The following is a 1,153,433-nucleotide window of genomic DNA, read 5'->3' as shown; positions in this document are numbered from 1 at the left end:
ATAGTTTGCCCTGAATGAAAGGTAGCCCGTCCTGGAGTGTAATGTCCCATTCAGTGAGTGTATGAGGATGTTGAGAAACCCATTGTCTGATGGCAGTGAGCATGGGTGGCGAGGGCGTACACATGCAAACAACATGGCTTTTCCCTAATAGTGTGTCTGGAAATGAAACCAAGGATTCACCACCAGGAGATCGGGGCAAAGCGTCAGCCTTGCCATGGATGAGGCCTGGTCTGTGTTTTACAACAAAATCGAAGGCAGCAAAAAACAAGTGCCAGCGTACCTGCCGGCTGTTTACACACTTCAGGGAGGCTAGGTCTTGCAGGTTTTTGTGGTCTGTATAAACCACCGTTTGGTGCTTTGCCCCCATGAGATGATGTCGCCATGTCTGGAGGGCGTCCTTGATGGCCAGCAGCTCTTTCTCGGTTACAGTGTAGTGAGTTTCGGCTGACGAGAACTTCCGAGAATGATAAGCCACCGGATGTAACCGACCCGTGGCTGGACAAGGCTGGGACAACACCGCACCTAGTGCAAACGAAGAGGCGTCTGCTTCCAGGACGTAGGGGAGGTCGGGATCGGGGTGTTGTAGGACCGGGGCAGAAGTAAACCTGGACTTGAGTGCCTCGAATGCTCTTTGCTGCGTAGGGGTCCAAGAGTACGGGACAAGAGGACTGGTCAAAGCGGTCAGGGGAGAAACGATGGAAGAGAAGCCGGCGATGAACCGTCGGTAGAAATTAGCGAAGCCAAGAAAGGACTGAAGTTGTTTAATGTTAGTCGGAGTCGGCCATTCCATGACAGCGCAAATCTTGGACTGGTTCATGGACAAGCCTCCGGGGGAGATGTGGAAACCTAGGAACTCCACTTCCTTTGAATGGAAAGTACATTTCTCCGGCTTGGCGAACAAGGCGTTCGCCTTAAGGCGAGAGAGGACCTCTCTGACATGACAAATGTGTTCCTCTAACGAGGATGAGAAAACCAATATATCGTCCAGGTATACCACCACGAACGTATCCAAGATGTCAGAGAATACGTCATTGATAAACCGCTGGAAAGTTGTGGGAGCGTTACAAAGCCCAAAGGGCATTACGGTGTACTCAAATAGCCCCTGCCGGGAGCAGAAGGCCGTCTTCCACTCATCCCCAAGTCGCATACGGATCAGGTTGTATGCCCCTCTTAGGTCCAACTTGGTGAAAACGGTAGCCCTTGTTAATCTGTCCAGCAGTGTGGAGATGAGTGGTAGAGGGTACCTGTTTTTTACGGTAACGGCATTCAACCTCCTGTAGTCCACACACGGACGCAAATCGCCTTCCTTTTTTGGCACGAAAAATATCGGGCTGGCAGCAGGGGAACACGATGGACGGATGTGACCCAATTGCAACGCCTGATGGATGTATTCTTTGAGGGACCGCTCCTCTGATTGGGACAATGAGTAGATCCTCCCCCTGGGTATAGGTGCATCCGGAACTAGATCAATCGGACAGTCGTATGGTCTATGTGGGGGTAGACCCTCCGCCGTGGCTTTATCAAACACCATGTGGAATTCATGATACTCGATGGGGATATTAGCCAGGATGGCCCCCACTTTATGCGAAGGCCCTGTCTCTGACGTTACGTCATTAATGCGAGTAGAGGCCATGGCGCCCAGGATCGTGGCAGGAGAGGAGAGCGATTCGCCATCCACAAGACAAAACTGCTGACACACCTCTGACTCGAATGTGACTTGTCCTGTCCCCCAATTAATCAACGGGTTGTGTTGTCGTAACCAGGGTATTCCCATTATAACACCGAATTGTGGTGTAGTGATAAGGTCGAATGACATGATTTCCCTGTGGGTGCTCTGAATCAATACTTCCAAGGGTGCAGTCTGGAACTGAATGGGGCCGGAAGACAAGGACTTGCCGTCAACAGCATGTACGGGTTCCGGGTGCTCTTTTCGGACCAGGGGTAGGTTGAGACGATGGGCCAAGGCTATATCGATAAAACAACCTGTGGCCCCAGAGTCAATTACAATATGAACCACATGTGCGACCTCCCTAGTGGGTTTCATAAGGGCCTGGACTACCACTGGTCTGACAGGGCCGAAGGCGGGTTCAGAGGGGTTTGAAGACAGGCTCGCCGGTGCCCCCTGTATCATGGGCGAGCCCTCTGAAAACCCGGGGTTTTGTTCTTAGGGCGTCGGGGGCATTCCCTTACATAGTGCCCGTTTAACCCGCAATAAAAGCAGGCGTTATCCGCCCTCCGGCGTTCACGCTCGGACGGTGTTATCGGGCTTCGGATACCACCTATTTGCATGGGTTCGGAAGGTGTGGTAGAAGAGGCCTGGCCGGACTGGCTAGTGAACATTGTTTCTGTCCTTCTCTCGGATCTCCTTGCATCTATCTGTAAAGCGAGATCCACCAGATCCGAAAACACCGAGGGAAGGGCAGGAACCACTGAAAGCGCATCCTTCATGGTGTTACATAAGCCACGGTAGAACACAATCGCCTTTTTCTCCTCCGGCCAGGAAGTCTCGGCGGTGAGTTGGTTATACCGAGCGATGTATTCTATCAACGATAGTTTACCCTGTGTTAGGTCCAGGAGTTCCAGATCCCTTGATTGAGCCTTATGGCGTGTATCAAAGACTTTGGCCATTTCCGTTATGAGAAGGTCAAAATCATACAAAGCGGGATGATCGTTTTCCAACATTGGATTTGCCCAGGTGGCCGCCACCCCAGATAAATGTGACAGAAGAAATGCGGCCTTTGTGACTGAATCGGGGAAAGCCAAGGGTCTGCACAAGAAGTGGAGTTTACATTGATTAATGAAGGTACGGTATTTCCGAGGGTCCCCCTGGTAGCGTTCTGGGGCAGCAAGAGGAACGGATGTCGGAAGCAACATAGGAGTGGGTGCAGAGGCCGGAACAGGTGCTGGCTGATCCGGGGGGCCGGAGTCCCCGAATTCGGTGTCTGGGGTAACGTGTGCTCTGTAAGGCGTCAAGACGGTCATGTATGGCGGTTGTGGCGGCGGCCATGTCGGTCCTGAGGGCCGCTACTGCTTGCATCAAAGCAGTCACTGGGTCCCGTGTGGAGGGATTCATACTCCGGATGACCAAAAGGCTTCACAGTCTGTTACGCAGTTGTTGGTCGTGCAGAGTATGGGCTATCCCTCTGTTCCCAAGTATCAGACTGACAATCACGGTAATACCGCCAGAGTGATGGTTAGGGCCAAAGGTGGTAGTCCGTAGAGCCAGGACTCGGGAACAACCGGAAAAACCCCTGGAGTGCTGCAAAGGAAGGTATAAGGTTATGTAATAGTACAGAGTGTAGTAATCTTAGTGAAAACATCCAAGGCACTAAATACCTGTGAGTACTGGAGCGTTGTCCCAGGGAGTCGGACGTAGGCGTTAGCCAGTGGTTAGAAAGTGGCAGCGGGTCCGGGCAGATGTGGCAGCAGGTCCGGGCAGGTGACCACCTAAGACAGGACCGGAGTCCCGATGTAACACATGATCCGTAGAGTGTACCAGAGCAGTCCGAGGGGCTAAACACAAGGCAGTCCGTAGGGCAGAGCGTAGGTCGGCACCAGTGGATCCAAATTCCAAGGCAAGTAAAGGGCCAAGACACAAGCAATCCATTGGGCAAAGTAGTTCGTCAACAAATAATCCAAGATTCCAAAGCAGACAAGGGTTAGGTACTGAGCGGTCCGTTGAACAAAAGCCGTGGTCAGATGAAGTAAGGAGTCCTGAAACGAAGCGCAAGCGACACGTGATCCAGAGAGAACAGCTGTGAAGCAACGCTTTCCGTAACCAGACTCCTTTTATCCATGGAAAGGAAACACGTGACCACTGTCACGTGACACATGTACCCAAGCGTTGCAGTATTGCTAGGCAACGAGTCTCGTGCTCCGAGCCGCGCTGGGTCACGCAGTCCTCTGTGCGTTTCTGTGATGAAGAAGCCTCCAGTTCGCTTGCCACAAACATGAAGGACGATAAACTCCAGCCCTGCCGAGCATGCCACGCCGTGCCCTATAGCGTGACACCTGATAAGGCAATAAGGTACTCCTGTCGGGACGTGTGTGTTTGGGTGCTGGTTGGGAAGAGGCTGTGGACGTGGAGGGGCGTGTCTTCGTAGGAAGAGTAGTAGCTTGTGCGGGGAGCGGTGTGACACCCGGGCAGCCAGGTCCTCACTCAAGTCCTTTATAGTATTATGCTGTGTGTTCTCCATTATTGAAATCTTTTCGAGAACAAGAGGGACCCTGGCATCAATGCTTGTAAGTCTTTCGATGTACTCATCTGATATAACCCCAGCAAGCCTTGTTTGGACTGTTGTTGGAGCCAATCCCATAACAAATCCCTCCAGGAATGTCATTTGTGTCATCAGTTTTTAAATGCTGTTTGTTGCCCTGTTAAAATCCTTCCACCCCCAAATTGTCCTGGGTATCAGCCAGAGTCTTTAAGGCTAGGTTGAGGCTAATATGCAAGTTAGTGAACAGTGGTGTCTCTAAATCTTGGGCCACTACGGAGCAGTTGTATAAAGTATGATTTGTAGGAGTGTGCAAATTGATGCCCACCGTAGGTGTAGTTGTCAAGAGTTTAAGAGATAAACTTGGAGCTCTCAGTTCAGTGATAGAATTAAACCTGGCACGAGACATATTTAGACAGCTCCTCCTCTCCTCAGGAGTACTCAATACATCATTAGTGGATACTGGAATTGGGAAAACTTATTGTACCTTGGTGCCATAATCAACCTGATCCTTGCCTATGGGTGTTGTCTTTGGTCTTTAGACTCTCGTCCTCGAGACAGTTTTCTTGAGCACAGTCATGCAAGTCAGCCAAAACTTGCACTAGGGGACTCTTCTTGTTATGGCCATATCTGACCTCCACAGGAAAGCCTTGCATGGACAGAATCCAGGAAGTAATTCTGCGATTACTCACGGTCCCTGTTTGGATTCGGTTCCTTCAGAGATATTGCAAGGGATGGTGAAGAGTCTCGACAATGATGCGCTCCCCCTGGATGAATGGGCGGTAATTCTTCAATGCCCATACTGTTGCCAGGAGTACCTTTTCTTAATCGTTGATTTTTTCTAACACAGAGGACACAGTCTTGCTCGCAACTAGATTACTTTGTTGACCTTGTTGTGCTTTTGGTATAATGCTGCCGTTAAGCAAGTGTCTGAGAACACCGTCTCCAAGAAGAATTCCTTGTTCTTTATGGGGTAAGCCAAAGAAGGCGCTTGAGAAAGGATTCTCTTTAGTTGTTTTACTGACTCAGATTGTTCTGGACCCCACTCCCACTTGACCCCGGCCTTTAATAAATGGACCAAGGGTTGTGTGATCTCTGCCTAGTCTTCAATGAACGTTCTACTATAATTAGTGAGTCCAAGAAGGCTTCTTACTTCTTGCAGAGTAGTAGGATCTGTTAATTTCAATAATACTTCCACCTTTTTTCGCCTGGGGACTGAGACCCTCAGGGGTGATTTCATGCCCTAAGAAGTTTACACAGGTTTTACACCACTGTACCTTCGGAAAGGACAGTTGTGCTCTGGCTTTCTGCAACTGGGTCAGAACACCGCGTATTTAAGCTATGTGTTCCTCCACAGTTGAGCTGTTGATTAAGACATTGGGCCTCATTACGAGAATCGCGGTAATGGAAAAACGATGCCGGTAAGGGAATACTGGCACCGCTTACCGCTCCGGCCTATTATGAGTAGACATCCCGATATCAGCGCCACCGCTGAGCCGTACCAGCATGTGCGCGGGCACGTGCCCCTTCGGTCTGGCAATATTGGGATGCCGCTAACAGGAGGACATCATAAGTCACGCGGACATGCACCTACCGGCATCTCGAAGGCAGTAATAGGTTGACCATCTTTGGTGATCTTGGTCCAAACAGCCCCGCAAAGAAGCTGGAGTATTCCGGGGAGAATGTCAATTTGGCGAACTCCATGGAATTGTTATCATTCTTGATACCAAATGAAGTCATCATTTGGTCATAAAGTTCCAGATGCTCCCATAATGAGTATTTGGCATTCTTATAGTAGGGAGTCATAAAACTCTTTATGACCTTTATCTGCCGAATTGGGTCTTTCACAAGACCTCCCTTCTGTTTGCCAGACTTTCTTTTCTGCTGCACCTGAGTCCACTCGCCCTTTGACTCAGAGCTCCTACTATTGGTGGTCCACTCCCTGTCCTCTAGGCGCTCCCTAGCTCTATGAGACTGGGAATCCTTCCCAGAATGACGGGGTATGGTCTCTTCTCCCCTATTGTGCTGTGGGCTCTCAGGGTCACTCTCCTTGTACTCCCCTTTTCGCACATGGGTGTACTCATCTTCCTCATCCCTTCTTCTGGATATGGTGGAGAATTCCCCCCACCTCCCTGAATGTATGAAGGTTTTTAAAAAACTTGTTTGAGGCATGAACTCTGGTTCTTTTCTGTCTGCCAAGCAGACCAGGTGGTCTGTTTGTAACTTTAGCTTCTGCCAGTCTAACCCTCTGATCTTTTCATCATAGGAGACCTCCTGGTCAGAACTACATACTAGGGTATTTTTTAATATGGGTAGAGATGAATACCTGTACATATCTGATAAGGACCGGTCTTCCATCTCAGTTGGACTAGGCCTGGTTGAGTCCAGCTTCCTCATGTTTCCCTCTTCTTGAAAACTAGCAGGCATGAAGTTAGCAGCACCCTGTGCATATAAGGTGGTGAGTTGGCTTGAGGTCCCTGTTAAAGAGGTCATTACTCTGTGATCGGACGGTGCCTTTCCATACTGTAACTGGTCGGGGTGTCTCAAAGCCTGGTTGTATTTGGTTATTTCCTTTTCCTTTTCTCAGCCCCTATCTCTTGGTGATATATAGAGGCATGAGTTTTCAACTCTGATAACAGTGCTTGAGTAGCTTCTAGCACTTTATTTTGTGCCAATACTCGGTCACGGAGTCACTTGTGCTCCTCACAAATTGACTCATTTTCCTTCTGTGAGGCTTGTATTGTCTGGGCATATTCCGACCTCTTCGTTTGTAGTAGACTAATATCCTCCCTTTGTGCACTTTTGGTCTGTGTTGCCTGCTCTGTTTCAAGCTCTGCTTGCCGCACATGTTCCATTGTTTTTTCATTTTCTATCCTCATGTCAGTCAGATCCTGAGAACATAACTCACTTTTCTCCATGTCCGTCCTTAACTGACTCACTTCCTGAAACGGGGCACTTTTTTCCTGACACAGTTTGCTATTCTCTTTCCTGAGCTGCTCTCTCTGTTGTTTCAGAGTGTTCTAATCTTGGTACATCTGATCGAATTCACCCTGAGAATTGACATCTCTAATGACTAGCTGGCTATTTTCAGTTTTCAGTAATTTAATCTGAGTTTGAAATGCGAAAATGTCCCCTAAACAGGCTCTATTGTGCACAACTTGCTCACTTAATGTTTTCAACACCTTCTTGATTCTCCCCTTTCAGCTTAGAAAACTGAGCCTCTCACTCTAAATGTGCTTGCTGTTGTGTCACCAGCTCCTCTTTTAGCTGCTGAAAAATGTTTTCTAATTTTAACTCTGAATGTTAGCTCTGTTGTAATTATTTCAACTCTCTCTGTGCTTGATCCAAAAACTCAGACTGGTTTTGCACAGAGGATACACTATCCTGGTATCTTTCTTTATGATCATCATATGGAAGTACATACATGCTGTGTAATGCAATTTATTTTTCTATTAACTAACTCCAGCATCACATGCCTCTCTCTCACTCTGGCACCCACCTTTCTTCTCTTAAGTCACGTTTCTCCTTAAGCATGTGACCAGACAGATGCGGGTTCATGTTTATCTTAGCCTCTTCCTTCCTGTCCTTGTAATGGCCCTTGCTGCCACTTCAATGCACAATTTATGGAAGTTGTGACCTCAAGTTCACTTCTGCTGAAAAGACAGACTATCTATTTCTACCGTGGTTTTCATCAATAGAAGTGTATTTCTTTATATTTTTAAGCAATGGACCTGATTGATTGTTGACAACCAGATCTCCCTCTCCGGTACCAGCAGAGGAAAGGTCTTTGAGGTTAAAGTTTTATTTCAGAAGAACTGACGGCTGCATGTAGAATTCTGCAAGAAATGGCTTTTAACCCACACATAATGCATTTTACATGACATTTTATAAGGCACCTTGGACTTATATCCATGTGTAATGTACTTCTTTAATCTCATAGTTGCAAAAGACATGAGTATCCCTTCTGGAATGTCCATATGTATAGGGTAGTTATATGACAAAACCATGCTCACCTTAAACCCAAGTAGGCACTTCTCACTACGTACTGTCATTTAGGATTAGGAAAAACAGAGTTCTTTTATTTCTTATAAATGCAAGAAGCTTGGTTTCACTGGGAATTTCGGGATCACAATCTGGTATTACATTGAGGATAATGTAAACACTGCTATCTGTCTCTTTAAGTAAAAAGTGTAGCTTTCCATGGATTTAGTAAAACAGCATTGTCAGCAACATGTCTTTCTTTTCCTTGCTGAAATGTATTGCGCATATCTTTGCACTTTTGAGAGTTAAGCACACTTTCTTTCCTTTGATATGTAGGCCTGTTTTTGGTTCAATAGGCCTCATGTCTGACATTGCCATTTCTGTGCAGGCTTTATACTTCAATGGGCCTTCACAAATCACTCTGTGCTCTTTATTTCTGGCATTCAGAGGCTATAGTTTACCCGACAGTAGCTTGGTCACACAATGACATAGGTTTGTTTAAATGGAGGAGCATGCACAGGGCAGGTGGGATCTACAGAACAGGATTAAGCAAATGTGATGCAAGTCAGTTGTGTAGATAAGGCAAGTATAGCCTCAGTGTTTGTTTGTATGCAACCTGGTACTAAGCATAGCTCAACATATAGAGAGCCACTGGGAGGCAACATCAAATCAACTGACAGTGTGAATAGGCAATGTTTACATTCCTTTATTCAGTAACAAACTGCAATGATTTTCGGCAACAGTATCAAGTGATTAGCATGAGAGAGTGCTAGATGACAGTACACAATGAGGCAAGGGAACAATGTGATAATCAAATCCAAGTGGCATGTGTTGAAGGCACAACCAAGATTGGCATGTGTACCTAGTGAGGAGGTCTAAACTAAAGGAAGCCACTTAGGTTAATCTAATGATTAAACACAAGGCAAGCAAGCTAAGAGTCTTAAGTGCAAGCTAAATGGCATAAGTGCCACAGGAAAGTTGACAACTGAAATGAGGTGTTGATCAGAGCTGCAAGAGTGCTACACAGGTTGTCAGAGGATCAGTAGGTGTTTCAGCACTACAATTATAATGTTATTGACAGGTGAATTAAGGCTACGAAGCGGCCACGTGTGAGACATAATATGAAGTAGGTGCGCTGTGTCAACACAGGGGAGAGAGGAACACCAGACAAGTGAGGTGAGGGTAGTAAAGGTTGAGTGATGAGGAAAGCAAGACAAGCTACAGAGGCTCAGTTGGAGAAGCAGGGGCTAGCAAGGATAGATGAGTATAAGTAAGTGCAGGTCAGTGGGCAAACGTGATAAAAGAGGGCAGGCCGACAGGGTGCTGAGGCTGATATGGTGATGAAAGTCATTAAGCAGCCAGAAGATATAAGGCTGAAAAGTGCTCAACAGTGCAAGGTGCAGGTGTTACCATTAAGCCAGTGTGAATACACTCGGTCGATGCCCAAATCACCTGAATTATCACTGTTTTTGGGTGATTGGGGGTCAGCAAACCTTTTAGGAAATTGGGTGACATATTTGGAATAAGCTCATGGTAATTTCATGCTGATGAAATGTTGTAAACATTGGAATGGAGATGGCAGGCCTTTTCCTGCTAGCACACGCTCAAAGCAAAAAAAAAAGAATTAAGTTGATGGAATAGGTCAGACCCTTTCCAGACAGAGATGCTCTAAGAAAGCAAAGGGTCTAAATGACTATTGACTTGCACCTGGCTATTTTATTTGTATATATAGAAGCCACAATTAACTCTTTCTGAGAAATGAATCGTAATTTTGTTGCCCAATTCACAAAAAACAATGCATAGAAAAAATGTGAAAATGATGTATTGTTTATTTGCAATACTTTGAGAAATGTGCACATCTAGTTCCTCATAAAAGTGACAGCCTGCACACTTCCAGGGGGCTGATCCAAAAACGAATGATGCACTGACCAGTCCCTTTGCATACATTAGTAGCTGGAGTATGTGGGTGCTTGAAGTGCATTTAATAATGACAGGACCTTAAATAGCCGTAATTGGAAAATGTGTAAAAAATAAAAGAGAACAATGATATCCCTGTTTTAAAAATAGTAATGTGAGTGGGCCAGCAGGAGTATTTGCTGCTGTTCCACACTACAAAAATGCAGGACCAGAGTAATAAATAACACTGTCATGCACTGCACATACTCTGTGCCTTTTCTACACATTTTAATTTGCTTTGTATTTACGAATTCTCTGGACATTAAAATGTGCAGGAACACCCCCTTTATGAGGAAATGTGCAAAGGTGGTGTAAAGGTCAATCTGAATGCACCCATTCAAGGGAACTTTGCTACTAGGGCACACCTTTTTTTGGGCACAAGTGATGAGATGGACTAGCACATCTCATCACTCGCGCCAACAAAGATTTTGAGAACAGGCCTTTTACTGTAGGTGTACATTCTATGCCCGGTTCATGGAATGGGGTGCAGAAATGGTGCAACGTCCACACGTATTGATGGATTTAAAGACGCATTACTAGCCATTGCACCAGTAAAAACAAGCTGCGTGAGGAAGCCCACAATACACCCCAAAGCACACCAGAAAGCAAGCAAAAGGACAAACACTGTGCAAGCCTCCACGCCACCCCTGGACCACCATCCATAACCCCTGTGAGAAGGCATGCTTCACCTTGCAAGCCCAGACTGCACCGCAGCGAAAACGCGGCTCCTCCATTGCAAAGCCAGACTGCGCCCAAGCAAAATCATGCACCTCACCTTGCAAGCCCAGACTGCACACCAGCGGAAATGCGGGTCCTCCTTTGCAAGCCCAAGCAGCACCTCAACGAAAATCCGGGTCCTCCCTTGCAAGCCCAGACTGCACTCCAGCAAAAAAACACAGGTCATCCCTCGCAAGCACAGACTGCACCCTCCAACCACCCTCACCTGTGACACCCCCCCGGCAGCCCCTACCAGACTGGACCCCCCTACAGGCAGCCCCCTCCAGACTGGGAACCACCCCAGCCTTTCTCACCTGTGAAACCCCCACAGGCAGCCCACTCCAGACTGGACACCCCTCACAGGCAGCCCTGCCAGACAGGCAGCCCTGCCAGACTGGCACCCCCACAGTCAGCCCCTCCAGACTGGGCACCACCCCCACATCCCCCTCACCTGTGACACCCCCCCAGGCAGCCTACTCCAGACTGCACATGCCCCCCAGGCAGCCTCCTGCAGACTGGGCACCACTCCACAGCCGACCTCACCTGTGACACCCCCCCGCCCCCAGGAAGCACACTCCAGATTGGACATCCCCCACAGGCAGCCCCCTCCAGACAAGGCACCACCCCCTAAGCCCCCTCACCTGTGACCCCCCTGGCAGCCCCCTCCAGACTGGACACCACGCCCCAGGCAGCCTCCTGTTAGTCTCCCACAATACCACTAGAATGCATATCTGCAGCTTACCTGAACCTTCGTGGTCTGCCAGCTCCATTAAGTGGAGCACCAATATGTCCACCGCACACATGTTCAACAGGAAGCACCGGAGATCCATCCAGGACTGGAGCATCTGCTGACACACCCCTCAAGACTACAAACAGCCCACCCCATACACATGTGAGAAGTGAATGCAATGGCAAGTGGCATGTGCATGTTGGACTGCATGTGTGCTCATGACAGAAGAAAACCAAACCTACTAATAAATATGAAATATACACAAACAACGGCCAGGCACGCCACTGACCTGGCTGGAATGGGTGTCACATTACCCGACTGGGAATAATAACATGACAGGGCCATACATGGGTGATGGGAGGGTAGTCAGAGAGTGCATGAGTCACAGAGACTGGAGAATTGTGCTGCCACTCAGAAAGTGCAAACATGGCTCACTAATGCATTCCAGTGTCTGAGGTGCAGCAACACATGAGAGAAGGCAAGTTGTGACTGCACATGCTGGTGGGTGTGTATCCATGACATGGGTTTAACACAGCAATGACAAACAAAAGTGCCATAAACAGGACCATGGAACACCTCCACAGTGAGCCCACCTACCTCCACCCCAACCACACTGATGGCAAACACACAGCGATGCTGCACAGCTAAAAGCAAATGAAAACATACAGTGCAGACCCAGCTGTCTGATGGACCCATCCCCACATGTCAGGCACATGTGCATCCTTCCAGCCGCAACCATCATAGCAACAACACACATGCATGCATGCCACACGACACATGACTTCCACTTCACTGGCTGAAAAGTGAACTATCAAAGTTGCCGGCACACAAATGAACTGCATGAAGCATAGAATGTAACAAAATCAAATATGTATTGTATATAAATATTTACAATAATGAAGGTGAAAGCAGTCCAGGGGAAAATAAGAAAAGAAACAAAAACCCTACGCCTAATGAACTATATACAAGAAAAACTGGGAAGAAAAGTCTGCCAATAATAATAAATAAAAAAGGAAAGCTATATCTAAATATCTATTTATAAAGGCAGTGGGCTAGTCCTCCTCACAGATCTCAATCAGCCTTTCTCTGAGGGCTGGGTCCGATGCCACAGCTCCCCCACTTAGGCAGGCCTCCGTTGTTGCCTGGAGGGCTCACAAGTCGGCCAGCATCTGTATTTATATCACTTGCACCTCCCTGCTTCTACCTCTCTGCCATGATCTGCCGTCCATAATGCTGGAACACGGAAAACAATCTCTGCCTCGTGCGTGCCCCCTGCCTCACTCTTGCCACCTGCCTCCTTTGGGTGGTCTGCCCTGCAATAAATTGCCTCCTCCTCATTGCCACCTGCTGGGCCAGTGCCCGCTGCCTGCTACATTGGTACACCCTCCTAGCTGATGATGATCCCCTGGGGCGTACACAACATGCACTGCTCAAATGTGCTTGCTGTCCCTCCATTGACTGTGCCCCTGTCAATGCCTGGGTAGGCTCAGTGGTCACCTCAGCTGCTGTGCCTTGGACTCCCAACATGGGCAGGGATGTGATCTCCTCCAAACAGGGCATTGTGGGTGGGACTGGTGGACAGGGGGCCCTGCTGGTATCTGGGCTGGAAGGAACCCTGGAGGATGACTGGCACACAGAGGTGGAAGACGAAGAGGTGGTTGTAGCAATATTCCATGGAGAACAACATGGAACATGCATGTTGCAAACCAGGACATGAGGGGGTATGATGTGCATGCAAATTACGAGTAGCCTGCATATCATCATGAATTACACCTGTCCGCCTCGTCAACCCGGCCAGCAGGGGCAGCACATAATCCCGGATGTACACATTACAAAGTAATGGGGTGTCGGTCTGGGTAGACACATCAGCCAAGAAGGGGGGATGGGTCTGGGCAGAGGCATCCTGGAAGGTGCACACTGCATCATTCAATGGCCGAGGGACAGGATTTTGCACTGGCACCTCCACCGTGGTCTGCAGAGCATCATGCCCCTGGGACAGGACTGCAGTATGCACGACCACCACAACACCCCCACCCAACCCCATGGGCTGGGCTTCAATGGCCACGCCCTCCACCTCCCCCTCAGTCAACCTGGATGACTCTGGGGCATCGTCCACCATGAGGGCCCCTGTGTGGTATCACCTGGCCCCACCGCTGCTGAGGAGTACACTCCCACGTTCACCTTCTTGGACTTACCCCCAGCAGCCATGTCCGATGTCACCGATACTGCTCCAGCCACATCGCTCCCTGAAGATGAGCTGTTACGGGGGCATGGCTGTAGCCTACGCCTATGCCTGGTGGAGGCATCCCAGCATCCCTGCTCCACAGCGCTGCTTCCGCCATCTTCATCAGAAGCAACTGTGGAAAAGGAGACACAGAACAGCAACATCAGCGTACTGAACCAATGCCAGTGTGGCATCAGCAACATTCAGAGAAACATGACTTGTCAAGGGAACAATCATAAACCTCCACACACATGGACATGCAATCCACATCTATGCAGCCACCTGCCTGGCCATGACTTCACACGATCACATCAAACTACGTGCCAGTGTCACAACCAATCTATTGTGGATGCCATACACACATGCATCAATTGCACATGCACATGTGAGCATGCCATAGCAACAAGCACATACACATGTCATGCACACACATCAACTCAGAGGGCTCAAGCAGTGCCAGGACCAATCACATCTGAGTCATGTGAACTGCAATGCTTCAATGTGACTAAGACAAACATCCAAATGCACGTGTTACATCCAGGCGTGAGTGATGCACAGTCGTACATTTCCATTTCGGGCACATACACATGACCATCATGCATACACATGATGTGGGCAACACTACCTCAACTGGAACACTTGCCATCCCAGAACGTTGCAGACACAAGTAACATTGCATGGGCACGGTCTGCAAGACAGCACTACAACACACAATGCAAGTAAGAGCACATTTGAAATCAAAAGATGTCTGAAAGCACACATGGAGAGCAATGTCTGGGGCATGCATGCAGACATCTGTTTCAGAAGCATACTTGCTGCAAGCCTAAAGGGGTCATTACCAACATGCTGGCACATGCACAACAAACATATACCGCACAGCAGTGCACCACATGGCTACTCACCAGTCGATTCCAGACGTTGCCATAATTCACAGACGTAGGTGTGCAGCGCTGAGTAAAACCTCTCCAGGACCCACTTGTTGTTCCCTGACAACCGGCACTGGCACGCACAGTGCCCTCCTGTGGTAGCACCAGCATGGATGAATTGCATTGCCTTGCCGTGGGTCCTGGATTTTTCATCCTTCCAGTGCTTGGGCATGGTCTTGAAGGAGCAGACTGCCACCCCCTCTGCATTGATGGCATCCGTGATCCTGTCCCAGATCTGCTGATGTCCTTCCTTGCTGTGTTGCAAAACAGGGTTGACGAGGGCATCATAATGCTCCAGGACCTTCACTAGCACTGAAGTTGACAGCCATCTGCCTCGCTGCCAAGGGGTTGCCGCTCTGGTCTGATGGTGATGGTACAGACATGGCAACCCCCGAGGCAGGTGTGGGTGGGAAAGGCGGTCCTGGAGCTGGGCTGTGGAGAGGTGGTGGAATGGCATGGTGGGAGTCCAACGAAGCAGGTGAGGTGGTCACAGGGCCAGAGACAGGAGCATAGGCAATGGCTGGACAGCAGGCACTCCAAACGCAGTGCAGGTGGGCAGCAGACACCCACATGGTACAGGCAGCAGCAGATGGCAAAGTTGGGGGCAGCACAGGGCAGATGTAGGCAGGTAAAATGGCACGGAAGCAGAAGCGTGGGTTTTCCGTGTCTCGCAATGATGGCTGCCATGAACATAATGAAGAGACTTTGTGTGTAAAAAAGTGAGAAAAGCGTGGACACGTGAAATTCGAAGAAAGGCCTGCAGTGCGTAACTTATATGACACACGCTGCATGCAGGCATTCAGCACGCCATATTTGGGGATACATTAGTACAACTCCAGATGTGCGTACAAAGTGGAGGGGATGGATGAGTGGAGTACTGCATATTTTGGGGTGTCACGCAATCCGTTCACTGCTCACATCTACTTTTGATTTTTGCAAGACTAACAGTGAGTCGCATATGCATTTTTTTCAACTCTGGGTGCCTCTGTGTATCGCGTACCACTATTCTTACCTATATGGTAGCTTTCCGGGTTTCGCGCATGCATTTTTATGTTGCTGGGTGCCACTGCATATCACGTACCGCTTTTTTCTTTTTTTTGGAAGCTATCCTGGTATCGCACACGCATCTATTTATTTTTTGGGGTGCCTGTGCATTACACATACCATATTTTTTACACCTCGGGTACATTTGAGCCTTGCTGGACCACAGAACTACATCTTCCATCACATAGACTGCCCCCTCACTCAAATTGCCTAGGACAATTACTTTCTGTGCCTTCCACCTGGAACATGAGTGGAAAAGCCCCAAGATGGAAAGGGGGCAGATGTGGCCATGGTCAGGGACGTGCTGTGGAACCAGCTGTCCCAGCGCTAAGGGTTCTGGGATGTGCTGCAGAACCAGCTGTCTCAGCCGCAAGGGTTCTGGGACGTTCTGCAGTAGCAGATGTCCCAGCCCCAAGAGTTTAGGATGTGCTGCAGACGCAGCTGCCCCAGCCTGAAAGGGTAAAGAACGTGCTGTGAAGGTAGCTGCCCCAGCCCCAGGGGGTAATGCCATGCCCCAGGCCACTTGTGATCCGGCGTCTGGAGCCCAGAGTAGTCCCAGCCACACAGGGGCAGCACCAACACCGTGTGGCAAGAAGGAAAAGCCTGCATAGCAGGAACAGGCTCAACCCCATGACATGGCACAGGACACTGGCACATTGAGGAAGAAGAACTTCCATGATGAAGAACTAAAGATCCAAATGGACTATCTAACCAGTCATCACCGTGACATGTGCCAGCAACCGGGGAGCAGACATACACCTGCTCAGCGTATGGTGCATTGGCAGCATGTCACAGATGAGATCAATGCCTTAGGGTTTGAGAGGCGCACTGCTGCACAGGTAGTGAAGCACTGGAATGATCTCACCCGTCGCACCAAGTCCGAACCGGTTGCCAACCTGGCCTCTGCTATGGCAACTGGAGGGGTGTCACCAGAGGAGGACGAGCTGACTGAGCATGAAGAGGCTATAAACCAATTCATTCTACTGGAGCAGGTGCACGGTGTGGGAGGCCAGGAGAATTACAAGGACACGTCCATGAGTGCCCAACATTGTGCATCCTGAGTACGTGTAGTAAAGCATCACCAAGCTGTTTAATTGTGGTGCACATCTGGCTGCATTGGAATGACTGCCCCGGGTGAACTATGTCATGTGGTGTACTGACTCCTGTCCAGTGTACACAAGAGTGGATACAAACCATATGGTGTACAGCAGCTGAACATGTCCGTGTGACAGTACTCATCCCCCACTAGCACCCTCCACAACATCTGCAACATGATACTTCAATGTGCAGTTGTTTGCTGCATCCTTGATGTCAGTACCTCTGCTCTGCAAGACATGTGCAGGGGTCCAAAATAGGAGTTACACTTCATGCCCTGCAGGGTATAGAATCTCTTTTCACACATGTACATAGGTGCTTCCATGCTATATAGAACATCCAAGATGACAATCAACATGCCTTCTGGCGTGCCCTGAGTAAGTGTGCATATGTCTGGACTGTGCACATCCGTGCTGCCCCAATGGAAATGACTCCTGAGGCAAATCGTTGTGAGGTCCTCTCCCTGTTACCCTAACACACTCAGCCCCCGCTCCATGGGTCCATGCCCCTCTCCCTCTTGGGGATCACTGTACCTTTCTCCTATCTACAACTCCATTGACTTACTCTCTCCACTTCACTGGCCTTGCTTAGGTGGTACTCTTACAGCCATACATCAATTGGGACAGTTTCCTTTTTCCCAGACTTGCGGCATGTTCCCATTGTGTACAGTTCCTGTACCCAGACAACACTGTTGTGGCATGTGATGGATGCAGACTTGGATGTGGATATTTGTGTCTGCCTGTTGCAATGTGATGTAATTGCACATCACAGAGACACATGTCCATGCCCATTTCACTGGTATTAGTAAACAGTTTGTGGTGCCATGGGCCATAATGTGCTTCTTAACGACCCTGTTGGTTGGGAATGTGTCCACTGGCAGCATGGCTCTGAGCAGGGAATCTTGTTGCCAGTCTGCATATGCCATGCTCAGATAGCTTGTTGTCCATAGTGTGTGGATGCTGTATTTCTTATGGTGACATGCCCTGCATTTTGTTGCATGACAGCAATGTGATACACATGTTTTCTGGAGACACGTTGCCCATGACTCCACATGTCTTTTTCTGTCCATGTGCATGTGAGGAGGCACCAGATGCAGAGGATGGGGATGAAGAAGAGTCTGTGGTGCTTCAGACCACCAGTGGAGGACATGGGGTGGCAACGCGTGAGAACCCACTGGTGCTACAGACCATCCTGAGCCTTGCTGCAGACACTTCTGACTCTTTGGACTCAAGTAGCTATGATGCTGAACCGGATGTATAGTCCTCAATGCTGGCAGAGTTGAGTGCACCAATGGGTGGAGCAGTTGGGGCCCGGGAGTCTGCAGGGTGTCAGGTGCCTTCACAAGGACAGTCAGTGGTGGCACACCCGTCTGTGGTGGTTACAGCTGCAAGGCCACACTCCCATGTTTTGCTTTCTTGTCCTGAGACAGATGTCAAAGAGAGCGTTGCAGTCCTGGAGCCAGGGACAGGGGCATCACAGCAAGGGCCATGCTCCCTTGGATCAGGAAGGCGTAGGCCCCACACACTTGGGGGACGTGTGCCGACTGGGCAAAGTGGGAGCAGCAGATGTGTTCTGCACACCCACAGCGTGCTGCCTATGAGAGTTTGGCTGAGGGCATGGATAGGGTGGCCAGTTCCATGATCCCCCCCAGCTACAAGGGTGGAGCAACAGCTGCAGATCATGCGGTACACATGTCGCTCCCACAGGCTGTGCATGGAGGCCAACATCAGGGGCCGGTGGGCAGATCTGCAGTGTCTGCAGGCATCCCTGCTTGAAGAGGGTCAGGCACACAGCGATGCCCTGAGGCATGAGTTGTTGGCCCATAGAGCTGCAATTCATGAGGAAGAGGTAGCCAGCAGAAGACTGTTATGCCAGGAGATATTAGCATTGTGTCAGGCAATCTCGGAGGAACTCCATGCAACCTGTGAGGTTGTTCATAGTGACCTCCAAACCCTCAGTCTGCTGTCACACATGGTGGCTGCCACTGAGGACCAGGCCAGGGCACTGCGTGGTGAGCCTCCAGCATCACTTTCACCTTCAGATTCAATGCAGGATGGGGGTGCCAGCACAGACATGCCTCCCGGTCCACTGTAGCCATGTGGTCTGTGAGACCAAGGTTTTTAAAAAAAAATATATATATTTTTTTTACATGCTCCCTGCCTCTCTCCCCTCCTGAGTTGACCCCCCAGTCCATGATGGACATTTTTGATTTGATTTTTGATGCCAGGAGATATTAGCATTGAGGCAGGCAATATCGGAGGAACTCCATGCAACCTGTGAGGTTGTTCATAGTGACCTCCAAACCCTCGTCAGTGTCACACATGGTGGCTGCCACTGAGGACCAGGCCAGGGCACTGCGTGGTGAGCCTCCAGCATCACTTTCACCTTCAGATTCAATGCAGGATGGGGGTGCCAGCACCGACATGCCTCCCGGTCCACTGTAGTATATATATATTTTTTTTACATGTTCCCTGCCTTTCTCCCCTCCTGAGTTGACCCCCCAGTCCATGATGGACATTTTTGATTTTTTTTGTTACTCTTTTTATACTTTTGTTGACCCCAGCCCCGGATGTTGGCATGTTATTTTTGAGTTGCCCTTTCCAGGTTTTATTTTTTTTTAAATGTTTTATTATTTACCTTGAGTTCGGCAGTTGACCTCTCAAGGCCATGACGTTTGCAGTGGTGGACATGCAGGCATGCATAGTGAGGTCAACTTGCATGTTTGCATGGTGGTGCCAAGATGGCATGTGCAGGTAACTATGGGTTCAGTGTATCCTCGCATATGTGTGCTGTGTGAATGCTACTTCACTATGCCTGTTGTAATGTCTTCTCCCATGTTGTTTCAGTAACCCATGATGTGGCGGTGACTGCTGTCCCGGGGGAGACACCTTGCACCCTTTGACGTCCATGCTCCCCATGCCCTCCCCAAGGCACTGGCCCTCCTGTCACTAATTTGGAGACATAGTTCCTGGTTAAGGTGATGCAGGGTTCACACCATGCCAGAGCAGTCAGGGGGTAATCATGATCACTGTCTTGCATGTTGAACATGTGTCATTGGACCCCATGTTTTCTGCATGTGTAATTTTACTTATATGTGCTTTGCATGCTACCATGCCAGGGTGGTTATTTAAGTCTTACTCATGTCACTGTGTTACCTCCCTCGTTCAACTCATCTATGCCTGCACCTTCTGTGGTGTAGTGCATGTCATTGGCCATTTCCAATACAGGCAGTGTACTCCATCATGTGTGTTTAACTTGGCCTTCCCTCTCACTGTCACTCCCTCTCTCTGTTGTGGTATGTTGAACTCAGGGACAGATCACAATATATGTCCTGTCACCCTCCTGCACCCTGTGGTGTCTCTGCAGTGGGTGCTCTCTGCGTGTTTTCAGGATCCATTAATGTGTTGTCATGGATGTGCATGTTCTTTCTGTTGTTACTGTGCATGTCATTGCATTTATGGGATGCGTCTCCTGATGGGTTGCATTGTATGCAAGGCAGGTGGGTACCCTGTGCATTTAAGTGAAGGGAATTTGCAGATGCTTGTGTTGTGTTTGGCTGGGAGTCTTGCACTGTGTGTGATCACTTTGGATTGACTAGTCTTGTGGGGTACCAGTACTACTTCATGGGTGCATGTTTCACAGTGCATGGTCTGGTGATGGGTCTGGGCATGGTGTTGTTTCTATGGATTGGTGGGGCCACTGGTTTCATATTCAAAATGGTGGGAGTTCCAACTGTGTGGGCCTTTCTTGGGTGGTTAGGAGTGGGTGGCAGGTACGGCTATTTGTGGCCTGTGACAGGTGTTGATGGTTGTGCTGGTCTCATTGCACGTTGACCATGTGTACTGAGTGACACTTCGCATCCCTTGCAAAGGTTGTGGGGTATTGGTTCAAGGCACATTTGCCTTCTCTTGCTTAAGGTTCCCCAATTATGGTGTGCAGCCCCAGTTACAAGCCACAACCATGGAACCATTGATGCACATTTGTGGGATGCTATGTTGTGTACCAGCACATTACATTTTGCAGTGTTGGTGTTTTCACATGCATGTTCCATGCATGCTGCAACATGGTGTTTGCAGCTTCTAGTTGACCGCAGCTGGGTGCATGGTACTGTTGCATTCAATTAATTGTACAATTGGACCAATTGTATGCTGTCCCAATGATGTCTGCATTGACCTTGCACTTTTACTTTGCATCCTACATTAATCATGCATTTATCCTTGCTTGCAGTATCACATTGCTTTGTCTTGCCTGCTTATGTCTTCCATGGCAGTTACCTCGGTGGCTAGCCTTCCAGTCTGACATCGGCCTCTGTGAAATGCTGCATCAAGCATGATCCTGCCTGGAGTGCAAGAGGTGAGTATTTGTGGACTTGCATTCTTGTGCTCTGCATCATGGGCTCCCATGACTGTGTTCAGTGCACTGTCCCAATACTCCGCAGGTGATGGCATGCCTTTTTATGTCATTGGTAGTCTTCCAAGGGTGTCTCTTCTTTTTTGGGGCCTCAATTATCTGCATAAGTGATGTCTTGTAATTTTCATGCAGGGTTGTATACGAATTGTTCGTATTACAACGGTTCGAATGACAATTGACCTTTTCATAATTGACCGAATTGTGAAGGTCAATTTTAACATATATGCGGGGGGAAACCCCCCGCAACCCCCCACCCTACCCAAACCCACCCAAAACCCCATATATATATATATATATATATATATATATATATATATATATATATATATATATATATATATATGGGGGTATATATACATATATATACACACACACACACACACATATATATATATATATTACCGAAGCGATATATATATATATATATATATATATATATATATAGATATATATATATATATATATATATATATATATATATGTGCGGTCAATTGTGAAAAGGTCAATTGTGACCCTTTAAATTCGGTCAATTGTTCATTCGAACAATTGTAAACGAACAATTTGGGTAATACCTTCATGCAGCATGTTGACTGATGCGTGTCTTGTGTATGTGTCATCATCTTGTGAACGGGGATATGTGACATGCACATTTGCTGCATGTCATTCAGGGTGACAGGTAGTGTGGGGGTTGCTGTTGTTTGTCAGTGTGTGTGTTTTGTGTGGTTGATTTGCATGTGTGGGCAAGTGTTGCTGCATGTGTGCTGGGACACATGTTGAAAGTTGTCTTGTGAGCTTTTGTTTGCATGTGTTTGTAGAGGAGGGGCCAAGTGCCTCTACTGAAAGTCCTGCCCCTATTCTGCCTATATGCTGGGAACCAGAAATTGTGAGCAGAGCAATACAAGTAATGATGCCCATAACAAGAAAATCCTTTGAGAAGAGGTATACATTGATAAAACTGTTTGTTATGTGTCCACGAAGAGCTGACCGCCTCTTAGGATAAATCCTGGAAAAAGTATGAAGCAATGAAGGCAAGAGCCTGGTGAATTCACATGAAGTAGAAATGACGCACCAACCAGAGATGCTGAAGAAGCAAGTATATAGACCCTATAGATTCTGATGATGAAGAAAAGAATTGAGTGACAGTTGAAGTGCAGAATGAAAATTGCACGGAAGAAGAACACTGAAGAAAATGAAAAGTCACTTTATAACTGTACAGATGCTGAAACGTATGCTGAAACATAAGTAGTCTAAGAAATCATGAAGCTGGCCAAACGTTGTGAATAGGCTGCAGGTGGTGCCGCTTATATATATAAGTGTATATAGAATATGGATATTCAACGTCATGTTTTATCAAACTAGGACCCCATGAACAGAAGGGCGGCAAGTGTGGTGCAGTATGAGAAAACAGCTGATGCCGAACGAAGATTCGAGAAGGCTTGTATGGCCCGGTGTCAAGAGTTAGGGCCACCAAAAACCTGGTTATCTATTCGAGAAGATACAATGAACGTGAGAATCAAGACAGGCTCCTGTTGAGGTGTAATGGAAAAACACTAGAAGTGCCAGGTTTTATTCATTTAATGGTAGAAGGAGCACAAAACACGGTCTCCTGTCACATGGTCAAAATGAGAATAGACTTTGAAGGAGCTCAAAACACGGTCTCCTGTCACATGGTCAAGATGAAAATAGACTTTGGGGCGAACTGCACCGAGACCAGAAGATAAGGCCATGCTCACACTCCATTCTATTCTCAGGAGTAGTGATACTTGCAAGGCCAAGTTCAAAAGACTAATTGAATGGCAGACAGTAGGAGTGATGATGGATGATGGGCTAATTAGGTGGGGAGGCATGATCAGGCCAGGAGTGGAATATTCCAGAAGGGTACAAGCGTGCCAACCAATTGTAGAGGGCCACGTAGCAAGAAGCCCTATAGTTTGAAAGCCAATGAAACATTCTGCATTCTATGACAACGAAGATGACTTGCACTAGGGGAGGGCATAATTGTCCACCTGATGTTAGAGACCCAATCACCATCCAATCCCCCATAGAAAGTATATTTAGATGTTCTCCTTGAGTCAATCCCGACCTGTACTTTGCCACGTAGTATGACGTCACTTATGACAGGTTTTCAGTATAAGGTTTGTGTTTTTTATAATATGCGGAGAGAATGCTTGTGCGCCATCCGTTGATGCCTGTTGTACTCCCTGTTTTAGACAATTGATATTAAAACAGCTAAGTTTTGCCAACTTCCTGAGTCGGTCTTGTTTTAGGGTCAGAGTAAAATCTGTACCCCCATCCATCCCACAGATCGCAACCTCGTCTTAAAGGGCCTACGGGTTCATGTTGTATGTCACTGAGGGGGGCCCGTGGGTGTTGAGTTTTTGGGTGCATGGATGTGTTAGCTGCACTCTGTTTCATTTTGTTCATTGTCTGCAGATCCTTCCATCAGGGAATGATGGCTTTTTCATGGGATGAAATTTGACTGTCGACTGCTTGCCAAGGGGACAGGTAATATATGCATTTATCTTGATCGTTATGGAATGGCTACTTTAGTCACTGCATGTCTGGATGTGGCAATTCTGGTGTTTCACCCTCTTTGTCACAATTGTAAATGAGCTCTTGTTAATTTTTTTTGGGGATGGGGTTTATTGTGGTCATGTTGCCAGATTGAGTAACATGTGGGTCGATACTGCACTGCTTTTCTACACCCCACAACAGGGACATGTTTGTGTGCATCATGCACATTCTAGGACATGTGTGCAGCTATATGCCATTGTGCTTGTTGTATTTTGTGTTCATGTTATTTTTTCAATATCTGTCTAACAACTTCCACACATCCGTCCACCTTCAAACACGCAATTATCATTCCTACTCTGAAGAAACCCACTGCAAACCTTCTTCTTGTGTCAAACTTTTGCCCTATGTCTCCCCTACCCTTTCTATCTAAACTCCTTGAGCGTCTTGTTTACTCTCAAATCTCAACATTCGTCTCTGATCTATCCCTTCTTCCTCCCACTCAATCAGGTTTTCGACCCTGTAACTCTACTGAAACAGCTCTAACCTTGTAGTTAATTCTCTTCTCGCTGCTCGCTACTCAAAACACTCCTCTGTCCTTATTCTTCTAGACTTATGGGCTGCCTACGACACGGTGGATCACTCCTTGCTTCTTGACCCTCTCTCTTCCTTTGTTTTCCGTGGTTCTGTCCTAGCCTGGTTGTCATCTTACCTATGTAATCATACCTTTGCCATTTCTTGAGGCGGCAACACCTCTGCTTTCTTTCCTCTTGCCCATGGTGTTCCCCAAATTCTCTGTCCTTGGTCCTTTTCTATTTTCTTTGTGCACCTCTATTCTCGCTCCTATTATCTCATTTTTTGGAGTATCACATCACTTCTATGCTGACGAGACTCATCTTTTTCTTTCTTTCTTGTCTTCCACCCCTGACATTCACCACACTCTCTCATCTTGCCTTGCTGCCATTAAATCCTGAATGGCCTCTCACTTTCTTACCCTCAACGCTGGTAAAACAGAAGTTCTGTTCTTTCCTGCTAATGTTTTCCCACCCCCGGCTTCACCTCCTCCCATTTTCTTTCCTCCCTCCTATCTCCCTATCTCCCCCACTGCTCGCAACCTTGGTCTCTATTTTGAAAACAATCTTTCCTTCACTCACCACATGTCTCTTATTTCTCGCGCCTGTTGATTTTATCTTTACAACTTACGCAAAATTCACCCTTTTCTTACTTTTCATGCCACAAAGCTCTTAGTATCTTTCTTAGTCTTTTCTCAACTTTTTTTACTGCTCTGTCCTCTTATTTAGTCTCCCTTCTTCTCGTCTTTCTCCTCTTAAATCAATCTATCACTCTTCCATACGTCCCTTTGTCTTCTTTCTCATTGGGACTCAATTTCCTCTTCCCTCGCCTCACTTGGATGGCTCTCTTTTCAGTCTCAACTCAAGTACAACTTCCTCTGTCTTGTCTTCAAATCCCTCTACGGTCTCGCCCCTAACTATCTTGCATCTCTCCTCTCATTCTACTCCCCTTCTCATACTCTCCGCTCTGCTGCTCAATTCCGACTTACTATCCCTCGTGCCCCCTGTGCACCATCCCGTTTTGGATCTTTACAGCTTCTTGCACCTCTTACTGGAATCTTCTACCCCTTTCTCTCCATTTCATTACCTCCTATTCCCAGTTCCTCTCTTCCTTAAAAATGCACTTACTCCAGTCGTCTGTTTGACTTATTACTGGCTGACTCTGAACATCAATCTGCATTGCCTATTTTAATGTGCTGCTAATTGTCTCTCTGTAAAGCACTTTGGCGAAAGGTGCTATATAAAACATAATAAATACAAATGTACATTTTTGAGGCCATGTATGGCTTGCAGCTCAGATATGATGTTTCAGGATTTATCGCTTCTTACACATTTGACAGGTATGTTACTTAGTCAAATGGGATTTTTATTGGTACCAAAGGGGTGATTTCATTAAATGGTTGGCATTGTCGTAGTAGTGTCCTCCCTCTTCAATGTGTTTCTTTTGGAAACACAAAAAGAAATGTCTTTTTACTTCTACGGGATGCACACAAATTTGCACCTCCAACGGCACTTTTTCAGGGTGGTTTTGTGGACACAGTGGATTGGCCCATTGTCATCATTGAATGGCACCTGGGATTTGGCGGGATTGTGTGCACTCCACAGGGGAAGGATTTTAGGTGTAAATAAATTGCACACGCTGGGTACGTGCAGCCTCTCCACGTGCCCTATGCCCAGCTATAGGCAAGCGGTGTGCCTGTGGGTGTGGATGGAGTGCCACCATGTCCACCGGGCCGCCATGCCGTGTTGCAACATTGTTCAAGATACATACTGCCACAATGATCCTGCAGACTACTTGTGGTGCATATAGCAAGACACCACCAGGGTGGTCAAGGGGGCGGAGACGTGACTTGAGCACTCCAAATGTACGCTCCACTATACCCCGAGTTGCAGTATGGGCAGTGTTGTACCTTACCTCGGCAGGTGTGTTGGGGTTGCGTATGGGCATCATCATGTATGTGCTCAGAGGGTATGCACTGTTCCATGTAGAGGTGAGAATGGTTGTCATTTTCATTTGTTGACAGTGTCTATTGGTCTGTGAGCAACATGCATGCATGTGCATGGCCATTCATACTCACCAATAAGCCATGTGTTGCCATGCTTCCCAGCTTCCAGGGCCTGGTGTAGTAGGGAAATCCTGAAGATGTAGCTATCATGTGTGCTACCAGGATACTTGGCATACACTTCAGTAATGATGCCCTTGGCATCACACACAACCTGAACATTGATGGAGTGCCAATATTTCTGGTTGCGGTAGATGTGCTCTGTTGTTCGAGGTGGACGTAGAGCAACATCAATGGCACCTAGCACTTTTGGGAAGTGCACCACCCATAAACATCCTGGACCACTGCTTGCCTTTCTGCCAGTGTTCTGGGCATATAGATATGCTGGCAGACAGAAGGATGTGCAGTTATGATTGCCAACACCTGGTGTAAGCAGCGAGACTGCGTGGCCTGGGAGATGCCACCTACTATGACGGGGTGGTGGTCCGCTGGAATGAGCCAGTGGTCACAAAATGCAGAGCAGTGAGCACCTTTTTCAAGGGACTCAGTGCTTGGGAGCACATGGTGGGTGATGTGAGGTCATCTTCCCACTCCGTGACCAGGTTGAGGATGATATGGGGGGGAAACCTATGCCTTCTATAGACCTTGTCATCAGGCATCCCCAAAAAAGGTTGTCTTTCGGTGGAAGATCCGGCCCCTGGCCATCCTCCTCCTCTTGCGGTGTCCCTGGATGATTTCTGCAACAAATTGTGCATTCATCATGGCTGTATCCATGCGTTTGTTGATCGCGCATGCTTTTTATGCATTTGTTAGTATACGTGTTAACGTTTATGCTTGCTATCACGTGGCGTAAGTGTTTCTGGATTTGTGCGTGCTTTTTCTTGACCCGGCGTTCCCTGTTCAATTCTATGAATATGTTTGTTTTGCACGCGTCTGGGCGGTGCGATTGTTTGATGGTGGAACGTCCCTCATAACGCCAACATTTTCGCATATTCTTCCTCATTCCACATGTTCCGCCTCATTTTAAGGTGGCTGCGCAGGCCCGGCCAGCCCTTCTCTAATAGTCTTGCGCAAGGTGTTCATTGGGTTGCAGTGACGTGGTGGACCAGCGCAGATTCCTCGCAAGTTCTGGGTAAGCCCTGCGCATTGTGTTCCATGAATCGAAGTCCCATTTTTTCCACTGAGATTATTCCAGGAATCAGGCCCTATGTGTTTTCCCCAGGTACAGAGATCATACCATCGCAATCCTACCTAAGCAAATGGCATTCCTTTTATGAACATTTGAATGTACATCATAGATGCTTGACATGTATGTGATTCTGCCTCAGCCCTACTGGCCTTTCTGAGGTCACTGATCTGCAGCCATGGACTGGAAGCAAACTCAGCTGGATGAAACCTCATGCATCCTTAATACATGGCTGAGCCTTTCCCAGCCCTTTAGGCTTTCCAGAGGTCCATGTTTTTTAGGAATTCCATATATTGCAATATTATACACTGCACAAATACTCACTGAAAAGCAGACCCAGGCATTCCTGACACGTGACTGGTCCTGCAGGTATGACAAGCAATCTTACAATTGCCTACAACAACGTTACTAATTTGATCAATGTTAAAAGGATTTAAGGCTGAGTTGTTCTTACCCAGATTCAAACCTGCCACCTGCATGTTACACATAGATCTCTGCAGTAGATGCATTAATTTACTGAGCAATCTTACTGCAGAGTATAATATGCTCTCATACTTGGATAACATTAACAGATGCACAGAACTCCGGAAGCATTTTAAGATATTGTGTGCATGTTTAAAGCAGCCCAAACCTGGCAAAAATTCGTCCAAACTTCCCTGAAAATATATGGCTCTTAGATTCGGACAGATTCAGGCAGTAAGAAAAATCTGCAAGAACCAGTGAACCTAGCAGAACCTCACCAGGAGATTTGCAGAAGCTCACTAGGAGGTTTGCAGAACCTCACTAGAACATTTGCAGAACCTCACCCGGGGATTTGCAGAACCTCACTAGGTGATTTGCAGAACCTCACCAGGTGATTTGCAGAACCTCACTAGGAGATTTGCAGAACCTCACTAGGAGATTTGCAGAAGCTCACTGGGAGGTTTGCAGAACCTCACAAGGAGATTTGCAGAACCTCACTCGGGGATTTGCAGAACCTCACTAGAGGATTTGTAGAAGCTCAGTATGAGGTTTGCAGAACCTCACTAGGAGATTTGCAGAACCTCACTAGGGGATTTGCAGAACCTCACTAGGTGATTTGCAGAACCTCATCAGGTGATTTGCAGAACCTCACTAGGAGATTTGCAACCTCGCTGAGGGATTTGCAGAACCTCACTGAGAGATTTACAGAAACTCACTGGGAGATTTGCATAACCTCATTAGAAGATTTGCAGAACCTCACTAGGAGATTTGCAGAACCTCATTAGGGGATTAGCAGAACCTCACTAGGAGATTTGTAGAACCTCATTAGGGGATTGGCAGAACCTCACTGGGGATTTACAGAACCTCACTAGGGGATTTGTAGAACCTCACTAGGATGTTTGCAGAACCTTCCTGGGGGATTTGCAGAACCTCACTAGGAGATTTGCAGAACCTCACCAGGTGATTTGCAGTACCTCACGAGGAGATTTGCAGAACCTCACTAGGAGATTTGCAGAAGCTCACTGGGAGGTTTGCAGAACCTCACAAGGAGATTTGCAGAACCTCACTAGGGGATTTGCAGAACCTCACTAGAGGATTTGTAGAAGCTCAGTATGAGGTTTGCAGAACCTCACTAGGAGATTTGCAGAACCTCACTAGGTGATTTGCAGAACCTCACAAGGAGATTTGCAACCTTGCTGAGGGATTTGCAGAACCTCACTAGGAGATTTGCAGAACCCCACAAGGAGATTTGCAGAACCTCACTAGGAGATTTGCAGAACCTCAATGGGGGATTTTCAGAACCTCACTGCGAGATTTACAGAACCTCACTGAGAGATTTGGAGAACCTCATTAGGAGATTTGCAGAACCTCACTAGGAAATTTGCAGAACCTCATTAGGGGATTAGCAGAACCTCACAAGGAGATTTGTAGAACCTCACGAGGGGATTGGCAGAACCTCACTGGGCATTTACAGAACCTCACTAGGGGATTTGTAGAACCTCACTAGGATGTTTGCAGAACCTCACCAGGTGATTTGCAGAACCTCACTAGGAGATTTGCAGAAGCTCACTAGGGGATTTACAGAACCTCACTAGGGGATTTGCAGAACCTCACCAGGTGATTTGCAGAACCTCACCAGGTGATTTGCAGAACCTCACGAGGAGATTTGCAGAACCTCACTGGGAGGTTTGCAGAACCTCACAAGGAGATTTGCAGAACCTCACTAGGCGATTTGCAGAACCTCACTAGAGGATTTGTAGAAGCTCAGTATGAGGTTTGCAGAACCTCACTAGGAGATTTGCAGAACCTCACTAGGGGATTTGCAGAACCTCACTAGGTGATTTTCAGAACCTCACCAGGTGATTTGCAGAACCTCACTAGGAGATTTGCAACCTCGCTGAGGGATTTGCAGAACCTCACAAGGAGATTTGCAGAACCTCACTAGGAGATTTGCAGAACCTCACTGGGGGATGTGCAGAACCTCACTGCGAGATTTACAGAACCTCACTGGGAGATTTGCAGAACCTCATTAGGAGATTTGCAGAACCTCACTAGGAGATTTGCAGAACCTCATTAGGGGATTAGCAGAACCTCACTAGGAGATTTGTAGAACCTCATTAGGGGATTGGCAGAACCTCGCTGGGGATTTACAGAACCTCACTAGGGGATTTGTAGAACCTCACTAGGATGTTTGCAGAACCTTACTGGGGGATTTGCAGAACCTCATTAGGAGATTTGCAGAACCTCACCAGGTGATTTGCAGAACCTCACGAGGAGATTTGCAGAACCTCACTAGGAGATTTGCCGAAGCTCACTGGGAGGTTTGCAGAACCTCACAAGGAGATTTGCAGAACCTCATTAGGGGATTAGCAGAACCTCACTAGGTGATTTGCAGAACCTCGCCAGGTGATTTGCAGAACCTCACTAGGAGATTTGCAGAACCTCACTGGGGGATTTTCAGAACCTCACTGCGAGATTTACAGAACCTCACTGAGAGATTTGCAGAACCTCATTAGGAGATTTGCAGAACCTCACTAGGAAATTTGCAGAACCTCATTAGCGGATTAGCAGAACCTCACAAGGAGATTTGTAGAACCTCACTAGGGGATTGGCAGAACCTCACTGGGGATTTACAGAACCTCACTAGGGGATTTGTAGAACCTCACTAAGATGTTTGCAGAACCTTACTGGGGGATTTGCAGAACCTCACTAGGAGATTTGCAGGAGTTCACACACTATTTCTGAGAAAGTTTGCCCAGGCTTAGTCATGACCTTGAAGTAGCTCAGCTCAAAGTGTAAGGGGGCGTAGGAGATTAGTTGGGGTGCGGGGTGGAGTCATGATGCTGGGATGAGTTGCTGGGTGAGATCAACAGAGGACTATGGGAGCGAGGAAGCGAGAAAAGGAAGAAGGAAGAGGAATCAGGAGGGGGGAGGAGCCATACGATGAAATGGCAAAGAGGTACAGCAAGGGAGGAGGGTGAAGAGCAAAGAGAAGGATGGGGGACACAGAAGATGAGGGTGTAAACTTGGGACTCTAACCTGAGGCATGCTACCAGCAGGACGGCCTGTGCCTAGTGGCAAGTGGGTGAGCCTGGTGAAACCTGTAACCCGATGCCTTCTTTGCCATCCATCCCTTCGTAGATCCACTCGAATATGTGTCACCCTGGGCCTCAGAAATATGAAGTTGCAAAGGTTGATCACGTGGTCCCAAGCTGGCCAATGGGGCAGCTATGAGCCAGGTGCGGTGGGTCCTCATTACGAGTGCCATTTTTGAGGCCAACAATAGAGTTGAGACCCCTGCATCTTCTGAGGGTCGCCGGTGGTGTGCCAGCTCCCGGGTGCAAAAGGCAGCCGGAGGTGCTGGAGGTGGTCCGAGACAGGGGCTGGGGGTGGGGGGGGGCAGGTCTGGACACTTTCCTTACTGCTGGACTGCACAAGGGGCGGGCAGATCAATTGCCAATGCACAGCTAAAAGAGCGACAAAATATTATGCAGCAACAATGAACACTTGTGTGCCAGTAAAATCTGGGACAGCGCACTTTAGACAATGAACACATACATGCGACAATGACAGTGAATCCTTGTTGCCAATATTGGGGGTCATTTTCAGGTGTGGACTGTGAACCAAAAGAGGCCCCGGAAAGAATGTCCAAAGTGGCCCCAAATTACACATTTTCAGCAAGCCCAACACTCTTCCTATGAGAACATTTGGAAATAAAACACAAAAGAGGCCCAGGGTGCAGAGGCCTACCGGGAAATCTCCACAGTTCCCTATGGGCCAGTCCACCCCTGGGCCCAGTTCCCTATGGGCCAGTCCACCCCTGGGCCCAGGGTGCAGAGGCCCACTGGGACATCCCCACGGTTCCCTATGGGCCAGTCCACCCCTGGGCCCAGGGTGCAGAGGCCCACTGGGACATCTCCACAGTTCCCTATGGGCCAGTCCACCCCTGGGCCCAGGGTGCAGAGGCCCACCGGGACATCTCCAGAGTTCCCTATAGTCCAGTCCACCCCTGGGCCCAGGGTGCAGAGGCCTACCGGAACATCTCCAGAGTTCCCTATAGACCAGTCCACCCCTGGGCCCAGGGTGCAGAGGCCCACTGGGACATCTCCACAGTTCCCTATGGGCCAGTCCACCCCTGGGCCCAGGGTGCAGAGGCCTACCAGGACATCTCCAGAGTTCCCTATAGGCCAGTCCACCCCTCGGCCCAGGGTACAGAGGCCTACCAGGACATCTCCAGAGTTCCCTATAGTCCAGTCCACCCCTGGGCCCAGGGTGCAGAGGCCTACCAGGACATCTCCAGAGTTCCCTATGGGCCAGTCCTGGGCCCAGGGTGCAGAGGCCCACTGGGACATCTCCACAGTTCCCTATGGGCCAGTCCACCCTATGTCATTTTATAAAACAACTGGATTGCATGCAGGATACCCCCGAGGTTAGCATTTACATTCTGTTCCGTCCCCTGCATCCAAGTTTGAACATTTAGAAAATGGAGTTTAAAAGAGGCGAGTAAAAGCAGGCGAAATCCCCTCTGCTCTGCACTGTCACTCTTAGTTTTATTAACAATACTAAACTTCAGGATGGAGGAGGAAAGCATGGCGAAGATGCAGGGGTGTTGCTGGGTCTGGAAAAGATCCGGGCTACGCTAATGTCAGGACTGTCAGGATGCGGGGCTAGCTAGCCTTTTGGCTGTAGCCCCTGAGCTTCTATCCGGGGTTACAACCAAAAGACTCGGGGCTATAGCCCCCTCAGCCCCACCCACCCCACAGCAATGCCACTGCGGAGATTTTAACTCCACTTTTGCCCCTCCTCCTGAAAGCAATTGCAATGGACTAGAGTGGTGAACCAAGCCATGACTCCCGGGGTCTTCTCTGCTGTGCCTACATATTAGTTGACGTTCTTTAATCACAAGTTAATACAATGTGCTTTTGTTTGCATTGCAACTAGTTCATAGTGTTGTGGCCAGGTTGCGGTGTGGGGCTTGCTGCATGGGTGGGCGTTATAGTGTTTGCCCCTTGCTGCTGTATTGTCTGGAGACTGCCCTGTTCAGAGTAGGGCAGCTGGGCTCTTTATGAGGCAGTAACGCTATGTTTGTTCAGCAGATCTGCTCAACAAGAGGGCTAAGCCGACCGGTCCATTATTATGTACAGTGCCCCCTCAACAAACCCGCAGACCTTCCCAACGACCAGATTAAATGGCTTCTCCAGTTAGTTTCATTCTAACTGAACCGAAAGGCTTCCAGGATTTCGACTGCTTTTTTGCACACACAGTAGTAGTGGTCCCCAGAACACGGAATACAGTGGTTTAATACACCCCTGCCAAAACAAACCACATTCCATAGAAGACCCCTCTAACAGTCCTTTAGTGCCCACCACACCAATAACACATATATTCAATACTGTTAAAAAAAATGCTGTGCCACAGCAGTCACATGCCAGGTGTGTGTAGCCGTGCCCAGTTCGGGCTAGTCTGGAGCAGCTTGGCTGCATCTCAAACAAGCATGGCAGAAATACGGGGTGGCATAGCATCGCGGGCGCCCTGTACCATGGCAGCACGGATGGCAGCCCGGATGGCAACTGGACTAACAGAAGTCATCTGATGCTTGTTAGTCTTGGGAAGATAGCTCAGGGGCAACGCGCTTGTCTTCGAAGCAAGACGACGTGCAACAACACAGGTTCGAACCCCTGGTCCGTGCTTAGAAATTGGTTATTATAAATAATAAATAACCAGTTACAATTATGCGGCCTCTACAGGGTATTGCATCAGGAAATGTAAAATATTGCGGCATAAATGTACATTTTGTGGCACAACATTGTATTTATCGCAGCATTTTTTGCAACACATTTTTTGACTGAAGGTTGTGAGAATGACACATTGCAAGAAAGAGGCAGTGGTCATGCAACATTATACATTTCCTGCCCCAATATCCTTGAGGGTCTGATTTATGTCTTTGTATCCTGCTGGGTGCTACAAAGAGCCACTGCAGGGCAAAACGAACACAACATTGTTTTTTGCTGAGACTTTGGTCAATTTGACTGTTTTGGCTGTTGTCCTGTTGCAATACATAACAAAAGCCAAAACAGTCAACTTGACCAAAGTCTCAGCAAAAAACAATTTTGTTTAGCGTGGCCCTTTCAAAGCCTCATTTTCAGTTTGGCGGTTATTCGTCTGGAATTACCACCAAACTCGTTTACCATTACCACCACTCACTCCCGCAGATTTACCATGGGATTGCGAGTGGCGGTAAAGAGGTGTTAGTCCACATTTTTGGGAGTCAATACGACTCCCTGGGGATTTGGGATTTTGTCAGAATTGTGCCTAGTGGTTATTCTGCACGAGTAAATACAAACATTTTTGGGAGTGCAGTGGAGGAATTACCGCTGGAGGTAAACACGTCATTTCATCTGCAAAATTGGGATTTCAGCGGTATAGAGAAATTGGCGCTAATTTCATTACCGTCCAAAACAGTGGTGGTAACAGAATTAACAGCGGTAATCTACTGCACTGGCAAACTTTTAATGAGGTTGCCAGTACAGTCCAAGGCTGAGGGCTAGCCGTAAGGTGCATGCATGCAGTGTACCTCTACTGTGAGCCTTGGATTGCCTGGGCAGAGAAACAGGCCATAAGCATCAGAAGCCGTCGCCTGTGTGCACGCGCCACAGATTAGAGCCACTGCAGGCTCATACCACGCCCATGCACGGCGTGCACGCACCGCGCAGGCGCAAGGCAGCACAATGACCACGCCTTCATAGATACAGAAACCAAATGCCAATTATAACTGGATAAAGGAGAATATCCTCATCCCTAAGCAGTCTGGGTAATTGTGATACTTCCGCTCATTGCACACAGGGCTAGTACATATGACACCAGAAGGTCGATGAAAGCGTTGGTGCTTTTTGTGCCCCTCTGTGTGCCTGCATAGGTGGGGTCCAGGTGACACCATCACCCCTCTATTAGAGACAGAAGACCACCTCAGGCACAACACAAGCCACGCAGAGGCTCTTTATTCACAGGCATCTGAGCCCTTAATGGGCAATATAGGAAGAGCAAAGGCGGCAACGTGCTCGCCTTGGAAGCAAGACGACACGGAGCACCACAGGTTCGATAAACCTCTGGGCATTAAGCGCGTTATAAATAACCAATCATATCTCTATCATATGCCCTTTAAATGAGGATGAAAATGCACAACGATGGACAAGGCTCCAGTACTAGAGGAACCAGGAGAAGGAGTAACAATGAGTCCCAGAACTCTGCTGGCACAGTGGCCATGAGGTCCACTGCACTTTGAGGATCAAGGTGAGCGTATGAGGCACCGGAGGGTCTGACAGCTCCACTGGATTTAAAGACACTTTAAAATAATAACTAAATTTAAAAAAAAGCAATTTCAAAGATTGTGCAGCAGTAGAACGGCTTCTACCGACTTTGTGACGCCGCAGGCGCTGCTTGAAAGACTTTCCCCACCAGAGAGTACATTTTGAAAGACCCAGATTCAAAGTTTCAATACACAGGGGGGGGGGCGCCCGTGTGAGTTCACTGTGCTGCACACTGTCCCGTAACTGCACCCCCGTGATACCTTCACACTCCAGCCAGTGCTTGTGTCTGGGGGGGGTAACAGTGTGCATCAGTTCACTTAGTAGATGGCCACTCTGCCAGTGGCCACAGCAACACACTGGCATTTTCCCCAGAGCCAGCCGATGCAAATCACCTCAGCCTGGCCCCCTGGCATATGCCCTCTAGAGAAAGCCCTCGTCAGAGGGTAAACGTGACTACAACTACTGCACAACCTGACTTGCGCGCAGGAGTGGGCATGGGGCAACATACATACATTTAGGCTCCTGGGGAGCTGGTAAGAAAGCTAAGCTCTGGGCCTTGCTGTCTGCCAGGGAACATGACATGTGCGCTTTACAACCTGCACTTGTGTCTGCTTTTAAAAACGTGTTGTCCCTGGCATTAAAGAACACGCCCTGTTTGCTTGTTGTCATTCTCCTTATCACAGTCTAAAAGCACAAGTGTGCGCAGTCTAAAAGCACAAGTGTGTGCAGTCTAAAAGCACAAGTGTGCGCAGTCTAAAAGCACAAGTGCGTGCACATGAACAGATCACGCAACCATATACAATTGGGACTATTTCCAGAGCCCTCTCCTCCTGTGTTGCTGTTGCAGAAAGTAATATTGCATTTTGTGCACGCTCTTAAACACATTGTCCCTCTCCACAGCAAGGGTGCTCCCGCGCTTGAGGTAGCAATGTAGTCCTCATTCAATGTGTGTGCTGGCCACGTTTTAAGGTGTGGCTCACCAAAATGGGGTGGGGCTATTGTAAGAATGTGTCTCCCTCACTGTGTGCTTAGGAGTGTATGGTGTGATTTGCTCAGGCACTTTGCGTGCTTTTTCACACCCTTCATGGAACTGGGGTGGCAAAACTGCAGGCTAAGTTTAAGTCGGATGCGCCTCGCCGCTCTCTGCGGAGGCACTCCTGGTCGCGCTCCCCGGGTGGGTGGTCGGTCCTTTTTGGTTGTACCTTCCATATTACGAACGCTCTTCCTCTTGCCCTTCGGAGGATGGATGGCTTTATGTCGTTCCAGATACTGCCACAAGATATTATGCAGCACAAGCAAGTCAGGGACCTATTTCCCCTACAATGAAGGTGTCGCACAATAAAACACTTTTTATTATTCCACAGAGTTCTTTTGAAGAGGCCCCCACCCCGTCTTACACCCAACCTCCACCAGCACCCCTTTCCCAATAGACCAGGGACCAGGCCGATGTGTTGTAAATTAATAATGTGTTAATTTATTATTTTTATATTCAATCAGAACCAAAATATGACCGCAAGCACTGATGTTGTGGCAACACAATGCACAGGCTTCTAGAACATAACCAGGTTACAGGAGACGTCAATTCCACACCAATTTTGTGTTGTTAAAAGCAATGCTAAGTCATTTCCCTCAACTGGTTGCAGGAAGGTTGAGTGCTCCCCCCGTGACAATGGAAAACTGAGTTTTCAATGATTCAATACTACTATCATGGGACAGCACACGAGGATACTTTGGGCTGCTTACACTAGAGAACAAATAGGGCTTCAAAACAGACTAGCTAGCACACATAGGAAATCCAATTTTAACACAGGCAGCACGTGAGAAAGAAAAATAAAATAAAGTAGAGGGAATATAATTTGAATCCGTGATCAGGGTATGATAGTGAAAGAAAGATAGACTAGGGAAAACGATTTTTCAAAGGTCAAAAGAAAGCTTTAGAAACACAAAATTGCACATCTCACTAAGTTTAGCTGGAGCTGGAAATGCCAGGCAAGCTCAAAACCATGAAAAATAAAGGAATGGCAATACCAAATCCGAGCTCAGAACATGACATGATAGAGGAAGGGGCATATTCTAGAAAAATCACTATTTAAAGGAGGAAAAACAATATTTGGAAAAACGAAATTGGGAATCCCACCAAATTTGGCTGTAGCTGGAAATGACACACACACTTTCAACAATGAGCAAGGCACATAGGACCCACGGTTTTCAGTGAAAAGGACAGGGGCAACTCACAGGTATGTTTTGGGCAAAGAGATTCTCACAGAGGGAACAACAGTTTGGGTTTAATATGACAGATGAAAAGGGGATGTGTTTTTAAACACACAATTTAACACATGGACACATTTGGTTTTAGCTCATAATGGGAATAATTCTTTTGGGGCAACACTTTAATGCCTATAACAATTAAAAAACAACACTAGGCACAAGATTGTTGATTTCGAATTGCAACAACCTTGCTCCATAAATTTCAATGGGAGAATTAATTGATTTACCAAGCAAAATACTGGGGAAATAGCTCACTTAACTATGCAAACAAACAAAGGTCTTTTCAGGGGAAAGAACTATGATCAACAGATACACATGGGATGATTTTGTTCCATAGGAAAAATGACTTAAATGCACAGAGGAACGCAGTATTTGTCAAGGGGAGAGTTACCAAATTGCACAGACAAAGAAAATATTTTTCCATAGAAAAATGAATACATTTCCCAAACAGATAGCGTACAGGATTTTTCCTGATGGAGACACTCAAGGGTAGTGCTTAAAAAGATAGGATTTGTTTAATCTATGGCTGGGGATCTATACTTACAGAAGAAAAGGATTCTATAGTCATCAATGGCGCCAGGGCTCCACTGCCAGGATCATCAAAGGGGTCAATCAAGGCCTCACTCTGTCCTCCCAACCAGTTACTCCAGGTCCCTGCTTCACTCCAGGACTAAGCCCAATTTCTGCAAGTATAGATTCAAGTTTCCAGTCAGCTGCTCACCTCAAATTTTGTAGAGAGGATCCTCAGTTGAGGAGGAGTAACCTATTTATAAGCCAAATGACATCACTGCTGTGTCATCCTTTTCGCACAACTGATTGAGCAGTGGTTAAGGGTTCCCTCCCGCTCTGTCATCCAAAAAGTTCAGAGAAAGTAGACGTGATTTGAGCAGTCAGGGGAGGATACCCCATCAATCCTATGACACAGGCAGGAGGTTGGATCTGGCTTTTGTACCTGGAAAGCTCACATTTTAATAAATACCTTTTTTCATCATGTTATGTCACCTATGGCAGCATTTCTAGATAATATATTTTTTCAGGCACTCGCCTAAACTTTGTTTGATGACCATGGTGCGAAGCTACGGTTTTCCCTTGTTTCTGCCCAAACTATATTACTGAAAAATCGGGCATTTGATGGGCAGAATGCCTATCATCTGTTACACATTTTCTCAAATGTTTATGATGTCATATTTACACAGAGATCACAATCCATTTTTTCCTTATAACTTTTGTTAAGTTGGGGTCACCAAAATAATTTTCAGTTGATCAGATGCTGCTTTCAGACAGCTTTCCAGAAATGCGCACATGAATATTCTGAGATAAATATTGCGGATATTACACAAAAGAAAATCATATCTCCCCATTGTGTGCCATGGGACACCAACCCCCTCCATAAATCTGCCTCCACCATCTGCATTTTGGGCTGTGATATCACAAGGGTTGTTGTTCCTGCTTCAAAGGGCTAATCAAGCTACGGCAGATTTTCTGATGGGCTTAAGTGCTTTTGGTCGTAAAACTGGGAAAGCAGAGAATTCCTCAAGCCATCCCCTTGGCAACGGGGTTTGGACACAGCCGGGATCACACCTCAGGAACCCACAGCAGAAATGAAAGTGAAACTTCTGCATTTCCCTCAATGCAAGCATTTTCTTAAATAAACTATTATAATGGCACAATTACAATGTGTAAAAACCTCCACACAGTAGTTGCCTGCAATCCATGATTCTAGAAAGGCAACATAATGTATTTTACATGACTCTGACTGAACATGTGGACACTTCAAGTGTTGGTGTTTAAAAACACAATTACAACTTTGCTGCAGAAAGTGTCAGCTGTGGCCCTTCATTCTGTTGCAATTTCACATTACTCCACATGGATTTTGCGAATTATATATTTTCATGATGGGCTCATGATGCACAAATGCAAAGTTTCTTGATTATACTTTTGCCCCCATTTTCAGGAGCATATCTTTAACTGAACAGCAAAAACGGCTTTGGTCAAAGTACAAACTCCATTGTGCATTGCAAGTTTGCACACAAATGTACATGCTGGACGCTGTGTTTTTTTCCAAGATGGTCCCTGACTTTCTGGATCTTTCTCAAAAGTCTCATGAGGTCTTCCCCTCATGTGTGGCAGGGATCATTTTCAGGCCTCACTAGGCTTGGATGCCTAAATCAGCTTTTTCGTGTTTGGGCATGGGCCGCATTTTGCACGTGCTCATGCGCAGGATTTTTGCTAAGGGGAATATCTCCCCCTCTGACTCCGGCCATTAGTTATGGCATTTTAGGGCTATTTTACCCCACAATATCTCGGAAGACTTGCCTTTTTAGCTTCCCTTCTTCTACCTGCGTAGGATAGCGCCAGAAAGCCTTTCAGAGTACACTGAGCTTTACAAGTTTAATTAAAATAAGATAAGATGTTGCTTTTTAACTAGGCATTTGCTTCTGGGTTAGTGGTTTGGGGGGGGCAGGAGCATTTGTGTTTGGGGTCTTGTTTTTTCTAGGTGTTGCATCCACGTGATAGGGATCTATTTTCCAGGAGCATGCCATATGTCCGCAGATTATACTTATGAGGAATTGCCATTTACTGATCTTTCAGACATAGGATGATAGCTCAGGGGCAGCACGCTTGAGTTGGAAGCAAGATGAGCAACACTGGTTCGATTCCCGGTCCGCGCTTAGAAACCTCTGGATATTAGACGCCTTATAAATACCAAATTACAAATAGGAGCAAAGAACACGGATGTTGATTTTACAGCCCCTTAGTGTGGGACTTCAAAATAGTCTCACACACTAGAGTGTAGGCTCCCGAAGGCATAACACAGGTAATGGTGGATGTGTCCGCTGTATAGTTTGGAGTCTGTTGCCAATGTTTCTCTAGCAGTATGTTTCAGCTCAGCTTTTCAGACTTAGGGCCCGATCCATAGAAAAAGGGCATAGACCCTGCAAAGTACTCTGAACGTAACACCACTTTTCACGTACCTGTACGCAAAAACATGTAATGCGCGTTCTGTGTATTCAAGGAATTCCAACTGCAAAATAACCCTAGGCACAAGTAACGGCCGGAATGCCCACAACACGCCCCCACGCAAAGCAGATCCAGCCACATATAGCAACCATAGCGGAATACACATCCCTGCCATCATGCACCCTGCCAAAACTGTGGGGCATCCCCCTGCAATCAAGGCAGAACCCTGGTGGCACTGCGTATGGTCCCCTGTAATACAGAACTGCAGCCTGAAAAAATGATTTACACATCACATAACTCAAGTCGGCCTGTATTGAATTGCGTGCGAATCCCTGTAAAGGACGGATGCACCCCGCTAATCTGCATATGTGCACCACTAACTAAACACCTCAACTATGTGCTGTCACCCCTAAATTGCTACGTGAACCCTACATCTGTACGTTGGATCCTATGCGCATAGTGCTCTGTGCCTCCTATCATGTGGCAGTGAGTCCACAAGGTTTGTGTTGAACTTTTCCCAATGTGGGGTTGCTCGTTGGGTTCCATGAATTCGGTTTTGGATTGACTGGTCGTGCGATTGCACTGTGTGGCCCGTACCTCAACACGCCCACATTCTTCCTCGTTTTGCCTCGAAAATGGTGAATACGCATGTCCCGCCCCCTATCTATTTCGCTGCGTAGGCCTGTTCCACACCCACACTTTGCGTGGAGTCTCATACTGGGGCGCCTGACTGGGCACAAAAGAGGGGACAGACCTGCGCAGAGTCCCCGCAAAGTCCCAAAAATGCACGCAAAGTCCATTCCATGAATCGATGGAAGGAGTTCCACATTAACATGATTAGTGCGCAAAGTCACTTTTCAGCGTGCAGAAAATTCTGTAAATCAGAGCCTAAATTTGCCTTTGCTTTTTATATTGGGGTAGAATGGGTAGCAGTTGGGCTGGTGTTTGTAGTTGGGAGTGTCATGTTAATGTGGAAAGTGTGAGTCAGTCACTGTGAGTCATTTATGTGGGTGCGTGAAGAGTGTGTTGTTGAGGTTTCCCCTCGCAAGTTTTCAGATGTAACTGTAAAATTCAAACCAGTAACATATTGTTAAATGTTATGTTATGTCAATCTGCCTTTTTACTGCGCCTTTACAAACATCCAATAAATAAATAAATAAATCACCACCGTAGTGGCCTCAGAATGCCTTCATGTTTCATTTTGCCTAATGCTGTTAGCCTTACTGACCCGAATCACAGTGTGATTGTGTTGACGACTCCAGTGCAGTTTGCGGGCTTTCAGCAACATCTGACCAGTGTGCTTATCTGTGTTGTTAGCACTCTGAGGAACACACGAAGGTGGCTGTGGAAGGACATGCATGTATGTTGTAAGTTTTAAAGTCTGAGTTTTGATGTATGTAATGTTGCTTTAATTGTTCTGGCTTTAGATTTTAGACTAATCCCATTGTACATATATTTATTTATTTATTTACTTATTTATTTATTTATGCATTTATAACACACAAAACCCAGAGGCATCTCGGTGCGGTTACATGGTATCAGTTACATTTGGCCCTTAGGCTTAGGGGGGCATACAAATCATACAAAGGTACATTGGGCATTGAACACAATAAATCACATCAGTTTCAGTGCGTTTTGAGCTTTGAACATGGACGGTAAAATCGCATCAATTAGGTTGGCTGTAAGCAATGGATGGGTAGGGAAGGGGCAGGCATGAGGGGGTCGGAGGGAGTACGGGTCAGGGACCGTAGGCAGGGGTTGGGTGGTAGTAGAGCGCATTTGTGCAGGTGAGGGGGGAGGAGGGAGGGTGGAGGAGGTGTGTTAGCCAAGTTTTGAGCACTTTACGGAATGTCCAATACGTTTCGTCCGCTCTGAGTGCGTGTTGCAGGCTGTTCCACTGTTTGGCTTCAATGGATGGTAAGCCGGAGCCGCCCGCTTTAGACCGTTTTGCTCTCGGTTGGACTAGACGGTGGGAGTATGCCACTCTGGTGGGTCTGGAGGACGAGGCCTTGCTGAATATCACTAACAATCTTGTTATACTGAAAATGCGCTGTGCTTTGCTAACTAACCCAAGTTTTCCATTAGGAAACTAAAAATTAAGCAGGGAGTGTTTTGTAGCTTGTAATGCCATCTTACCAGCTTCAGCTCTTCCAAAACTGGTGGCCTTTTGAGGTGCAGCGTGAAGGCTTTCATCTTTTCTGGTGATGGTGTGGCACATGTCAAGCTAGTTTTGTAAATAGATGTACATATGTTATTCATTTTAGTGTTTTCAAAGTAAGCAGTGCGCATTTAAAAAGTCACATACTTTAACTAACATAACTTGCATTTGTTTTGTTTGCTTATATATTACAATACGAGTTGGGTAGAGCACTAGCATGTCCAGATCACCGTGCTGATCATTGTAATAAGTTAGCAGATCCTGCTGCCAGTGAGGGGTTCTTAAAAGACGGTGCTCTTGTGTCTTGGTGATGTTTAGAGTGGGTTTGGGTAAGAACTGAGTCACCCGGCTGCTGGCTCAAAGATCTTGTTGTTGACTGTGTAATTTAGATTGGACTCTTAAGGATAAATGAGAAATCTCGTCACTTCATGTTTAGGGTGTAGATGGGGGTCCAAATATGACCCTCATGACCCCCCACATGACTCTCAACACGAAGGCAGAGAAATGACAGATGTCCCTGACTCTTAAGCACATCACTGCCTTCCTCAATGTATCGCAGGTGTGAGAGATGATACTCTCACAGACAGCCATTCAGACCATACCCACTCAATGATTCAGACGACATGGAAATTACATCGATCGAGCAAGTCAACTGACTTTAAAACCAGAAATCAATGACATCATCACTGACATCACAACGTAGCCGCACTTATACATGACGTACTTAAGCATCCATTCATGAAGTTACACGAACATGCACTGGTTTATGGCATTTAGGCATGAAGCACATGCTTATGGCCCACGGAGGTAGAGGACGGACACACATTCATGTTTCGATATATTCATATATATCGCCAAAGCTGAAACGGAAAGATGCCAAGTATTCATATATTTAGCTTGCACATGTTTGACTGTCACTAACATGGAGAAACCATAAGGAACAGTAGGGAAGCTATAGGTCTCTGAAATGAATGACAAAGAAGAAACAGGCTTTGGGTACATGCAAAGGCTGACATGATCACTGGAGCCAGAGGCGTGCCAAAACGATGCACCCAGCCAAGAAAATGTGGAGACGGGAAAGTTCCAGTTACCAAGACAACGAGCCACCTGCAGAAAATCAAATAAGAATCCTCACAATTACAAGCAGGACAGCTTCATTTCGTGGTCTCAACACACGTGGTCCAGCCGGACCAGACAATACCCATTCAGCCAAGGTAGACAGAGAAGGATGTTCCCATCGAACAGAGGGGAAAGCTTACAAGTGTTACCTGCAAACTGCCAACTGAATGCACTCTCCCATGCTTAGGTGATCAGAGATGGCAACATTAGAGAACACATCGCACTTCCATGCTCATTCCCATTGCCTTGATATGGTACACGCATTCTGTTAACTCTCCGGGGTCCCAGGTATAGTGGGGGCACATTCTACCCAATCCAGTGTCACCTTTCACCTGGGGATATAATTTGTTGCAAGGGTCCGTGGACTCTCTGCGACCCTGCAACATTGTAGATTGATTTGAGTACAGGTGGTCCCAGTGGGCGCCACCAGAAATGGATATCCAATTATAGAACTAACCCTTATAGCTCTTATATGTAGCTCCCCCGAACTGACCAATGTGAATGTCTGATAGGTTTCTGGGATGGAACCTGGATTTGTGACATCACACCGGGATAAAACCGGTGACACAGGCTTAGAAGCTGAGAGCTCCGGAGCATGTTTCTTTTCTTGGTGTTAACGCTGTCATTTTTTGTCTGCTAATAAAAGACAGTAACTTTGCCCCGTGGATGAGTCTTCTGTTCTTGTGGCGGGGAGTCTTTAATGGGCCCAAGTGTTTTATGCTGATAATTGGGGCGGCTGCTAGAGAGCCCCGGCCACATCTATACAAGGTGGTAGCAGAGGACGGTTTCTAGGATCTTTTGTCAAGGAACACCTCCCCCCGCCACATATCATAGGGGCTGTGTGGCGACACCTGGAAATCGATGCCTAAAGCCACGCATGCAGAAAAATAGACATCGATAGGAGTCGCCTTTGGAGGGAATTCCTGCCCGCTTCCCGTGGGACACCTATCAGACCGGATGGCAGAGTTGCAGGTTGTGGAAGAGCTGGTGTCCGAGAGACCTCAGCCGATCACAGAGTGTAAGTATAGACTCAGCTACATGGAAAATGTGGGGACGGGATGTCCGCTTGGTATTTTTTGTTGACATTTTTGATTGATGTAAGGATATCTGTTCATTAGGTGGTACATATGGGCGGTCATCTTAGATGGTCATCTTAGATTGTGGATGAAAAAAGAGGGAACACATTTGAAGGAAAAATAAACTTGAAAAGAAAAAAAGAAAGAACACAAATATCATGGTGCCCCAGTGAGTTAGGCAATTTATCTTGGTTCATGGATGATTATTTAATGTGTTCCCTGTGAGTTACACAATTTAGCTTGCTTCATGGAGGAGTATATAAAGGTTTACCTGGGTATATTGGTTAGCAGAAGAAGCTACCTTATATTGCAGAAGGTGGTTTCCTGATTTATCTCTCTCAGATGCATTACTATAAGGCGACGCTATAGAAGCGAGACCACGAGATGTATTGGTTTATCCTGTTAGGATACAGGAAGACAGACGTGTATATGTTACATTGTGTTTGTTGTTGTGTTTAGGCAGTTCATAAGCGGACATATCTATTGAAAGATTGAGTATCAATAGTTCTTCCTCTACAGTATTAGTGATGTCACCTGTGAGGTTGTTCAATAGGACTTGAAGTGTACAGAATGCGGTGGAACTTGGTGAGTAGTTTGCCGATTGTGGTGAACGTCAGTGTTGTGCCATTGAGAGGAATTGTGATTTCAGCCTTGGGGCGGAGAGCCGCAGAAGGGGCCGTGCACAGAGCACACCTGTGTTTATGGTGGTGAGCTGGGGAGGCTAAGGAAATGATTTGTTATATTATATTGATTAAAAAAGGATGTGTCAAAATTCCAATTTGAGGTAAAGTAAGTATTGAAAAAGTGTTATGTAAGGTAACGAAATGAGGCATACACCTCTTCAACACTTATGCAAGTCCCTCTAGTGGATTCAAGACAAAATACGCAAGTATAGTGCGAAATGGACTCGCGACACAGAGGGAAAGTTGGCAAAGCCATGGTCCAAAGACAGAAGTTTTTCCAAATGTGTGCAGCAACAAGTGACCACTTATCTACAAGCAGCTTACAAGGGAGTAAACTAAGGAATCGATTGGCCATATTAGGCCATGTTACTATGGGAAATGTTTCTCGATGAGGAAGGGGACTTGACTCGGTGGCATCGGATGCTGAGCCAACGGGATGTGGAAAGTGAACAGCCCCCGGTTCCACCTCCTTCTCCTCAAACAGCGGACGTAGATACAGTGACAGAAAGTAAGGGATTTTACCCCCTCATAAAGGACTTAAAAGCAGCATCGGGATACACCAATCACACATTCGCACCCCAGCGTATAGTGATGAAGATGCATTTTATGGCGCAAGGCAAGCGAGTAAAGCAACATGAGACATTAGCAGCAAATGAAGGGAGCGCAGCGAGAGGCAACCAAAACTACAGGAGAATGACATGGGGATGACAGGACTTGGGGAAGGCCAGGAATTGATAGTACCGAATGAATGGATAGGCAGACAGTTATTGCTCAGACTGGATGGAAAAACAGCCAGTGAGACAGGGCATGTGGGGAAGGAATTATCGAGTAGTAAAAACGTGGAGGAGGAAGCTAAAGAATGGGCTGAGATAATGGAGGAAGTGCATAGAAGGGAAAGGGAAGAAAGGGAGGAAAGTGAAAGATTACAAAAGAAAGGGAGCGAGAGGAAGCACGAAAAGAAGAAATGGAGAGAAGAAACCAAAGGGAGATAAAAGACATAGCAAGTGGAAAAGCAGAAGAAGAGAAGGAAAACCAATTGCCGATAAGGATAGAGAAATGGAAGTCAGCAGTTGAGCGGCTCTTTAAAGAACGCTGATGCAGGGAAGAAGAGGAACGCAGAAGCGAGCAACAAAGAAACAAAAGCAGAGAAAAACACTCTTTGAAAGTGGTAGAGATTAAGATAGATGCGCCACGTTTGGATGATGAGGATGGAGACGGTATATGAAGAAGGATAGTGGAACTCTATAAGAGGAGGAGAAGCAGAACGGCTGCCCCTCAGGTGGACAGGAGTGCTGAAACCTCAGTGAGGGGAGAATGTAAAGATATAGACTGAACAAGAGGAAAGCGGTGGGAAGACACAACTTGTAGGAGACTTGGCTTTGAGGATGACAGAGAAGGGGACAGTGACAGTAGTATTGGGACCACAGGGGCAGACGGGCATTCACAGGAGAGCGAGGGCGATGAGGTGGAAAGACACTCTTGCCACTCCAGGGAAGCAAGGCCTGATAGAAACACAGTATGGGGAGGCGGGGAAGGTACAGGCAGAGAAAACAAGGACATCAAAGGGTGACTTCCGCATCCCAAGGGGAGTCATGGAGCACGGACAATATCACTCTGTATACGCGGAGGATCAGGGCACTGCCAGGATGGTAAAGGACAAAGATCGCAAGGGTGTTCAACGCCACTAAAGACATGGGGAAAGAGGACAGAGGGATGACACTGACACAGTTACCATTATTGGAAAAGGGTGGTGGGCGACCTCAGTAAATCCCCTAGCAGCAAATGGACAAGGGCAATTTAAGATGCAAGCTGCCTTTGTTGACTGTTGGGGCTGGCAAGTGGATTTATGAGATCGAAAGACTGACAGCAGGGACATTGTTAGCGGTAGGGGCATGAAAAGGTTAGCCATTCTTGGCGGGGTAGCTGACAATGGGCCTCATTACACGGTAGGCGGTAACCATGGTGCTAATAGCGCCATGGTTGCCGCCGGTATTTTACCGTGTCTGCCTTGGTGGATGGCAGAATTACCGCCCTACTCCAAGGTGAGCGGGGGTGGTAATTCCCCATTCACCAAGGCTCTTCCCCATTCCCATTTTTGCCCCCATAGGGCATAATGGGAATGGGGAAGGAGCTAATTACGGTACCGCAAATTGCGGTACCGTAATTAGCTCCGAGGTCCCTTTGCGGCACCCTCCTTTAACGGCTGGTAAAACCAGCTGTTAAAGTCGGGTCCCGCAAAGGGAACTCGTAGTAAGGCGGTAGGGGTTTACCGATACCGGTGCCCTTACCGGTACAGGTAAACCCCTACCACCTACCGTTTAATGAGGCCCAATATATGGAAGAGAGCAGGATATCCTGGAGTGACTGGACAAAACACAGCACACAATGGCACACCGTTCAATAAATGCTGAGTGGCCATATGGAAAGCTCTAAGGGTGCAATACCCAGACACTTCAGACATAAGCGCGATCAAGGCACTCAAAATGCGGGAGGATGAAGACCCACTTCAATATATTAAAACAAATTCAAGAGAAATGGCGCCTTGAGATGAGAGAACTGTGGGACAAAACTAGGGGTTATTTTACCATATATTATGACAGGGGTTACCCGATCAAGTGCAAAAGCAGCTTAAGGAGCTCGTGGGGATGGAGGCTAAGCAGTGGTCAGAAATTCAGCTAAAAATAGTGCACTATTGCAGGCTAGTGCATGAAAACGCAAGAAAGAAGCATGAGGAAAGGAAACAAGAAGAAGCAAAGTTAGTGCAGAAGAAATTATCTAAGTGCTGTGAGAAACCAGAAGGTGTCTCACCCGCTAGTGTCTGGGGATTTGTCATCCAGGTGACCAGGAGATGGCCATCGCTTTTGGATCCAGTTCCTGGGGGTGGACCAGTCCAGGTGGATCACCTGTGTGAGACAGTGGCGTAACACAAAATGTGGGGGCCCCCGTGTGAGCCATGCTGAGGGTGCCCCCCCCAACTCGGCAACAAATCACGGGTCGCGCCACACTCTGGGTAAGCCTTGATTGTCACGCTTGCGCAATATACACAAACGTGCTGCTGAAGGGGTATGTTGCACACTGCACTAGGAGAAAGATATAAATATGTATATTAATGCAATATACAGCACACTTTCTGAGAAACATTGGCTATAAAGCCACAGTGTTTGCAATTGTTTTGTAGGGTAACACCAATCCAATACATGTAAGTCACCAACAGTGCACAGGAACATTAATGCTTTGCTATTAAAAATGCAATGCCACAATGAAAACATGTCCAACTGGCTGCACAATGTAGACCAGTGTAGACACGTAATAATATTACAGTAAAGCATGCCAGGCCACATTTAGACATACCTAGACTGGTTGCACCAAAATGCCAGTCAAAGCAATAACACTCATCAAGCAGAGAGCACATATTTAAGCCTGCATCTCCGTGGCCTCTACCAACACGGCCAAACTCTTTAAAATCTGCAAGGAACTGATCAATTCCTGTTGCGATCTTTATCTCGCCTGTTCCCTCCAATGCCCTCTGTACGGCTCTGGCCTCTCACTTCTCCTCTAAATCTCAGGACATCCTGTCCTCTATCTCCTCTTCCTCCTCTTCCTCTCCCTCTTCCTCGCTCGGCCCCCTTTGGCCATCTCTACCTCTCCCCCTCCTTTTTCCCCTTCTCTCTGACAATACCTGACGAGGTTTCCAGACAAGTCTGATCTATGAAAGCGTATTCCAAAGAGGTGCTCCCCTGATCCCCCAGAACCATCAAGGACCATAATGACACCCTGGCTCCAGCCTTGGCCGATTTTTGTAATCACTCTTTAGCCACTGAAACATTCCCCTTTCCCCTTAAGCACTCCCTTGTGCACCCACCCCTCTAGAAGCCGTCTGCTGATCCTACCTGCTTGGCAAACTATTGCCCAATTTCTATCACGCCCTTCCTGGGCAAACTCCTGGAAAAGCTGGCCATCTCCCAGCTAATAATCCATACGGATTCTGTTGGCTTCCTCCATTACCATCTGTCTGGCTTCAGAGCTGCCAGAGGCATGGAAACTGCTCTCCTGAACACCCATGAAGATCTGCTCTCTAATTTTCATTCCAGCATTCCTTCTGGCCTCAGCCTCCTTCTTTCCTCTGCTTTTGACACAGTCAACAACGCCATCCTGATCAATCGACTCTGAGAGAACCTGGGCATCACGGATCAAGTCCTGGATTGACTGACCTCCTTCCTCTTGGACCGCCCCCTCCCACTACCAGATCCAACCTGGTCCCAATCTCTCTGCCACCTCTCTCTACCTGTGGCATTCTCCAGGGCTCTATACTCTCACCCTGGTTTTTCAACCTCTACTTGGCCCCTTTGGCCAACCTGATCTCTACCTTCTCCTCTGACTTTCAGTGTTACGCGGATGACTCAGCTTTCCTTCAGGCTCCCCTCAGCCTCCTCTCCTCTCGTGCTCATTCCTGACTGTCTATCGGTGATTCAGGATTGGTGCGCCTCCAACGATCTCTGTCGTAATGCCAGTAAGACGGAGAACCTTCTCATTGGGACTCTGGCACCAGCTTTCCCTCTCTCACTCTGGCCGTCCGCCTTGGGCCCTCTTCCTTCACCTTCCTGCGAGGCAAAAAACATTGGCGTCATCTTCTATGCCACTCTCTCTTTCTCTCCTCACATCTCGGATGTCACCAGGAAGTTCCATTACCAGCTGCTCCTCCTCAAAGGGACTCTTCCCTTTCTCACTTTCCACCAGAAGGTCACTGTCTCTAGAGCCCCGGATCTCTCTAGGCTGGACTGCTGCAACAGCCACTTTCTCAATCTGCCTTCCTCTAGTCTCCATCATCTGCAACTAACCCAGAACTGGAATGCAAGACATATCCTTGCCCTGAAGCCCAGGGATCATATCTCTCCAGCCCTGAAATCTCTCCACTGGCTCCCGGTGGCTGCAATGATCAAGTTCAAGACCCTCTGCATTGTCCACAAGGCTTTCTGGGGCCAGGGCCCACACTGCATCCAACGCTCTCTTCCAAAATACCTTCCTTCTCGAGCCCTTCGCTTAGCTACCTCCAACTCTCTAAAGGTTAGACGCTTCTCCAGGCAGAGAGTGGGGGGGTAGATCTCTCTCCTCTGCTAGTGCCTCCCTCTGGAATGGCCTCCCTGCCCCTTCAAACTTGAGCCGCACCATCTGAAGTTTCGGAAGCAGCTCAAAATGTTCCTTTTCTCCTCTGCCTTCTCTCTCTCCCTCCCCTGCTGAACTACCTGTCTGCTGTACCGACCGGTTGCTTGGATACCCTCAGAGTGTCTCTGAGTCCAGGCTCTTTCTTGATCGGTCACCCTTGCACTTTCTCCGTAACTGTAACCCTGCAGCCCCTTATTCTCCTTGAACAACCCATATCCGGCTGCCCTGGCTGCACTTACTCAGAGCATTGCAGCCTTGTTCTACCCTCCACTCTCCCTTGCACTTCCCCCCTCCCTTTCCTCTTGCATCTCTCATTCTCACAATGAGACAAGGCCTAGTGAGATTGTTTGTCTTGCCCTCCCTCTATCTTTCCTCCCTTGTCTTGTCGCGCATAGAAACACTTGTGTACAGGCGTGTTATAAATGACTTTTATCATATCAATTTATGACAGATGCCCAGAAAAATATACAATGCCGCAGTAAGAAATGGCTAGAATGGCAGCACCCAAATGCCAATCTAGCCAGGTAATTACACTTAGCAGGGCTGCCTTATCAGAAATTCCCAGTTAAAAGAAAGTCATACCAAACTGAGGTACTGGACTAGACTGGCTGCACCAAAATGCCTCTATAGCCACTAATACCACATATCATGCCTGCTTAGCGTGGACATGGACAACCATTATGATTCATCGCACAATCCCTCCCCCCCACACATACCCTCTCCCTAAAAACCCCCGAACCCAACCTCCAAAATCAGCTCCTTGGCCAGGAATTACCTCCACGTCCCTCTTCCTTGTCCCAGAGCTTATGTATGAGGCTCCTTGCCTCATAGGTAAGTACTGGGATGAGGAAGAGTGGGACCAGGAGTATTGAAGATTACAGGTAGCTAAGTCAGGTATTACCTCCATGTACCTCTACCTCATCCCAGTACTTGTGTATGAGGCAGAGTACACAAGTATTGCCTCATACATAAGTACTGGGACGAGGAAGAATAGGACTAGGAGTAATCAAGGCATCAAACACAAGTAGTGGCGCAACACCATTATGTTGAATGAGCTTCAGCACTCCCCCCCCACCCTGACATTTTGGACGATGTTGACTCGACCTGGCTGACTGTTAAAGCGGTTGCCGGACAGAACAGGACACAGATGTTATACAGAACCAGGGTTTTGTTGTTAATAAGGGCCCAGCAATAACCAACGTAAAGCATTTCACTGCTAGTACCTGCATTCAAATGCCACATTTTTTAGGCAATTGAAATTGCGATGTGGGTCTAGTACTTGCATGCCAGGGGAGTGATTGGAAGGGTAGAGAGGGAATAGGAGACTTAAAGGAGAGAGTTAACTGCTTGTAACATTGAAGCTGCACTACAATAGTCTCATTAAAATGCGTAAAGACGTTAGATGCCCCCATACAAATAAGTTTACCCCTCCCCACCACCCGTGAAGTTAGCGCCTCTCCCAACATTTGAAGGGCTAGCCCCCCGATATGTAGGTTTTGGTGTGCCCCTGAACACAAGCACACACACCATTCACCATATACACACCCAGCCATCCATACATTTAAGTGTGTACCCTTTCACCATACAGGCACACCCAGGCAGCCATCCATACATTTAAGTGTGCACCCTTTCACGGTACACGCATAAACGCACACCCAGCGACCCATACATTTATGTGCACCCTTTCACCATACACTCACACATGCACACGTCATGGGGTTGAGGGGAGCCCTATTACTTTAAAAAAAAATTGGGGCTCATTATGGGTCCGGTGGTAGCCGTGCCGGTGCTACCGACGGGTTGCCGCCAGACCCGTAAAATATTACTGGCGCCTGACTTCCCGGTGCCACCAGGCTCTTTCAAGGCCGGTGGCCGGGAAGTCAGGCGCCGGTAATTTCGGTAATCCCCATTCCCGTGGAGTCCCGTAGGACTCCATGGGATTGGGGACACGGAAGCACCGGCACTGTTGTTAATGGTGCCGGTGCTTCCGTGACGGGTCTGCTGACCGTGGCCACTGTGCCTGGCAGGGTTGGACCTGGGCACAGCGGCCCCAGCATGTAGACCTGTAATATGCCGGTCTGGAAACAACAGTGCTGATAAAGTTACCTGCACCGTTGTTTCGGAGCCGGCATGGTCAGACTGAGCCCCATGTTTCTTTTTGAAGTCACTCTAACTTCATTAAGAAATTATTCAGTTAAGGACCAAACCATAACGGAAATCATTTCTTTATGAAGGCAGAGTGACTTCAAAAATAAACTGTTTATTTTTGAAATCATAGGGCTCCCCTCCACCCCATGACATGGAGCCCTCCAACCTAGGGCCTTCCATGTCATGGGTTGAGGGAGCCCTCATCCTTCAAAAAGAGTTTCTTTCGGTAGTCACTCTGCCTTCATAAAGAAATTATTTCTGTTACAGAAATTATTTCTTTATTAATGCAGAGTGAATTCAAAACGAAACTTTTTTTTTTGTTGAGAAAAAAATATATATATTTTTTCAAGTGGGGCCCCCTCCCAGGACATATGTTGGCGGGACCCCTGCACTGTGGGGGCTGCGGGGACCCCTGTTACACCAGTGGTGTGAGGAGTCTTAGGGGAGTGGGAGTGGGGCACCAGATGGTGAGATGCAGTATCCTCTTCCTTATAACACCTTTACCCCATCCTACCAAGTAGGATATGTAGGAACTCCAACCCCCCCACCCTTTACAACACAAACACTTACTCACGGACAGCCCGCTATGAGAGAAAACGCACTAACACCCAAGCCATACACCTAACGTGTCCCAATACAATGGTCAGGCAAGGTCAGGCAATTACTGACCAATACACACACCTGACTTCCATTAAGCTTCCACACATGGATAAAAGGCAGAGCATGAGAGCACACTCTGAGCGAGGCAAAGCACACGAAGAAACAGCAGTTCCAAGATGGCAGTTTAACAAGAGGAGAAAGACAGCGAAACAGAAGGGGATTGCAAGGGAAGTTCCCTTGACCTTTTTCGGCAAGGAACCATTGCTTTCATGACCCCTCGAGATTGGAAAGTGTAGGACCAGGAAAACAGGCTGAAGAATCCTGCATTGTGTGTCGGAGATACCCGGGGCCCTCCCACATCAAGGATGAAGGTGGGGAGAATTCTTAGCTACCGTGGTACTATCCTTGGCTCAAAGAACAAAGCAGTGTGAGTGAAATCAACACGGCCAGTGAGTTGGGGAGACCGATATAAGACTGGTCTGTGTTGAAGCCAAGTTTGCAAGTGGCACACTGTATGGGAGCACTGGAACGAACATTGTTTGAAATACGTGTGATAAAAGACGCAAGTAAAGTTGAACTGCTGATGGGTAATTGAACTTTGAAACGAGAATACAATACCTTTGATAGAGTGGTCCGGCAACACGTGGGTGCCCAATCGAAGGTCTCTGTAAGGTATCCAGCTGAAAAGTGAAAGAGTTGTAGAGAATTGTGAATCGAAGTGGTCCTGTGGTGGGTCAGCGGAGGAAGATCAGTTGAAAGCTTTGTGTTAAAGTGGGTCTGAGCCCAATGGAGGGGGATCCGGGGTGAAGCGAAAATCCCCCAAGAACGTTCTGTGTTGAAGTGGGTCTGAGCCCGGCGCAGGGGAACTCGGGGTGAACAGAAAATCACCCGATAATGTTTACATGTGAAACCCTAAGGAGAAAGGAACTTTAGGAACTTTGTTGTTTGTCGTATTACATCAGGCCCTCTGAAAAAGAAAATATGAATGAAAAAGAGACTGAGGCACAGAAGGCCATAATGTTTACATTTTGAACTGCATTCTCGTGCTAGAGAAGCCAGAGACTGTGCTAAACTCTAGTGTGCTGCCTTGTGCTGTGCAGAAAACATGGGGAACGGTAGCCAAAGGCTTGAATATCCTGACATATAATTTCTTGAACACTTTTCTTTTGCCTAACATTGTTTCCAACACTATTTGTATTTAGAAGTAAGGATTGGCAATAGGTTTATTAGTATACGCCATTTTATTTTGACAGACACCACTATGACTGCGTTATTATTATTTGATGGTTGTAACTTGATCCCATCTTTAGATTTTGGTTTAGACAAGCGTTTTTCAAGAAAATTTGAAGTCCAATAAACACCCTTGAACTGTGATCACTTGTGTCTTTCTTACTGTTGATACCATGCCTTCCTTACACTGCAGAATGGAACGGTCGATGCTAACCAGCGGAGAAGGAATAGTTGCTCTGGATGCGCAGAACAGACTACCGATGGCAGGGGGAGGTTTTTTCGGATGAGCGGTTATGAATCAGTGGCCGAGGGGATGAGGAGGGAGTCCTCAGGGAAGAATGTTTGGAAACCCAATGCAGCAGAATGCAGGAGGGTTTCATGAGGACAGCAAAGACCGATGGGAGGTCCCATACACTGTTGGATGTGTGGGCAAACCGGTACCATATATTTAGTGTGTAGAAACAGGGGTGGGATGCATCAAAATGGGAGAATGCAGTAACAGCCCACATACTGGACAGAAATGGCTGACTATTATTCTCAAGATCACATGCAAGCACAAATGTACGCGCCGCAACAGACTCACACCCAAGACATGCAAATGCAACAATATCAGTCCATGACACATGCATTACAGATGCAGGGATGCATGCATCCATCACAACCAGCATATCAGGCACCTATCCAACAGAACATCATAACCACGACACTGGCAGACCCTACAATGCCGAATCTCATGCAAAGACTAGGGGTGTGACTGGTGTAGGGAGCTATCCATTTATAGGGGCAGGAACGCCATTATACACATAATAGGACAACCCACAGACAGAACAGATGTGTTCAATCCTATCTGTTACACCTAATCCATCTGAGGAACCACATATAGGGGTGACTATAGGTGACAAGACTTTTTCCTTTGTTGTGGATACAGGGACGACTAGGTCCTGTATCAAGGGGGGAAGATATCCAATGTCAGGCGTTGCCATGAAAGCGCAGGGATTCTATGGGGCCACAGATTCGGCTCCTTTTATCGTTGAATTACCACATTAAGTAGGAGAACTTGACTTGACCATGCCACTGTTATATTCCTGACAGACACCAGTGAATATAATGTGTAGAGACATGATGAGCCGACTTAAAATGACCATTTCATTCACAGACAAAGGAAAAGTGTACTCAATGCCAGGGATTCATTACATGAATGTGACGGAACTTATCCAAGTTTATTATGGCCAGACGCTATAGAGGGGGTGTCAGTAAACATTTAGCTATTTTCATATGGGGTGGACGTATTGATAGCATGGTTCCAGGGATACAGGGTAGGCTGTTATGCATACGAAAATGAATTTATATTTAAACCACAGATTCCCTCAGATGTGAAAAAAGGAAAGGTGATGCCAATAGAACTTGATGCAGTTATAGTGAGAGACGAGAGGATAGTATTGCATGGGACTAACGACACAGGACGATCATGGAGGATTGTAATTGCAGTAGGGGAAGGATACAGGTTGACTGATGTGACACATGAGGAGTTATTCCAATACAATCAATCAGATAGTGAGGTGGTGTTCGACATAAGCATTACACACTGGGTGGAAATACATCATAGGGAAGTGCTACAGAGAATGGCTGTGTTGCGAAAACCTCCACCACCATTTTTTTTTAATATATTTAAATTTGTATTAAATTTCAACCATAACAATTAATAAGAACAAACATCAACAAGGTTATTTAACAAATAAGAACCAACAATACATCGTAGAATTAATCACATTGTGATACACTTCATGGAGAAATACATAGGTCTGATGAGATAATTTAGAGTCACATTTCTAGAAATCTTCCCCAAATCTGTTCAAATATGTTCATTTTCTTTTCTCTAAAAAGTATAATTCTCTCCATCTGGCCACGTGTCTTAGTTCGGAAATCCATTCTGCAAACATGGGTCTCTCCACATCTTTCCACCTCCTTAGAATAACTTTTTTTGCAGAATTAGATGCCTTGAAGAACCAGCATCGTTGAGGGTATGTGAGATCAACCACTAAGTCATCCTCACCCAGAATCACACTTGCATAGTCATAATCCACATCAAGTATGAGAACTTCATTTATTTTCAGCAAAACCTTGCTCCAAAATCATCTTAGTTCATAACACTCCCAGATCATATGCTCAAATGTCTCTCTGGCATGTCTGCATCTCCAACACGCCTCTGAGTCACTAACGCCCCTAGCATGAAGCCTTTCAGGTGTCCAAAAAAAACCATTTAAAATCTTAGTCTGGCGACTTCTCTCACCCAGATTTAAGGATGTTAGAGCCACATCCTTGCAAATGTTTGACCACCTATTCTCGCACACCTCCGTGCCTAGTGTTTCTGACCATCTGTCCAATAACTCTGAATTTGGCTCCTTATATTGACTCAGCTTCTTGTAAACTCTAGAGGCCATATGGCCTTCAGATTTATATTCTTTCAACCAGATATGCCACCATTTGCCTGCATCTGGAATTTTGTTCATCGACGACTTCTTAAGCTTTCTATATTCCCCCAGAGTACAATCTAGGAGACTTATACTTGTAAACAGTTGTTTAAAATTGAGTCATTTTTGCCCATCCACTAGATCACCAAGACATTGGATGCCTCCTAGTAGCCAGTTGGGCCAGAGAAGGGATTTGCTTTATGTCAGGATTCAGCCAGATTGAAGTGATGGAATTACCTACTATATCCTGTTTGCTTTTCTTCAGAACAGCTGTCCAACATGCTCTGATAAAAGTTGTTGGGGGAAAGGATTTGCAGCCAGCCCCATCTACAGAAGTAAGAATGGCCCTAGGGGAGAGAGGGGAAGATCTACTAGTCTCTGCCTGCGTCCGAACATCATTTGAGTTTTCAATGAATCGAACTAGGTGTCTTGCACCAAACGCTGGTTGATAATTGTCAAAGTCCGGGGCCCCCAGACCACCACTCCCCTGATACAATTGCAGCTTCCACATTTTCAAATGAGGCTGCTTACCTTCCCATAGAAATGCTTGAATCAAGCTCTCAATTTTCTTAACGAAACCCTTCTTGATCTGTAGAGGAATCATGCTCAGCACATAATTGATTCTAGGAGTCAACGTCATTTTGATAGCATGCACCCTGCCCCAAAGACTCAATTTCAGTTAATTCCACCTTTTCAGGTCTGATTCTAAATTTTGGGTAACATGCAAGATTGAAGGCCATCATTTTCGACACGTCTTTTGTCAACCAAATCCTTAAATAACACATCTTTTCAGGATACCAATTAAATCCGTACATACTCATACTTAAGATTGAACATGAGGTTGACGCTGGCATTCTTTCTGACTCTATCCAATTGATCTTATATCCTGAGACTCTATGCAATGCCTCAATTGGATCCATCAACACTGGATAAAACCAGATGGCACAGGCTTAGAAGACGAGAGCTCCGGAGGATACTTGTTTCTTGGTGTGATCCCTGCTATTTTTGTCTGCTAATAAACTACAGTAACTTTGGCCCACGGCTGAGTCTTCCGTTCTTGTGGCGGGGAGTCTTTGGTGGTCCCAAGTGTTCTCTGCTGATAATTGGGGTGACTGCTAGAGGACCACGGCCCTATCTAGGCAAGGCTGATTTATTAACACACTTTAAACCGACACGTCTTTTGAGGCGTGTGTGGTGAGCACATAGGTATAAGGTGGTGGTGAGCTCAGCGTGGGACTTAACCAACCAGAGTGTTATAATAAATCACCCTAAACATGAAGTGACGAGATTTCTAAGGTATTCTTAAGAGTCCAATCTAAATTATAGAGTTAACAACAATATCTCTGAGTCAGCACCCGGGTGGCTCAGTTCTTACCCAAACCCACTATATAATAATATAATTAGAAGATTTAGCATTTCATTGTTATTTAAACTATCAACAGTTTGTTGTGCTGGTTGCAGGAGGCAGGAGTTTGGTGCCTGGCGAGCCTTTTCACATGATGGCTTCTCTGTGTTTTCTATGTGGGTGCGGTATGCCGAGGTCCTCTAACACCTTTAGAAATGTGATATTAGTTCAGCATATATTTATGGTGCCTTATAAAATAAAAAACATCTAAACAATGGTAATTTGTGAGGCTGCAGTCATGTCCATCATAGCATCGGGGCCTTTTCCAGTAGGTCTTACTTGCATGGATCGGTACAGATTTATGGGGACTTGAACCTGCAAACATATGTATTGGAATTCTAGGGTTGGCATACTGTTGCTGTTACTGTTACTGTTTGTTGCTGCATGCACTAATCCCACTCGCTGTTTGGTTTAATATAATGCACAGTTATTGCATCACTAACTCTTGATTAGTTTTAGCTTTCATTTCTGTTGATATTGCTCAAAATGTGTACTAGTTTTTTGAAAAATGGATAGCAGAGGATTTGGTTAGAAGAATTTGCGGGAGTCTAGTTGTTAGTCCTAATAAAGTGTTCCTTTTTCACATGTACTCACTGATGTAACATTGATGATTTTCTTGTGGCTTTTTAAAAAACATGTCATGGTGTCCCTTGGTGCTTTCTTCTTCTGCTATCACTGTAAATAAGAACAAAATGTATCTTTTTACAATTTTATGTGTTATTGCGGTAATGCTATTTGCATTAATGCGCGCCTCACAAGAAGCAGTTGAATCAATGCATGTGTTTCTTTAAGGAAAAAGAGGATGAGGCATGCACTCTGGTTCCCAGGCATGTTTACCTGCAACTCAGTTTGTCTTCTCCTCCAAACGTTCTCTTGTCTCAAACAATCATCGGGGAGGCTGTTTTCCTTTTCAGGTGTTGCTTGTTAGTTTCCATTAAAGTCTCAAAGGATTCTGGTAGCTTTAGTAGCACAATTTTTTCACTTCAGGTGACCAGGAACCAACTCCCCTCCAAAGCACAAATCTTACCCTTTTCTAAGATCTGTGCTGTGGAGGGAGTGGTTTCCAGTCACCTGCAAGAGAAATTAAGTGCGAAAAATACAAGTACCAGAATCCTTAGAGACACTATAGTCAATTAACCTGCTACACCTGAAACGGAAATGAAGACACGCCTGAAAAGGTAAAGAAACACAGCCTCCCTGCAGATTGATGGAGTCATGAAAACGTGCGTTTGGAGGAGAAGTCAATGCAGGAAAACTTGACTGGCAACCGAGTGCGCGCCTTGTCACTAATTCTTAAAGAGTACTTTAAGGCGCATGCTTTCAAATAACCTGTATTATTGACAGATGAGTCTTTATAATGTAACTAAGGGTGATATTTCTTTGTTTTGGATGCATGCAGGTGTATGTAGACACACTTTGTAAGTTTTACACTAAAATTAAGTTATTTTTTTTGTGGCATGAATTCTGTTTCAGGTATGTTTGTCATTGTCAATGTTGCAATTGTTTGCATATAGGTGGGTTGAGAGCCCTATTTGGGGTAGAGGGCTATGCTGGGGCGTGTGTATGCTTGTGCGCAGCATGTGTATGGATGACAGCTAGGCGTGTGTTGTTTTGTCATGACGTATTGTGGATCATGATGTGTTTGTGTTGTTTTAGATTGTCTGCAGTGGCTTTTCTTCCACTCACTATCTTCCCGTGAATGTGCCTATGTGTAACAAGGGGAGGTGTTGCATATGTGTGTGCAGTATTCACTTCTATTCTTTCTAGCTTGCACCTGTGACTCTTGGCTGCACTGGCACCAGTGCTGTGACTTGAAGAGCTACTCAGAGAGGTCGAATGACATGGCATGGACACCACTTTGGCCTTACATGGGGCACTAAGATCCACAGCGGGAAGGAGTGCCAGATCTGCCAGTGTCCATGTTGGTACCAACCATTTGTCTCGGGGGGATAGCGCAGGGGTAACGTGCTCGCTTTAGAAGTAAGACGACATGGCACAACACAGGTTCGATCCCCGTGTCCGCACTTAGAAACCTCCAGGTATTAAGCGTGTTATAAATAACCTATCATATCATTTGGGGTATAGCAAAATCACTGACCTCATGCGTGATGCAAGGCCATCTTAGCTCACCGTTTGCTTTTCTGCCATGGCACGCCAGTCCTGCCTGAGAGACATACATGTTTCACATGTTTGCCACTAACGTCCATAGCAATAATCTGAGTGTTTGCTGTGACCTTGTCCAGGCTCGCAAACTTTTGCTAATTTCTGTGTTGCTTTTCAGTCATTTCATCATGTCCCTTTTGTGTGCCCATATATATATATATATATATATATATATATATTTTTTTTTTTTTTACTATAGTTAAGTTGAGTATCGAGTACAATAGGAAGCCTGAAAGATGAATTGCTAATAACTTTGACTCCGACTGATTCGGCTGAAATTTTGAAGACAAAATTGTACCAACAGCCCAACCGGACATGACATTTTGGGAAAGATCGATTAAAAAATAAAAAATAAAATAAAAAGATTATTTAGAAAACAATCAAATGCTGTTTCAGGACAGTCGCCATTAATTTTTCCATAGAGGAAAATGGAAAATGTTTGCTTGAGGACACAGACCATACCACTGGACGGAATTGGAGCAGATACGAAACAACTTGGGCAAGAGGCATTGACTTGATTTCCATAGAAGGTCTGGTGTTATTGTGTCCAGTAGGTTTTTAAATATTTGACAAAGAAGCGGGTACCCCTTTTTCCCAAAATGACATTGATATCTCCAATGGTGCTTTGCAGCAGAGCGGCTTTTCAGAAACGAAAAAGCAGCCATTTTTTTTTGTTCACTTCAAGAGTTTACTGATATTATACCCATGGCTACCTGAAAACGAAAAGGCAAAAAAATACCATTTAAAGGAGGAAAATCGATACAATGGCATTAGGTTAGAGGTGGGGGAGAAGGGTACGTACAAGAGGACACCATGTGAAAGTGGGGAGTTGGAGGAGCGCTGGAGAGCAAGTTAAGAGTATGAACGTTTTCTCGTGGCTGCGGTTATTCGACAGAATAACCGTAGCTATAAAAGAAAACGAGATTGGGAATGAAAGTGCGTCACACGGAACAATGAGCCCTGTGCCTATGCCACATCTTGAAGGCATGGACTGGTGCCATTCCATAGCGACGGCGATTGTACCTGTATAGCAACCATTTTTTTGGTAAAAGTTAATATCCCGCTTTTGGCTCATCCAATTTTAGAAATGTTTTCCATATGCGCCAGTGCAAGGAAATGGCTGGGACTGTACAGAAAATCTCGAAAATGGAAGCAGACAATAGCAAGATAGGCTTTCAAAAAGCGTTCTTTTTTTTCTGTGGGGCTATGAAAAACTCTATGCAAAAAAAAAGTCTATTATTTTCTGCATGGAACCGTTAATGAAACTTCACCAGATTGGTTATGGATTTCATGTCTTGCAGGGACATTTCATTAACATGGTAAAACATCAGCGAGAATGCTATTTGGTTTTGGCTTCTTGGTGGATGTTTAGCGCCACCATTGTGTTGTTAGTTATGGCTACTGAGTGGCACTGTAGCACCCCCTACAAGCTGAAACTATTGCATTAGAGTAGAGGTAGACGGAGGTGGGAATTGGAGTGGACACACAGCCTGTGGGCATTATGTTTGTGCCCAGCCATTGACCAATCATGGCCATGCTAATCCCTATTGCCATCGTCATCAATTACTTGCCTCACACCACCCAAAACGTACCCTCTTGGAATCTCTTTGAGCTAGCTCTATCACGCAGTGACATCAAACTAGAGCTCTGAAATGCCAAAAGACAGTGTTACTTATAATCAGTCTTCTGAGGGTTAATGGCTTAAGTATTGCTGTACATGAGCTCCTGGAATAAACAAACGTCTTAGCCAAGTTTGTCTTCAGCCACGTGGTAAGCAATATGTGGTTCTGTGCATGATCTATTCCTTGTACTGAAGTCTTGTTCAAAACAGTCAATTCAAAGTCACCCGTTTTTTGTTTTTTTAAATATACGTGCAAGATGGGGTGGTGCAGGCTCCACAGTCCTAGGTCCAGGCAAAAACATAGTTTCACAGCTGTTTCCGTCTTACGACCAGGGAGCACAATCATGGCAGTACCTGGCAAATACTTGTTTCGGTTTTACTGTAGGAAGGGGTGCGCTTTCCGGATATGATGCCATTTTGTCTTGGCACTTCCTCCTCTCCTCGTTCACAATAAGAATATTGGTTAACTGGTATCATTGGCACCCATGCAAGCATTCCCAACATCAGATATGCATGGCATTGAACACGCCCCTTTAAAATGTGACCCACTCCCAATGTTTCAAACTTGACACGCCCCGTGTTCTCTTTCTCGTACACACACACGCGCGCGTCAGCGGGCACGCACACACACGCGCGCGCACTGTAACCATAGCTAATGTTAACTAAAGCGTCACAGTGGCTGTTTTTAATGTAGGTTTTCATCCATGAAAAGATCACTTCTGCACGGTACCGGGAACATCCCAAATGCTACTGCAGCTTGTGCAGGGGACCCCGAGGCACCGAGGACAGGCCCGGAGTAACCCCACTCCAGCAGGAAACATACCAGGAAAGGGGGCGTGGGGGATAGTACTGAGGCGTGTGCAGGGGCCCCCGAGGCACCGAGGACAGGCCCGGAGTAACCCCAATCCAGCAGGAAACATACCAGCCAGCAAAGGGGGGGGTGGGGGATGCTACTGAGGCGTGTGCAGGGGCCCCCGAGGCACCGAGGACAGGCACGGCGTAACCCCACTCCAGCAGGAAACATACCAGGAAAGGGGGCGTGGGGGATGCTACTGAGGCGTGTGCAGGGGCCCCGAGGCACTGAGGACAGGCCCGGAGTAACCCCACTCCAGCAGGAAACATACCAGCAAAGGGGGGGGGGGGGTGCTACTACATCGTGTGCAGGGGCCCCCGAGGCACCGAGGACAGGCACGGCGTAACCCCACTCCAGCAGGAAACATACCAGCAAAGGGGTCGTGGGGGATGCTACTGAGGCGTGTGCGGGGCCCCCAAGCACCGAGGACAGGCACGGCGTAACCCCACTCCAGCAGGAAACATACCAGCAAAAGGGGGGGGTCCTACTGAGGCGTGTGCAGGGGCCCCGAGGCACCGAGGACAGGCACGGAGTAACCCCACTCCAGCAGGAAACTTACCAGCAAAGGGGGGGGTGCTACTGAGGCGTGTGCAGGGGCCCCCGAGGCACCGAGGACAGGCCCGGAGTAACCCCACTCCAGCAGGAAACATACCAGGAAAGGGGGCGTGGGGGATGCTACTGAGGCGTGTGCAGGGGCCCCCGAGGCCCCGAGGACAAGCACGGCGTAACCCCACTCCAGCAGCAAACATACCAGCAAAAGGGGGGGTCCTACTGAGGCGTGTGCAGGGGCCCCCGAGGCACCGAGGACAGGCCCGGAGTAACCCCACTCCAGCAGGACACTTACCGGCAAGGGGGGTGATGCTACTGAGGCGTGTGCAGGGGCCCCCGAGGCACCGAGGACAGGCCCGGAGTAACCCCACTCCAGCAGGACACTTACCGGCAAGGGGCGGTGATGCTACTGAGGCGTGTGCAGGGGCCCCCGAGGCACCGAGGACAGCCCCGGAGTAACCCCACTCCAGCAGGACACTTACCGGCAAGGGGCGGTGATGCTACTGCGGCGTGTGCAGGGGCTCCCGAGGGCACTATGTGTGAATGCATGCGTTCGGGCACAATATCGCCACACGAGTACACGTCTACACCATATAAGCATATGATATACCTATGCGCACACACGAAGCTACCCATCCCCAATAGCATGTACACGCATATACAGACGTTGAACCAGCTACAGTCCATAACATTAACAGCAGCGGGTACAGCATTGCACGCCTTTTATTTGAAGCACAAGTGTCAGTTTGGTACATGGCGCTGGCTACGCGCATGTGAGCTAGTCCATATAACAATCATTATTATTGTAAATACACATCCTCTGATCCAAGTGTGCATCTATAAGAAAGAAAGAAAGAAAGAAAGAAAGAAAGAAGCAATGAAAGAAAGAAAGAAAGAAAGGAAGAAAGAGAAAGAAGGAAGGAAGGGAGGGAGGGAGGGAGGGAGGAAGGGAGGAATGGAATGCGGCGCGCACCCGAGTTGTGGGTCCGAGGACTGCGGGCTCGGGAGGTGCAGCGCCTGACCGCAAGCGGTCCCTGTATTTATAGCGCCCAGCGGCGCTGCGCGGCTGGACCCGACGTCAGGCCCCGGCACCCGATCCGAGCTGCCCCTGAAACCGAGCCCTGAAACGGGAGAAGCGGCGGTACACAATTCCCAGGGCCTCGACATAAGGTAGAGCGATAAATGTACACCGCTAATGAGCAATTACTATATAATCACCTCCCAATTAGCTGCTATAATGATGAATGAAACATTCGAGCGCCTGGATTAGGTTCCCCACTCTGTGTATTATTTACGAGCGCCCTGCTTCCACGCGGCGCCGAAATATCGGGTGAGATGGGGACTGTTCAGCCGGCCTAATTATAAATGCAATGCGCGCTCCATTGTGTGTGTCACTTGGCTAATGAAACGTGTCAGGGGTGGGGGGCACAGCCCCCCTTACTGCACATTCTGCATTTCATCCTGACCCGAGGTGTCTTCATACTCAAGTACATGCCTTTTCAGTTGACCTTTGCAGGACACCCCCAGATCCTCTGCTTAGGGTGCAGAGCAAACAATGCAAAGGGTACATGATACGAACGCATAACGGGAAGGTTCGGTCCAGACCGCCTGTAAAAGTCCCGGACATCCAATCAGGCTCGAGCACGGCAAGAGCCAGTGATCTGGGTCCGGTCGGGGCCTTTAACAGCCATTATGGCCTTTAGGACGGCGGGGAGTGCCCAGATGCCAGGGAACATGGATGTGCGCAGCGCAAAGTTTCCCAGCTGCAAAGTAAATGCCACAACCCAGCGGAATAAAGGTGGTCGTGCAGAGTAAGGGACGTTGATACTGGACCCGGTGGGAGCGCTTAGGTCGGCGGTGAGTGCCCAGGTGCCAGGGGATACGCGCGTGCCCCGATCCGTGTTTCCCAGACGGGGCATGCATGGCACGGCCCTATGATTTAAAAAACAAAATCACACGCACGCACCCCCACCATCCCTTCAGAACCCAGGGCGGCATAGGCACTGTGGGTGGGGAAGTGACTGAGAGCAGCCAGGTTGGGAGGGCAGGGTCTGACAGACAGCCACCATGCGAGGTGAGAGGTGGGGAGCACTCTGGCAAAAATGCAACTCACCCCGCTTGCTGGCCCTAGAGATGCTCGGGGCTGAGGCGCTGTGCCTGATCTCAAATAATGTGCACGTTATAGCCTGCGTTATGGAAAAGCCAGGTGGAAACTCTACTTAAAGAATAGGTTGCGCAATAAAACGATTCATTCAGGGGAGGAATTGGGCCGGAACGAGACGGAGCGCTGCTCTTGTAAAAGCCCTGTTCTGTGGAGTCCCCGAGCCACCCATGTTGTGGATGCTGTTGCATACCTTCTTTACTTAATTATCAATAACATGTCTCCACTAAATGATGACAGGAGATGGTCTTCATGTCTCAATTCCTTTTATTCCATTTTCTAACTGCCTGTCCATCAATCCTTTCCCTGGCATACCCATTCTAGTTCTATTCTCTCTTCACTCCACATTCTACAAGCCACAACATCCCCCCCTTGCTTATCATATAGGTTCATTCCCCATCTGTCCAGCAAGATCACCTCTACATCTGCTCGATCAGACGTGCAGGCTTACCAGCATTTCTTTGGGGCCGAATATTGACTGTCCCCTGACTTCCCTCACCAGCTACACATGGTGGAGAATGTCCACAGTCTTTAAGTGACATGACATCAAGAGGTTCTTCATTTCCCCGTTCCTCATGCACCTCTTCATTTCTTCTCTCCTCATATGCTTCTTCCCACCTGAATCATCTTGAAACAAGGCATGAAAGAACGGATCCCCGGACACTTCATCTCTCCTTGCAGTTATCACAGGCCCTTTACACTCGGACACAAGGAGAGGCTCTGACTCATCATTAAGGTCTATCTTCTTGACCATCGTCCTTCGCTGCCTTTGACCCCATGGCGTGTTCTCATCCCCATCCATCAAGTGTTCCTCATGTTCCTCAACTTTCCTCTTACCAGTTGTCCAAACTCTGTCCCACTTTACTACGTCCCTTTCAATGTCACCATCCTCCTCTCCATTTACACAATTATAATTTTCACACCCTGGGAAGCAGTCTTTTCCTTGCCAGCTGACCATTCTTTCACTGAGTGCACATCCTGTCGCTTTATGGGAACTCCTTCGGTGACTTCTTAGGGTCTCTTCCTGAGATAGACACTTTCTTCCAACCATTAGTCCTCGATCTGCGGTGGCCACATCATTCTCGGAATGCTCCATCATTAGGCATTGTTTCCCATTCAATATTGGTTGGGCATCAGTTCCACAGATCGACAATAGAGATGTTCTCTCTTTACACACGACCAAAAAATAATTTCTCTGACCACATCCCAGACATCTTCGACCAATGGCTGGGCATCGACCTTTGTGTGGAAACCCAAATCCACATCTAGAACACAGCTTTCCTTGACTACTTCCATTGATACCATTCCATGTGCCTTGAGATAATATCCTGCTCGAGTATCGGGACTGTTTTTGCACATTGCATCAGAAGCCAGCCAGTGTCTCCAACTTCCCATCGCTTTCCATATCTGCTTCTTGTTTCTCAAGTCTTTCATACATTCTCGCCAATTCCAGAATATCTTTCAATGGGAAGGGCACTCTCAGAAGATGTCTCTGCAACTCTGACGATGTGCAGCTTTCAATTATTCTTAACCTGATAGCTTCTTCATCATCAAACTTTGCAAACTCACAATAGGTTGCTTTCTCTTGCAATCGTAATACAAACTGTGCAATTGTCTCCTGGGGTCTCTGTTTGCATTGGTTAAACAAATATCTCTTATAATCTTTGTTAGGAGCAATTGTCAAGCGTTCCTCTAGAGCAGCAAGAAGAAGCTGATACAATGTTCTCTCCTCAGTTGTTGTCAATGTTCTTATGATACTCCTCATTTCTCCTCCCACCAAATTCATGAATCTGTCCAATTTATTTGGAACATTCTCATTTCCTAGTGCTCTCATGAAGCCCTCAAATTCAATCACCCACTCTTGCCACCGCCGCCCTTGATCATCATATGGCTCAGGATTGAATGATTCTGGACTGTGTAGGTACTGAATTAAACTCGAGGATATGGGGGTTTCACTTATGTCCTGAGCTAGATTTAAATCCCTCCTCATACCCTCAGATGACATTTTGAGCTGGTAGTTTTACATAAGATATGTATATTTATATTTCTGTAGACTGCTGTGATAACAATACCGTATCTGCGCTGAAATAGGAGAAGACTATCACTTATCATTGCTTGAAATAATTGAATCCTTGGACGCTGACCCCTTGCTGATTCATCTGTGGTACGAAAATGTTCAGGGTACTGCAGCAACTAAATTGCAGCTAGATGCAAGGAAATCACTATGTTCCCTGTTATGGCAAGATTGTCTGTATGGCCACTTTAAATATTTATTTATTATGTAGTCGTGATAGTTCTGCTGAAGTTATCTTGTAGTAATTTCCTGTGCCCAATAGTTCATAAGTGCAGTACTTATTCTGATATATTTCCCTCTCTTACATGCTGACGGAAATCCTCGAGGCTCCTCTCTGCTTCTGACTGAGCATGTGGCAATTCGAATAAAGTTTAGGTCATAACGGAAGGCTTCCTGACTTTTACAACATTTGGTTACCTTTTATTTGTATCTGTGTGTCTTTGTGCACTTCTATTCACATTTTTTGCTTTTACTGCAAGTTCACACCATAAACTCGTATTTACGGTTTCTTCAATCCTATTACAGCAACGGCAAAATTAGTACAATGGGGCATTACTTGCACTGTGTTCTCATGGCAATACTGCTTTTGTTAATACTTGAATCAAAAATAATCATTCCGACACGTGTTTTCACGTTTACGAAACACTGTGCTAAGAAAGTGCTGATATACTGCTGAGCTTTTTGTTGATCATGAGTGTTGTACAGCATTTCGTTGTTGACACTTTTTACATTAAATGTTTATATGCACACTAATTTTCAAGTTCCGTTTTGTGTTTTGTTTTTTTGACTACTTCGTAACGTTTGCAACGCAGCCTTAGAAACCGTCTTCATTTACATTTGTCGCGTTGTCATGGTATCTTTCCTTATTTCCCTCAGCCGAAACAAATATGGGCGCACGTTTTTCTACGTGATCAGGTCCTTTCTTTTAACCTCGAGGTTACATCATGACTCTGGCACCTCCCGCAGTTCTGGGCCTCGCGCACTAGTGAGTATCTCAGCTTTAGATATTTTCAAAAAATGCTTTTTCTACACAGGAGCCCGTTTGCAATCTTCATCTTCGTGTAAATGCAATTTTTAAATGTTTGTAATAAAGTTGTAGATGAGGCGTATATGTTTCACAAGAACAATGTTCCAGCTATGCTCGCTGATCAAATGCCTGCCTGCAGCAATACCATATTCATTTATGCCGTGGCGCTGCACATTTTTCCTATTCTCAAATGTATCCACTGCAGATTGTTGCCTGCTTTCTAACACTTTAAATATTTACATGTGACATCTGTGCTGCGCATCTTACCATCTTTATTATTCCTGTTTTCCTTTATCAGCAGTCTTTACGTGTTGATCTCAACTTCTTGTTTCCCGGCCTTCTTTTATTTTTACTTCTCTTTTTATTTGCCTTAATTACGACCTCTTCCTTCGGTCGCTTGTTTGTCCTTAGTCTTTTTTCTTCCTTGTGCTTCTGTTTTCTCTATTCGCATTGGCCACCTCCACAGGCCATGCTTTCCCAGCCTCCTCCTCAGGCCGTCAATATTTCTGTACTTCTTCAGCTAAACTTGGGTTGGTTTTCTCTTTGGGTTGTTTTGTTTTTCACCATTCGTCTTCCTCACCTCCAGTATTTTTAATCCGTTTCACAGGCCCCTCTGTTCCTTGTGGGCTGCTTTCTTTTGGCCACCTCCATAGGTCAGCAGTGTGGGTCGGTCGCTACCTCGTCGCCAAATTGTTGCATACCTTCTTTACTTAATTATCAATAACATGTCTCCACTAAATGATGACAGGAGATGGTCTTCATGTCTCAATTCCTTTTATTCCATTTTCTAACTGCCTGCCCTTCAATCCTTTCCCTGGCATACCCATTCTAGTTCTATTCTCTCTTCACTCCACATTCTACAAGCCACAACATCCGCTCTCTGCCCCCGACTGCATGGAAACACATATTCTGATTCTTCCCAGACTTGCTTCTCTGTTGAGTGCTTTATTTTAGGAAGTTTGTACAGTGTGGATTGTGTTGAATATAAACTGTTGAGGAGCTCTCTATTGAATCTGTTGCCTGCGTCAGTGGCCATTGCTGTCTGGAGTTGTATTAGAAATCTAAACATGTATACATTTTAATTGACGTATTAGATCAAATTAATATCAATGGACTTGTGTATAGTGCTGTTTACTTACAATGATGCAATGTTACTCTTATGGGTATTATTTAGTTTTTTCCTTTCGGTCCTATTAATTGAGAATTTGTATAACTAACTAATCTAATGTTCTTGTTCTTGTCCTTATGTGTGATAATAACTATTCGTAAAGGTTAAAGTGTTTAGCAGACACCAGTCCTCTCTCGCACTTGTCACAGGGCCCTGCACTCGCCCCACCCTCCCTGCACTTGAGAAATGACCCAAGAGAGTGGCTCTCTCTGCACTTACCCCAGTCTCCACCGACTGGGTGCACCTGGACCTCATCCTCCCTATATACATCTGTGCACTTGCACGATATGAATGCACCTTGCCCAAAGATCGTCTGTCTGTCCTCCACTGTCTCCACCCCCTAATTGCACTTGGTAAACTGCAGAATCGTCGTCAGGCTTTTTTGCTGTGTCTCACTGTTAATTTGTATTATATGCACTTATTCTGCCTGTGCAGACCATTATTGTCTCAGAATTTCAAGGGCTCTAAATGTCTGTTGTTTTTTCTCCATGTTCCCACCCTCCTTGAGCGCTTTGAAACACTCGTCTTGTGTATAGGCGCTTTATAAATACACATTACCATTACCACAATACAAAATAAAATAAAAAATCACCCTCTGCATTATTTGAATGTGCTTGGTGGGGCTCACGGGAGGTGGCGATAGGCACTTGCTTTACGCGCTGCATTTAAAAGCCACCCTTGATCACCAGAAGAGCCCAAACTCGGAAGGTGAAATGGTCCAAAGGAGTATGCATGGCTCCTGATTGGCAAACATTTTACTGTCAGGGTGAGTATTCTGACATGAAATGTTCGGTCGCCCGCACCAGATACCTGTGTGCAGCCTGCTGTGGCACGTTTGAATCCTGGCAGGGTCAACTCAGCCTTTCATCATTCTGAGGTCGATAAAATGAGTACCACTCTGTGGGATAAAAAAATCGTCTTCTGTTATTTGAGCGCTCTGAGACCTATGGGTGTGTAGTGCTATATAAGAAATACATTATTGTAAGGCGCAGAAAGGAGTTTGCATAATATGATGATACAGCAATCACAATTATAGATGACGATCCCTGAGGAAGAGTATTACGCGAAACACGTTGGTTAAAGCAAAATTATTCGGCTTCATCATTCAGTACAAGATGATTTCCTGGTTGTTTTGAAAAAGAAAAGGGAGAAAGAACAAAAAGGAACAAGAATAAAGATGGTAATTAATGTTCTGGCCCGTGTATAAATGGTGGCAATGGATGGTAACAGTATACAAGAGAAACCTGTTAGTACAAGGCAATATGATTAGTTATAGGAACACTTGTACGCAGGTGCGTTATAAATGACTTATCATATCATATCAATTCATTTACTCCAATGGAGAAATATGGGTCTGGCCCTCCAAGGGCCCCCAAAGGATGTCTGAGTGGGAGGGGGTCAGGCTCTATAAAATATAAACATATATTTGATTGCTCATATTTTCTATGAAAAGCAGTCACCTTAAACCTGTTTCATAGTCCAGGCAGCGTAATCCCTTTTTGAAGAGTCTTGGGCCCACACTGGACGTCCCCCAGGGCCCCTAGGGGGGCCAGCCCCCCAGTTTGAAGACCACTGGGATGGTGAAATGAGCACCACACCCAGTGTGCTTGACATGAAAAGGATTGCATGGTAGAGTTACTATCACCAACATATTTACTAAATCGGTGGTCGCTCTTCGGTTCTAAAAATGTCGTAGGACCAACAAGATTCGACCAAACCATGGTGAGCGTCAGCGTGGTCGCAGTAGCCCCATAATGCAGAGTGTGGGATGGTAACAGGTTCACTATAAGATCGAGGTAAAAATAGATCCTTGCCAAAGAAATGCGCCACAAGATGAAGAAGGGTACATACTGTTTATTTTGAACAGAACATAGCTGCTCCCTTTGGAGGGGCCCTTTGTTGACACGTGTTTCGGCACTTAATGCCTTTTTCAAATCAAGGGCATTTGTTCCATGATGCTAATGAATCCGATGAATTCATATGAATTTTAAGTGCGTTTTTATGCATTTATATTTGTATTTTCGGAAATTTTGTTTTTCCTTTTCTTTTTTCTTGCTCTTAATGTGTAGTTTATACTTGTAATTTACTTTGTGAAAGGTTCCTACTGGCTTTGCCTGTGGGAATCAAAACACAATAAAAACGAATATCCAGCCAATCTGGTGGTGGTGTGGAGGCAGGCCTGGAGCATTCCAGGGGGCTGTTTGTCCTGGCTCATCAGTCCATGAACCCTGTAACCCATCCCACCCATCAGCCAAAGAGGCAGTTGTGAACCCCTACAACCCCCCGCCCCCACACCTTCCAGCTGCAACAGCTGAGTATGCACCACACTATCCTGTGCAGCAGACTTATGTGTGACCACATGTGGTGTTTGTATTACCTATATTTAGCTTGTACAATTCTGGCATTACAGCTGCACACAGCAAGAGCTTTGGCTGATGTGAAATCCCCTCTGGCTGCATTACTCCCTCTCGCCTTGGAAGGTGAGATGCTCCAGCAATGTGATGTTGCCATTCAAAATGGCGGCTTCTCTTTAGCCTCAGGAAGATGGTGCATGTGCTTTTCACTGAGATAAACCCACTGGATGTCGTCTTCCGCTGGATCCGAAGAATTCTATTACTTTTTCTTTGCCACATTTTGTCATGCCACAAAAAATGGCACTCTCAGTTTTAACTACTGAATGCCCTCTCCTGAGTTCAAAGTATTCTAGGAATTTAAATAAACAAACAACCACTAACTAGGTGTTAAGTCGGCCCATATAGATCTGTCACTCTTCGATTTGCCATTTGGCAATGCCACTGATCTGTTTGGTTAAGCAGCAGACCCCCAGTACAGCCAGTATATCTTTGTTTAGGGGGTATTGTCTCTGAATTATATGGAACTCAAATGTATTGAACACCGAAGTGAGTGCCTATAATCAGAGGTGTTGAATGCTGGAGAGAAGCACAGAAAAGTTAAATTCAGAGTTGCTTTCTGAAGCCGGCACAGAGTGGCACAGGAACCGGTGGAAAGATGTGGTAGGAGCTGCTTAATGACTTTCCCGCCTTTGTGGTCCGTTGGGGTGAATAAAATGGAATACAACTTGCTTTCTCTCTGCTCGCAGAAGGCGACAAGTGTGGCACTGCCCTGATTCAGAGTCAGGGACTCAACAAGGAAGTTAGAAGGGTCCAACCACGTGAACGCCACAGAAATCCAGATTCATCTGGGGCACAGCTGCGGATCCACCAACCAACGCATAAAGACAAGGTCTACCTGTCCCTTCCCAATCCTTATCTCCAGCCTGTAACTCTTCATATCACCTCTCCCTGGTCTTACAAGTCTACCATCACCGTTCTCTCCGCATGCGGTGTTCCCCAGGGTTATTTCCTCTCACCCTGGTTTTTCAACCTCTTCTTGGCCCCCTTTGGCCCAACTGATCTCTACCATCTACTCTAACTTTCAGTGTTATGCGGATGACACTCAGCTCTCTTTCAGTCTCCCCTCAGCCTCCTCTCCTCTCTCGCTCATTCCTGACTGTCTATCTGCGATTCAGGATTGGTGCACCTACAACGATCTCTGACTTATTGGCGGTAAGACTGAGATCCTTCTCATTGGGATGCCTGCTCCCGCTGTCCCCCTCTCACACTGGCTGCCCTCTTTGGGCCCTCTTTCTTCGCCCTCTTGTGAGGCAAAAATCCTTGGTGTCATCTTCGACTCCACTCTCTCCTCCCATCACGGACCTTGCCAAGAAGGCCAATACTAGCTGCACCTCCTCAGAGCTATTCTTCCTTCTCACATTCTGCCAGAAGCTCACTGTCTTCAGAGCTCTGGTTCTCTGTAGGCTGGACTATTGCAACAGCCTCTCTCTCAATCTGCCTTCCTCTACTCTCCGCCCTCTACAACTAATCTAGAACAGGACTGCAAGACTTGTCCTTGGCCTCAAGCCCAGCGAATAGATCATTCCAACCTATAAATCCCTCCACTGGCTCCTGGTGGCTGCAAGGATCAAGTTCAAGAGCCTCTGCATCGTCCACATGGCTTTCTGGGGCCTGGGGGCCCTCACTACACCCAACTCTTTCTTCCAAAATACCCTGTTTCTCAAGCCCTTTGCTCAACTACCTCTAACTCTTTGAGGGCCAGACGCTTCTCCATGCAGAGAGTGGGGAGTAGATTTATCTTCTCTGCAGGTGCCTCCCTCTGAAATGACCTTCCTACCCCTCTCAAACTTGAGCTGGACCACCTGAAATTCGGAAGCAGCTGAAGACATTCATGTTCTCCTCTGCTTTCTCTCTCTCTCCTGCTGACCTACCTGTCTGCTGAGCCGACTGGTTGCTTGGCGACCCCCAGAATCTCACTGGGTACCAGGCTCCTCCACAATCAGTGTCCCCCGCATTGCCCCCGGGCCTACCATGCACTTAGAGGCTTTAACTGTAACTCTACAGCCCCTGCCTCCTTGCACTAACCCAGATCCGCGCTGCCCTGGCTGCACTTACTCAGAGAAATGCTGCCCTGATTGCATTTCCCTTTTCCCTCTCCCTGGCACTTCCCTATTCCCTTGCCCCTGCATTTTGCATTGTCGGACTTGCACGATCTGAATGACACAAGGCCTACTAAAATTGTTTGTCTCGTCCTCCCTCTGTCTTCCCTCACTGGTCTTGTCGCGCCTAGAAACACTTGTGTACAGGAGCGTTATAAATGACTTATATCATATCACACCCTCAAAAGTCGATCCTTCTCATTGCATCCGTGTAATTGTACTGTTAATGCATTCCCTTTGTGTTCACTGTTGCGTCGATGCTAAATCTCTGGTATATAAAACCCAACCCACACACATGCGCAAGCCCGCGCATGCGCGTTTACAAAATGTAATAATTCTTCATGTTGAAGTAAACATACTTCACAAAAGAGCATACATCATTCAAATAAAATACAAGGATACAAGAGAATCATTTACAATACAAATTGGTTTCTTCTTTAAATGAATTTCATTAAATGTATAAAATGACCTTGTAGTTCTCTTATTGCGCAACATTAAAATGTATAATAGAGCCACACTCGCATTCCATATTCCCCAATCCTTAAAAATGGACTTTAGGCATGTCTTCATAAGACTCCTGTAATGAGGGCAGAATACTAAAAAAGAGTGCAGGAAATCCTCCGGCAACATTGCATCGCATGTACAATTCACCATCCTTATATCGCTCTTGAGTACATACCAAGGGAAGAGAATTTGTGCTAATCTGTATTAGCAACAGGGCTCACATTGAGGGAACACGCGGGTAGACTGCGTCCGCCCACTTTTATCAAAGGATGGGAGCAGTCCTCCCTGTGTGTTGTCAATTAAAAAAAAAAATAATAATTTAAGTGCTCTTTTTTTAAAAAAAACAATAGAGTTTGCTATATACATAGATGCTGACAATCACACATGCATGCATAGATAAATACAATAATATGATGGTTTGCGATCTGCTAATAAACCTTGCCCAAATCAATATTTGCATTTGAACAGCGGAGGCTTGATTTGTGTTATGCTTCACTCTGATCAAGGCGATAGTGTGGTAGTAATTTAGAGCCTAATTCAAGTGACTTTGCAGACCCAACAAACACCCTGATTCACAGAGCGGTGCAAAGTGTATTTTTGCAGTGCAAAATCACTTTGCACTGCAAAAGTACTCTTTACACCGAGCTAAATGGGGCTATTTAACGGTGCAAAGAGTACTTTTGCAGTGTAAAGTGACTATGCACTGCAGTAATACACTTTGCACCGCTCTGTGAAACAGGGTGTTTGCTGGTAGTCCAAAGTCACTTTGTACCGTGCAAAAGAATCCATGAATCAGGTCCTTAGTCTTCTCCAACACTTTGTGATAGGGAACGTAAAGTGTAGCAGTCAAGTAACCACCATACATTTCAGAGGCGAGAAAACAGAGAATTCGATTTTTTCATTTACGGAACCAAGGGGGAGACAATGGTCCGGCATAAAAAATGTAACGATGCAGGGGGAACTGGAAAATATTTTCATGAAGTGAGTGCAGAAATGTAGAGCAGGAGATAAACGTGTGAGCATTGCCGGGGAGAAGTAGCTGGACAGACCAAAAGACTATAACATAGAGCTCTTGGAAATGGCACAGATGATGTGAAGTGCAAGCACTGGATCGTGGCCAGCACCAAGTAAAAGCTGAAGGGCTTAGTGTAGCTTTGTCTGGCCCAAACCCCTGACTCAGTCCAGTTAGAAAAATGAGACTAAACCAGGACAGAGCTGCAGCAGGAACATCCATAGGAGACGGGATGTTTGGAAAGACTGGGCCTCATTACAAGTCTGGCGGTAACCCTGCCTGTGCATCTGGCGGGTTGCTGCCAGGCTCACAACATTTAATGGCGCCTGACTTCCCGGTGCTACCGGGACATTACAAGTTCCGGCAGCCAGACGGCTCTACTACTCTTTCTGGACTTGTCGGCAGCGTTCGATTTAGTCGACCACAGCATCTTAACTAACCATCTCACCACAGCCGCTTCCTTCTCCAGCAAAGCGGCAGCTGGGGTCAATTCCGTCCTGCAGACAGATCCATGAGGGTTTTCTCCCCCACCGCTGCAGCTGCTCCCTCCCCTTTCACATGAGGAGTCCCACAAGGCTCTTGGGTCTCCCCTACCCTCGACAATATATTCACTAAGCTTTTGTCTGACCAGCTAAATAATCTAGGCATATCAAACACAAACTATGCTGATTATATGCCAATACTCATCACTTTATTAGGTGACTTCAAATCAGACTCTATACTCCCGAACGAAATCTACAGTAAAATCCAGGCTTGGAGTGCCAAATATGGGCTTTCTCTTAATGACGACAAAACAGAGCTCTTACTAATCGGATCCAAGCTAAGACTTAACAAGCTATGTCCCAAATATTCCTCCTTCAATATCGATGGTAACCTCATCAAAGTCGACATGGAAGCAAAAACCGTAGGCTTCTACCTAGAATCCGCCTTAACTCTTCAAAGACAAATCAACGCCACCTCATCCTCAGCAGCCTACACCTCAAAATTGATTAATTCCTGAAGACCATTCCTGTCCACTAATAGCTGTATCACTCTTGCAAGAGCCCTTATTCTGTCCAAACTGGACTATTGTAATACTATCTACCTGGGTACCAGCCAGATGAACCTTCATAAGCTACAAATATTGCAAAACAATGCTCTTAGAATGGCCCTAAATATTCCTCGTGCCACCCACATTTCACAAATCCGATGTAACACCAACTGGCTCGCAATCCAAGACAGGATCACCTTTAGAACGCTCATGATTACTTATAAGTGCCTAAACAATTCAGCCCCTAAGTATTTTATGGACACATTTTCTAGAAAAGAGTCATCTAGACCTGCTAGAGCTAACTATGCCCACTGTCTTAACAATCCAAAATTCAAACTCAACAAAGCGGGAGGTTCTAGCTTTCCGGTGCTCGCTGCCAAGTCTTGGAACAAGCTACCACTTGCACTAAGGACTGACTCCTTGTTCATCTCATTCCGGAACAAAGTAAAAACCTGGCTGTTCTCGCATTCAAACTAAAGGATCATCTTTTACTATCGTGATTCAAGACCCAGCTACCCTCTTGACTATACCCATAGCTTAGGCATGACACGCCCTCCGGCCGCTTAAGCCCACTGCAATCCTGCCTCAAGCTATGTTATGACCCTGTACATTTTGTATATCTCCCTACCTGCACATGCTATATATTATTGTATCTATTACTGTATATATTACTGTACCTTTTACTGTATCTTGCATAATTATTGTAACCATGTACCCTAAGAAAAGCGCCCAGGTACCCTTGGGTTCGTTCCGCTATATAAGCAAATAAAACAAACAATAAAAACAAAACAAATATCAGGTGCCAGAAAATGTTGAGCCCCATTCCTGTGCAGTCCGATAGGACTTCACAGGAATGTGCGTACGGTAGGGCCGGCATCGTCGTCAGTGGTGCCAATGCTTCCATGGCAACCCTGCCTACCGGGGCCAATGCACTCGGCAGGTCTGACCTGCCGGGTGCATCAGCCCGTGCAGGATCAGTTGTATACTGCCGGTCCGGAAAGGGTGCTGGTACGTTGCTACCGACACCCTTCTTTCCAGACCGGCAGACTTGTAATGAGGCCCAGAGTGAGTGGCAGTGTAGAATGCTGCCATCAGAGCTAACAGAATAGAGGGTTGAGTGTGACAATGTGGGAAATTTTCTGCTCAAGACCAAAGGAGATGCATTGGCTACGTTGGGCCTAAACAGTGCAGTGCACTGACAACACATTCAGATGACTGCCAAACTTGAAAGAAAAGACCATATTTCATTTGCACCTGCCACATAACAGAATACTGTTTTCAAATAAAGATACATTCACTTCCCGATTGGGCTCTGCATGCCATTGTCAGAACTCGTAATTGCCTACTTTTGAATATAAAGGACTGATGTCTAAAAGTGCAGTATTTACTAACAATGAAACTGCTATCATGAAAAGGTGCATTTTGCAGCTGAAATAATAAACATGTTGGCCTTGATCCATGGAATTATTTGCGTGTAAAACAGGTATTTGAATGCCATTCTGCCCGCAAATCCCTGTTTTAAACATAAATAATTCCATGAATCGGGCCCATACAGTCAACCTTTCCCTTGCCAAAACAAAGTGAACATATTGTGATGGAAACATTAACCTGGATGACAAGACACAATTACATTAACAATATTCAAAGGCCTCATGTGTAAAAGGTATTGAAACAGTCATCCACATCAGTTCTGTTTCAGGAGAAATGAAACCAAAGGTGAAGTTTTCAGAGAAATAACTGCAGTTTCGATTCAGAACACTGAGGCAGTGACCAAGAAGGAATTCTATTGGGGCCTGTTCTCTGAGAAAAGCAACAAGATGGCCATTAGCCCTGAGAGAAGAAAGACTGATAGGTGAATTGCAGGCCCAAGTCAACAACGGAGCAGCGGAGACTGGGGCAAATGTTCTGAGGAAAAATTATACTTAACTGTGAAATGAAACCCAGGATCTGCATATATGTTTGAAGATTCCCATTAGTTTAAATGGACGATCATAGTTTATTCATTTTCTCAAGATTACGTCGCACCATAATGGTTCACGTATCACTAAAAAGTTGCTAAACTGGCCTATTCACTGAAGTAACCATTTTCAAATTTCGACCTTGGGGACAAGAGTTACAACCTAAAATGTGTTTTTAACTCCATAGAAAATGTCAGAAAGCAAATATTTGTGATAACTTAATAAATTAGTCAAATGTCACATTCATGAGTATACTCCTTTTTGGATAAATCCCAGAACCCCGGCCCCTTCAAACCCACAACATCGTGCAGAGACAGGACACATCTCAAAAGGACCGACAGGATGAGTAGAATTCGAACATATATATGTATATATATATATATTGTTAGGGTTATTTGTTAGATACAAACATTTGCCAAGCAATTACTTTTTAGGTGAAACATTTTAAAGTGTAAAATGAAAACTCCACTGGGTAGATTCATTCCTCCCATCATTTCAACTACTTAACTCCAGGAGCCTATCCACAGAGAGGGGCTGGGCCCTCGGGGTGGAGAGCTCGTCGGGGTCCAATTAAAATTCAGGGCTATTAAGCTAGGACCTTCTAATTTACATTTTCCAGAGATGTGGTAGGGAGGTTCAGGATGAGTAAATATCAACAGTAAGAAAGTGCAAGGCGGGTAAATAGCCACAGCAAGAAAGTGCAAGGTGGGTAACTATCTACGGCAAGAAAGTGCAGGGGTAAAAATCACTGACAGGGAGCCAAGAAATGCATGGTAGTTAATTTTCCATGTTAGCGAGGTTCAGGCTGAGTAAATATCCACAGTAGGAAAGTGCAAGGTGTGTACCTATCTACAGCAGGGAAGTGCAGGGGTATACATCTCTGGCAGGGAGCCACAAAATGCATGGTGGTTAATTATCCATGGTAGAGAGGTTCAGGCTGAGTAAATATTCACTGTAGGAAAGAGCAAGGTTGGGAACTATCTACGGCAGGGAAGTGCAGGCAGTGCTATCCATGGCAGAGCCACAGCAAGAAAGTGCAAGGTGGGTAACTATCTACAGCAGGGAATTACAGGGGTGAATATCTGTGGCAGGGAAGTGCAGGCTGTGCTATCCACGGCAAAGAAATACAGGGTGGATTATTATCCATATTTGAGAGGTGCGGGCTGAGTAAATAGCCACAGCAAGAAAGTGCAAAGTGTGTAACTATCTATGGCAGGGGAGTGCAGGGGTAAATATCTCTGCACCGAGCAGAGAAATGCATGGTGTAATGGTTTTTTAACACGGCACACTCCATCCAGGGGCTCCTTCCCCTGACAATGAATTTGGAGCATAATAAAAATGCTTTCTATCTTTAATCAACCACAGGCTCCTTTATTTGAATAGGCCCCAAACCCATCTCGCACCCACCATCACTAACACCCTGTGTCACAATGGACTAGGAACCAGGCCGGTGTGTATCAATATGATATTTATTAGTTTTATGGTTTAATGAAAATAAAAGCAAAATCAAATGATTGGGCAACAGCCACCAATGTTGTGGCAATACAAATACAAAGATTCCTAAAACACAGTTAGTTCAAAATCCCCACAATTCACATGGATCTTTAATGGCACAACAGGAAAAATGATTTTGAAGCATATTTTCGTATAAACAGTTATTAACCTGATTGCAGCAGCAGCACATATAGTGCCAGAGGGCAAATGCCTGCCCAAGACAGATCAATAAACCCCCTACGATGCAGCCACAGTAGCCTTACCTAATTATCATATTAGATTTCTTTTAGGTAACGTATGGAACCTAACCGAAATTGTATTTAGCCAATTGCATATAATAATACAGATTCTGAATTGTAAATAGTAAAAATGAGGTCATTCAAATTGAAAGTGATTATATTCATTGCAATTTATTGTAATGGAATGTTTAATGAATGTGATTTTGTGTATGACATTATGTGTAAGGTTTGAATAAAGCAGCACAATAATAAAAAAAATTAAAAAATGTACCCAATGGCTTACTCCATCAAATAGCCTCTGATTTGAGGCAAAGGGAAAGCCCATGGTGCAGCCCCTCAGGGGCTTAGAGCGCCGTGGCATAACAGGGCGGAGGTGGCGAGCACACCCTGCCCCACCTGCCGCCACAAAAGCAAGGCGCAGGTAGGAAGTGGGGCCATAAAGCATGGACCCTATAATTAGAGCCCGTGCATGAGGAGCAGCCTATTTACCCACCTGCTCCCCCTGCGTTGTGGGGCTGATCAGATTTTTCAATGCAAAATCTGCCTGGTGTAACTAACCAGCCGATCGGTGATCTGCAAGGAAGACCCTCACGGCAGGGACCAACTCTGCCTCTGGCTGGTCAGGAGTCCCGCTGTGGGCAGTGAAATTGCAGGCAAGTGGGAGCCAGGGCAGTGGCACTGGCACAGCACCTCAGCATGCACCAGAGTGGAAGGCAAGCAGCTTGGGTCCCCCACGGCGTGCATGAGCAGGGAGACGCATTGGCAGATGAAGCAGGAGGTCAGGCGAGGCATGGGTAGGTCTGCATCCAACCTCACACGCAGCGCTGAACATCCTGCAAAGACCAGGGAAGCTGAAGCCAGAAGATAAGACATTGACACAGTGAGTAGCCACAATGAGACAGACACATGGGGGAAATTATAGCAAAGGACATAAAAGGTGGGGCTGCCATCTTGGGATTGGTTGATGAGCTAGCCCAAGATAAAGAAGATTGGAAAGCATAGAAGGACAATAAAGCGGGGCGGCCATCTTGGAAGGAGCTTGAGAGCTGGCCCAGCATAGAGGGGAAACTGTAACAAAGGACACACACTGCCGCAGGGGGTTTGAGCGCCGGTCATTTAAAAAAAAAATAATAAATAAAGAAATCCTTTTGCAAGCGGGGAATAGAAACAACTTCAGGGGTTTTTGGAAGCGCAAGGGTCTCTTGCCAGTGGTGCGGCAACCACCAGCAGTAAGGCACAGTGGCAATCAGCAATAACCCCAAGACTAGAGTGGCTCTGTAATAAATCACTCATCTTCCTCATCACAGTACTGAACTGGAGACTCCCAGCCCTTTAAGATGAGTAGCAATACCCTTGAGATGGATGGGGATGCAGATTGTAATCAAACATCAATAATTCAGATGACACAAATAGCTTGGCAAAAAGTTCATCGGTTTTAATGTAAGTAAGTAAAACAGGGAGTACAACGAACATCAGCAATCGCTCGATACACAACTCTCAACTTGTTTAAGAAATAAACATATTTTTATAGACCAAATGTGTCACAACTGACGTGTAGACCTGCATCATTACCAACGTCATCCTACGTGGCAAACTTCTAAAACTTATCGGGAAGCGGGATTGGCTCTAAGTGAACTACTAAGTATAAGTGTAATATCTGTATAGAGTAACAGAGTAACAGAGAGAAATAATTGGATAGTCAACAACAGGCGGGACAACTATGCCCTCCTTTACAATGGCCGCTATGAATGTCACTAAATATACAACGTCCCATTGGCCACACAACTATAGGACCTTCAACTACGTAGCCCTCTACAATTGGTTGGCTATTAACCCCTGTCAGTAACTTTTCCACCTACGTGAGCAGCATGCAGACTGAACAACCAGGTGCAAGTGAGCTTGTCTCGATACCAGCTTCCCACTAATTAAACGGACACTCCATCATCACCTCAATAGTTCAGTGTCAATCAGTGTCTGAAGCTGACCTTGAGTTTATACTATTCTCTGGGATGTTTTAAGGAGTATGGGTACTGTCTGGCTTCTGTGCATAGGTGTGATCTCCTCATGAGTCCAGCTTTCTTCCATCACGTGACTGGACATCATGAATTGAGCCTTTTTCGTGTATTTAACTGTATTTTCCAATAGTCCTGTGACGTCTTTGTTTATATTTGACCTTCTTTAACAGGAGCTTCTGTTCTTTCCCGTTAATTGTATCTAATGTTAACCAATTCTAGTTCTGATAAGACCATGGCTCTTTGGCTCATCTACCACCTTAGCTGAAATATAGTCTGTTTAATTCACTTACTTTTGTAACTGCGACACTGAATTTGAGGCCTTCCTCATTTGTTCAGACTGCTATATACGTAGTGGAAACTTCATTCTTTATTCAATTCGGATGTATGTATGACGTATATATGTATATTTTGGAGCTTGCCGTGATCTATTTACTATAAGCATTTTGCTAGCTTTATGATTGCGTTGCTGCTTGTGTTTCATTGCGTTTGTACACATTTAAACTAACTAAATATCTTCATTACATTTGTGGCAGAAGTTTCTTCATCTTGAACCCAAAATGTCACTTATCCTTAGTACTACTTCATTCTTCATAAATCGTCTGCCTCTCGGGTCTGATTATCTTCTATCTATGGAATTGATTCAGTTTCGTATGATGTCACCATTCATCCTGGTCATTCAGTTTCTTTGTTTCATCAGGAATCGTATTCAAATGACCATCATAATGTCTTGGATGTAGGTATGGTTTCCTTGATGGGTACTTTACTTCCCATATTCTCTTAGGAATAGGCATTCTTATGGGTACTGCACAGAGGAGTTGCTCTTCTTCTTGCCTTCTGGGTGGTGTAGTATACATCACATACTTTGGTTCATACTTCTTAGGTAATGTAGGCGGGGTAGGTGGAGTAGGGGTACTTGGCTCCTCCTCTACAGTACTAAAAAAACCTTTGTAAGTAATAAAGAACAGAAAAAAGTACGAAGAATGGAAAGTCCAGAAGAGATGGCGGACCTAGTGAGAAGAATCCGAGCTGCCACAAAGGACAGAGGTATGGACTGGCTCATAGCACAGGCGACAGCGAAGGATGAGAAGGAGCAAGAGACCTTTGTGGTGCTGGAAGATGCCGAGGGTGAGGACTAAGGGCCAGACACACCCCCGGAGAGCGGGTGAGCAGAGCCCAAGGAGAAGGAAAGCGAGACACTGGAGGGATACCCCAAAGCACCAGAGGGAATGGACGCAGCTCTAAAAAGGAAAAGCGTGGAAGAGGAGAACGACCCACCAGTAGCCAAGATACCACAAAGAGCCAGGAAGGCATTGTTGAAGATGACAGAAGCTAATGGGGAGACAGACTTGCAAAGGCAGCAGGCGGAGGCCAGGGCTAAGAAGCCGACAGGGGCATTAGCAGTGGTGGCAGACGAGGGCGAATTGGTGACAGAGAGTCAGGCAGCTCGCACCAGGCGCAGAAGTGGAGATGTCAGTGGCACCGGGGTGGCTCTGGGGGATAGCAAGGAGGTTCTAAGGACACTTGTGGACAATTCGGTGACCCCAGGTATATTGCAACGGTACAAGAAGCATTGGAGGAGGTTTATGGAGATAGCAGAGCCCATGGGGTCAACTGGGGAGCAGGATTTGCTGACATTCGTAACTGGGCCCACATGGCCAGCAAAAGCAGGGCATGGGCAGCAACCACCCTAGCAGCAGTGGCTTTCTTCACCAGGGCCAGAGGGGAGGCCAACCCCACTATGAGTGAGGTCATAAAGGCAGCCATGAAGGGCTGGGTGTGGATGGAAGGAAGGGAGCCGGTCCACAGGCGGCCCATCACCTTCCTTGATTTGGCAGGCATTATGAGCGAGGCCACGGTCATATGCTTAGGAGCTTATGAGAACAGCCTCTACAGAGCGGCTTTCAGCTTGGCTTTCTTTGGGACTCTTAGGGTTAGCCAGCTGGCGGTGGCAAACAAAGCAGAGGATGGCTATGGCGGCCTCCGGGAGGCTGATGTGGTGCTGCAAGAGATAGAAGTGGCCATGTTGCTGAGATGGTCAAGGACAGACAGGCTGGAAAGGGCAATGTGTCTGGCTGCGCTGCATAAGAGAGGACAGATGCTGCTCGGTATGTCGGCTGCAAACTTTCCTGGAGGCAAGGCTCTGGGGCAAAACAAATCTGTTTTTACACACAGACGGTCTGCCGCTGACAGTTTTTCAGTTCAGGGCAGCGTTGGGCATGGTATTAAAGAGAGTGGACAGGGACCCGTAGCAGTACAGCACCCACTCTTTCAGAATAGGAGCAGCCTCTACGGCAGCGGGGGCAAGAGCCAGTGTTCAGTGGATTAAAGAGATTGGTTGTTGTAAATCAGGGGCTTACAAAAGGTACATCAGAACCGACAGAATGTAGAGCTAGTCACTGATGGTCTGTATATATTTCTCTTACCCCATGCTAGGTGTCGCCACGCAAGATGGAAAAGTAGTATGGGTGATTGGGCACTCGTTCATAACGAGAGCTGCGGAGTGGTAGAACACCAGCAGGCATGGAGAGACAGAGCCTTGAGCAATACAGACATTCAATGGTTTGGTAAGAAAGGAATGAAATGGGAGGAGCTGGAGGAAACAGTGGTGGCATTACTGGAGGAGAGAGACCCTTCCAACATATTGATTTTCCGCCCAGGAGGGAATGACCTGGTCCAATTGGGGAGAAGGGTTGTGTGCGCGAAATGTGCCGCACCATGTGGTCATTGTGTAGGACCTTGGGGGCTTGCGAACTGATGTGGTCTGAAATGATTCCTAGGTTTATATGGAGGGAGGACAAGTCAATCACAGCGATTGAAAAGTCCAGAAGAAAGCTGAACGTGGCGATGTCATTGTTCTGCAAAGGGGTGGGCATCTTAACAATCAGACACAGGCTCATAAATCTAGGAGTGCCTGCTTATTAACAAGAGGCTGATATGGGCTGGTATCTTCCTTTGCTGAGCTTGGTGGATGCCCTGAGAGGGCGAGGGTTTGAATAGGAGGCCGATTTCGGCAGGGGCATAAACCCCTTTCATGCTGTGGCAGCAAGTCAGGCGATCAAGCAGTGCCTAAACTAACCTCCTACCCGATAGCCTAACACAGCCGGGGGCCTGTTCGGAATAAAGAGGACGGGCACCACTTGTGGTCGTCAGCTTCCAGCTTGGGCTGGTGGAAAAAGGAAAAGCATAACGGCACTCACTGCAGCCCATCAGCGGCTGGTGCCAATGTGTTTCGCCCAGACCGAGAGGCTTTGGGAGGCCCGGGGAGTGGTGGCCTAGGTATGCTGGAAGGAATGGACCAGTAAAAGAGAGCTGGCTGGAAATAAACAAAGGAGAAAGGTGTAACGGGGGTTGCAAAGGAATGCGTAAAACAAAAAGGCGCTGCCGATCGTCTGGGATTGTAATAATGTATTGAATATGTTATTGTTTGGTTTGCAGTGACAGTGTGACATGTGACATAATAAAACTGTGGTCTTATTATGTCACACATGGACAGGTTGGTCTGGCCTCAGTTACTTAGACAAGGTGGGCAACAATGGGATGGTAGGTAGCCTACCGGCTGGGGCGGGGGGGCTAACGGTACCCAACTGCCCATATCAAGGGAGAAGGCGACAGCGCAACGAGCTTATTGTTACCACTCACTACCAGCTTTCAAAACTGCCATCCAGCCCCACACTCCCCAACCCCTCCCCCAAAATGCTGAGGCTGGCTCGACCCCTGGTGATACCTGACGCAAAGCCTATGTGTCATCGTATCGATGCGTGTGTACGCATCATGCGTCTACGCCTACACAGGTGTGCATTTATTTACCAACTAGTGTCAGGCTATAACCTAGTAGTGAGGGGGAGGGGAGAGCGCTCTAGGGCCTGATTCATATTTTATGCGGGGTGTTTCAATATTCTTAACAATGTGTCTGATGGGATATTAAACTGAATATTTTAATTGTGGGATGTGAGAAGTTAAGAAATCGATTTTAATTGATTTTGTATTAAAAAATATCTGTGATGACAGTATGTTGTACTATTTATAATTTGGAATATGTCTTTGTACTCAAATATATGTAAAGTCTTTGTTGACTATATGCATCTTAATAAATCAAATCAAACAGAGCTCGGGTGTGATTAGGGGTGTTTGCTGGGAGTCAAGGGGGGGGGGGGGTGCAGCGGAAAATGCAGCCCTTACCAGAAGAATCACCCATTAAGGGTTTGTAAATACCAGCTGTGCCCTCATGCACGCGCCATGTCCCAGAGATGAGACAGGTCCATCAATGTCCTTGAGTAGAAGCCCTGACGAGGAGGGCCCACGTGCTGGTGGAGAGGGGGTGGCGGAGGGGGGGTGACCCGCGGGGACGGGTGCAAATATATATGTACTTTGAAGCTCCACTCCACCGTCATCTTTGGCCGCCTCTGACCACGCCCCGCCCGCATGCAGAAGTGTCCCTATCGCAGAGTTAACACATAGCTCGTCCTCTGTATCTAACTGCGGGCGGGTATGACATCCACCGAGGCCGTCCCGTCCACCGGCGACATACACCGACCCCACACCGGCAGAACACGCGTCCTGTGGGGCTGGTTCCTCTTGCAGGAGTGGGGCTGCAGCGTGGCCCGCCGCACAGCCACGTTTCCGGGCGATGGGTTAGATGCCCAGTCCCGCGTGAAGAGGACGGAGGTTTCCTGCTTCCTGGCCCCACGGTGTCTGTAGCTGTGATGGGTGGGTGAGCGGGCAGGGCACGGTAGACTTAACGGGGCAGGGGGCATGGGGAATGTGTCCCACGCCACATGCCCACACCTTGTCAATTATTAGCTCACTCTCAGCTGCTCAGAGTACGATGCCTTTTGTGAAGGGCAATCACTCTGGCCAGGTACTGGGGTGCTCTGTGAGGGATGTGCGTGCGCGCGTGTGTTATTTCGCGCGTTTCATTATGTGTGCCCGTCACTCTTTTCTTTTAGGTCACCCACGTCGCAGCCCACTCTTGCCGTTGTTACTGTCGCCAGTCAGAGCTGTCATTCTGTCTGTTTTCTCTTTGTGTGACGTTCACTCTGCCTGTGTATTGCTCTCTGTGTCTGTCTCCCGGTGGCTCCATCGCACTTTCCGCTCTTCGTGTTTAAACGGGTCTCTGTTGCTGCCACTCTGGTTGTCTGTCACCGTGTGCCTGTCGCTCTGAGGGCCGGTCCGTCTCTGCCCCCTCCACTCTCTGTCACACTGGTGACGCTGTGCCTGTGTGTTTGTCACTCGCCGCGGTGTCTCTTTCTCATTTGGTGTTTCTTTCTGTGTGCGTGAGCTTGTCAGACTCTGCACGGCTCTGCGTGTCTGTCACTCTGAGCCACGTTGCTCTGTGTCCCGGAGATCTGTTTGTCCTTTTCGTGTTATCCGCTGTGTTTGTCCCTCGGTGCACTTTAAGCCTTGCGCTATGCGCGGGGTTCTAAAACCTTCGGTAATAAGGTGTAAGTTATGTTAAAGTTAAAATGCAAAACCCCACAAACAATAGACTAGCCTAGGTTTTGAAATCTACTACCAGTAAACGAGGCAGCACTTAGAAGCTGAAGGCGACCGGGATAACGCGCTATATAAGAACACATAAACCAAGCCAGACAATGCAGCTGTTATTGTCCAGTGGCTTCCAGCAGGTCACTGCTCATGGCACTAAAGAGCACATGACCTATGGAGTACAGTCACATCCAGCACGTACATACATGCCAATATGTCTTATGCCATCCGCGCTGAGACATATATGCCAACACGCCTCAGGGCATGTGTGCTCCAACATACATGCAATATCCACGCTCGTTCGTAGGTGTCAACTTGCTGCGTGGCAGTCAAGCTCGGACATACATGCTAATATGCCCAATGCCATCCGCACTCACACAAACATGCCAGTGTGCCAGATGCAATACATACAAGTACATACATGCTAGCATGCCCCATTCCATTGCCCTCGCACATTCATGCCAATGTGTTCCATGAAATCCATACACGTACATACATGCGAGCATGTCCCATGCCATCTGCAAAGTACATACATGCTTGCATGCCCCATGCCAGCCGCGCTGGCACATACATGCCTATATGTTCCATGCCATTGGGGAGATGCTCACTTACTCCTGTTTTTGCCTTGCATTCTGGAACTTGTATTTCTGTTTTTTATAACTTTACAATTAAAACTACAGGTCTGTATGATGGTCTCACTGTGAAGCAATGTTACACGTGACCTGCAACATGGAAAAACTTTTTAGATAATTTTTGATGACAGCATATCATAATATAACATCACTAGGTAGCTTTTCATGGCAGCGCCCTACTGAAAAGCTGCCATAATGTAAGTGTAATGGATTATTGAGAGACCACCCTCAACACAGGGATTTCATTCTCTCCCCACTCAGATTCAGCCCTACTTCAGACACATATCATGCCCCTTACATCCCTCCCCCATAGCTACCAATGAGCCAAACACCAGCCCGCTGTACAGGAAATATATTTGTATTTATTTAAAGTAAAAGAAATCACACTGAACTTACTACACACACCACCTTTGTGGCTCACCATTAACGTCTTGTTACTCAAATCAATTACACAAATTAGTTAAAACAAAACACAAATCACAATTCTTTACTTTCTACAAATTTCACTTCAAGGAACAATGAAAGTGATCAATAACTAAAACAATTATGAATGTAGTGTTGTCAAATTTTAATTTTCTTGCAGGCTTAAATGGCTAGCAGTAGGGTTTCAAGCTTGGAACCAATACATATGATGATTATATCACCCATACCTTTGGTTTAAAATAAACACAGCGTGAGTTAGCGGTTTGTTTTTCAACCCCCCACCCCTTCTTTGGCCTGTGTTGTGGAAGTCGGACAGAAACATTTCAATGATTTGAGGTTTTACGATTTTAGACCCCCTCCAATTAAATGCATTGTTGGGAAAGCTGCATACAAAGATTGGACTGATTTTCATACAAAGACACCACTCTTCTTTAAGGAAGTCAGGGTCAATGGGACAAAAAGGATTACCCAATTAAATTATAGGCTATAGTTTTCAGTGCACACTGGGAAGTGAGCTTTGCTAATTTCGAATTTTAACAGAAATCACCCGTAGTGTTCCGCCCAATGGGGAATTAATTAAATGAATCTGTTTAGTTGAGTGGGCTAAGGACCAACACTGTTTTGCCCCCCAGCCCCCGAATACTATGAACGGAAAAGGATGTAAGGCAAGCAGACTCCCACCTTTTGGTTTCCCAGCACTCAGTTCTACTTACATAGAAAGCTTCTGTTTAAAGTTCAGGACAACCAGCTGCATGTCAGGACCCTCTGGAAAGATATGGCAGGAATCTGTCACTCTCCTCTCAAGGATGGCCTCCCACTTTCCACCAAAGGACCCAGTCAGTTTTGAGGCCTTCCTAGAAATAAACAGATCCACCTAGATGAACTCTCAGCAATCTCCTCTGGTGTTCCCTTGCAACTGTCAGATGGTAAATTGCAGCAGCACTCTTTTGATGCTGAATTTCAGAAGCTCTGTCCCTTCCTCCTAGTGCAGTCCCCCTTATATAGCAGCAATGACACCACCATTATTGCAATCTTGAGGGAGTACACTGCAATAGGTCACACAAAAAAACTGGACTGTTACCCTTCTCTCTCCTCCCCACTCCAGCCCCTCTATAGGGATTCGTTTAAGAGTCTGGAGCAGGCATTGTAATTTACAAGCCCCATTTGCTCTCATGTCAACTTTTTGCAAAACACTAGTCATGTGGCAAAACTTCATAATTATACCAATAACTGCCATTATATACATATTTTCTGATTCAACTAATCATAAGGGATTTAATAAGACAACAGCCAGGTCTGCAAAATGTTGCACGGCCATGTGGCCATTTTCAACTGTTTCCATGAAAAGCATAAACATTATGAATATGTAACTTGCTACACATATTCCTAATTTTATTCTCAACCCATTTGCCAACTCTCACATTTTGAACATTTTCAGATCAGCCAGAAACATATCTTAGATGACCAATATAGTTCCCTAACTCGTAGGTGCGTGAATTTTATATTTCCAATATCGCCTGGAAACAACCTAAAATGGTACATATGGTTGCTGGGAAAAAGGCTCAAATGATATTCACACTTTAAAATTAAAGGTACATTTTCATGCGGGACAAATGGCAATTCTCCTGCCTTCAGGCCATATGGTCTCACTGGGTCAGCTTGTAACGAGAGTGTTCATTATTCTCTTTGTGCTTGCAGCTTGCTCTTTGAAGTTGGTTGCCAGTTTGAAGTTGTAGCCCCCAGTCTTCACACCTTTCAGTCATGCTCCTGCCAAGGGCAACTTGTCCTGCAGTAACTGCCTTCAGAGCCAGCAATTCTGGGGAACACTGGGTTTTCCACACGTTTAGCAGGACACTTAATTGCACTTTGTAATTAGCTGGGGGGATGTAAAATCTAGACTGGTGTTTGGGGATTTCTTTGTTAAGTGTTCCACAGCCAGCAAAAGGGTTTGCCTCTGACTTAGAGACACTTTTATTTGAAAACAAAGTGGCCTTTCCTGCAAATACCTGCTGGTATTTTGCATGTGAAACATGATATACATTACTTTTTGCCAACACGCACCATGTCTTTTCTCTGACAATTTTCTGTTAGCAGTGGTACATTTCCACATTTAAACTGCAAAGCCATTTTTTGTGAGTGTTTAAAAAACCTGTTTTTCATGTGAAAGGGACCTTTGATTTTCCTTCTTGCTTTGTGAATTAAAATGCTGCTCTTCCTTGGGTAATGACAGGTATGCCTTTTTCATAGGGCCCTTCTGTTTTCATTCACAATCACACATGCAGAGCTGTTGTTTGTGTCAGTATTGAAAAATCCTGCTTTTCATGTGAGAGGGACTTCAGTTTGGGGCCTTTGAATACACCCACATACGCCTGTCAGCTACGTCAATGGTGCAGAATGTATTCATCTCATATAGATGAAAGGCTGAGTCACCCTGCTAGGATATTATCTTGTAACTGCAAGTCTCACACAGATCCCTGCAGTGAGAGCTCAACTCTCTGAGATATCTCTCCCACCACATCATAACAGGGAGAAGACTGGTGCACTCACTCATCTTGTCAAAAATGGCATAAGGAAACACATGGGTTTCATGTTATTGTATAAATGTAACATATTAACCTACTGTTATACAACAAACATCATTATCTTATCCCATAACGTTTCAGGTTATGCGTGATGAATTTAATACAACTTGCTACTTTTAACACATTTATTTTTCTGTTTAGACGTATATGCATGGCTCGGTTCTCTCGCAGTCACCCCTCTTATAAGCAGATAACACCTGGGCCCATCAAAGACTCCTCGCCACAAGAATGGAAGATTCAGCCATGGGGCAAAGTTACTATCTTTTATTACCAAACAAAATGACAGGGATCACACCAGAAAACAAGCATGCTCCGGAGCTCTCAGCTTCTAAGCATGTGTCACCCGGATTTATGCATATTCAGTTTCCATCCCAGAAACCTATCAGACATTCAGATTGGTTAGTTTGGGTGGGCTACATATAGGAGCTAGAAGGGTTAGCTCTACTTTTGGATAGCCGTATCTGGTGGCTCTCCCCTGTACCACCTCTACTAGTACCAATCTACAATGTTGTAGGGTCGCAGCGATACCATTAGCCCTTGCAACAAATTATATCCCCACCTGAAAGGTGACTCTGGACTGGGTAGAATGTGTCCCTCATCGGACCCGGGACAATTACCAGACTGCGTCTACCATGTCAAGGCAATGGGAATGAGCATGGAGGAGCGATGCATTCTCTAATGTTGCTATCTCTGATCACATAAGCCTGGGAGAGTGCATTCAGTTGTCAGTTCACAGGCAACACTTGTAACCTTTCTCCTCTGATTTCCTGGGAACAGTCCTCTCTGTCTACCTTGGTTGAATAGGCATTGCCCCGTTCGCCTAGGTGGGTCACAGCATTTGCTTTGTGCCTATATGCATTTCATTTGTGCATGTTTGTGTAACTCCATGAATGATGCATATGTACTTCATGTATGAATGCGGCTATGTCGTGATGTCAGTGATGTCATTGATTTCTGGTTTTGCAGTCAGTCGACTTGCTCAATCGATGTCATTTCCATTTTGTCCAGATTATCGTTTGGGTATGGTCTGAATGGCTGTCGGAGAGAGTAACGTTTCTCAAACCTTCGATTCATCGAGGATTGCAGTGATGGGCCTAAGATTGAGGCACATCTGTTGTTTCTATGCCTTCGTGTTGAGAGTCATGTGGGAGCATGAGTGTCATATTCGGCCCCCATATACATTTTTGTAAGAATGTAGAATACCTTTTCTTCGAGTGTTCTTGTTTGTTTTGTGTAACTTTGATACTTTATTAGTTACACAATTTCGTGTTTCGTTGTTTCTTATGCACTTTGTGTCAGTGTTTTTGAGTCTGCGTCAGACTGTGTTTCAGTATCAATGATTGTGTGTCTCCGTTTTTGGCAGTGCTGTCAGTATGTTTGAGTCTGCCAGTCTGCCTTTCAGTGTCTATGGTAGTATGCGTAGTATGCGTGTCCAAGTCTGGGGCAGTTTTTGACAATATGTGTGAGTTTTTTGGAGTCGGAACAAGGCTGATATGCATATGGTGTTTCTCTTTGTGTAATGGTGTGGCAATCTGAAGAACGATGGTCTGGAGGGTAACCCATAGCAATTGCCATAGGTTAAGATTGTTTCTAAACTTTCCAGCGATCACCTCTTTTACCAAAATCATCCTGAGTGGGGCAGGTATGCCCAGAAATAGATTCTTTATCTGCTGGTCCCACAGAATCTAGCTAGACATCACTGATGATGCTCAATAAGACTGAAACATGTCTGGGGTTGTCTCAGAAGCGGGAGGCAGCCATCTTCCCCACTGGGAATCATGTAAGTGTGCCCTGTGCGCCCTATCCTCTCTTCCTCCCCAATGGCCCAAACTCAAATTCTACATCTTCCTCCCACCTCCACCCCACGGCACTTACCTTGCGGTTCTTTGTCACTCACTAGTGCCGGGAACACTCAGTGTTCCCAGCGCATTTCCATCTCAACAATGGCCGCCATGGAAAGGAAAAAGTGGCACCGTGTAGTCCCCTTCTCCCTAATCCATGGAGGCCATCTTAGTTTGTAGTTTTGTTAATGTTGAGAAACAGCAAATATGCCATTTCTCAACTTGAAAAAAAAATATTTGCATACTGGGTTAACATGCCTGGGTGCTAATACCAATAAGCCCCTCTAGCTGGGTGCTTTACAAGGGCACTTAATGCCATGGCTAACATTAAAGCCTCTCTTTGCTCGGGCTTCAAACCGGTCCGGGCATTACCTGGCCCGGGAAAGTCCCTGCCCGCTGGGGTTTATTGCTTAATTATAAACATTCCAACCATCATCTCTTTTGGTTTGAGTCTATGTGAGCATGTCCGTCTGCCTTTGAGTGTCAATGATTGTCTGTCTCAGTTCATGTCAGTGTTTGTCAGGATGTGTCAGTCTGACCATCTGCCTTTGAGTATCAATGATTGTCTGTGTGTCTCAGTTTGTGTTTGTGTTTGCCGGTAGGTGCGAGTCTGTCAGTCTGCTTTTGAGTGTCAATGATTGTCTGTGTTTCTCAGTTGGTCAGTGAGTGTTTGCCATTGTATGTGAGTCCGTCAGACTCCAATTGAGTGTCAATGATTGTCTCTGTGTCTCAGTTTGTGTCAGTATGTGTGAATCTGTCAGTCTGTTTTTGAGTGTCAATGCTTGTTTGTGTTTCTTAGTTGGTCATTGTTAGTATGTGTGAGTCTGTCAGTTTGTTTTTTGAGTGTCAATGCTTGTTTGTGTTTCTTAGTTGGTCATTGTCAGTATGTGTGAGTCTGCCAGTCTGCCTTTGAATGCACATGAAGTGAAATGAATGTCTGAGTATCTTAGTGGGTCCGTTTTTTGTCAGTTTGTTTCCATCCGGTTCGAATTGTCGTCGAGTGTCTATGATTGTGTATCTTGGATTCTGCCAGTGTTTGTCATTAAGTGTGTGTCTGCCTTAGTCTGTCTTTGTGTCAGAATGTTTGAGCAAGTGTGATTACACCTCAATGTGTCTTTAAATGTCACGTGGTTGCCTGAGTGGCGAGGCGTCTGTAGGTGTTTGCCAGTAAGTCTGCCTGTGTGACAGTTTACCTATTTGTTTAAATATGTGAGTATTTGTTATTAGTACCAAGCGAGGGACAATCAGATTGTTACATGGAATCTGATTGGCCCTCGCAGGAATATACCTGACGCAGAATCCCTCGAATCTTCAACTTCCATCATACCCCCGGCTGGGGCGGGGGTGTGGCAGCATCTCAGCCAATGAGGAGGCTCGGAACAAGGTAATCCCCACTCCGAGGTACCACATGGCTGGAGGCTGCTATCCTCCTCTGCCGTGGATTCAGGCAAGTGTTTTCTCCCTCCAAACAATCCCCTCCACACCCTCCCAACCCTACTTACCTCTTTGTAGTCCTTTTGCGGGAGCGAACACGCTGGGAACAGTTCTGTCCCCAGCGCGTCCGCTCCTGATGGCCACCATGGAAAGGGAAAATGGACTGTTTTCCCTTCCCCGGCAGCCATTTTTTTTAACATTTATTTTTTTGTTCCAAAACGCGCCAGCAATAAGCCCTTCGGCGCAGGGGCATTACTGAGTCACGTAATTCCCCGGGGCCTTCGTTAAGGCCCTTGCTTCGCTCAGGGCTGTAACTATGGGCCCTGGGCCATTACCTGTCTCTGTAATGCCCCCGTAGTGAGGGGCTTATTGCTTGAGTATAGATGACTCTGAGCCTGATTTCCAAAGCGTTTTTCAATGGGTGTGAACTACTGTAAAACGCTTTTGGATATGCGGCCCTCTGTGTGTCAACTGTCTAGAAATATCTTTGCACGTCTGTGTTTAGGTTTCCGTCTTGACGTGTCTATGATGAGCCGTGTGTCTAGACTTGTGACAGTGTTTGCCAATCAGTGTGAGGCTGTGCGAGTCAGTGTCAGTTTTTGACTGTCCATGTTTGTCTGACACTGGTGACGCGTGATACGGCAGGCCCCCAGGGGAGTGTCTGCGCGCCTCCAATCATTGGAATTCTGTCTCCGGTAGAGGGCAATTTCCTGGATCTCAGACTGTGTGAGCAGATACCTGTGTGCGTCCACCTGTTTTGCTCGTGGGCTTATTTGGAAACACTGAGCTATGCAAGCGCCCTGGATTGCTTGAGTTTGGAGGCATACAGCGCGTGGCGTGCTACTGTGAATTTAACTCCTTCGGTTGCTGGCTTGCCAACAAGCTGGTTTCAGATTTAAATCGTGTTTATGAGTAGTGACCATTCCGTTTGTGTACATTCAAGCTACTTGTGAGTGCTTACAGACCTTAGCTTCTGTTCATATGCCTTTGTCGCACAGGACTAGATAAGGTCTTGCGCCCTCAGGAGTGGAACTCAGTTCAACGGGTGCTACAGGTAACAGGGTTGGTGAAACGCCCCGTGTCCCAGATATGGAGACACCATAAGCCACTGGCGGCTCTGCAAAATGTGGAAAGGTGCACCACCAAGGGGGCGGGGTCATGAAATTGTAGGCATGGCCGGTGTTAAAGACATTGATGTTAACCAATTACATATTATAACATCCCAAAACAAATTTAGTCAAGCATGAATTCATCTTTTTATTACACGCTAAATATCAGAGACCAGTTTCTAAGTTGCGGAACCGGGATTCTGCGTTGTCTTGCTTCCAAGACATAGGCGTTGCCCCTGAGCTATCCTCCCAATAATGTATGAGAATGGACACACTAGCAGTTTCTACATCTCTGTACTTGCAGTGTGTTTACATCTGCTTGTCAGAACAACCTGTATCCTTTAGTATTATCAATGCTTTAGAAAGCTGTCAAGTGTGGACGTTTCCTTAGCAATATACGCTAGCACAGCCCCCTTTTAGTTAAGCGTACCCAAAGAAAACTCGAAGTCCTATCCAAATTAGACATGCAGGATTTGCCCTTTTAAAGCATTTTTATGTTGCCTGCAAAGTTAGGTGTGCTCAAAGAAAATTCAGAGGCTTGTCCAAATAATATATGCCCGCACCACCACTGTAAAACATTTTCATCCATCTTGTGCACAAAACCATTATGGGTTTTGCCTCAACAATATATGCCATTGTAAAACGTTGCCATGCTAGATGTACCCAAAGACTGTCACGTGTCTTGCCCGAACAGGACATGCCTTTGTAAATCATCTTCATCATGCTTGGCTAAGCACACCATGCCACTATCACACATGTTCACATTGCAGCGTGTTAGTCACAGAGAAGGAAGAGTGATGAAGAGATGGATAGTGAGTGGGTGGCGAAGTGATTGCGCATGCTACATTTGCTACAGCTTGAGAACTACCAATGTTTTGCTAACATGGATATGTTCTTGATATTTGTAAAGTCCAATCCCTTACCCGTATGCCTGCATTCCTTTACACACTCTTTACATATTTTTGAGGATCCTTATGATGATATGTATACATTAAAAGAGACGCATAGCTGTTAAGGGGCCCCATACCCAGCCTTTCACTTTCAAACAGACATAGCTTTACACATTGCATGCTGGGACTTGTATTATTAAATGATGTTTACTTAAACACAAGAGACACTGGGAGATTTCTCAGTTTTAGAATTGTTAACATGTCATGCTTATCAGTGATTCCTCTCCGGTTAGCCATGTATGGCCAGAGCTTGCCTGTGATATGTATCATCCTTTTGTGGAAGCATCATAATGAAAAAGAAAACACACAGGGCCTCATTACGACTTGTGCGGAATGGGTTTAACGGCGCCGGTAATGGTGCCGGCGCCGTTAAACCCAGTCCGCACTATTACAAGGTCTTCTCGCGGGACCCGCTCTGGACGTCTGGTTTTTCCAGACGTCCATAGCGGGTCCCGCGAGGGGACCAGGGAGCTAACAACGGGCCCGTTCGTAATGGGCCCGTTGTTAGCTCCCTCCCCATTCCCATTGAGCCCTATGAGGGCTCGAATGGGAATGGGGAAGGAACGGGCCCTGGTTCCCTGAAGGAGGAAACACGGGCCCTCCATACTCAGAATGGCCCGGTATTTCCCCATTCAGGGAACCCGGACCCGATTTTGGAGGCAGCCATGCCCTTATTAAGGGCATGGCTGCCTCCAAAGTCGTAATGAGGCCCATAGAGCCTTATTACAACATAGGCGCTCCCGTAATGAAGGGTGCCGGTACGGGACCGCCACCCTTCATTACGGGATGCCCTATTACGAGGTCCCCTTGCGGGACCCGGTAAGGACGCCTGGTCAGAACAGACGTCCTTTGCGGGTCCCGCGAGGAGACCAGGGAGCTAATAACGGGCCCGTTATTAACGGGCCCGTTATTAGCTCCCTCCCCATTCCCATTGAGCCCTATGGGGGCTCAAATGGGAATTGGGATGGGTTCCTTCAATGATGAATTACCGGGTCCTCCAAAGTTGGAATGGCCCGGTAATTAGTCATTGACGGAACCCGGTACTGGGACCCGGTATGGAGGCAGCCATGCCCTTGTTAAGGGCATGGCTGCCTCCATGCTCGTAATGAGGCCCATAGATTGGTAACTTCAGTATTAGGGTTGTAGTTGAAAAAATTGACACTCTTTTTACTCACCAAATAATTGGTTGCACTAAATTGTAGTGGATAAACAACAGAAGGGAGAGTGAAAGAAAATTAAAGAGGAAACAGAGAAAGTATGCCTTGCAAGGGTATAATACTACTCTTCATTGTAATCCAGGGGAAGGTTTTTCAGGGGTTGAGCACATTTTCTTTTGCATAGTGAGTGATCGTCTAGTACTGCCCATGTTAAGTTTCACAAAACCAGCCTAGACACTCCCCCCTCTAAGCTCCTTCATCCTTCTCCCAGTCGTTACCTGATGAAAGGTGCTGCTATTCTGCAGTGGTGGAGGTGGTTGAGGCAACGTTTGGTGCCAGGAGGAACAAGGTTAATAAGAGGGTACTTCTATAATGCATGGTACCCGGTCAGTGGCAGCTGTAGATTCTTTCATCGGTGGTACACTTAAGTATCTTTAGAATTCGCATAAGCGAACAAGTGTAGGGAGGGAGCCTGAACCAGTGTCGGAGGGTTCGAGGTGGGCTTCTCCCCCTGAGGAATTTGTTTAAATAATTAGTGAAAATGGTGCACTTTACAATGCAATGTGTGCCAGAAAACATTGCACAAACCCATATGATTTACAATTAGGTCTGTGAAAAAATACTATTAATGGATGTTAGGTTGCAAAATGTACACACAGCATTGTGCAGTTTTGGAAGCATTGCCATTCTAAAGCAACTGTTCTTGGGGACTACATCTATGGTTTATGCTAACATTGCCCTATGAAACACTTTTCCATACTGATGTATGTCAGGATTGCCACTCTGAGACACTCCCATGATGGTACCTGACATCTAATCAAGCACTGCCCCTGTGAAACACATGTTCATGGTACCAAAGTCTATGAACTATGCCAGCATTGCCTTTAAAACATGTTTACATGTTGCCTGTGATGAAACACATTCCAGTATCACCACTGTAAAATACTTGCATGATATAATAGTTGCTAGCACTGCACATGTAAAGCAGATGTTCATGTCAACTGTGACCAGTAAAACGCTCTACCGTACCTGTGGCCAAACATATGTCAATATTGCCACTATAAAACACTTTCGTGATGATGTCCAGAATAAGTGTCAGATGTCCATAAATCCCATCCAAGGACCAGGCTCTCACAGTGAATGGTGCTGGTGCCGCACACCCTAACATTCAGTCACACGCACCCTTGCAAGTTCTTCCATACACGCACGCACGCACGCACACACCCACACACACACACACACACACACACTTAAAATAAAAGCGTACCTCTTCAATGCAGTGTTTTGCCGGACTCCTCATGCCCTCCGGTCTAAGGCTCCAGTCAGGCCACACCAGTAAGGCAGGTGGTGGAGGGTACAACGTGCAACCACAGGAGGGGTGGTACAATTAAAGGCACCCACTAGACATGTCCTGACCAATTGGGTGGGTGGTCAGGGCAGGAATGCTAGTGGGCATTTATAAACAAGTGACTGGATAAAGACAAGGGCAGCACTTCAGAGCCGACATGCCCCAGCCAGTCACTGCTCTCCTCCTAGCTCTAGCCCGAATTAAAGCACAGGGCCTGGGGATTGAGAAAGACTTCACTGACCTCGTTGCCGTGCTTGGGTCGCATGCATTGCATTTGCAAAACATGTGGGACCTTCCCGATCGTAACTGCAAACTGCAATGCTAATGAGGGGCTAAGCAAGACGTGAGGGGGCATACTGTGACGCATGGAGGGGACTTTAGGGGGCAACTGTTGCACGTTTTGAATCACTTTTTCTTAAAAGTAGGCACACATTTGTCAAGTCTGCAGCCTTTTAGATGGAAATGCCCCCATTACTGTTTCACTCAGCTGTTATCTAGGCAATTGCGAAGCCCTCCTTCAATGCTGCAGCCAGTGTCCCGGGCATTGTAAATCTGTGGCCTGTCCATAAGAAAGCTCTGACGGCGTAGAGGTCAATGGTCCAAGATGAGAGGGGCTGGGGGAGGACTCTAAAACACAATGCTGTTGCTGGACAAACACAAAGGGTGTTGAAATAAAAGGTGAAACAGGTTGCAGGTGTTGCACCTGGAGAGCCGCAAGCGCCATAAACAGTCTATGGGGGTCATTAGGAGTTGCCGGTATTCTGGTGGTAAATCTGCTGGAATACCACCAAACGTTATTATTGTCCCTCCGCCTGATATCCCAGAATTATCGGGATGTTACAGTTGGCGGGAAGGGTGGTGACTCCCCATGGGGTCCCATAGGACTTCATGCAAGGGGATTGACTGTGTTACCGGCACTTGTAATACCAATGGCTGTAATACCAGCTGTTTCCTGCTGGTGGGGGCTTGATTTACCTCCAGCTCTTGGCTAGAGGTAAATCAGGAAACCCCAACTGGCGAACCTGTAGTTTGGCAGGGAGGGAAAGGTGGCGGTAACAGAACTACCAGCAATTTTACCAGCACTTTTCCTGCACCGCCAAACCTGTAATGAGTGCCTCTGACCTCTCATAACTGTTCCTCCTTGTATTTCTCGCTGGTCCTTTCTAATATCAAGTTTTGGTGGCCTTGTCAAGTTATGGGCGATCACTGACGCCAAAGTCATGTATGAGCAAGAACGGCAAAGAAGAGAGCACATAGATGGGGACGAAGGACAGCAGGATCCCCACATCACCAGTAGCGTATGCCGTGGGCTGCTACACCAGCAAACATCAGTTCTGGAAAACTCTGTAACTGCAACAGGAGCCCGTTGCCAGGGGGCCGGAAAACCTCGCAAGTTTGGCGGCAGCCTGCCGGTTTTACCAGCAAGTCTACTGCCAAACTTGTAATGAGCCCCTCTGTCTTTTTTTTTTAGTAAAATACACTCATTTCTTGTTTGAAGTTGTTGTGCTAGCTTGTCCTGTTTGTTTAATTTCTTTATTGTTTTATGCATTTGGGCTAAGATTGAATGCCACAGTGGGCGCTGGATTAGAGGTGCGCGGTTCCATGCCAGTCCGGGCATCTTGATTCATACTCTGGCGGTACGCTCTCTTGGCACTGCCGTTTCAGCGCAGGCCGGTTCGGCACGGCTACTTTGCTGCAGCAGCCATTTTGGTGCACCCATTTCGGTGCCGAAGCCTCTCTGGCGCTGTCAATTTGGCTCTAGGGACGTGGCTGACATTGCAGCCACGTCTAAATGCCCTCATGCCAAATTCAAAAGCATACTTGTCCCGGGAGGAAAGCTCAGCGGAAGCGTGCGCGTCTTGGAAGCAAGACGACAGGAAGCAACAACAGGTTCGATCCCCGGGTCTGCGCTTAGAAACCTCTGGGTGTTTAAGCGCGTTATAAATACGTAACTAAGACAAAAAAAAAAACACAATTACGCAACTAAGAAAAACAAACAATTCCTGTAACAGCGCCTCGATGCCTGCGGGCTGTGTGAGCGCTTTAAAAATGTTAAATAAAATAATTCTTTGCAAATGCCACAAGTTGACAGGTACTGTGCCTGTTAACGTGTTGCATATGCAAGGAATGGTCTTATAAGTACATGTAATGGGCATGAAGAAGGAGTTATCATGTAACATGTAATGGACCGTCTACAAATATTGTATTTGCAAACACTGTACCATGCCATGCACATTTGGGCTACACAGAGAAACGTCGGCTTCGTACGAGGATGCACCTCGAAAGAAAGGCGTTTGTGGGCCTTCGCCGTAAGAGGTAAAAAGCAGGTATGTAAAAACAGTCAGGATCGCAAGTTTTCGAGCAGGCAGTGACTAACAAACATACATGGGGTGCAGCTTTGAAACCTCGTGCACGCTGGAAACCAAAGCACCAAATAACCTTCGCCATCAGAACAGTTACATGTGTAAGCACCCCATTCCAAAGCAGCATTAATTGTTTTTATTTAGTTATTTATTTATTTGTCCTTTTATAATGCGCCGGAGCCCTCAGGCCCCAGGGCGCAAATTAGCACGCATTAATCTCAGTTTAAGAAAAGAAAGTGAAGCCAAAGTCTAGGAAATATATTCCCGTAATACACGACATATCTACAGTACATCGAACCATATATTTAGCAAAAAAAAGTAGCGCCTTGATTAAACTGCAAGGACAGGCTAAAAATAGATGCAGTTCATGGCCAGTGCGCAATAGAAACCAGAACGGGCCATTTTCTGACAATACAAGCGAAAAGCATAGGTTGCCAGGACCATTCAAGCTGAAATAACACACCGGACCTAATGAAAGCAACAGCACGACCAACATCATTTTATACGTCACCTTTCTCGAGTGACTCTCGAATAGCTAAAATAGTGCACAAAAGACATTTTGCGGGGATTACAACATAAACGGATTAAACTGGTCAGATATGGCCTGGCAAAAGAAAAACTTTGTAGACTATGCAAACAAGAAGATGAATCGACTCGACACCTAATCATGTGTTGCCCTGAACTTAGAACCAAAAGGGGATGCATATTACAACCAATATTGTCTCTAGCATGTGATCTAGATTCCGATTTATGGTGGTCAGCCTTATATGACAATCCAAAAAGGAAAATTACCAAAGCTTTAGGAATCTTCCTTTAATCGATGTTAAAGAGACTTGAAATGATCTAAAAACACAATGGACAACATTTGTTTCTTAACATATAGCCAAACATGGATCCACTCTGATTCAGAACTAAGAAAGAAGGAAAATAATGGGTTTGGCTTGTGTATGTGGATGAGGGAAAAATTTGTATATAAGCAAAAGTTTGTATTTTTTTACGCTAAACAATTTAAATAAAAAAATAAAGAAATAAAAAAATAACACATATACGACATGTGTCCCATCCTTGTAAATAGTGCAATTCTCTCCTCTTTCCATGTCTGTCGCACCAAAAAGCGGCTGCGGTGAACAGGGCATGCCAAAACGGGTCCTGTGGCCAAACGTCCGCGCCAAAATGATGTGTGCCGAACTGGCCACGCCGAAATATCCTGCTCCGTAATGTGGTGTTAGACAGAGAATGCACTATGACAAATATCTCAGCTTCAACCACAATGAACCGGGCATCCTGGGAAAAGGACTTTCAACATTGAGTCCACACTGTTTACAGGCCTACATCTAGCGCTGAAAGAAAGATCTAGTTACAACGGCAAGACCTAGGATTTGAGGGGTGCCAGGTACTTAAGAGAGAGGAGGGACAAGGCATAAAAGGAGAAAAGAATATAGCCTCTAAGACTACAAAAAGGTAGCAGGTGCCCCTCTCTAGAAAGAACATGCAATGATAACCTGTTCTGTGGTTTTTCCCACTTTGAGAGCCTGCAGCCATCGCTTTTTGCTCACTGTACTTTTCACAAAGGAGGAATTACTATTTTCATATCAGTCTCTGTCCCTCCCACATGGGCCACATCCAGCACCGAAATGCCAGGCAAACCTCCTTTGAACAAGAGTACCAACAGCAACCCCAGACACGTGTTTCAGCCTTGTTGGGCCTCATCAGTGAGGTGAAGCTGAGCCTATTAGAAGGTCATACATAAACTCAATATTAACTAGGAAACTAAGTCGATCATTAAATTAGAGCTGCATTACTTTGGAACAAGGGCAGAGAGCCAGGATGAGACTATCGATGATTTTGTGGTAGATCATGTTTAAGGCAAATGACCACTAAATTAGGAAGTCGATATGTAGTCATAATGACCCCTCCCCTAAAACCAGGTGGTTAATGAAGCACACAATGCAGTGGGTCTAAGTTTTAAATACATGAAAGTTGTGACAAGTAACAAAGGAAGTGTTTGTTGTATGAAAGGACATACAAAAAGAAAAAACAATCTTGTGAGGGGAAGGAATGAGCCATCAGTCCATACTGGGTCTAAGTACTGTGAGCTGACCTGTGCATGGAGACTGCATGGGGCACTGGACAGAGCGTGCAGACCATAATGCAATAAGTTGATGCTCAAGATGTGGACCTGACTTTCACCTGCTGAAGGCCCGGAAGTGCATGCGCTGTAACTCACTGTTAGTACAGGCAAGACAACAATACGAGCTCTATCCAGACATAGGACCGCATCGGCGAGGAGTTAGAATAGTTGTGAGTGCAGGTGGTGCTCATTAGACTCTCATTGAAACAGGGTGTGCACTGAGGCATTCAGAGCCATTTTAAATCAGTGTAGATATTAATGTAGAGGTGCCCACAGACATTAGGCCTCATTACACGGGAGGCAGTAAGGGATTACCGGCACCGGTGCCAGTAATCCCTTACCGCCCTACTACGAGGTCCCTTAGCGGGTCCCTCCCCTAATGCCTGGTTTTACCAGGTGTTATAGAAGGGACCCGCTAAGGGACTTCAGAGCTAATAACGGTACCGCAAATTGCGGTATCGTTATTAGCTCCTTCCCCATTCCCATTGAGCCCTATTGGGGCTCAATGGGAATGGGGAATGGTTCCCGAAAAAGGGACTTACTGGGTCCTCCATGGTTGGAATGACCCGGTTAGTCCCTATTCCAGGAACACGGACCCGGAATGCGGTAAGGGCGTAGCCATGGCACCAATAGCGCCATGTCTACCGCCTACCGTGTAATGAGGTCCATTGTATAGGTATTGACCCACCTGTGTGGAGTTCAGGGGCACACCGACAGAAGTAAGGGATATGTATCCCACAAAGGGTTAAGCCCATTTAAATTAGCAAAGGGACCTGGTCATCATTCTTCATCCCAACATGTACTGCTAGTGGAGCCCAGAGTGGACTCAAAGAGATGTTTTTCCTGAACTAATTACAGAAATTGTGGGTTGTCTTAAAGGCTTCCAGCATAAGGCCAGTCTTAGGGAAAGGGCTAGGTCTGTGATGGCAAGAGTACATAACGTGCATTAGGAGCTGTCAGACAAACAGGTGAACGATAGGATCAAGAATGTATCAAGTCACTCAAAATATCCAAGTTGATCTCCCCCATTGTAGTGGTCAAGAAACTAGCAGGACAGATCTGACTGTGCATAGAGCTGTCAGTTGTCAGTAGATTTGTGGTGGTGGACAGGTTTCCCTTCCCCAATATCAGGGAAACGGTGGGTTTAGTGGAGAAGGCATAGCATTTTAGTATGCGGGACTTGGCCACCATGTATGAACAGGACACATGGTTATACAAATGGATCCTCCCCAGTATTTTGGTGGGGGAGGAGGAGTTGGTGTTACAGAAGCAGAGAGAGTGTATCCGACAGGCACAAAAAGGCGACAATCAACTAATCCTCACAGCACCACATCATGTACAACATGGAAACCAGATGCAGAAGTCAATTATTAAAGCATCAGTTTAAGCCTTAGACAAAAGATACCATGTTTATTCAAGACACTACCATAAAAAAGTTTGTAGCAAAATACATTATTGCAACCATGTGCAAATCAACACATAGGCCCTCATTACGAGTTTGGAGGCAGCCATGGAGCTTTTAGCTCCATGGCTGCCTCCAAACCGGGCTCCATTACCGGGTTCCTGCAATGGGGACCTATCGGGTCATTCCGACATAGGAGGACCCGGTAAGTCCTCCTTGCAGGAACCATTCCCCATTCCCATTTGAGCCCCCATAGGGCTCAGTGGGAATGAGGAGAGAGGAAACAACGGGCACATTACAATCTCAATCAGGTATTTAAAGTTATCGTCGTGCTGATCTATAGTTAATACACAATTCTCTAACATGGAACTGCTTTTTCTATTGCCTCACTGATTCTACACTGTAACATAAAGGATAGTGACCCTAAAGTTTAAGGCCAAGCAAAATATAGTTGACATGTTGTGTTTCGGCCCTTTGCGTGAAGATAAGGGCCACTAACGCTGTTCCTCATGAGAATGACTTGCCCTTCATCAGGACATGAGGAAGTTCATATATAGATTCAATCCACAAACCCCTTGCGAGTGCACAAATTCCTGTGTATATAAAACAAAAAAATGAGGTGTAAATACGGCCTAGAACACAGACCAGTATCTCTAGTAACCTATTGACATTTCCATGTTGAAATGAACCTTTAATTGCTGATATAAGGTGCAAGGGCTGGTCCCTCGAGGTACTTAAAAGTTACTTCGATCTTGTGCTACTGCTGATGTGTCTAGTTTATTTTGGTAGATCACGCATCTGTAAAGTGTACAGGTACACACTTAGTATTTGCACGCTATGGGTTTAATAACATAGCATCGGTATAGCAAACCTACATTGATATAGTTTACTGACCTCTGCTGCAGATGCAGTTAGTGCTTCAGTATTAATTTGATAAGAGAGCTGGAAGTCATTCCGCGGCTCATATCTATGGGAACACAGTATATAGCTGATATAGTTGATAAGCTTCCAATCAATGTGCACATCTCTACATCTCTATTTCTAGTATTTGAATGCCCTAGGCTCCATCTCAGTGAGTACCGCCCACATCATGGGGAAGGGCTGATGTCGGGTGGCTCACACTGAGAGGCCATGGTTGTGGAACACCGGTACATTCAGCACTTACCAGCTAGCGAAGCATCCTCACACACAGAAAGCCTGAGTTTGCATGGAATTCGGTGCTGATGGCGTCCACCCCGTCAGTGCAACCCCAGGGTTTTAAACATACGTTGTCTGTGTCCTTTCATGACGCGATATTGAAGGGCTCTGAGGCCATGGAGAAATCTGTGACCATGCTGTAAGGGACATAATTATCTAGATTGTATGATATATTTGTGGATACCCTAAGCGCTGTGCTGAGTGAAGGCCCAGGGGTGTATCTTATCTTGGGTACAATAGTTTCTGCTGGACACATCCTAGGCGTAATAATGGTTAATTTGTTCATTTTTGAAATATAAAGGAGCAGACTGTGGCTGTCAGAGCAGTGTGACTAAATCATCTAGTATGGGCTAACTGCCCTGTCATATTACTGGAGGCCTCTGCTCTGGCTGGGGAGAGCAATGTAGCCCAGTCCTGGACTAGGCAGGAAATCTGGCCTGGAGTTCTCGCTTAATTGCACCCTTAATAACATTACCTCAGGCCCTTCAGTTTGGGAGAGTGTGTTAGATCCTCTAATGTGGGGGACCTAAACCCAGTGTGCAATGATCTCCCCGGAGTAGGCACCCAGCACTGTTAATTTCTAATTGTGTGCATTTATAGAAACAATGCCCACTCGATACTCGTATTTAATCCATGACAGAAAAAATCTAATCTCTGAATCCATTTTTGCTCCATTTGTCTCAAATGTTTGTCTCTGTCCCCTCCTCTTAGGTGGGATTTGATAGTTTGTATCATAAGCCAGACAACATCAGTATGTTTGTGCTTTTTCCGTATGAAGTGGTCAACCAAAGGCTTGTCGTGCACTTTATTTTATCAGAAATCAGCAATGTTTGCAAATTCTTCGTCTGATCTCTCTCTTTGTTTTGACTATGTAAATGAGATCACATGAACACTTAATGCCATAAACAGGCAACGTTGTTTTGCAAGTTGTAAATTTGTTGAGTTCCCAAAGAATGTGGTACAGTTCAATACTCGCCATGTTTCTGGTCACGGAACATATTGAGCAGTTACCGCATCGGCGGTGTCCTGTTACTGGGGCATGCCCTACACAGATGTAATTGAAAGGAACATTTCCAGGGTATGTTCGTAAGTATGTATGAGTGATTATTTGATGTTTTTGGATTTCTTAAACGCAAACCTGGGTTTGCTAGGATGAAAATCTTTTGTGGCGAGAATGTGTCCATTTTTGAGGATAACTCTCCTCAACCCATTGCTAATGGGACTATAGGTGGTGGCGCATGTCATCTCTTCCTCTTGCACCATTCCGTTTGGCTTAGTAAGGCACGTCTCTCTGTTCTGGTGTTTCGCTCTCTTTTTGGCGGCTTTTATTATTGTTTTGGGATGCCCTCACGAGCTCATCTAACTCATAGATCTGTGCATACAACAGTTTCTTTCGATGCGTGAAAATTGCCAGTATGGCAAGTTGTCTTTGAGGGCCAACTTGTGGAAACATCTGTACTGAAGAAGCATATTCTTATCTGTGGGTTTACGGTATAGATTAGTGTAGATTGTTCCAAGGTTATTTTTTAAGAGCATTAGATCGAGGAATGGTATGGCATCCTGGTCAGAACTCATGGTGAACTTCAGGTACCGATTAAGAGAGTTCGGCAAATCTTTGAGGCCCCACTAACAGAACCCCCATACAGTCCTTCTTCCATTGCAAATCCGTCAGAGCACCAAGAGACCACGAAAGGGGCAACAGTGTACGGTGCAAGACCCCATAACATTCAACTACAAATATAGAAAGGAAAGACAATCCTCAATTTTAAGTGTTGAGAGAGTCAACAAGCCATCTCACCTGTAAACAGGGCTTTTGTGGGCATCGGGCCCCCTAATGGATTAAAGGCCCTGTAGTGCGCCAATCCTTGCTCTCTCTCCCTACTGCAGCTGAAACTTGCATTTATCAACACCATTGCTGCATGGTTGCAAAGTGCCTGGAAATAGCTGAACAGCAAGATGTTAGCGCTACAAAAACATGAAAAAAAGAAACAACAAATACAAATGCAATATTATTATTATTATAATTATCAGGGTGTTTATAGAAGACAGACTTAGGTTTCAGAAGTGAGAGCGCTTTACAAGTCAGGGGGAAGTACACAGCGAGGGAAGAAGAACACAAGGAATCAATTCAAGGAATTGTGGCGCCAACTACAGGGGAGGCAGAAGTCAGACAACTGAAATCAAGAGATCTACAAGCAACCGCAGGAGGAAACAGAGGGCAGGAGATTGCTCAGTCACAGGTTAGGTGGGGCGTTGTGGTGCTGTCGACCTAGGTGTGAAGGCTGATCCATTCCTTTAAGAGGAGGGTCTTAAGATCCTTCCTGAATGTAGGAGACAGTAGAACACACAAGATCAAAATTAGAGGAGGATGGGATCAACAATGAAATAGAAGAAGACAGTATAAGATTAAAAAAAAACAAAGGAAGACCCTAGAAAACAAGATGGTTGAAGAAGTAAGAACACATTAAAGATAGTAAAGATAAAAGGAGAATGTTTAGGGAAAAGGAGACATTAAAAAGCAGTGGAGATTAGCGAGGTTAAGAAGACACAAGAAGAAAGCAAAATGCACAATCCAAAAGTAGAAGTGATAGAAGGACAGCAGAAAGCACAATAAAACATTGAATAGTATGCAGATTATGCTGTGTCAGGAGGACAGCAGAAGGCACAATAAAACATTGCATAGTATGCAGATTATGCAGTGTCAGGAGGACAGCAGAAGGCACAATAAAACATTGCATAGTATGCAGATTATGCAGTGTCAGGGGGACAGCAGAAGGCACAATAATACATTGCACAGTCTGCAGATTATGCTGTGTTAAGAGGACAACAGAAGGCACAATAAAACATTGCATAGTATGCAGATTATGCTGTGTCAGGAGGACAGCAGAAGGCACAATAAAACATTGCATAGTATGCAGATTATGCAGTGTCAGGGGGACAGCAGAAGGCACAATAATACATTGCACAGTATGCAGATTATGCTGTGTCAAGAGGACAGCAGAAGGAACAATAAAACATTGCATAGTATGCAGATTATGCTGTGTTGTGTGATTTATCACCTGTAGGTATTCAAATTCAAGATTAGAGACTGCATGGCCTACCACCACGCACAATACTAACTGGATCACCACAACCTCCTAGGCGCCAGACAATCAGGCTTCAGTCCCAAACATAGCACCACATCGGCCCTACTTGACCTAAAAAAATCAATTAGACACCATTCAAGACTCAGACAATGTGGCTATCCTCCTGCTGCTAGACCTCTCTGCAGAGTTCAACCTGGTGGGCCATGATCTACTCCACAACCACTGTGGCACAAACTTCAATTTCTCAATTTCAGCTACAGCCTGGGTCAAATCGTTCCTCAGTGAACGTACCTCTAGGGTCTCGATTGGAGATGCTGCTACCAACCCCATTGCTGTCCCCAGAGGAGTCCCCCAAGGCTCCTGTCTCTCTCCCCTCCTCTACAATACCTACACTAAACCTTTATTCGACCTGCTTCACCCTCATGGCATTAGTTACACCAGCTTTGTGGGTGATACACAAATTCTTATCCCCATTTCAGGAAACCACCCTGACAACACAGTCACAATACAGGGTTTACAGAATTATTCAATACTGAATGGCCACTCATAACCTATGCCTCAATGATGACAAAACAGAGTTGTTAATTGTTGTCTCCACATTTTGCCTCAAAGGTCTAGACCCCACTATTCCTTCTTTCCTAGTTGATGGCACCCCTACACCGGTCTCTAAACACATCAAAACACCAGGTGATCACCTTGATGCAAAATTCTCTATGAGCAATAACATGAATGCCCTCACCTCTTCCACAGCCTGCACTGCCAAGCTCCTTTCCCTGATCAGAAAATTCCTCTCTACAGAAAAATGCCTGAGCAATCGTCATCAGCAAACTGAATTTCTACAACGCCCTCTGCATGGCCACATCTTCAAGAAAAATTGACAAACTACAGCTGCTACAAAATAAAGCCTTTCCACACAGCTCTGGCTCTACGGCGATCAGATCACATCTCAGCCTCCAGACACAAGCCCATTGGATTCCCCTCAATGCCTGCATTGAATTTAAGATTCTGACCCTCGCACATAGATGCATCTACAGTAAGGCCCCTCTCTACCTCAACAACTGTATTGTCCCGAAACTCCATGTGCGTTCTCTACGATCCTCCACCAGCCTCTTTCTTTCCACTCCCAGATTCAACAGCAAAAGAGCCGGAGGCGCACATTTCCTGGTCTCTCTCCCTCAATCTAGGACTCACTTCCTGCCAACATCAGAAACAAATGTGCCCACCTAACTTTAAGAAAAGGTGTCAAAACCTGGCTGGTCAACAAATATGACTAACTGGTCCTAACTCTGTTTTCATTGTTTGCTGAATTCCTGCCCTCTTCACCTAAATGTTTACCTGTGCAAACGCTGTGATACCTTGGGGTTTGAGCATTACACAAATGGAGTAAATAAATAAATGTTAACACATAGGTTCAGTCTATAGGCACCAGCCAACAACAATAAAGAAAATACGCAAGTTGAAAAAATGACAGCACATTGTGTCAGGGTTGATTGACAAAGTGCAAAAAGATTTGTGCACACTGTTTTGCACTCTCACAAAATCTGTGGGTTGTGGGGCATGATGCGGTCGCCTGAATGGCACGTCATCAAAAAGAGTGCAAAGGGAATGTGCTCTTGGTGCATCGTCCTCTACGTCTCTTTGAGTGACATCTGGTCTATGCTTTCGCCAGCAAGGAGCAGGGGTATCCACAGTGCAGGCAGTGCTCTTGTGCTACCCCTGCATTCACTGCAGTGGTCAGGCAGAAGGCAATCCTGCAGAGATTGAGCAATACAACTATTCCTTTACACTTCCAAAACCCAAGTTAGGAGTGAACATGTAAAACAAGCAGTGCAGATGGCGGTCCCTTTAGGGTCTTTCACCTGCAGTGCGCATCTTGCACCCGCGCATTGGTGACCAATGCATAAGCAACACATGGGCTGCTGACAATTAGCTATGCAATTGGGTGTGGGGGACTAGGAGCAATTTGCACTAAACGCCCTGCCCTTTTTCTGGTACTCTCTGTGAATCAGGGGACCTGTGTGCAGGCTGCACTAGTCACAGGTTGTGACACACACTTTGCTTATCACCTCCCACTTCTCATAGGAAGCGTGAATGAGTCCCTACAGCATGCCTGCGACCGGGAACAGATTTGAGAACAAACGCAGTGGCGTGTCCACGGAGTGGCCTGGGGTGGCACATGCTACCCTGGAAACTGATTGGCCATCCCAGGGGCCACCCCATTATCCTAAACTATGATCATTATGTGTGTGTCCGCTCGTACTTCATGCCACCCCTGCATAAGTCAGTGCTCCATTTGGGCCAGCCCAGTCAAAGGATTCTGGACATGCCACTGACAATGTCCTTACGGCAAATATTATGTAGGTAAGACCATAAGAAAAATAAAGGAAAGGCTCACAGAACATAAATCGAATATAAGAACAAGCAATCAGAAGTCACCAGTGTTTAGGCACTTTAAGGAGAACCGATACAACATCTCACAGATCCGATGGGTGGTTTTAGAAATCATGAAAAACTTACCAAGAGGAGGAGATAATGCAAAGAGACTTGCACAAAGAGAACTATTCTGGATCCACAGACTTGACGCCCTAGCTCCCTTAGGTTTAAACGAAGACTTTTACATGGGTCCTTTTCTATAAATCTCACTAAAGACATGATCGACCTCCTAAAATGTCACTTGCAAACCATACTCTGACTCTCAGGTCCAAGACTTTTGACTCCGGTTCTTTAGAATCTCCTGATATAATACTTACACTCTCGGGTCCAGGAATTTTGTCCTGTGACATTTAGAGTCTCCAAGTACAAATTTATTGACATAATATGTTTTAAAGATTGTGAGCTTTGGTAAAAGACAGTCCCACTGTTACTAATGGCCTTTTTCCACTACTATGTCAGTATACATTTTCCAAAACCTTATAAAATCGAATAGTTCGGACTATGTTGTGACTTCGACATCAAAGTCTATCCATGGCATTTGAGATATGAATATTTAGACTAGGACATTGACTGACATACCGCAGACTACATTACTTTGTTTACTTCTTTTTCCATCTCTCACCACTTTAAATGCTTTTTTGCATTTTTTTAATTGACCCTCTTTTTATATGCATTTACTCATCACACATCATTCAGATGTTTTCTATTAGTTAAGTCTTCTGTTAGTTTCCTCTCTACATGCATCAGGTTGTATGTACTTTGAATCCTTTTTTTGTCCTTATCTGTTTTAATATTTTTCATCATTTTAGATCGTGTTTACCTTAAACGCACACACGCGTGATGACTTCACTGGTCTTCCTTCACTTAAGATCGTATTAACCTTTACCACGCATGCGCGTGATGACGTCACAGTGTTTACACCGTGACGTCACATGCTCTTACGACGTGGTACGTCGATTTGTGCCGAGTATTTAAGGACCGCTGCAAATCCCTTTCTTTGCAGCGGATCCTACAAGGAGACAGCACCTGCCTGAAGACCGTGTTCTTCTGTTCTTCTCTTCTTGATATTAGCATTTCGCACAACGTGAGTATGCTTTTTGACCCTTAATGGTCATTAGTTTTTTTTCCCCTACACAGGTTATTGAATCTCCATCTACTTCTTCTGACTTTTTCTCTAGATTAGGGGCTCCAGGGAACATTTAAAATCCAGTCTAACCTTACTTAACAAAATGGCGGATCATCCGATCAGATTGGATCCGTATTCAGCATCTACTCGCCAGCCATGTTGATATCATTACTGGTAAGACATAGCCAAAGCTTCTTCTTTTCAATTTCATTTCTATGTTCTTTACATACAAGGTCGCATCACTCATTGATGCGAATAGATAGATGATCGACTTCTCTATTTTTCGCTCTGACGATTGAAACATCTTAAACCACAGGCAAAGACTCTTGACAGTAATCACTTCATGGTACCTTTTTTATATGATTGGACATTGCTGTGCAGATATGACATAGTGTGTTTGGACTACTGGTATGGAATTAAGGAATGAGCACATATTGTTTTCATGATTATTGAATGAACACAAAATATGGATTTCTCTTTTCTTTGGTAAAAATGAAAATTAAATACAAATAACTTGATTACCGTTTGGAAAATGAATCCCTTTCTTTTCGCTGGATATTGATCCAAAAATAATTAGGTGTTCTGATTTGACTAGAATTGACTAGATCTGTAAATTGTATATAAGATCCTTTTGAAATAACTTGTTCTAATGTGGATTTATTTGAATGTTATGTTTTTCAGAGATTGTTTGAAAAGTTTGAAAATTTGTGAAAAATATGAAAATTGCCCCTGAATAAGTGAACAAATTCATGAAACGCGTTGGGCTTCCAAATAAACTATTGGATTTGCACTAAATGTACTTTTGTCTCTGTGCATATTTGCATATATATAATTGAACAAATATTGTTGATTACTTTACTGTTAAAATTGAATGAATATACTACCTCAAATTTCTATTGAATAGAATAGATCAATAATAGGACTCATTGATGAGCCACTTACAGAGTGCGGAGGACGTGAGTTCCCAGTTTTGGGAACTTGATATTTGTTTTATGTCTTTGCAACCCATATGCCAGGGCTGTCCTCTTTCTCCTCCGCACCTTAAATTCTATTATTCTCTTATGTAAAAATCCATTTACTATACATATAAAAATCAGGTGTGTCGATTGATCTACTCATATTGTTCATGCCACTGACAAACACAGCTCTTAATGAAACCAAGGCTAAATGAGACTCCATTTAATGATTCAATAGGTAGATGGTCAGGCAGATGTGCTAGCAAATTAGATTGCCTCTGTGATATATGCAAAAATGTGTGAGCCAATCAACTAAGAACAAACAGAGTCACATCTCCTGTTCTATGGGTCGGTTTCCGGTCTGAAGTGACGATAACCACACTGCAGCTCACTGTACCCCTCCCAGGACGAGAACTATTAATTTGCATATCAGTCTGGCCCCGCCCACAAGGACAGTCGAGGTCGGCAATTCCCTGAAGTCCAAGGGCTCACATATGTGTGCATGCCACTGCTGTATAACAGTTGTTCACTCTCTGGGTCATGTGATGTGGGATCACATGGCATATGACCTGAGTGGTTCTCAGATCATAAAATAAGTTCCTGTTACAGTGGTACGCCCCGAACATGGTTTAAAGTAAGACTTGGGCGCTGGTTCACAGAGTGTTTTCCAATGGGGTTTTGCCACTATAAAATGGTGCCACAACGTCCTTTCATCGCCAGGCATTTCTACGCCTGCATTTTAAACGTGTATAAAATAACGAAAACCTTCATCAAATTCTTTTGGGGGGGTGGGAAAGGGCAGATAAGGGGTTGGGGGCATCAGGTATAGTTAAAGATAGGTGGCGGAGAGGGGTTTCGGGGGGGGGACCCCACATCAACAAAAACAAATGTGATTAACTTTTTTGTTCTTTTATACACGTTTAAAATGCAGGCGTAAAAATGCCTGGCGATGAAAGAACACAGAACCAAAATGCTTCCATGAAGTAGGCCCTTTGTGTTGTGAGACATAATACTTAGCCCAGTTGCGAGCACAGATATTTATCTGAAATGAACAAGCACAACATGTGTGGAATAAATATGTGTCCCCATGGCGTCATTTTCAAATGTGTGTATATTCATTGATTTTTCTTCTTGCCTTTTACTTTGGGCTATTAGATGGTGCTGTTAACTCAGATTACAAGCCAAACTATTGGCACGGGAAACTAATATAGGAGAGATATTGGACGTGAGGAGGGACACATGGCTTCGGGGTGTTTGACTTTCTACCCACCCACTAATAGTCTCTGGCCATGCCAGTCCTACGGCCATTCCCCCCGACTACCTATCCACCACACCAAGAAGACTCCTCCTGGGATCTTTGGGAGCTAGTTATGTGCTGTAAAGGGGATGCCAATGTTATTTCTTAGATGTCGTCTGGAAGGTAATGTGCTGGGTTAATTGCAGCAGAAAAGAAGCACCTGGTGTTATTAAACATACCCTAACCAAGAGTGACTTGAAATATGTTTCTCCTCGCAACTGTACCTTGCACTGAATTTGTGTTCAAACAAGCATTGACACAGTTTTGGCTTTTGTGGCGGCATTAGATAGGAAGTTGCCAGCCACTGTCATAATATGCATAGGTCCTAGACCATTTGCCACCTGTTGCCATTTTATGGCTACATGGTACCTTTATGTCAGCGCTTGAAAAATGCCTAACGTGGGCAGACAAAAAAATCAAAACTGTTAGGGTTTCCAATGCATGTTAGGTTGTATACGGGTACCTTTTGTGTAGAGGCAGAACGCAAGTAAAACTGGTTTGGCTTGTTATTAGAAGACATGGACAACAGGGGAAGACTCAAAACAGCAAACACAATGGGTAGACATGAGGAGAATGGAAAAAGCACACAAAGACATACAAGAAGCCAAAAGGAACAGGGGGATAGAGTAGAAAACACAAAAGAAACCAATATAAACAAAGGGGGACAAAAAGAAAGCACACAAGAATACAATAGATGCCTGGGGGGAAATAATACACTCAAGAAGCAATAAAACCACATGGAAACAAAAGAAAACAACACATGTGAGAAGCTAATATGAACAGAGGGATAAAGGAATACACAAAAGATATATACACAGGGAGACAGTAGAATACACACACGAAGCAACAGACACCGAGCAGGGGGAGAAAAATACACACAAGAAGCAGACGAAACACAGGAACATAAAGGAGTGCACACTTGAAGATATTGGAACACCAGGATACTTGGTTATATCCAAGAAGCCAATAGAAGCACTGGAAGACAGTAGAATACACACGAGAAACACAGAGATACAGTAATGTTGAGGCAAATGAATGTGCCATTCATAGAGTTGGCCCCTCCACCACCTAAAATGGATTCATGAGCTACAAAGGATGACATCAGGAATGATGTTAGCAGTGGGGGACATAAAAAGCTTGTTCGCTGCCATTATTGGAGAGAGAGCTGACGACATTTGGAAATGAGCAGGATACCCTGGGGTGACTGCGTAGAACACAGCTCATGATGGAGCACCATTCAATAACTGCAGGGGAGATGAATGGAGAGCACTCAGAGTGCAACATCCTGTTACATCAGACATGAGTGCGATTATGACGTGCAAGATGCGTGATGACGAAGACCCTGTTCCTTATATTCAAAAGATTCAAGCGCAATGGCACCTTGAGACTCGAGAACCGTGGGACAAAACTAGAGCTTTGTTTTTATCACATAGTGTGTCTGGGGTTACCCAAGCCAGTGCAGAGGCAATTGAACAAATTATTAGGAATCGAAGAGAAGCTATGGCCAGAGATTCAGTATCACCATTGTCGATTATTGCAAGAGAAAGCTAGAAAGAAACTTGAGGAAAGAAGGCTAGAAGAAGCAATGTTGGTTCAGAAAAAGCTGTGGAGGTTTTTGGTGTAAGGGGATGTGTTGACAAGTGGAGAGGGAGTGGTTACATTAGACACACATCAGGTACAGCCAATGGCTGGATGGAACTTTGCAGGAAGGGGAGAATATCATTATTGGCCATAAGGAAGAGGGGTTGTACCAAGAGGGAGAGGGGTGGATTTCAAGCTCTGCAAGGAGGAGGGTTTAATGGGGGACAGCCCATATTTGAAGGACCACCTCAGCAATTTTGGACAAATGGTAAAATGGGACACATCACTCGAGTATGCAGATGCAGGAGAGGAATGCAACAGAATTGGCAGGATCCAAGAGGGGGGATGGTGTTCCGTCACCATGCAGTGCAGAGCAACCTGAATATTATGCCAAAGATCGCACACAGTAGCAAACATAGACGCCGCAAATACAACCAGCACAACAGACGCCAATGCAAGCACAACTGCCACCATTGCAAACACAGCAAGTACCCATGAAAACACAGCAAGCACAGATGCAACCCAAAGCACCAGTACAACAGAATACCATGGCCACTTGGAACGCAGGTGCAAATTCGCCGAGACCCAGAATAGGGAGTGTGACAGTAGTGGGAGGGAATACTTTCACTGGGACAGGAATTTTAGAATTATAATTATAATAATTGGTTATTTATAACGTGCTTAATACCCAGAGATTTCTTAGCGGGGAACCAGGGATTGAACCTGTGTTGCTCCCAATCATCTTGCTTCCAAGGCGAGCGTGTTGCCCCTGAGCTATCCTCCCGAGACAAAGGACCTACACTGACAATAGGACAGCCCACAGAACTACTTGATGTGTTCAATCCTATCTTTTACACCAGACCCACAAGAGAAACCACAGGTTGGAGTAACCATAGGTGAAAAAACATTTTTCTTCCTTGTAGATACGGGGCAACCAGGTCCTGTATTACGGAGGGGAGTTACCCAGTGTCAGGCATTGCCATGAATGCACAAGGATTCTCTGGGGCTACACATTTGGATCCATTTACTGATGATTTGCTTATTACTATAGGAGAACACAACCTTTCCATGCCACTATTATATTCCTGATAGACACCAGTCAACATAATGGGGCGGGATATAATATATAAGCTTAACATGACCATCTCATTTACTGACCAGGGGATAGTGTGCTCCACTGCAGGGATTAATTAAATGAACGTACACAAATTTAAATCAGCATTCTCAGGACAGAAAGCACAGTGAGGAGTGTCCATGGATCCCAAAGTATTTCAGTTTAGAGTGAACCTTTTACTAGCCGGGCTTCCTTGGATGAGCAGAAAAATATTGTGGCTACCCGCATTCATTTTATTCAAGCCAGAAGCTCCCATGGATGAGGAGGAAGGACATGTGTTCCCACTAGAGTTAAAAGCAGTCATAATGTGCCGAGAGAGGGTGATCATTCACAGGACTGATGATGAAGGAAAGGCTTGGTGAGCGATAAAAACACTTGATGAAGGACACAGACTGACTGACTTGACAGATGAGGAACTATTCAGAGACGAGAATTCAGATGATGAGGTAGTATTCTTCATAAGCATCATGTATTGGGAGAAGATTGAGAACAGGGAAGTGCCCCAGAGGATTACATTGATAAAAAAGACACTGGGCCTCATTACAAGGTTGCCAGTCCGATAAAATTGATGCCAGTATGACCGTACCGGCATCGTTCACCGGACCGGAGTATTATGAGCAGAGATGCCGGTGTCACAGGCATCTGACCGGCCGCTTCCTTGCCAGTATGAGCGTCGACATGCAGCAGCAATGCCAGTGACACCGGAATGCCGCAGTTGAGTGCACATTAAGAGGTGCACGGACATGCTAATACTGGCATGGACGTGCCAGTAACAACGGATACAATGATGCCATTAACACTGGCATCGTGGCCCAGCCGTTAATATGATCCTGGTGTGTAGGAACCTACCACAGGTGCACACAATCAGCACAGGTGGAGGCAATGGAGTCTGGCACAGCACAAAATGAGCACTCCCACACACCACACCCCTCCCAAATCCACAATGCTACAATTAGCACTTGCAGTACTGGAGCTATAGGACATGCCTGCACTGCTACTCTTTGAGGAGGCAGTGAGCCAGAGAATGCAGTGGAGGCGCAGGAGGAGAAGGAGGGTGGGACTGGGGCAGCACATACCAATTGTGCAGGCAGTCGTACCGCGCACGCAGCCACTGATCCCTCGCCTAAGGGACAGCCCATTCAACCTAACCCCTGCACAGATCCACACCCTGTACCGGCTAGACAGGGACACCATCACCACAATAGTGGACCTCATCAATGATGACCTGGAGAGCCTGATCAATATCCGGACAGCCGCCCCCCCCCTGCTGAAGGTAGTGTCTGTGCTACACTTCTTTGCCACAGGCACTTATCAGAACACAGTGGGGCAGCTGCATGGAATCTCACAACCCTGTTTCTCCCGTGTGCTCAACCAGGTGCTAGTTGCACTCCTGAAACACACCAGCAACCACATAAAGTTACCACGGACTGTGGAGGATGTGAATGCAACCAAAATAGCATTCTATGCACTGGCAGGCATACAAAATGTAATTGGTGCCCTCAACTGTACCGATGTGGAGCTGGTTGTCCTGCATGCTGTGGAGGTAGTGTACTGCAACAGGAAGCTGTACCATTCCCTAAATGTCCAGATGGTATGCGATGCACGCAAAATCATCGCACATTGTTGTGCAAGATTCCCTGGCTCCACACATGGCGCCATGGTGCTTTGCAACTCCACGCTTCCCCGCTACATGGCACAACACGCTGCACAACATACCTGGCTGCTGGGTGAGTCTAACCACAGGGCCATGAGGGGTGTTGATTGGGGGGGAATCACAAGCATAGGCAACGTGTTTGCTGGCTGGGCCATGAGGGGTGTTGATTGGGGGGATATCAAAAGCATAGGCAACGTGTTTGCTGGCTGGGCCATGAGGGATGTTGAGTGGGGGGGGCAATCACAAGCATAGGCCACGTGTCTGCTGGCTGGGCCATGAAGGGTGATGATTGGGGGGGAAATCACAAGCATGGGCAATGTGTCTGCTGGCTGGGCCATGAGCGGGGTTGGAACATAGCACAGGATTGCATGCATGAGGAGCACAAGTGCACACCACAGTCATGAATCCATCATCACTCCTTCAAATAGCTGTAACCATCACCAGACATGCAATGAAGTGCAGATAAACTGGTTTGGGCAATAGAAGGCAAAGTCGGCTGAGGAATCAGACCTAGCAACCTCTACATCCCCAACCAGCACACAATGAAATCAGACACATAGAACGGAACAAGACTACACACAGCTTCCTGGGTGGCTAAAACTGTGGCCTTAGTAAATTAAATAGAATGTGCAACACAGGCAATGCTTGCAGATGTGCTAGGCCTACACAGCTGTGCCTACATGCAATCAACAGACACAGTGCGACACACCAGCACATGTAACCACAGGTACCACAATGCACCAGCCTGCACTGCATGAAATACATGATCTCAGCAAAAGAAATCACGAGTCATGCTGCCCTGCCTGTGCTAAATCCATCTGCCACACAGAAAAATCTAATTCACTTCACGCTGTCCACAGGTACACCGCAGATCAGTATGCCTGTCATGTCACCTTAAGGGACACCTCCAAGTACAATGGGTCAACTATGGAAACAAATAAAATCATTAGTCATGTACGACCACCAAGATATTATTGAAAGGAGCAGGACTCATCCAAAGTACCTTAGTTCCACCGTGCCAGCCTCCACCCAGCCATATCACAGAAATATAACCCTTGACCCGTGGGCGACACCACCAATGTGAATCTGACCTAGTCATATAGGGGAAGGTGTCGATGGACATGTACATGGTGACATGAATAAGTAGAATGCATACTGTGGATACCGCTGTGTTATACGAAGCACATTAGCAGAGGTGTGATTATGCACTGCACATGCACAGGCCATTTCCATCGGTAACACATCAATGAAATCTGAGGACATCATGGACGTTTGGGCTTGATTTGTGAGAGTGCAGGTACACATTGAATGGTCCTTGAGACATCCACAGCACCCATCCCCCCCGCCTCCAACCATGGATCATCCCTAAGTACACTTACCTGGGTCTTTGAAAATGGAACATGTCATGTGCAGTTATGGATTCTTAGTTTCATGTTATCGTGAACACTGTACAGGCAGTGCTAACATGGAATTCACAAATTAATCACAAGTACCCTTTCTATTGCTCCCATGCAGGTGATGCCAGGTATCTCCTGAAGCTGTGGCTCCTGACCCCAACCAGGCAACCAGTCAACAGGCACGAAGAGGACTACAGCCGTGCACATGCACACACTCGTGTCACCATTGAACAGACATTTGGGCTGTTCAAGGTCCTGTTTCACTGCCTCAGCAGGTTGGGGGGTGCACCCAGAGAAGGTGGGAAAAATTGTGTTAGTATGTGTCATGCTACACAACATGTGCATCCAGCGCAACGTACCCCTGCCCCCTGACATGGACTTGATGCCACCTTAGGATGAGGATGATGATCGAGAAGATGATGGAATTCCTCAGCGCCACAATGTGAATGAAGGATGTGCAATAAGGCAAGATTCAATTCCACACTACTTCTGATGGACTGGAGAAGACAGGGCACTGGGGAGGAGTCACACTGGGCACTGGGCACTATACATAATTAAATTGACACACACTCAAGAAGCAATGTTCAGTCATGTGTTTTTTCTGTCTCACACGAGCTGTATTGATCAATGAATAACTTTGTACATTTTCCTTTCCTGAACTACCACTACTATCCCCTTCAATTGACCCCATCCCCCCACTACTCCCACACCCAATACCCCAACACCTCCTCCCACACTACCCCACACCCAATACCCCAACACCCCCTCCCCCACTACCCTCACACCCAATACCTGAACACCCACTCACCGAATACCCCCACACCCAATACCCCAACACCCCCTCCCCCACTGCCCCCACACCCAATACCCCAACATCCACTCCCCCACTACCCCCACAACAACTTCGCAACTACTCCAACCCAAAATGCACTTGTGAATTCTCCTATTCATGCCCCCTTTTTGGAGGTGGGTGAGCCTCTGTGTAGTGGATAAGTCGGTGTGAGCGATGCACAGGGCTCGTTTGAGTCAAACTGGCTGGTGATCTGCTCGATGATGGTCCAGGTTGCGGGGTTGTTGTGACATTACGTTGCTCCACTATAGCAGTTGCCAACTGTGCGATGGACTGGGCCATGGCAGCCATGACTGCATTCCTGTCATGTACGTGCCTGGCCACGTGGTACACAACCCCGCTGACCATCCTTGCAGTGTCTTGCAAGGCATCCTGCATGGCCTGCCATGTTTACTCGGCGTCTGCCACGTACTGTGTCAACAGGGCCTGCATTGCTTGCTGCCGCCCTTCCATGCATGCCAGTCACCCCCTCGATGTCCCTGAGGTGCTGTTGACCAGGTACTGGCAGGGGAGGTGGGCTCTCAGGGCTTTCGGGGCGGGACACAGCTTTGTCGCTGTAGGTGTCAGGGTCACTGGCCTCCACTGCGCAATGCACACGTGAGCCATGTACAGGTGCACCATGTGTGCTTGCCTGCCTGGGTGCCATTGATTCGTCCTCCTAATACTGGCTGTGGCCTGGGGAGTATGCCTCCTCCTCCTCATGTGCAGTGCAGATTGAGCCGCCTCAGCCTGTTCACTCAGCACCGCAGATCGTGCCTGCTCCTGCTCGCTGACCACAGGGGATTCTGGGTCTTCCACTTGAAAAAGCTCCTGTGACACAGATGTAGGTGTCGGCTGGGTCGCCTTGCTGGCAGGAGTAGATGTGGGCCAGGGGCCTCGCTGACAGGTGTAGATGTCGGCCGGGGGGCCTCGCTGGCAGGAGTAGATGTGTGCCGGGGGGCCTCGATGGCAGGAGTAGATGTCAGCCGGGGGGCTTTGCTGCCAGGTGTAGATGTCTGCCGGGGGCTTTGTCGGCAGTAGAAGTTTGCTGGTGGGGCTTGCTGGAGGTTGATGGTAGCTGCTCAGGCTGGTGGCCAGCCTGTGTTTCTTCTTGGTGGGGGAGGGGGTGGCACGCTTATGTCTTGCTGTGGAGGTAGACGGCTCCTGGCTGGACGCAGTGTCCTTGCTGCAGCACCGACGTGCAGTGGCTCTCTGGGGTGTTGTGGCAAGTTCGCCTTTGCTGTCTGTTCCTGTGCCTGTGGGGGACAGTGAGGAAGGGAATTAGTTATGAGTGTGCATACATCCAACATATTTCGATGCTAGTACATTCTGAGTCATGCACACTCTCATGGACATGTTGGAGGGCCTGGCATGGTGCACACAATAATGGGGAGATGCAGTGTTGGAGAATCCTTCTGGTGAGGCCATGTTGTGCATGGTGTCTGTTGGGAGGGCTACAGGAGTCTAGTGGTTTGCGTGTTGTTGCCATGCCACAGGGGCTGTGTGCCATGTGGTTTCTCATTGTGGAACTGATGTTCTCCCATTCTGTACATTGATGCATTGATGTTTACTCTGCGTGCATAGATATGGTGGGTGTGACAGGTGTGCAATTGGTGGTGGTGATGTGAGCATCTTTCCATGAGGTGACACAGTGGTGAGGGCTGCATTTGTACAGTGATATGTATGTGTGTGTGCACATGCAGATGGTGCTTCTGTTGGCTAGTAAGGAGTCATGTGGGGTTTATCAGTGGGTTTTGTTGGATGTGTTTGTGGCAGTACATTGTAGTTGTGTGGAGGTGGCTTTAGGTGGGTGCAATTGCAGCAGGAATTTGGTGCCACATACTTGGCATTCGGACTTCACCATTGGCGTTAGGGATGAAGGTGTGTGCTGTGACTTTGGGATTACGGTAAGGGACACTCACCGTCATCATCCGATGATGCAACTCCTATCTCCGCATTTCCAACACCTTCAATGCCCTCCATGTGTATGACAGTGCTGCAGGTCTCCTCCCAGGGGGAAAGTATGAGGAGGGATGGCGGTCCGCCTCCTGTGGCCAGCCCCTGGCTGCGCTCTGCCGCAAGAAGGTTGCGGACCTGCAGATGAAGATCATCCCAGTGCTTGCGGTTATCGCAGACAGTCTGGGATGTTGTCCCCACTGCTGATACCGCGCGGGCCACCTCCTCCCATACAGCTTTTTTCCATAGTTGGCCTGGCCGCCGCAGGACATCACAGAAGACGACGTCGGCATGTTCGACGAGTGTGTCCGCCAACATGTTTAGCTCAATTTCGCTACTCTTAGTTTCCGACGATGCCTTGCCGAGTTGACATGTGGCTCTGGTTTCTTCCTGCCTACTCAGTTATCCTGTTGGACTGCTGTAGACTAAGGATTGCAATGGATTGCGTTTTTAACGATGGCCGTTGGTGCATTTCCCATTCTGACGCGATGATGTTGTTTCTGGTAACGGTATTACCAGCCTCGGGGTGCCAGTAATTACGGCATCATCGATGCCGGTGCCAGCAGCATTGAAGATGGCAGTATTGGGAGATGCCAGTGCTACTGTTTCTGGCATGCCGGAATGCGCATTCACGCTGACTCGGAATCTTTCGTAGATTCCAGCAGCAGTGCTGCACGGACACTGTAGCACCGGCATGCCGGTATTTTACTTTTTGACCAGCCAACTTGGAATGAGGTCCGCTGTCTTTTTTTTCAAGAAGATTGGCACAGCAGTCCTTTTGATGTTGGTTTGCTGAAAGGAGTGGATGCAGTTAAGATTAAATAAAAACTTGAGAGCTACAATATCCCATGTCAAAAGAAGCAGACAAGGGCATTTATGAGACAATGGGCCCCATTCCGAGTTTGGAGGTAAGTAACATCCCTTACCGGCATGGCGCAAACAGCGTGTCCGTGCTGGTACCAGTCCACTAATAGAGGACTATTATGACTTTGCGGGCACAAGCTTTGCGCCATGCTAGTAAGGTATCTAGCGCAATGCCGCAAAAGGCTCCCAAAAAACCCTTACTGGCATCAAGCGTGGCGCAGATAACACTACTGGCATAGTCCAATGCGTCATTAGCGGTGATCGTAAATAGCAGTGACCGTAATTAGCGGACACCACTATTTACAGTCACTGCTAATTAGTGGAACCGGAAGTAGCGTCACCGCACAGGAAAGGGAAGGAGCACGGCGGCCATCTTTAAAAACACAATCCATTGTCATCCTCAGCACACAGGACCCCTGGGACACTGCTGAATGTCAGAACATTTCCTCCTACAAGACAAGAATGCCGAAGGCCCTTAAGAAGGGAGCTGCCAACTGAGAATGGAACAATTTAATCAGGACGAGCTCCAGATGCTTGTGGACACATTGCACGAGCATGCAGGCAGAGGGCCTCATTATAACCCAGGCGGGACGGGGTTAACGGCGCCGGTAAAAGTGCCGGCGCCGTCAACCCCGTCCCACCTGATTACGAGGTCCCCTTGCGGGACCCGCTCTGCACTTCTGGTTTCACCAGACGTGCAGAGCCGGTCCCGCGAGGGAAGGAGGGAGCAAACAACGGGCCACTCGTAATCGGCCCATTGTTTGCTCCCTTGCCCATTCCCATTCAGCCCTATGTGGGCTGAAATGGGAATGGGGAAGGTCCGGGCCCAGGTTCCTAGAAGGAGGAATTACCGGGCCCTCCGAACTCGGAATGGCCCGGTAATTCCTCATTCTGGGAACCTGGACCCGGATGCGATTTTGGTAGCAGCCATGCCGCCAATACGGCATGGCTACCACAGAGGTCGTAATGAGGCCCACAGTCTTCTCCAGCAACATGAGGAGAGAGGCAGTGCTACATAAAAAAGAGATCTGGGCACTTGTTGCCCAGAAATTTAGTGCAGTGGGCAACACACCACGCACAGTGAAAGACTGCCGTAAGAGATGGAACGACCTGCGCCAAAAGGTGCGCAACATATTATCCGTCAATCGCAGCCAGGCCATGGAAACTGGAGGAGGTCCTAGTTCCCCTATAAAGCTCACCCCGTGGGAGGACCTATGCGCAAGCATGAGTGGGACGGAATCCATCGAAGGTGTAGGTGAGATGGAGTGTGGTGCCACAACATCTGGCGATGGAGGTGAGTGTCCAAAGTAAACACTGCTATGCCAAATCTGATGAAAGTCAACCACAATGTCAGCCCAAAGAGTCATGCCATGGTCACCCACACACACACACACTCCCTGTAAAGTAGGCCGAAGCATCAGAGACACATGCTGATGCCTGGTGCAAGGCAATATCGTACATGACACATACCACACAAAGTAGGAAATTCCACGAGGCACACAGCGTGCATGACCAACATAGTATGCGTGTCAGACAGCACTGTTCCTGGCCAATATGAGCGACGCCGACATATGCCTGCATTTACCACCTATGTATGAAATGACGTGCCCTTCCAAACACAAATGCCTATTACCCCCAATTGTGTGGATGAGCAATTGTCCCAATGTATGTATGATGCCTATCAAAACATCACTCATGCCGTCCCTCTCTTCCACCCCCACAGGCAGTGACCATGACAGCGATGGGCAGGACGCTACCCCTGCACAGGCCACACCCAGGAAGAGGTCCCAGGAGGACAGCAACCCGCCATCAACTTCCAGGGGACAAGCCAGGGGGTGCCGTGTCCCAGCAACCAAGCCACCACAGGTACACATTGCACCTGTACCACCAAGGCCCGTGGAGTGCACCGCAACACCACCACCTCCACCCACTGGTCAGCCTGAAGACACATGTGAGACTCCACATTCGGAGGAGTCGAGTTTGGCGGGGGAGGTGGCAGCCACAGCACCCCTGACTGTGGATGACACCCAGGAGGACATCTGGGGCACCATGGAGGACGATCTGATGGATGTGGTCCATACCCCATCCCAACTTGCATCACCCCAAGTATCATTGTTCGATACCGGGAACGGCAACACCCAGAGCAGTCCGCCCATGACCACACAGAGGGACATCTCAGTCCAGTCTTCAGTGTTGGAGAGGCTGAGCAGGCTGGGCATGACAGCCAGGTGCCCAACACATCCACAGGTGCACTCGCAGGGCCGCAGCGGGCTGACCTGCTCACTGCACTTGTTCGTGAGTTTGTACAGGACAACCGTCAGGCCAGAGAGGAGTGGCGTACAGAGTTAGCTGCACTAGGCCGGTCCATTTCAGAAAACACAGCCTCCATGGTGAGATCCTTCTCGGACAACACCAGCCACCTCTGCGAGGAGGTCTCGGCCCTCCGGCAGGTGCTAGGGCGCATCGCCGATGCCATGGAGATAGGGCATCCCGCCACACAACCTCAGCAGGCGGCCACACCATCGTCCTGCAGTTCCTCACAAACGAGCCCGCTCTACAGGCCGGCCCGTACACAGCGTCGACAGGACATGCTGCCCCCGGGGTCAGGGAGTGCCGAGTAATTGTTATGGCAGCCTCATGTATGGTTCGGGGGCCCAATGGGACTTGTGTGAGAGAGTTGTGGGGGGTGTTTGAGGGGGGTGAGGGTGTGTGGGGGAATTGTGGGGGGAGGGGGAGCGGTGTAAGGTCAGTTGAGGGTTTTGTCACTTAAGTTTACTTTCTTACATTTAATACGGCGGTTGTTTAAAAAAAAATACCTAAGTGGACATTCATCAATGCGCATGTTTCAATTATTCAGTTACAGTGCATGGTCTAGATGTACCCCCACACCCAGTGCCCTCTGTCTAACCATCATGTCACCCTCTGCTGCCATGTGTGTCACAAATATTGTCCAATCCCGGACTTGCACACAGTACGGGCCTCCTGTGCATTGCCATCGCGATGATGTCCAGCCACGTCTTCTTCCTCCCACTCATCATCACCAGGTGGTAGCAGTTCAATGTCAGGGGGCATGGGCATGTTCTGGCGGATGCACATATCGTGCAGCTCGACACATGCCATGTTAATCTTGGCCACCTTCTCATGCCTGTAGCGGAGTGCCCCACCCGACCAGCTGAGGCAGTGTAATCGTGCCTTCAACAGGCCAAAGGTATTCTCGATGTCCACACGGGTACGGGAATGGGAACAATTGTAGTCCTCGTCGTGCCTGTTCTGTGGGTTACGGACAGGGGTGAGGAGCCACGGCTTCAAGGGATAGCCACTATCACCTGCTAGCTAGGCAATTATAGGTAATTGTAATGTGAATAATGATGGACAGCTGTACTAGTCACATTTGCCGGCAGAATATCGTTGGTCACATGCACATGTCTCTGGTTGTATGCAAGCAAATCTATGGCCCTCAATGTGTCCTGTGCCATGGAATATTTGGTGTGGATAGCTTCTTCAAGATGATACACAGTGTGCTCTGCCGTATTGTAGCTCATGCATTGTGTACGCATATTACTGTGTTTGTGTGACTTTGCTGATTTGTTGTGTTGTGTATGATTTTCAGATGGTGAGCTTTGGCAGTAGCCTCTGCAATTTTTGGCATTCTGCGCTGCTTTTTCACATGATGACATGCAGCATTCCTGTGGTTGATGCGGGATGATGTGCACCACAATGTGTGATGATCTTGCTTGAGTCACCTTCCATATCCACCTGTTTGTGTTGGTATAGTTTGTGATTGCGTTAAACCACCACCTTGGCATGGAAGCCACATTTTGTTTCTAGTATCTCTTGGGAGACTGTGGTAGAGATATGTGTTCCGTTGTGTGCTTGAGGTGGAGCACCGACAGTACCTTCGGTTGAGGGGGGTGGCGGTGCATATTTCAATGAGACTGACAGTCGTATATCATGTCCACAATGGTGTTAATGGTGTCACGGTCCAGACGGTACGGGGAGTGGCTGTGCTGCGGGGTTGGGTTGGAGGGACTGCCTATGATGTTTGGGATTGGGGGCTGCATGCGTGCTTAAGTTGGCTGCACTGGTGGGGCATGCAGGGCCTGTCTCACCCTCCTTCTCCTGCTGCGTCTCCTCTGTGGTGCCTGCTGTTGTCGCTGGTGTTGTTGCTGGTGTTGGAATGCATGCATGTCCTCCAGCGAAGTGTTGATGATGCTGTTGTATTGATCTTGGTGTGATAAGGGGTGTGTGTGTGGGTGTGCTCATTTTGTAGTGGGACAATCTCCATTGCCTCCACCTGTGCTGATTGTGTGCACCTGTGGCATTTTGGATCAATGCACATGGCATTTTACGGTAAGTCTGCAATGCCGGTATTTACGGCATACCGGTAGGCACTTTTGATGCCTTCATCAAGCCGTAATTTGCATGTCCGCTTACCTTGTATTCTACTCCAATTTACGTCATGCTGCTATTGCCGGCATGGTGGGGCGCGGGCACGCGCCCAGACCGCTATTTACGGCATCGTACTTTACGATGCCGCTTATAGCGGTCGGGCTGGTCAGAATAGCCCGTAGCAGTAATGGATGCCGGTATTCCTTTACCGGCATCGTTCTTCCCTTAGCACCAACCTTGGAATGACTCCCCATGTCTTTCTTAGTGAAAAGGGAATACTAGTGCCATCCGAGTTCCCATGTAATGCAGGAGTGTACCCAGTGAAAAAATTGACAGGAGGGGTCATGGAGATTTATTCAGGATTTAAGCCCCCTAAACAATATTGTCAAAGCAGAGTTTTCATTAGTTCTGAACCCAGCTACAATATTGGGCAATATCCCATCCAAAGCCAAATACTTCACAGTGATCGATTTAAAGAATGCATTCTTTTCAATCCCCCTTCATGAAGAGTCACAAGACCTAACCTAATTTTTGTAAAGAAATAAAAAGTGGAAACACACTTGTTTGCGGTAGGGGTACTGTGAGTCCCCTTCAATATTCAACAGGGTTCTCCAGATGGATTTAGGAAACATACACCTTGATAGCACAGTCATTCAGTATGTAGATAACATTCTGGTGTGCAGCGACACAGAAGAACAGTGCAGAAAAGATTCAATAGAGTTGATGACAGTTTTGGCAGACAAGGAATACAAGGTAGACAAGGAGAAATTACAATATTGCCCGGAGGTGGTCTAGTACATTGGACAGTTGATATCCCTAGAGTGCAGAGAAGGTACTCCAGAAAGAGCAGAAGCAATCATGAAAGCACCTCAGCCAAAGACAGTGAAGGAAATGCAACATTTTCTGGGCCTCTGCAACTACTACATGGCATGCGTCTTTGACTACAATGTATACATCAGAAACCTGTTAAAAAGACTCAAAAAGCTCAGAGAAATGACAGTAGCATAGCCTGGACAGGAACAATGACAGAAGCATTCACTGATTTAAAAGAAGTAATATACCCAGCACCTGTTCTAGGAATCCCAGATCACAGTGCAGAATTCTTTCTATTCTAACATTCAAATGGGGTGGTAATAACAGCAGTGCTCACACCAAAAACTACCATGGAACATAAATCATTAGCATACTACAGTGGGATCCTAGATCCAGTGATGAGAAGCCATTATCCCTGTGAACAATTGTTGGCTGTTGCAATTGAGAAATTGGGCAGTATCACAATGGGCTGTGAAGTAACTTTATTTGTGGAGCCTGCCCTCTACACCATTCATGAAAAACCCAAAAGCACATTAACCACACAGAGAGCATCTAGGTACGAAGTGATCATCTACAATCCAGCATTCAAGATAGTAAGATGTGGAGTAGTGTACCCAACAATGTTCATAGCAGAACCAGTGGAAGAGGGAGATCATATGCATAATTGCACCAAGTACACTGAATATTACGATGATGTACCCCATGTCAGAAAAAATGCCCTGGGAGGGGGGAGTAGTATTCATTGATTGTTAATTGTCAATTTACCAGAACTCAGGAGAAAGGCACACTGGGACTGCAGTAGTCAAATTAAAACTGAATGGCAACTTTGAGGTAGTGATGTGTGCAAGATTGCCTTTGCATTTTTGAGCACATGCAGCAGAATTAGTAGTGCTTATTGTAGCTCTTGAGAAGCATAAAGATAAAGAAATGTCAGTGTATTCCAACTTTACCTACGTGACGTTGACAGTACACACAGGACGGTCATGTTGGAAAAGGCGGGGCTTCCTATGCACAGACAGCATGCCAGTGCAGCATGTCCCATTATTGGACAGGCTCATAGAGGCACTATAACTCCCATCAGCCATTGCCATGGTGAAGTGCTTAGCCCATACTACAGTAGGAGATTTAATTTCCCGCTGCAATGAAGCCACTGACACAGAGGCAAACAAGCAGTGTATTTTTCTGAAATATCTGAATTTGACACACCACCTAATTAGCACATGCAAGAGTACAGCATTGTAATGAAAGAAAGCTTTAGTTCCTTGCATATAACACAAATAATCAAATTGCAGGAACGTGTGCCACCTTAAGAGCAGGAACTGTGGCAAAGAGGGAGTGTTCACTATGCCCCAGTACTGCAATGTGCCGACAGGACAGCAATGGAAAACCAGTAATGCCCCTCATATTACTTAAAGTAGTGTTAGACCAGCTTAACTATCCTGCACACACAACACAAAAGAGACTTGCAGCTCTAATTTTGGAAGACCGGTTCACACCCAACCTCCCTGAACATGTTGCTGCATTTATTGTGGATTGTGTGGTCTGCCAGATGTTTACATCAGGACGCATGCTTGCTGCATGTAGGTAGAGGAGCAATACCCCATCCTAAGAGACATTTCCAGCATTTGCTTATTGATTGCATGGATATGCTCAAAGGTGTAACAGCTACAGATACATGTTAGTAATAGTATGCCCATTTCCAGCATTTGAATATTGATTACATGGATATGCTCAAAGGTGTAACGGCTACAGATACATGTTAGTAATAGTATACCCCTTCTCCAGACAGATAGATCTGTGCACACATCCTGATGCCATATGTGCTGTAGAATTTCTCGTTCAAGAGGTTTTCCTGAGATGGGGAGTGTGCAAAGTCCTCCGGTCTGACAATGAACCACATTTTGTAAATTAATTATTTGAGCAGATCACAATCCTCCTGGGTATTAAGCATACATTTTCCTCTGCTTATCACCTGCAGGCAAATGGGTATTGTGAGTGTCTCAATGGTCTTTTCAAAGAGAGAATAGCCACATGATAAATGACCCTGAAAAAAAGGATGGCTCCATTACCTACCTTTAGCCCTACTTACATTTTGCAACCAGCCCAGCTCAGACCATCACCTGACTCTTCATGAGCTGGACACATATACCTCTTGATCCTCCCACTAGAGTGCAAACTGAAATGCATGACTATCTGGCTGCTGTGATGGTAAGTGTTGCTTTTATTTCCAAACAGCTTAGAGACCAGTAGGAGGGGTCAAAGAAGAATGATGAAGATGACCAACAGATTGTTTTAAACACTTTGCTCAAGCCCCCTGCCCTAAATCCTGGTAATTGCATTTATATAAGAAACATTACAAGGAATTAGCATTGACCCAGGTTCGTGGGCCCTTTCGTGGTGGAGGAAGTCACTTCCACTGTGGTCAACGTCCAAGGCAGACGTGCATGGCTCCAACATGGCAACATCAAACCCTGCATAGGCAAGACCTCTGTTCCACCAGTTCCAGGCACTAAAGCTGAAGAAAAGGTGATGAGAGTCCAGACACAATCAGTCAAAAGAAGCTGACAACAACCCACAGATGAAAAGAAATAACACACTGGGCCTCATTATGAGTATGCCGGTCTGGTAACAATGGTGCCGGTAAGCTACCAGCACCGTTGTTACCGGACCAGCACACTGCGAGTTCTGCGTCTGGGTGCCTATGGGACTCAAATGGGAATGAGGAGTAATTTTTCCCAGCGCCTGGCTGTGGGGAATTACCGGGACCGCCGGGGCTGTAATGCCCCGGTAATTCCCCATAGCCAGGCGCCAGAAATAAAATGACTCTGCGGCAGCCATGACATTTTTTAACGGCACAGCTACCACCAAGGTCGTAATGAGGCCCACTATCTAACTTACACAAAAATATAACAAGCTTCAGTGACCTTTCTACCCCAAGAATGTTTTACCTGCATAATAAAAACATGACGAAGACTTTTGAAAAAATAAATCATACTCAATGTTGCCTTTTAGAGTTCTACTGTATGCAATTCTCTCATTTATAGTAAACAGCTACCGTGCCTTCAAGATAAGTAAAGTACTGCTTATTGCTCTATTAGTAGATTGTAAAACAAGATTCATCTTTGAAAGACTTCTTCAAGCTATAATGGTGCAGCTGCTCTTGTAAATATCAATAACTTGAAATTAATGTGAAAGTATCTAGTGAAAAATAAGAACATTAAAAAAAAAACTTTGTTAGGTACAAGCTTTTGGCATGTAGACCGCATAATGAACATGCCCCCTTACAGCATGTGGACACACTAGCAGTAATGATTGTAGCTGCCGTTTTCACCTTATGCTGCCTCTATTTCTTTATTCTTCTGGCATTATGAGAATTGGTTCTGTATATTGTACCCAAACCAGTGTATACTAATATGACCCTCATTTCCATGTTGGTTGAAGAAATTACCCAATCTTTCTCTATTGCTACTAAACAGATGACAAGAACTAAATGAAATGCTAATACTAATTTACAACACATAAATGCCCTCATGGCTGACTATGCCCAAATTACTAAAAATATGTGGTATCAGCACATGACCCAGGTATGGCGAGGGACATCCGATGAGAGCTGCTATGTGTGTTCTCTCATTCCCTACTCTGTGAGCACTTCCAGGACATTTTTAGCCACAGAGGTACCTGCACTTGATGACCATTGACTAACTCGTTAGCACTCTGTACGACTAGGGTACAGTTTGAAGGAAACTGGGCTAATCTATGATGGATGTGAAAGGACACATTTCCTTATGAAAATAGTTACATAAAAACAAAAGCCATGATAGATGACCCAATAATGAAAAACAATATAATACAATATGTTTTAGATGGCACAAATAAAGGAGACTCAGCAACAGCAGATCAAACATTGTTACAATGCCCAAATAATGTAAGAAAGGAGATAGGAACACTGCCAGGATGCTGGGAGGGACATTTATACACTTCAGCGGGATGGGTTGAGGGTATGATGGGTGTAAAGCACAAGCACTATTGTCAGTAGCAGAAGAAGTAATGCAGTATGCAAATGAAAAATACCTCAACAAATGGCCCAAATATTCCAATTTTCTCACATGGGTGGAGGAGGAATTAGGCCCCCACCCATAATTCCTGTGAAAAATGCAACATTGTGCTTCAGGAATACCTGCCTTGTGAAAATAGGAGAAAACAAGGGTGCAAATGCATTTTTATGTGCCTGGCATGACAATAGGCACCGCTGTATTGATGGACCACTATTGGGCTTGAGGAGTCAGAGCTTATATGAAGCTACCCCGAAATGGGGAGGGTAGTGCTCCATAGTGCTGATAAGCATACTCATGTTGGTAGTGCTTGAAAGTGATATGCACATTGCAGAGTTCTCTAAAATGGATACGCAAAAGAAAAAGAGAAGATCCCTGAATCTTGTATGAGCAAAAAGAAGTAGTAACTATATCAACAATAAAATGGAAGAGGCACTTGATGAAATACCATATGAGCATAGGTTGTTCAGCAGGACAGAAATATTCTGTGCCTCTATTTTTCCCAGTGTGCAAGCACATACAAATGCCGAGTGGTTGCAGATGACCCCCTGGGAGATGCTGCAAAACATTAACAGAACAATGAAGGGCTTTAATGACATAAAGGAAGGGCTGAGAGCAATAAGGCTCATGACTCTTCAAAACAGATATGACCTTGACTTGATTACAGCCATTGCGGGTGGCATACGTGCAAACATTGGCCCGACCTGCTGTACCCACCCATCTGCTCACCATGAGGAAAATGGGACCATTACAAAGGCTATAACGACGTTAACGGAGTTCCACCACAAAATGGTAGAGGAGGTGGACGAAGTAGAGCATGATGACGACTGGCTCTCTTATCTATTCCCCTGGATCTCCTTGTGGCTGGCTAATGCGATATTATAGCAATATTAGTGCTAGTACAGTTCGGATTTTACTTTCTGAGAATAGCTATTAACCAATACAAGAAGACAGCTAAAAAGGCAGTAGGGATTCAAATAGTGGTAAACATGGTCTCGCTAGCTCAGGGGCAATGCATTCACCTTGGAAGCAAGTCTGCGCAGAGCAACACAGGTTCGATCCCTCGGTCCGCGCTTAGACAAATCTTGGTATTAAGCACATAATAAATAACCAATTACATTACATTACATGGACACCAGGATGCACGAGTGCACACAAACTGATGATCTACCTCACTTAGACTCAAGACAAAATCCTATCATCCCTATAGGCTTAAAATATGGTTATCCCCAAGGACCTCATAATGAGGTGGGATGCTGAGTATTCTGCAAACAAGATGGGGAGTGCTGCTATATGACCTTGAGTTTGGGCAAGCACATTAAATATTCAGGTTACCTGAGAGGGGTGACAAAGATGCAGACCCTCAAGGTTCCTCACTGGGGGGAGAGACCTCCAAGAGATGTGGTTGAGTACTCAACCAGAGGGGGGAATGTCGAGAAGCAAATGAATGTGTCATTCATAGCGTCAGCCCCTCCCCTACCTCTATACTATATGAATGAAAGGAGTGCATCAGTTATGGCACCTGTCCCCTCTCTGCCACCATACCACAGGTACAAGAGATGCTACTCACTAAGACAATCGAAGAAGAGATGAATATGTAGGCTCTAGCAGACCTGGACATGCTGTAACCAAAGATGATGGAAGCAAGTGACGTCACTATCGAAACTGACACACACAGAAGCATTAGACACAAAATAGATACACACTCTCCATGAAGTTACACAAGACACTATGTCAAACTGCATTTGGACATGAATAATGTCACCTGCATTGAATGGAAACTAGAACACATATACGCAATATACATGCTGAAACGCAATATGGATAGGAATATATATATAATGCTTGCTCAACGCAGAAGTTCAATGATAATGATTGGCCATTTTGGATAAAATGGATGGTGCAGTCACATTCAAGTGAATGGGAAACATTGAAGAAGCATAGAAGCTGCAGGAAAAGTAGATTAGCTGAATTAGCTCAAAGCATAGATCCAAGCAGACTAGATGATAGATGAAAAACTCCTGTCAAGGTTAACGTAGAAAAGGGAGGTTTGGACTAGGACTGAGAAGAACAGACGATAATAATTCCAAAGCAAAAGACACATTTCTCTCAGATTAAATAAAGAAACAAACATCCCTTGAAGACCAGGTGCTCATTAATTAAGGCTTAATATTGAGAGAAAAGTAGCTCGAACAAGTCTCCAATGGACAGGAACGGTAAAGACACCTGCATCAAAATAGGCTAAAATCCTAGTAAACATCAAGCAGAATCATTCAAAACGTGGTCTCCTCACCGGTGTCTTACAGTTGGAGAACATGGGGTATTCATTAACTCCAGACTTCACTCCCTTCAAATTCCAGAACAAAGATACAAGACAAAGCTAAGTTCAAAGCTCAAAGACTTGGCACAAAGCCTAGGAAATCAGAGATGGTGTGTTATAACTAGGAAAAGCAGCACCTTGATGTCGCTCCCCCTACCAGTATTGTTGCCAAGTGTTGATGAACTGCCAAATAGTCAAGATTGGCAAAGCCAATGCCAACCAATGCTTCCGCTCCAATAATGTTGTTTTGCAACTGTTGCACTGGCCAATGAAGTAGTGTCGAGATGACATGCATTCACTGCTATCAATTTAGAAGTGGTCTCAGGAGGAGCCATCAGATAGAGCATGACCAATGAAAACCCTAACCATTATGGATTGTATACACAGATGATTCCCCTAACCAATGCCACCTTCATATAGGTTTTTGTAAGGAGGTGTGTAATGTGACCTCAGTTACGATGTGTTTTGTGCTTTTAGCCTATTGTCAAGCTCAAGAATGACAAGAGCGTAGAAATGATTAGTGTTGGCTGATGTCCCTGTTTTATCTGTATTGTTAATAAAACAGGCCTTTGTCATTTACCTTGACTATTTGATTTGGGCGGTTGAATTACTGACCTATCTGGTCTGCTCAGGGCTGGGACTTCCCATCCCACCATTATATATGGTAGCAGAGGATGGTTAACCAGAGACCTTGGAATAGGACTGCGGAGTAACCCGTACAGACCGGAAAATCACACATGAACAAAGACGGACTATAGGAGCCCCTTTGTAGAAAACCCTGCCCGATCATTGAGGGGTGCCCCGTGGGGTGACAGCAGAGAGATTATGGGGGGATCAATACCAAAGGCCTGGGCTGATGAACTGTAACGCTCACCTCGTATCCACAGGGACGCCACCCGACTTGGCTGGATCGCTTCTTCCAGAGTTGGATTCATCTCCCCCCGGGACTCGCTCTGCCGTGGATATTGTATTTCAATAAGGTGCGCCCTCCGTCCTGCTGTTCAGTGCAGGGGCGCATCGTGGCTGGGCGCCATACAGCCAAGTTACTTCACTGGCCTGGGTCCGGGAGTCCAGTACTGCTGCGTCTCCACTCTCTGAGGTAAGTCTTTAGTTCTTAAAGAGTGTGTGTTCATAATAGTAGTTGCCCTGTTAATCCTCTCCTTCTCTCGTAGGTGCAGAAGGGATGATGAAGACGTCGAGCTGATGGAGAGGGCGATGCTCGAGAAGGTAAGTGAATGCGCAGAGCGCGGCGCTATGATCGTCTTTTGAATCGGGCTAACCTATGCTATTCTTCCCTTGCAGGTCGCTGTGAAGTTCCTGGAAGAAGTGTGGCCAGATGGAAGTGGAACGTAGAGTGGAAGGTGTCCGGACAATTGTCGAATTCCAAGAGAGCTTCGGTAGGTAAGCGTGAGTCAGAAAGGTGTTGGCATCGGAAGACGAACGCTTACTGAATTGTCCTCTTCTTTTTTCTTCTCCCTAGGATGTTGCTTGCTGGTGAGGATGGGCTCCGGGGAAGACTCTGGAGTGATTGAGGAGCTGGATTGCTGAACAGTTAAGGAGGAATAATGGTGTTCTCCTTCTTCTCCCCTTATAGATGTAGGCCTGGAATGCTGCGAGCAGGTCTCGGTGAACGTCACGCTGAGAGTGCAGAACAACGCAAAGCGCGTGCTTCAGCTCGGGTGTGACTTAAATCGCCTGCAGGTATCCCAGGTGCTTCCAGGGCAGACCACGCCCTAGATGCTAGACTGCATGGTTCAGTTCCGAACTGAACCTTGTGGGGGCAGCCATGTTGATCCATTCCCCAATGGGAACTCCATCTGCCATATAAGCTTGCTGTCAAAGGCACCAGGACTGGCTCCAGGACAGCCGAGGGGGGCATGATTGGGCCCTTGGGGCCTTGCAGGAATACTGATGTGAGGGCCAGAGACCCCGAGTCCCAGGGCCAGGAACTATGGTCATGACAGCACTCTCCCCTAGGGCCCCTCTCCAGGTGGTTCTTCTGTCCGGTCCCGGCTTGGTGGGGTACTCCTCATGGAAGTGTCGTATCAGGCGTGGTGCATGAATGTAATCACTGGGCTCCCATGTTCTGTCCTGTGGGCCATATCCTTTCCAGTCTACTAGATAGTAAAGTTTTGTTCTAACGTGCTTTGAATCTAGAATGTCCTTTACTTCGAATTCTGGCTCTCCAGGGATCATCACAGGTCCTTGTGGGGTAGTTACTCGAGTCCCAGGCTGAACTGTTTTCAAAAGGGATACATGAAACACTGGATGTATCTGCATGTTGGCTGGCAACGTTAGTTTTACTGCTGCTGGGTTTGTAATGGACTCGATGGGAAACGGCCCTGAGAACCATGGGCGGAATGTCCGGGTTCCCTTTAGAGGCACATGATTAGATGCTAGCCACACCCTGCCCCCTATTTGGTAGTCGGGGGCACTTCGCGATGCAGGTCCGCGTATTTCTTCTGGCGAACCTTGGCTTGGCGCAAATGTTCAATGGCTCTTGTGAAAGCCTGCAAAATGGTCACGTGTAGGTTCTTGATGGCTGGCATTTCCAGAGTCGTAGGAGGGTCCAGTTCTGATGTGCGTGGGTGTCGGCAGTACACAGTAAAAAATGGAGTCTGCCCGGTACTGCTGTGCAGTGAATTGTTATAGGCATACTCAGCGATCCACAATAAGTCTTTCCAATCCCCTTCCACTTGGTGAAGCATGCAGCGTAAGTATTGTTCGAGCGTCTGGTTTGTCCTCTCAGTTTGACCATCCGTTTAGGGGTGATGACTAGTGGATAGTCGAATGTCTATTTGGGCCATCGAGCAACATTTCCTCCAGAAGTTGGACACAAATTGGGTACCCCGATCCGAGATCAAGACTGATGGGAACCCATGTAAACGTACCACATGTTCAAGGAAGGTTTTAGCCAGACTGGATGCGTTTGGTAGTCCCTTAAACGGAAATAAATGAGCCATCTTGGAGAGCAGGTCTACGATCACTAGGATGGTGTTATAACCTTGACAAGAGGGTAGGTCGATGATGAAGTCAAGAGACAACGTGTGCCACGGAGCCGGCGGGATGTCCAGTGGTTGCAGGATCCCAGCTGGTCTTTGTTTTGATGATTTATTTTGAGCACAGATACCACAGGAGGTGATGAATTGAATCACGTCTCTGTGCCACGTTGGCCACCAGTAACGTCGTTTCACCTTGGCCAGGGTTTTTGCAATTCCCGGGTGGCCTTCCAGGAGGGAGTCATAATACTCCGAGATAACCTGTTCTTGAAGCTCTTTTACAGGCATGAATATCCGATCCCTGTAGTAAAGTAATTGGTCCTTAACCCTATATTGTTCTTTTCTCGAATTCCATTCATGCAGTTGTTCCTTAGTCAATACTTGTCAGATTTATTGCAGCAGCTCGTCTTGAGTCATGGTGGTTGTAATGCCTAAGAGCCTGTCACCCGGGATGATGGCCACAGGAGCAGGAGGTATATACACCAGCTCGTCGGTGCCCATGCGTGAAAGGGCATCAGCTTTGCCATTTCTGACTCCAGGCCGGAACGTGATCACATAGTCATACTCTGCGAAGAAAAGGGCCCAGCGTAGTTGTCGAGAGGATTGAGCCTTTGCACTCTTCAGGTATTGTAGATTTTGGTGGTCAGTTATCACAGTGATAGTGTGTCTGGCTCCCAACAGATAATGTTGCCAGGCCTTGAAGGCCGCTTTTATGGCCAGAAGCTCTTTATCAGTGATAGCATAATTGAGCTCAGGGGTCAGAAGGCCACAGGATGGAGTTGGCCGGTGTGTGGGTCCCTTTGCGATAATACTGCACCAATAGCCATGCTGGAAGCATCTGTATCCACCACATAGGGAAGGTCTGGGCGTGGATGTCATAAGATTGGAGCAGTGGTGAATTTTGTCTTGAGTTCTTGAAAGGCTTTTTCAGCCTCTTCTGTCCATTAGAATGTCTTGTTGCACTTCCTTAACAGCGAAGTGATCGGGTGTACTATTTGCGAGAATCCTCGGATAAATCAGCAGTAAAAGTTTGCAAAACCTAGCATGCTCTGGACTCCCTTGAATGAACTTGGGGCTGGCCAATTGAGGACGGCATCGACCTTGTGCATATCCATTCGTATTCCTTTTGGAGTGAGGATAAAATGCAGGAACTCTACTTCTGTAACATGGAATGAGCATTTCTCAAGTTTGGCGTAGAGATGATATTGACTGAGCATGGTAAGGACAGATTGTACATGCTTCATATGATCTTGCTCTGAGGTCGAATACACCGGGATGTCGTCTATGTAGACTAAGGCACAGACGTCAATCAGCTCTCTCAGAACATTGTTCAGGAAATATTGGAATGCGGCTGGGGCATTGCATAGGCCGAACGGCATTACTTGATATTCATATAAGCCATACTTGGTACAGAACGCCGTTTTCCAGTCGTCCCCTTCTTTAATGCGCACAATATGGTAGGCCCCTCTAAGTTCCAGTTTTGTGTAGGTTTGGGCCTCTTTGACTTGGTCTAGTAATTCCGGGATCAGGGGTAGGGGGTAGCGATTCTTGACGGTGACTTGTTTCAATGTGCAGTAGTCGATGCAAGTCCTCAATTCTCCATCCTTCTTCGGCACGAAGAATAAGGGAGACGCTGCTGATGACTTTGAGGGGCGGATGAAACCATTGGCCAGATTTTGTTTCAGATATGACTTCAAATGTTGGTTCTTGGGTTCAGTGAGTGCGTAGATACGGCCACAAGGAATTCGGGCACCGGGTATCAGATCGATCTGGCAATCATAGGGTCTGTGGGGCGGCAAATTATTTGCTTGTTCTTTATGGAACACGTCTTGAAAGTCCTGGTATTGAGTTGGTAAGGTAGCAACCACTCCTAAAACAGTTATCACCCCTTCCTGAATGAATGAGCCAGCATGCTTACTCTTCCTTCCTTTGGGATAGCAGGTATGTGTGCAGTCATGGGAGAAGACCAACTCTCGGGCACACCAGTTGATCTGTGGATTATGCGTGACCAGCCATGCAATCCCTAGGATTAATCGGAACTGCGGTGCTTTGATGAGGTCAAAAGTGATTGATTTTCGATGACCATCCTGACATAAGAGGGTGAGTTCAGTGGTACATTCGGACACGGGACTGGAGGTGATTTCGGTGCCATCTACAGTGGTTACAGTCTCTGTGGTAGGCTTAGAGCAGAGTGGGAGCCCCATCTTCGCTGCAAGATCCTGGTCCATGTAATTCCCCACAGCTCCTCTATCAATATAAGCTTCTAACAAATGCATCTTTGATGGGTGTTGATGGGCGATTAGGATCACAGGTAAAGCAAAATGGGAGGTCTGTAATTGGATTTCTTCGCTCGACAATTGGACCCCTACAACTGCTGGGCTTGGTAGTTTTCTGACTCTTCCCCTGGTTTCTCCTTGTCTGTGGCTCCTACGGTTCTTGTTGGTGGTTTTACCGGACACTCCTTGAGGAAATGGCCTGTCTTTCCACAGTACATGCAAATCTGCTGTTCCCTCCTCTTGTCCCGTTCTGCCTTAATTAGACGGGGCTTAACTCCTCCTAGTTGCATTGGTTCCACAGACCTTTCTGTTCCCCGCTGAGCATGTTCTTTGGGGCGCACGAACATGGGGCGCGCGTCCGGTTTACTTCGATCTGTTCTCCGATCTTGCAACCGGTGGTCTAGTTGGACTACCAGATTAATGAACTTAGCACAGTCTTTGGGTGGATCCACTACTTGGGCCAGTACGTCCTTTAACTCCCCTTGCAAGCCCCAGTGGAACAAGCTGGTCCTTTTGTCCTCTGGCCATTCTGCTTCGACCACAAGCCTATTAAAGGTGGCTATGTATGTCAACAGATCTTGGTTTCCTTGACAGAGGGACAAGAGTTTTTTGTCCAAGGCCTGTCCATGAGAACGACGGGCGAAGAGTTTTTCCAGCTCCTGTTGAAAGCCTCCAAAATCATGTAACAGCGGATCATCCCAGCTAATGAACGGTACCGACCAGTCTGCTGCACTGCCACTCAAGTAGGACAACACAAAGGCCACTCGCGACTGGTCATTGGGAAAGGCCCCAGGTCTGCACAAAAAGTGGAGGTGACACTGATTCATAAAGGTCGCGTATCTTCGGGGATCCCCCGAGAACCGCTCTGGTGGAGCTAGGGGAACTGCCCCAGGAAGGGTTATCTACACTGGATTGCTCGTAGGGGTTGGCACTGATGGGCTAATTCCACAACTAGTTCTCTCCAAAAGGCATTGGTTTCTTGTCGGGCTGAATGTGCCTCCGCCCGTAACTGTCTGAACAACTGAGCCAACTGGTTGGTTTCCGAGGTTTCCATACTGGGCGCCCGGTTGGATTATAATGTTTGGGCTTTGCATTCTGTAACGCTCACCTTGTATCCACAGGGACGCCACCCGACTTGGCTGGATTGCTTCTTCCTGAGTTGGATTCACCTACCCCGGGGACTCGCTCTGCAATGGATCTTGTATTTTGATAAGGTGCCCTCTCCGTCCTGCTGTTCTGTGAAGGGGCGCGTCGTGGCTGGGAGCCTTACAGCCAAGTTACTTCTCTGGCGTGGGCCCGGGAGTCCAGTCCTGCTGTGACTCCGCTCTCTGAGGTAAGTCTTTAGTTCTTAAAGAGTGTGTGTTCGTAATAGTAGTTGCCCTGTTAATCCTCTCCTTCTCTCGTAGGTGCAGAAGGGATGATGAAGATGTCGAGCTGACGGAAAGGGTGATGCTCGAGAAGGTAAGTCAGTGCGCAGAGTGCAGCGCTATGAGCATCTTTTGAATCGGGCTAACCTGTGATTTTCAGGTCGCCGTGAAGTTCCTGGAAGAAGTGCGGCCAGATGCAAGTGGAACGTAGAGTGGAAGGTGTCCGGACCGTTGTCGAATTCCAAGAGAGCTTCGGTAGGTAAGAGTCAGAAAGGCATTGGCATTGGAAGACGAACGCTTACTGAATTGTCCTCTTCTTTTTTCTTCTCCCTAGGATGTTGCTTGCTGGTGAGGACGGGCTCCAGGGAAGACTCCGGAGCGATCAAGGAGCTGGATTGGTGAACAGGTAAGGAGGAATAATGGTGTTCTTCTTCTTCTCCCGTTATAGATGAAGACCTGGAATGCTGCGAGCAGGTCTCGGTGAACGTCACGCATCGAGTACAGAACAACGCGAACCGCGTGCTTCAGCTCGGGCGTGGCTTAAATAGCCTGCAGGTAACCCAGGTGCCCCCAGGGCGGACCACGCCCTAGATGCTAGACTGCATGGTTCAGTTCCGAACTGAACCTTGTGGGGGCAGCCATGTTGATCCATTCCCCAATGGGAACTCCATCTGCCATATGAGCCTGGTGCCAAAGGCGCCAGGACTGTCTCCAGGACAGCCGAGAGGGGCATCATTGGGCCCTTGGGGCCTTGCAGGAACACTGTGGCGAGGGCCAGAGACCCTGAGTCCCAGGGCCAGGGGCTATGGTCGTGACATGAACAGATGGAAGTATAAGAGCATCAAATTGACAGATAAACGTGAGAGGGATTTGTTTGTATAATATTGAGGAAGATTGATAAAGAGTTTTATTTATGAGAGGAAACCTATAGTCGGGGTTATAGAAGGTGGCGCTCTAAACCCCCAGGATGGGGTATTACGTTTTTAAGATGTAAGAGAGATAGCCTGCAACAAGGTCGAAGAAGAGGGCACCACGCCCCTTTGGGCCAGTTTTAAGATATAAGAGGATACCTTGTCAGAGTAAGGCAAGACAACGGTCGCAGGTTTTTTTTTTATGTGTTGTGTCATAGTTAGGGTGCACCCCACCATTAAAGTAGAATATAAACAAGAAACCAATAGGAGGGGAAAAGGAAAACAAACTAGAAAGAAATTAAACACAGAAACACACAAGAGTACACACAAGAAGCAATTGAAATGCAGGGATAGAGGGATACAGCAAAGACACCGAGAGAAACACAAGGAGACAGAAAAATGCGCACGGGAAATCAATAGAAACACAGGGAAGCAGGAATAAATACAAGTAGCCAATAGAAAAACAGGGAGTGGGTAGAAAACACCCAAGAAGTGGATAGAAAGAAAGCGAGTTAGTGGAATATGCACAGGAAGCCAAATGAATCGCAGGGAGACCACTGAATACATACCCATACAAAGGCAACAGAAACACAGTAGGGGAACATCAATACATACAAGAAGAAACAGAAACACAGGAAGGCAAAACAGTACAAGCGAGAAGCAGTAGAATCACAAGGATACAGGGATATAGCAAAGAAGCCACTAGAAACACAGAGAGACAGTACAATGCACACAAGAAGCCAATAGAAACACAGGGAGCAGTAGACTACACCTGAGAAGCCAATAGAAACACAGGGATGCAGTGATAAAGACAATGGACGCTCCAAGAGAACAAATAAGTCAACCTAAGGCCATTACAAGACTTGAGAAAACAGTAATGAAGGGATAGGAAGACAATATAAGGCAGAGTAAACCAAGGGAAAACAGAAAAAAGCACAATACGATAGTGGAATACACAGGATGGCAACCGACAACATGATATGACAGTGCAAGATAGACCACAGTAGACAGTAATTGGCATGTACAGAGAGTAGAAGAAGCCGTGGAGAGCAGAAGGCAGGTACAGAGAGTAGAAGAAACAGTGGACAGTAGAAGGCAGGCACATAGATTATAATAAGTAGTGGACAGTAGAAGACGGGCACAAGCAATGGACAGTAGAAAGCAAGTACGGAGAGTTAAAGAAACACTAGCTAGTAGAAGGCAGGCACAGACAGTAGAAGCAGTGGACAGTAGAAGGCAGGAACAGAGAGAAGAAACAGTGGACAGTAGAAGGCAGGTACAGAGAGTAGAAGAAGCAGTGAACAGCAAATGACAGGAACAGAGAGAAGAAACAGTGGACAGTACAAGGTAGGTAAAGCGAGTAGAAGAAGCAGTGGTCAGTAGAAGACATGTACAGAGAGTAGAAGAATCAGTGGAGAGTAGAAGGCAGGTGTGAGAGAAGGAAATGTAGCCAATAGAGGGCAGGCACAGACAGTAGAAGAAGTAGTGGACAGTACAAGGAAGGTACATAGAGTTTAAGATGCAGTGGACAGCAGAAGGCAGGTACAGAGAGGAGAAGAAACAGTAGCAAATAGAGGGCAGGTACAGAGAGTAGAAGAAACAGTGGACATAAGAAGACAGGTACAGAGAGTAGAAGAAGCTGTGGACAGTAAAATAGAGGTACAGAGAGTAGAAGAAACATCGGAAAGTCAGGGGCATGTACAGAGAGAAGAAGAAGCACTGGACAGCATAAGGAAGGTGCAAAAAGTAAATGATGCAGTGGACAGTAGAAGGCAGGTACAGAGAGGTGAAGAGGCAGTGGACAGTAAGGGGCAGGAACAGAGAGTAGAAGAACTAGTGGGGAGAAGAAGGCAGGTACAGAGAGTAGAGGAAGCAGTGGACAGAAGGGGACAGGTACAGTAGTAGGGTACAGATAGTAGAAGAATCAGTGGACAGTAAAAGGAATGTAAAGAGAGTAGAAGAAGCAGTGGATGGCATGAGCAAGGTACTGAGAGTAGAAGAAACAGTGGACAGTAGGAGGCAGGTAAAGAGAGTAGAAGCATCAGTGGGCAGTCAAAGGCAGGTTGCGAGAGTGGAAGAAGCAGTCAGCAGTAGGAGGCAGGTCCAGAGATTAGAAAAAGCAGTGGGCAGTAGAAGGCAGGTGCAGATAGTAGAAGAGGCAATGGACCATAGGAGGTAGGTACAGAGGGTAGAAGAAGCAGTGTGCATAAGAGGGCAGGTGCAGAGAGTAGTAGAAGCAGTGGACAGTAGGAGGTAGGTAGATAGAGTAGAAGAAGCAGTGGACAGAAGGAAGGTACAGCGAGTAGAAGAAGCATTGGACAGTAGATGGATGGTAAAGAGGGTAGAAGAAACAGTGGACTATATAAGAAAAAAGCAGAAATTAGAAGAAGCAGTGAGAAGTATAAGGAAGGTACAGAGAGTAGAAGAAGCAGTGGACAGAAGGAAGGTACAGAGAGTAGAAGAAGCATTGGACAGTAGATGGATGGTAAAGAGGGTAGAAGAAACAGTGGACTATATAAGAAAAAAGCAGAAACTAGAAGAAGCTGTGAGAAGTATAAGGAAGGTACAGAGAGTAGAAGAATCAGTGGGCTGTATAAGGAGGGTACAGCGAGTAGACGTAGCAGTGGACAGTAGAAGGAAGGTAAAGAGAGTACAAGAAGCAGTGGAGAGTATAAGGAAGGTGCATAGTGTAAGAAGCAGTGGACAGTAGAGGCAGGTAAAGAAAGTAGAAGCTGCAGTGGGCAGGAGGAAGCAGGTACAGAGATTAGGAGAAGCAGTGGGCAGTAGAAGGCAGGTGGCGATAGTAGAAGAAGCAGTGGGCAGTAGAGGGCAGGTGCAGAGAGAAGAAGCAGCAGTGGGCGGTAGGAGGTAGGTAGATAGAGTAGAAGAAGCAATGGACAGAAGGAAGGTACAGAGAGTAGAAGAAACATTGGACAGTAGATGTAAGGTAAAGAGGGTAGAAGGAACAGTGGACTGTACATGAGAAAAGCAGATACTAGAAGAAGCAGTGAGAAGTATAAGGAAGGTGCAGAGAGTAGAAGAAGCAGTGAACTGTATAAGGAGGGTACAGAGAGTAAAAATAGCAGTGGATCATAGCAGGCAGGTACACAGAGTTTAAGAAGCAGTGGACAGTAGAAGGAAGGTAAAGAGAGTACAAGAAGCAGTGGACAGTATAAGGAAGGTGCACATAGTGTAAGAAGCAGTAGACAGTAGGAAGCAGGTACAGAGACTAGAAGAACCACTGGACAGTACAAGGCAGGTACACAGAGTAGGAGAAGCAGTGGACAGTAGAAGGCAGGTACAGAGAGTTGAAGAAGCAGTGGACTGTAGAAGGCAGATACATATAGTATGAGAAGCAGTGTAGAGTATAAAGCAAGTAGCCAGTAGAGGGCAGGTACATGGAGTAGAAGAAACAGTGGGCAGTAGAAGGCTGATACAGATAGCAGAAGAAGCCGTGGACATTAGCAAGCAAGTGCAGAGAGTAGAAGAAGCAATGGACAGCAGTAGGCAGGTACAAAGAGTAGAGCAAGCAGTGAACAGTAGAAGGCTTTAGATATTCTCTTTGTATGGCAGACACGAAGTAATCACTTTGATGAATTCTGATAAGCAGAAGAGAAGAGGTCTGGAAGATTACTGGTTGAGTTTGAGCCGGAATAGCCAAACTAGCCCCGAATGGCTTTCACGATTTGTTTGAATTGTTAAAGGAAGATGAGAAAATGATGGGTGCAGAGTGAGACCTGAATGTGCTCGAGGTGCGCTAAATAGGGGGTACAAGACATTTCAGATCACCCACCATTCTGCCACTCCGTGTACACCCTATGATGAGATGTGCATGTCAGCAGTGAAGTCGGAGAAATGTGATATTATTATTTGTTTTCTTGACTGGAACTGTTGCAGATTGTGCATGAAAGGGAACCAAGTGGTAGTGAATGCAGGACACTCCAGATCCCAGGGGAAGCTATTCAAAATAGACTATTTCTTGTAAATGATGATCCAGGAGTTATGCGATGAGATACAGCAGTTGCAAAAGGAGCTGGACACTCTGATGCTCCTTAGGTTTAGACTGAATTCTAAAGGCTGCGCTGCACCGGCCCCATTCTCATGACACATTAGTTGCTCATGTAACAGGGCTAGGGACTAGAATGCATGTGAAGAATACAATCTAGTAGGTGTACATTGCACAAGACTACACAAGATGGGATTGTGGGAGCCGATTGTTTTAATAAAGTAAATACATTAATTAATTAATTGATTAATTAATTAATTTGTTTGTACCAAGGATGAGGGGCGGGAAAAATTACTTTTGAAGAAAGACTTTCCCAGTAACGGATATGACAACTCTGACTCCACCTGTGCACTAATGACACTGTTTTATGACATAATTTCATTATTGTGAGGAATATTGGTAGATCATCCTCAGGAAACTATGTGGGGCTAATCCACACACATTTTTCTATGTTCACTGCACAACAAACGCATAGATCTCTATGTACTCTGGGTTGACACAGCCTACAGACACCGTCCGCCTTGTCATATTTAGTTGCAAGGTGACAGCCAGGAGTACACTATGCCATCTCCAGGTAGGGGGCAGACCAACCTCCCCCTATCATGGCCAGCCCGCTCAACTAACAAAGGTTCCATAGACCGTCTCTGCTCTTTTGTTAGGACGTGCAGCTATTGGGAGCGATTAACATACCAATAGAGGGTACTTCAAACAGGCACAAATGGGGCCTGGGTGCAGAGGTTAACAAAGGAGACAGGAAGACCATAAACATTTTGTATGTAACTGTGTCAACCTGAAGCCAGCTCCCACCCTCAGTATCAATGACAGTGAGCTGTCATGTCTGGGCCTGCTGTTTACAGTAAGCCACCCCGCTAAGGGGGCTCCCTTCATAAAGTTACAAGAATGTGGTTTGTAGGATGCAGAGAGTTGGGTCTTGCTGCAGCTTCAACAGAGACTTGCTGCTTTAACAGGGACCAGATAAAGAGGACCATTAACCAGAGAGACTCTTTGATCAACAACAGAAAGGAAGATTGGTGGGACTTAGTATCACAAGGGAGTGTGGCCAGAGATCTTTCTGCTGAGAGAAGTTTTCTGCCATTTTAGTCCTAGGGCACACCTTGTTCCGGTTTTCAGCCCTACCTTTCCTGTTGCAAAGCACTCTGGTTATTACCTCACGCATACAGGTGATTGTTGGTAGGGACCCAAGGATTGGTTCATTAAGGTAGGCTTACCCTACACCAATCACTGTGGCCCACTTAGCTTTGAAAGAGGGCTGTGACCCTCTTTTGGCAGATTATCTGAAGACTTTGCAAGAAGCAGCTAGAAGAACTCGTCCTTGGACTCCGGCTGTAGGTACAGTTTGCTTTACATCTACCGCCAGTGAAGGAAGGCCTGGAACTCCAAAGAGGGAAGCAAGATTCCCCCCCTAAACATCTCCCAGGGAACAGAGGGAGATAAAGAACTGAGAGGACCCTCCAGTCACACCATAACCCGTACCCAGCCAGCACATGCATGCCTTGCTAGGCTCTATAGCAGTCTTTCTGGTTAGGAAGTGCCAGAAGGTTTCTGAATCTACAACCAGGGACAAAGCAGATGCCTGCAACACACTCCACAACAGCTGTGGGCTTGTCGCCTTAAAGGACGACACAAGCCCATTGAAGAAGTTGGGAGAAGTGCTCCAACCAGAATCTAGAAATGCCCATCTTAAAGGACTTTTCTGAGCCCGTCGAGTTCCTCGATCCTCAGTCAATGGCAACGCTGACTCTTGTCATGCCGCCGTTGCTTAAAGACACTTGAGACGTCTCAAACAGTGCTTCAGAACCACCTATCAGCACTTGATACCCGCAGCTGACTCCCATCTCAAACTCTGCCACAGAAGTCTGCAAAGTGCCCTGAAGCTGACTCGACCCTGTCGAGCATCAAGAACACCTACAGCACAAGGTATATTGCGGTTCTGTGCCCGGGTCCTTCCCAGAAATCCCTTAGAGACACAGTAAGACACATTGCACCCTTAGTGCTGAAGCCAAGAAACCTTAAACTGTTGTGGTTATTAGCCATACCAACTACCCTCCTGTCAGTATCGAGAGTGCATCCATTTTCCTTCTTTGACGCTGTCCGTCCTCTGCATTCCTGCACAGGGTGGGTTGTATTTTCTAGAGTTGCTAGAGCTGTTTTGTGAGATAAATAAAGTAGATCTTTTTGATACAACCTTGAGTGGACAGTAACTTTTATCATTGGGTAATAATTGTATTTTCGTGTGTTGCAACTAACTAATGATCCACGACCTTTCGGAGATAAATCTGCCGTTCCGCCCATGTTACCAAAATTGGAGAAGGAGGTTTACAATTTATTTGTTATTCCAATCTGTTCGGATTGCTTGCTGTGTATTAGAGGTGTGGGACTGATTGATGCTTTAGAAACCGATATTCACCACTGGAACACTGGTACCCGGAATTTGATTCATCACAATTATATTCCTTAGATTTGCATTCCTGTAGTGGACTTTTGGTATCCCGTTGTTTTGCTGACAGTCAGTCCTTCGAAGCAATTTATTTCAAAGGAATTGTGCTGAAAAAACACATCAAATTATAAAGAAGCTCGGGGTAACGGTTTAAAAAGGGAGGAGGGACTTAGGGTAGGGGACTAGTATAAGGAAAGGGGCGCACCAAGAAGTGCCCAGAAGTGCCTGTTAGCCTGGGGAGACTGCTTTCAGAGAGGACGAGTTGCAGAGGAGAAAGAACATGAGGAATCTTTTGTGTAAAGGATAAGCCCCGCCCACCTGCCCCAGAATCCTTTAAGAAGACACGGGCGCTGGCACCTGCGCGCGCGCACCAAGAAGTGCCCAGAAGTGCCTGTTAGCCTGGGGAGACTGCTTTCAGAGAGGACGAGTTGCAGAGGAGAAAGAACATGAGGAATCTTTTGTGTAAAGGATAAGCCCCGCCCACCTGCCCCAGAATCCTTTAAGAAGACACGGGCGCTGGCACCTGCGCGCGCGCACCAAGAAGTGCCCAGAAGTGCCTGTTAGCCTGGGGAGACTGCTTTCAGAGAGGACGAGTTGCAGAGGAGAAAGAACATGAGGAATCTTTTGTGTAAAGGATAAGCCCCGCCCACCTGCCCCAGAATCCTTTAAGAAGACACGGGCGCTGGCACCTGCGCGCGCGCACCAAGAAGTGCCCAGAAGTGCCTGTTAGCCTGGGGAGACTGCTTTCAGAGAGGACGAGTTGCAGAGGAGAAGGAACATGAGGAAGCTTTTGTGTAAAGGGTGAGCGACTCCGTAGCATTCAGAGACATTGAGGTGACAATAAGTATTCAGAGGACTTGAAATCATATGAATATTGAACTTTACGCCTTTTATTTTGTATTTTTAGATAAGCCCCACCCACCTGCCCCAGAATCCTTTGAGAAGGCACGCGCGCGTGCACCCAGGAGTGCCCAGAAGTGCCTGTTTGCCTGGGTAGATGTGGCGGGACGGGCAGGCCTATTAAGATATAAGTGCGCATTGTATACACGTTGTTCTTACTTGCGGCAAGTTATAAGGACAACACGGATAGAAGTCTGCAGTAAGGATAAGGATACGGTAAGGTTTGGAGGAGGGTGAACTGAGAATACGCAGAAGGGGAGGGGTAACTGTCCCGTTAAATAAGCCTTCCTGGTGCAGAAGAACCGGGGGGGGGGGGCTGATTGTAGCATGGGGACGTTACCTTCTGAGAGAGCGGAATGCTGATGTTAACACACACGCGATAGCTCCGTCTCATGGAGAATGTAGGATCTTTGATGGATCAAACAAAAAAGTGATTACACGAGGTATGCACACTGAAAGCTTCATATGCGTTTTATAAAAACTGAAAATATTTCAATTATAATACGGAGGGAATGGTTACTCTAAGTGTGTTACGGAATGCAATGCTGGATCATTAATAGAAGGTATCAAAGTGGGTAAACAAGGAAAAACAAATGGTAGCATCTTCTACATACTAGCCCTAAAACATGTACCCACATAGAGTCTAAACACACATTAATGCCTTAACTGTGATAAATGGTGACCTAAATAACTGATGATAAGGGATTGATTATGTGTGTAGGCGTGGCTCTAATGAGCAGAAGGAGGGAGGTTGTGGGGTGAATAAAAAAAGGGTACGCTTATTGAGGAGCACTCATTACAAAGGAGCGAAAAAGTTACCGGAAGTAACCATAGAATTAAGGTATGAGGAAAACGATCATTTGTTCTAGGAAGGATGCAGTGTTAGGCCCTATTGTTTTTACTACTAGAAGAAGCACAATAGCAAGGGCACTAGCGATGCCTCTCCCGCAATCACCGAGGCAAAAGACATTCAATCATGACAGCGAAGTGGAAGACAGTGAAAGTCTGCAGGGGACAGATGTGGAAATGGTTAAATTGATTGAAGAAATAGAGGGTGGGAAAGGGGTGTGTGCAGAAACGGACCCTGGTCAGTCACAATTGGTGTATGAAGAAGACGGGGTAGGAGGGGATTTGCCAGTTAGTAGTCCGGAACAAGGGGGGGTGGGGTACGAGGAAGAACAGGGAAGTCCAATGCCTGATACCCCTCTGATTTTCTCTAAGGGCATTATTACACAAATGGCAAGGATGTTCAAACCAATAGATTATGGAGAAGGAGAGGTGGCAGATAAAGGGGTTGAAGAAGAAGAGGATGAAAGTAGTGGGGAATCAGATAGAAAACGTATCCTACTCACATTACTTGAAACAAGAGCTTGGGTAAAAAATGAACTGACAGAACAATGAGCTCGCTTGAGAAGTATCCTAGAAAGGATAACAAAGCTAGAAACGATCAGAAAAAATGGGGAAAAAGATGCTCTAGTAGAGGAAGGTGGAAAGTTGAAGGGAGGGAAACAAGCAGAGATACAACAGGAAGAGCGATCTGGAGGGGAAAACATGGGGAGAGGAGAAGAAAATCAAAAGGATGGCGAAGGGCAGATAGACGAAGGAGAGAATGGTAAAGGGGAGGTGATAGTGATCCCAGAAGATCTACTAGAAGAAAAAGACAAAAAGCACTTTGAGGAGGAAGAGTTACGAGTTATAATCTCATGAAATGCAAGAAAAAGGGAAACAAAGAAACAGAGAGTTTTAAAAGCAGCAGAACTGAAAATGAGCAAGGCATCATCATTAAAATTCCTGCAGAATGTGGGAAGGGGGTTAACTGCAGAACAAGCAATACGGGAAAAGGAGGGAGAAGAGGAGATGAGTGAGACTAATGAGAAGGGGATCCTGCGTATGAAAGAGAAGCTTCCAAACACAAGAGTGAAGGATGTACTGAAGCAGAAATAACCAGAAAAATTGGTAGAAAATAAGAGAGAAGGGCAACAGCTGTTTGAAATATTTAAACACCCAGCACACATACTTGTAAAACAGCCAAGGGCACAGCCTATCTCGCAGAAATTAAGCGGGGAGAGTGTTTGGGAGATAGAAGAGGAGGGAGATAAAGTGGAGGAAGTTCTGTGGCACAAGAGGAGGGATGTTAAAACGAGCGAAGAGAGGGAAAATCAAGGAACGATTAAGGTTGTCAGTGTGTATGAAGGTAATAATGGAGTAAATATGCTATCAGAAGAAAACGTAAGGGACATAGTAAGGGAAATTCTTAGGGAAAAGAAGTGGGGGGAGCCTCAAGAGTGGAAAGGAATGGTTGGAATTGAGCACAGGGGAATTGTGGGCAGGAAGAGAGATCTAGTGACTACAGAAAGGGAGGATAGGAGGGGGAAAGGAAATATGGAAATATGTAAAAGATCATAGGGGAGAACAATTCTGGAGAGGGAGAGGGGAGGGAAGCGGCAAATGTCTGGGCATTTAGAACACCTAAGCAGCAGGATGCACCAGGTTTGATTCTGCAGTACTTGTTTGATGAAGGGGGCCCTAACTCATTGAATAGGAGGAAAATAATGGAGTTGTTTGAACTCATCCCAGAATTAAGGTTAATCTCCTCTGCAGATATTCAATTGGTAGATTTGATCCACTCGTGGAGGTATGATTATGTACGATTGGTAATATATTTGCCTTTGGTGAGAAACATTATAATGAAGGAAGCGGATAGTCTCCATAAATATGGTTATGATGTCTCAATCTGGGAGAATATAAGTGGTGAGAGAGAAGGAAAGGAAAAAGAAGAAAGAAGGTAAAATGAGAAAGAGACAGTAAATCAGGAAGAAAGTCAAGAAAAACTAAATGTAAGGGAAGACTTAAAGTTAAGACGTTTGGCTGAAGTATTGGAAGAATCTATTGTGCAATTAAGAGATTTGAGTCAACCTCTTTAGATCAACTGGGGTATTGAATCTACTCAGCTGGAATTCAATGGGGCATAAACATTTACTAGAAAATAGTAACATTTGTGCAGAATTAAAAAGAAATTATGTATTGTTCATACAATAAACATGGTCCACAGACAAACTTACATGGGATGGATATGATTTGGCCAGTTTATGCGCAATCCAGGAAAAACTGCGGAGACCCAAGGGAGGGTTAACTACTTTGGTAAAGATGGCAAAGGGTTTAGAGAAATGTGAGGAATGGACAATAAATGGTAATATACTTGGTACAGGGTGGAAAGTGAAAGGGGGGGCTGAAAGGGGTGCTCTCCTGGTGATTAATGTGTATAGGTCTATAGAAGTGAACCTGGATAAAGTCTTAGAAAATCTAAATCGGAAATTAGAGGAGTGGTTCACTCGAAATGAGGCGGCTGGAGTAATCTTGGCCGGGGATCTAAATGCAAGCTGTAATCTAGATAAACTGGATAGAAGGGATTGCTTTACGTCTGATTATAATCATGTTGCTAAGGGGAAGAGAAAGAAAGTGGAGCGGGATGTGGTTGAATTGGGCCTCAAGTTGGGGCTTCAGGTGGTTAGAAAATGACAACCCAACGTGGGCAGCAAGAGGCTCCTACTCAGAAATTGATTTCATATTCACGACCACTAAAGTTTTTCAAAGCATAAGGATATTCAAGTTAAAGAATCATTTAAGTGACCACGCAATGTTATTACTGGAATTAGAATGGTTTTGTGACTTAGTGAATATGGACAAGGATGTTATAAAGGTCGACATGAACTTGAAAAACCTAAGTATTAATACTAAAGGCCACCCAGTTAGGTGCACAAATAAAAAAGTGAGTAATTTTAATACGATCATGCTAAGTGAATTTGAAGCATGTATGTTAGAAGACAAATTAGAGCGATACTCAGTCAAGGGATTCCCTGAATATCTTGAATCAAGGGTAGAGAGTTCAGTAGAGAGCGTGAATAATAAGTTGAAGCCGTATAAGAAGAATAAACATGTATTCAGTGCAGAAATACGAGAAAACAAAATGCCCTGCGTAGGGAGAGAAGGAAAATCTCTAGGTCTAAAGATACAAGTACGGATAAGGGGGAAGCTATTAGGTTACAGAAGCAAAAGTACACAAATTGGTTAAAGTATGAACATTGGAGAATGCTTCAGGTAGATGGTGAAAAAATGTTAGAGAGCATTCAAGGCAACATTTCAAGGGCTTTCGGGAATCTAATAAACAAAAATGAAGAAAATAATTTGACATGTATGAGTAAGTCGATATCTGAGGATACTTGGTTGCAATATATTAAAGGAAACTTCACTACTAAGGAAAAGAGAACACATTTCTACGAAGTAGTGGAATGGGAATTGGAAGTATCGGTGGAACAAATTGAGGCAAAAATTAAGAAGGCTAATCCATCAAGGGCAGCGGGCCCTAATAAATTAACGAATGAAGTATTAAAACACTCACCATTATTATGGGCTAAGATATTATGTATTGAATTTAAAGATATAATTGAGACACATACCATTCCAGAGACATGGAAAAGATCATATATGGTACCTATTTTTAAGAGGGGATCACAATTCCTACCATCAAATTATAGAACTAATCAGTATAATGGATGCTGACTCAAAAATGTTTGGCTCTTTGGTACTCAATAGAATAAATGAATGGAGTGAAAAAAAGGACATCCTTGATTTTTGACAAATAGGATTCCGAAAATGTATAGGGATGGATTGTGGGGTCTATTGTTGAATTGCCTTCAGAAGAAGGCGTGGGCATTGAGTAACTCTCCAATTTATGTGGCATCAATGGACCTTAGTAAAGCGTTTGATTCTGTAAATAGGAACATACTTTGGCAGAAATTGGACAGTTCTGGAATCCCGAATCCTCTTACATAATAATTCTAAAATTCAAATTACACTGAACTCAGATGGTCTTTTGTGAAAAGAGTGTTTAACTGACAAGGGAATTCGACAAGGGTGTATACTCGGACCAATGCTCTACAATTTGTATGTGTCTGGTGTAGGTAGGGTGTTCGATGTAAATACCCTTGTGTCACCTAAAGTTGGGAAACTCAAAGCAAATTGGGCAGGATATACTGATGATTTTCTTCTCATAGATGCCACACAGGCAGGACTCCATAGACTAATAAAAGCCTTTGGTAACTAAATGGCAGGGATGGAATTAAAAATCAATCCATCCAAAACACTCATTATCAAAATAACTAAAGGAGGACAAGAGAAAAAAATGCGTACATTTGTATGGAATTGGGAAAATAATGAATTGGCAGTGAAAGTGAATTTCCGATTTTTGGGTTATCCTATAGTGGCAAAGTATAAGAAAACCTTTTTTGTAAACTACCTGCAATCGAGAGTAAACGGAATGTTAAATCAGATGAAGCGGGTGGATTGTGAATACGGAAGATTCTCGTTAGAACCATATAGAGAATTCTATAGAAGTAAATTAATCCCGACCATATTGTATGGGCTTGAATTCTGGCCGAAAATTCTGGAGTCGGACTATAGATCTGTTTAAAGTAAGATATGGAGAGCCATATTGTACTTCTTACCTAAATGCATACCGTTTAAGGCAATTAGGTATGAGATTGGCCTGCAATCTATTTTAAACTTAATACAGCGGAAGAAATTATGTCTCCTGTGCAAGTGTGACTACTCAAGAGAGGGATCACTTTATCAACAACTGGGAACAAATGATACGGTGGGGTATATCAAGAATTTAAGGGCAGATTGTGAAATAATTTTGGAAGAAACAGGGGTGTCAGTGGAAATGATGAAAACTAACCCGAATAAGGTGAAGAAAATACTGAAGGGAATGGATTGGGAAAAAAAATGAATTGTAATTTCTATATCAAGAATGTATGCACATATATTTTCACCAGAAAACCCCCCAGGAGAAATAGAATCATATCTAAAGAAATTTCTGGGTAAGAAGATGAAAATAGGTTTCATGAGATTCAGAATGAATGTTCTCTACTCAAATGAATTAAAATGTTTATGGTATCAAAACGACATTGAAAAGGGAATATGCAGATTCTGTAAAGATCCTGGTAAGATCGAATCTTTAGTCCATTTAATGATAGAATGTCCAGAACTTGTATTAGCCAGAATAGGGTACTTTGGAGAATTTGTAAATAAGGATGGTGTATTGAGAGCTCTTCTGTGGCTAAAGATGCTACATGGTGAATCAATGTCTCTCAGGCTAATCGAGTTTTAGCATTTACAAAAAATTAAAGTTAATGATTTGGTGTGAATAAAGTTTACGACATAGTCTGTGAAGAAATGTAAATGTCATAGATATGGTATTAAGAAAAACCAATGGATATTGTGTAATGGTAATGTAATGTTATGTGTTGATTTTATCAACAATTTCTTTTTGTAAAAGTTTTTATAAACTGTAAACAGGTAAAAAGGAAAAGAAAAGTATAAGGAAAGGGGGGTTGGAGGCAATCCTCCCAAATAAAAATACAAATCGATTTGTTTTTTCACCATAATTCCTAGTAAATCACTTCGAAGGAATTCATGTTGTTAAAACGACATAGAGCCAGACTTTTATTAGGCCACTGCGATCCTATATTGACTTTGGCAATGCATGGTAAACCTATTGACTCATTCAAAAATGTGCAGTGAATAAATGAGTACAAGTCCTTGGCTGGCCAAGGTAATTGGGCCAAGGACGGCGACATGTGTGCTTCAGACGGATCCAGTTTGGACTATTAAGAACTACGATGGGCCCATAAGCGACTGGAAGTCATCCTCCGGATGGAGGTTCAATGCTCCCCAACTGGGGTCAAAAGACTGGAAGTCATCATGGGGGTGAAGATTCATAGCTCATTGGTTGGGATCAATTAACTGGAAAGTATCACATTGCAACATGACCGGAAATGAACACTGAGAACTGACTATCCATTCATGAGCAGGTTATTGTTTTGGCAGGAGGTGGGATAAATGTGGGGGAACGCCTAGAAGTGACATTCTGGAATGACCTTTCTCCAGTGGCCATTTAGTCATCCATTAAAGTGAGGGGTCTGGAGGGCGGAGCATGTCAGTTAGGTGGGGTCGCTTTAGATGCACTGTGCTGCTTTACCTTCACTTGTAAGCCATCCATATACCAACTATGCCATTATCCAAAATTGATGTGAGCCAGGTTTATCCTACAGAGGAAACAGTGGCATTCAGGGTCAATGCAGGAGTTTTTTCTCCATATGGGGAATAGTGGCAGTGTTTCCTAGCACAAGAGATTTGTTTTTAGGTGAATGGTGGCTGTGAGGTCCTGTGCAGGAAGTTTCTGTGAGGAAGGTGGCACTGGGCCCCACTGCAGGATTTCTATGTGGCACGCTCACAGTGGGTCCAAGTATAGAATGTATTCTATGGGCAACGTTGGCATTGGGCTCCAGTTAAAGATTTATTTCTATGAGGATTTATAGGGAAACGTTCAGTTATTTCCATCAGGAATGGTGTCAATGCTTTCCAGTGCAGGAGGTTTTCTAAATGGAATGCTGGAAGTATGCCCCAGTCCAAGAGGTTTTCTGTAGTAAATGGTGGCAGTATGCCTCAGTCCAGGAGGTTTTATAAAGGGAATGGTGGAAGTATGCCCCAGTCCAGGAGGCTTTCTGTGGTAAATGGTGGCAGTATGCCCCAGTCCAGGAGTTTTCCTAAAGGGAATGGTGGAAGTATGCTCCAGTCCAGGAGGTTTTCTGTGGTAAATGGTGGCAGTATGCCCCAGTCAAGGAGGTTTTCTAAAGGGAATGGTGGAAGTATGCCCCAGTCCAGGAGGTTTTCTGTGGTAAATGGTGGCAGTATGCCCCAGTCCAGGAGTTTTTCTAAAGGGAATGGTGGAAGTATGCCCCAGGCCAGGAGGTTTTCTGTGGTAAATGGTGGAAGTATGCCCCAGTCCAGGAGGTTTTCTAAAGGGAATGGTGGAAGTATGCCCCAGTCCAGGAGGTTTTCTGTGGTAAATGGTGGCAGTGTGCCCCAGTCCAGGAGGTTTTCTAAAGGGAATGGTGGAAGTATGCCCCAGTCCAGGAGGCTTTCTGTGGTAAATGGTGGCAGTATGCCCCAGTCCAGGAGTTTTTCTAAAGGGAATAGTGGAAGTATGCTCCAGTCCAGGAGGTTTTCTGTGGTAAATGGTGGCAGTATGCCCCAGTCAAGGAGGTTTTCTAAAGGGAATGGTGGAAGTATGCCCCAGTCCAGGAGGTTTTCTGTGGTAAATGGTGGCAGTATGCCCCAGTCCAGGAGGTTTTCTAAAGGGAATGGTGGAAGTATGCCCCAGTCCAGGAGGTTTTCTGTGGTAAATGGTGGAAGTATGCCCCAGTCCAGGAGGTTTTCTAAAGCGAATGGTGTAAGTATGCCCCAGTCCAGGAGGTTTTCTGTGGTAAATGGTGGCAGTATGCCCCAGTCCAGGAGGTTTTCTAAAGGGAATGGTGGAAGTATGCCCCAGTCCAGGAGGCTTTCTGTGGTAAATGGTGGCAGTATGCCCAGTCCAGGAGGTTTTCTAAAGGGAATGGTGGAAATATACCCCAGTCCAAGAGGTTTTCTGTGGTAAATGGTGGCAGTATGCCCCAGTGCAGGAGGTTTTCTAAAGGGAATGGTGGCCGTATGCCTCTGTCCAGGAGATTTTCTATGGTAAGTGGGGGCAGTGTGCCCCAATGCAGGAGGGTTCTTTGGGAAATTGTGCCAGTGTGACCCAGTGCAGGATGTTTCTTTGGGAAATGGTGTCAGTGTTCCCCAGTGCAGGAGGTTTCTATGGGAAATGGTGGTAGTGCGCCTCAATGCAGGATGTTTCCTTGGGAAATAGTGGCAGTGTACACCAGTGCAGGATTTTTCTTTGGGAAATGGTGGCAGTGTGACCCAGTACAGGATGTTTCTTTGGGAAATGGTGGCAGTGTGCCCCAGTGCAGGAGGTTTCTATGGAAGATGGTGCCAGTGAGCCCCTATGCAGGATGTATCAAATATTGGCAGTGTGCCTCAGTGCAGGAAGTTTCTTTGGGAAATGGTGGCAGTGTGCCCCAGTGCAGGGTGTGTCTTTGGCAAATGGTGGCAGTGTGCCTCAATGCAGGATGTACCTTTTGGAAATGGTGGCAGTGTGACCCAGTACAGTATGTTTCTTTGGGAAATGGTGGCAGTGTGCCCCAGTGCAGGAGGTTTCTATGGGACATTGTGGCAGTGTGCCTCAGTGCAGGATGTTTCGTTGGGAAATGGTGGCAGTGTGCCCCAGTGCAGGAGGTTTCTATGGGGCATGATGGCAGTGTGCCCCAATGCAGGATGTTTCATAGGGAAATGGTGGGAGTGTGCCCCAGTGCAGGATGTTTCTTTGGGAAATGGTGGCAATGTGCACCAATGCAAGGGATTTTTTTTATGGGGAATGGTAGCAGTGTGCCTCAATGCAGGATGTTTCTTTGGGGCGTGATGGCAGTGTGCCCCAATGCAGGATGTTTCATAGTGAAATTGTGGCAGTGTGCCCCAGTGCAGGAGGTTTCTATGGGATATGGTGGCAGTGTGCCCCAATGCAGGATGTTTCATTGGGAAATGGTGACAGTGTGCCCCAGTGTAGGATGTTTCTTTGGGAAATGGTGGCAGTGTGCCCCTGGTCGCAGTGTGCCCCAGCGCAGGAAGTTTCTTTGGGAAATTGTGGCAGTGTGCCCCAGTGCAGTAGATTTCTATGGGGAATGGTGGCAGTGTGCCTCAATGCAGGATGTTTCTTTGGGAAATGGTGGCTGTGTGCCTATGTGCATTTGTATTTCTATATGAAATTGTGTACTTAGTCTCTAGTGGATGAGGGTAAAGTTATGTTGTAAAAATAACTGGAAATTGAAGAATTCCGGAAATAAATATGTAGAAACAACTTTTATTGACAATAAGGAAAAAATGAAGAAATTAGGAAACTTTAATATTAAAATAAATGTTAAACAAATACAAAAAAAGCAGAGTAGACTGCTCGCTTTAATCATTATGGTTCAGAGCAGGTGAGAAGAGTAGAGGAGCAGTAACTTGGTGCTTGGATATTTGGGGGGTTTCCCCCTTTTACAAAGTACGCCTTCAGAGCTGGAAACGTTTAAACTCTAATCAGGGGTTAATGAAATTATTTGCGGTGATTTGGGGAAATCAAAATCACATTTCTAAAACTAGTACATCTATCTGCACAGAATTTGTTTTAAAGCAAGAAATATGAAATCAGATGTGTACTTTCTTCATTTAAAATGCCTTTACTTTGACCGTTTGATTTGCTTCCCATGTACAATTCACCATTTTGACGCCTTCTTCGTTATCACTGCATTTTCAGTGCGGGTATAATTCCCAAACCTGGATTGAGGGTAGTCACAGTGGGCCCTAGTGCAGGAGGTTTTTTATTTGGGGAAAGGTGGCAGCTGCTGCAAGCTGGACCTAGTGCAGGAGCTTTACTCTGTGCGATGGTGGCACTAGGCCACGGTGCACAATATTTTCTATAGAGGATGGTGGCGGTGTGGCCCAGTCCACGTGGCTGCATGGGTTCACTGGGTTCAACTGCAAGAGGTTTACTCTGGGGAAAGGTGCCAGTGTGCATCATTGCAGGAGACCTTCTCTGGAGACATTTGGGACCCAATGCAGGAGGTTTCAATAGGTAAAGTTGTTTGATTGGTAGAATGGTGGAAATGTGCCCCAGTGCAGGAGGTTTTCTATGGTGCTTGGTGCCATGCAGCACAAACGCATTCATTTTTCTCTACGGGGAATGGTGGTAAAATGTATCAAGGAGGAGGACATTTTGGGGATGGATCCTGCACGAATACTCGCACATACCAACCAATATGCTGACTCTCTCCTTTGCACCAATAAACAATAGAATGCAGCTATCGCCAATGATTGATTTTGGCCTATACATCACAATGTAACCCCACGAAAAAATCGGCAAGGCTGCAGACATCTCATATACAATCACCACCTCCGCTAGAATGCAGCTACCCAAGACAATTCTGCCTAGCTGCACGCATACTACTGGTTTCCCACACCCTCCACAGTACTCGTAGCATTAGAATGCAGCTACCCACCATACATCGGCCTAGCTGCACACATACTAAGTCTACACATGCACTACTTCCCATCCTACTTTCTTCACTGACCTGGACTACGGAACCGAAGGCATTCAACCCAGAGTACGTTGAGATCATACCAATGGTGAAAGGCGCTATATAAATGCCCAATAACATAACATAACATAACATGGTAGCAGTGTGCCCCAGTTCAGAAGGTTTTCTGTGAAGAATGGTGGTAGTGGGTCCCAGTGTAGAAGTATTTTTCTAAGATGAATGCTGGCAGTGTCTCCAAGAGCATGAGTTTCCTTAGGTGATTGGTGGCAGTGTGTTCCCCCGTGGAGATGGTTTATATGAGGATTAGTAGCAGTGTGCTGCAGTGCAGGAAGGTTTCTATGGGGAATGGTGGCAGTGGGTGCCAGCGAAGATGTTTAATTCTAAGAGGAATGGTGGCCATGTGTCCTCTTATCAAAGCTAGAGCCCTTATCAAAATTAGACTATTGTAATTCCCTTTACATAGGGGCAACTAAACAAACCATCAACAGAATACAAGTGCTCCAAAATAATGCACTTAGAGCGGCCCTAGGTATTCCCAGAAGAGTACATATTTCGGAAATAAGACGGAAACACAAATGGCTCCCTACCCAGGAAAAAATCAACATCAAAGTTGCCTCCCTCATCCACAAATGCTTAAATAACAAAGCCCCTTGTTACCTAACAGAACATTTTACTAGAAAAATCTCCACTAGACCATCAAGAACAGCCAGTCCCAATTGCCTGCTAGTGCCCAGATTTAAACTGACCACTATTGGAGGGTCCAGCTTCCCAGTCAGGGCAGCTCAACTTTGGAACTCCCTACTTCATGCTCTTAGATCCGACCAAACGTTCAACAAATTCAGAAAGAACACAATAAAATGGCTCACCGAGAATGCTATGTAACCCGCATTCGCCCCACGTATCCTCTGCATGTACTGTACTTATATAGATTTGCTATCATGTAAAACATCAGCTATATGATGACCTGCTTTCTGCACACCGTATTGTACATGCACTTTACTGCCTTAACTTCACCCTGTGGAGCCAAGAAAACTGTTTTTACCATGCTCTGTATATCTGTAACTTCTGTAACCAAGCTGTAAGTCCTCTTGTCTTATGCGCCCTGCTACCTCAGGGTCAGGTGCACACAATAAATAAACAAACAAACAAACAAACAAACAGTGCTGGAGGCATCTTTGAGGAATGCTGGCAGTGTGCCCCAGTAGATGATGTTTCTTTGGAAAAATGGTGGGAGTGGGCCCCAGTGCAGGAGTAATTACTATGGGAAATTGTGTCAGTGTGTCCCAGTGTGTGAGGTTTTTCTAGAGAATGGTGCCAGTCATCTGCAGAGCAGGAGGTTTCATATGGGCAATGGTGGAATTGCATCCCAGTGCAGGAGGTTTCTCTAGAGAATGGTAGCAGTCATCTGCAGAGAAGGTGGTTTCATAGGGGCAATGGCGGCATTGTGTCCCAGTGCAGGAGGTTTGTCTAGAGAATGTTGGCAGTCATCTGCAGAGCAAGAGGTTTCATATGGGCAATGGCGGCATTGTGCCCTAGTGCAGGAGGTTTCCCTAGAGAATGGTAGCAGTCATCTGCAGAGCAGGCGGTTTCATATGTGCAACGGCGGCATTGTGTCCCAGTGCAGGAGGTTTCTCTAGAGAATGGTAGAAGTCATCTGCAGAGCAGGCGGTTTCATGTGGGCAATGGTGGAATTGCATCCCAGTGCAGGCGGTTTCTCTAGAAAATGGTAGCAGTCATCTGCAGAGCAGGCGGTTTCATATGGGCAACAGCAGCATTGTGTCCCAGTGCAGGAGGTTTCTCTACAGAATGGTGGCAGTCATATGCAGAGCAGGAGGTTTTGTATGGACAATGTTAATGTTATGTTATGTTTGTTATGTTATGTTATGTTATGTTAATAGCTTTTATAAAGTGCATCCTTCACCAATTAAGGCATCATGGCGCTGTAAAGGACTGAGAAAGGCAACAGCTGAAATATAAACTAAAAAAGGAGAGTTTTGCAATGGTGACGGAACAAAAGGCGACTTTTTGTCAAGCGTATGGGGCATGGTAGTTTATTGCAGATAACTTCTGTAGCCCCTGAGAAGGCTCTGGGAGCGTTTTAAACCTAGGCACCTAAATCAAAAGTGCATGCTAAGATCTTAAACCTCGAGCGGGGATATATTGGCGAAACGTTTCCTTGAGATAGTCTTCGCAAGTACCATAAAAGGCACAATGAACAATGCAGAGTGCTATATACTCAATATGGCGGGCAATTGGTAATCAATGAAGGGAGAGAAGAACTGGTGAGATTCAGGTGCGCAGGGGAGTATTGTCGGCTCAAACTGCAGAGTTCTATGTGACCTGCAGATGGTGCAACAGATAAAGGGGCTGAGGTAAGTAAAGAGAATTGCAATAGTTCATAATCCCCAAGAACAATGATGCAACCACCGTGGCGCGCAAGCAAACCGGAAGGAATGGGAGGACCGTGCAAAGAATTTTCAATCTGAAATATCCACTTTAACTAACCATGCTGACCTGGGCTTCTGCGAGAGACATGCTGAGATTTTACAACCCAGGTCTTTAACCACAGTCACTGGAAGGACCAAGGGAAGTCTACCAAATGTCTGGAGTCTAGAAAGAAATAGCAGAAGAAGAACTAATTAACAGAAATTAACAGAAGTCAGTTTTGATTCATCCAGTTACCCACAGATTCCAGGCAGCATCACAGAGAAATTGCTGCGTCAGCTGCTGCCAGATCGAGACGTATGACAATTTGAGTATCGTTGGCGTAAGAATAGCAGCTAAACCCGTGGGACTGGATGAGCTTGGCCAAAGGCTGAATTTAGATTTAAACGGAATAGGAGACAGAGCAGAACTTTGGGGAACCTCACAAGTGACGGAAACAGGATCAGATTGAAAAGAGTGAAGAGAAAGTGATTTTCGAGCGATCAGATAGGAAAGAACCAAACCAAGCAAGGACTGAGCCAAGACACCTGCATTAGATAGTAGGAAGAGCAAGGTGGAGTGGTCAACGGTGTCAAAGGCGGCTGAAAGATCTAATAAGATCAGCGCACCCACCCCACCTTGGTCAGAGAGCCATGTAAGATCAACTACGAATGAAATAAGAACTTGCCCCGACCAGGACGAAAACCCAACTGGAAGGGAAAAAAGAAAGAGGTGTCTTCCAGAAATTAACAAAGTAGTAGAAGAGCCACAGATTCCAAGAGCTTTATCAAGAAGGGTTCTAAAGAAATAGGATGGTAGTTTGCAGGTATAGCAGGATCTAAAGTGGTTTTTTTTCGAGAGGTATCACTGGGGGTGTTTCAAAATTGAGGGCATGAAAGTGGAAGAAAAGGACGGGTTAACAGCATCAGCAACAACAGGGGCAATGGCAGCCATAATGGATTTCATCGTAGAAAGAGGAACAGAATCTAGCTGAGAGGCTGATCTCATCTTCTGAGTGGCAATAACAATATCAGCCGCGAGAAAATGTGGAAAGAGCAACCAAGAGGATCCCTCACTTCTCACTAGTGGGACGGGATCCTCTCTGGGGGTTGGAATATTAGTGGATGCAATTTCCAGGCGAATGGCTAAAATCTTATCTACAAAGTAGGCGGAGAGCGAGTCGCTTAGCTACTGGAAATGAACTACTGAATTGTCATTTGTGGGGGTGAAAATATTGATTTAACTAACTGGAATAGCTCTTTAGGCTGATTCAAGGTAGCTTCCACACGGTTAGTGAAATAGAGGTGTCTTGCTTAAAAAATAGCTATATGATATTTGGAAAGGGGTTCTTGAAACAGTCATCATATTTGGATAGTACACCTGCTGCCATTTCCATTCTGGCTGCCTACAAAGGAGCTGCAATTTGGCTAACTGAGGAGCAAACCAGGGCTCGGCAGGACAGGAGCGCAGACGAGAGAGTTTCAGAGGAGCTAATCTGTCGGCCATAGAAGTAAACATCTTTGATGAGGTTTCCAGATCAGTAATATAAACTGATGCATAGGCATCAAAGATCTGACCAGAGATGTCAGCGGGACAAACTGGGTGTAATTTACAGCAAGGTAGACATTGCGCACAGCCGGCAGCATGAGGTACAGAAAAAACAATGGTGAATGGCACTATATGTCCAGAGAAATGGCAAGACAGGAAACAGTGTCACTAAAGATGCAGTTGAGAATATATGGTCCAAAGTACTGGCAAGATTGGGAGTTGGCTGATGAACCTGTGCACTTACACCTGGAGCCTATCTTATGCGCAGGATGGAGTTACCAAGATAAATGAATTCAAACCCAAATAACTGGACTGGCTCAAAGAATATGGCAAAGTAATAGTTTATTGTAAGCTCAGATAAAGTAGGGAAATCTGGTGATCATACAAAAAGCAGCTCACTCACCCGAGTCTAATTTTCAATTACACACAAAAACGTTATACTCCAATGTATATACGTGATTTTAATTATGTATCTATTTACTTGCATTTTTAAAGTGCTCACAAAGCATTGAGGCGCTGTTACAGGAATATGTCTTAGTTGCGTATTTATAATGCGCTTAATACCCAGAGGGTTCTAAGCACGGACCCAGGGATTGAACCTGTGTTGCTTCGTGTTGTCTAGTTTCCAAGGCGAGCACGTTGCCACTGAGCTATACTCCCGGGACATTTGATGCCAACCTACGTGGCAAACAACAAAACCTATCGAGGGGAATGATTGGTTAGGGGAACATATATACTTATAGTATGTGTAAGTGTTAACAACATCATTTGCTGCCCCTTATCTAGTGGGCACACCTCAAACTACCCCTTAAAATATATATAATACTGATTATAGCAAAATACTAACAACGGATTGGCTTTTGCAACACTGTATAGCATGTTGTTACATAACCACCCATGATTAGTTGGCATAGTCTCCCAACCTTGGACATTCAGCTCGCTATAAGCACGTGAATAAAACAAAACCCAGGTGCAGACAACAACGTCAGTCCACTTGCCACTTTGGTCAATTAGCCTACCATTCTTCACCATTTAGGCCACAGGCCAAAGCTTCTTCTTTATAGATGACCTTGCTGACAGTTTGTCTGAAGTCTAATGAATAGACCTTGTCTTCTGTTCTTGCACCATGTGTTAGTAGACCACGCATTTCTCCATTTCATCCTTTTATTTACTGCTATTTGATTTAATTGTGCTGGGTGCTATTACAGATCTTGGTCTCTGGAGACCTGGTTATTCCACCTTACATATGCTTTTCACATCTTTAATTGTCCACTACTTGACACTTTCAGATGTTTTTGCTTCTGCTTAATCTAAGCAAAATCTGTCCTTTGTTCTTAGGTTGTCCTGGCTAACTCCCTTTGTACTTTCCAATTATGTCCTGCTGCTTCATCCTTAGTCTTAGTAAAAACAGATATTCTTTGCACAAAGCTTTTTATGCAGCATTTCCCAGTCCTGCAGCCGCGGTTCATCTCTGAGGTAGCTTCAACACGATCCGACGTCCATCTTTCCATCATGGCCGCTCTATTTACAATATAGTTTCTATTTCAGCATGCTTCTATATGTCTTATCTACCTTGCGGTTCTGCATATGTACATTTGTTGAACTTCATCTCACTCATCTTTTCAACATGGATGATTTCTTAATCTCTGTAAACTCAATAACTTTGTTACTTCAATCACACCTTCATTCTTTAAGTATCTACATATTGTTTCCATAAATCTTTGTGTCTTCACTTTATGACATCACTTTACTCGTGTCGGTTTGCACTTACAGCTCTTCTATGTCCAATGGTGTATGCCGACATCCTTCCACCACTTCAGTACAGGGGTACATTGGATACTCATATCTTTGGTGCTGTATTGAAATGATACCTGGCATAACACACAGTGCTCTCTTGCTAGTCTTCCAATATGTCAAAGGTGGGGGGGGTGAGCACTAGAGAAAATATCACCTGCTCCTCTACATTCCCCCCTCTGGTCGAGTCCTTGACCATCTCCTCAATATTCTTCACCTTTTCTTCTCACTGCGGTTTCTTTGGAAACCCCCCTCAGGTGACCTGCATTCTTTAAATGCTCATCCACACTCCAAGTCATGTGGCAACACTCCCAGATTGTTGACAGAATACCCAACATCCTACATACTTCTTATGATCCTCAGGGTGGTAGAACTTTCATTCCCGGGGGTGCCAGTGGACTTCTTTTTATGTGTTTATGGGCAGTGCCCTCATTTTGCATTTGTTCACCCGTGGCAGCATTTATGTCAATCATTATCTTCACCCCAAGAGCTTTCCTTGCTGTCTTTTGACATTTTCCAATGATGATTCTCACAACACAGAATCCCAACATTACCAATACTAGTATTGCTCCTAATAACTTGAAGACATTTGTCATCCAGGTCGGAATCCATGAAAACAGGAACGAGAACCAATCATCTCCTTCAGTCTCGTCTACTTCTTCTACCATCTTCTTGTGCAGGATTGACAACATCGTTATTGCCTCTGTCAGGGTTCCATTTTCCCCATCATGGGCAGGTGTGTGCATACAGCAAGACGGCCCACTCTTGGCACAAAGACCGTCTTCCATTGCTGTAATCAAGTCCAAGAAACACCTGTGTATAGGCACGTTATGAATGCCATATCATGTCATATCATAAGTCATACCTGTTCTGGAGAGTCATCAATCGAATGTTCTTCTCGAACTGCATTGAATACCTTGATTGTCATATTGATTGTTTACAGCAGTTCCCATGTGGTGATCTGAAACCACTTGGTATGCACTGCAGGCTGGAGTCCTGGCATAAATTTGGATGTAAGTATCATTACAGTTTAGCCAAATAGTTTATGCTCATCTGCAAAATTGGCATGAGCGTTTATCAATTTTGCTGAGAAAGAGTTCTCCCTCTTCAGCCGGAGGAGGTTAAGGGATCTCTTCTTTATTTGGCGTACATCCATTTTTGGATATTCTTCAATATGGAGATCACTCTGAGAAATCACTTACAAAGGAACATATATGACCACTAAAGAATATATTCCTCCCCAATTTTTAGGCAGCTTCATGTAACCCCTGAATCCACAGCCCAATAACTGTCCATTAACACAGGAGTTCCTCCATTCATTCCTGGTACTTTGACCATCTGCTTCCATCCTTTATTTTCTCCAACTAAAACCAGGCCTTTGTTCCTGAAGCATGTTGTTGCATTCTTTATGATTTTATGGACACCGGTCCTGCTTCATCTTCAACCTATGTTAGTAACTTGGCATACCTGGCCCTTGACTATTTGCACTATGCTTACTGATTCCTTCTTCAATAAGTGTGCGGTGCAAGTTTACCTTCCTTCTTCCCATTCTGTACTGGTGGCAACTCGTCCATAAACCAATAGCTGAGGTCCCTCCCAGCATCCTGGTGCTCCTGCTTTTCCTGTATGTCTGAACATCCCAGCCTCTTCATTTCAATAAAATGTACTTGTTCTCCAGCCAGGGATGAATATATAAGTATTTGGATAGTGCATCTCTTTTCCCATATTTTGTGTTTTCTCATAAGCATCTTCATATGGAAAATTATCACCTTGATCGCCATCGTAGGGTCGCCCATTTACCTTCGAATTGTCCTCTTGTTGTACATGCTGGTAGATGGCTGAGACACTTTGTATCGTGTGCAGATATTTCTCTTGCAATCAATGTTCTGGCTGCATTCATGGCATAAGGGATGAGAGAACACATGTAACAGCATTCCTCTGATGTTCTCTTTCCCACCTCTCTAATGTGCTGACACCATATATTATACTTTAAATGAGCAGAATTATCAAGAAATTAGTCTATATCCTCATTATCTTCTTCAACATCTCTTTTTTGCTTGAACAATTTGTTCAAAAGTATTAAGGAAAACATTGTTCATACCTTTGCTAGGATTAATCATGGTATTGTCAATAACGAACATTTCATCAGCATTATTAAAGATTATCTGTCTAAATACCAAAATAATAAGAAAGAAGAGACAAATCATGGTTCAGAATGATAATAAAATAATCAGTCTAAATGAAGTTATTGATCTTTGTCTCACAGCAATAACACATCTTGTACTCTAAAATATTCCCATTCTCTTCCTTTATTTCAACATGTGCTTACATCAGCTGTTTCCTCCTTTCACAACAATTATTGCAGAATTATTGCAATGGCAATTCTGAGAATGATGGGACGATTTTTAGGATCCCCAAAAATGTGACAGCATCCCTGTTTTATCTTACTAAAGCTGGGTAAAACTGAAGAATATAGGTAAACAAAACAGTCAAAAATGTACACACCATTATAGTTATGGGTTCCATGAAGTGATATTTGTATACATCTTATTTGTTAAGTTTCTGGCACATTCTTCTAAAATTGCTATAATCATTTAAGCAACATACAACACTCTTTGTCTCTCTTTGTTGATGTATAGTCTGTTTTTAGTTCAGCTGAAAGAGTTTGTGGAACAGCAGCACGTCCATTCACTTTCTATCAAGCTTTAGGAATTGTCATTTAGTTCCAGAATATTTTTAATTCATCATTTCTTTGTCCTTGCCCGTGGTAACCGATCTGGTCTGCATGTGCGGAACATATTCACTTGCTTCTCTGTGATCGGCTGCTGGAGGGAAATGGGTTTCTTTTTTGTAGAGCTTCACGTCATTGATGTGCAGCCAGGCTCTTCTACCTTTTAATGTAACAGCTGTAGTGAAAACTCCTCTACTAGGTATGGTCTTTCAAAACGAGGCTTATTACAAGTGCACACAAAACTTTGTGCTAACACCTGGTTCCCTGAGTACAAACTAGTCTCCTTTAACAGTTTACTAGGATCATTGGATTGGCTGTCTTCTTCAATCTTCTTCGACCCTTCCCTCTGATGTTTAATCTGTTACAAAATAAAAGAAACACTAACGGTCATATTTGTCAAATAATCATGCATCTCATCAGCAAAAGCCTTTGCTACACTATGGGCATCTGTTTCTGTTCGAGTGGGAGGAGCAAGAGCTATTCTCATCTGACGACGAGTCAGCAACTCATGAGGAGTCAGGTGGTGAGCTGAATCAGGCTGGTTTCTCAGTGCAAACAAAGCAAGGAGCAGACAATGTAGCCACCGCTTTTTAAAAGTAATTTTTATTTTAGCTATTTTTTCTTTGAGGAGTCTGTTTAATCTTTCACAGATACCATTGCCCTGTAGATGATAAGCAGATGAAAGGTTTTGTTTTTTACCTAATAAAAGAGTGACCTGCTCAAATAGTTAATTTACAAAGTGTGGTCCATTGTCAGACCGCAGGACTTTGCACACACCCCATCTTGGAAACACCTTGCTCATGAGAAACCTGGCAGTGCATGTGGCATTGGGGTGCATACATGGACCTGACTCAATCCATCTGGAAAAGGAACAAACTACCACTAACATGTACCTATGTCAATTGCATACTTGCAACATATTTACATAATCTATGGGGGTCATTACGTGTTTGGAGGTAGCCATTGTGCTATTAGCGCCATGGCTGCCTCCAAACCCGGGTCTGGGTCTGGTCTCACTGAATGGGGACTTACCGGGACATTCCTACCTATGCAGACCCAGTAAATCCCCATTCAGTAAACCATTCCCCATTCCCATTTGAGCCCTATTAGCACCTTCCACCTTCCCCATTAGCACCTTCCCCATTCCCATTTGAGCCCTATAGGGCACTATAGGGCTCAAATGGGAATGGGGAAGGTGCTAATAACGGACCCGCAAATAGAATGGCTGCCAACCGGCCCTTTATGTCACCCACTGCAGGGCTTTGTTTTCTAGGGGGAATAGTGGCAGTGAGACCAGTGCAGGCAGTGAGACCAGTGCATGGAGTATTCTATATATAATGGTTGCTTTGTACTCCAGTGCAGGTATTTGTTTTCTTAGGGGAATGGTGGCAGTAAGTCCAGTGCAGGGGTTTCTATCTGGACTGGTCGCTTGAACTTCAGTGCACGGATTTGTTTTGAAATGGGAATGGTGGCAGTGAGCACAGTGCAGGTGGGATTTTATCTGGAATGGTTTCTTTAGACTCCTGTGCAATGTTTTTCTTCTAAAGGGAATGGTGACAGTGTGTCCAGTCCAGGGGGGCTTCTATCTGGAATGTTGCTTTGGGCTCCTGGGCAGGAAATTGGTTTCTAGGGGGAATGGTGGCAGTGAGCTCAGTGCAGGGTTTCTATCTGGAACAGTTGCTTGGGGCTCCAGTGCAGGGCTTTTTTTCTAAGGGGAATGGTGGCAGTGAGCCCAGTGCAGCGGGATTCTATCTGGAATGATTGCTTTGTACTCCAGTGCAGGCAGTGAGCCCAGTGCGCAGAGTATTCTATCTGTAACGGTTGCTTTGTACTTCATGTACTCCAGTGCAGGCATTTGTTTTCTCAAGGGAATGGTGACAGTGAGCTCAGTGCAGGTGGGTTTCTATTTGGAATGGTTGCTTTCGACTCCGGTGCAATGTTTTTTTTCTAAGGGGAATGATGGCAGTAATTCCAGTAGAAGGGTTTCTATCTGGACTGTTTCCTTTGGACTCCAGTGCAGGGATTTGATTTCTAAGGGGAATGGCGGCAGCGAGCCCAGGGCAGGAGGAATACGATCTGTGATGATTGCTTTGGACTCCAGTGCAGGATTTGATTTCTAATGGTGATTGTAGAGGTGAGCCCAGTGTGGGTGGGTTTCTATATATAATGGTTGATCTGGGCCTTAAGGGGGCTGGTGGCAGTGAGCCAAGTACAAGGGGGTTTCTATATGTAATGGTTACTTTGGACTCCAGTGCAGGGATTTGTTTTCTAAGGGGAATGGCGGCAGCGAGCCCAGTGCCAGTGTTTCTATCTGGAATAGTTGCTTTGGGCTCCTGGGCAGGGAATTGATTTCTAGGGGGAATGGTGGCAGTGAGCTCAGTGCAGGGTTTCTATCTGGAACAGTTGCTTAGGGCTCCAGTGCAGGGCTTTGTTTCTAAGGGGAATGATGGCAGTGAGCCTGGTGCAGGGGGATTCTATCTGGAATGATTGCTTTGTACTCCAGTGCAGGCAGTGAGCCCAGTGCACAGAGTATTCTATCTGTAACGGTTGCTTTGTACTCCAGTGCAGGCATTTGTTTTCTTAGGGGAATGGTGACAGTGAGCCCAGTGCAGGTGGGCTTCTATTTGGAATGGTTGCTTTCGACTCTGGTACAATTTATTTTTTTCTAAGGGGAATGGTGGCAGTAATTCCAGTGTGGGTGGGTTTATATCTATAATGGTTGCTCTGGGGCCTTAAGGGGGCTGGTGGCAGTGAGCCCAGTACAAGGGGGTTTCTATATGGAATGGTTACTTTGGTCCCCAGTGCAGGGATTTGTTGTCTAATGGGAATGGTACAGTGATTCAAGTGCAGGGGTTTCTATATGTACTGTTTGCTTTGGGCGCCAGTGCAGGGATTTGATTTCTAAGGGGAATGGTGGCGGTGAGACCAGAGCTAGTTCTATATGGAATGGTTGCTTTGGGTTCCATTGCAGGGATTTGATTTCTAAGGGGAATGGTGGCGGTGAAACCAGAGCTAGTTCTATATGGAATGGTTGCTTTGGGTTCCAGTGCAGGGATTTGATTTCTAAGGGGAATGGTGGCAGTGAGACCAGAGCTAGTTCTATATGGAATGGGTGCTTTGGGTTCCAGTGCAGGGATTTGATTTCTAAGGGGAATGGTGGCAGTGAGACCAGAGCTAGTTCTATATGGAATGGTTGCTTTGGGCTCCAGTGTAGGGATTTGATTTCTAAGGGGAATGGTGGCAGTGAGACCAGAGCTAGATCTATATGGAATGGTGCTTTGGGCTCCAGTGCAGGGATTTGTTTTCTGTTTTCTGGTGATATTTATCTCAGTGCAGGGGGCTCCCTCTGGAATGATTGCTTTGGAATCCAGTGCAGGAATATGTTTTCTAAGGGGAATGCTGGCAGTGCGCCCAGTGTCGGGGGGTTTCTGTCTGGAATGGTTGCTTTGGTCTCCAGTGCAGCGATTCGTTTTCTAAGGGGAATGGTGGCAGTGAATACAGTGCAGGGGGCCTTTGATCTGGAATGGTTGCTTTGTACTCCAGAGCAGACAGTGAGCCCAGTGCAGGGGTTTCCTATCTGGAATGGTTGTGTTGTACTCCAGAGCAGGCAGTGAGCCCAGTGCAGGGCGGCTTTGATCTAGAATGGTTGCTTTGTACTCCAGAGCAGGCAGTGGGCCCAGTGCAGGGGGGATTCTATCTGCAATGGTTGCTTTCTACTGCAGGGCATGCAGTGGGCCCTGTGCAGGGGGGATTCTATCTGGAAAGGTTGCTTTGTACTCCAGGGCAGGCAGTGGGCCCAGTGCAGGGGGGATTCTATCTTGAATGGTTGCTTTGTACTCCGGAGCAGGCAGTGGGCCAGTGCAGGGGGAATTCTATCTGGAATGGTTGCTTTGTACTCCGGAGCAGGCAGTGGGCTCAGTGGAAGGGGGATTCTATCTGGAATGGTTGCTTTGTACTCCGGAGCAGGCAGTGGGCTCAGTGGAAGGGGGATTCTATCTGGAATGGTTGCTTTGTACTCCAGAGCAGGCAGTGGGTTCAGTGTAGGGGGGATTCTATCTGGAATGGTTGCTTTGTACTCCAGAGCAGGCAGTGGCCCCAGTGCAGGAGTATTCTGTCTGGAATGGTTGCTTTGTACTCTAGAGCAGGCCGTGAGCCCAGTGCAGGGGTATTCTATCTGGAATGGTTGCTTTGTACTCCAGAGCAGGCATTGTGCCCAGTGAAGGGGGGCTTTGATCTGGAATGGTTACTTTGTACTCGAGAGCATGCAGTGAGCCCAGTGCAGGGGGGATTCTATCTGGAATGGTTGCTTTGTACTCCAAAGCAGGCAGTGAGACCAGTGCAGGGCGGCTTTGATCTGGACTGGTTGCTTTGTACTCCAGAGCATACAGTGAACCCAGTGCACACCATTTCCTGTAACCAAGATACTCTGTGCGTTTCGTCCTGAGGCAAAAGGCACCTGTTACAACAGCAGGGGTTGGACCCTTACAGCAGGATTGCTTTGAACCATTCCAATATAACCTTCCACCTTTGAAAGTAGAGGGGAACCCCCTCTCTCCACGAATAATATTGTGACTCTTCCAAGGACAGGAAGGATTCACTGGACCTCTTTTGGTAGAACAACCTGCCCCAACATGCTCTGAGAAGAAGAAGCATTCACTTTTGGACCTCTGTAGGGAGTGCGATGCTTCCAATGTCATCTGCCGTAGAGGTGAAGACAGAAGGCATCAAAGGCAGAGGAGAAGCTCTGCCCCCTATCCAATCCCAGTTACCTCTGACTACTGCTGGAGCAGGGCCACTCTACTGGCTGCACGGGAACCAGGCTCCTGTTCAATGGATCCCCTGTAGGTTCCAGACAACTCCCTGCAGCAGGAGTGCTGAATGGATAGGCTCAATTCTCCTGGAAACCCTGGGGTGGGCCTACCATCAACCCAGAAATCAAAAAACAGTCCTGTGGCATGATTCATGCTTTGAACCACCTGTGAGCTGCACTGACCTGGACATCGTCTGCCTATCCCAAGCTTCTTCGTGCCACATGCCAATGCTGCTTGGATCACAAAACTTGTTGAACCCAGCCGCCCAACCCACCAACCCGATACTGCATCGTCTCTTCGGGAAACACCTAGAAGCCTAGCTCTATGATATAAAGTCCCCAATGACAGCATTAAAGTACTCTAAAAAGAGGCCCTGTCCCCCAGGTCCACCTTTGAGCCAAACTAACTTTTAAAACCCCTTTTCTACCTTTTTATCTCCTAAGACAAACAATGACATGCTGCCAGTTAAGTGCCTGAAGGCCCCTTATCATCTCGTTTTCTTCACAGAGGTGGCTTTTTGCCAGTGTTTTTAGTTATTTGATTGCATTGTTTTGTCCGAGTCAAAGTCTATCTTTTCATAGAACCTTGGTTGGACATTCTTTTATTTTTGAACCACTGCAATTAAGTTGTTTGGGTTGTTACTGTTCTAAGGGCACTCCCCTCCAGAGACTATACCTTACCTGTGGCCTGCACTACCACTCAAGGCGTAGAGGGTGTACCTTTTGGGATGTGCCTGTTTCACCTTTATCTTTGGGATCACTGCTGCTTTAGGAGTAGCGTGGGGCTAAGTAGGCTTTTTAGCCACTAGTTATCCATGTTTTTTCCTGTAGTGCAGCAACAGTTTTGTCACTCTGGGGTAGGCGGGGGTAGTGGTTGAATTTGATACAGACTGCACCAAATTAAAAGGCTTTGCGTTAGTAATACTGCAAGCCACACTGCTGAATTTGCACAATGGGGCTAGACAGGAGATCAGTGAGGAGCCAGAAATCCAGTTTCCTCCATGAGCTATGCCAAGCTTGGTGACCCCTCATTTCAGTAATGCTAGTAATCATGAAATATGAAAGAGCTTTCAATCTTTTGAGGATTCTAGTGTGGTAGTAGTAGTAGTGATCCTGAACCCCAAACCCGGGTGCCAATTCCACTGGGGGTGTAGTTACGGATGGGGACAGTTGTTCCTACCATCCTTGTCAGACAGCAGCTAGTGCAGTGCCTCAAAGGTCTGGATTTTCAGTGCAATCCCGAGCAGCTCCAGTTAGGTGTCAAGCCTCAGTCAGTTCCCCGGATATTATCTCTGGTGAAGAGTTGACTTCTAGAAAGCTCTTCGTAGCTCAGAGGAACCACACACTCTTCTAGCAGAGCAGAGGAGGGGAGTGTTTCCATTGGAAACACCCAAGGAAAGCCTAGACCCCAAAACCAAAAGGAAGTAGTGCAATTGTATGAGATGTGGAAGGACACCAGCAACTGTTTTGAAGCACTGGAACTAGCGTTCCAGCTCCAGGTGTAAGAAGAGGAATTGTGGGATGTAGCCTTTATGAGTCACCTACCGGCAGCTGGGACTGATGTAATCATTCAGTTGGCTCCTTAAGAAAGGTCCATTATGACACTAATGAAGGCTGCCATCCTCAAGACTTTCTGGAAAACCTGATAATAATACTGCAGGGGATTTCTAGCACTCACAAAAGGCAGGAATCAAACTTTCGAGGCGTTAACATATTTGCAGCTGAGGTAACTGAATGGGTGGGTAACTGGTATCAAAGTTACGACATTTGAAGGATTGTATAATTTAGTTTCACATGAGCATGTCCTTAAAAAATATGAGACCGAGTTACACCAGCATCTAGTGGACAAGATTATCACAGACCCTACAGAGCTTGGAAGAGATGATGATGGTATGTGAGAACTCTCATCCAGAAGACGGCTGAAGAGAATGCACGCAAAGCAGAATCAGAGCCATCCAATGAGAGAAAGCATACAAAGAGTAAGGACAAAGGTTCTAATCATTCATCCAAGGAAGTCCCCCAAAAACATGAAGGAGAGTCAGGCTGGAAGCAAAAAGTCAAACGGGCCATCATGCAGGGGTGTTGCTAGGACTGGAAAAGATCTGGGGCTATGCTACTGTCAGGACTGTCGGGACTCGGAGATAACTAGCATTTTTGTTGTAGCCCCTGAGCTTCTATCTGGGGCTACAACTAAAAGACCTGGAGCTATAACCCCCTTAGCTCCCCCCAGCAACGCCTCTGCCATCATGGCTGCTGTTCTCCTGGAAGAGGCCATGATCAGTGTCGGCACCTTAACAGATGAAGTCCCACCAGGCTTGGGCGTGGCCAACGTCCCCTAGCTGTCATGCATGGGAATGGTACCGGGCCACTAGAGGGGGCCGCAATCCCCATCAATACTCAGATATTTATGGAGTATGGCTTCAGAAATGGGGAAGCATCTCTTGTCTTGTGTTACATGATTGCCAGTGTCACATCTGTAAGTTGCCAATAGGTGAAGCAAGGGCAGTATATCGCAGGCGCAACCCAATCAATATGGGGGGTTTGATGGTCGGTTGGCATTAGTAGTAAGTAGTTACTGGGTCAAACCTTCATGCACTGTATCGCAGTCAAGGACAACATTCCAGTAGGGTATCTATGTGGTAATGACCTCCCTGATCCAAACATAGTTGCTGCAGTCACTAGAGAAGCAAGAGAGGGGGCTCTTGGGGGCCCATACAGCTTTTTCTGCTGGACAATGGGAGAGACTGATATTACTAGTAGCTCTCATTCCAGACTTGAACCCCCCCCCCCCCCCCCCCCTAGGTGTCTGCTCCTGTCGGAGAGGGCCCAGTGGTCACTGACTGGTCTACAGATGTAGTATAGGATTCTGAAATCTCATTGTTACCTACTGGTGTAGAAAAGGAGCTCGGGATGGTGGGCAGGGTAGATTCAGACCTGAATGGCCTGCCAGAACTGAGCAAGTTGGCCTCATCTGGAAGCCCAGGTCAAGTTGACTTTTGCCAGTAACAGAGGGTCTGTCCTACTCTGGCGGGTCTTTGGAAGCAAACAGGTGGGCAGGTGCAGGGGGCAAGAGCCCTGGTCTACTCCAAAAAAGGCGACGGTGCAGGGTATGAGGCCTGGTCTATTTCAAAACAGTGAGCAGGTGCAAGGTGAAATTCCTGGGCTGGCCAAAGACAGCGAGTCCAACAATTCTGAGGTAAGGTGCAGCCAGGAGTTGGTTGTTATCCCAGAGCTCAGGAGTTTTCTACTGGGTTTGGCTCCTGAATACCTGGCTGGTCACCTAGAGGGAGATGGGGGACATCTAACAGCTTGTCAGATCGTTTTTTTTACAGGCCTCTGGCAAATGTGGAAATAGGTCATAACAGTGCACTCCTTCCAGTCTTGCCATGGTACCGGTAATACAGGCAAGGCAGGTACTGGTAAGACAGGCAAGGCAAGTACTGGTAAAACAGGCAAGGCAACACAGACTCCCTAAAATCTACAACCCGTAGTTGGTGGTCTTGTGACAGGAATGGGAACTTCTCTCAGATGGGAGCACCCAGGCAGCCGTATCTAACTGAGGACCCTATTTCGTGTCTGTGGCTTTGCAGATAACACAAAAAGGTCAGCAGACTTCTGCCTGCCAAATGGCTTTTCAATGCTAGAAAGATGCTTTGTGGAACCAGTTCTAGAATTCCCAGACTCTGGGCAGGGAATCCTGGGCCAGACAAACACCCGTAAGTCTGGAATAGGAGCAGACTCAGCCCAGCTGAGCTCAGTGACATTGCTCAGCCCATGGATTACCTTAACATGTAGCTGATGGGGAGACTGGGAAACCAGGCAACAGGTGAGAAGAATCCAGAGCGTTGGCATTGGGCCCTCGTATGTATAGTTTCTTGACTTGGGGATGAACCAGACCCTTGAATGGGTGAGGCCTGACCGTTTTGTCTGGGGTGCATGTGACAGATTGCGATCTGCAAGCCCAGAATAGCCAAAGGTTTTTTTGATTTTTATTAAATTAACTAATTTGGGTAATTCTGTTACGGAAAGAGTGGTCTGCTAACTAGCCCCCCGACCCCTTTCAAAAATCAGCATTCTGAAATGATAGTGCACACATGTGCCTTGAGGTAGCCAGTCTACTGACATGTATACATCGCCTGTCCTGCAGTGGCACAGAGCAGATTCAAGCGGTATCTGTGCACTCAGGATAGCTGCTGGGTGGGCCGCACAGCGCCTGCATGCAGAGGTGTGATTTCTGCTGTCTGAACCTCGGATCTAAATTCAAATGATTGTAGAATCTAAACAGTCTGGGACACGTACATTTGTAAATCTAAGCCATGCCTAATTTGGAATGGTGACTGCTAGGATCACACAATTATAAAGCCACAACGGTTTGACGTCACACCAGTGTCAGCTCTGTGAGCAGGGCCTAATTGTGACAGATCTGACGGAAATTGGCATCTGGGTCGACTGTCTCAACAGCTGGCATGTGGAACAACACACATTTTGCTCATTTGATTCTCCAGCAGGACTATCAACTTAAGACACGAGCATAGAAACTTCCCCCAGGAGGTATCCAAGGAATTATGAAATTACATTGTCATGATTTGTGCATCAACTTGTGCCTGTTCCGGACAGGCGCAGGGAAATGGGACTAATTTATGTGCAATTAAAAAAACGCATCCCATTCATTAATTTGGATGCCCTTTTAAATGCACAGAACAACCCCTTTATCTGCGCAAATAAGATGCACTTATTCAAGTGCCGTTTGTGGATTGGACTGCGCTAGCGCATCTCCTTTCTTGCACCCAAACAAGTGTTGAGAATCTGCTTCTTAGACTTTTTATTTATAACTTCTCAAACAACAAGTAGTTGGTCTGGTCACTAAAAGATGCCACACTAAGCTTCAGAAACTGACTATAATCTCCTGCTTCAAAAACATTCTATGACTTTTCATAGCAAGCAACAGGCATTTGAACTGGCCACAAAAAGATGCCACACTCAGTTATAGCCACTGGCTGCACTCTCGTGCCCAATATGATGTGTAAGACTTGAGAAAAGAATAATACGGCTTTTCTACTCAATCCTCAAACATTATGTCTGCCAGCAAAAATGATGGCACCTGAGTTACAGCCACTAAAAATAATCTCCTGCCTGCTGCTGCCACCAGACAATGACGTGATAACCTACCCTTCAATCTGTCAAGCGTGTTATGAAGCTTAAGTAGTAACACAAAATGACCTTTCCACCTCTCTCGCGGCTGAATCCTATTTTCATTTTCTCCCGCCCCTGTGGCTAAATTATATTATTTTTCTACCTATCCCTCAATTAAAGCCTATTCCCTCAACTGCTGCTCAAACTGCTGTCTTTGTCTACACAAGTCTGGTTGCAAAATCGCACCACACATGCCCCACCTGTACTATTCAGCCCAACCACCTGGATCAAGCAGCTCAGACCAACCACACAGTTTGGGAAAGTCTATTTCTCAGGAAACACTGAAGTTGGAGGGTTTGGTTTATAGCTGAAAATGTTCACCCAGGCATATTCATAAGTGTACGGAGTGCTTGTGTACGCGAGTGTGTGTTCTGCGTGCGGTGTATATGAAAGATGGGTTGAGTGTGGTGCATGGGGGAATTTGGGAGCTTTCCTCTATTAAGAAATAATATGCTTAATAACATATATATATATATACATATATATATATATATATATGTATATATATATATATTGATATATTACACAGCCTGCGGTAGCGGCCGTGTAGTTATGGTTAAGTTGCTGAACTCATAGGAAGAGAACTTTTTGGGGCGGCTTATAACTTCGCTCCCCCTGGACGAATCCTCACCAAACTTTGCAAAAAAGGTATACTGCCTGCTCCTAATTATTTTGGCAAGTTTGGTGAGGTTTCGTCAAGGGGGGGCAAAGTTATAGGGGGGGGTCCAACATTTTTTTTTTCATAGACATAATGGAAGGAAATTTTGCTCACGCCTACATCCCAAACCACTGGGTGGATTTTAACTAAATTTGCGCCAGGAGCGGCGACTTCGTCCCATATGCCTGCTTTTGTAAATCCGTCCAGTAGTTTTTTTTAAACGACCAAAAAGTAGGTAAAATAAAATTAGTGATATGTGACTCTGCTTCATGGATCCATTTCCCTATTCAGTCCGAGGCTTCCGATTGGCCTAGAGGGTGCTGTGATGTTTGCGAACATCGGACGCACCCACTGATTGGATGGTGAAAAGCGTGAAGTGTCAGATTTTTGGAAACACCCGCCACGTTGGATTCGTGGACATTCCGGTGATGTCTGTGGAGGACACCGCAGTAGAAACATATAAAAAAACACAACATTGCACTTGTGAAACTTATCAAACAATCTCTGGGTAGGTGAGGGGTGATGGGGATGGGACATGGCCGTTAGAAGCCAAAAAACAGAAGTTTTTTTACCCTGAAGTCTGCGAACAGTCTGGATGTTCGGGGAGTGTCCTGTGATGTTTGCAAACACTTCAGATGTTTGGGGGCATCTATGCTTATTTGCGCATTACAGGGTTGGTGAAAAGCAGTTCTTGGATGGCTTATAACTTTGGCGCTACTCAATGAAACTGCATGAAATGTTGGAATTTTATTCTTGGCCTGATTCTGAATGATTCTGGAAAGTGGAGCTGTTTTGTCAAGAGCGAACAAATTTAGGGGGTGTCCCAAATTATTGTAAAGGCTTATAAATGTGGTGCCATTTGACGAATCTGAACAAAAGTTTGCAAAACAATTTTAAATCTTGATATAAATGTTTATGTTACGTTTGGTGGGATTTTCTCAAGAGGGGGCTAATTTAGAGGGGGTCTCATCATTTTAGATGGCTTATAACTTTGTTGCCGTTTGACGAATGTGGACAAATGTTTTCAGAAAGATTATAGACCCAACCTTTAATGTTTGTGTAAAGACTGAAGGAATTTTGTAAAGTGTGGGCTTAGTTATATGACTATTGTATGTACATACATGTTGACACTTTAGAAAAAATAAAACATGGGCAGACTTCAATTAAACTCGTGCAAGGAGTATTGGCAAGGACCTTAAAGCATGGTTTTGCAAATGTGCCACTGTTTTGTTTTTTGACAAGTGTCATAATGTAGGTACAACAAATAGTAATATACCTTTGGTGACTGAGGTATAGCCTGTGGCCATGGGCAGTGGCCAGATTGTCCGGGTCATGGTATAAGGTCATTACCCGGACGATCTGGCTAATGGCCATGACTGCAAAGGATGAAAAATGGTGTTAAAGTGGCCATCTCCACCTGGGACCGGCTATGTGGTAAAATTATTTGAAAGTAGGATAGGTTTCAAAGGGGAAAAAAATGTGCTTGTGGTAATATGGTCTTAGCCTTCTTCAGGCTGCCATGGAAAGGGAAGAGGGGCTCTATACGGAGTCCCGCCTTCTCTTTCTATGGTGGCCATCTTGGAAAAGGATTTCCTTTGTACAGCTGGACGCTGGAGACGTCCCACTGTAGGAAGAAAAATCTATTCTTTAGCACCCCGGGTCCCGCTTTGGGAACCAGGAGTGCTATTGGCCTTTATGCCCCATTGCAGGGGTTGCAAAGGAGGATAATGGTCCAGAGCCCTCGTTATTTATTTATTTATTTATTTATTTATAACGCCAAAGCCCGCAGGCATCAGGGCACACACAGACACACTTCGCTTGGGCCGATAACTTGGGCAGCCAGGCCGTTATCCCCCGTTCCAGTCTCTGGAACGGTGGATGAACGTCACATTATTCCCATTAGCATAACACAAAATGCTAATGGAAATGTTGGAAAAATGTATTGAGTCTATGTACTTTACTGAGAAATGTAAGTAAGTGGAGTCTATAAGATTTTTTTTGTTCTATTTTTTAACTGTGAAAGGTGGTTCCTAAAGGAACCTTTCTTTTGTTGTTTTTTGATCTATTCTTTTAGAACGTAAGTTGAGGAGGGAGATGAGGGAAGAGGCACCAAGCACTAATATGGAGGGGCAGGTGGACAGGAGAAGATGTTGCGCGTGTGTTACTTCTAAGGTAGGGGGCAGTGTTTCTCATGCTCCTTCATTACAGCTTCAAACGCACCTCGAAATTGCTTCCCCCTGCAGAGTGGTGTGTTGCAGTATATACAGAGGACTGTTGTCTTCCAAAGATATGGATCAACAACCTCATTTATTGCATGCAAGGTAGCTGGTGAAATTGTGTGTCCCACAGAAGTAGGCTTTGTGGTTACAGTATTGGTTGAGGAAGATGATGTGGACAAAGACAGCCTAGTACTTGCTAACAAAGGAACAGTCTTTCTGAGAGCATTGCAGTGGTTGGATTTGGTGTGGCGGTGCATGGAAGCGGTCCCGCGGGGGTAATGTCCAGGTAGTCCGTGACCCAGTGCATTTCACTTTTGTAGCTTTAGCCTTTGGTACATTCCCAACAGTGGTAAAGAACTGCCACACCCCTGATTCTCTCTGGGTGCTAGAGGTAGGCACTTCCTCTCCCTCATGATGCCATTTTTAAGATAAATAGCAGTTTTGCTAATATTCTTCCAAGTATGTGCTCTGTGCTAGATTGATAATGTATAATGAGTAAGAATAGGTCTAGGAGCTGTGCAAGGGTACATTTTGAGCTTGAAAGTTCCTAGATCAGTAGGAAATGCAGTTCTGAACTGTCCTCGAAGCAGGGACCCGATCGCAAAGTGCAAATGCATTCATGGACATGTCATCATGCTGCACGCAAGCGCATGGTCACGTGGCACTGTCCGAAAGGTCCACAATGACGTCTGACTTTCATGGGCATCGACGGAAGCAAAAACAGTGGAAAAAGTATAGACGTGTTCAAAATCATGATAGAAGGTGGGAAATGGCGGAGTTTTAAGGTGAAATGTTGTAAATTGCACAAAAACATTGCTATAAGTATGTAAGTAATAAGTATGATATTAGTAAGTCGTAGGAAAATAGCATGCACTTGTAAAGACCCCTGGAATTCTCTGAAAAAAACTTGGTTAAAGAGATGTTGTGGTTAAGTTGCACCAATAAAAAGCTATACAACGCCAAGATAACTCCGGTTGACCGTGCGCTCTAGAAGTTGCTTTAACATAACATAACACAACATACAATTCCCTGAAAAAACTTTGTTAATGGGACTTTATGGTTAAGTTGCACTAATAAAAACCCATGAAAGTCAATGAAAAAACTTTGTTAAAGAGACGTTATGGTTAAGTTGGACTAATAAAAACCTATGAAATTCAATGAAAAAACATTGTTAAAGGGACATTATGGTTACAAGTAAAACTGAAAAACCTCAGACATTCACCAACTATGGTAAGCTATGCAACCATAATTTGCGCCACCACCGTGCACTGCTAAGATTAACACTCAGCATATCAAAGATGACATCTCATATCTGGCCCACTTGTTTTTGTTCACTGAAATATCTAGGCCTGGTGGTTTTGTTCACATTTTGTTCAAAATTCAAAAGGTGCTGCGTATCTAGACGTTAACCTTGTCTTATGTTCTTAAAGTACTTTCCTTAGGGTTTGGTCTCAACTCATGGTGCACATACATGGAGAAATGAGCAGGCATCAAACACACAATTAATTTGTATACATGAAGATAATCATTAATGCTATTAACATTTTCTGATGATGCTGCTTCTTTCTTCCTTACTTTAGTTTTCCTGTATGTGCCTCTGATTTCTATGCATTGTGGGTCTTCATATGTATTGTTTGTACTAGCACAATTGCTTAGTAAGTCTTGAATTGTTAGCTAGTTATTACATGTTTAACATTACACAATCACCACTGACATCATGTAACCAACATTATAACCACAGCCCCTTGTAGGGACCTCTCATCAAAATGTATTTCATATGTGATGGCATCAGTGATGTCATCAATTACATTTGTGATGTTATTTTTGATGTTCTGAGTGTTAGTCTTAGCAATGTGCGGTGGTGGCGTGAGTTATGGTTGCTTAGCTTACCATAACTGGGGAATTTCTGAGGTTTTTCGGTTTTACTTGCAACCATAACGTGCCTTTAACAATGTTTTTTCATTGAATTTCATAGTTTTCTATTAGTGCAACTTAACCATAATGTCCCTTTAACAAAGTTTTTTCAATGAATATTGATATATGTAGTTGCTGGAAAAAGGATAGGGGCGTTTTGTGTGTTAGAGAGTTTCTATATATTTACTTTGCAACTATGTAATTTGTGTGTTTGTGTATGTGTCACAATGTGTGTGTCTCTGGAGGCACAGGTTGCATTAATGGCAGAGGAGCATGTGGTGGCATGAATGTGAGCAGGGACAGCTGGCTAAGGCTGTATTATAGTATGTTATGTTAAGAACATTATGACTTGGGGAACTTTTTTACAGTCACTCTTAGACCTCTGCGACTTGATACAACATGATAGTATTACAGTGTCGCACTGATGCGTGCAGAGAACAAAGACACAGAGTTCCCCTACTCCGTTTGTACTAAGTGAAAAAGGTGGTTTCTGCACTCATCTATTACTGCGCCACAGGGAGTTCGGTATCAACCAACACCAATTTCTCTTAGTTCATCATATATTTATTTATTTGATCGCCCATAAGGATGACACGTGTTTCGGCACCCTACATGTGCCTTTTTCAAATCTGGGCATTGATTGTTTAATAAACTGTGTACAAGATAGCAAAAAGTAATAAATAAACAGATATGCCAATAGAACAGATTCAGTATTCATATCAATCATATTATCAAGCATATGACCCAAATGAATTAGCAATTTTTACAGAAAAACGAAAAAAATCACAAATTAGTTTCCACACAATCACAATTAAAACAAATCGAGTGTAAATAGAATCACAAGTTTATATCCACATAATAACAATTAAAACAAATCAAGTGTAAATCCATTATTAAATAAATTAAACATACCATCATGGCGCCCAGTCGGGGTGGTCGGACATACGAGAAAATCGTGGAAGGAGGAGGAAGGGAAGGGAAACATCGTGATAAATAAGGGGGCGGGGGAAAGATATAATAGACATAAGCTCAAGTTAAGTTAATTTTTAGTTTGCTAGTTTGACTTAATTTCGTTTTTAGATAGGGCTTACCTATAGTCTGAGTACAAATAGCTCACTGATGTCGTGTTGTCAGAAAGAGTCCCATCAGACTCACAAGCGCTGCACGCACTTAATCCATATAAAAGAAAACAATGGAAAAATATATTATTTTCCTGCGTAATGCAGAATATCAGTCATAAGTCTACCATGTCGGGGTTCGGGTTTCCACTATTTCTACGTTCATTGTGGAATTTATGATATACAGATAATCGTTATTGAAAAGCGATTGGCAATAACTGTCAAAAAAGTATTTCTTATTACATGCATATCTCGTATTGCACATGTATTTGTGTGTGCATTCGTAAAATGATTGTCGTCACAAAACATAGCGGCAACTGGAATCCTGCCTGTTTTCTGCGGACCTTCTTTCAATTGGGAGGCTAACAGGGTGGGCTTGCGCCGGCCCTCAGGGTTCACCTCAACATTCTGGTTTATGCTTCAAGCGTCGGGTTCTACTGTGAGCCCTCTCGGGCAGCCATGAAGTGTTTATATAATGTTGTCTAGGTGACTGGAATGTCCTTCTTCTATTTCCGTCATGATACGGCTGTTGACCATACTTTGGGAATGATGACTCTTCAAGAGTCTATACTACGTTAAGTCACAGGCTATCCTTTCCAGTCTAAGCATGTTAGTTAACCAAAAAGTATTCCTTGTCATTTTGAATTCAAAAAGAGAAAAACAACCTACGGGCGCAAGGGTGAAAAGTTCTTTTTCGAAATTACAAATATTGTCCCACTGGCAATGTTACGTATAATCGGGGAGCCGTATTCCCAGAGCTACATGGGAAATGTAGTTTTTCCCATGGGGGAGTCCAATGTATCCCATTACCATTCACATAATGAGCTTGAAATAGGTTCTCTAAAAACACTAGGCGTTTCATAAGCTATGTAATTTCTCATCGCAAACGATTGTACATGTTTCCATGTTTGTTTGAATCAGTTTTCGCATGCTAGTGAGTTCGTCATTCCTAAAACCGCTGCTCACGGCTTCATGGGAGATGTATTTCCATGTATATTAATGGAAAATATACCACATACAATAAATTAGTCATTCCCTAGTGTTACTCGTTATCATTATAGTAATGTCATGTCTTGCATATATAAATTTGTGCAGTTGGAGACCTTTGGGGCACTCATGAATACAACTATACATTGCAGTAGGTACAAATCAGTCTAGACATTTCGTTTTCTACAGCTTTGCTTCTTCCTGTCGTAATCGCAGCTCTTGATTTCCACCTCTGCGTCCAAGTTTCACTTTTTTGAGTCCAATGAATTTAATATTTTGTTTGTGTTCCATCTGGTGATGCCTCTGCCAATGTTCAGCTAATGGCAGATTCCTGTTTTGGCTTCCAATAGCTGTTAAGTGCTCACGAATCCTGGTACGAAGCTCTCGGATCGTACTTCCAATGTACATTTTCCCACAAGTACATAGGATAGCATATATCACGTACTTAGTACGACAATTAATCTGGTTTCTTATTTGCATCTGAATTCCATCCTTATTTTTGAAAAAGTCTGTCATAGTAACCGCATGTTTACACATGGAGCACATTCCACATTTCCTGAAACCTGGTCGACATTCTTGAAGCCAGGTGCCTGCTGTATCTTTGGTGTCGTCGGGTAATAATCAAGGACTAAGGCTCCTTTTTAAGGTTCTAGCCCGTCTGTAAACTACAGATGGATAGTTCTGGATGAATGGTCCTATGTAAGGATCTAGTTTGAGCAATTCCCAATGTCTTTTGAGGGTTTTCTTGATCACATGGTTGTTAGTGCAGTAGGTTGTAATGAAATGCACCTTATCATCTTGGATTGGTATGTCTCGCTGGCTAAGTGTTTGTAACCTTGGTGTCTGCTGCGCTTTCTTGTAAGCGGTTTGAATGCTAGCTCTGGAGTAACCTCTTGCTTCAAATCTTGTGGACAAAGTTAAGAACCTGTTATTCTGCACCTGTCTCTGCCACAGTAGTCTACCAGCCCCAGGGCTCGTCTGAGGAGTCTCATCTCGTGCCCAATCAGGGGCTTTCTAGACCGTGGCCTGAAAGGAAAGGGCGGCAGACTACGGAAAGGGGGAGAAAAGTAAAACTCATGAGAAAGAACTGTGCAGGCTGCAAAGGAAAAGTGTGATAGTTTGCGTGCCTGCGCAGTCAGTTCACAATGATTGAAACGTAGCGTGATCTGGGGGGCAAATTATCAAAGATTTTCACTTGTGCTAAAAAGTGAGCAAATGCTTTGATAATTAAAAATGGAGCAAACCGATTTTGCCAAAATCCACATTATCTTAAAACGTTTGCACAAGGGCAAATATTATTCAGGCAGTTTTTGTGCACTATATTTGCTGCATAGCAAACACCAAAAGGTGTCTACCACATTTCTCTTCATGTTACGCAGCAAACATATCAAATAAAACAGCCTGCTCTGGTTTCCCCAGGTGAAAACAATTATAGATAATATCAATCGGGGCTAACCCTATTTGCTCCATTCTCTATTATCAAAGCAGCAAAACCGGTGCTAAATTCGTTTCCACTACTTCTATGCACCAGTGCAAATCTTTGATCATCTGGCCCATAAAAGGGGACATGAATTCTTATGTGAACTAGCATACCCCTGTCTGAGCAGTGAGTAGTACTTACCTGGAAGTACTGAAATGATTGAGCGGTTGTGTGATGGGGTTGAGACGTGCTCCAGCGTACTCTTCAAGCATGCAGGCTTATTTGTCCATTAGGTGTTGCCGTAACCCGACAAACCCCAGACAGGTACATCTGAAATTGCCTAGCCGCCTCCAGGAGTGAACCCAGAGTGGACTGTGTGCAAGGCGAAGGAGGTGGACACACAGGGGGAGATGAATCAGGTGTGTGGTGTGACGGGTAGAGGTGCCTTACTGTGCCTAGTGCGATTCTATAATTATCATTAGTGGCTGCCCGCATGGGGTGTACAAGTGTGCTATGTGCTTGGAATGTGAGTGTGCTATGTTGTATGAGCGCTGTGTACGTTTTTGTAAAGTGATTGTATGAGGAGTGATTTCCGTTGTCGTTTGGCATGTAAAAATTAGTATTTTACAGATATTTTAGGTACATTTTAGGTATATTGTAAAATTGTCACGATATGGACATTGGTTAATATTAATATGTATTAAATGTTTTATATGTGTACAGTTTGTAAATAACTAAACTTATTGTGGTGGTCCACCTCCGGTCACCGGGGCGGGCCACAAATCGTGTCGGAGCCACCCAACAAGGCACACAGAGGCTGCGCCCGCCGCAGTTGCTTGCTGGCAGGGTTCACCCTGCAACGCCTGGCTCACCAGAGTGTTCGTCATCAGGCTGGGGATCACCCCAGCAATGACAGCCTAGGCCCTGGGGACACCCAGGCAACGCCACCAACCAGGACGCACCCACACAGAAAGAGGACCCCCAAAAGAACACACAGACATGAGTTGCCGCTTCCTGGGGCTCTGCTGCACTGTCTTGGGCGTGCCAGCAGAGCCCCTTTTATTAAAGAAGTGTCATGACGATGTCATGACACTCTCTCGTGTCAACCACTAGACCCCCACACATAACATCCCTCCTTTATTACACCAACAAAAATCACGCCCCGAATACAAAAGCACGGCCCAACACTGGGTCTGATTTGGTGCATTCTAGTTGCTGCACCCATTCTGATCCTACATCATCACTGCAAAAACAAGGTGCATTCCAGTCCAAGCACCACCTACTAACTAATCAAAACCTTGAACTTTCAACACTGCAAACAAACAGGTGTGTTCCAGTCCGCACACCATGGGGGCCTGACAGCGGGCTAGTCAAACTCAGAAAATTCCGGGATCGAACTGACCAGTGGCGCTGCTGCAGGACAAGAAGAATACATTTTCTTCATCTTCCTCCTCTCCCACATCATACTGCGTTCTCCTTAGGTCCTCCGCCACTTGACCGCAGCCACTCTAGAGGTCTTTCTCCCCTTCGACTCACTCCCCCCAATGTCCCCGCCATGCTGGCTGGTGTCGGGGCGAGGCACACCTGTGCAAAGTGATCAACCTTCCCGCACCTTCCACAGATGTGTCCTTTCGCTGGGCAGTCCTGCGGGTGTGGAAGATCCCACCCACACTGATGGCATATTGTGGCATTGGGGTCTCTCCTTGGCCAGTCTCCCCCCCTCATCGGTTTTCCTCCTTGCCATTTACCGATCGCTGACACCTCCTCCAGCTTCACCCGCTGCATGGGGGCCTCCAGCTTGAGGTGATGTCTGGATGAGTCCATGACTGAGGCCTGCACCTCTGCCAGTTCCTGGGCACTGCCAAGGTCTAGTATTCGGTCGAAGGTCAGTGCTGGGTCCCTCAGGACTTGCCTGCGTAGCTTCGAAGAGCTGCAGCCGTATATGATCTGCACTCTGATCTCGTCCTCTTCGAAGTTTCCCAGGTCACAGGACAGTGCAATGCCGCACAGCTTCCCATGGAATGCATCAAGGCTCTCCCCTTCCTCCTGCCTCGCACACCTCATCCTGAACCGTTCATAGTCCCTTTTGACCATGGGTCGGAAGTATTTGTTCAGGCTTGCGATGGCTGCAGCATATGACTGATTTGCTGGCCTTAATGTCTTGAACAGCCTCTGAACGGCCAGTCCGGAGGAGTACAGGAGGGTTGGGCGTTTGGCCTTGTCCTTCATTTCCACCGCCTCAAAGTATAGTTCCAGGTTCTCCACCCAGGCCGTCCACCGGAGTCCCAGGCTGGCAGGCGCACCCATCACGTCGAAGTGAGGTAGTGGTGCGAGCTGTCCTCGACATGCCCCCTCGTCGTCCGACATGATGGACCCTGAGCTGGCACACAATGTGACTACAGCTGGTGGGTCTTATGGTGCCTGCCCCATTGTGGACGTCTATGAGGGCGCACAAGCATTCCTTGGGGGGCCGCTACCGCGTGGGAAGGCTGGGGCGAGAATGGGCAGACCTGGAAGGGTTATTGACAGCCTGTTCCCTCCCAGAACACTGGGCACTCAGGCCCTGTAGCACTGTCCAGGCGAGGACCTTCCACCTCCTTATAGCCACGCCATTGCAGAATCTGGACCAAAAAGGAAGAAGAGGACAAACTCTTCCTTCCTTTTCCTGATAGCACGTTGTTCTTGGGCTTCTTGAGCCTCACACTGCCAGAGCCAGCTGCCTCGTATGAGCACCACCGCGGCCCGGTTCTGTGGGCCACGCCCCTCCTCTCTGTCGATGAGCTTCCAGTATAGAGACCACGCCCCTCTGCGAGCCACTCTATGGGTGAACTGCTACTTCCATTAAGTTGCCCAGCTGCTTTTGAATTTTCACCCTGTTGCGGGCCCGGGTATCAGCAAGACTGTCTGCCCCTTCCAGGGATGATCTCTGTTGTCCCCCTCACTCGGGAACCCTGTGGAGGGTTGGCCCCGCCCCTTTACTTTGTCTACAGGGCCAGCAGTGATGAGGCCACGCCCCCTTTTCCCAGGCCGTGCTATAGGCGAGAGGGGATGTCCATGAGCGTTATCTTTCAATTGTTTTTTTTTTCACACGCCCAAAATAAAACACAATTTTCACCCTTGTGCGGCCCGGGGCTAGATAGGGTTGTGCTAACCTCCCCACTCTGGGCGGGATGCCACAGCTGCTCACTGCCGCGAGCCCAGTCGATTAGGCCCCGCCTCTTTTCTTTGTCAGGCCCGCGGCTCTCACTCCCCATGTGGCTCCTGCCACGCTGACGTCGCCATTGCAGAGCTAGGCCGCCCTGGGAGACTGGCAGCTCCCGGCCACACAGCCGCACCAGCAGGCACCGGGTGACCTGTGCCCAGTCAGCACTGCACAGTCCCTGGACCACCTGCAGCGCAGCACACCACCTCCTCCTCACACCGCGGCCCACATCACAGGGTAGCACACGCAATGGGCATGCAGCAGCCCACGCATGCACCGGTGCGCAGGACCCGACCGCCCTCGTCGCCAATGTGGTGGCCCGCCTACGGTCACTGGGGCGGCCCACAGATGGTGTTGGGGCCAAACGACAAGGCACACAGACGCTGCGCCCCCGCAGCTGCTTGCTGGCAGGTTCACCCTGCAACGGCCGGATCACCGTAGCGTTCGTCACCAGGCTAGGGATCACCCCAGCAACGGCAGCCTAGGCACTGGGGACACCCAGGCAACGCCGCCAACCAGGCCGCAACCACGTGGCAAGAGGACCCCCAAAAGAACACACAGACACGAGTTACCGCTTCCTGGGGCTCGGCTGTACTGCCTTGGGCATGCCAGCAGAGCCGCTTTTATTAGAGAGGCGTCATGAGGATGTCAAGACGCTCTCTCGTGTCTACCACTAGATCCCCACACATAACACACATTATTAATAAATAAATAATTAAATACATGCATCTGCTGTTATTTCGACGGCGTTAGTGTGCATTTGCGCAGTGTTGGCCCACCCTCTGTCCCTGCAGGTGTGTTATGAGAACGGCGTTGGTGTGCATTTGTGCAGTGTTGGGTCACCTTCTGTGCCTACAGGTGTTTTGTGGGAACGGCGTTAGTGTGCATTTGTGCAGTGTTGGCTCACACACTGTGCCTGCAGGTGTTTTGTGGGAACGGCGTTAGTGTGCATTTGTGCAGTGTTGGCTCACACTCTGTGCCTGCAGGTGTGTTATAGGAACGGCGTTAATGTGCATGTGTGCAGTGTTGGCCCACCTTCTGTGCCTGCAGGTGTGTTATGGGAAGGGCGTTAATGTGCATTTGTGCAGTGTTGGCTCACACTCTGTGCCTGCAGGTGTGTTATGAGAACGGCGTTGGTGTGCATTTGGGCAGTGTTGGCCCACCTTCTGTGCCTACAGGTGTGTTATAGGAACTGCGTTAATGTGCATTTGTGCAGTGTTGGGCCACCTTCTGAGCCTGCAGGTGTGTTATGGGAAGGGCGTTAGTGTGCATTTGTGCAGTGTTGGCTCACCTTGGGAACTGTAATGTGCATGTGTGCAGTGTTGGCGCACCTTCTGTGCCTGTAGGTGTTTTGTGGGAACGGCGTTAGTGTGCATTTGTGCAGTGTTGGCCCACCCTCTGTCCCTGCAGGTGTGTTATGGGAACGGCGTTGGTGTGCATTTGCGCAGTGTTGGCCCACCTTCTGTGCCTGCAGGTGTTTTGTGGGAACGGCGTTGGTGTGCATTTGCGCAGTGTTGGCCCACCTTCTGTGCCTGCAGGTGTTTTGTGGGAACGGCGTTAATGTGCATGTGTGCGGTGTTGACTCACCTTGGGAACTGTAATGTGCATGTGTGCAGTGTTGGCGCACCTTCTGTCCCTGCAGGTGTGTTATGAGAACGGCGTTGGTGTGCATGTGTGCAGTGTTGGCCCACCTTCTGTGCCTGCAGGTGTGTTATGAGAACGGCGTTGGTGTGCATTTGTGCAGTGTTGGCTCACACTCTGTGCCTGCAGGTGTGTTATAGGAACAGCGTTAATGTGCATTTGTGCAGTGTTGGCCCACCTTCTGTGCCTGCAGGTGTGTTATGGGAAGGGCGTTAATGTGCATGTGTGCAGTGTTGGCTCACCTTGGGAACTGTAATGTGCATGTGTGCAGTGTTGGCGCACCTTGGGAACTGTAATGTGCATGTGTGCAGTGTTGGCTCACCTTGGGAACTGTAATGTGCATGTGTGCAGTGTTGGCGCACCTTCTGTGCCTGCAGGTGAGTTATGGGAACTGTGTGCGTGTGTTCAGTCTGTGTGCATGCTGGTGTGGGTTGTGTGCATGGGAGACCCCGCAATAAGGAGTGTGAACGTGGGAACTAGCCTGGCTGTATGTGTATGGTATGCAGACCGCTTGAATGCGCATGGCTGTGGGTGGCGGCGGACATGTGTTGGAGTGCGCTTGTTAAAGCTCACGTGAAAAGCTCTCTCTTGTAAAGTGACATCTGATCTGGGTCCATATGTGTAGACTGGCAGGCGTTCGCGGCTGCCCCCGCCACCCTGTACCGCACCCCCAGCCATTTTTGCATTCAGCCTGCCAAATTACTGTAATTATGTATTTCTATGAAAAAACAAAAGTGGCGTCGAGTAATTGACAACAGCTCAAGTAGAAGGTCTGTCAATTCGCTCGGAAAAGGCACCCCTGTTTGTTCAGATGTGTCTTTCCATAATTGTTGTCTGGGCAGGGGTGGGCCCGGGGCCCCAGGGGTGAGGGGGCAACGGAGAATTGGGTAAATTATTCATACAGCAAGCAGAGGCCCCGGCGGGCTCCCACCGATCTCGTCTTCTCTGAACACAAAGCGCCTTTGGCAAACCCAAAGGCCTCGCTCCGGCCCTCTCCGCTGCACTGGGCGACATGTCACGCCAAAGCCAACACTCTCGGCTGTTTGAAAAGACTCCGCGCCATTGATTGGCTGTGTAAACACGGTGCGAGCCTGATAATGAGCTTTTGGAAATCTTTAGGTAAACATCTCTTCTGGAAAGCTGATTAGAGCGCTCTCTGGGAGCGGGCACCGGCCGATTGCGTGCTGCTGGCCCTGCGATGCGCCGCGCAGTGGAGGGGAATCACAAATCGCGCATTTATTGGGCGTCTGTCCCTTGTGCGAGAACGTCGCCAGTCAAATGGTCGCCTTTCAACGCAATAGCGCAAACTTTGTCCCACAGGCTGACAGCGCTGTGCAGAGGGTACCAGGTGCCACATTATGGAACCAGTGCAAAAAAGTGTGAACATGCTTTGATAATGCACAATGGAGCAAACCAGTCGTGTCACCACGGTCCAAATGCATGAGTGCAGAAATGATTCAGCCTGCTCTTTTGTAGAAGGTGTGTTGCATAACAGAAAACAAAAAATGAGTTATGCACTTCTCGTGGTATGCAGCAAACAGAGTTAATAAAACAACCTGTTTCAATTTTGCCCTGTTGACATTTTTTTTGATAATATTATTTGGAGCTAAACCCATTTGCTCCTTTCTGTATTATCTAAACAGCAACATTGGTGCTAAATACGTTTGCTCCACTTTTTTGAACCAGTGCAAAACTTTGATAATCAGGGGCCAGAACAGAAACTTTGCACTGGTGCAAGTGCAAAGTTTGCACAGTATTATCACTAGGGCAACGTTGGCGCTACTTGTAGAAACAGACACATTTAAAAACCATTGCACCTCGACAAGTGCAGTTTGGCATATTAAAAGCACTGGGCTAAAATTGCCCTAGTGCCAAAAAGATACCTTTTTGCTTCATTTTTACATCAGGGCAAAGTTCGCCCCAGTGCTAATACCATTCCGTATTCGCACTAGGGCAAACTTTGCCCTGGTGCAAAAATGTAGTGAAAATGCATCTTTTCTGCACTAGGGCAATTTTTGCTGTGACGCTTTTAATATGCCAAACTGCACTTGTCATGGTGCAATGTTTTTAATGTGTCCCAGTGTTTTTAAAAATAGGGCAAACTTTGCCCTAGTGCTAATCCTGTGCAAATATTGCACTTGCACAGGTGAAACATTTCTGTAATCTGGCCCCAGGCCCCTGGGCCCAGATTATCAAATATTTGCACCAGTGATAAACATTGAGCCAATGCTTAGATAATATGAAATGGAGCAAACAGGTTTTGCCGCAAACCGTATCATGTAAAGACTTTGGCCCGATTCATGGAATTTTTTGCACAGTTCAAAGTGACTTTGCACTGCTGAAACGTGTCTTTGCACTGCAGACACAAACCCTGTTTCATGGAACTGTGTAAAGTATTTTTTTGTAGTGCAAAGTCAAGTCAATTTGCACTGCAAACACAACTATGCACTGACTTTGCAAAACAAAATACACTTTGCATAGTTCCATGAATCAGGGCTTGTGTTGACAGTGCAAAGTCACTTTTCAGCAGTGCAAAGTCACTTTGAACCATGCAAAAAATTCCATGAATCGTGCCCTTTGGCATTAAAACAAAAATGTTTCAGAATATTGTTTGTACTATCTTTTCTACATACTGCAAAATGTGTTCACTGCATTTCTTTCCATGTTACACAGCAAACATAGTAAATAAAACAAGTTGCTTCAAGTTTGCCCTAGTAAAAATATGTTTTGATAATATTGGTTGTAACAACAAACAGGGTTACGTTGTTGTAGAAAGAACAAAGGAGGGCACGGACAAGCCGTTGGTTTCCTTTAAACCGTTAAAGGGGTCAGACGTGATAGCACAAAAACAACGGTTTTGTAGGAAAATATGTTTAAATACTCAAGAGTATCTGAAGCAAAAAACTGGAAGTTCATATCCTCGAACTCAAGTGCAAGGGGTGACAAAGGGGTGGCAAATCCAATGGGGTTGGTACATCGCTGTCCAGAACTGAAGATTAGATTCTGTAGCTGTGTGATGGTAATCTGACCTGGAGAAGGTCAACTGTTCATATTCTGTTTTCCTGTGTTGTTATTTTAATGATTCCCGTAGGTCACAGGGAATTAGGAATACTTGAGGTTCAACAATTGGAAATGCACAAATAAAAATAGCCAAAGGGCCAAAATGGTGAGGGAAGGCTCTTATAAAAATTGCACACTCTTTCCATCTGGGTGTGCGTAGGAACAGTTGTTCTCTTGCAATATCTTATTCCTTTCCGTGAAGATATTTGGTGTAGGTCATGAGAGCCCTCATGACCTGTGGGGTCGACCGGTTTCAATGGCACTCATAATTGGGGCCATCTTCGTCAGGACCGTGATTCCAAAAGAAGGGGGATCAATCCGAAAAGTTTCAGAATTGTCTGAAACGGGGACAGGTTCCTCCTCTAATCACAAACTGTGTGCTGGAGAGGGTCTGTCACAGGCTGGCTGGTAACTCTGTTCTGCGTCTTCAGGGGAGGCGTCTGCTCGGAATGAGCGGCTCCACCGAACGAAGCAGACGCCTCCCCTGAAGACGCAGAACAGAGTTACCAGCCAGCCTGTGACAGACCCCCTCCAGCACACAGTTTGTGATTAGAGGAGGAACCTGTCCCCGTTTCAGACAATTCTGAAACTTTTCGGATTGATCCCCCTTCTTTTGGAATCACGGTCCTGACGAAGATGGCCCCAATTATGAGTGCATTGAAACCGGTCGACCCCACAGGTCATGAGGGCTCTCATGACCTACACCAAATATCTTCACGGAAAGGAATAAGATATTGCAAGAGAACAACTGTTCCTACGCACACCCAGATGGAAAGAGTGTGCAATTTTTATAAGAGCCTTCCCTCACCATTTTGGCCCTTTGGCTATTTTTATTTGTGCATTTCCAATTGTTGAACCTCAAGTATTCCTAATTCCCTGTGACCTACGGGAATCATTAAAATAACAACACAGGAAAACAGAATATGAACAGTTGACCTTCTCCAGGTCAGATTACCATCACACAGCTACAGAATCTAATCTTCAGTTCTGGACAGCGATGTACCAACCCCATTGGATTTGCCACCCCTTTGTCACCCCTTGCACTTGAGTTCGAGGATATGAACTTCCAGTTTTTTGCTTCAGATACTTTGATAATATAGGTGCCATATTAAAGAAACGTTGCACTGGTGCAAGTGCAAAGTTCCACAGTATTAGCACTATTGCAAAGTCTGCCTATTTCTAAAAACACGTGAAATATTAGAAATCTATTGCACCATGACAAGTACAGTTTGGCATGATATTAGCACCAGGGCATAAATTGTGTGAGTGTAAAAAAGATACATTTTCAATGAAGTTTTGCACCAGGGCAAAGTTTGCCCTAGTGCTATCGCACAAAGGCACATTTTGCACTAATGCAAAAATGCAGTCAAAATGTATCTTTTTTGCACTCAAACAATGTTTGCCATAATGCTTATAACATGCCAAATGCACTTGTCATGGTGCAATGGTTTTCTAATATTTCCAAGTATTTTTAGAAATAGGGCAGATTTGCCCAAGTTCTATTATTGTGCAAACTTTGCACTTGTGTAAAGCTTCTGTGATCTGGCCCCAGATTGGTGCTAAACCTGTTTGCTCCATGCCATGCCATCTAAAACTGCTGCTAACTCACCTTGCTCCATTATTTAGCACAATGGCAAAGTTTGAAAATCTGTCCCCTGGACACAAAAGGGCACTTTACATTGCAATTGCAAAACCGCAGTAACAAAACAAAAGGATTGGGAAAGTGTACACAATAATAATTAACATCTCATAGTGAGGTTAAGAAAATCAGTTCTGAATATCAGATGAAGAATAACAAGCACTGGCAGACTGGCTCCAAAAATAAAACGTTTGGCCAATAGGGAGGGGTGTAATAACAACAATCTGTTATTTCTATAATGCTGCACATGGAACAATTACGCACAATTATTATCAAGCAGCCGAGATTGGCACGCATGCTTTGACCTCGAAAGAATGAAAGGATGAGTTTGCCTTGCTGGGATTGGAGCCTGTGACCTGCAGTTCACACAAACATTTCAGCAGTGAGTGCCGAACCTGCTGAGCTACCTGAAGGACTCGTATCATGTGTATTTTTAAAAAGTAGCATAAAACATGTCCTTACACAGATGAGCCAACCCATAGAGTAATCTTTAAAACATCTCTTAATTTAAAAGGAAAGATATTTTAGATTGAAAATTGACATTTTTAAAGTGATTTACATTTGTACCTGTCTTGGATTGAATATTGACATCGAATTTCGGAAATGTATTCTTTGGAATCAAGGGCCCGATTCATGGAACTTTTAGCTTAGTGCAAAGTGACTTTGTACTGCCAACTCACACCCTGATTCACAGAGCGGTGCAAAATGTATATTTGCAGTGCAAAGTTACTTTGCACCACTTTTGCACCAGTGCAAAGTGACTTTACTCCGTGATAAAAGTTCCATGAATCGGAGACTGAGGGAGAAAATCCTGTGAAATGGTACAGTAGTTTTCCATTTCTGAAACCAATCTGTGGACATCTGCTGTGTGTCATAGTTTGCACCACCCAGTGTCAGGTTTGGTTTTTCTCCCATGACACCCCCCGACCCACCAAAAAAACAAAAAGCTAACTTAAACATAATTAGTAGCCGGCGAGAGACAATCGGAATGCAAGAGGCATTCTGATTGGCTCTCGCCGGGTCATTACCCAGACGAGAATCCTTCGATTCTCGGCTGGGATTCCAGCAGCCTTGTCCTCGGCGGGGGCGTGGCAGCCCCTCAGCCAATGAGGAGGCTCGAAGCGGGGCCATCCCTGCTCCGAGCCTCCCCACGACTGAGAAGCTGCCTTCGCCCCCCACCGGGGACTCGGGTAAGCTTTTTCCCCACTTACCTTTTTGCTCCTGCGTCCCCGCTGGTCAACAATAGCAGGGTCCAGCTGTGTGGAGACTCAGAGCGGGCCATCCCCGCTCCGCGCCTCCACACGGCTGGAGGCTTCCATCGTCCCCCAGCGGTGACGCAGGTACGTTTTTTTTCTTCCCCTCCCTCCCTTGCACCCTCCCAACCCCACTTACCTTCTGCTTCTTTTTTTTTTTTTTTTTTTTCCGGGAGCGGACGCGCTGGGAACGCTTGTGTTCCGAGCGTGTCCGCTCCCGATGGCCACCATGGAAAGGGAAAACGGACTCGTTTTCCCTTTCCCGGCGGCCACCATTTTTTTTTTTGTTTCGAAACGCGCCAAAACAGAAAAAGAAAATGCCATTAGCACCCCGATCCAACGGGCCGGGGTGCTAATGTCAATAAGACCCTCGGCGGAGGGCCTATAGCAAAGCAGGTATGCTCGGGCCTATAACTACGGCCCCGGGCATTACCTGGGGCGGTATTGGCCCGCCGCCCCAGGTTTTATTGCCACAGGAGTGCTCCTAGACTCTTGAGAAATAGGTTGCCTGCAGGCGGGTTTGTGTATTGTGTCATTGTTTCTGTGTTATCGGCTATATACATCGAATGGCCAGGTACTCACATCACATGTCATTTACTGCCTTCAAACGCCAAGTACTCATCACGCTGGGTGTTCCCTCTACCAGATGTTGCTATCCGACTCCAGGTATTCACATCACTCTGGGTGTTCCCTCTACCAGATGTTGCTATCCGACTCCAGGTATTCACATCACGTGCTGGGTGTTCCCTCTACCAGATGTTGCTATCCGACTCCAGGTATTCACATCACGTGCTGGGTGTTCCCTCTACCAGATGTTGCTATCCTACTCCAGGTATTCACATCAGGCTGGGTGTTTCCTCTACCAGATGTTGCTATCCGACTCCAGGTATTCACATCACGTGCTGGGTGTTCCCTCTACCAGATGTTGCTATCCGACTCCAGGTATTCACATCACGTGCTAGGTGTTCCCTCTACCAGATGTTGCTATCCGACTCCGGGTATTCACATCACGTGCTGGGTGTTCCCTCTACCAGATGTTGCTATCCTACTCCAGGTATTCACATCACGCTGGGTGTTTCCTCTACCAGATGTTGCTATCCGACTCCAGGTATTCACATCACGTGCTGGGTGTTCCCTCTACCAGATGTTGCTATCCGACTCCAGGTATTCACATCACGTGCTGGGTGTTCCCTCTACCAGATGTTGGTATCCGACTCCAGGTATTCACATCACGTGCTGGGTGTTGCCATCAAAAGTACAGGTCATTGCATCTAGCACCATCACCTGCCATGTACTCTGGCTATATGCCAGGTATTTCTATCAAAAGCCATCATATTTACACACCATTAGACACACAATCCAGTCATAGGCTCAGCTGTTCCATTCAATCACCAGGGATCACCAGGAAGTACCAGGTGTTCATATCACACTCCTGGCATCCCTACCGAATGCCCTGCCACTCCTGCAATGCCAGGCACATCATATGGCAGGTGTTTCCACAAATTGCCCTAAACATTTTAGAATCTCAGAGTATATCAGTATACAACATGTATCAGCTATCCTCCTCACATGGCACGTGTTTCACATCATTTGACAGAAGCTGGTTGATTATGGCATCAATCAAACGGCCAGATACTTGCCTCATATGCAGGTACTGCAGGTAATACTGGTGACTTGGTTTGTTTGCCAAATGTGGCCATCAAAGGCTAGGTTCTTACATCATTTCTTCGCGTCCCAAAAGGACATGCTACGCCAACCAACTTCGCATCCCTCGCATCAAAAGGGCTAAAGCAGGGGGGGGGGGAGTCGGCTTCCCACATTTAGCACCCAAACTTTGGAACGCCTTACCCAGCGCACTCAGACCTGAAACCTCCTTCGCGGCATTCCACTAGGGCTAAAAACCACTCTCTTCAACGGACTCAGTCATTTCCCACATTCCTCCCCTCCCCTCTCCATCTGCACGCTTCTTGCAACCTTGTATGTGTTTTACACTGTCATGTAACAAGTATGTTTTATCCAACCAACCAAAATTCTCTGTACTGTTATGTAACTAAGTATGTCTTTTGCTACCAATAACGACTGTCTGTAACAGCGCCACGATGCCTACGGGCTGCTGCGCGCTTTCTAAATGTTAATAAATAAACAACAAATAAATAAGCTAGATATTGCAAGAAAGGCCTGGCATTGTCACTGAATGCCAGGTACTCACATTACATGTTGGGTACTATGGTGCCCATATTCTTCACAGCTTCATTCACTTTAAACACAATCTAAAGTAGGGTACCCATGAGTGGCCACTATCATTCTTATTTATAGAGCAACTCCTTCTCTGAGGATTTTTTAAATAGAGCACGTGGTAATCTAAATCACTTCTAGTGACTAACTGTTTTGCACAAAGTCTGATTAAAGTATTTGCCCAGGATCACATGCTTTGGCTAACTTTAGATATGCAGACGGATATGGATAACGCATGCGCAAAACAAAGCAACATGCCACCAACAACTGGATTTGATCAGACATGCACCGGGAAATTAGCTACACCTGTGCAACGCACATCAAACAACATCTGTTCGGTCCTGCACCCATAAATGGAGAAAGCGTTTGCAAAACGTAGAAAAGATCGATACATAGAGAACTATGTTATGTTATTCAATATTTATACTACACAAATCACCACCGAGTTGGTCGTACGGCACCTAGCCTGGTCCGAGAAGCAGCGTATTGTGACCCCGCCAGGGTATCGCCAGACCTTGGTCTGTGGATATAACAGATGGGTTGGGGGCTAAAGGAAGTGTATTGAGAGAGGGATATTTGAGTGGATTAACAATTTAATAAGGGAAACACACATATGGTTATGAGGAGGGATCATGGTTGTGTAAGCTGGGATGCTTGTTTTTTAACTGTGATTAGTTATTGGTAGGTATGAGAGAAAACTTAAGGGATATGCAACCCTTCTTTCAAGCAAGACTTGCTAATTGTGATGGCAGCATCCAGACCGTACGTGGTGCTAAATAAGGGCTATGTGTGGTTGCGTGATGGACTTCAGAGGTGCTGAAGCGGTCCCTGGTGATGGTGAAGCATTCACCAGTTTAGTTTGTAAGAAACCCTCCCTGTAACAATACAGCGCCCAGATACCTTTGGGTTTGGCGTTATACAAGCAAATAAATTAACTAAACTAAACTAAACAAGGGAGAGGACTGGGCTTGCCAAGCCAGCTGACAGAAGTCTCAGATCTTGGATGTGTATTGATGAATTCCTGGGAAAAACAAGAGGGATGCTACCGAGAGGAGAGGAAGGATAGATGCTGATCTTGAGTCCAATACGGACACATGCTGAACATTCGTCCAAAAATGATAATTTCTTAAACTGAGAGCTAGGTATAGTCCACCTTAACTTTAAGGTGACTGATCTCTCCAGAAAAGGTCTGTATTGACTGGAAATACAGGAATGTTTAAAGTCTCAGGGCCCGATTCATGGAATATTGAGCAGAGATTCGGCAAATCCTGTGCACCGAGAATTACTCTGTGCACTCTGCGTATTCATGCAATTGTTTGCGCAAAGTAACCGTATACGTAAGTCGCGTCTGGAATGCCCCCAAAATGCTCCCACGCGAACTAAAAACAGCTAGAAACTGCTACCTTTGCATGCTCCCTGGGCGTAAATACATGCACCCTGAAAACACTGCGTTGGATCCGCCGCAAGCAGAACCACATCTCAGCGACCCTGCATGGGGTACCACCGTAACTGTTAAAAGCACCCCGACAACATGTGTATGATTTATCGTAACTTGAGTAAAACGTGTAATATCTGTGTGCGAACCTCCGTAAACCGTTCCTGCACCACTCTGCACTGCGTATGTGCACCCCTAAGTTAGATCAGAACCCCGGCTGCATGCACGCACTCCTAAATCCGGCACCCGATCTTACCTCTGCGCAGTGAATCCTCTGCGCAAGTGTCTGTACACCTGACTTTGGGTGGCTGATAGTATGAGGGCTTTGCATGGCCATTTACCTCCCAGGAAGTTTTGCGGTCAGATCCCTGAATACATATAGTTCAGCGCAATAGTGGACGTGCAATGGACTGCCTGTGGGCCGTTCCCTCGTATCCCCAACATTTTCCAATGTTCTTCCTCATTTTCCGAGTGATGCCCCCGTCCCTGCCCTCTGCGCAAGCCACACCCAAGCTCTGCGTAGTGTATCGCTCAAGGCACTCGGACACTCTCAGAGACGTGCTGAGCCTGCGCGAAGTCCCTGCAGGTTACGAAAAAGTGCTGCACAGTCTCTTCCATGAATTGAAGAACCGGGGTTTGCCCGCAGAAGGGCACGCAAATCCCTGATTTTCCACGCAAATAATTCCATGAATCGGGCCCTCAGAGTTTAACGCAACCTATGGGTCATTGGAGGGATACGGAGAGCGATGAGCTGCAACGTATCTTGAAGATCGATAAGATGAGCTACTCACTCAACCAGTTGAATTGTGGCTCAGGATATGGGCTAATGATCGAGTCACTTTAACTCAGTTCCATGTCATTCCATCAACAGTAATTACTTCATGGTAATTTACTAGGAAGTAATTACTTCAAACCTTTTCCTCATATTTTTGGGGGTACCCCCATACCCTTTCCCCTTCCTTACTACCCCAACTCAAAATCCCCTGACCCCCTTTTTGCCCCTTAACCCTTAATTACTCTTATTTCTCTATGACATTTCGAAGTAATTACTTCGTAGTGAAGTACCACAAAGTAATTACTGTCGATAAAGAAAGGAGATACCCTTTGACTCTCTTATTCTAACGTACGAAGCTAGCAACTTATTAAGTCCTTCGCTGAAGCATCTGAAGTCCTATTTGGTTAAAATTAATGCAGCAAATTATTTTTTCAAAACAATTACTATAACTAGTACTATCTAAAATGTGCCAAAGATAAACCTCTAGAATTTTGATAATTGGAAGAAGAGAAGAGAGAGCTCTTAAAAACAGGTAATATATGTAGCCCATGGAATATTGACATCCAACAAAGGATCTCAGTATTTGCTGTGGTCTAAGTACAGTCATCAGAGAGTGCTTGCTACCAGAGCTAGGTTTGATTGGATCCCACTTGCTGCTGTTACAGGTATCTGGTCTGGCCGGGCATTGCCAGAAGTTAACTGTTTGCCTTGAAAGCTCCTTAAGAGGACTTCATGCATTTGCTTGGCATGCTTGATTCTTCTAGTCATAACACAAAATGATATTTATTCTCCATAATTTGATTTTCTCACACAGTGGGCCCATCTTTTTTTGTACAGTATATGTTCAAACACTTCCAAGTTGCCCATCATACATGTTGGTTTCTCATCTCTTAAATCAAACATACAGTGTCATTATACAGTTGTATCTTCTTCCTCAACCAGACTGTCGGCCAAATATTGTTTATATCTATCCCAAATGTTTCTGGGCCGCATTGCGGGGTGCATTAGTTCAATGTACGCTTCCTCGTTGTCATTCGCCCAAAGCATAGCCTTATCCCAGTCACTTCTGGGGGGCGGGTTCTTGCTTTTCCATTTCAGAAGAATGGCCCTTTTTGCCAATAATAAGCCAAAGTTTACTAACTTCCGCCACGTAGGGTTCATCTTCTCTGTGGCTCCCAGTAGGCAACATTTTGTGGACCATTCAATAGGCTGATCCGCTATTACATCCATCACACTACTTATAACTGCCCAGTATTTAATTAAGTGCGGTCACGACCAAAACATATCAAGGGTGTCAGCTTCCTTGGACCCGCCTCTGGGACATGAGCTGTCTTTTTTGATCTTCTGAAGTTTGATTCACGTTGGGTGGCACTGAAATTAGGAAGCACTTTGATGAATTTAACTCAACTGAAATGGATTGATCTTTGTTAACTGACATTTTATTAGGTTATTTTCATCTAGCTTAGATCTCTGTATTTTACTTTCAATTAACATATTTGTTTATATTTGGTAGCATTACCATTAATTAATGTGATGTATAGTTGTGTGTATATTTTTTTTTCTTTTTTTTTTATCAGAATACAGTTTTTGACTGACTCACTGACAAATAATTGTACCACTAAAAGCAGATGTGTTTAAACACAACACCTGCATATTGTATGCACAATACACCCATACAACGGACAATCACATGCGGGAGTCTATGCACATATAAAGTCTTTGCCAACCGCATAAACAGAATTTGAACAACTAGATTAGTGCGTATATTCACCTGCATACAGATAATGCGTGTGCAACACTCAAATACCACGAGCAACCAGATCAGTGTGTGTAACACTCAAATACCACAAGCAACCAGATTAGTGCACATATGCACCTGCATACAGATAATGCGTGTGTAACACTCAAATACCACAAACAGCCAGATTAGTGCACATATTCACCTACATACAGATAATGCGTGTGTAACACTCAAATACTACAAACAGCCAGATTAGTGCACAAATGCACCTGCATACAGATAATGCGTGTGTAACACTCAAATACCACAAACAGCCAGATTAGTGCACATATTCACCTACATACAGATAATGCGTGTGTAACACTCAAATACTACAAACAGCCAGATTAGTGCACAAATGCACCTGCATACAGATAATGCATGTGTAATACTCAAATACCACAAACAGCCAGATTAGTGCACATATTCAATTTAACTACATACAGATAATGCGTATGTAACACTCAAATACCACAAACAGCCAGATTAGTGCACATATTCACCTACATACAGATAATGCGTGTGTAACACTCAAATACTACGAACAACCAGATTAGCGTGTTTAACACTCAAATACCACGAACAGCCAGATTAGTGCACATATTCACCTGCATACAGATAATGCGTGTGTAACACTCAAATACCGTGAATAACTAGATTTGTTTTAAATTACTCCTGGGCACAGATAATGCATGTACAATGTAGACACACTCTTACCAACAACAAGCAGAATTGTTCATACATGTATATATCTCTCTCCCTGCTCTCTCTCCCTCTCTTCGTCTCGGTCTCTCCCTTTCTCTCTCTCTCGCTTTCTCTTTCTTTCTACCCCTCTCTGACTCCCTCTCTCTCTGTCTTTTCGTCTTTCTCCTCTCTCTATTCTCCTTCTCTATTTAGGAATATTGTTGAGAACTGCATGTCAACCTTCAGTCATTTCAGAGCATCCTGTGGCATAGTAGATATGGGTTATGCACTTTTTGCATTATGCCGAAATGACTACTGCTCTGCAGGAGTACCGGGATGAGTAGTGACTAAAGCACCTACTCTGCCCCACCCTACTACTCAACCAGGGGCCAGATTATCAAAGATTTGCACTGGTGCAAAAAAGTGGAGAAAATTAATTTAGCACCAGTTTTGCTGCACTGATAATAGAGAATGGCGCACATAGCGTTAGCCCCAATTGGTATTATCTATAATTGTTTTCACCTGGGGAAACAGGATCACGCTGTTTTATTTGCCATGTTTGCTACCTAACATGAAAGGAAATGTGGAAGACACCTCTTGGTGCATGCTATGCAGTAAATATCGTGCAAAGAACAACCTGATAGATTTTTGCCCTAGAGCAAAAGTTTTCATAGAATATGGATTTTAACAAAATCGATTTGCTCTATTTTCAATTATAAAAGCATTTGCTCACTTTTTAGCACAAGTGCAAATCTTTGATAATTTGGCCCCAGTAGTGTTCCAAACCGTAAAAGCGAACCAGGCATAACCTGCATGGCATACCTCCTTCTCCTCTTCAGGTAGTGCAGGTCGAGAACAAGATGTGAGCTGTACCAAAGCAATTCAAGCAACAACAGTAACAGGTTCTAAAATAAAGAAATGCCCAATCAAGGTCCTATAAAAATACTACAATGTGATCAAACTACTAAGAACACCACTAGACCCCCTGCAAGAGAGAACCCAGAGACTGCAGCAATGAAAAGGGGCACTCTGAGTCTTGAAGACAGAGGATACCAAGCGTGCATGTCAGTAGCAATGTCAAATGCAGAAGAAGATGTCTTTAAAAGGTAGCGAGTGGGGTCTTAAATGTCACTTGGGCCCCTTAGGGAAGGTCAGGTAGATAGAACCACTTCAAATTCCTTCAATTCTTGTTCTTAGCAGCTTGTGCTTGTTGAACCAGGCTTCATGGTGCTTTTCCAAATTCAAGACTGTGTTGAGGCCTGGTGACGCAGGCTTTCCAAGGAGTCAAGTCAGCGGTCGAGACAGGTCGTAAGGATGAGTTCCAAAGGGTCGAGCTGGCATTTGAAGGTGAGTCGAGATGATGGTTTCCAGTGGTTCGAGTCGGAGTGCGGGATGATAATGTACACTGAGACGAGTCAGCGTTCGAGACTGATTGAGTCAGTTGTTCCCCTGCATAGAGTCGGCATTGAAACAGGTTGAGATGACCAGCTTAAATGGGTTTCTGTTGTATTGCTTATAGTGCAAACCTAGCTTGAGAGCAGCAGAATAATTTACAACAGAAAGGTGCCCGCATTGGGCTTGGCATCTTATGCAACAGCACAGTACTGTTGAAGGAGGGAGAGAGGGTTTTTTATGTGTCTGGCAGGTATTTTTGAAAGAGACATGTTGTAAGGGTTTTTCTGGAACTGGAAGATGGTGGGGGCATTTGAAGCTTCTGTCAGGATTGATTTTCAGATGATTGAGGCATGGCAAGAGAAAAACTGCTTGCAAGACTTCTCTGTACAAGCTTGCTTAGTTGGAAATGGGGCGAATTGGTGTTATGATAGCTCAACGCAGAAAAAAGCAGATCAAAGCATTTAGAGTGCCAAAAACAGCATTGCAGTTACTGTGGCAACTTGAAGTGAGTGGAGCATAGTTGAGTCAGCCTGAAAAGCTTCTCGAGGCAGGAAACAGAGCTTCGGGCTCTTCCGTGGGTTCTAAGTTGCAGGAGACCCATTCCAGTGTCTCCAGGGGCAAGGCGTGTCCTTAATTCTTAACCTCTATGTCAGGATGTTTTGCCAGAGAGCGCCTGCCGCGGTCCTTCCCTTTCAGTGAACGGGGTCCTGGTTCCAGTGCTCTGTCAGCAGATAGGCCTTGGACCACGGTAGTCACCCCAAATGGTTCCCTGGATGGTTGGGAGGAGGAGCATGCCTCTTTTCTGGAACACCTGGGTCTTCACCTCTATGACACAGGTCTTTGGAGCAGCCTGTACTCCCAAAAGGTTCCAGGGGAATCCTCCTCTTCAGTAGTTGAATGATGAATCAAACCAGGGCGGGCCCGTACCCCCTTTATAGTCAAAATTCCTCAGCCGATTGGACCATTCCAATCATTCTGTAAAGGGCCAATCCATGCTGGCTGCTATAACAAGTCCCTTGCGTTAAGATGTAATTCCCAGTGTGCACAGCGGGGTGGTGCCCTAGAAAGTCCTGTCCTGGGCTATTCTAATTCTGCACCTTCCTCTATCTGCCTGCAGGAAAGCCTTTTCCCTAATCAGCTCCATGATGGAAAATTGTCCATTGTAATGCCATGGCTGCCTGTGAAGCAGTGGCTCCCAGCGAACTCTCTGGGGAGATTTCCTGCTCACTAGAGGAGGTGACAAGCCTCCTCAAAAGGGATCACAATCGGGGTTTCCTTTGCTGAAACCACACTGTTGCTTTGTGTGAAACTCAGCTCAGACAACTGAATACACATAAGGACCTGACAGGAATGAGTCACTGGGCCTCATTACGAGTCCAGCGGTAACCAAGGCAGTAAAACCACCTGGTTACTGCCCGACTCGTATTACCATTACCGGGGCATTACAACCCTGGTAACCCGGGAATTCCGGAGGCAGAATTCGGTAAACCCCCATTCCCATTTAGTGCCATAGGACTCAATGGGAACGGGGATCATGGAAACACTGGCACCATCTCATGATGGTGCCAGTGTTTCCTCGTCCGCCTGCAGGAGGGCGGTGTTAAACCCGCCAGGTCAGACCTGGCGGGTTTGACGCCTCCACCTGCAGGAGCTGTGATCACCCGGCATGCAAACAACGGTGGCGGCGGGTTTACCGCCACAGTTGTTTCCATAACGGGTCGGTTGTAATGAGGCCCACTGTCTACCAAGCTGACAATACAACAACACCAAATCGATTTGGCCTTTATAATTGTATTGGCCCAGAAGTCACCATGTCAAATCAGACACAGATAGCATTTAGATATTAATCTGCCACCAGGCCACGGGACCACACAATTATATATAATTTAGGTCAGAGGTTACCATGGGTAATGGCAGACCCCTGTCTGTTGGAATGTGGGTCACAGCAGGCTATATCCTGCAATGCACATGTTATCTATGACTTTCATGTTGCCAAACTACAGGGCAGATGTGGAGTTGGTCAATGGCCAGTTCCAGCAGAGATACGAATAATGTTATCTTATATCATGTTGTATTTATTCAGCACTTCCTTCCACGTGTTATGGCGCGGAAGTGCCGGAGTTAGAACGGCCCGTCAGCAGAACGCAGTCTGGGGAGATGGGGAAAGAAGCATAGAGTATGCAGCAGAAGTTATAAAGAGCTGTACAGAAAAGTTAGGTGTGAACAGCTGAAGAATGGATCGAGAACAGGGTGTATTGAATAGGTAGTGACTATGTGACATCTTAGCCTCATTTCACATAGGACTCTGCTACATGCACAGGGAGTATGTGTGCAACTATCAATTGTTGACATTATATTTTAACACAGAGCAATGCCTGGAATAGAGACTGTTCAGCAGATCTGACTTTCATTGCAGAATTAATTATAAGAGCTCCTAAAACTTTGAAAAATCTGGCAGATCCCCCTAACAGATGAAATCTGTCACAGCAGTAAGCTAGAGGGATGACACTCTACATGTGCTCTTAGCTTTGCTGTGTCTATGCACACTGAATCTTGCATATGCGCGACTCATGCACAATCCCACACTGCAGAATCCTGCATATCTTGGGGACAGAAATGACAGAAATAGACCACAAAGGGTTGTGTAGCATGGTTGTGAATTGGGTGGACAATGTTTAACTCACCTGGAAAGTGACACAAAGATGACCACCTACTAGGAACTCTCCTCCAGTTCCCTGCCGTGCAACTCAACACTCCTGCTGAAACTGATGTATTCTCTATTTGACCCACACAAAATGGCACTGACTACTTACCTTCTGAATTACATCACTGGCAAATGACCAGGGTTTTGCTATGAGAAATGGTACGGCCAGCAACCGTTAAAAATGAAATCCACAATTGTGAGAACAAAAATACCTTCATTTTTTACGGCAACCTGAGTTGTACCGTGGGCACATTTTTGGAAATGTTTTTGGAAAAAAGAGTATTTTAATGCACAGAGATGAACTTTGGTTGGTCAGCAACATTGGTCAAAACTACCTTCTGCACAGTGCACTAATTCAAACTGTCAGGGTTTGGCCTACATAAGTGGCCCCCATTATCCTGTTAGAACAGCCCCTTGGCACTGCGTTATTTCCCTGTAGGCCAGTCCAAGCCTGCAGATGCTCTCTACAGCCACCCGTAAGATGTGAATGGGCCATCAACCGTGGAAGGAAGGGGCTGCAAAATGACAATAGCGTTCCAGAAATAAATCCCAACTAAATAGCCACTGCACCATAGAGCTGGTGCTGTACATGTGTGCAGTGCTGTGCAGTCCAAAGGTAGCAGTGGCTTAACACACGTGGGGAGCCCCTGCAAGCCATGCTGAGGGCCCCCTAATCTTCTCAACAAAGTTTGGGACCTACAGCACTCCATGCCGGCCTGGACCCCATGCATGTGCAATGCGCTTGAAGATCGTGCTGCTGCAGGGAAAGGCATGCACTGCACGAGGCGAAAGACGGACGTGTGCTTTTTAATCCAATCTTAAATCTTCCACCTAGCGTAGAAACAAGAGGGCGGTGCCTACCCCTGGCATGAAATGACCCAGCCATCACTGTGCACTGCAAGTAATAGCGCACTAATGATGCCACAAGAAAACATTTTGGCGGATGTTTTAATTGGTCAACATCTAATTCATGCGAGCTTTGCACCCACCCCAAGCCAGGCATGCACCATTTTCCTTTATTTAATCAAGTTATTTTTTTGAATCTGGGAGTCCCAATTTAATAATATTGATTCCTTAAAGCTTCCCTCCCCTTTCGGGACCAGAAAGACTCAGGGTTGCACAAAGGGGTTATTTATTAACAAAATTCAAATAATCGAATCAATTCAAAGATAATTAAGTTATACACCCATGACTGCTTATAATCACACACTAGTCACCTTAGTTTTCACTGCTACAGTTATAGAAATAGAGACTTTCGTAACACACACTTCACCGTAGGTAGCTATGCATTCATTCACCCTGAGCATGCAGGAACCATGGATTCAGTGCACGAGAGTCTGGGAGGAATCCTTCATTTGCAAAAAACAACAAATTAGTTTAAAATATCCCTGCATATCCAATTCTGGCTACTTCCCCTTTTTCAAAATACCACTAATTAATCAATAGAGATGTCAGAATTCCAACAGCATTTTAAACTCAATTGCAACTAACTACTGGACCTTCAGGAATTTTAATGGCTTGTAAAAAAGTGTATGTTTAACCTGTATGGAGGCTAGATCTCTTCAGTGTTGTTCTTATTTAATTATCCTGTAAAAGTATACTTTTCTCACTTTCAATGGGAAACATTAAACAGCAAGAGAATGGGTCGCAAATAATCACCCTCTCTCTTTTGTCTGTAACACTTAGCTTTAACAACAGTACTCTGCTGGATGGCATATCCAGGTGTAGAGGACGTCCCAGACATGGTCTGCACCCCTGCCCCCCATTTCGAGGTACCAGGAATGTACTCGCCAAGGTACGTGACGTATGAGGAGCAGATGAACCAACAGAGAGCTGCACGTGGACTCTGCCCAGTGTACATCAGAAGAGCCATACCTGTTGAAGCGCCCATAACGAGAAAACCCTGGGCTGCATGGTACCCTCTTAGACAACCGTACCAGCAGCTGACACGAAATGAAGAGTACCTACAGACGGTCCATGAAGAGACCCAAAGAGCACTAATGGATGGCAAGTGGTAATGACACGAGGACCCAGGCAGACTCACAGATGAACGAAAACGGCAATCAAAGATAACACAACAGTGCAAGCAGCTATGAAAATAGATGTAATGAACGCGGTAGAGGAGACGATGTTGAAACGTAAGGAAACATTGCTGTACAACAAGATGGAAGTATCCAACCAGCTAACACGTGTAAATAGGCTTGGAACGCAAGAAGCTGAGAAAACGATACTGCTTGCAAAGCTTAGTAGAAGAATAGAGCGGCAAGCGCCACCTATATATATACCTCAATAAAGCACACTATACAAGTGCAACTCCATTTTGTAAACCGGGCCAGGTTTCATATTCCAGCTAAAGCCAGAAGGAAGAGCGTAATCGATACTCAGCAAAGAAGCAGCTCACGCCTGGGAATTCGAGGTCAACCTAAGGAAGGGAGGAGAGCTGCAACTCTGAAGAATCGAAACTTCAGAGCATACCAGCCTGCCCCGTGAAGGTCAAGATAAGGGGGGCCCAGGCAGGTCGCGAGGCCGAAGGAGAATCAAATACTCAAAAAGAAGGGAATTGAAGCAGATTCACGGTGAACAGACATGTGACTAGCGAAGCGCGAAGAGTTACCAGCTTCTGATGTCACCCAGAACCAAGGATGCCATAACTTCTCCAGATAAGAGGCTACAGTTTTGAGGCCATACCCAGCCAACTAATTGACACATAGCCCTAAAACACTGATTGATGGAAAGGAGGCAGGGTGAATCTTGGGGCACTAGGGACCTGGGTGTCCATTCTGCATGCTGCTAATTAAAGTGCAAATTTATGTCTAGGGGTGTAACCTACCCAATCACAATGGACCAAGTAATCTAGGGTCCTATAGATAGTAGAACCAATAGGACGTTGTACTTGTAGTGACGTCTATCACGTGTTATGTAGAGGGATGGGCGTAGACGCCCACCCGATAAGAGTTATCCAATCCGCATGCTCTGTTACCATATACAGATATAGTACTTATACTTAAGTCACCTTTTCCAACCAATGGTATTGCATGACGAACATGTAGAGTTAGAGGTCAATGATGACGTCAATGATGACGAGTTTTGAGTATAAATGTTACTGTTTGTATGAAGTTCGGGGAAGTTGAAGAGAGACAGCAGATCGCATCACAGCTGATTCCCCTGTGTTTCTCTGTTTTTTGTACTTGCCATTAAACAGACTTCCCTTTGCCAAACTATTGAGTTGTCCTTATTGAATTGTGTTGGATTAAGTGAATCCTGCACCCCAACCTCCTCTTGTCTGACAGGTACTAGAGGGTGAGCTCTGACCTATGGGCCTGTCAGAGGAAGCCCCGCCCTCCTGTACACTTGGTAGCGAGAGTATGGTTCCGACCATCAACTATTGATTAATTAATACTAAGACACCCATAGACTGCCGGCACGAAGTAACCCTAGGCCTTTAGCAATATCACGAGTCCTTTCGCCATTCGGCTGAGTAGACTGAGAAGCTTCCCCTGGACAATGATAGAATAACTCAAAAAATCTGCAGTGGGTCTGAAGAAACCTGCCTTTCTAAGCATAACCCTTCTCATTCCCATGGGCAGCGGATCGGATGAAAAGACCGCAAGAGGCTGGAAAGGAGGGGCGGTGATCCCGAAGTTCCAAAGAGGAAAAGATGCGAGCGGTGAGTGAAACAATAAACTCATTACTCAAGTGCCTTGTAAGCATTAGAACAAGTAAGGGAAAGGTAACCGAGGGTGGCGGAGAAAAAGATAATAGTCAGAAGTAGAGAAGACTTTATATATATATAAGGGGTTAATGACTCGAGTATAATAGAGAAAAGTGGTTACCGGGAGGACACCCGAGAGAAAAAGTAGGTTACCGGGAGGACACCTCGAGAGGAAAAGTGGGTTACCGGAAGGGCATCCGAGAGAAAAAGTAAGAGGATTCGCCTTGTCCTGCCCTTTAATACAGCGGTCAGAAGAAACGTGAACTCAGAGCCGACATAATGGGGGATGATTAGACTACAGTGACGATTAAAGACGGCACTAATGGGGTTCGTTTAAACAAAGTTTGGGCTTTACGCGATTCTGTAACTAAGAGGGAATCGCCAATGGATTGATGTTCTTGAGTAAATTGATGATTTAGAATTTTAACGGTAAAGATTGGATTGGAGCTTGCATATTTCGTGCTCGCTCATACTGTTGTACGCGTGAAAAGTGCATAAAATATTGTTGGTAACGAAATTCAAGTATGGAAGAGATAACCCCACTTGCCCATTTGTGCAAGCAACTGCCTAAACACGCACCCAAGCTTAAGAAGTATAGTACGGAATGGGTTAAGGGTAGCGCCCACAAAATGTTTATGCCGTGGCAACAGAATGGGTCTTTTTCTAAAGCCGTTTTACAGCATATGACGATTTATCTGCATGCCACATATACAGGCAAGAAATTAGAGAAACGTCTTGCTGTTCTAGAACTTTGGAAGATGTTTGAACAGCCAACGGAGGAAGAGCCTCCTACAGACTGGATATTAAACGTATGCACGGAGGGGGGTGAGACGCTTACCGCGCCACCAGCCCCACCTGAGGCAGAGATTGAGGGGAGTAAGTCAGAGGGACTCTACCCGTTGAGGGAGCTTAAGGCAGCCACCGGGTATAGCAACCCCGCGTATGAGTCACCTACGTACAGTAGTAATTAAATCAAGAAGAAGGAGCAGGAAATCAATTTTACCTCTGCAGTCCCGAGGGATAAGGAGAGACGCGATGATGAAAGGAAGGACGAGGCACAGAGTTGTACACCTCTCCTTAAGGAGAGAGAGGGAAAGAAATGGAAAAGAAGCGAAGGCAGAACAGATGAGATAGCATTCACAAAAGACGAATGGATGGGAGGGCAGATATTGTTGAAACTTTATGGAAAAGGAAGTGATGATGTGAGACCGAGATAGAAGTCAGATGAGACACAAAGAAAGGAAAAAGAGAAGAATAAGGAAATAAGGGACGAGAGAACGAAAAGAAAGGATAGGCTGAGGAGAGAGCAACTTCATCGCGAAGAGCAAGGAATACCACTCAGTCGCACACAATACGCAGCCTATGAAAAGTACAGGCAGAACATGCTAAGGTAGGAAGAAGAGCAAAGAGTACATGAAAAGAGAGTAAAGAGATGGGAAGATGAGGAAGTGAGAAGGGTAAAGGAACGTAGAAATGAAAGAAGAAGGGAAGAAGATAAGACTAGAGAAGAAGCGAGGAAGCGCAAGGAAGTCGATGATGATATAGAACGCAAACGTAGACAGAGGACACGGGATCTTGAATATTTGGAGCAGGAAGTTAAAAAACCCAAGGAGGCCACCAGGGGGTGCAGGCGTGATGGCTGCCTGATCGTTCGGCTCCCCTGAAGCCCTGAGAGATTTGTGGAGTAAACTGCGATAAAAGGAACGTTATCCTCCTACAAAGGCTGAATCCAGGTGGGGGAACTCCTGGGGACTCCAGCGATACCTTCCCGAGCTCTGGGGGTGCCCGGGTCCCCGAGATATTTGACTTGGAGCTTCCGTGCTCCCCCTCCGCCCTTCAGGCCCGTGCTGCACACGAGGTGAAGCTCCGTGGCCGGGCCCCTCCTCTCCGCGGATGGGCGCTGCGCCGGGATCAATCTGAGGAATCGACACCCTGCGCCTCTGCCGGCATCACTGAAAGCTCGTGGGAGCCCCTCAGAGACCGAGGCCCTCGTCCGACGAGCCCACCTTCAGCTCCCACTGCGGCAGTCTTGGACGACAGTACGCCTCGGGCCTCCGCGGCCGGACACCGGCCTGCCGCACACACGTCTGTGTATCTCTCCTCGCCCCCTCGGTGGTGGGGAACATCTTTGCAACAACTACCATAAGGACTCCACCCGGCTGCTGCTGCTGCGACACAACCCTCAGAGGCCTACACCTAATAGCCCCGGGCCGACGCGGGAGCGCGCCTGGGCCCCTCTGTGGAGTGCCGGGCCCATCGTGGGGTTCACCACCCTATTAGGGGCCTACTACTTGCCATCCACAGTGACTACCACCCCGGCGACCTTTGAACGCACCCACCGGCCCCACGTCGGAGTAACCGTGAGTACTGGCTGTCGGGGGGGTTGGGGCCCGACCCGCCCGTCCTAACCACCACATCTCATCGGAGTTGGTACGGAACCGGGGGGAGACCTCGAGGAACACTGGGAAACCAAGAAGATCTAGAAGTGGAGACACCCCCATGACTTGGAAAGAAACCCTGGCAGGATACCAATTCACTCCCTGAAAACAAGAGATGGAGATCAACTCCCCACCTACGCAAACCCCCGACATGAACACCATGCAGAACAATATCCAGACAATCCTAGACGAAATCAGGGGGATGAGAACGGACATGGGAGCCAAGTTGGCTGACCTCACCGCCAAGGTCTCCACGTTGGAGGACAGAATGGAGGGGGTAGAGAATAACCAGGCGTCCACCGTCTTCTTGGAGGCTCAGATGGAGGGAAGGTTTAAAGAGATGCAGCGGCGCGAGGGGGAACTCTGCCTCAAAGTGGATGACATGGAAAATTGGAAAATCGTGAACGGAGATGTAACCTGCGCTTCTTCGGCCTGACAGAGGTGGAGGGGGAGACCCAGACCGGCCTGGAGGGCAAAGTGCAGGAGATCATTAGGATTGTCTTGGGAATTGACTCCGGGGAAACCATCCTGATTGATAGGGTTCATCGAGCTGGCGGAGGTGGTAGGGGCCCGCGCTCCATGCTTGCGAAGTTCCACTATTACAGAGACAAAGCAAAAATACTTGAACGAGCTAGAACTCTAAGAGAGATACAATACGACAACTCCAGGGTGGCAATCTACCAGGACCTATCCGCCCTCATGCTACAAATGAGGAAAAAATGCAGTCCGATCACTAGGTGGCTGCAGGAGAAGTGGGTCCGGTACCGCTGGGGACACCCATTCTACCTATCCTTTGAATGGCAAGGGGAAAACTTTCAGCTCGTTACAGAAGAGGACATCCAGAGAGGCATCGACGAACTGATCGGGGTCCCCCCCCGGGCCCTCGGGGGAAAACAGCGGATCCGACAGAGGCCTGAGCCGTGCCCCACAAAGCCCTGACCTCGGCCAGGGAAAACACAAAGTGAAGGGCACCCGGAAATTCAGAAAAACCAGGCTCCCCTCGGAGGGACGTGGAGGACCCGCATGATTATCGGACAGAAGAGAAGTTAAAAGGAATGCAGTGCCGATCTGTTCTGGTTCATTCGCTCACTCGCCCTCCGTGGCCATTGGCGAATTGAGGAGAAACATTTGTTCCACTTTTGTTGATGCCACTGATCTGAATGATTAAGAGGGAAGGGGAGAAAGTTAAGAAATGTGCTGTTATTGCATTGTATTGCATTTGCCCGCAGGGCCCTTATGGGCCCCTCCATTTTTGGGGGCGTGTTATGTTGTATTGTGATGTTGCCACGGTTGGTGAGGCTTATGCCGAAATTGATAGTTGAAGGTTTCGGGTCCCACCTGTCTGAAACACGGAGTGGTGGTGTTCTTGGTTGTCAGAAGGTGGCCAGGTGCCTCCCCCGAGACCTTCGAAACCCCCCCGATTCACGCTGGAAGCTAGTCCACAGTTGGACCCAGCCCCTATGAGATACAGGACACGCAGCGGGAGTAGAGGGGATCGGGGCGGGGGAGGTCTTGTAGAAGGAGTGGACTCCGACTAAACCTGTAAAATGTTCCTATAGGTATAACCTGGAGGGTATGATCCATATTATTTCTCTCTCGGGGCCCGGGCAGCGGCCCTGGTGGTTCGTTGACTAAACCCGATGTATGTCGGGCGATGGAGACGGACGCCTACCAAAATGGGTAAGGGAAATGGTGAACCAGAGAGAGGGAAGGGTAGGGGAGGGGGGAGGGGAAAGAAATAGGGAATGCCATGCCATGGTTCTGGGGTTTGAATCTACGGATGATAACGGGGGTACTCATTGAGGCTTCAATTCGCAAAACAAGCGGTCTCTCACAAGTAACTTATTCCGCAAACAGAAATTACTGGCCTTCTTCCTACAAGAAACCCACTATAGAAGGGGGGCCGAGTCAACGATCAAAGGAAAGGAGATAGGTAGAAACTTCTGGGCCTCGTACAAATCCTCAAAGAAGGAGGGAGTGGGTATCCTCTTGGGTAAATCGCTACATCTCACCGATGTTGAGACGAAAAGGGGCTTTGGAGGTAGATTTCTTGCGATCAAGGGGTCAGCCCAGGGCACACGAGTCACACTAGCCACCCTGTACGCGCCCAACGCCTGCCAAGTCAAGTTTATCCACAAGGTTCTTGGGGTCATGGATGGGTGGGCCGAGGGAGCCACAATACTGGGCGGAGACTTCAACCTCATTACAGACCCCCATCTTGACTGGTGGTCGGCCAAAGGGATGGGGCCAAAAGCCCCCACAAAAGATAATCTCGCCCTGAGGGACCTCCTACAAGAGTACTACTGGGTTGACGTGTGGCGCAAATGCTGGCAAACCCCTGGGGGTTACACGTTCTTCTCCCCTCCCCACCAAACATATACCAGAATTGACTTGCTGCTGGTGTCGGAGGAGGGAGGAGGAGAGGTTGGAAACTCCACGGTTGAATCTGTGACCTGGTCGGACCATGAACTCCTCGTTATGTAATGGCGGCTGCAAGCCACCGTGAAATCACATAGGTGGTGCTGTAAAAACACCATCATGAGGGACCACGTTTTTAGGGAATTCCTTAAGAACGAAATAGAAGCCTTCTTCTTATCAAACGACACAGGGGAAGTCCCAATGTTTACAGTTTGGGAGACAGCGAAGGCCACCTTCAGGGGTCTCCTCATCGCTGAGGGTTCGAACAAGAAGCGAGAGAGGGCCCTGATAGAATCCAGAATCCGGGAAGACCTGCGGGCCATGAGGGCACAGCTCACCAAGGGAAACATAGACCGCGATAACCTCCTGAGTGAAATGAGAGAGAAGAGACAAGCTCTGCATACAATCCTGATTGGAGAGGTAGTTAAAAAAATGAGATACACGAAGCAGAGATACTATGAGAGGGGTGACAGGGTTGGAACTCTTCTGGCACATAGGCTGAGGGGAAACAGGGCGGGCAGACACATAGAAAAGGTCAAGGACGGGGCGGGTAAGGCCCAGATAAAAACTGAACACATAGCCGAATCATTCGCGGCCTTCTACAAGGCCCTCTACACTAAACAAGAGGGTGAATCACTGGATGAAATTCGAAAATATCTTGAAGACCACCCCCTACCCAAGCTCACAGACCTAGAGAGGGAGACACTAGACAAGGAGATAACAGAGGAGGAGGTGGAAGAGGCCATCAAAAAGCTTAAAATAGGCAAGACCCCGGGGGAAGATGGGTACACAGCCTAATTCTATAAACAATTCCAGCCCGAACTAACCCAACCACTTACCAAATTATTTAACCAAATCAAAACCTTAGAAACCATTCCACCGACCTTCCTGCAGGACATAATCACAGTTATCCCTAAGCCGGGCAGAGACCCAGCGGAGTGTGGCTCATACAGGCCCATCTCGCTTCTAAACACAGATGCCAAGATCTTCACCAGGATCCTGGCGACACGTCTAGAAAGGTGTCTCCCCCGACTGATCCATCCCGATCAGGTAGGCTTTGTAGTAAATAGACAAGGGGCAGACAGCATGCGTAAAACCCTGCACATACTGAGCTCAAATGGAGTGAAATCTGACGGTGCCCTTCTCCTGTCTCTAGACGCGGAGAAGGCGTTTGACAGGGTGAGCTGGGCCTTCATGGAGGGGGTTCTGTCATCCTTGGGGATGGGACCCAGGTGGCGGGGATGGATGACGGCCCTTTACTCCCGCCCTTCCGCTAAAGTGGTGGTCAATGAAGGAGAGTCGGAGTCCTTTCCTTTAGAGAGAGGCACAAGACAGGGATGCCCACTGTCTCCCCTCATATACGCCCTGGTGATGGAACCCTGGGCTATAGCAATCAGGACTAACGATCAGATCCAGGGAGTTAAAATAGGGGGAACTGACTACAAAATAACCCTGTTTGCCAACAATGTCCTCCTGTACCTCTCTAAACCATCCCAATCAGTCCCAGAGGTGTTGAATAGTCTAGAGCGATATGGTTCCCTGGCAGGCTATAAGGTCAACGCAGATAAATCAGTGGCTTTCCCGGCAGGCCAGCTCAACGAGACCGAGAGACAATACATCGATAACCTTCCGTTTTGTAAACAAACAGAGGGACTCTCTCACCTGGGGATCCAAATTCTATCACACCTAGAAGATCTTTTTAAGGTAAACTACCCGCCCCTATGGAGGTCGATCAAACACGACCTGGGACGCTGGTCAAAATCCGGCCTCTCATGGATGGCTCGCCTCAACTCCATCAAAATGGTAATCCTCCCCAAATTATTATATCTGTTTCAAATGCTGCCAACCCAGGTACCGAACTCATTTCGCCTAGAGATCAAGCGGGCCCTTCTCCGCTACCTATGGGCCAGCAAATCCCACAGGATTGCTTATGACACTCTCACAAGACCCAAGGATGAGGGTGGAGTTAATTTCCCAGATCTAAACACTTATTATAAGGCGTCACAATTGCGCGTCCTTGTTGACCATTTGACGACTGGCCCAAAGAAACAATGGGTAACACTAGATAACACGCTCTTCTCGCCGGTCACATTAGACGAATGGCTATGGGTCCCCAAGACATCTATTCCGAGAAGGGTTTTAAAACATCCAGTGTTGGGAGTGCTGTGGTCTATTTGGAAGGAAGGGGGTTACCTAAGATGGCTCACAACGTGGCCCTCACCTTTGAGCTGCATCTGGGCTCTGCCACTTTGGGAAGGGATCAACGAACCACTAGCCTTCCAGCAATGGTACGAGGTGGGTCTTTGTAGGGCCGGACAGCTTTGGGTGGATGAGGTGTTTATATCCCTAGGTGACCTGAAGGATGCCCTGGGCTTCCCTAACCTCTCCCCCTTTCGATACCTACAGTTTAAGGGTGCCCTTACCGAGAGCAGATGGGGTGACACACTTAGGCGGGACCTAACCGATTTTGAGAAATTCCTCATAACACACAAAGGTACCAAGGGGGTGATATCGCGGCTTTATAGCTTTTTGTTGTTCTCTACCACACGGGACTACCCCATCTTCCCAAGTACAATGGGGGAAGGACTTAGGCACCCCCAGAACGGAAAAAAGATGGACCAAGATTTGTAGGCAGGCACACCGTTACACAACTGCACCCCAATCCCGCCACCAGGCCCTGAAGTTGATACACAGATGGCACTACCCCCCACAGAGGATAGCTAAAATGAGAAAAGGTTACGACCCCCACTACTGTAAATGCGGCATTGAAAAGGGGGATTATGTCCATATGTGGTGGAAGTGCCAGGTGGCACAGACCTACTGGAGTGAGGTGCTGTCATGGATAAGAGGAGTAGACGGAAGAGTGAGAACTCTGTCCCCCTGGCTGGTGTTGTTCGGCATTGAGTATGAAGGGGGCCCCAAGGTGAAACACGACCACATGCTGCAGGTCATGCTAGTAGCGTCTAGATGCTGCTGGGCCCAAAAATGGAAATCACCCCAACCTCCTGGGGAGGGTGAGTGGGTAGCGAAAACACGGGCATTCTATGATATGGAGCATCTAACCCACCTGATCGATGAATCTAAATTTAACATTGAGGCCCTATGGTTGCCATTTTTGATAAATATGGGAAAATAGCCTGAGGCATAACCAATCAGCTCAGATGGTCCTCTTGATGGGAACAATACTATCGGGGCAAACCCCTTGGAGTGGGAAGAGATCGATTGTTACAGGAAATGTGACTTTTATATGTTGGACCTTGTTTTTTGAGCCCATCTTTCTTTCGGAAGCAACCCTATGCTCGCATTGCATCTTCAGATGATGTGCTGGACCCTGTTATTGTTATCTACCATTAAACCATGGCATGGGATACGGGGGGGCGGGTATGGGAGGTGGGGTGGGGGGGACAAGTTGTGACCTCACTTTGATATATACCAATGTTTGCATTATTTTTCAAATTATATCATAATTGTAAAACTCCAATAAAACCAAATTTGGGAAGACATCGGAGAATTTTTTCCTGCGTACGATTCAGTACCAGGCACGAGTGGGGCAAATATTGAAGATGACTTCGACACCAGAAGCATCGGGGAAACAATCGATGAAATATACGATGAAATGGGGCTGGAACAAATTTCCCAAGGGGGAAGGGAAGATGAGCGCTTGGAAAGCACTCAACTGTATGACACTGAGGATGCCACCCGAAGTAGTGGGAGCAGTGGACTGTCCCTGAACAGGCTAGAAATTAGTAAGAATGAAGATGATGCAAGGAGTTGCATGAACTGGGAACAATCAGCGTCCGACTCCGGTGTGGAGACGGAGGACGAGACACACGAAGAAGGGAGCCGGCATGAGAAGCGGCTCCCAAGGGACCAAGGGGTACGATGGTCAGACGCTAGCGAATCCGCACCTAGGGCATCAGAGTCCGATGTGCAGCCTGGCCGACAGGAGGGTATACCCCGTGGTCAGAGGGGGGTGCCAGCACCTGCCTATGTGGACAGATTAAGGACATTGCCAGGTAGACGGCGATGCGGGAATGCTACCCCAGCGATAGACAGGAGAGCTATGGGGAAGGAGAAGGAAGACTGCGCATTTCAATTCCCGCTGCTAGAAAAGGGGGGGCACAAGACCACAATATATTCCATGACAACACATGGATCGAGAAACCCTGAAAAACAAGCTTCCAATGCTGACATCGGGAGCTGGGAAATGGATACACGAGTTAGAAAAAATGACAGGCATGTCACGTTAGCTATAGGGGACATTAAAGGTCTCCTGATCGCCATAATTGGTGAGAGAGCAGATGATGTGTGGAAGCGGGCTGGGTACCTTGGGGTAACCATAATTAACTCCACCCATGATGGAGCACCATTCAATAATTGTAGAGCAGCAGTATGGAAAGTGCTGCGAGTGCTGTACCCAGACACTTCTGATATGGGAGCTATAATGACTCGAAAAATGAAAGAGTCAGAGGATCCATTGATTTATATCCAGAATTTTCAGGACACGTGGGTGCTCGAAACGCATGAATCTTGGACAAAATATATCCCTGTATTCTACCATATATTGTGCCAAGGGTTGCTTGAACCGGTGCAAAAACAGCTCAAGAAATTGGTAGGTGTAGAAGCTAAACCATGGCCCGAAATACAGTTGACAATTGCACACTACTGTAGATTGTTGCAAGAAAAGAACCGAAAAAAGGAGCTAACTCGTAAGGGTGAGGAAGCGAAGCTTGTGCAAAAGAAACTCTCAAAGTATGCTCTTGAAGTAGCCATGTTGACAAGCCCAGCTGAACCAAGCGCACAACAAGCGACTAACCCATGGCAGAATAACCTGGGTAACGTGGGATTTTACCTGAGGGGAAGGGGATTTAGAGGAAGAGGATGGCAGAGCAATCATGGAGGGTTTCAAAGTAATCTGGGAGGTGACGCGCCATGAAGAAGCCAAGGCATGTGCCGAAATAGCCAAGGAATGGGAACAGGCATGGTGAATCAGCCTGCCGTCCCACAACAAGGCGGTGCACAGAATCACATAGTGCAGCAGCAAGCACCAGGCTTGCAGCAAGGTATGCCACAAGGGGTCCAACCCCCGAACCTGCGGAACACGCCACAAGGGCATACCCAACGGGCACCTCCGCAAATACCTCAAGGAACTAACTCCGGAGGGGGAGTCAACCCTGGAAATGGAGGAAATCCACAAGTGTACAGTGGACCAAACTTATATATAAAATAGGATAGCTCATGGGAACCCTGATGTGTTCTGTCCTATCAGTGACACCAGACCCTAACAGGGAACCTAGGGTAAATGTCGTCATAGGGAGGAAAGAATATTCCTTCTTAGTTGACATGGGCCTAACATGCTCGTGCATACGAGAAGGCAAGTTTTCCTTGTCTGGCCAGGCCATAGATACTCAGAGTTTCACAGGAGCTCACAGTAGAGTTCCATTTATGGACAATCTCCCAGTCTCTGTAGGGGATTGTGAGATGAACGTACCCTTATTATATTCACGCCAGACCCCAGTAAACATTTTGGGTCGGGACATAATGACAAAGTTGAATATGACAATTTCGTTTATGGAGGATTGCATAGTATGCTCCACTCCAGGAATGCATTATTCAAACGTGTGCGAAGTAATCAGAGCGTACTGCGGACGCATAGCCATGAGAGCTATTCCATTAGAGCCAGAAGTCTTCGCGTATGGTGTGCGTGTAGTTATGGCGGGATTGCCAGGCCTCGCAGATAGAACTATGAGAACCCCTGACGAGTTCTTATTCAGACCAAGAATACCCAAGCACGAAGAAAAGGGAAAAGTATTTCACGTAATGATACATACTGCCGCAGTGCGAGGGAAAGTAGCGCTAGTCGAAGGGTATAATGATGAAGGCAGACAATGGTGCGCGATTATCACCATTGAAGAAGGGTTTCGAGTGACTGATGTCACTGACGATGATCTATTCGAAGAACACCCTGACCTAGAAGAAACTAGTGTGGAAGTGAGTCTCATATTTTGGGTCAAAATGATTAAACGCGGGTTACCACAGAGAATGATGTTGGCACTGGTGCGTCCAGAATACTTTGATGATGACATGGCCCAAGTGCCTGTCTCAGTATGGACTACAGGACCCTATGACGTAGGCCTCCTGCAGGGGGCAGGAGAAGTGAAAATTAAGCTGAAGCCACGAGCAATTTTACCAAGAGCGCGACAATATCCCATGTCCAGAGAAGCGGATGAAGGGATAGCAAAGACAATCTCCGCTATGATGGAGCAGGGCATCTTAGTGACGTCAGAATCACCCTGTAACACAGTGATTTACCCCGTAAAGAAATCAAAGGGAGGGTCTTGGCATTTAACCCAAGATTTAAGAGCATTAAACGACATAGTCGAAGCCGCGTTCCCTCTAGTCCCTAATCCATCTACAATCCTATGCAACATACCTACTGAGGCAAAATATTTCACAGTGATTGACTTGAAAAATGCTTTTTTCTCAATCCCGTTGCACCGTGACTCGCAAGATCTGATGTCGTTCACTTTCAGACAAATGCGTCTGAAGAGCACAAGATTGCCACAGGGATATTGTGAGTCTCCGTCCATTTTCAATAGAGTCCTGCAAATGGACCTAAGCAATATTGTGGTAGACAGTGTTTTTTTGCAGTATGTAGATGACATTCAGATCTGCAGCACCACTGAAGAGCAATGCAGGCGCGACTCTATCCAGCTACTGACTATACTGGCTGAGGAAGGATATAAGGTTGACCAGGAAAAGTTACAATACTGTCAGCAAGAGGTGCTGTACATAGGCAAGCTAATCTCACACGAGGGGAAAAAGGTAACCCCAGAAAGGGCTGAAGCTATCATGAACACGGCTAAGCCGCTCACGATAAAACAAATGCAGAGCTTCCTAGGCCTGTACAATTATGTCAGAGCATGGGTCTTCGATTACAGCTCTTATACCAAGCCCTTGCTTCAGGCCCTAAAGAAGGCTCAGGTGACAAAGTTAAAGATTGAATGTACTGAGGCAATGGAGGAGGGGTTTGCAGAACTCAAGGGGGCGATTTGTAAGGCCCCAGTTCTCAGGATTCCTAACTATGCAGAGGAATTCTACCTGTTTTCACATACAGATGGCAATGTTATGACAGCAGTACTCACTCAGCGAACCTCGCTGGGCTATAAGCCCTTAGCGTATTGGAGTGGGAGCATTCCCATGCGAGCAAAATTTAGCTGCTGCTGTGTTCGCCATAGAGAAGGCGTCATCCATTGTAATGGGATGCTCTATGACATTATACTTTGAGCACTCATAAACCGAAAGGTACACTGACATCTCAAAGGGCCTCTGCCTATGAGGTGATTATATCAAATCCATCAATCAAAATAGTTCGATGTAAAACAGTGAACCCAGCCACGTTCATAGCAGAGCCAGTCACTGAAGGAGAGCCGATACATGACTGCACAAATTATGAGGAATTCTATGATGAAATCCCCAGGGTGATAGAAAATGCCCTGGCAGGTGGTGAAATCGTTTTCATTGATGGTTCTTCAAGAATCGACCAGGAAGACGGACAAAGAAATACAGGCGTTGCCGTAATAAAACACATAGCAAATGGAGAATTTCAAGTACTCGTCAGTGCACAAATACCATCTCACTATTCAGCACAAGCTGCAGCACTACTAGCGTTGATACTCACCATTGAGAATCACGCAGACCAGGAAGTAATGCTGTACAGTGACTCTGCCTATGTGACGTCAACCGTGCATGCAGGCATAGCACACTGGAAAAGGAGGGTCTACCTCCGAGCGGACGGCACGCCAGTACAACATGCATCCTTATTGGACAGGCTGATAAAGGCACTACAGCTCCCAGTGGGCATAACGGTCGTGAAATGCGCTGCCCACACCAAAGGGACAGATTTCGTGTCACGTGGAAACCATGAAGCAGACACAGAAGCCAAGCGTATGGCATCCAAGAGTGAAACGATCATGGAGGTGGAGGTGGCGCGCACCCATGAGCGTATGATGGTAGCACGAGCCACACCAGAGGCCTTTAGCAATATGGGGCACACACAACTAATGGAGCTCCAAGGGGAGGCACCTCAGGAAGAGAAGAATCTCTGGAAGCGTCGAGGGTGTTCTTTAAATGCCTCTGATGGTTTGTGGCAGCAAGACAGCACTGGTAAAGCAGTAATGCCTGTCACCCTACTAAAGACAGCACTGGAGCAATTACATTACGCTTTGCACATGTCAAAAGAAAACCTTGCTGCAACGCTCGCAGAAGACTGGTTTACACCTAATTTAGCAGAGCTTGTTGCATTCTTTATGGTGAACTGCATAATCTGGCAGCAATTCACTGCTGGGCACACATTAAAAGTAGTGAGAGGAGTCATCCCCCGGCCAAATGGACCTTTTCAGCACTTACATATCGACAATGTCGACATGATTCAAGTGTGCAACTGGTACAGGTACTTAATTGTGGTGGTGTGTCCATTCTCTAGATGGATAAAAGCAGGACCCTGTACACACCCCAACTCAACCTGTGCTGCTAAATTCCTGGTAAGGGAAGTGTTCCCTAGATGGGGGTGTGCGAGGTAATGAGGTCAGATAACAGGGCTCACTTTGTCAATGCAATATTTGAGCAGATCAGCTTGTTGCTTGGTATAAAGCACAAGTTCTCATCGGCGTATCATCCTGAATGTAATAACATATGTGAGCGGCTCAACGGCTTGTTAAAGAAGAGGATAGCCAAGTTGAAACTCACTCTAAAAAAGGGATGGCTGCACTGTCTATCACTGGCATTGTATGCACATCGGTACCAGCCAGGCTCTGACCATCATCTTATGCCGCATGAGATAGTCACAGGCAGGAGAATGAGGACCCCCGTACCCTTGAGATAGAGCTAGATCGGATGCCCAGCCAACTAGAGAGGTCTTGGGGACCGAAATGCAGGAGTATTTGAACTGCATGACATCGAGCCTCTCTGTCATTTCAGGCCAACTGCAGCAACGGCGAAAAGGGTGCAGCACAGCACAAAACACAACAGGAGGTGCTGAAACAGACACAGTTCAAGGTCTATGTGCACCCCTCATCTTCCCTGGCGATGCAGTACTGATAAAGAACCATACGAGGAAAAGGTGGGACGAGCCTAGATTCAATGTCCTTTCATCGTAGAGGACTGCACTCCATCTGCCGTCAAGTTGCAGGGCAGGTGGGCTTGGATATTCCTAAATGATATCAAACCCTACATCGGAGAGATCCCTCAAGCTGCACTTCACCGCGAAGAACCCGCAGACAACGGGGAAGAACCTCAGCACGTGCAGCCGAGATCCATGACGAGGAAGAAGGACGCATGAGCAGCAAGGCCAAGACAAAAGAACTCTGGTTTTGAAAGATTGTGGCTTTTAACTAGACATTCCCTCTAAGCATAAAAAGGTGATAAAAGATAATAATATGGACACTCTGTGCATCACAGTTGCAGGGTGAAGAAGATAAAAACGCATCTAATCCACAACGAACTTTTGAATCAAGTCACTGAAGCATTATGAAAAACCAAGACTCTGATAGACTACAGACAAGACTTTTTCTCTGAAAGCTTAACACAGTATCCTGAAGCAGCCCACACCAAGACTTTGGTTTTCAGAACTTATGATATCCCCCAGCAGAAATATCACAAGGGATGTGCTGTCCTGCTTTCGATTACTATTAGAGACATATCCGTCACTTGTAGGGAGAGACACCAGTATCCCAGACTTCATTCAAGATCCTGCGAACAGGAAGGTAATACGGAAACTACTGACTGTCCTCGCGGAGGCCTTCGCCGAGTTGCCTGAGTACGGCGAATAAGGACACAAACACTTCCACCACAGGCAACTATTGATGAACTCACTTTTACGCTCTTCTTTCGCATAATCGAGAAATGCCCAGCACTTGTCGGAAGAACCACAGACACACACACATTTGTCAGAGATCCAAGAAACATTGAACAATTGAACCAGTTGTGGGCTAAGCTAAATTATCTAGTGGTAATCCACACAGCAGGAAAGTGCAGAGACTGTTCATGTCAACAAAAAGGCCTGTGATCCAGAGCCCAGCAAAAGAAGGACAATGTCCCTGTTACCCGAGGACAGCCGGTTGGCTCATAATGTGCTATTTCGTTTAGTCACTGACTTTCCAGAAATGGTGGGGAGACCTGCCGATGTTGACGTCATCACCTTCATCAGAGATCCAGCCAATGTCGCACATATGGGCACACTCCTCCACGGAATCATGCTCCAGGTGGAGCTATCTAACTTTCAGCGAGAATACCTGAGGAGATTCCAGTGAAACTTTCCTCCGAGGGTCAGATAGAGGAGACAGAGACACAGTACTTTATCTTTCCGCCGTGGGACAGATCGAGAAGAGCAGAAACGAGAACTTCACCATCTTGTGTTTTTAATTTTTTCATTTTTATTGTTCACGTTATTTTTATTTTTTCCTTATTTCTGCCTTTGATTTTTGGGTTTGATTTCCGATTGGTACCAAGTGTTACTTTTCACATTTAACAGGTACCAGCATATCATCAGGACCGAAGCAGGTTCGCGAGGTGAACTGGGAACTTACCTATTTTAGATATGCATAATGAGTGTGACTTACCAAAGATGTTAGCCTAACCTTTTTTCAAAGTCTAGCAAGGGAACTGTATCCTATAACCAGAGACTAGCAAGAGGGGGGACACTTACGAAGCACAAGACACTTTACGTCCAAACCTCCTGAAGGACAATAATGGAGTAAATGAAAAGAAGAGAACTTTATAGAACTTTAACTATTGATATGATTGAAATGGGGGCCCAGAACAGTAACCTAATCCTCCCACAGGTGGAGGGGTGCCCCCACTTCCCTGGAAGAAAATGCTGCAAATTGTCCTATCGAACGATAATGTGCATATGTATAGTGATTATGATTGTTTTTCTGTCATTGACTGTCAGAACTGCATTCTTCATTGGTGCATGAAGCGTCCCAATTTCAGTACACCCACCAGATAACGTACGCATAGGTCCCACGAAAGCACCCAGACACTATATAGTTATTCCAGTTCCAAGACAAGCTGATGGTAAAGCAAACAGGCTAAAATTAAATGTAATTAGCAGTGATACATACACACTTGAGGTAACGAATGAAGAGAAAAGCTGGAGACAGGGTCAGCACGGAATGAATGAAAATGTAGCACTGACCACTGCACGCACCCACACACAGAATGCACACAAACCAGGGCAAGTGTCAATGGCTACAGAACCTCGAACAAAGGCAACAGAGGGTGCAAGACTGCCTACCGAACAACCAGTCCCAGAAAATAGTGGAAGTGATCAAGAGGAAGCAAGCAAAAGACCAACTAAAGAAGATATAACAAAGGCACTCAAAAGGACTGAAGCAGCCACAAGAGAATTCACAGGAAAAACACAAATGCTGATAGATCATTTATTCCTGTTTATAGTTAAAGCAAAGAAACTGCACGATGAGCTGGAAAATAAAGCCACAGAGACTGCAATAACAAGCACACCAGTTCCAACGCGAGGAACAAGCACCATGCCCACAACGCAGCCACGCATTGGGCAGATGGTAAACCAATGGTGGTTAAAGGAGATCTACGAAGGAATACAAAAGGAGAGGAAAAGAAACGCAAGACCTTCTCCTACCACAGCAATACAGATAATGAAACCTGCTCCACCGAAAAGCATGCCAGAGAAACCCCCATAGTGGAAAAGCAGCACGGATGCATTTAAAGATATAGTTATAACAAACTACAGAAGGACACCGCGAATCAAGAGAAGCCCACATGAAGACGACAATGAACTGAAAAATTACCTGGACAGCACAGCACATCTAGGAAACAACATTTGGTACCAGCACATGACGGAAGTGGGAAGAAGAGAATCAGGAGAATGCTTCGTATGCGCACTTCAACGGTACAGCATGGGAAAATCCAAGATCTTTGTGGCTGTAGAAATTGATGTCCCTACAGCACACTGTATGTCACACGTAGCAATGTGTAACACCAGAGGGCAATTTATGGGGAGAGACGCCTCATTGATATGGGCCACTGAAAAGGATTACCCAGATGAAGATGGCTACTTTCAGGACACTAAAACAAGAAACAGAGCACATACCAGGAATCACGTGATCAGATATGAGAACCCTGAAGTTAAAGGATTGGGAACGAGATGGGAAATAAACCCGAGACTGAACATCCAAGGAAAAACTGCAGAAGAGGCTCAAATTTGGAAGAACAGAGGCCAAATGCAGATTTGGGGAACAGTGGTTTCCCCAAATAGATGGGAAGAAGGAGTAGTAATCTGCTGAGCTTGGATGGTCCCTGGAGCCTGCTAAGAAGCAATAGAGAACTCACAGAGGTTATGCAAACCTCTATGGCCAAAATTGGTAAAGCTACTGACATGGGTCGAAGACAGAGGAGGACCCTTGCAAATAGTGCCACTGGAAAGCCCAAAACTATGCTTCAGAAACAATGGCACAAGGAAGATGGGAGAGAATCAAAACTGCAGACGAATCTTTGAAGTCCCAGGAATGACGCAAGGGACCGCAGTCATAATGGACCATTACTGGGTGTATGGATCCAAGGCATATATAATACTACCAAAAAACTGGGGAGTCAAATGCACACTAGTGAACGTCCACGTTCCCGCACTAGTGATCCCAAAAAGTGACCTTAGTATTGACAGTTTCCCGAAAGCAGATGCTCATCTAAGGAAGAGGAGATCTGTGGAACTGGTATCCCGGATGAAGAGAGAGAATTACTTTTCTGCCAAATCAGAAGAAGCATTCCATGCAATCCCATACGAACACAGGCTGTTTAGCCTCACCTCAACAGTATTCACAACACTACTCCTGCCACACATCCAAATTGGAGTGAATTCTAAATGGTTGCAGGTAACCAGATGGTAGTTATTGCAGACCATCAACACCACCATAAAAGTATTTCACACAATCAAAGAAGAACTGAGAGCAATCCGATTGATGACCCTCCAGAACAGATATGTACTTGACATGATCACAGCAATGGATGGAGGTGTTTGCGCAAAAATCAGAGAATCATGTTGCACATTTATACCTTTGCATGACGAAGAAAATGGAACATTAACAGAAGCCATAGGTATGCTGAGAAACTTAAAAAACCAGATGATTGACGTAACAGACGAAGTGGATGATGACATCTGGTTTGGAGCACTATTCTCATGGGTCCCACAATGGATGGCAGACATATTCAAGTTTCTGGGAGCCCTGCTACTGATGATACTACTAAGATTTTGTGTCATCAAGATCATCATCACACAGTGCCAGAAAACTGCAAAGAAAGCCATTGGGATGAAAAGCATGGTCGATGTCGAACCAGGATGGAAGCCCAGAGACCTGACTGATGAAGAAATAAGAGACTTTGTGAAGGCCAGCGAATTTGCGCCAGAAGGAACAAAGTTCACATACCCCAGAAAACAAAGAAAGTATGAAGGGAAATGGATCTATTGCAGCCCAAATGGACAATGCCAGCTAATGACCTGGAACAAAGACGAACGTGTAAAAACAGCAGGAAGTTTGAAAGGTGTGATAAAAATATGGACTCCAAAGATACACACATTCACACCATCTTGTACAAACCCTGAAGACGACGAACAAGACACAGAAGAGCCAAAAAAGATGAATCCAAAGGAGGAAGCAGAAGTGGTTGATTAACCGACCAGAGGGGGGAGTGTAGAGGAGGTCCCGACATGGCCTGCACCCCTGCCCCCCATTTCGAGGTACCAGGAACCAGGTACCAGGTACCAGGTACCAGGTACCAGGAGCAGATGAACCAACAGAGAGTTACACGTGGACTCTGCCCAGTGTACATCAGAAGAGCCATACCTGTTGAAGCGCCCATAACCAGACAACCCTGGGCTACACGGTACCCTCTTAGACAACCATACCAGTAGCTGACACGAAATGAAGAGTACCTACAGACGGTCCACGAAGAGACCCAAAGAGCCCTAATGGATGGCAAGTGGTAATGACACGAGGGCCCGGGCAGACACACGGATGAAGGAAAACAACAATCAAAGATAACACACCAGTGCGAGAAGCTATGAAAATAGATGCAATGAACGCGGAAGAGGAGATGATGTTGAAACGTAAGGAAACAGTGCTGTAAAACAAGATGGAAGTATCCAACCAGCTAACACGTGTAAATAGGCATGGAACGCAAGAAGCTGAGAAAACAATACTGCTTGCAAAACTTAGTAGAAGAATAGAGCGGCAAGCGCCAACCATATATCTTCCTCAATAAAGCACACTATTCAAGTGCAACTCCATTTTGTAAACAGAAGTATGCCCAGGCAGCCAAAGGCCTACCGGCCAGGTTTCATATTCCAGCTAAAGCCAGAAGGAAGAGCGGAATCGAAACTCAGCAAAGAAGCATCTCACGCCTGGGAATTCGAGGTCAACCTAAGGAAGGGAGGAGAGCGGCAACTCTGAAGAATCAAAACTTCAGAGCATACCAGCCTGCCCCGTGAAGGTCAAGATAAGGGGGTCCCAGGCAGGTGGCGAGGCCGATGGAGAATCAAATACTCGAAAAGAAGGGAATTGAAGCAGATTCACGGTGAACAGACACGTGACTAACCAAGCGTGAAGAGTTACCAGCGTCTGATGTAACCCAGAACCAAGGATGCAATAACTTCTCCAGATAAGAGGCTACAGTTTCGAGGCAATGCCCAGCCAACTAATTGACACATAGCCCTAAAACACTGATTGATGGAAAGGAGGCAGGGTGATCTTGGGGCACTAGGCACCTGGGTGTCCATTCTGCATGCTGCTAATTAAAGTGGAGATTTATGTCTAGGGGTGTAACATACCCAATCACAATGGACCAAGTAATCTAGGGTCCTATAGATAGTAGAACCAATAGGACATCGTACTTGTAGTGACGTCTATCACGTGTGATGTAGAGCGATGGACGTAGACACCCACCTGATAAGAGTTATCCAATCCGCATGCTCTGTTACCATATACAGATATAGTACCTATACTTAAGTTACCTTTTCCAACCAGTGATATTGCATGACAAACGTTTAGAGTTAGACGTCAATGATGACGAGTTTTGAGTAAAAATGTTACAGTTTGTATGAAGTTCAGGGAAGTTGAAGCGAGACAGGAGATCGCATCACCGCTGATTCTCATGTGTTTCCCCCTTTTTTGTACTTGTCATTAAACGGACTTCCCTTTGCCAAACTATTGAGTTGTCCTTATTGAATTGTGTTGGAGTAAGTGAATCCAGCACCCCAACCTCCTCTTGGTGCAGCTATCTTGTCTTACAGGTACTGGAGGGTGAGCTCTGACCTATGGGCCCGTCAGAGGAAGCTCCGCCCTCCCGTATACAGGAAGTCACTTTTTAATTCTATATATGCACAGTTTGATGTCCTTTCCTCTTCAGTGCTTGCGCAATGCACAGAGAAGGAGTCAGGGGATCTCATTATATAAAGACCATAGGTACTATCTCATTGATTTATAATTCCAGAAACACATTTGATTATGAAATATTCACTTGTTTCCCGGATGTACAGTCAGTTTCTAAACCCCAGCCCTCAGTACTAACACATAACAGCACCAGGATTTACTCTAATTCCCTTTATAGTATCCCTCCTCTCAGGATTTCTTCCCCTTTAGATCATACTCACATATGAATTTATTTTGGTTGGATCACAGACTTATGAGCACCCTCTTAAGGACTGGTTCAATTCTCCCCCTCTAGGAACTGGTGTGCATCAGTCAGCACAATGGGATCAGCTTTCCTCCACAGCCTGGCTGCTATCTCTTCCACTGAAGAAATCCTGGGTATTTTGCTCCTCGTAGACCACACTTTTGGGGTTCTGGTAATAATCCAAAATTGGTCAAAAGGAAAGCAATCTATTCCCTTTCCTTCCTGTTGCTATCAATTCTTCTTTCTCTCCATTAGTCAGTAAATGAGTGAGAGAGTGAGTCTGTCAGTGAGTGTGTGTTGAATCTTATACAGAAAAGTAACCCCAGGTGTATTTTAGTTTGAAAAAATGTTTCTATGTGAACATTCATCTATCAAATGACCTAATTGAGAACCAGCAAATGAAACATTGCTTTAGGCTCTTGTATGCTATAAAAAATGAAATAAAAAATGCTGTAAAAATAATGTAAACTTATCATCTGTATTTTCTTTGAAAACATTTTGTTATATGAACATTCACCTACCACACGGTGCAACTGTATGGCCGCTATGCTGCAGTTACCTTTTTACGTATTTATATACTTATCACATGCCACAGCCCGGAGGCATCAGGGCGCACATCAAAAGACCAACAACAATGAGACAAACAGTTCAGCTTGTGTTACATCACAGTAATTAGTTGAATAAAAGTGTTTTAAGTCGCTTGTGAAAAGTAAGGAGACATTTCTCTTTGCACAAATCACGTGGTAATCCATTCCAGGCATATGTAGCCCAGACGGGGAAGGAACGTCCTTTCTCTCTTGTGCTATTCACCTTTGGGCATATTAGCCAGAAGGTGTCGCTGGATCTGGTTGTCCTTCCTTGATGTTGCAGGTTGAGACTTCCCTTGAGGTATATGAGGGCCGAACCATGCAACCATGTATGTGTTAGAGTAGTAATCTTGAAGAGTATCCATGACGCAACTGGCAGCCAGTGAAGTTCCCTCCCGGCAAGACTGACATGCTCCCTTTTAGGGATATTCTTAATAATACGCACCACGTCATTTTGAAGAACTTGCAATTTCTTGATAATATTCTTATTGGCTCCACTCAGGAGCACATTGCAGTAGTTTAGATTAAGCATTATGATGGCCTGCACTAACGTTTCACAATATTCGCTTGTGAGGTACAGTTTCACAAGCCTCAACAGTTTAAGGTTATACTGAGATTTTTCACTACACTGTCTAGCTGGGCATCCGTACCAAGCGAGATGTCCAGTACCACACATAAGGTTTAAACTTTATCTTGTATATTGATACGATGACCATCAATTAGAAAATTGGCAAAACATGGGTCCAATTTCATTTTAGTTTCAGTGGATCCAAATAGCATCTCAGTTTTTGTGATGTTAAGACAAAGGCAATTAGCCATTATCCAGTCTTTAACCAATTTATAGGTGTCTTGGATTTTCCTGGAGTCCTTAACATAATCGCCACTTAACTCAAACAACAGCTGCGTGTTGTCAACATAATTTGTGAATCTTACCCCATCTTGTCCAGGATGTTACATAAAGGGTGTACATAAATGTTAAAGAGCATTGGAGACAGGCAGTCACCCTGGGGGACTCCACAAGTAGATGTCTCATAGGTGAAGGAGGCCTGTCCCAGCAAACTCTGGACATTTTGTTGGAGATAAAGGCCTCAATCCATTCAATGGCCGCAGTTGAACATTGTCCCACAGAAGAGAGTGTAATCAGGATATTTTTGTGGTAAAAAAGATCAAAAGCTGCCGCAAGATCCAGCAGCATCAAGAGCCATGTTTTACTCTCATATACAATATCCAACATCTGTGTCTGGAGGTTGTAGGGAAGGCATGGTATCAAACAGTAAGACTGACACATTTGATCACAGTTCAAGGGTGTTTATTGAACCTCAATTGGGTTTGAACAACTACCTAATCCTAAGCCTATAGATGGGGGCAAGCTATGACCATCAAATAATAATAACTCAGTCCTAGTAGAGTCTTGTCAAAATAAAAGGGCCTGTACTAATAAACATATTGCCAATCCTTACTTCTAAATAAAAGTAGTGTGGGAAACAATGTTATGCAAAAGAAAAGTGTTCAAGAAATGATATGTCAGGATATTCAAGCCGGTGGCTTCCCTTCACCACGTTTTCAGCATGGGACAACACGGAACACTCTAGCTTAGCACACACTCTGGCTTCTCTAGCACGAGGATGGAGTTCAAAACCTCAGCATCAGGGCCTTCTGTGCCAAAGTCTCTTTGCCATTCAAAGTCTCTTATGTTAGAGAGCCTGATGCGACACAACAAACATTATAGTTTCTTTCTTCTCAGGATTTCACAAGTACAACTTCTCTGGTGATTCACTGTTCACCCCGGGTCCCCCTCTGCCGGGCTCAGACCCACTTTAATACAAAAACCTTCAATTGGCCTCCCTGCGCCCGGCTAGGTCCAAATTGATCTCAATTTCCAAACTTTCTTGACTATGCCAAAATCAAAGACTTTCGACTGCTCAAGATTTTGCTCCACCCATCGAAGGACCACTTTGATTCACAAATCTTTGTTCTCTTCTTAAGAGAACCCTTTTAACTTTCACTTCTGCCACTTCTCAGCTGGGTACCTTACAGATACCTTCAAATGAGCACCCCTGCATTGCCAGACCAGTCTGTCAAAAGTATTGTATCTTGCATTTAAAGTTCAATCACTCATCAGCAGCTCAACTTTACTTGCGTCTTTTATCACACATGTTTTAACAATGTTCGTTCCAGCCATACAACCTTGCTGCTTGCAACCTTGGCTTCAACACAGACCGGTCTTGTATCCGTCTCTCCAACTCACCACCTGTGTTTATTTCATTGATGCTGCTTTGTTCTTGGTGCTAAGGACGGTACCATGGCATCTACTGCTTTTCCCCGCCTTGATTTGCTGTCTTTCTTCTCTCATTCTGCTGCCGTCTCGAACCTGCTGTTTCCTCGTGTGCTGTTCCTCACTCAAAGTGTGCTTTTGTGGTCCGCCTTTTACCTCTGTGGGGAAAATTAATGGAAGTCACGTGTGAGGGATGGTAAATAATTGCCTGACCTCGCCTGACCATTGCATTGGGACACTTCAGGTATACTGCTCGGGTGTTAGTCTGTTTTCTCCCATAGCAGGCTGTCCGGGTGAAAGTGTGTGTGTTGTAAAAGGGGTCTGGGGAGTAGAGTTCCTAAGTAACCTACCTGGTAGGATGGGGTACAGGTGTTACAGGGAAGGGGATACTGCCTCTCACCATCCAGTGGCTCACTCCCACTCCCCAAAGACCCCTCACCCAGGTGATCCTCCCGCACTGGTCCACCCCCAAGAACTGGATCCAAAGGCGATGGCCATGTCCTGGCCACCTGGATGACAGATCCCTGGGGATTAGTGGGTGAGACAGATCTGCGTGATCGGACCGCGGCTGCTTTTACAGCGACGGAAATGTTTGCATTAGAAATGCACAAACACAAAATGTTCATACATTTCCCATGCAAACACCTAAACACATACCACTAAAAGCTCAACCATTTGGTAGTTAGAACTTTTCCTGGTGTGTGTTTTAGGTCTTTTGGTGGGGATGGTAATATTTTTTCTGACATTTCGTCCTATTTCGGCAAGACCCTTTCATTTCCAGATCTGAACCCAGACCGTCTGGGGTGCAATATATCCGCCTGATTCAGGTAGTATTGTAGCTGTAAGGTTGCTATTTATCTACACATTTAAAAAGAAACAGAACCTTAGTGATCGGTCTAAAGTTGTTGGCATCTTTAGGGTCTTGTCCTGCTTTATTTTAAAGGAAAGTAGCATTAGTAAAATGTGTTAAAACAGAGCAAAAAGGCAAACATTGTTTAAAACCATTTTTTTATGTAATAATGACACCCGGGCATGATGTAGGATGCATTTTCTTTAAGGTTTTCCCCATGTCTGAAATCTGAATAGACGAGAAACAAAGTGAATTGCTATCCATTATAGTTTTTACGTCTTACTCAGGTAACACATCTGATGCAAATTGCTAGGTAATCTTGGGATGTGCCTTGGTAATTCTATCAGCAAAGGCTTATTGTATTTTTATACAGTCCTCTTTTGTTGGGGAAAACATTTTTGATTTTAAATGTGATTTTTGCAGACTTCTCAGAGGAGTTCTTTGGTGTTTTTGACAGAATTTTCAATTTCACCATTGAAGTAATCTTTCTTTGCTTCATCATATATTTCTTTTTCAATATTGTTTCTCAATAATTGTCAAATGTTTTTATTAACTTCAGTTTTGTTTCTGCTCCAGCAATGTTCTGCCTTCCTCTTCCCCTGCTTCAGCTTAGTTAGTTCTGAGTAGAACCAGTTATGATGGTTTAACTGATCCCTGACTATCTTCGTCCTCTTCAGCGCTATGCTATTAAGAATGCCCTCGAAATCATGAACGTACCTTGCTGCCAGGATATATGGGGAATCAAGGTCTGAGGTTTTTGCCATGACATCTTGTAGACATTTATCAAGATCTTCTGGACTTACCTTATTTACATTTCTACTAGTGATACTTTTAAGCGGTTTACATTGCAAGGCCTGTTTCCCTGGCAACGCAATCTGGAAGACAACAGAAGAATGTTCAGAGCAGATGCAGGGCTCAGTGATAATGGGACCGATGTGCAACTTCTAGAGGCAACCCAATCCAAGACGTTGCCTTTAATATGTGTCCGAGCACTGTTGTGGACAACAATCACGTTGTTTTTTTTATGTTTGTTCAAGCAAAAGAGCTTTTATGTGAGCCTCATTCCCTGTCCATCTATTAATGTCCCCCATCAAGAGAGTGGAGAATTAGGTTTGTTTAGTCCTACTGGAATGCCCATAAATTCTTTGTTGAAATTAGACATCTCATTGGGTGGTCGGTATCCCAACATAATGTTAGTACAGTGCACAGGGGCGGAAGTGATTTATAAGTGTAATATCCTGCAGTCCTCGCAAGTTGCAGGGGATCTGAAGAGACATGAGTTCTCCCTAGCTATAAATGCGACTCTCCCACCACTCCATGAGTGTCTATTCTGTCCAAAGAATGTAAAGCCTTTCAGGGTGGCTATATTAATAACTGGTCTAATTGAGTCTTTAAGCCACGTCTCCATAATGGTCATTATATCAACCTCTGTGTCCAGTATGTCATGGAAATTAATAGCATATTTCCCCAAAGAATTCCGATTAAGTTGTGACATTTTCAGTGCGAGTCTTTTCAGAGGGGTGGGCTCTACAGGCATACTGCCTGAATCTTCTATGTGTATATTTTTAATGGAATTACTATCAGGTTCTCTGGGGGTCTTAAAGATGGAGGCAGACCCATGCAGAATTGCTTCATTCTCCGGCAGATGATTTTTAGGTGAAAAATGTGTCTCGGTAGATATTGCGTTTCTCATTATAAGAGGAGCACTCCATTGTGTATTGGTTTACCTTCTCGGGACCACAGCAAGGGCTTTCCCTCCTTGTGGCTGTGCAAGGTGCACTTTTCATGGTGGTTTCAGACAAGTTGCCTGCATACATATGTACATATTTGTTGATGGTCGATTGTCTGGCTGTACTCCAAGCTGTAGATATTGGTGCCATTCCCTGAGGTATCGCCATGTTATATGAGAAAAAAAGTGATAGGAAAAGCAGCGTACCCGACCTGATGTAATTATGTTGCAACAGCCACAAATCCAATAAGCAAATAGACAAGCTCAGAAGCGTGGACTTGTGCAGACTTGTTTTTTTTTTTTTTTTTTTATTGTATATGGTTTACAAAAAACCTTTACAAATAGAACAAACTTTATAATTAAAAACAAAATAGTAAAAAAAAAGATAAACATTCATTGCTTTGCATTTGCATTTGAAAAAAGAAGAAAAAGAAAATGCCCGCTAAACAAATACGAAATTACAGATTTACATAAGTTGCAAAAGTTTGCAAATTTTACAGAAAAGGGACAGACAATAGATAATCAACCGGTTTCAGATTTGAAATTTGATTGTCTAAGATTAGTCAAGTCAATATAAAGTACTAGTTACAGAGAATAACAGATAGAATAAATGCAAGGTATAAAATATGAAATACATTGCTCATATTAAAAACACTGTGCTCATATAGTAAAAAATTCATAGTTCCAAGAATAGGAGCAGAAATCAGACCAAAGGGGCATATAGGTCAAGGGCTCTGATAAAGCCCGCCACAGCCAGACCAACCTTGATGTTCGAGATTGAGAGACATTGTGACCAAATCCAATTGTCTACCCCCAGTCGCCCCATAACATTAAAAATGCCTAGATATTTGTCCCTTAAAGAGGTCAAAGCCTTGCAGTCAAGAATGAGATGCCGAGAAGTTTCAGTGACCCCCAAAAGTTTGCAGAAACGACAGGTGGGATCCAAATCAGAAAACTTCTTCCTTTTGCGTAGGACTTCCCGAGTGGGAAGAAGGTTCCATCTGAGTTTTATAAGAAGAGAGCGGTAGTGTCTATTAGGAAATTGGATCAAAATAAAGGACATCACACCTCTCTTCTTATGATCAAATTGAAGATCACTCAGTGAGGAATAACCATGAAGTTTTTCAATAGTGTTGCTCCAATCATGGCTGAACAGAGACTCCTTTACCTTGTTAGGGTTTGTAAGTAATGTATCCCTGTCGGAGGATATGTCCATCAGGGTCTTATCGCAGAGAGTGGAGAAAAGATGGAGATATATGTTGTGGCCCGAGTGTGTCTGGGAAAAAATCATGTGGCCCACATCAACATATAAAGTATCAGGTCTAGGGGAAAGCAAGGCTGAGAACAATGAGAGAACCCTCCAAAGAATCCTAGCTCGTAGAGAAACCAGACCCAACTCATATCTAATGGCAACAGTAGGAATTGAATTGGGCAGTTTTAAAACTTTCCTCCAGTAAATACCTTCAAGAGAGTCCCAGAAGGGCAAAAGTGTAAAGTAATGGAGTTCCATACCATACAATAACTTTGGAGTCACCTTACCCTTGAAAAAGTCTACCACGGGTTTGAGGGAAAACATACAATATTTATTCTCCAAAGTACGTGATTGGGAGATGAGAGGGAGCAGTTTCTGTCTAAGAAATCGTCTCAGTTCTATCACCGATGGTTGGGCCAAGATCAAAAAGCCCAAATAGACGATTTTGTTAACTCGAGAAATGTTTGCTCCCCCCATTTTCCATACTTTGTTGTTTCGGGTTCTCCCCTTTGAGAATTCCATGATACGTGTTTTACCAGGATTGATCTTCAGCCCATTTAGCAGTGCGTACTGTTCAAATTTACACAGGAGCCTCTGCAGGCCCACTTTGGTCTGGTCGAACAAGAGAAAGTCATCGGCATATGCCAACCATGAGAATCTCAGGTCCCCAAGTTTAGCACTCACCATGCCTGCATTTTTCAGGAAGTTATCCACATCAGCCAAATAGAGGATAAATAGACAGGGAGCTAACGAGCAACCCTGTCTCACCCCGATACGCGTCCTAATCCTCCTAGAGAGAGTACCAGCCAAATCGAGCCTGATGTGTACCCCCGAGTTTTCATAGAGGGCCATAATGAGAGAAAGGAGGCCCGCCGGGATGCCCCATTTAGTTAATTTTTCCCATAATCTGGATCTAATGACCAGATCAAATGCATTGGATAAATCAATAGAGGCGACATACAAAGGACCATCAGATTTTCCCCAAGAAGAGGTCTGAAGGGCAGTTATAATAAGACCATTGAGATTGGTAGAGTGGCCGGCCCTGAAGCCAGTTTGGTATTTGGGGAGAATATGATTGTCCCTAATCCATATGTTAAGATGGGAGAGGAGCAGAGAAGCAAAAAGCTTACAGTCCGCGTCTATAAGAGAGATCGGTCTATAATTCTTTACCTCAGAGCGTAAGCCTCTCTTAAAGATTGGGACAATATGGGCCGTATGCCAACTCATAGGGACCTTCCCGGAATTTACTACGTCCTGAAAAAGCAGGAAGAGTAGATTGGCCCAAATCTCGGGCTCGGCTTTGAATGTATTGTTCGTAAGGCCATTTGGGCCTGGCGCCCTAGATTTCTTAGCCTTAGAAATAAGACAGAACACTGTCTCCAGATCAAAAACTGGTTTCCATGCGTCTTTCGATGGGTAAATCATCAATGCATCCGAAGCCAAGTCTTCCTCCCCAATATCAAAAAGTTTAGAGTAATAGTCGAACCATTTGGCCTCTGGGATTGCATTAAGCTGATCAGCCATCAATGTGTTATCTAGGCTGGAAACCGAAGCCCAGAAAGCCCTCACATCTCGTTTTATTAGTACTGCAAGCATATACTGTGCGTCATTTTGAATCATAGTAATTTTTCTATGCTTACAGTAGTTTTTGTATTTTTGACGAATGGTTTTAATTTTTGTTGTTTTGTCTGCCCAATCCATATCTAGGGCTTGAACATCCCTAATAAGTTTCTTAGTAAGGGCCTTAACATTGGCCAATTGTTGGTCGAAACTATGGTTGTGAAATTTTTTGAAGACTCCTTTCCTTAGCTGGCCATAAATACTACTCTGTAAGACATTGAGAAAACTATCAAAAGAAGAGGTGTTAAAGACTGCTATTTTCCAGCAGAGCGAGGTGTGGTTAAGGGAAGAGATCAGTTTGTTATTAAGAACACTGATGTTAAAAGGAGACCACCTTATCCCTGTCCCTTGACTAACAGTATAAAGCTGAGTGGGTCCACCCTCCGGCAGAAGCTTGGTGAAAAAGGGGCATAGAAATTGAACCCGGAGAATACCATGGTCGCTCCATGAGTTGAAGGACACCTCGACATTAGAAGAAAATGGAATCAGGGAATGGTCGACAAAGACGTAGTCTAAGGTGGAAGATGAGGACGAACTACGCCAAGTTGGGCAGGAAGGATTAGTAGCATCATAATGGCTGTTAAGACAAGTTAGGCCAATTGAATCCAAAGCCAGATTCCAAGATCGGCCCCATGTAAGTTTTAGTCCTGTACGTGGATCGTCTTCCATAACCAAGCCCAGGTCATCATAATTGGATTCCAGACAGAGAGTACAGTCTGAATTTAGATCGCCCGCCAGAATGAGTTTGCCCATGGGGTGCAGATATCTCCAGGCAAGGATTGTATCAGTTAACTTCTCCAGAAACAATTCGAGAGGAGAGATTCCCATGTGCCAGTAAACATTGACCAAGAGAAAGTAACAATTAGAATCCGGAAAAAGCACCTCTAAGGCCATAAAGCCAAAAGGTGTATCCGAAAGCTCCTTAGCAACAGAGCCGAAGGAGGTTCTTACCCCTATAATGAGTCCCCCCGATGCGCGGCCTCCCAGGCTAGGTTTGGCACATTGAGAGAAAATATCGAATCCATCAAGAACTGGAGTTGAAAGTAGCCAAGTTTCTTGGAGAAAAAAACAATGCGAAGCCTTAATCACGGCAACCGTTTCTAGGTTCGTGAACAAATGGGAATTACCTCTAGAGTTCCAAGAAAAGAAACTGAAGCTATTTAGAGGGCGGGCCTTCGAAGAGGATTCTGATTTAGCGGGAATTAAATCATTTCCATAAGCCTGCGGTGACATGTGCCCAGCTCGCGAAGTCTCCATTAGATTTGGGCAAAAAATGCCTCCGTTGGGGTGGGGGAGTTCTTTCTGGATGGTAGACCATTGTAAGATTACCTCTATATTCAGCCCCCTCTCCTTTATTTTTGGCAAATTGAGAAGAGTCCACTATTTTTGCTTCAAATCCTAGTTGCTTCAACCCTTCCATATGCCCCATGATCAAGTTTAAAACTACCTTCGATCTAAGAATAATATTACTAACATCTACCCGATCATGGAAAGGGAATAAAATGCAATCTATGTCATAGCTAGAGATAAGCGAAAGCGAAGGAAGTTGGTGAAAGATTTTAAGTATGTTACCACGATTTAAACAGATTGGCATATCTTCGCCCCAAAGACTGGAAAGCTGTATAACATCACCAGAAACTTTTGTTGTTGCAGAGACAGGTAAGGACTCAGTAATTTTTTTGGTAAAGTGACCAAGGGGGTCAGCCGCCAGATCACAACCCCTCGCCCCTCTTAGTATAGTCCTATTATGGTTGACATTTGGCCCCAGTGGAAATCTTTCCCAAGATTTGGAAACGTTCTTATTATGGGCAAAGTCAAACCCAGAGGGGACCGCTTCTCGAGCCGCAGACATGCGCATATTTGAGATGCTAAGAGAAGCATGGTTAAAAGGGGGGAGAGTCGATAAGACATTGTCTGATCGATCTGTCATATCTCCATCCCTCTTAATGCAGTCCATATTAACAGGGGGCTCCTCAGGAGCAGACAAGAATGCCGGGTCAGAAGGAGAGAGCCGAGTAGTAGGAACCTCGTCCTGTGGCAAGCTTACGTTGGAATTAGACACTGTCACCTTGCTGATCTTGGGAACAAGTAGTGACTGAAATAAATGTTTAACCATATCAATGTTAACCATATTAACAGTCGGCGTAGTTAGAGAAGTGTCCGGATGATTCAGGCTTTTTCCAGAAATAGACTCCAGAGAAGTAGAAGGGAGAATTGCTTCTGGGGCAGAGTCCATAGCCTCCGCTGCAACAATATCAGTTGGCAGTGCTACAGGGTTGGTACTAGTGGATGCTGGTACGGTAAGAGGTGTTATCCGAATGCTAGAAACTGCAATTTCACCAGTACCAACAGTCCTTGGCCCCGCATCTATAGAAGCAGAGGTGTTAATCAGCATACCCACCGCATCCGTTAAAACAGATGCAGGTGGTAAAATAGGTGGAGCATTGGTGGTATCTGGAGTGGTCACATGGATGGGAGAGGGGATTGGTTCAACAGAGTTATCAGTCCCCTGTGGAACTGCAACAGTGGTTGAAGGGACTAAAGAGTTTGCCATAAAGAGGTTTTTGAAAAATTGATTAGTATACGAAGTAATCTTTTTGACATTCTTCTGATTTTTTGTTTTCTTCATTTGTTGGCTCATTTTCCTTTTCTTTCCTAGACAGGGGAGGACTTTTGGACAGGAATTTTCCTCTGGGGGCTCAGAGGAAATTGCTGCGATCTCTGGAGTTAGGATAGTCATGTTTTCTCCTAAGGATGCGATATGGTCACCTTTAGAACGGACAGCCGACTCTGCAGTCCCACCTGCACATGAACGATCTTGTATAGAGGGTTTGAGGGATACCCTTGGCAGATCCTCCTGTACTTTGTCCTCTCCTCTTTCCATAGAGAATACAGTCGGGACACTGGGAAGTATATCTGTAGGGTCGTCAGCCTCTCGCAAACCATCAAAGGCAGCTCGGGGAGTCATAGAGGAAGAGCCCCGGGAATCAAGATCTAGTGGTTGGAGAACCAGAAGACCCGGGGCCGCATTGGGGACCACCCCTAAAGTAGTTGCCGTGGTCCCCGTAGGCCCCTGATGAAAATCGTGTATAGGGGCCAAAGGTGGATTGAAAGAGGTAGGGTCAAGGCCTTGAGTGTTCAAAAATTGATTTTCTTCTTTTATAATTTTTACTAAATCTTCAAATCTATCTAGGCCCTCCAGCCTAGAATATATTTCAGAAAGTATACGTGAATGGGATGTAACCTCTGACCAGATGTTATCATAGAGACTCACAAAGGAACTCAGAACCATATTCAACGCAGAGATAGTTGGGTGGGAGAGTTTAATTCTATCATCAACATCTTTAAGGGTATGATGTAGAATAGACTCACTGGGCGGATCAGTTTTGAAGTCCGGAAGAAGACCTCTTTCTTTTAACCAGTTTTGTTTTTCAGTATACTCGTCAATAAAGTTAGTGAGATCTGAAGGGGAACCTGCCCATGATTCATCACAAATTTGTTGTGTTACATTATTTGTTTTGTTAAAATGGGAGTCCAAGTGGCTATCAGCAATTGCCTTATCTGCACATTCTATGATACTGATATCGTCAATATCCTGGACTGAGAGATCTTCAATATCCAGTTTCTTAGCTACGTTAATTAAGTTAGTGTGGGCCGGGGTATGTACTGGAGGAAGAGGGTGAGGAGATTTAGCCAGAGTGCTAGAAACAGATTTCTTACCAAAAAAATGTGAGATGTTTTTCCCCTGGATTGGATTACCCTGGGTACCTAGATTAATTTTTATTTTTGATATTGAGTTACGGGGCTTGTTGAGAGGGGTTTTGAACGGCAAAGAGATCCCATTAGGGGAGAAGGGAGTTCCCACCACACTAGTAGAAAGGTTAACGTGAGAAGAAGATGTGTGCTTAATATCACTGAGTAATGCTTTGGATCCTAAAGAGGGTTGAGTGTGAGAGATAACAACGCTCCCACTGTCCTTCTTCTCTAATAGTTGTGATACAGTAACTTCTGATTCACCCACCATGACTGGGGGTATGGGCATACTAGGATTCAGTGAGGCAATCATTGGAAGAGGGATATTAGGCAAAGGGTTGTTGTCATATGCCATGTTACTTTTTGTCTTTGAGAAACTGACCCCGACCAAAAGATTGGAGGCAAGAGTAGCAGCTAGACGTTCTTCCTGAGTATCTATAGAAATGTCATGTATTCCATTGAAAATACAGTTATTGTGAGCTGTATTACGTAAAGTGATACCCATAGCATTGCAAACCTCAGACCTCTCTCTCAAATGAATTTGGGCCTGGGCTATGTCCCTTAAAAGGAGAGGGTTATAATGGGCCTGAAGTGGAGCATCATCAGAACTCCCCATAGCAATAGAAATGGGGGTTTCTGGCACAATAACTGTAGATGGCATGGAGGGCATACTGACAATGGGCGAAGGGGACAAAGGAGGTGAGACCTCCATAGCAGTCTGACTTCTAAGTCCCTTACGTGTCATTCAGATAAAACCTCAGCCTGACAGTAGGCAGAATGAGAAAGAAAATAAGAGTTATGCCAGAGAAGGTACCCAGAAATACACTGGAAATAAGCCTAGATGTCAGGGGAAGTTAGACATAGAGACACACAGCAAAAAATACTAGGCAATTTTTAAATTTTAAAAATGCAAGTGTTAGAGTATGGCACAAATAGCGAAAATCAAACTCTGAAAAACCAGTACATTGTCTAAAAACCCTATGAAGTATATATGTAACCTAGCATTAAGAGCGAATTAAAATAAAAAGCAATGTTACACACTCAATTAAATAAAAGTTTTAGTAAATGAGTTGTGTCAGCGTAATAGTCATTTTCTGGGAAGGGAACGCCCGACGGCTTGTGGAGCTGCCAGAGTCCGACTCTCCACCCCAAACCCTCGTAGTAAGAATACAACTTCAATTGGGTTGGCTTGGGAAGGCCCAGAACAGTGTACTCACAGATCACAGCCAAACAGCAAAACAGTATCTCCAGCCCTTACAGTCTCCAGGGCTTAACGCCGCAAGGGCGGCTGTGCCGGCAACTTGTGCAGGCTGGCAGTCACGTGCTGTGTCACGTGTTCAGGAAGGGGTCCGCCCCCTCCAGGAAGCAGAATGGGCTGCAAGAGCTCTGCTCGCAGTGCAGCTGTGAGGGATGGACCTTGCAAGCACGAGCGTTCGTAGGAGAAATGAAACGCTCCTTCCAATCAGCAGAAAATACGCCGCAAGGGCGGCTGTGCCGGCAACTTGTGCAGGCTGGCAGTCACGTGCTGTGTCACGTGTTCAGGAAGGGGTCCGCCCCCTCCAGGAAGCAGAATGGGCTGCAAGAGCTCTGCTCGCAGTGCAGCTGTGAGGGATGGACCTTGCAAGCACGAGCGTTCGTAGGAGAAATGAAACGCTCCTTCCAATCAGCAGAAAATACGCCGCAAGGGCGGCTGTGCCGGCAACTTGTGCAGGCTGGCAGTCACGTGCTGTGTCACGTGTTCAGGAAGGGGTCCGCCCCCTCCAGGAAGCAGAATGGGCTGCAAGAGCTCTGCTCGCAGTGCAGCTGTGAGAGATGGACCTTGCAAGCACGAGCGTTCGTAGGAGAAATGAAACGCTCCTTCCAATCTGCAGAAAATACGCCGCAAGGGCGGCTGTGCCGGCAACTTGTGCAGGCTGGCAGTCACGTGCTGTGTCACGTGTTCAGGAAGGGGTCCGCCCCCTCCAGGAAGCAGAATGGGCTGCAAGAGCTCTGCTCGCAGTGCAGCTGTGAGGGATGGACCTTGCAAGCACGAGCGTTCGTAGGAGAAATGAAACGCTCCTTCCAATCAGCAGAAAATACGCCGCAAGGGCGGCTGTGCCGGCAACTTGTGCAGGCTGGCAGTCACGTGCTGTGTCACGTGTTCAGGAAGGGGTCCGCCCCCTCCAGGAAGCAGAATGGGCTGCAAGAGCTCTGCTCGCAGTGCAGCTGTGAGGGATGGACCTTGCAAGCACGAGCGTTCGTAGGAGAAATGAAACGCTCCTTCCAATCAGCAGAAAATACAGACATGTGCAGACTTGTTTGGCCGAGGCACGCCGGCGCTGACGCACCTGACTGAGGGCTAAATATGCACATGGACTACAATCACGAAGGGAAATGTAGTTAAGGAGTACCCACAAGCAGCAACAGTCAGCCTGTAAAAGCAGGTCCGATAGCACAGCGAGTAGAGCGCTCGCTTTGACATCTGTGCCAAGCCTCCTGATGCAGGTTTGAATCCCGGCAGGGCCAAACTCAGCCTTTCATCCTTCCAAGGTCAATAAATGAGCACCACACACCATGGGTAATAATAAGCAGCGCTCAGATACCTGAGGGTTCGTAGTGTTATGTAAATGCTCAATTATTATTATTGTTATTAGAATATGATGTGCAAGCAATTTAAGACACACACACAATAATCAGTTGGGAGAATTTCAAATCTAGGTGATTTTTAAAAATATATTCATAAGATATCTAAACAATTCTAAAATTGACCCCAATCACTGTGAAATACAAATAAAATGTAAAAAGACCAAATACAAGAGATGTATACAATAGTACTGAGCGTGAGGCAGGCAAGCCTTTTATACCTAGCAGACTTGCTTGGCCCAGACATGCTCGGCCCAGATGCGCCGGCACTGACGCGCCTGACCGAGGACTAAATATGCACATGGACCACAATCCCGTAATTGGTAATTCTGGAGAGCTGACGAGCAGCAACAGCCATATAAGGCATTAGTTTGCATTATCATCTTCTTAATAATTGCTAATATCTGGGAACTAGGAGGTCCTGCAATGTTTAACTTTTACTGTATTTTGATTAGGGAAGTTTAGAGTCCTTCCTCTTTTTCCACAACACACGATGAATAGGGAAGTTGAGAGTCCATTCTCTATTTCCATAACATGCAGTAATAGGTCCCACCGCGTGACATGATGTGGTGGAGAACCTTATTATGTCATCCCATTTTTCCAACATGATTGCTGGGTAAGGAAGCAATTTTTCTTTCTTGAATGTGTACCTTATCTTCTCTGTCATTATTGGAGTGTAATGCCTGCAGATAACACACCATTAGGAGTGTTTGATCATAGGGACCCTCTAAACAAGAAAGAAATAGAACACCATAACTTTGGCTATTTCCCAGACTGCCAACAAAAAAGAAAGTATTGCAAAAAATGCGACCTACGCATTCACTAAAAAGGAAGATTGAATTTGGCCATCATTAAAAAATGATCCCCAAGGAATGTAAAGCTTTTTTTCTTCTTCTTGTTTTAGATTTTGTCTTAACAATGTACCTGTTATATCCGCCCTACCTCCCGCATTCCTCCTGCATGGCGCACATGCTACAAGGCGCCCATCGGTCGGCGCACAAGTGCCAGTGGGCACATTCACCACGAAAGAACACTCCTCAATGCAATGTGCGGACGAACCCATGAGGCAGGACAACATCAGGCCAGCACGACAGCATAATCAACAAACCGAGGGTACGTGACACCATGGCGGCTGGGTCATCAACTCCTGGACCTTCCACGCCGTCCAGGATCGCGGCAAACCTGTCGATGGCGTCGCCACCTCGCATGCTGGGCAGTTCGTCGACGTTGGTTCAACCCTTTGACCCATTCACCGACCCATCGTCCAGTGGACCCAGATGGCAGTTATGGCTGCAAAAGTTCGAGATGGCCATGGAATGCAAGGACATCACGTCATCCAGAAAGATGAAAGCTCATCTGCTCCTCAGTGTGGGCGACGAGGTGCTATGCATCTTCAACTCCCATTATGTTGATGATGGCCAAGACGCGTACCTGAGTGCGAAGGACGCCTTAACGGCACATTTCCTCCCGCAACTAAATCCAGACTATGGGACTTTCATTTTTTGCACGACTATCCAGGCCACTGATGAGACTCTAGACGCCTACCACACGAGGCTGAGGAAACTGGCCATGTCGTGTGAGTTCAGGAACACTGAGAGGGAGATCAGAGGACAAATCATAAATGGCATACATTCGGAGAAGCTGAGGCGTCTCGTACTCAGTGAGAAAGGCATCCCTCTACAACGCATCCTGGAACTGGGTCGACAGAGGGAGCTTGCCCACTCCAGGGCCGCCAACATGGAAGCGACACTACAGAAACTGCAGCCGTCCCTCTCAACGGCGATGGTCGCCCAGATCTCCGACAGACCATTTACGAGAGGTGAAAGCGGCGGCAACCACACCCAGAACAGGTGGCAACCTCGAGTACCAGGACCCACGGAATGTGGGTGGTGTGGTGGTCAAAGACACGGAAGGCGAAACTGCCCGGCGCAAGGCACCACGTGCGGAGCGTGCGGCAGGAAGGATCACTACGCGAAAGTGTGCAGATCAGTGAACACGCCACTGAAGCCCCCACAAGGCACTCAGGAAATGGGGTCCCAGAAAAAAAAGAAGCAAGCCAGCGCAAGGAGGGTCGCAGTAGTCAACTCCACGACGGAAGAGGAAGGGGATGATCTCTCAGCCCTACGGCAAATGGCAGGCATGGAGAGCGAAGGAAAGTGCCGAAAGGTATACCTGGTATCCGCACTGAATCAGGGGCCAGTACCGCCGAAAAGAACCGCCAGGCGACGAAAATGCACGGTCTCCATCCAAGGCCAGTACGTACAGATGACCATTGATACGGGAGCCTCGGTAAACGTCATGCCAACCAGTGTCTTCCAAACTCTTACACCACCACCTGAGCTCAAATCTACAGACACTCGTCTATTTGCCTACGGCAGCCGGAGACCCCTGCCAGTCATCGGGAGGTTCCGCACCACTCTTGAACATGGCGAACAGAAGGTGTGGTCAAAGATATATGTCGTGAAGGCGGGGATCGAAGGCCTACTGAGCGGAGATGCGGCTGAAGACTTGGGCGTGGTCAAATTCATCTGCCACATTGACTACGCAGCCGAAGTCGAGAACTTTCTCAGGCAACACCCCAAGCTACAGAAGGGGATAGGCTGTCTCAAGGGAAAGACTATCAAACTACACATTGATCAATCAGTGCAACCACGTGCGGTGAGACACCGGAGGACACCGTTCCACATGAGGGAACAGGTAGAGAAAGAGTTAAAGTCACTGGAAGCTGCCGGAATCATTGAAGAAGTCACGGGACCAACGCCGTGGGTCTCCCCGATGGTGGTCACCAGGAAGCCCAAACAGCCCGGAAAAGTCCGGATCTGTATTGACATGCGCTTGCCCAATGCGGCCATAAAAAGGGAACGACACATAACACCAACAATCGATGAAATCATCACCGACCTCACTGGGTCATGTGTGTTCTCGAAGGTAGACTTAAAAGCGGGGTACCACCAACTTAAGCTCCACAGAGAGTCGCGCTACATTACCACTTTCTCAACCCACCTAGGTCTGAGGAGGTACAAGTGCCTGAGTTTCGGCATCTCCTCGGCCGCGGAAGTCTTTCAACAGACCATCCAGGAGGTCATCAGAGGCATACCAGGGGTATTGAACGTGAGCAATGATATCCTAATACATGCACCTGACACCAAGGAACATATCACGAGACTGAAGACACTCCTGGGCAGGTTGGAAGAAGCCGGACTCACAATCCATCGAGAGAAGTGCGAGTTCCTAAAATCGGAAATAACCTTCTTCGGGTACAAGTTTGACCGCACTGGCATCTCACCTGATCCCCAAAAAGTGGCGGACATCCAAGCTGCTAGTCCCCCAGCGACCCCCACCGAAGTACGCAGTTTTCTGGGAATGGCCACCTACTGTGGCAGATTCATTCAAAACCTAGCAACCCTATCTGAACCGCTACGGGAACTTACAAAGGTCAGCAACATGTGGGTCTGGGGGCAGGAATGCCAGGAAGCTTTCGAGAGCATTAAAGACTCCCTGTCGACTGATACCAAGATGGCCTACTACGACACAGACCTACAGACAGAACTATTTGTGGATGCCAGCCCAGTAGGACTTGGAGCAATCCTGATGCAAGTCACGAAAGAGCGCGAAAAAAGACCGATCACATATGTCTCCAGGGCACTCACAGCTACGGAACAAAGGTACTCCCACATAGAGAAGGAGGCCATTGCTGTACTTTGGGGGTGTCGACACTTCCACATGTACCTGTATGGGCGCAAGTTCACGGCAATCACTGACCACAAGCTCCTACTACCAATTTTCACCGGGTCATCGGCGCACCCACCAGCCAGAATCACCAAGTGGCTGCTACAGCTCCAGCAATATGATTTCGAACTCGTCTATCAGCCGGGCAGTGGCAACCCGGTGGACTTCCTTTCGAGACACCCACGTCCAGCCACTCAGCAGGAAGTTCTGATCGCCCGAGAAACGGAGGAACACATTTGTCAAGTGGTTCGCACCATGAGGCCCAAAGCGGTAAACATTGAGGACATTGCAACAGAAACCATAAATGACCCCTGTTGCGACCTGGTAAAAGATGCCATCATGTCAGGCAACTGGAAGGAATTCATGACGCACACCCGCAACAGAACCGAGGGGGCTAGGGAGTTCCTGGCCGGCATGTTCACGGTTCGACAAGACCTCTAAATCACCGAAGGAGGGCTCCTGCTGAGGGGAGATCGTATCATCACACACCCAAATTTGCAAGACAGGATAGTAGCCCTAGCTCATGAGGGACACCAGGGTCTCGCAAGAACAAAGGCCCGGGTCAGACACAGGGTCCCGCACATCGATGATCGGGTCGAAGGCTTAGTGAACACCTGTTTACCCTGCCAAATAACGGGTGGGCCCCCAGATCCAGAACCGATTCTGTCGGCCGAGCGCGGCCGGGCACGATGGGAAGCGATCAGTTTTGATTTTTGCAAAATCAGAGAGGGTCTACATCTACTGGTGGCAATCGACGATCACCCCCGCTATCCAGAGGTCGAGATACTGGAGTCCACCGCCGCGGAAGTGGTCATCCCGGCGATAGAAAAGATGTTTGCCACTCATGGTCTGCCCACAACCATTAAGAGTGACAATGGACCCCCGTTCATAGGGGAAGAGTTCACGCAATATTTACAGGAACTGGGCATCAAATACCACCACATCATGCCGAGGTGGCCACAAGCCAATGGGGACGTCGAGCGGTTTATGAGGACCATCAATAAGGTGCTCCGAGTGTCAAGGGCAAACGCCAGCCTGTGGAAGGTCGACCTATACCGCTTCCTGCGGAACTATCGGGTCACCCCACACAGCACCACGGGCATACCACCTGCTGACCTCATGTTTGGAACCATCATCAAATCGTCGATTCTCCATCACCCAAGGAGGACCCCCGATGACGTTGACAATGCCCGCATGGAGATGAGGAGAGCATGTGCCAATGCTCACATGAGTGCCAAACGAAGAGCAAGGCCGTCCGACCATCGGGTGGGTGACCAAGTCATCATGTTACGAAACCCCACGAAGTCCAAGCTAGACACCAGGTACGAGGAACTGCCATGGACTGTCAGCAACCGGCACGGGACCATGATAACAGTGACCCGGGGCGTCGGAAAGTGACAAGGAATGCCTCCTGGTTCAAGCCCGTGCCCTGCACTCTCTGGACGGACTGCGAGGGCCCTCAAGACAACGACAACTTACAACAAGATAGCGAAGAGCTGGCGCAAGACCCAGAGGAAGAAGCCGAATGGGACCACAGCTGGCAACCAGAGAGCCTGACCGGCAGTGGGGACGCCTGCAGTGAAGGTGAGCAGATTCACGAGCCGAGCGGGGACAGCCCCCAGGTGAAGCGGTATAGTCTGAGAGCCAACACGAGGCTGCGCGCGAGGCTGAATGACTATGTATGCTGACCAGACACCGTCACCAAGCATCCCACACAAGGGGGAGCTGGTACAGTGTGAAAAGAGAACTGTGTCAGGCGTTTGAAGTTGAGTATGTTGATTGTGTTAATGTTAAGTTTATGTGAAATAAAGGAGGAATGTTATATCTGCCCTACGTCCCGCAGCGCGGTGACGTAGGTCCGCTTAATAAAAGCCCCGCCCCCGACAGTGGGAGGCAGTTCCGGGCAAACCCAGCACAGCGTGTGGGTGTCTTTTGTCTGCGCTCCTGCTGATGCCGCGCCCCAGGCCGCGCGGCCTCCTGGACCGGTGCCAGCCCCACATGCGGGGCCTCCAGAGCACCAGTACATAACAGTACCCAATAATGTATTTTTTATTTATTTATTTTTACTTTGTATTGCAAAGTAAACCCTTGGGCACCAAGACGCATCTTAATAGTGAATAAAAGTAACAGACCTTTTGAGAGAAGTTACAAGACAGGGTTTCAGATCAAGCATAAGGTTATGATTGTTCAGCTCTCAGTGATGGGGTAGTGAGTTCCATAGTTTAGCTCCAATGACTGGGAAGCTCAATCCGCCCGCACTTGATAGTTTAATTTGGTCAGGATGACCCTGTTTGCATGGGCAGTCCTGGTTGGTCTTATGGACAGGGCTCTCGTGAATTTCTGAACGAGATAGTTAGGGGGGCCCTCTTGAAAAGGCACTTGTGGGTGATCAACAAGGTTTTGAAAATAATGATTTCTAGTATCGGGTCAATCCTCTCTTCTGGCAGTGGTGATATGATCCCGTTTAGGGATGTTTAGTGACAACCGCACAGTGTTATTTTGAATCACTTACAACGTGTGGATATTACTCTTGGTGGTTCCAGCAAATAATGTGTTGCAGTAGTCAAGTCTTGCACCTATGACGGCATGGGCAATGGTAAGGTGGCTATGGTTTTACAGGAATGGCCAGCAGGCATTCATGAGTTTGATAGTATAGGCTGCCGAGGAGGAGATAGCATTGACTTGGCGTGTGAGGGAGATGGAGGTGTCAAGGTAGATTCCCAAGGTTTTTACTGACTGGGAGACAGGGATGTTAATGCCGTCGATGGTAAAGGAGGAGTAGAGCTTTCTGAGGTTGTTGATCACTTTGGGCAGGCCACCAATGAGTAGCTCTATTTTGTCATCATTGAGACAGAGGAAGGTAGTGGCCATCCAAGTTTGAATGGTCTGATAGATAGACTTAAGCTTCTCCAAGTCTTGGTGATAGTTGCCTGGGAGGGGGAGTAGAATCTGGGTATCATCGGTGTAATTAGTGTAGGAGATGGCTATTGAGTCTAGGAGGTCGAACAGTGGTTTGGTGACAATGTTGTAAAGTGTGTGGGAGACACAAGAACCTTGCAGGATGCTCAAGGCGTCAGGTCTGGGGGAGTACTACCATTGTCAGCAAATACTCTTATTGTTCTGTCTTTCAGAAAGGAGGCAACCCAGCTGGATGCCTCTGGTGAAGATTTGGCCGCGGAGGTGAGGGGATGACAACGTATTTTGTTGTCCACTAGGTCAAACACTGTTGAGAGGTCCAGCAGTAACAGGAGGGTAGATTTCCCAGAGTCTTTGGTTTCATCTAGCTGTTTTTTAAGTCAAGTAGGGTAGATTCTCTCCCATGTACTGGGTGGAACCCTGATTGACAGATTCCTAGTATGCAATTAGACTCGAAGTAATGTTGAATTTGGATGTAGGCTGCTCTATCCAAGACCTTCAGAAGGAAGGGGACAATTGTTATAGGTCGGTAGTTTGTAGGGTTAGTGGGGTCCAGAGATGGTGTCTTTAGCAGAGGAAGTGCCCAGGCTTCCATCATGCTGGTGGGGGCTTGGCAGGATAGATATGTTGATAAAGGTGGTGATGAAGGGGATGAGGGCTTCTGCACAGTCCTTAATATTGGTAACAGGGCAGACATCACCTTTGCATCTAGAGGGCTTCAGGCCTTTAAGGGAGGTGACTTCATCCTCCGAGATAGCGTTAAAGCTGAAGGGAGGGCCATCACATGAGGCTGTTCAGATGAGGAACGGAGTGATGTGGCTTGCTTTCGTAAGATTATTCTGTGTAGCAGGGCGATTTTGTCCTGTAAGCCATTTTGGACCTTAGTACACCAGGTCTCATATTTGGAGAAGTCGAGTGTAGGGGCGGCTGGTGTTTCAAGTTCTTTGAGAATAGTGAAAATCTCTTTAGTTTTTGATTTCGCATTAGTGATTCTTGAGTTGTATTTAGACGATTTTGCTTGTGGGATGGCTGTTTTATAGGTTTTGGCTGCAGTGGTGAAAGTGGATTTGAGTAGTGTAGAGTGGGTATTTCTCCATTTAGCCTCAGCCTCATGTTTCCTCACATGAGTGCACTGAGGTCAGGCATGTACCAAGAATTGAGATGTGTGGTGGGTTTAGATTTAAGAGATGCGAGAGGTGCAATGGTGTCGACTGCTTACAGTAGCATGTTGGATTATAGGTTGGTGAGCATGTCCAAGTCAAGGTGGGTCAGGTGTGTCTGTTTCAGCTTGTCGAGCAGAGGCAGGATGCGGTCTTTGGTAAGTTTCTGTGAGCTACATATGATAGTGGAAGGCAGCGGCATAGTGCTACGGGCAGGTAGGCTATCAAGCACGATGGTGAAGGATATGATGTGGTGACCGGTCCATGGACAAGGAAAGTTAGACAGGATAGAGATTTGGCAATTTAGGGTGGTTAGCCAGTCTAGCGTGCAACCTTTTTGATTGGTAGGAGCTAAGATGCACTGACAATACTCACAATTTAATTGCACTGTTTTTTAAAACACTCTGGGTAGATTGTTTGTGAGAATTATATTTTATTTGTCACTTTCGTATGTGTCTCATCACACATGGGTGTTTGGTGTTTGGTTGTTATGAACTGTTATTTTTGACAACAATCATTAGTATGTGATTGTGTTTTTTACAATACAGATATGAATAAAAAACGACTGAATACGCATTTGAGTAAATCAAAACATTCAGGGGCTAATTCATAGAATTCAGCGCACAAGTGGCGCACGCGGCTGGCGCACAGTGTGCGCGTGCGAATCCCTGCGCCAGCCGCGTGCGCCAAAATACATTTCCGCACACAGCGTATTCATGGATTCCAGCCACCAAAACCAGCCGTGGCGCACAGTGGCGCAGCGACCCTGCAGCAGCGCCAGTTACGCCCCCAAGAACGCCCCTTGCGCAGGGAAAAGGCATCAAAATCCCCAATCCAGCGCAAAGGGCTGCGCTAACCCTGTACCAGCACGGCAAGCAGGGTGCGTGTATCACTGGGGTGCGCGGGAAGTACCTCACGTTATTTCAGCTGGGTACGTGTATTTCAGGGGTGCGCGGGAAGTTCCACACGCGATTCCATCAGGGTACGTGTACATCAGGGGTGCGCGGGAAGTTTCACAAGTGAATTCAGCAGGGTACGTGTATATCAGGGGTGCGCTGGAAGTTCCACACGCGAATGTCCTGGGTACGTGTATTTCGGGGTGCGCGGAAATTTACACACGTGAATTCAGCAGGGTACCTGTATTACTGGGGTGCGCGGGAAGTTTCACATGCGATTGGCCCTGTGCGAGCGTGGTACGTGTATTTCAGGGGTGCGCGGGAAGTTTCCCACGCGATTCCATCAGGGTACGTGTATATCAGGGGTGCGCTGGAAGTTCCACACGCAAAAATCCTGGGTACGTGTATCTTGGGGTGCGCTGGAAGTTTCACATGCGATATCAGCAGGGTACGTGTATTTCAGGGGTGCGCTGGAAGTTCCACACGCGAATGTCCTGGGTACGTGTATCTTGGGGTGCGCGGGAAGTTTCACACGCGAATATCCTGGGTACGTGTATCTTGGGGTGCGTGGGAAGTTTCACACGCGATATCAGCAGGGTACGTGTATTACTGGGGTGCGCTGGAAGTTCCACACGCAAATGTCCTGGGTACGTGTATCTTGGGGTGCGCGGGAAGTTTCACACGCGAATGTCCTGGGTACGTGTATCTTGGGGTGCGCGGGAAGTTTCACAAGCGATATCAGCAGGGTATGTGTATTTCAGGGTGAATTGGCCGTGTGGGTCCTCCCAGGTGTTCGCTCCACAACCTCCACGGCCCCTGCAGGCAGCCCACACCACTGGGGACTAGCCTGCACCCCCAATCATGTCCCCCAGCACCCCCACCCCCCAGCACTGTGGGGCACCCTCCACCAGGCCCCCAACTCATGTCCCCCTGCACCCCAAGCCCCAGCACTGTGGGGCACCCTCCACCAGGCCCCCAACTCATGTTCCCCTGCACCCCACCCCCGAGCACTGTGGGTCACCCTCCATCATGCCCCCACTCATGTCCAACTCATGTCCCCCTGCTCCCCCACCCCCCAGCACTGTGGGGCACCCTCCACCAGGCCCCCACTCATGTCCAACTCATGTCCCCCTGCACCCCCAGCCCCCAGCACTGTGGGGCACCCTCCACCAAGCACCCAACTCATGTTCCCCTGCACCCCCACCCCCCAGCACTGTGGGGCACCTGCCAGCAGGCCCCCACTCATGTCCAACTCATGTTCCCCTGCACCCCCACTACCCAGAACTGTGGGGCACCTGCCAGCAGGCCCCCAACTCATGTTCCCCTGCACCCCCACTCCCAGCACTGTGGGGCACCCTCCACCAGGCCCCCAACTCATGTTCCCCTGCACCCCCACCCCCCAGCACTGTGGGGCACCTGCCAGTAGGCCCCCACTCATGTCCAACTCAAGTTCCCCTGCACCCCCACCCCCCAGCACTGTGGGGCACCCTCCACCAGGCCCCAACTCATGTTCCCCTGCACCCCCACCCCCAGCACTGTGGGGCACCCTCCACCAGGCCCCCAACTCATGTTCCCCTGCACCCCCACCCCCCAGCACTGTGGGGCCCCCTCCACCAGGCCCCCAACTCATGTTCCCCTGCACCCCCACCCTCCAGCACTGTGGGGCACCCTCCACCAGGCCCCAACTCATGTTCCCCAGCCAACATGTCATCACAATCTAGATCCCTGGTCCCTATGGTCAGCCTCCAAATGCCAAACACCCACCCGAGTATTGCATCCACCCACTTAGAAATGGCAATAACATGATAGAACCCCAATTGCAAGTTTGGAAATTAACACATGTCCCTCACATACACCCAATGGGTGTCAGTGAATCTCAAAACCCATATCATGATATGCATGAAACCAGTGAGATGATACTACACATTGAAGTTTGAACAAAAAATATGTATTAAAGGAAACATAAATTGAATCAAAAATAAACAAACAGAAATGGGAATTAAAAAAAAATAAAAAGCAGCATGTCCGTGAAATAATGCAAAACCAAAAATCATAATCCAAAGGAATGGTGTCCAAAGTCACAGTCCACAAAAGAAAATCCAATGGAAAATTATAATTGAAAGCCATTGCTCCATGGGTAAATTGTAAACAAAAAAACAAAAATATCCAACAGTCAACTATATACAGATGAACAAGCCAGGGTCCATGATCCCAACAGAAGAAATGAAACCTATCTAATAACACTACCTAAAAAAAACAAACTATATACAAAAATGTGGCCCATTGTCCAAAAGGTCCAAAAAAAATGCTAAACCAAAGGAAACCTAACACTAACTACAGAACTATTTACAAGGGCAGCGGGCTAGTCTGACGGCTCACTTTTGGATGTCCCGGGCCAGGGCATCATCGAACTCCTGCTCAATGTCCCGGAGGCGGTCCTCCTCCATGGCCCCGAGGGTCCGCAGGGCCGTCGACGTGTCCACCTCCAACCTCCAACCCCCTGCGGATTGCCTCGAGGCACTCGACCCGCCTCAGGGCCCTCCGCATGGAGTTCTCCGCCCTGACCATCGTGACCCGCGCCTCTTCCGCCCGCTGCCGCTCCGCATCTATGGCGTGGCCCAACCGCTGCCACAAGGAAGACACTTTCTGTCCTGGGTCCTCCTGCCCTCCGGCCGATGCCTGCCCCTCCTCCGATGTCGAAGGCCCTGAGCCATCATGGCTTCCATCACGTTGCTGCTGCTGCTGTGCCTCTGCCCGTGTACTGCCTCCTGCTGCCTGCACATCCTCCGCTGGCTGGGGTGCAGTCATTGATGTGGCCACCCCTGCTGGACGTCTGACTCCCGACTGTGGCAGGGATGCCTCCTCCACCAGCCTGGCCGCACCATCAGAGGCAGCTCCACAGGGCACCCAGGTGACTGATGGGTGGGAAGATGGCACGGAGGACGACTGGCGCATAGGGGGTTCAGTTGAGGAGGGGGTTGCAGCAAGCCCCATCAAACGGAGGAATCCGGCCTGGGTGACCTGTCTCAGTAGGCCGACGCGGTCAACGAGCCATTCGAGATGACGTGCAGTCTCCTCATGAAAAGACTGCAGGTCACCTTGCATGACCCGGATAGCCACGTCCGCAGGCAGAGGAAGGCCAGTTGTCGTGAGCTCATCCCCTGCCTGAAAACGGGTCTGGACGTAGGCATCCCTGCTGGTGCAAGATGATGCAGGGACAGGATCAGGGACAGGATTGCTCACAGGCACCTCCTGTGCTGCCTCCTGTCCCTGGTCCTGCACTGCACCACTAGCACCAGTGGAATCCTCACCTCCAGACCCCCTCTCTGTTGCTTGCACGACCTCCTCCTCCGCCAAACCCCCCACCAACCTGGATGACTCCGTGCCATCTTCCCCTGTTGGGCCCTGTGGGGTCCCAACTGCCCCTTCTGCTGCCGAGGAGTCCAACTCTGCCTCTTGGACCTCCCCCCGGCAGCTGCGGCCTGGGACGCGGCACCGGACTCCTCACTCCCCGACGAGATCACAACCTGGGAGGGGAGCCCGGCCTTGTGTCTCCGGCTGGCGGTGGGATCCCCGCCGCTGTGCTCCACAGCACCTTCTCCGCCCTCTTCATCAGTTGACGCTGCAGACAGGGAGAAATAAAACACAGGCATCAGGGCACTGTACAATGGACACATGCACACATGACAGTTGTACATGAGTGGCATCGGCAAACCTCAGACATGCCATCACAATCCCCAACACACATGTCATTTCAACTTGCACACATGAGCCATACCACAGCCATACCGCAACTGCCAGCACCATCCATACACATACAACAGCATGAGCAGGCAATGGTGAGCCAGACATCACATGCAACACAGGGAGTGCACTACACATGTACACACACCACCACACTTGTATGCATGTGTACACCTCTGCCAACTGTCGCAGTGTTCAGATGGGCATCCATGTCACATCTGCCAATCAGGCTTCCACATCCCGCTGTCACATGCATCCATGTTGCATCACTGTTGCACCCTTGTCAAATACACACACATGCACATGTACACAGTGCTGATACATGCAGCTGAAAACAACATACATGCGTGACATCACGAACATGTCTACTTACATACACATTCATCCAAACATGTGTGCCCACACAACTGCATTTGGCATGCAAGCCTACACACACAAGCACCATCCATGTCTCAAACATTACAGCCCTCGCATGTGTTAGCCTCACGGCCCTGTACACCCCCACCCATACTCGACCCCATACAAACAGATGTGCAACCTGCACACTACTGAAACATCACCACACGCACAGCTCACAATCAGGATGCATGTACACTTACCGCTCGACTCCAGACGGGTCTGCCTCTCAAGGACCTGGACGTGGAGCGCTGGGGATATGCGTTCCAGGACCCTCATCTGATCTTCCGACAAGTGGCCCCGGCGCCCCTTAGCATCTGCTGCCTTCAAGAGGCGCCGGGCCTTGTTCAGGGTCCTGGACCTGAAGTCCTCCCAGCGCTTCTTGACATGTTGGAAGTCGCGGACTGCCACCCCCTCCGCGTTGATGGCAGTCACGATGTCCGTCTAGATCCGAGTCCATCCTTCCTTGTCGGCACGGGAACTTCCGAAGAGGGCATCATACTGCCCCAGTACTTGCTCCACCAGGACACCAACTTCCCTGGCACTGAAGCTGGTGCCCCTCTGCCTCTCTGGCCGGGGGTTGTCAGTGGTGCCAGATGTTGCAGTACCCGACATGACAACCCCAGAGGCAGGAGTGGGTGGGCAACTGGGTGCTGGGGCTGGGCTGTGGAGCGATGGAATCCCAGTCGGGAGTCTTCGGTTCCAGCAGGGGTGGTCACAGCAACAGCACCCCTGGCTGATGTGCAGGCAGCAAATGGCAGGGCACGTGGGCAGCAGGCAGTCAGGCAGCAGCAGATGGCAGGTGGGAGCGTGCTCAGGGCTCTGGGGGGCAGTAATTCGGCCTTCTGGGCAGGAGCGTGGTCTTCCGTGTGCTTACGCGTGGCCAGCTTGATACAGAGTGATTTGGCACGTGAAAATTCTGCACGTCAGCGTGTAATTCAAGGAAAGGCCCTTAGCGCGTAAGCGCGTCTGCACGCATACGCAATTTCATTGGACAGAAGGCCCCTCAAGCACAAGCGCCCCTGTGACGCGCGCAGGCGTGCATGGGCATTTCAGCGCGCGTGAAAAACTGCACGTCCGCGTGTAATCCGAGGAAAGGGCCCATGCGCGTAAGTGACGTGACACGCGCGGGCGTTTCCCTCAGCACGGGTTAAAGGTGAGCGGGCCCAGCAGTTCGCTGTACGTGCCTTTCGTGGAGACCGACGTGTGTTGCTGCTTCCTGTTGTTTCGCGCGCCATCACAACTTCATAGCTATCAAGGACATATCTCTTCTTTTGGCGGGGGTATTGGCTACGCGTGTTTTTCTGCATCGCGCTAGTCAGACGGTGAGTCGCACACGCTCTTTTTCCCACTGCAGGTGCCCCTGCGCACCCATTTTCGATGTCATAGTAGCCTGCGTGTCCCACGCGTACGGGTTATTCGTGTTACTGGGTGCCACCGTGTACTGCGGGAGGTTGAATCCACACACGTAGGCTGCAGGGTTGCGTGCACGGTTTTACTGCAGTTTTGGGGTGCCTGAGCGTTGCGTGACCCGTCACTACATCACCGGGGTCACATACAGCCTTGCAGGTGCAGGGTGGCTGTTAACATCTTGCTTCCCACCCCCTTCACCCCAATTGCCCAGGTCAATTGTGGTGTACACCTCCCATTAGCACCACTCCATCTGTGCCGGCACTACTACATCTGTGCCATGGTTGGGAGGCCACCAAAGGTGAGGGGCGCCTCAGCTGGGTGTACTCCTCGTGGCGGGCGTGGTCGGGGACGTGGCCGTGGTGACCAGGGAGTAGGGGGACTCCAGCGTGTCCAGGGCGGCCACAGAGGGGGAAGAGGCAGGGGTGCGCCACTTGAGCACAATGTTGTGCCATGTGTCGGTGCAGTCATGCCACCACCCCCTGTGGTTCCGGGGGATGCAGCTTCTGCATCTGGCACTGGCACCCGTGTGACCCGGCAGTCCGTTCCATCGACTGCAACGGGCCCAAGGGTATTGGTAGCTGCAGGTGCAGCTCTGGACACCGCCAGCCAGGCTCAGGGTCTGCCAGCGCAGGCTGCGTTGGCACTTGAGGAGCCCTTGGTAGATCTCCAACAGGCCAGGAGGGAAACCATAGGGGCAGGCCGGGCTGCTCAGACCAAGACACGTGTCCCTGGGGCAGTCATGTCATCTGCTGCCCCGAACAGCCGGGTGTTGGCAAGTGCAGGGGCAGATGCACCCAACAACACCCCGGTTGTGAGTCTGCCAACCAGGACCGTTGCGGTCAATGACCCTGTCACAGCTGATGTTGCTGCGCAGGGTCCATTAGAGGGCACCCAGCTGCCACTGACACAAGTCAGGCCTTTGGTCGTCCCTCCACCTGCCACTCCCTCGGCTCAATCCACCGAACCCACTGGCCATACTGGTCAGGGCGGCATTAGCCAGCCAGGGTCTGTGCCACAGTCCAAGAGGAGGAAGGTTGCACCTGCAGCACAGGCTGGGACCCCACACACAGCCACGACCTCCTGCACGTCGATGATGAAGCCTTTCTGCAAGCAGGAACTGGACTTCCTCATGGACTACGTGCTGGGCCACAGCCGTGACATGCTAGTGGGTGCCAATAGTCAGACTACGGCTGCCCACCGTGACACCCACGGGAAGCATGTTGCGGAACATGTCAGTTCATTCGGCCATGAGGTGCGCACGGCGCAAGAGTGCAAAAAGCGTTGGAATGACATCAAACGCAGCACTAAGGCTAAGCGTGCCTCTAATTACAACTTGACTCTGGTGACTGGCGGTGGGCCTGCACCAGAGGAGGAAGAACTCACTCCGCATGAGGCACTTGTTGCGGAGTTCATACCACCTGAATTGGTCGAAGGAGTGGGAGAGATGCTGGACTTTGATGCCCAGTCCAGTGAGTGTTGATGCGTGTTTGTTGAGGACGTGTGTGTTTCACTTGTGGGATGTGTTGTGCATGATTGCCACTACATGTGATGTGTACATGGTTCTGATGTGTAAGTAATGCAATGCTTCCGTGATGCATGTCTCCTCTGCCTGCATGCGGGGACTCCATGTAGGCATGCTCCCTTGCCCCTCCTCCGCCACTCTGCACCCCAGTTCCACCTTTGCACTGGTCTGCTTCAATCTTGCCAATGTGTACTTTCTTGTTCATGCGTCCTGTGTAGATGCTAACTTCCAGCGCAGAATCTGCCAGACATATGCCGTGTGGTACAGCCTTAGTACTTGATGCAGGGTATCTCACTTGTACTGTGCATAGGTCAGATGTCCCTCAGGGACATGAGTCCCCATTCATGCTCCATGTGCATTGCACGCATGCTCCTACGTGTCCTTGACTGGATGATCACTGTAATACAAGTCCTTGGTTACATACATTGCACGGCATCTCATCAGCCTTCCCATGTCAACTGTGGCTCAGTACTGCGTTGCACACATGTTTAGGGTCTGACAATCTGTGTGGTTCACAGGCCTCAGCCTGTTCAATGGCCAATGACTCTGTCCAACTGTTGTTGTGTCTTCTTTACACATGGGCGGCATCCAGAGTTTTCATCATGTGTCCTGCTTACTGTCCCATCATCATTTGCAGTGTTGTCACTTGAATCACATTAAGTTTTGATGCCAGTCAACACTGCCTGTCAATACACAGGTGTATGGTCGGCCTTTTGATACCATGCTAGGCATCCCTGCTTTGGTACTGGGGTGGAGGGGTGCTTGGCTTCTAGATATGGTACACATTGAATGCACAATGCACGTGATGCCTGAATTTCACATTGCACTGCCTTCACATTTCCTGGCACACACCATGGAGTCCTTGTACATGTAGGTAGTGAGTGATGTACACATTTTCTGCACTGCATAGTCCCACTTCCATGGAAACTGCCACCTTTCAACAGGTCTGATCACAGAAGCAATTCAAAGTTGACACAGCATGCATGCCAGGTTATATGTTGTGTGTCACATGTCTGCCTGATGCGTTTGCTGTCGGTGTGTGTGTGTGTGTTGTGTGCTTCTGACATGTGTAGTGACCTTTTTTCTCTATATTTTTCAGGTGATGACGCAATGGAGGCAGAGAATGGTGTTGTCATGCCAGACACAGGGTTGTTACCACTACATCAACCCGGCACTAGTGGGGGTCGTGGGGTGGTAGGCCACGAAAACCCCCAAGTGCTACAGTCCATCTTGTCTCTGGCTGCCTATGAGTCCAGCCTTGATGACGACTCTGACGTCCATGTTGAGTTGGATGAGCATCAAGTCCATGTGTCAGGGGTGAGTGATTCTGATGTGGACACTCCTCTGTCTGCGACACCTGCACTGAGGGATCAGACAGTCTTGGTTCCTCTGCCCATGGTGGATCGGGACGCAGGGTCACCCTCTACACCAGTCACTGATGTGCCTGGGACATCACGTCGACGGGGGCATGTAGTCGTGCAGCCGCGGGCGGTGCCAACACAGCGAGGACCCCCGGTCCTTGGGTCCCACATGGGTCAAGCCCGGCAACTCGGTCGCCGCGCGCAACTGCAGTATACTGAGTGGGAGCAAGACATGACTGCCAATTCAGAACGGCAGGGGGCAGCAATGGAGAACATCGCTGAGAGCATGGAGCGTGTGGCCCGATCTGTGCTCCCCCCTGCTAGGCAGGTGCTTCTCCAGCAGCAGGCGGCACGGTCCACGGCCCGCTCGCTCAGGCTGGGCATGGCGGCCTCAGACAGGGCACGCCAGGCTGAAATGTCGTCTCTGCGTCAAGCAATTGCTGCTCATGCAGAGGCGCACATGGATGCCCTGAGGAAGGAGTATGCTTCCCTCAAATCCACTCTGGGTGTCCTTATGATGTCCCAGAGGCAGCGGGCAGAGGAGAGGTTTGCACAGCTTGAGCGTACCATCTCGGCTGAGCTACAGGCTTGCCGGGAGGTGCAGCGGTTGTCCAGCCAGGCCTTGCAGGAGGAACTCCATGTTACACGTGCTACCTTGCAAGAGGAAGCACGTGTATCACGTGAGGTTCTGCATGCAGACCTACGTCACATCGCCACACAGAACCAGGCTCACCCGTCCGGCAGACTTGCTGCCGACGAGGAGCAAGCTGCGGCTAGGCATGGCCAGGCTACTGTGCCACGTCCTCCTTTCCAGGATGAGCCAGACTCGGACGACCATCTATCTCCCACATAGGTCGGGCTGTGCAGGCGTTGAGCCCATGGAGGTTTTTGTTTTGGCTCAGCATCATCGCATGTGGATGTTGAGCAGCACCCTGTACCTCCCCCCTCCTGGGTGCCTCCCCTCCCCCCGGGTCATATGTGGCCATTTTTGGATTTTTCTTTTAGTTTAGTTAGTTAAGTTTCTGTTTGATAGTTAGTTTAATTAGGTAATGTAGGTTTTCCATAGTTAGTGTAATTAGTTAATATAGTTTAAAATTGCTTGTCTATTGTGCTTTCATGTGACGGTGCGGTGCTTTGTGGCTTTTGAAGGCATCCACTGTCTGTTCCAGCTGGGCCCTTCAGGCTTGTCTTGTGTATGTGTTTGCTGCTTGGGGTCCTTGACTCACATATGCCACTCCTGCCTCCCTTATCCATGGGCTCGCAAGGATGGTTCAGTGTCACAACCTATTACACAAGGGCTTTGGACTGTCATATCTGTGGCATGTCTGGTGCTGTGTGATTTGTGTTTACACCCCTAGTGGGGATGATTTCGGTGTTATTGTCCACTGTTCAGCTTTTGCTAGATGGGGTGTTTCATGATTAATATGTACATTAATTGCTATGCATTGTGTAGTATGTTTCTTATCTTTACTGTACACGTGCTTGTTGCAATTCATGCCGTAGATAGTGTTCCACACTTTGGATGTGAAAGACGGACTGATGGTGTGATTTCTGATGTAACTCTCTGACATGGTCAAGTAATGAGATGCCTGAAGAGACACACACAGATGACTTTGAAGCATTAATCATGTGTTTCATGCCCTTTCTGCAGGGGGATGAGCCTCCAGAGCACCTTTGCCAGCAGACATGGCCCATTGGACGTCGGAATTCTGGACACGTTTGTTGGTGCCCACATGCACATGTGTGCACAAGCAGAGGCACAGGGATTGCAGACCTACATCCTAGAACTGCTGAGGTGTTCCAAGGAACTCCAGGCAAGGTGAGCAGCACAGGGGGGCCACAACACAGCAAAGCTTGCACCAGGCGAGTTGCACATGCAGGCTTAGTCACAGCACTGAGGGTGAGCTTGGATGAATATTGGTGTTGAAGCACACAATGCAGCTCAGATGTGTTGGTGGACTGATGGCTGTTGATTGTAAGGTTGTCTGGGACACCTGCAGGGGCAGTGGCACATACCCTCCGGTACACCAAGGTCCATTGAGGCACTTGTATCAACCATGTAGCCTTCCGAGACATGGAAAGGGGCAGCTCACAGGGACATACAGCAAGGGACATACTCGGGTGCAGTGCATTTCATTTCCATGTACATTTTGATAAATGCACTGCCAACTTTGTTTCGGTCATGGTGGTACACAACTTGTTCTGAAGTCATGCCTTGCTATATGGGTCTGTCTGCTTACCCAGGGAACATTGCATGTTGTGTGAATTGTGACACATTGGTGTTCCATTTGCCACGCACCCACCGGCGGCTGACTCACTGCATTGACTGTGTATGACCCATCACAGGGGTAATGTTATATATGGGTACGAAGCATCTACACCAGATTGTCTGTTTGCAGAGTAGTTTGTTGCTATGGGGCATGTTTGGTGGTGTGTTTTTGTGTAATGGGCACGTACAGGTTGTTGACTGTGGCTCTCTTTGCAGCATTGCAGTGCTCCTGTAACCGGACCTGAGAGTGCGCAGGCAGGAGGCCAGCACTCAAAATCAGAGCTAAGTGTCTTGTTGTTTTTCTTTCAATCTGCTCTGCATAGGCTTGCTGGGGGGTGCACTAATGCATGGAAGAATGTGTAATTCAATTTGGTATGTTTTTTTCCCCCTAATCACCCGGAATCCTATGCAATTTTGAACCCTGTACCCTCTACCCGGTGTTCCTGCTTCCCGTACCTATCCAAGCAACGTTCCCTAACCCTCTTTCCCCGCTGGGGTTGTGGATGCCTGTGTAAGCCCCAAACTTGCAGGCGCCAAAACCCTAGAGGGGGTGGTTGGTTTGTGCCACTCCTAAGCCTGGACTACAGAAGGCCATGACAATGATGTCCAAGTTTGTTTGGATTGTGTATGTGTTCATGCAGGTAGTACATTTTCGTGCATTCCCTACTTTCATGTGTCATTCCTCCTCCCCTCTCCTGCCACTCATTCCAGTTATCCAGTGTGCCAACACCTGTCCCGACTGCATATCCCTGACCCTCCTTCCCCGCCAGGGTCTCAGAGGCCTGTGTGAGTTTGACCTTGCAGGCACCCGGGACACGGTGGGGGTGGTTGTTTCGTGACACTCCCGCGCCTGTACACGGGACCTGTGACAGTACACATCCGTTCATGGTGCATCATTCTATGTTATGTACCACACATGGTTCACATCCTGTTGTGACATTGTTTTACTGTGCTACCTTGGTTGTTACATCATTGTGGTAGTACTTGGCCTTTGTGAGGTACTGCTACGTCAAGTCATCTACTGGAGGATGTTCTGGTTCGTTTTTCTGGCTTGGATTTTGTGATTTTGGAAATGAGTGTGGACTCTGAGGGTGCAGGCACCTTTTTACACACAAGGTGGGAGATGGTGACGAAGGGGAAAGGTGATCCCGTGGCCAGGTGGAATTGAGGGTTGAAGGCTCCACGACCCAGGTGCAGTTGTTCAGTGGGTCATGGTCATTTGTGAGGGAGGGGGGGTTGTTGTTGATAGTTGCCTTGCCCTGCAGTGTGATGGGAACCCTGACATTGTAATGGTGGTATCCTATGTACATGCTGTGTTCTGCTGATCAATGCCTGTTCATGTCTTGTGTTTACCTTTTAGGTGTGAGGGGATCATTGTGGTTTGACATGCTGGGGTGTACACATGGTGAATGTTCACATGTGATGTGTAGAGGACACTGATGGTCACTTGATTGCACATGCATATGTTGAGTGCATGTCCTTACTGACCCACACACTTGCACTCTGATGCACTACATGTACAACCACCCTTGCATATCCACGTGTACACTGTTTGCCTTCTGGTGCCCACTGTGTCCCTGCAGCACATGTTCTGTGACCAATTAAGGATTCTGTACATGCCTAATTTGCTTTTTGATGTGGTCTGTCGCTTAGATGTGATGCTCAGGGTGTGCATCACACACAATGGCTGTTCACTGTGCTGTGCGCTGAGCAGTGTGTTGCAGGAGTTGGACACAGCACACAGAAGCTGCAGTGTTGATTTTGCAATGCACAATGTGCATGTAGACAGGCATTCATTGTTATGTTACGTCTTTAACTCTTGTAATGCATTTGGAAATGACTTATTTTGGGTGGGAGGTTGTTGGTCAGTCATTTCATATGATTCCATGTCAGGCATCATTGTCTGATGCCACTGTACATTTTGGACATGGCAATGTGTACCTTATTGTTACTGTGTTGGTGTATGGGTATTGCTTGCCATGTCATGTTGTGGTTTGGGAGGGTTTGAGTGACATAACAGTGATGGCCATGGCCTGTTTTGCAGGTGTGTGTGATTCACACCTTGCATGTCAGGGTCATCCGCTTCGCAAAGCAACTAGCTGGGGGTAGATCTCTCTCCGCGGCAGGGCCCTCCCTCTGGAACAGCCTTCCTGCCTCACTGGAACTTGAGGAGAACCATCTCCGGTTCGGGAAGCACCTCAAGACCTTCCTTTTTGCTTCTGCTTTCTCTCTGCCTCTCCCTTGCAAAATGCTTCACGGAACTGCACTGGATCTGCAACTGGGCCACTCTCACCGACCTCGGTCCCCGGCCCAGCCACTCTCCACTTGCACTGCCTCCCTGGCAACCCCTGCACTGCGGGACTGTCTCTCTATCCCTACAGCCCCCCCTTCCCAGCACTTGTCTGCACTTACCTTTGCAGTTGCCACCAGCTGGCCTATGTATTTGTTTTTTAGTCTACTTACCCTGTACTGCACACCCCCCCTCCCCTTGCACGTTTCCCTTCCCCCTACCCCTGCACTTGCACAATCTAAATGACACGTGGCCTAGTAGTATCGTTGTCTGTCTTCCCTTGTTCCCCACTCCCTGCCTCATCGCACCTTGAAATACTTGTGTATAGGCCATATCATGTCATGTCATATGTGTGCCTTTTGGTCACACAGGATAGCTTGTGCTTAAGTAGCTAGGGATGCAGACAATGTGGCACTTCCATGGCAACTATCTCAGGGTGGTAGGGTTGTGACAGTTGACTGTCTCTTTGTCATCATCGATTGTCACCTGGTATGTGCCAGGCCTGTGTGCACTCCGCAGGGGTGGGAGTTTAGGTGAAAAATGTGGCCACAAGCTGGGTCCGGGCTTCCTCGCCACGTGCCCTGTCCCTTCCCATGGGCAGCGCCTGTGCCTGTGGTTGGGGATGTGGGGGCACCACCATGTCCACTGGTGCGCCCTGCCGTGTTGCAACATTGTGCAGGACACATGCTGCCACAATGATCCTGCACACTACTGGTGGTGCATAGAGTAGCTGCCCGCCAGAGCGGTCAAGGGAGCGGAAACGTGACTTGAGCACTCCGAATGTGCGCTCCACTATGGCCCTGGTTGCAATATGGACGGCGTTGTGTCTTACCTGGGGTGGTGTGGTGGGGTTCTGGATTGGCGTCATCATGTGGTTGCTCAGAGGGTAGGCACTGTCCCCTGGGGAGGTGTAAATGGTTGTGATTATTGGGGTTTGTGTATTTGTGTGTGTGTGTGTGACATGCATGCATGTGCAAGGGCATTTGTACTCACCTAGGAGCCAGGTGTCGCCATGCTGCCCAGCTTCCAGGGCCCGGCTCAGGGCGGACATCCTGTATATGAAACTGTCATGGGTGGAGCCAGGGTAGTTTGCATAGACAGAGGTGATGATTCCCTTTGCATCGCATACCACCTGTACATTGATGGAATGCCAGTGCTTGCGGTTTCGGTAGATGTGCTCAGTGGCCCTAGGTGGACATAGGGCCACATGGGTGCAATCTATGGCACCGAGCACTTTGGGGAAGTGTGCCACCCTGAAAAAATCCATGACAACGGCCTGCCTTTCTGCGGGTGTTCTGGGCATGTATATGTGCCTACGGACTGAGGGGCGCGCTGTCATGATTGCCAGTACCTGGTGTAGGCAGCGTGACTGCGTGGCCTGTGAGACCCCCCCCCCACTATGGCAGTAGCCCGCTGAAATGACCCAGTGGCCAAAAAATGCAGGACAATGAGCAACTTCTCCAAGAGGCTCAATGCTTGGGAGCACAGGATGGGGGATGTAAGGTCATCTTCCCACTCCCTGACCAGGTCTAGGATGATATGGGGTGGAAACCTATACCTGCCGTAGACCTGGTCGTCAGGCATCCCAAAAAGGCTTGTCCGTGGTGCGAAAATGCGTGCCCTGGCTATTCTCCTCCTCCTGCGGTGTCCCACGATCAGTGCTGCGACAAATGGGGCATTCATCGTAGCTGTATATACGTGTTTGTTGTTTGTGCGCACTTTTATACTGTGCGCGGGGACGCTTCCGCCTGCCTTCGTGTGGCGGACGCGTTGACGCCTGTGTGCGTCTTTTGCCGTGCGCGGGTTTCCCGTATTCGAATCCATGAATACGGGTTGTTGGCGTGCGTGTGGGCGTTCCGTGTAGTTCCCTGCAGTTCCCTGCAGTACTTCCCCAGTTACGCCTTCTTTTTCACACGTTATTCCCCATTCCGCGTGTTACGCCCACTGTTCCGCCCACTTTGGTTGTGTGCGCCTCACTATGTGCGCTTTTGCTGTGCGCGTAGCGCACGCCGTGTGTGCCTGCGTGCGCCATGGCAGGATTGGGCGCACGGACAGCGGGAAACACGCGCAGCGTCTTCCTTGCGTTTCTCACGCTTGCTCTACCTTGCGCCTGCTTGCGCTGGGATTTTCGGCGCACGTTTGCTCCATGAATCAACCCCTAAAAGTGTAGCTAAGTAATCTATGCTATTTCACTTCAGAAATAAGATTTGAGTTGTTAATTAAAACAGATCTATACTGACAATTTAAATAACGAAGGATGTGTTTTCTGGTCGGAACCACTTTTGTCTTTTTTCATTGAGGGCCCCACTTCCTACCACTGTAGGGGCTTTTTCGCTTTTGTTATATCGCAGTCGGGTCCAGTTGTTATCCTTATGGCCCTACCCTCCACTAGTTCATCTCCATGAGAAAGCAAGATATCCGTTTTCACATCTCATTTTGGGGGAGGTGGCATGGGCAGAACACAGATGTCAGAGTTCAGCTCCGGCTTCCTTTAATATGGCCCCATTACAGTTTCAGCATAAAATGTACATTTTCCTGTCCCCCTTGATTTGACATTTTCCCCAAAACCGCAGCAGCATAAAAAGCAACTTTGTTTTTCTTTCTTGAAACTGCTGTTCTCTTTCTCCTCGGGTTAAGCAGTTCCCCACTTTAAGAAAAGGTGTAAGTTGTTTTGCGGTACTTGAAATTTTCATCTCAGGCCTTATGAGTTATAGTTTTATGTGAGGGACAGCAACACATTGCACATTTTGTTTGCGCATGTGTTTCCCAACTGTTGTGTGCAGGTTGCAGCTTATGTTTTGTTTTTAAAATGACACCTTGCTCTGCATCTTTTATGAGTTAGACTTCCCTACAATAAGCATGCTTGCTCTGCCAATATATGCCAGTATTCCCATGTAAGAAATTACCCCTGTTAGATTTGCCCTTAATGACAGTAAAAATGTCATGCCACCCAAATAAAGAAAACATGGTATTGCTGCCGCACAAATGCTTCCCCCACCATTTAGGAACACTTTTATGTTAACTGTGACTGTACGCAAGTGATAAAAAAAAGCCATGCCTCAGTAAGAAAACATAATTTAATTCCTGGCTGCAGAAATATTCGCCCAAATCTCCCACCATTTAAGAACCATCATTATTTTGACCTTGCCATTAGCACAAGTAGAAAATGCAATGGTACAGTAAGAAAAAATGTCCTGGCTGGCTGCACAAATGAACCTCTGTCCTAATCTAAGAACACATATGATGTTAGTCAGGTCTTTCCCTCAATGCAATTAAAATGTTATACCATAGTAACAATGGAACGCGGTTGCCTGCTCCATTGGGGAAGGAAACCTCCCCATTTGTTACAATGGCATGGCATTTTAATTACGTTAAAAGAAAGCCCCAGCCCACCTCTATGCAATAAACTCCTCAAGTTGGATTTGCCTAAAAATGCCAATAAAACATGCCATGTCAAAATGAGGTCATTCACTGTTAGAACACGTTAGTGCTCCAATGCCCCTTGTACACCCGCCTGCAGACACACAATCCTACCCACCATTCACCCACCATGCACTCACTCATTCAGCTTCTCACTCAATCATTGACAGTCAAAGTCACCCAGAACATTCCCACTGAATTCACATTCACAGGACACATGCACTCACACCTCACTTATCATGCATTTATTTAATTAATTTGTATTTTCTTTTTAATGTAGAAAGTGATGGCTAAGGCCCCACATCAGCAAAATGATGAATAGTAGATCATGTAAGAGGATTCAATTCAACACTACAGCTAAGTCAATGCCTAGTCTGGGATACTGAATGTAAACCCTTATTGATATATCTTCATGTCCAGTTCATGTGTTCTGGATGACTACCCCTATATAACACCCCTCTCTTGGAATCCTCCTGACCCCACTGAGCCAAGGAGTAATTCTGTTTTGCAAGTTTAAAAGGTTCATTTGAGAATTTAAACAATATATATATATATCACACTTTATAATAAATTAATAATTGAATATCACACTTAATCTGATCAGTAATCAATAATGGATAGTCTGGCACTAGCACACTTCTTTATAATCAATGATGAGTGGTTAGAGGATGGATAAGATAGCAACAATACTTTTATGGTTTCAAATGGATGCAATGTGGAATGAAATGCAGTACAGAAAATAACTTGATAGGATTTCAGCAAAAGACAATGTAATCACTTCCTTGGACAATTCACCCCCCCCTTTTATGCAATGCAAGGAAATGGAAGGAAGGCACACAGTTCTCAGAAATGCAATCAAATGTAATTCAGTTCACCCCAGCAAGCTTAGATTACAGATCAGAGTTTTAAACACAGGCCCAAAATGCTTTTACATGTGCTGGCAATGAAGTAAAAAATATGCTAAAATGCTTTTAATTCCCCCTAGAGGTTCAGGGTGAGTGGTATCTAGTTAATATTAGTCCAGGCTCACTCTTGCAATGATTCAGGGATGATTAGCAGGTTAAACGAATTTCTGGCAAATGGAAGGCAAGCAGCAACAGATTTTTACACGTGAAGAAATTTGCAAATCGCGGTAAAATTCGCGGGTGCGCCGGGCGCGATTACAGAGGAACTACAAGGGCTTTCACTATCGTTTTGGGGTCCTAGGACAGCCTAGAATCTCAGCTTCCAGATGAAAGTTACTGCAAGTCTCTAGCACAAACGGTTACGGAGATATGAGCGATTAAATAAAGGTCGTTTTTCAGATTTTAAATTTTAAAGTTCAAAAAGACAAGTGACAGCTAGCAACTAGAAAATGACAGGTGACAGGAGGCAGTTCTACTTAGATTAAAATAGATTGAATTATATTATTTTAACTAAGAGATTGGTTCTGCACAGTCTTGCTAGGTACTCACACTATATTTTTTTAAAATATGCCTCGCCACGGATCTGGTCAGGTTTTGGACTGGACTCCGGTCTGGTCTGGGTCTCTTCACAGTGATCTGGGTCAGCTCTGCTCTGCTGGTCTGGGTTTCTGGTTCTGGATATTGATAGATTTGAAGTCTGGATCTTTCTGCACAGCTTTCTCTAGAGATTGATGGAGGTAAAGTATGGATTTTCCAGCAGAGCGTCCCGCAGCAAATGGATTTGAAGGTCCCTATCTGTCCTGTCTGTCTGCTTTTATGTGTTTTGAAAATGGGTGTGTGTGCAGCATCACTAGGCTCTACCCCTCTCCACTTATCATTGGCCAAGCTTTCATTTCTCCCCTGATTGGGGGAGCTAAATTGTGTCAGAGTGATGTCATTTTACAGCCTGCAGAAAGTCCACTCCTCCTGTCAACTTGCACACAAATCTAGATTTGAACCAAATACATATTCGCAGAGGTACATATTGTTTTAAAATCATATGCACCCATCATGCATTACAGGAGGTATACCCTGTCCAAATCTGCCCTTCCTGGGAGCTTGCATTCAGAAATGGCACATATTTCACTTTTTAACTGATTTTGCAATGTCGGACATTAACCCAAATTTACACACATGTGCGCAAGGAGTATGGACATTAATTGATGAAGTGTCAGATTGTTCACATGCACACATTTTGAGTAATATCCTCTTTTCCGCTAAACCCCCCCTGAACATACCACCGGTTCCTAACACGTCTTAAAATGTGGGCAGAAAAATCACAAGAATTATGGTATCATTTATAACATTTTCACATGTCTGCTCTATGAATGATCCATCTTTTTAGAGTTATGTTCTGGCCCCAAAGGGGTGTGGTTTCCCCCCCAGCACAAGGTTGAATTTCTGGTTTTTCCAGTTCTGCCAAGCCAGCTTGCTCTCACAGGCAGTGCCCCTCCCCTTTGCTTCAGGAGGAAGCTACTTTTACAGCCCCCGTAATAAAACCTTTGCCTGAGTCAGGACAGGGCTTTGTTCAGAGCTCCTGTATTCTGTGGGGCTCCCCTTAATTCAATTATCAGAGAGATGGCATATCCTTAGTGTGGCCAGCAAAAGGCAGATAGGCCTGGGAACACAGCTGTGACTCAAATTTCACTCCTGATGGGGGTAGATGTCAGGCAGAATTCAGTTTCTCAAGCCAGGTTTCAGATAGAAATGTCACTTTTTGTTCCCCAGTTTTCTGCATTCAAATAAAACTAAACATTTCTACATACACAGCTAGAATGCTGATTCTAAGTTTAAAACTATGACATTTAAACAATTGCAACCTATGTGACACTCAGAAATAGGTCACTCATTTCTTTAAAACATTTAGATTTTTAGTGTCTTTCAGTCCACATTTACTTAAACTGCTGAAATCCACAGCTCAGCCAGTCTTGTTATAAACATTGTTTTGGGCTCTTCATCTTCCCAGATTTAGTATGCACACATACTTCAGTCTGCCAGATGTCCGCTGGTGTTCAGTGAGATTTTTGGATGTGTTGCAATGTTTGAAAATAGGCATTTTGAGCTGGCATTCAGAGAAACAAAAGGTGATTTTTAAAGTGCTTTCTAGCGAACAGGCACTGCTGTTCTTCTCTTTGGCACCCCATTTCACTCATGGCTCTTCTGACCCAGCACACCCGCACCTGGGGTGGCAAGTCAGGCGACCATTTTGGTGTGCGCACAAGCTGCGCGGTTTTCGTGGATTCTGGCGCACATGTGGGCTTTTTCGGCCATCTTGGATTTCCTAAGCCCACATCACCAAATGTTGTAGCATGATAGCTCAAACGTGGGTCAGGACACCCAACACATCCCCCCATGTGACTGCCCTTTGAATTTGAGTCGATGGGGAGTCGGGTGCACAAGGGTTTTGACCCACGCACTGGTATGTCCACATAATCTTCTTCCAATTCTGCAAATGGCACAGTTCAGCATCTTTTCCTCCATCCGGTACTGATCGATCGGTTCTCCTCGCCGGTCCTGATGGGAATATTGGGCGGTACGCTGGGCCCCTTGCGTCTCTGCTCCCGGTCTCCGGATCGTCCTCCTTGGCCCGTCTCCAGGTTTTCTTTCTCCTAGGACGACAAAGGAAGAGCGGCAATACCTATTCATGGACATTTCTCCCCCACCATTGATATAGTGGGGCAGCATATGCATTTCATCATAACGAAACATTACATTCTTATTTTGAAAAAAAAACAGTATAACTAAGAGATTTTCATGCAAATCACAATATTTTAGAGACTAGATGTGGTATGTTTTATGGTTGGAACTGAATTAGTCTGAGACAGTACCCGCTAGGATTCCAGAGGATTCCTCCAGTTGTTGCAGAGTGTGCCTGGGATGGCAACATTTCAACTGGTTTATGTGGACCCACTTGTCTTCCCCCGCTGCCAAAGGACCTTTGGGGATGTGGATTTTGTAGGCCACAGGGGAGATCTTGTCGATGATCTCAAAGGGTCCCTTCCATGTAGGCAAACATTTTCGCTGTTTGGCCTGGTTCCTTTGGAAATTGTATAGATAGACCCGGTCCCCCACCTGATATTCCTTCCTGGAAGTCTTCAGGTCATAGTGGGTCTTCATGCTATCAGCTGATCTTCCTAGATTCCGCTGAGCATAAGCAAAAGCATGTTGAAGGTGTTTCCTTAAATTCTCCACATACTCATGAGTTGTGGAGGCATTTATCAGTGTCTGCTCTTGGGTCCTGTAGAGCAAATGCTGGGGAAGCACCATCTTGCGCCCAGTCATCAACTCAAATGGTGACATTTTGGTTGCAGATGAAGGGGTAGATCTGATGGCCATTAGGACCAGAGGTAATCGGATATCCCAACTTGGCCCAGAATCTGCCACAAACTTCTTTAATATGCTCACAATGGTGCGGTTATATCTCTCTACTGCCCCAGAAGAAGCTGGCCGGTAAGCAATATGCAACTTCCTTTTGTCCCCCAGTATCTCCCACATCTTTGTCATTACTTCACTGGTGAAGTGGCTACCTCTGTCTGACTCAATCCTTTGAGGTAGACCAAAATGGGAAAAGATGTGGTTAATCATCAAGGCAGCTGCAGTTTCTGCCTTGCAATTTGGGGCTGGGAGACATTCCACCCACTTGGTAAACAAGCATGTCACAGTCAACATGTACTTATTCCCCCTAGCAGAGCGAATCACGGGGCCTACAAAGTCGATTTGTAAATCTGACCATGGCAGTGTCATCCCCCTCTTTTGGAGAGGCGCACGGTGCGTGAGGGATGATGGCTGAAATTGTGCACACACAAGACACCCCTTCAAGTATTGGTCGAGGTCCTGCCCCATGTGTGGCCAGTATGCAACCTCTCTTAAGATTTCCAATGTTGTGTGAAACCCCCTATGACCGGCGGTGGCCGCATCATGGGCGTGACTTAACATCAGGCTTCGGAATGAGGTAGGAACCACCCACTGATCGTGGCCAGCTTTGGATTTCCTTACCAACAAACCGTCTTGGATCCGGAACATTTTTGGACATTTCATCAACACTCTTAGGTCCTCTTTCCCAGTGTAATCGGTATCCGTCAGGGGAAAGTTCTCAGGGTCCTCAAGGTGTTGGTAAAACTTACCAATAATTGGATCCCCCTTCTGAGCGGTAATCAAATCAGCATCAGGTGTCTCCTTACTCCATTGTACAGTTGGAAGATCATTGTGAGCATTTGTCTGGGACCTAGTGATAGCAGTGACCTGGATTTCCCCCAACAGGGACTCAATCTCAATTAGATCCCCTTGGATGGCCCCGGTTTTGGCCAGCTGATCAGCTAAGTCATTTCCAGTTTTGTCTGGTCCCTCTACTTTGGAATGACCCTTGATCTTTTTCCAATAGATGGTCATCTCATTCGAGGTGACCAGATCGTCAATGTTTTGGATCAACTTCCCATGTTTCAAGGGTTTGTTATTAACACATAACATGCCTCTGGTTTTCCAATTAACCAGGTGCTCCACGAACCCGTTCCGTACATAATCCGAATCTGTGATTATGACCAGTTCGTGGAGTTGATGCTGGACAGCAGTGAGGATGGCCTGATGAACAGCCATCAATTCTGCCACCTGACTACTTCGGGGACCAATTTTGTATCCAGCGGAGGGTTCTGGGAACTCCTTCACCCATGCATTCCCTACGCCAGCCACCAGTTCTTTCTCCCCGTTGTTGTCAACATGGTAAGAGCATCCATCCACATAGACAGTGGGCATTCCCTCACACTTGTCTTCTTCAAAGACTTTGTGTGGGGAATTAAGGTATGCCTCCGTGTTGTCCTTTATTTTTAGACTTTCGTCCTCGAGACAGTTTTCTCTGGCACAATCATGCAAGTCAGCCAGACCTTGCGCGAGGGGACTCTTCTTGTTTTGGCCATATCTGACCTCCACAGGAAAGCCTTGCATTGACAGAATCCAGGAAGTAATTCGGGAATTACTCACATTTCCGGCCCGTATTCTATCACTTTGGAGATATTGCAGAGGCTGGTGTGGAGTCTCCACTATGATGTGTTCCCCCTGGATAAACGGGCGGTAATTCTTCAATGCCCACACCGTGGCCAGGAGTGCCTTCTCACAATCGTTGAATTTTTCCTCCACAGAGGATAAAGTTTTGCTCGCAGAGGAGATTACTTTATTGACCTTGTCATGCTTTTGGTATAATACTGCAGTCAAGCACGTATTAGAGAACCCCGTCTCCAGGAAGAACTCCTTGTTTCTGACAGGGTAAGATAGGCAGGGTGCTTGTGAGAGGCTTCTTTTGAGTTGTCTTACTGCCTCGGCTTGTTCTGGACCCCATTCCCACTTGACCCCCCCCTTCAGGAGATGAATCAGGGGTCTGGTGATCTCTGCGTAGCCCTCAATGAACTTTCTGCTGTAATTAGTCAGTCCAAGGAGGCTCCTTAGTTCCCGCAGAGTTGTGGGGTCTTTCAGTTTTTGAAGTGCTTCCACTTTCTTTTCCTGGGGACAGAGACCCTGAGGAGTAATCTCATGCCCCAAGAAATTAACACGGGTTCTACACCACTGTGCTTTCTGAAAGGAAAGCTTTGCTCCGGCGGCCCTCAACTGGGTCAGAACATAACGGATCTCCGCTATGTGTTCCTCCACAGATGAACTTTTGATGAGGACATCATCTACATAAACCAGGTTACCCCTCGCACCCAGGTCGGGCATGGCCTTATGGAGGAAAATATTGAACTCATTACCGGAGTTAAGGTATCCGAAGGGAGTCCGGGTCCATGTGTACTACTGGCTCCCAAAGGTAAAAGCCAGTTTGTATTGGTCCTCCCAGCTGACAGGCACGGTCCAGTATCCATTGGTCAGGTCTATTGCAGTGAATACCTGTGACCCCTGAATCTGGGCCAGCCCTTGGTCAATGTAGGGAAGAGGCCATCGGGAAGTATGGACCCGTTTGTTGAGCTCCCTGAGGTCGGCGCAGAGTCTCCACTGGCCGTTTGGCTACAATATTCCCAGCACCGGATTATTGAAGGTGCTGTGGACTGGACGGATTATTCCCCGGGACTCAAGGTTCTTAATTATTTCAGTAAGGGACTCCATTGATGCGAGAGGCAAGCGATATTGCTTCACAAACACAGGAGTCATGCCAGGGTCCGTGGGGATTGTTGTTGTGTGGATGTCGGTGCGACCACAGTCATATGAGTCTACTGCAAATCCAAGAAAACTTGTTTCAACTTTTGCTTTTGTTCCAGAGTCACACAGGCATCAGCTAGGTTGACTCTCTCTTCCACCATCTGCCTGAAGCCTGGAAAGACTTCTGGTTTGGCTATTTCAGCGGCCTCCTCCAGCTGGGTGGAGAAGTCCCTGGTCAGAGTGCTGATTTGGACCGGAGGCTTCAGGTGGGAAAGGCAGCCCTCATGGACCTGGAAAATCACCTCATCCCTCCTGAAGTCACAAGTCACATCTTCCTTACCATAAGGGCAAGAAGTGTACACCAGGAAGTTCCCCCCATGCCGGGTAAAAATCCTGTCTGGTGTTGTATTGTCATCGCTGTCACTGTCAAAACAGTCCTTGGGGATTGGTCCTAACAGTTCATTTCCTAAATCTATGGAAAAATGTCGGTCATCAACCGCCATTCCAATAATGGTGCCTGCGGCTAGAGTAATACTCTTTAAGTCGCTGTTATCCAACTCTATTAGAATGGTGTCATGTTCTATGTTGACTAATGGTGTTGGGTTTACCCCCAACCCTTGCTGTTGGAGAGAAGCGTTTAGATGTATGTAAGCATCAGGGTTTTGCAAATATTGTCCTCTTTTAGCTTTCACTTCCAGGGAGAATTGTCGGGTCCTTTCTGGGATGGTGACTTCCTCTTTGATCTGAATTTCAACTGCTTAAGGTAGCAATTGAGCTGACCTAAATGCTTTTTCTGGATCATCAAAGCCCATGGGATTATCCGCTAATCGGGACCAAGCTTTGAAGTTTATTAGGTCCAAACTAATGGCAAAGCGATTGAGAATGTCACTGCCTAAGTAAATGGCGGCAGGGACGTCTCGCACGACCCAACAATTGTGGACTATGCTCTTGTTGCCAATAGAGATTTTGAGCATACACCTGCTTGGCAGGAGATGTTTGGAATTAGGCGCTTCCAGGTCCATTTCCCATTTGTCTATCAGTTTGAATGTGGGAATGGCTGGATCTTTTGGGAGTTGGCGGAACATGGCTTCGCTGATGAAGCTCTTACCGTTGTTCACACACACTCGAGCGAGAACAGAGTCCTTCCCATCATTTAATTGGACAGGGATGAACAACTGCTCTCCAATTTGCTGAATATCAGCCAGGCTCTGAGCTGATTTCACATCTTTCTGGACTATAGGAGTGGGAGTTTCTGATTGTGGATTAGTATAGAATCTCAGAGTGTTTCCTTCCAGCGTGGAGTACCACTTTAGACTTGAAGGAAGGTTGATTTTCAGAAATAGAGAGGACCCTCCATCACCAGTCTGTTGTCCTACTGCTATTACTGTCACGTCTGGAATTTGGCTATTCTGGAAGTGAAATTCTACTTGGTCAGATTTTTGTTCAACCATGTGGCAGGTGCCGTTTAAACTAACATGGTTGACACTCTGCTTTAATTTTATTGGTCGGCTAGTCTGGGTCCAGAGGACCTTGTTTACGCAATCTATTAAGGGGGACAACCTCCTCAGGAGGTCATTCCCCAGTAAACAAGGGGTGCCCTCTGGAGTCACTACTATGACCGGGTGTTTCACCTTGTGTCGCCCGATCTTAATGTCCAAATCTGCCGTCCCCTCGACGGGAATTTCCTTCCCGTCAAAGTTCTGGAGTTGTCCAGGAAGTGAGGTGAGAGGAAATTGGTAATTCCCTCCCCTTCCTGCATTCAGTTCATCAAAGGCCCTTCTGGACAGAAGGGTAGCTTGAGATCCAGTGTCCACCAGTGCCAAAATTGTACCCTGCCCCTGTACTTGTACCGGGGCATAGTATCTTCCCTCCTTCTCCTCAAGGGGGCACAGATAATGCACATTTTTGGACAACTGGTGGGCTAACTTTCTGGTTTTGGACATCGCTAGCGAAGAGATTTGGGCAGAATTCTGTGGAGAGCCTTGGGAATCTGAAAGAAAAAGTTGGCAACTGGAGATCAGAGCCATTGTGGGTTCCCCTGGTTCCGGTTCTGGGCCGCCCCCCCCTTTTTGGAGGCAGTCACCAGGATGGGTTTGAACCAGGGGACTTTCTTGCTGTTGGTTCTGGGATGAGATGGTGGGCGGCGGTAGCTCAGTCTCCACATCTCCCCAGTCTGGATTTGCATCCCTAGGGACCCATTTTTCTTTGGGAGGAGTTCCCCCCTCTCTGAAGGAGAAGATCCTTTTCCCAGGATCCTCTGAGGATCCCTCTCCCTCAAATTGGAAGATCTGTACCTCCTCCTCAAACTGAGTCTGTTTGGGTCTTTTGTTTCTCCTACCCCCCCTCTGCTCCTTAGGAGGCAGACTTTCAGGGGCAAGAGATTTTGTTTCCGGTTCCGGATTTTCCAGGGGCTGTTTACAAGTTGGGAAGGAAGCTTCCTCCAAGGCTTTACACCCCCCTTCCCCTTGTGCCTCCTCCCTGGGAACCGGTGAGTTATCGGGGTGCTGCCCCCGTCATTGTTCTGGAGCACCAGGTCCAGAGTTGGGTGTGTTCTGCGCCGGCACGCCCATCTGAGGGTTCTGCTGAGCCCTCAGTATGTGACCCAGATCCCGCGCCATGTTTTGAACCTGGCGCTCTAACTGGGAAACCCGCTCAGGCTGATACGGGGCCCTGTTTTCTCCCCTGGGCTGATCCCGGGAAGGGTAGCTGTCCCTCCTCTGGTAATACCCCGGGTTGGGAAGATTTGGGTACCCCTCCACCCTTGGCCTCCCCTCTCCTGGATTCAGTGGTCTGGGCTCAGGGAATTGGGGAAAGAAGGATGGATGGTTTTGGGGCTGAAAGTCGGGTGGATATCTGGAAAAAAAGTTCTGCCCCGGGTTTGGTAAATTTCTGCCCTCCTGTGGGAAGTTTGGAGGGAAGTTCCCTGGGTTCGGTGCTCGGTTGGATCCCCCCCCTTGGGCTGGGGGAGTCCACACATAACCCAGGATTGGACTGTTACCTTTGTAGCGAGGACTTACATAGTCAGGAGAGCGAGGGACCCCATTGGGGGGACTACCTCTTTCACTCCCTGCCTGTGACTGTCCCGAGGGATTTCTGGGTTTAGGATTATTAGGTGCTGGTAGGTTTTTAGGCCCCCCCATCTCCAAATCCAAAACGGGGGTGACCTTTACCTCTGCCACCTTGGCAGCAGCAGGGGTGCTGTTGGCTTTGGGGTTTTTCTGGGCATTACTTTTGCTATCTACCGGTTTCTGCACCTCATAGATCCGGGTAGCCTGTTCAATGACCCAGTCTAAAGATCTTTTCTCGTGAAAATGCCTCACGAGCTGGGTCTTTATGTATTTGGGCAAGGCATGAAAAAATGTATTAATGAATTCTCTACTGTCTGTGCGCACCCTTCTGGTGGTCTGCGCAAAAGCACGTTTCAGTTCTTGCACAAATTCTTGTGGGGCCTGATCCTCCCCACATTGCAAATTGTAGGCTGCCTTGCGAGCCTCTTGAGGATTTCTGTGAACAGAAAAATGTTTCAAGATGGCCGCCTTATAGGTGGACCATCTTAAATGTTTTTTGGGCCTCCAGCCCCGCAAAGAAACTGGAGTATTCCGGGGAGAAGGTCCACTTTACATATTGAATACAGCTTTGGCTGTCCTTCAAATGGAAAGTCTCCATCATTTGCTCAAACAACTCTAAGTGCTCCCAAACAGAATACTTAGCGTTCTTATGGTAAGGCGTGATGACGCTCCTGATCGCCTTAATCTGCTTTAAGGGGTCCTTAAGCAAGGCCCTTTTTGCCTTACTGGCCCTTTTGGTTCGGGTAACCCTGGTCCATTCATCTTCTGACTCAGAGGCACTGCTCCCAGAGGTTCCTGTCAGATCTTCCAGGTTTTCCCGGATTCTGCGAGCCTGGGAATGGCTGGCAGAATGTGGGGACCTAGTCTCCTGTTTCCTGTACCGCTCAGAGGAGTCTTCAGATCCCTCCTTGCTGCCAGGATTTGATGGGTACCCCCCCCACTGACCTAACTGGGCAGAGGTTTTCAGGATGCCCTTAATGGGCCTACTCTCCTTGGGTTCCCCACTAAATTGCACTGTGCTTGGGTGCCCATACCCGGATGCCCGCCCCTCCATACCTGGGTGGTACTGGCCTATGAGCCCCATACTTTTGTCTGGATAGTAGTCTGCCATCCCTGTGGCCCGGTGCTCATGTGCGCCAGGGAACATGGGGGTGGCAGAGTCCAGGGACTGAGAGGTATGAGGGCCTCCGGTACTAGGGCTCCTGAGGTTATGCTCCGGAGCTTCCCTTTCCCAGCGAACCTCATCTCTATCCGCCCCTGCTCCCTGTTGCAATGCAAGAGCCTGCATTTGTGCCTTCAGTTCCTCAGTTAAGGCCTTACTAGACTCTATCAGTCTCTCCTGCATCGCTACCTGTTGCTGGAGCCTATCATTGTGCTGGCAGAGGGCCTCATTCTCTCTCTGCGTTTCCTGATTGGTCCTGGAGCACTGGGCCAGTCTTTGCTGCAGGAGGGTTACCTCCTGAGTCCCATCCCTACTGGCCTGCTCCTGTCTTGCCAGAGTCTCCTCCACCCTCCTGGTGTGCTCTAGCAAGTCCTGGTGTTCTTTTTGGAGGTCACCTAGTCCCTGGTCGGCCAGGTGATTTTCTTCCATTTTTCTTCTTAAGTGGCAGACTTCCTGGCCTAAGGTGTCCCTTTCCTGACCAAGAGCTTGAATTTGTGACGGCAGGTCGTCCCTTTGCCTTTGGAAGGCACCAGCTTTCTGGTGCTCCTGATGAAACTCTGCCTGGGTATCCAGGTCTTTCAGGATCAGTTTATTGCTCTCCTCTTTCTCTCTGTCTAGTTGGATTTGCAGGGTGGCTACCTGCTCTGTGCATGCCCTGTTGAAATTGATCTGTTGCTCCAGCTTTTTCTGGTTCTGCAGTAAGGAGTCCAAACTGTCTTGGTGCTCCTTCTGCAGGGCCAGAAATCTGGTATCCTGGTCTGTCTTTTCCTGTTGTAGGATGCCCATATCCTCTTTTATTTTAAGGATATATTGCCTACTATCATTTTCTGACTCCTGGCTCCTCTGCAGCCTCTGCTCAGAAGAGGCCAGATCAGATCGGGCCTTCTCTAACGCCATCTGTCGCTTATTCGCCAGATCCTGGCTTTCAGTACATTTATCCTGCATGTCTCCCATATATAGGTACAGGTATGCCGCTATCCTAACCATCTTGTCTTGTTCATCCTTAGCTTTAGGAGCCATGTATAGTTCACTCAGGGCCACATGTAGGGGACCCTGATCTCCCCATATATCTGACCTTGTTTCAGTGACCTGTTGCGTGATGGCCTGCAACCAGACCATGCGGTCCTGGTGAGTCCACTCACCTCTCACAAATAACTTATGTAAGAAGTGCTCTCTGGCTATTTTCATGTCTACTAAGGTCGTCATTCTAGAGATTGGTCTCTGTCCTGACTTACAGAAGTTTATATTTTATTTTTGCAAAACAGACCTTTTCCTAAGAGCGTTCCTTTGAGGAGTGCTTTACAGCGTAACACAGTGTGGTGATCCGACCGGATATGTGTATCTGGTCAGCTGGCACACTGTATTAATCTGCACAAGTGATAGATCTAACCCAAACGTCCGGCACGAGCCCCCAATTTGTAAGAGGATTCAATTCAACACTACAGCTAAGTCAATGCCTAGTCTGGGATACTGAATGGAAACCCTTATTGATATATCTTCATGTCCAGTTCATGCGTTCTGGATGACTACCCCTATATAACACCCCTCTCTTGGAATCCTCCTGACCCCACTGAGCCAAGGAGTAATTCTGTTTTGCAAGTTTAAAATGTTTATTTGAGAATTTAAACAATATATATATATCGCACTTTATAATAAATTAATAATTGAAAATCACACTTAATCTGATCAGTAATCAATAATGGATAGTCTGGCACTAGCACACTTCTTTATAATCAATGATGAGTGGTTAGAGGATGGATAAGATAGCAACAATACTTTTATGGTTTCAAATGGATGCAATGTGGAATGAAATGCAGTACAGAAAATAACTTGATAGGATTTCAGCAAAAGACAATGTAATCACTTCCTTGGACAATTCACCCCCCCCCCCTTTTATGCAATGCAAGGAAATGGAAGGAAGGCACACAGTTCTCAGAAATGCAATCAAATGTAATTCAGTTCACCCCAGCAAGCTTAGATTACAGATCAGAGTTTTAAACACAGGCCCAAAATGCTTTTACATGTGCTGGCAATGAAGTGAAAAATATGCTAAAATGCTTTTAATTCCCCCTAGAGGTTCAGGGTGAGTGGTATCTAGTTAATATTAGTCCAGGCTCACTCTTGCAATGATTCAGGGATGATTAGCAGGTTAAACGAATTTCTGGCAAATGGAAGGCAAGCAGCAACAGATTTTTACACGTGAAGAAATTTGCAAATCGCGGTAAAATTCGCGGGTGCGCCTGGCGCGATTTCAGAGGAACTACAAGGGCTTTCACTATCATTTTGGGGTCCTGGGACAGCCTAGGATCTCAGCTTCCAGATGAAAGTTACTGCAAGTCTCTAGCACAAACGGTTACGGAGATATGAGCGATTAAAAAAAAGGTCGTTTTTCAGATTTGAAATTTTAAAGTTCAAAAAGACAAGTGACAGCTAGCAACTAGAAAATGACAGGTGACAGTTAGGAGGCAGTTCTACTTAGATTAAAATAGATTGAATTATATTATTTTAACTAAGAGATTGGTTCTGCACAGTCTTGCTAGGTACTCACACTATATTTTTTAAAATATGCCTCCCCACGGATCTGGTCAGGTTTTGGACTGGACTCCGGTCTGGTCTGGGTCTCTTCACAGTGATCTGGGTCAGCTCTGCTCTGCTGGTCTGGTCTGGGTTTCTGGTTCTGGATATTGATAGATTTGAAGTCTGGATCTTTCTGCACAGCTTTCTCTAGAGATTGATGGAGGTAAAGTATGGATTTTCCAGCAGAGCGTCCCGCAGCAAATGGATTTGAAGGTCCCTATCTGTCCTGTCTGTCTGCTTTTATGTGTTTTGAAAATGGGTGTGTGTGCAGCATCACTAGGCTCTACCCCTCTCCACTTATCATTGGCCAAGCTTTCATTTCTCCCCTGATTGGGGGAGCTAAATTGTGTCAGAGTGATGTCATTTTACAGCCTGCAGAAAGTCCACTCCTCCTGTCAACTTGCACACAAATCTAGATTTGAACCAAATACATATTCGCAGAGGTACATATTGTTTTAAAAGCATATGCACCCATCATGCATTACAGGAGGTATACCCTGTCCAAATCTGCCCTTCCTGGGAGCTTGCATTCAGAAATGGCACATATTTCACTTTTTAACTGATTTTTCAATGTCGGACATTAACCCAAATTTACACACATGTGCGCAAGGAGTATGGACATTAATTGATGAAGTGTCAGATTGTTCACATGCACACATTTTGAGTAATATCCTCTTTTCCGCTAAAACCCCCCTGAACATACCACCGGGTCCTAACACGTCTTAAAATGTGGGCAGAAAAATCACAAGAATTATGGTATCATTTTATAACATTTTCACATGTCCGCTCTATGAATGATCCATCTTTTTAGAGTTATGTTCTGGCCCCAAAGGGGTGTGGTTTCCCCCCAGCACAAGGTTGAATTTCTGGTTTTTCCAGTTCTGCCAAGCCAGCTTGCTCTCACAGGCAGTGCCCCTCCCCTTTGCTTCAGGAGGAAGCTACTTTTACAGCCCCCGTAATAAAACCTTTGCCTGAGTCAGGACAGGGCTTTGTTCAGAGCTCCTGTATTCTGTGGGGCTCCCCTTAATTCAATTATCAGAGAGATGGCATATCCTTAGTGTGGCCAGCAAAAGGCAGATAGGCCTGGGAACACAGCTGTGACTCAAATTTCACTCCTGATGGGGGTAGATGTCAGGCAGAATTCAGTTTCTCAAGCCAGGTTTCAGATAAAATGTCACTTTTTGTTCCCCAGTTTTCTGCATTCAAATAAAACTAAACATTTCTACATACGCAGCTAGAATGCTGATTCTAAGTTTAAAACTATGACATTTAAACAATTGCAACCTATGTGACACTCAGAAATAGGTCACTCATTTCTTTTAAACATTTAGATTTTTCGTGTCTTTCAGTCCACATTTACTTAAACTGCTGAAATCCACAGCTCAGCCAGTCTTGTTATAAACATTGTTTTGGGCTCTTAATCTTCCCAGATTTAGTATGCACACATACTTCATTCTGCCAGATGTCCGCTGGTGTTCAGTGAGATTTTAGGATGTGTTGCAATGTTTGAAAATAGGCATTTTGAGCTGGCATTCAGAGAAACAAAAGGTGATTTTTAAAGTGCTTTCTAGCGAACAGGCACTGCTGTTCTTCTCTTTGGCACCCCATTTCACTCATGGCTCTTCTGACCCAGCACACCCGCACCTGGGGTGGCAAGTCAGGCGACCATTTTGGTGTGCGCACAAGCTGCACGGTTTTCGTGGATTCTGGCGCACATGTGGGCTTTTTCGGCCATCTTGGATTTCCTAAGTCCACATCACCAAATGTTGTAGCATGATAGCTCAAACGTGGGTCAGGACACCAAACAATATGTATTGATACAATGACCCTGTTTATGAATGATAACAATGCAGATTGTATGTATGATGTTGTAAGTTATGTAAGAGCGTCTTTTAGAAGAAGTTCTAGAACCTTCTGAGGTTTTTATGTCTGATCTGTTTATCTGTGATGTGTACATTTTAGATGAGTTGTGTTGTGTATGAATTTGCAGATGGCTATTTTCTGAATAAGTATTACACTACTGCTATTACACATGCTTGCATGTACAAACACATGCATACATACACACATACACACATCCAACACCCTCACAGGTTCGCACAGTACAAAAATACAAATGTATGCCTCCATTTTTGTGCTGTCAGCCCACCCTGCTACAGCTCGGCCCCCTGAGCCCTGACTTTAGAAAGAAATAAGTTTGTCCTAAAGTAAGGATGAGGGGGACCCCCACTGAACATGGTGTGACGGGCCCTCCCGCCCTGCAGGGTATACTGGAACCCTGCTATGCCGGCGCAAGGCAGTGCGTGCTCTCACTGTATATGGTGTGCATGGGGTTATGAATAAATCTGCAAGCCCATTCTTTACACAACAGAATGCAAAGTAGGTATTGTAGCATTCTGTAACTTAACACGTTTGTAGTATCATGTTTTAATGAACTAATGCTTCATTTTCAACTATTGAACTTTTTTCCTGATTTTGCTTCTTGGTAATGTTAATGGTAATGCTTATTTGTAAAGCGCCTATACACAAAGCAAGTGTTTCAAAGCGCTCAAGGAGGGAGGGAACAAGGGGAAAAAAACAACAGTCGTTCAGAGCCCTTGAAATTCTGAGATGATACAAGTCTGCACAGGCAGAGTAAATGCGTAAAATACAATTAACAGTAATTGTAATTACAGTCAGTGCTTGCAAAATGGCACAGATATGAGCAACCTCTCCATGGGTGTGCCAAATAGTGCCATAGACATGGATGGTGTGCAGGAAATCCACTGTGGGTGTGTCCCTGCTCAATGCAGGAAACCGCCCCTTGTCTCCTCCCACTGAAACCGGCCGGTGTCTCCTCCCACTGAAAGCAGCCCCTGTCTCCTCCCACTGAAACCAGACCGTATCCCCTCCCACTGAAACCGGCCTGTGTCTCCTCCAACTGAAACCGGCCCGTGTATCCTTCACTGAGACCGGCCTGTGTCTCCTCCCACTGAAACTGACCTGTGTCTCCTCCCACATCATGGTTTTCATGCAGGTGGAGAGGCAGGGATTCCATTTCGATTTTGCCCACCCTTTATCATTGGTAACGCACACACAGACTCCATAGTCTTGGTAGGACAGCTCGGGAGCAACGTGCTTGCCTTGGAAGCACGGAGCAACACAGGTTCGGTCCCCGGTCCGCGCTTAGAAACCACTGGATATTAAGCGCAATATAAATAAACAATTACCATAGATCTCTGATATAAAGGCAACCATCATGTTTTTTTCATTGGCTACCATAACAACTGATGACCGCTGTGTACGCATGCGCTCATGGCATGTCAATTCTCTATATGACGCACTGATAGGCATGGAAACACGGGACATGCCCGATTTCCATGCCTAGGAATAGAAAATGCCATAAATGATTAAAATCCCATGGAACGAGCTCTGACCGGGGACACAGTGGTCGTCAGTATCCTACCTGCCGGCTGGACAAATGAGCATGTCAGTAGCGACGGTATTTGCCCCTTTTGGTGGCTCAGTTCACAGCCAATGTTTGCCCTCTCTCTGCTCCGCTCAGAGTATTTCTTTGTCATTTGCTCTTTCCATGTGATCATCGGCACTTTGAAACAGGGGCTCATCCTCTGACATGCTTCATAAATCTATCAATCACTAGTATCTTCTGACAGGGTGTATTCTGCTGAAACGATCCCTGGGAGTGCACATCAGATCACCCCATGCTGTTTTCAATCTACTATCCACATTGAGGGCAACACTCAAAGAGGTGGTTGTGGGGGTAGGGTTTGAAGAGCTTTGCCAAATCTTGAATGTGGACTGCGCGCGTACCCACCGGAGATCTGTAAATTGAAAAGACGCTCTGGCCGAGGCTTTATAAGGATACAGAATAGTCACATAAGCCGGCCTATCAAAACATGATAAATCGTGCTGCTTTTAACATTTGGTTTCAATTTAAAATTGGGATAAAGTGTGTTTCTTTGATGTCCGTAAGGCGTTCGCTCCGGCATCCGTAAAATGGCGGAGCGGTACGTTTGATTGCCTCCGAGGCAAATCCTGGCTCCTGCTGATATTCAAGTGACTTGACTTTTTCCCGACAGGCGGATGAAACACTCAGATGTTCCTTTCACCTTCATTTACACACATTGAAGGATAAAAACCGGAAACGGAACGCCAGGGCGTGAGATGTGCTCTCAAGAGGCCCCCTACTGAAGGTACTGCCGCGGATTCGGCCTCACAGAGAGTGGATTCTGGAAGGTTTCCCAAACTCGGATGGTCCCTTCCTCGCTAAGAATCCCATTGTGGCAGCAGCTTTGCTTCCTTCACCTTTGACCTATCGTCAATTTCAAAAGGGGAGGTTCATGAGCTTAATTTTGTGATAGCTCATTGCAACCTCGGTTTGGTTCATGGGCTAAGTTCACCAAAACGTTGGTCACCTAAATGGACGTCATTTAGGGGTGGCCAGAGGAAGCAGCTGCGACCCTTGGCTCTCTCTTTGCGGCCCCTGGTGAAGCCGTTGCGACCCCTGAACTCGTAGCAAGTCAGTGTTGAGAACAATATCAGTAAGTGTAGTCAAAAGTAAAAATTCGAGAGCGCCCTCGGGAGGTACAGCTGCATAGTGGCTGTGTCAGAGCCTCGATTCAACCCCAAACCCGTAGCTTCCCAGGCCATGCCTTGTTCTCTCCTTGCTCCACAGCCCATAGCTATGGCGACCTTGGTATGTCTTCACACGTCCTGATAAGATGATCTAGATAAGCGTGAATTGTTGTTTTAAGCCATTGTTGAAAGAATTGCACTTGCAGGCAGGTGGCTTGAGAGTCACGTGGTTGCTGTACTTTGTTGTGTATGTGCAGTGTCCTGCCAAGTTTTGTGAATTGCATTGTTGCTTTTTTGCAGGCCTTGCAGCACTTCGTGTTGCTGCTTTTCTGCACCTTCTTATTCAGTTTCTAAACCATGCAATGCAGGTACACCCCAGGCCATGGCATTTGTAATGTGCGTCCACCATTGTCCAGTTCGAATTTTCCACTGGACAGGACGGGTCGCTAACGGGTAATAGGTTTGGCTTGAAATGAAGATGAAAGGTTCAGGGCCATTTGTGCTCCAAACAGTTCGTGCTCTTGTGGTATTGTAGTTTTCATTTTTGAAAACCAGCTGCATATTCTCTGAACAACTCCTAGTGCATTTCATCGAAACTGTGTAATTTGTTTGGTGCTTTGCGTCATTGCGTCATGCACCACAACACGTTGGACTTTGTTTTAAATAAAAACAGAAGGTGACAGTTGATGGAGTTTCTTTTATATCCAAATGGGCACCCCTTGAGAGCTATGGGCTATGGCTTGTTCTACTGCCAGGTCTGCACGTGATATGACTTGATACGCTATCTATAAAGCGCTTAACGCACAGCGGATCGGGGGCTCGAACCTGTGATGCTTCATGTCTTTGTGCTTCCCACGTTGCCGCTGAGCTATCTTCCCGAGACGGATAAGTTGCTCATTTCTGCCTTTGTTTTTTTTTTTTTCGTTATATACCTGGTTGTTCACCATGCACAAAGGCGAGATTGCATTGTGTCACTTTGTTTCCGGCACTTTGTATTTTGCATGTTTAGAGAATATGACAACTGCACGCAAAATGGCATATAATATGCTTGGCATGTTGCACTCAGCATTTTGCTGAGGTATGAATTGCAACGAGCAAGCCCTGGTATTCACCTGCAGGCTCAATTCAAGCTTTACATTAAAAAGCATTGATCTGGTTGGGCTTGATTAAGTGTTGTGGCACAACGATGGGCATGTGTTACTTGGACTCAGTGTGAAATGATTGTTTTAAAAAGGGCCATTCGCCCTACTGTGGGGCTGTCCCTCCCATGCAGCAGAGCTGTGGTGACTCCACGCGGCGCATGCAGCCTTGTGGAGAGCTACAAGGTGGGCTTAAGGGGCACTGTGGGACATGTGCAATCTGGGCAGTGGGTCATATATGGAGCAATGTGCTTTGAAATGCACTTTTTTCAACTGCAGTTGGGAGAGTTCCTTGCCGGGGAGACCCACAACACCCGGAAGTGTTTACGACTTGGCAGATCAGTACTAACGGCAGGAAATCGCGGTGCTTTAAAATACTCCAACCCGTTCTGTTTTTCATAAGAGCTCCTGTCAGGATAACACCGAATATCCCATCAACTCCCCCTAAAAAGATATCTTTTGATCCAATCAAAGTGTACCCAATATCACTAGTCCGACTGCAAGGCTTTCAAGTTATTGGGCCTCATTACGACCCGGGCGGTAACCACCGGTAAACTACCGATTCCGGCATGGTGAATGGCGGAATTACCGCCACATTCCAAGGTTTGCCGGGGCGGTAATTCCCCATTCACCATGGCCCTTCCCCATTCCCATTTGAGCCCCCATAGGACTCAATGGGAATGGGGAAGGCGGTAATTACGGTACCGCAAACTGCGGTACCGTTATTATCTCCAAAGTCCCTTTGCGGGTCCTGTCCTTAACGGCTGGTAAAACCAGCCGTTAAGGGAGGACCCGCAAAGGGACCTCGGAAGAGGGCGGTAAGGGATTACCGGCACCAGTGCCCTTACCGGCACCGGTATTCCCTTACCGCCCGGGTCGTTGTTTGGAAAAGGTCTTTGGAGGAGACCTCCTAGTCCCTTCTGTGCATTTTCTTTTTGTATGCTGACATGTTTTGCCCGATGCAACCAAGTCAACGTAAGAGGGTCTTTTATTCGTATCAAGCTTTGACCCATGTTGATGGTCACATGTAGATTATAATGCAACCCTCATAGACTCTTCAGCTGCCACCCCGATACCTTTCTCGCGAGTCAAGGGCAGAGGAGCACTTATTGAGAGCTACTCTCCTTGTGCTGCCGTGTCCCACGTTCTCCTCCGCTGGGGGGGCAGCTGGGATACTGACACCCTCCAAGCAGGGGTGTTGCTAGGTCTAGAAAAAGATCTGGGGCTATGCTAGCGTCGGGGCTATTGGGGCTTGGGCCTAGCTACCCTTTTGATAGAAGCTCAGGGGCTACAAGCAAAAGACCCAGGGCTATAGCCCCCTCAGCAACCCCCATTTACAAAGTCTGTGCCAAATAGCCTCCTTCACCCGAGCAGGGACGCTGCATTACTCCCTGGTACTAAGGGGTGCTGCAGGTTGAGCTTGAACTGCACCTGAGCTTGGATTGGCCATCTGAGACTGCAATGGACATACAAGGCTTCATTAGGCACATCTGCTGGCCCCGGGCACATAAGGCTTTATTTAGATATAGGAAGCTGGCCTGAGTAGAATAGCTGGCATCAAGGCATAAGGCAGTTGTACTTGGGTTTATGACGCTGTGTCTGGGTACATGATGCTTGTTTCCGGCTTATAATTGCAGGTCTTGGCCAAACAGCGCTGTACGTAACATATTTTTACTTAAAGATTTGAGGGGATACCTATGCACTGCAGGCCATGTCTGGTCATTTTATGGCTGCTTGTACTAGGGGGACATATGAGATGCGCACTGGCGTGCCAGGACAAAATCATAATTCACATATGTTTAGTAATGCAACAGGTTTTAATGGTTTTCGTAACATTTGTTTCATGAATAACATGTGTCGATATTTTACTTCTCACTCCGCGACATGTGATGCCATTGAGGGCAAAGGTCATGTGTTGTCACTTCCTGTGATATCATCAGGATCACCTGTCATGTGATGTCACTTCCGGTCATGTGATCAGAGGTGTGATGTTACTTCTGCTACCTCTGGCATTTCTCTGGATTGACGCTGCTGGTCCCATCAGTTATCAGGTGAAAAGCCTGGCATTGCTATACCCATGACCAACACAGTATGTCAATCCACCACTGCGAGATACCATTCATCCAATCAGAAACAGGCATAATTCCTTCCCCCTTGATCTCCTGCTTCTATTTGGCCCTTGCTGTGGCCCTTGCTGTAGCGGTGCGCGGTTTAAGTCAACATAACATAAAATAACTATTCCTCTGCACGCTCCACATTTCCATTTTGAAACACGTGTGTATGATCGTGATATAAATAAAAAATATCATATGATTTTCACCCCCACAGGTCCAGGCCTTGGGGCTCAAGGCCTCGACACAATAGCTACTCTGGACAAGCCTTGGCACCTGAAGACCACTAGGATGGTAGCCATGTGAGCTTCGCAGCCATGAGAATATAAAACGGCATATGGAGCCTCTTACCCAGCGCAGTGGTGCTGATTAGCGAGAAGCAGGCACGGGAACCACTTCGGCATGGATGTACTGAGTTTTGGAAGGTATTGAACAGCTGTAAGGCTTCAATTTGGCTCTCACACGAAGCCCGCGCTCTGTGGCTCCAGACCATACCAACATGGCCGCTGCGAACAAGAACACAGAGTAGACTTCATTAACGCACTGAGCCCAAAGTGCGCCAACGTTGTATTGCAGCAGTTGCTGATTCCCTGCTTTGAGTGTTAAGTGGCCGCAAGTCTGTGGGAAGTGCCGGCAGACTTCTTTGAATCCTTGACCAGGCTCTATTAGATGCATTGCCACCCCCAGGCAAATCCTTCATGGCCCGCAGCTCTTCAGCTTCGCCCAACGTGTGGGGAAGCTCCCTGCAGTCGGCAGCAGTGACCGAGTGCTGGTGATACTGCGGCCCCGGGACGGAGCCCTTTTCCCTTATAAGTGGCCTTAGGTGAGGAGCAACTTTGCACGGGCTCCAGTGAGCCGCCTACAAGCAATACTATAGTGCTCCTGGCCTTGTTGGACGATAACCCCTCAGTCGGGCGCTTTTCACAGGTAATAGGGAGACTGATGCAGATCTCTTGGGGAGCCTGAAGGTCTGCTGCACTGACCTCGAACGGTGATCCCCGTCCTCCTGAGGGATGCATTATTTAACGGCAATGTTGGCAAACATGGGGGCACATCTCTCATAGCTGTCAGGGGCCACACCAAGCGCTACAGCAACCTGATTGCAGCCTGATCGAGGGACCCCCAGCAACACTGGCGACAATCCTTCGACACAACACAATATCAACGGAGTCTTCAATTGGAAATAAGACCTAATCCACAGGTAAGGCCGGTTGGGCTTGGGGTGCCTGCAATTTGTGGTGCGCTTGTGGCACTTTTCAACTTTAGACACATACAGTTTTGTAAAGTGCACTGTGGGCTCGGCGTGTATATTTGTGTCTTTCCATCCGTGGTGCAAGGGTGCATCTGTAAACTATTTGTGCTGATAGCCCATCAGGCTTTGTCCACGCTTCCAGGGGCTCCCTCTCCAATATGGCTGACATCATATGTCCTCCAGCAGTGCCTCTCCTGCAAGCCCCACAGTGGTTGTAATTGGTCAGCCCGTGGCCTCATATAGCTAATCAGGGTGCAGGCACAGACAGGGCCCAAACCAAGGCCCTGTCTGTGCCTGTCTGGGCTCTGCAGGCCCCCGTAACATACTACAGGCAAAATTTGCGCCATGATGCTGGTTACTTCATTCACAGGCTCTTGGACTATGGCATCCCCCCCCTTCTCCTATTATGTGAGTTCTGACTGTTTGCTCTGTTTGCCTGCCTCATCTCCTCTTAATTTGGCACTTCTCCCCTGCACTTCATGATCAAACATTCTTACATTGTTTTCCCTTCCTGAGCTCTCACTTCCACTGCTCACACTTCTGTAATGCTGCACTGCAATACCTGTATTTTAAATAACCAGATTCAGGTGGGCCCATTTCCTGCATTGTTTTGGTTCATCAGTCTGGATTCCGAGCAGCCAGAGGCATGGAAACTGCTCTAATGAACACCCGTGAAGAACTTCTTGCATCCCTTGATTCCAGCTACCCTGCTCTCCTCATCCTCCTTGATCTCTCTTCTACATTTGAAACAGTGAACCCCTCCATCCTCATAAAAAGACTCCATGCATGACACCCTTGGTATCTCAGAGTGGGCACTGGAGTACTTACCTCCTGCCTAACTGACTGCTCTTCCATAGTCATACTGGGAACCTTCTTGCTCCCTATTTCCTCCTCCACCTGTCATGTCCCCCAAAGCTCCATTATTTCGCCTTGGCTCTTTATCATCTACCTTACTCTGCTGGTATGCCTCAGTCCCTCCTTCTCCCCCAACTTCCAGGGCTATACTGATGACACACAACTCTTCAAACTTCCTACGGACACCCTTGCACCCTCTTTCATCCCTGACTACTTCTCAGCAATCCAGGCCTCATGTACCTCTATTGATCTTTGCCTCAATGGCAGCAACACAGAGATTGTCCCTATTGGGACTCCGGCACCCAACTTGTTTCTTTTCACTCTTGCCTTTCCGTGGGCTCTCCCCTTGCTCCCTCTTCGGAAGTCATTGTTGACTCCTCTCTCTCCTTCCTCCCTAGTACTCAGGACATTGCCAAGAGGTCCCACTTTCAGCTTTTCCTTTTGAAAGGGATTCTACCTTTCCTCACCTTCCCCCAGAGACTCAATGTTCCCCGGGCTCTGGTTCTCTCTAGGCTTGACTATTGCAATAGCCTCTTCCTTAATCTACCTTCATCCACTCTGCGACCCCTCCAGATAATCCAGAATAGGGCAGCAAGACTTATCCTTGGCCTCACGCCCAGGGACCGAATCTCTCCTGCCATACAAAGTCTTCACGATTTCAGCACAGATTAAATTCAAATCCCTCTGCATCATCCACAAGGCTGTCTGGGGCCAGGGACCACTCTATCTGCAACTCTTTCTGACCAAATGCTCCCCCTCTAGACACCTACTTTTCTCTGGCACTAACCTCTTGCGTGTGAAGCGGTTTTCTAAACAGAGAGCAGGTGGTTGATCGATTTCCTCAGCAAGCTCCCTTCTTTGGAACAGCCCCCCCGTCCCTCTTCGTCCTGAGCAGGACCTCCTTAAGTTCCAGAAAAGCCCCAAGACCTTCCTCTTTTCCTCTTCTTTCACTCCCTCTCTCCCCTGCTAATCACACAATAGTTTGACTGGTGTGCAGGGCCCTTATGCATCCTCAGGCCCTGACCCCCCACATCTTATCATCCCAGCAGCTGTCTATCCTCTGCACTTGCTTCGGCTCACCCTCCAACACTAGAGGATGTGTAGAGGAGGAGCCAAGTAACCCCACCTCATCCGTTCCGCCCCTATTCCCTGTATGTTGGAAGCCAGAGTATGTGACATACACAGAGCAGTTGAAACATCAAAGGCCGAAAGGAATCCTAGAGGCAAGATTCCCATTGAGGAAACCATATCTGCACACAAGGAGATATGATGGGTGTTTAAATGAGATTCCTGAAGAAGCAGAGCAAATGAATATTCAAGACGAATGGTGACATCACCAACCATCACTAAGTAGACGTCACACAGAGCTGAACTGACGTACCGAGAAGAGATGTAGAGCCCAGAGAATGCAGATATTCTATGAGGCATCAAGAAGTATCAAGGATAAGTGACATCTTGGGATCAGGTGAAGAAACTTATGCCACAGAAACAGATGAAGACATCAAGCTATGTTACACATGTAAAACGCCAAAGAAACACAAGCAGGCAAAGTATTCTTGAAAGCTAGCCTCAAGCTAAGTAGTGAATAGATTGCGGCAAGCACCAATATATATATATGTATGCGCATGGACAGGTAAAGGATGGATATTTCCAACTACACATTATAGCAGTGCTGGCCTTTAGCAAAAAGGCAGAGAAAGCCTCATTTCCAGGGTGTCATAGTTAAAAAGCAATTGAATTACAAAGTGAATCTCAGCAGACAAGGCTGGATGAGCCAAAGAAGCCAAGGTCTTATCAAACTGGAGTAAACTGACATTGGATACAAATCATGTGAAACAACAGAACTCCTATTCAGAAGACATGAACAAAACAAGGAAGAAGTCAGATGTCCATTAAAAAATAGTATTTAAAATGCACTAGAAGCTTGATTCCATGGTCTCCTGTCACATGGAAGGACGAATGAGATGGTCACACCTACGCACGAGGGCAGAGCGTGCTTTCACTCCCTGAATTTCTCAGAGTAAGAACACTCTCAAGGCTGAGCTTCAAAGCCTAATTGACAGTAGACCAATGAGGTGATGATGGATTGATATGCTAATTGGTGGAAAGCAATGGTTAAGGCAAGCTCACCAGCACCTGGATGGCCAGCCTGCATGCTGCTAGACGTAGATGGAAAAATACTGATGAAGATTAGAGTACCAACCAATAGTAGAGGACCGTGTAATTAAGGGTCCTATAGTTGTGTAAACCAACGGGACGTTGTATATTAAGTGACGTTCATAGTGGTCATTTTTAGGGAAGGGCTTAGTTGCCCCACCAGATGTTAAGTAAACAATCACATATTTGCACTTGTTTAGACTAGTCTGGATCATCTACTTTGATGTTCACTCAGAGCCAATCACCCATGCTCATAGGTTTTTGTAGTTTGCCACGGGGATGACATTAGTAAACACGTAGTTTAACGTCATTGATGATGAGTTTTGTGTATAAGATCTCAGTTTTTACTAGAATGCATGGAGTAAGAGGATTGAGCGAATTCATTGATGTTCGCGGTACTCCCTGTTTTAGATAATTGATATTAAAACAGTTTTCCTTTTTCCAACTACCTGAGCTGTTTCGATTATTGATGTGTGAATAAAATATGCATCCCCATCCATTTCCAGGGTAATTGCTACTCATCTTAAAGGGCTGGGTTATCCAGTTCACTTGCACTTACCGTTCTTTATAGCACTTTACCTTCTGCTCTCCATGAGCACCTCAGCACCTAGCTCATACCCTTCTCCACTCTGCACTTGCACGTTCTGAACACTCACAAGGCATGGTAGGTTTGTCTTCCCCTCCCCATTGTCTCTTCTTACTTTGTTGTATTTAATTAATTTACATTGTTTAATTACATTCTCTTTCACTCCCTGTCCCCTCCCTGTTGCCCTGTGGCCACATTGAAACACTATTTGCTTCCTGTATGAGCGGCTAACAAGTGAACAATAAACAATGACATTGCATTACATTAAACACCTACCAGGGCAGCCTGTGCTAAAAAGAATGAAACGTCTCCAGAGAACCTTGCCTGACACTAGCCTCATTCTTTTTTCATGGAGGAAAAGCCACATACATCAACATCTATGCCACTTTTTCAGCTGCTCAAAGTGTCTAACTCCTGCTACAAAATATGGCACACAGGATCAGGGAGATAAGAGTAGTCATGCTCACATACCCTCACAAATATACATGCTGGGACCATGAATATGAGAGCAGGCATGTCTACTTACCCTCACAAAGAGGGAGCCAGAGATCAGGAAGATGAGAGCAGACATGCTCACTTACCCTCACAGAGATAGAGCCCCAAATCAGGCAGAATATGTTAATTATGTGAGGATGCTCACTTATCCTCACATCATTAACACTGAGGAGCAGCAAGAGAATAGACTAGACATGCTCAACTACCCTCACAAAGATAGGGCCCTGGATCAGGCAAACAACGGCACCCATCAGTAGGCAGAGAAGAACAGACATCCTCACTTATCCTCACAAAGATAACACTTGCAACTGGGCAGAGCAGAACAGACATGCTCACTTACCTCCACAAAGATAGAGCCCCGGATCAGGTAGAAAAGAGCATACATCTCACTTTTCCTCCCAATGATGGCATCCAGTATTAGGCATAGAAGAGCAGACATGCTCACTTATCTTCACAGTGATAACACTCGGGATCAGGCAGAGAAAAGACATAACCACTTACCCTAAAATACTATGAGACTGGGACCAGGTAATGGTTAGCAGAAATGCCTTTACAAAGGTAGTGTCTGGGATAAAACAGAAAAGCAGACGTGTCAACCTACCCTCACAAATTTATAAATCAGGATCAGGGATAGAAGAGCAGACATACTCGCTTCTCCTCACAAAGAGAACACCTGTCATGTCAGGCAGAGAGGAGCAGACATGCTCACTTACCCTCACAAATTTAGAAATCAGGGATAGAAGAGCAGACATACTCGCTTCTCCTCACAAAGACGACACCTGTCATGTCAGGCAGAGAGGAGCAGACATGCTCACTTACCCTCACAAATTTAGAAATCAGGATCAGGGATAGAAGAGCAGAGCAAACATACTCGCTTCTGCTCACAAAGACGACACCTGTCATGTCAAGCAGAGAAGAGCAGACATGCTCACTTATCTTCACAGTGATAACACTCGGGATTAGGCAGAGAAAAGACATAACCACTTACCCTAAAATACTATGAGCCTGGGACCAGGTAATGGTTAGCAGAAATGCCTTTACAAAGGTAGTTTCTGGGATCAGACAGAAAAGCAGACATGTCAATTTACCCTCACAAATTTAGAAATCAAGATCAGGGATAGAAGAGCAGACATACTCGCTTTTCCTCACAAAGACGACACCTGTCATGTCAAGCAGAGAAGAGCAGACACGCTTACTTATCATCACAGCATTAACACTCATGATCAGGAAGAGAAAAGAGTAGACATGCTCACTAACCCTCACACAAAAAGAGCCTAGGATCAGGAAGAAGCGAGTAGACATCACTTACCCACACAAAAATAGAGCCTGGGATCAGGCAAATGAGCACAGACATGCTCACATACCCACACACAGATAGAGCACTCATCACTAGGCAGAGAAGAGCAGACATGTTCACTTACCCTCACAGGATTAACACTCATGATCAGGAAGAGAATACACTAGACATGCTTTGACCCGGCAGAGTAGTGCAGACATGCTCACATATCCTCAGAAGGTGAGAATTTGGGATATGGTAAAGGAGAGCAGCCTGCTCACTTACCCTTACAAAGACTGGGATCAGGAACAGGGAGAGATGAGCAGACATACTCACTTATCCTCACAAACATGACACTCAGCATCAACCAGAGAACAGGCATGTGCACTTAGGCTTTTTTGAGATGACACGCGCGATTAGGCGGAGAAGAACAGATATGCATAGTTATCCTAAGAAAGATTGCACCCAGGATAAGACATAGATTAGCAGGCATGCTTCTGTACCCTCACAAAGCTGGCACCCATGATCAAAAGAGAAGAACAGACATTGCTCATTTAGAACCATCACGCTTCCAAAGTGATAGATTGCAAAAAGCAAGCCCTTCTCATTGTTTGAGTCATGGCAGAAAATAATTATGTTGTAAAGTCCCACACAAAAGTATTATCCCTTAGATTTTTGTTCCTATAAAAAAATAAAACAATATATTTATATATATATATATATATATATATATATATATATATATATATATATATATATATATATATATATATATAAATGGATGACAATTTGAGCTTTGCAGCCATGCATGCATGCACATGACACACTGATTCTCTTCCTACTTGATGGAGACTTGGGCAAAACTGTCTATAAAGTTTAGAGCTCGCCTTTCGGAACCCTAGTTCTGGATGATAAAGAATACTCTACAACTCAACTCTTTTATAATGAAAATATGAGCCATAAACAACTCACGTGCCATCTGATCACTGGGTTTATGGTCACATACGATTGGTTGATGGCCAGCTGCTATCACACAGGTCCAATCCTGCGGCCATTATTGACAACTAGTGGAAAAGCCGGTGCACACGGGCAAATGTGCCTAAAGGACGACATTTTCAGAGTGTGCATTTATTATGTGGTGTATTTTAACGTAATTTATGTTAATAGAAACATTTGTAAAGGATCTTGCTCCTTTTACGTGGAGGATTAGTAACATCAAATAAAATCTCACAGAATCTGTTGAAAGTTCAACATAGCAAATAAAGCCAATTGTTGTATCTGCTCCTCATTGTCTTGGATTGCACTTAGGGTTTTGGACCCAAATGTATAATGCTGAGGGATGCCAGAGTAATACAATTCACCTGCAGCATGATTCGAAGTAGACATAAGATCAGAAAATAAAGTAAATTGAAGTCAAATAAAGTTTAAAACGTACATTGATGGTCTGTCTATTGTTAAATGTACGCCCATATGACCACGTCATGCAGGTCCTTTACTAACCTAATCATCTCCGAAACCTAATAACGCGAGGTTCCCAACATTTCTATTCTTAATACATTCACTGTGGACCTGATCACTTTCTACATCTTATCACTCAAAAGTATTACCAAACCCCCCATCATGTTGACTGGTAAAGGTGGCAGGGCTTCCTCTTAAATGGCCATGGAGTCTGGAATTCTCGCCCCACTGTATTAAGAACCCAAGTAGATCAAGTGTTAATTTGCTGTGAATATTTTTGTGAAAATAAAAAAATATAAAAAAATAAAATCCAATACAAAATAACTTGAAGCAAAGAAAATTAAAAGCTAATTCCATGCAGGGGACCAGCAAAGCTATGTATTACACACTGTTGTTCACCTGCATGCACATTTTTATCTTTTACTAAATGGATTGCTCAAGTAAAGAGTAAAAACAGGCAAAATCACCTTTAGACTTTGATTTTGCATTTGCTTTTGTAAAGGAAATGTAAATGCCACCTGCAAATTACACTTTGCATGTGATATGTAGGGGCTCATTTTACAACCAGTGTTACTCGCATGCAGGAGACAGACCGCCAACATTAGCACCTCTGTGCTCTTGGGCCCCCTAAATTCAAATTTCCACGTTTACAAAACAGTGATAAATGAAAGAGTAAAAACAGGTGAAAGTGCTGTTACTCTTTCATTCTCCTCTCCATTTTGTGGAAGATGTAAAAGAAGCCTGCAGATTGCACTTTGCAGATGGCATTTACAATGCGGGTCTGAAATGCAGACGGATACGATAAGAGTCTACACGCAGGATTAAAACAAGGTGCTTTTGCAGGCGGACGGATACGATAAGAGTCTACACGCAGGATTAAAACAAGGTGCTTTTGCAGGCGGAGTGGAAATGGGGAGGAGGAAACCTATGTCCCCTCAACATTTCCCTTTTTGGCTGAAAAAGGTTTTTACATACCCCAGAGTGATAAAACAAGAGTAAAGCCTGGCTTAATCCTTTTACGCCTTGTTTATACACTTATTTTACCACTGCGCATATTTCAAAATGCACCCCTCTCAGTGGATCCTTATGGAATAGGGCCAGAGTTAGCAGGTGTTAACTGCAGGCAGACCGCCTAGCAGTTGTCCTCGGGAGGATAGCTCAGGGGCAACGTGCTCGCCTTAGAAGCAAGACGACACAGAACAACACAGGTTCGATCCCCGGGTCCACGCTTAGAATTCTCTGGGTGTTAAGCGCAATACAAATAAACTATCATAGTTTATGTTGTTAATGTAAGCTTGACAATACATGTTGGCTCAAACCATGTGGAGACAGAGCAAGAATTCTTGGTGGAAACACTAGGGGGCTCATTTTAATTGAGGCGTATGTTAATTGAATGTGTAATAGTCCAGCATAAGACATTAACTCCTTCAACTAACGGTGTGTCTCATTTACAACCATTTTCATGGCAGAGACGTGAGGTGGATCGCATGTTCCGATTCCGCCGTGCCCTTCCGCTCCGCCTGGCAAACACTTCAGCACCTGTGCCAGAATGCACTTTCATGCTTTTGCAAATGCTGTGGATTCCTATGGGAGGGAGGATAGCTCAGGGGCAACGTGCTCGCCTTGGAAGCAAGACGACCCGGAGCAACACAGGATCAATCCCCGGTTCCGCGCTTAGAAACCTCTGGGTATTCAGCAAGTTATAAATTACATATATCACCTGCTCCTTACTCGAACAAAAAGCATGCAGATTCCAACTCTGCCTGCCATGTGTTCATGGCTGGTGACGTTTACTCATTTTGCACAGTGGAGAGCAAGCGGTTGACGTACAAATGAGTATGCCACATTTTTACAATGCACATTTGCACTGCACCGTGCAAAAGTTGAAAGTTACGAAGCTGGACCAGTGTACATCAGGCTGCAAATGTAACAGGTCCCCTCAGCATAATTTCCGGGGAACTCGAATATGTGCCGCTATTTCTGCCTCGTGCCTCTACCCTCAAATAGAATGAAAATCTCCTGGAGTGGTAAATCAAGGCGTAAGCTGCTGTCCTTCTTGGTTTTACGCCTTGAGTTACCGTTTCAGATCTTATCAAGTGACCCCCCCTGCAGTCCCCCAATACAGATATATCAGGGCCAGGAGACCTATGTGAGGTGAGAGATGTGCTTAGATATGTAAGGGGCCGATTCATGGATCTTTTAGCGCAGTGACTTTGCACTGGTGCTAAGTGACTTTGCACTGCCAACAAACACCCAGATTCAGAGAGTGTTGCGACGTTTATTTTTGCAGTGCAAAGGGACTTTGCGCCACTTTTGCAGCAGTGCAAAGTCACTTTGCACTGCAAACATACACTTTGCACTGCTCTGTGAATCAGGATGTTTGTTGGCAGTGCAAAGTCATTTAGCACCAGTGCAAAGCCACTTTACACTGCGCTAAAAGGTCCATGAATCAGGCCCAATGTGTGCACTTTACAGAAATGTAAAGTATGCACACATACCATAGCCAGACAAAAAGCAGTAGCAAAGCAAATGTTCACTTGGAATCTGGAATATAGAAGACATGTACTATGTAAATGATGTCATGTGCTATTGTGTGTAACATACTATGTCAGCTTCCTAATATGCTGAGTTATCTAACATGGTTTGTAAACATCCCAACATACTACACTACATAAGATGCAATGTAAACTGCTTGCATGCTATGTTATGCAACATGCTATGTAAACTTTCTCATATATAGTCCCTATATAATGATACAGAGCAGTGACTTACAGGTGGCTAAATATCTGTCTTTATATAATAGGTATAAATGATCCCGTGTCCGTGTCTTGCATGTAATACATTTTGCTAACATGTTATTTATGTATTACTCAATAAATGAATACATACATTGAACAAATGTGTCATGTGCTATGCTCTGTAACATATTATGTGCATTTCCTTACATGCTAAATTATGTAACATCCCAATGTACTATGCTACATATGTAAACCACTTGTGTGCTGTGTTTATGCAACTTGCTATGTAAACATGTTCATGTGCTTTGCTATGTAACATAGCAGGTACATTTCTGTACATGCTATATTTTATAGCAACATATCAAAATATACTGGGGGTCATTATGAGTTGGGCGGTAAGGGATTACCGGCACCGGTAAGGAGACCGGTGCCAGTAATCCCTTAGCGCCCAATTCTGAGGTCCCTTAGCGGGAACCGTAAGGAACGTGTGATCTGACCACATGTCCCTTACGGGTCCCGCTAAAGCACCAGGGCGCTAATAATGGGCTTGCTAGTCGCAAGCCCGTTATTAGCGCCCTCCCCATTTCCATTGAGCCCATTGACGGTTCAAATGGGAATGGGGAATGGTTTGTTCAATAGGGACTTACCGGTCCCTCCATGGTCGGACTGCACTGGTAAATCCCCATTGAACTAGACCGGTGCCGGACCCGGTATTGGAGGCAGCCATGGCGCAAATAGCGCCATGGCTACCTCCAATCTCGGAATGAGGCCCACTGACATGCTATGCTATGGATTGGGCTATGCATCATTCCTCGTGCTATGCTCTTAAAACTTGTTTTGTATTCTATGCAACATGCTGATGAACTAATAAAACTCCCTCTCATGCACTGCTTTGTAACTTGCTATATAAACATCTTCATGTGCTATTGTAGCGTTATATTGAGAGACCACGCTTAACCTGGGGAGTTCCTTTACCCCGCTGATCAAGGAGCCCTACAACACTTTGCATACATTTTATTTTTAGCGCTGGCCCTATTGAAGACTCATATAGAGCCACATAAACCCCTGCCCCTGTGCCGACTGTGGGCCAAGAACCAGGCCGGGGTATAGAAAGCATATATATTTATTTTAATTATAAACTCAATGAATAACAGGCTGATTATTAATCACACACACCACCTTCTTTCTGGCAGAAAACACAGCTTCAATTATCAAATAATCTTCTGTAGGATGTTACTTTTAAATGCACTTTTTTTGCATTTACTTTTCTCTCACAAACATGGAACACAGGCTAAATGTACTGGTCAAAACTCTTTTCCCATGAATTCCGTTGTTTTTGAATTCCAATAATAATAATATGGCACGATACTAGAACATAATCTTCAGCATTTCTGGGTGAGAGTTTTAGTGTTGAAACATAGGCACAATTTTTGTTTTATGAAACTAGTTCACTTCCAAGGCTTGCTATATGGAGTTCCCTGCGCTCTACAAAACGCTAGCAGGTCAAATTACAGATTTGGAAAAATGCCTGTGGCAAATATTACTTCACCAAAGGTTACCTTAGAAATAAACACAGGTTGGATTTTAAAACAAGACATACATCACACATTCAGTGTTGAGAACATGAGTTCTCACTTTTGCAAATGACATTCTCCCCCCATCCCCAAAACACAAGCATCAATGACGGGCAGCACCCTCTGTTCAAAGGCCAGGTATAGGGAGTGGGGGCATTTTAGAAGTTTCAGACCCCCACTCACTTAAAGGCTCATCTTGAGGAAGTTGGAAATTAAAATGGGGATGATTATGAGTTTTGTTTTTCAGACCTCCTTCACTTAAAGGCCTGTGTTGGGGAAGTTGGACAGTTGAGAATGTTTATTTGTGGGGCCAGTGGCACCCCTTTGTTGAATACAATGTTGCAAGAGTGGTGACAATAAGGAATTTCGTTTTAAGATATGAATATCTTTTATTTAAAAGCAAGTTTTTGGGACAAGTATCATTTGGGTTGAAAGGCAAGGTTTGGGGATGGTGACAATTAACAATTTAATTTTGGTTGCCAGTATATATTTTGTTTAAAACAAGTTTTGGTAAGTGGTATCAGTTGGACATTTTATTTTAGAAAAAAACACCCCTTTTCATGAGAGAAATCAGGGGTGAACCGGATTAATTTAAATTACCATCTTTTATCTTCCTGCTAGGACAGATGGTGAACATTTTGGATTCTTCCAAGCTACCCCGTGTGTCAATCTGTTTGGGAGTTAGTTAAATTAATATACAAACAAATATGCTAAGGGTCTAAACAAATCCCACCACCCACTAAAGGAAGGGGATGCACAAATGAATGGGAATGGGTTAATTAAATACATTCTCACGCTGAAATGTTGAAAAATCTACCTACTTTTGGAAATCGCTGGGCTTGGCACTCATGGAGACTGAGCAGGGCTTCGCTTGTAGGGATTCTGGGCAGAACTTCAGTCAATGGAATTCCACAGCAATTCTCCAACTATGGCTCCAGGTAAGTATTACAGCCTCTGTTTACTAGTCTCCCCAGCAACAGAATCTCCAGGCACCTTCCGATTGTAAGAGGATTCAATTCAACACTACAGCTAAGTCAATGCCTAGTCTGGGATACTGAATGGAAACCCTTATGAATATATCTTTATGTCCAGTTCATGCGTTCTGGATGAATACCCCTATATAACACCCCTCTCTTAGAATCCCCCTGACCCCACTGAGCCAAGAAGTAGTTCTGTTTTGCAAGTTTAAAGATTTATTTGATAATTTAAACAATAGATATATATATCACACCTTATAATAAATTAATAATTGAATATCACACCTAATCTGAGCAGTAATCAATAATGGATAGTCCGGCACTAGCACACTTGTGAATAGGAACATAAGAATAAGGTGGTAGAGAATGCTTTATAGGGTTCAAGGAAATGCAAGGTTGAATGAATGAAATGCAGTATAGAAATACACAATATGACTTCAACAAAACAATGTAATCACTTTTCTCTGGCAATCCCCTCCCCCCTTTATGCAATGCAAGGAAATGGAAGGAAAGCATACAGTTCTCAGAAATGCAATCAAATGTAATTCAGTTCACCCCAGCAAGCTTAGACCACAGAAGTTGGAAACACAGGCCCAAAATGCTTTTATATGTGCTGGCAATGAAGTGAAAAATATGCTAAAATGCTTTTAATTCCCTCTAGAGGTTCAGGGTGAGTGGTATCAAGGTAATATTAGTCCAGGCTCACTCTAGCAATGATTCAGGGATGTTTCTTAAGAGGCAAACAAATTTTTAGCAAGGAAAGCAAGGAAACTGTTGTTTTCACACGTGGAGAAATTTGCAAATTGCGGCAAATTCGCGAGTGCGTTTTTCGGGATTGCGGCAAATGTGTATGGAATGGGAATGCGGTTCTAGGTCCGTTGAAAAGCCAAGCTTCCCAGCTTTCAGAGGAAAGTTACTGCAAGTCTCTAAGACAAACGGTCACAGAGATATGAGCGATATGGTAAAGGTCGTTTTTCAGATTTGAAATTTTAAAGTTCAAAGTGACAAGTGACAGCTAGCAGCTAGAAAATGACATGTGACAGCTTTTAGGCAGTTCTACTTAGATTAAAATAGATTGAATTATATTATCTTAACTAAGAGATTGGTTCTGCACAGTTCTGCTAGGTACTCACAATATATTTTTGAATTAGAATGGGCCTCGCCACGGATCTGGTCAGGTTTTAGACTGGACTCTGGTCTGTTCTCGGCACTTCACAGTGATCTGGGTCAGCTCTCTGGTTCTGCTAACAGCGGTCTGGGTCAGCTCTGCTCTGCTGGTCTAGCCTCTCTGGATTCTGGAGATTGATGGATTTGAAGTCTGGATCTCTGGATGTTGTATGGTCCGGCAGCATGCTCCGCAGCAAATGGAATTGAATGTCCCTATCTGTCCTGACTGTCTGCTTTTATGTGTTTTAAAAATAGGTGGAGAGGCTAGCTTCCTAGGCCCTACCCCTCTCCACTTGTCATTGGCCACTTCCTCCTCTTCCCCTTGATTGGGGGAATGAAATGAAGTGTCATCATGATGAGTTCTGTTTATGGTACAGAGAACCCACCCCTGTCAAATTACACACAATCTATATTTTGACCCAAAGACATATTTGCACAGGTACACATTTGTTTAAAATTACATGCACCCATCACATATCACAGGAGGTATACGCTGTCCAAATCTGCTCTTCCTGGGAGCTTGCATTGAGAAATGGCAACATATTTCACTTTTTGCTCAGGTTACCAATATCAGATTCTTACTCAAATTTACCCAAATGTGTGCAAGGCATGCAGGCATTAATTGACGAAGTATCAGACTTTTCACATGCAGACATTTTAAGTAATACCCTCTTAACTGCTAGTTTGCCCCCAGATTATGCCACCGTTTCTAAAAACCTCTTAAAATGTGGGCAGAAAAATCACAAGAATTATGGTATCATTTAAATAATCATGACAAGTCCGTACTATGAGTTATTCATCTTTTTCTAAAACCATATTCTGGCTACAGGGGTGTGGTTTCCAGGTCACATGGTACAGAAACCAGTCTTTCCACTTTCTTCAAGCTCAGCCTCTGTCTCCAGTTTCTCCCCCTCCCAGTTTCTGCCAAGCCAACTTGCTCTCACATGCAGTGCTCCTCCCCTTTCCTTCCAGGAGGAAGCCACATTTACGACTCCCACCAATAAAACATTTGCCTGAGTCAGGACAGGGCTTTGTTCAATTTCCTGCAGAGCCCAGGTAATTCAATCAGAGAAGTGTCAGATCCCTTTTGGTGGGAACAGCAAAAGGCAGCTGGCCTGGGAACACAGCTTTAGTGCAAGTCTCATCTCCTGTCGGGGGTAGCTGGTGGGCAGAATTCAGTTCCTTAAGCCAGGCCCCAGCTAATGTCACTTTTAGTTACCCAGTTTTCTGCATTCAAATAAAAATAACCATTTTTACATATGCAGCTAGAATGCTGATTCTAAGTTTAAAACTATGACATTTAAACAATTGCAACCTATGTGACACTCAAAAGTAGGTCACTCATTTCTTTTAAACATTTAGATTTTTAGTGTCTTTCAGTCCAAATTTACTTAAACTGCTGAAATCCACAGCTCAGCCAGTCTTGTTATAAACCTTCAAGTCACTTCAGAATATAACTTTACATTGGATCCACCTCTCAGTAAGTCTTTCTTTTGCCTGCTTTGGGTTCATTTATTCAGCTTTACACAAAAAGAGAAAAAAGTCTGGTGTTGTTTTAAAACGCCGGCTTTCTGATAGTGGTGAGTACTGGTAATGCACCCATTTTTGGGATTTAAGAAAATTAATTCCCCACAATTCTAGGTTGCTTTTGGCAATCAGCATTGCCATTCCCAATGGTTTCAGGCTACTGTGTGGGTAGTCCAATGGTGGTTTTAGGCAGTGCCCTTCTGTGCCCATAACATCGGCAAAATGAGTGGCAGCCTATTCTTCATGCATTTCCCTGTGCATTTTCTCGGAATCTCTGGCCATCATGATGTTTTCCATGTCAGTACTGCACAGTTTTGAGGTAGGGCTTGGATGCGTGGATAAAAACATCCCACAAGCCCCCCTCTTGCGATGGCCATTCTGTTTCACTGATGGGACTCGCAAGACCTGGGACGTTTCCTCATCTTCTTCCAATAGATGGCACAGTTCAGCATCTTTTCCTCCATCCGGTCGGATCGATCGGTTCTCCTCGCCGGTCCTCATGGGAGTATTGGGCTCCTTGCGTCTCTGCTCCCGGTCTCCGGATCGTCCTCCTTGGCCCGTCTCCAGGTTTTCTTTCTCCTAGGACGACAAAGGAAGAGCGGCAATACCTATTCATGGACATTTTTTCCCCCACCATTGATATAGTGGGGTGGCATATAAATTTATAGTCAAAACATATGGACATGCACATTTCTTTTTGCATTCAACAACGAAAACACCCACATTGAGAAACTCAGAATTTGATAGGCGATATGTAGGATATTTTAAGTTAGAACTGAATTAATCTGAGACAGTACCCTCTAGGATTCCAGAGGATTCCTCCAGTTGTTTCAGAGTGTGCCTGGGATGGCAACACTTCAACCTGTTAATGTGGACCCACTTGTCTTCCTCCTCTGCCAAACCGCCTTTGGGGATGCGGATCTTGTAGGCCACAGGGGAGATTTTGTCTATAATCTCAAAGGGTCCCTTCCATGTAGGCAAAAAATTTTCGCTGTTTGGCCTGGTTCCTTTGGAAATTGTATAGATAGACCCGGTCCCCCACCCGATATTCCTTCCTGGAAGTCTTCAGGTCATAGTGGGTCTTCATGCTATCAGCTGATCTTTCTAGATTCCGCTGAGCATAAGCAAAAGCATGTTGAAGGTGTTTCCTTAAATTCTCCACATACTCATGAGTTGTGGAGGCATTTATCAGTGTCTGCTCTTGGGTCCTGTAGAGCAAATGCTGAGGAAGCACCATCTTGGGCCCAGTCATCAACTCGAATGGTGACATTTTGGTTGCAGATGAAGGGGTAGATCTGATGGCCATTAGGACCAGAGGTAATCGGATATCCCAACTTGGCCCAGAATCTGCCACAAACTTCTTTAATATGCTCACAATGGTTCGGTTATATCTCTCTACTGCCCCAGAAGAAGCTGGCCGGTAAGCAATATGCAACTTCCTTTTGACCCCCAGTATCTCCCACATCTTTGTCATTACTTCACTGGTGAAGTGTCTACCCCTGTCTGACTCAATCCTTTGAGGTAGACCGAAACGGGAAAAGATGTGGTTAATCATCAGGGCAGCTGCAGTTTCTGCCTTGCAATTTGGGGCTGGGAGACATTCCACCCACTTGGTAAACAAGCATGTCACAGTCAAAATGTACTTATTCCCTCTAGCAGAGCGAATCACGGGGCCTACAAAGTCGATTTGTAAATCTGACCATGGCAGTGTCATCCCCCTCTTTTGGAGAGGTGCACGGTGCGTGAGGGATGATGGCTGAAATTGTGCACACACAAGACACCCCTTCAAGTATTGGTCAAGGTCTTGCCCCATGTGTGGCCAGTATGCAACCTCTCTTAAGATTTCCAATGTTGTGTGAAACCCCCTATGACCGGCGGTGGCCGCATCAAGGGCGTGACTTAACATCAGGCTTCGGAATGAGGTAGGAACCACCCACTGATCGTGGCCAGCTTTGGTTTTCCTTACCAGCAAACCGTCTTGGATCCGGAACATTTTTGGACATTTCATCAACACTCTTAGGTCCTCCTTCCCAATGTAATCGGTATCCGTCAGGGGAAAGTTCTCAGGGTCCTCAAGGTGCTGGTAAACTTTACCAATTATTGGATCCCCCTTCTGAGCGGTAATCAAATCAGCATCAGGGGTCTCCTTACTCCATTGTGCAATTGAAAGGTCGTTGTGAGCATTTGTCTGGGACCTAGTGATAGCAGTGACCTGGATTTCCCCCAACAGGGACTCAATCTCAATTAGATCCCCTTGGATGGCCCCGATTTTGGCCAGCTGATCAGCTAAGTCATTTCCAGTTTTGTCTGGTCCCTCTACTTTGGAATGACCCTTGATCTTTTTCCAATAGATGGTCATCTCATTCGAGGTGACCAGATCATCAATGTTTTGGATCAACTTCCCATGTTTCAAGGGTTTGTTGTTAGCACATAACATGCCTCTGGCTTTCCAATTTACCAGGTGCTCCACGAACCCGTTCCGTACATAATCTGAATCTGTGATTATGACCAGTTCGCGGAGTTGATGCTGGACAGCAGTGAGGATGGCCTGATGCACAGCCATCAATTCTGCCACCTGACTACTTCGGGGACCAATTTTGTATCCAGCGGAGGGTTCTGGGGACTCATTCACCCATGCATTCCCTACGCCAGCCACCAGTTCTTTCTCCCCGTGGTTGTCAACATGGTACGAGCATCCATCCACATATACAGTGGGCATTCCCTCACACTTGTCTTCTTCAAAGACTTTGTGTGGGGAATTAAGGTATGCCTCCGTGTTGTCCTTGATTTTTAGACTTTCGTCCTCGAGACAGTTTTCTCTGGCACAATCATGCAAGTCAGCCAGACCTTGCGCGAGGGGACTCTTCTTGTTTTGGCCACATCTGACCTCCACAGGAAAGCCTTGCATTGACAGAATCCAGGAAGTAATTCGGGAATGACTCACATTTCCGGCCCGGATTTTGTCACTTTGGAGATATTGCAGAGGCTGGTGTGGAGTCTCCCCTATGATGTGTTCCCCCTGGATAAACGGGCGGTAATTCTTCAATGCCCACACCGTTGCCAGGAGTGCCTTCTCACAATCGTTGAATTTTTCCTCCACAGAGGATAAAGTTTTGCTCGCATAGGAGATTACTTTATTGACCTTGTCATGCTTTTGGTATAATACTGCCGTCAAGCACGTATTAGAGAACCCCGTCTCCAGGAAGAACTCCTTGTTTCTGACAGGGTAAGCTAGGCAAGGCGCTTGTGAGAGGCTTCTTTTGAGTTGTTTTACTGCCTCGGCTTGTTCTGGACCCCATTCCCACTTGACCCCCCCCTTCAGGAGATGAATCAGGGGTCTGGTGATCTCTGCGTAGCCCTCAATGAACTTTCTGCTGTAATTAGTCAGTCCAAGGAGGCTCCTTAGTTCCCGCAGAGTTGTGGGGTCTTTCAGTTTCTGAAGTGCTTCCACTTTCTTTTCCTGGGGACAGAGACCCTGAGGAGTAATCTCATGCCCCAAGAAATTAACACGGGTTCTACACCACTGTGCTTTCTGAAAGGAAAGTTTTGCTCCGGCGGCCCTCAACTGCGTCAGAACATAACGGATCTCCGCTATGTGTTCCTCCACAGATGAACTTTTGATGAGGACATCATCTACATAAGCCAGGTTACCCCTCGCACCCAGGTCGGGCATGGCCTTATGTAGGAAAATATTGAACTCATTACCGGAGTTAAGGTATCCGAAGGGAGTCCGGGTCCATGTATACTGCTGGCCCCCAAAGGTAAAAGCCAGCTTGTATTGGTCCTCCCTGCTGACAGGCATGGTCCAGTATCCATTGGTCAGGTCTATTGCAGTGAATACCTGTGACCCCTGGATCTGGGCCAGCCCTTGGTCAATGTAGGGCAGAGGCCATCGGGAAGTATGGACCCGTTTGTTGAGCTCCCTGAGGTCGGCACAGAGTCTCCACTGGCCGTTTGGCTTCAATATTCCCAGCACCGGATTATTGAAGGTGCTGTGGACTGGACGGATTATTCCCCGGGACTCAAGGTTCTTAATTATTTCAGTAAGGGACTCCATTGATGCGAGAGGCAAGCAATATTGCTTCACAAACACAGGAGTCATGCCAGGGTCCGTGGGGATTGTTGTTGTGTGGATGTCAGTGCGACCACAGTCATACGAGTCTACCGCAAAGAGATCTTGGAAATCCAAGAAAACTTGTTTCAACTTTTGCTTTTGTTCCAGAGTCACACAGGCATCAGCTAGGTTGACTCTCTCTTCCACCATCTGCCTGAAGCCTGGAAAGACTTCTGGTTTGGCTATTTCAGCGGCATCCTCCAGCTGGGTGGAGAAGTCCCTGGTCAGAGTGCTGATTTGGACTGGGGGCTTCAGGTGGGAAAGGCAGCCCTCATGGACTTGGAAAATCACCTCATCCCTCCTGAAGTCACAAGTCACATCTTCCTTACCATAGGGGCTAGAAGTGTACACCAGGAAGTTCCCCCCATGCCGGGTAAAAATCCTGTCTGGTGTTGTATTGTCATCACTGTCACTGTCAAAGCAGTCCTTGGGGATTGGCCCTAACAGTTCATTACCTAAATCTATGGAAAAATGTCGGTCATCAACCGCCATTCCAATAATGGTGCCTGCGGCTAGAGTAATACTCTTTAAGTCGCTGTTATCCACCTCTATTAGAATGGTGTCATGTTCTATGTTGACTAATGGAGTTGGGTTTACCCCAACCCTTGCTGTTGGAGAGAAGCGTTTAGATGTATGTAAGCATCAGGGTTTTTCAAATGTTGTCCTCTTTTATCTTTCACTTCCAGGGAGAATTGTCGGATCCTTTCTGGGATGGTGACTTCCTCGTTGATGTGAATTTCAACTGCATAAGGTAGCAATTGAGCTGACCTAAATGCTTTTTCTGGATCATCAAAGCCCATGGAATTATCCGCTAACCGGGACCAAGCTTTGAAGTTTATTAGGTCCAAACTAATGGCAAAGCGATTGAGAATGTCACTGCCTAAGTAAAAGGCGGCAGTAACGTCTCGCACGACCCAACAATTATGGACTATGCTCTTGTTGCCAATGGAGATTTTGAGCATACACCTGCTTGGCAGGAGATGTTTGGAATTAGGTGCTTCCAGGTCCATTTCCCATTTGTCTATCAGTTTGAATGTTGGAATGGCTGGATCTTTTGGGAGTTGGTGGAACATGGCTTCGCTGATGAAGCTCTTACCGTTGCTCACACACACTCGGGCGAGAACAGAGTCCTTCCCATCATTTAACTGGACAGGGATGAACAACTGCTCTCCAAGTTGCTGAATATCAGCCAGGCTCTGAGCTGATTTCACATCTTTCTGGACTATAGGAGTGGGAGTTTCTGATTGTGGATTGGTAAAGAATTTCAGGGTGTTTCCTTCCAGTGTGGAATACCACCTTAAACTGGAAGGAAGGTTGATTTTCAGAAATAGAGAGGACCCCCCATCACAAGTCTGTTGTCCTACTGCTATTACTGTCACGTCTGGAATTTGGCTATTCTGGAAGTGAAATTCTACTTGGTCAGATTTTTGTTCAACCATGTGACAGGTGCCGTTTAAACTAACATGGTTGACACTCTGTTTTAATTTTATTGGTCGGCTAGTCTGGGTCCAGAGGACCTTGTTTACACAGTCTATTAGAGGTGACAACCTTCTCAGGAGGTCATTCCCTAGGAAACAAGGGGTGCCCTCTGGAGTCACTACTATGACTGGGTGTTTCAACTTGTGTCGCCCAATTTTAATGTCCAAATCTACCGTCCCCTCGACGGGAATTTCCTTCCCGTCAAAGTTCTGGAGTTGTCCAGGAAGTGAGGTGAGAGGAATTTGGTAATTCCCTCCCCTTCCTGCATTCAGTTCATCAAAGGCCCTTCTGGACAGAAGGGTAGCTTGAGACCCAGTGTCCACCAGTGCCAAAATTGTACCCTGCCCCTGTACTTGTACCGGGGCATAGTATCTTCCCTCCTTCTCCTCAAGGGGGCACAGATAATGCACATTGTTGGACAACTGGTGGGCTAACTTTCTGGTTTTGGACATCGCTAGCGAAGAGATTTGGGCAGAATTCTGTGGAGAGCCTTGGGAATCTGAAAGAAAAAGTTGGCAACTGGAGATCAGAGCCATTGTGGGTTCCCCTGGCTCCGGTTCTGGGCCGCACCCCCTTTTTGGAGGCAGTCATCAGGATGGGTTTGAACCAGGGGATTTTGGTATTGTGGGTTCTGGGATGAGATGATGGGCGGCGGTAGCTCAGTCTCCATATCTCCCCAGTCTGGATTTGCATCCCTAGGGACCCATTTTTCTTTGGGAGGAGTTCCCCCCTCTCTGAAGGAGAAGATTCTTTTCCCAGGATCCTCTGAGGATTCCTCTCCCTCAAATTGGAAGATCTGTACCTCCTCCTCAAACTGAGTCTGTTTGGGTCTTTTGTTTCTCCTACCCCCCCTCTGCTCCTTAGGAGGCAGACTTTCAGGGGCAAGAGATTTTGTTTCCGATTCCTGGGTTTCCAGGGGCTGTTTACAAGTGAGGAAGGAAGCTTCCTCCAAGGCTTTACACCCCCCTTCCCTTTGTGCCTCCTCCCTGTGAACCGGTGAGTTATCGGGGTGCTGCCCCCGTCATTGTTCTGGGGCACCAGGTCCAGAGTTGGGTGCGTTCTGCGCTGCCTGCCGATCTGAGGGTTCTGCTGGGCCCTCAGTATGTGACCCAGATCCCGTGCCATATTTTGGACCTGGCGCTCTAACTGGGAAACCCGCTCAGGCTGATACGGGGCCCTGTTTTCTCCCCTGGGCTGATCCCGGGAAGGGTAGCTATCCCTTCTTTGGTAGTACCCCTGGTTGGGAAGATTTGGATACCCCTCCACCCTTGGCCTCCCCTCTCCCGGATTCAGTTGTCTGGGCTCAGGGAATTGGGGAAAGAAGGGTGGAGGGTTTTGGGGCTGGAAATTGGGTGGATACCTGGGGAAAAAGTTCTGCCCAGGATTTGGAGAATTTCTGCCCTCCTGTGGGAAGTTGGGAGGGAAGTTCCCTGGGTTAGGTGCTTGGCTGGACCCCCCCCTTGGGCTGGAGGAGTCCACACATAACCCAGGATGGGTCCACTTCCCTTGTAACGGGGACCTACATAGTCAGGAGAGCGAGGGACCCCATTTGTGGGACTACCTCCTTGGCTCCCTGTCTGTGACTGGCCCGAGGACCTTCTGGGCCTAGCATGATGAGGTGCAGGTAGGTTTTTAGGCCCCCCCATCTCCAACTCTAAAACGGGGGTGACCTTTACCTCTGCCACCTTGGCAGCAGCAGGGGTGTTGTTGGCTTTGGGGTTTTTGGGCGCATTATTTTTATTTTCTATTGGCTTCTGCACCTCATAGATCCAGGTCGCCTGTTCAATGACCCAGTCTAAAGATCTTTTCTCGTGAAAATCCCTCACAAGCTGGGTCATTATGTATTTGGGCAAGGCATGGAAAAACGTATTAATAAATTCTCTGCTATCCGTGCGCACCCTTCTTGTGGTCTGTGCAAAAGCACGCTTTAACTCCTGCACAAATTCTTGTGGGGCCTGATCCTCCCCACATTGTAAATTGTAGGCTGCCTTGCGAGCCTCTTGAGGATTTCTATGAGTAGAAAAATGTTTCAAGATGGCCGCCTTATAGGCGGACCATCTTAAATGATTTTGGTCCTCCAGCCCCGCAAAGAAACTGGAGTATTCCGGGGAGAAGGTCCACTTTACATATTGAATACAGCTTTGGCTGTCTTTCAAATGGAAAGTCTCCATCATTTGCTCAAACAACTCTAAGTGCTCCCAAACAGAATACTCGGCGTTCTTATGATAAGGCGTGATGACACTCCTGATTGCCTTAATCTGTTTCAATGGGTCCTTAAGCAAGGCCCTTTTTGCCTTATTGGCCTTTTTGGTTTGGGTAACCCTGGTCCATTCATCTTCTGATTCAGAGGCACTGCTCCCAGAGGTTCCCGTCTGTTCTTCCAGGTTTTCCCGGATTCTGCGAGCCTGGGAATGGCTGGCAGAATGTGGGGACCTGGTCTCCTGTGTCCGGTACCGCTCAGAGGAGTCTTCAGATCCCTCCTTGCTGCCAGGATTTGATGGGTACCCCCCCCACTGACCTAACTGGGCAGAGGATTTCAGGATGCCCTTAATGGGCCTACTCACCTGGGGTTCCCCATCAAATTGCACTGTGCTTGGGTGCCCATACCCGGATGCCCGCCCCTCCATTCCTGGGTGGTACTGGCCTATGAGCCCCATGCTTCTGGCTGGATAGTAATCTGCCATCCCTGTGGCCCTGTGCTCATGTGCGCCAGGGGACATGGGGGTGGCAGAGTCCAGGGACTGAGAGAAATAAAGGCCTCTGGTACTAGGGCTCCTGGGGTTATGCTCAGGAGTTTCTCTTTCCCAGCGAACCTCATCTCTACCCGCCCCTGCTCCCTGTTGCAATGCAAGAGCCTGCGCCTTCAGTTCCTCAGTTAAGGCCTTACTAGACTCTATCAGTCTCTCCTGCATCGCTACCTGTTGTTGGAGTCTATCATTGTGCTGGCAGAGAGCCTCATTCTCTCTCTGTGCCTCCTGATTGGTCCTGGAGCACTGGGCCAGTCTTTGCTGCAGGAGGGTTACCTCCTGAGCTGTGTCCCTATTGGCCTGCTCCTTTCTTGCCAGAGCATCCTCCACCCTCCTGGTGTGTTCTAACAAGTTCTGGCGTTCTTTTTGGAGGTCACCCAGCCCCTGGAGGGCCAAGTGATTTTCTTCTGTTTTTCTTTTTAAATGGCAGACTTCCTGGCCTAAGGCGTCTCTTTCCTGGCTAAGAGCCTGCATTTGTGCCGCCAGGTCGTCCCTCTGCCTTTGAAAGGCACCAGCTTTCTGGCGTTCTTCATCAAACTCTGCCTGGGTATCCAGGTCTTTCAAAATCAGCTTGTTGCTCTCTGCCTTCACTCTATCTAGATGACTTTGCAGGGTGGCTACCTGCTCCGTGCATGCCCTGTTTAAGTCTAATTGTTGCTCCAGCTTTTTCTGGCTCTGCAGTAAGGAGTCCAAACTGTCTTGGTGCTCCTTCTGCAGGGCCAGAAATCTAGTATCCTGGTCAGCCTTTTCCTGTTGCAGTATATCCATGTCCTCTTTTATTTTAATGATATACTGCCTACTATCATTTTCTGACTCCTGACTCCTCTGCAGCCTCTGCTCAGAAGAGTCCAGATCAGATTGGGCCTTCTGTAATGCCAGCAGTTGCCTACTCGCCAGATCTTGGCCTCCAGCACATTTGTCCTGCATGGCTCCCATATGTAAATATAAAAATGCCGCTACCCTGGCAATCTTGTTGTGCTCATCCTTGGCCTTAGAGGACATATATAGTTCACTCAGGGCCACATGTAAGGGACCCTGGTCTCTCCATGTATCTGACCCTGTTTCCGTGATCTGGGGTGTGATTGCTTGCAACCAGACCGTCTGGTCCTGATGGGTCCACTCACCTCTCACAAATAGCTTATGTAAGAAGTGCTCTCTGGCTATTTTCATATCTACCAAGGTCGTCATTCTGGAATTTGAGTTCCTTCCTGACTTACAGAAGTTTTTATTTTATTTTTGCAAAACAGACCTTTTCCTTAGAGCGTTCCTTTGAGGAGTGCTTTACAGCATAACACAGTGTGGTGATCCGACAGGATATGTGTATCTGGTCAGCTGGCACACTGTATTAATCTGCACAAGTGATAGATCTAACCCAAACGTCCCGCTCGAGCCCCCAATTTGTAAGAGGATTCAATTCAACACTACAGCTAAGTCAATGCCTAGTCTGGGATACTGAATGGAAACCCTTATGAATATATCTTTATGTCCAGTTCATGCGTTCTGGATGACTACCCCTATATAACACCGCTCTCTTGGAATCCCCCTGACACCACTGAGCCAAGAAGTAGTTCTGTTTTGCAAGTTTAAAGGTTTATTTGATAATTTAAACAATAGATATATATATCACACCTTATAATAAATTAATAATTGAATATCACACTTAATCTGAGCAGTAATCAATAATGGATAGTCCGGCACTAGCACACTTGTGAATAGGAACAGAAGAATAAGGTGGTAGAGAATGCTTTATAGGGTTCAAGGAAATGCAAGGTTGAATGAATGAAATGCAGTATAGAAATACTCAATATGACTTCAACAAAACAATGTAATCACTTTTCTCTGGCAATCCCCTCCCCCCCTTTATGCAATGCAAGGAAATGGAAGGGAAGCACACAGTTCTCAGAAATGCAATCAAATGTAATTCAGTTCACCCCAGCAAGCTTAGACCACAGAAGTTGGAAACACAGGCCCAAAATGCTTTTATATGTGCTGGCAATGAAGTGAAAAATATGCTAAAATGCTTTTAATTCCCTCTAGAGGTTCAGGGTGAGTGGTATCAAGTTAATATTAGTCCAGGCTCACTCTAGCAATGATTCAGGGATGGTTCTTAAGAGGCAAACGAATTTTTAGCAAGGAAAGCAAGGAAACTGTTGTTTTCACACGTGGAGAAATTTGCAAATCGTGGCAAATTCGCGAGTGCGTTTTTCGCGATTGCGGCAGAAGTGTATGGGATAGGAATGCGGTTCTAGGTTCGTTGAAAAGCCAAGCTTCCCAGCTGTCAGAGGAAAGTTACTGCAAGTCTCTAAGACAAACGGTCACAGAGATATGAGCGATATGGTAAAGGTCGTTTTTCAGATTTGAAATTTTAAAGTTCAAAGTGACAAGTGACAGCTAGCAGCTAGAAAATGACAGGTGACAGCTTTTAGGCAGTTCTACTTAGATTAAAATAGATTGAATTATATTATTTTAACTAAGAGATTGGTTCTGCACAGTTCTGCTAGGTACTCACAATATATTTTTGAATTAGAATGGGCCTCGCCACGGATCTGGTCAGGTTTTAGACTGGACTCTGGTCTGGTCTCGGCACTTCACAGTGATCTGGGTCAGCTCTCTGGTTCTGCTAACAGCGGTCTGGGTCAGCTCTGCTCTGCTGGTCTAGCCTCTCTGGATTCTGGAGATTGATGGATTTGAAGTCTGGATCTCTGGATGTTGTATGGTCCGGCAGCATGCTCCGCAGCAAATGGAATTGAATGTCCCTATCTGTCCTGACTGTCTGCTTTTATGTGTTTTGAAAATGGGTGGAGATGCTAGCTTCCTAGGCCCTACCCCTCTCCACTTGTCATTGGCTACTTCCTCCTCTTCCCCTTGATTGGGGGAATGAAATGAAGTGTCATCATGATGAGGTCTGTTTATGGTACAGAGAACCCACCCCTGTCAAATTACACACAATCTATATTTTGACCCAAAGACATATTTGCACAGGTACACATTTGTTTAAAATTACATGCACCCATCACATATCACAGGAGGTATATCCTGTCCAAATCTGCTCTTCCTGGGAGCTTGCATTGAGAAATGGCAACATATTTCACTTTTTGGTCAGGTTACCAATATCAGATTCTTACTCAAATTTACCCAAATGTGTGCAAGGCATGCAGGCATTAATTGACGAAGTATCAGACTTTTCACATGCAGACATTTTAAGTAATACCCTCTTAACTGCTAGTTTGCCCCCAGATAATGCACCGGTTCTAAAAACCTCTTCAAATGTGGGCAGAAAATATGTATAGCCACATACGACTCCCACCAATAAAACATTTGCCTGAGTCAGGACAGGGCTTTGGACAGGGCTTTGTTCAATTTCCTGCAGAGCCCAGGTAATTCAATCAGAGAAGTGTCAGGTCCCTTTTGGTGGGAACAGCAAAAGGCAGCTGGCCTGGGAACACAGCTTTAGTGCAAGTCTCATCTCCTGTCGGGGGTAGCTGGTGGGCAGAATTCAGTTCCTTAAGCCAGGCCCCAGCTAATGTCACTTTTAGTTACCCAGTTTTCTGCATTCAAATAAAAATAACCATTTTTACATATGCAGCTAGAATGCTGATTCTAAGTTTAAAACTATGACATTTAAACAATTGCAACCTATGTGACACTCAAAAGTAGGTCACTCATTTCTTTTAAACATTTAGATTTTTAGTGTCTTTCAGTCCAAATTTACTTAAACTGCTGAAATCCACAGCTCAGCCAGTCTTGTTATAAACCTTCAAGTCACTTCAGAATATAACTTTACATTGGATCCACCTCTCAGTAAGTCTTTCTTTGGCCTGCTTTGGGTTCATTTATTCAGTTTGACACAAAAAGAGAAAAAAGTCTGGTGTTGTTTTAAAACGCCGGCTTTCTGATAGTGGTGAGTACTGGTAATGCACCCATTTTTGGGATTTAAGAAAATGAATTCCCCACAATTCTAGGTTGCTTTTGGCAATCAGCATTGCCATTCCCAATGGTTTCAGGCTACTGTGTGGGTAGTCCAATGGTGGTTTTAGGCAGTGCCCTTCTGTGCCCATAACATCGGCAAAATGAGTGGCAGCCTATTCTTCATGCATTTCCCTGTGCATTTTCTGGGAATCTCTGGCCATCATGATGTTTTCAATGTCAGTACTGCACAGTTTTGAGGTAGGGCTTGGATGCGTGGATAAAAACATCCCACACGATATTCCCACCCAGATGCAATTTCAGCAGATCTCCTTTGGTGATATTTGGTAGCTGTCCCTTGGTACTTTTCAGCAGTTCTCCCTTCTTCCACAGTGCCACAGCGTTTTACTCTCTAAGCCCCTCCAAGGGAAAGTGAACATTAGGCGGTGCTAACCTATGATCCCACAGCCAGGTTTGGACATTTACATTTCTCCCCACCCTTAAGTCCAGCCCCTCTCTAAGGATTGGTTCAGAAGTCTAGAACAGAATTATTGCAACTCTCCTTTGAGATTCACCTGTTTTCCCATGTCCAATTTTAGCAAACCTTGGCAACATTTTGTAATTTACCAATAATTGCCATGATGTCAGTCCAGAAAAACCAAACACCCCTTGAGGGTCTGGAAATGAATGATAATTGGTTGGCCGAATACCAACCACCTCATTTACAGTGTTAAGAATATATATTCATTAGTTATTACGTAGCTATTAGTTCAACTAGAGTGAGGCCATTTTAAGATGACCCGAATCGCCATTTTGTTTTCTCTCTCTGCTCTCTCTAATGTTGCCACTTTGCCTCATGTAAAACTGCTTTGCTGTAGATATTATTTCGCTTCAATGGTCCAAGGCTAAGAAACATGTTGAAACATTACACTGGAGAGCCAGACAGAAATGCCTGATTCCCTCCCTCAAATATCCTTGAAGATAGGGAGCAAGGCATTTAATCAGGACACGAATGCCAGCGAGTCTTCTGAAAGAATAGCAATGTACGAAACTAGCATTTAAAGAGTTGAATTATGCTCTTCTTTACGGCCCCCCTTTCTGAGCCCAGTGAGGCCCCGGAGAGCGGGCTGACCTCTAAAGCGAGAATCGAAACTAAGAGATAGTGAGGTCTGGTATGTGCCAGTCTCCTACGCGCAGCTTGCCCATGAAAAACAGAAACGCTGTGTTCTCGCAAATAAAGAATGGTGTCTGTAAAATTGAAGATTACAAACCGTTACTAAATATGGTGGTCTAAGGTGTCATATTTGTCACACTGGTCAATCATCGCCTCTGATTCAAAGGGAAATGAATTGGGGGCGGCATCAAATGTGGCATACTTTGTCATTGCTGATTGTAAGGTGCTCGGTTTGTATATATGTAACTGATGTACGTTTCACTCTTCTCTTGCATCCCCCGAGGTCTGTTAGACACACGTCGCGGGGCGTGGGACCATTTGGCCAACTGGGACTTCTTTGTATTGCAATAAACCCTAGATTTTGGGAACGGAACCTTATGTCTGGCATATCTATTCGAGTGTGGCGACTGTGCCTTGTTCCCACATCCGAGGGTCCCCACTTGTTCCATCATGTACGTTGCAAAATAAGGAAGGCGGTAAGAACGGCGAGGATGGGAGCGATTGAGCTGGGATCAAGAGGTGTACGGGGCGCCCCTGCGAAAAGCGATGAGAGGCTCCTTTCCAGATCTGCACACTGCTGATCCCTGATCGACGTCCCTGGCCAGCGAACAAGGAGGCGAGGGTCCCGAAACGAGGCAGAGCCGAGATACGCAGACACAACGTCATTGGTTGCCTCAGTATATGGACGAATTGTCTCTTGAAGAGACAAATTGACTAATCAGGTGAGTCGTGCCCCGATTTGTAAGTGATCCTGATATTGGTTGAGAGTTGATTTTGCAAAATCAAACACCCAGAGTAAGTTTGAATAGCCAAGGAAAGGTTAAAACATGCCTGGTGTATTGTCCACCTTAGTGGGATTTTTCCGCTGCAGCGAACAATCTTTGGAAACTGGCCAGGATGCACCACCGGGAGGAACGCCGGCTTATGATATGTACATAAAGTATGGTATGGGAGCGATAATGTTTTGTGAAACTTGGCATAAGCAAACCAGAAAACAGGAAAATCTTCAGTGGCCGAGGGATGGGAGTTTTGAGATGGAACGTATAGATAACCTGGAAAAGGTGTTGATAAGTAAGAAAGCACGCCCTGGGGCACTTGATATCCCTAGGGACTGGAGGAGGGAAGCAATGCTCCGATTTAGAAGTAGAAAGAAACATGCGCGCAGGCATAAATCAAAGGCGAAGAAAGCTGAGGAGAAGGAGGAGTAGGAGTGGAGTAATAGCTTGAGAAAGACAAGACGGCGCGATGAATTAAACATAGAAAAAATATATCCACAAAGAGAGCTACACTCATCGGACGAATTAATAAACAAAATCTTAACTGAAACAAAACAGGGCCCGAGGAGTGAAACTAAAAAGACTACGTCAGTAGCTGCCGCTCAACCCCCTCCTGTTGCTCAACTCCTCCCAATCCCAGCACAGCCACAGGCTACATCAGTAACTGCACTGCCCACTAGCCAGCCAGCCCCGAGTGTTTCGCAATTACCACAGCCCTAGCAGATGTATCCCACTCTCACTGCCCCCTCCGCACCTCTCGATCAAGAGGGTGCCACTGTTCCGACCGCCCCTCCCTTGAGTGGAATTGAGCAGAATGAATGTAGGAGAGTAACTCACAGCGCGATCAGTAAGGAGAGAAAGCGTGAGCTGCAAGAACAGGCGGAAATGTATATAGACGATAATGATGGGGCATCCAAGCTAGCGTCCCTATATGACTTCAGAAGGAACAACGAAAGACAGGTATTGTTGGAATGCATGGGGGAATATTTGTCGGGACAATGGAAAAAGTTAATTGGGAAGTTACCACTGCAACGATTGTTGGATTTGAATGCATTAGCCCGTTGTAGAGGGAGGGATGAAGAAATAGAAGAGCATGTGAAGCGACTGTTTGAAATAAAGAATGAATTGGATGAAGAATATTCTGAAGTACTCGCCACACCGGGGAATAGGAGAAAGAATATTGAGAGGGGTAGACAGCAGCGATTTTCGTCACCAGCAGCGCAAATTAGTGCGGAGATAAAAGTATGTATGCAGGAGGCACAAAAATGGATTTCAGATCCCAGTATTCCCACAATGGAAATACATGGAATATTTGATGAATACACGTTAGCAATGAAAAGGAGGGTGTTACAAACAATGGTTGAATATTTGATAAACAAAGATATACGGATGAAAAGGTGAGCCCTCCTGAATTGTTGGCAGTATATAAGAGAGCGATGGAACGAGGAACAGGAGAGACAGCCTTATCCCTCGACTTGGGAATATTGTTGCATATGAGGGAGGGGGGATGAATAGTGAGTGTGGCTTTCCCCATGAGAGAAGTACCTCCTACTTTTGTACCAAAGGTAGAGACTCCTGCAATAGGCAGTGTGCCACCTGTGGTAATCCCAGCACATTATACAGCCCAATACGTGCACGTTCCCTTCTCTAGACAGGAAGTGAATAATATAAAATAGACAATCCCTGACATACAGAAAAATCCATCAGGTTTTTATAAAGAAGTAGAGTCTTTATTACAATCCTCAGTGTTCACTATGGGTGATATAGACTTAATCTTCCCCGTAATTTTGCCAGCGGATATATGGAAACGAATAAGAAAGGTAGATGATGAGACCGACTATGGTGCCACGTGGGCGAATTTAATACTGGAAGATAAGAATAAAGCAGTGGGTGCACAGCCAGGGGCGAATATGTTAGCATTACTGGCACGAATAGTACAGAAGTTAAAAGAATTGGTCCCAGAGAAAAGAATTGTGTGTTCAAGGTAAAGATGAGTTGTCCACAGATTATTTCAACAGATTCGAAGAAGTATTTACAGATTTCAGTGGACAGGATGAGAGTACGGAAGCAGGGAAAAGGTTATTTGTGGATAAATATGTGAGGGGATCAATACTTCCGATTCAAAAGTTGATAATGACTTCAGAAAGTGCATAGCAAGCAAAAACGCTAGGAGAAGTATTACATATGGCCCAATATTATGAGAACAGGGTAAATACCGAGAAGGAAAGAGAGTCAAAGGATAGAACAAACTTGAAAACACGAGTGTTACTCCAGCAGGTAGCAGGACACAACAGAGGAATGGGAAATGCACAGAGTAGGGGAAATTCGAATGTGCATGGAGGGCCTTTGGGATTAAACCAATGTGCATACTGCAGAGAGGAAGGACACTGACGGGCACAATGTCCGCATTTGCAAAATAGAGGCGGATATAGTCAGAGAAGGCCTCACAGAGGGCACATGGGAACAAATGGTCACAACAGAAATCATATGCAGCATCACCAAAATAATTATGGGAATGGTGCCCAGAATCAAGGCCAGGCTCCGAATCAAACTACTCAAAGTCAAAATCAGCAGGGTGTACAAACGGGAAGTAGAGGGAGAGGGGGTAACATTTTTGATAACCAGACAGGTGCATACTATAATAACAGTGGAGACTACACATCAGATGATGTGTTGTTACCCCAATAGGACAGCCTAGGACAGGGGTCGGAACCAGTATCAATTCCCGTGAATCTGAAAGGACCCTATGTAGAGATGAAAATCGGGAATGAAGAGCATAGATTCCTCGTAGACAAGGGGGCACAAAAGTGCTCGATAGATCATCACTTGGTTCCAGACATACCTCTGTCAGGGCGACAGAATATTTCAGTGGGGTTCGCAGGTACCCCAGTAATAAACCCTGAGTCCAAATCAGTGGCAGTGACAATAGGGCCTTTTACTGAACATTGTCCATTTCTTTTAACAGAGCATTGTGGGGAAAATCTTTTAGGATTGAATCTATTGAAAAAACTAAGCGCAGTTATTCATTGTACACCAGCTGGGGTATTTTTGACTATTTCTCCCCAGACTATGCCGACTTCTGAATTTGTGACAGAACCTTTATCAGGGGAATTGGCAATGATGTGAGATGCTTGAAAATAGAGCCAGTAAAAATTACATTAAAAGAAGGAATAACGCTACCACGTATTCCGCAGTATATTAATTCAGCAGAAGGAGAAAAAGGATTGAAAAGCATTGTTTCTGATTTGGTGAAATTGGGAGTGATTGAAGAGATTACAGGTAGTGTATGTAACAGTCCCATTCTTCCCGTGTACAAGAAAGGGGGTAATGAGGTACCGTGCCATTTCATAATTGATCTCCGTGCACTGAACAAAGTGCTAGACCCCCAATTCCTGTTAGTGCCAGATGTCACTACGATTTTGAAAATGATCCCTGCGTCAGCAGAATACTTTAGTGTTATTGATTTAAAAAACGCTTTCTTTAGCATTCCGGTACACAAAGAAAGCAGGTATTTATTTGCTTTCACTCTAGGAGGACAATCATTCACATTTACACGCATTCCACAAGGCTATACTGAAAGTTCTAGTATATACAGTAGAGCATTGAAAGAACAGCTAGACATGTTAGAATTACCAGCAGACTGTGTGTTGCTACAATACATTGACGATTTACTAATCGCTGCTGACACGGAGGAGATATGTAAAGAAGGTACTGTTCTATTGTTGACTCATCTAGCTACGCATGGCCATAAAGCGAGCTTAAACAAATTCCAGTACTGTCAGAAAGAAGTAGCTTATTTGGGTTACCTACTTTCAAAGGAAGGGAGAAGATTAACGCCAGAGAGGATAAAGAGTATTTCTGGTATGCCTAGTCCAACAACACAGAAAGGTGTGAAAGCGATAATAGGGATGGCTTCTTATTGCCGTCAATGGATTATAAACTTCGCTTTAATTGTAAAACCAATGGTGGAATTGACAAAAAAAGGATGGAGTGATTCCTTTGCAGTGGAATGAAGAATGTCAGAAAGCATTTGATTCGCTAAAAACCATTTTGAGTTCTGCTCCAGTTTTGGGCACACCGAATTATGAAAAGGTTTTTAGGCTATTTGTGCATGAGAACGAAGGATGCGCGTTGTCTGTCTTAACACAGGAACAAGGTGGAAGAAATAGGATGTGCAGCTATTTTTCTTCTGCGCTGGACCCTGTAGCGCACGCACTACCATGTTGTTTGCGAGCTGTTGCAGCGGCTGCTGCGTAGGTGAAACAAACAGAAGGGATGGTTTTGGTGCACACCTTAATTTTGATGGTGCCACATGCCATAGATGTTCTACTCAATAGAACGCAGATGCAACACCTCACCTCTGCTAGATTGACTAAATATGAAATTGTATTGTTCGCGCCCCACATCCAAATTATGAGGTGTAGCGCTTTGAATCCAGCAGAATTAATGCCAATGCCCGGGGAAAACAGTGGTGGGACTGAATTGCCTCCCCATGATTGCCTAATGGTTACTGAGGAAGAAACAAAAGGGAGAATTGATCTGAGTGACACACCACTAAAAGAACCAGAAGGGGAACTGTTTTGTGACGGCTCCTGTTTTAAACTACCTGACGGCACATCAACTGCCGCATACGCTGTTACGACATTAAAAGGTGTCGTGGAGAGTAAAAGAATTCCTTAAAACTCTGCCCAGGCAGCAGAGATAATTGCCTTAACAAGAGCTTGTGAAATTTCAGAGAACTTGAGCGTAAATATCTATACTGATAGCCAGTACGCTTTTGGCGTAGTCCATAACTTTGGCCGATTATGAGTTTCTTAACTTCCCATGGGGCTAGAATTCAACATGGCCCTCTGATTGTGTGATTACTGTCTGCACTTACGTGTCCAAAGCACCTGGCAATAGTGAAATGATAGGCGCATAAAAAGGTGACATGTAAAGTGGGAGAAGGAAACGAAATAGACTGCCACTGATTTGAATACAAAAATGTTGACAGTACAATCGGAGGAAGTGCTCTGCATGATTGAAAATGGAATTGTGACTGTTAAAGAAATACGAAATACAGGGATGGGCCAAGGGCTCTGGAGAATTGGATTTGAAGGGTTGTTGGGTGGACAAGAAAAGCAGGAATTGGATGCTGCCAAATGCTTATGTAAATGCAATGGTTACAATGGCTCACAGTGCCACACACATCTGTGCGAAGAAAATAGTCCAACATTTAGCCACAGTCTGGGAAAATCCACTCATAAAAAAGAATGCCGAAAGGCTGGTACAAAACTGCATTACATGCCTACAGCACAATGTGGGAAAGGGAACTGTGACTCCAACAGGAAGTTTTGGACCTCCCTCTATGCCATTCGAAGTGATTCACTTTGACTTCATAGAAATGGAGAGATGCCAAAATCTGAAGTATGTTTTGGTGATCATATGTACATTCAGCAAATGGGTGGAAGCATATCCATTGAAAGACTGCACATCCATGAACATGGCGAAAGTAATGCTAAAAGAGTATTTCTCTCGCTTTGGTCTGCCCCGTGTAATATGGTCGGAAAATGGTCCATACTTTGTAGGTGCAGTGATACTGCAGATTTGTGCAGGATTACAGATCGATAAAAGATTCCATTGTTCGAGACATCCGAGTTCGGCCGGTCTTATTGAACGGCATAACGGAATCTTGAAGTCCAAAATCAGTAAGATCTGTGCAGGCAGCAAACTAAGTTGGGTAGATGCATTGCCAATAGCGTTACTGTATATGCGAACGTCAGTGCAGGCCAGAACTGGGCTCTCCCCTTATGAAATCATAATGGGGAGATCGGCGAATGTGTGGTACGCACCCCAGCCTAGGAGAATGAGAGAGGTAGAATACCCTGTATTCAGCATTTATTGTAATCTGTTAGTAGTAAAAAAAACTGCGTTTGATTCATCAGCAGGTGCAGGAGGCATTACCGATGCGGTATACTGGTCCAGGACATGCATTGGAGCCAGGAAACTGGGTACTAGTTATAAACTACGAACGGAAAACATCACTGGCACCCAGGTGGCGTGGGCCGTATCAAATACTCCTGACCACGCAGACAGCGATATGCGTGGATGGACGCAAGGCGTGGATTTATGCCACGCACGCCAAGAAAGTCCCATCGCCATTCGACACGTCAACTGATCGGGACAAATACGAGAAGGAGACAGCAGCGGTTCCAGAAACGAAAAAGGTTGTTGCCAGTCCTTTGCCACAGACGTTGCCTGATCATGAAACAGAGCCTGATGAGATTGCTATAAAAACGGAAGAGCACAGAGTGCCTCAACGTTGTCCAGCAGATTCTGCATCTCTGCTGGCCGACATCAAGCGCATACCTCTGTGGCGCCCACCATCTTCTGTTGCGCCACATCCTGCATTGTCGCCTGGGCACCCATCATCATCTGCCATTGTGCCTCAGGCTGACTCCAAGCTTGAGACCGGAAGTGCACCTGCACTATTTGTTGATCACACGGTACCAGGAGCAAATCGGTACAACCTGCGGAGCAGAATGAAGGAGTGATCACATTTTCATCTCTTGGTGAATTTCTTGCCTCTGTTTCCTATTTTCGGATGAAGTGGGAACCCGGAGGCCTAGAGGAGGGTGGCGTAAGAGTTGTGCAAGTTAGACAGCTCACGAAACGCAACTCCTTGGTGCTAAATCCATGTGTCAGGAACCCGAGTGAACAAGCGGGGTGCACATGGTACAAAGGCAGCTGCTCTGAAACTATAGGGCAATGTGAAAATGCACGAAGGCCTTGCCAAATGAAAAAGCAATCCAGGCAGATAGCAAACTGGCATAAAAAGATTGTAGACATTGATTGAACTCTGTCAACATCCTGGGAACAAGAGATATTCACGACGAGCACAGCAGAAGAAGAAATGCCGGAACCAGCAAATGCCCCCTCCTGCACCAATGCTGATAGAGAATTAAACGTAGTATATAGAAAGGCGGAAAAAGGACATGGTAAAAGAATTGTATGCTGGGTCTAACCATAGTAATGTGCATAATGAGTATATTAGCCCCAATGTTGACCATATCAGTATTATGGTACCTAGAGGAAATGCACCCTTTTGAAGTACTCTTGCCCATTATGAACATTTCCACAACAGAAAGCCCAGTCCATGTGATTTCCTATACCTTGTCCCCAATGGAGGAAAGACATAGGGAAGGATATGGGAACAACACATTGCTATTAATAATGAATATGACACACTCAATCCTAAGAAAAAACAATTGCTGGGTTTGTGCCCATTTGCCTCAACATGGTGGCAAAGGAATAGGATGGTATTTTTATTTATTTATTTATTTATATTTATATAGCGCGCAAGAAGCCCAGGGGCATTGAGGTGCTGTTACTTGTAATAACTTAGTTACATGGTACAGGCATGAAAGCGATTGTTAACACATTATGAATACTACAAGATATCATACTGTTGTTACAGATATTGCATTGGGAAGTATATTACAACATATATGATAAGTATTCGTGCTGGTGTGTCGGGTCTTATGTGAAGAGGGTAGTTTTCAGAGTTTTGCGGGAGGTGATGAGGGAGGCCTCCCCTCGGATAGTGGGAGGTAGGGCATTCCAGTGAGTGGGCGCTAGATAGGGGAAGCTGGATCCGCCCGCTTTTACTCTTTTTACTAGTGGCACCGAGAGCATGTTGGTGTACAGTGATCTGGTTGGCCTGGTAGTGGAGACGGGGTGGATCCTTTAAGAGAGGTATGCTGGAGCAGTGAGGTGAATGCCCTTGTGGGTCAGTGTCAGGGCTTTGAATACGATCCTTTCCTTTATTGGGAGCCAGTGGGCTAGTTTTCTGGCTTCAGAGATGTGTTCTCTTTTAGCAATGCCTTGGGCTGCCCGGAGAGCATTGTTCTGTATTACTTGTAGTCTCTCTAAGTTTTTGTTGGAGGTTCCTAGAAAGAGTATGTTGCAGTAGTCTAGCCTAGAGCCGGTGATGGCTCTGGCTATGTTGGTGCAGTTCTCTTTGGAGAGAAAGGGTCTGACTGCGTTGATAAGTTTGGCATGATATGCAGCTGCTGAGGCTATTGCGCTGACTTGTCTATCCATGGATAGGCTGGAGTCCAGGTAGACTCCCAGAGTTTTGACAGAGTCAGAGACCGGAATTTTAATGGAGTCAATGGTGAAGTGGCTGAATTGGGCATCTAGATTTTTTAGTGTGTCGGGGGAACCTACCAGGAGGAGTTCTGTCTTGTCAGAGTTGAGGCATAGACCGTTGTCTGCCATCCAGGCTTGGATGGTGTTGTAGAGGTTGTTGAGGGTCAGGGAGTCAGTGTCATAGTTCCCTGTGAGAGTGAGGAGGATCTGCGTGTCGTCGGCGTAGTTGGTGTAGGATATGCCCATAGCGTCGAGGATGAGGAAGAGGGGTCGTGTGAAGATGTTGTATAGGGTGGGGGAGAGACAGGAGCCTTGGGGTACACCACAAAGTATAATGGTTGGTGATGCGGCGGCTAGGTCAGAGAATACTTGCATGGTTCTGTCTTGTAAGAAAGAGGTGATCCAGGCTGTGGCCTCTGGGGAGAATTTGGCAGTGGAGGAAAGGTGGTGGCATAAGACACTATGATCCACGAGGTCGAAGGCCGCGGATAGGTCTAGGAGTAGTGCTGGTTTACCCAAGTCTCTAGCATCGTCCATCTGGTTTTTCAGGTCAAGTAGGGCGGTTTCGGTCCCGTGTCTGGGGCGGAAGCCAGATTGGCGGAGTCCAAGGAGTTTGTTCTCTTCAATGAAGTGCTGGACCTGCAGGTAGGCTGCTTTGTCCAATATTTTGAGGAGGAATGGGACAGTGGTGATGGGTCTGTAGTTGTTGGGGGAGGTGGGATCGAGAGTTGGCTTTTTCAAAAGAGGGCGTACCCAAGCTTCCTTGAGGGAGGGAGGGACTTTCCCTGTGGTAAAGGAGGCATTCACAAAGGCTGTTAGGAAGGGAGCTAGCGCTTCCGTGCAGTCTTTGATAATGGAGGCTGGGCATGCATCACCTTTGCAGTTAGAGGGTTTGATGTTCCTCATTATGTTGATGATGTCTTTTTCCTGAATGGGTTTGAAGGAGAAGGGTAGGGGGGGATCCGGGGCAGGTGGTGGGATGGGGATATGCTTATTGGGTAAGGCTTGTTTAGTGGCTAGTATTTTGTTTTTGAGGAGGATTAATTTGGTTAGCATGGCCGTTTGTATTTCATCACACCAGTCTTTGTCTTTGATGAAATTCTGGGGGGCGGGAGTGGGTGTCTCGAGCTCCCTGAAAATGGCGAAGATTTCTTTTGTGCTAGATTGGGCTTCCGAGATTCTGTATTCAAAGGATTTGGCCTTTGCTTGGGTGATTGCCTTTTTGTATTTGGTGGATAGGGCTTTAAAGATCATCTTGTCTTTTTCAGAGTGGGACGTTTGCCACTGTGTGAGTGTGGCTTTTTTCTCATTTCGGAGTGTGAGGAGGTCAGGGGTGAACCAAGAGTTGGAGTGGGTAGTGGGTTTGGATTTGCGAGGTTTGAGAGTGGCAATGGAGTTGATCGCTGCTTTAATGGCAACATCATAGGTTGTTGCGAGTGTTTCTGGGTCTGATGAAAAAGGAGGTCTGAAGGCTGGGCCTTGGAGGAAGGGCAGTAGCCTTTCCTTCGTGAGCTGGCGGGAGCTTCTGGCGAGGCAGGGTGGGAGCGGTTGAGGTGAGGGGGCGGCAGGGGAGCTAGTGGTGAGGATGCTAAAGGTGATGATGTGGTGGTCAGACCATGGGGTGGGATTGTTTCCTGTGATGATGAGTGGGCAGTTGTGCTGTGCTATCCAGTCGAGTGTTCTGCCCTGGGTGTGAGTTGGGCTCAGGATGGTGTTCTTGTAGCCTAGAGCATTGAGGGCAGAGTCAAGGGATTTGGCTGCTACGTCCTTTCTATCCCGGAGCCCTAGGTTGACATCCCAAGGAGAATGGCTTTAGACTGTTTTTTGAGGTTGTCAGAGAGGAGGTGGATGAGAGAGGCTTGAAAGTCTCCTGTTCGGCCTGGAGGGCGGTAGACAGTGTGTACAGTAATAGTGCAGTGGGGAGAGAGGGTTTTTTTGACTTGGAGGTAGTCGCTGTTGTTGTTGGTCAGGGATTTTTCTACCTTTCTGATAGAGAGGCAGTCTTTGGCAATAATTGCTACACCTCCACCTTTGGAGAGGCGATCTTGTCTAGTAATGGAATAGCCAGGGGGTAGGGCGAGGGAGAGCGCGGGGCCGGAGGCCTCATGTAGCCATGTTTCTGAGATCATGAGTAGATCCAAGTCCTGGGAGGTTAGGAGGTCGTGGATGTCTAGAGCGTGGGCATTGATGGACCTAGCGTTAATCATGGCGCATTTCAGGTGGGGTTCAGTAGTGGCTGGGGGGGGTTCATGATGAAAGAGGGTGAGGTGGAGGGGGGGCTGCGCTCTGGGTTTTAGGGGAGATACACAACACAGATTTGACACTGGGGGGTTCATTTTCAAAGGTAGTGGATACATGTGGCATAGCATTTGGCACAATAGCATTCAAAATGGTGGTAGAAGAATTGCATACCGCAGGTTTTACACTGGGGGGCTCATTTTCAGAGGTAGTGGACACAAGTGACATAGCATTTGGCACAATAGCATTCAAAATGGTGGTAGAAGAATTGCATACCACAGATTTTACACTGGGGGCTCATTTTCAGAGGTAGTGGACACATGTGGCATAGCATTTGGCACAATAGCATTCAAAATGGTGGTAGAAGAATTGCATACCGCATGATTTTACACTGGGGGGCTCATTTTCAGAGGTAGTGGACACATGTGGCATAGCATTTGGCACAATAGCATTCAAAATGGTGGTAGAAGAATTGCATACCACAGATTTTACACTGGGGGGCTCATTTTCAGAGGTAGTGGACACAAGTGACATAGCATTTGGCACAATAGCATTCAAAATGGTGGTAGAAGAATTGCATACCACAGATTTTACCCTGGGGGGCTCATTTTCAGAGATGGTGGACACACTTGTAGTCACATTCGTTATGGGGGCAGTACAGTAATACGAAGAGTTAAGTACTTTGTTGGTCGCTGTGTTGGTAGTACATGTAGTGGATGCAGGCTTTGAGGTTTTGCGGGGGAGCCTGGCCTTATCAGCGAGTATAGAGGGTTGTACAGTGCGTGAGCATAGCCGTGTATTACGGGTGCTCGTGGGGATGGGCTGTGAGTTGATGTCGGTTTGCAATGTACATGCGCGCAACCTGATGCGCCTTGAGGTACAGCATTGGATAGGGAGAAGCTTGCAGGGGTGGTGCTTCTTACCTTCTAGGCACGGCATCGGAATTGGGCACATGGCAGACGAGCAGCGAAGAGCTGCAAAGAGCACAGGAGGCCTTTTCTCCTGGCCTTCTCTCGTCGGCTTCGCCTCTCGGCCCTCTCCCCCTCCATTTAAAGCAGGAGGGGAGGGGCGGGCGGGCCGACTTAGCAAATCAGGACCTTGGGCTGCGGCGGTGAACTTCGTGGCTCTAGCTGATCCTGTTGTTGTAGCTGGAGTCATGGAGATGCAGGCATCCATCTTAGATGGGACTGAGACGGCTGAACACGCGGCCGTGGGTGGGCTGGAGCAGCAGCCTGCTCCGAAAGAAAAGTAAACAGCTGATCTGGATTCCAGCTGGTGGGGGCGGAGAAGTGCTCGCAGCGGAGCTGCAAAGAGCACAGGAGGCCTTTTCTCCTGGCCTTCTCTCGTCGGATTCGCCTCTCGGCCCTCTCCCCCTCCATTTAAAGCAGGAGGGGAGGGGCGGGCGGGCCGACTTAGCAAATCAGGACCTTGGGCTGCGGCGGTGAACTTCGTGGCTCTAGCTGATCCTGTTGTTGTAGCTGGAGTCATGGAGATGCAGGCATCCATCTTAGATGGGACTGAGACGGCTGAACACGCGGCCGTGGGTGGGCTGGAGCAGCAGCCTGCTCCGAAAGAAAAGTAAACAGCTGATCTGGATTCCAGCTGGTGGGGGCGGAGAAGTGCTCGCAGCGGAGCTGCAAAGAGCACAGGAGGCCTTTTCTCCTGGCCTTCTCTCGTCGGATTCGCCTCTCGGCCCTCTCCCCCTCCATTTAAAGCAGGAGGGGAGGGGCGGGCGGGCTGACGTAGCAAATCAGGACCTTGGGCTGCGGCGGTGAACTTCGTGGCTCCAGCTGATCCTGATGTTGTAGCTGGAGTCATGGAGATGCAGGCATCCATCTTAGATGGGTATGTACAGCCCCTGCCATTGACTTCCGCATGTTATGCCTCTCTGAGTGGAAATGGAACAAAAGTGTCACTGGTCAACTAGATAAAACAAATATGAATGAATTCGAGGAAGTGATTATGAAACCGGTGTGTTGCGCCATATTCCATAAAAGACGATTAATTACACCAGCAATAATGCCACAGGATAGATTGTCTGTACCTTATAAAACGTCTGTGATCATGTTCCACATGAACCCACAGGGGAATAAGGATGCGGAACCCCCTTCATTTACAGTGAATTATAACCCTCATTCTGTCCCATTCTGTTTAAAGAAAAAGGGTTCTTTCCAGGTAGGAACATTTACCAGATGCAGCAACATAGCATTCCTTGATAAAGAAGTGGAACCAATATATGTGGGAGATCCTGTGTATTTAATATGTGGAGAAAAAAGCATATCCTTGGTTATCTACGAACTGGGGAGGCACGTGTTATTTAGGTTTCCTGTTTCCTGGGGTGTTCCTTTCAAAAACAGCGGATATAGCCAAGCTGACCAGGTCACAACCTCGCCGGAATAGTGGGGACGGGTTGATTGCAGAAGACATAGCGAAATCATTTGTACCATTCTGGGGCCAGACGATAAACTCTTATAACATAAGACGACTGTCTAGGATATTAGAAGAAACAGTAAATGGAACCACCGACATATTATATAATATGACTCTCGAGGAAAAAGGAATTAGATTAATGTCACTGCAAAATAGAATGGCCCTTGATATAATCTTAGTTGATCGCAGCGGTTTTTGCAAAATCGTGGGATCAGCGTGTTGCATATTTGTAAGTGACTCCTCCCCACGATTTTTGAGGTGATAAGAAAATTGCATGTGTTAAGCTCTGATCTCCACCCCCCTGAAGGTGGCTGGGAATTGAACATAAGCTCCTGGTTCTGGGAAGTGTTGCGGTCCTGGGGATGGAAGCTATTTGCAATCCTAGTAGCAATCCTAGGAATATTCGTGACATGTTGATTTTGCATACAATGTCTCCCCATAGTATGTACTGAAATTAGCGAAGAGTGTGTTCAAATGATGAAACGAAAAAAAATTACTAAATCAAGCACTCGCCATAGTAACAAATCTGAAACCATTAAAGAATTCATGGCAATTGATATTGATAATAATAACAGGGAGACAACAAGTGTACATGAGTCAAAATTTGAATCAGATTCCGAATCTAATCCAAATACTTGGTCGGAGGAGGATGCAATGTATGGATGAGACGTTTGGCATACGGCCAAGAGGAGGGTTTGTCAGCCCAGTAAAACCAAACACCCCTTGAGGGTCCGGAAATGAATGATAATTGGTTGGCCGAAGACCAACCGCCTCATTTACAGTGTTAAGAACATATATTCATTAGTTATTACGTAGCTATTAGTTCAACTAGAGTGAGGCCATTTTAACATGACCAGAATCACCATTTTGTTTTCTCTCTCTGCTCTCTCTAACGTTGCCACTTTGCCTCATGTAAAACTGCTTTGCTGTAGATATTATTTTGCTTCAATGGTCCAAGGCTAAGAAACATGTTGAAACATTACACTGGAGAGCCAGACAGAAATGCCGATTCCCTCCCTCACATATCCTTGAAGACAGGGAGCAAGGCATTTAATAAGTACACGAATGCCAGCGAGTCTCCTGAAAGAATAGCAATGTACGACACTAGCATTTAAAGAGTTGAATTATGCTCTTCTTTACTGCCCTCCTTTTTGAGCCCAGTGAGGCCCCGGAGAGCGGGCTGACCTCTAAAGGGAGAATCGAAACTAAGAGATAGTGAGGTCTGGTATGTGCCAGTCTCCTACGCGCAGCTTGCCCATGAAAAACAGAAACGCAGTGTTCTCGCAAATAAAGAATGGTGTCTGTAAAATTGAAGATTGCAAACCGTTACTAAATATGGTGGTCTAAGGTGTCATATTTGTCACACTGGTCAATCATCGCCTCTAATTCAAAGGGAAATGAATTGGGGGCGGCATCAAATGTGTCAAACTGTGTCATTGCTGATTGTAAGGTGCTCGGTTTGTATATATGTAACTGATGTACGTTTCACTCTTTTCTTGCATCCCCCAAGGTCTGTTAGACACACGTCGCGGGGCGTGGGACCATTTGGCCAACTGGGACTTCTTTGTATTGCAATAAACCCTAGATTTTGGGAACAGAACCTCGTGTCTGGCGTATGTATTCGAGTGTGGTGACTGTGCCTTGTTTCCACATCTGAGGGTCCCTCAGGGGCCCCTTCAATGAGATATATATATATATATCTTGATTCAGCTGTCATTTCCGCAGTTGGTGGAGGAGCACTCCTTGGTCCCAAGTGAATTCACAAAATCAGGAAATCAAAACGCAAATTTGTTCCACTTTATTTAGGTATCAAAAAATTCCCATAAAATCATTGCACATCCTCATGGCAAGAAAAGGTTTTCACAAGCCACTCACACTGAGGCCCTCCCAAGGTAGCTGGCGCATAGTAGATGGGGTCTACGCATTTCTCGGTCCACTGACCGCTTGTTCACAACATATATATATATTCACTAACAAAAAACGTTGTTAAAGGGATGTTATGGGTTATGGTTAAGTTGCACTAGTAAAAACCTATAAAATTCACTTACAAAAAACATTGTTAAAGGGACGATATGCTTCAGTTGCCCTAAGAAAAACCTATCAAATTCAGTGCAACAAGTACTTGCAAGGAACATTACACTTAATTTGCACTAATAACAACCTATCCATATTATGGTTACAAGTAAAACCAAAAAAGCCCAGATATTCACCAGTTAGGGTAACCTAAGCAACCATAACTCACACCACCACTGTGCACTGCTAAGACTAACACCCATGACATCAAACATGACATCATACATTTCATTGATGACATCACCGATGACATCACCTGCCTGGCTCCCTCTTTTATTCTTCACTGACATATGTAGGCCAGGTGGTTTTCTTGACAGTCAGGAGCTAAACAATCAAAAGGGACTATATTTGTAGACCTTAACCTTTCCATATGTTCTTACACTGCTTTCCTTAGGGTACAGTTACATCATACGATACATATACATAGGGGAAGAAGCAAGTCTAAAAGACAGTAATCATTTCTGTGCATGAAGAGAAGTAGTTAGGTTATTAACACTTGCTGGTAATACTGCAACTTTGATGCTTACTGCACTTTCTCTGTATATGATCATATTTGTACCTGTTGTGGTCTCTTTATTTTTGTGTGTAGTAGTACAATTATGTAGTAAGTGAGGCATTGGTAGATACTTATTACTTTTCACAGTACGCAAAACTGTGCAACAAAAGCATTCATCATTTTCCCATCCAACATGGCAAGATTTTGAATATTGCACGTCTCTGGTGCATGCAGCAGACAATGCCTACGTTTGCACATGAGTAGGTTCATGTACTGGAAAGAACTCTGTAATGCAATGGTGTTTACAGCAATGCATTACTTCATGAACTATGTATGTCATGATAGTTCTCCCAATGACCTCTGATGACCTCTGATAGTTTTCTGGCAACATTATAATGACAATCCCTTGTGGAGGCCTTTCATGAAAACTAAATGCACATCGATATTTTTTCATTATTTGCGTTTGAGTAAAAAGGTTATTCTCCATTTTCTATTCAGAAACATCACTGGGTACCAGCATTCTCTTACGGCCACCCACTGCTCCTGGTGCAGACATGGGGTTCCCAGCCTCTTGTGTCTGCAAACCCAGGCTAATAAGCAGGCCTCGCTATTGGGGCAACATATCGCTCCACCGGCAGTCCGCCGTCTACAGGGGTACTGGATGCCAGTTCTCACCTCCACCTTAGAAACCAACTTCTCAACAATGCCTGGGTGCCAAGGTCGAGTATGCTCGTCCTTGTTGCATAGACTTGCATAGTAGCCTGGCACTTAAGGGGTTAAAGGGAGAGTATGCCCTTGCATGCCACTACAACATACGTGGCATGTAGTGTTGAAGCAGACAACCACCACCTCGGCCTCTTCCAACCCACAAACATCCAGTGGCAAAAGAAAAGAAGAGAGTAGTCAATCGGATGCCAAAGTTACACATGTTGTCTGCATACATGGACTTCCGCTTTCCCCTGCAACATGTGCACTACGGCTGAATAAGTGCCCGCGAGTGTAGCTATCTGCCTTTTGTTTTCTGCTAAATGTACGTTTAGCCAGTAATAACATTAACACAGGCTTTAGTCGCGCTTTATACATTTTAAATAAATAAATAAATGTATGTTCATTATGTTCCTCTCAAAGTACTTGAGCAAATAATAATCTTTGCAAATGGGGTATTGCTTTTCATTTGTCAGCAGAGCTGCATTGTTGAGAACTATTATGTGTGTGAAACGAGTTTCAGCCACACACAGAGCTGGAGAGAAACTAAATCTGCTGGATGAACAGTGCGGGCAGAAAAAAACATTGCCACCGGTGTAGGCAGAAAGAACCCGTCAAGCTCTGCCACTACGTGTGGCGTTGAAGTGGAGAACTTCGCCCAATTATGCTTGGGAAAAATAACCAGCGCACAACCCTACACGAAAAAACCACTGGACAATACAGATTGAACAAAGAAATAAATAAACCAGCAGAGCAATCCTCCTTGGTTTACAGTCCATTATCTCAAAGTTCCTTTAATGAAGGGACATTTGCTGGTCAGTAGAGGCTTTCTCCGGTGTTAATATACACTGACGGGGGCATTATCGAGCAGAAAAGCATGACTCAGAGTTCATTAATGTCACCACAAACAGTAAACAAAATTAAAGAAACTTTACAAGCACACAACATCCTAATGGGTGTGACTCAGGTTAAGATGAAGAAAAGGCCGCACTGAGGTTGGCTGGGAGCCCAGACCTCACGGATCATTTACTTCCAGGAAAAGGTGGTTACCTGGGTAACCCAGTTAGGAGCTGTTGGGGAAAAAAACATTAAACTAATTAATGTCGTGTTTGTCGTTTATATTTGTTTTACTGTTTTTGCAGGTACAAAGCCCCCAGGGTGTAACCTTGTCCGTCTGTAAATGCCCTATTGCTTTCAAGGCCCAGGGGAAGGTTTAAGATGGGGCATTAACCAGCTAGAGATGCCTCATGCCATTGTTTTATTTGTGCTTGAATCGAATTATTTCTGCTGAGAAAGAAAGTGGCTCGCTCAAGATCACACAATCGGTTTAATTCATTTGGAGCACTGGCAAAATGCGATTGACACACTCTGCTACCTCTACAAAGTGCAACATGTGTTAGTTAACCTTTTAACTGCCATGGGTTTTCCCCCCTGTGCCAAGACCTTTTTTGGTGATTTCAGTATTTCACCATGCAAAGCCTTCTAACATTTTATCCTTCATTAACCCCTTAAGTGATATTAATATTAACCCCTTAAGTGATATTAAATGTGATTCATTAAAAACAATCAAAAATCAAATATTGCGCTCGACTTCATTAGTATTCATGCAAATTGCAAGTACATGTGAGATACCAGCAAATTGTCTGCAAACATTGCATGAAAGATCTGCAAAGTAAAGGAAAACATGACAATTACACGCTCGACTAATGCCTTAAGTCACAGGCTTCAAACTAGTATGCACTGCCACAACACGCTTGGATGCACAATCCATGACAATACTGACACGGCCACAGCCACATGTGGAGCATCACGCTGCAGCACAGCGACCATGCAAGAAGGCTCTGGCAAACTGCATAGGCCAAGCCGACCGCGTAGTATTGCATGCCACATCTGATTCACCAACACAGCAGTGGGCGTGTGCACCTGTGTAACGCACAGCACACGGCCCACATAGAAAAAGCACACGTGTGATAGTCAAATTTCCACTCTTGGAAAAAAGAATGAGAACACGGGCCACAAAGCACCACAAATCTACTGCCAGGCTTGCCTCCAAGAAATTGTGTGAGTACTTGTTTGCACAGACAACTGTGCAATAGTGTTCCTTGCACCTTTGCAACAAAAATAACAATCTCTTATTATCAGACTGCTTCTGGAGGGCTACCACAATAGTTCAAGAATGATGCAATCCTGTGGCATGTCACAAGACAACCTATTGTCAATGCATTGTGTAATGCAGGAAAACCATAGTTTGCACACATGACTGCGTGTGTGTCCATCTATGGGTCATGTGGAATACATGACAGTGCTGTGCACCAACACATAGTATTGACCGTCCATCACAATTCTCACAAAATATACTACATGATCACAGCACCTGATCATGGCAGCATGTGTACATGTGGCAATGCACTACAACTCACCCCTTGCGGTGTGCAGAACGGATGCACAGTCGTAGGACTTGTTCATCACTCACTTGATAGATGTGTCATATGGAAGTGAACCCCCTTTTCCCTTCCCCACTGATGGCTTGGTGCTCCACTGGTGAGACGCAGGATGACGGCTGCAGTATCCCACTCGTGGTATGCCCCCTGAGCTTTTGGAGACCTGATGAATGGAGTGGCAGAATGTGCCCCCCAACTAGACCTTTAAGATGGAGATTAGGAAAACCCCAAATCAATAAATATATGCATTGCAATTCCATGGAAAGGAAACTTGCAGCAGGCGTTAACAGCCACTAAGGGCCCAGTCAGTAAAGGCACAATCACATGTGGTGTTGCTTGTAAGCTATTCTATGTGGGTAGTCAAAGGCTGAATGAAAACAACCAAGTATGAAGCTATAGAACTGCACACATCACACATCTTTGCTGACTGCTGAATGCCTCTCCGACACCTCTTTTTCCCTCACTCCACAATGTCTCCATGTGGAGAGGAGAGGGTAGGCCTAACCGCAGGTAGGATGAAGAGTGAGTGGTGAGTGTAGCTTGGGGAATGAGGACCCAGGAAAGGCATCTGTGTCACCGCTCCATTCTATGGCACAGCAGGAAGGTAATAAACCAAGGAGCTGGATAATGCAATGAGAGTCAAAGCAGTAACAAGTGCATATGACACTAGTCTTTGCGGTCGAGTCTGTTGAAAAAATGGCTGCATCCAACTGGAATCCGGGGACGGTGCATGCGGCTGCATGGGGCATTCAGATAAAGCCTTTCTGCACTTTCCATCATTCCGCTCTGCCTCTCAATGACCACACCTCTTTGTGGACTCATCAATATTCTAGGCACCAGGAGAAAGTACACGTTGCCTGTGACTGCCTGCAATGTTCACTGAAGCCATGGACATCCTTTACGTTCGTTTAGGCTCTGCCTGGGGCGCCCACAGCCGTTTTGACCCTATAGCAAGGGGAACATTTGCCCTACTTCTGGAGCTCACTGCCTTCCACTTCAGCGTCACTTTCCAAAGAGTTCTAGGAGAGATATTGTGACTCTGAGATTGTTGTGATGTGGGATTGCCATAGCTTGATGTTAGAATGGACTTCTAAACTCTGGCCTGGTGGACAGATGTTTAGGAGGCCACAGTGAAACAGGGGACACTTTTGGGAAGATAGCCAGACCAATTCACGGTAGCTTGAAGAGCAGTCAAGGCTAAATCTCAAGAGGAGTGGGGGCAGAGAAGGGGTTTAGAGGTCTTCAAGGAGCTCAGATGGTGAAACACCAAGAATTACTGAAAGACAGAAGTATACGAAAAATACAGTATTTATTAGGCACAAGAACCAACGCAAATGAAGAGTGAAAAGCAATAGCAAAATACCACACAAGCAACACACTATGTAAAAAAATATGCAGTCATTGAAGTCAAATGCAATCAACTTAATATCTCTGCCAATACCTGCAAAGGAAAGGGTCAATACCTTTCAGAGCATAGACAAACTTCAGAGGTGAAAACCGTAACTTTATAAGACCAGCCCTGCGATGAATGGAGCCTTGTGCTCAATGTTCGATGCCCGACTTTAAAGTACACAGGCACTGCGGATGCATGTGCAGGTTCGATTTGCAACAGGAGCTGTAACTCTGGATTCGGGTGAAGAACAAAGGAAACACCAATGCAGCTGATCTCAGGGCACAAGAAGGAACGCGGGAAAACCGTCACTGTCACGCGGTGATGCAGGGGCACCAAACTCTTGCGATCTGACGCAGCCTTCTCTCCCGAGGATGGGATGATGAAATTTGGTGGAAGGGTGCTTTGCAGTGCAAGCTAGGATTCCCCAGAGTTCTGAGTCAAAACCCGACACACTGGTGCTCCTACACGGAGGCCAATTTTTGACATGGACAGTCCACTGCATGGTCCAGGCACACTTCCAAACAAGCTCTTTTGTAGGGCAAGCAGGAGGCGAAGAGAGTGATTATTTCCACCTCTCCAAAGTTTCAAAGCACCTTCGTAGGTGTTCTGAGATCGGGCACAAATCAGGCTCAACCAGGACAACAGCGAGCTGAGGGTGCCAACCTTCTTCAGCAGGTCTCAAGATAGTCCTTGGTTCTGATTCAGACCTGTTGCTGATCTGCTGGTCTGTAATCAGGATCCTTCCTCATATCTAAAAGTATGACAGGTGCTCGGTCCCAGTCAGCCAATGAGGAGAACTGCCACACTCCTGCAATTCAGCAGTGGTCCAATCAGGGAACACTGGGGTCTTCATGTCCTTGTATGCACCAGTAGTGTGGATTGGGACTAGACTGTCCCAGCCCACTTCCTGGGTACCCACACACATGACCTGCAGGAGCCAACAAAAGAAGTGGCTTTTGCGTGCAACTGCATGCCCAAATAAGGAAGTCCTGGGTCACAAAGACCAGGGGGCAGGCCAAAGAACAAAATGGCCAAAGGATCAGACAAAAGACCTTGTGGCACGGCCATGAGGGACACAAGCCACAGTCCTGACTCAAATGCGGGAAGCACAATATGGCTTGGTAAAAAGTTGTAAAAATACAAGATAAAGCTTCTGCTACCACCATTCTGTTACAAGGCACACTTTACGATTGCCACAAAGTTCTTAGTGGATGACTAGGGCCCGAAAACTAAAGGACCCCATTGTGCGGTACAATAATGATAAGATGTTACCAAAAGTGTTCACAAAGTCGAAAGACTTAGGGAAACAAAGTTTTGCAGTACCGACAGCCTGAAGGACTTGTCAGTTTCCCAGTAACAATGAGCAAAAGCCCAGTGGAGTGCAGCTCAGGGCTGTGCTCCACTAGAAAAAGTCAGGTCAGGATGCTGTAAAAAAAAGCAAAATGTTTGGGGGTCCACAAATATAGAGAGAAAGTTGCCTTTAGAGAAACTTTCCTTAACACTCACCCCTCCCAGACTAAGGCCAAGCAGAACAAATCCACCCCTGGATGAGTCTCCTGTTCAAGTCGGTTAAACATTCTGGATAACCCATCAGCATTGCTATGTTGGATACTTGGCCTGTGCTCAATAGTGAAGTCATAGTCTTGAAGGCTAATGGACCACCTGAGAAATTTAGGATCCTCACCCTTCATGTTCATCAGCCACTTTAAGGGCCTATGGTCAGTCTGCCCAGTGACGTGGGACCCATAGAGGTAGGGCATCAGCTTCCTAAGGGCACAGATGATGCAAAAACCTTTATTTTTCACTGTGGACCGCCTGAACTCTCTGTCGTTAATCTAGCGACTGATGAAACCAATAGGGTGTTCCCTGCGTTTCTAATCTAGCTGTGCTACAACTGCACCTATCCCATTTTCAGTCCAAGTGATCGTCTTGGGTTTCTTTGGAGTTGTGAGTGCAGTCATGGGGGCAGCTATGGTTCCATAGTCTACCATGAAGTTCCTGTAACACCCAGTGAGGCCCAGGAAAGCTCTCACTTGGGTGTGGGCTGTGTATGGTAGACCAGTCTTGTACTGCTTTTACCTTACTGAGGAAGAATCTGAAGTCTACCTCCACCAACCTTATGCCCAGGGTAGACAACTGAGCCCTGACCACTTTGACACTTGCTTGCCTTTATGGTAAGGTAGTTCTTCTGATGAGCCTGCAACACTATCTCTAGGTGTCTCACATGTTCTTCCCAAGTGGGGCTGAAGATTGCTATATCATCCAGATATGCAATACATAATTCATATAACCCATTTAGAACATGGTTGACTAGCCTTTGGAAAGTGGTAGGTGCATTATTTAATCCACATGGCATTACTCAGAACTGGCAAAGACCTTCTGGAGTTGAGCATGCAGTCTCCTCCTTGGCATCTTCTGCTAGAGATAATTGCCAATACTCTGCAGTAAGGTCAAAGGTGCTGAGATACTTGGAAGCACCCAGCTTGTCTACCAATGTGTCGGTTCCTGGTAGGGTGTAATCATTTGTCTCTGTGACTGCACTCTGAGCACTGTAATCCACACAGAACCTCAACTCCAAGGTACCCGTCTTTGGCACCAAAACCACAGGACTAGACCATGGACTACTGGAGGGTTCAATCACCCCTATGCACAACATCTTGGTGACCTCAGACTTGATGTGGAATCTTACATAATCTGGCATCCTATAGCTCCTATCTTTGGTAGGCACACTATATCCAGTGTTAATTTCATGTTTGCACCAAGGTGTCAAACCAGGAGTAAGTTCAAACAAGGGGGAGAATTGCCTTAGCAAAGTCCTCATCACACCTTGCTGCTGAGAAGAAAGTTGAGGAGCCAATTGGACACCCTCAATGGAGCCATCTGAAGGACTGCCTTGGAATAGGTTGGGGGGTCAGATTCCTCTTCCTCTCAGTTTGATGCCAAGAGCAGTGCAACCATTTCAACCATAGGGATGAATGCCTTAAGTCTATTCTCATAGAACACTTTAGGGGCTTGATCAGGCTTCCCAAGGTTCACTAAATAGTTCCCCTAACCTAGATGCTCCACAGCTTTGTAAGGGCCTCACCATTTATCATGCAGGGCCCTGTGCCTGATAGGATTCATGATTAAGACACAAGTGAAGCGTTCTGGTCCTAACAATTTTTGGCCAATTCCTGTCCAGCCTTCCATGTGTCACTGGTCTGGGCAATCAGTAAGGAGATCCTCTTTCTCAAACCCAGCACATAGTCCACCACATTTGCAGTAACAGGACGGGTGGGGAGATCCCATCCTTCCCTGCCTATAGCCAATGCTCCCCTGACAGGGTGATCAAAGAGAAGGTCAAACAAACTGTAACCAATCCCTTTTTGAGGGACCTCTCTGTAGGCAAAGAGTAAGCATGGTAAAAGAAGATCCCACTTTCTCCTCTAGGGGCTACCCAAGAGCTCCAATCATGCTTTTGAGAGTTCTGTTAAACCTCTCAACTAGGCCATTTGTCTGTGGATGGTAAGCTGAAGAAAACCTGTAGGAGACCCTACACTCCTTCAATATGGTTTGCATGTACTTAAACATAAGGTGGCTGCCTTTGTCAGAGACAACCTCTTTAGGGAAGCCAAACCTGGTGAAAATGTCAAGTAATGCATTAGTAACTGACCTGTCACTTATTGGCTTAAGTTGGATGGCTTCAGGATATCTGGTGGCATGGTCAACTAACACCAGAATAAACCTACTGCCAGAGGATATTGGAGAGTCAAGGGGACAAACAATGCCAATCCCTACCCTCTCAATTGTGACACCCACAACAGGGTGTGGTACCAATGGCACCTGAATTGTTGCACCACTTTTCCAGAGATCTGGCAGGTGGCACAACTCCTGCAGTGGCTTTCTATCTGGACCCCATCTTGGGCCAGTAGACATGCATGGCACACCTCTCCTTGGGTTTGTTGATGCCAAGATGACCTGCAAGGGGCACCTAATGCACCAACTGCAGAAGGAAGGGTCTCACTGAAAGGCGTAGCACCAACCTCCTATGATCTCCTCAGTGGACTCTGTGGGCTAACCATACAGGAACCCACCTTGCCAATAAATTCTATGTTTCCCAGCAGGTTCACCCTCAAGCTGGGAACATGCCTTTCTCCTGAGACCTTCCAAAGATGGCCACTCACATTGGCCCCTACTAAACACTGGCCCATCAGGACGGCATTCTGCAAGAAAACTGTGCAACTCAGGATGGTCAATAAGTTTTTTAAGTGTTACTAGTTAATTCAATAGGTTGGGGGAGAAGCAATAAATCAATCACCCCCCCAACAGAAAGGTTGCCACATCACAGCAGCCCCTCCACCGAATATCAACAGTACAGCCACAAACCAAGATCAAACAACGCAGCCCAGACCGCCACTTGTGCCAAAGACCTCCACCATTAGTGAGTTCATGTGATCACAAAGCCACAGCCAAAGTGCATACCTTAAGGATGTTGGATGAAAGATTTCGCCAGCCAATGGACTCAAGCAAAAGCAGTGATCAGCGCTGCAACATGAGCCCTGTTCAGAACCTGTTCATGGAAGAACAGGGTTTCACTCATACATCAGGGCAAGTTTCCATGCCTATATTTCAAATAAAGGCACATCTCATGATATACTCTCAGCTCCACCTGCCCATTAAATATTGGCGTTTGTACATTGTAATTGAAGCCTTCAAGATAATCCAGTAACTGCTTACCCCAGATCAGTGGATGGGCCCTCAAAGAAATTCAAAAGCGGTGGATCCAGGATGGCCGCCGGGGTGAGGAGTCGCAGCTAAACCGCGCTCCGCCCGGGCCGCCAAAAATAGCACGACCGAAGCCGTGACGGACCGTCTTCCGCCCCCCCGACCACAAAGCTGCCCCCCCCCATACATCCCCCCCCAGCGAAGAAGCAGGCGCTGCGGCAAAGCGAGCGCCGCCGTAAATCGAAAGAGCGAGGTTGACGGCCCCTCCCCCATCGGCGCCGGAGGAGACTCTCAGACGTCGTAGGGGCCCATCCAGCGCGGCATCGGGAGTCCGGGAAGCACCGGCTGCGAGAGAGCGAGATTGGGGACACAGCGGACCCGGAGGACAGAACCGCCCCCCACATCACCCCACACCGCCCCGAAGCGAGGGAGGAGCGGCGTGCAGCCGAGCCGCGGCGGCGCCGGGAGAAAACAGCGCGAGCAGGGCGGACCGCAGGAGAGGAGTAGCGGGGGCCGCCCTGCACAGAGCGCACAAGGAGAACGAAGCGCAAAAGGTGAGCCGGCCCGGGGGGGGTCCAGAAACAAGGCGCCCGCCCGCGCGTACACACCCCAGGGGGGACCCAAGACAACAAGAGGACAAAAGGAAAAAAAAAAAAAAAGACATACCTCTCTCTCCGGCACCAACTAGATCCCCCCGGAGACACAAGGAATCACAACACAAGTCCCCCCCACCCACGCAGGCAGGATTCAAGGCCCACAAGACAGGGGTGAGGAGAGGGGGGAAACCCAGGAAGGAGGAACACACTACTGCAGAACCCCCAACAGATAAGAACCTCTCGGAGGTCAAGCAAGCGAGGAGGCCCCACCGGAGGGATACAAGAGGGCGCAGGAACCCCATAGACTGTCCGCCGGAGCGCCCGACCATGTCTAGAGCAAAAGGAAAGGGGAACCCCATCCAGCAGATGCCCCAAACGGCGAAACAAGGGGCCGATATCCTACAAATGTGGTCAACAGAGGGGACACCACAACCGAGAGGGAGAAACCAGGGAGACTCCACGGGGGAGGCAGAACCACTATCCCAGCAACAGCAACCACTGACCAGGGAGGACATGCAAACGTGGTTCATGGACCTGCAGGAAAAATTCATGTCTACAGTTCAGGAACAATTTACATCCATGAAGAACGAAATGAAACAAGCGGTTCAAGACATGAGAACTGATATAAACAACCTAGAAGAAAGAACAGACATAATGGAAAAAATGGTGCAAAGCCTGGAAGAAGACACGAGACAAACAAGCGAAACGCAAGAACACCTGGTAACACTCACTCACAACTTGGAACTACAATGTGAGGATCTGGAGAACCGCTCTAGACGTTCCAATATCCGAATCAAGAACATGGCGGAATCAGTGCTAGACAAAGACCTGAAGAAAGCAGTGGGAGAAGTGTTCAGAGACATCCTGGGAACACAAGACATTGAAGATATAGGAATCGACAGAATCCATAGGGTGGGACCGAAAAGAGCGGGGGCCCCAGGGGAAAGACCTCGAGATGTCCTGGTGGCTCTATCTTCCTACCCGCAGAAAGAACAGATTCTTAGGAGAGCCAGGGAATTGGAGCATATAAAAATGAATGGGCAAGACATCCAATTGTATCAAGACTTGGCACTAATCACCCTCCAAAAGAGGAGAGCAATGGCCCCACTGGTGAAAGTGCTAATAGAAAAACAAATTCGCTACAAATGGACCTTCCCATTTGGGTTACTGTTTACATGGGAAGGAAAACAGAAAAGAGTGACCACACTGGAAGAAGGCCTCAGTACAATGGGACTACAAGATGAAGAGATGGAACAGGGGGAGGCCACAAACAAGAGAGAGCGAACGAGAAGACCTATGGGCTGGGAATACACCAAACAAAAGAAGGCAAACGCAGAGAGGGACACCCGGAGAAAGGTACCATGAAGAACACAAGAAAAACATATACTTGGGGAACAGATATGGAAACGCTGCTACTGAGACCCAGTCGGGGGGGAGCAAGGGAACGGAGCCGAACGGACAATTCAAGGACGGCGGTCTGGCCGAGACCCAACGATCTGGAACTCGCTAAAGACAAATGGTTCAATGGGGTTTAGGAATCCCCATAACATACCCCCCGAGGGTATGGAGGGCAGGGAGCGAAGGGCGCAACACCCTAGTGTCAATAGGAACCCTCGCCCTACTCGGGGGACAGTTTGGTTGTTTTAATGTTCAAAGTTGGGGGGGAAGGGAAGTTCAAGGGAAGGGAAGGGATCGGAAGAATCAAAGAGTTGAACCGAGAATAGAAGGGGACCGAATGCAACAACATACAGACAAAATAGAATGGGGATGATACGCTGTTTGACCTACAATATTAGGGGCATGAATCACCCAACAAAAAGAGCGAAACTGGAGAAACAGTTAAAAATGGGGAAGGCGGATATACTACTTCTTCAAGAAACCCATATCAAAACTAAGGATAAGCAAAAAATGCGGATAAAAGGATACAAAATATGGGCACAGGCAACGACAACGGAGAAAAAAGCAGGAGTCCTGATAGCGATAAAAGAAGGAAAACACATAAAACCACTAGACACTATAATAGATAAGGAAGGGAGATATGCCTTCGCCAACGTGGAAATCGAAGGATTTCGCATAACACTCGCCTCAATATATGCACCCAATCAGGGACAGGATGGCTTTCTCAGAGACGCATTATCGAAACTGGAAGACTGCGCTAGAGGAGAAGTGATATTGGGGGGGGATTTTAACTTGACGTGCAACCCACATCTAGATAGGAGCACAGGAAACATACATGGACTGGGGGCGCCATCAAAACGTCTAAAACAACAAATGGACCAAATGGCTCTGAATGATGCATGGAGGGAACTGAAGGGTGAACAGAGGGGATACACATATTTCTCACATGTTCACAATTCTATGTCCAGGATCGACTATCTCTGGGTGTCGGTGGGGTTAATGGGAAAGATGCAAGGGATAGATAAGGGTACAATAGCCCTCTCGGACCATGCCCCTCTATGGTTGGACGTGACTCTCCCAGGGAGGAAGAGCGGGCTATGGAGATGGAGGCTACCGCAGGAGCTGATCCAAGACCCAGTTACAGGGGAGGCCATAAGGGAAATGATAGAGGAATACTTCACACAAAATGATACAGGGGAGGTTGCAATGAGCGCAGTTTGGGATGCGTTCAAAGCAGTTTTGAGGGGAAAAATGATAGCGATGAAAATCACGAGAGATAAACAAAGACATATGTGGGAAAAAGACCTGGAAAAAACAATCGAGGAGATCCAAGAGAAATTGACGATAAAACCCACAAAGACATTAAAAAAATCATTAAAACATACACAAGGCCAACTAGAGATGTTACGCACGAAGGGCGCAGAAAGGAACCTACTCTATATGAAACAGAGATACTATATAAGAGCGAACAAAGCGGACAGACTCCTAGCACGACAATTAAGAGCGAAACAAAAAGAAACAACGATTAAGGCCATATGCGATGCGAAAGGGGTCATTCAAACTTCTACGCATGACATGGGGGAGACACTGAGGCAATATTATCAAACGCTCTACTCCACAGAACACCCCGATATAAACGCCCAAGCTTCATACTTAAAGGCCCTAAAGATCCCGAAAATCTCAGAAGAAGACAAACAGTCACTAGAGACCCCTATCAGTGAAGAGGAAGTCAATAAAGCCATAAAAGGACTCCCAAGGGACAAAGCTCCAGGCCCAGATGGGTTTACGGCCCCATTTTATAAAAAATATGCAAACATATTGACTCCGATCCTAACAAAACTCCTGAACTCATTCAAGGACACCGGTAACGTGACCCCCACAATGAATGAGGCGAAGGTGCTCGTGTTTCACAAACCAGGCAAGGATCCAATAAACCCCGCATCATACAGACCAATCTCCCTAATCAATCTAGATGCAAAAATATATACGAAAATCCTGGCAACTAGATTATCCCCGCTCCTCCCAAAACTGATAAGCGGGGATCAATCAGGCTTCATTCCCGGCAGGCAAACCCACGATAATACTAGGAGGCTAGCCCATCTGGTCGAAAAAATAGGGATATCCCACACCCCAGCGATACTACTGTCAGTAGACGCCGAGAAGGCTTTTGATAGAGTGGAGTGGTCAATACTGTTTAGGGTCCTGGAATCCATGGGGTTTGTGGAACAATTTATCGCGAGCATCAGAGCAAACTACAACTCCCCATCTAGCAGAATAGTCATTAATGACGAGCTTACTGGCAAGGTGACGATAACGAGAGGAACGAAACAGGGTTGCCCCCTATCACCATTATTATACGCTCTTTTCCTAGAACCCCTCCTAATTAAAATACGGGAGTCAACTCACATCAAAGGGATAGAAATGGCAGTTCAGCAACACAAAGTAATTGCGTATGCGGACGATATGCTAATAACCTTAGAGGACCCGGAATCCACATTATCAGCCACAGTTAGAGAATTAGAAAATTATGGGACCATCTCAGGGCTAAAAATAAATAGAAAGAAATCAGAGATCCTCATCCTGGCAGGGGATAGAACGAACATAGAAAGGGAAGCAAAAATACTGGACCTCAAGCTAGTACAGGATGATATAAAATACCTGGGAATAATTGTACCTCCAAAAATAGAACAATTCTATGGGGAAAACTACCCGTCGCTAATTACAAAAATCCGAAAGGAATTAAATAGATGGAATCCACTACAGATATCCTGGTGGGGCAGAATACAATCAGTCAAGATGACCATCCTCCCAAAGGTACTATATTATTTTCAGGCCCTCCCGGTGGGAGTCCCAGACACGTTCTTCAAAACCTTAACAAAATTGGTATTGTCCTTTATATGGAAATGAAAAACGCCGAGAATAGCAAGGTTGGTCCTCACGGCCCCAACCAGAGAAGGAGGAATGGCGCTCCCCCATTTTAGAAAATATTACCAGGCAGCACAGCTTAAAGTCCTGAGGGAGTGGGTGGGGGAGAATCCCCAACAGATATGGGTCAAACAAGACAGAGCAGTAGCCAGGACCCCACTGGTAGAACTCCTCTGGAAACAGAGGCAGCACAGGCACGAAAATTTAAGATTAAGCGAAATCATGAAAACCACGCTGGAAGCATGGGATAGCCAAACAAGAAAAGGCATAATGACCACGGCGATGGGACCATTTACACCCATCTGTAGAAATCCACTATTTCCACCGGGGATGGAGCAAGGGGCTTATGACAGTTGGGAGAAGGTGGGCATTACTAAAATAGGCGAGATGTTTGAGGACAAGGAAGTCATCTCCCTAGAGTCGTGCTTGGCAGGTAGGAGAATCCCTAAAAGCGATAGATATAGGTATGAGCAGCTAAAGCACTGGCTAAACTCTCCGATAATCACCGAGGCAGCAACCAGGGGCCTTACAGGGTTCGAAACATACATCACATCCAACACAGGGGAAAAAAAGTGGGTATCAACTCTATACAAATACATAAACTCACAAGGGGAAAGCATTAAATGGTCATACAGAACAAAATGGGGCAGAACATTGAGGGAGGAGCCAACGGATAAACAATGGGAAGACCTATGGAAGCAGATCCCCAGAATGACCCGATCGGCACAAACCAGAGAGATGTGGGTCAAAGTTATGACACAGTGGCACTACACTCCAGAGAGGCTCCATTCAATGTACCCAAACACACCCAATCACTGCTGGAGAGGATGTGACGAAGCGGGAACATGGAGACACATATGGTGGGACTGTAAAAACATTAGCCCCTTTTGGGAAGAAGTGAAAAATGAGATGGGCAAAATATTCCCGGATGTGGGGTTGATGGGGGATGAAGTGTGGCTCTGTGGAATTAGAGACGATACAGCGAGGCAATACAGCAAAACGCAATGGAAAACTTTCATGGGACTACTCATAGCAGCATGGACCACCATTGCACAGAACTGGAAAAACAAAAATACCCCACTGACCTACACCTGGCTTCAGAAAATATGGGCCCATATAACAATGGAAAAAATTACTCACAAACTTCAAGGAACAGGAGACCAATTTGTAAAAGAATGGGAAGGGACCCTGCAATACCTCCAGTCAGACTTTATGGAGCAATGGTGCCCCCATAACATAAAAATCTCAGACATATTCAACGCATAATCAGGAACCCGGGACAAAATGACTTCATCCGACCCGAGGGGGGAAGGGAAAGTTATAAGTTTCAATGTTATCTTCTTTATGTAATATTGATGTAAAACTAATAAATACAAGGTTTTAAAAAAAAAAGAAATTCAAAAGCGAGGGCCGCAGCACGAACAGTGCTTTTCCAGTTTGCCTGCAGCCAACTATATAAAAGATTGTTTGATGGATTAGAGATACCACATTCCAGACATTCACCAGCCCGAAGTGCGGGCCAACCCACATTGGGCTGTACAGTCCCCTCCAAGCACATACATGCACTGTCACCAAGTGCCAAACTGCATGCAGTGATTATCCCAGCTTGCTGTGGTAACGTGGCCCAACTTACCGATGTATCTACTGATGAGTGTACAAAGGTGCAGCAGCAAATGCCGAACACAAGGGGGGGGCGTAGTTCTCCCGGGTTATACGCCAGTATCTTTAATGAAGAAATCAAGTAATATGCATGCAGGGCTGGTATTACTTGTAGCATGTCATAGTACGCCCACTGTTGAGGCAGTGGCATCGGCCATGTTTGAAGGTCTGAGTTGGCATGAAATCAATGCAACTCAAAGGCTAAAATGAACAAATGACAACACTTGGTTATCAATACCGGCAAACAAGCTGACCCTGAGGTATGCCACTATCAATGTGAACTTCCCAATTCACAGCGAGATGCATGGGTACATACAATTAAATCAATCACGCCCATCCCATGAGAGTGCAGTGATTGTGGCCCTTCCCATCATGACCCACAATTGTGCCAGACAATGGAGTCACATGGAACATTGACTGATCGTTAACCTGACCAAAACCCATTGCACCGATGGTGAGAGGCATGGCCAGGTGGAGTTAATTGAGTAAATTTGCTTGTATAAGATAAAAGCACATTAGGAATGCCTTGTCTCAGGAATTGTATGTGAAAGAGGGCCATGAGTACAGAAAAATTGGAGGAACAATCCTGCCAACAATCCTGCCTTCAACTATCCCTCCGTAAATACCTCCCCTCTCGAGCCCTTCGCTCCGCTACCTCTAACTCCCCCAGGGTCAGTTGTTTTTCAAAGAAACGTGCTGGGGGTGGATCTCTGTCTTCGGCTGGGGCCTCCCTTTGGAACAGCCTCCCTGCCACCTTGAAACTTGAGGAGAACCACTTCCGGTTCCGGAAGCACCTCAAGACCTCCCTCTTCGCTTCTGCCTTTCGCACTCTTCTCCCCTGCTGCTCTGTTTCTCTCTCGGCACCGTTCACCTGGCCACCCTCTGTCCTTTGGACACAGGTAGCTGCTCACCCTGCCACCCTCCTGCACTGCCTCCTGGCCACCTCCTGCACTGGGGTCTGTATCTGTACCCATACAGTCCCCCACCCACTTCTCTTCTCTTATGCACTTATCACATACACCCTATCTGCTTAACCTAGCACTTGCCACTTGCTGGCTGCACCACCACCTTTAATTATATTTATTTATTTTTTCTGTTCCGCACTTTCCTCTTTTCCTTTCCATGTACTTTACCCCTTTTACACCCTCCATGCACTTGCGCGTTCTCACTGTCACTGGGCCCAGCAGGATCATTGTTTATGTTCTGCCTTGTTCCCCTCCCTTTGCCTGGTCTCGCTCTGAAACCCTTGTGTACGAGCGCAATATAAATAACAAGTCATTTCATATCATTTAATTTCAAGTAGAATAGATTGAATCAATGACAGATACGTGGTGAGGACTCAAGAGAATACCTTATCTCAACATTGAATGGCAGGGATGTCCATTCACCCAAGTGAATGGGAGGGACAGCATTGTCCAAGTCTAACCCATGCACCATTATCATTCTTCAAATACCTTGAGCCCATGTTCAATTGTTTTAAGGTTGAAGATCCACAATTGTTCTTTGTGTGTGAGTTGTCTTGCGGCCCTTTGGTATTTCTCCTGCTGATCTTATCAACACAGAACCATGTTATGTCATTCACAGAGTGCCGCTGCTCGATATAATGGAGTCCTCGTGGGGCATTTAGGGTTCTTGCCTTAATTTTTGAGTGATGCTCAATTATTCAAAGATGTACTTGACGACCTGTATTGTCAATATAGATCTTGCCACTCAGGCACACAATGGCATAGACCACATGTGCACTCCTACAGGTCATGAATGATCTAAGCTGCCCCATGGGGCGCGGTCCTGCCAGCATCACCTCCATCCTGAAAGTGGGAGGAGTCAATAGCAGCACTTAAGGCCTGTGGGCATTCTTGATCACCGCTGGCTGTTGGGCATGTCGGACTGGCTGCTGCGTGGCACCAGATGAGAAACCTGCAATGGAGGTAGAGTAAAGAATGAAGTAACATGTAAAACACTCACACCAACACGCAACTGCACATCACACCAGCCTGTTACAAAGATATGTGATAATGTGCAGCCTGCTAATGCCATGACACTGCCTATGTGATGCTCAATGGTTGACATTGACATGAGAATACAACGTGGATGGTTAAATGAATGAGACAAAGTGGTTTGCCGTCATGTTATGTCGAGTTCATAGCTGCATAACCACTGGAATTGGCCCAGAGACTCTGTTTTTTTTTGTCTTTCTCTAGGTTTTTAGGGGATAGTATCAGACTGCTAGGATCTCTGGTGTGGTGTGCACAAGAGAAGCCAGAACCGTCTCAAATATGATTGGCCAAAATGTAAAGGCTAGTGGCCCATCAGATATTGGTGTGGGTGGAGCTGTGACGTTGTTGCTGCATGAAAGAATGGTGTGCTATGAACGCCTGAACAAAAGAATCTTAGGGCGACTTCTAGACTCCTCTTCTCCACTGCTGATGGTTTGAGGCCTGCTGGACCTGGAGCCCTTAACTCGAGTGCCACTGCCTTGTAGCCCCTTCACCTGTTGTCGTGCCACCCACAGCCAAAGGCACATTCAGATCAGAAGCTCTAACTGAATGTATCTTTCATACGATGGCAATGACCAATGATAGCATGGCCCCGGCTGCCCAAAGTTCGAATGGACACGCGGCTGCAGCTCGCAGTGCTCTCATCATACAATTACACTGACTGCGATCAGTGTGTTGCCAATGTGAGTGCAATGGAGGCTTCATGTAGGTGTTAAGGTGGCCCAGAAGTCCCAGGTAAGCCCAGAGGAAACAGAATCAACCCAAACCACGTTCAACGACGAAGTAGACAAAATGCACAGCAATCCCCACTTTATTCCCATTGAAACAACGTTGTGATAGCATACAAGCATTCAAGTCTAGCTGCTCTCGACAGAAGTACTGCGCACTCGTCATCAATGACATTATAACATAATCTCAGTTCACACAACCTAAGGGGAACAGGGATAGGTTAGTGGGTTTGACAGCATATAGATTCTGAAAGGATGAAAGGATGCATGAAACCAGTAAGTACAGCAACAGGTTTATTTGCTTTCAAGTAGTAGAGCATAAGACCCTCTACACATCCACCAGCACTCAAGTAATCAACTGACACTCCACTGACCCATAACATTCCATTACTCTGGAAACCACCACACTCCATCCCTTGTTCCACATTCCACAGAAGCCTGCATCATAACACATCTCCCTCCTATGCACATTATGATGGCTTGAAGGAAATAGCCTTTGTTTCCACACTAACTAAGAATACATGGAACAGCACGCACAGATTTAATCTACCTACTGCAATGTGTGGATTTCATATTTTCTAACTCTATAACTATGTACACATAGAGCAAACAGTGAATGTACATACATATGGAATAGAACCTAATATCATCAACCTTGGAAGAACTTACAGCTGCTCCGAGCTCGGTTTCTACTCACGTTTGCTACCACATCATCGGCTTGTCATTGATTTGATCCTTGCTACCCTTGCCAGGGTCCACACCTGGCCTCTCTCCACCCTTACAGCACCTCTCAAAACACCCATAACCTAAACAGGGTTGGAGTACAGTGTATTCCCCTTCTTTCTCACAACACCTTTCTTGACACGCACCCAATTTCCCACCGCTATTTCCAAACCTTTCCTCCCCGACTTCTCATTAGTCTTCCTCACCCATTCACCTTTCCTTTTGTCCATCCTTTCCCTTCCTTCTTTCACCACATAATCAGATTCCCGTGCCCTACATAGCCAAGGAGGCAAAACTCTAGTACTGGGTTTCCTTCCCCTCATGTGTTCAATCAAACATACTCCCGTGGATGCATGTGGCGCCAGCCGCAATGCATATAGTCTATCACGCACAGCAACCTTCTTGTCCCTTCGGGATGCTCCAGCCATTCGAACAGCCTCCATTATAGATCAATTTACTCTTTCCAACATTTCATTTGTCTGCGGCTGAAATACCGAATCCTCTTGTGGTGTTTCACTCCACACCGCCTAATGTACTCCTGGAAACAACCCACAACAAACTGCCTACCATTTTCAGTCAAAATGGAATCAGGTAAACCTTATCTCTCGAAAACATCCTGCAGAAACATACCCATCCCTCGAGCTGACACATCTCGCACAACAATTTCACTCCACACACTCTCTGGAGCATCTACTTTCACAACTGGCTGCATTCACGCCACACATTTTTTTTCGGACACATTGCACTCTATACACCTCCCCACCATTCTCTCTACATCCCGATCAAACCTGGGCCACCAATACTCACTTCTCAAAATTGCCTTTGTTTTTGACACACCTATGTGCCCTTCATGAGCAATGTCAACCAGTCTCCTCCTCGAAAAAGGGGGCACAACTGCCCTGTCCGACCGGTACAAAATATCCCTCATCACACATAATTCCATCCTCACTTCCCATAAGCCCCTGTCCTCTGCTACACAGTAACCTCTTCTCCGGCCATCCAACCAGTACAAATCTCATAACTCTGACAAAAACCTCCTCCTCACTCAACACACTCAACCATTCCTCACTAGTAGTGACTCCATCGTGGGTAACAAACACAATATTGGTAATCACCTCCTCCCTGTGGAGATCATCGTTCTCTCCCTCACTCTCATTCTGTCTTGAAACATGGTCTGCTAAAACATTTTCTTTACCATGAATTATTTCCATGATAAATTTGTGTCCTTGCATCCTGGCCACCCAACATCCCACTCTCATTGACACCTTCTCTAGTCCCATCTTTTAAAAAATAACTTTCAACAGCGTATGGTCTGTCCTGATGACAAATTCAGCACCCCACAAAAAATTCCCACATTTTTCTACACTCCAGTAGCAAGCTAGGGACTTTTTTCCCAACACAGAGTAATTATTTTCCGTTCCCCTCAACATATTGAACAAATGTGCCACAATCACTTCTCGGCCAAACTGCCCCAATTCCTAAATCGCTGGCATCAACTGAAATAATACTTCTCCTCCTGGTATCAAACATGGCCGATGGACTCACCATGTCTATCTCTTTTTTATCCCCTGAAATTCCCTCTCACACTCTCCATCCCACACAAACTCAGCACCTTTCTTGATAAACTCCTCATCTTGACAATCTTATTCGAGAAATTGCATACATATTTTTGATAAAACTCGATCATTCCGAGAAAAGATCTCAATCCCCCTTTCCCTTTGGGATACTTTATCTTCTTGATCCCACTTACAAAGTCCCTTTTTGGCCTCAACCCCTCACTGGATATTTCATGACCCAGATATTCAACCACCGCCTTACCGAATACACACTTTTCTGCCTTCAAGGCAATGCCTCTCGTCTCCAGAATTGCTATTATCTTCCTTACATTCTCTTCATGCTTTCCAAACTCTCTCCACCTACCAGTAAATCATCTTGAAAGCAATGGACATCAGGTAGACCACTCAACAGTCTGCCCATAACTTTTTGAAACACTGATGAAGCTGAAACAAGACCAAAAGGCATTCTGCAGAATTGAAATATGCCCTCATGCATGGTGAAACATGTGAGTTTTTTTGATTGATCATCTAAATCTTTTGATATGAAGATGCCATGTCCAACTTCGAGGAAAACTTTGCTTTCCCTATCATTACCAGCATCTCTGTCATATTGGGGAGAGAGTGCCTCTCTACAATGACGTACTTATACAATTCCCTTAGATCCACACACAATCTTAACTCACTGCTGCTCTTCTTCACCCACCACACATGGGGAAACCCACTCAATGCTTCCCTCAGGTTCTATTATCCCAGTGTCCTTTAGCTTTCTCAACTTATCTTTCACACAGACCCTCAAAACCATTGGTACAGGGTACAATGTTGCAGCCACGTGGCTACTCCCCTCCTTGAGAACAATGTATGCACTATATCTTTGACACATCCAATGCCCTTTGAAAACACCTTGTGATACTTGTCGACCACACTAGCTGCCTCACCCACATGCAATACCTGCTCTGTCGTGTTGGGATCAAGTCTTATCCTCACACCCTACTGCTTTCTCCATCCCAACAATGTTTCACCACTTTTGGTAACATATACCTTTCCCTGAGTTTGCCTCCCTTTGAGTTGTAGACGGGCAATAAAACATCCTAGTACATCGATCCTTCTGAGATTGTACCCAACAGGTTTTTTATCTGATGGCAACAACTCGTTCAACCTTCCACCCACTGCGTTCTGGTACACTGCATGCAACATTACCAATAACGTTGCACCTGAATTACACATCATCCCATTCACACTAACTTCAGCGTATGGGCTATCGCACAGGTCATCCCCATTACACATCACCATATTCACCGTCACTACCTCAATTTGCTCATCCTCTTCACATGAGGGCTGATGTGTTTCTTCATTTACATACAATACCTTTCTCCCATCCCAAGTGAATAGTGTGTACAGCAAATGGATTGTGACCCCATCTCTTACATTTACTGCATGTTACTCTCCTACCCAGACATACTGGGGAACCTGCAAAATGGTTTGCACTAGCACATCAAAACACAGGTTTTAATCCGTCTTCCCTCCTCTTGTTCTATCACTTTTGGTGCCTGGCACCTCATGCGCGTTTTGAATGTTCCCTTTGTTCTTCTTTTTCTTCACTCTGCAAGTTTCACTTCCTGTGTCCCCTACCCTTAGAATTTCGGTAGTCATATTCTTACTTTCCTTCTTATTCAGTTTGGCAACACAAGCTATTGTGTGTTCGACTCACTTTACAATTGACACCACCTCCTCTAGGCTCGGTTGATCTTTTAGCCACAGTTCCTCTCTTATTTTGTTGTTGCAACAATGGATCATACATTGGTCCCTTATATGTTTATCTAACTTCTCACCAAACTTGGAACTAAGAGACAAATGCTGTAGTGCCGTTAAGTACTCCTCGCCCGATTCTCAGTCCTCTTGTTTCCTCACCCCAAAGTTATACTTATCGAGGATAGTACTTGTCTCAACATCAAAATGAAGATCCAATTTATGTAAAGCAGCACAAATTTGTTAGTGACACTCTCCTGGTCCAACTCGTATAGTTCCAGTAGCATTTCGTATATCCTTTGTCCCTCATAACCTAGGAAGTGCATAAGCAATGGGACCTTCCGTTCTGCAGATATTGTGTTGCCAAATGCAGCTCTTATGTAGTGCATGAGGCCTTTTCTCCATGGAGCCCATTTAATTTTGACTGGACCTGGATTTGCCACCTTACATTGCCATTGCCGGGTCTCAATGCAGAATTTCCTCAGAAAAGAAAGCCAGGATATATTTACTGATCCTGCTAAACAGTTATAGCCCCTCACTTTTTTTGTCAAGAAAAATGCAAACAACCTTTCTTTAAATGCATCAGCTATTCATTTGCCTGCTGTGATATTGTAATACTGGACTTCACTTTCCCACTGTGGAGTCACTGCCCTACTCTCGCTTCCATTGTGTAGACCGTTTTCCAGTCTTTTATTGCTCACGCTCATTTTCTGCTGTTCCCTGGCACTGTGCAGTATAACCTTATTTCTGGTGCCTGACCTGCTAGTTTTAGAGAGCATGGTGCCTGACTTTTGCTGTGAGACACCAATCGTACGTTTGTCACATTCACGGTTTGATCCTGATTCGTTTCTTTTACAGCTGATGCTGTTCAGCTTTCTTGCACAATGTTTGCAGGGGGGGCACCGCACGAGCTGGGCTGAACACTCCTTTGGGCCTGCTCCCCCCTGCTGTCCCGCTACTCTTGATGTGCAGCGCTCGCTGATATTGGCAGGATGTGGTGTGGGGCCCACTCACCAGACTCGCAGCGCTTCACCCCTCGGAGATGATAGCGGCATTGGTCGGGCACGGTTTGCCCAATCCTGCCCTCAGCTGCCAGCCTCTGTAGATGGTGGTCTGATTGCCTGGGCTCTCTCCCTCAGTTGTCGGTGGTTACTCTGCAGCAGGCAGTCCTGATCCTTGGCCTCTGTACCTCGATTAGCTTGCAGCTTCAAACAGTAAATGGGAGCACTGTCAGTGATAGTGGGGGTCTGCTGTGCCTTGTCACCAGTGAAAGGATGAAAGCACGCATGAAACCAGCAACAGGTTTATTTGCTTTCAAGTAGTACATAATAAGACCCCCAACACATCCACCTGCAATCAAGTAACCAACTGACACACAACTGACCCATAACATTCTATTACTCTGGAAACCAGCACACTCCATCCCCTGTTCCACATTCCACAGAAGACTTCATCATAACAGATTCCATACAGGTTAAACAGTTCATTGGGTTACAAATATCTGATAGCTCCACCTGGAACCACCCCTACATTGCTAAAGGTTAAAATACATCATCTTCACAGCAAGGGTTTGGTTGGCATACTACTTGATTGGCAGTATGTCTCCAAGGATTTTCATAGATTGACACATTGCTTACCAACCTTAGACACTTGGCAGGTCCTCGGAATATAAGCCAGGCATAGAGTAGGGGGAAAGAAGCCCTTGGAACATTCGTTCTTCAAATCAATGTTACCATCTCTCATTCTCAGGTCATGAGTCCGGGCAAACCCTTTGTACTTGGCCTTGTGTGGCATCTCATATCTATGTGCATTTTAGGGAGTACTGCAGGTGTCCTTTCTGTGTTTGCTTCTAATGAATGGCTAGTGTTCTCCAGTTATGGGTCATGTGCAATGAAACTGTGTATGGAATAAATGTACCTCCTATGTGTGGAATTTATTAGCTAATATTACTGTGTGTGTCACATTTCTGTTGCCACTGGGGACACTCTTGTGTTATTCTTCATGGAGTCTTTTGGCTTACTGTTGTACTGCACCTGACCATCAAAGGTTGTTTGTGCTCTTCTAAAACTGTAATTAATCTGGGAGTATACTGCTTGCATCTTGGGAATTGATATCTCGTGCCTTTTGTTATGCTGTTCCAATCCTCCCTTGTTTCACTCTAAACTTGGCACTAGTTGCCAGCTACTGTCTGAGCTCTACATGATATGTATTCATGTGGATTCAGCCTTTTGAGTTTTCCAGAGGCTCTGAGACCTGTGTTCATTCAGAGACATGCTGTGGCTTCCATTTTAAAGAAGGTGGCTGCTTTACTGCACTCTTGTTTCTATTTTAGCGAGCTATATTCGCTTATTGTTCATGTTGCATTCACCAAATACATTGGTCATGGTATTGTTCTTCATATCGTGGGTGCTATGTTAATTATCTACATGTCTAAATGCATATATTACCTATTGTACGTGTTCTTCATGTAGAAAGCATATTTCCTTCATGTCTAGTGCATGCTCTGTTACGTTTACAATGTTAACCTGAATGTTTTTGCCATCTTCAGCTCACATTGTCGCCAATCTTGATGCACCTGCGGGGATCAGGGCAGAACAGCTGTCTCAATGAATATCGACTCTCACCTTTGCGGTATTGGTGTAGGGGAGCGGCAGAAGCTATGAATGACATATTCATCTGCCTCCCAACACAGGTTATCGCGCCAGTGGTCTAGGTACTCACCGCTGGAAAAAGGAGCTATCCCTCAAATCCACCCCTTGCAATTATTCTCACATCATATCCCTCAAGGTGCTCTAGATAAAAATGTATTGAAAATTTCACAATTTCAAACTTCTTATTCTGGATATAGGGTGCACACATTTTGTGTGTAGATCAGCGCTTTGACTGGCAGCCAAGGCAGAGTCCCGGCCTTCTCCAAATCTTCCCTAAAGCCTGATCAACCTCAGTCCCCCGCGTGAAATTAACAGTAGGGACAGAGAAAGTGAAATGCTGTGAAATAAATATGTGCAGGCTCGCCATCTGCCTGCTAATGCAGGACAGGAAGTATCAGCGAGTATTAGATTCCCAGAGGGCACCTCTCTCCAGATGTGAATATATGACTGGTAGGTTGCTGTCACTTTACTGGTAGCGTGGTATCGTAAACGGAATTAGCTGGCCAGTGTGCAGTAGGTGCTCAGAAAGGTTGCAGACTGCAATCACTGTCACAGATATGTCATATATAAAAATGTATGTTTGTTCTTCTGTTCTCAAAATCCTCTTTGATTTTATGCAAAGCATTATGTAGTTCACATTGGTGCTATTTGTCCTCCTCCCCTTTCACACGGGTACTCTTCTGGGTGAACTCAAATCCAACTGAAGATACCAGGGATATGTTAACACCTTGCCACTCTATCTCTTCCCTGCCAAAACACGTTTAAAGTGACACACAGTTTAGTTTGTGAAGACTGCTGCCTCCTTAGGGAATTTGTACATATTAATAGCTACAGATTATCAAGGGACAGACAGGAGGGCAGCTGAAACCCCAAGTCACACTTAAAAAGTGATATTAAGTACAGTGGGCATGGGTAATTTATTTACAGAATAAAGGTGACTCACTGATTGAATTGCTTAAATCATGAGTAAGAAAGGGATTTATTTACAGGCAAGTTTATTTAGAAATTAAAAAAGGGAGTTTTAATCACAATATGCATACTGGATTGAAACAAAACAACCTGAGGTCATGCTAAGTGGCCACAGGTGTGCAGGGTCACATGCAGTATTTGGAGCAGGTAGCCCTTGCCTAAGTCACCTGTCGATTCTTGAGGCCACATGCAGCACAATCTGGCCATGCATCCTTTCCAGAACCTTCACGAAATCATGTAACCCACTTAAAGCACTGGTGTAGTGCTTGTAAATCCATATTCTTCAGGTCACATCTAATTGAGCCAATGTCTAAATCAGTCAGTGCCTACATCAAACTCATTGTAAAGTCTTCTTCATCACATGACACTACTATTCTGACAGGTGAAGCAGTGCAGTTCTCCCTCTCTGGACCACAGGCCTCCAACATAATCATCTTTGTAATTTCTCCCATTGGCATTTCTCCCAGCTGTTTCAGTAGTTGCTAGAAGTGTTAGCCAAGAATTTATTCTGGAAGGGCCTTCCCTGCACCATATGCAGGCGTTTGCCATAAACAACACAGACACTGGATGTTACCCTTCCGGACACAATAAACCCAGTGCACACAACAAAGTACAGCCAGAAAGCTTGCACGCACAGATGCCAGTTTCTCGTGGTTCTGCAAGCATTAACAGAAGAGCACAACTTCTATCCTATCCCTCTTCCCTCACTAACCAACCACACCCACTTTTCTTAGCGAGACACGTGAGCGCGTGGACACCATGCAATTGGCAGCAGTGCTCAGTATAAATCATCATAACATAACATGAACTAAGAGAAATATTTATTTAGTTGTAGTGGGTTTTATTTTTTAGTGCATTCCGTGAACAGGCCAAAGTTGAATCTTTTGTATATATACACACACAAATGTAGAGGTTTCCTCTGTTGCCACACAACAGTAATTGGCATGCACTGTATCTTCTATGTGCACACATTCTGAAACTGCTAACGCAGACACACCACTTCCCTCACCCAAATGCCTCATTCACACACTCTTGTTTCATAAACATAAACCGAAAGAAAAACTGTTGTCAATGCGTGTTATGCAATCTCTCTTTTTGCTAGAACACATCATTTAGCATTACTGTACATTTTATAGATAGAGGAATGCAAGTAGCATAATATGCTATGATTCACGATTACTTCGCACTTGCACGGGATAACTTACGATTCCAATGACCAATGAGTTGCTGTATTTTCAAAACTTAGGAACACTTCAGAATCTGTCTGATAGGGTCACCTGTCCGTACCCCTTTTTTGACACAGGCACACTGTGTATTTTTTCTTCCTAAGGCACAAAACATTTTCCGTTTAACATTTTTGTGTGCATAAAACAAGCACATATGTAACCCTCATCAGCTGTCTGGAAGTACTGTGAATACAGCTGAAAAGGGGCCTCGATGACGGTTCGACCTTGGGGCAATGAGGGGTTCTTCCTGCTTATGCAACACCCTGTCTACACCTCAGCCTACTACAGTGGGATAAAAAGGCATCCTCTGTTTGTCATTGAGATGTTCCTGCATCTGTTATTGTAAGATAATTCCATCAAGTTGGCATCTAGATTGCCATGAACCGTCATTTGGGGAATCAAGCAGCTTTTACCATCTTTCAAACATGGCCACCTCCTCCTCCTTCGAGCACTGGTGTGACCCAATGCAGGCCCTGCCACCACTGTAATTGGCCAAGCCTTGTACATCACGGCCAATCAAGGAGCCCACAGGCGAGAGTACCCCCCTGAAAAGGCCCACCACTAAGGCTCCTGTCTGAGCCTGTCTAGAGCTGTAGGCAGCACCTCTCCCTGCAGCTCTTCACCATCACTCTCACCTGCTCTCATACTGATTTGGAGATGTTGCTGTCCACAATCATAATTTAGATTTCAATTTCCCTGGTAAGCAATTCTTGGACCTCCCTGGTCCTCCCCCTTCATTGGACAATTTATCTGCTCTAATTTACTACCCGCTCCTTCTCCTACCTTCCCTTTTCTGTAACTCATCACTCTACACACCATCAGGAGCATGCATCTTGATGTGCATCATGATTCTGAATGCTACGGGTCCCTTAATGCCTTACTTCAATGAATGAACTAAAACTTGAATAACTTGTGACTTTTTACTCTTCTATCCTTTGGTGTGCCTCTAACTGTGCATCCTCCACTATGTTGTACTGCTTAAGTGCCTTTGGCTAAAATTGAAGTTAGGTGTGCTTCAAACTGTGCATCCACCACCTTTTTGTACTGCTTTCAGTGCTTTTGGCTAATATCGAATGCAGGTGTGCATCCAACTGTGAATCCACTACCAGATGTTAGGAGTGCATCTTAGTGTGGATCCACTACATGTTTGTACTGCTTTTAGTTCTTTGGGCTTATATCGAATTGAGGTGTGCATCTAACTGTGCATCCACAACCATTTTGTACTGCTTTAGTGCTTTTGACTTAATTCAAATGTAGGTGGACTACCAATTTGCTAACTTTTCCAAAAAGAATTGTTCTTTTATAACACGATACCAGAGAGTGGTGTCTAAGCGCAGGATCGGGGTTTGAACCTGTGTTGCGCTGCATTGTCTTGCTTCCAAGACAAATGCATTGTCCCTGTGCTATCCTTTCTCCCCAACTGATCTGTGTATCTGGGCATTTCCAACATGCTCAATGATCTCTGCCTGCTTGGTCGTCTGGTGGATTCTACTGTTGCATAGTGCTTGACCTTCTGCCCTGGAATCCCCTGGGTGCACCCTGCCCCTCTTCCGCTTCTCTCCCCCAATGTCTCTCTCTTTCTCCCCTATCTTTTCTAACTGCTTCTCCATCTCATATCCTCCCTCTTTCATTAAGCCTGGAAAGAAGAAACTAAAAAAGGCATTCCTCAGTTCAAACCTGGGTCTGCCCATCGCAGTCACCTACACCAATGTCTCCTCTAGACAGACTATTACAGATATTCTCTTTGCTGTTCCTTCTGTGCACTAGACCCCAACCAGCCAATAAAGCTGGGGGTTGCCCAATAGCACATTAAGATGAGGCAGCAGTACCCATAACATGATGGGGATGCAGATTAATACCCTAGCATCAAATCGCTAATGACAACTCAATGGTTTGGCAAGGGGAGTCCGTTTAATGACCAGTACAAAAAACGGGGAGTTCATGAACATCTTCCTTCTCACTGCAACAACTCCAACGAACTTCATAAAAAACACATAATTTATACTAAAAACTCATCATCACTGACGAGTAATGCTTGAAAAGTTGCATTCAATTCTATTGGTTATAGGAAGGTAACTTTAATATAGATACTTACAGGGTAATTCATAGAATCCAGCGCACAAGTAGCGCACGCGGCTGGCGCACAGCGTGCGCCTGCGATAGTCTGCGCCAGGCACGTGCGCTAAAACAGATTTCCGCGCACAGCGTATTCATGGATTTCAAGCTCCCAAAACAGCCGTGGCGCAGAGAATCGCAGCGAGCCTGCAGCAGCGCCAGTAACGCCCCCAAGAACGCCCTCGCGCACGGAAAAGCCATCAAAAGCGCTAAATCATCGCTAAGGGCTGCGCTAACCCCGGACCACTTCACAGGGCAGGCAAACAAGGAAAGCAAAGCGGGCAATCTCCAAATCAGGAGTACGCGGGAAGTACTACACGCGACTAGGCAGGGAACGTGAATCACAGGGGTACGCGGGAATCATCACACGCGAACAGCCAGGGTGCGTGTATTACAGGGGTAGCGGGAAGTTCAACACGCGATGGGCCAGGGAACGTGTATTACAGGGGTACGCGGGAATTATCACACGCGAACAGCCAGGGTGCGTGTATTACAGGGGTAGCGGGAAGTTCAACACGCGATGGGCCAGGGAACGTGTATTACAGGGGGACGCGTGAAGTAGAACACGCGATAGGCCAGGGAACGTGCATCACAGGGGTACGCGGGAATTATCACACGCGAACAGCCAGGGTGCGTGTATTACAGGGGTAGCGGGAAGTTCAACACGCGATGGGCCAGGGAACGTGTATTACAGGGGGACGCGTGAAGTAGAACACGCGAACAGCCAGGGTGCGTGTATTACAGGGGTAGCGGGAAGTTCAACACGCGATGGGCCAGGGAACGTGTATTACAGGGGTACGCGGGAATCATCACACGCGAACAGGCAGGGTGCGTGTATTACAGGGGTAGCGGGAAGTTCAACACGCGATTGGCCAGGGTACGTGTATCACAGGGGTGCGTGGGAATTATCACATGCGAATAGGCTGGGTGGGCCCCCACAGGTGTACCCTGTACACCCTCCCCGGCCCCTGCAGGCAGCCCACAAAACAGTGGACTACCCTGCACACCTGATCATGTCCCCCTGCACCCCCATCCACCAGGGGCACCCTCCACCAGGCCCCCACCCATGTCTCCCACCACCCCCACCCCCCAGCAGTGCAGGGGCACCTGCCATCAGGCCCCCATCCATGTCTCCCACCACCCCCAACCCCCATCCACCAGGGGCACCCTCCACCAGGCCCCCACCCATGTCTCCCACCACCCCCACCCACCAGCACTGTGGGGCACGTGGCCAGCAGGCAGTCAGGCAGCAGCCGATGGCAGGTGGGAGCGTGCTCAGGGTTCTTGGGGACTTAAATTTGGCCTCCTGGCCAGGAGCGTGGTCTTTCGTGTTAGAACGCGTGGACAGCCTGATAGGGAGTGATTTTGCACCTGAAAACCCCACACTCATCGCGCGAAAACCCGTCACCAGCATATGTGCGTCAATAGTTACCTGCACGTGCAGTGTCAAAGCGTGTGATTGGTGAAAAGTGAGCGACACGCAGGAGTGTCGAAGCGCGTGATTGGTGAAAAAGGATCCACATGCAGGAGTGACAAAGCGTGTGATTGGTGAAAAGTGAGCGACACGCAGGAGTGTCGAAGCGCGTGATTGGTGAAAAAGGATCCACATGCAGGAGTGACAAAGCGTGTGATTGGTGAAAAGTGAGCTACACGCAGGAGTGCCAAAGCGTGTGATTGGTGAAAATGGGCCAAGCACGTACACGCCGTAAGTGACGATGTACGTGTGGGCCTGTATAAAAGGTAGTGTTGAACACAATTTCCTTGTACGTGCTTTTCGTGGAGAGCGAGTGGGTGAATTCGGTACTTCTTGTCGTTTCACACGCGATTTACTTCACGGCGTTTCCAGTTCGTACTCCCTGTTACCTCTGACAGCTCTTTTCTCTTTTTCCTCTTGTACTGGTTTTCCTGGGCCTGTTCCCTCAAACAGTGTCCCCTTCTACAGTTGTCCTGTCTCCTCAGACAGCGTACACCTCTTCTTTTGGCGGGGGTGTTGCCAACCAAAAGTGCTATTTTTTCACGCTCTTTTACCTGGCAGACGGTGAGTCACGCACGTATCTAACATCTGTGCTTGCCCCGTGTGTAGCCTACCCCTTCAGAGGTCAATCTAGGCCGCGTGTGACACGCATACGTTCATTGTGTTACTGGATGCCACAGCGTAGTGCAGGGTTTTCCATCAGCACACGTGGTCTAGGAGGGGTATTGTGCACGTTCCTTAACTTTTTTGGGGTGCCTGTGCGTTGCGTGACCCGTCATCTTTCCCCAGGGGTGTCATATAGCCTTGCCACTGCACTAGGGTACGAATACCATCTGGTACCCAACCCCTTTGACACCCAATTGCCCAGGACAATTGTGCACACCCACTCCCATACGCACAATACCATCAGTGCCATGGTTGGGAGGCGTGCAAGCCGTAAGGGTGGCAAAGGTGGCCGAGCCACACGTGGTGGCCGTGGAGGATCCAACAGGGGACGTGGTTGTGACTTGCAGGGCGCCCCTGTTCCCCCCAGTCTGGAGGAACAGTCAGGGACACCCATGCCCCCCCCCCCCCAGTTGAGAGTCATGTGGCTGATACCAACCCTGATCAGCCCATGTCGGACCAGGCCATTGTGGCACCAGACCTGTCCGAGGGTGATTCCATCGCTGACATCCAGGTCAGCAGGTCCACTGCACGTGCACCGGTGCACATTGGTGTCATCAGGGCACGCGCATCTATGCCAGATAGGTCATCTGCTGGCCCCCGTAGCCAGGGTGTGGCTCAATCCACCCCACCTCTCATACACCCTGCCAAGACTGTGTCGGTCCTAGTTCATGCACCTCAGATCAGGCCTGACCCCATCCCACTACCCCCAATGCCTGCACCTACTCCCATGCTGAGTGGGCAATCACACACACCCAGTACAGAGTCCACCACGGCTCCTGCCCCTAGTGTCCACAGCGGCGTAGGACACTCTGGATCCCCACCCCCTTCCAAGCGCAAGAGGAAGAGTGCACGTCCGGCACAGGCTGATGCCCCAGACACGGCTGCACAGTCCGGCCCATCAAGGAAGCCAAGCTTCACAGACGCCGAACTTAATGCACTTGTTCAGTATGTGTCAGATCATGATAGGGAAATGGTCATCGTTGCAGGGTCCAAGACCACACATGCCAGACGCCAGGCACACTGGCAGACCATTGCTGACAGAATAAGTGCCCTTGGAGTAGTGAGGCGCACAGCTAGTGATTGCCAGAAGCGCTGGAATGACCTTAAGCGCAGGGCAAAGGATAAGCTGGCCTCAAGTCATGCCGCAACCTTGGTGACTGGAGGTGGGTCCCCAGCACAGGAAATAGAACTCACACCACACGAGTCCGTAGCTGGATCCTACGTCACCGAGGGACAACTCCAAGGTGTGGGAGACCTCCCTGATTACGAGGCATCATCCGGTGAGTGCACATGCATGTGTGTATTATCCATGTGCATGGTGTGTGTGTGAAGCATTCATGTTGGGTGCCTGTCAAGGGGGTGTGTGGCAGAGTTGATAGTGGCACCCATGTGCCTCATCCAGTATGTTCAGTGCAACACCATCTGGCCACAGCACTATCCCTACTGGCAACAGTGCACATATGGGCCAACACCATGGAAGTTGCCCTTGATTAGTAATTTTGTCACTACATTGTTGCTCATACTCCCCTGTCTATTCATCTGATGTCTTACATACCATTCCTCTCCTTTCCCCCAGCCATTCAAGTTTCATCTTCACATGCCTGACATGCAATGATACCACATGCTAATGCGTCCTCTGTATATAAATGCCTACCAACATGCAGTCATACTGTGGATGTAGCCTTGACATCCACCTCCTTCCTGGGTCCTTTGGTACCGTCTGGTTTCGAGCCCCATTCCCTCACACTCCATGCTGCTCTTCATGGTCTATCTTCCATGACTTCTACAGTTCAGACCATCGTGCCCTACGCACGACACCTGCTTGCCAAAAGTCAAATGAGGGCAGCCTGCCCTCCAATGCGACCCACCCTATTGCTGACCAGTGCATCTGAGCCTACTCTAAGCTAACTCTCACTGACATCTGCTCATACATGCCTTTGCCTGTCCCATAGACCCTTCACATGGTCCCTGTCCTCTCTCCTTGCTCCTCTTCCACCATCATAGGTGGGACCCGTTGGGGTGTACTCCTGGCCTCCTTCCAATCCTCAGATACCACTATTGATGTGCATGGTAATGGGAGCGTCTCAGTCCAAGGCCCTTAGGCCAACCTCAATCTCCTTGAGAAATGCTACCCACATCTCATCAACTTCCTTACCTCTCCTGCTGTCCCCCCTCCTCTCTCCTCATCAATCCTGCACTGCCTCCCTGCACCCTCCCATGAACCTTCTCCGCCTCCCACTCCAACTCCTACACATGCGGCACCTCTGATCTCTAGCACTCCCCGTAAGTCCTCCAAGGCTGTCAACCTCCTCCACAATTACACTCCTTTCACTGCGGCTGCATCAGGCATTCCTCCGATAACTGTCACTTACATGAGGTTATGCACCTTGACATCCTTGGTCTCATGGAAACATGTCTGACGGCCAGCTCTGTCTGCATCCTTGACCCTCTCCTTGGCCCGCCACTACTGTGCAGGGGGGGTGTGCCCTTGGCTTCCCTGAGGGTATTCCTGCCACTGTCACACCTACTTAGACCTACTCCACTCTGGAATGGCTTGTGTGAGGTTTCTGTCCACCACACCTTGACATTCTCAAACAGTGCGTACTGTGTCTGGGAAAACTGGTCAAATGTACTACTTCCTTTCTGAGTGTCCTCACCTCTCCTCCTCACTCATGTCCCCAGACACAGAATTCCTCATCCTTGGTGCGGTACGCATCCACCTGCATGCCTGTTGACGCCCCCACGTGACCTTTCTGTGACCTCAGCAACTCCCTCTCACCCTCTAGACTCCCGTCTGTCCCTACTCATTCTGCAGGGCACACTCTTGATGCTCTGATCTCATCTGACTTTCCCCTCTCTGTCCATCTCTGCACTCCTCTCTCCTGGAGTGATCACATTCTCCTCTCCTCCCAGCTCACCCTCAACACCCCACAGGCAAAGCCACCCTCACCACTGTCACACACCTTCTTGGTATTCCGACCCATGAAGTGTGTGTCAGTCGAGGCTCATGCTGCCAAAATGTCCCCCCCATCCAGCTCCCCCTTAGGCTCACTCCCATCCTGACAGGGCCCACTCCATGCTCCACTCCATGTCAGGTACACTGGATGTCTTAGCCACGGTCATGACCACCTGTCTGAAGCCCCATGCCAATGCAGAGTCCTGGCATGACTCGGATCTTGGGAACCCAAACCACAGGTGCCGGGTGGCAGAGAGGGAATGTCCTGCATCATGGCCATCCTCTGGCAAACTGGCCTGCCACATGCTCCAAAGGCAATAGCGCCTCACCCTTCTCACCAAGATGAGATCCCCAATCCAAGGGCACATATCTGCGGCATGTGACAACTCTGCAGGACACATAGAAATCTGAAAGGACCTTGCCGAGCCAGAAGCAGTGTGTACCTCCCCTGTCCCCTCCGAGCCCACAGCACAGCATGATTGTCTCTGTACCCCTATAGGCCACCCCCCCAGCACTTGTCTGCGCCTAACACCATCTGCCCTTGACGTCAAGTCCTACTTACCTTGTACAGCACTTCCAGCCGCCACTCCCCCTTGCACTTCATTGTGCCACCCACCCCTGCACTTGCGTGACATGAATGACACCAGCACCAGTAGTATTGTTGACTGGCATCCCCTTCTGCCCCACCACCCCTCAGTGCTCCGCTGCACCTACAAACATTACTTGACCGGTGCTTCACGAATGCAAAATTATTCCGTTACAGGTGTTGGGGAGGTGGAATCACAATGTTTACTGCATTATGTTGATGTAGACAAGGCACTGTGCATCGTTGCCAATTTGGACTAGCAGATCCATGTACAACATGTATACTAATTGATGTGACGATGCAATGTCAGGACCAGAGTGGTTGAAATCCAAAAAAGTAGCCCTCCTCTCCCTCTTCACTTGGTGGCTATGTCACATGCCATGTGTGTGATGGCATGTGCCTTTGACATGGCAATCACCGCCCAATGTGTGATGGCAGTGCTAGGCATCAAGGTGAGCAGGCGTTGCTCTCCAATCAGTACATAGTATGCCCTGAGCCTCCCCTACAGACCCAGTGATGGTGAATGCATAGGAGGACTCCCAGTCATGTAGGACATGTGTCGTAGGACTACTGCCTATGTTGTTCATCAGCCCTTGTTGCATGCCATGGTGCTAATGCCTGTTTCCATTTTTCTCTTTCATGTCTTTGCAGGGGACGAAGCACTTGTTGATGCTGGGGATGTGGTGGTGGCGCCGTCCCAGGAGGGCAACCCGGGCCGACCTACCACAAGTGAGGGACGTGGTGTGTTTGTGGGTGAAAACCCACAAGTGCTGCAGGCCGTGCTGTCGAGGGGTGTCTCTGGGGGTTCCTCCCCCGAGCAGTATTCAGGTGTAGACTCGGAGGATGACACCTATGTGCAGTCGCAGGTGAGTGTTCTTGGGAGAGAATCTCCTCTGTCCGACCCACCTGCAGCCAGGCCATTGGCCTCAATGGGGATGTCAGTGTCGGCAGATCAGCCTCCGGTGGTTACGGATGCAGGGCCACACCACCCAATCTCTGATCCTGTTCCTGGGGCTGCAGATCAGAGAGGGAATGCAGTCCTGCAGCCTGAGGCCTTGCCGGCACAGCAAGGCGCAGTCCGCCTTGCCCCAGGCAGGTGTGGTGCCCGTCAACGTGGTGGCCGTATGCCACCTGGCAATACCGTATGGGAGCAATCCATCTACGGTATGGCCACCCAACAGGCAGCATCATCCGAGATGATTGCACAGGCCATGGATAGGGTGGCCACTTCCATTGTCCCCCCAGAAAGGCTGATGGAGCGACTGGAGCAGGCTACAGAGTCCATCTGCCAGGCACACAGGGAGGATATGTTGGCGTCCAACATGGACAGGCGGGCGGCACTGGCGACTCTGCGGGAATCACTTTCCATGGAGTCCCAGCGCCACAGGGAAGCCCTGAGGGAAGAACTCCGTCACCTCAGGTCGACCCTGTTAGAGCTTGAGGCTTCATCCCATAGAAGGACAGAGGAGCAGCTGGAGCGTCTGACACGGACGCTCTCGGCCGAGATGCAGGCAACTCGTGCGGAGGTCAGGTCATCCCGGGAGTTACTGCATGGGGACCTCCGCATGATTATAACCCAGAACCAGAACTACCAGACCCGCCTGCTTGCAGCCATGGAGGAGCAAACTTGTGCTTTGCGTGGGCTGCCTCCCATTGTCACACCATCTTCTGAGGCAGCTCCCCCACCTCCAGAGTCAGCTGCAGGGTCTGGGCAGAGCCATAGCGACTCATCTCCCACAACAGAGTAGCCGTGTGGGCCACGAGCCTATGGGGTGTTTTCCTTTCCCATGATCCACACAGGTGGATTGTGGCGTGCATCCTGTCCTCGGACCTCATAGGTGCCCCCCCCCCCCCGCCGGCCCTTTCATGGCCATTTTTTCTCTTTTTCATTTTTATTTTGCAAGAGTGTTGCCTTGTGTGGGTACCTGGGCATACACTGTATTGTGGCTGGGCACATGCAGGCTTGTCCTGAGTTTGGTTTCGATGCTTGGGTAGCAGACATCCACACCCCTCCTGCTTCCGTTTCCATGGGCTTGCAAAGGGTGTGCCCAAGTGACAGCAAATTACACGGTGACATTGGACTCCCATGAGCTGTTGGCCAGTCCATAGTCAATACTGTGTAGACATTCATAGTGTTCATTGTTGTTGCACCTAACTATGCATGATGGTATGATATGTGCCTCTACTTACATATGTTGCTCATGTTTTGCAGGTATTTCACACAGATCTTCACAAGGGCATACTCTCTGGAGTCACACTACATGTCGGTAGATGTGCACTGACACTTTTGCATGGCGCCATCACTGTACATCTGGACGGTGAGGACATACCAGCTGAATCAGGTAATGAGACTACCATTGATTACATGCAATGTGTCTTGTTTGGGTGGGCTTCAGGGTGGGTTGGTGTGTAATTTGATAGAAATTACTCTTACACAGGTGTGTAGTAGTGGCTCCAGGGCGGTTAGCTGCTCAAGTGCGGCTATGTTCCATTTGGGGCACTGCTATTTGTGACACTGGTGTCATGTTGTGATGGCCAGTTTGTTTGCTGTCACATACCATGACATGGTGTCCTCAGTGGCGGGACTGTGAAGGGAGTGGGTGACATGGCAATGTTGTCATGTAGTGAATCACCTGTGGCAATGCATTTTAGATTGATGGAGTTGTGTCTTTGCGTTGTGATGCATAGCTGGTGTATGTGTAGCTAGGGGTGCACACATATTGACACTTCCATGTTAACAATCTCAGGCTGATGTGTATCTGACAGTTCATTGTCAAGTAATTTTCAGACATTGTCAGGTAGAGTCATCATTGATTGTCAGATGGTATGTGCCAGAGCAGTGTGCACTAGCCAGCACTGTGATTCCTAGGTGAAGAAGTTGGCCACCAGTTGCGTACGGGCTGCCTCCCCCCGTGCCCTTTCCCCTCCCATGCGCAGCGGGCGTGCATGTGGTTGTGGATGTGGGGGCACCACCATGTCCACGGGCAGGCCCCGGCGTGTTGCAACGTTGTGCAGGACACATGCTGCCACTATGATCCTGCACACTATTCGGGGAGCATATAACAGCTGCCCGCCAGAACGGTCAAGGGAGCAAAAGCGTGACTTGAGCACTCCGAATGTGCGCTCCACGATGCCCCGTGTAGCAATGTGGGCTGTGTTGTACCTTACCTGGGGTGGCGTGGTGGGGTTCCGGATTGGGGTCATCATGTGGGGGCTGATAGGGTAGGCACTGTCCCCTGCGGAGGTGGTGATGGGTATCATTAGTGGTGTTGTGTCATGACCCAGTATCTGACATGCATGCATGTGGAGTGGCATTCATGCTCACCAAGCAGCCATGTATCTCCATGCTGGCCAGCCTCTAGGTCCCGGCATAGGGTAGACATTCTGTAGATGAAGCTGTCGTGGGTGGACCCTGGATAGTTGGCATATACTGATGTGATGATTCCCTTGGCATTGCATACAACTTGGACGTTGATGGAATGCCAGTGCTTGCGGTTTCTATAGATGTGCTCTGTTGCCCTGGGTGGACGTAGAGCCACATGTGTGCAGTCAATTGCACCAAGCACTTTGGGGAATTGAGCCACACCATGGAATTCCTGGATGCACGTCCGCCTTTCTGCATGAGTCCTGGGGAGATATATGTGCCTGCGGACTGAAGGCCGTGCAGTGATGATGTTCAAGACCTGGTGTAGGCAGCGTGACTGCGTGGCCTGTGACACACCACCCACTATGGCACTTGTCCGCTGAAAGGATCCAGTGGCCAAGAAGTGCAGTACATTCAGGACCTTCTGCAGGGGGCTGAGTGCTTGGGAGCACAGGGTGGGTGATGTGAGGTCATCCTCCCACTCACTGACCAGGTCCAGTATGATGTGTGCTGGAAACCTGTACCTCCCATACACCTGGTCATCAGGCATCCCGAATAGGCTGGTTCTGGGTGTGAATATTCTGGCCCTGACTCTCCTCCTCATCCTCCTTTGGTAGCCCACTGCCACTGCTGCTAGGAACGGTATGTTCATCCTGGCATCTGGCTTGTTTATTGAAAAGTGCGCAAATTAATGCCTTGCGCGTGTAGTAGGCAGCGTGTGAGCCTCGCACCCCTGGAATCGGGTTCCCACTCCAATCGCGTGTGGAAATTCCCACGCTGCAGGCATACAGGTGCGCTGACGTACTTGCCTGTGTAAGTGGCCGCGCGCCCCTGAAATACACGTACATAGGCCAATGGCGTGTAAGCGCACTTTTGGCCAATTACACGCGATGAAATACACGTACATAGGCCAATGGCGTGTACGCGCACTTTTGGCCAATTACACGCGATGAAATACACGTACATAGGCCAATGGCGTGTAAGCGCACTTTTGGCCAATTACACGCGATGAAATACACGTACATAGGCCAATGGCGTGTACGCGCACTTTTGGCCAATTACACGCGATGAAATACACGTACATAGGCCAATGGCGTGTACGCGCACTTTTGGCCAATTACACGCGATGAAATACACGTACATAGGCCAATGGCGTGTACGCGCACTTTTGGCCAATTACACGCGATGACACTCTGACGTGCAGGATTTCCACGTGTGCTCGGTCTTCACGTGCTGAGTGGGGAACGCCCGTGCGGATCACGTCAGACGCGCTTACGCGATGAGGGACTCTGGTCCAATAGAATCGCGTATGCGTGCTGACGCACTTACGCGCTAAGGGCCTTTCCTCGGATTTCACGCTGACGTGCAGGAATTTCACGTGCCAAATCACTCCGTATCAAGCTGGCCACCCGAAAACACACGGAACACCACGCTCCTGCCCCGAAGGCCGAGTTACTGCCCCCCAAGTGCCCTGAGCAGCCTCCCACGTGCTATCTGCTGCTGCCTGCCTGCCTGCCTGCCTGCTGCCACCGTGCCCTGCCATTTGGTGCCTGCACATCAGCCATCTGCAGGGGTCCAGTTGCTGTGTCCACCCCTGCTGGAACTGAAGACTCCCAACTGGGATTACATCGCTCCACAGCCCAGCCCCAGGACCCAGTTGCCCACCCACACCTGCCTCTGGGGTTGCCATGTCGGGCACTTCTACATCTGGCACCAGTGGCAACCCCAGGCCAGAGGGGCAGAGGGGCACCAGCTTCACTGCCACCGAAGTTGGTGTCCTGGTGGAGCATGTCCTGGGGCAGTATGATGCCCTCTTTGGATCGTCCCGCGCCAGCAAGGAAGGACGGGAGAGGATCTGGGCCGACTGTGTGGTTGCCATCAACGCGGAGGGGGTGGCAACCCGCAACGTCTTGAAGATCAAGAAGCGCTGGGAGGACTTGAGGTCCAGGACCCTTGTGAAGGCCCGGCGCCTCGTGGAGGGGGGCCGGGGCCACATGAGTTCCATCCAGAAGAGGGTCCTGGAACGCGTACGCCCAGCGCTTCACGCCCAGATCCTTGAGAGGGAGACCCGTCTGGAGTTGAGCGGTAAGTGTCCAAGCATCACTGTGTGAGACAGGGCATGTTGCGGTGTGCTGGTTCTATGATACTTGCCTGTATGTGTGCCATGTGCCATGTATGCATGTATGTGTGCTGGGACATCATGGTAATGCATGTGCGACCAGTGATGTGTGACCCACATGGTTGTTGCATGTGTAGAAATGCGGCATGGGGAGCACTATGCAGATTTGGGACATGAGAGCATGCCAGTCTCTGTACCTGGACATGGATGGGGGTGAGGATGGGTGCTGATGCCAGGTACATATATGGTAGCCATGTCTGTGTGCCTGACCTGCATGTCTGTGACTTGTGCATGCCATGGATGCATGACTCATGTGTGTGACAATGCACAGATTCAGTGACGCACCCACCTTAACCTTGTTTTGCCTGTGTTTGGTGTGATTGTGGCCAGATGGATGTGACTGAGGTGTAGTGTGTGCATGTGATATGCATGAGCCATGATGCATGTGAGTTACATTTCATTGAATGTTTCAAGAGTCAATTGGACATGCATGGAAATGTGCATGGCATGCACCATGCCTGTTACTGTGTGTGTTTTGCCTGGACTGACCCATGTGTTGTGGAGGGACATGATGGAAGTGTACTTTGACAGGGGTGCTCATCTGCTATTGCTTCCTGTCTAGGGGACCATTGTACAGTAGCCTGATGCTTGTGTTCTTTGTCTCCCTCTACGCAGCGGCTAGTGAAGAAGAGGGCGGAGACGGCGCTGTGGAGCAAGGCGGCGGGGATGCCCCCACGGCTGCAGCGGAAGGGGTGGGTGAGCCCCCACAGGGGCCTGCTACGGCGGGAGACGGTGAGGAGCCATCCAGGTTGGTGGTTTGCACAGAGGAGGAGGAGGCCGACACTGGTGCACACATGGGCCCTGGTGGGAGCATCCCTGCTGGTGCAAGTGGTGCAGTCCAGGGCCAGGGGCAGGAGGCAGCACAGGTCACCGTGGAGGGGCCTGTGCATGTCGCTGTCCCTGACCCTGTGAGTGCACCACCATGCACCAGCAGGGATGCCCCGTCCCAGGCCCGTCCGCAGGTAGAGGGGATGTCCATGTCAACTGACTCCCCTCCACCTGCGGCCGTGGGAACCCCTGGCCGCGTGGAGCAGGTCCTGATTGGGGTCGCGATGCGCACGGCTGTGATTCGTGATGCCGTGCGTGCTTCCCGGGAGGAGCACGCACGTCATCACGAAGTGCACCGTGCCGACGTGGCCCAATTGGGATCGGCCATGTTCGGGGGGTTCCTGCATGTGTTGGCCAATCTGACGGCCCTCTCCTCCTCTGTGCAGGCTATCCACCAGTCGTTCTCCTTGCCGTCTTCCGGCCCAGATGCCACCATGGCCCCCTGTGGACCTGCCCCGACCAATGCAGCCAGCTCGGTGGGGATCCCATCCCTGCCGCAGTTGGGAGTCGGAGGTCCAGCAGGGGTGGACGACACAGCAAGTGGACCCCAGCAGATGGAAGATGTGCCGGCATCATCGGGCAGGGCACGTGCACGACGGCGTCGGTGGTTACCATCAGCCTGGATGCCGTCGTGCTGGCAGAGGCAGTGGCGTCGCAGGCAGCAGCGGGCTCGACGTGGGAGGCATCATGGCTCAGGGCCATCAAGATCGGAGGGGCAGGCATCGGCCGGAGGGCAGGGCAACCCTGGCATGGCGGTGTGTTCCGTGTGGGAGGAGTTTGGCCAGCGGATAGGTGCGGAGCGGCAGCGGGCGGAAGAGGAGCGGCTCGCCATGGCCAGGGCGGAGATCTCCATGCATCAGGCATTGAGGCGGGCAGAGTGCCTCGAGGAGGCTCGCAGGGAATTTGGAGAGCACATGGGGTTGTCCCTGCGAGACCTCGGGGCCAGGACTGAGTCCCGCCTCCAGGACATTGACATGGAGTTCGAGGATGCCCTGGCCAGCATCACCAAGTGAGCCGCAGGACTAGCCCGCTGCCTTTGTATATAGTTTTTTAGTTAGTTAGTGCTAGGTTTCCTTTATTTAATTTTTTTTTTTTGGACCGCTTGGACAATGGCCACTTCTTTGTACATATTTTTTTAAATAGTTAGTATTAGGTTTAATTTGTGGTGTTGGGCTCATGGACCCTTGAACAATCCTGTAAATATAGTTATTTTTTGTGAGAAAAATTTTTTAACTTTCATATTGGTCACACCATGTCGTAATGGTTTATCTTTCATTTCATTCTACATGTGTTTACTTTGGACAAAATCTATTCATTTTTCTATCCTTTGTTTTTTGGTTTCTCATTTTTGTTCCCGGACATGGACCTTTTATTTGCTTTACCAGATAGTTGTCAGAGTTTACTTTATTTTTATTTTTTAATACATTTTAATATTATCTTACACTTGTGTCATTTTTTCTTTGGTTTCTTACATGCCATGATATGGGTTTTGACATTGACTTGCACCCATTGTGTATGTGTGTGTGGCGGACATGTGTTCTTTTGCTTACTTGCCTTTGGGGTTGTGTCATGTGATTGCATTCACTATGTGGGTGCATGCAATCCTTGCCTGGGTGTTTGTGCTGGGTATGCTGGTCATTACTGCCATTATTGTGTATCGTCAGGACCAGGGGCCAGGGGGACATGGGTGGGGGCCTGGTGGAGGGTGCCCCAGGTGGATGGGGGGTTGGGGGTGGTGGGAGACATGGGTTGGCCATGGGTGGGGGCCTGCTGGCAGGTTGCCCACAGTGCTGGGGGTGGGGGTGGTGGGAGACATGGGTTGGCCATGGGTGGGGGCCTGCTGGCAGGTTCCCCACAGTGCTGGGGGTGGGGGTGGTGGGAGACATGGGTTGGCCATGGGTGGGGGCCTGCTGGCAGGTTCCCCACAGTGCTGGGGGTGGGGGTGGTGGGAGACATGGGTTGGCCATGGGTGGGGGCCTGCTGGCTGGTTGCCCACAGTGCTGGGGGTGGGGGTGGTGGGAGACATGGGTTGGCCATGGGTGGGGGCCTGCTGGCAGGTTCCCCACAGTGCTGGGGGTGGGGGTGGTGGGAGACATGGGTTGGCCATGGGTGGGGGCCTGCTGGCAGGTTCCCCACAGTGCTGGGGGTGGGGGTGGTGGGAGACATGGGTTGGCCATGGGTGGGGGCCTGCTGGCTGGTTGCCCACAGTGCTGGGGGTGGGGGTGGTGGGAGACATGAGCAGGTGTGCAGGGTAGTTCCCTGTGGTGTGTGCTGCCTGCAGGGGCCGTGGAGGGTGTACAGGTAATGCCTGGGAGCACACAGCCAAATCGCGTGTGCAACTTCCCGCGCGCCCCTGAAAACCACGTACCCGGCCATTTCGCGTGTGCAACTTCCCGCGCACCCCTCGAATCCACGTTCCCTGCCATATCGCGTGTGGGACTTCCCGCGCGCCCCAGAAATCCACGTACCCGGCCATATCGCGTGTGCAACTTCCCGCGCACTCCTGCAATCCACGTACCCGGCCATTTCGCGTGTGCAACTTCCCGCGCACCCCTCGAATCCACGTTCCCTGCCATATCGCGTGTGGGACTTCCCGCGCGCCCCAGAAATCCACGTACCCGGCCATATCGCGTGTGCAACTTCCCGCGCACCCCTCGAATCCACGTTCCCTGCCATATCGCGTGTGGGACTTCCCGCGCACCCCTCGAATCCACGTTCCCTGCCATATCGCGTGTGGGACTTCCCGCGCGCCCCTGAAATCCACGTACCCGGCCATTTCGCGTGTGCAACTTCCCGCGCACCCCTCGAATCCACGTTCCCTGCCATATCGCGTGTGGGACTTCCCGCGCGCCCCTGAAATCCACGTACCCGGCCATTTCGCGTGTGCAACTTCCCGCGCACCCCTCGAATCCACGTTCCCTGCCATATCGCGTGTGGGACTTCCCGCGCGCCCCTGAAATCCACGTACCCGGCCATTTCGCGTGTGCAACTTCCCGCGCACCCCTCGAATCCACGTTCCCTGCCATATCGCGTGTGGGACTTCCCGCGCGCCCCTGAAATCCACGTACCCGGCCATTTCGCGTGTGCAACTTCCCGCGCACCCCTCGAATCCACGTTCCCTGCCATATCGCGTGTGGGACTTCCCGCGCGCCCCTGAAATCCACGTACCCGGCCATTTCGCGTGTGCAACTTCCCGCGCACCCCTCGAATCCACGTTCCCTGCCATATCGCGTGTGGAACTTCCCGCGCACCCCTGCAATCCACGTACCCGCCCATATCGCGTGTGGAACTTACCGCGCACCCCGGTATGCACGCACACGTTTATTTTTTCTCTCTGCGCGTGTCTGTGTTTGTGGGTACCCCTTTGTACGTCATTTGTCCAGGAGGGCAACAGTATTGTACATTGGTCATGTCTGTATATAGGTGCTATTTGTTGGCGCGCCTTTTAGCGCACATTTCTTGCAGGCGCAGACACGCTACCGCCTGCTTTCTTGTGGCGGTCGTGTTTGTGCCTGTTTGTGCCTGTGCGCTGCTTTGAGCGTGCGCTTTTTTGCCCTATTCTATTCCATGAATACGTGTTGTATGCGAGCGTGTGGGCGTTCCGCGCACTTGCCTCCTGAACTTTCCCCGTGCCGCCCACATTCTTCCCCATTCCGAGTGTTGTGCCCCATTTTATTCCCCATTCCGAGTGTCCCGCCCTGTGTTCCGCCTACTTTAGAGCTGTGCGCTGCGCTCGGAGTGATGGCGCAGTGGCCGTGGCGCACGACGTTGGTTGACCTGTGCGCCGGCCTGCGCCGCGCGTTTTTTCCGCGCACGTCCTCTGCTTTTCTTGCGCAGGGACTTCCATGAATCGACGTGCGCTGGTTTCCCTGCGCTTTGCGCTGATTTTCGGCGCAGCGCACGCATTGGCCCCTCTGCGCCGGGATTTTCGGCGCACATTTATTCCATGAATCGGCTTGTATATCTGTATATGGTAAAGGAGTGAGGGAATTGGATAAACAGTGACAGGTGGGGCATCTAAGCCCATCCTTCAAAACGGCTACTGTGGACTTCACTAAAAGTACAATGTCTCATTGGTTCTACTAACTATAGGAGCCTAGATTACTTGGTCCACTATGATTGGGTTGGCACCAACCCCACTCATACTTTTCCACTAGCTTAGCAGCGTGCAGAATAGCCGGCCAGGTGCAGGGTGCTCGTCTGCTCCCACATCCTTCCTCCAATTATTGCTACAATCAATCATCACGTCAGTGTTCATGTGTCAATTATTTCTTTGTGGTTGGCCTCAAGACTGCATCTCTGTCTGGAAAAGTTCAGATATCTGTGCATGACACAAGGCCACGCATAGGTGTGAAAGTTTCATTTCTTCTCGTTTGGCTGGTCACGTGATTCAGACACTGTGAAATCGTCTCATTCTAAATGCAATTAGTGTATTTGATTTTGTTTTGCTCACCACCTGCCTTCTGCAGCTTATCTTGACCTCTCTGAACAGGATATTCTGTTCTTTGCTTCATTAATTGTATCTACTGTTGGTCTATTTCAGGCGATATGACCTTGGCTTCTTGGCACGATTTGCATGCGTCCGAGTTTCTCTCTATCTTTAGTTTTTGATTTTCGTGCTGAGGATCTCCTCTCCTGAGACCTTTAGTAACATTTGGTTGATTCTGCTCTTGTGCATAGTGGAAGTATGCTTATGTAAAATGCTCCTTTTTGAGCTAGATATGTATAGGTGGTGCTTGCCGCAACCTATTTTACTACTAAGCATAAGCAAGCCGCACGATTTTCTTAGCTTTCTTGTGGTTCCAAGCATATGTACACTTGTAAAAAGGCTGCATATCTTCATCATGCTCGTGGCATAAGCTTCTTACATTTGACATCACTCATTTCACCTTAAACTCAGGATGGCACTTATCCATGGTGTTTCATTTCTTTTTGTCAGTCGCAGGTCGTCATATCTTCTGTATGTGAGTCCGTCCGGGTTCTTGTGACGTCACCATTCGTCTTACTTCAGGATCTTTTTAGGTTCTTCAGTGACTGTGCTCTGATATTCTTCATTTTGTTTTATTTGTTGATATGGCTTTGTCAATGGATACCTTACTATCCAGGTCGGTACTTCAACAGGTGCTGTTCTTTTGATAGGTACTGGTACGAACACCACTGCGGTGCTCTGCTGGTTTAATTGCTCATCGTACGTCACATATTTCGTCGTGAAAGTTCCAGGTACTTCAAAATGAACAATTTGAGTGTGGGTCATGCTTGGGACCCCCTCTACACTTCTACTAACCTATGGACCTTTCATATGGTCTCTGCCCTCTCCCCTTTCTCCTCCTCTCTCATTACTCGCGGCACCAGATGGGAAGTGCTCTTAGGGCACTTTGCATCTTCCAAATGCACCATACATGTCTATCATAATGGCACTATCATGGCCCAGGGCTCTCAGCCCAATCGCTGTCTTCTTGACAGGCATTGTCCTTTCTCTTCAACTTTCATCCCTAGTCTTCCCTCATCCTCCCTGCCCTCTTGCCCCCAGTGATGGCCCCTCACACATGTGCCCCCCTCACAACTCTTAAAGGGGGCAATCAGCTTCACTTATCCACCCTCAATTCTCGCTTTGCTATCAAACTTGCCTCTGACATCTGTCACCTCTTTGAAGACCTTGAACTTGTCGTCCTTTCTCTCACTGAGATGTGGTTCAAGGCCAGCTCAGTCAATGCTTTTGACACTCTTCTCCCTGTAGGCTACAAGATCCTGTCCAATCCCAGGCCCTTATGGGCTGGTGGTGGAGTGGCTCTGATCCTCCCCGAGTGGGTTCCTGCCTCCATAATCCACACTCAAACCTACTCATCCTTTGAAAGCCTAGTCTGCAGGCTGTCTCACCTACTTTCTCTCTTACTCTCTCTACCATCTAAAGACCCCCCGGACCGTCCTCCCTCTTCCTCTCAAAATGGGCCGATCTGTCCCCCTCTCTCCTTGCCTCTTCCCCCAAACTTATCTTCTTTGGGGACGTCAACATCCATCTTGACTCTCTTGATTGGGCCACTGCCCTCTTCTTGCAACCTCTGCGACACTCTTTCCCTCTCTGTCCTTTCTTCTGGCCCAACCCACTCAGCCGGACATACCCTTGATATTCTTATCTCAACAGACATCCCTCTCTCTAACTGTTTCATTATCCCTCTCTCCTGGTCTGACCACTCTCTCCTCTCTTCTCACCTTGACCTTCCCTGTCCCTTGATGCATCTACCTGCAATGCCAGTCTCCTTTTCTGCCATTTGACCAATGAAGCAAGTGCCAGTTGCTGCATTTGTCTCTTACCTCATCCCTCCTCTGCCCCCCTCATTAGACTCTCCCTCCTACTTTGTTCTTGCTAACCTCCACCTCTGTATCTCCAAATCTCTGGATATCCTTACCCCTGGCATGAGGATCTGCATGAAGCCGGCTTCCAAATGCAACTCTTGGTATGACTCTGACTTGGCCATTTTGAAATGCAAGTGCAAAGCTGCAGACTGGAAGTGGCTGGCATCTAACTCATCCTCTGACAAACTGGCCTGCCGCCTACCCCAAAGGCAATATGATCTCTCCATTTTCTCCAAGAAGAGGCCTCATGTCCAAGACCGTATCTCTGGAGCCACCAACAACGTAGCTGAACTGTTTTTAAAATCTGCAAGGAACCTGCCAATCCTACCGCAGTCTCCTCTTCCCCTCCCCCTCCCCCTCCCAGGCACTCTGCTCTGCACTGGCAGCCCACTTCTCCTCCAGAACTTTGTATATCCTGTCCTCTCTGCATCTGCTCCCCCCCTCCACCTCCTCACTCCCTCTCTATACTCCCTTGGCCCCCCTTCCCCCATACTCTCCGCTTTCCCTCCCATTGAGCAAGATGAGATCTCTAGAGTCATCCACTCTACAAAAGTGTCCTCTAAACAGGTTCTCCCCTGCCCCTCCAGAACCATCAAGGACAACATCATCTCTCTTGCTCCAGCATTGACTGGCCTCTGTAACCACTCACTTGCAACTGGCTCCTTCTCTCAACCCCCCAAGTAATCTCTTGCGCACAGTCTCCTAAAAAAGTTGTCTACTGACCGTTCCTGCCCGGCTAACTATCACCCTATCTCTATCACCCTATTCTTGGGCAAAATCATGGAGAAGCTGGTCATTCCCCAACTGAACCTCCACACCAAACTCCACTATCACCAGTCCGGTTGTAGGGTGTGTTGCTGCCAGACTTGTAACACTTTTCCGGAAACTGATATCCAGGTGCCACCGGGATGTTACAAGTCCCGGCGGATCGGGCAGTCAGGCACCACAAAATGTTTTTCCCCATTCCCGTGGAGTCCCGTAGGGCTCCGTGGGAGTGGGGAGACAGGAGCACTTCACCGTTGCTAATGCTGCAGGTGCTTCCGTGACAAGTCTGTCTACCGGGATTGTTGCGCCCACAGGTCAGACCTGCCAGGCGCAACGGCCCCTGCAGGTAGACGTTTGGTGTGGTGGTCAGGACAGGGTGCCGGTATATTGCTACCGGCAGCCTTATTTCCAGACCGCAAGACTTGTAACGAGGCCCCTACTCTCCTGCCTGGATTCCAACTCTCCCTCTGTTCGGATCCTTCTCGATCTTTCATCTGCCTTTGACACAGTTAACCAATCATCCTCATGATACCCCGGGCATCACAGAGAGGGAACTGGCTTGACTTATCTCCATTTCAAATAAGTGCAAATGAGTCCTTGGCCCTCATTACGACCCTTGCGGAAGGGGATTTACGCCGGCATAAAGCATGGCGTACCTTTCCGCCTGACTACGAGTTTCCGTAGCGCCATGGTGATATTTTACGCCTGCTTTTTGCAGGCGGAAAAATCCATGGCGCTACGGGACTTGTTGTTAATTACGCCACCGTAATTTACGGTGGCGTAATTAACGCCTTCCCCACTCCCATTATGCCCTATGGGGCAAGAATGGGAATGGGGAAGGGCAAAATGGGGATTGGGGATTTACCGCCCTGCCAAGGTCGGGATGGGGCGGTAAGTCCGCCAACCACCATGGCGGAATTGGCAGCTTAGCGCCATGGACCATGGTGCAAATTGCACCATGGTTCTCCGCCAGGGTCGTAATGAGGGCCCTTGTATCTTCTCCATCATACTCTCTACCGATGGTGACCCTCAGGGCTCCATTCTATCACCTTGCTCTTCAACATCTACCTAGCCTCTTTGGCCTACCTGATCTCCGTGTTCTCACCTCTTTTCCAGTGTTATGCAGGTGACACACAGCTCTCCCTTCAGCTGCCATCCTTTACCTCCTCCTCTTCCTCCTCCCTCACACCTGACAGCCTGATTGCTATTCAGGCATGGTGCTCTGCCAATGATCTCTGTCTTAATGCCAGTAAGAAAGAGATCCTACTCATTGGGATGCCTGCTCCTTGCTTCCCAACCACCCTCTGGCTAGACTCCTTAGGTCCCATCCCCTCAGCCACCGGTGAGGCAAAAAACCTAGGGATCATCTTTGACTCATCTCTCTCTTTCTCTTCACACATCACAAACCATGCAAGAAGTGCAACTTTCACTCCACCTTCTCAGGGTCATTCTACCTTTTCCCACCTTCCCCCAGAAGCTCGATGTCTCCAGAGCCATGGTTCTCTCTAGGCTAGACTACTGCAACAGCCTCTTACTCAATCAGCCTAATTCCTCACTTTCGTCCCCTCCAGCGAATCCAGAATAGGTCTGCAAGACTTATCCTTACCCTCAAGCCCAGCGACCGCATCTCTCCAGCCCTAAAATCTCTCCACTGGCTCCCGATTACTGCAAAGATCAAATTCAAGACCCTCTGCAACATCCAAAAGGCAGTCTGGGGCCTGGGACCTCTTTACATCCGGCTTTCCCTCCCTAAATACCTCCCAGCCAGAATCCTTTGGTCCTCTGGCTCTAACTCTCTGCAGGTCAAGCAGAGAGTGGAAGGTAGATCCCTTTCCTCGGCTGGCTCCTCCATCTGGAACAGTCTCCCTTCCTCCATCAGACTTGCGCCGGATCTTCAAAAGTTCTGGAAACCTCATAAGACCTTCCTTTTCTCCTGTTCCTTCCCTCTCAATCTCTTGTGCTAACTCTCCATCTGCCGCTACATCTGGGCACTGGGGACTGGTCCCTTCTGAGTCATACGGGGGCCAGACCAACCCCCTCAGTTCCCCCCTGCATCCTTTGCCAGCACTTGCCTTGGGCCTCATTTCCCTGACTAGCCCAACTTGGTCTACACGGCCCACCGCACTCCCTTCCCCCCTTCCCCTGGCACTTGCCACCTTGGCCTGCCTAGCACTTCTCCACCCACCTTCCCTGGGGGCACTCCACTGCTGCACTTCTCCCTCTACCTCCTCACCCCCTGCATTTACCACCTTCTCAAGAACTTGCATTGTAGGATTGTCACAAGGCCAATATAACCGTGTGTGTTTCATGATTCCCTTGTCCCCTCCGCCCCCATTGTTTCCTGTGGCGCCTGGAAAAACGTGTGTATGGACGCCATACAAATGTCCAATAAAATAAAATGAATATATATAAATAAAATTGCATTTTCACAGGAAGGAGTTCAGAAATACATTTTAAGCTGGGGGCTTGGCAGGTGGGTGAGACTTTGAACACTAAGGGGTATAGTTTTGACAGTTGTGGGTGTGAACAACATCACACAGTTTTTGATTTTCCAAATGTAGGCAGGTATGGTATGGTCTGTACCCCAAGCCCTCCATGCAGGGTGTACATCCCTGTGTAACAAGCCTCAGGGGCAGAATACGCTTTAGAAGCTGATGGCAGACAGCTTTGAAAGTGAAAGATGCCGAGTACTGTAGTAATGCAGAGACAAATTGCACCAGTGAACAAGTGATGTTATATTACGTTATTTGATATTTGTATAGTGCCTGCTGCCATTGTTATGAATTCAAGGCAGTGTAAGTGGGCAAGAAGCACATCTAATTTACTAGAATAACGCCTCATGATGCCGCAGTTGTGGGCACAGCCTCACACCCACACCTGAATAGATGGTGCTACGAAGTGCACTGAACAGTCATCAAGGCCACCTGTGGTGCATTTGAGACAAAGTCACCAAGAGCCACCAAAAGCATAGGCACATACTGCAGATCACCTTGACGACAAAACAGAAAGGTGTCTGGTTCTTTCCCCCACCCACATATCACAGAAGTGGTGTATGCCTAGTTACGGGGTGACCAGAGGTTCAGGTTTTGCCGGGGCTGTCCCAGAACTGGGCCCTCTGTTTCCCCGCTGTGAGAGGTTTTTAAAAAAAAATTAGAAACAACATCTCGCTTTTGGGGACCAGGGGGGGTAACCTGTTGTCCAACTCCAGGCCCCGAGGGCCGGAAACCTGACGAGTTTTCAATATATCCCTCATTCATACTCATGAGGAAAAATGTGCATACATTTAAAATTATTGTATGCAAATTTATCTCATGAATATTAATGAGAGGTATCATAAAAATCTGACATGGATCCGGCCCTTGAGGCCTGGAGTTGGACAACGCTCTATATCTTTACATCCCAAGGAATAATGCTGGTTTAAGCAACTTATTTATATGAAAGCTATAAACCTCATGAAGATGAGAATAGTTTGTTAACTATGCATTATCTCTTTAGCTGAGTTTCTGTTATCCCAGGGTGGGCTCAAACCCCCAACTTTTAAATTATCGGTCACATAGGGATTGTGCCATAGATACTGCTTGGAAAATGGTTTCATTGCAAGGCAACCTATCCGAGCCCTGTCTCCTTTTCATTTAACAAGCTGAGAGTCACAGCCAAATCTGCACAGTTTGTGTCCAGCTGAATGGCTGGAATCCCACCAACCCCTCTTGGCCAGATAGACCTTGTTCCAGATGCTGTTCTCCATTTTGGGTGAATGTTCACTCTCTCTGACATGGACACATTGGTTCTAAGTAAACGGGCCTCATTATGAGTTAGCCGGTCTGGATTTAACAGTGCCGGTAAAACTGCACCGGCACCCGCCAGGTCTGACCTGGCGGGTGTAATGCCACCGGTCGCACATGGACGTGGAAACACCGGCACCAATACCGCATGGTGCTGGTTTTTCCACTGCCCCCATTCCCGTGCAGTCCTATGGGATGGGGAGTAACAGAATTCCGGGTCCGGAATTACCAGACCACCGGGGCTGTAATCCCCCGGTGATTCCGGCAAGTCACGAGCCGATAAATCCCCACGAGTCCGGCGGCAGCCTGCTGGTTTTACTGGCACGGCTACCGCTGGACTGGTAATGAGGCCCAATATCTAGAGCTAGGGTTCAGTAGACACAAGTCACCGGCGAAATCTGGCCCTCCAAGTCACAGGAGCTTTAGAATGAAGTGATGACCTCTTCTAATGTTTACTCTCTAAACTTTACCAAGTGGTCAAAGCAAAAGGAAACAAAAAAGAATTATACATTGAAGAGAAGAAAACAAAATCCCCAATTGACACATTTTATTTTTATTTGTATTGATTATAGCGCAAACCTAACTCAAGAGCAGAGGAGCGCTTCACAACAGCATTGTGCCAGAGTTGGGCGTAGTATTTTATAGAGTAACGCAATACTGTTGGTGGCGGGAGAGAGGTATTTTTATTCCTCCGGCAGGTATTGTTGAAAGAGACTCGTTTTTAGTATTTTGCAGAACTGGAGGACGGTCGGGGCATTTTGAGCCTCTGCTGGGATTGAGTTCCAGAGGGTCTGGCCGTGGAAGGAGACGGCCTGTTAGCGATTCTTCCCTTTGCCGTCTAGCGAGTGTTATGGTCTTTATGCTCTGGGGAAGGTTGCATTCACCACTTCGGACAGGGTTACTCAGACCTCGATTTTGGGCCAAAAAACAAATGGCAAGCGCCTGCCAACTTGACCTTATCTAAAAGGCATTTCCTGAAGTTACAGTGGCAACTTTTTTTAAAATCTCCTTAAACATACACTACTTACATATATCCGTAGACGGATATCTGCTCAAACTCCACACAGATAATAGACCCACAGAAAGTGTATATTTTTAAGATGATTATATTTCAGTTTTGATGATGTACTTGTGATACCCCTTGTCACACAGTTGACTTTTGAACATGGTATTGTTTAAGTCAAACTGCAATGTAAACACATCTCCATAACAAAACATCCATCCCATATTAAAAACAATCAATCACAGTTACACAGGAGAACAGTACTCATTAGGCCTCAACAAAAAGAACAAAAGGTGAAGTTTGATATTAAATGTAAAGCACAGCACGACAGATATTAAAATTAGACAGCGTCATCAGAGGGGGTGGGTTGTTCTTGAGTACAGCAAGCAGCACCTTATGAATTGGGGCAAAGTCTAGATTCAAAGCTATTCTATTTATGGGGCGTAAAGGAAAGCAATCAGCACGTGGAAAGGGAGGAATTCAGTGCAGCGCTGCCTTGTGATCCTTGGCAACTGAGCTCTTGTGGTTCATGAGGAGAAAGGGAAAACAGTAAGCACATTAAAAGGGAGAGACATCTTTCAGCCAAGGGAGATACATTAATTCGTTATGGTGTGTGTTGTGTGGTGTGATCTTGGATAAGTGTATTGTGGGCTCGCAAGAAAGAAGGCAGTCAGCGTTGGGTGAGGGAGGGATTCATTGCAGCGTGGCCTTGTGATCGTAGTCAAACATACTCCGAGATCTTGATTGAAATAGAAAGGCATTGAAAAAGAGGGACTGGACAACACTCTAAGCTTTAAGGAAAGGTGTTTCCTTTTTGCAACTTTTCCCATTGACTTCAATGGGACCCCCATTATTTCGGCTCTGATTTGGACTTTGACTGGTTTTTGGCTTGAGTGAGGTATTTTTAGGCTCACTTGCCTGCTCCACTCATATTCTTTACAGTGCAGTGGGTAGCCACATTGGTCACTAGCATAGAAAGAAGTCCCGCCTTTGGTTCTTCACCTTGACTTTTAAATGGCAGCACAAGCCACTTTAAGTGTGCCCCATTTTCTTTTCTCTGAATAGACTTTGTGTTACTTTTTAACTGTGTCCAAAACAGGGAACAGGGAACTGATTTCTGTGCTCTTTTTCCAGGTGCAATGCCGTGCACCTTAGTTTTCACCTTAATAATGCCTTTTTGACTACCATATACTCAAAAAGGCTCAACCCATGGTATAAGCAGTGTTCTTGGATCCATCATTTAGGTTGGCTTCCGCTCTGCCCGCGCGGCTCAGAGATTGCATTAACAGGGTGTGCATCTTCATGGAATTCTTGCAAGAAGATGGTGATGTCAGAGCTGGTTGGAAAGGGGTTGGGGCTGTGGTTCCCGCTCTACATTCCAGCCAAGTTGATGGCTTGTTAGGGGCAGCGGTGAGGTAAATGGCTGACGGTCCTTTCTATTGGAGGGCTGAAGGTACGCTCAGATCTAGGATAAGTGGCGATGACCTGGTGCCATTTTGCAGAGTCAAACATGGTATCCAAGTATGCAAAGCTGAAGGAAGACTAGAGAAACCCTAGAGGACCGTTGCATCATCCAGCATTGGCAAAGCCAGTCACCTCTCATGAAGTCTTGCGTTCTTATTGAATTGGGAGACCGGAACCAAATGCCTTCCTTTTTGGACCAGTGGGACCAACCATTCTGAAGTCCTGCTTGCAGCCCTCACACTCTCAGGGTTCAGAAGAGCGGCAGTGTTGCATTTCACCTGCATCCTCCTGGAGCTGGACTGCCTTGTTGCATGGACGCCTTCTAGTCTTGGGAGTGGAGACCTTGTGGGCATCTTCCCTGCACTGTAAAGACCTCTTCACCCTGCTGATGTCATTCTTCATCGTGCTGAAGGACCTGCCTGGGACCAAAGTCTGACCGCTGTTCTGCTGGACAAGCATGTGAATGGCATCTCACACCAAACGCCTGGTTTCCTAATGCTGAGCCTGACCGCTCAGCATCGTTACCAAGAAAGATATCGGGGTGACCATGAGTTTGAAAAGCCTTTGCAGGTTCACTGGATTGGCTTCCATGAACCCCACACTAGTGCTGGTTTTGAAAATACTCCCACTGGTAGGGATTGAAATCAGTGCAGTCTTCTGATTTTGGGCAATCAGTGTATTCTAAGATTGTGTGCTCTAAAATTAAACATGACACAACACCGTGCAGGATATTATGTTGCTGAGTGGGATTACTCCTCACAATTCCCCACTATTCCCAAGCATACTCTAATTAGGCACAAGGTTTCCTACTTTCCACCGTACCCGTAGAGCTATTGCCTGGAGTCAGGCTCAGGTCTCAGGTACTTGCATTTTGGGTGGAAGAAGGTTGTCACTTAATCTGAACCCACTCCACAGTCTGTGCTACAGAACCGCTGCCCTTGGCTGTACCTGCAACCTTTCTGCTTTCAGAAAGCTGGGAAAAGCAGATATTGAAGTTGCAGATACTTACTTGTCAGTGCTAAATTCAAAGCTTGGGGTCATGTTCTCTGCATATTTGTTTGTTAACAGGCCTCAGGTACTCTTCTCTAACCTATATTGGGTAATGTTTTCATTACGGTTTTCTGAAATATTGCATGTGTGTCTCAGAAAGTTTAGAAATAGAACAGAATGGGCCCTTTTTCCTTGATTCATTTCCACATTTGTCTCGCACGAAAAGTCCTTACAACCTTCATGGACAGCCTGTTACACCATAGAAAGCTCTCACGGTACATTTGGTCCTCCAGCAAAGCCAGGTGTGGATCACTCATCCAAATGAAAATCTTGTAAATTGTCCAATGTGTCCTTCTTGATCTCCAGATGGAGCCTATGTGGTCATCGAGCTGAAGAAGTCGGGGGACTTAAGACCCTGCCTCAAGTGTACTGTGCGAGATGGTTGCCCATTACCACTGATCTGTGACAGCCTAAAATCAGTCTGCCATGCCACCTTGTTCACAAAGCTGGATTTGCACGGGGGTTGTCACCTGTGCGGGATCCGCTGCGGGCACGGGAGAAAAATAGCATTCCTTACCCCTTTTGGTCATTTTGAGTACCGAGAAACACTTGTGTACAGGTGCGTAATAAATGACTTATCATATCATATCATACCTAGTAGAGCCATTTGGTCTTTGTAATGCCCTGGCTATAATTCAGGCATTTATGGATTCCATCTCCTCTGATCTGCTTAATGGGCCTCATTACGAATCAGGCGTTAAGGGGTTAGTGGCGCCGTAAATGGCGCCAACCCTTAACGCCTGATTACAAGGTCCGTTAGCGCCATGGTGATATTAACGCCTGCTTTTTGCAGGCGTTAAAATCCATGGCGCTAAGGGACCATGGTGCTAATTACACCACCATAATTTACGGTGGCATAATTAGTGCCTTCCCCACTCCCATTATGCCCTATGGGGCAAAAATGGGAATGGGGAAGGGAAAATGGGAAATGGGGATTTACCGCCCCACTCACCTTGGAATGGGGCGGTAAATCCGCCATCCACCATGGTGTAAACGTAGTTTACCACGTAGTTTACACCATGGTGGTAAGGGTATGACCCAGGCGGTAATTTACCGCCTGGGTCATAATGAGGCCCATGTCTCATTGGTGGTATCTTCACAACTTTCTGGTATTCTCCTCATCAGAGACATTTGCGTACAACCTTTCACAGAACGAGAGCGAATAACCGTCATATTGACAAACCTTCAGTACAATACCTATTGTGTGTCTTATCTCCCGGTGACTTACGCGTGAGCCCCAAGAACGTATCACCTGTGTTAGATTGGCCTTCACCTACAGTTGTTAAACAAACAAAGTGCGTCTTTGGTTTTGTGAATTTGTATCGCAAATGTATAAAGAACGTCCCTATGCATACTGTAGAGAAAAGCCTTCTTAAAACAAGAGCTGTGTTCCCTTTCCAATTAACAAGACATAAAAACAAGACTACACACAGGCTTGCATTTTGTGTCTAAACTCATCAGATCATATCTAGAACATATGCCTCTGATAGGGTTATTTGAGATGGGTTACTTCAGTTACAAGAAGTTGGTCTTAAACGTCCTATTTTCTATATTACTTGGCAATAAATCCCTTATAAGAAACATTATTCAGGGTTGGAAAGAGAGCTCTTGGATATGAAAGAGGCCTTTGAACAGTGGTGACCCTTGTTGACTTGTTGTTGGGTTCAGGTTTTGATTCTGGGTTTCACACCAACCATAGGAATACAGGCTCTTCAGGCCACTGAATGATGTTACATCTAACAGGCCCACTGGGCGTATGTGTTTGCCCAGTATGCATTCAAGATCACTTACAAAGCAGATTCTAAAACCACCTTAGCTGATGCACTTTACACCGCTGTCTTGAAGTCTTGGGTTCCCATGCGCCATGCTCCCAACCAATGTTTACCTCAGAACAGTTTAGCATGCTATCCTGTTTCCTGAACGACATTAAGGGAGAGCCCCAAGATTCTAATCGTCTTCCGTCCGTGACCCCATCCGATAAAGAGAATTTAAACAAAGTCCAGAGGACTTATTTCTATGAATCCAAGAGCCTTCCAATGTTCCACGGCTCTTTGTTGGCAGGTCATATAGGAGAGATCATGACCCAGAAGTTTCTTTCTTGACAGTATTGGCGGCTCCTCTTAAATCAAGGTGCTAAGAAGATTGTCTGCTTGCCATGTCCGCTCAAGAGAGGTTACCATGTCAAGGCTCTTTTGGTCTGGTGCAACCACTAGAAATACCCACTAAACTTTGGGAGATACTATCCACTGACTTTTATTAGTAATATACCTATTTTTTAATGGGATACTTTTATTAGGATAGATAGGGACTCATTTTCTAAAATGGCACATTTTCTAGAATTTTCTGTGACAGCTTCTGCTCCAACTATGTCTAAAGTGTCTCTCACGTGTAGTTGGGCTCAACGGCCTGGATGATAAAATCATCTCTGAATGGCGCTCTGAATATATTCAAAATGTTGGTGTGCTCTGTGTAGAATGTTAGGTATTGAGTGGGCCTTGTCATCTGTCTTTCATCTTGAAACGAACAGCCAAACCGAGAGGTTCAATCAGACCCTTGCTCAGTATTAAAGATGCTTTGCTAATGTTACACAGTCCAATTGGAAAGCCCTACTTTCCACTGCAAAGTTAACTTGCAAAAGCGCATTCCCGTCTTCCATTCACTGTTCCCCTTTTTTCTGTATGTATGGATTGGACCCTTAATCCTTACCCCCTTTGTCTGTTCATGCCATTATTTTTGCCACTCTTTGTGTACAATCTTTGTGCATATGTAAGCATTTCCAGGTGAGTTTGCACATGGTTAAATGTTGTAGACCTATTTTTTGTTATTTTATTTTTTTATTTGTATTTAATCGAAAGAATATGTTTACAAAATAATACATTCGTTTCGTTTCCTGTTCTTTGAAGTACAACGAGTAAACAAGTTTTCTTTCTCAACAAAGTTAAAGTTTGAGAAAGCAAAATGTCAGCTTTTAGCGACGAGTCAATTTAATTCAAAAGTTCACCCTGGACAGTGTCTCTGATCTCTTTGTAGGTCAACGGAGGACCGGATTGACTTGTAGGGAATTTAACGTACTGGAGGATAAGTCGCAAGTAACCTCTGCGTTTTGTCTCCACTAAATCTGGCCCAACATGTAGGTTAATTCATCAGCGTGAAGTTCGAGAAGATGTGGTTCGGGTATCGTGCTCTTATCTGCTGGTTGCCCGGGCGCTGGAGAAGCAGATGTCGAATGGTTTATATTTCAGTAGTTGTTTTACAAAAGCGGGCAAAGATTGGTTGATGAAAGGCCTCTGATAGCCAGCATTTCATTAGTTGGGAGCAAGTTAAGCCGGACTTGCAAAAGGAAGTCACGTCCCTGTCTACTTGGAAATTTCTTAATGTAGCTCTGGAGCTCATTAAGTTTTCTTGTGTTGCTTAGGAGATGAGTCATCAATTTGTTACTGGTCGCTGCTTCCAGCATACATATCCAATCTAGCTCCTTAAGTTTTTTTGGGATTCTACCAGGGTTGCGAAACAACTCCTCTTCATCGCACTCGATTGACTGGAGCACTGCGACATTTGACCTTCTCCAGGATGTAAGCTTTTTACAGCTAGATGCCTCTATTTCCTGGTTTATCAAGTTTTAAATTGAAGGAGTGGCTGCCATCCGGCAGTTTCTGAAAAGCACCAATATGGTATATGTGACCATTCCATGCAGAGAGAGTAAGATTAGTTCCCTGCGAATTGAGGCCACCGGGGTAGAGTTTGTCAAGCCAAGAACTTTTCTCCAGAATAGAGCTTCAAGTTTCGGCCAGATTTCTATAGGTATGTTCAGCATCGCATCGGCCCCACATGTCAATGAGGGGACCACCTTCATTTTTATAAAAGTCCAACACTGGTACCATGGAGAAACAGTCACATGTTTTATCTATGGCTTTTTCTTGTGCCACCAGTTTATTTGTTTTGTCTCTGAAGGTGCTTTGCATTGCTGTTTCATGCTTCGTGCTATCAAGCGTGACCCCAGGTATTTAAAGTCCCGTACCTTTTCAATGGGATTACCATCCAGGCAAAGGCACATTTTCTCTTGTTTTCTGTTTATTGTTTCCAGCGTCGTGAACTTGGTCTTTTTCTCATTTATTTCTAGGTTGTTTATCCGAGTGTATTGCTGTAAATTGTTGAGTTGACGTTGTAGGCCAATTGAGGTGTGGTCAAGTAAGATGAGATTATCTGGGTACAGTAGGCGGGTCATAGGTGTTTTGCTCAATTTAGGTGGGAATTCTCAAATTGCAGCGTCTGAGTCTTTAAGAACCCCTAAGTATGCCAGGAAGAGTGCCGGTGCAAGCAGACACCCTTGCTTCACGCCCCTTGACGTTGGAATAACAGATGATAAAACCATGTGATGGTCTAGGCGCACTCGCATATTGCTGTCAGTGTAGAGAGCTTTAATGTGCTCTTTCAGTCCCAAGGCGAGAGTTTTGTCCACAGATGAGATCGGTCCACTCTGTCAAATGCCTGAGTTAGGTCTATAAAGGCAATGAATACGGGTGGACCTCCTTCTAGGATCTTGTTCTTTAAAACATTTAACAAGAGAATATTAGCTGCTGTTGCCAAGTTCTTCTTGAAGCCTGTTTGGAGGTAGTCATCACATGGTGCGTGTTTGGCCCATTCTTTGAATTTTACCAACAGCAGGGCGCTGAAGACTTTCCCTATTGAGTCTAACAGCGCAATTGGGCGGTAATTCGCCCGGGTCGCACTTGTTGCCTTTCTTAAATATCGGGACCACTGTTGCTGATTTCCATGAAGGCGGAATGGTTTTAAATCCACACATCTCCGGAAGATTTTACTGAGGAGCTTTGACCATTCGTTTGGACAGGTTTTTAAGTCCACGTATGTAACTCCATCCAGCCCTTGGGCTCTAGAGTTGTTTAGAGTTGTGATCCGCTCGGCTAACTCGTCTTGGTCATCTAACACTTGGACTTGGACTAAGACTATTGGCCAGGCATTGAAACAGATTCTTGAAGTACAAGGTCCAAGTTTGGCCGCCAATACAATTTAGCATTGTGTTTTCTAAGGCTGGAGATGTGGTTTTCAGCAGAGTCCAAAATGTTCTTACCTTATGACCACTAATTGCCTTTAGGATGTTTTCGGCGTCTTGCTTCAGGTGATGACCTCTAAGCCATATTTTATATTTTTTCGTTGCTATGGTCGCCTCGATGGATGCAGCCAGTGTATTCGATGTTCTTACTTTCCGTTTGATTTTCGTCAATTCTCGTCTTTTGTCCACTAGGATTTTATCAGAGGCGTGCCTTGTATGTACACCTGAGCGATGTTTTCTGGTGGGCGCTTTCTTGTACACCGTGAGTAGAGGAAGATAGTCCATTTGTTTTAGACAATCTGTATGGGTCATGGCATTGTATCTCGACTCCAAATCTTGTATTGAGTTTGACAACAGTTTTAACTTGGTCACTTGTGAGTTGGCTTCCAACTGGATTTGCGTCTGTGCGATAGGTGGAGAGGTCGGAGATCATGTCATTGACAGCGGGTTGTGGTCACTAGCATTGGCTCTTGTGACCTCAAAGGATGTTGTAACTTGTAATAAAGGTAATAAGGATCTTGTAGACCTTTTCCACAGTGTCGGGTGGCAATAGGATGTGGCTCTCCTTGCATGTTTTACCTACAAGATCACTTCCCAGAAAACTTGAGCTGAAATATTTAGGTCCCTTTGCTGTAGAACGTATTGTCAAGCCTCAGGCTGTTCATTTCAGATGTCCCCCTACTTGGTGGGTACATCCTGTTGTACATGTCTCAATCTTATAGCCAGTGGTTCCTGACCTATTTTTGTCTTGTAGGCTTAATCCTCATCCTCCTGTTGATGCAAAAGGTGTCCCAGAATGTGAAGTCAAGGCCATTCCTGATATCCACCTTTTTTGTGGCCCTTTTCCGTGTGCCCTGGAAAGCTTATCCTGTTTCAGGTAATTCCTGAGAACCTGTTTCTTTAGGTTACACCCTTTGCCTCATGCAAGCCTTTTGCACAGATGTCCTTGGTTGCCCAGGCCTCAAGGCAGAGCACGCTGCCAGACCTCACAGATGGAACCATGCTACCTGGTCTCTATATGCTTTTTGGAGATGTAGGTCTGCATCCCTTTCATGACCCGTCTGCTGATCCCTACGTGCCCGCACCTATGGCCCTGTGTCTGTGTGGTTTTACCAAGATGGTGACTGCACCTGCAGCTGCAACCGTGGACCGTAAAATCTCCTTTTCCAAGGAGAACCAACATATGTTCTGTGTCCACTTCTTCAGCTACTCCGCTGGTCTCATTATACAGGGGACCTGTTTTTGGAAGGATTCTAGACCTCTCAAAGATGAGAGGTGGACCGTCTGTTCATTCCATTCCAAGTTGGTAGGATCTGATTTCCATCGCTGCCAGCTCCAAATCCAATATTTTGTGTTTCTGAAATTCCTGTCCTTCCTTTCATTTCCAGGTCACTAATCACTGTATAAGGAGCCCCGAGTAACACTTCAGTGCATCTCAAAGTGCTGTATCTTGCTTACATCTCTTGCAGTGCCCATTGCATTTTTGTTTCTTATTTCTTTTACCTTTTTGGGTTAGAATCACATCAGTTTCAGGGTTTCATTTTTTTGGAGTTTTTTTCTCTTTATTTTTCCCAGGAATGTTTTCTTGGGAGAAAGTTATTTTCCTCTCTGTGATCTTTCTCAAATTACCAGTGATCCAGCCTGATGGATAGGCTGCATTTAGGTAATGGAAAGAAAGAGTTAAATCAGTGCTGTGTCCTGCTATTGACACTGCTGTGCTCCCAGTGAAAGAGCTCCTCCACCTGTGACTCCGGCTGGCTGATATCCACAACCAAGTCCGTACGTTGTCCGGCAAGCTTTGCCGGCTCATCACCAAGGTTACTCTGCCAGTGTTAGCCACCTGCTGAACTATACACCTTGGTGAGACTGGAGGTCTGTGGGAGAGCTTGGATGTCTGGGTAGTAGGGAGATCTCAGGGCAAGTCTGGGTACTAATTACTCTTCACCTCTCCTCTGGCACCACTGACATGCCAATACACAGCTATCTGTCCCAACCCATCCTGCCTGTAGATCACACAATTGATGGGGTGCCTACTCTTACCTTGCCCTTGATCGCTGCATGAGCCAGTCCGGCCTTGGCCAAGCATAGCAAGTCCGGAAGGATCAATGGGGCTGTGAACCCACATGGCCCCACAGGGGTAATCGTTCAGTGACTGGCACCATGCAGCGAAACGCTTCGACTTGTGACCGTAGCACTTCAAGGTCGACAACACCCTGGCCCTGGTGAGGATTTCACTGCAGTCCGCTGGTAACTCATACCCTCCAAACTCTAGGGCTGCAGGAGCCGAGCCCTCAGGTTCAGCGATCCTGGGCCGTGATGAAGGCCGCAGATCTTGATAGGCCGGTCATGATGCAGTACATCAGTATGGGCAGTCACACAGAGGCAGTACCCTGAGGGCCCCAGACCTTGACAGGACGGTCATGCTGCAGTGTATCAGTATAGACAGTCACACAGAGGCAGTGCCCTGAGGGCCCCAGACCTTGTTAGGCCGGTCACGCTGCAGTGCATCAGTATGGGCAGTCACACAGAGGCAGTGCCCTGAGGGCCCCAGACCTTGTTAGGCCGGTCACTCTGCAGTGCATCAATATGGGCAGTCACACAGAGGCAGTGCCCTGAGGGCCCCAGACCTTGATAGGCCGGTCACGCTGCATTGTATCAGTATAGACAGTCACACAGAGGCAGTGCCCTGAGGGCCCCAGACCTTGACAGGACGGTCATGCTAAGTGTATCAGTATAGACAGTCACACAGAGGCAGTGCCCTGATGGCCCCAGACCTTGACAGGACGGTCATGCTGCAGTGTATCAGTATAGACAGTCACACAGAGGCAGTGCCCTGCGGCCCCAGACCTTGATAGGCCGGTCATGCTGCAGTGCATCAGTATAGACAGTCACACAGAGGCAGTGCCCTGCAGGCCACAGGCCTTGATAGGCCGGTCATGCTGCAGTGTAGCAGTATAGACAGTCACACAGAGGCAGTGCCCTGCGGCCCCAGACCTTGATAGGCCGGTCAAGCTGCAGTGCATCAGTATAGACAGTCACACAGAGGCAGTGCCCTGCAGGCCACAGGCCTTGATAGGCCGGTCATGCTGCAGTGTAGCAGTATAGACAGTCACACAGAGGCAGTGCCCTGCAGGCCACAGGCCTTGATAGGCCGGTCATGCTGCAGTGTAGCAGTATAGACAGTCACACAGAGGCAGTGCCCTGCGGCCCCGAACGTGTTAGGCCAGCCATGCTGCAGGCCGGTCATGCTGCAGTGCATCAGTATGGGCAGTCACACAGAGGCAGTGCCCTGCGGCCCCAGACCTTGATAGGCCGGTCATGCTGCAGTGCATCAGTATGGTCAGTCACACAGAGGCAGTGCCCTGCAGGCCACAGGCCTTGATAGGCCGGTCATGCTGCAGTGTAGCAGTATGGGCAGTCAAACAGAGGCAGTGCCCTGCGGCCCCGAACGTGTTAGGCCAGCCATGCTGCAGGCCGGTCATGCTGCAGTGCATCAGTATGGGCAGTCTAAAACTACATTCAGAGAATACCTGTCCTAACAGCAGGTGACAAAGGATCCATTTATGTGGGCAGCAATAGCTGTGTTGTCACTTTGTGGAATGATGAGAACTAGTGTGCTTTAAATGTAGACTGAACTATATGGACAGCAATGTCTTTGAATGGACAGAAATGTGTTTCAATGGACAAAGACTCATCACAGCTGGAACTGTCAACAAACCAGAACCGATACCTTAGAGCCACCTAGTCTCCTCGGCCCCCACCCGTGCCCTGTGTTTGCTTATGTTTCCGCTCAAATGGAACTCTCATGTTGCAACCCAATCTTCCTACTACCTATTGTAAACCTATACTTTACATCGAGTTGTTTTTCAGACTTCCTGGCACCTCCAAGAGGCGGAGAATGCCCCCTCCCATGATTTGATACTGTCCCGGAGGTGTGCCTGGCATGTATAATTGTTTTACTTAATTATTTCACTTTATTTTATTATTAGACATTGTGCAACTCATGTACAGCTTTTGATTATTTTAATCCAGACTCACTGTTTTTAACAAGCTTTCCAGTCATATACTTAAGTTGACAACATATAGTTATTGCACCCTCCCCATAGGTTTGGTATTTAGTACATCCTTCTTGCAGCCTCCTGTACTTCCCCTTGGTATATTCCCAAAGCCCCCCTGGTTTGGCATGCCTTTCACGCCCCTTCCACAGAAGCCTGCGACTGTGTCACGCTGTGATTTTCAGACCCTCATTGAAGGAGCCTGCTCCTGCATCCAGTTGCCCTGACGGCATGTTGTGTCCCATCCTATCCTGCAGGCAGACTGGACTGCTGTCGCGAGGACCCCGCGGAGGCCACTGTGTTCCCTGCTAAGCTGCAGACCACCTTGGACTACGAGGCAGCTGCTTCAGAGGCAAAGCGGAGGAAGCAGGGAGGACTGAGGAAGAAGATATGCCACACTGCCACACTGCCGCAGTTGCTGCATGTCCTGTGAACCGGAGCCCTCCACACCTGGCAACAGGGGCGCCGAGTACGGGGGGCTGCGGGGCCCGCACCCCCCCCTGCAGAATGAAGTCGGTGCTGAGAGACGGAGTACGGAAGGCCCTTTGTTCCATCCACACTGTGTCTCTCTCTGGCGGCCCGGGTAAAAGCCGCGGAAAAACGATGTTTAGAAATTGTGGGACAGATGCAAAGCGAGAGGCTCTTGCTTTGCATCTGTCCCTCAATTTCTAAAAATCGTTTTGGGTTGGGTATACTTCTACATGCACAGATGTAGAGGTACACCCAACCCAAAACGATTTTTATAAATGGAGGCACATATGCAAAACAAGTCTGTCCCTCAATTTCTAAAAATCGTTTTGGGTTTGGTGTATTTGTATATCTGTGCACCCCTGTTGGCAAGAGGGGTGCACAGATGTAGAGGTACACCCAAACCAAAACGATTTTTAGAAATGGTGGCACAGATGCAAAACAAGTCTGTCCCTCAATTTCTAAACATCGTTTTGGGTTTGGTGTATTTGTACATCTGTGCACCCCTCTTGGCAAGAGGGGTGAACAGATGTAGAGGTACACCCAACCCAGAAGGATTTTTAGAAATGGAGGTACAGATGCAAAGCGAGGGAGGGGGCAGGGGCAGTGAAAGGGCAAATGAGACTGTTTGCATGTCTCTGAGTGTGCACGTGGTGAGGGTGAATGCTATGGGTGGGGAGCGGAGGTGTATGAGCCAGCACCTTCTAGTAGAGCTGCCATATTTGAAATGGGGCAATGCTGGTACGCCTCAGTTAGCTCGCTATAGTCTTGATGGGATAGTACTGCTGTAACGGGGCTTCTATAATTGTTGAATCTTCTCAGCGATAATAATATGCTTTTGTTGAGGCAATGCTAGTTCATCTTAGTGGGGCTGCTATACTTTTGATCAGACAACATCAGCACTTCTCAGTTGAGCTGATACACTCTTATTGACAAGGCCCCAGCACTTCTCAACAGATGTATTTCTTTTTATTTTAATTGGTTATTTATAATGCATGTACTACCCAAAGTTCTTAAGCATAGTTAATGTGAAAATACTACAATTCTCACCGTTGGGACAGTACTGCCACTTGGGACAGAGGCTTCTACACCTTTTATGGGGCAGCACTGATCCAGCCTACTGCTCTCATGCTCAGAATTGTCATCTCTCAGCAGGACTGCAACACTATACCATTGTGTTCTGTATGTTGAGTGCTTCTTCACCACCAATGTGGATTCCTGGCTCTCTCCCAGTGTCTAACTAGTAGATCTGTCTACATTCAAACGGCAACAGGCATGTCCGGAGCTGCCTGCTGTCCATAAGCTGCCGCTCAGGATGTTGGTAGCCGTGATGGGGCAAGGGATAGAAGGCTTGAGCCTGTCGGATAGCAGAAGCAGCATGGTCTTAAAACCTGCTCACTCCTTCTGGAGGGGCCATGGGGCAAAATGAACCTGATCCCACATACAGGGGGTTGTTACCCCTGTATTTCTCCTGAATGAAAGAATGAGCTCTCTCAGGCACAAATTATCACCCCTGCACACACATTGAATGGATATGGTATGGATCTATAGATTGAGAAAACTGGAGTGACAATTCAGAGTGTTTTAACAGAAATATAATTGTCTTCCCAGATGGGAGACTGACTTCATTAATATACATGGGGTCACTGAGATGACCAAGAGTGAAACTGTACATTCAGTTGTGAGATTACCAGCAACGGTTGATACTATGCTCCAAGGAGTGAGGTGCCCACTCAATATATCACACTGTTTATAGGTGTGAGACCCATCCTGAATGCTTGCCCAAAGAGCCTTGGCCAGAGTTTCACACTGAAGAAGTGAGCATTTGATCCGGGTGCTGCAGCCCACACACACACAGGGGATTCCCATGCACCCACTTGCGAGATTTTCACCAAATTAGTGAGATTGTGCTCCAAGGTAGGAGGCACACGCACAGTCTTTGCTCTGATGTTTGACACACTCACAGGATGGGACGGCATTTCGTTCTCCCATCCTAGTTGTGTTGCTCTGCCTTTTGAGGGCTACTACAACCTGGATGATTATAGAGGGGTGGAGTAGGGGCAGTGATGGCCTACTGGAATGCAACTTGAAGGCTTAAATCTCCTTCTTATTTTAGTATATGCAGTACATGCTAGCCAATGTTTCCACTGTTCTGCGCTGCGCACGGCTCCACCCCCCCACGCGCCGTTGCCCCAAGTTGGCGACTACATGTACATTTGCGGTCCTATAACTGCCAGTGATGTCACTTCCTGTATTTGCCCCCCCCCCGGGAAATTCATAAGTCGGCTCCCCTGCCTGGTAACTATAAGGAAAGGGAAGGTTGCCACTGCTGCCCTTAATAATTTAATAATAATAATAATAATAATAATAATTCACTTCACCTTGTCCTGCAGTGTTTAAAGTTTTGAAACAAAATGCTGGCGTCCCGCCACATATATTTACTTCAATTTGCATTTTAATTTTCTGCAAAGATTATCTCAATCGACATGCTGAATATCAAAAACATTGTATACTCATGATTAGCCGAGGTATAAATACAAAAAGAAGAATCTCAAGGTTGACTTTTAGCTTATTTATTTGACTAAGGTCAAAGCACAAGAGGAAATAGGGGTTCAGTTGTTTCCCTTAGTATTTAGTAATTTTTATGAGTTTTTATGAACAACACTTGCCTTCAAGTTGGCAAACATATTGAAAATCGAACAAAACAAAAAGCAAATTTCAGACACACTTTTCAAGTTATTTGTACATGGTCCTAGAATTGCTAGTGCATGAACATAAGAGCAGGGCAATTGTTACAGCAATTATGATCACATAGGTCATGCAACGGTGAATAGTAAACCAGAATTAGGTTTTTACAAAGAGCATCCTGGTAGTTGTTTCCAAGGTGTGTTACGTTCTTGAGGGAGGTAACCAAGTCTTTGGCCTACGTCTAGATATTGATCAGATGGTGTGTGGGGACAGGCATATCTGAGCCAGATGGTGTGTGGTCCCGTGACGTTTCGGCGAAAAACGCCTTCTTCAAGGGTGAAAACCCAGTCTCCCTACAAGGAGGAATCAAGTGAGGATGGTTTTAGTGTAATAAAGACAAGATAGTGTTGTTACAAAAAGCACAACGGGATATTTGCATGTCATAAAAACAAAGGACAGTTTAATTAAAATTGAAACGCCCCCCGGCTGTTGGAGAGAGTTAAAAAGAATACTCAAACTTGTGGCTTGTGCTAGCCAGAGACTGACCTGAATGGATTAAGGTTGAAGGTGAGGTTCAACTTCCACTGTTGCTGAACAGTGAAAAAATGGCCTTGGTGTAGGGTCTGGGGAGCAAACGCTGGTATGTTCCTAAGAGAGAGATAGGAACATGTAAATGGTTTTATCCAGTATGCAGCCTGGATGAGTACCAAATATGAATACAAGTATAAAAATATTTTCTGGTTCAGAGTGTGCAGATTCACCACCAAAATGATCCAGTCCCCAGATGTTAAGCTACAAATTACCTGTTCTTCTAGGTCGGTTAATTATGGAGGTGTCCTGGAAGCGTGTAAGAACGCTGTGGGCCAGTGCTGAGATGCTGGCAGTGAGGGGTAGCTACGTGCTGTCAACTACAGATTGCAGACAGATGAAGCGGCTGCATACACCTCGATAGTGGATGCGAAGTAACCCACTAAACAAAGAAGGAAAGAAGAAAACAGAAGAAGAAACGAGAATCAGCAGGCGGGCCGGTCGAAAGTGGCGTGTTGTGGGCCCTGTGCAATTTGGGCCACTGTATGGAGGTGGCAAAGGTCCTATGTAGAAGAGGCATCATTGTTACCTGAATTAGACGCGGTCCCGCTGATGGAGCATCTGCAGTTCGCTGTGGCAGCCATGAATGCTGCACTCGAACTGATATTGACAGAAGGAGCTGTGTACCAGAGGGCAATGCGCATGTGCAGAAGCGTAGTCACTCGCATCTGCGCATGTGCAGCTGTAATGTGTACCTCGTTACGCACATGCTCAGAAGTGTCGACATTGTGGTTGACATGGAGGCTATGGAGGACACTTATGTTGTTCGTGGAGTCTAATCTGAAGGGGTACAGACAGCGGCCTATTGCAAATAGCGAGCGCATATTGTGGGCCATCTTAATGTGTGGCTGTAGATCAGGGAGGACGATGTAAAAATAGAAAATTAAATTAAATGTCGGGCGGCCAACTCTTCGGTTCGGCCGGAGTGTTGTGCCGTAAGTGTATGGGTAAAATCAGAAGACACTGATGTATGAAATCGGTGTGCACTGTGTTCTACAAAACAGTGGTTGAATATTGTAGAAGACTCAAACAGTTATGCAACATGCATCTTGCATGTACATAAGGTTGTATCAAAGCGTATATGGGTCACAGAAGGATGTACAAAAAAAATGTACACAAATGTACAGGCGGCAAAAGGACATCAGGGGTTACAAAGACAGATGCCTAGAGTCTAAATCCTCATATATTGTTGTCATTTTGTCATTAAATGCATTTAATACACTGAGTGCAAAAAATGAGAGCCGAGGAATGGACTAGCGTAAGGCAAGTAATAAAGTAGCACATTAAGCAAAGTAGGTGTATTCTGTAAAGCTACATTGACCCTTTAGGTGTATACTTTAATTGTAGCGGTGGTCTGGGGGAAGGTAAGCTTTAGCTATAGTTCATCGGCACCGCCTCATTGAGGCCTCTAGTGGTTGCTTTTAGTTTAAAAATCCACCATGCTTCTTTGTGGTTAAGTGCATTGGTGGTGTTGGTATTATTGAGAATGGTATTGACAACCCACCACTTCATGTCATCTACTCCATGTTGATGTTCAATGTAGTGTGAAACTAGGGGTGCTGTGTGTACCCTGCACCGGATACGTGACCTGTGTTCCCCTATCCGTTTGTTAACTTGTCGTTTGGTCTGGCCAACATATCTCATTCCGCATGGACATTCAATGACATAAATGACGTTGGGAGTTTTGCAATTCGAGAAGTGTTTTATCTGCAATCTTGTTCCCCAATCTTGAAGGATGTAGTTCTTTTAGTTAGTTTGCACATATTGCAGGCTCCGCATGGATGGTGTTCCATGATCTCACGCATACTCCAAATTTCTGATCTTTGTGATTTTTTATTGAGTCTGGAATGGGTGAGTATATCTTTTAAATTTTTTCCCTGTTTCAGTGCCATCCGTGGTAATGGTTCATCAGGTAGACTGATTTGTATAAGGGGCCAGAATTTCTTAATAATGGCCTTTACATGAGTGGTGTCAGGGCCAAAGGTGGTCATACATGTCATCTGTTGTCCCGTGTCCGGATTCTGTGTTCTTGGTGAGAGGAGGGTTTCTCGTGGTATATACTGGACTCTTTTCCTTGTGTTATTGACCAGTTTTTTGGGGTATCCTCTATTTCGCAGTTTTGTCTGTAGTACAGATGCATTCGCCTTATATTGTTCCAACTCTGTGCAGTAACGTCTTAACCTTAAGAATTGTCCGAATGGTAGGTTGTTTCTAAGGTTATTGGGGTGAAAACTCCTATAATGAAGGCGAGTATTGCGGTCAGTTTCCTTTCTAAACAGGGAGCAGATTCATTTGTTCTCCTTGACCGAAATGGTTAAATCCAAAAAGTTAATACTTTGGTTGATTTTCTCCCAAGTAAACTGAATTTCACTGGTTTGATCATTCGCCCATTTCAAAAAGTTATCCAAAGAGGTTCCATTCTCCTGCCAAATGAAGATGATATCGTCAATATAGCGGAACCACCGTGAGATTTTGTCACGGAAAGGATTGTTGGTGTGAAGAATGAACTGTTGTTCATATTCTGACATGAAAATTACTGCCAGGCTGGGTGCGAATGCGGCACCCATAGCGGTACCGCTCACTTGAAGGTAAAAGGTCTCATCAAATGTGAAAAAGTTGTTACGGAGGGCCAGTTCAAGTAGTTCTACTATAAAGTTAGTAGGTACTCGAGTCTGTTTCATGTTGTGTGTAAGGTGCTGTCTAATGCATTCAATGGCAGAATCTTGTGGGATGCTAGTATATAAGCCAGTGATGTCCATTGTTACTAGTGATTCTTCTGTGGGAACAAAGGGCTGATTTTCAAAGATGGAGATAGTAGCCATCGTGTCCCGTAGGTGTCTCCTGACTCAGGGGTTTCAAAAAATAATCCACAAACTTGCAGATTGGTTCGAGAATAGAGCCAGTGTCTAAAGAGCAGAGGAGAAAGAAAGGCTCTCCTGATCGCTGGGGACCCAGTAAGTTCCTTCCCTCCGGGAAGGACCTGTAGTAGCGCTTTGCTGTCACTTGACCTATACCTTCTAGGTTACGCCCTGGCCGGACTTGCCCCGAGTACATTAGCCCTTGACCCATCCAGCATCCCCTCTTTCCATATGTCTCTAAAGTGAAGTTATTGCAAATACTCCCCAAGTGCTGAGCATCAATATTCAGGATGTAGGTGAATAATAAGAGGTTAATTGGTGTTGTTTCACTTGGTTCCTGCTCATTCTAGAATTGTGGGGAATGAATCAAAACTCCAGCATTGCTACTCGTAGGAGCATATATTCTGAAGCAGTGTTTTCCTTATGTGAAATATAAAAAGCAGGTTTTACTAGTGACACCTAGTGACCAGTTTGAAAAGATATAGTGAGCTGTTCGAAGAGTGACCTTGGGTCTGAAGTCTTACCTCATCATGTGTGGCTTTACCAAAGAAAAGTGATCCAGTGTCCCTGTGGAACTTAAGGGGTAATTCATAGAATTTCGCGCACAAGTGGCGCACGCGGCTGGCGCACAGTGTGCGCGTGCGAATGTCTGCGCCAGCCGCGTGCGCTAAAATCGATTTCTGCGCACAGCGTATTCATGGATTTTAGCCTCCAAAACCAGCCGTGGCACAGAGTGGCGCAGCGACCCTGCGGCAGCGCCAGTTACGCCCCCAAGAACGCCCTTGCGCAAGGAAAAGCCATCAAAATCTCCAATTCAGCGCAAAGGGCTTCGCTAACCCTGGACCAGTTTACAGGGCTGCCAAACAGCAAACGGCAAGCAGGGAACGTGTACTACTGGGGTTCGCGTGAAGTTTCACAGGCGATAGGCCGTGTGCGAGCGGGGTACGTGTATAATTGGGGTTCGCGTGAAGTCTCACACACGATTGGATTCGGGTACGTGTATTTCGGGGGTGCGCGGGAAGTTTCACACGCGAAAGGGCCTGTGCGAGTGGGGTTCGTATATAACTGGGTTTCGCGGGAAGTTTCACACGGGATTGGAGCAGGGTACGTGTATTACAGGGGTTCGCGGGAAGTTTCACACGCGATTGGAGCAGACTACATGTATTACTGGGGTTCGCGGGAAGTCTCACACGCGATTGGATCTGGGTACGTGTATTTCAGGGGTACACAGGAAGTTTCACACGCGAAAGGGCCTGTGCGAGTCGGGTACATGTATAACTGGGGTTCGCGGGAAGTTTCACACATGATTGGAGCAGGGTACGCGTATTACAGGGGTTCACGAGAAGTTTCACACACGAAAGGGCCTGTGCGAGAGGGGTACGTGTATAACTGGGGTTCGTGGGACGTTTCACACGCGATTGGCCCTGTGTGAGTGGGGTACGTGTATAACTGAGGTTCGCGGGAAGTTTCACACACGAAAGGGCCTGTGCGAGTGGGGTACGTGTATTACTGGGGTTCGCGTGAAGTTTCACACATGAAAGGGCCTGTGTGAGTGGGGTATGAGTATTACTGGGATTTGCGTGAAGTTTCACACGCGAAAGGGCCTGTGCGAGTGGGGTACGTGTATTACTGGGGTTCGTGGGAACTTTCACACGCGAAAGGGCCTGTGCGAGTGGGGTACGTGTATTACTGGTGTTCGCGGGAAGTTTCACACGCGATTGGCCCTGTGCAAGCAGGGTATGTGTATAACTGGGGTGCGCGGGAAGTTTCACATGTGATTTTGCTGTCAGAGTGGTGTACTGAATTTCGGGGGTGCGCGGGGAGTCCTACACATGAATTGGCAGTGTGGGTCCTCCCAGGTGTTCCCTCTACACCCTCCACGGCCCCTGCAGGCAGCCCATACCACAGGGGACTACCCTGCACCCCTGGTCATGTCCCACAGGCAGCCCATCTACCATGGGCCTGCCCCCCAGCCAAGCCACATGTCAGCTTGCACTACTGATCACCCACTCATGTCCCTTTGCACCCCCACCCCCCAGCAGTCAGGGGCACCTGCCAGCAGTTCCCCACTCATGTCCCTTTGCACCCCCACCCCCCAGCAGTCAGGGGCACCTGCCAGCAGGCCCCCACTCATGTCCATTTGCACCCCCAACCCCCAGCAGTCAGGGGCACCTGCCAGCAGGCCCCCAATCATGTCCCCCTGCACCCCCACCCCCCAGCAGTGCAGGGCACCTGCCAGCAGGCCCCCACTCATGTCCCACTCATGTCCCCCTGCACCCCCACCCCCCAGCAGTGCAGGGCACCTGCCAGCAGGCCCCCACTCATGTCCCACTCATGTCCCCCTGCACCCCCACCCCACAGCAGTGCAGGGCACCTGCCAGCAGGCCCCCACGCATGTCCCACTCATGTCCCCCTGCACCCCCACCCCCCAGCAGTGCAAGGCACCTGCCAGCAGGCCCCCACTCATGTCCCCCTGCACCCCCACCCCCCAGCAGTGCAGGGCACCTGCTAGCAGGCCCCCACACATGTCCCCCTGCACCCCCACCCCCCAGCAGTGCAGGGCATCTGCCAGTAGGCCCCCACTCATGTCCCACTCATGTCCCCCTGCACCCCCAGCAGTGCAGGGCACCTGCCAGCATGCCCCCACTCATGTCCCCCTGCACCCCCACCCCCAGCAGTGCAGGGCACATGCCAGCATGCCCCCACTCATGTCCCCCTGCACCCCTACCCCCCAGCAGTGCAGGGCACCTGCCAGCAGGCCTCCACTCATGTCCCCCTGCACCCCCAAACCCCAGCAGTGCAGGGCACCTGCCAGCAGGCCCCGACTCATGTCCCACTCATGTCCCCCTGCACCCCCACCCCCCAGCAGTGCAGGGCACCTGCCAGCAGGCTCCCACTCATGTCCCACTCATGTCCCCCTGCACCCCCACCCCCCAGCAGTGCAGGGCACCTGCCAGCAGGCCCCCACTCATGTCCCACTCATGTCCCCCTGCACCCCCACCCCCCAGCAGTGCAAGGCACCTGCCAGCAGGCCCCCACTCATGTCCCCCTGCACCCCCAACCCCCAGCAGTGCAGGGCACCTGCTAGCAGGCCCCCACACATGTCACCCTGCACCCCCACCCCCCAGCAGGGCAGGGCACCTGCCACTAGGCCCCCACTCATGTCCCACTCATGTCCCCCTGCACCCCCACCCTCCAGCAGTGCAGGGCATCTGCCAGCAGGCCCCCACTCATGTCCCACTCATGTCCCCCTGCACCCCCAGCAGTGCAGGGCACCTGCCAGCATGCCCCCATTCATGTCCCACTCATGTCCCCCTGCACCCCCACCCCCAGCAGTGGAGGGCACATGCCAGCATGCCCCCACTCATGTCCCCCTGCACCCCCACCCCCCAGCAGTGCAGGGCACCTGCCAGCAGGCCCCCACTCATGTCCCCCTGCACCCCCAAACCCCAGCAGTCAGGGGCACCTGCCAGCAGGCCCCCACTCATGTCCCACTCATGTCCCCCCCTACACGAAATAAAGATGCACAGTCATGGCCCACTTCTACACCAAAAAATACCACATCACGCCACCCCATTCTTGAGACGCAATGATTTCCCAATCCACCCCACACTGACATGCCTATCTCAAGACACAAACCAAAACTCAACTATGTACATCAACAGATGTCCATCACACACATACACTGGTTGGCATTGCTTGTGTGAACCCACAATTTCACATGCATCAACCCAATGAGCAAATCCCACACATGGAACTAAAATATGAAAATGTATTATGTACATAAATAAATAAATGAAATGAAAGCATACCAAAATATCAAACATGAAATGAAAAGCATGTGAAAAAGATGAGTGAATGAAAATGATAAGCAATGCAAAATAATTTGAAAGAAAAACAGTCCAAACTCTCCCTCCACCAACGCAAACCCAAAAAAAGGTCAAAAAAAGATATCCATTGTTTCATGTTCATAATGATAAATAAAAATGCGAAATCAATCCATAGTCCAACTATTTAGAATACATTGTCCTGAAAAAAAATAACCATTACTCCATGTCGGTTGCCAGACATTTGGTCGAAAAAAATTGGTCGACCAGACAAATGGTCGAACCAATTTGATCGAAAACCAAATGGTCAAATTTTTTTATTTTTTTATTTTAACCCTTTTTTTTATTTTTTTGGGGGCCCCCCTCCCAACCCCCCTTTTTTCTCTAAAAACCCCTTTTTTTACTAAACGAAAACCCGAAAAATAAATATATAAATAAAAAAAAAATTCGACCATTTGGTTTTCGACCAAATTGCGTCGACCAAATTGCAGTCGACCAGTTTTTTTTCGACCAATTGACTGGACACCCTCCATGTCCATAATGAAAAAAAAAATCCAAATGAATCCATGATGTAACTATATAAAATCCATCGTCCAAAATAAAAATCCATTAATCCATGTGCAAAAATCCCAAAAATAAATCAATCCATTGTCCAACGATGTAAAGGGTCCATGAGCCCAACTAAACAAATGAAACCTACCTAAGAAACTACCTAATAATATAACTATATACAAATGTGTGTGGCATTGTCCATTGACCATAAATAAAAGGAAAACAAAAAGGAAACCTAACTCTAAAAACTAATTACAATGGCAGCGGGCTAGTCCGACGGCTCACTTTTGGATGTCCCGGGCCAGGGCATCATCGAACTCCTGCGCAATGTCCTGGAGGCGGTCCTCTTCCATGGCCCCCAGGGTTCGCAGGGACGATGACATGTTCTCCTCCAACTCCCTGCGAATTGCCTCGAGGCACTCGGCCCGCTTCAGGGCCCTCCGCATGGAGTTCTCCGCCCTGACCATCGTGAGCCGTGCCTCTTCTGCCCGCTGCCGCTCCGCATCTATAGCATGGCCTAACCGCTGCCACACGGAAGACACTTCCAGTCCTGGGTCCTCCTGCCCTTTGGCCAATGCCTGCCCCTCTGATGACGAAGGCCTAGAGCCATCATGGCTCCCACCTTGTTGCTGCTGCTGCTGTGCCTCTGCCTGTGCACTGGCTCTTGCTGCCTGCACATCCTCCTCCGGCTGGGGTGCAGTTGTTGATGTGGCCACCCCTGCTGAACGTCCGACTCCCGACTGTGGCAGGGATGTGTCCTCCACCAGCCTGGCCGCAGGGTCAGAGGCAGCTCCACAGGGTACCCAGGTTATACAAGGGTGGGAAGATGGCATGGAGTAATACTGGCGCATAGGGGGTTCAGTTGAGGAGGGGGTCGGAACAAGGTCCAGCAAACGGAGGAATCCAGCCCTGGTGAGCTGTCCCAGTAGGTCAACGCGGTCAACGAGCCATTCGAGATGATGTGCAGTCTCCTCATGAAAAGACTGCAGGTCACCTCGCATGGCCCGTTGACGCAACGCCACCCCACCCAGGACAGACTCAACCCAGTCCCGGATAGCCACATCCGCAGGGAGAGGAAGGCCAGTTGTTGTAAGCTCCCTGAAAACCCCTCCCTGAAAACGGGTCTGGACGTAGGCATCTGTTACACCATCCACTGGTCACCTTACCCTTGCAGCCACTAAGCCCTCCATCTCAGGTCTTGATCTGCCTTCACCTTCTAACCTCATGTCCTCACTCCCTCAAGCAGCATGGCAGCGGCTCTACAACAAGAACACATGAGGGCATCCAACGCGCTATGGTCATACTCACCCATTGCAACGTTGGCAGCTGCCCTGGCATCTTGGAGACAGTCGAAGGAGACATTGGCCCTTTTCTTTGCTTCATCACGCCCCCCAGGAAGACCCGGCAGCGTTTTTGAAAACTTGGGTCATGTGACAAGGAAACGTGCTACATCATCAGTCACGTGATGGGGTCATGTGACACTCCTAGGCCCCTTCAAAACCGGAGAGGGAACGCTCATTCAGTGCTTCACAGCTGACCCAATCAGGCACTGTTCAGCGTCTTCCTGTCTCCACATCTTGATTCTGGACTACGGACTGTTCTTCTTGGATTCCTCTGTCAAGCCCTTGGATACTTTTTTGCTCTGCTGTTTCACAACCTTTGAACTGTGTTTTTGGATTCCTTTGGATTACCCCTGGTTTCGACGAACTTGGCTGTCTTTTGACCTTGGGACTCTTAACGGACTGTTTTCGGATTTCCTCTTCTGTTACCTTTTGGAGTACCCTTTCCATACAGGTCTTGCAGTGCCTATTTCTACAACAATCTACACCTACCCGCTGCCGCTTGCTACACTCTGCAGCCACACGGAACACCTCCATTCTCATCTGTGCTCTTCCCGTCCCCAGACCCTTGGTAAGCCCCTTGATATTTGTTACCTCGCTATTCAGTGTTTTGTTTGCCAGTGTACTGACCCATTGCTTGCTTTACAGCGGTCGAGGGGTCACCGGTGTTGCTGGTTCCTGGCGTTCTTCGGCACTCAAAAAACTTGTGGCCACAAGGATCGCTCAGGAAGTTATTTGTATCTTTCTGAGTGGAACTTGTGGACAGATGCCCCATAATCTTCACAACCATCAAGTCATAACAGACTGTGAAGCCGACAGGTCGTTCAGATTATGGAGGCATCGGCTGGGAACCCGGTGGCTGCTCTACTGCAAGCAGTTACTACCTTGAGGGCCGATATGGCTGCAGCCACCACGGCGTTACACCACCGCCTTGACTCCCTTCAGAGTACTCGCCATCCCCTACCTCCTGATTACGAATTTGGGGACCACACACCTCCAACCCCTGGTCCTTCTGCCACCCCTTCCATCATCACACCAGTAATTGCTCCCACTCCTTTTCCTTTAGCACACCCTGAGAGATTCCAGGGAGACCCCAGGAAATTCCGTACATTTCTGAATCAATGTAAATTACATTTCCTTTGTAGACCTTCAGCGTTCCCTGATGCACCTGCCAAGGCTGCGTTTTTGCTTTCCTATTTGTCTGGCGTCGCCGCCAGATGGGCCAACCCATTACTTGAAAACGATCATCCAGCCCTTTCTGACTTTGACCTGCTAGTGACTGAAATGTCTAAAGTTTGTGACACCAGACACAAAGCTCAATCCAGAGATTTGGAATTACTAGATCTCTCTCAGGCAAAAAGCACCCTTATAGAATACATAACACGATTCAACCAGTTAGCGGCAAAAACATCCTGGCCCGAAAACAAGAAGGCTGTAGTGTTTTACAGAGGTCTAAGTGGCTCCAATAAGGAAGCTTTGGCAGTGGTGCCGACTCAGTACTCTGATCTGGTTGACCTAACACTCCAGTTAGACGCTCGACGCACCGAGCGCAAGGCAGAAGTCAGATTCTCAGGTACACAGTTGTCGGTTCCTCCTGATGTAGCCAGCGAACCCATGCAAGTGGGTGGAATACATATCCCTATAACTATGACGGAACGAGAAAGGCGGAGAACCGACAATGCTTGCTTTTATTGTGGACTTAATGGACATTACGTCAAGACTTGTCCACGCCGCCCAAAGCAAAAGAATCTGGGTTTTCCAACTGCTAGTCCCTGAATATGGGGGCCAGGACGAGTTCTCCACAGTCCCCCTCTTTTTCTCCTCCGGCATTTGGGCCTATTAGACCAGTCACAGTCCACGCCTTATTAAAGCCTACTCCTGACACAATGCACCCCGTTCAGATTATCATTGATTCCGGGGCCACTGGCTGCTTTATCGACATACAAATGGCTTATGCCTTGAACCTTCCACTAGTTACCAAGGAGTTTCCAGAGCCTGTACAGTCTGTGGATGGGACTTCCCTTGCTTCTGGACCTATTCGACAACAGACTGCTCCCATGGAAGTAGTCATCCAGGAAACACATAGGGAAACACTTGCCTTTGACCTCATAACCACCCCTCAGTTTGGTACCATTCTCGACATCCCTTGGTTAAAGAAACATAACCTGCTAATCAATTGGGGTACTGGCCAGGTCTGTTTTGAATCCGAAGTTTGTCAACATTTTGTATTATCGAGGGAGAGGAGGTAATCGATACACCTGCTGCAGCGTTGGGTGCAGTAGCACATCTGACCCTATCCGAGACTGATGAACACCACTCTTCCACTTCGCACATTGTTGGTGCTGTCTTTTCCAACATACCTCCAGTTTATCACAAGTTTTTGTCAGTCTTCGACAAGGGCACCGCAGAGAGTTTACCTCCACACAGACCCTACGATTGCCCCATAGATCTGGTCCTTGACGCTCAGATCCCCAAGGGCCGAATCTATTCTTTATCACCAGTAGGGGATAAAGCCTTGAAAGAATACTTGCAGGAGGCATTACGTTTGGGCCACATGCGGCCCTCCTCCTCGCCTGCTGCATGCCCTATCTTCTTCGTTCCAAAGAAAGAGGGGGATCTTCGCCCGTGTGTAGACTACAGACGTTTGAACGCCATCACTATCAAAGATAGATACCCCATAACTCTCATCTCTCCACTCTTGGATAGATTAACATACGCCTCCATCTACACCAAATTAGATCTCTGGGGAGCATATAACTTGATATGTGTCCGCAAAGGGGATGAGTGGAAGACGGCGTTTTGCACCCGACAGGGTTTATTTGAATACCTGGTGATGCCCTTTGGTTTGTGCAACGCCCCTGCCACCTTCCAGCGGTTTATGAATTAGGTTTTTGGGGACATTCTGGACAATTATGTGGTGGTCTATTTGGACGACATTCTGATCTTTTCCTCCTCTTTAGACAAACACATCCTTCACGTCCAAGAAGTCCTATCGCGTTTGTGCAAGAATGCGCTATTTGACAAGCCTGAGGAGTGCCAGTTTCATACCAAAGAAGTAGAATTTCTGGGTTTCCACATTTCACCGGGTGGATTGACTATGAATCAGTCTAAAGAACGAGCCGTTTTGGAATGGCCAGTCCCGGTAAACTTGAAGTCTTTACAGTCTTTCCTGGGCTTTGCCAATTTTTTGTCGGTGATTTATCCCTGGTTTTTCTACTAAAGTGGCACCATTAACTAAATTGACCAGTCCACATGCCCCATTTATCTGGACTCCCGAACATCAGGCCGCTTTTGAGTCCTTGAAATCTGCGTTTACCTCAGCTCCGGTCCTACAACACCCGGATCCGGAGTTGCCATTCGTTGTCGAGGCAGACGCATCATCCTTTGCTTTTTGAGCGGTATTGTCACAACCCTGCACAACCTCTGGACATTTACACCCTGTAGCATACCATTCACACAAGTTTACATCTACTGAGTCCCATTATACAGTTACCAAAAAAAGGAACTCCTGGCGATTAAAGACGCATTTCAGGTATGGAGGCACCATTTGATGGGGGCCAAACACCAAGTCACGGTTTTCACTGATCATAGGAATTTGCAAGATCTTGCATCCCTCAAATGCGTCAACAGTCATCAGGTGCACTGGCACTTATTGTTCGCAGCCTATGACTTTGTTGTGAAACACCGCCCTGGTCTGTCTCATGGTAAAGCAGACACTCTATCCCGCTCTCCTGGAGGGGTGTCGCTTCTGGTCTTCCCAGAAACGGTGTTTGACCACCGGCATGTAGTATGCTAATGCACTCCTTCACCTCCTCTGTTGTCAGCCATACGCACATGGGTTTCCCAACATCCACAACAGTTAGCAGAATGGGATCCCGTTTATCACGATGGTCTACCTTTTGTTCACAACAGGTTGTTCCTACCCTCTAGTGACACTCAAAATCTAGCTATGGAATCGTCTCATGATGCTGCCATCCATGGCCACCCAGGACAACAGCGTACTCTGGATCTACTTAAACGCTGGTGCTGGTGGCCTTCGATGTGGCGTGACGTTGAGAATTATGTCAACACATGCTCAGTGTGTGCCCAGTGTAAGCCCCGTAGGGGTCGCCCCTTGGGTCTTTTACAGCCCTTGCCGATTCCCCCGAGACCCTGGCATACCCTTAGAATGGATTTTGTGACTGATCTCCCTCGTTCACAGGGTTATGATACAGTGTGGGTTGTAGTAGACACCTACACAAAGATGGCTCGCTTTATTCCTTGTTCTGGTATACCCTCTGCACCTACATTGGCAAACCTGTTTTTCAAGTCCATTTTCTGTTTGTTTGGGCTCCCTACAGTCTTGGTTTCTGACAGAGGTTCACAATTCACGTCCCGTTTCTGGCATGCGCTCACTAAATTATTGGGTATTGATGTACGATTTTCCTCTGCTTGCCATCCGGAAACCGACACCAAACAGAAAGAGTAAATCAGGCCATGGAACAATAGTTACGCTGTCTTTCACTACAAAATCAGAAATGGGTACACCTGCTACATCTCGCTGAATTCGCCCATAACAATTCCTTGCACTCCTCTACCGGCTTTTCCCCGTTCTACTCCCTTTATGGCCAACACCCCCGTACATTGCCCATTCCCGATTATGCATCCTCTTGTGCTCCTGCTGCCTCATCTTGTGTTCGCGACTTGGCCGTGGTTCATGCCCAGACTTCTGCCCATCTGCAGGAAGCTCACTTGGCCATGAAAGCTTCAGCTGATAAAAAACGGGTTGCTGCTCCTGTTTACCGTGTGGGGGACCGAGTTTGGCTCTCGTCCCACTATCTAAACTTGCCTGGCTGTCGCAAATTGCTTCCCAAGTTTGTTCATCCTTTTCAGGTGTCTGGTGTCCTGAGTCCTGTGGCTTATCGCCTATCCCTTCCTTTTACCTGGAAGGTCCATCCAGTGTTTCATACTTCCCTCCTGAAACCATGCCCTGGTCCTACGCGCCTGGTCTCTCACCCTGCCCCTGTGTCACTGGATGACCCTGATGTTTATGAGGTTGGGGGTATTCTGGGCTCTCGTCTCTTCAGGGGGCAGCTCCATTACCTCGTGGATTGGTTGGGTTACGGTCCTGAGGAGCGCTCTTGGGTTCCTGCCCGGGATGTGCATGCCCCTCGTTTGGTGGCCCAGTTTCATCGAGATTTTCCTGCTTGCCCACGGGGTCGTGGGCCTTTGGGGGGGGCTCTGTTACACCATCCACTGGTCACCTTACCCGTACAGCCACTAAGCCCTCCATCTCAGGTCTTCATCTGCCTTCACCTTCTAACCTCATGTCCTCACTCCCTCAAGCAGCACGGTAGCGGCTCTACAACAAGAACACACGAGGGCATCCAACACGCTATGGTCATACTCAACCATTGCAACGTTGGCAGCTGCCCTGGCGTCTTGGAGACAGTCGACGGAGACGTCGGCCCTTTTCTTTGCTTCATCACGCCCCCAGGAAGACCCGGCAGCGTCTTTGAAAACTTGGGTCATGTGACAAGGAAACGTGCTACATCATCAGTCATGTGATGGGGTCATGTGACACTCCTAGGCCCCTTCAAAACCGGAGAGGGAACGCTCATTGAGTGCTTCACAGCTGACCCAATTAGGCACTGTTCGGTGTCTTCCTGTCTCCACATCTTGATTCTGGACTACGGACTGTTCTTCTTGGATTCCTCTGTCAAGCCCTTGGATACTGTTTTGCTCTGCTGTTTCAGGACCTTTGAACTGTGTTTTTGGATTCCTTTGGATTACACCTGGTTTTGACGAACTTGGCTGGCTTTTGACCTTGGAACTCTTAACGGACTGTTTTCGGATTTCCTTTTCTGTTATCTTTTGGAGTACCCTTTCAATACTGGTCTTGCAGTGCCTATTTCTACAACAATCTATGCCTACCCGCTGCCGCTTGCTACACTCTGCAGCCACACGGAACACCTCCATTCTCATCTGTGCTCTTCCCGTCCCCAGACCCTTGGTAAGCCCCTTGATATTTGTTACCTCGCTATTCAGTGTATTGTTTGCCATTGTACTGACCCATTGCTTGCTTTACAGCGGTCGAGGGGTCACTGGTGTTCCTGGTTCCTGGCGTTCTTCTGCACTCAAAAAACCTGTGGCCTCAAAGATCGCTCAGGAAGTTATTTGTATCTTTCTGAGTGGAACTTGTGGACAGATGCCCCATAATCTTCACGACCATCAAGTCATAACAGCATCCCTGCTGGTGCGGGATGATGCAGTCAAAGGATCAGGGACAGGATTACACACAGACACCTCCGCGGTGGCCTGTGCTGCCTCCTGTCCCTGCACTGCACCACTAGCACCAGTGGAATCCCCACCTCCAGACCCCGTGTCTGTCCCTTGCACGGCCTCCTCCTCCACCAAACCCCCCACCAACCTGGATGACTCAGTGCCATCTTCCTCCGTCGGACCCTGTGGGGTCTCAGCTGCCCCTTCTGCTGCCGAGGAGTCCAACTCTGACCTCCACCTCTTGGACCTTCCCTCGGCAGCTGCGGCATGGGATGCGGCATCGGACTCCTCACTACACCCGACAAGATGACAACCTGGGAGGGGAGCCGGGCCTTGCGTCTCCGGCTGGCGGGATGATCCCTGCCGCTGTGCTGCACAGCACCCTCTCTGCCCTCTTCTTCAGTTGACGCTGCAGACAGGGAGAGATAAAACACAGGCATCAGGGCACTGTACAATGGACTGATACACACATGATAGTTGCACATGAGTGGCATTGTTTAACTACAGACACGGCATCACACTCCACGACACACATGTCATTTTAACTCACACACATGAACATTTCAACAGCAATATTGCACCAGGCAGCACCATCCATACACATACAACTGCATGAACAGCCAAAGGTGAGCCTGACATCACATGAAACACAAGGAGTGCACGAGACATGCACACACGCCACCACACTTACATGCATGTCTACATCTCCTCCAACTGTTGCAGTGATGAGATCGCCATACATGTCACATCTGCCATTCATCCTTCTACATATCAGTGTCACATGCATCCATGTTGCATCACAGTTGCACACTTGTCAGATACACATACATGCGCATGTACACAGTGCAGATACATGCATTATGAACCACCATCCATGCCACAACCATGCCAATGTACATACACAGAAATTCAAATATGTGTGCTCCCACACCTGCATTTGCCCAGCATGCTTACCAACACATACACCATCAATGTGTCTCACAACTGAGAGGACTCACATGTGGCAGCCTCACGCCCATGTTCATACACATCCCTACATGGCCCTACATAAACACATGTGCAACCTGCACACTACTGGCACACCACGACACGCACAGCGTACTATCAACATGCATGTACACTTACCGCTCGACTCCAGACGGTTCTGCCTCTCAAGGATCTGGACATAGAGCGCTGGGTATATGCGTTCCAGGACCCTCATTTGATGGTTCGACAGCTGGCCCCAGCGACCCTTGGCATCCGATGCCTTAGCGAGGCGCCGGCCTTGTTGAGGGTCCTGGACCTGAAGTCCTCCCAGCGCTTCTTGATATGATGTTAGTCGCTGGACTGCCACCCCCTCCGCGTTGATGGCAGTCACGATGTCCATCCAGATCCTGGTCCGTCCTTCATTGTCGGCGCGCAAACTTCCAAAGAAGGCATCATAGTGCCCCAGGAATTGCTCCACCAGGACTCCAACTTCGGTGGCAGTGAAGCTGGTGGCCCTCTGCCTCTCTGGCTTGGGGTTGCCAGTGCTGCCAGATGGTGTTCTGCTGGACATGGCAACCCCAGAGGCAGGAGTGGGTGGGCAACTGGGTCCTGGGGAAGGGCCGTGGAGCGATGGAATCCCGGTCGGGAGTCTTCGGTTCCAACAGGGGTGGTCACAGCAACTACACCCCTGGCTGACGTGCAGGCAGCAAATGGAAGGGCACGTGGGCAGCAGGCAGTCAGGCAGCAGCAGATGGCAGGTGGGAGCGTGCTCGGGGCTCTGGGGGGCAGTAATCCGGCCTTCTGGGCAAAAGCATGGTCTTCCGTGTGTTTTTGCGTGGCCAGCTTGATACAGAGTGATTTGGCACGAACACGCACACGATTTCATTGGACCAAAGGCCCTTAGCGCGTAAGTTACATTACGCGCATGGCTGTTTCCCTCATAGCACGTGATGACAGAGCACACGTGCAAAAACTGCACGTCCGAGTGTCATCGTGTGTAATTGGAGGAAAGGGCCCGCGTACACGCGTATCTGACGTGTACGTGTGGGCCGGTTTAAAACCTACGTGTAGGACGCCATTTCCTTGTACGTGCTTTTCGTGGAGAGCGAGTGGGTGAAATCTGTACTTCTTGTCGGTTCACACACGATTACTTCACAGCGTTTGTAGTTGGTACTAGCTGTTACCTCTGACAGCTCTTTTCTGATTTTTTGTTGGGCCTGTTTCCTCAAATAGAGTTCACTTCTCCTTTTGTCCTGTCTCTTCAGACAGCGTACAATTCTTCTTTTGGCGGGGGTGTTGCCAACACGCACACTTGTGTATTTTTCATGTTCTTTTTCCAGGCAGACGGTGAGTTCCGCACATACTTAGCAACTGTGCTTGCCCCGTGTGTCGCGTACCCCATCAGAGGTCATTGTAGGCTGCGTGTATTACGCGTACGCTTATTTTTGTGTTTCGGGTGCCACAGCGTAGTGCGGGTTAATTTTTTCATGCACGTGGTCTACGAGGGGTTGCGTGCACGTTAATTTTTGATTTGGGGCTGCCTGTGCGTTGCGTGACCCGTCATCTTCCCCCAGGGGTAACAGACAGCCTTGTTAGAGCACTAGGGTACGAATTCCATCTAGTATCCTACCCCTTTGACCCCCAATTGTCCAGGACAATAGTTTACTGCAACTCCCATACGCACAACAACATCAGTGCCATGGTTCGGAGGCGACCAAGCAGTAAGGGAGGCAAAGGTGGCCGACCTTCAAAAGGTGGGCGTGGTGGGCGCGGTAGGGGACGTGGCCGGGATTTCCCCTATACCCCCATGTGTGGAGGAACAATCAGGGACACCCATGCCACCCCCCATGGTTGAGGGAAACGTGGCTGACACCATCCCAGCTCAGCCCCTGTTGGACCAGCCCATTGTGGCACCTGACCTGGCACAGGATGACTCCCAGGCTGACTTTCAGGTCAGCAAGTCTAGGCCACGTGTGGCGGTGCAAGTTGTTGTCACCAAGCCACATGGATATGCGGCAGCTATGTCATCTGCTGCCCCAAGTATGCAGGGTGGGGAGGCTGCAGGGGCAGCTGCAGCTCCGTCTGCCCCAGCTCTGACTCTCCCAGCCAGGACAGTGTCAGTCCAGGTCCATCAAACTGACATTCCCCCTGCCAACATTACCCTGCAACCAATGCATGCATCAAGACCTATGGTCATTGTGCATTCCCACACTCCTACTACCCAGTCCACCGGTGATTCTGTCCCTACTGACCAGAGCGGTGTAAGATACTCTGGCTCCGCTCAACCTTTAAAGAAGAGGAAGAAGGGTGCTCTGGCACGACAGGCTGAGACCCCAAATATGGCTACACACTCCGGCACGTCAAGGAAGCCTTGCTTTAATGACGCGGAACTTGATGCACTTGTGTCCTATGTGTCGGCACATAGTCGCGAAATGTTGGTGACTGCAGGTTGCAGGACCACACCTGGTCAACGTAGGGCACACTGGCAGACCATCACCGACCGCATAAGTGCCCTTGGATTTGTGAGTCGCACAGCTGATGATTGCTACAAGCGGTGGAATGACCTGAAACGCAGAGCAAAGAACAAGCTGGCCTCAAATCATGCCGCTACTCTGGTGACTGGCGGTGGGTCTCCACAAGAGGACAACAAACTCACTGAACATGAGTCTGTTGCTGGGGCCTTCGTCACAGAGGAACAGATCCAAGGTGTGGGAGAACTACCTGATTATGATGCATTGTCCGGTGAGTTCCCATGCATGTGTGTGTAATGCATGTGTATGTTGTTTGGGTGACGGGTTCTGATTGAGTGCCAGGTGAGGGTGTGTGTGCCTGAGTGGTATGGGTCACCAATGTGCTTCATCCAAAACATTCAGCGGCCTTGGATTTGGGTGTGACAGTATCCCTTCTGCCCACAGTAGTAATTTAGCGCAACATTACGGCAGTTGCCCTTGAAGTGGCATCTTGCAACATTGTTTGTATGTTTCAGTGTTCGTTCAGGCTGATTGTTTCAATTCTCCCACTTTTGCTACACATTCCTCAGCCCTATTGTCACATTTGTGACATGATTCTGTCATTGATGAACCCCACATTGGCCCACATGTCTTACCTTGTTAGGTGAATGATTTGACCATTCAGGCTGATTAAGTATTGGCCTGATCACATGAATTTCTGGGGCCTGTTTGAATGTGGAACATGATAGTTGTTTCCTGTCATGTTGAAGTGCACAACCATTGATGTGTACATCGGCCTGCAATCACTGTATTTTTGTACACTGGATGTGTTGCAGTGTGTGGCACATGCGTATTTTGTCACACTATGTACAATTTTTCATCTCATCATGTCCATCTCACATGGATGGCTGACAGTACTCATTCACTGGCATATGGATGTACTTGTGGAATGAACCATGGCTATGGTACATGCCATCTGTGTGATGGCATGTGTCATGTATGTGTATTGGACATGCCACTCACAGGCCAATGTGTGATGGCAGTTCTACCCAGCAAACAGCAAATGTGTTGCTCTTCCATCTTGGTGTCATCAGTGTCTGCCTTTTGCCTCCCTTTCCAACTCAGTGACAGTGCATGCATGGGAGGGTTATAGTCATGTGGGACATGTGTATATCATGTACTAGTTATGTAGCTTGTCAGGCCTATTTGTGTGCTATGGTGCTAATGCCTGTTTCCATTTTTTGTCTTTCATGTTTTTGCAGGGGATGACACACTTGATGCTGTTGAGGTTGAGGAGATGGTGCAGACCCAGGGGGAATCTCAGGCACGACCAGGCACCAGTGGGGGACGTGGTGTGTTGGTGGTTGAGAACCCAACCTTGCTGCAGACCATTCTGTCCAGGGGTGTCTCTGGGTGCACCTCCCCAGACCTCTATTCAGGTGCTGATTCGGATGATGAGACCTATGTGCCGTCGCAGGTAAGTGTTTCTGGCAGGGATTCTGTTCTGTCCAACACACCTGCACCAGGGGTAGAACCCTCTATGGGGATGTCAGTGTTGGTAAGTCCGCCTTTGGCGGTTACGGATGCAGGGTCACTCTCCACAACATCTGATCCTGTTCCTGGGCCAGCAGATCAGAGGGGGAATGCAGTCCTGCAGCCTCAGGCAGTGCCAGCACAGCAAGGCGCAGATCGCCTTGCCCTAAACAGGTGTGGTGCCCGCCGACGCGGTGGCCATACGCCACCAGGCAATACCGTATGGGAACAATCCATGTACGGTATGGCAACCCAACAGGCAGCATCAGTTGAGATGATGGCTCAAGCAATGGAGAGGTGGCCACTTCCATTGTCCCCCCTGAAAGGCAGATGGAGCAACTACAGCAGGAAACAGACTCCATTTGCCAATCACACAGGGAAGACATGTTGGCGTCCAACAGGGACCGACGGGCGGCACTGGAGACTCTACGCCAATCGATATCAATAGAGTCCCAGGGCCACAGGGAAGCCCTGAGGGTAGAACTCCATCACCTCAGGGAGACTCTTGTTGACCTTGAGGCTTCCACTAACTTGAGTACAGAACAGCACTTGGAGCGGCTCACACGTTTGCTCTCAGCTGAGATGCAGGCAACTCGGGAGGAGATCCGGGCATCACGTCAGGTGCTGCATGTGGATCTCCGCACTATAATCCTCCAGAACGAGACCTTCCACACCCGCATGCTTGCTGCCATGGCGGACCATACCAGGGCTTTGCATGGGCTGCCTCCCATAGCACCACCACCTCCTGATGCAGCAGCAGAGGGCGATGAGAGCTACAGCAGCAGTTCCCCCACATTGGCATAGCCGTGCAGGCCATGAGCCAATGGAGGTGTTTTTTTTTCCCAACATCCACACAGGTGGCTGTTGGTGTGCACCCTGTCCTGGGACCTCCTGGGTGGCCTCTCCCCACCCCCGGCCCCCACATGGCCATTTTTGATTTTTGATTTTTGATTTTGTTTTTACAGTGTGTTGCCTTGTGTGGCTCCCGTGGGCATCCACTGTATTCCGGCTGGGCACATACAGGCTTGTCCTGAGTTTGGGTTAGATGCTTGGGTTCGTGAAAGACACACCCCTCCTGCTTCCCGTTTCCATGGGCTTGCAAAGGGTGTGCCCAAGTGACAGTGAATTACACAGTGACGTTGGACTCCCATGAGCTGTGTGGGCAGTCTTTAGTCAATACTGTGTATACATTCCTAGTGGATATTGTTGTTGTATTGTACACTGCATGGTGTATTGATATGTGCTTGTGCATCCATGTCTGCCTCCTAATTTGCAGGTTCATTCCCCATGTCTTCACAAGGCCGTCTACTTTGGAATAATAATAATAATAATAATTTGGCATTTATATAGCGCTACGAACCCTCAGGTATCTGAGCGCTGCTTATTATTACCCATGGTGTGTGGTGCTCATTTATCGACCTCGGAAGGATGAAAGGCTGAGTTTGGCCCCGCCGGGATTCGAACCTGCGTTAGCAGGCTCTGCACGAATGTCAAAGCGAGCGCTCTACTCGCTGTGTCACTTGACCGGCTACTTGACCGGCGTGCCACTTGACCGGCGTGGAGATGGAGTTCATGTTGTAAGCAGTGCACTTACACATTTGCGTGGCAGCAACACTGTACAGTTGGAAGGGGTCGATGTGCTGGCATAATCAGGTTGTAAGACTACCACTACTTTAACTTAGTACTGTCATGTTTTTGCTATGTTTAAGGTTGTGTAGCTGCATTGTATTGTTGGTAAGTATTTGGTCATGTGTGTTGTTAGTTCTACATTGCTAGGAGCATATTGTGTGTGGCCAGTTTCCATTAGGGACACTGTACTTTGTGACACTTGTGTCAGGTTTTGGGGATTGCTTTGTTTGCTCTCACATAGCATGACATGCCATGGTGTGTTGGGTGGCAGTGCTAGGGAGGGGTTGGGTGACATGGCACTGTTGTCATGTATTTTGCAAGGGGGTAATGAATTTAGCAGCATAGAAGTGTGTCTTTTGATGACACAGCATTGGTGGTGTTTGTGTAGGTAGGGATGCACACAATGTAACACTTCCAGGTGACCAATCACAGGCTGGTATGGTTGTGACAGTTGACTGTCCCTTATGTCATCAGCATTGATTGTCAGCTGGTATGTACCAGGGCTGTGTGCACTCCACAGGGGTGTGATTTTAGGTGAAGTAATTAGCCACCAGCTGCGTACGGGCTGCCTCACCCTGTGCCCTTTCCCCTCCAATGCGCAGCGGCCGTGCATGTGGTTGGGTATGTGGGGGCACCACCATGTCCACGGGCAGGCCCCGGCGTGTTGCAACATTGTGCAGGACACATGCTGCCACTATGATCCTGCCCACTACTGGGGGAGCGTATAACAGCTGCCCGCCAGAACGGTCAAGGGAGCGAAAGCCTGACTTGAGCACTCCGAATGTGCGCTCCACTATGCCCTGGGTTGCAATGTGGGCTGTGTTGTATCTTACCTCGGGTGGCGTGGTGGGGTTCCGAATTGGCGTCATCATGTGGGTGCTCAGAGGGTAGGCACTGTCCCCTGGGGAGGTGGTGATGGGTATCATTAGTGGGGTTGTGACATTACTCAGTATCTGACATGGATGCATGTGCTGTGGCATTTATACTCACCGAGCAGCCATGTATCGCCATGCCGCCCAGCTTCTAGGTCCCGGTATAGGGTTGACATTCTGTAAATAAAACTGTCGTGGGTGGACCCCTGATAGTTGGCATATACTGAGGTGATGATTCCCTTGGCATCACATACTACCCACACATTGATGGAATGCCAGTGCTTGCGGTTTCTATAGATGTGCTCTGATGCCCTGGGGGGATGTAGAGCCACATGGGTGCAATCAATGGCACCTAGGACTTTGGGGAATTGTGCCACCCCGTAGAAATCCCGGACGGCAGCCTGCTTTTCTGCAGGTGTTCTGGGCAGGTATATGTGCCTGCGGACTGATGGGCGTGCAGTCATGATGGCCAAGACCTGGTGTAGGCAGCGTGACTGCGTGGCCTGTGACACCCCCCCCCACTATGGCACTTGTCTGCTGAAATGATCCAGTGGCCAAGAAGTGCAGTACATTGAGGACCTTCTCCAGGGGGCTGAGTGCTTGGGAGCACAGGGTGGGTGATGTGAGGTCATCCTCCCACTCACTCACCAGGTCGAGTATTATGTGAGGTGGAAACCTGTACCTCCCATACACCTGGTCATCAGGCATCCCAAAAAGGCTGGTTCTGGGTGTGAAAATTCTGGGCCTGACTATCCTCCTCCTCCTCCTGCGGTATCCCATGACCACTGCTGCTAGGAAAGGTATATTCATCCTGGCGTCTGAGCTTGTTTGTTGTTTGCGCGCACTTTTATGCTGCGCGGGTCCACGTACGCCTGCTTCCTGCTGGCGTACGTGATTCTAGATTAGGCTTGCAAAGGTAGCGGGAGCCCCTCTCTCGATAGAACAAGGCTTGATAACCTGTTCAGTGGTTATTAACCACTTGAGAGTTCGCAGCCACTGCTTTTTCTCACTGTGCCTTTCACAGATGGGAAATATCCATTTGCATATCAGTCTTTGTCCTGCCCAGGGGCAGTCCAGCACTGAAATGCAATGGCAATTCCAACCTGAACGAGAGTACCACCAGCAACCCCATACACGTGTTTCACCCTTGTTGGGGATCATCAGTGAGGTGAAGCTGATGCCTCTCTAAGCACAGTGAGAGGGAGACCACGTCTGGTTGCCCCCCCAGGAGACCTAGGGTTACCAATCCCAGGTTCCTTGAAATTTGGTTTGCAAAGGTAGCGGGCCCCCCTCTCTCGATAGAACAAGGCTTGATAACCTGTTCAGTGGTTATTAACCACTTGAGAGTTCGCAGCCACTGCTTTTTCTCACTGTGCCTTTCACAGATGGGAAATATCCATTTGCATATCAGCCTTTGTCCTGCCCAGGGGCAGTCCAGCACCTAAATGCAATGGCAATTCCAACCTGAACGAGAGTACCACCAGCAACCCCATACACGTGTTTCACCCTTGTTGGGGATCATCAGTGAGGTGAAGCTGATGCCTCTCTAAACACAGTGAGTGTTTCCGGATTAGCGCGTCTTTTTTGGTGCACGCGTTAGCCCCGTTCGAATCCATAAATACGTGTTTTGAACATGCGTGTGGGCGTTCTACGCATTTGCCTCCTGTACTTCCCCCGTGGCGCCTACATGTCACGTGTTGTTCCCCATTCCGCGTGTCACACCCCCTGTTCCTCCTACTTTTGTTGTGTATGCCGCGCTATGTGAGATTTCGCTGTGCGCGTAGCGTACGCTGTTTGGAGAATTTTGGCACACATGCTGGGATTTACACGCGCACGGACTTCCATGAATCGCTGTGCGCGGGTTTCGCTATGATTTTCGCACTGGCACTGCGATTCGCATGCTTTCGCATGCTTTAGCACGCTTGCGCCGAAAATTTCAGCGCACATTAATTCCATGAATCGGCCTGTTAATGCACACAGTATTTCATTTGGATGGCTTCAATTGCCTTTGTATACAGAATATACCCTGCATAAGTTGAACAGTAAGCGTGTATTCCCCCTGTGTAACATCCAACCTGATTGAACGTTTTCTGAATTGAAATGTGTAAATGTAACTTTCATGTCATCTCCCCATGGCAGAGTAAGCTGCTATTATTCTGTGCATTTACATTGCATATTACTCTGCCAGGTTGTGTATCATTTACATTTACCTTGCATACTGTTCTGCCTTTCTATATACTATTTGCATTTACCTTGCATTGTATTCTGCCAATGTATTTTTACTAGACTAAGTTCTGACTGGCATCCCTAGTGTCAGTCGCCATTACCTTGAGTCTACAATCATTCTTGTGTGAGCACTAAGTCTCCTGCTACCTCCTTCATTGTGGATATGTCTCATGTGCTACAGTAATTTTGCATCGGTCTTTCATTTTTCATTGTATTACCAGTTGTGCACCGAGGCCAGCAGCCCCCAGTCCACTTCTTCCCCTCCTCCAAACACCCGCATTGGCGAGGTTAGCACAGGAGCTAACCTATCTGCATGGTTGATTCCAAATCTGGGACATTTAGCAAGTAACCCTATTTCATTCACTGCTACTTGTAAAGAGGCCTCACTTGTAAGAACCCTGGTTGGTCAAGGCTTTCACTCAGTGAGAGCCCTTTCAGTAATCTGCACCATCAACATAAACATCTGTTACATCTTCCTCGTCTACCTTTCCCCATTTTGTGTCTCTTTCTAAAGGTTTGATACACCTATTTGTTTCCATAAAAACACAAAAATGAAAAGCATATACATATACTTTCTCATTTGTGTGTTTTATTGTATTGCATTGCATTGTAATACAGTACTTATAGTTGTAATTCCACAGGGATTCCCAGGTCGTAGTGCTCTTCTCCAAGTTGTCACCTGTGGCGGGTCAGAAGAAGGACACAGACTAGGATCTTCAAATCCTATGGTATTCTTTATTAACATAAAGAGAAGAAAACTACTAACTTTCCCTGTCTCTGGAGAATAGCTCGGGGCAATGTGCTCGCCTTTGGAAGCAAGACAACACGGAGCAACACAGGTTCGATCCCAGGGTCCGCGCTTAGAAACCTCTGGGTATTAAGCGCATTATAAATAACCTATCATATCATATCATAATCTATGGGTTTTCCCTACCTTACCAAACTAACTAGGGTGCTTGTCAGTTTCCAGTGAGTCCAAAAGGAAGATCTGTCCACTGTTCAAAACTAATCTGACCCGATCATACCACTACAAAAAGTAACTAAGGCACAGGAGAAGGACTCCCTTCTCCTGTGGATTGATTCCTCGTCACCCTCATTTTAATATAACAATCATCGGTTCTTTTTAGGGACTACGTTTTTTAAGTCACATAGCTCCGAGATTGGGCTCTTCAAGTGTTCACTGGTGTCCTTTATACTCTTGTTCTCTCTATCCTTTTTATTCTTCACTCCTGTGATCTTGTTTGATTGTATTCCTCTTTTTCCTTGGGACAATTTCTCTTTTGCCTTATTACCCAGATGTGTGATTTCCTCCTTATTTAATGTCCAGTCTTCTTCTTGAATAAGATTAATGACACTGTTCAAATACCAACTTTCCTTCGTTCTATTAGAATCTGTCCTTCAGTCTTGTCTGTGACAAGTAGGAATGTTCCAGTTATGACTCTGTCTTTTCTGAAACACTTTACCCACTTTCTAGGACTAATAGGAGGTCTCACTTTCGTAGGTTTGTCCACCTCACCAAATCCTTGAGAACCTCGATCAGTGTATTTCTGGATCCCGTGATGCGTCACACACCCCGTGACACTTGTCCACTCACCTTAACAGACAGACATTGACGCTGTGTCGCCTGCCCCGCTGAATCTCTGCTGCTCCTTCCCAGCAAAATCAGGTGAGTGTGGCTATTCCACAAGCTGCCCTCATGAGTTGCTAATTCCTCCTGCCTCTCTTCCCAGATGTCACCCGATGTCACATGTCTTGTCCACTCACTTCAAGAGATGAGCACCGACCGATGTGTCACACACTGCAGCCCGGAATCTCTGCTGGTCCCTTATAGCAAAATTAGGTGAGCATAACTCTCCCACAAGCTGCTGTCGGGGATTCCTATCCCCTTAAAATACCTCCTCTCAAGTGCCCCCCATCAACTCCTCATCAGATATCCGTAAAGGGCTCATGACCGCCTTCTCCCCCTGTGCCTGGGCAGCACGGGCCAAAGCCGCTTCAAATAGAGAAAGCATTTTCAAAAAGTGACCATGAAGGAACTTCTTTTCCACTTTACCCGCCTTGGATCGGTATAGCTCTAGACAGGCACATCTCCCAAAAATGGGCAGCAAAGTTTACTTTGTGCATCAGCTCTGGGATTTGCTCCTTTGTAAGATGCCCTTTAATTCTATTGCCATTTGATGGCTACACCCTGTGTATCACATTGTACACCGCTGTTGCATTTTCAGCTAAGTCCTTTTACATCTTCCATCCATGGTTGCACCCACTTTTGCACACTGCAGTAGCATTTTGTGTATGTGCAATTTTCGTCTGTGCAAATTACGGACACAAGATGCAATGGCCCTCATTACAACACCGGCGGTAACCAATGGCGCTATTAGCACCATGGTTGCTGCCGGTATTGTAACGAGTCCGCCATGGTGCAATGGGGAATTACCACCCCAGTCCAAGGTTGGCAGAGCAGTAATTCCCCATGCACCATTGGCCCTTCCCCATTCCCATTTTTGCCCCATAGGGCTCAATGGGAATGGGGAAGGTGGTAATGACGGTACGGCAAATCGCGGTACCGTAATTACCTTCAAGGTCCCTTTGCGGGTCCCTACTTTAACGGCTGGTCCAGACCAGCCGTTAAGGTTGGGAGCCGCAAAGGGACCTCGTAATTAGGCGCTAAGGGGTTAACGGTGCCGGCACCTTTTACGGCGACGTTCACTCCGTACCGCCAGGGTCGTAATGAGGCCCAATGTGTATGCATTCCGATCCTTTTTGCCAAGTCCCAATCTGCTAATTGTTCTCCATTTGAGGTGCCGCAATGTGTGCTTTTTGACCAGCCCAAGTGGATTAGTGTGCCCCTGCCAAAAGGCTTTGTGAATTTGGCCATGCACATCAGTGGCGGGTTTGCGTCTTCAGCTCATTGTTTTTAATTCGCTTCATGCTTCATGAGCGCCTTGAGGCCCGTGGGTGAATGGAGCTATATAAGAATATAATAGATAGATATATAGATGCTCCAGATATTAACCAATAGGCACAAAAACACACAATTGGGTGCCTAAAGTTATGAGGGTTTCGTCCATGTGACGAGATTATAACACAAAAGTTTGGAACACTACCCCAAAATGAATGAAGATTAGCATCATAAGTCACGTAGGTCCGTGGGGGCCTTATGAACGGAGGGTCATCACAGACAGGGGTTGGGAGAAATCCTAATGTACAGAGTGCATACAACGGGGACAGAAGGATAGCAGTGGAATCTAGCTACCGCTGCCTGTGTACCCTCTAATGCTAGAAAGCGCTGGTGTGCCGCTTATCTAAAAGTGATAGAAAACGGAACGGAATATCTACCAATTTCTAGTATGCACCTGTCAAAAGATGTGATTAGGGAATTAGAATGATCTCCCAACTAAAGTCAGGCGCACTGCATGGACCATGCAATGTGTGGAGTGATTTAGCAGTAAAAATCAGCAAAATGGCTCAAGCTCACGCCAAATCAGGACCTACATGACTTCTGTTGCGCAAGTTAACGAATAGGCTACAAGTCCTAGGAAATACTTGCGCTTTCCTCACCTCTCTGTCTCCCTACGTTGCGCATTGTTACGATTATGGCGGTGTGGGAATAAAAACACAGGAACCGAATTGCTGCCACTTTCACTGCGCCACCAAATTCGGACTCTATTGGTAAAGTAGAAGAATTGCCTTCACTTTACCACCAAAAGATGGTTGAAATAAAATTAACAGAATTATCGCTGGTGGTAATTCCACCAAACACAAACGGAGTAAAGGGGAATAACATTATTCTGGTAGATTGGTGCCACAACGAGTGTGTTCACATGGAATTAAAAAAGTGGGGGCAGCAGAATTGTTGCCATTTTTAACGTCCCACCAAATTCTGCAGGTAACGTGGAAGAATTTCATCCACTTTACCTCCAAAAAATGGAGGAATTAGCGCCCGCGTGTAGTGCCTTCCAACCTCAATGGAGGAGGAGTTCTGCCACTATCGCAGATTTGCCACCAATTCCAAGGTGGCAATGCGATGGTAACAGTGAAGGAGTTTGATAGATTGACCATTGATACATTTGCCCAATTCCTAATGAGGCCCTCTGTGTAGTCTGTTCCCATAGTTACCTGGGATTTATGCACTCCCCCCGCTTCTGAGTGGGCCTGCCAATCATTTTTAACATTTCACATTTTCCAGCCAATCTGTTTTTGTTCACAGAGAATAATCGTTTGTTTTCGTTCGAATTGATGTTTATCCAGTCTCATATTAAGAAGAAGCCCATTTTTGGGAGGACTAAAAATGGAGGCTGCATAAGTGCAGGTTGGTTGTGATTGATGCGCTGCGTCCCGGGCCCGCAAGAAAGGGCGCCCACATGGCTGAACCCCGGGGAAAGATCTCATTTTCCTGACTGTGGTCAGGGGATTTCAGAGTCCGGCCAATAGGAGAACGCGGCGCTGGCGCCTCTGCAGGAAAAGGGGGCACCACACCCAAAAACCTCTGGGGGCTGACAGCAAGTATGGGCAGTAGGAAACTTCTCTTTAAAAGAGTCTTTATGAAAACTGCTCAAAATGGTTCCCGCTTAACCAAAGTGAAACATTATTATTATTAGTAATTATTAAGGTATTTATTGAGAGCAGACCCACCGGTGTGCGTTACCAACACGGGGGGGGGGACAAGGTTAGGGAAGTGGAGAAAGAAGGGAGTGGGGGTCTAACAGGGGAGGGAGGGCAATTGTCAGCAATTGATGTGCAAGTAAGCAGGGGAGGAAACATTGGGGATCATATCACCCAGTCTCATGTAGGGTGGGGAGTGGGCGCTGTACGGAAAAAAATAGACACAGAGGGCCTCATCACGAGTTTGGCGGTAACCCTTAAATGTGTCGGTAACTCTATTACCGCCGCATTTAAGGGCCTGCCAAATCACGGGTTTGACAGGATTTACCGCCAGCTTTCAGCTGGGGGTAAACCCGCTGGGATTTTGCTGATTTTCACCACTATTACTGCACGGTAATACTGCTGGCGGTAGTAGCGCCGAAAATTTCCCGTAGGGCCCAATGGGGAATTCCCGAATGGGCCCAGTGGGGAATGGGAAACCAGTGATCCGGCGCTAAGAGCACCAGAGGGGTTGGCGGTAACAGTAATAGCCCCAGTGGTAATACCACCGGGGATTTCACCCAACTCTTGATGAGGCCCAGAGAACGGCTGCCCAGGTGCTGAGTGAGGTGTTGAAGGAGGCGAGTAGGGATCAGCGATTACCCGGTAGAAATTATTGATTGTAACCCAGTCATGAAAGGCAAGTTCACAAACACACTAGGGCGCAGAATGCATAATCTGTTTTAAAAATAATGCTAAACTCAGGGGGAGGTGGCATGAGTGAGAAGGGGCAGATAAGCCTTTGCAATGCGGTTAATTCTAAGGCAAAGCAATTCAGTTTGATGTATTACTAACTATGAATTACTATGTTTTATGAAATGTTCGATCATTCATTCATCAAGCACACAATAGACCTTCATATAAGGTGCTTGCACAAGATCACAAGACTCCGATGCAATGTGATCCTTCAAGCAGAAAGTGATGACTGCTCCCCCTTGTTTCACTCTGTGTAAGGCAGCTTCAGAGATGGTGTGTGCCGGGCAGTAGCAAACAAGATAGTGGTAAGCGCTGCAGCAAACAGCATACTCCCTGCCCTCCAGCAAGCCCTCATATCTGAAAATATTGCTAGGGCTCCACCTCATGGACCTTCCAGCAGTGGCACCAGTGAACACCACAAAAGGTCAGAGCGCTTGTGAAAACACATGGCTTATTGTGAGTTTGGTGGTATTGGTGCTACTAATACAGCAAATGCAATTACTGCTAAAAACCAGTGGTGACAGTGTTGTCTGCGCCTAATTATGAGAGGACTGTAATTCCTCATTCCAGGGTCCCATTGGATGTCATTGGAGAATAGAGATATTGATTTTATTTTTATTTTATTGTGCATTTGTGAGGCGCTTTAACAGGGGGAATAATAACAGTGGCAGAAATAAAAGCAACAGTGATGTATATACAGTCGTGGTCCTACTAGGCCTTGTGGCATTCGTCCGTGTAAGTACAAGTGCAATGAAGAGAAGTGCGGGAAAAGGGGATAGAAGGGGGATAGAAGGGTGATAGAAAGGGGATAGAAGGGGGATAGAAGGGGGATAGAAGGGGGAGAGGAGGAGTGGATAAGTGCTGGAGGAGGCCCAGGGAAGGGCTAAGTGGGAGATATGTATTACCACCAATGGTAAACGCACTGGCACAATTGCCACCTTCTTTTGGAGGTAATACCACCAGGCACATGAAGGCGTTTTCCCCTCCTTATGGGTTTGGAAACCTGTAAAAGGTGGGCAGCTTTAGATCCACCGTTCAAGCACTGATCCTATTCCACCTGGACGGGGGCAATGCACTCCTCGAAGGCCTCCCGTCGTCCATCCTTGTGCCCCTGAGAAGTGTCCTATACATGGCCGCACGCCTCATCCTCATCAAGGGTCTACGCAGGTACGACCAGAGGCTAGGCGGGGAAGGAACAACCCAAACAAAAACGGGGGACACCAGGTTTTGGTACACAACGATCACACCTGGTTAGTTAATCACACAAAAAGAATAAAGACCGGGTGTAAAGTGCATCAATATAGGGAACCAAAGAAGGCAGAACTAGCCTCCAAAACACAACTACTCGGATGAGAAAAAATTCTATTGTAATCCGTACGGTGGTATTATTCAATCTCACAATTTTATTAATATAACATCTCAATATGTAGAAAATGTAATAGTATGATAAAACAAACTATTTAAGCAATATGCCCCGAGTGGCAGGGGCATTATCGACTCAGGTAATGCCCCGGGGCCCATAGTCATAGGCCCCAGAGTCAGTAATGCCCCTGCCACGAGGGGCATATAGCTATCAGTACCCCGGCCCGCAAAAACTGCGTGACCGGTGCACTAAAAGCTTTATTTTTTTCCCGAAACGCTGCAGCATTTCGGGAAAAAAAAAAGACGTCAAAGAAAATGGCCGTCATGGAAAGGGAAAACGGAGTCTGTTTCCCTTTCCATGGTGGCCATCGGGAGTGGACGCGCTGGAAACAGCAGCGTTTCCAGCGTGTCCGCTCCCGAAAAAAAAGAAAGTAAGTGGGGTTGGTGGGAGGACGGAAGGGAGGGGAAAGGAAAAAAAGAAGAAAAAAAAACCTACCTGAGGCCCCGGCAGGGGACGATGGAAGTCTCCAGCCGTGTGGAGGCTCGTAGCAGGCATGGCCCCCAAGGCATAGAAGGTAAGTGGGGTGGGGAGAGCAGGGAGGTGGGAGGAGGGAGGGAAAGAAATAAAAAGCCTTACCTCTGTCCCCGGCGGGGGGCGAAGGTAGCCTCTCAGCCTTGGGGAGGCTGGGAGCGGGGATGGCCCTGCTTCGAGCCTCCTCATTGACTGAGGGGTTGCCACGCCCCCCGCTGGGGACAATGGCTGTGGAATCCTGACAGAGGGATTCCCGGCAGGGTAATGCCCCGGCAAGGGCCAATCAGAATGGTTCTTCCATTCTGATTCTCCCTAGATGGGTACTAATCCTCAATACGACAGTTAAAACTCATTTGAAAAAGATGTAAAAAAGGATCTGCACCTATTCAATGAGTAGTGGACAGGCCAGCCAGACTACCCTAAACAAAACATTCAAACACTAAAAAGATCATCAGCCCTCTGTATTGCATATTCAGTACAGCAACAAAGGAAATTACCACAAGAAAGTCTGAAAACAATCAATAAATGAAAGACTTAATACAAATAATCAAATATTACAAAAACAACGTAAAAGAACAAAATGTAATTACATCGAAAGCCTTTTCTTAATTGTTACGGCTCAAACATTCCCAACATGTTTCTTTCCACTGGACAGATTTGATTTAATTCATTGGAAATTCTTCAGGGGGTTTCATATGTTGGCAATCTTGTTGGTGTTGCTTTATTAAAAAACAACTTGGAAGTTGGTTCCTACTTCTTATCTTCACCTGATTGATATATTAGTAATCAATCAAGAGTATAGCAGGAATATCAGTTTCCTCACTTAGCTGGAGCTGTAAAATAAACTTCAGAACTTGGTATCAGTCCAAGGAATCGGTGGTCACAAGATCCAGGAAAGTTAGACATTACACTTGTCCATGTAGGCAGCCAATTAACACTGTATAATGAATATTATCCAGGCTTCCAAAGTAGCCTTGTGGTTTAATTCCAAAGTTCAAGCATTCCTGTCGTCAAGTATATTTGAGACACATGTGTTCACACTGATCATTAAACAGCGAGCCGACCGGTTGCTCAAAATCACTGTGCTGTCGAGTAGGAAAGCTGCCAACACCTCCGTACCAGGTGTGGAATGAGGCTGTAGTCTGGGGTCTTTTGGTTATAGTCCCAGATAGAAGCTCAGAAGCTACAACCAAAGGGGCCCTCATATGTGCATCACCTCATGTTTTCTGTAAAGCGCTCTGCAGCTTCTTAGCACTACGACTTTGCTGCACCAAATGACGCTGCCTCATATTTTTCCCTAAAGATGTGCTTATTGTTTTCGTGACTACATCTTTTTTACCACACTTAAGCGATATATGGCACAGGAGGGGCTGTCTGCTCTCTGTGCCTTCTGGGCAAATCTAACTTTCGGGTCTTGGATTTAAAACTAACATAATTTTTGGACTTAAAAAGTTCCATCTTCCACCTCTTGTGTCACCAGATACGCGCAGTGGCATACCTTCTACTGAAAGCATCATCATTGATGCTTCGTCAGTTTCTGTGATGCAGATCGAAAAGCAGGTGTGAGGTGGGATTGGATGCCTGCTTCTTGGGGATCGCAGGAGACAAGAGGATCGGCCCAATTTCCCCATTTCTAGACACCCTTCACCAGCTGATGAATGTATAGAGTGCTGCAGGGGTGTTGCTAGTTCTGAAAAAAATCTGGGGCTAGGCTAATGTCGGGACTGTCAGGACTTTTTGTTTATAACCCCTGAGCTTCTATCCGGGGCTACAACCAAAATACCCGGGGCTATAGCCCCATTAGCCCCGCCCTAGCAACGCCTCTGGAGTGCTGTCAATGGAAAAACAAGTGCAGCTACTCACCAATTGAGGTTATAGGTGGACCAAGGCTCAGCTCGCGAAGGGTCAAAAAATTGCTCTCGCGCTGGCGTACATTTTAATTAATCTTACACTGTGTCTCCTCCTATATGTGCACACTCCACTATCTGTCTCAATTCCTATGTGTGTCTTGCTCTTCATGCCCCTCACTCTATTTGTGTCACCTTCTATTTGTCTCTCTCTCCCCCTGCCCCTGCTCCAATCAGGTTTATGTTCGACCCTCTCTTTCAGTCTCTTTAGAAGACTCTGGGAGAATGGCACACTGAAAAATAAGTAATAGATTCCAACCAAAAGCCAAGTACAATGGTGTACTCTAAAGTCATTCACTTGAAATTTGAGTCTGTCAGCCTAATGCACCTATCTCTCAAAGATGTGCACCAATCACAGACTGATTTTGCCAGGTTTTGGAGCCATTATTGCGAGGTAGACAAGGAGGGTGAAAGACAACTAATACTTAACTAATAGCTATTTTCTACAGGCAAATGAGGGTGCACAAAGAGAAAAGCCACCCAGAAACTCTCACAATCTATCCCCTTCGAAACCGACCGAGGGTCACAGAGTAACTGCTGCAGTGAATCAATGAGCAGATCGGGGTTTAACTCGACTTCAAGCCTGATCATCTTGGGGTGCGCAGCCTATTTTACTGAGCCCAACATAACATGCCTAGGGTTTGCTGGGAAGGTGGCATTTTTCCCCCTCTGCAAATTCCATGGAGAGGACCACCCCCCCCCCACCTAACATTTTCGTGTTATCAGTCCTCTCTCTGCAATTTTGGTTGTTTGCATCACAAAGTGCAAACAATTCATGGAAATTTGGCAGCACCTGGGTTTCAGCGCATGGTTTACAATCCATAGTGCAAATGGCAACGTCTACTGCCATGTACGTGCAGGGTATGAGGCATTTCCATGGGTTCTTATGGAATCGGCCCTGCTTTTACCAGTTGCTAAAAGCTGGTGGATTCCATCCAGATCCAATGTATATCCACCGTCATAAAAATCAGATCGTGGAGGATATGCATTTGCTTTCGACAAGTCGAGTGGATGTTGGTGGTTGGAATGTACACTTTGTTGGGTGGACTCTGCTGAGCCCTCCAATTGTGAAAATCCCCTGGAGTGAGAAGGTGGGTACAGAAAAAAAAGCATAAGGCCTGGTTGACACACCTCATTTACCAGAGATTGAAAAATGGCCTTCTAAATCTGCTTCTTTGTTAGAGGGGCTTTTTTCTCAGGGTTGTCCAGAGCAATTCCACTGGTTAAGTATCTCTGAATTTAAATGTATTAACAACAATTGGCTAATCTATGTTGGAATTGGAAATGCATCTTTCATTTTTACTCCATCCTGTATTTCCACGAAATGCAACGCACACGGTAATAGAAATGTCATTGTTTAAAAAGCTATGTTGGAATTGGAAATACTTTTAATTTGTTCATTATGTTATGTTATATTGGGGGGGGTTCCATCTGTTTGCAGCGGGCCACAGGAGATCACCAAGAATTATGTGTACTTTTCTGGCTTTTGAAAATAAAATCTTGCTGAAATATGTGTGATTCTGACAGGGTGGTTTATGCACACCCCCCCCCCCGACCCCCATGCCCCCTGGTCAAGTTCAGGCTTGCTGCGATCGCTCGCTCCATTTAAAGAATAACATGTGGTATCAGCACATGAAGGAGGTGGGAAAGAGTCATCAGATGAGAGCTGCTACGTATGTTCTTTCATCCCCTATGCCATGAATGCAGCCAGAATATTGATTGCAAGAGAAATGCCTGCACATTATGTGAAGTGCCACAGCCATCTAGCAGAATGTACAACCAGAGGACAATTCAAAGGAAGATGGGCAACCCTACGATGGCGATCAAGGAGGACATTTCCATATTAAGATGCGTATGTGAACACGCAAAAGATGGAAAACAGGATAGGTTAGAGGAGCAAGATGCTTGTATACTCATCCTGGACTGGAGAAAAAGTCAAGGTTGTTGAAATGAAGAGGATGGAATGCTAAACACAGAGGAAAAAGGCTGGGAGAGAGCTCAGCTATACGTGTATGGACGAGTGTAATCCAACATAAAGAGATTTTAGGGGTCTCAACCACAAGCATCCCCTTAAACCAAAGGGATCAACCTTTAATACAATAAAACACAAGGCTTGTGGTCCAGAAATAGTTCTCCCTCTTCAGCCAACGGATGTTAAGTGACCTCTTCTTTCTCTGGTGTTCATTTATTTTTGGAAACTCATCAATATTAAGGTCACTTTGGGGAATCACTTGTGCAGGAACATGTATCATCACAGTAGAACATATTCCTCCTGAATTCTTGGCTGGCTGCATATTAGCCCTGGATCCACAAGCCCAATATCGATCCATCAGCATGCAAGTTCCCCAATTCATTCCTGGTACTCCAATTATCTACTTACATCCTTTATTTTCTCCAACCAAAACAAGCCCCTCTTCCTGAAGCATGTTCTCGCATTGTTGATTGGTATTAAGGATACTGGTCCTGCTTCATTGTCCACCCATGTTAGTAGCTTAGAATACTTGGCCCATGACTATAGGAATATGTTATTTACTATTTGCACTATCCTTACTGGTTCCTTCTTCAATAAGGGTGCGGTGAAAGATGACATTCCATCTCCCCATCCTTTAATGGTGGCCACTCGTCCATACAACAAAACACAAGGCTTGTGGTCCAGAATTGCAGCCTGATACCGGTGGATTCTCTTACTCAACCACTTTCATTTGTGGTACTCCAAACAACATTACATAACAACAATTATATGCAAAAATATATATTTTATTTAGCATTTACAAAAAATATTCTTCTAAAAAATCTCACAATACTGAAGTACCTGTACCTTCTCCTACTAGCAAAATGTAGAAGGCATCTGTCTAGTTCTGTCTGCATGCATTAGCACCCTTGAACGGGTAAGTATATTAGTATAGATACTTGTCCGTCAAAGTGTCTTGTGTTGTGCTGTTAATTGCACTGGGTCATACCTCACAGAAACACAACTCACTCAATCACATACCATTCATTCTGTCTTCATTCACTATCAGATTTCATTTCACAACCACAAACTGTGCCCGACATGTTTCTTTCCACATTTGGTGTCTCGTGTTAAATACTGGGAAATTCTTCAGGGGCTTGTGTGAAGGGTTAGTAAGACATGCAACATCTAGCACAATAGTTCTATATTAAAAACGAAATATGTTTGACAATCAAAAACATTTCCTTTGCAGGGTTCTCGTTGGAGTTGCAGTGAAGTTCTGTCTCCATGGGGTTTTAGTCCCCTTTATATCGAGTGACCCAGAAGAGAATCTTCACCTATCAGGAAGCAAATCAACATACAACAGGAATGTCAATAACCTGTTAACACTACTCCATTTACTGAAAGCTGTACATAAGTCACAGTGATCTTTGAATACCAAATCTCATCACACTAATTCTACAATGGGGCAAATCCCCTTGTCTACAGTGCATTAGCTATTCTTCATCGATCATAGATACCAGTCTTGATACTAGCTTAAAAATACTCTCTACCCCTGCATAAGTTTATGTTGTTATGTCCCATTGGTAAGGGCAAACCATTCACTGTAACTCACCATACGGAAGAAGGAAGCTTTGTTTAAGCAGAGGCTCTATGTCGAGTCTTTCGCGTCAAAGGATGGGGCCGAACGTTCTCATCGGGGAGGCAGTCGCTGATTGCTGCCAAAATTCAAGGGGGAAAGAAGTATACAAACACACAGGAAAACCCATGAGAACAGTTTTCGAGGGCTTTTATATCTTAAAATGTGCCACTACCATCTTAGCTGCTTACTTAGTCAAATGAGACTGTCTTTCCCCAGGTGGCTTTCTAAATGGCAACGTTTTCTTTTTTCTTGCTCATGCTCCTCCGACCTTGGGATGGCCCGTCAAGCACTACAGGGGCAAAAAAATGTAAATAAGTAAAAGGAACTCCACTGCCGGTAAACAACAATCTCACTGCTTAAAGCCACCTTCAAAGGTGGAGGAGTTCGTTAGCGTAGCATTCATTAGCGTAGCATTCATGTGGTGAATAACCTACGTTTTAGTTGCTGTTTTTCTTTCCTGTGCTCAAACGGCACACGGCTTTGTGGCATGTATCACCCCTGTTATGGGCGCTGGGATGGGTTCTCCCTGGTTGAGCTCGTTTTGCGAGAGAACGGATCTCTGTACAAAAGAGAGAGTAAAAAATAATACATCTCCTTAGATTCCACGTCCCCGCTGTACTGCAAACTAATCGGCACTGAGCATAACTGGGCGTGTAGTCCATTACGTGTCTGTTTACCTTTCCGACCGTGTGGGTTTCTATAGGGTGAGAAATCAGCCATTCCCTACCCCCGGGTTAGTCAGCCCATCCGTCGCTTATGCAAAAAAGCAGACTGGACTGTTGGGGCTGTGTCAACTCGTTAAATCGTGATGGTTCTCACCTTTTTCAATTGCGGTCTGGATTCCGTTTCTTTCCGTTCGATTCGTCGGCTGCCTTTCGCGGGCTGCTTCCGGAAACTTAGGTTTCATCTGCGCATGTGCTGTCTATTTGAACATAAGTGTTGCGCTCTTGCGCTTGCGCATTCTCAACGTGTTACGCTCATACGTCTACGTGTTCTCAGCCAATGGATCACCTGTTGGTCATAAGCAGTCCACATTCGGCCGGACACTTCCACGTCCGAGCCCGGCACGGCCCCACCTACAGATGCACAGTCGGGACATGACCCAAGGGTCATCCCTCTAAGGTAAAACTGTGCACACCGTGCCTTCACGCATCCAATACACGGGGAAGTTTTCAATGCAGCACAACAGTGATTATTCCAAAACATACAGATTTCCTGCCATCTGCTTATTGTTACACCCACCACTCGATTCTTTCATTGAGTCCTGTGGCTATGCTGTTGGTGAGAAAAATAAGTTGTTGTTCCTTAAGCAATAATCTCCTTTTGTCCTGATTGCTATCCACACCTGGTCATTGTTTGTATAGGATAGTCCAAGTTAAGTAATCCACAGAGTGTTGCAGTTTTATTTTGTTGAGCATGGCGGACTGAATGCTGGCACACTAGGCTTTGTCTTTAGTTATCTCGTCAGCGGTAGCCGGAGGAGTGACTAATTCATTAAAGATTGCAAATAGTTCTTTAGCTTGGGAGTTGGCCTTTGAGATCCTATCATTGAAGGAGTTAGATTTTGCAGCTAAAATGGCTTTTTTATATTGGAGGGCTATTTGTTTGAAGAGGCTCTTATTTAGATCACTCGGATCCGTTTGCCAGTTTTTAAGCAACTGACGCTTTTGAGCTCGGAGGGTTTGGAGTTCTTCCGAGAACCATGAGTTGCAGTGAAATTATTTTATTTCCCTCTTGCTTTCAAGTGGGGCTATAGAGTTTATGGCATTGGTGAGAGTATCATTGAAGATAGCTGATAGTATATTTGGATCCTGAGAGAAAGGTGGTGCTAGGGAGGGGCTTTTAAGGTGGGGACGCAAGTTGTCTGCATTGAGTTTTTTAGAACTTTTATTGTGGCAGGTGGTGCGTGGGTGAGACGCTTAGGTTTAGGGTTGGTGGGGATGAGGAATTTGATGCATGTGTCCGTCCATGGAAGGGCGGTGTTTGAGGTAATGTTGGATGCACGGTTGTGATCCATGACCCAGTCAAGGGTGCGGCTTTTGGAGTGAGTGGGGGTAAGGACTCCTTGGGAGAAACCTAAGTCTGTGAGTTCTTTAGCTAGGGTTGCAGCGGATTTATCCTTAGGATCAATGTATCCTAAATTTAAGTCTCCTAATAGAAGGATTTTGGAGGACTTTTTAATGTTGTTGCTGAGTCGGTGGGAGAGGTGCTCTTGGAAGTCAGCTGGGAGTCTGGGAGGTCTGTCTAGGATGTGGATGTTGATTAGATTATTGTGGGAGAGCGTAAGCTTGGCTGATAGGATATCAGCATTACCACCCCATGTACTATGGTCTGCTAATCTAATGGATAGTGAGTACTAGTGTTGGTACTGCTAGGATTCTGTTTTATAAGGATCATTATAGGACAATGCAAAAAGACAGCTAAAAAGGCTATTGGGATTAAGATAATGATCAATGTGACTGAGGCCCATACACCACAGAATGAAGACACCACCCGTTAAAACATAAAGAAGAGTTTGATGGCACACCCAGGGAGTATGTGTTATTATCCAAAGGATGATAAGAACTAGATTGGACGTTGGGTATTCTGTCAACCAACTGGAAAATGTTGCCATATGACCTGGAGTGTGGATGAGCATATACATAATGCAGGTGACCTGAGGGTGGTGACAAAAGTATGGATCCCAAAGAAACCAAGGTATGAAGAGAAGGTGAAGACAATTGAAGAGGACGAGGTGGTTGAGGTCTCAACTGCAGGGGGGAATGTAGAGGAGCATGTGGACACATCATCCCTAGCTCCCACCCCCTCACCTCCATCATGTTGGAATAACAGGAGGAGAGCCCTATGTGGGACACCAGGTATTGTCCCAATACTGCATTGAGTGAATGAGAGACAATATGCACTTAGACAACAGTATCGAAAGTGCCTTCGCACTGAAAGGGTGGAAGGATGTCTGCACACACCATTGAATATCGATGAGCAATAAGTGAAATCGGACAAGGGCAGAGTGACATCATGAAGGAAAGCGATGAAGACGCATTAAAATGATATGCAAGTACTTAAAAGATAAAGATGTAACTGAAAGTAACAAAAGAACCATATAATTGAACACAAAGAAATCATGTGCCCCAGAGAATTCATGAGTAGAGACAAAGTGAATGTACATACGCAGAACCACAAAGTAGCTGAGACATAACGTGGCTAGGGCAGCCATGATGGAAAAATGGACGTCGGATTCATGTTGAAACCAATCAAACGAGCTCAGAAACAGACCAAGGCTGCAGAGTCAGGAGACCCTGGAAAAACAGCTTCATGTGCGGAAGAAAGGGGAGTCTATTGGCCTGGGATCAAGGATGCCACATCAAGGGATAATTGCAAGGCTCGAAGGGAGTCAACAGGATAAGCCATGTACGTGAGATATATCTTTCTTAGATTAGGCAAAAAATAAAACCTCTGCAAGAGCCAAGTATTACACAATCAAGGATGAGTAATAACACCCAGCTTAATTGAATCAAATAGCAGTAAATAAGAGGTCAACATGGACAAATCTGAAGTCCAAAACAAGGGCTATTCATTATGTTTTAGATGAAGATAATGGTGTGCCTACACTCCCTTGCAAGTCCCAGTACATAGAACAGGCTGCAGGATCAACTATAAAGAGGAAGCCTTGGCTTGGGGCCTGACCGATGAGAGGTGATGGACTTACTGGGCAAGTGGCTAGTAGGCTGACGTTGCTCCCTGCACCCACGTTTCGATTTGCTTACACGCTGCTAACAAGCCGAAAGTCCAATGCCAGGGGAGAGAATGCCAACCAATCAGAGGGTCTATGTAGCAACATGCTATACAATGTTGCAAAGGCCAACCCGCTGCTGTTATTCTGCTATAATCTGTATTAGAGATGGTTTAATGCGTACCCACCAGATAAGGGGCATCCAGTAATATTACTAATACTTATATGATATATAGGAACACATGTTCCCTTAACCAATCCCTCCATTCAATAGGTTTTACAGTTTGCCACGTAGGATGATGTCATAGCTGACATACATTGGGGTATACTATCTTTGTATAATCAAAACCAAAGTGTGAGTGTGTGGACTACAGTTTGTTGTTCACCGGATTGCCCTACTATATTTTATACTGATAATAAAGTAGTACTTTGACATGTTCTTTGAGTTTGGCAGGTTATTTGGGTCTGAGATCATTATTGGTAATTCCATCAGCACATGAGATGCGTTAAGTTGATAGCGAACACCAGATCAAATTAGGGGTCGAGACCTGGCGGCTATGATTAGTTGGGTAGATTATCTAGAAAGGTACACGCTACAATTTTCCAGTACAATTGTGCAATGTTGTGAAGGTGTGCAGATCCTCCTCTGACAGTGGCAACGTGCCACCACCTTGCCACTGTGTGTGTGGACCTACCCTCAGTGTTACCATTCCCCTCAGAGACTAGGAGCCCTCCCCGGAAGCTACAAGCTGGCAAAGCCAGTGTGCGTGACTGGTGTGGCAGTTCTTACCTCACTACTTGATCCGGCAGACAGGTGGCTAGACGCTGGTACAGCAGGCAGCATGGAGTGCAATTTCACCTTTTATCTGTGACTTGTAGGCCTTGCTCCATAAATTGCTGGAAAAGGGGAAAGTTAGAATCCACGTGGCTAGAACAGGCAGGAAATTGACAAGGAGAGGAGTGCAGGCTGCAGAACAGGGATGAGTTTTGTCAGAGATGGTGCAGACGTTAAACTGCTCTTTGGGTGATTAGGGATCCAAACCCGGTTCTGGATCTGAGGCACCAGAAAACTGTGGAAGTGGGAGGCATGCCAAAATGGGAGAGGCCAAATGGGAAACCCCAGGCAGGGCCACAGTGCTGGACCAGGGGGTCAACAGACCTGGTGAGGGTGTGTTGTGTATGCAGATGGACTGGGTCCCCCTCTGGCAATCACAGGCAGGCTACACTGAACAGTGGGAACACAATGAAGGCACCATAATCTTTGTAGAAAGCAAGAACAGATCTATTACAGGAAGAGGAGTAAACTCATTGCTATCAGGATAAACTAGACACCTTGGCCTAGCACACTCACTGCCATGAAATTTGGGCCCTGTGGAGTACCCTTGGATGCAAGGGGGAAGTGACCCCAAGGGAGAAAGGGAAGGGTTGGAACAGGCATTGGAGAAGAGGCAAGAGAGAAAGAAAGGGAAAGAGAAAGAAAGGGAGATGGAGAAAGAGAGCAAAAGAAAGGGAGAGAGCAGAGAGGCAGAGAGAGACACACAGAGAGACTCACAGGAAGAGGGAGACAGGCACAGACACACAGGGAGAGGGAAACAGACACAGGGAGAGGGAGACAGGCAAATAGACACACACACAAACACGGGGAGAGAGCCACAAGCACACAGAGAGAGGGAGAGAGGCACAGAAACACAGGGAGAGGGACAGAGACACAGGGAGAGAGAGAGAGAGAGAGAGAGAGAGAGAAAGATAGACAGACACACAGACAGAGAGAGAGACACACACACAGACAGAGAGAGAGAGAGAGAGAGAGAGAGAGACAGAGAGAGAGAGAGAGAGAGACAGACAGACAGACAGAGAGAGAGAGAGAGAGACAGGGGGCACGGCAAACAGGCCAGGAGCCATACTGGTGGAAAAATAGAGCAGGTTTAGGAGAAAAGGAGAGGAAGTATGCAGAGGGAAGAGAAGGGTATCTGTGAAAGAGCTCTGCTGCCCCCACCATCACACCATTGCCAGCAACCAAAGGGAAGAGAGCAGTCCTCTCACCACAGCTTTATTTAAGACGGTCGCTCGCACCCACTCCAGGGCTAGCCCCCCACCCAGGAACACATGTTCAACTAGTTTGTTTGGCTATTGTCAGGGACACTTTTTTGTGGTTTCCAGGGGAGATGGGATGCAGGGCTGGGCACACATTTTCAGGTAATTACACGGTAAAGGACAAGTGTGCTTCTAGAGCCTGTCCCCCATCCATTCCCACAATAGGGGAAACTAGATTCTGTGTGATTCCCAGGTAAGGAGAGATTCACATTTCAGGGGCAGGTGGGCACTCATTCTCAGATAATTACACAGCGTAGCACAAGTGTCCTGCCAGAGCCCGCCCACCCCCATGTTGAACACAAGTGGAACTTGTTTTGCAGGGCTCAGAGAGGACACGACAAAGCTGGGATGGATATTGCAGGGTAGGAAAAGTGGGTAAAAAGGTCAAGCCAGATTGTTAGCTCTGGAATTCTGGTATCTGGGTGGGGAACAGGTTAAATGACAGGGGTAACTGGTATTTGGAGTCCTTTCCCAGGGCTGGAGATATTTCACAAATCCCATCCACCCCCCACATACCACAAGTGCAGGGGACACAGTGGACTAAACCCATTGGCAGAAACTCAGCACACGTCACATAGCAAGGCAGGGTCACACACACACATTAAAGACAAAATGTCAATGATGGGTGATATCCAGTGTGCCAAAATCAAAATACACACACCGGAGAACATGCAAGAACTTTAAAAAAACAGACAGTGAGCATAGACAGTGTAACGAACATACAGTCATGTGCAGTGCAAGGTGAAAAATTATTCGGGAAACATGAAAGTCTCTCAATACATTGGTAAAATGAAAGCCCACAGTAAACAACAAGTGACATATGGATACTGCATTGCCACACTAAGAGGACTGAAAAACGTCCCCCACCTAGAAACCTAGAAACCAGAAAACAAAGAAATGTTTTTTTCTTTTGCGCTAACTCCAAACTATACTAACATGGCTAGATTGGGGCCCACCTGGGAAAACAGAGCTGGCAGTGGGCCCAAAAGTCACTCAGAAAAAGGGTCCCAGGATATAACTATCGTAGACCCTCCTGTATCTGACCTAAACAGGCTACTCCCACAGCACTTCCCCCTCCGCTGAAGTAGTTTTGGAGGGCGAATGGTGTGTCAAGTACAGACCATGGGGTTGGCAAGCCAGTTATTGGGGATGGTCATGATAAATTCAATTCCCATTATCATGGTCCGACCAGATCTGCCTGACCACGTCTGTAGCTCGGGAAGAACAAGAAAGTCAGTAAGGTTGGTTGGGGCTTAATGGGGAGAGTGCTATTCTTGGATAAGGTTCCCACACTGTCCTGAAAGTACCATGAAACAAGGGGGGGCCCTTACTAACAAATGTATACATTGGCTCCAAACTGTGCGTGGCAGCATATCTGTACTCTGTGACGATATTTGAAGTTGCACTAGGTTCCATTATGAGGGAGAAAGTGATGTTGACTCAATACAAATCGAATTCAGGGAGTCGGGAATGGCATTCTGGGATGAGCATGATATCCAAGCTACCACAAACTAGCACGATAGAAATCAGAGCACATTTGCCACATAACGTTGGTAGCCCCTTGGAAGGTGGTCAGCTGTCCACGTCTCCAATGTTGTGGCCGGCTCGTGTGCACACGGGCCAGCCAGTCAGTTGCTGGGGGCCCTCTGCAGGTTCAGATGCTGCCACAGTCATGCGGCCTCACCAGATGTAGGGGCCACCCAGCTCCGACCCTCAGGTCAGAGATCACACGACGGGGGGGTCTATTGTGGGATCACCCAGACTACAGCCACTAGGTCTGTGAGCACACGGCCAGGAGTACAGACAGGCCATGATCACACGGCAGATACAAAACAAATGACATGGACACCAGCTGCCATGCAGGGAGTCCGCCACTGTACTGCCACACGTGCTGGCTGAGGCTCCTTTTATTGGGAAACACATCATGACATAGTTATGTCAAATATCCTTAAAGGAGACAACAACACAGGGAGGTTCTGGGATGGATCGGGGCCGTGTTTCTGCAGAACACTTTTCTGCATAACATCAACCAATGCACCCTGCTTTTACTCCACACATTCTCCCCTTATGGGTCCCCACCCTAGGGACGTCATTTGGGGGTCACCAGGGATTTTTCTATCACAGTTTTTATTTTTTACTTTTTCTTTTTTTAAATGTAAGCTCCTGTGCTGTGCCCAGTGTCATGTGTGTGATGCTGCAAATGCATCGGGGGGACAGGGCCTCCGTATCTTTGTCCTTTACTGCTTTTTATTGTGTGTGCTGTCATGTTTTCCGCGCAGGAGTTCATGTGGGACTCCTGGCGGTGCAGCTCTCTCTCCTTTGGTTTGGTGAACGGACCTGTGGGATACCCTTATGGCACCCATGGGTAGGGGTAGAACCCTGTGCCCCTAGCGTATGTTTTTGGCACCTGTGTGTGACCCTCAGAGCAGGGTACGGGCTGGTGGCAGCTCCGTGCTGAAATGACTGGTGCCCTGAGCGTCCTCCATTTTGGGATGCCCAGGCCCTGTCATTGGAATCGGTAGATTCCTGATGGAGACAAAATGACCCCCATGGCCTCTTGCCTTCAATCACCTGTTACCCTGATCTTCCAGAAGTCCCGGGAAGCCCTGCCTCTGTCCCTTCCCCATGACTGGCTGTTGGGTGGAAGTTCCGTATATGGTAGTGTGGGGAAGTGCCGACCAGACTGGCTGGAGCCTTCTTAACGACCGTATGTTGTGGGTACGCCTGTGGGTGGGACCTGGGTGAATGGAGTGTGTGACGAATATACATTCTATGTTGTGGCTGTCTAGTATCTGGTGGTTGACACAATGGTTGAGACAGCCCTGCCCGAAACCTGTATGAATGCAGCTTGGAGTGTTGAATGGCTCAGTACTTGTCCCAATACACATAACTTGTTGTGAGTGTCTGGAGAGGAGTGAATGGCCTGAATACCTTGTGTGCCTGATTGGCTGCCTGCCTGCATGAATGCCCGTACTCGTGATTGGATGCTTGAGTATGACCCAGCGGAATGAATGGGAGATCAACAGTATATCTGGGGACCTCTCACTGCTAGGAATCGTGTTCAGAAGCTGAAGTGCACTACGACGAGTAACTGGAATGAAACCTAACCTTGAGCCCTGCTGGACGAGAAGAATTGCTGTTGCTCTTCTTCGCAATCAGAAAGCTGCTGTGTTTCAAGAACTGACCCAGAGAGGACCTGGTAAGTCGCCCTCTTCCCAAGCTACGAGGGACCATCATGCACAGCTGCTCCTTGCCTCAGCTCCCAGATAGACAGACCTTCGACAGGCTGCTGACCCGATATGGGGACTGCTGAAGAATTCCAAGGAGAAGCGCCCTGACTGTTGTCCACCACTGTCGACGATTGCCGTTACCAACTGGAGCCTCTGTGCTCCCATTGCCTAAGAACTTCATTGATCCAAGGACTCTCGTCCGCATCGTCGCCGCTGTATCCTGCTAGAGAAGGCATGACTGTCGAAGCGCCGAGGAGCATCCACCGCTGGGTTTCCCGCCACCCAAAGACCACAGAGACGCCGATGACTCAACGCCCTTGCTGGGCCACAGTTCTTCAACTCTTTGCGGTCCAGAACTATCGACACTGAGGTGCCCCGCATGCCTCTTCCTTGCAGGACGTTTACGCTTCCCTGAAAACGAGCACCGCTAGGAACGACGCGGCCACTTTACCGTTGTAGCTCGACCTGCTCTCCGTCGGACGTTCGACGACCCGTGTCTCTTGCCTGAAAAGTCTAGTGGGAACAATATATGGACTGGGCTTGTATCTTTCTTCTACAGGTTGCCCAGGTGGGGGGATGTCCACACAGAGTTGTGTTTAACGGTAGTTACCAGAATTCTGCCTATTGCTCAACTATCTTGCTTTCCTTCCTCTCTCTACTGCTGGTTTCCTCTTTATTTTGATCTGTGTGTCATTCTGACCATATGCACTTGAATACGATCTAATAACGTTAGTGATACCACTTTAGAATTGTACATATTTACCATTGTTGATTTTCGGAGTATAAAGTCAGTTATCGTGATTGTGTATATGACCTTAAATATTAATTATATAAAGACTGTGTTTTAGCCGATATGGTGTGCGGACATTCCTTTTTGGGTGCTCGGGGACTACACTGTACTTAAGAACTAGCTTGCATCACCTCCTGAGAAGCTAGGCCTTGATTGCCTGACTACGTCTACCAATACTAGAGAATCTTGGCAGGGGTCTCTGTGCCTACCCTCTACCATATAGAGAGCGGAAGTGCAGGCACCCCCTCCGGTCTTTACAATGTGGCTCTTTATTTTTGGAGTGGCTGACTTTCTTGTTCAGGCCTCTTTAAAAAAAAGGGGGTTCCACAAGTGTATCACTTTGAGCAGTGACGCTCAGTAAGAAACAATAGGAATAACACATAATTTGTCTTTCTGGAATTCTATCCAATAATTGCTAGACTCAGGAAAGGTTTATTTCCAGGCACGCTTCAGGGGGTGAGTCAGTGATTTAGCCTGTTCTTAAACTCCTCATTTCAGCCTTTCACCCTTCTGAGGTCGATAAATGAGTACCAACCCAGGTTGGGTTATATTGTATGTATATTTGTTCTATATAAAGCGCTTAAGCATAAGTGCTATATAATAACATATCATTATCATTTGGCCTTGGACGTCTGCTTGTATTCACAGTAATTTGGTAATATTTGTATTTGTATTTGTATTTATTTGTTTATATAGCGCATTATACCAAAACGCTGCACAACTGAACAACCTGGTACATAAAACATAAAACAATATAACGATAGAAGCAAATTGCAGTTATGAATCAGTCAACAAAACAGTAAGAAGAGCACTTAAACTGAAGGGAATAGGGAGAGAAGTGCAGTTGGACTGTGAGGGAGAGGGATAGGTGGGGAGGAGAAGGAGGAGAGAAGGGGAAAGGGTTAGAGTGGGGTGGTCGGGGAGTGGAGGGAGGAATCAAGGGGAGAAAAAACAAAGGAGGGGGAGCAAGAAGGGGAAGGAGTTCCAAGGCGGGGGTGGAGAAGGAGAGATTTAAGGGAGGTGTGGAATGAGGGGAAGGTAGGAATAGAATGGTCCTATACACACTGATATTAACAATAAATATGGTGATCCATTCTTGTATGAAATATTTATAACATTATAGTGATATCGCAACCATATTTTTCGTAGTGTACATATGAATAATATTTGATGTCCCTTCCTGTTTTGTCAAGGGGTGAAAGGTTGTGTTCCATCGCTTTCCGTGATGTCATTTCGAGGTGGAGGGTAAAATTACATCACTTCCTGTGATGTCATCAGAGGTCAAACGTCATGTGATGTCACTTCCGCTACCCCTGGCATTTTGGTGAAATGGTGTCCCTGTCCCACCCACCTGTTTGTTTTGTCACTGGGACCCTCTCTCCCCCTCATCAATTACCAGCCCCTCCTTCCCCCTTTTTGATTTTTGATTCCATGCTCCCAAGCTTGCGGCATGCATTGGACACGTCCATTGTACGCCATGAGACAGGTGTGATGCCTGTGATTCCTGTCCACTCTTTTTCTATTTTTCTGCATGCAAAACTGGTCTGCGAAATTGCAGCTGCAAAATAATGACCTGCTCCCTATGGGATGTGAGGCACTGGCATAATGGGGGCCCCCGCAGATCCCACGATGCAGGGGGCCCCACTAGCACATTTCCTGGGAGGGGGCCCTACATGGAGAAAAAAATGGAGAAAAAAAATATTTTTTCACATTTTAAAAAAATATCTTTTTTTAGTTCACTCTGCATTGAAAGCAGAGTGACTACAAAAAGAAACTTCCTTTTTGAAGTCCGAGTGCTCTGCCCACTCACTGACATTGAAGACCCCAGGCTGTCGGCCTCCATGTCATGGGGTGGGGGAGTCCTATGACTTCAAAAAGAAATAGTTTATTTTTGAAGTCACTCTGCCTTCATGAAGAAATTATTTCCGTTATTGTCCGATCCTTGGTGGAAATAATTTCTTTATGAAGTCAGAGTGACTTCAAAAAGAAACAATTTATTTTTGAAGCAATAGGGCTCCGCTCAAACCCAGTGTGCATGTGAGTGTATTTTGAAAGGGTGTACACTTGAATGTGTAGGTGGCTGCTTGTGTGACTGTATGGTGAAAAGGTGCACACTTAAATGTATGGATAGCTCGGTGTGCGTGTGTGTATATGGTGAATGGTGTGTGTGCTTATGTTCAGGGGAGCAACAAAACCTACATTTTGATGGGGCTAATCCTTCAAGTTGGGAGAGGCGCTAACTTCATGGGCGGTGGGGGAGGGGCAAACTTATTTGTGTGGGGGCATCTAACTTCTTTATGCATTTTTATGAGATTATTCTAGTGCCGCTTAAATGTTACAAGCAGTTAACTCTCTCCTTTAAGTCTGAAAGCACCCAGTTATGGACTGCTGTGAGAATGAGCGTTCTTGTGTTCCCTCTTTACCCTTCCAATCACTCCCCTGGCTTGCAAGTACTAAACCCACATCACGATTTAAATTGCCTAAAAAAATTGGCGTTTGAATTCAGGTACTAAGAGTGAAATGCTTTACATTAGTAATTGCTGGGCCCTTGTTACCATCAAAACCCATGTGGCGTTTAACATCTGTGTCCTGTTCTGTCCGGCAACTGGTCTGAAGGTCAGCCAGGTTGAGTCAACATAGCCCAAGATTTCAGGCGAGGAGTGCTGAAGCCCAGTCAACTTAATGGTGCTACGCCACTACTTGTGTTTAATGCCTTGATTAGTCATTGGTAATCATTATTACTCCTAGCCCTATTCTTCCTCATCCCTGCACTTGTGTATGAGACAGTACTTGTGTATGAGCATCATACACAAGTACTGAGATGTGGTAGAGGTACAGAGAGATAATGCCTGACTTAGCTCCCTGTAATCTTCATTACTTCTAGTCCCAATCTTCCTCATCCCAGTACTTACCTTTGAGGCAAGGAGGAAGAGGTACGTGAAGGTTATTCTGGGCCAATGAGCTGATTTTGGAGGTTGGGGAAGGTAGTGGGATGGAGAGAGGATCTGTGGGGGTGGGATTGTGTGATAAATCATAATGGTTTTCCATGTCCAGGCTAAGCAGGCATGATATGTGGTATTATTGGCTATAGAGGCATTTTGGTGCAGCCAGTCTAGTCATTCCTCAGTTTGGTATGACTTTTTTTTTACTGCGCATTTCTGATAAGGCAGTCCTGCTAAGTGTAATTACCTGGCTAGACTGGCATTTGGCTGCCCTACATGGCTGCTGCCAGTCTAGCTGTTTCTTACTGCGGCATTGTATATTTTCTGGGCATCTGTGATAAAATGATATGATATGATAAGTCATTTATAACACGCCTGTAGACAAGTGTTTCTAGGCACGGGAAGACAAGTGAGGGAAGATAGGGGGAGGAATAGACAAACAATCTTACTAGATCTTGTGTCATTCAGATTGTGCAAGTGCGAGAACGATAATTGCAAGGGAAAAGGGAAGCGGGAAGTGCAAGGAAGAGGGAAGGGGAAAATAGGACACTAATGCACCAGAGTAAGTGCAGTCCGGGCAGCGCGGCTCTGGGTAGTGCAAGGAGACAAGGGACTGTAGGGTTGCAGTTACAGCCCCTAACTGCATGGTAGCCCAGAGGTAGTGCAAGGTTGACTGATCAAGAAAGATCCTGGACACAGTGAGACTCTGAGTGTAGCCAAGCAATCAGCCAATACAGCAGACAGGTAGGTCAGGTAGGTCAGGAGGGGAGGAAAAGAGAGACAGCAGAGGAGAAGATGAAAGTTTTGAGCTGCTTCCGGAACTTCAGGTGGTCCGCTCAAGTTTGAGAGGGGCAGGGAGGCCATCCCATGGGGAGGCACCTGCAGAGGAGAGAGATCTACCCCCCACTCTCTGCCTGGAGAAACGTCTAGCCCTTAGAGAGTTGGAGGTAGCTGGGGGAAGGGCTCGAGAAGGAAGGTATTTTGGAAGAGAGCATTGGATGCAGCATGGGCCCCGACCCAAGAAAGCCTTGTGGACAATACAAAGGGCCTCAAACTTGATCATTGCAGCTACTGGGAGCCAGTGGAGAGATTTCAGGGCTGGAGAGATATGATCCCAGGGCTTGAGGCCAAGGATAAGTGTTCTGTTCTGGATTAGTTGCAGAGGGCAGAGAGTAGAGGAAGGCAGATTGAGAAAGAGGTTGTTGCAGTAGTCGAGCTTAGAGAGAAATAGGGCTCTGGAGACAGTGAGCTTCTGGGTGAGAAATGGAAAAGTCCATTTGAGGAGGAGCAGCTGGTAGTGGGACTTCTTGGTGACATCCGAGATGTTAGGAGAGAAAGAAAGAGTGGAGTCGAAGATTTTTGCCTTGAAGGATGGCGGAGGAAGAGGGCCCAAGGTGGGCAGCCACAGTGAGAGAGGGAAAGCAGCGGCAGGGGTCCCAATCCGAATGATCTCCGTCTTACTGGCATTAAGGCAGAGATTGTTGGAGGAGGACCAATCCTGAATTGGGGATAGACAGTCAGGAATGAGCGACAGAGGAGAGGAGCATGAAAGAAAGCTGAGTGTCATCCGCATAAGACTGAAAGTTAGAGGAGAAGGTAGAGATCAGGTGGGCAAGTGGCCAAGTAGAGGTTGAAAAACCAGGGTGAGAGGATAGAGACCTGGGAACGCCACAGGTAGAGAGAGAGGTGGCAGAGAGAAAGGGGCAAAGTTGGACCTGGGAGGCGCAGTCTAAGAGGAAGGAGGTCAGCCACTCAAGGTGTTAAACGGTAATTATATAGTGTCTCCTTAATATTTATATTGGCCTAAGCCTAGTCGCGCTACATGGAAAACTGCATTGCAAAGTTCTGATTTTGGGTTACCTTCGCCGTCATTTTAAGATTCATCTAACATTTTGATTTCTGTTCATGTGTTCTCTGTTCTAAAATGGTGGACTATGTTTTCAACTTGCAACCAAGCCTCCCGAGCTTTGAGTTAATATTTAGGCTGTCCGAGAGCTGACTTTTTAGACTAGGCAATGGGAACTTGTGCTGCATATGAACTGTTGTTAAGTGTTGTCTGCGCTCTCAAGACTCATCCTTGTATACACATTGGGACAATGAAGAACAAACCTTGAGCGTATACATAGGCCCAATAGAATTGTAAAGAGACGTTCCACGAGGCTTACTGTGGGATCCGGGAACATACATCACCATTGTGCCTCCATGGAGATGCAAACCTGTGTAATCCTTTGCATAATATTGTATAATCTGTATGTGAACTAGGCATGAACTCTAGACCACAAATTATTAATGTGAAGAGAGGCTGGACAATATTATACGAAATTGTATAAAAGCACAAATGTTTAGACGTCCAACACTCTCTCACCTCTCTCTGTCGGGCTGATACACATTGTGAGGTGTTGGGAGCCAGATAGCTATCTGTGTTGCTTTGTAAACTGTACAGTAATAAATGATCTGTGAATCTTTTTAGCCCGTGATTGGTGTATTTCCTTTGTGGTACTCAGCCTCGATATTTCCTTTTTCTTTCAGATGGCGACCGAATAGGAACCCTCAAGATTGATGCCACCTCGTTAAAGAGTTGACGCGGCTATCGGACCGGGATCGCACGGTGAGAAAGGGGGCCCCTTCTTGGATGAGACGCGACATCTTAACAGTACTGGACGTTCCGATCCCTGGACGGTGAGCTCGCGGGCCGAGACGGCATCTTGACGAGGGTCCATATATCGAGGCAGGCAGTTTTGCCGAAATCACCAACCACGAGGGTCCTTTGTTGTCCTTTGTAATCCGATCGGACCTCCCTTAGTCCTTTGAATCTGGTGAGTCGTGCCCCGATTCCTAAGTATCCTGATATTTGGTTGTAGTATTGTACTCGCGAGCACAATCGGTGCCAGGTAACACCATTAATCTGATATGCCTGGGAAATTGTCCCGAACAGAGTATTTAGAATCCATATTGTTAAAGAAAAAAGCTAGACCTGCAGCATTTGATGTAATACAAAATTGGAAAAAGGAAGCTATGCAGCAACTTAAGAGTAAAGAGAAGTATGCACGTCGGCATATGTCAAACTCTGAAAAGGCATTATTGTATGACCAACAAAAACAGAGTCTGCTAGAAACATGGATAGAGCTTTCCAACTTGGCATACAGAAAATATATCCGTCTAAAGATTTTCATGCATAAAATGAACTAAATGATCAACTCTTAAATTAACGTAGGCCTGGTGCCACTGCACCACTTCCTTATGTACCTATTCCTGCTGTCATTTCTCCTCCCGTAGCTATTCCTGTTTTTCCTGTTGCTCCTCCGCCATCAGTTATTGCTCCACTTCCTGTTGTTGTTCCTCCGCCTGTACCTTCACCTTTACCGACTGTTACGGTTCCAATAGGTCCGTCTTTGGTGCCAGTGATAGCGTCTCCACTACCTGTCGTACAGGATTTGTCTAGTCTTTCTTCCCCAAGTGGTTCTGCTCAGCTTGTAGTTGATAAAGGAGCAAGTGTTGAATCAAAGGTTGTAACTCGAAATACAGTTTCCAAAAATGGGAAGAGAGACTTGAATGAATGGGCTAGACAATGTATAGAGAAGGGTGAACGATCTGCTATTTTAGCTACACTCTCTAATCTAGAAAGTATTCCCGATCAGAATGTCTTTATTGAAGGGATGGGGATACATTTGGCTGTAGAATAGACTGACGGACACAGATGTCCCACAAGGGTTGAGGGATTTGAATGTTTTAGCTTATTCAAGAGATACTGCGGAGAAAGTACATGAGCATGTCGAGAGGGTTTTTGAGTTTAGAAGGAAGTTAGAAAGGTTGGAGAATGATGAAATAGATGGTGATAGTTTGGATGCGTTTTACGTACAGAAACGGTTCCTTCCTCTTTGTATGTCGATGAGTGAAGAAGCACGAATTTGCACGAGAGATGCACTTAGATGGATTTCAGATATGTCGATATCTCCCGTAGAAGTATATGATACGTATAGTCAGTATACTCCAGAAATGCAGAGGAAAGTGATACAGGTGATGGTAGAATATCTGCAGGATGAATGCATAAAGAAAAAGATTTGTTGTCCCGCAGAATTATTGAATATTTATAAGAGAGCTTTTGCGTCTGACACTACTTCCACCACTTTAGAACGTTTGATTTGGCTCTGTTGCTTAGTAAGCGTTTGGAGTTGCCGACTTCTCAGTTGCCTATGAGAGAGGTTTCCCCAACATTTATTCCCAAAGTTGAGGTTCTGGCTAATGCTGTAACGGGTGCGGCAGCCTATTTTATTGAAGCTCACTACGTATCATAGTTTGTTCACGTCCCCTTCTCAAGACAGGAACTGAATACTATTAGACAGTCGATTCCAGACATTAGGAAAAATCCAACAGGGTTTTACAAAGTAATAGAATCTGTCTTGCATTCATCGGTTTTTACTCTGGGTGATATAGACTTGTTGTTCCCTGTGCTCCTACCTGCTGATTTATGCAAACAGATTAGGACTGAAGATGATGCAATGGGGTTAGATGACACATGAGTTAATTTGGTTAGGCTAGATGGAGAAAGGACAGATGGTGAAAGACCACCACAGGTGATACTGACTTTGCCAGGTAGAATAGTAGCAAAATTAAAAACTTTGATTCCCGAGAGAAAGATTGTTTGGGACAAACTCACTGCTTGTACCCAAGGAAAATCTGAAGGTGCTATCGAATTCTTTAATCGGTCCAAACAAGTATTCTTAGATTTTAGCGGACATGATTTAAGCACTGAGTCAGGAAAAAGATTATTTGTGGATAAATTTGTGCATGGATTGTTGCCTGATATCCAGTCACAAATTATGACTTCCGAGAGTGCTTGGCAAGCTAAATCACAGTCGCCCAGAATTATGAGAATAGAGTCAATAATGAGAAAGAAAGGATTGAAAAGAAAAAGGGAGATCTGAAAACGAAGGTATTTCTGCAACAGATATTTAGAGGGCCTAGAGGGGGTAGTACACAGTTTCGAGGTCAGTTCGTTCCACAAAGTAATGTGCCGTTGGGTCCTGTACACGCAAACCAATGTGCCTATTGCAGACAAGAGGGTCATTGGCGAGCACAATGCCCGATCATCCAGCAAAGGTTGAATAACACATATGGTGTCATGGGTAGATGATCCAGAGGCCGCCCTGGGGTAGGGGGTCCCGGAAGAAGCCAGTTTGCTAAAAATTCTCAGTCTTTTTCGCAAGATAATCAGCAACCTAGTGTAGATAGCAGAAATATCTTTGATAATCCTTCCACTGCCTACCTTTCTGAAGATTTTGTATTTGACGATATATTGTTTCGTTAGGACAGCCCGAAGAAGGGTCTGGAACCAACGCCTATTCCCATTAATCAGAAAGGTCCCTACGTTGAGATGATGGTGGGGAATAGGAAGCATCTATTTTTGATAGATACAGGAGCACAGAAGTGTTTCATTGATCATTCACAGGTTCCAGACATTCCACTGTCAAGGCAGAAAAATGTTTCTGTAGGGTTTTCTGGTACGCCAGTGGTTAGTTCGGTTTTTTTGCCGGTACCGATTTCACTGGGTCCATTTACTGATCACTGTCCATTTCTTTTTACAACGGACTGTGGAGAGAATTTGTTGGGGTTGAATCTGTTGAAGGAATTAATTATTCATTGTTCTTCGGATGGAGTGCGTTTGACGATTTCACCTCAACAATTTTCTGCCTCATAGTTTCTGACTTGACCTTTGCAGCCAGAATTTAGTGAAGTTCCGGCGTGTTTATGGGCGATTGATGACAATGATGTAGGTATTTTGCAAATTGAGCCTGTTAAAATCGTTTTGAAACCAGGAGTTAAGTTGCCACGAATTCCACAAAATAACATTTCAGTTGATGGTGAGCAAGCTTTGAAGTGTATAGTTTCTGATTTTGTACATCGTGGAGTGATTGAAGAAATTGCAGGAAGTTTGTGCAATAGCCCGATTTTACCAGTTTACAAGAAAGGTGATAATGCAATTCCTTTCCGTTTCATTATTGATTTGCACGCTATCAATAAGATTGTTGCTCCACAATTTCCAATTGTGCCTGATGTAACGATGATACTAACAATGATACCAGCTTCTGCTACTCATTTCAGTGTTGTGGATCTCAAGAATGCCTTTTTTAGCATTCCTATATACGTGGATAGTAGATATTTGTTCACGTTCACCGTAGGGGGATGCTCGTTTACATTCACCCGTGCGCCACAAGGGTACACGGAGAGTCTGACCATTTATAGCAGGGCTTTGAAAGAGCAACTCGATACACTTGAGCTGCCTTCTACTTGCACATTGCTGAAATATGTCGATGACCTTCTTTTAGCTGCAGACTCAGAAAGTGCTTGCAAGGAAGGCACGGTGTTATTGCTTATTCATCTAGCAAAGCATGGACATAAAGCTTCATTAAATAAAATTCAGTATTGTCGACAGGAGGTCGCCTATTTAGGCTATCTCCTGTCAAAGGAGGGAAGAAGATTGACACCTGAACGGATTAAGAGCATTTCTAGCATGTCTGTCCCAAATACACAGAAGGAAGTCAGAGCCTTGATAGTAATGGCTTCTTACTGTAGACAGTGGATCCCGAACTTTTCACTAGTGATCAAACCAATGTTGGCATTGACAAAGAAGGGCATTTCTTTGCCATTACCGTGGAACTTGGAACATCAGAAAGCTTTTGATCTGCTCAAGACTGCAGTATGTTCAGCACCAGTTTTGGGCACACCAAATTATGACCAGGCCTTTGAGTTGTTTGTGCATTAACGTGATGGATGTCCTTTGGCTGTGTTAATGCAGGAACATGGGGGGAAGAATAGACTGTGCATTTACTTTTCCACCACCCTTGATCCTGTTGCATGCTCTTTGCCGAGATGTTTGAGAGCTGTCACTGCTGCTGCTGCGTCTGTAAAGCAGAGCGAGGGTATGGTCCTAGGCCATACTTTAACCTTGTTGGTACAGCACTCTGTAGACGTTCTATTAAATAGAACGCAAACACAACACCTTACTTCCGCACGATTAACAAGGTATGAACTGATCTTGTTTGCACCGCATATTCAAATTAAAAGGTGTTGCGCATTGAATCCAGCTGAACTGTTAACTCTTCCGCAAGATATTGCTTGCAGTGACGAAATGTCACACGACTGCCTTTATACCACAGAACAAGAAACTAAAGGCAGAATTTATTTGAAAGATACACCTTTGAATGATCCACAGGGGAGCTATATTGCGATGGCTCTTGCTTCAAACTTCCGGATGGTACATCCACTGCTGCTTATGCCATCACTACATTAAGCACGATTGTGGAAACCAAGAGAATTTTGCATAACTATGCGTAGGCCGCAGAGATTATTGCACTGACTCGAGCTTGTGAACTTTCCGAAGGGCTTAGAGTGAATATATTTACTGACAGCCAATATGCCTTTGGGGTGGTTCACAACTTCGATAGACTATGGGCAGAACAAGGTTTCTTGACCTCACACGGAACAAAAATCCAACATGGCACCTTGATAATTCAGCTACTCTCAGTGCTTGCGCTTCCCACTCAACTAGCAATTATGAAGTGCGCGGCAATTAGAAAGTAGTAGATGATGTAGGAAAAGGGAACACTTTTGCTGACAGGATAGCTAAACAGACTGCTACTGATTTATATTTCAGATATGTATGCTACAAAGGAAGCCACAAACACTTGTATTATAGATGAAGGGATTGACTTGATAAAGAATATTCAAACAGATGCCACGCTAGAAGAATTTAAACAATGGGCTGAGGGTTTGGCAACGTTGGATGAAGAAGGGTGTTAGGTAGATAATTCGAAAAGAAAATGGATGTTACCAGATGCATATGTTACCGCCATGATCACAATGGCCCATGTTCCCACTCATATATGTGCTAGGAAAATCTGCAATTGTCCAGAATTGTATGGTTTGCCTACAGCGTAATGCAGGAAAGGGTACAAGGACACAGATGGGTAGTTTTGGTCCACTCGCTGTGCCTTTTGAAGTGATTCATTTCGACGTCATCGAGCTGGACCGCTGTAACAACTACAAGTATGTTCTGGTAGTCATTTGTGCCTTTAGCAAATGGGTTGAAGCCTTCCCTGTGAAAGATGCCACAGCAATGACAACGGCGAAAACCATGCTTAAGGAATATTTTCCTAGATTTGGTTTGCCATAGGTCATCTGGTCGGATAATGGTCCACATTTTATTGCTGCTGTTATTCTCCAAGTATGCGCGGGATTACAGATTGATAAACGGTTCCATTCGGCTAGACACGCTCAAAGTGCTGGACTCGTAGAACACCATAATGGTATTTTGAAGAATAAAATCGCTAAGGTCTGTGCCAGTAGTAATTTGAAATGGCAGGACCCTTTACCTAAAGCACTACTGTCCATGCAGACAACCCCACAGACTAGAATTGGGCTCTCCACATATGAAATTATCATGGGGAGGCCAGCTAACATTTGGAACCTGCCCAAGCCCAAACATTTAAAGGATGCAGAGCAGTTGCTTCTCTCTGAATACTGTGACCAGTTAACTCAAAACTTGTATTTGAATTATCAACAGGTGCGAGAAGCCCTCTGAGTTAAATACGATGGGCCAGGTCACAGAATTCGACCCGGCAACTGGGTGCTCACAAAGTCATTTGAGAGAGAATCCAGCCTCACACCACATTGGAGAGAGCCGTTTCAGGTCCTGTTGGCCACACAGACTGCTGTACGAGTAGCTGGGAAATGACACTGGATACACGCTATGCACGTCAAGAGGATACCTTTCCCTTTGCCACACGATGGAGAAGAAAAGAAGAAAACTACTTGCTCTGTTTCTGACGATCATTCGGTCTTGAAAAACATCAAGGGTATTTTGGAGACTCTTCCTGAGCCCGTGAGGCCTGGGGAGACTGCTGCTTTGTCTTTGAACTCTTCTTTGGATCTTTCTGCACCCTTGCACGATTCTGTCGCTATTTCACCACTTCCATTAGGAAGCAACGACACGCTGTTCACAGATCACGCAGTACCTGGAGTCTTGAGGTACGATCTGTGTCCACGGCGCTAGACTTACTGCACAGCACGGCTGTGCCCACAGGGAACGACTGTTGAGCTTGTCCTTTGCCACTTTTGTGCTGAAACATAAGTAAGTGCCTGGGGACGGGGAAAAAGCTATCTCCAATCAAGAATTACGTGACCAGGAGCTCACCAGCAAACAGACTACAGTGTTTTTCACAGGAACCTTTCGGGAAAGAGCTTTGTGGAACAATGCCTGTCGCTATCTCTACTTGTTCGGAGCAACCGATCGATTGCTAACAAAAACATTGGTCAGACGAATACATGGCACAGTAGCAATTGCTTTTGAATTTTGGTATATTGAAGGAGTGCGTCCACTTGAAACATTTTTGCCTACTGAGAGTGTTCTCATTATGTCTACACCTTTTGTGCACCTGCACACTCTATCTCCTAGGGACTCCCAACATAGACAGAGCTATCACAACAACACACTTCTGTTAATAATGAATGCAACTCATGCGATCTTGAATGGAACTAACTGCTGGATCTGTTTGCACTTGCCACAGCACGGGGAAAAAGGGTTGGGCTGGTATATTCATCCTTTGCCTCTAACTACTGCATGTTATGCCTCTCTAAGGGCACTATTCTTTGGTCGTTGGAATGATAGCATCTCAGGGAACTTTGATGGGACTAATTTAAATGAGTTTTAAAGGCGAGTCCTGACACCTCTGGGATGCTCCCTTTTCGCGAATAGGAGCAAACTTAACATTGCTTCTATTAGGCCTTCCGATAGACTATCTAGACCTTTTCAAGAGTGAGCTGGAGATGGCCGGCTTTTATAAGAGTTTGCCCAGGAAAGGGGTGATGGAGATTGGGCGATAGTTTGCCGGGCTGGTAGGATTAGCAGACGTCTTCTTGAGGAGTGGGTGCACAAGGGAGTGCTTAAGGGAAGAGGGGAACATAACAGTGGCGAAAGAGTGATTACAGAAATAGGCCAAGGCTGTAGTGAGGGTGTCAATATGTTCCTTGATGGTTCTGGAGGAGCAGGGAAGCACCTGTTTGGATGACACTTTCATAGATCAGACATGTCTAGAAACCTTGTGAGGTGTTGTTAGAGAGAAAGAGGAAACAGGAGGAGAGGTAGAGATGGCCAAAGGGGGGCCAACTGAGGAGGAGGGAGAGGAAGAGGAGATAGAGGACACGAGATCCTGCGTTTTAGCAAGAAGTGAGAGGCCAGGGCAATACAGAGGACCTGGGAGGGAACAGGAGAGGTAGAGACTGCAACAGGATTGACCAGTTCCTTGCAGATTTTAAAGAGTTTGGCCATGCTGTTAGATGCCGCAGAGACCCGGGTTTGAATGTGTGCTCTCTTCTTGATGAGTGTTATTGCTTCGACTGGCATTTTGGTGCAACGAGTCTAGGTACGTCTATATGTGGCCTGGCAAGCTTTACTGTAATGTTATTACGTGTCTACACTGGTCTACATTGTGCAGCCAGTGGGACATGTTTTCTATGTGTCATGGGATTTTTAATAGCAAGCAGAATGATATATTAGCGCACACCTAAGGATAGATACCAATTAAGAAAGAATCTCTCAAGAAATTTCAATCAAAGAACTTAGGGTGCAGGGGAGGAATACAGGCCCTGGCACGAAGCCTTAACAGCATACAAAAAAAGGTGTCTAAAGCTTAAGACACTCCCGTCCCCTGCACACCGATGATACTGAAAACACAGTTAAATATTCAAATTATTAATCAAGAATTTAATGTGACATCAAAGTAGACAGAACAAGTTAAAAACAAAAATTACAAAGTAAATGGTTTGCAGGCATATACTGTGCCTATACAATTACATACATTCATAAAATTGAAATACAATGGAAATATAATTCCTCCAGGTGGAATCCTTCAAGCTCAACGCATTTCAGGGTCCCAACTTCATTCTTCAGGAGCAAACTTCAGTAAGTACACAAAGAACAAACTCATTCAGTCCCAGTTTACATACAAATTCCAACGTATACATTTCATATATAGTAGAGCGCATATCATGCAATTTAGAAATACCTTCACCACAGATGTGCAATCCCCTCACAAAATGGCCACTGCATGGGTATTCAGAGTATATATTTCATTACAACCAACTCCAGTGAGTGCAATCATGTTTAAATGCGAGCGTGCTACCTCGAGATTGTCAATCCACACCCTCTTCATTCTGTGTCGGTCACCAGTCATAAAAGCCTGTGGTGCCAATCTATTCTCCACCATGGTACATGTGGTGAAGGAATTTTAACGGTTCCCAAAAAAACCATTAAGAGGAAGATTCCTACCTCATATGTTGTATCAAATTACACCAATGTCAGATATACCTATATGTGAAGATAAGTAGGTAAAACATTAGCTCCTACACAGTAATGCTAGTACCTCAAAAGTTCCCAAAAATAGTAAACAAATACCTGAAAATATAGGAAATGACTCAAACGCTGGAGTGACTCCTCCGTGTAACCAGGTCCCTCAAAGAAATGTTCAAGAGTCTAAATTCAGCCGTTAACACTCCTAAGACGTGCACGGAATTGACTCCCTTGCTGCTTCCACACAAACTGTGTATGGGAACCAGCATTAGTATTGCGCGTGTCTCTGGACGAAAACGCGCCTCTTTTCAATACCAGCAATCAAGGTATACATGGATACAATATTAACCTTCAAAGCAATGGATGTGGTGGGAAAGATTCTCACAGCAAGATATTCACTACAGTGTTTCCAGAAAATACACAGCCGCCCCACCATTTTTAATAGCAACGCATTAATGTTCCTGTTCACTGTGGTGAATTGCATGTATTGGATTGGTGTTATCCTGTAAAACATTTGCAAATACTCTAGCTTTTTAGCCAATTTTTCTCAGAAAAGGTGCTTCAAATTGCATTAAAACACATATATCTTTCTTCTAGTGCAGTGTGTGGCATAGCCCTTCAGCAGCACATTTGTGCGTATTGTGCAAGCGTGATAATCTAAGCTGGCCCAGAGTGTGGCGCGACCTGTGATTTGTTGCCGATTTAGCAGAGGGGGGGGCATCAGTATGGCTCGCACGGGGCCCCCACATTTTGTGTTACGCTACTGACGTGAGGCTATGACTTCATGACTTCCGGTGGGAATTGAGCCACTCCTCACCCTAGACACTCCCTTCCACCCGAGCCCCAGCCAGATCCAGGACTAAGCATTTGAATAATTCATGTTGAGAGTGAAGCACCAGTTTGCCCTCCCCTTTGCCTCCATTTCCAGCAGAAGGTGTCTGAGACTCTGAGGTAATCAACGCGCCCCTTGGCAAAATGGCGTCGGTATTTATAACAGGAAATCCCTCGGCAGAGCCGGAACTGCCCCTCTGCAGACAACCATAATGTCAAACGTCTGCCTGGGGCGCGATAATTTGTCTCATAAGTCCATCAGTAAATATCTGTGGCCTTGAAGCTGGGGCGAGGGGGGGGGGAGAAAGGAATGTGGAACTCTTAAAAAAGACAGGATAAAGACCTTGTAAACGCAGTGACGATGTTCTGCGTGACAGGGCAACAGACCTCGGGAACATTCCTCGTTTGCATTTTAGACTCTGCGTGAGATCTAGGACAGCAATTTGCGCGCCCATTCATGAAAGGAACTTTGATTCACGCGACACGCCTCCGTGTCTGTCTTCACCTTTCATGGCTCCTCATAACGCAGCGTCACCTGGGTAATTTATTGGCCTCCATCTGCCACTCCTCTTTTCCTGAGACACCTGTTTTTCTTGCAACACTGTGTATTAGGTGCTATGTTTTTTTTTCTCCAAGTTTAGCTGCAGCCTTTTTTTAGATGTATGTTTTTATTTCACGCCACCATCCCCTTGCTTATATGTGAGGGTTGGGTGTCTCTCTCCACACTCTTTCCTCTGCACCCTCCAAGTTGTCCCTGCCCTTCTTGTGTATTTTATGGCAATTTCGAAGTGGGATTTCAAAAAATGTTTCGAAAATAAGGGAGTTTTGCTCTTTTTCGTTGAACCCAATTCGAAAAACTAGCAAACGGATATATTTTCCATTCAACGTGACTCTTTTTCGGGCCATCTTGGGGTGTCATCTGATTATTCACAGCAGCATACCATCCTAAAATGTCTCGGAAAAAATGTGCTTATATCCTTGCTCTGTTCTTCCTTTTGGAGGTCTGGCGCAAAATCCGTTTTTCCTAAATTAAAGGCTAAATTCAATGCATCGTTTGATGGGGGCTGAAAGAGACTGGCAATTAAAAACGTGCACATTTTATTCTGAGTTGGGTAGAGCCAGATTAATGATAATATCACAGACCACTTGCAATTGTTTTCGGATGTAAATAGTTGTATCAGTTTATTTTGTTGGTTTTTTTGGCAAGCATTGTGTTTGCAATAGAAATTTGCTAACCATCAGAGCCACAGCATCTGTACATGCTTTGTGCTAGCTGTGGAGCACATGTTCAAGCACCAGAACCAGGGCCGGCCTTAAGGGCAGCAGCGCCCTGGCGAACTGGTGCGCCCCGTTCCCCCCGCGCACTCGTGGTTAACAGGGGGCGGGGCCAGGATTGGGTACTTTATTTTGTTAGCCTCCTCGCGTAATATGAATAGGGCGCGTCAGCACCCCATTGTCATGGAATGAGCCCGCTGCCGCAGGTGCATTCAATGACAATGAGGCGCCTGCCACGCCTTCTGCCACCACGCCAACTCGGGGGAGCCCTTGAAAGACTCCCCCGAGTTGGCGTAGTGGGGGGCTAATGGCGCCTTTTGTCATTAAAGGCGGCCGTGGTAGAGGGGCGCATTTAGACCCTGCCGCTGCGGGTGCATTTAACATCAAAAGCCCACATGCCGCGCCTTCTCCCGCTAAGCCAGCTCGGGGGAGCCCTTGAAAGACACCCCGAGCTGGTGTGGCAGGGGCTAACAGTGCCCTGGGGGACGTGGCACCCCAGGCGGTCGCCCGGCTGTCCCCCCCTAAGACTGGCTCTGACCAGAACAGAGACATTCAGCTTGCGACTCTACAGATATTTTGAACTGTGGTTCCCATGATACCTCACCAATGACTTTGCAGGCTAGAACTGATGGGATATGTGGTCCAACACATCTGGAGGGTCAAAGGATGCAGACCTCTGCCCCAGGAGAAATACATTAGGCAGATATGGATATGTGTATTCTTCTCCAAAGGCCACTGTGCAGAAGTTCAGAGCACTGCCACAATCGAAGGTCAAGCTACCTCCGCTGCAAATCTATCAGTCCAGAGAGACGTCACGTAAGAAGATCTTGGGTTAGAATGCATGGAGGGTGAAAGGGAAGAGGGTAACCACGGAAAAAGCAAAAATATTAAAAAAGACTTTCCAGACGGCCACACAAAATGGAGACCGAATGAGAGCTGTCCCTGGATGGCTACAGAAACATCTCAAATTAATGAAATAGACTGAGGAGGATTGCTCAGGGGCAACATGCTCGCCTTGGAAGCAAAACGACACGTAGCACCACAGGTTCGATCCCTGGGTCCGTGCTTAGAAACCTCTGGGTATTAAGCACATTATAAATAACCTATCATATCATCGTATCATATCAAGGCAATACGTGTCAGATGGTGTGGGAGTGGTCGGCCTGGGCAAAGATGTAGAACCATAGATGATGCTTGCATTTGATGCCCTGGTGGTCTTTGACTGCAACCACCTCAATGGATGTGCACTCGATTCTCTCTGGGATGCATGACTACTTGCAAACCATAACCCATGGGTAGCTAATTGGGACCGAGAAGACACGATCATGTCAGCATTCAGATGCCCTTGTGAGACCACTAACTCCCAAATGAGGTCTGTTTTTATGAATGTAAACAAATACCTTGCTTAAAAGGTGGTCGACCGGTTTCGATGATTGCTAGTTATCATCTTCTTCAGGACCGTGAAGCCGGGTTTCTGATATATGCGGCTGTGGCAATGCGTCTCTCAATTCCGTGTAGTTTGAGCGGCTTCTGCTTGCATCTAGCCGCTAGACGCCGGAGTTATTGCAACACAGAGCAACAACTCCGGCGTCTAATGGCCAGATTCAAGCAGAAGCCGCTCAAACTACACAGAAATGAGAGACGCATTGCCACAGCTTCCACATGCCAGAGCTGTTATAAGGTAGATAGATGAGGGCCTCCCTGACCCTCCCCAACCTTTGATCTCACTGAGACAAGCACACAAATCACGGTCCTGAAGAAGATGATAACTAGCAATCATCGAAACCGGTCGACCACGTTTTAACCAAGAAATCCCAGAAACCAACGAGGGATACCCCGTGAACTAGACCATACAACATTGTGCTGTGAAAGAAGTTCCTTGTTTTTAACTTTTTATAAAAAATACTTTGTTTGCCTCTTGAATAATCACCACGTGATGTATAACTCGGGGGCCACACACTTTCTATGAAGGTCAATAAAAGAAAAAACAGTTCCTCTCTGAAATGTGTCCCCAGGGTTTTCTGAAATACAAAACCACTATCCCCTAAATGGGCAGCAGATCCATACACCCCACGCCTAAGAACAGAAGCTCACATATATTATGAGGAGTTTTTTGTGAAAACTGTTTTTTGAGGTCACCCATTAAATGGTACCAGAAGAATAATCAGTCTCCATGCTGAAAAAGTGGACCCCAATAATTGTTTATGTGTGTTAAGAACTTTAGTGCACAGCCAGGGGAAATGGAGGTAACGATGCTGCTAGAAGGACCTACACTCAGAATCTCCAAACCTGAGTTTGTGAACATTGCAGGAATGATCTTAGCAAAAACAAGAGTGCACAATACACAATACAAATAATCACCCAAAGAACCACCCAAGAACATGATACTGGAAAGCAACTGTGCAACTAATCATCTAACTAATGCAAAGACCAGCGAGCTACACAAACGCCAACAAACTACAAATTCACTCAATTGGGACATCAGACAACACTCCAAACACAAAGGCTCTAATTCATGGAATATTTTGCGTGGAAAATATGGTTCTGAGTACAAATTCCATTTGGCTGTTCATGGAATCAGATGTGCAGTACTTTTCCTGGACTTGATTGGATTTTGCGTATGCTCGGCACATCTCCATACGTGAGACTCCATGCAGAGCATGGGTGTGGCTTGCGCAGAGGGCTGGGGAGGGAGCAGAATGCAAAAAAAGGGTGGGCAAGAACAGGCAGTCCCTCGCACGCCGACAATTGTGTGGCATGAAACGTATTTGTGGATTCGATTGCACAACCTCTCTCCGTGAAATGTCCACGCAAGTCCTTCATACTATCCGCCACCCAAAGGCCGGCGTAAGTACACTTGCGCATAGTATTTGCAGCACAGATGTGGGGTTGCATGTCAGATTTCGGGGTGCGTGTACTTTACAGGGGTTCCAATGTAACTTAGGGGTACGTGGATGCAGTTTAGCGGGGTGCAGGAACGGTTTACAGGGGTTTGCATGCAGTTTTCCAAAGTAAATACTGAGTTATGATTTTTCATACACATGTTGTTGGGTGCCAGATACAGTTACGTGGGACCCCGCGGAACGTTTTAAGAGTGTGTGTATTTGTGTCTGGAGGAGCGCAGAAAGGTAGCTGTTCTGGCTGTTTTTGCTTTGCGCCTGGGCGTGTCGGGGACGTTCTGGCCACGACTTGTGAATACAGTCACTTTGCACGAACAATTCCATGAATACAAGGGGCATACATTTTTTATCTTGCGCACAGGCTCAGGCAGTGTCCTTCTCGGACGCGCAGCGCTTGCAGGATTTCTGTGCACTTTTCCATGAATCCTACCCAAAGCCACCAAAGTGCTGGTGTAACACATATCACAGACAATGAACCAAACACCCAAGCATCCCCATGACCTTGACCAGTGCAACCAACCACCTTCTCACATTTCTGCATGTTTATATAGTCATAATAGCATGGCCATGCAAATAGCCAACCACCCAACAACACAAACAACTCTTCACTTTAACACTCATCAATATTTCAACCTTTTCAAACTGACCATCTACCCTTGCAATTTAAAACCACTAACTATTTCTATAAACCAGTTAACCAAGCATTTACCTATTCATAACTTCAACCAATCATACAAAGATGCATCCAACCATTCAACTACTCGACTACTAGAGCAAACTGCTACATACATGTCAGACACACTCCAATGTTACTTCTGGAACAGACCTGAAGAGGCTGAACAACCTTGTGACATTCTTCCTTACTTTCCTGTCTTGCACTTTGCCTTATTGGAAGGTTGGCCAGTAGACATGTCAGAAGTCTGAGCCTTAAAAGGATGTGTATTCCCCAGAAGCTGTCAAGGTTTACCAGGGCTGGGTTGGCGCCAAGAGGTTTCTTAGCAACCAATGTGTGATGGACTGCCCTATTCTACCCACTTTTAAAAGATGAAATATGCCACAGGCCAGTGCGGATGAACCCTTGTGCCATGCATTCTTACTTCCTTGCCTGGAAGGCATGACGCCAAGCGCATCCTGCAAGCTCAGTGTTCAGATGTGAGTCATGGGAAGAAGTACGGCAGGCAGCAGGATGAGTGGCAGACATTGGGCCTCATTCCGACTTGGGCGGTAAGGGTTAACGGTCACCGGTAATGATGCCGGTGCCAGAAAACCCTTACCGCCCGATTCCGAGGTCCCTTAGCGGGAACCGCAAAGGACGTGTGGTCTGACCACACGTTCTCTGCGGTTCCTGCTAAGGGACCTTGGAGCTAATAACGGTACCGCAATTTGCAGTACCGTTATTAGCGCCTTCCCCATTCCCATTAAGCCCTATGGGGGCTCGAATGGGAATGGGGAATGGTATTTGGCATGGGGACCTACCGTGTTCTCCAGGGTCGGAATGACCCAGTAAGTCCCCATTCTGCCAGACCGGACCCGAACCTGATTTGGGAGGCAGCCATGTTGCTAATAGCACCATGGCTACCGCCCAACTCGGAATGACCCCCTTTATCTAAGATGAAGACCTCAGCATCCTTTGCTTGCAGAACGTTGGCTCTGCAACCCGACTCTGACCTGGCTCAGGATTAGTGACCCACTGAGACCTTCCACCTGGGAGGGGGCAGGGTCTTTCTTTGCACAGAGTCTCTCCATCACAGGACACGGTAAGGTACCGGCACCGTTCATACCGGCCCGCCAGATTGTGAGTTTGCTCGCGGGTGGCAGTATGCACGTCTGGTCTATGGGGGCTCAAATGGGAATGGGGATGTACCGGGTCCCGAAAATGGGAATTACCGGGCCCGCAAAAGTCGGAATGACCCGGTAATTCCCTTTTTTCGGGACCGGACACAAATTTGTAGGTAGCCATGCCGGTAATGACGGCATGGCCACTTCCACACTCGTAATGAGGCCCATTGTGATAAACAGCGTGTACAGCAAAGGAAATGCGTGATGCCTCTGTACCGCGGACCTACTGGGGCTGATCCTTCATATCCACAAACCTATGAACCATAAGGCTGGTTCAGTGAGACAAAAAATCTTGCTACAGTACCGTTGATCATAATGGAGGGCTCAGTGTAACATCCACCCAGTCCAACATTTCCTTTTGTTGTGCAGAATTCATATATTGGCCTCCTCTCTGCGTATCACATTGGATGGAATTTCACCCGGTTTTACAGGTCGCCAATTCAGGATGTATGGATGGCTTTTTCTGCTATTCAGAGGGTCTAACTGGATGCCATCTGCAAGGGTGTGAAAGCCTTAGCTTTCTTATATCTTTAGGTCATAAAATGGCATCAAGCTTTTCTAATCATAAAGCTCCAGGGCAAAAGCATAGTGTATTGATGTGTCTTTGCTGTGCCAGTCTCCTGACATCTACAGCAACTATGTTGACACAGTTTTGGGCTTTTGGTGTGCCCTGTATTTGGCCCTGCACCCTACAAATATGGCGTATTGATTTCTCAGGTGTCGCAGGTGTGTGAGGAAAGGGAAAGAGGCACAAATCCCTACCTCGTGCTGAAATATAAAGAAAAGTAGTTTCCCTCACACAATAAAGGACTGCGCCACACAAGTATTGTGTTGTACAATTTTCAAATATTTAGTCATAGTGTGTCCACATTTCCATGGTATTATGAACAAAACGTTTTTGCCCTATTGGATAACACGTGTTTCGACACTACAGGTGTCTTTGTCAAATTAGGGCCAATTTTAACTTTAGAATCAAACAGTAAATCAAAACAAAGTATAACCCATGTTATATACATATTCCATTTGTCATTCATGGATCAATTGCAGAAACGCGCCTAGTGGCCTGACTTGATGATATCGAGCACCCATGACAAAGAGCCAAGGGTGATTTTAAATACACATTCTTGAACAGTGACATTGCTGCTAAAATCCATTTGTCTGAACCATGGGCGTACTTTTAGGGGGGGGCAGGGGTGTTTGTCCCCCCCAACTTTCATGGCACACCATTTTTTCCCCATTCATTTGGCTGGGCACCTTTTCTTCAGATGTCATGTCCCCCCCAACATTTTCAGCAAAGTTACTCCACTGGTCTGAACACCCCTGCTTATCAACCCAGAGTACCCTTCATATCAAAAGTCTCATTCTCAGCTTTTAATTAATTGCTTGCATTTATTGTTTTATTAGAGTCCCCTGCACACCTTTGGAACTGATACACAGTCAGTCAAATGTAGTTCGAATTTTTACTTCAAAAAGGTAAGTAAATATTTAGGCAAAACAAACGGGTTCACAATATGTTAACCAGAACACTTCTGGTTGGCATTAAAATGCATAAACATACAAATATTCAAATAAGGCCACCATAAAGGAGAATGATCTTGAAAACAACAGAAATCGAACATTTGTTATAAAGTTAAGCAAACAATAACCAAAAATGTTATTCTTGTGATGTTCTGAGGAGCTCCACGCGTTTCGGGGCACAACGCCTTCTTCAGGAGCAGAATAGTCTGTAATTATATACATTGAAGAAGCATCAGTGTCAATATCATATTTACAATGTACACAACATTAAATATTTACTTACCTTTTTGAAGTAAAAATTCGAACTACATTTGACTGACTGTGTATCAGTTCCAAAGGTGTGCAGGTGACGGGAGTGTCTTTAGGTTTTGACACTTTTTTCTGTTCCACTTAGAATGGGCCACCAGCCTCAGGGAGACCCGAGCCTCTGCCCTCATGTTGGCAGTTTTATGAAGAAAATGCTTCTTTAACTCAGTACATTTGCAACACGCACTTTACAGGCTGCCTTTGATGACACCATCAGGCCTTTCACGCCCTCCAATCTTCAGTTTCCAGCAACCCACAAGTAGACTACATTAGCACCTTACTGACAAAGCATTTCTTAGTGGTCATTGAGGGTACCATTGCCCACTTAGCTGCCTTTCTTTGTTCTGCCATACAGAGATCAACAAACCTGCCATGTTGATATGCACATATTCTCTAGGGAAGCATGAAGGCATCACTTTAAATGTGCACTTCCCGACCAAAGACAGACATCCTTAAATGGTGTCAACTTATCCCAGACATGTTGCGCCCTGATGTCAGCTCTTTGCTGCTGGGCAGTGAATATGCTTAGGGATTAATGAAGTTCCGGTGGGGCTAATGTTATGATAAAACCAGGGAGCTCACCCTTTGGAGTCTGCGTTAGGAAACATCTCCATTATAATCTATGCACCTCGCAGCTGCCTCTGATGGGGGATTCCAGCCGTAAGCAAGAGGGCCCCTAAACATCATTTTGAAACGGCCCCACACCCTCCACACATCATCCATTGACCCTGATCTTAAGGACATTATCACAATTCTATAGGTGCACCCTCACCGGGATTACACATATATAATGGGCAATGGTTACCATACATATCAGCTTGCTTTGGAAGTGGTAATTAATGGCTAAGCCCAATAATGCATTCATTGCTTTTGTAACTATATTATAACACATGGCAGCCAGCAATACCTGTATAAAACCCTATGAATAATGTTCTTATTACAGGTTAGCTGTGACATCACTAGTGACTTCTAATGGGAAAATGACGTAACTACCCCGCTGTAATTAGTTATTACAGTCGCGTAGTGGCGTCACAATACCTCCTGCTTCAGCCAGCACAGGGCAGAATTCCAGCTGTCAATGCAGCACTTAATCAAAGCGTTGACAAGTGTTCCAAATTCCTTTCTTGTAAAATAACTTTCTGCGGCACTTTCCAACCATTAACTGATAAGGAACTCTTCATGGCAGTTTATTGCATGTCTGGAGTTCAACACATTAAGAGCAAGAATCTGCATGTTATTACTTATTTGAAAGCACAAACAAAAACATGTTTTTCAATGCATTTTTATTGAAGTGCTTATACTATTTTTCTGCAGCACATTAGCTGCATATTATTATAATATTTTTTTAATCCCAATTCTACATTGCCTATTGGTATGCGCAGCTGGAAGACCTCTTACATTGAGCAAGAGGCCAGGTATTAAAAGGGATGACAGTGTGTGGCCATGTATTACAAGGGATCAAATATCCCCTACCGTATGTATAAAGATATTGCAAGTCACCTCTTAACTCCGTGACCCTATAGAGGAACTCAGCCTTTGGCTGTGTTCCTCTAGTCTGTTTGGTCTTTTATTTTATTTATGTTATTTTTAACATTTATAAAGCGCACAAAGCAGCCCTCGGGCACCATGGTGCTGTTACAAGCATGGCTTTCTTAGTTACAAGCAAATAACGGCCTGTCTGTCATGGAACTCCTCTGTGACTTGTAATATCCCTGTACTGTACTTGATCCCATATAGCCCATTGGCCTAAACTCTACCAATTAGAGTACTAACAATCATAACTTTTGCTGATTTCGCCACTGATTGTCCAAGTCCTGACTAGAAAGAGTGACATGCACAAGATAACACAGTTCGCCAATGTCTGCTGGATCTCGACTGAAAGAAGGAATACTTCCAAACAAAGCTTTCCTACTGGCCAGTCCTGGTTCTGGCCTGCACATCTGTTTCCGGTTTCACCATTCCCCTTGTCGCAACTTGCTTGCGGTGTATTTCCAAAGCAGCTAATCACGGCTAAGCTGCTCCTAATTGCCGAGCGATAACGCCGGTAAAGTATGGCAAGGCTGGGGGCTCATTAGGCAGTGCCAGGACGCAGTTTAGTAATCCATAAGGTGATACTTGCTAATGAAGCCGGCACATTATTCTGCTAACTGCCTAACCATTATTAATAGGAATCTTGTGCAGCAACAAACAACTCTCAAGCCCTGGGAGAGATTTGCTAGAAACCGCAGGATAATTGGGGGAAGGAGCAGCTGACGTGCCTGCTTCTGTAGCGGCACCGGTGCCTGTTGGCATCGCTTGCATGCTTGATGGAGGCTTGATTTAAGTTTTACTCCACGCCTTTTTTTTCCTGCTTTGCTTCTAAAGCCCTTCCTTCTTTCTCTTTTAAGGCGGCAGGGCAATTTTTGAGTACACTTGGGTGCATTTGACACTGTAGACCACGCCATCCTGCTCGATCGACTAGCCAGGGCGGCTCTCTCTGATCAGGTGTTATCTTCGTTTCATTTGTTTCGTACGGACCAAACTCAATCTCTTTCTCTTGCCACCTTTTGCTCTGAGCCGAAAGCACTGTCGTGTGGGGTCCCTCAGGGATCTGCTCTGTCCCCCATTCTATTTAATGTTTATACTCACCCACTCCCATGGCCTATGTTGCTACTCCTATGCTGATCTATCTCAGCCTGATTATGCACTTCAGTGGAGGAGTCGCTTGGAGGCGGTGGGTTGCTGGATGAGCAACAGCTGGCTTAAATTCAATGCGGACAAGACAAAGGTGTTGGTGATTGGGCGTCCCTCAGTTTCATCCCTCTGGACCCCTGCCTTTTGGCCATCTGCCCGTGGTTCTTTTCCCACTCAGGTTTCAGTGGTGAAAATCTTCGGTGTCAAGTGATCAGCTTCTCCATCAATGGAAGCCCAGGTTGCTTCCGTGTGTCAAGCAAGGCACTTTAAACTTAAAGTGCTGCTAAAAGCTCTGAATTTTTTACCATCTCAGTTACATTCACCTGCCGTAGCTTTATTAGTTTGAAGGTTGATTGATTATTGTAACTCCTTATGTTTAGCTCAGCCACTGTACTTGATAAATCAATTGCAAATTCTCCCGAATTCAGCGGCTTGAGCTGTAACTCGTGTCCTCTTTTCCACCCACATGACTCCTGTTCTCTGTCAACTTCACTGGCTCCTTGTATCCAAACAGATTCAATTTAAATCCCTGTGCATTGTGCATCAGCCTTTTTATGCTGAGGGAGCTCAGGGTCTGCAGGCTAAATACCCCTCCTACGTCCCTGGACGTTCACTTAATTTGCAGGAAGCCTTTCCGATTCAAGTGCCTTGTATTAAACGGTCCTGTGTTGGAGGCCGAGCTTTTTCAGTTGTAGCTGCTAAACTTTGGAACTCACTCCCCCTTTCACTCCATGCTACAGAGAACCATCTTTTGTTCCGATGCTCTATGAAAACCTTTTTTTATTAAAGAATTTAGATTTCAGCTACCTCTCCTTCTGTTGTTTTTCTTAGCACCAAGATGCCGTCGAGCAGATGCTGCGCTTCACAAATGGAAAATCAAATCAAATCTTATTAAATCATACACTGACCCTAAGGGATTGATTACGAATAAGTCAGAAATTGTAAAAACGGGTGGTTTTTCATGCAGGACTTGATTTTACTTCATGCCTCATTATGGTCGGGCCGTATTACCACTACGCCCAAGCACTTCAATCCCCCCCAATTGCACAAAGACATTGTTCAAAACCACCATCCACCCAAAGAACACCCCCATCCACCTCAGTATGCAACTCCCTCATGGACTACTTCAACACCAAGATATATATCATGAAATGGGTTCTCACATCCATAGGCCTCCCAAACCCCTCACTCCAAACCCCCAATACATTAGACACCTTCCACCCCATTGGCCACACTCACAGCCAAAACAAAACCAGCACACATCCTGAATGACACATGCCCAGGTCATAGGCTGCATCTAACAGCATCACCACCCTGGATCCACATGGGGTCAAAATGATCAAGTCCTGCCTCTCACACAGCACCATCCCCTTTGCACCCAAAACAGGTAATATCTCCACCCCTCCTCAAAAAGCAATCCCTCGACCCACACTCCCTGAACACCTCCACCCTATCACAATCTTGCCAGACCCCGCCAGAATCATGGAACGCTTTGTCACAAGCCATCTTCAACAGCGCATCACCACAAACAACCTCCCCAACCCCTTTCAATCAGGTTTCCACCCTGGCCACCAACGATTGACTGTGACCCCTCGCATCTTAGACAACCTCCAAAACATTACTAACAAGCAGACAGTGCTTCTAGTCGTTCTTGACCTCCCCCACCTCTAACACAACTGACCATACCATCCTACTAAACATCCCGTTCCACTGGATGAAACTCTCAAGATTCATTCTCAACTGGTTTACCACCTTCCTCATTATGACCACAGAAGTGAAGTAAAAATGATGGTGAAGGGGCAGTAATTCTGTTACTGCCACTTTACAGCCACATTACTTCCCCACCGTACTATGGGGTGCATGGTACAGTGGAGGATCTATTTCCAGCAGTTTGCTGCTAATAGATCCTCCACTTTACCCCCAAACTCAGTGTATTTACCACACATAATTACTGTTCACAGGGAATCCATTAAAGAGCCACATGCAGCACTATGGACTTCAAGAATGTGGATTTACATGGCCATACGAGCAATAGTAAGTGGCAGAAACGTACACAGGTTTGGCCGTAATTATGCAGATTTACTGCAGAATTACCACCATGCTCGTAATGAGGCCCTTTGTCTCAATGCATCCCTGTAGATCACTAAATCCTTGCCCAGCCAAGTACAGCATAACACAAGGATCGTCCCTATCTCCCCATCTGTTCAACTTATATGTTGAATACCTCAGACAAACTCTTCTCTGCCGCAACCTCCACTTTCAAAAATACGCAGATGCCAGACAAATATACTTCAAAAACTCCCTGCCTCTCTGAACTGCACACTCTCAGAAACCGGTTCTCCATCATGACCACCTGGATGGACCTGCTTATCCATCACCAACTACACAGCTGCCATCACCATGGCGTGCAACCTATAGCTAAAACCCCTACGCACAATACAACACATCCTCTCCATTCACACCTTTAGCACTGTGGTACAAGCACTCATCCTCTCCAATTAAGACTACAGGAATGCAATCCTCACTGGACTCCACAACAACACCCGTGACCTCTGAAAGCCATACAGAATGAAGCAGCAAGACTCGTTCTACACATACACAAACATTCACAAATCTTCCCAGGTCTATACCAGGTCAATTGTCTCCCCATACCCCAGAGAAATGAAAGGACTCTGTATCAAATACAGGGTCAACCACCTCAGAATCACATCCCACCTCAACAAACTGAGGCTCATCAACCACACAAACACCGGACACACCAAGTGAGAATTCCTACACATTCCACAATGCAGCTATTTCCAAACAGCTATACCAGCTGTAGCACACTGATCATGAGCTTTTGGTAGTTTTGAATTCTAACAACTCTCATCCCGTGATTTTCTATATGGGTATTAATTGATTTAGGGGGTAATTCATAGAAACTGTCCATTATCTAGTAAGCACGCCGAGCCGTTAACACCCTAAACCCAAAATCTGTGCCGACAAATCCATCATCATCTTCTCGTTAAAATGGTCAAAACCCACCTCTTCCCCCACCTAATCCATCCCAACACACTCCCTATCCTTTATCTTTCCTGATCCTCCTATTCTGTTCTGAAAAAACCTTTTCAATTCTTTTTCTCCTACTGTGATGAAATGAAATCTGTTCTGCAGGAGTGTACGGATGAGTAGTGCCTAAAGCACCATTTCTACAAGTCAACAGTGATCCCAATCACAAAGGTAAACAGTCACAGCCAAGAGATATAACTACTTCACCTTTTGTGGTAATGTGGGTCGAAGGGAAGGATATACTCTTAGAAGGGGTGGGAATGTAGGGCAGCAGCATGTCACGGTTTATTAGGCAGTCACACTCAACTCAGGAAGTTCCTTTCCCCAAACAAGGTGGTGAAAAATAAAGCACTGTTTATCAAGTTCACTTTGCTGAGGCCTCCAACCCATCTCACACCCAACCCCAACAAATTCCCTGTGTCACCAATGGAATAGGAACCAGGCCGGTGTGTAGTAAGAATATATATATTTATTATATTATTTAATATTTCACACAATGCTAACATCAGCCACCAATGCTGTGGCAACACCCAAGATCACAACAATAACTTTGCTTTATAAAACAACATTTCAATGTAACCAATAGAAGACGTTCCCAATACCATACAAAATCCACAGGAATGACTTAATTTGAAACAATACTTTTCTCCCAGCAACCCCCCATCCCCCTAGAGAGCTTAATTAAATATGCCCCCTTTGATTGAAAGGTAGGGTGTAAGGAGTGTGAGCACAATAGAAACATCGTTTTTGCTGCTGATTTAAAAAGGTGCTCTTTGGGAAAGGAATTAAATGGGAAACATCATTTTGGGCTTGCTATGTAAAAGGTAGGATTGGGAAAAAGGAACTCAAATGAAAATCGTTTTTCAACACACTTGAAAATAAAAGGCAAGACTTGATAATTTGGGGTCAGAAAAAAATGGAAAATAAAAGGAAAATTTCGTTTTTGTACACAAAGACAGATGAGATGCAATACTTTCTAATCCTGATTTTACATGAATGAAGAATTTTGTTTTTCAACACACATACAGATGAGAACAACTCTTTGTAATTCTGATTTAAAAGGAACAGGGAATTTCGCTTTTGCACCGACTGCATTGACTTGAAAGGTGGTGTTTAGTGGATTACTTCCTTTTGGAATTATGGACACCCCCCGACCTCTTTCTATGTGGAATTCAAGGGTTTCAGAAACAGTCAACCAAGTCTTTATGGGCTATACCAGCTGTAGCACACTGATCAGGAGCTTTTGTTAGTTTTGAATTCTAACAACTCTCATCCCGTGATTTTCTATATGGGAATTAATTGATTTAGGGGGTAATTCATGGAATTAAGTGCAGAAGTGGTGCACGCGGCTGGCGCGCAGAGTGCGCGTGCGGCAGCTTGCGCCAGCCGCATGCACCAAAAACCATTTTGCCGCACAGCGTATTCATGGATTTATACATCCATAACCAGCCATGGTGCACAGTGGCGCAGCGAGCCTGCAGCAGTGCCAGTTACGCCCCCATCCCTGCCCCGTGCGCCAAAAACATCGCTCAAATCCCCATGGCGCAAAGGCCAGGGGACCCGTATACAGCCCCCCAACCATGAAAACGCGCAAAAAATGCCACACAGCCCTCACGCCAGTGAAATCGTGTGTAAAAGTCCCCGCGAACCCCTCAGAATACACGTACCCCGCTCGCGCCAGCGAAATTGCGTGTAAAAGTCCCTGCGCAGCCCTCGGAATACGTGTACCCCACTCGTGCCAGTGAAATCACGTGTAAAAGTCCCCAAGCACCCCTCGGAATACGCGTACCTCACTCGCGCCAGCGTAATCGCGTGCTTAAAGTCCCTGCGCACCCCTCAGAATACACTCACCCTGCTTGTGCCAGTGAAATCGTGTGTAAAACTCCCCGCGCACCCCTCCAAATACGTGTACCCCGCTCGCGGCAGGTAAATTGCGTGGAAAAAGTCCCCTCTGTGGTGTGGGTTGCCTGTGGGGCATGGGCAGGGTGGATGGGCTGCCTGCAAAAAAAGCAGTCCACTGTACGTGTGGTTCATGGAGACCGACGCGTGTGTTTACTCTGCTGGAATCACACATGATTACTTCATAACGTTTGAAGTTCGTACCTCTTCTTTTGGCGGGGTGTTGCCTACGCGCACAAGCGCATGTGTTTTTGCTTTTTTTTTTCCACGCAAGACAGGCAGTGAGTCGCGCATGCTATTTTTCCCACTGTGGTTCCCCGTGTGCATTGCGAACCATTTTTGAGGTCATAGTAGCCCGCGTGTTCCACGCGTACGTGTTTTTTGTGCCCCTGGGTGCAGCACCATACTGCTGGAGGTTTAATCCATGCACGTGGGCTACAGGGGTCGCAAGCACATTTTTCTTTGTGAAATTACAATTTTTTGCTTTTATACTTTGTCAATTTTTGATTTTTGTTTTCTTTTTTTTGTGGGGTGTCTGAGCATTGCGTGACCTGTCATCTTTCCCCAGTGGTCACAGACAGCCTTGCAGGAGCACTGGGGTACCTATTCCATCCAGTACCCTGCCCCCTTCTAGCCAATTGCCCTGGACAATTGTTGAGTGCACCTCCCATCGGCTACTTTATATCTGTGCCATGGTTGGGAGGCCTCCATAGGCTAAGGGCGGCAAAGCTGGGCATCCTCCCAGGGCTAGGCGTGGTCAGGCACATGGGCGCGGAGACCAAGGAGGACAGGGAGTCCAGGGTGGCCAGGGTGGCTACAGAGGGGGAAGAGGTAGGGGGGCCCCACTGGGGCCGGATGCCAAGCCACGTGCTGGTGCAGACATGCCACCACCCCCTGTTGCTCCTGGTGATGCAGCTGTTGCATCATACCCTGGTGCCCATATGAACCAACAGCAATTTACATCTGCTGTCACGGGCCCACCGGTGGTGGTGGCTGCAGGTGCAGCTGTGGGCACCACCACGCGGGCTCAGGCTCATGTTGCGTTGCCTGACCAGGACTCCCTGGACGATTTCCATCTTGTCCGGAGGTGCGGGTCACGTGTGTCCAGTGTAGCTGTGACTGAGGCACACGTATCTGGGGCAGTTATGACATCTGCTGCCCCAAGCAGCCGGGTGATGGTAACTGCATGTGCAGATGCAGCCAACCCACCCGGCAGTGAGTCAGACCCAAGCCAGACCTTCTGTCCTCATACCAAAACCCACTGCCTTGGTCCAGTCCACCAGTGCCACTGCCCCCACTGATCAGGGCCACATTGGCCACTCCGGGGCAGTACCACCGGCCAAAAGGAGGAAGCGTGCTCCTGCGTAAGAGGCTGGGACCCCAGACACGGCTCCTGCCTCTGGCACGTCAAGGAAGAAGCCTTTCTGCAAGCAGGAACTGGACTTCCTTGTGGACTATGTGTCGGAACACCAGCGCAATATGCTTGTGGGCCCACAGTGCCATACAACGCATCACCAGCGTTGGGTCCACTGGCAGCATGTTGCAGATGGTATGACAGCCATGGGATTCCAGGTGCGCACAGCTCAGGACTGCTACCAGCGTTGGAATGACCTCTGACACAGTGCAAAACAAAATCGTGCCTCCAATTATTCCATGTCTCTGGTGACTGGTGGTGGGCCACCACCAGAGGAGGATGAACTCACTCAGCATGAGGAGATCGCTTCTGAGTTCATCCCAGAAGAACAAATCCGTGGAGTGGGAGAGAGGATGGATTATGATGCATCATCTGGTGAGTATTGATGCGTGTAACTCAATGACATGAGTGTTTGGCATGTGTGACCCGCCCAGCTACAAGTTGGCTCTTTCCTTTCTTCAATCTCCCTCTCTACCTGTGGTGTTCCCCAGGGGTTTGACCTCTTGGCCTCACTTTACAAACAGCACCTGGCAGCTCTTGCATACTGCATTTTCAGTTTCTTCTACGACTTCCAGTCCTATGCTGATGATAACCAATTAATTTCCAGGCTGCCCTTGGCCACCTCTTCTCCCTCCCTTATTTCTGATAGCCTCATTGCCATTTGCTATTGGTGTATTACCAACGATCTCTGTCTGAATGCCAGCAAGACTGACATCCTCCTCATCGGTACACCTTCGCCATCCTTTCCTCTCTCTCTCTCTGGCCAGCCCCACTTCCCCCTCCTCTTACCCTCACCTGCAAGGCCAACAACCTCAGGGCCATCTTTGACTCAACACATTCCTTTTACACACACATTTCTGACGTATCTTGAGCTAGATTAACTTCTTCACCTCCTCAGGGGTACTGTGCCTTTCCTATCGTTCATCTACATGATCACAGTCTCTCATGCTCTGTTGTACTTACGGTTGGAGTACTGTGACAGGCTCTTCCAATATTCGACCTGCCTCCACAATCCGCCCTCTACCACCAATCCAGTACAGGACTGCAAGACTTGTCCTTGGCCTCATGCCCTTGGCTGCTACCTTTCCAGATCTGTAATCCCTTCATTGGCTACCAGTGGATGGAAAGATGATACTTCAGACCCTCTGCAATGTGCGCAATGATTTTTTGGGACTGTGTCCAAACTACCTTCAACAATCCCTCTGCCAATTCCTCCACTCTTGAGTCCTTTGCTCCTCTACGTCACACTCCCTCCGGGTTAGTCGTTATTTGAATAGATAAACTGGGGGCAGATCGGTGTGTACGGCTGAGTACTCCCTTTGAAACAGCCAACTGGCCACGTTGAAACTTGAGGAGAAACATCTGTGCTTCTGGAAGCACCTAAAGACCTTCTTATTTGCTCCTGCATTAGCTCCTCTTCTCCCCAGCTGGACAGTTTCCTCTGCTGGCACTGTGCCCCTACACACACTCTGTCCTTCGGGCCCAGGTACCTGTTCACCCTGCCTCCCTGCTACACTGCCTCCAGGCCTCCCATTGCAATGGGTCCTGTGCATGTACCCATACAGTCCCCAACTCTTCTTCTGCACTCATCAGATTTGCCCTATCCAAATGATCTTGAATTTACCAATTGCTGGCTGCACTGCCACCTTTTGAATGCCTATTCTATCATTGTACTACATGTTCCTTCTTTGGTCTCCTCTGTTTGGCACATTCCCCTTCTCCCCCTTCTGGGGTCTTCAACCCATTATCCCTTCTCCATGCACTTGCATGTTCTCAATGTGACTGTGCCCAGTATGATAGTTGTTTTGAATTCCTTTTCTCCCTTGTTCACCTTCCTTAGCTTGTTTGCGCTCTGAGCCACTTGTGTACGAGTCCAATCTTGATGAGATGTCATATCATGTCATGTACATCCTTTGTCCTTGGTGCAGTGTGTCTCACTCTGACTGTGCTGATGGCAGTGGCTCCCCATGCACATGTGTGCACAATCATGTTCCATGTGCATTCCATGTATGCCCCTAGGTGTCCTTGACCACCAGATCATTGTAGTATGTGTCCAGGATGATCCACGTATCATCTAATTTGGACAGCCATGTCATGCTCACTGTAGGTCTGTGTGTCATCACGCATGTCTTCAGGCTGTCCACATCTGTATCATGCACATGGCTCCCCCTGTTACAGGCCCACTGCCTATTTTCAACTGGTGTTGTCTCCTACATGCATGGGTGTTCTATTGATGGTTCCTCATCTGTCCTCCATCATGTCCACTTCTCATCGGCTGTAGTGACATTTGAATGATGAAATGCAATAGATGCATGCCAAAACTGTCTGCCAATGCACAGTTCTGTAGGGGAATAATTAATTGCCATGCAGTGCCTCCCTGCTATTGCCCAGAGTGTGGGTGTTTAACGGAATCCATGCTACATGGGGCATGCCATTAGCACATGATGGCTGCAATTGCCCTTACCCTGCCATCATGGTTGTAGACGTACTTGTTGATGTTGGAATTTGAGGGGCTATACATGCACTGCACCGCACACACCCACTCCTGTGCCAAGTTCAGCCCTTCAACATGCAAACACAATGCTGCTGTGTGATGGTGACCTGACATGTATGTACCCATGTCCCTCCTTTCAATGTATGGAAAGGCACTAGCGTACGTGCCTCCTATGACACATGTACTCTGCATAGTTGATGGTAGTTAGTGCTGCACATGAACATGCATATTACATGTATCATGATGTGTTTGGTTTGATTTCTAGCTGTGGCTATTTGTGCGTTCCCACATGCTTATGCTAGGTACCATCTATTTGTTGCCATCTCTCATTTCTGCATTGGATATGTGCCTGCTAGAGGTTTTGTGTGATGCAGGTGATGTGCAACACATGTGTTGCCTTCATATTTTGCACACATCCTTTTCTGCTTTTGGGATACCCTTGCATTGCAATGCCACTGGATACATGTTGGGGTTTGAGTTGCCTGTGACATGGCTGTTTCATTATTTGGCTGTCAATGTTGTGAACTGTATGTGTGTGGTATATGCTACTGACATGCGTGTCCTTGTTTATTTTCTTCATGTTGCAGGTGATGACGCACTGGATGACGATGTCATCCCAGATGCGGTGGTCAGTTCACATGACCAACCAGTCACCAGTGGTGGTCGTGGGGTGGCAGCCCACGAGAACCCACAGGTGCTCCAGGCCATCGTGTCTAGAGCTGACTCTGAGTCAGGCTCTGATGTATCCTCTAACCACTATGTTCAGCTGGACTGGCATCATGACGCGTCGTCGCCGGGAAGTGATCCTGTGTTGGATGATCTTCTGTCCGTGACACCTGCAGTAGGGGGCCAGGCAGGGTTGGAATGTCTGCCTGTGGTGGTTACAGGTGCATGGTCACACTTAACACCAGTTGGCCATGTTCCTGGGGCATCAGGTCGACGGAGGGATGCAGTCCTGCAGCCGCGTGCGGCACCAACCCAGCAAGGACCACGACTCCTTAGGCCCAGCAGATGTGGTGTCCGGCAACACAGTGGCCATGTGCCACCGGGGTCAACTGAGTGGGAGCGTTCCATGATTGCCATAGCACAGCAACAGGGGGCAGCAGTTGAGATGATTGCTCAAGGTATGGAAAGTGTGGCCCATTCCATCCTCCCCTCTGTAAGGCAAACGGTGCTCCAGCAGCGGGCTACGCAGTCCACGTGCCACTCAGTCAGGCTGGGCATGGCGGCGTCTGACAGGGCTCACCAGGAGTCGCTCCATTTGTGATGTGAGGCCATGCAGGCAGAACTCTGTCTCACACGTCAGTCCTTGCAGGAGGAAGCACGTGTGACACGTGAGGTAATGCATGCTGACCTCAGTCTCATTGCCAGCCAGGACCTGGCTTACCAGACCTACATGCTTGCTGCCATTGAGGGGTAAGGCACGGCTAGGCGTGGTGAGTAAACTGAGCCACGTCCACCTTCTGATTCAGAGGGTGACAATGACAACCTATCGCTCACATAGGTTGGGCCTTGCAGGCGCTGAGCCCAGTGAGTTATTTTTTTTTTATCTCAACATCTACACATAATTGGCTATTTTTGATTTTAATTAATTTTTTTGCAATTCTTTTTTACAGCAGTTCTTTTTTTGTCCTGCACAAATATTTTTTTAATTACTTTATTTATTACTTTTATTTACAAGAAATTATACTTTTGTAATTTATTTTTTCATTCATTTTATTTTTTTTATTCAAATAATGATTTAATTTGATTTTTATTTTCTGCAGATTTTTTATTTATTTCATTTTCTTTTGTCTATTGTGCATACATGTGACACTGTGATGCTTTGTGGCATTGGAAGGCATCCACTGTGTGTTCCAGCTGGGCCCATTCAGGCTTGTCTTGTGTATGTGTTTTGCTTGGGGTCGTGACACAGATGCTACTCCTGCTTCCCCTTTCCATGGGCTCGCAAGGATGGCTCGGTGTAACAGCATCTCACACAGGGGCCAGCCTGCAGTCCTACTTGTATGTACACCCCTAGTGGGTATTCCAGATGGATTCTCCAATGCATGTCTGCCCTTCACTTTGGTGAGTATTCTGTTGACTGTATTTCATCACGTTGCTTATGATGTTTGTTGTGTATTGACTGTCTATGTTCATGCACTTCCTGCTGTAGGTGGTACCATGCACCCTTCGGCTGTGTAACACACCCTGATGGTGGGAGGGGTTTGTGTGCTGAAAATGTTGAATTGGGACACTTTCCCCACAGTGATTTGAATATGGCACATGAAGGTTGCATGCTGAGTTATCCATGTCACCACGCATTTCTACGACCACCCATTCCTTGCTTGCACCACTTTGGCCATCTTGCAGCCCTGGCCTGTGCTTTGATGTGCCTTTTGAAGTATGGCCGCATTGCTTTTGACTTGACTGTCATGTTTGTGTCCTGGACCTGCTCCCCCCTCTCATTGGTTGCACTTGGCCCTTGTGACAATCCAGCCAACCAGGAGGCTGGAGCCTGCCACCACTACATAAAGCCCATAATGGAGGCCTTGTCTAGCCCTGTCCACCAGCCTTCTGGGTCTCTTGATTGTCCCCCTGTCTACCCTGCCCCTGCCTGTCTCCCTCTGCCTCCTCCCTTCAACATCACATCCCCTCCCCTTCTGCACCGTCTTCTTTCCCTCTGTCCCATGTGTGTGCTTTCTTTCCCCATCTCCCCCTTCATGCATTTTGACCTTGGCCCCCTCCTCCCTTCTCTCCTCCCTCTCCTCTCCACCACCTTTTCCCCTCCTCCTTGTCCTCTGTCTGTCATTTTCAACCACTACCCCAATTGCCATCAGGCATGGTGATACGTAGCTGCTAGGTCTTTGCAGACATTTGCCGTTCTGCCTCTGTCCATCCACCCCCCACCTTCACCTTTTTTAGTATTGTTTTGGCACTTACTTTTGTCATTGGTACCTCCACCACTGATTACAGGTCATCTGTTACCCCATTCCCTTCTGTCTTTCTTCTCCTCCTCCCCAACAATATCTTGATCCTTGTCAACCTTCCACAGTTTGTCACTTGTGTTACTTTCCTCACCTTTTCTTGCCGTTCTGCCTCCTCTTCCCTCACTGCCCTCCTTATGTTACTCCTGCACTGCAACTATTGTCATCAGGCATAGCAATGTTGATGTTAGTTTTGTTTTCCAACATTCCCTCCCTAGACTCTCCCTTATTGTTCCAGGCACTAATAATATGTACTTTGATTTGATAGTTCATTTTCACATTGTGGACTGTTTGAAGGACTTGTAGGAATGTACTGTTCTTCACCCTTGTTCCCTCCCTCATTGATGCGCTTTGATGAACTTTGTGTGTAGGTCGTATTATGAATTTCGATGATTCAGTGATGGGTCACTGTCTGCCATTGTCTATGTGGGGTACTCTGTACATGATATGTTGTGCTGGTCAATGGCTGTTGCTATGTTGTGCTTTATTTTGAGGTGTCAGGGGATGGGTGTGGTTTGACACAAGGGGGCTCCTTGAGTGCAATGTTCACATGTGCTGTCTACAGGAAACTGAGGTTCAATTAATTTCACATGCATGTATTCAATGCATGTCCCTACTGACACAAACACTTAGGCAACGCCCCCCCCCACACCAACTACATTGACACCATGCACACACATGCACCCAGATTGCCTTATCAGGCATGCTGTGTCCCAACAATTCATGTTCACTTTCGAGACATTGATCGTGTACATGCATGACAGGGTACTATTTGGTTGAATGCCCTTTTTTCAAATGATGCTCAAGGGGTTTCCCCCAATCCAATGCACACTCACTGTGCTGTCCAGTGAGCGGTGTTTGAAATGCCAATTTTGGATTGTCCAATGTGCATGGCAACAGGTATTCTGACTTTTGTTGCTTGCACCACTGGTGGCATGCATTTGTGCCGCCATTTTCAGGGTGTGTGGTTTTGGTCAGTCCTTTCTTCAGATTCCATGTCAGGTGTAATTGTCTGGTGCCTATTTACATTTCTCACGTGGCACTTCATGACTATTGTGTCATGTGTTGTGCATATGGTTTGATGTTTTGCCGTTGCATACCATGGTATGGTGTGGCAGACGGGGTTCATGGGTGTTGGGAGGGTTTGGGTGGCATACCAGTACTTTCATGCCCTGTTTAGCAAGGGGGGGGGGAATATGCACCTTGCATGTGTTCCCTTTGGTCACATGGGATTGATTGTGTTTAATTAGCTGGGGATGCGCACAATGTGGCACTTCCGTGGACACATTGTCAGGGTGGTAAGGTTGTGATAGTTAACTGTCCCTTTCTCATCATCGATTGTGACCTCGTATGTGCCAGGCCTGTTTGCACTCTGCAAGGGTTGGAGTTTAGGTGAAAAATGTGGCCACAAGCTGGGTATGGGCTGCCTCGCCACATACCCTTTCCCCTCCCATGCGCAGCGGCTGTGCGTGTGGTTGGGGATGTGGGGCACCACCATGTCCACCGGTACACCATGCCGTGTTGCAATGTTGTCCAGGACACATGCTGCCACAATGATCCTGCACACTATTGGGGGTGCATATAGTAGCTGTCCGCCAGAGCGGTAAAGGGAGCGAAGCGTGACTTGAGTATTCCGAATGTGCGCTCCAATATGGCCCTGGTTGCAACATGGGCTGCGTTGTATCTTACCTGGGGTGGTGTGGTGGGGTTCCGTATTGGCGTCATAATGTAGGTGCTCAGAGGGTAGGCACTGTTCCCTGGTAAGGTGATAATGGTTGTCATTAGTTGGGCTTGTGTATTTGTCTGTGTGTGACATGCATGCATGTGCACAGGCATTTGTACTCACCTAGGAGCCATGTGTCGCCATGCTTCCCAGCTTCCAAGGCCCGGCTCAGGGTGGACCTTCTGAATATGAAACTATCATGGGTGGAGCCAGGGTAGTTTGCATAGACAGAGGTGATGATTCCCTTGGCATCGCATACCACCTGCATGATGATGGAATGCCAGTGCTTGCGGTTTCGATAGATGTTCTCAGTGGCCCTAGGTGGACGTAGGGCCAAATGGGTGCAATCTATGGCACCAAGCACTTTGGGGAAGTGTGCCACCCTGTAGAAGTCCAGGACCACGTCCTGCCTTTCTGCAGGTGTTCTGGGCATGTATATGTGCCTGCGGACTGAGGGGCACGCAGTGATGATTGCCAACACCTGGTGTAGGCAACATGACTGCGTGGGCTGTGAGACGCCCCCCACTATGGTAAGTTGTCCACTGAAATGACCCAGTGGCCATAAAATGCAGTACATTGAGCACCTTCTCCAAGGGGCTCAATGCTTGGGAGCACAGGGTGGGTGATGTGAGTTCATCCTCCCACTCCCTGACCAGCTCTAGGATGATATGAGGTGGAAACCTATACCTGCTGTAGACCTGGTCATCAGGCATCCCAAAAAGGCTGGTCCTGGGCAATAAAATGCGGGGCCTGGCTATTCTCCTCCTCCTGCGGTGTCCCACGATCACTGCTGCGAGGAACGGGACATTCATCGTATCTGTTTATGCTTGTTTGTTGTTTGCGTGCACTTTTATGCTGCGCGTGGGTGCTTCCGTCTGCTTTCGTGTGGCAGACGTAATTGTGCGTGTGCGTGTGTTTTGAGGTGCGCGGGTTTTCCCTATTTGATTCCATCAATATGTGTTGTTCACTAGCGTGTGGGCGTTGCTTGCGTTTCCCAGGTACTTCCCACGTTACTCCTACATTTTCACGCATTGTTCCCCATTCCCCGTGTTCCGCCCCCTTTTTAGCTGTGTGCGCGAGAAGTTGTGCACTTTCGCCATTCCTGTCGCGCACGCGCAGGGCCTTCCATGATTCGCACGCGTGCGCCGGCTTTTTCACGCTTGCGCCAGCTTGCGCCACAAATTACGGCGCACATTTATTCCATGAATTACCCCCAAAGTGTCATTGTATTTTGCTATGCAGTTCATTCCACTTTAAATGATACTCTATTTTTGAAAACTTGAAATGGAACATGCCTGAACAAGAAACTTGGTTCACCTCACTCCATCCCAACCATAAGGAATGCAGTCGTGAGACCCTGCTCACAAGCTATGACTCTGGTATTGTGTTCATGTAAGATTTCCCTGCTTGAATCCTGTTTTAATCAGTATGAAAGTTAATTAAAGTCATAAGACAAACCATCAGTATATTGCATTGAAAATCACAGGTTTTTCAGTTTCCTATGTCAGTAAAAATGGGAAATAGCCCATTTACCATGGATTGCCAGTGCCATCTAGTCGGAGATATGCATTTATTTGTATACTTGTCAAACTGAAGAAAACTTTTTTTGTGATTTTAAAATAAGAAAAGGAATCATTTGAAAACTCATATCTTTAGAAAGGAACGTCCTACAAACGTTAAACAAATTGCAGTTTGTCATTAACATTATTTCTTCCAATTTATTTAAAATGATCCTGGGGTGTAATGGAAAACAGTGGTGATAAATGGGAAAACTAATTATCCCTGGATATATTTAATGCACATTGCCATTCCATGTTTTCAATTTTGCATTCTGATCTATAGGGCAGAAGCCATTCCAGAGAGAGCTTATCAACCCATATTGGAGATGGATCTCTGACAGCCAGATGAACAGGGTCTTGCTGAAGTAGCAGCTCCGGGCCAAGGGTCTAAGCTGTGTCCCCAAAATGAGAAGTCACATTTGAAATGTTAGTAGAACCCTGAGATAAACCCAAAGTGCCCCTATACTATATGCATGCTAAAATCCAGAGACTAGGGGGCTGGGAATCAAGGGCAATGCCGATTTCACAATGGTACAGGTTTAGTGCAAATGATATGCTCTCGGTGTCCCATTTAAATTGAGCACCAAGTGAGACATGATTTCCTTAAAGCCCGATGCATTTTGTATTTAGATGCACAACTAGCAGTATGTTTTGCATTTGAATGAATATTGCTTTTGTAAAATTAAGCATCATTAAATACAATCCTTGGCTCATGCCAACATAGCACCACACAGGCATGGTGTAGTCATGACACAATAGCTTCTAATGTGATATCATGTGAATTTGCAGTCGTGTGAGTTTAGTCATAAATTATATGTTCAACCGAAACGAACAAAGAAAATTCATCCTAGTCACAGTAAATCATGCAAATGATTAAACACTTGAAGTCCCTTATCTTGAAATGTGCAGGCAAGCCTATGTGTAATGTGACAGGGAAAGATTGCTTTAACATGTCACCTTACTGGACAATATTACATTTCCAGCACAACCCTTTAGAACTAAAGACAAATTAATAGGAAATTAGTGGAAAGTATGCACACAATATAGATTGGTAACTACACACATCTACACAGTTAAATATGCACCCACATGTTCATTGAAAGCTGCACACACATGAAAGAATCCCCTGTACTTCATTTAATGTTGAAAAAGTATTTTGTTAGATAAATGGTGGGTGTCATTGGGGCAAATCAAGATTGTATTTTGATTTCTTGAAACAGAAATGCCATGCTACATGTTGGGGTGCTATAATTGAAGTAAACGGTGTTGCTTAGGTAGAAGCAATCATGGGCAGAGGGTATTTTGAATGCAGAGTATTTTAGAATATATATATATATATATATATATATATATATATATATATATATATATATATATTCAATGAAAACACTTTAGTTCAAGAATAGTTAAGCTGAGAAACTTAACGCAATACAATCCTTGAAATTCAGATGCAGCCTCCTTAACTTTGTGCCCTTTGTTGCAAAGCCTAGGACCACAATGATGGGATGACATCACTGATTACATCACTAATGACATCACTGGTGACATCACTAATGGCATCATCTATGACATAACTGATGGCATCCCTGATGACATCATTAATAACATCATATATGAGTCCTCTCCCTGCTTACATCAAACATAACATCATTTATGACTTACCTAATAAAAGCTATGATTAAAGAAGTAACAATTTCAAATTATACTGTTGATTGTTGTATAAAAATACACATATATAATACATGGAGTTAAAATGTATTTAGCTGAAAAGACACCATACAGTACATTAAGTGGCAATGTTTTAAAATATATTGTATTGTATATATTGTACACACAAAAGTCAATGTATGAATGAACAAACAAATAGGATACTATTTAAAGATGTGTTTTACTTTGTCCAGAATGTTTTATTTAAATGTTAACATGTTAATCACTATACAAAAGACAACGATTAAGAAATGTACATCTACGTACATGTTTTCGATCAAATGTTGAATTTTAAATGTTGAATTTTAAAACTTTGTTTCTTTTCTATGCATACATACATTTGAAGTAATAATCAAGTTTATTTCAATACACATGTATGGAAATCTTAAACTATTTGATAATACATATTTGTTCTTTCTTTTAATGCCCTTCTCATGTCAGTTAGAAAATGATGTGTGTACACATTTGTCTTACAATAAAACAATTTACTATTTACATATGTTAATTTTAAAATGTACTAAATAATTAAGGTTCAACATGTGTCTTCATTTATTACTACTCATCTTTTTTTGTACATGTATATATACATTATGATAGAGTGAACATGTCTTCCATATATTTGGCACAAACAGGAACATTTTAAGCAGTGTACTTTTTTTATACTATTGCTATTAAAAGAAAGTAAACATATTTGTAAAATATTATATACTTATAATTTAGATATCATGTTTTACCAGACTACTTCAAATAAAAGCTTCATAAGTAGTGATATGATGTATGTGTAGCTTTTTACTGTTTTACATGGTGTACTCATTGTTAGGAACTATTCTAAAATGCTAAAATCACATATGTAGAAACAGAACGGTGGTCCAAACACATGCACATAACTAGAGTGATCTTATGTCTGACACCATCAGTTAAATAGTAATTGTTGTCATATGATGTCATTAGAGATGTCATCAGTGATGGCATAGATTATGTCATTAGTGATGTCACCAGTGATGTCATCAGTGATGCCATCATTGTGGCCATAGGCTGCGCAACAGGGGGCACAGAGTTAAGGCGCCTTTAGCAGAATTTCAAGGGTTTGGTTGTGTTAAGTTTCTCATCTTAACTGTTCTTTAACCAAAGTTTATTAATTGAATTTCAAGGGTTTTGTTATTCCATAGATTTTTTCTGCGTCATTGTCTATGGCCTTCAGCTGTGCCCACAGTATATTTTAGAACAATGCCAGACCACTAGCCATGGCCTTTGGGCATGACCACAGTATTTTATAAAACACTAATAGGCCACAAGCCATGGACTTTGGCGTGTTCCAGTTGATCTCTCCCATAATGCCATATCGCCCATAATGCAATTTGTTATGACATTGTAAATTCCTTCTGTTATAATATATATGTGGTCTTGGGCTATGCAACGGGAACACGCTGAGTTAAGCTGGTCCTGAGTTTCTCAATGCGCTGAATTTCAAGGGTTTTGTTGCATTATGTTTACTCACCTTAAATGCACTTTAACTAAAGTTTTTTTCCTTCAATTTCAGAGGTTTTGTAGTCCATAGCTTTTTTCCACAACACTGGGCAAAGCCTCCAGCTGTTCCCACTGTATATTTGAAAAGACAAACCCACCGTGCCCAATGTAGATTTGAAAACGCAAATGGGCCGCTAGCCATGGCCTTCGACCATGGCCAGTGGGCATGGATGAACACAAACATGACACTGTATATTATAAAACACGTTTAGCCCACATGGGGACAGCCTTCGGCCGTGCCTGCTGCATATGTTAAAACATAAATGGGCCACTAGCCATGGCCTTTAGCCATGCCCACTCTATATTTAAAAAGTAAAACTGGCCACTAGCTATGGTCTTTGGCCGACCCTCACCAAGTGCCCCCCCCTCATGTGTGCCTGCTCCTCCCACTCCAATGATGGCGTCCTCATCTCCCCTGCCCTCTCCCATTCCCCCTAAAACACTTGTCATTTCGGTGATGCAGTTTCAGTTGAAATGTTGGGTAGCCGCGCTTATACCCCAGGTTATACCTGAGGTTATGTGAAAAATGTATGAGCCTTGTGTTGCAAAGTTGCTCCCTAGCCCCCCTCCAACTCCCAAATTTCACTTAGTGTCCTATTGCCCCCGCACCTCTAGCCTGATGGCATACAAAAGTGTCTGCAATATGTTTTGCCAATTCTGCTGCATGAGTCCAAAGTTATTAACAATATAATTGTTTGATTTCCTCTGTAATTGCAGCTCATCATAAATATGAGGATGTTACTGCCGCCCTATTTGTGAGCACTGAAAAACTGTACTAATAATATTAAATTAAAAAAAAAAAACAATTCTGGGCTCAGTGCAGTAGGACTGGTGTTCTTAAAAACCTTCCGCTAATAGCAATGTATTTTGTGTGAAAGAAAGGGACACCTCACCTTGTCTCGCTCACTCAAACAAAAAATCTATCTAAGATGACCACTAAGGATCTGGAGGGCGGGGAGCCCTCTTCCATTTCCATGGTGGCCAGCAGGGACACAAACCTCAGCAGCAGTGGCGGCGACGGAGGCGCCGTCGCACGAATCAGATAAGTGAGGCTGGGTGGTGGGAAGAAACCGGACACCTGAGGGCAAGGGAGGAGATGGTAGGGGGAGATGGCGTGGCAGGGGAAGCAGCCCTCTGGCTGCTCGGACCCGTGCTGAGATTGTGGGATTCAGCTCGTGATCTGAGTAACCTTGCTTCTCCCACCCTGGGTGCTAAAATAAAATAAAGCACATGCATATAGCCACAGTACACAAGCATCTTTGCGAGTACGAATAACCATGTCGGAGAGGAGATAACGTGAGGCCAAACACTTGTAGTCCATTTGTTGTGTTTCGTTTAAGAACATTCAATGCTTTGATGTCCCAAGTGGCATGGAACTTTCAAAAAGAAATTATTTTGAGAATAATTAATATGTTGTGGTGAGGGCCTCAGAAGTGCATTCTCCGAATTTCAAAGAGCTAGGTTTTTTCAGGATAGTCTGTTGTGTTGGTTTGCATAGATAGTAAGCTGCATCATGCTATTAGTGATGGCTTCAGACTATCCTGGATTTTCAGAACACAATACGTTGGATTCTGGGACTGCTAGTTTAGTTTCGAGTTTCCACTAAAAGTATGTCCTTTCAAGCTGCAGCAAGTTAAGTGCTGCTGGTCAGAAAGCCAGGGCCTCTGAGGAGTGTCACAAATGTTGTGTTCTGCAGTTTTCCACATTGTACTGTGAAAACACTGCTCCGCTCTTAACGCTAATATGAATGCACGCTCCCTTTCCATGCTAAATACATATTATCTGCCTTTTACATCTAAAAGGGAGTGCTCAGAGAATCGAAAACAGTGTCATGTTCTAATTTATAAAACACAATCTGTTATTTAAAAAGCAAAAAAATCATTTGGGCCTGACAGGTTTCAGTTGCATTGTGGTCTGCAACTGAAAACATTTGTTTAAAGAACATGTCCTTGGAAAAAGAACAAAACACGTCTGCAGTTGGCTGAAATTCTCATTATTAGAATACATGTCAAATGTAATTTGGCTCTTCTGCCATTTTCTGAATTAGCATTTGGACACTGCATAAGTAAGCTATTTTTTCCCTGTTATTTAGTTCACTTCTATTTTCAGAAAGACCATTTTATCGCACAGGAAAATAGCCTGCCTGGTGGCAATGGGAAATCAGCATAGGAGTCTTTATGTTAAACCTACTCAGGGCAGTTTGATGACTATGTTTTTCGCATAGCAGGCTGGCTAAGACTGTACTGTCGCAGGACACCTTTTGATTAGCCTCTAATTGACATGCGCAACAATCCAAAACGGACTCCCCGCCACTATTTATGCTTTCAAGGTGTGCTGGTCCAATTGTGGGAGGAAAGAAGATTACAGTTTTGGAGAGGAGATGCAGATTAAAGATATAATTTACCTCTGCACTGTTACTTCTTGAAATCAATGGCAATTCAATGGGAAATGTCTTGGCAGGGCATTTTCAAAGATGAAAACTAGTGATTGAAACACCCAGAAGTCAGGATTTGCTGGAAGGAACTTTCTCCTCCCCATTCTTGATACATTTGTCCCAAATGATTCTGCTTCTTTACTTCTCTCTGACAGTTTACTAAACACTCTCGATTTACTCCATCCTTCTTCTCCCTTTCGACTTATTCTCATAAACCATCCCAAACCTGGATGACTCCTTCCCTTCGTGCAGCTCCTCGAGTTCTTTGCCAAGGATGAACGATGTTGGCTCAAGTCCAGGGCTGCCACTGATCTTGACCTTGTGTTTTCTCTCCACTCAACTTACGATTCCCTACTACTCTCTACTAAATAACAATATTTTACCACTCTGTTTGACTCTCTCTCTCTTCTTTTTATTGATTACAATTATTTGTTTATAACGCGCTTAAGCACGAACCAAGATTCGAACCTGTGTTGCTCTGCACGGTCTTGTTGCCACTGAGCTATACTCCCTGTGCCTCCCTTTGGCTATTCTGTAACTTACGCCGCATTCTTCTTCCTTCCCCTCCAGATCCTGCCCCGCTCTCATCGCGTTCACCAACAGAATTTGCTAACTATTTATTTTGTAATGTCTCTCTTCTATGCTCTTCAATTCCACCACCTCCTCCATTTCTACCCCTACATCTCTTTCTGCACCTTCCCCTCCACATTCTGCTCTGATGATTTCCTTTCTTCTCCTTTCAAACTCTGACATTGCCGCTGCTCTTATTAAAACTCATCCCACCGCTGCCTTCTTAATTTATCCCATCCATTTATCTTACCTATCTTTCCTAATTTACTGCCCTCTTCAACTCGTTACTTTCCTCACTACTTTTCCCACCACCTTAAACACGCTTCAATTCTTCCCATCTCTCACTCGATGCCTCTTTCCCCTCTAATTTTCATCCCATCTCCCTCTTATCCGTTTTATCCAAACTATTGGAACGTGTTGTTGATACCCAAGTTTCTTCTTTTGTCAACCAGCACACTCCCTCCACCCCCTTCCAATTCCGGTTTTGTCCCAGTCACTCTGGTGGTCTCAGAGTCACTCCTATCCTTGAACTATTCTAAACTTTCTTCACTTCTTGTCTTCTAGATCTATTTGCTGCCTTTGACACTGTTGATCACACTTTTCTGCTTTCTACTCTCTCTCATCTCAGTTTACAGGGTCCTGTATTTAAATGGTTCCCTTTCCGACCTCACTTTCTCTGTCTTCTGGGGTGGCCAGATCCTCCCAGGCGCTCCTGCGTTGGAATGGGGTTCATCAGGGCTCTGTTCTTGGCCATCCCCTATCCTCACATTACACATCTCCTACTAGCTGTTTCGGTTCTTCCTTTGGTTTCTCCTTTTATCTATATGCTGATGAGTCACAGGTTTGTCCTTCTCAGACTCAATTCTCTCTTATCTCTTGGCCTGCTTTCTTTCCATCATTCTTGGATGTCTTATGTGCATCTAAACCCTTCAAAAACTGAAGTTTGTCTCTTCCCTGATTCTACTATTCCTCCCCGTCCTCCTCGCCTATCTGTTTCATTTCTACCCTCTTCACTCTGCATTTCTACCAAAGTTCGTAATTTAAGAGTTATGTTTGACCCCTCTCTCCCCTTTTCGCATTACACATCTCCTCCATCTCTCGTTCTTCACTGTTTCATCCATGTAACATCGGTAAAGCCCACCAATTTCTAGCTTTCATGCTTCTCAACTCCTCATCTCTTCATTAATCTTTTCTCGTCTATTCTATTTTTCGAGTCTACTGCTTGGCCTCCCAGCTAATCACCTTGCCCCTATTTGATCTATCTACCACTCCTCTATTTGCGTCATTTGCACCCTCGCTCCCTATGATTCTATCTGCTTGCCTTTGATCTCTCTTAGATGGTTGTTTTTTTTCGAAGCCCAACTCCCATTCTCCTTCCTATGCCTGGAATTCAAATGTCTCTGCGGTCTTGCAGCCCCTTATCTTTCCTCCTTGGTCTCGGCCTAGTCTCCAGCGTGCCCTTTGCCCTCTCCGTCTCTGTTTCTCCTAGATATCCTGCGTCCAACCTGTGCCTCTTCTTGTTTCCGCTCCTTCTCCCTTCTTGTCCCAAAGCACTGGAATGCCCTGCCCCTTTCTCTGAGGTTTCTTTCCCTATCTAGAGTATGTTTGAGGGAGCATCTGCTCCCTGATTGGTTTGTGTATTATTCATATCATTTGCTGGACCATTTTTACCTTGTGATGCCCTTGGGCGTCAAGCGCTATATAGATAAAATGTACAAGGGTGGTTTAGATGGACCTGTTGGATTGGCTTTTACAGTATATAGCTAGATGTACAGAAAGACACAGGCCACGTAAGAACACCAATGCAGCCACGGGGGACGTTCTCGAGGATCAGGAAGAGGCAGAGGCCTAGCTTAACCCCAAGGCTGGACTCATCTCATAAGCGGAAGTAAGCAGATAATTTAACACCTATGCCACCTCACCTTTGCCCTGGCCGCCCCATCCTGACATCACTACTGTGAGTATAATTTGAATTGTTTCTGTATACACAATTACAGATGATTGCACACTTTGCCAATTGATTGTATGTTGCTTTTACATTCTAGGAGGGAAAAGGAGAAGAGTAGGAGGCTAGGTCTATGTTCAATTACCTTTTTACTACTACTGAGCATGGCCTTCTGTTTCACTAGACTATTTGTGATGCTCATATATCATCTCTACTAAAGAATTAAAAGGCATACATGCTAAACAAAAATAGTAAGAGAATGCATAATGTGTTTCTATTCAGGAATATGAAAATACACTATATTGCAATTGTAAACACATGTTGGTTTAGTGATAAAACTGTGCAGGGAAGATATTGATAACATGCTATGTTTATCATACACACAAGGGTGATAAACATGTGTTCCTTGTTACTCAAGAGGTAGATCCAGGGCAATAGTACTGTCCAATGGTAGCCTGTCTATTTCTAAGGATAGTGGTTTCTCTTGCACTAAAAGCAGAGCCCCAACTAGCCCCAGAGCCTTGCAATGGTACAACACCAGAAGGACATTTAAATCACCTTTGGGGAGTAGGTTGGGCTCTGGCATGCAGATCATGATGAAGTTAAGCGAGGAGGCCAGTCTTATCTGCATTGATAACTTGGATGTGTCTCTTGCAGTTCTTTGTTTCTCTCTGGTGATGTTATACCTTGTACCGGCGTGCTGCCCTCTGGAGATGGAGGGTTTCTCGGGCAGACGGGTTGTGTTTTTGGTTGTGACTGCTTGGTAGGTAATGCAGTCTGATTAGACTACGGTTAGTGGGCATATCCTTGACGATGCGGGTGATGTGGCGGAAATGTTTTTGTTCTGAGAAGAGTCGGCTACAGCATGATGGGTGACTTTCAGAGATGCCACAGTAGTCTTTCAGTCACCTGCGCGCGAGGCCGTACCGCCGTCCAGGTAGGAGATGACCGAGGATTGGATGACCAAGTTCTGAAACTTGGGGGCAGGGAAGAAAGGCTTGACTTCGCAGAGAAGTAATGTTGCTACCACTTAGACAGCTAAAACAGCATCAGCGTGCAAATGGTCTGTGATGCTGACCTCATTTCCACCCATGTCTTTTCAGGCATATGTGAAGAACAAAGTTAACTGTTACCTGGCACTGGATGATTAGTGCATCTCCACTTGTGTTGGTGGATGAAAACCTAGAGGTGATGGGACACCACTTGCAAATAATGTCACTGAAGGGAATCAGAAACCATGCACTGACCAATCAAACAGGGACTGACATATTAATTGGCGAGCACATGTGAACTGGGTAGTCCAGACCCTTTGATGAGCAGCAATTACCCTCGAGATGGATGGGGATGCAAACCTTAGTCATACATTAAATAATAGAGCCGACTCAAGATGTTGACAAAAAGGAAGACTGTTTAAATATCAATTATCTAAAACAGGGAGCATAACGAACATCGACGCAATCGCTCGATCTTCAAACTCAAAACATTTGAGAAAAAACTGAATTTATATAAGCAATATTTGTCATCAATGATGTTAACCTACTTTTGTACTAACGTCATCCTACGTGGCAAACTACAAAAGCCTAAGAGTAACGGGAATAGGTTATTTGTGAACATCTAAGTATATGCTCCATACTAATCTAAAAAAGTGTGAATATGTGATTGGTTACTTAACATCAGGTGGGGCAACTAAGCCCTCCCCTTAAAATGACCACTATGAACATCACTAAATACACGACGTCCCATTGGTTCACACAACTATAGGACCCCTACATACGTAGGTCATCTACAATTGGTTGGCACTCTACCCTCTTCAGTGTTTTTCCATCTACGTTAGGAGCAAACAGACTGGCCACACAGGTGCTGATGAGGTCGTCGTAACTTCAGCTTCCCACCAATTAGCATATTCATCCATCATCACAGCAGTGGTCTGCTGTCAATAAGGCCTTTGTAATTCGTCCTTGAGAGTGTTCTTAGCTCTGAGAAAATTAGGGAGTGAGGAGCACAGTCTGCCTCCATGCGTAGGTGTGACCATTTCGTTCATCCAACTTTATGCTTCCATGTGACTAGAGACCATAAAATCTGGCTTTTTCGTGTATTTAAGATTATTTTCCAATAGACCTCTGACGCCTTACTTGTTGTGTTCATGCCTTCTGAACAGGAGGCTTGTTCTTTCACACGATTTTATATCCAAAGTCAGTTTGCTCCAGTTTTGATAAGACCTTGGCTTCTTGGCTCATTCAACCTCGCCTTTCACTGAAACTCACTTGTAATTCAATTTCTGCTTTTTAACTGCAGCCTTTTGCTACTGTCCAGCCTGTTATAACACGTTAATGGAAAACATCCATAGTTCATTCATTCATATGGTGCTTGCCGCAATCTATTTAACTATAAGCTTAGAGATAGCTTCACAATTACTTTGCTGCTTGCATTTCTTCTGCATCTGTACACATGTAAAACAACTTGATATCTTTATCTGTTCCATGTCCTAAGCTTCTTCACCTTGATCCCAAGATGTCACTTATCCTTGATACTTTCTTGATGCCTTATAGAATATGTGCATTCTCTGGTCACTGCATCTCTTTATGTACTTCATCTCAGCTTCATGTAACATTTACTAGCAATGGTAAATGACGTTACCATTCATCCTTGCCGCCTATCGGCTCGTCTTCTTCAGGGATTTAATTCAAACGACCATCATATTTTCTTGTATGTAGATATGGTTTTCTCAATGGGTACCTTGGCTCCCAGATTCTCTTAGGTACTGGACCTTTCACTGGTACTGGACTAAGTCCATACTCTGCTCTTTGTCGATTCAGCTGTTCTGTGCATGTCACATACTCAGGCTTCCAATCTATGATATGATATGATAAGGCATTTGTAACGCGCCTATACACAAGTGTTTCAAGGCGCGACGAGGTAGGGGGGGAACAAGGGGAGACAGACAACGATCTTACTAGGCCAGGTGTCATTCAGATCGCGCAGGTGCAAGGGTAGAGGGGAAGGGAAAAGTGCATGGGGGAAAGGGAGAGGGGAAAGTGCAGTACAGGGTTATTAGCATACAGCATACAGGATAAATAACAAGGGCCAGCTGGTGGCAAGTGCGAGGTAAGTGCAGACAAGTGCTGGGAAGGGGGGCTGTATGGATACAGACACAGTCCCGTAGTGCAGGGGTTGCCGTGGAGGCAGTGCAGGAGAGAGTGGCTGGGCCGAGAACGGTGAATGGCCCATTTGCAGATTCAGTGCAGTTTCAGTAATATTAGCAGGGGAGAGGGGGAGAGAAAGGGGAGGCAAAGAGGAAGGTTTTGAGGTGCTTCCGGAACCGGAGGTGGTTCTCCTCAAATATCAGGGAGGTAGGAAGGCTGTTCCAGAGGGAGGCCCCTGCAGTGGAAAGAGATCTGCCCCCAACTCGTTGTTTGGAGAAGCGGCTGACCCTGAGGGAGTTGGAGGCGGATGAGCGAAGAGCTCGAGAAGGAAGATATTTAGGAAGAGAGAGTTGAAGGTATTTTGGCCCAAGGCCCCAGACGGCGTTGTGGACAATGCAGAGGGTTTTGAACTTGATCCTCGCAGTCACTGAGAGCCAGTGTAGTGATTTCAGTCCTGGAGAGATACGGCCCCTGGGCTTGAGGCCAAGGACAAGTCTTGCAGTCCTGTTCTGGATGAGTTGCAAAGGGCGGAGAGTAGAGGCGGGCAGATTAAGATAGAGGCTGTTACAGTAGTCCAGCTTAGAGAGAACCAGGGCTCTAGAGACAGTGTGATTCTGGGGGAAGGAGAGGAAAGAAAGGATACCTCTGAGGAGGTGTAGCTGGTAGTGTGACTTCTTAGATACGTCGGATATGTGAGGAGAGAAGGAGAGTGTGGAGTCGAAGATGACCCCAAGGTTTTTTGCCTTGCATGTAGGAGCAGGAAGAGGACCCAGAGAGGCCGGCCAGAGAGCAGCAGGGAAGGAGGGAGTGGGAGTGCCGATGAGTAGAATCTCAGTCTTACTGGCATTAAGGCAGAGGTCGTTGGCGGCACACCATTCCTGGATAGCAGAAAGACAGTCAGAGATGAGGGAAGGAGAAGAAGAGGCCGAGGGTAGCCTGAAAATGAGTTGGGTATCATCCGCATAGCACTGAAAGTAGGGGCAGAGAGCGGCGATGTGGTGGGCAACGATGTGGTGGGCGAGAAGTGCCAGATACTGGTTGAACAGCCAGGGAGAGAGGTTAGATCCCTGGGGGACACCGCAGGTAGAGAAGAAGATGTCAGAGAGGAAAGACCCCAGTTGGACCTGGGAGGGTCGATTTGAGAGGAAAGAGGTAAAGGCCACGTCAGAGCCTGACCAGTGATACCGAGGTTATCACGGAGACGGTTGAGCAGGATGGTATGGTTGACAGTATCAAAGGCAGAAGAGAGATCAAGCAGAATGAGAACACATGGAATGTTAGAGTCAAGGTTCGAGAGCAGGTCCTCACGGATGTTCAGAGCAGTTTCCGTGCTTCTGGCAGCTCTGAAGCCAGACTGATGGTCATGAAGACTACCAGCACATTCAGCATGGAGATTAAGCTGGGAGATGGCCAGTTTCTCCAGGAGATTGCCCAGGAAGGGAGTGATAGAGATTGGGCGATAGTTAGCTGGGCAGGACGGGTCGGAGGAGGGTTTCTTAAGAAGGGGGTGCACAAGGGAGTGCTTGAGAGGGGATGGGAAGACTCCAGAGGCGAAGGAGTGATTGCAGAAGTCAGCAAGGGCAGGAGCCAAGGAGTCAATGTGGTCCTTGATAGTTTTGGAGGAACAGGGGTGGACCTGTTTTGACGAGACTTTCATAGATCGGACTTGTCTTGAAACCTCGTCAGCAGAAAAAAGGGGAAAGGAAGAGAAGGAGAGAGGAGTGGTGGCTGCAGAAGGGCCAGAGGAAGAGGCGGGAAGGGAGGGAGGTGATAGGAGGAGAGTGAGGACAGGATGTCCTGAGTTTTAGAGATGAAGTGAGAGGCCAGTGCAGTGCAGAGGGCCTGGGAGGGGACAGGAGAGGTAGAGACTGCAGCAGGGTTGGCAAGCTCCTTGCAGATTTTAAAGAGTTTGGCCGAATTGTTAGATGCCGCAGAGATGCGGGCTTGGATAAGGGCTCTCTTCTTGGTGAGAACGGAGAGCCGGTATTGCCTTTGGAGCAGGCGACAGGCCAGTTTGTCAGAGAATGAACATGAAGCACGCCATTTCCTCTCTGCCACCCTGCACTTGCGTTTAAGGGTGATGAGATCCGAGTCATACCAGGAGTTACATTTGGCTTTGGGCTTCAGGCGGATTCTCATGACAGGGGCAAGGATATCAAGAGTATCAGATATAGCAGTGTGGAGAGTGGAGAGGGCTGTGTCAGGGTGGGAGTCAGCCGAAGGGGGAGGAGGGGGCAAGAAGGTGGCAGCGAAAGCCTCAACTGACACGCGCTTCATGGGTCGGATGACCGAGAAGGAAGGTGGCAGTGATGGGGGTGGCTTTGCCTTTGGGGTAGGGAGGGTGAGGTGGGAGGAGAGGAGAAAGTGATCACTCCAGGAGAGAGGAGTGGAGAGAGGGACAGAGAGGGGAAGGTCAGAGGAGATCAGGGCATCAAGAGTGTGCCCTGCAGAATGAGTCGGCCCAGACGGGAGAATAGAGAGTGAGAGAGAGTTGCAGAGGTTGCGAAAGAGTCCAGAGGGGGGACAGGAGGCATCCAGGTGGATGTTGAAGTCTCCAAGAAAGAGGAGTTGAGTGGTTGAGGACAGGAGTGAGGAGGAGAGGTCTGCCCACTCGGAGAGGAAGGAGGAAATTTGACCAGGTGGCCGATAGACAGTAGCCACGGTAAGGGAATGGCTAGGAGAGAGAGAGTCGGCAGACAAGACATTCAAAAGAGGAGAGGTCTGCATGGGAGTAACAGTGGCAGGAATCCACTCAGGGAAGATAAGGGCCACACCTCCCGCCGCACGGTTGGGCCTGGGCACAGGGTGGATCTTGTAACCGTCAGGTAGGAGTGTGTCAAAGCTGGTGACAGAGCTGGCCGTGAACCATGTCTCAGTGAGACCGAGTACGTCAAGGTCAAGTTCCTCAAGAAGGCGGCAGGTATCAGAGGAATGTTTGAGGGCAGAGCGAGAGTTAAGAGTGGCAATGTGGAGAAGTTTGCCATCTTTGAAGGATTTCCGGGGAGGGCTACAGATCAGAGGTACGCCCTGCGGAGGTGAAGAAGGAGCACGAGAGGGGGTGGGGAGAGAGGGAAGAGGCAAGTTAGTCGAGGACAGAGGAGGGGGCACAGCAGGAGAGGAAAGGAAGTTGATGAGGCGTGGGAAGCGTCTATCGAAGAGGTGAAGGTTGGCCTGAGGGCCTTGGACCAAGACGGTCCCATTAGCATAGACATTAATGATGGCCTTAGAGGAGTGGAAGGAAGCCAAGAGGACATCCCAACGGGTTCCACCATTAATGGGAGAAGAGGAGAAAGGAGAGAGCACAGAGACCATATGAAGGGTCCATAGGTCAGGAGAAGGCACGAAAAAGAGGATGTCAGTGAGAGTTTCCTTGGAGGAGGCACTAGTGTAGGTGTCAGCGATAGGGAGGCCTGGGTTGGAGACCAGGATGTCCTTTTTAAACTTTTTCCTACCAGATTTAGTGAGGAGAGCAGGATAGTCAATGGAGAAGCAGTTAGAAAAGATTGGTGAGATAGAGAGCACCATAGAATAGGAGGGAGTGGGTGGGGGAAGACAGGACAAGCGCAAGCGGACAGGAAGAGAGCGGCAGGCGTTAGTTTACCACAAATTCAGAACATAGTAAGCGTATCAGGTACACAGTGGAGAGGCCACCTAAGTTTGAAAATCCTGCAGAGAGAGAAAAAACCCTAGTTTACCACAAATTCAGAACACAAAGAAGTGTAGCCGCACTGCGAGGAAGTGAACAGGTAGGGGTGGGGTGGGCCGAGGGAGCAGGTGGAGCTCACAAGATGAAGCGGTGGAATGGCCCTGGCCTGGACACCTGCAGACACACCGGGAGCCGCAAAGGAGGGAGCCGCCCTTTGCCTAAGGGGGCCCTTAGCCGCTGGGGCTGCTGGGCAGGGGCTGCCCTGGTAGCACCAATAAGAGGAGGAGGAGACACGGGCCAGCAGCCAATCAGGGGGGAGCTGGGAGGATTGGAGGCGGGAGGGAGGGAGGGGACCAAGGAGAACACGGAAGGGGAGAGAGGGGGCTGGTGAGAACACACGAGGGGAAAAAAAATGGCAGCAGCCCAAGAATGGGCAGAAAAACAACACACGGCCCACGGAGGGCTCAAATACCTTTGTCTGGGGGCCTGCAGTCACCGGCTCTGCCGATGGAAGTGGCGAGCGCGGTGGACTGCAGGCAGCCTAGCCTCGAGAACACACGGGCCGGCAGCCAATCAGGGGGGAGCTGCGAGGATTGGAGGCGGGGGGGGGGGGACCAAGGAGAACACGGAAGGGGAGAGAGGGGGGCTGGGGAGAACACACGAGGGGAAAAACAATGGCAACAACCCAAGAATGGGCAGAAAAACAACACACGGCCCACAGAGGGCTCAAATACCTTTGTCTGGGGGCCTGCAGTCACCGGCTCTGCCTGATGGAAGTGGCGAGCGCGGTGGACTGCAGGCAGCCTAGCCTCGAGAACACACGGGCCGGCAGCCAATCAGGGGGGAGCTGGGAGGATTGGAGGCAGGAGGGAGGGAGGGGACCAAGGAGAACACGGAAGGGGAGAGAAGGGGGCTGGGGAGAACACACAAGGGGAAAACAATGGCAGCAGCCCAAGAATGGGCAGAAAAACAACACACGGCCCACGGAGGGCTCAAATACCTTTGTCTGGGGGCCTGCAGTCACCGGCTCTGCCTGATGGAAGTGATAGGTAAAATGGGCGGGACGGTTGAGGTGGGGGTAATTGGCTCCTCCACTACACATGCATTGGGGCACCCCACTGGTGCATGATCAGAACAGCTATGCAAATAGACCTGTCTACACATAACCTTCATGACTCATGCCCAACACTTCTGTAAGCAAGAGCCTTGGCTGGTGACACAACCATGTTACCACACGACACCAAGGCAACAGCTTCACAGCTAAGCACATACCAGAGCAGGAACACCATTGAGCATGCTTTACGTCTGCTAAATACATTGTTTCTGACGACTACACAGGAATCCCAGGGGCACAGCAATGTAAACCTTACAATGTTTGGCATGTAACAACACTGCACTAGATGTTACATTGCAAGAAGGTGCATTAGGTGAAATGTGCCCAGGCCTGGCCAGGAGCATTAAGAAGAGGTCGATGCTGGTGAAGGGGCAGACGGACACACTCCACCTGGACAACATAGAAACAATGTTGTTGTGTTAACACAGATGCACTACACAGTAAATAACCTATTGCACAAAGGTCACTTTTTCACATTTTGCATATTTTCAGACACAATAAACAAGCCCCTCCCACTACCTTACCCTCCAAAAATACCCAGGAGCCAAAAGTCAGTGCAAACCCCACTTCCTATCCCACACAACAAAATATAGCTCTGGGGTTGTTGAGCTGAAAGACAACAGTGAATTTCTTGGGGAGTGAAGGGTCAGGAAATCAAAGTTTGGAATGGCGGAGGGGTGTGGAAGAACTACAAAGTTGTTTCTGTGTGTGGGGGGATTCAAAGTTCTCGGTGGGTAGGGAAAACATCTAAAATTACATGTAGGGTGGGTGGTAATACATCTGAAGCCCTCCACGAGTGGACAAACACAACGTTCTCCACTGGAGTGAGAGAAGTCACTATCTCAATTGAGGGAGCTGGGGTTTCACAGTGGTGGTAAATTGCACACTTGCACAGTGGATGCGTATCCTCTGGTGAGACTCTGATGACTGCTGTGCTTGTCGGGGGTTGAAGAGATAGTGAGAGCAAAGACGGGGTGCTGTTCAGGCTGCAATAGATCGCCATTGCAGAGAGGAGCTGCCCCATCTGCAGCGCCAGCCCAGTCAAGGTGGCACGCCACATGCTGGTGTCAGCCATCTTGTGACTGAAGGAGACCTTGGAGTGGGCAACACTGAGAAAGGGACTTGCATTGATACCTGAGGACCTCAGGAGGACAGAGTTGTTTTGGGAGGCTTTCATCGCTGTTGCTCGTCTTCCTCCCAGGACTCAAGGCACAGGGCCGCAGCATCGGCACTGGTGGAGGCCACCGCTGCAGGTAGCCACAGCAGCCGCAGCCTTCTGATGTGCTTCTGCGTCCTCTCATTTGGCCTCACCTGCCAACAAAGTGTTGGCAGCCGGTAGTGTCTGCTGCATCCACTTTAGCGTCTGGTGCAACTTGGCAATCACCTGCCCCAAAAAGTTGCCACCAGGCCCCTACCATCCTGCTACACTTCCTAAGAATGAAAACCTTACAATGCGGTTTTGGAGGGCAGGGGTAAAGGTGACATCCTACCATAGTGGGAGATGGCATCTGGACATGCTACGCAGGAGACTGGCATAGGTGGGCAAGGTGATAGATATGCTGTAGCCTACTTTTACACCTCTTGACAACACCCTTTCTCCACCTCTTACTCCGGCAGCCCACTCTTTGCATAGTCCCTGGACCAGCCCTGGGGTACACCACAATGAAAAGGAGGGTGGGAGCTGGTGGGCAGGGTAGTGGGAAGGCAGGGAGCGAAGGAAGGGTCTCAACCCTCTGAATAAAGCAAATACTACAGTAACACACTATAACAGGATGAGAAAAACCAGGAGCCACCACAATGATGCTCTGCCCGCTTTGTTCACTGGTGAACAGTCTCTTCAGAGCTTCTTGACTTCTGTTGCCCTAGATGTTAAGGGGCAAAGACTTATCCTGGACACCAGGGTTTTTGTTTGTTTTATTACAAAAAAGGCTACACCAATGCAAGTCATTAACACAATGAACACTAAAATATATCTTTCCCTTTCAAACTTCTATATCAGGTGCTGATAAAAAATATAAGTATAGTCTTAAAAACACATTAAGTGTTAAAAGTGTGCATTATTTAGAGAACAATGGTCTCTTTCGAGTAAAAGGTCCTTAGTTGGGCCATGTCTGCCTGATTGTTGTCCTTTGTTAAACGGCTGACTTTGGCGATAACAGGTCAGTGGAGCACAGGGGGCTGGCCTCTGCGTGCCTAAGGGGCGGGCCAAAGTATTCAGGAGGCCTGGGTCGCATTGGGAGGGAGGTACGGCAGGCGACGGTTCATTGCCCTGTTCGCCAGGTCCAGCCGAGGTGAAGGGGAGCTGCAGAGGCCCCCTGAAAGAGGTGTGACTCCGGGCTGCCTATGTCAGACGCATTCCAGGATCAAGATGGCGGCCGGGGGAGCTGGCGGGTGCAATACCCTGGACTACATTAGCTGTAGCAGCCTGACTGAAGTCTCAGGAGGAGGGTCGCCCCTGTGCAGGGAGTCCTGGGATGCTCCTACTGGACAGGGAGCACATGCAGGTCTGTAGGAGCCTGGACCTTTGGCGGTGTAAGCGGCACAGCACCCCCCCCCTCCACCCGGTTCATAGCGTGCTGCAGGAGAAACCCGAGTCCATGCCGGTGGCGGTGATGAAAGCGGCGCCCACAGGCTCACAGGGCTCCATACTGAGGAATCCATGGCAGGATCAACCATGTACATTATCAGATGAGACAGTCTGTCTGTGGAGCAGGGGTCCCACACTGAGTCTCTGCACCGAGGGTCGGGTGGCCACTGGTTGAATAACACCCCACTCAGGTGCCTTTGAAACATTGTTTGGTTTCCATTTGAAGGGTCCCTCATGGCTCATCCCTGTGGGGCCCTGGGCTTTACCACTGTTGTTTTTTTTTTATTATAACGAATGCTTTATTGAATATGAGTACCCAGCGAGGGACCATCGGATTGTATCAAACACTGTAATTGGTTTAGACCCCTCGCTTCGCTCAGGCGTATAACTCTGATCGGTAATTCCCCCCTCCTCGGGTTCAATTGCTTTATTAATACTTTCCTCTTAAGTGTGTTGAGTGTCAATCTAGGGAGTAATTTCTGCAGATGGTGGAGATGGTAGGCTGGCAGTGGATGATGGCACCTTATGGGTGAAAAGTGCACTGAAGCATGCCACAGCTGTGGAGATGATGGGCAGGCAGGGGCCAAAGGCAGCTCATGGGTGAAAGGTGCACTGACACATGGTACAGGTGGTGGAGATGGTAGGCAGGTGCCATCAGCCACCTCATGGGTGAAAGGTGCACTGATGCATGGCACAGGTGTTGGAGATGGTAGGCAGGCAGGGGCCAATGGTGCCTCATGTGTGAAAGGTGCTGTGATGCATGGCACAGGTGGCGGAGATGGTAGGCAGGCAGGGGCCGATGGCACTCATGGATAAAAGGTGCACTGATGCATGGCACAAGTGGTGGAGATGGTAGGCAGGGGCTGATAGCACCTCATGGGTGAAAGGTGCATGGAAGCATGGCACAGGTGGTGGAGATGGTAGGCAGGTAGGGGCCAAAGTCAGCTCATGGGTGAAAGGTGCACTGATTCATGGCACAGGTGGGGGAGATGGTAGGCAGGTGCCATCAGCCACCTCATGGGTGAAAGGTGCACTGATGCATGGCATAGGTGGTGTAGATGGTAGGCAGGTGCCATCAGCCATCTCATGGGTGAAAGGTGCACTGATGCATGGCATAGGTGGTGTAGATGGTAGGCAGGTGCCATCAGCCATCTCATGGGTGAAAGGTGCACTGATGCATGGCATAGGTGGTGTAGATGGTAGGCAGGTGCCATCAGCCATCTCATGGGTGAAAGAGGCACTGATGCATGGCACAGGTGGTGGAGATGATAGGCAGGTAGGGGCCAAAGTCAGCTCATGGGTGAAAGGTGCACTGATTCATGGCACAGGTGGTGGAAATGGTAGGCAGGTGCCATCAGCCACCTCATGGGTGAAAGGTGCACTGATGCATGGCATAGGTTGTGTAGATGGTAGGCAGGTGCCATCAGCCATCTCATGGGTGAAAGGTGCACTGACACATGACATGGCACAGGTGGTGGAGACGGTAGACAGACAGGCTCTGATGTCACTTCATGGGTAAAAGGTGCACTGCCACATGGCACAAATGGTGGAGACAGTAGACAGGGAGGGGCCAATGGCACCTCCGGGGTGAAAGGTGTACTGTAGCATGGCACACGTGGTGGAGATGGTAGGCAGGCAGTGGCTGACGGCACCTCATGGGTGAAAGGTGTACTGTAGCATGGCACAGGTGGTGGAGATGGTAGGCAGGCAGTTGCTAATGGCACCTTATGTGTGAAAGGTGCACTGGAGCATGGCACAGGTGGTGGAGATGGTAGGCAGGCAGTTGCTGATGGCACCTTATGTGTGAAAGGTGCACTGGAGCATGGCACAGGTGGTGGAGATGGTAGGCAGGCAGTTGCTGATGGCACCTTATGTGTGAAAGATGCACTGGAGCATGGCACAGGTGGTGGAGATGGTAGGCAGGCAGTGGCTGATGGCACCTTATGTGTGAAAGCTGAACTGGAGCATGGCACATGGCACACCTCTCCCTCTGGAAGAGGAGGTGACTCCTTCAGCGGTGGCACCTCCAGGTGAGCCTCAGCGCCCACCACCCGCAAACTATTCCCGTCCTCTGGAGGTGCAATGCAGGCATAGAACAGAGATATGTGGATTGCTACTGGTGCCATAGAGGGCGTATGAGGGCCCAGATGGGGTGTTAGGCACTGGTGAGTGGCTGATAAGACCTCAACCTAGAATAGACCTTCTCAGTTCTAGTCGGACCAGCACAGCTTGCCCCTGCGCGATATCATCTGTGTTTGCCCTTCTCTGTGGTGTCCTAAGTGTACCTGCAATGGGTAGTATGTCAGTACGAGTACTGCAATATACGTGGGCACAATGAATGGCTCCACAAAAATTAATGTTCTGGGAACTAAGCCCTCCATTTTTAAGGCTCTTCCTCGTGGAACTCTCCGAAAGTTCTTTTACCAAGAAACAGATTGGCTAAAGTTCAAATCACCAAAATCATTCCTGCTTCTCTGCACCAAGCATGATGACCCCAATGTCGGCACATACATGTTCATGCACTTTTTGCCTCAGGTGTTGTATGGCTATAAGTTGGTACTGACCGGCACCTCCTACCGCCATAATTCCAACTTCTTCTTGTCCAGCCCCATTGATGATCAACATGACCTTCTCCCATGGCTGCCTCTTTAGTTGATTCTAGCTCTTCTTGCAGATGGACGGTGTGGCCTTGTTGACTTCAGGCCCAAAGTGGCAGGCCTTCTCCTTCCCAATACCATACACCATGCCTCAGGGTTCGTTATCTGAGAAGTTGGCCTTCCTGCAGGACTGGAAAGGGAGTACCCTTGAGGGCTGCAACCTTCTCCGGGTGACACCCCCACGGACAGAGAAGTAAAGACGTCCGGGGAGGAGTCCGGCCAAAAGGCATGGGTGGGTCACAAGGCTCATTATGAGACTGCAAGGGAAAAAGAGGGAAATACAGTTAACAAGTAAAGCTTTATCTGGATTCCCGCCCCCGGTCCCCATCCCTACTCCTACCTTGGAAACTGAAACAGGTGAGCAGTGTACTTCCAGGGCTAAGATCAGTGGCTGGAGCGGGACAAGTCCCTAGACCAAGGAACCCACCTGATTAAAGTCGAGGGAACCAGACATGAGGATGGCAAAAGAAAGCTAAAAAAACAGAAAGAACTTGCAAGAACCTGACCGGATAGAAGGATGATGGAGAACTAAAGGAGCACAGAATCTAGATATAAAGACGAGAAGGCACCTGAAGAAACCATATGTTAGAAGGGGCAGAAAACATCAATCTTAAAGGCAATTCCACAGGGCGGTGAAGGCGGTTCAAGAACAAAGTTTCAGATCCAGGGCACAGGGATTCAGGGCACAGGAAGTCCATTCAAATGAGATCGAACAAAAAGTAGAAATCCAGTCAAACAGGAAGAAATACAAATAAAAAGTAATATCGAGTACCACGAGAGACAAAAAAGTCCAATAACAACAGCCGGACGGTCGGTATACAGGAAAAATCTGGTCCAAGGATTTAACGGTACTCACAGACGTGGAGACCAGTTTGAGGAGGGACGGTGTTTCAAAATGTGGACTCTATGCTTCCGAGTTGATATGGTGTTCTTGTTTGCTGGCCTCCTGATTGGCCAGGAACCTGCAGCGTGATGACATTGCTAGGGCGTGTGGTTCCTGCAGTGCCATAGGGCGTGCCGACGCCATGGCAACTGCCTCCGGCGAAGGACCAGGGAGCCAACGAGCTATGGCGGACCATGAATCGTGACAAGTGGAGTGGTGAAGGAGGGCTCTACTCGAGCACAGTGGGTGTCATTTGATATTGCAGTGGATACCCAATTGAGGCAGTGGGAGGTTTGTCACAGCAATCAGGGCACATCGTTTCGGGTGCACAGGAAGTGTAGGCCTTTCTAAACATGTCAAGGCTTCTTGGGAGGGCCCTAAGTGAGCCACACTGCAGCTAACAGTCGTTTTCAGAACTGTACATGGATGGATCCCTTGTTTTTTAATCGTCCCCGGCACGGATATGTCCTTGACATTTTTAGTACAATTCCTACACGGATTGGCCACAGATTCTTTTCGGCAGCGCTGCAGATTTTACTGAAGGGGAATCCGCAGCTTTGGCCTCTCTTCATGAAAAATAGGGCACGCGTGGAAGTACAACGAAACTGTACGGAAATAGTCAAAGCGGTAGCAGCCGGGCGATTTCCGGCATATTCCATGAGGCTCTAAAGAGTTAACAAAGACAATGGGCCTCATTACGCGTTTGGAGTTAGCCATGCTGTTTTTAGCGGCATGGCTACCCCCAAACTCAGGTCCGGGTCTGGGTCCCGCAAAATGGGAATTACTGGGCCATTCCGACCTTTGCGGGCCCAGTAATTCCCATTCGCGGGACCCGAACCCGGTACGACCCCATTCCCATTTGAGCCCCCAGAGGGCTCAATGGGAATGGGGAGGATGCTAACAACGGACCCGTTAATGACGGGTCCGTTGTTAGCATCGTGTTCTGCTAGCAGGTGTCTCTCTGCACGCCTGGTCTGGCCAGGCATACAGAGCGAGACCCGCTTCAGAACTCGTAATGTGGCGGCCCGGTATGAACGGTGCCGGTCCTTTACCGGCACTGTTCATACCGTGGCCACCACAGTCGTAATGAGGCTCAATGTTGTGACACATTCTAAACTCCTAAATAAATAAATAGATTGTGGGCTAAATCTGTGGACAAGAATTCTACAAATCAATGGAGCAAGTGAAGGCACCTGATATCCACTGTTTTCTTTGATCTCCTTAATATATGAGTGTCTGTTGTCTATTTATCCATCCATCCACATTGTCCTTTGAGAGCTTCTGCTAACCATCCAGAACACACAGGGAAGGCCAAACATGTTAATGCCGGAGTGAAGAACACTAGCCTCCCTTCCTCCAGTGTTGGTCCCATCTAGTGAAAGGATTCATACCAAATTATGGAAGTCATATTTGGAGGCAAGACCACCATAATAATATTGTCCAAGTTCAAAGGTTACAGTGGCTCTGTCGTGGGCCTCAAAAAGTCCAGGATTCCCCAGAGATTACCCTCATGTCACCTCTAATTACCCGCAAACACCTAGTGCTTTTTTATAGTATAACTTGTTCCATATCTCGTAAGGCGGCGACAGAATCTCAGACCCAGGCAACATTTCGACCTGTGAAGGCGAGACAAAGGAACGCAAAAATAATTGGCTGATATATTCGTAACCTGACCGTGTTAACGGTAACCTCCGGAGGGGAGAGCGCCTCGAAGGATTCATTAGACAAATATGTAGAAAGTGGATATTTGCAGCATGTTAGCTCCTAATTGGTTTGGCTACACACCGCTTAATTGGTGTCGACGAGCCCGCGGGGACTGGCAACCAGTTGGAGCCATGCCAGTGAGGATTGGGTCAGGCCGGGTCAGAGGCGTTGCTAAGAGTTGTATTGGGCACTGAGTAACTCTTAGGGGCCACACATGTAAGATTCGGATGACTCAGGACACTCGGTCACAGAGTTGCTGCATCTTTCCTAAGTTTGGTTAATGTAACATGACACACCGATTAGCAGTAATTAGCAGCGATTAGAGTAGACATTATGGGCACAACAACAGATGAGGAAAAAGGGACAGCGGACACAGTGGAAATCCTGTAGGCAGCCATAACCAACTTCAGGAGACCTATGGAAGCTATCTACTGCCAGGGAGTAGCTACTGGTTGAGGTAGCAAGCTTTCTAGCAATTGGCCATTTGATGTTGCAAGCCAGCTCCCGATAGGGCATTTGCGGTACCTAATTTGCTCTTGATTTGAAGATTATGGAAGCAAACTTTCAAGCAATTGGCCATTTAAATTTGCAAACCCTACACAGGTTGGCTGAAGTTGCAAGCTGAGCTAATGGTCTTGAAGACGTTCATGACAGTGTTCTGGAAAATAGACATTAAAAAGCTCTTTCAGTGCATAATTGACACACTCTTCACTTCCCAAAAGTCACCTTTGCCCTACAAAGGTCTCTGAATGCGTTTTTGAATTGTTATTCCTGACCTTCATCCTCCCAAAAAAAAGATAACAACAGTGTTATCCTTCACAGTGGTAGGAAGGAAGGAAGGAAGGTAGGAAGGAAGGAAGGAAGGGAGGAAGGGAGGGAGGGAGGGAGGAAGGAAGGAAGGAAGGAAGGAAGGAAGGAAGGAAGGAAGGAAGGAAGGAAGGAAGGAAGGAAGGAAGGAAGGAAGGAAGGAAGGAAGGAAGGAAGGAAGGAAGGAAGGAAGGAAGGAAGGAAGGAAGGAAGGAAGGAAGGAAGGAAGGAAGGAAGGAAGGAAGGAAGGAAGGAAGGAAGGAAGGAAGGAAGGAAGGAAGGAAGGAAGGAAGGAAGGAAGGAAGGAAGGAAGGATTTATGACAGAAATCTGAAAGTCTGAACTTTCAGTAAGGCATTGTGAAACTGTATGTGGAACGCTGGATGCTGGTTAAGTGAGTCTGAAAGCCAGGATCAAAATGAGCCATTAGTTATTGGTGTGCACTATTTGTTGGCTGAAACACTGTGTTCTGGGTGAGTGAGTCTTAAAGCACAGAGTGAAGGAACTCATAATTTATGATCAGAAACTCTTCATGCTGGGAAAGTTAGACACTGCTCATTAACTAAAACTCAGCATGCAGGGAAAGTGAGGCCTAAAGTCCTGAGGAATCTGAAAAAGTTATTCATTGCTTGAAATACTTCATACTGCGAAAGGGAATTTTGAAACACAGAACAATCTAAATGATCAATTTCCTGAAAATCTTTATGCGGGGATTAGGTGGGACGAGTCATGAAGCATAGAGTGCACTGATAATCCAATTCCTGAAACACTGTATTCTGGGAAAGTGTGTTTTAAAGACCAGAATGGGGTAAAGCATAGTTGATTGCCTGAAAGACTTTATGGGGGTAAGTATTAAAGTGAAATGAAGCATTATTATTTGCCTGAAACAATGCTTGCTGGGAAATTCCAATGCGAAATGGAGGGTTATGCATTGCATGACACGCTGCTTACCAGGAAAGTGAATCCTAAAGTCTGGAGCAACGTGTATTATTTGTAATTGCTCAAATCGCTTTATAGTGGGAGAAGTGAAGGTAAATGTTCTGAGTGGATAAGGAAACAGGTCTTTGACTGAAGCACTGCTTCCTGGGAAATGCAGTGTTAAACCCCAGAGGGATCTGAGAAATTATAGAGGACTTGAAACCCTAGGGAACTGAATCAGAAAACAGAGATTAACTTTAGAAACTTTTTAGCGTGTTAAATTCTGGTGGTTCTAGAGAACTGTGTCTGAAATCAGAGATAAATGAGAACGTTTGAAAGGTGAAATGACCGACTCTCAGCACCAGGATGAGCGCCAACAATGACACTCCAAGGAAACCTAAAAATAACGTTTCTGTTTAACACTGACCGTCGTATTCCGTCTTTCAGGATCGTTACATAATTTTGCAAGCATTGGCAAAGAAAACAGTTTTGACATTTGGATAGACATAGGCCACTCCTCAGGTCTCTGGCAGATGGACAATTGCAGCGGCCAACATGGGCAGAAAAGGTTGGATGCTTTGCCAAAGATTTCCATCATATAACCAGGAACCTGTCCCATGCCCATTACTTGCACCACTGCAGAGGGTTTAGACCAAAGCCACTGATTGCCATCAGATGCACAGGTGTGCCATCAGTTGTCATTAACATAAGTCCTCCCCTGTCCGGCCGTGGAGGGCGCCCTTGCCCGCTATCCCTTGTAATGCTATTGTCGTGCCTGGACTGGACATGTTATCATACCCCAACGCTCGTAGCAGTATCAAATACACTGGCGTACACCAAACACCTTTTTACAAGCCCTAGAACCACGGGATGATACGCTTCCGGACTGTGCATCTACGATAATGTTTTCTTTTTACTATGCCTGCTTGTACCCCCAGCACCATGAGGTGAGGCTTTACTGGACTGTGCATCTACCTGAATGTTCCTACTATGCCTGCTTGTACACCCGATGTAGCCCCCAGCACCATGAGGTGAGGCTTTACTGGACTGTGCAACTACCTGATTACGACTTAGTTTGCCTGTTTGTACACCTGATGTAGCCCCCACACCATGAGGTGAGGCTTTTCAGTTTCCGGTCAAAGTTTCGACTCAAAAGGGTCGAATGACAAAAGGGTCGAGTCAATTCGACCGAAAACAAAAAGATCAACATTTTTTTTAAAATGTATATTTTTTTCAGCTTTGGTATAGGGAAAAATGGTGTTTTGCATCAAAAACAGGGCACCCCCCCCCCACAAAAAAAAAATGATATTTTTTTTCGGTCGAATTGGCTCAACCCTTTTGTCATTCAACCATTTTGAGTTGAATCTTTGACCTATAACCAGGTTTTGCTGGACTGTGCATCTACCTGATTATGTCTTACTATGCCTGTTTCTACACCTGATGTAGCCCCCCACAACATGAGGTGAGGCTTTGCTGGACTGTGCATCTACCTGATTATGTCTTACTATGCCTGTTTCTACACCTGATTTAGCCCCCCACAACATGAGGTGAGGCTTTACTGGACTGTGTATCTACCTGATTGTGTCTTACTATGCCTGTGTGTACACCTGATGTAGCCCCCCACAACATGAGGTGAGGCTTTACTGGACTGTGTATCTACCTGATTGTGTCTTACTATGCCTGTGTGTACACCTGATGTTGCCCCCCGCAACAAGAGGTGAGGCTTTACTGGACTGTGCATCTGCCTGAATGTGTCTTACTATGCCTGTTTGTGCACTCAATGTAGCCCCACACCATGAGGTGAGGCTTTACTGGACTGTGCATCTACCTAAATGTTCTTACAATGCCTGTTTGTACACCCAATGTAGCCCCCTGTACCATGAGGTGAGGCTTTACTGGACTGTGTATCTACCTGATTATGTCTTACTTTGCCTGTTTTTACACCTGATGTAGCCCCCCACAACATGAGGTGAGGCTTTACTGGACTGTGTATCTACCTGATTGTGTCTTACTATGCCTGTGTGTACACCTGATGTAGCCCCCCACAACATGAGGTGAGGCTTTACTGGACTGTGTATCTACCTGATTGTGTCTTACTATGCCTGTGTGTACACCTGATGTTGCCCCCCGCAACAAGAGGTGAGGCTTTACTGGACTGTGTATCTACCTGATTGTGTCTTACTATGCCTGTGTGTACACCTGATGTTGCCCCCCGCAACAAGAGGTGAGGCTTTACTGGACTGTGCATCTGCCTGAATGTGTCTTACTATGCCTGTTTGTGCACTCAATGTAGCCGCACACCATGAGGTGAGGCTTTACTGGACTGTGCATCTACCTAAATGTTCTTACAATGCCTGTTTGTACACCAAATGTAGCCCCCTGTACCATGAGGTGAGGCTTTACTGGACTGTGTATCTACCTGATTATGTCTTACTTTGCCTGTTTTTACACCTGATGTAGCCCCCTGCAACATGAGGTGAGACTTTACTGGACTGTGCATCTACCTGAATGTTCCTACTATGCCTGTTTGTACACCCGATGTAGCCTCCCACACCATGAGGTGAGGCTTTACTGGACTGTGCATCTACCTGAATGTTCCTACTATGCCTGTTTGTACACCCAATGTAGCCCCCCACACCATGAGGTGAGGCTTTACTGGACTGTGCATCTACTTGAATGTTCTTACTATGCCTTTTTGTACACCCGATGTAGCTCCCCACATTCGATCTACCTCATGTTGTAACTTTTGCTTGAGCCCATACACTGTGGACTGGGTACTGCACTTGTCTGTAACTAGGGCCTAGATGCCCTAGTGCTTTGTGCACTGCTATAAATGTAAAATTAAATTAAATTAAAAATAAACTGCCCATACACCTGCCCTAATGCTGTAGTTTGCCAACAGCTGCATAGCAACTAGTCATATACCAAGAGTTACCATCAAATTCCTGGAAATCTGACACGCTGCCAAGTATTGCCATGAACTGGGTCTCGTGCCACTGTCCAGGATTGAAATCTCATGTCTAGACAAGTAGCATCCTTGACCACACCCACAAGGTTTTCAGACCCATGAGAGGAACAGAATGAACACCCTTATCCACATTCAATGACCTTAAGACCAACATGGAAGCCAACACTGCCCCAGCACTCCCACTCTTAGACTTCTCTGCAGCATTTGAGAAAGTGAACCACTCATCACTAATAAAAAGACTCCAAGAAGGCGGTCTAGTCAAGAACGTACTCCAAAGGATGACCCCACCCTTTATGGGAAAAAACAGAGCCAACTTGGGTACCCTTAAAGATCGACTTACACAATCTGTGGAGTACAGTAAGGATCCAGCTCATAATCGCAGCTCTTCACTGTGCACATGGCCCAACTCATTTGACTCATGAAACAACACCGCCTTGCCTGCTACAACTATGCAGACAACAAACACATTATCTTCAGACTCATGGCCAACATAGAAGTGAACGGTGACCTCACAAGACGCCTCACAAAAGTGAACTCCTGGATGTCGAGAAACAACCTGAAACTCAACCCATATTTTACCTTGCCAATGACACACCCCACACAACACTCCCATGGCCTCCTGAGATGGGCAGTTGCTGAAGACCTCCACAGTGGTCACGAGATTTGGGATTTGGATAGAAATCAGTTGGGATGGCCTATGATGGTACTGCTGGGTGTGACCCTGGCATGGCATGACTGCACCCATTACATATTGAGGCATAATGAGGCAGCACCATAATTTATATCTGACTGATAATTTAGATAGTGTTTTGATCCTTAGTACTTAACTTTAATTATTGATTAATTCTACCTTACAGTTGTATTTGTTTTTTACTTTTGTGATGTTCTCAGAGCCAAAGGCCATATGCTCATATGACATGACTTCCTGTAATGTCATTAGGGTCAAAGGTTTTGTGATGTCACTTCCTGTGATGCTGTTGTGTACTGCTAGCATTCACGTGACTTGACATCCCTGCTGGAGATGTGCAGATATTCTGAGGCTTTGCTTTCTTTGCTCCACTCTCCTTCCAGCCGCCATAGCATGAGAAGCAGGGAGACAGGCGGGCATGGACATGGAGAAAACACTGTGCAGACATAACAGCTGCTCAAAGTAAGCACCTGTCAACAGATATTAGAGGGTGTACATGGATACTGGTGGGGTTGCTGCACTATAGACAGGACTTTAAATCCTGTTTTATGCATTTTCATGCTCCTAGTGAAAATATAATTTTCTCGGCATTTCCCATGTAGTCTTATATTAGCCTACAAACTCACACCTAGATGCACTGGCCTGTACCCATGTATACAGATAGGCAAGCACACAGAACTACCAAAACAAAGGCAAGAGACACAAAGATTTAGATACAGATGCTCAAGCACTACATATGCAGACAGGCAGCACGAAATAGCACACACAAATTAGAGTAGACACAAAAATACACACAAAGATGATGAGACACATACACTGGCAGACCAGAAATTAGCCAACATCCGCTTACTGCGGAAAGGACCTTCCTCTCCTCTAAGTCTAAATAGTGTGAGAAACCTGAGGGTATTTTCCCGAGTAGACCTCGAGAATCCCTTATTCAGGTGGCCAAGCAACGGCTGGCACTCTAGATCCCAGCCCTGGGGGTGGACGCGCGAGGGAGGATCCGCTGGGTAGGGGAGCCCAGAGTTGTGCTTGGAGGAATACCCTAGGTGAGATGCAGTATTGTACCGGGGTAGAAGGAGAGGAGGACGATATACCTGAGGTCTTTGTAGGCTGTTATACATTTATCCCCTTTCCTCCCGTTGAATCTATCTTACCCAGATACAACAACCCCTCTGTATGCAACAAATCCCCTAGGATCCTGAACCCCATTGCACCCAGAAACTATCCCTCCCAGAATCCCTGTTATCCTGTTCCCTGCCCGAATACTCGCAATCGTTCTTCTCCACATCCCTCTGATTATTCTTACCGGAACCCTCAGTCGACTTTGACAAAACACTACCATTCCCACATTCTTCCCTGTTCAGTTCACAATGACAATCCCAATAATTTTCGCTTGCCTCACAAACCCTCTCAGTCTTACCCTTCTGAATCTAACAAAATGCCTAGTACAAGGACTATAATTCCATACCACACCTCAACCCCATCACCTGACGGCCCTTTCACTTCCCCACAGGGATAAAAGGTGGAGCACAAGAGCACAGGAAGAGCAAGGCAGACCGTACGACGAGACAGATAATCTAGCCCAGTAGTTTAATTGAAGGAGAAAGACGGTGAGAACCGAGAGGGTGTCAAGGAGAGAAGCAACCTTGCCCTTTCCACCCCACGTCCGCAAAGCCTTTGTAGAAGGAAACGTGAGACCATGAATAATGGCTCAAGTGTGTTGCAGCATATGTCAACGGTACACGGAGCAGGCCTGCGCTAATAAGAAGGACCAATGAATACTCCTGCTACCTTGGTACCATTCTTGACTCCAGATAAGAGGAAAGCCAATTAGTTCATCACAGCCGGTGAGGCGAGGGGAGAACCGATAAGAAACCAAAATGTGTTGAATGAAAATCGCAAAGTGGCACATTGAAGAAAGTTTATAGAACTGTAAAATTGTTAAAGGGGAAACCCAGCTGAAGAGGGCTTGGAGGAATACCCTAGGGTGAGACGAGGTATTGTACTGGGGTAGAAGGAGAGGAGGACGATATACCTGAGGCCTTTGTAGACTGTAATACATTTAAACACCTTCCTCCCAATAAATCTATGTTACCCAGATCCAACGACCCCTCTGTATATAACAAATCCCCTCGGATCCCAAATCCCATTGCACCCAGAAACTATCCCTCCCAGAATCCCTGTTATCCTGTTCCCTGCCCGAATACTTCCAATCGTTCTTATCCACGTCGTCCCCCTGACTTTGACCAAATACTACGATTCCCACAATCCCCTCTGTTCAGTTCACAATGACAATCCCGATCATTCTCATTTGCCTCACAATTCCTACCAGTCTTACCCTTCTGAATGCATGAAAACCGCTAGTACAAGGACTATAATTCCATGCCAAACCTCTTCCCCATCCTACCATGTGGATACTTGGAAACTCTATCTACCCCATTTTCCACTTTCTCCCATCACAACAGACAGACAATGGACTGACACTAAATCCGTTTACCTGACATTTCTCAACCCGAGGGGCAGGCAAAGTCAGGCAATCAACCAGAACCGCACACACCTGACAGCCCTTTCCCACAGGGATAAAAGGTGGAGCACAAGAGCACAGGCAGAGCACAGGCAGAGCAAGGCAGACCGCACGACGAGACAGCTATTCAATCCAGGCAGTTCAAGAGAAGGAGAAAGGCGGCAAGAAGCAAGAGGGTGACAAGGAGAGAAGTAACCTTGCCCTTTCCGTCCCAGGCTGACGAAGCCTTTGTAGAAGGAAACGTAAGACTGCGAGCAAAAGCTCAAGTGTGTTGCAGCAGATGTCAACGGTACACAGAGCAGGCCTACGCTGATAAGCAGAACCAAGGAATACTCCTGCTTCCATGGTACCTGCCTTGACTCCAGATACGAGCAAAGCCAAGCGGTTCATCAATGCCAGTGAGTCAAGGGGAGAACCGATAAGAAACAGAACTGTGTTGAATGAAAGTCACAAAGTGGCACATTGAAGAAAGTTCATACAACTGTAAAATTGTTAAAGGGGAAACCCAGCTGCAGAGGGATTCGGCACCACGTGGGTGCTCCCTCGAGAGACTCTGGTTCATCCCACATATGCTGAAACTACTGATACTAGAAGGCCATAGGAGAGCTGCCAAGAAGGGTCAAAATGGTCATACAGGGGTCTAGCAAAATCCTCTGCCCCGTCGAAAGTCTTTGGCCGACAAACCAGTGAAAGAAAAAGCAAGCAAAGGGGAGTAAATCACACTAAAGTGCAAGGTGGCAAGAGTGAACCAGAAGGAGGGATGCCGATAAAGAAGGGCAAATTCTAAAGCCCCAAGAAACAAATGTGAACTCCGCAGAGGGATGTCCATGGAGAACTGGTTAAAAAGACATTAAGATTGGTGAATGCTAGGAAAGTCATAGTGAACCCGTCAGAGGGAGGCTGAGATTCGAGAGGGGTCTGAGACTGGCAGAGGGAGAACCAGGGGTGAGAAGCCATCACCACAACTACATGTGAAAGCAAGCAAGAGGAACGTGTCTGAATACAAGCCAGAGTGGACACGACGGGTGGGAGGCCGATATTCAAGAGGGGTCTGAGCCCAGAAGAGGGGGACCCAAGGGCAGAGAATCATCACCCTAAAGTGGTAAGAAAAAGCCATAGTGACCCCGGTGGAGGGAGGCTGAGATGCAGAAGAGTCCTGCGCCCAGAAGAGCGGGACTCAAGGGCAAAGAACCCTCACCCTCAGTGCCATAAGAAAGGAACTTTTATTGTTTGATAACTGAACATATCAGGCCCTCGGAAACCAGAAAACTAAATACCGTAGGCCCTGATATTGCTAGATTACTTTTGTGGATCTGAGCCCGTCAGAGAGGAATCCAAGTGTGACAAGTATCACCCTAAGTACGACAAACTGTAATTTATTATTTTTTGTGAAAGCATCAGGTCTTCGAGGGAAAGAGACTTTTTGGCTTCAAAAGAGACGTAACCATCGAAAGAATCTGAGAGCCTAAAATTGAACTGACAGCTTGTGCTGTGAAAGCTCAAGCGTGTGCTGTGCTCAGAAGTGCCACCTTATCCCATGCACAAAACGTGGGGAAGGGAGACTCCTGGCTAACACATCCTGACATATTATTTGAGAAAAATTCTTTCTTTATTGTAAATCCTATCCCACACTCTTTCTATATTTATTCTAAGGACTGGCAATAGGTTTTTCTTAGTATAGGCCCTTTTATTTTGACCAGACGCCACAAGGACTGCCTTATTTTTTATTTGATGGTCGAAACTTGCTCCCATCCTTGATTTAGATTTAGATTAGGAGTTTTTCCAAACTGCATACTGTTTAAATAAAAACTCTTGAGTCATGATCACTTGTGTCTGTCTTTACTGTTGCCATCATGAGCACATTACAGTAGCTATGAATGGGTGAGGCAACACCTGCTTGGGTACAGGAGAGCCCTGTCGGGATCCGCTCACACCTTTGTTATATGCTAGTACCTGACAGACCCTCTCTACCCTTGGAAGAACAGCCCTAACACCTGGATGAAAACAGCGTGCCTGTTTTACCTCTGTTCCGTCATGTAGGTGTGGCGTGCAGCTTTCTAAGGAAATGTGCCAGAGACCTTTACCTAGCAAGGAGCATGAGAGACTGCAAATTAAAGATTGCAATGTTATTGGAAAGTCCATCAAATCGCCCACCCAAACCCCATTTCTCTGACAGCAGACTGCTCTCACCCACTCTGCAGCTGCTGTGTCCCCTTTTTGGCCTTGTTAGGACACTTCTGAGGAATCCACATGCACCTTCTCTATTGTCTTATCTTGTCTGCATCGTGAACAACCTCCTTCAGGGCAGCATCATCTCTCTGACACCCAAGTTCTAGTGCTCCCTCAAAACCTGGTGAGTTGTGGCCATTGGTGTCACGTCGGGTGGGAGTTCATTTTGGACTGTGTGAGAGGACTTTGAGGCTTTTGGGATACAGCAGGGTTTCTTTCAGGGAGACAGGAGTAGAGATGCAGGCTCATGCCCCGACCGCCTGATGAACCCTTGCCAAAACACCTTGCCCCCTGCCCCTGATAGTCAAACATCCCAGCAGGACACTGAGCACAGCCCCTGAACATGTTAGGTTGAAGTCTGAGGTGTGTCTCAGCCTGCAAACCTTCATACTAAGGAAGGTGAAATGGGTGACTGTGGTCCTCAATTTCAAGCAGCCCGTTTTCTGAAACAAATATTGTTGCCTTCCATAATCCTTAGCATGTAGCTTCCCAGTTCCCCCATTTGCCAACTCACAGATGCTTGCTTTGTTTTACATGGAAGAGAGAATCAGAGAGAGAGAGAGAGAAAGAGAGAGAGAGAGAGAGAGAGAGAGAGACAGAGAGACAGAGAGAGAGAGAGAGAGAGAGAGAGAGAGAGAGATTGACTGTGATCATTTGACCTAGTAAGAGGCCAGGGGTAGGAATGCAGGGTTGCATATTGTAAGTCTTACCACCTCCTCTCCTCCACTTATCATTCATAATCCCTCCTAGCACTATGCACTACACACAAACTCCCCACAGATGGCCCCCATAGGCCTAGCCATTATCACATCAACACTAAACGAACCACGACTAAGCTCTGCTCTTTCGCCCTATTGCACTCTCCCACTACAGCGGCTATCCAGACCCAGAGCACTGTAGTTCATCAGATCACAAGTTCTGCCCTATGGGTAACATACTCCCCGGTTTCTCCGCCAAACACCTCAAAAGCAGATTGGCCCTCAAGAACAGGGTGCTTCTGACCTACACCCATCAGTACTACAGGTTTCACATCTGCCTCTCCCACGGTCCCACTAACTCCCCTCTTCCTCTTACAGAGCCAAGCGCAGCAAAGCCCCAAATAATGGAGAAGGGCGCTTTGCAAGATCACGTACAGAAAAATATTACACAGATTACACAAAGAATAATGTAAAACCGTATTGAGAATGACGGAGAGGAAGGGGAGACTGGGTTAGAGGGACAGACACAAATAGGCATGCACAAAGACCATACAGACGAGCGCAAACATGCATATAGAACCACCAACATAGACTAACATCCACACTGCAGGCACGTGCCTTACCGACATGGACATAGGCACACAAAGCAAGAAATAAACATGCAAAACCGCATATTCAACACACAAACAAAACAAACTCAGGTATGCACGCAGAAAGTAACACAAAAGGGTGAGCACGCACACACAAACAGGAATAAAGACTGCCAATCAGATACACATAGATATCACACTTGCAGACCCAGACACAAGTACTAACACAACATACTCCCGATCCACACAGTACCAGAAAAGTCAGGGTGAAACTCTGCGACCCAGCAGCAATGCAGTGAGCGAGTGAGTGGGTGAACCTCTTGCTTTTTGAGATTGGACTGAGAGATTCGTCAAAAGAGTGTAAGGATTTACTAGGATGTGGACCACAGTACAGGATGAGTCAGTCTTCTGCCTCATCCTGTACTGCAAGCCATGTGTGTACCACCAGGAGCCCCTGGTCAGATGGCTGAAGTTCACAAGGCTGGCATTTGCCAATGTACGGAAGTGAACACAGCCCCGTTCCCAAAGCATTATTTATAACGCGATTAATACCCAGAGGTTTCTAAGTGCGGACCCGGGGATCGGACCTGTGTTGCTCTGTGTCGTCTTGCTTCCAATGCAAGCATGTTGCCCCTGATCTATCCTCCCGAGACTCTGCACTGGGTATACTGTCCATCACTCATGTCTTGTGAGCAAATAAGAGCAACCACTGTCACCATATTGAGTGAGGACTGAAACCCACCAGCGTAGTGACTGATGTGGCATCACACCAAGACAGAGTGGCCTAGGAAACGTACGGAGCTCTACCGAGCCCGCAGCACAGACCTTTGCGGTGAGCTGAAGGCAATACTTCCAGCTGCTGAAGGAATTCTTACTGAAGGGGGCTCTACGGATCTACGTGATTACATTGGATCTATTTTCCCGAATTCGGTTTAATCGAAGATTAATTTTCTTATCGAATAAGAGGTAAGTCAAAGCTAAGCAAGGGCTTGAAAGATCCTCCGCTAGTGAATTCAACTGCTATTTCTAATACTCAAATCTAAGCCTAGGGGAGCTTCCGCCCCACCAGACTTACAATTCTAACCAAATACCACCTTTCGGATGCAGTGGTCTTGTAAGTTCCCTCAAGACCCATTGCCACACGCACCCAGAATGCATCAGGTCTCAGTAAACTTACATCAAATTCCCCAAACTCTCTCATCCTTAGTCGCAACACAAGAGGACCTGTGCGATGCAGGCTCAGTTAAAACTGCCAACACCTTACATTGGCCAGACTTCAATGTTTTCCTATGTAGGTTACGATACAAATAAAATATCATATCATATCATATGTGTGGCCAGACTTCAATGTTTTCCTATGTAGGTTATTACTTCTGTGTACTCTCTAAGGACAGTGAAAATGTTGCATCTTCTGACTTCTACAACTTCTGAGGTTTTCTCCTATTTAGTCCTCGCTGGCAACACATATGATATGATATGATATTTTATTTGTATCGTGCTCATTCACAAGTGTTCAGAGCGCGACAACGATCTTACTAGGCCCAGTGACATTGAGAACGCACAAGTGCGTGGGAAAGGGAAAGGGGAAAAGTGCATGGAGGGGGGAGAGGGGAAAGTGCGGAGCAGAGAAGAACAGATAAATAATAATAAATACAAATAAATAGATAATGGAGGCAATAAACAGAGGTAGTGCAGCCAGCAAGTGGCAAGTGCTGTGTTTACGGCAGCAGAACTGGGTAAGTCTGATCAGTGCAGAAAAAAGAAGAAAATGGGGCGTGGGGGGACTGTATGGGTACAGATACAGACCTCAGTGCGAGGGGTGGCCAGGAGGCAGTGCAGGAGGGTAGCAGGGTGAGCAGGTACCTGGGCCCAACGGACAGAGGCTGGCCAGGTGCAAAGTGCCAAGAGAGAGCCGATCAGCAGGGGAGAGGGGGAGCGAAGGCGGAAGCAAAGAGGAAGGTTTTGAGGTGCTTCCGGAAGCAGAGATAGTTCTCCTCAAGTTTCAGAGTGGCAGGGAGGCTATTCCAGAGGGAGGCCCCAGCCGAGGACCGAGATCTACCCCCAGCTCGTTTCATTGAGAAACGACTGACCTGAGGGAGTTAGAGGTAGAGGAGTGAAGAGATCGAGAGGGGAGGTATTTGTGGAGGGATAGCTGAAGGTATTTTGGACCCAGGCCCCAGTAAGCCTTGTGGACAATGCAGAGGGTTTTGAATTTAATCCTTGCATCCACTGGGAGCCAGTGGAGAAATTTCAGAGATTTCACAAAACTTGTATGTCGTACAAAGTGGCCCCTAGGTTTTTCGCTACCTTACAACTCTCAAACATATAACAAGGCTTTATTCATGGAATTTTTTTGCATGGTGCAGAGTGACTTTTCACTGGTGCAAAGTGACGTTGCACGGCCAACAAGCACCCTAATTCATGATGAGCAGTGCAAAGTGTATTTTTGCAGTGCAAAATGACTTTGCACTGAGATAATACACTTTGTACTGCTCCATGAATCAGGGTGTTTCTTGGCAGCACAAAGTCACTTTGCACTCGTGAAAAGTCACTTTGTAGCATGCAATAAAATGCATGAATCAGGCCCAGAGTGTTTGCAAGGCCCCCAATTGTTTTCATGCAGTAAATTACTTTTTGGTAAATTTACTGAGTGGATATTACTTCGAAATATATGTATATTTGTGGTTTAAGGGATAAAAGGGGGAACCAAGGAGGTTAGGTTAGGGGTGGTAGTGAAGGGGGAAGAAGGGCTTGGGGGAGACCCCCTAATAAAAAGCAAATTGAAGGCCAAATTCGAAGTGATTTGGAAGAAGTAAATTACCATAAAGTATTTTATTTTCGTTGAAATTGCATGGAGCCGTTAGCGCACTCATTCACAACAGCTAATGTCATGTGATCTCCTGTCCCCAGGCAACTCTATGTATTCTCCTGCCTGGTGGTCACAGAAGCTCTCTCCTCCTTGGGCGTCTCAAACAGATGATAATCCCGTTGCATATTCACTTACAGGCACTGAGTATTTAATATCTCGCCTCCCACAGACGCCGGGGTTTTCAAATAAATGCTAGCTTGTTCATTTTCACTTTCGAACCCTCCCTCCACAAAGCACGATTTCCGTTTTGCATCCCTCCCTGCTCCAGCAACCTTCTGCCTCCGCCTGAAGGACTGATCACAAACACAGTATGGGCCTCATAAAACCAGCAGGGAGGGAACCAACCCACCCCGAACCTCGAAGGGAGGGAACCAACCCACCCGAACCTCGAAGAGAGTTTGGAAAGCGTCAGTCTGTCCGAATCGGTACAAATCTGCCAATTGACAGTTTATCCAGATAAGGCCACCCTGGCTTCCTAAACACACAGCAGTAAACTACTGTACCCGCCTTACAATCCCTAACTTTAAAACAACTTACTGAATGCACTCTTGCTATATGGTGGATCCTTTCCCTCCAAGGGCCTCCAGCGCCTGAACAGTTCCTCCAAAGCGCTGCAAAAGAGAGCTTGAAGTAGAAGGCATGTCGGTTTAAAGATGCCTGCTCCAAATGAAGCGGCCCAGCCAACAAGAATTAAAGGTAAACATCTTCACTTAAAGGGTACACACTCACATGGCCTACCACTACTGCACGCTTCCACTCCAACTTTCCCAATGGCACCCTATGCCAGGTTTGGCTTTCCGATGCTCACATGCACTGTTCACTCGGCGCCTCCGTCATGTGCTCAGATACACCCTTTGCAAGGTATGTTTTATTTTTTATTTATTTATTTTATTTGTCACTTGTATAGCGCCGCAAGCATCTGGGCGCTTTTCTTAAGAGAGCTGGTTACAGTGGTTGTTTGCAATGGTGATAAGCGTTGCCATCACATGTGTCACATTCCCTGGTGCGCTCTTTTTGCCCTCCCAGTCTCAGCTGCTCACACTTTGTTGAAGGCATTGCTGTCAGTTATTGCGTCAGTTTCCAGTTTTACAATAGAAGACGTGTGCCAGGGACTGGCATAATATTCCAAGAGAATAAAAACCTTGTGTCAGCTGTTGCCATCTTATGGGCAGGCATCATTATGGTAGTGCCCGGAAAATGTCCATCCCGGCCTACACAAAGCCCAAACTGATGGCTTTGTCGATGCTTGTATTTTTTCTTGCCGCTTTGAACAACTCCAATAAGTTGTTTTGGTAACACACAACATCACAACCAACCAATCGGCTTCAGAAGGCAACGTCCTGTGCACACCATTCAGAGCCCCACATCTTGCCGCCACAAAGTGAACCTTTTTACAGGGTCTAGCTTTACGCCATGTTTTTGCTATTTGTAAAAATGGTAAAAGGTGGAGACGGTCTAGAGAAAGCTCCCAGACTGGCTGCACCTGTGCTTCACGGAGCTTCATTCTGGATCTCACTGGAATGGACGCAGGTGATGGCGAGGTGAGGTGTGGCCTCGCACTGTAGTTATGTTACTCCAGTGGACCCCAGTGCGTGTGATAAGTATCTAGAGTAGGGCCTGACACCTTTAATGACACCTAACATTATGATGTGTAATGATTTTATTTATTCGTGATTGTATCTTTGTGTGCCTGTATGCTGCAGTAAACCTCGCCTTCCCAGCATGTAGCCCTGTGGCTGCCGACCAGCACCCCCCCCCCTCGCCGTACACCCACACACACACACTCTGCCTCAGTAAGAGTTTCTCCTCAGGCCTCCCCAGTGCTTAGCGCTAATGATCAATATTGCAGCTGCGTCCACAGGGGTCCCTCGACTCCCCCGAGACTCTTCCGTTTCTGACACACCCGATGGACCCAAGAAACAAACAAAGTTCAACATCATTACCAGCCCGAGACGTCTGCCTCCATCTTCGAGGGGTGGACATGGCTCAGAGTCAGACCTCAGACAGCACTGAAGGCGGTCCTTTCCTTTTTCCTTCCTTCCTCCCTCCCTCCCTCCCTCCCTCCCTCCCTCCCTCCCTCCCTCCCTCCCTTCCTTCCTTCCTTCCTTCCTTCCTTCCTTCCTTCCTTCCTTCCTTCCTTCCTTCCTTCCTTCCTTCCTTCCTTCCTCCCTTCCTCCCTTCTTCCCTCCCCTCCCTCACTTGCTCTTTATTTGCTTTGCCCCATCCTCTTCAGCAAATCAATTCAGCATTTATATTATTCCATTACTAGAATGATCCCTGTCGGAAACGGAAACCAAATCGCATATTTCAGACTCGAGAACGCCTTCGATAATATTTCTCGTGAGTCGCTCACCGAGTGACCTCTTCCCAGGCTGCAAGGCGGGAAAGAAAACACATCTTTTCCCACCTGGTCGTTTCATCGTCATTTCATGCATATTGTCTCCCTTTTCCTCGAGTGGGGGGGGGGGGGGGGGAAGCAATGATCGACGTCCCGCGGGCAAGCATTGACAAAGCCCCCGAGGCGTCTCCGCCCCCCCCCCGCTCCTCATAGGCAGGGCTTGGATTCGCTCGGATGTTTACTTTAGCAAGGTGTTGTGTGCTGCCATATTCTCACTCTCTGCAGCCGCAAAATTGAGGGAGTCCTTTTGTACAGTGCGCGCATTCATTATGTTGCTAATCTCGGAGTAGGCAGTATTAGGGGCCTACACTCTCAGCATCCTTCCTCGGGGATGGCCTTTGAGACCCGGAGGGTCCTGTCCAAGCACCCCCTTATGCTGGTCCAGGCAATGGACGTGCTGAGCAAACGTGCATTCGCTTGGCATATAATCGAAGTCTAACATGCATTGTTCTCTGTGTCTTGAAAAGTGGCGCAGTCCAGCAGCATGTGGTCCTTAGCGGGTTCTCCGGAACAGATCTGGTAAAAAGTAATTCTCAACTACACATAAGAGCATGTTTTAGACAATCAGAAAGAGTGGGAATCCTGGCTCATAGAAGAGTAGAAGCTTGCATCCTGTTACTCCTTTGTTCTTCTCGCGGCTCTTTAGCCAATCAGGAAGCTTGCAATCGAGGCCCTAACCGCCTGTAAAGGCTGCCTTCAAAACCTTCCCTGTATGGTGTGAACAAACGCACTGGTCCATGGAACCCGCAGAAGCGGAAATGGCCTAAAATTGCCGCCCTCACAATTGCAATGGCCGAAAAGCCAGACTTTTAATGTTTAAACATCCCCTTTGCACCACATATATATATGTGGAGGGGGGTGGGGGGTGGGGGGGGTGGCAATCCTTTATGCAGCATAAACATCAACCAACTGTCCGCTTGCACACTCTGCAGGTGAACGGTTTGCAGAGCCAGGGCAGGGAGCAGGTTAATAATCCAGCGATGAGGTCCCAGGTGCTGTGGCAACATGCCAAGACATGAGAAGAAATCATAGGGTCTGAGGTGGCCCCCTCGCCATACCATCAGACAAGTGGTAGAGCTTTACCAGTACGCACAATTACGCATCGGTGTTAGTGCTTCTGAGCGGGGCACCAAACCCTAAACCCTGTGCCCCAGTGGCCCATTCTAGTCATCACCCCTTTGGGTCGGGACAGAAAGCTGCTTAACCTAGCTTCAATGTTGGCAACAGATTTCGGACATTCCTGCCGCTGATGGGAAAAGACAATTACCACTCCCAAGTGTTCTATTGTGCTAAATCCGACCTCCGAGGCGCATGGGAGGTCAAGGCTTCATTCGCAGGCCCGCACGGGCCTCAGGCATACAGCACACGAATAAGAGACTGCGACTACTTCATTCAGTTACTTACGCCGGACTGACGTAGTACCGGGCAAACTTTATTCACCGCCCGCATCACGTGACTCGGGTGTCCCCTCGTCCACGTGACTGGGCCTGCTTGGCTACAGCACATTCCTCCCAAACTTAGAATGAAAAGCAACATAAATTTCTTGTAAAATAAAAGTCTCTTCCACTTCGCTCCTTCGACAGTGTATTCCTTGTAGTACATACCCGTGGAGACGGGAGGATGGTTTTGGCCTCTCTCTCAGCTGGTATTGCGGATGGGCCCTCTCTGGCTCTTCCACCGTGGGGGGCGGGGCTTGGAGCTGTCAAGTCCTGCTGTGGGCATGTTCATTCGTTATCGGGGGTGAAGAGTCTTCCCCTGTCTGCTCCGGTGCTTCACGCCCTTTGTTGAGGTCTCCCGTCAATTGGTCGGTGTTCGGGTTGTACCTTCCACATGTTTCTGGGACTCTTCGGAAATGAGACACGTTCCTTGTCACTACTTCGGTCCCCTGCGTGGCAGTTATCATGCTTTGGTTGGTGTCTTGGACCGTCCATGGGCGGGACTCGTGATTCAGCGTAATTTTCTTTTGGGGTGCCCTGTTCTTTACCAGTATAGTGTCCCCCGGTTGCAGCTTCCTGTGTCGAGTTTGACGCGCTTGGCTCTCCTGTTCATTCCTCCTGACTCATCTCTGTTCGATGAGGGGTATGTCAGGATCAGGGCTCACCCAGCTCGGGTACACTGGGAGCTCTGCTTGAATCGGCACTCCGAACTTGCGGGCCGCGGGGTTCACCCTCATTGACATGTGTGGGGTTTGACGATGGGCTCAAAAGAACCTGTACACTGCGGTCAGCCATGATTGGTTGTGTTCTTTTGCAATAGGTATGACTTTATTCAGGGACCCCATGAACCATTCTACATCGCCATTGGCCTGCAGCTAATATGAGTTGATCTTCCTGTGTTTGATGCTTAGTTTCTGGAGGAATTGTTTGAGGTCCTCACTGGTGAACGGTGGGCCATTGTCACTCTTCAGTTTGGAAATTCCATGCACTGCAAATATCTTTTCGAGCACAGTGATCACTGACTCAGCACTTGTGGATTTCACACATTCGACCTCTGAGTAGCGGCTAAATTCGTCAACCAGGACTAGGAGATACCCCTCTCCAGCAATGGTGCAAAAATCCATGCTTGCTGATTCCCACCTTGTGTGGCTCCATGGTGCACTGATGATTTGTTCGGGTGCTGTTAGCCTCCTCGATGATTGGCATGCCGCGCAGGATTCAATCAGCTCTATCACGCGTTGATGTATTTGCGGCATCCACATTCTGCAGTTTAGGTATGATTGTGTTTTGACTATGCCCTAATGGCCCCCATGTGCTAGGTACAGGGCCCCCTATGCCTGGCAGGATGATTCTGTGTATTTTAGCAGAACGTCGTCCCCAGATAGCGTGAGTTCATGGCAGATACCAAACAAAGCCTGTTGCTTTTCTTGGTCTGCGGGTGTGCTTTGCGCTATCGCTGTCAGGTAATTTTTCCAGTCTCCTGATTGGACTGCTTGGATAGTCCAGAGCATGCATGCATCTGTCCTCGTCTTGTCCGCTATCTCTTGCAGCGTGAGTGCTTGCAGCTGTGCGCATGCGACAACATGGCACACATGTTCTTCTGTTTCTGCTGCATGCTGTTCTTCAAGTTCTGTGGCGGGGCGCAGATGGCGGGAGAGATAGTCTGCTGGATTGTTGGCTCCTGACCTGTATTTCACGTCGATGTTAAATGGTTGTAGTTGCAGCATCCATTTCTCTAGCCTCGCTGGGGGATGAGGCGGAGACCCCTTGAAGATTGGGATCAATGGCTTATGATCTGTGAACACCTTGGCCGGTTGTCCCAATAGGTATACTCTAAAATGGTGACAGCCCCAGGGAATTGCCAGTGCCTCTTTTTCGATGTGCGCATAATTCTGTTCAGTCTTCATTAGCGCCCGGCTGGCGAATGCGATCGGGTTTATGCCCCTGTCTCTGTCCACTTGTGTGAGGACAGCCCCTAGCCCCACCGGGGTGGCGTCTACTAGGAGTTCAGTTTCTCGATCTATGTTGAAAGAAGACATTCTTTTGGTGCTGGACAATGAGTCCTTGATTTGTTGGAATGCCTGTTGATGTTGTGTTGACCATTCTCACTTTTTGTCTTTGTTTTTTAATTTTCTCAAAGACGCTGCAAGGGTAGCGAGGTCTGGTATGAATCTTGCACAGTATGTCGCCATACCCATAAAGCTTCTCACTTCCATTGCTGAAGTTGGGGCTTTTGTGTTTTTGATGTCACTCACTTTGGCCGGGCCGGGTGATATGCTGTCTGAGTTGCAAACATACCTGAAGAAGTTGAGCTCCTCTTTGTTAGACTTACATTTTTCTGCATTGAGAGTGAGCCCGTCATCTTCCAGTCTTTGTAGGACTGCTGCAAGTTGCTCATGGTGTTCGCTGGTGGTGGTGCCATAAACGAGTATGTCATCACTTATGTTGATGGTACCATCAAGTCCATGGAGGACTCTTCTGAACTCGTTCTGGGATGCTTCCGCTGCTGAAGATATGCCAAAATGTAATCTCTTATATCTGCGTAGGCCTAAGTGGGACAAGAATGTTGTTATGCATCTCGATTCTTTAGCAAGACACCGCTGGTGGTAACCAGACCTGAGGTCTAACTTGCTGAATATCCTGGCTTCTGTCAGGTCTACAATTAGTTTGTTGATGGTTGGCGTGACGTGGCATTCCCGTCCGATGGCTGCATTGGGTGATCTCATGTCTATGCATATCCTTACGGCATTGGGCTGCGTTGGTTTTTGTGCGACGACCAATAGTGAAACCGACGGGGTGGGCCCGGATGTCTTTTCGATTAACCCTGATTTTTCCAGCTTTTCTAGCCGTTTTTCAACTGCTTTTCAACGAATGCGCCAGTGTCATACAGCTCTTGGCTCGATCATTGGATCAATATGCAGCTTAATTATTCTGCTGCAGAGACATCTGATGCCTTGGAATACTCGATGGTGTTTATTGAGGAGCTTATCGATCTCTGTCGAATTGACGTTGAAAGCGAACTGTATTCGTTGTAGCTTCTCCGCTGTTCGGCAACTCAGTATAGTTTCTAGGCCAGCATCTATCACCAGGGTCGGATTGGCCCCTTGGTCTTTCGGCCCGTGGCTGGGCCAAAATCGTCCCTGGGGAGTGGGGGCCGGTTTCTGGCCATACCTGGGCCGGTTTAGAAAAAATAAATTGGAATTTATTCTTTTTTTCCATTTATTTTTTCAAAAAGCCTTATTAGGTCGATAAATGAGTACCAACACAGGTTGGGTGATATTGTATGCATATTGGTTCTATAAAAAAGAGCTTAAGCGTAAGTGCTATACAATAACATGTTATCATTTGGCCTTGGACGTCTGCTTGGATTCACAGTAATTTAGTGTACTTGAGAACAATGCTATTTGATGATATTTCCTGTTTTGTCAAGGGGTGAAAGGTCGTGTTTGATCGCTTCCTGGGATGTCACTTTTGGGTGGGGTCAAATGACATCACTTCTGGTGATTTCATCAGAGGTCAAGGGTCGTGAGGCGAGGCGTTGGCAACATTTTAAGGCATGGGGTGGCCCTTTTTTTTGGGTAATCGGGCCTATTTCTTGCCCCAGTCCGACCCTGTCTACCACGTATATTCTTGTTCAGTATGAGGTTCTGTCGTACGTAAGGTTTGATCGAAACGAGCGGTTGTCTGCTGCCACATGCAAATAGTTCGACTTGCCTGTCTTGAAGCGTCGGCTTCGGGTTAAATTTGCTATATTTGTGGGCAGGCATGACATTGACGGTTGCCCCCGTGTCAATGACCACCTTGATGGGGCTTCCATCCGACAGGATGGTGCAAGATGGTCGCTTGTTCTACTTTCTCTTCTTCCCATGCTTCGTTTCATGTGGCTTTATGGAAGCGATCATATGCACACAATGTACTTTCTTGCCTGATTTCTTTCGTTTTCTTTCCCCTGTCTGTATGGGGATGCACTTTCGTCGGATGACTCCTCGGTTCCACTGCTGCTGGGAGATCTCTGTGCGCTGTCGACTGACGTTGCTCTCCCTCTTCCTGTTGGTTGGCGAGATGATCCGTGTTGGTTGGAGTCCTCAGTGTTCTTGTTGGTTCACTTCTCTTGGGCCTGAGGGGTTTAGACACACAGCTGCAAAATGATTCAGATGTTTGTTTGCATTTTCGGCATGTTACGCCCCATGCCGGGCACTGCTCGCTTCAGTGCCACAGGCCGCCACACCATTTGTAGGCATTGTTTCTACCTTGTGGGCCTCCAGTTTTGGTGTAGTTGGGGCGTTTCTCCTCTTGTGGCCAGACGCTCTGTAGCCTCTTGATGGCGGCCACTTCTTCTCCCCTGTGGGTGTTATCTAGCGGTAAACGCTGTATTGCGGCTTCTATCACCGCTATTTGGTCATCCGTTTGTTCTCAGAGCCTTCCCATCTCTAGAATGCGAGCTAGTGGAACGTTTTTCTCCGATAGAATGACTCTTTGCAGTTTCTCAGATGACAGCCTGTTTATAATTTGTAGGCGGATTGCAAACTCCTTGTTAGGAAACTTACACCCTACGGCTAACTCTCTCAGTCTGGCGTGGAAATCATCCATTGTCTATTTTTCTCTTTGGTGGGCCATGCAGAAATTGAACCTTTCATAGTCCGGATTGAGATCTGGCTTGAATTTTCTGGTTAATGTACCCTTGGCAGTGTTGCAGTCGTCTGCCGCTCCGTTGTTAGGGAGCGTGTTGAATAGGCACAGAGCTGCGGCGCCAATATTCAGTAATAGTAGTGTGCGTTTTCTTTTCTCTTCGGTAACGTCCCTTGCCTGTGAATGCAGTTCAAATTGTTGTATCCAAATGCCCCACCAGAGCGCAGCACCTGTGGTGTAGGGGTCAAATGGCCCCATGAGCGTGGTCTGTGAGGCCTCCTGATTGTCAGGCCTGAACATGCTGCTCTTTCTGTCAGTAGCACTGCTCCCCGCCCTGAATGGATTAGCATTGGGGCTTGACATGTTTGGCACCTGGCCAGAGCCTGTAGTTGGCGTGTTGTGCGTGATTCCCGCTTTTAATTGCTTTCAGTGGCACGTGCATGCATGCGCTTACCCAGGGACCTTTCCTCGTTGTGGGGGCTTGACAAGAATCTCACTATACCCCGCAGCGGAGTGTAGGTTTGTGCTGCATTCCAGCTTTCAGAGTTGCCCAGTGATCAACCTGTGTGCCGAAACGTAACTTGGGTGGGCCAGGCTTGCTGTTGTGCTGCCGCATGAACTGATCAGTCGGCGGGCGATGGATTAGAACGTTGCGGTAGCTGAACTGCTTATCGGTGTGTTGGAGCGGTCGAGTGGATGTTCACGGTATTCGTTTGAGATGCAAAATTCTATCGCTTCTTGTTCGTTCCCTTGACCACGTGAGGAGTGCACGTGTAGAATGTAGCACTTTCCGCCACTGTGTTCGCATTCTCTCACACTACAATGCTTGCACACGTGGTTCAGGTTACCTCGTCGCCAGTGTTGTATTGTGCTAAATCCGACCTCCAATGCGCATGGGAGGTCAGGGCTTCATTCGCAGGCCCGCACGGGCCTCAGGCATACAGCACACGAATAGGAGACTGCAACTACTTCATTCAGTTACTTGCTCCGGACTGACGTAGTTCCGGGAAAACTGTATTCACCGCCCACATCACATGACTCGGGTGTGCCCTCGTCCATGTGACTGTGCATGCTTGGCTACACCACAGCAAGTTCTCGTGCTGACATTTTCTCTCTCGTAAAACAGTATCAGAATTGTACAGCAAGGTAATGGCCACGGTGGGGCGGGTACTATAGCAGTCAGTGGGATACTTCACCATGGTATTGCGAGCCATTGTTCAGACCCTTGATGACATGGCTGTCACAGCACACTGTGAGGACATGTGTTCCTCTTGAGCCAAATAGGGTCGCAGAGTAATTCAAAGGGACAGTAGGCACATGCAATTCAGCACCAGGTAATGCCCTGCATGCAAGGGAGTCAGGGCAGAAGCCCCAGGGGAGATTACACTTGGGAGAAGGTGGAGAAAACACAGTGGAATGTCAACCTTCTGCACCAGACAATGGCTCAAATGTGCTTGCAGTTTTCTGAAACAGCAAGACAAGAATGTCCCCGGCTTTGCGCGTGTCCTCCAGTTCCAGGGTCACATGATTTATCAGTATTGATGATCCTGTGAAAGAAATGATCAGCCTCTATTTCATGCAGGCGTATCATGCCCCACACGCACTGCACCAACTGCAGGGGTGCCACAAGTTGCCACTGCACAACCAGAAGACCCCAGAGTCCAGCCAGTGGAACTCCACTTTGCATATTTTTGACAGGCTACTCTGAACAACACAATGCCATTGCAGAATACTACAAATCTCACAGCAGTGATCTCCATGAGACATGCATAACACTTTCCCACTAGCAACAGCTATGCAATGTATGACCACCACTGCAGCCTCATGCAGTGTCCCAGTCAGGTAGCCTGAGTGAGGTCCGCCTCCAATGTACCCTGCTGCGCTGATCTCGCCTTACATGGCAAGGTGCTGTGTCTTGGCAGGTGATGCTGATGTGGGACAGCTGTTGGGTGACCTGCGTTCAAGCTTCCATAGTGAGTTATGGGTAATTGGATTTAAAGGTAACAATGCGTATCTGCTCCCTGCCTTTATGTACCCATGTTTCAAAGTAAAAATGGCTGTGTTTCCGCTGCACATGTCGGGGAAGGAATGAAAGTCTTTTCAAACACATTGTCAGGAATGGCACTCTGTCAAGAGTGGCACAGGGTACCCAGGTAGATTTTGGGTGGCTGTGCCGAAGTAAGGTAGCAGATAAGCACACACAGCAGGGAGTTAAACAAGAAAGAAGAGTAGGAAACTGTAGCTGTGAGCCAAAAGGGGCAAAAGATACAAAGGTACAAACAAACTGGATTCCCTCTTGGGGTGTATGCTGAAATGGGAAAGTGTGTTCCACGAACCTTAGGAAACTCCAGCCTTCTGCACAGATTGCTATAACAGAGGCCCACGCTGTATGCTCATGGCTGGGAACAACAGCAGTGGGTGTCTGTAACACTGAAAACGCGACAAGGGAAGGGGCAGAGGTTGCCTGCCGGAAACCAACAGGCAAGCTCTGTACAAAGGGATTACATAAGACACATGAGAAGACAAGAACAGATATATCCAGCGAAAAGGAAGTCAATGAGCAATCTAGCAGAAGGAAATGAAGGAAAGGCAGTTAGACTGAAGTAGATAACCTAAGGTGGAGTACAGAGGACTCAAGGAAGAGAACAAGGGAGCAGCAGTCAGGAAAACAGAAGGGCTGCAAAGTAGGAAGCAGGTCTGCAGTCAAGAGTGGGACTAGATGCAGGCAAACTGTAGTTGACTGCGGAGGACTGTAGTAGGCTGCAAGGCAGGGAGTCCAGAAGAACAGGACAGAGAGAGATTAGTAGGAGGCGACAGACAGAGAGCCCAAAAGAATAGGGCCGCGAGGTAGGGAGCCCAGAGGAGCAGGGCTGTAGGCAGCTAAGTGTAAAACAGGCTGTACTGCAGAGGAGTGTAGCAAGCCGCAAGGCAGGGAGTCCAGAGGACATGGGTGTAGGCAGCGGAGGGAGCAGGCTGCAAGGTAGGGAGCCCAGAGGACAAGGGCTTGGAGACAGCAGAGGGTTGCAGGCTGTAGGGCAGGGAGCCCAGAGGACAAGGACTGTAGGCAGCCGGAGTGAGGCAGGCTGCAGGGCAGGAAGCCCAGAGGACAAGGGCTTGGAGACAGCAGAGGGTTGCAGGCTGTAGGGCAGGGAGCCCAGAGGACAAGGACTGTAGGCAGCCGGAGTGAGGCAGGCTGTAGGCCAGGGAGCCCAGAGGACAAGGACTGTAGGCAGCCGAAGTGAGGCAGGCTGCAAGGCAAGGAGCCTAGAAGAGCAGGGCAGCAAGGAGTAAGCCCAGAGGAGCAGGGCCGCTGGCTGTAGAGGGCCGCAGAGGACTGTAGTAGGCTGCAAGGCAGGAAGCCCAGAGGACAAGGGCTGTAGGTAGAAGGCAGCAGAGCGTGATCGGCTGCAAGGCAGGGAGCCCGGAAAGGGCACTGGATCAAAACAGGATAATGCAGCAACAGGAACAGCATACAAAGTAGCGGGTCAAGGCAAACAGGAGCGGGGAGATCTCAAGATGCAAGACACTGTGCTCCTGCAGGCAGCTGCTTATATACAGCCCTGCCCTGTTCTGAGGCAGGCTAATTGACAGCACCTGGGGCAGCACACCTGATGACAATCTGCCTCCTCCCTCTCTGGTCCTGAGCAGGTGGAAGCAGCACTGGCCGCTAGGGCTTCTGGGGATTGTTATCCAAATAACGATGAATGAGAATAGCCAGGAATTGAGGACTGTAGCCAGGTGCATTATGGTAAATGTAGTTAATTGAATAAAATAAGAAAGAACCAAAGTTGAGCAAATGAAAATAAAAGACCAAGGCGTGAAAAGGAGTTCTTCAAGGAGTATTAGGAGGATAAATGAGTACCAAGTAGTCCATGATGGTTGCCGATGCGTGTGCCAGCGGCGTGGGCATGACAGTATGCCCCTCTCCATGCCCCTCTCCAGGCCCCCTGAAGACTAACCAACAAGAAGAGCACGTCCAAGGCCTGTCACACCGGGAGAGAGTCTTATACCGAAAAGGCACATCACAAAGCACCAAAAACTGTTTAATGCTGCAAGGTGAGAGTCTTGAAGGGAGGAGACATTACCAATGTTTCGAACCTTTGAGGTAAAATTCAGAAAAGACAACTTCTTAGGGACCCAAAATCCAACAGTGCGTTCATGAACTGAGGAACTGTGGAGATGTGCTGCAGGCTCCATGGCATATATTGCTTTGAAAGAAGTGGTCTTCCTTAGGACTGGCAATGGTACAGTGCTGAAAGGTGGAACCAGAGATTCAGCTGAATTGGTTGCTCTAGGACGGTCGTCCAAATTGTCAGAAGCAGCAATGGCAACATGAAGATTTGCGACAGAGACTTCAGGAGTAACAAAAGTTGCAGGAACACCATGAGTTGCAAGAAGATCAGGAATGGCAGTAGGAAGTTCAGATGCTGTAACAGCTGGAAGTATAGGTGTCACAGGAGCACCAGCCGACAGGGACGCAACTGAGACTGATGGCATCGTGACTGGTAGTTTAGGTGCTGCAGAGGCACCAACAGGATCTACCGGAGCTGTTGCCTTAATAGGAGAACTTTTAACTGGCTTTGCAACAGGTACTGTCCTTGCAGGCAGAGAGGAAGGGGGTGCTTCGACTGCAGTGGGAGTGATCTGAGATGAGGCATCAGTAGCAGATTCAGGAGTACTAGAAGGGGGAGCAGCAGAGATTGGGCTAGCATATCTTGTAACAAGTAGGATGGTGGATGTAGGACCAGGAAAGGGTAAGCCTTCCGAAGGCTGGCATGCAAAGTCTTGTGTGCCCAGGTTGATACATGGTTCTGGGGTATTGACAGTAGGCAAAGTTGGATTCCAGACAGGTACTGGGTATGTTTCGGGATCTGACTCATGGTCAGGAGTGCCAATGTTCATAGAAGCAGAGTACATCTCAGCTCTGGTCACTTCAGTAGAGGCTGTAAGTGGGAGTAAAGGACTGACATGAAGGGCAAGAATGGAACAATCCTTTGACTCAGCGGAATGTCCAGTCAGATGATTACACTTGATCTTTGGTGTAATGGCCGTGTGAGCGATCTGGCCCACTGGAGGAGTCCATTCTTCACTATCTGAACGACAGCCTGTGTTACTGTGGCTAGTAAGTGAATGAGCAGTGTCAAGCTTTAACTGGTATGTATATGCCAAGTTCAGGTCTTCCAACTGCTCTGTATAAGTCTGTATCCTCTTCTGTGTTACCAGTACAGGCCTTAATCTGTTAAACTCTAAAGACAGAATGTCGGGTGTTGGACATAGTGTCAGATGGTCTGGTAGATTGTGTCCCTTAGCTAGATTCTTATAATACAGATAGACAAATTCATCATAGAGGTCTTCGGTTTGTCTTTTAAGGCTTAAGAGTTGTTCTTGTAACAGGTATGTTCCATTAGCCTGTTCTACAGCTTCAGAATCTGGTGTAGCAGAAAATTCGGGTGTTGCAATAGGCAGACTGACCTTAGAGTTATCATGGTTAATAGTTACTGGGGAAGCATTAAGACAACCGAGGGTCAGTATTTGTCCTTTGTACCCAGGACCAGCTGCTCTAACTTCAGGATACTGAATGTCTTGTCCTATTAAATGAGTGGTATCGGTAGTCTGGGGAGGTTGTGTAGCTTGCCAAGCTGATCTTGAGGATGTCACTTTGGCAATAACGTACTCTGGTTGAGAGTTTGCCACAATGAGTGCAACATCTTTGGTTGAAGCAGTGTCAAAAGTAATGCCAGAAAGCGCATGAGTGTTATCCACTGGTTGGGCTAACAAAATCTGCAAGAATTTGTTATCTAGCTGTAGTTCTTCTACAGATAGAGACTGTGGATCATAGTTGCAAATGTCATTGTAGTTATACATAGAAGGGTCAGAGAGCCAGTGAGTGTAGTACTGTGCTTGTAAACCTTTGTTTACTATGGCGAGTCTGTCCTTTTAAACTAGGGTTTTTGTTTGCTGTCCTTGGGAAAACTTTAGATTTTTGTAGAGGTTTCTTGAACCGAAAAGAAGGCATCTTTGGTCTGTTTGTGCCTTTCCTGCCTATGGAACAAGAATCTTTTTGGTCTTGCATTCTGTCAGGAATGGTACTCTGTCAAGAGTGGCACAGGGTACCCAGGTAGATTTTGGGTGGCTGTGCCGAAGTAAGGTAGCAGATAAGCACACACAGCAGGGAGTTAAACAAGAAAGAAGAGCAGGAAACTGTAGCTGTGAGCCAAAAGGGGCAAAAGATACAAAGGTACAAACAAACTGGATTCCCTCTTGGGGTGTATGCTGAAATGGGAAAGAGTGTTCCACGAACCTTAGGAAACTCCAGCCTTCTGCACAGATTGCTATAACAGAGGCCCACGCTGTATGCTCATGGCTGGGAACAACAGCAGTGGGTGTCTGTAACACTGAAAACGCGACAAGGGAAGGGGCAGAGGTTGCCTGCCGGAAACCAACAGGCAAGCTCTGTACAAAGGGATTACATAAGACACATGAGAAGACAAGAACAGATATATCCAGCGAAAAGGAAGTCAATGAGCAATCTAGCAGAAGGAAATGAAGGAAAGCAGGGGTGGACTGGCCTATAGGGAACTCTGGAGATTTCCCGGTGGGCCTCTGCACCCTGGGCCTCTTTTGTGTGGTATTTCAAAATGTTCTCATAGGAAAAGCATTGGGCTTGCTGAAAATGTGTCATATGGGGCCACTTTGAACATAATTTCCAGGGCCTCTTTTGGTCCCCAGTAATTATTTCCAGGGCCTCTTTTGGTCCCCAGTAATTATTTCCAGGGCCTCTTTTAGTTCCCAGTCCACCCCTGAAGGAAAGGCAGTTAGACTGAAGTAGATAACCTAAGGTGGAGTACAGAGGACTCAAGGAAGAGAACAAGGGAGCAGCAGTCAGGAAAACAGAAGGGCTGCAAAGTAGGAAGCAGGTCTGCAGTCAAGAGTGGGACTAGGTGCTGGAAAACTGTAGTGGACTGCGGAGGACTGTAGTAGGCTGCAAGGCAGGGAGTCCAGAAGAACAGGACAGAGAGAGATTAGTAGGAGGCGACAGACAGAGAGCCCAAAAGAATAGGGCCGCGAGGTAGGGAGCCCAGAGGAGCAGGGCTGTAGGCAGCTAAGTGTAAAACAGGCTGTACTGCAGAGGAGTGTAGCAAGCCGCAAGGCAGGGAGTCCAGAGGACACGGGTGTAGGCAGCGGAGGGAGCAGGCTGTAAGGTAGGGAGCCCAGAGGACAAGGGCTTGGAGACAGCAGAGGGTTGCAGGCTGTAGGGCAGGGAGCCCAGAGGACAAGGACTGTAGGCAGCCGGAGTGAGGCAGGCTGCAGGGCAGGAAGCCCAGAGGACAAGGGCTTGGAGACAGCAGTGGGTTGCAGGCTGTAGGGCAGGGAGCCCAGAGGACAAGGACTGTAGGCAGCCGGAGTGAGGCAGGCTGTAGGGCAGGGAGCCCAGAGGACAAGGACTGTAGGCAGCCAGAGTGAGGCAGGCTGCAAGGCAAGGAGCCCAGAAGAGCAGGGCAGCAAGGAGTGAGCCCAGAGGAGCAGGGCCACTGGCTGTAGAGGGCTGCAGAGGACTGTAGTAGGCTGCAAGGCAGGAAGCCCAGAGGACAAGGGCTGTAGGTAGAAGGCAGCAGAGCGTGATCGGCTGCAAGGCAGGGAGCCCGGAAAGGGCACTGGATCAAAACAGGATAATGCAGCAACAGGAACAGCATACAAAGTAGCGGGTCAAGGCAAACAGGAGCGGGGAGATCTCAAGATGCAAGACACTGTGCTCCTGCAGGCAGCTGCTTATATACAGCCCTGCCCTGTTCTGAGGCAGGCTAATTGACAGCACCAGGGGCAGCACACCTGATGACAATCTGCCTCCCCCCTCTCTGGTCCTGAGCAGGTGGAAGCAGCACTGGCCGCTAGGGCTTCTGGGGATTGTGGTCCCAATAACGATGAATGAGAATAGCCAGGAATTGAGCCAGGTGCATTATGGTAAATGTAGTTAATTGAATAAAATAAGAAAGAACCAAAGTTGAGCAAATGGAAATAAAAGACCAAGGCGTGAAAAGGAGTTCTTCAAGGAGTATTAGGAGGATAAATGAGTACCAAGTAGTCCATGATGGTTGCCGATGCGTGTGCCAGCGGCGCAGGCATGACACACATTCTATGGTGGGGGAAGGAGCATTCACAGTCAACATTGCAAGGAGGAGAGATTGTGCAAATGCGCAAGGATGCTCGACTGCAGCACATGCAACATCAATTGGAAAAAGAATACGGGCAAAAGGAGGGACACCAACAAGCCAATATGTTGCCAACTACACCAGGAATGTCAAGTTCCCGCTTGACGGCATGAAGGGGAAGTACAGCACTGACACCAATTAAATGCTTTGTGAACAGTGCAGACTCAGCCTATGGGGAGGGAAATATGTGGGTCGCCATCCTCTGTGACCCAGGCACCTTGAATATAGAGGGACATTAACAGGAGGAGACAGTAGGTAATCAGCTGCGCAGTTTCTGGATGCCTATCTACTGGACACCCACCCATGGAGACGGATTACAACCTGGTACAGTATGGGTAAAGCAAGAGATCCGTGTAGGCAGCAGCACTGTGTGACTTGCTGTTGAATCACTATTCTGACCCCCCACCATGTTCAGTACAAGAACTATTTTAGTGCAGCCGAGGCTATTGCCTCTGACCGCAGGAGAAGGCTGGCAGTGCTGCATGTTGAACAATTGACATTTATGAAAAAACAACAGTCACTTGGAATTCTATGGAATGACAGCTCCTTAAGCAAGCAGCTGAGCGTGCTAAATGTAAAACCGTTTCTATCTGCATTAAGGAGCGAGAGTTGCAGTCGATTATATTAGATTTTATTAAGTGCAAAGATTTTACTATGAAAGAGGTTAAAACAAAGTCTTTACAGTGGGTTTAGGCTAACAATTATAATGATTTGGTCCAAAAACATGTAATGATTTAATATGTTAAACCTTTTTCAGAATATTGATCAGTTCAACCTTATGTCTGAAGATTTTATGATAGATATTTTTTCATATTTGTTGTGGTTCTGTTTTATTTTGCTGCCATCAAGAGAAATTATTGGAGGAAGATCAGGTATGGTACCAAAATCAGCAGTTTTTTTTTTTAACTATGCCACAATGTTAATTGCATTGCGATGTTAAACAATGTATGCAGAATGTCTGATTTCAAAAAGCTGTAGATTATCTAATTTTAAGCGATTTGTATATAATGAAAATATGTTACAGTTAATGTTGTTTTGGATTTGATTAGTGTTAGGCAAAACAATATCTTTCTTATTGACTCTTGGATTTTATGGTAATTATTTCATAGCCATTCTTAGTGCTACTGTGTCATAAAACACTGTTTATTATAATGGAATTTGATGTCTGAGCATTACTAATGCGATTTTCTATTTGATGTAATGTAAGGGTGCAGAAGTAAGACTCTGACCCAAACTGGTCATGCTGGTTGGCATAACCTTTTATTCAAGTGAGAAAATGAAACGAAAACCCTATCTTGCCCCAGCTCTAACAGAGGTTCCCTGCCTCTGCCAACATAAATACCTAATGTCCCAGTTAGAATGTCCAAAGGAAAAAGTCCAATGTCCAATGTCAGAATCCAAACTCTGTCCATCATACTCTAAGTTAAACTAAAATAAAAAAAAGGAGGTCTTTGTGGCCCTTACAGTTCTGGGTTTATCAGATCCTCTTGTGTTGAGGGAATGTCTCCCTTCCCCAGCCTTCCTCAGGCTTCTGGTATAGTTCATCAACTGCTTGGGGATGTCTTCCTTCCCCAGCCTCGTTCAGGCTTATAACACAGTTCAACAATTGGGGGAAAATGACTAAGTTCCAAATCGGCCCTTCTCAGGCTTCTTTTCAGTCTCTTAGGTCCCTAACCCTGGTTAGCAGACCTAGTTCTTCCTACCATACACTCTTATGAAGAAGAGAGTCTTGGATGCTCCTACAGGCTGTGGTGGGTGCCCGACCCTGGTTGGCAGTCCTGGTTTCCTCCTACCAGGCACTACGATGAAGAAGAACGGCTTGGATGCTCTCCCAAGCTGCGGTGGGTCCCTGACCCTGGTTGGCAGACATGGCTTCCTCCTTCCAGGCACTGTAATGAAAAAGAGTGGCTTGGATGCTCGTCCAAGCTGTGGTGGGCCCCTGACCCTGGTTGACAGACCTGGATTCCTCCTACCAGGCACTGAGATGAAGAAGGAGTTTGGATGCTTTGGATGCTTCTCCAAACCCTGATGGAGCCTTGACCATGCTTAGCAGACTTGGTTTCTTGCTTTATCAGGCCGCTTAGTTTCAAACATAGACTTGGTTTACTCTTCTGCCATGTTCTGTGTTCCTCTGTATTATTCTCACAGTTCTCTTTATAGTTTCTGAATCTCACATACAGACTTGGTTTGCTCCCCTGCGAAGTACTGTCTTCATATGTTTTTCTCTCACAGAGTTCTCTTCATGGTTTCTCTCTGTGACAGCCCTCGGTCACCTTCCCTCCAAGTACTGTCATGAAGAAGATTAGACCTTCTTGCTGCTTGATATATCCTTTTGTCGTAAGGGTCCCAGAGCCTATTCCCCTTATTACCGTATATTGGTAAAATCTTTCTTAGTATCGCATATTGGGTTACCTTATCTTCCCTGCTTTTCATCCCTTATGCTTCTTAGGGTTTCCTGCACCCTCCGCGGACCCCCAACCATAGGCTCAGCCATCCAAATACCTTTTGGGTCTTGGCTGCAGCCCTCTGGTCGGTCGCAGGCTTCCCTATCTCCTTTTTATCTTCACCTGTGCTCTGGGGCTCTTTTCTGCTGGCTGCAGTGGCTGTGTGGCTTTGGACCCTCTTTGTCGTCTCCCTTCTCTCCATACTTTGCATTCTGGCAGGGCTGTTCTGCCCACAGCCAGCCTCTCGGTTTTCACAGCGGGGTCGATGGAGTCTGCCCGTTTAGCGTCTCTGCACCTGGGTCTGCTCTTCCTGTCCCGGTCTATGTGCCTTGTCCCTCTCGCGGTTCCTCTCCGGAGCATCTGACGTTCGAGTAAGTCCGTTGTCAGTGTTTATGTCCGTTCCTATCAAGGTCAGCATTTGGAAGCTAGACCATTCAGGTAATTTCTCCCAAGGGATTGCTGCTGATCCATGACTCCTCCTCATCTCAGTCCTTTCTTGTGTTGGATCCTCATGGTAGTTACGCCTGTTCTTCCTCATCTCATGTTATGCTCACCTGGTATCCACAGGGACGCCACCCAGCCGGGTTACTCGCTGGTATGTTTCTCAGCTTTGCCCAGATGTGGTCTGTGGGGAAGGTTCTGCCTGAAAATGAAGTAGGACTGTGTTCAAGACTGACCGACCGGGGTAAGTCTCCTCCCTCCACCCCCGTATGATTTCAGCCCCTCTGGGCCCTCTCCTCACCTGGTGGTAGAATTAGGCATGCTCTCCATCTTGCCTTCTTTGCAGGGGCACGTTGTCTTTCATGGGCGTGTGCAGTCCAGTTACTTCACTGACGCCGGCCCGTTTGATATTGTTCAGGTAGGTCTTATTGCTGTTCTTTTGTTGCTATCCTGCATGCCTTTCTTTGTTTAGAATGTCTCTTTTTCCTCCCTTAGTGCGGCGAACTAGCTTGGTTGAGCCCCGCTGGTAAATGATGGCGCATTAAGAGTGCTATGATGCGGTAAGTAAGCGCTATGCGCAGCTCTGCAAAGTCTTGCCTTTGCTAACCTGTGTTTTCCTTCCTTGTAGGTCGCAGTGTTCTTCAGCGCGAGTAGAATGTCAGGAATGGTGCCAGCCATGAGGCGACCATCCAGGTAAGCCTTTTGAGCAGTTTGTAATTTACCAATGTCTCTACTGCTTTCCTTAATGTTGCCTCTGTCTTCCTCCTTCAGGTCGTACTGTCCGGGAGGCGTGCAGATTCGAGGAAGCTGTTCTCAGTAGCTGCGAGTGTTTAAAGATGAAGACTGCAGGTAAGATTCTGCTGCTAATGATGTTCCTTTTGTCTCCTTGCAGGATCTGCTTCTCCGAGGTTTGAGGGAATAGCTGGACACGGTGAGCATCACGCTGCAAGCTGCAAAGTAACGCGAAGAGTGTTGTCTTGCTCGGGTGTGGTTTAAATAGCCCCAACAAAATAGTCCAGGTAAAATAGTCCCTAGGCTACCACACCCAAAACACTAGACCGCATAGCTTGGTTCCTGGGAACCAAGCTATGTGGATGCCTCCATGTTGGCTGGCAACACAATAAGTAGTTCCCAAGCACATGTTTCTCATGGTGCATGAGCCTGGCGCCATAGGCGCCAGGAGTGGCCCCGAAAGGGGTTTGGAAAAGGATGCCTGGCTCTAGAGGCCCGAGTCCTGACTCCACCTGGCCAATGGGTTTGCCAGAGGGGGTTTTGGGCAAGGGTCGTGACATCTCAGTCCTCTCTACTCTCTGTATGTTACAGAAGAATTTGGGATAGGAGGACAGGGGTGGAGAGTGGGGGTCCACGAACGGTGTAGGGATTAGGTGAATACTGTGCTCTCCCCTAATAATCATCACTAGTCCCAGAGGCGGATTCCTCTCCCATGATATCCACCCGCTGAGTACCACCCCCAGGGCACTATCGGTTAGCGGTCTCACCTCCCTGGCCTCATGGGAAGGGGTTCGCCACAATGGACACAGTGTCGACATCCTGAGATGCGTCAGAGTAAATTATTTTTTATATATTGTGATGTATTTAAGAGTATATGGAAATATTGTGAAAGGTTAACTATTAAGAAATGCCAATAAAACATATATATATATATATATATATATATATACATCTACCCATAGCCAACACACCAGCCTAGTGATGACAATGATTGGTTGCTATTGTGACAAACTCCCCTATAGGTCAGTGTTAGAGGATGGTGGGTTCAGCAAAGTGGCCAGGTGCTGCCACACGCAACATGAGGCTGAGCCCGGAGTCAGCATGGGGAGGACCCCAGGGCTGACCCCACCATGCCATGAGCGGCAGGTATGGGCTCCCCACAGTGTAAACATAGCTACAGTGGCCCCTTGAAGGGAATCGAGGAGCAGCATTCTGCAGAGCATGTTTGCTTGGCCCCCCTCATATGAGCACTGAATCTACCTAAGGAAAGCAGGAGGTAGGCCAGAGTTTCCCAAAGTCAGTCAGCCAGTCCTTCTCCCAGTCCTTCTTCCAGAAGGATAAAGTCCAAGAGGAAGCTAGTAACTCCAATAGGGTGAATGTTTCTCCTGAACCTGCGGTCCAGCATACGCTGGAGACCCAGCCAGCCTCAGAACATGCCAACTACCAAATTCCCTATTTCTGGCCAGCATAAATACGCTCCCTTACCACAGGGAGAGGCTGGAAGGCAGGGTCAGGATTTTTCAGGCAGAAGGAGATCCACCCAGAGGAAGGGACAAGCCAATCCTAAGTCACACGCAAGGCCTCAACGCCATCCCCAGATGCGTAGCTCAGCAGTCAATTCCTCTCCCATCTACCAGACTAATTACACCAACAGCCGGCTGGAAGGAGGAGCCAAACCCTATAAAAACCCACTGACTTAGTCAGTAACAGGTGCATCCAATAGGAAGAGTGCATTCAGTGCTTGCTGGAGAGGGGATGAGAGAAAGCAGGAGAAGACGCTGAAGGAGCTGCATACCGGAGACTGGAACAGGGCCTCTGGAGTTTGGCAGAGCTGGAAACAGGAGGCTAGCGGAGAGACACAGACGCTGTGGGAAGGAGGAGACAGGAGGCTACAGGGATGACTCAGGAGGCTGGGTATTGATAGGCCATGAATATGGGGGATTAATAGACCCAGTGGGCTTTCAGGAGCAATAGGAAAAGGTCAAGCAGGTTGGGAGGAGATTGACCCACAGGACCAGGAAGAGCCTAGAGGAGTGGAGGGAAGAAGGTACCCAAAGGGGTAAAGGACATTACATCATCACTTGACAACAGCTGGACTGGGTGATTTGATGTATTGTAACTTCAGAACTGTCCTATGTATACTTATGCATATTTTAACCACGCTGATAGGGAAAAGCACACCCCCAATACACTGTATAGATTTGATCAACAACAGTGGACTGAGATATCCTGGTAACACTACTACTCCTATCTCATTAGATTATCATTATAGCCCAAGCTTAAACTCATTTGCCATATAAATTCAAAAAAGCGCCATGAGCAGGTCAATTGCAATTAACAGTAGTACTACAATGTCACCCCTTCTTTAGTAGATTATCAGTGAATTGGAAGCATAAACTAATCTGCCATATAATTATAAATGAGCATCATGTGTTTGTCTGTTACAATTAACTGTACAATTAAGGGTCCTCTTACCCTTTAACCCAGGGGGCACATGTTGCACGCGATCACGGCAAAGCTGTTTTATGTACAAACAGTAGACGGGAGTGACGTCACGCGTCCTGTACGCGTGACACCATTCCACATATTTAAATAAGTTACAAAATGGCAGCCGCGTTATCTGCTAATGGGCCACGTCGATCTTGGTACAATTAGACCCTAGCCAGGGTAGTTTTGAAATATTGCTCAGTGGACACTACTTGACTACTTGTGAGTCAACAGTATGCCAGGACTATTGGGGAATAATCTTCTCCTTTTATTCTTAGCACAAGTCACTTTAAATCTAATACATATCCTTATGACCTGTTTAGATACAGGAAGCATTATTGCTTCAACGTCCACCTGACATACAGGAGGAAACATTAATTAATGAATAGATGGTCAAGGGATGGTGAAGGGTGATATGGTCTAGAGAGGAGATAGTGGCTGCGGTTAAAATGGAACCTATAACATAAGGATAGATGGTCTGGCGTAGAGAGGGGCTAGTGGACATGGTTAAATGATACCCATGATATAATAACTGTTCTAAATAGGACAGTCGTATTCAGCAATTAATGGTATCGAGACAATTGTAAGATTTCTGATAGTTTCATCTAACTTTAGATTTTGGAAGCAGATGATTACATTAATTGCAGAATAGCAGGATAAGTGGTCATAATGTAAAGGCCAGTCAGTCTATCTCATCTATTGTCAACCTGACACTTGGTCACACCAGGTGGTTCACAGATCAGAATCACGTGTTGCCTTTTCTGTCACAGAGGACAGAGGAATTGATCGGGTTGACATGCCTGATAAGGAGAATGTGGATTTATTGAAATTCGAGGTGAGTCCTAGAAACTGACGAAGCCCAATAATTAAGGATAAACAGCACTAGGTCTAGGACTCTGACAGATAATATCTCACATATTAATGTTATCAATCAGGCACAGGCACACTATGGTGACTGGAACCTAGTGCATGCTACACTTGTTTGGTGGGGGATGCTCTTGCTTTATCACTCCTGGTTTATGGACGTCTGATGACCAGAATGTGTTATTCTTATATAAGTGGTGTTCTCGGGCGAAGAGAACCAATTGCCAATCATTGAAATTAGCTGGCAATTACTGTCATCTCAGTGTTTCCCCTGTTTTTGTCTCCTTTGTGTTTTTGTGGTCGTTTTATTACTTTAATGCTTAACCGCTCATGTCGCCCGTGATCAGTGTTAATTCATGTTCATGAAATGGAATGACATTTGGATTTGTGTGATTGAATAATGGTCAATGTGATGCTAACAGCAAGTGCCTTGGATAGGGGGTTAGTCTTGAGAAAGACCAAGGGATCGAAGCAGGTGTCGACTATTATCTTCAAAGGAATGGTTTCTAGGGCAACCTAGATCTGTAACATTTGTGAGCATTTCATGTAAAGGCACCCAACACATCTCGTATGCTATGGCAAGAGTTTGAATTGATTCAATATAGAAATAACAAATTCATGATATATAATTTATGGTCAAGCACATTCTATTTTGTTGACAGCTATTGTGGTACTGACATTTCTAAAGGGTTAAAGAAGAAGAGAGGGATAGTGGGGAACTGGAAAACCCAAAGTACTCTAAGGGAGGTGCCCAGAGGGTGAAGAAGGAGAGCGAGATAGCAGAGTTTTGGAAAACCTGAGTTGTTCTAAGAGAGGTGCACAAAAGAGTGAAGGAGGAGGGGTGGAGAATAAACAGCTGGTGAGATATGATATGATATGATATGGCATTTAAAATGCGCCTGTACACAAATGTTTCTAGGTGCAACAAGGAGGGGGAAACAAAGGGAGGACAAAACAACAATCTTACTAGGCCTTTTGTCATTCAGATCGCGCTAGTGTGGGGAAGAGGGAAGGGGAGATCGGCCTCGGTTGGAGGGGAAGCGGGAGGTGCAGGTAAATCAAATAAGTGCAGCCAGCAGGTGGCCCATAAGTGCAAAGGGAAGAGACTGCAGGGTTGCAGGAACAGACCCTTAAGTGCTGGGGGAGCCCGGAGGCAGTGCGAGGGAGACTGGACATGCAGGAGCCTGGGGCCGAGTTCAGAGGGTATCCAGGTGACCAGTGCGCGGAGCATTAAGGTGCATCATCAGGGGAGAGGAAGAGAAAAAGTGGCACCAAAAAGGAAGGTCTTGAGTTGCTTCTGGAACCAGAGGTGGTTCTGCTCAAGTTTGAGAGAGGCATGGAGACTGTTCAGGGGGGAGCCCCCTGCCGAGGAGAGAGAGCTGCCCCCAAAGGAGAGAGAAAATTGATGAGCTTTGGATAAGGAAAGAACAAGAGCTATATAAAAGTGTCGCAGAATGGGAAGAGCTACTGTTGAAAGAGGTAGAGGAGTGTAGAAAGCATAAGAAGATGAAACAGGAGGTGACACAAGTGAGGGGGAAACATGGGGTAACCTCAAGGATGCTGTAGGAATAAATGAAAAGGTGACGTGAAAGACCAGGAAGGGACTAGAGGAGGATGAAATAGAGAGAGATGTGGAGTGGAATGTGGTTGAGGAGAAGGTACTAGTCCCAAAAACCAAAAGGGGTATACGTAGAACTAAGCCATAATCCTGCATTCTGTGGGCTTCACTGGCCAGTAATGTCCTGGGGCCCAGGTTACAGGCCTGAGCGAAGTGGAGGCCCTAACACCAGGCCCCGGTAGGGTTACCGGTCCGGTGAAGCCTGCAGAATTTGGGTTTATTGCTATTAGCACTCCGAGGACAACCCTTGAGGTGCTAATAGCAAAAGAAAAAAAATACCTGGCCGTGCTGCTTTGTTCGCAGCAGTGGCAAGGGAGAGTCAGGGTTGCAATGGAAATGGAAGACAGGGCTCCACTTTGAGCCCCTCTTCCATCGCTTCAACAGGAAGCCGTTTGTCCTGGGCAGAGGAGCCCTTAAGTGGTAAGGAGATTCGGATGGGGAGATGGATTGGGGAAGTTGTGTGTGTGGAGGGGCTGGATTTGGAGGCAGGGAAGGAGGGAAAACAGCACGCCTGGTGTGGCGACCACTAGGGTAGCTCCGAAGCCAGGGTCTTGCATCGGTAGATTCAGCCCCGGTTTGGAGCAACCTGATTGACTGCTGCACCCACCAATGATGCTAATGACTGAAACCAAGTAAAAAGCTTTGTGGGAGTGATACCTGAGGTGAGACAGGGGGAAGTTGGGAACCTTGTGACAAGACTGTCACAGCGTTGGGGCAGCCTCCTGTCATCTTCTGTTTCCAAACCGTCTGTGAATGCCCGCCCCTAATGGCCTCATTGAAAGAACACACCCACAGGTAACAAACAGGACCTTAATAGTAAGGTCTTTAGGCTTTACAAGTTGTTGGGCCTCATTACGAGGTGGGAGGTAAGGGATTACCAGCACCGCTAAGGGGGTAAGGGCACTGGTGCCGGTAATCCCTTACCTCCCTACTACGAGTTCCCTTTGTGGGTCCTTCCTTAACGCCTGATTTTTGCAGGCATTAAGGACGGGACCCGCAAAGGGACTCTAGAGCTAATAACGGTACTGCAATTTGCAGTACCGTTATTAGCGCCTTCCCTATTCCCATTGAGCCCTATAGGGGCTCAAATGGGAATGGGAAATGGCCCGGGTGAATGGGGAATTACCGGTCCCTCCAAACTCAGAATGGACCGGTAATTGCTCCATTCACTAGGGCGGAGTCGGAAGGGTTTTGGAGGCAGCCATGGAGCTAATAGTTCCATGGCTACCTCCAACCTCGTAAGGAGGCCAATTGAGCGATTTCTCTGGAAGATATTCAGCCCAGGCTTTCCTGAGCACTGGCAGAATGCTTGTTTGGAACACTGCAATTCCCAGAGAGACACCTTCATTTGGTTGAATTTCCCCAGAGCAGTATCTCACTATAGAAAATAACCACCCTGCCAACTTTTAGATTACCTCAGACACAACTTGTTTATTTTGGCCTATCCTGTGCATATTTCCTAATAAAAGCCTTTGTTAACCGATTCCCTCGTCTGGCCTGCTTGTCAATCAATGCCTGCTATGTGACCCCAGGAACAGGTTCGACACTGAAATGTCAAGCCAAGTTGTTTCACGGTGCATGTGTCTGGGAAATAGATAGATGTAGTTGTGTCTGTGACTAAGCGACCCTTATCACTTGTTGTCTTACACATGCCACTGCATGGACTATAGTGCCAGTAATGTTCTAGAATCCTGGTCACACACTCGTCAAACGTGTTCATGCTCTCCTACAGGACACAGCCACCCACTAAGGTGTTTAGGGTCCCCCAAAGGAGGCAGCTACCTTCTAAGGTTATTGGGTTCTTTCACTGGGCATAATGACCCTTTTAGGTTCTTACGCTCACTTGCTAATGTTCTTAATTTTGTTCACAGGTGAGAGCCACCAATTAAGGTTTTCGAGCTCTTTACGAGGTCATAGCCAATTCTTATCATTCTCAGTATCTCCCAGAGGGCACAGCCACCCTAACTTTTCTCTGTTTTTTTCACAGTGCACAGAGACCCACTTATGTTTGCATGTTCTCCCACAGGCTGTAGCCACTCCTTAAGGTTCTCTCTTTTTACACAGGCGACAGACCCCAATAAGATTTCCTCCAAGATAAACTCATATGCTACCGACCCACCTTGGGACACCTAGTGGGCAGTGGAAAGAATCGTACAAAGCGACATCGAAGATAAACTCTGTCTGACTTTAAGGTATGCATAAACGCACAATGGGTCTCATTACAACTCAGGCGTTAATGGGTAACGCCGTCGTTAACCCTTAACGCCTGATTCCGATTTTAACGGCTGCTTTTAGCAGCCGTTAAAATCCATGGCGCTAAACCGCCTTGGTGCTAATTACGCCACCGTAATTTACGGTGGCGTAATTAGCGCCTTCCCCACTCCCATTATGCCCTATGGGCAAAAATGGAATGGGGAAGGGTAAAATGGGAAATGGGGATTTACCGCCCCACTCACCTTGGAATGGGGCGGTAAATCCGCCATCCACCATGGTGTAAACATAGTTTACACCATGGTGGTAAAGTTGGCGTACTTACCGCCTGGGTCGTAATGACCCCCAATGTCTGTAAACACATGCCGCAGGCACGGCTCTCCATGCATGAACATTAGAGTGCAGATACGGCCATGTCAAATTCCGTCTAGCTGCTCACATAAATTATTGAACTGAAACCCCTGACATGACTCAACACCTCTGCCACGACAAATTAGTTCTAGCTGGGCACACATCGAGTCTCCTGCACTAGCACTCTGTCTTGACCACCAGTACCCGACCTCTGGGGTTGCTTACTGGATCCTAGCCAGCCCTCTTACATCCTAACCCCGGCATAAAGCACACACGCATCCTAAAGTTTACCGCACCTGGGATCCGGTCCAAGAGGGCATTCACACCACAACGCGCATTGTGGCCATACAAATGGGAAAATGGCGCTATATAAATGATGACTACAATGTAATACAATACAAGATTCTATGGCTCTTTCGCACACTGTGGCCACCACTCAAGGTGCTCGGGCTCTTCCACCAGAAGCCGACACTCCCCAAGGTTCTCAGGTTCTCCCATCGTACACAGCATACCCGATAAAGTCACTTTCATAGCCATCACTAAATGTTACAGGCTATTTCACAGGGTGTAGCCCCACATTAACATTCTTCCTGCAGAGGGTTCCAGAAATCTATCCAGCTCTCCAACACCCCTCTTCCACTCACACACTTCTTACCCCCTTGCACATTGCCTTACGCGGGGGAGTGGGGGTTGAACTCAATATATCTCATCAGGTTTCCTGCCACCACTATGTGGTCCAGAACCCTACAGCTAACAGAATGGCCACACTAAAGGGGCATGTCCCTCCATGCTGCATGAGGTAGCCCAGGTGACCATGCATAATGATGTGTGCTGCTGGTGGCACACCACCCACAACAGCTTGCAAGGATGACACTGGCAAAAGATGCCTGACAAAGGCATAATTGTTAGCGCTGATGGCACGGATTGGTTGTCGTTTTGGCACAGCATGTCTGATGTCACAACTGTGCTACACCCCAGTCCTGGGACATGTGAGGACCTTCACCCCCATCACCAACAGAGTGATGATGGCGGCTGTATTGTCGCTTGCATCATCCGAGGGCACATGCACATGGTGCATGTGGTTCCTTATCCATGTCACCCCTAGGATCTGGCCCTCATTACTCCTTCCCTTCTGCACCCACTTGGCCCTCTTACCGCAGCCATACATTGTACAGAAGACGTCAGGCTGGTCTTCCCTCTAAGGTTCCTCCGGACACCTGACAGACACCTCCCCTCGTCTTTAGCAGCACACTTGACCTGGTGGAAAGAGACACTTCCTCCTCTGTGCCCCCACTCAGTAAGGACCCATACCAAAAGCCTCCTCCATGGTGCTTGTTGTGGCCTCACCCTTTTCTCACAAAAGGAACAATGATTCTGTAGGGTTCAACAACTGGCCCTCCCATGCCTATCTCTAGGCTTGTCACAGCTGGGGCCTCCTTGGAAGGCCCTATCTCCTCTGCCACTCCTGGGAACTCCCCAACTGCTTTTACCATACCATGGGTATTTCAGCACAGGCACTGGACTGGGCTCCTTCCTAACTGACAGTCCATCGCAGGTTATTCTGGGCACCTTCTTCTCGCCTACCCTCTTCTCCTCCTGGGGTGTCCCCCAGGGCTCCAACCTCTCCCCTGGCACTACAGCAATTACCTTGCTCTGTTGGCACACATCATCTCCTCCTTCTCCCCCAACTTCTAGTGCTACACAGATGACACTCAACACTTCTTCAAACTTCCCGCTGACCCTCTTGCGTCTTCCACCATCCCGGACTGCCTATCTGCTATCCAGTCCTGGTGCAACTCCAATTATCTCTGCCTGAATGCCAGCAAGAATGAGAACCTTCCCTTTGGGACCCCTGCTCTCTCTTTCTACCCCTCACTCTGGCCATCCTGTATGGGATCTTCTCCTTCATCCAAAGCCAAAAGCCTTGGAGTTATTTTCAACTCCTCTCTCTCCTTCCACCTTCACATCCATGATACTGTCGAGAAGTCCAACTTTCCACTCTTCCTTCTCAAAGGAATTCTCCCTTTTCTCACTTTTCCCCAGAAGCTCAATGTTACCAGAGCTCTGTTTATCTCTGGGCTTGAGTACTGCAACAGCCTACTCATGAATCTACCCTCTCTACGACCCCTCCAGCTAATCCAGAATAGGGCAACAAGATTTATCCTTGGCCTCAAGCCCAGGAACCACATCTCTCCTGCCCTAAAAACTCTTCACTGGCTCCCAGTTGCTGCACGGATTACATTTAAATCCCTCTGCATCATCCACAAGGCTGTCTGAGTGCCGGGGACCATGCTATCTGCAACTTACAATCACTAACTATTCTCCCTCTAGACCTCTTTGTTCGTCAGGCACCAACTGTCTATGTGTGAAGAGTTTAACTAAACAGAGGGCCGGAGGCCGATCTCTTGCCTCAGCAAGCTCTCTCTTGTGGAACAGCCTCCTTCCTCTTTGTCTTGAGCCAGACCTCCTCAAATTCCGGAAGCTCCTCAAGACTTTCCTTTTCACTTCTTCCTTCCCTTCTTCCCTCATCTGCTAACCTCACAGCTACTACGATTGGTAATCAGGGCCCTTATGTGTCCTCGGGGCCCTGGCCTTCCACACCCAATTGCCTCAGCTTCTGCCTACACACAGCACTTGGCACCAACTTTAGGACTGCACTTAGTGAACTTATTGCTGCTCCATGCAACCTAGCACTTACTATACACTTGGCACTTACTTTCTGATGCTCACCCACGAGGATGGACATTCCAGCACTTATCCTCCACTCCCTCCGTCCCTCTTCTCTCTCTGCACGTGCACGTTCTGAATACCCACAAGGCCTAGTAGGTTCATCTTTATCCTATATTATTTCTATCCCATGTTCCCTCCCTGTTTCCATGTGGGCGCTTTGAAACACAATTTACTTGTTGTGTTGTATAAGCGCCTTACGAATGCACAATAAATAAATAAATAAAATAACCTCCCCCACTGCTGCTGTGTGCTGCAATTCTCGATTCGGAGCACACACAGAGCATTATGTTCCCTCCCCCCTCCTTCTGCAGAGAGAAAGGCAGCACCTCTTCCGTCACCCTCCACCCTCTTTCCTTCCATCATAGCAGATGGTCCACCATGAGAACGGCCACAGATGGGAATGCCAAGAACCGTGTTTGTGTGCTCACAGCTTAAAATGAGAATCCAACAGAGTGACGTACTAGATGGAGAGCACAGCCAGCAAGGGAACAAGTAATCCTGCTCCTAAAAACTACAACTACAAGGGAACAAGTAATCCTGCTCCTAAAAACTACAACTACAAGGGAACAAGTAATCCTGCTCCTAAAAACCACAACTACAAGAGAACACATAATCCTGCTCCTAAAAACTACAACTACCAGGGAACAAGTAATCCTGCTCCTAAAAACTGCAACTACAAGGGAACAAGTAATCCTGCTCCTAAAAACCACAACTACAAGAGAACACGTAATCCTGCTCCTAAAAACTACAACTACAAGGGAACAAGTAATCCTGCTCCTAAAAACTACAACTACAAGGGAACAAGTAATCCTGCTCCTAAAAACTACAACTACAAGGGAACAAGTAATCCTGCTCCTAAAAACTACAACTACAAGGGAACAAGTAATCCTGCTCCTAAAAACCACAACTACAAGAGAACACATAATCCTGCTCCTAAAAACTACAACTACCAGGGAACAAGTAATCCTGCTCCTAAAAACTGCAACTACAAGGGAACAAGTAATCCTGCTCCTAAAAACCACAACTACAAGAGAACACGTAATCCTGCTCCTAAAAACTACAACTACAAGGGAACAAGTAATCCTGCTCCTAAAAACTACAACTACAAGGGAACAAGTAATCCTGCTCCTAAAAACTACAACTACAAGGGAACAAGTAATCCTGCTCCTAAAAACTACAACTACAAGGGAACACGTAATCCTACTCCTAAAAACTACAACTACAAGGGAACAAGTAATCCTGCTCCTAAAAACTACAACTACAAGGGAACAAGTAATCCTGCTCCTAAAAACTACAACTACAAGGGAACAAGTAATCCTGCTCCTAAAAACTACAACTACAAGGGAACACGTAATCCTACTCCTAAAAACTACAACTACAACTAAAACACAGGTCAATCCTAATACCATACTACTACTGCTGCAAGACTACACAAAAGAGAACACAGCAAACACAAAGAGGGTAACGGGTAAACATTTGTTTTTTTGTGTTGTTTTGGAGTGATCCAAACCGATATAGGACGATGATTCTGGGGGCTTTCTTGAAATTTTAAAAAGGTATCCAAAATATGAAAGGCGCGGGAGGCACAGATAAAGTTGTTTTTCTGTTTTTAATATGGGGAAACTAACACAAGACAAATCATGCACTGAGCAAACAGTAGGACAAAAGGGGATCTGGTATTTCATGATGGTTCTCGGACCAGAACCGACATGAGATACGAGAGGAAGAGAACAGATGAGGTAGACAGCTGAGAGAGAAGGAGTGATGAGCATCAGCTGGTGGGGCTATTTATATTGAGGACATCTTTAAACTAAATAAAATGTGCAGCAAACTTGAGTTACCGGGCATGCTCATCACTACAGCGAACAACAATATGGCTTCCAAAACAGGCTAAACAGAAAGACGCTAAACTAAGAAGCAGGAACAAAAAAGAAGCAACGTCCACAAACACCTCAAAACATCTGAAGATCTCCAAAATGCACCAAACACCCTTCAGGTGTGAGCATATCCTGGGATACGCCTTCCCTCACAGCCCAGCTAAACCCACAAAGGAAGAGGAAGTGAGCTGGGCCGTATACAGGGGACTAACGTCCTGTAGGAGAATCATTGGCTCTGATTGGCTGAACTCGGACAAACTAGAAAAATCACCCGAGAGGGCCCTGACTGGCTAGATTAACCTGGATCACAAATCATTACGCAAGACCTGGAAGTGCCAAAACACGCCCCGGTTCTAGCAGGAGGGACGAATCTTCACTAAAAGGTAGGTATGTCCACCATTATGTGTCCATTTTTGGGAAATGTGTCCAGGCCTTGTTACCAACAGTCACAAAATATCAAAGGGTTTGCATATATTAGCTGCAAATAATAACAAAGGATCACAGGGAATGCAGCGGGTAAGAGGGGTGGAGTAAAGGAGGGCAGAGGAAAGATTGGCAGTAAGCGTAGGAACGCACAAGAGCGACAAATTAACCTCAACATTGTACGTGCAATTTTATGACAGCAGTTTCTTTCAGAACAAAGAAAAAAGAATGTCTTTTTTATTGTAGGTTATAGTTAGAGATGCGTGGGCCCTCATTCCAAGTTGGCGGTCTGGAAACAAGGGTAACGCTAGCAACGTACCGGCAGCCTTTCCAGATCGCCATACTAATAGAATGCCGGTAGGGGCCACGGATCCCACAGCAGGCTTGACCTGCTGGGTTTTCAGGCCCCTATCGGCATTGTCTCTCACTGAAGCACCGGCACCGTTAGCAACGGTGCTGGTGCTTCGGTGACCCTGTTTCACTGAGACCCTGTGACCCTGTTTCCATGGAGTCCAATGGGACTCCATCGAAATGGGGATTAACCCTTACCACCAGGATATCAGGCGTAAGGGTGTTACGGGTTTGCCAGTAACTCGCTGCCTGCCATCTTGTTTTACCGGCAACCCCCTAATAAGCCCCATCATTTCCAATGTCATCTAAACTTCTATTTTAAATGTGCAGCTGCCCTGATGAATGTCTAAAATGATTGAAGACAGAAACATGTGAGGCAACTGGAAATGTTGCGATCTATGAAAATTAAGTTTACGGAGCAATGTTGAATTGTGAGAAGAGCTAATGAACACTAGGTTAATTGAATGAACAAAGAGCTGTTACTTAGGTCTGTAGGTCACGATTACTAGTAAGCATGAGTGGGCGAATTCAGATTTATAGGGAAATAGGGATGTTTGCAAGAATCATGAAGTCAAGAATATTTTGCATATAGCTAAAGCTCAATAATTGGATTATTTGTTTATGCTATCTTTTGGTAATAAAATAAAATAAAAATGATGTTTTAGAAATAAAATAACAAACTGTGTGTACAGTACCGGTAAACTCCAGTAGGGAACAGTACTATGAAATATAACCTCATAGTAGTGCCCTCTAAAACACTGATAAATCCCTGATGCTGTGACTTTCACGCCCATTGTTTGTTTTGCCACTGTGACTTCATGGAAACCCACATCTGTCTGAGGAGGCTGTTGTATTCTGCCTGCAGCCATGCACTGCACTGGTTCTAGAATATAGTGGGCCTCATCACGACTTTGGCGGTAACCCTTAAATCCGGCGGTAGCGCTATTACCGCCGGATTTAAGGGTCAGCCAAAGCAGGACTTCGGTGGATGAAATCCGCCGAAGATTCGCGCTATTACCGCCGGCGGGAAATCCGCCGGCGGTAAGAGCGCGAATTTTCCCCATTGAGCCCAATGGGGAATGGGGCATTCCCGAATGGGCTCAATGGGGAATGGGGACTCCCAAGTCCGCCAAAGTCGTGATCCCGCGCTATTAGCGCCGGGGAGTTCGGCGGTAGGGCTAATACCGCCCGCGCTAATAGCGTTACCGCTACCGCCCAAGTCGTGATGAGGCCCACTGTGTGTTTAGCAGCGGGAATTGTTTGGGGGTTTATCAGTTGGTTAGGGCAGGATATGAACCCATTTGTGCTCAGGAAATATCTTGCTTGGAGTTGAGGAAAACTGAATCATGTTTCCCAAATATGTCAACAAGGAAGGCACCAGCAATCAGTAAAAGGTCCCAATGTGTGTATACTAGGGGTGCTCTGGCATACAGGGAACTCTGCAGCTTTCTCAGTGGGCCTCTGCACCAGGGGACTGTTTGGTGTGGGGACCCGGGTTTCCGTTTCTCTTTCTCTGCCTCCCATGCACACTGCCCTCTTTCTTCCATCTCTCTGCCACATCACCTTCGAAACCTTCTCTCAAGCCCTAGTCCGAGGGCTTGGGCTTGCTCGCTCAGCGTAATATGGGCCTTTCCGGGGCCACTTTTAGTTTCCAGTCCACCCCTGGGTAATACCCAGGATGGTGACGCGTGTGCACCAGCTTACCCACATGACCCGAGTATTGGGAGGGCCTCAAGAAGACGATGCCACCTCCAGCGACCCATGGTACAGGACCACTGGCAAATTGATTTCCATCATGGCAGATTCAGGATCTCTGTGCGCAGTGATACGAACCGATTGAAGGCTGAAAAGGGCTCGCTTGTGCCTGTGGCCGTCACACCCACATCCTTCCTAGGTCACCCCACAGAGAAGATTGGCAGCTTTCAGTCCCTGGTGGAATAACAGGAGTGGACGGACCTGGTGAATGTCTGTGTTTCAGTGAAGGGACCCTGGGCTCAGCTGGAGCCATCAGGCAGGATTTCACATCACACTCTGGCCTGGCACTACTGAACAGGTGCCTCTGATTAGGGATTGCAATCACAACACCCAGCAGGTTAAAGAAGTAGCAGCAAAGGCTTTGACTGGACCTCTGATGCAACAGCAGATAGGGGACAGGCGAAGCAAGCTGCATACACTCTTCCAGCGGTTCCTAGGCGTCCTCACGGACACCATTGGTAGGCTAGTCGGATATTTACTCTGCATAGTTTTGAGGTTGACAGCTGTTGCTGTGAAGCACCAAGTGTGGAAAGTGCCTAGCCTAAGTGTGGAAAGTGCCTAAGTGTGGAAAGTGCCTGAGTGTGGAAAGTGCCTAGCCTAAGTGTGGAAAGTGCCTAAGTGTGGAAAGTGCCTAGCCTAAGTGTGGAAAGTGCCTAAGTGCGGAAAGTGCCCAGCCTAAGTGTGGAAAGTGCCTAAGTTTGGAAAGTGCTTAGCCTAAGTGTGGAAAGTGCCTAAGTGTGGAAAGTGCCTAAGTGTGGAAAGTGCCTAGCCTAAATGTGGAAAGTGCCTAGCCGAAGTGTGGAAAGTGCCTAAGTGTGGAAGAAGCGTGGAAAGTGCCTTTGTTTGCAAAGTGCCTTTTGCAAGACAAACTAGAGATGAGTACGGAAGGTGTCATACAGAGGGTAAAGGTCACAAACTTGTTAACACGACCTTACAGTTTTGGCATTTCATTTATTTATGTATTCATTTCATTTGTTGATAGCGCCCAAACACGGCGGTGTCACGGTGCTAGTTCATTACTAAAAAGAAGGTGATACAGTACAGTCATCGCGTGGTAGGTAGGGACAAGGTCTGGTACATTTTTGTTGAACGGTACACATTTCATTTTTTTTCTAAAGACAAGATTTTGGAAGGTGAACCGCAGCATAGTGCTAAGGTTGTCGAACAGTTCTTTGTTGCGGTGTCTTCCTTGCACTCGTTTTCTAAGGGGGCGGGCTTCTCAATCCTGAGGGTGGATATTTAATCATTATGTATTTATTTAATGTGATACAGTTTACGAATACATTTTATACATAATAAATCATATATATCACAATTAAACATTTAATACATTTCTATAAATGCTTAATAAAACAACCATAAAATAAAATACATCATAAAAACATAAATATACATTTCTTAAATCACTTAAAGGAATGGTTCGGTGAAATTTTTTTTATTGTCCCTACGGGTAGGCCATGTGTTTTTAAGCCTAAGCCGCACGATTTTAGAAACATTTCCTATGGACCTTACCCGAGTTTTCGTCCATTAAACGCATGCGAAAACAGGCACCAGGGCGCTGCCATTTTGTGATAATCCTATCACTTGCCCCATCGCCCTGGCTGACCTGCTTTTGCGGCACTAAATCATATCCCCCGCCCCTGAGCCTGACATTATCAAAACATTCATATTCCCCGCCTCTCTCCGTGACGTTACTGTGCTGCGTAGGCAAACGCACCCAGTCGTCTTCTACGCGACTTCACACAGAACCCGGAAACCAACACAGATCAACTCACAACACAGCGTGCCACAATTCGGAATATGAAACTGTGCTTTAAAATCAAACAGCAACACGGTACATTAAATGTTTATAGAATATTCAGCAATTGGCATATTAAATCGGAATGTGATTTTTTTTCTTTTCTCTCTATCCGCAAATGCTGTTCCGTTTTATCGTGTGTCACGCGCTGTTCCTTTATGGTACACAGGGTTTTGGTTTTCGTTAAAAGAAGCACTTTGGTCGCAGGGTGAACCGCAAGGCTGTTCCATCAACTAGGCACTAGACCAGCGTAAAGGTTGATATGTTGCTTCTAGCCGCTAGTACCGTGTAAGGGCATAAGGGCCTTTGGTGATCGTCCCATAAGATCGTCAAAGTGGTGCAGTTGTTTACGAGAAGCTGCAGCTGGCGGTTGAAAAAACCATCTGCCGGGGTCTGAAACTGGTGGCAGTAGCAGTAGGGTAGGATATACCTGTTTTGAAAACATAAAAATTATAAATAGTCTCGCCAGCCGATCTTTATTACCATTATTCATTTTATTTATTACGGCCGATAAGAAACTATTTGCTTGCAAGGATAGTGCAATGGAGAATGTTCGGCTCTAAAATCAATGCGAAAACTAACTAAATAAATCGAGGTTAACACACAATGAGAAACGACTGTTTGTCTACATGCGTGTGGAAATACCTTCTTTCCGGTATAATAGCGTCTAAAGAGTTACTTACATTATATTGGCAATTTCCATTGTGTCTCTGCGTAATGCAGTCCATAAATCCCACTGTGCTCGTGACAATGATTTTTCGTATACTGAACTAACATGAAACTTGGTCTAGTTTCCGAATTTTCTGCCTTATCGTCTCTTACGTTATTGCACCCCTCCTTCAAATGAAGTCCTTTCGGCATGGTCCCTGTCTCTCAAGGTCAAAAAACAGTAGAACCTTTTACCGCCAGTGCAAGTTGTGGGCCTCTTCAGGCCGCGAGCTGAAAATCAAAGCTGCTGACCTTCACTCGAAATGTGCATACATTCTTACTTTGCAACATCCCGTAGTAAAGCCATCTGTGAGAACTTGAATTTTCAAATCCATCTATGTACTGCGCCTCAATGTGCAAATGGGAACTGGCTTCTCTCCCATCTGCAACGGCTCGCTTGGCGCGTTCTAAGGCCCCCAATTTTGTCCTCGTTGTCCGCGTGCTTTGCAGCCCTAGAGAACCATAACTATGGGGATATTGACTTTTTGGGGGAAGGTCAGGGAAAGTATAAAGTACCCGAGGAGTTGAGTTGAAAGTGAGATTTATGTTTTGTTTGTTTTATTATTTGCAATACGCAAGCCTCCCCTCGGTTAACAGTGCGCAGCATTTACATGAGATTGCGAAACTTAGTTACGGCAACAAAAATATATACATACACATATTGACAAGGTCAGCGATATGAGGTGAATAGAGAGAGAAGTCAAAGATGACACCCAGGTTGTTCACCACCCAGGATGGTGAAGGTAGGGGTTAGGGTTTGCATACTTTGTATGTACACTGTACAATAACATTTTTTTACAAAAAGACAATCAGATTATAATGATTTAAACCGTGATTTGTACTTCTCAACGAGTTCTTCTTTGGGTAGATATGGCACAGTGGCAATTTTTGGTGGCAATGCATCAGTGCTTTGCACAGAAACGCTCAAAATTCCATATCTGTGCTTCTCGAGTACAGCAACAATAAGGTCTTTAACAAAGTCGAACTCCATTTCCTCATAGACTGGTTTGATCACCCATTGCTTACTTCTTTTTGCAAAGGCCGTAGTGTAGCGAAGCATCCCTACATTACCTGTAGTTCACGGCACACATTCTCGTTATGGGCCAAGACCGCAAGTAGAGTCCTATGTTTCATGCCCTGCATGCTGAAATGCAAGCGCTTTGGCCTGTACTTTAGGCACATATTGTGGAACACTTCCAAACCTCCTGTGTGACAGAATTCTGTCAGTCCCCTCAAATCTCTTGATAGAGTTTTATCGAAAACAATCTTCTCAATGGCTTTGTGTGTGGGTGAAGATGGAACCAACCACTTCTTCTTCCGTGCCTCCTCTGGGGACAAAGGGCCATGTTCACATTGGTGGAAATTTAGGTTTTCTGTCCAGCGGTGAACGTTGGTACAGTGGTGCACCAGTGACCGCCATTTTTCAAGTACGATTTCCACTGACCCTTCACAAGTTTTGGAGCTCCACCAAAGATGGTTGCTGATAGACTGGGAAAACACCAAGAAACACTTGCACACCAATTTTCAATCAGAATTCAATAAAGCATAGATAATATCCATTCTTAAAGTAAGTTAATGATATTTAAGGTGCAGGGGAGAGGGACTCAGCCTTGGTATCTAGGCCGGGATACAATAGAGAACAAGAAGAAATCTAAATTACGGAGAACTGCGTCCTCTGCACACTTTCAAAAGGGCCAATGGCCTGAAGGAGTTAGACGAAAAATAATGTTTTCATGAATTATTCAGCAATGCAATTTAATGTCTCTTTAAGATTCAGAGTTCCAATGTGTAAAGATTCATTAGAGAAAGATGGTCTTCTCTTATTTATTGATTTTTTCTAGTTGCCCAACGCGTTTCGAGATGACATTCTCTCTTCATCAGGGGCTTAGGTTTCAAAATCAAATGTCACAAGCATCTACAAAAAACATATATAGAAAATAATTCAGATGTAATGCTCTTTTTCAAAAAAATCATACCTTAATAGTTAAAGAGCTCATTTTGCCTCAAAAAAGCTTTACTTATCCAAGCAGAGCTTATTTTAAATAGTGTTTCTGTATTCAAACCAAGGATTAGTCTAAGATGGATAACATGTCCCTTGTGTCATTGGCGGTCTAGAAATACCTAGATCTCAATCATCTAGTACTCAAACATTCAAGAGACATACATTATTTGAAAAAATAAGAGTGTATAAACAAGGGCCCATCTTATGTTTAATTTGCAAAGAAAACAGGGTTAAGTTTCAGCTGAAATATCACACTTAAACCATGTAAATCGAAGGGCATTTAATAAAAAAGTACAAGGAGAGAGAGAGAGGAACTCACCCTTCTTCAAAGGTCTTGAAAGCGAAGCTTGGTGCGAGTGGAGACAACCAAGTCTCATGTAGTGAAAGCCAGTATCTGTCTCCTAATGGAGTATAAAGGGAGTGCGTAATGTCAAATAAAGGATAGAAAAGAGGAGTGTGCAAAGATTGATTAGTGAAGAATAAAGGGTAAATAACCATCCATAATACCTTATTTGTAGAGGGGTCTTTAGCAGAGAAGCAGTCAGGAAGCGCAGCTTTCCGACTGCCTCTGCTGTGGCTCTGTTTATATATGGTGAGTGGGTCCTATGACGTCACCCGCGCATGCGCGAGTGGCATCAGAGGTGATGACGTCACTCACGCATGCGCGAGCGGCGTCAGATGTGATGACATCACTCGCGCATGCGCGAGCGACGTCAGAATTGCTCATATGTTGTAAAAGACTTTGTAAGCAGATAGTAAGAGGAATCTAAACAATGTACGCACATGCGCAAGTGGCGTCAGAGTGAGTGACGCCACCCGCGCCTGCGCTGTCCATCTAGTAGGATTTGTAAAGTATGCGTGTGTGACGTCATCCGCGAATGTGGGTATTGATCTTAAAGTGGAGAAAAATGGTAAAAGGCATATGTAGATGCTATTACTAGTAAGGGCTGGATCGTAAGAGCTAGGAGTATATATAGATAAAAGTACATGGATAGTGGAGGGTGTAATACGTCCCGTGTGGGGAAGGTGGAAAGCCTGTATAGTCTGGTTATTCGAGGAAAAGAAAAAAGCTTTTAGGTCCATATTAAAATGTTAATGAAATGAAGTCACATAGAAGTAGAATTACATAAAAATGTTTTATATAAAAAACAGGGGGAAGAAGTCATTTTCCAATGTTGTCTAACCCCAAGGCACATGGGTGTACAATCTTATGTGGATCTCAATAGGCATTTAAAACATTTCAAAGTTTATTTGCTCTACTTGAAACATTTATATCATAATCACAAGCACATAGTGGTGAGATTCAAGGAAGCAAAAGGTTAACTTTATACATGTAATATGAATGTATGCCTACAAGAATGGACCTAAGTAGTATTCTTCATTTAGTCCTAGGGGAGTCATAGCATCAAGTTTATTGATCCAAAACAGTTCCCTTTGTGCCAACAATTTAGGTAAATTACCCCCTCTGCTGAATGGACGTATGACTTCCAGTTTTGCTAGTCTCATTTGGGAGACGTTATGTCTCATGTCTCGGAAATGTCGGAAGACAGGTGAACTTAAGTTTTTAGTCCTTATGCATGATTTATGTTCCGTCCACCTGTCTTTGGCCCTTCTGTTGGTTTTCCCAACATAGTTTTTTCCACAGGGACAGCGTATCGCATAAATGACATTCTTTGTGTCACATGTCGCAAAATTCTTTAGAAAAATCTTCTTGCCTGTTTGTGGGTGACATATGTGATCACCTTTAATCAGATTGTTACAGTGCTGGCAGTGTAGACAGGCAAAAGTGCCAACTTTTGGTTTGCTTAGCGTCCTCTGTGTTGTTGGTTTAACTCTTTCTGCTCGTATCAGTTGGTCTCTAAAGTTCCTTCCTCGTTTGTAGGCCATCATGGGTGGATCAGGGAATAGTTGTGACAGAGTTTCATCAGATTTGATTAGTTCCCAATTTGTATGAATGATTATTTTAACTTGAAAACTCTGGCTTGAGAATTTGAGCGTGTGTATTAGGTTTTTTTCTTCCTTCTTCTGTTTCCCTTGTAGGAGAGCATTTCTGTCATGAGTTTCAGTCCGTTCGATGGCTTTATTGATCGTATCTGAAGGGAATCCTCTGTCGAGGAATCTTCTTCTCATGGTGTTATATTCATCCTGTAATGTGTTGGTCTCTGATGTAATCCTTTTGACTCGCAGTAGCTGCCTGTAAGGTAAATTGTCTTTCAAGTGTTTCGGATGGTGACTCATGTGATGTAGGCAACTATTCACATCCGTTGGTTTTCGAAAAATCTTAGTTTTAATGTTTGTGCCTGTGTATTCCACTGTGACATCGAGGAAGTTGACTGCAGGTTTGCCAATTTCAATCGTAAACCCAATTCTTGGGTTACAGGTGTTCAAATAGTTCCAAAATTCAAGAAGCTCTGTTTCAGTGCCTTTCCAAATTCCAAATATATCATCGATATATCTTAACCAAATTTGTATTTTGTTTTTCCAATTGGGGTTGTCCAGTACATGTGTTTTCTCATAGTGGTACATAAAGATCTTAGCATAGGATGGGGCCACTGAAGACCCCATTGAGGTACCCGAGGTTTGAAGATATTATCGTCCATTATGCCTAAAGTAATTATTGTAAAGGATGATGTGAAGTAATTCTAAAGCGAAGACTTTGTGGATGTTGACTTCTCTGTGGGACAGCAAGAACCATTCCATAGCTTCAATGCCTTCTAAGTGTGGGATGGAAGTATATAGGCTATTGACATCCATTGTGAAGAGTAGTAGATTTTCTTCTGGTAACTGTAATGATTGTAGAATTCTCAAAAAGTGTGTGGTGTCCTTTAGGTATGTACTTATTGATTGTACAGGTGGTTGAAGAGCATTATCCAGGTAGATAGCAAGGGCACCATGGACACCACACTTTACGACAAGGGATGTTTGAAACTCCTAGAGGATGGCCGTACCTATAAACTACTTGACAATGACCCAGGATTAGGAACAATTGCCATCATCCAAACAACGGTGGATAAAGCTGAAACCATGAACTGGATCTCTGAGAAAATAGCAGACTACCTAATCCAGAAACACCCTGTTACTCCGTTTTTTTACGGACTCCCAAAAATACACAAGAATGCCAGTGATCCGCCATTCCGCCTAATAGTTGCAGGAACTGACAACATTTTCCAACCCCTGGCTATCTACCTGGACGCATAATGGACGCATGCGCGGGTGACGTCATAGGACCCACTCACCATATATAAACAGAGCCACAGCAGAGGCAGTCGGAAAGCTGCGCTTCCTGACTGCTTCTCTGCTACAGACCTCTGTACAAATAAGGTATTATGGATGGTTATTTACCCTTTATTCTTCACTTATCGATCTTTGCACACTCCTACTTTCTATCCTTTATTTGACATTACGCACTCCCTTTATACTCCATTAGGAGACAGATACTGGCTTTCACTACATGAGACTTGGTTGTCTCCACTCGCACCAAGCTTCCCTTTCAAGACCTTTGAAGAAGGGTGAGTTCCTCTCTCTCTCTCCTTGTACTTTTTTACTAAATGCCCTTCGATTCACATGGTTTAAGTGTGATATTTCAGCTGAAACTTAACCCTGTTTTCTTTGCAAATTAAACACAAGATGGGCCCTTGTTTATACACTCTTATTTTTTCAAATAATTTATCTCTCTTGAATGTTTGAGTACTAGATGATTGAGATCTAGGTATTTCTAGACCGCCAATGACACAAGGGACATGTTATCCATCTTAGACTAATCCTTGGTTTGAATACAGAAACACTGTTTAAAATAAGCTCTGCTTGGATAAGTAAAGCTTTTTTGAGGCAAAATGAGCTCTTTAACTATTGAGGTATGATTTCTTTGAAAAAGAGCATTACATCTGAATTATTTTCTATATATGTTTTTTGTAGATGCTTGTGACATTTGATTTTGAAACCTAAGCCCCTGATGAAGAGAGAATATAACGCGTTGGGCAACTAGAAAAAATCAATAAATAAGAGAAGACCATCTTTCTCTAAAGAAAACGACTCCTGGAATTTCTCCTTTGTTGAATCTTTACACATTGGAACTCTGAATCTTAAAGAGACATTAAATTGCATTGCTGAATAATTTATGAAAAAAATCTTTTTCGTCTAACTTCTTCAGGCCATTGGCCCCTTTGAAAGTGTGCAGGGGATGCAGTTCTCCATAATTTGGATTTCTTCTTGTTCTCTGCTGATAGACTGGGACCACTGTGAAATACTTTCCAAACCTTTTTTTTCCCTGCAGCCGAGATTTTCTTATTGATTGATTTAGCAAGATGCCATACATCAAATTGATGTTTAATATGTGGGAACTGCTCTCTCATTGTCTTGGCAATTGAAACATGTCTGTCCGTGGCTATGAGGTCGATGTGCATTCCCCTCGATTGTAGATATTCCACTGATTGAAATTCAAAACAATTGAAACTCAAGTCAATAGCAATGAGCCAAATGAACATAGCACTATTGGGTACTCTAATCGCAAATAGATAGAAATTTAAAAATGACCGAAATATGACTAGGATACCTGGCCTTACCTTGACCAACAAACAGTTGGATTCAGCAGGCCGAGCAGTATGTTACAGGAGAACAGGTAGATGGCCACAGGTAGCACACTGACGAGTTTGCTCGAAGCCGTCACAGATGGCACGACGACGAGCAGATTAGCATAGATCTCAGTGCTTCTCAGGTAGAATGTTCAGGAGTTGACTTGCAAAGCACAAAGATGTTCTCATGAGACATATCAAGTGGTTTGTAAAGTATTAGAAACAGGGGTGTGTTTGTGAATGAATGATGTGTGTATGTTGTGGTATTATGTGGTTTGCAGAGGGGGGGCGGCCAGCGTCAGGCTTGGCCTGACTGGAGACACAGGGTCTGAGGAGGCCATGTGAGCAATTGCCCCTGGGCGTGGGATACCTTTTGAAGTGTACATGGTGTTGGCACCTTGGCCGTTATCGCCCCTGATGGCACACCATGGCAGCGCTCATCCACGGGTGCGAAATGCCTTTGATAGGGGGGGATGGGCCGGTGGGCGTGCAGGCAAGTGTGTGGGAGCGAGGGGCCATCAGGCCCCTCTCATCCTTTACTTCTCAGTAGAAACTGGAGCAAGTGCCTCCAGAAGTGGGTTTGCCCCTTGCCCTTATGTGATGTTAACTTTGCTTGACATTCGTGTAGATGGGACCACTGAGCAGGACACGGGGCATCCATTTTTGTACCCCTTTCGACTCCATCTTGGTGACCAGGCCTCACTGCGATAGTACAGCGTGCAGAGCACATGGCCCCACCCTTGTTCCCACTCTGACTGGAAAACTGTATTTACAACAGCTAATAAAGGTAACACATCACTCTTCCTCTGAGATCACTGTCCTGCATGTGAACCAGCCTGAACTAAGCACATAGCTCGTTCATCTCCACAAACGTGTCCTTGCCCACGCACCCTCGCCAGTGGAAACTTACTGCCATTCTGACCCTGTGTCCCTGCAAGGTATTCTCTTCATGTGCCAGACCACTGACCACGCCATGATGCCCACCTAGCAGATTCCCAACTGACATTAGACCCCTAACACAGTATATCGTTGCCTATCAAAAACAAATGACACATACTGGAGATTCTTGTGAGCACAGACCCACACTTCAACCAGTGTATTATAGTGGTCAAGACCCTTAACCTAGGGCCTGTATAATCCAATGTTAATTGATAGTATAGATATATGTGTGACTTTTATAGAGACATAACCTACTGAAAGACTTTGAACAAGTGTTATTTAGTGCAGGCATCATTGAGAATATATTATGTTAGCTTAGATAGTGACCACCCCGCTTCACAGCGACCTGACCTTCACCCATTCGGAGCACAGATGTCTGACGTCCATCCTTGAATGGAGACACACTTCATTCATTTAAACAATCGAAACCGTTGTTGAAATATATGTGGTGTTTTATTTTGTATATTATTTTGATGGCACAAAAATACAAGACTTTACACCTTGTACAGGTCAGGTTGCACCACAGCGAAGGAAAATCCCCTGTACTGACCGCTGTCTCTCGGGAATGTTTCTCTTATGGCACGAACGGCACAGGCGGGTATTACTCTTCGAACGCGGTGTCCAAGCCTCCCGTGAAGCCACCATGTAAAGGAACGATAGGCCACCAGCCGGTACCACCTGTGAAAAAGAATGATACAAACTGTTTTTAAATTAACAAGATAAGTTTAATAAACGTTTGTTGACAATGACAATTCTTGTAACTAATGGCATTCTGCTTGGATAAATGCTATCTAGAGACTGCACACTATTGAACGACTTTCATGCATTAACATGATATGTATATGTAATTTTGGATATAGTAGAAGACCATGAAATAGGAGTGGCATGACAAACAGAGTATACGTCCTCGATTACGAGGACGAACAGTTGCGCGAAGTTCGTGCATAAGCACCATCATTATCCTCAACACCGACTGTGTGAGGCAGGCTGCCCTGAAGTCTGGCAGCTCGGTGATGCATTGCGGTCGTGGCTCGCCTTCCGAAATGTAGGCCACGCATCCCGAGTTTTCACAGCAGCAGCAGTTCTCGTCCTCGGTTGGCATTAGCTCGCACAATTGCATGTGCACCAGGTGGAAACACCGTCCATGCGACTAGGTCCAGTGTCTTCATCCGTTGATTCGTCCTGCCAACTGCCGTCCGATGCACCATTGTATTTGCATGTTTCCCTTTCCAGTACTTCATCCTCGGTATACTCGGGCTCGTACATGTAGGGCATTATTGTAGCCATTATGTGGTAAACAAACAAAAATAATTTATAACGGTGGTACTGGTATCTGTTCACACGGGCTACAAGCAACGAAGGTAGCTGACCAGAGCACAGAAACGAGTCACAGAATACTCAAAGTAACACAGAGAGAGGAATGGAATCGGAAATCTGTTGTGTGTTGTGAAACGGTCTGTTTATACTTATTGAGTAAAGAGGCTTCCTGCCGTTTCCATGGCGACACGTCATTAGCTCAAGCGCAGCGATTGTTGACAAGAGACGTGCTTTGGCGTTGTGAAACGGGCGGTACGCGTCTGCTGATGATAGGCTCAGGGGCGGGGGATATGATTTAGTATCGCAAAAGCAGGTCAGCCAGGGCGATGGTGCAAGTGATAGGATTATCACAAAATGGCAGCGCCCTGGTGCCTGTTTTCATGTGCGTTTAATGGCCGAAAACCCGGGTAAGGTCCATAGGAAATTTTTCTAAAATCGTGCGACTTAGGCTTAAAAACACATGGCCGACCCGTGGGGACAATAAAAAATTTTGACCGAACCCTTCCTTTCTAACACAACTTTTTAGCCACTGCAAGAGCAAATCACAATCATTCATTGGGTATAGCTCATCCCCTAATTGATCTTTCAGTCTAACCTCAAACAATCTTTAGTGGGGATCGAGACTGCTTCGCTTCCAAGCCCATAGTATCCAGAATTGAAATTTACTATGTTTATATGGCTATGTTCAGGAGGTTCTCTATCACCAGCCAGACATTATATATTGATAGAAGTCGATTAAGATGACTCGAGTTTATGCATTGAAGCCAGAATGTAGTCTCACTTATTGTTTCCAAACAGTGCACATATCTACCATAATGGGTTTAGTAGACCTTTGCCATCGAGGAGCATTCAGTCAACACATGTTTGGCAGACTCTGTTAGTTCAATGTTCTTGCATATTCGACAGTAGCAAGTGTCTTTCACTCCCGGCAACTGCCAAAACAGGAAGATGGTCAATTCTGGCTACTAATATGAATCTCCTGAATCTGGACGAGGGACACAGATTGAGATATTGCTGGGGAATCTTACAAGAGTCTGTTCTATATGAGATGAATTGGTATCTTTTACGGCTGCAGAGGAGGCCTTATTTTCCAATCAATCCCTCCTACATGTTTAGCCAATGATAGCTTCATGGAATTGGTGTTGCCTCCCCATCATGGGGCCCAGCAGATCTCTCTGTAGAAACTTTCCATACTCTGTTTGAGGCCAGAATTCATGGACTTTTTAGAAATTTCTTGACACAAGGAGGCCAAAAGCACATTTTCCAGAGCATTACACATTCTGAGGTACATTTCATCTCGTTTTTTAATACAATTGATTTTAATGATAATAGCCCTATTTCTAGTCTAATCATGGCCATAGGTATACAAGTAGGGAGGCCAAGAATCTTCTTCCAAAAATTGCCTTCCACTACTTTGAGCCAATCGATATAAGTGATTCAAGACCATAGTTTACCATCGGTAAGAGAACCTGAATGTATAATTGGCGGGCTCCCCAGATAGTGTAGCCACCATAATGGGGGATACTCAATCCTGAGGGTGGATATTAGCATAAAGGGGTTAGGGGCTGTTCTCTTAGGTACATGCAGCAAGCTATCACTTAAGAATACTGATACACAAAGGGAGGCCCTGGTGTGTGTCAGGGGCATCACTTCTAGCACAAAGATTCTGGTGTGACTACACCGGATCTGGAGACACTTCCTATGACTACACCGGATGTGGAGACGCTTCCTATGACTACACCAGATCTGGAGACGCTTCCTATGACTACACCAGACTTGGAGACGCTTCCTATGACTACACCGGATCTGGAGACACTTCCTATGACTACACCGGATGTGGAGACGCTTCCTATGACTACAAAGGATCTGGAGACGCTTCCTATGATTACACCGGATGTGGAGACACCTCCTATAACTACACCAGATCTGGAGACGCTTCCTATGACTATACCGGATCTGGAGACGCCTCCTATGACTACACCTTATGTGGAGACGCTTCCTATGACTGCACTGGATGTGGAGACGCTTCCTATGACTACACCAGATCTGGAGACGCTTCCTATGACTACGCCGGATCTGGAGACGCTTCCTATGACTACACCGGATGTGGAGACGCTTTCTATGACTACACCGGATCTGGAGACGCTTCCTATGACTACACCGGATGTGGAGAAGCTTCCTATGACTACACCGGATCTGGAGACGCTTCCTATGACTACACCGGATGTGGAGACGCTTCCTATGACTACACCGGATGTGGAGACGCTTCCTATGACTACACCGGATCTGGAGACGCTTCCTATGACTACACCGGATCTGGAGACGCTTCCTATGACTGCACCGGATCTGGAGACGCTTCCTATGACTACACCGGATGTGGAGACGCTTCCTATGACTACACCCGATGTGGAGACGCTTCCTATGACTACACCGGATGTGGAGACGCTTCCTATGACTACACCGGATGTGGAGACGCTTCCTATGACTACACCGGATGTGGAGACGCTTCCTATGACTACACCGGATGTGGAGACGCTTCCTATGACTACACCGGATCTGGAGATGCTTCCTATGACTACACCGGATCTGGAGACGCTTCCTATGACTACACCGGATCTGGAGACGCTTCCTATGACTACACCGGATGTGGAGACGCTTCCTATGACTACACCGGATGTGGAGACGCTTCCTATGACTACACCGGATCTGGAGATGCTTCGTATGACTACACCGGATCTGGAGACGCTTCGTATGACTACACCGGATCTGGAGACGCTTCCAATGTAGTGAAAACTACTGTGGTTTGTCTATCAATTAGTCATCACAGAAACATAAAGACAAATATGTTCGGATGTCTTGAGCATCCTTTCTGTATCGTCTTCTTTAGCGGCAGAGGAGAAGTGAGCGGTGCCAATGCATTTCGGAGATCCATTGTCCATCGTCAGGGCAAATCTGCCTTCTCTTGACATCTACAGCAGGTGCCCTCCTGTCAGCACCTGTCCAATGGGGGATGCGGTCCCACTTTATTAGTGAAACAAATCTGCCTCTTTCTTCCTCAAGAGATGGATGTTTCCTTCCACCTGCATAGGTCACTTGGGGGTACGACTTATAGTGCTTTCTGATGTAATCGTGCTTGTGACGTTACAACGGCCATCTGCTGTTTTGGAATGAAATCGAACATCTGGCGAGGTTCTGATATGATATGATATTTTATTTATATAGCATCCATACACAAGTGTTGTTTTTAAGGCAGTAATTATTGAGGGCACCATTTGTGCACCACACTAACTACAGGCCCCCCTCAGCAAGTACTCAATGCATATGGCTTGTAAAGGCAGGACCTCCCCCGAGATGGTCAGGCTCCCAGCCAGAATACATCCATGAAGTCTACCAATAAGTGAGTAACAATAAACATCTTTGATCTGTCAATATCGTCAAGATGCCCCTCTGGCGGTAAACTTGAGCTCTACAAGTGCACCTGTTATGTTATGTTAAGTGTTATATGTCAAAGCACTGAACACTGAAAGCTGCATCCAAAAAAGGCTGGTTTTACATTTGGAGTGGTCTTCAATGAGGAGGAAAGATCGATTTTGTGGGGTTTACCTCCTGAAACCACCCACTTCCCTGCTCTTTGTGCCTTCCTTCTTATGGGCCACTGAGGAAGCGTCTGTAGCCACTGCGTGCGCTTGTGTGCAGCGTTGAGTGGGACTCAGCCTCTGTGGTCTAAAGAACGCAGCAACGGTATGTGGTATTTTTTGCCTCCAATATGTGGATTACGAGCAAAAGCGTGCATACCATATGAAGTGGAGCTGAATGGCTGCAGGCTGAGAACGACCATTCGGTTCTTAGGGATGTGGTACACTTTGTCAAGTGGGGTGGCCTGCTTATAATATCTTAGAATATGAGCTGTTTCCTTTCCGCATGGTGGAACAGGAGCTTCTGGTAGAGAATGGTGCGCTGCACAGAGCTGACAGACTGCGCCACCTGCAGGATCAGGACCATGCTGCTGCAGGCAGAAAATCAGGGCACTTGGGCGACACAATCACCACATGAGTGATGCATAGGGAATATGAGTGGCCTCCATGAGATCTGGACACTGGAAGGTTTGTACATCAATCCCTCTCTGACTCTTGCAGACAAGATGTTCATGACTACATGTACCCAATAGAAACCTCCATTCAGGCACTGCACTCCTCCGTGTGATCCCCACTTTCAAATCGAACAGAATAGGAGGCTCCTCCTTCTCTGTCCAAGCCCCCACTATCTGGAATTCAACGCAGCTTAACACCCAATGCATCGAGGATAGCTTGGCCTTACAGAAGGCCCTCAAAACATGGCTATTCCTGCTAGAACCCTGACAAACCCTCTTGAGCCAGTCAGCCTCTTCAGATAGGCCAGAGCAGGCAAAGAACTTCTATGTGGCCACAGAACAATGGTAAGAATAATCTAACAATCTCCAGCAGAACGCAGGAGAGAGTCCATGCCACATCCACGAAACCAAAGAAGCCATTTGGAGCACACAGGCATGTATCACACTCCATGCTTAAGGAAGATAGCCGAAGGCCAGGCCACCCACCCGCACACATCTGCAATCATACACCACGCCCAAAGACGCATCGCACAACACCTCTGCCACTAGGATGCAGCTGGCCCCCCATGACAAAAATTCAGTCTAGCTGGACACACAATCAGTCTACTACTCTTGCATACTCACCTGCCTACCTTAAAGCACCCATCCACTTGCCAGCTCGGTATGAGGACCTGGCCACCCCTACCCAACTTCGCTTTGGCTAAAATGCACACACGCATTTTAAACTCCTCTGATGAATTGGCCCAAACCTTGGACTACGGTCCCCCGGGGGAGTTCACCTACAGTGCTTTGAAGCCATACCAATTGGACAAGGGTGATATATGAATGACAAATTATTATACTTACTTACTAGACAGGCCCATCTCAGCCCCGTTAATGGGAGAGAGGTCACCTGGTGCAAACCTGCCATTGAAATGGTAAGTCCTTACCCAAATTCTTCTGAGACAAGGGACATGAGAGATTTGTGGTTGTGCCCCCTTGATAATTTCTCTAAATGGCACGAAAGTATGTTATTTAGTCCTATTAACCCCGTCACTGAATTCCTCTTCTACCTTTTATGGGATTAGGGAGCCATAATTTCAACAAAGGTATCCAGTTCCCCTCGGAGAAGATGACAGCATTCCTCAGGGCCAGGGGTATTTCGCATCACACCACTGATCTCCAACAAGACCAGGGATACAGAATGGTGAAAAGTTTCATCCAAGTGCTTAGGTATAACACAGGCTCCACTTTACTGCAACAGGGCTGTCAAGGATGCCATTGAATGCATGCCGTTCACGTGCAGAGCCACGCCCCACTCCAGCACAGGCATCTCCCAATTGAAGCCATGGGGGGTATGTACGCTCCCCTGAGATGCAAGCAGTGGTGGTTTGTTAGCCAACGTAATTCAGCTATGAGGGCCCACTTGGATGTACAGGGTTACGTGTAACTGGTTGCACAGCAACCAAGAGTGCAAGGAGCTTGTCAATTACATACACCACGAAACAAGTACGCCCTAGTTTAGAGTAGGTGACAGGGTGAAAGTAAAGTTGCTTGGGCACGTTCTCAAAGTGGAGCATACATGCAGCTCAACCATTACGCAAGTGATCCGGAGGCAGGTCCAGGTGACCAGTGGTTCTGTTTGGAACATTGAAAGTTGTGCTCCTGTGCCACGGCTTGTGCAGGGAAGGAATCCAGAAGCCCCCAAGTGTCCCAACATTGCACACCACTTTTACTCTTACTCCAGCATAGCAGCTCATGCTGTCCATCCCCCAGCACATGAGCCTCTCATCAGTTTCATCAACCCACCAATAGTGGTACTACCGCGGACACTCTGAAGGATCAGGGACAGTGTATAGCGCTCCATGGTCCCTGTAAGATTCTGACTGTAGCCCACCTCCTTCTTTGCCTATGCAGGAGGTGTGATTTCGTCCATCACTGATAGGATCAAGGACAGTGCACAGCGCTCCATGATCCCTGTAAGATTTTGACTGTAGCCCACCTCCTTCTCTCCTTCTTTGCCTATGCAGGAGGTGTGATTTCGTCCATCACTGATAGGATCCAGGACAGTGTACAGCGCTCCATGGTCCCTGTAAGATTCTGACTGTAGCCCACCTCCTTCTCTCCTTCTTTGCCTATGCAGGAGGTGTGATTTCGTCCATCACTGATAGGATCAAGGACAGTGTACAGCGCTCCATGGTCTCTGTAAGATTCTTACTGTAGCCCACCTCCTTCTCTCTTTCTTTGCCTATGCAGGAGGTGTGATTTGGTCCATCACTGATAGGATCAAGGACAGTGTACAGCGCTCTATGATCCCTGTAAGATTCTGACTGTAGGCCACCTCCTTTTCTCCTTCTTTGCCTATGCAGGAGGTGTGATTTGGTCCATCACTGATAGGATCAAGGACAGTGTACAGCACTGCATGGTCCCTGTAAGATTCTGACTGTAGCCCACCTCCTTCTCTCCTTCTTTGCCTATGCAGGAGGTGTGATTTTGTCCATCACTGATAGGATCAAGGACAGTGTACAGCACTCCATGGTCCCTGTAAGATTCTGACTGTAGCCCACCTCCTTCTCTCCTTCTTTGCCTATGCAGGAGGTGTGATTTGGTCCATCACTGATCGGATCAAGGACAGTGCACAGCGCTCCATGATCCCTGTAAGATTCTGACTGTAGCCCACCTCCCTCTCTCCTTCTTTGCCTATGCAGGAGGTGTGATTTCGTCCATCACTGATAGGATCAAGGACAGTGTACAGCGCTCCATGGTCCCTGTAAGATTCTGACTGTAGCCCACCTCCTTTTCTCCTTCTTTGCCTATGCAGGAGGTGTGATTTGGTCCATCACTGATAGGATCAAGGACAGTGTACAGCGCTCCATGATCCCTGTAAGATTTTGACTGTAGCCCACCTCCTTCTCTCCTTCTTTGCCTATGCAGGAGGTGTGATTTCGTCCATCACTGATAGGATCCAGGACAGTGTACAGCGCTCCATGGTCCCTGTAAGATTCTGACTGTAGCCCACCTCCTTCTCTGCTTCTTTGTCTATGCAGGAGGTGTGATTTGGTCCATCACTGATATGATCAAGGACAGTGTACAGCGCTCCCTGGTCCCTGTAAGATTCTGACTGTAGCCCACCTCCTTCTCTCCTTCTTTGCTTATGGAAACGGTGTGACTTAGTCCATCACTGGTAGGATCAAGGGAAGTGTACAACGCTCCATTTTCCCTGAAGTTCTCAAATTTAGACTGGTTAAATTTTTTTGGCACCACATTCTTTTTACTCCTTTTTACCACCTAGAGGTAGATGTTAGGTGGGCTCAGGCACTGTAGAAAGTGAAGGGGATGGGATAGTGGCAAGGGAATGCAGCAGGTCTAAAACAATGCGGTAAAACAGGATTTGAGCAGTTGGTATTCTTTCAAAACAGATGGCTCACTCAGATCATCACAGGGTCAGCGGCTAACTGCATCTAGGCTCAAAAGACTGCAACATAGTGGGAGATCCCTCAGATCATCCCAGGGTCAGTGGCTAACTGCATCTAGGCTCACAAGACTGCAACGTAGTGGGAGATCCCTCAGATCATCACAGGGTCAGCGGCTAACTGCATCTAGACTCACAAGACTGCAACATAGTGGGAGATCCCTCAGATCATGACAGAGTCACAGGCTCTGCATCTAGGCTCACAAGACTGCAAAAGAGTGGGAGATCCCTCAGATCATCACGGGGTCACAGGCTCTGCATCTAGGCTCACAAGACTGCAACATAGTGGGAGATCCCTCAGATCATCACAGGGTCACAGGCTCTGCATCTAGGCCCACAAGACTGCAACATAATGGGATATCCATCAGATCATCACAGGGTCAGCGGCTAACTGAATCTAGGCTCACAAGTCTGCGAAATAGTGGGAGATCCCTCAGATCATCACAGGGTCACAGGCTCTGCATCTAGGCCCACAAGACTGCAACATAATGGGATATCCATCAGATCATCACGGGGTCAGCGGCTAACTGAATCTAGGCTCACAAGACTGCAACATAGTGGGAGATCCCTCAGATCATCACAGGGTCACAGGCTCTGCATCTAGGCTCAAAAGACTGCAACATAGTGGGAGATCCCTCAGATCATCGCAGGGTCACAGGCTAACTGCATCTAGGCTCACAAGACTGCAGCATGGCAGGATATCTAGATCATCACAGGGTCAGCAGCTAACTGCATCTAGGCCCACAAGACTGCAGCATAGTGGGAGATCCCTCAGATCATCACAGGGTCACAGTCTCTGCATCTAGGCCCACACTGGGAGATCCCTCAGATCATCACAGGGTCACAGGCTCTGCATTTAGGCTCACAAGACTTCAACATACTGGGAGATCCCTCAGATCATCACAGGGTCACAGGCTCTGCATCTAGGCCCACAGTGGGAGATCCCTCAGATCATCGCAGGGTCACAGGCTAACTGCATCTAGGCTCACAAGACTGCAGCATGGCAGGATATCTAGATCATCACAGGGTCAGCAGCTAACTGCATCTAGGCCCACAAGACTGCAGCATAGTGGGAGATCCCTCAGATCATCACAGGGTCACAGTCTCTGCATCTAGGCCCACACTGGGAGATCCCTCAGATCATCACAGGGTCACAGGCTCTGCATTTAGGCTCACAAGACTTCAACATACTGGGAGATCCCTCAGATCATCACAGGGTCACAGGCTCTGCATCTAGGCCCACAGTGGGAGATCCCTCAGATCATCGCAGGGTCACAGGCTAACTGCATCTAGGCTCACAAGACTGCAGCATGGCAGGATATCTAGATCATCACAGGGTCAGCAGCTAACTGCATCTAGGCCCACAAGACTGCAGCATAGTGGGAGATCCCTCAGATCATCACAGGGTCACAGTCTCTGCATCTAGGCCCACACTGGGAGATCCCTCAGATCATCACAGGGTCACAGGCTCTGCATTTAGGCTCACAAGACTTCAACATACTGGGAGATCCCTCAGATCATCACAGGGTCACAGGCTCTGCATCTAGGCCCACAGTGGGAGATCCCTCAGATCATCGCAGGGTCACAGGCTAACTGCATCTAGGCTCACAAGACTGCAGCATGGCAGGATATCTAGATCATCACAGGGTCAGCAGCTAACTGCATCTAGGCCCACAAGACTGCAGCATAGTGGGAGATCCCTCAGATCATCACAGGGTCACAGTCTCTGCATCTAGGCCCACACTGGGAGATCCCTCAGATCATCACAGGGTCACAGGCTCTGCATTTAGGCTCACAAGACTTCAACATACTGGGAGATCCCTCAGATCATCACAGGGTCACAGGCTCTGCATCTAGGCCCACAGTGGGAGATCCCTCAGATCATCACAGGGTCACAGGCTCTGCATCTAGGCCCACAGTGGGAGATCCCTCAGATCATCACAGGGTCACAGGCTCTGCATTTAGGCTCACAAGACTTCAACATACTGGGAGATCCCTCAGATCATCACAGGGTCACAGGCTCTGCATCTAGGCCCACAGTGGGAGATCCCTCAGATCATCACAGGGTCACAGGCTCTGCATCTAGGCCCACAGTGGGAGATCCCTCAGATCATCACAGGCTCTGCATTTAGGCTCACAAGACTTCAACATACTGGGAGATCCCTCAGATCATCACAGGGTCACAGGCTCTGCATCTAGGCCCACAGTGGGAGATCCCTCAGATCATCACAGGGTCACAGGCTCTGCATCTAGGCCCACAGTGGGAGATCCCTCAGATCATCACAGGGTCACAGGCTCTGCATCTAGGCCCACAGTGGGAGATCCCTCAGATCATCACAGGGTCACAGGCTCTGCATCTAGGCCCACAGTGGGAGATCCCTCAGATCATCACAGGGTCACAGGCTCTGCATTTAGGCTCACAAGACTTCAACATACTGGGAGATCCCTCAGATCATCACAGGGTCACAGGCTCTGCATCTAGGCCCACAGTGGGAGATCCCTCAGATCATCACAGGGTCACAGGCTCTGCATCTAGGCCCACAGTGGGAGATCCCTCAGATCATCACAGGGTCACAGGCTCTGCATCTAGGCTCACAAGACTTCAACATAGTGGAAGATCTATCTGAGAATTAAGTCTAATATTCTGGAACAACCCATCCACAGCGCTGAAAGCAGAATGTACCCTCAAGTGGTTCAAAAGGAATGTGAACATATTTAATCAGATATGTTTGCATACATTAATCAGATATCCTGATGTGGGCTTGGTGTAACCAGTTTGTTTTGCAGAACGTTTTTGTAATATTTTTGCAGGCCTTCATGCTTCACAGTTTCCTGTTCTCTTGATGGTTTTTTATTTCTTTTTCCTTCTTCTTCTCTCTCCTGTGTGTCTATTCTCATCATTCTCATTATTGCACCATCTTATTCATTTTGAAAAGCGCGTTGGTGTAAAGTTGCTGTAGAAGCATAAAAAAGCCACCCCCCGTCCTCCTGGACTCCTACACTTGACTCTACCGCATTTATATCTTATGACTAGCACTCGAACCTAAGAGCCGCATTGCGCCATTCCCTTATAACCTAAAGTTGCCCGATTTTGGCCATACAAAATGCTACCTGCTATCCTGTAAACACTCGAATTTCTGTAACCCATGGTGCCTTAGCAGACCCACATTAGCACCATTGGAGGGGGCGCTGGCCAATCAGGATGCTTGGTTTATTGTATGGTACAAGCCTGCATTCCAAGCAGCCTTTGTAACCAGCGTCCTATTCCCTTCCCCGCTCCCCCTACACCCTCACCTCTTAGCACCCGCGCAGGCGCTATGAGTGCCTCCTTTTCTTTGTTTTGCTGTGTGGTCCAACGCCACGCAATGCTATCGTCCCCACAGTCCATTTACAATGCTGATGACGTTAATAAAATGACACCATTAGCACCTGTGTTGTTAAATACACGGGTGCTAATGGCGATATTACCCTTGGTGGCGGCCAACCCTTTTGGTAATGGCACCGTCGCCCTTGCTAAGGGACCACCGCTTCTTTTTGGTTATTATTATTATTATTATTATTATTATTATTATTATTATTATTATAGTATTTATTGAGCGCAGACCTAGCTTCGGACAGCAGAGGTGTACAATATAGATACACAACAGAGCCCAATACTAAGGTATACAACAATACAGAGGTATGCAACAGTACAGATGCATAAGAGATTGCTTTACAGAGGTATGCAACAGTACAGATGCATAACGGATTGCTTTACAGAGGTATGCAACAGTACAGATTGCTTTACAGAGGTATGCAACAGTACAGATGCATAACGGATTGCTTTACAGAGGTATGCAACAGTACAGATGCATAACGGATTGCTTTACAGAGGTATGCAACAGTACAGATTTCTTTACAGAGGTATGCAACAGTACAGATGCATAAGGGATTGCTTTACAGAGGTATGCAACAGTACAGATGCATAACGGATTGCTTTACAGAGGTATGCAACAGTACAGATTGCTTTACAGAGGTATGCAACAGTACAGATGCATAACGGATTGCTTTACAGAGGTATGCAACAGTACAGATTGCTTTACAGAGGTATGCAACAGTACAGATGCATAACGGATTGCTTTACAGAGGTATGCAACAGTACAGATGCATAACGGATTGTTTTACAGAGGTATACAAAAGTACAGATGCATAACGGATTGGTTTACAGAGGTATGCAACAGTACAGATGCATAACGGATTGCTTTACAAAGGTATGCAACAGTACAGATACATAACGGATTGCTTTACAGAGGTATGCAACAGTACAGATGCATAACGTATGCAACAGTACAGATGCATAACAGAGTGCAATACAAAGGTATACAACAATACAGACGCATAATGGAGCACTTTACAGAGGTATGCAACAATACAGATGCATAATGGAGCACTTTACAGAGGTATGCAACAGTACAGATGTATAATGGAGCGCTTTATAAAGGGATTCAACAGTACAGATGCATAAGAGACCGCTTTTCAGAGGTAACAACAGAACAGATATAAAGCGCAGGGGTGGGATACAGAGGGGCCCAGAGGAGGGGTACATCTGTACCAGGTGGTGGGGAGGAGAGGGGCGCATAGCGTCTAGCGAGTGAGGTGGCGCAACGGCTATGTGATGGCCTAGCTGTTGAGGTGGAGAGCTTCGCTCGGACCCTTAACTTGGGTGGCGCCTCATTACCGACAGGGGTAATATTGCCTCATTGTGCAACCCATGTGCCAGCTCAGATCTGGGATACCGCCTGTAACTGAGCAGACTACTTGGGCATCTCATGCTCCATATTCATCATACATATGCGCATGCGTAATTGCTTCTTGGCACTACATATAACGGCGCATGATGGTGCAGAGTGTTTCCCATCTCTTCTGTCCAGCCTGGCAAACGGGCACAGCTTACACTGGGGCAATGCAGGGGCACCTGCGAGAGACTGCAGAAGCCAGAATCCGGTGGGCACAGAACACCAGATGAAGAAGTCTTTAGCGCATCTCGCGGATAAGCCTTGAAAGAGCGGTCCCTGATATGGGATCCGTTTCTCTGCGCACAGAGGTCGAGCCTTTGATAGTTTCCCGCCTCAGCGTCTTGTGTTGTGTCTCCTTGGGGTCCGGAACCTTGGCGGGAGGCCAGTGGCTCTTGGCTCCATCTGAGTGTCAGCAAAGGAGGAGCTGCAAGGAGGAGGCCTTCGCGTGTTGTGGCTTCCCTGTTACACTCTGAACTCCAAACACAGACACACACACACACACACACACACAGCTCTGCCAAGTGCGTCACTGATCACAGAAGGACACGCATCCCCCAGTGCGTCATGGACTAAGCCCCTCCCACTCGCGGCATCTGCATCTCTCATTGCTCTGAGGGCGGTCAGGGATGGGCAGTGCCCAAATCGCCGGTCAGGGATGGGCAGTGCCCAAATCGCCGGTCGGGGATGGGCAGTGCCCAAATCGCCTGCTGGGCCCCACCCTGCCACTAAAGTAAACCAGCAGTGGTCCCAGCCATACAGGTAAACAAGGCTCAACACAAGAGTACACCTCCTGCGCCTCCCTTGGTAACGTGGGCTGAAGGCAGGCAACATTAGCAACACAAAGGCATTAGGACAATTGATCCACAATAAACTAATGCCCGGTCAATATTTCGATAACAATAGCACCATTGCTTAAACTAAAAATACACACAACTAATAAAATACACTTGAAGAGGACAGAGAGAAGGCAGACTTTTGCAGTGGAAAGTCCTTCTGGGTCTTGAAGACAGGGGTGGGCGGGTAATCAGGTCAGCAGCAATGTCTGAATGAAGAATATGTCTGTGGGAAAACGGTAGAGAGTGGCTTTTATAATTCATTAGTGCCCTCAAAGGAGGGCCAGGGGGCACAGGTCCCATTGAAACTACCCTTTATACTTGTGGTAAATCCAGGCTTTGAGCCGTTTTCCGAGGCAGTGGTTTGGCGTTGGGTTTAATGTGCTCTGCGAGATCTGCTTTCATGACTGTTAGATGTTAGGCCAGTCCTTTCGTAAGGCCAGTCCATTCGTATCCTATGCACCTCAAAGAAACCAAAAGAGAGTGCAGAATCAGAAATGTACCAGGTAACAGGGTTGGTGAGATGGGTCGCTGGTTCCAACACACGCTGCGGTTCACAAACAGCAACGGTGCGCGGCACAAAGAAACTTGGGGAAGGCAGGCGATGTGCAGGCCGGTGCAGCTCACCAGTGGTTTGAAGTGGTAATCAGGGCCCAGAGCTGTCATTTGACTTATGCTGCTGTGGTATCCAGAGTCTCCAGGGGTATGGGTAGTGCTTCCAAGCCAGGAAGGCTACCAGAGACAGCACTTACAGGAACGGCTACCTCCAGTAAGCAGGGGCCTGGTTCCAGTGTTCTGGCAGCCGGTAAGGCCTTGGTCCACACAGCAGCTTCCCTCCAACAAAACCCCTGTGATGGGTATGCAAAAGATCTTGCCTCTTGCTTGGCAGCCTTTGATGTTCACCCCTTTGGCAGAGGACTTTGGAGCCACCTGCCCCCCTACCAGGCTCCAGGTGAATCCTTCTTCAGTAGTCCAAGGATGAATCCCACAGGGGAGCCCCCTCCCGTCCCCCGTTATTGTGGGAAAGCTACAGCAGCTGATTGATTCCACTCCCTCCTTCTGTACGGGCTCCAATCGGGGCTGCTGTGACAAATGCCCTTTGCCCTCTAATGCCATGATCAGAGAACTCCAGGATGAGAGAAGGGGGCAGGGATTTGAGAAGCTCCAGCAAGAAGCAAGATGGTGAAACCCCTCAGTGGATTGTACCTCTTTCGCAAGCTACCCTAACTCCACCCCTTTACTCTGTCTGTCTACTTGAAAAGAAATATTATAATAACTAGGTTTTATATGGCGCTACAAACCCACAGTTATCTAAGCGCTGCAATAACAGGTGTTATTACTATCCCACCGCGTAGTACTCAATTTATGGACCTCGGAAAGATCAAAGGCTCAGCTGGCCCTGCCGGGAAGCGCAGGCTACGCATGGATGTCAGAACGAGCACTCAGCTCGCTGTGCTATCTGAACGAAAAGAGATCCTCTAATCAGCACCCTGGCAAGGACTCCTTATTGTATCCTGGGAGGGATGTCTTTGAAAGCCTGCTCTAAACCTACCCCCTGGAGATTTCCTGTACTGGGGAGAATGTGACACCCATTTTCAGAAGTATCAAAGAGAAAGTTCCCTTGCCTTGCCTCTACCCAGGTAGTGCCTCTACCCATACAGAATGAATCTATACAACCCGGCCATTGAGGAGTCAACTGGGCATCAGGATGGCAATGATATGACATCATATAGCTTGTGGCTTTATAAGTGTGTAATCTTAAGCGCCACCATGCCGGGTCGGCCGGGGATTATGTTACGGTGCCACCAGGCCCTTAAAGCACATGATTATGACCGTAGGAAATGGGGGCCTTTGACTATGAATGCGATCATGCCACCTGCTTGAAACTTTTGGCTCCAAGTGGCTGCACTGAACCCGCTCTGTTGATATTGCAAAAAGGAGTTACAGATGCTGTCACGAGACTGGTCCAGCAAAGTGACATGGGTACACTATGCATTTAACGGCATAGAACACTAAGAGAGTGAGGTCTTACTAGAAGGCCTCCCCTTCAGAAACAGAGCTACCCACATCACTGTATGTAATAAAAACAAGCTCAGGCTATACCACCCTCACAGAGGACCCATTCTGTCACACAATTATGTATATAAACCCTAAAACAGCATGTTAGCCACCAGGCTGGCCACCACCATTGGCAACGCAGATTTACTCTCCGAGTTATGGGCTGGACGCAGACGCGGGCCTAAACTTTGGAGGAGGGCGTACAACAGATGCTATAATGCTATTAGAACACGTCAGCAATTGAGGACTGACGTTCTCACTAAAACAGGGGCAGACAGAGGGGCAGATTGCAATATTGGGATAAAAGGCTTGTACCACACATTGTAGTTTAGACACCAGTGGACTTTTGAAATGCTGCAAGCTGATTGGCTGGCAGCTGTTCAATAACAGACCTGGGGTATTGTAACGAGAGACTCAACTTTCTTTCACCCGTCACAAGTGAAAATGGAACGTAGTTGAGAACCAGACCTCGGGCACAGCCATCTCCCACTGTCACACCTCGGGAACAGGCATCTCCCACTGTCACACCTCGGGTACAGGCATCCCCCACTGTCGCACCTCGTGTACAGGCATCCCCCATTGTCACACCTCGGGTACAGACATCTCCCACTGTCGCACCTCGGGTACAGACATCCCCCACTGTCGTACCTAGGGTACAGGCATCTCCCACTGTCACACCTCGGGTACAGACATCTCCCACTGTCGCACCTCGGGTACAGACATCCCCCACTGTCGCACCTCGGGTACAGGCATCCCCCACTGTCACACCTCGGGTACAGACATCCCCCACTGTCACACCTCGGGTACAGACATCCCCCACTGTCACACCTCGGGTACAGGCATCTCCCACTTTCACACCTCGGGAACAGGCATCTCCCACTGTCGCACCTCGGGTACAGACATCCCCCACTGTCACACCTCGGGTACAGGCATCCCCCATTGTCGCACCTCGGGTACAGACATCCCCCACTGTCGCACCTCGGGTACAGGCATCTCCCACTGTCACACCTCGGGAACAGGCATCTCCCACTGTCACACCTCGGGTACAGACATCCCCCACTGTCACACCTCGGGTACAGACATCTCCCACTGTCACACCTCGGGTACAGACATCCCCCACTGTCACACCTCGGGTAAAGACATCCCCCACTGTCACACCTCGGGTACAGGCATCCCCCACTGTCACACCTCGGGTACAGACATCTCCCACTGTCGCACCTCGGGTACAGACATCCCCCACTGTCACACCTCGGGTACAGGCATCCCCCACTGTCACACCTCGGGTACAGACATCCCCCACTGTCACACCTCGGGTACAGACATCCCCCACTGTCACACCTCGGGTAAAGACATCCCCCACTGTCACATTTCGGGTACAGACATCTCCCTCTGTCACACCTCAGGTACAGACATCTCCCGCTATTACACCTCAGGTACAGACATCTTCCACTGTCACACCTCGGCTACAGACATCTCCCACTGTCACAAAGGCAGGTGGCTTTCCTTATAGATAGACTTGAGAAATAGCACAATTTATAGAGTGTGACACCCTCTTTCCAATGTACAAGCTCCCATGTGCCTATCAATTAAACTTATCGACTGCTTGCTTCACTACCATAAAACAGTCTTTAGGACGAGAAAATGACTACAGAATACTTAGTGATTCTAAACAGAAAGAAGAAGAGGGACGAAGATATATAAATGAAACTGATTTTGCATTTGAAATGTGGGATTGATATGTTTAATATCGGAAGGCAACATGTGGAGGCAAACCTTTCAATGAACATTGTCTGCCATAAACTGACCAACCGGCGGCAGACCCAGTGACATAGTGAATGTGGAGCATGTATGACCACAAACACACACACACACATACCTGCACACACAAACACACATTGTGTTGATTTATACCACGCACTGCTTCCACCCAAGGGCAGTCTACAGGCGCTCCACGTGCATATGTATGCACATACACGCATGTATGCACACATGTATTCTTCATAGTATATATACAGACTCATCGGCCAGGGAAATACCATCACAGGCCAAGTTCAGCCTCAACATCCCAAGTATTACCATGTTATGCCTGGTGAAGCATGATCAGCCAGGTGCAGTCCTCATACGTGTGTGTGTTACAGCCTCACATGTCCAGGGGCTGTCATCATATGGCAAGGATAGCTTTATTTTCCCATCCATAGCTGTGTGCCAAAGGGCTCTCGTGCCACATCAATAGTCACAGATTTAAGACAAAAAGTCCTGTAATCAAGATTGTGAAAAAGGCCCAGCGGTGGGGAGGTTTGAACCTGGGTAAGGTGCCAGGGAGTATTTTGAGGTCGTTTTATGTGTGGCAATGGTGTATTTTTGAGGTCCCGTTTCAGTTTTATTTTGTTTGTATAAGAGGCAATCAAAATGCATCATTTCTAGATGATTGATTATGACATAAAGTGATTTGCCGAAGATCACAACGTTTGGTGAAGTAACGAAGCCAGCATGGTATCCTGGTGGTCCTGCTTGCCTCGCGATAAGACAGAAGACCACTTGCCCTGCCATTCCATGTTTAGTTTCTTAGCAGTTTGCAATGATGCCTGGATTGTAATCTGTGAAGAGCAGAAACAGTGTTCTGCGTTTAACAAAGCTGATTTGTAAAGAGCATCAAACCATCTGCTGAATTCACCAGACAGCTTAAAAGAAATCCTCATAGTAGCATACATGTGTGTGATATGATATGATGGGTTATTTATAACGCGCTTAATACCCAGAGGTTTCTAAGCGCGGACCCGGGCATCGAACCTGTGTTGTTCTGTGTCGTCTTGCATCTAAGGCGAGCGCGTTGCCGCTGAGCTATCCTCCCAGGACTAGAGTGGGTAAACAAGCACGTCAGTGTTTCGAATTAAAATAGAAATGACCATGACAGCGTGTCTTGGCGCCTTCCATCGATGGCATCATTTCATCCTTTGGTAGTTGTCACTATCATCAACTTCTCTGTTTCTGTTTGGCGGACCACCATTTTATACAAAATACAGCCAATTAGGAAAACCCTCCCAGCTTTGCAGTGCTCCAGCAAACTGCTGCATCTGTTCAAAGCAGTCTCATGTCCAGGGGCCAGATTTCAGAAACATTGCACCGGTGCAAGTGCAAAGTTGCACAGTATTAGCAATAGGGCAAAGTTTGCCCAAGGGCAAATACAGAATGGTAATGCATCGAACATGTATCTATTTTGCACTAAATTATTTTTTGCCCTGGTGCTTAGACCATGCCAAACCCTTCAGAGATACGAGATTACAATCTAGACATAGTGCAGTCTATCCTGTATATACAAGGCTGTGTGTTCCTGCGGGACCATCCCAGCCGTTGCAAAGCCATGCAACGGTGTCAGGATTCATTGATCGCCGCACATCCCAGTATACGGAAGACTATGGATCTTTTGCGGCGATGGTGTTGGTGGCCTACAATAAAGAAGGATGTTGCTGATTACATTGCTGCTACATTGCTGCTGGTGCCATCTGCGCTCAGTGTAAAAGTATTCCTACTAAACCCGTTGGGTTGCTACAACCACTCCCGATTCCGGATCGTCCCTGGGCAATGATTTCCCTGGATTTTGTTGTCGAGCTGCCTCCTGAAAAAGGTTATGATACCATATGGGTAGTCATCGACTATCTCACTAAAATGGCTTTATTCGTTCATTGCCAGGGACTCCCTTCTGCCCCTGCTTTGGCAGAAATGTTTTTGAAGAACGTGTTTCGGTTCTTTGGACTACCTTCGGTTATCATTACTGACCATGGGTCTCCGTTTACATCTTACTTCTGGAGGGCTCTCTCTGCATCATTCGGCATAGATGAAAGATACTCGAGTGCTTATCACCCTCAAACGGATGGCCAAACCAGGCACTTGAATGCCACTCTAGAACAGTATCTAAGATGTCTTACGCTACAACATCAAGAAACATGGCTCTCTGTCTTGATCATGGCCAAATTTGCATACAACAACTCCCTTCACACGTCCATCCGCTCTTCTCCGTTCTTTGCCTTATATGGTCAGCATCCTCGTTCTCTGGGTTTGTCAGCTTCTATACAATCCAATAATCCAGCGGCCCGCTCATGTATCCTCCAGTTAGCGAAATACATAAAGATGCTAAACGTAAATTGATGGACGCACAAGAACGTACCAAGAAGTTGATGATGTTCACCGTTCTCCCGCACCAGTGTACTCGGCGGGGATGAGAGTGTGGTTGTTCACAAGGAATCTGCGCCTCCCTGGACAAAGGTCTCACTTGCCTCGCTATGTTGGACCACATGTGGTGAAAGACCTAATTAATCCTGTAGCAGTACATCTAGAACTCCCGGTACACTGGTAAGTGCACCCAGTTTTCCATGTGTCTCTCCTCAAACTCTTCCATCCTGCCACCAGGATTCAAACACGCCCCCCTCATGTTCTTATGCATGGTAATGAGGAGTGTGAAGTGCATAAAATATTGGACACTAAGGTCTCTAGAGGGGTCCGTTTGTACTACGTAGATTGGAAGGGATATGGACCAGAGGACAGGACTTGGGAACCCAGGACTAATGTTCATGCTCCTGGATTACTCACCAAATGCTGGTCCTCCAGGAGGGGGTGTCTTCCTTTGAGGGAGGAAACTGTCAGGATTCGAGGTGGGAGACGTTTGCTATCTCGAGCCAGAACGCTGACTAGGGCTAAATCCAACTCTCACAGTGGACATCACCAACGCAGAATGCTTATCTCCAACAAGAGACTGAGCATTCCGAAATCTCTGTTCCATGGTGTCTGGAAGCTACCATGGAAATGGTGGCGTCTTTTGTATCGGTGTAGAACGACTCTTCCGTGAGAGAGATGGAGAACATGATCATGTGACCTAGGGTTTATTAAGCCCCTCCTGCCGTGGCTCTCTGCTTCTGAATTTGTTTTCATTAAAGCCTTGTATTCTGCTTTTGTCTAGTCACGAACGTATTGCCTGCATTTACAACCCTGGCCTAGTCTTTTTCCTTGCCTGTTGTGACGATTCCGCTGACTCTGCTCTGATTACTGGACTTGCCTCTTGTTGTGATTTGGTCTTACGTTACCCGCTCAAAGCCCCGACTCGGACCCGTTACCTGGATTGCCTCTGCCTCTCATTTTCTTTCTTGATAGCCCACTACCTTTCGACTCGGATATTCACCTGGATTGCCTTTGTTGCTGGTTACCTTGCGCGTGCAAAACTTTGTATTTGTGTCGAACGGCTGTTGGAACCTTTCTGTCTCCGACGCCGCATTCCCTTCCTTTTCAGACGTCGCGTACGGACTTCAGTTCCTCCAACCCGCTGAACAATGTATCACCTCAGATCCTTTTCAAACGTTGAGTAAAGATCTCCAACTCCTATTATGCTCGGAATTCGGCACATTTCTCCACCTCGGACCAAAAAACCTTTTACAGGCACACAGACTAGAGACGTCCTGTGTGTGTCTGCCTTGTAGGCGTCCGCGTGCTGGCGGGTTAGGTTGTTTGTGAACATTAGGTGTCCTCGTGCTGTCGGATCAGGACTTGGGATATACTACACCTGCATTCAAGACTATTCATTTGGAACTCATAAGGACCCACTTCGCTAAGAACTGTTCTATTCATACTACTTTTCTTTTGTTTTGTTATTCTATAGTACTGATCAAAATGTGTGTTTTGCAGACTGTTATCTGATACCATTAATTACTGTGCCTCCTCGTACTCCAGTTACTCAGTAGTTCTCCTCTTGAATCTGCACAGGTCAGTTTTAGTTATTTGGACTTTATATTCTTATCAATCCATAGCAAGTTACTAAATTGTGCCTTGCCTTCCTTTTCAGCCATCGGTGTCTCGCTGGGTCTAATCTTTCAATTAATTGACACCTCTGCATGTTTAAATATTCATTCAGAGAGGTACATTGGTGGCAAGAATTCTTCTTCTGCACTGCGAGGACACTCACCCCTTCCTTGTTCTAGAGTTTGCGGCTACTTGTTACCCAGCTTGTGAGAGGCCTGATGGGGGGGCACTGGTCTTGGTCATGGGGGATACTTGACACCTGCCACACAAACTGCTCCCCTCTCTTCCACTACCCAGGACATGTGGGACACGCCTGCTACTTTGGCTGGAGACTGGGAAAGGTACCCCCAGTGCTAGCGCCGCCCACTCACTGTTCCCCAATTTCCCCAAGACAAGAAGACATGATCCAGAAGAGCCCTCCCCACGTCACTCATTTTATCAGGCCCAGAAGGATGAAATGCATTGCCCGCTCATCCAGGATACAAAGTAGTGACCGGCAGCTTATATCTAGACCTTATCTATGCTACAGTTTCATCTACTGCCGTTCAGGTGAAAACATATGGTTGGTAGACGAGAAATGTAATTCTGGAGGGGAGGGCCAAGTAAAATGAAATAGGGACCCTGGACTTTGAATGAATCATTGACACTATCAATGCTCAGGGCAGTCTTCTAGACCACCATTTATAGACCGCCTGCGCCATTATGGAAGAGGAGCACCAGCTACAGGGAAATGATTCTTGGGGCATTCCTTGGCCACAGCCCATCTGCACCAGAACACAAGACACCCCAGCTATGCTTAGATCTGTGGGTAGCCGTGTGGGCAGGACTGCTCCCAGTGTTGGCATAAAAACGACTCTTCACATGGCAGAATGCAAAGCTGTCCAGCGAAATGCCACTAGTTATGATTAAAGCAAAACTCTCCATTCACCCCTTTGTGCGGTCATTGTGCCTAAGAGGCAGAGCATATGCAGGGATGTGGGTAAATAGCCAATGGTAAATTTAAGGCAAAGGGCCCCGTGGGCAGAAATGAAAAAGGGCCTAAGGTCGGCAGGGCATGGAGACAGAGCCTAGAGTGGGCAGAGTTGAACAAGGATGAACTTTAGGGAAAAAAGCTTCATTTTTTTAAGTTGTGTTTTATTTTTTACAGCTTTCAGTGTTTAGGGGTCTGACTCTAGCTGGAGGCTCCTCCTCGCCAGGTTTTGCTGTCAATGGTGGTGCTATTGAATGATTAAGCCTGAAGCTAATGTTGGAAATTACAGGGTTCATGGCAATGGGCTGGGAAGGACATTACAGGAGGTGATGTCATAGGATAATCCCTACTGTATGCATATCCATTTTGTGCACGTCCCCAGGGTTCTTACCCCACACACTTGATATGTCATTGAACATCACAGACTTAAAGGCGCTCACCTTTTAATCTCAAAACATACCAGGAGTTACCTTTGTTGTGGGTGCCGTTTGTGGCAATTGAAAGACGCCTTAACTCCAACCCACCACCTGCATATCTCCTCCAGCTCCACAGGGCCCTGCTGCAGGGCAGTGAATGGGAATGAAGAGGGAATACGGACTGGATAGTGAGGGAGAAAACGAGCAGGTGACTTGAAGACTGATGGGACAGGAGAGTGGAGGAGGGCAGGCGCGTGAGAGATTGAGAGTGAGAGAAGGCAGGAGATGGGGTGATTGAAGGAAGCCAGGCAAGGGTAAAAGGTTGAATGGGTACAGAGAATGAACAAGGGCAGGAGAATGGGTCAATAGTTAATGAGGCAAAACAATGAGGGGAAATGCACGGAGGATGAAAGGGAGGAAAACAGAGCAGGGGGGACAGGAGTGTAAGGAGAATAGGGAAGAACAGAGGTCTAAAGAGTCAGGGAGAAATGCAGAGTGAGGGAGCATAGGAGAAAGGGAGAGAATGGAGGTGAGTGAGTGAGGAATGGGCAGTGGAGGGGCAGCAATGTAGGCAAATGGTGTGTGACGGGGGTACACGAAGAGAGGAGAAAATGGAGTGAAGGAAGGCAGGTGAGTATGCGAATATCCTCAAAATGAGAAAGAGAGCAGGATCTTAATAAAAAAAGAACCTTTGGCAGGAATGGAGAAAGAGAAAGGCAGGAGGATTAAGGCAATGAGGAAAGAACAGGAGACGACTGGAAACTGGACGCCGTAACATGGCGTAGCTCTGAGCGCATCTCACCCGGAAGGCCTGGTCATAGTTTACGCCCGCAGGACAGATCACAATGGAAGCACAGGTGCTCCACAGCCACCATAACCACCCCAGGCCGATCCAAAACACTGCGTCTCTAGGGTCTACTGGGTGTTCCGCCCAACGCCAGCCCTCCGGGTGCAACAGCCAGGGCCCATATCAGTAGGGAGGGAAATTACCCACATGTTGTGAGCCGAAGCCCACCCACACTACCTCCTCCAGCCAGTCCCAGGAGCTATTTATTACACGTGCACTCCTAAACTCAACTTTACTAGGCTAGGTCCACGAGGGGTGGGGTCTCGCTTCCTCTCATAAAACAAGGTGTCAGCTGGACGTTTCATCTCCTGATGAGAGATAAGCGCCGTGCCCCGGGGAAGGGGGGGGGGGTGGCAGCTCAGAGGCAAGCCCTCCCTGGTATCTGATGACTGAGGCAGGGATCAGGCCTATTCAGGGGAAGCAGCTGATAACCACAGTACTTCATGTCCTACTGATTATGCTGTGTTTGTTTGCACACAAGAAACACCGCCCGAGGCGAGGGATGACATGATGGGGCTTCAGAGGACAGGGACCTCGCGCTCCCAGCCTGACCCCGGAGCCCCTCACCACAGCAGGGCTTTAAGGGTCAAGTTATTACCGAACGACGGGCATCGGCGTGGGAGGGAAGGAAGGAAGGAAGGAAGGAAGGAGGGAGGGAGGGAGGGAGGGAGGGAGGGAGGGAGGACGGACGGGAGGGAGGGAGGGAGGGAGGGAGGAAGGGAGGGAAGGAAGGGAGGGAGGGAGGGAGGGAGGGAATAGCGTTGCAGTGTACAGCTAGAATGTGTTGCTCGACTGCTCTATTTGTAGTGGCCTCTGACACTCTTTAGAAAGGAAAAGCAGCGATTGTCTATCTTTAATGAGATATCAATGTTCTTTCAGTACCTCTGTGTGGGGCGGGGTGGGGGCAAGCCAGAAAATAAAACAGAATATGATTTCAAACCGTGTCCATCCCGGTCTTTAGTTACAGACTGATGGAATCTGGGTATACACATTCTTTTTTATTCCTCCTAGGAACGTATTGAAATTATCAGTTCAGGGTTGAAAGAAATGTAGACAGATTTAAATAAAACACATGTTTGAGGTTCATTTATAGGTCTGCTCAGCGAACTGGCCTCTCAGTATGTATTTGCCCAAAGTATAATAACTCATTTTATTACAATTCATCGTCTGTTTTAATAAGGACTGATTTATAGTGGCCATTAGCAATGATGTTAGATAGTGATTTCTGCAACTGATATGAAAAGGTCAGAGGCACTGTGCACCTGGCCATCCTCTGTCCTTCGTACCCAGGTACCTGCTCACCCTGCCACCCTCCTGTATTGCCTCCGGGCCACGCCTTGCACTGGGGCCTGTATCTGCACCCCCAAACCACTCCTCTCCTGCACTTGTCAGATACACCCTATCTAACTAACCTAGCACTTTGCCATTTACTAGCTGCACTATCACTATTTATCACCTTTATTTATTTATTTGTGTTACTTGTTATTTGTTTTGTTCTCTCCTATGCTCCGCACTTTCCAATTTCTCCCCCCTTCCATGCACTTCCCCCTTTTCCATTCCGCATGCACTTGCGCGTTCTCAATGTCACTGGGCCTAGTAAGATCGTTGTTTTTGTGTCTCCCCTGTTCCCCTCCCTTTGCTTGGTCGCACTCTGAAACACCTGTGTACGAGCGCGATATAAATAAAATATCTTATCATATCATGATAATGTTTTTTTTGTGTGTGTGTTACACAGGCCCAGCTGAAGATTTGTTGGCCCCCCTTCCTTAGAAAACAATAGTCTTAGGCACCCGTGATGTGCATGCCTTATAATGAAGACATAGAAATACAGCCAGGCGATAATAGCCTCTGATTAGCATGAGATTGGACATCCAGCAGGGAGCTGAAATACTAAACTAACACTGAAAAGCTATACATCTTTTTATGTCAGCAAGTGGCTGATGTGGAGGAACCCGTGTTAAAAGGCAACGAGGTGATAACCCTTCTGTATACCTCAAGGGAACTTGCATCCGGAAGAGCTCCAGCAAACTTCAAAGCGCACGTTTAAAGCCCCAGGATGAAATATACAAAGGACTATATTGACGCATTAGAAGACTGCTGACTGACAAAATGGGGGCAGTTTCTGGGGGCCCCCAGTGAGATCGAGGCCCATTTCAACTGAAAAGGTTGAAAGGCCCTGATGCCATCAGTGGTGTTTTACAGAACACAACATATTTCTGGTGGCCTGGCCTCTCACTTAGGGTATATATTGACTCAGCCACTGTGCAATTGTGAATTTGGAAATTATACTTTTTGAGCCGATCTGTCCAATCATGCCGAAAGGTCTTAAGATTTGACTCGCCCAAACCGTGGACGCGATCACTATTAGCTACAAGACTTCCTAGGCTCAGCAACCAGGCCTTTACTTAAGACCAACCTTGCCTTGACAATGACAGTTTTGTCGAACGACGTGTAGGCTGAAAGGCTGAACCTTTGATGCACACTGAATTAAAATTGCAGTTTTTTAGTACATCAAGATATTTGTGTTGATTTATATTGAATAAGATTTTGAGTCTACTTTCTTATCTTTACCAAGAGAATACTACTTTCTAGGCTAGCACAATTACCCAGAGCCACCCTTGTTTATTCTGAAATTTACAAAGGACTATATTGACGAGTTAGAAGACTGCTGACTGGCAAAATGGGGGCAGTTTCTGGGGACCCCAGTCAGCTCGAGGCCCATTTCAACTGAAAAATGTTGAAAGGCCCTGATGCCGTGTCAGTGGTGCTTGTCAGCTCTGAGTCAGGTATTTAATGGGTCTTGAAGAACAGGGAGTATACAATTTACTAAACTTGGATAAAGGGAGTGGGAGAGGGAATGTCCCCAGCAGGTTTCTCTTTAAGAGCAGAAGATGTCAGAGGTCGCTCTTAAGCCTGTATGCCCAATTCATGGGAAATGCTAACCATTCATTGCCCGTAATCTGATCTAATGGCTCGAGTGAAGCAATATCTCTTTACAAGCATTAATAGGAATTAAGTAGCGAGTATTGCATGTTACCGCAAACAACAAGACTTATAGCATCCAATCAAGGAGCTGGATCTTGCGGAAGACACAAATAAAATGCAGAGAGGAGCTAATGACCATTATGGAGCAGGGAGGGGTTTAAATGGGCCCCCAGAGTGTGCACTGGGTGAGTGTGCACCAACAAGATACATGAAATTGTGGGCAAATACCAGCAAACTATGTCCCGCATTCAAGGCGCCTAATTAAGGCGTGTCATGGGTTCTGTTCTAGGTGTAATAATTGCCATAGCTTAAGCAACACTTGAACCAAGCGCCTTTAATAAGGGCTAATTAGACCTGGATTCCTGCCATTAGCAGCCTGACTTAACATCTCGGGCGCAACAGGCTGTTCTGTGGCAAAAGCTGCTTCTTCTGGAACAATACAATACTTCCAAGATGGCCACCATGGAAATGGCAAATGGGGCTTGCCAGGTCCCTTTCGCATGGTCAGCCCCTGAGCAGTGACGGTGATGGGGAGCTGGGAGTGGATAAAGGCAGGCAAGTAGATGGTGTGGCCAGTGGCAGATAGGGAGCAAAGGAGGGCAAACGGGTGAGCAGCAACAGCTTGCTCGGAATGCAGGCCCTTAGCAGAGGATTCAGCCCACGCTCGGAGCAACCTGAGCGGCTCTCCACCACTCCGGCTGATAGTATTAGTTAAGGTGCATGCCAGTGGAGGCGTGCCAATGGTACAAGTGTGCCATTCTATTTCTCATCATCATGCTGTCCCTTTAAGCAAATTATTCTTGAGTGCAAAGTCGGTATAGTGCCATCATACAGCGAGAAGGCACCGAAAACGTATTCATCCAGTGAATGTGCCTTCTTTCACTTGACAGGTTTCTGCATGGACAGCCTGTCTAGACATGCACATACAAGCACCACATGTCACTTCCTTTCCAACCTTTCTTTTATATTCTCATTGGCCCTTTCAACATCATCTCATATCACACGCTGTCCCCTTTATCCCTCCCACAGCTAACCACAAGCGAGTGGAAATCCCATTTTCCATGTATAACTGCTTTTTCTTCATCTATGGGCGATGAAGTAATTTTCTTTAGGTATATTGAATGATGGTAAACAATCACAAGATGCTCTGCCCTCTGTCCAATATATTCTGTGTTTGTATTTTGTATTTGTGTTTTATATAGCACAAACCTGGCTTGAGAGCAATGGGGCACTGTACAATAGTTGAAGGAAAAGGAAGTCAGTTTGCAATGGGTTCCAAGCAGTGGTAGAACTGGGAACAGAGTGATCTCATTTGCTACTACGAATTGCCTGAAGAGAAGTATTTTCAGTTCTTTCCTGAACTGCAGGAGCATTGGAGCATTCCCGAGTTCCCCCTGTATTGTGTTCCTGTTTGCCGGGGCATAGCAGAAGAAGGACTGCATCCTGGACCTTTGCCTGCAGGCTAGATTATGTTCTTGCCTAGCAATGGTTTGGCTCCTAGCGGAGCATGCACAGACCAAGGTGCAAAGTCTGTCCACACGGTAGCAGGCTTTGGGGCAGGGTTTTCTTGTAGGTTTGCATAAATGACACATAAAGTATTTTTTCTCACTATGTTAGCGCGAGTGACGTTGTTTGAAAATATGCAGGATTAAATGTACAGATGCAATTATATCTGGAGTACACTACCTGATTCCTAGCCTCATCCAAAATGTAAAAATGCTAATGCAATCCTAAATGGAATATTGAGTCTAAGATTTAAGTTATGAATTGTGATTCGAATCTAAATGTCTGTTTGACGCCGAAGCCCAAACATGAAACTGAAATACAATCTTGCATGTGAGAATGTGGTGAAGACCTTAGTGTGAGATCACAAAATCCTGACAAAGTGTGATGTTCAGATCCAGTCCAAAGTTTGAGATTGTATTCCAGTCCTAAATTGGAAGATTGTGTAATAGTCTTAAATGTGGGATTGCAGTCTCGTCCGAAATCTAAGGTTGTTCTCTAGTCCTAGGTACATTTGAGATTTCAATCTGGTCCCAAATATAAAACTGTTCTCTAGTCCTATGTAACTGTGAGGATGGAATATAGTCCTAAATAGAAAACTTCTCTCTAGTACTATGGGAATCTGAGTTTGCAATCTATTCCTAAATCTAGGATTGTTCTCTAGTCCTATGCAAATCTAGGATTGCTATCTGGTCCTAATTCTAGTATAGTTCTCAAATCCTGTGTAAATCTAGGATTGCAATCTAGTACTAAATCTGGGATTGTTCTCTGGTCCTAGGTAAATCTAGGATTGCAATCTGGTCCCGAATCTAGAATTGATCTCGGGTCCTAGGTACATCTGAAGTTGCCACCTGGTTCCCTATCTAAAATTGTTCTCTAGTCCTACGTACAGTTAAAATTGCAAAATGGTCCTAAATCTAAGATTGGTCTGTATTCCTATGTAAATCTAAAGTTGCAATGTGGCTTTATATCTAAGATGTTTCTCGGTTTCAAGGTAAATCTGCATTTGCAATTTGGTTTTATATCTAAGATTGTTCTCTAGGCCTATGGAAATCAGAGATTGCAATCTGGTCCTAAATCTAAGATTGCTCTCCAGTCCTATGTAAATCTAAAGTTGCAATGTGGCTTTATATCTAATATTGTTCTCTGTTCTAGGTAAATCTGAGATTATCTGGTTCTATATCTAAAATAGTTCTCTAGTCCTACATACATCTAAGATTACAAAATGGTCCTAAATCTAAGATTCTTCTCTAGACCTATTTAAATCCAAAATTGCAATTTGGCTTTATATGTAAGATTGTTCTCTGGTCGTAGGTACATTTGAAGTTGCCATCTGGTTCTCTATCTAAGATAGTTCTTTGTACTAGGTAAATCTAATTTTGCAATCTGGTCCTACATCTAGAATTGTTCTCTGATCCTAGGTAAATCTGAGATTAACATTTTAGTAATAAATGTAAGTTTTTGCTTGAGTCCTACATAGATGTGATGTTTGATCTCTGTCTTAAATTCATGATTTCACACCAGTCTGAAATTTAAATTTGGAACCCAGTCTAAATGTAAGACAACAACCCTGTAAAAAGTGCAAAGATATTATCTCTTCGCAAGTGTTAGATTGTGGTTCCATCCTGAATATGACAATTGATCCAAATCAATTCTCAATGCTTGATTTTAGTTCAGTTGTGTGAAAGAAATTGCAGTGTAGATGTAAACGTGAAATTAATATGTATTCCTATTTGCAAAATTGGATTTAATTCATCAAAGAGATATTGCAGTGCTAACTTTAAGATTTCTGTTTAGTCTCCATTGAGATTTTGTAGTACACCCTTATTTAATTGTAATCACATTTAGGGGCATTTCTTCCTCATCCCAAAAACCCAAACTGAGAGTTTAATACCCACTAGACCGATGTTGCAGTACACTGCAGGGAGTTGAGTGCCAGAAGATTATTATGGTATTGTATTATCTCCTTGTATCATGTGTCTAATGGAGAGACTTGGATAGTCTGGACTTATCGTGGCTGAGACCGGGGCCTATGTAACAAAAAATAGGGGAGCCCCTGTGTGCAAGTGTGAGTGGGGGCAAAGTATGTAGAATTTACAAAAACCGACAAAGGGGTACTCACACTCGAGACAGTCCTAGATTCTGTCCGACATTCAAATTAAATCTCCATAGTAATTTAAAGGCTAGTGTTTGCGAGGCAAATCACTGGGGATACACCAAGGGAGCAGCCTGAGAAGTGCTAACCATAAATTTATTGTTGAAAGCATAGTTTTTTTGAGATTTTACACAATTTCTAAAACAAAAAATAAGTAGAATAGAGAAATTGAAAAAATAAAGAAAAACAGAACATTCATCACAAATATATCAAGTGCAAAAGAAGGGATAACATATTAATCACATCAAGATAAAACAATTATTACAGGCTACCCATAGTTCCTGCAACATAAGGCCTACCAGGGTGTATAAAAAATTACCCTGGTAGGTATGTAAAAAGAATATTATTTTAGCTGAGTTTGTATATTTAATCTGGGCCTACCCATGAGTAAATACATACATTGCTTCTTAGAAAAGATGAGAAGGGAAGGTCTGGGAAGTCTGCAGAGAAGAGGACTAATCTGCTAAATGGAGAACCAGTCACTGGACCCAAGGCCCTCCTTTCCAATGTAAAGGGGATTTCTGAACTGGCTAGACTTCTCTCTGTGGAGGGCCATCCCTGTCTGCACTGCACGCTGAGCAGAGAGCTATAGATAGATAGAGCGTGAGCGAGAGAAAGATATATATATATATAGAGAGAGAAAGAGAAAGAGAGAGAGTGAGAGAGAGAGAAAGAAAGCGCACTGCAATGGTACAGAATATAGAAAGTATCAGCCACCTAAGAGAAGACTAAGGATCCTGCCCTGTTTCAACTATCATCCAAGAAAGGAGAGATAACATTTCAGACCGAACCACCAACACTAGCCTCCTTCAACCATGACAGAATCAGAGGGTGCAGAGAGTGGTCCAACAATGTCTGTACCCTTTAAGTCAACCACAGCAGCCATTTTCACAGATTCTGTGCACTTTGCAGGGTGAAAACACACCCAACACTAACCCAGAAGATGGGTTTCTTCAATAAAAGTCTGAACCTGTGGCATCACTCTCCTTTCTAAAATGTTTTGCTGATGGGAAGGAAATTTTGGGGTGGGGTGAGTTACTATGGTCCAGGATCTGATTTATGTTTCTCAAGCCCAGATACTGCTTCTTATACTTCCATTTTGCTACGCATGGTTCCTCCTACATAGGGCCCCTGTGAGAATATCTAGGGATCCTGGATCCCAAGCATGGCTACTCCTTCTTATACTACCATTTTGCTGTGTGGGTTCCTGCTATGTAGGGGTCCTGTAAGAATATCTAGGGATCATGAATCTCAAGCATGGCTACTATTGCTTATACTTCCATTTTGCTACATAGGGTTCCTGTGAGAAACTCTACGGATCCTGGATCTCAAGCAATGGGTACTACTTCTTATACTTCCATTTTTCTGTGCACGATTCCTGCTACGTAGGATCCCTGTGAGAATATCTAGGGATCCTGATATTAAGCACGGGTACTACTTCTTATACTTCCATTTTGCTACACAGGGTTCCTGCTATGCAGGGTTCCTGTGAGGATATCTAGGGATCCTGGATCTCAAGCATAGGTACTACTTCTTATACTTCCATTTTGCTATGCAGGGTTCATGCTACGTAGGGTTCCTGTGAAAATATCTACAGATTCTGGATCTCAAGCAATGGGTACTACTTCTTATACTTCCATTGTGTTGTGTAGGGGTCCTGTGAGAATATCTAGGGATCCTGGATCTCAAGCACTGGTACTACTTCTTATACTTCCATTTTGCTGCATAGGGTTCCTGCTATATAGGGGTCCCCGTGAGAATATCTAAGGATCCTGGATCTCAAGCATGGGTACTGCTTCTTATACTTCCATTTTGCTGCGCACGGTTCCTGCTATGTAGGGTTCCTGTGAGAATATCTAGGGATCCTGGATCTCAAGCACGGGTACTATTTCTTATACTTCCATTTTGCTATGCAGGGTTCCTGCTACTTAGGGTTCCTGTGAGAATATCTAGGGATCCTGGATCTCAAGCACGGGTACTACTTCTTATACTTCCATTTTGCTATGCAGGGTTCCTGTGAGAATATCTAGGCATCCTGGATCTCAACACAGGTACTACTTCTTATACTTCCATTTTGCTATGCAGGGTTCCTGTGAGAATATCTAGGGATCCTGGATCTCAAGCACGGGTACTACTTCTTATACTTCCATTTTGCTACGCAGGGTTCCTGTGAGAACATCTAGGGATCCTGGATCTCCAGCACGGCTACTACTTCTTATACTTCCATTTTGCTACGCAGGGTTCCTGTGAGAATATCTAGGAGTCCTGGATCTCCAGTACGGCTACTACTTCTTATACTGCCATTTTGCTATGCAGGGCTCCTGTGATAATATCTAGGGATCCTGGATCTCCAGCACGGCTACTACTTCTTATACTTCCATTTTGCTATGCAGGGTTCCTGTGAGAATATCTAGGGATCCTGGGTCTCAAGCACGGCTACTAATTGTTATACTTCCATTTTGCTACACAGGGTTCCTGTGAGAATACCTAGGGATCCTTGATCTCCAGCACGACTACTACTTCTTATACTTCCATTTTGCTACGCAGGGTTCCTGTGAGAATATCTAGGAGTCCTGGATCTCCAGTACGGCTACTACTTCTTATACTTCCATTTTGCTACGCAGGGTTCCTGTGAGAATATCTAGGGATCCTGGATCTCAAGCACGGCTACTACTTCTTATACTTCCATTTTGCTATGCAGGGTTCCTGTGAGAATATCTAGGGATCCTGGATCTCAAGCACGGCTACTAATTGTTATACTTCCATTTTGCTACGCAGGGTTCCTGTGAGAATACCTAGGGATCCTTGATCTCCAGCACGACTACTACTTCTTATACTTCCATTTTGCTACGCAGGGTTCCTGTGAGAATATCTAGGAGTCCTGGATCTCCAGTACGGCTACTACTTCTTATACTGCCATTTTGCTACGCAGGGTTCCTGTGAGAATATCTAGGGATCCTGGATCTCCAGCACGGCTACTACTTCTTATACTTCCATTTTGCTACGCAGGGTTCCTGTGAGAATATCTAGGGATCCTGGATCTCAAGCACGGCTACTAATTGTTATACTTCCATTTTGCTACACAGGGTTCCTGTGAGAATACCTAGGGATCCTTGATCTCCAGCACGACTACTACTTCTTATACTTCCATTTTGCTATGCAGGGTTCCTGTGAGAATATCTAGGGATCCTGGATCTCCAGCACGGCTACTACTTCTTATACTTCCATTTTGCTATGCAGGGTTCCTGTGAGAATATCCGGCAGAGCAGAAGCCATGGGGACCTTCAGCAGATACTTAAGTACTTTATTTGGGGAACCCGCTGGATTGAAAGTTGAATCCATGGACTCAGTGTGTCCCGATCGAAAGGTTGTAGCTTCAAGAATAAAGTTCTTGTGCGTAGAGCTGATGCAGGAGGTTGGATACAAGTCTCTGAAATAAGTTTCTGCTTTTTGTGATCTTAAATGATAGACAGGCGTAATTCAGATACAAATGAAGCAATTTCATCACAGGGCACTAGGTTGTGATTGGTTCCACCACAATGTCTGGTGAAGAACAACATTGGTCAATTATTTTTCAGAAAAGTGTTACTGACTTCTTCTCAGCCAATCAGAATGTGCAGGAAATGAACAGAAAGCATGTCTCTGCCTTCAAAAAAAGCAATGTCATTTCCGAGCTGGATTTTTTTCAACATCACAATCCAACCTCACTTAAAACACAAAAGTGAAAGCGAGCAAGGACCATAGTTTTCTCTGTTTTAAAAAACAACAAAGTGTTCACCTTAACTTTGCACCTCATGCAAACTTACTGAAACTATTTCAGTTCAGCCAAATGAACAATTGCAGTGCTCACCTCCCAACTGAAAATAAACTACTTTTCATGTGTTTGTTTTGTGTGATTTACTCAATATTAAACGAACATGCTTTTTTTCGTCACAACTCCACAAATTTAATGTTACTACCATAGCTTTAAAAACCTCAGGGGGAGCCGTTATCGCTTGTGTTAATGACCCTTCACCAACCTATTGGCCAGGTCATTATCCTGGGATAATGACCTCTCCTTTGCTGTTTAAACTATATTAGTTTCCAGAACCAGTTTAGCAAAGGGTTAATTATTGCTGTTTTTATCAAGTGTGTGTAGTATCGCACGTGTTTAACTTTAGAGTCATATCTCAAAACGACCTCACTTAATGCCCTTTTCTTGTTTGGTGCTAAAATATCAAACCATTGCTCCTGTTCATTTATTTATTTAATTTTGCAGGCCACTGACAGCCCAAGGACATCGAGGCGCTGTTACATTCAGATGAATTAGCTTCATGGAGCTGTTTATGTATGTCATTGAATTGCGAGTGTTTTCAGACTGGTTTTTATCCCAAACATATACTATTTTGTATGGGAAGTGTGGTTGTTGTGTTGGTTTGCATTGACTTTAGCCAGGTGTGATATGGGTAGTGGGGCTGGCTCTTAGACTCTTGATAGAATGGGCAACCCCTGCGGAAATAGTACAGTGGGAGATGCTGGCAGAATGATAGAATGGGCAACCCCTGTGGGAATAGTACCATGGGAGATGCTGGCAGAATGATAGAATGGGCAACCCCTGCGGAAATAGTACCATGGGGGATACTGGCAGAATGATAGAATGGGCAACCCCTGCGGAAATAGTGCCATGGGAGATGCTGGCAAAATGATAGAATGGGCAACCCCTCGGGAACAGTACCATGGGAGATGCTGGCAGAATGATAGAATGGGCAACCCCTGCGGGAACAGTACCGTGGGGGATGCTGGCAGAATGATAGAATGGGCAACCCCTGCGGAAATAGTACCGTGGGAGATGCTGGCAGAATGATAGAATGGGCAACCCCTGTGGGAATAGTACCATGGGAGATGCTGGCAGAATGATAGAATGGGCAACCCCTGCGGAAATAGTACCATGGGGGATACTGGCAGAATGATAGAATGGGCAACCCCTGCGGAAATAGTGCCATGGGAGATGCTGGCAAAATGATAGAATGGGCAACCCCTCGGGAACAGTACCATGGGAGATGCTGGCAGAATGATAGAATGGGCAACCCCTGCGGGAACAGTACCATGGGGGATGCTGGCAAAATGATAGAATGGGCAACCCCTGGGGAAATAGTACCATGGGGGATGCTGGCAGAATGATAGAATGGGCAACCCCTGCGGAAATAGTACCATGGGGGATGCTGGCAGGATGATAGAATGGGCAACCCCTGCGGAAATAGTGCCATGGGAGATGCTGGCAGAATGATAGAATGGGCAACCCCTGCGGCAATAGTACCATGGGGAATGCTGGCATAATGATAGAATGGGCAACCCCTGCAGGAATAGTACCATGGGAGATGCTGGCAGACCGATGGAATGGGCAGCCCCTGCAGAAATAGTGCCATGGGAGATCCTGGCAGACCGATGGAATGGGCAACCCCTGCGGGAATAGTACCATGGGAGATGCTGGCATAATGATAGAATGGGCAACCCCTGCGGGAATAGTACGATGGGAGATGCTGGCAGAATGATAGAATGGGCAACCCCTGTGGGAATAGTACCATCGGAGATGCTGGCAGACCGATGGAATGGGCACCCCCTGCGGAAATAGTGCCATGGGAGATCCTGGCAGACCGATAGAATGGGCAACCCCTGTGGGAATAGTACGATTGGAGATGCTGGCAGAATGATAGAATGGGCAAGCCCTGCGGGAATAGTACCATGGGAGATGCTGTCAGGTTGATAGAATGGGCAACCCCTGCGGAAATAGTACCATGGGGGATGCTGGCAGAATGATAGAATGGGCAACCCCTGCGGAAATAGTGCCATGGGAGATCCTGGCAGACTGATGGAATGGGCAACCCCTGCGGGAATAGTACCATGGGAGATCCTGGCAGACTGATGGAATGGGCAACCCCTGCGGGAATAGTACCATGACCATGGGAGATGCTGGCAGACTGATAGAATGGGCAACCCCTGCGGGAATAGTACCATGGGAGATGCTGGCAGAATGATAGAATGGGCAACCCCTGCGGGAATAGTACGATGGGAGATGCTGGCAAAATGATAGAATGGGCAACCCCTCGGGAACAGTACCATGGGGGATGCTGGCATAATGATAGAATGAGCAACCCCTGCGGGAATGGTACCATGGGAGATGCTGCCAGAATGATAGAATGGGCAACCCCTGCGGGAATTAGTACCATGTGAGATGCTGGCAGATTGATAGAATGGGCAACCCCTGTGGGAATAGTACCATGGGAGATGCTGGCAGAATGATAGAATGGGCAACCCCTGCGGGAAGAGTACGATAGGAGATGCTGGCAGAATGATAGAATGGGCAACCCCTCGGGAACAGTACCATGGGAGATGCTGGCATAATGATAGAATGGGCAAGCCCCGCGGGAATGGTACCATGGGAGATGCTGGCAGAATGATAGCATGGGCATCCCCTGCGGGAATGGTACCATGGGAGATGCTGGCAGAATGATAGAATGGGCAACCCCTGCGGGAATAGTACCATGGGAGATGCTGGCAGAATGATAGAATGGGCAACCCCTGCGGGAATAGTATGATGGGAGATGCTGGCAGAATGATAGAATGGGCAACCCCTCTGGAACAGTATCATGGGAGATGCTGGCATAATGATAGGGAATGGTACCATGGGAGATGCTGGCAGAATGATAGAATGGGCAACCCCTGTGGGAATTAGTACCATGTGAGATGCTGGCAGATTGATAGAATGGGCAACCCCTGTGGGAATAGTACCATGGGAGATGCTGGCAGAATGATAGAATGGGCAACCCCTGCGGGAATAGTACGATGGGAGATGCTGGCAGAATGATAGAATGGGCAACCCCTGCGGGAATAGTACCATGGGAGATGCTGGCAGACTGATAGAATGGGCAACCCATGCGGGAATTAGTACCATGTGAGATGCTGGCAGATTGATAGAATGGGCAAACCCTTTGGGAATAGTACCATGGGAGATGCTGGCAGAATGATAGAATGGGCAACCCCTGCGGGAATAGTACGATGGGAGATGCTGGCAGAATGATAGAATGGGCAACCCCTCGGGAACAGTACCATGGGGGATGCTGGCATAATGATAGAATGGGCAACCCCTGCGGGAATGGTACCATGGGAGATGCTGGCAGAATGATAGAATGGGCAACCCCTCGGGAATGGTACCACGGGAGATGCTGGCAGAATGATAGAATGGGCAACCCCTCGGGAACAATGCCATGGGGGATGCTGGCATAATGATAGAATGGGCAACCCCTGCGGAAATAGTGCCATGGGAGATCCTGGCAGACTGATGGAATGGGCAACCCCTGCGGGAATAGAACCATGGGAGATGCTAGCAGGTTGATAGAATGGACAACCCCTGTGGGAATTAGTACCATGTGAGATGCTGGCAGATTGATAGAATGGGCAACCCCTGCGGGAATAGTACCATGGGAGATGCTAGCAGGTTGATAGAATGGGCAACCCCTGTGGGAATAGTACCATGACCATGGGAGATGCTGGCAGACTGATAGAATGGGCAACCCCTGCGGGAATAGTACCATGGGAGATGCTGGCAGAATGATAGAATGGGCAACCCCTGTGGGAATAGTACCATGGGAGATGCTGGCAGAATGATAGAATGGGCAACCCCTGCGGCAATAGTACCATGGGAGATGCTGGCAAAATGATAGAATGGGCAACCCTGCGGAAATAGTACCATGGGAGATGCTGGCAGAATGATAGAATGGGCAACCCCTGCGGGAATAGTACCATGGGAGATGCTGGCAGACTGATAGAATGGGCAACCCTGCAGAAATAGTACCATGGGAGATGCTGGCAGAATGATAGAATGGGCAACCCCTGCGGGAATAGTACCATGGGAGATGCTGGCAAAATGATAGAATGGGCAACCCCTGCGGAAATAGTACCATGGGGTATGCTGGCAGAATGACAGAATGGGCAACCCCTGCGGGAATAGTACCCTGGGAGATGCTGGCAGAATGATAGAATGGGCAACCCCTGCGGGAATATTACCATGGGAGATGCTGGCAGAATGATAGAATGGGCAACCCCTGTGGGAATAGTACCATGGGAGATGCTGGCAGAATGATTGAATGAGCAACCCCTGCGGGAATAGTACGATGGGAGATGCTGGCAGAATGATAGAATGGGCAACCCCTGCGGGAATAGTACCATGGGAGATGCTGGCAGAATGATAGAATGGGCAACCCCTGCGGGAATAGTACGATGGGAGATGCTGGCAGAATGATAGAATGGGCAACCCCTGCTGGAATAGTACCATCGGAGATGCTGGCAGACCGATAGAATGGGCACCCCCTGCGGAAATAGTGCCATGGGAGATCCTGGCAGACTGATGGAATGGGCAACCCCTGCGGGAATAGAACCATGGGAGATGCTAGAATGGTCAACCCCTGTGGGAATTAGTACCATGTGAGATCCTGGCAGACTGATGGAATGGGCAACCCCTGCGGGAATAGAACCATGGGAGATGCTAGCAGGTTGATAGAATGGACAACCCCTGTGGGAATTAGTACCATGTGAGATGCTGGCAGATTGATAGAATGGGCAACCCCTGCGGGAATAGTACCATGGGAGATGCTAGCAGGTTGATAGAATGGGCAACCCCTGTGGGAATAGTACCATGACCATGGGAGATGCTGGCAGACTGATAGAATGGGCAACCCCTGCGGGAATAGTACCATGGGAGATGCTGGCAGAATGATAGAATGGGCAACCCCTGTGGGAATAGTACCATGGGAGATGCTGGCAGAATGATAGAATGGGCAACCCCTGCGGCAATAGTACCATGGGAGATGCTGGCAAAATGATAGAATGGGCAACCCTGCGGAAATAGTACCATGGGAGATGCTGGCAGAATGATAGAATGGGCAACCCCTGCGGGAATAGTACCATGGGAGATGCTGGCAGACTGATAGAATGGGCAACCCTGCAGAAATAGTACCATGGGAGATGCTGGCAGAATGATAGAATGGGCAACCCCTGCGGGAATAGTACCATGGGAGATGCTGGCAAAATGATAGAATGGGCAACCCCTGCGGAAATAGTACCATGGGGTATGCTGGCAGAATGACAGAATGGGCAACCCCTGCGGGAATAGTACCCTGGGAGATGCTGGCAGAATGATAGAATGGGCAACCCCTGCGGGAATATTACCATGGGAGATGCTGGCAGAATGATAGAATGGGCAACCCCTGTGGGAATAGTACCATGGGAGATGCTGGCAGAATGATTGAATGAGCAACCCCTGCGGGAATAGTACGATGGGAGATGCTGGCAGAATGATAGAATGGGCAACCCCTGCGGGAATAGTACCATGGGAGATGCTGGCAGAATGATAGAATGGGCAACCCCTGCGGGAATAGTACGATGGGAGATGCTGGCAGAATGATAGAATGGGCAACCCCTGCTGGAATAGTACCATCGGAGATGCTGGCAGACCGATGGAATGGGCACCCCCTGCGGAAATAGTGCCATGGGAGATCCTGGCAGACTGATGGAATGGGCAACCCCTGCGGGAATAGAACCATGGGAGATGCTAGAATGGTCAACCCCTGTGGGAATTAGTACCATGTGAGATGCTGGCAGATTGATGGAATGGGCAACCCCTGCGGGAATAGTACCATGGGAGATGCTAGCAGGTTGATAGAATGGGCAACCCCTGTGGGAATAGTACCATGACCATGGGAGATGCTGGCAGACTGATAGAATGGGCAACCCTTGCGGGAATAGTACCATGGGAGATGCTGGCAGAATGATAGAATGGGCAACCCTTGCGGGAATAGTACCATGGGAGATGCTGGCAGAATGATAGAATGGGCAACCCCTGCGGCAATAGTACCATGGGAGATGCTGGCAAAATGATAGAATGGGCAAAACTGCGGAAATAGTACCATGGGAGATGCTGGCAGAATGATAGAATGGGCAACCCCTGCGGTAATAGTACCATGGGAGATGCTTGCAGACTGATAGAATGTGCAACCCTGCGGAAATAGTACCATGGGAGATGCTGACAGAATGATAGAATGGGCAACCCCTGCGGGAATAGTACCATGGGAGATGCTGGCAAAATGATAGAATGGGCAACCCCTGCGGAAATAGTACCATGGGGAATGCTGGCAGAATGACAGAATGGGCAACCCCTGCGGGAATAGTACCATGGGAGATGCTGGCAGAATGATAGAATGGGCAACCCCTGCGGGAATTTTACCATGGGAGATGCTGGCAGACTGATAGAATGGGCAACCCCTGCGGGAATAGTACCATGAGAATGCTGGCAGAATGACAGAACAGGCAACCCCTGTGGGAATAGTACCATGGGAGATGCTGGCAGTATGATAGAATGGGCAACCCCTGCGGGAATAGTACTATGGGACATGCTGGCAGACTGATAGAATGGGCAACCCCTGCGGAAATAGTACCATGTGGAATGCTGGCAGAATGACAGAATGGGCAACCCCTGCGGAAATAGTGCCATGGGAGCTCCTGGCAGACTGATGGAATGGGCAACCCCTGCGGGAATGGTACCATGGGAGATGCTGGCAGACTGATAGAATGGGCAACCCCTGCGGAAATAGTACCACGGGGGATGCTGGAAGAATGATAGAATGGGCAACCCCTGCGGAAATAGTACCATGGGAGATGCTGGCAGAATGATAGAATGGGCAACCCCTGCGGCAATAGTACCATGGGGAATGCTGGCAGAATGACAGAACAGGCAACCCCTGTGGGAATAGTACCATGGGAGATGCTGGCAGAATGATGGAATGGGCAACCCCTGCGAAAATAGTACCATGGGAGATGCTGGCAGAATGATAGAATGGGCAACCTCTGCAGAAATAGTACCATGGGAGATGCTGGCAGAATGATGGAATGGGCAACCCCTGCGGGAATAGTACCATGGGAGATGCTGGCAGACTGATAGAATGGGCAACCCCTGCGGCAATAGTACCATGGGGAATGCTGGCAGAATGACAGAATGGGCAACCCCTGCGGGAATAGTACCATGGGACATGCTGGCAGACTGATGGAATGGGCAACCCCTGCGGCAATAGTACCATGGGGAATGCTGGCAGAATGACAGAATGGGCAACCCCTGTGGGAATGGTACCATGGGGGATGCTGGCATAATGATAGAATGGACAACCCCTGCGTGAATAGTACCATGGGAGATGTTGGCAGACTGATGGAATGGGCAACCCCTGCGGCAATAGTACCATGGGGAATGCTGGCGGAATGACAGAATGGGCAACCCCTGCGGGAATAGTACCATGGGGGATGCTGGCATAATGATAGAATGGACAACCCCTGCGTGAATAGTACCATGGGAGATGTTGGCAGACTGATGGAATGGGCAACCCCTGCGGCAATAGTACCATGGGGAATGCTGGCGGAATGACAGAATGGGCAACCCCTGCGGGAATAGTACCATGGGAGATGCTGGCAGAATGATGGAATGGGCAACCCCTGCGGAAATAGTACCATGTGAGATGCTGGCAGAATGATAGAATGGGCAACCCCTGCGGAAATAGTACCATGGGAGATGCTGGCAGAATGATGGAATGAGAAACCCCTGCGGGAATAGTACCATGGGAGATGCTGGCAGACTGATAGAATGGGCAACCCCTGCGGCAATAGTACCATGGGGAATGCTGGCAGAATGACAGAATGGGCAACCCCTGCGGGAATAGTACCATGGGACATGCTGGCAGACTGATGGAATGGGCAACCCCTGCGGCAATAGTACCATGGGGAATGCTGGCAGAATGACAGAATGGGCAACCCCTGTGGGAATGGTACCATGGGGGATGCTGGCATAAAGATAGAATGGGCAAACCTTTTGGGAACAGTGCCATGGGGGATGCTGGCAGAATGATAGAATGGGCAGCCCCTGTGGGAACAGTACCATGGGAGAAGCTGGCAGAATGATAGAATGGGCAACCCCTGCGGGAATAGTACCATGGGAGATGCTGGCAGAATGATAGAATGGGCAACCCCTGCGGGAATAGTACCATGGGAGATGCTGGCAGAATGATAGAATGGGCAACCCCTGCTGGAATAGTACCATGGGAGATGCTGGCAGAATGATAGAATGGGCAACCCCTGCGGGAATAGTACCATGGGAGATGCTGGCAGAATGATAGAATGGGCAACCCCTGCGGGAATAGTACCATGGGAGATGCTGGCAGAATGATAGAATGGGCAACCCCTGCGGGAATAGTACCATGGGAGATGCTGGCAGAATGATAGAATGGGCAACCCCTGCGGCAATAGTACCATGGGGAATGCTGGCATAATGATAGAATGGGCAACCCATGCGGGAATAGTACCATGGGAGATGCTGGCAGACTGATAGAATGAGCAACCCCTGTGGGAATAGTACAATGGGAGATGCTGGCAGAATGATAGAATGGGCAACCCCTGGGCAAACAGTACATCACTGTTATCCTTCCCTTGAATTGAGTGGCTCAAGCTTGTTTAGAAAGTTTAGAAAGTCACGGGTGGTGCAAGTGGGGGCTGGTCTACCCAGATATTAGTGCTGCAAGGTTATGAGAGCGGGATGTTCGATAAGCGATGCCGCACACCCTTCAGATAATAGCTCACTGAATGCAGCAATCACACTTGGTGGGTGCTATAACAGTGCTAGATGATGTGTTTCAAAATGAAAGCTTTTACTTTGAACTCACATTCGTTTTTTTTTAATCACCTTGATGTTTTTCCTAATGATTTTATAATCATGCAGGGTAATGGAGACACCTCATTGTGAGGCCCTCTACTTAGAATGGCATTCTGAGGCCCTGTGTTAGGAATCTTCATGTGGCCATCAGTCACAGATGCCAAATTCACTTCCATTCCTGGAGGTGTGGTGCCCTCCCCTACAGAGAGCAAGTGCCAGGGCTACAAACTGCGGGGAAGCCCTGATGAAAGCACGGCGGGAGCTGCTGGACAAAGAGACTGATTGTCCGCAGCTCCCGCCATATATGGTTCCCCCGGGAACCCGAACGGAAGTCCGGCCCTGGGAGACACCTCTTCCATCTACACTGGGGAGGAAGAGTAGAGGCTGCCCCCCCACCCCTGGAAGGGGGTGGCCATGTAGGCTGTCCCTCTAGCGCCCCCTGCGGGTCCGGTCCGCCTCAGAGCGCAGGAGCCGGTGCCTCACTTCCTTCCTTTTGCCCCCAAACTTCCTGTGTCCAGGCCTCTGTGCCCTGGGTGCATTGTCACTATTGCCACAGTAGGCATACTCAGCTGCTTCTGCAACAAACAAACAAAACAGCATTGTTCGAATGTAGATTGAGATGTAGCGGGTGCAGTGTCCCAGAAAGTTCCAGAACAGAGTGAATGGTAAACAGGGCTCTTTTTTGAGAGCCATGCTGAGCCCCGCTTCTTCACTCGAGGTCAGCATCCTCCAATTTTAAGTACCTGTTTTTGTTTTGTCTTTTGGTCTGGTGTGATTCCAGACACCATTAGTAGCACGCTTGCTGACCATGGCTTGCTATTCCAGTGACTTTTGTGGACCTCGTTTGGTCTGTGGGGTAGCAGCCTCTGACGGTACCAGGCTCGAACTGGCCTATAGGGCAATAGGCCGATGGCCGAACCAAAAACACAAAATGATGGTGTCAGGCAGTTTTTTTAGTCAAAGGGGGCCACTTTTGTGGGCAATTTGGCCCAGTTTGATGAGTGAATTCACTATGCGGCTAGTTGTGTCGACCTGTGTTGTTGAATAAATATTTTTTAAAATGCACAAATTTCATTAAAAACCGTCCCCCTTGGTTACTATTCAAACAGTGTCATAAAAGGAACGAATTGTCATTTGCAACTGTGGGGCACTTTTTCATTGGTGCCGAAACCATTTTATGGCCCAGTCCGACCCTGGATGCTACCCTGGATCCCGAGGACAGCCCTTTGGAGATAGGGCGAGTAGTCGAGGGACACCCAATAATACGTTCCTTGTCATTTCAGCTTCCCCCACACCCTGCTTCCATGCCCATTACTTTCTCCCGTCCCCCAGCTTAAGCGGGGTGCTCCCATCCCAACTGCTTCAGACCCCGCTGATGGGGACTAAGAGGCAAAAGGGTTCCGCCACTGATCTCCCACTCCCACAAATTCCCAACAGCTTGTCAAGGGGGTGAAAGGGAACTAATTGCAAAAATGTGTCTGTTAAGGTTCATGGGCAGCAGAAATACACAAGTACAGCCCCGGCTTGGCTAAGTCCCGTATTCAGCAATAGGGATGCCAGCCACCCAATGCCACAATAAGGCAATCTTCCTAACTCCCGCGGAACTCTTATCTGAGGGGCTCAGACTAAGGGAGACACATGTGCCCAGGATAACACAGCTTCTCTGCTTGCTCACCTGCGGCTTCAGCTCCCAATTTCCAGACTCCAGTCCTACCGCCTCGACCACCGGTTATCAAATATGGCGTTGAAGGCATTCCGCGAGCACCCACAGGCCCAGCACAATGACATATTCTGCTATGTGCATTTCTATAGACCGATCGTTGCGGTTCATGATCCCTGTACAGCGCTTCGAAACCCCCCCCCCCCGTCTCACGCCCATATTTTGCCATATAGAGAAAGAAAATAAGAGTTTGGTGTTTTCATTCTGCCCTTGGCCAAGAAGCCTCAGTTCAAATGCACCAGTCAAAGTGGCGTGTCAGACTCCACCTTGCGTGTGGGCCTAAGGTGGGAGAGAGTTAATACAACAAGCCTTCACGTCCCATCAAGGCGTTCAGATAAATGGGGGCTTCTTTCTTCATTTTTTATCTATTTTTTTCGGGGCTGCTTTGGTTGTTATGGAGCAGCGGCTCCCAGCCCCTCCCGGGAACTTTTAGCACGGATGGAATTCAAAACACATCATTTATTCCGCCGAGGATCTTTCAAACAGAGCCCGGCCGCCTGAGGACTCCGCTGTCAATTTACCAGGCCGTAGACACTACTGGAAAGTCAAATTAATCGTGAAGCGCGGCGCGCCGCCCCGCGGGCACGCGCGCAGCGCGGCTTATGAAGTATTTTAGTATAATTATTAAGGAAATTGTTTGTACCTTCGAATGTCATCTTATTGGATTCGTACCCTCTGGATGAAATACATTTGAGGTGGATACGTGTGACCTCGGTGGCTCGCGATCCCACGAACCCCACTGCCTCTCGGAGAAGCAACGCTGATTTAAGAGCGCGCCCGCTGCCCTTATTCACTCCGCCCAATTCCCGGGTTTCGCCTGAAAATACCTGTACCCCTAAATTCCAAAGCTACCGGTATTTCCGGCCAAAACACGGTGCGGCTGCAGGTATTCACCCCTTGCAGACTCGATTGCATGTATCCTTACATGTATTATGCGACCCCCCATTGAAGGGGCAGCAACTCAGTGTTAGCACTACACGGCGTGGCTCATGTTTACTGTAGGGCCTGCATTACGAGAATGGTGGTGAGGTGAACATATGGTATATTAAATAGATCCATGACATCTCATTGCAAGTCAACTCACTCCATTCTCAACTCATTGCAGCCATGTCACAGCAAGCCAGCTCACCCCTATCCTTACCCATTGCAGCCATCTCACAGCAGCCTATCTCACCCTCTCCCAATTCATTGCAGCCATCCAATTGGAAGCCATCTCAACCCACTATCAACTAACTTTATCTGTCTCACAGCAAGACAACTCACTCCTCCCCTAGGGCATTGCAGCAATCTCAAAGCAGCCTATCACACCCTCTCCCAACGCATTGCAGCCATCTCACAGCAAGTCAACTCACTCCTATCCCAACGCATTCCAGCCATCTCACAGCTAGTCAACTCACTCCTATCCCAACTCATTGCAGCCATCTCATTGGAAGCCATCTCACCCCACTCTCAACTAACTTTACCTGTCTCACAGCAAGACAACTCACTCCTCCCCCAGGGCATTGCAGCCATCTCAAAGCAGCCTATCACACCCTCTCCCAACGTTTGCAGCCATCTCACAGCAAGTCAACTCACTCCTATCCCAACTCATTGCAGCCATCTCATTGGAAGCCATCTCACCCCACTCTCAACTAACTTTATCGGTCTAATTGCATGGCGACTCACTCCTAACACAGCGCATTGCAGCCGTCTCACTGCAAGCCAACTACAGCCTATCTCACCCTCTCCCAACTCATTGCAGCCATCTTACAGAATGCCAATTCACTCCCATCTCAACTCATTGCAGTCTCCTCAAAGCACGCAAACTCACCCCTATCCCTACCCATTGCAGCCATCTCACTGCAAGTCAACTCACTCCCAACGCATTGCAGCCATCTCACAGCAAGTCAACTCATTCCTATCCCAACTCATTGCAGCCATCTCATTGGAAGCCATCTCACCCCACTCTCAACTAACTTTATCTGTCTAATTGCATGGCCACTCACTCCTAACCCAGCGCATTGCAGCCGTCTCACTGCAAGCCAACTACAGCCTATCTCACCCTCTCCCAACTCATTGCAGCCATCTCATTGAAAGCCAACTCACTCCTATCCCACCGCATTGCAGCCGTCTCACTGCAGCCTATCTCACTCTCTCCCATCTCATTGCAGCCACCTCGCCCCACTCTCAACTAGCTTTATCTGTCTCATTTCAAGCCCACTAACCCAATTCCCAACGCACTGCAGCCATCTCACAGCAAGCCAACTCACCCCTCCCCCAGAGCATTGCAGCCGCATTGCAGCCACCTCAATGCAACCTATCACACCCTTTCCCACCTCATTGCAGCCATCTCACAGCAAGCCAACTCACCCTCTCCCACCTCATTGCAGCCCTCTCACAGCAAGGCAAGGCACCCCTATGCCTACCCATTGCAGCCATCTCACAACAGGCCAACTCATTCCTTTCCCAACTGATTTCAGCCATCTCATTGCAAGCCAACTCACTACTATCATGAATCAGTGTAGCCATCTCACAGCTAACCAGCTCCTCCCCATCCCATCTCATTGCAGTCTCCTCAGAGCAAGCTAGCCTACCTCTATCCCAACTCATAGCAGCCATCTCATTGCAAGCCAACTGATGCCTATCCCAACTCATTGCAGTCTCCTCTCAGCAAGCCAACTGACTCCTATCCCAACCCATTGCAGCCATCTCACAGCAAGCCAACTCTCCCCTCTCCCACCTCATTGCAGCCCTCTCACGGCAAGGCAAAGCACCCCCATCCCTACCCATTGCAGCCATCTCACAGTGAGCCAAATCACTCCTACCCCGGGGCATTGCAGCCATCTCACAGCAGGCCAACTCATCCCTACCCCAACTCATAGCAGCCATCTCATTGCAAGCCAACTGATGCCTATCCCAACTCATTGCAGTCTCCTCTCAGCAAGCCAACTGACTCCTATCCCAACTCATAGCAGCCATCTCATTGCAAGCCAAATGATGCCTATCCCAACTCATTGCAGTCTCCTCTCAGCAAGCCAACTGACTCCTATCCCAACTCATAGCAGCCATCTCATTGCAAGCCAACTGATGCCTATCCCAACTCATTGCAATCTCCTCTCAGCAAGCCAACTGACTCCTATCCTAATCGATTGCAGCCATCTCACAGCAAGCCAACTCACCCCTCTCCCACCTCATTGCAGCCCTCTCACAGCAAGGCAAAGCACCCCTCTCCCTACCCATTGCAGCCATCTCATAGTGAACCAACTCACTCCTACCCCGGGGCATTGCAGCCATCTCAAAGCAGGCCAACTCACCCCTACCCCAACTCATATCAGCCGTCTCATTGCAAGCCAACTCACTACTATCATGAATCATTTCAGCCATCTCACAGCTAACCAGCTCGTCCCCATCCCATCTCATTGCAGTCTCCTCAGAGCAAGCTAGCCTACCTCTATCCCAACTCATAGCAGCCATCTCATTGCAAGCCAACTGATGCTTGTCCCAACTCATTGCAGTCTCCTCTCAGCAAGCCAACTGACTCCTATCCCAACCCATTGCAGCCATCCCACAGAATGCCAACTCGCTCCTATCCCAACTCATTGCAGACATCTCACAGCAAGCCAACTCACTCCTATCCCAACTCATTGTAACCATCTCACAGAATGCCAACTCACTCCTATCCCAACTCATTGCAATCTCCTCACAGCAAGCCAACTGACTCTTATCCCAACCCATTGCAGCCATCTCACAGCAAGCCAACTCACTTCTCCCCCAGAGCATTGCAGCCACCTCACAGCAGCCTATCACACCCTTTCCCACCTCATTGCTGCCATCTCACAGCAAGCCAACTCACCCCTCTCCCACCTCATTGCAGCCCTATCACAGGAAGGCAAAGCACCCCTATCCCTACCCATTGCCGCCATCTCACAGAAGGCCAACTCATTCCTATCCCAACTCATTGCAGACATCTCACAGCAAGCCAACTCACTCTATCCCAACTCATGGTAGCCATCTCACAGAATGCCAACTCATTCATATCCCAACTCATTGCAATCTCCTCACAGCAAGCCAACTGACTCTTATCCCAACCCATTGCAGGCATCTCACAGCAAGCCAACTCACTCCTATCCAAACTTATTGAAGCCATCTCACAGAAATCCAACTCACACCTATCCCAACTCATTGCAGTCTCCTCACAGCAAGCCACTGACTCCTATCCCAACTCATTGCAGCCATCTCATATCAAGACAACTGACTCGTTTCCCAACTCATTTCAGCCATCTCATAGAATGCCAACTCACTCCTATCCCAACTAATTGCAGCCATCTCACAGCAAGCCAACTCATGTGTATCCAAATTCACTTCAGACATGTAATCGAAAGCCAACTCGCTCCTATCCAAACGCATTGCACCCATCTCACAGCAAGCCTGATCATTCCTATCCCAACTCATTATGGCCATCTCACTGCAAGCCAACTCACCCCAACACAGTGCAGCCATCTCAAAGCAGCCCACATGTAAGTGCAATTTCCCCTCCATATTATGGATCCCCCAAACTTTTTGCTTTTGTTTGACTGACCTAACCTTACTTTTTCCAGTGGAGCACAGCCTTCAGCTGTGCTACCCTGGTCTTTTGCTCACTTGTTATGGGGAAACTGACACGTCCTTCACACTTTCAGTACAGGTAATCCATGTTTCCCGTAGTCTTTGACTAGGTTGCCATTTCTTGGTAACTTTTTATCTGTGTGCCAAGTACCTTACAGTACCGCGCACAGCGGTATTTTTCATGTTGTTCCCCAAGACACCCTCTAAGGATTTTATGGTGATTATACAAGTGTGCCTAGGACGAACTGGTGGCAGCAATTTACTTTACTGGTATTTTCACTTCTTTTTATTAAACCATACCGCGTTTATCGTGTTTGGTCCCTGACGGTGGGCAGTGCCGAATATGGCCATGCCACAAAGTCTTTTGTTCTGTGCTTTGGCCTGATTGTCCGTAGCCTTCACCCAGTTCAAGCTGACCCAGGACTTCCTTATTTGGGCATGCAGTCTCCTGCGAAAACAACATCTTTCGTGGACTCCTGCATGTCACGTGTGCTAGTGCCCAGGAAGAGGGCTGGGACTGTCTGGTCCCAATCCACACTACTGGTGCCAGGATGTCTGGTGTGCCTGAATGACTGAGACCAGTGTGGGTCATGATAAGCACACGCTAGGTGTGCATGCAAGAGAGCAGATCTTCCATTAGCTATCCCAGATTTGAGCATGAAACGAATCTTGGATAAGAGAATGGGATCTGCATCCATTCCAGGCCGATCAACTAAAGTTCACTCCGAACTACGGAAGGAGCCAAGTGTATGTTGAAACACTCAAGCAGACCCGTGAAACCGCCAGAGACGCACTGGAAGTTTGGCACCCTGAGCCCGTTGCTGTCTCGTCAGACCCATGCTTTTGTAATCGATCTTAGAAGGCCTGCAAGGGTGCTTAGACCTTTTGTAGTAGTGGGAACAACTACTCTCAGGACCTTGTGATCACCCGCCAAAAGAGCTTCCTCTGAAGTGTTCCATGGTCGTCCAGTGAACTGACCAGCTCTACCTCGGGGTATCATATCTGAGCGCCGCCATTACGAGTTGACACTTGAGACTTGGGAAATTGTTAGCTGGTGGTCCTCGGCCCTCTTCCGCCCAATTCCGTAGTCCAAGCTCCTCTGCGTCACGAACAAAGAGAGTGTGCCATGCCACAAGCCTTTGTGATTCCTATGTCACTACGTTGTGGTGGTGGTCACTGTAGGTGCATTGCCTATCAGCCCTCCTGTGTCCTGAAGTCTGCTGCATTGGAATTGACTTCCTCTATTCTTTATAAGCTGAGAAAAGGCTACTGTCCTGTCATGGGCAATCCCCTCCCTATTCCGCAGCCGCTGAAAGCCAGATTGCTGAGAAACATCAGAGATCGAATCTACAAGAGACCGTGATTAAAGTGGCAAAGTTTAGTTCTGAGGGGCGGTGAGTACTTGATTCACTTACTGGTGGCCCCTGGCACAACTGATACATTTTTACACATGAGAATACCTTAAAAGTTCCTCACTGTGGTTAGGTTAGCCTGTGTTCCCTAGCTGTTCCTGAACATTGAATGTCACTTTGCCTGCAAGGGTAGACCCTCCTCGAATAGTGGAACTTTATTCTTCATAACCTCAAGCCCCTTCCTAAACTGCGAAAGCCCCCTGAAGAGGTACAGCTCTCGCTCTTGACCATGACTGCTCATTGTAAGCGCACTGCTGTATTTTTGAGCGCAAGGTTCCCCACTCCGTAGGTTTGGACTGCTTAAGTTAGGGTTTGGATTCTGAAGATCACCAAATGCAATAATTGTGTTAACCCCCCTTCTATTACAGGTTGTGGATGTGTTTCCCCCCATCTTGCATTAGGCTAAAAGTAACAAAGTGATACGCTTGTGTGGTAATTGTTGATTATTACTGTAGTTATTTGTGTTTGATTATAAGGCCTACAATATATGTATATGTATTTTTGATATACACCTGTCTAAGAGTAATCTGTGGCTCGTTACTTTGTGTGCTCTTTGTGGGCTTTCGATCACTCTCACCCCACCTGAGACTTAGTTTTGACTGCCGTCAAGCTACCTTGATTGGACTGGCTTGTCCATAAGTTTCCCCAATTCCACTAAATTAAGGTGGATTCCTAAACCTCTGCCTACCAGGTCAGAGTTTAGAAATCCATCTTAACACCACCTCACCCTCTCCCAACTTATTGTAGCCATCTCATTGCAAGATATATCACCCCACTCCAAAATCAGTTCATTCTTCTCATTGCAAGCCAAATTAGCCTGACACCAACTCATTGCAGCCATCTCACAGCAAGCCAGCTCACCCCTATCCCAACTCATTGCAGCCATTTCACAGCAAATCAGCTCACTCCTATCCCAACATATTGCAGCCATCTCACAACAAGCAAACTCACTAATATCACACCTCATTGCAGCTACCTCACAGCAACCCAACCCACTCCAACCCCAGCTCATTGCAGCCATCTCACAGCAAACCAACTCACTGCAATTCAATCTCATTGCAGCCATCTCAATACAAGCCAGATCACCCCATCCCAACTCATTGCAGCCATCTCACAGCAAATTAGCTCACTCCTATCCCAACTTATTGCACCCATCTCACAACAAGCCAACTCACTAATATCACACCTCATTGCAGCTACCTCACAGCAAGCCAACCAACTCCCACCCCAACTCATTGCAGCAAGTGCACAGCAACCCAACCCACTCCAAACCCAGCTCATTGCAGCCATCTCACAGCAAGCCAACTCACCACAATCCAATCTCATTGTAGCCATCTCAATACAAGCCAGATCACCCCATCCCAACTCATTGCAGCCATCTCACGGCAAATCAGCTCACTCATATCCCAACTTATTGCACCCATCTCACAACAAGCCAACTCACTAATATCACACCTCATTGCAGCTACCTCACAGCAAGCCAACCAAATCCCACCCCAGCTCATTGCAGCCATCTCACAGCAAGCCAACTCACCGTAATCCAATCTCATTGCACCCATCTCAATACAAGCCAGATCACCCCATTCCAACTCATTTAATTCATCTCACAGCAATCAAACCCACTCCTACCCCATCTCATTGTAGTAATCTCATTGCAAGCCAATACCCCTCACTCCCAACTCATTTCAGCCATCCCCTTGCAAGCTAACTCACCTCATTCCTAAGTCATTGCAGGCATCTCATAGCAAGCCAACTCACCACGCTCCTAAGTCTTTGCAGGCTTCTCACAGGAAGCCACCTCACCTCCATGTCATTGCAGTAATCTCATTGCAAGTCAACTCAACTCACTACCAAGTCATTGCATCCATCTCATTGCAAGCCACTTACCCCACTCCCAAATCATTGCAGCCATCTCGCAGCAAGCCAACTCACCTTGCTCCCAAGTCATTGCAATCATCTCATTGCAAGCCTAATCAAAAAATTCCAAGCTTATTGTATCCATCCATCACATTGCAAGCACACTCACCCCTATACCAAATCATTGCAGCCATTCCATTGCAAGCCAACACTCTCCCTCCAAACTCATTGCAACCATCTCAAAGCAGGCCAGCTCATCCCCCACTCCCAAATAATTGTAGGCATCACATTGCAAGCCAACTCAACCCACCCTCAAAATTTTGCACACATCTCATTGCAAGCCAGCTCACCCCTATACCAACTCGTTGTAGGCAACATTAAGCAATACAAGTCAACTTGCTCCCAACTCACTGCATCAACCAGATTGAATGCAAACTCACACCACCCTCAACTCATTTCAGGCATCTCACAACAAGCCAGTTTATAGATTTCTCAACTTATTGCAGTCATCTCATTGCAAGCCAACTCAGATCACTCCTAAGCCATTGCAAGCATCTCATAGCAAGGTCCCTCACCTCCTTAACAAGTCATTACATCCATCCCATTGCAAGCCAACTCAACACACTCCCAAGTCATTGTGGGCATCTCATTGCAAACCACTTATCCCACTCCCAAGTCATTGTAGCCATCTTGTTGCAAGCCAACTGACCCGATTCCAAGTCATTCCAACCATCTGATTGCAAGCAACTCATGCATCCCAATTTATTGCAGCCACCTCTGAGGGGCATTTAAAGGCTCTAAACAGAAATCCCTTTCTCCTGAAAAGCTGCATTTAAACATTGCCACCAAAAACAGCCATGCTTTGCTTTCCCTGTCACATGAGTAGCCAGCATTTGAACACTGCAACCCAGAAACGTCCCTGCTTTGCTTTTATTTCATCTGGATGACAAGAAGTTAAGCACTAAATCCAAAAACGGCCCTGCGTTGCTTTTATTTCACCTGAAAGACAAGAAGTTATGCTCCACATCCAAAAACAGCCTTGTTTTACTTTTAATTCAGACGAGGGGCAAGAATTTCAACACTCCAACTAGAAACGGATTTCTCTTTCCATTTCACTTGAACAGCAGCCCTTTAAACACTACAAATGAAAAACGGCTTGGCTTTTTCTTCTGTTCAGGTCAAATCAAAGAACCATGTGGAAGGGGGCCTACCCCTCATTGTCAATGGACCAACAGCAAATGCAAACTCACTCTAAAAGGAGAAATTAAAGAATCCTGTGACCTACAAGACAGAATTTCAAACATTAGACACAAAAACAGCTCACAAACATGTGAAAAAGAAAAATGACTTTAAAAAGCCACAGTGAAAAGATAGCACTGCTTCAGGGAAATGTGTTGTGGGGGGTTGACAAAAGCAATGCCCATTATGTTTCCACTGACAAGACTTCAAACACCTTTGAAGAGGCCCACAATACCAGAAAAACAGTTTGGGCTAAAGCAGGAAACTTCACAATTAAATGCCCCACTTCTCCCTGGAAGTCGCACCTACCAGTGAACCATTCTGCAGTAACATGTGATGTTACTGAGGGCGTCATAAGTCCCTGCTCTGCCAGACTTGAATGCAGGGGCTCAGGGAGTTCAAAGAAAGCAAAGCGTGATGAAGCATAACTAGGAAGGGTGAGCCCTTCCTCCACCCATTACAAAGAATGAACTGACAACTTCAAAGGGGGTCATAAAAATCTTTGTTCACCGGCTAATCCCGGGGAAGACAGTTGGCTGTGGGGGATGAAGTGCCCCTCCCACAGATGGGGAAAGATCCTCTCAATTGACATTAAAAGATTGATTTCATTTTAGGCATTTTTCACAGTAATTAGAATGAGACATAATTTTGTTTTATGCCATTTTTCCATGTAATTTCCAGGTATTTTTTGAGAGACTGAGTGCATTTTCCTAGGACTTTGGGGACTGAAATGGCCAGTTAGAACAGTTTTCTGGCTGATCTAAAAATGGGACAGATATGGCAGTTGGTGGAAGGATGGAGATGGACATTATGAACATGTTTTATTATTTGCAGAGTTATAGTTATCCATTTTATGGAAAGGACAAAAATTTGCCAAATGGCCATGCTACATCGTACAGATTTGGCAATCAACTTATCTAATTCCCCATGACCGGCGACAACTGCATGGCTACTAATAGGATGTACTAGTGAAGACTAGCTTTAGCTCATTGCTTACTTCACTCATTATTGTTATGAGATCATACAGTGGTTGCTCTATAAAAACATTTAAAGCATTTGAATGTGATGTGTATAGAGTTCAACCCCGGAAGCATTTACTGCTGAATAACTGTCTTGTATTAATGTATGTGCATTGGCATGTTAATGATCATTTATGAGTAGTTTGAACCCTTTTCTATGTATGTTTCTTTTGTTCTTTCTTGTTTTTCCAATATGTCTGCCAAATAACAGGCAGGTGTTGTTCAAAAAAGCTAAAAAATACTATGGGGAATCAAACCTGTACCCACTTGATTTTAACTAACTAAATAAGCTAAAATCACTGTATATGTGTTTTTTGCTCCCTTCTCCATTGAGTGAAAGTATACAGCTCTACTGATACTTGGCATGTCAAATGGTACAATCTTTGCAGTTAATGTGTATGTAGAGTAACACAAACTTTTGTGGTAGGACGCCATCCTTCTGTTCCAATAGTTCATAGATCTCAAGTCCTTCCACATTCCTTGAGCAGTCCCTTTTTGTTACCCAATTGCTCACATTTGCCAATCTGCCGAGGATCACAAGTCATCATAAAACACAAGTCAGCCAGAGCAACGTCATAGGTGACAATACGCATCATATTTCTCCATTTGTGCTCCGTGTCAGCACAGAATTTGCAGTAATCATGAACAGAAAAATAATTTTGCAGATCCAAGTCCTCTACCAGAGAATCATTATGCAGTACTCCGAAAACATGTTGCAGCACAGGGCCCGGCGTAGGTACGGCCACAAGACACGATGAAATCAAGTTTGCAGCATCATGAACATGGAAGACATGGAAGTTGCAGAAGAGGGCAAAACATTCCGCCCGTGACCACAATATTTTCTCAAAAAGCTGTGGTGCACTGCATTTGACTCGGCGTCAGGCAAAGTGGCAACATCAACGCATCTAGTCGTCATCCAGATCAGCGGATCCAGTTGCAGGATGGAAATATTCACCTATCTTTTTGCATGTACCGAGAACCTCCCGAATGGACTCCACACAAATCCACAAGCGAAAACATCACACACAGGATCTGGAAAATAAATATTACAGAGAAAACAAGATGTCAGTGAAGAACATCACTCACGTAAATAACATTTGTCAGTGGGATTGTGGCCCCATTTCCTCTTTCCTGGTTCCATTACTAGAACAACTTGATCCTCCCCAGCCGCAATTACATCTGCCGTAACTGGCAGGCCACTAGGTTTCTCAACCCAAACATTTGCTCCTGGAACCATTTTGTCTGATGAGCTAAAACCTTTGTCCCCACGTTTAGTTACCACAGTGGGTGGCTCTCCCTTTGTTTACCATAGACAATTACACGGGGACAACAATTAACTGTGCCACTGTATCACCTTCATGGATAGGTAGCATTTTCTCTCCACTTTTGATTAGGATCATTTTCATTTCTACTTGATATTTTGAATCAATAATCCCCCCAGAACCTGGATTCCTCTCAATGCTAACCGAGATCTAGGGACAATTAATCTTATATGTTCTGATGGAATTTGTACTTCTATTCCCGTGTCAATTACACTGATTCCTCTTGGTTCAAATCTAATCTCCTCCCTATCATTTAAAATCATTTAAATCCACCCCTGCAGACTCTGTTGTTGCTCGATAAGGAGCTAGAGCATGAGGTGACATTTCCCAGGACATCAATGTTTCAAATGCCCTGTTTGGTTTCATTTGCAAAGGTGGCATCAATGGAGTTTCACCATTTGCAATTGGTCTGTTATTAAACACGTGCACTGCATCCAGAATGCGCTCACGCCACTCTTTCAAATCACCATCACCAATCTTTTGCAACGGTTCTTTCAACAAACCATTCATTCTTTCAATCAATCCCGAAGCCTCGGGTTGATAAGGGATGTGTAAAATCCATTTGATGCCCTTCTCTTGATAATAGTACTGAATCAATTTTCCTTTGAAATGTGACCCATTGTCGCGTTGAATTTGTAAAGGTATTCCGTACTATACTGCCACTTGATCTAATGTTTATGTTTATGTTTATAAAATTTGTACTGTGCTTCAATGACCCGAGGGTTTACGAGCGCCAACAATAACAGACAGGAAAGAAAACAAATCTAACACCACTGAGACAGACTTTACAAACATAAGACCAGTTTCAGGCTTATCCAGAAAAACAGTTTAGTAAAAGATAAGTGTTTTCCACTAACTTTATTTCCCTAAAATCTGCCGGAAGGGCATTCCAAGCCTTTGGGGCCGCATTAGCAAAAGATCCCATGAGGAATTTGGTAGTTTTACAACGTGGGATCTTTAGTTGATTGGTGTTGTTAGAGCTTAAGTCTCTCACATTGTGTTTTGCAGCCACTCATTAAAATTGACATTTTTGTGTGATCAGGAGAAGCCTGAACTGAATTCTGACCCTCACTGCAAGCCAGTGCAAGTGTCGCCTAGCGTCCAAAACATTGTCTCTCCAATTTAGTCCAGTAACTACCATAACCACACTATTCTGTATCAACTGGAGGCGGTCGCAGTATGTTTGCAAGCTGCCAATAAGCAGCTTGCAGCAATAATCGAGTTTGAAACTGATAATTGCACGCACAATTGTCTCTGCATTCCCTGTGAAATCAGGGGTTCAAGTGACGCCAAGAGTTTAATATATAGGAGGAAGAAGAGACCAGCCCGCTAATCTGTGCCCTCATATTGAGGTTCTAGTCCAGGATTATGGCCAGAGTTTTAACTTTACTCTGTACCTCAATTTTGGAATCTGTGATGGAGAAGCTTTTGTAGAGTGGTCCTAGATTGTGGATTTTCTTCGATGAGCCAACCACCATAAGCTCTGTTTTCTCTTTGTTGAGAGCCAACCCATTTTGAATCATCCACACCTGGATGATATTGTAAACCATGTTAACTTTACGCTCATCCTCCTCATAAATTCCAGTGAGCGGGATGACACATTGCATATCATCTGCGTAATTAGAAAAATGATACCATAACTAGCCAGCATAAGCATATCAAAAAAGGAACCATGAACAAATTATACAGCGAAGGGGAAACACAAGCTCCTTGCATTACACGATATAGTAAAGTAAAAGGTTTCACCTCTGCATCTCCACTCACAACTCTGCATTGCCTGTTACATAGGAAAGAGTCTATCTATAGTGTTGCATCACAGACGAAATTGGCCATTTCCCTCAACCTGGTGGACAATAATGAATGATCCACCAGGTCAAAGGCAGCAGAGAGATCTAAAATCATGAGAATGCTTGTCCCTTGTCCATAGAATCCAGTAATTTGTCCTTCAAATCAAGAAGGGCAGTTTCCGTCCCATGATGACGTCTGAAGCCAGATTGCAGGTTGTTTAAAATATGATGTTGGTTGAGATATTCAGAAATTTGCTCATAGGCGACCCTATCTAGAATCTTTAACAAAAATGGGTTGTTCTTGATAGGTATATAGTTACTCGCTGTCATAGGCCATAGGCCAGGTTTCTTTATCAGAGGTAGAATCCATGCCTTTTTTAGAGTATCTGTTAGGCGATCCTCTGCACACCGATCCACTGCACACCAGAACACTGCTCACATTTCCCCAACACCTCCCTCTAGGGTTCGAGGCTCATGTGATTCAGTTTACCCAAAGGACCGAAAGCTCCGTACCAGGTACGATTTACGGGCTCGATTGCAGCCCTTCCTGCACTGGCAGTTGCCATGGAGAACATACAGCAGAAGGGGCGGCGTTAAACCTCCACGCCGATTGTTCACTTGCTCACGTGATCCAGAGTGGCGTTTCCCACGTGATCTTGGAGGACGTCACATGACCCCGAAACGCACTGTATATAAGGCTTGATGCACGGAACACTCATTGCTTCTCAGCTGTCTTCAGACCCTGTTTGGCGCTACGTTTTGGATAACACTACTGGTTTACCTTGATCTTGGAACTCTCTCTTGGACTCCTTCGGATTACCCTTTTGTACCTTTGCTTGGAACTGCTTACCTATTGCTGGATTTCTGACACGACCCTAACTTGTCTTCGGATCATCCCTTGGTACCTTGTTGAACTTCTACGCCATTTCCCTTTTGGGATTCAAGTCACGCCTTCAGTCCTACAGGTGGTTTATCCTGCACCCACGCTTGTCTGCGGTCCTCTTGTTCTAGGGACCGCCTCATCTGAGTCTCGAACCTCCCTCCTAGGTTTCCTGGGTTTTCCAAACACCGAATAGGTAAGACTATTCAGATCCTTTGGTTCTTGTGATATATTGTAATTGCCTGGTACTTAACCTCGTTCTTTTTGACAGCAGCATCGGTGTTCCAGAGGTTCCGTGGATCCGGGAAGTAACATCTCCCACCTGTGGCCCCAAAGGTCGCACAGCGGGTTTCTTTTAGTTCCCCTGTGCGTCACTTGAGGACGGAGGTTTCAACGGTCTACACGACACTCAAGTCAGAACAGACTGAGAAGCCGTATAGTGGTGTTAGACAATGCAGGGATCCACAGAAGAACCCATAGCTGCTCTAGTTCAGGAGATTACAGTATTAAGGGCAGATATGGCCGCCGCTAATACGGTGATTCACCAAAGGTTAGATTCCATAAAGAGTGTTCAGCATTCTCTTCCTGCAGACCCTGAATTCGGGGATGCTAGCACTTCAACCACACCTCCTCCGTTGGCAAGTACCCCAGCTCCAACTCCGGTGGTCCTCCCAACCCCTTCCCCTTTGGCCGCTCCTGAACATTATCAAGGTGACCCCAAGAACTTCAGGACCTTCATCAATCAGTGCAAGTTACATTTCTTGTGCAGACCTCTGGCCTTTCCTAATTCCACTGCTAAAGCCGCCTTTGCCCTTTCCCATCTGGCCGGGACAGCTGCCGCTTGGGCTAACCCTTTATTGGAGAACAATAGCCCGGTTCTCTATGATTTTGATTTGTTAGTTCTAGAGATGTCTCGAGTCTTCGATACCAGACACAAGGCACAGTCTAGGGATTTGGAGTTGTTAGAACTAACCCAGGGCAGAGGGACCTTGATAGATTACATCACCCGGTTCAACCAATTGGTCGCCGAGACATCATGGCCAGAAAGCAAGCGGGCGGTTATATTTTATAGGGGGTTGAATAACGCAATGAAAGATGCCTTAGCAGTGATTCCTTCTATGCCCACTCAGTATCAGGAACTAGTGGATCTTGCCCTGCAGGTAGATGCACGTCGATCAGAGCGCAGAGCTGAGTTGGGGGTTTATTCCCATCCTACAGTTGTTAGTACCCCTGCTTCTAGTACTGAAGAACCTATGCAAGTAGGAGGTTTACGTAGCCCTATCACGACATCTGAGAGAGAACGTAGGAGGATGGATAATGCAGGCTTCTATTGTGGCACCACGGGACATTATGTGAAGGAATGCCCTCGACGTCCCAAGAAGTCTCAGGTTTTTCGGACAGCTCGACCCTAGATCCGGAGACCAGGTCGAGTGTCCAGTCTTCATCTCCGGGTACCACACTTGCTTTTGCTCGTGTCCAGCCCATCTTTGTACAGGCCACTCTTTGTCCCTCTACGGGTATCTCTCATGCAGTCACGATCATCATTGACTCAGGTGCCACTGGGAACTACATAGACATTGCGTTAGCCCATTCTCTCAATCTACCTTTAGTGGTAAAAACCCGACCTGAACCTGTTCAGGCCGTAGATGGCACTGCACTAGTCTCTGGTCCCGTTAGACACCAAACTGCTCCTCTATTATTGACCATACAAGATATTCACACAGAGACGCTAAGTTTTGACTTGATCACCACAACTCAAATCGGTATCATATTAGGAATACCATGGTTACGTGAACACAATCCTCTGATTAATTGGCAATCAGGCACGGTGCTCTTCGAGTCTGATATTTGTCAGAACTATTGTCTCCCAACCCATCAAGCAACAGATACTCCTTCTCGGACCTTGGGAGCTCTAGCTCAACTCACGCTGAATGGTGACGGATCAGAGGTTGTGAATTCCCACACCGTTGGAGGGGTGGTTTCCGGGATTCCATCTGAGTATAAAGCATTCGAATCAGTTTTCGATCGCGGTTCTTCCGAGGTACTTCCTCCACACAGACCATATGACTGCCCGATTGAATGAATCCCGAATTCTACCATTCCTTCGGGCAGGATTTATTCTCTGTCCCCCTCGGAAGAACAAGCATTGAAACAGTATGTACAGAACGCCCTACGACTAGGACATATCCGCCCCTCTACTTCACCAGCTGCAAGTCCCATATTTTTTGTACCTAAGAAAGAGGGGGACTTACGTCCTTGTGTGGATTATCAGCATCTTAACGCTATCACGAAAAAGGATAGGTATCCAATTCCTTTGATCACACCTCTTCTGGACCACTTATCCCATGCCTCTGTTTTCACCAAGCTGGATCTTCGCGGCGCATACAACCTAGTGCGCGTTCGCGAAGGCGATGAGTCAAAAACTGCCTTTTGCACCCGTTACGGCTTGTACGAATACCTAGTCATGCCCTTCGGTCTATGCAACGCCCTGGCAACATTCCAGAGTTTTATGAATGACATATTCAGGGACATTCTGGACGTATACATGGTTGTTTATTTGGACGACATCTTGATCTTTTCACGGAATCTTGATGACCATGTAAAACATGTCCAGGAGGTCTTATCCCGTCTGAGGGAACATTCCCTATTTGCCAAACCCGAGAAATGTCAATTCCATAAAACGTCTGTTGAGATTCTGGGCTTCCACATTACCCCTGGGGCACTATCCATGAATGAATCCAAGGTTAAAGCAGTCCTAGATTGGCCAGTTCCTCAGACACTTAAGTCCTTGCAGGCCTTTTTGGGCTTCGCCAACTTTTATAGACGCTTTATTTCGTCCTTTTCCACGATTGTAGCCCCACTTACTGCCCTGACCAGCCCTCAGGTACCCTATCGGTGGAAGAAGGAACATCAAGAATCTTTTGAGGCTTTGAAAACCGCTTTCACCACCGCACCGGTGCTCCAGCACCCCAATCCCGATCTTCCATTCATAGTTGAGGCGGATGCCTCTTCCTTTGCCCTCGGTGCGGTGTTGTCTCAGACATGTCCTACAACAGGCAAGTTGCACCCGGTGGCATACCACTCCCTTAAGTTCCCCAATACTGAGACCCATTATACTGTAACAGAGAAGGAACTTCTGGCTGTCATGGACGCCTTTCGTGTCTGGCGCCATCATCTTCTGGGGGCTAAGCATCCAATCAGTGTATACTCAGATCATCGAAATCTACAGGATCTGGCCTCCTTGAAGTGCATCAATATCAGACAGGTCCGGTGGCATCTTTTCTTTTCCGCTTTTGATTTCCACATTACGCATCGTCCTGGAAACTCTCATGGAAAAGCGGACGCCTTGTCACGTTCTCCGGGTGGGGTCGAGCTGCCAACCTTGCCCGATACTGTTCTTGGTAAGAGTCATGTGATTTGTCTCTGCACTCCCTCTTGGTCATTGTTGGATTCTGTACGAGCCTGGACGAGCAATCATTCCGACCAACTGCGGGATTGGGATCCCGTTTATTGTGATGGTTTGCCTTTTGTGCATGAACGTCTGTTTCTTCCCACGCCTGACACTCGTAACCTGGCCCTTGAGTGGTCTCATGATGCTCCCTTTAATGCCCATCCCGGCCAAGAGCGCACTATGGATCTCCTAAAGTGCTGGTGCTGGTGGCCCTCTATGAAGCGCGATGTGGAATGCTATGTCAATTCATGCGCTGTTTGTGCTCAGGCCAAACATCGAAGAGGACGTCCAGTTGGGCTGCTGCTTCCGCTTCCGGTACCTCCAAGACCTTGGCATACACTGACAATGGATTTCGTGACCGATCTCCCCAAGGTACGAGGATTTGACACCATCTGGGTGGTGGTAGACACGTTCACAAAAATGGCTCTTTTTGTTCCTTGTAAGGGGATTCCTTCGGCCCCAGTCTTGGCGGACTTGTTTTTTGAGTATGTGTTCATGTTATTTGGGCTTCCTTCGGTCATTATTTCCGATCGTGGGTCACAGTTCACCTCTCGTTTTTGGAGATCATTGACTAAATTACTTGGCATCGATACCAGGTATTCTTCAGCCTATCACCCTGAGACTGATGGGCAGACTGAAAGGACGAATCAATCTATGGAGCAGTATCTTCGGTGTCTTATCTTGCAGCAACAGGCCTCCTGGTTGAGTGCTTTACGGCTTGCCGAGTTCGCATACAATAACGCGGCTCATTCTGCTACAGGTTTCTCTCCTTTTTACGCCCTCTATGGCCAACACCCCATGGTCTTGCCTGTCCCTGACGCCTCTGTCTCTTTGAATCCTGCAGCCACGGCTCGTTTTAGGGATCTGTCTGCTGTTCATGCTAGTACTTTGGTCCACCTTACTGAAGCAAAGGCTTCTATGAAAGCTCGTGTTGACGGTAAGCACCTGGCTGCTCCCCCCCCTTGTGGTGGGTTCTAGGGTGTGGTTGTCTTCCTGTCACCTTCGCCTGGTGGGTTGTCGGAAACTTCTGCCTCGTTTCGTTGGCCCGTATGTGATCTCTCAGGTTGTGAATCCAGTGGCTTTTCGTCTGGTTCTCCCGAGTTCTTGGCGTATCCATCCTGTTTTTCATGTCTCTCTCCTCAAGCCTTGTCCTGATTCTTCCCGCCTTCGGGCCCCTGCAGCCCTGGTGTCCCTGGCCTCCCCTGATGTTTTTGAAGTGTCGGCCATTTTGGGTTCCCGTTGGTTTAGGGGTAGGCTCCAGTATTTAGTGGATTGGAAGGGTTACGGACCGGAGGAGCGTTCTTGGGTTTCCGCTTTGGATCTTGATCCTCCTCTGTTGGTAGCCAGTTTCCATAAGGATCACCCGTCCTGCCCACGGGGTCGTGGGCCATTGGGGGGGGGGGCTATGTTAGGTGATCCTCTGCACACCGATCCACTGCACACCAGAACACTGCTCACATTTCCCCAACACCTCCCTCCAGGGTTCGAGGCTCATGTGATTCGGTTTACCCAAAGGACCGAAAGCTCCGTACCAGGTACGATTTACGGGCTCGATTGCAGCCCTTCCTGCACTGGCAGTTGCCATGGAGAACATACAGCAGAAGGGGCGGCGTTACACCTCCACGCCGATTGTTCACTTGCTCACGTGATCCAGAGTAGCGTTTCCCACGTGATCTTGGTGGACGTCACATGACCCCGAAACGCACTGTATATAAGGCTTGATGCACGGAACACTCATTGCTTCTCAGCTGTCTTCAGACCCTGTTTGGCGCTACGTTTTGGATAACACTACTGGTTTACCTTGATCTTGGAACTCTCTCTTGGACTCCTTCGGATTACCCTTTTGTACCTTTGCTTGGAACTGCTTACCTATTGCTGGATTTCTGACACGACCCTAACTTGTCTTCGGATCATCCCTTGGTACCTTGTTGAACTTCTACACCATTTCCCTTTTGGGATTCAAGTCACGCCTTCAGTCCTACAGGTGGTTTATCCTGCATCCACGCTTGTCTGCGGTCCTCTTGTTCTAGGGACCGCCTCATCTGAGTCTCGAACCTCCCTCCTAGGTTTCCTGGGTTTTCCAAACACCGAATAGGTAAGACTATTCAGATCCTTTGGTTCTTGTGATATATTGTAATTGCCTGGTACTTAACCTCGTTCTTTTTGACAGCAGCATCGGTGTTCCAGAGGTTCCGTGGATCCGGGAAGTAACATCTCCCACCTGTGGCCCCAAAGGTCGCACAGCGGGTTTCTTTTAGTTCCCCTCTGCGTCACTTGAGGACGGAGGTTTCAACGGTCTACACGACACTCAAGTCAGAACAGTATCCGGAACATATTTTCCAGCGAAAGAGGTGTTTACAAATTTACAAATGCCTGGTAAGAGTGGCATAGGGCAAGATTTGATTATCATAGAAGATCCAGTGTTTCTGCTGCATCTAGAGCTTTTGAGCTTAGTGATGACCTTCAGTAGACCTGGTTCTGAGATCGGGGAGAATCGAAACTTCAGTTGAGAGCCTGAACTGCACGGTATCTGCCTTGCAGGAGGGTCAGGTAACAGATTGCATGTGGCTTCCTGTTCCTCAATTCCTTGTTTCATTCTCAATAAAATCCCTACCATAGCATCCTGTATATTATTGCTCAAGGATTCATCTTTGCAAATAGATTCTTTCTCAGGCCCTTTAGGTATTTCTTGCTCTCTCAGGATCTTAAATAGTTCCTTACGCTCTGAGCAGGCATTAGAAATGCGTTCATTAAACATTTCCTTTTTAGCAGAGATCAAAGCAGTTTTATAATCCTTAGCTGCTGATCTATATCTGGTCAGAGTAAGAGTATCCTGTTTTTTTCTCCAGTCATAGAACAGTTTTGATTTAGCTGCTTTCAACTTATGGAGATCTGTGTTAAACCATGTATTACCTTTATGAGCATATTAAACACATTTATTCTGAAGGGGCACTGGAGTGTTCAGTGTCTCCTGAAGTGTACTAAGGATTTGGTTGGTCATATCTTGCAGTCAAATAACAATAATCACATGATATTTAATTACAACTCCCATATAATCATGAAACTGATATGGGACCAAAGAGAGGACTTTGCACACATAGGCCTGACCCCTTATATATTCAATTCATCTGAGGAGGCAACGACATTTGTAGAAACTCCCATGCCAAGTACAGAGCCAGTGCTTGGCCCTATCACGATCGGTTTGCCTTCACTCTTAAATGAGGACATGCTAAGACAATTTACGGCTTTCGCATCAGTGATCAAAGATCTTACCTGGCTTGGGCCATATATGAGCATGTCAATGGGTCAAAAAAGATGCCCCTAGAACTGTAGCGATGAGACCCTCGTGCTTATTTCTTGGAATGCATGTGGGTTGAGAAACCTTCAGCTGTGGTTTAAAGATTTAGTAAAACAGGAGAAACCTGCTGTTATATTACTACAGGAGACAATGCATATGTCACACTTTTATGTTGAAGGCTATCATTCTTATGTACAAGTTGCAAAAAGAGGTCTTATGGGGAGACCGTCAGGAGGTCTTGCCGTTTCAATTAATAATGCATATAATTGGCGGCGACTTCAATTCAACCTGCGATACCTCACCTGTTTGTAACGATAGCAACTGGGGTAATTATATGTCTGCCACCCACCTTAATGGGCGGAGATGGGTCAATTTATTTTGGAATGGGATGTTCAAATGATCTACCATGATGGTAAGAAGTATAATTATACTTGGGTTTGGGGAAACTATAGATCGCTTATAGATTATTTCTTTGTGTCCACACCTTTATATGTGTTAGCAGAGCCTGTTACCATAATTGATCCGGCATATGACGACCATATGATCATCAAATTGGCTCTTGAGTTACCTTGTATGCGATTCAAGAAGGAAATTGGTTTTACGCTTCTAGAAGTAGATCGACACAAACTCTCTCTGAGATGGAATCCCCAACCCTGTTGGCAGTTACTCGGACAAATCTTCTTAGATCCAGCCATTCAAATTAGTGAGTCTCGGGAGGGATGCCCAAGAGCAGAGTTGGATGAGGCGAATGGGAGACAAATTCAATATCATGTGAATAGTCTTGCCTGTGAAATAGAAAATAGTTCGCCTCCCATAAAGCATCAGCATCATTACAATGTTACACTTGATAAATTCAAAAAGGAAAAGAATAAACATACGAGACAGCTATATAGGCTAAATTACTCGCACACGGACCTTATGTAACAATTAAAAATTGTTCGACAAGCATATAAAAACAAAATTAAGAGTTTATAAAGCGAGTTACTAATCGCTGATAATCAATGAATGATTTATAATTTAATCAAACATGATAGCAGGCAGGTGTGGACAACATTGCGTACAATAAACAATGACCACTCCACTTACACTGAACCCTCGATTTCAGCTGAGGTATGGATATCTTACATCACTGAAAAATATCGAATACCCATCAGATTCTTACATACCAAATGGGTGAATACTCAAACATTGATATCTAGGGTCTTGCCTTGATCCTGTGGGCACATAGAATATGTGATTAATAGGATCAAGAGCTCCAAGGCTGCCGGTCCTGATGGGATTCCCCCTGTCTATTAAAGTCTGATGCTGTATTTTGGGCAAAGATTTTGAAAATTAAATTTGATCATATCTATCAATCAGGCTCAATTCCTCTAGCATGGTGCTCTACCAACATCATCCCAGTATATGATGTGATATGATATGATATGATTTGGATATACGAAGGCTTTAGCAAATGAGCCTGGTAACTTTAGACCAATCGCACTTATGGATGCCCCTGCAAAAATATTTTCCATACTGCTATTAGAGGAGTTAAAAAGTTATATTAGTCAAAATGACATTCTATTTCGTTACCAAGTTGGTTTCTGCAAGTCTATGGGTTGTCCCCTCAATGCAACTATAGTGGCGCATCTACAAGAGCAAAGAAAACATTCAAAAACAGGGCCTGTCGACAGGGCAACCCTTGATTTGACTGCAGCGTTTGACACAGTTAAAAGAGAACTATTATGAGAAAACATAATTAAACTTGGTTTCTTGATTCACCTGGTCACCATGATTGCTTTATTGCATACAAATACGAATTACAGGATCAGACTGAATAGAGAAGGGGTTCTCATGAATCCAATTACGACCCAAATCGGTGTTAAACAGGGCTGTAATTTGTCAGCGGTCCTTTTTAATCTATATATGTCGGATCTCGATGCAGCTTGGCACAACTCCCCCATGTACCCTGTTAAATTGGGCAAATTGATTTTGAATTGGATTGGATTTGCGGATGATCTGCTGTTTTTTCGAAAGGGCTCCATTCGGGCTCCAAAACAAACAGAATTTATTTGCATGTTTTGCCCGGAATCATAATCTGCAAGCCAATCCCACTAAAAGTCACATCATAATTTTCACAGATGGTAAACAGAGAACAGCGAGGTTTGTCTGGACCCTTGATGAAATTCCTATTGAGTATACTCCTACTGTACGTTATCTTGGTTATACGCTCACAGACAAGTATTCAGCAGAAATGTGGAAAGAGATGTTGAATAATAAAATCAAACCCCTTACCTCTCAAATGAAAAATATTCTGCAGAAGTTCTGTAAATTCACCCTGTTACCGCTCATTCAATTTTATCTACTAAAAGTAGAGCCCATTATTCTTCATGGTCTTGCCATCTGTCTAACTGAGATGGATTCCTTTCTTGATATATTACAAGGAAGAGTATGGAAAATTGTATTGGGTTTGGCGTCTTCAATACCAAACACACTTATATGTCACAAGCTTGTTCTCTTGCCTCTCTCCTCAAAATGGAATTGGTGTTTGTTGAACAACTGAGCCAAAATCGTAGAGCCACCCAGAAACTCAATGTGTGAAGAGCTTCACCTCATGGTCTTGGATGCAAAAGTACCATCTATTGTAAAGATCACGAAAAAAACAACAATATTATCTTAGAGGATAGCATGGCAACCACTGAAGATCTATGTGCTAGATTGCCTTGCTGCAAATGCAAATATCAAAGATACCAATGGTGTATGCTGATAGATAAAGTTTGCTGCTATAAATCTTTTCCTGAATATTGAAAATGTCTTAGGAAATGGGGTGAAAGACCAATTTATATAATGAAATTTCCCTGCCAGAAATTAAGAAAAATGTATATGCATTTTAAATGGAATCAATTATCCACTAATGAAAGAGTTCAATATTGGGACAACAAAACTGTGAATAATGAAATGGGGAAATGTTGTTTTTGGTATCAGAACACATGATACGGAAACATTGAAACATCTCGTCATGTATTGTGATCATTTTGAGGATATTAGGATAAGAATATTTGACACCTACCCCATTACTAAATTAGAGCCTTCTATGGAATCTACATGGAGTAGATGTATGTGGGGCAACAGCCAAATACTGGTTCTAAAACTTGTAATGATCTTGGGCAGCATTGAGGAGGAATTACTAGGAAAGATGGAGAGAAGGGTCCCAGTGTAAAATCAAGCAAATATCGAGGCTTGGTAACACCAAAAATTAGATCCGCCAGTCACAAAGTCAAAGATTTATTCTGTACAGATTCAAATATCAAAGCAGATAGCTATCTGGTTCACAGCACCTCGCAGTGTGCACCAGAAACATTGTGAGGGGAGTGAGTCCTGGTCATCACAAAACATGTAGTATTTATACACAGTCCTGGTCATAGCTCAGCCCATCTCCAAACTAATAGGTTACAAATTTGGGTTTGTGCCCAGTTCACATGGCAAATGCAACAATATTGTATTTACATACTTCAAGTGTTTTCCAGTCTTCAAAAAAATACAATGGTTACAACTTTGTTCTGTCTGGTCATGTTGGTTATCCAGTTTAGGCTGATCATAGTTTCAAGAAACAAATTCAATAGCTTATTGTTAAGGTACACAGTTCTAGTTTGTCTAACATTCAGTTCTCATGTTTGAATTTGGCTAAGGCTATTGATCCATAAAACACTTTAAATTGGAGTTCACTTTAGCTCCAAGGTTCCTTAAACATACTGACAAACGTTGTTGCCGTCAGCTGTGTGGATCTTTAGCTTTCTAAAGTAAATTCTATTTCCAGAAATGTACACAGGATTCCATCAAAAACATGCAGCATTAGTTTACATTCATTGTATCACACTGTTTGTGGGAGGATGAGTTTTGTAGACATAGATAACACTTTGAATGAGAGTTCGTTCTGACTACAAGGTCTTGTTTGCACAGGACAAATAGTCTGCTCTGCCAGCGCTAGTGTTGACATAGGCTCAAAGGTCGATTCTGCTCTAGCAGCTGAAAACATACTAATCATTTCTGAAGAGTGAGCAGAAGTTAAAACCAAGATGGAGGACTTTCTCCAAGATGGCGCTTGAAGTCAATTCTAATTCAGAACTTTGCAACACGGTTTTCCCCATGGAGCAACTAGGCGTAGGCCAATATAAATCAAAAGAAGGCATAATATGATTTCCGTTTAACAAACCCTCCTTTTGGCCTAAGCCAAGTGCTAAACTAAAAACTAGTCGCTGTACGAGTAACTCCACGTCTCAATGTCCATACATCCTGAATCACATTCATCAGATATATCAATTGCCATAAGATCTGCGGCAGAAATTTCCTTCATCACAAATTTGTTGGTCATTCTTTCCAGTGCGTGTACCTTTGGCCCTAAAGTTCCCAAAGTTTGTGCACAACATCCCCCTAACATTGAACATATGGCAGGAAGGCATTGTATACAGCAACAGTAAAACAACAGAATACCCAGAATTAGCAATAAGACTGAGAGAAACTTCCATCCCCAAGACCGTAAGAAGTCCCAGAACCAAGCACTAAAATCCCAATTTCTCTCGGGAACATGCACTTCTGAACTTAGGACATGCAGATTTTGTATTGCCTTAAAAATGGTTGTGGAGGAATTCGGTACGAAAAACGCAGCAAGCAGACCGCACTAATTTGCATACTCCACCACGCTCAGCCAAGATGATGTCTAATACCATCCGGTTTTGTAGCACCACTAATCTAATTGCCTTTTGCTCTAGAGTCATGTTATAGAGTATGTCCGTGGTCCGGTTGATGGTTTTCTCCAGTACTCTTGCTAGTCTCCTGATAACCTCAGAATTCATAATCTGCTCCCAAAAAGGTACAAAGGATTTCACTACATCGCCCAGAACTTGTGACAAAGTATCGCCATTCTCGTCCCGCCTAGGACGAGCCCTAGAGATTTTGGTGGTACTGGCTACATATAGCCCAGGTAGCAGAATTCCCAAATAACAAGTTCCCTGGCAATCCCTAGGTAGCCATGGATAAGCTTAATTACCGCAAACAAAGTAGACAGGTTCGCCTACATGCAAAGGTCTGTCCTCACTGGTCAAGTTTGCAACACTAGTGCAACCCTCGAAATCACCCATTGACTACCAGTCCTCTGTATGGAGAAAGAAACTGAGTTGGGGCTATGGTTAACAGTGTAAGAAGATGGCATGGCAATCCTATTGCCTATAGGAGCAATCTTAAAAGAAATCAAAGATTGAAAAGGTCGGGAAAATCTATCAGAAGGCCTAAAAGAAGCAACATTAAGCTTGCTCCTATTTGCGAAGAGTGAGCTTCCCAGAGGCGTTGGAACTCGCCTTTCAAACTCATTCAAATTCGTTCCATCAAAGTTCCCCGAGATGCTATCATTCCATCGGCCAAAGAATAGTGCCCTTAGAGAAGCATAACATGCAGTAGTTAAAGGCAAAGTGTGAATATACCAGGTCAACCCTTTTTTCCCATCTTGCGGTAAAGGGGAGCAGATCCAACAATTTGTCCTATTCAAAGTGGCATGAGTTGCGTTCATTATAAGCAGTAATGTATTGTTATGATAGCTCTGTCTATGTTGAGAGTCTCTAGAAGATAGAGTGTGCAGGTGCATGAAAGGTGTAGATACAGTAGGAACATTCTCAGTAGGCAAGAACTTTTCAAGCGGATGTACTTCTTCCATATACCAAAATCCTAAGGCAACTACTTTTGTGAAACCGGTTAACATGATTACAAGAAAATAATATGTTTTAAAAGACCATGGCCCTCATTACGACCCTGGCGGAAAGCAACTGACCTGACCGCCATAGCGTAAATAGCGTTTCCGCCATTGCACGACGGAGTAAAGTGCGGCTAATTCTGACCCATCGGACACGAGCACTACGCCTTGGCGGAAGTGCAAAGTCCGCGATGGCGGAAATGTCCCCAAAACGCTCCTCACCGCCGTCGTACGGCGACCTAGGTGCAATTCCGCCACCGATCATAGCGGTCACCGTAATGAGCGGCAATCGGAAAATACGGTGACCGTAAATATACGGAAACGAAAGCAAAAACATGGTCCCGGAACGGGAAACAGCACGCCGTACACCTATAAAATCTGAATTTCCACACAACCATTAAAAATACTACCCTGAGAGACATCCCAACCCGTCATCCACCCTAGTGAAACCAAAACAATGGGAAAAGTAGCGAAAAAAGCGTGCGACCGCAAGCGGCAGGTCCACTTCTCCCGTGAGGAACTCACGGTGCTCACAGAGACCCTCCAGGAGAATGCTGCCGTCGTCTTCTCGACGCAAATGACCAGGACGGCACTTGCGAACAAGAAGGCCATATGGGCCCTGGTGGCACAGCGGGTAAGTGCGGTGGGGACCGCACCCCGCAACCCACAGCAATGCAGAAAGCGATGGGACGACCTGCGGATACGCGTACGGAGCATACTATCCGCCAACCGTAACATTGCCACAGCTACCGGGGGAGGATCGGAATCACCCATCAAGTTGACCCCCTTGGAAGAAATCTGTGCCTCCACCATTGGAATGGAGACCATAGAGGGAGTCGGAGGGATGGAGAAAGGAGTGCAGACATCCAAAGAATCAGGTAGGTGTCCCAAATAAAACAATGTTAAAACCACAATGTCCAATCATGTGAAGTACCATGTGTCCACATAGTGCAACAGAAACACATGTCCAGGAGAACGTCCACTTACATTGGCCTGATGGCGCACATTAAAAGTCAAATTAAATAAATAAATAATTAAAATTCCTAAAAACACCCTCTACACGTGCAGCAGGCACCCCCTAACTGCAGGCTGCAATACAACTGCACCCTCAATCCACACAAAAATGAAACCACCTCCAAGGCCCTGACCCAAATCACCCTCAGGTACCACCCCAATGCATGTGATACATTGCCATTCCAATTTCCACAGACCCATAAATAACGCTCGCCCTCCTTTACTCCACCACAGGGTCCGATTCAAACGACGAGCTCCAGGACACCCCTACCAGCACACCTGCAAAGAGGGCCAAGACCAACGGCCAAAGACCCTCCACCTCAGCTGCACGGATCAAGACACGGCAGCAGCACAAATCAAGTGGCAGCACACAGGAGGGGACTTCAACAGGCACCCCAGCAGCCAGCATGGCCACAACAACACCACCACAGGCCCCCCCAATGGATGCCACAGAAGGCACTGCTTCTGGTGGCAGCAGCACCATAGGTGACACTGCATTAATGGCAGCATGCTCCGACACAGAAAACGGTGATGTCGATGTACGATCCATCCATGACCTGTCTCAATCCCCCTGTTTGTTTCATCCCGTACACCATGAGGATACCACGCAGGGGCACTCACAAGACGACGACTGGCCATCCCCCACAAGCCCTGTGTCAAGGCAACATGAGGTGATCAGCCCCTCTGTGACACCACCGCAAATGGCCATGGCCCAGCAGAGGCAACAGTCCCTCGACCAGGTGATCGTGCAACAGCAGCAACTGGCCACGCTCCTCAAGGACCATGCTGATGAATGTGGGGGTACCAAGGCAGCCATAGAAACATGTACAGAGACACTAAGGGCAGAAATGGAGAGAAGCACCGAGAGCCTGAGAGTACAAATGGAGAGAAGCACCGAGAGCCTGAGAGTACAAATGGAGAGAAGCACCGAGAGCCTGAGAGTACAAATGGAGAGAAGCACCGAGAGCCTGAGGGGGGAACTGCATGCGACGTCCAAAGACGTATGTGCTGAACTTGCCGCTGTGCGCCGTGTGCTCACTGAGCTCTCACAAACCCTTAGGGACATGCATGGACATGAGCAGGCAGAGACATCATCCATTGCAAGTTCCGTCCAGGGCAGCCCCCAACGTAGATCTGGGAGGAACCTGCGCTCCACAGGCAGGGGTGCCCCTGATACCCGGAGAGGGGGCTTGCAATAGCGTCTGCCCACTGACAATGAGCATCCTTGGACACTGGTGTTCGGGGGGGAGGTAGGAGGGTGGAGGGGGTGTGTTGGGCTTACTTGGGTGGTGGGTCGATGGGGTGTGTAACACAATTTCACATATGCTATAAACATTTCACAATCATCCAATGAGATGTGTGGACATTGATCTTTGTGTACGAGGCCATTATAGGCGTACAGTCCATATTGTGCATGTTCCAGACACACACAGTGCCACGAGTCCCGTGTCCATGTATCAGCCACCAGGCGTGAGTGCTAGAAGCATGAATCTATGATAATCTGACGAATTTCACGGCCCTCCTGTGCCTCGCGGACTCCTTGAGGTGCTGGCACATCCCCACCCACATCATGACCATATTCAGGTGCTTGCAGTTCTGCGTCAGGGGGCATGGGCACATTTCTACGTATGCACAAGTTGTGTAGCATGACACATGCCATGACCATCTTTGCAACCTTCTCATGGCGGTACAGGAGTGCCCCGCCAGACCTGCTGAGGCAGTGGAAACGACCCTTCAGTAGGCCGAATGCCTGTTCTATGACTACACGGGTACGTGAGTGGGCATGGTTGTAGTCCTCCTCATGCTGGTTCTGTGGGTTCCGGAGTGGTGTAAGGAGCTATCTCTTCAGTGGATACCCGGCATCACCTGTATGTGGACAATAAAGGATGTTTGAGGAATGACATTGCTACGTAAGCACCCCCCCCCTTCCTGCCAGGTCATTGCCGCATCACATACCCCACATTATCATGCATGAAATGAGACTCACCGAGTAGCCAGGATCTGTTCCCTGCATGTCGCTCCATGTAGCGTGGTATTGTAGAGTTCCGTAAGACCATGGAATCATGGGTTGATCCAGGAAATCGGGCACAACAATGTGTAATGATCCTGTTTGAGTCACACACCATTTGTACATTAAGAGAATGATATTGTTTTCGGTTGCGGTACTGGGCCTCCATGGCATGTGGGACAACCAATTCCACATGGGTGCAGTCGATGGCACCAATGCAACCCGGTATGCCGGCAAGTGCATGGAATCCCACTTTTGTGTTCGTAATTTCCTGCTCCGAGCGTGGTAGAGAGATGTAGTCGTCTGCGTGCTTCAGGAGGGCATCGAGCACTTGCAATAGTGTCCGTGACAACAGTGGCTGTGAAATGCCATGCAACTGTCCGACTGTATGCTGGTAGGTGCCTGTGGCCAGGAAGTGGAGTACAGACACCACCTTCAGTAGGGGTGGGATGGCGGTTGGGCTATCTATCATGCTGACAAGGTCAGCGTGTGTCATGTCCACAATGGCGGTTATGGTGTCCCGGTCCAAACGGTAGAGGGTGTGGATCTGCTCATCAGTGAGGTTGAACGGATGTGCTCGGAGGCGTGGGATTGCGGGCTGCCTGCGTGGTGGTAGTGGCTGTGCTGGTGGGCCTTGCTGGCCCTGCCTTGCCCTCCTCCTCCTCCTGCGTCTCCTCTGTGCGGCCGGTTGTTGTAGTAGTTGGTGTTCGTCTTCTTCTTGAAGTTGGAGTACTTGCAGTGCTATCAGGTCCCCCAGGGCCAACATCGCTAGTCCTGCCGGTAGCATTTTGGAGTGGGTGTGGTTGTGGGAGGGGGTTGGGTGTGCAATTTATGTGTTTTCAAGCTGTATAGCCTCCACCTGTGGTGATTCATTCCACCTGTGCAAGCTGCAATCCCCTTTGGGCGAGCACGTCCCGCACACAACGCTGCAATTCGACGCATGGCATCTTGCTATTACAATCATGTATTTAATCCCGATGGCAGTGAGATATTGCTTCATATGTTAATTCTGCTATGGTCCCATTGTTTCACATACTATCTTTGCAGTCGGGAACAAACTTGTGAAGGGTCAGTGGAATGTAGTACTCGATTAACGGTGGACCCTCATGCAGCACTGTACCGCGGTTCACCGACGGGCGGGGCGTCCCATTTGTGAGTGAAGCCAGTTGCCATTTTCACACACTGCCGCACTAAATGGATGGATTTGTGATTTCAAGCGGTCACAGATGCCTTTTCGACGTGATGTTGCAAATGAGGAATTCGAAGGACAGCGCTTTCGGTTTCCAGCTAGCGGCGAGGAGACGCCCACAGGTCTGACTGCAGATATAAAGTTCTATTGTTTAATGTCCTTGGGACAGGGGCCATGGTGAGAATGCAATGATTGATATGAATAGTATGGGATGCGCAATAGCGTAGTGGAGGATAAGGCAGGACGTTCCCAAATACATGTTACTTCACAACACTAGAATTCCGGCCTGGAGCACAGTGGATTTTGCAGACTGCATTAAGCACAGACTCAATGGAAATTTCAAATGTTATGTGAGTAAATAATCAGGCGTTTTTATACCGGGATGAGGGAATGATGTATGGATGCATGGACAGATGATTTAATAGAGAGTCTGCCATGTACATGGCTTTTTGGAATCTATCAACTTCCCCTGCGCTATGTGATGCAGGGCTGCCATAGTGGGACCATCGTCTATCCGCCCTTGTTGAACCCTCCCTGTCTCGACGTGCCTTCCAACACTTGTGTCTATGCACGTTACTAATCCCATCTAATGGATTCTGTTTTAACAGACGCATGCACACAAACACTCGTTTGTAATAGTGTTTTCACCTCGATTTATATAGTTATGATTCGCAAGTGATTTTTGGGTGCGAATAATCCTTTTGAGTGGGCTAGCATGCATATAGCTGTGGATTTAGTGTGATCTTTGAAGTGAGTAATTCAAATGGAGTTCAGATGCCCATACTATTCTTTTTCGTTTCATTTGGGTGACAGGTATCTCCTCCCCTTTTGCCGCTGCCATCTGTATGCCACTCCTGCTGATGGCTTTTACTCCCGACACCTGCTGCTTCGTGTTAATCAGTGGAGCACCATTACGATCTTATGGGACGATCGCCAATGGCCCACATGCCCTTACGCAGTACTAGTGGCTAGGAGCAACATTTTGACCTTTCAGCTGGACTAGTGCCTACCTAATGGGACGGCCCTGCGGTTCTAGGCGCTTCCATGTTGCCTTTTTGAACGTGAATGTAGCCCCTGTGTACCATGGAGGAACAGGGCGTCACACAAGAAGAAGCTGGTCATTTATTGCGGATGCAGCCCACAATTATGAGATATGATTTGGAGTTCATGACCTAATAGCTGTATGGCCCGGGTGATTTTGTTGTGCATTAAATTTTGATTATGATATTGACCGTGTAGCGTTATTCTTTGCAAGTGATGTAGCATATTCCTATTTGTGGAGCGATGTATTGTGAGGAGATCTGCTTTGGGTTCCGGCTTCTGAGTATAGTTGCGTGGTACTGTACTGGGCGCGTTTGCCTACGAAGGCCAGTAAGGTCAGGGATAGGGGCTGCAATTATGTCTGTTTTGATGATGTCATGCTCATGGGAGGGGGATTAGCTTTTGTGTAACAGATGCCGGTCAGCCAGGTGGATTGGTGGAATGATGTGATTATCAGAATATGGCTGGTCACAGGTGCCTGTGTTTGCGTGCGTTTCTTGGAGGGAGACTGAGGTCATGTCCATTGGAATAGCTTCTGTATTCATGCCATCTGTGCCCTGCTGCTCCCATTGGCCCCTCTTGAGATGTGCCTGGCTGCTCAGTCACTCTGCCAACTTGTGTGGTACATGCTTATGCTGATGGTTGGTTTGTTTACTGGCAGGAGTACAGGGCTGGTGCAGTCTCACTCAGGATACTGCTTTGTATGTTGCCTTACACTGGTGTCAAGCGATGGGGGGCCTGTTTTTGTTTGTCTCAGTTTTCAGTTCATGTGGCTGTACTTGAAGCTTCACATGCCTGTGCTGCATCAGTACGGCAATGGTGCCATGGCTAATATGGATGGCCACTCACAAGGCACTTGGAGCCCCTACATTAATTTGTTCGTTGGCATGCATGGGTGACTTGTACATTTCACTGGTTGCATTGTGTGACTTCATTGCACCTACGAGGAGTTGTGCAATGTGGCCAGGGCGTGGTGTACAGGCACTCAGTAGGGCCTTTTACGGTTGGTTTGCGATGCCGTACTTCTCACCATGGCGGAATGGTACTTTCCGCCATGCTTGATGGCGTTAGGTACATGTCCGCTAGGGTCAGAATTCCCGTACCGTTGCGCCATGGTGGTAATTACGGTTTCGCATGGCGCGCGTGCGCGTACTTGGTGCAGTTAGCGTTGGCGTTCACTACGGTGTCGCTAATGGCATCGTACTTTACGGTGACGGGTCATAATCGCACCGAGCGGTATTCGATGGCGGTATTGCATTTCCGCCATCGTTTTTCGATTTCCGCCAGGGTCGTAATGAGGGCCCATGTATTTGATTGTCCATTGTCATTGTTGGCCACACAGTCACTTGTTTGTTCCGTACGAGTAGGGCCGATAACAGGCATTGTTCCTTTGAAACAAAAACTCCATAGTCCGTTTGCTGGTGATCTCCTGATCACACGTTTTCTTAGTCTTTCCCCTATCCCCAGCCACCTATTTTCCTTCAGATGCAAATGATGGGGTGAAGGATAAGCCCTATATTTATTTTCCTGCAGGCACAGCCGAACCGTGCAGTAAGTCTAGCTCTGTGGATGCAGATTGTACCTTGTGACTCCTGGTACAGTGTGATCTGCGAACAGCATGTCAATGCTTCCTGATGGAAGTGATAAATTTGGAGCAGAACCAGACAAGGATGCAAAAGGATCTGCAGGAGAGTGTGGAGATGAAGCAGCTGTTTCCCCAGGCTCCGCGAGCTCAGGGAGTGTCTCCAAAGCACTCTCAGTACTGCTCAGAGCTGAATGATCATTGGGAGAAGAGCAAGTAAGTTTCTCCTTATCTTCTTCGTTGTGTGGCAAAGGGAAAGGTATCCTCTTGAAATGCGACTCATGTATCCAGTGTTTTCTCCCAGTTACTCATACCGCCATCTGTGTGGCCAGGAGAACCTGGTGGGGCCCTCAACACCTTGGTGCGAGACAGGATTCTCTCTCAAACGATTTAGTAAGCACCCAGTCGCCAGGTCGGATGCTGTGACCTGGCCCCTCCTATTTTGCTGGGAGGGCTTCTCGCACCTGTTGATGAATCAAATACAGATTTTTTTGTTAACCGCTCACAATACTCAGAAAGAAGAACATGCTCACAATCCCTCAATGCCCTGGGTTTCAGAAGATTCCAAATGTTAGCTGGCCTACCCATTACCACCTCATATGGGGAGAGCCCAGTCCTAGTATGTGGGGTGGTGCGCATCGAGAGTAACACAATCGGTAAGGCGTCCGGCCATTTCAAATTGGTGCTGGAACACGTCTTTTCGAACTTGTTCTTCAAGATTCCATTGTGTCTCTCTACCAATACAGCACTCTGAGCATGTCTGCCCGAATGGAACCGTTTATCGATCTGTAATCCCGTGCATATCTGTAGAATTACAGCAGCGATAAAATGTGGACCATTGTCCGACCAGATGACCCTTGGCAAACCAAACCTAGGAAAATATTCCTTAAGCATGGTTTTCGCCGTTGTCATTGATGTGGCATCTTTTACAGGAAAGGCTTCAACCCATTTACCAAAAGCGCAAATAACAACCAAGACATATTTCAAATTATTACAATGCTCCATTTCAATAAAGTCAAAGTGGATCACTTCGAAAGGGACAGAAGGTGGACCAAAACTACCCCTTAGTGTCGAAGTGCCCTTCCCTATATTGTGCTGTAGACAAACCATGCAACTCACTATGAGCCATTGAAACCATCATAGTAATGTACGCATCTGGCAGTCTCCATTTTCCCTCTAGGTTATCCACCCAACACCCATCATCATCCAACCTCGCCAAGCCCTCAGCCCATTGCTTAGTTTCTTCTAGAATGGCATTGGCTTGGATATTCTTTATAGACTCAATTCCTTCATCAATGGTACAGACATTTGTGGCTTCCCTTGTAGTGTACATATCTGAAGAAGGATCAGTAGCAGTCTGTTTGGCTATCTGGTCAGCGAAAGTGTTCCCTTTTCCTACATCATTTATGATTTTCTGGTGTGCCGTGCACTTCATAATTGCTAACTGAGTGGGAAGTGAAAACGCTGAGAGTAGCTGAACTATCAAGGTACCATATTGGATCTTTGTTCCATGTGAGGTCAAGAAATCTCGTTCTGCCAAAAGTCTACCGAAGTTGGGAACTACCCCAAAAGCATACTGACTATCAGTATATATGTTTACTCTAAGCCCTTTGGAAAGTTCACAAGCTCGAGTCAATGCAATAATCTCTACGGCCTGCGCAGAGTTATGCGAAATTGTTTTGGTCTCCACAATCGTGCTTAGTGTAGTGATGGCATAAGCAGCAGTGGATGTACCATCCGGAAGTTTGAAACAGGAGCCATCGCAAAACAGCTCCCCTTGTCGATCGTTCAAAGGAGTATCTTTCAAATCAATCCTTTAGTTTCTTGTTCTGTGGCATAAAGGCAGTCATGTGACATTTCGTCACTGCAAGCAGTATCTTGCGGGAAGGGCAATAATTCAGCTGGATTCAATACACAACACCTCTGAATTTTTATATGCGGTGCAAACAAGATCAATTCGTATCTCGTTAATCGTGCGGAGGTGAGATGTGTGTTTGCGTTCTATTTAATAGAACATCTACAGAGTGAGTACCAGCAAGGTAAAAGCTTGACCTAGCACCATACCCTCGCTCTGTTTTACAGACAAAGCAGCAGCAGCGACAGCTCTCAGACATCTCGGTAAAGCGCATGCTACAGGATCAAGGGTGGAAGAAAAGTAACTGCACAGCCTATTCTTCCCCCCATGTTCCTGCGTTAACATAGCCAAAACACATCCATCACGTTCATGCACATATAACTCGAAGGCCTTTTCATAATTTGGTGTGCCCAAAACTGGTGCTGAACACAGAGCAGTCTTGAGCAAATCAAAAGCTTTCTGGTGTTCCAAGTTCCACGGTAATGGCAAAGAAATGCCCTTCTTTGTCAATGCCAACATTGGTTTGATCACTAGTGAGAAATTCGGGATCCACTGTCTACAGTAAGAAGCCATTCCTATAAAGACTCTGACTTCCTTCTGTGTATTTGGGACAGACAGGCTAGAAATGATTTTAATCCGTTCAGTCATCAATCTTCTTCCCTCCTTTGACAGGAGATAGCCTAAATAGGCGACCTCCTGTCGACATTATTGAAACATTTTCAGTGAAGCTTTATGTCCATGCTTTGCTAGGTGAATAAGCAACAACACAGTGCTCTCCTTACAGGCACCTTCTGAATCTGCAGCTAAAAGAAGGTCGTGGACATACTGAAGCAATGTACAAGTAGCAGGCAACTCAAGTGTAGCAAGCTGCTCTTTCAAAGCCCTACTCTAAATGCTCAGACTTTCCGTGTACCCTTGTGGCGCATGGCTGAATGTAAATGAGCGTCCACCTAGGATGAACGTGAACAGGTATCTGCTATCCTTGTGTATAGGAATGCTTAAAAAGGCATTCTTAAGATCTACAACACTAACATGAGTAGCAGAAGCTGGAATCATTGTTAAAAGCGTTGTCACATCAGGCAAAATAGGAAATCGTGGAGCAACAATCTTGTTGATAGCGCGCAAATCGATAATAAAACGAAAAGGAATGGCATATCCCCTTTTTTGTACACTGGTAAAATTGGACTATTGCACAAACTTCCTGCAATTTCTTCAATTACCCCACGGTGTACAAAATCAGAAACTATACTCGTGAAAGCTTGCTCACCATCAACTGAAATCTTATACTGTGGAATACGTGGCAACTTTACTCCTAGTTTCAAAATGATTTTAACAGGCTCAATCTGTAAAACACCGACATCATTATCATCAATCGCCCATAAACACTCCGGAACGTCACTAAATTCCGGTAGCAATGGTCTAGTCAGAAACTGTGAGACAGAAAATTGCTGTGGTGAAATCGTCAAACGAACTCCATCCGAAGAACAATGAATCACCGCATTTAATTCCTTCAACAGATTCCACCCCAGCAAATTCTCACCACAGTTTGATGTCAAAAGAAACGGACAGTGATCCGTGAATGGACCCAGTGAAATCGGTACCGGCAGAGAAACCGGACTAACCACTGGCGTTCCAGAAAACCCTACAGAAACATTAGTTTGCCCTGACAGTGGAATGTCTGGAACCCGTGAATGGTCAATGGAACACTTCTGTGCTCCTGTATCTATCAAAAATAGGTGTTTCCTATTTCCCACTACCATTTCAACATAGGGACCTTTCTGATTAACGGGAATAGGCATCGGTTCCACACCCTGCTTACGGCAATCCTATCTAAACAATATATCATCAAAGGGAAGGTCTTCAGAGAGATATGGAGTAGAAGGATGATCAAAATGTTTCTATTATCCACACTCGGTGACTGATTGTCTTGCGAAAAAGACTGAGGATTCTGAGAAAACTATCTTCTACCAGGACCCTCTGCCCCAGGGCAGCCTCTGGATCGTCTACCCATGATACCATATGTGTTATTCGACCTCTGCTGGAGGATCGGGCATTGTGCTCACCAATGACCCTCTTGTCTGCAATAAGCACATTGTTTCGTGTGTACAGGACCCAACGGCACATTACCTTGTGGAACATACTGTCCCCTCAACTGTGTACTACCCCCTCTAGGACCTCTAACAATCTGTTGCAACAACACTTTAGTTTTCAAGTCTCCCTTTTTCTTTTCAATCCTTTCCTTCTCATTATTAACTCGGTTTTCATAATACTGAGCCACTCTCAGAAGTCATAATTTGTGACTGGATGTCAGGTAACAATCCACGCACAAATGTGTCCACAAATAATTGTTTTCCAGACTCTGTGCTTACATCTTGTCCACTAAAATCTGAAAATACTTGTTCAAACCGATTAAAGAATTCAGTAGCACCCTCAGATTTTCCTTGGACACAAGCAGTAAGTTTGTCCCAAACAATCCTTCTCTCAGGAATTAAAGGTTTCAGTTTTGTCACTATTCTATCAGGCAAAGTCAGTATTACCTGCGGTGGTCTCTCACCAGCTTTCCTTTCTCTATCTTGCCTCGCCAAATTATCCCATGTGTCCTCTAACCCTGCTACACCATCTATTGTCCTAATCTTTTCCCACCGATCGGCAGGTAGGAGCACAGGAAATAACAAATCTATGTCACTCAGAGTAACTGCTGACGACTGCAAGACAGATTCCATTTCTTTATAGAACCATGTTGGATTCTTTCTAATATCTTGGATAGATTGTCTGATGGTTTTCACTTCCTGTCTTGAGAACGGGACGTGAACAAACTGTGATACATAATGTGCATCAATGTCATAAGTGGCTACACCCGTTGCGGAGTTAGCCGGGACCTCAACTTTAGGGACAAATGTCGGAGGAACCTCTCTCATAGGCAACTGAGAAGTAGGCAACTCCAAACGCTTACTGAGCAACAGAGCTAAATCGAGCACTAAAGCAGCTGAAGGAGTGTCAGACAAAAAAGCTCTCTTTTAGATATTCAATAATTCTGTGGGACAACAAATCTTTCTTTTTATACATTCATCCTGTATGTATTCTACCATTACCTGTATCACTTTCCTCTGCATTTCTGGCGTATACTAACTATATGTGTCATATACTTATACGGGAGATATCAACATGTCTGAAATCCACCTAAGTGCATCTCTTGTGCAAATTCGGGTTTCTTCACTCATCGATTTACAAAGAGGAAGGAACCATTTCTGTATCATTCCGTAATCTTTCTAACTCCCTTCTATACTCAAAACCCTCTCGACGTGCTCATATACTTTCTCCGCAGTATCTCTTGAATATGCTAAAATATTCAGATCCCTCAACCCTTGTGGGAGATCTACATCATTCAGTCTGTTCCACATTACGGATAAATGAATTCCCAACCCTTCAATAAAGATATTTTTCTCAGGAAAACCTTCTAGATTAGTGAGTGTAGCAAAAACATAAGATTGCTCACCGTTCTCCATGCGCTGTCTAGCCCATGCATTCAGATCTCGCTTTCTTTCTTTAGACACTGTATTACGAGTTACAATTTTCGATTCCGCTCCCTTATCAACTACAAGCCGAAAAGAACCACTTAGAAGTGAAAGAGTAGACAAATCTTGTACACTAGGTAACGAAGGTGCTATCACTGGTGGAAAAGACAATCTGCCAAACCCATAGCAGCAGGCAAAGGGGGAGGTACAGGAGGAGGAGCAACAATAAGAGGAGGAGCAATAACTGTAGGAAGAGGAGCAATAGGAGGAACGATAGGAGGAGCAGGAATTGCTACCAGAGGAGGAACAACAGCAGGAAGAGGTAAAACAACAGGAATAGGTACATAAGGAGGTGGCGCAGTGGCACCAGGCCTCTGTTCATTTAAAAGCTTGTCAATTAATTCATCTGACGCATGGAAATCTTTAGATGGGTATATTTTCTGAATGCCAAGTTGGAAAGCCCTATCCATATTTCTAACTGACTCTGACTGTTTTTGTTGATCATACAATAACAATTTCTCAGCGTTCGACATATGTCGGCACGCATGTTTCTCTCTACTTTTAAGCTGCTGCATAGCTTCTTTTTTCCAATTTTGTAATACATCAAACGCTGCAGGTCTAGAATTTTTCTTTAACAATATAGATTCTAAATATTCTATGCTAGAAATCTCAAAGCTACCATTGATTGGTCACTGAAGTTCGGAAGCATGTCTAGTTTGTCTGTGCCAAATATCATTAAACACTATACTACCAATGCCATGCTTACAGGACATAGTACATGCCGGTGACCCCTCCTGTGGTGCCGGATGGCCAAATTCCAAAGATTGTCTGTCTCTGCGGAATAATGCCCTGAAACAGGCAGACAATTTCTCAGGCATATCAGATTACTGGTGTTACCTGGTCAATAATTGTACTCGCGAGGAGAATGCGCCAAATCAAATATCAGGATACTTAGGAATTGGGGCATGACTCATCTGATTCAAAGGACAAAGGGAGGTCCGATCGGATTACAAAGGATTGCTGTGACTGGCAATTCTGGCAAAAATACCTGCCTCGCTATGGGGACCTTCGTCAAGAGGCCATCTTGGACCGCAAGCTCACCGTCCAGGGATCGGGCTGTGCAGTACTTGTGAGGTGTCGTGTCTCATCTAAGAAGGGGCCCCCTTTTCTCACTGTCTGATCCCGGTCCGATAGCCGCATCAAACCTTCAATGAGATGGCATCAATCTTGAAGGTGCCTATTCGGGCACCATCTTGTAAAATCAAGCAAATATCGGGGCTTGGTACCACCAAAAATTAGATCCGCCAGTCACAAAGTCAAAGATTTATTCTGTACAGATTCAAATATCAAAGCAGATATCTATCTGGTTCACATCACCTTGCAGTGTGTGCCAGAAACACTGTGAGGGGAGTGAGTCCTGGTCATCACATGTGCAGTAATTATTCACAGTCCTGGTCATAGCTCAGCCCATCTCCAAACTAATAGGTTACAAATTTGGGTTTGTGCCCAGTTCACATGGCAAATACAATATTGTCTTTACATACTTCAAGTGTTTTCCAGTCTTCAAAATACAATGGTTACAACTTTATTCTGTTTGGTCATGTTGGTTATCCAGCTTAGGCTGATCCTAGTTTCAAGAAACACATTCAATAGCTTATTGTTAAGGTACACAGTTCTAGTTTGTCTAACATTCAGTTCTTATGTTTGAATATGGCTAAGGCTATTGATACAGAAAACACTTTAAATTGGAGTTCACTTTAGCTCCAAAGTTCCTTAAACATACTGACAAACTTGGTTGCCGTCAGCTGTGTGGATCTTTAGCTTTCTAAAGTAAATTCTATTTCCAGAAATGTACACAGGATTCGTTCAAAAACATGCAGCATTAGTTTACATTCATTGTATAACACTGTTTGTGGGAGAATGATTTTTGTAGACATAGATAACAGCTTGAATGAGAGTTCGTTCGAATACAAGGTCTTGTTTGTACAGGACAAATAGTCTGCTCTGCCAGCCTATTGTTGACATAGGCTCAAGGGTCAATTCTGCTCTAGCAGCTGAAAACATAGCTAATCATTACTGAAGACTGAGCAGAAGTTAAAATGAAGATGGAGGACTTTTTCCAAGATGGCTCTTGAAGTATATTCTAATTCAGAACTTTGCAACGTGGTTTTCCCCATGCAGCAACTAGGCTTAGGCCAATATAAATCAAAAGGAGGCATAATATGATTTCCGTTTAACACCACAACCACACTAAAACAAATATAGCAGTTCCATAGTAAACCCCTAAGGACCCATAACATATGAGTGTTTATTAATTGTCAACTTCAATTGTATTGATAAGATGAATTGCATTTTAGATGATGTATTGGATTTTATTTTTGTGATTAAATATTCATATGTTTTTATGGTGTTAAACTAAATTGAGTGTGTTTTTTTATTTGTCTACACCTGTGTATTGTTTTCAGCTACTGTACATACTGAAATGACGCAAATATGTATGGTGCTACCCACTGAAGCATTACTGAGTCCCAACTATGAACCACAAATAATTAATCTTAAATCCCGGCCCCTTGATAAAGTAGATAACCACTATATGAGTGGTAAGATACCTTAGTGGCTTTTCGCTATGTGGAAAAAAGTTGTAAAAAGATAGAGAAGACCTGTTGTTAGTTCGATTAAAATCCTTCCGGCATCAACTGTTTTATCTATCTTAACGTTTTATGGATTTTAATGTTTCTTATACCAATTGTTTATTCCTAATGTATTGATTTGTTATGTTTGTATGTAGTATTTGTAATTTATGTAAAAGACATTTTGTAAAGGTTTCTTGTAAACTGAACAAAAACATTTTTTTAAACAAAATATATCTTGCAGCTCAGCAGATAACATGATTTTCGCTACCACAGCCAGAAGCAGGGGCATTAGCAAGTCACAAGTGATTTCATTCCAATTTCTCACCATAATAGAGTCCCTACTTTTGCTCGGTTTCCTAAAAGTAGAAGGTTTGTAGATTTTAAAATGAATAAAAGAGTGATCTGATCACAGGCAAGGAAGAATATCCAAATCTATAACCTCAAACTCATGGGTGGCTACCCAATACAGGGTTTGCACCTTATCATGTGTGGGCTTTCTAACATGTTTCTGAAAGCCAAGGAGACCCAGAGCATCTTCCAAGGCACCTGCAGTATGATCCTCTTCAGAACCCAGCCAAAAGTTAAAATTGCCCATCAAGATAAATTTAGACTTGGGTTTGGGAATTGGGAGTAGGAGGTCGCTCAGCAAAGTCGGGATGTCCTTCCCAGCTCCTGGTGCTGTGTAGAGCACAAGTACATTCAAGGTAGTTTCTGCGTTAATCCCTATTTTAGCCAATAGTAGTTCTTTATCAGGAAGGTCTATGGTCTTTACCTCCCAGATATTGAGCTCAAGTTTAAAAATAAGTGCCACGCCACCTGCTCTGCCTTCTGCTCTATACCGACATAGGATTCCATAACCCTCAGGGATTGCCAGCCCCAGCAGTGGGCCTGCAGCACTATGTCCCCAAGTCTCTGTCAGTGCAGATTCATCAATGTCATTCTCCCCAATGTAAGTGGGCACTTCAGAGGCATGTTTGGTAAGAGACCTAGTGTTCAGCAGGAAACATTTTAATACTCTGCCCAATAGTCTTTCCATTGGAACAGTATCCTTCGCCTTAGTTCCAGGAAGATCGGGACCAATCAGGTGATCATCAGAGGGAGCCTCAGTATCAGAGAGACTTAAATCAGTAGAGCTATTGCTCTCTGCGTCTTTTTGTTCTAAACATGTGTGCGTGTCCCTCACACTCCCATCCATCTCAAACCCCCCCTGCCCCTTGTTCTGAGTGGCAAACAGGTGCGCATGAGCTGATGGTCCAATTTATGGACGAGATCTCCATACTACAATGTGTTACGGCAAGGCTCTCCTCACGCAGCTCTAACTCTTGTGGCGTTATTCTGCTGCATTGCTGATCCAACAGCAAAGTATTCTTACTGCGCACGGGATGGGAAATGTTAACATCGAGCTTCTACCTAGAAAGCTCAATGGCCCACAAAACCTCCTGAATTCCCATGATCACCTGAAAACCTAGAAACCTCAGAGACAAAAACAATAAGTAGCGATCAAGACTTACATCCCTCCACTGACCTTCCACTAACTGCCACAGACTGCTTGGGTTCTCGCACCAGTGCTTTCGCACCCGATTTGCATATTTGTATGGCGCGAGAACACCAAGCAGTCTGGGGTCTGTAGTCAGATGTAAATCAGCTGATGGAAATACACGTTCAGCAACAAAAGAGACGACTGTCGTGTAGCGTTTCCTTTCAGCTACCGCAGCATTTGAATGAGGCACCAATTACAATTAGCGGCAGAAAAGTTCAGAAAAAGCAATAAAATAGCAGTTTAAAATACACCAATAATCAGAGCTAAGTAAAAACTGAATCTAAAATCGTACTATTACTAAAATGGCAGTACTAAATCACATTAAAGCACCCAATTAAAACGTTTGAGCGGCAATCTGACAAGCACTGAACATAAATTAATGTAAAGTGATACAAAGAAATGCTACAAAGTAACCCGAGGTATAGGAAGCAGCTAACTTTATACAGACGACACAGACCGCTTGTGTTCTCACGCCGGCGCTCTTGCGCCTGATTTGCAAATTTGTATGGCGCGAGAACACCAAGCAGTCTGGGGGCTGTAGTTAGATGTAAATCAGCTGACAGAAAGACACATTCAGCAACAACATTAATAATGTAATGGTATTCAATTGCGTAGCTCTTTTGCATGCTAATACCATCAAGTATCCTGAATATGTGTCCACAATCGTACACGCATACTGACATCCTCTGCTGATTGGCAGCGGACCGATGTAATAGATATGCCAAATTTGTCCAGGTAATTTACCTCGTTTCAATGTGCCTTGAATCACATGTGGAATAGATCTCTGTTTCTGATGCTGGCACATTGGACATTGCAAAATCACAGTTTTCACTATTTCTATACGAATGCTAATTCCTCGATCTTAGGCCCACCTGATACTAGCCTTCTCTCCAAGATGCCCACATTTCTGATGTACCCAGTTAGCAATCCCATACAGATCATCTTCCCCAGACCTCATGTCTGTAGCTGAAATCTTGGCATGTTCATCTGCAAAAGAATTGAACCAACGTTCCAATGAATCTGTTGCACAATGTGCATCTACATGATACCCGATCACTGTACTATGCATCAACATTACAGCAATATCTTGCCACAGTTCTTTTCCCCATAATTCTTTTGAATACATCTTCCATCCATTCTTCTGTCATGTAGGCAGCCAAAAAGCTAGCCCATTTACTACAGCTCATGAGTCAGTATATACATAACAATGACCAGGTGCTTCTTGTTTCAATGCCTGATAAACTGCATACTGACTGCTCCTCCCTTTTCCCCGATGTCAATATTTTCTTTGTTTAGGGATTATACCACACTGCTTTCCAATGTTTCTCAGTCCCGACATATCTGGCTGAACCATCCGTGAACCAAGCTTGTTCAGTTTGTTCACTAGTTAAACCCCCATAAGGGACTCCCCATGTCACCAGAGACTCACAGATTGTGGCCCCGTCGGGTGGTTCCAAGTCAACCAGCAGAACGCCAGCCACTTGCTTGTTTAATTTTGCAACTCCACCCTTCCCTGTTTTGGCACAATCCTGAATGTACCATTTCCATTTAATGATGCTAGCCTCTTGAGCATGTCCTATTCAATGTGTTTTAGGAGAGCTGAGTACCCATTGCATGATGGGAATGACACACCGTCATTTGTTTTGTATCTACAAGAGCCCAATAGCATGCCAACAACTGCTTTTCAAAGGGAGTGTATCTGTCACCAGCTTCAGGTAGCTTACGACTCCAAATCCCCAAAGGAACCCGGTTCCGGTTCTGTTTTTGCCACAAACTCCAATTGGCATATTTATCATGAACAGACACACAATGGCCATAAATCAAGCACTTTTTTGAATCGTATCTTTCACTAGTTGCAATGCTTTCTCTTGCTCATCACCCCATTCAAAGTCAAATTTCTTTCGTGTCACTTTCGTGTCACTTTGTAAACAGGCAGTAGAATCTGCCTCAGATGTGGTACATGCTGTCTCCAAAATCCATACAACCCTATTAACTGTTGGGCTTGTTTCTTATTCACAGGTGTAGTGAACTCTAGAATCTTCTGTTTGGCCTGTCTGATAGCATCCACCACCTCATCCGTTAATTTACCTGTCATTCCCACCATCAAAGACATAATTCCATTCTTGTAGGCTGGTGGGGCGGTTTGAATTATTGTATTTCGTGCTGAGACAGACAATGACACCACTCCCGTATGTTCTGGATCATCAATATGGATAGCTTCTTTCATAGCACGTTCCCTAAGCATTTGGATTGCCTCTCGCAGTGTGTACCACCTCTTCTCCTCGCTAGGTCAATCCGATGTGATCGGATATTTACAATTACATCCTTGAGCAGCTAACTGTAACAAAGACACTTGTGATTCTCTCTCTTGACCATCCGGAGGCAGCCCTGCATGCAATACTACTTGAATATGGGTCTCCTGGGACAATGGGAGAATCTGTCGGATCTACAAGAAGGCTTGCCGCACCTCCATCAAATAACCTAACCATCCATGTCAACAGAGAACCACCAGCCCTCTGTTTCAATGTATTAATTATTTCCCCAACCTCTTGTTGAGAAAATCCTCCAACATTGTCAAATCCACTAGACCACCCCCAGGATTATTTGGATGTGGCCCAGCTCGTCTACGCGTAACTGGTTTAACAGTCACCTCTTTCCTGTCAGGCTCCGGTTTGCTTGGTGTCTCCCTTTCTGAACCACTCTCTGAACTAATACTGTCAAATACATCCCCGTCCCATTGGTCAGGATCCCAATGAACCCCTGCGGAGGCAATCACTGTTGCCACCTTACAGTTGTGTTCACTCTCCATCTTCTTTTTCGATATTTACATTGAACCATTCTTACACCAGTTCTTTCGGCCACTGCCTGATATTTGTCTGCCTTGTCATGATACAATTTCATCTGCAGTTGCTGCATTAACGCAATCTGTTTCTCAGCAGCTAGCATTTTTCCAACCTCAAGACATTTGCATGTAATTCTACATTCTGCTAATGCACTTTTCTGAATGCATGCAACAAAACCCAACCTCTTCTGCCCAAAGCTGAGCACTCCTTTCCCTTCTCTACGAGTACTTGTCTCATCTTGGCCGGACTCTCCTCTCTTATACTCGCATCCCAAGTCTCACTCAAACCTGCACCACATGCCCAGGTCTGTGCAAGTTTGTCATATGGGCTCTTTGTCCACACTGGAATCACCATTTCGGGGGGCAATCTCCGCCTGCGGAACTTCCTTTTTTCCTAAATAAGGAAATAATCGTTTCAATGAATGTTTCACGTCCTTATCAAAATACCTCAAACACAATTGCGCAATTCAAAAAAAACACAAAAACACAGGAAAATTGCCCTTCTGTGTCCAAACTTCAGATTCGTTTAGTATTTTGAACCAATTTCATCACAAATAACCTGCTCACAGTGCCACTATGTTTTGCTTTTCAGACGCATGTAAGAAACTTAGATTTGCTCACCCTATCACACGGACTAAAAGTTATTGGACACAGGAAGGCAATAATGCATACTCAGACCATTAGTTAGAAAATATTTGGCTCTTTAAATGCCCTTTATTCACAGTTCATAAACATACATAAAACTGTGGAATAAATGCAACTGGTTATGCATGGATACATGAACAAAGAATGGTATGATAGATATATATCACCGTTAGTGCAGTTGATAACTTCATCTCGGCTACAACAACACTACCCAGTCCCAAGGCACGTAGGCAGAGAGATCAGGCATCAACTCATGGGGACTGGAGAGGAGCGTCCTCCCTCTCAGCGAGAGTTCATCACCCAGGGTTACAATTCTCTGTCTCCTCTCGGGATACCTCTCTTCTTAAGGGGGACAAATCCCAGCCTGTTACGCCCACCTGCCTCCCACAGAGGCGTCGATCGGAACTGGACAGCTGCGGTCTCCACCAATGTGACGCGTAGGGCCGAGATGACGGATTGGACTGGCCCACCTAGCTTCATTTGCTTGGCCCATAGGAATATTCTTCTGCAAATGGAGAAATTGAATTAACCACCCGTGGAGTTGAGCGTAAATCCCCCCACCCCCACTGTTCTCCCCACAGATCACCTTTGATGTCCCCTCTTATAGTCTCACCTGATGGTTTGAAAAGATGAGCTCTACATTCTGCATTGAGCGCAGGGGCGCGTTGATAACCAGTTGCTTCACTGGCTCGAAGGAATTGGTGAGTTCCAGAACAATATTGACTCCGAGATTCCCGGCAAGACGCCGTAAGTATAACGTTCGTAAGAGTTCAAATGCCTGACTTTCACTCTTGTCCGATTTCTTGCAGGTTGCAGCTTGACCCTAATGAAGAGTTCCTCGTGGCAACCAGTAGTATTCTGGTAAGGATTTGTATTTTCCAACACAGTTCGATAAAATAATGTCAATATGTAACCTGTTGCTTTCTTCCTTATTCAGGCGCTGAGAGAAAGTATGAAGTCTCGGGGAATAATACCTCAGGCGGGAAAATCAGGTAAGTCTATTGTGGTGAGGAGGGTTTCCCTTGTTAGCCCCTTTGTTTCACCTTGCTGTCCTTTTGTTTCCCCTTAGGGGCTGGGGTTCGGCGAAGATGCAGTGGAAGCTGCGCCGACCCGTGAAGAGGAATAGTACCCCCGGTGGTAAAATCAGGTAAGTCTATGGGGGGTAACTAATATTCCTCTGTGTATTCCCTTGGCTCACATTGCTGTTCTTGTCTTCTCCTTAGGTGCAGGAGTGTGGCGGGAACATGCAGGAGGATGCGGTGGAACGTGAATATGCTGCGAATGCTGGTGAGCTCAGCACGGCGCTGCAGCATGCGAGGCGACGCGCATAAAATAACTTCTTTCTTCCAGCTCGAAGGCGCGATGGATCGGGAATTCAGGTAAGGATCAAAGGTATTGCTCTTGTTCTAATCTTTTCTCCTTCTTTCTCCCTTTTTCTAGGCGCTCCAAACTTGAGGCGGGCGTGGCAGAAGGCTGGATGCAGACTTGCAGGCACGGTGAGCGTTACGCTGCTGGATGCAGAATAACGCGAAGCGTGTGCTGCTCTTCGGGCGTGGTTTAAATAGCCTCCAAAGTAGTCCCAGGTAAGTATTCCTCCCCAGACCCGCCCGAGTAAAAAATAGTCCCTAAGTAAAGTAGTCCCTTCCAAGCCTCTTTTGGCTTGGAGCTCTTGCAGCATGGTCTGCATCAGGTACGTTTGCAGCATGGTCTGCATCAGGTAAGTTTTAATCTATGAGCCTGGTGCCTATGGCGCCAGGACTGACTCTCCATATGAGCCTGGTGACATAGGCGCCAGGGCTGGACCCAAATAGCCCCTAGCAGCGGTTGCTGGGCTTGCTTAGGATAACTTGATGCCTGCTTCCGGGGTTGCTGGACTTGGTCTGGGTCCCCGGGGGTAGGCATCATGACAGCACTCCACCCCAAGGCCCCTCCTAAAGTCGTTCTTCCCTGTGGTTTCGGTTTGTCTGGGAAATTTCCGTGGAATTTTTTCACCAATCGGGGTGCATGAACATGGTCACTAGGTTGCCATGACCTTTCCTGTGGTCCGTAACCTTTCCAGTCGATTAAATAAAAGAGTTTTAACTTTATCAGCTTGTTCTTAACTTCAAATTCGGTTCTCCGTCTACAAGGATAGGGTCTGGTGGCTTGGTTAGTCTTGTCTCTGGTTGCACTGGCTTCAAAAGTGACACATGAAAGACTGGATGAATTTGCATATTAGCAGGTAAGTCCAACTTGACAGCCACCAGGTTGATAATGGCCTTAATAGAGTAAGGTCCCAAATATCTGGGGTTAAAGGTCCGTGTTCCCTTTAGAGGTATATGTTTTGTGGCTAACCATACTTGGTCCCCTATCTGGTATTGTGGAGTATCACTACTATGCCGATCAGCATCTTTCTTGTATTTTTCTTTTGCCTGTTTTAAATGTGTAGTTGCTTCCTTAAAGGCTTGTGTAATCGTAGCGTGCAGATGGTCCACTGCGGGCATTTCCAAGTGTTGGGGTGAGTCAAGGTCTGAGGTTCGAGGATGGTGCCCATATAATGTATAAAAGGGGCTTTGTCCAGTTCCAGAGTGTACTGAATTATTGTATGCATATTCGGCGATCCAAAGAATGTCTTTCCAATTACTCTCAGTCTGATGTAACATACAACGCAGGTATTGTTTGAGAGTCTGGTTTGTCCTCTCCGTTTGACCATCGGTCTAGGGGTGGTGACTGGTCGATAACCTCACATCGATTTGCGCCAATTGACAGCATTTTTTCCAAAAATGCGAAATGAATTGACTGCCCCGGTCAGAGATAAATATGGATGGAAATCCGTGTATGCGAACAATGTTTTCGAGGAACTCCTTGGCCAGGATTGAAGCTGAAGGTAATCCGTTTAAAGGAATAAAGTGGGCCATCTTGGAAAAAAGATCCACAATAACTAGAATGGTGTTAAATCCATTGCATGGGGGTAGATCAGTAATAAAGTCTAACGATAAGGTGTGCCATGGTGTAGGCGGAATGTCTAAAGGTTGTAAGAGTCCAGCTGGTTTTTTCTTTTGACTTTTGTTTTGGGCGCAAATGCCACAAGACATCACAAATGATTTAATATCCTTTCGCCAGGTGGGCCACCAGAATTGTCTTTTAATTTTAGCTTCAGTTTTTGCAATACCTGGGTGCCCCTCCATTAGGGTATCATGATAACGAGAAATGACTAGCTCTTGTAGTTCCTTGTGTGGCAGAAATAGCCGCCCTCGGTAATAAGGCAGATCATTGGTGACAGAGTAGTCCGGGCCTTTTTTTACCCGGTCCTGCAGGGCTGTAGGATCAAAGAGTTGCTGGATCTTTACCTGAATGTCCTCTAATGTCTGTAGAGTAGTCATGCCAAGAATTCTTTGTTCGTAAATTATAGGTACTGGTTCTGGGTTCACTTCTGCCTCTCGCATCCCTATTCGGGATAAGGCGTCTGCTTTACCATTCTTACAACCTGGTCGATAGGTTATTACGAAATCGAACTCGGCAAAGAACAATGCCCATCAGAGTTGACGTGACGATTGGGCCTTGGCTGTCTTTAAATACTGTAAGTTCCGGTGATCGGTGATCACAGTAATGGTATGCCTGGCACCGAGAAGATAGTGCCGCCAAGCCTTGAAGGCGGATTTAATGGCTAATAACTCCTTGTCGGTATCCGCATAGTTTAACTCGGCTGCCAAGACCTTTCTGGACCAAAATCCTACTGTATGAAGCTGGCCAGTTTCAGGGTCCTTTTGAGACAGGACATCTCCCATGGCTAGACTGGATGCATCAGTTTCCACTATGTATGGAAGTTCAGGGTGCGGGTGCTTTAATACAGGTGCAGACGTGAATTTCGCTCTCAGCTCTTGGAAGGCATTTTCAGCTTTTTCAGTCCACATAAAGCGTTTATTTTTTTCCAAGATTGCTGTGATGGGATGTACAACATGTGAAAAATCCGGGATGAATCTGCGGTAGAAATTGCCAAAGCCGAGCATGCTTTGTACTCCTTTAACTGAACTTGGTGATGGCCACTTAAGGATTGCGTCCACCATTCGTGAGTCCATTCGGACTCCCTTTGGGGTCAGGATAAACCCAAGGAATTCAACCTCTGTGGCATGAAAAGCGCATTTTTCCAGTTTTGCATATAGTTTGTGCTGGCGCAATTTTTCAAGGACTGCTCGGACGTGCTTCACATGGTCAGATTCTGAAGAGGCGTATACTAGAATATCATCGATATATACGACAACACAAACGTCAATGAGTTCACGACGGACATTGTTCATGAAGTATTGGAAGGCTGCTGGTGCATTGCACAACCCGAAAGGCATCACCTGGTATTCAAATAACCCATACTTAGTGTGGAAAGCAGTCTTCCATTCGTCGCCTTCTTTTACACGTACCAGATGGTATGCCCCCCGGAGATCTAATTTAGTGTATATACAAGCGTCCTTCACTTGGTCTAGTGGTTCAGGGATCAGAGGCAATGGGTATCGGTTCTTAACAGTTATCTGGTTCAATGCGCGGTAGTCTATGCACGTTCTGAGGTCACCTTCCTTTTTGGGCACCAAGAACAAAGCTGAAGATGCAGGGGACTTGGATGGGCGAATAAAGCCATTGGCAAGGTACTGGTCTAAGTATTGTCGTAGGTGAAGGTTCTCAGGTTCCGTAAGGGCATAAATCCTGCTACAAGGGGGTTGTGCACCGGGTATGAGATTGATTTGACAATCGTACGATCTGTGAGGAGGTAAGGTGTTTGCCTGTTCTTTATGGAAGACATCCTGGAATTCTTGGTATTCTGGAGGTAGTTGCATGACTGCTGTGGTTACTGTGGCCAGGCCTGCGTTCTGACTTTTCTTTGGGAAACAGGTTTGTGCACAATCCGGGAAGGTTATTCTCTTCTCTCACCAATCAATACAAGGATTATGTGTTTCCAACCAAGTTATCCCCAGTATCATTTGGAACTGTGGCGCTTTGATTAGATCAAACAAAATAGTCTCTCGATGCCCATCCTGACCCAATAGTGTCATCTCTGCGGTGGAATGAGTTACAGGCCCAGAGGCAATTTCAGTTCCATCGACTGTGGTGATGACATCTAAGGTGGTTTTTCGGCAGAGAGGTAGATTCATCCAGGAAGCCAATTCATAGTCCACATAGTTTCCTATGGACCCGCTATCAATGTATGCCCTTACTGTGTGCATACGCGATGGCTGCCCTGGATCTACGAGGACCATTGGTATGATGAAATCTGAGGTCTGAGTATCCTTCTTCAAGCTCGGCAAGCGGACCTCTACTCTTGTCGGGCGTGGTCGTTTCCCGAGTCTGACTCCGTATGACTTTTATCAGCAGCTCCTACCACCTTCTTGGGTGGTTTTACAGGGCAATCCCGTAGAAAATGCCCAGAAGTTCCAAAATATAGACACAATTGCATTTGCCGTCTCCTTTCTCTTTCCTTCTGGGTTAAGGATCCTTTAACCCCTCCGATTTGCATGGGTTCTGAAGCATCTGCTCCTTTGGGGTTAGCGTGGGTTTTGACCAACACCCAATTCTCAAACTTGGCTCGATCAGCCTTTCTGTTCTGAAGTCTGTGATCTAACTGGACCACTAAGTCTATATATTCAGAGCAGTCTTGAGGTGGGTTCACGACTTGAGCCAAGACATCCTTGAGTTCTCCTCGAAGCCCTCGATGAAATAACGTGATTCGTTTTACCTCAGGCCATCCAGTTTCCGCTATCAACCTATTAAAGGTTGCGATGTAGGATAGAAGGTCCTTGTTACCCTGTCGTAGGGACAAAGTTTGTTATCCAGGGCCTGTCCTTGGGAGTGCCGGGCAAATAGTCTTTCCATGCTCGTTGAAAGCCCTGAAAATCCCGAAAAATTGGGTCATCCTGAGTAACTAGTGGAATTGACCAATCAGCTGCACTGCCGCTGAGATATGACAATACAAAGGCTACCTTGGCTTGATCGTTTGGGAAGGCTCCAGGTCTGCATAAAAAGTGCAAGCGGAATTGGTTCATAAACACCGCAAACCTTTTGGGATCTCCGGCAAAGCGTTCGGGTGGAGCTAATGGAATATTTTCTGGTAGGTTTATTTGCACAGGGTTACTCGATAACACAGGAGCTGGATTTCCCCGGAACCAGGTAGGGGCGCTTGTCCAGCCTGGCTTTGCAATAGTTGCCTAGCAAGGTCATCAGTTCGCTCCTTTGACAAAATCAGTTCTCTCCTAAGAGCATTGGTTTCTTGACGGGCGGAATGCACTTCAGCCCTCAGTTCCCCTAGTAATTGGGCCAATTGGTTAGTCTCTGAGGTATCCATAACGCCCGGGTGGGAATTTGTAGGTAGGCTTCGCATTCTGTTACGCTCACCTGGCTCCCACAGAGGTGTCGATTGGAACTGGACAGCTGCGGTCTCCACCAATGTGGCGCGTAGGGCCGAGATGACGGACTGGACTGGCCCACCTAGCTTCGTTTGCGTGGTCCGTCGGAATATTCTTCTGCAAATGGAGAAAGGGAATTAACCACCCGTGGAGTTGAGCGTAAATCCCCCCACTCCTGCTGTTCTCCCCACAGATCATCTTTGATGTCCCCTTTTATAGTCTCACCTGATGGTTTGAAAAGATGACCTCTCCATCCTGCATTGAGCGCAGGGGCGCGTTGATAACCAGTTGCTTCACTGGCTCGAAGGAATTGGTGAGTTCCAAAACAATATTGACTCCGAGATTCCCGGCAAGATGCCTTAAGTATAACGTTCGTAAGAGTTCAAATGCCTGACTTTCACTCTTGTCCGATTCCTTGCAGGTTGCAGCTTGACCCTAATGAAGAGTTCCTCGTGGCAACCGGTAGTATTCTGGTAAGGATTTGTATTTTCCAACACAGTTCGCTAAAATAATGTCAATATGTAACCTGTTGCCTGCTCCCTTATTCAGGTGCTGAGAGAAACCATGAAGTCTCGGGGAATAATACCTCCGGTGGTAAAATCAGGTAAGTCTATTGTGGTGAGGAGGGTTCCCCTTGTTAGTCCCTTTGTTTCACCTTGCTGTCCTTTTGTTTCCCCTTAGGGGCCGGGGTTCGGCGAAGATGCAGTGGAAGCTGCGCCGACCCGTGAAGAGGAATAGTACCCCCAGTGGTAAAATGAGGTAAGTCTATGGGGGGGTATGTTAGGGAGAATTCTCTCTTTAGGCTGAATTTCCTAACCTAGTGAGTCCCCCAGCAGCTTTTCTGGATTTATGGAGTTTGTCTTTTTCTCCTGCCAAGAGTGAGACTCTTTTTCTCCCACTCTTGGACATGATTTATGGTGTTCCTTTGAATGGTAATGTGTTTTATGGGCTATGGGGTCCTTTACTCCATAGGGTCTCATGTGTTTTTACTATGTGTGTTACACAGCACCCTCCGTGCAGTAACACAGGGGTGTCATAGTGACACCCCACCATAGACTCCATACCCTGGGACTGAATACTGTCTCCCAGGGCATGTAAAGTCACCATTGGCTTTACTAGTCCCAAATTATTAACAGAAACCAGTACAAACCATCATGTTGTGGACGTACTGGTCGGGCCAATTCGATTGCCCCGGGGTCTGTTAGTCGAGGGGGCACGTCTCCGTCCCCCCTAATCGAGTTTTGGCTGGTGGCAGTGGAAACTACTTGTTATATTCAACCGCAAATATTTTCCTATGGGATTTTCCCATTGTTCGAGGCTACCAACTTTAATTATTTAATTCTCATAGCCTCGAACATACCGCAGGTTTATTTAATTAATATTAATTCGCCGGTTGGTATTTTTTGCCAGGACTCGATTCTAAAATGGCGTTTGTGTTCTCTTCTGTGACTCCAACCCAAGTCGAGCCCTTTGTTCCACTTTTTGGCAGGCTTCTCCACAGAAGCCTCCAAAAGTGGTGCCACTCTGTCTGGGTACCACAGGGGGTGTGGGAGGGGGTTTAGGCACCCTGGACTGAGTTACCTTGGTAACTCAAGTCGCACTCTTGTGTGATTGGCCCAAGTGGTGAGCCGGCCGGCTCACCACTTAGCATGTTTGATTGACAGCTAGGCTGAGTGAATGGGGGAATGCTGCATAAAAGCAGGGCTTTGGGGACTGGAACTTCAGAAGTCGCCACAGGACCTGAGAATCCGACGAGGGAGAAGCTGAGCCGACCTACCACAACGACACCACCGGTGGAGTCCTGCGGAACCGACTCACCACTTCCCGACGACAGAGAAGATCTCCCGGCTGGAGAGGCTTCTTCCCCTGACTGGTGGGCACAACCAGTTTTACCTTCTTTCTTCACACCCCAGACCGGTTTGTGGTCAAACTGCCCGTGCCAAGCACCCCGGCGGCCGGATAGCCACTCACCACTGAACCGCGAATCAACGGACCGCTCCTTGTACCTGAGAAACTCCATGGCTGGTTTCTTCCCTGGCAGTGCAACGGACTCCTGTCTTCCTCCACGACGAGATCCTCTCTTCCCCCAGATGAAGCACCGACTTGCATCTGCTGCCAGGAACAACTGCCCCCGCTGAAGTGTTCTCACCACTTTAAGGTACCGTGTCCGCCAGTCCTCCCTTTCTAAAGATTGCTACAAGGTAATAATAACCCCTTAACCTTCTGGACTGGGCTGGCCGCCTTGACCCTCTAACTGGTCCCTTTCTTTGGTCCAACTCCTTTTTTGAACCATTACAAGACGTTTGTGCACTGCAACGGTGTGACCTTGGACACATTTCGTTTGATCCTCTTAAAGTGGATCCGGCCTATTGAACTCTAACTTCATGGTTTTACTTTGCCTTCCTCTTGTGTTATGTTCTTGTAAAAGCGTTTGGATCGGTTTCAATCTGTTCTCTGCTTTTCTCTCCCTTTTAAAAACAAATTATTAGAGTGCCATCTACGTTAAGCGCTCACCGCTGTCTGAAAATAAGTGGGGCTTTACTTAAGACTTGTCTAATATTGTTGTATGGGAGTATATATCTTTTAGTGACTGTGTTTTTGAATTTCTTACTATTAGTGCCTGTGTGTTTTTCTAGATGTGGTTTTAAATAAATAATGATCTCTCTTTTACACCAAGCCCTGGTCAGTGTTTACTTGTTCTATTGTGTTCTCTTGACCTATTGTGAATACTCTGTATACTGCCTAACTCTTCTTGAGGGAGGTCTGACTGCTCAGCCACAGCTTCCAAGTGCATCTGTGTGGTACAGACTGCTACCAAGTGGGTTTACTGCCAAACACCTGTAGTCTTAAATCTTTTGCAATGGTCCCAGAGGGAACTGCACAGGTTGCTGCCTAACAGGGTAACTAATATTCCTCTGTGTATTCCCTTGGCTCACCTTGCTGTTCTTGTCTTCTCCTTAGGTGCCGGAGTGCGGCGGGAACATGCAGGAGGATGCGGTGGAACGTGAAGATGCTGCGAAGGCCGGTAAGTTCAGCGTGGCGCTGCAGCATGCGAGGCGACGCGCATAAAATAACTTCTTTCTTCCAGCTCGAAGGCACGATGGATCGGGAATTCAGGTAAGGATCAAAGGTATTGCTCTTGTTCTAACCTTTTCTCCTTCTTTCTCCCTTTTTCTAGGCGCTCCAAACTCAAGGCGGGCGTGGCAGAAGGCTGGATGCAGACTTGCAGGCATGGTGAGCGTTACGCTGCTGGATGCAGAATAACGCAAAGCGTGTGCTGCTCTTCGGGCATGGTTTAAATAGCCTCCAAAGTAGTCCCAGGTAAGTATTTCACCCCAGCCCCGCCCGAGTAAAAAATAGTCCCTAAGTAAAGTAGTCCCTTCCAAGCCTCTTTTGGCTTTGAACTCTTGCAGCATGGTCTGCATCAGGTAAGTTTGCAGCATGGTCTGCATCAGGTAAGTTTTAATCTATGAGCCTGGTGCCTATGGCGCCAGGACTGACTCTCCATATGAGCCTGGCGCCATAGGCGCCAGGACTGGACACAAATAGCCCCTAGCAGGGGTTGTTGGGCTTGCTTAGGATAACTTGATGCCTGCTTCCGGGGTTGCTGGACTTGGTCTGGGTCCCGGGGGTAGGCATCATTACACAGCCCCTCATAAATTGCAGACTGCCCCCGGCCAAAGGACAGACAGCAAGAATGGGAGGCAAGAGCTGAAACATCCAGACAGTAGTGGAAAAATGCAGCTCGTCTCTTGCACGCTCGTTCCCAGCACCCTTTATCAATGAACCTGCAAATCTCTGACTCCCCTCTCGGCTCATACTTGAGTGAACAATGCAAAACTGTCCTCCATAATAAGCTCATCTGCTTGACACTAAAATATTACAACCATTGCAGAATGCATGTCTGCCTTCTAATTGAGCTCACAGAAATGTAGACTTTCATTGTGGTTTGGAAGTGAATGGGCAAAAAGGCTGCGCACTGGCACCATGTTTTAGCTTATTTTCGCACACGCAATACACCCTCTCACCACTGCTCTCTCTTGGAGTAACCACTTTCTTCTTTCCTCCGACATTTCTCTCTAAACCCCTCAGGTACAGCCGACCCCAGCTCTGCCATCTACATTCTCGGTCATCCAGCCCATGAAGCATGTGTCAGTGGATCCCTTTGCCTCTACTTTCTCTGCTCCTCCTACACCTTTGGCTGACGCACACTCTGACACAGCCCTCTCCAACCTTCATCTGTCTATCTCTAACACCATTGATGATGTCCTTGCCCCTGTCATGAGGATCCATTTGAAGCCCAAATCCAAGTGCAACTCTTAGTGTGATTCTGACCTGGCCACCCTTAAGCGCAAGTGTAGGGTGTCTGAGAGGAAGTGGAGGGTATCAAGCGCACCCTCTGACAAACTGGCCTGCCATCTGCACCAAAGGCATTACAGACTCTCTGTCCTCTCGAAGAAGACAACCTAAATCCAAGCCCGCATCTCAGCGGCCTCTAACAATGCAATTGAACTTTTTAAAATCTGCAAGGAGCTGGCCAATCCTTTTGCAGTCTCTACCTCTCCTGTTCCCGCCCAGGCCCTTTGCATGGCTCTGGATTCTCATTTCACATCCTGGCCATTCTCTCTACCTCCTCTTCTTCCCCCTCTAACACCCTTGGCCCCTCTTTGGCCATTTCTCCTATTCCTTTCTCTTCCTTTCCCCTGTTCATCCCTGACAAGGTTTCTAGACAAGTCCGATCTATGAAAGTCTCATCAAAGCAGATGCTCCCCTGCTCTTCCAGAACCATCAAGGACTACATTGACACCCTCCCTCCAGCCTTGGGCAGTTTCTACAATCACTCTTTTGTCACTGGAACCTTCCCTTCCCCCCCCTTAAGCACTCCCTTGTGCACCCCCTTCTTAAGACACTGTAGAGGAGGTCCCAAGCATGATTTGCACCCCTACCACTCATTTTGAAGTACCAGGAACGTTCACGCCGAAATATGTGACGTATGATGAGCAAATAAACCAGCATAGAGCCGCAGTGGGGCTCTGCCCAGTACCTATCAGACTGACAGCACCTATTGAAGTACCTGCACATAAGAAACCTTGGACAATAAGTTACCCATTGAGAAAACCATATCGACAAGTGAGACAGAATGACAATTGTCAAAACGCAATGCCTGAAGAAGCCAAGAAAATCCTAAAAGAAGACGAATGGTGATATCACAAGAACCCGGACTGACTCCCATATAGAAGATATGACGACCTATGAATAATGAAACGAGACGAAGCACCATGGATGAGTGACATCCTGAGTTTACAGCGAAATAACAATGTCGAATGTTAGAAGCTTATGCCATGTACACATGCATGGAACCACAAGAGGGCACATAAAATCACAAGGCTTTCTAAAGCTTAGTAGTAAAGTAGAGTGCAGCAAGCGCCACTTATATAAATGTCTACCTCAAAAGGAGCACTTTATACAATCTTTCTTCCACTATGCACAAGAGCAGAACTGACCAAAGGTTACTTAAGGTCTCACGAAGAGAGCTCTGCAACAGGAAAATCAAGAATTAAGGACAGAGAGAAACTCAGACGAAGGCAAGTCATGCCAAGAAGCCAAGGTCATACCAGCTGAAATAGCCCAACAGTGGATACAATTAATGAAGAGAAGAACAGAGTATCCTAGTCTGAAAGGTCAAGATCAGCCACAGGAGGCAGATGGCTGGCAAAATTAAAACAAATACACAAATTGCATGGAGAATAAGATGATTTCACGGTGTCGGTATCACATGACCGAGCAAGCAGAAGGGATGAAACTTTCACATCTATGCATGGAGTTGTGCCATGCCCAGACACCTTCACTTTTCCAGACCAAAAAGCAGTCTCTAGGCCAAAATACAAGGAAATAATTGACACATGACCATTGAAGTGATGAGTGATTGTTGCAATAATTGGAGGGAGACTGGGGAGCATATAAGCTCCCTGCACCTGACTGGCTAGTCTGCACGCTTTTAGGCTGGTGGAAAAGTATGAGTGGGGTTGATGCCAAGCCAATCATAGTGGACCAAGTAATCTAGGGTCCTATAGTTAGTAGAACAAATGAGACGTTGTACTTTAATGATGTCTACAGTAGCCATTTTGAAGGAAGGGCTTAGATGCCCCACCTGACACTGCTTATCCAATCCGCTCACTTTGCTACCATATACAGATATAGTACCTATATTAAAGTTACCTTCCTATAACCAATAGAATTGCATGCAATAGTTTAAGCGTTACACGTCAGTAATGATGAGTTTTTAGTATAAAAGATGTGTTTTTTATGAAGTTCGTTGGAGTTGTTGAAGCGAGAAGGAATATCGAGCAATTGCTGATGTTCATGAACTCCCCGGTTTTTGTACTTGTCATTAAACGGACTCCCCTTGCCAAACCATTGAGTTGTCATTATTGATCTGATGCTAGAGTATTAATCTGCATCCCCATCCATCTCAAGGGTGCTGCTACTCATTATAAAGTGCTATTGGGTAACCCCCAGCTTTATGGGCTGGTTGGGGTCCTAGTGCACAATGCCCTCTGCCGACTCTTCCTCTCCAGCAAACTATCGCCCAATCTCCATCACTCCTTTCCTGGGCAAACTCCTGGAAAGGTTGGCCATCTCCCAGCTTAATCTACATACTGAATCTGTTGGTGGTCTTCACGACCACCAGTCTGGCTTCAGAGCATCCAGAAGCACGGACACTGCTCTCCTAAACACCTGTGAAGACTTGCTCTCTAATCTTGACTCTAACCTTCCTTCTGTCCTCATTCTCCTACATATATCCTCTGCTTTTGATGCGGTCAACCACGCCATCCTGCTCAATTGCCACTTCTGCTCCTTCTCTCATACCAGACTGTCTGGCCGCAATTCAGGATGTGCCTCCAACGCTCTCTGCCTTAATGCCAGTAAGACTGAGATCCTCCTCATTGGGACACCTGCTCCCTCCTTTCCTCTCCCACTCTGGCCGTCCACCCTGGGTCCTCTACCTGCTCCCTCCTGTGAGGCTAAGAACCTTGAGGTCATCTTCGACTCCACCCTCTCCTTCTCTCCTCACATTTTTTACATCTCTAAGAAGTCACACTATCAGCTGCACCTCCTCAGAGGTATTCTTCCTTTTCTCACTTTCCCCCAGAAGCTCACTTTCTCCAGAGCCCAGGTCCTCTCTAGGCTGGACTACTGTAACAGCCTCTTTCTAAAGCTACCTACCTCTAATCTTCACCCTTTACAACTTATCCAGAACAGGACTACAAGACTTGTCCTTGGCCTCAAGCACAGGGACCATATCTCTCCAGATCTGAAATCTCTCCACTGGCTCCCTGTGGCTACAAGGATCAAGTTCAAGACCCTTTGCATCATCCACAAGGCTTTCTGGGGCCGGGAGCCTCACTACATCCAACTTTCTCTTCCTAAGCATCTTGCCTCTCAAGCCCTCCACTCATCCACCTCCGATTCTCTGAAGGACAGACGCTTCTCCAGGCAGAGGTTGGGAGTAGATCTCTTTCCTCGGCTGGGGCCTCCCTCTGGAACAGCCTCCCTGCCTCTCTCAAACTTGAGCAGGACCACCTCCGGTTCCAGAAGCAACTCAAGACCTTCTTTTCACTTCTGCTTTTTCTCTCCCTCTCTTTTGCTGATTCCCTGACTGTTCCACACACTGGTCACCTGGCCACCCACTGAACTTTGGGTCCAGGCTCCTGCCTGTCTATTTCCCCTTGAATTGCCTCCAGGCCTCCCTTCACTTACGGGCTTGTATCTGCAACCCTACATTACCCCGATTGTTTGCACTTATGAGCCACTTAGAGGCAGCACTTATGAGCTAAGTGCACTCCTCCACCCCAGCACTTCTCCCCTCCCTCCCTCTCTCCCTCCCTCCACACTTGCGTAATATGAATGACCCAAGGCCTAGTAAGATCGTTGTTTTGTCCTCCCTTTGTCCCTCTGTCCTCCCTTCCTTGTCTAGTTGTGACTAGAAACACTTGTGTACAGGAGGGTCGGACTGGGACAAGAAATAGGCCCGGTCACCCAACAAAAAGTGGCCCACCCCTCGCCTCAAAAAAGTGGCCCACCCCTTGCCTCACGACCCTTGACCTCTGATGACATCACCGGAAGTGATCTTATTTGAACCCCACCCCAAAGTGACATCCTGGGAAGCGATGAAACAGGACCTTTCACCCCTTGACAAAACAGGAAGCAGCATCAAATAGCATTGTTCCTAAGTACACTAAATTACTGTGCTCTTTTTTATAGAACAAATATGCATACAATATCACTCAACCTGTGTTGGTAGTAATTTATCGACCTAAGAAGGATAAAAGGATTTTTCGAAAAAAGAAAAAAAAATGGGAAAAAAAGATCTTTTTTTTCAAATTTCTTTTTTTCAAATCGGCCCAGGCATGGCCAGAAACCGACCCCCACTCCCCAAGGACAATTTCGGCCTGGCCACGGGCCGAAAGGCCGAAGGGCCAATCCAATCCTGGTGTACAGGCACGTTATATATGGCTTATATCAGATCAATATTTCAGACACAATTAAGATACCCCACATAGGGCAGGACTACAAAATTATGGGACAGTTTACATGTTCATCCAGCAATATTGTTTACTTGAGTATGTGCATGAAATGTCCCGGACGGGGCTACTATTTTGGGGAAACTAGTTAACCTCTACATAAACGCATGAACACCCATGGTCAAAGTGTGAAGCAATGTACTAACGAGAGTCCAGTGAGTGAGCATACCCTTGATGATCTCAAGATTGCTGTATTCCAGGGCATTTTCAGGACTGACAAAGCCAGAAAGACCTATGACTACAAATGCATGCACATTTTCAATACACAGCAGCGGGCTTGAGCAGGCATCACACTCTCAAGAGTCTGAATCCCAACTACTCTCACTCTTTCCACCCAAATACAGGAATCACAACATCCAGACCTTACACTTTGCATCATTTTTCCAAAGTCATTCACGGACATTCAACTGGCACTGCACCAGCCCCACCAACCTCTCTAAGGCAATAAATTGTTGTCAAACTACTTCCAACCCAGCCTCATCTGCCAAAAGCTTTCCAGAAACGTATCATGACCCATGTCCCTAGTCAAGCCCCAACCTTTGCTCTTGATTGGGATATAACAGAATCCCGATACAGTATTTGACACAAAGTTACCACACTGGACTCCACGGGTCACAGGCCTAACACATAGACTGACTGTATATCCCCTGTTTCAGACCTCTAGAGCCACAAGCCTGTTATGTTGATGATTGTGCAACCACTGATCTTGTAAAGGGACTGCACTGACATACCGAGCTTCAACTGGACTGCACATACAATGATTGACACCTAAACAACCCCTCCTGCCTTCCTGAGAGCACAATAACAGGGTGGGCTGTTTTGTAATTTCTCTTCCATGCTCTCCACTTTCACAGACCCTTGCCCTATTCAACACAGTGTTCATTTAGGCCCTGAAGATTGCAATGTGTGGGGGAGTTGAACATTCACGTACCTTTCTGTGCAAAACTACAAATCAGGTACAGACAGGCATAGATAACAGGGTATCTGCATGAGGGGCTGTGTAAGCTGTAATGCTGGGATGTTTTTCAAATGCTTCATTTCATCTCTGCCTGAGGAAGTGGACATGCCACGAAAGCTCACAAATATGCAAAATAAATGACTTTGTTAGCCTAATTAAGGCATCGACTTTTTCTCTTCTGGATCAACTTTCTATTCAACCCTAGGCTAACATGGTACAAGTGAACTGAGAAAGAGAGAGAGAGAGAGAGAGAGAGAGAAAGAGAGAGAGAGAGAGAAAGAGAGAGAGAGAGAGAGAGAGAGAGAGCATGTTGATCCAGAAGTAAACAACGAGTCAATACCTTAATTAGGCAAAAAAAGTCATTTATTTTGCATGTTTGTGAGCTTTCGTCCGAGGGGGCAAAGTTATAGGGAGGTCCCAAAATGTGTGGTTTTCCTCATAGACCCAATGGATAAAAAAAATGTGTTCACGCCTACAGCCCAAACCGCTGGTCCCGAAAGTGTGCTTTTGTGTAAATCCGTCCAGTCATTTTTTTTAAAACAGCCAAAAAGTAGGTAAAAAGAATTTGTGATATATGGGTCAGGTCCGTGACTCACTTCCAGATTCGGTCCGCGGACACCACTCTGGACTAATCAGGCCCCGGCGTGATATCGGCGGTCATCGGACACGCCCGCTTATTGGATTGTGAAAAACGTGAGCTGCTTCAGATATGTAGAAACGGTTGCCTTGTTGGATTCACGGACAGCCGTCGATGTCCGCAGACATCGCAGTAAAAACATATTGAAAAACACAACATTGCACTTGTCAAACTAATGAAACAATCTCTGGGGAGGTGAGGAGTGATGAGGATGGGACTTGATATGGCCATAAAAAAACAATAAAACGGGCGTTTTTTCATCTCCGAAGTCCGCGAACAGTCCCGATGTTCGGGGGAATCCATGCCTATTTCTGAATAGGCAAGGGTTGGTGAAAAGCCGTTTTTGGATGGCTTATAACTTTGGCGCCACTCAATGAAACTACATGAACATTTGCATTATCATTCTAGACCTAACCCTGAATGGTTCTGCAAAGTTTGGTGCTGTTCTACCAAGAGGGGGAAAAAGTAGAGGGGGCTGGTCCTAAAATATTTAAAAGGCTTATAAATGTGTTGCCATTTAATGAATATGCACAAATGTTTGCAAAACGATTTTAGACCCAGATTTGAATGGTTTTGCAAGGTTTGGTGGGATTTTGTCAGGAGGGGACAAAATTAGAGGGTGGGTTCTCAACATTATTAGATGGCTTATAACTGTGTTTCCGTTTTGACGAATGTGCACACATGTTTGCATAAAAATTATAGACTTAACCTTGAATGTATGTGCTAAGTCTAAATGGATTTATTCAAGTGGGAGCTGACAATTTTATATGAGTACATTTTGAAACTATTCAAAAAATAAAACATGGGGGGCGTAGCTTGGAGCGCCATCGATGTGGTCGCTCCCTTGAGGCTGCCCGTGGGATGTCCACCGCCGCCATCAAATTCAAGCGGTTCTGATCGAGCATCCGAGTCGCCAATGCCATCTACAGCGATCGGAACCGATGAGGCACAACCTGGCCCACGATGACCTCCGAACGCAGGAGCGTTCTCCTAGAACTTAGCGGCCGAACCTCCCCCCGTCACCACCCGAAGAAACCAAGATGGCGGCCGCGCCGGAACTCAGCAACATAATACGAACCTGATGGTGACGGGGTTCTGGGGCGCCGAAGAGGAGTAGCGGACGGACCCGCCAACACGGAACCAGCCGGATCATATCAGGGTTGCCCGGAGGACACGTGAGAGCTTCCTCGGGGGCGGCTGCGTGGAGCCTTCTCCTTCCTCGCTGCCTGACGGGGCCCGGGGCCAAGACCTCCCCCACTCTGAAGCTCGATTCCGGCCACAGAGGGATTATGGACCCCCCCCAACGATCGACATACGGTGAGGTCGGGGGGGAAAATAGGGAGGCCACGAGATAATCCCTGAGAGCTACCCAGAGAGGCCTCGACCTCGCGGGCCATACCGCAGCGACACACCCCCCTCCCTCCACGCACCAATGGCCCGCCCGGTCCCTCTGAGATCCTCCATGCACTAGTACTTCCTGGGGCGCCCCGGCCTACTCATCCAGCTAGCGACCTAGACTACTGCGAGATCACGGCTACTCCACCGGCTTCTCACTCGCACTCCTACGCTTGATCTCTCCTGGGCGGCTGGCGCCGAAAACACTCGACCTCCCACCCCTACAACGCATTAAACTCTGCGGACCTAGAGGGGGCTGAGTGCCGTCTCCCACAGCTTGGGTCCCACCGCAACTCTCCAGCCAAGTCCGCCAAACACGATCATCATGTCCAGGCAAACGAAGGTTAGCAAGGGCGCAGATATCTCCACCATGCTTACTGCATTAGATAAAAGCAAGAAGCAAGAGCCCCCCAAACTTACCCCACAGAAACAGCAGGAGGACGGGGGAGCCCTCGCTACCAAAGGGGACCTGAAAGCCTTCATGGCGGACATCAAGTCGGAGTTTCGCTCATGCCTCTCAGAACTCACCACCAAAATCGAACAGACAGACCAAAGGGTCACGGAGGTCGAACAGAGGCTCGGAGAAATCGAAGACCACTCTCAGGATCACACTACCACTATAGGGGAAATGCAAAGAGCCATTGACACCCTGCATCACAAATGCGAGATCCTGGAGTTTAAACATGAGGACCTTGAAAATAGGGCGCGCCGCAACAATCTTCGCATTCGGGGGGTCCCAACCTCCGTCCCCGACAACAAGCTAGCGGACTACATGGGACGCTTCATCGAGGCCCTCCTCCCGGACCTGGATAAATCTCAGCTCTTGCTAGACCGGACCCACAGACTCCGCCCGCAACGAGGGGCAGACTCGGACCCCCCCAGATGTCATTACTAGGGTCCACTTTTTTACAACCAAGGATGCGATTTCGGCGATTAGCCGCCAAGGGGAGGAAATTACTTTTCAGAGCACGCCACTTCAAATTTACCAGGACCTCTCACCACTCACCCTTCAGAAAAGAAGAGCGCTCCGACCCCTGGCATTGTTCCTCCAGGAGCAGCAAGTCCGCTATAGATGGCTGTTTCCAACGGCACTACAATTCACATATAAAGGCACCCTACGCCGGATCAGTCACTTGGAGGATGCGGAGAGAATCATGCATCCAATCTCGCCCCAGGAACTCTCTACACCAAACCCGGAAGGATCTGAGGACTCTGGGCCGCTTCCCTCCCCAAAACCTAAACGTTCGCCATGGTCATCAACCCAGCGGAGCAACAGAAAGAGATGAACAATGGCGCTCCCGCGCCCCCAGGTTCCAACAGCATCTTTCCCTGGTCTCTTCTGATCTGATCTAAACTCGGATCCGCCACATAACGCTTAGACTGATGTGCCTTGAAGGCAGAGACGGCGGACCATACCCACAGTTCATACCCACTCCAAGGATACTTGCCAACTTTCGTTCCTTGGAAACCCACAGTACTCGATACGCGATGGGACAATCGGCCCCGTTGGCCAAGGGTACGCCCGTACTTACAATGTCGGTCTACCCACCAGTTAAAGTTGCGGCCCCCCGTTGGGGTTCTGCGTTAAAACCTCAAGTGCAGGATTGTACCACAAGATCTCACGACAAACATGGCAGCTGAACCACCGACTCAAACCCCCCCCCCCCAACCCAAGAGACAGAGAATGGGACACCACTGGACCACCAGGCTCTGCGAATCATCTCCCTAAATGTTAATGGACTGAACTCCCCTAACAAACAAAAGGCAATTCTATTAAAGCTCCAGGACGAAGACGCAGCAATAGCTATGCTCCAAGAGACCCACTTGCTGCCGGCGGACGTGATCCGGCTTCGCTCTCGACTATTCCCGCTTCAATTTTTTGCCTCCGGCACAAGCAAAAAGGGAGGCACGGCGCTCCTCTTTAGGAAAGACTTGAACCCGCAAATCCTGGAAATGAAAATATGCCCGGAAGGCCGATACACAGCAGTCAAATGCCTCCTGTTGGGAGACCTATACACCCTCATCTCGGTGTATGCCCCTAACACTGGACAATCACACTTCTACGACTTCTTGGGCACGACTCTCGCTAGTTTTGTGGAGGGCCAAACAATTGTCGGAGGGGACTTCAATGGGGTTCCCGACCCAAATAAAGACTGGTCACACCCCCCGACTCCAAGCGATTTTGCCCAAGCACTTAGCTTCCTCCGGCTGCAGGTCTTTGGAGATAATAGACTCATGGCGGGTGTTTCACCCCGACGAAAGAGACTACTCCTTCTACTTGTTCGTACACCGCACCTTCTCAAGGATCGACCTGTTCCTGATCTCCCCGCACACCTTCCCCTCAGTCAAAGAGGTCTCCATCGGCTCGAGAGCCATGTCCGACCACGCTCCAGTGATCCTGGAACTCCGGGTTCAGGACCCCAACCTCAATAACCCACGTAAATGGTCCCTATACGATCCGATTCTCAATGACATGGCTACGAGAGACAAGATCGCGACGGGAATAAGAAACTTTTTTGACGAAAACCCAGCCTCGGACACTTCACTAGCGAATAATTGGGATGCCATGAAGGCAGTAATCAGGGGCTCCCTAATTGCTCAAGGAGTGGCCTACCATCGGAACAGACGCCAGACCCGGATAGCTCTAGAGGACGAGCTAAGAGAGGCTGAGGCAATCCACAAGGAAAAAGGCTGGTCCCCTAAAACGCAACGGATTATGCGAATAGCGAGGAAAAAGCTAGAAGCCCACTCCGCGGAACAAACCGCTCTACTGATGGCAAAAGCCAAACAATCATATTGCGCGAAGGGCAACAAGGCGAACAGGTTCCTGGTGGCCAAACTAGCCAAACGGAGACACGTCAACACAATCGCAGGTCTGCGTGATTCCAAGGGGGTCACACGGTACTCGGAGCCCGAAAAACGACAGCTCGCGACAGACTACCTGACCCAAATCATGAAGGCAACCCCCGGAACCTACCGCAACAGGTGGAATATCTGCAGAGGGCAGCGGTACCCCGTCTCGCCAATATAACGAGAGACGAATTGGAGGAGCCCATTACAGGGGAGGAGGTCGAGGAGGCCATTAAGTCGCTTAAAACATGAGCCCCAGGTCCAGACGGCTTTTCGACCAGGTTCTATAAACTATTCAGGCCACAACTGACCCCCCATCTGGTGACCCTGTTCAACTCCTTCAGAGAAACGGGATCAGTCACCCCATCGATGCAGGAATCAACCACCATCCTCCTGCCCAAACCAGGAAAGGACCCAAGCAGTGTAACCTCCTACAGACCGATTGCACTCTTAAACATCGATGCAAATATATACTCAAAAATTCTGGCAAACCGCCTGAGCCGCTTCCTCCCGAGGATCATCCACCCCGATCAAGCAGGCTTCATCCTTCACCGGTCAGCTGGTGACAACATACGGAGAACCCTGAACCTGGTGGACCTTGCCTCCCGGAACTCCCAAAAACGGGTTTTAGTGGCTCTGGACGCAGCCAAGGCATTTGATCGAGTAGATTGGTCCTTTATGAAACTCACCCTAGAGGCCTTCGGCTTCGGGTCAACTTTTCAGACGATGGTTCTAGCCAACTATAATAGCCCAAGTACGAGCCTAAGAATTAACGGACACAGCTCAGCTCCGATCCCCCTGTCATGCGGAACCCGGCAGGGCTGCCCGCTGTCGCCCTTACTCTTCGCACTCACCATGGAGCCTTTGGCCCAAAGGATTAGGGGAAACGACCAAATCAAAGGGCTGCAGAACGGCCCCATGCAACACAAAATCGCCCTATATGCGGACGATGTCCTACTCACGATCTCAGAAGCCCACTCATCATTGAAACAGGCGATACGAGAACTTACCACCTATGGTGAGGTCTCAGGCTTCACTATAAACTTCGACAAATCCTCGGCCTTGGGCATCGGCCTCACCCCAGCAGAACGAGAGCCATTGACTGCGATGTGCCCGATGACATGGGTGAAGATGGCCATCCCCTACCTGGGGGTCCACATCCCGGTTAACCCAAGAGACACATACAAAGCCAACTTCCCCCGGCTACTGAAAGAACTGGAAGGTGACTTGAAACAATGGGAGACCCAAGAGATCTCACTGCTGGGGCGCATCAGAGCATGTAAAATGAACCTACTTCCGAGATTCCTATACGCCTGCGCCTCCCTCCCAGTAGCGATTCCCACACCAACCCTCAGGGACATCCAAAGGAAAATGCTGAAATTCATCTGGAAAGGTAAGAGAGCGAGAATCCCTCTCAAAACGATGCTGGGGGGCTCCAAGCTAGGAGGTCTGGGGGTTCCGGACTTGCGGGCCTATAGTGTGGCAGCACAACTAGCACAGATTCAGGCATGGCAAACTATAACAAACCGCCCCAGATGGGTAGAGCTGGAACAATCACAAGTGCCCCTACCCTTGCAATTTCTGCCACACATCCCGCCCCCCCTTAGAACACAATGGGGAGACCTCCTTCTATCAACTAAACACACCCTTAGCTCCTGGGACTGGGCACTAAAGCAAAAGGGAGTGCCAAGTGGACTGAGCCCACGCTCCCCGGTCTTCCATAACCCATCCTTCTCACCCGGAGCGGACCCCTGCAATTTTCGGAACTGGATAAAGGGCAGGCTGGAGACCATAGACCAGCTATATATGGGAGGGACACCCCTCACTTTCGTCCAATGTAAGGAGAAGTTCCAACTCCACTTACATCCAGCTACGCCACTGGTGCTCACACCCCCAAACTCTGCAGGCAGCAACACGCCCACCCACCGCCCTGGAACTTACACTGGGGGACCTTCCGACCCGGGGCAGGGTATCCACCCTATATAGGTGCTTCTTAAGGGACTTTCTGTCCACAAAGACCCGCTGTATGGCCCAGTGGGAGGCGGACCTAGGTCATCCGGTGGAGGACGAAACCTGGGTGGACATATGGACCAGAACACACACCTCTTCCACCTGCATTACCAATAGGGAATGTGCGTACAAGGTGCTGCTGCGGTAGTATTACCCGCCCCTTCGACTTCACCACATGAACCCACAAGTGGATCATGCCTGCTGGAGAGAATGTGGCCACCCAGGCTCCTTCTTCCATATGTGGTGGGCTTGCCTGAAGATTTGACAGTTCTGGAGGACATGCCTGGAGACCATCACGCAAATCACGGGAACGGCGATTCCTCTGGAACCTGAACCAGTTTTGCGGGGGGCCCCGATCCCCGCGATCTACCCGCTCTCCGGGACCAGATCAAAACTATTGACACACTGCCTACTGGCGGGGAAAACGGTGTTGGCCAGGGCCTGGAAATCCCCAGAAGGCCCTCACATAGCCCAATAGTGGTCTAAACTCTGAGACATCCTGATTGCGGAGAAGGTGACGGCAGCACAGGCGAGAACGCTCCATCGCTTCCAGAATATTTGGGGCCCAGTGCTTGAATACGACCAGCGCTTCCCTGCCTGGACCTCTAAACCGATCAGGGCCCGATGGATCCTGAAACACCAAGAGAACCCTGAGGAAGACACATAGACGCTAAGGCGCGAACTGGGTAACCCAGGAGGAAAAATTCTGCCTCCAAACCTGAGGGGTGGAGAGGCCAGAGGGAGGTGGGAGGGAGGAAGCCTGGTGGGGGGAATGAGGACTGGGGATCAACAAGCCTGAAAATGCATTGCTTGTAATATGTTGTAATATGTGTATTTACCATCCTGCCTTGATTTAAAATAAACAAAGTTAAATAAAATAAAACATGGTCGGATTTGCAGCAAACTTGTGCCAGGAGCATTGGCAAGGACTTGAAAGCATGGCTTTGCAAATGTGTCTGTGCTTTATTTTTTGAAAAGTTTTATAATGTAGGTACACAAAATAGTGATATACCTTTGGTGACTGAGGTATAGCCTGTGGCCATGGGCAGGAGCCAGATTTTCTGAGTCATGGCCAAAAGCCACGACTCGGACAATCTGGCTAATGGCCATGACCACGCAATGGGGTTAAAGTGGGCATGGACAACAGGGACCAGCTCCGTGGTAACATTTTTCAAAATCGGGAGAGGTTTGAATGGAAAAGAAATTCTGCCCGCGGCTACAGCTTGAAGAGCTGGACAGGGTTGCATCAACAGATCGCTTTGACTACTGCTGCATACACTGCAAGCCCCAACGGGCTCCGAGACAATGCTAATTAGCAGATCATTATTGAGCACGCTGAACCAGGTGCCCACGAGGTCACCAGGCCACCCCTCCAAATCATTACCCACCCTTATTTCTGACCATAGCAGGACAAGATATTGGGATTGCATCTCGGACTCCTTTCCACAACCTCGCAGCAAGGACTGGCCCACAATCCACATGACTTGAGAAAGACTGTAGAGGGTCGAAGCACATGTCGTCTGACTTCTGACAATAAATATAGCACCAAAAATGGTTTTCAAGACTGATTTATTACAACAGTTACTTATTGAATAACCCAGTGCTCAGGTGAACAGGGCTAACTCTCCTATTCGAAACCTAACACTTTAAGAAGGAAGGGCACATTCACTATAGAACCCCATCACCAGCAGCAGGATAATTCGATTAAAGTACTAGATCAAGTGCAGTGATCTACCTATTCTACCGCCCTCCAATTACTTCATAATCGTGTAGTCTGATTTGATTATTGGGGCATGCGGCATGGCCAAAGCCCTAGGTTTGAATGGGAACAAATATTTTGCTTGAGGCTACAGATTGAAGTGCTGGACTGGATTACAACAATCCTGCACAAGGAGCATAAGCAAGGACCTGAAAGTATGCTTTTGCAAATCTGTCTTGCGTTTTATTTTTCCAAAATGTCGAAATGTAAGTACAAAAAATTGTGATTTAACTTTGATGCATGGACAGTGGGCCTTGCCCTCGGCAAGGACAAATGCCTACTCTGATTTACTTATTGGGGCATGCGGCATGGTCGAAGATCTAGGTTTAAATGGGGAAAAAAATTCTGTTAGCGGCTGCAGCCCGAAGTGCTGGACAGATTTGCAGCAAACTCATGCAAGGAGCATTGGCAAGGACCTGAAAGCATGGCTTTGCAAATGTGTCCGTGTTTTATGTTTTGAAAAGTGTTATAATGTAGGTACAAAAAATAGTAATATACCTTTGGTGACTGAGGTATATGGGCAGTCGCCAGATTGTCCGGGTCATCCCGCTACCCGGACAATCTGGCTACTGGCCATGACCACGAGGGACCGGTAATGGGGTTAAAGTGGGCATGGCCACCAGGGACCGGCTATGTGGTCAAGTTTTTTTAAATAGGGATAGGTTTGAAATTGTGCTTGTGGCTACAGCCTGAAGTGCTGGACAAGATTGCAGCAAACATTCACGAGGATCATAAGCAACGACCTCAAAGCGTGGTTTTGCAAATCTGTCCTGTGTTTTATTTTTCCTAGTGTCAAAATGTAAGTGTTAGGAAACATTTCTCTTTACTGCACCTTTCCTTCCATGTTAATGGATCCCCAAACGTTTTGCTTTTATTTTTGACCATAACCTGACTTTTTCTGGGCTTTTGTTCATGTGTTATGGGGAAACTGACACGTCCGTCAGACTGTCAGTACTGGGAAACTATGTTTGACTATGTTGCATTTCTTGGTAACTTTTTATCTATGTGCCAAGTACCTTACAGCACTGTGCATAGGGGTCCTTTTGTTTTGGTGATTGTACAAGTGTGCCTAGGACAAAATGGTGGCAACATAAGTATTTTTACTTATTTTTAATTAACCATATTGTGTTTACCATGTTTGGCTCAAGACTGTGGCCAGTGCTGAAAATGGCCATGCCACAAAGTCTTTTCTTCGGTCCTTTGGCCATTTTTTTCCTTAGCCATCCCCCAGGTAGAGCAGACCCAGGGTTTCCTTATTTGGGCATGCAGCCTCCAGCAAAAAAAAACGCAACATTTGTGGGCTCCTGCATGCCACATGTGCTAGTACCCAGGAAGAGGATTTCTGGTCCCAATCCACACTACTGGTGCCAGCATGCCTGGTATGCCTGAATGACTGGAAGCACCATGGGCTGTGATTGGCCCACACCTGGCGTGCATGCAGGAGAGCAGAACTTCCATTGAGTATCCCAGATTTGAGGCAAAACACATCTTGGATAGAAGAAGGGGCTCTGAATCTATTCCAGGTCGATCCACTGAAGTACTCTCCGAACTACAGAAGGAGCAGAGTATTCTGAAATGCTAAAGCAGACCTGTGGAACTGCCGGACACATGCTTGAAGGTTTGACACCCTGAGCCTGCTGTTGTCCGTCGGACCCCTGCTTTTGGTCCATTCAGCAAACTGACCAGCTTGAACCCAGGGTATCGCACAGAAGCACTACCAGCCTGAGGTGACAGTTGAGACTTGCGGAATGGCTAGCTTGTGGTACTGGGCTCTCTCCTGTCAAACTTCATAGTCCTAGCTCCCCTGGGTCTCGATTCAGGAGAGTGCTTCACATCGCGAGCATTTGCAGTCCCTGTGTCGCCCTGCTGTGGTGATGGTTGTTGTAGGAGCTGTTGGGGAGAACTACCAGGTATGCCAGAGGGATACTGGAAGTTCACGAAATTGGAGGGCCCAACACCCTCCCCCAGAATACACAGAGAACTCAGCCAACGGCAAGTTCAAACTGTGGTTTATTACAGCCAAAACCAACAGGGATTGATACAAGAACTCTGAATAAATTCCAGCATGTCACACAGTAAATGGGTGCAGGCCACTTTTGTCTAGGAAATACGTCACTACTCCGTCATTACTTGGGCCTTTCTCCAAAAACCTATTGCAGCCTGGGATTGGCTGTCAGGAGCATAATAACATATATGGATAAATATATATGTTAGTCTACTGGCCCTTGCATGTCAGGTGGCTGGCCTGTTCCATCCTCAATTCACTAACTATAACATTGTTGCAGTGTTGTGGACTTACCATTGGTTCTTGCCTGTTGCTACCCACCCATAAGGGTACTAACCTATGCTTGGCTGACGTCCCAGGCCTGGGACCCGAAACAGTTCTCAGCTCAGTGTGTGCCTTTTCAAGGCGATGAGAATGACTATGTGTCTATATTGTAACTTGTGTGCACCACCTTTGCCTTATGAGAATATTCTCCTGCTCAGCTCAACACTTGTTGCATACTTGTTGCAGTTCATGTCTGTATGCCTGGGATCGTCTCTCCTTTTTCACCACTGATCACTGTCCATTGTCTGCTTCAGCTATATCATGTGTTTAGAGACCACAAACTGGAGCCCTGCAGCTCCGAAATTATGAGGATTTATTCCCCTTTTCTTCAGCTGGTCCCTTTGTCATCTGGGGATTGGAATGTCTTCCGCATATCTTGACCTTGGCAGCAGGTCCTGTCCCACATGGCTGGCTCTGTGTGCAGCCTGAATCAGCTCAGCTCGTCTCCTGCTCATCAATTTGAGGCCTGCTGTAATTTTCCTGAACCTTACAATGGGGTTTCTACATTGTCCATGTTACACTACAGTCTCTATGAGTTAGCTATATGTGGGTTGATCAGGTTCCATATATACTCCTGTATGTCCATGTCACTACATTCTCCACATGTTAGTCAAACTTGGTTCCGTCAGGTCCTATAGATGCTCCTGCAGTTCAATAGAGTAATTTGCATTTATGCATCTGCAAGCTTAAAAGCAATGACAGTATGTATTTATATATATCTGTCCTCTAACTATAGAACGACACGCTCGTGTTCTTCATGTGTATGAGTATGTGTTTTTATCACAAAGTACGGATGGCACGCGTGCTTCATGTCTAACGCTGCTAAGTTGTGGTGTCTCTAACAACGTCAGCAACATGGCTTCTTAGTGCTTAGTCCAGGCTGTCCATTTAGGTGTCTCTAACCTTGACCTGCAGCTCATTCACACATGGATAGATTTGTACCATCCGTGTCCGTATGGCTGGCTGAGGGGGTACCTCTCAATGTATTTATCGATCACTGGTCCATTAGTCTGCCACCTGCTTGACGATATGGGGTCCTGTAAATTGTGGTGCATTCCAGTGCCGCACAAACTTCCTCAAAAGTACAATGTACCCTACGTTCAATTGGTTTTTAGTCATGTGGTTTTCTGTCACAGTTGTTCTCTTTGGCATCTTCTGGGCCTCCCTGGTATCATTGTATCTGGCGAGAGATAAAAGAGGCGCTATCAATCAAGGAAGTAATGTACTCACCACCTCATGGGGTGTCAAATGGTGGTCAGACCCAGGATTATTGCACAATGCAAACAAGGCCAGAGGCAAGCAGTGGAGCCAATTTTATTTTTCTTCATACTCTGCTGTTTTTAGCTATGGACTCCTTCAGGAGACCATTCAGGCATTCACACACTCTGTTTGCTTGTGGGTGGTACGCATAGGCAAACTTATTTTGAATGCCCAGCAGAGTGGTGATGTGCTGGAACAGTTCATTGGCGAAGTAGCCGCTCTAAGAGCATCAGCATGTAAACAGGGACCGGCCTCTATCCACCTGGAAAATGATCACACAACTACTATCATGTAGCAATACCATTGGCACTCTTGGATCATGTCAATGTAGTCAACATGTAAAGGCTGGAATAGACCTACTGGTCGAGGTATGGCTCCTCTCACAACTCTCAAGGTAGTCCCTGCTGTAAACTATTTGCATGTCAAGCAATTACTAACAAATTCAGCGACGTGTTCTGCCAAATTAGGGCAGAACCATGTTTCTCCAATGTGAGCAGCAATAACCTCTTTCCGCATGTGTGTTGGATAGTGCAATTGTGCCGGTGTATTGTTCAGTAATGCCAGTAGAATGACCATTTTCCCTGTGTTCTTTTGCCGCCATAGAGACATTGTGCATCCTCTTTTTATCCACAATTCCTTCTGTTCCCTGGAATTCAGCTCCCTGCAATTCCATAATCTGTGCTTCCAGCAGTATGTGGTACTCTTCTTTCAATACCATGTTCCTTGTGCATTCTCAAGCATGTGGAGCTCCCTCTGGCTCCCATAGCTCCCCAAAATATGCTGCTCACTTTGCCTCAAAGTCTGCTGCTTTGTTTCCTCTTGAGATGTCATCTTCCCCTTTATTGTGTGCTTGGCACTTCACTATTGCTATCCGTGCTGGATAAGTAATTACTTTGATCAATCTGCCCAATAGAAGTGCATGCTGTATTGGAGTCCCATCCGCCCTCCAGAATCCTATCCTGAGCCATTGTGACAGTCCTGAGTGTACTGTGGACATCACATAGGTGGTGTCAGAGTATACTGTCACATCCTTCTGTCTGCTATGTTGCAGGACTAGTATTAGGGCCAAATGTTCTGCTGCTTTTGCTGAGTAATGGGATGGTAATCGCACACTTGCCACTACCTTGCTTGTCCCATCTTCCTTCAGTCTTACTATTGCAGTTCCTGTATGCCTGACCCCATCTGCCTGGTCAATTGTTGAAGACCCGTCAATGTAGAGCATGTCTCCCTCCTCATGTGCATCCTCCTCTACCTTGCGAGTGTCACTGAACATCTCTGTTTGCTGTGCAGTCGAGTGCACAGTCTCCTATATGCAGGACGTCTGCTAGAAATATTGCTGGGTTGAGTCTGCACCTCACTATCTTCAATACTGCATTTGATAGTATCACCTCATACCCTGATGCTCTTTGTGTTGTCAGTGTGCTCTTTGGCTTCTGCAGTATCGCAAAGAGCGCATGCTCTACATAAAGAGTGGTTGTGCACCCCATGGTTATTGCTGCTGACTTATCCTCTGCAAATGCGGCAGCTGCCAAAGCTTGTTCGCACTGATGGTGTCCTCTCATTACTGGGTCAAGTTTCCCTTAGTAGGCTATTGGCTTGTGTCCCATACTTTTCTTTTGTGTCAGTACTGCCTTTATCACTACACCGTCAGTGTGTGAGAACAGGAAAGATTCCTTTTTGTAGTCTGGGATCCCTAGCACTGGTGCTGTGCATATTTCTTTTTTCAGCATGTCGAATGCCTCAGTCATTTCTGTGGTTGATTTTAGCGTTTTGTTCCATTTCTGCACCTCCTTCAGAGCGCCCAGTAGGGGCCTTATGTATGTGCTGTAGTCAAAAGAGCCATGCTCTGCAGTAGTTGCCTAACCCTTAGAACTGTTCCATTTCTCTCACTGCCATGGGCCTAGGTGTTTTGCATATTGTCTCTGCTCTCTCTGGGCTGATCTGTCGGTTATTCTGGGATATTTTCTGTCCAATTGATAGCGTCTCCTTCTGATATAATCAATTTGAAGCCTCATTAACTTCTGGTGGCGAGCTGGACTTCTTGCTCTAGATGTAACAATGTTGGTAGGCGTGTTGATATTGTGCTGCTATAGCAGTGACTAGTATTATTCAAACTGCTGAATATATCAAAATTGCAAAGTTAAAGAAGTAAGTTAGTCTATAATATCAATCGGCAAATTGAAGCCGATCCATCTAATTAACGAGGGTACCTACAACCAGAAAAACTATTTTCCTAAAATAGTCATGTTAGAAAAGAAGATTTCAAACTTTCCGAGCTTATTACATAATCTTTACTAAAAATAAGGATTCTGTGCTCATATTAACGTAAAAAGAAGCGTACATGTACGCATCATATTTCTAACAAATAGGAATGATGATGTATAATAAACATTATAGTAATAAGTCGGCACTATGTACCAAATCAAAGATGGCGACCGGGCCCGGCCGCACGTCAAACGCACATATGTGCGCCTGACGTTTCTATTTTTAAGTCGGCCATCTTTAAGTCGGTCGGAAAACACTACACAGCAACAGAATGCCGAAAGGACTGCCGTGTTTGCCAAAAGGCTCTGAAAATTATGACTGACAATATAAGGTGAGGCTGCACTCCTAAATGGGAGATCTAATAATACTATACATATTACGTATGTTTAGTTTTTGAAAAATGAGTACCAGTGGTTTCCTCCCTCTAATCACTACAATCACCCAAAATAAGACATTGAATACTTACGTTAACCATTACAAAATGAGTACCCATGGTTTTTTGCTTTCTAACTTTTGCAGAAACTGCAATGGGCATTGATTAACGAGATTAGTGACTAAATGATTTTGAAAAGGATCTGAATAAATATCAATCCAAGCATACCGTGATTACATCAAATCTTATACACGCACAATGTCAAAGTACTGAAACTTTTTGGTTGATGCCTGAAAATTTCAAAATACAGCAATACATATTGCATGAACCCACAGGTGAGAATTGCATAATTAATTTGAAACTTCCTAAGCTACTGACTAGCAATTAGACTTGAAAACTATCTTGCATGGTTATAGTAACGGCTCCTACAGAGATACAAGTTAAACTGTACACCTTTTCTGCCTCTTTTTCAAGAATCTTGTATGAAACAAGAACAAGATTATGATGTTATATAACAGTGCAGAATCATTTTATATTTATTTATATTCTAATTTTGGGAAATTATAAATTCATCTTTTGTGTTTTGACTGTCTAGGAGTATAAAGAACAGAAAAAAGCATCTGTGAACTTATACAAAAGAAACATTTTGTGATTTAACCCTCCTGAGGAACCAACAGTGATGGGGAAACACGTGTTGAGGGTAACATCTATCAAAACAAAATACATTACTTTCATCTATAGAAAAATTGGGTGAAAATCTTTCTTCTTAAATAATTGTGCATCTTGACTCTAGTGACTAACTTCTTTAACTTTGCCTCCTTCTGACAGTACTGTAACTTGGCCTTGTCAACCTTTTATCCCTTGTCAGCTAATACAGTCAGCATGTGTACTGAGTCCTGCCTACACTGATCTTAGGCCTCACTGCAAATCAGAATGTCATCTTCGTATTGCAAAACTGTGCTTTCCATCTGTATATTGCTCACATTCATCTGTATCACTCTGTTAAAGATAGATGGTGAATCGCATTACCCCTGAGGAAGTCTTGTGTATTTACAATTCTGGTTTCTATGCATAAAGCTGGTCAATTCTTGTGAGTCTGGGTGTAGTGGTACCAAGAAGAATGCATTCCTCAAGTCAAATACCGTGAAGCAGGCAGCTTCCTCCAGAATGCTGCACAAGATTGTCGCTGGGTTTGCAACTAAAGGATACTCTGCTTCTACAATGTGGTTGAGAAGCCTTAAATCCTGTATGAAACGCCATGACCCCCCTTTGCCTTCCTCACTGGGTACATTGCTGAACTGGATGGACCCCAGCCGGCCCATAATACTGGGGGTCTCCAAACAGCCCTTTAAGATTAGGAGCAGCACCCTCGAGATAGATGGGGATGCAGATGTGTGCTCTTGCACCAAATCAATAATGACAACTCAATAGTTTGGCAAAGGGAGTCCGTTAAATGACAAGTACAAAAAACGGAGAGTTCAATGAACATCAGCAACTGCTCGATCTTCCTTCTTACTTAAACTCCACTTAATTTCATATAAAACACAGTATTTATATCAAAAACTCGTCATCGCTAACGTGCAATCTTAAAAAAACCTAACATACAACGTGATTGGTCATAGGAAGGTAACTTTAACATAGGTACTATAACTGTATGTGGTCACAGGGAGAGGGGTTTGGATAAACAATGTCAGGTGGGGCAACTAAGCCCTTCCTTCAAAATGGCCACTATAAACATCACTAAAAGTACAACGTTTCAATGGTTCTACTAACTATAGGACCCTAGATTGCACGGTCCACTATGATTGGGTTGGCATCAACACCAGCCATACTTTTCCACTTGCACCTAGCAGCATGCAGAATAACCAGCCAGGTGCAGGGAGTTAGTCTGCACCCCAGCTTCCCTCCAATTATGTTACAATCATTCATCACCTCAGTGGTCATGTGTCAATTACTTCTTTGTAGTTAGGCCTCGAGTCTGCTCTTGGTCTGAGAAAATTAATGAGTATGGGCATGGCAGGGGTCCATGCGTAGGTGTGAAAGTCTCATCCCTTCTTGCCTGCCTTGTCACGTGATTCAGACACAGTGAAATTGGACTCTTCTTCATGCATTTTCGTGTATTTGATTTAATTCTACCAGCCTTCTACCATCTGTAACTTATCTTGACCTTTCTGAACAGGATACTCTGTTCTTTTTCTTTTTAATTGTATCCACTGTTGGCCTCTTCCAGCCCGATACGACTTGGCTTCTTGGCATGGTTGCCTTCAGCTGGGTTTCCCTCGATTTGTTTGCTGCAGCACTCTTCTCTTGAGACCTTTAGTAACCTTTGTTCAATTCTGCTCACGTGCATAGTGGATTTACACTCAACTATAAAGTGCTTTTGAGGTATATATACATGTATAGTCGGTGCTTGCCGCAATCTCTTTTACTACTAAGCATAAGCAAGCTTCACGATCTCTTTGCTTCTTGCGGTTTCTTGCATCTGTACACGTTTAAACTAACTTAATATCTTCATCATGCATATGGCATAGGTTTCTGCATCTTGACATCAATTTCTTCATTTTATGCTCACTGTGTCACTTATGCATGGTATCTCGTCTCTTTATCAGTATTCTCAGGTCATTATATCTTCTATATATGCGTCCTTCCGATTACTTATGACATCACCATTCGTCTCCTTTAATATCTTCTTGGCTTCTTTAGGTATTCCATTCTGACAAATGTCATTTTGTCTTTCCTGTAGATATGGCTTTCTCAATGGGTACCTTATTGTCCAGGTTTTCTTAGGTGTCGGGAATTCAATGGGTGCTGTTAGTTTAAGAGGCATGGGGCGGAGCACAGCTGTTGCTCTCTGCTGGTTTATCTGTTCATCATACGTCACATGTTTAGGTGTGAACGTACCTGGATCTTCAAAGGGTGTGGCTAAAGTACGGATGACACTTGGCACTTCTTCTTCACTCCCTCTCTGGGCGATTCATCGACCACTCTCTCTTCTTTCATTGCATTGACTTTTCTGCCATCCTCTGGATCTAGACATCTAGGTCTGCAGAAATGTTCCTTTGGGGTCAATATCTTAATGACTCCCTTCAAATATTCAGCTGTTTTCACGTGCTCATCTTTGTTCCATGTCATTAGTTCACATTCTCCCCTTGGATTGCAATAGATCAATTTTCCCACATATTTTCAATATTTCTTCAGATACCAAAACTTTGTTCCTTATGGTGCATAAATGCTGGCCTTCACAAAGTCTCTTATTTCTTCATCAGTCAGGTCTTTGGGTTTCCATCCTGACTCGACATCAATCATGATTTTCATCCCTATGGCCTTTTTTGCAGTTTTCTATCACTGAGAGATTATTAGCTTGATTATAAAGAATCCAAGCAATATCATCAGCAATAGGGCACCTAGGAACTTGAATGCGTCTGCCATCCATTGTGGAACCCATGAAAACAGCGATCCAAACCAACTGTAATCATCAACTTCGTCAACTTCATCAATCATCTCGTTCTGGAGTTTTGCCAGCATACCTATGGCTTCTGTTAAGGTTCCATTGTTGCCATCATGTGACGGTATAAATGTGCAACATGATTCTCCGATTTTTGCACCAACGCCTCCATCCATAGCTGTGATCATGTCTAGGACATATCTGTTCTGGAGTGTCACTAGTCGAATTGCTCTTAACTCTTCTTTGATTGTATTAAATCCCTTTATGGTTGTGTTGATGGTCTGCAGTAACTCCCATCTGGTTATCTGCAACCATTTAGTATTTGCTCCAATCTGAACTCTCGGCATCAGGATTGTTGTGAACACTGAAGAGGTTAAACTGAATAACCTATGTTCTTATGGAATTGCATCAAAGGCTTTTATCGACTTGGCAGAGAAGTAGTTTTCTCTCTTAATCCTGGTTATCAGTTCCACAGATCTCTTCTTCCTCAGGTAAGCATCTGCTTTCGGGAAACTGTCAATATTCAGATCACTTTTTGGAATCATCAGCGCTGGAACATGGACATTCACCAATGTACATACACCTCCCAAATTTTTTGGCAATCTGAGATATGCTTTGGATCCACATGCCCAGTAATGATCCGTGATCACTGCAGTACCATGTAACAACACTGGCACGTCAAAGACTCAACCACAATTCTGATTCTCTCCCATTTTCCTTGTGCCATTATTTGTGAAACAGAATTTTGGACTTCCCAATGGCACTATCTGTAAGGGTCCTCCTTTGTCCTTGACCCATGTCAATAGTTTAGCAAGCTTTGGCCACAATGGCTTGCATCCATTTTGCACTATGTCAAGGGTAGCCTGGTAACGCCCAATCACTACCCATGTTCTGCAGATTACTTCTCCTTTCCACCATCCTTCTGGTAAAATCACTGTTCCCCAGATTTGCATTTGTCCTCTGTTCTTCCATCTTCAAGCTTCTTCTGGAGTTTTTCCTTTGATGTTCAGCTATTTGTTTGTTTCTCTTCTGATCTCCGCTCCTTTAACTCCAGGCTTCTCGTATCGGATCACCGATACGAGAAGCCTGTTTTGCCACCGTTTTTTGTTTTGCCACCGTTTTTTCTCATCCTTATGTCTTGGACATAATCATCTTCATCTGGGTCAGTTTCTTCAGTTGCCCACTTAAGTGAAGCATCACTTCCCATGAACTGGCCTCTGGTCGTGCACATTGCTATATGTGACAGACAGTGTGCTGTCTGCACATCTATTTTAACAGCTATGAAGATCTTTGACTTTCCCATGCTGTACGGTAGGAGTGCACACACAAAGCACTCTTCTGCTGAAGTTCTTCTTGTGAAGTTCATCTTCCAACTTCCTTCATATGTTGGTACCATATGTTGTTTCCCAAATGTGCTGTGCTGTCCAGGTAATCGTTCAATTCGTTATTGTCTTCTTGTGTGCTTCTTCTAATTCGTAAGGTCTTCCTGTAGTTTGCTACAACCACATCCTTAAACACATCCGTATAGCTTCTTCTTGCTGGAAGATTCTCAGGTATCTCCATCAATGATCCAGGCATGTCTATAAGTTGGCTTATTTTTGTAGGAGTTTGCACAATTCGCTTCATCCTTTGAATAGACCAACCAGGCATGAAAATGTCTCTTATAATTTCTGCTTGTGTCTTCTCTCCAGGCACTGCCCTGGTCTCATGTCTCACAGGATCAGGTGTGCTTGCAGGTGTTGTCTCTGTTTGCTTATTCTCTAAAGCCTTTTGTCTCTTTAAAAGTTCAGCTTTCTGCATTTGTCTCTCAACTTCTCTTGGTGTGGAACTTCTCATCGTTGTTTTTCCAAGCTTCCCCCATTCTCTGGATTGTGATTCTGAACTTATTGACACTAGATCAGGTGTGTATGTACTCATTATTTGTGTATGTGTACCTTTCATCAACCCCTTCTCGGGTTTAATTAATTTGTTACCACAAGTTTCATGCGTGTGTCATTATTTATCACATCCATCTCAAGTTCAGTCACTCTATCATTCTTTCTAGGAACTGGAATCACTATGTAAGGTCTTGGTACCTTTGTAGGTTTCATGCATACATCATTAGGTGGGTGTACGGGAACCTGAACGCTTTGTGCACCAATGAAAAATGTAGTTCTAATCATCAATGACAGTATGATAATGAATACTATGCATGTGTAAATAATACATTTGTAGGTTAGTTTACAGCATTTATTCCTTGGCCAATACGGATGTCTCTCCTCAGTAGGGAGGACAACGTTACTGTTCTGGTTTCCCATTTCAATCATCTTCTCCTGTGATTCTGATGCTGACTAGAAAGTTCAACCTGCATTACGATACCATACAGGAGCATACTTAGATGTGTTAGATGTGTAGTGTTCCCTGGGTGGTCTGATGAACGTGAGGACGTCGACATTGACATGTCTCCCCACAAGTCTGGAAAGTCTTTAATCAAGCAAAAAAAAATATGATACTGGCTAGTCTGCTATTTTCTGATGACAGGGACATTTGTCTTGTCCTCGCTGTACTCAGGGAGCAAAAGAAACTGCCTGGAAATCACTGTGAGCAGTCTCTTTATTGTCTTTTCGTTTTCAGGATCTTGAAGAAACTCTTGTTACGCTCACCTGGTATCCACAGGGACGCCACCCAGCCGGGTTACTCGCTGGTATGCTTCTCAGCTTTGACCTGATGTGGTCTGCGGGGAAGGTTCTGCCTGAAAATACAGGAGGACTGTGATCAAGACTGACCGACTGTAGTAAGTATCCAAGTATCCTCCCTCCACCCCCGTATGATTTCAATCCCTCTGGCACCCTCTCCTCACCTTGTGGTAGAATAAGGCGTGCTCTCCGTCCTGCCTTCTTTGCAGGGGCGCGTTGTCTTTCATGGGTGAGTGCGGTCAGTTACTTCACTGACGCCGGCCCGTTTGATATTGTTCAGGTAGGTCTTATTGCTGTTCTTTAGTTTTGTTGCTATCCTGCATGTCTTTCTTTGTTTAAAATGTCTCTTTTTTCTCCCTTAGGTATGCGGAGCTTCAGCGCGGCGAACTGGCTTGTTTGAGCCCCGCTGGTAAATGATGGCGCATTAAGAGCGCTATGATGCGGTAAGTAAGCGCTATGCGCAGCGCTGCGCAGTCTTGCCTTTGCTAACCTGTGTTTTCCTTCCTTGTAGGTTGCAGTGTTCTTCAGCACGAGTGGAATGTCTGGAGTGGTGCCAGCCGAGAGGCAGCCAGGCAGGTAAGCCTTTTGAGCAGTTCGTAATTTGTAAATGTCTCTACTGCTTTCTTTAATGTTGACTCTATCTTCCTCTTTCAGGTCGTTCTGTCCAGGAGGCGTGCAGATTCGAGGAAGCTGTTCTCAGTAGCTGGGAGTGTTTAAAGATTAAGACTGCTGGTAAGATGCTGCTGCTAATGATGTTCCTTTTGTCTCCTTGCAGGTTCTGCTTCTCTGAGGTTCGAGGGGAATATCTGGACACGGTGAGTGTCACGTTGCAAGCTGCAAAGTAATGCAAAGCATGTTCTCTTGCTCGGTTGTGGTTTAAATAGCCCCAACAAAATAGTCCAGGTAAAGTAGTCCCTAGGCTACCATACCCAAAACACTAGACCGCATAGCTTATGCCTCCATGTTGGCTGACAATACAATAAAGTAGTGCCCAAGCACATTGTTTTTCATGGTGTATGACTGGCCCCATGAGGGCTTTTGAAGAGGATGCCAGACTCTAGAGACCCGAGTCCTGACTCCACCTGGCCAATGGGTTTGTCAGAGGGGGTTTTGGGCGAGGGTCGTGACAACTCTGTTATGTTCGTGAACCTTCCCACCAATGACAGGTATGACCTCAAAACTAGCTCAAAATATCTCAGAATGTCCTTGGTCACCATTGCGTGACACCATAAGTAAGACCAAACAGGGATTCTGTGTCGAAAGAATCAGGATACTGTATTCTCTTCCAATTGATGTATCCTCGATCAAAATTTGGCATCTCTTTTCTTATCAAGGCTTCAGTGTGCCTCAGTCCAAAGTTCAAAGTCACCAAGCTACTTTGTGGCTTATACGCGCAATTCTTCTTCTTCACCCTGCAACTAGGATGCACAGAGTGTCCATGTTTTTATGTCCTTTTTCCCTTATTTTGCTAAAAGGAAGTGTCCAAAACTAAGCCACAACTTGCACAAAATGTTCTTTGTCTCTGCTTTGCTGGTCATGCGTCCTTCTTCCTCGTCATGGAGCTCGTCTTTACGTGCTGTGGTTCTTCCCCAGTTGTCTGTGGTCTCTACACATTGGGGTGCAGGCAGAGGGTCTTCTCGTATGTATCGCTTGATGTCACCCAGAAAGATCCAAGCTCTTCTTTCCTGTAGCTTCACTGTAGAGGATGTGACGTCCTCCACTCTAAAGGGCCGTTGAATCTTGGCTCATCCCACTATTTTCTCGTGTGATTTCTCACCAGGACCATGTCCCCAGGGAATATTGGAGTAACATGTAATTCTGGAATTTGGTCTGTTGCAGCATATTCTACTGTGTTCTGTACTGCCCTACACCCTTCTTGTCGTCGCTGCAGCTGTCCTGAACATACAGTAAGACAAGATGTCATGCAATGCAAGTAATTTTGCATATCCCATCCTAACACTTTTCCTGTTGGCTGAGCATCACATCTAGCTCTATTTTGAGGTGTTAATGGCATGTGCACCCTCCTGCACGTCACGATTTAGTGCGGCGTGAGATGATGATCAGAACCAGGCTGGTTTCTGAGTACATACAGTGCCAGTGGAAGGCAGTGCAGCCATCCCTTTTTCAGAGTAAGCTTCAACGTGGCTATCCTTTCCTTTAACAAGCCATTGAGCTTCTCACATATGCGATTCCTTTGAGGATGATACGCCAAAGAAAACTTGTGCTTTATAACAAGCAACAAGCTAATCTGTTCAAATAGTGCATTAACAAACAGAGGTCCATTGTCTGACCTCATGACTTCACATACTCCCCATTTGGGAAACACCTACCTCACCAGGAATTTGGCCACACAGGTAGAATCTGGTTGTGTACATGGACCTGCTTCTATCCATCTAGAGAATGGACACACCACACCACAACAGTTAGATACCTGTACCCGTTACATACTTGAATCATATTGACATAATCGATATGCAAGTGCTGAAAACGCCCATTAGGCCTTGTGATAATTCCTCTAATCACACGTAGTATATGCCCAGCCGTGAACTGCTGACAGATCATACAGTTTACCATAGAAAATGCAACGTGTTCTGCCAAGTTCGGTATGAACCAGTCTTCAGCAATGGTTGCTAGATTCTCCTTTGTCAAGTGCGCTGGATAGTGTGACTGTTCCAGTGCTATTTTCAATAAGGCTATAGGTATCCCCGGTTTACCAGTGCTGTCTTGTCACCAAAAGCTCTCGGAGGGGTTTAAAGAACACCCTTGTTGCTTCCATAGGTTCTTCTCTTCCTCTGGTGCTTCTCCTTGGAGCTCCATTAACTGAGTTTTTTAAATAAAACTTCATGCAACAATCATTCTCTCATGCACATCAGTTATTTCCACATTCATTACTGTTTCATCTTTGGCCGCCGGTTACCAGTCATTTGGTCGAAAACCAAAGGATCGAATGCCATTTGATCGACAGTCAAATGGTTGGAAAAAATGGTCGATTTTCTTTTTTTTTTATGGGGGGGTTTCCCCCCAACCCCCTGTTTTCTTTATTAAAAATATTTTTTAACCAACCAAAACTAAAAAAATATATATATATAAATAAATAAAAATGTCGACCTTTTTTTTCGACCATTTGACTGTCGATCAAATGGTCATTCGATCTTTTATTTTCGACCATTTGACTGGACAACTTGGCCACCACATGCTTGGCTCCAGTGTCTACTGCTTGATTTCCCTTTCGTGTGGGCAGCGCATTTCATGACCGCTATGCCCACTGGGAGTTGTAGTGCCTTAATGAGCCTGTCCAATAATGCTGCGTGCTGCACTGTCCTGCCATCCGCTCGGAGGTTGCCCCTCCTTTCCAGCACGCTAGGCCTGCATGTTACTTCCTGGTCACGTTACTTCCTGGTCTGCGTGATTCTCGATAGCGAGTATCAACGCCAATAATTCAGCAGCTTGTGCTGAATAATGTGAGGGTAATCGTGCACTAATAAGTACTCAAAACTCCCCATTTTCCGTGTGCCTTACCACAGCGGTGCCTGTATATCTCTGTCCATCATTTTGATCGATCCTCGAAGAACCATAAATGAAGACGATTTCTCCTTCTGCCAATGCATTTTCTTTTACTCTGGGAGTCTCATCATAAAATTCTTCATAGTTTGCACAATCATGTATTGGTTCTGCTTCAGTGACTGGCTCTGCTATAAACATAGCTGGGTTCACTATTTTGCATCAAATTATTTTAATCGTTTGATTTGATATGACCACTTCATAAGCAGAAGCTCTCTGAGATGTCAATGTGCCTTTCGGTTTCTCTAAAATGGCAAATAATGCGTGTTCGACGAATAATGTCATAGAGCATCACGTCATCATGGTTGTAGCCTTTTCTACAGTGAAAGCTGCGGCAGCTAAACTTTGTTCTCACGGGAAGTGACCCCTCATCACTGGGTCTAGATTCCCGCTCTTGTACCCCAATGTGGTTCTCTGTGTGAGTACTGCTTTCATAACACTGCCATTCCTGTGTGAAAACAGGTAGAATTCCTCTACATAATTGGGAATTCCTAAAACTGGTGCCGTGCAAAGGGCCCTTTTTAGTTTGATAAATCCTTCTTCCACAGTGTCAGTCCATTCCATTTTTTCTTTTGTCCCCTGTGCCTTCTTTAGGGCTTGTAACAAGGGCTTGGTATAAGAGCTGTAGTCAAAGACCTATGCCCTGACATAATTGCATAATCTTAGAAAACTCTGCATCTGTTTTATCATGTGTGGCTTGGCTGTATTCAATATGGCTTCAGCCCTTTCAGGGGTAATCCTTTTCCCCTCATGTGATATCAGTTGGCCTATGTACAGCACTTCTCATTGACAATATTGTAACTTCTCTTTGTCAACTTTATATCCTTTCTCAGCCAATACACTCAATAGCTGAACAGAATCGTGTCTGCACGTTTCTTCTGTTGTGCTGCGAATTAAGATATTGCCTACATATTGCAAGACAACACTCTCCAATGCAATATTGCTTAAGTCCATTTGCAGGACTCTGTTGAAAATTGAAGGAGACTCACAGTACCCTTGAGGTAATCTTGTGCTTTTCAGACGCATTTGTCTGAACGTGAATTACGTCAAATCTTGTGAGTCTTTGTGCAATGGGATTGAGATTGTGGACGGGTTAGGGAGTAGAGGGAACTCGGCCTCTACAATATCATTTATTGGCCTTAAATCCTGGATTAAACGTCAAGACCCTCCCTTTGATTTTTTGATAGGGTACACTGCGGTATTGCATGACGACTCTGACATCACTAAGATGCCCTGCTCCATCATAGTAGAAATTGTCTCAAAACATCCCTTCATCGGCTTCCCTAGAAATGGGATATTGTCATGCTTTTGGTAGAATTGCTCCTGGTTTCAATTTATTCCTTAATTCTCATGCTCCTTTTAACAAGCCTACATCATAGGGGCCTCTGGTCCATACTGAGACAGGCACCTGGAACATGTCGTCATCAAAATATTCAGGACATTTTTGTGCCAGCATCATTTTATGGGGCACCTCTCTTGTGATCATTCTCACCCAGAAAACAAGATTTACCTCAACTCTTGTTTCATCTACACTGTCATGATGCCTACTCCCGGGAAGCCAGTTCAGGCCCAGCGTCCCCGAAAGCAGACATCATGTCCCCAGGGAGGGACCCAGCAACCCCTTATAGGGGCTCTTTGGACATTGTCCTGGCGCCTTTGGCGCCAGGCTCATAGAAGGCATCAGTCCTGGCACCATAGGCGCCAGGCTCATTATGGGAGTGCTTGGATGGACTTACCTGATGCAGACCATGCTGTCGGATCCAGACCTCCTTGAGGTCTGAAAGGGACTATTTTACCTATGGGACTATTTTACCACTCGGGCGTGGCTGAGGAAGAATACTTACCTGGAACTACTTTGGGGGCTATTTAAACCATGCCCAGACATCAGCTCACGCTTCGCGTTGTTCTGCATCTAGCAGCTGGACGCTCACCGTGTCTGCTCCTGCATCCTGGCTCCAGCCACGCCCACCTGCAACCTGGAACACCTGAAAAGGAAGGAAAGGAGAGAAAGATGAATAATTGAACTTTACCTACCTCCATCCGGAGTCCGGAACCATCACTCCGACGATCCTCAGAAAAAGACATTATTTTTAGAAGCGCATCGCATCGCTCGCTGCAGCGCCGCGTTCCACTCACCTTCACAAGGCGCCCTCGGGCTCTTCAGCGACCATTGGCACCATCCGCCGCCTTTCAGCGCCTAAGGAGAAAAAGAGACAAAACAAAGGTGAGCGAAGGAACAGATTGAGGAAGGCCTGATTCTTCCACCTTAAGACTTACCTGATTATTGTTGGGACAATCTTTCCTCACCTCGGGTCGGCGCTGCTTCTTTGGCACTTCCGTACCCTGGCCCCGGTTACCAGACATTTGGTCGAAAAAAATTGGTCGACCAGACAAATGGTCGCACCAATTTGGTTGAAAACCAAATGCTCAAATTTTTTTTTTATTTTTTATTTTCACCCTTTTTTTGGGGGGGGGGGTCGGGAGGGGTCCCCCCCAACCCCCTTTTTTTTTAAAAAAACCCTTTTTTTTAAAAACAAAAACCCGAAAAATAAATATATAATTAAAAAAAAAAAATTGACCATTTGGTTTTCGACGAAATTGCCTCGACCAAATGTCTTTCGACCAGTTTTCGGTCGACCAAATGTCTGGACACCCCCGGCCCCTAAGGGGAAAAAGACACACGCATTAGTGGTTAAAAGCAAGATCACTAAGGGAACCATCCATCAAAAAGACTCACCAGAGTTTACCTTCAGAGAATCCATTCCTCTACGTGGATTCTTCATCCTGCATCTGAAATAGAGAAAAGGACAACGGACAATTAAGGCTTGAACTTTTGCAACTGAATACTTACGGCCTCATATCGGAAAAGTCAAGCGGAGTTGAATACTCACCAAACCCGAGATCCAGTGAAGTAATTGGAAATCAACGCGCCCCTGCATCGGAAGCAGGATGGAGAGCTCGTCCTTTCAGACTCTAAGGTGAGACTCTACGGGGAATCGCGGAGGGGGTTCGAGGAGTGTGAGAGGGGGAAGGGGGGGAATCCGACACATTATCCAGCAGACAGTTAATCCCCTTTTCCATCTACAGAAGGATTCTTCTACGGGCCAGACAGGCGAGGTTTGGGGGTCCGGTCCAGTCCGTCTTCCGAGTCCTGCGCATCACCTTAGAAGAGGTCATAGCAGTCCAGAACAGGTCGGCGCCTCCGTGGAAATCAGGTGAGCGTTACATACACCTGTTTGTTCGTCAAACAGATCGTCATCAGTGACGTCAGTCAATCTGTACCCTTCCTCAATGGCGATTACTGTACACCATTGTCTGCCTTCACCATCACAACCATCAACCAAAGCCATTTTTCGTCGCACTATAGCTGTGTGTATTTCCAAGGGAAACGCTTGTCCCTTTTCCTCATGCATAGGTATTCTTGGCCTAAACAAAAGCTCATCTGGGGTTCTCATGGTTTTGCCTACAAGGACTGGTAGCCCTGCCATTAGTATGCATATTCCATGTGCGAATATTTCTGGTTCCAATGGAACAGCTCTCATAGCTGATTGTCCTGCGTATGCTCTAATCATTTTGCATACGTTCAAGTAATGCATTCCTGGAGTCGAACATACTATGCCCTTCTCCATGAATGAGATTGTCATGTTTAACTTTGTCATTAGGTCTTGTTCCAATAGCAGAGGCACATTCATGTCACATTCTCCTATAGAGACTGGAAGTTGGTTTGTAAAAGGAATACGACTGGTTGCTCCTGTGAAGCCCTGAGTATTTATAGCATCGCCGGACAAGGAAAACTTGCCTTCACGTATACACGAACGTGTTGCACCCGTGTCAACTAAGAAGGAATATTCTTTATCCCTTATAACGACATCTACCCTTGGATCCTCGTGAGGGTCTGCTATCACTGATAGGATAGAACACATCATATTTCCCAGTGAGCTTCTCCTAATCCATATATCACTTTGTCCCATGCTGCATGAATGGACTTCCTCCATCACCAGTGTTGGCTCTTATTCCAGAGTTCAATGCTTGTCCTGCACTTGTTGTCTGTGACAGTTGCATTGGCGACTGTTGAGACTGTCCTTGTGGAAAATGGATCAAGTTCTGAGGTTGCAAGCTTTGCTGTGCTCCTGGCGCTTGCTGTTGCACCGTGTGATTTTGTGCAACTCCATTTCCACCCTGCTGTAAAAACACAGGTCGATTCACTGTTCCAATTCTAGTTCCTTGATTGTTTTACAGCATGCCTTGACTTCTGCATGTGCGTGCTAGATGCCATGTCATCTCACATGTCCAACATATGGGCGGTGGTCTGATCATTTGCCCATTTGACACATCCTGATTGTCATTTTGCATGTTTTGAAAAACTCCCTGATTACCTTGGAAACCTCCCTGATTACTCTGCCATCTTATTCCTCGAACGCTTCTCCCTCTGAGGTAAAACCCATTACTGCCCTGATTGACCAGTTGTATGTTCGATCCGTCTGTACTAGTCATCTCTGGCTCCTTCAATGGCATAATTTGACAATTTTTTCTGCACTAATTTTGCCTCTTCAGCTTTTCGTGCAGCCTCTTTTTTGCGATTCTTTTATTGCTGCAATAGTGAGCTACGGTCAACTGTATTTCAGACCACGGTTTGGCCTCATCCCTAACATTTTCTTGAGCAGCATCCCGAACCTAAAGTGAAATAAGTGATGTCAAATGTTAGAAACTTATGCCATGAGCATGATAAGGATATTCAACCAGTTTACATGTGTACATATGCACAGTAATTGAAAGAAGCTAAGAAAATCGTGAGGCTTGCTTAAGCTTAATAGTAAGATAGAGTGCGGCAAGCGCAACCCATACATATATACCTCAGAAGGAGCACTTTATACGAGTATACTTCCACTATGCACAAGAGCAGAATCAACCAAAGGTTATTAAAGGTCTCAAGAGGAGAGCCTTGCAGCAAACAAATCTAGAATGAAAGACGGAGAAAAACTCAGACGAAGACAAGTCATGCCAAGAAGCCACGGTCATATCGGCTGAAATAGACCCACAGTATATACAATTAATGAAGAGAAAAACAGAGTATCCTATTATGAAAGGTCAGGATAAGCCACAGATGGCAGACGACTGGCAGAATTAAATCAAATACACAAATTGCATGAAGAATAAGACGATTTCACGGTGTCGAAATCACGTGACCGAGCAAGCAGCGGGGATGAAACTTTCACACCTATGCATGGACTTGTTCCTTGTCCAGACGCCTTAACTTTTCCAGACCAAGAAGCAGTTTCAAGGCCAAAATACAAAGAAATAATTGACACATGACCACTGAAGTGATTATTGATGGTTGCAATAATTGGAGGGAGGCTGGGGGTGTAGACGAACTCCCTGCACGTGGCCGGCTATTCTGCACACTGCTAAGCTAGTGGAAAGTATGAGTGGGGTTGATGCCAACCCAATCATAGTGAACCAAGTAATCTAGGGTCCTATAGTTAACAGAACCAATGAGACGTTGTACTTTTAGTGACATCTACAGTAGCCATTTTGAAGGAAGGGCTTAGACACCTCACCTGACACTGTTTATCCAATCCCCTCACTTCATTACCATATACAGATATAGAACCTATATTAAAGTTACCTTCCTAGGACCAATCAAGTTGCATGCTACGTTTTGCGATATTACACGTCAGTGATGATGAGTTTATGGTATAAATGATGTGTTTTTATTAAATTAAGTAGAGATGAAGCGAGAAGGAAGATCGAGCGACTGCTGATATTCATAACTCCCCGTTTTTTGTACTTGTCATTAAACGGACTCCCTTTGCCAAACTATCGAGTTGTCATTATTGATTTCATGCAAAAGTATTAATCTGCATCCCCATCCATCTCAAGCTTGCTGCTACTCATCCTAAAATGCTTTTGAGGCACCCTCAGCTCTATGGGCCGGCTGGGGACCTAATGCACACTGCCTTGTTACGTGATTGAGACACCGTGAAATTGGCCTCTTCTTCATGGATTTTAGTGTATTTGATTTAATTCTGCCAGCCTTCTACCACTTGTGGCTTATCTTGACCTTTCTGAACAAGATGCTCTGTTCTTTTTCTCTTTAATTGTATTCACTGTTGGCCTCTTCAAACCCGATACAACCTTGGCTTCTTGGCATGGTTGCCTTCAGCTGAGTTTCTCTCTGTCTTAATTCTCAATTTGTTTGCTGCAGCACTCTTCTCTTGAGACCTTTAGTAACCTTTGTTCAATTCTGCTCATGTGCGTAGTGGATTTACACTCATATATATATACACACATATATATATATATTCAGTGAAAAAAACTTTGTTAAAGGGACGTTATGGTTAAGTTGCGCTACTAAAAACCTATGAAATTCAGTGAAAAAACTTTGTTAAAGGGACGTTATGGTTCCAAGTAAAACCGAAAAACCCTTGAAATTCGCCAGTTATGGTAAGCTAAGCAACCATAACTCGCGCCACCACCGTGCACTGCTAAGACTAACACCCAGGACATCAAAGATGACATCACAAATGTCATTGATGACATCACTGATGACATCACATGTGTATGTACTTCTCATGAAATATGTGTAGAAGGGATTCTTATTATGTTGCGAAAAAAGTGTCAAGAATCATTGCAAGAAATATACCCTAATAAGTGCATTGAACGATGCATTGATATAAATAGCATCCTATTATGGGGTTCTATCTAGTATGCTAAGCTACTCATACAGAAACATAACATTGTGTGCAGCGTACAAGATGAAGGTATGATATTCGTAATGTTAATATGTTGAATAATGAAATGATAATTGTTTTCTTAATAGATTTTTGTGTACTGTGAAATATGTAATAAGTAGCTAATAAAACCCATGTATTACATAATTGCATTACTATAGACAAAACACAAAGACACAAGAACACATACCAATATGGGTATATACAGGGAAAGTGAAGTTAGCAAAAAAGCACAAGTAGTAGCAGAAACAATTCATAACTTAACTGATTAGTTTCATGCAAATAAATGATTGCTCTGTTTCAAAGCTGCTATTTACCCTATGTATATGTATCACTTGATGTGATTGGACCCTAAGGAAAGTAGTGTGAGTACAATGTATACAAATATGACCATATACAGGGAAAGTACAGCCATAAAAAAAAACAGAACTATCAGAAAGTGCTCATAAGTCTAGTGATTATCTTTATGCACAAAAAGGGTTGCTGTCTTTCAAGCGTGTGTTTTTGTTACTGAAGAAAACCATGTGGCCTAGATATGTCAGCAAAAGAAAAAATAGTGAGCCAGACATGTGATGTCATCAGTGATGTCATCAATGACATTTGTGATGTCATCTTTGATGTCCTGGGTGTTAGTCTTAGCAGTGCACGGTGGTGGCGCGAGTTATGGTTGCTTAGCTTACCATAACTGGCGAATTTCAAGGGTTTTTCGGTTTTACTTGGAACCATAACGTCCCTTTAACAAAGTTTTTTCACTGAATTTCATAGGTTTTTAGTAGCGCAACCTAACCATAACGTTCCTTTAACAACGTTTTTTTCACTGAATTTCATAGGTTTTTAGTAGCGCAACTTAACCATAACGTCCCTTTAACAAAGTTTTTTCACTGAATTTCATAGTTTTTTCGTAGCACAACTTAACAATAATGACTTTGACTTTATATACATGTCATATGGAACTGACTAGATCTCTTCTTATGAACTTGATGTCCGCGAACTTATTTAATGTTCGCGGACATGTTCGGAGAATAGTACTACTACCTAAAAACTGTGGGGGGGGGTGGGGTATGTTTGATTGTTATATCATAATATAGGAACATTTAACAAATTCAAAAAGCAGCACACAAACACATTATATATAGTAATACATAAGAAATGTAACCCATATATGTAACATACTAACCATTCATTTAAATACAATATGTTCTGAAATGGAATATACCACAAGAAGATAAATTGGCTTCCAACATAATTACCTCACAAACACATAGTAAATACACAATACTAATGCTTTTACGTTACAATGCAGATGGTACCAAAAACAACTGCAAGCTGACTGGATTCACACATAGTCAAATATCACTTGGTAAGAAAACCTTCACAACAATAGGTATAATCTACCACGCAGGAGCCACAACAAATTCAGGGCACTACACGGCATATATAAAAAAGAAATGTGGATGGTTTGAATGTAATGATAGTACCATTACTCTAAAGCAGAGATTACCAGCAAATCTTACAAACGCTTATTTGATGTTCTTAAAACCAAAATTTGATAAATAAACTGTATTTAAACCTCTAAGTAAATTTGTGTTAAACAAATATAAACTGTTAGAATACTCCAAAAGCTATCTAACTGCTCAAAGATTCTACAACTAATCAGATAAATGAATACCACTAAATTAGACCAAAAAATACACAGTTAGAATACGCCAATTGGTATCTAACCGTCCCAAAATTATAAATTTGTGTTAAAATAATAGAAACTGTTAGAATACTCCAAAAGCTATCTAACAGCTCAAAGATTCTACAACAACTAATCAGATAAATGAATACCACTAAATTAGGCCACAAAATACACAGTTAGAATACGCCAATTGGTATCTAACTGGCCCAAAATGTAACAATACCCAAATTGATAAATCAAAACCACTAAAATATATTTAAAAATAGACAGTTAGAATACACCAATTGGTATCTAACTGCTCCAAAATTTTATAACATCAAAACAAATGAAGAATCTGTTACTGCTCCAAAAAAAATACAACAAAGCAAAGTATAAAGCATTAGCCAGAAACAACAAGTGAACACTGAAAATAAACAAACAAATAAACTGTAGCATAACAGAAAAAGGGTTTTTTTTTAATCCAACATGGATTTTTTTTTCTCCCACAGACCCAATGATTTTAGCAACAAATACAGAAACTGAGCAAATTGCACAGTACTCTGATTTGTACTCTACTAAATATGAGGGTCGAAATAAAATAAAAGTATATTGCTTATACAATGTAATAAGTCATTACAAAATACTAATACTAACATGCTATTTTCTTTTATCACAGAAATGAAGAAGAAAAACATGGACTCCCATTACTAGACCAAACAGTAAGTATACAATAATAAGGACAACCATAGCAGCATATCACATCCATAGTATCTAATACCTTTGTTCCTTATACATTTGTTTTTCACCCAAAGTTATAAGCAAATATGAATGTGATATGCTGCGGTGGTTGTTGCCAGGGCATAGAGTCTTGGGTGCATGGTCAAATGGCCAAATGGCCATGCACCCAAGACTCTATGCCCTGGCAACAACCACCGCAGCATATCACATCCATAGAGTCAAACATTTCAACTATGATCTATGGGAAACTTTTAATGTCCGCGAACAATGTGAGTGTTCTTAGAACACTTTGAACTTGCCAGCGAACAATACGGACACCGTTTTCAGGACAGCCCCTACGAACATTTCAGAACAACGTGATAGTTCTTAGAACACTTTCAACTTAACAACGAATAATACGGACAGCGTTCTAAGGGCACCCCCTATGAACATTCCAGGACACCGGGAGTGTTCTCAAAAACGTCTTCAGAACACCCCCATCTTGTTTACTTGCGAACATTTCAGGACACCGCAAGTGTTCTTAGGACACATTCAACTTGACAGAGAGCAATACGGACAGCGTCCTCAGGACACCCCCTACGTACATTCCAGGACACCGGGAGTGTTATCAAAAACGTCTTCAGAACACCTCCATCTTGTTTATTTGCGAACATTTCAGGACAACACAAGTGTTCTTAGGACACATTCAACTTGACAGAGAACAATACGGACAGCGTCCTCAGGACACCCCCTACGAACACTCCCCGGACACCGCGAGTGTTCTTAGAAGCGTCTTCAGAACACCCCCATTTTGTTTATTTGCGAACATTTCAGGACACCACGGGTGTTCTTAGAACACATTCAACTTGACAGAGAACAATACGGACATCGTCCTCAGGACACCCCCTACGAACATTCCAGGACACCGGGAGTGTTCTTAGAGGCGTCTTCAGAACACCACCATCTTGTTTATTTGCGAACATTTCAGGACACTGCGAGTGTTCTTAGGACGCATTCAACTTGACAGAGAATAATAAGGACAGCGTCCTCAGGACACCCCCTACGAACACTCCCCGGACACTGCGATTGTTCTGAGAAGCGTCTTCAGAAAACCCCCATTTTGTTTATTTGCGAACATTTCAGGCCACCGCGAGTGTTCTTAGGACACATTCAACTTGACAGAGACCAATACGGACAGCGTCCTCAGGACACCCCCTACGAACCGCGAGTGTTCTTAGAAGCGTCTTCAGAACACCCCCATTTTGTTTATTTGCAAACATTTCAGGACACCGCGAGTGTTCAACTTGACAGAGAACAATACGGACAGCGTCCTCAGGACACCCCCTACGAACACTCCCCGGACACCGCGAGTGTTCTTAGAAGCGTCTTCCGAACACCCCCATTTTGTTTATTTGCGAACATTTCAGGACACCGCGGGTGTTCTTAGAACACATTCAACTTGACAGAAAATAATACGGACAGCGTCCTCAGGACACCCCCTACAAACATTTCAGGACACCAGGAGTGTTCTCAAAAACGTCTTCAGAACACCCCCATTGTGTTTATTTGCGAACATTTCAGGACACCGCGGGTGTTGTTAGAACACATTCAACTTGACAGAGAGCAATACGGACAGCGTCCTCAGGACACCCCCTACGAACACTCCCCGGACACCGCAAGTGTTCTTAGAACAGTTTCACTTTGCTTGCGAACAAAACGGGCACATATTGAGTCCTTAGAACACCCCCTAGTGAGTTTATTTAGAACATTTCAGAACACCCGTGATGTCCGCAAACAAATCGAACACAAAAAGAACGTCTAACACATAAAAAACACAACTTTCATCCTATCTCATACACTCCCACCCTCCCCAAACACTCCTAGACACCAACACACTCTACAAAATACACATTTTGAACAAAGTTTTACCGCGCTGTCCGCGGACGTCTGCGAATACAAGATGGCGGGCACTACCGAAAAATCTGACGCGCTTCACGCTCCACGCCGTCCAATCAGCGAACACGTTGCATGTCTGCGAACATCACGCAAGACGATTGGCCAATCAGGACCCTCTCCGCAGAGCGAACAGGGAAGTGTGTCCGCGAACCGAACACAGATATCACTAATTTTTTTTTACCTACTTTTTGGTCATTTTAAAAAAAACTACTGGACGGATTTTCACCAAATTTGCAAAAGCACGCTTTCGGGACCAAGCCGCTGCTCCTGGTCCAAATTTGGTGGAAATCCGTCCAGCGATTTGGGCTGTAGGCGCGAGCAAAATTTTTTTCCCATTCAGTCTATGGAGAGTGAGTATAATGTATACAAATATGAGCATATAGAGGGAAGGTAGAGTAATAAAAATAAACTATGAGAAAGTGCTGATAACCATAATGATTATCTTCATGCACAGAAAGGATTGCTCTCTTTCAAGCCTGTGTCTTCCGCTATATATATGTTTCATATGATGTGACTTGACCCTAAGTCTACAAATATAGTACCTTTTCAATTTTTACTTCCTGACTGTTACTGAAGAAAACTATGTGGCTTCGATATGTCAGTAAAGGATAAAAAGGGAGAGCCAGCCATGTGATGTCATCAGTGATGTCATCAATGACATTTGTGATGTCATCTTTGATGTCCTGGGTGTTAGTGTTAGCAGTGCACGGTGGCGCGAGTTATGGTTGCTTATGTTACCATAACTGCCGAATTTCAGGGGTTTTTCGGTTTTACTTTGAGCCCTAACGTCCCTTTAACAAAGTTTTTTCACTGAATTTCATAGGTTTTTAGTAGCGCAACTTAACCATAACGTCCCTTTAACAAAGTTTTTTTTACTGAATTTCATAGGTTTTTAGTAGCGCAACTTAACCATAACGTCCCTTTAACAAAGTTTTTTAACTGAATTTCAAAGGTTTTTAGTAGCACAACTTAACCATAATATCCCTGACTTCATATACATGTAACATAGAACATACTAACCCCCTCGTAGTGATTTTCATGTCCGCGGACTACCGCCATGTCCACGGACACATCGAAAATCTGAGCGTGGTGAATGTAAATTTAAATAGTGTGCCTCATTTCCCCTTTGAAGTTGGCTCTGAAAAGAGCCGTTTTTTTTTTTTTTTACAGATGCTTGACAGACACCTGTTATTTTGTATTTTTTTTCTTGTTTTTTTTTCTTACTTTACTCCTAAAATCTTCACATAACCTTCTCCAAAGCAACCCTTACATTCCAAAATAGAAAGGCATTTCCCGTAAAAGATAAAGAAATGCCATCTTCTTTAAAATTAACAGCATCACTGGCATCAATATTCTCATTGTTACAGAAGAACATACCAGCTCTAAGCATGAAGGCACACATGCCTCGGTTGATGACACACCTAGCAATATTTTGCTGAGGACAAAAAACTGAACTATTGTCCCATATTGCCCTAGGTAGTAATCCAGAAAAAAATACTTTCGCATTTGGAAGGATCTTCATTACGGCTTGAACCAAGCGTTCCAAATCAGCCAACAAAGTAGGGGCACTGACGTTGCCCAAATGGAAAGCACCACAGTGCAAAACTACCACATGCGGACTGTTCATCATGGCCATATCCTCACAAACTTGTACAATTCCCTGTACATTGCAATCAGGCACAGTGCTCCACACCACCTCCACTCCTTTCACATCAAAGTTCTTTGCAACATGCCTGCATTCAGCGTACTGCTGTAAACCATGCACAAACATATCTCCGAGCACCAACACCCTGATTTTCTCCACTTCTGCCATCTTCACCACACACAGTCTCTTTCAACACAAATCCACAACCTCGACATCTGATTGGCTGATCCGTACAGTCTTCTTTCCATGTTGGATTTCCTGGAAAAACCCGGATGTAGCACGCCCTGTCCACGAACAGCCGCGGTGTCCGCGGACGGCGTCCACATTACTCTCTGTGCCATTCCCTCATTGCATACAGCTAAGCAATCACACAATACGAATAACGCCCTCAGAACACCCCCATTTTGTGAATTTTCGAACATTTCAGGACAATTATTTCATTATTCAACATATTAACATTACAAATATTATACTTTCATCTTGTACTCTGCACACAATGGTATGTTTCTCCATTAGTAGCTCATTATACTAGATAGAATCCCATAATACAATGCTATTTATATCAATGCATCGTTCAAAGCACTAATAACGGTATGATATTTATTGCAATATCCTTGACACTTTTTTCGCAACATTATAATAAAAATCCCTAGTACACAAATTCCATGAAAAGTACATACACATGTGATGTCATCAGTGATTTCATCAGTGACATTTGTGATGTCATCTTTGATGTCCTGGGTGTTAGTCTTAGCAGTGCACGGTGGTGCCGCGAGTTATTTTTCATAGCTTACCATAACTTGCGATTTTCAGGGGTCTTTCGGCTGTACTTAGACCCATAACGTCCTTTAAACAAACTTTTTTTAATATCACGCAAACAATATACAAACATGGAATGCAAAAACCAACTTATACAGATGGCTTTACACAGAATGTTGCAAAGTAAGAATTTATGCTCGTTCACAGTGAAGGTCAGCTGCTTCCATTTTTTTCTCGGGCCCCGGAGAGGCTCACGAAGCGGACTATAAGGTTGTATTGTGTTTTGACCTTGACAGACAGAGATTGTGATGAAAGACTTCTCTTTAAGGAGTGTTGCTAAAACGTAAGAGAAGATAAAGATGACATTTCTGAAACGGAACCACTTTTATATATTATATCACTATGCGAAAGATCGTTGGCACACGCGGAGTCGTATTTTGGGACTGCACCACTCGTAGACAATGGAAATTGCAATTGTACTGTAAGTAACCCTTTAGATTATTTTATACCAAATATAATTACAATAGCGTAGCATTAAAGGCCGCTCAAGTTGAACTTGTTCGTTGAAAGTGGCATAATGTTTTCTACCGCGCACTATCACCGCCGAATTGATCCCCTGTTGTTTAGAGGGCTCTGAAAAAGGCAGATGACACAGGGTGGGTTAATAGAAATAATTTAACCGGTCTATAGGCGGTCAAGCGCTCTACTCGCTGTGCCACTTCACTGTAGCCTGTCAAGTGGCACAGCGAGTACAGCGCTCGCTTTGACATCTGTGCACAGCTTGCTAACGCAAGTTTGAATCCCGGCAAGGCCAAACTCAGCCTTTCATCATTCCATGGTCGATAAATGAGCACCACACACTGTGGTTAATAATAAGCACCGCTTAGATACCTCACGGTTCTTAGCGCTATATGAATGGGAAAATATTATTATTTTATTATTAACATACTCTGTTGCACTATCTTCGATAGCAAATAGTTTCACGCCCTAATAAATAAAATTATGATTTTTAATGAAGATCGGCTGGTGAGACTAATTTATGTTTTTTAAAACAGGTATGTGGCCCCATTTTGCCTATGTCACGATTTACAGACTCCAGCGGATGGGGTCTTCAACTGCCAGGTGCAGGTCCAAATATGCAACTTCATGACCCTCACCATTTTATGGGACAATCGCCAAGGACCAATATGCCCTTACGCAGTACTAGCGGCTACAAACAACATACCAACCAATAGGGTGGTCTAATGGCTCGTTGTTGGAGCAACCTTTCGATTATCAGAGCGAACATTTACTGCTTTTATCATAAACCAACAGCCTATCTACCGCAAAGGAACAACGCATGGCTCCAAATAAACTTTTGCTGATTGACAGCAGAGACAATAGCAAATCGCTGAATATTCACTAAACATTTCATGTGAAATAAATGTACTTTACCAAATGTACAATCCTGCTGTTTACTTTTAAACCACAGTTTCATATTCCGAATTGTGGCGCACTGAGTTGTAAGCTGATCTAACACCCTCTGTACCGCAAAGGAACATCGCGTGCCTCAACATGAACTTTTGCGGATCGACAACAAAGACAAATGCAAATTGCTGAATATTCTCTAAACATTTGATGTCAAATAAATGTACTTTACAACATTTACAATCTTGCTGTTTGCTTTTAAATCACTGTGTCATATTCCGAATTGTGGCACGCTGTGTTGTGACATAATATTTGTTGTCTTCCGGGTTCTGTGTAAAGTCACTTAGGACAGCAGAGAACTGGGCGTGTTTGATTACGCAGCCTGTAACGTCACGGAGAGAGGCGGGGAATATGAATGCTTTGATAATATCAGGCTTAGGGGCGGGAGATATGATTTAGTGTCGCAAAAGCAAGTCAGCCAGGTCAATAGCGCCAGTCATAGGATTATCACATAATGTCGGCGCACACCAGCCGGATTTATCGTTTCTTTAGTGGACAAAAAGTCGGTTGACGCCCCTAGGAAATTGTACTATTAGCGGACAAAAGGAGTGGTCTTAAAACACTTTCGCCCTGACAACGAACAATACAAACAACGTTCTCAGAACACCCCCATTTTATGTAATTGCAACCATTTCGGGACACTGCGAGTGTTCTTAGAACACATTCAACTAGACAGATTACAATACGGACAGCGTCCTGAGGACACCCCCAGTTTGTGTATTTACGAACAATTAAGTACACCGCGAGTGTTCATAGCTCATTTTTACCTTCCTTGTGAACAAAAATGACACATACTCCGTCCTCTAAACACCCCACCATTTAGTTTATTTACAAAATGTCAGAACAGCCGTGTTCTCCGCGGACAAATCGAACGCAAAAAAAACGTCTAGCACATAAAAAAACAAAACATTGAACCTATCTCATACTCTCCCACCCTCCCCAAACACTCTTAAACACCAACACACGGCACTAAATACAAGTTTTTTATCCACGTTTCACTGCGCTGTACGCGGTCGACTGCGAATACAAGATGGCGGGCGCCACAGAAAATCTGACGCGCTCCACGCCCCTCGCTGTCCAATCAGCGAACACGTCGCATGTCCGCAGACATGACGCAAGGCCATTGGCCAATCGGGGTGCTGTCCGCGGAGCGAACAGGGAAGTCCGTCTGCGAAGCGAACACAGATATCACTAATTTTTTTGCCTTACATTTTGGTCATTTTTTTAAAAACTACTGGACAGATATACACCAAATTTGCAAAAGCACGCTTTTGGGATCAGGCCGCCGCTCCTTCCGCAAATTTGGTGTAAATCCGTCCAGCGGTTAGGGCTGTAGCCGTGCGCAAAGTTTTTTCCCATTCAGTCTATGGGAAAAAAAAAAGTTTTGGGACCCCCCTATAACTTTTCCCCCCCCTGGACGAATCCTCACCAAACTTTGCAAAAAAATTCAGAGTGACCCAAATACTTTTTTTGCAAAGTTTGGTGAGGATCCGTCCAGGGAGAGCGAAGTTATAAGCCACCCAAAAAGTGCTCTTCCTATGGAAACAGCAACTTAACCATAACTCCATAACTACATGGCCACTACCGTGGCCATGTAATACACACATATATATATATATATATATATATATATATATATATATATATATATATATATATATATATATATATATACATATATGTATAGTTGGCGCTTGTCGTAATCTCTTCTACTAATAAGCATAAGCAAGCTTCACAATCTCTTTGCTTCTTTGCTTCTTGCAGTTTCTTGCATCTGTGCACGTTTAAACTAACTTAATATCTTCATCGTGCATATGGCATAGGTTTCTGCATCTTGACATCAAATTCTTCATCTTATGCTTGCGTTGTCACTTATCCATGGTATCTCAACTCTTTGTCAGTATTCCCAGGTCATTATATCTTCTATATGTGCGTCCGTCCGATTTCTTATGAAGTCACGTCTTCCTTTAATATCTTTTTGGCTTCTTCGGGTCGATATCATTTTGTCTTGGCTGTAGATATGGCTTTTTCAATGGGTACCTTACTGTCCAGGTTTTCTTAGGTGTCGGTACTTAAATAGGTGCTGTTATTCTAATAGGCACTGGGCAGAGCCCAGCTGTGGCTCTCTGCTGGTTTATCTGTTCATCATACGCCACATATTTAGGTGTGAAAGTACCTGGCACTTCAAAGGGGGTGGCTGGGGTGCGATGACACTTGGCACTTCCTCTTCACTGCAGTGTTGGATGGGGACTCTGATGGTAAAAGAATGTCTCTCTCTATCAGTGCTGTGATTGTCTCATAAATTCCCTCCTCTGCCTCCTTAGTTAGGGGGTACTGTTTCACTCTTGGTAAAATTGTTCCTTCTTTCAGCTTTATCTTCACTCCCCCTGTGCTCTTTTTGTGTCCCACATCATAGGGATTTGTTGTCTATAGGGTGCTGGGTATCTTGGCCAGGTCCTCCTCACAGAATAGGGGTGGCACGTCTAGCGCTATTGCCATCCTCTGTGGTACTTCCCTGTAGTGTATCCTTAACCAGTAAGTCACACTCATCTCACACACCATCTCTATTTCTAATCTCTTTTCCCGTAATATCTCTTCATCTGTCACTGTGGTCAACCTGCACCCTTCTGCCACTGCGAACACTGTGCTCCATGCCCGTCCTGTGTCATCCATCCCATGTACCGCTATACAATCCCCTCTCGCAACCACTGCCTCTGTTTCTATTGGCACTATTGTTTGCTCCTCCTCAAGTGTTAGCTCAGGCCTGAATACGTTCTCGTTTGAAACCCGCCACACCTTCCCTACAATTCTTGGAAGCCATGCAATAGCAATGTCAGTCCCATACTGGAACATTTCTGCATCCACTGGCACCCCCCCCCCCTCTGTACTTTGTGTTCACAATAGGCCTGAACAATGTTTTACATTGAGCATGTGTGTTCCTGGTGTGGAGAACACTATCCACTTTTCTGTTAATGAAATGGTCATTTTTAATCTGCTCATAATGTCTCGTCCCAGTATGGTTACAGGTGTCTGCCGGGATTAAAGTAAAGGCAGTGATAGATTGTGATCCCCTATTGAAAGTGAAATGTTTTCTGTGAAAGGAACCACTTCCCGAGCCACTGAGAATCCTTGAGTGTTCATGGCATTGCCTAATAACTTAAATGCTCCTTCCCTAATGCAGGACCTAGTCACCCCTGTGTCACGAGAAAGGAAAACCTATCGCTACCCCTATGTGAGGCTCCTCCGGGGATGAGACACATCAAGTTCATTGTGGGTTGTCCTTTTGGGGGTATAAGGACATCCCATTCCTGGTAAAGGGGTTGTTCCCCACCATGGTAACTCCTCCCAGTTGTCTAACGGGAACCATTGCCATGTAGTCCATGTGTGCTGCTGCATCACTGTTCTGTATCTGTGCTAATTGCTGTGTGTTCCCTCGAACCTCTGATGCTTGCAAATATTGTGGCACTGGTGCTTGCATCTGTGGTACCTGCATTTGTGTTGGTGGTGCTTGTGCTTGTGTTTGTGGCATGTTTTGGTGTGTGTTCTGTATCTGCCCTTGCTGTTGTTGATTGTGTGTGTAGTAATCGTCCTGGTCCCCTTGATACGGCTGCTGGCCCTGTGCCCCCCAATTCTGCTGCATCCTCCTGCTACTACACACTCTTGAAATGGGTCCTAATTGCCCACATGTCCAACACTTTGGTGGCTCCCTCCCTTTCCCATGGAACCCCCCCCACCCCCTGAGAAATCCTGTGGGCCTTGCTGCAACTGCTGCCCATATCCCCGAAACCCTCCTGGAAAGCCCCCTTGGTTATAGTACATCTGTGGTTCGAACCCACCCCCTCTCCATTGCCCCCCTCTTCCTCAAAACCCTTGTGGTGTGTTCCCCCACCCCATGAAACCTCCCCATGTGGGCAGTGGGAGCTGATGTGGTTGTTGCTGCTACTGCTGCTCTCCCTTTGGAATGGGGCTACTCAGTACTGCCCCTTCCAGTGCGTACTTCGATAGTTTTTTCTGCACTAGTTTTGCTTCATCTATCTTCCTGTCCGCCTTTTTGTTAATCTTCTCCTGCCATAGCATACAATAGTGAACTATCGTGAGTTGTATTTCTGGCCATCCACTTGTTTCATTTCCTACCAACTCCCTTAGATTTTTCTGGACAGGCTCTGGCAGCCCCTGCACTAGTATGAGATAGAATATTGCTACTGTTTTGTCCCACGGTTCTCGTGTTTCAAGGCACCAAATCTCAAATATACTGTAAGGGGTCTTCATCTTCCCTCATTTTCCGGGACATAATTGCCCTTATGTCCGAGGTGTCTGGGTATTGTGTCCTTAATTCTTGCCATACGGCAGCTCTGCAGTTTGTGTGCCGTGTTCTGTGTTGTCACCGCAGGGAACCCCACCCTTTTTCATACGTCAGTAGCATCTCTCAGGATCGACCACTAGTAGTCCTTTTACGTCTCCCACCACTAGCCTGTTTCCCGCTGTCATCCTTTCCATCTCATAAATCCATTCCCCAGACCCTGCACTTAATGAGGGTAGTCTACATGTCACGTTCTCCTTGTCAGCGTGTTTCTATGTTATATACTGAGGTTGTACACCTCTCTCTCCAGTAAGAGCATTTGTAAGGGCATGTGTGTGAATCCCTCCTCCCCATGCATGCCTCTAGTCAGTCTGACCTGCCTGTCCCCTCTCTCACTCTCAATGCCTGCACATACATCTATTGGTTCTAATATGGGTACCCTGCTACTGTCTTCTTATCTCTTTGTTAGCCTTCCCCTAGAGCAAGTCATGGCTATTTCCCCCTTCCTTCATCCTGGGAGGTTGCTAAACCCATCCAGGTATGTAGTGATGTCATGTAGGGTGTGTTCATCGTTCGCCAACCGTGCCTGCTCATTTGAGCTGCCCCCTCCTTCTCCTTCTGTATGCATCCTAAATTCCCATGACACCCGCTTGTCTGTCCCCGTTTCTGGGATCGATACCGCTCCCCCCTCTCATCCCCACTGTTCCTGTCGAACCTATGTTACTGCAGAATTCTTGTGCAAAACTCAGCCTCCTATATGTCAAGCCTGTATTAGGTTTCATGCTGAGATCAAGACTCTCAAGTTATATCTACTTCTTCCCCCCAGACCCATAGTCCTGCTCCGTCTCCTTGTGCTGGGCTCCTGCCTCATGAGCTTGTGCTATGTGGTTCTATTTGTCTGTCCTCTTCAAGTCTGTTGTTTCTCCTGCCCATTGTCCCCTGTGTCTTTACCGCCCTTATTGCTCGCTTGTCCTCCCTTGATGCTAGTTCCCTTGCCATTCTATCCAACTGCAACTTCCTCTGTTCCCCCTCAACCAAATTGCATTTTTCCCCCTCAGCTACTTCCCTTTGCCTTTCGATCTCTTCCACTTCCCTTGTCCTTCTGTCCCGCTGCTCCCATTCTGCTCTTTTCCTCTCCTTAAGATTGCTCTCGATCCTCTCCTCCCTTTTCCTTTCCATGTACTCCTTCTCCTCCTCCTTCCTTCGTTCCCTATCCTCCCTTTCCAACTTCTCTTCTCTCCTCCTTTCCCTGTGCTCTTGTTCTAATTTCTCCTCCCATTCCTTCTCCCTCCTGTCTGCCTCATCCATTATCTCATCCCAGTCTGATGCCCACTGCTCTCCTTCAAACCTTCTATTGCCTTAGTCGCCCCTTCTGCCTCCCCATCTGTTTTCCCTTCCAGCTTCAGGAGTATCTGCCCTCCTACCCACTTGTTTGTGGCTATGCTCCAAGACCCTCCTTTGTGCCCTTCTGTGCCTTGCTGCATGTCTCTCTTTCAATAGCTGGCTGCCCTGCGCCTTTCGGCCCCTCCTCGTTCGTATATGGTGGTGGCTTGTATGTTGGATTTAAATACCCCTCTGCTGCTCTTAAGTTCTGTGTTTGGTACATCTCTTGCTCATCGTCTGTGTCATCGGATACTACACTTGGAGGGACATGGGGAGGAGCAGAGAGATAAGCCCATGGCTCCTTCACCTCTTATTGGCTCAGCATCCACTGACTGACCCATGGCCAGACGAGTCATAAGAAGAGGCAGAAGGAAAGAGAATAACCCCCCCTACTCTACCTACAACATCTGTAGAGGTAATTGGTAGAGTCCCTATTCCAGGTTTGGAAAAAAGACTCCCAGAAAATCGTGGATCCTATAGGGCTCCTGGCCTACTTAGCATGCTGGTAGAGGAGACCCCTGGGTGAGAGATTAGTATTGGCCAACATGGAAGGACACCATCTTAACTAGGCCTCTGGAGAAAGGCTTGCTTCCAGTGGGATAGAATATACGGGGGAGGTGTGCAGTCCTGGGCCTGTGAATCTCCTCAGAAAATGTATTTTTGGCCTTTTCTTCATGCACAAAAAAATTATGTTTTTAAAGGTTAGAATTTCTTCACACATGACGTCTTTTTTTAATATATCGCATCAGCCATCAATGTTCATCCTTAAATTATACTTTCGATGAAACTGGCACAGGCACTGGAGTTTCACTGGTGAACAGTTCCTTTCAATTCCAGCTGCAGAATGTGTGTATTCCTATTTTTCCATGTGCAGCTTTCTTTTTGCGAAACGTGCCTTTCATGTTTTCATGATGTAGTGAAAGGCATGCCTCTGATTTGAGTTCTTTGTCATTCACACACATGCCACTTAATGTTAGTCTTCCTGTTTCTGACACGCTGTTGGTGTACTTGGCAGTGGGGGAATTTCCATGCTAGACTTTTGGACTGCCAGTCCAGCATGCTTTCAAATGACAGGAAAGGATTTCTGCATTTTTAGGACAGACAAGTCCAGGGGAAGTCATTTGTGTCTTGGGGCTCAAACAACCCCACATTATAGACATTGTTGTTTTATTCTGAAGGTCTGAGCTATCATCTTCGGGGTTTAAGTGCTGAGTTATTGTTTGTAACTGACGTGATGAGCGACCGCTCAGGTTCTGGAGTTCTCATTATGCTGGTAAGACATCGGCGCGAATTAAACATTGGCTGTGTGTCCTACAGTCACTGGCAAGAACCCTGGCAGAGTCATCTCAACCTTCATCCTTCAGTGGTCGGAACATTGAGTGCCTTGAAACTGTGTAATAATTACACCTGTCACTGTAGCTCGTAGAAGTTGGATATTAGTGGCATGAAGCACTATACACAATCGTGCCATTATTATTATTGTGGTTTGATGTGCAGAGTTATACTCATTTGGGTTGAAAAGTGGGGATTTTTTTAATCAAATGTAAAGTCCTTAGTTGTCATTATCGGGGGCTGACACACTAAGTTATCATTGTTTGGCTCTAAAGTGCCGACATGTTCTTCTTCGGGTCTGAAGTGCCTAAATGTCCACAAGTCGCTGCTTGAATTTCAAGTGCTGGGTGGTTGGTTTTCAGCTTTGAAGTGCTGGAATGTACTTCTTTGGGCCCTAAGTGCTGAGTTGCTGTGTTCTGAATGTGATTGGTCATTGCTTCTGTGTGAAGTGCTAAGCAATGGCAGTGCTGCTCTAAAGTGCCGAGGTGTCAATCTCTCAGGCTGTACTTAATGCATAGGTGCTGGTTGAAGCCTTTGATTATTCTGACTTTCACTCTCGTGGAGGTTGTGGACCAGGAACCTGGGTCCTGACTGCGGTGCACATCTGAAGTGAGATGTGGCCCACGTGTGATCTCCTGCCAGAAGCACGGTCGGCCTAGATAGCTTCCAGACGTGTCTGCTCTCCTTTCCCTGAGCTTCCTTCCCCTCTCTTTGCACATATTATGATGTTAAGAGCTCAGTGCCTTTTCCCTCCCCAGGGGTGAATGGTTTTGGCTGTGTGCACAGTCATCTTAAAAGTCATATTTCAAAAATGTACTTTACATCCCAAATGCAGGCATTACACGGGAAAGCACTACAGTCAAAGAATTATTGAAAGCTTGACAGCTGATCGTAAAAGTCCAGGGATTCTGTAGCTATGAATCAAAAGCTGTTGCTTTCCAAAAACATAAATATGTTTGAACTGAAATAAAACTTGTGTAAAATGACGTCTTGGCTTGTGTCTTCAAGCTGTACGTTGACGGTAGCAGAGGAGCGCCGCCGCACCTATGCAACCTTCGCGTGTGCGCCTTACCTTCATGCTGAGAGCGGGAACCCCCCTGTGTCAGCTAGTGTTTCTGTCCCCGCCACATCTGTAATGTAATGCAACTGGGTCTTGCACAGCACAACCTTTGGCACTTTGCTGGCTTCTCTGCGCTAGATCACGTAGGGGTTGGCATGGAAAGAGATGGAAAAGGTAAGATGTAAATGCTGTGTGGTTGCTACGTGCTGATCTGAAGAACCGGTTCTCTGTGGGCTAGTAGGCTTCTAGGAGATGTGGGTTAGGGTAAATTCTAGGAAAGTTGGGTTAGGTTCGATTCTGAGAGAGTTGGGTTAGGGTAGATTCTAGGAGAGTTGAGTTACGATAGATTCTAGAAGGAATGGGTTAGGGTAGATTCTAGGAGAGTTTAGTTAGGATAGATTCTAGAAGGAGTGGGTTAGGGTAGATTCTAGGAGAGTTGAGTTAGGATAGATTCTAGAAGGAGTGGGTTAGGGTAGATTCTAGGAGAGTTTAGTTAGGATAGATTCTGAGAGAGTTGGGTTAGGGTAGATTCTAGGAGAGTTGGGTTAGGGTAGATTCTAGAAGGAGTGGGTTAGGGTAGATTCTAGGAGAGTTGAGTTAGGATAGATTCTGAGAGAGTTGGGTTAGGGTAGATTCTAGGAGAGTTGGGTTAGGGTAGATTCTAGGAGAGTTTAGTTAGGATAGATTCTGAGAGAGTTGGGTTAGGGTAGATTCTAGGAGAGTTGAGTTAGGATAGATTCTAGAAGGAGTGGGTTAGGGTAGATTCTAGGAGAGTTTAGTTAGGATAGATTCTGAGAGAGTTGGGTTAGGGTAGATTCTAGGAGAGTTGGGTTAGGGTAGATTCTAGGTGAGTTTAGTTAGGATAGATTCTGAGAGAGTTGGGTTAGGGCAGATTCTAGGAGAGTTGGGTTAGGGTAGATTCCAGGAGAGTTTAGTTAGGATAGATTCTGAGAGAGTTGGGTTAGGGTAGATTCTAGGAGAGTTTAGTTAGGATAGATTCTAGAAGGAGTGGGTTAGGGTAGATTCTAGGAGAGTTGAGTTAGGATAGATTCTAGAAGGAGTGGGCTAGGGTAGTTTCTAGGAGAGTTGGGTTAGGATAGATTCTGAGAGAGTTGGGTTAGGGTAGATTCTAGGAGAGTTGGGTTAGGGTAGATTCTGGGAGAGTTTAGTTAGGATAGATTCTGAGAGAGATGGGTTAGGGTAGATTCTAGGAGAGTTGAGTTAGGATAGATTCTAGAAGGAGTGGGTTGGGTAGATTCTAGGAGAGTTGAGTTAGGATAGATTCTAGAAGGAGTGGGCTAGGGTAGATTCTAGGAGAGTTGAGTTAGGATAGATTCTAGAAGGAGTGGGTTAGGGTAGATTCTAGGAGAGTTGAGTTAGGATAGATTCTAGAAGGAGTGGGTTAGGGTAGATTCTAGGAGAGTTTAGTTAGGATAGATTCTGAGAGAGTTGGGTTAGGGTAGATTCTAGGAGAGTTGGGTTAGGGTAGATTCTAGAAGGAGTGGGTTAGGGTAGATTCTAGGAGAGTTGAGTTAGGATAGATTCTAGAAGGAATGGGTTTGGGTAGATTCTAGGAGAGTTGAGTTAGGATAGATTCTGAGAGAGTTGGGTTAGGGTAGATTCTAGGAGAGTTGGGTTAGGGTAGATTCTAGGAGAGTTTAGTTAGGATAGATTCTGAGAGAGTTGGGTTAGGGTAGATTCTAGGAGAGTTGAGTTAGGATAGATTCTAGAAGGAGTGGGTTAGGGTAGATTCTAGGAGAGTTTAGTTAGGATAGATTCCAGAAGGAGTGGGTTAGGGTAGATTCTAGGAGAGTTGAGTTAGGATAGATTCTAGAAGGAGTGGGTTAGGGTAGATTCTAGGAGAGTTTAGTTAGGATAGATTCTGAGAGAGTTGGGTTAGGGTAGATTCTAGGAGAGTTGGGTTAGGGTAGATTCTAGAAGGAGTGGGTTAGGGTAGATTCTAGGAGAGTTGAGTTAGGATAGATTCTAGAAGGAATGGGTTTGGGTAGATTCTAGGAGAGTTGAGTTAGGATAGATTCTGAGAGAGTTGGGTTAGGGTAGATTCTAGGAGAGTTGGGTTAGGGTAGCTTCTAGGAGAGTTTAGTTAGGATAGATTCTGAGAGAGTTGGGTTAGGGTAGATTCTAGGAGAGTTGAGTTAGGATAGATTCTAGAAGGAGTGGGTTAGGGTAGATTCTAGGAGAGTTTAGTTAGGATAGATTCTGAGAGAGTTGGGTTAGGGCAGATTCTAGGAGAGTTGGGTTAGGGTAGATTCTAGGAGAGTTTAGTTAGGATAGATTCTGAGAGAGTTGGGTTAGGGTAGATTCTAGGAGAGTTTAGTTAGGATAGATTCTAGAAGGAGTGGGTTAGGGTAGATTCTAGGAGAGTTGAGTTAGGATAGATTCTAGAAGGAGTTGGCTAGGGTAGTTTCTAAGAGAGTTGGGTTAGGATAGATTCTGAGAGAGTTGGGTTAGGGTAGATTCTAGGAGAGTTGGGTTAGGGTAGATTCTAGGAGAGTTTAGTTAGGATAGATTCTGAGAGAGTTGGGTTAGGTAGATTCTAGGAGAGTTGAGTTAGGATAGATTCTAGAAGGAGTGGGTTGGGTAGATTCTAGGAGAGTTGAGTTAGGATAGATTCTAGAAGGAGTGGGTTACGGTAGATTCTAGGAGAGTTGAGTTAGGATAGATTCTAGAAGGAGTGGGTTAGGGTAGATTCTAGGAGAGTTGAGTTAGGATAGATTCTAGAAGGAGTGGGTTAGGGTAGATTCTACGAGAGTTTAGTTAGGATAGATTCTGAGAGAGTTGGGTTAGGGTAGATTCTAGGAGAGTTGGGTTAGGGTAGATTCTAGAAGGAGTGGGTTAGGGTAGATTCTAGGAGAGTTGAGTTAGGATAGATTCTATAAGGAATGGGTTTGGGTAGATTCTAGGAGAGTTGAGTTAGGATAGATTCTGAGAGAGTTGGGTTAGGGTAGATTCTAGGAGAGTTGGGTTAGGGTAGATTCTAGGAGAGTTTAGTTAGGATAGATTCTGAGAGAGTTGGGTTAGGGTAGATTCTTGGAGAGTTGAGTTAGGATAGATTCTAGAAGGAGTGGGTTAGGGTAGATTCTAGGAGAGTTTAGTTAGGATAGATTCTGAGAGATGGGTTAGGGTAGATTCTAGGAGAGTTGGGTTAGGGTAGATTCTAGAAGGAGTGGGTTAGGGTAGATTCTAGGAGAGTTGAGTTAGGATAGATTCTAGAAGGAGTGGGTTAGGGTAGATTCTAGGAGAGTTGGGTTAGGGTAGATTCTAGGAGAGTTTAGTTAGGATAGATTCTGAGAGAGTTGGGTTAGGGTAGATTCTAGGAGAGTTTAGTTAGGATAGATTCTAGAAGGAGTGGGTTAGGGTAGATTCTAGGAGAGTTGAGTTAGGATAGATTCTAGAAGGAGTGGGCTAGGGTAGTTTCTAGGAGAGTTGGGTTAGGATAGATTCTGAGAGAGTTGGGTTAGGGTAGATTCTAGGAGAGTTGGGTTAGGGTAGATTCTGGGAGAGTTTAGTTAGGATAGATTCTGAGAGAGATGGGTTAGGGTAGATTCTAGGAGAGTTGAGTTAGGATAGATTCTAGAAGGAGTGGGTTGGGTAGATTCTAGGAGAGTTGAGTTAGGATAGATTCTAGAAGGAGTGGGTTAGGGTAGATTCTAGGAGAGTTGAGTTAGGATAGATTCTAGAAGGAGTGGGTTAGGGTAGATTCTAGGAGAGTTGAGTTAGGATAGATTCTAGAAGGAGTGGGTTAGGGTAGATTCTAGGAGAGTTTAGTTAGGATAGATTCTGAGAGAGTTGGGTTAGGGTAGATTCTAGGAGAGTTGGGTTAGGGTAGATTCTAGAAGGAGTGGGTTAGGGTAGATTCTAGGAGAGTTGAGTTAGGATAGATTCTAGAAGGAATGGGTTTTGGTAGATTCTAGGAGAGTTGAGTTAGGATAGATTCTGAGAGAGTTGGGTTAGGGTAGATTCTAGGAGAGTTGGGTTAGGGTAGATTCTAGGAGAGTTTAGTTAGGATAGATTCTGAGAGAGTTGGGTTAGGGTAGATTCTAGGAGAGTTGAGTTAGGATAGATTCTAGAAGGAGTGGGTTAGGGTAGATTCTAGGAGAGTTTAGTTAGGATAGATTCTAGAAGGAGTGGGTTAGGGTAGATTCTAGGAGAGTTGAGTTAGGATAGATTCTAGAAGGAGTGGGTTAGGGTAGATTCTAGGAGAGTTTAGTTAGGATAGATTCTGAGAGAGTTGGGTTAGGGTAGATTCTAGGAGAGTTGGGTTAGGGTAGATTCTAGAAGGAGTGGGTTAGGGTAGATTCTAGGAGAGTTGAGTTAGGATAGATTCTAGAAGGAATGGGTTTGGGTAGATTCTAGGAGAGTTGAGTTAGGATAGATTCTGAGAGAGTTGGGTTAGGGTAGATTCTAGGAGAGTTGGGTTAGGGTAGCTTCTAGGAGAGTTTAGTTAGGATAGATTCTGAGAGAGTTGGGTTAGGGTAGATTCTAGGAGAGTTGAGTTAGGATAGATTCTAGAAGGAGTGGGCTGGGTAGATTCTAGGAGAGTTTAGTTAGGATAGATTCTGAGAGAGTTGGGTTAGGGTAGATTCTAGGAGAGTTGGGTTAGGGTAGATTCTAGGAGAGGTTAGTTAGGTTAGGGCAGATTCTAGGAGAGTTGGGTTAGGGTAGATTCTAGGAGAGTTTAGTTAGGATAGATTCTGAGAGAGTTGGGTTAGGGTAGATTCTAGGAGAGTTTAGTTAGGATAGATTCTAGAAGGAGTGGGTTAGGGTAGATTCTAGGAGAGTTGAGTTAGGATAGATTCTAGAAGGAGTTGGCTAGGGTAGTTTCTAGGAGAGTTGGGTTAGGATAGATTCTGAGAGAGTTGGGTTAGGGTAGATTCTAGGAGAGTTGGGTTAGGGTAGATTCTAGGAGAGTTTAGTTAGGATAGATTCTGAGAGAGTTGGATTAGGGTAGATTCTAGGAGAGTTGAGTTAGGATAGATTCTAGAAGGAGTGGGTTGGGTAGATTCTAGGAGAGTTGAGTTAGGATAGATTCTAGAAGGAGTGGGTTACGGTAGATTCTAGGAGAGTTGAGTTAGGATAGATTCTAGAAGGAGTGGGTTAGGGTAGATTCTAGGAGAGTTGAGTTAGGATAGATTCTAGAAGGAGTGGGTTAGGGTAGATTCTACGAGAGTTTAGTTAGGATAGATTCTGAGAGAGTTGAGTTAGGGTAGATTCTAGGAGAGTTGGGTTAGGGTAGATTCTAGAAGGAGTGGGTTAGGGTAGATTCTAGGAGAGTTGAGTTAGGATAGATTCTATAAGGAATGGGTTGGGTAGATTCTAGGAGAGTTGAGTTAGGATAGATTCTGAGAGAGTTGGGTTAGGGTAGATTCTAGGAGAGTTGGGTTAGGGTAGATTCTAGGAGTGTTTAGTTAGGATAGATTCTGAGAGAGTTGGGTGAGGGTAGATTCTAGGAGAGTTGAGTTAGGATAGATTCTAGAAGGAGTGGGTTAGGGTAGATTCTAGGAGAGTTTAGTTAGGATAGATTCTGAGAGAGTTGGGTTAGGGTAGATTCTAGAAGAGTTGGGTTAGGGTAGATTCTAGGAGAGTTTAGTTAGGATAGATTCTGAGAGAGTTGGGTTAGGGTAGATTCTAGGAGAGTTGGGTTAGGGTAGATTCTAGGAGAGTTTAGTTAGGATAGATTCTGAGAGAGTTGGGTTAGGGTAGATTCTAGGAGAGTTTAGTTAGGATAGATTCTAGAAGGAGTGGGTTAGGGTAGATTCTAGGAGAGTTGAGTTAGGATAGATTCTAGAAGGAGTGGGCTAGGGTAGATTCTAGGAGAGTTGGGTTAGGATAGATTCTGAGAGAGTTGGGTTAGGGTAGATTCTATGAGAGTTGGGTTAGGGTAGATTCTAAGAGAGTTTAGTTAGGATAGATTCTGAGAGAGTTGGGTTAGGGTAGATTCTAGGAGAGTTGAGTTAGGATAGATTCTGAGAGAGTTGGGTTAGGGTACATTCTAGGAGAGTTTAGTTAGGATAGATTCTGAGAGAGTTGGGTTAGGGTACATTCTAGGAGAGTTTAGTTAGGATAGATTCTGAGAGAGTTGGGTTAGGGTAGATTCTAGGAGAGTTGAGTTAGGATAGATTCTAGAAGGAGTGGGTTACGGTACATTCTGGGAGAAATGGGTTGTGATACATTCTAGAAGTCATTTGTTAGGGTAGATTCTAGAAGAGTTGGGTTGGGGTAGAGTCTAGAAGAGTTGGGTTGGGATTAATTCTAGGAGAGGAATGATTGGTTAGGATACATTCTAGGGGAGTAGGCTTGGGGTACAGTCTAGCAGAGTTGGTTTAGATTTGATTATGAGAGAGTCGGGTTAGGATAGATTCTAGAAGAGTTGGGTTGGGATAGATTCTAGGAGAAGTGGGTTAGGGTAGATTCTAGGAGAAATGGGTTGGGATACATTCTAGAAGTCATTGGTTAGGGTAGATTGTGGGAGAGTTGGGTTGGGGTACAGTCTAGGAGAGTTGGGTTGGGATCAATTCTAGGAGTGATTGGTTAGGATAGATTCTAGGGGAGATGGGTTGGGGTAGCGTCTAGAAGAGTTGGGATAGGTTCTATTATGAGAGAGTTGTGTTAGGGTAGGTCCTAGGAGAATTGGGTAAGGATAGATTCTAGGAGAAGTGGGTTAGGGTAGATTCAAGGCGAAATGGGTTGGTATCAAATCTAGGAGTGATTGGTTAGGGTAGACTCTAGGAGAGTTGGGTTGGAGTAGAGTCTAGGAGAGTTGGGTTGGGACCAATTCTAGGAGTGATTGGTTAAAATAGATTCTAGGGGAGTTGGGTTGGGGTAGAGTCTAGGAGAAGTGGGTGAGGGTAGATTCTAGGAGAAATGGGTTTGGATCAATTCCAGCAGTGATTGGTTAGGGTAGACTCTAGGAGAGTTGGGTTGGAGTAGAGTCTAGGAGAGTTGGGTTTGGTTTGATTATGAGAGTTGGGTTAGGGTAGATTCTAGGAGAGTTGGGTTAGGATAGATTCTAGGAGAAGTGGTTTAGGGTAGAGTCTAGGATAAATGGGTTGGTATCAAGTCTAAGAGTGATTGGTTAGGGTAGATTCTAGGAGAGTTGGGTTAGGATAGATTCTGAGAGAGTTGGGTTAGGGTAGATTCTAGGAGAGTTTAGTTAGGATAGATTCTGAGAGAGTTGGGTTAGGGTAGATTCTAGGAGAGTTTAGTTAGGATAGATTCTGAGAGAGTTGGGTTAGGGTAGATTCTAGGAGAGTTTAGTTAGGATAGATTCTGAGAGAGTTGGGTTAGGGTAGATTCTAGGAGAGTTTAGTTAGGATAGATTCTGAGAGAGTTGGGTTAGGGTAGATTCTAGGAGAGTTGAGTTAGGATAGATTCTAGAAGGAATGGGTTTGGGTAGATTCTAGGAGAGTTGAGTTAGGATAGATTCTGAGAGAGTTGGGTTAGGGTAGATTCTAGGAGAGTTGGGTTAGGGTAGATTCTAGGAGAGTTTAGTTAGGATAGATTCTGAGAGAGTTGGGTTAGGGTAGATTCTAGGAGAGTTGAGTTAGGATAGATTCTAGAAGGAGTGGGTTAGGGTAGATTCTAGGAGAGTTTAGTTGGGATAGATTCTGAGAGAGTTGGGTTAGGGTAGATTCTAGGAGAGTTTAGTTAGGATAGATTCTGAGAGAGTTGGGTTAGGGTAGATTCTAGGAGAGTTTAGTTAGGATAGATTCTGAGAGAGTTGGGTTAGGGTAGATTCTAGGAGAGTTGAGTTAGGATAGATTCTAGAAGGAGTGGGTTACAGTACATTCTGGGAGAAATGGGTTGGGATACATTCTAGAAGTCATTTGTTAGGGTAGATTCTAGGAGAGTTGGGTTGGGGTAGAGTCTAGAAGAGTTGGGCTGGGATTAATTCTAGGAGAGGAATGATTGGTTAGGATACATTCTAGGGGAGTAGGCTTGGGGTACAGTCTAGCAGAGTTGGGTTAGATTTGATTATGAGAGAGTCGGGTTAGGATAGATTCTAGAAGAGTTGGGTTGGGATACATTCTAGGAGAAGTGGGTTAGGGTAGATTCTAGGAGAAATGGGTTGGGATACATTCTAGAAGTCATTGGTTAGGGTAGATTCTGGGAGAGTTGGGTTGGGGTACAGTCTAGGAGAGTTGGGTTGGGATCAATTCTAGGAGTGATTGGTTAGGATAGATTCTAGGGGAGATGGGTTGGGGTAGCGTCTAGAAGAGTTGGGATAGGTTCTATTATGAGAGAGTTGTGTTAGGGTAGGTCCTAGGAGAATTGGGTAAGGATAGATTCCAGGAGAAGTGGGTTAGGGTAGATTCAAGGAGAAATGGGTTGGTATCAATTCCAGGAGTGATTGGTTAGGGTAGACTCTAGGAGAGTTGGGTTGGAGTAGAGTCTAGGAGAGTTGGGTTGGGATCAATTCTAGGTGTGATTGGTTAAAATAGATTCTAGGGGAGTTGGGTTGGGGTAGAGTCTAGGAGAAGTGGGTGAGGGTAGATTCTAGGAGAAATGGGTTTGGATCAATTCCAGCAGTGATTGGTTAGGGTAGACTGTAGGAGACTTGGGTTGGAGTAGTGTCTAGGAGAGTTGGGTTAGGTTTGATTATGAGAGTTGGGTTAGGGTAGATTCTAGGAGAGTTGGGTTAGGATAGATTCTAGGAGAAGTGGTTTAGGGTAGAGTCTACGATAAATGGGTTGGTATCAAGTCTACGAGTGATTGGTTAGGGTAGATTCTAGGAGAGTTGGGTTAGGATAGATTCTAGGAGAAGTGGGTTAGGGTAGAGTCTAGGATAAATGGGTTGGTATCAAGTCTAAGAGTGATTGGTTAGGGTACATTCTAGGAGAGTTGGATTGGGGTAGAGTCCATGAGAGTTTACCACATCCCTTGCCATCATATCTTTAGTTGTACGTCATCATACTAAGATTTCTGCATTGTTTTCTATCTTGAGTTGAACCCGTTATTTGGCTTAATAAAGTGGGTTTGTAAAGCACCTACCTGCATTCTAAATCAACCTGAAAATGCAAAATAAATCTCTTTCAAACAGTGTTAGGTAAAACAAGTGCGATTTATTCTCTTGTTTTCTGTACAGCGCTTTCCAACACACTGTTTTCATTTGGGCACTGTAATTAAAAGATGTTAATGCTATCTTAACAATGTCACTCAATTTCTGGACATTGTATGGATGGAAAGCGGAGTTGATTCTGCAGGGATTCAGACGTGGAACAGGCTGCAGAATGAATACACCTTCACACAGAAAGCACTTAACTCGCTGAGCTATCCCCCATCACTTCCAACATACGGCATTCAACAGGGTAACTCTCCCTTGCATACAGACACACACACACACAAACACACACTGAAATTATACAGCAATAATCCTTCTGAAGATGCCATGGCAAGTGTTACTGTGGAAAATGTTTAGTTTCCTTATGCCAAGGGATAACGCGCACAATCCTGCAGGATCTAGCGGTTCCCACCGAACAAGAAGTTGGGGTTTTAAAAAGGGGAATGGGACTGCTCACACTGACACTCTCAAATACAGTTATTTATTTATTTATTTCAGGCCAATACTGCTTTTTCACGGTTTGTGGCTCCCCTTATGGCATCTATCTGCGAAGGTGAGTACCCCAGAGGTTGCAAGGGCAGTGGCAGGGATACAAAGGGCATTGCCAGGGGTAGCGGGTACTACCCTAGCTACCTCAAAATGACATCCATGGAAAACAATGATACCCGCTCCTGCTGAGACTGCTCTCAGTCTAGTGCTTCTGTGCAAGCAGCTCATTCTAAGCACCGTGCGCTTGTCCATGGTACCCCAAATCTCTGCTCTGCCAAAATGTTAACACGGGTGCTGGATGCCATGATCAGAGCAGCAGACCAGCTGACCATGAGACCAGCTTCCCCGCAGGCCCATTGCTCTGCGTGCCATGACGGCTGCATTATTTGCCATTGCTGGATTCCCCAATGTGGTGGGTGCCATTCACTCCACACCCATGTCCATCATACCAACTATGGAGGGGGGAAGCAGGTTTTCCCGTAAAGACGAGCATCCAATTTCAAAATGGTCTGAGATACACTTCGCCATGTCTGTGCACGATACTCAGGGTCAACTCATGACTCACCGATCGTGCGGAACAGCTGCCTGACCTGATCATGGCTACTTGTTAAGTGTGAAACAAATTACACCAATGCATGTAACCAGAAGTAAGCTACATTCATAATTATACACAGCGGATTTTTGGTTACACAAATAAAAAAACAATAAAACACAACAAAACTAATTTGTATAGTTTTAGTGATAACTGAATAGCACAGCTAAGCCCCCTAGGTTTGCTGCAGCACTAACTGGTAGGGAACTGTTGCATTATTTCCCAGGCCCCCTCACAGTCTCCTGATAATGGGGTGGGCATGTGGATACTTTGTATCACTCCTTTCTTGGGAGCACTGCAAAGATATTGGGCAGCTGTTTTGTGACAAGACTTCATTGGGGACAGCAGCGAGAAGCAAACCGGTGTGAAATGGACCAGAGCCCCGGAAATTAACAATGTGTAAAACAATTGAGTTCACCGAAGATCCCCTGAGAATGCCATTTCTGTACATTGTTGTGAAATTAGGAAGTGAAACTGGGTGAAAAGGTGATCAGTAGCTGTGCAGCGTTATTATATGTAATAGTCATTAGGCCTCATTCCGAGTTTGGAGGCAGCCATGGTGCTATTAGCACACAAACCCATGTGTGTGGGGTTTCCTGTTGGGCACTCCGTGGATCGCCGTGTGAGTGATGGATGTGGAGGAAGGACGGGGAGTAGATAATGGGGTGCTTTCCACCAGTCTGGAATAAATCTGGATTGGAGAAAGGAAAAGATCTGTTCCTGGCAATCCCGCAGCCCAGGCAAGCTGGCATTGGCGTGGACATGCCCGATGCTGGATGTAAACATCTGGCACCTGAGAGGCTGGATCTGGCGCTGGCAGTGCAGCAGGAAGCAGCCACAAGAGCAGAGTTACTTTGGGAAGCTTGATTGACGGCTCCTTCTGCCTCCGCCAGGCATCCAGGTGGTAGACCTGGGCATCGGATCATGCTCTGGAGGGAGCATCAGTTGACCTGGCGGCAGCGGGCTCCATAGTTGCCTCTGCAGTTTTCCTGCTGGCCTCACAAGCCTTGATCAACATAGTCTCCTTCAGAGTGATCCGATGGTCGACATTTCTTGCTGCACCAGTGACTAGTGCATCATGACCAGGTCCTCCAACATGAAGGTGTATATTGTCACCAGTTCCATCCCATTCTAAAGCACTACTTGCTGCTGGCCTGTCTGCATACCTAACACCCTTGCCAGGAGGAGTTGCACGATGGGGAAAATGGTGGCAACCGGGGGAGCAGGTTCTACATGTGAGGTGGTAGGGCATGGGGCTGGTGGAACACCATGGGAGACAGATGGCTGGGATGGCACTGAAGGGGACTCAGGGGTGGCATTGAATCATCATGCTGTGAAATCACCACCCAGAAGAATGCCACCAATCAGACGTGGTTGGAACGGGTTTGCACAGTGCAGCTGGTAGGTAGATGGAGTGTTGCCACTGGCACCAGGGGGTCCCAGAGCACTAGGGTTGGGTGGTAGTTGTAGGTTGAGATATGATGATAGCTTAAGTACCTTTCAACTTGTGGGCGGCCTTGCCAGGATAGCTTGCCTGGGTGAGATGTCATCATCTGTTGACTTCTCTGAGGCCTCCTACGAGGCACAAGTGACAGTATGGCACGTGGGCATGGAAGTGTACGCATAACACGCCATTCCCTTCCACTGTCGAGGCTCATCCCTGTGGAACTGCCTCTCATTAGCCCTGCACATGGATTGGCTGGATGATGATTACTGCAAGCATTCCTGTTCCAATGCGCCTACGATGAAGAGAATGAGTATCTCTGACTCTGGGATACTCCCAGATCCCCACTCCCTCAAGGCAACTGAGTATTTTACTGTTCATCCGACTTCCCATTTACAGTCCACCAGGGGTTACTCATTAAGTGGCACTCAAGATGCTGTGGACTTCAGCTCCCATGAACCCTACCCAGCTTCATCAGTGGGGAAGGATCATTGCAGTTGTAGTCCAAAACATGCCATATAGTTACTGTGGTCAAAGTCTTGGGCAATCCCCGTGAAAGAGCCCAACCCTGTTACACGCCCACGCAGTCGTGCCTTTTCATGGGAACCACATGGCAGACGCGGATCACCAAGTCACCACAGAAGGCCTGGACACCCTGGAATGCCTGGGTGCGTTGATGGAGTGCACCGCATGGACATGAACACAGTGGACATGTATAGTGGCTGCCACCATGAGATATATGGTGCCCATTGGAGCACCATTGATTTCAAATGACTATGCCTCATTACACGGTAGGCGGTAAGGGTTTACCGGTACCGGTATTTTGCCAGTACCGGTAAACCCTTACCGCCTTACTACGAGGTCCCTTTGCGGTTTGGGGAATTTAACGCCTGCTTTTTGCAGGCGTTAAAAACCAACCCGCAAAGGGACCAGGGAGCTAATTACGGTACCGCAATTTGCAGTACCGTAATTAGCGCCTTCCCAATTCCCATAGAGCCCTATGGGGCAAAAATGGGAATGGGGAAGGGCAATGGGGAAAGGGGAATTACCGCCCCACCAACCTTGGAATAGGGCGGTAATTCCCCTTTCCACCAAGGCGGTGCCGCCATTTTACCGGCATGGACCAAGGTGCTAATAGCACCTTGGTCCACCGCCATCCGTGTAATGAGGCCCTTTTTGCCTGTTGCTTCCAAGCACAGGAACAGACATCACAGTCTGCAGGCATCAAGGCAGCCAACGCGGATCGCAGCACTGATCACAGTCAACCATTTGAATGTCATGCTGCACCTTCCATTTACAGATAACCCATACATTGACGACTACAGGAAGGCCCATTATCTGGGTGTATTGGTTAGTACTGATAGTCTACTTATCTCTCTGCACACCACCAACTCCTGCGGTGCCCTCTGTAGAGTGTCACAGGAACAGGGAGTTGTAGGACACATGACAGTGCAGGACACACGTGTAGGAGGACTGCAGTAGGGCCAAGCATAGCACATTTTCAGAGCGTGGTTTTAGGCCAGGAGCGGAGGGTGTGTGAAGGGTAGCGTAACAGCACAGAGTAGTCTTTTGGATGCTCCCGGTGAGCAGATCTTCCCAGAGTCTGTTTTTATGTGTATTTGTAGAGCGCACTGTAGCCCACAGGCATAGAGGTGCTATGTTTGCCACCATTTGCAGGGCTGGGCATGTTCCCCTGCTTTGTAACAGTCTTGCAATGAAAGTGTGTGGATTGCCTGCATATCTTCCACGCAATGATACACTCTCTGCACATGACATTTCCGCATCTTTCAGCAGTCCACATGTACAGTCTAAGTTGCCCAGAAACAATGCCAGAATTTCCCGCAAACATCCCAAGTGCCGGATTTTGTAGCGACTGGGCTTACTTTCAGCCTCAGTACGAGTTTGGAGGTATCTCTGCGGTAATAGCACCAAACGGTATTACTGTTACCACCTTAGGTCCGGCGTTAATACCGCCAATTTGGCCATTTTTGCACTGCAAGGCAGAGGAATTACCTCTACCGCTCTGCTGGGTGTGTTTCCTCTGCCTTGCCTCCAAACCTGCACTTCGGCGGTGTGTTACTACAGCGTTAATGCAGTGGTAGTATTAGCACCGTTTTCACCACACCACCGAACTCCTAATGAGGCCCATTAACTTCTTCTCCTGCACTCATGAGAATGAAGCTGTTTTAGGATAGCTACAAGTTAAGCTCAAAATCATCCACGTTTGGCAACCGACTGACTTGTTTTCATTTGTTCACCCCCCTGCCCAGAAATGTAAACCCGCTCCCCTGCCGCCTCCACCTCCAAATGGTGTGTGTTTCTCTCCTCTCCTCGTGCTCTTTTTTTTCACCCTCTGCTTCAAATTGTTTCCTAAAAAACGCCCCCCCCTCGCGGGATGGCTTCGCGGGCCGCTGTAGAACAGAGAAAGGGTTTTTTGGGAGTTACAGGAAATTAAAAAATTCCTGCAATACCAGCCCACTACTCAAAGTCAGCCTGCGGTATCCCAGAATCCCCTCTGCTCTGAAGTCGTGCCAGCGCCGCGTGCGCGCCGCCGTCGCGGGCCTGATAATGGCTCCTATCGCCGTCGATTAAAGCCACATTGGCTTCTGTGTTTGGTGGGTTTGGAAACTCATTACCAGACTCTTCTGCCGCCCGCCAATGGTCTGCGGCCTGGCAGCGCTGCGCCCGGAGAGGAGGGGACGGGTTTCAAGGCGCAGCAGGCCGCAATGACGGTGCGCGCCCCGCGCAAGGGGGGGCCTCGGCTCAGGAGGAAGCCGTGGGACAGGGGTGGGTCCTCGGCAGAAGGTTTTCGACTTGCACGCGTCTATGTTTCATTTTAATCTGCCCTGTGCGGTCTCGGAGTCATCCGTCATGTGTCTGGCACTGCGCCTTCCTAGGAGAGCAGATTGCTTCTAATACTAATACCATTAACCGCTCATAACGCGCACACTACAAAATGGACGGCCTCTTGACACATGACGTAAGTCACTTCCGGAGGCTGGAAGGGTGAGTCGGCTCTGCTGAGATGAATCACGTGACCTGCGCACGTGATACAACAATGCCTTCTGTGGGCGCCCAAGCTGCTGGTCTATCCTAACAGCTTTCCCTATGTGATATGAAACAGATCACACACAGTATCAGCCTGATATGATATGATGAGTCATTTATAAGGGCCTGTAGTGTACACACGTGTTTCTAGGAGCGACAAGACAAGGGAGTAGAGACAGAGAAGAGACAAGGAAAACACCTTACTAGGCCTTGTGTCATTCAGAGCCTGGTGCCAGGCCCTGAGTCTGTGGTCATCTGTTTGAAATGTCAGCACAGTACCCTACCTGCTCTTGCCCACTTTGGCCAAGGTACAAGGATAATTATGTTTTCTAATGATACTGGCCCTTGGACATGTCACCGTATATCAATTGACATGGGAATGCAGTAATGTTTGTGCTCATTTCTATTCTGCTTTTCTTTTGCTGCATTCGGCGAACTTCTTCCAGACTTCTGTAGGGCCTTGAGGTTCGTCAGCCCTATTCCCCAATTGGTGAATCGTAATCTAATGCCTACACACGGTAACCGGTAGAGCACCCGACACTTTCCTAGGAGTTCAATACGCTTCAGCCATAAACCTGTATAAAGTAATTTAAAAAAGCGCAGCTAAAAATAAATTGCATACACGTGTTTTTGCCTGAAGGTGTTGGTGTGAGTCATTGTGTGGGTGTCGCTGAACATATAATGTTTGTGTGTGTGTGTGGTTGTTGGTGTGTCTGTATTGAAAAGTATGTCTGTACTAGCATATATGTTACAGATAGTGTATCTGTGAAGGTATGACTTAGTTTGTAAGACAACTATTTACAATTTTTAGGGCGATTGTCCAACTCTCTGTGTTGGATGTGTGGGGCTGCTGTGAGTGTATGAACATGATCAGTGCCTCCCGTTGTGTTTTAGGATAAGAGAGTTTATATGTCTCTGATATGATATGATATCCTCACTGATATCCTCACCGGCTCCCCACTGCCACCTCTTCTTCTCTCATCCCGGATTGTCTCCCTGCATTCCAAGAGTGGTGCGCCGCCAATGATCTCTGCCTGAATACCAGCAAGACGGACATCCTCCACATTGGCACACCATCACCCTTCTTTCCACTCACCCTCTGGGTGGCCTCCCTTGGCCCTCCCCCTGTTTCGACCTGCGTGGCTAAAAACCTCATGGTTATCTTCGACTCCACACTCTCTTTCTCTCCTCACATCTCCGACATCTCTAAGAAGTCAAACTACCAACTGCACCTGCTCAGGGGTATTCTCCCTCTCCTCCTCCCAGAAGCTCACTGTCTCTAGAGCCCTGGTTCTCTCTAGGCTTGACTATTGTAATAGCCTCTTTTTAAATCTACCTGCCTCTACTCTCCGCCCTCTGCAACTCATCCAGAACAGGACTGCAACACTTGTCCTTGGCCTCAAGCCCAGGGATCGTAGCTCTCCATCACTGAAATCTCTCCATTGGCTCCCAGTGGCTGCAAGGATGAAATTCAAGACCTTTGGATTGTCCACAAGGCCTTCTGGGGCCTGGGACCAAAAAATCTCCAGCTTTCTCTTCTGAAGTGTCTTCCATCTTGAGCCCTTTGCTCCTCCACCTCCAACTCCCTGAGGGTCAGGCGTTTTTCCAAGAAATGAGCTGGAGGCAGATCTCTTTCTTCTGTGGGTGCCTCCCTCGGAAAGAGCCCCCCTGCCCTTCTGAAACTTTAGCAAAACCATCTCCAGTTCTGGAAGCAGTTCAAGACTTTCCTCTTTGCTTCTTCCTTCTCTCTTCCTATTCCCTGCTGGTCGCCTGTCTGTCACTGCACTGGTTACCTGGCTACCCTCTTAACCATGGGCCCAGGTCCTTGCCCTCCTTGCTGCACACCTGCACTGCCTCCTGGCAACCCTGCACTTGGGGCTATATCTATAACCCTACTGTCCCCCTACCTGCACTATCTATCACCTATCGTTCTGCAATTAACCTTGCACTGACACATGTTGGCCGCACTTCTCCGATGCTATGATCCTATGTCCTGCACTTCTCCTCCTCCCATTCCCTCTTTACTTTTCCCCCTTCCTCTCCCATGCACTTGCACAATCTCAATGTCACAGGGCCTAGTAAGATGGTTGTCTTGTCTCCCCCTGTCCCCCCGCCTGGTCACGCTTTGAAACACTTGTGTATGGGCGCGCTATAAATAAACGATCACATCATATGTCTCTGTTAGGCTATGTGTTAAAGAGTAGTCAACATAAACATGTATGTGTTTAGGTCTCTGTCTCAGTGAGTGTACAACTGACTGTTTTTACAAGAGACTACAATGTTGAGGCTGTGCCTTCGGCGTAATTATGTGTGCGTGTGCCTCCACGAGTGCATGAGTGTGTCTATATAAGTGTGCCTGTATGCGAGAAGAGAGAGGAGCTGTGTATTCCTGAGTATCTGTGCTTCTCGATCAGCGAATGTAGTGTGTTGGAATGAGTGCATCTCTGTAAGTGAGTAAATTAATTAAAATGTAGAACCCTAGAATCCACCTTCACGTCTGTATCTACTGCATCTGCAACAGAAATAACAGATGCTCCTCACACTGCACCTACATTGCTTGAATGCACAGCTGGGCCTCCTACAGTATCTAGGGAGCTTCCGCTCCGCATTAAGATGGCCGCCGCACCCCCCACCACAGCCACTGCTCCGTGCAGCGCTCCAGCACTGCCTGTGACCGCCTCCTACACAGCAGCCTGCTCGGATTACCTCAAAGTTGCTTTTTACCTGCCTCTGATATCTGCCGGCAGGTGAAGATGGGCCGGACCCAAGGCCCGCACATAAGACTAACAAAGAAGCCAGTCTTGGCCCGAACGAGCCAAGCAAAGCACCATCTGCCTTCCTCCACTGCTCTGATCCCCTCCTCAAGCTCAGCTCCCAGACACAAGGTAAGTGTTTGCAAGACAGAGTGTCCACGAGTCTGCATCTCGTGTTCCGCCTCGGCTGTGACACCAACATCCCAATACCCCCACCCACTTCCTGCACCCCCTCTAACCTCATACCATTCGATTCAAGAGCCAGGCACCCCCACTGCGATCACATACATTCTACAGTCACATACCCACTGCCCCCTCTGCCAACCATGCCCCCCTTCCACTACTTCGGTCTCATCTCCTCCCCAACCCACCCAGCCAGCCATGACCTCATCTTCCAACACCTATCATCCTAATTGTGCACAACTCAAAAAAGGATACCCTTTTGCCCATACTACGCCTTCAGACCCAAACACACGCTCACATACCAGACTTCACCGCCTCCACCAGCTCTCTGCTCGCACCACACCCCCACACCCTCCATCCTCCACCTACCCACCACCTACAGCCATCCGCAATAGACATCCCTGGGAATGCACCACAGAACTTTGTCACCCTTCTCTACCCATCATCGTCTCGCCTACTCCTCCACCACCCACTACATCCCCTCTCCCACATTCTCCCAACAAGACCCCCACCCACACGCCTAACCTCCAATGTGCCCTGGTCAATACACATCCATCATCATCCACGCACCAGGCATCCTTGACCTCATCTCCACGAATGACCTCGACATCCTAGCCATCAGTGAAACCTGGCTCCATGCTGCCGTGTGCCCTGCCCTCTCCATTGCCATACCTCCAAACTATGCCATTCTCAAAAATGACAGACCCACTCATGAAGGTGCCGGGGTTGCTGTCATCTACAAAGACTCCCTACCCATCCACAGCCTACCCACTCTCCATCTACCTAATTGCAAAACACTCTCACTCAAACTGACACACCTACTTCTACCATGGCTACACACATAATTTACCGACCACCTGATCCTACCACATCCGTCGAGGATGACCTCTCTCAACTACTCATCACCAACCTTAAACCCAACTCTGAAACTATTGCTTTGGGTGACTCCAACCTTGGCTACAATGACCCACTCGGTAAGGACGCTGCATCTCTCGCCAGTTCAACTTCCACCCTAGGCTACTCCCAACAACTTCTCCTCCCTACACATTCTCTCGGGCGTACCCTCAATTGGCTACTCGACAACAACTGTAACACTATGGTCCTCTTCAACACCTCCTGCTCCTGGTCAAAAGCCACATCATCACATTCACCATGCCGCACTCCCACAAACACACTAACAACACACTGCTGCCTTCCATTATTTCACGCTTCACCCACAACCTAACCAGTGACGGCATGCGGACACCTCTTGTCTCCCAGCCCCCCGCCCCAGCCACAACCACCAATATTGATCTCCTAGTCAGCCAGTACAACACCACACTCCTCTCTGCCATCAACACCCTCGCCCCACTCAAATAACGCAAATCTGAACGCGACAAGTGTACCAACCCGTAGTTCACTCCCAACCTACATGCTATGCGCACCCAGAAGCATGCCGTTGATGCTGAATGGCGCAAACACCTGTCAGTAGCGAACAAATCCTGATTCACACAATTTTCCAGAGAGTTCAAAAAGTCTATCCAAACAACAACCGCATTGCACCCTCTGGCTCCAACTCTCACAAACTCTTTGCCATTTTACGTGAATTTGAATCACCTGTAACACCCGTCTCCACAATGGATAAGAACAACATCTGGTGTAGTGACGTACAAGATGCATTTCTAGGCATAACATCCTTCCTTCAATAGAAAAGTCAGTGTAAACTGCCCACCATGAGGGCCAAACCTTCCCCTCTGACATCACCCACCCCGACCCAACATACCACCCCATTCGAATTACACACCATAACAGAAGCTGATGTTGACCTCATCTTAAAAGGCCTCAAACCCTCCCAATGCAAAGGTGAGGTCTGCCCCGCACCCATGGTCAAAGAATGCACGGATGTCCTTCTACCTCACATCACTGCTATCATCAATGCCTCCTTCACCTCCTGTACCATACCCACATCACTCAAAGAATCCTGGATTTTACTATTTCTCAAGAAACCCTCATTTGACCCAGCCACTCCCACCCAGTACCACCCTATCACCACTGTCCAACTCCCGCCTATATCCAAATTCAGCAACACCTCGAACTTAACCACCTCCTCAGCCCTCGTTAAACCTGCTTTTGCCACAGGCAGAGAATGGAATCATCCCTCCTTGACCTCAAGAATCAACTTGACAACCCCCGAGACTCTGTTAATCCCGCCTTCCTCATGCTCCGTGAACTATATGCTGCCTTCAATCTTGTGGATCATCACACTCTCTGCCACCACCATGCAACCTTTGCCTTCTTCTCCACTGCTGCCACCAAGTTGATCGCCTCCTTCCTTGCCAACCGTACATCCAGAGTCATCTCTGGCAACTTCACTGCACCCCCCACCGCAACGTCCTGTGGTGTATGCCAAGGATCCTTTATCTCACCTACCCTCTACAATGTTTACACCAAACCACTCTTTGACCATTCCGACGCACTCAGCATCACGTACACTAACTAGGCTGATTACACTCAGATCATTATCCCACTTAACTGTAACCACCAACTGGACTTGCTGAAAGTTAACTCTATCTACAAAATCGTCCATATCTGGATGGCCACCCATCGCCTGTGCCTTAATGACAACAAGCCAGAGATCCTTCTTGTAGGCAACCCATCCGGCCTTCCCAAACTCAACTCATCCTACCAATCTTTCATCATTGAGGCAACACCATCCAAGTATCTTCCACGGTCAAACCTTAGGCTTCCATGTAGATGCGACTCTGAACATGTCGCAGCATGTCAACTCCTTCATTTCCTCTGCCGCCTATGCCACAAAACGTATCAACACCAGCAGGCCCTACCTCTTCACTGATAACTGTCTCAGTATTGCATGTGCCATCATTTTATCAAAGTTGGACTACTGCAATGCGTAATTTTGTGGCACCACTGAGAAGGACCTAATTAAGAAGCAAATAATCCAGAACTATGCCGTTCGCGCTGCCCTTGGTCTCAGCAAACACAACCACATCTCAGATGCGAGGAAAGAAGCTCATTGGCTCCCCATCAGAGAAAGAGTCAATTTAAAAATTCTAACTATCACAAACACCTGCCTTTCTAACCCTGCACCAAGCTACATGTCAAAGCTGGAGGTTCCAGCTTCTCCGTCACTGCGGCCACACTGCGGAACTCGCTTACCCCAGCTCTCCATGCAGAACCCCCTTACTGAAAACAAATAATGACCTTCCACTTCTAATAATTCGAAACATTGAACCCGCACCTGTATTTGATTGTAAAAAATCTTTACAAATACCTGTAACCAGCATGTTGACGTCTAAGGGCTCAGTGTGCTTCTACAAATGAAAAATAAAATAAAATAAACCTATGTGCTTATCTGTGTACATGTCGCTGAGTATGTCCACAGTATGCCCACATGTTAGAGGGGTTGTGACCATTTGTATGCGTTTGTGAGCTTATGAGTGTGTGTCAGTCTGTGTGTGGTTGTACAGATGTATATGTCTAGATGCACACGAGTGGTTTTGCATCCGGACGGGTGTGTGTGTGCCTAGGTGCTTATGTTGTTTGAGCAAGTGATACAGTCCTGTGCCAGTGGTTCTGTGAAAAGGTTTACCCATATATTTTGCTAGCTGGGTGCACATGCATGTGTGATTGTGTGTATGCAGGTCTGACAGAGCAAAGTGGCATGTTGTTAATGACATGTGTTTGTAACATTTGTGAAAATGTACCCCCAGCCATATGCTAAAAGGCTATAAGAGAAGATGTGTGGCCAAATAGAGTCACATGGCTGAAGGCCAAGTGTCATGGTAAGGTCACAGAACTCTGTGGCGACTTGCAATATCCTTTTTACGCATTGTTAAGCCTTCATCAGACTTGGCCACACTGTCACAATGTTTCATAGTTGGTCTCATCCATACTCTGGTGCAAGAGATCTTCCTTCCACATGTTGAAACTTATAACCAATGTCACTTTTTTAAAAACACAAATATGCAGTTGGTCATTGTTATGATGTAAGTGTAAGTTAAAACAAGTTCATAAAAATGTATTACCAGATCCTAGTTAAACATTGAGCTGCACTATGAGCTCATTAAGTTCTAAGAATGTTATTCTAAGAATGTGGATAAGAGACAGTAGAGACTTCAGGGAGAGAGCCATGTTGGCACTCGGCTCTCATAGGCCGCTGTCGCTGTAATGAAATAAATGACAGTTTCTTCATCACTGCTGCCTGGAGCCCTTATTTCCTCATTGGCGACGAGGATGACTCTCAGCATTGTCTCCCTACTCCTTTGAAGTCTCGTCATAGCGCGGCCTGCATTATCCACACTCCCGTGCAACAGCGGACTCTGCAGGAAGGTCAGGAGGAGCGGAACAACAGGTCAGCAGGCGCGTCCCCTGGGGGGTAATCTTGCCTTCCCAATTACTGTATTGACTCTGTCTCAAAGCAACAGTGTTTACTTTCAAGGATCCCTAGCATTGACATTATTGTTGCTGAGCAACCTGCCCATGCAGTTCTGGCAAGTTTCAGGAGCCAGCCATTATGACATGTATCCATTCTGTGGATGAGCAGCCATCACGTTCCAATTCAGACTGATGTAAGGAGGATTGTGACATCATACACAAGGGATTGTACTCATACAAGACTGATCCCTTTGTCTGCATAGCACAGCACTGTCACTGCTCAGTCTGTGCATCCACTGGGCATACTTGAACTGATGCAGAGTATATTGGTTGCATCCAGCAAGCCCACTCTTTACCACCTTTTTACCGCTTAAGACATGGCAGCTTTAATACCTCCGCCAATGTCATTTTTGAATGAACCTGGACGCCCCCAAGTTAGGTGGGACAGGTGGAAAGACATGTTTGAAAACTACCTGGTGGCAATGGGAGGAGAGAGATTCAGCTCAACTCGCAAAAAGGCATTATTACTTCACAATCTTGGTGTGGAAGGCCGTGCAGTGTTTGATGGGTTAGGCAGTGCACAAGCTGGTGAAGCGGAGGACACAGATTAATATGCCCTTGCGATTAAACAACTCAAGGATCATTTTGAGCCTAAGAAAAATGTTACATTCGAGAGGCACAAGTTCTTTCAGCGTACGCAGGAGTCCTCAGAATCCGTAGAATCGTACATAGCCTAATTAAGAACATTAAGCCACTCCTGTGAATTCGAACATCTATCTGACTTGTTAATTAGAGATCAGTTAGTGAGGTGCACAAATAATATTAGGATACAGGAGAAATTGTTGGCAAAAGACATGAAGTTGGATGAAGCAGTGGACCTAGCCAGAAGCATAGAACAAACCTCACAATATGTCAAAGAACTAAAGTCTGACAAACAGAGTACCCAAGCTGTGTGCGCAGTTGATCACAGGAAGAGACTCAATGTCAATACAAGCAGGAAAGGAACATGGGGTGCGAAGTGTACCAGATGTTGCAGTGTCAAGCATGGTCCGAATTACCCTTCGTGCCCAGCAAGGAATGCTGAATGTTTCAAGTGTAAGACAAGAGGACATTTCGCTAATGTATGCAAGAGGTCATCAATAAATCTCTTAGAAACCAGAGACAACCAAGAAGAAGGTGCTCACTCAGCTTACAACATACAGGAGGTGTACTCCTCGCAAGACAACCCCAGACATGTCTTCGAGATTTCGACCATTGGAGGAGGAGACAGCAAAGGTCCAACAGATGTTTTTGTAATTGATGGTCAAGAAATACTCATGAAAGTTGACACATGTTCCCCATGGACCATCATTTCTAAAGAGACATTTAAAGATGTTCTAAAAAAAGATGAATCAATGCTGGATCCACCAAGAATTTGGCCCTGCGGCTATGCGGAATCCCCTATTGAGATGCTGGGACAGTTTACTGCAAGTGTGCAATACAGAGGTGGAGAATGCATAGTTGACATTTTGGTTGCAAGAAAGGGAGCCTCCCTTTTAGGTTGGGAGGAACAAAGGAAGTTGAGAGTCAGGGTGCAAGCTAGCGCCACTGAGCCTGTCACCATTGCCGAGATTGATGATATGTGGTCAAGAGAGTTCCCAGAGGTCTTCACCGAAGGTCTGGGCAGACTCAAGAACTTCGAACATCATATTAGACTAAAGAAAGAATCTCAGCCTATTGTTCATAAAGTGAGACATGTGCCGTTAAACATGAGAGCGCAACTACGCAGTGAACTCAATAACTTAGTAGATAAGGGTGTCATTGAACCTGTTGAGGCCACAGAGTGGTTGTCCCCCATTGTTTTAGTGTCCAAAAATAATGGTAAATTAAGAGTGTGTGTAGATTTGCGCAGTCTTAATCACAATATTCTGGTGGAGAGACATCCCCTACCCAACATTTCCGAGACACTCTCCACTCTTGGCGAACCCAAATTGTTCTCTGTCATTGATCTCTCTGCTGCCTATCACCAAGTTCCCCTTTCCCGAGAATCGCAACATCTCACTGCCTTTATCACACCTGAAGGCACTTATAAATACAATCGCATTCCATTTGGGTTGGCCTCGGCCGCATCTGTGTTCCAAAAGGTGATGGAGGAAGTGTTAAAAGGGTTGGAAAATGTTAAGGTGTTTCAAGATGACATTCTGATTTTTGCAAGTAATGAGCATGAGTATGACAGAGTATTTAGGGCAGTACTATGCAGACTGAAAGAGGCTGGGTTAACGGTCCAAAGAAGCAAATGTAAAATAAGTGTTAAGGAAGTGGAGTATCTGGGACACAAAGTTTTGAAAGAAGGTATTTCTCCCAAAAAGTCACTCATAGAAAGCATTAGTAATACTCCTCAGCCCCAAGACAAGGACCAACTACGTTCTTTCATGGGACTAGCGGAATATTACCATAAATTTGTGAATGGCTTTGCATCCATCTCATCTCCATTGAGGGAGTTACTAAAAAAGAATGTGAAGTACACATGGTCCAAAGAGTGTCAGGAAGCATTCTTGCAAATCAAAGATTGTATAGTCAAGGCCCCATCCTTAAGTGGATTCATGTTTGGCAGGAAAACGTTGCTTTCAGTTGATGCTAGTACCCTTGGCTTAGGAACAGTTTCGACTCAGTTTGACTCAGGTAAAACTGAATACACACTTGCATTTGCATCCAGGCCACTTAGAGAAGCAGAAAAAAAATACTCGGTCATTGAAAGAGAGGCACTAGCAGTATTTTGGGCAGTCATGCACTTCAAGTTCTTTATATGGGGGTCGACCTTTTATTGTCAGATCAGATCACAAGCCTTTGGTTCAATTGATGAATGGTTCTGAGTGGGCCAAAGGGTCTCCAAGAGTTTCGAGGTGGATGGTAGAACTCTTGGGTTATAATTTCAAGGTGTGTTACATTCCCGGGAGGGAGAATGTGGTACCAGATTGTTTATCCAGATTACCGGTGTGTGATGGTGAATTGGAGGGAGCACCTGAATTTCAAGATGTGAGCATTGCAGAAATTGAGCATGATGCCCTTGATAAAGAGATGTGGATAAGAGCTGGTGAGGAGGATTTAATATTGAATCAAGTTATGATTTGGACCAGAGAAGGATGGCCTCACAAGAATATTGTGGGAAAAGAGTTTGACAGATATTTTGGTGTGAAGGACGAGTTAAGTATGTCTGAGGACGGATGTAAACTTAGAAAAGGAAATAGGATAATACCCCCAAGTGGAGTCAGATCTCATTTAGTGAATATAGCACATCAAGGTCACCTGGGCATGGGAGGAACAAAGAGATATTTGCGGCAATATTTCTGGTGGCCCGGGATTGACAGCGATGCAGGGAAGTGTGTTAGGGGTTGTAGAGAGTGTGGTAAGAGTGACAAGACCAAGATGGTTAGAGAAGTACCAATAAATCCTGTCAAAGTACCGAGTGAACCATGGCAAAAAGTTGCAGTTGATTTGATGGGACCATTACAAAACCTTGGCAATGGGTATAAATACATTGTTGTGTTAGTAGACTACCATTCCAAATGGATTGAATGGAAGGCTTTGCGTGAGGCAACCACTGCAGAGCAGGGCTGGACTGGGAACCAAAAGTGGCCCTGGAAAATGTTGTCCAAGCGGCCCCATATTTCGCCGAAGGAGCGAGAGCCCAGGGAGTGGGTCCAACTCTTCTAAGAGGTGATTGGGCGTTTCGCACAAGGAAATGCTAAATACAATAAGTCAAAATGAGTGCATTTAAAGCACAGGTTTTAAACATATAGGAGCTCACTGTTTGGCATTTGGCAGCAAGGACCCTTTGCATGTAGACATAAACGAGGGTGGCTCCCAGACACTACTGTGAAAGTGTAATCCAAGAGCAATTTAAACCACAGCGTCATACCTCTCGCCAAACAAACACGAGAGGTCACACTCACTTAGAAAATGAACTATCCTTTAGAAAATACATATAAAAAGGATGGTTCACCAGGTGCTCTGGGATTGCTTGGAAGCCCAGGCACACAGAGTGGATATGCATGCTACCCTCAAACACGCATAGCATGCCCTGGTTTTACATTAAAGGCACCACTTAGCATAGCAATCCGCCGTAATCCATGTAATATGACGGACCATAACGCAGCTGCTGAATATAACAGGGCACAATGAGGACAGAGCAGTCCATCATCACATGCTTAACAGAACATATGAGGCATAACATAACATAGAAGCTTAGGACTACATGATATAGTCTAGAAATGGAAACACACCACAAACGGTAACCAAGTTAACACAGTAGCATAGCAAAATGAGCATAACATAGCTTGACCAACTTGTTTCGAAAATTACCCAAACCGTGCAAGCTGACAGCAGCACTTCTCCAGTCAGTTGCTGACATACATGGATAACGTCCTGTGGTGCATCACACATTACAAACATCTTGATCACCCACTCCCGACTTCCACCTTCCCATGACACCCCACAGTTGGAATGGACTCATAACAGCTTTGGACTATTGCTCCACCTGTAAATAACATGTCATCCATTAGCTGCCAACAGAGCAATCACATTCTTGCTGGTTTAGCCGAGCCCCTGACCATCCCAGCGCATAGCGCCCTGGGAGATATCCAGCACGCATGTCCCTTTGCTACAGCACTTCTTGTTGAGTCCCATTGGATATTTTTGGGGGGTGTTCTCCTGTTTAGAGGGGAAGTGCAGGGCTGGCGGAGCACAGTGAGAAAAAGGAGACTAATGGAGACCCGCACCACGTCCACAAAAGTGGCCTTTCTTGTGTAAAATGGCCAACGACTTTCAGGGCCACAAATAACATGGCAAACAAATGGAAAACAACATGATATATATATATATATATATATATATATATATATATATATATATATATATGAATCACGAAAAATACAGTCTACACCGCAGAATACAATTCTGTAATATCTATAGGGGAGAAAAGAGTGTACTATCCCCAAGCCAGGAATTCCGGGATACAGAAAGTATTTTTATGTCTCTATGCCCACACACAAACACCCCTAAATGTGCACCCGCAGTCATGCTGCTCGGCTCTCCTGGGAGCCACTTCCATTGGACCTGAACCACACAAGTCAACTATCTCCACATTTCGGACATGTCAGGCTGAAACCAGCATGCATTGCAATGTGTGTTTCCAGGGTGCCTAAAAGCACTTAGCAGTCCGTTGTTGCTGTCCAAAGCCACAGAAGAAATGTCTCAGCTGAAGACACCTTACTTATGCAACATGTGGGGGAAAGCAATCCACTATGAAAGGTGGAAGGGTGGCGTAGGTTCTTCTGTTTATCTGAAGACAAAACAATCTACTTAATACACACATGCATATTTTGTAATACCACAAACTCCATTTTCCTATATTAAAACATGACTACATCATTGGAAACAATTGTCTGTCCAGCCCTTTGTGAGAATCGCCAGTATTTTGAAATGGGCTGTTTGTCCCGAGGAACGGTAATCATTTTGAGAAGCAGGCGCTCAGGCCTGCGCTGGCCCTGACCCTTACCAGATAAAGGATGTGCACTGGCTGCAGAAGGTGGGCTGCTTGAAGAAGCGCACAGTGAACTTGCGGCTCTTCACCTTGTGCACCAGCTTCTGCCTCAAGGCATACTTCCGGCAGAAGAGTGGCTTCACAAACACCATCTCAGTGTCAGAGCCTGTACACACCTGTGCCATCTTGCTGACAAGAACTCGGACGGAGAGGAAGCTGGGTAGCACCAGGAGAGGGTGAAGAGCAAGGAGAGAAGCGAGCGAACAGCAGAGGGAGAGAAGCCACAAGGCGGGATGCAGAAGGAGTAGGAATTCAAGCCCGGTGCTTTTTACCAAGAGAAGCAAGTCTTCAGTGTCTGGGGCGGGGCCAATAGGCAAACAACCTCCAAAATAAGCGGGAGCGAGAGGGATGAGAGTCACTCAGAGTCCCCTGAGAGCAAGGCAGCCTCTCAGGGGACTCTCTGAAAACTGCGCCTCGCAGCCCTCGCCACCTCTAGCTCTCACTCTAGTGTGTGAGCCGTTTCGGTTCCCTTCCACGGTGCCAGGCCCTCATGCACAGGTGCAGCATTGCCCAGCCCTATAGGACATCCTCAAAAATGATAGTGTCCTAAAAAGTACAAGCATTTATGAATGAGGAGAACAGGTGTGGAAATGTAAGTCGAGAGAAGGAGGAGGAAGAAAGAGTAGGGGATAACAAGTGAGGAAGAAGGTGAGGAGCAAGAAGGATGACTAGTGGAAATGAGGATATACTCAAATCATTGCTGTACACAGCTTGTACTTGCAATGATTTACATCCACTCTCTTCTTCCCACTAACTGGCATTCCTAAAAGCAAAGTATGGCAACCATAGTAAATGGGGAGCAAGACCAAAAGACTCAAAGCAGCTGCTATCCAAAAAACCTGCTGTGATGGAGTCATGTTATGTAGCACCAATGGCTGGATGATGAGCAGATAGGAGCAGTGAAAAATGTACAAGTAGAGAAACAAAGAATTAAAAGATACATCGCCCGAGAGGTAGCTTGAGTGAGAATTAGCAGGGAATGGGAAGGAAGGTACATAGATCAGACAATGGTTTTGTAGACTGAATGGGTAGGTAGGCAAGTGCGGGTTGTATGCCCCTTCCTGTAGCATCTCCACTTTCATGCCAATAATTCTGCTTTAGTAGTTGGACCCAAAAAAACAAAAAAAAGACACTTTATATTCAGGATATAATTAATCAATATTTACCCCAAAATAGAGTGAGTGTACCTGTTTGAGAGGATAGCCCAGTGGTCGAAATAAGCGGCAACAGTCGGGACTGGCGTTTCACTACTTTCATATTTTACTGTTAACAGCTCCACTACTTTTCGCAATCATTTTCACCATTCCGGAACTGTTCTTTGTGAAGTTAAAGCACACTTCTCCACTTTACCACCTCTCAAAGAAACCTGGTTAAACTCCAGATTGCCCAGAACAATGCCCTAAAGGCCGCAACAGGCACTTCACGCAGGGAACACATCTCACTGGTTAGAAGACAGGCACACTGGCTACCTATCAATGAAAGGGTGGTCTTCAAAACACTTGCCTTAACACATAAATGTCTTCACGGACTCGCACCCCTGTATCTCGAACAAAGGATCTCCAAACAAACAGCGACCAGACCCTCCAGGGCTGCCTATGCCAACCGCATCCAGATTCCTCACACGCGTAGAGTGCGTGCTGGGGGCTCGAGCTTCCCAACAATGGCAGCCTCTCTCTGGAACAACCTCCCTAACGAGATCAGATCAATCGAATCCCATGCTGCCTTCCGTAAGGCCTTAAAAACTAGGCTCTTTGTCTAGAGGTCCTACCCATGTACGATTCCTGGCATATGCTCCCTCACTGAATGTGTCACACCTCACAATGTAGAATACTCTTTCTCTGACTGTGTCACACCTTACAATGTATAATACTGTTTCTCTGTAACTGTACCTATCAAAGCAAACGTTATATACTTCTTCTTGGGCCGCTTATTGTAACCCTCAAGCAAGCCTTCTTAAGTATCCTTGATAGCGCCTCTATGCCCGTGGGCTGCAGTGCGCTCTACAAATACAAAATAAATAAATAATATCAGTCACAACTAAACTGAAATTCGTTTCAACTCAGTTGGCTGTTAACCAGCATGGCTGCAACCCTTGAAAAATGTGGTGCACGTTGCTCCCTTCCTGCCTACTTTGTCCCCCGCCGGGGTCACAGTTCCACTACTTTCTGGGTACACTTCTATAACTGAGACAGCCGCAGTCTTCCATACCATGTCCTGAAAACATTCTACAAAACAGTCAAATGTTCCACTTTTAAGAGTACGTTTGAAAGCTGGCCATTTCTTGCAGCACGTCTCTGATAAAAGGGAATGCAGTTCAGGTAACAGCTGCAAGGGAGGGACGTCTAATGTGGGGAGAAAGTATACACACGTTATTTCTAACTGTTTCAAGATGATCGGAAGGCTGTGAAAATAATGAGCGGGTTATGGGAAGCGATGGGACGGGCTAGAAGGGAGAAACATAAACTGGGCAGAGCAGGGCATAGGAGGTGTATAGGAGGGTGTGCGCAAATAAATGGAACATGTTGTTATCATTATTTTTGTTATCTCACATTTTGGGTTGCACTTCATGGCACACTCCTGCTTTTAAATGCTATGAATAATGATATTGCAATATGTTTCCTGGTACGCATTTTATCGACATTTGACATATGATATGGGAGAATGTACCGGCCCTGAGGAGATGTGAGCATAAATCATGCAGACACGACTCAAATGTCCGAGGCAAGCTCAGAACATGCTTAGCCATTTCACAAATACATATACACACAGCTACGTCATATTGTTCCAAGTGTGCCAGCATCATACTAATTCATCATTACTGCAGCAAAACAGGAAACGTTCCAACATCCTCTACGAAAAAAGTTTCCATTTTTGAAATTGCCCCTCAAATGGTTGTAATAAGCCCCAAAAACACAGAAAAATGGAACACAAATAATGCACATCTACTTGAAATGAAAAGAAAATGACACATACGATAGGCAAGTCTCGCCCATCTGCTCAAAAATCCGTGGGAATCGGGAACAGAGCCTAAAAGACAGTAGTAAACACATCACTTCGTAACAGACTCATCGCTAATAGGGAGCTCAAGGTTTCTCCCCGCTTTAAGAAATGCGCAGGCAGTGCCAGCTTCAGCGTGCCGTGAGTGGTGGCAGCCGGCAGGCAGCCACTTCATGTAAACCACTCAGGCGGATTGACGCGATGCACTAGCCTTCTGCTACAAAGCGGCCCTAAACCCAGAGGCCTGCCGGGGGATGTCCCGGTGTCCCGGTGGCCCAGTCCAGCCCTGCTGCAGAGATGGTGTTATTCTTCGAGGAAGTGTTTTACAGGGAGGGTTTCCCGACAGAATTAATAACTGATAACGGAGTACAATTCTGTTTTGAAAGGATGTTAACTTCCTTGAAGAAATTTTGCATCAAACACACTAGAACTGCTTTATATCATCCAAGGGCCAACGGCCTCGTTGAGAGAGCCAATAGGTTCATAAAGGGTGGTTTGCAATTGGCCATGGCTTCTAATCTAAGATGGTATGGTGTAGTAAGAGAAATGATATGGAACTACTGTACTACACCACACTCAGTTACAAATGTATCTCCGTTCATGTCATTGAAAGGGAGACAACCTGGAACAAAACTATGTCCAGGGTGGATGGACTTAGCCAAAAGTTCCAACATTGATCGCGAGAGAATTATGACTCTCATCAAAGAAGCACAGGATGTGTACAAAGAAAGATTTGATGAGGACAAGAGTGTCAAAAGTAATACCTGGAAAGTGGGAGATTGTATTCTCATAAAGAACCCTAGATTCACTCCCAAATGTGTAGAAAGCAAATACATTGGTCCCAAGAAAATATCTGCGGTAAGAAACAATGTAGTAATTGTAGAAGGGGGGGAGTGTTGGTCAATGTCCAGAATTGTGAAATGTCCAGAATGCATGAAGGATAATGCACATGATAAACATGACAATGGTGAACATGACAATGGTGAACATGACAATGGTGAGCATGACAATGGTGAATTTGCTAATAACAGTATCAGAGACTCTAGTGTCATAGATAAGTGCTCCAAGGATGACAACAATTCAAGGTCTGCAGCAGAGACACATTCAAATAGAGTCAAGAACAAACCCGGCTGGTTTAAGGATTATTATGTGGAGTAAACAGCTGTATGCACATAAGGGATGAGATGTGTTATGATGTAAGTGTAAGTTAAAACAAGTTCATAAAAATGTATTACCAGATCCTAGTTAAACATTGAGCTGCACTATGAGCTCATTAAGTTCTAAGAATGTTATTCTAAGAATGTGGATGGGAGACTGAAGTAGACCGGAACGGGAAATTATATATATATTGGTAGGAGACGTTTATGTAACGTAAATATATTTATTGTGTTTACATTTAATAACATAAGCAAGTTACATGTAAGAAAGGAGGAGGGAAGCTGCTAACAGTAAAGGGAGCTGGGCAGTTGTCCTTTGACTGCAGCTCTCTCTTCTAGAACTCTAACCACACCTGGATTCCAAGCATTGTGATTCTACATACTATAATGTAGTCAGGCATGTCCCACTGAGATCAGGCAGCTCCAACTATGAGGTTGTAGTACTACACATCTCCTTCCCTTTCTATTGTTCACAAACTATGTACAGAAACTGACAAACAATTGTTCTAGCTGGTTCATGTAAATTCCACATAGTCTTCCATCCTTTTCGGCAAACGATAAGCTCTGCCAGATCTGGACATGCCTCCATCATATCTGGAGGTAGTTGGCAAAGAAAATTGAGATTGTTCAGATTTGTCATCACATTTCTTCTTAACAACACTATAACAATCACTCTTCACCCTACCGTTCATATTTTTAGAAATTCTAACATTTCTGTCCATCCTATGCCCTACATTTCTCTTTTCTTTCTCATTACGAACCTTACTTTCACACATCCAAATTCTTTCTACATTCCATATTCTTTTATCCTCTGTTCTGACAGCATGACGAAAAGCCTCTATAACCTTAATGGGTTTGGACCATTTGCATGGTCCACTTCTTAGAGCAGGAGGAAGTAAAACCTTGACAAATTTACCAATAGCTGTGGACATATCATATTTGTTGCTACGTACCTTCTTATCATAATTTATCTTGTTTCTCTTTTGCATTTCCCTAATTTTTTTTTTGCATTTACTAGATTCTTCTCTATTTCCTTACTTTCTTTGATAAGCCAAATGGGAGCCAATTTTGTGTTTGCCTTCCTTCCCCTACTATGCTCAAAGGGAGAAATACCTGTACTGGTATGTGGGGTAAAACGATGTGCAATTACTTTCTCCCTGACAGCATTTTCCCAGTCCATCCCATTGGCCCAAGCCATCCTGATGGTTTCTTTCAATATTTTATTAAAACGCTCCACTAATCCATTGGTTTGAGGATGGTAAATGGAGCTGGTCTTATGCTCAATGGCAAATTTTTTACAGAAGTCTGCCACTTCTTTAGACTTAAATTGGGTACCGTTGTCAGAAAGAATACTTCCTGGATACCCTTCCCTCTCACAAATATTTGATAAAAATTCAACTACAGTTTTGCCCGTGACACTGGAAGTAATTAAAACCTCTACCCACCTGGTGAGGAGGTCTATGACTACCAAACAATACTTTTGTACACCTTTACAACATATGGGACCTAAAACATCCATACTTATATCCCTCCAAGCACTATTAGGAATGTCGGTAATAACCATTGGTTGCCTAGAACCCACACACTTTTTTTCATCATCACAACAAAGGATACATTCCCTAATATATCGCTCGATCTGCAAGTCGCAGCCAGGCCACCAATAGTCATTCCTAATTCTTTGCTTGGTCTTTACTACTCCTTGATGACCTTCATGTCCTAGTTCTATAATCTTTGAACGAAGCTCCATCGGAGGAATGACTTTATCTCCTCTCATCATAAAATCCCCTTGTACATAAAGTTCATCTGCAACAGGCCAAAAAGCACTTAAGTTGGCTTCTTCAAATTTAGATTTCTTCATACACTCATGACTTTGAATCAATTCTTTTAATTTCTTGATGTCATGATCATTTGATTCAGCATGATCCCAATCATCCTTTGATATGGAAGAAGTTTCCACACAGAAGACCACTTCCATGTCTTCATCTTCCTCGACCACCTCGGAAATGTTAGTTAAGCGAGATAAGCAATCAGCAGACACATTCTTTATTCCTGGAACATATGTCACAGTGTATTTGAACTCTTGCATCATCATGACCCATCTTCTCATCCTGTTGGAAACTTTATTAAGACCCTTTGACATGAACACTTGAGTTAAGGGCTTATGATCAGTTCGAAACTCAACTTGGTTTCCCCATATAAAGCTCCTAAATTTATCAGCTGCCCACTTGATGGCTAACGCTTCCTTCTCTATAGTGGCATATGAAATCTCTGCTCCCTTGAGTAATCTCGATGCAAAAGCAATTATAGCTTCGTGCCCATCCTTCTCCTGGGACAACACAGCCCCCAGGCCCACATTGCTGGCATCCGTAGTGATGATAATCTTGTCACTGGTACTAAAATTCTTTAATGCAGGAGCAGAATTTATCGCATTCTTTATACACTTGAATTCATCTTCACATTCCTCATTCCACTCAAACACTTTCTTCTTAAGTGCCTCTCGTAATGGAACAGTATGGATGGCAAAATCCTTGACAAATTTAGAATAGTACTCAGCCATACCAATAAATGTACGAATCTCATCCTTGTTACTTGGGCTTGGCATTTCCACGATGGTGTTGACTAATTGTGGTTTCGGAAAAATTCCTTCTGCTGTAATTTTATGTCCCAAATATTCAATTTCTGTGCAATTTATCTTGCATTTGTCCTTGCTCAAAGTCATGCCTGCATCGCATAATTTTTTACATACATGTAATAGTCTCTCATCATGCAGTTCTTGAGTGATAGCATGAATCAATATATCGTCTTGAAAGCAAATGACACCTTTGGTATCTTTGAACATCCCATGCATAACTTTCTGGAACACTGATGCCGCCGATACTAATCCAAACGGCATTCTTTTAAATTGATATAAACCATCAGGAGTTATGAACGCAGTCAATTTCCTTGAACTTGTGTGAAGTTTGATTTGATGGTAAGCAGATGATAAGTCAAGAGTTGAAAATATTTTAGAAGGTCCAATGGTAGACACAATTTCTTGTATATTTGGTAACGGATGCCGATCAGGTATGACACATTTGTTCAACTCACGTAGGTCAACGCAAATTCTAAGTTTTCCAGATTTTTTTCTTATCACAACAAGTGGTGAAACCCATTCACTGGCATCAATACTTTCTATGATTCCATCTTCTTCCATTTTCCTTATCTCCTTACTGACTTCCTCTCGTACAGCTAACGGAATGCTTCTCAATCTTTGAGCTATAGGTTTTTGGTCTGGTTTGAGTAATATCTGATGAGTATAACCTTGCAGACATCCAATTTTATCTCGAAAAACTTTTAGTAAACCAGCTTTACCTATAACATTGCTACCATTAATCGATTCAGAATTGCTACCACTTATAGACAACACTGATTCCGAGTTGGTGGAATCGACTTTCACTCGTAATTTACTTTGGTGAGTCCAACTGAGTAGAGCAGTTTTCCCTTCACCAGTGATGTATATCTTGCCTTTGGCAACTCTGTTCTTAAATTTCAACTTTCCCCAATGCCAACCAATGACATTGATCTTCACACCTCCATATGCTCTTGGATTGATATCAGTCTCATGTAAAAACTCATGTTTAGTCTTGTTCCAAAGTCGTCTTGGCAGAAGCGTATATTTTGCACCAGTATCAACCATCATACATACTTCATTTCCGTCAATAGACACCATGGCCCTTGGACTTTCCAACACTTCTTCATCGTCATCATCATCAGTTATGGTGCATACACAATCCTCTTGAATTTCTTTATCACTGCGATCACTGTCAGAATTGTCTCCTATCCAGTTCATAGCATTGTCACGTGATCTGCAACATTTAGAGAAGTGACCCTTCCCTTTGCACTTGCTACAAATGATCTTTAGTGCTGGACAATCCGGGTCATCAGCCCAATGATTCACATTTCCGCATCTATAACACCTTCCTTGGCGTTTACTTCCCACTTTCCTTGATTGATTCTCTGAAATGTTTTTTCTGGAACCCTCGTATGATGACCCTTTTTGACTATATTTGCTTGACCTTTTGTCCGTTTTCGACAAATTGTATTGTTTTGTGACAGATCTCCTTTTAATAATATCATTGTTGATCATGGAAATTGACTCCTCTTCAGGTGCATCATGTGTTTTACTACTGGTGCTTCCTATTTTTACTTGTTTCAACTTGTTCTCTAATTCCTTAACACACTCTTCAGTGTGTTCTACTTCTTTTGCCACACGGAGAACAACGTCAAAGGAAGGATCACTTTCTGACCACAGTCTTTCCCTCACTTTACTACTGCGACACTCTAACATAAATTGGTCTCTGAGTCTCTCATCTAGTTGCTCATTGAAATTGCATGACTTTGCTAATTTCCTCAATGCAGTGACAAACTTTTCCACACTTTCTCCCTCCTCCTGTGTGCGTTTGCCGAACTTGTAACGTTCTAAAATTATGCTCACCTTCTTTTCAAAATGTTTGTCAATTTTTTTTACAGCTCGTTGGTATTCATTTAGATCCACACTCTCCTCTTCTGGTAATTCTGGAAGTGTTTCATATTTTTCTTGCCCAACTGGACCTAAACAGTGCAAGAGTAATGACTTCCTCTTTTCTGCGCTACAATTGGGACCACAAATCACACCTGCATAATGTTCAAAGGATTTTATCCACCTCTTCCAAGGCAAGGCAGGTTCATCAGTGCTGGGCATAAAGAAAGCAGGCGGAGGCACACTGCTAAATGCCATGTCAACTTGATTTGGTGAGAACCACAAGTATGTGTATGATTCTGTCAGGAACCACAAAGTGCAAACTGTGCCAGTTCAAATTCTGCAAAAAAACACAGTATGTGGGGCAGTGATGTCCAGGAACCGTGTTGTGATCAGGTATTATATACTACCTGCCATTGTGCATGTATTTATTTTTTTTTTGCTTGAGTAACTGTGTTCAACCGCCTCTTGTCAGTAGAGAAATGGATCCTCAATATCATTTACAAGGTTGACATTCACTTGTGTGATACTCAAAATAAACGATTCCTTAAACTTGTGATGTAAACCCCAGCAGGTAATATGCTTCTACTGATGACGTGGGTACCTTAATTGCTTCCAATGCACCGATTTGCATTGGAGAAATAGAACAAAAGTAAACAGCGTACTGTCCCTTTAATGATTCCTTCCTTCTTCGGCGCATTCAACGCATGCGCGAACTTGGATGAGCAGTGTCCACGGAGAAAACCGAAGGAAGGGCTGAAACAGCACGGCAACGTATATCGCGGCCCAGCAGATCGATCGAGTGCCTCATAAAAGAAAAGCCGTCGCAGCTTGGTAATGTGCAGCGCAGCCCAGCAAGAAATCGGGTTCCTTATATATTTAAATGAAGCGATTGGGACGTAGCGCCAGGACGATGCGTTGGGGCGAAATGCCGATCGTTACCTTCAGGATCTGGAAGACGGAGCTGCTGCTACACCCGGGCATGAGCGGAGCAGCTCCGTAAACATGGATGAAGTACCAATCCCATCCTCGTCGCCAATGAAGTAGACCGGAACGGGAAATTATATATATATTGGTAGGAGACGTTTATGTAACGTAAATATATTTATTGTGTTTACATTTAATAACATAAGCAAGTTACATGTAAGAAAGGAGGAGGGAAGCTGCTAACAGTAAAGGGAGCTGGGCAGTTGTCCTTTGACTGCAGCTCTCTCTTCTAGAACTCTAACCACACCTGGATTCCAAGCATTGTGATTCTACATACTATAATGTAGTCAGGCATGTCCCACTGAGATCAGGCAGCTCCAACTATGAGGTTGTAGTACTACAGAGACAGTAGAGACTGCAGGGAGAGAGCCATGTTGGCACTCGGCTCTCATAGGCCGCTGTCGCTGTAATTAAATAAATTACTGTTTCTTCATCACTGCTGCCTGGAGCCCTTATTTCCTCAGTCATGTGTTGAAAATAAGCAGTTTAATAGCATTTAATATCTTTTTTGTGCTTTAAAGTATGTGATGACGTGCAGATTGATTGTCACTTTCATATGCTGAACTCCAGCAGTGAACACAATAACAATCCCACCATAAACAGTTCCTTATCAATTACTGGCTGTAAAGTGTTACAGAAATCTGTTTTAGAAGAAAGGACCCTGGAGAGTTAGCAATAATCAAGTGCTCCAGTGGTGGGAGGAATACTGTTCTGCTCTGGCTTAAGCAGCAGGTATTGTGATGTCACAATCAAACTTTACATTTTTTTTACATTTGCATGGTAATGTCATTTCTTTTCTCCAGATGAGTAGTGATGCTACAACCAGACTGTAATAAGGTAATTATGTTATACAGCTATTGCGGGCTGCATTGTCTTAAATATTAATGATAATAATAAATCGCATTTACAAAGCACACACTGCCATATTTGTGCCATTTCATAACTGTACACATGTGTTGTTGTGTGCATACGTCTTTCCATTATCACTGCCACTTCGGTGACTGTCCGGCCCCCATCAAATGTTATTTGGCTGCCTGTGATTTTTAAATATGCTTTACATTAAATTGGAAACTGCTCGTGACTCTGTGTAACCTGTTTACAGCAGAAAAAGCAAAGCCGGGGATGCACATGAGATCACGTTTTCCATTGTAAGAGGTAAGTTACACCCACAGTTACAAAGCAATAATGCACAAGTGTTTTAAAAGGTGACTCGATGTTTGCTAATGATTTGCAGTAATTCATTTGCAGGAAATAAACTAGGCAATACCCACATTTCACAACGTGAGATGAGCGTAGCCCCTGTTTCCCGGCCCTACTATGTGCAAGAGTGCACACTCCCCCTACCCGGAACAGGGACCGTTCACATGGATTCCACCCACCAGCTCGCTGGGTGGGGAGGGGCACTGCACCTGGTAAAATTAAATCGCTGTTAACAGGAGATGTGCCAGACCCTGAGTTCTTTGATCATGAAGGGACACAGACACCAGAGTGAATATTATAGGGATCCCAACGGGCACCCCTTTTTATTTAATAACAACACTTCACCTGTGTATTCTCTTTCTTTCCCTAGGGTTTCCCTGCCGTGAGCTCCAACTATAAGGGGACCTGTCACGTCATGTCACCCTTCTGTGGAGGGGCCACAGGGAAACCTTAGGGTGAGCCTGACGCAGCAGACCCCTTGCCTAACTCAGGTACCACCCACGGTATACACGCATTTCACCGCAGTATTTTTCATCGCGTGTTTTTTCATCGCCGTTTTTATTTCGAAAAAAATCTCATCGTTTTTTTTTTTGGCGGGGGTTAAACAATTAAATATATGGTTGTGGGTGTAAGGGAATAAAAAAAAGGGGGGCTTGGGAAGGTGACCCCCCCCAAAAAAAAACCAAAAAAAAAACGATGAGTTTTTCGGAAAGAAAACGGCGATGAAAAAACCAGCGATGAAAAATACCGCAGTGAAATAACGTAGAACCCCACCCACATGGAGTGTGAGGCCAGAGGATGGCCTCTGTGGGTGGTCCCATCCTGTTAGGCAGCCTCATCTAGGGTTTCCTTTGGACCCGGTCGTGTGCACTGTACCAAGTCAGGGTCCCAATCTTCCAGCGGAGGAACAGGTAAGGGTTCCTCTACCACGTCCAGCGTAGTAGTGACAATTGGAACAGGGTCTGGATTGGACTCTGATAGAACACTCTCAGGATGGGGTTCAGGTTCCCTAGAAGTGTGATCAAGCTTTATGGATGTAGGGACCCACACTAGTGTCTGCTTTAACGATTGGGCTGGGTAGATGCCAAACTGATCAGCCTTGGCGCCAGTGTCTTCACTGGCTTCTGGCTGGCCTTCTGATGGTCCCACGGTCTCAGTAGCTTGCAAAGCTTCCAGGGATTGAGCCTTCAAACGATTTTCTTCAGCTTTCAGCGCAGAGTTGCTGCTGTATTGTTAACGGCCCCTCGGCCGGTTCTTCTTCTGTCACCTCCAGTGCCAGCTCAACCTCATCCCCGACTAGGAACAGGTGGTTCCAGCACAAAGTCTTGATGTTCCTTGACTGTCCCTCCTCTCGCAGTCGGTAGACAATGAGCTCTCCTAGCTGATGCTCTATGATGAAAGGCTGGGAGTCCCACTTGTCTCTTAGCTTGTTGAGTCCTCTCTCCAGTCTGTGGATCAGCACACGATCGCCAGGTTGAAGTGTGTGAAAACTGACCTTGGTGCCGTAGCAATGTTTGTTCCTTTCCGCTTTCTTCTGCGTGGCAGCCTGGGTGAGCTCATGTGATTGCGCCAGTTGACATTTTAGCTGTTTTACATAGATGGCGTAGTTCTCACTTCCTGTTCCATCTGCAGACACTCTAAAGCACAGGTCTACTGGCAGCCGGGCGTCCCTTCCAAACATCAACAAATATGGTGTAAACCCAGTGGCATCATTCTTCGTACCGTTGTAAGCATGGGTCAGGGTGTCCACATGCTGACTCCATCTATTTTTCTTTTCTGGCCTCAGTGTTTCCAGCATTCCCCAGAGGGTTTGATTAAACCTCTCCACATGGGCATCCCCCATGTGGGAGATATGGAGTTGTGCAGGTCTTGTTAGTGCCAACCAGCTCCAGCATCTGCTTGATGAGCATCGATTAAAAATCCGGTCCCTGGTTTGAATAAATCCTGGCCGGCGAGCCGTAGTGCACAAAGTAGTTTTCCCACAACACGTGGGCAATGGTGGTGGCATGCTGATCTTTGGTTGGAAATGCCTGCGTGTACCCAGTGAAGTAGTCTTGTCGTGACCAGGCTGTTCAGTACACCTCAACCTGTCCATCGCCACCTCAAAGAAGTCAATGAAGGCGAGATTCATGGCCCCGGAACTTTGCAGGTGATGAGGATAGGCTGCAGGACGAGCTGCGATCTTCCTGGTGACACACCTGGTGCAGGGCTCGCAAAAATACTCGACATCAGCCACTAGTCTGGGCCTGAAAAACCTTGAGTGGACCAACTCGAAGAGTCTGTGTCTGCCAAGATGTCCTTGCTGGTCACGGAGTGCATACAGTACAGCTGGGCAAAATCCCTGTGGCAACACCAGACGATGTACAAGCCTGTCTCCAACTTTTCTTTCCTTGTACAGGATTCCACCCTTCTGCACAAGGTTCGTCCACTCCTTCAGCATTTCAGCTTGCTCAAGGTCATGAGAGAAGTCTGTGGGCATAGCACAGTGTCGGGAGTATAGCTCAGTGGCAACGCGCTCGCCTTGTAAGCAGGACGACACAGAACAACACAAGTTTGATCCCTGGGTTCTCACTTAGAAACTTCTGGGTATTAAGCGCATTATAAATTACCCTACATATCATATCACATTCGCTCCTGTGGTCTTCGCTTTTAGGAACGGAGCAATGACGGGATCCACTAGCTATGACATACAGATCTCATCTCGGATCAGACACGGTAGCTCAGTTACTCCCAAACTGGTAATGTTACAGTAGACGGCAGGTACTGCCTTAGCTGAGGATCCCAGCAATCCACAATCCTTGCTCTGTCTGGCTCTTGCTGACTTGCAGCCTGGCAAAATAATTCTGACACCTGCCGAACACAACTCCTTTCACGAGGTGGATCCAGCTGAGCATGAGACCTCTGAGAGAGGGCATCGGCATCAATGTTAGTGAACCAAGGTCGAACCTCAAGGTACTGTTATGCTCACCTGGTCTCTGCGGAGGCGTTGGGACATGATTGCAGCCCTCCCTGAACTTGAATCACCCCTTCAGGCCTCTCCCTCAGTAGAAAAGTTGTGAGCGGTGGTACATGGTGATACTGCTCCTGCGTGGAGATAAGAGCGTGCAAGTGCGCCAAACTGTGATTGTTGTACCTCTCAAACCCTTCACCCTGAAGTACGGGTTCTGTGAGCATACGCCGGCCCATAAAGTTCACTTGTGAATTATGGAAGATAAGCTCTCCGTCCTGCTACTTTTGGCAGCGGCGTGTCGAATGGGATCTAGTTCCTTCACTGATCCCTGTTAAGGATTAGTCCAGTCCAGCTGCGACTATGCTTCTCATTATGATTGGTAAGTCTTTCTTGAGCTCTTGTGATGCTGTTCGTTCTGTTTAATGCCTTTATATGTTGCTCCTATTTATGCCTGCAATAATGTCTCTCTTCTGTTTTCTTCCCTTAGATAGAAATGCGGCCTCATTGCAGCTATGAGACGCAAGACGCGGCCGGATGGAAGATGGATGCTACTGCAACGTTCGACAGCAGGTAAGTGATTGTTTAAGGAAAGCGCGAAGTATGGCGAAGCGCAACCTTGAACTGACTGTTTTTTTCAATGTCTAACCTTGTCTTCTGTTTTTCCTTGTAGGCTCTGCTGTCAACGATGGAGCATGTCGTGCTGCGGTGCCAAGATGAAGATATCGGCGTTCCGGAAAGTGTAAAGATGAATACTTGGTTTTCCGAAGAGATGTATAGATGGGAACAGCTTCCCCCAGTTGGTAAGTATGCTGGCAGGATGCAGGATGTCCAGGAAGCAGGATCTTCAAAGGTAAGTCTGACCTCAGGTGACGATGAGTGTTACGCTGCTTGCAAGTGCATAATAACGCAAATCGTCTGTCTTGAGGATCGGGGAAGCTTATATAGCAGAGATTGTGGGCATGCTCATTAGGGCCGGTTTACCAGCCACACCCTGCCACTCCTAGAGAGTGAGCACGAGTGAAGGCAATCCATTAGCAGCCACACCTAAGAATACACTTGGGGCTGCTTAATGGATGGAATGTTCAAGTTTAATGCATCCTGCTTAATGGATGGAATGTTCAAGGTTAATGCATCTGAAGTGCTGTGTCCACAATAAAAGCTTTTTGGTGTTAAATGGATGTTCTTATTTACTTTTGTTCATGAGTCTGGTGCCAAAGGCGCCAGGACAGTGTCCACCCAGGTCTCCTGTGCATGCAACCCCTGCATGCCTGTGCCCCTGACTTCATGACCATGACAGGTACTGTGAAGGGGTGACTGACTGACTGCAGCAGTCAGCCCATTGTGACATAGTTGTTTTATGTTGTAAATACGTTTTGAGTCAATGTACATATGTATGTGTAGTTATTTGTATAGATTCAATAATTAAATGTTAAGTAGGTTAAACATTAAGTTTGAGGAAGTTGAAGCATCTGTGTGCTAGATGGAATTACCAATAAAATATCCCAGACCAAAATACCAGAAAGATCCAAAGGAGATGGTAAAATACTGCTTTAATCTTAAAGAAGTAAAGCAGGGCGAATAAACACTCATCAAGTCGATTCATGCAAGATCAGACTATCTTTTTGACTATACTCAGTTTATATAATACTAGATGCGTCATCTATGACGCCATCCTACGTGACTAATTGGAAAAACCTATTGAGAGGTGGGATTGGATTAGGGGATCATGTCTACCTATAGAAAATGCGCATGTTAGTCCCTCATTGGTGGTCTCTTGTCGACACACCCTGCGCTACTTCTACACATGTGGTTTAAAGCATTCGTCATAGCAGAGAATGTGGCAGTGGAATAATACTTTGCAACATTGTATGTAAAGGTGCATGGCAGGCTATTCTGATGGTTGGCAACCCAAATCCAACCTTGGACATTCGGCTTGCTAGCAGCACACACACAGAAATGGAACCTAGGTGGTTGGAGATACATCAGCCTACCCCTTGTTTCCCAATTAGTCTACTCTCTCTCATCGGTAGCCCTCAGGCCAGTGTCTTCTGTTTGAAGACTGACCTTGCCAGTCTGCACTGTCTCAGGACATTCAAGGGAGTGTAGGTACACCATTATCTTAGTTTCATACTTAATGAATAGCCCTTGTTTGCAAGCTCTTCATCACATGTTACAAGACCATAAAATTGTCCATATCAACGGTGCATTAAAAACCATTTGATTCAATTATGCTGGGTGTAGTTGCTCCTGTTGGCCTTTAGAGACTTGCTCACACTATCCCTTATTAACTTCATGCCCTTTTAATTGTCCAATATTTGGCATCACTAAATGTTCTTGTTCTTCCTAATCTTTGGGAAATATGTCTTCACACACGGTCTGCTCCTTAGACTCCATTTGTGCTTTTCCTTCAATTCACGAAATAGCATCATTGGTTCAAAGCCAATGCACTTCTTTTTTTGCAAGGAAAAACAGCTTCTTCATCGTCTTTTCACTTCAGAATCCTGGGTCAATATTTTGAGGTAGCTGGATTGATTGACATGAACCGTCATCCATCTTGTTCTAATGATCATCCTAAACGTTGAATATATACCTTTTTATAAGCAAGCTTCTATGTATTCTTTCTACCTTGCGTTTCAGCGTATTTAAGCAATATGACCCAAGCAGCGGGGGCCTTACGGACTCAGGTAATGCCCCGGAGCCCATAGATATGGGCCAGAGCGAAGCACTAAAAGCAATTTTTTTCTGGCCCTGAAATGTTTTGGGACAGAAAAAAACAAAAAAAACAAACACCAAGAAAATAGCCACCTGGAAATGGAAAACGGAGTCCGTTTTCCCTTTCCATGGCAGCCATCGGGATCAGACACGCTGGAAACAGAAGTGTTCCCAGCGGGTCCACTCCCGAAAAAAAGGAGAAGAAGGTAAGTGGGATTGGAAGGGAGGAAAGGAGGGAGGGAGGCAACAAAAAAAACGTACCTGCGTCCCCGGCGGGGGATGATGGAAGCCTCCAGCCGTGTGGAGGCACGGAGCGGGGATGGCCCCGGTCCGAGCCCCCATACGGCTGGAGGCTGCCCTCACCCACACCGGGAACAAAGGATGCAGAAGGTAAGTAGGGTGGGGAGGGCATGGAGGAGGGAGGAAAGGGAAAAAGAAAAGCCTTACCTGAGTCTCTCAGCCTTGGGGAGGCTCGGAGCGGGGATGGCCCCACTTCGAGCCTCCTCATTGGCTGAGGGGCTGCCACGCCCCCCTCCGGGTACAATGGCCATGGAGTCCCGGCCGGGTAATGCCTCAGCGAGGGCCAATCAAAATGGTTGTTTCATTCTGATTGCGCCCTCGCTGGGTACTAATTACAGTTATTGACCAGTAAGTTACTTCATTCTTCTTTGTTTTCATACGTACTGCATCATGAAGTACATGTTTCTCTTAGTGTTTCAGTTACATCGTCATTCTTAAGTATTTTCATATCGTTTCAGCATAGGTTCATATATGTTCTTTAGGACATTCTTTTGCTGTCATTAGACTTTGTTTAACGTACATCCATGTCGCACACCATTTTATTCATGGCTGCATTCGGCAACTCTGCAATGGACATCCTTCTTGGCAGCCTTTTTCCATTGTTTCAACGTGATGGTGCGTTCTGAACGGTTGTCTAAGTGCATATCGTCTTTCATCTACTCAGCGAGGTATAGGAATATTGCAGGAGTTATACGCAGGTTCCCAATTGTGGCTCTTCATCTGTCATTCGAATAGGACGGGGGTAAGGACACAGTGACTACGGAGAATGCAGGCACCTGCACCTCTACACCATCCTCTTGCCTCACACTCCATGTGGGTGATACTTGAGTTAGGTATGGGGTCTGTTGCGTCAGGCAATCCCTAAGGTTCCCTACGACCCCTCCACAGAAGGGTGATATGACGTGAGAGGTCCCCATATAGTTCAAGCTCACGCCAGGGGATCCCTAGGGAAAGAAAGAGAATACACAGTAGACGTGTTGTTATTAAACAAAGAGGGGTCCCCTGTGGGATCCCGATAAAATCCACTTTGGGGTCCTTGTTCCTTAGTGATCTAAGAACTCAAGGTGTGGCCCATCTCCTGTTCTCAACACATTTCTTTAGCAGGTGCAGCACCCCTTCCTACCTAGCGGGCTGGGGATAGGGGAGGTGGTTTTCCATGGGAGCTGTCCCTGACCTCAGCCAGGATTGGATGCTCTCTTGTCGGCGTTAGGGCCAGGGCGACACTAGGCTTTGGAAAATCAAACAACATAACATTTTCCTCTAACACAATTTACAGCTCACTTAGAAATCCATATGTATGGATGAACGCCCCACTAGACTTCATCCTAAGCTGCTACCCTGCTTGGCAAGTTGTATAATCGTTGAACAATGCAATCCCAATGTATGTTCCCCTATCGACCCTATTACTTCGACCATACGAAAGGTTGAAAACCACACATTGGGGACCACCTCCATGCACTGTTCCCCATTTCTCGCAAAAAGTGGAAAAGTGGAGTGGAAAACAGAAGTAGCCTTTACTCATCACTTTTCCAGGACGGTGGTGGAAAACTGGAAAGTCCTTCCTCAATTCACAATTGGGGGAGGCATTTAAAATGTATTCCTTTGGAATCCACCTGCTTTTGCCACTTTTACCGCCTAATTGTTACCTATTTGCGGGAATCGGCACATTAGCCCCAGCATCAATCACTGTAAAACTGATTAAATACCCACAGAATTGCTTTCTTCATCTTTCGTTAAACCCCAGCATTAGCTCCGACAGTCGAAACCTCTTGCGACTTCTTCTGCGAGGGACTCCAGTAGCATATCCATCCTGTCCCCTTCTACAAAGCTGGCATTTCTGTGGAGTTGCAGCTGTTGGTCTAATTTTCGATGGAACGGGGCACCATCTTCTGCGCAGCCCCACCCCCATAATCTGACTGCCCTTGCGTAATAAGACCAGCATGTCTACTCTCCAGCTTCCTAATCCTATCTAATACCGGCTCCTAATTCACAGACTGGCCATTCTCATCCGGGTAACATAAAATGTAATGGTTCATTGCAGATTAAGCTGTGGGGTGCCTTAATCTGCAATGAACCATTACCCGAATGAGAATGGCCAGTCAGTGACTTAAGACCTAGTTCAGGAAGCGACAGAGCGCTTTACAATCATAGAACACAGTGAGAGAAGCAGAGATACAAGGTAGTGTGGAGCAACCAGGGGAGGAACCCGTGGGGAGCAGATCGCCCAGTGTCAGGTAGGGTGGGGAGTGCAGGGTGTGTGACCCGAGGTGTTAGGGAAGAGCCATTCCTTGAAGAGGAGGGACTTGAGCTCCTTCCAAATAGGCATTTTTTTTAAATGTGGCGGAAGGAAGAAGTGTGAGTCATAGGGTCCATTCACAACAGCTCCCTACAAGCAAAATAAGACTTAGGTTTTTGATCTGTGTGACTGCGTAAAGTTCTATTCTTATGGATGTTAGCTTAAAAGAAAAATTAAAGTGCTGCAACTAAATAGTAGTTTGGGCAGGCCAAAGAGCTCCATCTCCTAGTTTCTCCAATACAACTGGGCCAACCTTATTAATGGAATATATGGGCACAAGAGTAGATGCAACACACAATGCTGTAATGCACCAGAGAAACAAATGTCAATTTTTCAATATGAATATCAGAACTGCATAATACGAATGGGAGGAACATCTTTCTTGATGGCTAAAATAAATGGGGGGCATACCGCAAGTTAGGGGAAATTTGCCCCAAATTGTATCACCCAGGCAATGACATTGCGCCTCATTAAGGGTCCGGTGGTAACCGTGCCGGTGCTACCAGCAGGTTGCCGCCGGACCCGTAATGATTCATCGACACCTGACTTCCCGCTAACACTGGGAGATTACAACCCGGGCGGTCGGAGAAGTCAGGCTCCGGGAAATTGTAAGTCCCCATTCCCATAGAGTCCCATTGTTTAGGTGGCGGCTTGCCTACGGTGGCCGCTGTGCCCGGCAGGGTCAGACCTGTCGGGCTCATCGTCTCCGGCAGGCAAACCTGTAGTGTGCAGGTCCGGAAACAATGGTGCCTGTAAGCTTAGCGGCACCAGTGTTTCTGGACCGGCACACTTATAATGAGGCGCATCGTATTCCTACGCCGAGACCTATAGTAGGCGATGCACCTTGTGTTATGTCGAGGAACACCAGAGGGTTACATTTCTACTATGTCAGCTCCAAGCTAGAATAGAGTACAACATGAGCGTTTCAAAAAATAAATGCCATATTGCCTGAATTCATCTTTTGGGGGACACACAGCTCTGCACTACCTCTGCCGGGCGTTAAGAACATACAACTCTGGCTCAGGCACCCACCCAATTTAAAAGGTGTGGATGATTAGGCAAACCTGAAAAACCTAAGAATTCAGGTGAGTTGAGGTTCTAGTGACCTCAATCTGATCCTCCCAATATCACTGTTCAGGCAAAGAAAGCTCTCTTTCATCCACAGAAAGTTGTTGTCTGGACAGTCATTGACGTTAGTCTGGATTTCCTGTTTGTTTTCCAAATGTAAGCACATTTAGGTACCATAAACTTACATTTCTAAGGTTCCACAATGTTGTACCAACACCTAAACTAACAGGTGCATGAAGATGATGAACAGGAATAGAGAGGGGGCAGTCTTCTGTCGGAATCCAGATTGCTCTGCTCGGGGATGACTGCAGGTCTCCAATGCACTCTTTCTGGATGTTGTCTTAAGTGAAGGAATAGACCCAGTCCAGAATATGCCTGAACATTGTTGCCAATGAATTCAGTTTTTTTGTAGAATACTGTGGTCCTCTGTGTCATAAGTGGCAGAGAAGTGGAGGATGATCAAGGCAGCCTTGATGACCATCAATCGGATCTTCTCTCTGGTTGCCCATTTTATGAACCTCTGCCTGAAACCCAAGTGTTGGGCATCAAGGACTGAGTTCTGTTCCATTAGTTCTTGATGTTGCCTACTGACAGTATTTTCAGTTATATTAAAGGCTGGTGGTCAGGCTACAGTTGCCCTGCCTGGCACTCAGAGTTATTTTCTGAAGGTGTGTTGTGAGGGCCGGTTTCAGAGGGGTCAGATCCAATCCCGTTTAGAGCCAGGCTTTGATGATAGTTGTGATGCCACTTGTGAGAATTGGGAAGGCTAGTTTCCAGCAGGCAGTTTGGCATATTCCAGCTGGTAGGTTTAATACCGTAGAATTTAGGACAAGCCTAATTACTTCCTTGAGCTCCAAGAGTTTGCATAAAATTACAGAAGATTGTTGGGGCAGATGAAGTAAAGGCGGAAGGCGATGGTTTGGAAATGTGTGAGATTGGCTTAGAACCTCTAGCTTACAGTAGATGGCCTTTGCAATGGAGTGATGTTCTACTGGAGGAGGGTTTGCAGACTTTTAGTTTGGAGAGCTAGTGCAAAATAGTGACAATATCCTACACACGTTTAGGCGCTTCATTGATGTGCTTCAGGTGGTGCAACTTTTCCGATCTCCTTACAACTTTGTGGTAGCCCCTTTGGAATTTTGTAGATGATCTTCTCAGTGTCAATTTGGGATTCATTCCACATGTGTTTCAGATTATATTGTATTACCGTGGCAAACGCTTCTGAGTGTGGCCTAAGTTGTCTTCCTTTGGTATGGGTATTGTTTCAGTCCTGTTTTAAGGTTACGTTTGACTGCTGTCATTTATGATGCCATTTTGATCACATTGTTGATTCTTGCTTTTCTCCTGGGCGCATGGGAGTTAAAGCTGTCTTCACACCCCACCTCCACCGAATTTCATGGGGTTTGTTGTGAAGAATCGTATTATCTAACCTCCATTTTCTTTTGCTGATTTTTAAGGGTTTTGTTATGCTATATCTTCTCCAGGACCTACTAGCCGTGACTTTCAGCTGAGGCCGAAGGCCACTCTGCAACAGTTACAGCAAAAGACAGTTGCCTGTTTCCCTCTTACTAGTGAAGAACCAAATATCCCTGGCCATGGCTTTCAACTGAGGCCACTATCCATGTTGCGACAATTGGGATAAAAAAACTGTGACCGTTGCCACAGCCTAAGTCTTTGTCCCATATACCCTTCAGTAGCAAGCAACCAGATCCCACCGTCCAAATGCCATGGAGGAAAGACATGGCCAGTGGCCACGCACTGTCCATGTTGCAACAATTAGGCTAAAAGCAAATAGGCCACTGTCTCTGGCCTTCGCTTATGGCCATTGGCCCATGGCCACATCCTTCAGCCATGGCCACTGTCCACGTTGCAACAATTAGGACTGTGGCCAACAGGGCATTCTCTTCCACCATGGCCACTGACCATTGCCCACCCCCCTGACCCTTTATACCCGTTCTTTCATTTTTGTGGTAGCCTCCCCTGAACATTTCCTATAGAAATGTAGCCACAATCACCACTGCACCGCCTCGTTTTGCCGCAGTAATTGTTCTCGTTGTAATGCAGCGTTTGCCTACCATCCAATTGGAAAATGTTTGAAAATTAAAGCTTTCCACATCCCCACTGCTACTTTTCATGTGCACTCATCCTCTGTTTTGAGTCCCCTCATTACTCACCCCTGTACTGTGTATATCCTACTTGATCCTCTCCTCCTATCCAATTTCCTCCACCATTTCCTATGATGCAATGTTGTTAGCACCCACATCTTTCCATGTATCCTTGGGATTCCCGCAGTAAGAAGAAAACTATGTGACTGAAAATGGGCTCTGAAGCTCTCCTCAAAGTAGCCACCTAAAAATCTGTCCCCATCCCCATCTCGACCCTAATATGGAACAACCCCTTTTCCTCAACCAAACATCATTTTTAGCCCTTTTTTATGCCTTCCCCTAGGATTACCACAGGAATCGCTTGCATCAAGGAAATACATATGGCAGATTTCATTTCTGAAAAGCTTCAGTGCTGTTAATACACTGGTATGTAGCAAGGTGGCTGCTTCTGGTGCACAATATTACATTGTAGGGGCTGTTACTGTAAGTGTTGCTGGTGACTAAGGAACAGCCTGGGGCTTATTCGAAATGGAAATAAGCAGGATGTGTACAAGTTTACATGTATTTACTACAAATGGTTTGGAATTGATTTTATGTATGTGTATATCAGAATAAATTAAAATGAAAACATATGCAATGTAAATTAGTGATATACATAACCAATTTACCAGGAAGAAAAGGGGAAATAAACAGAAAGGTACATTTCCTTTACCATCAGAATGCCACTTTATGGAATGAAGTTGTATTTTCAAGGAGTCTTTGTAAAACAACAGTTTGCAGCACTATGAAGATGAAACAAAAGTATAGGTAGGGCCCTAAAAGTGATTGATAAAGTACGAGCCCAGCTGGAAACCAAATGATTACAGTAAAAAGAGGATTTAGCTACGAAAACTGCCTTTTTATAGTTTATTACGGCATCTTTGGCTGCTATTTTACTTACAGGGTCTCCAATGCTTCCTCCACTCTTTTCTTTTAGTTTATAAACGTTTTGTAGATCCTTAAGATCAGGCTTAAACCAGATGTTATTTTTCTTTAGTTGTTTACATTTTACTGGGAAATGTGGTTACACATGTCCTCCAATCTATTAAAACCATTTACAAAAGCCTCCCGGGCCAGTGGACCATCAGGTTCCAGAATAAGGGGTAGGGAGATCTTCTCCCCTGCGATGAGGTCCAACCCTCTATTAGGCCAGAAGGAAAACCCAGTTGCAGGTTATCTTTTCGTTTCATGGTATTAGGTATGTCCATTAAGTAGAGCCTTACAAAATGATCTGACCATGAGACAGAGATAGTTTTGAGCACCGTAAACCCATATTCTTTGGCTGCCAAAATATTAAGACAAAGCCCCTTTTTATGAGAGGGGGAGTGGGCAGAGGTGTTAGAATATGGCTTGTTAGAATTTTTATTAATATATTTGCTGGGATATTATCTGTAGATTCTAGCCAAATATTAAAATCCCTTGTAATCAGCAATGAAGAATATTTTAATGCTTTAGTTGAGAGTAAGTCATTTAATGGATCTAAACAACGATAGTATAGCATAATTTTAAAAGATAAGTTTGGTGATAACGTGATATTGGCTAATCCAATCTGGGATGTTGTTAGGATATTAGTGTATCATACAAGCAAGTAAGCAAACATGCTGTCACTGTCATGGTGGTGTTAGGATATCAGTGTATCATACAAGCAAGTAAGCAAACATGCTGTCACTGTCATGGTTAGCATGCGCTTGGAATGTGGATCTCGACCCCGGGGGTTCGAGGTTCCAGGAGGAGAGTGAGTTGAGAGAGAGACGGTGGACGGTGGTTGAAACCCTCCCGGGGGTCGTTGACCTTATTACTAAAAAGAAGTAATAAATAACTTTACTCTGCAATCCTGTGTACTGGAGTACTTTGGGACATAACAACTGGCGACGAGGATGGGATTTTCAAAGACGACCCCCGGCACAGTATCAAGCTACAACTTTATAGCCACGATTCAGGAAAGGAAGGAAGCTATGATACATTAACCAGGACTACTATAAAAAGAAAGGAATCAACTTGACGCAGACATCGACGACACTTCAATCAAGCACACTAAGTGACATTGTGCAAAGAAGTTTACTTTCAAATATCTGCAGGCGCGCCCCAACGCCATTCCGGAATACGCACTGATAGCGTTCGGAATACAATTTCAAGGACGCAACTATTATTTGAGAAAAGGACCCTACGGCGTAACGGACGCCACAACCGACGTCCTCACGCAACAAGAGAAACACGGAGGCGGGCCAGTGATCGCAAACGTAATACGGAAACAGATTAATCTAAAAGCAACTCACCGACCCGGCGAGAAGGAAGCAGTGTATTATACCGCAGGACACTGAATGAGAACGTGACCCAACACCAGATCCACAGCGCTACGCTGCACAAATTGCGGGTGAGTCATATTTCACAAGGCTTCACACGGTTGAAGTGGGAAATTTGAAAAACAGTTCTTCAGCATAGCTTTCACAACGCAGATATTTAAATGGTTGTAATGAGGGAAATATTAAACCGTACCACAGCATAACATATATAAGTCCTGGTATTAGATTACAATGGCAAATGTTCCGGCCCCAGTATTTTTCTTGCCTTCACCTGGAGAACCCAGAGTACGATGGTCAGATTGGAAGGAAGGTTTTCATAAATACGCGTTAGCAGTATTTGGCCCTAATTATTCAAATGAAAGGAAAGAAGCCTTATTGTTTCATTGTTTAGGAACAGCAGGCCAGGAAGTGCTAAGGAAATTACCAGAGCCTACAGATGCACCAGACACAGGTCCATATGAGAAGGCACTAACCAAGTTGGACAAACATTACAAAATAGAGGAGAACATTATTTTAGAGAGATACAAATTTGCCACCAGAGAACAAAAGAACGGAGAGAACATAGAAGACTTTATCACAGCATTGAGGGGCTTAGCAGTGAAGTGTAGATTTACTCACTGTCAAGACGAACACATACGGGATCAATTAATGATCAAATGCAACAATGACAATATTAGGAAAGAGCTTTGGAAGGAGAAGGATCCTACATTAGATAGAGCAATAGAGATCGCAAAGATGGTGGAACACACTGATAAATGCATAAAGCTACTACAAGCAGACAATCAGATGAACACAGATAAATCCAAGCTGGAAGAAACAGAGGGCACAGTTCAGAAAGTATCAAAAGTTAAGGCGAGGATGGGCTCAAGTTTTTCAAAAAGACAGATACAGTATGAGAAAAAAGGCGAGGAGCGACAGGAGAGTAGACTTCCAGCGGGGAAAAGTTGGAATCGCCAAGTGTGGGTCAAAGACAATAAGAATTTCTCACGTGAGACTAATTTTTCCCGATTTCCAAAAGAAGCAGTGACAAATAGAGATGTTTCATCAAGAAGGTGTTTCCGGTGTGGGAGTTTCTCACATGTAGCATCGGACAAGGAATGTTTTGCAACACACGTCATATGCAATAATTGTGGTATACGTGGACACATAGCTAGATGTTGTAGAAATGTTAATTCCAATTCAGGTCAAGTTTTTGATGTCAATGTAAATAATGCGGAGGATGAGTATGTTGAGAATGGCAGAGAGGTAGTTTTCATGGTGAATGCCATTGATGGGCAAGTGAAGAAGAAAAAGCCATACGCCATGGTTTTGGTTAATGGGATACAAATATTGATGCTTATGGATAGTGGGGCGGACTACACACTAATAGGAGTACGGGTATGGAAGGAGAGATTTAAGTGCTGTACATTGAGAGAAAACAAAATTAAGGTGAATGCATATGGTGACAAACCCATAGAAATAATAGGATACTTTGAGGCCAAATTGCAGTTTAAAGATAGAGAAGCCACCACGAATATTTATGTTGCCAACAAAGGAGGAGAGTTATTATCGTGGAGTGACCAAGCTGAACTAAAAATCAGACTTGAAGCAAGTCATCCGGAACAAGTCTTAACAGTAAACAGTGAGAGTGTGAGTGAGAAAGGAAACAAACTTGGATGTATGAAGGGATTTGTTCACAAAATAAGATTAAAAAAAGGGGCAGTTCCCAAGATTGCGAAATTACGCACCATTCCCCTGGCACTTAAGGAGGGTGTAGAAAGTGAGTTAAAAAGAATGGAAGATGAAGGGGTCATTGAAAGAATTGAATCTTCAGAATGGGTGAGCCCCATAGTAGTAGTTCGGAAAGCCTCTGGGTCTTTGAGAATATGCATTGACTTAAGACATCTTAACAGTATGGTAGTAGCAGATAGATTCCCACTACCCAGGATAGATGATCTACTGGTTGGTGTTTCCGGATCTAAAGTATTTTCAATTTTGGATCTCAAATCAGCTTACCACCAAATTGAGTTGCATCCAGATTCCAGAGATCTAACCGCATTTATTACCCCCAACGGTTTATTTAGGTGTGTACGAATGCCGTTTGGTTTGGTGTCGGCGGCGAGTGTATTTCAGAGTATTATGTACAAGTTACTAGGTGGAGAGAAAGGAGTAATGTACTACCAAGATGATGTTCTAGTTTGTGGCAGAGATGAGGAGGAACATGACAGGCGGTTAAAGAGGGTGCTAAACATATTAGGAGAAGCCGGTTTAACGATAGCGTCAGAAAAATGTACATTCAAAGCAAGTAAAGTGGTTTATTTAGGCCACGAAATCACTGCTGAGGGAGTCAAACCTAAAGAGGAGGCTATCGAAGCTATAAGGAAAATGGAAGAGCCCAAATCCAAAGCAGAAGTGTTATCATTCTTAGGGTTAGTTGAATTCTATGGCAAATTCATCAAGAATCTGTCAGACATGTCAAGATACATGAGGAAGCTCACGCGCAAAGGTGTGACATTTAAATGGAGTGAAGAGTGTAAGTGTGAATTTGAAAGGATAAAAAAGGCCATGGTTGAAGCTCCCATTCTAAAGACATTTGAAGAAGGGAAGCCCACACTACTTTTTGTAGATGCCAGTGACTATGGCATAGGTGCAGTGCTTATGCAAGAAGATTCAGAGGGGCTGCATACCATAGCGTTTGCTTCAAGATCACTTAAAGATCCTGAAGTCAGATATTCAGTGGTGGAGAAAGAAGCTCTCGCTTGTATTTGGGGTGTTGAGAAATTCAAAAGGTTTTTGTGGGGAAGGAAATTTGAGATTTGTACTGATCACAAACCGTTAGTTGGCATTTTTACTAAGGGTGGACTGGAAGGTGTATCAAGACGCATAATGAAGTGGGTAACAGCTCTTCAAGGTTTGCAATTCACAGTGATTCACATTAGAGGTGAAGTTAATGTCGTAGCAGATGCCTTGTCAAGATCTGTTCATAGAGAAGGTCACATCAGGGTAGAGCAAACAAATCAAGAAGAAACATGTGAAATTTTTCAGGTGCATGAGTCTTTAAAGGAAGATGAGTGGGTTAAAGCGTGTAGTGAAGATTCAAAATATCAGAAAGTATTAGCATTAGTAAGAGAGAATGGAGTGATGAACTACAGAGGTGATATGGGTGGATTTGCCAGAGTTAAAGAAGATCTATGGATCAATGATAAGTATCTATATAGAGGGCATCAGATGATAGTTCCTCAGGGTATGAGGAGACAAGTAATTGAGATAGCTCATGAAGGACATTTAGGTATAGCCAGGACCAAAGGCATAATAAGAGCTGAGTTCTGGTGGCCTGGAATTGACAAAGAGATTGAAGAGCAAGTCAGGGATTGCACAGAATGTCTGGAGGGAAACAAAGGCTTGAGAATACAAAAAACTCCCATGGTCATTAGGGAAACACCGAGGGTACCATGGGATGAGATTGCAATAGATTTATTAGGACCATTTAATATAGGAGGGACTCGTGACAGTTACTTGTTGGTGGTCATAGATTTATTGTCCAAATGGCCAGAGATTTGTTTACTTAAAGATATATCTAGCAGCAGTATTTCCAAATTTCTAGAACAATTATTTTGGAGGGAAGGTTTTCCCAGGAAATGTTTATCGGATAACGGGTCTCAATTGACATCCAAGGAGTTCAAAGATTTTCTAGATAAGAATGGTATTGAACAGGTAAACACGTCTCTCTATCATCCCCAAAGTAATGGATGTGTTGAACGCTTCAACAGGACGTTGATGGAAGCTATAAGAATTGCAGTAGCAACTGGTGGGGATTGGTTCAGAACTGCAATGGAAAGGACATTTCAGTACAGAATTACGCCTCATAGTGTTACAGGATTGACACCATTTGAGATGTTGAGAGGTAGGAAACCCAATTCTCATTTATGTCCCGGATGGATGGGAAAATCTAGGATGGTTGATGTGGATGTGGGAAGAGTGAGGAGTAGAATGTTTGAGGCAGGAGTTAAATCCAAGGTAAGGTATGATCTAAAAAACTGTTGCAAAGAATTTAAGATTCATGAAGGTGATTGGATAAAAATTAAGCTACCGACTAAGGTACGCAAAGGGGCATCGTTGTATTCTGAGCCCAAACAAGTGGTAAAAGATTTAGGTTCATCAGTATTAGTCAGAGGTGGAGGTATTTGGAACAAGGAGAGAGTAGCAATTATCAAATGTTCCAGAGGAAGAGAATGATGGAAAAAATAAGGTTCTGTCATTCGCCCCACCATTGACATACAAGTTCAATTTCACTATTGGAAGTTAACTTATTTTAGATTCTTCACATCTGTACATCAATATTCAAATTTAGTTATGTTCTATGTTCTAAGATTTTATCACAATCTAATCAATAACATCTGTTAGTCATCATAAGAATATTTATGGTTTTCAAAAATGTCAGAAAGGAAGGAGGTGTTAGGATATTAGTGTATCATACAAGCAAGTAAGCAAACATGCTGTCACTGTCATGGTGGTGTTAGGATATCAGTGTATCATACAAGCAAGTAAGCAAACATGCTGTCACTGTCATGGTTAGCATGCGCTTGGAATGTGGATCTCGACCCCGGGGGTTCGAGGTTCCAGGAGGAGAGTGAGTTGAGAGAGAGACGGTGGACGGTGGTTGAAACCCTCCCGGGGGTCGTTGACCTTATTACTAAAAAGAAGTAATAAATAACTTTACTCTGCAATCCTGTGTACTGGAGTACTTTGGGACATAACAACTGTCTTATCCCGGGTTAGTTGCTCTAGATTTATCGCAGTCCAAGAGGATGTGTTAAACACCTAGGTGCCAAACTGTATAGTGGGAACCATATAAGTGAGACAAGTGTCCAGAAACCCTGGGCTAATGTTGGGGATTGTTCTTGTCCGGAAGTGAGAAAGGGTTTGGTTGGCCCAGTGGAAACCAATGGTAAGTTAGTTTTAGGTGGGCATTTAGGAATATCCAATCTCCAAGGAGCAGGGATTGGCCAAAACTAATCAATGATGTCATTAAAAGACATGTTGAATCTTATTCACCGTCATGGCAGGCTGATCGCTGTGTACCTCGTTTGCACTCCGATTCTGAGATCTTTGCCCCAAACGAGCACATTGCCTGTTCTTGGGGCACAAGGATGGATAGTCTCTCACTTCTTTGAGTATTGGGGTGAAGAGGTCTATTCACCATTTTGTAGTTATGCATAACATCCTGAGGCTGCCACAAGGAGGTTTTGAAGATCGGGTGTGTATATCTAATCAAGTTATTCATTGGCTCCGCCACAAGAAATGATGCCGGCCCTTGATTAGGGATGACAATGTCCATTGCAGACGCCAGAACACCCATGGGGGACTTGATGATTTTATCCAAGTCTATCTTAGGGATGTGTGGTTGGACCAGGACTTACTAACTATTGGGGTTACAAGGTATCCCCCTCAGGGATAAAAAATTGCATTAAGCCCCAGCGTTCCCTTATCAAAGGGAAATGCTAATTGTACAAAACGTGGGGCAAATACGGCTACATATTTGGATGCAGATCATCATCCCCAGGTTCAAGCTCCTTTAAGTGCCCGGGCAATCGAAGGAACCCACAAGGAGTCTGCAAATTAAGAAGGATTCGATTGACTACCACCAAGCCATGAGAGGTTAGATCTTACTCCTGAGCCCAGGTATAGGGTCTTATCTTGGAATATAGCTCGGGTGAAGAGATACCTGGCCGATAGCGAGTGGCAACAGTTCCTGGAGGGGTTTAATGCCACCTGCCTTCAGGAAACATGGGCCATGAAGATTTGAAAATTCAGGGATACTTACCATTCAACATTAAGGCTCAAAAGAAGGCAAGCGGGAGCCTCCGGAGGTCTTCTGGGGGTGGGTTGAGCCTATTCTCAATTGAGAGATTGAGAATTATGATACAGGCTGTGTGCACTTGCAACAGCTGGTAATCAAAATTCTGGCATGCAAGCCTTGGCTTCTTTCTAATTTATATAATCGGCTGGATCAAAGAAGTATTTCAAGGACTATTTTAACTCTTCTGGAACATGTTGCAATTTGAGAAAATACAAAAGGTGGAACCTTTGGGCTTATTGTATTGGGAGAATTCAGCCTACAGTTGGAACCAATAAGAGAACACAAAGGAATATGGGAAGATGAGGAAGAGGCATGGGAAATAGGAGCGCTTGATGCCCCACCTCTAAAAAGAATTCAAGGTAGTGCCCTTAACACTATTCAAACTCTCAACAATTTGGGGTTGCGGCCGTGCAACGGCCAGTTTGTATCAGATGAACCAGCAATGGATACATACAATGGCCTAAATGATAGGACTAGAATTGATTTTATATTTATCCTAGTTTGCGATTGGTGCCAGATTAGGGATTTCCAGGTAATGAACAGGCAAGAAAGCCATCACTAGCCAATCACCATGTCCCTGGGGGATGCTAATCCTTTTGCACATCCAGGCCAAGCTTCTTGATCGCCCTAATGGTGACGAGTCGTGAACTTTGAGCTACTAGATGGGGAAAGCGTTTACAGATCACATGATCCCTGGTGTATACGAAGCAATATTGGAACAGTTGGTTGGCATATGTTCTAAGGTTTGCCTGGACCAGCAGGTCATTTCTAAATATGAAAACATATTGACCATAATCCTACGTTTTGTCACTACTGATAAATCAGAAATTTAAAAAATGTGGAAAGAAACAAGAGGTTTGGTATGACAGTGAATGTAGAGAGGCCAAACAGGCTTTAGTCCAGTATTTTAACTCTCACTCCACAACTGATAGGCAGCATTTGTAATTTTTGAGAGCAGCCTATAGGTGTTTAACGAGAACAAAGAAGAAAGACTTCCTGTCCAAAAAGTGGTAGGCCCAGCTAGGGACGGCCCGAATGGAATATCCTCAGGGATTTTGGAGTCTCATTTCCGATAGGACGTTAGAAGGAGATACCTCATTCCAGGCCTATATTCCCCCAACTATTTGTAGGGAGCATTTCTCATCCTTGTAAAAAAGATTTTGTGGGTCTGTCCGATTCTGATGAACAAACCTTATATAGGATTTTTGAAGGGTCAAGTGGTGCTGAGGTGACATGTTTACAGTTTACCTAGAAGGATGTGGAGGATGTGCTGAAGTCCCAAACAATGCGGAAAGCGGTTGCCCCGACTCATCTGTTCAGGGAGGAGCCCACTAGAAGGGTACTGATCCTAACAAAGGTTTTTAATAACATCCTTATGTTGAGGAAGGTACCAGACTCATGGAGGATGGCCGAGATCATCCCAAATTACAAAAATAGAGGTTGGGAGTGTCCCCTGAACTATCGTCAGACCTCACCTCTAGACATCACAGGGAAGATGTTTGTGAAGGTCCTCTTAAAAAGAACTACAGGAATGGGTAGATATGAACCCTGCTTAGCCACCCACAAGCAGGCTTTAGGTCTGGCCTGAGTGCCATGGATCAGGGGTTTCAGCTCCAACTGATTGTCCAGAAGCACATTCTAATGTCTAGAACAAAATTATATGCAGTGTTCGTCAATATAAGAACAGTGTTTGACAGGGTCCTGAGGAAGTCACTTTGGGACACACTTGTGGCTAAGAATATCCCAGAAAGGCTGCTAACGCCAATCCGTTTGCTATATTCTGGCAACTCGGCAACAGTGCAATGGAGTCTAGCTGGGGATACAACCCTTCCTTACTCTGTGGATAGACGTGTTCACCAGGGGTGCCCTCGAGTCCCCATTCTACTCTCTATTTATATTAACACCATTATAGCTGAGCTGTGCAGCAATCATTTTTATTTTCTGTGGCTGGGGAAGGACAAGTTCCCAACATGGTTTTTCATGGACGACATTGTTCTTCTGTCTACTGCTCCATCCTGTTTTAAATTATATTTGTTATACTTCCAAAAGAAATGTGTCAATTTGGGCCTTGAATTGAACATCGGAAAGACAAAGGCCATGATTTTGTCCCCTAACGATTCATCAAGCAAATCGTTGTCCATTGAAGTGAGAGGAGTAAAGAGCAGGTGCCCTGGTATGACTGCCTTGGTATTCGCTTTGCTTCCCACAGTGGGTGGGCTCTACAGGTAGACAAGGTTACCGGGGGCCTGGGTGAACATTTTGGATCCCTGAAAAGTATTTCTTCACCCATGGTGGTGGAGCAGTTCACCCAGTCCTTGAAGCTTACAAGGCGTAAGCAAAGTCTGCTGCCTTATATGGCACAGACATTTGGGGACTGACTAGGAGTAAGATTGCAAATACTATTGAAAACACATTTTTTAAAATGATTTTGCTACTCTCCCAAGGCGACCCGACTGTGCTTGTCGATATGAAATGCTTTCTTTGTCCATTAGACGAGGAGTCTGCCATGAGACCTGTCCTCTACTGGTTCAGAATATGGGGGTACCCTGCATTAGGTACTTTTCGGGAAGCTCTCATCCAGGTAATGAATATAAAAGGTGAGCGGACAGTTGCGTGGTTCGCCCATGTTAAGAAATATTTTTATTTGTAACGGTTTGATAGATCTAATGATAAAATATCTGAAACCGCTGCTTCTACTTCACGACGTTCACACTTTGAAAGAGGCCAACCAATTTGTTAAGAATTCTCTTGATTTGGTAGTAGTCCTTTTGTGGCTAAGTACACACATCAGGTTTGGTTGATAAAACCTCTTGGTATCATTTTAGACTTGATTGTGTCACATGGATTTCAATCACCTTCTTTTCTTCCTACCAAATTAAGTTGTAACCCAATAATGTTTTGTTCATAGCATGGTAAGCACCTCAGGATTTTAATGCTTTTTAATTATATGTAGTAATAATGTGATTGTTATGGATACAAGGATAACAATGATTTTTAACTTTTGTATTGTATATTGGATCAATGGGTTCATGCATTTTATGTATTTTATTATGTTTTAGGAAACTTTTCCTGATTAAAGGATTATTATCATCATCAATAAAAGTGATTCCACCTCCTTTTTAGTCGGGACAATTTATCATCTTGATCAAATCATGGGGTACTAGAGAATGGGACCGGGATCAAATCAGTGACCATTCTACACCTGAAATATGCAGTTTTAGGATTTGGATGTAAGTAGATTCTCACTCTTTGGAGAAAATGTGTGTACATCTCAAACTGTACCACAAATATGTGTAATAGCACAATTTCCTTGCCGCATACGTGCAGGCTTATTTAAAAGTGTGAAAAAATATCTCTTACAATTCCTCCAGAATAGGATGAAATATTGAGGTGATATTCCCAAATAAAAGGAAATCTCCTTCACAAACATTTGTGGTGCATTTGAGACTGTGGATACTCATCTTTCCATCAGTCCAAAAGGGTCCACATCATTGTATATATTTGGAAGATAAGAAGTGAAAATAAAGAAGATTAATCATCAGTACAAACACAAGAAGAACTACACCCCTGATGAATGTCCTACATTTGTCTCTGTGCTTGGACAGAAACTTGTGCAAGTTGGGTTTCAGAGAATTGCAACAATCTTTTGAAATACGAAAAATAATTCTGTTGTGAAGAATCACACAAAGTTCTGGTATAGATAGCTGAAAAGTCAACCCACATTTCTGTATTGCCTAGTGTTCTGTTGTTGATATGTTTTATGCGGTTTTTATCTAGTTTTATGTAATGTGATCATTTTATGAATGCTAAACTTTTCTACATGTTTAAAATAATTGTAATTTTTATGTATGAAAATTGGATGTTAGACACATCATGTTTTGGGTGTCATTTTACCCTTTGGTTTAGACAATCTTTAGTACACCTTCTTTTTGTAGAAAATATATGTACTAGAGAATGGAACATTGATAGTGAGCTTTCAGAAAACCAAGCTTCATTGATAAATAAAAAGTCAAGTTCTTGGCAAGCAATCAGGTCATTTAAATGCCATGCTTTGGAGACTGCTGATCTGGCGTTAATCAACACCATATGAACAAATAAAAAGTTAATGCCTTACACACGGTTTCCACTTCCTCAGGAAAATTAGGGTTTTCCTCATACCATTTACCCAGATTTTATTCGGTGCTGGAAAAACTTCATGTTCTCTTTCTCTATAGTTATTAAATGTCATGGTTCTTGGACTCTTTGAAGTCCCCTGGTCCTCTGCCAGGCATATATTCTCACAATCTTGGTGGGCCTCGTTTCATTCGGGTTTATTTGGTTCCCGCAATACTGCTGGCTCTCCCAGCCTTGAATGTTTCTCTTTGGTCTATTGTTTCTCAGGACTCCCCAAAGTCTTCTTCCTTTCTATGAGCCTTGTTGCAATCTGGTTTACAAAGGGTGTTTGCTCACTTAGGTTTATGAAGGTACTGTAATGTTGCTGACTTCCCCAGCCTTGACAGTCTCCTAGTTTCTCGGGGCTATGCGATGCCCGATTGCCCTTTGTTAGGCTTGTTTTCTCTCTGCTCGGGTTTTTCCGGTTCCAGCCACCTCATTGGCTTCCCCAGCCTTGATGATCAAACTTCATACCTCTTAATTGCATTCTCTCCTGTGCAGTGTTTGCTTCCCTGGGGTTGCTTGTCTCAGCGGCAAATCACTTCTCATGCAGAGCTGGGCATCTGGGCTCCCTACGGCAGTCTGATCTTGGTATCGGATCCCAGTCCCCAGGTCCACCACAGCTTCTTTGCAACAAATTGAGACAGTTGCTCTCCATCTCTTTCCCGACCTTGGCTCCCGGTCGGTCACAACGCCAGTATTCCCTCATCTGGCTAGCGATTTGCTCGTTCTCCATGCCCCCGCTAGCACTGCGGTCTCGGGTGGCTCTGCCCCTGCATTACATCGTCTTGTTAGAGGCTTGCATCCGAGTAGGAGTCACTCTCCTCCCTCTTTTTGAGTTTCTCCCTAACTCAAAGTTCCTTGTGCTTTTATATAAGTCATCACAAAGAAAAAAGGTGTATCCTTCTTCTTCATCTGTGGAGTTGAAGCGAGATCCAGCATTTTCTGTAGCCAAAGAGATAGGAGAAATGTCACTGTTTGGGGGTTTCAAAACAAAAGTAACACTAAGTCTTTCCAGTTCCCATATAGGCAGATAACATAAATTGGATTGGGAGTTCCTTATCAGAATGTGAGCGCTTGTCCCTGAGAGGAGAGTCACTCCCAGTGAGGGCTACCTACCCAGACCCCTATGGAGAGTTTTGCTTAGCAAGCTCACCTCCCAAGCCTCAAAGGGGGTGGCTGCCCTCTGGGGAGAAGGGACGAATTGTCTAGATTTGCCACAGTCAGCAGAGGGTTTCTTCAAAAGGGGTACAGCAGTTTCAGATTTGAAGGAGGCAGGGAAGAATCCAGCAGGGAGAGAATGGTTAAAGAGTTCAGACAGATAAGGGCATGTGATTGAGACTAAGTCTTTGACCATTTGGGAGCAAAAGGGTTGATGTAGCACAAGATGGGTTGGTGCTGCAAAGGGTGGTTATCAATACAATAAGAGAGATAGGGATTAATACAATAAGAGAGATAGGGGAGAAGTAGTCGAGAGTAGAAGAGGTAGGGGAGAGACAGTGGACAGGAGGGTTGGGGAGCAAGAGGGAGGATGGCAGTGAGAGTGTCACAAATGTTGACAATTTATAGAAAAGTTAGTGAGCAAACCCATTAGCAGAAAGAGAGGAGGTGATGGATATTTGCTTGGGATGTGTGGCCAAGAAATGGAGGGTGGTTACACATTTTTGAGGATGATTGCGATGGGGGAGATTAGGTATGCAAAGTAGGAGGTTTTGGCAGGGTCCAGGGCAGAGCTAGGGCAGCAAGGGAATCTTTGTAAGCTAGGAATAGGGTAGGTGTCTGTATTCTAGTTCAGACGGTGTGAATTTATTTTAGAGGTGACCAAATGCTGAGCACGGGTACTTGACAGTGTGAATGGGCAAGCAGGTTAGTGTTGGTCAAATGGAATCATAGGTGTATAGTGAAAGCCAGAGAAACTACAGTCAATGAAAGAGGCATGAAGATGGGGAAGAGACAGAAGAGAGATCTTCACATCATCAAGGTAAGGGACAAGAGAGTCCTGCTTGAATTTCCTCTAAGCAGTTGCGGCTGGTGAATTTTTAATTGGTGGGCGTGAATGTTTTGCACAAATATGCTGGGCGCAACTGAATGTAGAGAGGGAGTAAAAACTGAAAATAGAGAGCTCAGGAGGGTTCTCCCCAAGGAAATGTTTACAATTGGTTAAAATGTAAAATTTTTCTGCAGACTTTCTATGAAATATTGGGTCAAAACCCATAAATGGGTTTGCAGGATAACTTGTGAAAAGAAATAGATGCAAGTCACCGACAATGCACAGGAGTATTTTCCAATGCTATTTTTATGACTGTGCCCATGCATGTCCATGATGGCTGCACCAATATATGCCAATAGGCATATACAAGAAAATACTTATGTTTCCTTTGCACATAATGCCAATAATGACACCATTCGAACATATATGCATGTAGGCTCTGCCACTATATGCCAGTCTCCTCATGTAAGAACATTGGCTCTGCCTGTAAAAATGCCATCTCACATTAATAAAGTACATCCAGACTGGTTGCCACTCTAGCCACATAGTAACACTTGCTTTCCACTTGATGCCCAGAATTTTTTTTATTACAAAACCAGCCCAGACATATTTTCTTACTATGGTATTAGCCATAGTAAGTAAATATGTTCAGACTGCCTTCACAAATGCAGGCCCGTACAACTGGCCACATAAGAACACTTATGATGACGGCTTTACCCTTGATGCCCAGTAAAACAATTCATCCATACTGGCTGCAAATACGCAAGCCAGTCTAGCCATGTAATATCATGTTTTCTTTGCCCTTGATGCCCAGTAAAAAATGCCTTTCCAAAGCCAGTCTAGACATATGTTCTAACTTACTATGAACATAGTATATATGAACAGACATCCAAACGGGCTGCACAGTGCACCAGCGCACTCATGTAAAGACCCCCCTCCTCCCACATCAGAGCAGTCATGTTGTTTGGCTCATTATTCCAGTATTATTCATTTTACTGCAATAATGAGCAAATACACTGAGATGTTTTCTTTGTCTATTATTCCAGTAAAATTGAACAAAGACAACATGTTTTCCCATTATTCCACGAATATCAATATTACTACAACAATTTACAAAGACACTGGCCCTCATTACGGGTCAGGTGGTAACCGTGCTGTTAAAACCGGCAGGTAGCCACCAAACATGTAAACAGTTACCGGGGCCTGACTTGCCGGTAAGGTTCCATGTGTTAATATCCCCACAAAAATATTGCCATAAAAAATATCGCCATATTTTTGCGTGATATTAAGGCATGGAACCTGCGGGGGACGCCCCTGCAAGCCCTGCATTATTTTTAAATGATCAGGAGACACCCCCGCAACCCCTCCCAAAAACCCAAAAAATTATCCCCACCAAAAATATCGCCAATGGCCATTCCAGACGACCATATATACGGCAATATTTTTGGTGGGGATAATATGTAGGGATACCGCTGATAACACTGGGGTATTACAACCCCGGCGGCTGGTAACTCAGGCACCGGTAACATGTTGTTCCCCATTCCCATTTGAGTCCCATGGGGAACACAGAGGCACCAGCACCAATAATAACGGTTCCAGTGTTTCCATAAATGTCTGTGGGCGGGTGCCGGTCTGCCCGGCTAGTCAGACCTGCCGGGCGGGAGGGCTCCTGCCCACCAGACTTGTTCTTTGCCTGTCCGGAAACAATAGTGTCAGTAAGCTTACTGGCACCATTGTTTCTGGAACAGCAAAGTTGTAATGAGGGCCACTGCCATGTTGTCTTCGCCCATTATTCCAGTAGTAATGTTAATGTTACTGAATTAATGGGCAAAGACAATGTGAGTGCTCTATAATGCCCGCCTCAACCCCTGAAGAGTGAAAACAATCTGTTCACACATCAGTCATCATCACACACAACCCTCCAACCCACTCATACCTAAACACACATACCGACACAATATTCTCAGCAAGCATCTGGTAATGAATTTACAGCTCGTTTGGGGTTCTTTTGGAGGGGATTTACCAGTGTTTTAATATGATTTTCAGTGCGTTTTTTGTGCTGGATTGGCTGTAGAAGGCACTGCCTTTGTGGTGTTGTCCTTCGTTTGTTTTTGTCCTTTTTTCCCCCTCTCCACCCATCATCATAGCAATTGGCTAAGGCAGTCATGTAAACCTTTCTTCTGTTTTCAGAGTATTTTGTTACTGGTTTGTCCTGCCTTCTCAGAGTAATCCTTAGCCACTCTGTTAAGCAAACGCCAGATTAGGAGTTTACAGCCTATCTGGGGTTCTTTTGGAGGGTATTTATCTCTGTTTAAGTGTGATTTCCAATCCATTTTCTGTACTAGATTGTCTATGAAAGGCACTGTGTTTGTGGTGTAGTCCTTTGTTTGTTTTCTGTCCTTTTCCCCCTCTCCTCCCATCTTCATAGCAGTTAGCCGAGGCAGTCATGTGTGCCCGTCCTCTGTTTTTGGAGTCTTGTGTTGTTGGTTTTCCCTGCCTTCTGTTAGTTATCCTTAGCCATCCTGTACAGCAAGCCCCTGGTAGAGAGTTTACAGCCTGTTTGGGTTCATTTGGTGGAGTTTTATCTGGGTTTTAGTGTGATTTCCGATCTGTTTTTTGTGCTGGATTGCTCATAGAAGGCACTGCCTTTATGGCACAGTCCTTTGTTTTTCTCTGTCCCTTTTCCCCCTCTCCTCGCATCTAGGCAGTCATGCGTACCTGTCCTCTGTTTTTGGAGTCTTCTGTTAATGGTTTGTCCTGCCTTCTGTTAGTGTTCCTTAGCCATCCTGTACAGCAATCACCTAGTAAGAAGTTTGAAGCCTTTTTGGGGTACTTTTGGAGGAGTTTTACCTGTGTTTTAGTGTGATTTCCAATCTTCTTTTGTGTTGGATTGTTGTAGAAGGCACTGCCTTTGTGGTGTAGGCCTTTGGTTCTGTCCTTTTTTCCCCCAGCTCCTCTCATCTTCATAGCAATTGGCTGAGGCAGACATGTGTGCCTTTCTTCTGTTTTTGAAGTCTTTTGTTATTGGTTTTCCCTGCCTTCTTTTCATAATCCTTAGCCATCCTTTGCAGCAAGCACCTAGTAAGGAGTTTACTGCTTGTTTGGGGTTCTTTTGGAGGGGTTTTACCTGTGTTTTAGCGTGAATTCCTATTTGTTTTTTGTGGGCTGGATTGCTTGTAGAAAGGACTGCCTTTGTGGTGTAGTCCTTTGTTTCTTTCCTTTTTTCCATCTCCTCCCATCTTCATAGCAATTGGCTGAGGCTCCCTCTGCCTCCTCCAACCTCCATTTCTGTTCCGCCTACCATCTCCCAGACCCACTCCTCCCCTGATAGCGCCATCCACCTCCAGGAAGTACTGTTAGAACTGAGCCCTTGGGCAACCTTACCCGGGCAGATAGCAAAGGGCCAGAGGCAAAGGGCTGCTCACCCCTGGACAGCTCCCATCCTCTGTTTGTCCATGAGACACCCTACAGCTGCACCCAGGTAAGGTTGTACAGGTAGGGAATACAGCCATTACTGTGCTCTGATAAAACTCTACCACTCCTACATTATTTCCACCTACTGTTAACAACATGTTGTCCTGCACTGTGCTCTTGGATTTGCCTATGTATTGCACATAGATGAATTGTGATGGTTAGCCTAGGTATTACATTTAGAAGAAATGCAAACGTTAACCTAGGTATTACATTTAGAAGCAATGTGAAGGTTAGCCAATGTATTCCATTTAGAAGAAATGTAAAGGTTAGCCTCTGTATTGCATTATTAATTGTGAAGATTAGCCTAGGTTTTACATTTAGAAGAAATGTTAAGGATAGCCGTTGTGTTACACACAATAGATTTCGGAGGATAGCACATACACTGCACTTAGATGAAAATATGAAGACAGCCAATGTGTTTCACTTAGAGGTTATTGAGATAGCCTGTGTGTTGCACCTAGAAGCATGGTGAAGACGAGCCCATGCGTCACACACAATAGATTTATGAGGATAGCATATACACTGCACTTAGATGAAATATGTTGACAACCAATGTACTACACTCAGAGGATTTTTTGAGGGTAGCCAATGTGTAGCACCTAGAAGAGCTGTGTAATTATCCTATCTATTGCACTTTAAAGAACTTGCAAGGATAGCCAAGGTATTGCAATTAGAACTGTGAAGATTAGCCAGTGTATTGTACTTGGAAGAATCATGACAGTTAGCCTAGGTATAACAACTCGAAATATTGTAAAGGTAACCAGGGTATCTCACTTTAGAAACATAGCCAGTGTACTAACAACCCCAGCTCTCGCTCCTGCTCCTCTCCCATTTACCTCCCAAGTACCACACATGCCATACAAGCCAGCCAAATTACACACAAAAAAACGCAAAAAACACACATCCAATATAACAAACATTTGCAAACAAACAATCCCTGACACTGGGCCTCACCCCTCTACATAAAACAAGCCAGTGCACACTATCAAAACTCATCTAGAAAACTGACTCGCACAGGACTCCAGTGCCTCCTGGTCCCTCAAGCATCAACAGAAGATCAGAACCTCTATCCTATTATTCTACCCTCACTAACCGGCCCGCCCTCTTTCTTACTGAGCCATGTGAGCGCCTGGAGACTATTCTGCCAATGGTAATGGTGCAGGGTATAAAACAACTTAACATAACATAACACACGCTCACACATAAATCTATTCACACATCATTACAAAACTTACACACACAAATTCTCTAACACGCTGTTGCCTCTTTCTCTCTCTCACACACGCACAGAAAGAAATTCAATATTTCACATACCTCTTGGCAGCAGCAGTGAAATCTTCACCACAGGAACCGGCTCAGCAAGAGGCCTTCATCCCTTCTTCTTCTGGCTCTTTTTTATGCCAGGGCCTGAGTCAGCACATTGGCCCTACCCCCGGCATGAGGCAGACATGGAGAGGGATGGGTGAAGAGGCATGTGTTTGTTGTAGGGGCTAGATTTTCAGTGCCCATTGTGACAAATCAACTTCTGGGGCACCAGTGGTCCAGGGATGAATAGCGGTTTCTAAACCATCAATCAACCCCACAACTCTAGTACTCCAGAAGGAATCCGAACAGATTGGAAACGCAAGCAAATTATAAACCTCATTGTCCAATTTTGGTACCGTGGATGGAAAGGCAGGCTTATCTCCGAAATGTCATTCATTGTTGGTTAGTTGCAACACAGCGAAATTACAATTATTACCCATTGATAAAAGAGACTGTCCAGACAAGGTTGTATACAAATATGTACTTTATTATTATCACAACATACAGTTCTAGCAACACTACAAATTACAACTCACCCTGTAAAGGAATGCAGAGGACGGACAGGTTCAAAGAAGGAAAAGGGATGCACTCTGGATACTGACAGGAGGGGTGATGGTATGGTAAATATTCACAACAGTTCAAGGATACTTGGCTTCAGCACAAAGGGATCAATGGGTCTTAAAATGTCTCTAGGGGCCCTAGGAGAAAGGCGGGAAGAACCAAAATGTACCTTGTGCTGTAGGTGTTCTTGGTGCTCGACAGGGTCAAGTCGGTTGCAGAGTGCTTTGCAGCTTCTGTGACAGAGTTCAAGATGGGAGACAGTTGCTGGTATCAGGTGGAAAACAGTTTGGCGAGCAAAGCTGGTAATATGGCTGAAAGGCTGGCCTACATGGTGGCTCGGGATTAGGAAGTCTCAGTGCTGGTCGGCGGTTCTGATGCACTGGTCGAGGTGCCTCGGAAGTCTTTAAGGGACGGCAGCATAACAACTATGAGCATTACAGTCAGTTGCAGCTTGAGGAACTCGAATGTCTCAGAAATGTCCATTAAGGTGGACATCAGTAGATGCTCATTGAGGCATTTCTCCTTGCTTCTTCAATGGGCTTGTGTTGTCCTTTAAGGTGGATGGCCCAAAGCTGACGAGTGTGTTGCAGGCAGCTGCCTTGTCCTTGGTTTTGGGTTCAGGGACCTTCTGGCACTTCCCAACTAGGAAGCTTGCTGCAGAGCCTAGCAGGGTACGCTGTGTGCTGGCTGGGTACCGGTTCGGGAGCAGCTGGAGGGTCCTCTGGATTCAGTATCCCCCTTTGTTCGCTGGGAGATGTTATGGGGAGGGATCTTGCTTCCCGCTTTGGTGGTCCTGGCCTTCCTTCACTGGTGGAAGATATAAGGCAGACTGTACCTTCCGCCATGGTCCAATGATGAGTTCTTCTAGCTGCTTCTGGTGAAGCCTTCAGATGATTTGCAAAAAGAGGGGCTCTGCCCTCTTTTAAAGCCATTGGACCACAGTGATTGGTGTAGGCCAAGCCTACCATAATGAATCAATCTTAGGGTCCCTATCAACAATCTCTAGTATGCATGAGGTCATAACCAGAGTGCTTTGCAACAGGAAAGGTAAAGAAATTAAAACATGTTATAGTAAGTCCCACCCATGTTCCAGTCTGTTGTGAATCAAAGAGTCTCTCTGGTTTATAGATCTCTCTGTGGTTCCAGATTAAAGCAGCAGGTCTCCCTTGAAGCTGTGTTGAAACCAGACTCTCTGGCTCCTGCAAACCACATCTCGTACCTTATGAATGGGGTCCCCCTGTGGTGTGACCTATTGTAAACACACAGTCCCAGACATGACAGCTCACTGTCAATTGATACTAAGCGCGGGAGCTGGCTTCAGGTTGACACAGTTGCATATGAAAGGTTGCTGGGGTTTCTGGTCTGCTGAGTTAACCTTTGCAGCCATGCCCCATGCGGGCCTGTTTGAAGTGAACTCTATTAGTATGTTAATTCACTGCCACCAGCTGCAGGGCCCAACAAAGAAGCAGGGTGGATCCATGGAGCCTTTGTTAGTTAATCAGGCTGGCCATGGCAGGGGGAAGATTTGGTCCCACCTTCTAGAGGTGCAGCATGTACCCAATACTGTCATATTCCAACTAAATATGACAGGGGTACTGTGTATGTAGGCTGTGTCCACCCAAAGTACACAGGTCTATGCATATGTCATGCTATGAGCATAGGAAAATGCGTGTGGATTATCCCCTCACATTTTTCTGGGGTTGGTCTACCATCATTCTATTTAATTAAAAAATTCAAACAAAGCCCAGGCGATGTACATCCACCGTGCATATGGTCAACTTCTTCATACCCATTTGGGAAAATAAATGCTTTAATGTAAGGTGACATTGCCCTAATGTCTTTCATGTGGCTGAACATGGGACCCTGCAGGGAGCTCCTGCCTTGGCCCATACACAACCCTGTGACAGACCATAGGAAGGAGGAATAATACCAGTATTTGAATTCTTTTTTTCTTTTTAGGTTACATTTATGGAATGTGACCCAATAAAAAGCGTGGGCAGCACCCTTGTTCCCCTATGGGCGGTCTGCCACTGCACCTTATTCAGTGAAGAGGGGAGATGAGGAGGGACCAAGATTTATTAAAGTGAACAATGGATTGATCAGAGGGTGAGGGGCCAATGGAGAAGCCGGAGGAGGAGAGTGAAGAGAGAAAGACAAGGTCAAGTGAGCTCCCACCAGAGGGGGTGGGCTGGTCATGGAGGGAGTAGAGGGAATGGTCAGAAAGAAGGAAGTTAAGTTCAAGGAAGGGAACTACAGAAGGCTTGGGAAGGTTAAAGTCCACCAACATGATTGTTACGCTCACCTGGTATACACGGGGGTGCCACACGATACTTGATGGAGGTCTAAGCGCTATTCCGGACCCCTCTCTGCTTGGTTATGTGCCAGATGTTGGGTAGCACCTATATCAGGAGAATGGAGGGTTAAGATACTGGTTCTGTGATGGGTGGACTCCCACCTCCCTCTGGTCCAAATCCCCTCCCTTGGGGTTATTGCTCACCTTAGGTTTTTGTGCATTGAACTCTCCGTCCTGCGTCTCTGTGCAGGGGCGCGTGGTTGGTGCGGGCGTTCCGTGGACCTAGTTGCTCCACTGGTCCGTGTGCCCTTATGTCGGGTCCAGACAGGCTGTGACTCCGACTCTGCTTGCTGTATTCCAGGTGAGTTATAATGTCTTTTCCGTCTTTATTCTGTCTCTTTTTTTCCCTCTGTTTTCTCTGTCTTCCCGGTGTATTGCTCCACTATGCTGTTCCCTAACAATGTCTCATTTTATTTTCACAGGGATGGTTGCGATCTCGGAGTTGCCGCGCCGATGGCGAAGACCACAGTGAGTTATTGATGCGCCGAGTGCTGCGCTGTTTATTGGTGTTAAATGTTAACCCGTGTTCTCTCTGTACAGGTTGCAGTGATGTTCTGTAGTGATGAGCGATCAAAGCGCTGCTTGCCCGGGTAAGTGCTTTGTTAATACTGACCTTGTTCCTTCTCCCTTGCAAGTTGCAGTGAAACCCAGAGATGGGGCGAGGCAAGAGAAGCGCAGGGTGCTGCCAGGACTCGCTGCTTGCCCAGGTGAGAATTGTTATTAATGCTGTCCTTGTTTCTTTACCTTTGCAGGTTGCGGCGAACTCCAGAGATGGGCAAGGTAAGTGAAGTGCAGGATGGATTCAAGACCGGTTACTTCACAGGAAAGTGTTCTTGCTCGCTAATGCTGTTCTTGTTCTTCCAGGTTGTTGATGGAATCTGGATCTAGGGCTTCAAGATCGGGCCGCCGGAGAAACAGATGAGCAGGAGCTGGACATGGTGAGCGTTACGTTGCAGGAGTGCAGAATAACGCGAAGCGTGTTCTGCTGTTTGGGTGTGGTTTAAATAGCCCAGGTAAAGTAGTTCCAGGCCAAGTAGTTCCAGGCCCAGCCACACAAAAAACTAGGCCGCATGGCTTGGTTCTAAAGAACTAAGCTGTGTAATAGGCCTCCATGCTGGATTAAGGTACAAAACTGGTATTGCTTTATTCCTGATAATGAGCCTGGCGCCAAAGGCACCAGGACTGACACTGTGAAAAGAGAAAAATAATATGAGGCCGGGAAACCCAAAGGAAACACACCAAACACTGGTTACAAAGGAACATACAAAGTACTTTATTTTAAGGTCAAGCAATGACAAAGTCAATGACAGGTCAGATAGCTATCGGCCCTCAGTACAACACAACGAACTTCAGCGGGGTTCGATGTATTCAGTGAGAGACTGTACATTGGGACATTCAGGCTTTTATACATTTCTCCAGCCTGTTGTCCAACCCCTTTGCGGGTTAACCATTCCATGAATGTATTACTGGTCTAGGGTCTCTGCCAGGTCAATCTTCTAATACATACATCAGTATGCGCATAGATCAGTTCTGTTGATACAGGTAATCCATTTACATGCAGGTCAACAGAAGGACAAGGTCTCGGTTCACGACCCTAACAAGTGGCTTGCAGGCAAGTTATACATTAGCTGTACAGAGGTCATGTCGACCAGGTTCTGTTCGGAATGGCATCGTCCACCATTTTGATGTACAGGGTGACTTTTACACAACAAGAGAACCTAAAATGGCGGTTTGATTCAAGATGGCGGCTAACATCAATTTCTAAGGTCAAGACCTTGCCGTAGAGAGTTATTCGCGTACAGTTTTATGTGACTTGGCGTAGGCCAATATACATACAATTGTTTACAATAGGAGGCATAATTTAATATCCAGTTTGACAAACCCTCCTTTTGGCCTATGCCAAGTGCTAAGACTACTTCTGATTTCCTTGCAAGTAACACCATACGTCATCGTCCATACACCCTGAATCGCCGTCAGAGATATCTATGGCCATCAGGTCATTCACTAAGATCTCTTTTAACACATACTCCTTGGAAGTTTTATCCGGGGCATATACTTTGTGTCCTATCGTACCTATCGCCTGAGCACAACATCCCCCTAGCATCGAACATATACTAGGCAGACATTGGATACAACAACAAAGGAATAGCAGAACTCCCAAAATGATCAACAAAACCGAAAGTACCTTACAACCCCAAGATCGCAAGACATCCCAAAACCAAGCACTAAGATTCCATTCCCCTTGGGAACATGCACTTCTGAACTAAGGACGTGCAGATTCTGAATTGCTTTGAAAATGGTTGGGGAGGAGTCTGGTACAAAAACACAGCAAGCGGACCCCACTAATTTACATACTCCACCACGTTCAGCCAGAATGACATGTAATGCCATCCGGTTCTGGAGTGCTACTAATCTTATCGCTTTCTGCTCTAATGTCATGTTATAGAGTATATCTGTGGTCCGGTTGATGGTTCTCTCCAGTACTTTCGCTAGTCTCCTGATGTTTTCGGAATTTGCTATCTGCCCCCAAAATGGCACAACTGATTTCGCTATATCTCCCATCACTTGTGCAGGGGTATCACCATTCTCGTCCCGCCGTGGACGAGCCTTTGAAACTTCCAAAGTGCTTGCTATGAATACCTCAGGTAACAGGATCCCTAAATAACATGTTCCCTGCCAATCCCTGGGCAACCATGGAAATGCTACATTACCACAAACGAAATAGACAGGTTCGCCCACATACAAAGGTCTGTTTTCCCCAGTCAAATTTGCAACGTTGGCACAGCCTTTAAAATCTCCCATTGACCGGGTACCATTTCTCTGTATGCAGAAAGAAACTGAATCGGGGCTATGGTTAACAGAGTAAGAAGGAGGCACGGCATCCTTATTGCCTATCGGAGCCATTTTAAAGGAAACTAAAGATTGAAAAGGACGGGATAGTCTATCAGAAGGCCTAATTGAAGCAACGTTGAGTTTGCTCCTATTTGCGAAAAGCGAGCATCCCAGGGGAGTCAGAACACGTTTCTCAAAATCATTCAAATTAGTTCCATCAAAGTTCCCCGAGATGCTATCATTCCATCAGCCAAAGAACAGTGCTCTAAGAGAGGCATAACAAGCAGTCGTCAAAGGTAAGGGATGAATATACCAACCTAGCCCCTTATCCCCATGTTGCGGTAAATGTGAACAGACCCAACAATTGGTTTTGTTAAAAATGGCATGTGTCGAATTCATAATCAGCATCATAGTATTATTGTGATACTTCTGTCTATGTTGAGAGTCCCTAGGTGACAGAGTATGCACATGTACAAAAGGAGTAAAAACAGTAGGTACAATTTCAGTTGGCAAAAGAGGCTCTAGAGGATAAATCTCCTCGACGTACCAGAATCCTAAAGCAGTTACTATAAAACCCCCAATTATTATCATCAAAACACAGCAATACGTTTTCGGGGCACAGGCACATTGTTCATTGTCCAAGTTGGTCACCCCCTTATTTACAAGTCCAATACGGGCAGTAGCTGTGGCAGGCATCGTAGTCTTCGGATGGAAACCCCAATGTTCGTTGCTGGCGACCCCCTCGGTCACGCGACTTCTTAGTCCTTCCCCAACCCTAGCCGACAGAGCCCTATTTCTCAAAATTTTGGCAAAAGCAAGCCCTTGCTGATCCTTTCCTTCTTTTGAATGCACAGTCGAACCGTGCTGTAGGTCTATTTTCTCCGCCAAAGATTATATCTGGTGGTTCCCGGTCCTGTTTGATCTGGAAATAAGGTAACGTCACTCCCCAAGGGAAGCAACGTATCAGAGGCAACGGAAGTTGCAGAATTCGAAGCAATGGTTTCCGGAAATGACTTTTCCAAAGAGTGTGGAGACAAAATGGACGGTTCGCCAAACCCCACGGGCCCAGACAGATTCTCCGACTCACTCACAGTGCTATTTGCTGCTTCGGGATCATCGATTGCAGCGTTAGCGAGGGGTTCTGTTTCTTCTGTAACGTGCGGCTTCGGGTGAGGAAGTTTCTTGACATGCGTCACATGTGTCCAGTTCTTCTTTCCAGCCACCCGCACTGCCGTTTGGGTGACCAACAAGACCTGGAATGGTCCCCGCCAGCGAGGCGCGAGGCAAGAAGACCGCTCGTATGCTCTCACCAGGACCCAGCTTCCAGGCCGGATGTTGTGTCCTGGGCCCTCATAACGTACAGGTAAAGCTGATCATAACTGATGATAAATGAAATACAGATTTTTAGTCAACTGGTTACAGTAGTCTGAAAGCAATACATTCTCAACATTTCTCAGTGTTTTAGGTTTCGGAAGACCCCAAATATTGGCAGCCCTCCCCATCACCACCTCAAATGGAGAGAGCCCAGTTTTAGTTTGAGGGGTAGTGCGCATGGCTAATAACACGATCGGTAAGGCGTCCGGCCATTTTAGTTTGGTACCGGCACATGTCTTAGCGAGTTTGTTCTTTAGGATACCGTTATGTTTCTCTACCAACCCGGCACTTTGAGGATGTCTAGCCGAATGAAATCGCTTATCAATATGTAGTGCCGTACATATCTGTAAAATTATAGCAGCAACAAAATGTGGACCATTGTCCGACCAGATGACTCTTGGCAACCCAAAACGCGGGAAGTACTCCTTTATCATAATTTTCGCGGTGGTCATGGCTGTAGCATCTTTGACAGGGAAAGCCTAAACCCATTTACTGAAGGCACAAATGACCACAAGGACCTATTTTAAACTATTGCACCGCTCCATCTCAATAAAATCAAAATGAATCACTTCAAACGGGATAGAAGGAGGCCCAAAGCTACCCCTTGGAGTTACCGTCCCCTTCCCCACATTGTGCTGTAGGCAAATCATGCAATTTTGGACATAATGCTGAGCAATTTTCGAAATCTTATCATTTACCCAGACTTTCTCTAACATTTTTGTAATCTGTTGAGCACACACATGTGTGGGACCGTGTGCCATAGTAACCATCATGACTATGTAGGCATTAGGAAGTAACCATTTCCCTTCAACTGTGTCCACCCAACACCCGTCATCATCTAATTTCCCAAGCCTTCAGCCCATTTCTTAGATTCTTCCATTATGGCATCAGCTTGGATATCCCGCACAGACCCAATATCCTCGTCCATTACATAGACATTCCTAGTTTCTCTTAGAGCATATATTTCTGTGCGAAGATCTGTGGCAGTTTGTCTGGCTATCTGATCAGCGAAAGCATTCCCTTTTCCTACATTGTCTGTGATCTTGCGATGCGCTGCGCATTTCATGATCGCTAACTGACAAGGGAGCGCGAGCGCCGAGAGCAATTGTACTATCAGGGGGCCATGCTCAATCTTGGTCCCATGTGAAGTTAGAAACCCTCTTTCTGACCAAAGTCTCCCAAAGTTGTGAGCCACCCCAAAAGCATACTGACTGCCATTATATATATTCACTGTTAGCCCTTCGGAAAGCTCACAAGCTCGGGTTAATGCTATAATCTCTGCGGCCTACGCAGAGTTATGTGTAATTCGCTTGGTCTCTACAAACGTGCTCAATGTAGTGACTGCATAAGCAGCTGTGGGTGTACCATCCAGAAGTTTGAAACAGAAGCCATCACAAAATAGCTCCCCTTGCGCATTATCCAAAGGAGTGTCCTTAAGATCAATTCTGCCCTTCGTTTCTTGTTCAGTAGCATACAGGCAGTCATGTGACTCATCATCACCGCAAACAGTATTTTGCGAGAAAGGTAGGAGTTCAGCCGGATTAAGAACACCTCCTAATTTGTATGTGGGGAGCAAACAAAATGAATTCATATCTCGTCAATCGTGAGGAAGTGAGGTGTTGCGTTTGGGTTTTGTTCAATAGAACATCTACAGAGTGAGGCACCATCAGGGTTCAATCATGGCCTAGGACCATTCCCTCACTCTGTTTTGCAGACGCGGCAGCAGCAGCGACAGCTCACAAACATCTTGGCAAAGCGCATGCGACAGGATCAAGGGCAGAAGAGTAGTAACCGCATGGCCTATTCTTCCCTCCATGTTCCTGCATTAATACAGCCAAAGCACATCCATCACATTCATGCACATACAACACAAAGGCCTTGTTGTAATTTGGTGTACCCAAAACCGGTGCAGAGCATAATGCATTCTTGAGAAGCTCAAATGATTGTTGTTGTTCCGATTTCCATGGCAATGGCGAAGAAATGCCCTTCTTTGTCAAAGCCAACATCGGTTTTATCACTAGTGAAAAGTTTGGGATCCATAACCTACAGTAAGAAGCCATACCTATTAAGGCTCTGACTTCCTTCTGTGTATTTGGGACAGACATGCCAGAAATGTGTTTTATTCTTTCAGGTGTCAATCTTCTTCCCTCCTTTGACAGGAGGTATCCTAAATAGGCGACCTCCTGGCAACAATGTTGAAACTTTGTAAGAAAAGCTGTGTGACCATGCTTAGCTAGATGGATGAGCAGCAATACAGTGCCCTCTTTACAAGATCTCTCAGAATCTGCTGCTAAAAGCAAGTCGTCAACGTACTGAAGCAGTGTACAAGTAGGGGGTAATTCAAGAGTATCAAGCTGTTCTTTCAAGGCCCTACTGTAAATGCTAGGACTCTCGATGTAACCTTGAGGTGCACGAGTAAATGTGAACGAGCATTCCCCTAAGGTGAACGCGAACAAATATCTACTGTCCTTGTGTATAGGAATACTGAAGAAACCATTCTTCAGGTCCACAACACTAAAGTAAGTAGCCATAGCTGGAATCATAGTTAATATCGTCGTCACATCAGGCACAATTGGAAATTGTGGAGAGACAACTCTATTAATGGCACGCAAATCAATTATAAAATGAAACGGAATAGCATTATCGCCTTTTTTGTACACGGGTAGGATCGGACTATTGCACAAACTTCCTGTAATCTCCTCAATCACCCCACGATGCACAAAATTGGAAACAATGCTCTTCAAAGCTCGCTCACCTTCAACAGAGATCTTATACTGCGGAATACGTGGCAGCTTAATACCATGTTTCAAGACTATTCTAACAGGCTCAATCTGTAGAACACCGACATCATTGTCGTCAGCCACCCACAAACACTCCGGGACATTACTGAATTCTGGTGGCAAAGGTCTAGTCAAAAATTGTGAAACAGAAAACTGCTGTGGTGAAATCGTCAAACGCACTCCATCAGATGATCAATGCATTACCGCATTTAATTCCTTCAACAGATTCAACCCCAACAAATTCTCTCCACAATTCGAAGTCAAAAGAAATGGACAATGGCCCGTAAAGGGACCCAAAGAAATAGGTACCGGCGAAGAAACCGGACAAATGACTGGTGTGCCAGAAAACCCTACGGAGACATTGGTTTGCCCTGACAGTGGAATGTTTGGAACCCGAGAATGATCAATGGAGTACTTCTGTGCTCCAGTGTCTATCAAGAACTGATGTTTCCTATTTCCCACTACCATTTCAACGTAGGGACCTTTCTGACTAACGGGAATAGGTGTAGGTTCCAAACCCTGTTTCGGGCAATCCTAACGAAACAGAATATCATCAGAAGGAAGCTCCTCAGAGAGGTAAGCAGAAGAAGGGTGATCGAATATGTTTCTAGTATCCACACTCGAAGTCTGATTGTCCTGTGAAAAAGGTTGCTGAGGATCCTGCGAAAAACTGACCTCTACCAGGGCCCCCCACCCTGGAGCGACCTCTGGGTCGTCTACCCATACTCCCAAATGTGTTATTCGACCTCTGTCGAAGGACGGGGCATTGTGCACGCCAATGACCCTCCTGGTGACAATAGGCACACTGGTTAATGATCACAGGACCCAAGGGCACATTCCCTTGTGGAACATACTGACCTCTAATCTGCGAACTACCCCCTCTGGGGCCTCTAAAAATTTGTTCTAACAATACTTTAGTCTTTAAGTCTCCTTTTCTCTTTTCTACTCTATCTTTTTCGTTATTGACACGGTTCTCGTAGTATTGAGCCATGTGCAGTACTTCTGATTGGGATTTCGCATGCCAAGAGCTCTCGGAAGACATAATCTGTGACTGGATGTCAGGCAGCAATCCACGCACAAATTTGTCCACAAATAACCTTTTCGCAGATTCTGTGCCTAAATCCTGTCCACTGAAGTCTGAGAATACTTGTACGAACCGATAAAAGAACTCGGTGGCACCCTCAGATTTTCCTTGGACACAGGCCGTAAGCTTGTCCCAAATAATTCTTTTTTTGGGAATTATAGTTTTTAATTTCGCAATGATTCTGTCAGGCAAAGTGAGTATCACCTGAGGCGGTCTCTCACCAGCTGGCCTTTCCCCGTCAAACCTAGTTATATTAGCCCACGTATCTCCCAACCCAGGTGCATCATCTATTGTTCTAACCTGCTTCCACAAATCTATGGGCAGGAGTACAGGGAATAACAAGTCAATATCGCCTAGGGTGAACACTGAGGACTGCAAGACGGACTCTATCTCTTTATAGAATCCTGTCGGATTTTTCCTAATGTCGGGAATAGATTGCGTAATAGTGTTTACTTCCTGTCGTGAAAACGGGACGTGAACAAACTGTGCTACATAATGTGCAGGAATGTCCACAGCAGCTATACATGCTGCAGCATTAGCGGCAATCTCAACTTTTGGGACAAATGTCGGAGGTGCCTCTCATAGGCAACTGAGTTATAGGCAACTCCGAACGCTTACTAAGCAACAGAGCTAAGTCGAGCGCTAAAGCAGTCGAAGAAGTGTCAAGTGAAAAAGCTCTCTTATAAATACCCAGTAAATCTGTGGGACAACTAACCTTCTTCCTCACACATTCACCCTGCAGGTACTCTACCATTACCTGAATCACCTTCCTCCGCATTTCTAGCGTATATTGACTATATGTGCCATATACCTCAACCGGAGTTATCGATAAATCCGAAATCCATCTAATCGCATCTCTTGTACAAATTTGTGCTTCCTCAGATGCCCATTTACGACACGGAAGAAATTGTTTCTGTACATACATATTCTCCTCTTCGTCATCCTCATTCCGTAACTTCTCCAAATCTCTCCTATACTCAAACAACCTCACGACATGCTCATGTACTTTCTCCACAGTATCTCTTGATAGTGCTAAAGTATTCAGATCCCTCAGCTCTTGTGGGAGATCCACATTATTTAATTTACCCCACATTACGCATAAATGAATCCCTAAACCTTCAATAAAAACATTTTTCCGGGAAAATTATCCATATTAGACAGTGTGGCAAAAACATTAGCTCAATCATCTCTCTCCATACAATGCTTAGCCCATGCAAACAAATCCCGCTTTTTATCTGTACGGACAGTATTACGAGTAACAACCTTCGACCCCGCACCCCGATCAACTATAGTCGGTACAGAACCACTCGGGAGTGGAGGTGCAGGCAGATTCAATGGAGGTGTTATTACTGGTGCAATGGGAAGAGGTAGTAGAGCAGGCGGAGGAACAAGAGCCGGAATAATAGGAGCAACAGGTTGAGCAGGGAGAGCAGGAATAACAGCAGGAAGAGGCAAAGCAACAGGAAGAGGATCATACGGAGGTGGTGCAGAGGCACCAGGCCTTTGCTCATTTAACAATTTGTCAAGAAACTCGTCAGAAACATGAAGGTCTTTAGAAGGATAGATTTTCTGAATATCGAGTGAGAAAGCCCTATCCATATTCTTAACTGACTCAGATTGTTTGTCCTGATCATATAACAACGCCTTTTCAGCATTCGTTTTATGACGGCGCGCATGTTTTTCCCTACTCTTAAGCTGCTGCAACGCTTCTTTTTTCCAATTCTGTAGAACATCAAATGCTGTGGGTCTGCCCTTTTTCTTTAATAAGACTGACTCTAAGTATTCAATACGAGGGATCTCAAAACTACCATTGATTGACCACTGAAGTTCGGAGGCATGTCTGGTTTGTCTGTGCTAAATATCATTAAATACTACACTTCCAATGCCATGTTTACAATACATAGTAAATGCCGGCGACCCCTCCTGTGGTGCCGGGCGGCTAAATTCCAAAGATTGTCGATCGCTGCAGAATAATGCCCTAAAGCAGCTAGACAATTTCCCAGGCATTTCTCAAAAACTTGGTGTTACCTGGTCAATAATTGTGTCTGCAGATACAATGCGCCAAATTCAAATTGTCAGGCTTAAATTAAGAGTCGGGTCACGACTCACCTGACCAAACCTAAGGAGGACCGTACGGTTTATCAAAGAACTTACCTAACGAACTTGTGTTTGGTGATTTCGGCAAATCTGCCCGCCTCAAAGGTGGACCCTCGTCAAGATGCCGTCTCAGACCGCACGGCTATTGTCCAAGGATCGGATCGTGCAGCGCTGTAGAGGTATTGCGTCTCGTTCAGTCGGGCCCGTAGTATCACACCGTCCGATCCCAGCCCGATAGCATGCGTCAACCTTCAATGGTCCGGCATCAATCTTGAGGGTCCCTATTCAGGCGCCAACTGTGAAAAGAGAAAAATAATATGAGGCCGGGAAACCCAAAGGAAACACAGCAAACACTGGTTACAAAGGAACATACAAAGTACTTTATTTTAAGGTCAAGCAATGACAAAGTCAATGACAGGTCAGATAGCTATCGGCCCTCAGTATAACATAACGAACTTCAACGGGGTTCGATGTATTCAGTGAGAGACTGTACATTAGGACATTTAGGCTTTTATACATTTCTCCAGCCTGTTGTCCAACCCCTTCGCGGGCTAACCATTCTATGAATGTATTACTGGTCTAGGGTCTCTGCCAGGTCAATCTTCTAATACATACATCAGTATGCGCATAGATCATTTACGTTGATACAGGTAATCCATTTACATGCAAGTCAACAGAAGGACAAGGTCTCGGTTCACGACCCTAACAAGTGGCTTGCAGGCAAGTTATACATTAGCTGTACGGAGGTCATGTTGACCAGGTTCTGTTCGGAATGGCATCATCCACCATTTTGATGTACAGGGTGACTTTTACACAACAAGAGAACCTAAAATGGTGGTTTGATTCAAGATGGCGGCTTACATCAATTTCTAAGGTCAAGACCTTGCCGTAGAGAGTTATTCGCGTACAGTTTTATGCGACTTGGCGTAGGCCAATATACATACAATCGTTTACAATAGGAGGCATAATTTAATATACAGTTTGACAACTGCATGTATGTTTCTGATGGAGTTTTAAGGCCCTTTGGGCCAGTGTGAAGGGCTTTAGCCCCACTGCTGCCAGGGGGTTGTTATACCTGAGGGGGTCAGGGGCATGGATCGTGACAATGACAAGGGACTGTCAGTAGGAAGTGATTCAAGGAGAAGGGTCAGATCAAGGACAAAGGAGTTGAAAGGACCAGGGGTTTGATAGAGAACGAGAATAGAGAGAGGGGTGAGTGGGAGGAGTTGAATAGTGCGATATTCTCAAGAGGAAGAGTTGATAACAGACGGGGGTAGGAGGGAGTGTTGAGGCTTTGTTGATAAGGAACCCCACACTGCTAACCTTCCCAAAAGGTCAGGGAGAATGGGAGAAGGTAGCAGAGTCAGTGTGGATAGGTGCTAGCATAGCAGAATCATAAGATGTGATGTGAGTTTCTTTGATATCAAGAAGTGAGAGTTATGATGACTTAAAGTGGTCAGTACAGAGGGATTGTGCATTTCAGAGGCCAAGGGGCATATTAATAGGAGGTGGGGGAGATGAGCAGACGTTGTGCAGTAAGCAGAAAGGAAAGATGAGGTTCTGGGAGCAGGTGAGCTTCTTAGTTGAGGGATGCAGGTTCAGGGAAGAAAGGGGATCATGGAGAGGCCAAGGAGTGAACCAAGTGGAGACTGAAGGCTATGAGAGAAGGGAAAAAGAAGAGTGAGAAAAGGAGGAATGGAGCAAAGTCAAGATGCATGATAAATAGTAGAAGAAACAGGCAAGTGAAGACAATGGAGAGTAGGTGCAGCCTAAGAGAGAAAATGTAGGTGGGTGAGCAAACTAGGAAATGGTGTGTGGTTGGCTGAGAAGAAGCATGTGTAAATGCTGAGTTGGGCTAGAATGGGGCTATAGGTTAGCAAAAGACAGTTAATAGGCCCAAAACAGCAATGTACCTTGGTCCGGTGAGGTAACAGAAGCACGGTGGTGAATGGATAGTCAATGGGTGGTAGGATCCCTATGCATGGAAGCAATGGAAGGAGAGGTCAGGTAAAGGGTGACGGTGAGCTCTGCAAAGTCCTGGCTTCAGCAGGACTTCTGGCCCTATGCCCTCTCTGGCCCCAAGAAGGAGCTGCCCTTTGCTGTGTTTGTGTTTTTGGCCCTTGACTGCAGATGCCCGGGCTGGATGCTTAGGGGAGACTGAAAAAGGAAGACAGTTTGTCACATGTCCCTCTGGGAGCCAATCACAGTGCTCAAGATGGCTTCCAAACCTGCAGGCTGGGTCCTGGGAGTTGTAGGACCAGGGAGCTTTGTTTTACAGGAGGGACCCTCAGATGGTGCACAGGGTTCTCTGGCAAAGCAGGATGTAGGCAAGAAAAATAAAGTTCTTGTGGATATGAAGGCAAATTATTTAGACAATTTTAGGTGCATGTGTGTTTTTTGCTGTAACTCGAGTACAAACCAATGTAATCAGTTCTTCACTTTCTCATTGGTGCACAATGCAAAGGAAGGTCACCTTTCTGATCAAATCAGTGCAAGACACAAGTATTAAAAATGTAGAGGTTGCATACACATAAACAGTGATTAATGCTCCAAAGTTGGTTTTGTGGGACTCATTTCAGTAGTCGATGGGTATGGAATAGGTACCTTTTGTAACCTCATAGGTCTTGCGATTACAAACCCCACATTCTGCAAAAGGTTAGTATCTGTTAGGGGTAGAAAGGAAATGAAGAAAGATGGAATCAGTACGTACCAATCATTCTGGTTTCGTTGCAATGTGTCATAGATCGAACCTGCGTATCATAGGCTAATCTGGCACCCAATCTGCTTTGCAGTTTTATGTTAGTTACATTTTACAATGGGTGGATGTAAAATGCAGTTTTTCTATAAACAGGAAAGTACTTAATTACCATGCACTATATTGGGTTCATTTGTTACCTGCATAGGTCCGCTTGTGATGTGCACATTTTGGCAATATATTTTATTTTTCTAAATAAAATAACCAGTATTTTCCTCAAACTAATCAACAAATTTACCTATCCCCTTACTATTTATAAGTTCTGGAAGTGTAGTTATTAAAAAAGGTTTGGTGTGTATTCAGCTTTCTATGAACTTTTTTCCTGTGGGGGATGTGTAATTACTTTTCACAGCATCACGGCTCGCTATCTCTGTTTCCCTTCCTTCCTCCTCCCTCCCACCCACCTCCTATCCCTTCCCGACTCCTGATTGGGTGTGCTCGCTGATAGCCTGTGTAGTGTTGTGGGGTAGCCTGCCGATGCCTGGATCGGCTATTGCCACAAGGATTGGGCTTGTGTGGGCGTTTCCATCCTCCATACGCTCCCGCCCACACTTTTTCAACTTTTTGCCTGTGGGAGACTTGTAATCAGAGGAGTAGACAGGGTAGGGCCTCAGCGGGCAAGGCCCATCCAAAATCTGTAAATGCCCACTGTGCAGTGCTGTGTGGGTATTTAAATATATTAATGCCACTGCGGTGGGCTCAACTACATTAGCTTCAGGCCCCACTTGTTAGACAATTGTGGCTACTCCTCTGCTTGTGATAACTTTTTTGCTGCATCGCGGCTCGCTCTCTCTGTTTCTCTTCCTGCCTCCTCCATCCCACCTGCCTCGTATCCCTACCCGACCGCTGATTGGGTGTGCTGCCCTGATAGTTTGTGTAGTGTTGTGGGGTGACCTGCCGATGCTCGGATCACTCATTGCCACGAGGATTAGGCATGGGTGAGTGTTTCCATCCTCCATCTGCTCCTACCTGCACTTTTTCAACTTTTATCCTGTTGGGGACTTGCTATTACTTTTTGCCGCATTGCGGCGCACTCTCTCTGTTTCCCTTCCTGCCTCCTCCCTCCCATATGCCTCCTATCCCACCCCGACCCCTGATTGGATATACTGCCCCACTTTTGTGAGTGCTGCTGGGCAGCCTCACTACAAGTTGCAGGCCCCTGCGGCTAAGGGCCCAGAGGTAAAGGGAAGCTCCCTCACTTGCAGCTCCAGAGGGTTTTAACCAGTGTTAGTCCAGTGAGCATGTAGCACAGCCGTCAACCAGCAGTAGCTGACAAGGTAAGAAAGGTGCAGACAAGGGGAACAGCAATTAATGGTCCCTATTTAACTGTCCCGCCTCTCTTATTACTTCCATTATCGAATTCTTCAGTCTGGTACACTTGGCTGTTTTATGTTACCCATATCTGGTATTGGAGAACTATAATAAGGAGCCTGTGGGCTCCTCCCACCTTTTTCTATAAAAGTCGAATCTGTGTGCTCTTGCATTTGCTGCTGTGTTTTAAAATTAGGCTTTTTCCCTCTTTTCTAGGAAAATCGAATCTGTGTGTTCTTGCATTGCTGCTTTGTTTTCAAATAAATTGACTTTCTCCCTCTTCCCTCTATCTAGTGTCTTCCCCCTGTCATGGCAACTCACTTCTTGGTGACGTGCCTGGGATAGTTGATGTTACCCAGGCCTTCTCCCTCCATTGAAACTTATCTCTAGTGTGTCATTGCTGTGGTTGTAGTTAGTATAGTGCTCTGCAGTTCCTGCCTCACTCCCTCCACCCTTCCTCCTCTTCTATCTCTCCCCCATCAGTTCTCTCTATCTCCCCTATGTTCTCTAATTGCTATTCTATCACCTATCCTATCCCACTGACGAAGTCTGGAAGGAAAAAGTTCAAGAAGGATCTGCTGGTCTCCAAGCCAGGCCTATCCATCGCTGACACCTTTGTCAATGCTTCTTCCAGACAGACTCTCACTGACATCCTCTTTGTCGTTCCTTCACCTGACCTATGGATTCCCCTTATGGTCTCTGATCTCCCCTTTCTCTTCCTCTACCATTAATGGTGGCATCTCTGGGAGGAACTCATGGCATCCTTCCTGTCCTCTAGGGTCATCATTAATATCTACCTCAATGACACTGTCATGGTCCAGGGCTCTCAGCCCACCTCCTCCTTCTTGATAGGTGTCTTCCGTCTCTCATCAACTTCCTGTCTCTCCTCCTTTTGCCAAAGCAATGGCCCCTCTGTCACCTCTGATGGGTGTACCATACTCCTGTACTCCTCCTCGGAAAAACCTTCAAAAGTGGCAACTCTTGCTCTGCCATCAAACACTCGGACATCTGACAACTCCTTGAAGACCTCGACCTAGACGTTCTTGCTCTCACTGAGACGTGGTTCAACCAGCTATGTCACAGGGTTTGACACTCTCCTCCCTGAGGGCTACAAGATCCTCTCTAAACCCAGGTCTAACCAGTCCAGGGGCAGAGTTGCTCTGATTTTCCCTAAGTGGGTCCTGCTACTATTATAGCCACTCAGGCCTACTGCTCTTTCGAAATGCCTGGTCTGCAGGCTTGGTGTCTCTCCTGTCCTCTTTCTGACTCTGGCCACCATCTACATGCCCTCTCGCCCGGTCTCCCACTTCCTCTTAGAATGGGCTGGCCTTGCCTCTTCTTTCCTTGCCTCCTCCTCATCTAAGCTTCTCCTCCTCAGAGACTTCAATATCCACCTCGACTCCCCTGATCTGGCCTCTGGGCTCTTCCAGAACCTCTGTGACTCACTTTCCCTCTCCATTCTTCCCTGCGGTCCGACGCACTCAGCCGGATACACCTTGGATGTTCTCATCTCTTCAGACATCCCCATCTCCAACCTTCACATTAGTCCTCTCTCCTGGACTGACCATTCTCTCCTTTCCTCTCACTTGGACCACATGGGTGCCCCGGCTAACCCCTCACCCGCATCACCAGCCTCCGTCTCTGTCATTCGACCTATGAAGTGAGTGTCAGTTGCCGATTTTGGCACCTCCTTCACTTCCCCTTTTGTTCCTGCTACTAACTCTCACTCTGACAAACCCTTACTAACCTGCAACTCTCCATATCCAACCCTCCGGACATCCTTGACCCTGTCAGGAGGATCCGCATGAAACCTGCCTCCAAGTGCATTTCCTGGTATGACTCCGACCTGGCCATTCTGAATCGCAAGTGCAGAGTGGCTGAGCGGAAGTGGCTGGCCTCCTGCACACCCTCTGACAAACTGGCTTGCCGCCTGCTTCAAAGACGATACAGACTCTCCCTCTGCTAGAAGAAGAGGGCCTAAATCCAAGCGTGCATCTCTGCGGCCACTAACAACATGGCTGAACTATTCAAATTCTGCAAGGAACTCGCCAACCCTACTGCAGTCTCCACTTCTCCTCTATCTTCCCTGGCACTATGCACTTCTCTGTCCTCTCACTTCATTTTTAAAACTCAGGACATCTTGTCCTGACTCTCCTCTACTCCTCAACCGTCTCCCTCACCCACTCTCAGGCCTCTCTTGGCCCCCTCCTTCCACCTCCTACTCTTCTCTTTTTCTCCCCATAACACCTGATGAGGTTTCTAGACAAGTCTGCTCTATGAAGGTCTCATCAAAAGAGGTGCTCCCCTGCTCCTCCAGAATTATCAAGGACATCATTGTCTTCCTAGATCCAGCCTTCGCTGATTTCTGTAATCAATACTTTGCCACTGGATACTTCCCCTCACTCCGCAAGCACCCCCTTGTGCAACCTCTCCTCAAAAAGCTTTCTGCTAACCCTTCCTGTCGGGCAAACTAACACCCTATCTCCATTGCCCCCTTACTGGGCAAACCCTTGGAGAAGCTGGCCATCTCCCAGCTTATCCACCACACTGAATCTGTTGGTGATCTCCATGACCACCAGTCTGGCTTCAGAGCTGCCAGAGGTATGGAAACTGCTCTCCTGAACACCCCGTGAAAACCTGCTCTCTAATCTCTATTCCAGCTCTCCTTCCGTTCTCAACCTTCTTGACCTTTCTTCTGCCTTTGATATGGTCAATCATGCCATCCTGATAACTCAACTCTCTGATACCCTTAGCATCACGGGCCTGGCTCTGGACTGGTTGACCTCCTTCCTCTCGGACCAATCGACCCAGGTTGAACTGGGCCTATTTCTCTATACCATCTCACTCTCCACCTGCAGAGTCTCTCAGTGGTCTATCTTCTGACCTTGGCTGTTCAACATCTACCTGGCACCTCTTGCCCACTTGATCTCCACCTTCTCTCCTAATTTCCAGTGTTATGCTGATGACACGCAGCTCTCCTTCAAGCTCCCCTCCTCTGCCTCCTCCTCTTCCTCTCTCATTCCTAACTGCCTGTCTGTTCTTCAGGCATGGCACTCTGCTAATGATCTCTGTCTTAATGCCAGTAAGAAAGCAATACTTCTCATTGGGACCCCTGCTCCCTCTTTGCCTCCCACACTCTGGCCACCCTCCATGGGCCACCTCCCTTCCCCCTCCTGTGAGTCAAACAACCTTTTTTTTTTATTACATTTATTTTTATTTTAAAACCAAACAAAACATACACAATGCCAATGTAAACATCTACAAAACAACACAGTTCACAATATAATTCCCCAACTACCCCCCCCCCCTCAAACCAGAGCCGGCTTGCTCGTTTCCTTAGTAGGAGCATTATCAGGTAGTGCAGTGTTTGTGCGCTCATCTCCTGAGTCTTCAGATTCACTGTTGCCAAGGTAAGGGCCTGCCATAGAGGCCACCATTTGTCGCCAGGCCAGCAAGGGCCCCACTTCCTGCTCACCACCCCTAGTGACTGCTTCAAACCACGCTACGGATTCTGCTTCCGCCCATCTCAGGAGGTCCGCCCACCATAACTCCACCCTGGGTCTGTGAGCCGCCTTCCAGCCCATGGCGATCCTGCGCTTAGCCAGGACATAAGCTAAGTCCTTCATCTTACTTATATGCTTTAGGTCCCGGGGCCTGGGGAAAATCCCAAGCATGCATGCCCAAGCCGATCCCATGTCCAACTCCACTCCCCCTCCAGCCAATTTCGTTTTTCACCTCATCCCAGAATCTGTGCACCTCCGGACAAGCCGAAAACATATGCAGCAGCCCCGCTTCCACTTCCCCACATCTAGGGCATGTCTGAGTAACCGAGCCTCCAAACATTGCTATCTTCCGGGGAGTCAGATAAGCCCTATGCGTGACATACAGTTGGAGCTATTGGAGTCTCGCGTTCCGGGACACCTTTTTGTGGTACCTCTGGGCTCTCTCCCATTGCTTATCTGTCAGGGGTCCACCCACCTCCTCCTCCCAATCGTATCTTAATTGGAGTAACTCCTTCCCAGCACTCACACTCAGGAGCTCGTATATCCTCGATATTTCGTGCCCGCCCTCCGAAACATCGTACGTAGTTTCCAGGGAAACATCAGGGACCTCAGCTAGCACCGTCTCGGGCCATCTCTCTCTAACCAATTTCACAAGCCTGGCATGGGTTATATATTAGCCTCTGTGCACCCCTGTCTCATCTTGCAACCGCTGAAAGTCCAATGCCTCCTCCTCCTGCCATATGTCTCCGAGGGTAGCTAGGCCCACCGGTTCTGAGTATCTGCGGACCGACTCAAATAATTGAGAATCGCTCCCGCACAGCGCCGCCAGTGGGGCCTGATGGGAGAACGGTTCCGGATCACCCATCATTCTCCATGTTCTGCGCCAGACCTCCCAGCCCAGCCAGAGTAGCCGCCCCCTGCCCGCCAGTCTATCCTTTCGCAGCCACACCACCTCCCCCAAAAATTATGGGGCTGGGTCCATCCGCAGAAGCCTGGCTTCCGCCGAGTCTTCAACTGACAGCCACCTGGCCACATACAGTAGTTGACCCGCCTGATAATAGAGCTCAAAGTTTGGCAGGCTTATGCCCCCTTGTCACACGAGTTCTGGAGTTTCCACAGTGCCACCCTGTTTCTGGAGTTGCCCCACACGAAACCTCTGCACACACTATGGAGTCTCGCAAAGAGGCTCCTGGGAATCAGAAACGGGACATTCAGGAAAAAATGCAAGAGTCTAGGCAGGACCACCATTTTGAGCAAGGCCGCCCTCCCCATCATAGTCAGGGGTAGTCTAGACCAAAACACCATGCTGTTCTTGACCCCCTCTATGGCTTTCTCTGTGTTATGTTTATGCTCCACCTCTATCTTGTGATAGATGTTCACACCCAAATACCTGAACGTCTCTACTCGCCACAGTATTGACAAGATGGGCAGTCTCTGCAGCGGGACATTCCTGTACCTTCCCAGGGGAAACAGACTAGACTTTCCAGGATTTACAGATATGCCCGAGAGGGTGGAGTAACGGTCCATCACCTCCAGCACATACTGCAAGTTCTCCTCCGGGTAACGTAGATAGAGGAGCATGTCATCTGCATACAGTGACACCAGGTGTCTCCCACTCGCCGTGCAAATGCCCACCTCTCCATATTGCTGCCGCAGGCATATTGCCAATGTTTCCAGTGCAAGTATGTATAGCATGGGTGGCCAAGGGCATCCCGGCCTGGTCCCCCTACTGAGTTGCCAGATATCTGAGACTACGGATCCTGTTTTGACCCTCGCCATTGGGGTGCTATACAACAACTGGACCCACCTGATGTAGCCAGGTCCCATACCATATCCTCTCAGGGTCGCTTTCAGCCAGGGCCACCGTACCGAATCAAAAGCCTTGACCGCATCCAGCGACACGACGGCCAGCTCACCCGTGTTCCCCTCCGTTTGGTCAATAATGTGGTGTAGCCTCCTATGGTTATCCGTGATATTCCTACCTGGGACATAGCCCGTCTGGTCTGGATGTATCAGTTTGCTGATCACATTCTTGAGCCTATTCGCCAGCACTGCCGTAAGTATCTTGCTGTCCTGATTGAGCATTGACAAAGGTCTGTAGGACCCACACTCTACGGCTGGCTTGCCTGGTTTCAGGAGTGGGATGATGACAGCCTCGCGAAGGGACAACGGGAGTTCCCCCGTCTCGTAAGCCTCGTTAAACATGGCAAGCAGTGGCTGGAGCAGCTCCTGCTTGTATGCCTTATAGAACTCGCTGGGCAGCCCATCCGACCCGGGCGCCTTACACGTGGGCAGGTTCTGAATCACCACCTCCAGCTCTTCCGAGGTGACCGGGGCGTCTAGCTCCGCACGTTCTAGGTCATTCAGGGTGGGTAGTTCTATATCCTCTAATGTGTCCAGTATGTCTTGAGACACATCCTCCCCTGTGTCCTCATACAAATGTCTATAATACTTGAGGAACTCCCCGTTCACCCCCTCCTGGGTATTGCACATGCGACCTCCCTCACCCTTAATCTCACTGATCACTACGCGGGGGGTCTCGCTCTTATACAGCCAGGCCAGCACTCTGCCTGGTTTATCCCCCTCTGCGTGCAACCTCGCCGTGTATTTCTTATAGTTTAGTCTACAAAGTCTATCCCAGCGTGCACCACAGGTTAACTGCAGGTCCTTAATCCTTGCCCTGTTATCACGAATGGTGTCCTCCTGCACCATCAGGCTTTCTAGCTCCCTTTCCGTCTCCTGCAGCTCCCTTTCAATACCCCCCTGGAGCCCCTTAGACTTGGAAATGGCTACACCCCGCACCACCACCTTAAACGCCTCCCATAACGTTCCCACAGAGCGTACACTTCCCGTGTTTATTTCGAAGTATTCTTCGATAGCATCTCTCAAGTCCTCTCGGAACCCCTCATCCTGCAGTGCCTCTGTCCTGAGTCTCCATGTTGGGATTCGTGGTCTGGGGGGCTGGTGCAGCCACTCCACCACCAGGGGCGAGTGGTCAGATAATACTCGGGCCCTATATTCCGCTCCCACTATTTCCGTCGCTATCTCAGCCGCCACGAACACATAATCCAACCTGGTGTGCAGGTCCTGTGGCGCCGCATAGTGCGAATACTGCCTATCCGTAGGATGCAGCCTTCTCCACGCGTCCATCAGGTCCAGGTCTCCCAATGTACCCAGCGCTTTAGCCGCCGGCGCCATTTTCCCGGTCTTGTCTACTGACCTGTCCAGTTCAGGATTCAGGGTACAATTAAAGTCCCCTCCCCATACCACTGTACCACCATCCAGGGGGCCAAGTTTGCCGTAAAGGGACCTAAAATAGGCCGCAGTATCGTGGTTGGGGTGTACAGATTAACAATGTGCACTTCCCTGTTCTCCAGGAGCCCCGTCACGACCACCATTCTGCCATCTGGATCTATCGTCGTGCCAAGCACCTGAAACGGCACATGCGGTGCCACCCAGGTGATAACCCCTCTAGCATACGCTGAGTATGTGGCTCCCACCACACTCCCCCTCCATTTTCGCCTGACCACCTCTAACCTCTCCTTGGTGAGATGGGTCTCCTGCAACAGAGCTACGTCTACGCGCATCCTCTTTAGGTACAGCATCACTTTGTTATGTTTCAGGTAACTATTTAGGCCCTGCACATTCCAGGTCACCATCCGGAGATTACCCGATGCCATCTACTTGTTCTGTTCTCGACCCACCGCACCCTTCAATGCTCCCCTTGATGATTTGTTTCCGGACTCTCCCCCTTCCCCTTATCAACAATTCTCCCCTTCCCACTACCCCAACTAGACACCACAGCACACAACCTCCCCCCTCCCGCAACCCTACCCTACCCCAACAAATGCCCAGCTCCATCCTGGATCTCAGGCCCACCCGCGTCTGGTCCTGTCTCGAGTGCTAGGACCCCGCGGGGCGTCACCGATCTAACAGTGACCTAACTATATATACGACTATTGGGGTCAAGAGGTGCCTCTCGGAAGCTCCCCATCATCTATTTTAAGAGAAGTGCGCTCAGCGGATCCAGCCAGCCGGCGCCACAATTCACTCCCCACAAGCATATTGCATGACTATATTCAAGTCCCAATGTCTCAGCTATGTCACTCTGGGTGCCACAGCAGCATGCTACTTATCTTCCGCAGCCTCCTTCTGGGCATCCGATTCCTGGGGCCGGCCCTGCATGTCCAGCCAGTCCATCGCTTCGGCTGCTGTCTCGAAGAAAAGGGATCTGTTCCTGTAAAACACCTTCAGCTTGGATGGATAAAGCAACATGTAGCGGTGGCCTGCTTCCCTTAGCCTTCTTTTCACCGATCCAAAGTTCATTCTGCTATGCTGTACGAGCAGCGTGTAGTCCGGATACGCTGTGATCTTTGTGGGCCCCCTCTCGATCATTCCTCCCTTGCGGAAAAATTCAAGGATCTTCTCCCGATCCCTATAATTCAAAATGTTTGCGATCATCGGCCGCGGGGGTCCTCCGGGGGCCGGTCTCCTTGTCAGGGCCCTGTGCGCACGCTCCAACGCGAACCCCTGGGACAGCGCTCCACCAGTTATCTCCTGTAACAACAAAGACTCCACGTATTCTGTGGGGTTTGGCCCCTCCATCCCTTCGGGTAGGCCCACTATGCGGATGTTGTTGCGCCTGGCGCGCCCTTCAGCCTGCTCAGCCCTGTCCTCCAGATTGCCTACCCGTTGCACGAGGGCATGGAGCTCCTTAGCATGCGCAGCACATGCCTCCGTGGTCGGGGCCATCTCCTTCTCCAATGCCCGTGTGCGCTCCGCAATCGTCCGCACATCCTGTCGCAGAAGGTTCACCTCCTCCTGGACCGCTCCGATCTTGAGGTCCAGGCCCTCCTGCAGCTCCTTCATTCGCAGGCCCAGCTTTGTTTCCCAGGCCACTTTTAAGTCGGCGATCGCCGCCAGCACCTCCTGGATCGTGCCCGGTGTGTCTGCCGCTACCGCAGGGGTCTCCTTACTTTTGCCCCCCTCCGCGCCCGGGGGCGATTTAGTATAGGCCTCCATCGTAGGTTGTTTGTTCCTGGGCCTAACAATCTTGGAGGACATTGTGCGTTAGTGTCGTGGCAGAAGCCAGCTGTGTGACCCCACCCACAGCCGTCCGCGTATCGTTCAGCCGCTGTTTGCTGGACTATTGCATAGTTTTGCCTATTGTTACTCTTCTCCGCCAGGCATGGGTCGCGTACCTTTCAAAGAGTCAATGATCCCGCACTCTTGTGTCTCCGGGCTCCCCGTATTCATTCAGTGTGTCATGGGCATTGTCCACACTTGCTCTTCCACTTCCCCTCCCCAGTATCCCGCAGTTAGCGAGGCCAGCTAACTCACGATGTGGCCCAGGATAATGTGTTCTCAGTCCCAGTGCAAAGGGGGCCACTCCGTTCACCAGCCCGGGGCCAACAACAGCCACAAATCAATTCCTCCTTTCCTGAGATCGCTTCCTCGTTTTATTGTACTATTAGCTGTTTCCTTTTTCCTCCTCCCCCACATTTCTGCATTTATTATGAGGGGGGGGCCGCAGGGTTAGGCCCTCCTCAACCCCCAGTACCGTGTGGAGGCTATCAGGCAATACAGGCTCGTTATTGGGTTCATTGTTCAGGAATCAGCCCTCTCCACTGCGCTGGCCGCCTCCTCCCTCCCAGGCGGCCCAGCTGGCGGTGTTGTAGTTCCTATGTGGCTGCGGTCTGAGCCGCCATTTGTCCCCCTCCACAAGGATACTGTGTGTCCGCTCGCTATTCGATACATGAGCGGAGCGCTCGTCTGTGTTCCCACCGGTGCAAAGTATGCCCCAGCCGTGCGCCGCAACACTATGTCAGCATCCTCCAGCTGTCGGCTCGTTCCTAGCGGGTCCCGTTAGGCTCCCACCTTGGGCGCTCGCTTCGTTTGGGCTCTTCCGCCTGCAAGTTCGACTCGCGGCCCCGGGCTGTCTTCCTTCGTCCACCGCTCCGCAGCCCATCCACTGCTGCCCAGCATTGCCCAGGGCAGGATGTAGAAGTGGGGTCACAGTCCCACCAGACCCTTTTGTTCGTCGCCGCCGCGGGGCCCCTATGCTATTCCTTTGTTCTGCCCGCCATCTTGTATCCGTTCCGCATCAGGGCTCTCAATCTTCAGAGGGCTGCAACTTTGTTTCTGGACTTCCGTTGCGCTTCAAGAGTTCGGCGAGTGTGCTCGCAATATTCATAGTCCGGTGCACGTAATATGAGCGCTGACAGGTTTCCGCGCACGCACTTATTCACAGGATCATCGACGGATCGAGGGAGCCTCTCCGGAGTGCTTCCCCTTACATGGCCGTCCTAGCCACGCCCCAGGCAAACAACCTTGGTGTCATCTTCGACTCCTCTCTCCTTCTCTCCTCACATCACGGACCTTGCCAAGAAGGCCCACTTTCAGCTGCACCTCATCAGAGGCGTTCTTCCTTTCCTCACCTTACCCCAGAAACTCAATATCTGCAGAGCTCTGGTCCTCTCCAGGCTGGACTACAGCAACAGCCTCTTCCTCAATCTTCCTTTATTCTCCCTTCGCCCCCTTCTACTAATCCAGAATAGGACTGCAAGACCTATCCTTGGCCTCAACCACGGGGACTGCATTACCTCAGCTCTAAAATCTCTCCACTGGCTCCTGGTTGCTGCAAGGATCAAGTTCAAGACCCTATGCATCATCCACAAGGTTTTGTGGGGCTTTACACCCCACTACATCCTACTCTCTGTCCCTAAATACCTCCCTCCTAGATCCCTTTGGTCGTCTAGCTCTAACTCTCTGCATATCAGATGCTTTTCCAAGCAGAGAGTGGGGGGTAGATGTCTCTCCTCTGCAAGAGCCTCCCGCTGGAATGGACTCCCTGCCCCTCTCAGACTTGAGCCGGATCTCCTTAAGTTCTGAAAGCTTCTTAAGACCTTCCTTTTCTCTTCTTCCTTCCCTCTCCCCTGCTAATGTCCCTGTCTGCTTCTTGGCTGCCTGCCTGGTTCCTTCAGAGTTCCCCTGAGCACCAGGCCCACTCCATTCCAATCTACCCCTGCACTTGGTCTCCCCGCCGCCCCTCCTCTCAACCCGCTCTTGCTCTTCTGGGCCCCACCTCTGCACTTGCCTAGCTGGGTCGGCACCCTTGCAGCCCTTTCAGCCCTTAACTTGCACTTGCTCGCACTTGCTTGTGGAACTTCCTTCCCCTGAACTCTCTGCTTTCCCCCAACTCTGTCCACCTGGCCTGCGCTGGCACTTGTTTTTTTCACTGGCCCTTCCGCCCTGACCGGCACTCCTCCCCACCTCTCCCCTGCACTTCTCTTATTGCACTTGAACGTTCCGAATATCACAAGGGCTACTAGGATTGTTTGTTTTTGTCCTCCTGTTCCCACTCCCTCTATCTTGTTGTGCCTTGAAACACATTGTGTATAGGCGCATTATAAATACCCAAAAGATACCCAATACCCAATAAATAAAAGTCAATTGCTACGGTATTTCTTGGACTAGTAGACATATTTTGGGAACCTCTTGAAAGAGGAAAGGAGACAGTCATTTTCTTTGACCTTACCTACGTCATTTAATCATCCTTTGCTTACCGTGGGTCTGCAACCTTCTTCTCTCAAGATGTTTTAGACTGCAAATCCCATCAGCCCCATCCAGCATAGTCAATGGTGAGGAATCATGGAGGCCTGCATCAAATGAAATCCTTCCATGATGAGTGCTGGCACCGCTAGGGTCTGCTGGCAGCTACTGCAACCTACACACAGCTGGCTGCCTCATCTGGCACAGGTGCCTCAGGCTAGTGAGCGCACATAGCAAATTACCAACTCATTGAATGCCGCGCTGGTGTTTACTATTACAACATTGTTAGGAAACAATCCCTAGTTCTGCTGGCAAACACGTGACCTCCAGAAGCAGGCACTCCGGGTGGAAGCTGCTCCCAGAAAAGAGGTGCGGTTCCTCTGTCTTCAAGCGCCTCACGCTTCCAGGAAGACAGTGAGTCTACAGGAAGAAGGCAGCTAGGGGCTGAGTCGCAAAAGGAAGGCATATGCAGCAAGTTTCACTAGGGGTAATGCAACCCCGCATTTAAGAATACATTGTGAGTGGCCAATGAATTAAAAAAGAGCCATGTGTCAAATGTGTGGAAAATACATCTGGGAGGAAAAATATATATATATTTATTCCCAGAGAAGGTGCAATCATGACTAGGGCTGGTGGGTGAAATTAACTCTGGCAAAACGAAATTGTCGAAATTCACCCCCAATTCCGTTTCACTGGTGGGGCGTTTGTTTTATGTGCTTCCACATTTTATTAAACTCGTCCCATTTTCCTAAACCCATTTTTCCTTCATTTGTTTCCCCAACATTTCACTTTTTGTTCCTTAAAAAGGAAATTTCATGGGGAAAAAACAAAATTTCATGACATTTTGTGAACAAATGAAATTTCATGTGGGAAAAGTTTGAAGCGTCCAATTTCGCTCCACGGCCGAAATTGGGAAAGTGGGTGAATTTACACGGTTTACGCCCATTTATTTTTCGAGTTTAAAGATTTTATTGAATAAAATTAGGAATACAAGGTAGCAAATAGATATAATATATGTCAAAAATAACATTGACTATAAAACCAGTTAAGCATAATGTAGTGAAGATTAATACAAAGTAAGCCAAGTATCCTTATATCGTATAGTATTAACTGTGCTAGAGATTTTTGAGTATTAGGGGAACACACACTAACAAATAAACAAGAAAAAACAAAACACCAACTGGACATAACACTCACAAGAGGAGGGAGAAGGGAGGGGGTCAAAGGGAGTGGTACAAATAAATCATGCATTCTTACAGGTTAATGATACACATGTTACTAAAGCAAATTTACACAGATAAAAAGTCATTAAACAATTGCCATTTCAACTGGAACTTAATTTGTAAATCAGGGGTAGAAGCATTAATCCTTCCAATCTGTGAATATTACATATAGAATTCCACCAAAATGTACAATGAATTTTGCTTAGGTTTTTCCAATTAGTCGTGATATTTTGGATTGCCACTATTAAGCATAAGTCGAACAGATATCTAGCATACTTGTTGACGGAGTTGTTATTTAGCATGGAACTACCCAAGATAGGGAGATCAAATCAGAAGTCCATAGTAAGATTAAAAATGCATGTAATGGTCTTCCATGCTGATTTCCAGAATGACTTAACATATTGGCAGTTTATAAACATATGTTCATAAGAACCTTGAGCTTTTAAACAGCTCCAACAATTATCATTAGGTTATAAACCACATTTGAAAAGGGATACAGGGGTGATAAAGGCTCTATGATGAAAAAAGAATAAGGTTTGATAAGACTTACAGAGGTGGTTATTTTAGAAATACACTGCCATTGGGGGGGTCCAGAAAAACTGATGATCCAACAGTACGCAATCTCTTCTTCAGTCATTGTGAAGACATTGAATCCTTGGAGTAGGTGAAGAATTTAATAAGATATTATAGTAGATAGAGGCTTTTGTAGTTGGGTTGAGTATGAGAAGCAGTCTTAACGCATCAGGATCATTAGAAATATACATCAGTGTTTCTAAAGGTTCTACTATAGCAGCAATAATTACCAGAAATTGTATCAGGGAAGAATGAGGCATTTGAAATTTGACAATAAAATCATCAAATGTAATGGGAACACCACACTTAAACACCTGGTTACAGAATCTGATGCCCTTGGAGAGCCATGGCTTCCAGAAAATGGATTTACCTTTGATTTTAATCAAGGGCTTATGCCAAATGAAGGGGGATATAAGTGAGGATTGCTTAGTTATGAATGGGAACATAAACATCTTAAGGGAGAGGATAGATTGGCAAAGACAGGAATATTTAGTGCATTTATGGTTCCCTTTCATTAGGTAGAGGTCTGCTGGGGACATTGGGGAAGCCATAGCGCTCTCCAGGCGCACCCAGTTAGGCACCTGAAATGATATGTCCTGAGCAAACCACCATTGTGTTTGCTTAACAGTAAAGGCTAGATGATATTTTTTTAATTCGGGAAAACCAACCCCTCCTTGAGATCTGGATTCTTTAAGCTTACTCAGCGAGATTCTATGTTTCTTTTTCCCACATAAGAATTTTGTGAGACATGAATCTATAGATGGGAAGAAGGAGGGAGAAAGAGGAAAAGACAGCATATAGAGGAGATAAAGTATTATGGGGGAGATCATCATCTTAATCGATTCCAATCTACCCCATCAGGAGAGATATAGCTGGGATCAGGAGTATGCAGTAATAAAATCGTTGCAAAAATGCTGTGGTTTGACCTGGTAAAGGTTTACACCATTATACCATTTAAGGGGAGCGGGGGTTTCAGGGGTGTCCCTCACATCCTTTACATGGATGGCGGCGGCAAAAGCGCAGCCTTTTTGCCGCAATTTTGTGTAAACTGCCATTTTTGCTGCAATTTTAGCACATGGAACCAGACCAGGAAGATACTAATTCTTTGCCTCTAGCTACTATGCTATCTGAGTTGTGTTTATGAATACTATTGACGGAAGCAGAAATGTGGATACCTAAATATTTGAATGCTAAGGGCCACCATTTCATACCTAGAGTGTTAGTGTGAGACGAGGCGCAATGTATATTGACTGGAAGAATCTCAGGTTTGTCATTATTAAGTTTGTATCCTGATGCATCAGAGAATATTGCTATGATAGTAAGAAAATGTTGGGCGCTAAACTGAGGGTTTTTTAAGAATATAAGTACATCATCGGCATAGGCAGCTGTTTTAATATTTAAATTATGAAATGAAATTCCCGAAAAGAGGTCATTTTGTCTAATGGCTTCAAGAAAGGGTTCTAACGCTAAAATAAAGAGAATAGGGGATAGTGAGCAGCCCTGGTGTGTTCCTCTAGACAAGGGAAAGAATGAGGATAATTGTCCATTTACATAGATTGCAGTTTTAGTATTGGAGTATAAGACCTTAATCATGGATAGAAAAGGGGGGGCCAAAGCCATGCCACTTCAGCGCTTGGAACATAAAGTCCCATTCGACTCTGTTGAAAGCTTTTTCAGCGTCAAGGGCTATCACATTTGTTTAGAATATCTATGATGTCCAAAAAAGTCTAATATGGGATGATGACACTCTGCCTTTTAAATAACCTACTTGATCTTGCTTAAGAAGATTAGGTAGGAAAGTGCATACATTTTACAGTCAGTATTAATAAGGGAAATTGAGCAGTTGATTTTGGGGAGTTTGGGCTCTTTATCAGGTTTAGGGAATACTATGAGCATAGCTTCAGCAAAAGAGCCGTGGGCCATGTTATTTGAAATAAAGTGAGAAAAAAGTTAGCTAATATTAGGGAATAAAATATTTGAAAAATGGGCAAAGAAATCAATAGGGAAGCCATCTGGTTGAGGGGCTTTCATTTATTAAGGTTTTTAATAGCTAAATGTTTTACACGGGCAGTAATTGGAGCATTAAGTGAAGAGAGATCAATTTGAGGATAGGGGTCGCGAGGTGTGTTATATAGAAAATCATTAATAGCAGGATTATTGGGAGGGGCTTCAGAAATGTATAATGTGGAGTAAAATTCCTTAAAGACATGCACAAAATCTTTATCAGACATTTTTCTGTTCCCCAAATTATCTTTAATAACAACAATTTTGGACTTTTCCTTCTTAAGTTTGATATGAAGCCAAGATTTTACTGTTTTTTTTTGGAAAATTTGTATATTTTGGCTTTATATTTTAATAAATTGGAGCAAGAGTATTGTGTGACAAGTTTATTATATTGAAATCTTAATTTCAAAATGTCCCTAAGGACTGCAGAGGAATTAGTGCAGGCAAATTGAACTTCTAAGGGTTTAAGCCGTCCAAGAATGGATTCAGATTCAGCTTTAAGATTTAGTTTCTTATTCACTACATAGGATAATCCCAAATATTGGGGATGGAAGTGTCCTGATCTTTATTTTCAAGGAAATAGTTATTGTGCCCTTCTGTGATAAAATGTGTAAAAGATGCATCATTTAATACACTAGTTTTGAATCTCCATCTGCAAGAGTGATGAGAGGTTATTGGAGTAGCAATTTTAATGTGCACCAGAGCATGATCCGATATTGTGATGGATTCTATCTGGGCATCAAGTAGAAGACTAACCATAGAGTTAGGGATAAAGATATAATCAATCCGGTGGGCAGTCATAATTTCGAAAAAAAAATGTCGACAGACAAAAATGTCGACAAAAAAATGTCGAAAAAAAAATGTCGACTTTAGTTTTTTTTAATTATATATTTATTTTAGGGGTTCGGGAGTTAAAAAAAGGGAAAAATTAAAAAAAAAAAATTAAAAAGGGGGTTGGAGGGGAACCCCCCCATTTCGAAAAAAAATGCATTGATAAAAAAAGTCGACATTTTTTTTTCGACATTTTTTTTTCGAAATTTTGACTTTCGACATTTTTGTTGTCGAAATTATCACTACGAACCAATCAATCCATAGAAAGAGTTATCGGGTGTAGAATAAAAGGTACATTCCGAGTCAGTGGGATGTAGGATACGCCAAGCCTCACTAAGACCTGTTTCAAATATAAAGTTAGTAAATTGTGAATGGGTTGTAGTGTTAGTATACCGCACATCGGATTATCTGTCCATAAATGGTCTATCACTTGATTGCAATCACCACATACAATAAAATTGAGGGTGTTGCTGAGAACTATATGATTTCTGAGTTGTTTCCAAAAGGAGGGCGCTACAGAGGTAGGTCCATAAACATTAAGAATTGTATATGTTACGGAATCCACTAATATATTAAGAATAACCCATCTTCCCAACTGGTCAGATTCCGTCGATATAACTTTACATTTGAGTGTTTTATTAATGAGTTTGATTACCCCATTCCTTTTCCCAATGGCTCCGTTCGCGAAGACGTGGCCTACCCACTGTTGCTTGAGTTTTGCTGCTTCGTCGACTGAAAGATGTGATTCTTGTATACATGCTATAGAGGGCTTAAGTCTGTTGAGATGTGAAAGTACTTTTTTTCTCTTAATGGGATTATGTAAGCCTTTAACATTCCAGGATACAATATTGAGAGGCATCATTTACAAGAAAGGCTACATATGTACACAAATAAGCCGTAGTTTGCATAAAACAGTAACTTTCAAGCATAAAACTCTGTTAGCATGTAAAGATAAGCTAGTATCCAACAGAATAAGGGATAACATGGAAGGAGAGAGACACAAGGAAGGGAGTAACACAAACAAACAAGACATGAAAATTGGTAAAAAAATTGTTGTGTACAAAAATGATCAAAAGAACGGTGGCTAACAGCCACCAGCCACACCTATCCATGTCCAAAAATGAAGAACTGGGGGAAGGAGAGCCGAAAAAGAAAAAGGACGGCCCATCATTCTCTGCTCCGATGAGGCAAGTTACATTTTAAAATGAAGAAATGCACATCTTTGTAGAGTTCATTCGTGCAATGGGGTTAGAAGTATCCATATCAGTCCTTTTGTGGGATTGGAAATAGTGTCTTAGATCTGTTGTGTTTTGAAATGTTGAGGTATGCCCATTTAAAGTAACTTTTAGGATATCAGGGTGGATGATGCCATAGCTGGCATTTAATTGCCTTAAAGCAGGTCGGAAGGTTAGAAGATCGCTTCTTCTTGCAGCCGTTATCTTGGAAACATATTGAGTGATAAAAACGTTATTACCTTCCCATGTTAGCTATTTAAGTTGTTTAACTTTCTGCATTATGAGGGTAATGTGTGTGAAGTCAAGAAGGGGTAAAATCAGAGTTCTGGAAGGACTGCGAGAATTGGAGGCTGAGTTACTGGGGCCAATTCGATGCGCTTTCTGGATGTTGAGTTGCACAGAGGGTGGTAGGTTAAGAATGTGAGGAAGAAATATGTATAAAAAGGCAATAGGATCATCTTTTTTAATTCCTTCCGGAAGGCCAATAATGCGCAAGTTGTTTCTTCTGTTTCTATTTTCAAGGTTTTCAGTTTGTTGCTGTAGGGAGGCAACCTGCGCTTCTAAGTTAGTGACTTTATTAGAAACGTCTTCTGCATTGCTAACTCGCTTTTCAACTTCATTCATGCAAGGTTCAAAAACCGGCCATTTATTATCAAGAAGTTGCATCTTAGCATTTGTGTCCTCCGTGAAGGGCTTTAAAGCCCTAATTTCTGCTAAAATGGTCTGCATGCCTGGGTCTGTTATATCTTCTTTGGGTGTCGGAGATTCAGTTTTCTGTCTCTTTAGGATAGTGGGATATGACACACAAGCATTTTTGGTTTGTCCTTTTTTAGTAGCCATATTGTATACATATGGGGGTGTAAGGATAAAATAGTTCAACACAATCAGATTTCTCCTTTACGCTGTCACGAATCACTTATCTTCTCCCCTCTCCACCTCAAAGTTATTAGATGAAGAGTGTAGTATTCAGAATATCATGAAATAGTAGTGATAGATTACCCCCACAGCTTAGAGTACTATCATTAATGCTTGAATTGTTGCAAGGAGGAGCGAACACAGTATGAGGCAAAATGCAATGACAAAATTATGAGTTTAAATTATATGATGCTGCTCATATAATCCTGTAGACGCAGAAAGAATCATCCATGAAAGGTGTTTGTGACAGACCTTGCTTCAAAAATGTCGTATTTTATAAGAGGCACTTTATCCAAGTATGTTTTCAAACTGAAATGAAAATAAGCCAGGAAACAGTCTAAATTGCTTGACAAATATTCAAATATGCCCCAAAAATAGTTCATATGTTTGAACTGGGTTAAAAATATTAATAGCACAATTTGTTTTATTCCTTTTCTCCCTCTTTTTGTGAAGTAAACTTAAATATTGTTTACTTCGTCCATATATATATATATATGCTTAGTAATAGTATTCAGGCAAGAAGTGTAAGAATAATGCAGCAGGAGAAATAAAAAAACCTTTATTTAGAGAGAAACCTGCTCCCCCGATGCATAGCGTGTTGCCCGCATTATCGCCGCCGAAGAGTTGACAGGAGACGTCGGCTTGAAGATCACGGGATGCTGCGGCTTTAGGCCCGGCCCTCCGCGCGTTCCACAACACGACGTGAGGAGGGCGCAATCTTCACCCAAGCGCTTGGAATTGGGGATGCTCACCATGAACGGAACGGGGTACCAGGAATACAAAATGAAGGTGCGTTAGGTTAATATATTTATCTCGCAATACTCATCGGAGCGGAGTGCTGCTTTTAGGCGCCCGCTCTCATCGGCGCTAAGCCACGTCCCCTTTCGCCCATTTTTCACCGAGCGAATTTCGGCCATTTCGTCCACCCCTGTGGTTTAAGAAAAAACGGTGTCTCGTATGTAATGTTATGGTTTAACATTCTATTATTGCTTCAAACATGTGTAGCATTACTCTTATCCTTGCACACTTATTGCACCAGTTCCCATTAAACCATTGCAGCGTGATTTCATTCACTGGTGCCCACGGTACACCCGCGAGCTATTTGAAGGGTGGGTGCTGTGACATTTCCCTGGCAGACCCCTTGGTAAAGCCCTGCCAGTAAGTCGCGTGCGAGCATTGCAGGCCAGCGCGTGGCCATAGTGCGCGCAGGCTTTTACTCTTCTCATGTGAAATCCTGAATGTGTCACTCGTTTACAATGTCATCCTCTTTCAGTCGCTCTGCTGACTGCACGTGCACAGAGAAATCTGCAGACCATGTCAATCCCCTGTTCAAATGCCCACGCGCTTAGTCTTCCGGGGGACGGGGAGGAGGTAGGGGGCGCATATGCTGTTCTGCAAACCTCGGAAAGCAGAACACACACACACACGGGACACTGCATAGAGATCGCCTGCGGAATCGTGATGTATGTACAGAGCCAAGAATGCACGTGTATTGCTGGTGATTGTGATGTGAGGAGGTGCGGACGTGGCAGGAGCTGGATCCAAACGGGCTCGAGTGGGTTCACGTGGTTTTCCTTCTCATTGCATGCATAGCGGGGAGAATGCTGGGATTACCTGGTTGCATATCGTGATCCTCAGGAAGGAGGACTCCATTTAGATTCAGACTATTTGCACACAAAATCAGTGCAATGATTAACACTGTGCATGTGGTGATCTATAGAAAGGCACCATTTGGGAACCAGATCCGCTGTGTGCATATCGTGATCCTCAGGAAGTTGACAGTTTCTACCCAGATTCAGACTCTTTGCGCCCGCATTCAGTGCAAGGATGGACAGTGTGCATGTGGTGATCCTTAGGAAGGCACCCATATTTGCTTAGTGCGTATCCTGATCCTCTGAAATGTGACTGTTTTGACCCTGATTTGCACAAGCAGCATAATGTTGCAAAAAGAATGTGCAAACGTGAAAAGTTGGTATTCGAGCTTCAGATCAGTGTTCTGGGGCACCTCTTAAAGACACCACCCAGGAAATCGTGCCTAAATGACAAGAGAAGAAAGGAAACAGCCCAGAAGAGGGAAGTCACGGACAACCGCTGGGGTTGCGGGGGGACAGGTAAGCATGTGGAGAGAAGAGGCGCTAGGATCGGTGGTTAGTGGCTGTATTTTCTTTGGGTGGGGCGGGTGGGTAGTGGGGAGGTGAAGTATGGGGAGGAATAGGAGAGGGGTACAGGGTTTGTTTCATGTGTGGCGGGTTGGGAGTTTAGACAGGTAGGTGGGTCGGGGGGAATGTGGACAGGGAGAGCATACAAAGTGGGTTTCTGGGGTATGGTCAGAAAATCCTGGCCTTTTGAGGCTGCTCCCGCGCAGCCAAAACAGTGCAGTAAATAGTGACAGTGAACAATCTTTAAATAATCATAACGACTGGCGATTGCAATGGGCAACATGCAACTTCATAACTTTTCAGCTTCTTGTGCCATTATGAAAGGGGAACAACCATTTGCAACTCATGGTGGGACCCACCTGCACTTTCACCGTTTTTGTTTGAAGTCCCATCTCAGGTAACAAATGCATTGGCCCCACTCATGACCTGTGTCAATTTAGGGAAACCTAAATAAGTACATGTGATTAAATGAACAGGGCTCTGAGATTCCACCCACAGCTAAGAATGTGTTGGCGAAAAGCATAGAGTAAATTTGGGGGCAGCAAAGCGGGCAGCCAGACAGCATTCACGTTCTTCAGCGATAAGAAGCTGCGCTTATGGGGTCCGGAGTTTTCACTGTCTCTTGAAAATATTGTTGGGGGCTGGGCCATCACAAGGGTTTATGCTAAGTGTCCTTTTGACGCCTCCATCCTAACAATGAGACCATAGGTTGACGTTATCTCGACCGCAACGGCACCCCTTTTTAGTCCCTGCTGCTAGTGATGCCATGGGGAGCTCCTTGTACTTTCCTCAATGTAGCAACAGTCAAGGTGGGTTTCATCCACACTAGTAGGTAACCTAAGGAAATACCCTTATATATCCTAATTGCCATAGGAAATCATTGAATGTGCAGCAGTGAAAGAGTTCATTAAGCATTTGCACCCGAGGCAGAGGGTCCAGACAATCAGGTTGCTCGGATCGCGGGCTGACTCCCACGATCCAAGCCTGTGTTCCGAGCAACCAGGAGACTGCTCTCCCGCCCCACCAATTCCCCCCTCCCTCCCCTCTAATCTCCGGTCCCTTCCCTTCCCACCCCCGTATCCCACATATCTAATACCTTCGGCGGTGGCGTCCTCGCACCCACCACCATGCTCCGGGACCCCATCGTCCATCATGGAAATGGAAGAGGGGCTTTGCATGGAGCCTTGCCTTCCAGCTCCATGGCCGCCATCTTTGGTAAGTATTTTGTTTGAAGGAGATGACGCCACAAGCATGTCCCTTTCATTCAAACAAAATTACATTGTTGTCAGCACCCCAGGTTTTTGGATTGAAAACTCAGAGTGCTAATAGCAATACACCTCAATCTGTTGGTAGCGGAACGTAATGGCCCAGGGCCCAAGTTATAGGCCCGAGCTCAGCCGTCCGGGTCAACGCCAGCCACCAAGGAAATGGAAGAGGAGCTCCAAATAGGGCCCCACCGTCCATCTCTATAGCATCCATCTTTGCTAAGTATCTTGTTTGCAGACGCAGCAAGAGTGTCCAGTTCATTCAAACAAAATTATATTGCTGTCAGCATCCCAGGTTTGTGGATTGAAAATCCAGGGTTCTAGTACTAATAAAACCCAGTAAGGGGGCCAGATTGAGTGGTAGAAGTGCCGGGCCCATTGTTAAGGCACTCGCCCTATAACTTGGACCCCAGACAGGTCGGATCAGGTTTTGTATTGAGGACCAAGGAACATTACAACATGGCCCAAGGAGGAGGACATTATTGATATTGAACATTTCACTTAATGAGGGCACAATATTTTGTTTAAAACTAGGAGGGACATAGAAGGATCATTTGAATGTGACTAGAAAGGACATATACTAGCCATTAGCAATTGGGGCGGGTGCAGCAGCCAGTCAGCTTGCTCAGATCATGGCCTGAATCTCACAAACCAAGCCCACATTCTGAGAAAGATGAAGGCTGCTTGCATCCTGCCTACTATCTTCCCCCACCTCCCCTTCCCACTGTGGACCAGCCCCACCTCCCCAACAACTCCCTCTCCTCCCTCCCTCCCACTTACCTGTTCCTCACTGCAGCGGGATCCACCGCTGAGCGGCTCCTCCATCTTGGGATGTCATGGAAATCAAAGAGGGGCTCACATTTCCATGGTGGCCATCTTGGGTTAGTATTTGATTGAATGAGCCAGTCTCATGTTCGCCATCATAAATACATTGCTGCTAGAACCCCGGGAGGTTAACCTGGGATGTGAATAGCAATATTAGCCAGATCCCCGGTCTGTACCGGGCGGTAACGTCCCAAGGACCCTCGTTAAATTATTTTTATTAACTTGGACCCGGGCCATTACCACCCTGTACATCCTGGGGACCCGCTTGTTATTGCTTAATCATCTACAATGTACCTTGTTTGCAAATGACCGGACAACATTACAATTTTGTGCGTGGAATTATATAACATATAACCCAACCCGTAACAGTGCCTGAATGCTTATAAAACGTGTTAAGTGTACAGTCAATGAAGGTTTCTTGATTCTAAACCGGAAGGGGAAAGCAGTGTGATTACTGATTATAGAACCTGGTATTGAGTACTCGAATAAGATCAAGTAATTAGGAATTACATCACATGTATGAACAAGGACGAACCTTCCAGTGTACCGTACGACTCCCATGATCTCTTGCCATTGACCATGCTGGCTAAGGCTCATGGGAGATGTAGTCCAAGACATCGGGGGAGCCAAAGGTTGCAGACCCTTGTTCTTGATACAGAAGGAGAGCGGACACCAAATCATTATCTGATAAAGGAATGGGGCATGAAGAAGTTGATAACAGAGCAAGGAAAGAACGGAAAAGACAATAAGGTCGAAAGTTGTTGATATGAAACGGGGGTCCTGTCTCTGAAAGACACACTGGGCCAGTCAGAGACCATTGGGTGTAGTCCTCCCTCTGACAGGCATTCAGCAGAGAATGGGAGAGGGAGGGTGCTTGCGGTTGACTGCAGTCACTGAGCAGGCACCAGAGTTCTAGATTACTTTAAGGTGCTCCAGCAAAAAGTCAATAAGTCTGAGAGAGAGGGCGTTTCCACAGTGCAGCCTAGAGGATGCAAGTTCTAGGCCAGCAACATCTGATACAACAGGGGAGAGAAGAACTAGAAGAGGCTTCTGGAATCCCCCCTGCAAAAAACCATAACACAGGCACTCGTAGCCACCTCCATCTGTGGCCCTGAAAGAATTGAGAGTTGAAACCAAGACCAAGCATTCTGACAGGTGAAACTGGGGCTCGACCGGACCCAAGTGGGGGGAGGATTTCCAGTTTTCTGCTCTGCTGCCCTCCAGCACAATTTCGGTTTTACACTTTCTTGGTATTAGCCAATGGCAGGCCTTCTACTCACCAATGTCAACCACCCTCTTTAGCAACGCAATGCATGGTGCTACCAAAACCCAGCTCCAACGTGCCCAGGCTAGGCATGCAAACCAAAGAGGTGAATGTGCCACGCCGAGAGGCGAAGATGTTTAAAAGAGGATGGTGACATTGCCGAACCCTGTGGGACCCCACATTAAACAAGAAGGTGAGAACATATGGTCCTAATGTGAGATGTTACAAACCTTACTTCAGCCACATCAATGAGGCATTGCTGCTTGTGGGTGGGCCTTGAACCTATTGCATCAAAGATATACAGTCCATATCACAAAGAAATCAAAGCCCAGCCCATCAGTTTTTTCTACGACCGAGAGTCTAAGGGCCGAATTCACAGAAGCGTTTTATAATGGCACAATCCCATAGAAAAAAACACTTTGTGAATCAGGCCCCGACTTAATAATCTGTGTCCGCACTACTCTGAAGATCATTCAAACATGGTTATTAAAAATCTAAATCCCAAACTGGGGTCCGCGGTAAAGCTTGGAAACATAAATTGTGTTACATTATCCCAGAGTCTGGGCTACTTACACTCCCGTGAACTTCCACGCCAGCACACTGCTAGAGAGGCCAGCCAAAACAAGTGAGTTCACTTAAACAGAATAGGTTTAGTTACAGTGGAGATCTGGCATCGAGGTCGAATCCAGGAGTAGACTGGCTCTAGGATAATCAAGGCAGGCGCCAGCTGGACCATCGAGGTTGGACTACCCAGGGGTCGGAGTGGCTGAGGTCCTTGGGTACAGGATGAGGTTAAAAATGCTTCTGATTCTCATTGCTATCGGATGGAGGTTTCTCTTCGGCTGGCCACATCATAAATGTTGTCGGATGGGCAGTCACCTGGCATCGCTATTAATTTGGATATATCAAGAGCTGCAGTAGAATGCGCTAGAGACGCGGATGGGATCTCAGTGACCATGAGAAGAACCCCCATTCTGTAGTAAGGGGTGGGGTCAAAATGATGCCCCCCTCCTATCGGTGTGACACCATCTTCCACTTGCAGGGGAAATCTGGCAGCACCCTGGTGGAAGCGGTTAGAATCTTGCTGCCCCTTCAGGAGCTATTTGCACCCCTGGCATCAAAAGCTTCCTCTGCCATTGGCTGTACCAGGAGATGTTCTGTAACCCCCTTTTCTCAGGTTGGGAGTGGGACCCTGTGTGGCACTATATTGTATGTTAACCGGAGGGGAGTTGCCACATCCATGATGTGTTCACCACCCAAGTCTTTGGAAGGCGGCCCTGGAATGCTCTGCTTCCACCCGCCTTCATTAAAGGGCAAAGCTGGGGAAAAAAGACTTTGAAGAGATGTGCCCAGAAAAAGTAATACAATTCAGTGTTCATATCCAAACAATAATTGAACTGCAACAAACACCACAAGACCGAACGATTCGATATTATTACAGTTTTTATGTAACTTCTCAGAGCACCTTGAATAAATGGAGAACATATACAACCGGCTCTGAACACAGATTCTGACCACACCCACCCTCCGGCTCTCTCATTGTCGGAATGCAATTCATAGTTCATGCATTGAACTACAACTCCCAGAAGCCCCTGAGCTCATATTTCAAAGGAAGAAGAAGTTATGGTGGCTAATCTTGAACAGTGATTGAAAGGTCAATGTTCCAGTGCGCAAAAGTGGGAAATGGAAAACAGCTATACTGTCACGATATGAACAGAAAAAACGTAATGATTTCTATATTCTTCAGAACTGCATTTCCTTGAGGGCACAAAACCAAGGAGTCATACCAAGGAGTCATACCAAGGAGTCATACCAAGGAGTCACACCAAGGAGTCACACCAAGGAGTCGTAGCATCTCCTCAGGGGAGACTGCAGTGGCATTTGGAAGCAGGCTCTGGCTTTAGGCAGCCAGACTGCACAAGAGTCCACAGGCAGGGCGATAGACAGTGGAACCCCTCAGCAGTACAACCCTCAGGAGCGGGACATGGTTTACCAGAGAAGCCTGCGCTCCTTTCCAATGGTGTCAGATTAAAGTCCAAAATGAATCAGTTACAATCCAATTAGGAGCAGACCGGACAGACAGGGCAGCGCCTCCTTTCATAAACTAGATATGGGGGAGCCTGAGAATTCATGACTAGAGCCGAGCCAGAAGCGAGCTAGCCATTTGGCCAAGCATGCGCCGAGTCAGCAAAAGACCTGCCTCTCAACCTCCCACAACACAAGACTCATACTTGACATACCGCCTTCCCACTCCCACAAGTGCCATACATGTGTTTGCTAAGGCGGTTCCAAAAGTCCCAAACAGACCCAGAGGAATTGGAGTCAGTCCAAACCAGCATCAATGACGTAGTATTTATAGTGCGCCTATATACAAAGTGCCAGGCTAAATACAGCTTTAATATCATCCAAATAAATCCGGGACAGCATACAAGCATTCAAACCTTGTGACTCTCGACTTTCTATTACAAAACGATTGCTTAAGTACTACAAATACATCATCAATGACGTCATAACATAATCTCGGTTTACAAAACCTATGGAAATTGGGTATAGGTAATTGTAATTGGTTATTTATAACGCGCTTAATACCCAGAGGTTTCTAAGTACGGACCCGGGGATCAAACCTGTGGTGCCCTGCGTTGTCTTGCTTAAAAGGCAAGCATGTTGCCTCTGAGCTATCCTCCCAGACCAAGGGAGGATAGCTTAGTGGGTTTGGCTCCATATAGATTATATAGGGGTTAAACATTTCATTGGCTTACACATATCTAATGGGACCACATCCAAATTGATAAAGGTAAAAATGCATCATCTCTATGACAAGTGGTTGGTTGGCATACTGCCTAATGAGTGGCATGACACTATGGGTTTTGATAGGTTGGCTCCTTGCTAACCAACTTTGATCATTAAGAAATGAGCCAGACGGAGGCTAGGGGAGAGAGGCCCATGGACTGTTCTTTGTTTAATTAACAAAGTTCCCATCCCTCATTCTCAGGCCATGAGACTGGGCAATCCCTTTGTACTTGGCCTTGTGTGGCACCTGGCGTCTATGTATGCGTCTATGGAGTACTGTAAGCGTCCTATTTGCTGGCTTCTAATGAACAGTCAGTGTTCTCCAATTATGGATCATGTGCTCAGAGACTGAGTATGAAATGGAATTACCTCCCATTTATTGGGATTTTAGGGAATATTAACGTGTGTGGTGTGCTTTCTGTTGCCACCAGGGACACTCTTGAGTTATTTTTCATGAAGTCTTTTCGCTTGCCGTTTTACTGCACCTGGCTAACAAAGACTGGTTGTGCTTTTATAAAAACTTAATTAATCTGGGAGCACACTGGTTGCGTCTTGGGAACTCTATTCTTGTGCCTTCGTCCATCATTCCCATCCTCCTTTATTTCACTCTAACCTTAGCACTAACTGTCAGCTACCGTCTGAGCTCTGCAGGAATCTGTATTTCATTGGATTCACAGTTCTGTCGAAGTCTTGAGGTCTGTGATTATTTAAAGACATGCTGCGGCTTCCATTTTTAAGAAGATGGTGGCCCAATTACTCTCTTGTTTCTATGTTAGTGAGCTATATTCACATGCCGTTTATGTTGCATTCACCTTATACATTGGTTATGGTAGTATTCTTCATGTATAAATGCACATATTACATATTGCAACTGTTCTTCATGTGGAGTGCATCTTTGCTTCATGTCCTGCACAAGTGTTATCACTGTTATGACACTAATTTAAATGCTTTTCATTTAATTTCTGCTTTATTTCGCAAAAATAAATGATCATAAAAGCCAACATGCGCAAAAAGCAATAAAACCAGAGCAATAAATCCCCAAAACCCAGACACCATAACAGTTAACATTGATGCAATAGAATGCATATCCGCGACTCAATTAACAAACAATTATTCTTGACCAGCAAAAGTTGCATAAAAGTGATCACGTACATCAAGTGAATGGCTCTTTCGATTCGTTCATATATCATTTAGGGTTTTCCATTCCTTTAAAGGAACCCCACATTCATTCAAACATTGCTGGATGTATCGGGGCATAGGGCCCATTTACACAGGCATAGACAATAATTGTAATTGTAATTAAGTTGCGAGGTTAGTCAGTTTCATCCTCCTGAACAGGCCCTTAGAAAATAATCACCATGTAGTGAACGTGGCACGAGGATCCTTAGCTGCCAGGCGAAGGTTAGTCGCCTGATCAACTGCTGATACCTGCTTCTGGAAAAAAAGGAGCTTAAACAATCTTTTCCTAAGATCCTCAAACATAGGACAAAGAAACAAAAAATTTGCTATATTTTCCCTAGCAAGGGGGCAGAATGGACAATAGGGACTAACATTTTGATTCCACCACTGCCAGGGGTAGTATGCCAAGATGCAGCTTAAGGTAAAAGAATGCATTGCTTTAGGGTACATACAGTCTAGGTACTCTTCATAGCCCTGATCCTGCTTTAGGGCTGCCCAACAGGTGCTAAAGAGAGAGGAAAGGCCCAGGCTCCTGACTATTTCTACTGTTCTTTGTGACCTGAGGGCAGAATGTACCATTGCCTTTGACTTAGCATTTATGGATTCAGGGTAGGCCCAGAAATGCGTCAAATTCAAGACCAGAAATTCCCTCTTTAAATGCCCTAGTCATGGGAGGGCTGAACGCCCTCCTGAAACATTGCATCCTTTAGAGTCCCCCCTTCGATATCTTTATGTTACTTTACTTTACTTTATTTATATAGCGCACAATGAACCCATAGACATGATGGCACGTAACATAACAAACAATAATACAAACCACAAGTGACATAAAACATAAAGCATGATAAAAATACAACCTACAAACCAATAAAGACCCTCTACAAAAACAGGAGGCAAGCCCAAGGAATATCCATAAAAACAAGAGAGAAACTAGCATATGGCTTGATGGTGGAATATTGCAAAGCACTTAAAGAAGTAAAGTACAGTTAGTGTCCCCTCTTGGGAAGTAGTTGCACAGGCTAAGATAGCGGGGGAGTGAGCTAAACCCACACCCTACAATGACACAGTCTCTGTTCGGCATAGAACACCAGTCGCACAAATCGATGCGACAAATGACCTTTAGATCTGACAATCTTACAGCGCCTGGTCCTGTGCGTTGGCGCAGCCATGCTAGAACTTTGTTTCTTAAGGTATCTCTTGACTCTTTTGCAGTGATTTTTGGAATGTTGGCAATAACAAAATTGCGATGGTCCATGATAAACGCATGGGTGCTGGGGTCCTTGATACAAGGCATTTGCATTTATTTGATCGCACATTCCTCTTGACAGCTTGCTTAGACGCAGGTTTGTTTTCATGGACTAGTGAATCACAGTTTTTATCTTGGATGTGATCCGGTGTTGGTATTACCGTGGAATTATCTTCGCATCTGACAACAGTTTCACTATTCCACAACGTGAGCCAGTATAGGAGTGGTTTTGCCCTGCACACTAGTTCGATAAATCCAGCTCAAGAAGGATTTGGAAAGTAGGGGCACTAGACGGGAGGCCCAAAACATTTTTCAGAAAGCCATTTTCGATAACAACCAAGTGTGCAACATTGCACCACTCCCAAAGTTCGGCACCATAAGCAGCAGCTTGCCTAGCCTTGGCCATATAGCCCTCCAAAGCCACACGCACAGCTCCTCCCCTGTGCGTCTTTGCAAACTTGTCTATTGAGCCGCTGTACCTAGAGAGGGTCAGCACTGCCTTTTTGGTTTGTTCACCCCAGATACAATGTTCTTACACTCTAATGCCAAAGTAGACATACGTCTTAACTTGCTCGATTTTAAATGCTTTTGCCTTCTTTAGTTCATATTGTCTTTATGTCCTTCTGTTGCTGTACCTGCCTGGTATAAGGTTGCAATGGGTTGTCTCAGTGAGTAACGTCTCTCGCCTTTACAGTATTAGTGTGGGGAAAGAGCAAAAGATCTGGAGGGTGTCCCAGACCAATGCCAGTGGTTAAGATGAATTCTAAGCCATCAAGCTATTACCTCTTTTGTTTTGCTGTAGTCACCTTGCGTGGAATGTGTATGCTCAGACGTGGGCCCCGTGCTTGCTTGGCCTAGAGACCCTAGCTACTTCTCACTGATGGGGCCCAACAAGGCCGGAACATGTCCGGGGATGCTAGTGGTCTCGTGCAGAAGGGATGTGACCGAGCAGCTTGGGCTGGAATCCCCTTTTGGAGTGGGACCATGCCTGATTTGCATATGGTCTTTGCCCTTTTGTAATAGCTTGACACGTGAAGAATGATGGTCTCCAGGGTTGCCCAGAGCAAGGCCAAAGGTTAAGATTAATTCTAACCCTTACAGTCATTAATTCTTTTGTTTTGCTTGCTGTGGGGGAGGGGCAAAAGCTATGGATGAGGTATTCATCTGCCTCCTAAAATTCCCACCTCTGGTTGAGTCCTTGATCACACTTATTGTTCTGCTGTCTCCCAGAAAGGGCTATTTGGGTACCCATTTTTTACTCAACCCCCTCAAGCTACCTTCAAGTCTCACATGTTAATCTGGACTCCAGGTCATGTAGCAGCACTCCACATTGGAATCACAATACACCACATGCTCTGTGAAATTGTGAGGGTCCTGAGGATGTATACATTTTAACCCAGGAAGTTTGGCAGGTCTCTCCATTGTTTGGGTACAGGGGAAGTCATCTGTTTTTATCCAAGTTTATCACTATTTTCATTCCCACTGCCTTTTTGGCAGTCTTTTGGAATGGCTTATTCCTATTCTTAAGACACAGAAAGCCAGTAGTACTAGTACCCATATGGCCAGTAGTATTTTGAATGCATTAGCCAGCCGGGTCGGTATCCATGAGAAGAGGTAGTTGAACCGGTCACCATCCGCAATGTCTTCCACTTCTTCCACTATTGTTGTGTGAGTGCTATTGCCTCTGTGAGGGTCCTATTTTTCTAATTGTCGGCGGGTCTGTGTATGCATCAAGAAGGCCCAATATTTGTGCACACGTCCCCCTCCATGGCCGTTATCAGATTGAGCACATGCTGTTTTGGAGAGTCATTTCTGTTCTACTGAACAAAGTATGCACATCTGGTATGTCATCATATGTTTGCTGAGTTATAATTATCCCGTTTCATGTGTTTAAGGGATAGGGACCTCTTATTTATTAGGTGTGTGCTCATTCAGGGATAATCACCAATCTGCACTTCACTCTGGGGCACTACTAAGGCCGGTACACTTATTACCACCAGCGAGCACAGGCCTTCCCAATTTGGGGGAAGCTGAATGTAGGCCTTTGAACCACAAGCCCAATTGTGGTGTGTTATCACTGCTGTGCCTACTTTCATGCCTGGTACATCAGAAATGCACCCACACACTGTATTTCTTCTCTTAAAAGCGATAAGTGTTTGCACGAAAAAAACGTCAGTTAAGGGTGCAAGAAAAATTGTTTTCTACAATGATGTATGCTTTCAGTTTCAAACAATATAACTGTTGGCCTAGTGTTCCAGGGTCCTAGAAAAGAAAGTTTTCAAGAGAAATGAAAGGACCAGAAAAAACAAAAGTGCACAATCGTCTTTTGGCGATATTAGATGAGAAATGTTCCCCTGCTGGAAATTTAGTTTTGTGCCTCTTATTCTTGCTGTTGCTGCTGCTGCTGATTGGCTCTGGCCATTGTTCATGTCTGGGGTCACCAAACGTCGTCTTCACCTTCGGGTTCAGTATTTGCAGACAGGGGGTCTCACCACGATATAGTTTGATGTGACTGAGATTAATCTATGCTCTCCTGCCTTCAACCTTGACTACCAAAGGGATGACAGCTTTCAAAATGTAAGGTCCCTGAAAACAGGGATTGCGCCACTTCCGGGTGAAGTTACGGCACAGCACTTTGTCCCCGGTATATAATACAAGACATTTAAACAAATTGTCTGGGTCAGTTTGCTCATGTGGTGCATCTGTGTTTTTTAACCCCCCTGCTGTGTCTGCACCTGTCAAGACATACATTTAAGAGATCCCATTATAGCTGTCAAATAATCATGCATTTCTGTGCCTAACACAACAGTAGCATTCTCAGCGTCCATGTGAGCCCATGTGGGGAGGGCAATGGGCATTTGCATTCTGTGTCCCATCACCAGCTCATGTGGAGTCAGGTGATTTTCAGAACCTGGCTGATTGCGTAAGGCAAATAATGCCAAAGGAAGGTAATGTAGTCAACTATTTTTCAGAATGTCTTTTAGTTTGGCAATTTGTTCTTTAAAGAGGCTGTTTAGGCGGTCACAATGGCTGTTTGCTTGTGGATGATAGGACGATGAGAATGTGTGCTTTATCCCCAAGAGGATAATGATGTGCTCAAATATTTCATTTACAAAGTGTGGTCCATTGTCAGACCATAGCACATTGCACTCTCCCCACCTTAGACATATCTCATGTATGAGGATATTCACAGAGGATGTTACATCTGGATGTGTGCAAGGACCAGCTTCGATCCAGCAGGAAAAGGGACATACAACTACTATCAAGTACTTGTAGCTTTTAAAATTTGGAGCATATCTACATAGTTGATATGCAAATGCTGAAATGGTCCAGTAGGACAGGGCATTACTCCTCTCACAGATGTCAAAGTGTGGCCAGCAGTAAACATCTGGCATAGACAATTAATTACAAAATGTGCAATGTGCTCATTTAAGTTAGGCATGAACCACTCTTCTTTAATGAGAACTGCAAGACATTCTCTTGATTTTTGTGCTGGGTAGTGCAGCTGTTGTAGTGCTACTGTAAGCAGCCCTAGAGGCACAATAGGCTTTCCAGTGCTGTCCTACTGCCACATTGCATTTGTGGGGGTCAATGAGGACCCCTTATTTTTCCATAGCTCCTGCTCTTCTGGCTGTACCCTTTCCTGCAACACAATAATTTGCACTATGGGTAGTGTATTAAAGCCTTCTTACATTACCATGTTCTGTGTATATATATATATTTGTTTAGAGGAGTTGCAATTCTCAATACTTCTGGGAAATGTGCTTCCCTTTTGCTTCTAAATCAGCAGCCTTGTTGCCGCGGGATATCATGTCTGTACCTCTGGCGTGCACTGCACACTTCACTACGGCGATAGCTGATGGAAGTTCAAGTGCGTCTATAAGCCTTTCTAGTAATGGCACATGCTGTACTAGTGTGCTGTCTGTGTGCATGAAGCCCTCCTTTTCCAATGGGACAGTCATATGTGTACAGTTAACGTCATTTAGGTGAAATCAGAAATAGACCATTACCGCCTCATCTTCATTTGCTTCAAGAACCAAAATCAACGCTACCAACTCTGCTGCTTGTGCCGAAAATTGCCCTGGCAATCTCATGCTTGTCACTGTCTCAAAGCTGTCATTCTCTCCTGCCTTTACCACTGTTGTTCCACTGTGCCTCTCCCTGTGCTCTGATCGATTGTCAATGACCCATCAACAAAGAGTGGTATCCCCCAACCTAGGACATTTTCTTCACATGGGGCACTTTGTCATATTATCCAGTGTATGTAGTACAATCATGCACATAATCTCTCTCCTTCACAGTTTCTTCTATGAATCGGGCTAGCATAACTATTGGACAACTAACAGTTTTTATCGATGGATTCAATAGTGCACCTCATAAGCTGAGGCTTTCTGGGTAGTCAGTGTACTGTTGGGCTTTTCAAGGATGTTGAACACGGAATCTTCAACGTATAATGAAACTGAACAGCCCATGGATATGCTGGCTGATTTCTTGATTGTAAAAGCTGCTCCAGCCAATGCTTGATCACATGGGTAAGGGCCTCTCATTACTGGATCAAAGATCCCACTGTAAAATGCTAATGTTTGTATCCCATGGAAGTTTTCTATGGAAGGAAAACCGTTATCCCTATTCCGTTTGTATGGGAAAACAAAAAATAAGTCTTCATTAAAATCAAGAATCCCTAACATTGGAGTGGTGCTAATTTGCTATCTTCAACTCAACAAAGGCAACTATAATCTCGCCTGTCCGGGCTATGTTACTGTTATCCTTCTGTGCTTCTTTCAGTCCCTTTAAAAGTGTACTGACATATGTTCTGTAATCAAAGACCTTTGCCCTACAACAATTGCAAAGGCCTAGAAATTGCTGTAATTCTTTCACTCTCTCTGGTACATGTGTTTTCCCAATTGCCTCTGCTCTTTCAGGTGTTGCTTTCCTCCCTTTTTTAAAAAATTAGCTGGCCTGTCTATAGGGCCTTAGCTTGGCAATATTGTGGTTTTTCTTTGTCCACTTTGTACCCTTTTTCTTCCATCAGTTTCACTGAGTCACTCCTGTATTCTTCCTCTGTGGTGGTGCAAACTAATATGTCATCTACATATCGGATGATCGCACTGTCAAGCTGTACATTTCCTATGTCCATATGTAACACCCTGTTCGAGACCAAGTGTAACTTCCAGTAAGCCTGGGGTAAACGGCAGTGTTGCAATCAGAGTCTGTGATAGGTGAACACAGTCAAAAATCGAGAACCCTGATGTAATGGAATTGAAAAGAAAGCATTCTTTAAATTAATCACTGTAAAATGTTTAGCTTTAGACAGGATGTTACATAATATCCTGGCTGGATTTAGCACTAATGGAAATTCTGACTCAACATTGTTATTCAGGGGCGTAAATGCTGTACAAATCTACATGACGCCCGTGTCACCTTTTTGATTGGATTCTGACGGCACTAATATCCCCTGTCGCACTAACAAGGAAATGGTTTCATAGATACCCTCATCAGCTTTGTTTGATATGGGCTACTGTTTTACTCGTGGCAAGATAGCCCCTTTTTCAGATCAACTTTGACTGCTCCTACTGCCTTTAATAGACTAACGTCATATGGACTGTTGTTCCACAGTGAGTTTCCTAAGTGTGCCAAATCTTCTTGCAGAAATGACAATGCTTTCCTCGCTAACAACATTCTCTGGGCTATCTCCCTGTCCTCAGTACATAAGTGTTATGTGAGATCGATGCTAAACATCAATTTGTCATCTGAGTCCTCATCTGCAAACAATTCTTCATCTGTCACATCTGTCAGTCTATGTGCCGAGTCAAGCTCTATTACTGTGCACCAATTAACCCCTTCATCATCTATTCCATGCAAAATTACTCTGCCCTCTCTTAATATTGCTGATTCTAGCTCAGTTGTTATTATCTGCCCTTCTGCCACGTTTGTGGGCAATTTAGGCGAAACAAATGTTCTGCAGGTAACCTCAATAATTTGTCCTGTACTTTTGGATGCAATACTGGCAATATGTGTACTCCATAAAGGAATACCTCTGGGTTTAGTGGCACCTCTCTTTGCACTTTCTGATCATAGAATGCTTTTATGAATGTTTGTGCATTCACATATTGGATCCCTGGGGTAGAACATATTATCCCCTTGTCAGCAAATGATATTGTCATGTTTAGTTTGCTCATCAAGCCTCTCCTCAATATGGTAACTGGAGTCTTGCGGGAATATAACAACAACATAGCCAAGTTGTGTTCTCATATGGTTATAGGTAAATTGTCTGTAAAAGGAACCGTTGTCATCATCCCAGAAACTCCTTGGGCGTCCGTGGAAATACCTGACATTGGGATTTTTCCTTCTGTAACACAGGATCGAGTAGCTCCAGTATCCACTAAAAAGGAAAATGTTTTGCCATCTATGCTCAACCCAAGCTTTTGTTCCTCTTGTGAGTCTAAGGTAACTGATAGAATGGAACACATCATGTCTTTCTGTGGGCTGTCTTATTATGGATGCATATTCAGTCCGTACCAGTGAAAGGATTCCCTCCCACTTCTGTCACAACTCCTATTCTAGGTGTGGGTACCTGCAGCAATATGTCTGGGTGCCATGGTGTCACTGCATTGTGTTGTGCATTATGTTGTGTTGGTGCCTGTGTCTGCATCACTGCTGCTGTGTCTGAGGCTGTGCCTCCTGTTGCATCTGCTATATTTGTGGTGCTAGTGTCTGATACTGTGTGTGATCTTGGGCGTAGCATTCAGATGGTTCTGCACTCTATGGTATGGGGTATGCTGGCCCGCCTCTTGTGTCTGTTAGTTGCCAATTCTGTTGCATTTCTGCCCTACTTCTGGATACCGATGAAATGTGCTCCATTTTCCGACATGTCCAATACTGTTGAGGCGGTCCTCTGAATCATGGTTGCCCTCCATTAAACCCTCTGCCTCTGAGTGCAAACCATCTCTCTCAGGGATAATAATTGTACTCTCTCTCCTCTTCTGCAAAATGTCCGCTCATTCCTGGCTGCACCTGTTTGTGCTCTCTGTGCATGATTTCTCTCTTCCCTACTTGTCAACACTGCTCCTGCCACTGACAAGTTTGACAGTGTTTTCTGTACTTACTTTGCTTCCTCAATATTTCAGTCTTCAACTTTGTTTCTGTCCTTTTCTTGTTTTTGTCGACAATGGTGAACAATAGTCAATTGCATTTCTGGCCATGGTTTTGCTTCCATTCCCACAATTTTTCTCAGCTTTGTGCTTACTCAGGAAGTCCCTGACAAAAAATGTGATATAAAATAGTTATATTTTGGTCCCACATTTCCCGAGTTTCTAGTCTCCATGTCTCTTGAATGTCCTGGATATATTCAGTCGGGCCTTCGTCTGCTCTCTTTTTACGGGTCATAATTGCGCTCATATTTGACATGTCTAGTTACTGTACCCTAAGTGCTCTCCATACGTCAGCTTGACAATTATTAAAAGGTGCCCGCCATGTTTGGTATCCTGTGCAATCACCCGAGGATACCCTGCTTGTCTCCAAATGTCATCTGATTGCTCTCCGAATACAGCAACAGACGTTTGATGACGCCCACTGCTAATGTCATCCCAGCCGTCATTCTTTCCAACTCATAAATCCACTTGCCACTTGACGTGAGTGATGGTAACTTGCAAACTAAATTATTTGTATCTGTTTGTGGCCATGGGATATATTGTGGCATTCCTCCCCCTTTCTCTAATAAGGGGAATTGTGTTAGCCTGCCACAAAGTCCCAACACAGCTGCACCCTTTGTCTTTGTCACCACGTCTGACATGCTAATTCCCTTCAATCTGGGTAGATTTCCCAATCTATTCACATATGGTATCCTCCCTTCTAAATTGATCAAGCGTACCTTCCGGCATCTTGTATATTCAGCAGGTTCTGACCTCATTGCTGGTTCCTCTATTCCTGCCCACGCTACCTCTCTCACTGTCTGTGTACATGTGATTGGGGCTTGTGCTGCCTCCTCCTCGCTCTCTCCATCCTCTTCATTTTCAAACATTGTATCTTTGCTATCTGTGTCCTCTCTATTCTCAAAATAAAATCTCCACAGGCGACGTCTCATATAGGTCCCACTCATCACCTCTTCCAATATATTCCTTTCTTCTCCTAGCAGTGACGTTCCCCTAGTTTTACTTTATATAGGTATTATTATTATTATTATTATTATTATTATTATTATTATTATTATTATTATTATTATTATTATTATCTCTCCTACTCCTATACAGGTTACCAATATGCCTTTGTATAGTTCCTTCTCCTTTTCTATCTGGAAGTGTATGCCCCATAATAATGTCATCAACTTCCTTTCAGGACCTCTCCCTACTTCTTTTCGCATTTCACTATCTCTCCCTCTCTTCTTCCTTTTTTCTTTCTTTTCCTTTCTTCTTCTAGTCTACTCGCCCTGTCTCTTCCTGCCTCTCATTTATTTCCCTTTCTCCCTCTCATTTTATTTCCCTCTCTCTTTCGTCTTCATTCTCTTTTCACTCTGTCTCTCTTCCTTTCTTTGCTCTCTTTCTCTCTCCTCCTCCATTCTTTTTGTTCTTCTTTCTCCTGTCTTTCTCTAACTTCCTTTTCCTTCTCTGTAGAATCATGGATGCCCTTTCCATCCAGTTTGAGCATTATTTGCCATCCTATCCGTTAATTTGGTACAATTGCTGTCTCACCTCTGTCATGTTGACTCTCTCTCGTCTTGAACATCTTCCTTGGCATCCGTTGACCTTGCTTGCAAGTCACGGCACTCATCATATTCTACGTGTGCAGACATTGGTCATTGTTTGCTTATTTTCTCTCCACATATAGTGTCTTCACTACTCTATGCAGGTGGCGCATATGTGGGATTAGTATACTCTGTCGCTTCCTTCAATTCCCGTAATGTGTATATTGCCTGTGCAGTCGGAGACAGATCACTGCTCTGGGGAGGAGGAAGAGGTGGAGGATGAGGAGGAACTGTGGTTGTCATACACCTGTTGTCATGCTAGTTAAGCATCCATTCTTTCATATCTGGCTCCACCCTATCCTCCCTGAACATTTTCCATAGTTCCAATATAACTAACCTATTCCGTAGCTGTTTTCCCTTATATGCAGCATATAAATAGGTGCACATGATAGGATATGATATGGCATTTATAAAGTGTCTATACACAAGTGTTTCAGTACTATTTTTGAATGAGTGCCTTCTTGTGGCCAGGGCATAAACATCTTGTCAGCTGTATCTGTAACCCATTCCTTATGGTATTTGACTCTTTTGTCCTTATAACGGGGCAATGACTTACACAAGTGAATGACTGGAGTGTCCTCCATGATAATAGTTCACAACACAACTTACCAATGATCACCAAACTCTGATTCAATTCTTACCTCCTTTCCACACCCCTGCCCATAAATCTTCCCCACAAATTAATACCCATGCATCTCTCTCTGCGACCACTCAATATATCCGTCACCATAAACGTCACTTATGTTTAGTAGCCCCACCTCGCTGCTCCCCTCAATCCTTCTGAGCTGCACCAAAAAATGCCACTTGCACTCCAAGAAACCCCACCTCGCTGCTCCCACACCAGACCATGCATCTTGGACCACACCGCCACTTTAAGTCCTCTGCAGATACACAAAAACACTTTTAACAGACCTAGGTTACCTTACAACACAAGGTTGGTGCCAGCAATTACTAAACATATAAAATACAATACAGCTGTCATCTCACTCTCTGTGAGGTATGGGTCTCTTTTATTATTGCCCTATAATGATGCTTACCACATTATCTTTCCCAATCCTTTTTGGAAGCTATCACGTACTCAATTTCTTTATTTCCTCATAAACCCACAATATACAAAAAACCCTCTCCCCAGTTTTGCTGTGCCTCTGTCATACTTACATCGACAGATCTTGTTGAAGGTCTTTGGTGTAGAGTGTCCCCTATCAATCTGCTGTCCTCCACGCTCTATAAGGCAAACTGCGAGACCGGACCTGACTTTTCTCCAGAGGGGTCTCCTGTTGACCCTTCTCTGTTACATGTGATCACGCTCTCCACAGGTCACCTCTGCAGTCCTCCGTTACACGGCATGGAGCTCTCAACAATCCAACAACATTTAGCCGACCGTCCTGTGCAACCATATGTTATGGTGGTCCCAAATGTCCCAAACAGATCCAGAGAAATTTGGAGTCAGTCCAAACCAGACTCAATAACGGAGTAGACAAAATCCAAGGCAAAATCCACCTTTATTATCATTCAAATAAAGCCCGGGACGGCATACAAGAATTCAAATTTTGTGACTCTTGACTTTCTATTACAAAACAATTGCTTAAGTACTTCAAATATGTTATCAATGAAGTCATAACATAATCTCGGTTTACGAAACCTACGGGGATCGGGGACAGGTTAGTGGGTTTGGCCACATATAGATTATATAGGGGTTAAACATTTCATTGGGTTATATATATCTGAGGGCTCCACCTGGGACCACCCCCTAAATTAATGAAGGTAAAAATACATCATCTCTACGAAAAGTGGTTGGTTGTGTTAAGGATTTCAATCAGGCGACACACACCTTAGTCTGAGCCCAGTATGCAGCGTGCAATTGACTGCTTATGTGTGATAGATTAGATTCTAAATTGAGATGATACACCACTCATACCACGCCCCCTTTTCAAATACCCTGGGTCACAATGGACCAGGAACCGGGCTGGTTGGTAAAGGTAATATTTTTTTATTTATTTAAAATTCAAATCTAATCATACAATTTTTAATACTGGGCAGCAATCACCAATGGGGTGATAAGAACATATGGATGTAAGCAATGCACGTACATTAACATTCTATTGACCCCACTACAAAACACGAGGGAATAAGAGACTTTTTTGATTTTAGGTAAGATAGCACTTGAGTTAGAATTTCCCCCTGTAATGTTCCCACAACCCACAAATAATCAATTTTAAGGGGATGAACAGAATCAGCTGTTAATCCGGAATGAGAGACAAGAAACAGAATTTAAATCCAACCTTCCCTCCCCAAACAAGAGAGAAAAACAGATTTCAAACACTGGCAATGCTAAACTGACACTCGGAAATGGGATGAATAAATGAATGAATGGGTATAACTCTTGAAACAAAAACAATTCTTTACTGGAGCAACACTGGAAAGATACTAGCAATCACAAGCAATGGATTGAGCAAAAGCATACAATTCGAAATTCAATTGAAGATTGAGGACAGTTTATAATCAAAATGACACGTTGTAAAATTAACACACTTTTGCAAATCCCGCCTGAATATACCAAAACGGTTTTTAAGAATAATGGGTGTACTTTTGTGTTGGGGTGTAGCTATGGATCCTAGGTACAATATGAAATTGAAATTAGGTCTCTAGCTGTTAAATTGAATGAGTTATGCAAGATCTAGTGAGTTGCGTTTTTGAGAAAATTAAGGTGGGAAAAAGGCAAAGAAATCAGTTTTGACAAGGAACAGTTTTACTCTACACTAGGACATTCAGGCTAGGATACCAGAATGAGACACATTAAGCTTCGGGGTTGATTTGCTGAATCAACCCTAGCACCCCTGCGCCCACCCTGGTGGACCCAGTTCGATCACCCAAGGGAGGACTAAGTGCTTAGGATTTCACAAGACAAAATTATTAAAGAAGTTGGCACTAGCACAAGGATTTAAAGGCAGGGCTTCAAGAATGATTTTTGACAATATTACAATTATCAGGATAAGTATATGATGACTTAGAGATTGGAACTAAGGACAAGGCAAGGCAAGGTATACTATGATTTTCTATGGTTCCTATTGATACTCAGAGTCCAGTTTTAGTTTGGATTTTGGACAGTCAGCGCTCTGGATCACCACACGGATCTGGTCTAACACAGGACAGCCAGACAAAATCAGCAGGACAGGGTCAGCTGGGCAAGGACTGGATACCAAAGGATAGTTCTTCTGGACTGGCAATTCTGGTTACTGGATAAGATAGGGCATCAGGATAGCAGGATAGCAGCAGCATGCAGTGAGTGGAAAGCCAGGTTAAATCAGGATGCTTCCCAAAACACCACAGCGATTCCCTTGGTTATGGGGATTATTTTGGAATTGAGGCCTACCTGAAGCAGGATCAGCAATTGCTTGGCCTTGTGGTTGGGGTCTGGAGTTTCGATGGATGTTTGCAAGATGAAGACTGGAACAGACAGGAACAGAATGCCGGCGTAGGAAATCAGGAATCAGTGTGTCCCTGTGTGTTGTCAGGGGCTCTTATTTATAATGCCAGGTGACATCATCACAGTATATGACAGGGGAAGGCTTTACTACACACGCCCCTAACAATAGGATTGGGCAAGGGAAGTAATCTCTGCCTTGCTCTCTGCTGGTTGGAATTTTAAGCGAATGATGTCAGGTTTACGAGGTGAGGTTTACAATGTTCAGAAACTCCCACATTTACTTTACTGAAAATCTGATTTTGCCAAAACCATACAGTTATACACTTGCAATCTCTTGGCAAATTATACCCACAGTGTACATATGATGTGCAGCACAGATTAGTCCAAACCTCCAGTCTGTGCCACCTTGTTTCACCGTTCTGACACATTTTGGTAATTTTACACCTTAAGGATATGACCTAAAATTCCACAATTTTATACACAAATGCAAATTGTCCCCATGGATGTATGTACAAAATCTTATATTTGCCACATTAATACTTTCCTTGGAATTGATCATATTTTGTAAATACTGTTCCCCTTGCGGCAATGGGTTCTACCAAGTTTTAAAAGATGGCCCACAGAATTAGATTAAAAACCTCACATTTTTAAATTTCTGATAATTCTTGCTCCAGAAATAAGAGTCTTTTTAAATTTCTTTGCAACATAGTCTCTGGCACCAAAAGGCAGTCCCTTTGTTACTTGATCCTGTTTTTTTTTCCTTCCTTCAACTCAACTGCAAGCAGATGTCAATTCCTTCCAGGCAAGGGGGTTTCCAGTCTCAATTGAAGGTGTTATTGCCCTTTCACACTTGACAGGTGAGTGTCCCAGGACTGCTATTGGACCAGCCTGGAGCACAGCCGAACGTCTGATTAGCATGTGAACTCTCATTGTCCTAACCCGTTCAAAGTTTTTCAAGCTGGCACTTCGCACCCACGTGTCCTGGATTTATGGTGTATCTCCCTTCCTAGGAGGAGTTTCATAGCTGGCAACTGGAATAACAGGTTTTTCTGAGAGCTTGCAACTCCAGCCTATGTGTTTTAAACTGTTTAATTTCTTACTTTGGGTCTTGAATTAAACCAACCTATAACAGATGATATCCTATATGTGTATTGTCACCACTAACATAACTGCTTTACATTGCTGAGTAAGCAGGCTTTCATTAACAATTGAGTTTTAAACAGGTCATTTTTTTGGCTTCAGTCAGCACAGCCCATTTTTCCACATGTGTCAAAAACTGCTATCATTTCTTTCTTTAATGTGGTTGCAGTTCCTCAGATTGCCACTGTTTTGGCAGCTGTAGTTATTTTCCTTGCAGCAGGACTCTTATCTAAAATATAGATACATTTCTCCATGACCTGGCTCAGAGAGTAAAAAGTCTCTTTGAACTGCAGTGCCTGGATACATTTTGTAAAGAAATAAATGCGTGTTTCCTGTGCGAGTGAAAAATGAAGTTGCTTTTGATTTCTCTGAGAGTTGGTTTAACTGGGCCTTTTTACTCACAGTGGTTTCAGAATGACAGATGAAATTGGTATCAAAGCAGCATTTTGAATGGGTAAAATGGTTTCATTTTGAAGGGGATTTTGGCTTTTGCAGCAATGGCAGGCTTTCCTTTTCACTTGATTCCATATATGTTTCAGAACACACTGGCATATTTTTCAGTGTGTCCCCTTGTTCCAGTTTGCCCGAAGTGTGTGAGGAAAGATGGTGCAGCCGTTTTTCTGTTGTTGGTGCCAAAAGCAGTTTTGAGTTCCTGGAGCACACAGGAGCCAGCGCAGCCAAATTACTGTTTCTTGCGCAAAGCATCTCAGTGATGTGGAGCAATGCATTGAGTGGGTCAATATATCCCACAGTTAGCATAATATTTGCTGGGCAGCATGACAAAATGTGTTTTGATAGGTTGGCTCCTTGCTAACCAACTTGAACACCTGACAGGTTGTCAAGATATGACCCAGATGGATAGTAGGAGGAGAGAGGCCCATGAACTGTTCTTTGTTTAATTAAAGAAGATACCATCCCTCATTCTCAGGCCATGAGTCTAGGCAATCCCTTTGTACTTGGTCTTGTGTGGCACCTCGTGTATATGTGTGTATTTAGTGAGTACTGCAGGTGTCGTATAACGACATTAACGTGTGTGTCGTGTTTTCTTTTGCCACCAGGGACATTCTTAAGTTAAACTTTATGAGGTCTTCTGACTTGTGGTTTTACTGGACCTAACTAACAAAGACTGGTTGTGTTTTTATAAAACTTTAATTAATCTGGGAGCAAACAGCTTGTGTTTTGGGAATTGCTATCTCGTGCCTTTGTCCGTCGTTCCTATTGTCCCTTATTTCACTTTAACCCTGCCGCTAACTGTCAGCTACCATATGAGGTCTGCACAGATCTGTATTTCTGTAGATTCATCTTTTTTTAAGTTCTCTCAAAGTCTTGAGGCCTGTGCTTATTCAAAGACATGCTGCGGCTTCCATTTTTAAGAAGATGGCGGCCCAATTACTCTCTTGTTTCTATGTTAGTGAGCTAAATTAGCGTGCTGTTTATGTTGCATTCAACTTATACATTGGTTATGTTAGTATTCTTCAGGTCTTGTGAATGGTATGTTAATATTTTTCCTGTATAAATGCATATATTACCTATTGTACGTGTTCTTCTCGTGGAGTGCATATTTGATTCATGTCTAATCCATGTGATAGTTCTGATACAACTCTAGTGTAAATGCTTTTGCATCTTTAGTTCATATTTTCTCTACGTCCTCCCGTAGCTGCCTTGGATAAGGGCGGTACAGTTCTCTCTCTGAGTAAGGTCTCTCACCTTTGCGGTATTGGTGTGGGGGAGGCGGAAGGGCAGAAGCTACAGATGACATATTCATTTTCATCCAGCATGTTCCTGCCTCCACTACAAAAGATTCATACCTGGTACGCTAATATTGGGAGGTGCAGCACAGTTAGATAACATTATTTGCCCAGCAGCACACACTTTAATAAAGAGGTGAACCAGGATTTGAACCCAGTCTGCACTCTGGAAACTTGATGACATAGCTTCACAGTCCCAGTTGGTGCGACTTTGAGGTTATGTTTGGTTTAAAAGCGCTACAATGGTACTGTTTTATAGCGATGACTATTACAATTGATACATTGCATTCTAAAAGAACCTGACAAACATAGAAAGCGGTATAGACCTATCTTAAGCAAAAAGAGTATCATTGTAGCTTTATTTTCCCCATATTGATGGACAAAATATAAATACTGTAATGCAAAGTAATGTGAGACCAAAATGTAGAGGAGCAGGTAGGCACTATCCTGCCAGTCCCCGCCCACTCGCCACCGTCATATTGGAACAGTCGGAGAAGATCTATAGATGGGACCCCCTGTATCTTTCCTATATCGCATCGAGTGTATGAAAGGCGTTATGCACTCAGACAGCCATTCAGAATGCACTCTTGCACTGAAAGTGTGGAGAATGTTGCATGGAAGGAGGTCGTCTGCCAGGGTGTCAGAATGCATCGATGGAAATCGTGGACAGATGTTAAATGAAATCTGTCAAGGACAAAGTGATGGCATAAAGAAGATATATGAACTTATGTTGAAACGATACGAAAATACTAAGTAATGAAGTAATTGAAGTACTAAGAGTAACAGGAACATCATGGATTTAAAAAGAAATGAAGTTACTTATTGGCCAATAATTGTAAATACGCAGTAACGCAAGGTAGAAAGACAACGCATAGAAGCTTGCTATGAAGGAACATATAACATGGCAAGGTCAGACATTTTAGGGAAATGGATAACAGTTCACTTTCAACGTAACCAAGCTACCTCAGAAACAAACCGAAGCTGCAAGAATCAGAAGGCATAAGCAGACCCAACATTGAGTCAAGACTGGCCCAGAGCGATGATTCTATTTTTAAAGGATAACTACAGAGCGGAAAGGGAGTCCATGGATAAGCTTTGAATGAGAGACATTCTTCTCAGATGAAGGAAGACGAAAACATCTGTGAGCCAAACTGCTGGTCAATTAAAATTGTATAAAGTTCATATGAGATAGAGGGAGCAAGTCTCTAGAGACCAAGAGGAGCAACAGCACCTTGCATAATGAAATCAAATAGCAGTAAACGGAAGGCTAAAATGGACCGATTTGTGGTTCACTCACAGGTGACCCAGAAGTCGAAAACAAAGACTATTCATTAGAGCTTTATGGTAAGATAGTGGGGTGCTCACACTCCCTTCAGTGTTCCAGAACAGTGAGCAGCAACAGGGTCCACTACAAACAAAGACTTTCGCTGATGGCCTACTGATGACAGATGATAATGTAATTGGGAAAATGGGGAGTAGTCTGATGTTTCGCTTCACGTACGTGCTGCTAAGTAACTGTAAGTCCAAGGTTTGGATAGTATGCCAACCAACCAGTGGGTTTGAGGGACAGCCTAACATACAACATTGTAAGAGTCAATCCCCTGATGTTGTGTCCATCATAAGCAGTACTGTATACATTTAAAGGTTCTTGATGTACCCTGCAAATAAGGGGTAGCCAATGAAGCACTAATACTTATTTATTTTATAAGTAGATGTGTTCCCTTAACCAATTCCTCCCTTCAATAGGTTTTGTATTTTGCCATGTAGAATGACATCATAGATGACACATATTGGGGTATAAGACCTCCATGTAATCAAACTTGGTTTTGGGTGTGCAAGCATCAGTCCGATATCTGCCAGATGACTGTGCTTTATTAAACTGATAATAAAGTAGTACTGTGCTATATTCTTTGGTTCTGTCTGGTTATTTGGTCTAAGATCTATTATTGTAATTCCAACTAGCACAAAAGACGCTTCAAGGTGCAAGAGCACAAAAGCATGCACCTTAAAGGCACAACACAAATGATACTGTGTGACGCAGACACCTGCTAGTGGTCAGTTTAACATAGACATACTCCTTGTCATTATATACAGAGCAAATACAATTGAAGTCGTCACAATCAAAATACAACCATTGTTTCAATTCTTGGGATCTGTGAAAGAGGACGCAAATCGAAAAGACGAAAAACTGCTTAAAACATATCTGCATGGCACAGTTTGCCTTGAACGAATGCCCACATTGTGTATTGGAGAATCAAATCCATAAGTTCTGATCGCTAATGCATTAACACATATTGCACTTGCTGGAGACAAGAAAGTTGCACGTGGAAATGCTCTCCCTGCACTAAAGAAGCTGTTAAGTTTTCCAAGGCCCTATTGACTTTTAAGTGCTGGGGGAGGTTTGGAGAAATCAGATAAACTGTTTATTACAGGCATCTCTGATCACTGCTGTTTTGGGCAAAGGAAGGCTGCACCATTTGGGTGATTGTAAAGCAGGATCCTGGATGGTAAGCAGGTATGGCCTTCACCCATATCATCAGAGCCTAGCCGCACAGTGCACAGATGCCCAGTAAAGAGATGTCAGAAGGCTTACCACAGAGGAGTGGACAGGGGACGGGTGACAGTGCTCTCCTTCCCAAAGAGAACATTGCGAGGGCAGTAGATCTTACATTGCGGCAAGCAGGGTATTCCATCTTAATCTGCTTGGCTTTCTTGTGATGTTTATTTTCCCTACCTATTCTTATGTTATGTTATTTGCATTTGTAGCGCTCACATCCACTTAAGAGCTTCTTGGGGCTAGGAATACAACACATACCTGCTAGAAGACAACACCCTGATGTCTAAAATAAAAGGGTTTTGAGTGGGCGCCTAAACTCATAATGATTCTCAGTAACCCTGAAAGAAAGTGGCATGGCATTCCACAATTTGACAGCTATGATAGAAAAAGCCCGCCCTCCGGTCCTAGATAACCAGAATCAAAGAACAGAAATCAAACAGGCATCCAGGGAGCATATAGAACACCCAGGGATCTAAGGGACAAACAAATCCCACACAAACTCAGTACCATGGCCATAAAATGCTCGATGAACTATGCACACAGACTTGTATTCAACCCTTTTCGCATTGGTAAGCCAGTGCAGGGAGCGGAGCACCAGGGAGATATGAGCACCAGAAGGAGTGCCAGTAGCAACCCAAGCTGCCAGATTTTGGAGAAGCTGCAACGGGCAAATGAGATAGAGAGGTTTAGCAAATAAAAGTGAATTACAATAGTCAATGCGACTTAAAATAAGAGCGGCAACGACCACGGCACAAAGATGTGACGGATGAAAGGGTAACACTCTGCGGAGAAGCTTCAGCGTGAGGCCCAAATCTTTAACAACCATCGCCGGTGTAGGAAAGGGACCCAAAACAGATGGCCAAAAAGAAGGAGTCCACCAAGAGACAGCAGAGGGAAGACCCACAGAACGTCTGCCTTGTCTCCGTTCAGCTTAAGCCAGTCGCTGCTCATCCAACAGCACACAGCTGCCACTGTAATTGACAGCTAAGCAAGTGCCCCTGAAGCTGCACTCACTGCACTGCAGGAGTGCTCGCTGCCATGCTTTGAATGCTTCTATGTGAAAAAGTCCCCAGGAAAATGCAGGCATGTGAAATTGCAGCAAGCAAAAAGGTCATTTTAACAAATGTTGTCATTCAGTGCAATCAATGCAAAGTGTGAAAATGTTGCCTGTAAGGTCGCCAAAAAGGCTATTTTTAAATACACCAAAGTACAAGGCTGTAACTGTAATAATGCCCCCAAACCTTTAATGAAGCCTCCACAATCACCCTACCTGTGTTCCAAAACCTTCCCCTAACTCTTAACTATTACCCTGAACCCTTTAAGAACACTAAACCTTCAGCGGGTTAAAGCATTTAATGTGCATGTTACTCAGTACAAAATCTATGGAAAATGAACAGTGAACCGAACTCCAACCCCATCACCAGCTCAACACAAATGACAAAGCCCGTGCCCTAATCCTAACCCTTGCCCTAATCCTAACCTTAGCCTTACCCTAACTGCAACTCCAACACCTAATGCTTACTTTGCACTAACCCCTGTCCTATGCCAACATCACCGGCCCTCCCCAACATCCCTATTCCTTTTAACACTTCCCCAAACCATGACTCCATTAGCCCTAGCCTTAACCTTAACCCCTACCCTAACACTTACCTTACCTCTTAAACTACCCTAATGAGTAACCAGACCCCAACATCACCAGCCCTGCAGCAACCACCCTGACCCCAACTCTTATCCCAATTCTAACCAAAATCTTTACTCTAACCCTAACCCCAACCAGGCAATCGCAAGCCTACACAACCCTCCTTAACCCTAACAGTTACCATTGCAGCACTACATTTTTGGCTACTTTTCAGCTGCATTTGTTTAACACTTTTTGCTTGGCAACTTTTTACCTGTTGGGGTATTTTCACCACAACGTTTTTTCTGACTATCTTTTTGCTGGCAACATTTTCACTGGATACCCTTTGCTTGTTCCCTCGCCACTGTTTCTTGGAGCTTGCCGAAGAGCACAGGGAGCTTTCTGCATATCCCTAGCTGCGTGCTGCAGAATTCAAGGAGCTTGCTGCAGAATCTTGGTGGGTGTGTGTTGCCACTGAACCATAGCATCTTGGTACATATACCAAGAAGCTTTCTGCGAAATCTCGGGACTTCTTTACAGAATGCAAGAAGCGTGATTCAGAGTACAAAAAGTTTGTTGCAGCATCTGTGGAGTTTGAGGTGTGTTCAAAGACGCTTGCTAGAAACACACTGAGGAGAATCCTCTAAACTCAGAGAAGGTGGCTTTAGAATCCAGGGAGCTTACTGCAGAACCCAAGGAGCTCACCACTGAATATAAGGAGCTTGATTTAGAATCCAAATATATTACCCAGAATCCAAGGAGCTTGCTGCTATTCACAGTGAGCTTACCCCTCAAACAAACTGTTCCCTAAGGATCTAAGAACCTCGCTGCAATGTCAAAGGAGCTTGATGTTGAATGCAAGCAGCTTGCCAAATAATTTGCTGCAGTGTCCATAGGTTTTGCTGCAGAATACAAAGTGCTTGCTGCAAAGTCCAAGGAGCTTGTGGGGAACGCAATAATGTTGCTGCAGACTTCAAGGAGCGTGTTGAGGAATCCTGAAAGTGAGGGGTTGCTGTACAATCCAAGGAGCGTGCGAGGAACTCAATGTTGCTACAGACTTAAAGGATCTCGTTGAGTAATCCTGAAAGTGAGGGGTTGCTGCACAATCCAAGGAGTGTGTGAGGAACTCAATGTTGCTGCAGAAGTCAAGGAGCTTGTTGAGGAATCCTGAAAGTGAGGGGTTGCTGCACAATCCAAAGAGCGTGTGAGGAACTCAATGTTGCCGCAGACTTCAATGAGCTTGTTGAGGAGTCCTGAAAGTGAGGGGTTGCTGCACAATCCAAAGAGCGTGTGAGGAACTCAATGTTGCTGCAGACTTCAATGAGCTTGTTGAGGAGTCCTGAAAGTGAAGGGTTGCTGCACAATCCAACTAACGTGTGCGGAACTCAATGTTGCTGCAGACTTCTCGGATCTCGTTGAGGAATCCTGAAAGTGAGGGGTTGCTCCACCATCAAAGGACTTTGTTGTAAGGTCTAAGGAGTGTGCTGCTTCATTCCTCACTGGATCTCACAAAGTTGTGATCCAGTCTGATCATTCAACGATCCATTTTATGGAAGCGGGCAAATGGGTGCAAGGATCAACATGTATGCCCCAGAAGCATCCCTTCATGTCCACCAGATACGCCAAAGGGGGCCAACTTGCAAACAATCACATTTTTCCTGTAAATTGCTACACGTATAAGTTAGACGTGCAGTCATAGCCAGCACTCTATATAATTAAATTCTCAAGAAAACGAGGTGTAACTTAAAACGATCGGAACATCTGTGCAAGTTGCATCCATTTCGCACAAAAAGCTCCCCAAAAATGGGTCTCTGAGATGGAGTAACGTACTCATGTCAGATCGGAAGTAAGTAGAATTGACACACAAAAAATGTACAGACATGTTATTTTTCACTATAAAATATGTTCCACAAAATACACAGTGGTCGAAGTGAGCGGGAACGGTCGGGAGCAGTGTTCCGCTACTTTTATTTTTTACTGTTAACAGCTCCACTACTTCAATCACTGACCATACATATTCATACTGCACAAGTCCACACTTACAGCCACCTCCTTTCACTATCACGCCCCACTTGGAACTGGAACTTTCTGGGGTAACTTGTATTCACACGTTTCGTTCACATTTTTTCACGTTTGTGTTAATGCACGTTAACTTTGGAGAAAACCAATAGCTATGTAAACGAATTGTTTTGTAAACGGCTCATATGTCTTTTTGTGACGTCAGAGCACATTAAACGTGAACGAGTTAGTTACTCTTTCAAGGCAGAGGTTAAACTTACTCCTGGAAACAGAAACTTGCTGAAGCCGCTGCCAAGAGTTGAACATGGGAACTTCTTCACGCATGGCCCCATGCTAAGGAACACGCTCCCTAAATAACTCAGTAATGTTGAAAAACACCGACTGCTTCATACACCTGTCCAGTGTAACGTTGTCGCTTGCTTCCTCTAGGATAACATGTTGTAGTGGGCAGGGCAACACAACATCAAATTGCATCACTGCAGGGTCCTGAGCTAAACGCTGCCCTGCCCAACACACTACAAAGACAACACGTAACATCATTCACAGCTGCACGTGCGGCTGTGTGGTGTCTGCCACCACGTTGGGGCCCAACGATCTCTTGCAGCAGTAATCTATCCACCTGCACAGACACAGGCCATTACTTTGGTGTAAGTCTCCTCCTGTTTGCTTGTGCAATCGTTTGTGTGACGAAGTCACATGAGTGCGACGGCGGTGTTCGTTGTCGCGCGCATGCGCACTGCAAAGTGGGCGTATCCCGAGCTCGACAGAGCGGTGCCGGGTATTCCTTTAAGGTACGAGAAGCCAGAGCATCATAGTTTGCAGACACCTCAGGTGATAATGATAATGATGTGTTATTCATATAGCGCCTTAATCCAAAGCGCTTTACAGAGTACATATTTACATACAATATCACCCAACCGAAATTGGTACTCATTTATCTCGGAAGGACGAAAGGCCGAGTTGGCCTTGCCAGGATTCGAACCTGCGACCTGCAGATCACACCCAGATCGCAGCAGAGGTTGAGCTGGACCTCACGCAAAGCGCCCCAGTAGCTACTACTGGGGCGGTCGGTGGGTGGGTCTTCTTATTGGGAGCCTAGTGCATGTATGTGGCCATAGTTACCCTTTGCATGGATCTGTGCGATTTAAAACTGACCACAGGAGAACCAGGGTTACTTGACAGCCTTAACCCCTTAACTGCTGGGCTATTATGCACGTCTATGCAAATAGGGCCTCAGCACCTTTGAGGGCCTTCACATTCCACCATTCTGGAGCACTCAATTTGACTCTTAAAGCACTAGAGCAGTGATCCCCAACGTGTAGCTCGGGAGCAACATGTTGCTCGCGGCACCGTAAATTGTTGCTCGCCAGTTGTTTTGGGCCATGGTGTCTAGGCCTAGAAGGAGGTGCTGAATGGATGAGGCCTCAGTAGCATTAGAGCCAGGACAGAGTCCTGGACTGGTCTGTGCAAGAATGTTGGCCAATGAGCCTGCTGTGGTTCCAATTGGCTTATTTTTGTAGATGGAACATTTGAGTTTGTTGCCACCATGCAAATTATTTTTCAGTAAATGTCCTTACTTATTAAAGCAGTGTCGTTGTTAAAACCCTGTCATCTTCAAATTCTTTGCCCAGCTGATGTATTAATGAGCCAAATAATTGAACCTTGTTTGTGTCCTGGAGGAAATGGTCCTATTCTATTCCTTTGTATAGATGGCAGGAGCATAATGGACAAATACCTGGCACACATACCCAACTTTCCTTTATTCATAATTTGCATGTTCTGCTTTTTGTACAAGTCACGTTTGTGTTTGATGCCAACATTGTCATTGTTTGATACTCTCTCAATCTGGCACTTGGAGAATGGGCCGATAAGACAAATGCATGACACATTTTTCATTATTAATTTGCCCTATGTTCAATTCCAATTAAGTTACTGTTAATACGTTTAAATTAACAAGCCAATGGGCCTCATTACGACCCTTCCGGTCCGGAAATAACAGTAGCAGTAAAAACGCCACCGTTCTTTCCGGACCGGCTGATTCAGAGTCCTGCAGGCGGGAGGTGTCACTCCCTCCAGGTCTGAATGCCACCCGCCTGCAGGGGCAAATGGAAACACCGGCTCAGTCAGAGACGGAACCAGTGTTTCCATTGTTCCCATCCCCATAGGAATGGGGACTTGCAGAATTCCGCCTCCGGAATTCCCGGGTCATCGGGGTCGTAATGCCCCAGTGATTCCAGGAATCACGGAGGCGGAATGGTAATACGGGTCCGGTGGTAGCCTGCTGGTTTTTCCAGCACGGTTACCGCGGGACTCGTAATGAGGCCAATGAATCCAAATGCCCAGCTAACACCAACACACCCCTCTATAAAGTGGTCGTCAAATGCGCAATGTTTTTACCAATGTTTGCCACTATGTTTTGTGTAAAATCCCTTTGGTGCAGAGATGAGAGGTTCCAAATCCTTTAGAAAAGTATCGTTTTTATTCGTAACCTCTTTTTCACCAAAGTAATAGGCCCCAGGGTCTTTAGAATGCACAATTTGGCATTACATGAAAAAAAGGATTCTTGGGATGTAAAGCCTACATGTAAGACCAGTATTACTCAATATTTATTTAATTTGATTTCTTCATTAAGTTAGCAACATTTAGACACATGTATCGTATTTCATAAAATTCCTATCGAACAATCCCAAAATAAAAAAGTAGTTTTAACAAATTCAAAGATGCTATATATAAACACTGGATCAACGACAAATGAATATAAAATGAACCTCCCATTTTGCAGGCACACTGTGTTTCCTCCTGCACTCCTACATTTATTGAGGGATGGGTACATTTAAAGGTACCAATAGCATCAGCTTCCTGCATTCTGGGGATCTTATTTCACACATTTCTTCTTGCCGTCCTCTATGTGTATGTAAGTCTACATATAAGCTAAAGAAGGCAGCTTATGCATATTTTGGACATCTGCCTCTCTCCCCAACGGACAAACTCTTGCTTTAAGAAATACTTTGCGTCGACCTAATGTGCCAAATGTAGTTATATCCCACTCCCCCTATCTAAATGGACAGTGCCTTAAAACCCCCGTCCATCCCCAAGCACCACAAGTGTTTTTCTTTTTTTTTTTTTAAACCAGAGGAGGCCTCAATGATTTGCTTTTAATAAATAAGTAAAAAATCTTAACTGGCCCGACACCTTTAAACTAACACCTCAAATTCAGCTCATAAGGTGCTACAAGGTGTACCTTGAGGCCGAACTGGTAATGGCACAGGAATTAATTTTGCAACTCCTCCTGGACATTACAGTTTGAACCACCCCAGATGTTCCTGCCATAAATTATCAGGAGCAGACCTGTGCCTTATATACCCTCAGGCACTTGTCCAATCTGAATGCCCCAAGCTTGAAATAACAATGTAAATAGCCCTTTGATCCTTAATGATGCCCTTTTAGCTGTCTCCTTAGAATGGACCCAAACTGCGCTCTCTGAGAAGAGTAGGCTCAAATAAAAATGAGAGTACCTCTTCATCTCTACATTCATTTAAACACCAGCTACAAGGCTTCACCCTTTTCCAGAACACCATCATCTTTGTTTTTATGATATTTAATTTCAAACTATAGTTAGCAAAATAGTCATTTGTGTATAGCAGGCCCTGTTGGAGACCTGCCATCTTCAAGTCCAAAATAGCAGTGTCATCAGCATAAAGAAGCATGCTATAAAATGTCCCCTTCAGAGAGGGTGGATTAACTTTCCTAAGAGAAGTACTATAGTCAAAGTCTTAAAGGAATAAATAGGGCCCAACTGACATCCCTGCTTCACCTTTACTGGTGGGGAAAAACAATGTATAATTGCCCTATCTTGTGTATTGGACCGACACATAGATGTCTGCGTATCACATTTGGATAAGATTTAATAAACCATTAAGGACCCCAATACAATTTAAATGATGCCACAATATGATTCCATCAATTAAATGAAATGCTTTCTCCAAATCTGAAAAAGGGCACAAATAATCTTCCCCCCTTAACCTTACCATATTTCTCTTTGCTCAGAGTGAAGCAGTGGTCCACACACGTAAGCCCTCCCCTGAAACTCATCTGGGAGGGCTTCAAGATATTGTTACTTTGAGCCCACATCTACAGTCTGAGCGACAAACATTTGGAGAATATCTTACTGGCAATTTTTAGACTGTAACCATGGGGGGCTGTTGATGTCCTTCAAAAAAGCTTCCATTATTTCTCAATGCATTCTTTTTTGTGTTTCTTTTGAAACTATTAATCTGACCAGCTTTGGGCACCACTCATTAACTCATGTATCATTTTTCTTTTCGAGATTCTACATTCTGCATCGAACCATGGGGCATTCCTTTATAACCTGGACCTCCTGAACTGGGAGACGCTGTTTGCCAATATTTCAGTCCCGGATAGTTTTAACCAAAGACTCAAACAAACCAACACTTCTGTATGTGCCTCTGATCTGTTTAACAGTTTTGAGAGAATATCTTAATTTCTTGTGAATTAGTCATTCTTTCCAATGCTTCCTTGTTGAGCGTAGGCATCGCTAACCAGCCACTCTGGCTGTTGGACATCATCTTTGTGGTGCCTACACCCCTGACCATTGGAAAACTAACTCAAGAGGATAGTAATCACTCTGTTCAATCAGAAATGCAAATGTTCAGAACATTCCTGAAGAAAAAACAGTCCATAATACAGCAATCAATGACTGAGGAACAGTAACACTGGTCTTGTATTCTTAGGAATGCACCATTTACCACTAAAGGTTCCAGAAAATCCCTGGCAGAATCTCAAAGTACACCTGAAAATCAGTGATTCATTTGTGGCCAATTTTACTGTCCAAACATTTGCACTAAATTTCTTGGAAATATTTTGCTCAAGAACCCGAAGCCCTGTCAATGTTTATTTAGTCAGACTATATTCTTGAACAACTTGACTGGTCGCAACTCAATTTCCTCAACATTTCCTATAAACAACCACTTGATGTCAAAATAAGTGAAAGGCATTGTAAATGTATTTTTGCGAAAATTGCACATGCTCTAGATAACTTGTACTGCAAATTAAAATGTTTTATTAGCAGCCTTTAGTTTATTAAATTTGTAATTCGTGTTGCAGTCATTTATCCGCCAACTCTGCACCGATATGTTCTGTCGAAAAATTGATGTTGCTCACGATTTAATTTGATATGCACATTTTGCTCATTGCGCACAAAAGGTTGGGGACTCCTGCACTAGAGTGATGGGCGTTCAATGGAGGTCGGTGTGTTCCACATGTGATGCAGCACGGTGGTGGCTGTCATCTGATATGATAGGTTATTTATAACGCGCGTGATACTTGGAGGATTCTAAGCGCGGGCCCGGGGACCGAACCTGTGTTGCTCTGTGTTGCCTTGGTTCCAAGGCGAGTGCATTGCCCCTGAGCTATCCTCCCGAGACGGAAGGCCTGTGGGTCCAGACTTCTCCAGCATGGCTGCCAGTGGAATTCCGAATGCTTGCGGCTGCCTTCTGGTAAGTGGGGCTACCTTCCTGCGTGCCAGGAAGGTCTGCGGACAGTCTGTGTGGCTAGCTGGGCACATTTCATCGGCATGCACGTGCCTTATTTTGCTTGTGCCTCGAAGATCTCCTACCTGTTGGCCTCTCGTTTAGGGCTGTCCAGATAACTACGGGTGGCAAATGTGTGGGTAATCCAGGTCCAGCGGCTGCACAGTGCACACACTGCCCAGTGGCATCAGATGACTGGATTACCAGCCAGCCACTCCAACCCTCGTTTCCTCACTGCCCTCCAAAGATGCGCTGATGGCAGTCGCCTGGACGCAGTGCGACTACCGATGCCTTAACTCTGGCATAGTGCCAGCCAGGGGAGTTCTGATGGTAGTGTTTCCCCCTCAGTCGGTGCACACTCAAAGGTTCATGATGAGGTGCCCAGTATGCCCCCCGGCTACCCGATTATCCACTCGTCATTCCCCCCAGCACCCCCCCCCCCGCATCAGAATCTGCCTCTGCTACTGGCATGAGGTGGGCCCAGGGTGGCACTGTAATGACTGCAGTGTCTCCAAGGCATTGCAAGTACTTCATAGGGGCAGGAGTGAGGAAAATGTTGGCACTACACTCTGGACGGACACTCGTTGTGTTGCCCGGTGGGGCAAAGTGTTCCTCATTGGGGAACTTTATGAGCAGCTGGGAGAGGGTGCACCTCTGGATCTCAAAGGATCCAGAGGGGGAGGACAGCAGCCCCACCCCATCCATTAACTCTACAAAGTGATCATGCATTGAGCTTCAGATCCCAGAACATGAGAAGTCTCCTACAGGTGCAGCTATCCCGGGGCCCTGGGGGTGGGGGGGTGATAGCATAAACCCTCTCGGGAAGCAGCGGTTATAATGAAGCTGGCCCCCCCAGCGCCCCATTCGGTGGAAGTCGAGCTCAAATGTGGGAGTGCCTTTGCTGGCCAAGCTGAGCGCTTTGCGGCCCGCCCTCCATGCGTCATTCCCGGCCCTGGCCATCCGGGCGCCGGCTGCCGCTGCCACGCCAGTGCCACTCCAATGCCACCTGGAGACGTGGGTATCGAATGATCCGGCCTGCCTCCGCCTGGGAAATGAAAAGGGCCGCCTTCTTCAGATCAGCCACACTTTGGCAATGAAGCAGAAAATGAGATGTGATGGCGGGGCGCAGAGGGGCTCAGGGGGAATTACGGGGTCTTTACGGCCCTGTCAGAACTTCAATGGCTGCACGGGGGCGTCGGTTTAACCTGGATCTAGGCTGGTAACTTCCCCGAAAAGTAATCTGTTGCTTTTTGCGAGCACAATGGCGAGCATTTCTGCGCAGGGAAGTGCCAGCTCACTCCTGCCAATTACCCTCCCTCCGCCCCTTGCACGCCCTCCGCACTTGACGAGGACTCAGGTGCCCGCTGTGGCCTTTGTGCCCAAAGCGGGTGCAGTGGAAGGCGAGATCGCAAACACCTGCAAAGCTCATTAAGCTACGTCATGCCTCACTCCCTGGGACCTTCCTGGTGTGCCCAGTCCCCCCTCCCCGCCATCAGCATCTGTAGCCTTGATGCTCTGCCAGGGCACGGGATTTATTTATTTATTTATGTATGTATGTGTTAATTTATGTAGCGCACATCACCCTGAGGTATCTGGGCGCATATCTGGGTTCATGTGACTTTTCCACACGTGTGTGGGGGTCACCATTGCCCCTTTTTGCACCACTTTGCTTGTGGGGGCCATAGACAGCTGCCTTATTGTAGCCCCGGGTGTGCCTTGACGCAGCAGACGTCCAGGGCCCCAGGTTTTAGTTCAACCCCATCAAGGATAGTAAAGCTCTCCCTTTTCTTACCTTTAAGTGACTTTTGATCTCGTCACTTATTTGTTCCCTCCTGTTCTGTTGCTCAACGTTGCTCTTTTGTCTTTCTGGTTCGCGTTTGGCTTCTTTAACGTCAATTCTTAGCAGGGGGTAACAGTTTCCCAGTACTAGCAGCTAAGCTTTGGAACTCCAGGCCCCCAGTCCGAAGAGCAGTACCGCCCTTTTGGACTTTCAGAAACAACGTGAAACCTTGGCTTTTTGCACTTGGGCGGTAATGTGGCCCTTTTCTTTTGAATTGTACGTGCCCTTTCATGATATGCTCAGTTAGGAATGTCTCCATGGTACACTCATGTATTCTATTATAATGTCTGTCACTTCTGTACCTGCTCTGTAATCTCTTAAGGAATGTGCCCAGCACTTTGGGTTAGGTGCGCTCTACAAACGAACAAATAAATAAATAAACACATGCTTCTATTCGTCTTTTTTTTTGTGTGCGCCTGGATGCCCCAGGGGCCGGTGATCGATACAAATGTCAAATAAATAAATAAAATGGTACAAATGTCAAATAAATAAATAAAATGGTCTCCTCGCGATACTATGTCTCTGTCGCTGTCCTCTCTAGGATGTTTATGCACTCGCACCTGTTTATCTTTCTTCACTCATTTCCTTGTGTGTTCCTTCTCGGTTTTACGTTCTCGGAGTCGATTTCTGTTATCTGCTGCTCACCCCCTTGCGCTCCATCCCGCTTTCGTTCTTGCTCTCTGCTTGCTCCTATTCGCTGGAATACTCGCTGCGCGCCTCTTCGCTCCATTACTTCCAACTTTCTTTGTTCTTCTCTTAAGAATTATCTTCTTCAATTTTAATGGAAACTGTGTACATTTTGTGTAGCCTGTGATTTTAAATTCTATTGGACTGTCAGTGTGTTCTGTTCAGCGCTTTGACATAAAGCGCTGTATAAACTAAAAATAAAAACGTACAAGGGTGCAAGAGTCTCTAATTGTACCACGTGAGTCTTTTCCCAAGCTACATACATGCAACTCAACTAATTCCATTTGGGATATAATAGTCCAGGCCTGGTTTTAACTTTGCATTTAAGGGTTCTGTGTGTTTTTACCATTCAATTTCCATCCATTACAGTATTTTTCTACTGCCAATTTATTACTGACCTGCTGCACCCATTAGCTCCTCCCAATTTCGACACCACCCACCCCACCCCCTCTCCATACCATATTATCTCACCCAAACACCTACTGCAGGAAAAAAAACATTCAGCAGAACGAATGGGTATGCATTCAGAGACCTGTAGTCCCGGATTTCCCTATTATAAACCCAGGACTCCAAGTCCCAGAATGCAAAGTCAATAACAAGACTAGACTACTATATCTTGAATGGAAGGACACATGTTGGCATATAAACATCAATGGCCAAAACAATTCATTTGTAATAATAATAAAAAAAAAAATTAAAACCTTTACGCATATCCTGAGCTGCTACAAGGTTTAGTGCTTAATGGCGTACCAACAGGTTGAAATTCTGTTAAGGCTTGAACACAAGTGTCCATGCATGACAAAATGCCCCATTCCATTTCTGAGATTTGAGTCTAGCCCTGGTTTTAAATTTTAATCTGGGACGTCTAGTCCTGGGTTTGTGCTGGGGAAATCCAGAACTACAAGTGCCAGAATGCAAAGTTAAAACCAGAACTGGACTAATACCGCCCAAATGGAATGCAGCATGCTGGCACCTATGCTTGTATCTTTCCGGAGTTAATAACTGTATTGAGTTGGTTTATATTAACTTCTATTGGATCTGTGAAGTAACTATTTATTTCAAGAGCATTATGAAAAAGGCCATTATCAGGTGTGGATTAATGTTCATGAGATAAACTTGCATACAACGATTCTAAATCTATGCACATTTTTTCCCATGATTATTAATGAGGTATGTCCTGAAAACCTGTCAGGATTCCGGCCATTGAGGCCTGGAGTTGGACAACCCATAGCACCTTTTTCCCATTGGTGTGGCCTCAAAACGCTATAGGAGAACGCCCTCGGGGGACCGAAGTCCAAGGTATGGCAAATTAGTCAGAGGAGTTTAGAATGCGTGTGGGTAATGACACAGCTGCCTCTAAAACCACAGCATAGGATCTAGCAACTGGCTTACATTTCCCAAATACGACCAAGAGTCATACACTAATTCAAGAGAAAAAAAAAGGAAAAAAGGGAACAAAATAAATATGACCTGTAAGGCGCAATTAGATTTGCACTGCATAGTTGCCAATATGGTCCATTCAAGTCTGTAGGTGCTTCTCCAGTCCATTTTTGTATTTCTCTTTTGAATTCTGAGACTTGTATTTCTGCTTTTCCTATAATAAAACTCAGACTACAAGTCCCAAAATGCAAGGAAAAAACAGGACTGGGTAAGCACCTACAGATTGGAATGCATCATGTCATCAAACACTCTACATGGAATAATATGAATCCCACATGTATCTCCTCTCATGTGGGGGAATCTTAAACAATAGTGCCACTTTTGATTTTCAGTAAGAATGGAGGCCACGCTGCTAGGCGGTGACGCCCATCCCGGGTCTACTGCCCGACACAAGCTGGATGCTTACTCTCGTGATATCAGGGGTTGGGCAGAGCGGCAGAAACTCAGTGGTAACGCTACTGCCGCCGCGTTACTGCTCCACCCAATCCTGAGTTTGGATGGAAAGTAGCAGATTTACCTCCAGCTCTGGAGGTAAAACTGCCACTTTCTGTCCATTTGCATCTCTATTACCGCCGACGATAATAGCACTGTTACTTCCGCATAGATATAAATAACCAAATATATCATAGAGCTATGGGCTCTTCAAAAAATGGGGAGTAACAGCCTTACCATTACTTGGGATCTGGCGCTAATTGCGTTGGGCCAAGTAGCGGTAATGCCAACGGAATTATGGTCGGGATACTGCCAAGGTCGTGATGAGGCCCATAGTGTCTTACAGCAACACATGTATAATACCTACAGTTTTTGTCATCACCACAGTTGCTTTATTTATTTGGTTCCATGTCATTTCATCGCCTGCCTGTTCATCCCCAGGCTTTTTAACGTGCACATTCCATCAAATGTGCTCGTTTTCTTTTTTTTTTTGGGTGGGTACCTCCCAAAACCCCCTCCCACACTTATTTTCTGCTAATGCCCACCTGCCCATACCCTTATCTGCCCTTTCCCACCCCCCTAAAAAAACTCGATGAGCACATTTCGATGGAATGTGCACGTTAAAAAGCCTGGGGATGATCAGGCAGGCGATGAAAGGACGTCATACGGTTGTATCACCCCTCCTCAATCAGCTGTGAAAGTAATGCCATTTGTCACCGCTGTGCAAAGCATGATGGGAATATCCAGGATTACGTTCGGCACTGGAAATGTGTAACCTGCATTGGTCCTAGGCCCCAGGAAGCACTGCGTGTCCACTTGCTTTGAGCTTGATATATGTTCTGTAGGGGTGTGCCTGAAAATGTAAGTGTTTGCAAATGTCTCTTGCTAGATTGGGGGACAGACCCTGCAATTGAAGTCCCGGTTGCCTCTAACCACTAAAAAGCTGGAAGGGGAGGCCACTGTGCTGGCCACGCCGTGAGTAGTAAAACCTAGGTGGATTACCACAATGAATATGCACGAGACAAGTTAACAGTCAATGAAGTCCAGGGAAGGGTATTTGCATGTTTGTTGGAAAAATTATAATTCTGAAAACCGGACTGTTTTCCTATCATAGTGTCAACAAGGTCAGGCTGAAAAAAATATGTTCTTGAGATCTAACAAACAGTACATTTAGGGCCTGATTCATTGAAAAGTGTGCATAATACCTGCAATTGGCACGCGCCCAGAACGACACTGTGCGACGTGCAGGATGAAAAATGCGTGCCCCGCGTATCCATGGAATTAGCTGCTCAAATAACTGTATGTGCAAGTCACGGCCGGAACGCCCCCTACATGCCCCCACACAAAGCTCAAACAGCCAGTAACAGCTACATTTGCCTGCTCCCCAGATGCGCATACATTCAACCTGTAAACAGTGAGTGGGGTCCCCCGCAACCAGGTCTGAACCTCGGGGGCCCTGCACAGGGTCTTCCGCAACTGTCACCACCAGCCCGCAACATGGTTAAGGTTTATCGTAACTCGGTTATCACTCGGAAAAATCTGCATGCAAACCCCTGTAAACCATTCCTGCACTGCACTACAAGGCGTACATGCACCCTTATCTACGATCGGGGCCCCGTCTGCATGCACGCACCCCTAAATCTGACATGCAAACTCACCTCCAAAGTTGCAGATCCTCTGCATAATTCCATACGGCTGCTTCCAGGTGGTGGAGATTTCGAGGCCACTGTGTGAGAATTTTGCAGGTGAAAGGTTGCGCGATCTCATCCATGAATATGATATGATAGATTATTTATGACGCGCTTAATAGATTGAGGTTTCTAAGCGTGGAGACAGGGATCGAACCGGTGGTTCTTTGTGTCGTCTTGCTTCCAAGGCGAGCACATTGCCTCTGAGCTATCCTCCCCTGAATATGCTTTTTCGTGCACCTTTGTGGGCATGCTATGTACTGCCTGCTGTCCGTCCCTCGTAACGCACATTTCTGGTTGTTCTTCCCCATTTTGCGTGTTCCACCCCCTATTCCGGCCCCTACACAGGCCACACCCACCCCGTGTGTGGAGTCTTGTGCAAGACACTCTGCCCCTCACAGAGCCGTGCTGAGCCTGAGCGTACTCCACGCAAGTCCCAAAAATGTCCTGAGCAGTCGGTTCCATGAATCGACAAGCAGTGTTTCACACGCAGTTCGACATGCAAGTTCGTAATTTTACGTGCAAATAATTCCATGAATTGATGGCGTTAAGGCGAGTGTATTTGAAACCGATTCTAAGGATTGTTGGGATTTGCACCTCAAACGCTGCTATGACATTTTTAACACAATATTTGCTTCCTCATGTGGTACTTGCAACTGCTCAATGCAGGCATAGGGTGTGATGGTGTCCAGTTAAAGGGTCGAAAGCAAAAGGGTCAAATGCAAAAGGGTCGAGTGCATTCGACCGAAAACCAAAGGATCGAAATTTTTTCAAAATATATATCTTTTTTTTTGCTCTAGTAAAGCTTTAAAAGGGTTTTTTACCCCAAAAACAGAGGTTTGGGGGGGAAAATGTGATCCTTTTTTTCAGTCGAATTGACTCAACCCTTTTGTCATTCGACCCTTTTTTTTTCGATCCTATGACCTATAACTGGGCGTGAGTGCTAAGAAAGGAGTTCTTGAAGTTTACTGATTTGGCTCTTGGAGTTTCATTTTTCAAGGCTGCGAGTTTAGCTCTCCTTGTTTTTTAAAATGTGCCATCTCTGTGTGATGTTTTCACCTTTTTTTTTCATTCTCGTTTTTTATCAGTCGTCTTCTTTGTATCACATGTTTTATCTGAATTTTGCGCTTTGTTCAAACTTAATGCTTTATACCGAATATAAGTATTTTGACTGACTGAAATTCGATTGGCTGATCATGTTACTATTTCACTTTAAACAAATAATTGAACAGTTGAACAACAAATATGAGTTCCAAAAAAGATAATCGGCACCCTCCAGGCACCCATGATCTCCACTGTGACACTACGCCGTGGGCCAGCTGCCCCCCTGTGACTCCTAGCCCACATCAGCAGTATGCCCGCATCAGCCCTCTGAGCACCCTTTAGTCTCCTGTGTCGCCATCAGTCACCATGCCCTCATCAACTCTCTGAGCACCCTTTAGTCTCCTGTGTTGCCGTCAGTCGCCATGCCCTCATCAGCCCTGTGAGCACCCTTTAGTCTCCTGTGTCGCCGTCAGTCACCATGCCCGCATCAGCCCTCTGAGCACCCTTTAGTCTCCTGTGTCGCCATCAGTCACCATGCCCTCATCAACCCTCTGAGCACCCTTTAGTCTCCTGTGTCGCCATCAGTCACCATGCCCGCATCAACCCTCTGAGCACCCTTTAGTCTTCTGTGTCGCCATCAGTCACCAGGCCCTCATAAGCCCTCTGAGCACCCTTTAGTCTCATGTGTCGCCGTCATTCACCATGCCCTCATCAGCCCTGTGAGCACCCTTTAGTCTCCTGTGTCGCCGTCAGTCACCATGCCCTCATCAGCCCTCTGAGCACCCTTTAGTCTCCTGTGTCGCCATCAGTCACCATGCCCTCATCAACCCTCTGAGCACCCTTTAGTCTCCTGTGTCGCCGTCAGTCACCATGCCCTCATCAACCCTCTGAGCACCCTTTAGTCTCCTGTGTCGCCGTCAGCGCCATGTCCTCATCAGCCCTCTGAGCACCCTTTAGTCTCCTGTGTCGCCATCAGTCACTATGCCCTCATCAACCCTCTGAGCACCCTTTAGTCTCCTGTGTCGCCATCAGTCACCATGCCCTCATCAACCCTCTGAGCACCCTTTAGTCTCCTGTATCGCCATCAGTCACCATGCCCTCATCAACCCTCTGAGCACCCTTTAGTCTCCTGTGTCGCCATCAGTCAACATGCCCTCATCAACCCTCTGAGCACCCTTTAGTCTCCTTTGTCGCCATCAGCAACCATGCCCTCATCAGCCCTCTGAGCACCCTTTAGTCTCCTGTGTCGCCATCAGTCACCATGCCCTCATCAGCCCTCTGAGCACCCTTTAGTCTTCCTTGTCACCATCCGCCACCATGCCCTCACCAGCCCTCTGAGAACCCTTTACTCTTCTGTGTCGCAATCACCTACCATGCCCTCCTCAGCCCTCTGTGCACCCTTTAGTCTTCTGTGTCACCATCATGCCCTCACCAGCCCTCTGAGTACCCTTTAGTCTTCTTTGTCACCATCAGCCACCATGCCCTCACCAGCCATCTGAGAACCCTTTAGTATTCTGTGTCGCAATCACCTACCATGTCCTCCTCAGCCCTCTGCGTGTACCTTTAGTCTTCCGTGTTACCATCAGCCACCATGCCCTAATCAGCCCTCTGTGCACCCTTTAGTCTCCTGTGTCGCCATCGCCTACCATGCGCTCCTCAGCCCTCTGGCCACCCTTTAGTCTTCGGTGTTGCCATCAGCCACCATGCCCTCATCAACCCTCTGAGCACCCTTTAGTCTCCTGTGTTGCCGTCAGTCGCCATGCCCTCATCAGCCCTGTGAGCACCCTTTAGTCTCCTGTGTCGCCGTCAGTCACCATGCCCGCATCAGCCCTCTGAGCACCCTTTAGTCTCCTGTGTCGCCATCAGTCACCATGCCCGCATCAACCCTCTGAGCACCCTTTAGTCTCCTGTGTCGCCATCAGTCACCATGCCCTCATCAACCCTCTGAGCACCCTTTAGTCTCCTGTGTCGCCATCAGTCACCATGCCCGCATCAACCCTTTGAGCACCCTTTAGTCTTCTGTGTCGCCATCAGTCACCATGCCCTCATCAGCCCTCTGAGCACCCTTTAGTCTCCTGTGTCGCCGTCATTCACCATGCCCTCATCAGCCCTGTGAGCACCCTTTAGTCTCCTGTGTCGCCGTCAGTCACCATGCCCTCATCAGCCCTCTGAGCACCCTTTAGTCTCCTGTGTCGCCATCAGTCACCATGCCCTCATCAACCCTCTGAGCACCCTTTAGTCTCCTGTGTCGCCATCAGCAACCATGCCCTCATCAGCCCTCTGAGCACCCTTTAGTCTCCTGTGTCGCCATCAGTCACCATGTCCTCATCAGCCCTCTGAGCACCCTTTAGTCTTCCTTGTCACCATCCGCCACCATGCCCTCACCAGCCCTCTGAGAACCCTTTACTCTTCTGTGTCGCAATCACCTACCATGCCCTCCTCAGCCCTCTGTGCACCCTTTAGTCTTCTGTGTCACCATCATGCCCTCATCAACCCTCTGAGCACCCTTTAGTCTCCTGTGTCGCCATCAGTCACCATGCCCGCATCAACCCTCTGAGCACCCTTTAGTCTTCTGTGTCGCCATCAGTCACCATGCCCTCATCAGCCCTCTGAGCACCCTTTAGTCTCCTGTGTCGCCGTCATTCACCATGCCCTCATCAGCACTGTGAGCACCCTTTAGTCTCCTGTGTCGCCGTCAGTCACCATGCCCTCATCAGCCCTCTGAGCAACCTTTAGTCTCCTGTGTCGCCATCAGTCACCATGCCCTCATCAACCCTCTGAGCACCCTTTAGTCTCCTGTGTCGCCATCAGCAACCATGCCCTCATCAGCCCTCTGAGCACCCTTTAGTCTCCTGTGTCGCCATCAGTCACCATGCCCTCATCAGCCCTCTGAGCACCCTTTAGTCTTCCTTGTCACCATCCGCCACCATGCCCTCACCAGCCCTCTGAGAACCCTTTACTCTTCTGTGTCGCAATCACCTACCATGCCCTCCTCAGCCCTCTGTGCACCCTTTAGTCTTCTGTGTCACCATCATGTCCTCACCAGCCCTCTGAGTACCCTTTAGTCTTCTTTGTCATCATCAGCCACCATGCCCTCACCAGCCATCTGAGAACCCTTTAGTATTCTGTGTCGCAATCACCTACGATGTTCTCCTCAGCCCTCTGTGTGTACCTTTGATCTTCCTTGTTACCATCAGCCACCATGCCCTAATCAGCCCTCTGTGCACCCTTCAGTCTCCTGTGTCGCCATCGTCTACCATGCGCTCCTCAGCCCTCTGGCCACCCTTTAGTCTTCGGTGTTGCCATCAGCCACCATACCTTCCTCAGCCCTCTGAGCACCCTTTAGTCTTCTGTGTCGCCAAGAGCCACCATGCCCTCCTCAGCCCTCTGAACACCCTTTAATCTTCTCTGTCGCCATGAGTCATCATACTCTCCTCAGCCCTCTGAACACCCTTTAATCTTCTCTGTTGCCATGAGTCATCATACCCTCCTCAGCCCTCTGAGCACCCTTTAATCTTCTCTGTTGCCATGAGTCATCATACCCTCCTCAGCCTTCTGAGCACCCTTTAGTCTTCTGTGTCGCCATCATCCACCATACCCTCATCAGCCCTCTGTGCTGGTATCTGGGCATGTATTGGTGGCTCCATCAGTCCTTCCAGCCCGCATTGGAACGCTCTGTGCCCCATCTGCACTCCATGCCCATCAGTTCTGCCTGCCACCATCTGCCCACAATACATCCATCAACATGCCCCCTTCATTACTGTGTGCAGGGCTGGCCCTAGGATTTCCAGGGCCCTGGGGGGCAAAAGATGTGTGGAGCCCCTTTATTTGCATCGCAGAAAATGATGTCACTAAAACAGTAATTAATATCTGCAGGGATAAAATAAAGTGACGTTCAATATTTGAATTTTAAATGGTAATATTATGGTTGTAACAATATCAGGAGTGAGGCTTATTTTGGAGAAGCCGACCGAGTGAACTGAATCATTTTAGAGATGGGTACCTCAAAAGAAAGTTCCGGGACGAGGAAGAGCAGGACAAAGAGTAATGAAGATCACCAGTAAGTAATCCAAGCATACTTAATGTGACTGCACGTTCCAAGGATTGGCCGTGGGCCAGACAGAGCAAAGTGCCTTTGCTGCAGCACAGTGCAATCGTAGCAAAGCCTATTTACAGGAACGGTACTAAGGCAGTCAGAGTAAGCAGTTCCCCAGGACTTCAAAAGTGATCAATAGGGCTCAAGTCCAGAAAAAAAGTGTGGGGGATCATTAACAAATGCACAGGGACTAAATGTATCCTAAAGTGAAATACGCAAAGTTAATTCAACTGGCCTTTCCTAATAGAAGAAAATTAAAAATAGAAATGAGCATTGTCTTTCACAAAATGAATACATCAATACCCGGAAAAAAAAACAGCTAAGGAGATTTTCCTAGAACATTTCTCCAAAGTATAAAAGGTGTGCACCCTTTTAACCCACACATCTATATTAAAACATTCTAGGTAATGCAAAATACCAATGCAAGACGTGGGCTTTGAAAAAACTTCGATGTGGTTTTGTGGGTTAGTGAGTTCAAATCCTGGTGGAAGAAAACTTGAGCAAACAAGGAGATCTGCACTGTGAAAAAAAGTGGGCGGACGCTGTCAATCCACATGTAATCTCAACAGCAGAGGGCCAGGTAGAACATCTTCAGTCCGGCAACTACTCTTCCTACATCCATTGACCTGGTAAAACATCACAGCACATTTTTCCTCTGATCCTTTCCCCTCCTCACCACAACGTTTGGCTTTCAACAATACTGTTTTATAGATCTGACTTGAAAAGTACACACATCATAATTAAAGCACCCCATCCATATAGGAATCCTTATAGAAATATGTTAAACAAAAAGAGTACAAAACATCTTGAAGTATACAAATGCCAGAATTCAATTACAAAAAATTATTTCAAGACTTAATAATAAGAAAAGATAATGTGAACTGGCAACCTTGTGTATCACTTGACAAAGGCATGCTTTGTACGATGCTAGTGAAATGTGATGTGACACCCCGCCCCCAAAAGTAATCTATTTAACACACCAAATGCAGACATATGAATACTATTGAATACAATTATATTTTGTCAACATATTTTAATTGACTTCAAAGAAGAGAGATTTGGCGGCAACTCGTTTTTCTGTAGATGCTTTCAGAATAAAATGCCCCTTTTTAACCCCTTGTCCAAAACAAAGGTTTTTAATTGGACCATTACTTTAAATAATGAGCGTGATAAGCCCTCACTGTGAGGCCACACAGGTGTTATGAGCTGCTGGGGAGGTGGGCGGGAGGCATTTGTCTCTCGAAGTGCGTCACAGGGGGTTGGGAGCGGCCTTGCTAAAACAGGCAGAACGATAAGCCCTGTGGCTGTAAGCAGCACTACCCTTGTTACTACTTGTTAGCTGCGGGGCCCTCAAGAGCCCAGGGTTACGACGGCACAGACTGCCCATGCCTCATACCGGCTCTGACTTTCTGCCCTATCTCCCACCTTACAGCCTTCCTGCACAAGGTGCAAGACATGGTGCACTCCTACTGTCTTCCTCTGATGCAGATCAAAATACTGCCCCACCCAGGACCGATGGGAATGCTGCCCAACCAGTTTTGGAATTGAGTCAGGGACTTCTATACCTGAAGGACTCATCACCCGCCACTAGCTCCTGCACCCCTTCATCAGACATGTCCATGCCCATTTCATTCATAGAGCATATACTGTCGACTAACTTGCTCCTTGAGGCTAGCTTTTTGAGGAGGGTCTTATGGGTGTGGTGTGTTTTGCTACTCAGCATTAGCCACCACCAGAGTGGTATCAGAGCACCTATGCTTGTCCAAAAAGTGGCACATTGTGCCCACTCCGGGGGTTCTTTAGACCGTAGTCTGCGAGGAAAAAGAAAACAGGAAGTAGTGGAGGAGGAGGAGGACATGAAAGAGTAGCAGGGACAGGCATGATCTAGTGGGTAAAATCGAAACTGAAACTGCTTGTGAAAGTTTGGGTAGTTTGGGTACATGATACCTGATCAAGCCTGGAACGTAAAAGAAAGTTAAGACAAGTTTTAAGAGGTTTCTAGAAGAGGGAGAATTCACTTGAGGAGAGGTTTACTCTAGAAGGATCTATGCGATGACTACGACTGCCAGAATTCCGATGGCCGAAAATGCCGACTTTTCTTCATACCCCCTTTACACCACATACATATATGGGGGGCTAACCCTCGCAGCACCCCCATACTACTATTATATCCCATACCCCCAGATAAGGAGGAGGGGTCGGAAAACAAAGGTCGGAATTTCAGGAGTTGGAATTCTGAGGGTGACATATTGCTGCATTTCCCTGTAGAATACTACACATTCTAATGTATAACTGAGCGATGGATTCAAGTTGTGCTGAAACACGGGTGGGATGCTGCAGTTTACTGTTTTACTATGCAATATCGCGATATTCTATGCACGTCACCACCATAGTGGCCTTGTCTGTGTAGAGGGGAATTGTGACTATGGCCTGGGTGGCAGACAGACTGTGTGTGATCTGTGGTGTGAATAGGAAAGGGGGCAAGGAGAGCAGGAAAAGGTAAGAGTTAGAAAGGTGAATGAGGTAAAAACGTACAGTCTTCACATGTAGGGAAATGAAACCGTGAGGGAGTTTTGACCAGAAGAAAATGTAATCAAGGGAAGAGACCGCGAGCAGAGATTTTCTGAAGGTAATCACTAGTCAGGAAGTGCTATTGCGTTACATCCGGTTGCAGTTGCATGATGGCCTTCAGATGTGCTCAGGAGCAGATTTGGGCAAAATCGTTAGTTTCCGCTCCGCCAGCCGCAAAAACGAAATCTGTACGTTTTCGATCCGCCGCGCCTTGCTCCGCCGTTCTGCCGCCCCCGCGGATTCTCCTGAAATTTCCACACCATCTGCTGTGCCGCAAAATGCAAAATGATTCCTTTTGTACGCCCGCTTCCATAACCAACCCACACAAAGCCTGTAGTGACTCAGACAAGGCAACAAGGGAAATGTGCAACCTCTCAGGCCACCAGAGCTGCCCAAGATGCCTGGGACATTTATGGCTCTTGACATTTTGGGACCTATTGCGGGGGAGGGAGGTAGAAGGAGGTACGTGATAGTCTTGATGGATTTGTACTCCAAATGGGAGGCCGTGGCCGTGGAAGTGGAGGCGGATTCCAAAGCTGTGATTTCTGGATAGGATATTTCAGGGCAAAGACTATTCACTGACGATGATGAACTCGACTCAACTCGAAGAAGATGAAATATGTAACACACCATAAAACAGCGCTGTATCACCCAGAGACCAATGGCGCTGTGGAACGTTTCCACCATGCCTTTATGCAGGGAATGATAATGACCATGAAGGTGTACCCCATGGCTTGGTAGAGCGCGCTTTGTGGAATTGTATGAGCGGAGATTACGGGAAGTGTTAGAAAGTAAGATATCGGATATGAAAGGGAAGTTTGACAGCCTTACCAGTGTGAGAGTAACCCGGGTCTCCGAAGGAGATGAAGTGCGTATTAGAAAGCCAGGCATGATGGCCAAGGGAGAGAGTAGGTTTATAGATCCACCGACAGTGAAACAGGTCTTGGGGGATGCTGCGGTTTTGGAGAATCCGAGAGTATGAAACAAGGGATGGATTGCTACTAAGGGAGAGAGGGGGTCTGACTACTGTTTGCTCTTACGTTGTTGGAGGAGGGGAGGTGTGTTGTGTGTTTACTCTTAACTATATTTCTTTACTTTTAAGTATGGTTTAGCTCGTGTAAGGAAGAGTTACTTGTGTGTGAGACCCCTGTATATCGGTGAGGCCATGATTCCACTCCGTTTTGGTGGCTGTTGATATGTGAAAGGAACAGTTGGAGAATGGATACCACCAGGAGAGGATGTTCCCAGAGGAGGCCTCGTAATGATGGACCTATGCATATTCTGAAAATGAAAGTAATTGTGCTTAACGTTTACCTGCGTTGTCTGCTTCATCAAATTCAAAGTCACCTTCCACCCTATCGACACAGACAACCTCATCACGCTTAATGCCGCAACAAAACCTGCACACCGCCTGGATAATACATGCCCACCTCAAGCCACATCCAATTGCATCCCCACCCTCGTTCCCAACTGGCACAATATTGTCATCTTCTGTCTCTCACATGGCACTACCGCCACTGGTCTCAAAACTGGATAAATCTTGCGCCTCCTTCTAAAACAGTTCCTTGACCCCATCCTCCTGAAAAGGTACCACCCCATCACTTTCCTACCATACCTCACCAGAATCATGGAATGCTTCGTCACTACCAAACTGCAACAATACATCACCACAAGCAATCTACTCAACTCCTTCCAATTTGGCTTTCGACCTGGACACAGCACTGAAACCACTATACTTCACATCCTTGATGACCTCCACAATGTCATTGACAAAGGACACACAGCAATACACATATACCTCACCCTCTCTGCAACCTTTTACCCCATTGACCTTACCGTTCTAGTCAACATCCTATCCCACAGGATTGTAATGGGGCACCAAAAGACTGTAGTGCAAGCGGGTCAGACAGGCCGGGAAATCCTATGCCCAATGACAGGAATAGTCAATGTAAATGGCGAAGTCTGCCTTATTAACAATGTAGAGAAAGCAGGGCAAGCAATACGCACACAAGGCTCAAAAGCTCTCTGTCTTATCAATACAGCACATCCGGTATTAACCGAAAAACACGTCACAATTGATAGCAAAAACCTACGGGTTCAGGGAGGTGGTTTGGGGAATTGTATGCATATATAAAGTATAGGGGTTAGTCTTTTCATTGGGTATAGTTATCTGATGGCCCCACATTGACCATCCCTAAATTGATAAAGGTAAAAAAGACATCTTAGCAACAGGTAATTGGCTAATGCCACCGTCACAGGGCAGCTTCATATTGAGAGTTGTGATTGGTTAACATTGGTCTTACCAGCCTTAGAAACGTGTCAGGTCATCAACGCATGAGCAAAGAATCGTGGTAGGGGGAGCAACATAAAGGACCTGCTTCTTCCAATTAAATAAGAAACCATCCCTTATTTCCTAGGGCACAAGCCAGGACATCTAGCTTTGAACTTCGCCTTGTCCAGCACCTCTTGTTCTGGGAATCTGTGGGGAGTCAAGCAAGTGCCTGTCTGTGTCTGGAGTTAATGAATAGACACTGTCTTCCAATTATAGGTCATGTTTGAGGAGACCACGTTTTGACTTATGTTGCCCTGCTAGCACTGTGATTTTAACTTCTATTAGTATGGGTGCTGTTACCCTCCCTGGCCACTGGAGACTTGATCAATCCATTCTTCGTATAGTATTAAGCTTCTAATTAATAGGCACCAGTCATTCAAAGGCTGTTTGTTCTCTATTTAATTTAGGAGAAATATGTCTTGCTCATGGGAATTATTATCTTCTGTTCTGTTCGGAGCCATACAGACCTCCTTTTTTCCAGAGTAGCCCTGGAAGGGGGCCGCACAGCCACTGTCTTGCCTGTACATATCTGTATTTCAGCTAATTCAGCAAGTCGAATCTCCCTACAGTTTTGAAGCTTCACATTCACTCTAATGCAGCTCCACCGTCCATTTTATTCAAGATGGCCACTCGTTACAGTTACATTTCTATGTTTAGCAAGATATATGTGTACATCGTTTTCACTTGCGTTTCAGCGTATACATTGACTGTGTTATATTCTTCATGTCTATATTGTGCAGTTAATATTCTTAATGTCTAAATGCACGTTTGACCTAATGTTCTTGTTTCTTCATGGTGAGTGCATATCTGCTTCATGTCTGTTGTACTCGCGTGTAGCAGGTTGGCAGTGAGGTCTCTTGCTCTCGTCATCTTCTGTTACAGCATGTTCAATTCTTCTTGAGTTTGCTGGTTTCCTATTCTATTGTTCCAGGATAAGGTCGGTATGGTTGTCTTAGTGCATAACATTTCTCATACTTGCGGTAAAGAGGCAGGGCAGACCCCATGAATGATGCATTCCTCTCACTTTTACGGTACAGAAGTGGGGCAGGGGCTGACAACATGAATGACGTATTGATCTGCCTCTCAACAAGATTTAACTCTCAGGCACCGTACTCAAATGTTTCACCTCCTTCCTTACTGACAGGACACACTTTGTCTCCATGCCCCTCTTCAATCTGACCCCACCCAGGTCAAGTATGGGTTCCGCCAAGACTCCTCTCTGGCTGCACTACTCTTCAACTTATTTGTAGAATTCTTTGGACAGACCCTTGGCAAACACAATGTCCTTTTTCACCAATGTGCAAACTACACACAAATATACTTCAAAATGTCATCCTCTTCACAACTCCACACCTTCAAAACGTGTCTCTCCACCATCTCCAATTGGATGACCACCCACTTCCTCAAGCTAGACACTTCCAAACTGAATACCCCCTTATCTGACCCTCCAGACACAAACCCAAACTCATCCCCTGGTTCTTTAAACCCACCACGGACAACCCCCAAATATCCCTCTGCGCACGTCTCAAATCCCTTGGCTTCACTATCAACCCTCATCTTTCTTTCACACACCACATAGCTGCTGTTACGAAAATATGCAATCTATAAATATACCTCCTAGTTAAAATAAGACACCCCACCCGATGACTTTCACACCACAATCCACGGACTGGTTCTGTCCAAGTTGGTCTACAGCAATGTTCTTCTTTACTTTACTTTAAATTTGCAGTGCGCAATCGATGGACCCAAAGGCTTAAGGGCGCATAACAGGACAAACAAACAGACAATCGGCACATGTGCTTCCAGGGAAACAAACCAAACGGGAGAGAAGAGAACGCGGCTGTAGTACACGCTAGGCAAACAGGAATGTTTTCAGTTTCTTTTTGAACACCTCTGTAGATTCAATGCCTCTGAGCTCCAGTGGTTCCATGCTCTTGGAGCAATAGCATAGAAAGCTCCATTAAAGCCGTTGTTGGTCCTACACTTTAGGATCATCAGATGATCCTGGTGGCTAGACCTTAATGTTCTCCCATATGTTTTGCTGGAAAGCAGAGCTTGGAGATAGCCGGGCATCTTCCCCTGTCTACAGTTCTGCGTGATGACCAAAAGACGAAAACAAATCCTCAACTCGATCAGGAGCCCGGTGAAGAGCCCTTCAAACGGACGAAAACATGGTCTCTCCAAGAGAGGCCCATTACTGCCCTCACAAGACCATTTTGAGAGACTTGCAGCCTTTTGCAGATAGATTTATTAATGCCCACTAACAGGCTGGAGCAGTACCCTATCGGTGCTCCCACAATTGCTCTAGCAAGAGTCTCCACATTGGCTTGGGAGATAAGTGGTCTAAGGTGGACAAGTCGTTTAAAGCACAAGAAGATACCATACCTCCTACGTGAGGCTCCATGGTGAGATGTTGGTCAATAATGACCTCTAGCATTTTAACTTTCTTTAAAGTGGTAATTCTGACACCTCCAATATAGAAGCTGTCATATGTAGAACCATGCTTCTGAATCATGTGGGGGAGAACCAACCACCAGCAGCTCTGTTAATTCTTTATTCAAGGCAAGTTTATAGAGTATCATCCAGGACTCAATCAATCCATATATTTTATTAATAAGGGCTTCATCCCGAGCATGATCACCTTCTCACTGGTCTCCCCAACAGCACACGTCTTCCCTGCAAGCCATACAAAACGCAGCAGCCAGACTTCTCCTCCACCTATGCAATCATTCACACATCATCCAGACTCTCGCCGTGCTCCACTGGCTTCCTGTAGCCCAGAGAATTGCCTTCAAAGGACTCTACCTTGTTTTCAAAGTCGCCCACCACAAAACCCCATCTTACCTTCATGACAAACTCAAACCCATCACGCACACAAAAACCAGAAAAACAAACCACCATCTCCTACACATCCCACTCTGCAAACACACATGGAGACACAAGAAAGCATTTGCACATTGGGTGAGCACCAAGGGCATGAAACGCCCCACATCTTCACATCTGCACTGCACCCTCCATAAGCACTTTCAGAAAGAGCCTCAAAACACACCTGATTCCCCATTCCTGATCACACCCGTCCATCTATCAGGTACCACTTGTCTATCTTAATCTTTCCATCCTAGTCTGTAAACATGTTCTTACTTCTGTTTCACCTCACACCTTTTTAACCTTTGAACCTTGTAAGATGCTCCAAGACCCTCTGGGCGTGATATGATATGATGTGACATTTATAACGCGCCTTTACACAAGTGTTTCTAGGTAGGATCACTACTGTGATGCACAAAAATTCAAATGAAATAAAATAAAAATGAATAATGTTAATATTACTGTTTGTAGCACAATACACACCATAAATTGATTAATTCTAGATTAGTCTATTGTAATAGTCTCCTAGCTGGCACTACAGCCTCCAACATTCAATCACTACAAGTGGCTCAGAATAATGCTGTACGCAATATTTTCAACCAATCTCGTCGTACACACATCTCCACATTTAGGAAGAAACTTCACTGTCTTCCGGTCAAACATCGTATATCACACAAGGTGCTGACTACGACCCACAAATGCCTTAGTCTCAGCAGTCCGACATACTTGTCAGCCCGCATTAATACCAAGCCTAATGAGAGAAATCTTCGCTCATCCACTGCAGTCGTCCTCAAACACCCCAAATTTAGGACAGCCAAATTTAGAGGCACCACTCTCGATGCTCAGGGCCCCCTTCTTTGGAATGCACTACCAGCCCGGATACGGCAGATCCAGAGCTATACTGGATTCAAACGCGCCATAAAAACTCACTTTTTCAACCTGGAATAACTCATTGACTATGCCCTCCTCTTCTGCCTTATGTGCCTGTTTGTCCTTGTCTTTGTGTGCGCCCTGAGGCCCACGGGCATGTTAGCACGTTACAAAAATTAAAATAAATAAATAAAATACTGGTGTATTTGCTTGTACAAGACACGTCCTTCATTTCATTGGCATCGCCACAACTAGACATGTGCCTGGGATCAAAAACCCATGTATGAAAGGTGCGATGATATGAATATTCATTATAAGGAAAAAAGTATCCCCAGCTTTGTGTAAAAATTATATTGAAAATAATGTCTGAGTTCTGTGACCTTACAAATGCACTCAGTGGTGGACCAACACCTCTGTATGGCCACTTCCTCTGCGACTTGAAACAGTCAAATTAAGCTCACTTGAGGGTACTTTATCAGTATATATAACCATTTAACAAAGACACACACTGAGCAATCATTTGCGTTTGAAACAGATGTGCGTGACTTTCACAGCTAGGATGGTACCTGTTTTAGAAAACTGGTTGGAGGAATGATTACAAGGCAAACTGCAAAATAAATGAAAACATTGATGGACGTTTCTGTACAAAGCCGAAGGTGTTTAGGACAATGTTTAAGAAGCCAAATGGTGACTAGCGTCATAGTCACATACTTGCTAACATTATCAATTCCATTGGGTAGACACTCGCCTAATTCTGGTTTAACTTGTGCATTCTGGGATTTGCAGTCCTGTGTTTATAATGGGGAAATTCAGGCCTTGAAGTCGCAGGATGCAAAGTTAAATCCAGGAATGGACTAGTGGCTCACAAATGGAATGGATAATGTTTGCATGTGTGCGGCCATCCACTCCTATTTATCCAACAGCACCCTACATGCTAGGTCTTATGAAAAAGTGAAACTACAAGTCCCAGCATTCAAAGTGCAGCTGGCTATAAAGCCAGGGCTGGAGAAAAAGGTGACATTGAGGAGTCAAGGCCAGTTGGAATCTGTTGTGCTCAGTGGTGGATAGGAAGATCAAAGCAAACCGCATGTTCACATTTGGCCAACATTTAGTAATTACGCTTTTCAAATAAGAATAGGCGGGTACATCCAATGGAAAGGCCTAGAGAAAAATAGGAATCTTCCCGGGCCTCCGTGGGCACGCCTGAGCTGGAAGGAGGCGGATGGCACGGAGGCTTTGTCTGGCAGGCCTGGCACGGCGCGCGAAAGCTCTTCGCGAGTCCATAATTGGCAGCTCAGAAGGTCCTCAGAGCCTTATAAATACTAATGAGCGACATATTGAGAGAGATGTACCGACAAAAGCCTCCCCGCCGGCTGCCATGCAAAGCAGGCCCACCCGAGTCCCCACAGACCCGGGTCCCTTTGATATGAGACAGGCGTCCTCGGCCTCCCTTAATGCGGCCATTAGTATTCCGGGCAGATAATTGCAAAATAACGGGGACAAGTGTCTGGATCGCCGGCTCTCAGACCCAATATTGATTTGTTTAATGGTGTCAGGAAGTCAAAATTCACAAATCTCCAGCCGATTGTTTATGAGGCAGTTAGCCGCGGATTGGGCGCCCCTGGTTAATTAATAACTCATTACCGAAATTTGATGATATGCCTGGACGGTTTAAGTGGGCTTTGAGTCAGGCGCTGCACATGGCGGCAGGCATCGCTTCAGACCTGCGGGAGGCAGGCGGCAAAGCTCGCCTTCTGTTCTCTTGGCCTCTGTTTTCTGGTAGCATCTCGCGGGCCCGGTTATTGGGTGTCAGGCCTGGTGGAGTCATATTGTTCAAGCGTAAAGATAGGTTTGTTAGAAAAATGCATACCTCCCAGCTCACACCCCTTTGGCGGTTGTCACCCGCCATGGAGTCAGTTTACTCACCCACCAAACCTCTTACCTGTCCATACGCTTCAATGGGTAAACACCCACCAAGCCTCTAATCTGTCCATAGGCTTCAACAAGCACTCAGCCACCAAGCCTCTTCCTGACCATAGGCTTAAATGGCCCCTCACCCACCAAGTCTATTACCTGTCCATAGACTTCAATGGGTACATACCCACCACGTTTCTTGTCTGCCCATAAGCTTCAACGGGCACTCACCCACCAAGCCTCTTACCTGTCCATAGGCTTCAATGGGCACCAACCAAGCCTCTTACCTGTCCATATGCTTCAATGGGTACACACCCACCAAGCCTCTTACCTGTCCATAGGCTTGAACAAGCACTCAGCCACCAAGCTTCTTACCTGTCCATAGGCTTCAATGGGCACCAACCAAGCCTCTTACCTGTCCATACGCTTCAATGGGTACACCCCCACCAAGTTTCTTTTCTGTCCATAGGCTTCAACAGGCACTCGCCCAACAAGCCTCTTACCTGACTGTAGGCTTCAATGGTCCCTCGCCCACCAACCCTCTGATCTGTCCATTGGGTTCAATGGGCACACACAACACACCTGTTACCCGTACCAAGGCTTCAATGGGCACTGACCCACCAAGCCTCTCTTGTCCCGGCTCTTGCTGACTTCTGTAACCACTGGCTCTTTCCCCTCTGTCCCTCAAGCACTCCTTTCTGCACCCTCTCTTAAAAAAGCCATCCACTGACCCCTCCTATCACCCTTTTTCTACTACCCCCTTCTTGGGTAAACTCTTGGAAAGCTGTCCTCCCCCAACTGACCCTCCACACTGATCTTTTTGGCTGCCTTCATGACCATCAACCTGAATTCGAGGCATCCAGAGGCACGGAAGCTGCTCTCCTGAACACCCGTGAAACCATGCTCGCAAATCTCGACTCCAACTCTCCTGCTGTTCTCATTCTCCTCCATCTCTCCTCTGCCTTAGACACAATCAACCACTCCATCCTCATTGAACAACTCTGTGATGCCCTAGGCATTACTGACCGGGCACTGGATTGGCTGACCTATTTTCTCACTGCCCCTCCTAGTTGCAATTGGGCCCTTTCTCCACCACCACCTCACTCTCTACCTGTGATGTCCCCCAGGGCTCTATCCTCTCGGCATGGCTCTGCAATATCTATTTTGCCCCCTTGCCCACCTGATTTCCTCCTTCTCTCCTCATTTCCAGTGTTATGCCGATGACACACAGCTTTCCTTCAAACTTCCCTATTCGACCTCTTCTTCCTCCTCTCTGACCCCTGACTGTCTGTCTGCCATTCAGGCACGGTGTGCAGCAAATGATCTCTGTTGCAATACAAGTAAGACGGAGATCCTTCTGATTGGGAGGCCTACACCCTCTTTTTCTCCTACCCTCTGGCCACCCTCTTTGGGTCCTCTTCGCCCACCATGCCGTGAGGCCAAAATCCTTGGGGTCATCTACGACTCTGCTCTATCCTTCACCTCTCACATCATGGATCTTACCAAGAAGTCCCACTTCCAGCTCCACCTCTCAGGGACATTATCCCTTTTCCCACCTTCCCCCAGAAGCTCAATGTCTCAACAGCTCTGGTCCTCTCCAGGCTGGACTATTGCAACAGTCACGTTCTCAATCGCCCTCTTTCCTCCCTACGCCCCCTCCACCTAATCCAGAATAGTACAAAAAAGAAGGTGGGTGAGGCGCGCACTCCCGGTCCTGGTCAATTAAACCTGTTGCAAAAAATAGGTAGCTGGGTCACATCCCAAAATGGACAAATATTCACAGGGTAATCCCTTCTGCTGAAAATCAGGTACTCAGTATTAACAGGGTTAGATCCCTTGCTGCAAATCAGGTAGTCAGTATTAACAGGGTTAGATCCCTTGCTGCAAATCAGGTAGTCAGTATTAACAGGGTTAGATCCCTCAGCTGCAGTTCTGTGGTCTGTGGTTGTTCTCCTCCTAGCGCTTTCTTATCTCAAATAATCATCAGGGAGGCTGTTAAGCAGGTGTGTCTAATTAGACTCAAAGGATTCTGGTAGCTGTAGTGAAAAAAGTTTTTTTCTGTTCAGGTTGCCAGCAACCGACACCCCTCCAAAGCACAAGTCCTTCCCAAATTTGGGGGAGGGGAGAGAACCATCTTTATGATTCTCCAAAGTGGGGCACAGTCACCCCGTGGCGCTGCCTCTGGAGCCCGGGACTCCCATAGCATTCAGTACAAAAAAGAAGGTGGGTGAGGTGCGCACTCCCGGTCCTGGTCAATTAAACCTGTTGCAAAAAATAGGTAGCTGGGTCACATCCCAAAATGGACAAATATTCACAGGGTTAGATCCCTTCTGCTGAAAATCAGGTACTCAGTATTAACAGGGTTAGATCCCTTGCTGCAAATCAGGTAGTCAGTATTAACAGGGTTAGATCCCTTGCTGCAAATCAGGTAGTCAGTATTAACAGGGTTAGATCCCTCAGCTGCAGTTCTGTGGTCTGTGGTTGTTCTCCTCCTAGCGCTTTCTTATCTCAAATAATCATCAGGGAGGCTGTTAAGCAGGTGTGTCTAATTAGACTCAAAGGATTCTGGTAGCTGTAGTGAAAAAAGTTTTTTTCTGTTCAGGTTGCCAGAACAACTACAGACCACAGAATTGCAGCTGAGGGATCTAACCCTGTTATTACTGACTACCTGATTTGCAGCAAGGGATCTAACCCTGTTAATACTGACTATCTGATTTGCAGCAAGGGATCTAACCCTGTTAATACTGAGTACCTGATTTTCAGCAGAAGGGATCTAACCCTGTGAATATTTGTCCATTTTGGGATGTGACCCAGCTACCTATTTTTTGCAACAGGTTTAAATGACCAGGACCGGGAGTGCGCGCCTCACCCACCTTCTTTTTTGTACTGAATGCTATGGGAGTCCCGGGCTCCAGAGGCAGCGCCACGGGGTGACTGTGCCCCACTTTGGAGAATCATAAAGATGGTTCTCTCCCCTCCCCCAAATTTGGGAAGGACTTGTGCTTTGGAGGGGTGTCGTTTGCTGGCAACCTGAACAGAAAAAAACTTTTTTCACTACAGCTACCAGAATCCTTTGAGTCTAATTAGACACACCTGCTTAACAGCCTCCCTGATGATTATTTGAGATAAGAAAGCGCTAGGAGGAGAACAACTACAGACCACAGAACTGCAGCTGAGGGATCTAACCCTGTTATTACTGACTACCTGATTTGCAGCAAGGGATCTAACCCTGTTAATACTGACTATCTGATTTGCAGCAAGGGATCTAACCCTGTTAATACTGAGTACCTGATTTTCAGCAGAAGGGATCTAACCCTGTGAATATTTGTCCATTTTGGGATGTGACCCAGCTACCTATTTTTTGCAACAGGTTTAAATGACCAGGACCGGGAGTGCGCGCCTCACCCACCTTCTTTTTTGTACTGAATGCTATGGGAGTCCCGGGCTCCAGAGGCAGCGCCACGGGGTGACTGTGCCCCACTTTGGAGAATCATAAAGATGGTTCTCTCCCCTCCCCCAAATTTGGGAAGGACTTGTGCTTTGGAGGGGTGTCGGTTGCTGGCAACCTGAACAGAAAAAAACTTTTTTCACTACAGCTACCAGAATCCTTTGAGTCTAATTAGACACACCTGCTTAACAGCCTCCCTGATGATTATTTGAGATAAGAAAGCGCTAGGAGGAGAGCAACTACAGACCACAGAACTGCAGCTGAGGGATCTAACCCTGTTATTACTGACTACCTGATTTGCAGCAAGGGATCTAACCCTGTTAATACTGACTATCTGATTTGCAGCAAGGGATCTAACCCTATTAATACTGAGTACCTGATTTTCAGCAGAAGGGATCTAACCCTGTGAATATTTGTCCATTTTGGGATGTGACCCAGCTACCTATTTTTTGCAACAGGTTTAAATGACCAGGACCGGGAGTGCGCGCCTCACCCACCTTCTTTTTTGTACCTAATCCAGAATAGGGCTGTAAGACTTATCCTTGGCCTCAAGCCCAGGGACCGTATCTCTCCAGCCCTAACATCACTCCACTGGCTCCTGGTGACTGCAAGGATCAAATTCAAGACCTTCTGCATCATCCACAAGGCCTTCCCTAGTGGGAATGGGAGTGGGACACCGACGGGTGGGACGCGGTATCCCCCTTCTTTCAACACCTTTTCCCCATCCTACCACGTAAGATATTCCAAAATACTGTCCCCCCCCCTTTCCGGACACGAACACTTTCGCAACAACACAAAAGACAACAGACTAAAACCAGAGCCATTTACCTGACATGTTCCAATACAAGAGTCAGGCAAAGTCAGACAATTGACCAGAATCACACACACCTGATAGCCTTTTCCCTTTCCCACAGGAATAAAAGGTGAAGCATGAGAGCACAGGACAAGCAAGGCAGACCGCGCGGCATGAGAGCTAACTCAGCACAGCAGTTCAAGAGGAGGCGAAAGATGGTGAATACAGAGAGGGTGACAAGGAAAGAAGTGACCTTGCACTTTGTGGTCTAGACCAGTGAAACCTTCGCAGACGGAAACAGAAGACTGCAGACAAAGGCCAGTGTGTGTTGCAGCAGATGTCAATGGTACACACGACCCTCCTCTGCTGATTACCAAGCTGGGGAGAGGCGCTTGCCTTGGTGGTACCAACCTTGACTCCAAAGAGGAGGAAAGCCAAGTGGTTCATCACAGCCGGTGAGTCGAGGGGCGAGTCGATAAGAAACCGTAACTGTGTTGAACAAAAAGTAGCAAACAGCTAATTTGAACATGGAAAGATATAAACAATTGATGAAAGTGGGGGAAAACCTCAGCAACAGAGGCGTCCGGCACCACGTGGGTGCTCACGAAGGAAACTATGGGCGATTACCCAACAATAGAGAATACCGTAACCAGAGAATAGAGGTCAAAGTGGTCTTACAGGGGTCTTGTAAAATCCTCTGTTCTGTTGAAACTCTTTGACGACAGAGGATTGTAAAAGCTAAGGGAAATGAATCCCGCATGGGGAAATCAGTATATGAACAGTGTGTTTCATAAAAGTTGGCAAGAGTGAACTCGGCGGAGGGATGCTAACGAGAAGGGGTGTAGTCTGAAGTCCCATAGTGAACTGCTTCGTAAAGGTTAGGAAGAGTGAACCAGGCGGAGGGATGCAAAAAAAAGGGGCGAAGTCCAAAGTCCCAAAGTACAGTGAACTGCTTGTAGAAGTTGGTGAAAGTGAACCCGGCAGAGGGAAGCCGACAACCAGAATAGTGGGTTGATCGAAGTGAACCCAACCAAGGGGTATCCACAGTGAACTGTCTGTAAAACTTGGCAAGAGTGAACCCGGAAGAGGGAATCCGACAATCAGGGATGAAGCCCGAAGAACTGTTTAAAAAGACATAAAGACTTGTGAAAGTAAGAAGTATTGGAAGACTTTGGGAAGTGAATTGTCCCCCTTGTCAAAAGGGTCCAAGCCTGGTCGAGGGAGATCCAGAGGTGAAAAGTCCTCAGCCAAAGTCCATTTGGAAAGGAACTTTTTGTTTCTTAGTTTATTGTTGAATACATCAGGCCCTTGAAGGCAAGAGACTTTTTTTTTTTATTGAAAAGAGACTCAACCATCGAAGAACATGATAGCTGGAACTGAACTGTCAGCTCGTGCTGAGAAGGCTCAGGAGTGTGTTGTGCTCCAAGGTCCCACCTTGTCACGCGCTCATCACATCCTGAATTTTTATTTGAAACACTTCTTTCTTTATTGAAACCCTATCCCACACTCTTTCTATAATTAGTGGTAAGGAATTGGCAATATTTTTTACTTCAGTATAGGCCCTTTTATTTTGACACAACGCCACAAGGACTGCCTTATTTTTCATTTGATGGTCGAAGCTTGCTCCCATCTTATATTTAGGTTTAGCTTAGGCATTTTTCCACCCTGCATTTACAGTTTAATAAACACCCTTGAACTGTGATCATTTGTGTCTGTCTTTACTGTTGCCACCATGAGTTCCTTACACTATGTGCCCACTATTGGTGATTTTTCCACCTCCTCTTCTGAAAAGAGATGCATTTACAGAATGAGGGTGGTTTACTCTCTGAATGGCTTCTATAATGAGTGAGGGAGTGATTTATTTACAGACAGCAGATTATTTACAAGATGAGCCAGAGGGAGAGTTAATACAAATATGCATACTGGCTATAAACAAGACCACTTGAGACCACACTGAGTGACCCCAAATACATGTCTGCAGGGTCTCAGAATGTATTGTTTGGGGCAGGTGGTCCTTGCCTCAGCCACCTGACCCCCTCATTTGGTCATGCCCAGCACTCTTGAAGCCCGACCCATCACTTAGGCCACTTGTTGCAGCGCCCATCATTTTCTCGCTTAAAGAACTGGAAGCAAGCGATGTAGGACTGTCAAAATCTGCAATCTTCCAAACTGGTGTAAAGCAGATCTGGGACAGTGCAAATCTACAGGAACAGATCACACTTTGCTAATTTAATCTCCGGAAAGTGTTTCACTTTATCAACTGCTTGACATGGATAGAGGTCATTTTTCATCAGTACATAATTCTGTCACTTCTGATTGGGCAAGCACTCTTCCTGCTCACTGGGTCCCCCCCAAATCCCCTCTCTCTATTGAAGCTCACTCCCTTTGCTTTCACGCTGACATGGGAACACCACGGCCCAGGTTAGTGGCAATGACTGGAAGGACTCTGAAGACATTCACCAAATCAGTGTCAACTACAGAAGCTCCAAGACCTGGAGTGGCAAGGATGAGAGAACAGAAGTGGATTGTCCCTAACTGGCGAGGGAGCAGAGAACTAGGGACTAGAGAACAAAAGGGATAGTTTAAGGCACGCGTAGCCCACTGTAGGGAACGCGGTAGAGATGAAGGGAAAGAAGAAAGTGACAGTTGAGACAACATGCTCCCTTCCCTTCCATTCCCAAGATGCTAGTCCACTCCTTGTTTTTACTTTGCATTCTAGGCCTGGATTTCCCCATTATATTGCAAGTCAAACAGTTTGGGCTTTTGTGTGGGCATGGGCAAGGCACTTGCCAGGCACTTCTGTAGCGGTATTAACTGGCCACTGATGGTAGAGGGTGAAAAATGGTGCGAGTACCTTGGCATCTGATAGCAGTGCCTGACAAATTCCTAATACCTATGCACAAGCCAAAACTGTTGGCCTTGCCAGTGCTTGTTTTTAACAGGACTTAAGTGAAGGACACGCAGACTGCTTATAGAGTGGCTGAAGACAGATCTGGTTAAGGCATTTCTATTACACCAGTAGCGCCTATACAGCTCCGATTAAGTCATTCATTCTCAGAAGACTGTCTTGAAAAGACACTGGTAGGCACCTTCAGTGCAACGTTTGATGGTAAGACTTGTTTAAAGCAAGCACAAAGATATCCCAGGAGGATTTGTTTGGGCGGGAAGGAACGGGCACTGGATGGGAATGGCCATAGGGATTAGAATGGCCAAGGGCAGTCAATGGGCAGACAAATAAATAAACAACACCTACAAGCTTTGCATCCCTCCTCATAGTCCATGTTTCCCCATCTCTATTCTAATGCAATAGTTTGGGATTATAGGTGATGCTAAAGAGCCACCTAATAGCCCAAATCGAAAAACTGGACTAGACTAACATTAACCCAACAGAATGCAGCATCGGTGACGGGCAGTGGCTTCACAAAGATTTGTACTGGAGAAAATCAGAAGATGTCGGGGCATCTCTGAGATGACTCGTACAAATGGGCTTCACAAAGAATTGCCCAAAAACATCTCAAAGATGCTCCAGGCACCTCCAGATTTGCTCAAGCCTCCGACTTTGAGGATCAGGTGAGACTTTGCAGGTGCGCACATAAGGTACTCATGGGCATCTCTGGATTTGCTCAAGATTCTGACTTTGAGGATCAGGCAGGACTTAGCAGGTGCGCACATGAGGTACTCATGGGCATCTCTCGATTTGCTCAAGCTTCTGACTTTGAGGATCAGGCAAGAATTATCAGGTGCGCACATGAGGTACTCATGGGCATCTCTCGATTTGCTCAAGCTTCTGACTTTGAGGATCAGGCAAGAATTATCAGGTGCGCACATGGGGTACTCATGGCATCTCAGGATTTGCTCAAGCTTCGGACTTTGAGGATCAGGAAAGACTTAGGTGCACACATGAGGTACTCATGGCATCTCTGGATTTGCTCAAGCTTCTGACTTTGAGAATCTGGCGGGACTTAGCAGGTGCACACATGAGGTACTCATGGGCATCTCTCGATTTGCTCAAGCTTCTGACTTTGAGGATCAGGCAAGAATTATCAGGTGCGCACATGAGGTACTCATGGGCATCTCTCGATTTGCTCAAACTTCTGACTTTGAGGATCAGGCAAGAATTATCAGGTGCGCACATGAGGTACTCATGGGCATCTCTCGATTTGCTCAAGCTTCTGACTTTGAGGATCAGGCAAGAATTATCAGGTGCGCACATGGGGTACTCATGGCATCTCTGGATTTGCTCAAGCTTCGGACTTTGAGGATCAGGAAAGACTTAGGTGCACACATGAGGTACTCATGGCATCTCAGGATTTGCTCAAGCTTCGGACTTTGAGGATCAGGAAAGACTTAGGTGCACACATGAGGTACTCATGGCATCTCTGGATTGCTCCAGTGCACATCTTTGTGAACCAGACCTAGGGTACCTTTATGGCAATAGTTATCCCCCTTCCCTATGAGTGGGTCTCTGGGACGCTCCTGCAATGGATGACCAGGAGAAAATGAGAATTGCAAGAATCCTAAAGTAGGGGCGCACAGCGACATCCCGATAACTCTTCCTTTCAGACAAATTCTAACTTTATGATGTTGAAGGTGGGTGCGGGGGTGGGGCTTGACGAAAGGATGAGTTCATCTTTAATGAAATAAAAATATCTGGATGTTGTAGTGTATTCCCTCACATACTCAATAACTGCACACCAGACAGGCACACACGTCTTATCTCTTTATTATTCCCCTCTCACTAACTTCCCCTGCCCTTGTCCCTTCCCCTTCAAATACAAAAAGTCTCAACAATGCCTAACCGAATGGGCACCAGTATACATCGATAGGTTTATCAACTAATGCTGAACGTCACCAGTGGTTGTTATTCAGTGCATCGTCTGTGTGCACTAACGTGAAATATGTTAACACTTGAAACACTTGTGCATAGGCGCGTTACGAATGCCATATCATATCATATCGTATCATGTGTCTCACCAGTTACACTCCCTAATTTGTGCATTGAAATGTGTCTATTCTCAAAACCAACCACTAGCGACCAGTGACCAACTAACTGTTCCGAGTGTGAAGGAGAAAGTGTTGTGTTGCTGCCCATGCTGCACCTGTTCTGAGTGTGCGAGGGAAGCTTGCGCTGCTGCTGTCTGTGCTCCAACTGCTCTACCCATTGCCTGTGACAGAAGAGCACGAAACGGCTCCCCGGAACATGGCTTTGTTTGTGGCAAGATTGCACGTCTGCTGTCAGTTACGTAGCTGTCATCTGAGGTGAGTGACCCGGTGTATGGCATCTGTGGTGAGGGAAACGTGCACTGTTGCTCTTTCACTGTTTATGCCATCTGTGGTGAGGGAAGATTGCACTGATGCTCTCTTTCACTGTTTATGCCATATGTGTGTAAGAGAATCTTGCACTAATGTGCTTGTTCACTGTTTATGCCATATGTGTGTAAGAGAAGTTTGCACTGATGTTCCCTTTCACTGTTTGTCATTTGTGTAAGAGAAACTTGCACTGATGCTCTATTTTACTGTTTACGCCATGTGTGTAATAGAATTTTGCAATGATGCTCTCTTTCACTGTTTATGCCATGTAAGAGAAGCTTGCACTGATGCTCACTTTTACTGTTTATGCCATGTGTGTGTAAGAGAAGCTTGCGCTGATGCTCTCTTTCACTGTTTATGCCATATGTCTGTAATAGAAGCTTTCACTGATGCTCTCTTTCACTTTTTATGCCATATGTATGTAGTAGAAGCTCGCACTGATGCTCTCTTTTACTGTTTATGCCATATGCATGTAAGCAAAGTTCGCACTGATGCTCTCTTTCACTGTTTATGCCATGTGAGTAAGAGAAGCTCGCACTGATGCTCACTTTTACTGTTTATGCCATGTGTGTGTAAGAGAAGCTTGCGCTGATGCTCTCTTTCACTGTTTATGCCATATGTCTGTAATAGAAGCTTGCACTGATGCTCTCTTTCACTGTTTATGCCATATGCGTGTAAGCAAAGTTCGCACTGATGCTCTCTTTCACTGTTTATGCCATGTGAGTAAGAGAAGCTTGCACTGATGCTCACGTTTACTGTTTATGCCATGTGTGTGTAAGAGAAGCTTGCGCTGATGCTCGCTTTCACTGTTTATGCCATATGCGTGTAAGCAAAGTTCGCACTGATGCTCTCTTTTACTGTCTATGTAATCTGTGTGTTGCGTCTTGACTCTAGGTCTGTAAGAAGGAGGGATCGAGTGGTGTTAGTGGGAGGGAGGGCGGGGGGGGGGTGATAAAACAGAGGTGTTATTGCATGCAGATCGGAAGAGCCAGTCCTCTGTATGCCAGTAAGGTTCAAGGTGAGTTGGGCTGGCTCATGCTGAGTGCATCCTGCACAGTTGCTTATAGCCAATGTTGTGTGATGGACTGTCCTGTGGTAGGTTGGTTGCCATATTGTTCGGTGTGCCAATGTTGTGTGTGTTTCTGATGGCCAGCCTGTGCAGTGTAATGTGAAAAGATGCAGGATGAGTGCTCCGGTATTTGGGAGGTTGGTTAACGGAACCCCTGACCTTGGCTACTTTCTCAATTGTTTCTGATTTGAAGAAGCAGCACCAAAGCATCTTCTCTTGCTTATTTTGTGATGGGGGCTAATCTTTTCTTTTGGATTGTGAACGAACGGCAGGCTGGTTCACAGTGGCAATACTGGCATACAACCTATTCACGGAGAGTCAGGGTTGGAAAATGTTATGCTGGGCCCATGGTGATTTCTAGTGACAGCGGTTCAGCTTGTATTGACTTGTGCGTGTGCACGATCTGTAAAATAAACAGGACCTCGCGTGAAGTGTCAGCATTGGCTTGGTAAAGTGCCATGTTTTCTAGGAGTATCCAGAGGTTCAAGTGGTTCTTCGGGTGTGTGAAATTGACTGAGCCTGGTGATGCAGAGGTCAGTGGCCATAGCTGCAAAGGAGGGCTCTCCCTGGTGTTCAATGTGGCACCAAGAAACAGTCACAAACGCTGCCTCACTGGACCATAGCATCATGTTTAAGATGGACAGGAAGAACCTTCCCAAGGATACGCCAGAGCTCCTGCGGTGAATGGTCTGGTGGATAATGCGAAGGGTTTTAAATTGGATCTAGAATGTGCCTGGAAGCCATTAAAGTGGCAGGTGTGCTGGGGTGACATGCACCCATCTTTTCGGTCTCAGTAGGAGTCTCGCTCTTGTGTTTTGTGCTCTGTGGACAGTGCAGAAGGTATTCCGCGAGGCTTATGCAGGGGCTGTTGGCATAGATCAATCTTGAAAGTACATTTGTGATGCCTGCAGGGGCTCTCTGTTGCTCTACATATGTCATGATTCATTCAGCCAATCAGAGGGGGTGGTGGGTGACCAGTGCTTTGCCTTGTGATGGCAAGGTACTGGGGTTGCCCATTGCAATCCAGAGGTTTTCTTGCTGGCCTGAAGTCAGCACCCCATCCCTTCCAGCCAAGAGATTGTTATGAGAGGGGCTGTCCTAGCTGGGCAGAGCATGATAAATGCTGTGTGTGTGTTAAGCTTTAATTTGTAATATTTGTTGGTCTTTAAAGTGACTAAAAGTGACTAGTATACAGGTCCGTGTACACGGGCCAAAGTGCAGCTTTTCATTGACAGGGTAGGATCACTCTAGATCAGTGATGGGCAACCTTTTTGGCGTGGTGTGTCAAAAATCGGCAAAAAATCGAGCATAACTCGCGTGGTGTGTCACTTCGACAAAAAAACATAATTTTGTGCAATTTATAGTTTAAACTACAAAAATGTATAATTGCAATATATAATTGTATTTAATAAACCAAAAACTAATTATTTAACATACCTGCTTAGTGACTTCTTTGTTCATCAGTCGATTTCGTATGTTGCCCTTGATATTATTGAACTTGTTTGGGGTGCCGTGAACCAGGGCTGTGGAGTCGGCTGCTTCCAGCTCCACGTCCTCATCAACATGCCGCTCCAGCCCGCCCCTGCTATGAATATTCCTAGTGACGTGAGGGCGAAGATTATGAATATTCAGCCCTGCCGTGAACTGAGATAAGTGAGGGGGAGGGCGAATTCTTTAACTAACCTGCCTATTAGTGACTTTTTTGTTGCTGAATTTCATTGGCTAAATCTTCAATTGAAGGTTGGTATTTTGTACACTTCAGGCCCAAGCAAGCGCTACTAACCTCATCTGTCAATCTGTTTCTTTTGTTGGTTTTGATATTATTTAATGCTGAGAATAAGGTCTCACAAACGTATGTAGAAGGAAAAATTGTGAGTAAAGCTGTTGCTATATTTGTCAGGGTGCTAAAAGTGTCTGGTAGTCTGTTCCAGGCACTCCAAATTTCCTGTTCGTAGTGGCACTCATCTTTATTCTCCAAGCGGCCTCTTTCCAGATTCTCAAGCTTTGACCTCAAGTCGACAAACACCTGAGCCCAGATGCTGTCTTGAAATTCTGCAAGCTGCATCTCCAAATCATCTATTTGCATCCATTGGAAACCATTTAATTCCAAACTATTGTAGACTACTACATCAGGATACTTAATTATTTTCATGGTCTGTTCTAGGCTTCTAAATTGACTAAATCTATCAGTAAACTGGTCAAGTAACGAGTCTAAAACATGCTGGTACTTGCTGCACTGGCCTTCTCAAAATGCTTTTGTACTCGAGGAAAATACTTATACGTTTTAGTTTCTACATCTCGCTTGAAAAGTTTTACTTTACTTTCAAAAGCTTTTATGTATCCAAACATAACATCAATACTTTTGCCAAAACCTTGTAACTTTAAGTTCAGTTCATTAACATGAACAGAGAGATCTGTAAAAAACATCAGGGTGTTGACCCACTTATCATCATTGGGCTGAGGAAAGTTTCTCAGATCCTTCTCTTCAAGAAATACCTTAATTTCTTCAAAGCACTCCACAAAGCGCTCAAGAACCTTGCCTCGGCTCAGCCATCTTACATTATTGTACATCAGCAGTCCACTGTAGGTGGAATCAACCTCCTGTAAAAGTGCTGAAAATTCTCGCTTGTGAAGGGGGCGAGCAGCTATTAAATTAACTATTTTTGTAACAACTGACATTTAAGTCATTTAAGTCAGTGAATCCTGCCTTGGCACATAAAGCCTCCTGATGGATAATACAATGAAAAGGCACAATCGGATGTCCAATAGCTTCTGTAAACAATTTCACAAATCCAACTTTTTTCCCCACCATGTTTGGGGCACCATCTGTCGTCACTGACACAACTTTAGATATATCAATGCTTACGTCGCAGAATGTTTGCATAACAACCTTACATATTTCGCTTCCTGATGTACTTGTTGGCACTGATACTAACTTTATCAATTCTTCTCTCATTGTGTGACCATCAGAATATCAACCAATAATGGCCAACTGAGCATGCGATGTGACATCAGTAGTTTCATCAAGAGAGATGGAAAAATATTTACAATTCCTTATGTCTCTCTTTAATTGATGTTGTACGTTTGTGTTCAGTCTCATTATTCGGTCTTTTATGATATTTCTACTGAGTGGTAACTCAGATATTCTCTTAATAATTGCATCTTTATTCTGCATATCGTGAAATAGAACTGGCGCACATCTTAGGAGAGTTTCTTTAATAAATTCTCTCTCATTAAGCGCTTTTGCATGCTGAGCTATGGAGTGAGCAATGCTCAAACTTGCAGAGTTTAAATTTGTAGAGCCTTTTATAAATTTAAGGATGGAGTTAGATTGGCTCTTATAAAGGTGTAGCTTCCTGGAAATGTATTCCCTCCTTTCATCCTCACTTTTTTCCAAGAGCTGGGAATGATTAGTTTCAAAATGTCTATTTATGTTCCACGTTCTGCTTACTACGTTTCAGTACATAGAACGCAAAATGATCTGCCATTTTTTTCTATAATGCCATACATCTCGCTCCATGTCTCTTGAAAGGGTCGGCCACTGCTACTACCACTCCCTTTACTTAACCTTTGTTTTTTATTTTTTGGGTGCTCTATCAGTGGGCCAGTGACAGCAGATAGAATTATAGATAGCTTGTTAGGCTAGTTAACCCCTAATTGGCTAACACAACCTCCCCCTCACGTATCTCAGTTATTGTGGGCAATTACAAGTCCATGGCACCCCAATAGTTGCTGCTAATGGCGCTCACAGTTCCCCCCGGCACTCCGCTGTTCCCTGCTGTGGTGCGGTCGTAACCGGAAGTCCCAGGAGTAGACTCTCTGTGCCGGAGTTCAGGCCTACAGACAAAAGGGGTTGAAACTTTTATTAATACATGACTACAACTCCCAGCATGCCTGTATACAGCCTACGGCTCTGCAGCTACGCCAAATCTAAAACTCCCAGCATGTTATGGTTAGTATAGGTTATGGTGCAACATGGTTGGAGTTGTAGTTTTGGCTCAGCTGCACTGCTGCAGAGCCAAAACTACAATGCCCAGCATGATCTTATACAGCCTATGGCTCTGCAGCAGTTCAGCTGAGCCAAAACTACAACGCCCAGCATGCCCTGATAGGTTTGGGGTCTGCAGCAGACCCCAAACCTAAGTAGCATTATTGCTAATAATGATAATCTTTCCCCACTTTCCTTCCCCTGCTTACTGTGAAGGTCAGTCTGGCAGCGACTGCATTGCGGCCTGACTGGAGAGAGGCGCGCACTGTTCCCACGCTCCTCTCCTGCGGGTCCTCCCTAACGTCCTCGCCGTGCTGGAGAGAGGCGCGCACTGTTCCCGCGCTCCTCTCCTGCGGGTCCTCCCTAACGTCCTCGCCGTGCTGGAGAGAGGCGCGCACTGTTCCCGCGCTCCTCTCCTGCGGGTCCTCCCTAACATCCTCGCCGTGCTGGAGAGAGGCGCGCACTGTTCCCGCGCTCCTCTCCTGCGGGTCCTCCCTAACGTCCTCGCCGTGCTGGAGAGAGGCGCGCACTGTTCCCGCGCTCCTCTCCTGCGGGTCCTCCCTAACGTCCTCGCCGTGCTGATGACGTGTGTGCGCCAGCCCCTGCGCTCAGAAAGGGGCTGTGCTTCACTGTCAGGCGGCGGCGATACAGTAAGTGAGTGTGGGTGGGGGAGATCACACGTCCCGCCCCCCCGTTCCTCCAGCACAGATTCTTTCATCCTCGGCGGCCGTGCAGGAGCCGAGGATGAATCGCATGAAATCCTGCGCATGTCACCCCAAATGGCTACGCGTGTCAGCACTGACACGCGTGTCATAGGTTCGCCATCACTGCTCTAGATCCTAAGACCACAGCGCCCTCTAGCGGTGACAACAGGAGAAGCTATACGAATTGGCATTGTCTCTATGTATCCTAAGGCAACAGCTTCCTCTAGTGGTGACAAAAGGCGAAGCTACTGCATCGGACAAACATACAGGGGCAAACATACATGTGGCCTTTTATCATATTATTAAATATGATTTTGGTTATATTCAGTTGGCAATTTCTTTAGTCCAGGTTCAGTGTGTAAACGCTTGGTTGCTGGGACTGATAAGTGTTGAGAATTCCTATTTTATGAATTGGTGAAAGATAATGGCTAAAGGGCAGAGAAGCAGGCCTGGAACTTATCCTCCTCTGCTGCTCATTACCCAAAAGGACAGGGAAACAGCCCTGCTTGGAAGGTCTGCGACGCCCTCAGAAGGGAAATATTATACATCGGATGGGAGATATCTCTTGTTGAAGAGTGATGGGGGATTTCATTGAATACCCAGTTCAGGTAAATTTGTGTGCATTTCAATATGATGTTGGATACCCCGATGCAGACTCTTTTTCTGCCTGTTTTATGAAGCAGAGAATGCTCTGCTTTTTCAAACCACTGCTTTGAGAGGTGATTGTGACCTTCACTCGTCCGTCATTGTTGCATCCATTGGCTGGAGTGTAAGTTAAGGTTTTATATGCCTTATAAAACTACCCAAGGGATGTTAATGAGAGAAAATGCCTCCAAGCCAAGCTCAAGTAGCAACAAATAACTGCCCCTCAGGATTCCATGGGAGAGTTCATTTAAACAGGAGTCATTTGATGGTTTTATGCAACTATGTGATTCTTATGAAGCATTTTAAGGCAAGGAATCTTTCAATGACTCTGACCTTATGGTAAATAATTATGCAGAAGGATGATTAACATTTCTTTATCTTGCTTAATTGATAGCACCTTAAAAGAAAACTGGACTACTCTCAAAGTTTATGATGAATTGAGTTATCAACTGGCACCTTTTACAACTTTCATATCTTGTAGGTAAGAAATGGTGGGTTGAAGAATATTGTTTCAAATTTTGTAAAATCAGGTCTCCTGTTAAGTTGTTGCTTAACCAAAAACAGTGCATCCTTTTGTACATGTGTTTGGTATTAGGGTACAGGGGGGACCAGGTCTGCAATGGACGGTAGCCTGTTCTTGTGCTGCAGAGGTATCTGCTTCTTGTTCACATGATTGTATGTTGGAGTCATTTTGTAAATGAGGTAGGTGTGTGCATGAAGCAGTGCATGGTGTGAGTGTGTCGGAGAGATATTATGATAGGTTTTCTTTACTAACACTCACGCAATCCTGTGTCTGGAAGGCTTGCATCACTGGCATAGCTGGGGTCCCCACATCTGTCACAGCGAGGGGGCCCAAACCCAGAGGGCTTCTCAAGAGGACGACCATATTGAGCGCTGTCTCCCACTAATAGAATGATGGCCATCCTTGCCGCCTCCTAGTGCTTCTTGACCTCTCCACAGTATTTGGCACAGTAGTCCAACCGACACTCACCGACAATCTACATCACCGCATGGGGATCAGTGTGATCGTTCTTAGCTGTTTCAAGTTCTACCTTGCTAATCACCAACAGTTCGTACAAATGAATCCCTCCAGATCGACAACTCTACCAATCACCTGTGGAACTCTGCAAGGATCCATCCTGTCCCCTGTGAGCTTCAATCTTTACATGGAACCGCTCGGAACCCTCCTCGCTCCACACAGCATCTATATCCACCAGCATGAAGATGACCGGCAGATGTACCTAAAAATCCTAGGGGCAGTGCCAACAGTGCGGGTGAGCGTTTGCTACTAAAAACTTGTAGAAGCATATTTAGTTACCTAGTGAAGTGTGGTGGCCCATTTGCACCGTTATTAGCCGTGTGTGTGTGTGCCTCTCTCATGGCAAGGGATAAGGCAGGGGGGTCAGGAAACTCCAGTGGCCCGCTAAAATAGTGGAAACTAGGTGGGGGGACATTGAATAACTAACATTGAATAACTAATATACGGTGCACTGTCAGATTAGACTCATAGCCCACTCCCTGTTGGCTCACTGTTGCAATTCGGCAAACAATATGTTAAGTCTTGTGAATGTATGATCTACTGAGTGGAAAAATCTTGATGCTGCAATTAAGCAAACCAAACTATATCTCTTCTGATGCAGATATTTTGACCACAGTAAATGTGACCCTTCCGCAGATTTTCGTGTGCGGGGGGGAGTGACGAAGGAGATTAAGCAGAGCCTGTATGGGTTTCCCCTTACTCTAAGCTCATAGAAAAGAAGAGAAAACCAAACAAAATGATCACATCGTTTTTCTTTACTAAAGAGTGCTTGAAAGTGGGTGAAAAAAGGTCCTCAGTCATTCCACAGATTGGGATCTTGTCTTTGCCCCAATCTACTCAGACGCCTTATTGGGGGAAATACAGAGGTCTGAGGAGGACTGGGTAACATCATGTACTATGGATGATTTGGCTCAGTTGGGTGCGGTGGATAGACCCCCGGATTGCATGTCCAAATCTGATTCTGACTTTGACTCTTCCTTCTTTGGTTCCTGTCCACCACCGGACCAATACAGACGACCTTCCTTGGCACCTTTGGGCACTAGCTCTTGTTGGAAAAGTCCTTCGGAGGAGACTTGAATTGAAATTAACCAGGTGCTTTGCATTCTGATTTCTCTCTATAAAGGACTTAAAACAGAAGTAAAAGCAAATGTAGTTGTTCTAGAATCACCACTATTTAAATTTGATATTAAGTTGCATGCAGCTGCAAAGGGTTTTAAATTCCAACATGAACTACACAAGTCGGCGGGGGATCCCAAACCTAAAGCTGAAGACACTAACAGTGGGCCAGCACCGGTTAAGGTCTCTAGGCCACTTTTTGACAGTGACTAATCCATTAGGAATGTGACAGCAAATTATGTCTCTTCACCTTCGGTGGGAAGCTCTGAGCAACCTTAAGTTGATGTTCCAAAGGGTGCTTTGGCTTTAGAGAATGACGTTGCAGTGATTTCTGTCCTCCTTTACTACTATTGACATTGAATCGGAAATGCAGAATCCAGGTGTTGTTGACCGACAGACCACCCTACCCACTATTGTGACCTCTGTGGCCAGTGGAAAACAAGAGACTAAGAATGCCAGCAAGTTAGGAAGCCAAATAATTGTTGTGCTTCCATGGGGAATAGTAATTCCTCTAGACAATTCATTCACAATTTTCTTAATCTGCCAACTGTGAAGGCCATACTCTGGAAATCGGCCCCGAACGTTGCCCAAGAGTCTAAGCCTAAGGGTGCATCTGTTATTTTAAACTCAGATCACAATGGGCAATGTAATCTGGATTTGGTGATCAAGCGTGGATTGGCAAAATCCTGCTCTGTATTGAGTTGTTAAATGATTGATGGTGCCTTACCTCAGGGCTATGCTGATAGTATACAAGGGAGTAAAACAATGAGATAATGATCCGATGGCTACAAGCTCAGTGTGGTCTCCCTCCATGCTTGGTGGGCTGGGGGTTCCTGTATTTCCCAACACAGTGAGGTTGGGGGCCACAGGTGAGCTAGTTGGGCAAAGGGATGGTGGTTTTCCGAAGTCGGTCACCCGTAAGCTTAAGTGTGTCCGGACTCGGGAAACAGCTGTCTCAGAGGGAAAGCTCGACAACTCCTGGAAGGGGGAGGGTCGCAAAGACTCATTGAATTGGGGAAACTATGAGCGGTTGCCTGTGGGACCGGCTGTAGTGTCAGGAATAGGGGTGCAGGCAGCACAGTCTGCCGGTAATATGAACTTAAATAATAGGGGAGTGGCTGTATGCGTAACGATGAGGATTGCTCATTTGCTATCTTATTTGAAAGCCTTCTCTTTGAAAATAGATCTGCCGTACTGAGGCTTACTGCCATTCTTGATCTCCTCTCGGTGATATCCAGTCTTCTCAGAATTTTGACTGGTGATCTGCAGAGGGTTGACTTCATTGACTGCCATAGGACTGGCCGTTCGATTTGATCTCTTGGCTCTAGACTTGTATGTGAGCTGATTATGAGGGAGAGGGAGAGTATTAGAGTTTTCGGCTTTGATATCTCTCACAATCAGCAAGAGCAGGCTAAGGGGGTGAAAGGTCATGACAGAGATAATGCTATGAGGCGCAGAATTCAATTTTTGAAGCAGAAAATTCAGGCATCCGAGGACACTAATAACTGGTCTTGGCTGCTGAAGGCGATGCAGCAAAAAGGATTAATTACAAGGATGGATGACTCTTTAAATTAACACCTTAGTCTGCTCTCATGTAATACGAGGGGGCACTCACATTTATTCTCCAACCCTGACTTAGGTCATACATTTCAATCATCTCTCATTATAGCACTACAAGAAACTTGGTTGACCAACTCCCCAGCATTAGATGGCTTCAATCATTCCTGTCAACCCGCCAGGCGGGGAGTACTTTGTCACCCCTCTGGTGGTCTTCTAACGTGTGTCAAGTCTTCCAGTGCTATTTCGGTTATAGAGTCATTTGACATGTGTTTCGGAATGTTGCCAATGCAATGCAAGGCCGGAGATCCCGGCCAACGAACGCTCTGGAACCTTTGTTTTGAATGTATATTGGCACGAAGGGGTAGTGAACTTAGATGATACATTAGATCCTTTATTACAGTTTGTGCTCAAGTGGCAATATACATTTCCAGTTGGTCATATATTGCTAATGGGTGACTTAAACTCTGATTATATTTACCCTTGGTGTTGGTAACAGGTTGATAAGAGGGGAGAGTGGAATACGATGGTTGTCCTGTTTGAGCAGTCTTGGTTTGTTTCTCCCGAACGACTGCTTTTGTACCCAAGGAACTGTACCTCCTACATGGTCAAATGGTTTTATACATTGCACACTGGACTATGTTTTGTAGATGGTTGGATGGCAGCAAAATGTTCTAAATGTGATGTTTTCGCTAACGCCCATAGTGATCGTGCCATGTTTGTTTGTTACTTTATTTATAATGAACGCCAAACCCTGAGGTGTCTGGGCGCATTACAGGTTACATAGGTTAAGTACAGGTTACATAGGTTAAGTACAGGTTACATAGGTTAAGTGCAGGTAAGTGATGAGCAAACATTCAGGATGTATACAGGATCATTACAAATAGACAAGAATATGCATGTGCATAATTACAAGCAGAAATATATAAAGGTTTCAGGAAGAGTTTAGACATCCCGAGACAAGAGCCAGGATTTGGTATTCTTCCTGAAGCTAAAGTATGAAGGATCTGCTCTTAGATTAGTAGGAAGTGAGTTCCATAATTTAGCAGCCATCACTGGAAAGCTATTTCCTCCATCTTTCTGCAAATTATATCTGTGTATATTTAGGCAGTGTAGGGGTAAAGTTCTCAGAGGACGTTCTGAGGTTTTTCTGGTAAATTTATCAATTAGATATTTGGATGCCGAGTTGGCTAGACTTTTATGCGTGAGAGTAAGGAATGTGAAATTAATTCTGTCTTTGACTGCAAGCCAGTTAGTGCTGCGTCTGACATCTGAGATGTGCTGCATTCTAGGAATACTCAATACTGTTCTTAGCGCATTATTCTGATGGGTCTGAAGTTTGGATAAGCTGTGGGTGCTGAAGCCTAAGAAAAGGGTGTTACAATAATCTAGTTTTGATAAGATTAGGGCTCTGGCTAGTGTGTTGCAACTGTCTGCAGACAGGAAAGGCTTGCAGCATTGATAGAGGTCGTCGTTCAGATTAACCTGTGTGAAGGGGAACAACCCATTCGGGGACCTACCAATTTGTCGGTTAATTGTGCAGACAATAGGATAGTTTGGAATGTGGGTGCAGCCTTTAGAGTCAATAATCAACTTACCAGTCTTTTGAGATGGACTGCAGAAGACTGGAATGTTTATATATTTGCTGCAAATATGTTTAGCAATTTTGTTAGATTACTGCTGGAGAACAGTAGAGTCTGTCTTAAGAATAGAAAAGAAGGAAAAGCAGTGCGACCGCTACATATCTATAATGCAGAACTGGTAAATAGAAAAAAAGATATGTGGTACAAAACGAGATCGCTACACAGATGTGTGAACACTCCTCCATCTGAATCTCAGGTACTGATTAAAAAACTACACCAAGCATATAAGAACTGGCTGATCCAAACACGCACCAGGAGGATACGGGTGGATGTGGAGATTATGCTCCAAGTTCTAAAGAATAAGCCTTTTTAGGAATTTTGGAGATTAATTAACGAGGTAATCCAGCCACATGCACAAATAAATGCTGTATCGCAATCCGCCCTGGTATCTCACTTCAGTTGCATATTTGCCAATCAGTCGGTCGTGAATTGGGACCTCTTTCCATCTTGAATAATAACTGTGAATTGTACCTGGAGGATTTTGGGGAGGAGAGAGTTCAGGAGGTCCTAGTTAAAATGACTTCTTTGCATGGACCAGGCCCGAATGGCCTTTCTAATTTTCTATTTATGACCAATCAGCCTATTTGGGCAAATGATTTGTCAATTCTGTTCAAGAATATCATGGTTAAAAGGTTATTTCCTGCCGTGTGGTCCACAGGTTATGTAGTCCCCATATACAAAAGAGGAAAAAGATCTAGTCCCTTGAACTATGGGTCCCATCGCGATTCTGGATGCGGACAGCAATGTGTTTGCTTCCATATTGCTGTCACATCTAGAGTCATGGGTGGCCGATATTGGGACACTGGTGAAGTGCCAAATAGGGTTCAGGCAAAACATGGGAACATCGTTGAATGGTTTGACAGTGAACGGTTTACAGCATCTAACTTGGGGAGGGAAATACGACTCTCTATATGTCACCTCTCTTGACCTTACTGCTGCATTTGACGCAGTGGATCGCTTCCATCTCTGGTTTAAACTACACTCATGGGGTATCCTATCAGGCTTATTAAAATTAATTATGGGCCTTTATTCCAACATTAATATGCAAGGTTGCCTGAACCATTCGGGAGGCCTTTCCCGGACTAATCAATTGCACATGGGGTCAGAGAAGATGTGCCTTGGCTCCTGGCCTGTTCAACTTATATTTGGCAGACATCAATGACTATTTAAACCCTGTTGCTTTTATTTCCCCGAAACTCCATAAATTGAGATCAAGTTGGTTGGCCTATGCTGAGTATTATTTATTATTCGATTACACTCCACTTGTTCTCCAACGTGTAAATAATGCGCTTGTGAGAAACGTTGAGATTCATGAATTTAAGATCAACCCCAATAAAACGAAAGTGATAAAATTGACCAAATCGAGGAATTAAAACAATTGACCAAATCGAGAAATTAAAGAAAACGTTGCTGTATGATCAGGGATTTGCTGATCACAAATGTGAATTTGTTGACTTATCATGGGTTTCTGGCAAATTCTAAGCCTTGTTTGTTAAGTTTGTGTTTGTGGTTTAAAGAGCGTGCCCATCGTCTGGCTACCCTACTGGCCAAAGTAGACTTGAAATATGGTAAATTTTCTCTGAAGCCTATGACCCAATACTACGAAGGGAACATTTTACCCAAACTGCTCTATGGTATAGAGACTTACCCTCTGCGTATGTTGAATTATTTACCCTCTATCAAGACAATGATGTGGAAAGGAATCTTAAGACTACAGAGGTGCCTTACGGTGATGCCATTAGGTACAAACTAGGAATTGTCTCATTAAGAGCAAGGGCACAATGGAAATTCTTAGCATTGTTATGTAAGTTTTTCTGTCCATATGCAGACTGGAACTGTTCCTTACTGGAACAATGCTGCGTTTGGATTAAAGCTATATTAGATTTGTGTACTGATATTCTTGACACTATCAATAGTTCTATTGATGAATTACTGTGTAATCCAGTAAAAGTTAAATTAACTCTTTTTCAACATGACTGGATAAAAACACTTGAATCAATGCACTCATATCCTTTGTTAGTTCATTTACAGGGTGATCATAAAAACCTTCGAGTATTTATCCCGATAAAGTGACTAGGACTATCCTTCTTTGTTTACGTTGAAACTTTATTCTTACTAAGCAGGTAGTGGTAAAATGCTGTATGCTTCCATTAGACCAGGCCTCCTGCTGTTTTTGTAATTTGTCAGGATTTTATGAGACTTCAAAACATTGGTTTATCAAATGCACTGCTTTAGTAGGGATGCAAACCCGATTGAGAAATATTTACGTTTAACTGCAATGATAGAGGACAAGCAATTTTGGTTTCTCTGTTTATTGGGGCGAAATACCTCCATTGTAAAGTATAACTGGTTGTATAAAATCCTTGAAAGTGAATTTACAGTATTAATGATCACGGAGGAGGTACAGGAATTAATATGTACTCCGCTTGTTAAATCCTGCTATCAATTTATGCATTTTAGATATATTTTTAATAGTTTGATGAATGAGAGTAATACAGGTTTTTCTAGTTAATCATGTTTTAGGATAGTTAGTTTACTCTGTTTTGAATTGTATTTTATTTAGTGAAACTGAAGATTTTACTTTTCTCTTTCTTTCTTTCTTTCTCTCTCATCCTTTTTTTTCCTTTTATGCTAGTGAATTGTAGGCTATTTTAAGATGTTTTAATGAAGACTTTTTTCTATCTGGATTTTATCTGAACTCATGACATGTATGCTAGTTGTATGTATTTGAATGAATTGGTTATATGGTTTGCATTATATTAATGGATAAATGTATTTTCAACCAAACAATAAAAAATGAAACAAATTATGGCTGGCCTCTTGGGCTAAGAATGGCAATCTCCCATGTAAGTAGATACATCCCAAAGCTATCCATTATTTGGGGGGAAACTATCTGCCTTATTCCTTTGCATTAAATTGTGGGTGGGGTGGCAAAACTTTACACACCCTTAGCCATTTGATTAAAATGAATTCAATGAATTCCCATATAGAAAAGATCACACAATGATTGCTGTTAAAATTTGAAATTAACATATCCCATTCCCAGAGCGTTATAGTTATTCTAGCCAATAAAATAATTGAGTGACCCTATTTTCCTGTAACCCCTGACTTCCTTACAGAAGGGGGGTGTCCCTGGTTCCAAAACATAAATCCCAAAAACCCTGCCTTTCATTTGAATGTATTGTGTTCACAATCAAATGTTCCCATTCATTCCAAAACAAGAATCCCAAAACCCTGCCTTTCGATTGAACGTGTTCTGTTCCAAACACATTTTTCCATAGATTTCATTTCTAAAACCCTGCCTTACAAATTGAAAATTCAAACAAAATGCCCAATATACTCCCACTCCCCAAACCTTGCCTTTAAACCAAGGGGTGTCACAGATAACTGATGCCGGGGGTGGGGGCAAGGGGTGTGCTGGGAGAAAAGAGCATGTTAATAAATGAAGTAATGATATTGTGTTTTTAAAGTTTCCTATGTGTTAATGAGCAGAGTATGTGTGATCTAATTTAAAATTCAACATGTGTTTTGTTGTTACAATTGAAAGTCTATTAACCCCTTAAGTGCCAGGCTATAATGCATGTCTATTTTTTTGTATTTGTATTATTTATTCATTTCTATTGCGCCATAGCACGCAGGCATCAGGGGCACTTGGCACTTAAGGGGTTAAGAAATACAGGTCAGTCTATTTACGTAAGAAAATTGTTCAAGTGCTGTGATTATTGTGGTGTGCCATGGAGGTGGTGGCTTGTGGTATTGTGGTGTAGCTATTATTAATTGTGTCACTTAAATAAATATTTATTTATATTAACCGGCCTGGTTCCTGGCTTATTGGTGGCACCGGGTGTAGAAGCTGAGTGGTATTAGGCAGGTTGGAAACGTGACCAAGTCTGAATCTGTTAAGCGTTTTACTGTGCAACACCTTGATTGGTGAGGGAAGGAACTCCCTGAGTCGAGAGTGGCCGCTTAATAAATAGTTACACAGAAGTAAGGACATGTGCAGAAGTGAAATTCCACCGGTGCAAGATGGAAAGAACCAGAAGACAGGCCTGCTCTGTCTATGCCCCAAGACTCTGGAACATCCTCCCTGTCAACGTCAGACTCGCGCCATCGCTTCTACAGCTCAGAAAAGTGCTCAAGACATTCCTCTTCAAGGAATGGCTCCTTCCTAACACCTAAGTCGACACACCCTCCACTCCCCACCCTACCTGAGACTCAATGATCTGCTCCTCACTGTTTCCTCCACTAGTTGCTTGTAGGTCCCTTACTACCAATTGCCCGCCCTCCCCTGTTAGCTCCCACTCCCTTTTTGTCTCCTTTCCTTACTGTGTTCTTTGTGCATCATCATCCAAAGTGGTGTATTGGGAAAACTGGAATAGAATATGACGGCTTCATGAAAGTGATTAACAGTGGCCACATTGGCGTAAATTGTGGATACAGCTTCATGAAAGTGATTAACAGTGGCCACATTGGCGTATATTGTGGATGCAGCTTCATGAAAGTGATTTAGAGTTACCGTACTGGCACTGATTGTGTTCATAGCTTAATGAAAGTGATTAATAGTGGCCATACTGGCATGCATTTTGGCTACAAACTCAAAGTGATTTACCTGGGAATGCAGACATATATTATGGCCGTGTTTTCATGAAATGATTTACCATGGCAATTTTGGAAAAAAATGTTGGACCTTCAGTGGCCATGCTGGCATTGATGGTGACTGCAGCTTCATGAAAGTGTGCTGAAGTGACCATATCGAAATAGATTGTGGTCACATCTACAAAGGTGATTTAGAGTGATCGTACTGGCATAGATTTTGTCTGCAGTTTCATAAAAGTAAGTTGCAATGACCATGCTAGCCTAGGCCACAGCTTCATGAAAGTAATTTACAGTTACCATACTGGCATAGACTGTGGCCACAGCTTCATGAAAGTGACTTAGAATAACAGTGCTGCCATATGCTGTGGCCAAAAGCATCATACAAATGTTATCAAATAGTCCTGTGTACTACTGAGGGCATAGAAAAACAAAGAGGGGATGAAGGTTTAGAATGAATCTTAAACTTATGGAAATTACTCTGAGCAACTCTCCAGACCATCGTTCTTCGCCTGCCAAGCCATTGCAAAAAGGGAAAGACCAAATGCAAATCGGGCTTTGTCCCACCCCCAAAGAAGCAGTCAAGCCCAAACGTCTAAGTCTTATCCCTTCTGCATGAGACAACAAACATCCCTAAACATGTTTCGGCCTCATGTCAGGGTTTTAAAGGGATTAATTTTAAACCTTCCAGCAATCACCTCTTTATTGTACTACTGGTGGGCATGGCATGGACTGGATTTTTCATCTGTTACTCTAGAGATCCAATTGCAAAGTGCAGGGTTTTTTACTTTGTTTTTTTCCCCAGAATTGTGCTGTAAAATACACAATTTCAAAACAATATATAAAAAGAATTCTCAGAGGGAGAACCCCCACCCACATTCCCCACTGAATTGCTTTTGGCATGCTTGCTATGTCTGGTCACGTATTGTAATTCATGGGAGATGTTAATGTCCCACCAATGGAATATTCACCTGCCGCCATTTCCCTGGAATAATTTACAATGCCAGTGCCCCCTCAGGTGCCAGTCCCCGGGATCAAAGTTACTTCGCCATTCGCATGTGCAAAGTAATGTTACTGGCCACGCATAGTTGCTGTTGAAACATTTGGGCACGCAGGGTCGGGCACCACACCCTTGTTTCTATGCTAGGCGAACGATGTGATGTTTGGATAAAAACATACATCTTTCACCTAGTGTGGTGCGTGGTCCACCCCTGTGGCAGCATGATCGTCATGGGCATTGAGCATGCCTGAGGGCCCAGGCGCTTCTTTGGGGAGTTGGGGGGGGAGGAGCCCCCCCCCTTGTTTGCCACTGAAAGCGGGAGAATGTAATTTAACATTTCAGTGCATTGGGGTGAGAATTAAAAAAAACATATGTTAATAGAAAATCGTGGCACGCCTGGGGGGGTTGGGGGGCTTGGGGTTTGTGTGTGTGTGTGTACACACATACATGCCAACATGACCCATTCCACTCTGTAGGTGCCTTTCCAGTCCTGTTTTTTTCTTTGCATTCTGTGACTTGTAGTCCCACTTTTCCCTACAAGTCTACAAGTCCCAGAATGCAAAGAAAAAACTAGGACTGGATAAGCACCTACAGATTGGAAGGGGTCATGTTGGCAACTACCTGTAACTAACACTCTACTATGCCCGCCTCATTTCAACACCTTTCGCCAGCGTTAAAATATTCCACGGAAACGTGTCCAGAACATGAAACGGAGCGACAACAGCTAACTATTCATCTATAATTACCATATTTAATCATTTCAAACAACACGCCTCTGAGCCCCCTCCCTCTGGCGATGTGGTTTCTCCCAGGCGCGCGCCTGATTTCTGAGAATGTTCTGTGGATTTTTCAAGACATAAAACAAAAAAGATTCCGCGCGAGAACCTTTATAGATGTCTATTCCCCTCCTAATTTATTGCGCCTGATTAGGCAGCTGGTACGGGGAGGTAGGTAGCTGCTGTTTGTAGTTAAGTCGCTGCCTCCCCAACTCCTGGCGGAAAATGCTCTTCAAAGCGGCCCCGGGTCAGCGACTCGCGCACAAAGGCAAGATTGATGCGCCTTCTCCCACTCTCTGTTCCCAAACCCCGAAACAGACACGTTCTGCTAAATTAGTTTGTCTCTGTTATTAATGGAGGGACTTATTAAACTCCCATAAACACGAGGAGGTACCCCCACCCCCAGCACACACCCTGCACTGCATTGAAAAGAGATGTTTGAAGGCGGAAATAAAGTCAACACAAGGGCACACAGGTCTAAACTATAACTGTTTGTGCGTGTGTTTGAGAGAGTGTGGTGTGAGCGTACACCTATAAATCCGTGGCAAAACATGTCTTTAAAAAAGGGGGGAGGGCACAAAGATTGAGAATCTCAACATTTCCAACTCATTCCCACTAAACAATCTTGCAAATGCAAAGCCCATCACACTACAACCTGAACATGTATTCTCGCCACCCCGCTGCTTTACAAGACTTGCATTAAAGCATACAAATGAATTAACTAATATGTTAAAGTGTCCACATAGCTGCCACGTTTCCCAGTTCCATGGGTGACACCCCAAGCCAGATCTGGTTGTTCACATAGCAAGCTGGGACTTGTAGATTTGCGTTTCCACATTGTAAGAATGGGCCTACACGTCCCATCATGCATTGGAAAAAAACCGCGACAGGCTTGAGGTGTTATGCATGGAACTGGGGAATGTGCAGCTATGGAGTGAGTGCTATGTATATGTAATGTGTGTGCACCATAATGCCCGGAATTACAGTGTATTTTTGGGGTTTTACTAGTGGAGTGTGTTGCATGTCACCCCTCCTGGGAGCATGGTATCTCCCAGGATTTGTGCTGGGGTCACATGGTATTGACCATGTGAACCACCTAATAAATGGGCCGAGCCGCTTCCGGCTCGTCAGTCTAACAAAGAGCTGTTTCCGGCGTGTTTATTGGGAGCACCCTGCTGAAGGCCTATGGGATGGGCCCTGCACTTGGACGGTGCCCCTGCTGGGCAACATCGTCCCACCACTCTTGGGTTGCAGTGTGAACACTGCTATGGTCGCAGCCCCGGCCTGGGTGCCCCCAGAGGCGAGGCTGCTGTAGGCTGAGTGTCCCCCAGCCACGAGGTCCCGCTCCAGCGGTCCGGAGCCTGCAGGATGCCTCCTGGTGCGGGTCTGCTGCGTGAGCGCAGCACCGATGGTTTATGTCGAGCGACCGTGTATCCATGTATTCGCATATTTTGTGATATTCATATACATTTTGCCATGCTTGCGTGCATTACCAACGTGCATGTGTGTGCATCACATGCTCTCTCCCCATATGCACATTATGTATATAACGAGCCTGTGGATTGATGTGTAATCAGTGTCTATTATAATTATAATTGTTCTTTTATCACACGCTTAATACCGGAGACCAGTTTCTAAGCGCGAGACCAGGATTTGAACTTGTGTTGTTATGCGTTGTCTTGCTTCCAAGAAAAATGCGCTGACGGCAGCAACGCATATGTTTGTATACATAGTCAGAGGGATACTTGTATCGGGGTGTGTACGTTTGAAAGCTCTGTGTGTCTGAGGGGGTTAGTAGTCCCTGTGTAGAGGCTTCGCGTGTGTTTGTGTTGTAGGCCTGCATGAACTTTCCCACAGCAAACTGGAATCATCTGAGTTTAGGGTGATTCTTCAAAAGGGAATGTCAGACAAACTTTGTCCGGAATTCATCCACAAGGTTTATTTATTTATTTGTTTATATAGCGCCAGCAGCTCGCAAGCATTAGGGCTCTCAAAGGGGTTTTAAGGTTTAAAGGGGGACATGTGGTTGCAGCTCCGAATGAAATTCGGGCAGCTTTAGAGAGACAGCAGCCAGGTCTTTGCTGGAGGCAGGCGAAGACGATTTAGGAAAGACTTCATACATTGGAGTTCATTTAGAGTAGTCATAGCAAGCAGGGCAGGGGGAGGATTTAGGAAAGACTTCATACATTGTTCACTTAGAGTAGGCATAGCAAGGAGGGCAGGGAGAGGATTTAGGAAAGACTTCATACATTGGAGTTCATTTAGAGTAGTCATAGCAAGCAGGGCAGGGAAAGGATTTAGGAAAGACTTCATACATTGGAATTCATTTAGAGTAGTTCTAGCAAGCAGAGCAGGGGGAGGATTTAGGAAAGACGTCATACATTGGAGTTCATTTAGAGTAGTTCTAGCAAGCAGGAAAGGGGAAGATTTAGGAAAGACTTCATACATTGGAGTTCATTTAGAGTAGTCGTAGCGGGCAGGGAGAGGATTTAGGAAAGACTTCATACATTGGAGTTCACTTAGAGTAGTTCTAGCAAGCAGGGCAGGGAGAGGATTTAGGAAAGATTTCACACATTGGAGTTCACTTAGAGCAGTACTAGCAAGCAGGGCAGGGAGAGGATTTAGGAAAGACTTCACACATTGGAGTTCATTTAGAGTAGTCGTAGCAAGCAGGGCAGGGGGAGGATTTAGGAAAGACTTCATACATTGGAGTTCACGTAGAGTAGTTCTAACAAGCAGGGCAGGGTGAGGATTTAGGAAAGACTTCATACATTGGTGTTCACGTAGAGTAGTTCTAACAAGCAGGGCAGGGGGAGGATTTAGGAAAGACTTCATACATTGATGTTCACTTAGAGTAGTCATAGAGGTTCACTTAGAGTAGTCGTAGCAGGCAGGGCAGGGAGAGGAAGTGAGCTACTGGGAAGCAGTAAGAGAGTGAGATTCAGGGTTGGTTTTGCATACGCAGTATTCTGTGATTTGCAGTGTGTGAACCACTGAAGTGCCTTCACCAAAGATTTGGGGAGGTGGGTGACACATGTGCCAGTTTCCATTTCTTGAAGCAAGTGGATGAGACAAGCGCTATCGGATGGTACCTGGGAGGAGGAGTTGTAGGTGCCAGGAAACTGTGGGCAGCTTCTGGGAGATATTTAGTACAAGGGGGTAGTCCTGACCTCATACATTTAAACTACAGTAGTTTGCTGTAGTGAAAAATCCAAACAATACAGGACATATATGTTTACAAAACTCACCAAGCTGGTGATCAGGTTAATTGTTGATTGTTTATTCTTTCTTTGTGCAATTATTTCAGCCATCAATATTGAATTATCTATGCTGAAATATGTGACCTAAGTAAATAAAGGTCTCAACAACTGTTTTTTTCAGTTTTTCCAGGATTTGGATTTGTACTTTCCTCCTATGATGCATACTTATGAAGATGGATTAAACATAATATGGAGATGTGTTAGAATTTTTCACTACAGCAAACTACTGTAGTTTAAATGTATGAGGTCAGGACTACCCCCCCTGTACTAAATATCATTCCAGCCTTTACGTCCTGCCGGACCACAGGCTATCCCTAAGGTTACAAAAGCTAACACAGGCAAAAAAATAACTTTGAGAGAATATGCAACATGCGATACTAAAAATGTGGTGTATGCAATTCGCTGCCCCTGTGGCAAGTATTATGTGGGGAAAACAAATCGGAAAGTGAAAGAAAGGTGGACAGAACACAAGTCCAACATAAGAACTAAGAATGTAAAGTCACCGGTCTACATATCGAGACCAAAAACATAATATTTCACAAATGAGAATGGTGGTCTTGGAAGTAGTTCATCCATTACCAAGAGGAGGTGACCTTCAAAAACTCTTAGCGCAAAGAGAACTTTATTGGAATCAAAAGGTAGATGCAATGCACCCTTTGGGGCTAAATGAGGAGTATTATTTAGGTCCATACTTGTGAACATGTGGACATGTCTGCAAACATAGCCATGGTATCTCTTTCTTTATGACCACCCTTGGTTTGAATCTGTCTTTTAGAGATCACCTAAAGTAGAGTTTTTTTACATATCAGAGTTATGTCTGGAACTATATCTCATTGTCACTTAACAGGATTAAGATCCTATGTAAAATTCTTTGTTAAAAGATTCAGAGGGAATACATAAGAGACTATTCGAGTTTATGATTTAACAATAAGATTGTACACCCATCAATGGGTTATATCAAACTGTATTCAAAGCCTAAGTTGTAATGTTTATGCGATTGTTTTTGGAAAAGGAGCTTCTTTTGTATTTAAGACAAACATTTTAATGTCTCCACCTCCTTTTTCCAACTATTTTAGCTTATCTAATTTCTTTTATCTTCCCTTTTCGACTAAGGTATAGCACGATTAGGTCTGATACATACTACTTTACCATTACCGTTACCACAAGTTTAAATGGTTAACATTACCATGTTACTTTAATACCGGGTCAGACCTCTTGTACAGATACTAATTTCTAATTCAAGTTGGATTCACTATGTTCTTTTCTTCCCAGCATTTAGACACATCACACACTTAGGTAAACAAAGAAAATGACGGCAGTGTTACATCATCACGCCATACAGATACGAATTTCTTTCTTTAGTTGGATTCACTATGTTCTTCCTTTCTCAGCATTTAGACATACCGCACATGTAAACAAAGAAAATGGCCGTGGTGTGACGTCATCGCGCGCATGCACGGGTGACGTCACCCGCGACCGTCATCAGATTCAGTAAACCAATCAGTAAACATGCCCGCAGTGTGACGTCATCACGCGCATGCGCGGGTGACGTCACCCGCGACTATAAATACTCCATCCGCTTCCATTTTCATTTTGGAAGCGGATGGAGAGTCTCCAGTGACCATCACTATCGGAAGCCTGCTTTTTCATCTTCTTTTACTTGTAAGTACGCCACCCTGTCACTACATTGAGCCTCACAGCCAATGTTCACTCAATTTCACAATATATCCTCTCCTTTTCACTTTATATAACAGAATAGGACATCCTATCCACACAGAAGCCTTAGATGACTGCCTGTGGAGTCCTACATTACTTGCATAAGTAAGTTCTACCTTCTTATTAGTACCTCTTGCACTAGTCATCACTAGTAAGGTCCTTTTTTTTTTATCATAGAAGCTATCAATTCCTTAAGCAAGTGTGTTACAGCATGAGCTCTAAGCCAAAATCAATTATTTTTTAACCACAATTGTAACAAAGCCATTTCCCTGATTAAGATGGGTTTGTCTGTTATCTTAATAGGCTCCTAGCATTAGCAAATCTCATTACTTTAATGGTTTTTTTAGAGCAATGTAACTGGAATAGATTTCAATGAATGAATCAATGATGTATACAGTAACATTTATATGTGCCTCTAACTGATTAATGAAGTATCTTGTTGTTGTTCTAAATGTACATATGAACATTAATATGAATATTAGATTATTAATTTATTTTTTCTCCAGAGTTTAAACTTAATGTAAAGAACACATTGCCCCTGATGAAGAGTGAAAATTGACACTCGAAAAGCGTTGGGCCAGATTATAAATATTTTTTTGAATGTCTTTTGTTAAAAATCTGAATAAATTACTGTTTTTCTGATAAACAGATGACATTATCAAGTATTAATTGGGAGATTCCAGAACACTTTTGCAGTCATAGCAAAGCAAAGAAAATTACTGAAATTGTAAAACAATTCTTGTGAAAAGCAATTAGGTTACCAATAGTACCCTATAAAATTCGTATAGGCTACGGCTTTTGTTGATAGTGTGCAGGGGACGCGGGTTTCCTTAATCTGGAAACCATTGTTCCATGCATCTTCCCCAGCCAAGATACCAAGGCTGAGCATCTCTCCCCATGCACCTCAAACAGCACTATTTTGAACTAATCCCTTAGAGCAGGGGTGCACAACTGATTTTGACAGAGGGCCGAAAGTACCTTACATGAGGGCTATAGTGGGCCGAAAAGTAAATGTGGGCGGGGCGGTAGGCGGGGCGTGGCAGGAGGCTTTTTAAACCCCCAAGTTGTACTAAACACATGGAAAAAGAATATTTTTGAGGGGTAACGATTTTAATTTGCATTTCAAACTTACATTTTGTACTACACATTTTCCATTGCAATCATTTATTTCGATTTAGTTATTGTATATCGTCTGTTTAATTAACTTATATATATTTTATTGACCCTTGATTGGACATTGTTATTTTGGACTGCTATAGTTTGCTGTTTGGGTTACCCAGGAGGAGTATGGCCTTCGTTGAGTCAGGTTTCCTCAAAAAAGCAAAGGATGTACATCTCCTAACTGTGCCTGTTTTAGCTTTATTATTGAGTTCACTCTTGGAGTGCAACACTATGCCCCATGGCTCCCATCCCCAACCAAACACTATGCCCCATGGCCCCCTCACCCCCAACCAAACACTATGCCCCATGGGCCCCTCACCCCCAACCAAACACTATGCCCCATGGCCCCCCTCACCCCCAAACACTATGCCCCATGGCTCCAACCCCAAACAAACACTATGCCCCATGGCCCCCTCACCCCCAACCAAACACTATGCCCCACACTCTCAAACATGCACCCATACAGACCCGAACCCTCACCCCCCCCAACTCAGCACACACAAACATGCACCCATACAGACCCGAACCCCCCAACTCAGCACACACACAAACATGCACCCATACAGACCCGAACCCCCCAACTCAGCACACACACAAACATGCACCCATACAGACCCGAACCCCCCACCAAGTCAGCACACACAAACATGCACCCATACAGACCCGAACCCCCACAACTCAGCACACACACAAACATGCACCCATACAGACCCGAACCCCCACCCCCCCAAATCAGCACACACAAACATGCACCCATACAGACCCGAACCCCCACCCCCAACTCAGCACACACACAAACATGCAACCATACAGACCCGAACTCCCCCACCCCCCAACTCCAAACCCCCACCCCAACACAGCACACACACACACACTCAAGCATGCACCCATACAGACCCGAACCCCCCACCCCCCAACTCAGCACACACAAACATGCACCCATACAGACCCGAACCCCCCACCCTCCCAAATCAGCACACAAAAAACATTCAAATCAAAACATTCATACTCATCCGACACCCCCCCCACACCCCCGCATCTCAACATACATTCAAACACAAACATTCATACAAACCCCCCCCCCCCCCCGCAACATACACACACAAACATAAAGCAAAACAAACCCGACACACAAACACATACACTGCAGCACTTACCGGAGACGTGCTGGAAGGCAGGCAGGTAAACTGGAAGTCGCTGGAATCGCACTACGGCTGGCATGGTCCAAGGCTGAAATGCCTTCCGGCATCAAGCCTTATGGACCACGCCAGCCGTAGTGCTGGCCCTCCATTGGTGCAGCACACACGCATTACGTGGCTCGTAGGAGCGACGTGATGCGTGTGTGTGCTGAGCCAATGAGGGCCAGTGTTTTCACCGGCCCGGAAGTCCCTCCATTAGGAAAGTCTTTGTGCCTCGCGGGCCGGTCAAAAGGGCATGGCGGGCCGCATGTTGTGCACCCATGCCTTAGAGCCATTCTTTTACTTATAAAGAAAACATATATGAAGACTGGGTGTGCATGTTGATTATCACTCTTTCTCTTAGCTTTTGGGAGAGTGTCACTCGCCTAGATCTGCTTGGAGGGCGCAACAGAGATTCAGGGAGGTGGATGACACACATTTGGAACAATATGCACCAAAATGAGCAAGAGGCCGGGGGCCATGCGCTGCTCATGGTCTTTTCCTTTCACTCCTACAGCAGCACTTGCATTGTGCATTGGGGAGGTCAGAAATGCACAGGTTTATTTAAAGGTATCATCCAGCTCATGTTCTATCCACCCCCCCTCCCCTCCCTCACAAGTAACTGGCCTAAATGTGCCCGGTGAAGGAAATGCGCTGGTATTTCTTCATGATAACAAACATACATGGGACCAACAGAGGAGATTGCACTCTGTTATGCTCACTATCTTATGGGCAGATGAGGGAGCTGTGCAAATCTTATCAACTGAAGATCAGGAGAAAAACAGGAGGAGGAATTGAACATCAGGAGGGATTGAAAATTCAGGACCTCTTTCACTGGGTCAGACTATAAAGATCACAAGATGCAGGACGATCTAGATTCTGCTCTGTCCAAGTTCAGACACAAGCAAGCACTGGTATTGCACAGCAGTGGGACTGAGGGGGAAGAGGAGAAGTATTCATGAACTCTCATCCCCGGCTGCATACTCCAGACACAAGCAAGCACTGCTATTGCACAGCAGCGGGACTGAGGGGGAAGAGGAGAAGTATTCATGAACTCTCATCCCCGGCTGCATACTCCAGACACAAGCAAGCACTGCTATTGCACAGCAGCGGGACTGAGGGGGAAGAGGAGAAGTATTCATGAACTCTTATCCCCGGCTGCATACTCCAGACACAAGCAAGCACTGCTATTGCACAGCAGCGGGACTGAGGGGGAAGAGGAGAAGTATTCATGAACTCTCATCCCCAGCTGCATACTCCAGACACAAGCAAGCACTGCTATTGCACAGCAGCGGGACTGAGGGAGAAGAGAAGTATTCATGAACTCTCATCCCCAGCTGCATACAGTCTCGTAAATCCAGACACAAGCAAGCATTGTTATTGCACAGCAGCGGGACTGAGGGGGATGAAAAGTATTTGTGAACTCTCATCCCCAGCTGCATACTCCAGACACAAGAAATCACTGCTATTGCACAGCAGCGGGACTGAGGGGGGAGAGGAGAAGTATTCATCAACTCACATCCCCAGCTACATACAGTCTCATAAATCCAGACACAAGCAAGCATTACTATTGCACAGCAGCGGGACTGTGGGGGAAGAGAAGTATTTGTGCACTCTTATCCCCAGCTGCATACTCCAGACACAAGCAAGCACTGCTATTGCACAGCAGCGGAACTGAGGGGGGAGAGGAGAATGACACGGCAGCGGCTGACGTAGTCATGAACCCTCATCCCCAGCTGCATACAGTCTCGTTTTATTAACAGCCCTCCTATCAGAGGGCCCATCACATAATGGCATGGCATCCAGAACAACACCAGAACAGCCATCCTCAGTACCATCATGCCCTCCTGCACGTGCTTTCCCCCCACTGCCACAGCAGGAGCAGGAAGCGGCTCCTCCACCACCAACGTTTCCATCTGCTCTGCCACCTCCCCCTCTGGTTGGTCTATAAACTGCTTCATCTCCTCTGCAGCCTGGTCCCCGCCCCCCTCCGTGACTCCTCCTTGATGGGCCCCCATCTCATCATCAGCAGCCCCCTTGCACTGCTGGGTGGAGATCACTTCTCTCCTATGGTCCCACCCAGATATGAACCAACCCCCTACCGGGTGCTTGCTGCGATCACCCCTCCCCATTCATGTAGAACATACCTTCCCACTCCTCCAACCACTCTGTGTGGGTGCCCACATTGTCCCTCCTGCCACTTTGGGGTGTCCACGTGAGGCACTGCTCCCCCTAGCTCTGTACTATTTGTCACCAACGGGGGGTCCTCCAATGGACGCTCCTGCCTTCTCTCCCACTACCCGGGCCACGATCAATGCCTCAGCCTCCCCCATAGACTCGGAAGATTGAAATGCTCGGTAGCTTTGGCCCACGTGCAGGCGGCCAAAAAGAACATCAAGTTTCCCACTCCTCATCCCTCATGGCCAATCCTCCTCCTCTGAGTAGACATGCAGCTCCTCCACCACCACCACCCCTCCCAGCCTTCTTCTCCTTGGCCCTCATTACGACCCTGGCGGAAATCGAAAAACGATGGCGGAAATGCAATACCGCCATCGAATAGCGCTCGGTGCGATTATGACCCGTCACCGTAAAGTACGATGCCATTAGCGACACCGCAGTGAACGCCAACGCTAACTGCACCAAGTACGCGCACGCGCGCCATGCGAAACCGTAATTACCACCATGGCGCAACGGTACGCGAATTCTGACCCTAGCGGACATGTACCTAATGCCATCAAGCATGGCGGAAAGTACCATTCCGCCATGGTGAGAAGTACGGCATCGCGAACCAACCGTAAAAGGCCCTACTGAGTGCCTGTACACCACTCCCTGGCCACATTGCACAACTCCTCGTAGGTTGAATGAAGTCACACAATGCAACCAGTGAAATGTACAAGTCACCCATGCATGCCAACGAACAAATGAATGTAGGGGCTCCAAGTGCCTTGTGAGTGGCCATCCATATTTGCCATGGCACCATTGCCGTACTGATGCAGCACAGGCATGTGAAGGTTCAAGTACAGCAACATGACCTGAAAACTGAGACAAACAAAAACAGGCCCCCCATCGCTTGACACCAGTGTAAGGCAACATTCAAAGCAGTATCCTGAGTGAGACTGCACCAGCCCTGTACTCCTGCCAGTAAACAAACCAACCATCAGCATAAGCATGTACCACACAAGTTGGCAGAGTGACTGAGCAGCCAGGCACATCTCAAGAGGGGCCAATGGGAGCTGCATGGCACAGATGGCACGAATACAGAAGCTATTCCAATGGACATGACCTCAGTCTTCCTCCAAGAAACGCACGCAAACACAGGCACCTGTGACCAGCCATATTCTGATAATCACATCATTCCACCAATCCACCTGGCTGACCGGCATCTGTTACACAAAAGCTAATCCCCCGCCCATGAGCATGACATCATTAAAACAGTCATAATGGTAGCCCCTATCCCTGACCACACTGGGCTTCGTAGGCAAACGCGGCCAGTACAGTACCACGCAACTATACTCAGAAGCCGGAACCCAAAGCAGATCTTCTCACAATACATCGCTCCACAAATAGGAATATGCTACATTACTTGCAAAGAATAACGCTACACGGTCAATATCATAATCAAAATTTAATGCACAACAAAATCACCAGGCCCATACAGCTATTAGGTCAGGAACTCCAAAATATATTTCATTATTGTGGGCTGCATCCGCAATAAATGACCAGCTTCTTCTTGTGTGACGCCCTATTCCTTCATGGTACACAGGGGCTACATTCACGTTCAAAAAGCCAACATGGAAGCGCCTAGAACCGCAGGGCCGTCCCATTAGGTAGGCACTAGTCCAGCTGAAAGGTCGATATGTTGCTCCTAGCCACTAGTACTGCGTAAGGGCATGTGGGCCATTGGCGATCATCCCATAAGATCGTAATGGTGCTCCACTGATTAACACGAAGCAGCAGGTGTCGGGAGTAAAAGCCATCTGCAGGAGTGGCATACAGATGGCAGCGGCAAAAGGGGAGGAGTACCTGTCACCCAAATGAAATGAAAAAGAATAGTATGGGCATCAGAACTTCATTTGAATTACTCACTTCAATGATCACACTAAATCTACAGCCATAGGCATGCTCAGGCAGGATTATTCCCACCCAAAAATCACTTGCGAATCATAACCATATAAATCGAGGTGAAAACACTATTACAAACGAGTGTTTGTGTGCATGCGTCTGTTAAAACAGAATCCATTAGATGGGATTAGTAACGTGCATAGACACAAGTGTTTGAAGGCGCGTCGAGACAGGGAGGGTTCAACAAGGGCAGATAGACGATGGTCCCACTATGGCAGCCCTGCATCACATAGCGCAGGGGAAGTGGATAGATACCAAAAAGCCATGTGCATGGCAAACTCTCTATTAAATCATCTGTCCATGCATCCATACATCATTCCCTCATCCCTGTATGAAAACGCCTGATTATTTACTCACATAACATGTGAAATTTCCATTGAGTCTGTGCGTAATGCAGTCTGCAAAATCCTCTGTGCTCCAGCCCGGAATCCTAGTGCTGTGAAGTAACATGTATTTGGGAACGTCCTGCCTTATCGTCCACTACGCTATTGCGCATCCCATACTATTCATATCAATCATTGCATTCTCGCCATGGCCCCTGTCCCAAGGACATTAAACAATAGAACCTTATATCTGCAGTCAGACCTGTGGGCGTCTCCTCTCCGCTAGCTGGAAACAGAAAGCGCTGTCCTTCGAATTCCTCATTTGCAACATCACGTCGAAAAGGCATCTGTGACCGCTTGAAATCACAAATCCATCCATGTAGTGCGGCAGTGTGTGAAAATGGCAACTGGCTTCACTCACACATGGGACGCCCCGCCCGTCGGTGAACCGCGGTACAGTGCTGCATGAGGGTCTACCGTCAATCGAGTACTACATTCCACTGACCCTTCACAAGTTTGTTCGCGACTGCAAAGATAGTATGTGAAACAATGGGACCATAGCAGAATGAACATATGAACCAATATCTCACTGCCATCGGGATGAAATACATGATTGTAATAGCAAGATGCCATGCGTCGAATTGCAGCGTTGTGTGCGGGACGTGCTCGCCCAAAGGGGATTGCAGCTTGCACAGGTGGAATGAATCACCACAGGTGGAGGCTATACAGCTTGAAAACACATAAATTGCACACCCAAACCCCTCCCACAACCACACCCACTCCAAAATGCTACCGGCAGGACTAGCGATGTTGGCCCTGGGGGACCTGATAGCACTGCAAGTACTCCAACTTCAAGAAGAAGACAAACACCAACTACTACAACAACCGGCCGCACAGAGGAGACGCAGGAGGAGGAGGAGGGCAAGGCAGGGCCAGCAAGGCCCACCAGCACAGCCACTACCACCACGCAGGCAGCCCGCAATCCCACGCCTCCGAGCACTTCCGTTCAACCTCACTGATGAGCAGATCCACACCCTCTACCGTTTGGACCGGGACACCATAACCGCCATTGTGGACATGACACACGCTGACCTTGTCAGCATGATAGATAGCCCAACCGCCATCCCACCCCTACTGAAGGTGGTGTCTGTACTCCACTTCCTGGCCACAGGCACCTACCAGCACACAGTCGGACAGTTGCATGGCATTTCACAGTCACTGTTGTCACGGACACTATTGCAAGTGCTCGATGCCCTCCTGAAGCATGCAGACGACTACATCTCTCTACCACGCCCGGAGCAGGAAATTACGGACACAAAAGTGGGATTCCATGCACTTGGCGGCATACCGGGTTGCATTGGTGCCATCGACTGCACCCATGTGGAATTGGTTGTCCCACATGCCATGGAGGCCCAGTACCGCAACCGAAAACAATATCATTCTCTTAATGTACAAATGGTGTGTGACTCCAACAGGATCATTACACATTGTTGTGCCCGATTTCCTGGATCAACCCATGATTCTATGGTCTTGCGGAACTCTACAATACCACGCTACATGGAGCGACACGCAGGGAACAGATCCTGGCTACTCGGTGAGTCTCATTTCATGCATGATAATGTGGGGTATGTGATGCGGCAATGACCTGGCAGGAAGGGGGGGGAGGGGGTGCGTACGTAGCAATGTCATTCCACAAACATCCTTTATTGTCCACATACAGGTGATGCCGGGTATCCACTGAAGAGATGGCTCCTTACACCACTCCGGAACCCACAGAACCAGCATGAGGAGGACTACAACCATGCTCACTCACGTACCCGTGTAGTCATAGAACAGGCATTCGGCCTACTGAAGGGTCGTTTCCGCTGCCTCAGCAGGTCTGGCGGGGCACTCCTGTACCGCCATGAGAAGGTTGCAAAGATGGTCATGGCATGTGTCATGCTACACAACATGTGCGTACGTAGAAATGTGCCCATGCCCCCTGACGCAGAACTGCAAGCACCTGAATATGGTCATGATGAGGGTGGGGATGTGGCAGCACCTCAAGGAGTCCGCGAGGCACAGGAGGGCCATGAAATTTGTCAGATCATCATAGATTCATGCTTCTAGCACTCACGCCTGGTGGCTGATACATGGACACGGGACTTGTGGCAGTGTGTGTGTCTGGAACATGCACAATATGGACTGTACGCCTATAATGGCCTCGTACACAAAGATCAATGTCCACACATCTCATTGGATGATTGTGAAATGTTTATAGCATATGTGAAATTATGTTACACACCCCATCGACCCGCAACCCAAGTAAGCCCAACACACCCCCTCCACCCTCCTACCTCCCCCCCGAACACCAGTGTCCAAAGATGCTCATTGTCAGTGGGCAGACGCTATTGCAAGCCCCCTCTCCGGGTATCAGGGGCACCCCTGCCTGTGGAGCGCATGTTCCTCCCAGATCTACGTTGGGGGCTGCCCTGGACGGAACTTGCAACGGATGATGTCTCTGCCTGCTCACGTCCATGCATGTCCCTAAGGGTTTGTGAGAGCTCAGTGAGCACACGGCGCACAGCGGCAAGTTCAGCACATACGTCTTTGGACGTCGCATGCAGTTCCCCCCTCAGGCTCTCAGTGCTTCTCTCCATTTGTACTCTCAGGCTCTCGGTGCTTCTCTCCATTTGTGCCCTTAGTGTCTCAGTACATGTTTCTATGGCTGCCTTAGTACCCCCACATTCATCAGCATGGTCCTTGAGGAGCGTGGCCAGTTGCTGCTGTTGCATGATCACCTGGTCGAGGGACTGTTGCCTCTGCTGGGCCATGGCCATGGCCATTTGCGGTGGTGTCACAGAGGGGGTGATCAACTCATGTTGCCTTGACACAGGGCTTGTGGGGGATGGCCAGTCATCGTCTTGTGGGTGCCCCTGCGTGGTATCCTCATGGTGTACGGGATGAAACAAACAGGGGGATTGAGACAGGTCATGGATGGATCCTACATCGAGATCACCGTTTTCTGTGTCGGAGCATGCTGCCATTAATGCAGTGTCACCTATGGTGCTGCTGCCACCAGAAGCAGTGCCTTCTGTGGCATCCATTGGGGGGGCCTGTGGTGGTGCTGTTGTGGGCATGCTGGCTGCTGGGGTGCCTGTTGAAGTCCCCTCCTGTGTGCTGCCACTTGATTTGTGCTGCTGCCGTGTCTTGATCCGTGCAGCTGAGGTGGAGGGTCTTCGGCCGTTGGTCTTGGCCCTCTTTGCAGGTGTGCTGGTAGGGGTGTCCTGGAGCTCGTCGTTTGATTCGGACCCTGTGGTGGAGTAAAGTAGGGCGAGCCTTATTAATGGGTCTGTGGAAATTGGAATGGCAATGTATCACATGCATTGGGGTGGTACCTGAGGGTGATGTGGGTCAGGGCCTTTGAGGTGGTTACATTTTTGTGTGGATTGAGGATGCAGTTGTTTTGCAGCCTGCAGTTAGGGGGTGCCTGCTGCACGTGTAGAGGGTGTTTTTAGGAATTTTAATTATTTATTTATTTTGACTTTTAATGTGCGCTATCAGGCCAATGTATGTGGACGTTCTCCTGGACATGTGTTTCTGTTGCACTATGTGGACACATGGTACTTCACATGATTGGACATTGTGGATTTAGCATTGTTTTATTTGGGACACCTACCTGATTCTTCGGATGTCTGCACTCCTTTCTCCATCCCTCCGACTCCCTCTATGGTCTCCATTCCAATGGTGGAGGCACAGATTTCTTCCCAGGGGGTCAACTTGATGGGTGATTCCGATCCTCCCCCGGTAGCTGTGGCAATGTTACGGTTGGCCGATAGTATGCTCCGTACGCGTATCCGCAAGTCGTCCCATCGCTTTCTGCATTGCTGTGGGTTGCGGGGTGCGGTCCCCACCGCACTTACCCGCTGTGCCACCAGGGCCCATATGGCCTTCTTGTTCGCAAGTGCCGTCCTGGTCATTTGCGTCGAGAAGACGACGGCAGCATTCTCCTGGAGGGTCTCTGTGAGCACCGTGAGTTCCTCACGGGAGAAGTGGACCTGCTGCTTGCGGTCGCACGCTTTTTTCGCTACTTTTCCCATTGTTATTGTTTTCACTAGGGTGGATGACGGGTTGGGATGTGTCTCAGGGTAGTATTTTTAATGGTTGTGTGGGGATTCTGATTTTATAGGTGTACGGCGTGCTGTTTCCCGTTTCGGGACCATGTTTTTGCTTCCGTTTCCGTATATTTACGGTCACCGTATTTTCCGATTGCCGCTCATTACGGTGACCGCTATGATGGGTGGCGGAATTGCACCTAGGTCGCCGTACGACGGCGGTGAGGGGCGTTTTGGGGACATTTCCGCCATCGCGGACTTTGCACTTCCGCCATGGCGTAGTGCTCGTGCCCGATGGGTCAGAATTAGCCGCACTTTACTCCGTCGTGCAATGGCGGAAACGCTATTTACGCTATGGCGGTCAGGTGAGTTGATTTCCGCCAGGGTCGTAATGAGGGCCCTTGCCCTCCCCTCCCTTGAATGTGTGCAGTGGCAGCTTCCAAACATGCTGAAAACAATGTCCGTGTTCACACCCCAAGAACCAGAGAGCGAACAAACAAATAAGCAAACAACCCTACTCCTAAAACCACATATAAATCAAAAACACAGTTCTACTAGACTGCGTTGCGAACACTATTCTACATGACAGACATAAGGGAAAGTGTAGTCTTTCTTTGTGTTTGTTGGGGATGCAAGCAGGTGCAGAGAAAATTGTTTGGGATTTTTTAAAATTGTAGAAAGGAACATAGATGGGGACAGGCACAAGAGGAAAAAACAGAATGTATATTTCTTTTTTATATGGGGAAACTAAAACAACACACTATCAAACACCGAACAAACAATCAGACAGAGGGGTACAAAACCTGAGACAGCAAGAAGCTGCACAAAGGACCAACAACAAACAGGTAGAACGCCTCCAAACTTCTCAAAACACTTCTGCAAACTCAAACATCCCACTAAACACCCTCCAGGTAAGAGCCTGTCCTGAGCAACACGTTCCCTCACAGTCTAACAAAAGGAACAGGAAGTGAGCTAGGCCTTATATAGGGGAACACAATGCCTTCAGGGGATTTGTTGTCTGTGATTGGCTAAATTAGCTCTAATGAACTCAACAAATCTCTGAGAGGTCCCTCATCGGCTAGACAAACCGGATTGATAACCCCCTTATTCGTCATATGAGCCACTGCGAGTGGACAACAAATCATGGAGTGAGAACTGAAATCCTGCCACAAGTTCACCCGGCTTCATCGTGCTAAAGGCCCACCCTGGGCATGGCACAGAGAGGAATGTTCACTAAAAGATCGATTTGCAAATGCTGATCCATTGCAGGGAGCTCATCTACCACTAGGAGTGTGTGTGTACGAATAATAATTCCACATTTATTTTCTCTGCATATTGCGTTGTCTACTACCTAGTATTCCGGGCAGATTGAGGGTGCATACCGTCACTACCACAGCTGAGGCTGTACTCATGTATCCCTCATATGCTGCTGTTGGGGCTGGTGGCAATTTTTCAGTGCAAGCCTCATTCGCAAACCTTTTGAGGGTGTCCACATTATAGATCCATTTATTGGATTTTAAAAAGGGAGTATCTTGACATTGGCTACTCTGATTTGTATTTTATTTTGCAGTGTGGACTTGAAAAGTTTGATGTATATAGTTCAAAACTTTAAACCTTTGTTCAAGATTTAGGGGCCGATTCATGGAACAAATGTGTGCTGAAAATTGTGGCGCAAGCTAGCGCAAGCGTGAAAAAGCAAGCGCACGTGCACGCGTGCGATTCATGGGAGGCAATGCGCATGTTTTCCCCAGGATGTGCACCAAATCCGCATGTGGTTCACACGTCACTGCAACATCCCGAACGCCTTGCGCGATGCGCACAGAGAAAGCGCACAACGTCAGCGCACACACCAAAAAGGGGGCGGAACACGCGGAATGGGGAACAACCCGTGAAAATAAGGGCATAACGGGAAGTACTGCTGGGAAGTACACGGAACGCCCACACGCACGCAAACTACACATATTTATGGAATCGAATAGGGGAAACCCACGGACGGCAAAAGACACGCACAGGCCTAAACACATCTGCCACACGAAGGCAGGCGGTAGTGTCCCCGCGTGTTATGAAAGTGCACGCAAACAACAAACAAATATATAGAGCTACGATGAATGTCCCATTTCTCGCAGCAATGATCATGGGACACCGCTAGAGTAGGAGAATATCCAGGCCCTGCATTTCTTTGCCCAGGACCAGCCTTTTTGGGATGCCTGATGACCAGGTCTATGGCAGGTTTAGGCTTCCACTTCATACCATCCTAGACCTGGTCCAGGAGTGTGAGGATGACCTCACATCACCCACCTTGTGCTCCCAAGGACTGAGCCCCGTGGAAAGGGTGCTCAATGTACTGCATTTCTTGGCCACTTGGCCATTTCAGCAGACCACTGCCATAGTGGGGGGGGGTCTCACAGCCCACAAGGTCGCGCTGCCTGCACTAGGTGTTGTCAATCATGACTGGGTGACCCTCAGTCCACAGGCACATATACATGCCCAGAACACCCACAGAAAAGCAGGCCATGGTCCCGGACTTTCACAGGGTGACAAACTTCCCCAAAGTGCTTGGTGCCCTAGATTGCACCCATGTGGCCCTATGTCCACCTAGGGCCATGTAGAATATCCACCGCAACCGCAAGCACTGGCATTCCAGCAACGTGCAGGTTGTATGCGATGCACAGGGGATCATCATCTCTGTCTATGCTAACTATCCTCGGTTCACCCATGACAGTTTCATATACAGAATGTCCGCCCTGAGTCAGGACCTGGAAGCTGTGAAGCATGGCGACACATGGCTCATTGGTGAGTACAAATGCCTGTGCACATGCATGCATGTCACACACACAGACAAACACACAAACCAAACTAATGACAACCATTATCACCTCCCCATGGGACTGAGCATACCCTCTGAGCACACACATGATGACGCCAATACAGAACACCACCACCCCACCCCTGGTAAGATACAACACAACCCATATGGCAACCTGGCCTGTAGTAGAGTGCTCAATTCACGCTACTGGTCCCTTGACCACTCTGGCGGGCAGCTACTGTATGCACCCCCAGTAGTGTGCAGGATCATTGTTGCAGCATGTTCCTGCACAATGTTGCAACACGGCGGGGCACACCGGTTGACATGGTGGTGCCCCCACATCCCCAACCACACGCACAGGTGCTGCCCATGGGAGGGGAAAGAGCACGTGGAGGCTGCCCAACTGAGCCGCCCCTCACCTTTTGTTGCCTCCCAACCATGGCACTGATGTAATAGTACCAATGGGAGGTGCACACAACAGTTGTCCTGGGCAATGTGGTTGAGGGGGGCAAGGTACGTGATGCAAACAGCCCCCCTGTGCTCCTGCAAGGCTGCCTGTGGCCCCTTAGGAAAAATGACAGGTCACACAATGCTCAGGCATCCCAAAAAAAAGGAAAAGAGATACAGGACCCCTGCAGCCCACGTGCATTCATAAAAACACATGCAGTACGTTGTGGCAGCCAGGAACACAAAAAATGTGTATGTGATCAACACGCAGGCTAGTATGCCTGAAAAAAGGGGTAAGCGACTAACGGGGACACCCGCAGTGGGAAAAATAGCATGTGCGACTCACCGTCTGCTTTGCATGTAGAAGAAAAACACGTAACCAACGTCAAAAGAAGAAGTACACACTGTAGCCGCTGTGAAGTAATCGCGTGTGAACCCCAACGTCTGGAAAACACACACACCGCTCTCCACGAAAAGCACGTACAGAGCGATGGAAACCCACGTGGGACCTTCAAACTGTGCCGAGGAAAACGCCCGAGTGCACGTTACGTCACCTATGTGCTTACGCGCTAAGGGCCTTTCCTCGGAATTCACACAAAGGTGCTGTTTTTCACATGCCAAATCACTCGGTATCAAGCTGGCCACGCGACAGCACACGGAAGACCACCCTCCTGCCCAGAAGGCCAAATTGCTGCACCCCAGATCCCCGAGCAGCCTCCCACGAGCCATCTGCTGCTGCCTGCCTGCATGCTGCCACCTTGCCCTGCCATTTGGTGCCTGCACATCTGCCATCTGCAGGGGTCCAGTCGCTGTGACCACCCCTGCTGGAACAGAAGAATCCCGACTGGTGTTCCATCACTCCACAGCCCAGCCCCAGGACCCAGTTGCCCATCCACACCTGCCTCGGGGGTTGCCATGTCCAACGCAACACCATCCGGCACCATTGGCAACGCCCCAGCAGAGAGGCAGAGGGCTACCAGCTTCAGTGAAAAGGAAGTTGGTATCGTGATGGAGCAAGTTCTGGGGCATTATGATGCGCTCTTCACACCATCGCAAGCCGACAAGGAAGGACGGAAGAGGATCTAGAAGGACATAGTGGGTGCCATCAACACGGAGGGGGTGTCACCCCGCGACGTCAAACACATCCAGAAGCGCTGGGAGGACTACAAGTCCAGGACCCTCCAGAAGGCCCAGCGCCTCTTGGACGCAGCGGATGCAGTGGGGCGCTGGGTCTAGCTTACCACCCAGCAGATGAGGGTCCTGGAGTGCATTCACCCAGTGCTTCACCACCAAATCCTCAGGATGCAGGCCCGTCTGGAGTTGAGCAGTAAGTGCCCATACATTCACATTTAAAACAATGCATGTTGCAGTGTGCTGGTAGTTAGCTACTTGGCTGCATGTGTGACATGGGTCATGTATGGTTGTGTGCGTGCAGGGACATGATGGTGCTGCATTGAGTCCAGTCAGGCGTGACCCACATGGATGGTGTATGTGTTACAATGCATCATGCGGAGCAGCATGCGGAATGCACACATGTATGCATGCCTGTGTCTGTACTTGGACATGTTTGGGGTGTGAGAGATGTGTGCTGCTGTCATGGACATGCATGGTGTACATGTCCGTGTGTCTGAGTATTGTGTGCGCCATGGATGCATGACACATGTCCGTGACGAAGTGTTGATTCACTGATACAGCCTAGTCATCCTTGTATCCGCTGTGTCTGGGGGTATATGGGGCCAGATGTATGACCCTCTGGTGATGTGTGTGCATGTGACGAGCATGTCCCATGATGCATGTAAGTGTCAGCCCACCATTGGATTTATCTACGGTGCCTTGGACATGGATGCCAATGTTTGTTGCATGTGCCATGCCTATTCCTGTATGCGTGATGCCTGCAATGACCCATGTGTTGTGGATGGACATGATGGAAGTGACGTTTGAGAGTGCCACTCATGTGCTTTTGCTTTCTGTCTAGGGGACTATTGTACAGTACCCTGATGCTAGTGTACAGGAGGGCGGAGCGTCCTCTGATGGACCCATAGGTCAGAGCTCACCCTCGGGTACTTTTAAGACAAGATAGCTGCACCGTGAGGAGGATGGGGTGCAGGATTCTGTTACTCCAACACAAACCAATAAGGACAACTCAATGGTTTGGCAAAGGGAAGTCTGTTTAATGACAAGTACAAATAACGCCTGTCTCGCTTCAACTCCCAACCTCTCCATTCAAACAGCAACTTTTATAGGAAAAGTTTGTCATCATTTGACGTGTAAAACTCAAAGTTTGTCATGCAATTCTATTGGTTGGAAAAGGTAACTTAAGTATAGGTGCTATATCTGTATATGGTAACAGGGCGTGAGGATTGGATAACTCTTATGTGGTGGGCGTCTACGCCCATCCCACTACATCACTCGTGATAGACGTCACTACACGCACAACGTCTAATTGGTTCTACAAGCTATAGGATCCTAGATTACATGGTCCATTGTGATTGGGCAAGTTACACCCCTAAGCATAAATCTCCACTTTAATTAGCAGCATGCAGAATGGACACCCAGATGCAAAGTGCCCCAAGATTCACCCTGCCTCCCTTCCATCAATCAGTACCTTTAGGGCTATGTGTCCATTAGTTGGCTGAGGATGGCCTCGAAACTGTAGCTTCTTATCAGGAAAAGTTATGGCATCCTCGAGTTCTGGGTGACATCAGAGGTTGGTACCTCTTTGCCCTTGGCTGGTCACGTGTCTGTTCACCGTGAATATGCTTCATTTTCCTTCTTTTTGTGTATTTAATTCTCCTTCAGACTTGCCACGTGCCTGGGGCCTCTTTATCTCGACCTTCACTTGCTGGCTGGTATGCTCTGAAGTTTCAATTCTCCAAGGTTGCTGCTCTCCTCCCTTCCTTAGGTTGACCTCGAATTCCCAGGCATGAGCTGCTTCTTACTGAGTTTCAATTCCACGCTTTCCTTTGGCTTTGGCTGGAATATGAATCTTGGCCTTGTTAGTCCTTTGTAACATGGGCTTAATTCTGCTTTACAGAATGGAGTCGCACTTGTATACTGTGCTTCATTGAGGTAGATATATGATTGGCGCCTGCCGCTCTATTTTTCTGCTAAGCATTGCAAGCAGTTCCTTTTACTTAGCTTCTTGCGTTCAAAGCCTGTTTACACGCGTTAGCTGGTTGAATACTTCCATCTTGCTTCACAGCTACGTTTCCTTACGTCTCTTTATGTATCAACACTGTTTCTTCTTTTAAATCCGTTACATCATCATTCTTTCCATTTCGTCCTTGTACGACATCTGTCGATTGTTGTTTATGTTCATGTCATCCTTTTCACATGTCGTTTTATGTGCATCTGAACGACTGTCCAGGTTCTTACTGTCATCACCATTCAGCTTCCATTAAGGTTCTTTGGGTCTCTTCAGGTACGGCCTATAAGTAGTCCTCACTTCGGGTCAGCTGCTGGTACTGTTGCCTCAGCGGGTACCGAGCTGCCCATGGCTGTCTGTAGGCACTTCAACAGGTATTGCCCTTCTGATAGGCACCGGGCACAGGCCCAGTATAGCTCTCTGTTGGTTCAATTGCTCCTCGTACGTCACGTATTTTGGCGAGTATGTTCCTGGAACCTCAAACTGTGGGGTTGGGGTGTAGGCCATGTCTGGGACCTCCTCTACACTCCCCTCTCTGGTCGGTTCATCAACCACTTCTGCTTCCTCCTTCATATTCATCTTCGTTGGTTCTTCTGTATCTTGTTCATCGTCCTCAGGGTTTGTACAAGATGGTGTGAACGTGTGCATCTTTGGATTCCATATCTTTATCACTCCTTTCAAACTTCCTGCTGTTTTTACGTGTTCATCTTTGTTCCAGGTCATTAGCTGGCATTGCCCATTTGGGCTGCAGTAGATCCATTTCCCTTCATACCTTCTTCGTTTTCTGGGGTATGCAAACTTTGTTCCTTCTGGCGCAAATTTGCTGGCCTTCACAAAGTTTTTTATTTCTTCATCAGTTAGGTCTCTGGACTTCCATCCTGGTTCGACATCGACCATGATTTTCATCCCACTGGCTTTCTTCATGGTTTTATGGAACTGTGTGATGATTATCTTGATGACACAAAATCCTAGTAGTATCATCAATAGCAGGGCTCCCAGAAACTTGAATATGTCTGCCATCCATTGTGGGACCCATGAGAATAGTGCTCCAAACCAGCTGTCATCATCCACTTCGTCGGTTTTGTCAATCATCTGTTTTTTAGGTTTGTCAGCATACTTATGGCTTCTGTTAACGTTCCATTTTCTTCGTCATGTGAAGGTATAAATGTGCAACATGATTCTTCGATTTTTGCGCAAACACCTACATCCATCGCTGTGATCGTATCAAGTACATATCTGTTCTGGAGGGTCAACAATCGGATTGCTCTCAGTTCTTTTTTTATCGTGTTGAACCCTTTTATGGTGGTGTTGATGGTCTACAATAACTCCCATCTGGTTATCTGCAACCATTTAGCATTCACTCCAACTTGGATGTGTGGTAAGAGTAGTGATGTGAATACTGTTGAGGTGAGGCTAAACGGCCTGTGTTTGTATGGGATTGCATAAAATGCTTCTTCTGATTTGGCAGAAAAGTAATTCTCCCTCTTCATTCGGGATGCCAGTTCCGCAAACCTCCTCTTCCTTAGGTGAGCATCTGCTTTCGGGAAACTGTCCATACTCCGGTCACTTCTCAGGATTACTAGTGCAGGAACGTGGACGTTCACTAGTGTGCATATGCCTCCCCAGTTTCTCAGTAGTCTTATATATGCCTTGGATCCACATGCCCAGTAATGATCCATTATAACTGCAGTCCCCTGAGTAATGCCGGGAGCTTCAAAGATTCATCCGCAGTTTTGATTCTCTCCCATCTTCCTTGTGCCATTGCTTCTGAAGCACAATTTCGGGTATTCCAGTGGCATTATTTGCAAGGGTCCTACTCGGTCTTCGATCAATGTCAGCAGCCTTACCAATTTCGGCCATAGAGGTTTGCATAATCTCTGTGAGTTCTCTATTGCTTCCTTGCAGGCTCCAAGGACCATCCATGCTCGGCAGATTACAACTCCTTCTTCCCATCCGTTTGGGGAAACCACTGTTCTCCATATCTGCATTTCGCCTCTATTCTTCCAAATTTTTTGCAGTTTTGCAGTTTTTCCTTGGACGTTCATCCTCGGGTTTATTTCCGATCTTGTTCCTGATCCTTTCACTTCAGGCTTCTCGTACCTGATCATGTGATTCTTAGTGCATCTCTCCCCATAAACTGTCCTCTGGTGTTGAACATTGCTACGTGTGACATACAGTGTGCTGTAGGGACATCGATTTCTACGGCCACAAAGATCTTTGATTTTCCCATGCTGTACAGTAGAAGTGCACAGACGAAGCACTCTCCTTGAGCTCTTCGTCTTCCCCCTTCCTTCATGTGTTGGTACCAAATGTTGTTTCCCAGGTGTGCTGTGCTATCCAGGTAATCGCTTAGTTCATTGTTGTCTTCATGTGGGCTTCTCTTTTATTCTTAGTGTCTTTTTGTAGTTAGCTATACCTATATCTCTGAATGCGTCTGTGCTGCTTTTTCTTGCTGGAGGTTTCTCAGGCATGCTTGTCAGTGGTGCAGGCTTCATTATCTGTATCGCTGTGGCAGGAGGAGATTTTGTGATTTATTTTTTCTCCTCCTCTTGTATTCGCTCGTAGAGCTCCTTTAGCCACCCCCTGTGTATCATCTGTCCAACGTATGGCTTTGTCTCAGGTCTGGTGCGTGTTTCTTGTGTTGAAACTGGTGTGCTTATCACAACAGTCTCTATGGTTCTATTGTTAAGTTCCTTATGCAGTTTTTCGCTCTGGCTATTAATGGGAACAAACGGTCCATCAGCATTTGTGTCTTTGCAGTGAATTCTCTTGTAGCTGCCTCTGTCTTCTTGAGGGCTTTTGTTGTATCTTCGTTATTTTGTCTTTCCCTTGATTCTTCTTGGTCACTTCCACTATTTTCTGGAACTGGTTGTTCGGTAAGCAGTCTCGTTTTTTCTGTTGACATCATTCAAGGTTCTGTAGCCATTGACACTTGCCCTTGTTCGTGTGCATTCAGTGTGTGTGCGCGTGCAGTGGTCAGTGCTACATTTTCATTCATTCCGCGCTGACCCTGTCTCCAGCTTTTCCCTTCATTCGTTACCTCAAGTGTTTATGATTCACTGCTAATTACATTCAACTTTAGTTCGTTTACTTTACCATCAGGTTTTCTTGGGACTGGAATAACTATATAGGGTCTAGGTTCTTTTGTGGGACTCAAGCGTACCTTATCCGGTGGGTGCACTGAAAATGGGGCGCTTCGTGCACCAATGAAAAATGCAGTTCTGATTGTTAATGACTGAAAAACAATTATAATTACTACACATATACACATTATTGATCGGTACGACAGCTGGCAGCATTTTCTTCCTGGGAAGTGGGGGTGCCCCTCTGTTTGTGTGAAGACCAAGTTACTGTTCTGGGCCCCCATTTCAATCATTAGTCAATTGTTAGTGTTTATTTTTTTTCTTACTCCGTTCTTGTTTCTCAAGAGATTCAGATCATAAAGTGTCAAGTGCTTCTCGAGTGTCCCCCTCTTGTGGTGGACAATTGTCTCTGGTTATGTGAAATAGTTCTCATACTGGATTATGGAAAAAGATTAGACTAACACCTTTGGTAAATCACATACATTATGCATATTCAAAATAGGTAAGTTCCCAATGCGCTCCCGAATCTGCTTCAGTCCTGAGATGATGCTGGAACCTGCTCAAATGCAGAAAAATTGAAAAAATGGTATCACTCAAAATCAAACAAAATAAAAATAAAAATAACAAAACAAAATGGTGACGTTTTCTTCTCTGCCCATCTCGATCTGTCCTACGGCGGAAAGATGAAGAACTGTGTCTCTGTCCCCTCGATCTGCCCCACGGCAGGAAGATGAATAACTGTGTCTCTGTCCCCTCGATCTGCCCCACGGCGGGAAGATGAATAACTGTGTCTCTGTCTCCTGGATCTGTCCCTCGGTGGAAGGTTTCACTGGAATCTCCTTAGGTACTCTCTTTGAACGTTGGACAGCTCCACCTGGAGCATGATACCATGGAGGAGTGTTCCCATGTGTGCAGTGTTAGCTGGATCTCTGAGGAAGGTGATGACGTCAACCTGTGCAGGCCTTCCCACCATTTCTGGATAGTCCGTGACTAGCCGGAACAGGACATTGTGTGCCAGCTGGCTGTCCTCGGGCGACAGAGACATTTGTCCTGCTTTGCTGGGTCCTAAATCATAGGCCTTTCTTTTGACGTGAACAGTCTCTGCACTTCTGCGTGGATTGTGACCACGTAGTTTAGCTTGATCCACAGTTGGTTCAAATGTTCAGTGTTTCTTGGATATTTGATGTACGTGAGTGTATCCGCTGTTCTCCCGATGAGTCCTGGAGTCCTGGGCATTCCTCTATGATGCAAAAGAAAATTGTGTACGTGAGTTCATCGATGATCAATTGTGGTGGGAGCATTTGTGTCCTTATCACTGTATTTGGGCAACTTAGTGAAGGCTTCCGCAATGACAGTCAGCAGTTGCCAGATTACTTTCTTGTTGGCAGGGTCTTGTATAAAGTCTGTGACACTGGTTACTCTCCCTACAAGTGACGGATATGATATTACCACTAACTGGAAGTAAGTGCGTACATCCCATGTGAGATTTCTGCTGGGATATACCATGAGATCTGCAAAACAAAGTCTTGGTGCTGGTTGCTTCAGGTTACTGTGTTAAGCTTTTGACGAAAAGTCTTTGTATACAATCTATCAGAGTCTTGTTTCTTCAACAATGTCTAAGTGTGGCTTGATTCAAAAGTTTGTATTATTAGTGCGTTGTGGCTTAGATGCGTGATTCTTTTCTTCTTTACCCTGCAACTAGGATGCACAGAGTGGCCATTATGTCCTTATCCCCTTTTTTGTTTGGAGGAAATGTCTAGTTTAGAGCTACAATTTCAAACATAGTTCCTTTTGTCTCGGCTTTGCTGCTCATGCATCCTTCTTCCTCGTCATGGATCTCGTCTGCACGTGCTGAGGTTCTTCCCCGTTGTCTGTGATTTCTTCGTTGTGGGGTGCAGCTAGAGGGATCTCCCCGATGTAGGGTTTAATGTCATTGAGGAAGATCCATGCTCTCCTGCCTTGTAGTTTGACGGCTGAGGGAGTGCAGTCCTTTACGATGAACGGGCCGTTGAATCTTGGCTCGTCCCACCTTTTTCTTGCATGGTTTCTTACCAACACGGCATCACCAGGGAAGATGATTGGCACACATAGACCTTGGACTGCGTCTGTCCCAGTGCCTCCTGCTGTGTCTTGTGCTGTGCTGCACCCTTTTCGTCGTCTCTGTAGTTGGTCTCTAATGACATTAATGCTTGATGTCATGCAGTTCAGGTATTCATTCAGTTCGGTTCCCAGGACCTCTCGGGTAGGCTGGGCATCACATCTATCTCTATCTCAAGGGGTAAGGGGGGTCCTCATTCTCCTTCCTGTGACTATCTCGTGCGGCGTAACATGATGGTCAGAGCCTGGTTGGTTCCGAAGTGCATACAATGCCAGTGGTAGACCGTGCAGCCATCCCCTCTTTAGAGTAAGCTTCAACCTGGCTATCCTTTCCTTTAACAGGCCGTTGAGCCTCTCACAAACACCATTACCTTCCGGATGATACGCCGACTAGAACTTGTGCTTTATACCAAGCAACAAGCTGATCTGTTCGAAAACTGCGTTAACAAAATGAGCCCAATTATCTGACCTCATCACCTCAAACACCCCCCATCTAGGGAACACTTCCCTCACCAGGAATTTGGCATTACATGTTGAGTCTGGGTGTGTACAGGGACCTGCTTCTATCCATCTAGAGAATGGACACACCACTACAATTAAGTACCTGTACCCGTTACATGCTTGAATCATATCGACATAATCGACATGTAAGTGCTGAAATGGCCCAATTTGCCTTGGGATAACTCCTCTCACTACTTTTAATGTGTGCCCAGCGATGAATTTCTGGCAGATTATGCAGTTCACCATAAAGAATGCAAGATGCTCCGCTAAGTTCGGTATAAACCAGTCTTCTGCGAGCGTTGCAGCTAGATTTTCTTTTGTCAGGTGGAACGGGTAATGCAGTTGTTCTTTTGCTATTTTAGTAAGGTTACAGGCATTACTGGTTTACCAGTGCTGTCTTGCCACCACAACCCATCTGAGGGGTTTAAAGAACACCCTTGACGTTTCCACAGGTTCTTTTCATCCTGAGGTGCCTCCCCTTGAAGCCAGTTGAGTCTGCCCCATATTACTGTAGGTCTCTGGTGTGGCTCGAGCTACCATCATTCGTTCATGGGTGCGTGCCACTTCTACTTCCATGATTGACTCACTCTTGGATAACATACGCTTGTCCTCCGTGTCTGCTGCATGGTTTCCGATTGACACGAAATCTGTCCCCTTAGTTTGGGCGGCGCACTTCATGACCGCTATACCCACTGGGAGCTGTAGTGCCTTTATCAGCCTGTCCAATAAGGCTGCATGCTGCACTGGCGTGCCGTCCGCTCGGAGGTAGCTCCTCCTTTTCCACTGTGCTAAGCCTGCATGCACCGTGGACATTACATAGGCGGAGTCACTGTATACTGTTACTTCCTGGTCTGTGTGACTCTCAATGGCGAGTATCAGCGCCAGCAGTTCTGCAGCCTGTGCTGAATAATGAGATGGTATTCATGCATTGATGAGCACTCGAAATTCTCCGTTTCCTATGTGTTTCACCACGGCCACGCCACAATCACCGTGAAATATTTCGCCTCGCTCGGTATGTTACACAGGATCGTAGATGGATTAGGGACTAGAGGGAACTCGGCTTCGACTATATCATTTAATGCTCTTAAATCTTGTATTAAACGCCAAGACCCTCCCTTTGATTTCTTGACAGGGTAAATCACTGTGTTACAAGGCGATTCTGACATCACTGGGATGCCCTGTTCCATCATAGCGGAGATTGTCTTCGCGATCCCTTCATCCGCTTATCTGGACATGGGATATTGTCGCGCCCTTGGTAGAATGTTTCCTGGTTTCAATTTGATTTTCACTTCTCCCACCCCCTTCAGGAGGCCTACGTCATAGGGTCCTCTAGTCCATACTGAGACAGGCACCTCGGCCATGTCGTCATTAAAGTATGCTGGACGGACCAGTGCCAATAACATTCTCTGTGGCACTTCTCGTTTGATCATTTTGACCCAGAATATGAGACTTACTACCACCCTTGTCTCTTCTAAGTCAGGGTGTTCTTCGAACAGATTGTCATCAGCGGCGTCAGTCACTCGGTACCCTTCTTCAATGGCGATTATCACGCACCATTGTCTGCCTTCATCATCGTACCCTTCGACCACTGCTACTTTCCCTTGCACGGCTGCAGCATGTATTATTAAGGGAAATACTTGTCCCTCTTCTTCATGCATAGGTATTCTTGGCCTGAATAGGAACTCATCAGGGTTTCTCATAGTTGTATCTTTGAGGCCTAGCAATCCCGCCATAAGCACACGCACACCATATGCGAAAACTTCTGGTTCTAATGGCATAGCTCTCATGGCTATGCGTCCGGAGTATGCTCTGATCATCTTGCACAGTTTGAATAATGCATACCTGGAGTGGAGCATACTATGCCCTCCTCTGTGAACGAGTCATATTCAACTTAGTCATTAAGTCTCGACCCAAAATGTTTACTGGGGTCTGGAGTGAATATAGTAAAGGTACATTCATCTCACAATCTCCTACAGAGACTGGGAGATTGTCCGTAAAGGGAACTCTGCTGTGAGCTCCTGTAAAACTCTGAGTATCTATGGCCTGTCTGGAAAAAGGAAAACATGCCTTCTTGTATGCACAAGCGTGTTGCACCCGTGTCAACTAAGAAGGAATATTCTTTCCCCCCGATGATGACATTTACCCTTGGATCCCTGTTAGGGTCTGGTGTCACTGAGAGGATAGAACACATCAGGCTTCCCAGCGAGCTGTCCTGTTTCATGTATGAGTTCGGACCACTGTATACTTGTGTATTTCCTCCATTTCCAGGGTTGACTCCCCCTCTGGGGTTTGTTCCCTGGGACATTTGCAGTGGTGCCTGTTGGGATTTCCCTTGTGGGGCGTTCCCCATGTTCGAGTGTTGAACCCCTTGCTGTGCACCTTGCTGCAAGCCTGGTGCTTGCTGCTGCACTGTGTGATTTTGTGCACCGCCCTGTTGTGGGATAGCAGATGGATTCACCGTGCCTGCTCCCATTCCTTGACCATTTTGCCACACGCCTTGGCTTCTGCATGAGCGCGCCACATGTTCTGCCATTCCACACAGCCAACACACTGGCGGAGGTCGACCATCTGTCCATTTGGCATATCTGGACTGCCCATCTGCACATTTTGAAAGCCTCCTGATTATTCGGGAAACCTCCCTGATTACTATGAACCCTCTCCCTGATTACTCTGCCATCCTCTTCCTCTGAATCCCCTTCCCCTTCCCCTCGGGTAGAATCCCGTGTTACCCTGGTTATTCTGAGATGGGTTAGTCGCCTGCTGTAAATTCGATTCTGCTGGGCTCGTCAGCATAGCTCCTTCAAGAGCATACTTTGAGAGTTTATTTTGCACCAGCTTCGATTCCTCACCCTTACGAGTTGCCTCCTTTTTTCGATTCTTTTCTTGCAACAATCTACAGTAATGTGCAATTGTCAACTGTATTTCGGCCCAAGGTTTAGCTTCTTCTCGTACCAATTTCTTGAGCTGTTTCTACACCGGTTCAGGCAAACCTTGGCACAATATATGGTAGAATACAGGGATGGATTTCGACCAAGATTCATGGGTTTCGAGCACCCACGCGTCTTGCAAATTCTGGATATAAAGCAACAGATATTCGGACTCCTTCATTTTTCGAGTCATTATAGCTCCCATATCGGGTGTCTGGGTATAATACTCGTATTGCTTTCCACACCGGTGCTCTACAATTATTAAATGGCGCTCCATCATGGGTAGTGTTGATTATGGTTACACCAGGGTGCCCAGCTCGTTTACATACATTGTCTGCTCTTTCACCAAGTATGGCGATTAGGAGGCCCTCAATGTCCCCTATAGCTAACGTGACACCCCCTGTCATTTTTTTTAACTCGTGTATCCACTTCCCGGATCCGATGTCAACATTGGAAGCTTGTTTTTCAGGTTTTCTCTGTTAATGTGTGGCCATGGAATATATTGTGGTCTTACTCCCCCCTTTTCTATTAACGGGAATTGGAATGCGCAGTCTCTTTCCTCATGGCTCTCCTGTCTATTGCTGGAGTAGCATTCCCGTATCGCCATCGACCTGGCAATGTCCTTAATCTGTCTACATAGGCAGGTGCTGACACCCCCCTCTGACCGTGGGGTGTTCCTTCATGTCGGCCAGGCTGTGCTGCAGACTCTGATGCCCTAGATGCAGACTCACTGGCGTCTGACCATCGTACCCCTTTATCCCTTGGGAGCCGCTTCTCTCCCCGTCTCCCTTCTTCGTGTGCCCCGTCCTCCGTCTCCTCACCGGAGTCAGACGCTGATTGTTCCCAGTTCATGCAAATCCTTGCATCTTTGTTGTCCTTTCTAGCCTGTCCAGGAACAGTCCCCTGCTCCCACAACTTCGGGTGACATCCTCAGTGTCATAAGAGTGCTTTCCAAGCGCACGTCTTCCCCCTCTCCTCGAGATGTTCGCTCTAACCCCATCTCATCATATATCTTATCTATCGTTTCTCTGATGCTTCTGGTGTCGAAGTCATCTTCGATATTGGCCCCATTCGTGCCTGATACTGACTCATTTGCAGTGAAGAATTCTTCAATATCTTCCCATTCTAGAAAGGATTGGGTTTTTTAACTTCCTGCTCCAAATATTCAAGATTGCGTGCCTTCTGTCTACGCTTACGTTCTATGTCATCGTCAAATTCCTTGCGCTTCCTCGCTTCCTCTCTAACCTTATCTTCTTCCCTTCTCCTTTAATTTCTACGTTCATCTGCCCTTTGATTTTCCTCATGCTTTGACCTTCTTTTCCTTTTCTCACGTACTATTTGCTCTTCTTCCAACCTTTTCTGAGTCTGTCTATACTGGTCATAGGTTGCCCTCTGTTTGCGATTGAGCTGTTTTTCTTGCTCTTCGCGATATAGCTGTTCTCGCCTCAGCCTATCTTAGTTTCTTATTCTCTCGTCCCTTATTTCCTTTTCCTTTTCCCTTCTCTGTGCCTCATCAGCCCTCTCTCTCGGTCTCGCATCATCACTTCCTTTACCATCGAGTTTTAATAATATCTGTCATCCCATCCATTCGTCTTTTGCAAATGCTATCTCATCAGTCCTATCTTCACTTCCTTTCCACTTCTTCCCTTCTCTCTTTATCGAGAGGTGCACAAATCTGTGCCTGGTCCTTCCTTTCATCATCGCGTCTCTCCTTGTCCCTCGGGACTGCGGAGGTAGGATTAATTTCCTGCTCCTTCTCCTTGATTTCATCACTACTGTACGTAGGTGACTCATATGCGCGGTTGTATACCCGGTGGCTGCCTTAAGCTCTCTTAATGGGTAGAGTCCCTATGAATTACTTCCCTCGATCTCTGGCTCAGGTGGGGCTGGTGGCATGGTAGGCGTCTCACCCGCCTCCGTGCATACGTTTAATATCCAGTGTGCAGGAGGCTCTTCCTCCTTTGGCTGTTTGAACATTTTCCACAGTTCTAGAACAGCAAGGCGTTTCTCTAGTTTCTTGCCTGTATATGTGGCATGCAGATAAGTCGTCATGTGCTGTAAGACGGCTTTAGTTAGGGACCCATTCTGTGGCCATGGCATCAACATCTTGTGGGCAGTACCCTTAACCCACTCTGTGCTGTATTTTTTAAGCTTGGGTGCATTTTTAGGCAACTGCTTACATAAGTGTACTGGGATGACAAACTGTGGATGATGATGGGAGCTGGGGGGCTTCACTGGCCCATGCATGTAACGATTGCATGAAGAATTGGTTTCATGGTCAGATTAGAAAATGTCTTCTTTATACATTAAAACTTGTTGTTTTATTATTGCTTATGCAACTCCATACAATAAAAAATGAAAGAACATAGTGATGTATAACATCAGTCATAACCCATTGGTAAGTGAAAACAGCCGACGCGCGTTTCGACCTAAATCTTTTTCAGGGCAAGATCGGTAGTAGGATGAGCTCTGAATAGGGCTAGAGGCTGGTCCTCCCGAGTCCGGGCGCCAGTTGGGCTGGGTAGTCTGATCTGAAGCGGTATCCAGCTAGGAAGTGCGTGTGTCCTGACGAGCGGATTATGCTTACATAAGTGGGCGAGTGGTGTAATCTCCTCCATTCTCAAATTCTGTTACCAACAATATTTTCATGTACGTTTAATACTTCCAACAATATGAATGAGCACCACATATGCAAGCTCCAATCCAATCTTTTCCTGTCAAAATTCTATATCATCAGTTTACTCAAGAACATCAATCCATTGGCGATTCCCTCTTAGTTACAGAATCGCATAAAGCCCAAACTTCATTTCAACCAATCAACGATACAGTCCTTTACATTTCACATATAACAGAACACGCACGACAGATACTTGACAGACTAGACAGACAGAAGCTGGACACTTATCTCTGCCTTCTAATCAATACCCCGACATGGAGTTTAAACAAACCCCTTTTGTGACGTCATTAATTGTCACAGTAGCCTAATCTTCCCCTATCATATGGGCTCTGAGTTCACGTTTCTTCTGACTGCTGTATTAAAGCGCAGGAACAAGGCGAATCCTCTTACTTTTTTAATCTCAGGTGTCCTCCTGTTTTCTCTCGGGTGTCCTCCCGGTAACCTATATTTTCTCTCGGGTGTCCCCCCGGTAACCACTGTTTTCTCTATTATGCTCAAGTCATTATCCCTTTATATATATATACAATCTTCTCTACTTCTGACTACTTTTTTTCCCGCCTCCCTCCGTTACCTTTTCCCTTACTTGTTCTACTACCTAACAAAACATTTGCCAAAATGTTGAATTTATTGTTTCACTCACCGCTCGCATCTTGCCTCTCTGGATCCTTGGGATCACCGCCCCTGTTTTACGCCTCCTTCAATCTTTTCGTCCGATCGGCTGCCTGTAGGAATGAGAAGGGTTAATGCTCTGTAAGGCAGGTTCCTTCAAACCCACTGCAGTTTTATAGGCTTATACTATCATTGTCCACGGGACGCTTCTCAGTCTACTTGGCCTAATGGCAAATGACTTGTGATATTGCCGAACACATAGTTACTTCGTGTCGACGTGTCAATAGGTGTCTTAGTAATAATTAATCAATAGTTGATGGTCAAAACCATGCTCGTCGCTACCAAGTGTACAGGAGGGCGGAGCGTCCTCTGATGGGCCCATAGGTCAGAGCTCACCCTCAGGTACTGTTAAGACAAGATAGCTGCAATTTAAGTAGGATGGGGTGCAGGATTCTCTTACTCCAACACAAATCAATAAGGACTACTCAATGGTTTGGCAAAGGGAAGTCGATTTAATGGCAAGCACAAAAAACGGGTAAACAAATGGTAACTAACAGTGTCGCGATCGCCTGTCTCGCTTCAACTCCCAACCTCTCCATTCAAACAGCAAATTTTATAGGCAAAGTTCGTCATCATTTGACGTGTAAAACTCAAAGTTTGTCATGCAATTCTATTGGTTGGAAAAGGTAACTTAAGTATAGGTGGTATATCTGTATATGGTAACAGAGCATGAGGATTGGATAACTCTTATCGGGTGGGCGTCTACGCCCATCCCACTACATCACTCGTGATAGGCGTCACTACACGCACAACATCTAATTGGTTCTACAGGCTATAGGACCCTAGATTATGTGGTCCATTGTGATTGGGTGGGTTACACCCCTAGGCATAAATCTCCACTTTAATTAGCAGCATGCAGAATGGGCACCCAGATGCAGAGTGCCCCAAGATTCACCCTGCCTCCCTTCCATCAATCAGTACCTTTAGGGCTATGTGTAAATTAGTTGGCTGAGGATGGCCTCGAAACTGTAGCTTCTTATCAGGAAAAGTTATGGCATCCTCAGGTTCTGGGTGACAACAGACGTTGGTACCTCTTTGCCCTTGGCTGGTCACGTGTCTGTTCATCGTGAATCTGCTTAATTTTCCTTCTTTTCGTGTATTTAATTCTCCTTTGGCCTCTCCACCTGCCTGGGGCCTCTTTATCTCGACCTTCACTGGCTGACTGGTATGATCTGAAGTTTCGAGTCTTCCTTAGGTTGACCTCGAATTCCCAGGCATGAGCTGCTTCTTACTGAGTTTCGATTCCGCGCTTTCCTTTGGCTTTGGCTGGAATATGAATCTTGGCCTTCTTAGTCCTTTGTAACATGGGCTTAATTCTGCTTTACAAAATGGAGTCACACTTGTATACTGTGCTTCATTGAGGTAGATATCTGATTGGCACCTTCCGCTCTATTCTTCTAGTAAGCATTGCAAGCAGTTCTGCCTATTTAGCTTCTTGCATTCCAAGCCTGTTTACACGCGTTAGCTGGTTGAATACTTCCATCTTGCTTCACAGCTACGTTTCCTTACATCTCTTTATGTATCAACATCGTTTCTTCTTATGAATCCGTTACATCATTCTTTCCATTTCGTCCTTGTACGACATCTGTCTTTTGTTGTTTATGTTCATGCTATCCTTTTCACATGTCGTTTTATGTGCATCTGTACGACTGTCCAGGTTCTTACTGTTGTCACCATTCACCTTCCATTAAGGCTCTTTGGGTCTCTTCGGGGACGGCCTGTAAGTAGTCCTCACTTCGGGTCAGCTGCTGGTACGGTTGCCTCAGCGGGTACCGAGCTGCCCATGGCTGTCTGGTTATAGGCACTTCAACAGGTATTGCTCTTCTGATAGGCACCGGGCATAGGCCCAGTATAGCTCTCTGTTGGTTCAATTGCTCCTCGTACGTCACGTATTTTGGTGAGTATGTTCCTGGTACCACAAACTTTAGGGTTGGGGTGTAGGCCATGTCTGGGACCTTCTCTACACTTGTGTTCAATGTCTCCCTTTACCCAGCAGCGAGAGAAGAAGATGGCGGAGACGGCACTTTGGAGGAAAGCTGCAGGGATGCCTCCACCGGCCGGTGACGCAAGGCCCAGTCACGCTCCCAGGAAATTACATCAGTCGGGAGCGAGGGGACTGGTGCCATGTCCGCCACTACGGCTGTAGCGGAAGGGGCAGGTGAGCCCGCGCAGCGGCTTCCGACGGCGGAAGACGTTGTGGAGCCATCCAGGTTGGTGGTGTGTACTGAGGAGGAGGAGGCCGCCACAGAGCCGCACATGGGGCCTGGTGGGGTTGCTACCACTGGTGAAAGTGGTGCAGTCCAGTGGCAGGGGCATGAGGCAGCACAGGTCACCGCGGAGGGGCCTGTGCATGTCACTGTCCCTGACACTGTGACTGCATCACCATGCACCAGCAGGGGTGCCCTGTCTGCAGGTAGGGGGGAGGTCCACGTCATCTGGCACTCCTCTACCTGCGGACGACGGGACCCGTGACCGGATTGAGTCCGTCCTGATTGGTGTCGCGTTGCGCACATGTGACATTCGTGTTGATGTGTGTGCTTCCTGGGGGGACCACGCACGTCATCACGATGAGATGTGTGCCAACGTGGCCCAGTTGGGAGGGACCATGGTCAGGGGTTTCCTCCATGTGTCGGCTACACTTGCGGCCCTCTCCTCCTCTGTGCACACTATACGCCAGTCGTTCTCCGTGCCGTCTTCTGGCCCAGATGCCACCAGGGCCCTGGGTGGACCTGCCCAGACCAACGCAGCCAGCCTGGTGGAGATCCCATCCCTTCCACAGTCGGGAGTTCGAGGTCCATCAGGGGTGGCCACCCCACCAACTGGACCCCAGCAGATGGAGGATGTGCTGCATCATCGGGCAGGGCACGTGCACGACGGCGCCGGGGGATTCCATCAGCCCACAGGCCGTCTTGGTGGCAGAGGTAGTTTTGTCAGAGGCAGCTGCAGGCTCAGCATGGGAGGCATCATGGCTCGGGGGCATCAACACCCCGGGGGCAGGCATTGGCGGAGGGGCAGTAGGACCCCAGACTGGGAGTGTCTTCTGTGTGGCAGCGGTTGAGCCGGCAAATAGATGCGAAGAGGCGGCGGGCAGAGAGGGCACGCTCAGGATGGTCAGGGTGGAGAAGTCCTTGCACCGGGCTTTGAGGTGGGCGCAGAGCATCGAGGAAACTCGCAGGGAGTTGAGCGATTCCATGGCTGCATCCCTGCGAGACCTCGAGGTCAGGGAAGAGGCCTGCCTCCGGAACATCGACGTGGAGTTCGATGATGCCCCGGTCCAGAACATCAAAAAGTGAGCCGTAGGACTTGCCCGCCGCCTTTGTACATAGTTCTTTAGGGTTAGGTATCCTTTGTTTTATCTTTTTTTTGGAATTCATGGACTTTGCTCCACTTTATGTACATAGTTTTTTATTCATATGACTTTTTTGTAGGTTTCCTTTTGTTTGGGGATCATGGACCCTTTGGACTTCCATTGTATATAGTTCCGGACTTGTACATACTTTCATTCTTTGGACATCCCATGGATCAATGTTTTTTTAAAAGAAAATGTATTTGGTCATTGGCAATGGACCACTTCTCTTTTTTCCTGTTGTTGATTTTTGTTTTACATTGTATTTTTCTCTTTTTATTTGTTTGGCTTTCATTATTTCTTAGTTTGCAAGTTTGAATTTTCATTACGTTTTTTCATTACGTTTTTGAATACATTTCATATATCTTCATTATTGGTGTGGTGTACTCTCATTGGTTTTGTGCATGTCTCTATGAGCATTGCCTCAGTCATGAGTTGCCACTGTGTCGCTCTGTTGTACATTTATGCATGGCCATGGTGGTTCTTTTAAGACACTCATGGCATGGGTAATTTGGGAGTGGATGCAGTGGATGGTTGCGTGCTTGTACTGGGGGCAGGGGGGATTTGGGTTGGCATTAGGGCCATGGGTCTGTTTTGTTAGGACGTTGTTTGGTGGGCCATGTGTCGGGGCCTGCCGGCAGGTGCCCGTCAATGGTGGGTGAGGTGGGGGACATGAGTCGGGCCTGCTGGCAGGTGCCCGTCAATGGTGGGTGGGTGGTTGGGGTGGGGGCCATGAGTTGGGGCTCCCAAGTGCATGGTGCCATGTGGGCTGCCTGTGGGGCATGGTATGCGGTGATGGTCTGCCTGCGGGGCATGGCCAGGGGTGTGGGATACGTGTATTCCGGGGGTATGCAGGGAGTTTTACATGCGATTTCGCTAGCATGAGCGGGGTACGCGTATTCCAAGGGGTGCGCGAGGAGTTTTCTATGCGTTTTCGTGGTTGGGGGGCTGTATGCTGGTCCACTGGCCTTTGCGCCATGTACTGGATTTGGGCGATGTTTTTGGCACATGGGGCGGGGTTGGGGGCGTAACTGGCGCTGCTGCAGGGTCGCTGCTCCACTCTGCGCCACGGCTGGTTATGGATGTAAGTATACATGAATACGCTGTGCGCTAAAATGGGTTTTGACGCATGCGGCTAGGGCAGACTGCCGCACGTGCACTCTGTGCGCCAGCCGCGTGCGCCACTTGTGCGCCAAATTCTATGAATTACCCCCTTAAACACAACATGTGTTTCAGCTCTTATCTTCATCAGGGGTCAAATAATTCAATTAAACCAAGTGGTGGAGGTGGCATCGATCCTCACATCATAAATGAGGCTCAGTGCACTGTTTTATTATTCCAATGTATTCTTTTGGATGCCTTATTTTCCGTTAAAATGCTTTATTTCTTTATATATTCTAGCTAGCAAAAGGCTTGCCTTGACCTCATAACCTTTTTCTTATGTTTCTTTCGCTGTCGACCTTTGGCCCCTGAGTGCACCAGGACACACCAGCCATATCTTTCTAATTTTCCATCCTTTTCAAGACCCCCCCTCGACCCCCAGAAACTATGGCTAAGGTCATGAAACTTGCACCATGTCACAACATGAAGGCCTTCTGCCTTTCCCAACCTCTGCTCTTTGCAGCACAAAGTGAACACCCTCCTCCAAAAATGGATCATGAGACCACAGGTTTGGTATGTGTGTTAGAAACACTTGCTCCCTGGCAAAACTAACTCTGAGTTTGCCAAGCAAACAGCCACTGGGCATGGTCTTGGCCCTCATCTCTCGGAAAGCTGCTGCCATCCCAACACCCCTGGTGGTGGAGGGGCTCTTGTGCTTAAGGGCGGGTTTTCCATATTTAATATTTATCTGCCAAGCTTTTCCGAAGCAGAGATTTAAGCTGAAACAGTCATCTGCTACCCCATGTTCACCCTTTTACTTCCTTACCGCCCGGGGATCAACTCTTCATTTGATGGAGAATTTACCGATCTCCTCCCCAATTACCGGTCTCCAGCGGCAGCACTCTGGTGGAGAGGGGTTTCAGTGTTTCAGCAGGTAATTCTTCCCTTCTTCAGGCTGTAGTTGTCTGAGCAGGATGGAAGTCCTTGGCCTTTCCCTGGATCCACTGATCTGAAAGTTCAAAGGTAGACCTAGAATGTGGTACTGCCAACATAATTGCTGGAGACTAGACACTTCCTCTAGTCTAGACTAACCACTTAGTGGCCACCTTTAACATCTTGTTTTCCGTTTCAGTCTCTTATAAGCCCACACTCCCCCCTTCCCTTTGTTTCCAGGAAATCGGGAAATGCAACACACTCAAAGTAGTGTTCAAAACAGCCCTCCTAAACCCTGACCCCAAAGTGTGTCCCTTTGAGCCAGCTCCAAAAAATGCAAATTACCATGTAACCATTATTCCTTCCTCTGTCACCAGCAATGTTGTCAATTCTGCAACAGTGCCACGATGCCCCTGGGCTGATGTGCGCTTTAAAAATACGAATAAATAAATAAGCAAATCTCTGGCTTCAGCACATAGGCCGACTGATGCCTTAGACGCCTCTGCTCCTTTGACAACTATCCTTCCCAAGAGACCCTTAAAAACGGACACATCGCAATTAAGGGAAATTAACCAATACGGGGAATGTTTGCACACATGGCGGTGTCGTCATGATGCTGACGCTAAGTGGCATGTATGCATGTGGGATCTGCTTTTTCCATGCACTCCCATCATGGTTCATCTACCTGCCCATAAGATCGCAAAAGCTGACAGACGGTGATAGTACCTGGGCATTTTATGGTAGTTACTGGCACGTGCCTCTGGAATGCCTATATACGAGCAAAAACGGGTGTCTTTGCCATTGGAACAGAAATTCAGTGCAAGGAACAAATGCAAGGGCACACATGTTGCTGTTAAATCAATTGGCTGAAAGTCCAATCGATGATGATAGTTGCATCATATTAGGAGCTGGCTTCCTTTAAGCCATTATCTATAGGAAGGCTGCTTATTAAGCACAGAGCTGTACTCAAAGGGCTGTGTTTTGGGTGTGCACGGGCAGATAGGGTGTGGGAATGGTCATAGGGACTAGTGAATATAGCCAAACAACACCCGCACTCTTTGTGACCCTCCTCTCATCGCTCTCCCAGATACAAATGAAATCATATTCCACTGGCAAATGCTAACAAGGCCAGCATGGAAGTGTTTGTTATCGCTCGAGAGCTGTTCGCTCTCCACCGCATTGGAACATACCAAGCACTGTGCATTACCTTGCCCAGTAAAGCCCCGCCTATCCGGGGTTTATTGCTTAAATAACCATAGCATCTACTACCAAGAGCACACTTAATGACTAACACTTGCTTTTCACTGATGACAAATGTCACGCCTAATTATGTAACACTGACGTACCCTTCACTTTTCCCAAAAATGGAAAAAGGCATAACAGTGCACAGAAGTGTAATTCAAATAGTATCTTTCCAGGTTAATTTATTTTTATTTATTTGCATTTTTTAAGCGCTCACACAGCCAAGGGGCATCGAGGCGCTGTTACAGGAATATGACTTATTTGCGTATTTATAACGTGCTTAATACCCATAAGTTTCTAAGCACGGACCCGGGGATCGAACCTGTGTTGCTTTGTGTCGTCTTGTTTCCAAGGCGACCACGTTGCAGCTGTGCTATCCCCTTGGGCAAATCTCAGCCATGTGCATGAGCAGGCAATTGCACACTTCAGCCCTTGGAGTACTCCCCTCTTTCCCAAATGAATTGAAAAGGGTCCCTACTTCTGCATGGGGGCTTCATGAGCCTCTACAGGGAGCCAGGGGGTGAAAGGCAGGATCCCTGTCTGCCCTCCCTCTTCAGTCCTGCACTCTGGAGATCTCTGAAGTGTTTGCATGATGATCAGTGCCTTAAGTGGCACTGCAAAATGAGCTGGGGCTCACCAAGGAGGTGTGGCCTAACGGTGAGGTCACCTGCTGGCTACGCCCCTTGATAGGCTACAGGGACCCCCGCCAGGCAGCCTTTTGTAAAGGGAGAGGGTGCTGATCTCTGCATTTTTTTCCTATAGGCTTGCCTGGCAGGGGGCAGCCCTCGTCTTGTCAGCCTTAATGGTGGTGCTGCCCCTCGCCAGCACCACCATTAACATATCATATCATCATAAAGCACTGATGATGATATGTTATTTATAACATGCTTAATACCCAGAGGTTTCTAAGTGCTGACCCGGTGATCCAACCTGTGTTGCTCTGTGTCCTCTTGCTTCCAAGGCGAATACGTTGCCCCTGAGCTATCCTCCCAAGACAGAAACGGACTCGATGATGTGGGGTACACACATACAAGTGGTCACCCCCGGGTGCGCCATGTGAGGAAGCATCTTGGCCAGAAAATGCTTTGATCAGAGGGCAGCCTGGGCTACTGCGATCCAGTGACCCCTTTCAGCTCAGGATCAGGAATCTGTTTGCAGGCTGCTGTGGTGGCCTATTTAGATAAGAAAGCAGAGCAGTCAGGGGTGCCCTGGTGAGATGCCTGACAGCCTGGTATTATCTGAAAAATGTGTCTGCAACCTGTGGCTCTCTAGATGTTTTGGACTACCACTCCCATAATCCCTCACCATTGACTCATCAGAGGAGCCAATGGTTGCACACCTCTCAAAAAGTAACCTGTCACAGTGCCCTACCAAGCACCAAATAAAGACATGAAGCAAGAACAGAGCGGGTAAGGGAAAGTGCGGTAAGGAGCAATAATACATACACCACGCTCTTACTGTGTCTATGCCTTTGAACGAATGAGTGACACTTGTACGGATGATTAGAAGGAGTTAGGACGATTGTGAGCTTCCATCAATATAGACAATAGATCCTTAATGAATACTTGTTCTATGTGTAATTTAAGTGTTAAAGAACTGATGTACTAGACAACAGACTGTGTATGGGACGATTCTGTCTAAGCTAAAAGATATTTTAGAATCTTGTTTGAAAATATGAAATATAATGTTTTTTACTGAAATGTGTTTTATAAAATGAAAATAAATTGATATTTTTTGATAGAAATCTGTAGCAGTATGTTATAATTTAATAGACATTAATACATATGGCTGGGCTGATACGAAAGGTGATGGGGAAGCAAGGAACCCTGTAAACAAAGTTATTGGGCCTCATTCCGAGTGCAGTGGTAAGGGGTTAACGGCGCCGGTAAGGGTGCCGGTGCCGTTAACCCCCTACCCCCGCATTACGAGGTCCTTTAGCGGGTCTCGCCAGCCGCCCTTAGCGGGAGCCGCTAAAGGACCAGTGAGCTAATAATGGGCCTGTTATTAACGGGTGCGTTATTAGCTCCGTCCCCATTCCCATTGAGCCCTATGGGGGCTCAATGGGAATGGGGATGGGTATGTTGAATGAGGAATTACCGAGTCCTCCAAGGTTGGAATGGCCTGGTAATTCCTCATTCAAGGAACCCGGACCCGGTATGCGGTAAGGGGGTAGCCATGGTGCTAATAGCTCCCGCCATACTCGTAATGACCTTGATTGTATCGTTGTTATTCAAAGAGGGCTGTTTAAAAGTGGTCCACATAAAAATGTCCTGAAGTCTCCCTGAGGTTTGGGAGCAATAATACGTACACCACGCTCTTACTGTGTCTATACCTTTTGGACACCTCGGCCACCTCCATTTTGAAGAACTATGGTCGACCTAAGAGGACTGACGAGCACCCATGCACCTCTGCATCCTTCCCTGTGTCTGCAGCATCCACTTCCACTTTCCCCCTCCTATTACCTTCTAATGGATGGATACCCTTCACGGGGGGTCCGTTGGCCACTCTACGGACAAGCCTAGGCGCTCTGATGCTACTGGGGTGTAGTAGAAAAGCAGAACATAACATACCTTGCTCACTCCACAGCTTTTGCAGCTCACCTGCCCCACTCAATCTGTCAACCCGGCCATACCAATCACACTGATACACCCATAGTCGGAGGCCTTGCTGAGGGAACTGGGGGGGGCTATAACCCCGGGTACTTTGGTTTAAACGGATAGAAGCTCAGAGGCTACACCCAAAAGGCGAGCTACCCCCGAGTCCCAACAGTCTCGACATAAGCATAACCCTAGGCCTGGCAACACTCCTGTCCATAGTCACTTTTATGGTGTCTGCTGCATATTGGGAGCACACGTGATGTCTGTGCGTGTCTTCTTTGAGCCCCAACACCCAGGGTGACATCTCTCCAGCAGGTTCCCTCCCACAGTTGCCCCCAGCTGCACCAGCTCCGTTCACCCCATACTCCATGGGGGAGAGGCCCCAAGAACCCCTTCAGTTTCAAAGGACACTGTCATCATTGTCCTTTTCTGTCCTTAGACCTCAATAGTGCATATAGCGCCTCACTGGAATCTGAACAGGATGGGCACTACCTCAGTCCCTCCCATCCAGTGTGGAGTTGCCAAAGGTGAACTGGTGGTGATGGGTGGTCCCTGGCCCTCAGTCTCTCGAGGCCCGTCCCTTTGCTCACAGATAAGAGTCGTGGTCACATTATTCCCAGGTGTCTAATCACCCGTTTCAGTGTCTCGTGTGGAGCCAAGGGTCCCAGGCCTGGCAATAGACTGCTCCTCCCTCCATCTGTTACTCGGCTCTCTGATGGGTCACCTGTTCATACAGTCTTCAGGGTCATCACCAGGTGCCCTGCCAAGTATTGCCCTCTCCTTCCACCTACCGCCTGCATCTCCCTCTTTCAGCTGCTTCCCCGGTGGCCGACCACCACACCACCCACCTCTCCTCAAACTCCTCCACAACCCCCCCCCCCCCACATCTGGCTAAACTGTTCACTCCTAACCTATGCTCTTCTCACTGTTCTCCTTCCCTACACTCCCACCTCAATGTCCCCAAACCGTGGCGCTCTCCAACATTGCCTGACCACGCCCTACGGCAAGCCCCTCCATCACCCAATGGTGTTATCTCCTCTGCCCTTCCTCTACGCAACAACAGATCCATACCCCCAAGCCTCCTCCCCACCCGCATCTCCAACAATCCAACTCCCCCGACCTCACCATTTTGCCTGCCAAAGCTACCTGTACCCCCACTATGCCCTACCTCCTACAACCCTGCACCTAGCCCCTTCCACCTATCCACTTTTAGCTCACCCTTACCTTCCAAGCTCTGCACCCTCTTCTGCCCTAGCGCCTCCACCGAACTACTCACAAACCTGCTCCATCCGCCACCACCTAATAAGGAAGGTCTGGACTATTGCAATGCCCTCTACTTAATAATCCCAAAGCCGCACATGTGCTGTATGCCATCGGCCCAGGATTCTGCTGCTAGAGGGAAGTCTAAGGAGGGGAATCCATGCCTTGGACACGTGAAAGGCTGGTCATTGCTTACCAGCACTTCATAGGGTGGAAGGCACACAGCAGTCTCCATGTCCCTCATAACACCACCAGATATCCTCCCAGCCAAGCTTTTGCAGCCAGCCTTCTGGAAGGTTGCACAATTCTTTGGTTCTCCAAATACAGAATAGGTAGACGGGGGTTCTGAGGTCAGGATCCCCTTCTGTGGAATGTCTTGCCCTCACTACGTGGAATGCCTTACCCTCACCCTAACCAAACAAGCATTAGCATTCAGATTTGGAAAACTACTAAATATATATCTTCTCTACCAACCCTGATCTCTTCTACCTCCCCCATTCTCGAGCTATGCCTCCAAGCTATAGGCCTGGCACAACTGGCCTGTCCTGCAACTATTTAGCACCACGAGGCGGTTCATTACGTAACTGTGTGCTATGTTAATGCAATTCGTCGTGTTCTCATCCAACAGCCATTACTCGCTGATTGCTACCTATCACGCAACTCTTTCATAATCCCCTTTACCTCAATCCATGTCCTTCACAATCTGCATACATTCCTCTTAAAATTCCTATCACCCCTGCAGCACAAAACCATGCTAACCCCTTGCCTGCACCAGTACAGCTCTCCTGGCCCACCTATTGCCCACCTATTGCTAGTTATCATCTTTACTCCATACCCAATCATTCCCAGCCAGATTCTCCTACCTGCGTCCCCATACATCGCCCATCCTGTTACACTTCAACCCCACACAGCCAACTTTCCAACACATATTACCTAACCACCCGCCCGCCAGACTCTGCCTTCTCTCATGTACATCACACTCCTTCAAACCTACCTCTACCTTGCCCACACTCATAGCCAACACACTTACACCCCCCCACAAAGCTTTCACTCACTCTGCATCACACTCCTTCAAACCTACCTCTACCTTCCCCACACTCATAGCCAACACACTTACACCCCCCACAAAGCTTTCACTCACTCTGCATCACACTCCTTCAAAGCTACCTCTACCTTCCCCACACTCATAGCCAACACACTTACACCCCCCACAAAGCTTGCACTCACTCTGCATCACACTCCTTCAAACCAACCTCTACCTTCCCCACACTCGTAGCCAACACACATACACCAACTCCACAAAGCTTTCACTCACTCTGCATCACACTCCTTCAAACCTACCTCTACCTTCCCCACACTCATAGCCAACACACATAAACCACCTCCACAAAGCTTTCACTCACTCTGCATCACACTCCTTCAAACCTTCCTCTACCTTCCCCACACTCATAGCCAACACACATACACCACCTCCACAAAGCTTTCACTCACTCTGCAACACACTCCTTCAAACCTACCTCTACCTTCCCCACACTCATAGCCAACACGCATACACCACCTCCACAAAGCTTTCACTCACTCTGCATCACACTCCTTCAAACCTACCTCTACCTTCCCCACACTCCTAGCCAACACACATACACCACCTCCACAAAGCTTTCACTCACTCTGCATCACACTCCTTCAAACCTACCTCTACCTTCCCCACACTCATAGCCAACACACTTACACCCCCCACAAAGCTTTCACTCACTCTGCATTACACTCCTTCAAACCTACCTCTGCCTTCCCCACACTCATAGCCAACACACTTACATCCCCCACAAAGCTTTCACTCACTCTGCATCACACTCCTTCAAACCTACCTCTACCTTGCCCACACTCATAGCCAATCCCCTTACAAACCACACACAGAGCTTTCACTCACTCTGCCTCCTCCTGCCCTAACCTCAGCCATATCTATTCTTCTCGCCACACCTTGCACCTAACCATGCCCCACCTACCTCCATAAATGCAGCATACCCCCCAAAACATACATACCCCACCCAGCTAAACCTCCCACTTCAATATTTTAGCCCCACTCACACCATGCCCCATTTAATCAATCTAGCAAGTCACAACTTCCATCATTCCCACCCATAGCCCACCAATCACCAGCACACCCAAATATACCCCAAACCCCAACCATGCACATTATAAATGGTGGGAGGGGGAGCAGCCATCGGGTAGCTTGGAACGCAGGATTACATCGGGAGATTCAGCACGTGTTCCTTGCGTCCTAATTGGCTGCCTCCTCCCTGCCAGGTGCTAATGGACAGTCGTCCTTGCTGTTGCATTAATATGTTTCAATGCTAGTATTTAATGAAAATATAATCCAATACAGCCAACAATGTGTGTATATGTATATATATATATATATATATATATATATATATATACTTACATACATTCAGTAAAAAAACTTTGTTAAAGGGACGTTATGGTTAAGTTGCGCTACTAAAAACCTATGAAATGTAGTGAAAAAACTTTGTTAAAGGGACGTTATGGTTCAAAGTAAAACCGAAAAACCCCTGAAATTCGGCAGTTATGGTAACATAAGCAACCATAACTCGTGCCACTGTGCACTGCTAACACTAACACCCAGGACATCAAAGATGACATCACAAATGTCATTGATGACATCACTGATGACATCACATGTGCATTTACTTTTCATAAAAACTCTGTACAAGGGATTCTTATAATGCTGACCAAAAACTGTCAAGGATCATTGGGATAAATATCATGAGCTAATTAGTGCATTAAGCAATGCATTGATATAAATAGCATTCTATTGTCAAGTTCTATACAGTATACTAAGCAACTCATGCAGAAACATAGGCAGTGTGTGCAGCATACATGATGAAGGTGCCATATTCATAATCTTGCCATGTTGAATACTGAAATGATAACTGCTTTCTTATTAGAGTTTTGCGTACTGTGAAACATGTAACAAGTAGATAATAAAACACACTTAATACATAATTATTACAGACAAAACACAAAGAGACAACAACACATACAAATATGAGTATATACAGGGACAGTGAAGTAAACAAAAAAGCAGAAGTAGTAGCAGAATGAGTTCATAACCTAACTGATTGTCTTTATGCAGATAAACTATTGCTCTGTTTCAAAGCTGCTACTTACCATATGTATGTGTATCGCATGATGTGACTGCACCCAAAGGAAAGGAGAGTGAGTATAATGTATACAAATATGAGCATATACAGGGAAGGTAGAGTAATAAAAATAAAACTATGAGAAAGTGCTGATAACCCTAAAGATTATCTTCATGCACAGAAAGGATTGCTCTCTTTCAAGCCTGTGTCTTCCGCTATGTATATGTTTCATATGATGTGACTTGACCCTAAGTCTACAAATATAGTACCTTTTCAATTTTTACTTCCTGACTGTTACTGAAGAAAACTATGTGGCTTTGATATGTCAGTAAAGGATAAAAAGGGAGAGCCAGCCATGTGATGTCATCAGTGATGTCATCAATAACATTTGTGATGTCATCTTTGATGTCCTGGGTGTTAGTGTTAGCATTGCACGGTGGCGCGAGTTATGGTTGCTTATGTTACCATAACTGCCGAATTTCAGGGGTTTTTCGGTTTTACTTTGAACCATAACATCCCTTTACCAAAGTTTATTACTAAATTTCATAGGTTTTTAGTAGCACAACTTAACCATAATATCCCTGACTTCATATACATGTAACACAGAACATACTAACCCGCTCGTAGTGATTTTCATGTCCGCGGACTACCGCCATTTCCGCGGACATATCGAAAATCTGAGCATGGTGAATGTAAATTTAAATAGTGTGCCCCATTTCCCCTTTGAAGTTGGCTCTGAAAAGAACCATATTTATTTTTTTTTTACAGATGCTTGACAGACACCTGTTATTTTGTATTTTTTTTCTTGTTTTTTTTTCTTACTTTACTCCTAAAATCTTCACATAACCTTCTCCAAAGCAACCCTTACATTCCAAAATAGAAAGGCATTTCCCATAAAAGATAAAGAAATGCCATCTTCTTTAAAATTAACAGCATTACTGGCATCAATATTCTCATTATTACAGAAGAACATACCAGCTCTAAGCATGAAGGCACAAATGCCTCGGTTGATGACACACCTAGCAATGTTTTGCTGAGGACAAAAAACTGAACTATTGTCCCATATTGCCCTAGGTAGTAATCCAGAAAAAATTACTTTCGCATTTGGAAGGTTCTTCATTACGGCTTGAACCAAGCGTTCCAAATCAGCCAACAAAGTAGGGGCACTGACGTTGCCCAAATGGAAAGCACCAAAGTGCAAAACTATCACATGCGGACTGTTCATCGTGGCCATATCCTCACAAACTTGTACAATTCCCTGTACATTGCAATCAGGCACAGTGCTCCACCCCACCTCCACTCCTTTCACATCAAAGTTCTTTGCAACATGCCTGCATTCAGCGTACTGCTGTAAACCATGCACAAACATATCTCCGAGCACCAACACCCTGACTTTCTCCACTTCTGCCATCTTTACTACACACAGTCTCTTTCAACACAAATCCGCAACCTCGACATCTGATTGGCTGATCCGTACAGTCTTCTTTCCATGTTGGATTTCCTGGAAAAACCCGGATGTAGCACGCCCTGTTCACGAACCGCTGCGGTGTCCGCGGACGGCGTCCACTTTACTCTCTGTGCCATTCCCTCATTGCATACAGCTAAGCAATCACACAATATGAATAACGTCCTCAGAACACCCCCATTTTGTGAATTTTCGAACATTTCAGGACAATTATCATTTCATTATTCAACATATTAACATTACAAATATTATACTTTCATGTTGTACTCTGCACACAATGATATGTTTCTCCATTAGTAGCTCAGTATACTAGATAGAATCCCATAATACAATGCTATTTATATCAATGCATCGTAATAAAAATCCCTAGTACACAAATTCCATGAAAAGTACATACACATGTGATGTCATCAGTGATTTCATCAATGACATTTGCGATGTCATCTTTGATGTCCTGGGTGTTAGTCTTAGCAGTGCACGGTGGTGGCGCGAGTTATTTTTCATAGCTTACCATAACCTGCGATTTTCAGCGATCTTTTGGCTGTACTTAGAACCATAACGTCCCTTAAACAAACTTTTTTTAAATCCACGCAAGCAATATACAAACATGGCGTGCAAAAACCAACTTCTCACAGATGGCTTTACACAGAATGTTGCAAAGTAAGAATTTATGCTCGTTCACAGTGAAGGTCAGCTGCTTCCATTTTTTTTCTCGGGCCCCGGTGAGGCGCACGAAGCGGACTATAAGGTTGTATTGTGTTTTGACCTTGACAGACAGAGATTGTGATGAAAGACTTCTCTTGAAGGAGTGTTGCTAAAACGTAAGAGAAGATAAGGATGTAATTTGTGAAACGAAACCACTTTTATATATTATATCACTATGCGAAAGATCGTTCGCACACGCGGAGTCGTATTTTGGGACTGCACTACTCGTAGACAATGGAAATTGTACTGTAAGTAACCCTTTTGATTATTTTATACCAAATATAATTACAATAGCGTAGCATTAAAGACCGCTCAAGTTGAACTTGTTCGTTGAAAGTGGCATAATGTTTTCTACCGCGCACTATCACCGCCGAATTGATCCCCTGTCGTTTAGAGGGCTCTGAAAAAGGCAGACGACACAGGGTGGGTTAATAGAAATAATTTAACCGGTCTATAGGCGGTCAAGCGCTCTACTCGCTGTGCCACTTCACTGTAGCCTGTCAAGTGGCACAGCGAGTACAACGCTCGCTTTGACATCCGTGCACACCTTGCTAACGCAAGTTTGAATCCCGGCAAGGCCAAACTCAGCCTTTCATCCTTCCGTGGTCGATAAATGAGCACCACACACCGTGGTTAATAATAAGCACCGCTTAGATACCTCACGGTTCTTAGCGCTATATGAATGGGAAAATATTATTATTTTATTATTAACATACTCCGTTGCACTATCTTCGATAGCAAATAGTTTCATGCCCTAATAAATAAAATGATGATTTTTAATGAAGATCGGCTGGTGAGACTAATTTATGTTTTTTAAAACGGGTATGTGGCCCCATTTTGCCTATGTCACGATTTACAGACTCCAGCGGATGGGGTCTTCAACTGCCAGGTGCAGGTCCAAATATGCAACTTCATGACCCTCACCATTTTATGGGACAATCGCCAAGGACCAATATGCCCTTACGCAGTACTAGCGGCTACAAACAACATACCAACCAATAGGGTGGTCTAATGGCTCGTTGTTGGAGCAACCTTCCGATTATCAGAGCAACCATTTACTGCTTTTATCATAAACCAACAGCCTATCTACCGCAAAGGAACACTGCGTGGCTCAAAATAAACTTTTGCTGATCGACAGCAGAGACAATAGCAAATCGCTGAATATTCACTAAACATTTCATGTGAAATAAATGTACTTTACCAAATGTACAATCCTGCTGTTTACTTTTAAACCACAGTTTCATATTCCGAATTGTGGCGCACTGAGTTGTAAGCTGATCTAACACCCTCTGTACCGCAATGGAACATCGCATGCCTCAACATGAACTTTTGCGGATCGACAACAAAGACAAATGCAAATTGCTGAATATTCTCTAAACATTTGATGTCAAATAAATGTACTTTACAAAATTTACAATCTTGCTGTTTGCTTTTAAATCACTGTTTCATATTCCGAATTGTGGCGCGCTGTGTTGTGACATAATATGTGTTGTCTTCCGGGTTCTTTGTAAAGTCACTTAGGACTGCAGAGGACTGGGGGCGTTTGATGACGCACGCTGTAACGTCACGGAGAGAGGCGGGGGATATGATTTGATAATATCAGGCTTATGGGCGGGAGATATGATTTAGTGTCGCAAAAGCAAGTCAACCAGGTCAATAGCGCCAGTCATAGGATTATCACATAATGTCGGCGCACACCAGCCGGATTTATCGTTTCTTTAGTGGACAAAAAGTCGGTTGACGCCCATAGGAAATTGTACTATTAGCGGACAAAAGGAGTGGTCTTAAAACACTTTCACCCTGACAACGAACAATACAAACAACGTTCTCAGAACACCCCCATTTTGTGTAATTGCAACCATTTCGGGACACCGCGAGTGTTCTTAGAACACATTCAACTAGACAGATTACAATACGGACAGCGTCCTGAGGACACCCCCAGTTTGTGTATTTACGAACAATTAAGTACACTGCGAGTGTTCATAGCTCATTTTTACCTTCCTTGCGAACAAAAATGACACATACTCCGTCCTCTAAGCACCCCACCATTTAGTTTATTTACAAAATGTCAGAACAGCCGTGTTCTCCGCGGACAAATCGAACGCAACAAAAACATCTAGCACATAAAAAAACAAAACATTGAACCTATCTCATACTCCCCCACCCTCCCCAAACACTCATAAACACCAACACACGGCACTAAATACAATTTTTTCATCCACATTTCAGCGCGCTGTACGCGATCGACGGCAAATACAAGATGGCGTGCACCACAGAAAATCTGACGCGCTCCACGCCCCTCGCCATCCAATCAGCAAACACGTCGCATGTCTACGGACATGACGCAAGCCCATGGGCCAATCGGGGTGCTGTCCGCGGAGCGAACAGGGAAGTCTGTCCGCAAAGCGAACAGATATCACTAATTTCTTTGCCTTACGTTTTGGTCATTTTATAAAAAACTACTGGACGGATTTACACCAAATTTGCAAAAGCACGCTTTCGGGACCAAGCCCCTGCTCCTGCCGCAAATTTGGTGTAAATCCGTCCAGCGGTTTGGCCTGTGGCTGTGCGCAAAGTTTTTTCCCATTCAGTCTATGGGGAAAGAAAAAAGGTTTTGGGACCCCCCCTATAACTTTGCCTCCCCTGGACGAATCCTCACCAAACAAAATTCAGAGTGACCCATATACTTTTTTTGCAAAGTTTGGTGAGAATCTGTCCAGGGAGAGCGAAGTTATAAGCCGCCCAAAAAGTGCTCTTCCTGTGGAAACACCAACTTAACCATAACTACATGGACGCTACCGCGTCCATGTAATTAATATATATATATATATTTGTATATGTAAAGTAATATTGTAATTCACTGCTAAGAATTGTGCACCACTGCACCCACAAAATAAATCACATCACTGCAAGGACACCCCGAATGCAGTTTAGGGATCTACAAAAGAATAGCCACTGTAACAGTTAATTGCAAAACATTGCAAGTTGTATTCTTAAAGCAAAAGCGAAAATTGAATATTGTGGTGGGGGGGATTACAATGACAACACCCAGGGGTGGACTGGAAACCAAAAGAGGCCCTGGAAATAATGTTCAAAGTGGCCTCATGTTGCACATTTTCTGGCAGCCAAACCCTTTTCCTAGGGACCTAGGAGAACATTCCAAAATACCACACAAAAGCGGCCCAGGGTGCAGAGGCCTACCGGGAAAGGTTCATAGTGCCCTATAGTCCAGTCCACCCTTGATGGGCAGAGGTTCGGCCAGCCCCCCCCGCCCCTGATAGCTTTAGTCACTTTGACGAAATTAGCATTGAGCCCTTTTTTTACTGGCGATTCAAACATTTTAAGAAATTGCTATTTTCACCAGATCATGATGTATCTCGCATGACTCCTCAGACACCTCTTAAACAGGCAGGATATTAATCTGTGGCTTTGGGGAGCATTGCAATGTTATGGAACACATATATCAAAATGTAACCTCCAGACGATATGGAGAGTTGTAGCAGAACATATCGTCTTTTAGCAGAAGGCACATTATCTATGCTATAGATAATATAGATGAGAGGGGCATGGCACTAAGGATAACTATTCCTTCATTGGGGAAGCGCCCTTATGATTCATTAGAAACAATACTAATTTAAGAATTAAAAAAAAATGAATACAAATGTGGATATTTACAATCTGCTATTGTTGTAGTTGATGGTGTTGTTTCAGGGGTGCTCCTGGTCTTATCTGCAACAAAAGGAGTAAGATAGTGAAATAGTTATTGGACCAGTACAACCCATCCCATCACCTCCAGACCATGCAAACACATCTATGACTCATGGTCAACCCATCACATCACCCAAACACATCTATGACTCATGGTGTAAGCTTTATTGTATTTCTTTAAAGCTTCACAATGTCTTCTATAGGTACGATCGCCTCACCGACCTTCTGAGACTGCTCACAATCTTTGGACGAGTGCAAAGAAATGAGCTGAGGCCAAAGAGTGATGTCAAACTGTGTATAGAGGAAGGCCTCCGTCTGATAGGCAGGTGACTTTCTGGGTTTCTGAGGAAGAGTGTGTGCTTCCAGAACCTGTTGTCTGCAAAATGGTAAACCTTTGGTATCCACATTCCCTTTTCGGCACACAAAGCTAAACGTAAATATTACAGAACACACAAATCTTGTCATACTTCATATATGTATTATTAATTCGCTCATTGCAGTCATGAATGCATGGATGGTACCCAATCAGAGTGCTTGGAATTAAGAATGGAGTCAATAAATGTATATCCGGTATTGATGTAAACAACGTTACTGCACTAACACAACTCACATGACTAAAATGATATTACCACAATGTTCTAAAAGCCTTACAGACCAGAGGAGGGGTCATTGGTTCATGGGATATTTGTCCTTCCACGACTTATGGCCCTCTTCTTTGCCTAAGGCCATAATATTGAGGAAGTCAATTATCACACCATAATTACCTCTCTCACAGAGATTAAGCATTAAACATAATATAAAGGATATCTGAGAAAAAGTAGAGGGATATCTCACTGTTAAAGAGGCATTGTTTACACTGTGACATCGTATTTTCATTTAAAACAATGTAGATGGATTGATCTGTGGTTCTGTTTTGTCTAACGTTAATGGTCCAATGTCAGCAGCCAAGAAGCCTGTCCCAAATTATTTGCGTCCATGTAGATATTAATCTGTATCCACCCACACACAGACATAACCCTCTGGGTATTGCATAGGGAAATAACAGCGCATATGATTGTGATGCCCGGGCTCAGAGGGGAGCTTCTGTTGGGTATAGATTGTCCAGTGTTTGACCTGTGACTCCAGGAATTCTGAAAGCAGAAAATCCCCTTGCCTTTGTGTGGTCAGTCAGCTAGTGTCCAGGATGAAGGGAATGACTTAGGAGAAAGGGAGGAAGTGTGTGACAGTGTCAATAACTAGGCCTTAACACCAGCGGATAGGAACCCCACTCACCCTGGGGTGGGAGTCCAATCAAGGTGAAGGCCGGAGTTAGTCCTTCCCAGTCCTTCCCTAGTGTCCCATAGCTCGAGTGTGGGCTAATAACACCTGTTAGACTCTCGGCTGCAGGCTGTAATCCTGTCCTGTTGTTTTATTTAACCATGGTATGCACGTAACAGTTTTAAGGATGTTGTCCTTAGACGGAAGGCAGGGTTGACCACTCATGTTGTGTGCTATGTTTCCAGTTTGCGTAATGGTGATGTTTTGGGGGATGCAGCCTGCTGACAGAAAGGACACTTACGATTATTTCAAGCACTGGGCTGTGCTTATATGGGCCTTAATATACACTCTGTATCTGTAACACTGACATTTAATAAACGTTTGGAAATATCCCCATGTGTTTTTTAACCAGGTTTTCAATCTATATGTATGTACGTACACACACCAATATAAACATACAATACCACCATAGGAGTAAGAATATTAAACACGTTATGTGGAAAGGGACTACGTGGCACCCACAAATGGAATGGTATACACTTCCACTAGGAAGCCTAAGCACCCTGCCCTCCAGAGTATTTGTCGAATGTATTTGTAAGGCTTGGGAGTGCTGAAAGCACCAATGTTAGTGACATGAGCAGAGTGCCAGTGTGCAAGTGTGAATGACCATATTGCGCCACCCCCCCCCCCCCACTTCGCTCAGTTCCCTCAGTAGTCAGAATGGGATGTGCCCTAGATAAGAGCATCCTGCTGAACACTTTGCTGCACGTTATATTATTCATTTTTACTTATTTATTTTTAAAGCGTCGAAGCGCGCAAGCATCAGAGCACTACATATACACACAGGACTTAGAAAAACGGGACAAAAATACTAACATTCCCCATTATGGCACTGAGTCTTGAGTGTATGGTGTGGCCGGAAATGTCACACATGGGGGATTTCACTGTACGTATTCTTCGTGACTGGTCTAGCCAGCCTCTGTGCACCTGCTTGCTGTTCTGGCGCTCTGTAGTCATTTTCTACCTGTAATTGGCCCAGGGGTTTCCTCAGCGGGTTGTGGATTAGAAGAGGGCAGGTCTGGTGAGCTCCAGAATACAATTTAAGATTCTCACCTTGGCACACAAGTGCATTCACGGTATAGCTCCTATTTTCCCGAAGAAAAACCAGATAAACTACCAACCACAGAGGCTGCTGCGATCAAGCAACAGTCAACTACTTGCTGGCTCCAAGCCAAACCGAGCCAGGGGAAATGGTAGATCTTTCCCCTTCCTGGCAGCCTCAGCCTGGAATTCACCTCCACTGGCGCTGCTACTGGAAAAAAATATACTGTCCTTTCGTAAACAACTAAAAACTATGCTATTTGAATAATCCTACCTCGCTCCCTTGCCCTCAGGATGTCCTGTGCTTCATGTCTTGTCTTGTGTGTCTTTGTCGCGCCCTGATGCCTGTCGGGTTTTCGGCGCAAACAAACAAAAACAAATATAAAAAATAGGACGTTATGAGTGCTGACAGGTTGCATATGTTCATGCTAATGCCTGGAGGCCACATCTAGGATTGTTACCACAGAACGTATCTGGGCCGCCCATGAACAAGTTGTGCTGGCCCTGTTTTCATAGGTCGCTCCTGGAACCAGGAGCCTGTAGGCCTTTGTCACTGGGCCACTTGTGACCTTGAATTCGGTGGCGGGGGCATGCCAACCTGCATATGAATGCAGATGATTTTAGTGACCACGCCCACAGCTGATGCCCATGCTCTACATAGGGAGAGGCAGGTGGGTGTGTTTATTAAGATATTCTGGTGTTTCACTTGCATTTTGCAGTATTTGTTGGCCATGCGTGTGACATTAGCGGTCATCCATCAAGCTGTAAGTGTACGTGAAACTGGGTGCAGCTGTGCATGAATGGGTCCGACCTTGCACAGGAGAGTTGTTGTCAGTGTTTCTGGCCATGTGGCAGCAAACCTTTGACAATCCTTGTTGCCGGCATACAGTTTGGTGTCTTGCAGTCTTGCTGTGCCTGGTCAGGTGGGCATCTGGGTGTGAAGAAAGGGTTGGAATACCCTTAACTACTAGATTTGTAGGAACTGGACCTGGCCCTGCAGACGTGCATGCCTGTAGTTGAGAGACGAGGGAGGCCCTGTTCAGCAGCCATGGTCTAGAGAGGGACGCCAACAAACAGCCAAATGGTTCTATGTCAGAACTGGAGGTGGGCCACATGAGGCTGTTTTGATATGCATGGGTTCTGTGTCAAAGCTGAATGAGGAAAGGGGGCACTTTGTGTGTGGTGGATAATGGCCTGTGCATGACCTTTCCTGACAGTGGCTTGTTAGAAATGATTTAGGGTTGCCAGGCCAAGACCAACAATGGCCAGCCTGGTACTCAGAATCATGCCGTTGCGTGTGGTAGCCATGTGCATGGAGGATATGGCGCACCAGCAGAGGCAAAGGTGCCATGTGCCAATGTAGTAGTGTAATAGGGCATCAGAAGAGGCAGAAGTGGCATGTGCTAATGTAGTGGTGTGATCTGGCATCAGAAGAGGCAGAAGTGCCATGTGCTAATGTAGTGGTGTGATGGGGCATCAGAAGAGGCAGAAGTGCCATGTGCTAATGTAGTGGTGTGGGTATACACGCATTTCATCGAAGTACTTTTCATTGTGGGACTTTTCATCGACACTTTCATCGACCAAAACTCTTTTTTTTTAAAAATATTTTTTGGTGGGTGTTTTTTTGGGGTTGGGGTATGATTATATAAGGAAAGGGGCAGGGTCTGGGGGGGGGAAACCCACCCTGAAATAAAAAAAAATTTAAAAAGAGTTTTGGTCGATGAAAAAGTGGCGATGAAAAGTCCCACGATGAAAAGTACTTCGATGAAATAACGTAGAACCGTGGTGTGATCGGGCATCAGAAGAGGCAAAGGTGCCATATGCTAATGTAGTGGTGTGATGGGGCATCAGAAGAGGCAAAGGTGCCATGTGCTAATTGTGATGCTGGAAATGCATCAGAGGGACAGGGCCTCTGAATCCTTGTCCTTTACTGCTTTTTATCGTGTGTTCTGTCGTGTTTTCTGCCCAGGAGTCCATGTGGGACTCCTGGCAGTGCAGCTCTCTCTTTTGGTTTGGTGAACAGACCCATGGGATACCCTTATGGCACCCATGGGTAGGGGTACAACCCTGTGCCCCTAGTGTATGTTTTTGGGCACCTGTGGGTGGCCCACAGAGCAGGGTATGGGCTGGTGGCAGCTCCATGCTGAGTTTGACAGGTGCTCTGGGTGTCCTCCATTTTGGGATACCCAGGCCCTGCCATTGGGATCAGTTGATTCCTGATGGGAAACAAGATGGCCCCTGTGCCCTCTTGCTTTCTATTGCCTGTTACCTTGTTTTCCCAAAGTCCTGGGAAGCCCTGACTCTGTCCCTTCCCCCTGACTGGCTGTTGGGTGGCAGTTCCATATATGGTGTTGTTGTGAAGGCTCAGCTAGACTGACTGAAGCCTTCCCAGTGACTGTATGTTGTGGGTACCTCCTGTGGGTGGGACCTGGGTGAATGGAGTGTGTGACCAATATACACTCCTTGTTGTGGTTGTCTGGTTTCTGGCATGAGAGACAAAGACTGAGACAGCCCTGCCCGAAACTGGCCTGAATGTAGTGTGTAGTGTTAAATGGCTGGGTACTTGTCCCAATCCACATTCCTTGTTGTGAGTGTCTGAAAGGGAGGAGTGTGGCCTGAATGCACTGTGTGCCTGATTGGCTGACTGACTGCCTGAATGCCCTTCTGTATGATTGGCTGCTGAGTGTGTGCCAGCAGTGTGGATGAGAGACAGAATAGTATATCTGGGGACCTCTCACCACTGGTAATTGTTCAGAAGCGTTCTGGAGATGAGTCTCCACTCTAAGAGTAACTGGAACTGCTGATCCTCGACGTCCAGCTGGAAGAAGAAGACTTGCTGTTGCATTTGCTTCGACCGATCCGAAGGCTGCCGAAATCGTCGAAGACTAACCCGAGAGAGGACCTGCTAAGGCGCCCTCTTCCCGTGCTCCGAGGGACCATCGAGCACCGCTCCATCTTCGCTGAAGCGCCCTGGAAGACAGACCCTCGAAAGGCTGCCGACCCGAGACGGGACCGCCGAGGAGATCGAAGTGAAGCACCCGGACATCGCCGCCGTCGACCAGGGTTTGCAGGTTTGTGTAACCGCTGGAGGCCCGTCGAAGTTGTGTTGCCCAGCCGTGGGGACCACTTGACGCCGTGCCGCCGACGACCGGAGCCGCCCGCTCCTTTGCCTAAGAACATTTGAATCGAAGGACTCCCTCGTCCGCACCGTCGACCGCTTTATCCTGCTGGAGAAAGTCGAGGACGACCAACGCGCCGAGGAGAAACCTGCCGGTGGGTTTCTCGCCACCCGAAGACCACAAAGACTCGAACGACTCGACGCCCTTGCTGGGCCTCCGTCTCCACAATCTTTGCGGTCCAGAACTATTGTCACCGAGGTGCCCCGCACGCCTCTGCCTTGCAGGACGCCGACGCTCCGACGCCGACGAGCACCGCTCGGACGAAGCTGCCGCCTCATCGACGCCGTTCTACCCTGTTTGTTGTCGGACGTTCGACGCCCCGTGTCTCCCGCTTGAAAGGGAAGGCATTCAACAAGGGCCGTCGATTCCCCGACGACGAACGCCGAGTTCCTCGACGGACGTTCGACGCCCCGTGTATCCCGCTTGAAAGGGAAGGCATTCAAGAAGGGCCGTCGATTCCCCGCCGCCGAACGCCGAGTTCCTCGACGCTTCTCGATGATCCGTGACTCCCACTTGAAAGGGGGTCGCTCAAGCAGGATCTGTCGACGCCTCTTCGAAGAACTCAACCAGGTACATTGGGGGGGTAAAAACATTATAGGAGGGAATAAGACTTGCATGGACTGGGCTTGTGCTATATCTTTATTTTACAGGTTGCCCAGGTGGGGGGGATCTCCACACAGAACTGTGTCTAGTGGTAGGGGCCAGTATTCTGCCTATTGCTCAACCATCTTATTTTCTCTCCTCTCTCTATTGCTGGTTTCACTCTATTGATCTGTGTGACATTGTTACAGTATTGTTGATGCACTTTAATGAGATCTAACACAAAGGGTGGTACCACTTTAGAATTGTATATATTTGCCATTGTTGATTTTCCTAAGTACAAAGTGAGTTATTATGATAAGTGTACATAACCTTGAATATTGATTATATAAAGACTGTGTTCTAACCAATACAGTGTGTGGACATTCCTTTGTGGGGGCTTGGGGACTACACTGTACTTAAGAACCAGCCTGCATCACCTCCTGAGAAGCTAGGCCTTGATTGCTCGACCATAGCTACCGAATAGAGAATCTAGGCTGGGGTCCTCTGTGCCTCCCCTCTACCATATAGAGAGCAGAAGTACAGACCACCCCCTACCAGTCTTTACAGCTGGTGGCAGCGGTGGGATGCTTATGGTTTTAAGAATCAGTGTATAACCGTGCCACTTACAAAATATCTGCACTTTATTAAATTAAGGTTTAGTTGTGTACAAGATAACTGCATTACAAACAATGGAGTCTATTGCAAATGGCAAATTGACTCGGATGAGCTTGGAGGCTCTCCAGAGTGCTTGTGAAGCCAGGGAGTTAGACTTTATGGATAGGTCTAGGGCTGAGCTGATAGCGGCCCTGGTGGACTACCAGACTGATGGTGAAACTCTTGATGAGGGGGGGAATGCAACCAATGAGGACTCTGCCCCTGGGGTTTCTGCTGAATCTGTTTCTGAGAATGCCGCCATTCCTGCTGCCTCTGTTCCAAACCCCAGCAATTCCTTGGAGCTTGAGTTATTAAGGATGAAATTGGCCTTTGAATACCGCAATTTGGAAATAGATGCTGAACTTAAGAAAGAGGAGTTGGCTCAACAAGTGGAGCTCAAGAATAGGGATCTTGAACTCAGAAATAAGGACCTTGAACTCAAGAGCCAGGACACTGAATGTCAGAGAATCCAGCTAGAGAAAGCTAGAGTGGAGACTTCAGCTAAAACCAGTGAGAGTGTCAGGTCCCCAGCCACCAAGTTTATGAAAGATTTGGTTGGTGTATTTGTGGAGGGTTCAGATATCCTCCAATGGATTGAAGCGTTTGAAATGGCTTGTGCGATTCATGATGTTGATAAAAGAGATTGGGCTAAGTGTTTGTTAAGCAAAGTGCCTCAAACTGGATATGACTGTATTCTGAAGCTGAGTGTGGAAGAAAGGGGTCAGTATGAGTGTATGAAGTCTGCTTTGATTGCCAAGTTTGGCAAGACACCTACCCAATACCTTAGAAGGTTCAGGGATTTTAAGAAAAGAGAGAATGTGTCTTGGGTTGACTGGGTGAGTGCTGCGCACATGAACATGATGGGGTGGATCGATGGATACAAGGTTAAGACTTTTGTTGAATTGTCCCACCTCCTTGTTTTTTGAGCATTTTTCTGAAGCCTGTTCACCAGAGCTGCGTCAGTATGTGGCTGACCAGAACATTTTGGACCCCTTTAAGCTGGCTAGGTTGGCTGACAAGTGGGTCTCCCACCGGGTCTCCCCTAAGGACTCCAGTGGGAAGGACAAGGACAAAGAAAAGGGGGCCTCTCAGAAAGCTGAGGAGTCCCACAAGCAGTCACAGTCGGGTAAACCTAAACCTTCCTCTCCCAAGACCCAAAAATCTAGTGGGGATAAGTCATCTGTGGGTGGGAATAAGAGTAGTGGTCCACCTGCTGCAAAGCAGGCTCCCAGTGGTTCCAGTACAGTACCCCGCACTCCTTGCGCTTGTTGGGACTGTGGGCCTCTGGATCACAGAAGGGGTGACTCCAAGTGTAAAGGTAAGGCACTTGGAGTACAGGCTGTCAGCCTGACCTACCCTTACCCCGTGTCTGAGGTGGAGGCCACTGTCCTCCCCTCCTCTACCGGGATCACATTTGGTGCTCCAGTAGAGATTTCCTTAGTGTCCCTTGGGGCCTGGGACCAGTATGCAGAAGTACTGGCGACTATCCCACAGAACACCCGTAGGTTTTTGAGAAGTGTCCTCTTGAATGGCCAGCCTTCTACTGGTTTGAGAGACACTGGGGCAAGCATGACAGTGGTGGACAGGACCCTGCTCAAGCCAGAGGACTATGTAGGTGCTCCTCTGAGAACCACCAGGTTAGCTGGTGGGCCTCCCCAAGTATCGCCTGTAGCCTTAGTCACACTCATGATTGGAGACAAGACAGCAAAGCTTCCTGTCCTGGTGCAGGACAATGTCCCTGCTAACATTCTGTTAGGAAATGATCTAGTAGAGTTGGGGTTGATCTCGGATGGTCTTCCCATGACTGCTGCTGCAGTCACTAGGTCACAGGTGACACCGGGTCTGGCTGTGAGTCAGGTACCCGAGCCAAAGGCGAGGCCTAAGGCAAGAAGAAGGAAGACCAAGAAGGCCACCTCTGTGGAGGGAACACCTTCTCTTCCTGCTGTTCCGACAGCACCCATTGGGATCCATGCTCCGGACGGGCTGGGTCCAGTGGAAAACCCAAACTCAATTCCTGTGGGAGAAGAGACAGAAGACTCTCCTGTGGGAGAGGTTCTCAACCCGGAGGATCATCCCGACCTTCAATGCTTGTTAGCTGAAGGGGGACCCTCCCGGGCAGACTTCTGTAAGGGACAGAGAGAGTGCCACTCTCTCGAGGGACTGAGGAAACAGGCCCTGTCCCAGGCACAAGGAGAAGTGCCTAGGACATTCCAGATTTATTGGGAGGGTGAGCTCCTTGTTAGTGAGCCCACTAAGCCTGAACCTGGTGCCCTCAAGAGGTTGGTGGTACCCCAGGTTTACAGGCCCTTCCTACTGCAGTTGGCGCATGAGGTGCCCTTGGCTGGTCATCTTGGGACCAAGAAGACTAAGCAGAGGCTCTCTGCCCATTTCTACTGGCCACGGATGGGTGTAGAGGTGGAGTCCCACTGCAGGACCTGCCCAACTTGTCAGTTGTCTGGCAAGACTGAAGGCAGTGTCATTGCCCCACTGCAGCCATTGCCAGTGGTTGGCACACCATTTGAGAGGGTGGGCATCGACATCGTCGGTCCCCTTGACCCTCCCACTTCAGGTGGACATCGGTTCATCCTGGTCTTGGTAGATCATGCCACCAGGTACCCTGAGGCAATACCCCTTCGGACTGTTACTGCCAAGGTGGTTGCCAGGGCTCTCCTGGGCATTTTCACCCGTGTTGGATTCCCCAAGGAGGTTGTCTCTGACAGAGGATCCAACTTCATGTCTAGTTACATGAAAACCATGTGGAAATAGTGTGGGGTAACCTACAAGTTCTCCACCTCTTACCACCCCCAGACCAATGGTCTGGTTGAGAGATTTAATAAAACTCTCAAGGGCATGCTAGGGGCTTTGGAAGAACCCCTAAGGAGGAAATGGGATCTCCTCCTGCCATGCCTGCTGTTTGCTTACAGAGAGGTACCTCAAGAGGGTGTTGGTTTCAGCCCCTTTGAGTTACTCTTTGGACATCCCGTGAGGGGGCCCCTCGCCTTGATCAGAGAAGGCGTGGAAGCCACCCCTCCAGGTCCCGCCAAGCAAGTGGGGGACTATATGTTAGGCCTCAGACGAAGGATGACACAGATGATGGGTCAGGCAACAGCAAATCTCAAGGCCAGCCAGGAATTGAATAAGTACTGGCATGACCTTAAAGCCTCGCAAGTGGATTGGACTCCGGGACAGGAAATCCTTGTGATGGAGCCTACCAAGCCTAGAGCTTTAGCAGACAAGTGGACTGGACCCTTCAGGATCATCTCCAAGATGGGCAAAGTCAATTATCTGGTTGACATGGGAGACTCTGGGGTAGCCCCTCAGATATTCCATGTCAACCGGCTCAAGCCTTTCCACCGGCGAGCAGAAGTCTCATGTCTCTTGCTAGCTTCAGGGCAAGAAGAGGATGAGAGTGAGCCCCTTCCTGATTTGCTGCATAGCAACCCTCAGGATGGCTCAGTGGAGGGAGTACATCTCTCTCCGGATTTGACAACAGAGCAACAGAGGGCCTGCAGGGCTTTGCTCCAACAGTATGCCTCTCTGTTTTCACTGACGCCAGGCCTTACACCGTGGTGTAGGCATGAAATTGACACTGGTGACAGTGTGCCTGTCAAAAGCAGGTGCTACCGTATGTCAGATACCGTCAAGAACCACATCCAGGCTGAGGTCGCCAAGATGTTGGATCTGGGTGTTATTGAACCCTCAACCAGTCCCTGGTCCAGTCCAGTGGTCCTTGTCCCCAAGGCAAGTTCCCAGGCGGGTACCAAGGATTGGAGGTTCTGTGTGGACTACCGAGGAGTCAATGCCGTCACCAAAACTGACGCGCACCCATTGCCCAGGGCTGATGAGCTCGTGGACACCATAGGAGCTGCCAAATTTGTGAGCACCTTTGACCTTACCTCAGGCTATTGGCAAATAGCTCTGACGGATCATGCCAAGGAAAAGACGGCCTTCTCAACACCTGAGGGACTCTACCAGTTTAGTGTCATGCCTTTTGGGTTGAAGAATGCCCCTGCCACCTTCTAGAGATTGGTCAACCATGCGCTCAGTGGGCTGGAAGCCTTTTGTGTGGCTTACTTAGACGACATTGCCGTCTACAGTTCCACCTGGGAAGAGCATTTGACACATCTGGATAAGGTGTTGCAGGCCTTGACAAGGGCTAACCTCACTATCCAGGCCACCAAGTGCCAGATAGCTCAGGGGAAAGTTACCTATCTTGGTCATGAGGTAGGAGGGGGTCAAATCCAGCCTCTCTCCAGTAAAGTACACGATGTACAGAACTGGGAGACTCCCACTACTCAAACCCAGGTGAGAGCCTTTTTGGGCCTCACTGGGTACTATCGCAATTTCATGGCAGACTATGGAACCATAGCTGCACCCCTGACAGCTCTAACTTCACCCACAACAGCCTAGGAAGGTTAATTGGACGGAAGACTGTCAGAGGGCCTTTGATGGCTTGAAAGAAAGTCTGTGCAGGGCACCTGTGTTGTGTGCGCCTGACTACAGCTGACCCTTTATCGTCCAGACGGATGCCTGCGACACCGGAATTGGAGCTGGCTTGTCCCAGTTAGATGACAAAGGGAGAGAACATCCTATCATATTCATCAGTAGACAACTCAAGGTTAGAGAACTTAGGTGGGTTACTGTTGGAAAGGAGTGTTTTAGCATAGTTTGGAGCCTTAGGCATTTTAGGCCCTACCTTACGGGGTCTACCTTCAAGGTCCAAACAGATCATAAGCCCCTGAAGTGGCTTATGCAGATGAAGGGTGAGAATCCGAAATTGCTCAGGTGGTCCATTAGCCTGCAAGGGCTAGACTTCACCATAGAGCACAGACCAGGGAAGAGTCACGATAATGCAGATGGCCTTTCCAGAAGGTATGTTGACCGTCTGGATGAGGGTGTCTATCCCGTGGGAGATTAGACACCCTCCACCTCAGTCTGGGGGGGTGACTGTGATGCTGGAAATGCATCAGAGGGACAGGGCCTCTGAATCCTTGTCCTTTACTGCTTTGTATCGTGTGTTCTGTCGTGTTTTCTGCCCAGGAGTCCATGTGGGACTCCTGGCAGTGCAGCTCTCTCTTTTGGTTTGGTGAACAGACCCATGAGATACCCTTATGGCACCCATGGGTAGGGGTACAACCCTGTGCCCCTAGTGTATGTTTTTGGGCACCTGTTGGTGGCCCACAGAGCAGGGTATAGGCTGGTGGCAGCTCCATGCTGAATTTGACAGGTGCTCTGCGTGTCCTCCATTTTGGGATACCCAGGCCCTGCCATTGGGATCAGTTGATTCCTGATAGGAAACAAGATGGCCCCTGTGGCCTCTTGCCTTCTTTTGCCTGTTACCTTGTTTTCCCAAAGTCCTGGGAAGCCCTGACTCTGTCCCTTCCCCCTGACTGGCTGTTGGGTGGAAGTTCCATATATGGTGTGGTTGTGAAGGCCCAGCTAGACTGACTGGAGCCTTCCCAGTGACTGTATGTTGTGGGTACCTCCTGTGGGTGGGACCTGGGTGAATGGAGTGTGTGACCAATATACACTCCTTGTTTTGGTTGTCTGGTTTCTGGCATGAGAGACAAAGACTGAGACAGCCCTGCCCGAAACTGGCCTGAATGCAGTGTGTAGTGTTGAATGGCTGGGTACTTGTCCCAATCCACATTCCTTGTTGTGAGTGTCTGAAAGGGAGGAGTGTGGCCTGAATGCACTGTGTGCCTGATTGGCTGACTGACTGCCTGAATGCCCTTCTGTATGATTGGCTGCTGAGTGTGTGCCAGCAGTGTGGATGAGAGACAGAATAGTATATCTGGGGACCTCTCACCACTGGTAATTGTTCAGAAGCATTCTGGAGATGATGAGTCTCCACTCTAAGAGTAACTGGAACTGCTGATCCTCGACGTCCAGCTGGAAGAAGAAGACTTGCTGTTGCATTTGCTTCGACCGATCTGAAGGCTGCCGAAATCGTCGAAGACTGACCCGAGAGAGCACCTGGTAAGGCGCCCTCTTCCCGTGCTCCGAGGGACCATCGAGCACCGCTCCATCTTTGCCGAAGCGCCCTGAAAGACAGACTCTCGAAAGGCTGCCGTCCCGAGACGGGACCGCCGAGGAGATCGAAGTGAAGCACCCGGACATCGATGCCGTCGAAGTCCATTGCCGTCGACCAGGGTTCGCAGATTTGTGTAACCGCTGGAGGCCCGGTCGAAGTTGTGTTGCCCAGCCGTGGGGACCACTTGACGCCGTGCCGCCCGCTCCTTTGCCTAAGAACATTCAAATCGAAGGACTCCCTCGTCCGCACCGTCGACCGCTTTATCCTGCCGGAGAAAGTCGAGGACGACCAACGCGCCGAGGAGAAACCTGCCGGTGGGTTTCCCGCCACCCGAAGACCACAAAGACTCGAACGACTCGACGCCCTTGCTGGGCCTCCGTCTCCACAATCTTTGCGGTCCATGACTATTGTCACCGAGGTGCCCCACATGCCTCTGCCTTGCAGGACGCCGACGCTCCGACGCTGACGAGCACCGCTCGGACGAAGCTGCCGCCTCATCGACGCCGTTCTACCCTGTTTGTTGTCGGACGTTCGACGCCCCGTGTCTCCCGCTTGAAAGGGAAGGCATTCAAGAAGGGCCGTCGATTCCCCGACGACGAACGCCGAGTTCCTCGACGGACGTTCGACGCCCCGTGTCTCCCGCTTGAAAGGGAAGGCATTCAAGAAGGGCCGTCGATTCCCCGCCGCCGAACGCCGAGTTCCTCGACGCTTCTCGATGATCCGTGACTCCCACTTGAAAGGGGGTCGCTCAAGCAGGATCTGTCGACGCCTCTTCGAAGAACTCGACTCCACCAGGTACATTGGGGGGGTAAAAACATTATAGGAGGGAATAAGACTTGCATGGACTGGGCTTGTGCTATATCTTTATTTTACAGGTTGCCCAGGTGGGGGGATCTCCACACAGAACTGTGTCTAGTGGTAGGGGCCAGTATTCTGCCTATTGCTCAACCATCTTATTTTCTCTCCTCTCTCTATTGCTGGTTTCACTCTATTGATCTGTGTGACATTGTTACAGTATTGTTGATGCACTTTAATGAGATCTAACACAAAGTGTGGTACCACTTTAGAATTGTATATATTTGCCATTGTTGATTTTCCTAAGTACAAAGTGAGTTATTATGATAAGTGTACATAACCTTGAATATTGATTATATAAAGACTGTGTTCTAACCAATACAGTGTGTGGACATTCCTTTGTGGGGGCTTGGGGACTACACTGTACTTAAGAACCAGCCTGCATCACCTCCTGAGAAGCTAGGCCTTGATTGCTCGACCATAGCTACCGAATAGAGAATCTAGGCTGGGGTCCTCTATGCCTCCCCTCTACCATATAGAGAGCAGAATTACAGACCACACCCTACCAGTCTTTACACTAATGTAGTGGTGTGATGGGGCATCAGAAGAGGCAAAGGTGCCATGTGCTAATGTAGTGGTGTGATGGGGCATCAGAAGAGGCAAAGGTGCCATGTACCATCTATCTTTGCCTCAGAAGAGGCACACTTACTGTAAGTGCCTGGGAGCACACTAATTGTTGGTAAAGATTTAGTCCTAAGCAGAGAAATCACGTTCACATTTCTCACTTGTAGCATGTTTTCACTTCCTTCAATTAACTCAAAACCCGGTATTTGGGCTTTGTCGCACAGAAAGAACTCTGATTTTAATTTTTATAGCGGTTGCTGTAAGAGTAAAATCTAAGCATGACAATACAATCTGCAGAATAATCGCATTGTCCCGTACTAATGATTCCGCTTCACATGTCTCACTTGGACGGTCCACAGGGCTCGGTAACAAGTCAAACTCATTGCAGATATTATCCATTTCACTTGGTGGCAGTGAACTCACTGGGTCAACTGCGTCTCACTTTCCATGGCTTCATAAATTCACATCAATGAATAGAGAAGTATAGGTAGTGACTCGCCGTTGTTCACACGTTACTGCAGTTGGGCCGCTTGCGTTCAAAGATTTTCTGGAAGGATTGAGATACCCCTGCATCACTGAACTGCGCTTGGCTGGTGCTTCGCTGGCAATAGATCCCACTAAGGTCTTAAAGGTTTAGCTACTCCTCATTTAGTAAAGGCAAACAATCTGTTCTCCACTAAGAGTCAGTGATACAGTTTAAAACTGCTACTGCTGATAGACTGCTGCACACAACTGCGCTTGGCTGGCGATTCATTGGATTTCCTCCCTCATAGGACTTTATGGAGAGGTACACATTTGCAAATCACATACACGAAGCCTGACATCTGATTATTAATTTGATTTTGGTCTGGATTAACTCCTTTAATTCCAATGAACACCATACCTACTTCTCTCTTCAGACAGTGGGATCTTCAACTCATTGTGACCCTATTGAAAACTTGGATAGCCACTCCAACAATATTTGGGGACTATCCTTCCTTATGCGAGTCAAAGGGCAGTCACTTCACCTACCCTTTCCCTACCCTCATGCCCAGTGCCCAGCCCATTACCTACAATAGTTCCCTGTGGTGCAGGTGCATGTGACCCTTAATGTCATCCTCCACTGCCATGGGTTTACGTTCCTCCTGAACGATGGTAATATGACAACATGGCAATACAGGGAGTGTATGCCTGCATGATACCTTATTCGGTCCCTCGATGCCTTTGCCACTAGCGACACATCCAAATGTATACCAGAACAACAACTAGCTGCAGTGGTGGCGGTGGTGCTGGCAGTGGGGACAAAACCCTGCTGGTGGATGGTGCCACTGGTTCAGATTAGAGAAGGAGAAGAGGTGATTGGTCAGGCTGAGAGGGCAGTGGACTGAGTGCACCTTGTGTCAGTGTTTCAGTCACTGGTGTGAGGGGTCAGAAATGTGCGGCAGACAACTTAGTGAAGGTGTTTCAAAAGATGCCATTTTATTAACACAAAAGGTTGGATAAACACTTCACTATCGCTACCCAGGCGAGGATTTCCCTGCCTAAATGAAACTAAAGGAAACACTCTAACAAAAGTTTTCTGGCCCTCACACTTGCACATACAACAACTCAACAAGGTAATTGGCATTTCAAAAGCAACAATTATAACAGCTAAATTCACAGTATGATAAGTGTTTCTCCTTATACTCTGGGTGAATTCCCCTTCCACAGACTCCAACAGGATTATGTTCAACAGTTCTAAAAAAGTAAGGACACCGTGTCTCATAACAAAGTTCCAATGCATTTCCTTTCGATTGCAACTTGACAAAGGTTCCAAAACTCAGAATAGTTTGACAAAGTTTCTTTCTCTTCCGCTTGTGATATTAGGAACTCAAATAACCTTCTTCGCATAAACCAAGAACACTTCCTTAGTTCATCAGGATTAACATAAATTGTTTATGTCAGGATTATTCTGCAACACCGTATTTGTTCTGAAAATGTTAAACACTTCTGCAGCAGTTTACACAACACTTACTTCAGCAATGAAAGTTTGTCAGGATGAATATCAGTGGTTCTACTACTTCTTTGTGACTTGTCAACACTACTTCCCAGTACTTCATCAACGTCCACCTGGTATACTCCCATGCCAGGTCTACTATTTCAAAGTTCTCTGTTGTGGTGTACTCTCCTGTCAGATCAGAATAAAGTGTCACAATGACTTCTGACCTTGTGTACTCCCCTGCCAGGACAGAACAAACTACTAACACAGTACTTCTGTAGTAAAGAATGTCTCTTGCTTCACAACATTAAGAATTCATGTTGTGAACAAGGAGAACAAGATTCACATTGGCCTGTAGACTGGCCCTGGGTGGTAGCGGTGCGCGGTAGAAGTCAGCATAACATAACATTGGAGCTATTTATTGGACACTTGTGATTTCCACACTATCTGCAAGTTATGCTCCTCTCCTTCTGAATACTGTCTACCAGAAGGGCAGTCTTCTTGCTCTCCTATTCCTCTTTACAACTTCAAACTCAGTGATTGCTTCTTGCATGCCAGGGAGTGGTGTATTCGGTTCAACCTGCGATCAGGTCTGGGCAGAGGTTCGCCCAGCCCCTCCTGAATCAGCTTTTATCATGGGAATTTTAATTGCATGCTACGTTCTTTCTTAATTATATCTCATAAAGGAATACCATACGGATTAATTGAGAGATTTGACTTTACAGAGAAATAAAGATCTTCAGGGTCTAAATTGCTATTATTAACAGACTTTTCTTTACTATTCCTTTGGGAATCAGGGGAGTTTCCAGCTCTCTGAACCTCGATGTGCTTAAGAGGGTTTTCATTTCTCCCAATGCATAAGTGTTTGCAAATGTTTTCACCCACATTAAGATATTTATTTTGGGAGGTTTAAAGCTCTCTCTGACAGCAGCCATTACAGATTTTGGCATCACTGATATTTCTTCCCTAGAGGAAGACAAATACTGCGTTTCACCCAAAGGAGTCCTCCTGTTCCCCTGGGGCCCTTCTCCTCCCACGTGATCCTCCCGCAGAACACCCAAGGTCAGGATCAGAAAGTGGCTGCCTTTCCCTGGCCACCTGGGAGGAGACTTTGGGTAGGGTCTTGGTGAGGACTCTACAGGGTTCATCACACTGGTGATGGACAGGTGTGTCGTTAGAGGCACTCCCTAACTGCCATCCCCACCACTGCTGTGTGATGTGAACGATGGGTCACTTGAAGCTGACTTACACACTTTAGGACTAGCCAGACCATACTTCCATTTGAAGAGCTTGTGAAATGCTGCATTCCCGAAGAAGCAACTGCTTTGGCGTTTCCTCCTTCACTATGTCTCCCATAGAAAGCATATCATAGTGTCTTGTAACCCACTCACTGTCTTCTCTTCCAGCAAGCTAAAGCACTCCCAGGCTTATGATGAGGTGGGCAGAGTCCAGAGTCAGGATGCTCTGACCTTCATGAACCTTGACCAGGGTTGTCTGCACCTGCCCTGCCCATCTGCAACAGCAGGGATATGTGAAGTGCCCTCTTCCTCCTTCTGAACCAGCTCCTGTGGCATGACCTCTGTTCAACAACAAGAGCCACACACTTGTCTTCACAGACCTCAACCAATCAACTCATATCTCAGTTCCTTAAGCAGGTCATCCTCCTCTTTCTCCTCCAATCCCTGCTCTGCTTCACGAGTTCTATTCCTTTCTTAGGGAGGATTAACAATAATCAATAATAACGATGAAAGGTGACTTACTAGGGCACACACATGGATTCGCACAGGGCTCGTGGACACACACATAACGTTGATTCAAACACAGAGACGTTTCTGGCTCACACACAAATGGGAAGGATTTTTAGGTTTCAGAAACAAGTGCAAATCACAAGCTGCTTTTTCGGTGTTAAAAGCCAAGTAAGCAAACAATTGGAAGACGTCACAAAATGCATAATAGGAAATGCACAAAGCCAAAAGGGATTAGGAATACAAAATGAGAAACTTTTTTTGCACATTTTGAATATAACATTTTAGGATGGAACAAAGGGGGAAGGAACAGGGAAAATGACAGGGAAACTATTTGGGATTTTCTGGAGAGTAAGGGTGAAAATGAAAAGACAATAAATGGGGCCTAATAAATACACAGACAGACTAAAGGGGGCAAATTGGGATCAAAAAGCACTCAAATCTAATGCACTTACAAAAAGTATTAATAAACTCTTCCAAAGTATATAAAAAACACAAGATGTGGGAGGCTCCTACAGCTTAAAAAACCCACAAAGAGAAAGTGGGGCATTCGGTTCGACCCGCCATTAATGATGGGCAGCAGTGGTAAACTGGGAACCAAAAGAGGCACTGGAAATAATGTTCAAAGTGGCCCCATGTTGCACGTTTTCTGGAAGCCCAACCCTTTTCCTAGGAGAACATTCGAAAATACCACACAAAAGCGGCGCAGGGTGCAGAGGCCTACAGGGTAATCTCCAGAGTGCCCTATAGTCCAGTCCACCCCTGACAACACCTGTGTTTGCTGCAGGATTTAGTCATGAGTACACAATGAGTAGCTTTTTTATGGTTTGCAATTCAACCTTGAGAAGGGGCGGTGTTCCTGTGCTTTTTGTCCCTTTTCACTTTTGCTGCATGTGGGGTTTCCTGGAGTTTAAAAACATAGTTTTTTGTTGTTCTTCATTTGATTCAGCCGCCTTGAGCAAGCGGCTCATGGGACCACCGAACCCTGCAATTAAAAGGGTTATTTCGGATTAACAATGGTTGGAAATGATTATTCTTCAGACAGGTAATATTTATATTTTAATGGGCAAAACCTCCATTTATTGATTTGATGTTTGATTTACAGTAATGCTGTTTCTGAAAGGGAGGGCTGCCAGACAGACCCGTTACCATAAATGCTCCATGCCACAATTATAGTGAATTCATGTGCCTTTGCTGACACCATCTCCTGGCACCCTCAGCTCCAGCCCTACAGTGCCACAGTGCATCTTAGTTAGATCACATGTGCATTCCTGACTGCTGCTGGAACACAGGTTTCGTGTAGGCCGAGGTGGCTTTTGAATCTGCTGCACCTGTTTTTAAATGTAATAATTGTGTTCCTTATTCAGCCTAGTGGCAGGTAAATCGGGCGGCCAGGTATGCTCTCTGTATTACTCTACGGAATCCTTGTGCCCCCCAATCTGTATCCCTGGCTGTGATAGTTCGAGCTTCTGCAGCTGGGTGGGACCCCTCTAGTGCTCCGACCACATGGGCCGTGAGATGTCTACAAGCAAAAATGTTGAACAATAGAAACATATAGGGCCTCATTACGACCCAGGCGGTAAGGGGTTAACGGCGCCGTAAAAGGTGGCAATGCCGTTAACCCCTTACCGCCTAATTACGAGGTCACTTTGCGGGTCCCTACCTTAACGGCTCGTTTTACCAGCTGTTAAGGATTGGACCCGCAAAGGGACCTTGGAGGTAATTACAGTACCCGCAATTTGCGGTACCGTAACTACTGCCTTCCCCATTTACATTGAGCCCTATGGGGGCAAAAATGGGAATGGGGAAGGGCCAATGGTGAATGGGGAATTACCGCCCTGCCAACCTGGGAATAGGGGGGTAATTCCGCCATTCACCATGGCGGAATCGGTAAATGACTGGCATCAACCATGGCGCTAATAGCGCCAGGGTTAATGCCTGGGTCGTAATGAGGCCCATAGTCTTCTTGCCCTGAAGATGGATTGTTAGGAATCCGAAACGTGTTGGCAATATACTAATTTGAAAAGAAGCTATATTGGATTTATGTGCCAAATTGAATATACAAATGAAATATGTGTTGTTACATTACCTGTGTGAAAATTGCGAACACAGGTTGCTCCATGCCTGAGCCTTTCTTTGTGTTTGCTCTGTTTTGGCTTTTGGACACAGTTTGATGGACATTGTTTGAGAAAATTATGTTGTTTGGAAAACCACGATATATATGACATGGGGGGGTCATTACGAGTATGGCGGTAGGGGCTTAACGGCACCATTAAGGATGGCGGTGCCGTTAAACCCCTACCGCCATATTCCAAGGTCCCTTAGCGGCTCTTAGCAGGAACGGCTGGTCTGACCAGCCGTTCTTTGCAGGACCCGTTAAGAGACCTTGGAGCTAATAACGGGCCCGCAATTTGTGGGCCCGTTATTAGCGCCTTCCCCATTACCATTGAGCCCTATGGGGGCTCAAATGGGAATGGGGACTGGTTTACTGAATGGGGATTTACCGGGTCCACATAGGTCGGAATGTCCCGGTAAGTCCCCATTCAGTGAGACCGGACCCGGACCCGGGTTTGGAGGCAGCCATGGCGCTATTAGCTATTAGAGCCATGGCTGCCTCCAAACTCGTAATGACCCCATGGTCATTTCGCTCCAATCTTGATGAGATAAAGTTTATACTCTATAAGTGAAAATATAAAAATATGATTTCAACCTTTTTTGTACAATTCTTATGACTGCCTAATGTATTTACTTACTTTTTCTATATGTAAACATTTCTTTGACTACTATTGACCAATTGGGTCTGCATGTGGGTTCCCCTAATTGGGTTTCCCAGATTCTGGACCATTTACCTTTACTTGGGATTATATGTCCCGCTAGGAGTGCACAACAGGGCTACAGTGTGGCAACATACGGTTTTGGTTTTGATCAATCTTTCAATACATGCCAGACCTGGTTTGCATGGTGACTACGAAGAACACTCAATTATACAGCCACAGAAATTTGGGATCACACTAGTGTCAGCTCTGTGGGCAGTACCCAGGTATGACAGGACACGTGTATTGGTGTCTGGTCTGACTGCCTCCACAACTGTCATGTGGAACACTGCAGAGTGCTGCCTATTTAATTATCAGATGAAGGCCAATAAACTCCGCGCAGATCACAGCAACCTCCCTCAGGAGGTCAGCACGGACGTAACCACTAGAGTCCCTTTGAAGTCAACAGACATGGGAATGGGCAGAAGCCAGACAGCCGAGGTGGGCTGTCGGAAGGATTCTACCATCTTGGTTTCTGTTAGGGCTCTCTGTCATATCCTGTCTTCCCCATTTTCGGCAGACAAGGCACTCTGGCGGTGATATCAGAAGGCAAAGGACACTTGTTATAACAGCCTGGATTGGACCCCTCAGAGCAGGCTTGCTTTCAACCAAACCCCTGTGACATTTTGCCTTTATAGGGAGATGGAATACTCTCCTTCTTTTGAGTCATCTTTGGACTCTGAAAGAAGGATTCACCTGGAACTCTAGTGGGGGTCCAGTCTTTCCCAAGGTCCCCTGCCATAGAGGAGAAGGTAGAGGTTTACAAGGCCAGGCTTCTTTGTGCCACATGCCGTTGCTACTTGGAACATATTGCGTGTGCGTTCCAGTCGACCAGCTCACCGACCCAACATCAAATCACAGCTTGAGGAAGCACTTAGAAGCCTTGCTTAATGCTGCTGAGCCCCCAAAGACAAGAAACTAAAGGTTCAGTGAGGAGGCCCTGTCACCCTTGGTCCACATTCTGAGACCCTGTTGACATACATGCTCTCCATCACCTTTTTAGTCTGCAAATACACATTTTTGAACCGGTGGTCAGTCAAAATCTCGAAAACAAAATATCGAAAAAATAAATCTCGAATACAAAAGGCCGAAAAAAAAAATATCGAATTTTTTATTTATTTATTTATATATGTTTTTGGGGTCAGGTAAGTAAAAAAAAGGGGTAAAATAAAAAAAAATGAAAAAAAAGGGGGATTGGGGGGGGGATCCCCCCCATTTTGGAAAAAAACACATTGAAAAAAAAATTCGATATTTTTTTTTATCGGCCTTTTGTATTCGATATTTTTTTTTTCGAGATTTTGTTTTCGAGATTTTGACTATAAACCTTTTGAACCATTGTACTAAAGCTGCTTGGGCTGCTCCTGTCACCAGCTGGCGCCCATCAGGAACATACAGCCTGCACTTTCATGATTGGCATCACAACTGGTTCAGTAGTAGTGAGGGGCTGAGTAGGTGGTTTAGCCACTACTCATCCATGTACTCCTGCAGAGCAGTAGTCATTTTGTCACAGTGGGAGTGGGATGTCAAAAGACATTCACTGTTGAGCCCAGAGGCTGCAGTCCAGTTCCTGACTGACAGGACAGATATTCAGAGAGTGAAGAGCAAGGACAGAGGGGCGGTTTAGGGGGACTTTCCGGGCAATGCCCAGGATCTGTATTGCAAATCCTAAAGCCGAGGGATGGTGATAGTGAGCATGAAGAGTAAGGAAAGAGGGAAAAGATCAAGGGAGGTTGACAGCTTCTCTTGGAGGCAACATTCCAGATCCGAGTGGGAGTGAGGAAGGAAGGAAGGGAACGTAAAGGGTAAGGAGAGAGGGAATGCACATCTAAGCCCAGGGGTCGCATTCCAGATCCTACGTGGAAGCCGGGAGACGGCAAGAGTGAATAGTGGGGAGATTTGGGGACATTCACAAGCAACCCGGGGCCATATTATGGATCCTGAATGGGAGGGAGGGTGATTGGGATTGTGAAGAGTAAGGAGCGTGGGATAAGATCAGGAGATGTTCATAGCAGTGCCTGGGGGCAATATTCCCGATCAGAGTTGGAGGTTGTGAGGGAGCAAGGGCGAGTGAAGGTTAAAGAGACCGGAAAGAGACATAGGGTTTTTCACAGCTAAGTTGCAGGGATGCATTCCAGTTCCTGTCTAAAGGGGGAAGGGGGGAGAAGAACACCTCTACAGTCACTGGCTCTCTGCACACATTTGGACAAGAGGCATTAAACCTGCTGACATGTAGTAGTATATCAATATATACCCAGTCAGATAGCACACTGAGCTAAGCGCTCGCCCCTGACATCTCTGTGTAGCCTGCTGTGGTAGGTTCGAATCCCAGCAAGATCAACTCACCCTTCATCCTTCCGAGGTCGATAAATGGAGCACCACTCTGTGTGATAATAACGTCATCTGTTATTTCAGCGCTCTGAGACCTCAGCGTGTGTAGATCTGTATAGGGAATACATTATTATAATGATATGGAACGTGCCATCTAAGCTGTGTGTGTGTGTGTCTATGCAGGTGTTGGGGATAGATTCACCCTAAAACCATCATTGATTACACTACTGATAGAAGTCCTTATGAAAAAATCAATGGCATCTAAAAATAATCAAGACATCCTTGATAAGATGGTAAAAACCTTCAGATGCAAGACCTTTGAGATCATGTCAAAGAAATATTTCAATGAAGAGGACCCACCTTCATGGCATTCTTTATTTATTTAAGAATTTCATGGTGCCCCACATTTCTGCAACACTTTCTCATCTAGTTACACAACAAAAGAATAAAGGACATTAATATGAACCATTAGTCGGACCACATATTAGCATGGTTCCTCAGAAAATAATGTTTTATAATTCAAAAGTACAAAGAATGAGTAGACAGCTATTCATTGGTCTTTACACTGTTTATTTATGAACTTCTTTGCTTCAGCCACCGGCATGTTAATCTACATGAACTGTAAACAGAAGAAATCTTTCATTATTATTACTATCCCTTCCAAATGAGAGAAAACGCCCCTATTTGAAATGTTAAGGCATGAAGCCTTCTCTTATGTTAACTGTAATAGAAAAGTGTGGTCGTCCCCTGATTTGGCGGGAATAATTCTGTTGCGGTTTAGTACCCGCCTCTCCAAGTATCCAAGTATCGCCCGCATCATATATAGTCATCGGCGCTTCACTCCCACGTGGGTCTGGGGCTGATGACCTTCTGACGTCAGCAGGCCTCCATCTCTGGCGTTCATCATGCAGACCCCTATTTTAGCTTTCAATCCCGACAATAAGTGGTACCAAATTTGCTGGGAACTCCCCCTCTTTCAGGGGTGAAAATAGAAAAAATAGAAACACTCATGCTATCCATGTGCATCTCTTCTCAATACGCAACATGGCAGAACATTCAGGGCAACACGATTTTCCCAACCTATTACTATGGTTATTATTATTATTATTATTATTATTATTATTATTATTATTATTATTATTATTATTATTATTATTATTATTATTATATTTATTGAGCACAGACCTAGCTTTGTGAAGCAACATCAGTGTATCAGGGGGACGTGCACAGAGAGCAAAGCAGACTGCAAGCGATCACTACAAGGAGTGGGCAGCTAACAATGGGGGAAGGACCAGGTGGGCAGTTTGGCAGCAAGCAACCAGGGGAAGAAACAGGGGGGAACAGAGTGCCCACTCTCAGGGTAGGTGGGGCGTGTGCGGACATCAGCGTTCTGGAGGAGCCATTCCTTGAAGAGGAGGGTCTTGAGCCCCTTCCTGAACTGTAGAATTTGTATGAAATAGACATGGAGGAACCACATCAAAGTCTTATCCCGTAAATATATATGGTGGACCAGAATAGCTAATTGTACAGAATAATGGATATGGGGGGGTAATTCTCGATTTCAGCACACATGTTGTTGTATCTTTAGCCTCTTGCTGGTCCTTATAGAGCTATTACAACTATTCTAGGACCATTTTGAGTAGTTGAAAGCTTTTCAGGTGGATCTAGGTGCTTTTCCTGCAGCCCCCTGGAGTGTAATATTTATTAATGTATTTACTAACGATGATAGCTTCTAATGGAGGCAGTAGCGGGGCAGTGGCTCCCTTCTATGCCTTACTCTCTTCAAATCCATCCTTGATTTTATTCACCTGCCCTTTCTTCTTCCCCCATCATTACGTTTCCACTGTCTGTCCGTCATCGCTTTCTTCAATGGATCCATTTGCCCATCTGTTCGTGCTACGATATGACTATGTTTGCTAGCTGTGCACTTCACGCCAGACGCCCCCTGCAGGAGCACCATGACCTATGCTCACTCTTTCGCAGGGAAGCTCTCTGATGAGGACACTGAACTGTTTTGCAGCAGTCTGTGAGGACAATGGAGCATGCTCTCAATGAGCAGAATTGTCCTCCAAAATGGGGATCTCTGGCCATCTGAAAAGACCCCTCTCTGCCTTCTGATGCCCCCTGCAGCAGCTCATTAGGGGATTTCCGTGGAAGATGCACATGCCTGGGTGCACATGAGAACACCCCGGATCTTGCATGAGAGAGAAAATGCAAACGCCATTGAAATATTCCTGGGGAGGGGTATAGGAACAGATAAGATAGGTTGGAATGAACTACTTAGGGCCAGACCTGCGCTAAGACTTCTGAATTTAAGCCACCTCAAAGTGTGCTTGCTGTGCCTGGATGCTTCCAGCAAACGAGTATTGCTTGGCACAACTAGAATTAGTGTTTCACAGCTTCTCCTATAGTACAATATAAATGGAAGCCCAGGCAAATACGCCATCGTGGTTGCAGGCATATTTCATTGCTTGATCTGAGGAGTCTCGTTGGCTTATAGATTATTTTCTTTTGTAGGAATTCTGCTCCCTGTCCGTTGATTGCCCTGTGTGTTATGCACATTGTTTTGAACGTGATACAATGTTTGATTGGAAGCCACTGTAACATTTTTTGCACTGGAACGATGTGGTCTCTTGTTGATGGTTTGAGGAGGAGTCTAGCTACTGCATTTTGGATGCGCTGTAATTTCTTCAGGAGGTGTTCCGGCATCCCGAGGTAGAGGCTATTTGAGTAGGCGATCCTTGACATGATGAGTCAAAGATTGTCAGTGTTTTGTGGGTGAAGGAGAGGAAAGGTAGGATTCTTCTTGCTGATTGAAGGAGGAAGAGGAATTTCTTGATTATCGTGTTTACTTGTGGATCTAAGGTTAGAGCGTTGTCCATTAGGACTACCAGGTTTTTTACTACCTTAGATGGTTTGGGCACGGTTCCCAATTCAGTTGGCCAGGGAATGTAGGTGACATCTAATGTGTGGGTGGATGCGGGGCCAGAGAATGTGGTTGATCAATCCTAGAGGTTTGGTGGCTTACCTGTACATTTTATCACAGGTCAGGCTCGAGGATGTTAAAGGGGAAGTTTGCTTAGAAATTGTATTGGCCCAATAAATCAGGCATGTATTTTTGAGCATACATCGATCGATCGAAAAAAGATTCCAATGCATCTTACCTTACTTTTTCTCACATTTACACATGCGAAACTGACGGGTTTTGTACCCCCATCATGTGCTAAACTTAGCCGTTGATCCTTCACCCTAAATTCAAGTGCCCTTGTGGCAGTAATTCAGCTCACCTGCCCCTCAAGCTGATATCACTAGATCCTTACGTCCCATTTCACAATGCCAAGGCACATCTCATGGCAAAGTCATCTGTGCATAATCTATTGACTTGTCTCCATGGAAATGTCAAGACACCTCTTTCCTCGATAAGCATAAACAAACCCTTTCTAATCAGTCAACATTGGAGTTACTTTTTCCTTTGTCTCATCTATTTAATTCCAAGCCTCCCTGACTTATTTTTGCTCTGTTCAGCTATCTTCCAAGTACAACGTACTGAGAACAGGTACTTAGACTAACTAAAATGAATTAACTCTGTAATCGCTTTTTATTTAATCATTTTTTATATTGTATATATGTACAAATGCCTCTACCAAACCATAAGAGAATTGTATATTTACATGCCTTCTTTTTTACATGCATCAATGCAAAATTTTAAAGTTTGTGCGCGTTATTTGTCTTTGCACTAGGGTTTTTGCAACATGGCTGTTTCTTCTATTATTTTTCATTTACATTGCATTTTAAGGTAAAACCTCATTTGTTACTGTAACTAAACAAAAACCTTTTTTTATTTTTCTCCCTGTTGATTTCATACTTCTTCAGTATTCAGGAATTATGGCAACAATTCTGCCCTATCTGTGCGCGCCTGAATATTCAGAAGAGAAAGAAGACAAAATGATGTGGGATCAGATGAAAGTCATGATGATCAATCACCGGAGCCTGAACGAAGTCACATGGAAGACGTTTCCAACTGGTGCACCTGCCATCGTTGTGCGTTTATGCCTGCTCTGGTGGAGAACTGCTGTTGGAGAGAAGCCTCTGGCTGCTTGGCCTACATTGCCAAAGAAGACACACCACCACTATGCGTTACAGAGCTGCATGACTTTGGGGCCGCCTGCCTTACATTATCCGTGTTGTAAAGGATGATAGTCCATATGCATTCACTTCGAGCAAGAGTTTGCCCGCGTAATCCAAGTATTGACTACGTTTCCTCTTTATACGTTGTATGTTTCACTCCCAAGACCGCTAACATTTTATGTTGTTTTCCTACATCATTATAACTCTGATGGATCACTGATGAATTACTGACGAAAGAGGTTTTCTGGTATTTGAAAAAAAAGTTCTTCTTCTAATCTCAAGCCAAAGTAACATTGTATTTAGTAACCAGAAAATGTAATTTCCTTCACTGTAAAGTTAAAAAGCAATATTTCCCTATGTTCTAAACTATTTATGCAGGAATTGCCGTTCAATTCATCCCCACTTGAAAACAAAAGTACTGGCAGTACTTTCCTCAAGAAAATACTTTTGTTAAGCATAATAATGCCTTATATTTTAGAAGACAGTGCAAACAAAGTAAATGCAATTATAGTACTGGTGCATTGAACAGCCTTTCAGCCATCTAAAGAAAACATGCCTTTAAAACATGGATTACGAACCATTACATTTTCAAACAGTACACTGCCATATGATGTGGTAATTTCAGAGATACAAATACATAGAAAGGTTGACAGTGGTGAATGTGAGATAAATCAAAATACGATGTACATTGAATAAAAAGCAATAGAAGAGTAACGAGCTGAAAATGATGACACTCGAGAGAAACCAATAGCGGACTTACCATTACTTGGAAAAATAGATGAGCCGGTTCTGCAACAAAGGTAAAACATGGATAGATGAGTACATCCGTTGTACATTGCAGAGATGTTTTCTTGCTAACTTTTAAGGAGTTTATAAATGCTTAGAAGAGTGGGTGTGCGTTTGAATGTTTGACGTGTTTGTGGATACACCCACACAGCCCCTATGTGAATGTTTGACGTGTTTGTTCCCAAGCACCCAGCCCACTTGCGAGCGCATGGTCACAAGTGTGAACTACCATTGATACCGGAGGGTGGATGGATGTGGATGAGAGGAGCGTTATAGGCCCAGAACATAGTCAAAGAACACAAACATTTGTTGATTTCAGTTATGGGGTCTTCAAATGGTAGTCTGGAGACATTGGTTCTGGGGTGGCCATTTGGCTAATGGTCCCCATGGGAAAGAACCCTTTGAGGTGTGCATGATATTCGGTACCTTGTTCAGTCCCACCCTCCCAGTAAACCCGCCACCACTGTTGTTTCCGGACTAGCAGATTACGAGTTCTGCAGGCAAGAGTGTCACTCCCGCCAGGTCTGACCTGGCCGGAGTAACACCACATGCCTGCAGAAGGAAATGGAAGCACCGGCTCTGTCATAGACAGAACCAGTGTTTCCATTGTCCCCATCCCCATGGAGTCCTATTGGACTGATTAGAGGCTTAGGAAGAAGAGGAGCTGAAAGTCTCAGACTGTACCACAAACTAATGATGTTGCTTGCCAAGTCAAAGTCACTTGGGAGCAACTACATTTTGAGGCTCAGCATGGTCGTCTCAGGAGTAAGGATACAGATGTCCAGTGGCTGAAATTTGAAGAGAATGTCCCCAGTGACCTATGCAAAGTAACCATGGGTCATTGTTACAGCGCAAGACATCCACCAGAAGAGACAGACAGCCCAGAAAATGTTTCACAATTACTTTCAGACCCACTCACGCAATCCACATCATCTAAAAAATGTCACTCAAAGAAAGACACAATGTTCCATGTTTCCCCAATACATGCGGAACATCCAGAAATATCACACATTGAGATAACTGAAGCATCTTTGGAATTCATCGACAAATGTGCTCATGATCTGGCCTTCACTCTTCCTAGTGTGGTGGACTTGTCCACCACCATCAAATCACTAACCACTGTACTGCAGGATGATTGGCTACTAAGGGAGCCAAAATACCTTGGGCCTCATTACGACCCAGGCAGAAAGGGGTGTACGGCGCCGTAAAAGGTGGCGGCGCCGTTAATCCCTTACCGCCTAATTACGAGGTCCCTTTGCGGATCCCTACCTTAACGGCTGGCTTTACTAGCTGTTAAGGACGGGACCCGCAAAGGGACCTTGGAGGTAATTACGGGACCACAATTTGCAGTACCGTAATTACCGCCTTCCCCATTTCCATTGAGCCCTATGGGGGCAAAAATGGGAATGGGAAAGGGCCAATGGTGAATGGGGAATTACTGCCCCGCCAACCTTGGAATGGGGCGGTAATTCTGCCATTCACCATGGCGGAATCGGTAAGGTACCGGCGTCAACCATGGTGCTAGTGCCATGGTTAACGCCTGGGTCATAATGAGGCCCCTTGTATTTGATGGCTACCTGCTAGAGATTATCAAAATGATTAAATGTAATCATAAGTTACATAGGAGGATTTGTGGGGAGCCATTGGTGAAGTTTACTTGTGTAGTCAAATGAACCAACATGAAGATCAAGGGTAGCTAACACATGCTGGTGGTCCGCTCAACCTATCCTTGGAAAAGTGCCTGCTGGAAATGTACTTTGTTCATCTGCTTTGTTGTTTAGTGGATCAACGTTTAGTAAAATGTTAAGTTTCTGTACCTTTGTGGGACTTGAGTTCCTTTCTAAAACCACATAAAACAAATATCAGAAACATTTCTTGTTCCCTGCTATCATCAAGGCCTGGACTTCCGAACAGATATCAATGGACAATGGTCTTGCAGGCAAAAGGCTCAGGGTTGCTGGTGATAGACAGTGCAACAGTCCTGGTTGTTCTGCCAAATACTGCACTTACCAGTTCCAAGACACGGAAAGCAAAATAATAGTGAGTTTGGTCGTTGTGCAAGTGTCTGAATGTACATCTTCTGTTACCATGGTGAAATAAGGTTTTATTAAATTAATTGAACTTCTGAAATCAAGGGGAATACAAATATAACTGATAGCCACTGGCCGGCATTTTGGAATAGCAAAGGCCAACGGAGAGCAGTTTCCACACATAAAGCATCAATTTGATACATGGCACATAACAAAATCAATATCTAAAGAAATAACAGCCGCCAGTAAAAAAGGGTACATAAAACATTCTAAATTGGGTACAGTCTATCAGCAACCATCTTTGGTGGAGCTCAAAAACTTGTGAGGGATCTATAGATATTCTTCTTGAAAAGTGGCTTTCAATGCTGCACGATTGTTCAAATATGCACTCTTGGGATGAAAAACAAACATGTTGACGAATATACACATGGACCTTCGAGTAAGGATCAAAGGCGTAAGAAAAAGTGGTTGGTGCCAGGCTCCCCTCCTCACACAGCACTCGAGAAGATTGTGTGTGACAAAACACTTCCAAGAGACATGAACTGACTCACAGAATTCTGCCACACTGAAGATTTGGAGGTGTTCCATAATACGTCCATAAAGTAGACCTAAAAGGTTGCATTTCGGCATAGACCGTATGGAGGCCAGAACAAGAGTGGCTGTAGTTGCACACAATGTGAACGATGGTAGGGAACAAGCCAAAACTGCAGGAACCTTCGGATGCTTTGTTACAGCATGGAATTTACAAAAAGAAGCAAACAGTGGGTGGCAAAGCCAATATTCCAGCAGATGGATTTGGAATTTGTTAAAGATCTGACATTCGTTGTGCTGGACCTGCATATGCACAAAATGGCACCAGATTATGTTCCTAGGGCCCAGTTTATGCCACAGAACATTGCCACACTGGTTTGTCCTCAAAAACCTGAACTTGTTGAAAGGTTGACTTCAAGATATAAATGATGTGTTGCAGTCTTTACAATTTCATCCAAAGCAAGTTTGAATCATTTGTCTAATGTTTCGAAGCTGTATTGATAACACATGAAATGTAATTGTTGAACAATGTTTTATTTCATTATTGCTTGTGATGTAATCTTAGTAGATATGCATTAACAGTTCTAATTAAATTATAATTTTCTTTTTTCCCTTCAATATCATTGATTGATATTATGGCAATAAATGAGAATGTGATTATTTTAATTATGGGCATTTATTGAAAAATAATGGGAATGTATTTTATGATGAAAATTCTATATACATACGTTTTTTAATTATTTTGTAATTATTTGTAAAAGGTCATTGTAAAATGATCATTAAGAGAAATAGGACATCGATCGAAAGAAATGCATTGACAAAATGTAAATCTTTACAGTAAAACAGATGCCAGATGTAATATTCAATTTGTTACAATGTATCTTGCACAGAGAACATGGATAGACAGGAAAATAACTATTAGTTGTGTGGTTGATAGTAATCAAGCATTATGACAGGGCTGAGGTCGAGGGTGGATAGAGTGGCTCCACTGTTTTCAGGAGTCCCCCCACTTTTTTTTTCAGAGGGCACCTTCGTATGCTAAGTTCTGCTGAAACAATATTTAATTGGTATGTTACTGACTCCACCCATTTTTTATATTTTGGAACTTGAACACTGGATTATGGTATGATCATGCACAACGCAGAGCAAATAGTCTGACAATGTTTGGATTTTAGCATGCAACAAAGATGTATTTAATTGTAAAGTTTGAAGACCTTTACTTCACTGTCGCATTGTATTATGATGAGTCATTAAGCAAAGTCTTAAATGAAACATATGTTCTTAATGCAAGTATGCATTACTGTGTTAGGAGAAAAATGTCGCGCCAGTTCTACAAGGAGTTGCATTGGCTTGCAAGACAGACCTAGATCTTTTTCAATGGTCACTCAATCTAATGACCTGGCTTTCATGATTTATACCGCTCTAATTTATCCTATTATTCTTATACATCACCCTATGGTGTTCTTCCATTGCACCACATTATTGATGCCTCTTCATCCTCTGCTTCCTTACAATTAACTTTAATACCTCTGTTACCTTTTTGTGCCATCCCTTCCCTAACCTGGCATGCAACCCCTTCCCTTTGCCCACATTGCTCATTGACTAATTGCTTGTAACTCACCCCCTTCCATTGCCCTGGTTTACGTGGTCATGGTAGATCACATTTGTTTGCCATTCATCCTCTGCAAGACACAACTAGAAGTTGTGGTCGGGTACTTATTGGTCATTGTAGCTATGGGGTCTGCACATGGACAACACAGCGGAAGACGCTGCGTGGAATTGGCATTTGTTATGCTGACATGTGGCACTTTCTTGTAATGTTTGCTGCATATTTCAATTCATGGAAGAAGAGGGAACTGCAGTGGGTGTCATTGTGGGAAATGGTGATGGAGATGGAGTAAGAGTGACCTATAATATGTATGTGTGCTCTCAAGGAAGCAAAGGGCGATTTCCTTCAAAACACTTAAAGTTTTAAGAACGTGCCATGGAAACGGGTGAAAAGGATGGCATCTCAGATGCCCCACATTCTCACAACCTTTCACGGGAAATGCTTAAAAGGGACATTATTGACTATTATGTGCACAAAATATGGCCAGTAATGTTGTTATTCTGCTTGAAAGTAATACTGAATTGTTACATCCTTCTGTGCATGTGATATAACTGTGTCCAAAAGTGAGTACCACAAACTGCCATCATTTTAATATTCATGGCTATTATTCAGGGTGCTATTAAACCTTTTTTGTAATGAACTCAGAAGTGCTCCAGAGTCTCACCAGAACAAATCAAGAAAAAAACTCTTATAAGATATTGGGCCTCATTACATAGGTGCGGATTCGGAAAAACAACGGTGCTGGTAAACCTACCGGCACTGTTGTTTCTGGACCGACACACTACGGGTTTGTTTGCCGTAGCCGCTGTGCCCAGCCGGGCAGACCCTGCCAGACACAGCGGCCACGGTAAGAAAGTCGTAATGGAAGCACTAGAACCGTATTCCCCATTCCCATTGAGTCCTAACGGACTCAATGGGAATGGGGAATTAGAATTCACCGGCGCCTGACTTTTTCCAGAATTCCGGGGTTTTAATCACCCGGTGTTACCGGCAAGCCAGGTGCTGCAACCCACCGGTAGCACCAGGAGGGATACCGCCTCACTTGTAATGTGGCCCCTTGAGTCTAACTTCCTTGGCAAGTAGGATTTGTGCTAAGTGGCTGTGGATAGCAATAGACCAAAGGTTTAAGGGCCACAGTGTTATTCAGAATTGACTCCCCGGGTGACAGAATATGTCATTTAAATGCATACGTTACTAATGTGCAACATGGGCCTGGGGCCTATGCTCATTTCCATCTCACTGTGGAAGCCCAGATGTGGAGGCCACCCAAGAACTCCTGCAATATTGCTGAAATCAAGATAATTGCTTCACTAGATCGAGACAGAAGCCAGCAAGCCTTTCAAAACTCAGCTCATACTAAGCAGGCTGGAATTTTAAGGATTTTCCCTTTTTTGTTTTCTTTTCACTTTGCACCTCTGCCCCTGGGAGCAACAGTCCAACCAACCTAGTGGGCAATTGCCCCTTTACCCACATCCCAGTCCGCCCATGCCGTATTTACAAATTTACCCACTGCTTTTCATCCATCCATATCCATCTGTATTTCGTGCTGCAACCATCTCTCTGTGTCCAAGATGATTTGTAAAATGACTTTGTGTGTTTTTTATCCGCACTGAAGGTGGGTAGCCAATAGCTTATCCAGCCAACAGCAATACTGGGAAATAGGTACATTCTGTAATGTTGTAATAGGTGACGGAGTTCCACCTAGCCTGATCTGAACCGTATGGATAGACAGATCTGTACCCCACCCTCACTACTGCAGGATGGCCTCCCTTCTGCGCATCTATAACAAACAATACATACATGCCCAGTGCACATGACTGGTTGTGGTCATAAAAACAGAGCAATGTGTGGTGTCCATGTACTGCATCTCTCCTAGTCGCATTTGTTGAAGTAGCCAAAAGAGTGGTGGGCCTTTGAGTCGGTTACAATGGAAGTAAATATTCTTTTATGTGGAATTGTTGAAATATTTCATTTGTTTCACTGCACAGCTTGCAATTGAAAGTAGAAAATAATATTGTTCAATTTTGTGGCATTTGTTACCGAAAACAAAATCTTCCTTTGGCAGGCTGAGGACACACAATAAAGGGTATCTTTGTTATTTGTCCTTGAATCACCTGTACTAGCAATGTGTAGGCCACAATCTGTCGAATATCCACAAAGAATTGATTCACGATAATGAATTCAAACATAAAAAAGCTACGTTTCTATAACTGAGATCTGTTTTTCGAGACAGTTGCTCAGACAATGGAAAATCCGGAAATAATGTAAGCATAGTTTTACATAATATTTATGCGACTAGAGTTGGCATGTGTGCTGTATGCTTGGTGATAATGATGTTCCGGATTAATGTTCAATTTTTACACAAAGACTAAATATTGTGCATGTAAATGTTACCACAAATTGTTCTTTAACATATTTACATATTTATTTACTGCATATATATATATATATATATATATATATACATATATATATATATATATATATATATATATATATATATATATTTTAAATGGGTACTAAAATATATTTTTGCATTTACAAATGTACATAGCTATCTCCTTGGGATGTCCATTTGTCATGGATACAATCTTCCAGTGGACGGCTTTTTCAACCAGCATTGGACAATAACCATCAACAACGCACCTGTAATATCAATATTCAGGACGATTGTCAGGCATCAATTTGTCCAGTGGCAGTAATATGTGGCAACATGCCTGCTTTTATGATATGAATATGTGCAGATCAAAAAGTCTTGCATTTCACAGTGAAACAAGTCCTTTCCTTCCACTAATGGAACACCATATGCTTTGATCAAACATCGGAGATGGAACATGAACGCATTAGAGTTAACCACACTGAGGTTTGACTTGACAGTGCAACTATAGGCATTAATCTGTCTATCAAGGCAATCAGCAATATTTGAGGGAAGTTGACATTTATAGATAGAATGCAAAGCGTGCAATGTTTTCCAGCTATCACTTCTATTGGCAAACGTTCTCAATGTTTTTGTGTCTTGCATTGTCTATTTTGAGAGTTATGTTAAATATATAACTACGTGTTACATTCCTGACTATTTCCTTCAGCATATACGTTATTTTCTCTTTGTGTGAATTATACGTTATTTTCTCTTTGTGTGAATAGAGAGAGAACTTTCACACAGTGTGTGGATGTGTGTGTTGCTCTTCCTGGCTTTGCATTGGGTAACTTTATGGCATAGGTGACGGAAGGGTTGGCTATGCTGTCCACGAACGTCAGGAGAATAGGTGGAACATATCCTTTTGACTAGGGATGGGTGACCTGAATTACTGCCAGGAAGGCACTTAAAGTTAGGCTGATGGATCCACAGCTACGTTTAGCACAAGATGGCAATAGCCGACCCGTTAGTCTTGCATGTGTAAATGTGAGAAAACTAAGGTTAGGGGAATTGGAATTTATTTCACGATCGATCGATGTATGATCAAAAATATATGTTTGATAGATTGGGCCAGTAACATTAATTCTGGTACTGGCAAAAATTAGCCTAGTGTGTCTTAATGAAGAATAACCATGTATAAAAGACGAATGCTATTGTGTTCAAGAATTGAATTTCTGAAATGATCCAAGTATGCCCCATTTGTTGGTGCAGCGAGTAGTGCTTGTTTCTTTGCATTCTGGTCTTTGTAGTTTTACTTTTCCATTATTGGTATGATGCACCGAGCGGCAGAATTCATGGGTCGGGGGAAGGACCCGATGTGCAATTCTCGGCTGAACCATTCCCCAGGCTTGTGTTAACGAGGAATAGTCACCTGCTTTTATTATCATTGATCGAAACAGGCATGTAACTTCTTGCAGTGCGCTATGTCAGGGGTATCCAACCTGTGGCTCTCCAGAAGTTTTGAACTACAACTCAACACCATTGAGTAGGCTATGTAGGGTGCGTGGATGTTGTAGTTCCAAATATCTTGGAAGTCAAATGTCCCAGTCCCTACATTATGTGAATAAAATATACAGTGACACAAAAACGTGTGTTTGTAGCTTTTGAATCAAACAAACAGCATGTGTATTTCCAAAAGTAATTAAGTCACTGGCTGCGTCAACTGCAGGCTATGGTGGGGATTTGGCTGTACCTGTCAGACGGCCCACCCAGCCGTAACGGCAGAGCTGCAGCGCCGTTCACAAAGACTTGGACCTTCTGCACAAAGGTTTGTTGGCAGGTGACCCATTTTCCATCACTTGGTGCCTGCTTGGAATCCCTGGACTGGCATAAACAACACAGAGTAAAACAATAACAATGATGTGGGCATTGAGCGCAGGGCAGGAATCTCTGCTGGAGGACCCCAGTCAACCAACGTGAACCCCTCAAGCTTACCATGGGGTGGATAATAGTGCAGTGTTTGAGGGGAGGGGGCGAAACACCTGTTTATAGCCAGGGCCAACATTCTCCAATTTAGCAGCAGGTGTAAGTGTGGAGGGGTGAAATAATGTTTGTTCCTAATCTTGAAATCACCAAACAGTGAACCTACCTGGCCTTGACCATAACCTAATTCTAACTCTGAGCCTAGCCCTATAATAATAGTTTAGCATGTCTATAGCGCTACGAACCCTCAGGCATGTGAGCACTGCTTATTACTACCCATGGTGTTCAGTGCAGGATAAAAGGCTGAGTTTGGCCCTGCCGGGATTCGAACCTGTGTCTGCAGGCTCTGCCCAGATGTCAAAGCGAGCGCTCTACTCCCTGTGCTATGCATTCCCTAACCTAAATCTAGCCCCTACCTTAACCTAATGCAATCCTCACCTTCACACGCGCCTTACTCATGACCTAACCTAAAGTTACCTTGACCCTGAACCTCTTAACCCCTATCCTGACTCTAACCCTAACCCTGACTCTATACCTTACTGTATCCTAACTGTATAACCGTATTTCATGTCAATTGCACTTTCACTGATTTGTTTTTCAATCAAATGTTGAATTGAAAATGTATTTTGATCGCAAACAATCTGATGGCATGGCAGGATAGCGACCTCCAACATGTTTCCGTCCAGTCAGAATTGATCAAATAGTTCCAGTCTGCTTCAGGTCAATTAGCGCTGTCAGTCCTGGCTCGTGACCTTTCCCGCAGGCATGGCAGATGCAGTGTTCGCATGGGCCGTGAGCTTGCAGGCAAAGCCAGCTCCTCTGGTGCTGCTGGCTGGGATCACCCATGCTGCCCAGGTGGCAGGGCCCGGGGAGGGGCATGAAAGCTGAGCTTCTAGGTAATTAATCTAAGGCATGTGTTAATGCGTGTTTCTCCGGTGCCTGCACTCCATCAGGGCAGCTGCAGCTGAATGCACATGGACAATGGGAGCACACAACCCACTTAAGTTAATGTGTCCCTTCTGTGTTAAAAGCACACTTTGCTGAAAAAAGGACACGTCTGGCCGCTTTAATGTGTAGATGTTGAAGTGGAGGCATTGAGCCCTGGGGAGAGTCATGGAGGGGCGTACAATACCTGTAAGGTAAGCATGCCTATACGAGGGTGCGTCAAGGCAGCGGGTGTTGATAAAACAGCGTGAAATGGCTTTGGAAGGGAAGCACGCTCCCCCCCCCCCCCACCTCCCTTTGCTGTGCTACTGTACAACACCCTGCTCCCTAGCAAGAAGGTCGAGGGGTCACCCCCTCACCCCCACAGTATTTAGGAAAGCCAGTCACTCGCTGTGCATTGGGGCGGGAGGAGTCCTATCATGATCACATAAGCATGGAACAGCCCCCCCCCCCCATCTTCGAGGGCATTTTACGCAGTGAAGAGGTCGCCATGACCCTGGGGGACTTGAAAGTGCACTTCTGGATGGTGGAATTTCCAAGGCACGATTCAGATGTTGTGCTGCGGATTTGATTGGTTAGAAGGGCAGCCCAAAACTGCCTTCTGAAATATGCCTTCACCCCAACCTTCTATAAGGGGGACCCCGGCAAGGTCACCGTAGACTTATTTCCCATTATTTCTAGCTTGACCAATCACTGAACACGTTGGATGTGTGCGTGTGCTGTGTGATTGTCGTGATGGTGCCATGTGCGCGTTCAGCTTGGGCACAGGCCTGCTGAGAGTTTAGAGTGTTGGCACCCACGGAGACGATTCCCTGCTTGCCTGAGCGAAAATGCACACGCGCCCAGCAACCTGCGCTGGCCAGGCCAGGAGTCTTTACTTTGCTGCAGGCATTTTCCAGACACTGCCATAAAGGTACCACCTGGCCATAAGATGGCAACAGCTGTCAAATGTTAGTAGCTCAGCATGTTGTGTAGTGCCTGGTTAATTCCTATACCATTATAGAAGAAATTCAGTTTACAATACGGATGCCAGAACACAGCGCTACATGGTTGAAGACACACTGGTTAAGACATGTTTATTAAACTAGGAGCTAGTTTACAGTTGCAACTTGCAATAACTCTCAAAAGACTGCTCAGAAATAACAGTGGCATCCTCTTAAAAGCAGAGAGATCACCCAGACACATCACACGGGTGTGTGTTTTGGGATGGCTAGGACAGGCTGCTGTGGGAATGGCCATTGGGGCTAGAACAACATATGCAGTCAATGGGTGGGTAAGAGGTCAGCGACACCCACAGGCTTTCGGTCCCTCCTTGCATTCCAACTTTCGCCTGGCTTCGCTTCCATGCTAATAGTTTTGGCTCATCAACAGTGCTTGAAGTGCCCCCTCATAGCCACAACTAAGAACACTTTGCAGTAGGGGCCATTTGCAAAGGAAAGCAATGCAAGTACGCATTATGCTGTGCATGCAATCATAGTTGCAACGTCCATGGAGGCTAAGGCAGTAGTGTACCCCTCAACCTGAGCAAGGAGTCCTTTGCCCCGCCCCAGGTTTTTCACCCCTCAACACTTAATCACCTGCTGCTAAATTGGAGAATGTTTTAGGATCCTTCCTTCCTAACCTCCGTTTACCTCCTATCTTCTCACCGACCCTTTTAGAGACAAGTCTCAGTATGACTAACTTACCTCGAAACTAAGCTGAAGATGTTGTAAAAAAATCAATTACTTGATTAAATTCAACAATGAAAAAAAAAAAAATGGAGAATGTTGGCCATGGCAGCAGGACCCTGCACCACTTAACTTGTGCTCTGTGTTGTTTATGCCAGTCCAGGGATGGCAAGCAGGCACCAACCGATGAAAAATGGGTCACCTGCAACAAACCTCTGTGCTGCAAAAGGTCCAAGTCTTTGTGAACGGCGCTGCAGCTCTGCCGTTATGGCTGTTTGGGCCATCTGACGTGTACTGCCAAATCCCCACCGGTGCCTGCAGTTGACGCAACCGGTGACCTAATTACTTTTGGAAATATACATGCTGTTTGCTTGATTCAAAAGCCACAAAAAAAAAACGTTTTTGTGCCACTGTATATTTTATTCACATAATGTAGGGAACTGGGACATTTGACTTCCCAGGTATTTGGAACTACAACACCCACAGACTCTATGTAGCCTACTCAATGGTGTCGAATAATAGGAGTTGTAGTTCAAAACTTCTGGGGCGCCACATAACACACTGCAAGAAGTTACATGCCTGTTTCAATCAATGATAATAAAAGCAGGTGACTATTCCTTGTCAACACAAGCCTGGGGAATGATTCAGCCACAAATTGCACCCCAGTTCCATCCCCCGACCCATGAATTCTGCCGCTCGGTGCATCATACCAATAATGGAAAAGTAAAACTACAATGACCAGAATGCAAAGAAACAAGCACTACTGGATGCACCAATAAATGGGGCATAGTTGGATAATTTGGGTTATTCAACTGTTGAACACAACAGCATATATCATTCTACGTGGTCATGCTTCAATAATCCACCGTAGGCTCATTCTTGGCAGTACCAGAATTTAATGGGAGGTTTGCTCAGATATGTTATTGGCCCAATCTATCGGACATGTATTTTTGAGCATACATCGATTTATCATAAACAAATTTCCAATGCATCTTACCTTAGTTTTCTCACATTTACATATGCAAAACTGATGAGTCGGGTACCGCCATCTTGTGCTAAATGTAGCCGTTGATCCATCGCCGAAGTTCAAGTGCCCTTGTGGCAGTAGTTCAGGTCACCCGCCCCTCAAGCTGACATCATTAGTCAAAACGATATGCTCTACTTGTTCTCATGACGTTCGTAGACAGCGCAGCCAAACATACTCTGTCCTCACCTATGCCATAATGTTACCTCACACAAAACCAGGAAGATCAACACACATATCCACATACAGCATGAAAGTTCTCTTTCTTTTCACAAAAAGAGAAAATAACGCATATTTTGAAGAAAATAGCAATAGTCTGGAATGTAACAAGTAGTTATATTTTTAACATAAGGCTCAAAATAGATGATTAAAGCTACAGAAACATTGAGAAGTTTTGCCAATAGAAGTGTTGGCTAGAAAACATTGCATGCTTCAAATTTTATCTATAAATGTCAACTTCCAACAAATATTTCCGATTGCCTTGATCAACAGATTATTCATTGTATCTGCATTGTCAATTCAAAGTTCAGTGTGGTTACCTCTAATGCAGTCATGTTCCATCTCCGATGTTTGCTCGATGCATATAGTGTTCCGTTAGTGGGAAGAAATTACTTTTTTCACTGTGAAATGCAACACTTTTTGATCTGCACATATTCATATCATAAAAGCAGGCATGTTGCCACGCATTACTGCCACTGGAGAAGGACAAATTGATGCCTGACAATCGTCCTGAATATTGATATAACAGATGCGTTGTTGATGGTTATCGTCCAATGCTGGTTGAAAAACTTGTCCACTGGACGATTGTATCCATGACAAATGCACATCCCATGGATATAGCTATGTACATTTATTTGGAAATGCAAACATATATTCCAGTACCCATTAAAACATTTAAAAGAATGATATACACAGTACATAAATACGTTAATTAACAATTTTCAGTAACATTTACACGTACGATATTTAGTCTGCGTCAAATTGAACATTAATCTGGCACATCGTTAATCATGAAACATACAGCACACATGCCAACTATAGTCGCATAAATATTATGTAAAACTATGATTACATTATTTGCTGATTGTCTGAGCAACCGCCTTGAACAACAAATCTCATTAATAGATACTTAGCTTTCTCATGTTCGGTTTCATTATAGTGAATCTTAACAATTCTTCGTGGATATTCGATACGTTGTGGCCTTCAAATTACTAGTACTGGTGATTCAAGGACAAATAACAAAGAGACCCTTCACTTTGTGTCCCTGGCCTGCCAAAGGAAGATTTTGATTTCGGTTACAAATGCCACAAAATTGAACAAAATTATGTTCTACTTTCAGTTGTAAGCTGTGCAGTGAAACAAATGAAATAGTTCAACTATTCCACATAACATAACAAAATATTTACTTCCATTGTAACCGTCTCAAGGCCCCATCGCACTTTTGGCTGTTTCAACTCATGCGGGTCGGAGAGGTGCAGTACACGGGCACCACACATTGCTCTGTTTTTATGGCCACAACCAGTCATGTGCCCTGGGGTACAGATCTTTCTGCCCATACGGTTCAGATCAGGCTAGGTGGAACTCTGCCACCTATTCCAACATTACAGAATGTACCTATTTCCCAGTATTGCTGTTAGATAAATATGCCATTCGCTACCCGCCTTCAGTGCGGATCAAAAACGCACAAACTCATTCTACAAATCATCTCGGACATGGAGAGATGGTTACAGCACGAAATACAGATGGATATTGATGGATGAAAAGCAGTGGGTTCATATATAAATACAGCATGGGTGGACTAGGAAGGGGGGTAAAGGGGCAATTGCCCACTAGGCTGGGTGGACTGTTGCTCCCAGGGGCAGAGGTGCAAAGTGTAAAAAAAACAACAAAAAAGAGAAAATCCGTACAATTCCAGCCTGCTTAGAATGAACTGAGTTTTGAAAGGCTTGCTCGCTTCTGTGTAGGTTATGGGTAAGGCTAGGGTTGGGCCTAGAGGATAGCTCGGGGGCAACACGGTCACCTTGAAAGCAAGATAACGCACAGCAACAAAGGATTGATCCCCGAGTCCGCGTTTAGAAACCTCTGGGTATTAAGCGCATTATAAATAACCAATTACAATTACAATTAAGGTTAGGGTTGCATTAGGATCAAAGTCAGAGCTCAGGTAGGGGCTAGATTTAGGTTAGGGAGAGCAGAGGGTTAGGCTCATAGTTAGAATTAGTTTATGGTCAAAGATAAAGCCAGGTCAGTTCACTGTTCAGTGATTTCAAGGTTAGGCTCAAAGATATTCTGTTGATTCTAAGTGATCCGACCGCGGCTGATTTTGCCGCGGCCGGAATGTTTGCATGAGAAAGGTGCGAACTACCAAAAGTTCACACCTTTCTCTTGCAAACACATTTACCAACTACGGGGGCTTCAGGGGTTTCCCTCGCAACTCCCGCTCACTATACTGTAAAGCAGCCCCCGTTTTTTTTATTTTATTTTTTTGCGGGTGTGCTGCGGGGGTCTCCCCCCCTACACCCCACTCACTATGCCACACAGTATAGTGAGCGGGATGTTGCGGGGGACACCGCTACTTACCTGCAATGCTACCACCAAAGGTTCGAACTTTTGGCGTTTTGTACAGTCAGACCGTTTTTTTCGATCTGATCGTACAAAACCATTCTGTTTGGGTTAAATGTGTTGTAAGTGTCAGAGAAAGGGTTAAGGAAAAGGTTAGGGTCATGATTGAGATATAGACAAGGGGAATCCAGGTCAGATCACTTATCAGTGTGGTGAAAGGTATGATTAGAGTAAGGCTATTGTTGGGGTTAAAGTCAGAGAAAGGGTTAGGGTCAAATACAGAGTCATGGTTAGAATTAGGTTATTGTCATGGTGTGACCGGGTTAGATCACTGTTCAGTGATCTTGAAGTTAGGATCAGGATAGTGCTAGGGCCAGGGATAGGGTTTAGGTTGGGGAAAGGGTTAAGCAAAAGGTTAGGATTAAGGTTATGATTAGGGTAACACTCGGGAATAGGGGTAAGATCTGTTTTCAGTGCAGTGTGGCAACTTCTAACTAATGCACAATAAGGGTGTGTAATGAAAAGATTGAAATGCAATACCCAATGTTCGTGACAAGACATAGATCTGTTGGCATCTGTTGCCAAAGTGACTATTGTAGCGGGTCATAAAAGAACATTACATTCTTACTGAGCAAAGCCCATTATCAAAACCTGCAATAACCATATCAATGGTTTGCTGATAAAAATGTTTCACAGTTGGTGGCTTACAAACCCACTAGAGGCAAATAAATGAATACACAAATACATGAAATAAATGCAAGATGAATGACCAATGAGGGTTCCTAGTTGCTTGGCATAACATTAAAAGAACATTTGGGGAACATAAGGATGACTATGGAGCTTTATAGTAAGCAAGTATGTCCTTGATAAAAGGGTTGTTTGCTTAAATCAATAACTACATACTGCAAAATGGGTTAGTAACCAATTACTCTTCACAACACCCCCCTGACATTAAAGAGTTTGTAACAATGACCCATATATAAACATTCTGACAGTTGCAGATTTCTTTTGTGTGAAGAATAATTGGTGTGACCGATTGACATCTAACACTCCAAGGTGTTTCTTCTTCCCAGAATCAGAGGTCTAGAAGAATTTAAGGATACGTTTGGCTGTCTGTACTTGCAAGGCTGCTCCAGCAGGTCGAGCGTATACATATAGATTCTGACAGATATAGTAGCTCAGTGGGTAAAGTGCCATCTACCAAGTATTTTCTGTGCTCTGTCTATCACATCAGCAAACCCCAGCAAGGTTGGTTTAGTCATTGGTCCTGTCAAAGTGCATAATGTAGACATGCTTAGAAATGTGCAATAACGTGCATCTGTTTATGTACATCGATACACTACAGAGTTCACCATTGAGGGGAATTGGGAGCTAGTTAGCTCCTGCTTGTAGCCTAGAAGAGCCTGGTTAGCTTGACACCAAAAGCTACCAGGAGCTACTATTGGCTCCCCCGGCCTAATGATGCCAAACAAACACACCTATGTGACATTAAATGTGCATTTAGGACAATCTATAAGTAAGCATTTGGACACATCTATATGACATATAAAGCATAAGGGCTCATATATAATGCAGAAAATGTTAAGTTTGCATCTTACGTGACAGTTAGATTTTTGGAATGCTATCTACTAGCTCCTCGTTCCCCAGTAGTAGCTCCTAGTCACTGATTAATGCTGGATACCCAGGAGCTGCTTTTAGGTTCTGCTCATCCAATCTTAATTTCGATCCTTGAACTGCAATGTGTGGTGATGCTATTAAAAAGGACCATGTGGCAGGTCAGAAATAGAACATGGACTTTGGTTTCTCATTTCACAGCTATTCTTTATTGAAAGAAAATAGAAATCCCTTAGCTCTCTCTAGGCTCCAGGTTCCAGTACCTAACCTGAATAACTAGGGTGCTCGTACAGGAGGGCGTGGCTAGGCGGCCATTGCGTAAGATGCGGTTCAGACCGTCTCCTGCCGATCTGGAATGATCCTTGGGTGCATTGGCACCGTAATCCTGAACATTCGCTACCAATGTCCAGAGTCGGTGGGAACTCTAGCTGCTTCGAATGACGGCACTCCGCTCAAAATTCATCAAGTATTAGTGCGGCTACCGTGAAAATTGTGCTGGCGGTGGAGGACAGCACCCGGAATCAAAGATGGTGGCCGTACGGGCTCTTGAAAAAAGAAAAGGAAGGACTGAGGAGGAGGCCTCGCTGGGCATCCTGAGGGACAGCGTCCCTGGTCGGCCGAGATGGTGGCTTAGAGGATAATCGTGAAGAGCCCAAGCTGCGCTGCTGGGGAACCCGGAGGAGTGGACGCCCCTGCTGCTTATAGAGGCGGTCATCGGAAACGGGAGTGCACGTGCGCTCCATAGAACTGGCGGCGCACAAGCGCCCTTTGGACCTGAAGCAGTCGACATAGGATACTCCCGAGGGGCCCCAAGAACGGTCGCACATAAGGCAGCGGCATCCACTCGGGACTGGAGGGAGGCAGGGGCCAATAGCGGACCCCCAATATACAGCTAGCCCCTTGGTCGGCCGGTGAGATTGCAGGCCTACTCGATCTACGGCACCGCAACAAGGGGCCAGCAGGCCTCGCCTGTAACCACGGGAATGCCAGACGGCAGGACAGCGTCCAAACTGCTCAAATCCAAGACGAAGCAGCCTACAATGGAAGATTTCACCAAGACCCCACAACAGGCAGAGGGGGCGAGACCTAAAGACAAGAATCCTCCAGCGGACATCCCTCCTACACGCGTCGACCGGCAGATCCTGGAAGCAATTGCAGAACTTAAGGCAACGTGGGAAAGTAAGCTAGAGGCAGCCACTGCCAAGCTTAATTCAGTGCTGGAGCTCAAAATCGGCGCAGTGCAGGAGGAGTTCAACTTGCTCAGATTGGACGTGCAGAAAATGGCAGAACGCACAGATGAACTAGAGAAAGAAGTGACCATAAACACGACTGCCCGGACCTCGCACGCCTCAGAGATCCATATCCTGAGGCAGCAGGTGACCAACCTGGGGAATAGAGAAGAAGAGGCCGAAGGGCGTGCTCGAAGGAACAATGTGCGCATAGTGGGCCTTCCGGAAGGGGGAAGAGGGCCCTAACCCAATGGACTATGTTGAGAACATGTTGCTTCAGGAGATAGGGGCTGAGATCTTCATGCAAGGCTTTGCGGTGGAGCGCTCACACAGAGTGCTCACGAGGAAGCCCCCTCTGGGTACCCCCCATCCCCCGAGGCCGATCATCGCCAAGATTCTGAACTATCGGGACAGGGAGAAGATACTGTAATATTTCAGGAAGGGGGGCACCATACAAAGGGCCTCCGTGACCATCTCAGCATATCCTGACTATACACTCCAAGTGCAGAGGCGGAGGCTGAACTATGGGACGGTGAAAAGGAGATTGCGAGCTGCGGGGTTGCAATACATGTTGATGTACCCATCTAAACTAAAAGTATTCTATAAAACCAAAGCTCTGTTTTTCGAGAGTCCGGAGGATGCGATGGAATGGTTGGATGGGCAGAATTGCCCGGAGGCTGCGGACGGCCGCAAGAAGGACGATACGGACGAGTGAGGCCCGATCATGGGTCCGAGGTGCTGTACATATTGTGACTCTGGGACTTGATTATAATATAGAGTAGCGATTTGTTGACTCTCAGGGGCGAAGTACTTTATTGTGATATGGGGGATGCACAATGTTACACGGTAATCATCAGGAGACGAGTGAGAAGCACTCTTGACCCCAATAGTTAGTATATTAGTTAGGTCACCTAATATTTGTGACACCCTGCAGGGTTCCCGACCTCAGCATTTCGAGGTGGGACCAAACGCGGGGGAGCCTGAGATCCAGGGATGGAGCTGGGCATTAGTTTGGGTGGGGTTAGGGGCGGGAGGGAAGGGGAAGTGTGCAGTGGGGAATAGTTGAGTGGGGGTGGGGAGCGGGCTAGTTGGATAGCCCAAGTTGGGGGAGGGTGCGGAACGAGCCCAATTTCATGCTGGCCGGGACTGTAATGGTGACCCAGGGAGGGGGGAGGCGGTACATGTTTCACACGGCTATGGATAGCCTCCGGATTGTAACTTGGAATGTAAGAGGTCTCAACAGCTTACTTGAAATGGAACATAGTAATAATGTATCTGAGAAGGCTGAAAGTCGATATAGCATTACTACAGGAGACCCATCTTACAAGGGACAAATTAGAGGTGGTCAAGAGAAAGTGGAGGGGAACCACCTCAGGAGCTACATACTCGGCATATGCAAGGGGGGTGGTCACGTGGGTAGCACCTCATGTACCTTTCCAGCTGCTTCAATCCACGCCAGACCCGGATGGGAGAATGCTAGTGGTGCGGGGGATGTTGGAGAATAGGGAGGTCAATATTGTGAACACATATGCTCCTAATCAGGACACAGTTGCCTATTACACAGCCCTATATGACAAAATTAGCCCCCTAATGGGCTGCGCTACCATCTGGGGAGGGGACGTAAACTGTACAATAGATCCCAAGATGGACAGGTCTGATAGGAAATTTGAGAGACCCACCCCTGCGGCGAAGGCACTAACGGCCCTACTGCGGGATTTTGATCTAGATGACATTTGGAGGTTGCTGCACCCGGGGGACAGGCAATACTCACACTATTCGGCCCCTCATAACTTGTACACTAGATTGGATTACATGTTTGTGTCCTCTGGAATAGCCGGGGAAATGACAGGTTTGGAATACAAGGCCAGAGTTCTCTCGGACCACTCCCCCCTGGTGGTGGAGTGGAGGCATCGGCCCCCCTTGGCGAGAATCCCGACGTGAAAACTCAGAGCTGAGGCTTTGCAGGATTCGGGATTTCGGAGGACCTAAGGGAGGCCATAACTGAATATTTTGATATTAACACTGGCAGTGTGCAGTCGGAGGGCACCCTATGGGAGGCGTTTAAAGTAGTGGTGCGGGGCGTGGCCATATCTAAGTCTAGAGGGCTCCAAGGGGGCATAGAGCAGGAGCTACAGGAGACAGAGAGGAAGCTTGAAGAGATAATACGGATGGGATGTATTTCACAGGAAGATACGGCGAGGGTGGCCCTACTCCAGCAGGCTAGCAGTGCCATTGGGACAAGCTCTGCAAGTTAAATTACAAAAAGTACATTGAGAGGTAACATGCGGGAGGAGATAAACTGGGCAGGTTGCTAAATGTGGCTTTACAAGAACGAAACGCCAGATTTAGTGGTTAGGGAGATAAAGGACGAAGATGTCCAGACCTGGGATACCCAAGAAGGATTTCTCAGATTCTACAGGCGCTTATATGAGGACACGGGGAGGAGATGGGGCGAGAGACTCAGGAAACCCTGGAGGACATAGGACTGGCCAAGCTTAGTGATTAGGAGCGGGAGGACTTAGATGCCCCAATCACTCTTGAAGAACTAGATATGGTGGTACGGCACCTACCCACGTGTAAGGCCCCAGGGTCAGATGGGCTCCCACGTGAATTTTATAAAACATGCAAGCAGGAGGTGCTCCCCCCGCTGCTCGCCATGTTAAATGAGGCGTATGGGGAGTTGCCGATGTCCCACTCTTGAAACCGGGCAAACCAGGCTCGGATTGCGGATCTTACCGACCCTTGTCCATGCTTAACCAGGATAGCAAGATCCTTACTGCCGTGTTAGCAAACAGGCTTAAACACGTCATAGGGAAACTGGTCCATACCGATCAAACAGGGTACATACCAGGAAGGAATATAACGGACAACCATAGGAGACTCCACCACATAATCGAGCAAACTGAGAAAGACCCGGGCGAAATGGCGATAGTCTCATTGGATGCAATTAAGGCCTTTGATTCGGTGAGGTGGCCGTGGCTGCTAGCGGTGCTGAGGGAGTATGGCATGGGGTCGGGCTACCTGAGGTGGGTCAAAATGATTTATAGCTCCCCAATTGCCAGGGTGAAAACTGTCACCATGATCTCGGACAAATGGCAGCTCAGCAGGGGCACGAGACAGGGTTGTCCATGGTCGCCCATGTTGTATATCCTTGCTCTGGAACCGCTGGCAATCTGCCTCAGACAACAGTATGGGGAGATTGGCATCCCCACAAAGGGAGGGACACACCTCACCTCGATGTATGCAGATGACATCCTGTTATACCTGCACTTCCCAGAGGAAAACTTGCAATTTGTCCTGGAGGTGATGGAACATTATGCCACCCTCTCGGGAATAGCGGTGAACCCCAGGAAATCGAGCTTGTTCCCCTTGGGAAGATATAGCACGGTCCCAGTGGAAAACTTGCCGGTCTTGCCGATACCCTGGCAGACCAGGACCTTTAGGTTTCTAGGCATTGATATATACCACTCGGTGGAAGACGAACACAAACACAACACGGAGCGGGCAGTAGCAGGTATTAAGAACAGTATGGGGTTCTGGTCTAGGCTCCCCTTAGCCATGGTGGGTAGGGCGGCGCTGCTTAAGATGGTGGTCCTGCCGAGACTGTTGCACTTCTTTGTGAATATTCCATGTATGCTCCCCAGTCGGTTTTTCAGGAAACTCCACAGTTTATGTAGGGGCTTCATCTGGCACAATACCAGAAACAGGGTGGCTTTATGGAAGTTACAAAGCCCGAGTGACGAAGGCGGCATTAATTTACTGAACTTCGAGCTGTATTATCTGGCAAGACAACTTCAGTACGTGACCAGGTGGCTGTCTGAGGAAGAGTCCGCTGAGACCAGGCTGCTGTATAAGAATTTGGCCCCTTATTTTTTGAGGGAGGTGGTGTGGTTGCCCAAAGCCAAGGTTCAGGGAAGGGCAAAGCTCCTAACACTGGGCTGGGAAATCTGGAACAATACATGGCAGCTGGTGGGAATCCCAACCCTGTGCTCACCGCAGGTGCCGCTGGTATGCGGAGAGGACCCACAATCGATAATAGCGGTCCGTAAATACTGGGAATCAACAGGACTTGTGACCCTCGGGGATGTATGGCAAGAGGGCGAGGCACTAGATTTCAGTAGGCTGATGGAAGACACCGGGGTGTATGCAGGCCAACACATTACCCATACTAGAATGATTAAACTGGTGTTGGACAGATGGTCTGTCGAAGAGTTATCAGAGCAACCAGATATGGCTATCGAGACAATGTATGATATCTCGGAGGGTGGGCATGAAATGTCCCGCATATACGAATTACTAATGTCCAGGGTGTGTAAGGAGGTGTTGCAATTGAGACGGGATTGGGAGGATGAGGTGGGAGAACCCCTACTAGATGGGCAATGGGACAGAGTTCAGTGGTACCACAAGAAGGTGTCTCGCAATGCAAGGCTTCAACAGATACAGCTCTATGTCACCCATAGGGCATATATGACCCCGGGTTGGATTGCCCAGTTTGGGAACCCAGCGGCGCAAAAGTGTCCACGGTGTGGAGAGGCGGAAGCGGGGCTAATACATATGTTCTGGGCTTGCCCGGAGGTGGGCAGATTTTGGACAGAGATCAAGTTGCGCCTGGCGGAGAAAAGGATAACATTGGAGGTGGAATCAGTATGGGCATGTTTGCTGGGGGTGTTTGCCAGACCGCGTAACTTGAAGCATGTTAGTAAAATAAAGGACCTGGCCTACATTCTGGCCAAACGAAGAATCGCAATGTGCTGGAAGGTCGCAGAGCGCCCCAGAATAGAGGCGTGGTGGACGGACCTCCTAAAATGGGTGGACGCAGAAACGACAGTCTGGTATGAAGCAATCAGCAGGGGTGGGGAGGAAGAAGTGGGGCCCTTGATTGAATGGAGGCAACTGGTGTCTACACTAGCAGGCACCCCCAAGGCGGGTCCCGACGGGGACTCTGCGCAGGAGATGTGAGAGCATAATGAGATATTTTGGCGGGCGGCATGGAAATAGGGGCTCGAGGTAAAGGGGAGGGAGGGGGAGGACCGTAATGTTTGATGTATGACAATATTGCAACAGACTTGAATGGAAATGTCCTCTAAGTTGTAATGTTTGGTGTGTTGGTTATAAAAAATAGTTTAAAAAAAAAACTAGGGTGCTCGTACATCATAAGTTAGAGTCCAAACCAATTCCATCCTCTGTCCAAAACAAACCTGTTGTGACCCTCAACTATTTAGAACAACTAACCTACGGAAGAATAACTCCCTTTTCATAGGGAGTGTTTCCTCCACCAAGTTCACTTTGATAATGCATCTTGGATAGTTCTTATTGATTGCTTTTATCAAATTATCCATTTCAAATATTGGGTTCTTCAAGATCTCGACAGTCTCTTTCACTTGCTCATTCTTTTGCTTCTTCTCCTCTTTTTTGGACTATCCCTTTCCTTCCATGAGATATCCCTTTTCTTCTCTCTTTGTTCCCTTTTAAGATTTTCTGTTTACTTAATGTCCATCCTTTATCTTGACTTGGTTGAGTTGGAGGACTCAAATATTGCATCTCTTGTTTTTCAATTGTTCCAATATTATATCTCGACTGGTATGAATATGACCATTCCAGTAATGAGTCTCTCTTTTCTCATATACACTTGACATTTTGTATTAACTGAGCCGAGTATGAGTGTTCCAGTAATGATTTTCTACGGTCCTCTCCCCGGGTCATCCGCTTTCCCCGTTACCTGGCTTACTCAGGGATAACGTCACCTGGTCTTCTGACAGGTTGGGACCTTCTCCTTCGAATTTCTGGTCTTCCTCTTGCTCCATCATTCTTCTTTCGGTCAGCTTGCCTCCAATTCCTTAAGGAAAGTGGTATTGGTGTCATTATTAGACCTTCAGGTCCACTGGGATACTGTCCCGCCACCACTCTTCAGCCGTTTAGGCTCAGGACGCCTTGCCTCTTGCGCAGCTTCCCACGTCTTTTATATCCAGTAATGCCCGGTGTCAGAGAGTGTACCTGGGCTTCTTACCCTCCTCATCACTGCATGTCGAGGTTTTATTCAGCATTCCTCTCCCAGCTGTTTCGAAACTTGCAGGTTCTCTCTCTTTGATGGTGTCCGCCTCCAAACATTATGACACTGGTGAGGGATTTCCCGGGCGTAGTGTCAAAATCCTTCTTTGTTTGCATTACAGCCTGTATTATTCCAGTGATCCTCTTCGTCTCAGTGCCATCCAAGTGTTTCCTCATAGGTGTAGACAGAGGGTTTGCTTGACAATAACAGATTCTAGTTTGTTCTTCATACTTTCTTTCATTAGATGTTTTTTGAAGATGGGCTGGTATTAATGGGAGTCCTTGTCCCATAGGGGGAATCTCTCCCGGTGAGGTCCCACTTACCTCTACCCCTCGGAAGGGTATTGCTTAGCGGGATCACCTCCCTAGACTCACAAGGAAATCCCTGGGGAGAAATGACGGAATCCTGTGATTCATCACATACCCCTTCCCTTGATTCACTGGCTTCCCCTTCTTTGATGAGCGGCAATCAACCTAGGAAGTCTACGCTTCCCTGTTCTTTTCCCTTCCGATGTTCCACTGTAAAACAGAATGGTTGTAGATCTAAGAACCATTTCATGATCTGAGAGCTGGTATCATTTCTTTAACTTATCCATGTTTAGGTAGAGTGATCGGTGACCAGTCTAAATGTTCTTACAGTTAGATAATATTTGAGGTGTGTTACAGACCACTTGATTGCCACGGCTTCCAGCTCGATGGTGGCATAATTCTGTTCTCTTGGGAAGAGCTTTCTACTGGCATATATCACTGGGTGCGCTGTACCATCGTATTCTTGAAACAATATAGCTCTGAGACCTGTTTGTAAGATGAGCACACGGTTAAAGTCTGGCACCTTCAACACAGGTCACTTTCTTTCTCAGTCTGTATTATTCCAGTGATCTTTTTAATCTCAGTATCATCCAAGTGTTTCCTCGTTGGTATAGGTAGAGGGTTTGCTTGACAACAACAGATTCTAGTTTGTCCTTCATACTTCCTTTCATTAGATGTTTTTGAAGATGTGCTGGTATTATAGGGCATAGGTAGTTCCTCTTCAGAACAGGAGTCCTTATCCTCAGAGTGGGAGTCTCTCTTCGTGAGATCCCACTTGCCTCTACCCCTAGGGAAGTTATTGTGTAGCAGACTCACCTCCCTAGCCTCACAAGTAAAGGCTCCCTCATTGTGAATTCGTCACAAACCATATTATTGCTAATTTTATTTGTGAGTTTTATTATTTTATTATTTGTTTTGGGGTTTTTATAAACCTTTACAGAATTAACATTATAAAAGTCAGAAATACCAGAAATAAAGGTCAATAATACTTTATACACAGTAATTTAAAGTATACCTAATTACAGAAGAGCAAAATGACAACCTATCACAGTTTTCTTTTAAATACATAAGGCTCCTAAAATACAATCCGAATGAACTCACTGAAATCTTAATATAACCCCAAGTTCCTGCATCAACAGATAAAATAGTCATCTAAAAATGTTTAAAATATTTAACATATCATGAATAAGACATGTATTTAGAATAGCTTACAGACCACCGATAAAAATCTAAGTACAGCCAAGTTTAGCGCAACAGAATTACTGTGGCAAAAAGACCCGAGGCGGCGGGCCAATACCAACCCAGGTAATGCCCCCAGGCCGTAGTTATAGGCCAGAGCGTAGCGAGGGCCTTAACGAAGCCCCAGGGGCATTACCGTGGGCGGTATTGGCCCGCCGCGAGGGTCTTATTGCCATTAGCATCCCGGCCCATTAGACCAGGGTGTTAATGGCATTTTTTTTTCTGTTTCGAAACAGAAAAAAAAAATGAAAATATGCCCGCCGGGAAAGGGAAAACAGAGTCCGTTTTCCCTTTCCATGGTGGCCATCGGGAGCGGACGCGCTTGGAGCACAAGTGTTCCCAGCGCGTCCACTCCCAAAAAAAAGACAAAAAAAAAGAAGCAGAAGGTAAGTGGGGTTGGGAGGGTGGAAGGAAGGGAGGGAGGGAGGGAGGGAGGGGAAGAAAAAAAATAAACGTACCTGCGTCCCCGCTGGGGTACGATGGAAGCCTCCAGCCGTGTGGAGGCACGGAGCGGGGATGGCCCGCTCTGAGTCTCCACACTGCTGGAGCCTGCTATCGTTGCCCAGCGAGGACGCAGGAGCAAAACGGTAAGTGGGGTAGGGAGGAGGGAGGGAAGGAAGGAAAAAGAAAAAGCTCACCCGAGTCCCCGGCGGGGGGCGAAGGCAGCCTCTCATTCGTGGGGAGGCTCAGAGCGGGGATGGCCCCGGTTCGAGCCTCCTCATTGGCTAAGGGGCTGCCACGCCCCTGCCGAGGACAAGGCGGCTGGAATCCCAGCCGAGAATCGAAGGATTCTCGGCCAGGTAATGACCCGGCGAGAGCCAATCAGAATGCTTGTTGCATTCTGATTGTCTCGCCGGGTACTAATATGCATTATGGCCCACCACAGATGATCAAGAAACAAATCTACTAAATTACTCAATGCGCTGTGTTCTGAGGACAGAGCAAAAAATCAGCAAATGAGGAAGCATTTCCTCAGAGTCCACATCCTCACAAAAGCGACAGTGTACCAAGGCATCTTGCGTACCACATCTAATGGCTACAATCACCCAAGTAGGTAGAACATTAAGTCTGAAACGCATAAAGTTATCTTCATATTCAGAAAGCGTTTTAGATACACACAGCCAAGGTTTTTTTGGTAAAACGTGATTTGGGAATACAACTGGGAACCTAGGACAACATCATTTGTATGTGCCCAATCATTATTTTGTTTTTTCTTCTTTGTTTTACTTTAAGCGGGTATTGTACGAGTGTTGCAGATCATATTCCCAGTTTAATCATTAATCCTAAAAATTCCGTGTGAAGGTTAAACACAAAATCTTCTTCAGAAGTTACTTTCCTAGCCACCTTACTCAGTAGAAAATACAGGGAGCATTCCGGGCTTGCATACCGTTTTTTAAATAGAGTCAATTTCTTCCATTCTACCAGGCTCTGCAGTGACTGTATTCCTGGTTCATACCTAATTGCAGCAAATAGCAAACATTTGGGCAAGCAGTACACGACAGAGCACCAGATAAAGGCTTCATATTTATTTAATTCTGACATGAACCATATGGGGAAAAACTCCAACCCATAACAAAGACGAGAAATCCCCTTAGATCAATAGAATTTCCGAACAGGCAAGATGGAGAATTTGCTGTATATCCTATCGATTATTTTCATTTGAGAGATGTGTTCATGCCGTATATCTTTCAGGTAATTCCTATAGTAATACTTTTAGGGAAGTGAGAAGATAGGATACCCCAGGAAGTTCACACGTGATTTAATTGACAATTTCATAGTGTTAAGAAACCAAGTAAATCAAATCCTGTTTTTACGCCTACCTTAATATGACCTTCTTTTGTGGATTAATTCGCAGTTGATTTTCGATTGTATACTGATTAAAAGCAGCCATTAATCTTTGAGGAGCACTGGGTGTATGGTCAAATAACATGAAGTCATCCGTAGAGGAAGACCAATAGATCTTTCGACCACCTATCCTAGGTAGCACAAAAGAGGCCCTGGCTAAAGAGCTCCCAATGTGCGCAACATATACATTAAACAGACACGGTGCCAGTATACAACCTTGGCACAAACCATTGTGAGTGGGAACATGTTTTGTTAGTAATCCATCCTTATTCAGTCTTACCCTGATTTGAGACCCCTCCTGTAAATGGATCAGAATACATAGTAGTCCATATGGTAGGCCAGGTTTGTTCAGTTTAGTGCATTTTTCTCTACTAAGTCGAATGCGAGGGATAAATCCAACGAGGCCACGTAAATTGCAGGGGATTTATCCTTCCATGCTAATTGTTGTAGGGAGGTGCAAAGAAGCCCGCCAGTCAGTACCCATTTGTGTCCTAATACCCATTGTAGGGGAGACAGTGTATTATTGCATGTATTCCAATCTTTTATGTGTTTTAGTACCAAAAAGGCAAACGTTTTGAAGTATCCATCTAGCAGAGCTATATGGGGATAGTTCAAAGGAGATAACCTGTCATCCTTTTTGTAGATGGGAACCACATGATATTTTCCACGATTGAGGCAAGGACTGAATTTTCATAATATCATTAAATATAATGAATAGAATGTTTGACCAAAAAAACGGACATTGGCTTTGAGGGTCATATTTGTCAGTTGGTTGGGGCCAGCAGGTCTAGAAGAACTAGTCTTTGTGATTACATTTGCAATATCCTTTATGTTAAATTTCATGTCCCATATAATGGGATAGAGAGCCCCCTTTCCCAACCTTGCTCCCCTCCTGCCCATAGAGCTCCAAAAAGTGTCCATACCAAGCGTCTTCCGATATGGGATTAGTTTGTGCAAATAATTGGTTCATCTCAATATCGTTGATTAAGAGCCAAAGGTTTCTTGAGTTGCCATCTTTCAAGGTGGTCCTCGTGGCCTCACCATCACTTTGGTACACTGCAGCTCGGTGAAATTCCAGCCACTGTTTCCATTTCTATTTCACTTTCTTTACTGCTTTTGTGTTTGATCTCTACTGCCACGTGTCTTATTCATTAATCGAATCACCCTATGGGCGATTTCCTTTATTTTGGACCACAGGGTCAAACCTATGTAACCGGGCATGGCCCATACATTGCTTAGGGGGGCCTTTTCCCATTTTGTCAATTGAGGCTTGTAAGTATAGTCCAAAGGAGTTCTGCGTATAAGTAGATAACTTTGACTCCAAAGTAGAGCCTGCAAAATCACGCAGAGGAACAGTATTCAATTTTAGGATGTTACTATCATGCCACGCTAGCCCGGAACGTTTATCGTTGTTATTCAGGGCTATCTGATATATATGATTTTCCTTTCCAGTTCCATCAGAACCTAGAGTTAAGCATAGCATAGAATGATCACTATAGCCAGTAGGCAGTACCTCAAAATCCATAACAAGTGTCAAAACTGATATAATATTGTTTCGTCCTCATTGTATATGTTGGCCTTTGCCCAGTCGCTTTGCGAGAAAATTCGCATTGCGAGGTCGTGACCTTAAGTTAATGAAGCCTCCATTTTAGGTTAAAGTCGCCATTTTGGCTTGTCGTGCAAAGTCACCCTGTGGCCTAAAATGGCCGACCTGTGTTCTCTTGTTCTTACTTTAACCTCTTCAACCTCTGTAGGCAAGTTAATGTCCAACCTGCCTGCAGGCTACATGTTAGGGTCATGTAGACCTTGTCCTTTGTTGACCTCGGGATCAGGGGATTATTTGGATCGACGATGTTAACCTACAAGTATACAAGAACGACAATGCTATTTAAAACATCATACACAAAACATCTGTTTGACCTGCATTGAAGCAAATGTGTAAAGAGTGTAAAGTTAAACCCAGAGAATAATAGTATTTGTTAGCAGATGTATTAAGAAGTAAACCACATGCACGAGATATGTAAATTAGGAATGAACCTGGCGCGAACCCTAGCCCAGTACATGATTAACTCGTAAGAGGCTGGACATCGTTACGAAGAAACTGTATAAATATGCTGATGTCCAGCTAGCAATTCCTGTTCACTGCTCACATTGAACCTGCTGGTGTTCTCTGTGGTGTACTGATGGCCAAATAGCTATCTGTTCAGTGTTGCAATAAAGATTCTGGGAATCTTTACAAGCCCCTGTTGGTGTATTTCTCTTTGCATCGTGTAAAAGCCTTAATATTGTATTTTCTGATTCCACAGATGGCGCACGAATAGGGACCCTCAAGATTGACTTCGTCTCATTGAAGGTTGGCTCGGCTATCGGACTGGGATCGGACGGTGTCAACAAAAAGGCCCCTCTGGACGAGAAGCAAATTCCTCGACAGAACAGCACGATCCGATCCCTGAACGGTGAGCTGTAGCCCGAGACGACGTCTTAACGAGGGTCCATATATCGAGGTGGGTAAATTTGCCAAAACCACCAGACACGTGGGTCCTTAGATTGTCCTTAGTAACCCGATCGGGCCTCCCAGTCCTTTGGTCAGGTGAATCGTGACCCGATTCTTAATTTAACCCTGACAATTTGAATTTGGCGCATTGTACTCGCGAGCACAATTATTTGACCACCATAATTCTGATATGCCTGGGAAATTGTCTGCCTGCTTTAGGGCATTATTCTGCAGCGACAGACAATCTTTGGAAGTTAGCCGTCTGGCACCACAGGAGGGGTCGCTGGCATGTACTATGTACTGTAAGAAAGGCTTTGGTAGTATAGCATTTAATGATATTTGGCACAGACAGACCAGACATAACCCTACTCTTCGGTGGCCAACCAATGGTAGCTTTGAAATCCCTCGGTTAGAATATTTAGAGTCTGTATTGATAAAGAAACAGGCCAGACCTGCAGCATTTGACACATTGCACAGTTGAAAAACAGAAGCTTTGCAGCAACAAAAGAGTAGAGAAACATATGCGTCGACATATGACGAATGCCGAAAAAGCACTGTTATATGATCAAAATAAACAATTGGAATCAGTTAGGAACACGGACACAGCGTTTCAATTAGGCATTCAGAAAATGTACCCTTCGAAAGATTTTCATACGTCCGATGAATTGATTAACAAACTTTTGCATGAACAAAGGCCCGATGCCTCTGCGCCACCCCGTACATCCCTCCTCCTGGTGCTTTGCCTCTTCCCCTCGTTATTCCTCCTCCTATAGTCCCCCCGGTCCTTCCTATTGTTCTTCCTGTTGTTCCTCCAGTCGTCGCTCCTTTGCCTGCCCCCTTGCCTCTACCTATTGACATTCAGAATGTGCCTACTCTTGCTCTTCCAAGTGATTCCACATCGCTTGTAGTAAACCAGGGAGTGGGATCAAGGGTTGTGGCTCGTAATACTGTGTCCCCAGATAAAAAGAATGAATTGATTGCTTGGGCTAAACATTGTATGGAGAAAGGTGAACAAGCTGATGTTTTTTCCACACTCGAAAATCTAAAAATTATTCCTGAGAAAAATGTTTTTATTGAAGGGTTAGGAAGTCATTTAAGCCTAATGTGGAATAAATTAAACGATGTAGATCTCCCACAAGGGTTACGGGATTTGAATACCTTAGCGTTGTCTAGGGATACTGCGGAGAAAGTATATGAGCATGTCAAGAGGATTTTTGTGTATAGGAAGGAGTTGGAAGAGTTACAGAATGAAGAAGCAGATGGTGATAGTTTAGTCGCTATATTCTTACAGAAACGGTTTTCTCCTCGCCGTGAATTGATAGGTGAGGAAACGCGAATTTGTACAAAGGATGCAATAAGATGGATTTCGGATATGTCGATAACTCCAGATGAAGTATATGACACGTATAGTCAGTCTACTTTAGAAATGCAAAAGAAAGTGCTACAGGTTATGGTAGAATACCTGCAGGATGAGTGTGTAAAAAGAAAGATTTGTTGTCCCGCAGAATTGTTGGGTGTTTATAAGAGAGCCTTTTCGACTGATACCTCTTCGACTGCCTTAGCGCTTGATTTGGCTCTGTTGCTTAGTAAGCGTTCGGAGCTACCTACTTCTCAGTTGCCTATGAGAGAGGTCCCTCCGACATTTGTCCCAAAAGTTGAGATTGCGGCCGATGCTGCACGAGGTATAGTCACTGTGGACATTCCTGCACATTATGTATCGCAGTTTGTTCACGTCTCATTCTCGAGACAGGAAGTGAACACCATAAAGCAATCTATTCCTGGTATAAGAAAGAATACGATGGGGTTCTATAAAGAAATAGAGTCAGTCTTACAATCATCGGAATTCACCTTAAGCGATATTGATTTATTATTTCCCGTACTCCTGCCAGTTGATTTGTGGAAACAGATTAGGACTGTAGATGATGTACCTGGGTTAGGAGATACATGGGATAATATGGTTAGGCTCGACAGAGAAAGACCAGCTGGCGAGAGACCACCTCAAGTGATATTAACTTTGCCTTATAGGATTATTGTAAAATTGAACACCATAGTTCCTGAACAATTTGGGACAAGCTTACGGCCTGTGTCCAAGGAAAGTCTGAGGGTGCTACCGAGTTCTTCAATCGGTTCGAACAGGTATTTTCAGATTTCAGTGGACAAGACTTAGGCACAGAGTCAGGGTAAAGGCTGTTTGTCGACAAATTTGTACGTGGATTGCTGTCTGATATCCAGTTACAGATTATGTCCTCCGAAAGAACTTGGCAGGCGAAGTCTCAATCAGAAGTACTGCACATGGCTCAGTAATATGAAAATCGTGTGAATAATGAAAAGGAAAAACTTGAGAAAAGAAAGGGTGACCTGAAAACAAAAGTACCATTACATCAGATTGTTAGACGCCCTCGAGGGGTAATACACAATTTAGAGGTCAATATGTTCCACAGGGAAGTACGCCCTTGGCTCCGGTAACCATTAACCAGTGTGCCTATTGTCGACAGGAAGGTCACTGGCGCACACAATGTCCGACCTTGCAGCAACGGTCATTTGGGAACATGGGTAGAAGATCCAGAGGTCGCCTAGGTGTAGGGGGCCCTGGTAGAGGCCAGTTTGCGCCAGAATCACAGCAACCTTCTTCACAGGATAAACAAGTATCGAGTGTGGATAATAGAAACATTTTTGATCTTCCTTCTGCCGCGTACCTCTCTGAAGAACTTCCTTTTGATGACATTCTGTTTCGTTAGGATTGCCCGAAGCAGGATTTGGAACCATTGCCTATTCCCGTTCATCAGAAAGGTCCCTACGTTGAGATGGCGGTAGGAAATAGGAAGCATCTATTTTTAGTAGATACGGGAGCACAAAAGTGTTCCATTGACCATTCACGGGTTCCAAACATTCCCCTGTCAGGGCAATCCAACATTTCCGTAGGGTTTTCAGGCATACCTGTAGTTTGTCCAGTCTCTTTGCTGGTACCGATAACAGTGGGTCCCTTCACGGAGCAGTGTCCATTTCTACTTACTACAAACTGTGGAGAGAATTTGCTGGGGTTAAATTTGTTGAAGGAATTGAATGCAGTAACAGATTGCTCCCCGGACGGAGTTCGGTTAACAATTTCACCTCAGCAATCACTCGCCTCTCAGTTCTTGACTCGACCTTTACCGCCAGAATTCAGTAACATTCCGGAATGCTTATGGGCAATTGATGATAATGATGTGGGCGTTCTTCAAATTGAACCTGTTAAAATTGAAACATGGAGTAAAACTGCCTCGCATTCCACAATCTAAAATCTCAGTTGAAGGCGAAAAAAGCTTTGAAATGTATAGTTTCTGACTTTGTACATCGTGGAGTAATTGAGGACATTACAGGTAGTTTGTGTAACAGCCCGATTTTGCCAGTATACAAAAAAGGTGATAATGCGATTCCTTTTTGGTTTATAATTGATTTGCGTGCTATTAACAAAATTGTGGCTCCTCAATTTCCCATTGTACCTGATGTAACTACGATACTAACTATGATTCCGGCTTCTGCCACTCACTTTAGCGTTGTTGACCTCAAAAATGCGTTTTTCAGTATTCCTATAAACAAGGATAGTAGGTATTTGTTCGCGTTTACCCTAGGTTGACGCTCGTTCACATTCACTCGTGTACCACAAGGGTACACTGGGAGTCCAAGTATTTATAGTAGAGCATTGAAAGAGCAACTCGATACTCTCGAGTTGCCTACTACTTGCACGTTACTACAGTATGTAGATGATCTCCTCTTGGCTGCTGATTCTGAAAGTGCCTGTAAAGAAGGCACCATGTTGTTGTTTTGTCATCTAGCAAAACATGTCCATAAAGCTTCACTCAAAAAATTCCAATATTGTTGTCAGGAGGTCGCCTATTTAGGCTATCTCCTGTCAAAGGAGGGGAGAAGGTTGACACCTGAACGAATAAAAACTATTTCTGGCATGTCTGTCCCAAATACGCAGAAGGAAGTTAGAGCCCTGATATGTATGGCTTCTTACTGTAGATTGTGGATCCCTAACTTTTCGTTAACGATTAAACCAATGCTGGCTTTGCCAAAGAAGGGCATTTCTTTGCCATTGCCATGGACTTTGGAACACCAGAGAGCATTTGATTTACTCAAAACCGCGCTGTTTTCGGCACCGGTTTTAGGAACTCCAAATTATGAAAAGGCCTTTGTGTTGTATGTGCATGAACGTGATGGATGTGCTTTGGCTGTGTTAACGCAGGAACATGGAGGGAAGAATAGGCCGTGCGGCTATTTCTCATCCGTCCTTGATCCTGTTGCATGCGCTTTGCCGAGATGTTTGAGAGCTGTCGCTGCTGCTGCTGCGTCTGTAAAACAGAGTGAGGGAATGGTCCTGGGTTATGCGTTAACCCTAACGGTACCTCACTCTGTAGATGTTCTATTAAATAGAACTCAAACGCAACACCTTACTTCCGCTCGATTGACAAGATACGAATTGATCTTGTTTGCTCCCCACATTCAAATTCAGAGGTGTTGTGTACTAAATCCGTCTGAACTTTTACCTGACCCGCAAGATACTGTTGATGGTGATGAAACGTCACACGATTGCCTGTACACTACAGAACAAGAGACTAAAGGTAAAATCGATTTGAAAGATACGCCTTTGAATAGCCCACTAGGAGAGCTATTTTGTGATGGCTCCTGTTTTAAACTTCCGAATGGTACATCCACGGCTGCTTATCACTACCTTAAGCACGATTGTGGAAACCAAAAGAATTATGCATAATTCCGCGCAGGCCACAGAAATTATAGCATTAACTCGAGCTTGTGAACTTTCTGAAGGGCTTACTGTAAATATATATACCGACAGTCAGTATGCCTTTGGGGTAGTTCACAACTCCGGTAGACTTTGGAAAGAACAAGGTTTCTTGACCTCACATGGCACAAAAATACAGAACAGCACTTTAATAGTGCGATTACTTTCAGCGCTCGCACTCCCTGTTCAGTTAGCCATTGTAAAATGTAGCACATCAGAAGTTTACAGACGATATAGGAAAAGGGAATGCTTTCGCTGATCAGATAGCTAAACAAACTGCAACTGATTTTAGTTCAGAAATGTATGCTGTAAGGGAAACTGTATATGTCTGCACCTTTGGTGAAAGTATTGATTCTGTAAAAGACATTCAAGCAGATGCTACTGTAGAGGAGACCAAGAAATGTGTCGAGTGTGCAGGGAGATTGGGTGGTGATGGGTGTTGGGTGGACAATGTTGAAGGAAAATGGTTACTCCCTGATGCCTATATTACAATGATGGTCATTATGGCTCATGGTCCGACCCATGTCTGTGCGCGTAAATTGACTAAAATGTTACACAGTGTATGGGCCAATGATAACATCTTCAGAATTGTGGAGCGCTTTGTCCAAGGGTGCATGGTCTGTTTGCAGCACAATGTAGGAAAAGGTACCTCGACTCCTAGAGGAAGTTTCGCTTCACCCTCTGTTCCGTTTGAGGTCCTCCACTTTGATTTTATTGAGATGGAACGTTGCAACAATCTTAAATACATGTTGGTTGTGCATTTAGCAAGTGGGTTGAGGCCTTCCCTGTTCGAGATGCAACGGCCATAACCATGGCAAAGACTCTGTTGAAAGAGTTCTTTCCTAGGTTCGGGCTGCCGAGAGTCATCTGGTCGGATAATGGGCCACACCTTATCGCTGTTGTAATCCTACAAATATGTGAAGGATTGATGATTGCTAAAAGGTTCCATTCGGCCAGACATGCCCAAAGTGCCAGATTAGTGGAAAGGCATAACGGCATTATAAAGAACAATCTCGCTAAGACGTGTGCTGGCACCAAGTTAAAATGGCCAGACGCCTTACCGATCATGTTGCTGTCGATGAGAAAAACCTCTCAAACTAGGACTGGTCTGTCTCCCTTCGAGATGGTGATGGGGAGGCCTGCTAATATTTGGGGTATGCCAAAGAGTCGCTCATTGCGGGATGTAGAAAATGTGCTTCTTTCAGATTACTGTAAACAGTTGACTAAAAAGCTATTTTCAATTTATCACCAAGTGCGAGAGGCATTACCTGTACGGTACGAGGGTCCCGGTCACAGTCTACGACCGGGGGACTGGATCCTCATGAAAGTTTTTGAAAGGTCATCTTGCCTTGCACCTCGGTGGAGGGGTCCCTATCAGGTCCTGCTAGTCACCCAGACTGCAGTGCGGGTAGCAGGTCGGAAGAACTGGGTACACGCAACGCACACCAAACAGATCCTGCAGCCCGTGCCATACGATACAGAAGACACAGAATCCCTTTCCAATGCTGTAATCAACGTGCCCGAAACAGCAACAACCGACAAGAGAGTATCAGAGACCATTCCAGAATTCGTAAGGCCACACAAAACGGCCATCTTGTCTCCGCACTCTCCAACAGTGGAACTTCCGGATCATCCATTTTCTGATCCCATTTCTGTTCACGCGCCACCTCCAGTGGAAAGTGACGACACACTGCTTTCTGATCCTTCAGCACCGTAAATTATTAAATATAATTTACGTCCTAGAAGACAGACGTACGGCACGGTTTGACTGTGCGATTGGGGAAATAATTTGAGGGCTTGCCTTTTGGCCCGACTATACGAAAGGATTCTGTTGGCTTAGGGTTGTGGGAAAGACATTAAGAAGAGGCGCGACTGGAGTCGCCAGAAAACAAACATTTGGTGTTTTTTCGATTGAAGACTACGATGCCTGCACCCGCTACTGCTTGTACCGAACTTTTAGATAAATATGTGACTAGCAGAGACAATGAGCAAGCGTGTAAGGTACCCCGGAAACGTATTGTTGCCTTTTTGTAATAATAACTGGGTTTTTAGTGACTACTGGTTTTGGGTTGTGGTACCTGGAGGAAGCATATCCGCTAGAGGACTTTTTTACCTGTTGAAAATGTATCTGTTATACCCACTCCTTCCGTGGAATTGCATACCTTGTTGCCTAGAGATTCTTCGCATAGACGGAACTATCAAAATAATACTCTTTTGTTAATAATGAATGCCACTCATGCAATTTTTAATAGGACCAACTGCTGGATCTGCTCGCATTTACCGCAACATTGGGATAAGGGGTCGGTTGGTACATTCATACTTTACCTTTGTCAACTGCTTGTTATGCTTCTCTTAGAGCACTATTCTTTGGCCGTTGGAATGACAGCATCTCAGGGAACTTTGATGGTACAAATTTGAATAGTTTTGAAAAACGTGTTTTGATGCCGCTGGGATGCTTGCTTTTTGAAAATAGGAGTAAGCCAAACGTTGCTTCTGTTAGGCCCTCTGATAGATTGTCTCGTCCTTTTCAGTCTTTGATCTCTTTCAAAATGGCTCCTATAGGCAATAAGGATGCCACGCCTCCATCTTATTCTGTTAACCATAGCCCCGATTCAGTTTCCTTCTGCGTACAGAGGAATGGAACACGGTCAATGGGTGATTTTAGAAGTTGCGCCAACGTTGCGAATTTGACTAGTGAGAACAGATCTCTGTATGTAGGTGAACCTGTCTATTTTGTTTGCGGTAATGTGGCATTTCCATGGTTGCCCAGGGATTGGTAAGGAACTTGCTATTTAGGGATTCTATTACCTGGGGTATTTATTGCCAGTACTGCAGAAATTTTGAAGACTCGTCCACGACGAGATGTGAAGGGGGATACTTCAGCGCAAACTCTAGGAGACATAATGAAATCCTTTGTGCCATTTTTTGGGCAAATTATGAATTCAGAAGATATCAGGGGACTAGCGAGAGTACTGGCGAGAACCACCAACCGGACCACTGACATACTCTATAATATGACGTTAGAACAGAAAGCGATAATATTAGTAGCTCTTCAGAACCATATGGCATTAGATGTCATTCTGGCTGAGCGTGGAGGAGTATGTAAATTAGTGGGGTCCGCTTGCTGCGTTTACGTTCCAGACTCCTCTCCAACGATCTTTAGGGCAATCCAAAATCTACATGTTCTTAGTTCTGAAGTGCATGTTCCTGAGGGAAACTGGGAACTTAGTGCATGGTTTTGGGATCTCCTACGGTCGTGGGGATGGAAGTTGCTTTCGGCCTTGCTGATCATCTTGGGTAGTTTACTGTTCCTTTGTTGTTGTATACAGTGTCTTCCTGGTATATGTTCGGTATTAGGGGGATGTTGCGCGCAAGCACCAAGTGTATTAGGGCATAAAATATACGCCCCAGATAAGGTTTCCAAAGAGTACGTGTCGAAAGAAACTCTAGTGTCTGACCTAATGGCAATAGATATGTCTGATAATGATTCGGGGTGTATAGACGTTGAAATGTGGAGTTAGTCGTGAAGTGATTGGAAGTAGTTTAGCGCTTGGCATAGGCCAAAAGGAGGATTTGTCAAAACTGATATAATATTGTTTCGTCCTCATTGTATAAGTTGGCCTATGCCCAGTCGCTTTGCAAGGAAATCCGCATTGCAAGGTCGTGACCTTAAGTTAATCAAGCCTCCATTTTAGGTTAAAGCCACCATTTTGGCTTGTCATGCAAAGTCACCCTGTGGCCTAAAATGGCCGACCTGTGTTCTCTTGTTCTTACTTTAACCTCTTCAACCTCTGTAGGCGAGTTAATGTCCTGCCTGCCTGCAGGCTACATGTTAGGGTCATGTAGACCTTGTCCTTTGTTGACCTCGGGATCAAAGGATTATTTGGATCGACGATGTTAACCTACAAGTATACAAGAATGGTAATGCTATTTAAAACATCATACGCAAAACATCTGTTTGACCTGCATTGAAGCAAATGTGTAAAGAGTGTAAAGTTAAACCCAGAGAATAATAGTATTTGTTAGCAAATGTATTAAGAAGTAAACCACATGCATGAGATATGTAAATTAGAAATGAACCTGGCGCGAACCCTAGCCCAGTACATGATTAACTCGTAAGAGGCTGGACATCGTTACGAAGAAACTGTATAAATATGCTGATGTCCAGCTAGCAATTCCTGTTCACTGCTCACATTGAACCTGCTGGTGTTCTCTCTGGTGTACTGACGGCCAAATAGCTATTTGTCTACTTTGTTTTGTAAACTGTTCAGTGTTGCAATAAAGATTCTGGGAATCTTTACAAGCCTGTGTTGGTGTATTTCTCTTTGCATGGTGTAAAAGCCTTAATATTGTATTTTCTGATTCCACACAAGGTCCAGCAGTCTCTTGGTTACGAAGATGTAGTCAAAAGTAGAGCAGTGTTTCCCACAAAACCAAGTAGTGGTATTGGCAGATGGCCTCTTACAGAGATCATTTACAAGAAACAGTTCCTCGTTAGTTAGTGTATCATACCAAATTTGGCCTTGGACAGGGTTCCTATTTGCTGCAGAAACCATAGAAAAAGAGTCATATGAGGCCGAATAATATACCCCCAAGTCACAGAAAGCCGCAATGTGTTGAGATATTGCATTCAGCGTTAAAATCACCAGCAATAACAACATAGCCACACTGAGTACAAACAAGATTTGATTGATCAGTTTCACTGTATTACACAGGTTCTCCCGGGGATTCCAATAGATACTTATTAGCAAAATGTGTCAAGGCGGGTAACATAAATTCAACCGCAATTACTACTGCAAGAACTCCCTTACTACTGCAAGAACTCCCTTAGTCACATTTGGTGATCCACCACTCTTATAGCACAACCATTACGAATGACAACTAAAAGCCACCCGCAGGCCGACCTCTAGGTCCTTTGGTGGCTAGTTCTACGCTTGTATCATAACCATCTAAGACAGGGGGGTGAAGTAACCACGTTTTCTGCAAACAAATAATTGTAAACTGACCAAGCAATTAACATAAATCAGAGCACGCACAAAGGTCAGGGGAACCTCTAGTGTTCCAAGAAATAACTGATGGAACGGAGTCTGGGATAAAGCTGATTTTTTAACCCTTTCAGTTGAGTAATTGATTCTTTAAGGGACAACGCTAACCAGTGTCAGTTTGGTTCCATTTTTTCGGGCAGGGATCCATCGGATCCAGAAAATCCCTGGTAAGAAACATCCTCATTGAATAGTTCAAACCCTGTTCTCTGCCCCCCTTCTCTTGTATTACTATTGGCCGGCCCGACAAAAAGGGAGGAGATCATAGTAGGGACCTCAAACACGATGAGCGAAGGGACGACCAATCTGCGATAATTGAGAAGCAGGGGCAGTTTGTACACCTATAGGGGCTCAGAACCTCCCTGCCAAGTGGGAGGGTCCCTTTCATTAGATACTGGCCCCAAATTCACTGAATAGGGTAACATTTCTGGCAGAACAGTAGTCAAGCACTTTATCTTCTGTTTTCCTCGGGTGCTCTGACCTCCTCCGCTACACTTACAGTCCTTCCCTCCTGGGGACTATCCAGATGTTTAGGCAGCCCCCACTTTCTTCCCTCCAACACCCCATCAGAAACAGAGGTTCCTTTTAACACCAACAGCTCTATAATCCTCTTCACTGTCGCACTAATTTGCTCCTCTGTTATGGCCAGAACAGGTGGCTCCTCGACTGTTTCTATCCCCCTTAACTTCGGGGGAACCTCCCCAGTTAACAGTTGGGGTCCTCCTGGGCTTGAAGGGATAATAATGACAGCCTCTAGGCTCGTTGGACCTGGTCTCATAAGCATTTTTGCCCTTGTCTGCGGCAACCTGTGTTTTTTAAAACGTTCGTACACATTAAGCGTCTCTCCCTCTTTCATACTGCTCATCCCCACCACACCTCCCCTAATTTCCCTTTATGTTTCATTGCACTTGTGAGGGTATCAGTTGTGTCCAACTGAGCGCCCATTGAAAAGGATCTTTCTGCACCCCTGTTTCATATAAATCTGACTCGAGAGCCCTCGCATGATGGGGGACAGTATTCATAAAGTCAATAGGAGGATCAGGGATATCTCCCTCCCCACTGGAGACGGAGGCGTCCAAGTTCATCGAATAAATATTATTCTGAGTTATTATTCTGAGTCCTCCCGTACCACATCACGTAGATACTTACAACAGGATTTTTTAGATGCCTTTCGGTGGTCTGTGTGCAAGATTTTACTTTTCTCTTTCAATGTATTCCTTTTTTCTGTGTTCTGCTAATTAATTCCACAGCTGGATGCAACATATCAGAATTCCCCCCTCCAAAAGCAGAACTTCACTTCCTGGGGGATTAGCACATAGGGGAGCCTGTAATACCCCAGAATTTTCTGAAGGATATCTAGGTGCAGTCTCCTGTTGCGTCATATCATCAATCGGAGATAAATTAGCACATTAGGCACATTATACCTACCTAGATCAGTGAAAAGAGGGGGTATAGCCTGAGCTAAGGAGCAAAAATCAAGGTAATTGATTGATGTTGTCAATTGTTTAGAGATAGCATATAGATATTTAGTGTGTTCCTTCAGCTCACCATCGATAATATCCTGAGTCGTGATACTCAAATACTGGGTAACAGCTTGATCATTCCCACCAATTTGCGCTGAAGAGAGACTGGAGTCCAACACCCCCTCCAGTGCAGGAGGGTGCTCAGACAAAGCAAATAGTGTCATTTCCCAGGTGGAAAAAAGGGTGGGTGTATTTTCAAGTGACATATCAGGGAGTTCAATTGGAACTAACCCATGTTCAAATACCCCCTGCCCGATAATTTGTTTATGAATTTCCTGCGGCAAAGATGGAAAATCATCAGACTCAAGTAATAGCGGGGATCTTGCTGAGTCCTGGCATTTGACAGTACCATGTTGAGGCTACACCAAGTCTGACGTCTCGCCTCTGATCCTTTCCAAGCGGAGATGTTCCTCCATAGAGATGGGGGGGTGTAAGGGGGAGCGTAAGGGCCAGATCCTGGGACATGCTATTCCTTCTGCTTGTGAAGACTAGAAGCGCCACCAAAATATCTCTTTTTTTTTTTACAGAGGGTGCCCTTTATTTTTTACGCATCTCTGTGCTTTGTTTTCCCACTCCGTCAAAAAAGAAGGGTTAGGTCTTCAATGTTTACAGGATTGCCCAAGGAAGAAAATCCAGATACAACTCTGGAGTATAAAGCCATGGTTTAACACTCAAAGCTATACACTTGCCAAACCCACCCATGACCGAATTTGGTTGATAGCTATTGAAGTCAATGATTCCCCACAACAACACAACCGGACCAGCGAACAGCAAACAGCACTCAGAAGGCACTCGTGAATGTGCGCGCACGGATGCGCAAGGCCGCGCCTTAAATGCGAGTTCCGGTTAGGAGTGGGAGGAGTCAAGAAGCTTCTTAAAAATAAAGGGCAGTGAATGTAAAAGACATCCAGTATATGTCCAAATCAAAGTCCAATCAGTCCAGATCAGCTAGGTAAACCCAAGCAGTAAATGTAAGGTGCCTCTGTATACCTCCAGGAAGTGTTCCACGGCAACAAGGGGCGTGGCCACCAACACTCCAACATAGCAAATAAAACTCAGAAGGCATGCGAACAGCCCGTGCCTTAAATGCCGGTGAGAGGAGTCAAGAAGATTCTCCCGGAAGTGTTACACAGCAACAAAGGGAGTGGCCACTGACATGCCAACACAGTAAACAGCACTCAGAAGGCACTCAGGAGTTTTTCTACAGCACCTCGGGTTGCCTAAATGTGCATTTAATAGGGGCAATGGGCAGCTGTAAATAGGGTTAGGCTGGAGCTGTTGTATGAAACAAAACCACAGTGGGTTGGGTGGCCTCAAGAAACATGTGAAGAAAAAGAGGGGGTGGCATGGAGTGAGGTTTGGTACCATATCACATGCCTCTATGGCCGTGCCAGTGAGCATAGGCATGCCTGCATTCCCTGCACTTGGACTGCCTTGTGTAGATTTCCAACATATGAGTGAATGTGATAATGGTCATGTGTGACCATCAGGGCAGCTCAGACTGTCTCCAGTTTAAACTAAAGGGAAGAGGGCTGAAGAATAATGGTACATACCTATCCACCAAGCCCACTCCTACATGCCTAATATTGAACTGCTTTAGGCATGGACAGTGACACCTCTCTTCCCTTGGTTTGACAAACCACTACAGGATGACATCCTCTATCCCGATCCATCTTCCAATCATTGAAAGAGGAGCGCCTGGGTCACTAGTAGCATCTGGAAACATCAAGAAGGGCACATCTAAAACACTGCCATCAGTATCACATGCTATTGGAGATGCTGTCCCCGTGTTACAACCAACAGAAAGCCTGTATGTCCCATGAAACCATAACATCTATAGCCAGTATAGCAACAATAAACCATTCACTCTTAAAAAGTGATTCATGACACAGTATGAATTTTGGTAGAGCCAGCTGAAAGCCAGTATGCCCTATGAAGCCATGATTACATCTACAACCAGGATTTCAACAACAAAACATCGTCTCTTAAAAAGTGATTGATGACACAGTATGATTGTTCCCAGAGGATGCTGTCCGTTGAACCAACAGAAAGCCTGTATGCCCCATGAAGCCATAAATAACATCTATAACCAGCACAGCAGCTATGAAGCCTTGACTCTCAACAAGTGATTAATGACACTGAATGATTGTTCCCGGAGGACGCTGTCCTTGGGGTGCAACCAACAGAAAGCCTATAGGTCCAAAGAAGGCATGATTACATCTATTGCCAGTATGGCAACAATAAAGCCTTGGCTCTCAACAAGTGATTAATGACACCGAATGATTGTTCCCGGAGGACAATGTCCTTGTGGTAGCACTAACAGAAAGCCTATAGGTCCTATGAAGACATGATTACATCTATCGACAGTATAGCAACAATAAACCGTCAACAAGTATTTAATGACACCGAAATATTGTTCCTGAGGACGCTGTCCTTATGGTGGAACCAACAGAAAGCCTACAGGTCCTATGAAGACATGATTACATCTATTGCCAGCATAGCAACAATAAAGCCTTGACTCTCAACAAGTGATTAATGATACAGTATGATTGTTCCCGGAGGACGCTGTCCTTGTGGAGGAACCAACAGAAAGCCTATATGTCCTATGAAGACAAGATTACATCTATCGCCAGTATAGCAACAATAAAGCCTTGACTCTTAAAAAGTGATTGATGACATAGTATGATTGTTGGTGGAGCCAGCCGAAAGCCAGTATGCCCTATGAAGCCATGATTACATCTACAGCCGGGATTTCAACAACAAAACATTGGGCCTCATTACAAGTCCGGCGGTAACCGAGGCGGTAAAACTGCCTGGTTACCGCCGGACTCGTATTACCATTCCACCACTGTGATTCCCGGAATTATCGGGGCATTATAACCCCAGTTTTCCGGGAATCACGGAGGCGGAATGGTGTTAATCCCCATTCCCATTGAGTCCTATGGGACTCAATGGGAATGGGGATCATGGAAACACAGGCAGCATCTCGTAATGCTGCCGGTGTTTCCTGGTCTGCCTGCAGGCGGGCGGTGTTAAACCCGCCAGGTCAAACCTGGCGGGAACATCACCTCCCGCCTGCAGGAGTCAGGATCAGGCGTCCCGGAAACAACGGTGGCGGCGGGTTTACCGCCACCGTTATTTCCGGACCGCCTGATTTGTAATGAGGCCCATTGTCTCTTAAAAAGTCATTGATGACAATATATGATTGTTTCTGAAGGACGCTGTCCCTGTGGTTGAACCAACAGAAAGCCTGTATGCCCCATGAAGCCATAAATAACATCTATAGCCAGCATAGCAACAATAAAGCCTTGACTCTCAACAAGTGATTAATGATACAGTATGATTGTTCCCGGAGGACGCTGTCCTTGTGGAGGAACCAACAGAAAGCCTATATGTCCTATGAAGACAAGATTACATCTATCGCCAGCATAGCAACAATAAAGCCTTGACTCTTAAAAAGTGATTGATGACACAGTATGATTGTTGGTGGAGCCAGCCGAAAGCCAGTATGCCCTATGAAGCCATGATTGCATCTACAGCCAGGATTTCAACAACAAATAATTGTCTCTTAAAAAGTCATTGATGACAATATATGATTGTTTCTGAAGGACGCTGTCCCTGTGGTTGAACCAACAGAAAGCCTGTATGCCCCATGAAGCCATAAATAACATCTATAGCCAGCATAGCAACAACAAAGCCTTGACTCTCAACAAGTGATTAATGACACTGAATGATTGTTCCCGGAGGACGCTGTCCTTAGGGTGTAACCAACAGAAAGCCTATAGGTCATATGAAGCCATGATTACATCTATCGCCAGCATAGCAACAATAAAGCCTTGACTCTCAACAAGTGATTAATGACACTGAATGATTGTTCCCGGAGGACGCTGTCCTTGTGGTGAAACCAACAGAAAGCCCATAGGTCCTATGAAGACATGATTACAGCTATCACCAGTATAGCAACAATAAAGCCTTGACTCTCAACAAGTGATTAATGACACCGAATGATTGTTCCCAGAGGATGCTGTCCTTGTGGTGGGACCAACAGAAAGCCTATAGGGCCTAAGAAGACATGATTACATCTATCGCCAGCATAGCAACAATAAAGCCTTGACTCTTAAAAAGTGATTGATGACACAGTATGATTGTTTGTGGAGCCAGCCGAAAGCCAGTATGCCCTATGAAGCCAGGATTGCATCTACAGCCAGGATTTCAACAACAAATAATTGTCTCTTAAAAAGTAATTGATGACACAGCATGATTGTTCCTGAAGGACGCTGTCCCTGTGGTTGAACCAACAGAAAGCCTGTATGCCCCATGAAGCCATAAATAACATCTATAGCCAGCATAGCAGCAATAAAGCCTTGACTCTCAACAAGTGATTAATGACACAGTATGATTGTTCCTGGAGGAAGCTGTCCTTGTAGTGGAACCAACACAAAGCCTATATGTCCTTTGAAGACTTGATTATTTCTATCGCCAGTATAGGAACAATAAAGCATTGACTCTTAAAAAGTGATTGATGACACAGAAAGATTGTTCTCGGGCGACCTGAAAAAGCGATAAAGCGATTCTGTTACCCCCCACCACAAATGAAATGGCACCAAACTGTCGCTCACTTCTAAATTACAGTTGTGTATCGAGCCATAGTTTGGCATGTTAAAAAAGGCCACCATGCCCAAGATGTTCTTTCAGCCTCATCCTCTCAATCAGTATCGATTGGAATTGTCAAATAACAGAGACACAAATGCAACTGTGCTTCTTTCATTATACCTGTGTGAAGAGTGGGCGAGCTACTTTAATTCAATGGCTGGAAAGAGCTATATATAAATCACACACGTGGCCACTCCTATGATGATCTCCACTGAAGCAGCACCTTCAGTACCAACGTTGGAACCTTTCATTATCAACTTTGCAGTCCCCTGAACATTGCTGACCAGCCAAAGTCTTCACAAATCAAGTCAGTTTCATTCCGATTTCTAAGGACCCTCTGACTCGCTCTGCTTAGAACACATGACTAGACCCCTTTCTCACCCTTCCTATGTGGTCAAATCTCTAGTTGAGGAGTGTCCTGGATTATGTAAGACCAAAGAACTACATCCATCCCTTCCAGGGTAGCTTGAACACCATGAGAGGCACTCACTCAGGGTTGGATTCATTCTCCATAACTTTAGAATGCAGAATTTGGGGCCAGAAATTTGGCTTGATTTTGGTTCACCCTTTGGGGATATTTGACATCACCTACTATCCCACCCCTCTAACTTGCCTCCAGCACTGCTTTGTGAAAGGGTATTCCCCAGACTGGGGGCTGCCATGATATACTCACCACTCTTCCCTCACCTTCCTTGTGGCTTTGCCCGATTACTTGCTTGCCTAAAGACTCTTCTGTGATCTTCCATGCAATCTCTAATGTCAATGTTATCCTCCTGCCACGTGTATTTGCTTTTTTGTCTGACAGTTCTAGACACAATTCCACAGTCCTTCTTCAGTGAAAATTAGCCCGGCCATCTTCGCAACTTCACCACGCCTAATAGAGCCTAGTAGAATATAGGCAGAGCCAATGGGCGCAGTTAGATTGCATTGTATTGTGACTAAGTGAAGCGCGAACAAGACCAGTGATGGCATCAACGCGCTACTAGATCCTTCAAAGATCTTACAGGATGTGCATGCAGGCCATCACAATTTTTGGTCTCAGGAGCTTTGTCCATTGGATGCTGCTGTGTGTCTTGTGCCGGTCACAGTTGTAAGGCATTTGGATTGTGTGACTTATATGCCAAAACTATTGCATTAGAGTACATATGGAGACTGCCCGCGGGTTGCTACGGTGCGTGGTATAAATCAACGTAACATATCATATGAGGTAGGACACACACCTTGTAGGTGCTTGTTTATTTACCCAACCATTGACTGGACATGGCTATGCTAATCCATATGGCCATTCCCACCCAGTTCCTGCTCCTCCCTCCCAAAACAGCTACTCCTGGGATCTCTTTGTGCTCGCTTTAATCAAGCCTTGCCATCAAGCTGTGTGCTCAAAGTGCCTGCCAGTGTTTTTTCAAAGCTGTCTTCTGAGGGTTAATGACTTAACTGGAGTTGTACACCCACTACTGGTGTGATAGAAATGTCAACCAAGTCTGCTTTCAGCCATTCGAGTTATAAGCACTTGCCTGTCCTTAACTGAAGTCATGTTAAAAAAAAAAAAAGCAACGACAAAGACAACAGTTTTAGCTTGTGTACAATTATTAGGCATTTGCCAGTCACTACTATTAGATGCCCTGGCACTGGCACCGTTTTGCACCTGCTACCATCAATGGCCAGTTAATACCATTACGGCAGTGTCTGGCAAGTGCTGTTCTCTTGCCTACACAAAAGCCCAAACTGTTCACATGGCCAATGCTTCTAAAACCTGAATTGAAGACAATATTTACATCCCTCACTTTTGCTTGCAGTCATAGTAATCGATATATTGCTACCCTAGTTCGATAGGTGGGGATTGCTTGTTTGTAGGGATGCCAGCCTTTCCTATAAAGTGGCTAATTAATTCAAACTATGACCACTTGTTTCCTTACTAGTGCAGGAGAAAGGGGTACAATCTCTCCATCACCTAAAGCCGTCCAGTGGCTTCCGGTTTGGGTGACCACCGCGGCACATTTTTTCCAGCCCTCGACCTTTACTTAACTAATGTATTCTGGGAGTTGTAGTCCGTGTCTCCTTCAATTCAAGGGACTGGGTATACACCTAGTACTAAAGATGAAGAGTGATGGTGGGAAGGTTTTGAATAAATCATAACCACTGGCAAACGAAAGCTCAGGAATGGAAAAGAGATACCAAGGCGACATGGCGTCATACAGCTACCACCCTACCACATGTAGCCGCCTGTCTTGCTGAACTCTCTCCTATGGGTGGGATTCTGGAACAAATCAGTGATGATAAAAATGTTTTGTATTTACCTGTGCGGAATGTGGTCATGGTTTTCCAGAACGCTGTTCCTCGAAACATGACACGGGCCCCCTCTTCTGCTTTGTCCGGCCAACCACGTCTCCCGGCTCTGGGTTTCTGGAGTCACCCTAACAAGAAGAAGAAGAAGGCTTCCCAAACCTAAAGGTTGCTCCTGTTTCTCTCATCCCTTCCACAACTATCCACCGTCCCTCACCTTTAAAAAAATATATTCAATGCTTCCCCTGCACAGTCTTTTTGGTATGCGCTTCGAAGGTGTCTATTGCGGGCGACTGCATCGCAGGTGTCTTTTCACAGGTGACACCTGCCTTTTTTGTTTTAGAGGAGACAGCTCCTCCCTAACACCTAGATCCACACACCCACCCACACACCCTCCACCCTACCTGAGACCGGGTGACCTGATCCCCATTATTTCCTCCTCTGGTTGCTTGTAGATCCCTTGCTGACAAATTGACCCCCAAACCGTCCGACCACCTCTGGCGTTAGCTCGCCACTCCCTTGCTTCCCTCCTACCCTAACCAAGTTCTTCCCCGTATGACTGTAAAGCGCTGTGGTGCTTCCAGGAGCTATGCCCGTGCTCAATAAATAACCTAATAATGATATTATAATAATAATAGTAATAATTATTATGGGGTGTCCTTTCACGGGGGACACACCCGTGACCCTGTTCAATTTTTGTATTTTTTATGTGCGGAAACGCACTCTTCAAAATCTTGGCTGTAGAATAGTGACCTGCCCCGACCTGGGCACCCCAACTTTCCAAGCTGGTCACTAACTAGAGGTGGAGTTGCAGAAATCTCATATCGTCCCACCTCAGGTGTGAGCCATTCACACCACCCAGGCTTTTTAGCTCACATTTCTAGAGCTAAACGTCCTTCGTTTACAATGTTGAACATACGTGGCAGAGGTTGAAGGCAGGTGGGCTAAAAGGCCAGAACTGGCCGCCAATCTCACACCTGCAACAAGACAACTTGAGAGCCCTGCACCTGGTCTCGCATTACTTGAAGCAGTTCCTAATATGTGTTCCCGCCTTTGTGGAAAGATGGCCGCCACCATGCTTTGGTTAACTAAATTCTTACTTGCCACAGGCAGTGTGAGCAGGCATTTCCTCTTTTATCTTTCCACTAGGGAGAACTCACGCATTCTGCCTGTGAGGGGTGTGGGAGGGGCAGAGGGGTGACTTCACCTTCTCCCACGTCCCCACTGCAGCTTGGATCCACTGTGGGCCCTTTAATGTTAAGGCTGCATGATGGATGCCTGCGAGAACAAAGGCCTGGACAGCAAAATGGCCGCCAAGAATGCACGTCTGATTCCCACCCCTCCCGCCCCGAACAAGAGGCTCAAGACATCCTGGGAGATCGATCGGGATAACCCTTCCTGGAAATCCAGTGGCACAAAGCCCAGCTCTGGGAGAGCCGGCACGAGCTGAGCTCTTCAAAGGAATGATGATTTTAAATCAGGGCCGTTTGAGCAGCACTGGGACACACATTAAACATTAGGCATTTTAGTGCAAAGAACTGCAAATGCCCAGCGTGGTCTCTTCAGACCATTTGTACATGAACAGAATGGGTCTGAAAATAGGGATAAAAGCATTGAACTTGCTAACTACAGAATCAAGAGAAACACGCTCCAGTCCTGGCTTACTCCCTTAAAGCTTTGTGATCCCGGGCAAGTCACTTTATGCCTGTCCCTGTGCCCTTTCTCTTATCTGTCAATGATTGAAAGTGCTTACTAGAAACAGGCTCACCAACAGTGTGGTACCATACAGAAAGCCCCATTCTGTTGAACAGCTGCAACAACAAATCATGGTAGCTTCAGTGCACTAGGCTTTTCAAAGGCACAATGCGCTAGGAGTGGGAACATGTTTTGCACGATGCACTTCCCACTATTCCGGGCAGGGCTGTATACAGAACCCCATGATCAGGGAAGAAGCAGTAGACACGCTCAGTTTGACTGCGTTGTTCTGCTTAGATCAGACCCAGTCCATCATCCTCTGGCAAGCATGTGTGGCTTGACATTTCAGTCTGTGTCCATTCCCTACAACATAGGGGAGTCCCTCATGTCCCCACATTAGCTGCTAGGCTTTCTGGGAATACTTCATGTTCCAACATTAGCTGCTAGGTTTTCTGGGAGTGCTTAATGTCCCCACATTAGTGGCTAGGGTTTCTGGGAGTACTTCATGTCCACACATTAGCTGCTAGGGTTTCTGGGACTACTTCATATCCCCACATTAGCTGCTAGGCGTTCTGGGGCTACTTAATGTCCCCACATTAGCTGCTAGGCGTTCTGGGAGTGCTTCATGTCCCCACATTGTCTGATAGGCTTTCAGGGAGCTCTACATTTCACCACAATAGATGATGGGCTTTCAGGGAGTGCCTCAATTTCCAATGGCTGCTGTGGTTTTAGGAAACGCTTCATTTGTGCACAATAGTAGCTACGCTTTTAAGGACTGCCCCATTTGCCAACAATAGTTAGTAAGCTTTCTTTCAAGGAGTGCCTCACTTGCCAAAACAAGTTGCTGGGCTTTCAAGGAGTACCTCATTTGCCAACAATAGTTGTTAGGCTTTCAAGGAGTGCCTCCTTTGCCAACAATAGTTGCTTGGCTTTCAGCGAGCGCCTCATCTCCCAACAATAGTTGATAGGCTTTCAAGGAGTTCCTCATTTCCCAACAATAGTTACCAGGCTTTCAAGGAGTGCCTAATTTCCCAACAATAGATGCTAGGCTTTCAGGCAGTGTGTCATTTCCCAGCAATAAATACTAGGCTTTCAAGGAGTGCCTCATTTCCCAACAATAGTTGCTCAGCTTTCAAGGAGTGCCTCATTTCCCAACAATAAGTACTAGGCTTTCAAGGAAGGCCTCATTTCCCAACAATGGATGCTAGGCTTTCAGGGAGTGCGTCATTTCCAACAATAGTTGCTAGGCTTTCAGGGAGTGCCTCATTTCACAACAATAGATGCTAGGTTTTCAGGGAGTGCCTCATTTCCAACAATAGTTGTTAGGCTTTCAGGGAGTGCGTCATTTCCAACAATAGTTGCTAGGCTTTCAGGGAGTGCCTCATTTCCCAACAATAGATGCTAGGCTTCCAGGGAGTGCCCCATCTCCCCATGTTACCCGGTAGGCTTTCACAGAGTGCCTCACTTCCTCACGATACCTGCTAGTTTTTTGTGAAAGCCTCATTGCCCCTCGTTAGCTGGTTTGCTTCCACAGAAACAGCGCTTGAAGGCAAAACTACAGGACTGCCATATCCAGCACCCTATTGTTTAGATAATGAAAACACTGTCAATAGTGATGAAAGATATCAAGAGATACAATGAATAGAAACAACCAGGCTACAAACAAATGCAACCAAAATATCCTCCTGAGCACCCACATCCAAGAGTGTAGTGAGACGCGCGTTGAGCACTAAAATAGTGATAAAAGGCCCATACTAGTGATGAGAACAGTAAACAGGCACAGGGAATATACATTGATATTTTGAATATTGAAAGGACCTAAATAGAGACCCACAACTAGGAAAAATAAAATAGATTGAAGATCAAGAACAGGTGTATAGGACATAATGTTTGACAACTAAGGATGCAGGGAATATGTAGAGCAACATATGCAACAGGTATGACCTGGTACTTAAGAGTGCAGTAAATACACAGCAACTAGACCACTGCACCTTTGTTGAGTATTATTGAAGTACACACTCCTCTTTAAAAGATGAACTGAGTGCAGAAACAGGACCTTATACTGACTTTAAGATTATGCTTTCACGCAGTGCCTCATATGCCCACAATATCCTGTAGGCTTTCAGGGAGTGTATAATTTCCTTAAACTAGCTTCTAGGCGTTCAGCAAGAAACGTCCAAGCACTAAGGTTACCAGCTGACCCCATGTTACTGGCACACCTCATCCCAGCCTGGGTTTGGATTTTGCCATAGCAAATTTTATATTCAATGAAAGCAATCCACGAGAGGTCACCTTAACTTCAATTGAGAAAGCACCTCACCCTCCTGCCCTGCCGGCTAGGGCATCAGGGGGTGCCTTGCTATCAAGGGTATCAATTTCCTTGGAAAGGCTTGTGGCTTTTTGGAAGCACCTCAGTTCCCATAATGGGTTCAGACTATCAGGGAGACTTCGGGGCAAATGTCCCTACAACAGCAGAAGCACATGTTTTCCATCTAATATTCACTAAGCTTCCAGGAATGTCTTATTCCCCCCAGAAGCTGCTGGGCTTTTTGGGAGTGCCTTAATTATCTATAAAAGCTGCTGAAACTTCTTGTAGTGCCTTGATTCTCACAGAAAAGCTGCTGGACTTTTTGGGAGTGCCTCAATTCTCTATAAACGCTGTTGGAATTCCTTGGAGGGCCTCGATTCTCCACAATAGCTGCTGGCTTTTTGGGAGTGCCTCAATTCTCTATAAAAGCTACTGAAACTTCTTGTAGTGCCTTGATTCTCACATAAAAGTTGCTGGGCTTTTTGGGAGTGCCTCAATTCTCTGTAAATGCTGTTGGAATTCCCTGGAGGGCCTCGATTTTCCACAATAGCTGCTGGGATTTTTGGGGGTGCCTCAATTCTCTATAAAGCCTGGCAGAAATTTCTTGGAGGGCCTCAATTCTCACACAATAGCCGCTGGGCTTTTTGGGAGTGCCTCAATTCTCTTTAAACGCTGCTGGAATTCCTTGGAGGGCCTTGATTCTCCACAATAGCTGCTGGGCTTTTTGGGAGTGCCTCAATTCTCTAAAAAAGCTGCTGAAACCTCTTTTAGTGACTTGATTCTCACAGAAAAGCTGCTGGACTTTTTGGGAGTGCCTCAATTCTCTATAAACGCTGCTGGAATTCCTTGGAGGGCCTCGATTCTCCACAATAGCTGCTGGGCTTTTTGGGAGTGACTCAATTCTCTATAAAAGTTGCTGAAACCTCTTGTAGTGCCTTTATTCTCTCAGAAAAGCTGCTGGACATTTTGCGAGTGCCTCAATTCTCTATACACGCTGCTGGAATTCCTTGGAGGGCCTTGATTCTCCACAATAGCTGCTGGGCTTTTTGGGAGTTCCTCAATTCTCTATAAATGCTGCTGGAATTCCTTGGAGGGCCTCGATTCTCACACAATAGCTGCTGGGCTTTCTGGGAGTGCCTCAATTCTCTATAAAGGCTGCTGAAACTTCTTGCAGTGCCTTGATTCTCACAGAAAAGCTGCTGGACATTTTGGGAGTGCCTCATTTCTCTATAAACGCTGCTGGAATTCCTTGGAGGCCCTTGATTCTCCACAATAGCTGCTGGGCTTTTTGGGAGTGACTCAATTCTCTATAAAAGCTGCTGAAACTTCTTGCAGTGCCTTGATTCTCACAGAAAAGCTGCTGGACATTTTGGGAGTGCCTCAATTCTCTATAAACGCTGCTGGAATTCCTTGGAGGCCCTTGATTCTCCACAATAGCTGCTGGGCTTTTTGGGAGTGACTCAATTCTCTATAAAAGCTGCTGAAACTTCTTGCAGTGCCTTGATTCTCACAGAAAAGCTGCTGGACTTTTTGGGAGTGCCTCAATTCTCTATAAACGCTGCTGGAATTCCTTGGAGGGCCTCGATTCTCACACAATAGTGCTAGGCCTTCTAGAATTGTATTGTTTCACTCCAATATCTCCTGGATTTTTTTGGAAGCGCCTCATGTTTCTCCCACAGGCATTATGTTTTCCGGGAATGTACACGGGCAGCTTGGCGTGAGCAGGCCTAGTGGGCAATGTACCTACGGCACCTGGGAGGTGTCCAGGAATCACCCCATGCCTCGGACTAGCAGTGGAAGCCACAGTCCCAGGGAGGGCCGTAGGGTAGGGTAGGGTTCAGGATGGCCTGGCTGGAGGCAGATGCCCGTGCTTGGGAAGCGTGGATGTAGCGGGCATGTGTGCAAAATCCCCTTTGTGCACAGAATGGGACAGTGGGCACAATCCTAAAGTGCCAGTGAACGACAGGATGCCATGGATGAATGGTCGTTGTGGCAGTCTGGGTAAAGCTGGTGAGTAAGCTGGGCCACGTGGGGAATGCCGGAGGATTTCTTCTGCTGACCCCTCCTACTGCTCCTACTAAACTGGGAATGTCCTGAGAGCCCCGCATTGCTCCCACATCACGGCCCTGCTTCAACTCTTCGAGGCACTACATCCGCTCACTCTACTGAGACTGGGTGTTTGCGTGTGTGAGGATTTAGGTCTGCACGTTCAGCGCTTCTTTCAGTGATCATTGTGCTTCTATGCTCCTGTGCCCCCACATCACGGCCCTGCTTCAACTCTTCGAGGCACTACATCCGCTCACTCTACTGAGACTGTCTGGGTGTTTGCGTGTGTGAGGATTTAGGTCTGCACGTTCAGCGCTTCTTTCAGTGATCAGTGTGCTTCTATGCTCTTGTCTTGTCTGTCTTGTCAGCGCTCTGAGGCCTTCGGGTGAGTGGTGCTATACAAAAAATAGATTGATAAATGGATGGATGGATGGATGGATAGATGGATAGACAGATAGATGGATGGATAGATAGATGATAGATAGATAGATAGATAGATGAATGGATAGATGGATGGATGGATGGATGGATAGATGGATGGATAGAGAGATAGAGAGATAGATAGAGAGATAGAGAGATAGATAGATAGATAGATAGATAGATAGATAGATAGATAGATAGATAGATAGATAGATAGATAGATAGATAGATCTGTGTGGAACCCAGGCTCACAGGTTCAAATCCTGGAAGAAAACATTCAGCCTTCCATGCTTCTTTGATCAACACATTGATCGCTGTTGTGATGGATAGACAGATGGATTGACAGATGGATAGATAGATGGATAGAGGAATAGATGTATAGATAGATGGATAGATAGATAGATAGATAGATGATAGATAGATAGATAGATAGATAGATAGATAGATAGATAGATAGATAGACCTGTTGTTTTCCTGCACATGTGGAGTTTGTGCCTGGCTGGTGAACATTCCATTAGGTAGGTGTACTTTCTCTGCATTACTGTACCTCCAGGGGAATTATTGAACCTGAAAAATCGAAATCGGAAAAATAAGAGAAGAAAAAGAAAAAAATACAAAATTAGCATAAAATTGTTGGAAAGGACTGTTTTATTTGGCATTTTCATCGTGCTGCCATTTTTTGAGCTTTTTAATACCTGGAACTGTCTTGCTATTTTGAAAGCAGAGTTTTTTCCCACTATTGCCTGCCTATTTGACAGTTTTTCGGCCTTTCCAAGATGGCCACCGGTTTTCTTTGTTGTCTAGGGAGGCTGTGCTGAACCACCTCTCCCTGTGCTGCACTCCCATTGGTTGCTGAGTGTTTTCTTCCATCCAATTAGGGACTGGCAGGCTTCAGACGGCCCTCCCAGCAAAGGCCCACTTCTAAGGCCCCTGTCTGCTCCCTGTCTGCTTCCGGAATGCTAATTGGGGTCCTCCCTGCACCTTAACCATGATGCTGCCACCTCACTCCTCTAAGAAATCCGGACTGCCTTGACATTGCCTCCTCCAGAACTATGGGTTAGTTCCCTCATTACGGACTCACTCCAACCGCCTTTGACCATCACTGTTCTTTCTGCTTGTTACTCCCATCTTGTCATCCTGATGCGCAGTGCTTCCTAAAACTCTTTGCTAACATCCAATTCCAAGATTGAAAAGTCAAATCTTGCTGTTTTTGCTTTGTGCTAAAAAGTCAAATCTTACTGTTTTTACTTTGTTCTAAAAAGTCAAATGTTGCTGTTTTTGCTTTGTGCTAAAAAGTCCAATCTTGCTGCCCATTGCAAAATTCTCTGTATTTTGCTTGTATACTGTTGCTTCTCTGTAACTTGCCAGCCCATTGACCTCACCACTCTCGTGTCCCACACCTACCTGCCTTAGGCCCCCCAATATCTCCATCCTCTCCTCACTTCCACTCCAATGGCACTTTCTGTTTCTCCTATCTTTTCCAACTGCTTCTCCATTGACTATCCTTCCCTTCTCACTAAGTCTGGTAGGAAGAATTTCAAAAAGGATATCTTGGCCTCTATCACTGGTCTTCCTATCGCTGACACCTACTCCAATGCTTCCGACAGACAGACCCTCACCGACATCCTCTTTGTCGTTCCTTCACCAGAACTATGGACTCCTCATTTGGTCTCTGTGCTCTGCCCTATCTCCTCCTCTCCCATTAATGGTGGCACTTGCTGGGAAGTGCTCATGGCTTCCTTCGACTCCACTAAAGTCATCATTAATGTCTATCTAAATGGCACTGTGATGGTCCAAGGCCCTCAGGCCAATCTCCTCCACTTTGATAGGCGCTTCCCTCGTCTCATCAATTTTCTCTCATCTCCTGCTGTCCCCTCCTCTCCACCATGGCTACCTTGCCCTCTCTCTCCTCCTCCTCCTCTGCCCCTCCTAGGGCTCTTTCTCCTCCGCAGGGCGTACCTCTGATCTGTACCCCTCCCCAGAAGGTCTTTAAGGCTGGCAACCTTCTTCATATTGCCACACTCAACTCTCGCTCTGCTGTCAAACACTCCTCTGACATCTGCCACCTCCTTGAAAAACTAGACCCTGATGTCCCTGGTTTTACTGAGACATGTTTCACGGCCAGCTCTATCACAAGCTTTAACACTTAACACTCTCCTCCCTGATGGCTACAAGATCCTCTCAGCACCCAGATCCTCCCGGTCCAGTGGGGGGGGGGGGGGTAGCCCTGATCTTTCCTGAGTGGATTCCTGCCTCTAGATTCCCACTCAGACCTACTCCTCTTTTGAATGCCTTGTCTGTAATCTTTCCCTCTCGCCTAGCCATTCTCTTAGTGTGGTTACCATCTGCGGGCCTCCTGGTCAAATCACCTCATTTCTCTCTGAGTGGGTGGACCTCTCCTCCTCCCTCCTGGCCTCTCCCACTCAACTCCTCCTCCTCGGTGACCTCAATATACATTTAGACTCCCCTTGCTCCTCCTATGTACTTTTTCGTGACCTTTGTGACTCCCTCTCCCTGTCCATCCTCCCCTCTGGCCCGACTCACTCTGCAGGGCACACACTCCATGTCTTGATCCCCTCTGACCTCCCGCTCTCCATCCCTCTGGCAACTCCACTCTCCTGGAGCGATCACTCCCTCCTCTCCTCTCATCTCTCCCTCTCTTCCCCCCAAGCTAAGCCTACCCCAACACTGCCACCTACTTTCTCTGACATCCAGCCCATGAATCGTGTGTCAGTTGAGGCTTTTGCCGCCACTTTCTCTTCCCCTCCCTCCACCTTTGGCTGTCTCACATCCTGACACAGCCCTGTCTCTGCTCTAATCTTCAATTTCTGATATCCTTGATGCTCTTGCCCCTGTCATGAGGATCCGTTTTAAGTCCAAAGCCAAGTGCATTCCTGGTATGACTCTGACCTAGCTACACTTAAACGTAAGTGTAGGGCGGTTGAGAGTAAATGGAGGACTTCCTGTTCATCCTCTGACAAACTGGCCTGTCGCCTGCTACAAAGGTAATACTGACTCTCTGTCCTCACCAAGAACAGAGTCCACATTAAAGCTTGTGTCTCTGTGGCAGCTAACATCTCAGCCGAACTCTTTAAAATCTGCAAGGAGCTGGACAACCCTGCTGCAGTCTCTGCCCCTCCTGTTCCCTCCCTAGCTCTTTGCAATGCCCTTGCCTCTCACTTAATTTCAAAAACCCAGGACATCCCGTCCACCCTCTCCACCCACACCCCTCCCCTCTCCATCTGTGCTTGCTGACCCTCCTTCAGCCACCCCCCCACCATCCTTTTCTTCCTTTCCTCTTTTTTCCCCTGACGAGGTCGCTAGACAAGTCCGATCTATGAAAGCCTTGTCAAAACAGGTTCATCTCGGTTCCTCTAAAACCATCAAGGACCACATTGACACCCTCGCTCCGGCCCTTGCTGGTTTTTGCAACCAATCCTTTGCCTCAGGACTTCCCCTCCCCTCTGAAGAACTCCTTTGTGCATCCTCTTCTCAAGAAACCCAGAGCTGATCCTTCTTGTCCAGCTACGTATCGCCCAATTTCCATTACTCCCTTTCTGGGCAAACTCCTGGAAAAGTTGGCCATCTCTCAGCTTAACCTTCATTCCAGTTCTGTTGGCTGACTCCATACCACCAGTCTGGCTTCAGAGCCACCAGAAGCATTGAAACTGCTCTCCTGAACATCTGTGAAGATCTGCTCTCCAACCTTGACTCTAACATTCCCTCTGTCCTCATCCTCCTCGATCCCTCTTCTGCCTTCGACACGGTCAACCACACCATCCTGCTCAACCGTCTCTCTGAAAACCTGGGCATCGCTGATCAGGCTCTGGCCTGGATGACCTCTTCCCTCTCAGATCGACCCTCCCAGGTCCAACTTGGGTCCTTCCTTTCATCTATCTTCCTCTTTACCTGTGGTGTTCCCCAGGGGTCTAACCTCTCGCCCTGGCTTTTCAACCAATACCTGGCAACTCTCGTATACTGCATTGCCACTTTCTGTTCAAATTTCCAGTACTACGCTGATGACACTCAACTCATTTTCAAGCTGCCCTCTGCCACCTCCTCTCCCTCTCTCATCTCTGATTGCCTAACTGCCATTCAAGATTGGTGTGCCGCCAATGATCTTTGTCTGAATGCCAAGCAAGACGGAGATCCTCCTCATCAGCACACCTTCACCATCCTTTCCCCTCACTCTCTGGACGGCCTCCCTTGGCCCTCCTTCTACCCCCACCTGCAAGGCTAAGATCCTCAGGGTCATCTTTGACTCCACCCTTTCCTTCTCCGCCCACATCTCTGAGGTTCTAAAAAGTCAACTTTCCTACTGAACCTCCTCAGAGGTACTCTGCCTTTCCTTTCCTTCCCCCAGAAGCTCATGGTATCCCAAGCTCTGGTTCTCTCTATGTTGGACTATTGTAACAGCCTCTTTCTAAATCTACCTGCCTCTACTCCCCGCCCTCTGCAACTAATCCAGAACAGGACTGCTAGACTTGTCCTTGAGCTCAAGCCGTGGGATCGTATCTCTCCAGCTCTGAAATCTCTCCATTGGCTCCCAGTGGATGCAAGGATTAAATTCAAAACCCTCTGTTTTGTCCACAAGGATTTCTGGGGCCTGGGGCCAAAATACCTTCAGCTATCCCTCCGCAAATACCTCTCTTCTCGAGCTCTTCGCTCCTCTACCTCCAACTCCCTCAGGGTCAGTCGTTTTTCAAAGACACAAGCTGGGGGTAGATCTCTGTCTTCGGCTGGGTCCTCCCTGCCACTCTAAAACTTGAGGAGAACCATCTCCGGTTCTGGAAGCACCTCAAGACCTTCTTCTTTTCTTCTGCCTTCGCTCCCCCTCTCCCCTGCTAATCTGTTCTCTCTTGGCACCGTGCACCTGGCCAGCCTCTGTCTTTTGAGAAAAACCTTTCCCCATGCAAGTAGGACAGGACTGGGGACAGGACAACGATTAAGAATCTGTGGTGGGGATGAAGGGCGTGGTTTTCTGAAGGAGAGAGAACTGGCAGCAGGCTGCATAGGTTTCCTTGGTGATGTGGGTCTTGTAGAAAGGTTTAGCGATTGCTGTGGATGCTGAAGTTGAGGAATTTAGCGCTGGATGTCCGCTGCGGAGAGAAGCCAACAAATTTACTTTCGATCCGCCAGTTGAGAATTTCAGCGTCTTTGGTAGAGCCCCCGAGATGGAGAAGTTCCCATTTCCTGGGATTTCATGTCAATTGCAGTTCCAATTGATGAGTGTCCTTGACTAATTGACCTTTAGCCTAGAGCCAGGTGCCATCAGCATATTAGTGAATGGTGATGTCAAGTTTATGTTATGCTATATTAATGATTACTTGTAACGCGCTCGGCCACCCAAGGGTATCCTGGCACTAATCATTCGGATACAACTATAAGATAAGAGGATAATTACCTGGGAAAGAGAAAGCTCTTAAATTCTCTGAAATTCACTGTGATCTTCCTTCAAGCTAAGTGCCACAGGAAGGGTGTTCCAGAGCAAAGAGGCAGCAACTCAAAAGGCTTTGCCGCCAACCAACTTCTTATTAAACCTGGGTACAACCAGGAGACTAAGGTTTGCAGAGTGGAGATTTCTTGTTGGAAGGTAAGGAAGGATCTTATCTTGAAGAAAAAGAAAGCGCTCCCTGCTTCTGCAGGGTTGACAGGTGAAGCAGACAGCTCTGAATTTAATCCGTCTCTTGACCGGAAGCCAATGGACCTTGGCCAAAATTGGGGAGGTGTGCACATATTTTGGCAACCATGAACTAAGCGTGCTGCAAAATTGTGAAGAATTTTCTCTTGATAAAATATTTGGGCTGAGCCAGAAGGGAGGAATTACAGTAGGCAAGGATACCCGAGATCGCTGAGGTGACAAGTCTCTGCAGAGGAGGTGGTAAAAAGGGTTTGTCCCCCCCAACTTCCATGGCACACTATTTTGTCCCCATTCATTTGACTGGGGCACCTTTTCTTCAGATGTCATGACCCCCCCAACTTTTTAACCAACGTTACTCCACTGCTTACACGTGGCACTGACCAGCAACTCAGGTGACAAGGATGCTACACTTTTGACTCCTAGCTGAGTCAACCAGTGTAGGTAAAGTCCATAGTTTAGGAGGTCAGAAGTCATGGGTCCAAAGATAGCAAGTAGTAGGTGGGCCAATAACGAGGACCTCTGTTGTATCACTATTCAATTTGAGCCAATTCATCCAGTCGCTTACGGCCACGAGACATGCTTTAAGACGCACTGCTGACTACTGAGGGTTTTGATCTACTCTGAGAATAAGCTGACTATCGTCAGTATAGGAGTAGAAAAGGCAGCCTTATGAATGGATTAGGCTGGCCAGGGGCCAAACGTAGATCTTAAAGAGCAGGGGCAATATTGCCGAACCCTGAGGGACTCCACAGGTAAGAGAATATGACTTGGACCTGAAAGGTGGTCAAGAAAGAGTCTAGGAATGGTCTAATTAAAAGGATACAAACCAATCCAGCATGTTGCCCCTGAGCTATCTTCCCAAGACTGACCTGGGTACAACCAGGTGAGCATGGTTTGCAGAGTGGAGATTTCTGGTTGGAAGGTATTATCATGTAGAAAATACTCCAGCTCTTGGAGTTGCTGACACAGGATAGAGTGATCAATAGTGTCAAATGCGGGTGATAGATCTAATAAAATAAAGAGGCCATTATCCCTATCAATAGTGGCATCGTCAATAACAGAGACAATGACTGACTCAGTAGCCATCCGGGAACGGAATCCAGATTGGAAAGCATCAAGAATGGAAGAATCCTCAAGGAGGTTCTGAGATGAGAAGTGACTATGGCCTCAAGGACCACATTAAGAATCTGAGGCACGAAATAGGGCAGAAATGTGCAGGGAGTTAGAGTCAATATTAGGCTTTATAAGGAGGGGGCCAGCTAAGGCATGCTTAAGAGCAATAGGATCAACACCATGAGTCAGTGAATAATTTAAAGCAGAGGTAATAGTTGGAGCTAAATCAGTACTAATTACCTTAAGCACGTGCAAAGGGATGGCCAGCAGGAAGGAGGGTTTTAGGTGTGAGATTTCTTCACAGAAATAATCATCTGTAACCTCGACTAATGAAGGAAATGACTTATGCTGAGGCGATAAAATGGGAATACGAATTGGACCAAGAGCTGCTTCTTAGGGCCAGGGGTCGGGATATTCACCCTGATATTTGAAATTTTCTGAATGAAAAATTCAGACAAATACTCACAAAGTGCCTGTGTAGAGCAAAGTGGACTATACATGATGTCTGGAGATGACAGTTCTTTTACCACAGAAAACAGTTCTTTAGGTTTGTTCAAAGCCACGTAAATGTGCATAAAGAGATCTGGGAAACCCTCTACCAGCACGAACACGGCCCATTGACCTGTTCTTGGGTGGATGTTCCTTGGGAGGGTGCTTTTCACAGAGAAGAAAGTTTAATAAACATATCAGTCTTTGTCCCACCCGTAGGTAGTCCAGCACCAAAATGGTAGGCAATTCTCCTCTGAACAAGTGTACCAACAGCAACTCTAGATGCATGTTTCGGGCGAGTCGGGCCTCATCCGTGAGGTGGAGCTGTGCCTCTCTAAGCACAGTGAGCAAGGGGTCCACGTCTGGATTCCCCTGGTAACTTAAGGTGAGAACCCAAAGTACCCAAAAACCCTTGTTTTGCATATAAAGTAACGTTGGATCTCACCTTAAGTTACCAGGGGAATCAAGACGTGGACCCCTTGCTCACTATTCTTATAGAAGCACAGCTCGAATGAATTAGTGTTCATTGGTGATCATCACATGTTCCAATTGCCCTTGTGCCAACGGGTTTCAAACTTTACTCTGTCTTTCTCAAGGTTGTGCTGGTTGTTATCGCTGTAACAAGAATAGCAGTGGATGCTCTTAAGGTAGAGCTCACCTATCACTATCTCATCCAAGGTATTGCACCTGAATTATGTATACTTGATTGTACTCCTAAAAGCATAGGGTTGCCCTCTGTCTTGTGTATATTAGTATCTCGTAAGAAGCAATTCTATCAGATCACCACTGGGGCAGGGCCACTCTGCAATGCAGAGTCAGCCTTTATGAAGCTACACTTGAACTTACCAGGTTCAATGGTACTATTATTCATGTGCAATACCAATGTGAAAACATTTGTTGATTTGTCTCACCTCTTGTTTTTGAAAATGTTTCTGAAGCTTGTTCACCACAGCTGCATTAGTACATTGCTGGCCAGAACATTTTAGACCATTACAAGTTGGCCAAGCTGGCTGACAAATGGGTCTCCCACATGAGATACCCTCAGAATTCCAGTGGGAAGGACAAGGACAAAGAAAGGGGGACTTCTGAGAAACCTTGGTCCAAAAAGCAGCCACATTCAAGTAACCTAAACATCCTTCCTCTAAGATCCCTAAACCTGGTGAGGATAAGTGTCGGTATTTCTTCCTGACCCAGGTCCCTGTGGGACAGGTGGAAATGAGTCAGAGTTTCTATGCCAGCCAAGACACACACTCCATGCATGCAACTGCCAACCACAAGATACTGCACGCAACTGCCAAACACAAGATGGCCCAGCGTAGATCCTCTAATAACGTCTATGCAACACTCAGTGGCTGGAGTCTGGGCCAAAACACAACAAAGCACTGTGGATATGGGTAAGCGGTGCGTCGCAACTTCTCAGTTGTGTGAACGCTGTTTCTCTCTGCCGCCTGTGCCTTTTTTTTTCTATTGCTACCTTCTTGCTTTCTCTCAGTCTCCAGTTTGCCTTCGCTTTGGTGCCTTTATGGAGGTATGCCTTCCTTGCTTACTCTCTGCCAGCCATGGTCTTGCCATGGAGATTCTGTTATCTGCTCTCCTGCCAGCCATGGTCTTGCCATGGAGAATCTGCTATCTGCACTCCTGCCTTATACCCGGAATACAGACCTCACCAGCAGTCTACACAAAGGTTTTTCCCTTCTTGAAGGTTTTTTTTCCCTGGGCTTGGCCTCTTGGGTAGCCGCAGCACTTCATTTGGTGGGGAGCTCTGGCTTCTCGAGAGGACCGGCCTTTTTTCCACAATTCCCGATCCTCTCGCAAGACCCAGGTAAGGCATTCACCTGAAAATAAGTCCCATGGGTGTGTGAGTAAGAGTAGTGGTCCTCCTGCTGTAAAGCAGACTCCCAGTGGTCCTCATCCAGTTCCTCACACCCCTGGTACTAGTTGGGAGTGTAGCACTCAAGATCCCAGGAAGGGTGACCTCAAGTGTAAGAGTAAGGCAATTGGTGGGCAGGCTGTTAGCCTGACCTACCCTTGCTCTATACCTGAGGTGGAGGCCACAGCTCTCACCTCCTCTCCAGGAATCACTGTTTGTGCTCCTGCATAGATTTACTTAGTTTACCTTGGAGCATGCGACCAGTACTCAGAAGTATTGGCTACTATTCCACTGTATACCAAGAGATATTTGAGAAGTGTCCTCATTAATGGCCAGCCTCCCACTCTCTTGAGAGACACTGGGGCTAGCATGACAGTGGTGGACAGGACCCTGCTCAAGCAATATGACTATGTAGGTGCTCCCCTGAGAGCCAACATATTAGCTGGTGGGCCTCCCAAACATGCCCCTGTAGCCCTAGTCACCATTCAAGTGGATAACAAGAAATCAAAGATTCCTGCGATCGTACAATATTAGGTGCCTGCCCAGGTGTTATTGGGTAATGACCTAGCAGAGTTAGTGCTAGTTTCAGATGGGCCACCTCTGACTGCTGCTGCAGTCACCAGGTCTAAGGCCAAACCGGGTCTGACTGATAGTCATTTACCCAAGCTACAAGGGAAACCCAAGGCAAGATGGAAGAGTAGGAAGACCACCTCTGTGAACGGGCCCTTCTCTCCCTGTTGCATCAGCAGGACCCACTGTGGTCCAAGCTCCTGAGGTGACCCTAGACTCAACTCCTGAGGCAAAAGAGCCAGAGGACTCTCCTCGGGGAGAGTTACTCACCCCAGAGGACCACCCTGACCTTCATTGTCTGTTAGCTGAAGCGGGGGCCCTCTAGGGCATATTTTTGTAAAGGTCAGACAGACTGCCACTCTCTTAATTGCCTGAGGAAACCAGCCCAATGCCAGGCAAAAGGTGAAGTGCCTAGGACCTTCAATATTTATTGGGAGGGTAAGTTCCTTTATAGTGATCCCACTAAGCAAGAACCCGGTGCAGTTAACACGATTATTGCACCCAAGATCTACGGGCCCTCCATTTTGCAGTTGGCACACAAAGTGCCCCTAGCTGGTCATTTTGGCACTAAGAAGACCAAACAAAGGCTCTCAACCCACTTTTACTGGCCCAGGATAGGGGTATAGGTTGAAGCCTTCTGCAAGACCTGCCCCACTTGCTAATTGTCTGGTAAGACTGGAGGCAGTGTCATTGCCCCACTGCAGCGTTTGTCAGTGTTTGGCACACCCGTTGAGAGGGTTGGCATTGACATTGTTGGTCCCCTCCATCAGGTGGACACAGGTTCATCCTGGTCTTGGTAGATCAGGCCACCAGGCACCCTGAGGCTATACCCCTTCCTACCATAACTGCCAAGGTGGTTGACAGGGCCCTCCTGGGCATTTTCCCCAGAGTTGGTTTCCCTAAAGAGGTAGACTCTGACAGGGGATCCAACTTCATGTCTAGTTAAATACAAGCAATGACGAAATAATGTGGTGTAATTTACAAGTTCTCTACATCCTACCACCCCAGACCAATGTCTGGTTGAGAGATTAAATAAAACTCTCAAACGCATGATGGGTGCTTTGGAAGAGCCCCAGAGGAGGAAATGAGAGCTCCTATTACCATGCAGCTGTTTGCCTATAGATAGGTGCCTCAGGAGTGTGTTGGATTCAGCCCCTTTGAGCTCCTCTTTGGACATCCAGTGAGGGGGCCCCTGGCCTTAGTTAGAGATGGCTTAGAAGCCACACTTCCAGGTCCGGCCAAGCAAGTGGGGGACTATATGCTAGGCCTCAGAACGAGGATGGAACAGATGATGTGCCAGGCATCAGCCAATCTTAAGGCCAACCATGAGCTGAACAAGTACTGGCATGGCCTAAGGCCTCACAAGTACTGGCATGACCTTAAAGCCTTACAGGTGGACTGGAGCCCTGACCAGGAGATTCTTGTTATGGAGCCAACCAAGCCCAGAGTTTTGGCATATAAGTGGACCGAACTCTTCAGGATAATCTCCAAGATGGGTGAAGTCAACTATCTGGTTCACATGGGTACCCCTGAGGTAGCCCCTCGGGTCCTCCGTGTTAACTGGCTTAAACCTTACCACTGCAAAGGGGAAGTCTCATGCCTTCTGCAAGCTTCATGGCAAGAGGAGAATGAGAGTGAGCCCCTTCCTGGCCTGCGGCATAGCAGCCACCAGGACGGTTCAATGGAGGGAGTGAATATGTCACCAGATCTGACATTGGAGCAGCAGAGAGCCTGCAGGGCTTTGCTGCAGCAGTGTGCCCACTGTTGTCACTGACAACAGGCCTCCCTGCACGCTGCAAGCATGATATAGACACTGGTGACAGTGTACCTGTCAAGAGCATATGCTACAGGATGTCAGGCACTGTAAAGAATCGCATCCAGGCAGAGATTGCCAAGATGTTGGACTTGGATGTCATTGAACCGTCATCCAGTCCCTGGTCCAGCCCTGTGGTCCTTGCTCCCAAGGTCAGTTCCCAGGCAATACCAAAGATTAGACATTCTGTATGGACTACAGAGGAGTCAATGCAGTCACTAAGACTGATGCTCACCCATTGCCAAGGGCTAATGAGCTTGTGGACAAAATAGGTGATGCCAAATTTGTGAGCAGCTTTAACCTTACATCAAGCTAATTGCAAAAAGCTCTGACTGAACAGGCCAAGGAGAAAATGGCTTTCTCAACTCTTAATGGGCTGTACCAGTTTAGGGTTGAGCCATTTGTATTGAATAATGCCGCTGCCACCTTCCAAAGGTTGGCCAATCATGCTCTCAGTGGACTCTAGGCCTTCTGGGTGGCCTACCTGGATGACATTGCTCTCTACAGGTCCACATTGGAAGAACATGTGACTCACTTGGATTAGGTGTTGCAGGTCATGAAAATGGTCGACCTCACTATCAAGGCCACCAAGTTCCAGAGAACCCAGGGGAAGGTCACTTACCTTGGGCATGAGGTGGGGGGTCAAATCCAACCTCTCCCCAACGAGGTACAAGCTGTGCAGGACTGGGAGATCCCACTACTCAAACCCAGGTGAGAGATTTGTGGGCTTCACTCGGTACTACAGAAACATCATGGCAGACCATGGTACCATAGTTGCCTGTCTGATAGCTCTGACATCACCGAAGCAGCCTACGAAGGGCCATTGGACCGAAGACTGTCAGAGGGCCTTGGATGCCCTAAAGGAAAGTCTGTGTAGGGCACCTGTGTTGTGTGCCCCTGACTACAGTAGAACCTTTATTGTGCAAACCGATACCAGTGACACAGGAATTGAAACAGTCTTGTCACAGTTGGATGAAAAAGGGAGAGAGCATCCCATACGTTTTATCAGTAGGCAACTCAAGCGAAGAGAACTTAGGTGGGCCACTGTTGAAAAGGAATGTTTTAGCATAGTTTGGAGCCTTAGGTGTTTTAGACCTTACCTAACTGGGTCAGCCTTCAGGATCCAAACTGATCATAAACCCATAAAGTGGCTTATGCAGATGAAGGGTGAACACCCCAAACTGCTCTGGTGGTCCATTATCCTGCAAGGCCTAGACTTCACCATTGGGCATAGACCAGGGAAGAGTCATGATAATGAAGATGGCTTTTCCAGAAGGTATGTTGACCGTCTGGATGGGGGTGACAATCTCGTGGGCGATTAGGACACCCTCACATCAGTCTGGAGGGGGGATGTGCTGCTGGAAATGCTTTTGGAGGCACAGGGCCTCCTCGTCCTTGTCCTACCAATCCCATGTGTGTCCATTTGGACCCCTGACAGTGCACCTCTTCATCTTTTCTTTTTGGTGTACAATCCCCATGGGATAGCCCTAAGGCACCCATGGGTAAGAGTACACCTTGGTACCCCTAGTATATGTTTTTGGGCACCTGTGTGTTGCCCACAGATCGGGGTATGGCCTGGTGGCAGCTATATGCTGGCTTGACAGTGGCTCCGGGTGTCCTCCATTTTTGGGACACTCAGGCCCTGTCATAGGATTCAATTGATTCGTGAACAAAAGCAAGATGGCCACTGTAGCATGTTGCCTTTCCCCCTTGTTTCTCATAGTCCTGAGAAGTCCTGTCTCTGTTCCCTTACCCTGATTGGATGTTGGATCGAAGGACCATATGAGGCCCTGGGGCTGCCCCTGCTAGAGTGATAGGAGCCTTGCCAGGGACCGCCTGTTTTGGGTACACAGACGGGCTGGAACCTGAATGAATGGATAGAGAAGTCAAATCACATCTTGTGCTGTGGGTGTCTGGTTTGGGGTGTGTGTCACAATGCCTGTAGTCTGCCTGAGCCAGCCCTGACTGAAACTGGAATGATTGCAGTATGTGGTCTGAAAGGCTGGGAATTGCCTCCAATGCACCTTCACTGTTTTTGGTGCCTTATTTTGGGTGAATGGCCTGAATGCCTGAGAGCCTGATTGGATGATGCCTGATGAATACACTTGTGTGTGATTGGACTGAGTGAATGGAGAACACAGGGACCTCCCACTTACCTCTGTATCAGAAGATAAAGTCATAAGCCAGAAGAAGACACCTGGAGTATTCTTGAAGCTTGTATCCTGAATCCAGCTGTCAAGATTGGAGGCCTTATCCCCTTCCTCCTCACCTGAATATTCTGCTGCGGATTCCTTTGGATTCGACTCCGTCTTCTTACGGTCCTTCCTCCTTACTGGAGTCTTGTCCTTTGGTGTCTTGGCTTTCTTTTCGTGTAAATAGGGTCGGGCCCCTCCGGAGGCCACCGTGGCAGAGATAGAACCCTGTCCGCGGGGACACCCAGGGGGCCAGACCTAGATCAGGGAAAAAGCACAAAGGCAGAAAAAACCCTGTTTCCAGATGGGTTCTAATAAGGAGTTGAGAATTCCTTTCACAAGTAATTGAAGTCTGGCTGCAGCTGATGGCTAAGGAAGTTGAGCTACAACTCCGGTGGAGAGAGCCAGTTAAGCTCTGCGATGGCAGCAGGATGAGGCACACAGAGGAAAGATACAGGAACCCAAATAAACCAATAAATAAATCTTATGGGTAGATAGAACAGATAGAAATGCCTGTAAATAACAGTGCTAAGTATAGAAAAAGTGTGCAGGTAACCATAAGCGGGAAGTAGAAATACGCCTGCAGAGCGCAGAAAGTCGGCAAACGAGAAACGAGAGTGCAGAGAAGACGAAAGGCAGAAAACCTCGAACAAATAAACTGAAATGCTTCGGCGGAAAACAAGAGGTATAGGTGCAGAAGCTCAGGCGAGGCAGAGCCGTAGAACAGACGAGGAGAAGCAAAGAAACACTCGCAGAAGTAGCAAGACCCAGGAGACAGGTAACACGGGGAGAAAATAATGTCGAGCACAGAAGGTAGGCACAGGGAAGGCAAAAGGTAGCTGCAAGGAAGGTCGGCAAGAGGAAATTTCCAAAAACAAAGTTCCACACGAACCGGAGCGATGTGTACATATACAAGGCACCGGTTTGGGGGAGGAGTCAGAATTTAAAGGTACGGCCACCATCTTGAATGAGGACTAGAGCGCTCGCAAGTCAATGCTTCCAGCGCTTCCAAACCTTCCATTCTCCGTTCCTGACAGTATACCCTCGTCTTTCCGGGGGACTCCCCGGTTTGCCCGGATGAAGCCGATGGAACCTCTGCACTAGGCGTTTGGCATGTATATGGCTCACAGGTTCCCATGTCCTCTCTTCCACTGGATAACCCTTCCAATGAACCAAATAGTGCAACCGCCCCTTGTGGTATCTGGAATCGACAAGATGGGACACCTCATATTCTTCTGGCGTAGGGCTCACCTGAGCACGCGTTCTGAACACAGGTCTCTTAAAAGGGTCCTCCTTATGTTCTTTGAGAAGGGAGACATGAAAAACGGGATGTACCTTTCTGAGATATTCTGGTAGCTTGATCTTATATGCAACAGGGTTGATCTGTTGAAGAATGGGAAATGGCCCAAGGAAACGAGAGGAGAATTTCCCCTTATGAACCCATCTGGGTAGAAATCTGGTGGACAACCGGACAAGCTGCCCTATCTTCCAGCTCGGATTGGCAGTACAATCCTTGTCTGCCCATTTCTTGTGTGTAAGTTGACTCATTTGGTGTGCTTCCTTAGCGAGTCTGTGTATCTCCTGTAGGTCCTGTAGAACCCCATCCAACGCCGGAATTTTGGTAGAAGGAGGATTGAGCCAGGGTAAATGTTGAGGATGATATCCGTAAGTACAATAGAAAGGACTCATCTGGATCGAGGTATGGAGAGAGTTATTGTAGGCAAATTCTGCCTGTGGGAGGAAACAATACCATTCTTCTTGTTGCGGACTGCAAAAACACCTGAGGTACTGTTCTAGGCTGGCATTTAATCTTTCAGTTTGGCCATTGCTCTGCGGGTGGTATCCAGAAGAGAGTGCCTTGTGAATCCCTAGCACTTGGCAGAGAGAAGCCCAGAACTTGGAGGTGAATTGGGGTCCTCTGTCCGACACTATGATCCTGGGCAAACCATGTAGACGGACTATATCCTGAAGAAAGGTTGCGGCCATTTCGGAGGCTGAAGGAACCTGTTTAAAGGCCGAAAAATGGGCGAGCTTGCTAAATGAGTCAACTGTCACCATAATCGTTGTCATGCCATATGACGGAGGGAGGTCTACAATAAAATCGGTAGAGATGTGTTCCCAAGGATGGTCCGGTAAAGAGTCTTGCTGCAGTAGCCTCAGAGGTCTTCCCGTTCGGTGTTTGTTAGAAGCACAAACCGAACAAGTGGAAACGTACTGGCTTACATCTCTTCTTAAGGTCGGCCACCAGAAACCCCTCCGTAGCAGATCCAATGTCTTCCTGATTCCGGGATGTCCAGATAAAGGGGTGTCATGACACCAGGAAAGTATCTGATCTTGTAGCTTCTTAGTGGGAACATAGAGAGCTCCTTCATGATAATACAATCCGTCCTTATCCTGAATGACAGTTGACGGCAGCTCGGTGCCCATCTGATACTGTGGAATTAGGTCTTGAAGAAATTAAACAGTTGAAGTCAATACCGTGAGATTAGGGAAAACCAATTTGTGTCCCGTGTAGGAACCAGAGGTATCCCCAAGACTTCTTGACAAGGCATCAGCCTTCATGTTCTCTGTACCAGGTAAGTATGTAATTACAAAATCATATTGTAAAAAAAAATATGCCCATCTGGCATGCCTGGCATTGGAACATTCCAACTGTTGTAAAACCCGAAGGTTACGATGGTCTGTTCTAACAGTAAACGGATGAGTAGCTCCCTGTAAAAGATGTCTCCACTCTTGACAGGCCAGTTTGATAGCCAATAGCTCCTTTTCTATAACCGAGTAGTTGCGTTCACTACAGGTACGTTTTTTGGAGTAATAAGCTATCGGATGTTCATAGTTGTCTTCTGACCTTTGAAGCAGAACAGCTCCCACCGCCCCTGTAGAAGCGTCTGTTTCCAGAATGTAGGGTCGGTTCTGATCCGGTTGGACCAGAATGGGAGCTGTGGAAAAACATTCTTTTAGAAAACAGAAGGCTCTTTGGGGCTCTTCATCAAATACGAACTTGACTCCTTTCTTCAATAGAGAGGTCAGTGGAAGTACCTTGTTAGAAAAGTTGGGAATGAACCTTCGATAAAAATTGGCAAATCCCAGGAAGCTTTGGAGTTCTTTGACATTGACAGGATTTCTCCATTCTCTGATAGCCTTCACCTTACTGGAGTCCATCTCGATACCTTCTTTGGATAAGATATATCCTAGGTAGGACACGGACATAGCTTCAAATGAGCATTTCTCCGGCTTCACCAGCAGTTGATGGGATTGCTGACGCTGTAAGACTAGTCTGACCAGTGACCTGTGCTCCGATAGAGTCTTGGAAAAAATGAGGATGTCGTCCAGGTACACTACCACCGACACAAACAGCATATCTGCGAATATCTTGTCCATATACCTTTGGAAAATGGCCGGTGCATTCACAAGGCCAAATGGCATCACTCGGTATTCAAAGAATCCAAAAGGGGTACGGAACGCTGTCTTCCACTCGTCCCCTTGCCTGATCCTCAAGAGGTGGTAAGCCCCTCTCAAGTCAAGCTTCGCAAAGAACACCGCCCCATGTACTGCCTCCAAGATGTCCCGGATCAAAGGCATAGGATACCTATCCCGAATGGTAACCTTGTTGAGCCCCCTGTAGTGTATACAAGGGCGTAGCTCTGCTGAGTCCTTTTTAGGAATGAAGAACAAGGAAGCCCCACAGGAGGATCTGGACTCTTGGATGAGTCCGTTTTGAAGATTTGCGTCGAGGTATTCTCTCAGAGCCTTCCTCTCTGGTAGAGACAAAGGGTACATCCTCCCAAAAGGAACCACCGCCTCAGGTATCAGGTCTATACCGCAATCCTCTGTTCTATGAGGCGGGAGTTGACGGGGAACGGCATCCAGGAACACCTCTGAGAATTCTTGATAATGGATGGGAACTGATGCCACTGTGATTGGATCTGGAGTACTGTTTCGGTCATATGTTAGGGTGTTGGAAGTCGAGGACAAGCTCATGCAGTGTGATTTACAAAATTTAGAATTGAAGACTACCTTGTTAGCCGTCCAATCAATTTGGGGGTTGTGCCTCCTTAACCAAGGAATGCCTATGACCAATGGAAAATGAGCTGCTCTGATCTGGTCAAATACCAGGAACTCCTCATGATGGCCTAACCTCATTTTCAACAGAGTGGTCTCCTTGGTAATAGGTCCAGAAGATAAGGGCTTCCCGTCCACCCCTTCCACCGGAATGGGAGTGGCCTTGGATATTGTGGGAACAAGATGTTCCGCAGCCCACTTGGAGTCGATGAAATTCCCTGCTGCTCCACAGTCAAGCATGGCGAGTACCTCTGTGGGACCTGCATCAGACAGCCACAAGTCAACTCAAAACACCATTAGACTGTTATCATCCGGAGTGCTTACTGCTCTTGTGTAGTTGCAAGGGTGCTTGTTACTTCCCCCGAAACCTCCCTTGCTGTAGATCGGGGGTTGAAGTTTCCCTGTCTTCGAGGTGGCACCTCAGGACAGTCTCTCAATAAGTCCTTCGAGGAGCCACAATACATACACAATCCAGCCTCTCTTCTTCTTCTTCTTTCTTCTTGAGTTAGAGGTCCTCGGGCCGCCCCTATCTGCATAGGTTCTTCAGGAGGATGGGTAGCTCTGGTGGGAGGAACAGGAGAGGGGAGGCCTGTTGGCTGTGGAACGCCTCTGGTTCGTCTTCTTTCTAATCGTCTCTCTTGTAGACATAACTCAATCTGAAGAGATAATGTAAAAAGATCTTGAAAGGATGCAGGTCTAGCCACTCGGGCCAGCTCATCCTTGATGTCATCACGAAGGCCACATCTGTAGATGGTTTGCTGAGTGGAATCAGGCCAATCTGCCTTGGCTGCCAGCCTCTGGAAACGGGATAGATAGGTTTGTACATCAGTGTTTCCCTGGCTGACATCTAGGATAGCTTCCAGAGAGGAATAGAAGACTTCTGGTCGGTCGAAACGTTCTTTAAACAACTCCGTAAAACGATCATAGTCACCCAAAATCGGGTCGTTTCCGGTGACAAACGGTGTAGCCCATGAGAGAGCATTACCCATTAGGTTGGCAATGATAAACCCGACCTTAGATCTAGCAGTCTCATAAGCATGAGGTCGAAAGGCAAAATAAACCTTACATGCGTCAAGAAAGTCGTTCAGCCCTCCCGGGTGACCATCATATTTGCCAAAGGAGAGTGGCATTGTAGGCAGGTCTCCCCTGTCATCACGATGCAACACAACCTGTTGTCGGAGGGCTATGTTCTCTGTTCTCAAAGCCTGGACCTCCATAGTAAGGTTCTGCATCGCTGCTACCAATTCTTGATATTGTTCTAACGATGCCATGGTAGATAATGGGCGTTGTATACTGTCAAGATTGGAGGCCTTATCTCCTTCCTCCTCACCTGAATCTTCTGTGGCGGATTCCTTTGGATTCGACTCCGTCTTCTTACGGTCCTTCCTCCTTACAGAAGTCTTGTCCTTTGGTGTCTTGGCTTTCTTTTCGTGTAAATAGGGTCGGGCCCCTCCGGAGGCCACCGTGGCAGGGATAGAACCCTGTCCGCGGGGACACCCAGGGGGCCAGACCTAGATCAGGGAAAAAGCACGAAGGCAGAAAAAACCCTGTTTCCAGATGGGTTCTAATAAGGAGATGAGAATTCCTTTCACAAGTAATTGAAGTCTGGCTGCAGCTGATGGCTAAGGAAGTTGACCTCCAACTCCGGTGGGGAGAGCCAGTTAAGCTCTGCGATGGTAGTAGGATGAGGCACACAGAGGAAAGATACAGGAACCCAAATAAACCAATAAATAAATCTTAAGGATAGATAGAACAGATAGAAATGCCCGTAAATAACAGTGCTAAGTATAGAAATAGTGTGCAGGTAACCATAAGCGGGAAGTAGAAATACGCCTGCAGAGCGCAGAAAGTCTGCAAACGAGAAACGAGAGTGCAGAGAAGACGAAAGGCAGAAAACGCCGAACAAATAAACTGAAATGCTTTGGTGGAAAACAAGAGGTATAGGTGCAGAAGCTCAGGTGAGGCGGAGCCGTAGAACAGACGAGGAGAAGCAAAGAAACACTTGCAGAAGTAGCAAGACCCAGGAGACAGGTAACACGGGGAGAAAATAATGTCGAGCACAGAAGGTAGGCACAGGGAATGCAAAAGGTAGCTGCAAGGAAGGTCGGCAAGAGGAAATTTCCAAAAAAAACGAAGTTCCACACGAACCGGAGCGATGTGTACAGATACAACGCACCGGTTTGGGGGAGGAGTCAGAATTTAAAGGTACGGCCACCATCTTGAATGAGGACTAGAGCGCTCGCAAATCAATGCTTCCAGCGCTTCCAAACCTTCCATTCTCCGTTCCTGACACCAGCTGGAGGATGAAGTCTGTGGCTGCAACTCTTCAACAAGTCCAAGGGCTGCTGTGCTGATTAAGGACTGAACCGGAGCGGACCTGGAAAGGTGACCTCTTCCCGTAGCAACAATGGGACATCGTGCAACTGCTGCTCTTCACCCAAAGTGTCCTGGAAGCGAGTGCTGTGTGCCTGCTATCCTGCAGAGGTATCGTTGTGGGTCCTGAAAAGGAGTGTCTGGACATCTTGAGCACAAGCAGTCCACCAGCATCATCCAGAGTCCGGAGGCTGTTCATGACCGCTGACAAGCCAGATAGCTGTGACTCGCCCATAAGAAAGGGCTTCCCTGTCATAGTGCAGCCCAATTCCAAGAGCATGCCAAGTTCCAACAAACTGAGGAAATCTTCAAGGTGCATTGCAACCACATCTATCCGCTTTTCCATGGCTGAAAAAGTCCAGTCTCACCAACTGCAGAGAAGTGCCCGCTGGTGGGTTTCCCGCCACTCCAAACCAAATATCGAGTCCTGAGGGTCCAGACTCGATGAGGTCTGCAGAGCAGTCGAGTGCCAGGGACCAGGGTCCAATATTTCAGAAGCCATCCTGTCATCCGTGCTGCAGCACCGAAGAACCAAATGGCAACAAACCGTGAATGTGAAGAAACCCGACACCTAATTCAGCCACTGCAACCATCACCATCGAAGATCATCCACAAAAACCAAAAGACCCATCCTCACCTCCCAAGTCTTGTTGAGGTCCACAGTGAGTTTCAGCTTTGTGTGACATCCACAGCCTGCAGAGAAACCCGACCAAGGAGGCCACTGCAACAGACCTTCACTGTGTCCTTTCCAACACAGCTTGGTTCCCTTCTCCTGCTCGACACTATCTTCCCAGGGACTCCTTCTTCCAGAGTGGGTCCATCCTTGAGGGGCTTCTTCGAGTTAAACCAAGAGACTCCACCACTTTGCCCTCCAGGGCACCCAAGGTTCTGTGATGAGGAAGAGCATCTTCCATCCTCAGAGTTCATCAAAGCATCCCGGATTCATCTTGGATCCTGTTCTCCTACAGCTTCCCAGGTACTTTGGTGTGGTGGGATCTGTAGAAATGAAAGCAGACAATTGCTGAACATATAATGACTGGGCTTTTTTTAAAGCAGGTGGGGGATCTTCACACAGTATTGCATTTGTATTCTCAATGAAAGCATCCTGACTATGTTCTAACTATTGCCTACATTTCTACTGTAATGTTTATGAGGTTAAACATTGCCTAATAATTGTAATGCTTTTTAATAACTGACAGCAGTTGGTGCATTATAACTGAATCTAAGTGTAACTGTGGAACCACATAGAACTGTTTATATAGATATAACAATTTTTGAGGACTAACTGAGTCTTATTTATTTGTATACATCCACATAACTTTTATGTCATTTAATAAAAGAACCAGGGTAGAACCTGGCATATTGTGCGGGCATTCCTGGGTGGGTGGTTGGGGATTCACTGTACCTAAAAACCAGCCTGCATCATCTCTCTTGGGTCTCAGCCTTGGCTGCTCACCCAAGTTTTGCAATTGAGAGCCTTGGCTGGGGTGCCTCTCTGACTCTACCCTGGGTAGTAGTACAGAGACCCCCCCCGCCAGTCTTTACAGTGATATGAGTTGGTTGTTTACCAAGCCATCTGTATGGGACATAGGTGTCTTCAGTAGGAGGAAGGAGCTGGGCAGTCTTCAATCTACTGTGGAAGATCCCTTGAGTTAGGGAGGAACTGATGACATGGAGCAGGGACCGGAGGGGTGAGGGCCTTTGCAGTGCTCCAAAGATAGTCTTGAGCATGGTGGCTGTTAGGATGCCATACTTGCAGGTAGAGATGAGCATTTGGCCCTTTGGAACATACATATGTTAATGGATGGGATTACACCAGAGTAATTCTGAGTCCAAATAACCGAACCAACTCAGGAAGATGGCAAAGTACTGTTTTATTAACAATAATCTAAAACAGGGAGGTTACAACGAACATCAATGGACGTACGCTCACTCTCTCAATGATCTCCACAAAAAATACAATTCTTACAGTAATAATGTGTCAGAGTGACGTCTTGCTACGTGGAAACAGTGAAAAACCCATCAAGGGTCGGGATTGCTTAAAGGAAACATCTAGGTTTATGATTGTATAGGAGCTAGGATTATTACTGGCTGTCAGGTATCAGGTGGAAAACGTATGCCTACCTCTTAAAACATGTCATTTCAGAAACATTAGATACACAGTTTCTCATTGGTTTTACAAGCAATAATGTCCTTCATTATATGGACTAATGCAATTGGTTGGCACGCTTGTACCATGTCTGGAACATTTGGTTCATTTAGCAGCACATAAGCCTAGACCGAGGGGCAGGGAGACAGGACACAAAGTTACCTCACCACCCAATTAGCCCAGTATCTCTCATCACCCATGCCTTCTGCCGTGAAATTGTCTTTGTACTTGGCCTTGTAGAGTATTCTCGTCTTTGGGAATACACTGGAGTGAGGGCACTCGCTATCGTATCTGGAACTTCAAGTTCATGCGCTATTTCCATCCTTGGCTCATGTGACAGGAGACCACGATCTGGTCCATTTTGCAGGTTTTAAATGCTTTAAATGAATACAAACTTGCCATCCTTTATGTTCTTTCTTGCACCTTAATGTGAGAAGGTTCATCCTCTGCACACTCGTCCTTCTGCAGAGGAGATAGCTGACCTCACTACTTGAATCTTGACTCTAGGCCAGGCAGCCTCACCATGCAGCTCTATGAGCCTATTTTTCTTGCTGCGACACAACTTTCCATTCTCCCTTCATGGGTTCTGTCTTACTTAATTCATGATAGCAATGTCCAGTTTTTGTGCAATGGTGTCTTGCTTGCATTCTATTCACTACTCTTAGCTAGCTTCTATGATGACTTAATCTACCTTGCATTTCCGCATCTGTACATTAATTGAAGGGTTGTTTTCTGCAGCACTTCGTGCACGTGTAATCTTCTTTTTTCACATTTGAGAGTTCCCTCGATCCTTACTTCATCATTAGCCTTCTAGAATCCATACATCATCTTCAGCCAGCATCTCGAGACGTTGTGCAAACTTTTCATGATGTCACTAGTTCCTCTTCGTTGCTCCTTTCAGGGAGTTCCTCCTGCAGGTTGTCGTGACTTCGGGTGTACATTCGATAAGGTTCTCTTAATGGGTATCTTCTTCCAAACACTCGCTGCAGTATTGGCACGGCGGCTGGTGTCAAACATGGCACAGTCTCCTGTCTCCAATACAGAGGAGGTAGAGGGGTGGGATCTACTACAGATGTATACAGCTGCTCCTCTACAGAGACCTCAAAGGCTGCGAGGAGGCTGCAAGTGTGAGGGTCTCCAAGTTGTGGCATGACCCATACTGAGCTTGGTGTTGCCAATGTATTGTTTGCTTTCGTCTATTTAGTCCAGGAAGAAGCCTTTTATTGTGCTGCCATTGTCTGTGGAGTTGTCTTTTCTCCATCATAGTTCATTATTGCAACTTTGATGTTCCCTAAATAAACCAATGCTTTCCCATAACCCTGCATTCTCCAACTTGTGAATGCTGGCAATTGCCACAGGCACCATCACTTCTGTTGTGACGTACGGTTCAAATCAGTTCACTTGGAGAAATCGCTAGCATTGATCAGTGGAAAGCGAAACAGTGATTCGAGGACGAGAGATCATTGGTTTTGCTCGTCATGCATGAAATACCCCAGCAAACATTTTGAAGCAAGGTACAAAGCGCAATTGTGTATATAAATGTAAATTTTAAGGCAGATAATCCACAATTCATAGCAATCTCCTGTCACAGAGCAGAGTCCCGCTGGAGCTTGGCTTACCATGTACCTAGTATTGCATGAACTACAGGGACGTCATTTCACCAAAATGCCAGGGCTAGTGGAAATTACATCACATGACCCTTGTCCTCTGATGACATCACAGGAAGTGATGTCATTTAGCCCCCCCAACCCCTCCCAAGAGGCATCATGAGGTTGCGGGGATGTCCCCTGCTTCCACGACATTGGACAAAAAAAAAAAAGAGCACACAAATAAAAGGGTCCCTGCGGTGTCAGATGCGACCTGTGTTAGAGGGACAGAACTGACACTGCAGGGGTATATGAGAAGAAGCGGCGGCCAGCAAATAGGGGTAAGTAGGGTGTGTGGGGAGGTGGAATTTGGATTGTATAATCATTTTTGGGTTGTTTTACCAAAGTTGAATTGCGGCGAAATCGACTAGGATCAATTCTGCCACGATTATTTTGACTTTGGTAAAACAACCCAAAATCATGGTACACAACCTTTCATCCCTTGACAAAACAGGAAGTGGCATCACATATCATTGTTCCTTAGAAAAATATGGTTATGATATTACTGTAGTATGATATACATTTCATACAAGAATGGATCACCATATGTAGCATTTATCAGTGTGTATAAACCCATGTTCCCAAATTACTGTGAATGTAAGCAGACGTCCAACATAACAATCTTGACTATTTTACATCACTCGGACTAAACCGTAAACAGACAGAGCATCTCAAAGAGACCTAAACCCCAAAGTGCAGACATCCAGATCCTGGCAAGCATCTGGCTACAGAGTGAAATACATCAAATGACCAACACAACTCCAACCAGAAGACAATCAGAGGCTGCACAACTTCATGCTTTTACACTTGGACAATACGTGCAGGGATTTTCTTGTCAATAGTGCACTTTGAACCATTGCACAGGAGCCCACTCCTGCCAGTCACCCAGAGCCTGCATATCCCCCAACCATTTTCACCACGGGCACCCCACCATCCACTGCGAGTCGCTAACGGCCCTCCGTCAACAGCTTCAAAAGTCTGGCACCCACTCCCACCCTCCAGCACCTCACACCTCCAATGCCTTGCTTCAACACCTTCAAGTTTACACAGTGCCACACTCCAGCAAGTTAAGTCTCCAGCATTCTCCAAAGCCATCAACCTCAGGCAAACTAGCAAGTTAAGTCTCCAGTACCCTCCTTGAACACCCCAACTGTGTGAGTCCCAATTACCCTCGTCAAACACTTCACATCTGCATTCACTGCATTTCAAATCTCTTACTACACATTATGTCTCAAACACTCTCTCCCAACCTCTGTAACTCACTAGTACAACATTATAAGTCCCCAGTACCAGCCTCCATAACATTGAGCCTCAACCACACACCTCGAACCCACTGCTGTACCAGTGGCTATGAATGATTTGAAACCTTCCAGCCATCACCTTTCTGTATTGCTTATTTGGTAAGTAACCCACAGTTTTGTTTATTAGATGGGAGATAGAGGGTAAGGATGTGTTGCAGGTCACTGTAATTGGAGTTTTACATTTTTTAAAAAAATGTAAACAGCAGCAGCTCAATCAACCCTAGAAAATGACATTTTATTATTTTCTTTGGTCCTTTATATGTAGCTTAATGCCAGTCTCCTCCAGCTTCTAGGCACTGGAACGGGAACTGAACCCATGTTGCACTGCATCCTCTTGTTTGCTGAGCCAGTGTGTTGCCCCTGAGCAATCCTTCCCAATATATGTATTTTTTGCTCGAGGAAGCGCCGATGGTTTACTTCAAAAGCAGAGGGCAACTTCTTGTAAATTAAATATCTCACCTTTCATCTATCTGCAGTGCGCCTGTGATCTGAGTCGGGTCACACCGTGCCCTGGCAAGATTGAGGTCAGAAGCCACTGGGTCACACCCCTCTCATCACAGGCCCAGTGGCTCACTGGATGTGAAAAGCAGATGAGAAACACTGATGAGATTTGCTTTTGTGCTGTGCTGTCACTGAGTACTGCAGGCTGCTCTTACCCATTCCCACCTAGCTAGACCTAGCCCCCATACCATTCCTGTTGCTACAGTACTGGGTATGAGCTGCACAGACAGCCCTGCCTCTGAACCCACCCATTCAAGCATTCTTCACTAATGGACTGCCATCCTGTAAGTAATGGAGGCTTTGTGGTTTTTCCTGCATCCCTGTTATTTCTCCAGCTAACAAGATCTGGATTCCAGGTGAAAAAAGCTGTGCCACATTTAGCTGCATTTACAACCGCCTTTTTCAGGTGACTCTTTCTCCAGTGCCCAGGGGTAGCAAGGACAGGTCTAGGGTTAGCAGGGGGTGGGGGGTAGAATCAGCAACCCAGGCAACCCCCAAATGAAGTCCCTGATGAACTAATGCATGCCAAGGCAAAGGGTTCTATCGAATAGATGGTTGTATACGAATTGTTCGAACTACAATTGTTCGAATCACAATTGACCTTTGCACAATTGACCGAATTGTGAAGGTCAATTGTTACATATATGCGGGGGAAATCCCCCAGCAACCCCTATATATATATATATATATATATATATATATATATATATATATATATATATATGTGTGTGCGGTCAATTGTGCAAAGGTCAATTCGGACCCTTGACTCCTTGACTTTCGGTCAATTAGGTAATTCGAGCAATTGTGTTCGAACAATTTGGGTAATACAGAAGAGATTGTCCGCAACCAACTCCTCTCATCTTTCCTCAACTACTGTGTTCAGCTGTGCAACTCCCTGAGCATACGTGAGTTTGCATAGACGGAGACCTACATGGGACAAAATTCTCACCCTTTCCTTCGCTCTCGCTAGCCATGTCTACACTTTAGGGACAGGTTCGCAATACCCCAATAGTTGTGCCTGGCAAGGGGGCATCGGTCACTTCCTGCCTCCACCCGGGGCAATGTGAAACGGTCTGCCACGGACCACTTGCAGGCTAACCACTGACATGTTTTGGACTGCGGGAACCGTCGCAAACATTTTGTACATTCCAATGCGCCCCATTAGCATAGCGGGCACATTCCCAGCTGCTAATGGGGTGCAATGGTTTGCTAAAGCCTGTTAGCGATTCAGAGATGATGTTAGGAAATTGCTAACAGGTTTGTGTACGTGTTTAATGGCGGCTGCGCCAGTCCGAAGGCCACATTGTTGGGCTGAGCATGGATTGCGTGGCATAAACCTCTGCACATGTGACCCAAATCATTAATTGAACACATATCATCTTAGCTTCGAGGCGCTTCATCGTTTCAGCTGTGAGGACTATTGTGAAGCGCCAACGTGCCATGTGGTCCCCAGGATCTTGTGGCTATTGAGTAGAGGCATTGCCCACCTGTTGGGAGACCGCAACCCCTGGGTGTGAGGAGCTGACAGGGTGCATGGATGGGGAGCGTCTTCCTGTTGGTGTGGTAAGGCTGGCTTCTGGATGGGTGGTAGCTTGGCCGTTGTGGTGTGTGGCACTGGGTGGGTTAGTGGAATGGTTTCCATTGCTTGCCTTGACTGATCGGAAGAGAGTGAAGGGTTCTGAGGATGGCTCTGTATGCTCCCCATTTATTTATTTATTTTGTCATTTATATAGCCACATAACCCGAAGGCATCTAGGCGCTAATAATGTGACCCCATAATGTGACCCCATTAGTAGTCTGGCAGCAGCATTGCATGGAAGCTGTGGGAGAAGGGGGGGCGAGTAAGGCAGTGAGTAGACTGTAGGGCTAGGCCAATCTACTGGATGGGGAGTGCTTACCCTAGTCATTCCACGCTATGCTTGTAAGGTAGTTGCAATTCGGGGTTCATTCAAGGAGGCAGTGGCGAGGCTGCAGTGGACCCCTGGGGGGATGTGGAAGTGGAGCACAGCGAAGCATTTGCTCTCCAAGCCAGGGTGGGGCCAGTAGGAGACTAGGTTGCGGGAAGACTTCTGGCCTAAGCTGATGCAGGTGAAAGAGAAAAAGTCATTTATTCTCCTAGAGGAACCATAGCCACGAAATGTAGGCAGCGTGTGTGCAATGAGGCCAGGCAAGTTGGTGTCTGTACCAGTAGTGGAGACAGCTTTTGGTGCCGGGGTGGGAGGTAGGGCACCAGTGGAAGGTTGGGGGTGCACTGGGCACCAGCAGTGAGCCAGGGGGAGGCTCTGCCACTGGTCTGTAGAGATGTGAAGAGCAGGGACATTCGAGAGCTTTAGCTGCAGATGAGTGCTATAATCACAGGTGTGCCTCCAGACTTTCACATTGCGGAGTGTGTCGTCCAGTTGCAATATAGCCATGTGTCCGAGGATCCCTGAGAGAAAGACACACCTGGGAGAAACCAGCTCTTTATTTTCCAAGTCAGAGTGGGTGGCCCTTTGGTGAACCCGCAGGTTTCTGAGGGAGAAAGGGACCTTGTATCCTTCTTCACCCTAAGTGACGCCGTGTGTAAGTCCATCTCACATGCAACATCTCCGCTACTTAAATAAAATCTTACCTTGAAAACCAAAACCTCAGGTAATAGGCACCCCACCTCTAGAACACACTAAGAGATTTTACGGGTTAACATCCCACAACATACCTTCATCCAAAGATCTGTGACATGGCGTGCACTAGAGCACCCGCAGTAGAAGAATTGGGCTGCATCTGGTTAAAAACATTAAGTTCAATCAGAGACCAATGACTCTCGCACTGCAGTAAGCATATAAATATATATTACATGGCCTGCGGTAGCGGCCATGTAGTTATGGTTAAGTTGCTCATCTCATAGGAAGAGCACTTTTTGGGCGGCTTATAACTTCGCTCCCCCTGGATGAATCCTCACCAAACGTTGCAAAAAAAGTATATGGCCCACTCTGAATTATGTTGCAAAGATTGGTGAGGTTTGGTCAAGGAGGGGCAATGTTATAGGGGGGGGGTCCCAAAATGTATTTTTTCCCATAGACATAATGGGAAAAAAATTTGCTCACGCCTACAGCCCAAACCGCTGGATCGATTTTCACCAAATTTGCGGCAGGAGCGTCGGCTTAGTCCCGAAAGCATGCTTTTGTTAATTTGGTGTAAATCCGTCCAGTAGTTTATTTTTAAATGACCAAAACATAAGAGAAAACAAATAGTAATATCTTTGTCCGCTCCGCGGACACATTACCCTGTTCGCTGCACGGACAGGGCACCGATTGGTTAATCAGCTTGCGTCATGTCTGCGGACACGCAACATGTTCGCTGATTGGTTGGCGTAAAGCATGACGTGCGTCAGATTTTTGGAAATGCCCGCCATCTTGGATTCGCAGACATTGGCCGATTTCCGCGGACATCGAGGTAAAAACAGATTAAAAAACACAACATTGCACTTGTCAAACTTATCAAATAATCTCTGTGGAGGTGAGGGATGATGAGGATGGGATGGAATATGGCTGCAAGAAGCAATAAAACGGGTGGTTTTTGCTGCGAAATTCTGCGAACAGTTTGGATGTTCGCGAACAGTCCTGAGAAGTTCAGGGACACTTCAGATGTTTGGGGGCAGTTTTTGGATGGCATATAACTTTGGCACCAATCAATGAAACCACATGAAATTTTGCAATTATATTTCCGTCCTGATTCAAATGTGTTTGCAAAGTTTGGTGGGATTCTGTCAGGAGGTGGCAAAATTAGAGGGGGGGGGTCTCAAAATAATGTAAAGGCTAATAAATGAGGTGCCATTTGATGAATGTACACATAATTTGGCAAACTGATAATAGAACTAGATGTTCATGTTTTTGCGAAGTTTGGTGGGATTTTTTCAAGGGGGGGGCAAAATTAGAGGAGGGTTTCCAATATAATGTGAAGGTTTATAAATGAGGTGCAATTTGAGGAATCTACACTTATTTTGGCAAACTGATAATAGATCTAGATATAAATGTTTTTGCAAAGTTTGGTGGCATTTTGTCATGAGGGGGCAGAATTAGAGGGGGGTCCCAAAATATTGTAAAGGCTTATAAATGGATGCCATTTGACAAATCTACACAAAGGTTTGCAAAAAGATTATAGATCTAGATATAAATGTTTTTGTAAAGTCTGAATGGATTTTGTTTTTGACAAGTGTCATAATGTAAGTACAAAAAATAGTGATTTACCTTTGGTGACTGAGGTGTAGCCTGTGGCCATGGGCAGTGGCCAGATGGTCCAGGTCATGGAATAAGGTCATGATCCAGACAGTCAGGCTACTGGCCATGACCATGAGGGACAACACATGGGGTTATAGTGGCCATGTCCATCTGGGACTGGCTTTGTGGTAAAGTTATTCAAAATTGGGATAGGTTTGAAAGGGAAGAAAAATGTGCTTGTGGTAATATGGTCATAGGGTTCTCTTTTCACCTTCTGCAGGCTGCCATTGAAAGCGAAGAGGGGCCCTGTATGGAACCCGCCTTCCCTTTCCATGTGGCCATCTTGGAAAAGGATTTTCCTTCCTACACCCTGTGGTATCCCGGTGTAGGAAGAAAAATCCTTTTTTTAGCACCCCGGGTTCCCACTTTGGGAACCTATGGTGCTAATGGCCTTCATCCCCCATTACAGGGGCTGAAATGGGTAGATAATGGCCGAAGACCTCGTTATCCACCCTCGCTTTGCTTGGGCTGATATCTTGGGCTGCCAGGTCGGTATCCACCATTCCATCCCTGCAACGAGGGATAAACGCCACAATATCGCCATTAGCAGAACACAAAATGCAAATCTTATTGAGTCTATGTACTTTACTGAGAAATATAAAGTAGATGGGATATATACTTTTTTTTTAGTTCTATTTTTTAACTGTGAAAGGTGGTTCCTAAAGGAACATTTCTTTTAATGTTTTTGGATGCATTTTTATTTTGGCAGGAGAGCTTAGAATGAAAGGTGAGGAGGGAAATGAGGGAAGAGGCACCAAACAATAATATGGAGGGGCAGGTGGACAGGAGAAAATGTTGCGCGTGTGTTATTTCTAAGGTAGGGGCAGTGTTTCTCATGCTCCTTGATTACAGCAGTGGTGGTGTCTCTTGGGGCGGAGGGATGGCATTAGCTGTTTCCATTTTAAGATAAATAGCAGTTTTGCTAAAAGTATGTACTGTGTATTAGATTGTTAATCGATGAGTAGGAATAGGTGTTGGAGCTGTGCAAGGGAAATTTTGAAGTAGAAAGTTCCTTGATCAGTAGAAAATGCATTTCCGAACTGTCCGCGAAGCATGGATCTTATCGTGAAATGCGGACGGGTTCTCGGACACCAGCATATGGTCATGTGGCACTGTCCGGAAGGTCTGCAATGAAGTCAGATGTTCGTAGATGTTATGGTTAAGTTGCACTAATAAAATCCTATGAAATTCAATGAAAAAACGTTGTTAAGGGGACATTATGGTTACGTAGCACTAATTAAAACCTATGAAATTCAATGAAAGAACTTTGTTATAAAGGGACGTTATGGTTACAATTAAAACCGAAAAAGCCCCGAAATTCGCCAGTTATGGTAAGCTAAGCAACCATAACTTGCGCCACCACCGTGCATTGCTAAGAATAACACCCATGACATCAAATATGACATCACAAATATTATTGATGACATCACTGATGACATCACATGTCTAGCCCCTTCTATTTTGTTTACTGACATATCTAGGCCAGGTGAGTTTATTCACTAACAGTCAAAAACTTAATTCAAAAGGTATTTCATTTGTAGACGTTGCTATTCTCACATATTCTTACAGTACTTTCCTTAGAATTCAATTGCATCTAATGTTTCACTTACATAGGGGAAGAACCAGCTTACTTTACTCTCCCTTTATAAGCCCCATATTTGTATACATTCTGGTCTCTTAATGTTTTTTGTGCAGTAGTACAATCATGTAGTGTGTGATGCATTATTACCTACTTAGTATATGTTTCACAGTACGCAAAAGTGTGATATAGAAGCATTCACCGTTTTACTATCCAACATGGGAACATTAGAAATATTACATCTCTATGGTGTATGCTGCAGCCAATGCCTATGTTTCTGTATGAGTAGGTCCCTGTTCTAGAAACAACACTACAATGGAATGTTCTTTGGAGCAATACATTGCATAAACAAGTATGTAGTTCATCACACATCTCCCGATGACCCCTGACACTCTTTTGCCAACATTACATTCACAACCCCTTGTAGGGACTTGCTATGAAAATTAGATGCACATGTGATGTCATCAGTGATGTCATCAATCATATTTGTGATGTCATCTTTGATGTCATGGGTGTTTTTCTTAGCAGTGCACGGTTGTGGCACGAGTTATGGTTGCTTAGCTTACATAACTGGCGAATTTCAGGGGGTTTTCGGTTTTACTTGTAACCATAACGTCCCTTTAACAACATTTTTTCACTGAATTTGATAGGTTTTTAGTAGCGCAACTTAACCATAACGTCCCTTTAACAAAGTGTATATATATATGTATATAGGTTTGCCTTTGAGCTAATTTGCATACCCACAATGCCTCGCTGTTGTGGCTCAGAACTGGAGGTGAACTTCCAGCCATGGCTACTGGGTGGCGTTGTGGAATATGTGACTTGGCTCAAATGGACTTTCCTACTTATATATAGCACAGTTCCCTATGGACATCAGTCAATAGTTAGCATGTGGGGTTTCCCAATTCAGCAAATGTTAGATGATCCAATATATACATGTCTGCAGGGGTGTTGCTAGGTCTAAAAAAGATCTGGGGTTACGCTAATTTTGGGACTGTCGGGACTGGGGGCTGGCTAGCCTTTTTGGTTGTAACCCCTCAGCTTCTATCCGGGGCTACAACCAAAATACCTGGGACTATAGCCCCATAAGCCCCCCTAGCAACACCTCTGCATGTCTGTGTGTTGGGACATGCCACGTGCACAGCCATCCCTGAGACCTGGTTAAAATTCTGTCTGAGGACCCAAGAGCCCTTGGACCCCAGCGTAGTGACTGATGTCACAGCCATGTTATCTTTGCAGCCAAATCATGTTGCTGTTCAAATTAATATGCATAATGCAATACTACAAACTCATTAATGTTAGGGTAGTGCTGTGAAAAAAGAAAGGAGCAACAAGACCAGCGTGTGGGGTGTATGTAGTAATAATCAAATATTCAAATACAACCCTTTTATCACAGACTTAGTCCTGAAATGAAGAGATCTGTGGTCATTGTTATGTTCCCATCATGATCCTCGGTTGTATGCAAAGCAGGCTGAAACCCTCACTGGTGTTATTTGTCTCATTCTCCTTTCTCATAGCAGCATTTCGAAACAGTACAATAATAGTGTACTGTACTGCAGCGCATTTAACTTTAACAATTAAACATTGACATGTATTCACAGCTGGTATCCCCCCCCGCCCCTCAAAGCCTCCGCTTAGCACTAGCCTCCAGGGTTCCATGTAATAATGTCACCACAAAAATCTCGCCATGCAAAAATATTGCCGAAAAATGGCCGTTTTTTGTGGCGACATTATTGCATGGAACATGCGGGGGACACCACCGCAACCCCCAATTTGTTTCTTTTCTTTTCTTTTTTTATTTTTATTTTTTATTTATTTTTTTGCCCCTGCCCCCATATATATGGTCACCCATATAATATCGCCACGACCTTTTCCCGGCAATATTATCTACGGCGACCATATATATGGGGTAATATTACCTGATACCGCCTCCAGTGTGCTCATTTTTAAGAACAGCGGGCAACCTTGAACCTAATGTTTACTAGGTCCTAGTCCATCCACATTCTATGATAATTGGAATCCTCAGAGGGCATCCACAAGGGGCGAGAGGTCATGGGTCACTAAGTACTTCCAGCACGCGGTCGGACAGGCGTAATCTGGTTTATATGGGGCATCACAGTTTGAGGCTAAAAGGCACAGAGCAAGTGAGCTGAAGTCTGAGTTGTCCTGAGAAAGTGTGCTGTTGGTGTTTGCACGAAGTGCAGTTTACTGTCTAACTTAAGGAGCCTGTGCGGCAGGAGCTCCGGCGTGCAGCAAAAAGGGCAATGCGCAGTTATTGCAGCAGCGCAGCACATATTGTGAATCCCTATAGGTGATGTGATCATCCCGTTAAGTATGTACTCGAACTGACTGAAGCCCCGAATGATGTTCTCCTATATATAGGAAAGATGGTGGAGCAATCCCGGCGTGCACTAATTAAACAAATGACCACGTGCTTTCTCTATCAATTACTGGGGTAACATACAATGAGCATTAGATCATTAGATAGAGGAGGTGTGGAGACAGATCAAAGCACTCAATGATGCTTAACTAATCCATTGAGTCTGTGTAAAATAATGTATTATAATACAAATAACAAAAATACAAAAATAAGTATATACAAAAAACTACCTCAATAGTCAGCAATATTGACAAAGCTAGCTCGAGGATAGAACACCACTCATTGGCCGAGATCCAACTGGAGATCATTAACTGTTTCATATTTAACTGACAACATCCTGTGTCTCTAATTTATCAATTTCACCTTTGTCTACTGTTAAGTACACACATTAATCACCAATGTTTTGTAACTTTATTATATATGTATGTTTTAGATACTCATTTTTGTATTATTCCTATTTGTATTATAATATATTATTTTACACAGGCTCGATGGACTAGTTGAGCATCATTGAGTGCCTTGGTCTGTCACCACACCTTCTAAGCTAGTCCCATATATAGGTACATTATGTAAGGATCAGACTGGGCATGCTCAGACTGAGGCCCCACCCCGCTTCTTCTAAAATGTAAGAGGGGCCCTAGGACAATGTAGTAATAGATGTCACAGTTCATGTACACATACATCCAAATCCTTCAAATGACCGAATGGCTGTAAATGCCGCCTGGTTGTATTGTTTATTTATATAGCGCCTAGACACATGAAAGTGTCTCAAAGCGCTCAGGTTGCAAGCATGTTAATGTAAGGGTGAGATGTGTGGCAAGTGGAATGTGCAGCCCAAGGGGAATCATGTACTTAGTGATTCAAGAATACAACTCTTTTATCACAGACATATGTGTCAAAGATGCAGATGTTTGGACAGTCGTATGCTCCCAACAGTTTCTTTGGCTTCATACAAAGCACCCAGGGACACACATTGACTCTCTTGGTTCCCCTCCGTTTTTACAGGGGTGCATCAGGTGAGTGCAGCAGGGGTTAGCAGTCTGTCCATCTTGGGAGGATAATCTACTGTGAGAAAAAAACCGTTCCATGTGTTAATAACCCTGCAAAAATATCGCCATACAAAAATATCACCATATTTTTGCTGCAATATTTAGGCATGGAACCTGCGGGGGACAGCCCCGCAACCCCTGCATCCTTTTTAAAGGAGCGGGGGACACACCCGCAACCCCTGCTCCCAAAAAAACCCAAAATGATCAGCCCCAAAAATATCACCTAGGGCCGTTCCAAACGACCATATAGACGGCAATTATTTTGGTGGGGATAATATGTAGTGATACCAAAATAACGTATGTGGTTATTGTAGGTTTCCATACGTTTATTATGACTGAAACAGTACACAATGTTAATTAAATATATATATATTTTTTAAGCTGGTTTTGCGACATAATACAACACCCCCTCAAGATATCTGTTTTTCCCCTCTGGTTGCTCAACTGTCAGCAATGGCTAGGGTGGCTTTACGAAGCGAGCGCCTGGCGACGTGACTCTCTCCCCTATAGAAAGAGACATAGAGTTAAACAGAGAAAGCCAGAGAGGAAGAGAGATTGCAGTGGTAGTGGGAGAGGAGAGAGACACGCACGGATCCCGAGCGCTAGATGAGTCTATGACGTGTTGGGGAGAGCTCCCAAGAGCCAATTCCCTAAATTCTCTTAAAGACCTCCTTCTGTCCTGACTGTCCCAGTGGACCTGTGGAATGGCCTCTGGCAGAAGCAAGTTCCCGACATTATCTGCCTCTTTCCACCGTCATCGTCAGGATGGAGGCATCACATATAGGTGCGCCACTTTAGTCTTCCAGTCCAAGCACTTAGATACTTTAATTGCGGCAGGTAACAGATCCATTACGATAAATTGGGAACAGCCCATTAATTTGAAATTGGGAGCCAGTGTGCCAGACGCACATCAAAATCTGTTGAGGAGGACTTGGGTGAAATTCGGAAGCTTTCCAGTGAATTTCCCTAGAAGGCCCCTGATGTGTATTGTAGATAAGCGCTAAATCCTGCTGCCATTGCCCTTTCATTTACATGTTCATTCTTGATCCGTGATGGGGAGTTTCACCTGCAGTACATGGTTTGCAGGACCTCTCAAGTTGAAGGTGATTCGGGAAGAAGATCCAGATGGGGGACACATGAATGGGAGACAATGAGATTGCCACGTGGATAGATCCTGAAGTCAGGGATGTGTGGGTCGCAAGTTCCAGGAAGTCATATTGGCCAGAATGCAGGTGTTTTCGCGTAATGAAGATGGGGTTCTGTTGGATGCGTAAGGTGGTGTGATTTGGGTGTGGACGAATGAGTGGTCAAGTCATAGATATAAGCTGATGGAGGTGGCAGCGGGGTGGTGATGCCTTTAAAAGACAAGAAATCAAGTTGCAGATCCTTGACAAAGTGCAGGGACCAGTGAGGAGCCTGGCTCAGGCCAGAGATGGGGTGACTCTTGATCCGGCTGTGTGTGGATTATTGGGGCCTCTCTTGTATTTGCAGGTGTGATTTGGTGGCTGAGCGGGCTGTTGTGGCTATTCTCGGGTTGCCTCAAGAAACCAGAAGTGAGGGCAAGCCAGGGGCATATGGAAAGGATCGGGGTACATTTTAAATCATTTAATGACGCTTACGGGCAATACCAAGATGTGAGAAGTGATGCCCCACCTTCAATCATCCTGTAGGTTCCCCCAGGAAATCAAGTGGGACTCTAATAGGAAATTGTAATTGGAAATCCATCTGATATCGGTGTTCTGGTTTCCTAAAGGCCATAAGATCAAAAATAACAATAACAATACACATTTCTTTACATACAGCTTGTTATAGTCATTCTTATTTTGTAGTACTGAGGTGATATAAGCCGAGGCGGCGGGCCGATCATGCGGTAATGGCCCTCCACCCAAGTTACGAGCCAGAGCGAAGAAAGGATCCCTTAACGCGAGCGTAGAGCAGTTACTGGCGATGGTTAGCCTGGCACTGAGGGTTATATCGCCATTACAAACCACGTAGCTCATACACGGGTGCTAAGGGTGTGTTTTCATTTTAAAAAAGAATGAAGAAATATTTCCTTGTGGTGATACGGCATGTGGTATTTTAAAAGTCTGTTTTCCTTGTTCATGACCATGACGCCATCGACAAGGAAACAAGACTGAAAATACAGAGTGCTGCTAGGCCACAAGATAAGATTTCTTTTTTCTTTTATTTATTGAAACACTCTCTTGGCGCCTGCGTGTGGGGTATGCGGGTTCTAAGGGATGTGGGAGAAACAGGGAACGGGGCACAGACGAGCAGCACTCAGTCGTCTCGCAACTCGGGCTTATACCAGCGAATACAGTCCCCATTCCAAGCTTTCTGATTGGCTAGCGCCCACTTCCAGGGAGCTAATGCTGTTGATAGCAACTGTTACCATTACAATATTAATTATATCAGTTTTTATATAGAGCTTCATGCCAGATTTATTCTACCTCTAAGTGCTGTGATAATATCTGTTCTTATTACCGAAGTTTATTGTAATCAAGTTAGCAGCCTTGATAGGATAAATGGTTGAGTTGTCCTTGCCCCGAGATTCAAACTTGTGAAGTGCAGGCTTGTCCCGTGGCAGGGGCAGCCGCTTAACCTGTGAGCTAGCCACCTGGTGAAGATGGGCATTTCCTATAGGATCTCTTAGAAGAGCAGACACTCTCTTCCCCTAAGGATGCCCTGGGTTTCTGTAGGAGACCCTAAGAATCCATTAGGATGGCTCAGGGGGGATGTGATTTTGTAATCATGTCTTGTTGGTGCTCCCTAGTGGTGGTGCATTGGCACTGGGAGCAAAGTGATTTGGTTCAAGGAGTGTAGACACTTTAGGGTCACTGGAATGGGGCCACAAAGCTCCCTGTCAGAAATCACAGTGCACTGCTTTGAGTCAGACGGTGGCCGGCGCTTGACTGTTTTGGCGCCATGCTACAAAGGATGTTGCCATAGCTAAGGCGGGGTGGGGAATAATAGCTCCCATTACTATGATCTCTGGGGGTGGGCTGCAGAAGAAGGGGGCATCAGTGGAATGGTGGTTTCATTGTTCTTGCATGTGGACATTGGGTATAACCTTCGAGTCATGGAAGACTCAGAGGCTCTTCAGCTGGTGCCGGGGTTGGTTGACTACCGAATACGCTAATGCATTTGTTTGTTCATCCATCCATTCAGTCATGTATGCATCCTTGTATTTCCATTCCATACGGATGAGTATGTGAGAGTCGGTCTTGGCCACCTTGATCACATTGGCAAGAGTTTGGAGCGGTTCTAATTTTACTGTGTGTGAATTTCCAGAAAGGCCTCCATGTTCCTTCCCTTGTCTTACCCCTACTGTAGTGGTACTCAATCTTTGTCATGCTGGCCACCCACCCACCCCCCCATGAGTAAATATATTGCTGTAGAGCCCCCCTTGAATACAAATATTTTTTCGGGCCCCCCCAGTTGCAATATCTGCTTATATTTTCTAATAAAAGCAGTCACCACACTCCCTTTTTGAAGAGCCTCGTGCCCTCCCCTCACATCCATCGGGCCGCCCTAGGGAGGCCAGCCCAACAGTTTGAAGACCACTGCACTGCAGCACTGTGAAATTGCCTGATTGCTGAAGGTGGCTTTAAAGACTGTAAGAAACTAACATGCTTTCATTCACACAAGCACATAGACGAACCCACACCCCCCATGAAGACTTGCTCCACAATCTTGACTCTAATCTCCATTCTGTCCTCATTCTCCTTGATCTATTCTCTGCTTTTGACACAGTCAACCATGCCATCCTGCTCAATTGTCTCCAGGATAACCTTGGTATTACTGATCAGGCCCTGGCCTGGGTCACCTCCTTTATCCCTGACCGGCCCTCTCAGGTCCAGCTGGCGTCTTTCCTCTCTTCTATCTCTCTCTCTCTACTTGTGGTGTTCCCCAGGGGTCTAACCTCTCTCCCTGGCTCTTTAACCACTACCTGGCACCTCTTGCCCACTGCATCTCTACTTTCTGCTCCAGTTTTTAATGTTATGCGGATGACACTCAGCTCCCTTCCAGGCTCCCCTCAGCCACCTCTGCTTCTTCTCTCATACCAGACTGTCTGGCCGCAATTCAGGAGTGGTGTGCCACCAATGATCTCTGTCTTAATGCCAGTAGGACAGAGATCCTCATCATTGGGACACTTGCTCCGTCCTTTCCCCTCTCTTTCTCTCTGGCCGGCCACTCTGGGCCCTCTTCCTGCTCCTTCCTGTCAGGCTAAGAACCTTGGTGTCATCTTCTACTCCACCTTCTCCTTCTCTCCTCACATCTCTGACCTCTCTAAGAAGTCAAACTATCAGCTGCACCTCCTCAGAGGTATTCTTCCTTTTCTCACTTTCCCCCAGAAACTCATTGTCTCCAGAGGTCTGGTCCTCTCTAGGCTGGACTATTGCAACAACCTCTTACTAAATATTCCTGCCTCTACTCTTTGACGTTTACAACTTATCCAGAAAAGGACTGTGAGAGTTGTCTTGGGCCTCAAGGCCCGGGATTGTATGTCTCTAGCTCTGGCATCTCTCCACTAGCTCCATGTGGCTGCAAGGATCAAGTTCAAGACTCTCTGCATCGTCCACAAGGCTTTCTGAGGCCTGGGACCGCTCTACCTCCAACTGTCTCTTCAAAAACATCTTCCTTCTCAAGCTCTGCGCTCATCCACCGCCAACTCTGTGAGGGTCAGATGCTGCTCCAAGCAGAGAGTTGGGGGCAGATCTATCTCCTCGCCTGGGGCCTCCCTCTGGAACAGCCTCCCTGCCTCTCTCAAACTTGAGCAGAACCACCTCTGGTTCCGGAAGCAACTCAAGACCTTCTTTTTCACTTCCGTTTCTCTCTTCCTCTCCCTGCTGATGCACCTGACTGCTCCGCGCACTGGTCACCCTCTGCACTCAGGGCCAGACTCCTGTGTCCAGTTGCCCTCGCACTGCCTCCAGGCTCCCCAGCACTTAAGGATCTGTACCTGCAACCCTACAGTCCCTTGTCTCTGCACTTCCTCCTTCCTCTCTCCCCTGGCACTTCTCCCCTTCCCTCTTCCCCGCACTTGCTGGATGTGAATGACACAAGGCCTAGTAAGACCATTATTTTGTCCTCCCTGTTGTCTTGTCGCGCCTAGAACCACTTGTGTACAGGCGCGTTATAAATGTCCCATCATATCATATTATTCGGAGCCTGCTGTGATTCGCCCAGAAATATCCTGACCAGTAGCCCATCAAGCATTTGGGCTACCCCTTAAGCCTTACAAGCTGCCTCCGCTTACCTCAGAGGCATACGAGGGAGTCACTGCATGCAATTTGTCATTTTATATAGCTCCTTTATCCCATTGGTATGGCCTCAAAGCGCTGTAGGTGAATGCCCTGGGTGGACCGTAGTCCAAGGTATGGGAAAATTGATCAGAGGAGTTTAGAATTCGTGCATGTGCGAAAGGTAGCACCCACAAAGTTTGACTCCATGGCTCCACATGGCATCAACGCCATGCCTGATTCTACAGCACGGGCATGGCACAGATTAGCAGAGGCAGCTGCCTATTCTGCCCCTCGGCCTCCACGTGGCAATGCCATGAACTGCACCTGGATGTTGCCGGTGCAGCAAAACCTGGAGCAGTCCATGGAATTGCCCCAATGCCACACACATCTGAAGCTGCATGTTTTATTGCATGCACTGGTGCCACGCACGAGTACTTTCTTGGCACGCGTGCAGTGCCGTCGCAAATTGCAATGAGTGGAATGCCCAGTGGCAGGAATGATCCTGTTCAAAGGTAGGGTGGTTCATGGAAGGGATGGGCTGCCTGCCAGGTGCCCTAATGCACATTTCCCCCTCTGCATGCATAGGTAACCATATGACACCATGTCCAACAAGGCTACTCTGTTCTAGTGTTAGTCTTTCCATTAACAACCTAATGCATTGTGGGGTTTGTAGTGCTCGTTCACTTGAACTGACCCAATGGGACTAAAGCAGCAGTTCGGAAATCCACGACTGTACAGATCCTCTACTCTGTGTCATCTGGCACCCCAACATTTAGAGGCAGGTTGCCACAGAAAAGACTGGCACAGAGAGTTCAAGCGTGCGGATGGGCGTGCCATCACTTTCCCCGAATAAATGGGGAGTGAGGGGGGGCAGGTAGAGACTGCCCCGCGGATTCAGGGTGTCCTGCTCTCCTCAAAAACCTAAACAAGCTCCAGCCAGAGCCAGGCGGCCCCTCGGCCCCCACCCTTCCGCATTCACGTCAACATCTGGAGCCAACATTTTGACAATTCTATTAACATGCACCAGCGCCCCCGCCGCTCCCCCCCAACACCTGTTCGCTCTAATTTTTTTTCCCTGAGAGGTTTCATCAGTAGACTTTGCAAATTCCAAACCATTTATCACTCTTTAAGCGTTTCCACATGGATGTTTTTTTCATGTTGTTTTTTTTTCTTCTTTCCTTTATTGACCTCCTTTTTCCAGGGAAGTATCCTGGCCCCGAGCAAGACTCTGCTCAGTGCATTCAAAATGCACTTTTTAGGCAGGGGGTGTCGGGGGCGTGGGGCGTGAGACCGAATACAAGTGTTGAGTCTAATGTGTCGGAACACCCGCGCCTGGGAATTATTAGCCAAATTATGCCTCGCGCATAACTTGACAACATGCTCGTGTATTTGAAGAGGTAGAGGAGTCCTGCGGGGGCGCGGGGGGGGGCTTGTTCTGCTGCCCCATGTGCTCCAGGCTAGGCAGATGCCAGTCACTAATCCCCTGGCCTGATTAAACCACACCACACTTTGGGGCTGCAGAACGGGGGGGCGTCAAGGCCCCCTCCCCCTTTGTTCCCCAACACCCACCCACTTGCACCCGCACCAGGGAACCACCAGAAACGATACAGCAGGAATGGAGGGCCCCTGGACATGAACATTTGCTCCCCCGGGTGGGGGCAATTAGCCCCCTGTTCTTTCAGAATTCCAGACGCAGGAGCCCAGTGAAGGAGGAAGCCGAGCAGCCGCCGTCCGTCAAGATGGACACCAGAAAATGAAATAGGAAAAAAGAAGAAAGCCCAGCTGTGGCCGATATTGTTACCATGCCTTTCAACTCGCTAAAAAAAAATAAAAAATAACATTTTAATTCACGCTGCGAAGCGGCGGAAGCCGTCACCATCTTCAAGGGGGACCTGTCAAGCCTGGGCTCTCACAAGGGGCTTTAGTTGCGTGGACCCCCCACGTGCCTACACATTGGACATCGCTGTTTGCATCTGGTGCGCCAGAGAGAAGAAAAAGGGCCAAGCAGTTACCCCCCCCCTCCCCTTCCACTTTTTAATATGAGAAGCAGCTGGGATCCAACATTGAGTAGTGATCCATCCAATCGTCTCCCCTTGCCCTGATGAAGGCCTCCGCGTGGGAGGTGTTCCTTTCTACCTGTTTAATGGGCTGAAACACAGTCTGGGGCACTTTTCAAAAACATGTGCATTGCATGGCCGCCGACGTTACCACCTAGGTGTTGCTGCGTTACTCTTGTTTTCCTCTCCGTTTTGAGAAGAAATGAGTGCGAGTTGCAGGCGGCATGTATTCAGGGTTTCCTATGGAATCCGCTTGTTCTTTAGCAGGTGCTGGACCGAGGCGGACTCCATAGGAATCCATTCCTTTCCAGGCTGCATGAAAATGTCACGTGGGGGGTCAAACGAAACTGACACGGCAGATGCGGAATTCAGAGTGATCTTGACTCCACTCCATGCCCTCCTTCACCTGCTGTCACTGAATCAAAATGCAGCGGGCGGTACATTTAGGCATAGGGCAATTCCACCTTGATTTCAAGCCCTGGTTCACTTCACCACTCTGGAACATTTAAAACGAAGCATTGGGAAAGCTCACCATGTGGACTTCTGTTTAGGTGTGTGATAGGCGTTTGCTAGGTACTGATATTAAGGTACTTCCTGAGCATAAGATGACAATTGCTGGCAAATGGTGTGATTACCTGGGCCTATGAGAGCAGTGCTTGGCAAGTGCATATGTAATACCTATACAGAAGACCCCTTGTCAATGCTGGTTTCTGGCAGGACTTCAGTATAAGAAAAATATAATAATCAATTGGATGGTGGCACACTTGGTTAAGACAGTGTTATTACACCATTAGACCGTTATAGCTGCAATTAAGCCATAAACTCTCAGCAGACTGCTTAGAAATAACTGACATGCCAAAGGTTGATCTTTCAGATTGATAGATTGAGCACACAGAGATCCCAGCAGGATGTGTTTAGAGCGGGGAGGGGAAGGCAGTGGCTGGGAATGGACATAGGGATTAGCATGGCCATGGGGCGTCAACGGGTGGGAATTGGCCAAACAACACCCACAAGCTTTGTGCCCCTCCTCACATGCCACCTAGCTGTACTCTAATGCATTAGTTTCGGCTTATAAGCACCACCTAATCGCTAAAATGAATGTGTCTGAGTGTGTCGATAAATTGCTATGTTAAATGTTAGTTTTTAACATGTGTGCGATGCACACACATGATGCATAGATGAATAAGGTGTACCTCATCACAGTGTTCTCTTTTTGGAACACTGTATACAATTATGTCTTTTCAAATTTGTGTTCCAACACCTGCACCTTAAGAATTGTCTGTTTTTGTAGCCTGCACTTCTAAGTGTGTAAATAATATTGTGATTAATTCTGCGTTTTAAAAAGCCTATTCATTTGTATATTTGTATGCACTGTTTAACAAATGGTTTGTTTTTTAAGTGGTGTTGGAGGCATATGCATCACTGCCAATGAATAGTTGTGGCTTGTGGCCTCTATTTAACAGTCCACATGGATTTCTTCAAAACCAAACTAAAATTGTTCCTCCTTGCCTCTGAGTTACCCTCTTAACCTACCTCTCACCTGCCTACTAGCTAACATGTTTCCCTCACCTCTAACTGGGGTACACGCAAGGTGCACTTGAGAGTCTAAGTATGTCAAGCAGACAGATGTGTGGAATGCAGGGAACATTTGTAAGAGCATATATCATACCACACCCCACGCTTACTCTCTTCTTTACACCACCACTCAAATAGAACACAGGGATACTATGACACCATTCGGTATAACTGTTCTCATATCAACATCTCCCGCTCACCCCCCATCACTCTAAGTAAACACTGCTGGCTCCACACCCCCAGCTAGGCGTTCTCCTCAGGCCTAACGCTGCCACACTCGGTCTGGATAATTCCTGTCAGAGCAAACACATACTCCTGATCTCTCCACCACCACACCTACCGCTAAGAAGCAGCTACCACACGAACTCCGCACCAGCTGCACTCATACCGGGTGCGCATACGCACCATTGGACTCTCTCTAATCTCTCTACTGACTCGAACTTTGGTTCCCAAGGGTGTTCAATCTACCAGTGCCTTCAGACCATACCAATGGTATATAAGGCGCTATATAAATGCAAAATAACAATAACAATAACAATATCTAGGGGTCCTATTCCACAATCCTGTTGGCAGAGTGAGAAGGACACGCCACCCACTTTTTCATACCAGCTGTCTGGAATGTAGAGGTGACTCTTCCCACCTGAGCAACATGTGCAACCTGGGGAATATTTAGCAAATCCACCAGTGATGAAAGTGGGCCCGAGTTCATAAAGACTTTATATTTAATGCACGGTTGGACCTGGGTGATATGTTCTCTACATGGATAATTTACGTGTGCCTGATTACTAGCTCAGTAATTCCGTTGCTCAGACTAGTGGAAGCTGAGTTGCATCCCATGTGTAAGCTGCGTCCATAGTACAATAGCACCAGTTTAGAGTGTGTGGTTTCTGTGCTGAATCTTGGATTTTGATAGGGCAGTTCCCTAGGATAATGGAGAAGAATCTGCTCGAAACATGGGTGTCTTTCCATCCACAATGAAGAAGGAAGTAGGGTGGGCAACGTGCAAAATCATTTTGCTGAACACTTTACACTTGTGTGGTGTTCTGTGGCACGTGGTTCAAGTTGTGACTATATTGGCTAGGGGGGTGTTGAGGGCTTTGCTTAGCCATATTGTGTCAGCAAGTTGGTGAGAATGTTTTGAGTGAGGGCTGTGAAGGCAAGACACAGACAACAGATTCAATGTTCGAACCAAACACTTTTATTAACTTAAATGTCAGGATGGAGTAAGGCCTAACTTGCCCTATGCTAAGGTGAGATTCCCCAACCTAAAGCAACTAAGGAAAGTCTGAGTCAGTAAATTCAACTTAAAAGTCTGTCTGTTTCCAAAATCTATACTTGTCCTCACAACCAAAGCTAAACAATGTTTAGGGATGTCAGCACCAAAAGAAATAGTGTTCCAATTTAAAGTTCTGAGCTTCTTCCAGCTCTTGGCTTGCATTTCAGCTCCCCTTCCCCAAGTTCAAAACAGTTCCACACAAAAGTGCTTGAGGTTTCCTTCCCCAAGATCAACACAGTTCCAATAAGCCTCAGGTTTCCCTTCCCCAAATTCAACACAGTTTCAAAGAGTCTCTTGACTTTCAATAAGTGTTCCAAACCAACTTTGCAACCCTTTCAGGCTTTTCAACAGTTCACTTAGATTGCTCTTTTCAATAATTGATCGGCACAACAGTTTCAGTTACTTGACTTTACTTGCTTCACTCCAAGAAGCGGTTACTCATTATAGGCAGAGTTGTTGGACCACACGAACCACCCACCACAGGTCACGCAACCGATAACCCTTGGTACTTTGTTATATTCATTTGTTCTCATGGACTTCCTTGCCAACACACGCTCCCACTTGTGTCAATTGTCCTCTTGGAGTTCTTTTTATCCTTGGCAGCTTCTTGCCTCTTCCACAACGTGACTTTCACACCATTCACTTTGTGGGGTGCTTTCTTTGTCACCACTCTGCTTCCACCCTTTACAATAATGCTCATCATTTGTCTTTTCACTTGTTTCCTCAGCCCTTGTTACTGGCTTTCATTCGGTTCTTACTTTTACATTGTTCATCAATACCCTTTTACTTGCTTTCTCTGTATCCGAAAATGTACCTTATGTATTTCATACAACTTTTCCTTAGTTCGGTATTCAATAATACATGAAACACTTTTCAGTTCACTTGGCATTCACAAAATGTTCCTTCAGTCTCCCGACCCTCTTATCATGTGTTTTGTTGTGATCAGGATCTCTTTGTGCCCAAGCACAGCCACTGGAGCGCTCCCGGCGTGACTATTCCCTTTTTGTCACTCTCTGGTCTCTGGCAGCTCCTCCGGGTGTTTTCGGCTTTCTCCTCTGCGGTTTCTTGCTCCCTGTTCACTTGCTCAGAGCTTTAATGAGCAGTGTTCATTGCTTCCAAACCTTCCTGCTGCTTTTCGCAGCTCCCTGGATTATTCAGTGTCCCCCAGCTCCAGTGGGGGACACACATCACTGGATTCTGCAGGGCTCCCAACCTTCTCTCAGCCCGCTTAGGCTGCAGTGTCCTTATTGCTCCCCCTGCAGCATTTGCGACTTCACCACCAGCGTCTCTCCAGTCTGCTCCGTACTGGGTTGCAACGTCCTTTTCCCCAGGGTCTCTCGCCGCAGGCTGCTATCTCGCCCCAGGCAGATCTGTCTTTGCCATTTGCTGGTTTCCTTTAATATACACCTGTAGCCTTTCAACTGGCTGCAGGTGTAAATCCCAATTAGTGGTACATGCCTGACCACGGTACTAGTGTTTTACAGTCCTCTTCTTCGTCTCAGTAACAGAGAGGTGCGCACCAATTGAAGTGTGCATTACTCCTAGTTGCCTCTTCCTCGTCCCAGTCTCAAAGGTATATGCGTGTGGGACAGTGTGTGTGTGTGTGTGAAAAGAGGGGCAGACTGAACATAACCTACAAAGGTAGGGGGAGGACAGGGTGCATTGTGATAAGGAAAAGGGGGATACCATGCCTCATATGAAGACATCCTCTCCCCATTCCCCAAGGACCCTCCACTCAGGTGATCCTCCCTTGTATCTCCACCCGCAGGGAAGAATCTAAAAGCAACGGCCTTTTCCTGGCCACTTGAGAAGACGATCCAAGGGGAGTAGATGGGAGGATTCCCTCAGGTTCCTCACAGGGGGAGAAAAGAAAAGTGAAGTTATTATTTGGTTAGGTTTTTAGAGAAAATCTGCTCAACTACTTTTTTTCTTTTTTCCCACCGGCGCCCAAGTTTTACGTTGTCTCGTAGATTTGTTTCTTGTTGTTTTCCCGTTCCATGTATGGTTTCCAGATTCTCTGGTGGTGGTGGTGTTGGCTCTAGAGGGGCGGCGCCAGTTTGGCATGCTAGCCCTATTCAGTAAGGGTGCTGTGATTTAGGGAATGTTCTGTTGTTCCTTGCTAAGTGTTTAGTTAATGTGTTCATTGCTCTGTGTCCTTTCTTGAACGGGTGTCAGGTTGTGCGATGGCAGCAGCGTTATGGGGACTTGTTTTAGTCGGTCTCCTTCGTTGGTTAATGAATACTTCTCTACCCTGATGTGTTGCAGAGCCAGGATTTGAATGACAGATGCTTTTATGTTGTCCGGATTCTTTCGTTATTGAATTCCACAGGTTTGCGTTGAGGGCAGAGAAAGCAGTACCTCATTATTCGCTTGTCTTAAAGCACCTGCCGTTGATAACATGTTGGTGCTGAATCTAAGAGTCTTTCGTGATTGGTAGAGGGACATTTCTGTTTGGGGGAATTCTGCACCCTGTCCATGCAGTGCTCTTTGAGCAATGCAGAGTGCTTTGAAGCATATGCTTTACTTTTTCACTGCTAGCCAGTGGATGGTTCTCAAAGCCAGAGTGATGTATTTCCTCCTGCTTATTCCTAGTAGAAGTGTTGCTGTTGTGTTTTGGTTGCAGATTAATTTCTTAGTGATAATTTCTTAATGAAGTCTCGGGAGGATAGCTCAGGGGCAATGTACTTGCCTTGGAAGCAAGATGACACAGAGCGCCACAGGTTCGAACCCCGGGTCCGCGCTTAGAAACCTCTGGGTATTAAGTACGTTATAAATAACCTATCATATCATCAGGCATTCCAAGGTACAGGCATTTCTTGACAATATCAGAGCGATTCTTGACAATATCAGGGGAGATTCTTGACAATATCAGGGAGATTATGACGAGGGTGTGGGACGGGAAGGTATGGAAGCTGCACACCTGCACTGCCTCCTGGCAACTCTGCACACGGGACTGTATCTGTAACCCTGCAGTCCCCGTACCCTACCTGCACTTTCTCTCACTTGGTTATCTGCACTTAACCTTGTACTGCCACCTGTTGGCCACACTTCTTGTTTCCTGATGTTTAGTTCCTATGTCCTGCACTTGCTCCTCCCCCCTCGGCACTTCTCCCATTTTCTCTTGCCTGCACTTGCGCAATCTCAAAGTCACTGGGCCTAGTAAGATCGTTGTCATGTCTCCCCCTGTCTCGTCGCGCTTTGAAACTCTTGTGTATGGGCGCTCTATAAAAATAAATATCATATCATATCAAGGATGGTTCTAATGAGAGCCCACTGGCCATGAGTATTCCCAGATCTTCTATCACAGTTGAGGTTTCCGGTCCTATTCCCATTTCCAACGGTCAGGGAAGTGGTCCCTGCAAATGATTGCTGTTGTTTAGGGATATTGTGATTTCTGTTTTGTTTTGATTTAGTTTTAGATTGCTGGTGGTCATCCAGTAGCTTATCTCATTGAGGCAGTTTGTGGTGCAGGTGTTTGAGTCGGTCTAAGTAGTCATCTTGAAAATGAGTTCATGTTGACTGCATAATTGTAACATATTAGTCCATGTTTTTTAATTAGTTTCTTGAAGGGGGCATAAATAAGTTGAAAAGAATAGGTGAGAGACTTGATCCTTGCGGGAAACCACCAGTGATTGATCGTGGTCTTTAGGTGAAAGGAGTCAGGCAAGGTCAGGCACTTCACTTTAACCATTCACACCTGACTCCACTTGACTCTCAGCTAGGGTATAAAAGGTGTGGTTCTGCCAAAGAAGATTAGTGAACTGGGGTTTCTGGTTGGAACGTGGAAGCCAGAGAGCAGGAGATGGCAGCAAGAGTAGCCTGGGAGAACCGAAGGAGAGCAGAACGCCAAGACGCTGACCCGGTGTGTCAGAGGGGTTTCAACGTGGTGAGGGAGCTCGAGTAAGGCATGCTGCAAGCTGCTGGCCATCTCTATGCCAGTGCTCCTTCCCCTGGGATGTGTGCCAGTCCCAGGGATGTTTGTGGGGCAGGTGGTAAGTCCCTGACTTCAGTATACAGATCAAAAGGACCTGCTCACCAGTGCCATGCTACCAGGGTGAATTTGGCAAAGGATGAGAGAGAGAAACTCATTAGCGTGTGGGTGGCTGGAGCGGGAGTAAAACTGATGAAAGATTCAATCAGCACGTTAATCGTCAAGCAGAAAGAAAGCAAAGAAAACCAGAGAAACAGTGCACTAGTAGCGCGAAGACAGAGAAAGACAGAAAGAGCACATTTGAAGGAAGCGGAAATTAAAGAGAGTGTACAAGCAACCTGACAGCAGGAAAGAGGGCACAAGTGACCCGAAAGAAGGATAAAGACAGTGGAATGCAAAGAGAGGGTGCAAGCGACCCGCAAGCAGGAAAGAGTGTGCAAGCAACCTAAAAGTAGAAAAAGGAAGGTGCGAGGGCACAAGGTCAAGTGAAAAGAGTGTGTAAGGGGCATGGAAAAGCAAGAGGAGTGTGCAAGTGGCACAATAAAAGGGGAAGTAGGTGCAAGTGTGCACAGCAAAGTGGAAAGAAAGGTAAAGGGGAAACAAGAGCAGAGTGGAAAAGGCACAGGAGGAAAAGGTGTCAGAAGAAAGATCCAAAGTGTAAAGAGAGGGGTCAGAAGTCAGAGTGGTCGTGCAGGGGAGGAGCAAAAGCCTGGCTTCTTCGAAAGTCTCTGACACTGCCCCATGAAAGGACTATGGGCCTCATTACAATGAGGGCGGCCTGCCCCATTACGAGGTCTGCAGCGGGTCCCGTTCTGCACGCTTGACCAGACCAGACGTGCAGAGCAGCGCCCGCTAGTAGTCCAGGATGCTAACAATGGGCCTGTCATTAACGGCACGTTGTTAGCATCCTCCCCATTCCCATTGAGCCCTATGGGGGCTCAAATGGGGATGTACCTGGTCCGGGTCCCGCGAAAGGGAATTACCGGGCCCTCCAAGGTTGGAATGGCCCAGTAAGTCCCCTTTTGCGCGCCGCGGAAATGGAGCCGAGTTTGGAGGTAGCCATGTCGCTAAAAATGACATGGCTACCTCCAAACTCGTAATGAGGCCCTATGTGTTGAAAGGTACATCCTGACAAGGTGAACTTTTGTTTGAAACCAGAGGGGCTTAAGCTTGGTGATGGTAGCCCTACGAGGCCCACAGAGACATTTTGAACTTTGCAGGAGAGGCCTAGACTTAGGAAAGGGAACCCCGAGAGGCCTAACAAAAACGGTGTATTTGTGTTTGGAACTGGAAGGATCAAAGCTTGGGGAAGGGGGCCCCAACAGACCCAGAGACATTGGGAACTTTATGGACTTGCTGCAAGAGCCCTACCTGCAAGGCCAAGAGGGCAGACCTTTTGAGTTGAACCATTTTTGAAATTGGCAGAACTGCACCTGAGGGTACAGCTACCTGAAACCAGTCTACGTTTGTATTTCTTATTTATTTAGCCACCATTTTTGCTTTAAGAAGACCCCAGATCAAATTTTGTTTAAGAGTGAGGGCAAGCATAGGTTGTGACACAGACGGATTCTGGTTTTGGACATACGGACATCGACGGCCCTTAGAAACATCAGTTGAGAGAACAACCCCTTAGAGTTAGGGCCAGTTAGGCATTACACCAACCCAACAAACTGTTTCAATAAAGCTTCTCAAACTGTTACATTTGAGTGTGTGTCGCTTTTGATACTGTGCCTGTCTCACAGTTACCTTTGCAAGTCACCTGCTTTCTTAAATGGGTGTTTGTTTGGTTTTGTCGCTGGTATATGTCCCACTTTTTTACACCATTATGAACTGGCTCACTATGTGTTCTCTTCTTGTGCTTTTGTACAGGCACCCTTCTTGGGAATGGATCTAACATCTGTAAATGTGTTATTGTAAGTATGTATATCATTCTTTAAAATAATTTACACGTTTCGACAAAGAAATGAAAATCTATTATGATGTTTTCAATATTTTAACATTTTAATATCTTTTGGCATTTGACTGAGATTGCGATTGAAGTGTTTCACATTTTTATAAATGAACTAGCAAAAAGTACTGATTCTATGATTCTGAGAATGGGCTTGTGTGGCTGGCTGACGAGGCGAGAGTTGGTCTGCTGCTGCATGCCTGGACCTTCTTTGCTCTCTTCCCACCCGTCGCCTCACCCTGGCATGGTGTGGTTTGTTGCGGTCCACAGTGGTGCAAATCTCCCTGAAACCGTGCATCCTAGGCCCTATCAATGTGGTTTTGAAGGTACAATAAGGACCTCGCATTTTGTTCCTTGTTTCGAGACCGGTCCTTCTATGGCCACATTGATGTTTTGCCGATTTCAGGTGTAGAGGAGGAGCCAAGTAACCCCACTCCACCTACCACGCCTACATTACCTGAGAAGTATGAACCAAAGTATGTGACGTATGCTACACCAATCAGAAAGCAGGAAGAAGAGCAACAACTCTGTGCAGTACCCATAAGAATACCTATACCTAAGAGAATATGGGAAGTGAAGTACCCATCAAGGAAACCATACCTACATCCAAGACATTAGGATGGCCATTTGAACGTGATTCCTGATGAAACAAAAACTTAATCACCAGGATGAATTGTGACGTCATACGAAACTGAATCATTTCCATAGATAGAAGATAACCAGACTAGACAGGCAGACGATTTATGAACAACTAAGAAATACCAAGGATAAGTGACGTCTTGGGATCAAGATGAAGAGACTTATGTCATAAGCATGACGAAGTTGCTTAGTTAGTTTAAACATGAACAGATGCAATGAAACGCTATTAGCAAAGCAATCATGAAGCTAGCCAAATGCTTATAGTGAATAGATTGCAGCAAGCGCCAACATATACATATATACCTCATAGATACACATGGATTAAATAAAGAATGAATGTTTCCACTACATATGAAGCAGTCTTGAGCAACAAGGAAGGCCTCAATTCAGTGTCGCAGTTACAAAAGCAAGTGAATTAAACAGAATATTTTTCAGCTAAGGAGTTGGATGAGCCAAAGAGCCATGGTCTTATCAGAACTAGAATTGGATGACATTAGATACAATTAACGTGAAAGAACAGAAGCTCCTGTTCAAGAAGGTCAAGTGAAAACAAAAGACGTCAGAGGACTATTGGAGAATAACATCAAATACACAAAAAGGCTCAAATCGTGGCGTCCAGTCATGTGATGGAAGGAAGTTGGACGCATGAGGAGATCACACCTACGCACGGAAGCCAGACAATTACCATACTCCTTAAAAAATCGCAGAGAACAGTACAGACTCAAGGCCAACTTCAAACACTAATTGACACTGAACTATTGAGGTGATGATGGAGTGTACTTTTAATTGGTGGGAAGCTGGTATTAAGACAAGCTCACCCACCTGGTTGTTCAGTCTGCATGCTGCTAACGTAGGTGGAAAGTTACTGACGGGGATTGGTAGCCAACCAATTGTAGAGGACCACGTAGTTGGGGGTCCTATGGTTTGTGTAGCCAATGGGAAGTTGTACATTTAGTGACATTCATAGTGGCCATTTTGAAGGGAGGGCTTAGTTGCCCCACCTGATGTGAAGTATCCAATTATTTCTCTTCATTACTCTATACAAATATAGCACCTATGCTTAGTTATTCACTTAGGACCAATCCCGCTTCTCGATAGGTTTCAGAAGTTTGCCACGTAGGATGATGTTGGTAATGACGCAGGTCAACATGTCAGCTATGACCAATTTTGGGTTTAAGAACCCAGCTTTTTTATGAAATGATTGAGAGTTGAGTATCGAACGATTGCTGATGTTCATTGTACTCCCTGTTTTAGCTCTTTGAATTAAAACAGACAAAATTTTGCCAAGCTATTTCTGTCGTCTGAATTATTGATGTTTGATTAAAATCTGCATCCCCATCCATCTCAAGGGTATTGCTACTCATCTTAAAGGGCTGGAAGTCTCCAGTTCACTGGCAACCGCCTCACGTGTCATGGTGTTGAAATCCGTGGAAAGGGATGGGGTGTCCAAATGTCTGTAGCCAGTAATGTCCGGAGGGTCCTAACTGGTAACTATGCAAAATATGGTGCAGATTGTTGAGACGGTTTGGGATTGGATAAGGAACAACGCTTCGCCAAGCCACAAACCCACAAACACATTTTGATTTTTATTAATATTGATATTTTAACATGCAGAATCTAAAACTATAAATTTTATATTTTAAGTAATTTTATATTTATTTTATATGTTTATATCTTGCTTTTAGCACATTAAATCTCTCAAAATTCCTTTAAGAACAGGGATTTCATGGAGACTTGAGTTGATTTGAGTGTATTGTAAATACCTCAAAATCTTAAAGCGTTTCCCCCAAAACATACGGGACTCATGCGTGACAGGTCCAAAGATGCTCACTGTAGGATGCACGTTATATGTGATTTCATATTGTTCAACGTCATTTTAGGTGCTTTCTGAAAGAGCATTCTTGAAGCATGGAAACATGGCGTGAGGTATGCAGGCCCGGCTGAAGATGTGTGGGGAACCATTCCAACATGATGGTAGGGGGAAACCTGCTGAGAGCAAAAACAGTCTGAGGTACCCGTGGGGTGCATATATTACAATGGCGACAAAGATTACCTTAATAGCCGCAAATCATCACGAGACGGCCAGCCGGCAGTTAGCTTAAACACTAAATGTCCACTTAAGAGCTCTAAACTCTACTTTGTGAACAAGTGGCTGATGTGGGGGGGCCAGTGGTAGAAGGCGATGAGGTGATATCACTTCTATATATCCGGTGGCAAGAGAAAACGCAGCTTGTAATGTGAGAGCTGCAAAGCACATATTTTAAACCTCAGAACAAAAAATAGAGACATGAATGTATAGCTGTGTTGCAAGACTGCTGACTGGCAATATGGGGGCAGTTCTTGAGGGCTCTCCTGAATTTTGAATCCCCTTTCATTTGAAAAGGTTGAAATGTCCTGACGCCGTCCCTTATGGTATAAATGAGCACGTGCTTCCGAGCTCTGCGCGCTATCTGCCTTATCTGTCTTATTACACCCTGCGGACTGGCTGAGGAGTGCAGGGATGGGCTGATTTATCTCAGAGAATAGTACATCTGTTCTGGTCGGATCACACAGTCTCCAGCTGAGCTCTTAATCTCACGCTAGACCCGCTCGCCGTCCCCCTGAGCGAGGTGTTCAGGGATCAGAGCAGGGTGTGCATGTGTGCAGAGGCCTGTAACACTGTTTATGTTCACGGACCTGCCATTGATGGTGTAGGTCTGCATGTTACCTGAATCCAGTGCCCAGCACTGCATGTTACTTTTATTTACCAACCGGCCTGCTATATGATCTACTCGCCCAGTCATTAGGGCGGTGTCCGAGCATCTGTCTGCTTTTCGACCTGTCTGTCACTCTCTCTCTTTCTTTGTCTCTCTTTCTCCGACTTACTCCATCTTTTTTTCATCTTTCTCCTCTCGCCAAGAGACAGTTCAGTGTGTGGCCAGTGCTGAATAAATGACAGCCTCACTCTCTTGTTCACTCACTCAGGGCCCAATTCATGGAAACTTGCGCATCGATCCCGCAAAGCCAGCGCGCCGAGAATGACTTTGCGTGAGCCTGCACGCATAAGATCTTTTGCACGCTCCGCATATTCATGGATTCCAAAGCGCATTACAACCCGACCAGCAAAGAAAACCAAGCAGCGCGTGGAGTGCCCACAACAGGGCCCAACGCAAACCAAAAACCAAGCTATATCCCACCATCAGCGCAAACCTCAGCATCCACCCACGCCCCACAATCCAGCACCCCTATGAAAACGCACAAGCTCCCTTGTAAGTCAAGGCTGCACCCATGTGAAAACACAGAAGCACCCTCGTAAGTCAAGGCTGCACCCCTGCAAAAAACGCAGGAGCACCTGCGTAAGACAAGGCTCCACACCTACGAAAACGTGTGAGCTCCCCCGTAAGTCAAGGCTACACCCCCTGCGAAAACACAGGAGCTCCCACGTAAGTCATGGCTGCACCCCTGTGAAAATGCAGGAGCACCCTCATAAGTCCAGACTGCACCTCCTGCGCAAATCAGGGAGCTCACTCGCAAGTCAAGGCTGAACCCCTGCGAAAATGAGGGAGCTCCCTCGGAAGTAAAGGCTGCACCCCTGCGGAAATGCAGGAGCTCCCTCGTAAGTCAAGGATGCAACCCATGCAAAACGTCCACTCATCCCCCCTACTCGAAAGGCACTGAAACTGCTGGCATATACCCCTAATGCACATCAACCCCTGAAGTCCAGACACCACCCACCAGCCCCCCTTACCCCTGACACTACCCCATGCAGCCCCCCTCAAGCCCAGACACCACCCACCAGCCCCCCTTACCCCTGACACTACCCAGGCAACCCTTCAAGTCCAGACACCACCCACCAGCCCCCTCACCTCCAACACCACCTCAGGCACCCCCACAAGTCAATTTTTTGTAACTGGAGGGACAACCTCAGAACGGGCAAGACAGAGAGTCTAGCGTATAGTTATATACAAAAGGGTGGTCCTGCCTTCAGACATTTGGGATTGCAATGATTTACATGCAATGAACATTATAAAACCTCCAGGTTTGAATAATAGAACAATACAACTTATGCTTCTATTGAAGAGAAGGAAAATTATCCAAACACTGGACTTATAATATAGTGACCTTTTTTAATTAGGCTACATGTGTAGTTTTGAAAACATAAGAAATACCAAATGCAGAACCTTTTCAATCAAATGAATTACAGTTTTCTCAAATAAAAGCAGCAATGCGAAAACAAATATATAAACACAATAGTGAAAAAAGCACTTTTGTATTCAATGCATTTAACAAAAGCAAATAAAGTCAGTGTTATAAATATGCACACTCTTTAGCCCATATATAGTTCATAATGAGTCTATAAAGCAGTAGGGCTGGTCCGCTGTAAAGTGGACGGTGATCCTAAAAAAGGTAGGGTCTGTTGTAGCCTGGCTTAGAAAGGGATACCCAGATGACTGGTCCAACGTCAAAAACTAGAAGTGCTGACAGTTTTAGTGGTCACTATTCATAGTTAGTATTTCCAAAAGCTGTGTGACCTTGGACGTTTCAGCAATGACTTTATTTGCTTTTGTTAAATGCTTTGAAGAGATCTACAGTTGAGCTGGCTAAGGGAGGTGGGTGCCACTAAAGGGGGACGAGTAGGGAGAAAGAGCAGACGCGAGAGGAGGCACAGGGAGAGCACTGCGTGAGAATTAAATTATGCATAATGTACCCAGATTATGCCCAGATACTTATCAGTAATGTTCTTCTCTTCTTAAACAGCACTCGCAACTGAGCCACACCATTACTGTATCTTCCGAATACTGGGACCTGTATGTTTATCTCTGGTCTGTAAATCTGTAAAAGCACACAGTCTTGACCAAAGCTCTGTGACGAATCCTTGGATGTCGTCACTTCCCTCAGAGGGGTGTCCCTTCCCATGGCGCCAGGGCGGTGAAGCCGCTACCCGATAGTCCCCCTGGGGGTGGTACCCAGTGGGGCCCCGCAATGGGACTAGGGGTGACTTTCCAGGGAGAACGTGATATACTTCCTCTCAATCCCCCTCACCTAACCCTCCTTTACCTCATCCCATGTACAAATGTCATACATAGTAGTAACAGTACTGTGAAGATGAAGAACATAGTCGACCCAAGGGAGATCTATGGTAAAGGGACTGGGACTAAGAAGAGTCAGGTCTACCTTAGAGCGAGCTTTCAGGGAAATACTGGGACGAGGAGGAGGTGCAGAGGAATGAAGATCAAGTCTCAAAACACTATGGAGAAGTCTAGTGTTTCAGGAATTCTGATGGGCCAAAGTCAATACAAAATAGAAGACAGAAAACCAAGCAGAGAGAGAGCCCTGCCCTGGAGGAACCGTGAAGCAAGACATCGACCAACGAGAAGAAGCAAAACGATTTCTAGCTGGAACCCAGGAGAACTTTCAGAGTGGTTTCAAATCAGTCCAGCAAGAAAGGACAGACAGCGATGGGGAAGCTCCACATTGAGGCGAAAGCAGCGGTGGAAGCGTGCTGCAGAGGGAATCCGCACAGCCCCAAAGTAGCAGAACACTGCAGAGTCGCCGCAGCCCCCAGAGAGCCACAAGAAGTTGTGGAGAGCCAGGAGAAGCACGTGGGGAAGCCCAAGACCGACTGGAGAGGACTGGCAAACACCCTAAAGGTACCTGGGTGACTGGTACGGTTGGTAGGGTTTCAAAAGCAAGAGAAGAAGCGGTCTGGGACATGCACCCAATTGAGAAGAGCATCACAAATCCTCTTCTTCGGCACAGTACCTGACAGAGGAGTAAGCCAGGCAGCCAGAGCAATCAGAGAGAGAAGTACGGGTCTGGTACCCACACACAATTAAGGAGAGCATCATGATTCCTCTTCTTTGGCACAGTACCTGGCAGGGGGGTGAACCAGGCTGGCAAGAGCAGTCAGAGAGGGAAGTACAGGTCTGGGACCAGCACCCACTGGAGAAGAGCATCACAAATCCTCTTCTTCGGCACAAAACAAAAAAGAGGAACCTATGGAGATAGGTTGGATGGAGGGAGAAGAATGGGAAAGTACAGAACCCCAAGAGGACCCAGATATTGAAACAATGAGTAACTTCTTCTGTCTATCAACTCCCTTTAATACGTATGAACATGTCACAGAAAATTGAGTCGAAATACCAGCTTTAGTAGACTCGGGAAGCAAAGAAACGGTGGTGAGGGAAGACCTGATCTCTGCTGATGAACTACAGAGGGGGAGACCAGTTAAAATCATCTGTGTTGATGGGGACCAGGAGGTGTATCACTGGACTCCAGTAACCATTGAGATCAGGGGCCGAGAACCCCTCATTAGCTCAGCTGTCACCCACAGACTCTCTGAGGAGATGATAATTGGTACAGATTTTCCTAGATTTGGGAAAATCATGGAAGAAATTAATAAAACAGCCCAGATATACTCCCCCTTGACACCTGGGAAGAGGAAGAATTTGCCCCTGTAACCTCTATTTGGTCCTGGTGAAAGTTCAAAAACCCCCATGTACTCTCAGATGGAGAAACCAGCAGCATTAGGGGAAGGATATGTGACGAATCCTTGGATGTCGTCACTTCTTCCCTTCCCATGATGCCAGCGAGGTGAGGCCACTACCCGATAGTCCCCCTGGGGCTGATACTCAGTGGGAGGATTTTGTGGGGTGGGACCCTCTTATAGGGACAGTGATCCAGTGAGAACGTGGTATACTTCCCTATGATCCCCCTCACTTAACCCTCCTTTACCTTGTCATCTCAAGTACATGTGAAATGTACAAAGTAGTAACAGGACTGGGACAGTGAAGAACATAGTTGACCCAAGGGAGACCTATGGGAAACGTATTGGGACTAAGAAGAGTCAGGTCTACATTAGAGAGAGCTGTCAGAGAAATACTGGGACGAGGAGGTGCGGAGGAATTAAGATGGATCCTCAAAATGCTATGAGCAGTCTAGTGTTTCAGGAATTCTGATTGGCCAAAGTCAATACAAAATAGAAAAGGGAAAAACAAGTAGCGAAAGAGAGAGAAACCCGCCCTGGAGGAATTGCGAGGGCAGACGCCGACCAGAGCGAAGAAGCAACACCGTTGCTAGCTGGAACGCAGGAGAACTTTCAGAGGGGTTCCAAATTGGTTCAGAGAGGAATTACCGAGCGACAAGCAGGGAAGCCCTGCATCGAGGTGAAAGCAGTGGTGGAATCCTGCTGCTGCGGGAAGTTGCAAAGTCCCAGAGGAGTGGAATGCTGGGGAGTCACTGCAGCACCCAGAGAGCCCCAGGAAGCTGCAGAGGACACAGACAAGCACGTGGGAAAGTCCAGGACCGACCGGAGAGGACCGGAAAACACCCTAAAAGTACCTGGATGGCTGAGACGGTTGGTGGGGCTGCAAATGATCGAGAAGCACAGGTCTGGGATGCACACTCAGTTGAGAAGAGCTTCACAAATCCTCTTTTTTGGCACAGTACGTGGCAGAGGTGTGAGCCAGGATTGCGAGAGCAGTCAAAGAGAGAAACACGGGTCTTGACCCACACCCAATTGAGAAGAGCATCTCGAATCCAATTTCTCAGCACATTACGTGGCAGGAAAGTAAAGCAGGTCTGCCAAAGGAAAGCAGCAGAATCCTACAGGTCTGGGACCTACTACTACAGGCCGGTAAAACAAGGTGAAAGGAAGACATGGGGAGGAGAAGCATTCCCACTGGGACAGTAGAACTGTGAGAATACAGTACCAAGAGAAGGGAGACATTTTCTTGGTACACCAAAGCCAGGAGAAGGGAGTCCTTCCCCTGGTATTGCGTAATGCCTCAGAAAGCCTGAGGAGGGCCTGGGGAAGGGAGTCAATCCACCAGCATTTGTGAACTGTGATAAAGAGCTGGAGAAGGGACAGGAGAAGGGAGACATTCCACCTTCTACTGGGAAACTGAAAGCCAAGCGAGACCAGGGGAAGGAAGCCACCCCCTGGTGTTGTGTACCATGAAGCAAAGCCGAGGAAGGCCCGGGGAAGAGAGTCTCTCCCCTGGCACTGTGAAAATACTGAGAACAAGATACATGGAGAAGCGAGGCATTCTCCGGAAACCAATATGGAAGGAAGCTATAGGCAATAAGGAAGGATGTTTGAGGTGGAACTATACCTTTTGAGTTGGAACTGAGAACTTTACAGCACCACAAGCTGGAACTTTGGTGTGTATCTTGCAAAGGAAATGATACTTGGAGAAGGGAGTCATTCTCTCAGGCGAGGTTCCCAGCTGCCAATTGGAACTATGATCCGTTGTCCAGAAGAAGGGGGCCATTCTTCTGGACCAAGAAGATCCACTACTTCTTTAGTTTAGTTACACGTGTCAGGGACAGAAGTGGGCATGTTGACGCACAACGGTGGACTCCTTTCATGTACTTGGGCATTGTGACACAATCCTTAGTTTCTCAGTTTTGAGCCTGGGAAACTCCTCTTAGAGTTAGGGAGGTATAGGATTGCTTTTTATTTTGATAACATAAAGGTTTATGCCAACCATCATGCCACCTGTGTGTCGGTCTCCTCCTTCTGAAGCCTTTACAGCTCTCTGGGCTTTAAGTAAGACTGCTGTTGACAGCACTGTGGCTTGCTGGCAAAGGTTTCTTAGGAAAGATATCAGCGTGCCTCCCTTGCTTGCACCATTGGCCTAGGATTGGCTGGGATTTTCTGTTCTTCTTTCTATGACACCCTATGATGTTCACTGCAAACTTTGTTGTGTGTAATCAATAGAGTCGACGTTTGTCTACAGCAGCCTTAGTGGGGCCCTGTTATCTAAAGACCGAGAAAGGTATCAACATCGACTGTGTTTTGCGATTCCCTCACCTGACACAGATGTTATCTAATATGTCTTATTCCATGGTTTAGCTTCCCCCCCACCCCATTAAATGGCCACAAACTGGTTGTGGGCGGAAAGAGGATGTTTTCAACCTTCCATATACTCCTTCCCAATTAAGTTGTCACACCTATCACCTTGCTCTGAAACTTGGACAGACTCAAGGAGATCTGAAACATTTCTAGAGGGGGTCACTGGGTCCCCCCAAACCTTGTGAGATGTTGCTAATTGTATCATCCCAATCGAGCAGTGGTATTCAAACTCTTTTGGCCAGGGCCTACACTTAGTAAATTGTAGGCAGGCCAGGACCCCACAAAAATGCCAAATGGCCAGTAAGTCTAAATGACTATGAGCTATCGTGTGCCATCACCGCATCCTGCTCATAGTATAGTCCCTGGGCTCCCACACCTGCTCCCATTACAGTCTCTGGACTCCCTCATTACACTCCTAGCACAGTCCCTGTGCTCTCCCCACCCCATTCCACAGACCCTGGGCTCTCGCCATCCTGCTCCCACCACTATGCCATGGCTCCCGCCCATCCTGCTCCCACCACAGTCCCTGGGCCCCGCCAACCCTACTCCCAGCAAAGTCCAAGGGCCAGTGGTGGATGGTGAATTTTTTAAATGTAGGGATCTGATGAAAACGGTATTATTTTAGCTCTTTAAATTCAAACATGAACACATAGTTGGCTTGCTAGAGCAGAGTGCTATGTTTTTCAAGTTTTTGAAGTAGAGATTGGGTCCATATCTAGGTGTCACCGTTTTTCTACAATGTGTGATCCCCAGAAGTTGATTTTACTTCAATGGGCACTATCTGCAACACTTAGGATTAAAGTTATACATTTTGCGCTGAGGGCCTGAGAGTTGTGGTGGGAAGGAAGGATGCCAGTAATGGGTTTTGTGTTTTGGAGGGTGGGCAGGCAGAATGAATTTATGGGCCTTGTGTTGTGGGGCACTGTATATAGAACTTATTTGGATACAATTATCATCCCAACCGAAGTTGATACTCATATGAATGGCATGACCACACACGCATGCACGCATGCACACACACATTGCCGTCACTGTTCAGTGGTTTAAATCCAAAGCATAGGGCACAAGCTGAAGATGTTGATATGAAAATGTCCATTGAGAAACACACAAATATCTTCTCTTTACCAGGTAAAACCAAAACCATCAAGTTAATGTTCACCCTGTCTACATGCCCCATAGCATTCTTTCCCATTTTATATCCCTGATGGCAGGATTTTGTTTTTTTCTTTTTTTCTTTTCAGACTGTGGGTGCGCGGCTGCCCAGGGGATCGCGCCCCAGAGTTTGAATACCGCTGCAATAGAGAATCCGAACAGAGACCAAATGCATGGATGCGATATATACAAGTCAAATTGCACACCACTATCCAAGAGATAAGGACGAAGTTTTCATGCCTGGTAAGATGGTTTGATGGGTTAATGCACCTAGGTATAAGGAAGGTTGTAGCATGCGCAAAAAAGTACCATCGACATGGGTAAGTGTGGCAGCTGTTATGCACAACATGTAGGACTGTTTCAGAAATGTTTTTAATGGAAGGCTATATTGCACCACCCCCCTAGGGGAGTCCTTTGTAGTGAGATAATTCAGTGGGTTGATAACCCTCTAAGGACAGCTGTATGTGGAATTCAAGCGGCACTCCCCTTCCACTGAGTTGGTACACCCATTTCTCTCAGTTGATACTCCCCTTCACTCAGTTGGTACTCTCCTTCGCTCAGTTGGCATCTCCCTTCCACCCAGCTGGTACCTCCCTTTCGCTAGGTTGGTACCCCCATTCTACCAAGCTGGTACGTCTCCTTCACTCAGTTGGTACCCCCTTCAGCTCAGCTCGTACCCCCCTTTCACTAGGTGAGTACCTCCCTTTCACTCAGTTGGTATGCCCCTTCCACTCAGTTGGTATGCCCCTCCCACTCAGGTGGTTCCTCCCTTTTACTCAGTTGGTATGCCCCTCCCACTCAGTTGGTACCTCCCTTTTACTCAGTTGGTATGCCCCTCCCACTCAGTTGGTACCTCCCTTTTAATCAGTTGGTATGCCCCTCCCACTCAGTTGGTACCTCCCTTTTACTCAGTTGATATGCCCCCCACTCAGATGGTACCTCCCTTTTACTAAGTTGGTATGCCCCTCCCACTCAGTTGGTACCTTCCTTTTACTCAGTTGGTAGGCCCCTCCCACTCAGGTGGTACCCCCTTCTACCTGCACAAGGAGACACATTCTTTTGTGATGTGTTCTCGATAAATTATAGAGATTCCCATATTCATGTCAAGACAGACAACCTTCAAATTACCCAAATAGCAAATCCTCTAAACAAATGTCATATTTGTCGGTAAGGCAAACTGGTAGTGGAGTTGGCAATGCCCCCTGAGCCCGAGCGGCCAATGTCTCGGCCAACACCTTAGGATCCCCAAATCACCATTGAGGCAGATTGGGTCTTTTCAAGAAGAGTGTTTGAAACTGGAAGAAAAGCCCTACCAAAGAATGGCGGACTGGGAACATGTGCAGCAATCGGAAAGGCCTGATTGCAAAGTGCATTCAGTGCTAATTAGAATTTCATTAAAAGGTGCGCCTTTATCGGGCTGCGGATATCACAACCTTTAAAACATCCTTTCAGGGAGGCTTATTTCCTTTTCAAACGCCAATATTCTTTACTTTAAAGGCATTTTTGATTTTCTTTCTTCAGAGGAAATTTATAGCTGAGGTTGAAACGCAAAGAAACCGTCGCGCGGCGCAGAGTATTTGAATACAAAAGCCGGAATTAGGTGTATTGGCCTTTTCATCTCACGGAAAATTAAGAAATCTTTCGCAAAACATATTATTGTTCAAATGGATCAATCAGCCGCAGCAAATAAGGTTGGGTTTTGTAGATTATTTCAAACATCTGGAGTTTTCTGTTTCAACTAATGCTCACATCTCCTTTTGTCGACGGAGGCAAGTGGCTTCCCTTTACAGCTTGGAACGCCAATGCGGGCCCAAGACGCGGAGCCTCTAATTCTCAGCGGTAGCGGTCTAGCTTTCAAGGGCCAATGTGCCAGAGCGCTTCTGACGCCTGTAAAGACCCGCTAATCCCATTCTGCGCCTATAGAAGGGATAGAATTCCTTTTATTTATTTATTTAATGTTCAATTTGTATAGCGCACCCAACCGGGAGGCATCTAGGCGCTGTTTTTAACTGTAAAAAAACACATGATCTTGGCAGTAGAAAGCACAAGAGTTATCAGGTAACGCATATACATAGAGAGGTACCTTGCAACTTCCAACTTAAATAGCAGTGCTCATTTCTTTGTTTCTAAAGTATAGAAGGATGATAGAGGGTCATTGTAGAAGTTCCTGTGTGAACGTTTTCAGATGTTTGTAGAAGGTCCAGAAGGAGGATTCTGACCTTAATGCGGCTGGAAGTGTGTTCCAGTGTTTGGCTGCTACCACTGGGAAGCTGCTGCCTCCAGCTTTCTGGAGCTTGAATCGGGGAGTGGAGAGTAAGTGTGACTACGCTGATCGCGTGGGCCTATTAGAATGGTTAGAGGTGAATTTGTCTGCCAGGTATTTTGGGGCTGATTTATGTAGACATTTGTCGGCCGTATATAGTATTTTGAGGAGGATCGGCTACTGGACCGGTAGCCAGTGGGCGATCCGTCTGATCATGGAAATGTGAATCTTTTTAGGGATGTTTAGGGCTTTTATTAGCCTATCACAGGTTTATGCCGCCACGAGCACCTAAGAACATCTGGCATTCAATACAGTAGTGAACACAACTTGACATTTTGTTAACTTAAAATACAATCACGATGTATAACACTCATTGCAAGTTTCTAAATGATCCTCATTGGAAGAGTGCTGGATCAGGTAACGCATATAGATAGAGAGGTACCTTGCAACTTCCAACTTAAATTGCAGTGCTCATTTCTTTGTTTCAAAAGTGTAGAAGGATTATAGAGGGTCATTGTAGTAGTTATTTTAAAAAAACTGCAGTGCTTTCTCTGTTCTGACAAACTCTTCCAGAAAGGGGCTTGCAATTCATTAATTAAGTGATAAATGCAGTATTAAAATAATATCAAGATATTACAAACAATTATTCAGAAAGCAAAGATTTGACGATCAGAAAACATGTAATCCTTTACTGATGATAGCCAGGCTGACTGATTTAATTTCAGTGTGTGGGCATACTGCACGCGCCATACCTGCAACTGGTTTAGGGCGGGTATCCCCCATATGTGTCCAATTACTTGATTTTGGCATAAAACAAACAAAAATCATTGAGGTCTCTATTTACTATATCACGCTTCATTAAAAGGAATACATCAAGCATGAGTATGCTGCCTTGAGGTTTGTGTCCAGTGTTGATAATTCTTGACCCTTTGTACAAATAGATCAAGGACAGTATTGCTTTTGGGCACGGAGAGCTTATCCCGTGACCTGGTGAATGTGGCCCTGTGTGGAAGTGTCAAGTGGAGAGGTATGGCAGTAGGTAATAGAACAAAGGAATTGGGATCTGTTTGGGATTCACTATAACTTGTGTCTGTAGTGTCACCTGCTTTTCCATTTAATTAGTATTATTATTATTATTATTATTATTATTATAATGGTATTTATTGAGCACGGACTTTACAGAGGTAGAGGTGTACAGGTATAGAGTACAGATGCATAGCAGTGCGATTTTCAGAGGTAACAATGGAACAGATATAGAGCAGGGGTAGGATACAGAAGGGCGCAGAGAAGGGCTACGACTGCACCAGGTGGTGAGGAGTAGAGGGGCGGGTGGCACGAAGGCCGACATTTAATGAATGGTATCCAAGCTTTGCATCACTGGGCATGGTGGGTGTTGGTTGGTAACTCAAACATGATCAAGAAATCTCATAGTATGACACATGAGTGATTCAACGTTGTGTTGCACCTGTGTTACCGGAGAATTCAAGTCGGTGTTGCAGAACAAGCTTCTGTACAGGAGAAGGAAATGCTGGCAGATAAGGAAAATGACACATTGGTCTTAGAGGGAATCACAAGTTCAGGTGGAACATGTTCTATGAACTGTGATCCCCAAGACCCAGCCACGCTCAGAGCCCTTCATGCTGAGGTCACTCCATTCTCGCAATCTCCAACTCTCAACGGCCTGCGAGGAATGGTGGAAGGGCTGCACTCATGGCCAACAGTGCCAATGCATCTGGTCTCTCTTCCAATGTCTGACTTCCACTCTTTCTCCTTTTAGTACAGGGAACCCCTGGATCCCACTCCCTCACTGTGCTCCTTCTCTATAGGGTTTCTGCATCACGCCGATCCCCCAATCTGATATGGACCTGTGGCTGATCCCGCTCCCCACTGAGAACCCTAATGATACATGATAGCGTTCCCTCATTCTCTGTCCAATCCTTGACCGCCTTCCATTCCTGGGCAAGTCCCTTTAACATATCCTCCAATCATCCTTGGCCTAAACCGAGGATGCCTCCTCATCCGGCTATTTGCATAAAATCATCAGCGCCATGTTTCTCTCATCACAATCTCTCCCTATATCTCTCGATTCTAATAAACAGAAGTTCATGCCTGACTCCCTGGATCCCTTCTAAGCTGAGGTAAGTCTCTCTCTCTCTTCCTCTCTCTGCCCCCCCCCCAAGGTGTCCACTGTCAAACCAGCTTTCATTGACTTGAACTCTACCCTCAGCTTTCCCTTTGAACAACACTACCATGGTCAAGTCTTTACCCAACAAACCCTTGCCACCTGCCTTGAATCTCTCCAGAGAACTGCCATCTCAACTTCAACATTCAAATCCGTCTATGATATTGGCCCAAAAAGCACTTCCCTCAGCTCCTAGGTGCCTGCAAAGACTACCCCTTGTCTACCAGTGTCCATGGAGCTACATTCATGTGCTTCGCAAAACCTGTCTCCTTCCTCTTTTGCAACACCACAAACTCTCCACTACCCTCCAAGCCACCCTGCCCCGTCTCACTGTTTCTGCTCTTCTCTGTCTGCTAGTGGCTTTGCCTCTCTCCTCCCAGATCACCCAACTGTACACATCCACGTGGCACTTGGTGGTCTTATCTTCAACTCCTGTAAGATGGAAGACATCTAAACCTTTGCCCATTTTGCTCCGCCCTCTCTGTCCTCATATTCACCCTGACATGCTGTCACTAGCCACCCAGGACCATCATGGTTGATGTTCCATGAGTTCGACCAGGGAAGGAGTTCCAGGACACTCTGGGACTAGGGGGAGATGCAAGCTGTGTGATGTGATTCAAGGGGTGGATCCCGTCAACCCCCTGTCCCTGACGTCCTGTAATGGAGACACAGAACTCAGTGACCCTGTGCACAAATGGCAGGTCAGACATACAAACAATGAGCGGTTCACGGGGCAGTCTGCATGACTGCTCACTTACTGGACTGCAAAAACAGGAGTACAGACAGACAAAGGTGTGTCTGCATGTGTGCACCACCGACATGGGTTGCAGAAGGAGAAAGACAGGCACAGGTGCCAGAGGGAGATGAATGGGGTGTCTGGTAGAAAATCCCAGGATGGGGGTGAGTTGTTATCTCACTTCGACCCGTGGAGCCATGGACAATTGTGGAAATTAAGCTTATGTTGAGGAGGCACAGATGAGAAGCATACAGAGATCAGGAGGTCCACCTTGAAGGGAGGTGTTGTGGTCAACCCCCAAAAATACAAGTCCCTGTAGACCAAATGAGGCTGTGCACCAGTCATGGTTCAGAGTGATCCCAAAGGCTTAGTCCTCTGCCTATAAAAGCTGCCAGAGTCAAGCAAAGGTTTTTAGAGAAATGACGGCATTCCAAACGTTTTTTTTCAGTTGTGAACACTGCTTACCATGCGCGCATGTGTTCACAAATGAAAATGCAAGCATGTCAGAGAGTGTTTAATTGTAATTGTGAATGCCACCTGCCATGCAAGCATGGCAAGCAGCGCTCACAATCAAAAGTAAATGCTGCCTGGCATGCCAGCATGCCAGGCAGCGTTTATTCACTTTACACTGCGGATTACAAATATGAAGGGCACAAGGCGGGGTACATGCTTGTACGCCGCCTTTTGCCCTTTACATTTACACCCTGCACTGCAAATGACAACATTTCGGTGGCACAGCCCCACTTACGTTAAAATGTAAACATAATGGGTCCCGGCCGTCAAATTATGGGGAACTCGAACATGTGCCCCAATATCTATTTGAGGTGGAAATAACAAATCCATCCCTAACACTCGCACTCACAGGCCGCACAGCAGGGGCAAGAACATCCTTATAATTGCCCTCTCTGTTGATAGGCTCAAAAGCTACCATCTTCTGAAGTGCTTGTTTTGATTTCAAAGGATCAGAAAAGGTCTTAGGATAAAGTGCACTCAGCAGAAAACAGGAAAGTAAGCAAATATGGGAAATGTTTGGCAAGGTCTGTGGTGTGGCTAGACAGAAAAGAAAGAACAATTATGTCACCCATACACTGCTTAAGGGAGGCTCTACCCAGCCCACCCTGTGCAAATAAAGCTGTTTCTTACATGGGTGCTTAAGCAATGAGCTGCCCTCGTTATACGTGTATAGGCCTTCTTTGTGTGCTTCATTTACATGTGGAGAGTTAACTAGAACCAGTTCTGAAGGATCAGCTTTCGGGTGCAGAGTTAATCTTGTCTCACACCTTTCATGAGCAACGCTAGGTCTCTCGTACTGGGAGCCAGTGAACCTGTCTTCTTGTCGCAGGTATATGCTTGTGCTTAGAGATGTTCTGTATAACTTGTTAATTTTGCGTATGGAGGTGCCTGCAAATAACGCGTTACACTTTTCAAGCCTCGAACAAATCAGTGCGCTGGCGATTTGGAGGCAACTGGCAGAGGAGAGAAACGGTCTGTCGGCATTAATTAGTTTTGTGATGTAAGCAGTTGAGGATGCGATGGCGTTAACCGCTCGACACAGGGATTGGGATTCTCTCAATGGTGAATGCGCTGTAGGCTTCGTCGTCTGGGAGCCAACCAGAAGGATTTCTGTCTTGTCATCATTCAGACATAGTAGGTGAGAGGCCATCCATGCCTGTGTTCTTTGGTACACCACTCGCAGTGTGTCGGAATCTGAGGCATAGTTGCCTGTGGGTAGGACGATGATCTGTGTGTCTTCCACATATTTAGTGTACAAGATGCCCAATTCATCCAGGAGATAATATACAGGGTTTTGTAAAAATCTTGTACAGTGTTGGGGAGGCGCAGGAGCCTTGAGGTATGCTGCACGTGATTGGGGCTGGGGTGGCGGTGGCATTGTCCGCAAACACTCTCATAGATCTGCCAGCAAGGCAAGATGCGATCCAGGAGATATATGATTGGTTATTTATAACGTGCTTAGTAGCCAGAGGTTTCTAAGCGCAGACCCGGGGATGGAACCTGTGTTGCTCCGTGTCGTCTGGCTTCCAAGGCAAGCACGTTGCCGCTGACCTATCCTCCCAGCTGGCTTCAGGTGAATAGGTGGCTGGGGTAGCCAGGTTCTGACATAGTATTTGGTGGTCCATAAGGTCAAATGCTGCAGCCAGGTCTAAAAGAAGCAGGAGTGCAGACCTGCCTACATCGTTGATGTCACCCAGTTGGTTTTTCAAGTACAGCAGTGCAGATTCTGCACCATGACCAGGTCTGAACCCAGACTGGTGCAGGCCCAGGATGCTGTTGGCTTCAAGGTAGTCCTGTATCTGGACATAGGACACTCGATCGAGAATCTTTAGCAGCATCGTCTAAGGCCAGGACCAGAAGAAACACATAAAGCGAGAGTTCTAGAAGCTGAAGGATCAGACAGAAGAATAGAGCAACCCAACACAAGAGTATGCAGACCACGCCGGTCACCCTTGGATTTACCAGGTCCACCTGTGTACCACTTCCAGAACGATAGTATTATTCCTTCAAGGTCAGCTCCAAACACGTTAATCTTTTTGCCAAGTTGAAAACAATAGACTCCATTTTGAAAAATGCTGTAACAATATATTGAGCCGGACCCTCTGATGAAAGAACTGTTCTCATCACACCAGTTCTATCAGTACCTTTAAGAGCTCCTCGTGAATCCGTAGCTGGATGATTGTCATGAGCAGTCAGACTAGTGCCAAAAGTGTCTGGTGGCCTTTGGGGGCCGTTTTACCAGTTACCAGTGATTTAGTCTCCGTTATTACGCCTCCTTGCTAGGATGAGCAGATTTAATTGATTTGACCAATCGTTGGGTCAATATGAAAAGGCACACTTTATTCGGAGACCGTGTTGCCTCGACAGGTGACTGGGGGTGTGTGGGAGACAATACGTTATTTATTTATTTGTTTGTTTGTTTGTTTGTTTGTTTATTTATGTGTATACTGCTAGACAAAAGGCACATAGGCATAGTAGTGCTGGACAAGACAGGCAATAAAGAACAAACAATTACAGCTCAACCAATAATAATGTCAGAGGTTCAGAATATAAGAGAGTCACCGAAACAGAGCTGTTCCAGAGCTGTTTCCGTCAATGTTTAAAACTAGTACATCTTTAGGTGATGTTCTACCATGATTGTAACCATCAATGGCAGCTGTACATTTGTTTTGAAAATTTGCCAGTACATTTGGAGATTAATCCATGTTGGCTGTGCCATCCCCGGGTTTTGTACCCTTCTCTGTTTTGAACTGGGAAGGTCTTCTACTATTCAGTGTATGAAATTGTCTATCTAGTTTTGTGAAGTGATTTGTTTTGAACTAATTGAAAACCAAAGATTATGTATCAATAATTCAATGGTCCAGCCATCATACGATGAAGTAAAAATATTTGATCTGTTTAAAAAAATAATTTGAGTACGAATATAATTATTTCATTTAATTTCATTCAACTTACTGTTAAATTATAAAATTGATTGGTTACAAAATTCCAATTGGGTGTGGAGGGACGGGAGAGTTGCACAAGTTTGTGGACCTCTGTGTCTTATATTCATTAGTACAACCCAGTGTCAGGGTTGGTTTTCTCCCGAGCACCCCACTACTTTTCCAGAAATAATTCAATATTTCGAATTACAATAGGTGTGCACTAGGCCCATTAGAACAAACGTCTTCTACTAAGACAATTTGACCATCGGTCTATGTATTGGCTTTCCTTAGGTAGGACAACATTGAGTTAACGTTTTTGGGCCTTGCAGCGGTCTTCCCTGGATTTCCATGGCTGATCATTTCCTATTAGGCGTTGTATGAAAATAGTTTCAAAAAGCGAGACCAGCAGGGACTTTTTGATAGAAGTGCATGTCGAGTGATAACTAGGGGTGGTGCAGATCCACAATTGAGTCTGTGGAGCAAAAGACACAAGAGTTTATAGGAACTGCTACGCATTAACCACCCAGATAAGCAAATGCTCAGGAAGTGAGGGCGGTATCGTAGACAAATGAGGCCAGTGTGGGAGGACGATCAAAAAGTCGAACAGTGGTGATAAATCAAAAAGGCTCTTCAGAAATGGCTTACGTTAACTCTAGAATGATGCCAAAGCAACCATGAGGGTCCCAAGTCACTCAAGACCCCCGGTCACCGGCAAAATGCTGATCCAGCACCCCATAACAGTTATTAATAAAATTAAGTGTTATCAAATCTTACTGCCTCTCCGACGTGGATGCCTCATCATGGAAGCATTGAGGTCCTGAATCACCCTAGCTTGAGGTTGACATTATAGTCAAGTCTGGTCCAAACAGTCCACGACACAGCATTTGAGCACCTCTCACACTGCTCCTGACCCGCTTGGAACAGTTCCAAACAGCTATGGCTTAGAAGCTGCTCTGTGGTTTTCATGAGCGACGCACCAGCATGGCAGCAAATTCTCAGCCATTCTCCCCCAGGACCTAATCGTGGCACAATCTAGCCCCAAAAAGCAGCATCCTTAGCAGTAGGCTTCACAGTGTGCTTCCTGCGCTATGGTCATCAGGAGCGATGCATTAATGTCACAGTAAATGGTAAAGAATTCTGTCCGGGTCATTGTGTCGGAAAAGCTCCAGCTCCACCCTGATCGTACTTGTGGCTAGTGCTGTGCAGCCTGAGAATTCTAAAGAAAGCCCTCCAGATCCCATCATGTTCAGTTTGTTCATTGGCTGGTGTCACTCATGGTGCCCTCCGTTACGTCATGATTTTGAGATATTGGCCCTCATTCCAAGCTAGACGGTAAGGGATACTGGGCACCGGTAAGGAGATCGGTGCCGGTAATCCCTTACCGCCCTACTACAAGGTCCCTTAGCGGGTCCCTCCTTTAACGCCTGGTCTGACCTGGCGTTATGGACGGGACCCGTTAAGGGACCAGGGCGCAAATAACCGGCTTGACATACGCGGGCCCGTTATTTGCGCCCTCCCTATTCCCATTGAGCCCTATGGGGGCTCAAATGGGGAATGGCATTTTCAATGGGGACTTACCGGTCCTGCAAAGGTCGGACTACACTGGTAAGTCCCCATTGAACTAGACCGGTGCCGGACCCGTTATTGGTGGCAGTCATGGTGCAAATAGAGCCATGACTACCACCAACCTTGGAATGAGGCCCATTGTAGCCTTGCTGTTCATAGCATATTCGCTTTACCTCTTTAGGAATTTGGGATAACCTGCCTGCTTCTACCACGCCTCCTTGCCTACCCACATTTCAGCAACTACTGTGGTTATTTGCAGACTCCCACTATGCCTAGGTTCAAATCTGCCCTGAAATTCCTTCAGTTCTGCTTGAAAAGGGACTCTTCCCTTCATTAGGACATTAGGTCTCATTACGAGGATGGCGGTCCCGTAATGACCGGTGCTGGTACGGGACCGGCACCGTTCATTACAGGCTGCCCGATTACGAGGTCCCCTATCGGACCCGGAACAGACGTCTGGTAAAACCAGACGTCCTTTCCGGGTCCCGCGAGGGGACCAAGGTGCTAATAACGAGCCCGTTACCAACGGGCCCGTTATTAGCTCCATCCCCACTACCATGGGGGCTCAAATGGGAATGGGGAATGGTTCTGTGCATGAGGAATCACTGTGTCCTCCAAGGTTGGAATGACCCGGTAATTCCCCATTCACAGACCCAGGTATTGGAGCCCGGTATGGAGGCAGCCATGGCGCTAATAGCACCATGGCTACCTCCATACTCGTAATGAGGCCCTTTGTCTCTCTATCCTCTCCTCCGGAGTCCTCCATTGTACATATTGTTTTTAAAACTATGTAATGAATGTCCACATCGTGTCCATGATTGTCAGTATCACCCTCATTTCATATCCCATTATGTCCTCATCATCTCCATGTTTGTCAGTATGACCCTCATTTCATGTCCCATTATGTTCATTCCTCTCTTCTGGTTTGACTTCCTTTCTTCTATTACTCCCCCCTATTGTAAAGCACCGAGCCCCGGGATTGCTCCAAACTCTGCCCGGTGTTATTCTACTTGAAGCACTATGCCCTGCTATAAATCCACATAAAATCAAGCACCTGTGGACCTCTGTTACCCCGCCCGATATTTGGATTAGATAGTTCTCCTGCACCCCTTTTTAGTGGGTCGGGATTGTGGCATAGTCTATGGGGGTATAGCTTTCAGCCATCATATTTTCAATGATAAATAATGTATTTATTTATTTATTTCAATTCTTAAAAACACGCCACATCGTCCGAAGGCCTCAAGGTGCACAAGAAACATAAAGAAACAAACAGAAAACAAACAAGCAGCCAGGCACCAGAACGGGGAGAACTAACTAAAAGTCAATAAGCAGGCTATGTAGCCTTGAACAAGAAGGTTTTTTGTTTCTTTTTTAAATTGGCCAGTGATGTGGCGGATTTAAGACCCAATGGAGTGGGATTCCAAGTGGCAGGATCCAAGGCGTCAAAAATTGTTTTTCCAAACTTGACTGATCGAATCCTGGGTTGGCACAATTGATCCTGATCTATGGACCTCAGGGATCGTGTAGGAACATACCTGTTGATGCGTTCACAGAGATAGCTGGGCGCCGTCTGGTTAAGGCACTTAATGGTGAATGTGACGATTTTGAAGGAGACACACTGACTGACAGCCAGTGCAGATTCTCCCTGGCAGCAGTCATAGACTCCCTGTTGGAAATACCCAGTATTGCTCTGACCACCCCATTCTGCGTGACCTGTAATGCTGAGAAGTTAGATTGTGCGGATCCTGCCAGCAGACTGTTGCAATAGTCGAGCCTCGAAATTGACTAGGGCGGAGGCAAGAATTGACATATTGTTAATATTAAGATACGGGCGTAAGTGAGCAAGCTGTTTATTTATCCAACCACATGAAGCCCGCGTCTTGGCAACATGTGGCCTCATCGTCAACTCAGAATCCAGTGTGACACCCAAGGTCTTAACAGTCTTAGCCACAGGAACGAAGACATTAGAAATTGCGAAGGAAACATATTCTGTTGTCAATAGACCCAACCAAAGGTCTAGAGGGACAGACGTCACCCCTGCATGTGGTGGGTTTGAATAATGATCTTTTTTAGCTCTGCTACTTTACAAGGGGCAAAGGAGAAAGTAGATTTGGGAAGGGAGTGCAGCCTAGCAGGTGTGGCTACCAAAGAGGAGGTGGAACTGATGGGATCCTGTAGTACCAAGTTGGGTGAGACACTGGACTCTAGGTGTGGCACGATCTTAGCAGCAAAGGCATTGTGGATGGTCTGGCACCAAGTAGAGTCCTGAACGATGTTAATCCTAGAGTGAGTCTCGATATTGAATTGCCCAAGAATGGCAAACAGCTCCTTAGAACTTGATTTGGCCTGAGTTATCCTGTTGTTGTGATAAGTGGACTAGGCCAAAGTTAGAGCGGCTTTAAAGTTCTTAACGGGGAGTTTGTGGGTTGCCAGGAGGGCTGGCGATGGGTGCTTTCACCAAGCACGCTCGGCTGACCTCCTGAAATGTCTAAGGGAAAGAATATCCTTATCAAACCAGTGTTGAGCCAGAGTTTCTGGCTTAACCAGCTTGGTGGAAAAGGGAGAAAAGTCCTCAATAATGGAGTGTAGAGTAGATTGTATGTGCCCAGAGAGGACTGAGGAGCAATTGTAGTCCTCAATATCACCCAGCCTCGTAGTTAATAAATGAGAGAGTTTTTGAGATGTTAGGTTTTTAAAAGATTGAGCCCTGATAGATTGCCTGGGGACAGAGTGAACTCTTAAAGAGGATTCAGGAAGATCAATAGCGAAGGTCAGTGTAGAATGATCAGACCATGGACAGGGGATCACGGCTGGAGTAGAAGAGGGAATTTGGTGTAATAGAACCCAATCGAGGATATGGCCTCCTATGTCAGTGGGTTCCGTGACCTGTTGTATGTAACCAACGGTGAAAGAGCACCGAGTAGTGACTGGGCAGTTCTGTCTGCGGGCACATTGGCCCACAGATTGAAGTCACTGAGTAACACCACTGGGGCGGTATCACTAGATTCTCCGCTAAGCAAATGCAAGAGCTGTTCCTCAAAGAGAGGTCATGTGTTGGGTGGAGGGTAAATAACAACAATAGTACGAGTAATGTTGTTTCTGATCTTAATTTTGAGCCCCAAGGATTCACATTCATCAGGAGACTCTTGAGGTGGGAGGTGGTACTGAAAGGTGTTTTTAAGTAGGAGAGCAACACCCCCCCTGCCATTTTTCCTATCTGCAATAACCAGTTTATAACCAGGCGGGACAGCAAGGTTGGCTTCATTGGATATGGTAGCATTGAGCCAAGACTCAGTTATAGCCAAAATATCATAATTGCCTTGGGAGAGGAAGTCACTAACTTCAATCCCATGAAGCATTAGCGATCGTGTGTTGAGCAGGGACATGATGAGTGAAGGATCAAACATGTCCTACTGAGTCATTGAGGGCTCGAGCAAGAAAAGACAACACCATTGCTTAAATTCTGCTTAGGTCCGGGGCACATTATCAAGCAGCCAAATGCGTCAAAGAAAAGTTGGCAAGTGACAAAGATAAATTAGTAGAATCTTACCCACAAGAGGTCTGAGAGTGAAATCACAGCGGAAGCAAAGCCGGACGGAAACCGGCGATAACCAGCCAGCCTAACGCGCCGGCACTGACGCGCCGCCGAGGGCTAAAAATTACTATGGCCTGCCGGGCAATGTAGTTCAGGAGAACTATAAGTGCGTCCCAATTGGTCCTAGCAAACTACTGTCAATTTGCCAAAGTTCGACTAGCAAACTTGAGAGGCGAGTGAGACAAGAAGCGCCTGCACAGTACAGAAGCTATTAAAATCAGATCAAGTAAATAATATAGATATGACGTGGGAGCAGAGTGACGTTCACTGCACACAAGAGGCGCTAGTAATGAAACAAGCAGTAATTCACACATGCACTAATAACACACGCCCTGCTGGAACCGACAACAGCAATGAAAACAGATCAGTGATCAGTGATCACTTGGTCAGTGATACGTTACGTTATTAAAGAAGGTCATTGTAGTTGTCTTGTCTTTTAATGCAGTACAAGCATTCTTTAATAGGTACATTGTTGCCTATTATAGTGGGGGGGGGGCAGTGATGGATAGCGAAGATTAAGCATCTCAGGGAAGTGGCATGGAAAAGGCAGCAGTGTGTGAGGCTGTTCGATTTTGCAGTGGGTGGTGGTGCAACGCCGGGGGTACGTCCGTCTCTCTATGAAGTGGGGGGAGGCATTTTGGAATTATTAAGTAACATTAAGTAGATTTGTGTTGTATAGTCCACCTATGTCACTTTAGCAGCCTTGGTAATCATAATTCTGCAAGAGAAGAGTAGGGGCTGTGGTGTTAGAGGGTTAGAGGGAAAGACAGATGTTGAACTCCAAGTGTTGATAAGTGCAGGCCGGACGTCCTGAGTGCCGGTCTGTTTCTACATGGTATGTGTCAGTGACAATTGGGTATGTGTTTTTATCCAGAGGGTAGAACCCAATATCTATTGCATGACGGTGATGGGGTGCTGGGGTTCCTGCTGGTGTGGGGTGAGGTGTGATAGTCTGAAGATGACAGCTCCAAAGTTGCTGCACCAAGATTAGTTAGTGGTATTATTAAACTGCCATGTAAATGGTGGACTGTGTGTACAGTCTGAAGGTGCTGGGAGAGGATGGAGTGGGGTCCCATTTTATTGGAGGAGGTTCAGGATTAATGAAGACTCCTGTTATTTGAGTTTAATGTGAGACAGAACTGTTGGAGTTCCCATCTCCTGTGGATTTGGGAGGTCATGTTTGTGTAAATTGTTGTCCATATGGATGGAGCATTCTTTCTGTTTTGGTATCCATTTTATGAAGGTTGTGGGGTTATGTTAGGGCTGAATGGCTGATATGTCTCATGGGCAGGAGCAGTGGAGTCTGATCTTACTGAGTCCTATTCCATGGGTTACTAGATTTAAGAAAGGTGCTCAGGCATGTCGAGCGTGTTGGTGAAGCTGACCCAAACCGGTCCAGGCTCTTTGTGATCCCTGATGGCAAGGTCAGTGTTCTGAGTGGCCTTTGCTCATTAAGCTCTTTTGGGTCTCAGGTCTATGATGGTTGTTTGTGTTGTAAATGTCCAAGCAATTTGCTTTTGAGCCTCTATGTCCATGTTTGTGTGTCTAATAGTTTCTGGAGTACCTTGGGGTCTGACGCTGGGATGGTTTTTGGATCAGCTTGATCTGGTTTGCTTTGGATGATCTATTCTGAATGTTCTGAAAATTGGATGCACTCTGTGCTGGCTGATCTGTACTGTACGTGCGTGGGGTGCAGGGGTCTCTAGGGAGGCGTTGGTCAGTTTATATGCAGAGTTTCATAGTTTGACGGATGAGTGGAGGTTGGGGTTGCTGAGGGTTGTGATGGCTTCCTGGGATGTCGTGCTGCTGAAAGGATCGGGGCAATCATCCGTTCCTTCTGGTGGAAGCAGATAGCTTTATGAGCTGCAGAGGGTGACTACCAGGGCCGGGAGCAAGAGATCAAGTGGTTGTTCCATAGTTTTTGTGAAGGCTGAAGAATGGTCCCAAGGTATGGTGGGTGTTTATCTGTGGAGTGTGGACGGTCTACCGTGCGATGAAGTAAACCAGACTCTGAGAGTATTCTGAGTGGTGTGTGCCATTGTTCAACCAAGTGGGATTTTACTTTGATGTCAATTTTCAGGAGATGTAAATTACGTACATATATAAACTGTAAAACCCATATACGTCTCTTGTACACACTGACAACTCACATTAAAGTTAGAGCTCTCTTTAATGTTTGCTTTTATATGTTTACACAGGAGCACAATGTATGTACATTTTATATATGAGCTGATCACGAATGTGTGGGAAATGTAAATTTCATACATGTACACTAATATATGCCTAAAAGCTCAAATGAAAGTCCTGACTGACTTTAATGTCAGTTTTTCGGAGATGTACACTTCTTACATGCACACACTGTATAAGTCTTATATGCCTTACATACCTACACAATCTGCATAATAGTCAAATCAGACTTAGATTTGAGTCTTCATACATATGAGAGGCATATATATCATGTTCATTTCATGACATAAAAAACACACATATGCTATGTATACCCCATACACCCACATGCCATACACTCACACACCAAACGCCCATATGCCTTACATCACACTCTTACAACACACACACACTTACAAACACAAATAATTGTGCCACATGTTCTTATACCTCACACTCTTTCAACACACACTCTCATGACACAGTCTTACAATACACACACATATGACACATGCACATACAATGCACACACATATGACACAGACACTCAATCTCGGGACACATGCTATTACAACTCATGCTCTTATGACACATTCTCATCACACACATGCTTACCACACCCACACTTACAAAACACACTCTTATGGCAAACACACAGCGCACTCATTTAAGACACACTTGTGACACACACACTTACGCACCATGCTCTTATGGCACACACGTTTATGGCAAATGCAGTTATGGTGCAACGCTTATGACATATGCACTTATGACACACATTTTAATACGTATATGAAATGTATTGGAGTTGAAAATTGTGTACAAGCACAAACTGTAAAACATTTATATCCCAGACACTTGCATGCCAAACATTCATACACCTTACACCATCTTAAAACACAGCAACTTAAAACACACATGTATACTATGCAGCCATCTACAAATAGAAGGGCTAGCAGACATGCACTAACTTAATGGACATGTTCTACACAAATTCTACATGCACATGTATTAAATGAACATTGCATACAAGTACACTATTATATGTATAGAAACTGACATCTGAGGACTAACTTCAATGCTGATTTTGATATGCATAAAAGATGTACATAAAATGTAAGTTTGAAAATGTATGAAATGTAAACTGTATGGTATATAAGGTAAGGTAATACAAAAGCGATCGAGACACTGAGAGTTGGGCTTCCAGACTCCACCAAAAATATTCCTTATATAACTTACAATTGTTTAGAGGCCAATATGCCTTCCCTTGCTCAGGCGTCAGATACTGCAATGGGGCCAGGGTAAAGACAGTGGCAATCGGAGAATGAATCATTGCAACATAGATAGGGATATCATTAGGAGCACAAAAACCTTGTAGGGCCGCAGGTTGAGCTCATTCATCCACAAAACACTCCTGACACTTGCTCAGACCCCACCAACCTAGCCGACATGTATAACCAGTCACTGCTTGCAGCCATCAACTCTATCGCCCCGCTCAAACTGAGGAAACCCAAACAACGAGCACACCTTAACTCGTGGTTTACTCCCCAGCTTAGAGTGTTACGCAAAGAGAAACGCACAGCAGAGTCACGCCTGAGAAGTCACCACTCCGACGTCCACAAGGACAGTCTTCTGATAGCCACCCTTAACTATAAAGAAGCTGTACTCCAGGCAAAAAAATATTCTTATAATAACCGCATTATATCAGCCCAGTCCAATACTAAGGAACTCTTTAATATCCTTAAGGAACTCCAGACACCTGCAGCCCCCCCCCGACTCTTGCTCCAAAGGCAACACTTGGTGCACCAATATTCAGTCAGCACTCCTGGGTAAAATTGCTACCCTCCAATCTAAAATCAGGGACAAACAGAAATCCCTACAGCTTGACCAACCACCGACCACACCTACACTTGAAACACATTTAACCTATCCGCATAAACCTTTCTCCTTCTCCCCACTCACTACTCTCGAAGTAGAAAACATCATAAACAATTTAAAACCTTCCAATTGCCAAGGCGACCCCTGCCCAGCACCTATTATCAAGGAAGCATCTCATGAGCTAGCCCCGTTCATTACAGCATTCATAAATGCTTCTTTCAAGACGGGTTTTGTCCCTGACAACCTAAAGGATGCATGGGTTATCCCACTCCTCAAAAAACCCTCCTTTGACCCTAGTATCCCAACTTACTTCAGACCTATCACTACAGTCCCATTCCTGCTCAAGATCCTGGACCGCGCAGCCTACCTGCAGATTCAGGATTACCTCGAACTAAACAATCTCCTGAGCTTAAGACAATCAGGGTTCCGCCCTAAACATGGCACGGAGTCAGCTCTGATCGACTTGAAAACTCAGATGGAGTCACTGAAGGACAATGGGAAGCTAGCTCTTCTCCTTCTCCTCGATCTCTCCGCGGCTTTTGATCTGGTCAACCACCAAATACTCTGCCATCATCTCAAATCCGCAGCCCACTTCTCCGACTCTGCCAATGCCTGGATCCACTCATTCCTGAGCAATAGATCCATGAGGGTCTTCTCACTGCTGGCATCAGCGGATCCCTCCCCTATTCACTGTGGTGTTCCTCAAGGTTTGTGTGTATCCCCTACGTTGTATAACGTATTTACCAAGCCCCTCTTCGATGTGCTTGACTATCTGGGTGTCTCCTACACTAACTACACGGACGACACCCAGATACTCATCCCTATCACAGGAGACTACACAGCGGACACCAAAGCCCTTAACGATGTTTACTCGGTCATACAGGCCTGGATGGCACAGCACAAACTTTGCCTTAAAGATGATAAGACTGAGCTCTTACTTTTAGGATCAAATCATCGGCTCAACAAACTAGACCAAACCTACAAGTCCTTCATTATTGACGGCAATGACATTAAAGTCGCAAAAGATACTAAGACGCTAGGGGTCTATCTTGACTCCTCGCTTTCTCTGAACAGACAAATAAATGCAGTTAGGTCAGCTTCGGCCTATACCTGCAAACTTATCACTGCCTGTAGACCCTTCCTAAACTCCACTAACTGTATCACACTCGCCAGAACTCTTGTTATGGCCAAAATCGACTACTGTAGTGCTCTCTACCTAGGGACCAGTCAGTCTAACATTAATAAATTGCAAACTGTACAAAATAATGCCTTAAGGGCAGCCGTAAACATCCCGAGACGCTCTCATATCTCCTCCGTCAGATCGGACTTACGCTGGTGCCCGGTAAAACAGAGAATTGCCCTGAAAACCATAGCTTTGACTCACGAATGTCTGAGCAACAACGCCCCACCTTACCTGTCCGCACGCTTCTCACGCCACACCTCCACTCGACCTACCAGAGCAGCCCAAACTCACAGCCTCATCGTGCCTAGATGCAAACTCCAAAAAGCTGGTGGGGTGAGCTTCCCCGTCCTGGCCTCCAAACTCTGGAACACCTTGCCCACACCTATCAGAATTGAACCATCATTTGAATCCTTCAAGAACAATGCTAAAACAGACTCCATGTGGGGTACAGGACTGAATATACATGTTCTCTCTGCTCTGTCCCTGTATTATACGCTCTTAATGGTACCCTTCGGTACATGTATATATGCTGTATATTTTTGTAACTCACTATAACTACTGCTTTTTGTAACATGTTAAAGAGTATGTACATGTATATATGCTGTATATTTTTATAACTTTTGTAACTACTGTTTTTTGTAACATGTTTAAGAGTATGCGCCCGGTTGCCCCATGGCCTGGTTTTTTGCGCTTTATAAATAAAATAAAATCAAATCAAAAAAGTTACCAATCGCAATATTTGTACCAGAATGTTCATGAGTCCTGCATTTCACTATCACAATGGCTGATGGCAACAGCAATGTATGTAGCAAAGCAAGCAGCAACATAGTGGTCATTACATATTGGTGTACCAGAGGAGGTCAAGTAGCCACATTGCTTTCACAATATGCCAATGTCATGCTTGACGCTGTAGACATAGCTGGAATTGGTGAAGATCATGACAGATTTACTCCTTGCCAGAATACAAGCACGTGTGAGAGTAATCAATTCTGCAACCTGGGCAGAATGCGCAGTTGGCAATTGATAAACATCCAGAATCTCAAATTGGGTGCATATTACATAACCCAGTAAGCCTACCTTGAAAACATCACAAACAAGAACCATCCACGTACAAAATAATTTCTGGGTTTTGCAATGGAACATCTTTCATATCCAGTGTAGAATTAAAAGATTAGCAGTTATTACGAGGCATTGTTGGGCTCACCATCAGAAGGTGCAAAAAAACAAGGTTAAAAAAAGAACATTAGGACAGAGTCACATTAGCAGCAGCCAATAACAGTGTCAGATATTTAGTTAGATGAGAGTTGGCAATGTGCTTAGTCTTTCCTTCCAGTAATAATGCCATGGCAGTACGAGGAACTGCTACATTAACTGAACGGCCTAGGACTAATGTGTCCATTTTATCTACTAACAAAATCACTTCTATCAACTGGTAATAAACAAGGAGACACACCCGCTGCAGTGGGATCCAATGCTGCACTATAGTGTGCAATGGGATGGTGTTTGTCACCTTGCATTCGAGGGAAGACTCCCAAAGCAAACCCGTTATCTTCATCACAATAGAGATTCATGTTTTGATAATCTGGCACACCTAGACCAGCGGGGACATTTTGTGACGTTGGGTATGGTAGGGTTTCCATTGTTTCCAAGGCAACCCCCAATGCGCACGGAGCGGTGCGCTCTGTCTGTATTGTCAGTGCCTTTTCTGTACTCAGGAACTTATACGTTTAGGCTTGGATGACTCATAGCATGTGTGTGGGCTGCCCTGGATGGAAGTGAATGTAAGCAGATTCCTGACAATCTCCTACTGCAGCTTCTCTCAGGGACTGCGCTGTTTAACATAGTCTCCTCTGACTTTCTCCTACTACTGTAGAATCTCTCAACGTATGAGCTATTTGGCTTAGATACCCCCTGTTCTCTCCTACTACTGCAGCTTTTCTCAGGGTATAAGCTATTTGTCCCAGTCACCTCTTGTTCTTTACTACTACTGCAGTTTCTCTCAGGGTATGGGCTATTTATCCTAGTAACCTCTTGTTCTTTACTACTACTGCAGTTTCTCTCAGGGTATGGGCTATTTGGAGTAGTCACCTCTTGTTCTTTACTACTACGGCAACTTCTCTCGGGGACTGGGCTATTTGGCATAGTCACCTCTGGCTTTCTCCTACTACTGCAGTTTCTCTCAGTGTATGGGCTATTTGGCGTAGTCACCTCTTTTTCTTTACTACTACTGCAGTTTCTCTCAGGGTATGGGCTATTTGTCCTAGTAACCTCTTGTTCTGTACTACTACTGCAGTTTCTCTCAGGGTATGGGCTATTTGTCCTAGTAACTTCTTCTTCTTTACTACTACTGCAGTTTCTCTCAGGGTATGGGCTATTTGTCCTAGTAACCTCTTGTTCTTTACTACTACGGCAGCTTCTCTCTGGGACTGGGCTATTTGGCGTAGTCATCTCTGGCTTTCTCCTACTACTGTAGCTTCTCTCAAGGTGTGAGCTATTTGGTCTAGTCCCCTCCTGCTCTCTCCACCTACTTCAGAATCTCTCAGGGTATGGTCTATTTGGCATAGTCAACTCCTGCACTATCCTCCTACTGCAGATTCTCTCAGGGTATCGTCTATTCGGCTTAGTTCCCACAGGCTCTCTCCTACTACGGAAACTTCTCTGAGCGTATGGGTTTGAGCTTAGGGCCCTTTAGGAACGTGCATGTAATGGATGGGATCACATAGAATAACTCCAAATCCAAATAACAGAACCAAATCAGGAAGAAGGCAAAGTACTGTTTTATTAACAATTATCTAAAACGGGGAGTTTACACCGAACACCAACAAATGCACACTCAGGTTCTCTCAGTGATCTTTACACATACAATAGCTTTTCTATCAAAAATACGCCAGAGGTGACCTCATACTACATGGCAAATAATGAAAACCTACTAAGGGCTGGGATTGGCTTAAGTGGAACATCTAAATATATTTTCTATAGAAACTAGGATTGTGATTGGCCGTCCACTGTCAGGTGGACAACTTATGCCTACCTCTAAAACATGTAATCTTCAGAAACATTAGATACATGGTTTCTCATTGGTTTTCAAACTATAAGGTCCTTAGTTATATGGACCATTCAAATTGGTTGGCACTCTTGAGCCAGGTCTGGAACATTTGGTTCACTTAACAGCAGGTAAGCCCAGTCCCCGGTGCAAGGAGATGGGGCATGACACTACCTCCCCACTCAATTAGCCCAGCATCTCTCATCACCCATGCCTTTTGCCATCAAGATTGTCTTTGAAATTGGCCTTGCAAAAGTATCCTTGTCTTCAGAATACATGGGAGTGAGAGCACTCACTATCATGTTCTGGGACTCCAAGTTCGAACTCTATTTTTATTCTTGGCCCATGTGACAGGAGACCACGATTTGGTCCATTTTGCAGGTTTTAAATGCTTTAAATTAATTAAACTTGACACTCATGATGTTCATTTGTTGGTTCTTAACAAGGGCTGATTCATTCTTTGCACTTTTGCTCCTTTCCAGACTAGATATCTGACCTTGGCTGCTTCAATCTTGACTCGAGGCCAGACAACCTCGCCATGCAGCACCACGGTTCTGCTTATTCTTGCTGCAACATAGTTTTCCCTTCCCTCTTCATTGGTCCTGGTTTACTAAATTCATGATACCGATGTCCACCTTCAGTACAATGGTGGCTTCTCCTGGATTCTATTCACTACCTATAGCCAGCTTCTATGATGACTTAGTGTACTTGCATTTCAGCATCTGTGCAATTATTGAACGTTTGATTTACGGCAGTACATCATGCACGTGTAATCTCCAGGTCTGTTTTTTTGCGTTTAAAGGTTCACTTGATTCTCTACTTCATCATTAGTCTCTTCAGGATCTATTGATCTTCTTCAGCCAGTATCTCGGGACGTCGTACATACTCTTTTGTGATGTTGCTAGCTTCTTTCTTTGCTCTTTTTCATATTCCTTCAGGGAGTTCCTCCCTTAGGTGGTCATCACTCTAGGGATACATTCGGTACGGTTGTTTTAATGGGTATCTTCTTTCAAACATATGCTGTGGTATTGGCACAACTGCTGGTGTCAAACACGGCACAATCTCAGGTCTCCAACATATGGGAAGTAGGGGGCAGGGTTTCCTGGAGAGGCATGTAGGTGCCCCTCTACATTCCCCATCTGGTTGGGTCCTTGACCACCGCCTCAATTGTTTCCACATCCTAGTATTTTCTCTTGAAAAAGTGTTTCATTGGTGTCCATATCTTCATCACCCCCCTCAGGGTGCCCACTGATTTGACATATTCATCTACACTCTAGGTCATGTAGTTACATTGTCCATTCGGGGTACACTAGACCCATCGTCCCATGTACGTTTATGATTCTTTGGGTTCAGAAACTTTGTTTGCTACGATGCTAGCCTCTATGTATTTTCTAACAGCGTCATCAGTCAACTCCCTGGTGTTCGGTTCAGGTTTGACATTGATCATGATCTTCATCCCTACCACCTTCTTTGCCGTTTTCTTGCATTGGGCAATCACCATCCTGACCATACAGAATCCAAACATTACTAACACCTGTATTACTCCAAGAACCTTATTTGCCAACCACTGTGGGATCCATGAAAACAAATAGGCAAACCATCTGTCCTCTTCAATGTCATCTGTCTCGTCTTCCATCTTGGTATGCAGGTCTATCAACAACGTTATGGCCTCAGTCAAGGTTCTATTCTGGTCATCGTGAGAAGGTATGAATGTGCAACTCCTCCTTCCATCACTGTGATCATATCAATGACATACCTATTCTGGAGGGTCATCAATCGTATGGGCCTTAGCTCTTCTTTATGGCATTGAATCCCTTTATGGTAGCATTGTCTGCAAAAGCTCCCATCTGTTGATTTGTAACCATTTGGCATTCACCACTGTTGGATCCCAGACATTAATAGAGCTGTCAATATCATAGCAGTCTTGCTGAACAACTTGTACTCCACGGGAATGGTATCATGCGCTGTTATCGACGTGGCTGAGAAATCATTTTCTCTTTTTTTTTGTTGAAATTTCAGTTTTATTGGTTTTACAGAAGAAAGTTTACCAGGTTTCACATGAGCAAGAATGCAGAATTGTATCACATAACATGGAAAGAACAACATAGGAGTATAACCCCAACCCTCCTCCCGTTCAGTTCATGCCCCCGATGAGAGCAGAGACAACTTTCTTGATTCATGTGGTATCTCTTTATAGAGTTTATGGGGCGAGATTAGGCACGATTATTTGAGAACTCTTAGGACAATTTGACGATAGCACATTCATCAAGTAGATTGTTGTGTTTGCGTTGCGGCATTATGCACAAGTTCTCTCATGTGACGTATTTTGCACGGAAGTCCGCCCATTCCATTTCAGCAGAGGCAACTTTTGCATGTAGAGCGGCGGTCAGGGCTTCCATTCTGAAGATGGTTTGCGCGACATTCACCCATTCTTCCTTGGTGGGGAGGGATGGTCTCTTCCAGACCATTGTAAGGCAGGCTCTTGCGGCCATCAGGAGGCCGAGAACCATCTTGGGAGCTTTTAGGATCGTTTCTTCTTCCTCGAAAAGGCCGAAGAGGACCAGTAGGGGGTGTTTCTCCATTTCTTCCTCGTCGAGATCCTTGATCCAGCTGAGAACCTCATCCCAATAAGCCTGAACTTTATTGCAGCCCCACCACATGTGCCAGTAATTCGCTTCTTCGCCACAGCCCCTCCAGCATTGTGGGTTTGCTCCTTGGTACATTTTTGCCAGTCTAAGCGGGTCGTACTGCCACCTATATAGGAGTTTAATTGCATGGAGTTTATATTGGCACGAAATCGATGATTTGGCCATCTGTCTACATATGCGCAGCCACATCTCATCCTGGAGAGGTCCACCCAAATCAGCTTCCCATCTGTGCCTCAATTTGGTTGAGCGAGCTATGTCCGTCGTTATCAGAGCATTGAACATGGAGCTTATCAGGCCTCTAGAACCCACAAAGGTGTCCAGTATTTTTTCAAAGGGCGTGAGGTCCCTCTGTAGTTGGTCTTTCCATTTCTCGCGAGACATCACTCCCTTCAACTTTAGGTATTGGAAGACAGACAGCGGGCCTATGTGAAGTGCGTCCTCAAGTTCTTGTATAGTTATGAAGGTCTTGTTTCTCGATAATTGTCCAGTTCGTTCCAGACCTGCTTCATACCAAGACTGGTAGCTTAGCGGTTCATATATGTCATCACGTATCCCTGGGACCCAGATATGTCCTAGGGGGGAAGGCCAGGTCGTGATCCCTTTCATGGTTTTATTCGGTTTCCAAATTGCCCAGATGGTTCCGAGTATAGGATGATTTTGGATGCTGTGCCGCAGTTGGGGTCCCGGGACCCATAGTCATTCACCAACAGTGTACGGACAGAGGTGGAAATTGTCCAGGGCTATCCAGTGTAAATCCGCTTGCTGTCTCAGGTGTGGGATTATTATGCGTAACTGGGCTGCTTTGTAATATGCTTCCAGATTGGGAAGACCCACTCCTGCGTCTTCTTTCTTGAGGTGAAGAAGGGATTTGGGGACTCTTGGTTTTTTGCCTTGCCATAGGAAAGCCATCGTGGACTTTGTTATCTCAGTAAAGAATTCTTTGGGTATCCTTACGGGGAGCATCTGAAACAGGTACAAGATTTTGGGGAGAATCACCATTTTAATGGCGTTTAGGCGCCCCATCCATGAAATTGTAAGTTTAGCCCATTTTGCCATATTGTTTTGCAGTGTCAATAACATGGGGGGGAGGTTGGCATCATACAGGGTGTCCAAGGTCTCGTGTAACGTTGATGCCCAGGTATCGCAGTGTAGTCAGGCTCACTTTCATACCTAGTGGGGTGAATCTCTCCACCTCATTGTCTCTGCTTTTGTCGAGCGGGAGGAGGATTGATTTTCCTGTATTGATTTTCAGGCCCGCCATCTGCCCATATTCCTCAATGATAGTCAGAGCTGCCGGGATGGATTCAAGTGGGTGAGTGAGATGCAGCAGTATGTCATCGGCGTAGAGGCCTAGTTTGTACTCCTTATCTCCCACCCTGATCCCCCGGATGCCGGTGTCTAGTCTCAGTCGCTGCGCTAGGGGTTCGAGAGACAGGACAAACAAAATGGCAGACAGCGGGCATCCCTGCCTTGTTCCTCTTTCCAGGGGGAACCATCTAGCGTAGCCTCCGTTGACTGAGACTGAAATTCACCAATGTTTAGATCTCTCTGAGAAATCACTAATGCTGCAACATGGATGAGTACAAGGGAACACATTCAGCCCCAGTCCTTGGGCAGCTTCCAATACGCTCTACATCAACAAGCCCAATATCGATCCCAGGAGCATCAATTGTGGCTTTGCTTTCTTTGTCATATCCCACATTGTGCTTCCCATGATTTCAGAAACATAGCGTTACATTAACCAATGGGACTACAACTACTGGGCCTGATTCGTCTTCTACCCATGTCAACAATTAAGAGCGCTTGGCCCATGACGTTAAGCAACCATCATTCACTTTCTGCACTTCTTGTACGTAGTCCATCATCCGCAGATGAGCTGCAGAGGACACCATTCCCTCCTCCCATCCATTCTTGGTATGTACTCGTCCATAGATCAAAGTTTGAGTTTGTTCCCAACATCCAGG

General features: G+C 46.4%; 1 protein-coding gene across 1 annotated transcript; it reads left to right on the top strand.

The window, feature by feature from the left end:
- Positions 1 to 585,769: 585,769 nt before the first annotated feature.
- LOC138473435 (uncharacterized) lies at positions 585,770 to 586,855 on the top strand. The gene has a single exon (XM_069612092.1). The coding sequence runs from the start codon at positions 585,770 to 585,772 to the stop codon at positions 586,853 to 586,855; it is 1,086 nt and encodes a 361-aa protein (XP_069468193.1).
- Positions 586,856 to 1,153,433: the final 566,578 nt, after the last annotated feature.

Source organism: Ambystoma mexicanum, chromosome 8 (assembly GCF_040938575.1).
Source record: "Ambystoma mexicanum isolate Mex_15411 chromosome 8, UKY_AmexF1_1, whole genome shotgun sequence".
Taxonomy (NCBI): Eukaryota; Metazoa; Chordata; class Amphibia; order Caudata; family Ambystomatidae; genus Ambystoma; species Ambystoma mexicanum.
The sequence above is the reverse complement of the archived record's forward strand: the minus strand, read 5'-3'. Positions and strand labels throughout refer to the sequence as shown.

What these genes read in the sequence shown, in the direction of transcription:
- LOC138473435 (XM_069612092.1), top strand. Translation starts at nt 585,770, where the DNA reads ATGACTACACCGGATGTGGAGACGCTTCCTATGACTACACCAGATCTG.